Source organism: Notamacropus eugenii, chromosome 6 (assembly GCF_028372415.1).
Source record: "Notamacropus eugenii isolate mMacEug1 chromosome 6, mMacEug1.pri_v2, whole genome shotgun sequence".
NCBI lineage: Eukaryota > Metazoa > Chordata > Mammalia > Diprotodontia > Macropodidae > Notamacropus > Notamacropus eugenii.
Genome location: NC_092877.1, coordinates 355,478,078 through 356,631,510, shown reverse-complemented (window position 1 = coordinate 356,631,510; position 1,153,433 = coordinate 355,478,078). Strand labels below are relative to the sequence as shown.

The 1,153,433-nt window shown below is 39.1% G+C and overlaps 2 protein-coding genes and 1 long non-coding RNA gene across 4 annotated transcripts; 2 read left to right on the top strand and 1 right to left on the bottom strand.

Moving 5' to 3' along the window:
• Window positions 1-200,484: 200,484 nt before the first annotated feature.
• On the bottom strand, window positions 200,485-295,185 carry GOLIM4 (golgi integral membrane protein 4). 2 transcript variants are annotated; one of them, XM_072618546.1, is made up of 16 exons: window positions 294,545-295,185; window positions 235,324-235,398; window positions 233,622-233,671; window positions 231,631-231,684; window positions 230,185-230,335; window positions 227,300-227,382; window positions 224,731-224,814; window positions 220,986-221,147; window positions 217,805-218,152; window positions 214,012-214,253; window positions 212,901-212,983; window positions 211,365-211,468; window positions 209,346-209,513; window positions 208,958-209,026; window positions 204,337-204,417; window positions 200,485-202,938 (listed from the first exon to the last, which is right to left on the bottom strand). In XM_072618546.1, the coding sequence occupies exons 1-16, from the start codon at window positions 294,729-294,731 to the stop codon at window positions 202,795-202,797; spliced, it is 2,085 nt and encodes a 694-aa protein (XP_072474647.1). In that variant the 5' UTR covers window positions 294,732-295,185; the 3' UTR covers window positions 200,485-202,794. The 2 variants fall into 2 exon arrangements, with proteins under 2 accessions (XP_072474647.1, XP_072474649.1); XM_072618548.1 differs by lacking the exon at window positions 224,731-224,814.
• A 552-nt stretch (window positions 295,186-295,737) lies between these two features.
• Window positions 295,738-301,893, top strand: LOC140510156 (uncharacterized). Its single transcript, XR_011969121.1, has 4 exons — window positions 295,738-295,933; window positions 296,153-296,399; window positions 297,849-297,979; window positions 301,641-301,893. It is a non-coding gene; the product is annotated as an uncharacterized lncRNA (long non-coding RNA).
• Window positions 301,894-533,772: 231,879 nt separating this feature from the next.
• LOC140512409 (EGF-like and EMI domain-containing protein 1) lies at window positions 533,773-1,081,346 on the top strand. The gene is made up of 15 exons (XM_072621528.1): window positions 533,773-533,789; window positions 534,650-534,781; window positions 539,453-539,562; window positions 542,860-542,964; window positions 919,468-919,590; window positions 988,473-988,595; window positions 1,041,521-1,041,643; window positions 1,044,147-1,044,269; window positions 1,055,797-1,055,934; window positions 1,065,453-1,065,575; window positions 1,069,064-1,069,249; window positions 1,070,454-1,070,585; window positions 1,076,472-1,076,600; window positions 1,078,969-1,079,097; window positions 1,081,198-1,081,346. Exons 1-15 carry the CDS (start codon window positions 533,773-533,775, stop codon window positions 1,081,344-1,081,346), a joined length of 1,842 nt encoding a protein of 613 aa, XP_072477629.1.
• Window positions 1,081,347-1,153,433: the final 72,087 nt, after the last annotated feature.

Below are 1,153,433 nucleotides of genomic sequence, written 5' to 3'. Positions count from 1 at the left end.
AAGGCAAGTTTGATGTACTATCATCCAGATAAAATCAAAAGTATGTCAAGAGCCCCAAAGACACAAAACAAGTGAGCAAATTATCACTGAAATCCAGCCCATAAAGAGGAAAATCCTAAACAAGTCCCTTGGGTTATTAATCGGAACAAGCAGTTCCTTGAATGTTCCTTGTATGTACTGAGCGCAGTAATTTTAGGTGCAGCTTTTTCTCACACCTGTTAAGCTTCATTTTGCTGGTGAAAAAGTCATGCATTATTTGAGTGGAATGAGTTAACTTTCAAGTCCCTAGTAAAATGTTACCATTGGCTGGAATAACTTACATATTTCTTGTTCAAAAGATCCCAATAGGACCAAGCCCAAGATTTAATCCAATTCTGTTTCTGAAATAATTTCTGACTTTCCAAAGTTTGATGTAAAGCAATATTTTCATGGCTTTATTTCTTATGGTTTAGGTACTTAATTTTTTTAGGCTCTTGGTATGAATTGGTAGAATCCTTTGCCGTATAACCATTTTCCATAACACTGCAGATAAATATAGGACACAAAATGAATTATTTATGAGATGTTTATGGTTATAGGAAATTCTGAGAGTTAATGAGGCATTTTCTCCCTGCCACTAATCATAAAAACAGGTTCTGTGTCAGAGAGCTTTATATATAGTGGGAGGGAAAATTCTGTCATTTACGCAGACCTCTATGAGACATCAGACCCAAGATAGGAAATTCTACATTAAAAATGCAAACCACTTTATGTGAAGAGTTTTGTTTTGTTTTTTTAATGGTTCTATTATATAGCTTTGGGGCTATTACGTACCATGGGGAAAAACTAGCACAAAATACCTTAGCATCATTGTACCATAGAAATATATCTTAGGGAAAATGTCAAGACTTTTTTTTTTAATACAGTCAATTCCCACATGAGAATTTATGAATGCCCAAGGATTAAAAGCTCACCCCAAATTTTCCTGCAGCATATATTCTGAAGAGGCACAGCATTAATAAAGCTGGGTAGAGTATGGAACAGTGCGTCTTTTATGATTAATGATGCGTTCTGACTAAGCTAAACGATATTGACATCGGCATTGATATTCTAGGCTTGTGGTACTCTGTGTTCTTAGCTCGTTAATTATTTTGTAGCATTGTTTCTATTGTCATGTCTACCTCTCAACTAAATGGGTTACACACAGGTGAAAATGAGCGTCAGTGGGCAGTTGGGTGGATCTTACAAAAGCCCCAAATGTGATCTTGTTTTTTATTAGTGGAAGGCTCAATTCAGAAAGCCTTCACCTTCAAATGTTTCTGAGGCATTATCTAAAGGGAGATAGCTTCTACCTTATTGCTAATGTTTATTAGGAAATGCTTAAAAGACAGAAGACTTGACATCACATTTTATTTCCATCATTTGACTTGAGGATTCTAAGGCAGACCTTTTTTATCCTTTTCCTCTAAAAATATGCCAATTTTCTACTCTGGGAAAAAAAACCCACAAGTTAGTAAATGTACTAGTTTTCATTGTTTAACCTTATTTCTTGATTTTTCCCGAGTCCCAATCAATCCACAAAGTATTTCTTCTGTTCTGTTTCCAGTGAGTGCTCTGCCATCTTTCCAGCCTCTCATTACCCACCTCACCCTCCCTTTACTCTCACAGTTACTCACTTTTAGTCACCCTACATATCCATTTATTTCCAAATCTGATTGTTTCTGCTTCTACAGAATTGGTCCCCTTCTCTTACCTCACCTGGCTACCATCCTAGGTCAGGTCCTCATTACCTCTCACCTGGACTGTTGTGGTAGCCTAATTAATCGCCCTTCCTCAATTCTGATCCTACCTTGCAGGAGCCAACAGAGTATAATGGCTAGACCAGCATTGACCTTGGAGACTCCAGAGCTAAGTTCCTGGTTCTGCTACTTACTTCCTTTGTAACTTTCTGTAAGTCATTTCATTCTTGTGAGTCTCAGTTTCCTCATCTGTAAAATGAGTGGATTGGACTTGGACTCTGGGATCCTTTGTAGTTCTATTTCTATTTGTCTAGGATCCTTTTTGGAGAAAGTAACTCGGTCTTGAGGAAGGAACACTGAACTTGAGTCAGGAGACCTTTCATGTCTTAACTCCTTCAATCACCATGTGGAAATTACTACCACCACTTCACTTCTTCATCTCCAAAATGAGGAGGTTGAGTATATGTTCCAAAAACTATCCAACATTCCATCAATTGTGTTCTCGATGTTTTTACAATAACCATGTGAAGTAGATCAGGCAAATGTTATCCCCATTTACAAATTAAGAAGCTATGTCTTTAAGGGACTTGCCCAAGGAAATCTTTCTTGGATCTCTTCCCCCTCTGAGGCTACCTTCCATATAGTCTATATTTATCTTGTACGTACTGATTTATGTGTATGTTGTCTCCCCCATTAGAAAGTAAGCTCCTTGGGGGCACACAGCACGATGTTTGACACCTAATAAAACCGATATAAACGTTAGCTAGTATTATTATGTGATAAATGCTTAATCAAAGTCTGTTCACAATGGTGAATGAGTCAGCGATCAGCAGGATAAGAAATTGTCCATCCAGGAGCACTGGCCTGGTAACAAATTAGGATCAAAGGATTTAGAGTTGGAAGGGAAGATTTTCCAACCTAAACCTCTCATTTTGCAGATGAGGAAACTGAGACCCAGAAACTTAAATGATTTTCTCAAACTGCCATGGGAAGAGTAGTGATCTCTCATGGGAAACAGAGTCTAAAATGCCCATGTGTTTGAGCTACTGGGCAAAAATACAAATCCATTTTGACTTTACACTCACTGATTGCTCTTCTGTCATCAGTTCAGGTAGAAGTGAGCATGTCAGCACACAGCCCTTTTATATTGAGGGGAAGAAATGGATGAGAGCAGGGAGAGAATGTCTGACTCATATCTGAAAAGGGCTTGATCTGGTTTTACCAAGTGTTTACAAATTGGCTTGTCCTGGATCCTCTGGACCATTTACTTAAGCTTGAATACTACGATACTAGTAATAGCACCAATTTCTACTGACACTGATTCCTGCTGGTGTTTCTAACAGTGTTTTAGCGTTTCTCTCTCTCTCTCTCTCTCTCTCTCTCTCTCTCTCTCTCTCTCTCTCTCTCTCTCTCTCTCTCTCTCTCTCTCTCTCGGGCATTATCCACCTTTGAGTGTATATTGGTCTTTCACAGATAAATTAAGAAAACAAGGTGTGACTTTTTATCTAGCATGCTCAGGGTAGGTACCCTTTCTCTTAGTGAGTTTTCCAGATAATTGAGGCTCCCCACCCTTTTTAGGGCCCCAAATGTTAACTCTTTTTTTTAAAAATGAAAATCTTTTTTCAAACGAGTCACAAGCTTTGTTCGTTTCTTTCGTGGTATCCTCAAGAGCCTTTTCCTGAATATCCAGGGTCCTCATTATAAACATATTATTATCTGGGCTTCAGGGATGCCCAAGGTACTCCTACACTAAATGGCCTTATTGTTTTTTAATTGACAGCTTATTTTCCCTCTTTTTCATCGTCCCCTCATTGTGCCTACCTCTGGCATTCCCTCTGAACCTTTCTAATTTGTGATTTGTGGTCTTCAACCTGCAAAAGCAGGAAACCAATTTGTTAGAATTGTTTGTAAAGTAAAGGTAAATGACCCTTACTTGAGTTCTTTCAGAGCTCTCCTATGAATAAGTTTCCTGAATTTCAGTGGAAGGACTTTTAGATATCTCTTTTGGCTTCTCAGAAACTCTTTTTCAATTCAACAACAAACGTTTTTGTGAATTATTGCTGATGTGCTGGTTAATAGAAAGTATGATCCTTAAGGTCAGTGACTGATTTTATAGACTGTATATACACATACATATATACATATATAAACTTATATACACAGATACACATGTATACATATGCCTATATAAAAGGAGGGATTATGGAGCACTTCAGCATAAGAAATTGTCCTTCTTGTGAAGATGAAAATACAGCGTTGGTGGACCAACAGTACTGTAAGTATCCTCCATATATTAGTTTTTGTTGTCATTTTTGCCATAGAAACAATATGAATGGTTAGAATCCCAGCTTGGTCTGCAAAAGCCTAAAAGATTCCTGATATAGATGGAGTATGTATTGTACTAATCATTCTAAAGAAACAAACCAGCCTGTGTAAGAGTGTTTCAATGGGAAAATGAGTTCAAAATTCCAGATTTCATGCTCCCCAAACACATGCTCACCTTCCATGTGGAAGCTGCAATTTTCTTGACTCCTTCCGTTGTGAAACTGGGGGCATTGGGATAAAGGACCAGAATGAACAGGGCACAGACACCCCCAGCTCTGAGGAAGAGATCAGCGCTCACTGCAGGTAGGATGTCATAGTGGAAAGAGCAGACTCAGACTCCTGGCCCTGTGACTGTATGACATTAGCTTAGTCATTTGACTTGTCTAGTCCTCTGGGAAATGAGGGGGTTGGACCTGAAATTCCCAAGTCTCCTTTCCAGCTCGAGATGCTGCTATTCTAACTTATTAGCTCTGCCTTTGAATAATGTGATTCTCTCCACCAACCATTTCTCAAGAACCTCCTATATCACATATATATCCCCCTATATCCTATATCCCTCCTATATCCCAGGTGTCTTACAGGGCCTCATAAATACCAAGAGAAAAAGGAGAGGAGTCATTGTTCCTAAACAGCTTACATCCTGCTTAGGATCTCAGGAGTTGTGTCCATGGTGGGGTTGGAGGGTGGTTGGGATTTCCATTGGCTTTTCCCAGAGCATTAGAGAATTGTAAATGAAGATCTGAAATAGGTGTTTGAAGCCCTCCCTCCAATGCCACCTACAAATATGAACAAAGAGATTTAAATTGACTTGCCCAAGGTCACACAACTAGCAAATGACAAAGGCAGGATTTGAACCCAGCTTCTCTGAACCACAAATCCAGTTTTCCCTGTATTAGTGTGTGTATGTATATATAATTATATTCTACACAATGCATAACATATGGAAATATCTGTCTCTGTGTCTCTCTCAGCACCTAGGGGCATCTAGGTGGTAAAATGGCTAGAATGCCAGGCCTAGTCAGGAAATCTTGAGTTCAAATGTGGCCTCAGGCACTTTCTAGATATGTAACCCTGAGCTGATCCCTTAGCCTCTGCTTCAGTTTCTTCATCTGTAAAATGGGGATAACAAAAGCACCCACTTGTTAGGGTTCTTGCAAGAATTAAATGACATAATAGTTGTAAAGTGCTTAGCACCCATTAAGCGTTATATAAATATTCATTATTTTTACTATTGTTATATATTGTCACCTGCAAAAGCCTAGTTAACACATAAAGTAGATGGAGTTACACACAAAACACACACACGTGTATGTATATTTCTTTTTATCTACCTATCTGCCATCACGTCAGTGATTTCATCAGTATAGGGAGCTCCCAGAAAGGAAGTTTTCGCATCCATGTAGATTGACATGTTCCCTACAACTTATAGCCCTAGAAAGCTTGATACATACACATATCTACATAAACAGCTACACATAGATACAGACATGTTTATATGAATTGAAAAACCTTCTTGGCGTTGGTCCTAACAACCTCCCATGTGTCAGGAAGGTGCACAGGGTTGCCTTCTTTCCTATTCCACAAGTAAACAGAGATCTCTCGAACACTGGGAGTCTGTGCAGAAAATCCACACATCAAGTAGTCTTACCTGTGTTCCTTTCAAACTGAAGACAACTGAAGACAGGGTGGCATTCTGAGCTGCTTTTTAAAATCAAGGAGGATCTTGAGAAAAAATTCTGTCACTGGTGATCACATCTAGCATCTTCTCCAGGGGATGCCATGTTTAACTTAACCTTGCTTCCTCGGTTGCCGTTGGTCTCTGTCAGTATCATCAGCAGAGAGCAATTGTGAAAGCCTCTGTGAGGCTCTTGGAAAAGGCTCAAAATGGAGGTGTCACTGGGACAGAGCCAATAGATGATCTGCCCCACAAGAGTCATTCTGATTTTCTGTGCAATGTCTTGGCTCAGTGTGAAAGGTGAGCTACACAGCTACACATTATCACAAATAAAAGCCAGAAATCGATGAGGTATCACATCATTTAAGGCTCTGATCTCTGTATGATAAGGCGACATGATGTACAGGAAAGTGTTAGCCTTGGCACCTGAGGCCACAAATTGCCTCCCAGCTCTTCTCCTTATTACTAGTATGACCTTGATTAAATCACATGACCCCCAAGAGCTTCAGTTTCCTCATCTGGAAAATGAGGTGCTTGACTCCATGAACACTAAAGTCCCTTAGAGCTTTGGATTTTATGAGCTAGGAAAGTGCTTGATGTGAAAAAGAAACTTCCTTAGCTCACGATGGTGTGGCTACCTGCCCCCTTCCCCCAGAGTCTCTTCTTGCTGTGGGACTGCTGTCCATGTACCCCATAAATCTTCCATTTGGCATCCATCCAACCCACTAGAAGGGAGGGGGTGGGCATCTTTTAGTTTTCTTGATATAATATGCCAAGAATGTCCAAGCTGATATCATTCTGTATCAGTTGCGCCATCTAATTATTGATTATTGAAGAAGGATGTCATCACATTTAGCAAACCAGCAGTTAATGTTTATAGACAGACTAATAATAGCTAGAGTTTACGAAGCACTTTATGTGTATTATCTCATATGCATCTTGAGTACTGGATGTGGAGTCAGGAAATTGATGTTCAGTTGTTCTCAGTCTTGTCCTACTCTCCCTGAACCCATCTGGGGTTTTTTTGGCAAAGATACTGGAGTGGTTTACCATTTCCTTCTCCGACTCATTTTACAGATGAGGAAACTGAAGCAAACAAGGTTAAGTGATTTGCCCAGGGTCACAAAGCTAGATTTGAACTCAGGAAGATGAGTCTTCCTGACTCCAGGTCCAGCACTCTATCCACTGCACTACCTAGCTACCCTGGAGTCAGAAAGACCATGTTCATATCTAGCATTGGACACTTATTAGCTCTGCCTCAGTTTCTTCTCCTGTAAACATGGAGATAATAATAAAATGAAGCCCGCCGGTGTGGTTGTGAGGATCAGGTGAGACAATACGTGTAAAGTTCTTATAATAGAGCCTGGCAAATACTCTAAATACTTTTTCTCCTTCCTCATTTGATCTTCACAAGAAGTTGTAAGGTAGGTGTTATTATTTTCTCCATAGATAGGCACTATTACTATTCCTATTCCAGAAACTGAGGCTAAGAGACGTTAAGTGACTTGCCTCAAGGCATATAACTAATAAATCTCTAAGGCAGAATTTTAGCTCAGTTCTCCCTAACTACAAGTCCAGCGTTATATCTGGTGGGCCGCCAAATTGCCTCAAAACTGTCCCCCTTTCCACCACTTGGCTACCTACATTTAAGAAACAGGGTGGCAGAGTGGGGCGTGACAGAAGACTATACTCATTTGTACTTGCCTTTATTTCGTGGGCTGCCATGACCAAGTGATTCACCACCAAGTGATGATGTCCTCTCAGGGGGTCCATCTGTGACCAGAACATACTCAAAGCTGTTCCAGTATGATAAAGACTGCTGCTGACTTCGCTGTACTGATAGGCATAGTCTGTGAGAACAAAGGGCCCTTCCGCTATGAGGTACTGGAGGGATGGAAAAAAAAACTGCCCAATCCAAACCTGGTGTAGTCAAAAGAGTCAAAAACATTGGGAGCCTGGAGAGCAGGCTCAAGTCCTAGCTCCACCACTAATGTACTGTGTAACCTTGAATGGGTCATTTCCCTCTCCTTAAGTCTCGGTTTCCCTCCCTATACCAGAGAAAGAGATATTACTTGACATAAAATTATAAAACCAGGATAACCCAAAACACACCAAGTTCCATAGAACCATTTTTTTCTTTATTTGAAATATGCAGAGAATAAAATTTGGATTGGACTTTTCTATAAAAACCATGGGGGAAGTTATTCATGACATGCCACATTCCAGAAAGTGTTACGTAATCACTATTACATCTGGCTCTGAGAGCAGTCTCTCCTCTGCTCTAATTGGTCATTAAATAATCCCCCTCTTCTTATTCTTAGGAACTTCTTGCGGTAGCCTAACCCTATGTATGCTGAAATGAGCTATTTGTAAAGCACAGTGCCTCACATGTAGTAGGAGCTAGTTAAATACTTATTCTCCTTACTGTAAAATTAGCATGATCTAAGCAGGTAGGAAGATCACAAAGTAGACAGATTCAAAAAACCAGCCACCCACCTGTACTTTTTCATTGAGCACCAGAACTCACCCAGGTGTCTGCCATGAGAGTGATGAGCAGGTTCACAAGCAATCTGAAAGCTGAAAACATCTGAGCAATGTAATGGATGGGGAGGATGTTGAATGGAGTGATGTTGAGTCCTTTAGGGAAACTGATCAGTTGATCATTAGTGAAAATATTGTAAACAAGGTCATTGGAAATTCTCTGAAACGGAAAGTTTCTTATGGCCCAGAAGAAAATATTGGAGGCTATTGCATGGAGGAGAAATGCCTATTACTGATGTTCAGATAAATCTATTTTTTTTAAAAATTGTATCTGTTCAAAACACCTAAAACATTTTGTAAAATGTATGTACTAATTACAAGCAGTCCTTGAGGATCCTGGTAATTACCAGATTTAAATGGTTGAATAGCTTTTCTGTGCATCTGCCATAAGATTTTTTTTTCCCTGCAGTAAAATCTTTTCTCCAGTCAGATAGGTTTTAACAGTTGGATTTACTGATTCATAAAAACTGTGATATTGCAATAACTCCTAAGGAGCAGAAAAGAATATTTTTAATTTTATAATCCTTAGTTGAACCAAATAGGAAACATGATATTGCCAGTAGAGTGCCAGACTTGGAATCTGGAAGACTTGCTTTAAGTCCTGTCTCTGGCACTTATGAGCTGGATGACCGTGGACAAATTGTGTATCCTCTCTGAGTTCCATTTGACTAACACTCAAAGTTATGTGTTTTGTCATCTACATCAAAAGGAAGAAAGTAAATTAGCACTGTGCCACTTAGCTGCCTTTGCCATTGGTGGCATAAATTCCCACATGGGTACTTTGGAGTGGAAAGAGCACTGTGGTTCGTAAACTGAGTAATCTTTGGCGAGTCAATTAACTTCTCAGGTCTCAGTTTCCTTATCTGTAAAATGACAGGGTTAGTCTATGCAGCCTTTTCAATCCTTTCCAACTCTAGACTTGAGGTCTTATTATACATTTTTAAGTCTCTAATGAAAAGATCAATGAGAAGATAAAAGAGTTAGGACAAAGTATGTCAGAATCTGGGGTTACATTGAGGTGGAACAAACTGATGAAACTGCTTGTGAAAATAAACTTGTAGTTATTTAAAAATTAGAGAAGAAAGAAGAGTCTGGAGCAATGATGCTGAAATACTTCTAAAACACACTTGGTAGCTCATTGTATACGGAATATGAAAGGAAATATCAAGTAAAACTGAAAGACTTCTGATTGAATCAAAGACCAAGATTTTCTTAAGTGGTCCTCATGTCAGTCTCAACAAAAGAAATTATGCCACCAGATGTCACTGTGTCCTAATAAAATGAGACAAGCTCTCAACACATATCCATTACTCATGTCTAATTTGTTAAATGCTTGCTAACATTATTAGAGAAGAGATTTCCTTGGATAGGCATTGAAGTGGTTGGGAGCATTGTAAGAGCAGAAGATATTGGCTTTTTTGGACTTAGCATGTATTACCCTTGGAGAGGGAGCCTCTGGGATGAAAAGCCTCCTTTCTTTCCATGTGCTGAAGCAATACTTTCCAACTGCCTCCACTTCAAAGGAAGACAACCTATTAGAACAGGAAAAAAAGACTTTGGAAATAACGAGTACAAGTCAAGTTACAGAGCAAAGGCAAGGTTAAGACTCTCCATGCCTACTAAGGTTCTTAGTTCCATTGAACATTAGAGGAATTGAAAGACAAAAGAAGTAAAATAATCAACTTTTCGTTAGCTGCACAAAATCCCAAGGGACATAACTGTTCCTTAGACTGTACTTGCAGAAAGTTCTCGTAGGATTTACATCCTGCTGTTGAAATGTATACAATCAATCAATCAACAGGCCTTTATGAAGAGCCCAACTACATTCTGGTCACTGGGGAAGGAAAATGATTCCTGCTTTCAAGAATTTTACATTCCAGTATTTGGGAAAGACACTTACCAAGAAAGATGTAACTCATAATATACAATAAGCACATTAGAGAGTTCAAAAGATAACCAAGGGGAATTCAAGCATAGAGTATCTCCACTTCAAAATATGAACCAAAATGTTGCCAACTTTAAATTGGAGAAACTATAAGTACCATAGATTCAAATATAGTAAAAAATTCTATTGGAATAGAATGGATTCTCTCTACTCTCAGCCCTACCACCACCTCCTTCTCTATGACAATGCCACTTTCCTTTAAGACTCCATGATGTTTTTCTCAATCCATCCTCCTCACTCTTACTTTGCCTGTCATAACTGTTATTACTATCCTATCCCAATTCCTCAGAACTTTTTCTGTACCTCTTATTAATCATTTAATAATCACCCAGGTGCTGGGGTTGAAAAACAAAAATAAAACAATCCTTGGTCCCCCAAGAAGCCTACAATCTAGATCATTTTCATTTGTTCTTCCATATTGTATCAGTTATTTGCATGCATGTCACCTTTTCCCTATTAGATTGTAAGGCCCTAGAGACCAGGGTCTATGTCATATCTACCACTGTATCCCTCCTGCCCAGCACAGTGCTATGTACAAAGTAGGGACCTATTGAATGTTAACATAAAAATAATGTATATATTATAGGCAATGTGTCTGAACAGCTAGAGGAAGGCATCCAACATGTTGAGTAGATCCTCAGGGGAGAAAATGAGAGGCAGGAGTCACAGGATAAGAAGGCATAGATGAGTTTTGATGGGTACCATGGAAACAAGTGTCCACATCAATGAAATCACAGATTCACTGAAGCATTAATTGATATGTCTATGACATGAGAAATTACCCACTTGTTGATTCTACCCTATACATTAAAAATAAAGACCTTTATTTCAGCTCTAGTGATGAGTCCAAGGGGGGGAAAAGTTCATAAAGCTAAGCATCTGTGAGGTGCTAGTAAATGTTTAACAACCAGTTCTTTGGGGGAGAAAATATACCCGTGACATACATTTAAGATGCATATGCATCATTAACATTTTAACCATCACTGTCTTAAGTCTATACAATCAACAAAACAATCAAGGCCTGGTTTGTAGTATCTGCCAATTTCCAAGGTGTATGTGGTCTCACTGAAAATTTAATATTCAGCCTTCCTGAGCCTGTACAAGCTGACTCTACCAAGTAAGATCTTTGTTATTTACTAGAGGGGAAAATAACATGCTACTTAACTCATCCGGTTCTTCTTCAGGGTTTTGAATCTCTGTCTCCCAATATGTCCAGGGCACCCAAACATCTTGATTAGAAGAATGAAATGCTGTTCATTTGAAGAGCATTTCTGACAAGTTGGCTTTAAAAAAATCATGACCTTAGAAGGAGACATCTTTAATGGAAAATTCTCATCCATTGGATGTGAAAACTTTGATGATTTCACTCTCCTCCACTTTTACAACTAAAACTTACCTCGATTTCAGAGATCATGGATCTAAAGCTAGAGCAAAAGGGACCTCAGAGACTATCCCCTCCAAGCCCCCATTTTATAGAGGAAGTAACTGAGGCCCAGATTGGTTAGAGGACTTGCCCAAGATCACACAGATAGTAAGCATTAGAGAGAAGATTTGTACCCATAATATTATCTGACTCATGAACAGTTGACCAGAAACATACATAAAAGAAGTTAATCCAAGTCTGGATCTCTGTCTTTGGAATTTACTTTTAAAATGAAAATGATTCTTCTTTCCATACATGACTTTAGATATTCTCCTCAGTCCGTGAAAGTAATTTGAAGAATTAGTACTAACCCACAGTAATTCCAATGATCTTATTAATATCTGAAACTTATGCGAGAAAATGTGTTCTAGAAGAGAAATGAAAACCTCCCCGGGAAGGCTTTCAGTTAAAGTCATCTTCAAGGGGGCTGCTGCAGAATCATTCAGCAGGCTCCACATGTCCCAGCATTAGGAGACAAGTGCTTCTATTGATTCCTTGGTAGGAAAAGGAGAAAAGGCAAAGGATGCTACCTCAGGAGAGGATGAGAGGGAGGCCTAGCCGGAGAGTTTGTTTATCTTTTAAATTGGAAGATCTTTCTACATTGATTTAACCAGCTTAGATACCTGAACTGAACATTTGCCAAGAAGACAGAAATAGCCCTAAGGTGACTTTCTTCTCTCAAGGATTCCTTATTCTTTTCATTTCCTCTCAGGCACTAAGACCTACACTTCCTAAAAGCTGTCTGGCCCGAAGTGGTGCCGGCTCAGTTAGGGTTGAGCTGCCTCAGTTGTTAAATTTGTTTGGGACATGGAGGACTGGAAAAGATGTGCACATTGAGGACATGGCTATTAACAATCCTACAGCTTTTTCTGCCAGGCTAGCTGCCTGTTGATCTTTCTCTGATGTGATGGTCAGTCCACGCTCTTTTTCAGCATGGTGCACTGGATAGAGGTCTTGATTGAGCCTGAATGGATGATGTGGATTTGAATCCCACCTCTGACATTTCAATCGATCAGTTAGCACGTATTTACAAATTGCCTGCTCTGTACCTGATAAGCACTGTGCTAAGCCCTGGGGATACAGAGACAAGAATAAAATGGTCCCTGCCCTCTAGGAACTTACAGTCTGTATATAGATATATAGATATATATAGATATAGAAGTAGATATATAAATATATACAGAGACAGACAGAGACTGAGAGACAGAGACAGAGAAAGACAGACAGATAGATGATGAGTAGAAAGATAAATGGAAAGCTACATACAAAACTAGATAGATAGAATGATAGGTACAAAGATAGCCTGAAAAAAGAAAGAAGGAAAAAGAAAATAGATACAAGATTATTTTGATGGGCAAACACTAGCTGCATAAACCATGGGTAAGTCTCTTATACTCTCTCAGCCTTATCTATCAAATGAATATAATAATTCCTATACCTTGTTGTCCTTACCTAAAGGGAATGGGGGGGGGAGGAGTAGTTTTGTCCAGGAAGTCATATAGATGCTGAATAAAGCTGTACAGGTCAACTGTCAGGCCCTTTCCAACAACCGGGGCCATTTGATTAGTTATTATTCCTAGAACCAGAGATGGAGAAGACTGGAGAGTCACTTAGCCCACTGTACAGCAATAAATAAATAAGAATTTTTTAAAAGGCAGATAGAAGCATGAATCACAACTAGACAAGAACATTGACTTTGGGTATTTTTAATTACTTTTGTGTCCTAGACCTCCTTTGGCAGTCTGTTGAAGACTATGGATCTCTTTTCAGAATAACATTTTTAAGTGCTTAAGATAAATACATAGGACTATAAAAGAAAACCAATTCTTTTTTATATTAATTAATTTTATTTATTTTCAGTATTCTACAATAACTACCATATAACTTAGATTATTATTTTCTCCTTCCTCCTCTCTACTTCCTCCCTCCCTCCTCTGTACTTCCTCCCTCCCTCCCCGGGATGGCATACAATTTTGTATAGGTTCTACACATACATTCCTATTAAATACATTTTTGCTATAGCCATGCTGTGTTGAAGAATTAAAATGAGTGGGAAAAATCATCTAACAAACCAAAACATAACACACACACACACACACATACACATACACACACACATAAATGATCTGCTACAATCTGCGATTGAATTCCATGGTTCTTTCTCTGGATGTGGACGGCATTTTGCCTTAGAAGACCATTGGGAATTATTTTTAAGTCCTTGCATTGCAATGAAGTTCCAAGTCTACCAGGAAAAACTCTCGCACACTGTGATTGTTGCTGTGCACAAAGTTCTCCTGGTTCTGCTCCTTTCGCTCAGCATCAGTTTATTTAAGTCTTGCCAGGCCCCTCTGAAGTCTTCTTGTTCATCGTTTCTTATAGCACAATAGTACTCCATTACATTCATATACCATAATTTATTCAGCCGTTCCCCAATTGATGGGCATCCCCTTGATTTCCAGTTTTTGGCCACCACAAAGAGAACTGCTATAAATATTTTTGTACATGTGGGACCCTTTCCCATTTTTATGATCTCTGGGATATAGTTCTAGAAGTGATATTGCTGGGTCAAAGAGTATGCATATTTTTGTGGCCCTTTGGGTATAGTTCCAAATTGCTCTCCAGAATGGTTGGATCATCTCACAGCTCCACCAACAATGTATTAGTGTTCCAACTCTCCCACATCTTCTCCAACATTTATCATCTTCCTGTTCTGTCACGTTTGCCAATCTGATAGGTGTGATGTGGTACCTCAGAGTTGTTTTGATTTTCATCTTTCTAATCAAAAGTGATTTAGAGCATTTTTTCATATGATTATAGACGTCTTTAATTTCTTCCTCTGAAAATTGCTTGTTTACATCCTTTGACCATTTGTCTATTGGAGAAAGGAAATCAATTCTGTTTAAATATAGCTCTGAAGCAGGCCCCCTGAAATAGATCCATGAACACCCTGGGGGAGGTCTGTGGACCCCAGATTATGAATCTTTGATTTGGTTGAACTTTCTTATTTTGGAAGAATAAATGGAGACCCAGAGAGAATATAATTTTCCTAAAATCCACCATTCCTGCCTCCCTTCTGACTTTCTGAGACTTCTACATGGAACGCGTAGAATAAAGCTGTGTCTGACATTCACAGCCATTAAGTTACTCTGAGCTGATCCCTAGTTTACAGTCTGCTTTTTTTAATAAGGGGTCACAACCTTAATCCTCCCAAATGTTTTTAAGCCATCAATAAAACGAGGCTAGAAGGAAAACAAATTTAAACAGGATTCTTCACAGTTTTAATGGGCTTATCACTTAATGATGGATAAAGGGAGAGGGTCAGTTCCCCAGAGGGATGACAGATGAGCAACTTGATGCACTGCTCTGGTATCCAGGGAATGTTAACAAGTCCAAAGGGAAGCCTCCACCATATTGGGTAAATCCTCTGTGGAGGCTTTATGGGAGGAATTGGACAAAAATCATGAGAAGAGAAAGGATGTGTGTGTGTGTGTGTGTGTGTGTGTGTGTGTGTGTGTGTGAAGCCCTGGGGGGAGGGATGAGGGGTAGAAGGTGATGGGAATATGAACCAGTCAAATGGGGAGTCTACACATCCCTAAGATAACATATCCATCAAAATATCTGTCATCTTTTCTGCATGCAGTCATGTATTTCAGGAGACAATAAATCCTTCAAATTATTCAAGCTTCTCTTGGGTCATAAATAACTTCTGTCCTTTTAAAAATACAACACAGGCTGCATTTTGAAGAGAGACTTCTGTATGAACTAGCAATGTTTAGGCTGAACAAGAAAAAATTCCGTGGGTGGGGAGGGTAAGAGAGAATGTGATAGCTGTCTTCAGATATAAGAAGACTTTCAATTACTCACATTCTCAAAGTCAAGTACGTAGTTGACAAATATTTCTCATCAAGTCAAAATATATAGGACTTCAGAGGACTTTTAAAAAGTAGAATCAGAAGTTTAGAGCTCGGAAGGACATTAGACATCCCCTGGTCTATATCTTCTTTTTGAAGGAGAGCAGAGAAATAAAAGGTCACACAGGCAGAAAGTGGCAAAGCTAGATCAAAACCTGGAGTCCAAACCTAGGACCCTTCCCTAGTACCATCCTGTCTCCCACATGGAATGAGACCAGAGACTTAGACCTGGAATGGACCTAATCCATTCAACCCCTCTCTTCTGATGGAGGACAAATTCAGACTCAGTGATATTCACTGGTTTCTTGAGGTTACCCAGATAATAATCAGCCAAACTAAGACTGCAACCCAGACCTTTTAACTCAGAATACAGTGTTCTTTCCACCTCATCACCCAGTGAGCTGGGTTATTCTGCTGACCCCTCCACCCTCATTCACACTTGGTTACTGGGGATGTGTTTCAGTTTATTCACAAATTCCTTGAAATTTATTTATGTATTTTTTAGATCTCCTGGAAAAATACTCTGAGAAGGGGACTAGATGTGCAGACATATAACCTGGAGTGGAATCCTAGCTCCGTTACTGTGTGATCTTGGATGAGTAATTTTAATCGTCTGAGCCTCCATTCTCTCACTTATCAATCAACATTTATTAAGTGCTTTCTATGTGCCAAGCACTGTGCTAAGTGCTGGCGATACAAAAGGAGGCAAAAGTTATTCTCTGTCATCAAAGAGCTCACAATCTAATGCAGAGACAACATGCAAACAAATATATATTAAAAAAACAAGTTACCTACAGGATAAATAGGAAGGCATAAATAGAGGGAAGGCCCTAGATTAAAGAAAGGTTAGGGAGGACTTCCAGGAAAAGATACAAGTTTAGTTGTGACTTAAATGAAGCTGGGGGTGGGGTGTCATTAGTCATATAGCAATAAGAAAAGTAGGAACAGGGGAAAGTTTAAGGCAAAATGTAATTAGTTCAGTTTTAGCCATGTTGAGTTTAATGTCTACTGGACATCCCGTTGGAGATATCTGAAAGGCAGTTGAAGATACAAGATTGGAGTTCAGTAGAGTGGTTGGGACAGGATAGGTAGATCTGAGAATTGTCAGGGTAGAGATGGTGATTAAATCCATGAGAGCTGATGAGATCACCCAGTGAAGTAGTAATACAGAGGCAGAAGAGAAGAGAGTCCAAGACAGAATCCTGAGGGACACCTACAGTTAAAGAGTATGGTCTGGAAGAAGATCCAGCAAAGGAGGTGGGGGAGGAGTGATTAGATAAATAGGAGGAGAAGCAGAAGAGAGTGATGTCCCAAAAACCTGGAGAGAGGAGAGTATCCAGGAGTGAGAGTGATTAATAGTGTCAAAGACTGTAAGAGGTCAAAGAGAGCAAAGATTGAGAAAAGGCCATTGGGTATGGGCAACTAAAGATCATTATGAAGTTTAGAGAGAGCAGTTTCAGTGGAATGATTAAGTGGGAAGCTGCATTGTAAGAAGTTAAGAAGGGAGTACGACAGTTCAGAGAAAGTGAAAGCCCCTATTGGAGAAAGCCTTTCGAGGAGTTTAGCGTCAAAGGACAGCAGAGAAATGGGATGATAATGGGGATGAAAGAATCAAGTGAGGGATTTTCCTGGAAGTGGGAGGCATGGACATATGTGTAGGCAGTAGGAATGAGTCATCCACAGGGAGAGATTGAAAATACATGAACGAGTCGAGATGGCAGAGGCAGCAGTCTGTTGGAGGAGATAGGATGGAATGAGATCACTCAAACACATAGAGGGATTGACTTTGACCAAAAAAGTAAGGTTGATTCATTATGTGAGGCAGGGCAAAAGGCATGTGAGGAACAGAAGAGGCAGAAGAGGAGAAAAGATGGAGCTTATAGAAAATGGCCTCACTTTTTTCCAATAAAATATGAGGCAAAGTTCTGAACTGAAGGAGTGGGAGGAGGGAGAGTCATGGACAATTTGAGGGAGGATGAGAAGGTTTGGAAGAGCTGTTTTGGAGAGTGGGATAGTGAATTGATGAGGGAGGTACAGCAGGATTGCCTAGCAGTAGGGAGGATCCTGCTGAGGTTCTGTATTTCTAGTGGACCCAGTCAGAATGGTTATGTGATTTTCTCCATCTTCATTCAACAGCACATGGGGATAAGTGAAGGCTGCAAATGGTGGGAATGATCCAAAGCTGAGGCTTGAAGGATAATCAGCAGTATAAGGTAGCTAGAGATTCAAGAGAGAAGGAAGACATAGAGTTGAATTAGTTCATCAAGAGGTCAGCTGAGGAAAAGAAAATGGAATGGCTAGTGCAGGGGGGAAGGCCTGAAGGAGAATTGAAGAGTCAAGGTAATGGGGGTCATGGTGCAGACGAAGAGTGGGATTTTGTAAGGGAAGGCAGAGCAAGAGCATGAGGCTGAGGTGGTATGGAACATTAGCTCATGGAAAGTGAGCTAGTTGAGTAACTGAGTGGTTAAGAGATATGGGAGAGAATCAATACATATTTTAAAATTCCCTAGGATGAAAGGAGTTGAGGAAGACAGAAAGACTGGGTGCCAGATACCAAACTCATTGAAAAAGGAAAGGGAATGACTTGGGGATCTCTAGATAACAGCTACCAGGATGTTGGGGTGGTAGATATAAATAGTATGAACCTCAAAGGAAGAGAGGTTTATTGAGTGTAGAGGGAGAACCTGGAAAGGGCAATGGAGAACAATTCCCCCACCTTGCCCAGTGAGCTGATAATGAGTGAAGGTGCAGCCACTACTAGAAAGAGTGACCAGAGAGGCTATGTCAAAAGAGCCAGGTCTCAGTAATAACTAGTAGATGTAAGCAATGGAAGAGAAAAAGATTTATGATCAAAGTAAGTTTGTTGCCTATGGAACAGTCATTACAGAGGGCATAGTGGAAGAGGTAATTGAAATAAAATGAAAGACTGGATTTCCTGTAGTTTTTAATCTGCAGTTGATGAATTTGGTTTATTTCAGATATTTTTAGAACTATATTTCAAAATAATTATCTTCCTTTGTCATCCTATGCTTTTGAAACCTTAGCACAAGGTCAGGCAGGGGTCCATGACTCAAAAAAAGTTGAAGAAGCCTCATCTATATGGTCCGTAAGGCCCCTTCTAGGCCTTGGTGCTCTGATTCTAGGTGCATTATCTATTTCAGGGGCATGCCACCTGGCTGGCACTGAAACCAGAGAGCATTAGAATGTATTTTTCACCTGTTCCTGTCTGCTTTCATTGGAGTTCTTATCCTTCCATCACTGATAGCATCTGCTTTTGTTGTTTGATTAACTGTGAATATTTTATCAGTTGGAATATTTAAAAGGGATATTTTTAATGTCACCTGTTATTAACTTTTCCTTTTTCTCTGATACAGGTCTAATGCATTCGGAGGCCCTCCGATTGTGCCTAATTTATTTACAGAATACCTGTTATCTTTCAATTCCCCTGTAAGCAGCCACACAGCTTTGATTCTCACCTTTTTGTTTTAATCTTGAAATTCAAGATCCTTATGTCTGAGCTCTATAAACTGGCCTAGTTTTTAAGTTTACTTTTTTTTCTCTTGGCAATCCCATTTCAATGACAGAATAAATTAAAACAGTGTTACAGCACTTAGAGATGATGAAATGTACTCAAAGCTCTAAATAATAACAGTGCAGATGGAGAGAGAGGTCCAAGCAGTTCAATGTTTTGTTTGCTTCCCAACGGGCACAGAGTGAGTCAGAAGCATCACTGAGAGAAGAACATTGAGCTCCCCCAACAAGTTCTCAAAGTAATAGGCTTCATGAAAGCCAAAAACCCTGCCTTCCCCAACTCAGAGAATGATAATGACCCAAATGGTGCCTCCCTTAGTCCAGCAATTCTCCAAATATCAGCTAGAAAAGGAGGCAAGTGGGAGGGAGGAAGTTCTGAGAATGGTTTAGATATGTCAATTTCACAGTAATTGACAACTCTATGTACTTTAAGGTTTGTAAACTATTGTGATCTCATTTCAGTCTCATCACATAGTGGACATCATTATTCAACATGCTACCCCCTTTAGAGATGAGGAAACTGAGACAGGGAGAAGTTAAATGACTGGACTGTAGTTATTTAGTTACTGTCAGAGAAAAGATATGAACTCAGGTCTTCCTGACTCCAGTAACACTATATCTATATCTACCTCTCTCTCTCTCTCTCTCTCTCTCTCTCTCTCTCTCTCTCTCTCTCTCTCTGTGTATATATATATATATATATACAAAATACACACACATATGAGAAACAGACAACCACAGAGACAGAGAGAGAAACACACAAGACACAAAGACACAGAGAGAAAGAGAGAGGGAGGGATTGATCCACTCTAATCCAACAAACATTTATTAAGTGCCTACTATGTGCCAGGCACTGTGCTAAGCACTGGACATACAAATGTTAGTTGATTTTGGTGATTCTTTTCCACCCCAATAAGGTCTGCTTACTTAGCCCTGCTTAGGGAATAACTATGACATTGGGAGTGGGGAGTAGGTAGACTTCATAAGAAAATGAAAACAAGAGGAGATCAGGACTAACTGTCTCATCAAGAGGCAATACATATGTCATCCCCTGAGCATGATACACTCATTGGATAGACCTCCTGCTGCCAAGTATGAGAGAAGAAGAAGAAGATGAAGAAGACAAAGAAGGAGGAGGAGAAGGAGAAAAAGAAGAAGGAGAACAGGAAGAAGGGGAAGAAGACAAAGGAGGAGAAGAAGAAGGAGAAGAAAAAGAAGGAGAAGAAGAAAGAAGAGGAGGAGGACAAAGAAGAAGAAGAGGAGGAGGAGAAAGAGGAGGAGGAAGGGGAGGAAGAAGAGGAAGAGAAAAGTTCCCAAACTCAGAGAAGCAGATAATCCATCAGTAAGCACCTATTAAGCATCTACTCTATTCCAGGCATCTAGGGAACTACAAAAACAAGTAGGAGACAATCCTTGCCCTCAAAGATTATCAGGGAAACAATTTCGTAAAATTTAGACCTAAAGGAACATTAGATTTCATCCATTCCAACCCTATTATTTTAAAGATAAGGAAAATGAAAGGAAGAAAACGATTAGTGACTTGTCCAAGGTCACACATCTAATGAATGGCAAAGGCAGGACTTGAGGGCAGGTCTAGACTGCGTGTTTCTGGGGCTTTTTCTATTGCACAACTGTTGTGTGCCTATAGGTGGGGAAAAGTGGGTAGGACTTGGGGAAGGGTAGCCCAGTTCAGAAATGAAATAGGAATCAGGCTTCTTTTTTTTTTAATAGAAAGATACTGGCCAACCCTACCACTTCCCCACCCAGCCATTTTTCCTAAATAGACAGCACAGAGAAGAAGGACCCCAGACAAGGGACTAATTTATAGCCAAAGAGACCATTGGAGAAACCAGCCATGGTAGATTTTGAAACATAAGAGAAGATAGCAAGACTAAATTGGAAATAGCACTAGATTTAGAGTCAGACCACCTGAATTTCACCTCAGTTCTGCTATTAACTACCTGTCTGACCTTGATTTGGCTCTCTGAGCCTCAGTTTCCTCATCTGCCAAATGAGGAGGTTAGTCTAGATGATCTCCAATTTCTCTTCCTGCTTTAAATTTATGACCCCAGGAAAAGGACTATTCACAACCAGGTTACTACTATTGAAACCCAACCATGAGAGAGTTCTGAAACCTAGGAGAAGGCAGTATATCAGAAATGGAAACAGATTTGGAATCATGTAACCAGAAGAATTGGATCCCATGCCTGCCTCACATTGGGCAAGTTCCTTCACCTCAGTGATATCTCTAAGGTCCCTCCAAGCTCTAAATTGTATAGTGTTATCTTAAGAACTTAAGTACAAGCCAGACCCCACAACACCATAAATCTGTGTAGAGGCTGTTGCACCCAATATTTTCAGCTAAAAAGGGCCATATCACATAACTCATTTGCTCTTGAAAACTTTTTCATATTACCTAAACATCATTATTGACTCTAAATTAAATTCTGACCATCACATTTGGTTCAGTGACTCCATGGAGACATAGCCATGGTGTTCATAACTTGAAATCTTTTTGCAATTTTCCTTTAAATACATGTGATTCAAACCTAGATCATATGTAACAACCAGTGTTTAGCCCAGAGGACAGATGATGAAAGACATTTTCTTCCACTGGTAGAGAGGTGAAGGACTGTAGATGTGGAAGTTTACATACACTGTCAAGTTTGCTATATCAATTTTCTTCGTTACAAGATGTGTGTGGGAGGGCAGCAGGGAAGGGCCTGTTTGTTTAAAATAATTCCTTTTTCCTGCTGTTCATGCTAGAACCTTTCCAAATATCATCTAGAGAAGAGAAAAAGTGGGAGGGATTATTATGTTATTATATTTCAATGCAACCTGAATAATATAATCATGCCTCTCTGATCTTATTTTTTCATCCTTAGAATTGTATTCCGCGTATACCCTGAGATAAGATGAAAGGAGTGAGGCATTGAAGAAATGATCTATTTATCACTGCCTTTTCAAATAATGATGCACATTTGCCCCAAGAGCTTGGGGCTTTCCCCATAATTGGCTAAAAAAATTCAGTATCACAATAATGACAGTTAGCCAGACATGAAAGATCCTGAACAACGGAGCTTATTTGCTTCTCATTCTAATTTAGGAAACTTTATCTCCCATGCATGAAGGACTCAACTTCATTTTGCCCCTCTTCTGGGTCAAGAGAAAGAGATGAAGACAGCAAGGGTTGGTATCATCCTCTGTGCCAATGGCTGGTCTGGGATGGAAAAAGCAAGTTGCTACATCTGACTCTTATTATTCTTTGAGAGTTTTTCAGTATTGGAGCCAGCTCTGTTGTCTAATTAATTTTTTTTATTTTAGAAATAGCCCCAATCATGAATAAGGTGAAATAAAACCCTGGTCCTAGGAGGATCCATAAATAAGAGTAAGAGAATTACTCAGACATAATTCTTTAGGCTTTGCTAAAGGAAATCTTCCATTTTCCTTGAATTACTAATGCATATGATTTGACTTTCAAATAAAAAGTCAGTCGAAGCCTTGTCTGAAGCTCCAGTCTGAGTCTTTTTCTATTATTTATTTGAGAGGAAAAATCCCTTCTACCAATTAACAATGGGGTCCTAATGGCATTTGATCCTAATAAGAAAATAATTCTTATGGTGGCTGTAATTATATGTCATTAGAGTGTGACATTAGGGAATAGAATGAGTATAAGAACACACACAAAGAGCAATCCATATTTTACTAGTTAATGGCTATCTTTGCTGCCTCCTCTTTCTCAACTCCCACTCACCCTTCAGCCCTTTGCAATTTGGCTTCCGACCTCATCACTCAAGTGAAATTGCTCTCTCCAAGGTAACCAATGATGTCTTAATTGCCGGGCCCAATGGACCCTTCTCATTTCTCATCTGTCTAGATATCTCTTCAGCTCTTGACACTTTTGATCACACTCTCTTCCCAACCACCCTCTCTTTCCTGGGTTTTTGAGTCACTGTCTTTTTTGGTTATCATCCTATTTGTCTAGCTTCTCCTTAGTCTCGTTTTTCAGATCATTTCTTATTTCCTACCTGTGTGGGGTTCTATATCATGTCTTATACTCTATTTTTTTTCTCTATACTATATTCCATAGTGATTGCATCAGCTTTCATTTATTCAACTATGTGTATGCAAGATGACTCTCAGATGTTAGCCATAGTCCCTCTTCTGACATCTCAGATAATGAATGGCATCTCAAAGTCAACATATAAAAAAATAGAAATCAAGTTTTCCCCCCAAATATTCTGGTCTTCTGAACTTTCCTATTTCTGTCAAGAGCACCATCATCCTTCTAGTCATCTAGATTAAACTTGGAATCATTCTCAATTCTTCTCTCTCCCTCACCATTTACATTCAACCAGTTGCCAAATATTGTCAATATTGCCTTTGCAGTACCTCTATCATTACTTCATAATTCAGACCTGTGATATTTTCTTCATTCATTAGAACTTTTTTATCTCTCACCTGAACTATTTCTAAAGCCTTCACATTAGTCTCCCAGCATTCAATCTCTCTCTTCTCCAAGCCATCCTTCACACAGCTGCCAAATCAATATTCCTAAAGTGCTGGTCTAACCATGTTACTCCCTTGCTCAGGAAACTCCAGTGACTCTCCTTTACTTCTAGGAACAAGTGTGACATTCTAACATACCTCTGAGGCACTATAAGCAAGAAAGGAAAGCAGAAGACCCAGAACAAGGGAACTCCCAAGATAGGATTGGCTCTTTCCCTTCCTTGTCCTTCTAGTGCATGTATAGACATGCACTATACACAGTAGTATAATCTGCTCTTTCTTTACTTATTTCCAGTAAAATGAATTTTGCCTCAACCACAAAGAGTTCAGGGGACAACTAAGTGTAAAATTAATTAGAGAGTTAAACCTTTGTCTAAATGCTCAGAATTTTCCTAACTGGGGGCTCAGAGCTACTGGGACTGAACGCATAACTTTTCATCTACAAGAAACTCCCTGAATTCAAAGAGAACAGAATCAAGTGGTCCTTAGAGGTCATTAATAATGTATCCTAGGCTTAAGTCAAGCAAATTTTTGTAACGAGGTTACACTATGATATCCCATGTTCAATTCTGGCTGGTTAGATTTGGTTCAGAGGAGGAAAATAGAGGCCCCTTACTACTGATTAAATAGAAGGTGAGCCCAAGCAATTTCTAGAACTCTGAATGTGACTGTGGGGTGCTACATTTAATGTAACATTATTCCTACAATTCAACAGAACACATTTCTTCCACTAATGTCTTGCCCCAATATCTCATCACTCTGAGTGTGTGAGTGGGGGAGGGGGCTGATCTTGGATGCCACCATTTAATCTTCAGGTTCTCAGACTATGCCAGAAAAGCATGAACTTTAGAAAGTTTTGCCTATGAAAAAATGGACATTCAATGAAATAGAGGACTTTCAAGCATTCTTGCTGAAAATAGCAGAGCTGAATAGAAAATTTGACTTTCAAATACAAGAATTAAGAGAAGCATGAAAAGGTATACAGGAAAGAGAAATCATAAGGACTTATTAAAGTTGAACTGCTGACATTCCTACATCGAAAGATGACATTTGTAACTCATGAGACCTTTCTCAGTGTTAGGATAGTTGGAGAAAATAGATGATAGATAGATAGACAGACAGACAGATAGATAGATTAGATAGATAGATAGATAGATAGATAGATAGATAGATAGATAGATAGATAGATAGATAGGGGGCACAAGGTGAGTTAAATATGAAGGGATGATATCTGAAAAAATAAAATTAAGGGGTGAGAGAGGAATATAGTGGGAGGAGAAAAGGAGAGAGAGAATGGGGTAAATTATCTCACATAAAAAAGGCAAGAAAAAAGTATCACAATGGAAGGGAAGAGGGGGGAGGTGAGAAGGAATGAGTGAAACTTACTCTCATCAGATTTGGTTTAAGGAAGGAATAACATACACACTCAATTGGGTATCTTACCCTACAGGAAAGTAAATGGGAAGGGGACAAGTTGGGGGGATGATAGAATGGAGGGCAGATTGAAGAAGGGTGTAGTCAGAAGCAAACACTTTTGAAAAAGGATAGAGTCAAAGGAGAAAATAAGTGGGGAGGTGGGATAGGATGGAGGGAAATATAGTTAGTCTTTCACAACATGACTATTATGGGAAGTGTTTTGCATAACTACACATGTATAACCTATATTGAATTGCTTGCCTTCTCAATGAGGGTGGGTGAGGAGGGAAGAAGGGAGAGAATTTGTAACTCAAAGTTTCAAAAATAAATATTAAAAATTGTTCTTACATGCAACTGGGAAATAAGATATACAGGTGTGTGTTTGTCCTTCGTTGCCAAAGAAGACCATGCCATCAGAGAAATAATGACGTGACTTGTACTTAACTTTGTATTTTTTGAGTGAGGGAGGGCTGTGCAGGTCACCAGCCTCACTTCTCCTCTTGAGCCATCTGAATCCAGTGACCAGATATTCATCAGGATGACTGGGGATGACCCAGGCAATTGGGGTTAAGTGACTTGCCCAAGGTCACACAGCTAGTGAGTGTAAAGTGTCTGAGGTGAGATTTGAACTCAGGTCCTCCTGACTCTTGCACTGCTGCACTATCCAGTGCACTACCTAACTGCCCTGCTATCCAGGTAATGGGGTATAGAAATCTATCTTGTCCTACAAGAAAGTAAGGGGGAGGGTGATAAAAGGGAGAGCAGACTGGGGGAAGGCATAATCAGAATGCATGCCATTTTGGGGGGAGGGGAGAGATGGGGAGAAAATTTGGAACTCAAAATCTTGTGGAAATGAATGTTGAAAAATATAAACAAATAAATACATAAACAAACAAACAAATGAATAAAATTTTACCAACCTGGAAAGGCATAGACCTGCTGACACACTGTATATCTGTTATCTGAGGACTAGGCTTGCTTCTCTAATCTGGAAAGGTTCATCACCAGTGTGGCCCCAATATGGTAAAGGTTTAGACCTTTGCAACACTTGGAAACCATATACACAGGGATAGAAGGAATATGACTAAGTGTACCAAGAGAAAACACATAGAAATCAGAGACCCTGGAAATCTACAAGTATAGATCATTAATGCCTCCCAAGTGGTTTGGTTATTAAGAATGTCATTCAAAATTTACCTTAAAAAATCTACTTTCATTTGCTGATGGAGAACTGAGCATAAAGACTGATTCTCAGAATTGAAAATCTTTGTCAGTAGTGTTTCCCTGTGGATCAGCATGAGGTTTTCATCTGTTATTACGAATGTAATTCAAACATTATATTTATGTACTCATGTAAAATGGATCTCTGATTTCTGAATTAAAAAACATTCTTCTCTGTGAAACACCTGTGGTTATCTCTTTAAAATGCAATAGTAACACTAATAACTGACATTCTAATAGAGTCTTTTAAGATTTGCAAACCACTTTACATACATTTTCTCATGTAATAGCTAGCATTTCTATAGGGCTTCAAGGTTTGCAAAGCATTTTAAGTGCATTACTCTGTGAGGCAGATGTTATTATTATCCTCATTTTACAGATGAGGAAATTGACACCCAGAGAAATTAAGTGACTTGCCCAGAATCATTATCTAGTGTTTGAAGTAGGATCCAAATTCAAGTCTCCCTCTTCCTAAGTCTTGTACTCTTTTCACTGTGCCACCTATGAATCTTCCCACAATCCTGATATCTGTATGTCTTTACTGTTCCCATTTTACAGATGAGAAAATTGAAACTCAGAGTAAGATCTCTTTACCTCTGGTCACCTAGCTAGTGTCAGATGAATATAAATAGAAAAATTACAAATCTAAATTCAGTTTTTGTAATAACATTCTCTCAATAAAAATTTTAGACATCTTTTAAAAGGAAAGTAATTATTTACCATCAACATGAAAAGAAATGTGCTACAGTAGAAAGGAAGAGTATCTCTAGAGCCTGAAAAATGAGGCTCAAATCCTTGTGTGACCATGGACAAGTCACTTTGTCTCTCTGGGTCTCAGTTTTCTTATCTGTAAAATGAAGAGTTTAGGACTAAGTGGATCTTGATGTCCCTTCCCTGTCTAGATCTATGACATGTCCTTACTTCAACCAAAATAATCAAGAAAGTTCTCAGAATTGTAGTGCTCAACATAGACTGGCACCAGCAGGCTCTAAATAAATTCTTGTTGACTGTTGACTTACTTCAGCATCACCTTTAACACAAAGCCTTTCCTGATCCCCCCACAACTAATAGTGCCCTTCCTACCAAAATACCATGTATTTACTTTGTAGTTATCCTGTGTATTCATATATGTATATGATTTCACCCCCAACAGAATGGAATCTCTTTGAGTAGAGATCTTTTCATTCTTTGGAATTGCATCCCCAAGGTCTGGTGGTGTTACTCAATACATGCTTATTGACTACTTGATTGAGAGAGAAAATTTTAAAATATTTTATTTGCAATTGATCTTCTTGGCCAGCTGCTCTCCCACCTGGGCTCACATCCTTACTTGAAAGCTAAGATACACCAGGCAATGATAATGTAGTGGCTTGGAGCCAAATTTGGGGCTGAGGTTTGGTTTTCAACTGTGGATTTTAGAGAAGGATTGCCCCGTCCATCTGACTTTCTCCAGGTCATCCAAGTGACTCTGGACAGGGAAGGCAGAAAGGAGTAGGAATATTATGCTTCCTTTCACTCCAGAACAAATATTTGGCAAACATTTTGTCCCTAATTGTAAAAACTAATGTGACTCTAGGACAGATAAAACCTTTCCTAGATACGAAGCAAAGTGAAGTTAGTTGTTAATAGCTAGTTGTAAGTCAAGTCCAGAAACATATAGATTTGAGAGCTGGAGGAGAGCTCAGGAACTACATGATTCAGCCTCTTATTTTCCAGATGAGGTGACTGAGAATCAGAGAGGCTGTCCAAGTTCCCACAAATAGTATACAACCGAGATGACATTTGAGCTTTGAGTCCTCTGACTCCAAACAGTGTTCTTGCCACTACACTGTTTGCACAAGTTGCCTTCCATGTCTGGGATGCTCTCCTTTCTCCTCTCCAACTCCAAGATCCCTCACTTCCTTCAATTTCTGCCACCTCCTCCAGGCCTATCCTGAGGGTTCTCCCCCTCTGGAAGGCACTTTGCTTCACTTTGTATGTATTTATCCATCTACATGTTGGAACCCCTTCCTACCCCTTCCCATCCACTTAGTATATGGATCTATGTAAGAAGAGTAGGCAGATCAGTAAATACAAAGTTGGAGTATAAGCTCCTTGAAGACAGGAATTCTTCCCCTCCTTTTGCTTCCCCAGTGTCTAGTACCTAGGAAACATTTATAAATGCTTGTTGAATGACTAATTTGGAAATACGTTTAATATGATTGTACTTGTGTAGCCTATACCAGATTGCATGATGCCTTGGGGAGGGGAAGAAGGGAGAAAAATTGGGAACTCAAAATCCTATAAAAGTGAATGTTGAAAACTGAAAATAAATCTTTAAAAATAAATGTTTGATGAAGAGAGTTTGGGAAAGGGAAGGAAATAAGGATCTATATAGGGCCACACAATGTGCTAAGTGCTTTGTTCTTGTTGTTTTTACAAATATTACCTCATCTGATCCAACAGCCCTGTGAGATAAATGCTATTATGAACCTGATTTTACAGTTGAAGAAAATGAGGCAGACAGAGGTTAAGTGACTTGCCCAGAATCATATAGCTAGTAAGCATCTGAGGACAGATTTGAATTCAGGTCTTCCTGACTCCAGGCATAGCACTCTATCACTGCCTCCGTATGTTGTTAAATATATCTGAATGACATCAGATTCATATTCTTGGCATAAGGACATAAACTGAGTGAGGGACAGTCAAGATCTCACAGAACAGAATTACTTTTGCTTCACATCGAGAAATTGAGTCACAGTCCTCCTGGGTTCCCTCGTTGTACAGGCTTCCTCGCACTAGAAAGGAAGAACTTTATGCGTTGCTTTCCACCTGCTTAGCTAACTCAGCCTCAGCAGCACATAGCAAGACTTCCTCATTCTGGGAGAAAATGTTGCAATGACTAATAATTGGCCCCGTCAACAATGCCCTAATTTTAGCACTGGATAAATCTGTCCTGTTCCAGCCTTCTGCTAAACTATCAGCACCATGGAGAGTGTACTGCCCCAGAGCCGGGGGACTGAAGCTCTGCTCCCACAATCCTCATTTGCCACGTTCCTGGGGAAAGTTGTGGGAATGACACAGGCAATCAGTCCGGCGCCAGCCTGAGGGAGAGCTGGCAAAGAGGCAAAGTTTATCTTCTTCCAGTGTTGGTAGTCTACTCCAGACTCGTATATCCCAGCCCCCTTCCCCCTGGGTCCTGGGCACTCAAAGAACTTAGCTTTTTCCCAGGCTTCCCCCCTTCCTGCGTGCGTGCAGGGTGCCTTCCTTGTCTTCCATGCAGCACTCCATGCCTGCCATGACCTTTACTGACCATCAAAACTAGCCTGTCCTCTTTCCACCTACTGTTCTCTGCTAAGAAGATAGCCAGTACTTGGAACCATGGGTGGGGATGTTCCACTCTTGTCTTGTCATTTTTTAGCTGTTCAATTTCAATTTTCTCTTAATGCCATATTTGTGAGACTCAAGAGATATATATCTATTATCTAGTTATCATATGTTCTTCTGTTTACCTACCTACTTATATCTATGTATTTATGTGTGTATATATGTATCCATTCTCTCTCTCTCTCTCTCTTTCTCTATCTATCTATCTATCTATCTATCTATCTATCTATCTATCTATCTATCTATTTATCTTTCTTTCTCTCCCTCCCTCTCTCTCCCCCTCCTTCCCTCTCTGTCTCTATCTCATATTTAAAGAGACAACATGATATAGTGAATAGCAACTCATGGTCACAGTGAGTGCCCACTTGAGATTACGTAACATAAAATTGTAGCTAGCCTGGTCACTTTTGGGATATTTTTCGGTAACACCTGAATAGGAGTGAAGGATGTGGATGGTAATAGTGATATAAAGCTGAGGTTTAGCTAAGTGTGGTCATCAATAGGGCCACTTGACTCAGAGAATCTTCTTGAATTCTCCATAAAATCTCTCTACCTCTTCATCCTCTAAAACAGATGCTGGTGTCTAAGCTACAATTATCTTCATGTTAGGGTTTTTTTAATGTTCATCATAAGCATTCCCAGACAAGATGACCTAGTGTCCTATGACATGATGCTTCTTTTTCAGTGTCTTTGGTCCCACGTTGAAACTGATCCTGACAACTCACTTTTGTCTCCAAGTGAAACCTATAAACCATCTGACCATTTAACTGCATCTTGCTTACATTGTCTGATTTCATTTCTGGTAAGAACATCAATATTCATTTCTTCCAAATATAGGTCATCCTTTGGTGTCATTGCGCAAAGATTTCATATTATGAGGAAAAATAATTTAATTGATACTTGCAGTCTAAAAATATGTGCTTCTTAGTATCCTTGCCCCCCCTTTTTTCCTCCTCCTTCTCCTCCTTTCCTCTTCTCCCCTTCCCTCTCCTCCCTTCCCCTCCTCCCTTTCCCTCCTCCCCTTTCCTCCTCTCCTCTCCTCTCCTCTGCTCTCCTCTCCTCTGCTCTGCTCTCCTTTCCTTTTCTCTCCTCTCCTCAGCTGTAGCATGTTTATAAGATGAAAATTAATCACCTAGCAGCCAAATGACTGAGGATGATCCTCTTCATACTTAGCTGGGCAGGCTTTCAGAATCAAATATAGTCTGTGGCTCTGGCTGTACATGTTTGTATACATGCACACAAATGCATACAATCAGTTGCAAGTCTCAAACTCACCTAGGCTGGTACTGGGAAGAAGGACATATCATTAGTGACCAGATCTGTACTTAAAAGACTCTCCAATTTGTAAGGTCCTGCCAGTCTCACGCCTTACAGACTTAGTCTCAAAGAATGCAGGGGCACTGTATACAATGTCAACGCCAACAAAGAGCATTTAAAGAAGACTACAGCGGGGAACCAGCCCATCCCTTTGTTATTTAACTCAGGAGCAGAGACTGAACAGGTGATTTCATTGGTAAAGAAAACACCCAAGTAAGAAAAGTCCCTCTGCCGATCTAGGCTGGCACATTCTTTGAAACTAATGGTTTCACCAAAAGGTTGAGCAGCTGACTCAGAGACACTTGGCCACCATTTGTCAGAGGTGGGGCACACACATCAGAAGGGACAATTCTCCATGCATTATGTCACACTGCCTTGCCAGAGTGTGTGTTAAACCACATTTGAAGAAAAAATAAGTACTGTGATTATAATGGTTTAATTGTGTGTATATATTAACTATTATAAGTATAATAAATTTTCTTCAAATATGTATCATTTTATTTTCTACTGACAAAAGCCAATTGCTAGTTTAATAAAAGAAGTAATAAATTACTGTGTGGAAACAAGTGTAATTCAAACAAGTACTTCAGCAAATGCAGACAAATGGAAAACAACCATTTTGAAGGTTAATAGCACATTTTTCAGGCAAGTTTCAGATGCAAGATATTCCCCAATACAAAGACACAGTGAATAGGGATTTGAAACATGTGAGTCTGAAATGACTAACTATAGCTCTAATTTTTTATAGCTCATTAAATTAGGTCTCTGATGGTCAAATTTTATTTTTAACTTCAAAATCATAGCAGCTTTTCATCTTTAACTTGGGAAATAATTTTCAGAAAAACAATTTTTTTTCTCCCCCAAAAGATAGAAATGACTTCATTGTTGAGAGAGGGAAAGAAATATGTTCAATCACTCAACTAATGTTGTTTTTCTGCTTGGAATAGACTTGCTTAAAGCAGATTTTGGTTGTGTAACTGTGCTAAACTAAATTTGGCTTGACAAGTCTTTGGAATTGTTATATAACCAGATAAAATATAATTATATGAAATATAAAAACTGAGGAGTATCATAGAAAGGCACAGGAAATTTTTTTATACCAATCTCTTCACAGGCCTTCATATTGCAAATAAATCATGAACAGAATCATATTCATCAAAACTGTGTTTTTCAATTTATCTTGTTGCTTTATGAATTGTCAATTCAAAAAGGTTGAGTTTTAATATTGAGTCATTTTGGAATTCAGCATAAGCTTCTTAAAAATAACTTCATCATTTCTTAGACAGTAAATCAAATTTATTCTTATACTTTAAAGGCCTTCTCTTCCACTTTACCCCTGGGACCAGTTCACTTGAAAATGGGCAGAATGAGATTTCCAGGCCTTGTCAAACTTCACCTGATCAGTGTGAGATTTGAGGCCCTACACCATTGCAAACCCATCTGCCTGTACAACCTTATCTAGTACTAAAATTGGGGAACTCAGTTTCTCAATTTCATTCAATCTTTTTCTCACATTTGTGACTTTAAGCACACTGGCCTCCCCCTCACATCTCCATCTGTTAAATGGTCTTTTTTCTTTCAATGACCAGCTTAGGTACTACAACAGAAAGATAGTTAAATATGAAGTCAGGAGAACCTGGGTTCAGATTTCATCTTTGCTATTGGGCATGTGACTATAGGCAAGTCTCCTAAGCTCTCTAAGCTTCAGCTTTGTCATCTGTAAAATGGGATGATAATACCTGCAGTACCTATGAGATGATATCTGTAACTCTCCTTACAAGCTTTAAAATGTTTTGTTAAATCAGCTGTTCTTGCTAGCAAGGTCTTGACTATTGGAGCAAACAAATAAAGAATTGGGTTTGAGGTGGACAGGATATGTATACATATATATATGAATGAATATACATACACATACACATACCCTCTACTCTTCATTCCTTTTAATTTCCCATTGTCTATTATCTTAAATTGAGAAAGGAGATGCAGCTATCAGCTCTGTATTCTGTGAGGATAATGAATTATTTTCATTGGAAGAAAGTAACTATTAGACAAAACATTATTCTATGATTCATTCTGCTGAAGTCCAGACTATAAAAGTAATGAATGGATGGATGGATAGATGAATAAATATGTGAATGAAAGAATGGAACAAGTCAGAAAAGTGATGAAATGCTTCCAAATGCTAGGTAGCATATTACGTAATATTTGTGTTTCTTTAAAGCCTTCTTGCAGAGGGATTCTTACATGCATCACAAATTAATAAAGTCTCAGATGGAATATAAAAAATAAACCAAAGTTTCAAAAATGGAATAAGGGACTTTGGAAGGTAGTGATCATTTTAATAATGAAGATATTCACGGACAATGGAACAGCACAGTGAATTGTGACCTGATGGGGAAGCTGGCATTGGAGGTCGCTCTTGAAGGAAGAAAAGATCTGGAGAAGTGGAAAGGGAGTGAACAGCATTTGAAGAGGAGAAAACAGCAGGAAAGTGTGAGGTATAATAAGGAACTATCAAAGATAGTGGTGTGAGGCACAGAGTGAGGAAAGGTGAGTGGAGGGCGATAAGTCTAGAGAAATGAATTGAGAGAAGATAATGGAGGAACCTAAGCATTATCTAACAAGTGAAAACTCTGTTAATTAGGCAGAAGGGAGCTGTTGAAACTTTTTAATAAGCAGTTTCCATGATAAAAGCCATACTTTTAGAAAATTGATATGGAAGCAGTGTGGAAGATGGATTTGAGGGGAGAGACTAAGCCAATTAGGAGGCTTTTGCATCTTTAATACTTATGTCACACTCTCCTGCTAAAAATTTTCATTGATTCCTTGAGATATCTGGGGAAAGTAGTGGATAAGATCTCCTATCTTGGAGTCAGGAAGACCTAAGTTTTAATCCTTCCTTAGACACTCTTGTACTATCCTCTTTCAGATTCCAGTTCCTCATCTGTACCATGAGGATAATAATAGTATTTACTTCAGGAGTTATTTTAAAGATCAATGAGATGATATATAATACACTTTGTGAATATGGAAGTGCTTTGTAAGTGTTAGGTGCTACTACCATTTTCACCTTGTGGTATCCTTACAAGATCCTCCAACTTGCCTTTCCTTATTTCTCACTAATCCCCAAAATTGAATCTACAGACTCAGAATTTTATGGAATCTTAGAGATTATCTAGATTGAATTATAATTATGCTGCAAATAATTTTATTATGCATGTATCCTGGCCCCCTTTGGCAGTTTGGCAAAGCCTTTGGGCTCCTTTTTCAGAATAATGCTTTTAAAAGCATGAAATAAAGTACACCAGATGAGAAAAGAACTCAATTATATTGAAATACTGTTCTGAAAATATTCTTAAAAACCAATTTCACAGCCCCCCATTAAGAACCACTGATCTATTTCAACACATGCCTCAAAAGCAATCCCCTTTGTGGCATTTGTGATGAGTGATGCCCTAGCCTCACAGGTAGCCCGTGAGGACCATTACCACTTTTCCCTAAGTATGCATCAGACTTCCCTGCCAGTTTGTCTTTGCTTATGTAGTTTCCTTTGCTTGGGATTCACTAGTCTTTCTTCTTCAAATCCAACTTATTGTTCAGATCCCAGCTCAACTGCCTTCCCTAGTCATCCCTAAAAGAAGGAACTTTTCTCTCCCCTATTCTTCTATGAATGGGTTTAATGCTGTTTATAATGATATCCATCACATATTGCCATGTTTTTAAAGAGCATTCTCTTTAAGTTTGAAGATTAAGGAAAATGATCAGGACAGTGATGAGCCTTGGGGTTTTTTCAGTCATATTCGATTCTTTGTGACCCCAACTGGGGTTTTCTTGGCAAAGATACTGGAGTGGTTTGACGTGTCCTTCTCCAGTGCATTTTACAGTTGAAAAAACTGAGGCAAACAGGTTTAAGCAACTTGTTCAAGGCCACACAGCAAGTGTCTAAGACTGAATTTAAACTCAGAAAGATGAGTCCTCTTGACTCCATGCCTGGAAACACTACCCATTGAGCCACCTCGCTGCCTCTAATGGGCCTTGAGTCCTTGCCATATGAGGAGGTATGGATGGAAATGGAAACGGATGCTGTTTTCAGTATCTCCAACACTTAGCACAGGGCCTGGCATATAATAAGTATTAAATAAATGCTTGTTCACCTACAGACTGTTTAACTGGAAGTCACTAAAACTTTCATTTACCTCAGTTTCCTCAACTGTAAAGTGATTATAGGAGCTACTGCCTTAGGCTATGGTAAAGATCAGATGAAATAATATTTGTAAGGCACTTAGCACAGTGCCTGACATACAGTAGGTACTATATAAATGCTACATTACTATCATCACCATCATCGTTATCATCATTATAGAAGATCTAGTTGGATGATAACCGTGTTCAAGCACTTGAAGGGCTGTCATCTGGAAGAGAGATTGGGCATTTTTTGTTCAAACACAGATGGCAGAGCCAGGAACAATAGGATGGATGTTGCAAAGAGGTAAGTTTAGACTAGGGGTGAGGAATAACTTCTTACCAATTACAACCAGCCCAAACTCAAAGGGGATGTCTAATTAGATGTCTTCTGGCAAAAGCTGGATGATGACTTGGGTAGTATTTGTCAGAGGACATTTTTGTTGAAGTCAGAGGGCATTGAGGTCCCTTCTAACAGTGAAATTCTGGGACTCTGTGATTCTATCTCTTGATTCTCTTATCAGATCTTTGAGAGGCAGGGTATGTTCTTTGTGGACCAGCTGGGTCTTGTGCATAGCAGCAGCTCAATAAATATTTGTTTAATGAATAACTTGAAAACCATTTGAATACAATAAGCTACATCTAATGGTGCTAAGCATAATGTCATCTTTATTTATTGATTCAGAAGTCATATCAGGAACTTAGGTGCCCCAGAGTCATCGTTATGAATACCCCATTTCACTATGTTACTTGTGTGAGGGGGTGGGGTGAAGATTCTTGTTATTTGATGTTTCTGGTTTTTCAAAATTCTAGATAAATGGAAGTTTACTTTATGACTGTTCATTGGAAAACTTCCAAAAATGTGAACTTGAAGCAATTCGTTAACTTATTCTTGGCGGTTCAGATATTATCCAATCCAGATCATGTATCATGCCAAGTGTCAATGCCTATGAAATCAGACAAGTAGGATGCGACTGGCCCAAAAGCCCAGTGAATGCACTTTTTTCCCCTCATAAAATACTTCAACATCTGTAGGAGGAAAGTAAATCAGAGTAGTTACATGCCACAGGAGGCATTCCAATTAAGAGGCCCATTTCCAACTTTCAAAAGTTGAAGGTTTTTTTCCCCAAACTATCCAGGAGTTAAGCACACAGCTCCACAGGTGAGAAAAAGACCTATTCTCTTTTGAAAAGTTAGCTGGAGGCAAAGTCTTTAAAATCCAGAAGCTAATAGCTTCTGATCAATCTGCTTGCTGAGCTAGGTCTACAAAGCCAAAGGCAGGTAAAGGTAGAATCATTATGGGCAGATAATTAGCTCCTTTGGGAGCTGAGCTCTCTAGGTTGGCTGTCTACCTTGGCCAAATTCATTCAACAGTTCAGTTTGCTTTGAAGGGGCATGCCTGGCCTCAGGGACCGTTACTAGTATGACCACCTTGCCTTTGACTCTAAAAGGACAGCCAAGCCCTACTAGAAAGAAGGAAGGAGGAGGCCCAGAGGACACCAGAGAAAGGAAAAACTCTGCTTTCTGAACATTTTCCTCCCCCCACCCCAATTCTCCATTTCTGTTCCGTTCCCTAGTTAGGACACTAACTGTCTATGTTAAGTTTGTTTTTCTAGAATTAAATTAAAAATAAGTTCTAACTTTAAGCCTTCTGGAAAGCCAGGGTTTCACCAGCACCTTCAAAATTACCTTATGTTTATTTTATATAGTAAGAGGAACTGCACCCATGGTTGCATTGGCACAGGGAATTCCCAGAGAAGAAACCTTCTCTACCAAAGCAGACTGGCATCTCCTCTGAAACCTAGAGTCTTAGAGAGCTTCCTGATGTGGATATAAAGGTGCCCTAAGGCCTAAGTGTTAATATTAAGGGTTGCTTTTTCAGTACCTTGGGAGGCCCCTCCTGAGCTTTAGGTCACCTTAGAGTCCCTTCCCCTTATCTTGAAATGCCATCAAAACTTCCCCCTTATCCTGGACCATAAAATTCCTAGACTCTCTCTGCCCCCCATCCTGGGTCCCTCATCTTCCTTATCTTGTGTCATTCATTATCCTCATCCTGTATCCTTGTGTTGCAAGACTTGTCCTGTCCCTAAATCTCCAGACCCCATAAGAAACCCTAAAATCGTCCTACAGGCTGTAGAGCTTTCTGTCTAATAAGTCTGATATTTTTTCCTATATCAGGGCCTTTGTTTATCTCCTTGCTAAATCTCAGGTTTGTGTGCTTTTGTATCAATAAAGCTCCCATTGGCTAAAGACAAGGTCTAAGTGAATTCTTTCAAATCTGAACCAGCTCTCCCAACTCTGATCTCAACATTCCCACATCACTGAGAGGCTAAGTGACTTACCCAAGATCACACAACCAGTATGTGTCCCAAGCAGGACGTGATCCCATGGCTTTCTGCCATGCATATATTTTCAAATTCACACAGTGTGTACCTGGACAGAATGCAATCTTTTTGTGGGTGAAGATAGTTTCATTTTGGGGTTTGTATCACTAGTGCTTCTCCCCATCCCTGACTTTGAAGACATGATTATTACTTCATTAAGGTTCATAAATTGAGCTGCTCTCCAGCAGCTTTAAAATCGTTGCTTCATCTGAGCCTCAGTGCAGCCCTAAGAGGTGGGAACTCTTATCATCCCCCTTTTACCTATAAGGAAATTGATGTTCCAGAGGTCACACAGTGAGTGTCTTGGGACAGACATAAGCCAGGTATCTCTTTCCTTGAGATGCAGCATTCCATTCATTATGCATAAGGAAAGAACTTATTCTATTAAAAACCAAAGGAAAAATGTGGTATTACAATCTAAAGATAAGGCTTGAATTTTTAAAATTCCCATTAAATTCAATTCAGTATCTATCTATTAAACTCTCACTATGCACAAGACATAGAAATACAAAAATGAAATTGATATAGTCCCTGCCCCCAAGTTTTTCTTCTTCTCAAGGGAAAGCTTTAGAATAGTAAGTATCTGGGAAAGTCCAAAAAGAAGCATCAAGTCTTCAAGAAAGTTGAAAGGCACCTCTAGTGAGCAAGGGAATGTTTCATATGTGATGTGTGACCTAAGGTAGGATTTGAAGGAACAGAAGAATTTCAACTTGTACATTCTAAAAGCTGGAATGGACTTTTGGGTCTATTTAGGAAACACTTATCTTTTTTTCTGTATGAAGGAACTGAGTCCAAAAAAGAGGCCAAACTAAGAGAAGAGACTGTACAAGATAATAAAAGTAGTTAGGAGAAGATCCTGGGTCTTAGATCATAGATTTGAGCTCCATCTTTATTATTGAAAATCTAATGGTTGCTTTTTTCCCCTCATTAAATTATATGTAGGATAATATGTATATCTAGTTTAGAGAAGACAGAGAAAGGGCTTTATCAATATTTATCAAATGTAGTTTGAGTGACTTCTTATTTTTCTTAATTAGAAAGCATTCCAGATTTTTTAAAAACTACTCTTCTAAAATTCTACTTATTTTAAGCCTTGATATTGGTCTCAGATCACCCACTGTAAAGTACAAAGGAACAAATTAATGTAAAGAGAATGATGTGATGGGAAGAAAAGTGGATCTGGAATTAGACAATCTGAATTCAAATCCTTATTCTGCAATTTGCAACTTATGTGACCTTGTACAAGGCTCTTCATGTCTTTGGGTTTCAGTTTCCTTCTGTAACACAAGGTTTTTGTACCATCATGGAACTAGGCAGTTAGAAGATGCCTTAGTGGACATCTAACCCAAATCCATTGGCAAAAAATCCTTACTATGACATGCCCTGAAGTGATTGGCTATCTTTTGCTTGAAGACTTCTAGTGGAGGGAAACTTGTTACCTCTGAAGGAAGTGCATTCCACTTTTGGGAAATGGTCATTGTTAGGGAGTTTTCCCTAATAACAAACACAAGTCTTCTTCTCCAATTCCTTCAGCCTTTTCTCATATGATATTGGTTCCAGGTGCTTCACCAATATCCTACTTGCTCTCCTCTGGTAACTTGCATTTATCAGTGTCCTCAGGATCCCTAGAACTGAATTTAACCAAGGTCCCCATAACTGAATGTCATTTTGTAAAGGCCATCAGATCAGGACAGAGCAAGAAAGACTATTACCTCCTGAGTCATAGAATCTATGCCTCTTTCAATGCAGCTCAAGATCATATTAGCTTTTATGACTGCCCCATCACACTGATGAGTCATGGTGACTTTGAGGTCTACTGAAACACCCAGATATTTTTCAGACAAATTACTGCATAACCCCTTAGATGCCCTCCCATTTTTCTGTGACTCCTAAGGTCCCTTACAGCTGAAAAACTTACAATCTTATAACTCTTCTTCTCCTTCCTATTCCAATGTCGTATTTTCACATTTCTTGATTCAAATTCTTGTATGTGATGCCATTTCCATTAAACACTGCACTGGGTTGCCAGAACTAAGTATTTCAACTAAAATGTGATACTTGTCCATCTAGACACCCTGTACTACTCTCCATGTTGATGAATTTCTCCATATTCTGTTGAAACATTAAGTCCCAGATTGGATCTCTGAAATTCCATATTGCTTGATAGTGTAATGTTCTTTATTGTTGAAATGAACCTACCCACTCAAAGCAATGGTGTTCAAAAACCATTTGGGAATTTGAATACTCAGTCAAGACTAGTGCCTTCTGTTGGGCATATCTGTCTTGGATCTAAAGAGACTACATTCTACCACCATGTGAGGGGCTAGACTACTTAGTTCCAAAAGAGGCATATTTGGCAGGCATTGGAATTTTCCTCTTTTTGAAGCAGATGTAACATTTCTAAATGGCTAAACAGCTGTTCCTAAATTGTAGTTTCCCTTTTAAAACACCAACCATAAAATCTTGAAGGAAATCAATGGGAAATGGCTTTCTATCTTGTTTGGCAGGAGGCAGTTGCCCCAAAACTCAAATAGAAATAAAAGTGGAATTATGGTAAGACATTTAGTCTCCTAAAGAATAGTTATTTGGTCATATAGGCAGGGAGGTGGAGTGCTGGAAATTGACACAAACTAGAGATTAAGATCAACAGCAGCAGTTTGACAACAAATTTCTTCCTCCCCAACGCCTACACAATGTAATTTCTATGGCATCCTTGAGTCAGTGGATGTGGGGTCTATAGATCCTGCTTCTACTTCTCTAGCTCTGCTACTTATTACCTTTGTGGTCTTATGCAAGTTTCAGCTTCTCAGAGTCTCAGTTTCCTCATCTGTCAACAAGGAATAATGGTAGGGTATGAGTATTAGGATAATATATGTAAAGAAAGTGTTTTGCAAACATATATAAATATATAAATTTTATGTGTAAAACTGCAAGGAGATTGGACTAACTAACCTCTAAGGCTCCTTTTACAGATAGATATATGACCCTGTTATTCTATAGAAAGCACTGAAATTGAGGAGGAAGTATGATACAGTGCATATGGTACAAGAGCTTGGGTTCTGGGTTAAAATCTCATCTATGATTTATTCTCTCAATGACATTGAGCCAGCCCTTTATCCTCATGGGTTTAAGATTCCAGGAGGCTGAGTAGATCAGTGGAATAGGTTAGGTACACCAGACAGTGGTCAATGATTATAGCAATCTACTCTTTGATAAACCCAAAGACCCCAACTTCTGGGATAAGAACTCACTATTTGACAAAAACTACTGGGAAAACTGGAAAGTAGTATGGCAGAAACTGGGCATAGACCAACGTCTCAGACAGTATACTAAAATAAAGTTCAAATGCGTAAATTATTTAGATATAAAGGCTAATACTATATAACAAATTTGGGGATCAAGGGATAATTTATCTGTCAGATTTATGGAAAATGGAGGAATTATGACCAAACAAGAAATAGAAAACATTACAAAATGCAAAATGGATAATATTGATTAAATTAAATTGAAAAGTTTTTGTATAAACAAAGCCAATGCAACTAAGATTAGGAGGTAAGCAGAAAGCTGGGAAAGAATTTTTGCAACTAGTGTCTTGGAAAGGTCTCATTTCTAAAATATGTGGAGAACTGAGTCAAATTTACAAGAATACAAATCATTCCCCAATTGATAAATGATCAAAGGATATGAATAGGAATTTTTCAGAGGAAGAAATTAAAGCTATCTCTAGTCATGAAAAATCCCTAAATAACTTTTGATTAGAGAAATGCAAATTAAAAAAAAAAACTGATACACTACACCAATCAGATTGGCTAACATGACCAAAGAGGAAAATGATAAATGTCGGAGATAATGTGGGAAAATTGGAACACTAATTCATTGCTGGTGGAGCTGTGAGCTGATCCAACCATTCTGGAGAACAATTTGGAAGTACGTCCAAAGGGCTACAAAAATGTGCATACCCTTTGACCCAGCAATACCATTTCTAGGTCTGTATCCTGAAGAGATCATAAAAATGGGGAAAGGATCCACTTATGTACAGAAATATTTATAGCAGCTCTTTTTGTGATGACCAAGGACTGAAAATCGAGGGAGTGCCCATCAAGTGGGGACTAACTGAACAAGTTGTGGTATATGAATGTAATGGAATTACTATTGTGCTATAAGAAATGATGAGCAGGCAGACCAGAAAAACCTGGAAAGACTTATATGAACTGATGCTGAGTGAAGCGAGCAGAGATAGAAGAACATTGTACATAGTAACAGTCACAGTGTGTGGTGAATGCCTTTGATACACTTAGCCCTTCTCAGAAACGCAAGGACCTAAAACAATTCCAAAGTACTCAGGATGGAAAATGCCATCCACATCCAGAGAATGAACCATAGAATCTGAATACAGAGTAAAGTTGGCTATTTTCTCTTTTTGTTGTTGTTTAGTTATTTTCTTTCTTTCTTGTAGTTCCTCCCATTCATTCTAATTCTTCTATACAATGTGGCTAATGTGAAAATATGTTTAATAGGATGTATATGTAGAACCCATATCAAATAGCATGACATCTTGGGGAGGGAGTGGAGAGGGGGAGAAAATTTAAAGCTTATGGAAGTAAGTGTTGAAAACAAAAAAAAATTAATTAACTTAAAAAAATAAAGTAGGAAGCTGGCATGAGATGGTTGGACTAAATATCCTTTGAGGTCCCTTCTAGCTCTGCATCCATGATCCTTAGATACTAATTTTGTAAGATCTAATTTTTCACCACCTCCATAAAGCCATCTGTGACTATACCAAGCCTACAATGATCCCTCCCTTCCCAGAACTCCTATTGAACTTATAATTATAGATATATAGCATTAGATGCACCATTTAGCATTTCAGTTGTAAATGAGAAGTCAAGAAAAGTCAGCCAAGTTTATTGGATTAAATTAATGAACAAAACACCATTTATTAAGCACTTACTATGTGCCAAGTACTGTGCTACGCATTGGGATTATAAAGAGGAAAAGTGAGATAATCCATGCTCTCCAAGAGCTCAAACACTGATGGGGAACACAGCAATGCAAGTGAGGTCAGCTGTAGGGCAGATAGAAAGGCCAGGGGTCCTTACAGCATATCAGTAGGTCAGATAACAGGAACTGGGGATCTGGAGGGTGTGGCAGAAGGACAGATGTTAAGGTCTGATGTTTTTTCATCTTACCAAAAGGATTAGTTGGTGAGTCACGTTCATTCATTTAATGTGAGCATCCATGTTGCACTTCTCAACTGTCAGCCCCAGGTAGGGTTTGGGTTGCCTGAGAATTAGAGAGAAGTGAAGGAAAGGGACAAAGAAAGGCTGCTCCAGCTATTGATTCAGCCACTCAGAATGGAAAGTTTTATTAACTTGATAAAATTAAAGGGTAAAGATCTCACTAAGTTGAGTGGGTTTTCTTGATAATCCTTTACATAATGATTTTATTTGTCATTGGTATACTCTAATCTCCTAATAATTGGAAGCCCCCTGAGGGCAGCAATCACATTAGATTTCATCATATCTCCCACTAGACCCAGCATAGTGCTGGACACATGGTAAGTGTTCAAGAGATACGTCAAAAAACATAACACATTCATTAAACATCGACTATGGCCAAATACCGTATTAAAGATAGGATACAATGGGAAGTATGATTCAGTAGTCCCTCGACCACTCAGTTTTCAGACTTTGAGTCTGTCTTTCTATCAAGCAAATCAGTTACCATTCAGTGCAATGATTTCTGTGATAACAAAACCATATTTAGGAAGTACTTATAGCTAGTTGGCCCTTATAGCTGGAAATTGGTGGCATATGCCAGTGACCTAATTTATTTTCAAGAAGTCACAAAGTGTCTTTAGAGAAATTAATCTTCAACATGAGCTATAATTTAAGCCAAATGCAATTTAAAACCCTCGTTGTTTGCACTGAAAATAGATCTTATTTATTGAAAGAGTAATAGAATGTATCTAAGAAAAGCCTAGGAAGGTAGCAGGAAAATCCAGGCCAATCTAATCCATCACAATGCAATTTCAGCAAACTTTGTAAAAGTGCCTGCTCTGTACCAGGCCTTCTGCTAGGCACAAAGTCAAAACAGCAGCTGTCCTGGTCCCTCTAAGACTTTACCTTCCACTGGAGCATGTAAACAGAAATGTGAATGATTGGTAATAATAGCAAACATATAGTCCTTTGAGATTTGCAAGATTATATACACGTATACATATATAAACACACATATGTGTGTATATATATATATAATATATGTATATCTACTTATATATGTATATATACACACATATACCCTATATATGTATGTATATATATGTACACACACACATATTTTATTTGAGCCTTACAACAACTCCATGAAATAGGTACTATTATCATCCCTATTTTATAGATAAGGAAACTGAGGCTGAGTGACGATAAGTGACTTGCCCATATCTATATAACTAATAAGTATCCAAGGCAGGATTTGAACTCAATTTCCTGGTTCTAAGTACAGAACTCTAACCACTTGACTACCCAACACAAGGATAGCCATGCTACTTGTATTGCAAAGTGGCTCTGAGGGTCATGAAGATATGGGCCTCACAACAGGATAATGTAATGATGTGGGCACGTTCTGTTCTTTGAAAAATGTAGCTTCCCCAGACATGTAAGAAGTCTGGAAAGGTAGGCTGGAGGATTATTGTGGAGGACTTTTAAAATCAAGGAGAGTTTATATTTTAACATAGAATCAATAGAGAGTCACTGAAATTTCTTGAGCAGGGTAGTAACACACTAACAACACTAACACCCATGTTTTCCTTTTGGTTTACCTGTCTGAGCAGCTAATTTCAATGGTGATGTCAGTGCTCTTCTAGAATAAGGATGAGTAAAAAAAAAGCTTTTATGCTAGCCATAGATTTCATAAGGTATAGAACCAACATGGGCAAAAGGGTGATTCCTAATGATGGGAAGGAATGATGGGAGTAGGATGTTCTTAGATGGGCAGGGATTCAGTACAGTAGAGGATGATATGGTGGTTTGTCCTTCATTCTCAAAGAGGACCATGACATCAGGCAGGTGATGCCATGACATACTAATGAATTGGATTTAAGTGAGGAAGGACTGTGTAAAGTCACCAATCTCACTTTCTCCTCTAGAGCCATCTGGGTCCATTAGCCAGATATCAATCAGAATGACTGGAGATGACAAATTCCTCATCAGAAGCAAGGGCTTCTTTGTTAGCAATTCATATTAGCCTGACTTTCTCCAGCCAGACAAGCTCCCACCCCTCTAGCACCTTAAGAACTACTGCAAATTGGATCACTGAGATGCAGTGGACCATGAGGAAGAGGCTGCCAAGAAACTGTTCAGCGGCACCAGAGGCACCAGCGGCAGCAGTAGCAGCAGCAGGGCTCAGTAGAGCACATGAACGAGATGGTGAGATGGTTGAAAACAACTGAACCCTGAGGGAAATAGAAGGATTCAAAATGCAATCCCTTCTGCAATACTCAACCGCTGTCAAAAACTTATGATTAACTCACAGTCTTGGGTCTATTCCTGCTGCAGAGAAGACAGTGGTACATGGTAAAAACAAAGCGACTATCTAATTGTGTGTCCATTATAGGTGACACAGTGGAGAGGGTACTGGACTTGGAGTCAGAAAACTATCAGTTTAAATTCTACCTCACATAATTACTAGTTGGGTGGCTCATGACAAGTTACTTAAATTTTCAGCCTCAGTTTCCTTATCTGCAAAATGGGGATAAAAATACTATCTGATAAAAATACCAACCCTATGATTGTTGTGAAGATTAAATGAAATAATATGCATTATCTTATATAATGGAGTAAAAAGCCAAAAGAAAGACCTTTCTTTTTCATGCCAATATTCTTACAATGGTGAGTGACAACATCAAGATATAGGACACTACAGTCTCTCACAAAAAACTGTTAATATGGAGCCTGGAAACCTGGATTCAGCTCTTGGCTCTGTTACTTCCTATCTGCATGACCCTGGGCAAGTTATCTTACCTCTCTCAGTCTCAGTTTCTCTATGAGTCATTCAGTCAACAAGCATTTAAGTATTTATTATGTGCTAAGCATGGGGGATATAAAGAAAGAGAAAAAATCATTGTCTCTGTCTTCACAGAGCTTACATTTTAATGAAGAAGAAAATAACTTGGTACATGAAAAAAATATATAGATGGGAGGTAATCTAAGACCAGGGCAGATAGTGGATGAGTACCAGGTCTGGAGTTAGGTACACCTGAGTTCAAATATAGCCTCAGACAATTACTAGCTGTGTGACCTTGACCTTACAGAAGTCACTTAACCCTGTTTGCCTTAGTTTCCTCATATGTAAAATGAACTGGAGAAGGAAATGGCAAACCACTCCGGTATCCTTGTCAAGAAAACCCCAAATGGGATCACAAAGGATTAGACATGTTTAAAATGGCTGAACAAACACAAAGCCCAAGATGAGATGGGAGAGATCCAGAAAGTCCTCCTGAAGAAGATAAGATTTGAGTTTGGTCTTAAAGGAAACCAGGAGGTAGAGGTGAGGAGGGAGGGCGTCTCTGGCACTGGGACAGCCTCAGAGATCTCTGAGGTCCCTTCTAGTTCTACATCCTACGAGTCAGGGTCCTTGTCACAGTCTAGGCAACTGAAAGGTCAAAGATGTTCCTTGTCAACCTATTGGAGATTCGATATCAAATAAATGGTTCTCAAGGGTTATGATGCTCTCTGGCTCTAAAAAAAGTATAAATATTTTGAGGGTGAGGTTTTACTTTGGGCCTTAGTTTTTAGAACAAGGTTTGTATGCCAGATGAAACTTTAGGAAGCTGCCAATCAGCCCCCTGACTTTGAAAACCCCGATTTTGGTGCTTCCTTGTCTGGTAACTATGTATAAAAGCAGATCAAAGAACCTGTGATAGCAGGCCCTCCTGTGTAGGTCAGGGTGCTTACTGATACAAGTCAGCAAACCTCACAGGGAGCATTAGGATGTAATGAAAGGTCGGTGATATCCATTATGTGACTTATGATGGGGGGCAGTGGGATCTGGTGAAAAGCACAAGGTATTGGGAAGCAGACTGTCTGAGTTTATCGTTTATCACTATTACTTATTACCTATGTGACCTTGGATGACTCGTTGCCCTTGCCTAGACCTCAATGAAAACTACAGTCATCCTTTCCACATTACAGTTTTCCCCACTGAGGTTTCAGCGTATTGTGTGTCAAAATAAGAATTTAAATGGGAATTGGAAGGGAGAGAAGTTTTGTGGAAGCCACAGGCAACATGCAAAGGCCAGCAGTAGATGACAGGATAAGTTTAGAGACTCAGAAAGGCATAAATATATGTATAGTATTGCATATTATCAACACAAATTTTATAAGAAGGTATTGTAAACATCCCATAAAAGCAAAAGAAAAAAAATCCAGACTTTTCTTTTTTCCTGATACAAAGGGAGAGCCAAAAACTTTGACATGGATTTTCCCAATCATGGGGGTGCTACGTTCCTAACCCCCATGACGTGGAAGGGATATCTTTTAATTAATTTAATTTTCTGGGTATATAATTAAATGTGACCACTCTTCATTCACTCTATATTCCAGAAAGATAGGTCTTCCTTACTGTTCTTCTTATATAACATTCCACTAGCATCTTTACCTTTGCATTGTATCCCACTTTCCTGGAATTCACTCTCTCTTCCCCTTCGGCATCTCAATATCCCTGCTTTCTTTCAATACTCATATTAGATTTAAATTTTTTCTGGAAGTCCTTCCTGATCCCCATTCCAGTCTTTCAGCCCCTAATGCCTACCCCTGCCCCATATTATCTTCTATCTAGTTTGTCTGAGAGCCAGTGAGTAGAGTAGTGGGTAGAGATCTGGTCCTCGATTCCCTTGGCTGGAATTCATTCTTTCTTTCACTTGGCATTTTAGAATTCCTGGTTTTCTTTAATACTCAGGCCTATGTCCCATCTGTAACACAGACTTACTGTATGACCCTGGGCAAGTAAGTTAACTACTCGGAGCTCTATAAAATTGTCTAAGACTATCTAAGTTGCAAGAGGACCTGTTGACCAGTATTGGTATGGAAAAGATTCCTTTGTACCTCTGACATCATAAATCCAATCTCCATCCTCCTTTCACTGTATATATTTTGTCTGTAGTTATACAGGCATATATGTACACATGCACATACATGTACACATATAGATGCATACTTACACACACATGCAATTTTTTGTATTCACCTAGGGACAGTAAGTTTCCAGAGGTCAGATACTATATAATTTTTGTCTTTGTATCCCAAACACCTAAAATATGTAAATTAATTGATTGCTCTACAAAAAAGTGGGGCTAACTTAGATAATTTCTGAGATCCCTTCTTTAGCTTAAGATCCTGTGATTGAGTATGGAATTTGGAAAAGTTTAATGGCTATTTTTCAATTTAAAAAAAGAATTTCCTCCCTCCTCTTGAGGTCAAGGACTGGTCCCACTACCTCCTAAGAGGTTCATTACCTATAGGGTATTGATTTTTCTTGGCCACAGTAACTCTACAAACATCATTTATTAAGTATAAATGAGAAGCATGAGATCAGAGAAATGCAGATTTAGAGCTGGAATAGAGTTTGGAGGTCATTTACTTCTACTCCCTCCTTTTAAACATGAGAAAATTTGAGGCCCAGAGAGATTCAGCCATTTGTCTATAGCCATACAGCTAGAGAGTGGCAGAAATGGGATTTGAATTCAGGTCTCTTTTTATTCCTGGTTGTACTAATAATGACCAGCATTCACACAGTGATTTAAGATTCTTATATTATTTTAAATTTTAAGTGTTTATTAATTTTTAGTTTTCAACATTCATTTCCACAAAATTTTGAGTCCCAAATTTTCTCCCCATCTCTCCCCTCCCCTGCCCCATAACGTCTTGCATTCTGATTACCCCTTAGATTTAAGATTCCTATAAGTGCTTTACATATGTTACCATTTGCTCTTTACAACAATTCTGTGAAGTAAATGCTAGTATTATCTCATTTTACAAATGAGGAAACTGAGCCTGAAAAGGCTTATCTGCATACAACTAATATGTGTCTGAGGAAGGATTTGAACTTGGGTATTTCTGACTCCAATTTCAATGCGCTATCCCTTATGCCATCTTATATAGAATGTGAGAGGTCATCTTGTCCAACTCCCTCATTTTACAGATAAGAAAATTAGAAGCCTCGAGAGGTTACTTCACTTGCCCATGGCCACACAGCTAGTAAGTGTCAGAGTGGCATCAGAAACATGGTCTCTTTTCCCCCACCCTCATCATAATATCATAGACTTAGAGCTAGAAGTCCCTTAGTCCAATCTAACCTCCTCCTTTTCTTTTTTCTAATGGATGAGAAAATTGAAGCCCAGAGAGTAAATTGATTTGCCCAGGTCCCCTACATAATACGTGAGAGAAACAGGTTTCAATCCCATTTTCTCTGGTTCCAAATTGAGAGAGGTTCAGGCTTATGCAGGGCCCCAGAACATCTGTGAGAAAGTGATCACTGATCAAAGAATTGGCAAAGTAGCTGTTGAAGAAAATCCTTGAAGCCTTGAACTTCAAGAGGCCCTCGATATCGCAGTTCTAATTAGGGTGAAATCCCTTATTTACCTCATTGCAAATGTCATTTCCCTCATTGTTTATGCCTTTTAGTTATGGCTCAAAGGTCGGAATTAAATCCTGAAATATCAGCATATAGTTTGCATTCATTTATCAGAAAAAGTTGGTAAATACTTTCACTGCTTGCTGCAAAATGAACCCTAAAGAGAATCTAGCATTTTCTGTGCCTCCATTTGGAGGGACAAAACTTCATTATGGTTATCACAGCAGTCTCCTGGGACCATAGATTTAGAACTGGAAGAAAATTCGAGACTCATCTTGACATAGAAATACAGAATCATAGAGCTAGAACTAAGAGAAACCTCAGAAGCTGTGTAGTTCAATACCCTCAATTTATTGATTAGAAAACTGAGGTCCAATGAGACTAAATAACTTGCCCAAAGTCACAAAGGTAATAAGTATAAGGCAGTATTTGAACCTAAGTGCTCTGATTTGAGAGTCAATACTCTTTTCTCTATATCACACTGATTTTTACATAGGAGGAAACTGAGGACCAAAAAGGTTAAACAACCAGACCAGTGGTGGGGAACCTGTAGTCTCCCCACCTCTGAACTGGACCAAAGTCATAGAACTAAAAGCTAGAGTTTATTTAGCACCTACAGGTCTGCAAAGTCTGTTACAACCATTGTCATATTTGATATTGTCATGTATTGTCATATTTTGTCAAATACTGTCATATTTGATCCTGACAGCAACCCTGTGTGGTTGAATAAGAATACTTAGTCTACTCTAGCTTGAATACTGTGCTACTATTGTCACATTTTACAGATGAGAAAACTGAGACTAAGACGTGAATTGATTTGCCCAGAGCAACACAGCTTACTAGCTGTCCGAGGCTAGTTTTGAACTCAGGTCTTCCTGATTTCAGTTCCCCTGCTCTGTCTGCTGCACAGCACTTAGTTACCTCTTAGCTACTTAGCAACAGATCCAAGGATTCCAACCAGGTGCTCTTTGGAGGCAGCATTGTATGGGAGAAAGAGTACTGACCCTGAAAACAGTGGGACTGCCTTCAAGTCATGTGTCAGATGCTTAACTGTCCTTTAGCCCCTGCAACTCACTTTCCTTATTTATAAAATAAGGAGGTCGAACTAGATTGCCTCAGAGGTGTCTTCTTGTTTTAAGAGTTGAGTTTCCTCATCTGTAAAATGATGGGATTGGACCTCCAAGGTCCCTTAAAAATCTAAATCTATGACCTTACAATGCCAAAATTTGTGCTTTTCTCAGGGTGTGAAAGAAGTTTTGAGTCTATTGTTAAAATCAGCAGCAATACACATTTGGTTAATTTCCCAACAACCAAGAAGCTTCCTTACTATCTCTGAGAAAGCAAAAAGGAGTTTCTTTGTAGTATTTGGAATAATTTGTAGGAGGATACATTTCCATACCCTTATCATATAGATGAGAGAACTATATAGATAGTCATTCTTTTTAAAAGTAGATGAAAGCCAGAAAGGTTATCCAGGGTCCAGGATTCTAACTCAGATCTTCTGTTAACAAATCCAGAGTAAGACAATAGCACACACCTAAATGTATTTACTAGGAAAACTTTCCATCTTAAGAACATTCTGCTTCTATTGCTGGATGGAAATGAAAAGGGGGATAAACCATGTAAGAGTCACAGACTGTCCCATTCTCCATTGTCAAGTATGGAATTTCATTATACTGAATAGGACAACAGAAAAAATATCCTCCAGCCATGTCTACACAGCACCCCAACAAAGACACACAACTAGTTGAGATCTACCTCTTCTGTCAAATGAATACTCTGCCTTTTATTTTTATTTTTCATGACACTGATAGAGAGGATCAATAGTTTAGGCGTAGCCTAATGATAACTATGTAGATAAAATGATTAGGGAGCTAAGCAATTATGAAGTGAGCCTGACTGTATACAGTTTGTGATGAGAATCCAGGAAAAAAAAACCCTCTGCTGGGTTAATGATAAAAGGAATTTTATCAGAATTTTCCTGTCAATAGTCTCTAGTTTCTATTTCTTTTTGCTCTTGTGGCCATAGCTTTAAAAAAGTCTTGGGCAAAATCTATTGTCTTGATTCTTTTGCATATGCATTGGTTTCCTCAAAAAGCCAATGTGGAAATCTCACATCACATTATCTTATTATATAACATCCATAAGATTTTCGAAGGCATCAGGATAGAAAAATACAAAAACCGATATATTTTTACATAAAAAAGATTAAAACCCAGCTTATGTCCCACACATTCCTGTTTGCCAGGCAGAATAGGTGGCAACAAAATTCAACAAAACCACAATGCCATTTTTAAAACAATGTGCTGATAATTCAACCAGGAATATTTTTTACCTGCCCGATGCTGTGCATTTGAGTGATCCTCTAGAGTTTACAAAGCATTTTTTCTCACATATCCTCTCATTTAGCCACTTTAAAATCTCTTTGAGGTTAGCAGGGAAATATAATCCCCATTCATTTTTACAGATGAGGAAAATGGTGCTTAGCAACATTAAAGAACAGTGAATATGATATTGGGTAGCCAAAAATAAAAGGAATTTCTAAAAAAAAAATCTATACACAAAAGTAGGAGAGAAACAGAACAGAATACTATATAAAATAAAGGTGAACAAAATAGGTCACTTTACTACAATAATACCTTTCCCCCTCTTCACTCCCCTCTCAGTGCAAATAATTCTCTAATGGCCTGGACAGTTTTTGTATCTGCCTTTTGTGCCAATAATTCCTTTACCATCCCCCAATTTTGATTTATTATAGCAGTGTGTAATGCTGTTTCCTCTAGAGGAAAATCAAATTACTTTCTCATTTATATTGTTATATAGGCTAGTTCTATGTGAGTCGGATTCTTTAAAAACAAAAGTTGTTGATGTAAAGTGGAAGGTGCATCTTTGTCTTTTAGCTAGTCCTATATTAGTCTATATGAGAAATAGGATGTAATTTCTTTTTTTTTTTTTGCATTTTTCATTTTTTTATTTTTTTATTTAATTAATTTATTTAACTTTTAACATTCATTTTCACAAAATTTTGGGTTCCAAATTTTCTCCCCATTTGTCCCCTCCCCCCACCCCAAAACACCAAGCATTCTAATTGCCCCTATCACCAATCTGCTCTCTCTTCTATCATCCCTCCCTTCCCTTGTCCCCATCTTCTCTTTTATCCTGTAGGGCCAGATAACTTTCTATACCCCTTTACCTGTATTTCTTATTTCCTGGTAGCAAGAACAGTACTCGACAGTTGTTCCTAAAACTTTGAGTTCCAACTTCTCTTCATCTCGTAGGATGTAATTTCTTTGAGAATAAGTAATATTTCCTTTTTGATTTTGAATCCCCAGATCCTAATGCAGTGCCTCATTCGTAGTAGCAAGTAGTTAGGAGGTACAGCGGATGGATTGCTGAACTTGGGAGTCTGAAAGACTTGTCTTTGAATCCTACTTTGGGCATTTAGTAGCTGCGTGATCCTGGGCAAGTCTCTTAACTTTGCTCTGTTTCAATTTCCTCATTTGTAAACTGGAGATAATAATAGCACCCACCTCACAGAGTTATTGTGAAGATCAAATGAGATAACAAATGTAAAGTACTTTGCAAATCTAAGAGCACTGCATAAATTTTAATTATTCTTATTTTATTTAGTAGCCACTTAAGAAAAATTTGATGCAAAATAATAGGTTAATCTGACCAGTACAGAGAACCAATACAGATAATCTTTTCTCCCTATCTTTCAACCACTTTTCTTCTTTGTAATCCAATATAACAACCATTCATGAATTACCTGCTTTGTAACAGGTTGTGTGGCATAGTGGATAGAGTGCTGATCTAAGGGATAAAAACCTGCATTCAGAACCTCCCACTGTCATTTGTTGGCTGTGGGGAAACCATATAAAATCTCATGGTCCCAGGAACCTTTCTAAAACTCTAAGTTGAAGAGTGGGAGTCAATCTCGATTTGTGGTAGATAATGTTCCCCATGGGGAGCTCCTCTACACTGAAGAAATGTCAGACTTGGTTAAAAAAAAAAAAAAAAAGGAACTCTAGGAACTGTCCTAGGTGCTAGGCACACAAGTGGATACACTAAGCAATTCTTGTCCTCAAGGAGTTCTACTGTAGCCATTTGTTTTAGAACTCTTTCCATTTAATTTATTATATTATGGGTTTACTTTATAACCAAAATGCAAAAAGATACACCTGACTCAGGATATGTATACCAAAAAATGGGGATTTCAGTGCACTAGAATCTCAAAATGAGTCAATAATGTGCTATGACAACAAAGAAAAATAATTCCTTCTCATGTCATATTAAGAGGGCCATAGTGTCTGTGAGTAAAGAGATTATTGACTCACTGTATGCCTCTTAGTCAGACTTTATACAGAGGATTACATTTTCAGTTGTAGGTGACACATTTTAGAAAGGGTATTGATCAGCTGGAGAATGTCTGGAGGAAAGTAACTAGGATAGAGAAGGACTTCAAGATCAAGTCCCAGGAGAACTAATTTAGCCCAGAAGGAGAGATTAGGGAGAACATGACAGCCCTCCAAGTACTCAGAAACTTTTCCTAGAAGAGGGACTATGTTTGTTCTGCCAGGATCCAGTGAACAGAATTCAGAATAATGAGTTAAAGTTGCAAAAAGACAACTTTCAGCTTAATATGAGGAGAAGTTCCTAACAATTAGAGCTATCCTAAAGTAAAAAGAGCTATTTGGAATGCAACTAGCTTCCCCTCACTAAAAGCATTCTAGCAAAGGACAGACAAAAATATGTGGTTTAAGTTGTAATGGGGATTCTTGTACATGTTTGAGTCAGACTAGATGGCTACTGGGGTCCCTTCCAGCACTGATTCCGTGATTCTATGAAACTTTTCAACCATCTGAGAGTTATATTCTAACCCCAATAGCATTTACTATAAGAGTGGTGTATATGCAATAAAGAAACAAAAATTTTAGATATGTTTCCTATGTACTAGAAGCATATACTCTAAGAAAATCACGTAATGTAGCTACACAGAGCCATGTCTTTATAACTTTTTCTTACTTTCTTTTTTGGGCATACCTATACAGTAACGATAACAAAGCCATTTTAAGTGCTTTTGTAAGTAGACTTTCTATACATTGAAATATTTAAATCAATAATCCCACCTCTGTGTGATCTGAGTAGTCTTTGTACTTTTAGGAGTTTATACTTAAATTATTATAATATGAGAAAAGCAGTACAGTTGAACTCCAGAGCAGGAAGGCAGTAGCTGCTGTGACTAGTACAAAATATGACATTACCCTATCACCCAATAGCCATTCCAAGGCTAAACAACTTGTGGAAAGCAAAGAGAATGTGGACATTTTGTTTCACACTACAAAATTTCCTCTTTTAGCATGGTTCTGGGGATGATTTTGCCAATAGGAGTGAGAGCAAAGGACCCAGGTAGGTTAGAATCATGCTACTCTAGGGAGTCTACTAACCTGGAGAACTTTTTATTTCTTTCTGCGTGATCCCTTGTACTGAATGTGTGCATTAATAAAGCAATTCAGCTAGCCAATTAATCAACCAGTATTCATTAAATATTTCCTATATACTAAGCACTGTGATAAGAAATTTTAGAAAATAATTCCTGCACCCAAGGAGCTCACATTCTAAGAAGGACACAACATACTAACAATCAAATATATACCAAGTTAATTGGAGGAAGTGTGAGAGGGGAAGTACTAACCATCATTGGGGGGACTAGGAAAGGCTTTTTGCCGAATATAAGATTTTGGCTGACACTTAAAGAAACCTAGGGAAGCCAGGAGTTGGAGATGAGGAGAGTGGACATTCTTGTATGGAGCACATCCAGTGAAAAGGTATGGAGATGGGATGTCTTCATAATCTCATCAACTTTCATGGATTCAGTTATCATCTTTAAGCTGATGATTCCCAAGATGACTTATCCAGTTCTAACTTCTCTGCTTACCTCCACTTTTATGTCCCTAACTGCTTAATGTGCATCTCAAACTAAATGTCTCATAGACATCTTAAACTCAGCATGTCCAAAATGGAACTTATTATGCTTACCCCCACCCACAAACCTTCCCATTTTCCTAATTTCCAATTGAGTACTACTATCCTCCCAGTAACCTAGCCTACAACCTAGGTTTCATCCTCAACTTCTCTCTCTCACCTCATATATCCAGTCTATTACCTATCAATGTCATCTTCTTAACATCTCTCACTTATGCCCCATTTAAATTTCTTACATTGTTACCAATCTTGTACAGATCTGCATCACCATATGCCTAAACTAGTACTAGAGAGTGCGAGTTGTTCTACCTGACACAATTCTCTTCCACTTTGGTCCACTTCCCATTCAATTGCCAAAGTGATTTTCCATGTCACCACCTCTCTCCTTATAAACTCCAGTGACTTCCTTCATCTCTAGGATCAAATATAAAATTCTGTTTTGTGTTCAAAGCCCTTTCTAACCTTTCCTCACCACCCTTCCAATTTTCTTATTCTTTATACCCTCCCAGATACTCTGTGATCCAATGAAACTGGTCACTTTGCAGTTCCTTGTAGAAGACAATTTGACTCCAGACATGACATTTTCACTGGCTATCCCTCCTGTATGGAATGTGCTCCCTCCTCACCTTCATGTCCTGCCTTTCCTGACTTCCTTCAAGTCCAAGCTAAAATCCTGCCTTCTACATAATGTCTTTCTAAATCCCCCTTAATTCTAATGCCTTTCCTCTGTTGATCATTTCCAATTTATCTTGTAAATAGCTAATTTGTACATAGATATTTGCATGTTGACTCCCCATTAGACTATGTAAGAGTTCCTTGAGAGCAGGGACTGGGTATATATGTAAACCTACATACATTATATATGTGTGTACATATTTATGTATATAGACATATATGCATATACACATATGTATATATACATACATACACATACCACACACACACATGTGTATGTGTATATACTTTTCTCTGTATCCCTAATGAATAGCACAGTTCCTGGTACACTGTGGGGGACTAAATAAATATATGTTTATTGACTGAATGACTGAGAAACAGCATGGAAGTCAATATCACTGGTTTGTAGAATACACAGAGAGAAGTCAAGTGTAATCAGATTGTAAATGAAGGAATGGGTCAGGCTATGAAGGACTTTGCATACCAAAATGAAATTGTAGATTTGATCTCAGAGGTGATAGGAAGTCATTGGAGGTTATTGAATAGGGGGCTGGCTTTTGGAAGATCACTCTGTCATCTGAGTGGAAGATAGAATGGATCAGGGAGAAACTGGAGGCAGAGAGCTTCCTGAGATTTTAGATAGAGCATACCATCTACAGAGCTTGATAGTGACTGTGTAACAAGGTCAGCTATAACTGTTACCTTGGCAACACCTTCTGAGTTTTTTCTTATCCCTTCAGTTGTGAATGTATCAGAATGTAGAACTTCAGTCAGCACCTGGGACAGAGACCGATGTATTCTACCCTAAACTAAAGAACTTGAAATTTTCAAAACATCCTAATGAATCTGTGATTTTCTTAATTTTGTTATTTTTTCCAATAACACAGACCACAGCCTATCACATGCCTTCCCACATTGTACAATTCTTGTTCATTTACTCTTACCAATTTTCCAACAAGGGTCCATAGCTATGTAAGTTGGAAGCCTTCCTCACTAACGTGAAGATACCAGGGGAGCACTTGGTTCCACACCTGTCATGCCTGATGTTTTTCCTCTCATCGGCTTATTTTTCTTCTTATATATTTCTATGATATCTTTTCCTTGGGTTCTTTGTACTTCCTCATCAGTTATAAGTTGTAGCTGTTCACACCTACCACACACATTTCCAATGTATTCATTGTGATATTCATTCTAAATTCTTTGGAAATTGGGGGGTGGAGCCAAGATGGCGGACTAGAAAAACACACTTACGCAGGGTCCTCCCCATAGCCCATAAAATACCTGTAGAGAGGGACTCTCAACAAATTCTGGAGCAGCAGAAGTGGAGAACAACAGAGTGGAGGAGATTTCCAGCCCACTGTGACCTGAAAGGCCCATGGAAAAGTTGGTTGCACCAGACACAGAGCCTAGCACAGAGACCATCCCAGCTTTGGCTGAGCAGCGCAGCGCAATGAGTCTCTGGGAGGAGGACACCTCGGGGGTGGAATCTCCAGTCGCAGTAGTGGGGCCTCGGATCCCTCAACCCACAGGCACCAAAGGTCAGTGACAGAGTTTAATCAGCAGGCCAGGAAGGGAGAAGAGCTTTCCCATAGCTCCAGCAGCTGGTAGTTGCCACAGAGCCTGCACAACAGCCCTTACAGAAGCTCCATTGTTGGAGTGTAAAAACCCCTGGGGGCATTGAAGAGCTGAGTCTTGCCTCCACCCTGGATGGAGGCCCTGGCCAAGCTCGTCTTTGTCTCACACTGAATGGCAGCCCTGCTCATCCAGCTTATCTGAAAACCATCCTCCAGTGCTGACTTAGAGGAACTGGAGGCCAGGTGGCTGTGAAGAGGTATCTGCTAAGATTCTAGGCATAAAAATCCCTCTCTTCATCCAGACCAATACATGGTTGATCGTGCCACCTTGGAGGAACTGAGATCTCACAGATTCCCAGAGTATACCCTACTATTGACAAAGGACCCAAAAGACAAGTAACTGGTTGGGAAAATGCCCAGAAAAGGGAAAAAAAATAAGACTATAGAAGGTTACTTTCTTGGTGAACAGATATCTCTTCCCATCCTTTCAGATGAGGAAGAACAATGCTTACCATCAGGGAAAGACATAAAAGTCGAGGCTTCTGTATCCCAAACATCCAAAATAAATATTCAATGGGCTCAGGCCATGGAAGAGCTCAAAAAGGATTTTGAAAATCAAGTTAGAGAGGTGGAGGAAAAACTGGGAAGAGAAATAAGAGAGATGCAAGAAAAGCATGAAAAGCAGGTCAACACCTTGCTAAAGGAGACCCAAAAAAATGCTGAAGAAAATAACACCTTGAAAAATAGGCTAACTCAATTGGCAAAAGAGCTTCAAAAAGCCAATGAGGAGAAGAATGCTTTAAAAAGCAGAATTAGCCAAATGGAAAAGGAGGTCCAAAAGCTCACTTAAGAAAATAGTTATTTCAAAATTAGAATGGAACAGATGGAGGCTAATGACTTAATGAGAAAACAAGAAATCACAAAACAAAACCAAAAGAATGAAAACATGGAAGATAATGTGAAATATCTCATTGGAAAAACAACTGACCTGGAAAATAGACCCAGGAGAGACAATTTAAAAATTATGGGACTACCTGAAAGCCATGATCAAAAAAAGAGCCTAGACATCATCTTTCATGAAACTATGAAGGAAAACTGCCCTGATATTCTAGAACCAGAGGGCAAAATAAGTATTGAAAGAATCCACCAATCCCCTCCTGAAAGAGATCCAAAAAGAGAAACTCCTTGGAACATTGTGGCCAAATTTCAGAGTTCCCTGGTCAAGGAGAAAATATTGCAAGCAGCTAGAAAGAAACAATTCAGGTATTGTGGAAATACAATTAGGATAATGTAAGATCTAGCAGCTTCTACATTAAGGGATTGAAGGGCTTGGAATATGATATTCCAGACATCAAAGGAACTAGGACTAAAATCACCTGCCCAGAAAAACTAAGTATAATACTTCAGGGGAAAAAAATGGTCTTTCAATGAAATCGAGGACTTTCAAGCATTCTTGATGAAAAGACCAGAGCTGAAAAGAAAATTTGATTTTCAAACACAAGAATCAAGAGAAGCATGAAAAGATAAACAGCAAGTAGAAGTCATAAGGAACTTACTGAAGTTGAACTGTTTACATTCCTACATGGAAAGACAATATTTGTAACTCTTGAAACTTTTCAGTATCTGGGTAGTTGATGGGATTACACACACACACACACACACACACACACACACACACAGAGCACAGAGTGAATTGAATAGGATGGGATCATATCTTTAAAAAATGAAATTAAAGGGTAAAAGAGAAATATATTGGGAGGAGAAAGGGAGAAATGGAATGGGGCAAATTATCTCTCATAAAAGAGGCAAGCAAAAGACTTTTCAGCGGAGGGAAAAAGAGGGGAGGTGAGAGAAAAACATGAAGTTTACTCTCATCAATTCAACTAAAGAAAGGAATAGAATGCACACTCATTTTGGTATGAAAACCTATCTTACAATACAGGAAAGTAGGGGAGAAGTACATAAGCAGGGTGGTGGGGGGATGGTGGAAGGGAGGGCAGTGGGAGGAGGGAACAATTTGAAGTCAACACTCTTGGGGAGGGACAGGATCCAAAGAGAGAACAGAAGCAATGGGGGGCAGGATAGGATGGAGGGAAATATAGTTAGTCTTACACAACAAGACTATTATGAAGTCATTTGCAAAACTACGCAGAGATGACCTATATTAAATTGCTTGCTTCCCAAAGGGAATGGGTGAGGAGGGAGGGATGAAGAGAAGTTGGAAGTCAAAGTTATAGGGACAACTGTCAAGTATTGTTCTTACTACTAAGAAATAAGAAATACAGCTAATGGGGTATAGAAAGTTATGTGGCCCTACAGGTCAAAAGAGAAGATGGGGACAAGGGAAGGGAGGGATGTTAGAAGAGAGGGCAGATTGGTGATATTAGAATGCTCAGTGTTTTGGGGTGGGGGAGGGGACAAATGGGGAGAAAATTTGGAACCCAAAATTTTGTGAAAATGAATGTTAAACGTTAAATAAATTAATTAAAAAAAATTATTTGGAAATTGTTGTTTTATAAGAGTCGTGCAACAAACACCAAACAGAAAACTTGTAGTAGTTGATAAAATTATGTTTTTCTGTATTTTTGTTACTAATGTTTACCAAGAGTTATGCTAATGGAATTTGCCTTGGGTTTCACAGAATCATAAATTTTGAAGGAAAAGGGAACTTAGAGGTCAATGAATGTAATCTTCTCATTTTACAGTTGAGGAAACTAAGGCAGAGAGGTTAAGTGAATGGATCAGAGTGTCACAGCTAATAAGTGTCGGAGACAGGATTTGAATCTAGGTCTTTTCAACTTCAGTGTCCTGGCACTCCATTATACTGGCACTGTCATTTATTTTCTTACACATATGTTTATCCATTTGACCAGTAGAGTTAATCAGTGAGAGAATAGTTTCCTAAGCCCAAAAGGGAGGGAGATTGGAAACTAGTCAGGAGTAGTCTGGCTACCTGAACATGGCCCCCAAATGGCGATATAGAGGAAGTTGTAAGGTTTAACTGTTCCAAATGTTGTTGTTTGCCACACCTTGATATTGTGTATTCAAGAGAAACTAATGAGGATAGGATTAAAAGAGTTATGTGAATATAGAGGCATAGAAAATCTGACTTCTTTACTCTTGACACTGAGTTATAAAAAGATGTACAAAAGTTAAAATATCAAGAGATTTTGCTCATAGAGAGGCAGAGTGTGCTTAGTTTTAATAACGAGAACAGGGACTGGAGCCAGTTTAAATGATCTGACCTTAGAACTTAGTAGAGAGCTTGGCACATAGTAGGCTCTTGTTCACTGACTGACTCACTGTCATTCACTGTCATTCTTCTGATTCATTATTTTCTCTTTGAATGTACATTAACTCAACAACTTTTGCTGATAGAAATAATCAGAGGGGACTTTTCTGGTTTCCAGACCCACCTCTGACATATACTAGCTATTTGACCCTGTGTAAGGCAATTAACCTTTCAGTCATCTGGGCAATTCTCTAAAACTACAAGTTGCAGAGCAAGTGATGACCTGCCTTGGTAGAGAAAACTCCTCACCTCCCTACACAGATTAAATCACAAGTCTGGTAAAAAAAAAAAAAAAGAAAGAAAGAAAGAAAGAGAGATGCATTACTAAATGCTTTAGTAATGCAAAGATAAACTCTTGCCTTCCGCCGGCCGCAGCAGCTCAGTTACAGGCAGAAAGATGTGAGTTAGAGATGGAATGAAATTCTATAAGCCTAGAAATGTCAGTCATTTCTGTGACAGTGGGAAATTTCAAGGAGGAAAGGGAGGAGTCAAACCATGGGTTGATTGTAGAATAACAATTGAGGAAAAGAAGGGAAATTAGAACTGAATTAGACAAATATCATACCTACTTCATATATTTTCATGCCACTATAGATACCACTGCATCTCAGTTAACTGTATCTCTATGGGCATAGACATATATAAATAACAGTGCAAGGCAGAAAGATAGATTGATAGACAGACAGAACAAAAGACAGATAGACAGATAGACACAGAGGTAAAGAGATTTAGGTATTTCCCATTTTATGAACACCAATACTTTGAAATGTTAGAGATTTAGAATTTCGTCAGTGTGGACACTCCTCTCAGCCAACATATAGCAACTCTTCTATATCACCTCATGCCTAGACTACTGCAATAGACTTCTGACAGGTGTCCTTTTCTCCCTGCAAGTGCAATCCATCCTCCACTAAGTTGATACCTTGATTTTTCTAAAGTGAAAGTCTGATGAGGTTACCTTCCTACTCAATAAACTCCAGTGGTTCCTTATCACCTTTAGGATCAAATACAAAATCCTCCCTATGATATTAAAAGCCCTTAATAACCTTACACATTCTTACCTTTCTAGTTTCCTTACATCTTAGTCATCCCCTTTTCCTGTAATCCAATGATACTAACTTCCTTGAGGTTTTTGGTATGTGGAACTCCATCTTCTGATACCAAGCATTTTTGTAAATTGTCCCCCATTCCTGGAATTCTTTCCTTCCTCATCTACCTCTTAGCTTTCCTGGTTTCAATGACTTCCCTGGCTTTCCTCCTTCCCTAGCTAAAATTCCACCACTTAAAGAAGGCTTTATCTCCCTTAATACTAGTGCCTTTCTCCTGTTGATTATCTCCAACTTATTCTTTTTATATCTTGGTTGGACACAATTTTTTGCACCTTGTCTTCCCTAATAGACAGTGGCTTCCCTGAGAGCAGAGATTATCTGTTGCCTTTTTTTTGTCCCCAGTGCTCACTCAGCATAGTGTCTAGCATACAGTAGGTGTTGAATAAATGCTTGATGAAATTGATTTGACTGCATTACACTAGATGATCAACCATTGTTCCTAAGGCCAAAAATAGTTGTTGTTCTATGCTCCCAAATAAGTAGGCTGCCATAAATAATGCAGATGAAGTAACTAAGGCACAGAGAAATGAGTCAGTAAGCATTTAAGTGCTTTCTGAGAGAAATGATAATTTCTCTGTCATATTAATAGCCAATTATTAAAAATGGGGAGACCCCAGCTTCTCCCCCTCCTGTTTTCTTGTCCAGTTTCTCAAGGACAGGGCTGATGAAAGGTGGGATTAAGATTCTTCTCATTCTGAGAGGAACTAGCTCAGGCTTGGGTGGAGGATACAGATTCTTTGTCTGGATTACCCCAGGCTGGAGGTGGTCTGAGTAGGGATAGTCTCTCTGACCAAGAGACCCATGATGCCACTCTCAGTCCCTCGTTGGAGTGAGCTCACTTCTCTCTGTGAAATCCTCCTCTCATCAATTGTTAACCAATCACAGTTCATTGACACCCTCAGGAACACTCCTCTTCCAAAGGGCATATAAAACTACGAGCCCACCAGCCTGAGGGCCTTTGGTATTCAAGGGTGCCGTTGGCCTTTTATTACAAATGCTGACATTATTAATAAAGTGATTCAATTACCCAGAAACTACATCTCTCCAACTTTTTAAACATCACACTTCGATGTGCCAGGCACTGTGCTTGTGTTGTTGTGTTTGTCCTTCATTCTTGAAGAGGACCATGACATCAAGATGATGACATGACTTGCAGTTGACTTTGATTTGAGTGAGGCAGGGTTGTGCGAGGTCACTAACCTTGCTTTCTACTTCTGTGACATCTGGATCCAGTGGCCTGATATTCATCAGGATAGCTGGAGATGACCCAGGATGCAATGGGAGACCCTGATCCTTTAAGACTAAGGTCCTCCAGGCACTGTGCTAAGCAATGGAGAAATCAAGAGGGGCAAAATATGGTCCTTGACCTTGAGGAGTTCCCAATCAAATAGGGGAGACCACAAGCAAAGCTACAGATAAACAAACAGGATAAATAAGAAGTCAACAAAGAGATAGTCCTAGAATTAATAGAAATTAGAAAAATGAAGTAGTTTGGATGTAGTCAAAGACTTTATTAGTGGTACAGCTGGAACTAGAATTCATGGCTCTTGTAATCTCCTCTGTTTGTCTTTCTGTTGTCTAATAGTGATCCCAAGTAAAATGTTAAAACACTCATAGAAAAAATTAAGTGTTTCATGATGTTTAGTATGCTCATTAATTATCCATATCATGCCCACTAACTATGGATTCTTCCCAATACTTTGCTCTCCTCCCCTCTCCTCTCTTCTTCTCTCCATTTCTGCTCTGCTGTCCTCTCTTCCCTCCTCTTCTCTTCTCTTTTCTTCTCCTTTTTCTTCTTCTTTCTCTCTCTCTCTCTCTCTCTCTCTCTCTCTCTCTCTCTCTCTCTCTCTCTCTCTCTCTCTCTGTCCTCTGTCTCTCTGTCTCTCTTCTTCTTCCTCTTCCTCTTCCTCTTTTTCTTCTTCTTCTTCTTCTTCTTCTTCTTCTTCTTCTTCTTCTTCTTCTTCTTCTTCTTCTTCTCCTCCTTCTCCTTCTCCTTCTCCTCCTCTTGCTCTCTCTCTCCTTTGGTTATCTCATCGATATTCATGGGTTCAATTATCATCTCTGTTCAGATGGCTCATTAGGCCAGATCTATATATCCAGCCCCAAGCTCTCTCCAATTTCCAATAGCCTAATGAACCTGTTGAACTGAATGTCCTGCAGGCATCTAAAACTCAGTTTCGAAACAGAAGCTATTCTCTTTCCCTCCAAATTCATCTATCCTTTAAACTTTCCAATTTCTCTTGTGGACACACAGCACCATCTTTCTTTTCTGGTCACTGACCATTTGCCTGGGTTTATGACCTTGGTACTATTATTTACTCCTAACTCTCCTTTACCCTAACCATCCAGTCAGTTACCAAATGTTTGTTTCTGCCTCTGTGACATCTTTCCCAAGCACCCCCAGCTGCAACTAGCTCATGAGAGCTGATTGTTGAATTTTCAGTGTGAGCATTTGCACTTCATAACTCATCAAATACTGTACATCAGGGAATCATTATTTTGTTGATTTCTGGACTTAAGGGAATGATGGAGAAAATATCAATAATGGAGATTCCACTTGAAAGTGTGCCATGCACATTTTTTTCAGAGAGCTGATTGTTAAATATTTGCCAGCATATAGCTGCCTTTATATCTACTCAAAAAATGGCTGCCTCCCCAGTTCAGGTCTTTACCATCTGTTGTGTCATCTATTTCAATAGGTTCCTAAATTGTTCTCCCTGTTGCAAATCTCCTCCCTCTGAAGTCCATCCCCACACAACTGACAAAACGATTTTCCTAAAGTGCAGTTCTGACTACATAATTCCTTTTCTCAGTAAACCTCAACAACTCATTTTCTCTTGTATCAACTATAAACTTTGCTCAGCTTTTAAAACTCTTCCCAGACTCATCTCATACTGCCTCTCCTCTCTTTCTCACACTCTGGTCCCATCAAACTGGCCTTCTTGTGGATTCTCATATACAATATTCCATCTTTCATATGGTGCTTTTGTACCATCTGTCCTTTGTGTCTGGAATTCACTCCCTCCTCACTCTTGCCTTTCAGAATCCCCCCCTTTTTCCCTTAAAAATTCAGATCAAACACAACTTTTTACAGTCTTTTCTGACTCTCCTAGCTGCTAGTAACCCCCAATTACTTCATGCAAACATGTTTTATATATTTATATATTTTGTATATTCTTATTTTTGTCTATTTTCATCTTTGTGCATTTTCATATATGTATCTATTGTTTATTCTTCTATATTTTATTGCCCCACCACCGCCATCATCACCATCATCAATAAGCATGTATTAAATACGTACTACGCATCAGATTCTGTTCTGAGAAATGTTTAAAAAGAAACAATCCATGTTTCCAAGGAACTTGCCTTCTAATAGGGCAAAACTATACACACACCCTTGGGGTCATGGTGAAGGAAGAAGTTTGGAATATTAAGAACAGAGCCCAAAAAAGAAATGAAACGAACATAACTGACCTTGGTACTTGCCTTCAAATGGAGTTTCCAAGAAAAACTGGCCGATCAGAGAAAGGGACCAAGGGGTGGAATGACATTGCGGAATGAGAAGGATGCTGGGTCATGGTGGAGAAAGAAGTCCAGAGCATTAGGAACACAGCCAAGAGAGGGATGAAGAAATGAAATTTCTCACTATAGAAAATGAGGTCCTTGAGAGCAAGGACTATTGAATTTTTGCCTTGGTATCCCCCATAGTAGGTGTACAATAAAAGTTAACTGAATAACTATGCTAAATAGAGGTGAACTGCTTCAAAAAGAATTGCAATAAAAAGAATTACTTAAGCTCTCTAGTTTTTCATATCTCAATTGAGACCAATGGGTTCTACCTCTCACCTTACCTTTATGGGTTTCACAGTACATGGGGTCATTAATAAAGAATAGATTGGTATCCCTCAGAGCAATCAGGGTTTCCAAGTTATTGCAGAGTAAGCCAACAGAGCAAATACTTTTTTTCCCCAAATGTACCTGAATGTCAAGGGATCCAAAGCATAAACTCAAGTTTGTCATGGCATTATAATATTCTATACTGCAAATTAATGAAGGGCTATAAAAAGTGAGGCTTGGAATTTTGTGCCAGAAATCTCCAGTAGAATCTCTCCACTGAAGCTCTAAGAAAAAAGATGATGCAGAATGCTTTGCTTCATTTTCCCCTCTCGCCTGGCATTTCTCAAGGACAAAGAGCCAAGAAGGGTCAATTAGCTCTGTCTAGGCTCTAGGGCACAATTTAGAGTAAATTCTAGCATAGCCTCTTCTAATCCAGATTGATTGGGAACAGGCAAGAATCCAAATGCATAAATCCCCCTGATAATCCATGGAGATGCCCTGGAACATTAGCAAAGCAGTCTGGATAAACCAGTGATATATATCAGAGTGAGGTGTGGGGGTGGGGGGGAGAGGATGGGAGGGTGATAAACAACTGATAAATGAGGGGTGGGTTTTTTTTCAGTTTGTAAATACATATCTTGGAGCTATGATAAATTAACTCACTGTTCATAAATCAGAACATTAGGGAATATTCCAATCACCTTACATTCCTACAGTTTGCATTTAACCTAGGCTTAATGTTGTATGACAGAGAGAGCTGATGTAACCTGATCTTGCCTGCTCTAGCATCCATATTCATTTATTCACAGTGCAGTATTCTCATTGGCTTCCACAGACCAAACTTTTCATGGTTGGAGTTCTCTATTTGGGGTTAAACAAAAGGACATTTTTCTTTTTAGCCAATGATAAGAAATACTGTGATGGATGGCAAAAGGAAGTCCGCCTGTTTCATGAGTTTCCGTACTTTCATTTTCTATTAATTACATCAGGACTTGGCCATCATTTTCTTTTGCAGATTCAAATACAGGGAAATTAAACATAAAAAAGAGTAAAATACTATTTAGAGATAGTACATAAAGTTTTCAGTTATTCTGGAGAAATTTCTTGAATGTAGTCAAATAACTGGTGAGTGATTAATTGGTTATTTTAAAATAGTCACTTGTTTGAATTTAGCTGGGTTTTATACACACACATTTAGGTCCCTGGGGGAACATAGATCTCACTGGAGGAGAATTGTGTTGATTATTTACAAGTTACTGTGAGTCCTTTATATTCTGCATTCTGCCTACAAGATGAAATAAACATGTTCCTACACTTGATATGTCATGTTACCCTGAATGCTTGCAGAAGAGCGAAGAACCCTTTACCTACATCAGTGAAGACTTAGACTTAAGCCATTCTATGAAGTTTCAAGAGAAAACCCTGCGTAAGGGCCAAAAAAGCAAAGAATTGAGACATTAAAGTTAGTCCCAAGATTAAAGCTGGTTCATTCAGACCTTGAGTTTCTAGGTTACACAGATACTGCATACAGCATATGGACTTGATGTAGATATGCTATTCACATGTAGTTTATTCTTATGTGTTTATATAATATGAATGGAAACTTGGGAAATGTTCTTCCTGAAATGTATGTCTGACTATATCATTCACCCTCCACCACCACCCTGCAGCACTCAGTAAACTCTAGTGGCTCCTTATTACCTTCAGGATCAAATATGAAGTCCTGTTTGACATTTGAGGGCCCTCCCTGCCCCTCCAGTCTTCTTTACACTTTAATCTCTTCTATATAGGCTTCCATCCAGTGGCATTGGCTTCCTTGCTGTTCCTAGAAAAAAGATACTCCATCTCTTTACTCTTAATGTTTGTCCTGGCTGTCCCCCATGCCTAGAACCCTCTCCTTCCTCATCACTGCTTCCTTACTTTTCTGGTTTCCTTTAAGTCTCAGCTAAATTCCACTTTCTGCAAGAAGCCTTTCCGAGTCCACTGGAGTCTTAGTGCCTTCCCTCTAAGATTATCCTCATATTTTTGGTCTACATTTTGTTTTGTTTGCACAATCCCTTCTCATTAGACTGTGAATTCTTGCCTTCCTTTGCCTCTCTAGTGTTTAGCACAGTTACTGGCAAATAGAAAGCATCTAATAAATTCTAATTGGCTACCTGACTATGAATTCAAACTGATATAATTGGGAGGCTTGTTCATTTCTTAATGCTTTTTTATCTTCACCTTTACAGTCCTCAACCTCCCCCCATCCCCCCTACACACACCAGAACCAGCACTACTCTGCCCTCAGTACTTGGGTTCTCATAGATAAGCTTTCATTTTATCTTTCCCGGAGCTAAGCCTGCAGGCCCCTTCCTGGAATTTCCAAACCAGGACTCTTCCTCTTTCTAACTTCTTTTTCATGTATTGTCTTCACCCCATTAGAATATAAGCCCTCAGAGATTGTCTTATTTGCTTGTATTTGTATGAGGTGTTCCAGGAGGACCAGTACCTCTGGTGTGAAGGCTGCTGAGCTCTTTGCAGGGCTGCTCATACCCTTTAGTGTCCACCTGGCACTCATTTCTCACCTGGGGGTCCAAGAAGCTGTAGTATGTGTAGCTGCCTCACCCTGTTAAATCATCTCAGTCGATGGGTTAAATTAGGTTGAGGATGACCAACGAGACTCAGACCCATTGGTGAGCTAGAAGGGTAAGCATGTCAAGACTTCCCCTGGCTGAATGGGCAGATGAGAACCAGTTTGTTCCGATGGCTATGAAGGCCCCTGAAGCAGGCACTGTAGAATGCTTAGAGGTTAGTCAGACACTGAAGATGCCAAGATCGTGGATTACAGCCCAGGCCATCTCCAGTCACTCTGACTTTTGCCTCGCCATAGGACTTCAATGACGGGAGAAAGAGTGAGGCTGAAGACTTTGTACAACTTTGCCTTACTTAAATCCAATTCCCTCACAAGTCAAGACACCACTCCATGACGTCATTAATCCTCTTTGAAAATGAAGGACAAATAATAGCTTGGTCCACTCCCTTATTCTTTGTAAGCCTTAATAAATGCAGCACAGCAGCAGCATCTTTTCTTCAAGGTGCCAAATATCCCCATGTTAGTCAAGTGCATTTTTTCCTATTCTCACTAAATAAAAAGTCCTTGACTGAAAATCCTACAGAATTCCAACCCAATCGTATGAGAATCTGAAAAGCAGAGAACACAGAATCCAACTGCAGTTCTCATTGGACTAAAATGAAAACATTAGGGCTTATTCCATGCATTTATAAACTTGACGCTCATTTCTAACAGACTTGTCTCACATACAGATAAATACTTTTTATTCGGTAGCATCATATCTGGGCTCTCCAATATTGTAGATTCATGAAAAAAAATAAAACTTGAGAACCTCCATATCGTGAATTAATAGTTTCTGTTCTTACTTAATTTTCTTCTTTGGTGTAGTAGCCTTTATTTTGCTCTTCTATATAAGGAATAAACTGCCACAATAATGATATGATAAATCAATAATATTTCCATTTTTATTGTTGCAATAAACCCTCTAAGTGGATTAACATTGCTCGGTGCCCTCTGCGTCATTTCCTTGTAAGACCATTTGGCCTCAGTTGAAGGCTTCCCAGTACATTACCATTCATCTTCCTGGCAATTTCAATGAAATTTGTCCCCCTGTTTTTGTGATTTTACTTTCGATTTTATGTTGCTGTTCAGAATCCAGGATCACTTTTGGAATCACATGTCTAATAAAACATTATAACATTCAGCGTGGTTGTCCACATACCAGGAAGCTGCCAGGTGACATCAGACCCTAATAATGAAGTCCTGAATACAAGAAGGCTGAAGGAAAGAAAAAAGAAGGCATTTTGTGATTTTTGTGAAGACACAGGATCTTTCAAACAGCTTCCCTTCAGGAGCAGAATTCCTTAATGTTTGGCACCCTCTGCCATCTGGTGGTAGACTTAAGATGCTCTAGAAAGAATTAAAGAAAAGGCTTATACTTCCTGGCAAGGGTCAACGTGGAGGAAAACCCTAGTTACTTAGGTTCTACCATTTCCTATTGCTAACTTAGGAGTATCTACTCATTCGCAGTCAAGTCCATGAGCACCTATTGTAGGATCTACAAAGGATTCCTGCCTTTGTTATAGTTTTCCTATCTTCAAAGGCTGGAATCTTTGTTCTGAACAAAGTCTGTGAGAAAAAAAAGAAAGAAAGAAGGCTTTCATAACAGAAGGCAAAAGCAAGGCAAATGTTATTTTCTGAAAATCAGTTCAGTCCTAGGATAACTCTAATTTTCTGTTTGCTAAACAGACACTCAAAGAGTAAGGGGAAAATAGAATGGATACCTTTAAATTGAAATTTTGAATAGGAGGAAAGAATTAAAGAAACAATCTTCTTCCTATTCTAATGAAACCATGGTATGTTTATACTTCCTCCTCTCTGTGCGTAGAGTTACCCCCCTGGTACAGTAGAGGAATGGGCTGGCTCTGAAGTCAGAAGCCCTAGTTCTAATGTGGGCTGTGCTACTTACTATGGGAGTGACCTTGGGCAAGTCACTTCATGTTTTGGGGGCTCATGTTCCTCATCTCTAAAATGAAGTGTTTGATCCTAGTTGTTTCCAATGTCCTTTCCAGCTCTAAATCTATGATCGTATGTCATTAAATCCCTCTCTGTTTCAGTTTGCTCATCTGGAAAATGAAGGCATTGGACTAGATGACCTTTAAAGTTCCTTCTGGCGTTAAATCAATCAGTCAACAAGTATTCATTAAGTACTTAGTATGTACCAGGCACAGCTATGCTCTGGCAATATGAATAAAAAGCAGAACAAACAAATCCACCACAAGCAAACAACTAAGCAAAACCCCAGCCCCTGCCCTCAAGTAGCTTACATGCTAATGGAGAAGGCTATGGATAGGTATAAAACACATATAAAGACAAGATATCCATAGAGGGGAAAGCACAATCTCATGATTCCAAATGAGAAGCATGATTAGGTTATTGACAAGCTGGAAGAACTTCTACTGGAGAATAATCGTCCTTGAGAGCATCAGTAACTCTCCTCTTCCCCCAGCCAACATCCCAGCCCCTCACTTCATCCTCCTCTTTTCTCCTGAATCCTAAAACATTTCTCTCCTTGAAAATATTTTCCTCCATCATATATAACAGTTTTATAGTGTCAGGTTTGATATTTCTACAAAAGGAAAAAAAAAGACCAGTGCCCAAAGGCAAAACCTATAGTTATCCAGCCATGACAGTATATTTTTTCAGTTCTACTCTGTATTCATTCAAACAACAGATCTAAATGATGTCAGTGGAGCTTGAGTTGCCTACTCCTTATACTAGTCAAAGATACATTTTCAATGTCTTCCTTTGTCCTTCTGTCCCCCAAATCTATAAGATATATGAAAATGTCATTAAAGTCTTAAAAACAATGCATTTGTTGAGGAACTTGTCATTTCTATGGGAACTCTTTTCCCCTGAGCTGATTATGACCCTTCTGTCCCTTAGAACTTTAGAGAGTTCTGGGCCTCAAAGCGATTTAAGTGACTTTCCCAGAGTCACAGATGATTGGAAGCATGATTGGAACCCAAACCTTCCTTGAGCCACATGTTTCCTCACTGCTCGCTATTTGAGAGAACAGCAGTTGTGATATTGGAGAAAAAGTGATATAGTCATTCAATTATATCGTCTATGGAAATGTCATTGCATTTGGAATCACAGAGATGGGTCTACATTGGAGCTGTTTTAATTGTAAATGACTCTTTGTGATCCCATTTGGGGGTTTCCAGAGGAAGATCCTAGAGTGGTTTGTCATTTCCTTCTCCAGTTCATTTGAAAAGATGAGGAAGCTGAGGCAAACAGGATTACACAAGGAGTAAGTGTCTGAAGTCCGATTTGTACTCAGGTCTTCCTGACTTCAGGTCTGGTGCTCTAACCATGTGCCACCTAACTTCCCTGGTCCCAGTCCAATCTCACAGAGACATTGTGAAGTCTTTAATATACATATATTTGTATGTATTAGACCTAGGTTTTTATTTTTGCTACTTACTAGGTGCATAGACTTAGGAACACATAGCCTCTTTGACTCAGTTTCCTCAACTTTACAAAAAAGATACTGGTATTTATACTGCCTGTCTCTCAGGGCTGTGAGAAAGCGACTTTATAATAACAGCTAAACTGTAACAATCACATAACACTTTAAAGTTCACAAAACATATACAAATGTTATCTCATTTGATCCTCACAACAACCCAGGGAAAAGGGTGCTAACATTATCCCCAATTTATAGATGAGGCTGAGAGACATTAAATGACTTTCCCGGAGTCACTGACCATGTAAGTGTCTGAGACAGGATTAAAACTCAAGTCTTCCTACTCTGTGTCTAGAATGCCATTTAACTGCCTCTTTATAAAGTGGGTAGAATTATATAATGGTAAGATTTCTCTTATTTTATTTTGCACAGTCATCAAAAATATAGCTTTCATGTTCTGTTAGATGAATTACATTAATAAACTTAGTTTAAGGACAAATCATGTCTCTTTATTCTACTAAATTCATCAATAAAAGGTTAGCCACCATATACTGATTATCCATCTATTAGTCTATCAACTAACTCTTTGTCATCTATTCATCATCTCACTCATTTGTGTGTATGTATGGATGTATATATGTATGTATCATGTGCATATACTGTCATCGTGACTAGACCAAATCAGTAAACTGAGAAAAAATTGGGATCCATGCCAGTAGAAATATCCCCTTTGTGAATTTCTTTATGTATTGGAGCAGATCACTAAGAAGGAAAATGTGTAAACAATATTTCTATGGAGGAAGGATAGATGGAAGGGCTTTTGGAGATCTTAGATTCTCTAAGATCTCCTTTAAGTATAATGTTCTAAGACTCTCAGTTTCACCTTTGGGATCCACCAGTTCACGGGTTCTCCATGAGGTAATTCCTTCCACCAATCAGTGACAGACGGCCACACATCCATGTCTGCCTATCCCATGTGACTTTGATTCAGGTACTCCTGCAAATCTATTGTAGACTTAATGTGCTCATATCCTTTCTCATGTTCTCATTTTACATGGATACTAATAAAGTCCCTGGACTCTACCCATAGGCTAGCCTTCACTCACATCATAGGACCAGCTCATTTAAAAAAAAAATCACACACTTGTCTGATAATGTGCTCTACAGCACTTCCTCTTTATAATTCATTGTTTGTAATGGGTTACAACCTGTTCACACCCACCATGCCTTTGTCCATTGTCCTCTAGATAATTTTTACCATCTTTTCTTCCAAGTTTGTAGTAGTGATCTGCGGCCATACAACATCACTGGAAGAAAGTTGGTGTGCAAAGGATAGGCTTTTATTTTTCCCAAAAGCAATGCAGTTTTCTCTGCTCTATTTAAGTCTGCACTCCTTAGTTCAATTCTGGACTGAACTTATTGTCCAATTCACAGCAGTTCATCTAATATATATGTGCAGATGATCCAACTGTATGGATTTTCCAATTAATTGCATATGATAGTCTGGATAGTAAGCATTCTCCATCCATGAACTTCAGTTGCCTCATCTATGAAATGGGGATAGTAATAGCCCCTATCTCCCAGAGACATTGAGAAATCTATAATGTGTATGTATGTATATAGTTTTGTAAAACATAACGTGCTATATGCTGATTATTTTATTACTGTTATTTTTCATCCACTTTATCTGTGTAGATAGTTAGGATGAAATAATGTGAATAATTAGGTTTCTTCTTTAGGAGATTTTGCAATTTCATCTGCAAATAGGAGTATGTGGAGGACCTCACCATCTATAGAAAATCCATAGTCCATGCACTGGGCATATTATCAGTTACATTATATGTTTTTAGCTCGTTTTTCTTTCTTTCTTTTTTAAAGCATAGTTGGTTCCAGTGTGTCCCAATGGCAACCAATTGGAATCTACTATGCTTAAAAAAACAAAGGACACATACGGGCCAAAATCTATAATGCTTTTGAGATTAATAGTTTATTGCTTTTCTAAAATATGTATTTCACAGAGACCCCAAAACTGAAGTTTTGACAATTTTTGGCAAATCTTTAGCTTGTGGATGAATAATCATGATGGTAAATTTTCATGACAGACACATGCACTCTAAGCAAACTATACAGGCTCATGGGAAATGTTCTCTGAATATATAATCTATGATTTCCTGAAGCAAAGAGCATGACTAAGCAATGCCTACAGTGTTGTAGTTACACAAAATAAAGATTTTCTCCTTCCCCACTCACCCAAAGTAACACCCATGAAGCTTTCTATTCAGGAACAAGTCAACTTACCTGGCAACGACTGACTCCTTGGCTATGGGGAAGACCTAGTTTTCCACTGACCACAAATGGACAATATTGGTACAAAGTTAGGTGTGAATGTATACTCTGTAACTGTAAACAAAATGGAGGAATTTTTAAGTGTTCTGCTATAAGAAACCAGAGAGACTGTTGCTAATCTGGAGCTGAAGCCTCAACTGATTTCAAAATAAAAGACTGCAGTCCTGGGCTCCACTGATCCCTCTTTTGCAGGACATGATCAGAGGTCATGTCTACTACAGTAGGGTGGAATTCTTAGGGATCTAGCAAGCAGATTTAGATATGCCTTCATTTAAAAGTCATCAAGCTGTCTCAAAATCAGATGCACAGTTGAAAGTCCTTCAGCTAACTTTAAAACAGTAGACATGCTCTTTAGGTTTTTTGAATATCAAATTATATATGTATATATATACACTGAGACATGACAGAGAAGCTAATAAAAAGCTTCTTAATTAATTTTATAGTTGTATTTCCTGGAAAAGTTAGCCTTCATTCTTTTAACCTTCCGAATCACTGATAAAATTGTTGATCAACTTGCAGAGTGGAGTCTGAAACAATCCCTTTGAGGAAATAGCTTTGAAATATTCTGAATTTTTGAGTGCTACTTAAGACTATTTTGGAAACACATCTAAATGCCAAAAATGTATCAGGAGCACTCAGGATAGAGAAGCAAACATAGTATTTTCCAATCTTCCCATGATCCACTATAACAGATGTCACCTACGCTTGCTGCTTTGCAGCAGCACAATATGTAAAGAAACATAGCCATGATCAACTAGAGATGAGATGATTGGTGTCATGATTTAATTGGAAGTACATGTGAAAATGAAAAGGTATATTTAAAAAAGTCTAACTGTACAGTGCCTTGAAATAAAATAAATCTCAAAAGTATCACTAAGAAAATGAACTGAATCTACCACCAGCTGCACTCACCCACCATTGAATTGGAGGGAAAAAGGAGAGAAGGAAGACTTAGGAAGGGTTTTTCAAATCCACTTCCCTGAGCTTCTCCACCCAGGGCCTTCCTGAATTCATCCTCTACCTCTTAGGTCTCCTTGAATCCTTCCATTATCTACTTATGAAATACCTCCTTCTGCCAATTCTTGATCTTCTCAAAATCCTCATTCATCAGGAGGCCTTCCCTTTGAGGTACAGCTCACTCACCTTCTCCGCTTGGGACATGACAGCATTCCAGGCTTTTTTGATGGTCCCATCTTGTGGACCCTTCTCCATGAGCTGCTCCATCACTCGGCCCACTTCCTTAGCTGCTGAGCGTTGGTCTTCTGGATGTGTGCCAACTGATGGATCCAGTTCATGAGGCCATCATCCATCCTTGAATGTTCTCTTATAGTTTCAACCTCCCAGAAGCTATCACTGGAAACTTCTACACCAAAAGAATCATCATAAATGACAGACATTTCTTCAAAAGCCAAGGAAGAACCTTGGCTGCATCTTGGAATCACGGGTGCTCAGTGTTCAATTCAAATAGTCTTTGAAGCACAGTCACTGAAATACAACTATAGCAAGTGTTGTCTGGCAGGCAGTGGCTCAGAGGACATAATACACTGCACTGGAATGCTGGGGTGACCATTGCTCTCATTATCATTCCAATGATTAATTATCAGCAGCACACCTTTCATGAACTTGGTCTGGGGGAGTGGGAGGGAGCCAAGTTCAACTCCTGCCCCTGCAGCTGCCAGCCTGGGTGATGTTGGGCCAGTCCCAACCCCCACCTTACTCACCACCTGTGCATCAGGGAGCCCCCCCGCCCCATTCGTGCCCTATAATGCTATTTTAAATAAGGACAACATAACATAGTGGATAAAGAGCTGGCCTTAAAACCAGGAAGACCTCATTTCAAAGCCTACCTCTGACATTTCTTGGCATTGTGACCCTGAATCAATCACTTCACTTTTCTGTCTTTGAGGCACCTATCTAAGGCTGAAAGTTGTAAAGAAGGTATTAGAATTTCTTCAGAAGCAGATCTTTATGGAGAACTAACAAAGTCACATGGAGAGACCCTATCAGTCCTACAAAATAGAGAAGAATATTATTGTTCAGTCATATCTGCCTCTTTTTGATCCCTTTTAGCGTTTTCTTGGCAAAGATGATGCAGTGGTTTGCCATTTCCTTCTTACAGATCAGGAAACTGAGGAAAAAAGGGCTAAGTTATTTGCCCAGGCTCACACAGCTAGTAAGTGTTCGAGGTCAGATTTGAACTCAGGAATTCAGGACTTCAGGACCAGCACTCTATCCGCTGCACTATCTCACTGCATAGAGGAGGACAGCAGAATGGATAGAAATCATGATCAATCAGTATGTTGTTTAAAAGAGACACACTTGAAACAGAAAGATAGATACAGAATTAAAATAAGGGGCACAAGTAGAATGCTTCAGTAGAAGAAAAAAAAGGAGGAGGGGTAGCAATCATGATTTCAGACAAAGCAAAAGCTGCTGAGATGATCTTCCTAAAGTACAGGTCTAAGCATGTCACCTTGTCCCCAAAATAGACCTCATGAAAAGAGACAACCAGGGAAACTACATTATTCCACCTTAACTCTCCTTCCTGGTTCTCCAAGGTTCCTTCAAGCCTCAACTAAAATTCCACTTTCTGCAAGAAGCTTCTCCCTGTATGACTTAATGCTAATGCCTTCCCTCTGAGACTACTCCCAATTTATTCAGTACATAGCTTGTACTATCTGGCTGTTTGCGTATTTTCTCCCACATTGAAATATGCGCTATTTAAGAGGAAGGAATATTTTTGCCTTTCTTTGTATCCTCAGATCATTGTCTGGTATGTTGTAAGCATTTGTTGGCTGTTGGAATGTTACTTGGTCCTTCACTGGTTGACTCCTTGTTGCAATCATACACTAAACTTTCCTCCATTGAGGTTTCTTCCACTTGAGTTCACTCCCCAATTCAGAGCTTAGTGACTGCTATTCTTTATTGGACTATGAGGATTTTCTCTACTTTCTCAAGAAGTTCAGTAGCTGGATTGCAGTCTTCTTCTCCACCCCACTTTCTGTGCAGCACACATGTTGACATCCCGTTAAAAACCCCAACCTCCCAAATTATCAATCCGCTCAATTCTCATAACCTACACTGCCGTTCTACCACAACTACCCGGAGGAATAGTCACAAACTTGACCTCATCACAACCTAAATGGGTTCTCCTTCCATAACTCAATACTGTGAACTTCCTGCCCCACTATACAAACTATCATTCCATCTCTTCCCGTAGCTTATTGTTCTTCAACATACATATTATGTTTTAAATAGGATTTCCAATGGCTCCATCCCTCAGTATGCTTCCAGGCCATCAACTCTTATTTCACTTTCCTTCCTTCTTAACCTCAACTTTACAGCTAGCCAGTACAACATCACACTTTCCTGTATTCTCCAAATCTGTGACCCTTTGTTTTATTATTGGTCAGGCCTTTGTTGTTTAGTCATTTCAGTTGTGTCTAATTCTTTGTGACCCAAGTTGGGGGTTTCTTTCTCTTTCTTTTCTTTTGGTAAATATTACTTCATTTCTTCCAATTCCATATAAAAATAGTTTTCAACATTCATTTGTATAAGATTTTTAGTTTCTCCCATCCCCACACCCCAAGACACCAAGTAATCTGATATATGGTATACTTGTGCGAGCATGGAAATATATTTCCACATTAGTCATGTTGTGAAAGAAGAAACAGAACAAAAAGGAAAAGCCATCAAAAAAAAAAGAGAGGAAATAGTGTGCTTCAGTCTGCAGTCAAACTCCATGGTTCTTTCTCTGGTTGTGGATAGAATTTTCCGTTATTATTGAGCTAAGTCAATTATGATTGATCATCATACAATGTTGCTGTTACTATGTACCATGTTCTCCTTGTTCTGCTCATTTCATTCAGCATCCATTCATATAAATCTTTTCAGGTTTTTCTGAAACCTGCCTGCTCATCATTACTTATAACACAATAATTTTCCATTACATTCAAATACTACAACCAAGTTGGAGTTTTTTTGGCAAAAATATTGGAGTGGTTTGCCATTTCCTTGTCGAACTCATTAGATAGATGAGGAAACTGAGGCAAACAAAGTTAAATGACTTGCCCATGATCACATGACTAATAAATGTCTGAGGCCAGATTTGAACTCAGGGAAGATGAGTATTTTTAACTCCTGGCACAACTCTCTATCCACAGTGACACCTAGATGCCCCTGATCATACCTTGCCAAACCTCAACCCTGGATCACCCCCACTATTCATCCACTCTCAGGAAGTCATTCAGTGAATAGGATTCTGAGCCTGGAGTCAGGAAGTCCTGAATTAAACCTTGACCTCAGATACTTAATTAACTTTGTGGCCCTGAATAAATCACTTAACTTCTATCTGCCTCCATTTTCTCATCTGTAAAATGGTGATAATAATACCACTTACTTCATAACTTTGTTGTAAGTATCAAACAACACAAATTTGTAAAACACTTAGCACAGTGTCTACACAGAGAAGATCATTAATAAATGTTTGTGTCCCACCTCTCCCTCCCACTTGCATGAAACTGAACTTACTGGATCTTCTACAACTTTGTTATCTAATTTGAAATAACCCTCATATATCAAGACAATACTCTTAATCCTCTCTAATGGATTCTCTATCCTTCTCTCCTTAGAGGATGTTTCAGAATCTCACAACTTGCTATTCTTTTTCTATATGTGAAATATATCCTCATCAGCTTGACTTCCGAAGTCCTTCCCACCTGCTCTCAGTCGACTTTTCCAACTTTGCTGTATTTTACTCCCCTTCCCACCATCCACAATCCAGCCAAACTAGTCTTCTCACTCTTCCTCTCTCATCTCCAACACTCCATCTCTCACCTCTGTGCCTTCACTTTGGCTGCCTTCCATGCCTAAGAATAGACTCTCTTTCCATTTTTGCCTCTTAGGAGTCCCTTGTTTTTGTTTCTCCAAAACATCACTTTCTTCATTTTGGGAATCACCATATTTCCTATTCCCCTTCCTCTCAATTAACTTATTGTGTATATGCCCATAGATGTACATGTTACCTCCCATTCTTTTCCCAAAGAATATAAGTTCCTTGAGGTCAGGCATTGTTTCATGTTTGTCTTTAGAGCCTAGTACATTGACTGTACATATAGACGCTTGATGATTGATTGATTCTCCACACTAATGCTGTCTAGTGTTCTAGAAGATTTCCTGCAGGATTTTGAAAATAGTAGATTCTGAAACCATTAAAAAATGTCTTTGGATTTAGGGGAACATTTGGGTAATTTTCAGGTATTTGTTTACTAAAGTATTTCTCTGTTCAACAATTTGGAGCAAATTGCCAAACTCTATGGGTGCAAATAGGTAATGAAACTGATGTAAAATTCAGAGAAATTGCCTGCTGTTGTTTGATTGGTTTCTGCAGAGTCAGATCCATTATCAAAGAGGTAAAAATCATAGTTTTGAAAAGCAGCTGACACAGCAAAATCCTCACTGGGGCTTCTGTGTTATGGCTATCAATTGGTATGGAAAGGTAACTTTTACTGGTAAAGACAGGTTAATTGACCTCAAAAAGGATAGTTTTAGAGATAGTGGGAGACGCAGAAACAAGCCCATTTGTGAGATAGGATGTTACTATAGCAGTATATTCACTGCAAACTTGCTGATGTGTCCTCAAGTCCAGTAAAAAGTACACAGTACACAGCAGATTGTTTAGGCATATGTCAATTATTTATTAATATCCCAAGCAACAGTTGCTTACAGTTGGAAGGCATCAGTAACCTTGAATAGGCTTTTGGTAGAAAGAAAGATGAAACTTCCTACAAACCACAGTAGATCTCTCTTTCTCTCTGTCTCTCTCTCTCTATCCCTCTCTCTCTCTCTCACTCTCTCTCTCACACACACATTCACACACACACACACACACACACACACACACACACACACACACACACACACACACTGTATTGTTAATGAAAGTTAAAGATCTTCCCCACCCATTAAGAGGTCTCAGGTGGAGCCCATTAAGGGAAGCTTGATCAGAGGAGGCTTGTTTTATAGGAAGGCCCACACCTTTTGTTAATTGTTAATGAGGCACTAGATCATAAGGACTGTAATGCTCTCTGGCTCTGAAAAGTATATTTATATTCTGAGGTGAGGTTTTGCTTTGGGGGACTACTCTTTGGAAGAAGGTTCTTGTGCCAGATGAGACTCTGGGTAGCTGTTAAGCCTTTGAAGACCCAGATGTTGGTACTTCTTTTTCTGGTAACTATTTGTATATAGATATAGATATAGATATAGATATAGATATAGATATAGATATAGATATAGATATAGATATAGATATAGATATATATCTGCTGATCTGTGATGTATGTTTTGCTGATGGTTAGACAATTAGAAGCCCTGTCTGTTGGTCTTTATTTTTCTGCTTGTGTTTTCTCTGTTGGTATATGCGATTAAAGAAGATTGTTGTTTTCCTTAGAAAATGTGTGTCTCTGTCTCTCTCTTTGTCTCTTTGTCTCTGTCTCTCTCTCTGTCTCTCTGTCTCTGTCCCTGTCTCTCTGTCTGTCTCTCTCTCTCTCTCTGACATGCAGTAGGATGGAGAGACCACTGAGTTTGGACTTCAGAACATTTATTTGGTATAAACACTGTAGCTAGACAATGAGTTGGATCAAGAATTAAAGGAAGAAAAGTATAATAGATCACATTTGGGAACATGTGTGGTGTTTTTCTGATTTCAAGATGTTTCCTAAGGCAAAGACCCATCTTTTTGAAACAAATGGCTTTTCAGCAATGCTCTCTGCCTTTGAATTTTAAAACCTCCAAATCTCCAAAGAATTCATGTATTCAATGACCCAGAAATCAATGGGGAGAAGTATAGTGGGTGCAAAGAGGTCAAAATGAATGTCAAATGGTGATTTACACTTGAGATAGAGTATTAGATGTATCACTGAGAGGAAAGGAAGGGGACTAGTCATGTGGCCTGAGCCAGTGATAAGGTTGGACAAAATGGACAAATTGAATGCTCCATTGATAAGCTCAAATTGTGTGTGTGTGTGTGTGTGTGTGTGTGTGTGTGTATGTATGTGTGTGAGGGGGGTGGAGGTTCATAGCACTGTGAAGGAACATCTATGGACGTGATGGACAAAATTACACAGGATGAGAAAGTGTGAGCAGAAGAAGAGCCCCTAACAATGTAATCATAGGATCCTAGTCTTAAAGCTAGAAGAGATCCTAGAGGACATCTAGGACAGTCCCCTCACGTTATAGATGAAGAAACTGAGGTTTATGAAGGTGAAGTGATTTGTCCAAAGGGATGGAAGTAGTTAAGTAGCAGAGTCAGTATCTGAACTCAGATCCAGTAACTCCCAGTTTAGCATTCATTCCACTATACCACAATCTCATGGAAAAGGATTACATTTATTCAACAAACTTCTTAAGGACAGAATAAAGACAAATAGAGGGAAGGTATAGGAAAGCAAGTTTCACATCAATATATCAAAGAACTTCCTAATTAATTAGAGTTGCCCCCAATGTTGCAAAGACAATGTTGCTTTTTGAAATACTGAGTTCACCATCACTGGAATGTTCGAGAAGTGTCTATCCAGAGGTCAATCCATCAGGGATATTGCATTGGTTCATATGCTAGATTAGATAATTGCTAAGGTTCTTTTAGATTTTCCATTTTCCAAATTGTTCCCTTTCTCCATTACCTCTCTCAGCCCTATGAAAACTTACTTCTATTACATATGCTAGGAGTGATGAATAGAAGTTGTAGAGTATCAAATTTTAAACTGAATATAAGGAAAAATACTGGGAACTATTCCCCTCTCCCCCATTTAGAATGCTCAGAGCTTCCATTATGGTTCTAGTGAACACTAATGTGTCTGTAACTAGCAGAACCTCAGAACTTTCAAACTCATGAGGTTGCTTCCAAGTCTGGATAGATCCATCTGGATATTCCTGCTCGGTGCCTCTGGAGGAAAGAAAATACAAAAGAGGCAGAGGCTTCAAGGGGCCCAGGCACAAGGTCACCTTACTGAGCTCCTGTCCTTCATGAGGAGCAAGGTGCGATTATCATAAGAATACCATAGAGAAGGAACTGTTCTTTCCTGCCCATCTCTGGAGTCATATGATATCACTAGAAGAGACTCAAAGAAAGAGTGTCTAGAGCCTGCGCCTCTCCCTGAGGTACATCTAGTCTTTGAGGTAATAAATTTGAAGTAACAAATCGAGCCTCTCAAAAATGAGTCGGGACAGAAAATCCATCACAAAGCTTCTACCCTGTGAACTTGAAACTGAAAGGACATCTCTGAGCATATTTCATGTGTGGCCAAAGACAGTAGGGATGGCCCATGTTACACTCACATTTATAACTAAGCAAAGAGAAACGAGTTACCTTGAGAGGTTCTAGATTCTCCTTCAGTTGATATCTTCAGACAAAGGCTGGCTGACCCTTGGCCAGTATGATATAATAGGATTATTTTTTTCAGGTCAGACTAGGGAATTAATGAAGTCCTTTCCTACTCTGAAATTCTGTCTTTCTGACTCTGTACCTGATTTTCTTCAGCTCTTGTTATGTGACTAGTTAGTCCAACAATCTGATTCATTATATTTTTTTGATCTGGACCTGTAATTTCATTGGTTTGTTGAATTCCTTTTGCCAATGTAGAATAAGACGTCTTTTGTAATTTACTGAGTGATTGCTACGTACCAAGCACTGTGTACAGTGCTGGAGATACAAGTAAAAGCAAAAAATACAGTATCTGCACTCAAGGAGCTCTCCATTCTGATGGGAAAGACATCAAAAGGGGAGCTGGAAAGGGAGGCAGGAGCCACATCCCTAATAGCAAGGCTGGAGCTAGACACAAAGTGTTAGAAGATTTTAGAACTAAGCAAGGTAAAGCTAAAAACTGGCCTATGAAACCCCAAGGTGGTTTCAGGAGTGGAGCTCAATCTTCTAGTGGGGAATGAGTGCAGGTGACAGCGCAAGGGGAAACGGAATGGTCAGAAATGTCTGGGAATTTGCCATCTTATAGAGTTGTCTGGGAACATGAACAGGTAAAATAATTAGTCCACAGTCAAACAGCAGGCATATGTTGGAAGTCATATTTGAATTCAGGGTTTCTTGACTCCAAGGATGGCCTTCTGTCTTCACTATTGCCGCTCTGGTTTGTGTGACCTTGGGCAAGTCACTTAATCTCTGTCTCCATTTCCTCAATTATAAAATAAGGATAATGATATCAATCTTCCAGGGTTGTTGTGAAGATCAAATGAGACAGTTTTGTAATGCACCTAGCATAGTGTTTGATGCACAGTAGGCATTATGTAAATGCTAGTTGTTCCTGTTGACACCATTACTATTATTTATGCATACTTATTATAATGACTTTCTTTTTCTTTTCTTTTTTCAGCGAGGTGATGAAAGAAGGAAGAGAGATTTATTTCTTGTTAATTGAAAAATAAAAAAAGATATTTTAAAAACTGAAACATAATGATTATTGGATTAGATTGAATTTATGCTTCCTTAAATGAAAGTATGAGTCATGCTTTGAATTTAAGACATTGGCAGACGGTGAGTCGAGAAGGTCACTAGGAAACATTTCAGTCTCTTTCAGATCATAATGATAAACACTTACTTCACCCATGTGTAAGGCTGGTCCTGAATACATCATTGTTAAACTTTGTCTTTTTTCCTATGGGTCAAATAATACTCCCCAATGCCCTCCCCTGATGCGGATTTTTTTTCAACTACCTTCAACAATGATGAAGATCATCACAGGCTTGTTTAAGGCAAAAGAGCATCCCTCCCCCCTTGCCCCTCATACATAGAGCCACATGTGATTCCTTTCACAGGGGTACCACTAATCTCCCTCCTCTCAGGGAGTTTTATCCTACTGATAAAACTTTCAAGAATTCAAAGGCACCTCTACACCATGTAAGAGGCTTCTGAATAGGATGTTCATGGAGGAAATTTGAGATGTATTTTATTTTTAAAATATCTGATGACTCAGAGGAAGTGGATCTATTTGCAGATATTTATTAAATTTCTGGAAAAAAGCTAATTTGAGACAGAAATCTTGCATCCTCTCTTTCAGCTTGAAGCATATTTTACAGCCACTGTACAAATCCTAGGGAACTGGGTTTTGTAATGGAAATGCTGACGACCATAATGTTGGAGCTTTGTCAAACTTTTGTTAATGAGTACAGTTGCTAGTTTTCAGAACTTTTATCAAAGGTGGAACTACCTTTTTTTGGGGGGGGGGGGGATAAAGGCAGAGAAAAGAGCCTGTAGAACACTATTTCTTTTTTACATGGATACCAAAAACCTAGTTTTGAAACAAGAATTTTATTCAAGTGGCTTGCCAGTTATGTTGTCATTGAGCCATTTAGGAATGTCCTTTGTCATCAAAGAACTAATTATACTCCTGTTCCCATCAACAAACATAGGAAAGATTCCTCCCTCCAAATCACTAATAATAAGAGATATGTGCATTAAATGAACCTTGAAATTCTACCTCATACCCAATGGACTGGCAAAGATGACAAAAGACATAGTCAAGTTTAGAGGGGCTATTGGAAGGCTAGACACATAGAACTAGAAGAGCCTCCAAAGGTTGTCTCATCCAGCCCCCTCATGTTACAGATCTGAGACCCAGAGAATCTGAATGACTTGTCCAATGTCACTTGTGTGGTTTGTCCTTTGTTCTCTAAGAGGACCATGATATCAGGAAGATGTTGCCTTGACTTGCAAGTGAATTGGATTTAAATGAGGCAGAGCTGTGCAAAATTATCAGCCTCACTTTCTCCTCCAAAGCCATCTGGGTCCAGTGGCCAGATACTGATCAGAATGATTGGCTATGGCCCAGGATGCCATGGGGAACCTTGGCCTATTTAAACTAAGGTCTTTCTGAGTTTTCACTTTGACAGAGGCAATATCCATTCAATCAGGGTTGTTTAAGAAGTGAGCCAAGGTATTGTCCCTTTAATAAAAAAAAAAAAAGTCAAAGTGGAAGGGGAAGACCCTCAGGGTTTCTGACTAAAAGAGAAACAATTGTTATTTACGTTTATTCTGAGCTATCAGGGTTCCCCCAAAATAGCCATTAAGTGGTACTTGGGCAGGAACCTAATGTTAGCCAATCAATGAGAACCAAAGTGAATTTGGTTTAAGGCATAGTCTTTAAGAAAGAAACGTAGCCAGTAAATCCCAAGATATCAAGGTATCAGAAGTCAGAGATGTGGAAGTGACACATAGGTAGTTGGTGACAGAGTAAAGTTCTGAACCCATGTTCTCAGATTCTAGAACTAAGCATTCATTTCACTGTACCGTACTAATACATGGGATTTCTTAATTGGTCCTGTCATCCTGGAAAATAAGTTGGAACTTTACAAGACAAATGAGTAAGCTATTGATAGCTTTTGACCCAGTGGTCCCACAACTGGACATACCCACCAATAAGGTGAAAGGCAGAAAAGTGGAATATTGACCTCACTTCTTTTATAGTAACAAAAGAAAAAAAAGTGGGTATTTGTTATTTGGGAAATGGATGAACATATTATGATATATGAATGCAATGGAATATTAGTAATTTAGAGGAAGTGATGACTGAACTATTCCAAGAAACATTGGAAAATTCCTACAAAGGGTTAAAGAGTAAAGAAAGTCAAACTAGAAAAACATTATATACAGTGGCTACAATGATGTAAATTAAAAAAATACTAAAATGAAGTTGAACACTGAGTAATTGTAATAACCAAGTTTGGCCATGGCAGAGAGAGGAGAAAATATCTCTCTCCTTTCCTTGAAGAGGTAGCATATGGGTATGGAAATCTGCATATGTTGTTTGATGCAGTCTCTGTATTACTTGGCATTAACTGTTTCTCTTTGTTACAAGGGAATACTTTTTTGATTGTAATGGAAGGGAGCATAACTGGAAATAACTGTTTATAGAAATAGAAGACATCAATAAAACGTTATTTTTAAAAGTACAAATGAACTTTTCCTGGTCCTTGAATAATAAGGAGCATATGAGTGAAATTTCCAGTGTTTTCAGTCTCAACAAAACTAAAAGGATGAACAGTGCCTAGAGCTATGCCAGAATGGAATCAATGAAAGAGTACTATTATTGAATATCTGTCTTTTTTACTCCTAAAAGTAGAATACAATTAAATTTTTTTAATCCAATTTTTCTTGAGAAAAAAAGTAATGTTTGGATGGTGCGATTCCTTCATTTGGAAGATACTAGTTTACTGCGTTTTTGTAGCACCACAACCAATTTCCCATTAAGAGGCTGGAAATTTCAGAAGAGGAGCATGAAACTAAACACTGTGCAAGGATGTGTCCAAGTTTTACCTTCAATGAGAGGTGTAAAGAGAACAGTTCAAGACATACAGATCTAAATACAAGAATGCTCTCCATCAATCTCAAGATACAATCTTATGTCCTACAGTGGGCATATCCATTCCAACTTCAGTCAAATTCAGCTAAAAATAATCCCCAGAAAAGACTGTTTCTTGTTATGGTAATTCCCTGGTGGAACTTTAAAGGACTGGTAATAATACCTCTTAAAGGGACACCATGTTGCTAGGCAACAGTTTCCGGTTACCTGTTTCACTAGGTATCCCACAATACTTGTCTGTGGCACTCTCCTTTCTGAAGAATGTACGGGTTCTTGGTAGACAGCTTCTAAATTGCTTTCTGGAAAGATGATAGAAAACACTTTCAGGAAAATAACCTTATGACAGTCCAGTGAACTTTATGCAGCAACGAGACATGTCTGAAAGGTAGGAAACAAAATGATAAAAGTAACTTTAATCTTTATATTGACTTCTGACACAATGCTTTTCCTCCTGTGTCATTATCTTCTACCCTCATAATAGCAGCCCTTTAAAAAAAAATTAACATTGGTCCATGAAAGTATGTAAATTAAAAAAAAATTCCCATCAATTTAACAGCCCTCACTACCTGGAAGATGGAATATGGTTGATTTTTTTTCTTTGGAGGGGTGAGGGTTAAGTGGAAGCCTGAGGTGAAGCTGAGACAATGATTCCAAGCCCTGGTTTTGCAGCCCTGCTAGTGTGTCCCTCTCCCCCAATTTTCTCAAGAGGTATCATGACATTTTCAGATGATGAACATTGGTTCATTTTCATTTCCTTTCTTCCTTCCTCTCTCCTTCCCTCCTTCCTTCCTTCCCTCCTTCCTTCCTTCCTTCTTTCCTTCCTTCCTTCCTCCTTTCCCTCTCTCCCTCTTTTTCCTTCCTTCCTTCCTTCTTCCCTCTCTTTCTCCTTCCCTCTTTCCCTCTCTCCCTTCTTTCCTCTTTAGTCTCTCTTAAAGAAATATAACTGAGGTAAGTAGTGCTCAACAAAATCCAGCTCTGGATATCACAGCTTTTTGGAAGCTAGAACAAACCTGTAACTTTGTATTTGTAAACATTCTTTTCACTGATACCTCATTTTGAATGTGCTTACCATTGACTCATTGGAATACTATAGACAACCCCTCTCTCTCCTTTTCAGTCTCAGAACCTCCAATACACTATATTCTAAAAAATGTTTACGTAAGAAAGCTAGAGGCAGGGTTACCTAAGGCATCGCTTGCCCAACTTTCAAACCAATGCAAAAGCATCTTTCTTAGAACATCTATCTAATTTTACTTTCTGGTCAATTACAAGGAACTGGGCTCCTCAGGGTTGGCACCTTTTCAGCCCATTAGGAGTCAAGTGCCTCTTCTATTCTAAATTCCTAATATTCAGTCAACTTCATTTGGGCTTTTATTTTTGCTCACAAGAACTATTCCCAGGATATATTATCCCTTTAGTGTCTACATTACCATTTCAATAGTACATTGAAACTCTGTTAGTGTTGAATTTTCAAAGCTGAAACCCAACTAGGGAGGAGAAAATTGGCCTGAAGGTTTCAAAATCTCCTAAGTCTCACAGCTGTGTATTTGTTCCAATTCAGCTTGGGATATTTCTAAACAAAACTCTCTAGTGCAGATTCTAGTCACTTGGACCTGTCTGGCTTGCCTTTAGGCCCTTTCAGCCACTTGGCCATTCTTTCTTGTCCTATAGATAACTTTTTATCTATAATACATTTGGCAACCATGGAGTGTTTTTGGATTTCATTCTGTTTTCCAGGGGAGCTCCCCTATTTTTCTATTTCCCTTGAATTGGGGTTTGGGAAGGGAGGTACATATAAGACTAGTGTAGAGAGCCAAAGTTACATGACTGTATGATGCAGTGGAAAGGGTCCTGATGCTGAATTAAGAAGACCCTCCTATCTATGACATAGTCAGCTAACAGTCTCTCTGGATGTCACTTGTCTCATTTGTACAATGAGAGCTTGGACTAGATGACCTCTAAGGTTGTCTTTTTTCAAGAAGTCAGATTATTTCTCATCTATCTAATTAGCCTTTTTTATTGAATGAACTGATGTTGTCATTCTCCCCCCTGCCCCCCTTTTAAATAAATGAACAAGTGGAGATACCAAGTTGGTTGTTGGACCATATGTAGATTTAGAGATAAAGGCGAACCTAACATTCGTTGTGTCCAGGTCCCCCCCCTTCCCCCCCTCCCCCCATCTTACTGATGCACAAACTGAGACCCAGAGAGGTTAAATTATTCACCCAAGATTAATCAGGCAGTCACCAGGAGAACTAAGGCTGGCACCCAAGTCCTCTGGCTCCAAGGTAAAGACTGGTGAAGTCAAAGCAGGGAATTAAATTTAAACTGTGAAAATTTTGTCATTCTGAATCTCCGGACTAAAGTGTGGCAAAATTCAACAGTCTGAGAATCCTTAGCAGTATTTCCTGAATTTTAGGGAAAGTTCCCTTGAATGAAATTGGAAGTCAGGTTAACCTGTCATGTTTATTTAAATAGTATTTTTTTTTTTGCATGAACCTGCCATTTCGTTGATGCAAGGAACTCCTGGTGAGGAAAATCCTCTCACCAATATGCATAAGCAACTCCTCAGGGCCTTATAGTCATAGAGAGCTGCCTGAGGTACTGAAAGTTGAAATGAATTGCCCAGGGGTCATACAACCAGCATCTGTCAAAGGATGAACCCAAGTTTTCCTGACTTGAGGAATGACTCTTTCCCCACTATGACAAACAGAGGGTTTTGAAAGTGACTCACTGAATTATCTGTACTTTCTTTTTGGCAGCACTCAGTGCCTTCACACAATTGGAACATAAGTTCTTTGAGAGTAGAAAACGTTTGTTTTTTTTTTTTTTTTATTGCACGTGGAGCCTCTGAGCTTGGTACATAATAGGTGCTTAATAAATGCTTATGGATTGATTAATTGAGTCAAAGCAGGGCCTGACCCTTATTAGGCTCCTGTGTTGTGGTCTGGATATATTCAGCCCCCGAGGCCATGTCCCAGAAACTAGGGCATCTATTGCTGCTAGCTTCTCCAGTGTTACACCCTCACATAATCACCAAAGCGACATTTCCATAAAGCACATAATGGTGGGTGACTGCCAAAGAGAATGAGGAGTCTTCATGATTATAAAGATCAACACCGTCTTTGAAGGAAAGATACTTCTGAATGGACCCCTTTGTTCTTGCTGTTTTTCATCCCATAATATTGTCCTCCATTCACCTGTTTTCTTCTTCACTTTTTCCATTACCCTTTTAGAAGAAATCAATTGAAGGTCAGTGCAGACAGTGCCATCCCCCCAGAAGATATCATCTATCCTCCCTACCACTTGTGGCCAGATTTATATGGGCACCTTTTCCATGGCAGGTTTATATTAAAGCAATAACAAATTAATTCCACCTTCATAAGGGTTTAGATTGCTAATTTATAATAACCATTTGTTTACTGAAAGCAGAAAGGTTTAAGAGGACTTCATCCACACAACTTAAGTTAAACTTAAGAAATCGAGCTCTAAAAATGGTGCATTTTTATGGGTTTTAAAAAATGGGTGGTCATTAAAGGGAACACTATTCCAATGTATGAAGATTATTTACTGCCTATGTGACCTAAGGCAGGTCATTTAATCTTTTTCGGTCTCACTTTCCACATCGATAAAATGAAGAGATTGGATTAGAAAATCTCTAAAGCACCTTAAGATTCTAAAGCTATGATCCGACTGATTCACTCAAAGTTTATGTTCACAGTGGCATCAGAAGATAGGGGTTCAAATTTCAGTTCTGTCACTGTCTCCTCATGCAACCTCAAGCAAGTTATTTCATCTCTGGATCTCAATGTCCCCAAGCAAAAAAATTAGGAAGTAATAGATGACTTTTTAAAATTCAATTTTTATTTTTTCAATTATTAAGCATTTATTATTTCTTCTTCCTACTTCTCCATACTGGAAATTTTTTTTTAAAAAACAGAACCCTTGTAACATGTAAACTTAGCCAAGCATAACCAATTCCCATGTTGACCGCAGTCCTAAAATTTCATCCCATTCTACTTATTTGTCTATCATCTCTCTATCATGACATAGGTAGCATTCTGTATCTCCGGCCTTTGGAATCATTACCTTGTTGAGTCCTTAAGTCTTTCAAAATTGTTCATTTTTATAATCTTGATGTTAAGGTATAAATTTGATTGCTTTTCTGACTTCACTCTCTATCAGTTCATATCATTCTTTCCAGGTTTCTCTGAAATGGTCTCTTTTTAAAATTTCTTACATCACAATAGTATTCTGCCATATTAATATACAGTACATTTATTCGATCATTCTCTGATTGGTGGACACCTCCTTACTTACTAGTTCTATGTCACTTCCTAAAAAGCAGTTGTGACCAATGAAAGAGAAAGCACTTTTGGGTGAGTGGAAAAAGATATTTATCCAAGGATGGTATTGGCTTCAGGAATTGTGACCCATCATGATAGAGAGAATTACCAGCTATGGACTGCAGATAGACATTGTTTCTCAGAGTCCAGCAGACAGTGAACTTAATGAAGATTCCACAGGAGAAAAGGACACTCAGGGGCAGGAGTTTTGTGGTACCCTTAGGCTCACTCTGTATCAGAATGTTTGCCTGGCTTCTTTGGTACTTAAAGTTTGAGCCCTTTCTCCTCAGGGAACTTACATGTGCAAGAGGAGAGTGTGTGTTGGTTTGGGGGCAGAGCGTTTTCTACCAACTCCTCTTGATATTGCTTCCTGGGAAATTCCTTATGTAAAAGCTAATGGAGTTCAGCTATTTAATTGTTAAGGGGAAGAACACTGATGAGGACTTCTGAACAAGCTTAGACTCTTAGGAGTACCCATAGAGATTGCAAGGGAATATTATTATGCTATATGAAATGACTGGCAGGATGATTTCATAAAAACCTAGAAAGATATGTATGAACTGACACAAGGTGAAGTATGCAGAACCAGGAGAACGTCATATGCAGTAACAGCAATACTGTACAATGAAGAATTGTGAATCACTTAGCTATTCTCAGCAAGAAAATGATCCAATGCAATCCCAAAGGACTCATGATGAATAATGCTATCAACCTCCAGAGAAAGTACTTATGTTGTCTGAATATGGACTGAAGAATACTATTTTTACTTTCTTTTTTGTTTGAGTTTTCTTACACAAAATGACTAATATGGAAATGTTTTACGTGATTATATATGCATAACCTATATCAGATTGTTTATTATCTTAGAGAGAGGGGAAGAAGAAGAAAGGAAGGAGGGAGGGATAGAATTTGGAACTCAAAAAAACCCAACAAATTTTAAAAATTATTTTTACATGTAATTGGGAAAAAGTAAAATATTATTTTTAAAAAAGAGATTACCCGAAGTGCCCTGAGAATGAAAGCAGCAATAGCTGCCATGGGGGACTTTAACCAGTAAGTGAAAGTGCAAATTTAGGGAATAGTCCTGTGGTGAGGTAGGTATATATGTATAGCCTTCCTCAAATAATATCATATAGCCAACTATGTCTTGGGAGCAACAGTGTGGAATAATGAAAAGGGTGCTGTTTGGAGTCAGGAAATTAGGGTTAGAAAATCTTGACCTTGCCATTTATTGTATGACCTTGAATATTTAGTGACTATGGGACTGAGTTTCATCATTCGGATAACAAGGGAATTGAACGACATGATCCCTGAAGTCCTTTCTAGCTTTAAATCCTTTATCCCAGGATCCCGCAATTTATCATTATAAAATTGACTATATGTTGCAGGGAGCACAAGATCACACTATGGTACAGAGACGATTGGTCCTGGAATCTGATATGGTAAATAGTGCTTTTTGTTTGTTTGTTTTTGTTTTTGGCTACAACATATGAACTGGGTTTAAATACTGTTTCTGATATTAATTTCACTACATTGGACAAAATCACTTAATGGTCTTAGACTTCAACTTCCTCAGCTATAAAATGAGAGGGTTGGATTAGATGCTCTCTGAGCCAATGATGGACAGACTGGTTAGTTAATGGGGTTCAGAATCACGGCCAAGGTACTGCAAGATCCTAAAAATTAAAATTGTGCTCCTTTCTCCTCCATGTAGAGATGGTCTGGAGGGTAGAACACTAAATCTAGAGTCATGAGCCTTGGATCTGAATCCTTTTCAATCCATCAGTCAATCCACAATCATTAATCAATTGCCTATTACAGTTGTATATAAACACAAAAATGAAATACTTAAAGTTCTCTCCTTAAAAGAGCTTCCACTCTACCTGGCAGCTTATGAGTTGTGTGACCCTGGGCAAGTTACAATAGTCTTAGCACCTCCTCCCCAATTTCCACATCTGTAAAGTCAAGGCAATCATATTGGCACTGCCTACCCCAAAGAGAAGTGGTGAGAAAAGTATTTTGTGAACCCCCAAATTAGTTATTATTATTAATTCAGGGCAGAAGAGGGTGCTATTTTTGAATAGTTTCAAAAATGAACACTCAAAAGAGATTTCAGGTTTAACCCTGAGCAAACCAGACAATTCATAACCCCTCTTCCTCCTCCTCCTCCTTCTCTCTCTCTTTCTCTCTCTCTCTCTCTCTCTCTCTCTCTCTGTCTCTCCCTCTCTCTCTCTCTCTATATATATACACACACACACAATATATATATGTATACGCACACATAAATATATATATTTATACACACATACACACACATACACACACACACACACACACACACACACACACAGACACTAATCTAGTGTGATACAATGGAAGCATTGTGACTCTTATGTTGGAGGACCTGGATTCCAACGCCCTTTCTGAAGCTCGTCTCCTGTTTGGCCTTGGATCCTCTGCTTCCTTGTCTATTAAATGAGGGAACTGAGGGTTTTACTGAATTCTCTCCTTCCTCAGTTATTCTAACTTTTTGGTGACTAAGTCTTAGACAAAATTATCATTGAGAAAAAGCCCTTCCATTTGTCAGATACCTTAGGGTTCAAACGAGTGAATGTTGTTCCTTTAATTTCACATTTGAAATGATAATATTTTGCACATAGTAGAAGAATCCTTATCTAATCAGTAGGTTTAAGTGTCCAGAGAATAATGATGAAAACTTTGCCAAAGGCATATCTGAAAGAAATCGGAGCCACTAAAGTAGCTGAAAGTGAATGAGATCTCTTTGCTCTATATAGAGAATCTTGCTCAGTTAGTTATCTGTCGCATTGTAGCTTTGGGAAGATTAAGAACAAAGTCTTGACTATTTTATGGCATAATTTTAAAGTACAATTACCTTCCTGCTAATAGTGCTAAACTTCTTTCTGTTTTGTTAAGGAGATTTCAACAATTTTCATAGCTATGATTGCTTTCTAATTCTAGTGAGAGGGTGAAAAAATGCCCTTGGACATACCCATGGGGCACTGTAGGAAGGCAAATTTTATTGGTACAGTGGCAGTCACTTTAACGGAAAACATTGGTTAACTTTTCTTAAAACTCTTAGGACAACAGGTAACAAAATCCAGGAAAATTGTTTGTACAGTCCTCATCAGGAGAAAGCATCTTTGTATATATTACATCTGAAACACTTCAGTTAGAATAATAAATAACAACAGAATGAAGAGAAATGAAGGGCTACAAGCAAAGATCAGATGGTCAAGAAAGGCCCCAAGCTGAATCTAAGTGATGTGAGCAGTGGTATGAAAATGGCAACACACGGGGAATTGGGATAATTAGGACAATTTTTAATGAGTAAAAGAGGAAGCAAAGTGGTTGAGAAGGGCTGAGAAACTCCTCTTCCCTCCATTACCCTCCCCTCTCCTTGTTTCATCTCCCATGCTAGTCTTTTTTTCCTCCCTTTTTTCCCGATTGGGCAAAACAGAAAGAATATCACCTTAACCTCTGCAGACTAGGGGGTTGGGTTGTCTCCAAAAGTATTAAATGGTTTTGCGGTATGAAAGCCTAAAATCACACTAAGACTTTGGGGATATTTCTGTGCAGCCTACTGGGCTCTTGTTTAGTTTAAGATTGGAGTAGGGGGAGGAGTGGTCTAACAATAATAGTGATCCTTTATATGGCTCTTTCCATTTTACAAAGTGCATTGTATACTTTATCTCATATGAGCTTTTCATTGGGATTTTCTTGGTTCATCCAGTGCCTGACCCTCTGAGATGACCTTCTACACTGTCTTGTATGTACCTAGTTATTGATTTGCATGTTTTCTCACCCATCAGAATGAGTACCTTGCAGGGTAGGGGCCAATTTTTCCCCTTTTCTTTCTTTATCTCCCCAAGACTTGGCTTTTCAGTTTCTGACACATAGTAAGCCTTAATGAATGGTTGTACCTGATGGACTGAGAACAGCCCTGTGAATGAAGTAGGCACGAGAAGAGAATCTGAGAAATGAGGCAATGGGGGGTTACAGGGTCTTGTGCAGGGCTACATAGCTAATGTCAGTGTAGGAATTCAAACTGACTCAATGCTTTATCCACTCTCTATCTGTTTATATCACTCAAGAATGATATGTCAGACCTACTGTCATAGTCCCACAGGGAAGGTTGGTCCAATTCTTGGGATGAATTCCTTGCTACCATTGAGTAGTTGACAAGCAGCATGAGGTAATCAACAGAGAACTGGACTTGGAGTCAGGGAGAATAGCCATTCAGTGTGACCATGGGCAAGTCATTTCATTTCTCAGTACCCTAGGCACCTGTCTAATATTATAAGTGTATTTTTGATCTGTATTAAGAATGTAGTTTTCATAATAGAAGTTCACATAAATGAAATCACAAGTCTACTTTGCCCCCCCCCCCCGAAAGAAAAACAAACAACTTGCTAGATGTGATAACTTTTAGGATCCAATCTAGGAGCCCAGAATTTTGCAAGACCTAAGGAAGCCTTGACTTCATTCAATCAAGCAAATGTTTTTGGAGCACTTACTTGATGCACTAGAGATAGAAACAAAAAGCAAAGTCCCTATCTTCAAGGAGCTTACATTCTCCTAAGGGAGATAATACTTACAGAAATAGGTGTGTACAAGTTATGTATACAAGAGAAGGGAGGTAACCTTAAAGGGAAAGGGAGTAGATGCTAATGGGACCAGGGAAGACCTCATGCAGTAGAAATCATTTGAGTTGTTGAAGGAAGCCAGGCATTCCAAGCAGAAGTGAAGAGCAATTGCAGTTGCTGTTGACCTTGAAAAGCCTCTTAAAAATAGAACTAATGTAGAAACTGAGAAACTAGCAAGCATGTTCCTGGAAAATTGAGTCACTCTCCAGGAATTTCCATGTGTAGCCAGTTCAAATTAGCTTTTGAAATTATGTTACCATGATGAGATTTTTTAAAAATAGTGGAATCTATATACATGTAAAATAGACCACAGAAGAACATTTGGAGAGGAATATATCCTATATTTTAATCTTTCTCCCACTCAGTTCCTCAGGTCTGAACAGAAGCAGCCAGGACACTGGCAAATCCAATTCATCTCACTACTCTGAACTGAGTGAAACAAATACTTGGCCTGCTTTGTGTGGAAACAGAGGAACATTGCCTCCGTATTCTGACTCAGGCATCTCATCACCGGTAAATATCTTTGATCATTGATCCTCTCTCCTTTAAAACTCTGTATAAAGCATACTTCCTCGTGGCAAAATTTCTGAACACTTTCAACAGATTTGCAAGCAAACCAACCTGTGATCTCTTCTTCAAGGACAGATGTTGTAGAGACGGAAGAGAAAATTCATCTACCATAGATTTGAAGTGAGTGTGTGTGTGTGTGTGTGTGTGTGTGTGTGTGTGTGTGTGTGTGTGTAGGTAGGTAGAGGACAAGCACCTGGACTGAGGGGGCAGAGGAGGGAGAAGAGAAGAAAATCAGAGGGGATAGATAAGGGCATTATCCCAGAATGCTTTGGAGCTATTGAAAATGTCAGGAGGGTGGCTCGCCTCTTCTTCTACCAATGTTAATTAAGTCTTGTCCGTGGCATGTTTGTGGAGCACTCAAAACTGGCATGCTTATCAAATTTTCAGATGACACAAAGCTGGAAGGGCTATCAAATACCTGGATAACAGCAACAGAATCCAGAAAAAAAGATCTTGACAGACCTGAGCAGTGGATCAAACAAGATAAATTAAATTTAAAATAGGAATGAATGTAAAATCATACATGCGGGATTAAAAAAAAATCCCCTTCACAAATATAACATCCAGGAGGCATAGCTAATCATCAGGTCTTTTGGAAAATATTGAAGAAGTTTAGTGGAGTATGTTTAGTGGGAAATATCTGGGGAGTTTAGTAAACTACAAAGTCATTGTGGATCAGTGTGATTAAAACAATGTCTAATGTGGTCTTGGGCAGCCTCAGGAGAGTCACATAATGAACAGAAATGAAGAGATGATGGTCCCATTGGATTCTGCTTTGATCATAATGTAGCTGGAGTGTCATGGTCAGTGGTGCAGACCACACTTAAGGAAGGACATTGAGAAGCTAGAGGGGGTCAAGAAGGTGGCAATGAGAGTGAGTCCATACTGTAATATCTTCTCAATTAGGATCTTGGATTTAAAGCCAGAAGAGACCTTGGGTTCAATCTCTAGTTCATTTGCCTTATTTTATAGATTTGATAACTATCTGGAAAAAACTGGAAGATATTTAGCCTGAATCATAATAGTAGTGATAATAATTAGCATTGATATTGTGCCATTTTTTTTTTGCCAGGGACAGTGTAATTATATCATCCAATCTCTAGGCACGATGAAAACCACTAGTCAATCAGTCAGCCAACAACCATCTATGAAGTGCCTGCTATGTGCCAGGCACTCTGCTGTGTACAAACAAGATAAATCCATGGTAAATTGCATATAATCTTAGTGCACTAGCACTAAGGAGGAATTCAGAAAGTCTTTGTGTAGAAGGTAGGATTTCTATTGGAATTGGAAGGAACAATATTGGGAGGTAGGGGTTATTATTATCCTCATTTTACAGAAGAAAACTGAGGCAAATAGAGGATAAGTGACTTGCCCATTGTCATACAGCTAGTAAGTGTCTAAGGTCAGAGTTGAACTCAGTTTTTTCTGATTCCAGACTTGGCACACTCCACCTACCTTCTAAAAGAGACTGAAGGCTGGGTGGGTGGATAAAAGTATGGACATGATAATTTTAACAAGTTTGATGAGTTGTCACTCAGAATAAGGACTGGATCAGAGGTCCTTAACCTAGAATCTGTAAGTTTCAAAAAAAAAACCACTCCTGCCATAGTTTGGTGGCAGCTACATGGCACAGTGGATAGTGGACCAGCCCTGAAATTAGGAGGACCTAAGTTCAAATCCAGCCTCAGACATTTATTAGCTGTGCAAGTCATTTAACCTCAATTACCTTCAAAAATAAGATAAGGAAAAAAAATTAAGAACCCTATTTTGATACTTGCATTTCAATGTCTTTGGTTTCCTTTGTAAGTAATGAATTTTATCTTATGCTTTTAAAAACATTGTACTGAGAAGCGTTCCATAGGCTCATGAAGGTATTCAACCCCTCTGAAAGATTAAGAACCCTGGAAGACATTTCAGCTTGACTCCAGAGGACAGAGCTAGGATTAGTGGGTGAGAGTCTCAAAGGGACAAATTCAGGCAGGAAAAATTTTTTAAAACTTAGAGCTACTCTGGGAGAGACTGAATTTATCAGGCTTTTGGCCAGTGGCCTGGAAAACTATTTGTCGGCCATATAGTACAATCCATACTTCACGAAGGACACCCTCTACTATAGACCTATATACCAAACAAGTGGTTTCTGTGAAGAGGAAAAGATGAATAGGAACAATAAATATGTGTGTTCAAAATTTGAGCATCCTCCTTTTCTTTAGAAAAATCGACACATAAAAACATCGAATAGTCTAAACACGGCAAGAAGCAATGCTTGGTTTTCCCCTTTTCACAGCCTGCATTTTTCTTTGTCTCTAAAATTTCATTACATTCATGCATTTTCTTTTGAACAGCTTGGAATCTCCACTCTAGGGGTTGGGAAAAGGTTGACCTAGAGACAACTTGATATGTTCAGGGTTAATTAAACATGGTAGAGTTAATTAGGCTGTCATGTTTAGCCTTTCCCTTGGATTCCTTATTGTTGCTGAAGAATCACACCTCTGTTTCCTTGGGATGGTGTCAAGTCAGCTGATGATCTCATAGACTTCAGGCTGACTCATTTGGGTAATATGGCAAAAGCGTAAAGGTAACATCACCTTCCCCTGGAAGAACATAGTGTCGGTGCCTGACTTTCCTTATAAGGGCTCAAACAGCTGAAAGAAATGTGAGAAGTTATTTCAAAGACGGAGCCTGTAAGACAAACACACCAATTCAAAAGTGAAAGTTTTGTTTTAAAAACAACTTTGAGTGACTAAGTCATTTTGACTTAACTACAAAGAACAAGAAAAGAAAGACTCTACCTGAATCCGGAGAAAGAGCCAATAAATAGAAATATGTATAGAATGGGCACATGTGTGCGTACACATATACAAACATATACATATGTATATGCATATATATGTATTTCTACATATTTGTGTTTAATGGTAGCCATCTCTAGGCCTGGAAGATAGGGGAGAGAAAAAAAGGGAAAAAAGGTACATGATAACTTTATGACATGTTTAAAAGGAATAGCAGCTGGTGCATAACAGATTTGCATTTTCATGAACAATCATTTTTTTCTTTATTCTATCATGTTATGGAAATGCTTATTTTATTTCTAAAATTCAGAATAAAAAAACTTTTTTTAAAAAAGTAAAGACTTCAGTCTCATAGTAGGATTTCTTTAGAAGTCTTTGAGAGGTTTGTTTTATTTTGTTACTCAATGGTCTACTTAATGGATTTCAATGTTCCCTGAATTGGCCCAAGATTTTGGTGTCATCTATACCCAGCCCATGGTATATCCTCAAGTTTATCTAAGTCTCAGGTCAAATATTCTAATTCCAAAGTGTTCCAATCTCCATAACCAAGAGACTACTCCACCCCTCCATTCCAAATAGCAGCAAATTCTGAGTTTATTCCAAAACTTTAAAATTTGTATTATACAGTATCATAGAATTAAGTAGCTTTAGTACTAGAGGGCCAACCATGGAGTAGGTAAGACCTAGATTTAACTCTTGCTTCTGACTCCTACTGATCATGTAAAATTGAACAAATCACTTAACCTTTCAGTGCCCCCATGCAACTAAGAACCTAAATTCCATAACTGGTGATCCACTCTGATGCCACTCCAGGAGCACTCCACCCCTCCAAAACAAATCCAAGGTATAAGAGAAACCTAAATAAAAAATACATTCATTCATCACCCAAAGAGCCCCTATTCGTGTGAACTAGGAATATGAGATCATGATCTAGGGCCAAGAGGCATCTTAAAGGCTGTCTAGTCCACCTCCATCTTTTAATAGAGGAAGACATTAAGGTTCAGGGAGGTTAAATAACTTTGTCACAGATGTAAGCATCAGAAGTGGAATTTGAATACTGGTCCTCTGACTTCAGAACCAGGATTTCAACTGAAATCCTTTGAAAATATAAATAGAGTTACACAGTAGGAAAGCTTCGAGGGACTTTTGAGATCATCTAGACTCAGAGTGGCATAGTCAGGGAAAGAATACGCTCTTATTAAGCACCAAAGAAAGGCAGAAGACATTTCCCTGCCCTCAAGGCTCTCATGGTCTAAAGGGAGACAAAATGATCAGTCAGTCCACAACCATTTATTAAGTACCTACTATGTGCCAGGTACTCTGCCATGTACAACAAGGTAAATACACAGTAAAGTGCAGATAATCAAGAAAGAAGGCACTAGCATTAAGGGGCAGTCAGAAAGTCTTCCTGTAGAACATGGGATTTTTTGCTGAGATTTGAAGAAAACCAGGGAAGCCTGGAGATAAAGACAAGAAGGGAGATTATGCCAGGCATGGGGAGCAGCAAGTGGAAATGTCCAGAGTCTGGAGGTGAAAGGGCATTCCTGGTCAGTGTCATTGGATTGCAGAGATCAGAGGGTGGGGAGGTTAAGAAGACTGCTAAGGTAGGAGGAAGCCATGCTATGAAGGACTTTGAATACCAAACAGCATTTTATACCTAATCCTGGAAATGATAATGAGTCTCTGGAGCTTTTTTGAATGGAGTGTGACATAGTTCATTGGAAAGAAACCTGGGGGTGGGGGGGGGAGGGGTGGGCAGAGACAAAATAGTGGAGTAAAAGGACTGACCTGCTCTAGCTCTCCTACCAAATACCTGTAGAAAAATACCTGGAGAAAATGACTCTAAACAAATTCTAGAGCAGCAGAAGCCACAAAATGACAGAGTGAAACAGAATTCTAGCCTAACCCAGCCTGGAAGGGTCTATCGCACCAGGCTCAGAGTGGAGTGCAACATGGGCTGTGAGGCATGGACAGGACTGGAGCAGGCTTCAGGGTGCTGAATCAGGAGCAGCTGCTGCGGGTTTCCAGATTTCTCAACCCACAAATGCCAAAGACAGCTTTAAAGGTGTGAGAGATGATCTCACAGAAGTGAAGGCTCCTCAAAAAGTTAATTTTCTTGTGCTGTTGAAACACACTCCCTTGAAAAACTACATCTGCAGCTAGCTGACTTAGAGAAGCATGCTTCTGTAACATATCTTGTACTGTGCCCAACTCCCCCTTCCTCCTAAACTTGTTTCAGGCATGTAGTAGAAAAAAAATAGCATATGCCCTACCCACCCAACCTCAACTGCTTACATTTGCAAAACTTCCCACCAGGTTGGTGTGTTCTTTTTACTGGGGAAGATTTCCATGAATAGATTGTACCCCCTGAAGCCCAGCCAATGGGGATAAGGTAAACAGGGTTAGGGAGGGGGAGTTCACGTTAGGGTATAATGGACCTTGCTTTCTGTAACCAACTTATACTCCCTGCCTGGTATTATTAGTGTGACAAGGTGGGGGACACCCTTTCTCATGAGAAAGCAATAAACTTCTTTTTGCCTTTTTAAAGACAAGTCTCTGATCAATTATTTTCACACAAAGGTCAGTAAGAAAGCTCTTACAAATGGGTGAGAGAGGAGCACACTTGGGCCCCAGCCCTGGTCCCAGGGTGGTGGCATCCACTGTGGTAGAAACCTCCACTTTTGGAGCCCTTGGCCTAAAGACCTGGGGGAATTGAGCAGCTGATCTAGGTCTCAGTCCTGAGTGGTGGTCCTGGAGTGAGGAAGAATGCTGGTGTGGCAGAGCTGTTGGTGGCTGTGGAGAAGGAATCTGATTTGCAGTTCCAGGGCAGAAAAAAGTGGTTTTGGTTGCCCACAGACCAGAGCACAGGCTAGGAGAGAATTAAATTCCTTTCCCTTGATTGTTATCGCTTAGAGGAACAGTGAACTTACAAGTCCCTAGAGATATCTCAGAAATATCTCACAAAACCTCTGAAGCATAGGGTAGTATACTCTCCATTTGACAAGGGACTCAAAAGTCAAGTAACTGGCTGGGAAAATGCAACCAGGATAACACAGGATTTAGCAGCTTCTGTATTAATGGATAGAAGGGTTTAGAATATGATATTCCAGAGGTCAAAGGAGCTAGGATTAAAACAAAGAATCACCTACCCAGCAAAACTGAGTGTAATACTTCAAGGGAAAAAAATGTAATCTCAATGAAATAGAGGACTCCCAAGCATTCTTGTTGAAAAGACCAGAGCTGAATAGAGAATTTGACTTTTAAATACAGGAATCAAGAGAAACATGAAAAGGTAAACAGGAAAGAGAAGCCTTAAGGAACTCATTAAAGTTGAACTGTTTACATTCTTACATGGAAAGATGTTATTTGTAACTCATGAGACCTTTTTCAGTGTTAAGGTAGATAGAGGAAATACATACACACACACGCACACACACACACATAGACAGAGGGCATAAGGTGAGCTGAATATGAAGGGAGAACATCTAAAAATAAGATTTTCTATTGAATGGAATTTACTAGGAGGAAGAGAAAGGGAGAGGTAGAATGTAGCAAACCACCTCACAAAAAAGAGGCAAGAAAGAGCTTTTACATCTGAGGGGAAGAGGGAGGGGATGAAAGGAAGTAAATGAACTTTACTCTCATGGGAATTGACTTAAGGAGGGAATAACACACTCAGTTGGATATGGAAATCTGTTTTACTGTGCAGGAAGGCAACAGGGAATGGGATAGGAAAGGGAAGATAACAGAAGAGACAGCAAATTGGGGAAAGGAATAATCAGAAGCAAATATTATTGTGGAAGGATGGGTCAAGGGAGAGATTGGAATAAATGGAGGGCAGGATAGGACAGGGAGAAATGTGGTTAGTCTTTCACAAAGTAGCTATTATCAAAGTGTTTTGCATGGCTACACATGTATGACCTATATTGAATTGCTTGTTTTCTCACTGAGGGTGGGTGAAGAGGGAGGAAGGGAGAGAAGATGGAACTCAAAGCTTGAATAATGAATGCTAAAATTTGTTTTAGCATGCAACTGGAAAATAAGATGTACTTGCAATGGGGTATAGAAATCTATTTTGTCCTACAGGAAAATAGAGGGGAGGGGGATGAGAGAAGGGGGGATAATAGAAGGGAGGATAGACTGGAGGAAGGGGTGGATTGGGGGCATTCTGTCCTGGGGTGGAGGGGTGGGGAGAGATGGGGAGAAAATTTTGAATTCAAATTCTTGTGGAAGTGAAAGTTGAGAACTGAATAAATGATATAGATATATTTTAAAACCTGGGTTATAAATAAAGGTCACCAAGAGGAGCACTCCCAGGTTAGTTACTTGTCAGTGCTGGAAGCGGAACCTGAACTCAGATTTTCTGACCATCCATTGCTCTTTCCACTACATTCTGGAGTTTTCTAGGTTATCTGGTTAGTAAATAGGGCAGAAGAGTGGCATTTATTTGAACCCAACTCTCATGATCAGAGCAGTGCTATTTCCACTAAGATATGCATCCAGTCTGCGTTCTGTCTCTACAACTTTGATTTGTCCCTGTTTTGTGTTTTTTATGATGATAATGTCATCTGAAGACATAAAAAGGCAATGAAATGTTTTAGCCCTGGGGGATTGTCCTTCCGGGCAATTTTGCTCCTAGTGTAGGAGTGGAAAAATAACTCAAGAACATAAAACAGTTTGGAAAAGGAGGCTTCCAAAAAAACATTCAACTGGAAACAATCTCAGTTTATTTTTAAATAATACAGTAGAACAGTACTTAACTCACAGCAAATCAGAACAGGCTCATGTTTGCTGGTGGATAGACCAGGATACTAAAGCCAATTTTATTGTGTGAAAGCAGAACTAGGAGCAAAGGGTAGAATTTGGAAAAAAAAAAAAAAAAGCTGAATATAGCCTTGGGGAAAATTAAACAAAACAAAACTTCTTACTAATTACAGCTCTCCAAGATTAGTATGGGCTGTCCAAAAAATAGTGGATTTCTACTACTCTAAAGGCCTTAAAACAAAGGCTGATTGAATACTTGGTAGGTATGTTATAGAGAGGATTTGTTTTCAGAAATACCCTGGGATACATGTTTCTAAAACCCCTTCAAATTCTGTGATTCAGTTAATAAGAATACCTAGGAATATTTCTGTTTCCTAGGCATTCTGTAGCTAACCTTCCCTTGAGCACACCTGTAGGTGTGAGCTTGAGGGCATGGATGACTTGTCTCATTTCGTAAATGAAGACTTTGACATTTATCTGATTCAACTAAGGTCATGATAAAATATTGGTGACAGAGGTAAGATTGAAAATGGTCAAATAAAAGATATTCAATAATCTAGTCTTTCTAGGCACCAGTTAGAGGCATGAAATGAACATTTTTGACTTGTCAGATTTCCATACGAATGTGCATGTTCCTAATCGATAAATGAATTTCTTAATTTTACTTATGTCATGGATGCCTTTGATGAAGCCTGTGGACCTCTTCTCAGAATACTGTTTTCTGCTTTACATTCATAAATTAAGGAAATGCTAAATTTCAGTTTAAGATTAATGAAAATAAAGGGCACAGTGGATGGAGCACTGAACTTGAAATCAGGAAGAATCACCTTTATAAATTCAAATCTGACCTCAGACACTTGCTCACTATATGACCCTGGGCAAGTCACTTAACCCAATTTGCCTCACTTTCCTCATCTGTAGAATGATCTGGAGAAGGAAGTGGCAAACTACTCCAGTATATCTAGCAAGAAAGCTCCAAATGGGATCATGAGGAGTCAGACATGACTGAAACAACTCAACAACAACAACATACAATCCTTTTATTTATAAGTTCATGGACCCTGTGCAATCTATCTGTGGGCCCAAGTCAAGAACCTGCTGCTTTAGTCATTCAACATGACTGCTTAATGAATTATTTTCTGGTTTGCTCAGGCATCATTCTATACAACGTAGCCATGGTATAGTGAGAAAAGTTTCGCATTTGGAGTCAGAGAACCTATTCTCCTAATTTCAGCTTAACATTTACTGTGTGAATCTAGGCAGGGCTCTCAGTCATTCATTCATTGATAAAATGAAGGAGTTGGACTAAATGACCTCCTACACTCCTTCCAGTTGAAAACTCGTGATGATTCTATGAACTAACCCTTGGGTGTTTCTGGGATTGGAGAAGTCAGTGTTTTACATTCATTTTACAGATAAAAACCAGTTAACAGGAACTCCAGTCATTACCCCATCATTTCATTTCTCTTTTAATTCTTCCCCCTTCCCCTTTCCTTTAGCTTCCATCAGATTCTTTCAAATATCTCACTTGGAACAAGCTTGACCAACATGATATTCAGGGAAACCAACTCCGCTGTCCAAGAGTGAGGAAAGGTATGATAGTAAGCATAAGTAGATATGACATATATGTCTGGAGAAAAATTCTGTTTTAGTAAATTCTCTTTGTAATTCTATTTTTATCTTTAATTTAACTTAAACATTCCTCTCTTCCCCCAGAATTTCTATATGTATAACAGGACACAGAGAGGATTCTGTACAAAACTCTAAACATCCATTTCTGCCATTTGATTTTGAATAAATTTTTCAAAAGCATCACAAACTAATAGAATTTCTACTTACTTTTGACATTATGTTACCACAGAGTAAATTTCTAAGATTTTGTAGACTCGCAGAATCTTCGAGTTGGAAGGGACTTCTGAGGCCATCATCCAGTCCAATATGTATCTGAAGAATATGTATTATATACAACATACACAACAAGTAGTCATTCCCCCTCCCCTTGAAAATATCTACAACATCCTGAGGCAACCATTCCATTTTGGGACAAATCTCATTATAAGGAAGTTTTGTTTTCTTTTCTATCATGTAAATTTACTTCCTTGAAACTCCCATCCATTGAACTCATTGTGCCCTCTGGGCCAAACCAAAAACTATCTAGTCCTGGTTCCGCATGACAGCCCTTTGCTGAATGTCAGAATTGGAAAAAAACCCAGGGACAGTCTAGTTCAACTTTCATTTTTCTTTGGTACAGACCTGTGATTTCATTCAGGTAGGGATCTCTCACTGAACAAATTCCTTCAACCAAAGCAGATCAGCAAATGCTCTGCAACTTGTGGTCTTAGAGACTCACTTGGGCCATTGAGAAGTTAAATGATTTTGCCCACAGTCATACAGATAGGATATGTCAAAGGTATGGTGGGAATCTGAAGTCATCTTTCTACTTGTGACATTCTGCCTCTCATCAATATCAATCATCATTACCAAAAGCTAATACAAATTCAGTGATAAATCAGTCAACAAGTGATCAAGTGCTTATTCTGTGCTAGGCAACATTTTATGCCCTGGGGCTTTTAAATGAATGCGTTTGTTAACTGGGTACAGTGGCAGTGTAGATAGAGTGTTGGGTCTGGAGTTAGGAAGACTCCTCTTTATGAATTCAAATCTGGCCTCAGACACTTATTAGCTTTGTGACCCTGGGCAAGTCACTTAACCTTGTTTGCTTCAGTTCATCATCTGTAAAACAAGCTGGAGAAGGAAACACAAACTGCTCCAGTATCTTTGCCAAGAAAACCCCAAGTGGGGTCATGAAGAGTCAGATATAACTAAACCAACTCAGCATTCACTTGTTTTGTGATGCATAAGCAGATTTGTGGAGCCTGTTGCAATAATTCTATAGCATTCCAGGGGTCTGTGGTCCAGAGGATGGGAAATTTATAGATAGGGAAACTGTGCACCAGAGAGGACTGACATTTTGTCCAAAGTCATACAGTTAATATGTAGAAGACAGAGGATCTGATTGCAGGTTCCCTGGTTCCTAATCCTGTACCCTGTACCATATAGAACTTTTAATTAGTAGAACAATTTAAATTTATCAATAACACCCTGCACAATTTGGCTTCCATCTACCTTTCCAAAGTTATTTGATTCTCCTCCTTTTCATCTACTCTGTATTCCAGTAAAATGAAAGCCATTACCTGAGCTCATGAAAACTTAATATCCTATTTCCTTCCTCTGCACATTTGGCCCAGCTGTTCCCTAAATACATAATGCATTTCTTCCTCATTTCTGCCTACCACATGCCTCACTTTCTTTCAAGGATCTTCTTCCACATCTACTCTGTGAAACTCATCTTGATTCTCTCTCACTTGTTAGTGCCTTTTTCCCTCTCCAGTTTTTTGGTCTATACTTATGTGTGTATATATCATATTGCTCCAAAAAATTGGTTCCTTTTTGATAGGGTCATTTGACTGGTAAATCAGAAAGAATACATTTGGAAATCCAATGTAAGGTAATAGTGTAAATTGGCTGCTTGAAAAAGTTCAATCCATAGTAGTCTATGGTCAGATCATGAAAGGCAATAGTTCCATTATACTCTACACTCATCATGCACGACTGGACTGTTCTGTTCATTTCCAGTTCCCACATTTCAAAAGGAACATTGGTGAACCAGAGTACATCCTGAGGACAGTGGTCATGGTGAGAGGACTCAAAACATTACTATATGACAAAAGTTTACCATGAACTGGGCATGACCAACTTGAGGAAGAGAGGAATTAGGGAAAATATGATCAGTATCTTCAAATAATTGAAGGGCAGTCATCTGAAAGAAGTTAGACTTATCCAGACATCTTATCCAGAGTATAAGACTAGGGCAAAGAGGTGGAAGTTAGAGTGAGAGAGATTTCTGGTCAATATGAGAACTAATTATTAAAAGATATCTAAAAATGGAATGGGCTCCTTTGATAGATAATGAGTTCCTTGTCATTAGAGATGAGCAAGAAGAGGTATTGATACCATTCAGTCAGGGATACTGCTAAAGGGATTGCTGCAAGGCTTAGGACTCTGACTTGATGATGCCCATTTAATTGCAATCTAAAGCAACCCTCTAAATTCTAAATTTCTATGATTCTCTGAAATAAATGCTCCTTGACTTTACATTAAAAGGTTTACTTTGGGTTCTGGGGAAAGAACTTTTTATTATAAAGAAATGAATACCTTCTAACAAGAACTGCCTTCTCTCTCTGGATTAAATCCTTAAGTAGTCATCAAAACAGTTCCTCTGTTCCCCAAGTCCCAGATATCCAAAGAGAGTTTTCTAAGAAAAGAAAGGTTATCTTGGGTATGATAAACAGTTGGTTCCTGAGACCCTGACTATCAGATAATGCTAAAAATTCATCTTTCCCGATTAGAAATCAAACTAAAAAAGCAAACAGTTAACAGGGGAAACAAATAGATATTTTTTGTTGTTGTTTGAAAATCTCTCAGGAAGTTATTCAGTGACTGCTTATTAGGAGTTTCAAGTCCAGAAAGAAAGAAAGAATAAGCTCTGAGGTATGAGGTTCACACCACCATATCTCAGCTGTCAGATAGTAAAGACTAGAGCTCAGCTATTGAGATATAGCTTCAATTACCATCCAAGACTGAGCTAAAAAAAGGCAATCCAATTTAATACAGCTCCTCAGCACTAAGGTGACTTTTGGCCTCCAACTTCAAAAAAAAAAAATCTTTGAAAGTCCCTTTAAAGAGAAGTAATTAAGGGAGCAAGAGATCAATACAAGTCAAACAACAAAGGGAGGAGAATTGAGTCATTCTGGGACATGAGCCATGTAGAAATGTGTCCCAAACTTTTTTTCTCCTACTTCAACGTGGTACAGAAACTCTCTCCCCAGTAATTAGCTGATTATTCAATTTTTTTTCATCCCTATGATTCTTTGAGCTAAGCGTGATGAACTAAGAGTACGTATTGGGCATTAAGTTTTGAAATGGCGTTGGAAGATGACAGGCCCATTATTTTAAGGTGTCAAGCAATTTCCCACGTTACTCTGACTGAACACTAGGCAGACAGCCACTACCTCCCTGATTTCTAAGGAAGTAGGTACAGAGACAGGTGTGAGATGGGTTGATAATTTTCATTGGTGATGATCAAGATATTTGGGATGGGAGAAGGCATGGAGAGGGAAGGAAAAAAAATGACTCATATTAGCAAAAGAAAAATACTTAGATAACTAAAGTTGTCCTTTCTGGTGACTTTGCTCATTTTCCAAGGTCAGAAACTCATATTTATCAGATAATTCAAATAATGAATTAAAAGGTAATTCAAAATAGTGAGTCATTTCATCCCCAACAGTGATGTCCTTTCTTTCTCTCCTTGGCTTTATGGGAAATATTTTGAATATCCAGTCAACTGAGACTTCGACCTCAATGATCATTTATCAGGTGTCTCCTATATGCTAAGCATTGGACAGCTAGATGTTAGCAGAGTACCAGACCTGGAGTCAGGAAGACTTCTCTTTATGAGTTCAAATCTGGTCTCAGACACTTATTTGCTGTGTGACCCTGAGTAAGTCACTTAACCCCGCTTGTCTCAATTTCCTCATCAGTAAAATGAGCTGGAGAAGGAAATAGCAAACCATGCCAGTATCTCTGCCAAGAAAATCCCAAATGGGATCGCAAAGAGTTGGATATGACTGAAGGATGACGGAATAACAACCATGTGCCAAGCAATATAGAGAGGCATGTAAAGCCAAAACAAACCAACCTCTGCCCTCAAGGACCTAACACAGTTTAAGGTCATAATGCAGTATGCAAGTACTCAAGAACACTGATCTGATATCTTTTCTGATCAATTTAATTCCTGACGCAGTGTTGAGCTGATTTTTTTTCATGGAGTTTTGTGAAATTCTGAGTGATAATCAGCTCAAGATTATCCATGGGAAGGGAGAATATGCATCCTGTTGATCAATAAAAATCCATAAGTAATAGAATACCTTGCTTTATCTGAAGTCCTTAAAGACCTTATCATAGTCTTTAACAGAACACCTAAACAAAAAGTAATAATAACTCTCTGATATATGGGCATAAAATTTCCAAAGCACTTTCCGTATATTATCTCATTTAATCCTCATGGCAACCTTGTGAGGTAGGTTATTCCCATTTTCTAAGTGAAGAAACTTAAGCCAATAGAAGTGAAATAACTTCCCCAGGGTTATAAAGCTAAGAAGTATCTGGGGCAAGATTCAAACTCAGATTTTTCCCAGCTCCAATCCCACTACTCTATCCATTCTATATCCATTATATGGTTACCACTATTTGTTCATTGAAGTTTTCCTTTCTCTCCTTTCCCCTCTCACCCTTGGGTTGGAAAAGCAGCATGGCTGAAAACTGAGCTGTTATCAAAGGGGAAATAAGGCTTTAATTTGTTAATTAATTAACTTTAATCAATTAACTCATTCGCTTGTGTGTCAACACCCGAATAACCAAACATCTGCTAAAATTTAGACCTGGTGTGAAAATACAGGGTTTATATATTAGGAAATACAGCTTCATTTGCCTCAGAAGGCCTGTGAGAAGCAAACTATTTGTCACATCTCATTTCACACAAGACAAAAGATGAGAAGAATGATTTGTAAAAATTAAGGAGTTGCCAATATGGAGAAATTTTCCCTTTTCTTAGCCTAACAAGTCACCAGATGTAGCAGAGTTTTGTTATAACATGTTTGGTTGGTTCTTGGAGTGTTTGGATATAAACCTGCCATGTCCTATCTCCTGAAACCTGAAAATAACATACATCAAAGGCCCTAAATTACACAGGTTGCTTATAAAAGTAGTTATTGATCATGTTCCCAGAGCTGTAGCTAGCAATTTTATAGCCAGGGCAAGTGATATAAAATGTGCTCTCATTATTTGAGACAGAGAGAACATACTCTAGAATGCCTTGAAATTCCTACTGGGAAGGCTGCTATGGGCTGGGAGTGGGGAAGGGAAAGGCCAAGGCTGGAAGCTCTGCTGGGAAGGAAGCCACATCTATTCCTTTTCCGTGTCAGCTAATTATCCACAATAACTACATGCTATCTCGGTTGTTCTGTCCTGCAGAGGGACTGAAAATGCTGCCAAGACTCCCCCTAAATTTTGGTACTCAAAATAAACCCTGATTGCCCCAAGCCAGTTGGAGTTTTGCTTATTTCTTCCCCAAAGCCAGCATCATGAAGATATTCTTTTGTATTTTGTTATGATTTTTACTTAGGGCCTTCTGAGGAAGATCTCCTTTTTAGACATGAGGAATATCTTTTCCCTCCAAAGAAAAAGGTACTTGAAAAAGACAGATGGGAAAAGTGGCAACAAGAAAACTGGGAGGAATGTACGGTAAGAGTTTTTGAAAGGTCCGTAACCTAAACAGGTGCACCTTCTTTATTATTCTTTGGTAAATATGACTTTTTAAAAAAATAATTAACAATGATAATTTTTTAGAACACTATTTTTTTAACCCCTTCTCTAGAGTCCCTCAACATGCTAGCTGCTTGAAGACAGGGATGATTTTATTTTGGGCTTTGTATCAATGCCCCAGAATCTATCTAGTACCCACCCCTGGCCCAGAACAAGATAGACGTTTAATCTGTGTTTGTATATTTGGGTTGGATTTATTGATCAGAAGGAAGTGAAGCTTCCTCTAAAATTAACTGTATTTCTATTTCTTCCTTTCACTTTTTGAAGGTCCCTCATAATGTTTTAGTCATCTTGATGCTTAACTGGGACTCATCCGGTTGTCATCAAGCTGTTTTTTAAACCTATTTTTCTATTTCTCTTACTGGAAATTGCCTTTGAAATTTGTCAAGAAGAGTTCAGAAAAGCCCTCTCCTTTGAGGAAGGAAAAAAGCTAGTCCCACAAAGCAAAGAATCTTCTTTTTTTTTAAACTGAATTATTTTATTTGTTTTCAGTGTTCGACAACCACTTCCATATATCTTAGATTTTTTTCCATTCCCTCCCCCTTATTCCCGCCTTCCTCCCCATTCCCTCTTGAGACTGCATACAATCTTATGTAGGTTCTATATGTACATTCCTATTAAATGCAAGTTGCATAGAAGAATTAAAATGAATGGGAGAAACCATAAAACAAAACATAATACAAAAGAAAATGATCTGTTTCTATCTGTGATCCAATTCTATAGTTCTTTCTTTGGAAGTGGAAGGCCTTTTGCCTCAAGAATCCATTGGAAATTTTTTAAGTCTATGCATTTCAATGAAGTACTAAGTCTACCAGAAAAATTCCTTGCACGCTATAGTTGTTACTGTGTACAAAGTTTTCCTGGTTCTGTTCCATTCACTCAGCATCAGCTCATATAAGTCTTTCCAGGCTTTTCTGAAGTCTTCCTGTTCATTGTTTCTCATAGCACAATAGTATTCTATTACATTCATACAACAACTTGTTCAGCCATTCCCCTTTGATTTCCAGTTTTTGGCCACCACAAAGATAGCTGCTATAAATATTTTTGTACATGTGGGACCTTTTCCCATTTCTATGATCTCTTTGAGATGGAGTCCCAGAAGCGATATTGCTTGGTCAAAGGGTATACACATTTTTGAAGCCCTTTGGGCATAGTTCCAAATTGCTCTCCAGAATGGTTGGATCAGCTCACAGCTCCACCAACAATGAATTAGTGTTCCAACTCTCTTACATCTCCTCCAACATTTATCATCTTCCTGTGCAAAGAATCTTCTTACAATCTTAAATGACTCCTGTATTTCATAAAATTTTAACAAAACCAGATCAACCTGTTCCTTCTATGTAGCTCTGCCTAGAGACAGAAAAGCAGTAAATTCAGTAGTGAATAGTACAAGTAATTATTTCAAGTTCTCCAAGAGAAAACCTACTGCTGAAGGTTCATTGCCTCAAAGATCTAGAGCTTAGAGTGGCCTTGTATGTTATTTAGTCCAAACCCTTCATTGTAGAGATAGGGAAACTGAGTCTCACAGAAGTTAAATGACTTGACCAAGGTCACACAAGTAGCCTTCAAGCAGAGGACAAATGATGACTTAGGATCTCTCTTTTTAACCTCATTTAGTACTCTATTATTCTTAACTCTGGATACAATGCATTCCCCACGCAATAGAAGGTAAACTTCTGGAAGACTAGGATTTCATTATTTTTTACCTTTGTATCAACAGTATCTAACCATGTGCCTTGCACATAATAGTCATGTATATGTATGCTTAATGGAATATTCCAGAGTGTTAGAGTTTCAAGTTATGATCGGACCAAATGAACTCTGAAGTCTCTTCCAGTAAAAGTAATCATGTTTATGTTCAAACCAGAGCTAAGGTTCCTTCTATCTTTGAGCAAGGGAAAGGTCTTATTTGCACTGGAATAGTTCTACACAGATAAGCTAGACAAATCAAATAGTTGAGCCTGAGAAGCCCAGTTAGACCCAGTTATCCTGTTTAGATACATCCTTGGAGGCTTCTCTAGAGAGGATTCACATTGGGAAACAAAAAAAAGGAATCAAACATCTTACTCCATGGGATTTAAAAATTTTTCCCTGGTACCTTAATAATCTAGATGTCAGTACCTCCTGATAATGAGAGGTAGCACAATGTACTGGAAAGTACATGGGATCGGGAGACAGAGGACCTGGGATTGAATCCTGACTCTATCACTCATTACCTATATGACTTTGGCCAAGTTACTTCCCTTCTCTCATTTATAAACTGATTATGTTGAAATAGATAGCCTCTAAGATCTTTTTCTAGCTTTAGATCTGCAATCAGGAGACAACAAGTCACTTAATCCTTCTGTATTAATCTTAATGATACAGTTTCTTCAGCCTGAAAATTAAAAGGTTGGACTAGATGGTTTCTGAGGTCCTATCGGGCTTTAGATCTGGGGATTAGATAAGATGGTCACAATGATATACCACAATTTATCCAGCCATTCTCCAATTGATGGGCATCCCTGCAATTTCCAGTTCTTTTGCCATGACAAAGAGAGCTGCTATAAACATTTTAGAATATATATGGTCTTTTCCTTTTTCTCTAATCATCTCTGGAAATAGAACTAGTAGTGGTATTGCTGGGTCAAAGAGTAAAGACAGTTTAATAACTCTTTGGGCATAATTCCAGATTACTCTCCAAAATGGTTGGATAAGTTCACAATTCCACCAACAATGAAACAGTGTCCCAATTTTTCCACATCCCTTCTAACATATGTCAACTTCATCCTTCAATCATTTGAGCCAACCTGACAGGTGTAAAATTATATCCCAAAGTTGTTTTAATTTGTATGTTTCTAACCAATAATAATTAAGATCATTTTTATATTATTATAAATTGTTTTGATTTATTATTGGAAAACTGCCTGTTTATATCCTTTGACCATTTATCAGCTGGCCTCTAAGATTTCTTTCCACTTCATAAGCCTTTGGTCAATGAATAACTCAATGTTAGGTGCAAGGGATATATAGACCAAAGAGCCCATTTTGATTCTGCCCTCTAGAGTGACTGCCCTCTTCCTCTCAATCAAAGTCAGTCTCTCCCTTCATCACTCTTCTGTATTTGTTCCAGATCCCAGAATTACTAGTTATGGCTAGTATGGTAGCATTTTTTGGTTGAATGACCTATCCCAGGTTATTTATTTGAGACCAGGTCTGATCTACATATGCAAATGAGCCCCAAATGCCTTGCCCCACATAAAGGAGGAGAAGAAAAGATCTTAGGCCTTGAGATCACCTCCTCTATATCCCAACAGTGAGACTTTCCACAAGGTGAAATTAGGATTAGGGCTAAATTTGCCACTGACTTCAAGGTGGTTAGTGATCTTCCTAATTAAAGTGACCTTGAATAGTCAAATGGTCCTGATAATTGGAATATCCAGCTAGCTGAAAACTGAACAGTTTTAGCTGTATTTCATTAATATGTGCCCTTTCAGCATTTGCATGGTAGTTTATCTTAATAACCTTATAACCTTCATTTTTGATAAAAGTCACATTTAAATCATTTAGTTTCTATTGTGTTATGTCAAAAACATAAACTCTGTAGAGACATTAATAATCTTCCCAAATGTCAGACTTTTGATGGTCCTTCAAAAACAGGAAGCAATTTTACTTCAGAAAAAGAGTTAAATGTGTAGATACTTCCTATTCTACACTTTTTATTTCTAGAAATTAATAGTGATCATATAGAAATTTCATTTTAAAAGCATATAATATGATTTTTATAGGTACTATGGCTCTTTAAGCTTATAGAACTTAGAACAGAAATTATTTTGGTTCCCTTGAAATCAAGAAGGTTGAAAGGATGGTTGATTATTAAAAACAAGCCAACTTCAAAAGTCATTTTTACAGTTATTTTTTTTAAAAATTCAGTTTGTTTTTCAGAAATAAAGTACTGATGTTACCTTCTTTGCATGATATTCACAGGACTCTGAATTGTCATTAATTGTGGGTTCCAGGGGAAATAGGTAGTTTTGTGGTTCTGTGTGAGATCATCAGGTCTTTTAAAAAAACAGTTTTTGAAAAAAGTCTCAAAAAAGAAATTGCTTTTTCACCTTCTTGCCCCCCTCCAGAATTTGAACATTTCATTTCAGGCTTTGGGAGACCCTTATCAAGCAGACAATTTGAACAGGATTCTCTGAAGACTAATTCGAGTGCAAACCCTTTGGTTGGTGGACAATTCTTTGATGGATCTAAGTGCCATAAGACTGCCCAGGTACTTACACCATGTTCAATTACCAACCCTGTAGACAGTTTAAGATCATAATCTATAAGCATGACAAGGAGAGAACATTCCAAAAGATCTAGGGCATGGTGTAACAGGAAAGAATTAAGTTGTCTACACTAATCATGTAAGAGAGATAGAAAGTTGCCGTGGACCCAAATTCATAGGCAAAAGATCTGATGTTGACTTACTCTTTGACTGCATGAACCTGGAGGAGTCACAACATCTTAGTGTCTCAAGTAATTCACTCGGACTATAGGTTGAGAAATAGTTGCTGACATGCTTTTACCACAAGGAGTTAATTGGTATAGTTCCTTAAACCCAATGAAATCACTGGTCTAGGCAATGTATTTATGATTAGTTGTTGTCCTTCATTCTTGAAGAGGACAAAAATGACATCACTATGATACAGTCAAATTTCAGGGTGTCCAATTATGGTTATCGGACCAATACGAGCTCGGAACGCTCTACCGCAGAACAGGCACAGATAATCCATGTGAACATGTGGGGTGGCTGCTCTAAATGTGCACATCTTGAGTTTCCTTTGAATTGTTTCAGTTCTTCTTTGAAATGTATTTATACACACATCCTAACTACACATCTCTTCTCAGTCATGGTGGCATTCTTATTTCAAATAATTTCTTGTCAGGTCCAAATGCATTTCAAAAGTGCAAATATTTTTAAAGTCCATTTTATAGGCACACTAAATATTAAGTAAGACAGAATGCTTTTTACTGTATAGGTAACTTGAATCATATCAATGAAGAGAAATTTATTTGCAAATAGGGAAAATGGACTAATAGAATTTTTTTCAAACCAAGCTATTAATTTTAAGCACTAATTACACTACAGTCATAGAAAAGTAATTTATACTCATACCGTTGTGTGAGCAGAGAAGTCTGTCCTTTTTGTTGAGTAGGAAACAACAGTGTTTATTTTAGAACCATGTACATTCTATTCCTGAGTTAGGTGTTTGCAGTCGACAGTATTCATTGAGCACCTGTGTATTAGAAACTCTTTGAGTTAATCACCTTGAGGGAAAACAAAGGAATGAGAAGAGATGATCTTGGCTTTCAATTTCACTAGGGAGACATTCATTCTCTCTTTCTGTGTCTCTCTGTCTCTGTATCTTTCTGTCTATCTCTCTCCATAGACAGATAGATAGATAGATAGATAGATAGATAGATAGATAGATAGATAGATAGATAGATAGATAGATGGATAGATATAGATACAGATAGAAAGATATAGATAGATATCTGTCTGTTTATCTCTGTGTCTGCTGTCGCTCACCATCCCCAATTGTCCTCATTCAACCATCAAGCATTTATTAAGCACGTACTGGGTACCCTTTCATGTTTGTCTTTGCATTTCCAGCACTTGGCACAATGTCTGGCACATAATAGGTACTGTAAATGTTTGTTGAACTGAATTACCAGGAATGAGCACTGAGAGAGGAGTGAATAAGATGTGTAGCCATTCATGGACAAATTTTGGGCATTAATTAATTTTAAAAATGAGTTTTGAGGAAGGGGAAGAAATTGGACCCATGAAGGGTAAGATGGGGCAAGCATTCTGAGAATAAAAACCTTTCACAAGGCACAAAGGGAGAACCAGGAAACCAGTTCTAAATTGAATGATAATCTCTGACAATACTTTCCAATGCCAATCAGCCCTTCCTCTTATTTCCCCTATATTTCCTCACCCCTGCTTTGAGAGGATAATTTGTAAATGTGCTTTTCCCATTATTCATATAGTACAGATCAACTTGAAGGACAAAGTTTTAAATCTCTGGAAGCCACAATGTGATTCTGGGGCATAATTTTACTGCTAAGAAAAAAGGCTTTTAAAAATAAATTAACTTTCTAATGCAAACTGAGTTTACTTGAGCCTTCATGTCAGTTGTCTTTTTCCAAAGCTCTGTCTTTACTTTTTCATTTTCTCACCTGATTCCTCTTTCAGAATTTAAACACCATCAGAGTGACACCATCATTCTCTTCACTCATTCTGTATAAAAGGACCTCCCGGTCCCTGACAGGCAGATGCCTCAGTTCCATGACATAAGCTGGGGCTATTTTTCATCAGGACCTAAATAACAAAGGACTCTTACATCATTGTCTTTAGGACACTGTGGAAGTTATAATATGTGACTTAATTTTAACAATTTAAGCTCAACCTAATCAAATTATGGTATTAAATCCACATGATGAGGGCAATTAATCATCAGGAAAAGAGATTTATTCTCTAGAGTGTTTTAAGGCATTTTAATCTTTTTTTCAAATGGTTACTCTGTTTTATTTTTGAATTTAAAAAGTATATCTAACATAGATAACCCCACCAGAAAAGTGAATGGATCTTTGCCTTCATGAGAAGGTACTGTATGAATTGTTTTTCTTGTACCCAGATGCAAAGAATTAAATATCAGCAAAAATTGCTTTACATCTTTCAAACAATTGCCAAAGATACCTGAAATACAGCATTTATCCTTGGCTGAAAACCAGATCGCGACACTAAGTGGACTCTCCAGCTTGCAATCCACTCCATTAGAATCTCTCATACTCAAGAGGAATCCCTGTGAATTTCACCAAAACTACAGAAAACAGTAAGTCTTCAAAGGGAAGGGAGTACGCATTTATTAAGCACCTACTATGTGCCACATGCTTGATAAATACTGTATCTTTAAATACTCAGGTAAATATCTCATTTGATCCTCACAACCCATGGAAGTAGGTGCTATCATCACCTCCATTTATCAGTGAGAAAACTGGCAGAGGGTAAAATGACTCGCCTAGGTTCACACAGCTAGTAAGTGTTTAAGTCCCCTTGACTCCAGGCTCAGGTTCTCTAACCACCACACCATCAAATAAACAAAGACTTATTTATACTTCACATTCAGTTACGATGTTTCTAAAGGAGTAACTTCTAAAACTCCTGACCCAATCAAATTCTCTTTAGCCAATTATGCTCTTTCCCCGTTACCATTACTTCATGAATCCGGTCTAATTTAGAGATGCTACCACCTTATACTCTCACTATCTTCCATTATCTCCAGTCTACTTTTTTCTCTTTTAAGTTTGAAAAGATTGACATGTGTCAGCTTTAGGTACCAGTAACAAGATAACTTTACATGGATGTAGGACTTTGCATCTGAGACACTCTGTGTAATATTAAATTCTGCCTGGTTGCATTTTTTTACCTTCAGCATTTAATGGATGACATTTTTTTCTGAATATGAATCTGGCTTAGATTAGATACAGGATGAAATCCTTCCAACAAGCTCATTCTTTGGTTGGATTATCATTCCTTTTGGCTTCCAGAGCTCCACTTAGTGAACAGAAAGTGATAATTTGTTAAATATACCACAGTAGTCTGAAAGAGGTAATATAACTGCTAAGCATGAGTGAGTTCACGCCTTTCTTCACTATTGGGCCCAGGAGGTACAATAGAATTCAAGAAGCTTTGGGAAGGAAGGCATGAAGACAGATGTCTTACTGCTCCTGGGCCCTTTTAGCTATAGTACATCTGAAAGGTAGAGCGTAATTGGGAATACAGAGAACTAAGTTCTCATCCTGGGTTTGTCACTAATGTATTATGTGATCTTGGACAAGTTAGCTCACTTATCTGGGTCTCAATTTCTTCATTTCTTAAAATGAGGAAAACAAGATTAAGTCCAAAGGGAACCTCATTGTCACCGTCATTTTTAGTCATGTCTGACTCTTCATGACCCCATTTGGGGTTTTCTTAGTGAAGATATTGGAATGGTTTGGCATTTCCTTCTCCAGGGTCTCCATTTTAACACAGAAGAAACTGAGGCAAGCAGACATTAAAAGACTTGCTGAGGGTCACAGAGCTAGTACTTTGTGAGGCTGGATTTGAACTCAGGCCCTACCTGAGCTCCAGGTCTAGCACTCTATCCACTGAACTACCTAGAAGGAACCCCAGACACTCTCTAATCCCAACTCTCTCACTGAATGGATGAGGAACCTAAGGCTGAGATTTATTGCCTTGCCAAGGACACCTAGTAAGGGGCAGAGGTTGGGGTCAAACCTAGGCTCTAGGTCTCCCAATTCCAATTTCTATATTTACAGGCTCATAGATTTAGAGATGGAAGGGATCTTTGAAGCTGTCTAATGCACTTCCTTATTTTATGTAAGAAAAACTGAAGCAAAATTTGAAGATTAAAACCTGGATTTGAATTCTACCTCATCTCACTAACAGTGTAACCCTGAGTAAGGGTCTTGCCTAAATTCACACAGGTGAACTCCCATCCAAGGTGAGATTTAATTCCAGATCCAGACACCAGAGCTACTGTTCTTTCTATTCCAATGGGCTCTAAGGTCTTTCTCCTGCTTTAAAATTCTGTTCTAATACTTCTTTATCCCCATTATATTTTAACAATAAGGCATAACTTTTATTTCCTTCCTTATCAAAAATGCCATTTTCCCAATTCTGCAAGTATATTACATCATATTCCATATTTTTGTCCCCACCTGTGGTTTCACAGATATAGGGAAATTTCTAGTGAGGAAACTCCCTCTACTAAGGTAATTGGGCAATTTTCCTACAACTTAATGAATTGCTTAAGGAACCCTGAGCTTAAGTGGTTTGCCCAGGATTGTTCAGCCATTAGACAGTGTGGAAGGTGAGATTTTAATATATTAATCAATAAACATTTATCAAGTACCTGCTATGTATCAGCTACTGTGTGAAGAGCTGGGGATACAAAAAGACAGTCTTTGCACTCAAGGAGTTTACAATCTAATAGGAGAGACAACATGTATAACAATATGTAGAAGCCATACAGGATCACCGAGCTCTTGATTCCAAGACCAGCACTTTATCCACGATGTCACTGGTTGGTTCTTATGAGTCATCATACTCCTCCTGTTTCATAGTGAAAAGTCACATAAATAAAATTGCTTCTTGATTAAACAGAGGCTGTATGACAGACTGAGAAAAGAGCTAGGCTTGAAGCCAGGAAGGCTTGGGTTCAAGTCCCACCCCTAACATATACTAGCTATGAGACTTCTGGTAAGTCACCTAATTTCTCAATGTCAGACAATTTTCTAAAAACATAAGGTGCCACCCTGCAGTGCTAGAAGAAATTTCCTTACCAGGAATCCCCTCATGCCTAAGAAATTCCAAGCCTAGTCCCTATCCTTATCTACACCATACTGTGCCCTTAGATTAGGATAAATGAAGATCCTTTGTCCTCAAATTACTAAACAAATAAGATGGAATTGTGACCTGACCTAATTCCATTCCATCAGCCTTTATTAAGTACCACACAGTAGGCCCTGGGGAATACAAAGTCGAAACAAAAAATAGTCTCTACCCTCAAGGACCTTATATTCTTCTGAGGAGAAAGCGAATTCTGAAATTTCAGTGAACTGCTGCATTATTGTAATCTGAGAGCAAGCCCCCTCTTGTCATTCCTCCAGGAGAGTGGGTGCTGCAGTTATTTCAATAGCATTGCTAATCATGTTTAGCTGAGAGCAAGTTTCCCAGTACCAGACGGTGGGTTCATCATTAATAAAAATCGCAGCCTTAGGCATTCTTTCTCGCTTCCAGGCATCATTTTTGCTAATTTATGAGCAGCCATTTTTTTAAGCTGTTGGCTCAAAGTCAGCCGCTTGTTTTCCATCAAGTCGTACTTTAAAGCATTTACTCGTATACTCCAAGGATCTGTGATGTCCTTGAGGTGCATGATCTTCCCCACCTTAGTACATGAAGATTTCAACCCTTTCCAAGCCCTGGCAGTAGATGGTTTCATGAGCTGTGATGGTCAAAAAACAAGTTGTTACTCAATAGTCAAATATATGAGAATGAGGCTCTTTTCACCTAGTTAGGTTAGTCCTTCAATGTCAGACATACAGTCAGTCAGCCCAAGGCTGGACCTGTCTTTGCATTATTTTTTTTAGTACCTAGTGGAACATAACACTCTACTGACGTAGTCTCTGTTAACTTATGGTCACCTTGATGGCACCTTGAGGCACTAGAAGTCTTCAGTGAAAGATATTTTAAAATAATCCACTTGAAATTCACAAATACTCTGATACCCACACTAGATATGTGATTTTTTCTATGTAGCAACCCCTCCATCCCTGTCCATACTGTGCTGCCCACATATTGATGGAAGTTGCCAATGGGGAATTAAAGTTAAGGTGAAAACTAGCTGTGATTTCATTGTTACTGAAACGTGTTTCTAGTGGAGTAGTGTTGTAGTGAAGTCTAGCTGAGTGCTGATCAGTGGAAATAATGAATCCTGTGATCATGTATATTTGAATTCATGCTATTTAAAGTTAGAAGTATATAAAACATGATAATTGGTTCCATCTCAATGGATTCTGCAGGGCAATTTCAAATGATGCAACTACTTCATGGGATTCATTATTCACACTAATGGGGACCTAGTTGTCATTTAATTACTTCCAGCACTAGCTGTATCAGTGGCACAGTGGATAGACAGCTAGAGTTAGAGTCAGGAAGATCTGAATTTGAATTCTGCCTCAACATTTATCTGCTGGGATGGAGTCAAGGTGGACTACTCTCAGGAACCCAGCTGAATGCTCCTAACATTCCCACAACTTTAAAATGATTCCTCAAATTGAATTTTGGAGTGACAGAGCCAACAAGAGCTCAGAGTGAGACCTTTTCCCACCCTAAGACAACTTAGGAAGTCAGCAGGAGAGCTGTGTGACACTAGATAAGAGCAGCTTGGAGAATGGCAGCAGGACCAGAGGTGCTGGAGGCAGCTGCAATAGTGTCAGCAGCTTCAGGAGTTCTCAGCCTAGAGACAGTAAGGAAGGTCAGACAAGTGGTTATAAAGAGATCACAGAGACACTGTATGCTGACACTGGGGGCAGCTGGTGCTGATGGGTAGCTCTGTTGCCTATAAGCAGCTCTGGGTTATCGTTCCGGGATGGAGAGGAGAACTTCTCATCATTTACAAGGGAGCAGGAGACAAGATCACAGACCCAAGACCAAGAGAAGTACTAGCACACATGACTGCAGGGAAATATGGGTCCTTCCTGGGTAAAGATCAGAGCACAGACCAAAAGAGCAGTAAACACACCTCTCCCTACATTATTTCATCTGGGAAGCATTAAAACCTTGCACACTCCCAAAACTAGCTCTGGAAAGGGCAACACTAAAAAACCCAAAGCTTAGGACTATGCTTCCCTAACCCCAAATGAGCAGAGACCAACTTTATAAAATGGAAAACCAAGAAATAGGCTGAAAAAAATGAACAAACAAAAACCTGGATCATAAAAAGCTACAATGGGGGCAGGGAATATTAGGACATAAACTCAAAAGAAGAGAGCAGTGTGAAAACAACTATAACCAAGACCTCAAAGAAAAATGCTAATTGTACTCAAGCCCAACAAAAACTCCTGGAAGAGATAAAGAAAGAGATAAGAGCGGTAGAGGAAAATTGGGGAAAGAAACTGGAATGATGCAAGGAAATTATGAAAAGAAATTAACAGCTTGGTAAAAAAAAAAAAGAACACAAATTACTGAAGAAAATGATACCTTAAAAAATAGAAGATTTCTAATGGTAAAAGAGTTACAAAAATTACCTGAAGTAAAGAACTCCTTAAAAAGTAGAACTGACCAAATGGAAAAGGAGGTACACAAGCTCACTGAAGAAAATAATTCCTTAAAAATAAGAATTGGGCAACTGGAAGCTAATGACTACATGAGACCTCAAGACTCAATGAAACAAAATCAAAAGAATGGGAAAAAAAAGAAGAAAATGTGAGATATCTCATTGGAATAACAACTTACCTGGCAAATGGATTGAGGAGAGAGAATTTAAGAATTATTGGACTACTTGAAAGTCATTAATTAAAAAAGAGTCTAGACATCATATTTTGAGAAATTATCAAGGAAAACTGCCCTTATATCTTAGGTCTAGAGGGTAAAGTAGAAATTTAAAGAATCTATTGATGACCTCCTGAAATAGACATAAAATGAAAACTTCTAGGAATATTAAGGATTTTGAACATGATACTCTGGAAGGCAAAGGAGCTAGGCAAAACAGTATAATATTTTTAGTAGAAAAAATGGATATTTAATGAAATAGAGGACTTTCAAGCATTCCTGGTGAAAAGACCAGAGCTGAATACAAAATTTGACATTCAAATGACTCAAAAAAAAAATAAAAAGCTAAACAAAAAATTATCATAAAAGGACTCAATAAAGTTAAACTGTTTACATTCCTATATGGGAAGTATCATTATGAGGGCATTCAGAATGGGTCTACAATGGCAGAGGGCATAAATGTACGTTGATTTATATTGGTGTGATCTCAAAAAAATGAAGGAGTGAGAAAGAGTGATGTAATGGGAAAAGGGGAAAGAGAGAGGTAGAATGGGAAAGTTTTCTCACATAAAAGAGACTCAGAAAAATAACTTTTACAGTGAAAGGGAAAATGAGGATGGGCAGGCAATACTTGAACCTCATTCTCATTGGAATCAGTTTAAAGAGGGAAGGATATACACACACACAGCTGGATATAGATATCTATCTTACTCAATAGGGAAATAAGAAGGGAAGGAGAAAGGAGGAATGATAAAAGGGAAAGTACATTAAGAAAGGACATATTCTGAAGGAAAACAGACTGTTAGGGAAGGGTAGAATAAAAAGAGAGAAAAGAATCAACAGAAGAAAATTAAATGAAGGCAAACATATAATTAGTCATGGTAACTGTGAATGTGAAAGGGAAGAATTAACCCATAAAACTGAATCAGATAGCATAATGGATTAGAAATTAGAATAAAGTAATATGTTGTTTATAAGAGACATACTTGAAACAGATAAACACCCCCAAATAAAGAGTTAAAGTCAGAGGCTAGAGTAGAATCTATTATCCTTCGACTGAAGTCAAAAGGCATGGGCAGCAATCATGATCTCAGACAAAGCAAAAACAAAGATACTCAATTAAAAGAGATTATCAGGGAAATTACATTTTGCCACAGACGATGAAGCAATACCAAAACTTTTACACCAATTTTTTTCTGAGAAAAGCCTTATTTCGCAAATATGTAGAGAACTGAGTCAAATTTATAAAAATAAGAACCATTTTCCAGTTGATAAACCATCGAAGGATATGAACAGGTAGTTTTCACAAGAACAAATTGAAGATGTCAATAGTCATATAAAAATGATCTAAATAACTATGGAGTAGAGAAAAGCAAATCAAAGCAACTCTGAGATTGCTTCATCCTGCTTTATCAGAAATGACAAATACTGGAGAGGATGAGGAAAAATATGTAAATTAATAAACAATTGAGATTGTGAACTGGTCCAAACATTCTGGAGAACAATTTGGAACTATGCCCAAAAGTCTATAAAACTGTGCATAGCCTTTGACATGACTATATCTTACCCCAAAGAAATCAAAGAAAAAGGAAACGGAACTATATGTACCCCAATGTTTACAGCTGCTCTTTTTGTGGTGACAAAGAATTGGAAATTGAGGGGGCTTTCATTCATTGGGGAATGGGTGAACAAGTTGTGGTATATAATTGTGATGTAGTACCATTGTGATATAAGTAAGGATAAGGGGGTGGTTTCAGAAAAAAATTGTCAAGACCTTTATGAACTGATGCAAAGTGAAGTAAGAAGAGCCAGGAGATCATTGTGTGATGAACTCTGAATTCAAATTAAAGTAAAATTTTCTCACTTTATTTCTTTTTGCCTTTTTTTGCTATATGGCTAATAGAGAAATATGTTTTGCGTGGTTTTATATGTATAGTCAATACCCTTTCTTGCCTTCTCAGTGAGTAAGGGAAAGGGTGAGATAGAATTTGGATCTCAAAATTTAAAAAAAAGCAAAAAACATTTTAAGTAAATAAATAAATAATGATTTTATTTAAAAAAAACATTTACCAGATGTGTGATTCTGTTCAAGTCACCTAAACTTGTGTTCCTCAGTTTCCTCCTCTATTAAGGGAAGATAATAATAGTACCTACCTCACTGAATTGAATAAGAGAAACATATATAGAATGTTTTATTAACTTTCGAGTATTATATAAACGTTATCATCAACATTGTCTTCGTTATCATCATCGCCATCATCATCACTAATTATTATTGTTGTATGGAGTCCGGGAAGACTGTCAACCAATCCTTAACTTAGTGCTATAGAGCAAGTGAATATGTTTGTTTATCAATATCCATTGAGGGAGGCATTGCGGTATAGTGAATACAGAGCTAGCCTTGAATTCAAGAAAAAAACTTAATTTCTAGATTCCTATATAGGGAAGCCTAGAAGTTTAGGGGTTTTAAGTTTTAATAGCATAAAACTGCACTAAGACTTTGGGGACACCCTGCATTTAGTTCACATTTATGTAGTTCTGTGAAAAGAATTTTGCTAACCCTAATTAATTTATTCAATACTAACTCAGTTCGTTATGATTTAATGGGTATCAGTGATTGTATTAGTGAGTTAAGTAGAATAAAATTAAGTTTGATTTAGTTAACACTGTGAGGATAAGAGTCTTATGAGTTACAATTAATTAACCCACCAGGTATTGATGATATTACTTCTACTTGATTTATAGGATAAACTTATGCTTTATTAGTTGTACTTGTTATAAGAACTTATATTAACTTGTGTTAGGAAACCACCGTGTTCACACTCCTCACAGCCCCACCCCCACTTCTATAATGGAACTACACTTGAAAAACCAGTTTCCTTGTTTTCTTGTTGTAAATGTCCTTATAGCCTGTGGAAAGCCCCAGACTACTGCTCATAAAATGCTAGTGGCTGACAGGTATCTGCCTGGCCAATCATAGGAGTCCCCCTACTTCTGACAATCATCAGTCATGCATTCTAATGCCTCTTTCTATTTTTAGTGACCTCCCGAGATCTATTAAAGCAATGGATCAATGAGCAGAGAAATCCTTGACTATAAGGAAGGACTTGGATCTAATTACTTAGGGACCACTGGTTTCCCCAAATTGATGGTGCTCAGAGCCATGCCTCAGCTTCCTTTTGTTAAATATTGGATCTTTGCAGCCCATGGTGCTTTTAATGTTTATAAAGCACTGTGTGAAAATTATCTAAATGGATCTTCACAGCAATATTGTGCTGCATGTACTATTATTATCTTAATTTTACAGATGAGGGAACTGCGGCTGAGGGAGGCTTAGTGATTGGAACACATCTACTACACCATCTAAGCCATTTAACTCCTCTTTACTCTAGCTAACACTCTAAGACTAGAAGGCACAGAACTTGCTCTGATCTGCATTGGCTGAGAAAGTTTTATCCCTCTACCAATGAAATCACCATTTTGATCTTTAGAAATATTGATGGCAGGAAAGTCTGGTTTCAAATGGAGAGATGCAGGTCATCTTAAAGTCCAAATGAGTGCAATGAGGGTAGCAATTGTCTTCAAATTTCAACTCACTTTTCCTCTGCCTCGTTTCAAAGTTATCCAAACTTCTGGGATTTGATCCCTCAGTATCTACAATGTGAAGAATGTTACCAGGTTCCTTTTCTTGCCTAATGCTTTTTGATGGTTGTGCGGCTATCTATTTCTCCAACTCACACCCTCTCTCCAAGTCTCAGTTTGCTCATTGATAAAGCGAGGATAATAATACTTACAGTACTTAGTCCACAGTGTTACAGCCAAAGAAGTCATTTGCAGACTTTTGAATAACCTTGAAATGTGAGTTATTAGTGCTATAAAACCTTCATTGAGCATCAGTGACAGCCAGCCATCACGTTAGACTGAGAAAGCGACCCTTTAAAACTATATTTGGAAGAATAAAGCAATTATATGCTTCTCTTGCTCATCCTCACTTGGAACTGTCACAAAGCTTCACTCATCTTTGTTCTTTCTCCTCTGTTTCAGGTCCTCCACTCAGAAAACATCACAATCCAAAAATACAGAACTTAATATCTCCAGGTTTTGTTCATGGACCATAATAGTTTAGGTCATTATAGGCAATCAGAGACCTCCCCAGCCATCATTTGTTGACATGCAAGTGGGAAACTCCTGATCCCAAATTATAAAATTCATTTAAGGGAAAAAGCAGGCAGAGTCCCAGACTCCCAGCAGCAGCTTATTCCCAAGCTCTCACTGGGAAAACCCCAGCCCTTTCCTTCCCTCTCTCCTCCCCCAGCTAGAGATTCTCCAAGGCAATAAAGGACAATGTGATACAGTGGAGATAGCACTGGATTTTGAGTCAGAGGACCTTGTATCAAAACCCAAATCTAAAATTTACTGCTGCATGATCTTGGATAAATCATTTCAGTTCTCTGCATTTTAATTTCCTCATCCATAAAATGAAGGTGCTGGATTAGGTGACCCTTACAGTCTTATTCAGTTCAAAACGTGTGATACTATAGGAGAGGAAATCATATTGTAACTTTCATAAAGATGGTTTGTTCCTCCATCAGTCAATCATCAGGAGAATTCACTCTGAGAAGTTTCCGTTTCTGGCATCCTAGATAGTCAGATACCAGATCTTTCTCCATAGACCACATACAATGCAGTAAAGTCAAGCAGATGCCTGCTTTGGAGGGGAAAACCTGCTAGTGAATATCAGTTGCTACTATTTACTTGGCATGATGAGATTGATCTGTCCCTCTGAACTTAGCATCTGATTTGCAAATGGGAAATGTGAGCTTCAGAAAGGAGCCCTCAGTCAAGATGGGTTAACAACCCAATCTCCCTCCCCCAATCTGGCATCCTCTAATTGCTTCTTGACCAGAATTCTCCTTTCAATCTTATTTCACAGTTGGGGCTTTATTCTTTTTTTTAACTTTACAGTATGTTCATAGGCCATCATCTTCTTCTGTAATAGCACTACTCAGCTAAATCCCTGTATTGATTTTCCCTAGAGCAGTCTGTAACAATTGAAATTTATTTCAGTTGTAAAAACAAATTGTGTAGCATTCAACATCTATGAACAAAAGTCACAGTCTGTCAAAGATCTATTAAATCCCACGTCTAGAGCCAGGCAGGTCAGTATTGCCCACCCAGGTAAAATGTAAAATTGTTGATCATGATGGCCTTCAAGGTGCTTTCTAGCTCTAAATCTATGATCCTATAATCCTATCACCTCCATGGGGAAAATACTGAAACACAACAGGGTCAGGTTCATTGATGCTGCAAGGCCGCCATCTTTCTTACAATGATGGGGAACATAAAAGGGAGCTTATTTATAAAAACTACAGCTGAAATAGAAAGTTCTGGGTCTTTATCAGGTCAACCTAATTACTTTGATGCCTCTTCTGTTTCAGAGTGTTTTCCAGTTTGCCAAACTTAAAAATACTGGATGGAGTTCCAAAGCTTCCAGAAGACCATTCCCTGCCAGAAATGAGTCTTTTTTCCAAAATGTGCACCATATCCTGATGTATTTTGGAGAGGAAGAAAGAAATTGCCAGTATTGTTTATGTTAATAAACAGAGTATATAAATGAGCGGTGCTGTTTATGAAGCCTTCCTCTCAAATGCCTTCCACTCAAAATCCAAAATGATCAATGAGAAAAAGGGAATACTAGAAACGTCTCGTATTTCTTAAAGACTATATCATCTACCTGCATTTCACAGAATTGGAATCAAAAGATTTAAACATTGTGTTTCTCATTCACTTCTGAAGCTGCTAAGTCATCTGTTGAATTTGACTTACTGGGGAATGGCATGGCAAGGGGAAAGGATCACCTTTTTACAAATATAGAAGATAGCTTTCTTTGTTTCAGAATCTTTTATTTGCAACTACTATAGGTATGGCAAAACAGACATTAGTTAGTTTCAAGTTCAATCCGCTTTGTGGGTCAGTATCAGAACCATCAAAACTCTTCAAAACCATAACATCAAAAGCTCTGGTGATGTGTTCACTTTGCTTTCACTCATAAGATAATACAAAGCTAATGACATCTAATCAAATGTGGTAGTATACAATAAATAAGAATATTGCCCCATGTATACACATGGACTCACTGTCCTAGGGAGACCATGCTATCAGTTGAATAGAGCCCTACTAGTCACATACAGACTTAGAAAGGCACAAATTAACATTACGTGTGTTATGTTATATTTTTATTTATTTTGTCAAGTATTCTCAATTAAATTTTAATCCATTTAAGTACCCCTCTGGAAGCTTGCTTGTGTATATGAGTTTGACATCTTTGAAGTAGAGAATATATGGAAAGAGGGGACACACATATAGAAAACAGGAAAACCCTGAGAAACTCATGCCTCCTGTGCTACATGCCTGTGCCTTTCCTATGATGCCATCATGCTGCTCTCTGCTGGGTATTTGCTGAGCATCTACGCACTTGGTGACTTCATTGCTGAACTGCTTTGCTGCTACCTGCTGCGTACATCTGTCATTATTTTTCTGAGAAGCAACTTTTTTACTGAGCTGCTGTAGCAGCTCCTAGGGCTGTTTGGCTGATGGTCCAACAAGCAGTGGTTGGACATAATTGAAGAATTGCTGGGGATATAGATCCGATGGAGTTTAGTTCCTGGAAAGCACAAGCACCCTGCAAAAAGATCACCTAGTATTGCCATTCCTTGAACTGTTGACCCTGAAAAGCTAAAAGCCTCTGTTTCAGCCCTTTTGTGATATAGACCCCAGCCAGCTGCTCTGGCAGCCTAGGTAAAGGAGCTTTTAAGCATCTTAGGCCTATTATTCAAGCCAAACTCCAAGTCCATCATTCTACCCACAATATTTGGATGTCTAAATATTTGTTGAATTAAATTGAAAATTATGTAGCAAAGGTGGACCACTAGTTCGGATGTCCTGATGGGGCCATGGTACCTCCAAACTAAATAGCAGAGAATATATTAAAGAGAGATCTTTTCCTTTTTTCCATATTAGCCATGTTGTAAAAAACAAGCAAACAAACATAATAAAAAGCAAGAAATATGAAGAAAGTGAAAAAAGTATGCTTCATTCTGAACTCAGAATTCTTTCGTTCTCTATCTGGAGATGGTTAGTTTTCATCATGGGTCTTTTGGAATGGTCTTGGATTGTTGTCTTGATCAGAATAGCTAAATCTTTCACAGCTGATCATTCTTATAATTGTTATCATGTACAATGTTCTCCTGGTTCTGCTCATTTCACTTTGCCTCAATTCATACGTCTGCTTAGGTTTCTCTGAAACAATCCTGCTCATCATTTCTTATAGCATAATAGTATTGCATCACAATCATATACCCAGCCATTCCACAACTGATGGACATCCCCTCAATTTCCAATTCTTTGCCACCACAAAAAGAAATGCTATAAATACTTTTTGTGCATATAGGTCCTTTTCACTTTTCTTTGATCTCTTTTGTGATATAGACCCACTAGTGGTATTGTTGGATCACATAGTTCCAAGCTGTTCTCTAGAAGGGTTAGATTAGTTCATAATTCTGCCAACAGTGCATTTAGTGTATTTATTTTTCCACATCTCCTCCAGCATTTGTCATATTCTCTTTTCATCATGTTAGGTATTCTGATAGCTGTGAAGTGGTATCTCAGGGTTGTTTTAATTTACATTTCTCTAAATAAATAGTGATTTAGAGAATTTTTATGTGACCATTGATAAATTTGATTTCTTCTGAAAACTGCCTGTTTATCTACTTTGACTATAATTAGAGAATGACTCTTTTTCATGTAAATTTGGCTTAGGTCCCCATATATTTGAGAAATGAGGCTTTTATCAGAAAAATCTGCTGCCATCCCCCTTCCCATTTTCCTGTTTTCCTTCTAATTTTGGAAGCATTGAATTATGCAAAACCTCTTAATTTCATGCAGTCAAAATTATCTATTTTACTTCCTGTGATCAAGAAGGATGTTTTCTGAATTCTCTGTTTTGGCAGTTACTTATTTGAAGGCATCTATCTAAAATGAACTGAACAGGTAGTGTAGTATGGTAGATTAATCACTGGATTTGGAGCCAGGAAGATTTTTGGCTAATGCCTGTTTTCAACAGTAATGAGCTGACTCACCATGTGCAAGTCATTTAACTACTAACCCTAACCCTAAATCCAATTCTAACCCTAATGCTGCCTTTCCATTATCCGAAAAAATGACATGCCTGGACTCAATGACCTTTATGACCCTTTCTAACTCTAAACTTATGATCTTTTGACACACATTGTTCTGTTAAAAAAACATGGAAACTTTTAGTCTTATTTATATCTTTTAGTGTTCAAACAAACTGGTATGTACAGACTGACATAAGGGCATGCATCACTTGGCTTTTGTCCACACTAGCGCCTTACATCCAGTTCCCTTTAACTCCCTAGGTCACCATCTCTTCTGCTCCATAGTACTATGGAAATAGCACTAGACCGAGAGCCGGTGGATTGGGTCCCAAATCTCAGCTCTGCTTGCTTAATGAAATGTAGGGCAAATCACTTTATCCCTTTGGTCCTCAGTTTCTTTGCCTTTAATATCTGGGGGTTTCAGTAGATGATCTCTGATGTCCTTTCCAGTTCTGAATCAATGGTCCTGTGATCTGTAAGCTGAACAGATGGACCTAGATGAACGAGGTCCCATCCCACTTTGAATGCATGACCTTGTCATCCCACTCCAAAAAATCAAGTACTGAACACTTATATAGAGCTAACATTACCTACCTCATCTAGATTCCCAACAAACAAGAGGCTTAGTTAGTGTGCAAGGAAAAACTGTGATGATAAAGTAATGATACTCTCAAAGAGCTACCAGAGAGCTCCTTATAAGAGAATAGTTCTAGTCAATTATCCCTTTACAGTAAATGGAAACCTCCAAAGAGAGTACTTTGGATCAGGAAGTATGTACAGGAAGCTCATCAGAGGTCAGGAGTCCTATACACCACCAGCCATCGAATGTGTAAAATATAGGGGGGAGAGTGGATTACATGACCTCTGAGGTCCGTTTCAGCTCTAAATCTATGATCCCATTCAGATCCCCATCAAGCCCCATCATTTTATGACTTTCCAGCATTAACTATGCTTAGCAAATAAGGTATGTTTTTCCACACACAGAAATTGGCAAGTTTGAAGATTCCTAAAATAAATTCCCTTTGCCATGTTTTTTAATTAACATAAACTTATTCCAGTTCTTGCAGCAGTCATCTCCTTCCTATTATATACTTCTTCCTCCCCAAGTAGGACAGTTATAACTAATTGCCTGTCGTTACATGACTAAACAGGTTCCGTGTGCCCCAATATTTTCAAAGGCTAATTGTCATCAGGAAACAATGTTTCTAATTAGCTTCAGATGCATTAGGATTTGACTCATGCAGGTGTACATGTGGTTATCTGTATTCCTTTTCACTGGATGCAAAATGTCCCAGCTGTTCACTTTGGAATTTTTCAAAGGGCAACCATAAAATTCAGTGTACAATTGTATAGACAACCAGAGTCGAATTGGAGATGACATGTCCTTGATTCAAAGCTGCAGTCAGCAATTCCAGTAGCTGGGAAAATTAATTTGAACTGATGGGATAGAGAGGACATGGATTAATGTTTGGTGCAGTGTGTGTGTGTGTGTGTGTGTGTGTGTGTGTGTGTGTGTGTGTGTGTGTGTATTTCTGAGGAATTAAGATTTCATGACTTCAGTGCATAGTTGAGGTAGGCTAGAGTCAAAGGTCATGGGGGCTGAGGAGATTGAGGAAGCAGGAGGCACTAGTTATGTCTTTTGGTAAGGAATGCCAGTCTCTGGGACTCATAAATCCAGAACATGATAGGGTAAATTCCTGGCTGTGAAGGGATTGGGAGAGTAGCTATAGGAAGGGCTAATTTAGTATTCAAAAAATGATTTAGACTTCAAAGGGATCTTTGAGGATATCTAAATTCAGTTCCCCTATTTTATGGATGAGAACACTAAGGCCCATAAGAGTGAGATATCTTGTGCAAAGTCACATAGGTACTAAGAGTGACATAAGAAGAATTTGAACCCAGGCTCTCTCAATCCAGATGCAGGATTCTCTCCATTGTACCATGTTGCCTCTTCTTTCTAGAGCTGTAACATACCGCAGGGGGAGTTATTACTCTTGCCAGACAAAAAAAAGAAAGCCACATTGTGAATTCAGTCCTTATTGGTGTCACTGTGGTCTAATTTTTGCTTGCCGCCAGCCCTTTCAGCATTCCAACATCAAACTGCTAATTATTCTGAATTATCCAGAGATGTGATGGTCTCTGCATGGCCTTCTAAAAATAAAAATGAAAACCACCCAATTCTGCAGATAAATTTCTGTAGACAAAAAGCACTTGACTAGATGTCGAGACCTAGAAATGTTACCCATTAAATATGAAAGATAAAAGTATATCCAGGGAGGACCCAAAAGATATTTGGGTATCTCCAATGAAACACAACATACCAATATAATATCATTATTAGTGGAGCTCAAAGCTGTTATGTGAAATTCTTATGAAACCACATGAAGGAAAATACATTAGAGAGGAGGAAGGAAGCAAAGGGACAAGGTTAGGGGTGTCTCAGCATGAGATTAGAAACATGAAGTTGTGAGTGACAGAGAAACCACTATTAACTGAAAAAGACTAGGATCAGGGGAAGAAGACTGACTCAAGTCAGAGGACCTAGTTTCAGACCCCACGTCCATCACCCACCACCTTGGTGACCTTGGACAAGTCACTTTAACACTTGGGCTTGAGGTTCCGTGTTTGTGAAGTGAAAGAGTTGGATTAATTGAGGTCCCTCATGCCTCTAAATCTTTATATGATCAACCAGTCAACAAGCATTTATTAAGCACCTACTATCTTCCAGGCACTGAGCTAGGCACTAAAGTCTTTTTTTTTTTTTTTGATTCATGCATAAATTGGATTTAAGTGAAGCAGAGTTGCTTGAAGTCATAGGCCTCACTTTCTCCTCCAATATCATCACAGTCCAGTGGCAGGACAGAATCAAAATGACTGGTGATGGCTCAGGATGCTGTGGATGACCTTGGTTTCTTCAATGTCTGACCAAGCCCTAAGTGCTCCACAGTACCTGCTTCAGCTGTCTTTCTGGCCATTGGAACAGATTGTTCTCATCCACCCATCCCACCAGGGGAAGCCTTCACATGCTTGGGGTAGACACCTACTTAACTCACCAGTGGATTTAAGACCCCTTGGTAACCTTTGGGGCGTAGGGTATGTTCAGGGAAGACTAGTACCTCTAGCATGATGGCTACTGAGCCCTTTTCAGAGCAGCTTTCCACCTCTGGTGTCCACTTGTTCCACCCAACTCTCACTTGTGGCTCCAAGAATCTGTAGCACGTACAGTGGCCACATCCCAGGAAACCATTTCGGCCAACAGGCTAAACCAGGTCAAGGGTAACCAAGGCTCCAAAGTACAAATATAATCAATGGGTCAATCTCACTTCATATGTAGCCTGCAGTCCTGTCTCCATAACTGAGTAATCTTGGGGTAAGTCATCCAACGTCTTGGATTCTTGGTACAGCTAACTATAAAATGAGGGAATTGACATAAGCAGTCTCTAACATTCATTCCTTTATGCTGTTGCCAATGGGTGTACGGTACCTTAAGGTCTGCAAAGCACTTTGCAGCTGTCTAATTTCATCTTCACAACAACATTGTGAGGTAGGTGCTGTTGTTATCTGTATTTTCTCTCCATTTCATCTCTATTTTCCACATGAGGAAATTGAGAGTGACAGAGTTCTAATGATTTGACCAGTCATGCAATGAGTTAAGTGTCTAAGGTGGGATTTGAACTCCAACCTATTCTGACTCCAGGTTCAATATTCTACCCTCTGAACCTCATTTACAATTTCATTACTAAAGAGACTGGGATATCTTCAAAACCGATCCCTACTTCTAAAGTACAGGGGCTGTCATTCTTCAGAATCAGGCCTGATTTGGGTGATAATTAGGTTCATAATATTTCACGTTATTCCCTTCATCAAATACCTACACACCTGCTTTTTGAATAGATGGATATTCCCAGTACTTAAAACCATGCAACTCAGGGCTTGTTTTGTTTTTTTTTGAGGGGGGCATGTTTTTAAGTTTTTATTATTATTTCTAAACATAGAGGCTTCCCTGAGAGTGAGAAGGGAGTCTCTTTCTGGATACCCTCTAGGTTTCTCAGGTAATGCCATTTGATCATCTCTGAGCATTTTGGGCAGGTAGGCATCACATCAGTGCCAGAAATTCCACCTATATGTATGCCTGCTTTGTATAGTTTTTGGCAAGGAGATACAAAGGAGGAGAAATTTGACGAACAGTGAAAGAAGAGCATTACAAGTGGATGGGGATAATGATGACTTGAAAGGCTGCCTTCCTAGGAGGCAATAGCTTTGGTCTGGCTTTGCACCCTCCCCCCATGGGTCAGTTTGCATTCAGCTGATTCCCCTTCTCCATTCCTATATTGAAATATATTGAATTTCATGATAAGTTAATGGGTTTCCATGTACATACAGCTAGGGGCTTCTAATTTGCTAGTCAGTTAACAAGGATTTGGTCCAAGGCCCTGGGGAACCTGCAGCCTTGAGGACACATGTGGCCCTCTAAGTCCTCAAGTATGACTCTTTGACTGAATCAAACCTTCACAGAACAAATCCTCTTAATAAAAGGATTTGTTCTGTAAAACTTGAACTCAGTCAAAAGGCAGCATGCAAAGACCTAGAAGGCTGCAAGTGGCCTTGAGGCTGCAGGTTCCCCACCCCTGGTCTAGGCCTTGGGTAGTCAAGAAAGCACTAAACTTAGGTCAAAGAATCACAGAGTTATAGCTGGAAGAAGACTTACTAATCCTTCCAGACCAACACGTTCATGTCACAAATGAGAAAACTGAGGTCCAGAGACAAGGTATTAATTTATTCATAGGTTGTTTTTTCTTTGGTTTTGTTTTAAATTTTAAAATCTCTTTGTAAGACTTTCACTGTCTTGCTTACCTTACATTAATTGAAAATTTCTATATACTTCCAGTAAAAGATTTAAACAAGTAAAAGGTAAGAATAGTCTCTGACTGACTCAGTCTATGCAAGCCCATAATTAGCATGATGTCACATTAGAGAAAATTTAGAAGCATTTACTGATGCATCTTCCTGCATTTCTACTTAGAGCTTTCTTTGAACTTTGACTTCTGTCTCTTCTTTTCACAGAATTCTGTTCAGAGTTTAGATTTACTGTTACTACAGCAGACATCTTTATCCCGAGATTGACTGCAGCTGTAACCACAGCTGTGGCTTTGAGGTCTTTTCCTTTCTTCCCTCTTTGGCTTCTCCTTACAATATTCTTCTTCCTGTCTCCTATGATGCCACTCCCAGTTGGAGTATATATATTCCATATAGTCCTAAGTTCTGATGGGTGAGTTTTCACCTTACCTAGCTTGGTCTTTGGTTTCCTAAGTACTTTCCAACCATAAATCTAAGATATGTGACTTCCTTCCTACCCTCTTATCCCCTAGCTCCCCTTTTGAAATGTAAACTTCTTGAAGGCAAGGAGTGATTTTCTTCTATAAAACTATGTATGTGTATTAATTGTTCTGTCTCTGTGTATCTCTCTCTGAAGACTGGTTGGAGCCAGCAGATAGAAATGCCTTCCATGCAGGTATATGGTATCAGGCTGATCATTCTCCTAGATGATGAAATTTCGCATTTTCCATCATGTATGCAGCATCATGATCAGTAATTTGTCAGCCAAACAGGTGCCTGATCTTCCCCCCATATATGCAGCATCATACAAAGCCACCCCAGATTTGGATAAAAAATCAATTACATTTGCATACTGCTGTATCCTTCATGTTTAGCACAGTGACTGGAACACTTAATATTAACCTTGTCGTTAATTCTTTCATCCTGGTATATTGAGAAAGATGTCATAAAATTCTGTGTTTTGGAAAATGCATCAGCAAACTCACTGTAAAGCCAATGATTTCCTGTGTACAATCATCTGGTAGAATATGTGAAGAGAGGAAATAGCTGTGCCTGCCCTGTTCTGTGTGTGCCAAAGGGCACCAAGTATAGGACTTTCCTTTTGTGGTTGCTGTCATCCTTTGTTCTTGAAGAGGACCAAAGTGACATCACTGTGCTAGAATCAAGTTACTGTGCATCAACTGCAGCTGCTCTGACTGATACAAGCTCAGAAGGTTCTATCAAAGTTGGGCACAAATAGTTCATATGAACATTTGGGGTGGATTCTCTAAATTTGTGCATCTTACATTTCTTTTGAGCTACTTCCAGTCTTCTTTGCTTATAGAGCACAGCTCCTTCTCTGATGAAGGCATGTCATTCTGGGCAGTTCTGTGCCAATGTCTCCCATGCCCCACAATCAATTCCAAAGTTCTTAAGACAGACTTTGTATTGCTCCTCTGATCACCATGTGAATACTTGCCCTGTGTAAGTTCTCCATAAAATAGTCTTTTTGACAGGCATACGTTTTCCATTCAAACAACACAACCAGCCCATCAGAGTTGTGCCTTCTACAGCAGATTTGAATACTTGGCAGTTTAGTTTGAGTAAGGACCTCAGTGTCTGGTCCCTTATTCTGCCAGGTGATCTTCAGAATCTTCCTAAAACAATTCAAATTGTAGTGATTCAGTTTCCTGGCATGGCACTGGTATGCTGTCCAGGTTTCAGAGACATACAGAAATGAAGTCAGCATACTTGCTCTGTAAATCTTCAGTCTAATACCTCTTTTCTTCCACACTTTCCTTCTGAGTCTCCCACCCGCTGAGCTAGCTCTGGCAATGCTTACGTCGACCTCATTATCAATGTGTGCATCCTGGAAAGTACACCACCAGGTAAGTGAATTTATCCACAACATTCAAATATTGAAAGAAAATGTACTTGTTTTTTGGTTTAACATAGAAATTTGAATACATCTCCTCTTGTAGTGATTTGAAAAGCTGGATTGGAGTCAGGGCTAAAAACAACACCCACAAAGCAGTTGAAGGGCACTTTACCACTTTGATTTCTTCACATAACCATCCTGGGCAAATAAAATGCAGTCCACACTTAGCTCCTCAAAAAAGTGGAAAGTAAGGAGAGGTCAAGATAGGAGTTTTTTAGCATTAACACAACATATCTCTCCTCAGTGAGACTTACTGGAAATGAAGTCAGTGATGAGTAACAAGGGAAAATGGTCTCCAACAATTATCTAAATTGAGAAATACACTTAACATGAAGTTTGTTGAAATTACTTTGGGGAGAATGGATGACTGTAATAACCAATGGATGGGAAGTTATATGGATTCAAATCCTCTCTTACACTTATCACCTTCCTCTCCGGGAAAAATGTTAGCTTGCTATGGACAGAGACTTTCTGCCTTTCTTTTTCTCTCTCTCTCTTTTTTTTTTTTTTTTTTTGGTAGCTCAAGTCTAATACATTGCCTTGATCAGAGTGGGTGATTCATACATGATATTTGGATTACATTGGATTGCTAGCTACGGACCAGTTACTGTGCTTTTCTGGCTCCCAGTTTTCTTATCTTTAAAATGGGAGTAATATTATTGCATTTTCCTTAAAGGTTTGTTGTACTTCTGGTAAACCTAATGCACCACACAGATGTAAACTATTATTATCATGTTCTCTTTGTTTTTGATTAGGGTTCAGGTAGAAATGGTTCTTGTAGAGGTAGAGACCTGCTATCCTGCCATCATTCTTAGAGTTAATTTTCTATTCCCAGTTGCACAGATAAGTGATTACTTCATTTTCTTGAATAAAAATACTAGGACTTAACCACATCAGATGTAGGCTCAATAAAATCACCACCAGAACAATTCTAGTAGCCTACAGAATGACAGTAATGATGTATGTCTTCTCTACTTATAGACCTCCAGCATTGGTATCTGACCCACTGTGATAACCTAAAGACAGCTGGCCCTTACAATCCTCCTTGATGTGGCCCCCTTAAGACTTCCACGCTTTTCCGTCTGCCCTGAAACTGACCATTCTTCTATGTGTTGTCTACTTCAATTAGAGGATGAGCCTTCCAAGAGTGCAAACGATCTAATGTTGTCTTTCTGCATTTCCAACACATAGTACAGTGCTTAGAACACAGTGAGTGCTTAATAAATGCATTTTTCATTCATCCATTCATCCTATTCCACATTATTTTGATTTCTCTTGCTAGATCTCTCTGTTTTATAAACTTTTTGTTCCATGTATCTTGGAGAATGAGCATTTGGTTCGATGATGTATATTTAAAATGTTGTCCTCTAAAAAAAGAGGAGGAGGGCTAGAGATAAGAGGAAAGAGAAGAAAGAAAAGGACCAGAGGAGGAAGAGAAGAAAGAGGAAGCAAAGGGGAGAAAGTAAGACTCAGCATCCTTTATTGTATCAGAGTTATTTGGCTTAGGGTTTACACTCCAGATTTGGAGTCAGGTTCAAATCCCAGCACTGCCGATTATTCATTACCTTTGCGAACTTATGTCCCTTATCTCTCCAGGTCTCAGATTCCTCCCTTATAAAAAAAAAAAGGAGTTGGTTGAACAGCTCTATGCTCCATTCTGGCTGCAGATGTCTAATTCTTTGATGTCACGACTGTGTAGTAACCTTTGTGGCTTTAAGCAGATCACTTCCCTCAGTGAACCTCTGTTTAAAGCAACAAAACTATAAAAAGAAGGGAGGCAAACTAGGTGACCTCTAAAGTTTCTCCCAGCTCTGAAATCTTGGAAATACTGTAAGAACTCAGGAAATGTGGAACAATAACAAAGAGAAAATGACGATTAGTCTAGGAGGAAAATAATGTCTTTGACCCATAAAAAAAGGTAAAAGCCTGCCAAGTTTTTCATTAGTGGCCCCCTTACCCATCTCCCTTAATAATTCTATTACCAAAAAAAATTACAAAATTAACACAGTTGGTCATAATTTTACTTTCCTCTAATGTTTTTCCCCTTCAAAGTATGACTTGTCTTAGTTTTAGTCTAATTTCTTTCAAGCCTTCGCTATGATCAAAGCACAAAGATCAAAGTTTGAATGATTATCAATTCTCTTTTTTTTTGAGGGGGGGTCTAGACCTGTGATTTCATCTCTAAGAAATTCTTGACACAGAAAGTCCTTCCACTGCTAAAGATGAGCACCTCTGGGATGTCAAATCTTTGAGAGTAGCCTGGGACATAGATAAGTTAAATGATTTGTCACAGAACCAGTGAGAGTAAGAAGGAAGATTTGAACACTGATTTTCCTGATTCCAAAGCTGGTTCTCTAACCATTAGGCAATGTCACCTCTTTAATTTGAATTAGATGTGCTCAAGAGGGGAAAAAAAACACAAAGATTAATACCAGTATTCCATAAGTCAACACTTTTAAGTATAATCAAAGATTTTACTTAGTGACAAGACTTGTTAACTGAGTCCATGGTCTGTCTCTCACTTCTGTGTACATGTTCTTTATAATAACTCTCTGAAGGAGCATGTGCCCAATGAGTAATTCTGGAATAGATGCGTAGAATGCAGTCAAACATGTGAAGAGATGCTAGGTGCAGGAAGTCGGGCTCAGTGCGCAGCATTTTGGTCTTGGAGAGACCTGGGCTCAAATCCTACTTTTGTAATTAGCTGTGTGGCTATGGTCAAGTCATTTTAATTCTTTGAGCTTCAAATTCTCCATTTGGAAAGATAATGACACTGGTAGTGTCTCCTTCACAAAGTTGTGGTAGCACTCAAAGGTAGAGATGTCTGCAAAAACTGCTTTCCAAATGTTATAACGTTCTCTGAATGTCAGCTAGCTTTATTACTGTAAGGATGAAAGAGCAATAGATGAACCCACTAAAGGAAATGGAACCCAAAACTGCCCATTTGGACAAAGACAGATCTCGGTCCTTAGAGCTGGCATTCAGAAAAGCAATGAAAATCAAATAGCCCTGAATGCGTGCCTGGCTATGAATTTACAGTTTGCTAAATGTTTTTATATCATTGACATCATCTCAGCCTCCCAACAATTCCACAGTCTTGTGAGGTGGAAAGTAGAGAATAAATAGCATGTCCACTCCTTTTACAGATGAGGAATCTGGGAGTAACTTATTCAAATAAGGGGAACCACTTGTCTAAAGTTACATGGAAATCAATGGCAGTGACAGGGTTTGAATGTAAAGATCACAGGGGCAGCTATATTAGAATTGGAAGAGACTTCGGAGGCTCTCAAGTCCAACTCTTCATTTTGTAGATGAGGAAACTGAGGCCCGGAGAAATGAAGTGAATTATCTAAGGTCATAAGAGAGGAAGTCACTTAGTACAGTGGCCAGCACATAGTAGGCCCTTCATAAGTGTTTATTGGATGCAATTGAATGGATTGAACCTGGATCCTCTACCACTGGATGGAGATCTCTTTGTTCTTCTAACTCCAAAGTCATAGCAACAAAGAGAAGCAAAATTCAGAATCCCTTCCACTGGCACATAGGAAAACCAGAGGCCCACTCAGTTAGAGGCCAGTCAATAAATCTATACTCCCTCTTGTTGAGAAGTTAAGAAACACAGTGGACAGAGTACAGAGCATGGAGTCAGAAAGACATGAGTTAGAATTCCTCCCCAGGCAACTGTAGCAGCAAGCACCCTGACAGATCCAGGATGACCTGCTAGCATAGGTTCTTAAATCTACTCTTCTAAAAGGAAAGCAACTTTTGAGGGGTCAACAATCTTCTTTAATCACATGTACTAACAGAGAAAATTTAAGCAGAGAAATAAAGGCTAACAGACAGGGCTTCTAACTATCCAACCATAAGCAATATATACATCACAGATCACCAGACAGATCCAACTATCTGACCAATGCATACATACATAGTTACCAAAGGGAGAATCACCAGCATCTGGGTTTTCAAAGCATGGGGAGGGGGGGGTACTTAACAGCTACTTATCTGACACAGAACCTTCTTCCAAAGACTAAGCCCCCAAAACAGAACCTCACCTCAGACTATATATACACTTTTCAGAGCCAGAGGACATCACAGTCCTCATGAACCAGTGCCTCATTAGCCATTAACAAAATGTGTGGGCTTTCCTTCAAAACAAGCTCCCCTAATCAAGCAACTCTCTTTAACATGACAGCACCATAGTAGCTGTGTGACTCTAGGCAAGTCACCTAACCTCAGTTTCCTCACTGTAAAAGCGGCCTAATAATAGCCCTTACTTCCAAGTGTTACTGTGAGGATCAAATGAGATGAAATCAACGTTAGCTAACATCTAGCATTTCTATAGCACTTAACATTTAAGGTGCATTTTACATGGATGGTCTCATCAGATTCTCACATTATTATTATAATAATACTAATGTTTTATATAATGTTATTGTGTAGTGGTGATAATGATGATGATGATGACGATGATGATGGCGATGATGATGATGATGATGATGACGATGACAGTGGTGATGAAGATGATGATGAGCAATATATCTGTGCCTCCTAAGGACTAGTAGTGAGGGATAATGGCTAGTGAGCTAGCCTCAAAATCCTGAAGACCTGGGCTCAGATCCAGCCTCTGACCCATGATATCTATGTGACTTTGGGCAGATTCTTAACAAGGCTGATTATCTAGATTCTGTACTTCTGTCTGACTTTATTTAAATGTTCCACACATTGTTGAATGGTTCCAAGGCCTGGTTGTTGCTCATCTTCTTCAGTGAAATGGAAGGACAAATAACCCTTTGATCTCTGGTCCAAGTGAATGTAATCTCAAAGGCTATTATTCATGTACAAACTGAATATAAATGCTTTGGCCAGTTGCTGTGGATTAGTCTGCCTTCCACCTGCAGTGAATGTAACACCCTAAGCCCCAGTGTTAGCTTCTGGATGGTAATTGAAAACTGTCCCAGCATTTTAAATCCTCTGGCAAAATAGATTGAATTGTATCATGCAATGATCTGAGCAATAGAGAGTGGAATCATTTCCAAGGCAGACCCAAGAAGCCTCAATAAAACTGCCACAGAAATTAAAATGGAATAGCCCATCCTAGGAAAATAAATATGCCATGAGGTTGTATGTATGGCCGGGTTTGAAGGGAGTAATACATATTTCATAGGAAGTCATCAACCAGAAGATGAGTACGATCAACAGCCTTTCTAGGATGACATTTCCAACAAAGATTTTTTTCCCCTTATTTATTTAAAGCCTCTTGCTTTCCTCCCCTCTCCAACCAAAATTTATTCTACTTGGCGGCTGGCTGACTTGTGATTGCTTTTTACATTTCAAAATCTAAAAAAAAAGACCTTTTTGTCATGTTTGAAATAGGACTGATTTTGGAAGGAATGTCAACATACTGTCTTTACAAAGAGAGCCTAAACTCTTCTTTACTGGCTTGTACAATTCTTTTATTTGCCTGCGAGTTACATGACATTCATTTAAGTTAAGAGAGAGTTTCCCTAAGAATATGCCTCTCATTGGGCAAAAATGACATGACAGCAATATCTGTTCTGCTTAAAACTAGGGTGATGTTCCTCAAGCTCAGGTGTGACTTTGTCATCTCCCCTAGTCCATAATTTCCAGTGGCTCCCTATTATTACATCCAGGATCAGATATGAAATCTTCTGTTAGCTTTTAAAGCCTTTCCCAATCTGTCCCTTTCCTACATTCCAGTCTTTTTATACTTTAATCTTTTGTTAATATACCACAATCTAACCATATTGGTCCACTTGCACTTCCTCAAACATAGCACCCCATCTCCCATTTCCATGTCTTTTCTCTAGGTGTTCCTCATACCTGAATGCTCTGCCTTCTCACCTCTGCCAGCTGGATTTTCCAGCTTTCTTTGATACTCAGAGCAAATTTTGCCTCCTACAAGAGGCCTACAAATGCTTGTTTTCCCTCTGAAATTGTTGTGCTTGTTGTGGGGGGAGGTAGGTGGCACAATTGATAGAGTACTGGGCTACAAACCAGGAATATTCATCTCCCTGAATGCAAATCTGGCCTTAGACCCTTATTAGTCATGTGACCCTGTGCAAATCACTTAACGCTGTTTATCTCAGTTTCCTCATCTGTAAAATGAGATCAAATTGTACCTCCTACAAGAGGCCCCTGCTATTGTTTTCCTTTTGAGAATTACCTTGCACCTTCTCTGTATATATGCTGTATGGACATTTATATACATGTTGTCCCCCTCACTGGAATGTGAACTCCTTGGGTTCAGGTATTCCTGTTACATTTCTTTGTATCCTCATTGCTTAGGACCATACCTGGAACATAGGAAGCATTTAATAAATGCTTACCAACTGTCTGAGTAAATATGGAAATCAAATTCCAGGGTCCTAGAGTTGAAAGGGACCTCAGAAGGCATGTAGTCCAACCTATATCTAACCAAAAAGGCCCTCTACAACTTATCCAACAAGGCAACATGTGGTCATCCAACCTTTGCTTGAAAATCTTGGGAGAGGATAAATCCACTCCCTCCCAAGGCAGTCCATTCCACCATTGTGGTTCAGTTGTTTCAATCATGTCTGACTCTTCATGACCCTATTTTGGGTTTTCTTGGCAAAAACAGTGGAGTGGTTTGCCATTTTCCTCTCCAGCCATCACTTCTATTCTGTGGGAGGCATTTGGTTACATCAAGGTCAAATCTGCTTTTCTGCAGCTTCGACCACTGCTTTTTAGTTCTGTCCTCTAGGGTGAGATAGAAGTCTCATCCCTATTCTCCATGATTGTTGTCAGCTCTCAGCTTCCTAGGGCATCTAGATGGTACAGTGAATAGAGTACCAGGTCTGAACTCAGGAAGATTCATCTTCCTGAGTTCAAATCTGTCCTCAGACACTTACTAGCTGTGTGACCCTGGGCGAGGCTTGTCTCAGTTTCCTCATCCATAAAATGAGCTGGAGAAGGAAACAGCAAACCACTCCAGCATCTTTGCTGAGCAAATCCCTTATGGAGTCATGGAGTGTTAGGCATGACTGAAAAAAAGAAACAAAACATCTGAACAACAACAAATCAGCTTCCTCCCTGACCCCTGCATTGAGCTTCTCTTCTTTGGGCTAAACATCCATGGTTCACTCAGCCTTACTTTTCAGGAACTCAAAGCATTTCACCATCCTGGATATCCTTTTCTGTGTACTCTTCCACTTATCAATGACATTCTTGAAAAAAGATGGCACACAAAACTGAATACAGTGGTTCATGTATGGTCAGATCAAGGTGAAGTTCAGTGAGGTCATGACCTCCCCTTAGAATAGGAGATTACTCTTCTTATATGCAGCTAAAGATCACATTAGCTTATAAAGCTGCCATACAAAACTGGCATAATGAAAAATTTGAGATAATGAAAAAAAGACTATGGTATGGCCTGCTTCATTTGAGCAATATCCAACATAACCAAATGAAGGAATCAGGATATTTCCCTTGAGCTGATTTTTAGTGAAATAAGGATTCATGTCTTATGCAAAAAACATTGCAAAACTCAAAATGATTCAAGATCAATAAGTAATGCATCATTATGGAATCTCTACATGCATTTCATGGAGGCTAATGTAACAGTTTATCACTTTCAAAACAGTCATGAATATTGATTTTCCCCCTACTCTAGCTGGCCTATTATTCATGATCCAAGCTTCTATTTCCTATCTCAAAGATAGCGAGCCAGGATAAAATGAGAGATCAGGAATGAAGGGAAACAGGCAGCTAGTGGCACCATGGTAATCCAGAAATGTATAAAGAAAGAGATGGGGAAGAGAAGGCTCCTTGCTGTAAAAAAGGAATGTAGTTATTTTTTTAATTGAAGAAATGTAGTTATATGAGCAAAGAAAGACTTTATTATAAAATCCTTGCCACTGTGGACTCTATAGGACTTTGGCATCTTCAGTTTCTTAATCTGGAACCATGTTTTCTAAGATATTGTCCTCTATCCTTTATGTCAAGCTTCTCATCTAAGTTATCAAGCATTAAAGAATATGCTGATTTAAGTTGATTGGCTTCAACAGATTCTTGTGATTTTTCTACCTACTTCATTCTTTGTACTAGCTCCAATCCATTTACTTAATCTTTAAATTTCAATTGTCTTTATGGGAGCTCTTTTTTGACAGTCCTTTGACATAAGACCATTCCTCTTGGGAACTCATAGGTTCCTTTATTGCCCCTTACTTTCTAGGACTGGACTCATACTGCCCAAGCCCCCGCCAGTAGGTGGGGGTCAGAGCCCTCGTCTGGGAACTCAGCTTATGTCTCAAGACATGGTCATTCCATTGACCATCTAGAAACATCAGGAAAAACAAACCACTTAATGAGTTTGGATGGCATAAAAATGGGGACTAGTTTAATGCTCAAATTTTATTAACAAATTATAAGGAAGAATGGGGGGGGGGGGAGAGAAGAAGAGAAGGGAATCCAACACACAACTCAAACATATACATACTGACTAATATAGAGTAAAACTCACATAAAGGTGGTGCTGCATTGGGGAGCACAGACATATGGGTCCATTAGCTGGGAAGGCTTCTTCCCATGGGAATGTTCCTGGGGAGAGGTGATGTGCCCCAAAATGTCCTTCTGAGAGTGGGATACTTAAACTTTGATTTTAGTGGCCTCCTGGAGCTGACAAATTTGCATGTCAAAGTTCAAGGCCCATGGGGACTTGGGTGGGGTACACATGCTATTTTAAAGTGGAAAAATTGGAATTCAGGGGAGAACTTTAAGTATTTTTATATAGTAAAGGTACTATGGTATTGTGGACATTGCTGGACTTGGTATCAGAAAGCTCTAGAAGCTAATCTCACCTCTGGTACTGACTACCTCAATGACCACCGGCAAATCACTCAATGCCTCTGAGCTTCAGTGCACCAGGTGGTTGATGTCCTCACTGCTACTTGAAAAGAAAAAAATGGAAAAAAAAAGAAAATCATGCTAGCTAATTTGTAGCCACAGTTGGAATTCTAGAGATTCTTTTCCTTTCCTTTATGAAGCATCATTCCTAGGCAATCCTTATTCTTCCTAACTCTATCATTTTAAGCCTCTCTATCCCCCTGCAGGGTCTCTGTTTTGCTCCCTGGGAAGCTCAGTATTTAGAGGAACGCTTCCTTTTCTTCATAAGATAAAAAAACTGCTCAGGAAGACAATTACTTTGTTCTTTTGTACCTGTCTCTTCAGGTTTTCTTTTATAAGGGCAGACCTACATATGTTTACTTAGTGGCAGGAATATCATTAATTTGCAGTTGATAAATACATCTTCTCCTTTCAGCACTTGGTTTTTTTGTCAAAATAAATATAACTGCTAGAATGTGAGATGTCAGAGGTTTGAATATTAAGGCTGGGAAGGAGGGCTTAGAGAATCCATTTTACTGTACTGAGATGATTTTCCTGTGTCCCAAACCCTTTAAGGTTTTTTCTCACTGGTTGGGTATCTCTGAAAACTTCTGCATGGCATGTTCTGGAGAATTTGCACCTAAGTATATGTGAGTCAAATTCATGCTCACTTGTCATAAGTAAATTGCATTTAGATGCTTCGAAGTAGGGTTTCACCCCCTTGTGATTATGTATTCCAGGCAAGAAAGTAAAGATATTTCTAGGTCACTGAAAGAAGGAATAGTGACTAATTTCATTCCGGTGATCACAGAGTGGATAGGAATGTTTGCCCTGCAGAGGGTCTTTCAATCACACTGATACACAGAAAATTCCTATGGACTGCCTTGGGCAAAATTGGAACATAGAGAAAGAATGATCTTGGGGGCACTCTGTAGGTAGCACTCCTGTGTTTGTACTCTAATTGAGCAGGGCTTTTCAGATGTCCCCACTCCTTGATGCCTGTAGGTATCCCCCTCACTCCCACCATCACCACCATCCACATATATGCATAAACATACCATGATGCCCACCCAGACTTGACCTTCCTGATAGTACTCCCAGTACCAGAACTTCACTCACTAAAGTTTACCTGTCCTGTGCCTCATTCCCTCAGGCTGAGCTTTCTGTTCCCCAAGAAGACAAAGAGGTGATTTGGTCAACTATCCTATGTTACAGTCATAATGGGCATCAAAGGGTTAATGGGTAACTCAGGTAAAAAGAAAAAGCCTCTCTGAATGCTGCTCTTTATCCAAGAATGATGGTGGAAATTGTAGGTACCATGGTAGGGTAGCAGGGGAAATAGTAATTTGATAGAGGACCTTTTGGGACTCTGCAAGCCTTGATAATCACCATTCTATTTAGGGAGTCAGTATGCTACTGCAGAAAGAGTTAGGACTTTGGCACAGAGGACCTTGATTCAAAATCTGACTGGTACTGAATGTCTGTGTCACCACACATAAGTCATTTAACTATATCTGAATCTCTGTTTCATTATCATTAAAATGAAGGATTGAACTAGATGGTCTTGGAATCTGTGATCCCACATACAAGGGCTATGCTAGATGATATGAAATCAAAGATGAATAGGTTATAGTCCCTGTTCTCAAGCAGAGACTTATAATCTTGGGAGAAAGAAAAAGCATGCCAATAATAGACATAAGAGAATGTGAGATAAATGTGAAGGAGAGATCTGTGCAGAATGTTACAAGGCATAAAATAAAAGGTTACTTTCAGTTGAGGATATAAAGGAGGGAAAGGTCAAGAATGCTTCTTAGGGAATTGCTCTTGGAGAGGGTTAGGGGCTTCAAGAAATAGAGTTGGGACAAAGCCTGTTCTAGGCATGTAGATGACTCACTGATGGACAAAATCTAGGGAATGGGGAATAGTTTCCTTTGGCTGAAATAGAGAATATATGAAAGACAATAGCATGAAGAAAGGCTGGCCAGATACATTGGAGAATTATTGCAAAAGGCCTTCAAGCTTGGTAGGTAGTACAGCAGTAGATGGACAATGGGAAGTCATTAAACATTTGGGGAGGAGAATGAATGTCATCTTAAAGAGGAAGTGGAAGGAAGTGCCTGATATGAGGGGGAGGGAGATAGGGACTCAAACAGAAGGAGAAGGTAAAAGGCACAAAGAGAGGGAAGAGAAGTCATAGAATTAAAGTTGAGGGAAGGGAAGCAGAAGGGGAGGAAGAAGTATAGGAGAAATAAACTGGTAAGTTGTAGTTAAAAAAAGACAAAGAAAGAGCTACTGAGAAAAGGAAAAAGAAGTTGGGTATGGCCACCAAGGTGAGATGACAAGAAGAACAAATCCAGAATGGAAGACCTTGTAAGGAGTTTTGTAGAAGGGGCACTAGCATGAACTGCTGACTTTGCTTCCAGCAAGTGTGATGGTAAGGTAAATTTCAAGACAACCTATGTAACAGGTAATTTTCCACAGCCAAGTGACTGCTGTGTATGTTCAAAGTACTGTGTACTATCCTATCTACAAGGGAGGGTATCTCCCCACTTTTAATGTTATCAAGGAGAATAAAGTATTTCTTAAAGAAAAAAAATGGGTCCCAATGTGAAAATATTAAAGAGGGAAGGACACAATCATTATTAAGTACAAACTCTATGCCAGACATTGTACTAAATGGTTTACTAATATATCATTTGATCCTTACAACAACCCTGTGAGCTAGGTGGTGTGGCCCTCATTTTATAGTTGGGGAAACTGAGAGTTAGAGAGGTTAAGCAACTTGTTACATTCACAGAGGTAGTTATTGTTTTAGGTTGATTTTGAACTCAGACCTTCTTGACTTCAGGGCCAGTGTTCTATCTGCTGGCTTTTTCTGAAGAAGTGTAATCCTGACTAGTGGTGGGAAGTTGGATGATGGAAGAATGCCACAGAGAGGACCTAGAGAGGAAAAAAAAACAATGAAAACTTGGGCCTATGAAAGAATACTCCAAGAAGAGGGAGCCCCTACTTGTCCTCTAACAAATGATGATTTAGACCCACAGTTGCTTCCAGAGGTAAAGGAAGAAGTGAGCATTCATGATGGTTAGTATTTTCCCAATGAGGAATATTGGGCAGTTATCCATCAAGCGACAGACAGCAACAAAGAGGTGTACTCTCTTCCTGGGTTATGTGTCCAAGATGTACCAAGAGACTATATCAAAACTTAACAAAACCAATGATAGCTAACCATTTCTGGAAATTCTCATGAGCTCAAATAATATTGCCTGGAGATATATAAAGCATTATTAAAGGTTACTAAGACTTGGGCAAGAAATTGAAGTCATTAGGGGCATAGATGGAGTCATCCATCATGGCTGCCTACTAAAAACAATGAATTCAAAAGGGAAGGATAGATTTGATTAAATGCCTGAAATGGTGCCTGAAAATGGTATTTGAATTTTGAAGCCACAGCTTAAGATAAGGATAGACTGAAAAAATATGTATTTTCCTGTTGTGTTAGGAGCAGTAGCCTAACCAGGGGTGGGAAACTTCTCTCCCCTATCCCCCATTTCCTCTCTACCCATCCAAGTTAGATTAGTTTTTTCTCAAGAAAAATTGAGACATTCTTTGAGCTTTGGTTGGCACAGGGGTTTAAAAGTTTGTAAGGGCAAGCAAAATGGGATCTTCTGCTGTTTTTGTTTTAGTAAAAGTACCTCCGATTGAAAACTGTGATTGAGGAGGATCTTTCCCCCCCATTGATGGGCCTTGGAAGATTTGTAGGAAGGCTCACATCTTTTGTTAATGGGAAACTGGTTCTCAAGGGATGTGATGCCCTCTGGCTCTAAAAAGTATGTAAAGACTCTGAGGTGTGGTTTTACTTTGGGGCTTAGTTTTTGGAAGAAGCTTTGTGTGCCAGATGAGACTCTGGGAAGCCACTAAGGAGCCCACTGACTTTGAAAACCCAGATGTTGGTGCTTCCCTCTCTGGCAACTATGGTCAGACAGTTGGACTTGTCAGTTGATTTGCGATGTTTGTACTGCTTATGTCAGACAGTTTGGAAGCTCTGTCTGTTGATTTCCTGAACTAAGTGAATGATATATGTGCTTGATTAAAGGAGATTGTTAACCCCTCAAAAGTTGCCTTCCCTTTTAGAAAAGCAAATCAAAGCAGCTATGCTAGCAGCACCTCTCCCCCTCTCCCCCCCAAGTATGTTGAGGTACTTACTGATACAAAGTTCAATCTGTGGATGTCAGTTCCTCAGTGGCTGAGTACAAAGCAGATCCAGGGGTGGTCTGATATTTGGCTAGTGGATCACAATGGGTAACTCAGGCAAGAGTTTCACTCAGCTAAATCAATTCAATGTATCCTCAATTCCCTAGTCTTGCTGAGTATCTTTCTTCTGCTGTGGCTAAATAAATATCTTTTCTGTCATGTTGAATAACAATTGTCTCATTTCCTTCTAATATTAAACCTCAACTTCCTGAGGATTGGTATGAATCAGGACTAGCCCAGACACTTGAAGTTCTGAAAATAAGATCAAAAGGGATTTCAATGGAAAAGAAAGGTGGAGGGAACTCATTGCCTCTGTGTGACCACTACAATATATGTCATACAGTGTAGCTACAATGTTGAAAGAAAAGCATTAGTCACATTCAGAAGTTCAAAGGAGACAAAAATCCAATGATACAATAATAGAATCCCATTGCCTCTACCTAAATACCTAGCATCTGGGTAACGAGCAAAATGAATGACTGATCCTGGCACAAGAAGGCAAAGTGAGCTCAGATCCTCGGTGCTTAGCACAGTGCCTGACTACAGCAAGTGGTTTTTGACTTGTTTACCCACAGGCATCCCAGAGGCTTTACAGAATGAGGCCATGAGAGAGGCTTCTACATGGCTGTAGAAGCGAGGGAATTAGAATGGCAAGTGGTAGAGGGAATTGAGAGGACTGAAGTGAACCACATTAGAAATATACGCATACACACATATACATACATGCACAAATACACATATATACATATGTACACATACAACATACATACATACACAAAAGGAACAGAATATGTAAATGGGAGAACAGGTCAGTAGCATTGTAAATTAAGAATATATCAAATCTATCAAGAAATAGTATGCACACACATATGTCTTCTCTGAAACCACCTACTACCTCTTTGAACATATGATAAAGAAGAAATGAAAAACCATAGCTAACTTATAATATCTTCATATTGCCTATTATTCCAGGATCTATAACTACGGTCCTATGAAAAGGAAGTGATGAAAAGCCTCATGAGTAGCATCTTTCTTGCTTGTAATTAGAGTAAGATAAGAGAAAGGTAATACTATATTATAAAGTCTAAGAGTCCTAATTGGAGAGGGATGGTGAAGTCCTCCAGATTCCTCCCTTCTGTGGATGATTTTATGAGGGTTGCAGAAAGTCCCAGAGCACTACAGAGGCTCCTAAGTGAGAACGCTAAAAAATTCAGCCCAGCTCTCCTTCTAGGTAAAACCAGGTAGATAAAGAATGCCTATTGCCCAGATGTTGATAAGTATTTGAATGGAAAATCTGTAGAGGTGGGCCATGAGGCTATCTCTGGGACAGACACTGAGCATAAAAAATGAGCTGGCCCCAGAACTGAACTGGAAGAGAAAAGGGGGATAGATTGCCTTTAGAGTATTTTAATGACCACAAGTTGCTAATTGAAAGAAAAATGACGTTATATGGTACTGAGTGATGAAACACTACTATCTTTAAAGAAGTGAAGTATAGAATCACACAAGAAGCAAATGAGTAAGGGTCAAATACCAGAGGGAAAATTACAGACCCTTAATAAATCAGACTGTATTTTCTTCAGATTTCCAAAATGTCAAGAACAAGAAAAGGTTATAAAGCTCATAATGGAATAACTCAGTCAGATCTCCATCTAGTTTCTTTATATTTAAGCATGAGATGCCTTTGGCATTTCACTGATGTCAGGACCATCTATAAGTTAAAGTCACTGAAATGATTCTCCAAAACATCACTTACATGAGCAAGGAGAGAAGTTCTTCAATGACTATGTATCAGATACAATGCCACCCCATGTGGCACCCACATTCACTTCTCTATCTCTCTCTGTCTCTCTGTTTCTCTCTCTGTCTCTGTCTCTCTGTTTCTCTCTCTGTCTCTCTCTGTCTCTGTGTCTGTCTCTGTCTCTGTCTCTCTCTTTCTCTCTCTGTCTCACTGGGTTGGCTCACCTTAATCTGCATTTACATCAACAATTCTTGAGGGGTTACTGGGGAGGGGTATCAAGGCTGCTTCAAGTAAATTCTCAGGGTCATAAGGGTAACTCTTGGTGTGGGGCAAAGACTCACAATCATAGTTTTTGAGCCCCCACCAGTATACTTCCAATTTACACATATTAGTCATAATGATGCTATTAATTTTAAGCCTCAAACATGTTCTAAAAGAGAAGACAAAATCAAGAATAATCATACCATAGCATTTATTAAAGAAAGGTAAAAACGAGAATAATAAAACAATTAATAAATCTGGGTCATAGTCTCCCACCAATGTATAGAGTATCTACTGGGGAGAGGGGGATGAATGTGCATAAATTTACAAAATCATGGCAGTGAGCACATGTGTAGAGAAAACCACATCCCTGAAAAAAATGACTCAGGATTGTAGGTGGTGTCTCAGTATTGGTGGTCTTTTTAGGAAATAGTCTTCACCACTCATCACCTGGTGAGTAAGATCTCTCATCTTCTGAACCCCCTGGTCTTTTCCTGAACAAAGCTACTTCTTTGCTACTCCTACCCTGAAGTAGGATTAAGCTCTTCTAGCTCATCAAAAGCCTTAAGCCTGGGATATGTAGAGTTGCTTTGGTCTATTTCTTTGACTAGATACTAAGGTGACAATTTTTAAGTGAACAGTAAGTTGCCTTTAATCCTAAGATCTGCAAAACTACTCAGATGTTGCTCTCTAATCTTTGAAGGACTTTCTCTTCTTGAGATATAGAGGGCAATACAGGGTAAAATGGATAAAATCTTTGAGGAGTTTCCTCTCTTTTGTGTTGTAGATAACTAGAGAGCAAAGCAGTCTTTCTTCCAGCCAGCTTTTTAGCCACAGCAGATGATTCTCCTTTCTCCCAATCAGCTCTTTCAAAGAATGGAGATTTCCTCCAAATAGCATTTCATATTTTTTCTTCTGATAGCTTGGTTTCTGGGATCAACTTCTCTTGGTTTCTCTTATCTCTCTTCTGTAGCCAGCTTCAGTCACTGAAGCTTGATCTGGTTTCTGATGTCTGGCTCCTGATGCCTCAAATGAGGTCCTTTTCATGCTTTTTTCAGGTTGAGAAATGCAAAAATGTACAATTATTCAATAGTTACCAAGAAGTTCTAATAATCAAAATCTTCCAGCTGTCAACCTCAAAACCCCACAAAACAATCATAGATAAGTTAGATTTATGAAACAAGACATTTCACCTATCTTTGACCTTAGCATGAGGGAGTGCTCTCTTGGGTTCTCTCAGAATTGTCTGTGTATCTCCCAAGAACTTTTCCTCTTAAAAGCTATTTTTCTTACTGTTTCTCACAGAATTGTCTTTTTTTCCTCTGCCACATTCAATTAAAATAAAACCATTCAAGTAAGCAACTGGCACCATTTTATACTTGCATCCTCAGCACCTAGCACTGTGCCTGGCAATAGTAGGAGCTTAAAAACACTTGATTCATTGACTTAAGGCAGAGCCCCAAAGTACCAAATAACAACAAATAATGTCTTCAGGGGAACTTTAACAATCTCATTTAAAAAGTAATATTTTTGCCTAATAGTCATTTACTTGGCCATACATTTACCTCACTGATGAATATCACACTGGAGCCAATAACAGTAATTAACGCTCCCACAAGTCCTAAGAAATCATTTTTCATAGCCTATGACTCCTTAAAGAATAAATTCATTTAAATATTTTTATTCATTTTTCTATTATTAGCATGAAAATATTATACTGCAGAGATAACACCCTTAGGTGGACATTTATTCCCAAAGACTCACTATATTATTCAAATCCAATATAAGTGCACTTTGAAAAATTGAAATTAAAGAAGCAGGGACTCATTTCACTTTAGGGCTTTGCTACTCATTAATTCTAAGAAGACTCAAGGGTCATATTTTTCCTCCATAAAGTTGAAGAACAAAACTCTCTTGCAAAACTCAGCCCAGATCTAGGACCCAGTGGGTTAAGTTCTTTCCAATCCCAAACAATCCAGCAAATACTTATTAAATGCAAACTATGCAAGGTATTAAGGATGCAAAAACAAAATTAAAAGGATTTTACATTCTGCTTGGGAGATACAACTTGTCTTTGGTCATAAATTCATACCACATTAAATAGTTCTGTTTATCTCAAAAGATTTGGCTTTTCTATAACCTTAGAACTTTTCATCACTTTCACAAAATATCTCATCAAGCATATTAAAATGCTATCTACAAATGAATCATACAATCAATCAAAATTTTCTGGGTTTCAAGGGAGAAACAGCTTATATGATATAATAGAAATAGCATTCTCCTGGGAATCAGAAGACCTGAAGAATAATTCCTTATTCACCCACCGTTAACTGGTCAGGTGACCTTAGACAAGTCACTTAGCACATCAGGTGTGATTGTTAAAGTAATAGCTTGGACCAGATGATTCTGAAGGTTCCTTCCCAACTCTAGCATTCTGTGTTTTTTTTTAAATGATTGTGACTATGAAATTTACATTGTGACTGCAATTGGAGCATATCTTTATATATCTCCGGCATGTCAATTTCATTTTCTTATTGCTTACCTGTATATCAGGATTGTGACAGCTCACATCACCAATTTTATGGATTAATATAAAAAACTTCAAGGCAAATATCACAACATATTACATAGAATGGCAAAACTTGACTAGGAGAGTGCTTGTGCCCAAAGGTTTTCTGTGTTTCCTTCAAAAGTTCTTTAATTGAAATAACACAAGTAGTTGAATCCAGTAAGCATTAGTCCAAAGAGTCACCTAGAGAAGGACCTGCTGAAATGTTGAAGCCTTCTGTAATGTCAAATCTTTTCCCACATACACAGAGCCACTTTTCCTGAATGACTTCTTCCCACCACACTGCTAAGCTCCAAATCTCTTAACATTCACTCACACAGGTGGAACTAACTCACAATCATGTTACTGTTCTCTATTTGCTTTTTTAACGCTGGTGTCCATGTTGCCTCCCTGACTATTCCAACGAATTCACAGTTCTCTGGCTCCAGTTCTGACTTGTATACTGAGGTCTTGTTTCTAGGGCAACAACTTCTAATGCTATTGATGTTGCCCAGGGTATAGTTAGTATTTGTACCAAGCTGTGTACTCTCAACAACTGTTCACCTTTGACCACCCTTCTTCTGCCTTTATAGCGCATTTCACAGAATCACAGAATTTGAGGTTAAAAGAGACTTCAGTGACAATCTAGTCAAACCCCCACACTCAGAGGAATTCCCAGTACAACAGACATGAGGTCTGTCAGCTTCTCTTTGAAGATGTCCTATGGTCTTTCTTCTATAACCTATACTTGGGATGCCATGCCTGTCTGTCTTTTGAAATTCTAGCCATTTTATAAAGCCTAGATCAAATTCTATTTCCTCCTCAGAGCCTACTAGGATGCCCAGACCAGTAAGGATATTTCTTTCCCTCTTATCTTGCAACGTGTTTAGTTTGTCTCTTTTAATTTGGTACTATGGATAATTTTGTATCAGTTCTATTTTTTTCTCCAAGTGCTGCATTCTCTCCTAGATTAAAAACTCCATGAGGGAAAAATCATTACTCATTTAATCTTTGTATCTCTGCCAGAATCTAGAACAGTACTACTTACATAACTGATGCTTAATAAGTGTTTGTTGCTGTCATAAACACATGTGTCCATGAAGAAATCAGAAATTACGTTTCTCTACTTTCTCTACAGAAGTTAGGGATGATGAGTCTGGAGCATCACCTGTCCTGTTAGACCTGCTTGATGTGTTGGTTAGTTTTGTTGAAAGTCTTTCCTCCTTCTTTCATTTGGATTGCCCATTGCAAGGCAAGAGGGGACATATACATACATACATATATACATACATATGTATATATACATCTCTGTGTATGTATGTGTGTGTGTGTGTGTGTGTGTATGAAAGTGAAAGATAAAAGAAAAAAATTTTTAAAGGACAGCTCATCAGAAATGGGTATTTCTGGCCAGTTTGGTATAAAAATAAAAGTTTTTGTGGTACCAAAACTGGAAACAAAGTAGATGCCCATCAATTGAAGAAGAATAGGTAAATTGGTCATAAATCTAATGGAATATTACTAACCTCTACAAAATAACAAATATGATGAATATAGAGAAGGATGGAAATTCTTAAAGGAACTGCTATAAAGTGAAGAAAAGTCAGGAAAATAATATATGCAATGATTACAACAATGCAAATGAAAAAAGCTACAAACAATTGAAGTTGAATGTTGTAAAATTACACAAAGAAAATGGGACCTCAAAGAAGAAACGTGAGAGAATGCTTTCTCTGACCCTGTTTTCAGAAGGTTGTAGTCACAGGCATTGAATGTTACATATATTGGTAGATTTTTCAATGTGTTAAGCAATTTTGCTGATTTTTCTTTTCTTCTTTTCCTTTATTCTTTTTCGGGGGAGGTAATTGAGGTTAAATGACTTGCCCAGGGTCACACAGTTAGTAAATGTCTGAAACAAGATTTGAACTCAGGTCTTTGTAACTACAGGGTTGGTGCTTTATCCACTATGCTATCTAGCTGTCACCTCCTTTATTCTTAAAAAAAACCACTTCATTATCCACAAGATGGCTTTCTGGGAAGATGTAAGAAAGTGACGCAGGGGAAAATACAAAATTAAATTAAAAAGTATAAATGCAATTTTTAAAAAACGTAAAGAACATTAAGCAAAGAGGGAGGGGAAGAAAATTTGGTACTCAAAAAATTTTAACTGCATTTGGGAAATATGTAATAAAATGAAATTTAAAATAAAGGACATGTATTAAACATTTTAAAATTATGGTTCATTTCTATGGACTCATAATTTAACTAACTAAAATAATTTTGATGAATCATGAGATTTTTTTAAAACAAAAAGATATTGCTTTAACATTGTTATTCTTCTGGCAAAATTTTTGGCTGGGAATCATGGAACACTACAGTCTCTGAAAAACTGAAATTGAGAATGGCACAACGAGCAGTGGAAAAGTCCAAGATAGGCCTGAAGCAGATTGAGACCCATTACAAATGAGGAATCATATAAAATAGATTACAAATTCTCACATTGTCTCTTAGTTTCCATGACACCTCAAGAAAATGGAAGGAAGACAGACATCATGTTGGGTATCACTGTGCAGTGAATTTATGGTAAACAAGAGTCACACAAGATAGGTGCACATCAATGAGGAGAATTCAGTATCAATGGAGAAAATAGTCACATTGATGAGAGCATGAATTTATGGAATATCAGAGTAATAAGCATTTGCTGACTGTATTCCAACCTTCTTACATGTTACTCCTCAGTTCAGTCAATCTATTTTTTCTGCTTCTCACATAAAATACTTTCTGTTTCCATGCATTTCATTGGCTGTCCCCCTTTCCTGGAATGTACCATTTTCTCATCTCTACCTTTTAGGTTCCCTAGTTTCCTTTCAAATTCAACTCAAGTATCACCTTCTTCATGAATCCTTTCCTGGTTCCCTTAGCTGCCAGTATCTGCCCTTCCAAAACAACCTTTATTTTGTTTCAGATCCATATCTTGTCCCATCTTACTTTTGTACACATTGTCTCTGCCATTAGAATATAAGCTCTTGAGGAAAGGCATTCTTTTTCTTTTGTCCGTGTATCTCAAGAGCCTGCCATATGCCTGACACTTAGTGAGTCCTTAATAATAATTGAAGAAACAGCTTTTAAAATTGAGAAAATCCACAACAAAGCAAGTATTTGCCATACTTTCAGTCATTATCTGAATATTTCTACTGGTAGCAAAGATGTCCAAAATAGCACTCATCTTCACAACTTTCACTATATAACAGGTCATTAGTGCAACGTGAAATGGTTTTTATTGTCTAATATGTGTTTTCGCATACTTTTGACTGAGGTAGGTAAATACCTATTCTTTTAAAAACATCTCAAATATTACATAGACTATGTTAAAATCTGAAGCACAATGCATTATGTAGTTACTGTGATAGAAAAAGAAAACCTCCAGTGCTATTCAGATATTGAGAAATTCCCTTAAGAAAGTAATCAAGCTCTATGAAAAAGGAAGTTTTTTGTTTAAAAAACTGAAATGTAGCGCTCATCAAATTCACTTTAAGAGTTTTCCCAGTAGCCATTTGATTCAAATAAAAGGAAACATGTATATAATTAAGCAGTTACATATTGTTTTCTAAAATACTACATTTAAATATTGTTTTTAATACTGATTTTAAAACTCTGCTTTAAGATACCATTTTTTAAAAAAAGGTTTCTTTTGCTTTATAATAGTTTGTAATGATAATGTTACCACCCAAAGAATGAACCAACTTGCAATGGAGAGACACATAATGGATGTAAGTAGCCTGCAACTTAATACCACTGGTGACTTTCACGCAAGTAGTAACAGCAGGTATGTTATCAAGGGAATCAGGAAAGGAGGTAGGTCAGTCAAGTGGTGAAAGAAAAGGATAAGGTATATAGTATTAATAATAGCCCTCCATTTGCTTGATATCATTAAAAAAATCTTAGTAAAACTATATAAGATTAACACATAATATACAGATATATTTTGCTTTTTACAATGATTATTAATTTTGACTAATTATATTGCTTGGTGATTCTATGAAAGTTAAGCCAATGGATGGACAGCTAAATAAAGAAATGACAACTATGCAAATGAAATTACTTTCATTAACAATAATAACTGATGATCATATAATATTTTAAGGTTTACACAATATGGCACTCACTACATTACCACATTAGATGCTTACAACAGTCTTGCAAAGGATATACTACAACTCAGGACAATCGAGAAAATTTTTCCCCTATGCTGACAGAATTTCAGGGTGACAAGGTAGACAATGAATGAAAGTACAAATACGGCAAAGAAACTAAAGAAACAGCTACATGGGTAGCATGGTACACTCTTACCTTTGATAATATTTTATGTTTATCACTATGTTATAATAGAGAAAGGGCCATGAAACAGCTAGTGGAGCAGTAGAAAGAACCAGGATTGGAGTCAAGAAGACCTGAGTTCAAATTTGACCTCAGATACTTACTAGTTGTGTGGCCCTGGGCAAGTCACTTAACCTTCTTCATTAAATAAAGATAACCACAGTATTTGTCTTTCAGAGTTGTTGTACAAATTGAATGAAATAATATTTATTAAGTGCTTAACACAATACCTGACATGTAGCAGGCACTATCTTCCTTACCCCCCCAAAATATAGCCTCTCTGTGCCTCAATTTTCTTACCTGGAAAATGGGAATAATAACAGAATTTCCCTTGAAGAATTTCCCTTTTCTTTGGGATGAGATTGGCAAACCTTAAAGCTCCATATAAATAAATGTTAAATATTACTTGGTATCAGAGGAACTGGATTCAAATTCCAGCTTTTTTTTTTACTTCCTTCCATATGTGAACTTGAACAATGTTCTTTTACTTGGGCTTTTGTTTCCTCATCTGTAAAATAAAGGAGTTAGACCAAATGACTCCTGAGCACTTCTAAATTTAGGATCCTATGACCTAACTCTTTTCACCCCCACAGACAAACACCAATTTATTTAAGGCTGAATATATTTGGGTTTCACAGCTATGACTATGAGATATTTTGCACAGCTACCTTTCCAAGAATTAATTTCTCCCCTCAATTAAAATGAGACCATTAAAAAACATTTTAAATACCCTTAGCCAACAGTATGGTTTTAAAAAAAAAAAAATCCTTCAACAAGATAGTCTTTCCACTACATGTATACAACCCGTATCAAATTGCTTGCCCTCTCAATGAGGGGAGTGGAGAGGTAGGGAAAGAATTTGGAACACAAAAATTTTAAAAAACAAATGCTGAAAATTCTTTTTATATGTAACTGGGAAAAAATGAAATACTAAACAGAAAATTTAAAAGATAGTCTTTCCAGATGGGCAGCATCTGGAATCTGTTTACACATCCTCTTTGGTTGAGTCCTTGTGGAAGTAATCTGTTTACCCAAATGGATTTGTGGATAGGTGTCAGATTTGATGGGAAGAAAGTAAATATCAGAATGGCAGGGAAGTGAAAGACTCATTTTGAAAGGATTTTCTAGGAAAGTGTATTAGCCATGGGGATTGTTTTCTATAGAATATTGAGCAGAAAACTTTCAATAACTGAGAGAATCTTAGATTTTTCAAGTATCCAGAGACTGAATACTATCATACTGACTTTTTCTTTCCATCCAAAGCATAATAAAGTTCATCACTGGTCTTTTATTTCAGAGAAGGAGAATTGATTATTTTAGGCTAAAATCTAGTTTCATTTTGTGGTTCATATCCCCATCCCCATCAGTGTCCTCATCGTTTCTTTAGCTCATTAGCATCAACCCAAGTGAGGTACAATTCTATTTTTGAGAAGTAAATGAGCTGGTTGAATTTCAGAAGTAAAAAGTACACAGCTTGAGATGAGAAAAAGATGCCATAACCGCAGAATTAATCTACAATGCAAACAGGAGGCATGATGTTGGAGTAGAGTGTAGGTTTCAATTCAGACTAAGCCCTGCTGAAAGAGCAGACAGATAACAAACCAAAGAATATTTGGAGAGAGCTTGCAAAAACTGTTGACAGTTCCTAAGCCCAGTTATATGCTTGTATAGGGATACTAATATCATTCTGCGGGGTTGGGGGCAGGGGCTACCGCCTGATATGTGCTTAACAAATATTTCCTGAATTTAATTAAATCAGACTTGATTCCTCTGCTGGGATTGATACTTGTTGCCCCATGATAAACACTTTAATTTATGTTACCAATTCAAACATCTTCCATAAATACTGCATTGGTACCACAACCTTGGTGAAAACTTTTAAAATGAAGGTTGATATCAAAGATAAATGGTGTATTCTCTGACCTTATTTTGGGGTCCATATTCATTTTATTGTTCTGGGTAAATCTCATAATAGAAAATCTCTACTAATGCTCATCAACAACTGGTTTATAACTTGTAATCTCAGAGAGTCCATGTTACCTCTAGAATCAAATATAAAATCCTCTCTTCGGCTTTTAAAGTCCTTTGTAACCTGGACCTTCCCTACCTTCTTAGCCTCCATGAACTCTGCCGTCTACTTACACTCTCCTCCTTACTTTCCTCATAGACAACACTCTCTCCTGAATCTGTTCGGTTTCACTGGCTGTCATACATGGCTGGAATTCTCTTCCTGTTTCTGCCTCCTTGTGTCTAGGACTTTCTTCAAGTCTCATCTAATATACCACATTTTTGAAAAAATATTTTCCCAAATTCACTTTAATGCTAATGCCTTTCCTGAGATTCTCTTTGATTTGGGCAATAAATGCCTGATTTGTATGTAGTTATTAACATTTTGTCTCCTCCCCATTGAACTATGAGCTCCTCGAGAATAAGAACTGCTTTGTTTTATTATGTACCTCCAGAGCTTAGCACATTGCATGGCACATGGTAGGCATTTATTAAGTGCTTGTTGACTTGACTTGATCTGGAGAAAACTGAGAGCTTAAATGACTTGTCTATGGATATACAGCCAAAATATGGACATTGCAGGACTCCAGACCATGTCCTGATACAGGGAAGGCAAAGAGCAAACAGGTGGCACAGAAAATAGAGTGCTGGGCCTGGAGTCAGGAAGACATCTTCCTCAGTTCAAATATGGCCTCGGGCATTTCTGTGACCCTAAGCAAGTCACTTAACCCTATTTGCCTCAGTTCTTCATCTGCAAAATGAGCTGGAGAAAGCAATGGCACCAGTAGCTTTTCCAAGAAAACCCAGACACAACTGAAAAATAACTGGAAACAAACAAAAAAGAGAAATAAAAAAAGAGAAAATAACAAAAGAACTTGGGAGAGTTCAAGCAAACTAAATGAGAGGGAGCTAGGATGAAGAGACTTGGTTCAGATGAGTATAAGCAAACAACTTAACAGAAACAAAGTTCCAATTAAAAGGAGAAGGCAAATTCTATATACTTTATGGAAGAACACAGAAATAGAATTATAATGTGAATGGATGGAAGGGAATTTTTCTCTTCTCATTTTCTAATAAGAGAAAAAAGAATAGATAAATAGAAAACAGAACACCAGATTTGTTAGTGGCCAGGAAAAATGTAAATAGAGTTACAGAACATTCTTTGCAGAAGCAAAAGGAGATAAAATAACTGGAAACATATTCACTGATCATAGCTGGACTGTGTCAATAGCATAAAAATATTGACAATATTGAAATCAATTTATATGTTTGTTTCTCTACCAATTAACTTCATGAGAGGAGACTTTTTAAAACTAGATAAAGTTATACAAAAGTTCATTTCAGGGAACAGAAAGTCTAGAATCTTGAGGGAAATCATGGGAAGAGGTACAAATTAGGGGAAAACCATCCTTAGCAGACCTCAAATTATAATACGAATCAGTGCTTTTTTGGACACTATTAGTTCCAGGTTTAAAAAAAATAGAAAAGTAGACTGGTGGATCAAGTGAAATAAACAATAAACAGAAGCAAATGAAAATAGCGAACCAGCATTTCCTAAATCCAAGAACAACATTTGATAAGACCTGCTGGAAAAGACTGAAAATAGTTTGGCAGAAATTGCATTTAGGTCAACAACTTACACCATATATTACAGTAAACTGAAAATAGGTAACCTAAATATTAAAATCACCCATGAACATTAGAAAAGAAAGTGATTAGCTACCATTTACATCAGTAAGTTTCACTGGAGAGCCAGTAAAAATGAACAGATTCAAGAGTCTGAGTGTTGTCTAAGAGGACTATGTCACTAGATAGCAGAGTTCATGAAAAGGAATGAAGTAGAAGAAGACTGCAGAGGTGGGAAGGGTTCAGCTTATAAAGGGCTTTAAAAGTCAAAGGGAGGATATGATATGTGATTCTAGAGGTAATATGGACTCTGAGATTATAAGTTACAAAGCCATTTTTGATAAGCATTAGAGAATTTTTAAGTAAACATGGGACAAAGAAGACTATAAAAGATAAAAATTTTAAAAGCTTTTGCACAAACAAAATAAAAAAACACAGACTAAAAAGCAATATTAAAGATGAGGAAACGTGCATCAAATATTATCAATAGAAACTTGATATGTGAAGCATATAGGTAATCAATAGAAATACATAGCAGCCATTTACAAGTAGATCAAAGCTCCAAGTGAACAAATAATTGTTAAAAAGAATTATGAACAGCAAACAATCATTTTAGAACGTGATTCAAATCACTAACAGTAAGAGAAATATAAATCAAAACCTCTCTGAAGGTTAACCTCATTCTTGCAAATTGGTCAAGATTACAAAGAGCAATGAATGTCTGAGCGAAGGGTAGCTGGGTGGTGCAGTGGATAAAGTAACAGACCAGGAGTCAAAAAGACTCATTTCTGTGAATTCAAATCTAGCCTCAGACACTTACTAGTTCTATGACCCTGGGCAAGTCACTCCATTCTATTTGCCTCAGTTTCCCCATCTGTCAAATGAGCTGGAGAAGGAAATGGCAAACCACTCTAGAATCTTTGCCAAGAAGACCCTAAATGGGGTAACAAAGTTAGAAATGACTGAAAAACAAGTGATCACAAAAATGTTTGAGCAGTTATAGACAGACTGTATTCTGCTGGTGGAGCTGTGAAAGGGTTCAAATAATTCTACCGAATAATTTGAAATTATGTAAGAATGGTGGCTAAACTATAATAAGTCAAAGATAGAAATAAAAATAATATATACCCAAATATTCAATGCAGGTCTTTTTGTGACAGCAAAAAGCTGGAAACATAGTTTCCATATGTTAAGAAATGGCTTTTTAAAAATGTACGTATTAATATATATGTATATATGTATATGTGTATATATATGTATATACGTATGGCTTTTTAAAAATGTATGTATGTATGTATTATAATAAGTTGTTATGCGTCAGTACGAAGTGGCCAACATGAAAAATTCAGAGAAGCATGGAGAAGATTTTATTCAACTGATACAGAGCAAAAGAACACTATATATAATGACTACAGTGTACATGACACAATGACTATGTACCAGGCACACATATTAGGCACACTTTAAATGCTCATTGACATGCTGTTGAATGCTGCCACAATGTAAATGAAGACATCAGTGAAAGAAAATGCTAAATAACCGAAATATGAGAGAAGGTCTTCAGATATTGAAACATACCTCTATCATCTCAGAGAGATTAGATTCTATTAGGACAGAATTTTGTAAACATGATTAAACTTGGTCACTGTATCAGATAATTGTACTTAATTGTTTTCGTGTCAAGAGAAAGTATTCAGCGGTAAGGAATTGAAATGACTGTGATATAAAGAAGGACATCAAGAAAATGGATTTTTAAGGAGCCAGTCAAGGGCAGACTGAATTTGAAGTCACAAAAACCTGAGTTAAAACTCAGCTTATGTCATTCAACCTCTTTAAGACTCAGTTTCTTCCATTGTAAAAGGGTTCAAATTGGGAGATGGGGTGGGTGGAGGTATGCTACAAATGACTGTGTAAAATCAAAAGGTATCAATTAAACTTCTAAAGTAAATAATAATATTATTACTAATGTCACTAACATTAGTCTGTGCTGGCACATTAACAGTCTGAGCTCCGAGTTTTGGTGGGGTGAAGTGTTCATGAGTTATAAATCTAAGTGGAAATTCACCAAACGTGCAAAGTTGACCTTTCTGATTCCAGTCAACCATATATCACTCAGACGTTGAGTGTCTATATCACTGATACTGAACCCTCTCCTTGCTTCCTTACATATAGTAGCTCAGAGACAAAAAAGGACAAGGTTCTTTGGTATGATGTGGCTAATCTTGAGGGGCCTTCATTAGTTCTCCTCTCCCCCAATAGTGGCAGGAGAGTGAAACACAATATCAGCTAAAAGGGAGACAGTTCACTCCCTTCTTTGACTCTCTCGTGAGGCAAGAGTTCACTAGACTTCTCATGAAAAAGATGGATACCTCTATTCACCCAACACCACCACCACCCTCCTTCAGCTACTTATGTATGGGGAGTGAAATCAACTAGGTGAAATTTCAAGTGAGTAAGTGGCTACATTTTCTGTTTTCTGTTTCCTTTCCTAAGAATGTGACCCAATATTATTCTTTTAAAAATGTATTTTATTTTTAATTTATGGAATAAAACAAGCATATCTATCACACAGTGCAATGAAAAGATGATTGTACATGAAACTGCAAGTCTACTATGCATAACTTCCTGTTCCTTCCAAACACTCAACAAACATCATGTAAATTTCCTTTTTTTCTTTTTTCTTCTCTACCCCCTCTCCACCCTACAGATGGCTCCCATTAGAAACAAATATGTGTGTGTTTATATACATATACATAAACACATATACATAAACACATATACATGTGTGTATTTATGTGTATATTCACATGTATGTATGTATCTGTGTGTATATATACATACACACAAACATATATATGTAAAACTATTCTATATATACTTCTATTTATCACTTCATTCTCTGGATGCAGAGAGCATCTTTCTTTATATGGACACATGGAGATGACCTTGTAAGCTGGAGAGGTACTGGGTTCATGACTTGGAACTAACTGATGGTAAGAAAAGGTTCTTTATCCAAGAAAATGATCACCAGCAGATGGAATAGATCTGTTGGCTAAAAAGTGCAGAGGTGAAGTGAATTGTGAATTATCTATTTAATGGGTCTGCAAACTGTTCCTGTTCTTATATTAGACTCTGGAGAAATTATGACAGTAATAACAAAATAAATTAATGATGCCTGCTTTAAGCCATTCTGTCAATGAATGATGAATCCTTGTCTTTTAACACTTCTTTTATGTATAGGAAATAAATATCTTTGCCATATAAGATTCATAATATACATTAAGAACCTTTCTACTACTCTCTTTGAGGAGACCGTAGACATGAGTTGCAATTTAAGTTGTAATTAAATCTTCCACCAAGAGCACTAGAGTGAGAGAGTATGAGATAAGGCAGCCTAACTCCTCTCAGAAGAAGCCAGCCTCCCCTAGAACTGAAATCTAATCATGGGTCTATGAGTGTGTATGTCTAGAGTAGAAAGGCTGCTCAGGGGGAGGAGGTGGGTGAAGCACACCAATCCCACTGAGCTCAGTAGTGATTATTAACATTAGCTAGCCATTCATCATACTGGCAGCATGTATTTAGTAGAAGGTTTCATAATTGAGTCACGGATTTGATGAGCAAATTCTTTGACTGGCTACAGCACCAGACATGAAGTATTATGACCTCTGAGGGCCTGAGAGATGTGCATATTTTTTACACTAAAGCAAAAAGGAATTTACAAAACTAGATGCCTGGCCCCCTCTTTGTACCACTCCAGATGCATTTAAACCCATCATCCAATCCCTTTTAGTCACAATCATAAAATAAATCTCTACCTCTGGCCAGGATTGTTGGATTATAGACCAGAACACCTTAGAACTCAAAGTTCAACTCTCTAATTTTCATGTGAGAAAATAGGAGTCCAGAGAGTTTAGGTGGTAATTTACTCAAGGTCATACAGCTAGTTGATGGTGAAAATGATACGACAAAACAGTTTCTCCCCATTCCAATGCTCTTTCCACCATAGTATGCTGGTTTCATTTTGTTGAAACCCAGCATAGTGATTCTAGAAGGGGAAATTTCAGCCTATAATGATTCACAAATGGTTTCTTTTTTCCACATTTTGGTTCAGTTAAGCAGCTGGTACCATTAACAAATGATTCTCTAAAGCAGGAACCCAATAAAGATATAGTGCAGCAGAAAAAGCTCTACATTTGGAAGGAGAGAACCTGCTAGTCCAATTCCTTCTTAACATCATCTGCAACTTTATAAGATAATATAACTTCTGGTTGGAAAAAAACAGCTTATGCTATGGTCCCCTGGGACCATAAGCAGACTCTTGTTATACAGAGAAGGTCAGGTAAGGTCAATACCTGAATGGGCCATCATCTGGAAACTGTGGAGCTAATTCCACTCATGAATATCACAATCTTGGCTTTGTCATTTTCTATCTGTGTGATCTTGGGGAAGTCTCTCCCTCTCTCTTGGCATCACTCAGCTAGAAAACAAATGGATTAGACTAATTGATCTTTGAAGTCCCTTTTAACTTTAAATCTATGCTCCATGAAATCATTTCTCCCTATGCCTAAATTGCCTCATCTGTAAAAATGAGGACCCTGAACTTGAGGAATCTTGAAGGTCCTCAATAGTTCCAAAATTTAAGAATCTTCTTGTTCTCTGATTCCAATAATTAGAATACAACACACATAACACAATATACCAACTTTCTTGTCAGGGAATGATGTCAGGGGTACTGAAGCTGGAGTCAGAATGCCTGAGTTCAGATCTTTATTCTGCTGCTTCAATTCAATTGAGAGCAACCAACATTTATTAAGTATCTACTGTATACAAGATGGGCAGCTAGGTGGCACAAGAGATAGAGTACTGGGTCTGGACTCAGGAAGACTCATCTCCATCAGTTCAAACCTGCTTCAGACACTTACTAGCTGGGTAACCCTGGACAAGTCATTTAGTCATGTTTGTCTCAGTTTCTTCATATGTAAAATGGGCTGGAAAAGAAATTGGTAGACTACCCCAGTATTTTTGCCAAGAAAACGTCAAATGGGGTCACAAAGAGTGGGATGTGACTGAAAAACAACTGAACAACAATAAAAATATACAAGAGATTATGCTAGGTGTGGGTGATACAAAGACAAAAATTAAGCCTTTCCTATAAGAGAACTTACATTCTTCATTTACATATTGCATGGTCTTGGGTATGCCTGTTATTTCCCCTTTGGGGGCTTCAGTTCTTTCATCTGTAAAAGGAAAGAATCTTCTTGGGATGCTCCTTAAGATCCCTTCCGGTGCTACAAATGCCAAAGGACTCTAGCCTCTAACACAATACTTGCCTCAGCTTCCAAAATGGACTCATGTTCAAGGAGGAACTTGCTGAAAGCTTTGTCTCCATTTCAAGTTGCAAACAACAACAGATATCCTTCTATAGTGAGTCTGAACCCAGTGGGCACACATTAGTTACTCCCTCCCCCAGTCCCCTCCCCCGCATTTCACTACTAATGGCCTAAGATGTGTACGCTGATGATCCTGGCTTCTGCTACAATCCCACGCTTCATCAAGTAAAGGAATAAAGTGAAAGATGGGGATATAAAATGTCTTGGATTCATACATCATGAATCTCTTTATTCTTAGGAAGAAATAATCCACCTGCAGTTCTTACCAAAATGACACTTGGACTCTTTTCCAGGTGAAAAGCAAGTCCTTTCAGACTGGGACTTAATAAAAGCAGCCCTTCATCTAAGCAGTTCTTTCATAGACTCAGGGTCAAGAACAAACTCATCTGAAAGACATTCAAGCATCAGAAATACTGGCACTTTGAATATAGTGCTACCACAGATATTCCTCAATCCTTTAGAAACTGAAGTACCTTTTATTTGGAAGAATGTTGATGCCTACAGAAGTTAAGGACCTCGGACAGGGGCAAACCTAAGAGCATCAGCAGATACAGAATGACTCCTTGACCAGGGTGATATTTCCTTCAAATCTCAACTCAAGCACCACGTGTTATAAGAGGCTTTATTCCTTATTTTTCTCCTCCTCCCTAACTGTTAGTGCTCTCTTCAAGACCCTCAGCCCTTTCTGATATTGCTTTGTGACTTATTTTGTGTTTATTTGCAGATGAGTAGCAAAATGGAAGGGGGATTGGACTCAGACACTTTTTACCTGTATGACACTGGACACATTACTGAACATCTTTCTTCCTCAGTTTCTTCTTTTTTTAATCTGTAAAATGGGAATAATAGTACCTACATTTCAGTGTTTTGTGAGGATCAAATGAGACAATATATGCAAAGCACTTTGCAAAACATAAATCACTCCCTAAATGCTAATTTTGTTATTGTCATCACCGTCATGTTGTTGCTAACAGAATTAAGGAATCTCAGAATTTAAAAGTTAAAAAAAACTTGAGCAGCCATCTAGCGCAACCCATACACAACAAGCATCCTCATTATAACACCCAGCATATGGTTACGTAGTCTCTGCTTGAAGACTTCCAAAGAAGAAGAATCTATCATATCTGGAAATAGCCCAGGTTCACAGAATAAGTGTAAGAGACAAGATTCAGACCCACGTCCCTTAACTTAAATTCACCATTGTTTCTATTAGGTTATATTCTCTCAGACGTTTTAATGAGCTAATAAGCAAACAATAAGCAGTTGTTAACTACCTAATTTCAGGCACCATGGTAGTGGCTGGATACACAAATGTAAAGAATGAAGCGGTCGCTAAAGTCAGCGAATGTAATCTTTTAACAGGAGAGTCAACCAATACACATGTCAGTATTTCCGGAATAAATATAAAGAAAAGAAATACAAATAAATGCAAGATAGTTAAATACTGACCTTAGAGATGGAGGGCACTAGTAGCCAAGGAAGACCAAAAATGTCTTAATGTAGGACATGATACTTGAGCTCTGAAAGGGGTTTTATGTGGCAGAATGTTTTGCAAGCATGGAAGCAATCAACACAAAGGCAAGGAAGTGGGAGATGAGATTGCCATGTGTAAGGAATGGAGATACAGCCAGTTTGGCCGGATCACAGACTATGGCTAGAAGAGTCATTATACAATGAGGCTAAAAATAGTTTTCCAAGTTTGGGGCAGTTTATGAAGGGCTTTAAAGGCTTGAAAAGTTTCTTTTTTCTCCTAAAAGCAATAGGGAACTGCTGAAGTTGAGTAAACAAGTAACATGGTCCGATTGTGCTTCAGCAAAATCTCTTTGGAAGTTGGGTGTAGGATATATTAGAGAGCAGAGAGACTTGAGGTGGGAAGACCAATTAAAAGTCTATCTAATAATCTAGGCAAGTGGCTGGTTGTTGTCCTTTGTTCTCGAAGAGGACCAGACTGACATCACCATGATAAAGTGAAATTTCAGTGTGTCCAACTGCAGCTGGTCAGACCAATACGAGCTTGAAATGCTCTACCACAGGTTGGGCACAGATAGATCATGTGAATATTTGGGATGGAAGTGGCACTGAGGTTCTGAAAGAAGGCTGTAGAGAGAAAAAGTTAACATAAAAATTAATTAAATTTTAAATAAATTAGTTCCATCCTGAAATTACTTTGCACTTACCTTATATGTGTTTAATTAGTTATATGTATATATATATATATATGTGCACATGGTGTGCATATACATATATACATACTACATATGTATACACATACCATAGAACTACTTCTACTTATTTTGTATTTGCTTCTATATTAGGATATACTCTTCCCCGTAAGAGATGAGCTTCTTGAGAGCAGGAGTTATTGTATTTTTTCCTTTGTCTCCCTAATACTTAACGTGATGTTTTATACCTAGCAAGTGCTTAATAAATCCTAATTGGTTTATTGATAAATTTAAGTCAAATATAAATCCCTTTGTTAAAGCTTTGCAAGTTTTTTGCTGTTTTCTTTCCTTAAGGATCACAACTTGGATAATACTGAATTTCATAAAACAAGAAGAAAAAAAACTCACCTGATCTGAAATTCTCCACTATGCTCCCTTGTGACATTTTCCTATTTCCTGGAGGTGTCTCATTCACATAAGTGCTGACCTATCCTGACCTCTTTCTGCTTAAACATTCTGAGGGCAATCCTAGAATAAGAGGTTATTACCACTAGGAAGTGACTTTGGCTCGCCAAAGGACCAGATTCTTTAAGCAAAAGAGCTGAAATGGCAGCTGCTAATGTTCCAATCCTCAGGAAAAGGAGGTACTTCAGTGACCTCGAAGAATCTAAGTCACTCCCAGTAATGAAATCTTTCATTGTGGTATAGTGGAAACAAGTGTTGAATTCAGAATCAGAGGAATTTGGTTCAAGTCTCAACTCTGTTTGCTGTGTAACTTTGGTCAAGTCACTCAACTAAAGTTGAGCCTCAGTTTCCTCCTTTGTAAAAAAAAAAAAAAAAGAGTTGAACTAGATGATCTCAAAAGTCTCTCCCATCTCTAAATCTACGAACTGAGCCTCTAAGAAACTTTCCAGCTTCATAATCTATGATCATGCCTGTGTGACCATGGGAGGCCACTTAGCCTTTCTGTGTCTTGGTTTCCCCCTCTATAAAATGATATTAAACTTAGTAATCTTTAAGGTTTCTTCTAGCAGTGCATTTATAATGCTATGAAATGAGCCTCCACATGTTCCTCCACCACCCCAGCTTTACCTTTCATTTCTAAAAATGTCACAGGACTCCTGCTTGCTTTGTCCTTAGAGGATTAAATTTCTGGGTCCATCTACAATGAGCTAGAGATGACAGTGAAGGAATGAAAGTGTGAAGCATTAGGCTAATCTCTGCTCTCGTTTTAGTCAACAAAGTTTGTTTCTATGAGGTCATTAAGTGAGTCTCTGCCTGCCTCAGTTTCCTTATCTAAATGGAAGAAATGGGAGAAATAACAAATAACTCCCAGGGTTGTTGTGAGGATAAAATGAAATTTTATTTGTAAAATACTTTGCAACCTTAAAGTGCCACGTAAATGCTAACTGCTGCCGTGGCTGCTGCTGCTGCTGCTGCTACTACTACTACTACTACTACTACTACTACTATTTCTATTTCTATGCTGCTGTCACATTGAAAATGCTATCAATACCCTTTGTAAATTTCAGCACACCCTGGATTGTGGCCCCAGTTGCCCCACTATAGTTCTGGCTCTGCTTAATAAGCTTTACTATCTCTATCTATCTATCTATCTATCTATCTATCTATCTATCTATCTATCTAGTTGTTTGTCCTTCGTTTTTGAAGGACACTGATTACATCATAGGGTGATCTATCAACTCATGGACAACATGAATTTAAGTGAGGCAGACCCACAGAAAGTTGTCACTTTCACTCTCCCTTCCAGAGTCAGTGAAATTCAGTGGCAGGACAAAAGTCAGTCCATCACCCAGGATGCAGTGAATGACCTTGGTGTCTTTGATGTCTGACCAAGCTCTCAGCTGCCTTCAAGGCTGTTGGAACAAATTGTTCTCATCTACCCATTCCACCAGAGGAAGTCTTCACATGCTTGAGGTAGACATCCACCTAATTTACCATTGGGTTTTAGGTCTATCAGTTAACTTTAAACTGGGTTAGCCTGTCTGCCAAAATGGTTTTTTGAGGTGTGGCCACTTATCATGCTACAGTTTCTTGCAACCACAGGTGAGAGTTTTGTGAAAGGTGGACACTAAAGATAGATGAACAGCCTTACACCAGAGGGGCTGGTCCTGCTTGAATACCCCATACACACACATACACACACATATACACATATATGTGTATATATATTATGTCACATATTGAAGAGTTACCATGTGAAGCTATTGGTTCCCTTTTTAAAACTCCCATTTGAATTCAGAACCTTCCTTCTCCCTGTTGTTGGAGCCCCCAGAATTGCTCAATAGCTTATAACTTAACTTTAGAGCCCAGAGCACTTCAGTTTAACCATTTCTTTGCTCATTTCTTACAAATGTCAGTTTTAATTTATCCTGAGTGTGATGTTTACTAGTTACTTGGCCATGGCCAAGTCATTCATTCATTTATTCAGAAACTCTCTCAGCATTTATTAAGCACCTATTATATAAAAGGGACTCTGTTCAGGGTTAAAGATGTAAAGACACACCTGTCACGTCCCCTCCTTCAAGAAATCCCAGTTTTTTTAGGAGGAATGTAACATACACCCAAAGCAAATTTGAGCTTATTTGAGAAAGGAGACAGTAGAATCAAGGGAAGGGCAATCAGAAAAGGAGGATGGCCCTTGAACAGTCTTGAAGGAAGCTAGGGACGCTATAAAGCAGAGAGAGGTAAGTAGGGCTTACATTCTAGGCATCAAGGAGAGCCTGTGCAGAGATCCAGGGATGGCAGGTGAATTCCAAGTTAAAGGAGCAGTTAGTCAGTCAGTGTCACTAAAATATAGAATGTGTGAAGGAGAGTAATCTTAAAGAAAGTTGGACAGTTAGATTGGAAGCACATGATAGTGAGCATTAAAGCCAGGTTAAACGTAATAGTAGCTGGCATTTATATAGTTCTTATCAAAGCATTTTTACATACATTAACTCATTTGATCTTCACAACAATCCTATGAATTAGGGGCTTCAGGAAACTAAGGCACCAAAATATTAAGTGGCATTATGATCACTAGGAAGTGTCTGAGGCAGGATTCAAACTCCAGTCCTGCCAGTTCTCAGTCTTATGTTCTATCCATTGTACCACCTAGATTTAAACCCATGTCTTCCTGTTCCAGCTCCAGAATTATGCGATGCTGCCTCTATTTCAGTCAGCTTTTATTGCCTCTAATTCTACAATAAAGAAGACAGCGCTTTTCCCCTTGGGTATAACCTAATAATCCAAACAATCCTAGCAGAGTACCTGGAGGGAGTGGGGAGCTTCTGAAGACCTTTCAGCAGAGGTGTGATAGGGTTACTTTAGGGAGAACATGTTGGCAACAAAGTAGAGCATGGGCAAGAGAGAAGAGAGACTTGGGAGCAGGAAAACCAATTCAAAGTTTATTGTAATGGTCTAGATGAGAAGTTATTGAAACCAGAATTATAGTGACTATGAGTAGACAGAAGCACTGACCTATACTAAGACTCAGTTTTCTGATATGTAACATGAAGATAATAAATATACTGTTTCCCTCAAAGGGTTCCTGTTGCAAGAAAAGTGCTTCACAAAGCATAAAGAGTTATATAAATGAGAACTATTATTATCCCCCCTTGGCCTTCAAAATGAATCAGAACGGAAGACCCACATATCACAAATAGGCTATTTAATTTACAGTCATGTTATAAGCTTGGAGAGATAAAAACGATTAAGAGCCAATGCTTCTTTCTGCTAAAAATGTAAAGAAGGGGGTAGAGCCAAGATGGTGGACTGGAAAGATGCACATACTCTAGCTCTTCTCCCACAGTCAATAAAATATCTGTAAAGAAAGACTCTCAACAAATTCTAGAGCAGCAGAAGCCACAGAATAATGGAGTGGAGGAGATTTCCAGCCCAGGGTGACCTGGAAGGCTGATGGGAAAGGTCTGTTGCACCAGAAACGGAGCAGAGCACAGCCCAGCCTTGGACACAGGGCACTTCGAGGAGCAGGGCCAGAGCAGGCACTGGGGGCAGAATCTCCAGCAGCAGCAGCAGAGGTTCCCAGATCCCTCAACCCACAGAGGACAAAGACACTTCAAAGATCAGTGAGAGGGCTTTTTCATGACTGTGACAAGGGAGCAGGGTCCTCCCCTAACCCCAGCCCCAGGCGGTGGCAGCAGGGGCAGCAGGTGGTAGGCAGCAGCAGGTGGTGGGCAGCAGCCAAAGTCCATTGTTCCATTGTTGGAGCACTCAACTTAAAGCCCCTGGGAGAACTGAGCAGCTGATCTGAATCTCAAGGAACCAGGCCCGGGAGTAAACTCCTTTCCCTAGATTGTGCCACTTTGGAGGAACTGAAAGGACCCAAAAGTCAAGTGACTGGTTGGGAAAATGCCCATAAAAGGGGAAAAAAAATAAGACTATACAAGGTTACTTTCTTGGTGAACAAGTATTCTCTCTCATCCTTTCACATGAGGAAGAACAATGTTTACCATCAGGGGAAGATATAAAAGTCAAAGTGTCTGCATCCAAAACCTCCAAAATAAATATGCAATGGTCCCAGTCCATGGAAGAGCTCAAAAAGGACTTTGAAAATCAAGTAAGAGAGGTGGAGGAAAAATTGGGAAGAGAAATGAGAGTGATGCAAGAAAAGCATGAAAAGCAGGTGCATACCCCGCTAAAGGAGACCCAAAAAAATGCTGAAGAAAATAACTTTAAAAATAGGCTAACTCAACTGGCAAAAGAGGTTCAAAAAGCCAATGAGGATAAGAATGCTTTCAAAAGCAGAATTAGCCAAATGGAAAAGGAGGCTCAAAAGCTCACTGAAGAAAAGAGTTCTTTAAAAATTAGAATGGAACAGATGGAAACTAATGACATTATAAGAAACCAAGAAATTACAAAACAAAATCAAAAGAATGAAAAAATGGAAGATAGTGTGAAATACCTCATTGAAAAAACAACTGACCTGGAAAATAGATCCAAGAGACACAATTTAAAAATTATGGGACTACCTGAAAACCATGATCAAAAAAAGAGACTAGACATCATCTTTCATGATATTATCAAGGAAAACTGCCCTGATATTCTAGAACCAGAGAGCAAAATAAATATTGAAAGAATCCACTGATCGCCTCCTGAAAGAGATCCAAAAAGACAAACTCCTAGGAATATTGTAGTCAAATTCCAGAGTTCCCAAGTCAAGGAGAAAATATTGCACACAGCTAGAAAGAAACAATTCAAGTATTGTGGAAATACAATCAGGATAACACAAGATCTAGCAGCTTCTACATTAAGGGATCCAAGGATGTGGAATACAATATTCCAGAAGTCAAAGGAACTACATCTAAAACCAAGAATCACCTACCCAGCAAAACTGAGTATGGTACTTTAGAGGAAAAAATAGTCATTCAATGAAATCGAGGACTTTCAAGCATTCTTGATGAAAAGACCAGAGCTGAAAAGAAAATTTGACTTTCAAACATAAGAATCAAGTGAAGCATGAAAAGGTAAACAGGAAAGAGAAATCACAAGGGACTTACTAAAGTTGAACTGTTTACATTCCTACATGGAAAAATAATATTTGTAACTCTTGAAATTTTTCTCAGTATCTGGGTAGTTGGAGGGATTATAGACACACACACACACACACACACACACACACACACACACAGAGATAGAGTCAGAGAGCACAGGGTAAGTAGAATAGGAGGGGATCATATCTAAAAAAATAAAATTAAGAGGTGAGAGAGGAGTATATTGGGAGGAGAAAGGGAGAAATGGAATTGGGAAAATTATCTCTCATAGAAGAGGCAAGAAAAAGCTTTTCCAATAGAGGGGAAAAGGGGGGAGGTGAGAGGGGGAAAAGTGAAGCTTACTCTTACCACATTTGGCTCAAGAAAGGAATAACATGCACACTCAATTTGGTATGAAAATCTATCTTACACTACAGGAAAGTAGGGGAGAAGGGGATAAGCAGGGTCGGGGGGAGGATGGAAGGGAGAGCAATGGGAGGAGGGAGCAATTGGAAGTCAACACTCTTGGGGAGGGACAAGGTCAAAAGAGAATAGAAGAAATGGGGAGCAGGACAGGATGGAGGGAAATACAGTTAGTCTTACACAACATGACTATTATGGAAGTCATTTGCAAAACTACAGAGATATAACCTATATAGAATTACTTGCCTTCTCAGTGGGGATGGGTGGGGAAGGAAGAGAAATTGGAACTCAAAGTTTTAGGGACAAATGTTGAGAATTGTTTCTGCAAACAAGAAGAAATACAGGTAATTGGGGTATAGAAAATTATCTTGCCCCAGTGGATGAGAGAAGATGAGGATAAGAGAAGGGAGAGGTGTTAGTAGGGAGGGCACATTGGTGGAAGGGGCAATCAGAATGCAAGGTGTTTTGGGGTGGGGGAGGGGAGAGATAGGGAGAAAATTTGGAACTCAAAATTTTGTGGAGATGAATGTTGAAAACTTAAAATAAATAAATAGTGATTACCTTAAAAATAATAAAAATGTAAATAAAACAACATGTATGTAATATTATGCATGTGACTCCGTGTTAGAAACTGGATGCAAAAAAAAAAATCCCATATGAGGATAAGGTCCATAGGGTAGAGAAAAGAATCTTGCATTCAGAGCCTGAGGGAATGGGTTCAAATTCAGGTTTAGGTGCTTGTATGAGGCAGATCATAACTTCCTTTGGCCTCATTTTCATTATCTGTAAGAAGAGGGACATGGGCCAGGGAACTTTTCAGATCCCGTCCAGCTCTAAATCAATGATCATACACTCCTACAATCCTTGAGAAAGTGACTTCAGCTTTTTGGACCTTTGCTGTACAATGATCATGTTAGACTCAATGACCTTGAATGTCCCTTCAAATCCTAACTCTGTAATCCAACAATCCTATTCATACACTAATTCTGCCAAGGAAATCACCAGTGCAGACATTTTTCTGTGGTAGCCTTTTTCACTTGGATTACTAGGTTAGCCTGAAGGGCAACGATGCCATGCTCTTTATTGTGGAATTAGATGAGATAAAGGCCAATTGAAATAGAGGTAACATGGCACGGTGGGTGGTGTTCTAGAGGTGGAGACAGGAAGGCATGGGTTCAAATTCTACCTCTCCTATTTAATAACTAGGTGGCTTTGGTCATATCTTTTAGCCTATCTGGTCCTCCTTTCCTCATCCACAAAATGTTGGTCATAATAGCTACTAGTACCAATCTCCTACGGTATTTATGAAGTACAGCCACGGTGAGGTGTGAAAAGCAAACTTTGCAAATTTTGTACATATATATACATATATATGTCATTAAATATACAAAATGTAAGTAAATCTGGAATTGCAAACATGGTACACTAAAGTATATTGCTTGGTTTCTGAAAAAGAAAAAGAGACTGCCTCCCTACTACCCTGCCAAAAACTACCTGTCCTCCACTGCCCTTTAAATCTTGATTATTGTTCTGGGTTTTTATGCAGAATAGCCTATCAGGAGGGCAGACGGGAAGAGGAAGATGGACCCTAACTAGGGGAGGTGACTTAAAAAAGGAAAGGGCAGAATAGTAACAATATATGATCCTAGCTCTAGAATGGCAGGGAATTTGATCCATCTGTCAACAAGAATTTATTAAGAACCTACTTTGTGCCAGCCACTGTACTAAGCTCTAGGGCTACAAAGAAAAGGCAAACTGTCCCTGCTCTCATGGAGCTCAGAGTCTAACACGTAAACAGTTATATGCAAACAAGACATAGACAGGATAGATTATTGTCTCAGATGAAAAGCACAGAGACTCAGGAGGACCAGGAAAAGCTTCATCCTGAAGGTGGGACTTTGACTGAGACTTGAAGAAAACCAGGAGGTGCATATGAAAAGGGAGAACCTTCCATGAATGAAGGATACATTGAAAAAGCCCAGTCAGGAGGAGTTGTGTTGTGTTCTGTTGTGTTGTATTCAGGGAACATGGAGTAAGCCAGTGTCACTGGTTTGTATAGGACATATTGGGTAGTAAGATGTAAGAAGACAGGAAAGACTTTAGAAGTCTAAGGATTTTATATTTGATCCTGGGGTAATAAGGAGCCACATGGGTTTATTGAGTAGGAGAGAGTGTCATGGTCAGATCTACATTTTGGAAAGATTAATTTAATAGCTAAATTGTAGATGGACTTGAGTGGAGAGAGACTTGAGGCAGGGAGACCAAGCAGTATCCTATGCATTGCTTGTCCAGGAATGAGGTGATGAGGGCTTACACCAGGGTGACTGAACTGTCAAAGGAGAGTAGGAGTCATATGCAAGGGCTGTTACAAAGGTAGAAATGACAGGACTAGACAACAATTAGTAAAGGAAAGTGAGGCATCCAAGATGACACTGAGGTTGTAAGACTAGATGATGACAAGAATACTTGTACCCTCAATAGTCAGAGGGAAGTTAGGAATCAGGGAGGGTTTTGGAGAGGAAAAAGTAATGGATCAAGTCCAACTGTCCTTTTATAGATGAAGGAACTGAGGCACAGAGAAGTTAAATAAATTGCCAAAGATCACACAGATACTAATTATCAGAGGCAGGATCACTCCAGGATTCACAGGCACACACCAATGGGTCAGTCCAATGGCCCTATAAACCTTCAGTTTGGTGGGCAGTCTAATTCCTCTTCTCTCCCACACTTTCCTTTGGAGCCTCCCAAACACTGAGTTAGCTCTGACTATGTGTGCGTCAACTTCATCATCTATATGTACATCCTTGGAAAGTACACTGCCAAGGTAAATAAACTTACCCATAGCATTTAAAATTTCTCCATTTACTGTATTTTTTCTCAAATATTTAGGGAACTGAGCCAAATTTATAAAAATAGGAGCCATTCCCCACTTGATAAATGCTCAAAGGATGTGAACAGGCAGTTTTTGGATGAAGAAATCAAAGCTATCTATGGTCAGATCAAAAAATATTTTAAATCACTACTGATTAGAGAATTGCAAATGAAAATATCTCTGAGATACCATCTCACACTTATCAGGTTGGCTAACATGACACAATAGGAAAGTAACACATGTTGGAGAGGATGTGGAAAATTGGGACACTAATTTATCCTTGGTGAAGTTGTGAACTAGTTCAAACATTTTAGAGAACAATTTAGAACTATGCCAAATGATCTATAAAACTATATACATAACCTTTAACCCAGCAATACCACTACTAGATCCCAAAGAGATCAAAGAAAGGAAAAAGGATTAATTTGTACAAAAAAATAGTATTTATACCAAAAAATATATATACTTCTACAGAGGCAAAGAATTGGAAACCAAGAGGTTGCCCAATCAAATCAAGAGAAATGCCCAAATCAAGAGGAATGGCACTATTGTCCTATAACAAATGATGAGCAAAATGGTTTCAGAAAAACCTGGGAAGACTTATATGAACTGACGCCAAGTGAAGTGAGCAGAACTAGGAGAACATTATACAGAATAATATCAATATCTAAGGATGATCAACTGTAAAATATGATGTAAAATAAAAAAAAATTTTTTAAAGATGTAAAATAAAATTAACTCCTCTGATCAAGACAATGAGTCAAGATAATTCCAAAGGACCCATGATGAAAAATGCTGTCCACCTCTAGAGGGAGCACTCTGAAGGAAGAATAAAACATACTTTTTTCTGCTTTCTTTATTTTTATTGTTTTATTTTGTTTGTGTTTTCTTTCACAACATGGGTAATAAGGAAATATGTTTTGCAAGGCTTCACATGTATAATCAATATAAATTATTTGCCTTTTCAAAAAGGAGAAAGGGCCAGGAAGGAGGGTAAGAATTTGGAATTCAAAATTTGAACAAATGAGTTAATTTTCTTTTACATGTACTTGGGAAACATTTAATGAAATCAATACAAATTTTATAAAGGGGGAAGAAGCAATGTAAAGGGGAAAAGCAAGTCCAAAATAGTGACTCTCTCCCATTAGAGAAGAAATAAGTTGGAAAACAAAATATAAAACTTTAAAAAAAGGTGACCAAGAATGAAATCAGGACAGGAATATGAGGGTTTTGCCCCATCCCCAACCGAATACAGAGGGCAGGCATGGCCAATCATCATTTTCACAATGCTAGCTTTGGGATCCAAGGGCATTAGCCCTGTGGAAAATATCCCAGACAAAAGGTACGTGTTACCAAACCTGACTAGGGAAGTTAAGTTCATTCTGCATATACTCCATATGATGCCTTCCCCTCAAAAAAAAAAAAAAAAAAACCATCCCCAGTCATACTCCATAGGGTATATTTCACGCCCAAAACCCTGCCACATTTATAAAGTAGATGTGTGCTCAATGCCATAAAACAGCATCGTTGCCTCACAACCATGCCTCTGGACAGAAAAGATGGCATCAGCTTATTTATTTAAGAGGGAACTTGATCCAAAATCACATCTGCCCTAAGTAAGGCTGAATGTGGGATGGTTTCTCTTAATGCTCCTAAGAATGAAAATAAAATTTCATTTGGGTTGCCAGAGGAGAAATTATTTTTGTACTCACTTACCCAGGCATGGAATCTATTATTATTATTATAGCCCCGTGCACAAAAATATAAAATCATACGAAGTGCTTAAGTTCTTCAGTGATTCCTTGGGAAAAACAGGGTCTTGAATTTACAACTTCTGTCTCCAGAGAAGGAAAAGGAACAAGTTTTTAAAAATGACTTTGCCGTACTTCATACAAAGGAATCGATATCTGGTTTTTGCAGTAGCAATCTCCTAGTGAAAAGAAAAATCATTCATTCTCGCAGTTTAAACAACTTGCTTCCTTTCCTGAAGAGAAAAGAACATTTTATAGAGAAACTGGGGGAAAAAAATAGTGAGAAGAAGACACACATGGTCCATTTCTTGAAGGTGGCCTGCCTAAGTGAAATAATTATCATGTTGTCCACAATGCTGCAAAGCACCAGGTCATTCCTCACATCAGCTGGCAAACTAGCAAAATAGAAGTTCATTTCAAACCAGAAAATGGGGAAAAAAAGATTTCCTATTTCATAAAGGGTCATTTAACATGAAGAGGCCAAGCAGGTAAAATCCCATTAAAGCTGAAAGCGTTGTTTTGTGAGAATTGCCCACAGGAAGCCAAGCAGAGATGCACCAGAGTTTCAGGGTGGAGGCAGAGAGAAAAGGGGGATAAATGTCAAAGAGAAAAAGAGAAAGTCACCCTCTCCTATTCAGATACCAGCAGCATGTTGTCTTTTGGTGAAATAGCTTCAACCTTCATTCCTTCTGATTTAGTTGAACTGACTTCCAGACCTTTGGGATCTTGTTCTTTCTCCCAATTTAACAACACCCAAAGAGGAGGGAAATAAAAGAAAATGTAGATTAATGCTCCTTTTATATGGAGATTTTAGTGATTGTTGAGATCCAAATAGCTTCCAGATAATGGAATAAAGAGAATTGAAAGTGAAAGTATATCTAATATAATCCTTTTGTGGTATGCTGTAGACACTCCCATTTTGTTCTCCCCTAAGAGAGTATAAACTCCCTGAGGGTAGATCCAGCTTAATTTTTTGTTTTTGCTTTGGTATTCCCAGGCTCTAGCACAATGGTTTGAACATGGTAGGTACCTAGAGAGTTCCTTGACTTGGTCTGAGTTGAAATATATATATAGACTATTTCTGGAAATCTATGAGCAAACACTGAGGACAGGACTCCTATCCTGAAGTTACTTTTAAGGATGTTTTTAATACAAATATCCCCTATTATTGGACAAAACAGACAAGTACCATGTCCTTGTGTGTTCTGTTACCAATTTGTGATGATTCACCATCTAGCTACCTGCTAGGAACCTGGCCAATGAGAAGGGGAGTAAGAGAAAAGTTTGAGCTAAGGTTGTCTTATGGGGAAAAAAAAGACTAGAACTCAGAAAAATAACAGAGCTAAATATATTAAGCCCCTGCTACATGCTGGACCATGTGCTAGGTGAGAGGGAGATAAGTATAAAAAAATGAAACAATCTTTACTCTCACTGAGCTTACTGTGTAATAGGGGAAGACAACAGGTACATACAAAAATACATACAGTACCATATTCCATACAAAGCAGCAAAGTGCAAGGTCATTTGGGTGGGAGGGCACTAGCGGGGAAGGAGAAAAAATCAGTCAACAAGTACTTATTAAAGCCTCTAATGAGGCACTTTTCTGTAAACAATTCATGCCAAAGACATTCCCTGAGTATTGTCTTAAAGGAAAAGAAGAACTCTGAGGCATAAATAAGGAGTGGGTGCATTCTAGGCATGAGGGACAGCCAGTAAAAAGCCATAGATATGAGAGATGGGATATCATGTGGGAGGAGCATGTTGGGATGGATCACACAGTGCAGGAGATGGAGGGAAGTCCCCTGAGGTAAGAGAGATAGGTCAGGGTAAGACTGTATAGGGCTTGAAAAGCTAAACAGAAATTTACATTTTAAACTAGAGGAGTCACATGGTCTGGTCTACGTTTTAAGGAAAATTCCTCTGGTTACAGTGTGTAGAATGAACTTCGGATGTGACAGACTTGAGTCAGAGAGACCAGACAGGACACTGGTACAATAATTTAGACAAGAGGTAATGAGGGCCTGAGATAAAGTTGTAACTGGAGGGGATGGAGATGGGGGGTGTGCAGAGAAGGGGCTGGGTGCAAAAGATGTTGTAAAGGTAGAAATGGAAACCCAGAAGGCCTCGTGAAGACACCATCAGGTCTGAGTCCTGTTTTATGTGTTAATTCTAGATATGGCATACATGGATTTGATAGACCAACAAGCTCAGCCCATTAAAAAGTGTATTTGCTGAGACATTTCCCCAGCTGCAGCTTAAAGAGTTTGAAATGAGCCCAGGTCATACCACATACCACACCTCTGGTATGAAAAGGAGTCATCAGAGGACTGCGCTTCAGAGGGGGAAAGCCAGAGAATCCTTACCCACCAACGTTTAGAGATAGAAGTAAGCTCCCTGAGGACAGTGACTGTCTATAGTACATCCACAGTAACTAAAACAAGTCCTTGCACATAGTAGGTGCTTGTGGAATCAAAGAAGGAAACTGCAGCAGAATCTAATCTGCTAGAGGACAGATACTGTTTATAGTCTGTCTCTGTATCCTCCATGCCTGGTGGATAGTAGGTGCTTAATAAATTTTTACCATGGAACAAAATAGCTACTAATAATAGCTAGCATTTACATAGTGCTCCAAAGCAATCTACATATGTTAATTCATTTGATCATCACAACAACCCTGTGAGACAAGCTTAATTATTCCTGTTTTACAGATGAGAAAACTGAGTCAGAGAGAGGTTAAGTGACTTACCCAGGGTCACACAGCTCATAATGCAGATTTTGAACTCAGTTATTCCCGATTGCAGGAATATGCACCTATCTACTATGCCACTTCACTGCCATCTATCCATGGTGCTAACCCCTTTGTCTCATTGGTTAATTTCTCCCAGGGCCATTTTTGGGGAGGAGCCCAGTCCATCCACCCTCCATTTGCCTTCCAGTTATGTTTCTGACTTTCAGAACTTCATGCCACCCACATGGATCCCTTCATTCCTCACCCCTTTTTAATTCTCTTATATGTGTCATCCCCACCCCACCCCAATCCCCATTACCAAGTAAGCTCCTTGGGGCTGTCCTTTTCTTTGTTTGCTTTTGTATCCCCATTTCTTAGCACAGTGCCTGGAACAGAGTTAGATTAACACAAAATGCATGTTTCCTGCCCATATCTCCTATACCCTTCAATGGTGTGGGAGGACTTTGCTCTGCTCTGGAAGTAGTACTCTAGGATGTTTGTAGCTAATGTAGAATACGGTAACTGGATCCTTTCTCGGCCCTTGCAAACATTCACCCCTCATCACTCTGACTTAAAACATTTATATTTTTAGTATCAAACTGAGACAGTGATTTCTTTAAATATAGCAGATTGAAAGGGGCCTCCATCCACAACCCAGAGTGTTCCTGCTACATTGGAAGCAACTGTGTAAAATGATGGTCACTGGCCCTGAGTGATTCATCTGGAGCGACATGGAGTCACCTGCATATGGATCAGTTTTTGACTCAACACCACAGGGGAAAAAACACAAAACAAAAGAAAAGCAAAAAGAAAAATCCAAACCCATCCAGAACAGAAGTAATACTTGCTCCCAGCTCTCTTATTATTAACGACAACAAAGACGCATAAATACATCCCTTTGTTTCGTTCAGGGCCTTAGTTAGCAAGATTTGCAATGCATTGGATGATTATATTCAAATACAATGCGCACAAATAAATCTAACGTTGCCATGGAAGGCTGATTTACTCTGAGTCCTTTTCAAAATTGAGTATGATGTAGCTTTGAAAATAAAGAACACCACTATATTTTAACCAATGAAACCAATATCCTGGGCTGCTGCTGTTGTTTTTAAATTATGGGAAATGATCTACATTTTTTTCATATGGGGTGATATACTGCACTGGGTATTTTTGTCTCTCAGAGATTTTAACTTCAGGAATATAAATATACTCCTAGGTTATGATGGAAAAAGAATCTTACTTGACCTACTTTGTATGTATTTTTACCTCATGTTCTAGCTGCACTGCCACAGTAGAAGAAAATGAGTAAATATTATTCCACCAAAACCTATTCTGAGAACCCCATTAATCAGATGTTAAACACTTCTTTTTAAAAATAAGGATTGTTTTGGTGGAGGAAGATGGAGATGGCAGTTTTCCAGCTGTTTTGGACTCTAAAAGGAAAGAGTATGTTCTCCCTAAGACCAGTATTTTTTTTAATGGCTGTATTCTTAGATTGAAGTCATTATCAGATGTGTCCTTTTATTTTGTATTTTAATTGATCTTGATAGTCAAATAATCAATCAGGAATGCATTATGGCTGCTAGGCGCTGCGTTAGGTTAATAAGGATACTGCTGCTGTTGTACGGTTCAGTCATGTCTGACTCTTTGTGACCCCATTTGGGGCTTTCTTGGCAAAGATACTGGAGTGGTTTAAATGCATTTCCTTCTCCAATTCATTTTGCAGATGAGAAAACTGAGGTAAACAGGGTTAAGGTACTTGCCCAGGGTCACAAAGCTGGTAAGTATCTGAAGCTGGATTTGAATTCATAAAGAGGAGCCTTCCTGATTCCAAGGCACCACTTAGCTGCCCCCTTATTAAGGATACAAAGACAAAAATGGAATAATCCCTGACTCCAACGAACTTAACATTCTATGTCAAAAAAACAAGTACGTATGTAAAGGTAAAGTGGAAATCGTTCCCCCCACCCCACCCCACCCCACCCCCGCTTTGGTTCTGGTACCTAAACTAGGTGTGAACACTTTCAGACTGAAGCAAGCAAATAGAATTGTTTACCAGCAGCAATTATGCCTTCCTGCATCAGTCAAAGCCATTGTGCCAGAGGCTGGGTTCTATCCTAAGCAACATGTGAAAAAAAAAGGAGGATGTTGTACTGAGTTTTTGATAAAGAGAGGAGATTCTCAGTATCTGGATTTTGAAAGGTTGGAGCAAGCATTACTTTTCCAGCCCATCTTTGAAGACCAAAGGGAGGACTGAGCTGTCTTGGAGAAGGCAGGTAGCCAAGAGAGTTACCAGCACTACAGAAATCTTCAAGAGGAGGACCCAGGCTATTATAGTTCAGAGGAAAGTTCTCCTTTTCCCCCAAATTCCCCATCTTGATGCTTGTCAAGGCAATCGCTATAACATAATCCGCTACTTCATTACACAGTATTTTCAATAAATTGGATTTTTCCTCAGCTACAGAGAAGCCAGGAGTTAACTAGGGATAGCTATAAACATAAGGTTAGGCAGACAGCCCATCATCTGGCTAGCTCTTTAGAATTTCTTAACTGGGGGCTCAGAGCAAACGTGGATGAATGTGTGACTTTTCATCCAAAATAAATTCTATAAAGTCAAAAAGGAGGGAACTAAGTGGATGTTAATGGCCATTATATTGCTTGCCTTAAAATTAGCTAATTATTATAATAGAGTGAAATATACAAATGTAAGTGTATACGGATTAAATGCAAAGTAAAGCACTTGTGGGGACCAGGAAATGCTTTTCATAGAAGATGGCATCCAAACTCCATTTGTGGGTCACTTAGCATCTTCAACTATGAACCCTCCTTCTCTCTGCCAGTCTTCATACATTTTCTGAGCCAGACTATTTGAAAAGTGATGGTTCTTACAATTAAGTAACTTCCATAGTTATCATGTGGTGAGTCAGCAGTATATAAATGAAGTGCTATAAATAGCTGTCGAGGTCACTGCAGTGTAAGATACCGCCACTCAACAGAACCCAGCATTTAGCATTGTGCCCAGGGCTTATCACAGAGCCTGGCATATTGCATGTGTTTTATAAATGCTTGTTGATTGACCTGACTTTCTCAACATGCTTACTTGGAGAATTCTTTCCTCTAGGGGTGTTTGAGTCAAACATTAAGTTTCTAAGGCATAGGGGCAGATTGTCCGCTGCTATCCATACTCCCCATCCTTAGAAATCCACAGACCATCTTGGCTTTCTTCTATCACACTGACAACTGGGTGAGGGATCTCAAAGCTCTTACTGAAACACCATGATCACAAATCTCTTTCTCTGAGCAGGGGAAGATTCCTCTGAAACACAGGGATTAGGTCATTAGTCCAATTTTACATTGTCACAAGGGTATCCCATTTCAGCTTCAAATTCCCTTTGCATTTCTTAACTAAAGAATTAGAGCTGCATGAAATTTGTATATTTCCCCTCTGCAGTTGATCATGGTTGGAACCAACTGAAAATATTACACCAATTAATCATTTAACCTGTGCTTTAGAATAGTGTTTCCCGACCAGTGTGTCAAAGCACATTAGAGCATCAGGAAGAACTGATTGACTTGTCATTGTAGGTCAAGCTGGACTTTCATTGTCCTTTTGGTTGCCCACCCTGTTCAACCTGGCATTGATGAATCTCCTGCCCATATACTCTGAACAATTTTTTTCCTTTCATCTAGTCATCTACTTTATTCTTCCCAAATACAGAGCTCCAGACCCAGAGTCATAACTAAAGTGGGGCAACTAGGGCTTTGCTCAGACTGTTGAAATTTAGATAGTACTCAGAGCACTTGAAAAAAATGAACTGAGTCCTTGATTATTAATAATAATTAGCTAAAAATAGGAAACAGGTTAGTTGGTTGGTTGGTTGGTTGGTTGGTGTCCATTCTCAAAGAGGACCAAAATGACATCATCTATATGGTGACCATGCAGATGAGATATTTCCTCTTCCTAGAAGCTGACTCAGTGTTTCTACCCAAAGTCTGGAGGACACACCTGTGTGTTTGCCCCAGGTTCATTATTTGCTACCAAACTTGTTAGTCATATTTCTGTGCATAGGCCTTTCTGTGACAGTGGAATAACTAGTGATATTCTTTCCCTCATTCATCTTTTCTTTCCCTGTTATTGTAATCATATTATTTTAAATAGTCTACCCTCCCTCCTAGGGCTGGTCCTCATCCACCCCATACCTCATTTCATTTGTGCATACTGGGTGCTCTCAGAGTTCTGGGACCTTTAGAAGGATGATCTGGCATGAGAGCTTGGTAAACTGGGGTCTTGTATCTAATTCAACATTTCAGAAGGAGAATTCAATAGCCTATTTCCCTTCCTTCCTCTCCCATACACTTTACCTCAAGACAAGCAACAGGTACCTTTGTCTTTACCATTTTTTGAATCATTTATGGACTTTAGAAGACAGAGGACCATTCAGTTCTAATTATCATTTTTATAAAAACATGAAATGTTTCCAGGCCTACATAAGGAAGAAAAGTCATTTTCTCAATGGAGACATCAATAGTTGGATGACATCAATCCATAACTGAACAGGTCTTATAATCAAATATCCTCCTGAGTGATAATAAAAACTTGTAGCCAATAGAAATCACCAGGAAGAAAATTCAGGCCAAAAAAACAGAAATAGAGAACATCTTTCAGATGTGCTCTAGGACTGATCTAATTCCTCCCCAGGGTATTATAAGATCATTAACAAACTTGATGGTATACCAGCCATCCATTAGGACTCCTTCATCTCAAGGAGCCATAATTATACAATTAAAGCTGCCCCGATTGATGAGTGCACCTTCATTCATGAGTCCTTAAATTTATATCAATCTCATTTCCTTTCTTTGGTTCTTCTGTGACAGACTTCCAACGAGGGTAAAGTAGAGAATTATCTTTAATGCTTTCAGTCATTTCATTCCTCATGCATGGCTATGAAAATCTGACCTTTAGCAAGGGTATGGATGTAATTTCTAATCCTTCTTTACCTTGAGTTATCGCCTGTTAGTAGCAATGACCACCAGCTATAGATACAGATTCCAAAATCAACAGACTGAAAAAATTAGACTTTACTGACATTCACATCTAAGCTTTACTACCAGACAATTAAGAAATATGAACAGTAATGATGGATGTTAATAACTGCTATACTTAATTAGAAGGCATATTATTAGGGTGGATCTGTGATAGCTGTGAAGCCATGACCAATCACTTCACCTCAAAGTGGTTCCAGACAAGTTATAAATGAATTGCCAATATGCATCAATGGAGGGCATTTTCATCACCAAAAGTCCCTATACGGATAAAAATCATAGGTCTGGACTCCCTCCATTCACAAAAATATGGCGTGGAAGTCTACCAGACTGACATTGTATGGTGAATAAGAATGTTTGAATAGAAGTTCGAACAAAAGTATGAACAAAACCAGAAACCCTCTATATTATTTTCCCCTTCTCAACTCTGACCTCAAGACCATTTGGGGTATGTACCAGAAGCACAAGTCAGACCACATCATTTGCCTGCTTAAAAAGTCCACCAGGTCCCTATGGATTCTAAGATAAATAGATAAACAAACAGACAAATGGACAAATTGATAGACAGGCAGACAGATGAGTAAATTCTAAGATAAAATGCATTTACCTTTCATCCAGACCTAGATTCCCCCTCCAAACAAACTACTCCATTTCCCATGCTCCATGTTTCCACCAAGCTCGACTATTTGCAGTTTTCTGACACAATATTCCATCTCCAGTCTCTGGACCTTCATACCAGCTGTGCCCCTCGCCTGGGATGCCCTTGCTCCATGCTTCTGCCTCTTAAGCATCTTTCATTTCCTTTGAAGCTCACCTCCCATGCCTCCTCCTGCATGAGGCCTTTCCTTATTTCCATTGCTAATGCATAGGCCACGAGGGTTGTGTTAATCCTTCATTGCTGAAGAAGACCACACCATCAGAGAAATGATGCCATGACTTGCACTTGACTTTGTTTTGAGTGAGGGAGGGCTGTGCAGGTCACCAGCCTCACTTCTCCTCCAGAGCCTAAGTGGCATAGTGAATGAAGAGAACTCAAGGTCTGGAGTCAGGAAGATCCCAGTTCAAATCTGGCCTACTTACTGGCTGTGTGACCTTTGGCAAGTTACTTAACCTCTATTTGTCTTAGTTTCCTCAACTGTTAAATAGTACTTACCTCAGAGGGTTGTTGGGAGAATCACAACACAGGACCTTAGCACAGGAGTTGCATGTAGTAGGTGTTGTACAAATGCTTACTCATCTCCCTCTTCCCTAGTAACTTACCCCTCTCAAATTACTTAGGGTATGTGCATGCTCTTTCCTTAAATATGCACATGTTGTTGTCTCTCCCAATAACATGAAGCTATTTGAGTTTAGGAGCTGTTTCCTTTTTGCCTGTATATATCCAACATTATCCTGGCACATAGTAGGAACTTAATAAATATCTGTTAATTGATTAATGAATCTAAGAAAAATACAGAATGGTCCACTGCCGTGCATAGTCCCTTTCTGCTTGTCTAGTGACGGTCACAAAGTCATAGAAAAGGGAGAAGAAAGCATTAAGGCCCTAACAATTCTTGGGTAAACTGTGACGGAGCTATTGGCACTTCAAACAAAAAAGCTTTCTTTCTCCAGGGACTAATGTTTAGACATTCTGTGGGAAAAATGGAATTACATCCATGTTGATGTTTCTGCTAGAAAAGAAATGGGAACACAGAAGGAAGTCGTGTCCAGATGGAAGGAAGGATGACTTAATGGTTCTTCCTGGGGAAGAAAATGAAGAGGGTTTGGTGGGTGTGTTGTTATCATCTATTAATTATCCTGTACATGATTTTTTTTGTATATGATTGTTTGCATGTTGTCTCTCCTATGAACTATAAGCCTCTGAGGGTAGGGATTGTCTTTTACCTCTGTTTGTATCCCCGGAATGGCCAAAGTGCCTGGCACATAGTAGGTACTTAATGAATGTTTATCGATTGATTGATCATGCACCCAAAAGCAACAAGAAATAATATTTCACGAGACATTTAGTTATCTCATGTCATTGTGTCCCTTTGTAATGGCAAAAACTTCTCTAAGTTTCTCTCTGAAACAAAGGCCCATCTTTTTAATACCAATATTCTATAATAGTGATTGCTCTATGGCTAATGAGTCACAGAACGCCACAGTCTCCAGACAATTTAAAATGAGTGAAGATTGCTTAGAAGATACTAGTGAATCACAGGCTGGTGTGAGGACACTATCAGCATAACAAAGAAGGAATGTTGAAGATCTAGGTTAAGAAATACCATCAAAGTATGACAAATAAGGCCATGAATGGGTCCTTCACATCAGGAAGGAAAGAGATTATGTTATCTGCTTGGCTGGTATTTTCTCAGTGTCATAAGAAATTGAGGAAGGCCCCTAGGAATTTGGGTTGCCCTCAGTGGCAAACTTGTGGGATAATAATGACAAGAGCCATCAAGGACAGAAAGGTACTAGTGGGTTGCAATCATTCAAGGGAACGTTCATTTCCATTAAATCACAGATCCATTTGAGTATTTACAAATGAGGAAATTGAGGATGGGAAATTAAATTAACTGTCCCTGGTCTCACAGCTAGTTTTGGAGATAGCATTTAAACTTATGTCTTTGTTACTTCTGAGTCTGACAATCTTTCTACAACATGCTCTCTCTATCCCTGCAGTTCTCGAACTTTTTTAGATTCACAACCCCTTTCTACTCCTAAAAATTACTGAGGCCTCCTCTAAAATTTTTTATTTATTTGGATTATATCTACTAATATTTATCATACTAGAAATTAAGATATTGCAGTTCTCAGGTTTGGCCTCACAAACACCCTGATAGGGCTAGGGAGAACCCAGGGATCCTCAAACAGCACTTTGAGACCCATTGCTCTAACTCATTGTGGGACCTTGGGCAATTCACGATATATAATTTCTTTGGGGGTAGGGGTAAGGAGAGGGATTTGGTCTCCATATCTCTTTCAGCCTAGAAGTACAGCAGCCAGTTGTAAGCCAAATCCCTATACTGATCAGCATGGAATCTTTCAACAATTCCATTTTTCTAACTTAGGTCAATTTACTCCTCCTTAGGCAATGTAGTGGCCTTCCATTTCTAGGGGTTCATATTGGACCTGGACATAATATAGACAACAATAGGCTATTTAGATATACTGAAGCTCAGAACTCCTAAACTCAAGCGATCCACTAACCTTAGCCTCCCTAGCAGCAGGGTCTACAGGTCCGTGCCGCCACCACACCTAACAGTTACTACATATTATGAAATGACTACTATGGGCAGAGAGCACCATGGGATATACAAAGATCAATAAAACACAAACCTAGTTCCCGCCTTCATGGTGTTTATTATCTTGTAGGGGAAAAGTACATGCACAAATAACTAAAATACCAAATATAACAAGATATATACCTGGGAGGGAAAGACAATGGGCCAGACATTCCCTCTCACTCCCCAGCAAAGTATCTTCTTGTCATCCGTCCTGCCAGTGATTCCTTTGGGCCATCCCCAAAATTGGCTGTGCCAATAGGCTCCGCTATGGCTCTTTTCTCTGGCCCCCAATCCACAAGATATGCTATTTTCCTCTTTCAGACTGTTATGCTCTTGAGGGCAGGGACCTTGTTTGTGCTCTGTTTTGTATCCACAGTATTTAGCGCAGTGTTAGACACATTGTTATTGAGTTGTATCTGACTCTTCATGACCCCATTTGGAGTTTTCTTGGTAAAGATACTGGAGTGGTTTGCCATTTCTTTCTCCAGCTCCTTTTACAGATGAGGAAATTGAGGCAAACAGGGTGAAGTAACCTACCCAGGGTCAGACAGCTAGAAACCACATTTGAACTCAGGTCTCCCAGGGTCAGACAGCTAGAAACCACATTTGAACTCAGGTCTCCTTGACTCCAGGTCTGGCATTCTATCCACTGTGCCACCTTGCTGCCCCTCACTTGATACACAGGTGATGCTTAACAAATGCTTGTTAACTGTCTCACCTTTTTAGTTGTACCTCTAACTCACAATACAGAGAAAGTATGCCCTTACAAAATGCTTATTGACTGAATGTTACTTCTTAAAAGTTGTATTACAAGCCCTTAGGAGAGAATTTGGCATAGAAATCTCCTAACAAACACTTTTCATTATGTTAGGTACAAAGTGCTTAATTTCCTCCTCAGGCAGTAGAGAACACTATCTACCTCCCCAGCCGTGAAGTAAACAATAAAAGTGCTCCGAAGATATAGGCATGTGTTAGTATTATTATCCAAGAGGGAACAAACATTAGAAGAGTGAAGTTAAGAAAAGGAAAGGACAATTATGCAAGGGAAAAATGCACATGATACAAGGAGAGAGCCAAGTACTGAAGTATGGGAGATAAGGAGTCATATTAGGTACCTTCTGAAAAATAACCGTAAGTTAGATTCATTGCCTGCATCATCATGTATCCAAAAACCTAGTGCAGGAAGGAAAAGAATGCTCCTACAGATATCTGCCTACTAAATATGGCATGTTCCATTGGGTAAAATACATGTAGGAGCTAAGTGTTTGGGATGGAAAAAAACTCAGGAGGGACCATGAGCTTGATTCAAAGGGGAATGCTTTCTGAGTACTGGGCTGAGGTTCACCGATTACCATCTGTGTCTTTGAGCAAGCCATAGCATCTCCAGGATTCAGTTTCCTCATCTATATCATAAGGGTGAATGGGATGGACCTTTTAGGTCTTTTCTGGCTCTAAATATGTAATCTAAGTAGGAGCCAAAGTGAGCTTATGGTTCCATGAATAACCTCTCTAGTTTTGTACATATATTAACTTATATTTTAATGATAATTTTTGTTTAAATTCTCAGTCGAAAATGATTCCTTTTCTTGGGTAAATCCATGTTTTCTCACCAACCAATTCTTCAGATGATACTTATTTTAAGCAGAATGCTGCATGTGTTAACAAATAAACAGGAATGACATTTAATTTCAAGCTCCATTAGAAACACGTCTGGATGGGTGAGAACAAGGTCTGCCAAGATGTCAAAGGACAAGACTATTTTATTTCATTTAAGAAGGTCTATGAACATGGCAGCTAAGCAACAGGTATCCTTGTCAATGTCTCCTTGAAATAGAAGGGGTCAGGGCAAAACAATTATATTCTCACCTACACATCTCAAAATGCTCTCTCTTCTGCAGGAATAATGCCTCTCTATAAATGATAGGTCTTTGTAGGTTCTGAAAATATTGATAAAGAAATGTTTCATAACTTCACTTCAGCAATCTCTCAAACATTTAATGCACAGATTTTTTTATTAAACACCTGCTATGTACCAGGCAATGAGCTAAGGACTGAAGATCCAAAGGTGAAAATAAAACTGTCCCTGCCCTCAAGAGCTTACATCCAACCTGGGGGGAGGGGGGAGAGGTAAGGAGGAGTAAGGTAAAGATCTCTTATGGACAAGAGAGAGCCAATAACTGGGCTGATGAGGTGATCTGAAGGGGACACAGAGAAGATGAGTTCAGGAAAAACCCATTATAGGAGATGGCATTTGAGCTGTAATATAAATATAAAACTACATATACAAATATAAACTAGAAATGAAAAGGAAGTACACTGCAGATGTGCAGACAGAGTCACATCCACAAGTATTTATTAAGCCCCTATTATGTGTCGGGCACTGGGCTAAGCACTGGGACTTACAAAGAAATAATAATAAAAAGCTACTTCTGCTGCCCGCAAGGAAATCACAACCCAACGGAGAAGACCATATGCAAAGTGGGAATGAATGACTCAGTGAAGGATGGGGACACAAATAGCAAAGCAGACAGTCCCTGCTCTCAGGGAGCCCCCATTCTAATGGGGGTAACAACACATATAATGGGTTTAAGCTGCAGGTTCTGTGGAGAAGTCCCATGGTCTGATTATATGTGTATAACTTATGGTGATTGCTTGTTGTCTTGGGGAGGGGGAAGGGGACAGAAGGAGGGAGAAAAAATTGGAATGCAAAATTTTACAAAAATGAATGTTGAAAATTATCTTTATATGTAATTGAAAAAAAGTACTATTAAGGAGAAAAACAATACATATTAAAGAAATAATTTTTTTAATTAAAATTTTATTTGTTTTAAAAGTCCCACGGTCCTTAAGGTATAGCAGTTATTGTGTTTGTCCTTCATTCTCAAAGAGGACCATGATGTCAAGATGATGACATGACTTGCAGTTGACTTTGATCTGAGTGAGGGAGGGCTGTGCAAGGTCACCAGTCTGACTTTCTTCTCCAGAGCTATCAGGGTCTGAAATTCATCAGGACAACTGGAGATGGCCCAGGATGCAATGCAGACCCTGGCCACTTTAGGCTAAGGACTTACCACATTCTTACTTTGAGTGAGACACACCCATTCAATGAATAAGCCTCTTTAAGTAGTTACTCACTGGATGGCCCCTTTGGGGAAAAAAAAAAAAAAAAAAGAAGAGATCAAACTGGGAGAGGAAGACCTTCAGGGTTCCTGGGTAAAAGACAAAGAGTTACATTTAGTAGCCTTAAAGGAGAAGGCAATGTCTCTTCTTTGTAAGTAAAGTAATCCTATCACTGTCTCATGTAAAACCATCTGACAGTGCCAATGATAAGAGATAGATCTGTATAAATAGATATTTATACAGATTTATCTTTATAGGTATGTAGATCTACATGTACAGGCATATAGACCTATCTATATAGGTACACAGACATATATATATATATATATTTGTATGTGTGTGTGTGTGTGTGTGTGTGTGTGTGTGTGTGTGTGTGTGTATCTGTAGATCGATCAATCTATCTATCCATCCATCCATCCCTCTACCTAACAAATTATACATAACCACAGAGGGAGGATGTTAACATTAAGGGCACTAGGATAGGCTTCTTACAGAAGACAGGATTTTAGCCAAGACTTAAAGGATGGCAAGGAAGCCAGGAAGGAGAAATGAGGAAGGACAGAAATCTAGGTAGGGACACTGCTAGAGGAAAATACCCAGAATCAGTAGATACAGTGCTGAATGTGTTAATAACAGCAAGAAAGCTAGTGTCACTGGGTTGCAGAGTGCACAGTATAAAAGATAGGGAAATGTAGGAAGAGACCAGGTTATGAACACCTTTGAAAGCCAGATGGAGGATCTTATATTTGATCATGGAGGAAATAGGAATCCACTGGAGTTTATCAAATAGGGTGAGGGTTGGGACCGGAGGGTGAGGGGTGTGACATGGTGAGACTTGAGCTTAAAGCAAAGGTATGTAGATGTAGAGGCATGTGCGGCATTTACGATCACCAAATCTCTCAAAATTAGGAAAAGAAAAAAAAGAGGAAAACATGAATTAATAATGATAACTGGCCCTTCATGGGAGACATCCATATGAACCTGGCTAACATCATATTGAAAGGTGAAATGTTTGTGGAACTGAAGGGGATGGGAGAGGTTATGATGACAATTCACGATCAAGCTATTGCCACCAGAAACTAGGGAAGGGTTATGCTGGAAGAGTCTAGATTTCCTGATCAATGTAGCTAATCCAAGTAAACAGTAGCCCCTGTCCAACATCACCCCAAGCTATAAAATTTTCGCACCTGCTGAATACTTAGCAAGATATGACTTGGTGCTTAGTATTAATTATACATCTAAAACTCACTCTCTTTCAAAGCCAACTGATGGGAAATCCACATACTACAGAAACAGACTTTAAAATAGCCTGGAGAGCTCAGTCAATACATTGCATTAGAACTAGATTAATATCACAGAATAAACTGCTACCCACATAATCATCTGGACAGACCACTGAGCCATTAAAAACCTAAGAGCAATAACATTTTTAATGCATACCGCAACACTAAATATACAAGCTACACAAAGTGAAAAGCTTTCAAAATATAGAGATCAAAATTACATGAGAACAAGACGACGTATATATCATCCCTCTCTTCCTGCCTGCTCCCGGAGTTGTATTGAGGAAACTTTCAGCAAGCCTACAGAAGATGTGCTTATACCTCAATACTTTCATTAACCTAAATAAAGGCAATTATTTCCTCCATCTATGTAATCATTCATAGAATGTTAAATATAAAATAACAGTTTAACAGCTGATTTTTGTCCAATTTCTATCTGAATCCCATTGAAAAAGATGATAATGAAACAGTAAGACATTATAGAAAGCTTATATACATTCTATGCCCTGTGAGGTGCTATCATCCTCCTCATTTTACAGATGAGGAAACAGAGGCTAAAAGATGTCATTCAACTTGCCCAAGGTTTCATTGTGTCTGACATGGGATATGAAGCCCCTCAGGTCTCCATGGTCACAATTCCAGCACTCTATACATTATACCACCCTGATTTTCAATATTGATTTATACAGATCAAAAGATTACCATAAACTTTAGTACTCCAACAGGGCTGTAAACATGTTTACATCTGCCATTTTTCTGCAACATGGTTCTGCCCCAGAGTTTTGCGGGTTTGGACAATTATAAATAGGTGAGTTGATGACTGTCTACTGTATTAATTCATAACTGATAAATGGAGTACGTTGCCCATAGACCCATTGAAACAGAATCCTTCAGAATGCTTTAATTAGGTGCTTAGAAGTAATCTATTAACCCTTCATCAGCGAGCCCTTCACATACTTGGTACATGACTTCTCCCTATCCTCCCCACCTCTCATCCCAGGCTTCTTTTTCTTCTCCAAGTGATACACACCCAATCCCTTCAACCAATTTCCATGTAACATGGACCATGCTAGGCCCTGCTCCCCTGAACTCCCTCTCTAGTTTATTAATGTCCTCAAACGAGGGTGCCCAGATTGTAGATAATATTCCACATGTGCTCTGGTTATGGATACAACACAGAAGAACTAACACCAATGTATTCCTGGAAGCTAAGCCTTCCTTATGGCAGCTCAAGGTGGCATCGGTATTTTTGACTGCCCTTGCATTATTTATGCAGGCTGTGGAAACATCCAGATCTTTTTCAGACAAACTGTTAACGTGCCTCCCTCAACTTGCATTTAAAAACTTTTGGTTCTTTTTTTAACCCAAGCACATGCCTTTACTTTGATTTCTACTAAATTTTACCTTACTTGATTCTGCCAAATTCTAGTCTGTCAAAATAGTTTATTTGGATTCCAATTTTCCAAGTCATCTAGCAATTGGAGCAGCTAGGTAGATAGAACGCTGGGTCTGGAGTCAAGGAGACCTGAGTCCAAATCTAACACTAACCCGCAGTGAGACTGAGCAAGTCACTTAACTTTTGTATCAGTTTCCTTACTTATTGCATGGAATACTACTAATACCACCTACCTCCCAAAGTTGTGAGGATAACATCAGATGATAAAGAGTAAAGCACACAGTAACACTATATAAATTTTATTGCTATTACCCAAATTCCTGATAAAAATCATTAAACTTCCCAAGAATTTCCTTCACAGAGGTGGGGTGGGGGAAGGCCCACAGGTTTGGAATGTTACACATGTTCAATTTTTTTTATACGTACATCAGTTTTGTTGGATCTTTTTGTTTGTCCTTTCTTAAAGTTCTTTGTTATAAGGGAGAACTTTGCAGGAAGGGATACGGAGGGAAACTGAAATCTAGCCAATGAAAAAACTAAAGGAATCAAAACGCTATTTTTAAAAGACAGCAGCATACAGGTCCCAGCAGAAATTATTGGGGTATTCCAACTGGAGACCTCCCCTTCTATCTTAACATTGTATTATTAACAAATGCCTCTGAGCAGCTAGTTCTCTCACCTTATCTTGAAGTAGCAGGACCCCTAAGTGATATGTCACTCCAATAATGGCTCTTGATAAGATTGGGATATTTGGAAGATTATTTGTATTTAAGCTAATAGAGGGATCTGTGGTTTATTCAGTGGTGAATTTCTATTGTGGGAACTCCCATTCCCAACTCAATCCACATCTATGAGTAGATAAGCCCCTAGAGTTAGACACCAAGATTAAGGGACTTGCCAAGTTTCTAGAACTAGCAAGTTTCAGGTCAGATTTCAATTCTCCTGACTCCAAGCCCAGCACTCCATTCATTACGCCAAACTACCTCTTTAATACATCTCTCGATTCATACTTTAGCACTTGAATGAATGAGCATTTATGAAGCACTCTGTGCCAAATGTGCTAAGGACTGCTGATACACATAGAAAAGTGAGATCGTCCTTTGTCTCATAGAGCTCACACTGACACACAAGAGTCCAGCAGCAGGATGGAAGGAAAGACTCCAAAATTGTAAGGGTACATGGTGGGGGAGATGACTAGGTCCGCAGCTCCTTAGTACGTTGGCAGGTCAGGTAGTAGTGCCAAGAGTCTGTTTAATAGCACAATGTCAGGACAAGATGGTAAAGACCAATGACCATTTAGAACTATCAGTGATGGCGGCACTCCTATCAATGGTACCAATTCTTACCCATCTTTTCTTCTTCATCCCATGGAGCTCTTGTGCCCATCCTTCCATAAAATCTTCATGGTGGTTTGCAGACTCCTAAAACATAAATTTGAATGGGATCCTAACTTTTCTAACTACTCTTTGGTTAGCACTCAGGTGGTCTTTGGCTCCAACATGCTCTCAAAGAGCATATATTCTAAGGGGGTGGGGTGGCGATGGAAAATAGACACAACAGTTGAGTAGATTCATGATCCTCTGACAAGGGAGGAAGACCAACAACTTGGGAGAGCAGTGAAAACGCTTCCCAGAGTGTGCTGCTTGCTACTTGGGTCCTTAAGTAAATTAATTTTTCTTCTGTGCATTTTGCTACTTTGGGATAGCATTAGAATACTGTCATATTCTGTGGCTTTGTCTATGCCATAACATCTGAACTTTACACTACCACATAGAGAGGAACCACTAAGTTGTGGCCCATAGAGAAGTGATACTTCAGTTTCTGATGACCACAGGAATGTGACCATAGACTCCAGCTGTCTGGTTCTGTTACCAATTGGCAGCCAGATGGCAGATCGAGTCTGGGTCTTGCTGTGGGTGTCACATAGTTTAATGATGATGAAAATTAAGCCCCTTCTTAGACATATCACACTTCAGAAAGATGTACCATCTGTCTTTTGATTTTATTATCTGTAACCAAATTCTATTATGCCTCAAATAATTAAATATTGCCACTGGGACATTAAAATACAAACTAATTTACCAAAATAATTGTATTCTGAAGATTATGTACAATATTATACATTTTACATTACAGAGAGTTTTTATACATAAGGTAAAAGTTGATTTATGATTCCTAGAAAACCCCAAAATACATTTGAATGAAACCTTTCTATGTATAATTACAAAAACACTCAGCCAGGAACAGTCAAAACTAGAAATGAACATAAAATTAGTATTTTTTTCTTTAAGGGTAAATTACATTAATATCAAAATTGTAAGAACAGAACCTTTTCCATTACTTTGAAAGAATTAATACAAATTACAAAAGTATATGGGCTTCTAAAAAAATGCTTTCTTATGCATTTAACCCCTAATTGCTGGTGGCGTTCATATCCAGCTTTGAAACAAATGTTCTATGGAACAGAAATGCATCTTAAGAAAACTTAATGGAAAATGAATTGCAAGAGGCTCTTAATTAGATGGTTAATTTTTTTTTCTTTTCTGAACTAATCAACTCTTAACATTTACGCATCACTAAAAGCTGACGATCCGGGAGGAAAATCACAGCTCTCAAGCACCACTCCCTTTGGCAGTCTTTCCCTTTTAGAAAGGGTCTTCTCTCCAGGCCCCTTGGGAGAAGTGATCTCCACAGTCATTGCAGCATACCCTACCCCACAACCAAATCTAGGAACCACTGGCCCATGCATCCTAAAGGGATGATTCATTTTATGGCAGGATGTATGTGCTGAATGTACAAAACACTCAATTTCCAAAAACAGAACATTCTGGGAAATTCTGACTTTTTAAAAGGCTTCATTAATTCAGAATTACCATCACGCCTTATGTATGGGGGTCGGAGGGGGAAGAGAAAGCAGACCTAATCACTGCCAAAAAAAAGACATGAGTATATTATATCTGAATGTATAATTTCTTGCTATATATAGTTCCATGCAAAATGATTATGTTAAATGGTATGCTTCGGGAAATATTATCTTCAACCTGATGGACTACATTTTGACAGTTGGTGCTTAAGGAATAAGTGATAGCAAAGCAATCTGAAAAGTGACCCAAGATGGACTCAGCACCACCTTGATGATATCGATGCTACCGGCTGATTCCAGAAAACACGAAGTCAAATACTCAGCATGAATACTGATGAAATAAAACAAAAATAAAAAAGCTGCTGAGAAGAAACACCCCAAGCCTCTTTCTTAAAAAACAACAACAAAAAAAAACAACTCTAAGGTGCTGGTTCCTCCTGCCCCACTTCACCCTTAACATCACTTAGGTAAGTGGTCTAGAGGCCTCTCACATCACCCTAGCACCACCGGGGTACTACTGCTGTTTGGTCCAGTTGCTTCTCAGGTGACTGTAGCGTTGTACATTCTCCAGAAGAAGCAAAGGGAAATCGCGCACACACACACACGCACGTGCGCACACATACACACACACACACACACACACACACACACACACACACTCTCTCTCTTTCTCTCTCTCTCTCTCTCTCTGTCTCTCTCTTTCACTAATACGAATCTAATTGTCCAAAAAGGACATTGGCCATATATGGGAATTCGAGGCTTGGTCAAGTGTATTCCACCCTGCATGGGCATCTGGTATTAAAATCTGACTAGGGCCAAAAAAAAAATCTGAAAAGACCAACATAAAATAATATATGTTTACAGATATCACTGGTGTAGGGACTCCCAGGAGAGCAAATACTCTCCCACCAATGCAGATCAGCACCTTCCCTATAACCTAGAGTCTTAAAATTCTTACCTAGTTGAACACAGGAACATGGGAAGATGATTACTGACCTGACCCTCTGTGGTCCACGTGCCACAGAGGCCCATTTGTTGATCTCCTATACTGCTTGTTGGAATGGAATAGGTGTCAGAAGCGAAATGCTTGGAAAATACCTTGTGTAAACACCTCTGAAGTCACCAATTCTGACAGCGTCACCACCCCTACTGACTCCCCCCAAAAAGAAAGGAAGACATTTGATTTCGAGCCTACGGTTTGTTTTGAATATGTTTTTCTTTCTTCATATTTAGCTTGGATACAAAAAAAGCACTAACCTAGAATATCAAAATATTATATTCATATAAAGGAATGCGGGCATCTAATACAAAAGTAAAAAAAAAGTTGCAGCTCTGAATTGTCCTTAAATATCCTCGAGTTCAGTAGGCAGATTGTTTGTGAGCAGCAAGAAAAGGAATCCTCTGCGAAGCCTCCCCAGAGCTACCAAAAATCACATTTCCGCTCGGCCGCGAGCTTTCTCCACAGCCCCGCCTTCCTCTTCCTCCTCTTCTTCCTCATAGTTTTCTTCGTGGCCTTTTCGAGGGTTTACTTCTCGTGCTGCCTGTTTTTGGGCATCACTGTTCTTATCATCCACCTGAAAGTTTCAAAAAACAACCGTAAAAAAGGGAGAGATCGCAGAATGATTGGTGGGGAAAGAAGGGTTAGCAATTAGAAACTGCTCCTGGATACACTTTTTAAAAGGAAACACAAAGTGTTACTAATAACTAGAAAAACATGTTCACCCTCAGTGGAAACCAAAGAAACGAAGATGAAAACCAGCGAGGGCCCACATCAAGCTGGTAAAAATAATGAAAAGCAACCCAATTCAACAATGGTGGTGGCTGCACAGAAACATGCGTCTTCTTCTATTACTGGTAAAATTCCAAGCTTGTAGGTGTTTTGGGTTTTTTTAAGAGTGATCTGGCAATTTTTGGTAAAAGCTACATGAAAGATCACGCTCTTTGATGAAGTAATCCCACTGCTGAGACTCTAGCCTGAAAGTGTTACTAGAAATAAACAAATAACCTATTTGTAAATAAAAAAGTGGTTTGTTCAAAGATTCTCGTAGTGGCATTATATGTAATCACAACAAAAGTGAAAACAACCTACACGGGCAGCAAGAGTAGAGCGCAGAGGGACAATTAGGTGACACAGGGATAGAGCACCAGCCCTGGAGTCAGGAGGACCTCAGTTCAAATCCAGTCTCAGACACTTGGCACTTACTAGCAGCATGACCCTGGGCAAGTTGCTTAACCCTGACTGCCTTGTGAAAAAGAGTAGAAGGTGAGATGTGTTGGGAAATTTTGATCTGATTTGCGAATGATATTAAAACCAATACGGGTAAGGATCACAAAGCACTGTGGGAAGACCAGCAGGCAATAATCCAGGGATATGGAGATTTTTAGTATGCAGAACACGCAGGAGAGCAGGTTAACACCTTCTCCATATCTCCTAGTCCTAGAGAGTTCCCCTGAGCACTGACAGCCAAAGGGCTGACTTGTCCAGAGGTCACCCTGCCAGCATGTGGGACATAGCGGATAGTGGTCAAAAAAAAAAAGACAATGAGAAAGAGTCCACACAATGATCATACAAGAAGTGAGTATGAAAGGAATTCTAATGGAGACTTAGGAGGAAGGATGGAAAATCTGGTAGATTTACTTTTTGCTTTGAAATCAATTCATTTAAATTAAATGGTTGTACTGATGTTCAATACAGTTTTAATAAAACACAATTTTAAAAATTACTCCCCAAAGGGAAAAGGCAAAGGCACCAAGTGAGGAGGGATGATTCAGGAAGGCCCTTACTCATCCATCCCCTGCGATTTCTTGGGCTGCTCTTCCATTTTCCCCAGACTGTGAAAGCTCTGTTAAATATGGCAAGGATACAGTGGTACCCTGTAGAGCCACTACACAAGACCACTGAGCAGCTAAATCCTATCCCACTGATTAGGGCTGGCTATTGATACATTAAAAACGAAACATGTGGCACCTACATTGTCATCATTTTCCCCATAGGGCTCCTCGGCATTGTGCTCCAACTCACGTTTTTTCTCTTCAGTCAAATCTTCTTGACCCTGAAACAAAATCATACAAATCCAGCATAAACATTCTCATTTTAAAGCAAACCAAAGAATACGAGGCTCTTCCTCATCACCGTAAAAGTAAAAAAACCAAACCAAACCTCTTGGACCTTCCAAGAGTGACTTTAAGATATTCACTGTGGAAATTCAGGTAAGAAGTAAAAAAGGATCATGTGAGTGGAGGGGACCATGGCTTCCATGACGCTCAAAGGAAATGTCAGAGGCTTCTACTACAAGCCTCTTATTTTACAGCTGAGGACACTGAGACACTAGGTTTTGAATCAGTAAGAATCCTCTTTATGAGTTCAAATCCACTATCTGTCTGACCCTAGGCAAGTCACTTAACCCTGCCGGCCTCAGTTTCGCCATCTGTAAAAGGAGCTAGAGAAGCAAATGGCAAAACCCTCCAGTATCTCTGCTAAGAAAACCCCAAATGGGGTCACGGAGAGCGTGACATGCCTCAACAACAAATGAATGTTATGAAACTCCAGTCACGGCTTTATGGCAAACTACCAGCCAAACACAGTGAAATATTTCTATGCCAACCTTCAGCTCCAAAGTGAGGGAAAAGATAAGGATTTCCTCCTTTGGATGAGACTTTTAGGGGAGTGAATGCTTTTTTATTCCAGTTCAGTCCTCATTCCATTCAGATGAACCAATTGTAAACTATTGATATGAGAAGGTAACTAAGCCTAAGGTTCTGCTAGTTAAAAAAAAATTATCTAAAAATATTAGAAACAAAATCTGTTGAGAAGGTGGATGTAGATAAAACCTCAGGCTGATTAAGTTGGCACAAAGGGTCACATGTGGAATTGGGTTCCGTGGCAATAAATGATTTAATAAAGATTAAATTATAAATGAAGTAGCTGCCTCTTTATGTAACAAATTACTTTTATAAATAAAAATCTGCAAAAGAAGCAGTCTCCGAATTCTAGTGCAGTTAGCGTCGAGGTGGCCAAAAGCAAGCTTTTCAAACCCTGCAAACGTACATTCACGGCAAATCACTTCAAGGACCGAGATCAGGGACCCTAATTATTTGAGTATCATGGACCCCCTTTCACAGTTAGGGAAGCTGAGGGGGCCTCTCCTCTAAATAATGTTTTTAAATGAGTAAAAGACACAGGATTGAAAGGAAATAAATTATATTACAAGATGAACAACTCCTGACCTAAAGGAAAATTTTAAAAGATCATGGATTTAAAGTTAGAAGTGAGCTGACTCCTTCACCTTACATGTGGGGAAACTGAAGTCCAGGAGAGCTGGTCGACATCCGAGGTACAATTTCAACCCAAATCTTGATTCCAAATGCCCCACTCTATCCACTAGATTATGCCACCTAGGATATACCATCAGTCCAGGAGCAAAGAGGCAAGGAGTCATGAGCTGCTATGGTCCTTCTGAATTCATCACTTGGGATCTGGTGATGTCAGGCTTTCTCCAGACATACTCCAGTGGGCCTTGGAAAACAAACAGCCCACCAACAGATCCATATCTTGGAGAGACCTATCAGAGCATGTGCTTCCCTGGCCTGATTGGGCCACGTTGAGATGCCACAGGAAGACGTTAGTGGAAGAGACCAAAGTTTACAGTTGCTTAAAAAAATTCAGTACAACTTAGCATATGGCTACTCAGAGAAAATCAGATTACTCTGGACCTGTCCCTCGGATGAAAGGCGCTGATGAAACTCTCCTTAAAGACTTTTAAAGACAAGAAATGGAATGACTGAAAATTTCTTAATAAAATTTCAAAATGGCAAACTAATAGGGAAACTGAGAGGTTAGGAGAAAGATTAGAAAAAGTAGAGTTGGGAGGGCGTGTGAGGAAAGAAAAGACAGTGATGAACAGACAGAGTGGCCTTGGAGTGGGGAACACCCAACCCAATACCCTGACAGCCACCCATTCATATCAGTGTGTAAATAACCATGCGTGATCCTCTCCTCTCTTCCCATGCTGCCCGGCCCTGGTGTAGGCCCTCATCACCTCACACAGGACTAGTGCCAGAGCCTGCTGGTGGGTCTCCTTGCCTCAAGTTTCTCCCTCCAGTCCAGCTTTCATTCAGCTGGCAAACTAATCTTCCTAAAGCAAGTCCGGTGTGACCACATCACCACCCTATTCAGAAAACTCCAGCGGCTCCTTATTGCCTCCAAGATCAAATGCAAAATCCATTGTTTGGCTCTTAAAGTCCTTCACAATCTGCCCCCTTCCCAGGTTTTCAGTCTTCTTACATCACACTCTCCCCCCATCTCCCACCTACTCTGTAACCCACAGACACTGGCTGGTCTGCAAACACAATCTGCCATGTTTTGATTCTGCACATTTTTACTGCCTTTCTCCCCAGGCAGTAAATGCACAACCCAGGATTTGAACCCAGGCCTTCTACTCTTACTTTTTTCTGTATGTGTGTGTATGTATGTACACACACATACACACATACATACACACATACATACATATATATATATATACATATATATACACAAACACATACACATTTATCTTTTTTAACTAAGGGTTTGTTAGTTTGAATAGGTCTAATGTCTGCTATTGATGACATGGGGCCATATTTTGATTTAATTAATGGGACCATATTTTCCCCCTCTTTTCCATATCTTAGTACTTAGCACAGAGCCTTGCACATGGTAACTGCTTAATAAATGTTCGTTCACTTGACTTGACTGACTTGATAATGACTAGCAGAGAAATAAAAAAAAACTGGGTCAGAGTAGATGTGTAGATTCAGTTAGGGTGGAGTAGATGTGACTGGAGAGTTCCCAGGAATATCTATGGCAACAGGTTATTTTCTCTTTTTAGAAGCTCCGATTAAAAACAGAAAAAGTGGATTAAGCTGTGCAAGACTGGTAACTACACCACCACCAAGGGAGCTTTATGTATGTGAACACCCCAAGAGAATGAGTGTTTAATCCATTCTCTTGCGTGGTACCCTTGGATGGACAGAGCAGGCTGGTCAGGTATGTGGTGACACACCTGAATTTCTCTCTGTGCAAGGCTAACTGGTTCATCCACACTGTCATTACAGCTGGACATCTCAGTTTCACCAATTCTCCATGTTTAATAACAGAACTAAACTGCTCCCATTTAAGGGTAACATTGTCATAAAACTGTCTTGTTTTCGAATACTATTATCTAACGGAATCGTGGGGGACAAAGGGTCTTCAGTCAGGAACTATGTGGTCTCCATCAACCAGAAGTTGACAGTATTATACACAAATAGCTGTTTTATCCAAATGAAAAAAAAGGAATTTTTTTTTTTAAAGTTTCACCTACCTTATAAATTCAGTTGTGTCAATGAATGAAGGGATAAGAGTGAGTGAAGGGATAAGATGTGCAACTGAAAGGAGAGTGGATCAAAAATGTCACTAGCTATGACTAATTAAGGTAGAAATCATGGGGGCTGAAGACACCCTACCTTGTTAAAATAGATGTGCATTTTAGTTTTTCTTCTCTTTTTTCTCTTATTTTTATTTTCTTGGGAAGGGACACAGACACGCAGACAGACACCCTCCTCATCAAGACCTCTGACCTTATATAACATGCAACATATTATAATATACAATGTATAACATGTTATATTTCATATATATCTATCTTTCACACTTTAAGTTTTGCAAAGGGCTTTATAAATCTCAGTCTCATTGAAGCCTCAGTAAAACCCTGGGAAGTAGGTATAATTACCCCTGATTTATAAATAAAGAAACTGATACTTGGGATGTTACATGAAATTAATAAGAAAGCACTTTAAAGTCAGCAGAACACTTGATGCACACGATTTCATCTGAACTTCACAATACCTCAATGAGAGGTTCTGGGGAAGACATTTTAGAGATGAAGAAGATGAGGAATGACTTGTCCATGGCCACAGACAGGAAGTTGGGGAGGTGGGATCCAAACCCTGGTTTTTTGGCCCCACTACCTAGCCCTCACTGTCCCTGTCTCCTAGACCTTCCTGGATGTCCTTGCTCTCTCACAACATTCAACTTCTAGGCACAGGGATGGGGGCTGGATTTGGGATTCCATCGGGAGAGGAAACTCCTCTTCTAGAAGCAGATCAACACCATCTGCCCTTTCTTTTCTGTGTTATCTCTCCCAATTAAAAGTGTGAGCTCCTTGAGAGCTGAGGCTATTCATTATTCTCTCTTAACAAGCACTTAACAAATGCTTTTCCATCCCTTTTTCCCTTTACCCAACCATTCCTTTATCCTATTGAACTTAGAGTCTCAGAGAGTTGCCTAGAGCACAGAGAGGCTAAGACACTTTTCCAGGGTCATGATATCAGAGGCAGGACTTGAACCTGGGTCTTCCTGGCCAGCTCTCTGCCCACTGTGCCTTGCTGCACAAATGGGAGCCAAGGCCATCCTATGTCTGCACACTATCTGGGTTGTTCATGGTATTTTTGCGCATCCCTTAGGATATATCCACAACCTCTACAAATATGGCCACAGCTTTTGGCTCAATACGACCCTGCCATCTCAGAAGCTCATTCCTTTGACCCCAACCTGGCTCGGAATGCTCCTACCTCCTCTTCACCCTCTTCCTGGTACTGCTCATCGACATTATCTTCCTGCTGGTCTGGATTTCCTGCCATCTGTTGAAACAAAATGGGGCAGCTAGTGCAACTGTCCATTTCAGATGTATCTGTTAGTACTGTGGGATCTCAAGCCGAGCCCTCCATCCCTAGGAGAGAGCACTTTCAATGGCTCACTGGCCATGACATGATGAACAATAACTCATCAGAAGCACAGGATGCCAGTCTCTCTCATGGTCCCCAGGCAGCTAAGTGAATATTGCAAATCAAAGCAGGGGCCCTTCTGTCTGTGTGGCTCCCTCCACCCCCTTTGGCCTAGGACAGTCATCCACTGCAACGTGCAGGTTCCAACCAGGCCCGTACTCTGGGAGCTCCTCACCACCAAATGCTCCTCCATCTCGGCATTCCCTTGCTTCTGACTTCTGTGCTTGGGCACCTCATTCTCCTCAGGCAAGTTCTCTTCCCTGACTTGCTCTGCTTCTTCAAATTCATCCTCTCCTTGATTGTTTGGGTCATCGGCAGGATTGACATCCTCACCAGCTGCTTGCTGTCATTAAAAAGAAAAATAAAAAAGCAACATTTTAAAAATACTTGGGTCAAAAAGAATTACAATTGAGAAACCATATTTTTTAAGTGAAAAAGGTCTCTAGTTGACCACTCAGGCAGCACAACATTGCCCTAAATGGTATGAATTTAACTTAAACGTATCACAGAGATGCAGCTGCCCAGAGAACTTAACTCCCTGCTTCACTTCCCAAAGGGAGATGAATCAGCATCAGGTGGAAGCAACATCTGACTAATTTCATTTGGTTTATACAGCTTGGTGTTCAGTCAGGTCCAGTTCTTCATGACCCTGTGGACCATGGCATGCCAATACTGCCCATGAGGTTTTCTTGACAAAGATACAGGAGGATTTGGGGCTCCTGGTTACTCATGTGGCCTGAGGCAAGTAAGTCACTGAATATCTCAGGAGCCTCCATTTCCTAATTTGTAGGAAGAGAGACATGGACTCAAACGAACTTGAACATTGGTTACAAGTCTAACACAGCAAAATTTCTCAAAGGATTTCCATGGTTCCACAAACACATATCATGCACCCTCGTATAGTCCCTCGGACACAGAGATGATGGAAGAGGATTATGCTTTACATGATGAATCTTACCTAAGGGTCTCCATTCTTTCATAGAAAACATGGATGATGAGCATCAGAAAACCTAGGTTCATATCCCAGTTCTACCAACTGCATGGCCTTGGACAAGTCATTTTAGCCCTGTGGGTCCAAGTTTCCTGCTCTAACATGACAGAGTTGGACTAAATAGAGCCTCTATGTTTCAGCTCCAGATCTATGACCCATCTTTAGTAACCGAAAGGGATGACCACAGCTTGAATCTCACCAGCTAGGCTATGTAGTGGATAGAGGGCTGGGCTTGGAGTCAGGAAGATCTCAGTTCAAATCCAGCCTCAGAAAATTACTAGTTGTGTGATGCTATGCAAGTCAGTTAACCTCTGTCTGCCTCAGTTTCCTTGACTGCAAAAATGGGGAGAATAACAGCACCTACCTGGCCATTTGTATATTTGTAAAGTACAATGCCTGGCACACAGTAGGTGACTATAAATGCTTATTGTCTTCTCCTTCATCATCATTTGAATCGGCTCCCCTTCCTTCCCTTTTCCTACACTTGCTCTTCTACATTCATCATCAAATTCAGTTCCTCCGTCCTTATTCTTTCAGTCCAACTCTGGAAGCTGGTCCTTCTCCTGAATCTCTGTCCCTATCATTCACCGACTTAAGAGTTCATGTTATTGCCTTTCTCAATGGCTTCTGATTCTGCTTTACAATCTTCCATCTATATCCCTTCTATCACAGTAATTACGATTGGAGACATCAGCCTCCACATGGATGACTTCAGCCTGACTTCACCGTTCCTTGAACTCCTGACATCTGATATCGTTTTCAGTTGACTCCTCTTCCTCTCCTGAAGTTGGACACCACCCCCACCCCTCCAACCTATCTTCTTGCTGATGACACTTCTAACCTAGCTTTCCTATCTTCCAGGTTTCAAGTCCTGGAGTCATTTTGAACACCAGGTTCTCCCTCCCTTTCTCCAACAACTAATAAACATCCAAGTCCTGTTATGGCAGTCTACATGGCAGCTCTGGTCTCCTCTGGAAACCTCCTAGGTTAAAGTCTCACCATTTGTCACCTGAAGGTAGGAAAGACGTCTTCTAACTGGCCTGTCCATTACTCTGGCCAATGTCAGAGCTACCTTATTGGGCATACATCATGATCTCACCCAGGCCATGGGCCAGTTGATTTCACACTTATCTCTCTGGCACCTCACTCAGGGCTCTCTGGAGCTCTGTCTGCTGGAGAGAAACATCCAAAGAGGCCACTCACATCAGGTTCAGGGTTATCTGCTTGCTGTACTTGTCCTCGGGGCTCGTTCTCTCTGTGTGTATCATCTTCAGTTTCATCTTGGTGCTGGTTGTCTCTTTCATAGGCTGGGAAATTAAACAAATTACAAGATTTCCAAAGCACAGTCAGCCTAATTTTCCCGTGTGAGCCCTTGAGAATGGCAGCACCCACCTTCATGCCCATAGTCTTCCATCAAAATCTATAGGATCATAAATAACAATGGTCTCCTCCTATCTAGCCCCTGTTCTGAACAGAATATTTTCCAGGCTTGGTGATATGGGAAATAGGGAAGGAGAGAAAAGGAGAGAAAGAGAGAGAGACAGATTGAGAAACAGTCAAAAGCAGGACACAGAGAAAGAGGAGGGAGGGAGAGAGAGTAAAGAGGAAATTTACTTATCTTCCTTCTTTGAATAAATGAGAAAGACATAATTTTCTGTCCAAATTCTTTTCCCCAGAAGGCTAATAAAAACTGGAAATGTACAGAATTTAAATTTAAAAGTAGAAATTAATGAAACTACCAAAATTAACAGTTTAATCTTGGTTTTCCTGAAAGAAATACCAAGAAAGCAAGAGATCTAAAAATGTCTCACAAAAGTCAAAGACTAAACCCATTTTAGAAGTTGAGGGACCAGCTTATACACCTGGAACATGTTCTATGATGTGATGATAAAGACGCTGGCAACTTATAGTATAAAGAGAGACTGAAGTAGATTTCTTCTAGATTTTAGGATTAGTGAACATAAAGAAGACATAAGAAGATTAGGACATCTGGGGATTAGTTAGTTTGAGGAACAGGGAACTATGGGATAACAACATTAATCTTCAAAGTATATAAAATGATGGTTTGATGAGAGGATGGTAACCAACTCTCCCCTATTTCCAATGATTCAAGAACAAAGGAGCTAACAGTATTTCCAGAGAAGGACTATAAGGAATATAATTTCTTCACCGTAAATAACAAATTCTCAAATATCGAAATAAATCAATGAGATAGCCTATGCCAGTTTCCTTTCAAGGTCCAGGAGATTAGGTTGCATAGCTATATTAGTACTGCCTGAAGATTAAGGGACAGAAAGGCTGAAAGTCTGGCTCTAAGGTCACCCTAAAGCAATGCGGAATTTAAAACACCATCCAGCTAATAACTATGAAAGAATGCCCCTAACAACTTAGTCACATTTTTTCAGATATCCAACCAGATGAAAGCCCCCCTAGAAACACATATGGAGATGGTCTAGAAGTACACATTTCTTTTAGTAAGACTTGCCAAAAATGATTATTCATATAAAGAATAACCTAATAGTGACAAAAGGAAAAGAGGAAATAGATCTTTCTGAATGAGTTTGACTGCTAGTGTCTATTGGAGAAACATACACACATACAGACATATGGATATTTGTACACGTACACACTAACATATACATATAAATATGACTTAATGTCTATACTGAAGAGTCCTATACCCATCCAGCCTTCTGGCAGGATGATGAAATACGAGGCTGGCCATCTACAAGTCCTTACCTCCTCCTTCTTCCTCTTGGATTCCCTGTTCCTCTGCACCTTGGACGATATCGTTATCCATAGCATCGTAACGTGCTTGCTGCCTGGGAGGGAGACAAGAATACATTTTTCAGTAACTTCAATAGAAAACTCCGACAAATTTGACACAGGTCATTTTTCAAAGCAGACAAGCGTTAAACGAGGTTTGTCAACATGTATAAAAAGCAAATAAATGAAACCAGACAAATCACATGTACTGGGGTCTGATAAACTCAGTATCCCCCAGGCCAGGACACATCTAAAAGAAGCTTTGCTTCATAACAAAGACATGTAGAAAATCAGAAGGAAGGGCTAACCAATATTACATGGCTATCATGAGGCTTGCCAGAAAAATTTAAAAGTTCTAAGGTGCAATTTTAAAATAAGATCCCTATGACAGCCAACCTTGACATCAGAGGAGTGAAGAAACAGACCTGCCTCTTTCTCAGGTGGGGGCCAAATTGCAAGCACACACTGAAGTATGTACCACCAGTTATGGTCAACGTATCCACTGTTTCTGTTACAAAGGAGGGTTCTATCGGTGGTCAGAGTGGGATACTGGAAAGTAACAGCAAAGTTAAGAAGAAAAAGGAGTAGAAATATTTAAATGTGGCTCTGATGGAGACAATCCAGACAGGCATTTTTGTCTGGCTGCGGCTACCTCATTTAAATTTATGCAAAGGAACTGGGATTTCATCAGTAAATGGAGAACCCAGTGTGCGATCTCCCCCCACGAATGTGGATTATAACCCACCTAGGTCATAGGAGCTTGATTCTTGGGGTGCTGCCCTGAGGCATTTAGAGATGAAATGACTTGCCCCAGGTTACACACTGGGATTTGAACTCTTGAGTTCCTGACTCCAAGCCTATCTCCTCATCTGTTATGCCACCCTAACTGTTCTTTGGAAATAAAAATGCAAAATGATGCACAGGTGAAAAAAAAGATTTGGGAAGTTGATGTTTCACTTTTCAGTTCACTGCCTGTACCTCCGCGCAGCGTGCTAAGTATCATTGGCCTCCTGATTTTAAGGACAGGAGGTGCATGGTGACTTTCCACTGCCTCCCTCCCTGCTCCCCGCAGAAGAATACTAACCGTAGGCGCTTTTGACGGCGCTGCTCGTCCTCGAGCTCGGCCTGCCGCTGCAAGGCCAGTTCTCTTTCTTGAAGTCGCTGTTGCCTTAGCAGGTGCTCCTGTAGTCTTTGCTTATGCAGAGACTCCTGCCGTTCTCTCAGCTGCTGGGCTTCCTCTGCCCTCCTGGCAGCCAGTCGCTGCTGCTCTAACTGCTCCTCATAGGCTGATTTGGCCCTTGTCACAGCCTTTTCTGAAGGGCGTGCCTACAAAACACAAGGTTATTGGGATGATGTGGTCTCTTTGCTTTAATGTTATTTCTTGTACTTCTCTGTTTTGATATCTATTGCAAGTGTAACCCCCCATAAGGTGTCCCTGGTGGTTTCATGATGACACCATAATTCATACATGATTCATATACTCCTACTACCCAGGTCAAGATAACCTAGATGGTGACAAGTCAAGCTAGTGTTTGAAACTCAGACGGGTTTCAGATGACTTCTCATGGTGGCCACATACATAAACATAGCTCCTAACCGACCCTGGTAATGCTGTTTCACCTATTGGCATTTTAAAATTTTTTTTCAGAAATGCTGACTGATATTTGGTAAGGCATGCCTGTACCTCAGTCAATCCTCAGAACACTCAGATGTGGGCAGGGGAAGTCAAGGCTGGCATTATCAGCATCCATCTTATGAGTCAGGAAATAGAGGGATTTTATGTCACACTAAGATCATGATGGAGAACAGTTCTGGCTCCAAAATTATTCTTGGGCTAATTTATTTTCATCTGTCAACTGAATCTTATTTTCAGAATTTGGCTCAAATTTTCCACATGCTAATTTTTAATGGCAGTTTCATTTACTTCAAAAAGAAGTGTGGAGTTTAAAATCTCATTAAAAGGAAAAAAAATAAAAAGAGTTTATCAGATGAAGCTACTGCTAGACTCAAGACGGTTGTGTATTACAGGAGGCTAATTAACTCTATTATTGGCCATAAAAATTAGGGCATAACCAGCTAAAAAAAGCCAACCAGCAGTTATGTCTTGGAAGGAGAGAAGAGACAAAGAAAGGTAATCTTTTTTTTTTTTTAAAATAGAGATGGAGAGATTATCTTCTTCTATTTACAGAAAACAACACACAAAAGAATCATCACCACACACTACTTTAAAGCTGTTTCTCATCTCTCTCAGTAGACAAAAGAGGAGGAAGATGTGAGATGGCACAAAGATTAAAAATCCTAAGAAATTAATCTAGAAGTAATCTTTGAAGAAAGAAAGTCACAGAAAGATCTTCAAAGCCAGGGGGTGTAGAGGCCCAAACTGTGGGTCGTGAAACCCAGAGGGATACAGAGTTATTACAAGGGGCTTATAAACCTATAACCAAGCATGCATCGCTGTGTTAAACAGAAGTATGTCATATATGCAGGCATCACTATTTGAGTATATGTGGAACCTATTTTCATAAACACAATAGAAATCCACTTTACTGAGGTCATTCATAGCAGCTTTTTGTCAGTATTTAATTCTCAATCAACAGAACTTCATAGTTCAATTACATTTATTTGAGGATATCTGTGATTTTTTTTAAGAAGGGTTCTCTTTCCTAAGTTAATGTTATAACCAGTAGCTGAAGGAAGGAGCTACAATTACCCCTCAATCCAGAGGAGCACTCTTGTGAGGCAGACAAGTCCAGTCTTAGACACCCATCTTACAGATGAGAAAGGAGAGGCAGGGATTTTAAATACTCTACCTAAGGTTACAAAGGTCTAGAATCTCTCTCTCCTGAGCCACATTTTGGCTCTATTTAGCTGGGTTCTCAGCTGTGGTTTGAGTGTTAATTTGATGTATCTGAACTGCAAACAAGCCCCAGGATGGTCCAGACACCACTGGGATAGATAAGTCTGTGAGTGAGAAGAGGGAATTGATAATCACTAAGGGTTAGTGAGAGAGGTTAACTTAAAAGTTCTTATAAAAAAGCATCTTTAAAAACTGAATAGTTATCATTTAAATTCACAGTTGTATCTTCTATTAGAGGAATTAGTGAACTATTTAATCCTGTAAAATGAAGTTGGAGGTGCCAATAAGCTGCTACCCATGGGTCTCAGGCAAACGCCTATGTAGGTGGCATCTCACTGATTTGAGATGCATGCCCAGGGCCCCCCACCTGGTGGTGTCAAAGGAAAACAGCAGCACCAGCTCACAGAAAGCTGAAGTCACAATTAAAAAAAAATTGACAGCAAGTGTTACTGAGAGAAAGAAAAATTCAACCACATTTTAAATGGCGATTTTTTTTTTACTGGTAGTGGAGGCGGTAGTGGGGGTGGTGGGGGTAGGAAAACCAAGCTGTATCATAGGATTGTATGGGTATGTGCAGGCTGACTTCCTAGTAAGATGTAGGGCATTGATAGTTTGTGAATGCTGGAGCAAACCAGAGGAGAATTAGGCTGCTAAGAAGGAGATCTAGGTATTATTTAATGGCTTGAGTATATCACTAAGGCACAGAGAGATTTCACTTTCTCATCCATAAAATGAAAGTAGCCTTTGCCATGTTCCCTCGAAGGAATAAAAGCGTAGATTTACGTGTTTAATGCAAAATGGACTCATCCAGCCCTTGTGCTGACTGTCTTCCATGCTGGGGATACTCTCCTTCCATACCTCCTCCCTTAAGAAGCTCTGGTTTCCTTCAAAGCTTACCTGCAGGGCTCCATTCATGACGCCTTTTAGGACCCCCCCTAAACCCCCGTGCCCAGCTGCCAATGCCTCTCCCCTCCCAATGCCCTTGTATCTGCCTATCTAGGTACATGGTAGTGACCCCGGGGAGTCAAAGGCAGGGACTGCCCCGAGAATGGGGCCCTGAGCCCTGGAGTGCCTGGCACGGAGCTGGCACTTAGACATGCTTGTTCATCGATGTGTTGGCAACCAGAAGACCAGATGACACATCACATCTTTGCTACCTTCCACTGTGACTTTGGGCCTCAGTTTCAAATCTTTAGAATAAGGCTAGTTGACATCTAAGTTCCTTCTACTTCTACACATTGAAAAGATCCTAACACTGGGAAAGACTGAAGGCAAAAGGAGACAGGGATGGCAGAGGATAAGGTAGAAAGAGAATGTCATTGAAACAATGAATATGAGCTTGGACAGACTTTGAGAGACTGTGGAGGATTAAAGGACCTGAAGTGCTATGGTCCACGGGGACACAACTGGCCCACTGAACAACCACGCCCCCCCCAAACCCTGTGATGTTAAGATGAGAGTAATACAAAAACTCCCACCTTCCAACACCATCTCCCTCCTCCCCACATGCTAAATATATTCCATATTTGCTCCTAACACCCTAACGTAGCTAGGTAGCACAGCAGATACAGTGTGGGCTGGGAGTCTACCTCCAGATGCTTACTGGTTGTGTTGGTCAAGTCCTTTAACCTCCGTTTCCTCATCTATAGAACGAGGTCAGCCTTAACCTCTAAGGTCATCATCAGCTCTAAACATGATTCTATGAAGTGCCTTACATGAAACAATATGATACACAGCACCAATACTGAAAAGTATTTACTGGCAAGAGGGGTTATTTCTGAGTCTTTAAAAATAAAACTAAGCTTCCAAATACAACCAATGCTTTCCAGCCAACTTACTCCAACTCTCTCCTCCTCTATAGATGCTGTAGAACAACCCTCCATCGGAGAAGGACATGATTTGCCCAGGGTCACGTGGCCAGGATGTGGCAGAAGCTGGCCCCAAACCCCGGGTCTCTGGGCTCCCACTGCCACCCATGCCGCCTCTCCAGGCGGACGGCCAAGAGTGGAGAGGCCCCTACCTCTGGAAGAGCGTGTTCCGTCAGCAGGTTGGTCTCCTCTTCTCTCTGCTCCTGCTGCTCCTTCCACGCCTGCTCCTGCTCTTCCACAGCCTGGTCCTGCTCCTCCACCAGGTGCTCAGCCTGTCCCACCTGTTCCATCGCCTCCTCCTCAAGTTCCCTCTTGTTTTCCTCTTCTACCTGCTGCTCCCGCTCCTCCTGCCTTCTGGGCTCCTCCTCCTCTTGCTGGTTGGTTGCATCTCGAGGGAGGAACTCCACCTCTTTTGCGGTCGGATGAAAGGATTGGGTCTCTACTGTCCTCTCCACAATGGTCTGACCTCGGTCTTGCCATTTTTCATTACTGTGGGGACCCTAAGCCGAAGAGGATGAAAGAAAACCATGCTGATTTCATAGGGACATATGGCAAACACCACCATTTTCAAGGTTACCAAATCAAACAGAGACACATTCATGGAGAGATCCGAGACACCTACTCCATAGTCCTACCATGAAACTTCAAGGAAGTCAGAACACGGCTTCTAGACTATGGCACCCCAGTGTTCAACTCTTATTATTATTATATGCTTTGGGCAAACCATTGAACATCCATGGGCCTCAGGCATTTGTTTAGGTTTGTTTTTAATAATCTATAAAATGAGGACCTTACTTTTAATGATCTCTTCCAGTTCAAAACCTATGAGCCCGTAATCCTAATTATCATTCTCATCTGCTTTGGAGATAAGATACTACCTTCAAAAAATGTGAAAACGATGACAGAGTTTTGTAAAGTCCAAATGCCCCACAGGATACAGCTACTTTCATTTTATTTTGCAAAGCAACAATTTCTTTACTCTCTTCCCCTTGAGATAAAAACAAAACAGCAAACTCTGAAAACTGAAAAGTCCTTTTTTTGTCTTTTAACTCAATACATTTTTAAAAGATTCTCAAATAATTCGTGTAAAAGAAAATGATAAAAATTAAATGGAAAATAAACTGATTCTCATTTAATGCTCTGACTTAAAGAAAATAATAGTATTAGCAATGATTTCAAGTATGAAATTGGATCACCCCAGCTGCTTAAAAATAGTGGCCAATAAAAATAATATATGAAAACATTAAAATATCAATTCAATGTCAGTGATTTTCAAAGTACGGTGTCTTTTTGTCTGTAGCACTTGTTAGCCACAGCCAATTAGCTAGAGATTTTCCAGAATAATGCACACTTCTAATTTGAAAAGGTTCAGGAAATGTGGAATTTGAAGTGGAAATGTGGTTCCCCATGGTTCCATCCCTTCAGGAATGGTTTCATTTGAAGCAGATAGCAGTGAAATGGAGATCCTTCATCAAAAAGAGGGAAAAAAAGGAAAAGAAAAAAAAAGAACCAAAAAACTTCTCATCACTTTCCCCATCACACCCTCCCCTCCTGCCAAGTTATCAGACTTTGCACATCTTTTTCCATGCGGGAGCAGCTTGATCATGTGCTTGGCTTTCTGGCTATTAAAAGGAATTTCAACTCCTCCAATTTAAAGCCAATTTTCTCTTAAATCTACTGAGTTTTAAATGAACACGATTTAATCACATTTGTGAAAGCAGACAAATGTGTGAGGGAGGCATTCTGATAGCTTCCAAGAAGGAGGAAGACAAACTTGAGGGACACGTAGCTTTTTGTTCCCTCTTCACCCCTGGTCTGGCTCTGATATTAGAATACCCTGGATGGATGGTGTCTTTTCCTTCTTTGAGCCCCAAGTGCTTTCCCAAACATCTCATTTATCTTCACAAAACCCCCATGAGGTGAGTCTGAACAGATAATACTATCTCCACTTTACAGATGGAGAAGTTGAAGAATTACGTGGTTAAGTGACTAAACCAAGGTTAACGGTGGGCTAGGCCAGCCTCCTGACCCCTGCTTTGTCTCTATTTACTGAACTGGGTTGCCTTAAATCAGACGGGGGAGTGAAGGGATGACAGAAAAATCCAGACAGGAATAACTGGGGTGAAGTGAACTATGCTGCTGGAAGACAACCCTGTGTTTACTGCTAGTGCAGAGAAAAACACATCCCAAAGGCCATCAATTACCCAGAGCACACTGCAGCCAATATTGTCCCACTGTGCTACGGACAATTCCAGCTCACTCACTCAGATCGAATGGTGGCTCCTTGAAGGCAACTAGGGTTTCATTTTTGTTTTTTATCCCTTGAAACTAGCATAGTGGCTGCATATTATATCATGGGATCACAGATAAGAGGGAGAGGTAACTCAGAGGCTAGGCAGGCTAATCTTCTCATTTTACAGGAAGCAAATGGAGCACAGAGACATTGGCATGCACCAGGGTCACAAAGCTAACAAGTGTCCAAGGCAGAACTCAAACTTGGGTCTTCCTGACTCCAGGTCTAGCACTCTGTCTACTCCATCATTCTACGATGTTAATTCTAACTTAATTAAGCTCACTCCTTACTTAATATTCTTGACTGGCTGATATATGTCAATTCAAACAAGACTGTCAAAATCAATAGGGCTGACATCAGTAATGGCTACCATAAATAAACGTATCCCAAGAAATGAAAGTATAGACACAGGATCAGTCCAAACACCACCCAGATTGTTCCTGTGCACCATTCAATTCTACTTTTGGTAACTTTAAATCATGGCAAGAATTCTCAGCTGCACAATTGACAGGAACAGAGGGAAAATCAATGGATAAACACTGAAGGTTCTGAGAGAGCATTCTTTTATCTAGTCTTTGAACATTCTAGGGTATGTAAGAAATACTTGCTGGATTGGAGATGACAGGCAAACTTGGTAAGACTGATCAACTCAACTGGATGGCAACTTGACTGGTCCAAGATAGAACACAAATCCTTACAATAAGCATTCACTGCTGAGAAGAACACTTAAGACACAAAAACACCACTGGAAAGAACAAGTTCAGAACCAAGCAATCACCAAGCGGGGTGACAGAGTGATGACAGATACTACTTACCTCCTGACACAGGGCACAGACTCAAGACGCATAAGGACACATACGTTTTTGGACATGACCAATGTGGGAATTTGTTTTACTTCATTGTGATTATTTGTTAAATGGGTTTGGTTTTTCTTCTTTTTCAGTAGGGGGAGGGAGAAGGAGAAGGACGTAAGAGAGACAAAACAAGTGCTTATTAATTTAAAAAAAAAAAAGAATTTTTGAAGGGTTCCTTGTCATTACCTCCTTTAGCTCCTCAGTTATTTTCTTCTCTTTGGCAGCAAAATCAGTGTGGCGGGAAGGTACTACTGGGACAACATTTTGTTCTTCCACTCTATCAGATTTCCGGAAGCTAGGAATCTTATTCAGCGTATCTTTCAGTTGTTTATATTCAGCTACTTGGGTCTGGATGCAAATTGTAGAATTTGAGAGGAGGAAAAATATGTCATCCACAGGCAGCTTACTATGAATATGAGTTCCCAGCATCACATACATAGTATAACTAGACTCCAGTTTGGCAAAATTTGCAGATAATTTCCATGCATTAGACAGTCTTATTTTGACATGCTTCACCATTATAGAGTACATGCAAATTAGAAATTAGAGCTCTACGGAAAACATGGAAAAATTATTGAAGACAGATGTTAATTTCCCAAGCTACATACAAAAGAAGTCAGAATTCTTAGTATTTTCTCTACTTTCTAATAAATGCCACTTTTATAAATGAGCCAGCTGTATAATTCTTACACTACTACATAAAAATCTGCTGAAAATATGCTAAGCCAAATGCTAGTCCATTTCCATTATCCATTATGGTCTTTTCCTCAACTGAAAGCAATCAAGTACTTTAAAATGTGAATACATTTTGTGACATCAGGCCAACTTGGTGGAGAAAAGAGGTAGAGAAGTCATGAGACACAGTTTGGAACACGGGCAAAAGGAAACAATAATTTTGGCCCCAGGGCCTTGAAACCTAATTTTTGCCTGCTTTCTGTTTTTCCCTCACTGGGCTCATTAATTCTTCTAATATTTCTGAGTGACTCTCAAATATACATGTGCCCTAATTAGTCCCCTTCCTTCCTATCTATTCTGGGAGCATGCCCTTTGAATCATCTCTTCTCCTTATAAACTTCAGCCCCTCTTTTAACCACTGGATCCTACCCTGCTGTCTGCAAACGTGCCCGGAACCTTCACTCTTTCTTGACCTTGCCATTCCCTCATTACTCTCCTCTTTTCCCTTTTATAGTCAAACTCCTAGAAAAATCTGTCTACACTAATTGCTTCCAACTTTCTCACATCCCAAACACTACTCAAACCCCTTGATTCTGGCTTCTGAATTAAGCCACTCTAAGGTAACTCATCATTTCTTCACTGCTAAATCCAGTGATCTTACCTCTGGCTACATTGTCCTAGAAATCCTCTCCAGGGTTTATGTGACTCTGTTTTCTTTTGGTCCTCCTCCTATCATCCAACAGCCTCTTCTTCTCACTTTCTTTAATTGGAACACCATCCACATTCCACCCCCTTAGACATGAGTGTACCCAACCAAGGGCTCTGTCCTCTATCCCCTCGTCTTTTCTTTCACTACACTCACCTGCCATGACTTCAATTATTCTATTACTTTATTTAATGACTCCCCAAATCTACCTCACCAGCCCTGGTCTCTCCCCACAGCTCTAGCCCCGACTACCACCTGCCTACTGCATGTCCCCACCTGAAGGCTGTGTCAGCATTTCAAACTCATGGTGTCCAAAAGAGAATTCATTACTTTCCCCTCCTGAAACACTGTATGCTGACATTCAAATTTTTGTCAAGCAATCTGCCAACTTTCCAATCACTCAGTTTTGTAGGCTTTGCCCTTCAAATCCTGTCAAAGTTTTGTCAAATTCTGTCAACTGTGCCTCCATAATGCCTACTGCCTTTTCTCCTATTTCAGGCTCCCACTGCCTCATCCCTGAACTAAAGCAACCAGCTCCGGCTTAATTGCCCTTCTTCCAGTCTCTCACCACACCAATACAGCTTCTACCCGGGGCCCAAAACAATCTTCTTGAAGCACAAGTCTGACCAGGCCACTTTCCTTTTCAAGAGATTTCTGAAGGTCCTATTTCCTTTAAGATAAAACACAAACTACATCTTGGCATTTAAAGACCCTCACAAACAGACTCTAACCTCTCTCTCCAGGCTACTCATGCCCTCCCCTTTCAGACCACCTTTTATCTACTCTGCATATATTTCCTATGCACATAACATATTGTATCTCCCATCAGAACATAAGTGCCTTGAGGACAGGAATTGGTTTTGCCTTCTATACCCCCAGGGCTAAGCATGATGCCTGGCACACAGTAAGCACTTAATAAGTGCTTGCTGACTGACTAAGCTGATTTCACATGATTCCTGCCTACCCTAAACCCCAGGATGCTTGTTCCTCCTCAGAAATAACGTTCCAAGCTCCTGCCTATCTGCCTTGGCTCAGGGTGTCTCCCATGACTGGAATGCTTTCCTTCCTCACCTCTGCCTCTCAAAAGCCGCTCAAGGCTCAGATCAAGTTCCACAAGGACTTTCCTGATCCCCACAGTTGTGAGTGCTTTTGCACCACCTCCCTAGCCCATCCCCCATCCCACCCATTACTATGTGTTGAATGTCTATGACCCCAATAGATTGTAAACTCTTTGAGAGCATTTTTGTTTAGTACAGTGTCTGGAACACAGAAGGTGTTTATTAAATGATGAGTTGAGTTGAAAAAGATCAAAGTTTTGAGGCAAGGATATGAAAAAGCTAAAGTGATAGGATGTGTTGGCAAGATTTTAATGAAGATCTTACATTAGAAGGAAATACAGTGATAGAGAAGAGAGAAAAAAGAATCAGGAACTAAGCCAACCTTCGTTTTCCACCAAGTCCCGTCACTGGCCTGGATGATGTATGCCCTTCTCCCTCCCATTCCCCACTCTCTTTTGAAGGATTTCCCTGTACTTAAATGAGAGGCCCCTTTCTTAGAGTCAACCTGATTTAAGTTTAGAAAAAAATCAGAACACACAGATAACTTCTGAAATTAGGACAGAAGGGTGGGAGACACCCTTCACGCACCAGCATCCTCTGATGGGGTTTTCTCCAGGGCCTCTGCTCCTACCTTCTATCTACCTTCTACCTCCTCCCTATCTACCTTCTGAAAAAAGACAAGAAAAGCCAAAAGAAGACTCCCCGCTGCAATCAGGATTTCCATATTAAAGGCTATTCCTATCCCCTTCCCCCAGTGTTGGCCCCTTCCTTCCCAGAGAAGCCCAGTGATCCACCCTGCCCCCCATGTTCTGTTTCTTTTTGAGCTGTGTAAGTGGATGCTCCAGAGAAAAGCCCTCCATCCAGGAACGATGCTAATTCTTGACTCTCTGGGACTGGCAGCCCACACCTCACTGCAGTATCCTGCTCAAATCTTGCACAGCATCAGTCTGAGCTTGTCTCTCGTAGCTAAGAAGTCTCTGAGGCTCTCGGCTCTTGCTTTCAAAGTTAATAGATTTACTATGTCAGAACAAAGTACGAGCCTTGAATCTAATAGCACAGCAGTACGAGGATTAATGATTACAAGCCATTTCCATGGTAGGAGGAAAAAAACAACACCCCTCAAAAGAACGCAATTTCTCAGGTCTCTAGAATGTAATAGATCTTAAAAGGGTAAGTTAATGACAATTCCACATCTTGGAACATGTAGGAAAGGCAAGGCCTTGGCCTGCTCCTCCTCACTACAGATTCAATCCTACCCAGAGCACCCTCAGGACAAAGGCACGGGGTTAGAGAGAGGGGCGTGGGAGCAGTGAAGAGAAGAGAGCTAGAAATCTTTAAAGCATGCGTAATTCTGCAGGATCAGTCCAGTGTTGGGCTGGCCCAAGCTGCACCTCACTGGAGAGTCATTGCGAAAGGCTACATGCATACAGGAATGCAGAAACGGAAGCCGCCTCTGAAAAGAACCGTGAGTAGAGGCTGCCACACTCCTAACCTGCGCAGCGGCTAGCGCGCTCTTGTGGTCTTCCAAAGTCACTACTAGGTGTTCATGCTCGGTGAGTAAATTCTTATGCTGTTGCTACATAAAGAAAGAATTTTTACACATTGAGCTTTAAGATTTCCAAGCACATGTTTCTCTAGCTGACATTCACATGACTGAACATTATGCTCAACTCTGCAAACTGACTTTCCACCCTCCCTCCACCCCAAAAATATTTCCAGGTGGAAACTAAGCTCTCTAGTTCAATCTACATTAGCCTATACTCTTAAAACTTAGAGAGTTTTGAACACAATCAGTGAGACTACAGAATATGAAATCAAACCAAAGTAGATTTGGAGACAGCAGCTAAATGTGGAATGCGAGGACCTGGGTTAAATCTCAGATCCACCATTTACTAGATGTGTGATCTCAGCTACTGGGTTACCTTATCTTATCTACAAACAGATCAGGGCTTATGGAAGGAGCTATGGATGAATTTATGAGGGGTCAATGACTTTGGATGGGAAAAAAATACATCCTTCTCACCAACCTCTAACTGAAATTCAGCATTTCCTTCAATGATGAATAACAATTTTTAAAAAGCATGAGTCTGAGAAGAAGTCCACGGGTTTCACCAGATGGGCTCTCTGACCCCTCAAAACCTAAGACCCTGGGACTAGATGGTCTCTAAGGCTCTTTCCCATGCTGAACTGAGGATCCTGTGATCTTTCATGAACAAATCTGGCTTGTGCTTGGGTTGCTAAAAACAAAGGACTACATCAGGACCAAGGGTAATCCTTAGAGATGTATTCAAGTGTACATGAACATTTCCAAGATGAAGTTCCAAAATTCTATCTGAAAGAAGAGTAACGTAACGGCCGAGATTTTTTCCAGTGCTGACCAGTGATACTTCCTAGCCCACATACACTAGGATTCAATTCTGATGAATTTCGCTGATGCTGAATTGTCCAGAAACACATTTTTTTTATACAAAGCAAGGCAAGCTTGCACAAAATAGAACCTTCTTCCTTTTAAATGGACATGCACCAAGGACAAAGAGCTTCCCCCCATCCTCAAGATCTGAGTATAAGCTAGTTTTTCCCACCTTCTAAAAGAACCTACTGCTAGGCCCTTTCATGCCTATGCCTTCTCTCTGTTAGTAATCACCAGTTTATCACATACATAGCTTGCTTATACATAGCTATTTGTGCTGTTTCCTCCATCAGACTGAGCTCCTGCCTATCTCTGTATCCCTAGAACTATGTGTCTGGCATACAGTAGATGTTTAATTGGTGAATGTTGCCTTGCCTGAATTTAACTTGTGTAGTGCTCAGCAAAGTTCTCAACTATTTTTAGGCACAAAGAACTGTGCAAAGTGGTCCTAAATCACCTTCAAAGAAAGCCAACCATTATCAGCCCATGAACAATGCTTGGGCACCACGGTTGACAATTCTATCTTTCCTTTCTCCCACAAGAAAGACTTACTGAATCTAACAGTGTCACCACATAATTTCAAGAATGTTCACATGGATGGTGATGTTGAATTTCCTTCTCAACACATCCCTCTCCTGTATAACCAGAAGTGACCATTTAGCATGAGAAGCTCCCTAGGGCTCTCAAGCAGTAAGGAAGCAATGGTGAAGCCCTATAGTAGAGACCAAAGAAGCAACTGGGCCTTGGCTGCATTGACTTCACCCAACTGCAAAGCTCAGCCCCTAAGCCTTGGTATATCCCAGATCTCAGAGCTGAAAGGGACTCAGTCCTCACTCACCACAACCGAGACAAAGCCACAATTGAAAAGGAGGTCCTGTTATAAATCCTGGGCAAGTGATCCTCCAGCCTTTGTTCAAAGACCTTCAGGAAGGGGCTGCCCATGACTCCCCAAGTCAGCTCATTCCACTTTGATATCCCACAGTGTAGGGAATAGGACTGTAGTCAGAAGGACCAGGTCATTCTCACTGGACACTGGCCAGCCTTGTGACCCTGGGCAAATCCTTTAGCCCCTCTGAGCCCAGTGTCTGCATCTGGAAAATGCAAGGCCCAGCCTTGAGAGCCACAAAAGACACTAATTAGTAGGATGAGTTTTGTCTTTAAACTTCCCAACTTAAATTTGCTTCTTTGCCACATCTACCATTGTACCTACATTTGGCCTCTGAGGCTCAATTGGAACAAGTGACCCAGTGGAGGAAAGCTGTGGCCCTGGGTTCAAGGACCAGGGATTAAATCCTCCTGATTCCCAGGACAATATAAGGGTCAGGCGAGGACTTCACTCTCCTCGGCTTCTCCTTCCTCAGCCTCATCTGAGGAGCTAGATCAAGGGCCTCTGAGGTCCCTCCAACTCTAACCTTAGAATGCTGCAACCCTTCTTCCCCATAGTGGTCCTTCAAGCGGTCACATCCTCCCAGGCAGGTGAGACATCCCCAGATCCTTCAGCCCATCCTCATGTGGCATGACCTCGTGGGCTTCCTTCTTCTGGAGGATGTTTGGGTTACTAAACAAAGGCCAGGGAGGGACCAAGTGCTTCAATGGGGTATGCTTGGTCAACACAAAACAGTCAAGAGACCTGAGGTTTGGCCAAACTTACCTTTACGTCTTGAAGCTGCGTATGCATGTCTTGGTGGGCCTTTCTTAGCTGTCTATTCTCTTCTCTCAAATTGTAAACTGTTTCTGTTTTAGAAAAACAAAACAGTGAGTAATATCATGAGATTATTCTAACATCCCCACACAGTACAAAATCCTGACAACCTGTTTTAAGATTTGATTTCCCTACAGAAGTATTACAACCCAATTCATCTGCAGGGACATAGGAGAGCCACTCTCCATGTACAGACAACACTGGCATCGATTCACTTGGTCACCCAAACCAATTTGGTTTTATGCAACAAATCATTACAAGTGAAAAACCTGATTGACAAGCATGAGGAGATGCATTTTCATCAACAGGTACACGTGTATGCAGGAATGCTTAGAGGTCTAAAATATATCATCTCTAGATAAAAGGAAGCAGACACAGTCATTTCTTTCAGGGACAGGGCCACTGTCTCTCGTTGCCATCTACGTGTATTCTCATTGGCCTCAAAAAACAAGTACCACAGGAGGGGTATCTAAGAAACATTCCAAGAGAAACCAAAATAAAGGCTATACTAAAGAGACTCTGGTTGATATCTAGGCTGATTAGACAGTCTTCCATATCCCTCCAGAATCTGAGATACTCTGATCCTGTGTAGATTCTTCAAGTAATTCTCATGCCTTCTTCCCTTTTCATTTTTTTTTTTGGCAAGTAACATGAGTCAATATATAGCAATCTATTCAAATTCTGACTTTTATTTTTTAAAAAAAACTCAACTCGCAATTTCATAGGTAGAGAGGGGACTGCCAGTGGAGTAATTCTGTCTACCCATGTAGACGGGAACCTGACCCTCAACTTACATTGGGAGAGAGTTACCTGGGAAACTGATGAGTGAAATGCTTTGGCCAGGGATGTGTTAGAGGCAGGAACTGAACCCAGGACAGTGCTTTTATCTACTACGCTCCCAGACTGCCTGAGCCTCTTGTTAAATCAAATTCTCCATCTCCACCTCTACCGCTAGAGGGCAGCATTGTCAATTGTTATTTTCCCCCCTTACTAATTCCCAGCAAACTCTCCTCACCAACCTATACATCCCCTTCTGATGTAAGAAGCTCTTTTCATACCTTCCCTGACTATACATTTGACTGAGATGGAATTTAGAAATACATCAAGACCAAGCCAAGAAGAGAGGTGGAATGTGAACTTGGCCACCCACAATCTAATCTAATAACAGACAAGTTGGATGCTAATTCACAGGAAATACCCTGGTTATCACCAGCCATAAATGAAAAGGTCCCTTAATTCAATGCAACATATATGTGTCTATGTACAGGTATGTACACACAGACACAGGCACACAGGCACAGGCACAGACACACAGACACACATACAGTGCTATGCCCTGTACTAGGTGGTAGAGACACTTCACGACAAACAAAAAAAAAAAAAGGCAGAGTCAATGCCCTCAAGGAAAGCAGGAGGGAGAGGGCATATGTAGAGAAGTGTAAACAAGGGAAGAAGATGCTGGATTAGACAGAGGTGACTTTGTGGTCAGGACAGTCAAGGCCAGACCTCTATCTCTTATACAGATGATACTGGCGACAGGACCATGAGTAAGTCCCTTACCTCAGTGACCTAAAGTTCACAGATGTGGAGTCTGAAGGGACCCCAAAAGCCATCAAGTCCAGGCCCCTCAGCTTACAGATGAGGAAACTGAGACCCAATGTGAGCAGGTCAGGTAAGATGGGAAGCCAGGGAGGCTAGCTTCCAATGCCCTGCTCTCTATGTACCAGGCTGCCCATAAAGTGCTAAGCTGTAGGGCAGGGGCACATCCGTGTGGTCAGAGGCTCTTCACCAGGCTCTCCCTACACTGAGGAAACCCTAGAGCCAATCAAACAGGAGGAGGAAGAGGAGCAGGAGAAGTACACAGGAGGGAATGCTAGGACCTAAAGAAAGATAGAAAAGTTCTCCAACTTTCAGGACTGTATATGTCATGGGGGTGACTAGGCTGAGCCATCACTTGTGCTCCTGTGCTCTGCTGATTGACATCATCGGTCAGGAAGTCCACAGCGTCCCAGCCCAGGCACACTCCGTTCTGATCTGCCGTCGGATGGATCACAGACATACCAACAATCATAGATAGAGCTGAAAGGTACCTCAGAGGCCAATTAGCTGAACCCCCTCATTTCACTGCTGAAAAGCCTGAGGAGAAGTGACTTCTCCTGGGTCACATAGAGACACCCAGGGTGGTCTGCAGTCTACTGCTCACTCCACAGGCACATCTCAGATTTCCTCCTCACTTCCACTGTTAAAAAGTGAAAGTTGGAGGAGTGGGATGGGGATAGAGGTAGGGATGTGGGGAAACTTTCCCTTCCAAGGCTGCTTCTTCTCTTCTAGTACCTTCTCTCAACATCTTATTTGTTCTTCATCTAGGCCACAGGGTTCCAAACCACACGTGGGGATTTTGGGGCACAGTTAAACTTTATTATAGTGCAAGGGGACATCAGGATCCAAGCTTATCATGGTGTGAAGAAATATCAGGAAAACACCATGTTTTCCTAGTGCTCAGATTTTCACAAACTCAATAAACAGTCTTTCAGAAAAATTTGTTATCTCAAGCCTCTCCTTTTGTCCTATGGAGTCAGGACAGCTGGTGGAAAGGTAGAATGCCAGACCTGGAATTAGTAAGACGTGAGTTCTAATCCAGCTTCTGATGCTAGCCCTAAGATCCTCAGCAAAGTGCTCTGCCTATTCCCTCTCCATAACAACACCTCCTTCACAAGGCGGTTGTAAAGCTCTCATGACATGAACACATACAGCACCACATAAATGCTAGCTACTATTATCACTACTATTACAAAACAAGAAGGAAGCCTTTTCATTCCTCCACTTTTAAATACCCTTTAGCTTGGACAGCTCCTGCTCTTTCTCTTGCTGAAGCTGGAGGTATCTCTGCTTGTGGTCACTAAAGGTTCGGCTGAAGTCATCGCCCTGCTTCCGATGTTCCTCCTCTAGGTCACTATGTTGCTTCTTTAGTTCCTCATGCTGACTCTGCAAAGACCAAAATGGGACCACTGAAAATGTGGCATGTGAAAAGTGGGGTACCCTCTACTCCCCTGGTTCTAGCTCACAGCAAGAGGAGGCAACAAACACCTCCCTGAACCCAACCCCTGGGAGCACAGTCACATAGGATGTTCTCTCGTTCTGCCCATCCTTTCCCCTACACATCTTGGAACCAGATAAATGGGCTGGAATGAAGGCCAAGGTAGGATCAACATCATTTCTGCTAAATCTCTGAAGTTAGAAGGGGGTAACTGGAAAAAGGGAAGAATCACTGAGACGTATGGGGTCCCCGACAACTGTCAATAATGTACAACAAAAGTCTCGGTGCTCTCAGGTTCCCTCCATGTCCTACACCATTTCCAGTCCCATTCTCAAATTCCCCTCCCCAGTCTTCTGCTTGCCTTGGCACCCCAAATCATAAAAGTCAAGGACGCTTCCCTTGGGTTTCATTTCACGGGCAATGCTGCTATGTCCCACATGTCTATGAGAGCCTCTGGGGCCAGTCCTGTTATGCTCTCAGCTGATACTAATCCCATTACATTCAGCAATCCTCCATGAAAGAATGCTGTGACTTAATCCACCCGATACGCCCTCAGGAAGCAGACAAGGTTTCAGTTTCAATAAAGAGTTTTTGTACTTCTCTAACCCTCACCATTCAGGTGAGAAGGAGAGACAAATCTAATAGCTACAATTCATGGTTTGTGGGTCACCAAGAATATCCTTTGGTGGGAAAAAGGTCACTTCTACTGGTTGAATACAAACAATCTTCTCTCCTGACGTAAATGAATGAATTTTGCTGAAGGACTAAAGAAAGGGAATGAATCTCTGAGGACAAACTGTATGCCTGTGGTAGCATATTAAATGTCCGTATACCCTGAAGTTCATTTTAGCAGACCTAGGCACTCTTTGCTAAACTGATGGTACTTTTGTCCAGAAGAGGCACACTGAAAGTCTAATATGGGGAGAAATAAACTAAATACAAAAAAACCCCTGAAATGATGCCAAGGACGGAAATAAGAAGGATGAGGGGATTCGCCTGAATAACGGAAAAAGAGAAAATAAAAAAAACATGCAGAGTTTGGCCGAACAACGGTAGAGAGAGGGTTGATGAGTGTGCATCGTTTCCCACCGTGCCCCTGGTCTGTCTACCATAGATTCATCCCCATAGATCTTCTCCAGCCTTCCCTTAATCACTCTATGGAACAACCTCACTCATCATCTTAAGCGGCAATTAATTCACTGCGTCACTCCCCAAGAGGGGCCATATTTTATCTAATACTCACTTTCAACATCTGATGTTGTACATTCAACGCACTGTATCTGCTGTTGGAATCTTGCTGTAAAATTGAAGAAGAAAAAAGTCAGCGCAAAGACACCAGATCTGCCTCGTGTGAAACTCAGCCTCGAGCTGTTAAGAGAATGATTTTGCTTCTAAATTGAATACAGGACTAGAACAGAGCATCTCTTTATTTCATGCTAGCAGGAAGGCTGAAAGGGTCAGGGATGGCTGTCATATTTAAGTAATGAAAAAAGTGGAGCTGGACTCGAAGTCTGTATTGGATTGGAAGTTGTCAAATAGCAGGCTCCGTGGCTTGCTACCTGAGCCAGTGACCTTGGCAGGGGTCTTCACCTTCCTGAGCCCCGTTTGTGAAACAAGGGGGTTGGAGGAGTGGATGGCGGATGCCCTTCTGAACTCGAAATTCCCGAACCTGTTTTATAAATGGAACAGCAGGCCCTTTCAAAGTCTCCACTTCATTTCACAAATGAGCAAAGTGAGGTTGAGAAGTGAAGAGTCTTTCCCAAGGTGGTAAGGAACAGAGCAAGGATGCAAACTCAGGTCAGCAACAAGCTGATCCAAGAAACAATTATTAAATACCTGCTGTGTTCCAGGCATTGTGCTAGGCACAGAGGGAATACAAAAATGATAAATAAGTAAACAAAAAGTGCCTGACCTGAAGAAACTGACGTTCTATTGGGATGTACTGGAAACATACTTAAGAGAGTAATGAACTTGCCTGAAGTTACATGGATAAAACATATGGCGAGAACTGTGCTCAAAACTCAGGTCAAGACACAAGAAGAAATTGGTGATACTTGAAATCATTGCATTCGGTGAGACCAGGGGTAGGGAAGGGAGAGTTGCCCATGAGCTCTGTCTGGCTTACTCCTAGAACTGCCAAGACTTTCACATGATGGAGGTGACCAAGCCAACTTCCCATCTGGCTTCCACATTCATATACCCAGAGTCTGAGGATAAAAATTTCACAACTACATAACTAAGATGATTCACACATTTAATTTCCCTCTTGAAACAAACATACAGAGGTTTTCATATAGGGAAACAACCTGATGTGTTTTAGGGCTGGCCTATCTTTAACAATGTCCAAGAAGATCCACATTTTTGTGGAATCCAGGGAAGCAGAAAGCAGAGACAGGTCAAGCTCCAACCTAGAAAGATCTCACATGTATAAGTCTCAGCATCTGTGACAAGCCTGCCTAAAAACGGCACCCAAGGCACATTAGCAACTGTCGGAGTCTATCCCTTTATTCTGCTTCCTTCCTCTCTCTTTAAAACTGACACTAGCCTAGCCTTTCATATCTAAATAAATCCACTAAATTACACGTTTCATTTTCCTCTAACAATTACTGCTGAGACTGGTTTTGTTTTGTTTTTTTCTTATAAGCCAACGTAGCAGAGTGCACAGATGGTAAAACCTGGGAGTCCAGAAGACCCAAGTTCAAATGTGCCTCTTCATACCCATGTGACCACGGACAGGTCTCTTAGCTGCCAGAGTGATGAGTCCCCACACCACAAGTTCCTCCACCCTGGCATGAGCTCCTCCTATACAGAATAACCCATCTGTAACCACAGCCAGGGAAACACTGTCTCATTAGAATGTTGGAACTTGGCTAGTAAATAACACGAGAGAGCCCGGGAGTCTTGGAGATGATTTTCGTGTGGCTATCACTCACTCAAACCGCACTCATCACCTTCCAACTCAAGTAGCAAATGAAGTTTTTATTATTAGTGTTAATTTATTGAATTTCTTAGATTCAGAGCAATATTTCTATCCAAGGAAAGGTTGAATATAAGTTTCCCCAGGATACAGACCATCCATTTTGTCCTTTGCCCATTTTATTTTTGTGATCTCCAATGCCTTTTATAAAGTAGGTACTGTATAAATCTTCGTGTGATTGAAACAAAGATGTTGGCTTCTTCTGGACAAACGGCTTAGCACCACACACACACAGACACGCACATTCAAGCACTTACCCTTCCTTTATTTAGTGTTTCTTGTGCTTCTAATTTATAAACCAGAAAATCTAGGAAATAAACAGAAAAGAGACATGTAGATAGGCAGTGAACACTAGGATGTTTTACGATGTCAGTGCAAATGGAAAAATGCTTATCTCATAAAGCCCTAGAAAAATGCTCTAAATTAGAAAAAAAACACTTCCTTATGGCAGTTTTGTACAACTAACTTTATGACTAAATTTTTTTCTTTTCTATTGACCTTGAAATCTGAACAAACCAAAAAAAAAAAAAAATCAAAACACCCCAAAGTTAGAAAAAACAAATTGTCTCATGGATTAGCTTTCCTAAAGAAAATGAAGAAAGGGATGATTTATCGCCAGCCACTAGATGGCACCATAAAATCACTGAAGACTGGAAGACCAGACTAACCCAAATGACGCCTTCCAAACGATCCTCAACGGTTCTTAAACTTTACTGTCCACTAGATGGCTCCAGGAAATCATTCAGAATCGGCAAACAAGAAAGCTAGACTGCTTCTCCTCAAAACGTTACCACAACTTTAAATTTCATACTTAAGATGAAGTTAATAATAATCCTTTCCTCCCATGGTTCTTTTGAGGATAAGCTGATTTTTTAAAACACCTTTCAAACTTTAATGCATTATACAAGTGTGACTGTCATCATTACGAAGGGTTTAAGAAGATATTCCAACTAATGACATCTGTCATCTACCAGGAAGGCCTTTTGTGACCTTGAATTTTAGAATGACCTTAAGAAAATGGGAAATGCAAGGAGGCTGAAATTACAAAAGTCCCAAAGGAGATGTGCTCTCTGAAAAGTTTTCATTCAAAATAGTCAATTATGTCAATTCCCACTGCTTCTCATACCAGAATTGTTATGTGCATTTAAATACTAATGGTCAGATTCCGCAAAGGCACACATGGCAATGAAAGGTCATTCATCAAACAGCTCAAGCTTTGGGAGACACCCTGGCAAAAGGATAAACTTATGACCTGTACTAAACATGATATGACAATTCTGGTCTATTATAGAGATTTCATACTGTCAAGAAAGGATATGTAAAGAAATATATAGAATATCAAAAAATATGAGAAAGTCATCGAATCACTGATTTAGAGATGGAAGGGACCTTGGAAGTCAAGGTCAAGCCCCCTCCTTTTATAGATAAGGAAACTGGGACCCAAAGGGGTTGAATGACTTGCCCAGAGTCACACAGCTACTAAGTGTGTCTGAGCACCTTCTGAATCCACATCTCTCTCTACTTAACGTTGCTTCCCCATTTTGCTTAGTGACCATGAATGACCTTTACATCCAAAGGTCCAATGACTCATGAAGATCAAGTAAAATTATGGACAGATCCACCAAGGTGGAAAGAGTTTGAGCCCAGATCTAATGATGAACTAGATCACCCAACAGCCCAGCCAGGAACACTCCTGGCTGCAACATCATCACTCCCTGTTATAGTAAAACCTATCTGACAAGTCAGTCTAGCTGAAGGGACTATGTATTAGAATGGATTAGAATCTCATAGGTTATACATTCTAATCTTGGTGTAACAATGAACATATTCAGTCCACTTTCTGACACTGACCTTGGGTCAGTTTCAGATATATCACTCCAAGGTCAATGAAAAGTCATCACAGCAGGTATTAGAATACTGAACAATAAAACATGAGCATCAAATGTAAGATCTTTTTACCTTCTTTTGCTTTCTTGTGTTCAAGTCTCTCTTTCTGTAAAGATTTTTCTAGTCTTGATCTGTGTTCATATACAACTGCAAAAAAAGGGGAAAAAAAGGTGATTCCTGTAAGAATAGTTCATTCTCAAAACAAATACAGCACAATTTCCAAAAACAGAGATGGCCTGGGAGAGAAAACAGAATCTTGAATATACTATAGATGTTCCTCCTATAGGTAGAAAATCTATTAGTCTTTAGTGGGGTAAAAACCTGTTACCCAGTAAGTTTTCTACTTGGTGTACTTCCTACACACTGATGGCCATTCTGTGGTGAACTTGAGCCAGAGAGTCTTGGTTCAAATCTGAGCTCTTTTACTTCCTACCTGTTTGAACCTGGCCAAGTCACTGGGCCTCAGTTCCCTCATCTGCAAAATGGTGGGGCTAGACAAGATCACCCTTTTAGGTCCATCCCTTTCCAATATAAGAACAATTAAGACATGGGAAAATATAGACAAACATAAGGGCTCACAACGTAGAATGGGACAGACTGATAGTCTATAAAAGCACAGTGTATATTCTCCAATTTCTCTGCTTAATAAATTTTCACTGAACTTAATTAAAAAACAAGAACTGTAAGAACCCAACGAACAAGACACTGGGGAGATACAGGAGAATTCTGAAAACTAAATGATTTGCTAGAATAATGAACAAACAGACAAAAGGGGAAAATAGCCATTTTTAGAGCAGTTGTAGAGGGACAGGTACACTAGTGCATTGTTCATTGCTGGAATTGTGAATTGGTCCAACCATTCTGGAAAATAGTTTGAAACTATTTCAGAAAAGTTACTAGATTGTTTATACCCTTTGATCCTGCAAAACTACTGGTGGCCAAAAATCCCTAAAAAGGTCAAGGACAGAAGGAAAGGCCCTATATGTACATATATATGTACATATATATATGCACACACAAACACTCACATATACATATATACACATATGTATATATAATGTAGAGTGGTGTTAGTCATAACAATAAAATTTATAACCAAAACAGGTGTCCATCAAGGGGAGAATAGCTGAAAAACTGTGATATACAGATATAATGGAATATGGCTAGGTACACTGTAAGAAATGATCAATATGATGAATCCTAAAACCTGGAAAGACTTAAATGAACTGATGTAAATGGTAATGAGAAGACCCAGGAGAGAAATTTACATGGTGACCACAAGAAAAGTATGAAGGAAAACCACTTTGAAAGACCTCAGCACTCTAATCAGACAGCATACCTCCCACCTCTTGGCAGACCAGAGATGTAGACTGAGATACGTATCTTCAAATATGGCTACTGTGTTGACCTATCTGGATGGACTACACATTTGCTGTAAGTGAAAGCATTTTTGGTTGTTTTTCTTTAGGACACAGATTACAGAGGGATAATAGATTTGCCATTAAAAAAGTCTCAAAAGATATTTTTAATGCACAGAACGCAAAAGTATAAAAGTAGGCATAAACCAATTTCAATATATTATCAGTTAAATATTACATACATTTCTTAAAAACAAATGATAAATAAGAGAAATCTAGCTTCTGATTCAATCCTCTATTGGTTGAATGTAAATTTCACAAAAAAAGTTAAAATACCTAAAAAAACTCAAGCAGTCGTTGCTTCAATAAGGCAAGGTTTGCTGAGGTATTCAGGACTGACTAGAGGAAAAGGCAGATGGTAAAGAGATGATAATCACGGGCAATTCAACCATTCTTTTGATGCCAGAATTAGGCACTGGGAAATCACTCAGACCATGATCACTCTTAGGGAGAGGGAGGTTCCACCAACCTTTTATCATTGTGGTTTATAAGACACACACGAGTTTTATTCTTCAAACTGTATATACAGATCCCCAGACTGACACAGTTAAACACAACTCAGGTCATATTAACGCTATGCTAATACCCTTCACCCACTTTGAAAAGATGCATGTTCAGTGGGACTAAATGTGGGCCAAATGGCACAATCCCTGCCTGATGCTAGATGCCTCATTTTCCTGTTACAATGATCCATTGGAGGTAGAGGTAGAGCACATAGACGAATTGGGGGAGATTTCTGTGATGACAACTGCCTTCAGTGCAGAACCAGCCTTTTAAAGACTTAGCCTATCCCCGCTGGAGGAACATATTTGCCTAGATGTGGAAAAAACCACTGGAAAGTTTCTGGGAGAAAACAAACATGATCTGGTAGCAGCCATGTTAAGGTGTGGGGCTGGCACAACAGTCAGGGTAACACATGCCTAAAGAAAAGAAAAGGAAAGATTGAAAAAGGAGAGAAAAAGAAGGGAAGGAAAAAGAAAAGGGGGGGAGGGGAGGAGAGAGGGGGAGAGGAGAGGATGAAGAGAAAGAAAAGAAGAGAAAAGAAAAGAGTTTAACTGATCCTAAAAACTATCAACTTGTAAAAATGCTTGGTAAAATTCTGTAAAAGAACACCACCAAGTCAATCTGTCAATACCTTGAGAAGCTAGATGGTGTAGTAGACAAGACCTGAGTTCAAATCTAACCTCAGATATTTACAAGCTGTTTGACTTTGGGGAAGTCACTGCACCTTTCCTCAACCGTAAAATGGGAGGATAATGATAAGAGCATCGACCTCACATGGTTAAGAAGAAAATGAGAAAATACTGGTGAAGTACTTAGCATGCAGTAGGTGTTTAATAAATGTATTTTCCTTTCCCATCCCCCTTTGAGGAGAGCAAGGCATTGGGTAAGAGAGCCTGGCTTAAGCAAGGACAAATCATATCAGAGTAACCTAATCTCCCCTGAGAGAGTGGAAGCTAATAGTTGGGAGAGGAAGAAATGCGGCCAATCTACTCAAGCAAGGCTTTCTGGTTCACTCCAATCTGGCACACTCATGTTCTGCCCAAGTGGGTCCCTTCTCAATCCCCAGCTAGGTGGCACAGTGGACAGAGGGCTGAGCCTGGAGTCAGGAAGACCTGATAGCAAAGCTGGCCTCAGCCACTAAGTGGTGGCATGACCCTGGGCAAGCCACTCAGCCACTGTCTGCCTCAGTTTCCTCCACTTCAAAATAGGAATAATAACACTTACCTCTCAGGGCTGATACTATTTAATAATATTTTTACAGTGTCCAGCACAAGTATTTTAAAAAATGCTTGTTCGCTTTCTTTTCCTTCTGCCCTCCCCCCTTAAACCTAAGTCCCCTTGTGCCTACCTCAAAAATGTACTGACTACATTGGATTCCTTTCCAGCCTTCAGACACCTAGCTAGAATGACAGATGCAGGAAAAACGGGGAAAAGAACACAAGAAATAGGAATATTATTTTCTATTCTGTATTTATTGCTTCTTGATATTAATGTCACTGAGGTTATTTCTGATGGTTTCTCCAATTTATCAATGTCTTTCTGAATCCTGAGTCTGAATTTTGAATTTTGCTTCACTGCAAAAGGACAACCCCATCATTCAGGTGACTTGCACAAACAACCCATGGAATCTAGGAATGGATTTTGTAGCACATGACCTGTGTGCTTTACTGCTAAATGCTCCCAGGACAGTGACAGGAATTGACATCCGTATGGTCTTTAGCACTTATAAAGCACTTCAGTACACTATCTCACATGATAATCGTAGGAGGCAGGTACACAGCTATTATTGTGCCCATTTTACAGATGAAAAAACTGAGGCTTGGAGAAGTAAAACGACTCGACTACAGTCACACATTAGTAAGCCTCAGAGGGGGAATTTGTACTGAGATCCTATACCTATCCATTACCTGACACTGTCTAATACAGGATCTTCAAGACTAGGAGGAGCCATGGGCTTTCCTATACTTTTTATAGTCAACAATGGGGATAAGTTATCTATGGGGCACTGGTATAATTCAGCCACTAGCACACTGTCACAGTAAGCACCGCGGCATACACAGGAGGGTCTGCTGTGCAGATTCTTTGATCTGCTTTTCTAAAAGGAAAGGTAACTTTTGGGGGATCAACAATCCTTTTAACCAAGCACATGTATCATTCACTTAGTTCAGGGGAAAAAGTCAGCACCCTGAACTTCAGAGAAAATACAGAGGAAATCAAGATCAACAGACAGGGCTTCCAGCTGCCTGACCATAAGCAATACATACAATCACAGATCAACAAACAGATCCAACTGTCTGACTATACATACATAGTTACCAGAGAGAAAACCACCAATAGTTGGGTTTTCAAAGCCGGGGAGCTCCTTAGCGGCTTCCCAGAGTCTGATCTGGCACACAAACCTTCTTCCAAAAACTAAGCCCCAAAGTAAAACCTCACCTTAGAGTACTTATACATTACTTCAGAGCCAGAAGGCATCACAACCCTTGAGAGGCAGGGCCTCATTGTAAAATTAACAAAAGGTGTAGGCCTCCCCTCAACAAGCTTCCTGTAATGGGCAGGCCCATTAATGGGTGGGGAAGACCTTTAATCTCATTAGCATCACACACAACACACCTTTAATCTCATTAGCATCACACACAACACACAATACACACACAACACACCTTTAATCTCATTAGCATCACACACAACACACAACACACACAACACACCTTTAATCTCATTAGCATCACACACACACACAACAGACACACACACACACACACACACACACGCCACTCCCGTGCTGGGCTGTTTGCATAAATCGTCTGTGTAGGAAAATTCTCCAGACGCTTATAGAGAAATGAGGACAACTGTGAGACAACACCAACATTCAAATGTGCCCTAGTAGATAGGAGCTACTACCCAAGCCACAACTCCATGGATATCCACAGTCAAAGGCCTGAAATACAAGACAGAGGATACCTATCTCAGCATGAACTCCTCCTCAATAACAATAACACTATAACAACAACTACCATTTCTATCATGCTTACTATGTGCCAGGCGTTGGACTAAGTTCTTTATAATTATTATTATTTCATTTGAGACTCATAAGAGCACCTGGGAAATAGGTGCTACTATTATCCACATTTTACAGGTGAGGAAACTGAGGCAATCAGGATTAAGTGACTTGCTCAAGATCACACAGCTACTAAGTGGTTGAGGCCAGATTTGAAGTTGGGTCTTCCTGACTCCAGGCCTGGCACTAACCACTGTACCACCAGGTTGCCCCAGTATAAAATGCCTCTTGCACGGAGGGTAGCGATATGCCAGGCTACATCTCAAATAAGGAAAAAAAACCCAAACAGGCTTAAACTGTCCATTCAACAAGTCTTTGACAAGTACCTATGTGCCAGCTGTTCTCAATGAGTTTATGCACTGTGTGGATGGGGCAGAAGATAACACTATATCAGAGAAGTTGTGCATATACACAGAAAGGGGTCGTTTACCTTCCTGAGTCAGAGCTTGTCTACAAAATGAGGGACCTGAATGAGTTGGCCCCTAGGTTCCCTTTTAGCTCTCATTCTATATTTTAACCCTAGAAACAGAGAGATTTTTGGGCAGGCCTAGCAGCTGGGGGCAGCAGGTAAGGCCTCATGGAGAAAGTGGTCCCTGCACTGGGGCTTGATGGGACTAGGGTATCCAAGAAAATAGAAGGAAAACTTGCCTACTAACAAACGTTCTACAAGTTCTTTCTCCAGGGTCCTTAAAAAAGCTCCACAGATTTCCATCTGTCTGCAGTGGGTTAAATGAAATCCCACCTGATGCCAGGGCAATGATCCAGCCAACCTCTCCTGATCCCTCCCAAATCCAATGATTACAGTGCAACCACTAAGATTAATGGAGCCCTTGCAAAGTATACCCAGAGGAAAGCTCAGGCAGCCCACTCTGGGCTAGGTCAGTTGCTTTTCCCTGGTTTTTAAAACACTCAAAATGGAAATCTATTTAAAAGAATCACAAAAAGTAAATGTTGTCCTCATTTTCCAGACAGATGATAAAGCTATTTCTTCATAAAACTTGAGCAAGGGGCAGAACAAGAGATCAAAAACCCAGCCGCTTGCATCAGTGTTTCCTTCCCATCTGCCGTTCTAGAGAATGACTCCATGGCCATAAGAAAAAAAAGTCAAAAATGAAATTAAAAAAAAAATCATTCTTAATTCTAACAGAACTGGGCTTTTCAGCTAGTGATTTTTCTCCAGAAATTTTACTGTGTTGCTGAGAAGAAAGAAGGATAGTCAATCTTTGTCATACATCTCTACTTTTCTATTTATATCTGAAAGTCAAAGGCATCTGCCAGGATGAAGTGATGCTACAGGAACCCCTATGCCTCAAAGCAGCCCCTAATGGCTGTACTACAACCATCAGAAAAGCTTCCCAGGAAATGAGGGCAGTAGTGATAAGGGTTCGATCGTGGGCCCTTGAGACTTGGAATGGAGAAACGCTCCGGTGCATGCTCTGCTCACATCCTTGGAAATCAGCAGCCAAGATGAAAGCCAGGATGCTCATCTTTCCTGCTTACTGAAACGAGGCTGAATATTTTCCATGCATTCAGGAGTGTGAGGAGGTTTCTGTTTTTCTAAGTACGTGGGTTTTTTTTTAAATGTACCAACTTCTTAAAGCCATATTTTTTATTTTATCTCTTTGACTCACATAATAAAATCTCAAGAGATCAATTAACTGCACTATACTTACTCAATCAGCAAAACATAGATCAGTTTTGAAAACAAAAAGCAGCCCAGCCCATCAATTCTGCCTGGGGAAGAACTCAAAGAGTGCATTCAGTCTATAGCTCTCTGAACATGACACACAGAAGTTTTCTTATAGGGTTTTTAAAATATTGTTAGAAGAGGGCAATGGTTCTTTCATCTACAGCAATAGCCAGAATCAATTCCCCCATGGGATTCGATTTCCTCTGGCTGGCATCATTTTGCCTACAAGATCATTTAAACAAAATATTTGCAGTGGAATTTGGGACTCTGCATGAAACAAACTTCAGTGCTATTTGCAAAAACAAAGAGTTCTGAAAACACATGCATTTTTTCTGCATGTGTCAAAAATATTTATCAGACTTAATTTATTACCAGTAATACTTTAGTAGACCTGTGATCTCATAGATGTAAGTACTCTCTCCACTGGTACTGATGTCAGCCCCTTCATGCCTTCGCAGCCCATGTCCATATTCTTCTATAAATTTTCCTAAAGAGTGGCACTGTCCAACATTCTGGATACCTTCCTCTAGGACAGAGGTGGGGAACCTGTGGCCTTGAGGCGACATGTGGCCTTCTTGGTCCTTGAGTGCAGTCTTTTGACTGAATCCAGATTTTACAGAACAAATCTTTTATCAAGAGGATTTGTTTTATGAAGTTTGGATTCAGGCAAAGAGCCTCACTTGAAGACCTAAAGGGCCACATGGCCTTGAAGTCACAGTCCCCCACTCCTGCTTTAGGACTTGTTACCTTTTGTGGGCAGCAATGGATCATTGGTTCTGTTCAGCCAGCACTGCCTGGGTCTTACCACACATCCAAATACCCTTTCTGATCATGGATTTCCTTGGGTATCATATATACCACTTCTTGATTGTAGGTTGTGATGGGAAACAGGATGCTGACCACTTATGCCAACCACAGAATTAATCCACCACTCTCTTAGTTAACTCCAACTTTGACTTCCTGGGGGCTTTGATGTTCCAAGATATCCAACCCTACAGATTCACTAGGAGAACATTTCTGTTGAAAAGAGGGGTCACATGCGTTCTTTACCACGTGCTAAATGCTAAAGACAAAGATATCGATACCCAAAAGGTTATCAATCAATCAATAAACAACCTTTATGGCTATTGGCCAGGGCATAAACTCTACTAAATACTAGAGAGACAAAGAAAGGCACAAATCCCTGTCCTCAAGGTGCTTACACTCTGATGGCAAGACAAGAGAACACCCATCACGACAAATTCACACTGTGGGTTTTATACAGTCTAGAAAGCATGATCTACTACACTGAGAGAAACCTCCATTTCTCCCAACTGCTTCCCTCAACTGCTACTGCCCTCCCTTCCTTGACAAGTATAATAGCAGGGTGTGTAGAGTTACTTAGAAATCCTTCTTTATGGTGGACCACATACCTTTATAGCAACACAACTGACTGATAGGTACAAGCTTCTGTTTTATTACTTTATAAGGAAAAAAAAAGCATCAGACTTGGTAAAACCAAAATTCAGCCAGAAAGGAAGGCTCTCCTCTAACCAGAAAATTCTCCTGTATGCTAAGATCAGATAAGAATCCTTGATAAATGAAGCCACAGAGATAACTCTGGTTGTTATAGTGGGAAGACAGATGGTTGCCACCACTGTGGTGGTGGTGGTGGTCCTGCATAGCAAACATTTGTTCATTGCTAGTATTACCAAGTATTATTAAACACAGGATTTATTTCTACAAGTATATTTCCTACAATTTTGAAACCATGTTAAGAGGATATTCAGAAGAGAAACTTGCCCAAAAATACTGGGGCAAATCAGAAAGGAAGAGATTTATCTCAACAAAGGTGTTCAAGTGTTCATTTTCTTTTCTCATTTGCCTTTTTTTTTTAGGTCTTAGTCATAAGCATACGAGAGCTGCTAAAGAGCAAGCTGGTTTTGTTGTCTTGCTTCGAAAAATGTAGAGAAAGGAACGGAGGCAGGCATTCTCTTACTGAAGACCTGAATGCTTGAATTGTTAAATGAAGAAACCACAGATGAATTTCTGCAATTACTTTTCCTTCCCTCTTCTACCTTCCTACCTCAAAGGTACATTGGAGGATAGTAACTCCAGTATTCTAGAGGCCATGAGATCTCCCCAGATACAAAACCACACAAACCAAACGTGTAAAAAGCAGCGCATCAGGTTCAGCCAACTTTCAACGACGCATGGACGGATCATCATTGGCTCTACATTTTCCCACCCCTATAAAGAGGGTGTTGCCCCAGACGCCTTCCTAAGCTCTCTTTACTCCCCTCCCTAATTGTCAGGGTTCACAGAATCTCTCCATCCACCCCTTGTTTCTAAGCACACAGTTGACACTTTGGTTCAGGTCTTCATCATCTTTGTCCAGACTGCTGTCTCCTGATTGGTCCCCCCTCGCGCCTCTCCCCACTTCAGTCTATCCTACCCACAGCTGCCAAAGGGATTGTTTCTAAGTGCAGATATGACCAGGTGTCTCCCCTACTCAACCAAATCCATTTGTTTCCTATGACTTCTAGGATACAATATAAGGTGTCCCAAAAGTCTTAGTGAAGGTTAAAGCTATTTATGCTTAGCTGAAAACTGCTCTAAGACTTTCGGTACACTCTATAAAAAGCTGCTCTTTAGCTTTAAAAGCTACATACATATAACCTGGTCCCAACCTATCTTTGCAGCCTCATTCGCTATGGCTTCTCCTCGACCCCTCTTTCATCCAGCCAAACTGGCCTTCCCTCTGTGTGTTCCTCTCTCCTAGGTCTCTATCCCCCACAGCTATGTCCCCTGAACCCAGTCATTCCACATACCTGGAAACCACACCCTCTCCACCTGTATAAAGGAATCCCTCCTTTCCTTTAGGGTGCAGCTCAGGTAACATCTTCCACCAGAAGCCTTTCCTGATTTCCTCAACTATGGGAGCCTGCCCTCCTGCGTTCCCTCAAACAACCTTGTATAACATATATAAAGAGCTTTGTAAAAGCCTTAACAAGTCACATAAATGCTAGCCACATTATCATATGGGCCACCAAGTGGTGCAGTGGGTAGCATACTGGACCTGGAGTCAGGAAGATTTTTCTTAAGTTCAAATCTGGCCTCAGACATCTGCTATCTTTGTGACCTTGGGAAAGTCACTTCACCCTGTTTGCCTCAGTTTCCTCATCCGTCAAATGACCTAGAGAAGGAAATGGCAAACCACTCCAGTGTCTCTGCCAAAAAAAACCCAAATGGGATCACGAAGAATCAGATACAACTGAAAAACAACTGAACAAGAGTTACGAAGGCAAACACTGCTATTTACTCATTTCAAAGTTCTGCTGTAGATATTCTCCCTCATGCTTGCCATCTTCTTTGTTAGAATACAGGCTCCATTTGGGTCGGCATGGTTTCCCTCTCTGTACCTGTACCCCTAGTACCTGGCACATAATACACATTTCTAAATGCTTGTGGATCAATTTTCAATAGTACCTTGGTATGAATGTCACCCTGAGCTCTTGCCCAAGAGTGTCCTCTATGGAAATGATTCAGAAATTCCACCTCAAACTCAAGTATAAAATCTTACCACCAAATGGTTCATGTTCCTGACTTCCTCATTTCTATTAATGGTGCCAGCATCCTCTCAGACCTAGCTCTCAATATCATCTTTGACTTCCGGTTCTGCACAATTCAGGGCAGGCACTCAGCAAATCTTTGTCAGTAATGACTTCTCTCTCCTTCTCTTCCTCACTCAGTGCATTTCCCAAGCCATCACTTACCAACAACAGCTGTTCCTACCCCAGAAAGGCTTTTGTATCCATCCCCTCCTCCCCTTTATTTCTGTTTCCACTGTTGTCACCCTCCTAATTGGTCTCGGCTGCCGAAATCCATATTGCACATTACAAGTCACTACCAAATTATTCTTCCTGAAATATACAAAAATGTTCACTAGCTCTCTATTGACAGGGGGAGGCAAAATACAGCTGGACTTTTAGGGTTCTCCAGCTTTCTAACTTGTCCTCCAGGGCTGACCCACAAAAAGACTCAGTTCTACACCAGACTGGTCAAGATGAGCTTTTACTCCCACTTTACCCTCATTTGGAATGTTCCTCTCATCCCATCTTCCTCTGCAACATGGTACGATGGGTAGATCACCGTTCTGACTCATGTCTTTACTATAGCTGTCTGTCCCTCAGCAAGTCCTAACTTCTCTCAGTCGGTTTTCCTCATTTGAAAAAAAAAAAACGGGGGGAGGGGGAAGATAGTACCTGCCTCAGGGGTTTATGCCAGAAAAACCATTTGTAAAATGTTTTGCAAACCTAAACATTATTTCATAAGTTAAGTACTCCCTCCCTCACAGAATATAAGCTCCCTGTGGACAAAGCCTATTTCCTTTTTGTTTTGTACTCCCAGCATTTAGCAAGCTGCTTGACACTTAGTAGATGCTTAAATAAATCCTTACTGATAAAGAGTCTCAGTGAACCCTAGCCATGCTATCTCTTCTAGGAAGCTTTCTATATTTGTAGTAATCTCTCCCTCCCTCTAAAACCTTACAATGTTGACTGTACATGCCTTTTAGGGATCACAGATTTAGAGCTGGCTGACTTCAAAGGCCATCAAGTACAAAGCCCTCATTTATGTAGGAGGCAACTGAGGACCACAGAATTGAAGTCATTTGCCCAAGATCACTAGGTAGTGACAAAACCCAAATGTCTAAGTCATGCTCTTCCCACTGTATCCCACTATAGACTGCCTTCTTCTGTTAGGTCAATGTTTCATGTGTGGGTAGAAGTGTGTGAAGAGAGGACAGAGTCTATCTTGCCTGAACAGACTAGAAAATTCATTAGGCAGTACCTCATTCCTAAACTCTTCTATGTCCCACAGGGTGAGGGACATGCCTAATAAATTCATAAATGCATTCAGTGACCTGCCATTTTCCTACCTACCTGCCCACCCTCTGTCCACCTGTTCACCCACTGGCACTGCCCCCGAGAAAGGATATGGGCCCCAGTTACAAGAAGGAGGTTACCTTTACGTACATCCTTTCTGATGGGTTGGGGTCCCTGAAACCAGTGTTAATCACAGAAACAAACACCCCCAGCCAGGTGCTACCCAGTTTGAACACTTTTAGAGGACTCACTGAAAAAGGTGACAATATTCTCTGGGTTGTTTCTTCTGTAGCAGGACTGCATTCCTCAGTAGCCAAACAGCGATTTCTCTATTTGTTTACACCAGTTTCTATTTATGCATTTGCAGATGCATCCAGCTTCCTCAGAAGATTAAACAGAAATTTTCATGAAGCTCTGAATTGGGGTTGACAGCGTTTTCTAGTTTTGATTCTGAGAATAATACACCCAGTCTTTTCCTCATGACGCTGACTGAGACTTGGCAATATTTTTAAATACTGGCTGGTCTATGACATTCATTTCTTAAAATGAGAGTTTTCTTTTTTGTATATTCAAATGAACTATTGCCTATATTTTAAAATTTGAATTCAATTTAAAATAATGAAACAAAATAAAGCAAGAAACAAAACAAAAAACCCCAACTCTTTTTCACCTGGATTTAAAAACAGCAGATCCAAGTAAATGTTTACTCTCTGCTAGGTCAAAGAGTAAATAGAGTGCCTGCCCAGGGCTTTTTTTTTTATTTATTCAAACAGGTCTTTATTTTGAAATCCACCTCCCCCAGGTGTACCAGGTGATCACTTGTTATTTCTAGTCACTCTGGCTGTGAGCAAAGGGTGGTCTAGTCTTCTGTGCTCAAAGTGTAAGGTGACAGCATATTTTGAAACTGCAAGGGGCAAGAATCCCACTGGCCATCCTCTCCCAACTTGTTCCTTGCCACTGTAAGAAAGTAGGATGAACCAGTCCTTGGACTCTGAGAGCTGGTAGAAGTCCATGATCAGGTCTGCAGCACAGAGGAGCCACTTATGGTCCAAAATCCCCAGGTAAACAAGACCTTTCTAGGGCTGGATGAAGGGAAGAAAGCAAGGGGAGACCAGAAGGAAGGAAGAACAATGAGTAGTGCTATTATATCAAGGAAACCGACCAACCTGGAATAGAGGGTCTGGGATAGAAAGTTAAGAAGGATGAACAAAGATGGGTAGGGAGGAGGGGTCCAAACTGAAATCCTGAAAGCAACACAGAGGCCTCTGAACCTGAATCCCTGAAATATGAAACCATAACGACATGATAAAAGCAGAGTTTTAAGCAGGTTAATTTGAAGGATGGGTATAGAACGTACTGGAGTAGAGAGATCCAAGCAGCAGGGTCACTACCATCTATAAGAGAATGAATGATGAGGACCACTGACCGTGAAAAAAAGGAGAAGGAGACATTTCAAAGAAAAAAGAATGATAAAAGTTGGTGGTAGATGAAATGTAGGGGATGAAGATGATTTCACTGTTCCCAGTCTGAAAGAAGGTTGGGGGGAGGGAGACCATCACCCACAGAAATGACACTGTTAGCATATGGAGGGGGCAAGCTTAATTTGCCACAGACTGAGTGTGAGGTAAGAGTGGAACACTGAAGTGAAAATGTGCTCTATGTAATCAAAAATTTCCAGCCTCCAGTCTCTGAATCTAGGACAGCTAGGTAGTACAGTGGATAGAGCATCAGGAAGATGTATCTTTCTGAGTTCAAATCTGATTTCAGGGGCTGCATGACCCTTGGCAAGTCACTTCATCCTGTTTGCCTCAGTTTCCTCATCTGTAAAATGAACTGGAGAAGGAAATGGCAAACCACTCCAGGATCTGTGCCAGGAAAACCCAAAAGGAGTCACACAGAGTCAAACATGACTGAAATAACTGAACAACAAAAATCTATCTATCCCTTAAGGTTGGGAGGCTCATCAGGCTTCACCTGACACCTCTGAGAGTTCTTATGATCCTTCAAAGTTCCACCCAGGTGCTATCTCCTGTGACACCTTTCTCTCTATTAGCTCCTCCTCCGCTCTTGGCTTTTGCCCCTTCTTTTCAAGTGTTCAATTATCTATCTTGTTCCTCATCTTCATCTGCTGAACTGAGTTGTATCCATGTAAGCCCCTAGAGGGCAGGGCTCATCATTTTTGTTTATTTAGATGTTCTGTATCTCCAGGCAGAGTCTTAGAGCTCCAGATGCGGAGGCAGTGACCTGGTTTCAATTCCTAGGGCTGTTACAACAGTTTTCAGTATGGTATTCTCTGCTGCCTCGACTATAAAGCAAGGCATTGAATCCAATTAGGAATTCTCAACCTGGAATCTGAACACTTTTTTAACAAAATATGTTGATCACTGTATCCCAATGTAATTAGTTTCCTTTGTAAACCTGTGTATTTTCTTTCATACACTTAAAAACAGAGGTTTCCCTAGACTGCCCAATGGATCCCTGAAAATAAAAGCTGAAGGACTCTGGATGAAATGATCCCCAAGATCCCTTCTCATTCTTAATCAATGATGTTCTCATGTTACAGATGAGGAAATCAAGTCCTGGAAGAGAGGTAACCCGCCCAAGGACCTCCAACCAACAAGTAGCAGAGCCCCCCATCTGAACCCATGTCCTCTGATTCCAGACTTCATTTAATCCTTACATTTGGAAGATTATTAGAACAGACATTTTGCCAGTAAAAAAAACAGGAGGCTTACAAAGTTTATGCTCAGGGTAACATACCAAGTAAGTGACAGAAAGCACACCAAGGGGCAGCTCCCTTCTAACTCCAATTCCTAGGCTCCCACACTACTTCTCCTTCACAAGAAAATGTTTCACCAACATTTTAAGACCTAAACTCTAAAATTCCTCACTGCCAATAAACAGCACTGGTGGGGAGTTGGGGTGGTGATAGGTGACAAGGTACTGTTCACTAGAGCTCCTAATTTCGAACATTTTTTTTTCTAATTTTTTTTCTACTTGACTCTGTTGCAAATAATTAGCCCAGATAACCATTTATTTTTAAAAAATGGCTCCAAAGTGCCCCCAAATCAAGGTCTGCTTAATATACCATACAGCAAACAGGACTTCCAGTGGTCCAAAGATTCTCCAACCAAATGTCACTTTTTGAAAACATGCCTGGACCCAATTCTAAGGAAATTATTGTCAACAATTGCTTGCAGCCTTCAGATGAACAGAGCAGCAAACTGCAGGTAAACTGCCTTTTCCTCAACAGGTCTAAGCACTGACACCAGAGCTATTATAAGCTCATTTTTCACCCACATGTATTGACTCTTAAAATCATCACTTCTTCTGCAGTATATCCAGATCTGGAGAAAAATCTGAGTGGAATTCAGTCTTCCACAGCTGTGCCCCCCTCCTCGGATCCCACCCTGTGTCTCGAGAATGGACCCCTTCCCTCATCCTTGCCTCTCAACATCCCAACTGCCTTCAAGGCTCTATTGATGGACAGTCACTTCCTGTAGGAGGCCTTTCCCAAGGCCCCCTAGATAGCAGTGCCCTACTATACTGTCTATCAAGCATTAATTCTCCCTAAGAATGGAAGTTCCTTGAAGACTGGTACTATTTTATCTTTCTATCCTGGATGCCCATCAGAGTTCCTGAGGAATGGGTCATTAATAAATGCCTGCTCTTAGCCTCACTCTTATATATACAGTATCTAGTAGTAAGCAGTGGTAGTAAGTAGTAGCAGTGGCGGTAATAGTAGTAGTTGTAGTAGTAGCAGATTTAGGATTTCCAGCCTATTGGATATATTATTTAATTTGAACTCCACAATAAGCTTGTTAAATAGGTATTATTATTATTATCTGGTTTTACAGCTGAGGAAACTGAGGCTAAATGATTAAGAGACTTGTCCAGGGTCACTCAGGCAGGATTTGAACTCAAGTCTTCCTGACTCTAAGTCCAGCACTTTATCCACTGCCCCCCCCCCCCCCCCCAATGCTAGGGCACTGTGGATGACTGACTTAGAATGTGCTTCTAAGCGGGTTCTATGGACACAGAGCATGGGAGAAGGGGCTGGCCTTGCTCAGGGGTCTGAGCCCAGCTTAGCCCCTTGGTCACAACAACATTCAACCTCTGTGAACCACCTTCCTCCTCTGTAAAAGGGGCTGATCGACTGAGCCCTGTGCATCATCCTCCAGGGCTGTGAAGATCTCAATGGACTCCAACCTAAAAATATCTTTTTGAGGCTACTCTGTACAAAGCACTTCCCAGGCATAGACTTTCTCCTACCCCCCAAATTGGAAGCTGGAGTGCTTGACTGAAAGTCCTCCCCTCCCCTACCAGCTCCCAAACCCCAAACAGCAAGAGGAGAGTTTGCAGAAAGAATAAATCAAAGCTTAGATGGTGTAAAGGTATAGACTAAGGAGGAGAAACCTGTGTAGACAGGCACACAGCTGGAGCAGGTTGTCATTATTTGCTACCTCCCTCCTTCCTAAAGCCCTTAACCACCAAGGAGAGACAAGTCATGGCACGTTGGTAATTTGATGTAGCCTCCTGCACCCACTCAACAGTAGCCAGCTGTTTAGGAGATGCTGCTAGGCTCCAAGATGGGGAGCTGTGGCCCTGACGGGGACTGCCACTGAGCGCCAAGATGGACACCAGGGGTATACACAGCAGGCTCCAAGAGCACCTGCAGTCCGGAAAGGGCAGGGACACTGAAGAATTTAGTCATCATAGAGAACAGATTATGGTACCAGCCTTAAGGTTCCAATCAGGATGCCAGTGAAAGTGAACACTGAGATACTCTATAGCAACTAGTTTGTAAAGGATACAAACATCGCGGTTTACAATTTGACCAGATTCTTGTTCAAATATTTGTATCAATCGTGCTTGGCACATAATAAGGTCCTCAGAAGGGGTAACGCTGAACTGTAAGGGGAAAATGTAAATGCTTGAGAACTGGTTTTTTTTTCCCCTTTAAGTATTTACTTCATTTTGAAAATGTTTGGACAGCATTCCTTTTTTGGGGGGGACATAACAGGAAAGGAAAGAAAAAATGAGAAAGGAGAAGGAAAAGAGAGAGAGAGAATGTAAAAGAAAAAGAGGGCAGAGAGCAGGAGGAAGGCATAGTACTGACCAGTCTGGGGGTCTATTTCTGCCCAAACCACCCTCACTTTGAGAAACTACGGCTACTGCTCAAAACTAGCTCTGCGATCTTGTCCTCACCACAAGGTCAGTGGAAAAGAGCTCAGCCCCAGAAGGCAGCCCTGGTACAGAAACTCAGGAAGTCCTGACTCTTCCAAGAATGAGTTAGTAGAGTGAGAGCCAGTCGGTCACTCTCAAAATGGCTTTCTCAACTAAGTGCCAGCTTTGAAAGAAGCCTCATTCATCCGCGGGTAGCAGTGATGGCTAACAAAGCTGCTTCCTCCAGGAGGAGGGAAAGTAACTGACTTTACCCACACTGTTTGAACAACAAAGAACACTGACCATTTGCTGCAAAAATCATGACAAATCAATCCACTGTTCACATCTGCCCAAAGCATCAGGACTCGGGCTCTGGCCTACAAAAGATTCTTTTTTTAAAAATAATATTTAATTTTTCTCTATTACACATAAAAACCATTTTTAACACTTAATTTTGAATTCCAAATTCTCTTTCTCCCTCCCCTCTCCCCTCCCAGATAAACAGTTTGATATAGCTTATACACGAGTAATCATGCAAAACACTTCCCCATTTGTCATGTTGTGAAAGAAAACAGACCGAAAGAAGAAACGTCACGAAAAAAATTTTAAAGTGAAAAACTGTATTCTTCCATCTACATTCAAACCCTAGCAGTTTTTTCTCTGCAGGTGGATACTATTTTTCATCATGAGTCCTTTGGGAATGTCTTGGATCATTGCTACACAAGATGAAGAGACTCTGGGATCTCACCAGAGCCCTACTGTTCCACATCCCACTCCTTGCAAAATTTATGTTAAAATCTGTGAGCTAAAGGTAAAAAGCAGCCCAGGCCAGGGTGGTGTGGAAAGCAGAGGAACCAACAAACAAGGGCTGTAGAGCTCGGTGTTAATCACCTTTCACATATCTACTGTAATGGGGAATGATCTGGCATCAGTAATCCTAAAGTTATTAGCAATGTCTTTCTAAGACATTGGAGTACTAACACATGAATAAGAGAACAGATTGGAAGAGGAGCTCATAATGGAAAATGTGGCTCACAATTCAAGGAGACTTAAGTAGGAAGTGACATCATATGTTACCCATGGGCTTAAGAAGTATTCTGCTCAAAATAAAATGGACAACTTTAATACAGTCACACCATTTCGGAGGTAGAAGGGACCTAAGGGGTTATCTTATCCAAAGAGTAGCCAAATAAGAGTCCTCCCTACCCCAAGCCAAGTAAGAGGTCTTAGAAGGTTTCTGCTTGAAGAACTCCAGGGACAGGGAACTCAATGCCTTTAAAGGCATGCCACTGCACACCGAGTTAGTTCCGTGGTTTATGAAATGTTTCCTGCCCCCAAACATAAAAACTTGTGTAATCTGTACCTTCTAACTCTTCCCTCTAGGGCCAAGAGGTTCAACTGCAATCTTATTTTTCTCTTGTGTGACAGGCCTTGAAAGGAAAGACAGCTTCCATGGCCCTTCCCTAAACCTACCTACGGGGCCAAATATCCCCAATTCCTTCATCTTGTCCCTCTTTAAGAAGGAAGCCAAGGCCACTCAAAGGTTAGCCATGTGCTGTACCCAACTAAATGGGCAGTTAGTGGTACAGAGTTTAGAGTTCTATGCCTAGAGTCAGGAAGATGCATCTTCCTGAACTCAAATCTGACCTCAGACTCTTACTAATTGTACAACTCTGGCTTAAGCCTTTTTGCCTCAGTTATCTCATTTGTAAAATGAGCCTGAGAAGGCAGGGCAAACCACTCTAGTATCTTCTCCAAGAAAACCCCGAATACAGTTAGGAAGAGTCAGCCATGACTGAAACTACTGAACAAAACAACTCTCAGCTAAATGACATTCATTTAATTTTAGTCATGATTGCCAGTGAATAATAATTACTTGTTAGCTATGGACACTGGGCCTTGTTTATAAAACGTTAGTATAAGAATCAAATCACTGAGGGTCCCCCCAGCTTCTCAGAAGGGACAATCCAAACACATTATCGCTTACTCCTTCTGAAAATCTAACCAAGAACACTTAGTTCAGCAAATAATTAGGTTTCACAGACAATGTAAACAGAGCTATTTAATGAATGTGCTTAGTTGTTTTTCCCTGAGCTACAGACACTAATTCTTGTTTGTTCTCCACCCTGATAAATATCTAACTGGCACTTGGGCGATGGGATCTGGACGCAGAGGCAGAAGAAGGGCCAATTGGATAGAGGATTCGAGAAGAAATGAGACCTCAGTGGATATCACTGGGGGAGAGGGGGGTGGAGGGAAGAAAAAAGGGGAAAATTTTACGTATTTTTGTAAATGGTCGATTTACAGTTGTACGTTGTAGATTTACAGTTTCATGTGCAATAATCTTTTTATTGTACTGCGTTACAGAAATACTTATTTTCAAAATATTTTTTTGGAAAAGTCAAGTTGTCCAGTGGAAAGAAGGTTGGTGTGGTAGAGTAAGAGACGAAACCTGGGTTCCATGGTCCTGTCACAAGTCACATGATCTTCATGACACTTGTTTCCTCATCTGTAAAATGAAGGGGGCCATTTCCTTCCTGCTCTAAGAGTTTACAATGCTTAATTAGCTGTGTGAGCTTGGCAAGCAAGGCCGTTTCAGAAAATGAAATTAAGGGACAGTGAGGTGTAGTGAGGGCCAGCATAGAGCTACAACAAAATGAACATTCTTGCTTTTATTATGAACATCTGTCAGCAGCAAAAATGAAAACGTAAAAAAAAAAAAAACAAAACAAAACCCAACAAACAAAAACACGTAATCCCTTGCCAAACCCTGATTTATTTGCAGTATTCTGTCCAGTTCCCTGAGTCCTGGGGCAGCCCAGGCAAAGGTGGACATGAGAGAGGAGGGAACGGGGTATGGATGGGCAGGTATCTCAAAGAAAATGAAGCCTGGACCAATTGCTTTTTCCTCTTCTTTCATACTCCACAGAACCTAGAGATTCTTGTGTCAAGCACTCAGCACTGACTGATTGACTGATAGATGGGGGAAGATCTAGAAACACAGGATTAACAGATTTTTTATTTTTTTCTTACTTGAAGCATATCTGTAAACCAATGGAAAATTAGTTTTGACAGCAACAGTCGAGTGGGGAGAGGGTAGAAATAGGATGAGAAAGAAGTTTCATCAGTCACAGAACAAATTCAGAGATCTATTCATTTACTTTTAATTCTCTGAACATGGATTAGACTGACATTCCCCCCAGGATTATGCGGGCTAGGGGGAGGATATACACAGGAGTATCATAAAGCCAGATGCCATGGGAGGCTAAAACCAATCGTTTCTAGGTACTCTGAAACTCCCCTTAACAGCACTCATTTACCTGCAAAAGTGTTAATTACAAATAATTCTTAATATATTCATTAACAGACTTTGCAGTACTTGGTTAGTTTGTGTGATTCCATGATCAGGGTATAAAATTTGACTTCTTTTAAAGATTCTAGACTAATTCAGAATGTCTTTCTGAATCCCTGTGGATTACTGTAGATACGACTTTCAAGGAGAGGATATGACTGGGATAAAAAAGGGAAGGTAAAAAAGCATTCCAGCCAATAAGACTGAGGAGGCAGGTCTCATTATATCACCTTCTCACAGGAAAGCCAGTGTGGAAAGATTGGTGGAAGCCAAATATTTAGAGGTCCATAATGCCCCAGCCAAAGAAAGAGTGTGGCTTTTTTATTCAAGAAACGATGTGATACCATTGAAAACTTAAGAGTTTAGGGATGAACCAATACAAGCTTGCTTCCTGAAGAGGAATTGGAAAGATTCATTCCATTCAGGATGCACAAGAGGAAGAGAGAGACCAGAGGTAGAAAGTCCAGATAGAGGCAGGGAAGCCCTTTGACTGATCAATACCACGATGAGGACCAGATTCAAAGATGGGGGGTGGGGTGGGGGCGAGGGGAGTTTGGCATGACACACTTTTTAATTTAATCTGCATCATTAAATTTTCTCTATGACTTTCTTAAATACAAACAACAAAATAAATTAACCTGATTTAGAGAGTTATAAATAGGAGAATGATTGACTCAAATACACCGCTGTAAAGACCCTGATGAAGGTGATGACCAACCACAATTTTATAGGACTTTAGATAAACTCTTCTACCCGTATCCTGACAGACAGGCACGTGATGGAATCATGATGCCAAACGAGAGATACGTTTTTTGGCCAAGGCCAACATGGGAATTTGCTTTACTTAACTGTATATATTTGTTACAAGAGTTTGGTTTTGCTTTCCATGAAAGGAGTACAAAGAAAAGAAAACAAAGCCTTGCTAATTGGAAAAAAATTAAATTTTAAATAAAGCAGAGGGACAGATACAGGAAATAGAGGAAAGGCATAAGTATTAAGAAGGATTAGGAAAGGGAAAAACCAATAATAATTTTGTAAATCCATTTAAAATAGGGGTGAAAGGGAGAGAAATCATACACAGACAAGTGTCGAACAGCAACTGTGATGTTTAGAAGGCAAAGAAATCAGAATTACTGTCAATGAGTTGGCTAAGAGAAATGGGTCAACTTAAGTGAACTAACCATATTTCAAACTTTTATTTCCCAAACATGATTATACTGCTACCAATTTTTTTTTATATAGAAAACAGGAGTACACAACATTCTCCTCTCCCTTTATACTTTTCACTTGGTGATCTCATCAGTTCCCATAGATTTAATTATCGTCTCTACACTGATGATTCTCAAATCTGCTTATCTAGCCCTAACCTCTAGGATGACCTCTAGTCTCAAATCTCCAACTGCCTTTCAGACATTTCTAAATATGTTAAATTCAACATGACCAAATTAGAACTCAGTACCTTTCCAACAAAATCCTTCTCTCTTTGAAAATTCCCTTATTATTTTCTAGGAGAGTATTGTCAAATTCAACTAGAAACAGGGCCACTATAGTATACATAAGGGTGCCTGGGAGCTTATACTGACTTAGAAAACTACATATTCATGTTATCTGTTTTACTGTATTTTTATTTTGTTCAGTATTTACCAATGACACTTTAATCGGTTTCAGGAGTGTTTTATAGACCACATCAGACTAAGTGTCTGACTCTTCTGGGCCCAGGGTATCAGCAATCTTCCAGGCTTGCAACCTAGGAATCATCCACAACTCATCATTATTCCCTTATTCAATCTGTTGACAAGGCCTGTTGATTTCACCTATGAAATACTTCTTGAATAGGTCCCTTTTTCTCCTCTGACATAGCCATCCTCCTGGTCTAAGCCTTCATTCATCTCCTAAGACTTGAACAACCCCAACAGCCAGCTGGTTGCTCTTCCTGCCTCCCGTCTTCTCCAGCCTTCCTCCCTTCAGCTGTCAAAATGATCTTCCTAAAGCACAAGTCTGACCACGACACCTCATCCTAGCTTCCTTCAACATCCAACGAAAATCCCACCTTCTGCGGGAAGCCTTTCCCAATCCCTCTGTAGATGATTTCCTATTTATCCTGTATATGATTCGCATGGACTCAGCCACTATGAGGGCCCTGGGGACAGGGACTATCTTTTGCTTTTGTTTCCCTGGTGCTTAACAGTGCCTGGCATACAGCAGGCACTTAATAAAGGCTTACTGACTGACAGACTGGAAGATGCGATGTAGTGTTGCTTAGCTGATACACTATAGGACTTGGTTGCAGCCAAAAAGATTCAAACTCTGTCTCCGATACTGATTATTAGCTGGGAAAGCTGGCTCCTTGTACCTCAGGCTGGCATGTGTAGATGAGTTGCTATTTGCTTGGTGCAGATACCCAAGGTATTGGCAGATGTTTGGACTGCTTCTGTCTAGTCAGCCCAATCTTTATCACCTTCTTCAAATACATTTCAACATAGTCACAAGGACGTGTGATATGTATGAAAATTGGAAATTTATTCTATTTCTCAAGCTCCTTTGCAAAATGTCCTATTATTAGTAGCATGGCTTGGGGGAAAGTATAAGATTTGGTGGTGGAATCTGGCATCAACACTGGGGCCTACTATTTGCTACATGTATGATCTTAGGCAAGAGGTCATTTAACCTCTCTGGGCCTCAGTTTCTTCATGTCTAAGATGAGAGAGAAGAACCAGTTCATCTCTAAGGAACATTTCAATTAGAACAATGAATTTCATCAATAGGAGAGGAAAGGCAGAAGAAAAGTTCTTAATCTCAAGTCATAAACACCACAAAAAAACCAGTGAAATAAAACAGCCAGTTCTAAGAAAACAGTCAACAATCCTTCCAGAGATTTGCTGGACAGTGTTCGTAAAAGGAGAATTGAACTTTAAAAAAAAAATTGTGCCACCACATGACTCATATGGAAATGTTTTGCATAACTGCTCATGTATAACCTATATCCAATTGCTCATCACTTCAGGTAGAGGGGAGGGAAGGGAAGGAGAGGATTTGGAACTCAAAATTTGAAAAAAATCTTAAAAATTATTTTATATGCAATTGGGAAAAAATATTATTCAAATCAAAATGTTTGTGCAGCTTCTATTAATTTGTTATCTGTTCTTGAGAACTGAACCTGCTCTTGAAAAAAAGTCTATTGAAATCTGCCAATTTTTAGCTAGCACTTTTAATGAAGGCAGTTTCATGACTACTTTCTTAACTTGCTTAGACCAACAGGATAGAAAAACTGATCCTTGTTACTAACAAACTGGATGTGTGAATTAACAATTTTACTACTCTATACAAATATTTTTTTAAAAACCATTTCTTAAACTAATTAGCTACCTTTACGAGGACAGTATCAGGAGCGCTCACTAACAGTGTCTTTGGATCAAAAATTTCTCTCATCAACAGCTTTCTTTCTGAGACTCCAAAAATACCATTTTGGGTCTAAAAGTAAACGCCAGCAGTGATCTTGGCAGAGCTCAGTAAATCTTCCCCACACCCAAGGTGTCAAAGTATCCAGCTCTGTGATTGGAGGAATAAATTAAGGCCAGGGCTCATGTCAAAGTCTCAGTCTTTTACGACAAACAATGCCTTCACAATTAATTAGGAGAGACAAGAAAATAACTTTACCTTGATACCTTTGTATCTAGAAGGGAAGTTCTAAAAATATTCTATCTTGTTCCACAGCTTCCAATGGGGATAGCTCCAAATGAAAGAAAGTGACCCAGAATCAGCCCTGAACAGAAAGCTGACAGAATAGATTCCAGTCAGGCAGCTCTTATAAACTGGAGGGATGAAATCGAACAAGCCCTGAATATAGTACTTAGGACTCGATTTCCTTACCTATAAAATACATATATACATACATTCTGTGTGCATACACATACATGTAAGGAGAGAAAAGAAAGGGGGGGAAAGAGGGAGGGAGGGAGGGAGGGGGGGAGAGAGAGAGAGAGAGAGAGAGAGAGAGAGAGAGAGAGAGAGAGAGAGAGAGAGAGAGAGAGAGAGATGTATGATGTAAAGGTCACTTGCAATTCTAACTATTCTTCTGAGCTTCTGGAGTTTTTAAGCCATTTCTAGACCTATTTATAATTTGGCTTTTTATCCCAAAAACTGATGTCCTTACTGGAGACCAAGGGAAACGGGCAACCCTGGTGTTGAAGGTTAGCAAGTTCATGCCACAGGAGATCTGGCTGAAAGTGAGGATTTTCAGAATGGGGAAGAGAAGACCTGAGGTGGAGAGGACATAAGAGCTGTCTTCAAACACAAGGAAATGATCCTGTGAAAGGGGATTAGACATGTTTGACTTGGCCCTGAGAGGCAGAACTCAGAACAGGAGACTCAAAGGAAAACTTGTTTACCAATGGGAGCTGTTCCCAAGTGGAACGGACTGCCTCAAGACACAAGAGGCTGTCTGGCCGTCATGGCGGATCCTCAAGCAAAGGCTAGCTGACTCCTTGTCTGGTGTGGTATATAGATGAAATTCTTTCCAGGCTGGGTTGGGGAAGTGGCTACAGCAGGGTCTGCACTAACTTCACCATCAATATGGTGGTGTTGGTGGAACCAGGCTGCCTAGTAAGGGATAAACCATCAGAAACTAAACACGTTAAAGCTTGGTGCAGATCAGAACCAGAACAGGACTGGGTCTTAAGTAGACTCTGGAGAGGGAGGAAGGGGGAAGAGGGAAAGAGAAAGGGAAACAAAGACAGAGATTAAGAGATAATGATTTAGAGAGAGAGTTTGAGAAAAATAAAGGGGAGGGGAGGGGGATAGAGATTGAGAGAGACACACAGAGAGACTGAGAGAGAGAGCATGCATGGAAGAATTTTTGTTTAAAGCTAGCTTTCTTTATTGTGATAAAATCACTTTCTCATCACTCCAAGAAAAGAGAGCAACCGGCAAGGTCCCTCTCCAAAGACTGGGTTCTGAAATGGCTTCCTTTTCAGAGCCATATTGTTTTCTGAACAGATACTCTGAAAATAGGTCTCTGCTTCCCTTTACTTTTCGCATATCCACGGCTGGTAGAGGAACGTTCCCAAAATACTCTGCTGCTTTTCTTGCCCAAACCCAAAGGGGCCCTTTGCCATATTGCTTCATGTAAAAAGATAGGAGGTTTCTGTTTGCCAGTGGAAGAGGCAGCGTATATTAGCCCGGTGCCAGACTGCCCTTGTCATCTGCTTTTCCTTGAAGGTGCTTTGGGAATTTCAAATTTGAATTCATAAAAGCAAGAGCGGCGTATGAGTAAGGCATAGTGCTTAACTCCATACAGCTTCGACAGAGTTATTTCCTCAGTTCTTTGGAGGAAATGAATTTCTGCACCATATCCTTGCAAAAGGGTCATCTACTTTTTGGACTTAGCTTTGATTGGTGAAATTGAGATGGTGGGCAAACTTGCAATCGACTGGAACCCAACACATTTTTTTAAAAAGTTTTCTTCTCTGATCAATTATTAGACTAACCAAGAAATCAGACTCTTAGTAGGAAGGGAAACTAGGGACCACTGACTCCTGCGGCTGAGCCCAAGAAAATCAACATCTATCAGGGATTCAAGTCAAACCGTGACCTCCAGGAGAATGGAAGCTATTTGAGGGTCATGATTTTCTTTCAATCTTATTTTCATTTCTATTTTAGATCATTTGTCATTGAGGTGGGAGAGCTGGGAATCCCTGTCCACCCTGGGAGCAGAGACCTTTTTGTTTTTAACTTTTCATTGTATCTCAAGGGCTTAGCACAGAGCCCAACATTAAGCATTTAATGAATGTTTGTTGATTGACTGACTTACTGAAGCCAGGAGGATCCAAGGTTCAAGTCCAGCTTCTGATAGCTCTGGTGCACTGACCTAGGCAAATAAATCACTTAACCTCTCTGTGATCTAAGCAATTCTCCACGATTAAGTTATAGAGAATGCAGTGACCTTCATTTGGACAGGGAGTTTTCTCAGATCGATCATTTCTTACACTAATAAACTCAGAGTTCTGGTTTTATTTTTTTTTAATTATCCATATTTGGTTTACGATACAAAAATATATGGACATCAGAAATTTCAGTTACTATAACCATACAGACCATATCATAGGTGGAGAGGCAGCATAATGTAGTTAACAGATGCTGGGAATCAGGAAGACCTTGGATTCAAATTCACCTCACATTCAATAGTTGTGTGATCCTGAGTGAGTCACTTAATTTCCTGGTGCTTTAGCCTAGTGGGATCAAACTCACTCACCAATTAACATTGTCCATATTATAATGCATTTTTATTCATTTGGTTAAACATTTCCCAATTACATTTTAAAAGTGGCCCCATCTCTCTAAGTTGTAGGAAATGTGCTGACCTGCATCTACGCTATATATCTTAGATACTGACAGAAATGCATACTAACAATAGCCGTTATTATAGTTAATATTTATAGATTACTTACTATGTGCTAGGAACTACACTACGCTATTTACATCTCATTTGCTCTTCCTGGCAACCCTGAGAGAGAGGTGTTATTATTAACTTATATACAGCACTTCAAAGTTTGCAAAACACTGTACAAAACCTATTATCTCAATGGACTCTCACAACAACCCTGGGAGATGCCCATTCCACAGATGAATAAATTGAGGCTGAGAGAATAAGTTATTTGCCCACAGTCACAGAAATATGATTGGAACTCAGATCCCCCTGACTCCAAGTTCAGAATTCTATCCATCTAGCTGATCATAGCCTCAAACTACTGAAGTCTAAACCTCAGGCCACGTTCAGCTCTATCGTGTTGACTCTCCTCAGCTACAAAATGAAAACTGACATTCTGAATGACTCCCTAGGAAGCAGCTGCAGAAACTCGGAAAAGGAAGGGATATCCCAGTGACCATTCTCCCAATGCACACTTGAAAAGAAAACCCTGCTATGAGATTGCAGACCAGGGGTCACTGAGCCTTTGCCTGAAGCTCTCTAACGAGAAAATAGCCTACTGGTTCCCAAGGCAGTCCACTGCACTTGGCCCAGGTCCAGTTGTAAGCCAGAAATCATCCTTTGACGCACTGCTCTGAGTTCTGCCTTCTGGAGCCAAGTGAAACATGTCAAATCCCTTTTCCATATGATCAGTTTCCCAGACTTGGGAGACAGCTCCTCTGTCTTGTGAGTCCTAAATCTCCTCTTCTCCAAGCTATACATTCCCACCTTCAACCAGTCAGCCTATTGAATGAATCTAACGGACTTGGGTCTCCCCCTCGATGCTCTCTGGCTTTTCAGTGTCTTTCCTAAAATGTGCCCCTTGGAACTAAATACAACGCTCCAGAGGTGCCACACTCAAACGGTCTTGAGAAGGCCCAAGAAGATTTGGTCAGGTAAGGTAAATTTTGTTGGCCTCGTCTCCTCACCTGTAATATGGGGATAATGTAATATGGGATCGTTGTGAGGATCAAATAAGTATAAAAGTGGTTAGCACAGTACCCGGCACATAGTAAGTATACAGAAATGTCAGCTATTATTTGTTATTTAATCCTGGGTCATCTCCAGTCATCCTGGTGAATATCTGGTCACTGGATCCAGATGGCTCTGGAGGAGAAGTGAGGCTGGGGACCTGCACAGCCCTCACTCACTCAAAACAGAGTCAAGGGCAAGTCATGTCATCATTTCTCTGTTGGCGTGGTCTTCTTCAGCAACGAAGGACGAATACATACATACATACGTACTAATTATTATTATTATCCCAGAACCATGAAAGAATATATTTAATTTGATTTAGATATTTAGGTTCAAATTAGGCTTAAACCAATTTAGGCTTAAATTAAATTAATTAATTTATATATATTTCCTCTATCTTACTAAGGTCAGAAAGTTAACACAAGGAACATCTTTTTCTTTAGGTTGAAAATAAAAAACTTTACTCTTTTCCCTATAACTTAGGGGCACCAGACTAGAGAGGGCCTTAGATCTGGCATCAATTGTAAAGGCCATGTGGTCCAACTTCTTCCACATTCCCTGCTTAATCAGTAGCGGGGGGGGGGGGGGGGGGGGGGGGGGGGAATCAGCATGTCAGCAGCAGTCTACTTCCAAATGGGGCCCTCTGGCCCAGCAGTCATCAGCAGAGCTGGGATAGAACCTGGGGCTCCTCCCTCCAGGTACAATCTCCTTTTCACCAGACTATGGGTTGACTTTTCAGAACAAAAGGGTCACAGCTCCCCCAATTTTCTGTTTATGCTCCATTGGTTTTTTATTTTATTTCCCCAGGAGGCCACTTCTTTTCCTTGCTTGGTCCAGCACACTTTCAAGCTAAAGGAAACATCCACTATAAATCCTGCCTTTTATGGAGCCTGTAGGTCGGCAGGAGGAAGTTCTCCACAGGGTTGGTGCAGCCCCACCACCTCTAGGAGCAGGACCAGGAATCACAGGTTGCTCCTATGTGATCAGCAGAGTTCTTTTCATGCAACATGGAATAAGGACAGGAAGTTATTAAAGACCTCTGAGGGCCCATTACATACCTCATTTATGTCTGGAACTACCCTTCAGGGAACAGCAGTGCTAAAGGCTGAGCGAGCTCCCAAGATGGGGCTAATGATTCCCAATGGACCTACTAAGGGGACACACCTCAGATTCCCCAAACTGTGGATTCCACGAATTCCTGTACAATTCTAAGTACAATCCCATTCGTAAGCTTTTCCAAACGTTGAGATGTGGATGAAAAACTGAATCAATAAGCCAGAAGTCCTACCAGATGAAAATTTACTGGCTTTCCTTTGTTCCACAAGCATTTATTAAGCACCCATGGTATGCCAAGCACTATGGCTGAGACCTGGGGTCACAAGAACAAACAGTCCTTGCCCTCAAGGAGACTGAGCCACAGTTGGAGAAACAATGTCCATGAAAACATGACCAAATAAAACACAAAGTAATGGAGACTGGATAGAAGACAGCAGGGGTCTCTGACGGGGACTAGGCCTCACATAGGAAGAGACACTTGCAATGAGTTAGGAGGTTTTTTAACCCTTTTTCAAAAATAAATTTTTACTGATATATTTCAAAAAATATTAACATAATTTCCCTTAGGATTTCTTCTTCCCAGAGAGCTACCCCATATAACAGAAAAAAAAAATCTGCATAATTGATCAATATACCCAAAAAGTCTGAAAATAAACTGATCAATATATCAAAAACGTTTGAAAATATGTGCAGAGTATAGCACTTGTGCACCTTGGCCCTCTGCAAAGGGAAAGTGTGGCAGTGTCTTCTCTATTTCTTCCTGTGAACCATGCTTGTTCTTTATAATTTTATAATATTCGCTTCTGATTTGTGTGTGTGTATATATGGTTGTAGTCACTGGGTCTACTGTCTTCTTGGCTCTGCCTACTTCTTCCTGCATCAGTTCCTGTAGATCTTCTCATGCTTCTCCATGTTCATTACATTCACCATTTCTTACATCACATTCCATTACATTTGCAAGCCACCCTTTGTTTAGCCAAACCCCAGTATATGAGCATCAGTTCTGTTTCCAACTCTTTGCTATGACCAAAGATACTGCTACACATATTGCTGTGACTCTGGGGCCTTCTTATTGATGGCTTCCTTGAGATATAAGCCCAACAGTGGAGTCTCAGGCTCAAATGACTTGGATATTTTAGCCACTACATTTGCATCAGGAAAAATAGTATGTACAGACTCACAACTCAGATGAGGCTCGAGAGTGTCCCCATCTCTCCACAGCCCCTCCATCATGGACCATCCCCATCATTTGGTAAAGCCTCAGAGTGTTTTGTTTTAGATTTTTCATTAGTGTCACTATTTTCCAGTTCTTCTTTTAAGAATTATCTGTTTGTGCCCTTAGACCATTTATCTATTGGGGAATTGCAGAAGGGCATTCACTGGGTCAGTGTGGTCCCACCTGGGGCAGTTCCCAGCCAGCACTTGGACTCTTGATCACATCATCTCAGTCAGCTCCCCCTGCAAGTTGGATTTTGTTCAGGCTGGCTACCTCCCCACCCTCATAGCACCCTGGCCAATCACAAGCCTTCAGTGCGCTCCCCTTGGTCCCACCCATTCACCTTCACCACATACAATCCCTACTTTTCTTTAAGGATTCTCTCAGGCACCAACTCTGGAGTGAAGCTACCCTGATGCCCCAGAAGGGTCAGTGTTCTCCCCTCCCCCAAATTTGCAGGTGTGGCCTCCCAGGTAAAACAGGAGCTCCTTGAAGAAAGAGGCTCTATCACCAAGGACAGTAGGCCCTTCGTGTTTGTTAAACTGATCATTAGCATGATAACACTTAGGAACAATGTTTTCTAATGTTGGCTGTCACCATCCCAAACAATCTCCCAGCAGAAAGCTGAGGAACACATAAGGCTCTCCAAAGAGAAGGCCCTAGAAGAGCTAATCAGTGTCATGTGGGAAGGACAGATGCATTTCATTCCTGTCATCCAGCTTGCCCTGGCGTCATTCCAGAGATGCTTTCAGAGACACGACAGAAGATGAGCATGCGTCCCTATACTTTCATTCAGCTACACAAAGCAGTCAGTGAACCCACCTACGCAAGACACACAGATCATTAAATATAAAAGAATAAAATAGCATTTTGTGCTAGCACCATTTCTATCCAGGTCCGCTGACAAAGACGAGAAGGAATGGATGAAGGAAGAAGCATTTATTAAGCACTGATGACAGGCTAAGCACCATGCTACGTGTGCTGGGGATACAAATACCAAATGCAAATCCATCAGCCAACTACACTTTATTAAGTGCATACTATGTACCAGGCCTGCGCGCTAAGAGGCTCACAATCAGTATAATACAGTGGTGGTTGTGTCCAAGGAGGTCAGCCAATCCTAGAGCCACAGCGAGAAGGGTCCTCGGGGGTCAAGAAATCCAGCCCCTCATTTTAAACTCAGGCCCACCACGCCCAAAGCGTTCAAAGCTTTATATACCCGTCAACCCAGCAATACCACCGGTAGGTCTGTTTTCCAAGGTGACCAAGGAAAAAGGAAAAGAACCCTTATGTTTCAAAATATTTATAGCGACTCTCTTTGTAGTGGCAAAGAACCAGGAATTGTGGAGATGCCTGTCAATGGGGGAATGGCTAACAAGTTGCGGTATGTGATGGTGATGGATACAACTGTGCAGGAAGGAACGATCAGCAGGTTGGTTCTAGAAAAACATGGAAAGACTTGCATGAAATAAAGAAATGTGCAGAACCAAGAAAATGTGGCACACACTAATAGCAATACTGTTCTAAGAATAGCCATGAACGACCAAGTTATTCTGAGTATTATAAACACTCAAATCAACCACAAAAAAGCTGTGAAGGAAAATGCTAAACACTTCCAGAGAAAGAACTGATATACAGAAGTATGCATACTATGGTTTTACATATGTGTCTTTATCTACTGGTCTCTATATTTGTCTATGTATGTGTGTGTGTGTGTGTGTGTGTGTGTGTGTGTGTGTGTCAAATAGCGGCCCTCTCTAGTGAGGGAAGGAAGGAGGGAGACAGTTTGGAATTTAAAATGTTCTAATTTTTTTTTAAAATAAATAAATGAATGACTGAATAAAATCAAGGCCAGAGAGGTTTAATGATTCCCAAGATCACAGAGGGAGCAAAAACGGTACACCTCAAATTCAAACTCCTTTCCTATGACTCCCAAATTAAGCCCTCATGCCACTGTTCCAAGGCCTCCTGACTTAATCTGGGAAGTCAAAGAGATGATAATTGGAGTCAAAAGGCAATGGATGCCCATGTTCTTTCAAAAAATACTAGTGCTGACCTCTTATCACTGCTTAAAAAAATAAACATGGACAAGGAGGAAAAAGAAAAGTACAATGGTGGCCCATTGCATAAAGCTAGGAGAAGAAAAACATGGAGGATCTAGTGCAGTCTAGGTAGGGCAGATTCTCACCATCACAAGTCCAGGGCAGAAGGCAGACTGCCTTTGCTCAGCATAAACAATAATACTAGTAAGGCAGTGGTGTTACTAACCCTCTGCTAAAGCCCCCACCCCCACCCCCACCCCCACCCCTTGTCTCATCTCAGTAGATGGGTGATCCCTGTTGCTTGCAGGCCACAAGCTCTGACAGCTATCCCCAAGCTAGAACACCCTCAGAGAAGGGCCTACAGATGCACTATGTGCCAGAGAGAGGCCTGGCTAAATTCACAGATACTCTGCATCAGGAGATTGACTAATGTGTCTTTTAAGGAGGGTTGTAAGTTGCAACCAGCACATGGACCGCCTCCCAGGGCAGGGAGAACTTCCGCTGACACCTGTTTTAAGATCATTCACATTTATAGTCCTTTGACCTCCTCATCTGTGAGAGGATTCACAAGCACTCAGTGATGCAGGAGACACAAATACTATTCGTCCTGGTTTTCAGATGAAGAATCTAAAACAGAGGGAAGTAATGGGGGAATTACCCAATGTCACACAGCTGGTAAATCTCAGGGACAGAATCTGGGTCCAGATCTTTCACTCTGACTCCAGCTCTCTTTCTAATACCCTAAGCCAGGCAGCCTTCCAAGAGGGAAGGAGCCTGCTGTAGGTCACTGGATCAGGGCAGATCACTTATCAAGTTTTTCTAAAATGTCACTCTAGAGTATTTTGGTGGATCAAAGGCCTCTCCTTTTGGCAGCAAGGATTTCATGAAATGATCCAAGATGGTGTTTCATGGCTATTTCTTCCAATACCCTTTTGATGAACATGGTCATTTCCTTCTACGTAATTAACGAAGGAGGGGTCACAAGGGTTAATGTGATCAGAGCTGATCCTGGGCCATTGGACATGATCCTGCTCTCTTTCAGTCAGCCTTTCCAAGAGAATGTTTACAAGGAGGCCTTGATGGAATTTCACAGCTGGGCATAAACTGCCTCATGCAAAACTTGCAGTAACAGAAGCATAGAGAGAGGAGGTAAGCAAATCCCACACCGTCCCTTAGGCTCACCTTTCCAGCCCTCCTTTGACTGAATCGCAGAATCTCAGAGTTGAAAGGGCTTTTTTTTTTAATAGATCATTAAATCCAACCTTTCATTTTCTAGAGGAAGAAACTGAGGCGTATATATGCTCACAAGAGCAGTTTGGTGGCTGGGCTCACCTAGACATCAGGTTCCCCGAGTCCCATGAAGGTTTTAATGGAATGACAGACAATGAAACTCTGTGACTGTTTATCCAATTCCAGTCTGGCTTGCAACATCTCCTTTAAAGTTTTTTCTAAAGAATAAATGAACATGTTCCAGGATTTACATATGGTAGGATCATGTCAGAGTTTGCTCAATTCCTATTAACTGTTTGATGGCTCTTACACAGATTCATGGCAAACCGTTCCAAGGCTGTTTTCCTAAGAATCAGGACAGAACTCAAAGAAACTTTAGATTCTTGATCCAATCTCATCGTATAGATTTCAGAACTGAGAATCAGAGTGGTTAAATGATTTCCCCAAGGCCACAAAGCTGTGACAAGAGTCAGGCAGGAACTTCACTCCCCTGCTTCCCATGGGTTGCACAATGAGGGTCAGACCCCAACGCTAAATTTTGCCCTTTACTACTAAGATGGGCTCATGGCCAAGACCCTGAACACTCTTCACCTAGAGAAAGAAGACCTAAAGTCTTCAGAGGCTCTTGGAGTCCTCAGAGGCTGTTGGAGAAACGAGAGTCAAAGGTTGCAGTCCTAACAATGTGCATAAATTTACTGCAGACAATCCAAATTCCCTATCATTTGGTTGGGGGACCTTAAATCACCAATTTTCGGAGTCATTCAATAAACCAAATCATTTTCAAATGTCTACACCAGAATGAAGAAAATCTCTCTACAATCACCATTTATCTTATATGCTCCATTAACACTGAACACGAGTACAAGCCCCCTCCCAATTTTTAAAATTTTTAAAATGAGAAAAACAAAAACATTCCCCCAAGACTCTGATTCTATTACCCAATGAATGGAAAGTTGTTCCCTTCCCATGCAAATAAGTCAATTTTCCTTTGGTGCTTCAGTTTCCTCATCTGTAAAATGGAAGAGACACAGTGTGGCATAATGAAGATAAAGCAGGCTCAGGAGTCAGATCTGGGCTCAAGCGCTGCCTCTGCCATTAAGCGGCTGGGTCACCCTGGCCAAGTCACTTAACATAGGCAGGCCCTGAACACAAGCTGCAAAGACTACCAAGTCCTGGTTAAGCCACCCACACACAAGTGGAAGGATGTTTCCAGCGATGAAATTGCTGGTCTCCCCCTAAAATGAGAGGTCTGGAGAGGGGGACCAGAAGGGCCCTTCCCCACCCTAACCCTGGAAAAGTCTATCTTTTTAATCCCAGTAAACATTTTGGTTGGCTCTCTGCCAAGCTACTCAGGCACTCACCCACAATGTTTGTAACTACAACAAAAACACAAAAGCCTTATAAATTATAAATGTGCAATAAAAGGGCGGATGTGGGGGAAACAAAACAATACAGGATACACAGTAAAGTCCCAACTCTCCCCAAAGTAGCTTATCCCCATTCTGACTGATCCCTAGCAAATCCAGCTGTCCTGCAAGGCTGTATTATAGAAAAGCTCAGTAAACCCAACAGCTATCTGGAAAAACATATGCGTGTGAATACAAACACACACATACACACACACACACACACGCCCTTCAGTTATATTTGTTTTAACAAAATAAAGAACCCTTTTGTAGCATGAACAATTGTGCTCTTACAAATCTATTCTTGGAGCTGGGGCTTTGAACTAAGTTTTCTGGTTTGTTTTTAAGTTGAATGGCAGCAAGGAGGCATCGTGCTTGAATGCTGCCTCAGACACTCATCGGCTGCGTGATCCTGAAACAGTCACTTCTCAGCCGGGTCTCAGTTTCTTCAGCTGTAAAATGTACTGCTTGAAGTCAATGGCCTTTTCTCCACAATCTATCCTTCCTCTTTTTGCGGCCCTCTGATGGGGCATTTGTTCTTACTCTGCAGGTCAGGTCCTCTGAGTCCCAAATCTTTAATCACTTTCTCTTTTGGGGAATGTTTCAGAAAAGTCCACTGTCCTAGGCTGCTGTAAAAAGACCACTCATTTTAGAGCAGTCTGCATTCCTGGCAACAACAGAAAAGGAAGAAACTCCAGTTTCTCTGTCCCTTCCCACAATGAGTCTTAGTACTGGAGGGACGGTTTGTTTTTTTAAATTAACTTTCCAGAATAAAATAATAACAGAAATTAGTAATAATTCTATTTAGCTTTACAAGCCTTTGTCTATATTATCTCATTGGATCCTCCCAGCAAACCTGGAAGGAAGATGTTATTATCCCCATTTTACTGGTAAGAACACTTAGTCACAAAGGAGTTAGAGGAGCTGCCCTGGCCCACACAGCTACTAAGGGGTTGAGGTAGAATTTGAACTGGCATTTTCCTGATTCTGACTCAGGGATTTTATTCATATGCTGCTTAGATTCCTATGAGACACATCCATATTAAATCAAAAACATGGAAAACATTATTTCCAAACTCAGTATCAATGATTTAAATGATCTGGGGTTTCACCATGCTTCTGCTTCCTTCTTGGAGTAAAATTAAAAGTTGTCCCTCCCCTCCCCCTTTGTAAAAAGGCAGGTGTCTCCTCTACCCACCCCACTCCTTCTCTCTCATCAGACAATTTTGTGGACAGTCACTGGCATACGGTGTCTAAAGTCTCTGTCAATCCACATCCTCCAGGAATCACCCACAGAAAGACAAGGTTTGGGCCAATTGGCTTTGGGATTTGAGATGGAAATGTTTACTAAATCTGGCACCATCCAAACACTTTTGCAGTTCTTCACTCATTCCCTAAAGCATTTATTGAGCATTTACTACGTTCATGGCCCTGTGAGCTGGTAACACAAAGGGAAAAGAAATAAACAATGGCCCCATAGAGGGGAGTGGATTAGCTCTACTGTACTTTGGACACACTGAATGAATACCATGTGTCTACAGGGAAATTGGATGAAAACATCTCCCCCTCCCACCCTCAGAGTTGGTGATATGGGACTGGAACTAAGGAATCTTGTGAGGTTTCAGATATGTCAAGATGAGAGTCATCTTCATGGGGATTACTGAACGTCAGGAAAGAAATGAAGCATTAAACATGAAGATGTTTTGGGGCCATCTTAAAAAAAGAGTTTTGGTTGAATGGTGGGGTTGGAAGAGAAACCACAAAGGGTCACGAAGTCAGGTGGAGGGTAGGAAGTCAAGGCAACAGGTAGAGATGGCTTTCTCTAGGAATGCGGCTGTGACAGGGAGGAGGGATGGGGGAGGACTTTTGGGGATAGAAGAGAAAAAGGAGAGGGGGAGGTCCAGAGCATGTTTACAAGCAACAGTAAAGAAACCAATCGCTGATGAAAAGCCACATATTACAGCCCAGACCACGTTTACAGGCAATAATAAAGAAAGCACTCGGTGATAAAAAGCTGCGTATTATAGTAGAAAATGAAGGACTGCGGAGTTAGAGGTGCTAGGTAAGAAGTGGTGAAAAACATGAAAAATGAGGAATGAAAGAGTCAACCTTGAAATGAAGGGAACTGAACCACTCTGAACCTTCGTTTGCTCTTTGGTAAAAGGGGGATAATATCACTTCTTCCCATTCAGAGATTATGATGATCGCTGTTATTATTGATTAAAACATTTCGCATGCTAAGGTTTTCCAAAGACTGCACAGAGATCATCCCATCTGATCCTCCATGACAGCTCTTTGAGCTAAGTTCTATACTATCCCCATTTTACAGATGATGAAGCTGAGGCAGACAGAGGTTGACTTGCCCCAGGTTGGACAGGTGGTAAATGTTTGCACCCAATTTAAACTCCGAACTTTGTGACTCCAAGTCCATGGATCTAGTCAATGCACCGTCCAGCTTTGAAAGCCATTAGGTTACACAGAGAGAGCCACATTGCTTACCACCACAAACAGTCGGAGAAAATCCTAACTTGCCAGAAGGTCAGTAAGTTTATATTAACAAGCAGCAAAGAATGTCAACTGAACTCATTTTGTATGAAGGGTATCACAGTTTGGACAGACAAGCAGAACGTGTACAGGTGGGTAAACTTTGGGTGCTTTTTCACAAGAAGGTCTTCGTGGGCTCCATTTTGTTGTTTAATTAAGAAATAGCTTACAGTGAACATTGGTCAGGTCATCTATATAGGACTGTTCTTTACTGTCCTATATAGATATACTGTTCTATATAAATAGATACTGTCCAGTATCTGGGCACAGCTTTACACCCCCTAACCTGGGCTGGTACCTCTTCTCTCATCTTCTCTCTCTGATCTCACAACCACCACGACTTCAAGAATCATCTCTAAATAAATGACTTTCAAAACTCCACACCCAGCCCTAATCTCTATCCTGAGCTCTTCCATCACCACCTACCTGGACCTCTCCACTTGGAGCTCCTGTGGACATCTCAAATTCAGGATCTCTCAGCTAGAACTTATGATCTGTTTCTGTCAAAGGAATACCAACTCTCCAGTCCTTTCACCCACTATATCCAATGTATCCAATCCAAACTCCATCCACTATTTCTTCATTCACCTACTACATACAATCAGTTACCAAGTCTTGGATATCCCCTTTAAAGTATCTCTTGTATACATCACCCATCCATGAACACACTGCCTCCACCTTAATACCCTTCATCACTTCACACACCAGAAAAGCATTCTAGTCTGACAGGTTGGCTCCCAGGGGCCAGTGGCTCCTCTGTTTCATTTATCTTTCCCAGAGCCACTAACAATATGCCTGAAGTCCTGGCCACGTCATTTCCCACTTAGAGAAGCGTCACTGGATACCTGAGGCCTTTAACAAAAAACAAACCCCCAAAAAGCCTTTCCCAATCTTGCTGCAATCTAGTTCTGTCTTATTCCCCATTCATCCTCTCTCCCTTTCAGCCAAATGGAGTCCAGCGTTCCACCTTCCACTTAAGTGTCTCAGCACAGGCTTATTGCCCATGACTGGAACGAATTCCCTCCTTGCCTGCATCTCTTGGGACCCCAGGGCCTTTCTAGGTTTAGCTCCTGTGAAGTTTCCCTTCCTAGTGCTCTCAGGGCTCCCAGTCTAGTGTCTAAGTATCCATCTCTCTCCCTTCTCCTCTGCTTCCTCCTCCTCCCCTCCTTCTTCTTTTCTCACATGTTCTTGATTTTGTTTTCCAAATATTTTCATAACTGCATTTCAATTGAAATTATTTCCACTGTCCTACATGCTTTATTTTATGAATTTAAAACTAGTATTCTGAAGGATTCAGCAGACCTCCAAAGGCACCCAGGATGGTTAAGACCCGCTTCCTCAAAGGTGCTCTCCCTGCACGAAGCCACATGCTGATATCTCACAATAAACCTGAAGGTGCTTTATTACCATGAATTACTTTTCCAGGGACCATCTAGGACTTGGGATTCTGATAAGCTCTGGCTTCTAGTTTCGAGCCAAGTCTCTTGGGAACACACTTCAGAAAAGAATTCAATCTCTGATAACCTCTCAAATTGTCCTGCCCACACACAGGGCAGGTGAGCCTGTCTGACTGAAGTGATAGGGTCCCCTGAGGAGGGAGACTGAAGGCAGCAGTGCCAGGCAAATAGAATTAGCACTACCATCACCATCATCGTTCCCTTGACTACCATTGCCCCTCAGATCCTGATGGAGGCAGCCTAGAACCCTAACCCCCCAAAACATCAAACCAGCTTCCAGCCCAACTTCCCCCACTCATGACTGAGGAAAGAAATTACTGTGGAGAAGCCACCTCCCCCGGTCCCCCAACTTCATTACCACCAACCACAAACACTGACCAAGTGCCACCAACAGACAGTGGTGGTAACTCTGGCCTTGTTGCCTTCAGATCACTTTACTTAGGCTGGGAGAGTTTATAGTGTCATACAAGAACGAAAAAGAGACAGCTAGTTAACACTGACACCACAGTGCCCTGAGTGCTGGGCCTGGAATCAGAAAGATCTGAGTTCAAATCCAACCGCAGACACTTTTCAGCTTTGTAACCCTAGACAAGTCACCAAACCTGTCTGCCTCAGGTTCTTCAATTACAAAGTGGTGCTTATATTGGCACCTACTTTGCAGAGTTGTGGATCAAATGAGCTGTCTGTACTGTCTTAGCACCATGCCTGGAACATAGCAGGCATTTATAAAATGTTATTCTATCCCATTCCAAATTGGAAGTGTATACCAGAGATAAAGAAAGGGAAGAGGAAAGCCAGTGTAGAGACATCTCACCTTAAGGATGGGGTGAACTGCGAACACAGCTAAGAAGGCTGCCAAGCCAACCACCTCACTCAGAGAAGAATCACTGACATCTTCCCTCAGAGTCTGCAGATTCTTGCATTGCATAAATTAGGTAAAACAAGCTTTATTTGGTTTGTAAAACCACAGCAGATTAGAGATAAGGATTCAATGTAAGATTTGATTGATAAAGAAAGTTCCCAAATGAAGACAACTCTCTCTGCCAAGGCAGGTCAGCGCTTTCTCTGAAATGTAGAGTCTTCCAGAGGAGAGGAGCCTCCAGTACTGAGATAAGTGGTATTTCCCCAGAGTCACAGAGCTGATATGCCTGAGACAGGATCTGAACCCAGGCCTCCTTGGTTCTGAGGTCCTACTCTCTCTACACCACACCATGTTGTTTCTGCCATAGTAGATTAGAAGCAACTAACTTGGAAGGGCTGTTCTAGCCAGGTCTCCTCACAGCACCAACATAGGACAAATGACAACATGAAGAAGAAAGGAAAACCTATGAAAAAATCTGGCAAACAATGATCTAGGGCCAGTGTCTCGGGAAGGTCTGATACCCCGTGTTCAGGATACAGTATAAGCTCCCTTAGGGCAGGAATGGGTTCATTTTTGTCTCTGTATGTCCCAGCCTGAGGATGCTGCCTGGCACCTAACTGATTAATGAATGCAGGCATTTTGGCTGATAAAGACTCAAACCATGCAGGAAAATGAGTTAACTTTCATTTTGTACATTTAAGAGGCGGGGGGCAGGGAATGTAACACATTTTAGAACGACTCAAATTCCAAGTTGGAAAAAATCAAAAAAATTCTTGGTACTCATAAGTCTTCTAAACTGGAAAACTTGGGCAATCTAGAGTCACTCATTCCCTGAAAGTTCTTCTCAGCCAGAGTTTCAGTTTACCTAGCTCTTCATTCCTGGTGACTTGGCTTAACTTGGTGTTTCACTCCCTAAAACAGATCTAGCCACGTAACAAAGGAGAAAGGACACAAGGTCAAGTCTCCACTGAGACACACCTCAGGGCCTGCAAACCTAGGAAATTATTAAGTGATAAGAAAGTCTTAGGTGGAAAAAGTCTTTCCCAGAGAAGAGGAGAGAGGGGAAAAGAGCGAATGGGCAGGAGAAAGAGGGAAGGAGAGAGAATGGAAGAGGGAGAGGGAGAGGAAGAGAGAGAGAGAGAAACATAAAAAGGCAAACAGAACTCAAAAGGGGATACAGACAGCAATTTTTTTCTCATTAAATTTGATATACACTTCTTTAAACAAATTATACTTAACAGAAGTTTGCTGCTTCATATGCAATCCTCCTTTTATCCTCCTGCTTGTTGATGATTAAGAGGAAAATTAAAACAAACTGACACCTCTACCTAATGAAACTGCTGAGAGCAGTAAGGAGAAAGCTCGGTAAAAGCTCCTGTCTTGGCAATTAGTAGTCAGCTTTATTTTTTCCTGGTTCAAATATGTGCAAATATTTTTTTAAGGTGTTCAGCTTTATTTTTTTTTAAACTCAAGAATTAAAGTGAGAGACAAAAAACGGCTCCAAGTGATGACAATCAGCTCAGCTTTAAAAGTGATTTTTGAAAGATACTTCTCCCTCTCTCCCTCCCTCCCTCCCTCTCTGTCTCTCTCTCTCTCTGAAGAAGGAAGCCTGAGCCTCCTTTGGATCAGGGCCCCAAATGACTGACCACAGGAACAGCAGGATTATTCACCAATTTCCTCACCTGACCCTACCTTTTCCCCTCACCGAGAACATTTCTACAAGAATCTACACACTTACATATTGAAAACTTTTCCTGACCACTTCATAATTCAGAACTGAAAACATCAGAAGCTACAATCTGCCTCCAGTGTGCCTTTTATTAGATGCATAAACAAGTTACCTCTAAACACTGCTTGTTGGGACTGCAGAATTTTAATTTAAGGAAATGGGTTTCCTTCACTTTTGCCAGAACTCAAAAAGGAGGCCCTGTTTATTCAATTTCATTCCAGTTTCTGAGGATACCAGGCACAAAGCCTGCCAAAGAAGTTCTATTCCAACACCTTGTCGTGGAGGTGACTCAGCTATCTTGAAGCAAGAAGCCCTTTCTTGCCATGTGACCTAGTCAGAAAGGCTCTAGGCTGGGAGTGAGAAAACCCAGGTTCCAATCCTGCTCTGACATTTTCCCAGCTGTGTGATCACTGAGGGGAAGTCCCATATGTCAGCTTCCTCATCTTTAAAATGGAGATTTCATAATGCCTAGAGGACCTGGCTCATAGGGTGCTCTGGGAGGCTCACAAGAAACTGTAGACAAGTGTACTGTACATCTTAAAATGCTACAGATACAGCAGCCACTAACAGTATCCCTATCAGGCTTTACAGCTTGACATTAAATACCAGCCTGGTGAGACACAAGGACAGATTGGTATCAGTCCTCGGAGGAACGAGCCTGGAGGCTGAGGGTGCCAAGTTTCTCACCGGATGACTGGTCACTAGATGATCAGCGTGATTTGGCCACACCAGCTCACAAGGGGTAGTTACTTAAAGATAGTAGTCATAAATATTTATTAAGATACACATCCCAGTGATGTGCCAGGGACTGTGCTAAGTGCTGAGGGTATAAGAAAGGGCCAAAAGACTGTCCCTGCCCTTGAGGAGCTCACAATTGAATGCGGGAGTCAACAAATATATACAGAGATAAGTAACTGGAAGTCATTAAAAGAGGGAAAAGCACTAGAATTAAGAGAGGTTGGGAAATGCCCCACCCTCTCCACCCATAGAAGAGGGGATTTTAGTTAGGATTCAGGAGAAGCCAGGGAAAGCGGGAGGGGGAGATGAGGAGAAAGCATTCCAGACAGAGGGGACAAGAGAGAAAACGCCTACAGTGAGAGATGGAGGCCCGTGCCACTGAATCCAAGAGTGTGTGTAAGAAAACTGGAAAGGTCATAAAGAGCTTTGAATGCCAACAGAGCAGGTTAAAGAGTCCCTGGGGTTTGTGAAGTAGGGGGAGGGGGTCCACAACTAGACCTGTGCTTTAGAAAAATCACTTTGGTGGCTGAATGAAGGATGGATTGGAGTGGGAAGAGACTTGAGGCAGGTAGACTGACCAGAAGGCTAATGTCTGAGAGTGGGGTGATAGAGGACTCACCTGAGGAGTGGCTGTGTCAGAGGAAAGGGGCTGTATTCAAGACATGTCGCAAAGGTAAAACAGAAAAGCCAGGTGTGGGGAGCCTGTGGCCTCCAAGTCACATGTAGCCCCCTAGGCCAGGTGGGGAGAATAATGGAATTTTGTCCTGGTGCCCAAAGTACCTAGCACAGCCCCTAGGAACACAGCCAAAGTATTCAATGCAGCTTGTTAACTAAGCTCTCCCTGTAGAATATAACCTTCTTGAAGACAGGGGTTTTTGACTTTTTATTCTTAGTACACTATGCCTGCACACAACAGGCCCTTAACAAATGCCTATTTGATAGAATTGGATGGAACTGAAGAATCCAGGAAGAGGGATGGGCCATGCCATCCCAGACTAACCCAAGGCCAGTAATACACATTCATTACTACCTCCATAGGGAGAGATAAACAGCTTTGCATTGGGCAGGCTGGGATCACAGAAACAAAAAGCTATTCTAAAAATATACTTAAAAATTCGAGCTCCTACACAAGAAGGACAACCTTTTGGTCCCAAAGAATTGTCAACTAGTCTTCCTGGTATCATATTTTAGAGTGTACCTCTTGGCAATGAATGGTTATCAGTGCCTTTACTTACCTTCCTGGGGGTGTAAAGTTACTTTACTTTCCATGAAAGAATCTAATTATGTAATCAAAGGAAAGAAATCAAGGCTCTGCATGTGACTGTTAATAAGTACTGGCATTTTATTTTTCCATTTTTCTCCCTTCCCACCTCCTTTACCAGACCTTATAATTAATGTCAAGTCTTAATTTATAGCATTTCATCTCCTTCTTTAGGAGTTTAAGAGATGCATTAAGGCCCTTTTAAAGAAATGTCAAAACCTTTATAATTTTATACAAAAAAGCTGCAATACAAAAACATTCATTTTATAATCCTGGTTTCCAAGGCTCAAAGCAGTATCCCAAGGTTCCCAGAGCCCCTTAATAGAAAACTCCTCCCACACAAATGTAATTTTAAAAAATCTGAATCATAAAGATTCCATGGGATGGCATTTAGCTTTCAACATTCACTTCAATTAAAATCAAAAGGATTTCCTGAAGACCCAGGGTCCAAGTCTTGCTTGGCACAGTCACTTACTGTAAGATAAAAAATGGAGAATTGGAGAGATGTTAGAGGTTTTAATCCAAACTCTTCCATTTTACAGGGAGGAAACTATGTCCTAGAAAGAGCAGGTGACTTGGGCAAGATCAAACAGGGACCTGAGCAGCAGAATCCAAATCAATGGCTCAGATCCCAAATCTCAAAGCTGATGTGAAATCATCCCACTGTCTCAGAACTCCCCTCCTAAGGAGGTTATCATTGAATCCAAAGTAGCTGGGAAGGGGGAGAGGGGTGGAAAGCATCTTGAATGGAATGAGAACCATAGATTTCAGTCCCAGTTCTGCCATCAACTTGCTGTGAAACTTGGGAAATACTGCTTTATCCACTAGAAGCTCAGTTTCCCCATTTGGAAAAGAAGTGGTTTGGGTTGGATGGTGTTTAAGATCCCTCCCAGCTCTAAAATCCTATGCATCTAGGAAATGTGAGCTAAAGGAGTTATATCATTCATTTCTTACTGATTTAAAAAACAAACAAGTTTTTGGTTTCAAAATAAAGGAAGCAATTGTTCAGCAAGCACTTAATAATGACCTATGTGCTGGGCACAGCGGATATACAAGGACAAGAATGCCAGATCCCTGCCCTCAAAGAGTATTAGTTTGGGAACTCACTTAAAATGAACTTGCCTGGCTTTCAGTAGCTTGGAGCTGATCTTTATTTTATCAGTTTTCCTCTGGGGAACCAAATAAAAAAAAACAAAACACCTGATTTTTCTATGGTACACTTCAGAAAGAAAGCAAACATGGCATTGTGGCTAGCAAGCCAGCCAGAATGCCAGGAAACAGAAGGAAGTCCCACTGCACATCACATCCCTCTCTGGCCTTCTCTACCTCTTCCCACTGGAGATACTTCTACTCAGGGGTGTGCCCTCCACACAAGCCCTGACCACCACTTCATGAAGGCCTCAGCCAGGATCACTTCAGGGAGGCCCCCTACCTCCTCACCGGCCCCCTTGGCCATACACTTTTTTTTTTTAAAGGAATTTCCCAGTCTCTTTTATTAATTAGATGCATCAATAAGTACAACGAAAAGGAAAGTCTTAGAAACCCAACCTACCACTTTAATTTCAAAGGAATGCAAATGTCAGGTCTCAAAAGAATATGTTAGTGCTAACAGGATTAGTAATTATAATTAATTGTACTCATAATCATTAATAGAATGAATAAGTCAGTATTTTAGTAGCCCTAAATGACCATGTGATTGACTCAGAATCCTCCTGGAGCTTATGAAGTCATACATATCCCATTAGACTGGGAGTAAGGTAGCTTCAAAAGCACCCTGACATCCCCAGGGGCAGGGCTCTCAATCCTTAACCTTCTTTATCCCATGAGCCCTTCAGGCAGTCAGAGGAAGTCTAGGTATGGATCCTTGGCTAAGCAATGATTTGAAATGCATAAAATAAAACACAAAGGGGGATGCAAAGGAAATACTTATCACACATATACATGTATACATATATTCATACACACATACATATATTTAAAGTTCACAGATTCCTCTGAAATCTATCCATGGACTTTAGATTACGGAATTTCTTCCCACAGGGAATGTCTTCCGTCAATATGATCTGGCCAACTTCTCAGAAAACCTCACTCATTAAACTAAGAGGGGGGGAAGGAAAGTCTGAATTAAGGGAAACTCCAAATTACTCAATAAAGCAGAGGTTTGTAGATTTTATTACTTTGAGAAAAGAAAGTAAGTCAAACTGTTAAAAACTGTTACTCTGCAGAGGTCCTCCCAGGCACGCTTTTAATAAGTAAGAATCATCTCTAAATAGCAACAGCGTCCTTTTACACAGAAGCAGCTGATACAGGACAATAACTGTAAAAGTCTGTTATTTTCTCCTTCAGGAGAGTCCTATACAGGGCCACAAGGGCACACAGGTGGCCAGTTTATGCCAACCAAGGCTACGGTCTCCCAGGTCCAACCCAGATGGAAAAGTTTTAAGGCAGGCTAGGCAACTACAACCCAAGGATGAGCCCAGCTAAGCTTGGAGTGGGCTCCATGATGGACAACTGGCCATTGGTCATCAGAACATTCTGGATACACCAGTTAAGGAGCTGTGATCTACAACAATGAAGTCTCCCATCTTTGGGGTCTTTCCTCCTAGTGAGCCTCTGGGAAAGATGACATAGTTAGGGGGGTATTTAAGCCCCCCTCCTTTTTTTAACGTTAATGCTGCCTCAAGACTGGAGGCTACAACGTAAAGGGAAAAGGTGCTAACTGCCCATGTGAGTAAACTGTGCTGTGGGAAATTATCTCTAAGGTCAGTTTTAGCTTTATAATAACATTTATAATAATATAATAATATATAATAATTCAATAATTATGATGACTGATGGCAACGATGGTAGCAATTAGCACTTACAAGGTATGTGAAGCAATTCTCACAGATTGTCTCATTTGATATTCACAACAACTCTGGGAGATAGGTACTATTATCACTCCCATTTTACAGACGAGGAAACTGAGGCAAAGGGAGGCTAACTAACTTGTCCAGGGTCAAGTATCTAGTAAGTACCTGAGAGAAGATTCACTCAGATCTTCCTGACCCCAAGCCCAGGGTTCGGCCCACTCTGCCACCCAAATACAGGGCACTGCGCTGGCCACTGAGAAGATAAAAAGGAAAAACAAGACAGTTCCTGGTCTCAGAGAATTCATGTCCAAACATTCACTCTCTGACTCTATGAGTCACCTGCCCGAACAAAATGCAGAACACACTTGGACTCTGGAGTGTTTACTCAATATTAAGGCAATCTTCTCCCCACGGAAAGGTAGGTCAGAAATCAGAATGAATAGCAATGGGAAATGACATTGGGGCCCTTCTAATTTTGTCCCCAGCTTTTCAGAGATGCCCATTGTGTAAAGTGGGCTCAAACTGCTTCCATCAGCGCTGCTCCAATGGCATCCATCATTCACTATTACCCTTTAACCTTGAATCAGAAGTAGGACAGCCTAGTAGATGGAGTGCTGGACTTGAAACCAAGAAGACCTGAATTCAAATTCCACTTTGGACACTGGCTAGCTATGCGAGACTAACTAAGCCACTTCAAGTCTCTGGAAATGAGTTCTTCATCTCTTTCAAAATAAAAAAGGGAGAGTGTTAGAGTAGACACCCTTCAAGGCTCCTTCCAACTTTAAATCTATAACCTTCTGATCGCCACATGCTAGTCCATTTCTTCTCTCTGTAGCCCTCAATGTTTTCCAGGGGGTGCATGATAGGGAGTGGAGGGCGCTCATGTTTCACAAGTTCTATTCTGATTTTACAAACTGACTTATTGATATAACTTTCTACATGGAGGTGGATGCAAGTCCTCAATCATTAGTCTCAACCTTTTAACAACAGCGAAGCACTATCAAAGTCAGTAAGAGTTCCACCCATTCAAAGGGTGTAGCCAGGAATATTAAAGGTGTCTCAGGTTCTGCATTCAGTGTCCGAGGTGAGCGGGATCAGACCCAGGTCTGTGTCTGTCTGTTTCTCTGTCTCTCTCTCTCTCTCATTTCCATTAGTATCACGGCTTCACCAAACTCCTCAAGGAAAGAGCAGCCACTGATGAGAGTGGCAGTGAGGAATTTTATCACCCATGATCAACTGATGTTCAATGATCAAAATTAAAACTACAGCCTCAACTGTATACTTAGAACTTCAACTGTTTATCCCTGGGGGTGGGGAGAAGGATTTCAATTTAAACTCAAAACCACATTGATACCGATCAAATTTCTGTGTAATTCAGGGGTGGGAAACTTGTGGCCTTGACCCTCTAGGTCCCCAAGTGCAGCCCCAATTGTGGCCTCGAGGCCACAGGTTTCCTACCCCTGGAAACCTGCTTCCTCATGTGTAAAGGTAAGCAAAAACCTCTCTTTTGTTCTAAACTATAATTGGTCATCAATTCTGGTGAAGCGTTGTCTGCTTTATCATTCTGCTTTTTCATGAATCATGCTATGAATCGGCATCCTTCAGACAGGAGGAGCCAAAAGCAGTGATTCCACTTCCTGACCTGGTAGGGGGTTGGGCACATGCCCAATGCTACTTTTACAAGACCAGAGGAGCCTTGGCATGGACATTCCCAAGAAAACTATTTTCATTCAACCTGAAGTATTTAAAGAATGTTTTGCCTTTAAATCTAGGTTATAAACCGACCTGTAAATGATTGTAGCTAGGTGACACAGTGGATACAGTTGTGGGCTTAGAATCAGGAAAACATCTTCTTGGGTTCAAATCCAGACTCAGACACTTAATAGCTATGTGAGCCTGAGCAAGTCACTGAACTCTGCCTGCCTCAGTTTCCTCATCTGTAAAATGAACTGGAGAAGGAAATGGCAAACCACTCTAGTATCTTTGCCACGAAAACCCCAAATGGTGTTATAAGGAGTCGGACATGACTGAAAACAATTGAACAATTATTATAACGTCAATCTTCATGAATAAAACTCCATCTCAAATGGCTGACCTTCCACTGAGAGGCACAGTCAGGAAGATTTGATTTAGAGCCTGGCCTGGCATGTCAGCTCCTGGATTAAGTCCTGAAAATGCCTGGTGCCCTCAGGCAACTCTTTGAAACTCGAAGATGTCAAGTAGGTGCCAATCTCCATTGGAAGAGGGAGATTTCCTTACCTGAATGAAATCACAAGTTTAGCTTAGAACAGCAGCAGCTGCAACCAGATGATATAACTACTGAGTGGTAGTGACCCAGTGGAGAGAATTCAGGTCTTCCTGATCCCAAGTTCAGGGTCCAACCCACTCTGCCACTCAAATACAGGCACTGTGCTGGCCATTGGGAATATGAATGACACAGTGGAGAGACATATGTCTTCAAGTCAGGCAGACTTGGGTGCAAATCTTCTCTCTTGTCCATGCTGGCTTTGTGGTCCTGGGCAAGTCACTTCTCAGTGTCTGGGCAGCCCCTAACTGTAAATTATGGGCCAGTGGCTGATCTGCATCAGTGAAGAGGTTTCCTCATATCAAAGGCTGGACCCAAAAAGACACATACTTTTCTGCTTCTTTCAAAGTCTGTGATTCACATGAGTTGTTACACCTCCACCCCACAGATCTCAGCCTCTCAGAACCTTAGGAGATGGTCAGGAATGACTGTGCAGAAGCATGTCATCCCCTTGAGGCCAACCTTCCTGCGATCCTCAAAGTTCAATGAGGCTGTATACAGGCACTCATGTCTAGGAGAAATCTTTCACAGTCTGTGAACCCTAAAGAAGTTTCCATTCGTTAGCAGAGACTGAGAATTCAGAGTCGTGTGTGCCATCCAAAAAGCTATGACAACCAATTAGAGGGTTCCAGACTGGTGCAGTCATGCAACTAATAAGTGTCTGAGGGAGGATCTGAAACCTAGGCTTTTCTGACTGCAAACCCAGGGTTTTATTCACTATACTATGATATGCACAAACAAAGTGTTTCCTGATTGGGGGGTTAACTTCCTAAAAAGCAGGTGTATTTGATCATTTTGGTGGCCTGGATCCTTTTGTGAGGCTAATGAAACCTATGGACTAAATTCACAGACCCCCACTTAAGAACCACTGCTACAACCAAAAAATTATCTTACTGAGTCAGAAAAAATAATAACAGGGCACATTTAGATGAGCAAGCATCAGGAATCTCAAGACAAGCAGGGGAAAATAGGTGAAGAAACTTGATTCATTAGTATCAGACCTTTGTGTGAAACAGTAATTTTGATTACGTTAAATTAAAATTTTCCTGTGTAAATAAGATCTATGTAGCTAATAGAGGGAATGTAGAAAACTGGGGAAAAACCCTCAAAGACAATGTCCCAGATAGAATGTGACTGAGTTAGAATATTTTGTGATGGGGTAAATGATGAGCTGGTAGATCCAGAAAATATATGGAAAAACTTATTCTTCTAAAGGAAGCTACTATCCACCTAGAGAGAAACAGGTAAGTGGAAATAAGCATAATGCAATCTTACATGTATGCGTTTCAGTGTATATGTATGTATAAGTTTATGGAGATATACATGTATATGTATGTGTATGTATATGTATATATATATACATATACACACATATTAACAAAGGGGTGTGTGTGTGTGTGTGTGTGTGTGTGTGTGTGTGTGTGTGTGTGTGTGTGTGTGTGTGTGTGTGTGTGTAACTGTAGCTTCTTGGGGGAGGAAGAGAAAAAAAATAATGCAAAAAGTAAACAGCACAGGACAAAAGAAAACATCCAAGGAAGCCAAGAAAAGCTGGACAGTTTTGGAAACAATATGTAGTATTTGTCATGTAGATTTTCTTAAATGGAAATTTACTTTACACTGAATCCTCTCTTCTACTCTGCTCTGCACATGGCAACGTTTTCTTTTTCTTGTCTTGTTTTATATTTAATTTTAAACTAAATTTAAATATAAAAATAATGACAAAGAACCACTGCTACCGAGGAAAGCTTAATATTTTTTGTCTGTACAGTAGCTAAGGCTCCACAGTGGAAAATCCCATCAGACCCTGGGCTGAAGTAAAGATTCATGGATACCGAGCCATTATTGTACCATCACTGACTAATACTTCCCAAGTAATGATGTGCTGATTATTGAGAACACATAAAACAGGCATCCCGTGCTCTCCGGAGACTCTGCAGGAGCTTTAAGAAAATGCAAAAGCCTTGAGATCAGTTACTTCTATCACTGAGAGAGCCAGTCACAATTTACCCACAGTAACTGATGTGTAAAAGCTACGCAGAGGGTCCCATTTCCAGTCTGCAGAAATGCACATCGGGGCAAAGCCTCACCAACTCGGAGGTTGGAGGTTTGGTTTTTCACTGTTATTTTAAATGTTGAGGGTTTAAGCCTCATTCTTTGGTTCAGAGAATATCATTTTGATGAAGTCCTCTTCATAGCTTCATACATAGCTATTAGAAGGCAAGCCCCCGACAGCAGGGATTACATTCTTCTTGGAGGCAGCTAAGTGATTTGGTAGCTAGAGTACTGGACCTGGACACGGGAAGACCCCAGTTCGAATGTGACCTCCGATATTTACCACCTGAGGCACCCTTGGCCTCCTTCAGCCTCAACTTCCTCCAGTGTTAAAATGGGGATGATAATGACACCTACCTCTCAGGGATGTATGAGGATGACATGAACTATTTGTAAAGCATGATGTAAACCTTTAAAAAGTTACAGATGTAGTCCTCTCCCTAAAGCACAGCTTGGCCCAGAATAAATCCTTGTCACCCATTATGCCACCCTGGTGGGCACAAGTTCCTTCTTGTGCACACTTCCCACATCACTTGGGAAGGACTTCACTCTAAATATAAAGAATTCAGAGAAGCTGGTACAGAAAATGACGCAGAGAAAAATGAGAAGAACCAGGAGAAAAATTCATACGGGTGACCACGAGAATGAAAGGGAAGCTAGATACAAAGACATCAGAACACTGATCGGTCACTCAGTGACCACCCCTGACTTCATGAGACTTATGGTGACAAAGCATGTCTCCTAGCCCTCCAGAGAGAGATGAGAAACTAAAGGTGCGGGATGGGGCACATATGTGCATACACACAAATGCATGCCCACACACGCACGCACACACATGCACGCACACACACACACACACACACACACACACACACTGCTATGTTTGCTGATACGTATGCATCACACAAGGATTCACTGGGAAGTGAATCATATAAATGAAAATAAGTTCATCTTAGACCATACGAGAAAAAAAAAGAACCACTATGTGGCTAAACCCACCCCGTCTTGATCCTCAAAAGGGTAAGTTCACCATTCTCTTCTTAGCAGTGATTAAGTATTAGAAATAATAATGTTTAAAGAAGGGATTAGAGGCTATTCAGTTCTGAGCAACCTAGAGACCACTTTACACTTTATCAGCCAGAGCAAGAAAATCTTAGCACTAACCACCTCCTACGTCTCTGCCCCCAAGGAGAGGAGCCAATGGAGTCTGTTTATGGAGGGTGTGGATTTTATTGGAGATAGCGCTGAGCCTAATGAGGCAGCAGAGAGGAGACAAGCTAGGGAGGAGAGTGAGCTGTCTGCCAAGATGAGCAAGGATCATGGCAAACAATAAACTTAGTCTGAAGTCTACCACAATTCAAGTGTGAGTGTGTGTGTGTGTTTGTGCATGCATGGGTGTTTGTGTGTGTCTGTTGGCATGTGTGGGTGTGTGCTGGCGTGTGTGTATGTGTGTGTTTTTGGAAGATGCTCTAAGACACCTCCAAATAGAAGGGTTCAGGGTCCCTACTTTAAAGAAATCAGATGTCTGTCTCTGCTTCTGAGAGCTGAGCTGCTTGACCTAATACGTACCTTCTGTGCTCAAATTTTGTTGATGATGCTGATGAAGAACGCAGAAAATACAGACTAGAAAAGGATACAGGGCAACAAATTTTTGTGAACCTAAGTTAACACCAGGAGATCAAGCTGTGTCAAATGATACAATGTATTTGCTTTTGTCCTTAAGGCAAAGAAAATTAAAATTTTTATTTCAAAGTAAAATTTTACATATATACAGTTCTATATATTTCTTCAAAGTAAAATTATAAATAATTTTATATATAACATATTTCTAGGTAAAATTATATATAACTTCAGGTGTTAGGCCACACATCATACACGTGCATACATAGGTATCTTTATATCTATTGCTATAGATAGATAGATAAATAGAGAGATAGATCTCTTCAAGTGATGTTTCTGGCCCTTCCAGAACCATGTATAATGAGCCTGGTATAATGGATAAAGCACTGGACTAGGAGTCAGTTAAGACATGAGTTTGAATCCTTCTGTGGCTACACATGGTCTGCTTCACATTGGACAAATCACTTTACCCCCCGAGCCTCAGTTTCGCCTGTAAAACAGGGATAATCACAGCACATTTCCCTCATAGAGCTGAGGTGAGGATCAAGGGGGTCATGAAATGTTCTGAATATTTTAAAGGCCTATAAAAATGTGAGCTATTATTTTTTATAATTATATAATAGCCACACTATTTCTACATAGTAGGAAAAGTATGAAGTAACTCAGTGCTTTTGCAGCCCTGATATACACATCACACTTATGCAAGCATATTACGCACAATGACTTACATACAAGCAGGTAGGAAAAGGAAATCATCCAGTTACAGAAAAACAAAATCATTGGCTCTGGAGTCAGATTTTTCAGGTTCAAATCCCATCTTTGGCACTTATCCCTGTGTGATCTCTGTATGTCATTTTCCTCATCTATAAAGTTAAGAGGTTCCACCAGATGGCCTCTAAGGTTTCATTCAGCTCCATAGCTAGAATGCTAAGGAGAGGCAAAGCTTCGAAAGGAAGTGAGCCCACCCTGCACGCCAAGGGATGAAAGACACACAGCAAAAGGCCAAGAAGAAGGTCACTAGCATGTTGGGTGGAGACTCTTCAGAGGATTTTATGAGACAGCATAGACAGGAATGGTACAGGAAGGAGTGATGGGTGAGCGGCAATGGGCATGGCTGAATGGAGTACCAATAGTGTGATAAGAACACAGATCGAGCAGATAAATATCATGGCACAGGTTCAACGCACTGAGTATTTACCAAATACTCCTAATGGACACAGTACTGTCCTAGACATAAGGATGCATTAGCATCCCTATCCTTAAGGAGCTCACAGCAGGTGAAGTAAGTGGCAGGAACACCTTAACCAAAGACAAGGAAACAAACTGTTAGGGTGGCTTCATGAGGTTAGAATTAAACCAGATTCCCTTTAGAGCACAGAATGGAGAGAAAAATGTTAGAAAGAAGATGGGACCAGATCAAAAGAACTTTGAAAGGCAAGATAAACAGCCTGAATTGGGAAAAAGAACAGATAGCTATTAAAGGGTTTTTGATTAGGTGAATGGCATGATAAAAGTGGTAGGTTTGGAGGATGAGCACCCAGGGGCCTTTATGATACCCTTATACCTTATGGCTGGTAGCACCTTCCCTTCTAAGATTATCTTCTACATACTCTATTTATCTTGTCCACACCTACAGTACAAAGGAAGGAACAGAAAAGGAAAGAGATGTTGAAGACCCCCCACTGCCATGACTTCAGGATTATAAGACAACCTAGCCTCTGAAAACCAGAGAAACACAGGGAGAAAACCAAAGAGTTCCTCATATCCATCTTGGGCTTCAGTCTCTCAGTGCCTGCGACAGCAGAAGAGCTGCTTTGAAGGGGACTTTAGGCCAGGGAGAAGAACCTGCATCCTTGAGGCCACATGTGGCCCTCTAGGTCCTGAAGTGCGACCCTTTAACTGAATCCAAGCTTCACAGAACAAATCCCCTTCACAGAAGGATTTGTTCCGTAAAACTTGAACTCAATCAAAATGTTGCACTTGAAGACCTAGAAGACCCCATGCGGCCTGAGGCCACAGATTCCCCACCCCTACTCTAGGCCATCACAGGTCCCAAGCCTTAGCACTCCAGTGTTGCTGGGGACCTGAATAAACTCTGCCATCAAAGCCTCTAAGATGAAGAACCTGGAGCCCCATCCTTACGGAGGGTATCTCCTAAGTCTGCCTCTTGACCCCATCGCCTTAGGATGTGGCTCCCAGAAGACAACCCTGATACAGAGAGCAAAATCAAGGCTCTGATTCTTCTTTCAGTGCTTCCCCTGCGTCAGGGACTGTGCCGAAGGCTAGCGATACAAATACAAGCAAACCAGATGGGCCGTGACCTCAAAAAGCTCACATTTTAATAGGAAAGGCAACAAATACAGGGAAGTGGTAGCAGGGAAGGGTGTCCTGGAGAGGGACCTCAGAACAGGTGACTGCCTAAGAAGGCCTTGCCAGGAAAGGTAATACTGAATTGATTACAGTTCTCAGTTACAGCTGGAAGGTGGACAGGGGAGAAAAGAGGTGAAACACTTACCAGAAGCCACAAGCCATTATCTCACCGATTCAGAGTCAATAACTGATAAAGCAGAACACCGGCACACCCCTTCCCCTCCCATCTCTCCAGATACAACTCTCCCCATCCACCTCAGAACTATCCCTTCAGAGTCCCTGACCTCCTCAACTCTCCTGTTCCTATGGATCCTCTGGACAATCTCCTATTCCCCACTATCAACAAACTCCCCAGTATCAGGCCTCCTACTCTGTAGGACATAGTCTCATGGAAGACAGATGCTTTTTAGTTTTGGGGTTTGTAGCATCTATTCTTATGTTAGTATCACACCAAGGACATATATACAGTCCACTACATTCTGGCAATCCAAGATGAGTAAAATAAAAAAGCAAAACACAAAACTGCTTACTAGACAACTGAAGAGAAGAGAATTGGTAAAAGAGACACTTGAGGACTCCAAACTCTACCATAAGCATGCAGACTTGGGCAGAGGGGAAGAAAGAGATGGGCAATGAAGGGGAATATTTTACTACCAGATCCATCCATGAAATAGATGGACCTTATCTCAGCGCACAGAGAATTACAAAACTTCATGAAAGCATAGCTCCTGCTTTCAAAGGGTTTAAAAGCTAGTAGGGGATGGAGGAAGGATATTACAAACCAGAGACAACTAAGGCCAAGGACAACAACAGAATAAAGACTGAACCTGGGACTTAGTTCATCGACACTGGAAATTCCAAGACAAAAGAAGTCCTTGACCCAAACAAATTAATACCTTCTCTATAATACATATTCTTAGAAGACTATCTAGAACACTCAGATAACTTGATCTCAGTCACACAGACAGTATGGGTCAAAAGTAGGACCTGAATTCAGGTCTTCCTAACTACAAGGCAAGCTCTCTGTCTATCACATCATTTTGTTTCTACAACAAATAGCTTGTAATGCAAAAATCAAACATATTAAAGGCTTCAAAGAGGTAAAAGGAACATCCTACATTAAAGGCATCAATAGTCTGTGGGAAGCCACTCCACTCCCCCAAGTCTGTTACCTAATCTCCCAAAGATACTTTGTTTTCCAAAAACTACCAAACTCCTGCCTTTTACCACTCCAGACTAAATTACTAATGAGGTCCTTAATGGCCCTAAGACTCAGACACAAAACACAGACCTAGAACTGGGAGTTGGGAATTACCTAGTACAATCTCCACATTTACAGATGTGGAAATTGATTCCCAGAGTGATAAAGTGACTTGGCCGAAGTTATATGGGTAGTAAGCAGAAGAGCCAATTTCTAACCCAGGTCAACCACCTCAAAATCCAAGTGTCCCTTAAATTATAACAGGAGGCTTCTAAATGAATTTTGTTCCAAAAGTGTGGGTCACATGTAAGGGATTGACTATTTTGTTGGAAAAGGAAAAAGAAAAAAAGAATAGAACAGGCAACAGTGCCACAGTAGAGTTTTTTTAAAAAGGAGGATTTATACAATTACCCCCTTTCACTTATCTAGTCAAACCACAAAAGAAAGATTAAATCTAAACTACATATAACCCTAAGAGCATCTGTTGGGATGAAGCAAGGGCCATCCCTGGTAGCTCCCTATTAGCCCCTTTCAGTAAAATGGTATTTTTCCAGAGGCAGGGAAATCTACATAATCTACCAAAACCCCATAAACTGGGTAGTTCACAAGTCCAAATAAATAAATGAATTAAAAATGAAACAAGAAGCAGTGTCCCCGAGTGAGGGCACGTGGACTGCTCAAACACTCTGGCCCAATTTTGCAATGCTGCTTCTGTTGCAACCATTACAATATCCCAATTGAGAACAGATTCAATGAAAGGCCAGGCTTTAAGTCCACCTCACTCTAAACTTTTTTCAAGACACATTTCTCCCACCTTCTGTCCTACAAATGCCCCCTCCCCACCACCCTGCATCATACTGAGTTCCCCTGTCTCACTTCCCAAATGAAGCAACAAGGATGAGAAAGAAAATCCAATCTATTTTTCAAAAATCCAATAGTGCAAACAGGAAGAAAGCACCAATTCATTAATTAAGGGCTCAGTCATCAAATTCTGGCAGCAGCTGTTAAGGAGATTTAGCTAGCTGGGCAGAGGGAGGAACTGGGGTCCCTCTCGGTTGGTTGGTTTTGCTTTCAAAGCCAAATCAGATCCAGAGGGTTGAGGAGGATACCCACAGAATAAGAGTTATGAGTGTCCTCACTTGGGTTCAGAATATTTTAGTGGGGAGGATGGGGAATGGGGTGGAGTGGGGAAAGACAGCTCAGATTCTACTTGCTCTAGGAGCCCAGCCAATGAATCCAAGAGCACCTACAGCACCCCCCTCCCCTCCTTCCTCTTCTATCCACTTTTATGAAAATCTATTTCTAAAGCACCAGTTGGACTTCTAAGATAAGTTTGGTGTGCAATCTGATATGCGGAAGCAAGCCGGAAAGAAGCCGGTGACTAATAAATCCCCACCCCTCATACCAACAATAACTCATGGGTCAATTCAGTCAGTTAAAAAAGAAAAAAGAACAGTTAAAAGCCAGAATGCAAAAAGCAAGATCCTTTCTGGGCCCAGCCCAGCTCACAGATGGATGGTGCCTATAGCTATGAAGTTTCTGTTTGCTAAAAATACCTTACTTTCTTCTAATTTGGTCACAGAAAACACACAGGCAAAGGGGTGGGTTTAATTTTCTCTTCTGACTTATTATATTTTTTTTAAATTAGAAAAAGCATCCAGAAGAACTAAAGTGACCTGGAGGCATTGTTTTAATGTGTCTCCATAACAATCTTCCACAAGACTCAAGCCAACATTTATTAAGCAACCACTTGGCGTGAAACCCCAGGAAGGGGAGATGAGGACATTAAAGAAAATAGTCCTGGCCCAAGGTATACTGGACAGCCAATAGTCAGTCAACAAACTCTTTACTAAGTGTACCAAGTACTGTTTGAAACACTGGGGATATTAAAAAAAAAAAAAAAGAATAATCTCAATCTCTGCTCCCAGGAAACATACATTCAAATGGGGGAGAAAACAAGCAAATATCTAGATACACACAAGATACAGGCAGAGTATATGAAGGTAATTTGAAAGTTATCTTGCAGAAAAGGCTCTGTCAAAAGATTCTCTACAAATCCCAGACTCCTTACATTTAAAAGTGACTCCAGGTAGGAAACAGCTAAAAAGTAACTAGAGTTTCAGACTTTCAAAGTCTCCAAAGGCTAAAGGACGCTTTCCCACTAGCACTATTTACCATACGTAGTGTTTATTTTGAATCCATGAATTATTTATGTGATTTTGACACTTCCATTAGATATACTGATAGATAGAAGCTGAGCGAGTCTATGGCCTGGTTGGGACTGGGATTTGCTGAGGCTCGGCCAAGTGATCAATTGCACTCTGGGTCCAGAAGAAACATTTTTGAAAATAAGCCATGTGGGATGCACCAAAGGTAAGTGAAGGTAAACAAGTCATTAAGTGTCACATGGTATATACAATGTAAACATTCCAAACCTCTCCAATCCATCTACACTGACAAACAGACGGGAAACACAAACCCAGAGGCACAAGTCACAGTTAATTCCAGTTAATTCTCCATTTGCTTAGACCAGGGGATGATTTTGAAAATTTTAATTCCTAGCTGGATCAATTTCAGTCAAAGGGCAATGACCTCTTTCTTGTCCCTGAATTTCCTCATTCTCACTGGTTGGATCCAAGCAAAAAGAAACTTTCAAAATGCTGGGTCCCGTCTGACAGGTTCTGGGTGGACAGCGTGGTGGGAAGGGTGCTGCTATGTATGGGCACTCAAGCTCTTCCTCTCCCACTGCATCCAACCCACTAGGCTCCCTTTCCAACCTGCAAGGAGGAACCATATTGGATTTCACCAGATGTTAGTGCTCTTTCTGATTACTTTGTATTTTAATTTGTACATGTGGTATGTCTACCTATCTCTGTACCAATTCATCTCTAAGCTCCTGGAGGGCAGGCAGGGACAGCTTTTGGTTTCGTTATACTCATCACATAGCTGAGTGAGAGTTTCATTTCTTCCAGAATTGGAAGAGATCCAAGAGGCCATCTGCTCCAATCTCCTCAGTTTACAGATAAAGAAACTGAGACTCAAAGAGTTTAGGTGACTTGCTCAAGGTCAGACAGCTAGTAAACGTGGAAAATAAGATTTTAGCCTGCATCTTCCTGACTAAAAGTCCAGGACCTCAAGCGACTCTTCCATGATGCCATAGTATTAAATGCTAGAGGAACTGATAAAGACTTGCGGGAACACCTCCTCCCTCCCAGAGGATTTCAACTTAACCACCCCTGGGCTCAATTCTGGCTGGACCACTTCCAGACTGCATGTAGGTCAAGCCACTTCATGTCTGCAGGCCTCAGTTTCTCTATCTGAAAAATGAGGGCGCTGGGCAGATAATCTCTGGGGCCCTTTCCAGCTTTAGCCTTCTCTAATCATGACATAATGTAAGTGACAAAGGGACTGTCCAGGGACAGAAACCCAAATCTGCTTACTGTCTACTTAAAATCTGCTTACTGTCTCTGGGCCTGAGAAAGATAATGGGCTTGAACTAACTTGATCTTTAAGAAAAGAAGAATGCCATTATAACCCTCAGATTGACTTTGTGGTGCCCTGCCAATGACAATCTCAGAACCTACTGGAAACACAAGGATGCAGGGAGGGGTGGGTCCTATTGCTTAACAGGTACAAGGGGCAGGGAGGCATCCTGGCATCATATTCACCACGAGGTCAAGGGCGCTGCCTCAGTTCCCAACACACCGGTGAGTGAACCCTAAACCCGAGGCAGAAAGGCAACTTTTGATGGCGGGCTGCGTGGGTGCGCCCGTGCCGGCCGGCGGGAGTCTGGGTGCGTTCCTCGCACGCGCTGCCCCCCGGGCCGGCCCCGCTCCGCCCCGGGGGCCCCCCGGGTACCTTGCAGCTGGGCAGAGAGGGCCTCCTGGTGCTGCTGGTACTTGAGCGCCACCGCCTCGGCTTTGCGCAGCTGGCTCTGCAGCTCGTAGTACAGCATGGCCCCGTAGAGGACGCCGAACACCACGGTGAGCAGCAGCAGCGTCTGGAAGATCCGTTTCTGCTTTCGGGAGCACATCCCGTTTCCCATAGTCCCCGTTTCGGCCCCCCGAGCCTCCTCCTCCTCCTCCTCCTCCTCGTCTTCTGCGCCCCGAGCGCCTCAACAGCTGCAGCCGCCGCAGGAGGGGGCTGCAGCAGCCGGCAGCAGCGGCAGCATCGGGCACGGGTCCGAGAGAAGGGAGCAGGCGCCGTCCAGGCAGGACCCCCGGGGCACAGCGGCGCGCGCTCGCTTCAGCCCCCGGGCACCGCCGGGCGGGCTGCCATGGACGTGGCCCGCGCTATCGCCCCGGCCGCTCCAACTCCAACTCGTCGAGGCAGCCGCGGAGCAGCAAACTTTTCCCGAGTGCCGGCGCCCGCGCGGGGGCCCTTCGCATGCTTCGGGGCGGGCTGCCCGGGCTCCCGGTGCCCCTGGCCCGGCGGGGCCGAGCTGGCGGCCGGCAGCCGCTTCCCTGCCCCGCGGGATCCCGGCGCGAGGGCTTCAGAGCGGTCCGGGTCCCGCCAGGCCGGCTCCCAGCGGGGCTGCTCCGGCTCGGGCGCTACTTTGTTGCCACCTAAAGGAGGGTGAGAGTAGGACAAAGGGAGGAGAGGCTGGCCCCGGTGCGCTGGCCGGCGGCTTAGCCCGGGCACATCGCGGCGGGGCTGGGCTGGGCTGGGCTGGGCTGCGCGGGGCTGGGCTGCGCGGGGCTGGGCTGCGCTGGCCTGGCCTGGCTGGGCTCGGGGGGGGGCTCGCTGCCGCTCGGAGCGCCGCTTCTGGCCGGGCCACAGCTTCCCACTCAACTTACGTGTCACCCACCAGCCCAGCTCCTCCGGCCAACGGGATTCCGGGAGGAAGTCCCGCGCGCGGCTCTGCGCTCATTGGGCTGGTCCGAGCGGCCCCTCCCTCCCTTTGGGGAGGCAGGGCCCGGCTCCATTGGGCGCCCGCTCTGTCTGTCTGGCCGGAGGGCTCTGGCGGCCCGCCCCCTGCGCGGCCGGAGGGGCTACCTGGCGTGGGGAGGCGGCGGCCGGCGGGGTCCGCGGGGTGCCCACGTGGAGCCTGCGGGGGGTGGGGAGGAGGAGGAGCGGAGGGGACTTGGCTGGGTACGCGCGTGGGAGTCTGCGCACGTGTGTGGTGACTGTGGGGGGGGCGTTGTGTGTTTGTTATGTGTGCTGTCCGCATGAAGTGAGACACGCGAACCGCTGTGCGAGTGTGCGCATCCCAGGTGGAAGCAGTGTGGAAGGGAGGAGGAGCAGGGGGCAGGGGGCACAGCCTGGAAGGGAGGAGGAGCAGGGGGCGGGGGGCACACCCTGGAAGGGAGGAGGAGCAGGGGGCGGGGGGCACAGCCTGGAAGGGAGGAGGAGCAGGGGGCGGGGGGCACAGCCTGGAAGGGAGGAGGAGCAGGGGGCGGGGGGCACAGCCTGGAAGGGAGGAGGAGCAGGGGGCGGGGGGCACAGCCTGGAAGGGAGGAGGAGCAGGGGGCGGGGGGCACACCCCCGAGTTCACAGAGGACGTGGGGTGTGGAATGCAGGGCCCTGGGTGGACATGCTGCAGTCCCACACGCGAAGTGCAACGTCTGCGAACCAGCATCCTCAGATGGCACCTGGCACCAGATACGCACACGGGGTCCTACGCAGGGCACATTCCTAGGTGTGTGCGTCCCCAGATGGGAATGTCTGCCCAGAATTAGTGTCAGCCGTTACAGAGGCGCTTGGAAATCAGCCTGTGAGTGGCAAAGAGGAGGAAAAATTGAGCTCTTGTTCCCCCACCCTCAGTAGAACAATTTTAAAAACAAACTTCCTAGGCTGAAATGAGTTTGCATTCCTTTCGTCTTATCTATTTTATTGGTGGCAAAAAAACCAAGTTATGAAAAAGCAACATTTGCAAATTACCTTGTAAAAGGCAAGGAGTGTCTAGGTAAAATAATTGAAACTTATTAGCAAAACTGGGAAACATTCTCTACTTCAAAAAGAAAAGCAAATCTGCAGTGCAGGCATATTTTGAGATGGATACTTGAGGGGGGGAATTCAGGTTATGCGCACCTATAAAATGATAATTATATTTCTGTCCTTGACCTGAATTCTAAGAAAAGTAAGCTATTTCCCAGATGCTTCCTTATTAATAGTGATATTCATTATATGCCCCATCATTTTTATGACATTCTGGCAGGATTTTACTGTTTGTCATTGTAGCGAGCACTAGGAATCTTTTTAGAGCATAAAGGCAATTTGTTATCATTGGTAAGTTGTGTCTGACTCGGTGACCCCAGCTGCAATTTTCTTGGGTAAGATGCTGGAGTGGTTTACTGTTTCTTTTTCCAGCTCATTTTACAGATGAGGAAACTGAAGTAAATAAGGTTATGGGATTTGCCCAGGGTCACACAGCTGGTAAGTGCTGGATTTGAACTCAGGAAGAGGAGTCTTTCTGATTCCAACCTAATGCTCTATCCACTGTGCCATCTGGCTGCTAAACATTGCCTGGTGCAGTCAGGGTTGGCATAAATTTAGAGAACCTCTCTCCCACCAAATGTTCACACGAATTATTTGTGCCTGACCTGTGGTAGAGCATTCTGAGCTTGTATCGCTTTGATTAGTCACAGTTGAACACACTGAAACTTGATTCTAGCATAGTGATGTAATTTTGGTCCTCTGAGAAGGGCGGACAGCAACCAACCACATGCCTGGCACTGTGCTAAGTACTGGGGATGCAACAATAAAAAGAAAGCTAGATCTTGTCCTCAAGGACCTTACAGTCTAAAGGGAGAGACACACAAAAGGAGGTGGGAGGAAGGTAGGGACTGAATTTTAGGGGGTACCTGGTGCCGGAGCATTTTGTCCTGTGGAGTTGAAACCAGGGAGAGAAGCAGATGCCAAGTGGAGATGCAAAGGCCAATCAGGATACTATTGAAATAGGCAAGGTGAGAGATGATATAGTCCTGAATGAAGTCAAAGTTGAGAAGCCCAATTTCTGCCCTTTATAAAGGAAAGAATTGGGAGAAGTTTGGAACTCTGCCCTCCAATCAGAAGGCTGAAAATTAATCAAGTAGAGTTAGCCACATGGGGATGAGATTAGAAGTGATGAGTTTACTCTGGGAGGGATGGAGTTGAAACCAGGTAGGGCAGCAGATACAAAGAGAAATAAATTGAGAGTCTATTTTCTGCTCTCTTTATAAAGGAAGGAATTTGGGAGGACTACGTACAAAGCGCTTTGCTAGATGCTAGAGATTAAAAGACCAAAAAAAAAAGAAAACCAGTCTGACTTCGAAGAGCTTACATAGTGCTTTACAGGAGACTACATTTGAACAGGTAAGTGTAAAATAACATTAAAGTTATCTCAAGAGAGGGGGAGCAATAATAATCAGAAGAATCAATCAATTAACAAAAATTTATTAGCCACGTGTGCTAGTAATTGGGCCCAGATTTAGATCAGGAAAATGCTTGTGTATAAGATAGCACCCAAGTTAAGCTTTGAAGGAAGTCAGTAGACTGAAGAGGAAGAGCTTTCCAGGTACAGAGGCAGTCTCTTACAAGAGATAGAATGTAGGAGAACTGGCACAGCATGACCTTTTTGTCTGAAATGTAGAGTGGATGAAGTGGAGAAACAAAATAATTTGGAAGTGTAAGCTGGAGCTGGACTGGGTTTGAAAATACCAATGGCTATGTTTGCATGTTATTCTAGAGACAATAGGCAACTGTGGCAGCATCTTTGAACTTTGAGAAGTTTCTTTTGGCAGCAGTGTGGAAGAGGGAATTGGAAAGGGAAGAGACTGGAAGCAGGAAGACCAGTCAGGATGCCATTGAAATAGGTTAGGTGAGAGATGATCCAGTTCTGCATGAGGTCAAAGACTTAATAGAGGAGGAAAATGAACAAATTCAGTAGAGATAAACAGAGAATTAATAAGGCTTGTCAAACTGATTGGATGTGGGAAAGGAATGAGAGAGAGAGAGAGGGAAGGGTCAAGGATGACTTTCAATTTGCAAACATGGGAATCTGGCAGAAGAGTGATACCCTCAACTGAACAAGTGAGGAACCAGGTCTACAGGTTAAAGGACCTGCCAAGGTTACCCATCAACTGGTGATGAAATCAGAACTCTAGTCACTGTCTGTGGTATTTGTGGCTGTGGTATTTTTTATGAAAAAGTGTAGCATTTTCACCAACCTGGTAAACCAGTTAAAACCACAAGACTTTATCTTATATTTTTAAATGACAATTTGATGGTAGAAAGATCTTATCCTCAATAAGTCTTCTATTTAAAAATAAAGAATTTTAACTTATTTTCTGTAAACTTTTCCTGATTCCCCCAGATGCCAAGATCCCCTTCTATTTGTATGTATGTATATACATACATGTGTGTATATATGTACAAAATATGTGTATATGTATGTGTGTATACATATGTGTATATACTTATGCATGTTTTGTGATGTTTAAAAAGTTTGAGAGGCAAAATTTCTGCATAATTAATTATTAAATGAATAATGCTGGCAATTGGTCAGCTAGGTGATGCAGTGGATGGAGCACTGACCCTGGAGTCAGGAGGACCTGAATGCAAATCTAGTCTGAGACACTTGATACTTACTAGCTGTGTGACCCTGGGCAAATCACTTAACCCAGATTGGCTGGTGGTAAAAAAAAAAAAAAAGCAACAAAAAATAATGCTAGCATTTTATTAATAAAAGAGTTTAGTGGTTCTCTCAAATGCCAAAGACCCCTTATGGTGGTGGGCTCGCAGTTTATATGCCCTTGGAAGAGTGAGTGTTCTTGAGGATGACAATCAACTCTGATTGGTTGACAATTAATGAGAGAATGAATATTGCAATAGAGGTAGACTCACTCCAATGAGGGACTGAGTGACATCATGTCACTGGACTGTCTCTACACAGAGACCACCCCTAACCCTGACCTACAAAGGATCTACCTCCACCCATACTTGCTTGAGTGGGACATAATGGGTAGGAATTAACTTTACATTAGATGGTCTAGGTGGGATAAATTTTTGACAGAGGTCAGTAGTGTTCTTCAAAGTCTTTTCTTTGAACAAGGAAATCGGACAAGGAAAAAGCCTGGAACTCCCCCATTACTGGATATTAATAATCATTTCCCTCAATAGACATGTCTGTCTATATCTTCCTATGTGTTTATCTAAGTATAGATAAAATACAGGTATGTAAATATAAATATAATTTGTGTCTCTGATAGAATATAAGCTCTTTCAGGACAGGAACTGTTTTGATTTCACCAGTGACTAGGCAGTGCCTGGCACATAGTATGTTCATAATAAATGTCTGTTAATTGATTGAATAATTGATGTATAATCTATCACATTGTTTAGATTCTCTTCTATTTAGGTTATGGTTGAAATTTACCAGAAATCATTTTTTTATTGCTAAATGAAAATAGTCATAAATAATCCCACCCTGGACACAGGTAACCTCAGAATCCTGAGGGAGATGAAATCTGACATTAGCAGATATAATTCATACCTGAAAGGAAAAGTAAAAGAATTATCTCATCTCGAAAACACGCAATAACAGCTAAGGAAAGTTGTCTCTAATAGCATTACAGTATCTATTTAGTTTTAAGCACCAGAACCACTGGAAAATCCTGATATTTAATAAACATAAAATTACTCATAGCAAACCTCTGGTTCCTCAGCCACCAATTCTAAGCTCAGAAATAATACTTGCCTAGAGCTGACTATCTGACTATGTAGAATAGAACTGGCACAGGTGGTAAAATGCCATTCAATATTTTAGTCATAAAATTTGAAAGAACAAAAATTATTACCTGAGGAATCCCATTATTTCAAATGTAAGAAATATTTAAACTTGCCTGTGGCAATCTTAGAATATTAAAACTCAAAGGTGAAGCATGCTGCCAGATTCTCCAATTTTTCTTTTAGAAGATGGAAGGAGAGGAGTCAGGACATTATTAAAGGAAGGAGCTGTGTTTACATACCTTTGCTTTTGGGTGGGGACTTAAGCCACAGTTTATGATTTCTTCTGAGCTTATTATTCATGATAAGAATAATTCTACTTTTGATACCATATGATTTTTCATTCCATAATCATATGGTAAGTAGAATATTTGTATTTATTCTTTTAACAAGTATTAAGCACCTATTATATACAATACATTCTGCTAGGCACTGGCATTCAAAGATAAATGAGATGTAGTTCCTTGTCTTCAAGATTTAATATCTATATAGGTGATAAGATATGTTTATAGGTTAAATCCATTAAAAATTGAATAAGTGAAATTCATAAAATGTAATGAAAGCCATATAAATACATATTGATAATGTAACTTATTAGCATGCAACATAAAGGACATTTATAGATGCATATGGATGTACATATGCAACAAGCTGTACTGTATGCTGATAGATTTGCTCTGTGAGCTGTCCATTCCATTACATGTCGTAGTCTGGACACCAGGTATTCTTCATTCATTCGTTTTAGGTTTTGGTTTTGGTTTTCCTGTGTGGATAGTTTGGTCAGACCCTTTTAGGTGATTCTAGATGTCATTTTGGAAATTCTTCAGTGGTGTAGGACTTGATGCACTTATCACAATGTTAGCCTCACGTGGAAGCATCTGGAGAATTTTGACATCTCTATCAAGGGTTCTTATTGAGTTCCACGAACACCCAAGGAGTCCATGGATAGATTTCAAAGGTTCAGTAAGTCAACAAGCATTTAATACAGGCTTACTGTATGCCAGGTACTGTGCTAAATTCAGGTGATACAAAGAAAGGTAAAAACAGTTCCTGCTCTCAAGGAGCTCTAGTTTAATGAGAGAGACAACATGCAAACAACTATGTGCAAACAAGATTCATACAAGATAAATTAAAACAGGGGTGAGAGTGGTCTGTGAACTGGTATGAAGAAAATAAATCTTCATTTTCTCCCACCTCTAATTGAAATTTCTTCAATTTTTTTAAATTTTAATAAAAATGGGATCTATAGGCTTCACCAGACTGCCAGAATGGTCCAAGACAGAAGATTAAGAACCACTGACCGATAGGGAATCACCCTTCCACTTGAACTTTGCTGGATATCCTCCATGTAGGTAGCAAATGTCTTCATTGAGCATACATCTTCCTTGTTTATTTTTCCCTTGATATTGATATTTTAAAAAGTCACCAACAGAGTTGTTTGTATTATTTGCTTGACCATATTTTGGAGTGAATTAAAGGTTTCTCTCTGCTGGTGTCCTATGGATTCTGTTTGTTCTCTAGTTCCTATACTTCTGGGCACTTTTCTTTTATGATTCTCTGAAACATAGTATTCAAGATTTTGGTTTCACCACATGAAACCAAAGGAGGCAAAAGATTCTTAGATTGTTCCACCAAACTCTGCCTTGAAGGTCATTTGCTGTGGATTATAGATGCTGCAAGTGTTTCTAATTTTTTTTAATCTTTTGATTTTGCTCAATGATTTATTATTTTACTTCTGCATTTTTAGTTCTGTCTCTTCCATTTAATTTTGGGGGGGGTGTACCCTGCCTTGCTACAATTTTCCACCTTCTAGTTCAAGCTTTCAATTATCTTTTTCAGTTTTAAAGAAAGCTGATTTTGCTTCTTAGCATTTTAATTTTTTATAAAATTATTCAAACACTTATGATTCTCGTCTTTCCTCCCATTTACTCTTCTGCAGTCCTACTTGTAGTAATTGTACTTACTCAGCCTTCCGGAACCAACATGAGTTCCATCTCCTTCAAGAGGAAATATAGTATGTGGAATGGAGTGCCAGCTAGAATAAGGAAAAATAGTGTTTCTATTCCACTTTAGATGCTTGCTACTGAGCAAGTCATTCAGCTTATCTTAACTGTATCTTCCTCATCTGTAACAGAAGGATAAAAATATCACTACTTCACTGGGAGGGGGACTATTATGATAATAAATGAGATAATAGGTGTAAAGTTTCCCTTCAGCCTTAAAGACATACATACATATATGTATATATACATATATATGTATATACATATATATACATATATATGTATGTATGTATGTATATATGTAAACTTTCAGCCATAAATGATGCAGGGTGCCCCCCCAAAATCTTAGTGTGGTTTTAGAATTTAACAGCTTTAATAGTTCAAAACTTCACTAAGACTTTTGGAACACCCTGTATTTTCTACCTCACAGCCATATGCCAGAGCCATATCTTTCTTATGACCTTATGCGATTCTATTTTGACTATAATATTTGTACATGTACCTCCCCCTTAGAGTTTCAAAAGTTCAATGAGTTTTGTCTACCCCAACACCAAATGAGAAGACCAAGATTAGAATCAAGAAAACTTGAGTTAAAATCCCATCTCAAGATGTTTACTATTCGTGTGGCTCTGGACAACTCCCTTAACATGTCTATGCCTCAGTTTCCTCATTTGTAAAATGAATGGTTGGAAACAATAACTTCTAAGGTTCATTGGAGCTCTGAAGCTATGACTCTATAATCTTAGTACTGGGCTCTGCATTTATTAAATATTTGTTGAATTTAATTAGTAGAAATTTATTTCAGGAAAAGGAAGCAAATAATCCAAACCTTCTTAGTTAGTTTGGGCCATCTAAACCAATCCTCCATAAGCTCTACCATAGGTTAAAAAGGCAAGCAAAACCTTTCTTCATCGAATGTGAAATGTTTACTGTAGCTACTATATTAGTTTTAAGTAAAACATATGAGACATAAGTTGAAATTATGTGTGCTTTATGTACATTTCCTAGTCATCTGAACAGAGTTCATTTGTCCACATGGTTTCATACTTGAAGCATAGTTGTACAATTTAAAATGATTTAGAAACAGAGAGTGGTTTCATTATGCTTACAACATATTGCTGGTCATGGCTTTAATTTATTCAATTTCTAGTCTTTGGTCAGTAATGTAACCCCTTTTCCCCTAATAATTCCATTATCCTTGTGGGAAAATCTGTTCTACTTTACAATGGATATCCTTATAGGAAGCTTCTAGGATCATATTATGACTGACCCTCAGGAGAGCTTGCATTATGTTGAGAATTAAGGTGGGTAAATTTTAAGGCAATAAAATGGTCTTTTACAAAATTATCACTAAACCCCCAAAACTTTACAGAACCCAGTAGCGTTAAAGTCATCCCTCAACTATGAATCTAGCCAAACATTCTTTCCCCCTTTCAACTGTTTCTTCATATCCTAGCTTTCTACCTGTCCACCACTCCATTTCTCAAGGCAGTATGCCATGATCAAAAAGGATTCTTCTCCTGTCTCCTGATCCTCAACTAATCCTTCACCCAAAATCCCATATTATCCTCTTTCCTTTTCTCAGCTAGTTGTTCAGAAGTAATTTATACTCTAGCGTTAATGCTATATAACTTGCTACCTTTTCTAATGGCTTGGAGGTGGCAATATGTTAATGCAAAGAAATGACTCTCCAAAGTCTTAATTTTTGTACCTGGTGTAGGTATAGTGGAGGCATTTGGGGGAAGAGAGGCCTGTTGGTCACTATACATTCATTCTAAGTGTAAGACTGGCACCGCATAAAGAAATGTTTGAAGGTTCTGTGATTTTGTTAGTGTGGAGAGCTTTTTGTTGGGAACTCCCTCTATCACAGATTTGAAGAAGCAGGCAACCATCTAGAATATAATAGATAAATTCAAGGGAGTTCTCTGAGGCACCAACAGCTTTACTGACTTGGCCAAGATCACATAGCTAGTGAGCCTCAGAGACAGAATTTGAACTGAACTCTTCTCAACTTGAACACTAACATTGTACCCACTTTGCCAGCCTGTAGCAGCCAAAATTTAAATGAGCCTGAATTTGTACAGAATTAAAATTTTCTTTCAATGAGCATTAATTTCTGTCCTTTAACATTTTAAAAATGAGTCAAGATGGTTGAAAAAAATCATCAAAATTAGATTTATTTTCCTTTCCAGGTTGAAACCTGTTTTCTAGTTCTGTTTGAAGTACAGTATTGAAATGGGTAAAGCTGTGAAACTTAGGCACAACTTCGTGGCACAGGGGGTAGAGATTTGGGCCTGGAGTCAAGAAAACCTGAGTTCAAATCTGTCCTCAGACACTTACTAACTGTGTGATCTCTACCAACTCACTTCACCTCTGCTTGTCTCAGTTTTCTTAACTGTAAAATAAGGATAATAACACCTACTTCCTGGGGTTATTGTGAGGATCAAATGAGATAATATTTGCACTTATTAAAAATTTCCATGCTCCCTCCTTCTCTCCTTTCTTCCCTCCTCCTTTTCCTTCCCTTCCTCTCTCCTCTTTCCCATCTCTTTCCTCCCTCTCTCTCCCTAGATCCTTTTCTTTCCTTTTCCTTCCCTTCCTCTCTTTAATTCCTTCCTTCCTAAAATATCATCTTCTAATGGAATTACCCCATAATGCTAATGTCTTTCCTCTGTTGATTATTTTCAATTTATCCAGCATATGTATCATTTGTATGTATCATTTGCACGTCTTTTTCCTCATTAGACTGTGAACATTGTGAGACTGCTTTTTATTTTCATTTGACTTGTTGGTTTTTCTTTCTGTCACCAGTACTTAGCACACAGTGCCTGGCCCATAGTAAGCACTCAATAAATGCTCATTGACTGACTGTTTCTGACTGCAAACTATTAGTTTTACAACTGATTTATGGCTATAAATTTTTTATCCTATTATATTTCATCCAGATTTCCATACCTTTAGTTGTAATCAACAAAAAGTTGTTCTATTGCATTTATTTAAATAAGGATGGATAGAAAGCAAAAGAAGTGATAGTCAACTGAGAGAGAACATGCCAATCTCCCTGGGTTGATGTACATGCTAGACACCAGATGGTACATGCAAGGGCTTTGTCATCTCTAAAAGCCTGTACGCATGTGAGGCATTGTTCTTCTTAATTATTACATGTGATGGGTACAATGGCCTGGAAGTTTCCTATTGCAGCTACTGCAGAACAGAATGTTAACTCAATTACTCAGGCAATTCAGGCAAGATAAGATTTTTGCTTGGACAATTGCCTCAGTCTGTCTTTGATCTTCCTATCAAACCTGGACAAATGGATATTGTTGTATCACGTCCCTAGATGGGCAGTGTGCAGGCACTACCTGGCGAAGAGGAAGTGTCCAAGTGGACAGGCTAGCTGTGTTCGAAAAAGATGAATTAATTCAGGTTTGGCAAATTGTTTCTTTCCCAGCTGGTAAATTTTAGCAAATGGGTCGACAAGAAAAACATCTTCAGACTAGAGTAAACACAACGTTTTCAAAGAGCCACAGATGGCCCCTTATTCTACCCTGAATGCGTCTGGTGGGACACTTTTATTCCTCTTCCAATTTGTGATGTTACTGAAAGTCTCTCTGACTGGAACATTTCGAGAAAATAAAGAGCATTTTTGTTGGGAAAATGTTGATGTCCATTCATTCTTGACAGAGTTGTAACTAGGCAAAAATAGTTGTTGGGTGAAGTGAGGAGAGGAGAGATGTAACATCCAGAGGTCAGATGGACAAGGATGCAGGCATACTGGGAAAGGGGTCCTCAATCCCTGGAGACTGGTGTTGGAGGGGAGAGTGGGAAGGGGTACCATAATGATGGAACTCTGGGGACAGATGACCCACAAAGTTATACTACGTAGTGAGGCAGGCCAACAGAAGATGGTAGTTGCCCTGGGAGGGATGTGAAACCCTCCCTTGATGATAGTACCCTGGGGCAATATTCCCTTTGCCCTGGGCCTGTTCAACCACATAACTTTGTCTTTATTTCTGCCTTACTTATTAGCAGTTAATACTTGAAGGAGTTTAGGAAATGTAGAAGGTGGTGATTTCTATTTTACAGATGTGCCTGTCTTAGATTTCCCTTTGAATGATCATGAGAATCATAGGATCATAGAAACATGGTGGAAAGGGACATTAGAGGCCATCTAGTCTGATCTTCCCATTTTATATATCAGGAAACTGAGGCCCAAAGAGGTTACCTCAGTTACCCAGGATGACAAAGGTAGTAAGTAGAACCTCTGACTCTAAATCCGGCAGTCTTTGGAGTTCTTTGACAGAAACACGATTTCATACATCTTCTCCATCTAGGCCTTGTTTAGCGTACTTGACTTTTATATAGTAATCATATTTCCTCTCCTTTGCTCATGGATTATTCTGATCTTTCACAATTGCCCTTTCCCTCAGAAGATCCTGACTGAGCTCCACCTGCCCAGAGACAATAAATGAGACTTCCAGACTTGTGGGACCCCTTCCCTCAGCCTTAGCCCAGCCCCTGCCCACTCAGATCCCACCATCGTCTCTCCTTCCCGAAAATATACCGCAGGGACCATGGGGCCCATCCAATCACCCTCCAGCTGAACTCTCTTACTGTGTTTTCTTCCTTAAATTAGAATATGAGCTTCTGAAAGCAAAACCCTCCATAGTAGTCTACCTGGCCTATACCAAGTTTTCCTACTATTTCACTTTTTGGTTTCTATTCAAACATTTAGCAAAGTGCTTATCATATAGGAAGTGCTTAACAAATGACTACTGGAATTCCATTCCTTTCTATCCCCATACTTGGGAACCTAGTCTATGATACTTCATGCCTAAAACATTATATTTTTCTCCTAACAGTTTCCCTTAATTCCAGACTCTCCTCCCTCTATCCCATCTTAGTCACCAGAGCTGAACTACTTTTCCTAAAATAGTATTTTGGGCATTCTCCCCTTCCCACCAAAATTTTCAATCACTTTCCATTACCTACAGAATGAAGTCCAAACTCTTCATGTTTCTCCAGGAATTCCACAATCTTATCTCAACCTGCCTTTTTGCTACATCACACATCATTCCTCTCCACAAACCTTTCATTCCACAACCAAAGTGGCCTTATTATTTCCTGAGCACATCTTGAGCTTTCCTGTCTCCGATCCTTTGTCCTAGCCATTGTCGCCTGTCCTGGAATGCCCTCTCCTGACTTTTCCACATACCTAATTTTGATACCTTCATTCAAGGTCTTGTTCCTGCCTAAAACATATACTTTGAGAAATACAGAATTTCAGAATTGCAAGAAAAAGGGGACAACAGAGGATAAGATGGATAGATAGTATCATGGAAACAACAAACATGAGTTTGAACAGACTTCAACAAGTATTGGAGGGTAGAAGGGCCTAGTGTGCAATGGACCATGGGATCATAAAAAGTAGGACATGATTGAACAACTCAACAAGGATGTTAAAGACCATTCCAGTTCAGCCTATACCAAAAAAAGCATCTCTACTGCAATGTAGCTGATAAATAGCTGGTCAGCCTTTTCTTAAAGATCTCCAGGGAGGGGGAACCTACTGCTTCTCAAGGTCACTCATTTCACTTTTGGATTTGTGTAATGGTTAGTAATATTTTTTTCCCCTTGACACCAAGTTTTTATTTACATCTTTTCCAGTTCTATCCCTTGCTCCTGGTTCTGCCCTATGGAATCGAACTCAATTTCCCTAATCTCTCCTCTCCATGACAGCCAGTCAAATACTTGAAGGCAATTATCATAACCCACCTGTCTTCTCTTCCCCATTAACAGATCCTTATATAGCACAAATTGGCAAGACAACTAGGTGATACAGCAGATAGAGCACTTGATTTGAAGTTAGGAAGACCTGAATTAAAATCCTTCCTCATGAACATAGCTGTAGACCTTGGCCACTTAACCACTTCCAGCCTCAGTTTTCTCATCTGTAAAGTGAAGATCATAATACAAACAGAATTTGCAAAATACTTTATAAACTTTAAAGGGCTATGTGGATGCTAGCTACTATTAATATTATAAACTTAAGGTCCTCCCCTGTATGATATCCAGTTTTTGCTAAACTGTGACATCTAGAACTCAACATAATGCTTTGGATATGGTATGATGAGGGCAGAGTTGAGCCTCTCTTGATGTGGCCTAAGATTGCTTAAGTGTATTTTGGCTTCCACATCGTATTTTTGGTACCCAGTGGATATGCAGGTTTCCAGCATAGGTATGGATCTATATATGAAAAACTGGAAATGGATTAAGTTGAGGATCAATTAATCTACCTCCTAAGGTATCCCAAAGGTAAGCACTGTTACTTTTTCAGGGCCACCCTTGAAGCTTTTCTTTCTCTGGTAATACCTGTCAGGACTTGTGTAATGCTGGCACAGCCTTTAATAACCCATGGTCATGCTCAGCCAACAGTGAGTCATCAAAGGAATTGTACATGAACCAATGCAAAATGATTCAGTGAAAGCTTAAATAATTGACTCCATATTGAATCCTCAGTTAACCCTACTTTTTTATTTTTAAAAATATTTTCCCAATTAGATGTAAAAACAATTTTAAATATTTAAATAAAATTGAGTTCCAAATTTTTTTTCCTCCCTCCATTGCTCCCTTACTAAGAAAGCAAGCATTTTGATCGAGGTTATACATGTGCCATCATGTCAAACATATTCCCACATTAGTTACATTGTGAAAAAAAACAGAGACCAAAACAAACAAACCAACAAGAAAAATAGAGAAAATTTTAAAAAGCGTGCTCCAATCTGCATTCGCACTGCACCAGTTCTTTTTTTGGCAGTAGATAGCATTTTCATCATGAATTCTTTTGGATTGCCTTAGACCATTTTATTGCTAAGAATAGCTAAGGCATTTATAGTTGGTCATCATATAGTATTGCTGTCACTGTGTGCAATGTTCTCCTAATTCTGCTTATTTCACTTTGGATCAGTTCATATAAGTCTTTCCAGGATTTTCTGAGACCATCTTGCTTATCATTTCTTATAGCATAGTAGTATCATCACAATAGTATACATAATAGTATCCATCACAATCATATACCACAACTTGTTCAGCCATTTCCCAATTGATGGGCATCACCTCAATTTCTAATTCTTTGGTACTTCAAAAGAGCTACTATAAATATTTTTGTACACATATATCTTTTTCCTTTTTGTTTTTTATCTCTTTGGGATACAGACCTAGTAGCAGTATTACTGGGTCAAAGGGTATGAATGGTTTTATAGCCCTTTGAACATAGTTCCAAATTGCTCTCCAGAATGGTTGAATCAGTTCACAACTCCACCAACGATGCATTAATGTCTCATTTTTCCCATATTTCCTTCAACATTTGTCATTTTTCTTTTCTGTCAGGTTAGCCAACCTGATGGATACAGAGTGATACCTCAGAGTTGTTTTAATTTGCATTTCTCTAGTCAATAGTGATTTAGAGCATTTTTTTCATGTGACTATAGATAGCTTGTCTGAAAATTTTTCATATTATTTGCCCATCTATCAATTGGAGAATGACTTGTATTTTTTATAAACTTTACTCAGTTCTCTATATATTTGAGAAATGAGGCCTTGTAAACCCAGTCATGGCAGCACATCTGAGGACTGCTGCTGTGAATGATTTTAAGGGTCTAATCACATAGTATAATGAACTCTCTATTTATTCAACAATAAACTAAACATTGTTCAATAAAGTAAATCATAACATTCAGAGCAACATCCTTAAGGAAAACATACCAAATAATGCATGTACATATCTCATAATATTCAGTGTGTCATATAGCACATAGCATATAGCATTGCATCCCCAAGGTCAGGGGATCCCAGGCTAGGGTCTTCCCTAGCACGATGCATTCTTAAGGACTAGAAGAAAATACCACACCATCCACCCCTAGGTTGCTGTAAGAACAGTCTTCCTAATCAATACACAGTGTCCAAGTAAAGTCCTCTCTCATCTTGACTTGAGGATGACTTCCAAACCTCATGACTCCTCCTCTGTGGGTTGACCACACCCAACTCTTGCCTGGATTCACACACAGGCAGCTCCTGCTCCTGCTCCTTGTCTCAGCTCACATGGACTGTTCTACTCCAAATTCTTACTGCTTCTGCCTGATAGCAGGCTCTAAGGTCTCCTGCCCACAATTTCTGTTTCTAGGAAAACAAGTGTAACAGGGCTATAACAATATTTATACACATTACCAACTCCATCATCTCAATTCACTCATAAAAACCAACAGACAGGGCTTCTGTCTGAGAAATTAGCACAGACCAACAGACAGGGCTCCCACCATCACAAACATTCTTTCTGTTAGGCCTCCCCACAAGCAAGTTCCTCTAACCTGCTCATGCTTACCTCTTTGTCTCAGCTCTGCTTCTCTCTCCAAGCCATACAACATATATTGTTTCCAATCACGGATTTTTGATTGATTCAATCACACACAAGACTCGGTCAAAGGCACTTGACTGACTAAAACTCAATCCAGAAAAACAGCACAGAATCCTACTTTGCTTGCCATTACAGGCCTTTATCAGAGAAGCTTGCTGTTATTTTTTTTTTTACAGTCATGATTGCTAACTTCATTTCCCTCCTTCCAACCAGATTTTTGAAGGCCTTAAGTGGCAAGGGAAAAGTTCACATTTGACACTATTGGCAATGGGAACCCATAAAGAATTTTAAGGAAGTGATGTGACCAGAACTTTGTCTTAGACAAACTATTTTGAAAGCTTTTTGGAGGATGGACATTGGAAATACAGGAAACAAAAAAACCCCCAACCTAGCTGGGTTACTATCCAGCCCCAATCCACCATTTTTCCACAAGAAGTGTATGAGACACAATGTCCAATGGTTGGCTAAAATCTAGGTTAACTATACCTGTGGCATTCCTTTTTTAGGTAAATTCCTAATTTACCACTTACCAACCTTGTCAAGAAAGCAAATAAGACAAGTCTGATGCACTCTCAATGTAGCCGTGTTTGCTCATCATGATCACTGTTCCCCTCTCTAGATGTCCACTAGTCACTTCTTTAAGAACCCCTTTTGGTGTTTGGTCAGGAATTGAAGGCAAGCTAACTGGTCTCTATTTTGCAGCTCTCTCTTACCTTTTTTGAGACCTATACCATGTGCCCTTTGGGGATCCTAAGGCATTTCTTCCATTCCTTTTGATTTTTCAGATGGCTTCCTACTGATCAGCACTCATACCTGTCACTTCTTTTGGTACCCAAGGACATAGAGTTCATTTGTTTGGTGCGTATCCTTGATCTGCCTCTTTAGCTTCTTATGAAATTGCCATTCTTGGATTCCTTCCATTATTCTTCCCTAACTTAAAGTTTTAGACAATACCCTAGAGTATAGATGAGTTAAGTGACTTGCCCATGTCACTTATATCAGTAGGTGTCAGAGATGGGCCTTGAACTCAGGTCTCCCTGATGCCAAGGCTACCCCTCTCTCTACTCTGCTACGTTATTTCCATCATAACAGATTAGGCAGGCAATATGTCAATGCATCTGAAAGACAGAGATAATTGTAAATATCAGACAGCCATCAGTCAGACCAGGGAAGACTTAAGGGTCTAGGCAGTGGATATTACAGAATATACAGTTGGAAGAAAAGTGAGAGACTATATAGTCCAACCCCTTCATATTCCAGTTGAGAAAAGAAAAGGCCCTAATACAGGAAAAAACTTGCCAAGGGCACACAGCTAGTAAGAAGAGTAGGATACATAGCAGCTAGTTTTTGTTGTTGTTTTTTCACACTAGACATCGTCAGGCAAAGTCTTGATAACCGACAGCACAATGCTTGGCAAATAGCAGGTGCTTATTAAATGCCTGTTGATTTTATCTGACTACTCATTGGGGACATTAGAGAGGGGATTTTTTTTTCTTTGACATGAGTTGTTCTAGATGGTGCCTTCTGAGGTCCCTTCTGACTGTATCTTCTTTAGTATATAAATGAAAGAGTTAAAATCCAAACCCAGTTCATCTGACTCCAAATCTAATGACCTTCTCATTATTCTTCAGTGTCTAGAGCCCATAAGCCAAGAGTCAGAGATATCTCTAAGCAGCTGGAGATCCAGGCTGTGTTTGAACGCTAGCGGGGAAGCTATGTGTGCTATGCCCTCTTTTATGATCTCTGTTGGGAATGGGCAAGCCAGGGCATGAAGTAGTATGCTGCTAAGCAGAGAAACAGGAGGAACCCCCAAGGGGCAGCTTTCTCCTAATTAAGGCAAGGGTAGGCATATTAGGCCTCATGAAAGGTTCTTACATAATGAATAGAATGGATAGGGTCAACATGGGCTTGCTCCCTCAGGCCCAGAATCCCAGAAGTAGGGATAGTAGGGATTGCTCTTTGGAGGGGTGAGGGAAGAGAGAGAGAGAGAGAGAGAGAGAGAGAGAGAGAGAGAGAGAGAGAGAGAGAGAGAGAGAGAGAGAGAGAGAGAGAGACAGACAGAGAGAGACAGACAGACAGACAGACAGAGAGAGACAGAGACAGAGAGAGAGACAGAGAGAGATACAGAGAGAGACAGAAAGACAGAGACAGAGAGACAGAGAGAGAGAGGCACCTAAAAACAATAAAAACAATAAAAAAAGGAACTAATTCTCATTTTGGGGGGAGGTGGGAAGGGGTGTCCAGATCAGTGATTTCATGAGTGCTGAGAACTGCAAGGGTGGAAATTTCCAAAGCTGATGAAGGTCAGCAACTCATATGTAACACAGAGTCTTAGTTGCCTGAGGCATTTAGGGGTTAAATGACTTGCTCAGTCAGGTGACTAATGTAAATCAGAGGCAGGTCTTGAACCTACATCATGCTGACCCTCCAACTAGCTCTCTAATACTTTATCAAATTACCTCTCATTGCTTCCCATAGCACATTCTTAAACAACTTGAGAAATTTGTTATTTCAAGACATGATATATAGGTTATACCTCTGGACTAGTCCAAGACAGGTTTGGATAAATGAATGGATGAGAGAGTCATGATGAGGCATTAAAGGAGACTGGTGTGTTTTATATACGTGCTTTTAACATCTGAGTCATCCATAAAGGAAGATAGCCATTCATAGGCCTTTTAACTTCACTTTCAGAAGCAAAATATTGGGCCAATTGATTCTATATGAGCATTCATATGTTTATTTATTGGATCAATTATCTATACAGCATGAAATATATTCCTTCACCTTTATGGGATTATCAGTCTATATTCTAAATCTAGAGCTTGAAGGAGTTTAGTCACCAATTGGTCTAATCTCCATTTTAACAGAAGAGGCCCATGGAGATGGAATTATTTATGCAAGGTCACATATCAAATTTCTAAAGTAAATTTTTAACTGAGGTCCTCTGACTTAAGGGTTGGTATTTTTCCTTTCCGTTCCCATCTAAAAAAAGCAATAGAGCTGGGCATCTGCATCATTCCATCCAAGACCTTACCATTGCCTGAACTCAATAGTTCCCAATTGTTGATCTTAGCTAATAAGCACAACTGGATTTATATTCTAAGTATTGATTTCCTTCCCTCCCTAAAAAGGTGAGATTTGAGATTAAATTTATTTAAATACACCAAACACTGTTGGGCTTGTCATCTGAGTCCTCTCATGAAGGGGGCTGATTGCAACTCTTCTATGATAGAAAGCGCAAGTCATTTTACTCCCCTGGGACTCAAACATAAAATGAAAGTCTTAGACTCAGTGGGCTCTAGTGCCCCTTCCAGCACCATATCTGTTACCAGATGATCACATAATCACTCAGAGTTAGAAGGGATTCCAAAGTCCATTCAGTGCCAAGGGTGGGGAAACCCATGGCTTCGATTCCACATGTGGCTCTCTAGGTCCTCAAGTGGGGCCCTTTGGTGGAATAGGGCCACATGTGGCCTCGAGGCCATAGGTTCCTCACCCCTGCAACCCATACCTAATCTTGAGTCCTCTCGCCAATATCTACAATAGTAGAGTCAAAACTAATCAGAAACCTAATATAAGGAATCCTTCAGGCTGCATATTGACTTAGTTTTAAAATGTGTTATTATCTGTGCTTTATTATGATTTTTTTATTTGGTTCCATATTTCCCAGTTCATTTTAATCTGGTTCTGGCCTAACATGGGAGTGTTGTGGCTGCATGCATGGGGGGTGGGGTAGGGGGCAGCATGCTTGACACCTCTGCTCCATAATACACCTGATGACTGATGATCCAGCCTTTATTTAAGGACCTTCAATAATGAGATACCTACTGTACCCCACCAAAAGTCCATTATACTTCGGGATAGCTCTAATTCTTAAGAATTTTTTAGTCTGTTTATTTTCTATCAAGCTGATTTTTTAAAAATATTTCTTTATAACTTTCATTCCTTGCTCCTAGTTCTACTCCGTGGAGCCAAATAGAATGAGTCTATTCTTCCACATGGCATCCCTAAAATACTTGTAGACAACTAACATGTCCTCCCATTTCAAGTCTTCTCAGTGGCTAGGGTTCTAGGCTTGGAGTCAGGAAGACCTGAGTTCAAATCTCTCTTCAGGAACTTGCTAGCTCTGTGACCTTGGGCAAGTCACTTAATCTCAGTTCACCACAATTTCATCCTCTGTAAAATGGATTGTTGTAAGGATCAGATGAAATAATATTTGTAAAGCACTTAGCACAGTGTATGGTACTTAGTAAGCACCATATAAATGATAACTGTTGTTAAATAGTTCCAATTTATTCAAATGATCCTCATATGTGAAAGGAATTGTTCTGAGGGGCACCCTAATCATTTTGACAAACGAATAAGAGGCTGTGGATTATATATAATGGGAACTTTAGACCTTTCCCCCTTGTGGGGACTCTAAATGCCCTCCAGCTTATGCAAAGTCATTTCCAAAAAGTGGTGCTAAGATACCATACTGTACATGTGGTCTGAGCAGGATAGAGTATGTAAGGATCATATCATAAACATTTATTAACACTTACTGAATGCCAGGCAGTATGTTATGTAAAAACAGTCCCTATCCTCAATGAACTTACATTTGAATGGGGTGGACAACATGTGCATAAAGAAGCACATAACAGGATACATATAATATAGATGGATAGTAACCTCATAGCTTAAAATGACACTTGTTTCCTCAGCTGCCATATTGCACTGGTATTTGGGACTCTGTGACCAAAACTTCATCGTTATATTGGCCAACCTGGTGATTTAGCTATGATAATCTTTGGACAAGGGATAGTTAGTCTCTCATTAGATGCATACTTAAAGTTCTTTAGATTTTGTAGGAGCTGCTGGAATTTTACCAGCATAGCCTTTGAAGAACCAAAATCATCTCCATGTCATCATAAAGCACTGGAATTGAAAATCTAGCAGAGCCAAGATAGCAGAGTAAAGATAAGGACTCATCTAAGCTCTCCCAAATTCCTCTCCAAATGATTTTAAATAATGCCTCCAAATGAATTTCTGAAGGGGCAGAACCCACAAAAGGATGAGGTGAAAATAATTTTCTAGTCCAAGACAACTTAGAAGTTTGATAGAAAAGGTCTGTGGTATTGGGTGAGAATGGAGCACAGTCTAATGCAGTCTGTGCCCCAGCAAACCAAGAACAGACTTTGAGGGTAACCAAATCAGGGAAAGTGGTGGTGGTTTCCACAGCTCTCAGCCCACAGATGACAAAAGAGTCAGACAACTGGTCAAAAAGAGATTATGGGAGTCTCTTTGTGGGCTCTGGAGGCACGACTCTGTTGCATTGCCCATATGTAGATCTAGGGTGTGGTCCTGGGTCACAGTCCCAGAATGTCACTAGCACACTAGAGCTTCTGGCTGCAGGGGAGTTGGGACTCTGCTCAGAGTTCCAGGATGAAAAAGAGTGCTTGTGTTCACTCACAGACCAAAGCACCATGACAACACCTCTCCCTAGCTCATTCCACCTGGAAAGAATTGAAAACTTAGAGATCCTCAGAACTAGCTCTGAAAACAGTTACACAAAAATCCTCCCCTCCCCATTGCAAGCAAAGCCCAACTTTAATATAAAGCAAAGACATCAAGAAATAGGCTGAAAAATAAGCAAACAACACAAAAAGAACCTGACTTTAGTTACTATGGTGATAGAGAAGATCAAAACAGAAACCCAGAAAAAGAAACAAAGCCCAAACCTCTACATCCAGAGCCTAAAAGAAAAATGTAAATTGGTCTCAGGTCCAAAAAGAATTCCTGGAAGAACTCAAAAAGCTTTTTTTTTTTTTTTAAATCAAATAAGAGAGATAGAGGAAAATTAAGAGGAAATAGCAAGGTAGAAACAAAAATATCAATGCATGATAAGTATCTTAAGGAGTTATAAGGCAAGTAGTATTTTATGTACTACTGGCTTAATAGTTTAAGTGTCTAAAGTTCATTAGAAACTAGGGAGTTGGAAGGATCAGGAGACAGCATTTAAGTTGGGGTTTTAAATAGGTTCTATAGAATTAATGGTCAGAGGTTAGGAGGACCCTGGAAATGTAGGGAACAGCACAGAATCAAAGATTTAGAGCTAGATGGGAGCTTAGAGATCATATAACTTTAACGTGTTATTTTACAGAAGAAGGAACAAAGGCTAGAGAGAGTAAGTGATTCACCCAGTGTAACATCTGTACTAAGTGGCTGAGTTCCCACCTCATTCTAACTTGCTTACTACCACTTCAAACTCCATAGTCTTTCCACTATACTATTATAGTGTAATAGTAGTGATATGATACACATACATACACATATATACCATATAATATAGTAGTATTGTAGTATTTTCCCAGACAAGGTCTGTTAGTTTCTCCTTAGGACCCTAGGGGCACCTTGAGGGGTTGTGGAGATATTTTGATAATACTATTGGCTAACTCCCTACCATCTGTATTCCCTACTGTCAGGTTCTAGTGGCCAGCCCCCCAGTTCCATTTAGACTCTTAACATCTATTAGCTTTTATAAAGAAATATTTACTTCCAAGATATAGTAAGGAGAGAATTGCTTTCCCTTGCTCCTTGGGGCATTGATGCTGGGATGGATACAAAACCCAGCATTGAGTCTGATGCCCAGACTCCCAAACTCCTGAGGGCTTGTTCTTTTGAAACTATCAAGGTAGAACTACTAAAATTAGCAGCTAATTTATTAGCTACCAAATTGATCTCATCTTAAAATAAAGAAAAATGGTGAGGCAAAGGACCTAAGTTCCTTTACACAGGGTCATATGTTGGCCTCAGAGGCATAGGGTCCTGGGACTCTTCTTTCATAGAATTTCTTTCATGGGACACAGTCAGCAAATGAGTCAAACCAAGAGCAGCAAATCTAGAATGGCCTAGGCTTGACTGGCTGGTAACTTTTGAAGGCACAGCTAGAGATAGTTATGTGACTAATTGAAAAAGGTTCTTCTGACCATTCGGTTAGTAGACTGGACCCAATTATAGAATGTCTACAAACGTATCGCAGTCTCTCTAAGATCCTTTCATTTTACTTCTCCCATGATTCTCCCCGAAGCTGACATTCCAGCCTTTCTACAAGGTGAGGGACGGCTGAGGTGCTCTGTGTATATACAAGGCCCCTTATATCATGTTGCCTCAAAAGAAATGGGACAATATAGGAAGAGTGGTATTTGGCTATTAAGAACCTTGAACATGGTGTTAAGACATTTGGATTTATTTGCTAGTCGTCCAAAAAGAGGTTAAATTAAGGTCAAGGTCCTCTTCCGTTAAGAGACATATTTTCTGGCTATGGCTCACATATCTCATCTTTGCTAAGGCTCTCCCCCATATCTGAAATACACTTTCTCCTCAACTTCTTTTGGAATCGGTGGTTTCCTTCAAGATTCAGTTCAAATGCCACCTTCTGTATAAGGTCTTTGCTGATTTTCCCCTCACTGGTGCTCTGTCTTCTTAATTACATGGCCTGCATGTTGTGTATATATGTGTGTATACACACACACACACACACACACACACACACACACACACACACATATCTAAACATCTCTTCTCCTCCAGAATGTAAACTTCTGAAGGGCAGTGTAATGTTAATGTAAGGTTAATGGGGAGCAGGGAGGGAAAGAGTTAAAGATCTTCCCCACCCATTAATAGGCCTCTGGTAAAGGAAGCTTGATTAGGGAAGGCTTGTTTTGTAGGAAGGTCTCACCTTTTGTTAATTTCTAATGGGGCACTGGTTCACAAGGGTCTTGATGCTCACCAGCTCTGAGAAGTGTATGAATACTCTGAGGTGAGCTTTTGTTTTGGGACTTACTCATTGGAAGTGTTTGTTTGGCCAGAGGAGATTCTGGGGAGCCCTTAAGGAGCCCCCCACCCACCCCACCTAGATGTTGGGGCTTCTCTCGCTGGTACCTATGTATGTATGTAATAGTCAGACAGTTGGATCTGTCTGTTGATCTGTGATGGATGTAATGGTCAGACAGAAACCCTTTGTGCTGATTTCTCTGCTTCTATTTTCTCTGTCTTGAATGTAATTAAAAAGGATTGTTGATCCCTTAAATGTTGTTTTCCTTTTAGAAAAACAGCCCTGAGAACCTGCGCAGCAGGCCCTCCTGTGCCTGCCTTACAGATACAGCCAGGGACTTTAATTTTTGTAATGTTGTTTATCCTTTCTTCTTGAAAATCAATAATATCAGGAGGGTGATGTGATGAACTGGATTTAAGTGAGACAGAGCTGCAAAAAGTCATCAACTTCCCTGCCTTCTCCAGACTCATGGAAGTCCAGAGGCAAGATAGGAGTCAAGAATGGCCAATACCTCGAACAGTACCTGGCAGAAAGCAAGTGCTTCATAAATCATCCTTAACTGATTGATTAGTACCTTTTAGAAAGTTATGCAAAATGTTATTGAAATTTTTGGGGGGTTCCTTAAGATATGATCTGGAAAAGGTAAGGTTATCTGGAAAATTCAGTCATGTGGTATCATTCTTCTATGATGCAGAGAAAAATGAGGAGGGATTTCTGTATCTAATACCATTATGATATTTGAATAGATCATCCAAGCCCACCATGGCAGATTCATTTTATCATCCATGATTGATCACTTGCTCTGGATTCAGATTCTGACGCTAACACTCCCTCCCTCTATGAACTCCTCTCCATGCTAGTGCCTTGCCTTCTAAGACTGCTTCCTATCTATTCTAGGTATCTTGCACATACATCAGGGATGTCAAACATCTTTGGCTGCATCAACTCACAACACTTCAGAGTAAGGCCCAAATACATTCAAATTTAATTGGGAAATGTTTAACAAAATAAAAAAAAACTGCATAAAACCTAGATAATATTAATGTATGGCTTTCCAAGATAATACGTGACCTACAGGGATCCTGCAGTAGCATTTAGTGGCCCCTATCTCTCTTTAGTTTGGCACCACTGACATATACACTTATATACCCAGTATATAAGTATATTCTGGCTTCTACTTTGTATCCCCAGCACTTAACTGGCACACAGTAAGAGCTTAAAAAATGCTGGTTGCCAGAAGAACTTTATACACAACAATAACCATAGCATGCGTTCAAGGATTTTTTCTGGTAGACTTAGAACTTCATTGCAGTGCAAGGACTTAAAAAATTCCCAATGGTCTGTTAAGGCGAAATGCCTTCCACATCCAGAGAAAGAACTATGGAATTTGATCGCAGAATGAAGCAGACCATTTTCTTTTGTATTACATTTTGTTTTGTTTTATGATTTCTTCCATCATTTTAATTCTTTTATGCAACATAAGTAAGGTAAAAATGTATTTAATAGGAATGTATATGTAGAACCTATATAAAACTGTATGCTGACTCAGGAAGGGAGTGAGGAGGAAGGGGAAAAAATCTAGGTTATATGGAAGTGATTGTAGAACACTGAAAACAAATAAAATAATAAGAAAATTTTAAAAAAAGAAAAAAATGCTGGTTGCTTGATCAGCTCCCTTGGCCTCAGTTTCCTCATTTGTAAAATTAAGTTATTGGAGAAGATGGTCTCTAAAGCCCATTCCAGGTCCTTATCACACTGCTCTGGAGAGGGTAGGCCCTTGCCTTCTGCTCTCTGAGTCACCAGTCTCTGCTGAAAGGCTCTAATTTACATTACGATCTCAGCAGGCTGAGACTGTTTTTAACTTCCGAGGCTCCGTTCAGTGACGACATCCAGAGCTACTGTACTCTATTATCTTCTGTTTCCATCCTCCTCCAGGGGAAAGGAAGCAGAGATGACTATCCAGGTCTGTTCACCTAGGAATGAACCGAGGCTACCCTTAAGAGAGGAGAGACCAGTGGGAAAGACACCTTTGTCTCAGAGGGCCCTTGGGGGAACAAGAGCCTCATTGTGGATGAGGAAGCCTTGGGATTTTGCCTCCCTTGCTATATATTGTTTCCAGTTCCCAGCGCCTCTTCTCTGCTCTTACTAAGAAGTTATGCTTTGCTTACTTTAATAGCCCATGTTTTTTGTTGGCCTGGAAGAATGCCACAGAACTGCAAGATAAAACAAGAATGGGAGACCTGCTCCTTGGAGGGTGGAGCAGCTTTCTCCTCTGCGGGCCCAGCCCATCAGACTAATAATGAGTCTGGGAAGGGGAGAAAAATGCCAGGAGCTTTGTTTGCTCCAAGGTCTTAGCCTCAGGAGGAAAACCACAGGAAGACAAGATACCCTTTAGGCCAAGGGTATGTGGGAAAACACATGTACTCTACTTGTGTTCTGGGGCTGGAGCAAGGAATGAAGTCACTTGTTGTTTCTTCCTGGGTTATGTTGTCATTTGTGTGAAAGGGTTTTTGTTTTTGTTTTTGTTGTTATTTTTGGACTCAATTTACTGTGGCTTAAAGGGTGTCATCAGAGAAATGCATGACGGGAGGAAGCTGTGCAAATGGGCTTTGAAACACTATCCCCAGAATATAGTACGCACTTAACAAATGTTGACTGATTTACTGATCTTAAGTCAGAAGCCCTGGGTTCAAAGTCTACATCTGCCGCTTCAGATCCTAAATATAGAGGTAGAAGGGATCTCAGAGACCATCTATTCTGACTCCTTTATTTTACTGATGAAAGAATGAAGCTATGTGCCCAAGGTCATACAGGTAGGAAATATCACAGCGTGAGAAGTGATTATTTCTCTCTGATATTAATAACTAATTATTGTATTATGACCAAGGTTTTTTCCCTTTTTCAGTTCTTCATCCAGAAATCAGTGTGGGAAATCTTAGGCAGAGATTTACTCAGGCCAAGATCTAATCAGACAGTAAAAGAAATTCTAAATTTGGGCTAATGGGTACATGTCTGATCTTTGTCTTTGCTCAGACAGGCCTGGGAAAATGTGGATCCTCTCTTTTGTCAAACAGGTGATGGGGAAATTGATGTTTCTTTGACCAAGACTTGGGTGATCCTAGTCATGTATCCCAAGATCTCATCATCTCTCCTCTCATTGCAATATTCATTTTCTCATTACTTGTTAACCAATCAGAGTTGACTACCACTCTGAGGAATACCTACTCTTCCAAGAGTATATAAACAGTGAGCCCACTTCCATGAAGAGTCTTTGGTCTAAGAGAGATGGCCAAATAACCATCCCTTTTATTAATAAACTTGTTGACTTTATTAATAAAATAATTAAATTACCCAGAAACAATGTTTCTTGAACTTTTTTAAATGCCGCAAGAGGTTGCATTTGAATTCAAGTCCTCTGACTGAATTCACCTGACCTTTCTGGGCCTCAGTTTCCTCATCTGTAAAATTATGGGATTAGACTAGATAGCTTCCGAAGTCCTTTTTGGTTCTAGATTTATGATCCTAGTACTGTAGATAATAGCCTATCCTTCTATTGTATCCTCCATGTCTCTAGTTGTGTGAAGTATTGAAGTCTTTTTCAGCTCTGGTCTTTTCATCAAGAATGCTTGAAAGTCCTCTATTTCATTGAAAGATCAATTTTTCCCCTGAAGTATTATACTCAGTTTTGCTGGGTAGGTGATTCTTGGTTTTAGTCCTACTTCCTTTGACTTCTGGAATATCCTATTCCATGCCCTTTGATCCCTTAACATAGAAGCTGCTAGATCTTGTGTTATCCTGATTGTATTTCCACAATACTTGAACTGTTTCTTTCTAGCTGCTTGCAATATTTTCTCCTTGACCTGGGAACTCTGGAATTTGGCCACAATGTTCCTAGGAGTTTCTCTTTTTGGATCTCTTTCAGGCAGTGATCGGTGGATTCCTTGAATACTTATTTTGCCCTCTGGTTCTAAAATCTCAGGGCAGTTTTCCTTGATAATTTCATGAAAGATGATGTCTAGGCTCTTTTTTGGATCATGGCTTTCAGGTAGTCCCATAATTTTTAAATTGTCTCTCCTGGATCTATTTTCCAGGTCAGTTGTTTTTCCAATGAGATATTTCACATTATCTTCCATTTTTTCATTCTTTTGGTTTTGTTTTGTGATTTCTTGGTTTCTCATAAAGTCATTAGCCTCCATCTGTTCCATTCTAATTTTGAAAGAACTATTTTCTTCAGTGAGCTTTTGAACCTCCTTTTCCATTTGGCTAATTCTGCTTTTTAAAGCATTCTTCTCCTCATTGGCTTTTTGAACCTCTTTTGCCAATTGAGTTAGCCTATTTTTCAAGGTGTTATTTTCTTCAGCATTTTTTTGGGTCTCCTTTAGCAGGGTGTTTACCTGTTTTTCATGCTCTTCTTGCTTCTCTTTCATTACTCTTCCCAGTTTTTCCTCCACCTCTCTAACTTGATTTTCAAAATCCTTTTTGAGCTCTTCCATGGCCTGAGCCCATTGGGTGGGCTGGGACACAGAAGCCTTGACTTCTGTGTCTTTCCCTGATGGTCAGCATTGTTCTTCCTCATCAGAAAGGAAGGGAGGAAATACCTGTTCACCAAGAAAGTAACCTTCTATAGTCTTATTTTTTTCCTCCCTTTTCTGGGCATTTTCCCAGCCAGTGACTTGAGCTCTGAATATTCACTTCACACCCACTTGGCCTTCAAATCCACCCAGCCAGTGCTTGGGGTCTGAGATTCAAATGCTGCTTCCCAGCCTCAGGGCTTTGGGTGGGGGCGGGGCTGCTAATCAGTGTGAGATTAAGTTCAGGTGCTCAGGTGGGGGTAGGGCTGCCTCCCGGGCTCGGTTCCCTCAGGGGGTTTATGCAGAGACCTTCAACAATGGATCCAGGCTCCTGCCTGCTTGGGGAGCCCTGGTCTGCTGCCACCTCCACTGCTGCCTCCTGAGGGGGCCTGAGTTATGGGGGCACCCCACTCCCCTCTCGGCAAGCCTAGAAGACCCTCTCACCAACCTTTGGGGCCCATGGGTGGAAGGATCCACATGACCGCTGGAGATTCTGTCCCTGAAGGCTCCTCGCATCTGCTCCTCTCTGTGCTGCGGCCGCGGCAGGGCTGGGCTCAGCTCCCGGTCCCGGGCGCGACGGACCTTTCGCGTCAGGTCTCTCTGGAACAGAAGTCTTGTCCTCTCCGTTGTTCTGTGGCTTCTGCTGCTCCAGAATTTGTTGCTCCAGAATCTTTTTTGCAGATATTTTATGGGCTGTGGGTTCGGAGCTAGCGTATGCGTGTGTTTCTACTCCACCATCTTGACTCCGCCCCCAGTATTGAAGTCTTCTTTGAGAATAGATACACATCTCTATTTTGGGTTTTTCCAAAATTTGGTATAGGGAATTTCTGATCAGAAACCCCTCTGGCTGATGCCCTGCTGTTTAGCCCAGAGCACTGAGAAGGTAAGAGTTCTATCCCATCTCACAAATAGGTCTCACCAGTATATTTCAGAGGCAGGACTGAAGCCTGGGCTTTCTTGACAATACTTCTTTCAGTTATGATTAGGTGACATGCTCATTTGGATAAATTTTTGAACAGGCAGTTGGGTATAGAATTAGACTATGGAGGTAAAGATATAGACACTACAACAATTAGGATGTAGAAGAATTCTTAGAAAGTAAGCAACATGGATAACAGCAGGGAAAGTAGTGGACTTGGACTCATTAAATCGGGAACTCCTTGAGGGTAGGTCCTATTTTTTTTTGCGTTTCTTTGTATGTTTAACATAATGCCTGGCATAAAGCAGGTGTTTAATAAAGTACTTAATAGCTAAGTGACTGAAATCAACAATGTAACTGTCCAGATGCTGAATTTGACATGTGCCCATGTCATACAGCTTTTTTATACTTTTTTAAATTAAACCAGATAAGCCAGGTCTTATCAGGAATCCCCATCAACTGGGAAATGACTAAACAAGTTGTGTTATATGATTGTGATGAAATATGACTGTGCATAAGAAATGATGAGCTCAATGGTCTTAGAAAAAACTTGGATACACTTGCACGAAATAATGAAGTGAAATGAACAGAGCCAAGAGAACGCTGTATACAGTAACAGCAATGTTGTTTTAAGAATAGCTTTGAGTGACTGTCATTTTGACTATTATAGATACCCAAATTAACTACAATGGGCATATGAAGCAAGATGTTATCTGCATCCAGAAAAAGGACTGATAAATAGAAGTATGGGTGGAATGGTTTTACATATGCATATATAATACGTGTATATATATATGTATATATATATATATACACACACACACATACATATATACACACATATACATACACACACACGTATATATACATATATGTATATATATGTATATACACATATTTTTGTCTAATGTAGTCATCTCTGGGGTGGGGGAAGGGAAAAAAAAGGAAAAGCGAAAGTTGCCTGATAGTTATTATATATTTAAAGGAGTAGTAAGTTGTACACAACAGATTTGCAGCTTCATATGCAATCATCTTTTCTTTTTCCTATTCTACTATGTTATGGAAATATTTGTTTTATTTTTTAAGTATAGAATAAAATAAATATACCTTTTAAAAAAGGAATTGGAATCCTGGGGAGAAGGTGGTAGGGCTTGGGAGATGGTGGCAGCAAAGGCATTTTGTTATGTGAATGATGTCAATGAGACTGCATAATGTAAGGCAGATAGAACTATTTCTGCACTTGTTTTGTGGCTCACCTTAGGTACAATTACATTTCAGATCCTGTTCCTGCTGGCCCATTTTTGCTCATTGATTTTTAGAGCTGATTAGTCACTTCTGTCTTGTTTGCCAGAATTCCCTTGGTGAATGAAACACATTTTGCCTTGTTCCCTTATGTAGTTCTTGCTGGGTGGGCTCCCCAGAACTATTGCTGGAACCTTTGGGACTCTCTTCAGCTGACAAAGAATAACTTTCTGGGCAAAGGGCACGCAGGCTTACTCTATTGATTTCAGAAATGTAGCGTTCCAGGAAAGGGGATCAATTGGGGCTTTATACCCTTCGTTTTCAGAATTGTGGCAAAGGACAGTTGCTTTTTCAATATTGACTAATATTTCACAATGGCTACTTTTACCCTGGGGAAAGAATACTCCACTAGGGGAAAAAAAAGAAAAAGAGAAAAAGGAAAAAAATAATGGGTAAGTAATTTCCTCTCTCTGGGTCTCTGCTTTTCAGAGGACCTCAAAGGTCCCCTGGGATCTCAGGACCACAGAGGCCATTTAGGATAACATTTTCATTTTACAGATGAAGAATTTATGGCCTTAAAATTGGGCCCTGGATCTAGAATCTCACCTTAAACACATCTGCTGAGTGGCAATCCAATCTTTCCTTGAAATTCTCCAGAGGGTAGGGTATCCATGACTTCCAATTGCCTCCCATTCTCCTCTCAAGTAGACATATTTGTTAGGAATTCTCTCCCTTATGTGTATGGTAGGTGAGGATAGAATCATTCTTGGGATCTTCCAGCAGCTTGTTGAGAGGCATTATGGTGGAGGAGAATGGAATTTTGGACTTGACATCAGAAAGGTGTGTGTTCAAACTGTATCTATGACTCTCATTTACTAGATAACCCTGTGCAAGCAGAAATCTTATCCCTCTTTCACCTGACAACCCATGATAAGAACCTCTGGGCCTTGCAGCATGTGTCACTAAGACACCCTTAGGTATCTTTCCATCTGCCTTGAAGATGGATTTTCTTTTGTGAGTTATCTCCTCCTATTAGATGTGAGCTCCTCGACAGTAGGGACTGTCTTGTTTCTATTTGTATCTCTGGCACTTTGTATAGTTCTTGGTTTATAGGAAACACTTAGTAAAAGCTTTTCCATTCAATCATTCATATATGTGGAGAAAGATCTTCACTTCTACAGATTCTTCCTCCATAAAATGAAGGAGGTGGATTAGCTGATCTCTAAGGTCCTTTCAAGCTCTGAATATATAAGCTCTTTTCCCCAATTCCATCACATCTGTTAGAGGCTGAGTGGTCCAGTGATAACATATTAGGTGTTTTAATGTAGAGGAGCAGCAAAGTGGCACAGTGGATAGAGTGCTGAGCCTGGATTCAGGAAGACTCATCTTCACAAGTTCAAATCCAGCCTCAGACACTAGCTGTGTGACCCTGGGCAAGTCACTTAACCCTGTTTGCTTCAGTTTCCTCATCTGTAAAATGAGTGAGAGAAAGAAATGGCAAAGCACTCTAGTATCTTTGCCAAGAAAGATCTAAATGGGGTCACAAAGAGTTGGACATGACCAAAAAAGTGACTGAATATTGTCAACAGGAAATCAACATCAGGAGACAAATGAAAAACAGGTTTATTACAAGAGAAATGAATATGCATGTGGAATCCAATGGGCTTCCAGTCTTTATCCAAGTTTACATTTTTATAATAGTAGGACAAGGGGCAGAGAGGATAACAGTGAGAGGCATGATGTGGAAGAGGGTACACTGCAGCAAAAGTGAGAAAAAGACAAGACTACTCCATACAGGAAGAAGTGAGGTGATGGCAAATATCTCATTCTTTTTCCTTGGGAACTGCCAGACCATGAAGACAGGAGGGTCTGCTTACCTGCAAAGGACCCCAACTGCACAAGCATCGTCCCAGCCTGGCACAGACTGGCTGGCATGTGTCTTGTCTCCCAAGGACACACAATGAGTCCATATTGGATTGCAATAATAAATTATGTCAGTTCAGGAGAAGCTTTGTCCTGGACACATTCAGGGCCTCCTGAATGTCCTGGGTCCACTATTTCTGGAAAACATGTCAACTCAAAAAGATAAGTTCAGGGGACCTGTTAATATCCCTTGCAACGTCAACAACAAAATTCTAATGTAGAGAACAATACAGGTGAGCATTATCTCGTCTGCCCAAACCCAGGTCACTTCCAATGGGCCATGTGGATTCTGGCTCAGGGCTGAATGGTTTGGTATTTTAGGGTGATACAATATATTTTAAGTGATTTCTGCTTCCTCAATTCCCCCTCATAACAGTCACACTCCCTGATAACAGAACCATTACTTGACTCTAGAAGGCTGAGGTACTAATCTTACCCTTAAAGGTGGTCCTACCTCTGGATTTAGGTGCATGGACTGGATTCTGTTCTGGGAAAACCGGTCTCTTAGGAGACGATTCAAACCTTCCCCACCCACCTACCTTATCTTTTTTGTCCATTCTGGCTTTTTATAGCTCTACACTGGAGCCCCAGAGAGAATAATTTAAAGTTTAAGATTGGTTCAATTTTAGGGTCTTTTGAAATGAAGGTGAAGGAAGGTGTTAAATGTACAGCGTAGATCAGTTCTGGGATAGCTTCTTATTTCCTCCACATAAAAGAAATGCTTAAAACGCAAATGACTTACAAGTGCACATTGACAGTTAAACATGAAGCTGTTATTTTTTTTGAAGGCAGAGATGTCTTCTTACTTATTTAAAAATATATGTAGTATCTTATTTTCCCCCAATTACAGGTCAAAACAATTTTAGCATCCTTTTGTTTTTTTTACAAGATTATGAGTTCCAAATTTTTCTCCCTTCCTTCCCTCCCCTCTTCTGAAAATGGTAGGTAATTTGATATATCATGTAAAACATGTAAAATATATCATGTAAAACATTTCAATATTAATCACAGTTGTGAAAGAAGACATAGATCAAGAGGGAAAAATGCCACAAAAAAGAATATAGTAAGTGAAAAAATATACTTCAATCTGCATTCAGAGTCCATCAGCTCTTTATTTGGATGTGGATAGCATTTTCCTTCATGAGTCCTTTGTAATTGTCTTAGATCATTGTGTGCTTGACAAGAGCTGAGTCGTTATAGTGATCATCATACAATGTTGCTGATACCGCGTACAATTTTATCCTGGTCCTGCTCATTTCACTTTACATCATGTTGTATAAATCTTTCCAAGTTTTCTGAAACCTACCTGTTTATCATTTTTTTTTTGCACAATAGCATTCCTTTACATTCATATACCACAGCTTGTTCAAACATTCCCCGGCTGATGGGCATCTCTTCGATTTCCAATATTTTGCTACCATGAAAAGGCTACTATAAATATTTTTGTACATGTAGGTTCTTTCCTCTTTTTTTATGATCTCTTTGGGAGACAAACCCTAGTAGTGGTATTACTGGGCATACACAGTATGGTTGCACTTTGGCCATAGTTACAACTTGCTCTCCAGAGTGATTGGAACAGTTCTCAGCTCCACCAACTGTACACTAGTGTCCTGATTTTCCCATACCCTCTCTAAGATTTATCATTTTCGTTTTTTGTCATATTAACCTTTCTGATATGTGTGAGGTAGAACCTCAGAGTTGTTTTAATCTGATCAAAAGTGATTCCTAGCACTTCTTCATAAGCCTGTGGATAGCTTCGATTTCTTTATCTGAAAAGGGCCTGTTAAATCCTGACTATTTAGCAATTGGGGAATGGTTTGTATTTTTAAAAATTCAGTTCTCTATATATCTGAGAAATGAGATCTTTACCAGAGATACTTGCTGTAAAAATTGCTTCCCAGTTTTCTGTTTTCCTTCTAATGTTGGTTGCAACTCTCAGAGAACTCTCAGTCATGAGATAAACTAACGTAGTATGGAACTAAAATTCATGCTCTCCACTTTATTAAGCAAACTGAACACCTTAAACAAGATCCTGAGTTTCTTCTGTTAGAGACCACCCCAACAGGTAATTTTTCCTCTTTCAGAAACATGTATAGTAGAGATACTTTCCTGGATGAAACTCAGAGGCATGGAACTCAAGGCAGACATATGAGCATACCCAGGCTAATTTGTAATGTAATTCCTGACTGTTGTGGGGGATCTGTACAAATTTCTTTTCTGTTTACAAGTTTCCAGGGAGCTCATCCTGTAGCTACCCTGAAGGCTAACTTGTCCTAGCAATGAAGCTAATCCTAGAGGCCAGATCAAAGATCAGCTCAACTGTGTAGATGCCCCACCACTGAGAGCCTGAAATTACACTAGGTTTCCTACCTTCCAAAGAAAGGCAAACCAGCGGCTCAGATCATTGTCCCCTTGCAGGACTTCAGTCACTCCTCCAGCAGTCTCTATTCATTTTCTCTGGCTGAGGGTCTTTGAGTTCCATCTGAATGTCTGGGGCAGATTTAGTTTTTAGTATAAGCCTGTGGTTTTTTACTTATCTTCTGTCTCCGTTTCAGTGACCTTTACCTTTTTGTACTTTCAGGGTGAGTGTGCTTTTCATTACATACCTATAATCCTGTTAATTGACATTCATGTGACTACCTTCCTGTAAAGTGGTGTGTGTGTGTGTGTGTGTGTGTGTGTGTGTGTGTGTGCTCTCGTGTACACATGCCCTTTTTTTTTTTTTTCCAGTCTACTGTTATATTTCTAGTCAAACTAGCTTCATTTATCCAAGAAGGTTTCCTCCAGCTCACCGGATCCTCCCTGAGGTATGAGATAACAACATGTAGAATTCTGTTGTGTGTTTTAGTAAGAAGCCAGAGCTTTATTGAAAAACTGGCTTTGGGTAAAACCACATCCTAAAATTCACTTGAGTAAAGACAAAGGAAAATCAAAGCAAACAAATACCCACAGGAACTCCTGAGGAATGTAGACACTGAGTGTATCACAGAACTTCCTGGCATACATTAGACACTTAGTTTTCTGAGAGGCATTGAGGAACAGTGGAATGAACTGGCTCAGTGTGAGAAAGTGACTTTGTATCATATTGAGAAGAGTTTCTTTAGCTCTTCGGACCCTCTGGGATCCTTTTCTTCAAAGAGGGGATTTTTTTTTTTACCTACTTCCACAGGATTATTGTGAGGGAAAGCATTTGTAAGCAGAAAAGGGTTGTAGAAATACTGATCTTCCTTAATCTGTGTAAATTGAAGTGACTTCATTGGTGACTTTTCAGAACTTGAGAGATGGAAGGAATCTCAGCCATCACCTAGTGACCAGGGGTGGGGAACCTGTGGTCTTGAGGCCATATGTGGCCTTCTAGGTCACGTGGCTTTCTAGGTCCTCAGTGGCCTTTTGACTGAGTTCAAGTTTAACAGAACAAATCATTTTGTTACGGGGACTGGTTCTGTGAAGTTTGAATTTGATCAATGGGACACACTTGAGGATTTGGAAGTCCACATGTGGCCCTTAAGGCTGCAGGTTCCCCAACCCTGAATTCCAGTCCTTTGAGCCAGAAGCCCTTCTGAAGCATTTACAGTTTCCTGGGAATAGAAGGGCAAAGATCTGAGGGTTTTAGGGGATCTGCTCTCTAAAAGAAAGGATGGGGAGAAAGTAGGATCCAAGTTTCACTTTGGAAAAGCAGAGTGTCCAGAAATAAGGGATTGGTAGACCTGCAAGTATTTATTAAGTACTTCCTATGTGCCAAGCACTGGGCTAAGAACTAAAAGAAAGACTTAAACTACCCTCATCATCTTCATATTCTAAATAGGATAAATATTTAAACTGATAGCTGGGTGGTACAGTGCATAGTGGGCTTGGAGTCTGGAAGATCCAAGTTCAAATCCAACCTCAGACACTTATGAACCATATGACCTTGATCAAGTAACCTCTTCTTGCCTCAATGTCCTCATTTGTAAAATGGGAAGGATAATAGCAACTACAGAGTTGTTGTGAGGATTAAGTGAGAATATTTGCAAAGTGCTTAGCATAGTACCTGGCACATAAAAATGTTTATCACATCATAGAAATGTTAGCTTTTATTATCATTGCTTTGTACATATCATATACACACATACCTACGTACTTACATACATATATACATATGTGCATAGAGCATATAAAAGATAGTCTCAGGGGGAAGGCAAACTGTTCAGATCAGATGTGGACTGCTCTTGTCTTGGGCACTATACTTTAGGAAAGATCTTGATAAACTATATAGTAAGGAGGGCAATCAAGGTGGTAAAAGATGTTAAGATTGTACCACATAAGTATAGCCTTCCTTTTGGGCTACTTCCTTGTAACTTGCACTCTAACTCATGGGTAGCTACCCTCAGAATTCAAAAGTTTTCTTTGAACTGGTACTACCAAAACTATAATCTATGAGCCCCCACCAGTGTGCTTATCTTTAATATTAAGTAGATACAATTAGCTCAAAGCAAAGATGGTATAATGAAAACAATAGTAACAAAATACCCCCTCTCCATAAACCTGGGTGAGCAGCATTCCACAAATACATGAAGTCTCAATAGGAAAAGTGAGCACAGACTTAGAGTATGCTGGTAGTGAGATACACACACACAGAGAACATGTATCTAAGTCAACTCAAAGCCTCCAGCACTGCCCCAGGGCTTGTTTTGTTTTTGTTCTTGTGGTATCCAAATGTTGCTTTCCCCCAGGAGTTATATCTCTCCTGGGCATATTCCTTGATCTGCTCTTCTCTGTAGCATCAAATCCCAACTACCAAAGTTAATTTTTCCTTGAGTCTGTGGTTGTTTCTCCATTGTGTGATGTGTGTGATTTCTTCTCCTAAGGAAGTAGCTCTGCTGCAAGACAAGACTCATGGGATGGGAGAAGAGAGAAATGTCCTCACCACTCCCCTGTATTATGTTGGAGTTTCAGAGGACACAACTAGCAAAGCACCTTTCTGACTTACGTGTCTCCGCTATTCCTCAGAGCAAAGATATTTTCTTTTTAAGGGCTGTTGGGGCACGACCAATGGTAAGCTGTCCCGGAAAACTCCTTCATATGCCATGAAGTGGTAATAAGGCATAGATACATCTTTATATCTTACTTAATACATTAACACATTATCATTTCTGTTTTTCCATATTTACCTTCTGTGATTAAATCATCTGCAATGGGAGGGGCTAACTCTTCCACCCTCAACTGGGGATGTTTGACCTGGAAAAAAAGTATGGTCATAAGAGTTGCCTTCAAGTATTTAAAGGACTGACCTATGGAAAAATGGGAATAGATTTACTTTGACCCTAGAGTACAGAACCAGGATTAATGAGCAGAAGTGGCAGAGAGGCCTGTTTACACTTGATATAAAAGCGAGAAAATCCAAACTTACTAACAGAGCTTTCCCAGGATGGAATGGACTGCCTCTGGAAATAGTGAGTGCTTTCTTCTTACTAGAGGTCACATTAGCTGGAAACCCCTTATTCAGTGAATAAAAGGAGGGATTCTTTCAAAAGTATGCATTGAGTTAGATATTCTCTGAGACCCTTTCTAATTTAGTGAGTTGTGATTCTATTATCTATGCACTGTATCTATTATCTATTATCTATTATCTTCTATTATCTTCCCAACAATACCACTTGTTGATATCTTCCAAGTCCATGATACTCAAGGTATAATCATTTCTCTCTCTCTCTCTGTCTCTGACTCTCTGTCTCTGTCTGTCTCTCTCTCTCCTTAGTATCTCTGTCTCTCTATTTTTGCATAGTTTATGAGCCCCCGTTTCAACAGAATTTGGTTACCAAGTCAGAATAACTTTGTGCTACATAGTGAAGCAAATGACATTTATTGAAAATAATAAAGAATTAAATCAATCAAAAAAGGACTCTCGTTACCCATTTCCTGAAAGGATATGTTATATTTGATGCCTTGGGAGACTGGAAACTATGAATTAATTCCCCACAACTTCATTTCCTCTTCTTCACAAAAGCACCATTACGTCTCCTCCCTTTCCCCCTTCCAAATTAACCATGATAAAGTATACCTATTCAATCAATCAGAGTTTAAAGTGGGGTAATGTTGACACCTGCTGGCTTATATATATATATATATATATATATATATATATATATATATACACACACACACACACACACACACACACACACACACACACACACACACACACACACACACACACACACACATCTTTCTGGGCAATGCAGTTCCCAAAGAAAACATGATTTTTTTTTTAACTCTTTTATGTGCCCCTTTACAAAATGATGCATCCTAGGAAGGATTCCAAGAATATGGTTAATTCTGACTCGTGACTCATTTCTTTGCATGTCCCACAGCTCTTCTGCCTAATTTCTTCAAATCTATTCTCTTCATTCCCTTTTCTTCCCACCCAATGTACTAAAGTTCCCTTGCCCGGCTCTCTCAAACCTTCTTTTCTTTCCTGGAGTTATAAGGATAAGCACGATCTGCTCTGTTCTAGTCAGTTTCTCAAGAAAGAGGTGATAATGGTACTTTTTTTTGTACACTAAAGCAATAATGAAATGTACAAAGAAAAAAGGAAAGCTTCAGAACACAATGGGAAGACAATATCTAATTAAAATGACTAAATTAGGCAAATTGGTCAAGTTTGAACTACTTTCTTTGCAAAAAAGTTTTTTTTAAGGACTTTAAATTTTAAGTGTTACAAGTACATTATAAATAAATGATGGCATTTTGAGAGTGTTGGGATATGTATACATTACAAAAAATAGATTCTTCTGATGGAAAATAAAAATGGATAGGGACCATCTGAGGAACCCTGATTATAGAACAGCACACTAATTGCACAGTTGGGAAATAATTGAAGAAGGTTGGAGTAAGGTTAAATAGAACAGTTAAAAGAAAAGAAACATGATTTTGAAATTTCCAATTGATTAGCTGTGTTTTAAGAAATAAGTACCAAGCAATTATGCCTTGCTGATTCAGTATGATAAAGTGTAGCAATTAAATTGGGACTTGGATTTCCCGATGCTGCATTTCCTGTTTACATGTACTCAAATCTATCAAGAGGAAAATGAAAAAGAAACACCAAAAAACAAAAAAACCCAAACCAAACCAAACCTGAAATCCATACGACATTTGTAACTCTGGTGTCAGAGCATCTTTCCTGGCATTAAAACTCACATATGATTTGGGTGTTGTTTCTCAAATGAATCTTTCTGGCTTGTACCCATCCTAAGGGAAAATTTGGGAACCTCTGGTATCCCTTTCACTTTGAAAATCTCTTCCCCACTTAGGACATCAATGGGAACAAACTCTTATTTTACTCTCTCTCCCAAAAGTCCCTCGCCTCTCCTTCAACCACTCAGGCTTATAAAATATTAAACATACAAGAGTTTTTATTTTACCAACAAAAATGGAGAAAGCACTTATATTTGAGTTTATAGATTTTTCCATTTAGGAAATCATCGAATTTGGAGTGGGAAGGGACTGTAGGATCATGTCACAGGAATGGGGGGTAGGGGATGTAGGTGGTAGTGGTGGTGTTTTGGTTTGCATATTTGTTTTTTTTTTTTTGGCTTTTTTTGTCATGGATCTTTTTGGTACCATGGACTCCTCACAATCATGTTTTTCAATAACTGAAGGAAATGCTCAATTTCAGTGAAAGGTTATAGAATGTAAAGATGCAATTTCCCCACATCCAAGTTCACAGAGCCTCTGGAATCTATCCATGGGTTTGTGTATTCTACATTAAAGAATCCAATCCAGCCAAAGCATTTTACAACTGAAAAACTGAGGAGTTAAAGGATTTATTCTAGATGACATCTACAAGTTGCAGAACTTGAACATGATCCCAGGCCCTCTGGGTCTAAACTCTGTGTTCTCTTTACTACACGTATCACAGAGAAGAAAGAAAGGGCAAATACCTAAGATTGATAGTCAATAACAATTTCACCTTTACAGCAAGGGATCTGGACAGTTCTTTTGACTTACAGGTCTACCTTATGTGACTCAAGGTTTTAGAGAATTGAGCTTCCTTGACTTTGACCTTCACACTCTACATGATTCATGTTCCTAGTTGAGACAAAGGCTCCTCCTTTGCATTATGGCTTAGTGACTTTTTTTGTCCCTTGGCTTCAGTCCCTCTTTCTTCCTTCTGTTGGACCCCTGCCCCATCTTTCTTCTTTCTGTGACATTCCAGTATTCAATTATCAGCGTGGTGTGCCCATCTGTCAGAGATTTCTTTGCAGGAAGATGCATGGATACAGACGTTTTCAACCTAGAGTCTTGCTAGGCTCAAGTGTAGTTCTGCCTCATCTACCATACCACTGACTCCAGTTTCACCCAGTATGCTTGTTCTCCCTCTTTATCATTTTTGCCCTCTCTGAAGGAATCATGTTCTCTTCCACAGAAGCAATGTTCCTTTTGGATGTATGCCTTTAGGGTTAGGGTTAGACCCATGCATATGCCAAGATGACCATACCTGGTTTATCTTGGCACAAACTCGCTAGACATCTTCGTGTAATTTTGACATTACAAAAAAAGGAGAAGAGAACAGTTTTCAAACCAAAGGCCAGTGAGTTTAACTTTGATCCCTGGCAAAATCCTCAAATGTATTATATCAGAGAGAATTGGTAAATATGTAGAAAAGGAAGTGATAATTACAAAGAGCCAGCTGAGCTTCATCAAGAGCAGATGATGCCAGTCTAACCTTACCTCCTTTTGTAACAGGCACATTAAACTTGAAGATGAGGAGGATGCCATTGCTATAACTTATTTAGATTTTAACAAAGCTTTTGATAAAATATCTCATACCATTCTTGTGGGGGAGATGGAGAGATATGGATTAGAGATAATTCAATTAGATGCATTCATATCCGATTGGATAGTTAGGTAGATAGGTATGTAGTGAGATAGAGTGTTTATTAAAAAGATTGTTGTTCATTCTTACTTCTCAAAGAGGACCAGTGACATCATGAGGGGAATGTCTTGAGTTGCTTGTGAATTGGGTTTAAGGGGAGCAGAACTGAGCAAAGACATCAGCCTCACTCTCTCCTCCAAAGTCACTGGAATCCAAGGTAAAAGACAAACTGGGGATGACTCAAAATAGTAAAGGTAGTATTAGGCTGGAAGGCCAAGACATCCCTGAGAAAATATAGGAATGAAGGAAATTTACTAACCACTATGTGTAGGAACTGTGCTAAGCCAGATTCCAGTAGTAGCTGTAAATAGTTCAATGTCAACATGGCACAAGGCCTCCAGTGAAGTAGCCAAGGATCTATGTTCGGCACTGTTCTGTCTGACACTTTTACTGATGACTTGGATAAAGGTATAGATGCTTAGCTCATCAGATTTACAGATGACACAAAACTGGGAAGGAGAGCTAACACGCTGAGTGACAGAGTTAGGATCCAAAATGTTTTTGGCCAGCCTAGAACATTGGACTGAACCTAACACAATTTCATTCAGTAGGGAGGAAATGTAAAGTTTTACACTTAGGTATAAAAAAAAATCAACTTCACAAGTATAACTTGAGGGAGAAGCATATTCTGAAAAAGGTCTCTGAGTATTGCAATCTCCACATGTGCTAAGAGGCAGCTTGGTGGCACTGAGCCTAGAGTCAGGAAAACCCGAGTTCATATCTGACCTCAAACACTTCCTAGCTGTGAGACCCTGGGCACATTACTTAATTTCAGTTTGCCTCAGTTTTCTTAACTACCAAATGGGGATAATAATAGCACCTACCTCTCAAGGTTGTTCTGAGAATCTAATGGGTTAACATTTTTAAAATATTTGGCACGCTGAATGGTACATAGTAGCTGCCACATAAATGTTAGTCATTATTGTTGGTATTATCTAGTAATCTAAAATCTAATGCAAACATATTGCAGTGAGAGGCATGGTTTCCAAGAAGAGGGAAGCAATAGTACCCCTATACTTTTACACTCATCAGATCTCATTGGGAGATTTGGGTTCAGTTTTGGGTGCCACATTTTAAGAAGGATATTTATGGAGAGGGAAATGTCCATGACAAAGAAGGGTCTTGAGTCCTTGTCATAAAAATTTATTGAAGGAACTGGGCATGCTTAGCCAGAAGACCAGAAGGTAGAGAGAACACAATAGCTGCATACATGTATGTGCAGTGTGGTCATGTGAAAGATTGATTAAACTTGTTCTGTTTGGTTCCAAAGGGCAGAACTAGCAGTTATGTATGAAAATCACAAAGAACTAAATTAAGACAGAATGTCAGAAAAAATTCATTTTAAAAATAATATTTCAATTCTTTCTCCAATTACATGTAAAAAAAAATTTTACATTCATTTAAAAAAAAAATTGAGTTTCAAATTCTCTTCCTCTCTTCTCTACGCCCTCCATGAGATGGTAAGAATTTGATATAGGTTATACGTGAACAGTCAGGCAAAATATATTCAGGAAAAAATTCATAACAGTTAGAGCTGGTGAATTCCCTCTCCTTGGAGATCTTTCAGCAAAGACCAGAACATCAAATATGTTACAATGGGCATTACTTCAATATATAGGTTGGACTAGATGGTTGCTGAAATTCTTCTAATTCTAGAATTCTGTGATTCTGTTATAATACTTACTGATCACTCTGCTCATTCCAAATAAGTCCATTTTGGCCATCAGGAGGAATGAGCAGAATTTAGATGTGCAAAAATGAACAGAAATGCGACCAGGGTGTCATCACCTCTGACTGACAAAGGTCCATGAACGCTGACATAGACATCCCCAAAAGAATATGGAGGAGCTAAAAAAGGTGTTGAGGAATGGTGGAGTTTACTCCACTCTTTTACAATTACTTAGTTTATTGATTTTATAGATAAGGAAGTTTAGCCTAGAAATTTAAATATCATTTCCCAAAGCCATCTCTTTCTTTTTCTCTCTCTGTGTCTCCCTCTGTTTCTTCCTTTCTCGATTCTAACCCTAACCCTTCATTTTCTCTTTCCCTCTCTTTTCTCCTCCATAATTTATTTGAGCAAAATTTGAAAAGTCTACTTTGATTTGAATATACGTATATCTGTGTATATACTTGTGTGTACATGTACACACACACACACACACAAACAACCATATACCTCTAGAGATTAATTGTCAAATATATTAGGAAAAAAACCTTAAGTAACAAAAATCAATGTTCCCAAAGTCAGTGGGCTTTGGGAAGTTTCAAGGAGATGACAGTGGAAATAGGACAGAAGTCATGATAATAATAGTGATAGTTTCATAAATGACATATACTGAATCCTGTCTACTTTGCTGAAAATTCCAATGCAATTCTTTCTATGATAAATGAGTTCTAGAAAGTTATCCCTTGATTGTATCAGTTACATTTTTATTATCAACATTTCATCATCATAATACTAGGTTTTCCAAGTCATTTCCTTTCTTTAACTTGATATTGAGATTTTTAGTTTTTCCTCACCCTCCAAACGAGCATCCCTATCCTAAAAAGTGCTTATGTGGAGGGGAAATAAAACTGAAAGAAAACAAAATAACAAGAATCTGGAAGACTTGAGCCCATATGTGACCTCAGACACTAGCTGTGGGACCTTGGATAAGTCACTTAACTTCTGTTTGTCTCAGTTACTTCTTCTGTAAAATGGGTATATAAATAGTACCTCTCTCACAGGGTTGTTGTGAGAATGAGATAATATCTGTAAAGAGTGCTTAACAAAATGCCTAACTCATAGAAGGTGCTATGCAAATCATTATTCTTTTCCTATGACTGAAATATTAAGAAACATTACTTTTCTACATTGGAGTATGTTCAAATACCATAAGGTACACTATAGAGCTTTAGAGTCTCATTCTCAGGGCACACTTAATTAATGTTATTGAAACAATAGCAGATTATGAATGATCGACTTCTAAACCTTAATACATCAATCAGTAGAGTAAAGAAAAACACCCTACAAATGTTGGGCTGCCTTTATGGCTTCACAATATCACATTGTGTGTGGTTTGCAATTGTGATAAATGTTTTTTGAAAATGTATTTTGAATTCTTCTCACTAGAAGAGGAGGATCACAGAATTTCAGAGCCACAAGAGTCATCAGTAGCCATTTAATCCAACCTGTACCTGAATTAGAATTACTTCAATGCCATTCCCAGTAGATGGTTATACAGCCTTTCTTGGAACTATCCAATTAACTTCCTCTCCCAAGACATCTTATTCTTCTTCAACTGGCCTTTATGGTTTGATTTCCTTCTATCTAGTCTATGTTGGCCTCTGTAACTTTTAACTGTTGTTCAGAGTTCTGCTTTCCAAGGCCAAACAGTATAGGTCTAATGTTTCTTTCACATGACAGCTCTTCTATTTGAACACAGATATACTGTCCTTACTAAGTCTTCTCCAGGATAAATATCCAGGAGTCCATCTTCATATGCCAAGTACTTGAGCTCCATCTTGGTTTTCATCCTCTGGGCACTCTCCAACTTCTTGATGTCCTCCTTAAAATATGGTACCCAGGGATGAATGCAATAATCCAGATGTGGACTTAATGGGACAGAGTAGAGTGGGACTATCACCTCCCTCTTAGTGGACATTCCACTACCTAGTAGAAGTTGGGGGAGGTTCAGTCTAACAGTTTTATTCTAAACCCATGGACATAATATGGGTACCAAAGCAACACTCAGGTTACCCCTCATGACAAGCTAGACCCCTTTTTCAGTCACACATCTCTTTGATGGTACATTTTACAGTTTCTCACATACATTTTTGGGTAGGTAATATGCCATGGTCTATTTATGCGCACCATGTGTCTCTCCATCACCATCTGGGTAAGCCACAATTTGGATCCTTGGAGAGACTGTGGTATTCCATGATTCATAGCCCTACAGTTTGCAGGATAATGGTGCCAGTGTCCCTGGGTGGCGGGGGGGCGGAGGGAGAACCAGAAGATTCTGCAGTCTGACTCTCTTGAGTTATCCAAGGAAAATGAAGTGCTTTTCAGGAGACTTTAGTGTTAGTGTTATACAGATGTAGCGCTTCAAAACCTTTCCCAAATACTTGCATTTGCACAAGCCTTCTCTCCGATCACCTTTGGCTCTGCATACATTTTGTATGTACCTAGTAATTTCCATATTTGTCTCCCCTGTTTGAATTGTTGTTGTTACAAAAAGTAATTTTCATATTTGTCTCCCCCATTGGAATGGAAACCCCTTGAAGGCAGGGCTCAGTATCGATTTCTTTGTTTCCCTATCACTTAGAACATAACTGTTTTTTAATAGTTAATTTATTTTTAGCTTTCAACATTCGCTTCCATAAGTTTTAATTTTCTCTTCCTCCCTCCCCTTCCCCCTCCCCAGACAGCGTGCAATCTGATATAAGTTCTACATATACATTCCTATGAAACACATTTTCACATTAGTCATGTTGTATAGAAGAATTAGAACGAATGGGAGAAACCATGAGAAAGAGAAAAACATAACACCACAAAACAAACAAACAAACAAAAAATAGCCTCCTTTTCTCTGCATTCAGACTCCATAGTTCTTTCTATGGATGTGGATGGCATTTTCTATCCCAAGTCCTTTGGAATTGTTTTAGGTCCTTGCATTGCAGAGAAGGGCTAAGTCTATCAAAGTCAAGTCATTGCACACTGTAGCTGTTACTGTGCACAATGTTCTGATTCTGCTTACTTCATTCAGCATCAGTTCATATAAGTCTCTTCAGGTTTTTCTGAAGTCTGCCTAGAATATAACTGTTTAATAAATGCTTTGAACAGACTAACCTCAGAGAGATACTCTATTTTATTAAAATGTTGTATTAGACTTTTAGAGGGGTCATAGATCTAAATCTCACAGTTTCTTATCTAGTCCCACACTCCCATTTTATACAGGAAACTGAGGGCCAGGATAGTCAGGGAATTTGTCTGAGGTCACACCATTTGTCATAAATTCACATTGGCTGACGAAGTAAGTGTCAGAGGCAGAATTTGAATTGAGGTCCCTGACTCCAAAGTCACCACATTTTCCTTTGTACCATAATGGTTACTCTTTATACTGCCAGTATATTTGAGGCATTAGTCATTCAAGGTATTAAGGACTATACCAGGCAGCAGAAAATTTCCTGTGTCAGGACACAGTCATTAATATTTTTCTATTGAGTTTTACTTTGGAAACTATGTGTAGATGCCAAATATCAGTTCCTTATTCAGACTTATTTATATTCATAGAGGAATGAAGAAAGATTAAAATCAAGATGTTACTAGCTCCTTGTTTAAGCAAAACATAACTGGAAACTGGCAAAAGTGTTTATCTTCTTAATAGGCTATTGTTTTGTATCCTCCACCAGGTACAACAACTCCAAAGAGGAAGAGTTGAGAATTGAGTAAGGAATTCAATTCAATTCTACTCTACAAGTAGTTATTAAATACCTGTTATGTGCCAGGTATTGGGATGGGTGTTGAGAATATAAGGATGAAACAGAAAACAGAACTGGAGGAACTTAAATAATGGAACTAGCTGCTGGATGGCTGGGTGGTGTATTGGAGAGAGCACAGGACTTGTAATCAGAAAGACGTGGGTTCAAATTTGACCTCGAATATTTACTAGCCATGAGATCCTGGGCAGATCACTTAACCTTTGCCTGTCTCAATTTTTCTATTTATAAAATGGGGATTATGATCGCACTTTTTGTGGAGGCAAAATGAGATACCATATGTAAAGGGATTTGTAATATATATATATGCACATATATGTGTGTGCACATGTATATATATAGACACACACGCCTATATATAGACATGAACACATGTGTGTGCACATATATGTGCACATAGTGTGTATAGTATACATTCATGCACAATGCAAGTATGTGCATATTTATGTGTATGTAAATATACTAGCTATGGGGCCACAGTCAAGGTCTGCCCCTTCCCTCTCTCTGTCTCTCTGTCTCTCTCTGTCTGTCTGTCTCTCAATACAGCTAGCTAGCTATTAATGTCTATCTATCTTTGAGAGAGAGAGACAGAGAGACAGAGAGAGAGGGGCAGACAGATAATGATAGGTAGATGTCAGAGGCATATCTTGAATTCAGGCCTTTTTTCTTTTTTTTTTTTCTGAGGGAAGGCAATTGGGGTTAAGTGATTTGCCTGGGGTCATAAAGCTAGTAAAGATTTGTACTCATGTCCTTCTAATGTGTGTATCCACTATGCCTCCTAGATGCCCCTGAAATCTGTTCTTCTTGACTTGGTCTTATTTGCACTAAGCCACATTAACTGTGAATTCTGAAATAGCAAAATTTCACAATTATGTGGCACCTTAAGGTTTATAAAATGTTCTTAATAATCTTGAAAAGTACAAAGTATGCTGTAGTTAAGCTAGCCTTGGCTTTGAGGTCAGAGGCCTTTGGTTTGATCCCCTACTTTACTTCTTAATACTCACTTGACCTTGAGTGTATCATATTAACAGTGTGGAACACTCCTGGGTTTGGAGTCCAAGAAATTGGGTTCAAATCCTAGCCTGTGTGATATTGGTCAAGTCATTTAACCTTTCTGGGTCTGAGTTTCCTCATCTTCAAAATATAGGGGTTGGATTCCATGACCTCTAAGGTTCCTTTCAGGGGTTGTATGTATGTATATATGCATGCTTGTGTAGACATGTATATATGCTATATATACATACCTATATTTCTATACATCTAAATATGTTATAAATAAGTTCTTATTTGTCTCTGACCCACAGTTTCTCCATCTGTAAAATGATGGTATTTGATTAAACAATGTCTGAGGTCCCTTCCAGACTTGAAAGGATGTCTGTGATTATATAAAAAGGATTCTCTAGTTTCAAATTGATTCAGATAAGCAAATCTAGCACCCAGACCAAATGTTCTGCTATGTTTAGCTGATGAGTGAAGAAATAAGTCAGTAAATTGAACTTTAGGCTGAGTAAACTGTGGTTGTCAAAGCATTCAACCTTCACATCCTTGATTTCCTCCTCCCCACTGGTTTTTACGTCTTCCACTTAACAGGGCTGCGGAGGCCAGGCAGACATCATCCCAAAGAGGGGAAGCCTGGCAAAGCTCACTATTGGCCATCGGAAGGCATGATGCAGCCAGAGATGGAATTTCAGCTTCTGGGTCGCCTTACATGATGTAATACGTATGGCATGTCGTGGCAGTTGGTTTTATCTCAATTTGCCTTATGGGAAAACTGGCCAAATCCTCTCATCTTGTTTGCCCAGGATCCTGGCAGACAAGAACTGAGGAAAAGGGGAGGAGGAGACATGAATCAAGGAGGTAGGGATAATAAGACTATGCTGCAAGCTTAGCAAACACCAGGCTTGCTTTTTCAATGAAATCTTAATACGGATGGGAAGAGTGTTTGGAGACTACCCTGATTGTGTTCTGGGTTTGCTTTCTAGAGCATTTTTCCTCTGGTTTATTGTTCATTATGGCCTGACACTGGGCATGGCATTTTATATCTGGGAGTGTTTTGAGATCAATTGTAGAAGAAGGAACTGAGGAGCTGCGGCTGATGGTAATTGACATTTATAGAACTCTACATTTTGTGAAGCATTTAACACTCATGATCTCAGATCTCTTTGTTCTTCATAAGTCAGTGAAAGTGCCATTTTACAGATGATGAAACTGAAGCTCAGAAAGGCTAAATCCATTTAACACATATTAGAAGTAGAATTTGAACTCAGGTCTTCCTGTCTCCAAGGCTAACACTCTAGTGGAAAGCATGTAGGATCTGGTAATTAGGGAAAATGAGTTTGGATTCCACTTCTGATACCACTTGATCATGAAAAAATCATTCTTCTCTGGGTCTCAGTTTCCCCAACTGACCAAAGAGTGGCATAGGCTAGAAGAGGGGTGGGGAACCTGTGGCCTCGAGGCCACGTAGCCCTCTAAGTCCTCTGATGTGACCCTTTGACTGAATCCAAACTTCACAGAACACATCACTTCAGTGAAGGATTTGTTCTGTAAAACTTGGACTCAGTCAAAAGGCCTCACCCAAGGACCTAAAAGTCACATGTGGCCTCCAGGTCACAGGTTCCCTATCCCTGGACTAGAAGATCTCTAAGATATTTCTTTCTATTCTAATTCCCATGATAAATAGGCCCCAACTTGCGATAAGGGGAATAGAGATCTAGCCACCTTCAATTTCCCTTTTTACGTGACCCTTTTCTGAATGTGAATCTTCATGACAAGCTATTAAACTTGTTAGAATCTTAGTTCTTTCTTGATTCCTCAGAAGTCCTGGTCTCCCTCTTATTAAAGGGCATTTGGGTAGATGAATGACTGATAAACCCTAGGGTTACTTTTCTCCGTCTAATTAGAGAGTGAGTTGGTTATGACACTGATGCCAATGGGGCCTTGAGATTTCCACTACAAATTCAAACCAGAGCTGCTTTTGATTATGTCCTTTGATACCCTGCGTTCTGAACCCCACGGAGATGCTTTATGTACTGAATAATTACTGTACTGGTGCAAAGTAATACATGGTATGGTGGGAGATGGGAACAAACTTCATGGAATCACAGAATTTGAGAGTGAAAGTGACCTCATTGGCATCTAGCCCACATCATATCGGTAAAAGAATCTTGAACTATAAAAAAAGTGGCTGGTTATACGAAGAATAGTTAACTGTAATACAATAACAGAATATGATATATAATAGAATAAAAATAACAAAATAGCAAGTTATAGAATAAAATAGAACATAAGAAAAGTGGTTATAAAAATAGCTCATGTTGACATAACGCTTTAACATTTACAAAGCACATTGCAAATATTATCTCATGGGATCATCCTCATAACAATTCTTGGAGGTAGGTGCTATTATTATCTTTATTTTACAGATGAGTAGACTGAGGCAGACAGAGGCTAAGTAATTTGTCCAGGATCACACAGCTGGCAAGTGTATGAGGCTGGATTTTGACTCAGATTATCCTGACTTCCAGTGCAGCGTTCTAGCTTCCATGTCACCTAGCTGTTGGCTCAAAGTCCATGAAGAAAGGAGGGCCCATTGTCTTCTGAAGAAGCCCATTTCACTTTTGGGTAGCTCTAATCATAGGAAGCTCAAGCCTAAGTCTTTTTAGCAGCTTCTACCATTGCCTCTGGTTCCCACTTTGGGGCTAACAGAGCAAATTTAGTCTTTCTTCTAGGGGACATCTTGAGATTAGCTATTATTCCAACTCCCTCCGACTTGAGTCTTTTCTCCAGATTAAACAGATCCAGTGTCTTCAATCAATTACTAAGTCAGTCAATGAACAAGAATTTGTGTTTGATTTGATAAAAATACTGTGCTTCTGACTAAATCATTGATAAAAGTATTAAATAGCTTAGGACTAAGGTTCACTGGAGATCTTTTTTTCAAACTGATATGGAATCACAGAGGTATATACTTTGGATCTGGGCATGCAATCGGTTCTAATAGAAACTAAGATCTCTTTTCAGCACCTGGGGACTTAAGTTCATGTGCATAATCCACTCCTCATTTTTCCATCTTTTTTTATAAGATGTGATATTTTTCAACTGTTTTGCTAAAGTCCAATCAGAAGCAGAGCTACACAGGCATAAAGTCAGGAGTCAAATTTCTGGACTGAATCCTGCTCCTGACATTTATTCCCTTTATGACCTTGGGCAAGTCTCTTCACCCATCTGAGCCTCAGTTTGCCCGTCTGTAGAATGAAGAGGTTGGAGTGCATGACCTTTAAGGTCCCATTCAGCTTTAAACACATGATTTCCTAAATTATAACTGTCTCATCCCTTGATGTTTTCTCTTTCTTGATCTGTAAGAAGGCAAGAAAATGAAACTTTGACCAGATTCAAGATTCTTTATTTGAATCAAGGCTTATGCCTGGCACATCATAGGTGTGTGATAAATGCTTGTGGACTTGAATTATGTACAATTTGATGGAAAATTGTTAAAAAATGGAGCCAGTGGCCTTACAAAGGAGCCTTTTACAGGTATGTAATTCTACCAAATTCCAATAATGTTTGCTAAGCATCTACTGTTTTTAAGATACTGGAAGAAAAATAAATGGGGCATTTGTCTAGTAATTTTTATCTACTCCCTCTTTCATTCCTCACAACCTCCATTTGAGGTGGTGAATGTATCATTATCCCCATTCTGCAGGTGAGAAAACTGAGGCTCAAACAGGTTCAGTGAATTATACATGGTCATATTGCTGGACAGGGTCAGGGACAGGATTCAACCAATTCTATCCTGAATCTAGACCCAGTACACTCAGGATTATGTTACATTACATTCAATAATATAATGGGAAGCCTAGGGATGCCATGTTTCTACCTGCTCTTCTGGCTATTAAATGTGCTTGGCATACCTTGGCATGAAGCCTTTTCTGTTTGGAGAATCTTGTGTTTTGTACTGGGGCCTAGTCCTACTCTCACAAACAGGGAAAACATTCACAGGGCCAAGGTCCTCTCATCCAACCATCCCTCTGTAGGAATAAACTGAAGGTGGCATTCCTGGCCTACAGTTGTTGAGATGATGAAGGGCCAGAGACGCAACTTGAATCTGAGTTCAAATCTAGCTTCAGGCACTTATGAGCGGTGTGACCCTGACTAAGTCATTTGGCCTGTGACTGCTTCAGTTTACTTACCTGTAAAAGGGAGGTAATAATAGCACCGAACTCCCAGGGTTGTTGTGAGAACAAAATGAGATAACAAAGGTAAAAGATTTTGTAAATTCTTATGTGCTGTATAAATGCTAGCCACTATTATTATCATTATAAATATAACTATTATTGAACCCAGACCTCCTGATGCCAGACTCAGTGTTTATTTTCTCGACTTTATTTTGAGAACATGTGGCATGGATTAGAAAAGTACACTGTTTCAAATCTCACCATGCTAGGTAACTCTGATATTTTGGCTCCCTACCCAACAGGCAGCGTGGCCTTTTGGGAAGGCTGTTGAATTTGGAGTCAGGAGAGATCTGGGCCCAAGTCTTTCCTCTGATACTTGCTAGTCATGGGATGGTGGGCCAGTGACTTAACCTGTCTAAGCCTTTGTTTCTGCGTCTGTGAAATGGGGGTGATAATCGTCGTGATACCACAGTTGTTGTAGGGCTCAAATGAGATCAGGTATAAGTAGGGCTTTGCAAATTGTTTATACACTATGTCCCTAAAGTCTTAGTGTAGGTTAAACTTGTAAGAGAACATTGCCCTGATATTTTTGCATTTTATTTATTTATCTATGTCATAGGGGTATATGTAGTGTTCAGGAGGACCAGCACCTTTCATTCATCTTTGGTGTCCACCTGGCACTCAACTCTTACCTGTGGTTCCGAGAAGCCATAGCGTGAGCAGCCATACACCATAAAACTGTCTCAGCTGATGGACTAAATCAGGTTAAGGATAACTGATGGGCCTGGAACCCATCTATGAGTTAGAGGGTATCTACCTAAATAATGTGAAGACTTCCTCCGCAGTGGGAATGAGTGGATGAGAACAATGTTCTAGTAGCCATGAAGGCAGCTGTGGAAAGGTGAGAGCTTGGCCCAACATCGAAGAGGTCAGGGTGATCCACTGCATCCTGGGCCATCACCAGTCAGTTCAGTCATCCTGACTTTTGTCTTTTGACTTTGTGCATCTCTGCCTCACTGAAGTCTAATTCATGAGCAAGTCAAGATGCCACCCATGATGCCATTGGGCCTCTTGGAACATAAAGAACAAACAACAGCAAACAAACCACAACTATGTCATATTTAGTAAAAGCATGATTGGTAGAGGATGGTAATTCAAGTCCATGCTCTGCCATTGATCTCTTGCTTGACTGTAGCTATCTTCTCTAAATCTAATTTGCATCATCTGTAAAAGCATCTGTAATAGTTATAATAATAGCTAGATTTTCTGTAGCTCTAAGATTTTCAAAACAATTTACAAATATCTGTTCTTGTCCTCACAACAACCATGAGAGGTAGGTCTGTGATCCCCATTTATAGAAAAGGAAACTGAGGCAGGGAGTGGTTAAGTGACCTCCTCAAGGTAATACAACTAGTAAATGTCTAAGGTAGGATTTGAACTCAAGTCTTCAGAGGGCAGATCTAGAGCTCTATCCAGGGCTTCACTTAGTCGCCTATAGAGTCTTTGAAAGTCCTTCCAAATTTAAACTCTAGAGCCCTATGAATTTTGAACCCTATTGTAAGACAGCAGGAGGGGACATGAATTGATCAGGTTAATTTTAACGATCATTTCCCCAGTCCCAAAGCATTAGGACCCAAAAACCAAAAAAACCCTAAATAAGTCAAACAGACAAACAAGAAACCAATCCTATCCCTATCCCCTTTCAACACAATGGCTGTCATATTGTATTCTCCTGAGACTATTGAAATGAGCCTAAATGTTTCAGATTTCACTACCTTCTATCTTCACCATCAAGCAGCTATTCAAATGCCCTTTTATGTGCAGCAGAGAGGAAATAGACAGATATGGCTGTGACCCAGTAGTTAAGGAATATGGATATGGACAGAGAGATGGAGGAGGAAAAGGAGAAGGACAGAGATAGAGGTAGAGATAGGATAGGGCAACAGAGAGGAGGGAGAAGGAGAAGGGAAAGAATTACCCTGCCCCTGTGCTTGCATGGCTATAGGGCACTTCCAGGTGGGGAAACTTCTGGCAATGCATATCAGCCCTGCCTCTGCATCTTAGTCTTAGACAGTTGCCAATGTTATTCTTAACTCCATGCAACCCCCTACACTGTAGTCTTCCAATGGGATATTAGGAATGTTGAGATTTAGAACTGACCGCTTTATAACTTGGTCAAAATAAAAACAAAAAAACAAAAATAAGAACAAGAAACCAGAAGACCATGGGTCAAGTCTTGTCTCTGTCCTTTACCACTTGGGTGACAATAGACACGTTGCTTACTGTCCTGGGGCCTCAGTTTCCTCACCTGAAAGAGGAGGGGCTTAGATTAGATGCCTCTGCGGTGGCTTCTGACTCTGGACCTACATAGTACCCATATTAGAGTCTTCTGAGCTGCTGAGAATTTTTTTCTCCTCCCTTCTGTAGCTGGGTTTTCCATGGGGCAAATGGCCAATAATATACATTAAAAAACAAAACAGAAAAGAAAATGGTGTAAGTTTTGTTTGGTTATAGCTTTCTGTTCTCTTTGAAGAGTTACCAATGGCTTTCTATGGATTGTTATTATTTAATGTGCAATTCCTTGTGCAAACAGGAGATTCTTGGTGTGAGAACTTTAGAAATGAAAGAAGTTGGCAGAGCCTTGGAGGTGTTCGATTACAGGAACTTACTGAGCCTTTAATGGGCCAACCCCAAGTGAAGGGAGCCCTCCCCAGCCTCCCCAAAGGTCAGGCAGCCTTGGGAAATGTATGCAGAGGGACCAGGAATCCTGTGAAGGCTGTTACAAAGGAAACGTTGAAAAGAAGTCCTGGGAATGTGGAGGCTGGCACAGCTCTGGTATTCAAATGAGCGACAGAGCGAACCCTCAGATGTGTCTTTTCAACCCATTGCTAAGATATCCCAGAGGCCTCCTGGGTAATTTAGATCTTAAAGATGTATGACATAGGGCTTGGGAGAGGCTTTCCAGCCCTTGAGAGGAAAAAATAAACTTTTACAACCCAACAACAAAAATTAAATCCAGGATGGGGATGCCACCTAGTGGAAAAATGGAGGAAGATGAGACCAAAAAAAAAAAAAAAATGGCATTGATGCCCCAAGGAAATCCTCCCCACTTTTCCAATTCCTTGGTTAGGTGTTTGGATCTGGCAAAGCATATGTCTACTGCAACAATGTTGCAAACATTGTTATGTTCCCAGGTTAGCCCCCAAAAGGCTATTTACCCTTTAATGTAGTGGAATTAAGGAATTCTAAAATAAAAAAGAGAAGAAAAATACCTCACCAATACTAGTAAGAAAGTTCAGTGTTACACTTGTTTTAGCCATTTCATTTGTGTCCGACGGAAGCCCTCATTTGGGGCTTTTCTTGGCAAAGACACTGGAATAGTTTACCATTTCTGTCTCCACCTCGTTTTTACAAATGAAGAACTTGAGGCAAGTAGATTAAGTGACTTGCTCAGGGTCACACAACTAGTGTCTGAGGTCAAATTTGAACTTGGGTCTTCCTTAATCCTGGCCTCGTACTCTATCTACTATACCACTTAGCTGCTCAGAAAGTCAATAAATACATAATAAATAATTTTTATTCTTGATGCAGGACGAAGAGGATGGGATTTGGAATGGAAAGACCTAGTCTTAAATCTTGGCTTTGCCATTCACTATCCATGTGACCTTGGGTCAGTTGCTTAATCTTGATGGTTGTAAAATGAGTTGTAGGCATATGAGGAAAATTAGCTTTGTAGAGAGAAGTATTGTAGATTTAGAGAAGGGAAAGACTTTAGGGAACATCAAGTTTAACCCCCTCATTTTATAGCCAAGCACATTGGGTATAGAGACTAAATAATGTTTCCAGAATCTTAGCCCTAATAGATGGCTGAGGAGGGGCTTGAATTCAGGTCTTCTCCAATCAGAGTGTTACTCATTATGCTAAGTTACCTCTTTAGGGAAATTCTGAACAAGATTTGTGGCTTATTTCCAAGATTTTAGAAACAGTTGGGTCTGCTTTTGTGTATTTGTGAGGTTTGTTAATATGGACGCTTTTACCATAATACCTCCCCTTCAGGTACACTTCCTGTCCATTTGCTGTGGTCTGTCCCATGGAAAGTACAATGAATCTAAGGTAAGAGAATGTGAATTCAAATTATGACTTTCAACTTGGTTAAATGTCTTCTCTTTCAGGGTCTCACTTTTCTCATGTGTAAAAGCAGGGGTTTGGATGACATGACCTGCCAGCCTCCTTCTGGCTCCAAATCTGTGATCTGTACTAATATGTCACTAATTATATGCTTGGATAGCAAGGTGGTATACTGGATAACATGCCAGGCCTGGAGTCAGGGAGACTTGAGTTCAAATCTGGCCTCAGATACTTACTAGCTGTGTGACCCTGGGCAAGTCACTTAACTTTATTTACCTTAGTTTCCTTATCTAAAATCAGCTGGAGAAGGAAATGCTAAGCCATTGCAGTATCTCTGCAAAGAAAACCCCAACTGGGGGCACGAGGAATTGAACATGACTGAAATAATTAAACAACAATATGCTTGTACTTAGAGTTGTTTGACTCAGAAATGGAATGAAGAAAAGGGAAATACCAAGAGAAGGAAAACAAGAGGAAGATAGAGTTTGGGTGGCAGAGGGGACAGCAGGGAAGGCAGCTTGACATCTCACATATATATGTTTCAGGCCCTCTTAATTTGGTAAATGTGTGTATTTCATTTTTTATTTATAAGGAGAAATACAACAGAGAAATGAGATCAGAGTTCTAAAAACTAATAATAAGGAAGGAGCCAGGAGAGCAAAGAGCAGCCCCTTCATGAGCAAGAAAGTGGATTTAGCTTCCAGAAATGGCGGGTCTAATCACCCCATCCTTCTTCAGTGCTTTAGGGGATTTGTGGCCTCATTGCTGTGTCTTCCTTGGGATAGTACCTTATTTCCATGCCTTCTCTTCCTGTGCAGCTTGTCCATGCTGAGGGATTTCCTCTAGGAGCATGAGCCCTCCACCAGTACCAGGAGAGCCTGTGGGCTGTCCATCTGTCATCCCCCAAAGCCATCTTTGTTGGCATTTTTCATGCCTGGGGAAAACTTCACAAAAGTTGCTTGGGGCCATGAAAACTATGTGTTAAGTGACTTTTTAAAGTCAATTTTAGTTGAGGGGGTGGAGAGAACAAAACATTCTGGGACACATTGAGGCCATAGGATAAGTATGGGGAGCTGGAGGAAGGAAGCCGGAGCCATCTGGTAGCTTCCTGTTTTAACTCATTCTTGTTAAGAGGCAATAAAGGGCCATATTTTTAATTCCAACATACTACCAATGTTGTTGTATGGTAATGAGATATGGGATACCAAAGTCTCTGAAGAAGAAGAAGTGAGTGGAACATAGAATGAGAGGCAGCACGTGGTAGGTTTGAGGAGCCCATAAATGAATGACTACTGGGGAACTCTGAAGGCAGGAATAAAAAATGTAATTGAAAAAAATGACTGCTAGAATGAAACAATGAGGTGGACCCATTGTAAGGATGAGGAATGAAAGGTGAGACATGAAATGTCAAGAGAAAAGCTAGCAGATAGGTGACTCAGCAGACATGTCCTTGCTGTGTGATCTTGGGTAAAGTCACTTAATCTCTGTCTGCCTCAGTTTCCTCATCTGTCAAATGGCCCCTTCCTTCCTCCCAGGGTTGTTGTGAGGATTAAATGAGATAATATTTGTAAATCACTTAGCACAGTGCCTGGTATAGAAGAGGTGCTTAAAAAACACTTGTTCCCTCCCTTTTCTCTTAAGAGTTGTTTGGGATGAGCTGTCATGGACAGATTGAAATCTCTATCATTGGATCAAAATTCCAAACTGAAGAAACCACTGACTCATTTAGGCATATTTTTGTTAACTCAGTTCTAAGCTCAATTGTTTCTATGCTGCTGATAAGTTTAAGATTCAGTGCTCTCCAAAGTTTGATACTGAGTAAAAGCCTTTAACACCCTACCCTAGTTCTGCCTCTGGCCATCCCTCTGGTTTGTTATAGTGGAGATTCCTTTTGTTTATGAATTGGACTAGACCCAGATGTGTGACCCATTTGCCTCCTTTTCAATGAACATACCTCTTGGATAAATCTTTCATTTAATTTTTGTTTTTTTATTTTTAATTAACAAACATTTATTTCCTCTTCTTCACCTCTCTCACCTAATTTAACAGGAATAACAATAAAAAGAAAACTCATGTAACAGATATATGAAGTTCTAAATTGACCATATCCAAAAATATACATTCTCCATCTTGAGTCCATTGCCTTTGTGTCAAGTTTCATTGTCAGTCCTCTGGAATCATGGGGTGGTCGTTTCATTGGGTAGATCAGTCTATCAAAAGTTGTTTAATGTTGTTATTATTGTCTAAATCATTCTCCTGGTTCTGTTCAATTCACTCCACATCAGTTCATAGAAGTCTTCCCAGGTTTCTTTGAAATTATCCCTTTCATCATTACTTAAGGTTCAATAGTATTCAGTGACATTCATATACCATGACTGGTTCAGTTGCCATTTGTGCACAAGTGATCATTATTAACATGCTCCAACTGACTACAGCATTGTCATGAAGTATTTCGGCTGTCTATTTTGTAAAATAAACAATATTGTAAAGCCTTTGAATGAGAGAATCCCAAAATCAGAGCTGGAAGGTTAGATTCTATCATCTAACCTTTAATTTTAGAGATGATGAAAGAGAAGCCCCCCCGAGGTGGGAGGAATTGCCAACGATTACACACGTAGGAAATGAGAAAGGTAGAATTTGAGTCTAGCTCCTCTAATTTTGAAGTCAGTGCATAAGAAAATCCATTTGATTGTAGATTGGAGAATGGATCATAGTAGGGAGAGACCTTAGTCAGGGAGAGCCTAGGTTTAAGGTAAGAAGAGTCTGGTGGTATCATCAGAGGAGATAGGAGGACATATAAAAGAGGTGTTACACAAGTAAAGATGGCAGGCCTTGACAACTGATTATTTGTGGGAGATGAAAGAAGGTGAGGAATGCAGGATAACAGCTAGGGTGGGAGCCTGGGTGAGTGGGAGAATGGTGGTACCTCTGACAGAGAGAGAGGAAGATTTGGAAGAAAAGATGCATTGTTCGACTTTGTTGAATTTAAGATGTCTACAGGATGTATAGTATGAGATGGCTTCCTCTTCAGACCGCGATGATCTGACAGAGGGGTGACTCATTTAGGGAAGAACCAGAAGTGAGTTGTTGGCCGGAGTTCTTTATCACAAGATACCAAGCAAATGGGGGCCATAGGCAGTACAAAAAGTGTACAGGTTCTGAAAGAACAGGGAGACTACACAGCAGCAACAATGAGACCTAAGAACTAAACGGTACCAGGAAATTCAATCTGACAAATGTGCATGTAAGGTTCTGTGCTACACGCTAGGTATAGGCAAACAAAAACAAAGCCAGCTCTGCCCTCAGAGGGATTGCTTCCTACTGAGAAATTCAGTATGTACGTAGAGATTTTATATGTGTTTTACGTATGTATAGAAATTTTATATCTATATCTATCTTTAATGTATAATATATATAACATAATCCTTTATATTTCTATATAATGGACTATACGTAATGTATAATATCTATGTCTATATAATGCACACTGACTCAATATATAATGTATATCTATCTATCCATTCATGTATCTCTCTATCTATATATATATGTGTCTATCCATCTATCCAACTATCATCTATCTATCTATCTATCTATCTATCTATCATCTATCTATCATCTATCTGTCTGTCTGTCTGTCTATCTATCTGTCTATCTATCTATCTATCATCTATCTGTCTGTCTATCTATCTATCCATCTGTCTATCTATCTATCTATCTATCATCTATCTATCATCTATCTGTCTGTCTGTCTGTCTATCTGTCTATCTATCTATCATCTATCTGTCTGTCTATCTATCTATCCATCTATCTATCTATCTATCTGTCTATCTATCTATCATCTATCATCTATCTGTCTGTCTGTCTATCTGTCTATCTATCTATCTATCTATCATCTATCTGTCTGTCTATCTATCCATCTATCTATCATCTATCTATCTATCTATCTATCTATCTATCTATCTATCTATCTGTCTGTCTATCTATCATCTATCATCTGTCTGTCTGTCTATATCTATCTATCTGTCTATCTACCTATCTATCATCTATCTGTCTGTCTATCTATCCATCCATCTATCTATCTATCTATCTATCTATCTATCTATCTATCTATCTATCTATCTATCATCTATCTGTCTGTCTATCTATCTATCTATCTATCTATCTATCTATCTATCTATCTGTCTGTCTCTTTCTGTCTCTCTATCTACCTCTCTGTCTATCTGCTAGATGGCATAGTGGATAAAGTGCCAGCCTTGGAGTTAGGAAGATTTGAGTTTAAATCTGACCTCAAATACTTATGAGGAATGAGACCTTGGGTACGTTACTTCACCCTTATTGCCTCAGTTTTCTCATCTATAATAAACTGGAGAAGGAGATAAATCACTCTAATATTTTTTTTCTTTGCAAAGAAAACCCCAGATGGGGTCATGAAGAATTCAAGAATTGAAAACAACTGAACAAAAACAACGAAGTATAATATATAAATATATATACACACAGAGATTATATATAAAATATGTGTACATAGAGATAATTTATACATATCCAGAGATGATATACACAAGCAAAATATATATGATCAGCATGACACAGAAACACATACATGTATATATGTATGTATATGTGCTCACCTATATGTGCTTATATACAGGTATACTTGTATAAATAGATTTTCATGTGCACATAGGCATACATTCTTACAATATAAATACACATGTGCAATATACATTATAGAGGTGTTTCTATACATAAATGTATATATGCACACACATATTTATGCGTACATAAATATATACATATAGATATATAAAAATATGTGTATGCGTGTGTGTATATACATACAAACATATATACATGCACACACATATCCATCCATCCATCCATCCAACCATACACATCCAGATATAGAAGATAGATAGAAAGACAGATGGATGAATGAACAGATGGACAGACAGACAGATAGATAGACGATAGATAGATAGATAGATAGATAGATAGATAGATAGATAGATAGATGGATTACAGTGAGGATGCATAACAGGTTGAATTCTTCTTGTTCGTTTATGGACTCAGAGAGTTGCCTAGAGCACTGAGAAGCTCAATGACTTCCCCAGGGTCACAGAATGAATATGCACCAGACACAGGACTTGGCCCCCCTGGCTTGTCGGCTCACTAGCCATTAGACTGAACTGCCTTCTTGTAAATGTTCAGTACCAGTAGCAGGAAGGGAACAACCTTTTTTTGCAGGAAAGGGCACCAAAAATGGGGAAATGAAGAAGGCCTCGTGTACCACGCCTGAGCTGAACCTGGAGCAAAGCGAAGAATTCCAAGAAGTGCAATGAAGTTGTGAAAATGTTTTAGGAATTCTGGGCAAGCTAGGGAAAGTTAAAGTGAGAGGGGAGGGGTGGGGGCACACTGACATGATGCCCCACTCTTCACTCACCCTCCTGGTATGTCTTTCTTTGGTTAGGGGTCAGTTGGCAGGCAGTGATCATGTGATGAGATGTCAAATGGTCTCAGTCCAGTTCTCTGCATGTCCTCTGGGAAGGCTTCCCTTTTCCCTTCTTTTTAAAACTTTTTTTAGTTTAAAAAGTTTTAAAATATTCTTATTTTCTCTGTGTCTGTCTTTGGAATCACTGGGGATATCTATTGGCAATTAATAAGAAGTGACTCAAAGCAAGCAGACCATTTGGGAGGCTATTGGATCAATCCTGAGAACATTTACTAAGCACCTCCTGTGTGTCAAAGTGTTGCAATCGTCCAAATATGAAGTGATGAAGTCCTGAGAAAGGATGGTGATGTGAGGAGTGGGGAGAAGGAAGAGACTTGCTTCTGATGTGGAATTTGATATCTCCAGTCATCCTGATCCATATCTGGCCACTGGTCCCAGATGGCTCTGGAGGAGAAAGTGAGGCTGGTGACCTTGACTCCCTTACTCAAATCAAAGTCCACTGCAAGTTGACACAACAACAATCCATGACACAAATAGAATTTTATTTTCCAGTTTCCAGATCCCAACAGGTCATCCACCCACGCTTAAAACAATTGTAATAGATAGCATTAATATGATACTTTAAGGCTGACTTAATTACATTATCTCATCTTATCCTCATAACAACCCTGTGAGATAAGTGCAATTATAATCTTCATTTTGCAAATAAGGAAACTGAGGCTGAAAAAGCTTAAGTGAATTCCCCAGGGTCACACAGCTAGGAATTATGTAAGAAAGAATTTTCACTGCCTTCCTGACTCCAAATCTTGCACTCTACCTATGGAACCCCATATTTATCTCCATGTTGTAGTTCCAGGAAGAGGAGGAGCACTAGCAGTGGTGTGGACCCTGTTCACAATTCCAGGGTGGAAAAAAGTGCTTGTAGTTACTCACAGACCACACAGGCAGGAGATCAGTGACCATACGTCTTCTTAGGTCATACTATCTTAGAAGAACTGGAGTCTTGAAAACAGGAGCACAAAAAACCTGAAGCTTGGGACACTGCTGCCTCTAGCCCGGGGGAGTGGGACTTAACTTGAAGATAAAGTTTAAGTCAAGAAATAGGCTAAAAAAATGAGCAAAAAATGAACAATAGCCACAAAACAACCTTACCATAGAAAGTTACTGCACTGAAAGGGAAGATCAAAGCACAAATTCAGAAGATGACAATTTCAAAACAGCTACATCCAAGACCTCGAAAAGTGTGAATTGTTCTCTGGCCCAAAAATAATTCCTGGAAGAGCTCAGACAGGGTTTTAAAAATCAAGTGAGAGAAGTAGATAAAAAATTGGGAAAAGAAATGAGAATGATGCCAGAAAACAATGAAAAAAGAGTCAGAAACTTGGTAAAGGAGGCACAAAAATGTTGAAGAAAGTAACACCTTAAAAAACAAAATAGGCCAAATGGTAAAAAAAAAAAAAAAAAAAAAAAAAGGCACAAAAATGCACTGAAGAAAATACATCTTAAAAAATAGATTGGTCAAATGGAAAAGGATGTACAAAATCTCACTGAAGAAAATAATTCCTTAAAAATTAGAATTAAGCAAATGAAAACTAATGACTTCACGAGACATTAAGAAATATTAAAACAAAATAAAAAGAATATGAAAGAAGAAAATGTGAACTGTCTCACTGGAAAAAAAAAACAACTTACTTGGAAAATAGATTGAGGAGATGTAAGAATTAATTCTTAGATCCTGTCGTATTTAATTTTATTCTGAAAAGAATTTTATTCTCTGATCATATTCTGTGTTCTATGTAACAAACATAAGCCTCTTCTCTGTCTCCAAGCCAAGAAGTTCATGACTTCAAAGGTTCAATCTCCCTCTCTCTGAAGTTAGATGCCAAAACCTTAGGTCCTGCAATCACTGTTAAAGAAAAACACCGCTTTTAATAGTTTCATAGAACATTATTTCAGCATTTCCTGCAAGGCTTTGTGTGTTATCTTTGAGAAGCTGGACCTTGTCCCATCTTTAGCAATTAAAAAGGTAGTCTTATCTAATCTCCCAGGTCTCTGTGAGTAGACATAGCTGGGTTCCTATCAGTCACCTCAGGATGTAACTGGGATCTATAAATTCACAAAAGCATTTTTTAGATATAGAGAGCATTGGTCTTCATTCCACATCTTGGCTATGTCCACTTTTTATAATGTAACCAGTCATAATTCTTCACCCCTATGATGCTAGCCAATTATATGACTTCTATTCTTTGTTCTATGCTTAAAAAATGAGTTGTATCTTCAGTTCTGGGTTTTTGGTGTAGAAAGGAGATAAGGCATTGACTCCTTGAATGAAAGGTAGTACTCCTGGTAATAAATGTTTTCTTACACAGAGACCCATGATTTGGTTTACCTTTTGTTAAACTTCAATTGCTACAAGAGATAATTTAAGAATTATTGGACTGCCTGAAAGTCATGATCAAAAAAAAGAACCTAGACATCCTCTTTCAAATTATCAAGGAAAACTGCCCTGATATCCTAGTACCAGAGGGTAAAATAGAAAATGAAAGAATCCACCAATCCCCTCCTGAAGGAGATCCCAAAATGAAAACTTCCAGGAATATTATAGCCAAATTCCAGAGCTCTCAGTTCAAAGAGAAAATATTGCAAGCAGCCAAAATGAAAAAATTCAAATATCATGGAGCCATAGTCAGGATAATACACGATTTGAAAGCTTTGACATTAAAGCTTCAGAGGGGTTGGAATATGATATTCTTGTGGGCAAAGGAGCTAGAATTACAACCAAGAATCCCCTCCACCGCAAAACTAAATATAATACTTCAGGGAAAAAATGAACATTCAATGACATATACATTTCAAGTATTCTTAATTGAAAAAAAAAGCCGAATACAGAAAAACTGACTTTCAAATATAAGACTCAAGAGAACCATAAAATGATAAAGAGGAAAGAAAATGATAAAGGATTCAATAAGCATAAACTGTTTACATTCCTACATGAGAAAATTATACTTGTAATTCCTAAGAACTTTCTCATTATTGGGGCAAGTATTCACAGACATAGAGCATGGAGGGTAAGTTGACTATGATGGGATGATGTCCAGAAAGGTGTGATGAAAGGGTATACACTAGGAAATGGGGGAAGAGGGAAGTAGAATGGGGGTAACCTGTCTCACATGAAAAGAGGCACAAGAGAGCTTTTATAGTAGAGAAGATGGGTGGTGGGCAATGTTTCAATCTTGCTACCAGTGCAATTGACTCAAAAAGGTAATAATATACTTAGGTGGATATAGAAATTTATCTTATTCTATGGGGAAATAGGAAAGGAGGGGGATAAAAAAAGCGGATGCTGATAGAAGGGAGGGTGGATTGGGGGAGGCAGTGGTCAGATACAAAATACTTGTGAGGAGGGACAGGGTAAAAGTAGAGAAAGAGAAGAATAAACGTGGCAAGGGGAAGCAGGATTGAGGAAAATATGTGGTAATTGTGACTGTGAATGTAACTGGGATGAACTCACCCATAAAACAGAAGCAGATAGAAGAATGGATTACATGATTTAGACTTAAAGGGTGATATCATAAAGAAACTAGGGAAGTATGGAAAAATTTACCTGTCAGATCTATAAATAAGGGAAGAATTTGTGACCAAATAAGAGATAGCATATAAAATGGATAATTTCAATTACATTAAATTTTTTATCTTTTTTTTGTTTGTTTTGTTTTTTATGTTTATTTATTTTTTAGTTTTCAGCATTCATTTCTATAAAATTTTGAGTTCCAAGTTTTCTCCCCATCTCTTCCCTCTCCCACCCCAAAACACCGTACATTCTGATTAGCTCTTCCTCCAATTTGCCCTTCCTTCTATCACACCCCTCTCTTCCCTTATCCCCATCTTCTCTCTTTTCTTGTAGGGCAAGGTAGAATTCTATAACCCATTATCTGTATTTCTTATTTCCCAGTTGTATGCAAAAACAATTCTCAACATTTGTTCCTAAAACTTTGAGTTCCAATTTCTCTCCCTTCCTCCCTCCCCACCCATCCCCACTGAGAAGGCAAGCAATTCAATATAAGCTATATATGTGTAGTTCTGCAAAAGACTTCCATAATAGTCATGTTGTGTAAGACAAACTATATTTCTCTGCATCTTATCCTACCCCCATTTATTCTATTCTCTCTTTTGGTCTTGTCCCTCCCCAAAATGTTTACTTCTAATTACTCCATCCTCCCATTTTCCCTCCCTTCTATCATCCCCCCCCCCCAAGCCACTTCTCCCCTTCTCCCCTACTTCCTGTAGTATAAGATAGATTTTCATACCAAATTGAGTGAGCATGTTATTCCCTCCCTAAGCCAAATGTGATGAGAGTAAGCTTCACTTTTCCCCTCTCACCTTCCCCCTTTTCCCCTCCATTGAAAAAACTTTTTCTTGGCTCTTTTACAAGAGATAATTTGCCCTATTTCATTTCTCCCTTTCTCCTCCCAATATATTCCTCTCTCACCCCTTAATTTTATTTTTTTTAGATATTATCCCTTCCTATTCAACTCACTCTGTGCCCTCTGTCTATGTGTGTGTGTGTGTGTGTGTGTGTGTGTGTGTGTGTGTATAATCCTTCCAACTACCCAGATACTGAGAAAAGTTTTAAGAGTTACAAATATGATCTTTCCATGTAGGAATGTAAACAGTTCAACTTTAGAAAGTCCCTTATGATTTTTCTTTCCTGTTTACCTTTTCATGCTTCTCTTGATTCTTATGTTTGAAAGTAAAATTTTCTTTTTCAGCTCTGATCTTTTCATCAAGAATGCTTGAAAGTCCTCTATTTCATTGAATGACAATTCCCCCCCGCCGAAGTATTATACTCAGTTTTGCTGGGTAGGTGATTCTTGGTTTTTAATCCTAATTCCTTTGACTTCTAGAATATTATGTTCCATGCCCTTTGATCACTTAATGTAGAAGCTGCTAGATCTTGTGTTATCCTGATAGTATTTCCACAATACTAGAATTGTTTCTTCCTAACTGCTTGCAATATTTTCTCCTTTAAAATTTAAAAAAGTGTTTTCACAAACAAAACCAATGCAACCAAGACTGGAAGGAAAGCAGAAAACTGGGGAAAATTTCTAAGTTTCTCTGATAAAGATGCAATTTTTCAAATATGTAGAAAACTGAGTAAAACTGATAAGAAACAAGTCCCCAGCTAATAAATGGTCAAAGGATAGAATGAGGCAGTTTTCAGATGAAGAAATCAGAGATATCTATAAGCATATGAAAAAATGCTCTAAATCTCTACTGATTACAGAAATACAAATTAAAACAACTCCAAAGTGCCACTTTGTATCTATCACATTGGCTAATAGAAAAAGAGTATGACAAATGTTAGAAGGGATATGGGAAAATTGGGACACTAATGTACTGTTGGTGAAGTTGTAAACTGATCTATCCATTCTGGAGAGCAGCTTGGAACTGTGCCCTAAAGGTTATAAAACTGTACATACCCTTTGACCCAGCAATGCCACTAGTATGGCTGTATCTCAAAGAGATTTTAAAAAGGAAAAAGGGCCTATATGCACAAAAATATTTATAGTAGCTCTTTTTGTGGTGGCCAAGAATTGAAAATTGAGGGGATACCCAACAACTGGGGAATAGCTAACTGAGTTGTGGTATATTATTGTCATGGAATATTGTTGTGCTATGTGATGTAATGAACAGGATGTTTTTAGAAAATCCTGGAAAGACTTGCAAGAGCTGAAGCAAAGTGAGGTGGGCAGAACCAGAACAGTGTACATAGTAACAGCAATGTTTAATGATTATCAACTGTTAATGCCAGCTATTCTTAGGAAGATAATTCCAAAGGATTCATGAGGAAAAATGCTATCCACTTCCAGAGAAAGGATTGATGGAGTCTGACTATAGATCGAAGCATGCTTTTTTTTTTAAAGCTCTCTTTATTTTTCTTGTTTTTTTTGGTCTGTTTCTTTCACAACATGAATAAATGGAAATATGACTGCTTACCTTTTAATGAGGGAAAAAGGAAGAGAAAGAGAGAATTTGAAATTCATTAAAAAAAATGTAAACATTGTTTTTGAACGTAATTGAAAAAAAATAGAGGAAAATAAAAGATGGTTGGGAAGTCTCATGTTTCTGGCCAGCTTAATGACTCATCATATTGCCTATGTAGCTGAAATAATCAACTGTATAGAACTTGGTTATTTAAAAGCCTATATGGCCAGAGTCTTCATTTAGATATAGCTTCACCTATCACTGTAAATGTGTCTATCTTTACCCAGCATCAGAATATAGAAATTCTGGGATTTTTCATTTTATGTCAACCCTACATGCAATGAGGTATTTGTTATATTTGAGGGACAGGAAATTGGGTGAAACAGACATGAAAAGTTTTTGCTTATGTATGATTTATTTTTTGTTTGTTATGCAATCCAGGTTTGCTGTTTGTTCTGTTAAAATATGTAATAAAAATATTACAAGGCAAGATAGAAAACAAATCAGGAAGCAAGGAAGGGACATATATGTGCATAAGATAAACTGTCTTCCACCTCCTGGGCTTCATTCTTCCTAATTATTTTTTTCTCACTTGATTCCTTTCCTGGATCTTCTGTCGTCACTTTGACCACTTGACTGTACCATTCTGGGTGACTGGTGTCCTCTTTTTCACTCCTATCTGCTGCACCTCTGGCTTGGGTGTTTCCTGTCTTCTCTCTCTCCCTTCCTCCCCATTATCTTCCCTCCCCTGCCAAGGCCAACACACATATGCATAGATCTGATCAAACGTTTTATGCTTCCCTAGGCAAGATGTGAAGACTTTGATTCCTTTCTGCTACTGTCCACTGGAGACTTTTAAATATCACTATGGTGGATATGACATGACTTCTCCCAAAAGAAAAACATGCAATGTATGTCTCAAAAATGTGTGTGCTTATTTATTTTTCTCCTATCTGAGAGTAAATTGGTGTCAGAAACTCCAGGTAAGAAAACCCCTGCCAATGCAGATTGGTAACTGTTCTGCAATTTATAGTTCTAACTGCCTGGGGGCACTGAGAGCTTAAAAAACTTGCCAGGGTCACACAGCTCATGTACACCAGAATTTAAACTTGGACACAGATCTTCTTGACTCTGAGACCAGCCCTCAACATGTTATGCTGGGCTGTTTCTTCTGTACATTTCTAAAGGGAAATAGGAATTGTACTGCCCATATTGTAGATCCTAAGCTTGTTGCCTGCCTGGCCTGGCCCTGACTCTAGCACTCATCTCAGTCTTTATACTCCAGGGCAACTGGTCTTTGTCTCCTTACCTCCCAACACTAGTGGATTTCACATTTACCTTTTTACATGTAGTGAAGGCCAAACTCCTTTGTCAGCACCAGTGGGGAGAGTTAGCAGATGGGGTGAAGAGGGAGAGGGAGTAGGGGAGACATTGCTGCTGCATCAAGAATCATCATCTGGCCCTGGGGCTTGGGGAGATCATTAACTGCAGGTTATTTCAGGTGGGGCTTCTCCCACAAGCCCCTCCTGTTACACGAAATGACTTCCCTCCCTCACTGTGACTCTGCAGGGGAATATCTGTCTCTTCTCCCTTACACCTTGAGGGAAGGACTATATTTTCATTATGGGTATTTCAATGAAGTACATTTTAGCTGAATGTAGGGGGACTTTTCCTTAAAATAGGAACTGTCCAAAGCTGGAAGGAACAGCTTCGGAGGAAGTGGGTCTCCCTCTTTGGAGTCCTCAAGGAGAACCTGGATGATCTACTTGTCTGGAAAATTAGAGTGGAGACTCGAGTTATGAGATAGTCTAGAAGACCACTGAGGTTATCTTTGTGTCTCCCTCAGCACCAAGCACTGTGCCTTGTATATAGGGAAAGACTGGATCTATAATTTCTGGTACAGGCAGCTAGGTGGTACAATGCATAGGTTGCCAAACTTGGAGTCAGGAAGACCTGCATTTGAATCCTCCCTCAGACATTTATTAGCAATAAATGTAGCTTTTAAATTTTATTTAATTAACTTGGTCATGGTTTTAATGAGGTTCCCATAGGTGGTAAGATTCTCATGTGGATCAGGTAGAAAGATTATGTTCTTTGACAACAGGATGCATCTCTAACACCAGCTAACTCCCTTGCAAATGCACATGCTTATTGTCATTTGGGACAAGAAAATATGAATTAGTAAACACCCATCTTAAATGCTGAGGAAACAAATCACATGTTCACCCAATAGAGTGCATAGCATAATTTAATGTGTAAAGGACAGAATATAATTCAAAAGTACTGGAATATGCGACCCCTTAGGGAACAATCTCTTCCATTTGGGGGAAATATGATTGGACAATAGTTCACTTTAAAAAGTTCTGGTGTATAGCAGTAAGCACCCCAACATGCACAGGTGGTCATGCTAACACAGATTCTTATGCATTCATAAAAGGAAAACAACTTTCAAGGGGTTAACAATCACTTTAATCAGTCACATATATCATTCAGTTAGTTCAGGAAGCCAGCACCCTGAATTTCCAAGCAAATACAAAGACATCAAAAGATCAACAGACATGGATTCCTCTGCCTGACTTCAACAGACAATTGGACCCCAACTGTCTAACCATAGTTACCAGAGAGGCAAGTACTACATCTGTGTTCTCAAAGTCAGGGAGGCTCCTTAGCAGCTTCCCAGAGTCTTCATCTGGCACTTAAACCTTCTTGCAAAAAACTAAATTCCGAAGTAAAACCTCATCCTCAGAATATTTATACCATTTTTAGAACCAGAGGGCACCCCAACCTTTGAGAACCACTGTCTCATTAACAAAAGCTGTGGGTGTTCCTACAAATCTTACCTAATCAAACTTCCCTTAATGGACAAGTCCTTTAATGGGTGGGGAAGATCTTTAATCATATTAATAAATACACATATTCTTTCAAGTTAAAGAAACTCTTGTTTTTGTACTTTACTCCTAGTAAAGACTCTTGATTAATAAAGACAAGATTCAATCAGGCACTTGATTATACTAAAACAAAAACAGCAAAATATCCTAATTTTAGTTACCATTACATGGGGATGTCAGTGGGACTGCAATCTCAATGTTGGCCAATAGTGTGATAGAGCATCAAAACAGCTGAATTAATCCTAGGATATGTTAAGAGAGACATGGTTTGTAGAGATTAGAATTTTATGGAATGACTGTTCTCTCCAGATCAGAATGCATTAAGAATTCTGGAAGGACAGTTTAGGAAGTACATGGATAAAATGAAAATCATACCGGGATAGGGAATTCTGGATGACAAAGAGCCTTGAATCCTTACCATATGAAGGAAGATCATTGAAGAAAGTGGAGACATCTAGCCTTGAAGATATATAGTGGGGACAAGATACATCTTCATGTATTTGAAGGTCTATCACATAGAAGAGAGAAGAGGATTATTCTGCTTAGCCCCAGGGGACAGAACCATGAACAGTGGGTGGATAGTTCAAAGAGGCATAATGAGGTTTGTAAGTCACCATTTCCTAATAGATACCTCAAAATTGTATAGATTATTTCGAATGGTAGTAGGTTCGGCATCATCAGCCAAAGGCTCTATACTAAATAAATTAGAAATAGTTACCAGAGGCAATATACTAGAATTAAGGAGGATTGGGAAAGGCTTCCTGTAGAAGATGGAATTTTAGTTGAGGCTTGATGAAAGCTAGGAAGCATAGATTAAGAGAGACAGTATTCCAGGTGTGGGAAATAAGCAGTGAAAATGGTGACAGTAAGTAGCTTAGTCTTCACTTTAAACTACCTGAATAATGATATTCACTACAGAGAAAAAATGAAGCATAAAGAGAATCCATTTTGGAACACACTCCAAAGTAACTTAGTGTATCTTGCTGTGGCATACCATGTTCCCCACACCTACTTTTTTTCCTCTCTCTGGCATGATTCACTTATCCCCAACCTGCTCTCATCCTGCCAGGCATTTTTGCCCCCCAGAGTATGTGTCAAGGTAGCTACAGCCACAAACAGGCTAATACCCCCATGGTCCTAGGGGTAACTCTAACATGTATGCATGCATGCGTGTGAGGAGCTGGGAGCAGGGAGATACCTCTCTACTACTTAGCACTATAGTGCCTGAGCTCCTAACAGTATGGTTCCCATTTACACAAGATCAGTCTCAATGATGCCATTGACTCTTAAAAAACAGACTTTCTTGATAGCTTTTGTTTTTACATAACCTAGGTTTCTCCATGAACTCTTATTTTTTTTACCCTTTTTTGGGCATTTTCCCAGTCTGTTACTTGACTTTTCAGTCTAGAATTTATTTAGAGTCATTTTTTACAGGTATTTTATGGCAGGTCCATGCTTCTATTCCTCTATCATGGCTCCACCCCCTTGTATAGTTCTTCTGTGTGTCCTTGCCCCCCTTTTTACATCTTTTCCCCTTCTCTTATCCTTACAGTTATTTTTTACCATGCCCAACTTTGCATGAATTTTTCTCTTGATAACTCTAATTTTCTAAAAGAGAACTGTCTCATTCTACTGTTTTTGTCTATTTCTTTGCATTGCTCATTTAAGAAACCTTTTTATCCCTCCTTGGTCTTTTCTGGAAATCTTCATTCAGCTGGGTATCTTTCCCTTTCTCTTTTCCCTTTCACTTTCCTTCTTTCCTCATCTATTTGTAAAGCCCCGTAAGATGGTCATTTTGCCTTCTTGCTCTTATTTTCCTTTGGGATTTTTTTGGTTGTTGCCTCCTGCCCGTAGTTCTTCAGGCACTCTATCTAACAGATCCAAGCCCTTAAATCTATTCATCACTTCTCCTTCATATTCACAGAGGATGTTCTTTGATAATACCTATATGGCCTGATGGTTTTTCTGATTTTCTTTAATAATTTTCTTCAATCCACAGTTGACTCCAGCTCTCATTTTAACTGACTATATAGAGCTCCTCCCTTTTTGCCTGCAAAGTATATGGTCAGTATGATTTCTGTGCTGATTACCTGGTAACATTCATGTGTAAAGTAGCCTTTTGGGTTTGCTATGACCACTGTGTAATTTTGACAAAACTCTATTAGTATCTGCTCTGCTTCATTTTGTTCTCCAATGTCAAATTTGCCTGTTATCCCAATGATCTTTTGATTTCCTCCTTTAGCATTCCAATCCTCTATAATGAAGGTTGATATCTTTCTTTTTTTTTGTGCTATTTCTAGAAGATGTTGTAGGTCTTCATAGAACTGATCAACTTTGGCCTCTTTGGCATCAGTGGTTGGAACATAAGAGTTGTGTTACTATGATCCTGAATGGTTTTCCTTGAATTTGAATGATATAATTCAGTCATTTTTGAGATTATACTCCAGTACAGCTTTTCTCATTCTTTTATTGACTATCAGGCCTTCTCCATTTGTTCTAAAGAATTCTTGCCCACAGTAGCATATGTAGCAATCATCAAAATTAAATTCAACCGTTTCCTGCCATTTAAATTCACTGACACCTAAGATGTCAGTGTTTAAACTTTCCATCTCCTGTTTGGCCACATCCAGCTTCCTTGGTTTGCAGATCTTCTTTTCCAGGTCCTTATGTGATATTGATCTTTATAGCATCATACTTTCCCTTTGTTACCAAACCCAGTCATAGTTGAGCTTCCTTTTGGCTTTAGCCCAGCAGTTTCATTAGTACTGTGTGTTGGACACCTTCTGACCTGAAGGGCTTATCATCTAATGTCATATCTTTTATCATTTAAAAATTGTCCATGGGGTTTTCTTGGCAAAAACTCTGGAGTGGTTTGCCATTTCCTTCTCCAGTGGATCACCATTTGTCAGAAGTCTCCACTATGACCCATCCATCTTAAGTAACCCTGCATGGCAGAGCTCATAGTTTCACTGAGTTATGCAAGCCCCTCTATTGCAACAAGCTAGTGATCTAGGAAGGGCTTTGCACATTAATTAATTAACTTAACAATATGATTTCACACTAATTAATTAAACAAATACTTACCAAGCATCTACTACATGCCAGGGACTCTGCTAGGTGCAAGAGACACAAAGACATAAAACAGATTATTTTCTGCCCTTAATGAACCTGCATACTGTTTGGGAGTGGGACATGTCCACAGATGAATAAGTGTAAAATATATACAAAGCAATTTCACCAGGATGCTAATGACTGAAAAGAATGAAAAAGACTTCACATTTGCACCAAAACTTGAATAAATTTAGATATTTGAAGAAGCAAAGGAGAGGAAGGAGAACATTTCAAACACAAGCTATAGGTTGTATAAAGATATGGCAATGGAAAATGAATGTGATTTATTTAGAGTAGCAAGTGGGTCAGTTTAACTAGGACATAATGTGTATGAAAGGATATAACATACAATCAAACTGGAAAGAAAAGTGGGAGCCAAATTGTGAAGGACTACAAATGATTTTTTTCTCCACATTTTTTTCCTTTGATTTTCTTCATATTTCCTTCTGGGGGGAACCAGGAGTCACCAAATTTGCTTTAGGAATTACAGTTTAGCAATTATAGGATTGGGAAGGAGATAAACTGGAGGTAGGTTTGAGTCCCTAAACTCCCCTTTTGTGTCATACTGGCATGCATGTCTGCCTTTGCCATGCACCTCTGAGTGAACCCTTTCCACTCCACCTCTGTCACAGGCTTCTGTTTCTTGGGATGAAAAACTCTTATGTTCAGTTTTCCAGTCTCTGACCTGTGCTCATAAAGGGAAACAAAAATAGAAAAGAATTATTTCCTCTATCATCCATGAAATTCCTCTGATGTTTCATCATGGTATGGTGATAGTCCAAGGGAGCCCAAGGGTTATGCCAGGGGAACACAAGCTCTGGCATGTCCTGCCAATCAGGAAAGCCTTCAAGATCAGTATGAGTGACAGATTTTGTGCCTTTTGTCCTAGGACCAACTTACCTGAGTTCAGAAAGGCTCATCACCAGATTAGCTATGGGGCCTAGGAACACACACACACACATGTTTTGGTGCATGTATACACATATATACATACATATATATCTATCTTTGGCACTGCATTGATGGAGAAAGTGCCCACATTGGGTAAATCATGGAACGCTGAAGTCCTGAAATGATTCCTCTCTTGGTGGATCCACCAGAGAGTAGAGCACCATAGTGGATTATATCAAGAGCAAGTTGGTGACAATAGCGTCCCAGCTCTGTAACAGTTTTTTGAGTTATGCCACCCTTCTCTTGATTTTTCACTCTTGTGAACTTGAAGTAGAATAGGCCCAGATTGATTTTTCCCCAAAGTCTCTGCAGCAGTGTTCTCTCATCTTTTGTTCTCCACTTCCTCCACCTCTCCCATTGCTGATGAATTGTTCCTTTCCATTAAGGAGTGAGCAAAAGGAAATTACTCAAGATTGGAGGAATTCAATTTCCATTGAAGAAGGAACTTGTGACTGGGGATATTTGATACAAGAATGTGCTTTTTAGAAAGATTGTAGAGACTAGCTAAAGCTCTTTAAGACAAAGAGATATGCCTGTCTTTTCAAGCTTCTTTGGTTAGTACTCTATATCTGAGAAAACCTGCTCTTTAATTCATTGTTCTCCAGGAATTAGGAAAATGGAGAGAAAACTTGTCCCTAAGTATTGTGCTATAGGACGTTTAACTCTTAACTGTGTTACCAGCTAATCCGGGGGTTCTTAAACTTTTTTGTATTGTAGAGTAGACTGCTTTGACTGCCTGGCAAAGCCTAGGGACCCCTTTTAAAAACGCCTTTAAATAATTGAACAAAATGCTAAATTCCAGTTCAAGTTCCCATCCAAGTTCAAGAACTCCCAGCGATCTATTCATGAACCCTTTGGAGGGAGGAGGAGTCCCTGACCCCAGATTAAGAACTCAGGTGCTAATTCATGAAAAGGAACTATGAGATGCCTGAATGAGCCATGGACTCACAAGCCCAAATATTTCTGGGTGCGAATACTATCATTGATCATACTATGTGATCATGGACAAATCATGGAATTTCTCTAAACCTCAAGTTCCTCATATGTAAAATAGGGATTATATGTAGAGTAGGCACTTCAGGGATTCTTGTGAAGGTCCAAAGTGATAATGTTCATAAACATTTGTTAACCTTAAAACTGCTGTAGAAATATGCAATTTTTCTACATGTAGCATGTATTATTGTAACTGGTAAGGGTAAATGAATGAACATTCATATAATCCTAACATAATGGATTATGCTTCTGAACATGCAATTCAGGTAATTTGAATACCATTTAGAGCCTCTAATTAGGAGTCAGACTTCATATCACCAAAGGACAAAACTTTCAGTGTTAATGGTGTAAATATGATCCAACTCAATCCAATAATCATTAATTAAGAACATAGTATAGAGGTAACATGGATCCCAAAACTGAAATCAACAAGAACCAGTTCTAGAATCTAAGGAGCTTACATATTTATTTATTTATTTATTTTTATTTAACTTTTAACATTCATTTTCACAAAATTTTGGGTTCCAAATTTTCTCCCCTTTTGTCCCGTCCCCCCTCCCCAAAACACCAAGCATTCTAATTGCCCCTATCACCAATCTGCCCTCTCTTCTATCATCCCTCTCTGCCCTTGTCTCCGTCTTCTCTTTTGTCGTGTAGGGCCAGATAGCTTTCTGTACCCCTTTACCTGTATTTCTTATTTCCTAGTGGCAAGAACATTACTCGACAGTTGTTCCTAAAACTTTGAGTTCCAACTTCTCTTCCTCCCTCCCTCCCCACCCCTTCACTTTGGAAGGCAAGCAATTCAATATAGGCCAAATCTGTGTAGTTTTGCAAATGACTTCCATAACGGTCGTGTTGTCTAAGACTAACTATATTTCCCTCCATCCTATCCTGCCCCCCATTACTTCTATTCTCTCTTTTGATCCTATCTCTCCCCATGAGTGCTGACCTCAAATTGCTGCCTCCTCCCCATGCCCTCCCTTCCATCATCCCCCCCACCCTGCTTATCACCTTATCCCCCACTTTCCTGTATTGTAAGATAGGTTTTCATACCAAAATGAGTGTGCATTTTATTCCTTCCTTTAGTGGAATGTGATGAGAGTAAACTTCATGTTTTTCTCTCATCTCCCCTTCTTTTCCCTCCACTAAAAAGTCTTTTGCTTGCCTCTTTTGTGAGAGATAATTTGCCCCATTCCGTTTCTCCCTTTCTCCTCCCAATATATTTCTCTCTCACTGCTTGATTTCATTTTTTTAATATATGATCCCATCCTCTCCAATTCACTCTGTGCACTCTGTCTCTATGTGTGTGTGCATGTGTGTGTGTGTGTGTATATGTGTGTAATCCCACCCAGTACCCAGATACTGAAAAGTTTCAAGAGTTACAAATATTGTCTTTCCATGTAGGAATGTAAACAGTTCAACTTTAGTAAGTCTCTTGTGACTTCTTTTTGCTGTTTACCTTTTCATACTTCTCTTCATTCTTGTGTTTGAAAGTCAAATTTTCTTTTCAGCTCTGGTCTTTTCATCAAGAATGCTTGAAAGTCCTCTATTTCATTGAAAGACCAATTTTTCCCCTGAAGTATTATGCTCAGTTTTGCTGGGTAGTTGATTCTTGGTTTTAGTCCTAGTTCCTTTGACTTCTGGAATATCCTATTCCACACCCTTTGATCCCTTAATGTAGAAGCTGCTAGATCTTGTGTTATCCTGATTGTATTTCCACAATACTTAAATTGTTTCTTTCTAGTTGCTTGCAATATTTTCTCCTTGACCTGGGAACTCTGGAATTTGGCCACAATGTTCCTAGGAGTTTCTCTTTTTGGATCTCTTTCAGGCAGTGATCTGTGGATTCCTTGAATACTTATTTTGCCCTCTGGTTCTAAAATCTCAGGGCAGTTTTCCTTGATAATTTCATGAAAGATGATGTCTAGGCTCTCTTTTGGATCATGGCTTTCAGGTAGTCCCATAATTTTTAAATTGTCTCTCTTGGATCTATTTTCCAGGTCAGTTGTTTTTCCAATGAGATATTTCACATTATCTTCCATTTTTTCATTCTTTTGGTTTTGTTTTGTGATTTCTTGGTTTCTCATAAAGTCATTGGCCTCCATCTGTTCCATTTTAATTTTGAAAGAACTATTTTTTTCAGTGAGCTTTTGAACCTCCTTTTCCATTTGGCTAATTCTGCTTTTGAAAGCATTCTTCTCCTCATTGGCTTTTTGACTCTCTTTTGCCAGTTGAGTTAGCCTATTTTTCAAGGTGTTATTTTCTTCAGCATTTTTTTAGGTCTCCTTTAGCAGGGTATGCACCTGCTTTTCATGCTTTTCTTTCATCTCTCTCATTTCTCTTCCCAGTTTTTCCTCCACCTCTCTAACTTGATTTTCGAAATCCTTTTTGAGCTCTTCCATGGCCTGAGCCCATTGGGTGGGCTGGGATACAGAAACCTTGACTGCTGTGTCTTTCCCTGATGGTAAACATTGTTCTTCCTCATCAGAAAAGAAGGGAGGAAATGCCTGTTCACCAAGAAAGTAACCTTCTATGGTCTTATTTCTTTTCCCTTTTCTGGGCATTTTCCCAGCCAGTGACTTGACTTCTGAGTATTCTCTTCACACCCACTCAGCCTCCAGATCCTCCCAGCCAGCCCTTGGGGTCTGAGATTCAAATGCTGCTTCCCAGCCTCAGGGCTTTGGGCGGAGGCAGGGCTGCTATTCAGTGTGAGATTAAGTTCAGGTGCTCAGGTGGGGGCAGGGCCGCCTCATAAGCTCAGTTCCCTCAGGGGGTTTATGCAGAGACCTTCTACAATGGATCCTGGCTCCTGCCTGCTTGGGGAGCCCCTGTCTGCTCCCACCTCTGGTGTTGCCTCCTGAGGGAGCCTGAGTAATGGGGTCACCCCACTCCCCTCTCGGCAAGCCAAGAAGAACCTCTCACCAAACTTTGGGGCCCATGGGTGGAGGGACCTGCATGGCCGCTGGAGATTCTGTCCCTGAAGGCTGCTCGGATCTGCTCCTCTCGGTGCCATGCGGCCAAGGCAGGGCTGGGCTCCAGGTTTGGGGTGCGATGGACTTTTTGTGAGAGGTTTTCAGGGCTCTCTGGAACAGAAATCTCCTCCACTCATTGTTCTGTGGCTTCTGCTGCTCCAGAATTTGTTGGGAGTTCTTCTTTACAGATATTTTATGGGCTGTGGGTTTGGAGCTAGAGTATGTGTGTCTTTCTACTCTGTCATCTTGGCTCCGCCCCCGCTTACATTTTTTTTTAAGGAAATCCTCTCATTTACTATTTTTGTTAAATTATTTTATTTGTTTTCAGTGTTCTACAATCACTTCCATGTATCTTAGATTCCCCCCCTCCTTCCTCCTCTTTCCCCTCTCCCTCCTCACTGCCTCCCTGAGACAGCATACAATCTTATATAGGTTCTACACATGCATTCCTATTAAATACATTTTTACTTAGTCATGTTGCATAGAACAATTAAAATGAATGGAAGAAACCATAAAACAAAACAAAAAAATCAAAACATAATACAAAAGAAAATGGTCTGCTTCATTCTGTGATCCAGTTCCATAGTTCTTCCTCTGGATGTGGAAGGTTTTTGTCTCAAAAGTCCATTCGGAATTTTTTAACTCCTTGCCTTTCAGTGAAGTACTAACTCTACCAAAAAAATTCCTCACACACTTTAGTTGTTGCTGTGTACAAAGTTCTCCTGGTTCTGTTCCTTTCACTCAGCATCAATTCATATAAGTCTTTCTAGGTCTCTCTGAAGTCTTCCTGTTCATCATTTCTTACAACACAATAGTATTCCATTACATTCATATACTATAATTTATTCACCCATTCCCCAACTGATGGGTATGCCTTTGAATTCCAGTTTTTGGTCACCACAAAGAGAGCTGCTATAAGTATTTTTGTACATGTGGGACCCTTTCCTATTTTTATGATCTCTTTGGGATACTGTCCTAGAAGCGATATAGCGGGGTCAAAGGGCATGCACATTTTTGTAGCCCTTTGGCCAAAGTTCCAAATTGCTCTCCAGAATGGTTGGATCAGAGGGGCCTACATTCTTCTGGGATATGACCATGGTATTACACATGAACAGAGACACATGAAAGATAATTTGGTTGTGGGAGAGGGGTCACAGGAAGGAGAACACTAGCTCCTAAGAGTATAAAGAAAGGGCCTAATCTGGGCCTTGAAGAAACGAAAATATATAAGTGTAAGTTCTTCTCATTTACTGACCTATTTTTCTCATAAATCTTCCAGCTACTACGCAATTTCTTCTGATTAAGCCTATTCAGAGTTGCGACTCAATGACTTTTACCTGGAATATTAGGAAAAAGGTCCATATCTTCACTTAATCAGTCTTCTATTGTTTTTAATGGTCATTTGAATGTAAGAACATAGTCACAACATGACTGATGCCATTCTGATCTTCTCAAATCCAGTTGCCTCATCTTTACTGGGTCAGGGAATTGTTTCATGTTTCTCTTTGTATCTCTAATGCTTAACCCAGTGCCTGGTACAGAGTAAGTTAAGTCAACAGGCACTCAGGGGTTACTGTGTACCAAACACTGAAAATACAAAGAAAGGCAAACACCAGTCCCTATTCTCAAGAAGTGCATGGTTTAATGGGGGAGACAGTGTGAAAACAGCTATGTAATATACAAGCTAGGTTTAAGGCAATCTCAGAACGAAGGTACCAGTGGTTAAAGAGGAAAAAGGCGAGATCAGAACAGGCATTTTTCAGAAAGTGAGATTTAAGGAAGCCAGTAAAGTCAGAGGGCAAAGATGAGAGGAAAAGCCTTCCAGGCATGGGAGCCAGACAGTCAGTGAAAAGGCATGGAGTTGAGAGATGAAGTATAAAGTATGAGAAACAGCAGGGACACCAGTGTAACTGGATTGTAGAGGATGTGAAAGAGAATAAAGAACCTTGGAAAGGTAAGAAGTGCCAGATTATAAAGGTCTTTAAAAATCAAACAATGGATTTTATGTTTGATCCTGAAGGGAATAGTGTGCTGCTTATATTTATTGAATAGCAAGGTGACACAGTTGTACCTGTGCTTTGTGAAGATATCTTTGGTAGCCAAATGGAGGATGGCCATATTTAAAGCAAAGAGGACAAAAAGAAGGTAGTTAGAAGTTTAGGTGTGAGGAGGCAAGAGTATATGCTGGGGTGATAGCACTGTCAACAGAAAGAAGGACATGTGTGACAAATATTGTGAAGGTAGAATCAGATAGGGGAGAGAGGGCAATTGGTATTGTCAAAGGCCATAGTGTGGTCAATAAGGAAGAGAATTTAGAAAAATGAAGTTCTAGATCTGTCAATTACATAATTGTAATTTTGGGGAAAACATTTTCATTTGAATGATAAGGTTAGAAGTCACTTTGCAGAGAGTTAAGAAGAGAATGAGGGGGACAGAGCCAAGATGGTGGAGTAAAAGCATGGGCTTGCTGCAGCTCTTCTGAGGGAAGCCCATTCTTGTAAAAAATTCTGGAGCTGCAGAACCCACAGAATGATGGAGTGATGCAAATCTCCAGCCCAAGACATCCTGGAAGATCAACAAGAAGAATCCATTCTGCAAGGCTGGGAGCAGAGTGCAGTGCAGTGTGGGTTCCCCTGGCACAGATGGGACCTGAGCAGGCCTCAGGGGGATTGAATCTCTGGCACCTATGGTGTTTTCTAGACTTCATGACCTCAAAATGGGGAGGACAAATGAGAAGGTCAGTGGGAAAAACTTGTGGGACCTTTGTGAAAAGTAGAGTGGTCCAGCCCCAGCCTCAGGGTGGCAGAGGGGACAGAGGAACCTGCTCAGGAGTAGCCTGAGGCACCAGCAGGGGCAGCAGCAGCAGCTATTTCTGGAGCTCTAGGCCGACAGATTGTGGGGGGATAGAACATCTGACAGTATATCCCCCACCCCCAGTGGAAGGAGAGAACTACCTTGACAAAAAGCTCAAAAGCCAAGTAAATGTCTGGAGAAATGAGTAAAAACTGGAACAAAAATCAGACTATAGAATCTTACTTTGGTAATAAGGAAGACCAAAATATACAAAGAGAAGACAACAAAATCAAAGCTCCTGCATCTAAAGCCTCCAAGAAAAATATGAATTGATCTCAGGCCATGGAAGAGCTCCAAATGGATTTTGAAAATCAAGTAAGAAGAATAGAGCAAAAATTGGGAAGAGAAATGAGAGGGATGCAAGAAAGTCAAGAAAAATGACTCAGCTGCTCGCTAAAGGAGACCCCCCAAAATGCTGAAGAAAATAACACTTTAAAAAATAGACTAACCCAAATGGCAAAAGAGATCCAAAAAGCCAAAGAGGAGAAGAATGCCTTAAAAGCAGAATTGGTCAGATGGAAAAGGAGGTCCAAAAGCTCACTGAAGAAAATAATTCCTTAAAGATTAGAATGGAGCAGATGGAAGCTAATGACTTTATGAAAAATCAAGAAATTGTAAAACAAAACCAAAGAAACGAAAAAATAGCAGACAATGTGAAATATCTCATTAGAAAAACAACTGACCTGGAAAATAGATCCAGGAGAGACAATTTTAAAATTATTGGACTACCTGAAAGTCACGATCAAAAAAAGGACTTAGACATCATCTTTCAAGAAATTATCAAGAAAAATTGCCCTGATATTCTAGAACCAGAGGGTAAAATAAATATTGAAAGAATCCACTGATCACTTCCTGAAAGAGATCCCAAAGGAAAACTCCGAGGAATACTGTAGCCAAATTTCAGAGCTCCTAGGTCAAGGAGAAAATATTGCAAGCAGCCAGAAAGAAACAATTTGAGTATTGTGGAAACACAATCAGGATAACACAAGATCTAGCAGCTTCTACATTAAGGGATCGAAGGGTGTGGAATAGGATATTCCAGAGGTCTAAGGAACTAAGATTAAAGCCAGGAATCACTTACCCGGAAAAACTGAGTATAATACTTCAAGGAAAAAAATGGTTGTTCAATGAAATAGAGGACTTTCAAGCATTCTTGAGGAAAAGATCTAGAGCTTAATAGAAAATTTGACTTTCAAACACAAGAATCAAGAGAAGCATGAAAAGGTAAACAGGAAAGAGAAATTATAAGGGACTTATTAAAGTTGACCTTTTAAAATTCCTACATGGAAAGATCGTATTTGCAACTCTTGATTAGTTTCTCAGTATTAGGGGAGTTGGAGGGATTATATACGTGTAAACATAGAGCATAGGGTGAGTTGAATAGGAAGGGATGATATCTAAAAAAATAAAATTAAAGGGTGAGAGAGGAATATATTGGGAGGAAAAAGGGAGAAATAGAATGGGGCAAATTATTTCTCACATAGAAGAGTCAAGAAAAAGCTTTTTCAATGGAGGTGAAGAGGAAGGACGTGAAAGGGAAAGAGTGAACCTTACTATCATTGCATTTGGCTTAAGGAGGGAATCACACGCACACTCAATATTGTATGGAAATCTATCTCACGCTACAGAAAGTACGGAGGAAGAGCAAAAGCAGGGGGGTGGGGTGGGATGATAGAAGGGAGGGCAAATGGGACGAGGGGGTAATTAGAAATAAACATTTTGGAGAAGGACAAGGTCAAAAGAGAGAAAAGAATAAATGGGGGGTAGGATAGGATGGAGGGAAATACAGTTAGTCTTTCACAACATGAATGTTAAAGAAGTATTTTGCATAACTACACATGTATAACCTATATTGAATTTCTTGCCTTCTTGGTGGGGATGCATGGGGAAAGAGAAAGGGAGAGAAGCTAGAACTCAAAATTTTAAAAACAAATGTTAAAAAATTGTTTTTACATGCAACTGGGAAATAAGATATACAGACAATGGGGTATAGAAATCTATCTTGACCTGCAAGAAAACAGAGGGGAAGAGGATAAGAAAAGGGAAGGGTGTGATAGAAGGAGAGAAGATTGGGAGAAGGGATAATTGGAATGCATGCTGTCTTGGGGTGAGCAGAGGGGAAAGATAGGGAGAAAATTTGGAAGTCAAAATCCTGTGAAAGTGGATGTTAAAAACTAAGAATAAATAAATAATTAAAAAATTTAGCAAGGGTATACAGGTATAGCTCCCTGGGTCTCCACTTATGAGGATAGATGCATTCAGATTAAGAGTAATAACCAGCTTGAGAATAATTAGTTTATCATAAGAGCTACCCTCCCATCTTAATATTGGTTTATGTAAGGTCCTCTCCAAAGCAGACCTAAATGCATTCATGGCAGGGCATAGTGTCTATGCCTATGGGTCTCTATGACTTAAGGCCATAGGATTATTCTTTAAATCATTAAATCAAGTAGCCTAATTATTGCATAAGGGTCCAAGTCCTGAGCAGAACAAATAAAATCTAAAATAACTTAATCCTGAGGAAGAATAGTCCTTGCCTCTCTGTTTGTTCCCAGAATGAATAAAAGTAAGTGAGAGGAATAAGGGATTCTGGGAGCTTCTAAGTAAAGCTGTCCCTGGAAGAGAACTTTGACCAGTGTATTGGTTCATCCTAGCTAGACCTTGCCCCCCCCTTACCCTCCATCCCCCAGCATTATTTGGATAGAGGAAGGACAGCAAGAGGTTATGCTTTAACAAAATTTAATGTATATTTTATATCCTCTTTTATACTCGTCTTTACAAAATAATTTTCCATCTCCCTTCTTTCCCAAACTTCTCCCAGCCATGCACAGTTTTGAAAAAAGAGTGAAAGGAAGCAGAGGAATCACCAGGGGAATTCCCAGACTGGTAAAGTGTGACTAAATATAGATAGAAGAGACCTGAAGAAGCCCCAAAACAAGTATGTGTATTTATATATCCATACAACTCACGTAATACATGGATACAGTCTCCCTCCCATATCATACACACCCAGAGGTTCAAGCCCCCTATTCAGAGATCCAGATAATACAAATTGAAATAAGTATCTCTGACATACATATTTATACAGACATATACCTATATATATAATTAACATATAGTGTTTTAATGTTTGAAAAGTGCTATATATATATATATATATATACACACACAGTCATTTGATTCTTACAACAGCTCTGAGAATTAGATGCTATTATCATCTCTACAAGAAAATGAGGCTGAGAAAAATTAGTGGTTTGTTTATGTTCACACAACTAATAATTATCTCAAATAGGATTTGAACTTAGATCATCCTTACTCCAACTCCAGCATTCTATATATTGTACCACCTAGCACATGCATATGTGTGTACTGCCCTATCTAAGATATTTCCCCCAGCTGGAGTTCAAAAGTTGGGTCCCCTGGGAAGTGATTAACATAGATCCAAAGTATTTTGTGGATTCATATTCTTGAAATAATACTGAGGCACTTACCTTTAATTGTCATCCAATAGATATAATTAAGTCAAAGCAAAGGCATTTAAAAATGGTATCCTAAAAACAGTAGTAATAAAGCATTTTTCTCCATGAACCTGGGGAATACTCACAGGAATCCTGTGTCAGTAGGAAACATGAGTATGCTGGTAAATGTTTAACAACTGACTATATAAAAAATGTATGTAGAATATACTTTTAAATTTGTTGCATTATTAACATTTTCTGCACCATTTTCTTCAGTGTAGGCAATTTTAAAAAACAATAAATAAAAAAGGAAGAGGCTGAGAAAAGAGAAAGTAGAAGCAGCAGTCATGGATGATTTTCTCAAAGAGTTTAGCCACGAAAGAGAGGAAAGATATAGAGCAATAATTAGCAGGGATGGTTGGATCAAAGGAAGGTGTTTTTTTGCTTAAGGATTGGGGTGAAATAGTTGTATTTGTTAGCAATGGGGAAGTTGCAAGCAGACAGGAAGAGACTGAATAATAGTGAGAAGGTATGGATGGTAGGGGAAGAAATCTGCTGAAGAAGACTGGATGGAATAGAATTATTTGTGCATGGAAAGGCACTGGCTTTGGCAAGGAGAAGGACTACCTCTTCTTCATGTTAGACAAGGGCAAAGGAGATAGCGGGAAAAGACGTCTAAGTAATGTAATATGAGGAGAAGGGAAGAAGTAAACTCTTAGTAAATGGATCATATTTTTTTTCCAGCAAAGAATAAGGTGATGTTCTAAGGTGAGAGGTTACAGCTCAGGGGTGCTATAGGAGGTCTGAAGAGAAATGAAAAATTTTGGAAAAGCACTGTAGTGAAACAGCTGAAGAGGTGTAAAAGCATTCCTTTGCTGCAGTGAGAGCGCAATTGAAATTTTGTAATACAAAATTGTAGTGGACCCAGCAATATGGTTTAATAATTCTCTTTAGCTCCAATCAGCTTCATGTGAATAGGAGCAAAAGCAGTTAATGATGGAAGTCATCCAAGGTTGAGGTCAAGAGGTATGAGTGTTAGTACACACAATGCTTGAAATGGAGGTCAAAAGATGTGTCATTGGGAGAGAACTTGCTCTTGAGTGCCAGAAAATGGAAGAAGTGAGAAAGGAAAAGGTTTAAGATGAAAGCAGTTTTATTAAGCATGGAGCAATCATTGAAGAGATCAGAGTAGAAATGGTGAGTACATCTGAAGTGGGACTCTGAGGGGAGAGGTCAAGTATGGGAGTGGACAGTGGGACAGAAGAAGGAGTTTTGTTCAGTGGAGGATCTGAGTGAGTGTGCTAGGCATTATGAAATGAGTTTAGACAGTAACTGGAGAGAAGACCATTGAAAGAGGCAGATGATAAGATTATTCAGGACCCTCCCTCAATGTCACACATTGTGGTGGGCAGTGATGTCGACTCTTATGAAGCCTAGGAGGCTGGACTCTCAGTAGGGAGGAATAGAAGGTACATCTTGAGGCAATCCAGACAAGATATAGGAGGTAAGTCTGGTCTATGAGCAGCTTCTGGAGCACTGGAGAAGACCCTGACATGAAGAAAGAGGCAGAAGACAGAAGTTAGCTAGATAATTAGCTAATACAAGGCAACCTGGAAGGCAAGTGGGCAGGCTAGATCTCGGACCCATGTGGGGCTCCCTTGGATGTCCCTGGGACAAAGACAAACCACGTGTGGGAGGAATGAATCTAGGGAGACATAGTATTCCTTGGGAAATTTGAGTATTTAATAAGTGTTTTTTGGATTGAATTGAGTAGCAGGCTAACACTAGAAAGAGCCATTTGTCTGAAGCATCCATCATGTCTGCACCTGGGTCTTTTCCCCATTTGACAAATTTTCATAAGTGGACAGATTCACATGTATCTGTGTCTATGTAGGATACTGGCTCATATTTCATCAGAGCCCACAGACAACATGCCCCAGACTTGGAGAGAAGTTAATATGAGATTCCGTGGTATCAAAGTGATGTGTTAGATCTAGCCTGGAGATTCCTATTTGAACTGAACTTTCTTTCTCAATCAGCCAAGGAAGATCTTTGTTAATTTGTTTTTTTAATTAACAAGCATTTTTCTCTTCCTACCACCTCCCTCTTCTCCATGAAAACTGAGGAGGAGAAAATCATAACAAATATGCAAAGTCAATAAAACAAATGTCCAATCACGTGTCTCTCATTCTGTATCTTGAGTTCATCATCTCTTTGTCAAGAGGTGGTCCATGCTTCATTTTTGGACTTCTGGACTCATGAGTTGTCATTGTGTTGGCTAGAGGTTTTTTTTTAAGTAAAGAAATCCTTCATTAACTCTAAGGTACAAAGAGAATGTTTTAACACCTCTGTGACTTAAAAAAAAATTTTTATATCTTACTTTAAGGTCCTTATTCCAAAATCACAGAATTTGACAGTTGGAAGAGACCTCAGCAGTCATCTAGTCCAACCCATACATGAAATGAATCTCACCACAGCTTTCTTGAAAAATGATTACCCAACTTCTGCTTGAAGATCTCCAAGGAAGGCAAACTCAACATCTTGTGAAGCAGTCCATTCCACTTTTGTGTGGTCCTCACTTGTAGGAAGTTCTCTTAGATGTAAAACTTGAATTGATTGCTTTGTACGATCAACCTTGATTTTCTCCCAGAGACCAAATAGAACAATTTAACATCTGCTTCATACAACAATCTTTCAAATACTTCATGACAGTTATTCTGTCCCTTTTGAATCTTCTCTTCTCCAGCCTAAAAATTTCCATTTCCCCCCCATCTGAATGTGGTATGTATGCAAGAGCCTCCTTTGTACTCTCTCCAACTTAGCAATGTTCTCTTTAAACCATGACTCCAAGAGCCAAACATAACGCTTCAGATGAAGTTTCACAAGGACAGACTATAGTGCCAATAACTTCTGTCCTCTCTTAATGTGATTCAAGAATGTATTAACTTTTCTAGCATACTGCTAACTCATATTAAGCTTGGAGTCCATTAAAACTTTCAGATCTTTTTTCAAAACTCTTGTTTAACCATGTCTTCCCCATCTTGTGCTTGTGAAGTTGATTTTTATTACCTTTATCTCTACTGAATTTCATCTTATATTTCTCCTCTTCTCCTCTTTACCCTTTCTTCTATATTAGAATTGAATTTTGTTTTTACTCTAACCTGATCTAAGCTATTTTCGAATCGAATCCCTTGATAGAACCAGTCATCATGTTAAGATAAAATCATTTTCATTCTTTGTGATGTTGTTTTCTTGCCATGCTTCTTACTTTCAGATTTTCTTGAAGAAAGTATTCATGACACATAGGTGTTACACTTCTGAACTGTCTATATAGGCCTTTGGTCTATTTCTTTTCTTTTTTCCTGAATCAGATTTCTCAACATATTTTTCATCATACCCTTTCCTTAGCAGACCTTCAGAAATCATTAGCTCACAACCTCTCACAATTCCTTACACCTAGGCAGCTCTAGATCCTCTACCTGCTTTACTCTAACTACTTTCCTCCTGTAAAACACTTATGTACCTCTACTCCCACTTTCCAACTCTTGCTCTGAAAATGGTAGACAATTTGACATTAATTTCTTATAGAAAATGAGTGCCAATATATTTTCATATGGCTCTATTCACCACCCTAGAATCATCTTGTCATTGGCCACCATTCTCTTATGTGAATTATGTCCCCTGTTAGAATATAGCCTCCTTAATAGGTACACAAACGGTTGGTGGAGTTGAGAACTAGTTCACTCCTTCTGGAGAAAAATCGAAACTATGCCCTATATCCTTTGACCCAGCAATACCACTACTAGGTCTATAGTCTAAAGAGATAAAATAAAAAATCTCAAAAAATACAAACATTTTTATAAGAGTTCTTTTTGTGGTGGCAAAGAATTGGAAATGAGGGGGTGTTCATCAACTGGGAAATGACTGAAAATGTTGTTGCATATGATTGTGATGGAGTACTATTGTCCTATGAAGAGGATGGTTTCAGAAAATAAATGGCAAGACCTATATGAACTGATGCAAAGTGAAGTGAGCAAAACCATGAGATCATTGTATACAGTAACAACAATACTGTTATAATGATCAACTGTGAAAGATTTGGCTACTCAGAACAATACAATGATCAAAAACAATTTCAAAGAATTCACGATGAAAAGATTAAGCATCTCTAGAGACAATCGATGAACTCTGAGTATAAATTGAAGTATAATTTCCCTGCTTTCTTTATTTTTCTTTTTTTCATAATATGCCTAATATGGAAATATGTTTTGCGTGATTTCTCATGTACAATTGATATAATAATTGCTTGCCTTCTCAGTGGGTGGGGGAGGGGCAAGAAGGGAAACAATTTGGAACTCAAAATTGATAAAAGAAATATTAAAAATAAATAATACGTTAAAGAAAGAATGTGATTTCCGTGAAGACAACAACTATCTCTCTTTTGTATTTACATCTCTTGGGCTTAGCTCCATGCCTGGTACGTGAAAAGCAATGCTTTTGCATTCACTCACTCATTCATTCATTCACCATCTTGCCTTGATATCCACATTCACACTGAAGACACTCCAGGTTGGTATGAAGAAACTTCTCAAGTTCTTCATTGAATTTCTGTTTCTCCATCTTCTGCTGCAAGTGGTTTATGGATTGTAATTATCTTCATGACACTGTATTTGCCCCTGTTCTTAAGGGACAGTGTAAGATAAGAGACCAAGTGTCCTCTGAAATATTTCTCTTTGTTTTTGGTATACAATAAAAGAAACTCCACCAAGTCTTTGCTTTGTCTCTCTAAGGAATAGCCAGAAATCATCTTTTCATTTATTTTATTTTATTAAAATGTCTTGATATATTTTGTTTTGACTCAGCAAATACTTCACAACACACTCAAGCCCCTTTGCAAGGTACATCCTTTGAGAAAAGAACTTGGTTATTAGTAACTAGTAGAAAGAGTCTCCACTTTTGGCCATGTGGAGACATGCTGGCTATTGTAACTGTCAAGAGATTTCAAGTGTTTCCATGTTGCCTTGATGTTTGTTGCTGTCATTTTTTATGTTGATTTTTTGACTCTTTTCTTCACTCTGAATCACTACATATTCTGATAGTTTTCAAAATCAATCTTTAATATTTCTGATTCATTATGGTATAGTAATATTGTAGTATGGATCTATATCATTTTTTTCAGTCATTACTAATTGTTTAAAATAAACTTTGTAGCTTTTATCACAAATAATTTTGATATGAATATTACATCTATATGTGTGTTTATATGTATATGTGTATAGATATATCTGTATCACAATCCATTATCTATCATCGTTCTGCCTATATTATTTACAATATCTATTATCTGTCAGCCTGTTGATTGTATCATCTCTCTATATATCTGTGTATCATCTATCTCTTTCCTTGATGTCTACAGTCTCTAGTCCTACAAGTGAGATCTCTGTATCAAAGGGTATGAAAAATTTAGTGACTTTTCTTGTATGATTTTCAATTATTGTCCAGAATAGTTGCAGTCTCACAAACACTTGATGGACACACTTGTGGTCATTTAATGTGGGTAATTTAGTGCACAACATATCTTTTTCTTCAGCATTTTTTTGGGTCTCCTTTAGCAGGGTGCTGACCTACTGTTCATGCTTTGACTGCATGTCTCTCATTTCTCTTCCCAGCTTTTCCTCCACCTCTCTAACTTGATTTTCAAAATCCTTTTTGAGCTCTTCCATGGCCTGAGCCCATTGAATGGGCTGGGATACAGAGGCCTTGACTTCTGTGTCTCTGCCTGATGGTAAGCATTGTTCTTCCTCATCAGAAAGGAAGGGAGGAAATGCCTGTTCACCAAGAAAGTAACCTTCTATAGTCTTATTTCTTTTCCCTTTTCTGGGCATTTTCCCAGCCAGTGACTTGACTTCTGGGTGTCCTCTTCACACCCACTTCGCCTCCAGATCTTCCGAACCAGAGCTTGGGGGTCTGAGATTCAAATGCTGCTTCCCAGCCTCAGGGCTTTGGGCGGGGGCAGGGCTGCTATTCAGTGTGAGATTAAGTTCAGGTGCTCAGGTGGGGGCAGGGCTGCCTCACGGGCTCAGTTCCCTCAGGGGGTTTATGCAGAGACCTTCAACAATGGATCCAGGCTCCTGCCTGCTTGGAGACCCCTGGTCTGCTCCCACCTCTGGTGTTGCCTCCCGAGGGGGCCTGAGTTATGGGGGCACCCCACTCCCCTCTTGACCCACCAAAGAGACCCTCTCACCAACCCCTGTCACCTGTGGGTGGAGGGACCTGCGTGGCCGCTGGAGATTCTGTCCCCAAAGCCTGCTCGGATCTGCTCCTCTCGGCGCCCCGTGGCCACAGCAGGGCTGGGCTCGGCTCCACATCCGCAGTGCGATGGACCTTTTGCGAGAGGTTTGCAGGGCTCTCTGGAACAGAAATCTCCTCTGCTCCACCATTCTGTGGCCTCTGCTGCTCCAGAATTCGCCAGGAGTTCTTTTTTACAGATGTTCTATGGGCTGTGGGTTCAGAGGTATGTGTATGTGTGTCTTTCTACTCTGCCATCTTGGCTCCGCCCCCCACAACATGTCTTTTAACAATGAATTTTTTCATTCTTGGCAGCTTGAAGTAGTGAGATCATATCTCCGGATTTTTTTTTTCATTTTTCTATTGGTGATTTTGGATATTTTTTCCAGACAGTTATTTAGTGATAGTTTATAGTGACAGTAAGGAATATCAAGTAGAATGCTGGATTGGTAACAATTTGGATTCAAATCTTACCTCTCAGATTTGTTATCTCTGTGACCCTGGGCAAGCCACTTAATCCCATGTTAATGGGATTATATTTCTTAAGGATATATTTCTTAAGCCATAGTTAGATTGTGTTCTGTATTGTTAGAAGGAATTTCTATACTGCCAGTTTGCCTCACTGATTCTGTCCCCCATGTCTGGAATGCTCTCTCTCCTCACCACCACCTCAGAGAATCTCCTACCTCATGACAACTCAAGTGCCACCTTCTACAAGAAGTCTCCACTGATTGCATTCCCCCCTCACAGATGTTAGTGTCCTCCCTTCCTAGCTACCTTAGATTTATTCTGTATATTCTTGCATATACACATATTCCCTCCACCCCACCGACCCACTCCCACATACTTTCCCCCACAATTCTCTCTCTCTCTCTTTCTTCCTCTCCTCTTTTCTAATTTCCTCTCACCTTCTTATCTTCCACTACTTCATCTTAGAATGTCAGCTTCACAAGAATGTTCCTTCCTTCTTTCCTTCCTTCCTTCCTTCCTTCCTTCCTTCCTTCCTTCCTTCCTTCCTTCCTTCCTTCCTTCTTCCTTCCTTCCTTCCTTCCTTCCTTCCTTCCTTCCTTCCTTCCTTCCTTCCTTCCTTCCTTCCTTCCTTCCTTCCTTCCTTCCTTCCTTCCTTCCTTTCTTCCCTCCTTCCCTCCCTGCCCTCTTCCTTTTTTTCTCCAGTGCTTAGAACAGTCCCTGAAACATAGTAGATACTGGATAAATTCTTAGTAATTGGTTAATGATACCCCAGAACTTTTGTATTCGTGTACTGACACTTTGTACTCCTCCTCTTGAATATTCTTTGCTCTTGTCTACTGGGACCTGGCACTTAGTTTCATACATTTGTGCCATTGCTGTATTTATCTAGCTGTACCTTCCTCATGTCTTGGGGACTCATCTACAATGAGACTGTCAATATTGATGTTGGTTCAGTACCTCTAGTAGTGAAGCATCTCATTGTTGGGTCTAGATCTGGTACACATTATAGCTAATTTATCTCAATTGACTAGATACACATAGTGTAATTTTCATGCTCTGTTCCACACTTTGGGAAATTCTAATACCATCTTCACTTCTCTTTCAGCTGCCCATCATCTAATCATCTGTCTGCCTTGCTTCTCTTCATCTGGACCAGCACCTTCCACACTATGTGTGGGTCTTTGAATAATATATCCTGGACCTGCATCATCCATATACTGCAGTCCCTAGGAAAATAAATTTACTAATTTTTGGAGCTCTACCCTAGATGATTGCTATACCTTAAGATATAGGTATTATCATCTTGAATTTACAGATTCTTAGTAGGGTCAGAAACAGAGACTTAGTAAGGTGATTGACCAGTAAATGCCTAAGGAGACCTTGTCCTGCCTCCAAGTTCATCACTCTCTTAACCCTGCCACAACAGGAGCTTTTCACTGGACTTCATTGTGGTTCTAGACCAGAGGTTAATCTTTTTTTGTGTTATAGATCCTTTTGGCAGTTGGTGAAATCCCAAAACCTCATCTCAAAATCATTTTTTTAAATGCATAAAGTAAAATATATAACATCACAAGGTAAGCCAAAAGTTAGTAAAAATCAAGATGTGATAGATATCTCTCCCTCCCACCCAAATTCATGGATTCCCTGAAATCTCCTCACAAAGTGACCCCTTAGTTGTCCATGGACTTCAGGTTAAGAATCTCTGCTAGGAGATACCTGGTTTGAGGCGTAAGGGTACTGATCTGCATATGCCCAGATAATCAACATGGAAGTCCCTTGATTCCCTAAGGTCCTCCTCATGGGGGTGGGAATAGTGTCTTTTGACTGGCTATATAGCTGGAACAGGTTATATTGCTAAAAGTGGCTAGACTGAGACAGGTGATCTTTTCCCCATGTGCTTTTTCTGCTGTGTCCAGGGTGATGATTAGTTCATCCACAATATGGGTCCCATGAAGTGAACCAGAAATGGGTTTCTTCCTCTCCTTTTAGGCTCCATGGCTTGAGGTGTTAATGTTTCTAATCTGTGTTGTTTGTTCTCAGTTTCAGGTGCCAGTTGTGATCCTCGCTGCAATTGAGAGTTCAAGTCATGGTGTCCTTGAACCCAGTATTCCAGGTAGTATGTAGTAGCCAGGCAGCCCAGCAAAGAAACCCAGAGAAGTCAAGGTGTTTGGAAGTGTAGCTTAAAGAGGGTTTTGGATGGAAACCTTGTTACTGGTCTCTATAGGAACCCGGATAAACTGTGAATCTAATCACTTTCCAGTCCTTAGAGTTTGAGGTGTTATGTGGGGGAGAGTTGTTGAGAGAACAAGCTATTTATGTATTTGTTAATGTACCTTAGAAGTCAATATTCCTTTGTAAATCTAATATGACTGTTAGTGGTTAAATGGAACTGGAATGCAGGGGATCACCCGACAATTGGGGGAGCTGGAGCAATTGGCAGGGAACCTAGACACTCTTAAGCACCCTTGTGGGTAACAGAGAACTCTGGGGGATAGGCAAATTGCAACAGACCTGGTCTTTAGGTAGAGGAAACCAGGATAGTCAGTGTCAGAGAGGATAAAAATATAAAAAGATACAGGCCCTGCCCTCAAGGAGCTCATATTCTAGTAGTAGAAGGCCATCAGTACAGGTGAGTAGTTTTGGTTTGGGGAGTCCCAGAGATGGTGACAGTTGGCATACTTTCTAAAAATAATTGAAACTTTGATTTTAGATGACTGTGCCTAGAAGAAAAGATCAAAAAGCGGGGGGCGGTTTGAGAGCCATTTAGTAAGTATACTAACTGGGCTAGTCCTGCGCTCCTTTATTTCTCTTGCCAGGACCAAATAGCTTTGTCGATAGCCTCTTTATAATATGGTGTTACTGCTGCTATGTCTAGGTCACTTTCCTTTGCATTTTTAAAAATTAATTCTCTTGATGCTTTTGGCCTTTTGTTCTTCCATATGAATTTTGTTATTGTTTTTTCTAGTTTTATAGAATGATTTTTGGTAGTTTGATTGGAGTGACCCTGAATAAATAAATTAATTTAAGTAGAATGGTCATTTTTATTATATTAGCTCAGCCTACCCATGAGCAATTGACATTCTCCCAGTTTTTTAGATCTGACTTTATTTCTGTAAAATGTTTTGTAATTGTGTTTGTCTGAGTTTGTCTTGGCAGATAGACTCCCAAATATTTTATATTATCTCCAATTATTTTAAAAGGAATTTATCTTTTTATCTCTTGCTGCTGGGCTGTGTTGGTAACCTATAGAAATATGGATGATTTATGTGAATTTATTTTATATCCTGCAACTTTGTTAAAACTGTAAATTGTTTCAAGTAGTATTTTTAGTTGATTCTCTAAGATTCCCTAAGTATACCATCATATCATCTGCAAACGGTGATTAGTTTTGTCTCCTCTTTGCCTGTTCTAATTCCTTTAACTTTTCCTTCTCATGTTGTTAAAACTAACATTTCTAGTACTATACAGAATAATAGTGGGGATAATGGGCATCCTTGTTTCACCACTGTTCTTATTGGGAAGGTTTCTAACATAGTATCTTATTCTTTCTCACATCTATGTTGGTATAAGCCCGACAATTAACTCAAATTCCAGTTTTAGTCCCCTTTAGATATTAGCCTTTTAGCAGGCAAGGCATATTTGTGAGTGGGAGATGGGGTGGGAGGGAATGGGTAGGGCTATATTTTTTTATAAATCTTAGCAAAAAATTGAATCTTAAAATCAATCACAGAAGCGTGTAAATTTAGGTACCATATATAGCATATTTATTTTTTAATTCCTGATACTGCAAGACGTGTTCAATTGGGCTCTTAATATGCTTGATTTTGAATTGCAATTAGGTAATTTCAGCTGTAATTAGAATAAAAATATCATGTTATTTCCTCTCAGTATGCAAACTGAGTCATAATGTTTTCTGGGAATCATATCACAAAAGAGCTATTTAAATAAAGCATTGAAAGGTTCTGCAAGTTTAATTTTAATGTATGCATACATGTGGCAAGGTGGAGACCCTGAGGCTTGATTTAGCAAGAAGGAGGTGGTTTTGTGCCTTGCAAAAGCTTACCCATTCACGAACACCCTCAATTCTCTCTCTTCTCAACCTCTTTTATGATCTGGTTCCATCAATCATCCCCTCTTACTTAGGCATCTTCAATCATTCCCTTTCTTTGGTCCTTCTTCTCATGTTATAAGGCTGCTTACTGCTTCTTTATCCAAAAAAAACAAAGAACAAAAACAAAAACAAAAACCAAACAACAACTCAGAACAAAATGAAAAACAAAAGTCAGACAACTAAAACCCTCCCACTGATCCTGCCACCAGCTAGGTAAAAGTATTGAATTGTGGAGGACTCAGCTTCAAAACCTACCTTGACACTTACTGGCTGGGTCTTAGTGGAAAAGTCAGTTAACCTCCCTTGGCCTCAGTCTCCTCATCTATAAGATAAGGGGGTTGGACTCGTAGGCATCTGAGGTCCTGTCTAGATTGCCATCTGTGATCCCCAGAGGTATCAAAGATGTGGCCTGTATAACACTCCCCAGACTGGCACGACTCAGATTAAAAAAATGCAATTCGGGAAATATTTAACAAAATAGATAAAAATAAAAAATAGGTAATATTGTATTTTAAAATGAAGTCAAAATTTGGCCTTCTGGGATCCTTATGTACAGATTAGTGGCCCCATTTCTATTTGAGTTTTATACTACTGACAGATACAAATCAATTCCCTTATCTAGAACTTGTGTTTAAAATGACTGGATTTGACCAGATACCTTCTCTAAGGTTTCTTTAGCTTTAAATCTATGATCCTATGCTATGATCATGTTGCTCTTGTCTTTACTTTCAGACTCTTAGATCATAAACTTGTAGTTGGAAGGGGATGTCCATGGCCATCCAGTTCAACCTACTCTTTTTATAAGACAGAGAAACTGAGGCTTCAAGAGGTTAAGTGAATTGTTCAGGGTCAAAACAAGTAATGTGTCTGAGAAAGGATTTCAACTCAGTTCTTCCTGACTCCAGTTCTAGTACTTTATCCTACCACAATTTCTTCAACAGTCATTCACTCTTCACCACCTTGCAATTCAACTCAACAAATATTGTTTATGTGACAGGCACTATATCATAGACATCAAGAATACAGAGCCAAAAACAAAACAGATTTACTCTTGAGGAGCTTACAGACTACTTCTGCCCTTGACACTCTACGAGAGTAGTGCTTTTTACTGATGACTCATGTTGTTAAATTATTATTATTATTTTTTGCAACTCACCCTCCTTGGCCTCTCTGTAGCATTTGACACTATGGATGACCCCATTTTTCTTCATACATTCTCTTCTCCTCCCTTGGCTTCTTCTATGGCATTGCAATTTTGTGGTTCTCCTCTAGACTCTTTGATCCCTCATTCTTGGTCTCTTTTTCCAATTCCTCATCCTTCTTATGTTCCTTAAAGTAGGTGTCCTCTGACATTCAGACCATGGTCCTCTTCCCTTCTTTCTCGATACTCTCTTTCTTGATGTTTTTATTGGATGCTATGGCTACAGTGAATATCTCCTTGCTAATGGCTCTCAGATCTATATCCTTCCCAAAGCTGCATTCTGGAGTTCCCACCACCTGCATGATTTCTTCACCAGGTCCTCCACCTCAAACTTGGTATTGACAAAACTTAAAAATTGATGATGATACAATGCAAGATACATTTATTAAGCATCTACCATGTGACAGGCACTGTGTTCTACAAATAAAGGAAAGATATAGTCCCTGCTTTCAATGAGTTTACAATCTAATGAAGGAAGACAGTACAGAAAAGGAAACTGAAAAGTGGGGTAGACACCAACCATGGCGGGTTGGGGTGCTTGATGATGGTGGAGTCAAAAGCAAGCAGTCCTGCTGGTTAGAATTGAAGAGTTAGATGACCTTCTGGACAGTCTTCAAATGGATTCTTTGAGAGGTGTTTTTTCTTTGTCCTCTAATCAGAAGGACCAAGGCAACTGGGGTTACCGACGAAGTATGAGTACCAAGGTTGAAGCAGTCTCTAGATGATGATGAATTTCCTGGTGATGAGCTTCTTGTGAGAAGCAGGGGGAATGTGATGATTTCATCTTTGTCCTAAATTCTGATCCTCCTTCTAGTTTCTCTGTTTCTATAGCACTATATTTGAAGTCCCTCAAGCTTGGAAACTTGGAATAATCTTTGTCTCTTTCCTTTTCACTCTACAATCAACAGCCAACCATTGTCATTTCCACCTCTGCAACGCCATATATTTTGCATCTGACACTCCCCTCTCCTGCTATAACCACTGAACTCAAAACTCTCAGCTGCTCTTTCAAATGATTAGAATGGCTTCCTAAATTCTTCTTTTTTCTAGTCTCTTCTTTTGCTTTTTTAAATTAAATTTTCTAAAATGATCAAACATGTATTTTTCTTCTTCCTACCCATGAAGGGAAAAAAACAGAAAGCTTTTGTAACAAATATACATATTCAAGCAAAGCAAATTCCAATATTCCTTATCTTCAAAAATATGTGTATCATTCTGCACAGTGTAAATCATCTCTGTCAGAAGGTGGGTAGCACAAACACTTACATCCTATGACAGCTGCAAGAATAAAGTGACATAATATTTGCAAAGTGTTTGAAAAACCTTAAAATGATATATAAATCCTGGCTATTATTATTAGTTGATCACTGTGTTGATCAGAGTTCATAAGTGTTTCAAAATTGTTCAAGTTGATGTTAGAGTAAAAATTGCTAAAGACTCAAGATCTGTCCTCTCTGATTAAGTCAATTGTAGAGCGGCAAGTCCTTCAAAAGAATATGGAGATACTGAAGAAAGAAGGGCATTCCATGTTCTCATACTCTGGCTCCCTCCTTGAGTGGTTCTGTTTATCTCCCTCTGCATAAATTCATCAAGGTTTTTCTAGGTTTCTCTGAAATGACCCTTTTGTTGTCATTTATTTTGATACAATATAGTATTTCTTTACATTTTCTCTACTTTGTTGAGTCATTCCTCAGCTACTGGTCACACTTCTAAATTTTCAGTTCTTTGCTACCTTAGAAAGAGCTACTTCAAATATTTTTAAATTTAATTTATTTGTTTTCAGTTTTAAACAATCACTTTCATAAGTCTTAAATTTTCTCCCCCTCCCTCTCCCTTTCCTCCCTGAGATGGCAAGCAATTTTATATGGGTTCTACACATACATTCTTATTAAAAACATTTTCACACTAGTCATGCTGCACAGAAGAATTAAAACAAATGGGAGAAATCACGAGAAAAACCAAACCAAAACAAAACATAGCACAAGATTAAATAGTCTACTTCGTTCTACATTCTGACTCCATAGTTCTTTCTCTGGATGTGAATGGCATTTTGCATCATAAGTCCTTTGGAAATGCTTGAGGTCCATGTATTGCTGAGAAGGGCTAAGTCTATCAGAAACATTCCTCATACACTGTGGCTGTTACTGTGTATAATGTTCCCCTGGTTCTGCTCATTTCACTCAGCATCAGTTCATGTAAGTCTATCCAGGTATTTCTGAAGTCCACCTGTTCATCATTTCTTATAGCACCATAGTATTCATGTACCACAACTTGTTCAGCCATTCCCCAATTGATGGACATTCCCTCAATTTCTAGTTCTTGGGAACCACAAAAAAGCTGCTATAAATATTTTTGTACATGTGGGACCTTTTCCCATTTTCATGATCTCTTTTGGTAAGAGTCCTAGAAGAGAGATTGCTGGGTCAAAGGGTATGCACATTTTTGTAGCCCTTTGGGCATAGTTCCAAATTGCTCTCCAGAATGGTTGGATCTGCTCAAAGCTCCACCAACAATGAGTTAGTGTTACAACTCTCCCACTTCTTCTACAATGCTTATCATCTTCCTGTTTTGTCATGTTAGCCAATCTGATAGGTATGATGTAGTACCTTCAAGTTGTTTTGATTTGCATCTCTCTAATCAATAGTGATTTAGAATATTTTTTCATATGACTATACATGGCTTTAATTTCTTCCTCTGAAAATAATATAACAATTTCTGTATGTATAAAATCTTTTCCTCTTTGATCTCTTTGAAACATAGGTCTAGCAGTGTCATTGCTGGGTCAAATGGTATGTACAGTATAGTAACTTTCGAGGAATGATTCCAAATTGCCTTCCAAAATGACTGGATCAATTCACAATTATACTATCAATATGCATACTTACACAGAGCCCCTTCCAAAATTTGTCATTTTCTCTTTTTTGCCAACTTTGCCAATTTGACGAGTGTGAGAAAGAATCTGTTACTTTAATTTGCATATCTCTAATTATTATTGATTTGAAACATTTTTTCATATGGTTATACATAGCTTGGCATTCTTCCCTTGAGAACTGCCTGTTCACATCCTTTGATGATTTTTTGGTCGGTGAATGGTTGATATTCTTACAAATTTGAATCAGTTCCTCATATATCTGGGAAATGAAACCTTTATCATTGGCATTTGTGGCAGAGTCCCCTCTCCCCTCCAACCCAGCTGTTTCCTTTCTAGTCTTACCTATATGGGATTTATTTCTGCAAAATCTTTTAAACTTTATATAACCAAAATTGTCTATTTTGCCTTCTGTGATCCTCCCTATCTCTTGTTTGGTCAAGAATTCCTCTGTTTATTGACCTGAAGGATGATTTTTTCCTTCCTCTTCTAGTTTCCTTATGACGTTAACCTTAATGTTTATCATGTATCCATTTGGAGATTATTTTTGTATACTATACGAGATGTTGGTCTATACGTACTTTCTGCTAGACTACTAGTTATTCAAGCAATTTTTGTCAAATAGTGTGATCTTTGGAATTATTGAAAATCAGGCTATTTTGTTTCTTTCTATAAGTTGTATTCATAATCTCTTCCACAGATAGACCTTTTTATTTTTTAACCAGCACCAAATTATTTTGATGATTCCTTCTTTGAAGCATTGTTTTAGATTTGATAAAAATCAGACCCTTTAATTTTCTGCCTTTTTTCTTATTTCTGTTGAGATCATTAACCCTTTGTTGCTCCAGATGAATTTTGTAATTGTTTTTCATAGTCCTTGAAAATAATCTGTTACTATGAAACTGAAAAAGTATAAATTAATTTAGGTAGTATTGACATTTTCATTATAGTAGCTCAGCCTACCCACGAACAATTAATACTTCTCTAATTACTTAATTGCTGTCTTGATTCATGTGGAAGGCTTTGTAATTGAATTCATATAATTATTTTGTGTATCTTATTTTATAGCTTCCTTAATAATTTTAACGGAATTCCTCTTTCTATCTCTTCCTGCCGGGTTTTTAATAATAATGATAACATTTATACAATGCTCATCTAGCACTGATGAAGTGGATAAAGTGCTAGGCCTGGAGTCAGGAAGACTCATCTTCTGGAGTTCAAATCTGGCCTCAGGCTCTTACTAGTTATATGACCATGGGCAAGGCACTTAACTCCGCTTGCTTTAGTTTCCTTACTTCTAAACTGAGCTGGAGAAGGAAATGGGAAACCACTCCAGTATCTTTCCCAGGAAAACCCCATATGGGCTCACAGAGTGTCAGACACAAACTGAAAAATAAAAGAATGATTGCTATGTGCCAGGCATTGTGCCAAGCACTTTTTGATGATTATCTCACTTGATCCTCAAAACAGCCCTGCAAAGGGAGGTAATATTATTATTGTTATCCCCATTTTACAACTGAGGAAAGTGAGAGGCAAGCAGAAGTTAAAGGGTTTTCCCAGGGTCACACACCAAGTAAATATCTGAGGCTGGATTTGAACTTAGGTCTTCTTGACTCCAGGCTTGGTACTCTATCCACAACACCGCCTAGCAGCCTGCCTATTTATTGATAATATGCAGAAATTCTGATGTTTTGTGTGGGTTTATTTATTTTCATGTATTATTTGCTGAAATAATTATTTCAATTAATTTTGAATTGATTCTCTAAGTATACAATAATGTCATCTGAAAAAATGATAATTTTCTACTTTGTTTATGCTTAGTCTCTTAATTTTGTTTTCTTTTCTTGTTATAATTAGCATTTGAAGCACTATATCAGACATTAGTGGTGATGATGGATATTCTTTATTTACTCACTCTTAGCAGAGACTCAAGTTATTCCTGTTAAAATGCTGACTCAGTATATATGTGATATATGTGTATGTGTGTGTGTGTGTGTATGTATATATACACATATAATATTTACTGTGTTAATGAAAGGTCCATTTTTCCTATGTTTTCTTGGATTTTTTTTCTAAACAGAAATGGGTGTTGAATTTTATCAAAAGCTTTTTCTGCACCTACTCATACAACCATATGATTTTTTATTGATTTTGTTATCAATATGGTAAAAGAAGTTTATAGTTTTTCTAATATTAAATCAACTCTGTATTCCTGACATAAATCCAAAATGGTGCTATGTTTAATTTTTTGATGTTTTAGTCTCTTTGCTAATATTTTATTTACTTTTTCATCTCCATTCATTAGGAATATTGATCTATTATTTTCTTTTTCTGCTTTGATATCATGACCATATTTGTGTCATAGAAGGAATTTGGAAATATCCCTTTTTTGATATTTTGCAAATAATCTGTGTAAAATTTGATTGAATCATTCTGTGTGAATGTTTGACAGAATTCATTTATGAATTTATCTGGTTCTGGATTGTTTTTCTCTGGAAGTTCATTTATGGATTGTTAATTTTTTCTTCTGAAAATGAGTCATTTTCTATTTTTGTAAATATTCATTCATTTAACTTAAATTATTGGTTTTGTTGGCACATAGAGGGGCAACCCCCCCCACCCCAATGAACTCAGAGACTAGGTATCATCTATTGAAACAGTTTTGACTTGTAATATTGCTTAAGCAATACAGAAGGTTAGAGAACCAAAGGAAAAAGAATTCCCTTACAGGGTAGAACATATTGTTTTGCCCCTAAAAATCATTTCTGGAAACTTACCTATGGAAACAAAAATCAACATACTGAATTTTATTCATTAATCAATATAAGGTAAATAAAATATGTAGTTAACATGATGTATAACATCTCCATCACTCCCTCTGTTCCCCAGAGGGATTATTGCATGCATAGCTAGCTAATCCTTACACTCTGGGAGGGACAAATCAGTCAGGCTGGTTTGGCTTCATGAAGAATTGGATACATACATAAACTTTTCTTCTCAAGCTCATGGATACCCTTGGTACTGAACTTACCGAATAAATCAGTAACCTGTCTTGAAATATTTAATAATTATACATTTTCATCCATTAGCATGTTAATAGGATGCGTTTGCTGCAAACCTTCTTCCTTTTCACTGAGTTTATATTTATTTCTCCATTTCAATCATTGTTTCTTGGTAGAGAAATAGCTGGCTTGTTAGCCCAAGTTTTCATCTCCTAAGCTGACAAAATGAACAGGAGGTAGAAATGACTGTGGGAGACCTTCTGGGGTCATACACAAAAAAGGGGGGTCTTTTGTAAAAGAAGTTGGCTCTTTGTTGGTTTGTCATCTGCAGCTCAGAATACATTTTCAAATGTTGTTTTCCAGACGTGGGCTTTGCTGATAGAAATATTCTTGGATATAGATAGGTTTCACAATATATATGAAGTATAATAAACAATCCCTTCCTCACTTGGAAAGGTGCTTGTGAGATTCCTCTGAGAGGGAAGTGTTCCTCCACCCACTATAAATGGGGAAGAAATAAGACTCAATGTTATCTTTAAACCATAGATTGGGAACACATTTTTGAATCTATGATTTGTCCTTTGGAGTGAATGATAATTGCTACATGTTTATCCCATGCAGTGAAAGGCAGGAGAACAAGTGACTCACCTCTCTCAATGGCCTACTTTATGGCAGGGAGAGCAGGATCACGTTGGAAGGGTACATGTCTATGGAGAGAATGGTATCTTGTTCCCTTCCACAGTAATTGATCTACTGAGGAAATTTGTAATCTGAAACAGCTATTGATAATCATAGACACTTGAAGTTTGATGAGGAAAACACTCTTTCTTTGTTTAGAGAATGAGAGGAAAGAAAGTGGAGGAATTTTCAGAGTCAGTTCTCTTCTTTTTATCAAAATTAGGATTGTTGACTTTCTTCCAAATAACTGTCCTCATTTTTCAGGGTCTTTTGAGTTATCATTAACAGAGGCTCAGCAAACACATTTGCCACTTGCTTCAGGATGTAATTCATGGGGCCAAATGACTAGAATTCATCAAAGGCAACTTAATGCTCTCATAGAATCTCATTATTTATCTTGGGTATCTCTCTGTTAATCACTTTTTTTCCTTTCATTTCCAGTATAAAGGTAATTCTTCATTGCAAAGAAATAAAAAAAAAAAAGGATAAAGACAATCTGCTTCCTCTCTTTTGTCTGTCATTGTTCCATCCAAGCCAAGTAAAAGTCCTATTCCTTCTTTGCTCTTCCCTTTTCTCCCATTATAGCTGAAAACAACAACAAAAATAAAATGTTTTTGTTGAATTTATTCTCAGTATTGTTAATGTATTTTTGCTTTTTAATGGGAAGATCTTTCCATCCATCAACAGACCCATATGACCTGCTTATATCACATGGAAGCCTGAGTCACATGAGTCTAAGCCACATGGAAAAGGAAAGGGTGGAGCAGGAAGAGGTGGAGCTAGAGCAGAGCTGAGAGGAAGTTTGTCAGACTAGTCAGAACCGAGGAAGACAGAGAAAGCAGGCAGGTGGCTAGCATCAGTGAGAGTTGTTTGTGATTTTGTTTAAGGGAGCTGGTTTGTGGGAAGCTTAACAGAGAGAAGACTTGGGGCGGGTGTTGCCCTTGCATTGTTACTATGTATAATTTTTGTGGTTATTATGATGGATTTGGTTTTCTAGTGTCTGAATAAATGTTTTAGTTTTGTCTTCCAAGTGGAGAGTCTGCTGTGTTTTGAGATTCAGAGTTGTGCCAGCATGTTCATGGCTGCTGTAGGTGCTGTGAATATTGCACTGGCACCACAACCTCCTTCAACATTATCAACTCATTCTCAGTGATAATTTTCATAGGACTAGGCAATGCTATTACAGTCATCTTCTGTTAACTAGCCTTGCTTCACTCCTGCTTCCTAGAATGTCTCTTTCCCTTCAAGATTCACCTTCCATAAAAGACCTTTCCATCTTCCCCCAATTGTTGATTCTTCCTCTCCCAACCCCACCATCTACTTTGCATTTTTATATGTGTGTATATACACACACACATACATACATATATATGTATATACATACACACACACACATATATATATATACACACATACATGCTGATGAGCTTCAGTAAATTGTAAGCACTTTGGGGGCAAAGACTTTCATTTTTTTGTTGTTCTTTATAGCTCCAGTATTTAGCACAGTACCTGGGGTTCCATGGGTACTGAATAAGAATCTGTTCATTGAATTCAGGCCTCACTTCAGTTTCCAGAATATGTCATTGTTCAGTTGTTACATCCAGCTCATTGTGACCCCATAGACCATAAAACTCCCTACCCTTCTCTTCTCCATTATCTCTCGAAGTCTAAATTCATATTCGATGTTTCCACAACAATACCTATTCATCTTGTCCTCTTTTCCTTTTGCCTTCAATCTTTCCCAACATCAGTGTTGGGACTTCCAATGAGTCTTGCTTTCTCATTATGTGACCATAGTATTTAAACTTCAGCTTCAGCATTTGACCTTCCATTGAATAGCCTGAATTAATTTCTTTAAGTATTGACTAATTTGATCTCCTTGCTGTACAAGGGACTCTCAAAAGTCTTGCCCAGCATCACAATTTGAAAATGTTGATTCTGCAGTCCTCAGCTTTCCTTATAGTCCAGTTCTCACAGCTATACAATGTTGTCATTGAGATATTTGTAGTTTGTCTATAGGGACATTTGTAGATCTATCCAAATTTGTATGGATAAATGAATGAATGGATGAATAAACAAATGAATTAATAAATGAATAAGTGAAAAATTAAGTGCTTATTAAGTGTCTAGCATTTTGTAAGCTTACAAATACACATACAAAAGTGGAGAGAGTCCTCAGGCTCTAGAAACGTACATTGCGGAAGAAAACCCACATAAGGGAGTGGTGCCTATGGTCTGGAAAGTCACAGACATTAGTTAACTTAACCTAGATGTAATTATACTCTTCCATGGGATATCATTTAAGCTAGCACTAAAATAATATTTTGTGACCAAAATAGCAAAGCTTTAGAGACATTAGAGACCATCCTAGATAGTCTCCCATTTTCCAGATAAGGGAATAAATTCAGAGAAGTGACTCAACCTGACCCAGATCACAGTAGTGGGAAATGGAAGAACCAAAAAGTGAACTATGAGTCTGCAATACCCAATTTAGCTTTCTTTCCATTGCCTCATCATGGCTCCAAGTGAAACTCCCCAAGACTTGGTGAAACTCGTGTTCCACACAGCAGCTCAGTGGGTCAGGTGGTGCTTGAGGGCTGTAACTATGACAATGATCTCTCAAGACTTATTGGAAGGTTTGGAGTCTCTGGCTTGTATCTTATAAGGTATTCCTCTGATTTCAGCAAGCACACGTATAAAAAACTATTCCATGGCAACATTGTGGTCTTGGATGTTTTCATCTCTCCTCTATCATAAAAACCTAGCTGAAACACCTCACCAGTTATTCATATGTCTTCTCCTGTCTGCCAGCGAGGCCTCTCAACAGTTGGGGTATCCAAAGTGTACATGCTTCCAGAAAGAAGGGGGTTCGTTTTGTTGTAAAAATGGGATCAAAACTTATTTCATGATGTGTTAAATAAAAAGCAGCGATTTTTGACTGATTGCTGTTGTGGAGCATAAGAAGGAAAGGATAGGTGCAGGGAATGGGCAGGCAAGACTGATGGAATGTTGCCCAGCTATGCTGAGACAGCAGTCCATGCCAGCTTCTGCTTGGGGAATTAGCAGGGAGGAAGCCACTAGTGAAATCAACACCCAGAAAATCTCCTTGTGAAGTTTCATTTTATTGTACTTTTCCCTTTATTGTTCCTCCAGTGTGAAAACCTATACTGTTATACTGTTCATGGGCTTAGTTTTTCCAAGGTTAAACCTACAGACCTTCAATGCCCTTGAAAACTCACCCTCAAAGCAAATCAACTTGCTTTCGTTGGATAGCCCAGAGGTAAGGTTATTATCTTGTTAGGAATTATCCAGATAACCTTGCTTACTTAGCATGCAGCAGACCTCCATAGATAGTGCTTGGTGGAGGGTGGGTGGGGGAATAGTTTGACAGGTTTTAAATACCTTTTTTCATTATGCTCCTGGGTCCAGAGCAGTAATTGCTTAACCATCAGTCACATGCATCTTTCTCACCTGTGCAGGAAACTAAAAGCAGACACTGGTACATAATGCAATTAAGAAAGAAAAAGTTGAGGAATTTCTGTGATATGTGTGATCCTCACCTCTGTGATTACTTCCTCTGCAACTGTAGGGCAATCAAAAGAACACTGGCTTTGGAGTGAGGGGACCTGTGTTCAGTTGTCACCTTTGATGCTTACTGCCTGTGTGAGCTTGGCTAAGTTAACTTTTCTGTGCCTGGCTTTTGTTTCTTCATCTATAAAGTGGAAGGGGTTGGATTAGAATCAGGGTTTCTTATCGTATTTGGTTTTATTGACCCCTTTGGTCATCTGGTGAATTCTGTGGACTCCTCAGAATGTTTATAAATGCATAAAATAAAATATAAGGGAATTACAAAGGAAACCAATGATAATGAAATATAGTGATCTATGTACATATTTATCCATGTGTATTATATATATGCATGTGTACATGAGTGTACATATATATATAAACATATAAGTATATAAATATTATACACACATATCTACTCAAAGTCACAAACTAATGAGCCCCTTCCTAACTATGAAACCATGATTCTGTGATCTCAAGCCTTTATTAAATGCCAACTTTGTGCCAGTTGTAGTGATAAATTCTGGGAATGCAAATGCAAAAATGAAATCACCCAGCATTACACAGTTTGCATTCTATTGAGGTCTAAGCCTAGTAGCAGCATTGTTGGGTCAAAGGTATACATATTTTGCAGGTTTTGGGGGATAGTTCCAGATTATTTTCCTCAATGGTTGAACTAATTCATAGCACCACCAACAGTGCATTAGTCTGTCTGATCTCCAATAGCCCTTCCAACAATGAACATTTTTCTTTTTGGGGGAGAGGTGTGTATTTTTTTGGCAATCTAATGGGCATGAAGTAGAACCTTAGTATTGCTTTAATTTACATTCCACTTGAATTTTTTTTTCCTATGGTTGTTGATAGTTTGCATTTCTTCCTTTGAAAATTGCCTGTTCATATACTTTTACTATTCATCTGTTGGGGAATGGCTCTTGTTCTTATACTTTCATATCAATTCTTTCTACATATCAGATGTTAGGTCTTTATTGGGGAATACTACCCTAAATAGTTTCCCCCAGTTAATGATTTCCCTTCTAATTCTAACTGCATTGATTGTGTTTGTGCAAAATCTTTTCAATTTTTTTGTAATGAAAGCTGTCTATTTTATCTTTTTGGAACCATATTTGTCCCTTGAGGGGTCAAGAATTTGCCTCTATTCATAATATAAAGGTTATCTCATTCCCTTCTTTTCAGGTTTATTCATGAGATGATTTTGTGTGTGTGTGTGTGTGTGTGTGTGTGTGCATGTGTGTGTGTGTGCACATGTGAATGCACGTGAATATGAGCGCTGGCCCTGGAGTCAGGAGGCCCTCAATCCAAACACATCTGCAGACATTCACTAACTGTGTGATCCTGGGCAGGTCACTTAATCCAGTTTGCCTCTGTTTTCTCATCTTTAAAATAAGCTGGAGAAAGAAATGGCAAATTGTTCCAGTATCTTTGCCAAGAAAACTCCAAATTGGGTCATGACTGAACAGACAAAACAATAATACACACATACATATATATGTATATGCATACTCATAAGTATATTGGAGATGCTATATATAAAATACATTATATATATGTACACATGTACAGTTATATCTATATACACATATAATGTTCCATAACCATTTGAAGCTTGTTATGATATATTCAGTCAATAAACATTTGTTAAACACCTACTATGTGCCAGACACTGTGACATATGCTGTGAAATGTTGCTTTGAACCTAAATTTAGCCAAGCTGTTTCTCAGATTTCCCAGAAGTTTTTGTTAAAGATTTTTGCTTATATCAGTATTTTACTTTAACTCTTTCATCGATGTAGTAACAAGGTCAAATTTCTACTTTAGGAATATGAATTTGGAATTTTTGTGAAGGATGGATTGGAAAGGGGAGAGACAAGAAGCAGAGAGATCAATCAGGAGGCAAATGTCATAGTTTAGTAGGTGATAAAGGCTTGAATGAGAGAGGTGGCTGTGTGAGTACAGAAGAGGTGGATGCCCACAGGGTATCTAGGTGGATACTTTGGTGAGCAATTGGAGACAGGAGACCTGAGCTCAGCAGAGATGAAGGTTGAGTATGTAGATTTGGGATTCATCTGCATGGAGACGACAACCAAACTTGTGGCAGCTAATCTGATCAATAAGAGAGTGAAAAGTAGAGGACCCCAGTACAACCCATTGGGGGAACATCCATCCAAAAGTTAGGGGAGATTTATAACCATCCTACAAAGGAGATTGAGAAGGATTAATCAGACAGGCAGGAGTATCAGTATCATAAAAACCCAGGGAGAAAAGGGTATCCAGAGGAGTACTTAGCAAGTTCCTGGCACAAAGTAGGTACTTAGTAAATATATATTTATTCATTTCCTAATAGTGTCAGGTGTTGTACAGAGGTCAAGATGAGTAATGATTGAGAAAAGGCCACGACAATAGAGGAATGACTGAACTTAGTAGTTTCTACTGAGTGGTAGGGATAGAAGTCAGCTTGTAAAGGGTTTAGATGTTAGATGGAGGTAAGAAAGTGGACCCAACCACAGAAGATTACTGGCTTTGTTTTGTTTTTAAAATTGACTGCAAAAGGGAGAAGACTGATCATGTGAAGAGATAGTAGGGTGTGTGATGGCCTGGATGAGTCGTTCATCTTTTTGCGTCCGTTTCTTTTCTGCAAAATGAGGAAACATACCATTACACAACTTTTCTCCCAAGGTTGTCACATGGGGAATTATTTATTAGCCCTGACGTATCATGGGTATTTCACCTCCTTTTATCATTTGTCCATTATAAGCAAACGTAGATTATAGGATTTGGGACAGATTTCTGAGGGGCAGCATGAAAGGATTCTCTATTTAACTACTGAATAGATATTTTTATTGTGCATTAAATACATTATCATCTTGTTTGTTCTCTGAAACCATTCCGTGAATCAAGAAGGAATACTCAGAGCTGATATTAAGATTGCCATTGTGCTCTGAGGTTTGCAAAGCACTTTCCATACACTCTCATTTGAGCCTTGAGACAGCTCTGTTGGTGATTGGGATCATAAGCATTCTTATTCCCTTGACTTTATTTCACTTTACTTTATTTCCATATTCACTTTACAGAAAAGGAAATAGGCTCAGAGAGGGTTAGAGACTTGCCTATGGTCTTACAGCACCTAACAAGAGACATGATAAGTAGGACCTGAATGCATGTATTTCTTGATTCCAAGCTCCATGTGCTTTCTACTATGATAGTGATATTTTTCTGAACTTAAAATCTGTGATTCCATTCTCCATGAAGATGTCAACTCAAAAGCCCCTTAGCTTAGAGGTCACATAGTCCAATCCTCTCATTTTACAGATGAGGAAACTGAGACCTAGAGAGGCTGGAATGTGCTGCCTCCCAAATCTATCACCAAGTAGATCTTTCCAAAAATGAACTAACTTGGTCATCAGATGACAGTCATGAAATCTGTCGCCAGGTCTCAAATGGAAGCTTTTCCAGGCTGATGGGAACTGTCAACATTTTTATTTCACTGGTATGAGGTTCTGTGGTCAAGTAAATTATCACCTAGTGATAAACTCTCTGGTATTGAGTTCCTCAAGTCTAGTTTCATTGGCCATTAAATGCCATCCATCACTGGACCTACACTTGAAGCTGTTCCAGTGGTTGCACTCTGCCTTTGAGGATGCAGTGACACCTCTGTGCTACACCAAGAAGAGGTGGTTGGTACAAACTATCATCCCCATTGTGTAGATGAGAACACTGAGATTCATAGAGGTTAACTGACTTGCCCAGTGTTCCCTGGCTAGCAAGTGGCAAAGCTGGGATTCAAATGATAGCCTTCCAACTCCAAGTTCAGAGTATTTCCCACTATGATGCCTCAGCCAGAAAATGGCTAAATGGAAGTTTAATGATGTCATAATATGCTTCTCTTCATTCAAAGTTCCTCTGGTCAAATTTGGAGAAACTTGAGCTGAGGCAATAAAATGAGCATTTACTAATTCCTTCATAGGATCCAATTCAGTTTTGGGAGAGACTTTAGAGACTAGCCCTCTCATTTTATGGATGGGGAAAATGAGGTCCAGAGAAGTTAAATGACTTGAACAGGTTCACAGGGCTAGTAGATATCTAGTGCCGGATTTGAACTTGTCATGCTGATGGTACATCCAACATTCCAACAAATGTGCACCTTGGCAACCTCATTAATTGTATTTCACATGTGGTGTCTCATATAGGGCTAGCTCTGTATGTGTGTGTGTGTGTGTGTGTGTGTGTGCGTGTGTGTGCACATTAGAAACTTAAGCTGTTAAGTCTAAACTCTTTCAGCTACAATATTGCCATAGAGAGATTCTGAGATAATTCAGCCCTTTTAGAATAGTTTTCCAAATACGTGGTGGGAAAAGGAACTAAAACAGATAGTATTCCCTCATAAAGAGATCAAAGGGGCATTCAAATTTAAATTCTAAAGGAAGCTTCTTAAAATTAAAAGCTTAATACCATGTAGGTAAAGGCTACTCTATTATTTCTATACTTCTATATTTGTATACTTTATTACGACTATACTTTATTTCTATGGGGGGCTGGGGAACATCCCCGGACTTGGGATTTATTTGAATTCTGCTCTAACACTAGCTGTAACATTTTGGAAAGTTCTTGACCTCTTTGAGCCTCAGTTTCCTCATCTGTAAAATAAGGGTGCTGTACTCATAGTATCTATGAATTTGTTTCAAGGTTAACATGAGATGATGTATGGAAAATGATTTTTAAGTCTTGAGTCTCCAGAGAATGTTTACTACCTTGAGGTTCAAAGGGGCAACATGTGTGATGACCTCCTTCAAATTAGAGCTTATGAGCTCCCATTGGTGTACTTACCATTAATATTTAGTTAATATATACAATGCACATAAAACAATGCACAATAACATATGCTCTTAGGAAAGTAAAATCTACAAAGCCTTTCCCACATAAAACTGGTGGGTCCTCTCTTATAGATGCACAAAGTGTTTATGCCAAAAGTGGGATTAAGCTCAGAGTACCATGGCAGTGAGGCATCCATGTAGTGAGCACATGTGGCTAGAGAAACTCATTCCTGGCTTTGCAGGACCTGGACAGCTCTTCTCTTTTCAGAGATTCCCTATCAACTCCCTTGGGTGCAGATGCTCAGCGCAGTTCCCAGGGTATGCTCCTCTCTAAAGCTCACTTGATTAGCAGGGCCAGCTCTCTCATTAGTCTATCTTTTCTGCTTTTAGGGGTAATGTTTCTTGAAGTTGTGCCTAGCGCCTAGTCACTACCTTTTTTCTATCTGCATCTGGCTGGATTATATGTTTCCACTATCTCCACTGTGCCTAAAATTCTCTTAAAGTAGCTCTTGAGCAGTTGAATATGGTATCCATCTCTGGGTAAATTACTATAAGATGCCACAGCTAATTGGGAGTGTGGGAGAGAAATTCCTTCTCTCTCCTAGGGGGGGTCTCCTCCACAAAGAGGTACCAAACCTAGACTGCCTTGAGCTCTCCAGGGCTTAAGTATTCAAAGCCCTAAGGGCATGACTAATTTATTTGCTCAGCCAATCAAATTATCCCAATTTTATTCAGTCAGGGGTATTTATATTTCTTTAAAGAGGTGATGACATAATGAATTGTGAACCAGTTTTGGAACTAGGGAGACCAACTCCTAGGTTTGTTGTGAAGAATGAATGAGACAAAATATTAATTAACTGGATCAACAGATGTTTATTACGCACTCCTAGAGGCAGAGCACTATGCTAGGTAAGCTTATTCCATCAAGACTCACCACCTTCTATCTAAGTAAAGCCTTTCCTCATGACCCCCCAATGCTAATATTCTCCCTCTCTAAATTACTTTGTGTTTATTCTTAATATGTTTATATACATACATCTTGTTTTCCCTAATGGAATGTCAACTCATTAAGATCTGAAACTGTTTAGTTTCAGGTGCACTGATGATGCACGGATAGAGACGGAGCTGGAGGTAGGAAGAACTGTAGTTTAAATCCAGCCACATACTAGCTATGTGACCCTGGATAAGTCACTTAATCTGTTTGCCTCAATTTCCTCAACTGTAAAATAGGGATAATAATAGCTTGTACCTTGCAGGGTTTTTGTGAGGATCACATGGGATACTATTTGTAAAAGCACTTAGTATGTTGCCTGGCACATAGTAAGTGCTATATAATGGTTTATTTCCTTCCCCTGTTTTATTTTTGCCTTTGTATTCTGAGCATCTAGCATAGTGCTTGGTGCAGAGCATGCACTTTCATAAATGTTGAGAGGCTAGTTGAACAGCTGGGGAAGATTAAACTGTTAGCTCCGATGGTCCCTACTTTCATGGAGCTCACAGTATAGTAGGAGAATGATGCAAACACCGATCTTTATATGCACACTTATGACAAATATAGTGCAAAATGTGGAAGGGGAAGGTTGATCAGTGGTTGTGGAAGGACTTCATGATGGAAAGGAAGGGGTTTTGTCACCTGCAAGGCTCTCCGCTCGTGTAACTGGCAGCATCTACTTCTGTCTGGTGCTAGTAATAATGATATTAATGAGTAAGTGCCTTCCCAGTTGTCCAACATAGCCTTACCCATCTCCTCAATGGCCCTCCCTTTCCCTCATTGCCTGCTCACTACACCCAGAAGTGCTGAGGAACCTGAAAAAACACAAACTAAAAAGTCTCCTGGGAGTATTTCAGATATAGAATATACTCATTTAACGAGTGCCCGGGTCTTCCCCTTGGGAGAGATCTGGGAAACAGAATGAATTGACAAGTCTGGCTGAAACAAGACCATTTCTCTCTTCTACCGCATCCCTTGCCTGTCCATTTATTTCTGCTCCCTTCTCTTCATTGCAAACCCAGTGATTTTGTATGTGCATCCATTTGTGAGAGGTGGTCATGGGGAAAGCAAAATGTCTGTCTGACCAGAAAATGATCTTCTTTAGAGGTTTGCCATGGTGCCTGAAATTTCAATTCACTACATTTTTTCTGGATATATGACTTTTAATTGAGGGTAAGACACCATTGCTTGTAAGGGGTAACATAAGGAATTACAGAACCAGGGGAATAATATACTAGAGGCACCATAGACATTAGAGATCTTTTGATCCAGATGGGGAAACTGAGGCTCAGAGAAAGGAAGAAACTTATCTAAAGAGGCAGGTTGGCAGGTTGATAGAGTCCTGGACCTGGAGTTAGGAAGGCCTGAGTTCAGATCCCATCTCTGACAATAGCCCTAGGCAAATCACCTACCTCTGAGCTTTAGTTCCTAGCAGTCTAGCTTAAGAACTCTGGAATTGATTGTGTCATGGGAGACAGTGGCACAGGACCACCCAGCATGATGTGCCCTCATCAGTGAAAGGGCTATGCTTTATGAGCACAGAGGAATTGGCATAGCTAAAAGAAACGTGAAATGTACAAATTTAGAGAACTCACTCCAAATGTTCACATGGACTATTTGTGCCTGATCTATGGCCACAGTCAGATGCGTTGTAACTTGACTCTAATATAGTGATGTCACTTTGATCCTCTTCAAGAGTGAAGAACAATAACAAACAATTCCTTGCTTGTAAAATGGGGACAAGAACATTTGTGGTACATCACAAGGTTGTGATGATCCTCAAAGGTTATTGAATATGTATGGTGCTTTGCAATCTTAAAAACACTATGGAGTATCTTGTTTTTATTGTCCAAATGCACACTGTTAGCATTCCAAAGACCTGGCATGCAAAATTATCTTTGACTCCAGACCTTCATTTTATCAGTATCCATGACTAATTTGTCAGGTTAAAACCCACTTCACATAGCAGGGAACAGAGTCCTGGAAGATTGGAACAAAAGAATGGGAAGTTTCTTATTTTGAAGAAGATATAGGAGATGGTTTGGAACACCGAGTGCTCTTTCAATGCCTATGGTGGTTTTGGCATTAGTGTGGGGATTGACTCAGAGACAACTATCATTGGAAGTCAAGGCCAGCCAGTATGGCCCAGTGGCAAGAGGGCTGGATTTAGAATCAGAGCATCTGGGTTTAAATTTCAGCTTAGCTACTTGTTAGCTGTATGACTTTGGCCAAACCAGTTCTTCTCTTGAAGTTTTTGTTCATCTATTTCTAAAATGAGGGGCTAGTCTAGGTCCCTTCCAATTCTAGATCTATGATCCTAAGGACAATTTCTCTCTGTAACATCTGCAAGTCTGCTTTGTCTTTCCATCTTTCTTATCTGTAAAATGGGGATAATAATGGTACCTTCCTCCCAGGTTGTTGTAAAGGATGGAATGAGATAACATTTTTAAAGTGATTTATAAACTTCAAAGTGCTATTTAAATGTTATCTGTGGTTATTATCTTTCTCTTAGACTTCTTCCCTTCATTGCCCATGAGAAAAAAAAGGCCACCAAAGACAGCTCCCAGGGGAAACCTAATAGAGAGAGGTCATAGATCTAGATGCAGAAGAGAATTTTGGGTGTCGTCTTCTCCAGCAACCTCGTTGGAGAAAATGAGGGCTTGGTGAGCAAAGCCATTTCCTCCACTCACACATGTAGTAAGTGTCTGATCCGGGATCTGAGCCCAGATTGTCTGACTCCCCATCTAGCATTATTTTCATCAAACTTGGCTGCTTATTGGGTGCTGAAAGTAGGTGGTGAGATGAGGGCAGAGGGAGAAGAGGACTTAAAAGAAACAGAAGGTATCAAAAAAGGGGAAAGAACAGAGGCACATGTCTCCAGTCTCACCTGTTTCCTCATGGGCATATTCGCAGAATCCTAAGTGAGAGGATATTGTAAGTGTGTATTGTGGTAAGGTGTAACACGACTTTGCCTATCTGTAATTCAGTTATTATATAACTTGATTTTCTGGAACACAGCTGGAGAGCCTGAAGAAGGTTAAAGAAAGCCTTGTTGCAGCCAAGATAGGCATCACAAAGCATACACGTTCACAACCTTCCCCTTTGCCCATTGGAGTGCCCCACCTCACCTCACCCCAAGCCTTTCTCATTACCTAATGACATGTGTACAATCTAGGCCATCTAGTTTCTAGGGTCACAATAGGGAGAATCAGTCAATCAACAAGCATTTGCTAAACACTTACTAGATGCCAGGTACTGGGGATACAATAAAGGCAGAAACAGTTCCTGCTTTCAATGAGCTAACATCTTAATGAAGGTGGAGGTGCTAGAGAGAGGCATACTGATGGCAGTGAGAAATTACAACTGAAAGCATGGGAAGAAAAACTCTCACATGCAATAAATATATATGTATACATATATATATAAAACATACGATATATGCATACCAATTCCGTGCTATTTACTGTAAGCATTACTACAAGCAAGGTGGCAAGAAAGTTCATCAGCGGGCTCAAGAAGGCAGAAGGTAATGCCTATGTGGGCATAGTTATCTTGTTTACTCTGAAAATGTTCTGTAGGTAACATATAATAATAGAGAGAGTCAGAACTCCTGGGCTGGTGTCTATAGTGGTCTAGTCCATTATATTACAGTCACAGAACTGATTATAAAAGCAGAGGAAGAGAAAAAAGGAGGGAGAGACACACACAGAAAGACAGAGAGAGAGAGAGAGAGAGAGAGAGAGAGAGAGAGAGAGAGAGAGAGAGAGAGAGAGAGAGAGACAGAGAGACAGAGAGAGAGACAGACAGAGACAGAGACAGACAGAGACAGAGACAGAGAGAGAGAGACAGAGAGACAGAGGCAGAGAGAAAGACAGACAGCAGATAGACACACACGCACAGAGTGACAGAGAGACACAGAGATGCAGAGAGACAGAGACAGAGACAGACAGCAGAGAGAGACACACAGAGTGACACAAAGAGAGACACAGAGATACAGAGAGACAGAAAGACACAGACACACACAGAGTGATAGAGAGACAAACAGAGTGATAGAGAGACAAACAGAGATATAGACACACACACACACACACACACAAATTTTTTTTCTTAGATAGATTTCCCCTCATGACTGGGTTGCCCTAAATGTGTGTATGTGTATGCTTGTGCATGTACGCATATATGCATACCCAAACTCTCATGCTCTTCTGAGTTTACCAAGGAATAGAAATAGTTTTGGGAAATGCCAACTATTTCCCAAGGTTAGCAGTGGTTGCATCCTTTTAAATCCTTTCTGAGACCTTCTCCATTTCCCTGTGTGTGTGTGATCCTGGCAGTCAGAGGTCTGAGGACACAGAGTAGAATGAAAACAGTCCTTCCTGCTTCCATAGCCTCAGAAGGCATTGCTGTGTTATCAACGAACAAAGACTGATAAGCACTGAATAGGTGTGCCGGTGTTGTAATAATAGCTGAGAACATAAAGAGAAAGAAAAAAATGGTTTCTGCCTTTAAGGAGAAAATATTATAATGTTGCCCCCATTAGACTAGCAACATCTTGAACTATATCATATGCCTTTCTTCATACGTTCAGCGCTTAGCATGTTACCTGGCACATAGTAGGCTCTTAATAAATGCTTATTGATTCACGAGTATATATAAATCAGTATATACAATTGATAGCTAAGGGCACCGGGCTTGGAATCAGGAAGACTCATCTTCATGAGTTCAAATTCAGCCTCAGACACTTACTAGCTATGTGGTCCTAGGCAGTCACTTCACCCTGCTCATTTCAGTTTCCTCATCGTAAAATGAGCTGGAGAAGGAAATGGCGAATCACTCCAGTGTCTCTGCCAAGAAAAGCCCAGATGGGATCCAAGAGACTGGACGCAACTGAAACAACTCAACAACAAAAATACAATTAATATTTAATTTATTAGCTTATAAGATCTATGAGTGCAGGGACTGTGTCTTAATTAGTGTTGTGTGTAACAATGGGCAAAACACTTACCTGAGACTCAGATGCATTAGCGAATGAGCAGATTTAATTAGATGATTTCTAAGGTCCCATCCAAATGTCCAATTTCCCTTAGTGCCTAGCAAAATGCACTGATCGCACACAAAAAGGGGCCTCTTAGCCTTCATAAATGTTTGCTGAATGAATAATTTTATGGGGAATATCTATGAGTTATCGAGCATAGTTAATAGATGTTCAGTGTACTTTGTTTAAGAAGGCAGGCAAGTGGAAACCATGTTTTAAAACTTCCATTTCTAATATATATAATATGTTACATATATTATATATATGTATAAAGATTGAATCACTTAAAGCTATGAACCTTTAGGAAACTAGAAAACTTGTTTTCAGGCTATTTACTTTCTTTATCATGTATAGATTTATAATTGTATTCTTTTGGGTTTATCCAGAACAATCACTTGATTAGAAAAATAACAACACAAACCTGTCCTTTCAGGTAAAGCTGGAAGCCTTTAAAATGTCCACCAGGTGGAGCCAAAACATTACAATTTTGAGTTCAGATGTTTGCCCCACCCCCGCTCCCCACTGCAGAACTTTGTACTCTAGCTGTACTTTAAAAGAAAAAAAAAAGAAAAAAAATCGTCTTTATATTTTAGTTTAAATTTGAGTGAGTATTAGTGTTTAAACATTAGCAAACCTGGAATGCAAGGATTCTTCAGGTTTTGAATGAAAAGGGGCTGTGACTCCCCCCTGAGAACTGTAGACCCTATAGGTTAAGATGCTACCATTAGACCTGCCGCTTCTCCAATCTGTATGGGTAGTTTTAACACTTTATTTCATGTTGATGTTCATGAAAACTTATCAGTGTCCTAGTTCTTCAGTGTCCTCAAACACCATATCTTTCTCCTCAGCTCCCCTTGGGCCATGCCCAGGGATGGTCACACCATAGATCTCACCATTACCCACAAGTGTGCCACTTTCTGGAAGTCTCTGATATTCCTCTATCCAACCACATCCTCTAATTTCACTGCTCCCTATGTCTCAATCCTCCTAACCCCATTTTTAGATCTCAGCATGACTTTAAATCCCTTTCCTTCTTAATACTTTCAGAAGTCCTTGCCCATGTATTTTCATTCCTTCCCACTCTATACCCTAGAATTAATCAGTTCAGTTTTAGACCACATTCTACTCTCAAATCCACTGTCTGTCTTTTGGATCCAGTCATCTTCTCTGGCTGTTTCCCTTGTCTGGAACACTCTTGTTCCTCAACTCTGCGTACTGACCTCTTTGACTTAAGTACCAACCAAAATCCCACCTTCTTCAGGAAAATGTGTCTAACCTCTCTTATTCCAGTGTTTTCCGTAATTTAATTATTTCCTACCTACTCTACATATCATTTCATGTCACTTGTTTGCATGTCATCTCCCCCATTAGATCGTAAGCTCCTTGAGAGCAGGGACTGTCTTATGCCTCTTTTATATCCCCAGTACTTAATATAGTGCCTGGCATGTAGCAGGCACTTAATAAATGTTTATTATATTATTGTTTTTCTTTTCTTGCTAAATGTAAACTTTGTCTTACTCTTATCATCTGCCTCCTCCACTTTTACTTACATGCTGCTGAACGGAGCTGATGCAAGTCACATAACTATACTGACTGGGTTCACTACAGATTTGTGATATAACCTCAACTGGGCTCTCACTGCAGCAAGGCAACCCTTATACTCATCTCTAATTGGTCCACTGTCCCACTCTCCATGGACAATATTTCAAACATTTGCTTCTCAAGTCTGTCACAGTTCTCCTTCATTCTACCTCAGTGGAGGACTTTCCTGAGTAAACTGAGGCCATTCACTATAAGTTTACTTTCCCCTCTCCCTTATTGTCATCTCAAATCTTGGCATAATCTCCCACTCTTCTATCTTCCAAGTCTCTGATAATGTGGTAGTCCCTAGACTTGACAAGGTCAATCCTTCTATACATGTTTTTGATACAATCTAATCCTATCTTAGCAGGTTTTCACTTCAACCATTTCACCCACCCCCATCTTCAATTTCTCCCCTTATACTGTTTTTTTCTTTCTTATTACCTTCAAACATGCCTGTCTCTCACATTGTTAATGTAATGGGGGACAGGCAAATGAGAGTTCAATCTTTATGAACTTGCTCTCATTAAAAAAGGCTTCATTGCATCCCATTATTTCTCCAAACTATTGTCTAATATCTCACCTTTCCTTCTACATGTCTCCCCTTATAAACTGTAAATTCCTTGAGATCAGGGACTACATATTTTTTTCCCCTTGTATCCTAATGTGTTATGGGGCATACTGTGGGTACTTAATAACATCTTTGACTGATGCATAAAGCTGCTTTTCACTAAAGACGAAAAATGAAGCTCCCTCCCAACATAATACATTATCTTAAAACAGCTTTTAAAAGATACGTTCATCCTGTACACATATTATTTGGGCAGTAAGATGAACATAAATGATTAGGGAGCATTCTTTGCCCTCAGTAGAGAAATGGGGGACTGTCAATGTGGAATAGGATATACATTATCAAATGTGGTAGCTATATCTATTTTTCTATCAAATTAGAACAAGTATGCATGGTGTTTACAAACCTTAAAGAATTATCTAAATATGCCTATTTGAATATATGTATGTATTTGAGTTTCTAGGCAGCTTGGAGGCGTAGTGCATAGAATACTGCACTAGGTATCAGGAAGACCTTGATTTAAATCCTGACTCAGACACTTTGCTGTGTGACCTTGGGTAATTCATTAAACCCCTCTCAGTGTCAGTTTCTTCATCTGTAAAATGGCTATAATAGCACCCACCTCATAGGTTTATTGTCAGAATACAATGAGAAAACATGTAAGGTGCTATGTAAATGCTGACTTCTTATAATTACTATTATTAGTTATGAGCTCATGGATTCATAGATTTGGAGGCAGAGAGAATTTTAGGGGCGATGGAGTCTAACCCACTCATTTTACAGATAGAGAAACTGAGGCATAGAGCAATTAAGCCACTTTAAAGGTTTAAAGGTGGTCTCAGTGTGATTAAGGGGCAATGACTATTGTATAAAAATAAAATGTAATGTTAAACTTTCAAAACTAGTAGCTAAAGATCTTTTACCATTTGCCTCCTTTTCTAGCTCCAGAGTTCCATGAAGTTTTGAATTCATCAAAAATAGCTAATATCATATCATATCATATCATATCATATCATATCATATCATATCATATAATGTAATATGATATAATGTGATTTTACTTTTCTCCAGCACTTTAAGGCTAACAAAGCCCTTTCCTCAGGATAACTCTGTGACATAATTAGTGCAAGTATTCTCATTTTGTAGACTTGGAAACTGAGCACCAGGAAGGAGTAACTTGTGTGTGATCTCAAAGTGAGTAAGTGCCACAGCAAGAATCTGAGTAGAATCTTCTGGTTCTGAAGACTATGGTCCTCTAGTTTTTCGGCAGTGTTGATCTATCCAAGTTAATTCTCTCTATAAAACAAGTTTTATAGGATTAATAGATTTAATATATGTCTTTATATATGTAATACTATTAATTTATATGTTTAACTAATAATAACCAACTTTTATATTGTACTTTTCAATTTCTAAAGCACTTTATCAAGACAATTGTTCTCATTTGAACTTCCCAATAACCCTGGGAGCCAATATTAAGATAGCATCTCAATTTTCAGATGAAGAAACTGTGTCATACTGAGATTATATATAGTGAAGTTAGCAGATGTCAGAGACAGGATTTGAATCCAAATTTTCCTGACTCTAAGACTAGACTTCTATCCACTATGCCATCACATCTTTGAGTTTTTAGAGATGACAATGTAAATATGCTTTGTTAATACTGTATTTTTTAAAATTAGTAGCAGCATGGCATAGTGACTTTGCATTTAGTGTCAGGAAGGTAGAAGTTCAAGTCCCATTCCTTACACTTATGAGCTATGTCACTATAGGCCAGTCAATTAACTGATCTGAGCCTTTGTAATTCATGACATCAGAGGGTTAGGGTTGGTGGAAACCTTGGATGCCATCTAATAACACTCCCTCATTTCATAGATGAGGAACCTGAGGTTTCTAGGGACTGATTTGCCCAAGGTCACATTGGTAGTAATGTGAGAAGAGGGATTCGAACCCAGGTCCTTTGATTCCATTCTGCCTCAGGAACTTCTCTAATCCTATAATTAATGGTTATGACAAGCATAGGACAGAGTAGTCACACACACACAAAAATCAGACCCTCAGCATACTGATTCAAGTTAACTAAAAAAAAACTGTACAAATAAATCTTCCATTTGTGGAATCAGAATTCCATTTGGGAAAAAGGTCTAGCCTCCTATTCAAGTTTTATATGAAGAAAAGTTACCAAGATCTGTTCTTACTGATGAGAAACTGGGCTACTATGTGATTTATGACTGTCCCCCCATCATAGTCAGTGGAGTACCAGACATTATCCATTACTCTCTGGGGACAGGAGTTCAAGGGGTTTGGCCAGTGCTTTGTGGCCAGTACATATGGTGTTATTTGAGCTAAAGGAAATAAATGAATATATATTCTGTCTATGACCTTTGTGCTTATTTCTTTAACAGGGAAATCAAACCCATGTGTTTCTTGTTGAGGGTTCTTCTAAGGTTTCATATAGATCAGGGTGCCCCAATAATTCGGCTAAAATTTCCTGAAATATAAGTCATTGGAGCCGACTGACTGTTTTCCTTATCCATGGGGGATACATTTGGATGTTCAAAGCTTCCAGAATGCTTTGGGATCTGTTAGAGTAAAAGATGCCATTTATTGTGAAGTCATCTCCTTTTAGACCCAGGGGAATTTCCTCTTTGTGTGTGTATGGAAGCTGTCAGAGCATCTTTCTCAAGATACAATTATCTGAAAGAAACAAACCAACACAGAAAAGACCCCATGTCTTCAAAGCCATTTTATTAAGAGTAAATTAGGCTGGGGAAAAAATGATGGTCTGAAATGCATTTTCAATAGATTGCTGTCTAAAATGCATTTTCAATAGATTGCTGTCAGGCTTGGTACCTGTCAAACAGAGAGGCCTGAAGTTTCATAGTGACATATGGATTAGCCCAGTCTTCCCTGCAGCGTAAAAATAAAAGACAATTCTTGATGCATGGAGCAAACTGATCTTAAAACAGAGATATCAACAAAGGAATATGACAGCATGAAAAGACAGAGTGCAGTCCGCTGTCCACATTTGCAAAGCGATTCTGTCTGAATCTATAACTTCAATACACCGTGAGACAGAAAAAAGAGAAAATAGACATTAAGTGTAATTGTTCATTGGGTACAGCTTCTAAAGTGGGGGACAAATAGGAACAATGGGGAAAATAGGTGTCGTTAGGAGAAAGTCATTAAGAGAATTGTGTGAAATTAGAATTATTTGATTTTTTAAAATCATCCTTTACAGCAACTCTAAATGCATGTTCAAAATTCAAAACTGCTGATCAATCAGCCAGAAGGCACAGGAGATTTTAGAGAGCAAGGTCTTGTCTCCTGGGCAGAGTTTTCAATGAGGCTCTGAAGGTCATTAAGTTCAGGCTTCGTTTGGAAAATAAATGCATATTAAAGTTTAAAAAAATCATTGCAAACTGCCTAGCTCTGGGAAAATGCAGTATGGATTTTTTTTCTTTTCTCCTCCTCCTCTTCCTCCTCCTTCTCCTTCTTTTTAAATATCCCATGTGGACAATTACACAGAGCCCTTGTCTGAACAGTAACTTTCAATTAAATAGAAATGAAAGTTCTTCTAATAGCCATTTTAATCCATGTATCTCAAGGGACTAAACAACCAAGTTTAATAACACATTGCAAAAGTTCCATAAATGTTAGGGAAAGCAGCAGGCTGGGGATTATAGAGAGTGGCTGAATGGAGAGACAGCAGGTCTCTGTGAAGCCAGAGGCCAGGTGGGAGGGGAACAGACTCCGATACCACTAGGGAGACCCTAGATTTAGAGGATGGTGAAGAAATGACCTTTAATTCAAGAAAATATTTATTCCAGACCTACTAGGTGTCAAGAGTTGTTCTAGGAGCTAGGAACACAGAGATAAAAGTAACATAATCCCTGGCCTCAAGGAGCTTATAGTCTTTTGGAGGAATAAGGAAACAAACAAACAAATAGGCATACTGTTGGAGTGAACTAGGAAGGAGATAACTGGTTGGTTAGTGGAAGAGGACTAAAATGATGTCACCATGATAAAGTGAAGTTTCAGTGTGTCTAACTGTGACTGATAAGACCAATATGATTTTGGAACACTCTGCCACATGTTGGGCACAAATAGTTTGTGTGACTATTTGGGGTGGTTACTCCAAATTTGCACATCCTACATTTCCTTTGTGCTGTCTCAATTCTGCTTTGCTTATAGAGCACAACATCCTTTCTTATGTGGGCACACCATGCTGAACAGTTCTGTGCTAGTGTCTCCTATGTTGCACAATCAAATTCAGAGTTCTTCAGAGAGACCTTGAGAGTGTCCTTGCATCGTTTCTTCTGACCACCATGTCATTAAATGCCCCATGCAAGTTTTCCATAAAATAGTCTTTTTGGCAAGTGTACATTTTTCATTCGAACAACATGGCCAGCCCATTGGAGTTGCGGTCTCTGAAGCATAGTTTGAATACTTGGCAGTTCAGCTCAAACAAGGACTTCAGTGTCTGGTACTTATCCTTCCAGGTGATCCTCAGAATCTTCCTAAGACCATTCAGATGGAAGTGATTCAGTTTCCTGGCATGGTGCTGGTAGACTGTCCATGTTTCACAGGCATACAACAATGAGGTCAGCACAACAGCTTTGTAGGCCTTCAGTTTGGTAGTCAAATACCTCTTCAAGAAGGAGATAGGGAAAGCCTTGTATCCTGTAGGAGCTGACCCAAGCTGAGTCTTGAAAGGACGGAGGAATTTAAAGAGGTAGATGGAGTAGGAAGGCATGGCAGGCATGGCTGGAAAACCTGCACAAAGTCATTGAGATGAGAAATGAAATATCATGTAGGAAAGATAACACTTAGGTAGTTTGGCTTGAATATAGAATATGTGGAGAGTAGAGATATGTGAGGAGTCTGGAGAGGCGAATTACAGCCAAACTGTGAAGAGCTTTTTTGGGGACAATCTAAGCAATTTATATTTGATTCCAGAGGCGCTGGGGAGCCATTAGGCTTCTTGATCAAGAGAGTGACATGGTCACACTTGTGCGTTAGGAGGGTCAATATGACAGATATGTAGGAGATGGATCAGAGAGGGCAGAAATGGGAGGAGGGAGAAGGGGGAAGGAACAAGCATTTATTAAGTGCCTACTATGTGCCAGGCTGTGTCAAGTGAAGATGAATATCTCATTTGATACTCACAACAACCCTGAAAGATAGGTGCAATTATTATCCTTATTTTACATTTAAGGAAACTGAGGCAAACAGTGGTCAAGTGATTTGCCCAGTGTCACAAAATTAGAAAGTTTTGAGGTTAGATTTGAACTTGGATCTTCCTGACTCCAGGTCCAGCACCCCATCCGCTGCAAGAGCTAACTCCCCAGGAGGCAAGAAGACCCGTTCAATTCCTTGAGGTACCTTGTTAAGGGAACATAATATACTTATTCCCACAATGGTAACTTCATTTCCTCTGGGGAGCTTACATCGATACTTGAGTATCGAGTCACCTGCTTGAATGAAAATGTTTCTGATAGGTGTCTAAACCAGTGTGTTTCCAAGCTACCCATTCAGATCCTGAGATGGGGAGGCCATGGGAAAGAGATGAAAGAATACTAGATTTGGAGTCAGAAGGACCATATGACAATGCTAGACTTTATAGCATCAAAATAATTTGAACCCAGATCCTAATGGCTGTCTCCCCATTATACCACATATCCTCTCAGATATCTGTCTCTGTCTGTATCTAAACACATATATGTTTGTATGTATGTGTATATGTATGCACACATGTATATGTGTCACATTTATCATGTGTATTACATATAAAATACACATTGGTTGGTTGTTGTCCTTCTTTCTCAAAGAGGACCAAGATGACATCACCATGACACAGTGAAATATCAGTGTGTCCGACTGTGGCTGATCAGACCAATATGAGCTTGGAATGCTCTACCTTGGCATCTTCAGTGTCTAACCGAGCTCTAAGCACTCCACATTGACTGCTTCATCTGCCTTCATGACTGCTGGAACAAATTGTTCTCATCTGCCCATTCCACCAGAGGAAGTCTTCACATGCTTGGGGTAGACAACCCCCCTAACTCACCAATGGGTTTGAGACCCCTTGGTTACTCTCAATCTGATTTGGCCTGTCTGCTGAAACAGTTTACAGGGGTGTGACCGCTGCACAGGCTGCAGCTTCTTGGAACCACAGGTGAGAGTTAAGTGGAACAGGTGGACACCAAAATATATACACACAGATGTATTTGTGTATGTATGATATATGTGGATATATGTATAAACATACATATCTATGTCTATATGTAATACCTATGTATATGTATGTGTTTATACACACCTACACATTACTCTTCATATCAGGGCAATGTACCTTCAATTGCCATAGATGATAACTTTTACTCCTTGAGAAAAATTCTGAGATAATCTAATTTGACTCCCCCATTTGACAGATGAGGAACTTAAGGTGCAGAGAAGTTGTCTTGCCCTTTTATAGATTGTAAACCTTTTGTGGGCAGGTAGTGTCTCATTTGAGTTGTAAATTGTGCTATTCCTCTTCCACTTGGAGTGGTGACCTGGACATAGCTGAAATTCCTTTATCCATAGCAAGCCTCTAATATTTATCATTTGAATTGAACTTAATAGATGCTGGTTTCATTGATTGTACTGAATGACGTGCCCATAGTCACGCAGTAACTCCTGGTCCAGGAGGCCAAGTTTTCCACCTCCTGAGTCGATAATCTTTCTCATCAACCTGCCACTGTAATTCACATGGGATTTATTTTTTTAACCAAAAAGAAAAAAAACCCCAAAAGCTTATTTCTTAAATCAACACTTAAATGCTGAACTAGCATTCTTGAGATTCCTCATGATTTTCATTTGAATGGAAAACTGCATTTTCATGATTGATATGAGAAACCAGTCATTTGGACACAGTGAGGGAGATGGAATAGACAACATCCAAGGTCTTTCCATCTCTATATGTCTCTAACTCAATATATCCCAAAGACAATTCATTATTTTCCCTGCCCAAACCCAATCATCTTCTTAACTTCCTTTCACCAATTATTCAGTTGTTTTATTTTTACTTTTGAGGCAATCAGGGTTAAATGATTGACTTGCCCTGTGTCATGCAGCTAATGTCTGAATCAGGATTTGAACTCAAGTCTTCCTGATTCCAGGGCTGGAGCTCTACCCCTTGTGCCACCTAGCTACTCACTTATTAAATTTTTTAACCTCAGAATCATACACATTTCCCTTCCCTCCCTCACCTCCTCTATCCAATCAGTTTCCACATCTGACCAGTTCTATCTTCATAACATATCCTGCATCAGTCTCCTTTTCTCCATGCACATGCTATCATCCTAGTTCAGGTTCTCCTGCCTCTTGTCTGGGCTATTGTAACAGTCACCTAATTGGGTTCCCAGCTTCAAGTCTCTTACCTGTACAACTGATCCTTCATATACCTGCCAAGATAAGTATTAGTAAAGCCAAGATCTGTCTGTTGTTTCTCTACTGAGAATCTCTAGCACTTCCCTCCTGACTCCAGGATCAAATCCAGATGCCTCTGCTTGCCATGTAAGGTCCTTCACATTCTTCCTAGAGTCTGCTTGTCTGGGCTCATTATATATGACTCCCACATACACACTCTGTGCTGTAGCAGAAATGGCTTACCTGCTGATACATTTAAGTGCTATTCCATCTTCCATCCCCATGCCTTTGTCTGAATTATCCCCCATGCCTGGAATTCTTTCCCCACTCACTTTCACTCTTTAGAATTCCCAGTTCACTTTAAAATTCAACTTCAGTTATCTCTTACTTGGGACTTATCTGGATCCTTCAGCTGCTCTTGGCAGTTGTTAGAAAAGTTGGGTAGAAAATACACATTTCCTTGTATGCATTGTTTATCTCCTGTATAAGCTGCTTGATGTCAGGGAAGGTTTCATTTTATTCTTTGCTTATCCATGGCCTAGCATAGTGCTTTCTCCTCCTCCTCCTCCTCCTCCTCCTCCTCCTCCTCCTCCTCCTTTTTCTTTCTCTTCTTCTTCTCCTCTTTTTTCTCCTCCTCCTCCTTTTCTTCCTCCTCCTTATTCCTTCTCCTCCTTCTTTTTGAAGGCATTCAGGGTTAAATGACTTGCCCAGGGTCACACAACTATTAAATGTCAAGTGTCTGAGGCTGGATTTGAACCTAGATCCTCAATTATTAATCAGATGCTCAATAATGATTATTGATTGACTGAATAACTCTCCCCTAATTCTACAAGATGGAACTTGTACATTTTGGAGTGTTTTTAAAATTGTATACCCACAGAAGAAATAGTTCCTCTTATAAGGGAGGTGACTTGGAGGTCCCCCCTCAAAATAGAAGGAGGGATGAACAATTTGACCATTTTTCCTCCCTCGTGCTGTAGTTGTCACTGATCTTGGCGCCCCACGTCTTCAGAAATTAAGAAAATCCCACAACCCGTTGCTCTTGGACGGTATTAATGACAGCATTGTTCCTATGCTTAGTCTCAGCTTTAATCACTTTAAGTGGTCTCTAGTAAGCTGTAAAGAAATAGTTTTGGTTGGCCAATCCCAATTTTTGGAGTTTAGGTAGATTCCAACATGTTTCTTTTATGTCTCTCATAATTTCCTACCAGTGCAATATATTGAATTTCAACTCCAATCTTCCATAATTTTACTTGAGGGACACTTAATACTTGACAACAGATTTTTCTGAATTGTTGCATCAGAACTTTTGCTTTTTGCCATTCATTCTAAATGCTGAAAATCAGAGACAAGTGGTGCTGGGCTTTAAAAACAATAACTTTAGGGAAAAAGAGAGATCTCATTCTGGGACCTTCTCTTTCTTGTATACTACATTCTTCCCTACTGTGTTGCCCTTATTCTACCTTTACTTGGAATATTTTGATAACTGAGAGGCCGCTACAGTACAACAAGCATTTGGTAAGTTATGACTATGACTATGAAGTTGTGACTATGGACTGGACACTATGCTAGGGGCTACTTTGAAGAAGCTCAAATTCTACTGGAACCCAGTAGAATACAGCAATGGTGGCCATAGAGTGTTGAACTTTAAGCCAAGGAGATTTGAGTTGGAATCCCATCTCTTAGGTAAGTGACTCTGCGTAAGTCACTTGATAGCCGTAAGCCTCAGTTTTCCCATCTGTAAAGTGCTAGTGATGACAACACCTATCTCACAGGGTCATTATGAGTCTCAAATGAGATAATGACAGCAACACTATACATCAATGAGAACTATCTTCATCCCATCGGTGTAGAGGTTCTTTCCACTGGTACTAATCATAATCAAAACATCTATGCATTCTCATCCATTGAGGTTCTCATCTAGGACCTTGTGTAAATCTTTTATTGAGTATCTACTGAATGTATCAGCGGTCTCCTTTCTTGATGATTTTTACAATTTTGTGGATATCACATACCAACTTGGGTCACCAATCTCAAAACAATAATTCACTTTTGTCAATGACTCATTTGCTCATGTCACTAAAGTAAGGAGTCTGAATAACATTATCCCCATTTCATACATGAGGAAACTATGGTCTAGACTCAAATGGGATCCTTGTAGCTACATATTGCCTTAGAAGATCACAAATTAGCATTATCTCTGTTTTACTGTATTTTTATGTATTTTGTTAAGTATTTTCCAATTACATTTTAATGTGGTTTGACAGAACTCCTTTGACTGCTTGGTACTCATAGGTTGTGGGTTGGCCACTTCTGGATTACAGAGGTAAAGTGATTTCCCCATGATCACATAGTTAAAAAGAGAAATGACATCATAGTAGAGCTTAAAGAGTCCTGGAGTTTTAGAGTCAGAAGAACTGAGTTTGAATTCTGATTCTACAACTTATTACTAAATACAATGTTGGGTAAGTCATTTGAGTTCTGTGAGCCTCAGTTTCCTTATCTGTAAAGGAAGGGTTAAACTAATTGACTTCTGAAGTCCCTTTCATCTCCAAATCCATGATGCTATGACATGTCTCATGCAATATGTGAACTTGACTTCTCTGATTGCAAGTCTGCCCCTCCTCCCGTCATCCTTGGTGATTTGTTGTACTTTACTCACACTTACCATCTGTCTCTCCATTACTCTTTGGCTCACCTGCAATTTTAATTCTTTTGAGTTGGTTTTAAATGATAAAACATCACTAGGAGGAATATTGGTGTTAAAATGTTTATTGTAAAACATTAACTATATAACACCACCACCACAATCTTTGATAGTCAAAGATTCACCCTATTCTAAACCCCACAACTGCCTTATATTTTCCCAAACTTCTGTCTCTTCCATCTGTTTTTTCCCTCTCTTATATTCCTCACCCTGGCAACCTCCCCTTGATGTTCATTTCTCCTGAAATTCCAACTCTAGCATTCAGACACTGGTCTCTTTGTCTCTAGGTTCTGGACTTGCTAGCTGAGTTGTTTAGATTGAGACTTCTCAATCAATAAAAGTTTCCTCTCCTACCCCTGTACAGGTCAGTTTCACATAGAGGGGAAAACACATTTCATTCTATGCTATGGTCATGACCTTACTCCCTGGTCATTGCATGGCTATCTCTAAAATCTGTGCTATTGGTCTCCAAGGGAGCTTGGCTCATTTCTACCCTTCCCCAATATTGTGAAAACAACCCAATGAAGATGCTCTCTCAATAGTCCACTGATAGTGTTCTCTAGGCCAGATTTGTCACCCGTGAAAACCATATGACCCTTGTGAGTCAATTATATTAAAATGTAATTGGAAAATATTTAACAAGATAAATAAAAATACATAGAAAAAGAAAATGTTGCTAACTGGTTTTCTAAGTTAACATGCGGCCTAAATCATTCTTATGTATGGTTTAGTGACCTGTTTCTATTTTAATTAGATACCATTGCACCATGCTATCATATTCAGAGCAGGTTGATCCAAATCCTCATTGACCAAGGCAAAATCTCCTCAGTCCTTCTCTAACCACTCTAAGGTTGGGTAAAAAAAAATTCTATAGTATGCAGACAAAATAATCTTGAATAAGTGTTAAAGTTGAAATTTGAGCCTAGGTTCATTGAATCCATCTGCTTCCTCCTTAAGGAAAAACATCTCAAGCACAGCTTCTAAAGCTAGAAAGCTTTGGAAGTATACCACTAATGGGGAGGAAGGGAAGGCCATATGTCTCTAAAGTACTTTAGTACTCTTGAAAATAAACTACTTTGCCATGAAGACTCTGATTCTAGTGTCTCATACCTCAGCCCTATATCTTCCTTTACTCTTTTCCTTTCCTCCAATATATCTTCTGGTTTTAGAACTGGGCGATGTGCAGGCACCTGAAACAATACTGGAGAAAAGAATACCTTGTCCAAGGTTCTGACATCTACTTTCCTGTCTGTGCTTCTGGATCCTGACTTAGGTCACAGACTTCTACCTTCTTTTTGGGGGAGGGCAATGTTATTTTTTATTTCCTTGAAACTTTCAGATGATCAAAAGAGGGAAACCAGAGTGTGAGCCAAAGTGTGAACTGTGTGATGAGGCATCTGAGTAGATCAATCAATATCAATCAATAAATCACCAAACATTTATTACTACGTGTCAGACACTATCCTATACTTTGGAGGTAGGCATGGGAATTGAGTCTATGGTTGCCTTTGTATAAAGAACCGCTAGGTGAGCAAACTGCCTCTACCAAGACAAGTCTGCACCTTCTCTGAAACTTAGAGTCTTCATGAGTTGCCTGACCATGGAGAAGTTAAGTGACTTTTCCAGGGTCACACTAATGTATGTGTAAGAATTGCAAACTGGGAATACAAAGACAGAAATTAGATAACCCCTTATTTAAGGAGTTTGTGTTCTAATGGACAATCATACAAATACATTAAAAAATAAAGGAATTTATGAGTGAAGTAAGGAAGCCTTTAAAATCCAGAGAACTAAGTCCTAGTTCCACAACTGCCAGCTATTCCCTGCTCCCTAGTGGAATCCTGGACCATCTCAGATCACAACTTAGTGATCTAACACCTCTCCATTGGACCCCTCTAAAATCATCTAACTCACTCATGCCTGATAAAATATTGTGTTGTAGAAGGAAGCTCATCACACTGAGAACAATTTTTCAGTCTTCGTGAACCAACAGAAAGATTATTTGGTTTTCATTGTTTGGTGGTAGTTTTTAGCATTTTATGCAAAAACACCAGGGTGACTCAGTGAACAGGAGGCCTTCATGCTGCTGAGGCCATTCCAGAGAAAAGGGTTCAGGAAGCAATATGCTTCTAAGATCAATCAGTCAATCAACAAACATTTATTAAGCACCCATTAAGTCCCATAGGTATGCTAGGTGCTACAGATACAGGTATTAAAAACGCAACAATCTCTAGATAATGGCTTTGGGTCGTCAATCTATTCTGCTCAGCCATGAACATTTCACCTTATTGACAGTGGGTCATTTAAATCTTTCGACATTCAGGCAGCTTGTCCCAAAATAATGGTCCCCAACTTTTTATTTTGTTCTGTGAATCTCTTTAAGTAACAATAAAAATGTGTTGTGAACTCCCAGGGTAATTTAATGTCTTACTATTCATTTATTTATTCATTAAGCACTTAGAACAACAATGATAACTTTGCCAAAAAGCTTGAAATTAAAATTTACATTATGTAGTTATAATTATAAAACATTTTATTTATAATTATGAACAGTATAAAATTATAAAACTAATTATAAAATAATGACAAATATTTATGTGGTTTAATTCTAAGAATGAAAAGAAGTAAGCTTTCTGTAAGAATGAAAAGCTGTACAAAGTAAAAGAAGATTTAGCAAGATCTCATATGCTGTAAGATATATATATATATCTGTTAGATTTAATACAAAATTTTGAATGTAAATAACATTTTAATGAAATAAATTACAACTTGGATGATGTTTAATAAAATAATGTGTATAAATAATTTCAATATTGGATGTTTTTATTTGAATAAAGGTTTGCAATATTTGACTCAACACTGGAAAACTTATTTCTGTACTTTAATTAAAAAAAAGAATAAAGTGAAGATGGTTGTTCATACAACTATGCGGTGAACAATCGTCAGGGAATTTTATAAGATCTCTTGCTGAGAATTGGAAATTCATTTTAAAAAATTAGCCCCCTAAACAACTGACAAAATGAATAGCTAGTTACAACATAAAATATTTACTTTTCTACTAGCCAATGATGAGTGCTGTAGATTAAATGATAAATATACTTAGAATTGCTTTTTTACTTCAAGTGATTTCTAACCTTTGCAAAGAAAGAATCTCTTAGGCTATGACTTTCTTGTCTTCTTTCAAGGGTGCACTGGCAACACTCTGAAAGAGACTCTATTGAAAGACTGACCTGTGTTGCCAATCAATTCATTTTAAAATTGGCCAGACAAAAGAATAGGAAGGAAGGAGGAAGTGAGGAAGCAAAAGAAGGAAAGGAACAAACAAAGAAAGTGAAGAGAAAAAGAAACAAAAAAGAAAGGAAATTTAAAAAAGACAGAAAGGAAGGAAAAACTATTTTTTGTTAAGTGCCTATGACATGCAACCCCTATATCATAAATAATTTCTCTTTTGATCCTCTCAACAACCCAAGGTGGTAGGTGTTATTATTATCTGCATTTTATAGTTGAGGAAACTGAGGTGGATAGTGATTAAGTAACTTGCCCAGGGTCACAGAGAATAGTAACACAATGGAGGATAAATTGGAAAGCAGACTTAATACAGTAGTAAGAAGCAATGTAAGGGTTTGCTTCTGAAGAACATCTGTGATGGTTTCAAGATAGCTTACAATGCATATGCCTTATCATGATTTTGGAACAACCTGACACTTCTGCTGCAAGAATGCAAGCAGATATGTGATTACATAGATGATGAGGTATAATTATAGAGTTAACAGAGAGAAACAAGGGAACTACTCTGGTGCATAGTATTGCACCCAAATGAAGGCATTCAAATGTGTCTGACTATCTATTGAAAGGAGATTATACCTGGATTTTGAACCCCTGTGGTGGTTTGGAAACAATTTGATGACAGGTTGAGAAAATACAAGTGCACCTGACAATTAGTCAGAAGTGGATAGAGTTAGATGCACAAACACCAAAATTGTGTGCCTTAATATAAAGGTTTTGAATTGCTGCAGGGAAAAATGCTTCTAATACTTTAAATATGCTTGTTATTATCATAGAGGACAATATATTATATTCATAATGTAATTAGGCTATTATTTGCCCCTTGAAGTATCATTATTTTTTTTTATCATGGACCACTTGAACCATCGTCATGAACTCTCAAGGATTTCACTAACCATTAATCACTGTATGAAAATAATAGAAATCTAGTTTAGTGTGAAAGACCATAAACTCATAGGCTGAAGAGTTATTAAAGATCACTTAGTTCAACCTGATCAATTTGCACATGAAGACACGGAGACCCTGAGAGATCAATTGACTTGGCCAATGGTAGAGATGATAAAACATCAAGATGACATATACAGTGTAGTTATAGAGAGCAGGTTTACTCATTTCTACACAGACATCTACTTTCTCAGCCTCTCTAGGCTCTATTTCTCAGCCCTGGCCACTGAGTTAAGCAATGCTCTCTGGGGCTGGTCCATCAGAAACAACAGCTGGATTCAGGTAAACACTTTTCTTCTTATAGTCCCTTGATTCACCATAATTATTCTATCTTTCCTGGATTCCACAGTTAAAATCTCTTTTGCTTGTCCTCCTCCCCAGACATCTTACAAAGGTTAAAGTTCACCTACATCCATTGTTGTTTAATCTCTAATTCTTTTCCACCTCTCAGCTTATCAGTTGTCAAGTTATCTTGCCTTACGCTTCTTTCCTGGATCCCTTATTAAAAATGATCTCTACCCCCACTACTTTGCTGTTTTTCAAGTTTTTTTCCCCATGACAATACTGTTTGAAAGACCCACATTTGCATTATTTACTTGATATGTGACTATAAAAGATATGCTGTCTCTACTAGCCATAAGAAAAAAGGCTCTCATGGTCTCATTCCTTTATAATTAAGCCTCACACACAACATATCACAGAGTAACAGAATTTTAGAGCTTGAACAGACCTCACGGGCCATCTAGCCCAACCTATATTTGAAAAAAGATAAGATCCCCTCTGTAACATGTTGATCATCTAGCTTTGGCTGAAGAATTCTACTCCCAAAGAAACCTGTGAACAGATCTCAGATTTAGATATTCTCCTATCCTCAAGTGTAAACTTGGATCTTTGTAACTTCTGGTTATCGTTCCAAGTTCTTCTTCTTCCATAAGCTTCTATAAGAAACTGGGCAAAATAAGTGTAATTACACTTCCCCTTGGCAGTCCTTTAAATAATAGAGACAATTATCCCTGTTCCTCCTCACCCCAACCTTACCTTCTTAGATGCAAATGAAATATCCCTGATTCCTTCAACTAATTCTCATATAGGTTGAATCTGAGGCCCTTTACCATGTCCAAGGTGCCATTCTCTGTACACTTTTAAGTTTATCAACATCTTTCCTAAAGTGTGCCACTTAGAACTAAATATAATATTTCAAATATGGTCTTACAATGCCCAAGTAGTGCAGGAATATTACCTCCTTCCATTTGTACCAGGCTTTTCAAGGAAGCCAACTATTACATCAGTTTTCTTGACTGCCATATTAGATTGTTAATACATATTGGGCTTGTGGTCCTCTAAAAAACCTGAGAGCTTTTTCAGATGAAATGAAGTCTCAAAATGGGGTCTGAGACCTTTTATTTGTAAAGGTGATTAAAAAAAACTAAAGTCTAAAACTTTACATTTACTCCTGTTGAATTTCAACTCATTAGATTTAACCCAATGTCCAAGCCCGTGAAGCTCCTTCTGGATCTTAACTCTATCATCTTTTGTTTCAATAGTTCTTCTTCCTCCAATCTCTATGATAGCTGCAAATTTGAAAAGCATACCATCTATGCCTCTGTACAATTAACTGAAAAATGTTAGTTAGTATAGGTTCAAGAACAGATCTCTGGGGTCTTCTACTAGGAAACTTCTTACAAGTTGCCCTTGAGCCATTAATGATTTTTCTTTGAGTCCAACAATTTAAAAGTTTGAAGAAATTAACATTTATTTATGAATGCATGGTATGTACTATGTGCTAAGCATTGTGTTAAGTGCTGGGAATATGAAGAAAATATTAAAAAAAAGCCCTTGCCCTCAAGGACCTTAAGTTCTAATGAGACCAACAATGTATACACGAATAAGAATACAGAAGATGCGTATAGAGTAAATGGAAGGTAACCCTAGAGGGCTTAGCTTTATCAGCTGAGGGAGGATGGAATAGGAAAAGCTGCCTATAGAAAGTAGTATTTGAGTTGAGCCTTGAAGGAAACCGGAGAAAACCAGAAGTGTTGGTGAGAAAGGAGAGCATTCCAAGTGTGAAGGTAGCCAATGTGAAGGCAGAGAAACAGAAACTTGAGGGTCATGTGTGAGAAACAGCAATTGAGCCAGTATGGTCATACTGTATATTGTATATGGACAGGAGTAATATGCAAGAATATTGGAAAGAAAGGAAGGGTCAGGTTATGAAGAGCTTTAAATGTCAACCAGAAGGCATTATATTGGAACCTAGAGATAATGGAGAGCCACCGGAGTTTATTGAATGAGTGGGAGGGTGACATGGACAGACCCATGCTTTAGGAAAATCACTTTGACACCCAAATGAAGGATGGATTATAGTGGGGAGAGACTAGGGACTACAGAGGGAGACCATTTAGAAAATGATTACAACATTCTAGGTAAGAGCTGAAGAAGGACTGAACTACTGTGGTGGCTATGAGAGTGGTGAGAAAGGGATCATATCTTAAAGACATTGTGAAGAAAGAAATATGATTTGTCAATGGAGTGCAATGTCGATTGAAGATATAGGGTCAAGTATGATATTGAAACAGTGAACCTGTATGATTGCAAAGATTATGGAGCCCTCAACAATAAAAAAAAATCTAACTTATTGTACCGTTATCTAGTCCACTTCATTTTATGGTTCCCAAAGGAATATCTGTGGATGCTTTGTCAAGTGCTTTATTAAAGCCAACTAAGCTCCACCTACTCCATCACCCTGATCGACCAATGAGGAATTCTGTCAGTAATGGAAATGAGATCTATCCGGCATAGCTTGTTCTTATTCAGGGCCTGTTCTTAAGTCAGGCTGGTTCTTTGTAATCACTATCTCCCTTTCCAGATGTTTACCTTTTGTTGTTGTTCAATTGTTTCAGTCATGTCTGACTCTTCATGAACCCATTTGGGGCTTTATTGGCAAAGATACTGGGGTGGTTTGTCATTTCCTTCTCTGGTTCATTTTACAGATGAGGAAACTGAGGCAAACAGGGTTGAGAGACTTGCTCAGAGTCACCTAGCTAGTAAGTGAGGCCAGATTTGAATTCAGAAAGACATCTTCCTGACTCTATCCATTGTACCTAGCTACCTAAATGTTTGCCTACCAAGTCTTTAATGATCCAATCTAGAATTTTTCCATGAATCAAAGTCAAGTTTGTAGACTATTCTTTTACCTTTCAAAAATTACCAAGACACTTGTACCAGGGCCCTCAGTGACTCTCCTGTTCTATACAGTCTTTCAAATACCCCTAATGGGTAGTTTGGAAATCACACCCATCAATTTTTTAAAAGTCTTGAATGGTTTATTTCACTTGAACCAGATGACTTGAATTTACCCATAGCAGCGAGGTGCTCTCTATATCCTTACTTAGCTCAGATGGCAACTCCACATTAGATATATTCATTCTGTCCTTCCCAGTACATAAATCATTCATTCTCCATTGCAGGAAAAAGGGAACAATTTGATTCTCACTGGTTGTTGTTATAGTCTCATCTATCCTTAGCAGTGGTCTTGTCAGTTCTTTTATCCTCATTTTCCCTCCAATAACAAAAATGATAAAAAATCCCAAACCATTTCATTGTACTGAGCTTTCTTCTCCAGCTTCAGGTCATTCTGAGCTTGTATGCTCCTGATACAATTCTCATATCTCACCAGATTGTGTCATTCTTTGATCTCTGTTCTCTGCTACCAGTCCTTCCTACAATTTTTCTGTACATCAAATCTAAGTTAGTTGGTGAGTTCTCTGTGAACCTACATTGGGCTCCTTAGATAGCTGTCATTTTCCCTCTTGATTAGAATTATTTCCCTTTGTATTTTCAGACTCAAATTTCCCATCTTTCCTCAGTCGGCTCTCTTGTAGAATTTTATTCCATGAGATTCTAGCTATTCTTCCTCTGAACCCTTTGAATGCTCTCTCTCCAAATGTAGGGTACATATCAAACTGTATAGCTTTTCTTCCTTTCTCTATCATAAATTCAATAGAAAACATATACATCATGATACCTCCATATTTGGATCTCCATCCTTAAGAAAACTGGCAGAGACTTTAATGCATCCAAAATTTGTAGACCTGTTTTCCTCCTAAGTTATTCTCCCCCACATACATCAAATCCTGAACGATCCATCTTTAAGTGCTCATTGGTATTTTCTTATTAAAACATAATCCCACGGGCCAATTCATAATACAAAACCAATTTGAGAAGACACCAAACATATTAGTGCTCCTTAAGGAGTATACTACACACACACAGACACACACACACACACACACACACAGAACTTATTAAATAAGATAGTTTAACCTGCATGCTTGGTAAAGTTTTCTGCATGTGTGAAGGCAGAACAATTTTATGGAGAGAACTGAGTCCTCCTTTATGGTCAGTTTCCATTTATGTTTTGGGAACTCTTATTCAATATTTGCCATGATGCATATAAAGATCAACTGAAGACTCCCATGATGCTGCTGTTATGTCATAGGTATGATTATCAGTTCTTAAAGGCTATGCCTGTAGATCAAACATTAAGAGATCCTGTCAATCTGGGAAGCCTTTGGGTATAGACCTGGGAATGGATTGAATGTTTACCATCCAAGAACCTGTCTATCTAAGTTTTAAGATGATCATAATGAGGTTCTTTCTCCTTTGGCCATAAGAACTTTAAAAGACCATCTACATCTATTAAGTTGTAGAGGTGTTGGCATATGTATCAACAGAAGTATCCACACTGAAGAGACAATATATCTTCAGCATTCTGAAGGAGAAGCTGATCCTTCCATTCATACCACAGAGTTTTCAGCCTCATATTTGGCCACTTGTTCTCCCATGGGCTCCAATAACTGTGTAGATCCTTACTCCATCTGTTATCCTGCTATATGGCCATCCCCATGTCTTTTCATATTATGACTTCACTTCAATTCATGTGCCTTCCTTGACTTTCTTTGAAGTTTATCGTTTGTCATTCAGTATTGAAATATTCCAGATATCATTCTTCCCATTGTGTTCTAGGCAACCAGAAGTGTCCCCCTGCACCTCAGTTTGTTGAAATTCTTGTCTTTTTTTAAAACTATGCTCAGGAGTTGCCTACTACCTCAATAAATTCCCATTTCTTAAGTACTTACTATGTTCATGGCATTGTCACAGGAACTAGAGATTCAAAGATCAAGAGCCAAAGCAAAATAATGACCCCTTTCTTATTCTCTTGGGGGAGGTAGGATATGAACACAACATATTATAATACAAGGTAATGGGTGATGAAAGCAGGCAATCTGGTGCAAATAAGGGAGCCCAGACTGTGAAGACAGAAGATATCACTTTGACTCTTTATCTTTCAGTTGTTTCCCATGTGACCTTGGACAAGTCATTTGACATCTCTTGTCCTAAATATATTTATATAATAAAGACCTTAGACTAGATGGTTGCTTCAAGTATTTTAAAGGTTATAATGGGGAGGAGAGATAAGATTTTTTTCTGTTTGGTCCTAGAGAGAAGAAATAGAGTGGAAGTTGCAAAAAGGCCTATGTCAGGAAACATTTTCTAACGGTAATAGGTTCTTTGAAGTTGAATGAGCTGCCCTGGAGTGGGTGCTCTGCCCTCTCTTTGGGAGGGTTCAAAAGGAGAGAAGTCTGTGTGTGTGTGTATATATATATATATATATATATATATATATACATCTATATCTATATCTATCGATAGATAGATATAGATATACACACACGTATATATACATACATATATGTATATATTTATGTTTGTATGTGAGTATGTGTTGTGTGTATTATTCTGTGAGAGATCTTAAGTACTCTAAAATTTGAGGAGAGGAAGATGGCCTTCAGCTGTGGAGGAGGGGGTCAGGGAAGGTTTGATAGATAAAGTGGCACCAAAGCTGAGTCTTTATGGAAGAAGATGATCCTGAACCATGGAAATATGGAGTATATTCATTCTAGATATAGTCAATGATCTGTTCCAAATGCATGAAATCAGGTCATGGCGTATTAAGTTCAGGAAGAAACTGACAGTTTACTTGAGTTGAGTTGTGGTGTACAAGAAGGGAAAAAATGGAATAAGGATAGAGGAAAAGGTGGGAATAAGATTTTGGAAAGTTCCAGAAAGGCTTAAAGACTTTGTATTTTGTCCTATGAGCAATGGGGAGTCATTGAAGACTCTTGTGCAGGGGAGTTATTTAGGAAGGCTATTTTGACAACTTTGTAAAGGAGAGATTGGAGATGGGAAAGACTGGAAGTAGAGAACACTGTTAAGAGGCATCATCATGAAGCCTTCTCTCATCCTTCAACTAGAAGAGTCCTCTGTCCTCAATCAATTATTCTCCCGTTTCCACTTTTTTTACACGTTTATTGTTTTCTAATTTGTTTTATAGTTATTTCTATCTTGTCACTCAAATAAGCAACTTAAAAATTAGACTTTTTAAGAGAGAGGCATAAAACACAGATATGTCCAAAAGGATATAGATGTAGTCGAAGTCAACCTGCTTTTATTTTAAAACATGTTTCTGCTCTCCCCACATATATACCATGTAAGCACAAGTTTATATATATATTTTTAAACCCCGAGATTCTCCATTCACATCTAAAATTTTGCCATCCAAATCCCCTCTTATTCCTCTTATGTACTTCTTTATCTGAAACATCCTTTATCCTAACTTTTTCCTCCTTGACTCTAATAATATTTTCAATCTAATGTTATTTTTTAATGATATTGAGATTTTTCTTTATGTTATTACATATTTTTCTTTATATTACTATAATTTCCCAATGGTACCCTTCCTTGTAGCAAAGTATACAATTAAACTTAAAAAGCCAACACATTGGCCATATTTGACATTACTTTGCCTCATTTCAGAACTTTGTTCTATAATCTTTCTGCTAAGAAGAGGGAAGTAAACTTCACCATCTGTCATCAAAAGCATATATGAGTCATGTCATTGACCAGATCTGTGATTTCTTTCAATCTTGTTTTCCTTCACATTACTGTTCAGCTTACTTCATCCTATAAAGTATTATACATCTTCCCAAGATTCTGTTTTCTTCTAAGTTGTCCTTTGATCTAACAATATATCAATACCTTCATAAAACACAATTTGTTCAACCCATGTAATCAAAATTATCCATTTTACTTCCCATCATTTTCTTTATCTGTTGTTGGTAATAAATTCTTCCCTCATTCATATCTTTTACAAGCACACGTTTTTCCCTTGATCCCCAGACTTACTTACGATGTCACCCTTTATGTCTAACTTAGATAGAATTGTCTTTTTCATTATACTGGCTTGGCCTACCAAATGAGCAATTAATATTTTTCCAATTTTTTAGATCTAACTTAATGTAAAAAGTGTTTCATAATTGTGTTCATATAGTTCCTGGGTTTGTCTTGGCAAGTAGACTCCAAGTATTTTATATTGTCTGCAGTTGTTTTAAATGAAATTTCTCTTTCTATATCTTGCTGCTGCATTTTGTTGGTAGTATATAGAAGAGCTAATGATTTGTATGGGTTCATTTCTTCAACTTTATTAATAATGTGTTAATTGTTTCAACTAATTTTTTTAGTCAGTTATCTAGGATCTCTAATTATACCACCATAGCATCTGCAAAGGGTGATAGTTTATTTCCCTATTGCCTGTTTTTATTCCTTCAATTTCTTGTTCTTATGGTTAGTATTTCTAGTACAATGTTAAATAATGGTGGTGATGAGGAACACCCTTGCTTCAGCCCTGATTATACTGGGAAAGTTTCAAGTTTATCCCTGATACAAATAATGCTTGCTCTTCATTTTAGAGAGAGACAATTTACCATTTTAAGAAAGGACCCATTGATTCTTATGATTTCTAATGTTTTAATAGAAATGGGTGTTGTATGTTGTCAAAGGCTTTTTCTGCATTTATTAATATAATCATATATTTGTGTTTTTCATATTACTGATATTGTCAGTTACAGTGACAGTTTTCCTAATACTGAACCAGTTCTGCATTCTTGGTATAAATCCCACCTGGTCAGAGTATATGATCTCAGTGATTTATTTCTGTAATCTCTTTGCCAGTTCTTCATTTAAAATTTTCATATTGATATTCACTAAAGAAATTGGTCTGCAGTTTTCTTTGTTGCTGTTGTTTTTTTAAAATCTCTCCCTGGGTTTAGGTATCAAAACCACATTTCTGTGATAAAAGGAATTTGGTAAAATTTTATTTACCTATGTCTTGAAATAGTTTATATGGTATTAGAGTTAATTGTTCCTTAAATGTTTGGTAGAATTCACTTATAAATCCATCTGGTCCTGGGGATTTTTTCTTAGGGAACTCATTTATGGTATGTTCAATTTCCTTTTTTAAGATAGGGTGATTTATTTCCTCTTATTGTAATCTTGGTAGTTTATATTTTTGTAAATATTCATCCATTTCATTTAGATTGTCATTTTACTGGCATATAATTGGGCAAAATAACTTGTAATAATTGCTTTAACCTCATCTTCATTGGTAGTGCGTTCACCCTTTTCATTTTTGATACTAGTAATTTGGTTTTCTTCTTCCTTTTTTTATTCAAATTAGCAAATGGTTTATCTATTGTATTGCTTATTTTTTTCATAAAACCAGCTCCTAGTTTTATTTATCAGTTTGATGTTTTTTCTTTCAGCTTTATTAATTTATCTTTTTTATTTTCCAGATTTCCATTTGGTATTTAATTGGGGATGTTTAATTTGTTTTTTCTTCTAGTTTTTTTAATTGCATGCTCAATTAGTTGATCTCCTTTTTTTCTTTTTTATTGCCCCTTCCATTTCCCTCTCCACTGTAAAAGCTTTTTCTTGAGTGCCTCTATTATATAAGATAATTTGCCTCATTCTTTCTTCCCCCTTCTCTCAAAGTATCCCTCTTTCTCCCCTATCCATTTTTAAATCACCCCAACATAATCCAATTTTTTCACATCTTCTTTCTATGCAGAATCCTTTTAATTGCCCTAATAATGATAAAGTTCTTAGAAGATATATGTATCATCTTCCCATATAGAAAGGTACCTTATGGAGTCCCTTATGATTTCTCTTTCATGTTTACCTTTTAATGTTTCTCTTATATCTTGTATATGAAAGTCAAATATTCCATTCAGCTCTGGTCTTTTCTTCCAGAATGCTTGAGCATCTTCTATTTCACTGATGTCCATTTTTCCCTTGAAGGATTATTCTCATTTTTGTTGGGTAGGTTATTTCTGGTTGTAATCCCATCTCTTTTGCCTTCAGAAATATCATATTCCAAGCCCTTGGCTCCTTGAACATGGTAGCTGCTAAATCTTGTGTGATGCTGACTATAGAGCTATTTTATTTGAGTAGTTTCTTTCTGGCTACTTCTAGCTTTTTTCTCTTTGGCCCAGGAGCTTTGGGATTTGCCTATGACATTCCTGTGAGTTTTCATTTGGGAATCTCTTTCAAATGGTGATTTGGTCTTCCTTGTCACCATAGCAGTTTTTTATGGTCAAGTCCTTTTTGTTGTTGTTTGCTCACTTTTCCACCCTCCTTTTTGATTTGGAAATCTATGTTAATGTTGGGCTCTGTGTGTGTGTGTGTATGTGTGTGTGTAGTGGTGTGTGTGTAGCACTGTCTCAAGCTTCAAGCTTTTTCACACTGCTATTTTCAGAACTAGTTCTGGGGGAATGGAAGTTTTCAGTGCTACCAAAGTGATATGATCTTGGGTTACTTATAACTTGTGGTTACTGCTCTTTTGGTCTGCACTCTAGTTCTTACCCCTTAAGGGACCCTAATCCCTTGGAATTACAATTAGTACTGCTGCTCAGGACCCCTAGTCTCTTGGGACCAAAAGCAATAGTTTCCCTGAATATATTCCCTCTTAAATGAAAGTACTACTCTTCACCCTTGAATGATGACTCAGAAGTGGATATAGCAAATGGAGCTGCCAAACAGTGTCTGGTCCTCCATCCAGTGCTAGCACAGGGGACCCCTATAATCTATTTCGGACCAATTGACAGTTTCCCTTGCCTTCTCTTGCTTGAGTGCTTCCAAACTCACTGCTACTCTGTCACTGTCACCTGGTCCTACCACCGATGTTTCATCCATGTGAATTTAGGGTTAACTTCCTCACCCACGTCATAGATTTCTCTTTCTCACTTTCTACATTGTCTTGGGCTGGCAGAATGTCTCACTCTGACCTTCTGTTGGATCTGCCACTCCAGAAGTTGATTTCCAGTATTATTTTGAAGTTATTTAAAAGTGAATGTTGGGAGAGTTCAGTTGAATGCTTTCTTTACTCCACCATCTACTTTTATATGGATTTTTGCACAAAAAGAATCTTTCCCATCAAAGGGCATGTATATTCTGTAGTGACCTTGATAATATAATTCCCATTTGTTTTTCAGAATGGTTGGATCAATCCACAGCTCTAACAACAGTGAATTACTATGGCTATCTTCCCATAACCCTGTGAACATTTGTCATTTATCTTTGATAATCTGATGACTATGAAGTAAATAGTGAATAGATAATGATGATGATGATGGTGGTGATGATGATGATGATGATGAAAACTGACTACCTCACTTCCTGAAGGACAAGTTTGTCACATCTCACACCTCCTTTCTCCAGTTCCCTCAGTGGTCTAGGGTTCCTATCTTTGGCCCCCTTTGCCATAGATGTTCCTTCAAGTGTAAGGGGTACCTTTTTCTCCAATTCCATTTAACCATTGGCAGTTGTCAAAACAGTTTTGGTAAGGAAATATTTATCTCAAAAGTGTAATCACAAATATGGAAACTTACTCCCCTAAAATGTGGAGCTTAATTCTTTATCTCATATCACTTCATTCTCTGAAGAGAGAAAAAGGGATTAGGTTCATAATTTAGCTCAGCTCCTAAAGAATATAGTCCTAGTTCCAGGGTCGAAATCCAGTTCAGTCTTGAGTCCTAGATATCCTGGCTTTTCTCATCTTCCCTGAAACTCTTGCTGGTTTCAACTGTCAGTCTGGAATTCTAGCCCCAAGGTCATCAAAGCTTGCATTTCTGGCTTGAGAGGGCATCACCAGATACCTGAAACTAAAAAGGGAATATGGCATAGAACAAAAGACAAAGACCTACAAGCCCATTCCTTAGAACTGGGTAAAAAGAGAGCATGAAAAGGTGAAGGAAATCCTTCCCCTCTCACTGATTCAGTTCATGGATCCTTGAGTTGTGAGTGAACTATTAAGTTTACATTCTGGACTCTTATACAGGAAAGAGTGCAAGCCAAAAAGGTAGTAACTATCTCAGCTTTGACAGCTTGAAAGTTGCAGTCTATTCTGGTTACTCAGTTGATCAAAGAGGCTATTCACATGATGGGGACATGGAGCAGCTCTATGCTGAATGATCTGGGCATGCCCAGACCGGACTTTATTATCACTATTATTAGTAGTAGTAACAGTCACAGCAATAGTAGTAGTAATAGAAGTAGGAGTACAAGTACCAGTAGGAGTAGTAGCCAGCAGCAGCAGCAGTAGCAGCAGCAGTAACAGTAGTAGTAGTGATTATTACAATTACTATTAGTAGTAGCAGTAATAGTAGTATTAGCAGTAGTAGTGGTAATAGTGTTATTTTAGAAGTAAAAATTTAATACATTATTTAAAATGATTGATGATAGTTGGCTTTTTTTCTTTTGGAAACATTTTATTCATATCCTTTGACCTTTTATCTGCTAGAGAATAGCTCTATTGGGACTATACCAATCTGCATCACCATAACTCCTAGTTTCTAGTTCATTGCATACAGTAATCATTTAATAAGTATGTGTTGAATTGAGGTGAACCATTCTGGAACTTACGTCTCATTTGTCCTAGTCAAGTGCTGTTTTCACTACACCATGCTACCCTTAGAGGAACTGAGGCAAAGGGATCTGAGTCGTCAGGGAACACATTAAGCTAATTGAAACATTTCCTTCCTCCACCTTTGGAACACTGGGCAAATCACCTCTCTAAATCTCATTTTTACTCATATGCAAAACAGTGGTGTTGGAGTAGATGTTCTTTAATGATCCTTCAAATTTTAGGTCTAATAAGTCTTACAAAAAGTGACTTTTCTTCCTCCTAAATTCATAATTCCTAAGTCCTCACTCCTTTCATCTCAGTTGTCTAGAACTTATGCAGATGTCTAGTTCACTTACCACTAGATTCCAAAGTTCCTGATTCTTCCTTTTAGTAGATAAAACAGCTTTTAAAAATGGCAATGTACCCACAAAATCCACTTGGCTGAAGATGTGGTAGGTTATCTTCTATTGCTTTTGTAAAGGAAGGTCCTAATTCTCCCTTACAATAAAAACACCTAATCAAAGCTATTCAACAAAGTGACTGTCACCTAGAAGGAATACTTATAACATGGAACCTGCTGCTTACTGCCTTTACACAGAGAGGAAGGAGACAGGATCTTTTTGATGATTCCTGACTTTATACAATTTTACTTCTATACAGATTTTAAAAAGTTAGATACTTATTAGGAAAGTCATTGAACATTCTGGTTTTATTAAACAGTAGTGGGATTGTTGATGAATTAATTTTCCATGCCTGTATGATATGAAGCCTTCAGTGACAGTAGTTTTACCACAGGAATAGGCTTATCATTTCTGAAGCCTGGTTTTACTCTTTTGTGCCCTCAGAATGGTGTTATTTGTCTTTGAAAATACATAGCTACCAGTGCTAATATTAGCCTCCCTTAAAACCTTTTTACAATGAAAACCTATTAAGCCTCCTTTAGTTCATCCACTCCCTGTGGACTAAACATTCTCATTTTCTTCTGTAGTAATATAATACTGAGACTTTTTTTTGTAACACAAGGGGAGGTATAAACATGGTTTGCTTCAGGAAAAAAATGTGAATTAGGGGAAGTTTGTTACTGATGCCCTCCTAATTCTCCTCTTTTCTTTCTCTCTATCAATATCTAGTATTCTTATCACTGACTCAGTCCTGTCCTTTGTAGTCAGTGACTTATCCTACAAAATCATCCTTCTATCTGATCTCATAATTTTAAATTACTCAGTGGGATGATTGTAACATCTGGGAAGAAAGTAACTTTATAAACATTCACACCATTTTGTCATGGTATGATAATAGTTTGGTGTATTGGTTTTCTTTGAGAAAGTAGAGTAAATATACTCTGATTTCACTATCCCAGAACCAGGTTGCACCATTTTCTTCTTAGGGTTGTAGGGGTGCCCCTTGGGAAGTTAGGGTATCTCTTTTCTCATGCTCTCAGTTTGAGGTCCCACTAATTTTTTCCCTCACTGTTAGGCACTAGTTAGTGATTAACATCTAAGTTCCAAGTAACATCAATTAGCTTTTACACAGAGATATTTCTTAGGAAATATGAGAACAAAAGTATACATGTTTACTCCCAATTAAGGGAATTGAAGAGATTGGAGCAGCAAGTGATGAATTGTGGGAATTGAATGAACCAGCAAATAAACCAAAATTTTTGTCGTCAGTTGCCCTTTGATATATTTCTTCATCATCAATGCCACAGGGCCAGTCAAGACCCCACAAAGATCACTGAGTGACCAGATGCTCTAATCTAATTCCTTTGAGAAGTACCTGTATCTCACAGCCTGTGCAAAATGATGGGTGACTTCCCTTCATGTTTTCATGCTGCTCCAGCCCTGACCTGCTCACTGGAGAAACAGGTATTTGGATTTTAATGAGAGAAAATGGCTACTGCCAGGTGGGTAGACAGAAGAGAGCTTTGCCCAGCTACTCCTCAGGGGACATCTTGTGAAAGAAGTCTTAACCTACAGTCAAAATTTTTTTTAAAAAGGGATAAATTGAAAATGACTTAAAATGTTCACTGCTTCCCAATTAGATGTATAAATTTACGTATTGGGTCTTTGCCTCCCAGGGATATGGACTCCTTTAGCTTCACGGAATCCCTGGATTCCTTGTCAATTTACAAACTTGGGGTGGCTATTAGCTGCTTCTACTCCCTGGTTCACTCAGTCAAGGTGAATACCAGGTTAACCTGACACATGAAATTAATCCCTTGGAGCTTTCAGGGGTGAGCATGTCCTAGTCAATTTAGGGGCTTTCTATGAAGGCTGACTGGAACAATCTGGGTTTTAGGGCAGCATTCAAGGAGATTTCCAGAGAGAAAAGATTTGGGAATGAGAGTTCTCTATTGTCAATTGGCAAGTGACAAAGGACATACTTGTTTAATTTACAAATACTTTGTGTGAGAATAATTTTATTTTAAAGTGTGGATGACAAAAATGATGAAATCTGAAAATTCTGAGACGTTGAGTCATTTACCTGTATAAAAAAATGGAGAAGTCCATGGACATCAGCTTCAGTAGAGACATTGCTACAAATCTCTGAACTAGAGTGTGAAAAGTAATCAATCAATAGAAAAGCATTGAATAAACACCTTGTATGTATAGGCATTGTAGATTCTAAAGACCTGCTCAAGCTCATACTTGAGGTGCAGGGGTCAGATAACTTTTTCTAAGAAGACTAGATAAGTAACACCACCTCCCGAGAAAAGATGAGAAGGAAAAACAGCCCCAGAAGGACAAAATCACCGAACAAAGATGTTGTTTCAGAAAAAGGACATTTTATACTCTGGGAATCCAAGGAATAAGCAGACTAATGACATTCTGGGTTTGTTGTGTCTTGGCAGAACAATGAGTAGTAAAGCAGTATTAGTGTGGAATTAGCATTGGGACTGAGATTGCTTAAAAACAGCTAAAAATAAATTGTCAGCTTGAGTAGGTCAAGACGAAATTTCTGTATTCTTTGATCCCATTCTCTCCTGCCTCCTCCAGGGTCTGGCTTCAGCCATCAGCCACTCACCCTTGAGAATCTTTGATCTTTCCTTTTCTACTAACTTCTTTCTATTTTTTTCTGCACGCATACTCAGGCCTCTCCAATCCTAAAATCCTTTCGTTAACACTTCTTGCCCAACTAGTAATCATCACATATATTTCATGTAGTTCACTGTCAGTTTTTTAAAGTTGTTAAAGTTTAAAGATTTTAATATATTAAGAAGTTATTCAGTGATCCTTTTCTGAGATCGACTGCCTTACCAAACAAATTACCACAATTCTGGGATACTTAAAGAGTTAAATCTTAGACTGGGGGTTCTTAATTCACTTGGATTTAAAAATATTTTGACAATGATTTTAATAGAGTTCAGTAATTCCTTGATAGTCCTACGTATTTTCTTTTACGTACTTATAATCATCATTCTGAGAAGAGATCTCTACAAGCCATTGGATTGCCAAATGGGTCTGTGAAACAAAAATGGATCAAGATCTCCTGATCTGTGGGAATTCTGGCAGTTTAAAAATTGGATAGATTGCAAACTTGGAACTGCTTATGGAGGAGATGGAGGCAGGGGTTGAGAGATGAAAGAAGATTTTTTTTATCTCTTTCCTCCCCTCAGCATCTATCATGTAGCTTTGAAAAGGAGCCACTAGACCACTAAGAGAGATGGTATCCATTGGGAGACATATACTCTTTGGACATACATAAATACAGAGATATATTCACCTGGTGGATGAAAATGCTTCAAGGAGCATGACCCCTGGCAACAGAGAAAAAAATTTGTGGAGAGGAGTCAGTCCTGGGAACCTAACCAGCAGAGATGCTGTACCCCCATGGAATTTTAGGGAGGCCCCAATAAAAGAGGAAGAATTTCTAGGTCCTTTTAAACCAAGAGTGATGTTCATGTGTCCTACATATCATTCTCACTATCACTGTCCTCTAAGTTTGTGATCCTTCCTTCCGTAGGCTCTGATGTGCTCATGGGAAACAATGCCTCAGCTTTATTAGGGAATAAGTGAAAACTATTATTTTTATTACGTTATCTTAGTCAATACCTTTGTTAACAGCTAATTGAGGTTAATGGATGATCATTGATGGAAAGGGAGCATTAATGATTGGAGGGTTTATTTGCTACACAACTAGAAGAGCCACTCTTCTTGTTCCTCATCGACACCACTGCCAGAATCACTTTTTTGTTTCAGTTGACCATTGAGGTTCAAACTAAGAATAATAGGGTGGATATTTCACACTTGAGATTCTGGAAGTCAGTTTCCTATTGTCTGCTATATCCCTAGTCCCTGGCCCTTACTAGGTGCTTAATAAATGTTTATTGCCTAATTGATGGTAGAATGTGCCAAGTGACTTCTGTTTGGACAGGGCTGATTCCTGAGGTAGCAATTGAGCCAATCCTTGAAGGGAGTCAGAAGTCTCCAAAAGTGAATATGATGAAGTAGAAGATTCCAGCCATGTGAGATAGCTTGGGCAAAAGGAAGAAGATGGAATGTCATGTAAGGAGAACAAGAAGTGGGTGAGTTTGGTTGGAATGTAAAATGTGGAAAATGGAGTAAGAACAGTTAACCTGAAAAGAGAAACAGGAGGCAAATTGTGAAGGGGGTTCCAAACAGAGGAAGATGTATTTTAGACTTATGTCAAGAACTCTCTTGAGATGGAAGATGAAGAGTAGTCTTGGCTTATTCAGCAGTAGTGCTGAGCATGTGCCAAGGATCCCTAGAGGTCAATGGGAGCAGCAGCAGGAAAAATGGTGAAACTACTACCCAAGGGTAAAGGAGAGAGAAAGGAAGGTTACTATTCTGAGGAATGTACCAGGGCTCCCCACCAATAGGAAGGATACTGTAACTGGCTAACTCATTTAGGCAAGGAGAAGGGATAGTGGGACCATGGTGTTTTTAGATGGACTCCTATCAATCAGGGAGTATAATAAAGTAGGAATATGAGGAAGATGGGGGAATATTTCCATAACTCTGTCAGTAAAGTGACATTGGATCAGTGATGCTTTAAGGGTCTTCCCATGTGTGAATCTTTTTAGTCTTGGTTGCAGCATCTCCTTGCTAAAGAGAGATCCCAAGTGGGTGGTCTTATGTATACTCCCCAGGTTGAATCTTGTCTCTTTGTGTCTGAATTGCAAGTTGTTTTGGGATTTGGGGACTTGAGGGTCTGACTACTCACAGACATGGCTGGCTACTGTCTTATCTGATCCTTTCAAGAGCAACACACAGAATCTCAGAGTGGGAAGAGACCTCAGAAGTCATCGAGCATAAACTGTGCCTGAAACAATGCTCCCACCCTCCCCTTGCCACAAAGAATCACTAAATTTTTGTCATCTGGCCTTTACTCAAAGACCTCTATTAAAGGACAAACCACCACCTCCCAAGGCAATTCATCCCATTTTGGAGGAGTGCTAAAGTTTAGGAAGCTTTTCTGTAGATCAAGCTGAAACCATTCTTTGGGCAATGATGTGGTACAGCGGATAGAGCACTGAGCTTGGAATCAGGAAGACTGATGATTTCAAATCTTGTCTCAGATACCTATTAACTGTGACCTTGGGCAAGTCACTTGACCCTGTTTGCCTCAGTTCCTCATCTATAAAAGGAGATGGAGAGGAAATGCCAAACCACTCTATTATCTTTGCCAAGAAACCCTCAAATGGGGTCATGAAGGGTCTGACATGTCTGAAATGATGGAACAATGTAACAAGAAACTGTCCTTTACAATTTTGTCCCATCATACTTTGTTCTACCTGTGGCAGAGTACAGGGCTTCTGTCAAGCACTTAGCCTGAGGCCCCTTCACTTGGGCCAAAGAAGTTTCTCCTTTTATAGTCTGAAGACAACAAACTGTGAGGAGTTTTGGGGGGAGGTGGGCAATGAGTAAGAGTTGCACTGAATGGGCAGGCATGATACTTAACAATCTGCATCATTAGAAGGAAGAGTTGCATGGAAGAGATCATATGTCTACTTGAGTAGAACTTGAGATCTCTGGGACAGAGAATAAAAAGCTAAATTTTGACATTTCTTTCTACTGCCACCCTGAAAGCCAGTCCACAATAGTTGTAGGGGCAACTGACTGCTACAGGTCATGGGTCAGGATTAGAGAGAGACCATGGACTCAGACAAGAACTAGAGTTAGATGGAAATGGCGAAGAAATAAAGGAATGTATATTCCATTTTCTCTGGTAACTTTCCAAGAATCAGAGAGTCCCCTTCATCTCATTGGACTTATGACTGGCTTGTAAATTTAATGCCAGCATAAACTCTGACTGGTGAGCTCAGTTGGGTAGATTTAGAACAAATAAGGACGGAGACTTAGGGTCATATTTTTGGGTTTGATCCTCTGGGGCCAGTTAGTTTTGTGCAGGGAAGTGTGGGATTGAATTTTACTTTACTCAGAGCATGAAGGGGGAGAAAAATAAAATGGGAAACAAGGCCATTTTGAGTTCTTGAAATTCCCCTGAAAAACACTTAAAGCTCCTCTTTCATAAGTTTAGAATCTGGCCCCTATAAACACCTTATTTTAAATTCTAGTCTCATTACCAATTTACTGCTTCATTGTTCAAGATTCTTTATTTCATTTAATGGTTGTCAGCTTTTCTCCGATTCTTTTCTTTGATGTTATATTTGTTACAGTTTCATTCAATTTATAATTGTTGTTTTTGTATTTTCTTAATTCAGTTTTTCTTTTCATAAAAGTCCTTGTTACCATTTCATGCCTGATCTCAGTTGAAGATTAGAACTCAGTCATTCTTCTCCATGTCTTTCCATATATCTTCATATATCTTTCCATATATCTACCCATCCATGGGATCTAATGGAAGCTTTCCTCTGGTTTCTTTTATACTTTGGAGATATCAGTGCTGAAGTCTGAACTTCCATCTGTGATCCTTTACTCTCATGGCATGGTGATTCCATCTTCTTTCAATGAACACATGTCCCTACAGCTACTACTTATGTAATTCTTAATCAATAAGCATTTATTAGATATGCACTTTATCTTAGAAACTGTACCAGATATTGTAGATATAAAGACACAAAGAGCTTACTTTTTACTGGGGGAACATGCAATAACATATATGTTTTATATTATAGAATTAGTATATTATATATTCACTTCTATATTCTATATGCATATAGAATATATATTTTATTATACATTATAGAGTTATTATACTCTCAATATTAGATTCTCTCTACATGTAATCTATATATTCATATATTATATATTCTGTATTCAAATATTACTAAATATATATTTAGCATTTTGTATCTATGTAGACATCTAATACATGTTTTATATATTCAGTACTTGTGTGTATTTCTTGACACCTGCTATATAATTTGGGGGAAGAAGACCCCAGGTCTGGGGTATCAGGAAAGGCCTAGTCAAGGAAAATCACAGTCAAACGACTTGCCTAGGTCATACAGCCAACATATATCTTAGGAACAGGATTTGAACTCAGGTTTAGGGTTAGGGGCCCAAACTCTAAGGCCGTCTCTCCATTATACCATCCTACCTCTCACTGGGAGACTTTGTAACATGAGTCTATTAAAAAGAGACTCTTTTGTCTTAGACATCAGCTTTGAATTATGGAAAGCACTGACAAAGTTTTCCAGGTAACAGAATGTGACAGAGTGGTCAAAGGTGACAGGGTGGTACCATGGACAGAGTCCTAGCTCTTTATTTAAAGGACCTGGGTTCAAAATATTTATTAGGTGCATAACTTTGGGCAAATCATACAACCTCTTGTGGTTCTCAGTTTCCTTATCTGTAAAATTAAGGGGCTTGATTCGATGACTTCAGAGATCCCTTCCAACCCTTGGTTTGTGAGTCTGTGGTTAAATCATATTCACAAAATACCTTCTCTGATGCCTTAGAGATTGACTATGAATTCTGGAAGACAATATTTCTGACATGTTGTTCTAAGTGAGAAAGGCTCTGAATTGGTGTCATGTGATATGCTACATCTGCTGCCAGGGAAACCAGGAGACTTCACTGGAAGGTCATCCGCAAGGTGACCAAATATTTGTTTATTGTCACCTATGAAACCAGCTCTCCAAGCACAGTATTAATGGTTTGCTATTATATTTCAATCTTAACATATGACTGAAGGACCTAAAGCAACTGGTAAATAAAACGATAGAACAGTAACTTGTATTCATTTGTGAAAATGCTGTGTTATTTTAAAACACTTTTTCAAAATGATGACATAATTTGTCACTCACAGATTATTGGGAGAAAAGTACTTTTAAGCCCTTAGGTGCTATAGAAATGGAAACTATTGTTATTACTATTATTTTGTCACAGACTTAAAGTTTCACAAATACAGGGAAAGTCTTCCAAAGCTGGGGGGCCCAAGGGCCCTTGATTACCTCAATTCACCACTTGGTAACAGCCTTCCTTCAGACTTTTCACTTCCCAGAGAGAGCAACAGGATCATTGCACTTAGGGCTATGAAGATCTAATCTAAGTCAATGCAACAAGCATTTATTAAGCCCCTACTACGTATAAGATTGCATTGAGTAGTGGGCAGAAGTCCAGCTTTGGAGACAGGAAGTCCTGGATTCAATTTCTGCCTCTGATCCAGACTATGTAACCCTGCACAAGATATGAATATGTGGAATACACCACTACATAATTCTCAGACACAATAAATTGTAAATGAATTGCAAAACCAGTAAAAAGAAATCTCTACATTGGGAATTCTTTACACTAGTGAAATCACAGTTCTATATTCTCTTCCTTCATATCCCCAAACCAACAAGGCTCTTTACTAAGCAATGAAAATCTGAGACATGAGAGAATTTGTGTAGATGGTCAGATTTGTGAGCTACAGAACATAAGCTTTATGAATCTCATCTCCTGAGCTGGGTGTGGAACCGTCTTGACAAAAAAGATCTAAAAAGTTACCAACTGAAATTTGTCCAAATGTCCAAACTATTTGTAGGTATGTGTTTTAGCCTCATTCATGGTTTCTTTTTAGCCTTGAAATTATCTGATTTGAAGATTATAATCTCAGGAATCAAATATATAACTCAGAGAGCTAAAATCTTCAAAGATTAAAATGTTCTGTTTCTAAATCTCATTAGCACCTACATATTCTTCATCTCCACAGCACTAACAAATATTCTTAGAAATTGGGGACCCAAGAGCCCTTGATTACCTCAATTCACTACTTGGTGAGAGCCTTCTGTTTTCTGGAACCTGAGAAGAATTATTAAATGTGTTTCCAAATGCAGTAAAATTTCATGTTGTTTTTGGAGGGGGAATATTATTTAGAGATAATAATAATATTAGCTAACATTTATAAAGCACTTACTGTATGCCAGGTACTGCACTAAGTGCTTCACAAACATTATCTCATTTGATTCTCATGACAACCCCAGGAAGTAGGTGCAATTATTATGCACATTATCTGGATGAGGCGACTGAGGCAAACAGGGGTGAAGTGGCTCACCGAGGATCACATGCTTAGTAACTGTCTGAGGTGGAGTTTGAAGTCAGGTCTTCTGGACTATAGGCTCCACATACTATACTTCACCACATAGCTACCTATAGAATAATTTCTATAATTTCTTCACATATCTATCTATCTATCTATCTATCTATCTATCTATCTATCTATCTATCTATCTATCTATCTATCACCTATCTATCATCTATCTATCATCTATCTATCTATCTATCTATCTATCTATCTATCTATCTATCTATCTATCTATCTATCTATCTATCTATCTGTGGAATAATTTAGACTTGAGTAGGGTTAATATCAGTAACAAATAGAGGATGGCATTAAAAACTAACAGTGCCAAGTTAGTAGCCAGAACAAAAGATGTCATAAGCAAGGTCTGCCTTTGATCTAGGGGGTCAAGCACAACAGGGTTGAGGGTAAATATCTGAGTCATTTAGTCTAAGAAGAAGTGCACATGGGTAGCCATATCAGGGTGATATATGGGTTTGAACCATGGAGACTGAGGAGTAAAGAGGAGGCAATAGTGATTTTGATGAGTTCTTTAGGGATCAGGCTCTAGAGGTCAGGTAGATTCAGACCTTTTAGCATGCAAGAAGTCACAAATTTTTGGAAAGGCAAAAAAGCAAACTTTGTATCAGGTTCAATAACTTCTTATTAACTTATTCAAGTAAAGAAAAGATGGTTAAGTCCTTGTGCCAGGCATTACAGTAGGCATTGAGAATCCAAATACAAGCCAGGAGAAAGATAGTTTCTGCCCTCAAGGAACTTAAATTCTAATAGAGGATGACAAAACATAAAAATAAGCTGAAAGACCAAGGAAGCAAGGGGGAAAATGTTCCTGAGTGGTAGAAAAATACCTGGAGTATCAAGAGCAGACCCTGAAGAGGAGTCAAAGAGTGAACCTGGCTGCCATGGCGACTTCCTTAAAATGAAGGTTGACCAATCAGAGGAAAGAGTAATAGGGATGAAGGTATCTTCAAAGGGAGAAGGCTGCTGAGGCACGGTGGGGAAAGAACATAAGTTAGAAGCCTGTTGTGGAGAGGGATTCTGCTATATAGGTTCAGTTACTTTTCTTCCTCCACAGGAAAGAACCATTTCTTTTTTTTTTCATGGTCACTATTTCTTTTATTTTTTTTTTGTATTTAAATTTTTTTATTTAAGTTTTCAACATTCATTTTCACAAAATTTTGGGTTCCAGATTTTCTCCCCATTTCTCCCCTCCCCCCACCCCAAAACACCAAGTATTCTAATAACCCCTATCACCAATCTGCCCTCCCTTCTAACATCCCTCCCTTCCCTTATTCCCATCTTCTCTTTTGTCCTGTAGGGTAAGATAACTTTCTATAACCTATTACTTGTAATTCTTATTTCCTACTTGTATGCAAGAACACTACTCAACAGTTGTTCCTAAAACTTTAAATTCCAACTTCTCTTCCTCCCTCCATCCCCTTTGAGAAGACAAGAAATTCAATATAGGCCATATCTGTATAGTTTTGCAAATGACTTGCATAATAGTCGTGTCGTGTAAGACTAACTATATTTCCCTCCATCCTCTCCTGCCCCCCATTGCTTCTATTCTCTCTTTTGATCCTGTCCCTCCCCAAGAGTGTTGACTTCAAATTGCTGCCTCCTCCCATTGCCCTCCCTTCCATCATCCCCTCCATCCTACTTATCCCCTTCTCCCCCACTTTCCTGTATTGTAAGATAGGTTTTCATACCAAAATGAGTGTGCATTTTATTCCTTCCTTTAGTCGAATGTGATGAGAGTAAGCTTCATGTTTTTTTCTCACCTCCCCTCTTTTTCCCTCCACTGAAAAGCCTTTTACTTGCCTCTTTTATGAGAGATAATTTGCCCCATTCCATTTTTCCCTTTCTCCTCCCAATATATTTCTCTCTCAACCTTTAATTTCATTTTTTTAAAGATATGATCCCATCCTATTCAATTCACCCTGTGCTCTCTGTCTGTGTGTATGTGTGTGTGTGTAATCCCACCAACTACCCAGATACTGAAAAAAGTTTCAAGAGTTACAAATATTTTCTTTCCATGTAGGAATGTAAACAGTTCAACTTTATTAAATCCCCTATGATTTCTTTTTGCTGTTTACCTTTTCATACTTCTCTTCATTCTTGTGTTTGAAAGTCAAATTTTCTTTTCAGCTCTGGTCTTTTATCAAGAATGCTTGAAAGTCCTCTATTTCATTGAAAGACTATTTTTTCCCCTGAAGTATTATACTCAGTTTTTCTGGGTAGGTGATTCTTGGTTTTAGTCCTAGTTCCTTGACTTCTGGAATATCATATTCCATGCCTTTCTATCCCTTAATGTAGAAGCTGCTAGATCTTGTGTTATCCTGACTGTATCTCCACAATACTTGAATTGTTTCCTTCTAGCTGCTTGAAATATTTTCTCCTTGACCAGGGAACTCTGGAATTTGGCCACAATGTTCCTAGGAGTTTCTCTTTTTGGATTTCTTTCAGGCGGTGATCAGTGGATTCTTTCAATATTTATTTTGCCCCCTGGTTCTAGAATATCAGGGCAGTTTTTCTTGATAATTTCATGAAAGATGATGTCTAGGCTCTTTTTTTGATCATGGCTTTCAGGTAGTCCCATAATTTTTAAATTGTCCCTCCTGGATCTATTTTCCAGGTCAGTTGTTTTTCCAGTGAGATAATTCATATTATCTTCCATTTTTTTGTTCTTTTGGTTTTGTTTTGTGATTTCTTGGTTTCTTATAAAGTCATTAGCCTCCATCTGTTCCATTCTAATTCTGAAAGAACTATTTTTTCAGAGAGCTTTTGAACCTTCTTTTCCACTTGTTTAATTCTGCTTTTTAAAGTATTCTCATTGGCTCTTTGAACCTCTTTTGGCAACTGAGTTAGCCTATTTTTCAAGGTGTTATTTTCTTCAGCATTTTTTGGGGTCTCCTTTAGCAAGGTGTTGACCTGCTTTTCATGCTTTTCTTGCATCTCTCTCATTTCTTTTCCCAATTTTTCCTCCACCTCTCTTACTTCATTTTCAAAATCCTTTTTGAGCTCTTCCATGGCCTGGGACCATTGAATATTTATTTTGGATGTTTGGGATACAGAAGCCTTGACTTTTATGTCTTTCCCTGATGGTAAGCATTGTTCTTCCTCATCTGAAAGGATGGGAGAAGATACCCGTTCACCAAGAAAGTAATCATCTATAGTCTTATTTTTTTCCTCTTTTTTGGGCATTTTCCCAACCAGGTACTTGACTTTTGGGTCCCCAGTTCCTCCGAAGTGGCACAGTCAAGCATGTACACTGGTCTGGGAGCAGAAAGAGATTTCTGTGCCCAGAATCTTAGCAGAGTTTCCTCTCCACAGCCACCTGGCCTGCAGTTCCACCAAACCAGCACTGGGGGCTGAGATTCAGATAAGCTGGAGGGGCAGGGCCACCATTCAGTGTGAGATAAAGATCAGCTGCTTCAGGGCCTCTACCCAGGGCTGAGGTAAGAATGGGCTGCTCAGTTCCCCCAGGGTTTTTACGATCCAACAATGGATGCAGGCTGCTGTAGGAGCTGCTGTGGGAACTGCTGCCCCCTGTTGGTGTGGCCTCTGAGGCCACTGCCTACAGCAGGAGCTATGAGAAGTCCCTTCTCCCTTCCTGGCCAGCTAAAAATCCCTCTCACTGACCTTTGGTGCCTGTGGGCTGAGGAATCTGTGAACCACTGCTACTGTGAGTGGAGATTCCACCCCTGGGGTGTCCTCCTCCCAGAGCTGTGCCATGCCTGTGTGGCCAAGGCTGGGCTGGGCTCTGCTCCATGTCCAGTGCAACAGATATTTTCTGTGGGCCTTTCAGGTCACCCTGGGCTGGAAATCTCTCTGTTGTTCTCCACTTCTGTTGCTTCAAAATTTATTGAGAGTCCTTCTTTATAGGTATTTTATGGGCTGTGTGGGGAGACCCTGCGTATGTGTGTCTTTCTACTCCGCCATCTTGGCCCCGCCCCTGAAAGAACTATTTCTTGAAGGAGGATTGCTCATGGGTTTGTGAGTGAAAATAATGAACAATTGATTAAGCTGTGGGACCAGTATGATGAGAGACAACTAGTGTTTATTACAGGCAGCTCCTGATAAAGATCATCAAATATTAGAGTCTGAAGCAACTTAAATTCCTTCATTGTATAGATGTAAAAACTGAGGTCCAAGGTCACATATCTAATTAGTGGGTGATCCAAGAACAGAATCCAGGTGTCCTTTTTCCAAGTCAAATATTTGAAAATAACGATTATTGCTTTAAAATTTTTGTGAATCAGTTAAATATTCTGACAGATCAATGTGATCTAGAAGTTCATCCTCACAGAATTCCAAGATTCCCTCCATTCTTCTAGCTTCAACTATTATTTCTGCTTAGATAATTTTGAAATCTCTTGTTCTCTCAGTTAACACTCCATACCAATATTTCCATTGGTTCTGCATGGCTATTTTCCTTTTGATTCCTACTCAGTAGTGTCTGCCAAGCTACCTCCTTATCCTGTTTTCATAAACTAGTTGTTTCTTTCCACTTTTGAACAAAACCTGACAAATCTCCACCAGTGGCATCATTGGTTTCTAGTCACTTAAGTTCAAGACCTTGGAATCATTTTTGCCTTACTCATCTTCCTTGTCTCCTATATTCATCCAGCAAGCAAGTTTGCCACACTTTCTCCCCCTTTCAAGTATTTCTCATCCACCTCGTCCTCTCTATTTCTATTGACACCACCTCATCTGAAGTCCTCAGTTGCCTTTTGAGTGGATTAGTGCAAATGACTCTTACAAGATTTCTTCTTGCCTTTTGGCTTTTTCTTCTCCAATTCATCTTAGATATTGTCAGATAAATCTTCCTTTCTTAAATACAACTTTTTATTAGATTACTTCCCAGGTTCCAAATTTTCACTAGGTTCTTTTTCTTTTCAGTTTTTTAGAGAGCTTTTGTTTTTATATTACCTTATTTCCCATTTACTTCTTCTCTTTTATAACAAAGCATAAGAAAGAAAAAAATCCAGCTCATTAAAGCTAAAGAACATATAAAAATGGGCATCATCCCAGTGTTTTGTGCTCATAGTGCCCCACTATTTCAAAGGATCAGGATGAAGTCGCTCATTACTCATTTCTCTTCTTAAGGTTCAGGCTTAGTTATTATCATTTCACAACATTCCATTTTTATGATTCTATTATTTCCATTATCATAGCAATTGTCCATATTCTTTCCTTGTTCTGCCTATTTCACTTTGTATCAATTTGTAGATATCTTCTCATGCTTCTGTATACTTTCAGGTCTCATTTCTATAGTATGTTACTAGAGAACTGTGGCTGAAAGTGTAGCATGGATTTATTATGGTCATTATTTCTTACAGCAATATTCCATCATTTTCATGTACTGCACATCCCCTACCTGAGGAGCATCTACTTTATTTAATTTAATGGTCCTTAACTTGGGGGTCATGAATAGGTCTATTGGTTTTGAAAAAAAAAGTCTTTTAATCACTTTTTTGGGTACAATTGGTTTCCTTTGTGCTCTATTTAAGGCATTTAAAATATTATTACAAGGAAGGGTCCATAAATTTCAATAGACTGTCAAAGGAGAGGTTAAGGACTCTGGTTTAATGTTTTCCTTTTCCAAATGATTTGAAACTGGAAGGAACCTCAGAGCAATCATCATCACCATCATCACCATCGTCATCATCATCATCCTCATCTTCATCACCACCATCACCATCACCATCATCATCATCACCACCACCACCATCATCATCATCATCATCATCATCATCATCATCATCATCATCATCAGCATCAGCATCAGCATCTAACATTTATAGAGTGCTTACTGTGTACCAGGCACTACGTTAAGCTCTTTATAATTATTATGTCATTTGATCCTCACAACATCCCTGGGAGGTTAGTACTATTATGTTCCTTTTGCAGATCAGGAAGTGGAGACAAGCAGAGGTTGAGCGACTTGCCCAGGGTCACATAGCTAGTAAGTGCGCAAGACTGAATTTGAACCCAGGTCTTTCTAACTCCAGACCTGGTGTTCTATCCACTGTACCACCTACCTGCCCCTACTCGTCATAGAGTTTAGAAATGTCAGTGTCTTTAGAGTTTATTCACTCTAGCCCTTTCATTTTATAGATCAGAAATCAGAGGTCCAACAAAGTGAAATGACTAGCCTCTGGTTGCCCAAATAAGTCAAAATTCAAACTCAGGTCCTCCCACTTCAAATCCAGTCTACTGGATTTCACATGACACCAGTTAATCCAACTCCTTCATTTTACATAGGAGGAAACTAAGCCAAGGGAGCAGAAATGACTTGTCTAGGAACACAAGTAACAAGCAAAGCTGCAAATCCTTTGAGACCCTCTGATTTTAATATGGTATTTTTCCCCCCACTGGCCTATAGCCAATATCATTTTCTCTGCTTGACTCTTAAGACCCTTCAAATCATCTGTCTTACTCTACATTCCATTCTAACCTGAATCCAATTTCATTGTCCATTCCTCTCCAACATGCATGTTCTGATTTTGTCAAGCTGGTCTTCTCCCTCATCTTCCTTTCTTTTAAAACCTTCTATCACTTCACATGCTTAGATTTGTCATGAAACTGTCACTCAGTCCCATGTTGTGCCAGAGGTCACTCTATTGCTCCCCTCCTGAGAAACTCTTCCTGGTACAGATCCAGGAAGTGCTCAGAAGGGTGCAATTCAGTTTCACCATATAAGATAAAATCTGATTGGACTAGCCTTCTATTGTTACTCTGTTGGTGAGATTTATGTATTTTGAGATGGGGGCTCTGTATGAGGAATAGTTTCAGTGGCCACGAAAGCAGCTGAAGCAGACACCATGGAGTGCTGCCTGTACTAATTTTAGCTTAACAATTGACACCAAGAAAACATAGATTCTCTACTAGCCAGCACCATCCATATGTGGAATCATTGGTTACCACAAATGGAGAAATATTGAATGCTGTTGATAAATTCACTTATCTTGGCAATATACTTTCCAGGGATGTACAACAGAAGATGAGGTTGACACATGCATTTCCAGAGTCAGCTCAGTGTTTGAGAGGATCTGAAAGACAGAGTGGGAGAGAAGAGATATTGACTGCCTACCAAACTTAAGGTCAATGGAACTGCTGTGCTGAGCTTGTTGTATGCTGATGAAACCTGGACAGTCTACCAGCAGCATGCCAGGAAATTGAATTGTATCCATTTGATTATGAAGATTCTGGACATCACCTGGCAGGATAAGATACCAGACACAGAGGTCCTTTCTCAAGCTAAGCTGCCAAGCATTCAAACTCTACAGCAGGGAGTACACTCCAGTGGACTGGTTTCATTGTTCAAATGCCAAAACTATGTTTGCCTAAGAGACAGATAACTCACACAAGGCAAGTGCTCACATAGAGGTCAGAAGGAGTGATACAAGGACGCTATCAATATCTTTCTGAAGAACTTTGAGATTGTGTGACATAGGAAACACTGGCAAAGTACCACCTGGCATAGTGTGCCTAAATCAAAGAAGACTCTGTTCTCTATGAGTGAAGAGGAATTCCATTTACTCAAAAGAAATATGAGATGCACAAATTTAGACATCTCCACTCCAAATGTTCATATACATTATTTGTATCTGACCTGTGGGACAGCCTTCTGAGCTTGTATTGGTTTGATCAGCCACTGTCAAAAACACTGTACCTTGACTCCAACACAGTGATGTCATTTTGGTCCTCTGTGAACAAAGACCAACAAACAATTATCTATGTGACAAATACAATGCTGGTCCCTGCATGTAAAAATACAAACATGCACCTTGGACTCTTGTTCATGTCTTTTGTTAATGCTTCACAGAGGACCTATTCATCATTTCTCTAGATTGCTTGATATTGAATATCAATCTGTAACTACTGACCTGCATGCCCACATTCCCATCATTACAAGAATAATTTGCTTTGAATATATTTGCATTGAAGATATTTTGATGAAGGTATGAAAAAGGGACAGAAAGAGTTTCTCAAATGATGCTTCATAGCAAAGCGTAGCTTAAACTTGATTATTGAATGAAAAATAAAGAAAATACCAGATTCTACTATCCTTGTGGGATATACTTATCTGGTTTCGATGGACCATAGTGAAGACAGATCATAAGGAATAAGCCCAAAAGCTTCTAGAATGAATGGAAAACATTTTTTTCCTTGTTGTCTGCTGACTCCCAAAGAGTATTTAGTATTCATTGGACTAAAATAGTGTCTTAAAAGATCTCCTTCAATGTGATATTCCTGATGCATATGTCAAAATCAGACAAGATTCCTTGAAAGATTTATAAATAAAGATAACTTTCTTTTATTCTCTTTTTTATTATTGTTAAACAAGGAGGAAAACGGGGATATTCTTTCCAAAGGTGTTTGTGTCCTAGAGGATACCCAACACAGAGTCTAAAAGAAAGAAGGCTTCCTTCTCTATAGTTAATCCTGTTCCCCCCCACCCCCTTACCCTTTCCTGGATTGTCACACAGAATGCTTCAGAGCATTCCAAATGAAAGAAATTATAATTCTCAAGAATTCATTCTAGCCTGGAGTGGTGGTTCACATCTATAGTGCCTGCCACTGGTGGATTGCTTGCATCTAGAATTTCTTAGCTACATAGTGCTAAAGCCAGTCAGGTGGCCACACCCAATCTACTACCAGTCTGGTTAATTCCCCAAGAATGGAAGGCTACCAGGCTGCCTAAGGAAGGTTAAGGGGACCCAGACCCATCCCCACCTAAAACTGAACAGGTTAAAGCCACTGCTCTGGGCAGTAATTGGGATCAGGCGTATCAGTGGCTCTACCAGTCTGGATGAGATGGATAAACTCAATGTCCCCCCAAAAAGTGCTCACCCCTATTAAACTTATGTGAATGAAGAATACTTATTGTCCAGATTATAATCTATGGATGGATTAATAATCTGTAGGATTAGTATATTAATGTTGAATAACTGTAGCTGATGAGCTGATCATATAGAATAAGAGAATTCTCACAAGCTGGATTATCTTTAATCTTTAAGAAATTGTAAAGTCCTTTTAACGGCCTCAGTATTCACACTGAAATAAAGGCTTATCTTTTTAGCATCAATATTTTGTTGATGCCATAGACCTATTGCTTTCTCTGGAGAATTAAAGTTATGGGTTCATCAAAAGGACAACAGAGAGATGCAGAGTGAGTATAGGTACACTGAAACATAATAGAATGAAGAGTTGTGCAGTAGAAGAGGGAGTAAAGGATGACAAGAGTCATGTTTTACAAAGGAGATGTTGCATAGTCACAACACTAAGGGATAACCAAAGGAAATCCTGCATGTCCAGTGATGTCCATACAATGCAGAGAGAGCTAGAGAATATTGGATTTATTAATACCTTAAAATATATGAGTTGATAGTTGTTATGTTTGTTGGTTGCCTTTTGGGGAGTGGATGATGATAGGCCCATGTTATTTTCTAAACATTTGGCATTTTCTCATCTTTTGGATATACTGAGAACTGACCCTTCAGTGAACACACTTCTCCTCCACCCCAGTCAATCACTTCTCATAAAAGCAGATAATGAAGATCAAGAGATAGTGGAGATCAAGAGTTGCAAGGGATTTTAGAGATAATCTTTTCCAACTCACTAACTTTACAGAGGAGAAAAATCAGTTCTAGAAAGACTAAGACCTACCCAAGAGTATATACAGCTAGATGGAGTAGTGGATAAAATATAGGACCTGGAGCCAGGAGGACCTGAGTTCAAATGTGGCTCCAGGTACTTATTTTCTATATGACTCTGGGCAAATTTAATTTTTGTCTGCCTCAGTTTTCCCATATACAACACAGTGAATATAATAGTAACTATATCCCAGCTTATCGTGAAAATAAAGAGAAATCATATTTGTAAGGTACTTTATAAATTTTAAGGCACTTTATAAGTGTTAGCTGTTATTTTTCTTGTTACACAGATAACATGCAACACACAACATTGGTCTGTACCTATGATTTCACTGGCATGGAAACTCCTGAATTGGATAATTCCTTTACCAATGCAATTGGGAACTTCTAGCCTTAGAGCTGCCTGGGGTACTCAAGGATTAAATGACTTACCCAGAGGCCACACAGTTCTTAGAGTGAAGTCTCTCTGACTCTCATCAGTCCTCTAGACATTACATCAGACTTCTTCTCTCACCATTGCTTTTGTTGTCTTACTAGTATAACTTTTAATATTGATTCAGGTGCTTAATTATATTCTGCTAGTTTTTGGAGTTAGAATTGGGCCAGAACAACTTCTTGACTTCTGTCCCAATCCTTTCATCTGAAGGCCCCGCAGGAGGAATAGTTGTGACTTCATTGAGAAGGATCCTTGGGCAAGTGTCTCATTACTTTCTTGGCAGATCCAGATGTATCAACGTGTAAATCAACGTATCAATCCCACTTTGAAATTAGGGATCATTAGCATTTTTCAGGACCCACCAAATAGCCTGGGTCTAGATTTTTCCATTTATAAACAAATTTTTTTTTCAGAGCCTACAGCTCACATTTCCATGCCAATGTGGTATAGAAAATCTGTTAGAGCCATTTGAAGGTGAAAAGTGATTATGATTCTAATCTGTGAGATAAAGAATGCCACTCCTGGAAGGCTTCTATGCATACAGAAAATTCATATTTATTTCTTCGCCTGTCCTTCATGGCCCCAGTATTAGACTCCGGTTCCTTTGGATGCAAACTTGGGCTCAAGCTATCTTTCATATATTAAATTATTTTAGGAAGGGTTGCTCAGCATGTTACTTGTTGCTAAAGGACATTTGCATTTATTTTAATGCTTAGTTAGAAAGAAATCGGGATTTAGTGCTTGTCAGCACTGATGGAATCAATGGTACTTTAATATGTGTTAATGGCACTCCAGCTTCCTTAACAGCAGAAAACAATGATATTATTAGGCAAACTTATGCTCTGTCTTTATGAGACAGGAAGTATATGAAATCTGCAACAGAGAGAATGGCATTTTCTGTTCTGTCCATTTGATTTCACTGGCAAGTAGGCACTTCAACCTGAGCTGAATACTCCAATTTCCAACTTGGCGGGAGTTTCGAGTCAAAGGGTTAATACACTGGCAATGGAATGGGGAAGCTATCACATGGCTCATCAAAAATGAAGGAAAAAACATGCTCAAGGCTTGTCCTTGTGATATTTCAATGAGAAGCTCACTGTCAGCTGCTACCTTCAGGAAAGGATTTTCCTCCCCACTGATATAAATACCTTCAAAGGGTTAGGCGATTAACAGAAGGTAAGGGAAGGCATGTTCTAAAAAGACCAGGAAAGTACAATGTCTTGGCCTAGGCCTTGGCTCCCAGCAGCCATCCATCTCCAAATATCTCCTAACTCATGCTGGGGTTCAGTAGTTTCCTTCCTCACCAACTTTATATGCCCCGTGAAACTTTGTGTTGGATTAATTTTTTCTGTGTTTTCATTGTGTCTTTCAGATGTGTCTTTTCTTTAAAGATAAAAAAAAAAAAACAGAAGAAAAAACAAAAACAGACCTATGGTTCCACTGCTGTAAGGAAGTCATGCTAAAGAAATTTCTTCCACCAATGCAGACAGGCACTTGCTCTGCAGTTGGTAGTCTTGAAGAGTTAGTTGCCTGGGGAGGGGTATTCGGAGGTTGAGTTATTGGCCTACAGTCATATGGCCAGTATTTGTCAGAGGCAGGATCAGGTGGGTCTTTGTAAGGTAGCATGCCAATGTGATGCAGAGACAGTGCCTAGAAAGAATTTGATTTAAAAAAACAGCATTAATTTATAAAAGAAGAAATTACTTTGGCTCTGCAGTTCTCTAAATCAATCAGAAAAACAGTCTCCAAGAATTTATCGCGTTAACTATATGCTAAGCACTACATTAAACACTGACCGTCAACAAGTTCCAAACAGTTTCTGCACTCAAGGAACTTACATTCCAATCAGCTGGGAGACAACATACTCATGAATATGTGCGTACAAGACACTTAAAGAGTAGATGGAAGGCACCAGAAGTGGGGGAGTCTGAAAAAGTCTCTTGCAAAATGTGGCACTAGAACGGAGGCTTGAAGCAAGCCAGGGACTCTAAAAAGGAGAAGTGAGGAGGAATAATCATTCTAAACATATTTTTTTTGTCTGCACAGATTGGCTGTTGTTGTTGTTTGTTGTTTGTTCTCGAAGAAGACCATGGCATCAGGGAGGTGATGCCATTACATGCAAGTGATTTGGGTTGAAGTGAGGTAAGGCTGTACAAAGTCACCAACCTCACTTTCTTCTCTGGAGTCATCTGGTTCTAGTGGCAAGATATAGATCAGGACAACTGGAGATACATTGGGAGACCTTGATCTTTTTAAGCTGAGGTCTTTCCCAGGTCTCAGTTTGACGGAGGCAACACCCATTCATTGTATTCTGATTCTTGTTACTTTCTCTTTCCCCTCAAATTCACTGCTGAGGGTTTCATCAGTTACCAAGGTTCACAACTTAAGTGTCAATTTTCATTGCTTATTCTCCCTTACCTTATATATTCAAAAAGTTACCAACTCATATAATTTATTTTCCCATAGAGCCTCACAATTTTAACATTCCCTCTATCTATAGACCTGCTGTCTTGATTCATGCTCTCATCACATATCCTTGGATTATTTTAATTCCCTCCAAATGAGTTTCCCTGCCTCAACTCCCTACTCTATCCCATCTTCCACTCTGATGCTAAGTGATTTAGAGCTGGAAAAAAGTAAGCAACTTGCCTAAGGTCTTACACATTGTAAGTGGTAGAGTCCGAATTTGGTCTCAAGTTCTCCGCCTCCAAATCTATCAGTCTTTGTATTTTGTTTTGCTGTTTTTCTTTCTTTGTAAAGATGTCAATCATACAATACAAGTATAGTCTAATGGGGGGAATGCTAGGCATGGAGTTAGAATGACTGTGCTTTAAGTCCTACTGTGCTTTAAATCAAGCAAATCAAAGCTCTGTGGCTGTGGGCAAATCACTGAACCTCCCTGGGCCTCAGTTACCTTCTCTCTAAAATGGGGATAGAAATACTTTTAGAATCTGCCTCACACCTTTTAAGGTGTACTTTATAAATGTAATTTTATTATTATTATTAGTAGTTGTTGTCACTTTAAATCCATATCTACCCTACTTTATTTTTTGGAACATTTTATAGAATTATAGAAAGTTTTCATTTTGTTAACACTTTTGGCAGTCACATTTTTAATCTTATCCCCTTTTTGGGATAGAATAATATATTTTCTCTCTGAACTTTAATACAAATTGTCACTTGAATTTCCAAGTAATTGATTTGAGACTTCCATATGTTGATTTATAGGTTCTCAAAGGAATAGTCTCTGAAATGTAACCTTCTTTCATGTCTCTTTGAAAAAGAATTTGGATAAATAGGCAGTCATTTTTGGAAGCTGAAATGAGGAAAAATGATTTAATGGATGAAACACTAGATTGAGAATGAAGAAACTTGGGGTATTATCTTAGCTTAACTTCTCTGGTTCTCCGAAATCTCGATTCACTGTGTTGTTACAGAACTCAATAAGGCAATTTTAAAAAAGAACTGTATACTTTTAAGGGAAAAAAGGTTTTACATCAATATAAGCCATTAATATTTGTCATTCAGTGTGTCATTGCCTGAAACCTGGGAGTCAATACAGCATCTTCAGTTGTTTGTGGCTTGTTACAGAAAGCACTTTAGGCTTATGCTGTCAATGTTATATTTGTGCAGGTTTTTTGTTAACTTAACTATGAAAGAGAAAGCTCAGCAGTAAGATCAATGAACCTTTAGAAGCAACTCTGTATGTGGGCAACCAATCTTCCTAAGTCATCCCTAGTATCTTCCACTAGGAATATCTTCCAACCTTCAATTTCAACAGGTTTTATTTACTTCTTCACAATCAAATCCAATGCATGGTTTGAATTCTTTATTCATTTAAATTACAATAAAAATGGTATTGAAAATGTAATAAAGATGGTGAGGAAACTCTCTGGGGCTTTTATGCCAACTTATTGGACATGAGTCAAAGAGTAATAAAGGTATGGACTCAAGGAGAAGTTTCAATCCAGAGCTAATGATCCACTTCCAGAGGCTTTTAATAGTTTTTTGAAACTATAGTGTAGATATTCACAGCTCTCTCTAACTGCATTTCTGGGAGTGGCACTGACTCTTAAAAGCATTACTGTCCCCTTTCCTATTTACTTAAAGCTGACTAATTATCATTATTCCAATAGAGAAGTCAGGTCTTATATGAGATACTTTTGAGCAGGTCTCTTAGCAGTTGATATGGTCCTAAAGATGAATTAACTTTTATAGCAACTCTGGTTCATTTTCAAAACATTTCTCTTCTATTCCCTGAGGTCCCTATAAAGCTCATACCTGTAGATTCAAGGTGATTTGATACTGACTCATGATATGGTGGGAAGAACACTTGATATGGAGTCCAAGAACTTAGATTGTAATCCTAGTCTTTGATACTACCTGTGTGATTTTGGACAAGTCAGCTGTTCTTGCTGGACTTCTGTTTCATCATCTGTATAATGAAATGATAGGACAAGATGGTCTCTGAGGTATTTTCCAGCTATAAATCTCTGATCCTAGAACTTTTTAATGGTAGCTTCATTCTCATTCTATACTTTGGCCAAGGGCAGCTAAGTGGTGCAGTGGATAGAACACCAGTGCAGGAGTCAGGAGGATCTGAGTTCAAATCTCATCTCAGACACTTGACACTCACTAGCTGTGTGACCTTGGGCAAATCACTTAACCCCAACTGCCTCATCCTGGGTCATCTCTAGTCATCTTGATGAACATCTGGTCACTGGATTCAGATGGCTCTGGAGGAGAAGTGAGGCTGGTGACCTGCACAGCCCTCCCTCACTCAAAACAATGTCAAATGCAAATCATGTCATCATTTCTCCAACGGCATGGCCTTCTTTGGTAACGAAGGACAAACACACACACACTTTGGCCAAAGTGATGGAAAGTCCTTGAGTGAGGGGCTATTTTGTCTTTTGCCTCTGTGTCCACAGTGTCTTGCACACAAGTATGTAATGCATTTTCATCCTCTGTTGAATAGGGGTATTAATAAGGCATAAATTTTATCCACAAGAAAAGTGCTGACAAGAGTAGCTGTTAGGTCATAAGATTAGAAAATTTAAAAGCATTTACTAAACACCTGATGCATACCAGGGAAATCATTATAGATTACACTGAAAGGGGGATAACCAAGTGCTCAATAACTCTTTGGAGTGATCTCTAATTTCTGGGAGAATGACCTCTCTCTCTCTCTCTCTTTTTAACTCTCTTGCTTAGCTCCAAAAACAAGATTCTTATTTACATTTGTAGAAATTATCAGATCTCAGGGAAAATAGACATGCCAGCCATTGAGGAATATGTTCAATCTCTGCCTAAAAGATGGATCAATTTTAGATAATGTTTGAAATTTTATTCATATGTATAGAATCAGAGCCCAGGACACAAGCTTATTTCAAGCACTGTTGAGGAAAAAGAAGGCTTGTCAGATGACAAATGAAGAGGAGGACCACAGAAGGAAGGAATCTTAGAGTTGCAAGGTATCTTAGACATCTTTTAGTCCAAATTGTACCTGACCAAACTTCCCCAATAAGTGATCATACGGCTTCTAGTTAGAGGACTGCATTTTCCCTCCAAATGTGATTAGGTCCCTTTGATAACAAGAAGATCCTACCAAGAGATACAACCAGCAAGGAAGGCCTGAAGTTATTAGATCAAACTTTAGTATAATACCTTTAGCTTTCACGAACAGCTCACTCATGTAGCTGTCCAAGGTGCTGAATAATTTATCTGTGATCTTTTATTTGTTTATTTATTTTAGTGAATTCTATGGTCTTTGTCTACTTGAATCTTTCCCCCTGACCTCAGTTATCCCTAACATTAATCAGCTTGCCTTCATTTGCATCTGACGTAACCACCAAAGAAGAAAGCCAACTGCCTTCTTCAACTTCTCTGTACTTACTTCATTCTAACTTGTATTATGTCTATTGAGGAACGGGTCTCATTCTTCTTGGCTAGTTCGTGCTCCTTTAGGAAAAGAACTGAATTGTGTGTGTGTTTTTTTTAATATTTGAATCTTCAATGTCTTGCATACAGCAACTGTTTAATATGTGTTTATTTAACCGTGTCAAATTTAACATTGGTCTATTGAGTTAACATTCAGTTAACTCTTAGGTCACATTTTATAGGCTCCAAGTTTACTTTAATACTTTAAACTCGGGATCTCATTTAGTCTTCATAACTACCTTGTGATAGATGCACTATTATTATTCCCATTTAACAGATAAGGAAATTGAGTCCCTTGCCTAAGGTTCTTAAGACTAAACTGGATTTGAGCCTGATTATCCTAACCCCAGGCTTAGACTGACCTCAAACATTCCCTGCTACTGAAAACTTCCTTTAAATGACCTGGGTTGATATTATGGTACCTCTAACATGTTGTAAAGATATAGATTGTGGCAAAATATTCTCTTATTTTAAAATTTATTTTTTCTTCTGATTCATCTCTGTGTACCAAATCATTGTAAATTAGTGAATGAAAAAGCATTAAGTAAGAACTATGTCTATGCTAGCTACTGTGCTAAATGTTAGGACTATAAATGAAAGCAAACAAGGCAGCCCCTGCTCTTAAGGAGCTCATATCCTAAAAGGGACAGACCATCCTAGCGGGAGAATGGTGCTCATAAAGGAATACTTCAGAAAGGAAAGTCAAAAGGATAGTGACTGGCATCTTAGGACAGATATTTGAAATGGACTTTCTAGGAGCGACAGCATTGAATTTGATTGTTGGCAGCATAACTTAAGATTAAGGCCAGAAAGTGATGTGGCCCTGAATACAAAATTAGGTACCACTAGAGAAAATAAAAATTGAAGAAGGAAAGAACTTCTTTCTTTGATGAATAGATTTCTTCCCAATCCTTATTGAATGAAAAGAGTTCACAAAATGCGATGTTTCTGTTCCATAACAGAAGGTAAAGAAAGACAGTGGCTTTCTTCTTTGGAAGCTGTACCTATTCTTGTACAATGGAATGTACCCGTTTAACCTCATACAAGTAGCATCAATTTTTATAGGATTCTTCCCCTTAATGAGTCACCTACTCTATAATTTGAGAGTGTTTGGATGCAAAGCACTTCAGAATTTAAGGACAGAAGTGACCTTTAGGATGGGGAAGGATGTTTGGGGGGCAAAAAATAATTGGAAGATAAAGAACATGAAAAGATTCAAGTTCTGGTTTTATTTAACAGGGCAAAGAATTCATTTTCTCATTCCTAAGAGCCTCAACACTTACCTGTTTTTTCTTATGTATATTGACTCTCATCTGAGGTGTGGAATTTTATGGATTCCTTTTCTTGTCATTATCATTGCTCTAATCGCTCATTTCCTCTTGCAGAGAATATTGCAATAACCTCCTAACTGATTTCTACTCCTAATCTCTCCCCTTCTCCAAAAATTACAGCCCAAGCATCATTGCCTTTTTGATGCACAACTCTGTTCCTGTCACTTTACTTGAATAACCTTTAATAACTCCCAGATTCTTTACAAGCTGGTTCTAATTCATCTTTTTAGCATTAAATCATGTCATATCCCTTCATATAACTTACATACAGGATAAACTGAACTGCATTCCTACCTGAATATTTCTAACTTCTTTCCCTCTGCCTAAGCCATACTGTATGCGTGAGATGCCTTTACTCAGTATTCTTGTATGTGAAAATTCTACCCATCCTTCAGTGCCCAGGAAAAAACAATAACCTAAGAAAGCTTTCCTAACTCTCTAGAAGAAAGGATCTCTGGCTCTAACTCTCAAAGCACCCCTTTAAACATTTTTGCTTGCTTATCACCATTGAATTATTACTATAATCATTTGGCAATAGTAGTATTTTATTCTTCAATTATTTCAGTCATGTCTGACTCTCCATGACATTATTTGAGGTTTTTTTTGGCAAAGATAATACACTGGTCTGCCAATTCCTCCTCCAATTCATTTCACAGATAAGGAGCCTGAGGCAAATACAGTTAAGTGACTTGCCTAGGATCACACAGCTAGCAGGTATCTGAGGCAGGATTTTAATTCAGGTCTTTCTGACTCCAGATTGGTGCTCTATCGACTATGCCACCTAGCTACCCATAGTGACAAATATGTGCTCATTTTATTCATTATACTAAATTGAAAGGATCATGCCTTATTTTTCTTTGCATCTTCATCAGCACCTAGCACAATGTTCTGTCCATTTTTTTGGTCCGGACTTGAAATTTCATCTGATGTGATCATTCCCTTTAACAAAGCAGATGAATAACTTGTTTAAAATTTGTACTCTTAAGAAGTCCCTTGGAGGTGATGATGGCTGGGCACTGAAATCTTCCCTATTCCCCTACCCATTTTCAGGTTCCCCCCCAAAGGATCTCTTATCTATCATGTGTCTACTTATATGTGAATACGTTGTCTCTCATAGCTATAGTGAGTTCCTTGAAGACTGGAACTGCCTTAATTTTTTCTTTGCATTTCTAGGACCCCAGCACAGCATAGTGGAATGCTTATTGATTGATTATTTGATTGACGGAAAGTTTAAGCAACTTGTTCATTGATGTAAATATAGTATATTCTGATAAGACTTGACTCCAGGTTTTCCAAAATCCAAAGCTCATTTTCTGCTCATAATAGTTCCATAACAAATGTTTGTTAAATTGAAAGTATTACCTTAATTGCTCCCCACAAAGAAGAAACTGAAGGGTTACCACTTTAATCAAGCACAAGGGAGCCATAATTCCTAAAGAATTTCATTCTGTGAATATGCCAACCATCAAAAATCTTTTTGTGTGCATATGAAACTATCAGGACTGAGACAGGTGTTTCTAAACAGCATGTCCTCTCCCCTTAGCAACTGACTTATCATATCCACTTACCCAAAGACCCTTACAATGAGAATAAGGTTAAAAAGACACACTTCCAAGCCAAACTTGTAACATCCTATGTTTCCCATACTTCCCTTAATTCTGCAACCAGGCAACAAATAAAGCTGTGTTGTTGGAAGTTTGGGAAAAGTCCCAGATGAGGGATACTGTGAAGACAAATGGTTAATGTCTGCTATCCCAGCTGCTTAGTTAATTACCGTAATGGAAAACATCTTGAGGGAAAACATTGCATATAGTTATTAGCAATTAACCCAGAACTTGAAAAAAATCTGCGATTTTTACTAATAATAGAATGCTGCCCCACCATTCTCATTACAATTCCTATATTAGAATCTTGTATTATTGGATGTGAAATCTTGTAAGTCGTCACTATTTAAAATGTGGATTGCAAATGGTGCTGATGAAGAGGCGGAGGGGCAACACAAGGGCACAGTACTGAACATAAGATACCTAAATTTAGAGCTAGAAGAGACCTTAGATGCAGTTTAGTTCAATCCCCCCCCCGCCCCCTCCCAGTTTTACAGATAAGGAAACCAAAGCTGACAATAGTTAAAAGATTTGTTGTATGTCTCTCGGATATTTACGTTTGTTAAGACAGGATCTGAACTCAAGTCTAGTTCTGATTTCAACCCGAGTTTTCTATCTACTAAATCAACTAGTTGCCTTCCAGGAAGTACTAGAATAATTTCTTTGGCCACTTCAGGGTTCCCATCCATGACAGGTATCCAGACGTGCTCACCCTTTCAATGGGAAGTCACATAAAATAGCAGATGAACTTAGGAACTGTGGTGGCTGGTGAACTATAAAGTTATTGAGAAAAAATACAGAATAGTGAACAAAGAGAGAAATCAATTCTGGTTTTCTTTATGTGTCATCATTTAGTCCCTCTGTGTCTCAGTTTCCTTATTTATAAAGGAGGGACAATAATTGGACCTATTTCACAAATTATTTTGGAGATAAGCAAATGAAATAGTACATGTAAACTCCTTTATAACCTTTGAAAGTGCTCTATAGATATTGTTATTCTGACTTTTTAAGAATCCATGATTTCTCTGCATTGGTACTCTCTCCACTGACGTAAATCTCAGCATTTCCACATCTTATCTGATGTTTTTCATGAGTTGATGCGTATAAAAGAAAATCACTCACCTGTTGTCCAACCTTCCAGCACTTAATACAGTGACTAGCATATAGTAGGTGCATAATAAATGTTAGTTGATTGACTGATAAGTTTCTAGGAACTTATTAGACTATTACTTGGACAGGCAGCATATTGCCCTTGTCAGGCCAATAATCTGCTAGAGTTTGTTCTCCCTTTATGCATAGGCTTTGAGAATCCAGGGGGTATCTCCCTCCATGATGAGATGCCAGGGTGGAACATATGTGAAGTACTATTATCCTCAAACACTGACTCTCCAGATTGCAGACATGCTTCTAATTCTACTGCTTCAGGATTTGGTAGATAAACTGAGGGACTCTTCATGATTCCATTAAGTGTGATCATTTCCTCTTAGTCATCATAAAAGATTATGCACCTCACTTTTTTCCTTCTGTCTACAAACCATCATCCCTTAATCTGAGCCTTTCATTTGCCCGTCCTGACACTTCTCCAGATCCATTTTGTCTATTTGACAACCAACAACCAGGACTGCTTGAAGATTTTATTTTAAATGGTCTGTTCAATGAAATTGGATGCTTTGTCTCTGTCTTCTGATGCCACATATTTTTGTTGATCTTTGTGGCAACTGTAAGATATTAGGTTTATATCTCTCAAATGACACAACTCCTAAAAACTTTTCATGAGTTCGAACTGATAGGTCAAAGACCATCTTTTATGGATGGTTGACTCTTTTTACCTACAAGTACAGATCTACGTGTGCATAGATGTTTGATTATACTTTCCCGCTTAGCATTATGAAATCTTCCACATCATCTAGGCAAAGTAAATAATTGGAGAAACTCAAGAGTTGGAAGGGACTTTCTTGGCTTGTACTTGAATCAAGGTCCCCTCCACAACATCCTGTACTAGTGCTCATCCAGTCTGTTTTAAGGTATTCCTTAGAGGTGTTTGAAGGGAACCCAGCACTCTTTGGACTAGTTTCAATTATTACGAAACATTTCCTTCCAACAAGTATAAATTTACCTTTTTGAAACACCTGACAATTTCTCCGTGTTTTCCACTCTGAGGTCAAACAGACAAATATAACCTTTGTGCCAAGTGACAATGTCTTCTTTACTGTCTTTTGTTTGCTGTCCTCCAGTTAGAAATTCCCAATTCTTTCCCTTGATCTTCATATAACATGGATTCAAGGAGCTAGATTACAATAGCCACCCTCCACTGGACATTGTCTTGATTATCAATATCCTTCCTAAAATGTGGTGCCCAGAGCCAAATGCTATCCTCCAGATGTAGCTTGGTCAGAGTAGAATGTAGCATGGGTATCACCTCCTTTGTCTTCTTTGGATAGTGAATCTCCTTCGGATATGCCAAATGATGGCATATTTTCCATCAACTTATGACCATCTTCCATTTAAAAAGCTCCAGGTCTGAAATCCTGAGCAATCTATCATGGTTCAAACCCTCTACACTATGTAGTTATCTAATGACTCCCTATATATCAAAGAGGTCATAGCACTCCAGACTTGGAGTCAGGAAGATGTATGAGCTATGGGACCCTGGGCAAGTCACTCAACCTCAGTTTCCTCATTTTGAAATGTGGATATTAATAGCCCATACATTCCAAACCTGTATGAGGATCATATGAGGCAACATGAGTAATGTTTTGTAAACCTTCATGTGCTATCTCTGCACGTGTATGTTAGAATTTATTGTTGTTGTTATACACAATGAAGGCTGCTCTTTAATGGATAGATTTCTTTATTGTGACCTAGGGTCACTGACAAAGACGTTTTCATAGACTGATAGTTTGCTTGGGAGGCACTTAGGAATGGTGAATGGAACTTGAAAATTCACATTGTTAGCAGAAAGGTTGGGTTATTTACTTATTTGCCAGTGGAGGAGCTGACTTTGAGTAGTTTAATAACTCAAAGCCTAGTCAGAAGAGTTTGGGCCCTATAGAAGAAACAACACCCCAGCCCTGAAGGTCAAGCTTTAACTATCTTAAAGGACATTTTGGATGATGAAGATATGATACATGAATCCACAAACAGTACATGTGTGACCATGGGTTAGTTGCTTCACCTTTCTCTGAGCTCATGCTTTCTCATCTATAAAGCAAAGGGGTTAGACTAGGTAGCCTTTGACATCTCTTTCAGCTCAAAAGCTATGTGGTTATATTCCTTCTATCTTGGAATAATCCTGTGCTGTTCTAAGTCCTGGCTATTCCTTTCTATCTGTACATCTTTGATTGACAAAGTCAGCACAGGCAAAGTGAAGCCAAGGGCTGAGAAATGATTAAGAAATCACTAGTCAGATCCCTCCTCAGACAGTTCATTCTGATGCTCTTTCATCCTCTGCCTCCCCCTTTTAAAACTAAGATGAGATCTGTTGGTTCAATAGGGACCAAATTTAGTGGCAGATGAAGGCAGAGAGAGAATGATTATTCACATCTTGGTGTGACGAGCCCAGTTGATTCCTGGGTAAATTTCATTCTGTTTTCCCTGACACCCAAGATTTCAGTGTCCACGGCTCATTAGGACTCTGGGCATTTGATAATGGCAATTTATTACACTTTCAGGTGTGTGGCCTGTCCTTGGTAGAGCTGCTGTCTCTGAACCTCTGTCCTCTTTCAACCTCCCAACACCTGCTGAATGAAGTGGCCTCTTAGACGTCTCTTTTCTCTGCACAGGCAGGGGAAGTTGGCTTCCCCCCCTTTTCTGAACAAGGAGAACAAGGCTGCAAAGCTTTGGCAGAGAAAGCTTTTGTAGCTGCCTGCCTGGTGAATTGCATGGATCAACAGTTTCTCAATTAGAGGAAGATAGACGACAAGATAAAGTCCGGGGTGCCAGTAAAGCTTCGAGCAGCAGCAGCTGAGGAAGATTCTGAGAACATCTGGCCAGAATCTATTTCTTTTTAGGTAAGCATTCCTTTTTACAACCAGCATACATAAAGCATGAAATTGGCTTACCCCTCCTCCTCCTCCTCCTAATGAGAGAGAAGCTGGTTAGATTTATTACTTCTTTGAAGCAGGTCTTGAGGGAGAGGAGGGTGACAGTGTGGCATCGTGACTGAAAGCCCCTCCCCTCTCCAAATGCCTTGGAATTTTTTTTTCTTTCAGAAAGGACACTTTTATTCCAATTCCAGTGGAGGGGGAAAACACACACACACACACACACACACACACACACACAAAACAACAAAGTCTAGTAACAATTAGCCAAAAAGACTTATCTATGTTGACTGTGTATAGGCAAAATTCCTAAAATAAGGCACAGTTCTTAAAGCTTTTGTGTCTCTCCCCCTTCTGATCTCCTCACACTCCTTTCCAGTGTATTTCAAGTCTGAACAAGGGATGCTGTTAGATGAAGACTCCTCCTTCTCATTTCTTCCAATTGTGACTTAGAGTGTTTGATTCATTCTTATGCTTTGCTGTTTACATTCACTTTGGGCAAGAAAAGCAGAAGGAGGGGCTGTCTTTGGGTTAGTTCCATTTACAGAATCACCCATGCTTATACTACCCCCCCCCCAAATATCCATCCAACCATTAACCCCCACCAATCTGTGTTTCTGTTTTCCTTAAAAGTTTTGAAATGTAATCTCACAGGTTTCATAGAGTTCATCTTCAGTAGATGTATCCAACCAAAACAAAGAAAACAACCTTACTCGAACATTTTGTGCACAAGCTGAAAAAAGATATTCCTAATTAGGACCCCCAATTTATGGTCAAATGTAAATTCCCCCAGCTCTATCTGATTTAAAATCCAGAGGAGGGCTATGAGACAGCCATTTAAACTTATGTAACTGTTTCAGTTTGGGCTAATTGGCCATATGCCAATGAATATAACTTTTGCTTACAAGATGCCACAATGCATGTTGGGTCTCAGGGCATGATAAAAAGAGGGCCAGATTGGGAGTTAGCGAACCCCTGGTCAAATCCTGCTTGCCTTTGACACCACTCCATACTTTGCTTCAGTTTCCTCATCTGTAAAATGAGATGGCTGAGCTAGATGACTTCTAAGGTCCTTTCTAGTTCCAAATCTATAATCCTAAGATCTTTCCATGTCCATTAACATTATTTTCAATACATATGCCTCCGTGGGCATGTTTCTAGTTCCAACATGGGGCGATTCATCTTGCATACAAAGGGTTGATTTGTCTCTTACTAAATTACTAGACAATCAGAGATTTGGTATAAATCTCCTTGTATTTTTCTATTATTTTCTAGCCTTTAAAATTGTTCTGAGTTTAGATTGTGACTCTTAGAGAATTCAGCCTGGCTATAAAGGAGGCCTTTTATTTACGCAAGGTTTTCTGGGATAGAAAGAAAGAGAGAAAATGATTAGAAACTTTTTACACTCCAGGAGGTAATGAGATTAGCTGAATATAGAGTCCTGCTGTGGCAAAACTAGTCTAGAAGCAAAGAACAGCTTAGTGGGGCCTAGGAAATTTCAGGGCACAGTAAATCTACAGTCATTTTTATGCATATTAGAAGTTTTCCTTAAAATAATTAAGAGAGACCTTTACTAAAATAACCAGAGGCTTGAGGGATCATCTCAAAGACAAACTATGAGTTCAATCAATGTCAAGGATTATTCATTTCATTTCCCCTTTCACCAGAGAACATTCCACCTCCCAGAAAGCCAACTGTGAACTTTTGAGGGTGATAACATATTTCAGTCTCCCTCCTTCTCTTTCTTCTTGTTCCTCCCTCTTGGTCACTTTGCCACTCATTAGCACCTCCAGCAGAGGAAGGAGAAGGCAGAGCAGAGGAGGTGGAATCCAGCAGTCTCCTTCACTGTACTTGTTAACAGATGTGGCAAAAGGGTTAGCAGAATTTGAAACTAATGGCTAAAATTAGATTTTAAAAAATTACCCCTGTGCCTTAGCTCTCTGTGTTATTCCCACCATCATCACAGCCAATTAAGAGTTGGCCACATATACTACATATGGTGTCAGATCTCTATATGGCATCGTTCTGTCTCTTGGATCTGGGTTTCTGCTTCTAAGGAATTTAGGGGCTATCCATGAACTGAGTAAATATTCCATACAAATATGGTAGTGGGGTTCTTAGAAGTAGAAAGCATGGTCTTGTCAAGTCCTTTAACATCAATTAGCTTCATTTACCTCATCTCTATAGTGGGTAGACAGAAGTAAGTGATCTTTGATGTTTTAAGATGTTTCTAGACATTTATTGACTGCTATAATATTCAGAGACAGGCATGAAATAATGAGGAGAGAACTGGGCTTGGAGTCAAGAAGACCTGGGCTCAAATCTTGCCTCTGACATATAATATCTTTGTGACCTTGGCCAAGTTATTTCATCTTTCTGAGTCTCAATTTCCTCATCTGTAAAATTAGGGGACTGGAGTACATAGTTCCTAGGGCTCCTTCCAGCATTAAATCTATGATACCACAATCTTAAGGTGTAGGACTAGAAAATAGTGGAGAAGTCACACTGCAAAGTGGGATCAATTTCCTAATGCTATGCTGGAATTTCCCAGCAGGCTTCCCCTAGATTTCTCCTGAGAAAGTCAAGATTGCCTTAGGTGACATTTAAATAATGCCAGATATTTAAGTAATGCTGGACATTCTGAGTCAAGCAAATGGAACTATGAGACAGCATCTCTCCTTTGATTCTCACAACAACAATATACAATATTTATTATAAAATGCCCATTTTACAGAGAAAAAACCTGCAGTTCCAAGAGGCTCAATGAGTTGTACATGGTCAATGAAATCTTTATTTTATCTTAGAGATAATGGGGAGGCATAGAAGTTTCTTGAGTGGTAAAATGATGTGGGCAGATGTGTTTTAGGAATATCAGCTTGATAGCCATGTAGAAGATGGACTGAAGTAGGAAGAGATTCTGACCAAATGGACTAGGGTCTTTGTGTTGGACAGAAACAATTGCCAGGATTCAGAGGATCACAGATTTAGGGCAAGAAGGGCTCTTAAAGGCCACCCTCTCCCTTATTTTTAGATGAAGACTCTGAGACTCAAGGAGGTTGAATGACTTGCTTAAGAGATGGAATTTGAACCAACACCCATAGTCTGTGCTCTTTCCACTTTACCACCTGCTACCTTTCTCTTCACCACTAGGCAAATCTCCATTCATCACCTTGAAGTTATCCAATAGGGAAAACATAATTGTTGAATTGTAGTGGATGAAGTTATTGAAGAAAGACGTCAATACAATCTTCTTGGGCGTGTCAACCAAGTAGTGGGGAGTTCATGAGAATAAGAAAGACAATGGGAAGCCAAAAGAAAGTCCTAAGGAAGAGTCTTTGTTGAATCTCTCTCTCTCTCTCTCTCTCTCTCTCTCTCTCTCTCTCTCTCTCTCTCTCTCTCTCTCTCTCTCTCTCTCTCTCTCTCCTCATTTGTTCACTTGTCTATCCATCCATCCATCCACTTATTCATTCATTATTTGTTTATAGCAGTGCTTTTTAGTGCTCACAGCATGGGGTAGGGGGATCAAATTATTGACCTTTCACTGTCAGGCTGGAGAGCTACTTTTGGAAAGTTCAGGAACCAGAGCAACAAATAGGCCAAGCAGCCTGGTAATGCATTTCCTGCAGGGTTCAATTACTCCTCTATGTAGATCATAGAACCAAATACCCGGCTGTCCTTGTTGGAGGGCAGGATGCTCCATAGATTTTTATTTTCTCAAAAATAGGCTCCAGAGGTTTTTGGCCTTCCAGACAGCAGCTGGTAGCAGCCAATGCGATGGCCTGGGGGGCTGCATTGGAGTCCCAGACTGCCAGGACAGCATAAGCCACAGGTTTTAGTGGCTCTGCTACAAACAGACACTATTCACTCCCCTCAAAATACAATCTGGAATACTGTGTGTGTTGGGGAAGTGGGGGGGGCATCAGCTCCTACTACTTCATTGTCCCTCGGAGTAGGACACGGATGGGGGTGGGGGGACAGAAGGGAGAACAGCTGGAGGGAATAAGGTTGGTGGCTTCTTGTACTTCTGGTTACTAGGAGCACTGAGGTGGAGGCCAGATAAGAAGAGAGATCATCCCATTTTCAGCAGGTAACAGGATTTGGAGCTGCTGGGAGGAAGTGGGGATGGCAGCCAGTACTGTGTCAGACGGCTGAGATAATTCAGCGGGGAGTTTCAGTCTGAGCTACCTTTCGGCTCATCTCTCAGATACACATCAATCCATCACCTCGCCTTTAACTTGCAAGGCTGCTCTGCCGGACTTCCTAGGTAACCCAGGTGTAGAGATAACGCAGGGAAGGCCAGTGAGGGGGAAGTTACTTCTTTCATTCCAGACTCCAGCGGATGGACCAGCTGTTCTCTTCTTTCCAGGGAGAAAGTGATCTGTAGAGAAAGCGAGGACTGCAGAGAGTGGGGGTGGTGAGGAGGAGAAGGAAAGGGGTCGGGCACAGCCCCCCACCAACACATTCTGCCTTCTGGCCAGTTGGCCGTGTAATCTTTGACACCCTCCCCCTCCCCTCCTCCACCGTGGTGGGAGAGGAGAAGGTGGGGGAGAGCAGAGCTCGCGGAGGGGAGGGAGGGATGGCAGGAGAGAAGGGAGTGGGCGGAGGGGGGCTGACCCAGGCCAGCGCCCAGCCCCTGGTTGGCTCAGGCTGTGTCTTTAAACGCTCCGGAGGGGCTGCTCCGAGCGTGTGAGTTTCCATGGAGTCGGGAGCAGGCGGGGCTGTCGGAGCCGCTGCTCAGTGATCTATCGGCTCCAGTCGCTCCCGGCAGAGGCGCGGAGATTGGAGATAGGAGAGCAGAGAGCCAAGGGACGCCGGAAAAGCGGGCAGGCGACCCACCGGGCGGCGGTCCGGGCGGTTCTGCCAGCTGCCTCCCTCCTCTCCGCTTCCTTCCATCGCTCGGTCTGCCCCCACCCCCTCCGCCCCCTGCCACTCATTCTTCTGCCCCGGCCAGTGCCAGCCGCCCCCGCGAGCGTCTCTCCGTCCTGCCTCCAGGCACTGGGCACAGGGCACCTAGGAATCCCTCTACGGGCCAGTCAAGTTCTGCCTGGCAGCCGGACCAGCCCAACTTGCCGGGCTTCCAGGCTCGCTCCCAGCCCTTCCGAGGCCGCCCTGTGGCAGCAGCCAAGATGACCCCGTGGCGCCTCGGCCTTTGGTGCGTCTGCTGCTGGCTGACTGCACTCTGGCCGCTGCGCTCCTGCCTGCAGCTGCGGAAGGGCATGTAAGTCAAGGTGCCGGGCGGCGGAGAGGCGCGCTCCCTCACCCCACCCAGTCCCTCCATCTCCAGTCCCGGGGCCCGAATCCCAAGCGTACTAGGCGCTCAGGCTAGTCCTCGGAGAAGGGGAGGGAGCCCCTGGGGCCTCGAACGAGCAGCTTGGGTTACTCCATCCCTTGGTGGTCCGAAGCGCGTGTGCCCAGTTGCTGGGGTTCCCGCAATCCACAGGGGCTGCGGGGCTGAGGAAGGGAACTTTGACTGGAGGACCCCGGGGAAGGGGTTGGGGAGAGAGCAGGGAAGGAGCCAGCGCCCCTCAGAGACTCGGGGTAGGTGGGCCGGCTGTTTTCCGAGCAGACAGGTGCTGCTCCGGCAACGCTCGCGCCTTGGGAGTGTCCGCTTTCGGGAGCCTGACAGCCAGTGAGGAGAGGATGGGGGGAGAGGGGAGAGACAACCTGAAGACCTGTCTTTGTCCGCCACCCTTGCGCGCAGTGAGCTCTGACTTTCACCCCAGCCTCAGAAGCGAGCGGGTTCGTTTCTTTCATCTTCATGAGCAAGTTTTCATCCACCTAGATGCTGCCTCGGAGGGGCTAGAAATCTCCGGGCACCCTGAGAGCGGAGGCAGGCTGGATGCCACAGGTCCGATGGGCTGGGGAGGGGTCCCTGGCGGGCCAGTCTTGTCTGAGGCTGTCCTGTAACAAGCCCTGGAGGAGCGAAGGACCCAGTGCCCTGCCTGGGGAATGTGGCACTGGTCTGACACTATGTGACGACTCAGGGGACCACAGCTCCGCCGAGGAAGGGCTGCCCGGTGAAATGCATCAGCCTAGAAATGGGAGAGGTCTCATTTCCTGATAAGAAGTGATGAATCTTGCAACAAATTAATTCCAGGTCAGGATAATTCCAGGTCAGGAGGTGTCAGGATGCAGCTGGAAGCTAATGGGGAGTGGAAGTATTTACACATGACTAGGTCTCATCTAATGGCCATAGAAAGTAAGTGTGTGTGTGTGTGTGTGTGTGTGTGTGTGTGTCCGTGTGTCCATAACTTGAGAGCATTAGAAATCTCAGAGCAAAGATTAGGCAGGAAATTTTGCTTCTTGTGTTCTTTGAAGTCTTGGCATGTTCTACAAGCGATGTTGTTTCTCCTCTTGGACTTTGTCAGTCCACACTGTGATTATGTAAATAACTTTGCTGGTAGTTTCTGAAATGCTGATTTTCTGAACTGATGAGTGTGTGTGTGTGTGTGTGTGTGTGTGTGACACAATCACTTGCCCATTCTCTGGGTTTTTTAAAGAAAGAGGATTTTCCCCTCCTAGTTCACTGTACATTTCCATATTTCATCCCTCTCATGAGAGATTCCATTTGTTACCTGGTTACTGCAATTGTCACCCATGATCAATCTCCCCAGACATGGGCAGAATGCTGGTGGCATCTCCAGACAACTTTCTCCCAGAATAGTTTGTAAATACACATTCCCCTGAGATGGCCAGGAAGGAATTTCTATATGTGTAACTCCTCTCCAATTGATAAGGCTTGTCCTGTTCATTTTGTGAAGACTGTTGCTTTAGATTTTTTCTCCGTTTATCTCAGAAAACATGTCTCCCTCTGTACACCCTCCGCATGACTGAGCTTTCACTTCTCAACTACCTGATTGTAAAAGGCAAGCGGCAAGGTGCTGGGGAATGGGCCGGTTACCTTGGCAGGTGCTGCTATTGGAGCTGAGTCAGGATGCACTTATTCATTCCTCCCCAAGCTAAATACAGGCTCTGAGTCAGAATTGTCAGAGGCTTTATTAACAAAGGATGCAGGCTGGGGAAGTGAGAGCAGGCTGCAGCAATGCCCTCCTCTCTTTATCCAGGACTTACCTGTGTTTCCTGAACTTTCAGCGTCAGCACTGTTTCTGAAAGGGCTGGAGGGATGACATGGCTTTTTCTGAAGAGACTTGGCAGAAATAGTGCCTCGGTAGGATTGAAGGCAGAAGTACTCTGTGTCTGCAGCTCATTATTGAGCAAGTGAAAAGGGCTGGGGGACTAAAACCTGAGATCCAACAGGGTGGTTAATAGAGCTGCTATTTTTCTGATACTGACAGTGGCTGCAAGAGTGAAAAACAATGTTGAGCATCCATCCCTTCATTTCTCAGGACCTATTGTAGTTATTTGCTAGGGACTGGGTTGGGATTTTGCTCCTGTAGTCTTTGTGGCTGTTCCTGCTATTTGCTTTTGCAGGAAGGATAAAGAAAGCAACCAAGGATATATCATTTGGCTTCCATGCATCTGTCCATCTTTTAAATTAAAATGAATCCTGTCGGAGTTTTTTTTTTTTTTATTGACCTCTGAGGTCCATTATCAGTGAGAGAAGGTCTGCTAATGAGGTGAGGACCGCTAATGAGAACGCATCATCTCACTGACTGGCACTCTTATAGATCATTAATAAAAGTAAAAGTTTCATGTAGCTGACTGGCCTTGTGCTGAGCAGATTTTTGAATATGTTTCAACTGATCCAAGCAAATTAAAGCTAGGATTTCAGTGCATGACAATATTTTATTTTGGTGGCCAGTCTGTATTCTGGGTTCTGCCATAGGTCCCCCTAAATGAAGAATTTTACAGGAAGCAAGAGTTTTTGAGAAGCAATGCAGGTTTTGGGTAGTTAGCTGTCCTTGGGAGTTAGGAAGAACTGGGTTCAGATTCTTCCTTCTTTAAACACTTACTAGTTGTGTGACCCTGGGCAAGTCACTTAAGCACCTGTGTAAAACAGAGATGACAGGACAAGTAGAAATTTACTTACAGGATTTTTGTGAAGCCTAAATGAGCTAATGTATGAACAATGTTATGGAAGCTGGAAACCACTGTGCAGATATTATTTATTGTAAATAATCAAATTAGGGGAAGAGAAAAAAGAGAACTCCCTGGGAATTTTAGGCCTGGAAATATGGCATATGAAAGTGGTTTTTCTTTGGAAGTTTCCTGTGTATGGTTATTGAAGGCAGTGTGATTAAAAGAGGGTACATTTCAGTTCATTTGAATGAAATCATGATGACAGCTTTGGTAATTGTTGGCCTTTAAGCAACAGACTTTGATATTACGGTACAGCAGCAGTTGCAGGCACTAGAGGACCAGCCTCAGAATATGTAACCTTGGGAATTTAAGTGACCCAACCTCAATGTGACTTAACTTGTTTTTAAACAGACTATAAGCTTTTTCTTTGGTCCTTTTGCCTGCTCCTGTACTTCTGCTCCCTTCTTTCAAAGGACAGAGCTGTTATTCCTTCTGGGTATTGGGGATGGATCTTTTTTCATGGATTCAGAAGTAGAGGAGGAGAAGGAGCTGATAAAAATGATGCCAGGCAGATTCCTAGGCAAGGCTGGTCTGCCAGTGAGGGGGTCCTCCCTGCCAAAAATAGAAAAAAATGTCTGTCCCTACAGCTCCACTTACACATTTTATTAATTCATTTTATCACGAGCCTGGAATTTGAACAATTAGCTATTCTTTGGGGTAAGTAAAAATTCTACTTTTAAAGCATGGACCTACCTCCTAGGAGACGCAGGGGTGACAAGACATTCAAAGGGCAATGTGAATGAGTTCAATCAAATTATTTTCTTCCTGACAAATAACAGTTCAAGAAATTCTGGGTTGAGGAAATTGAAATCTTGATGGGAGGAGGAAAGAAAGGGGAAAATTAGATAGCTTTGGAGCATGAAGCTTTGGGGAGGTTTGGAGAACTGGCTGCCCAGGGACCTAGGATAAAAAGAGTCTCCAGTGGAGGAGAGGAGTGCAAGAAGAAAAGTGGGAAATTGCAAAATATGCATTTTTACATATTTCTTATTTTAAAAGTTTCCCTGGGGTTTAGACCTTAGCCTACGATAATGGAGGAAAACCACTCTCATCTTCTCTTCTGTTTGTACAATATGGGGCCCATCTCTTAAGATCTAGAACTCAGCAGACTATAACATAATACAGCTCTGTGTTGCTTAAGTTGGGCTGACCTGGAGAAATAAACCCAATTATTAATAATGTTGATATGAGAAAATTCATTGTAACCTCTGAGAGAGACTGGCTTAGATTTGAACTCTTTAAACATAGCCCATCCATAACTTAGAGATTGCTTGTATTTATTTTATGAGGCTATCACATAAAAATTGTTGATATTTTGCCAAATCTCCTCATTTTGGAAGGGATAAAAGCAAACCACCCTAAAAGATAAACTATGAAAAATGCATGAGAGCCTATAGATCTTAAGTGAAAAGTGGAAAAAAAAATAAGTAAATTCCTTGAAGGCAAGAATTATATTGTCTAAAATTCTTTAAAGATCCGTTAAGGGTTTATTCTAATACTAAATACCCAAGAGGGCTTCAGAAATACTGATAGTGATGGTGATGACAGCATGTTTGGTGATAGAGTAGCCCCAAGCCCTTTTACTATATAAAGTCGGCTTTCCACACAAATGACTTGAATTATCAACTCATGGCTCAGCAGCCATCTTTCAGGGCCCATCAACTTTGTTTTTCTTTTCTTTTTAAATATGTATTTATTTATTTTAATTCATTGACATATTTTGTTTTGACAAAACTGAAATTTATTAACTAACAACCAAACAAAACCCCTTAAGAATACTGATCTCAAAGAAATGTTTTCTTCTCTTCTAAAATTAACAAAAGCGCCATGTTCTTCAAATTTGGCACTATGATGCTAACACTGACCCCTGTATGTGTATTTTTTTTTCTTCCTTGTATCCACTTTATTTACATAGTTTTAATTAGTGTTTATCTTGTTATTTTGACTTCATCCTATATGTTCTGTGTCAATTCACATCTTTCCATTTTTTGGAATTCTTCAAATTCCTTTTTCACTCTTTATACAGGAAGGGGAAGTGAACATGCATTTTTAAGTGCCTACTATGTACCAGTCACTATGTGAACATTATTTAATTTGATCCTTACCACAACCTTAGTAGAAAGGTCCTATTATTATCCCTATTTTTACAGCTTAGGAAACTGAGGCATCCAGAGGTTAAGTGATTTGCCCAGGGCCACGTACATGGCTATGAAATATCTGAGGCTGGGATTTGAACTCAGGTCTTCCTGATTCCAGGCCAAGTAGAGTAGTTAGATTTCATTAGAGTCTTTTATAAATGATTTGTTAAGCAATATTGAACATTTCTACAATCAAATAAATTTACTTTGCAAGTGTGGACAATTAAATAAGCACAATTCACCTCAATGAAATGTCATAATTTATATTTTACTCCTATTTACCCTCCATCAGGATTTTTATCTACTTTTTTCTCTCATATAAGGTTGAAGTTAATACTCTGCCTTTTGCATATGCTTCTTTTCTCTCTGTCACTTTGGGGAGAGGCTGTTTGGTACAGTGGAGAAAACCTAGTGGCTCTGGAAACCAGAGGACTTGGACTCAAATCCCACCTCCATTTCTTATTGCCTGTTAGCCCTTGTCATTTCCCTTCTCTGGTTTTCAGTCACATCACCTCTGAAATGAGGGGGTTGCATGGGCAGCCTCTTTAGTTGGCAGTGTTATCTTAATTGCACCATAATGTTCTATTATATCAATATATCAATATAACACATTGAAAAAAAATCCCCAGTACTTTAGATGACTTTCTTTTATATTTTTTCAATTACAAAGTTACTATGAACATCTTTGAAGAAACAGCTGTTTTTAATGATACGTTTTCAGAGTATATTCCAGATATAGTGCAGTTATTGGATCATAGATTTAGAGCTGGAAGGGATGTTAAGGTCCATGGAGTTCAAACTCTCATTTTATATGTGGGGAAACTGAGGCACCAAGAAGTTAAATTATGAACTTGAAGGTCACGCAGTTAGGAACTCTCTGAAGTAGGATTTGAACTCGGGCCTTTCTGACTCCAGGTTCAATGTCCTATTCCCTGCTTCTGTATAAAGAGAATGACTTTTTTTGTAATTCTTTCTCCAAAAAGACTGTGCAAGTTTGCAATGCCACTTGCCATAAATTAATTCCATTATTGCCATTCATCCCCCACAGCTTCATCAGCCTTGAATTTTATTGATTATTTCCTTTCATAAGGATAGTTAATTCAATTGACTCTATGTTATTCCAAGATTCCATAGATTTTACACTTTTGCTTCTCTCTTGAGGGAGGAATCAGTGCTTGTTTATGTAGAGTTTCATTTCAATTAATTGTTAAGACTGATGGGAGACCTGGGTTCTTTTCTTGGTTTCAACTAGTTCTGAGCAAAATGATTCTCTTGTATCTCAGTTTCCTCATCTGTAAAATGGGAGAGTTGGACGAGCCTTTTGAGGACAGGGTCTGTTTTGTCTTTGTATCTCTAGTGCCCAGCATGTGGCTGGCACATAATAGGCACTTGAGGAGTGCTTGCTAGATAGACATTCTTGAAGGTCCTATCCAGCTCTAGCATTTACTGAGTCTGAGATGGGTCCTGCTAAGAATATTATTACCTACTCCACTAAATTCTTCCTGGGTGAAACTACGTTTTGAAATGTTCTCCCTTCCTAAAGTCCCAAGCACTAGATATCCCTCAGAAGAACCATTAGCCTTCTTTTCAGAGTTGTGATACAGATTTATAATCTATTTTGAAGGATTTGGTTCACAAATGAAAGGCTACAGTGACCCTCAAATCACGGGAGGGTATCACTTTTCTGTTTGTTGGGGAGTTTAGACAAATTCAAACTAGCCCAGCACACAAAGTGCAACCGAGAAGAAGTCATTCTCAGCATGAATAAACTGGGAATGTGTCCTGACATCAAAAATTTATTTTCCAATGCATTTCACGGTTTATTCATGCTGAGAACTTCTGCTTATCTTTTGAACTTTTGAACTCTCTCAGTATTGGGATGAGCAAAAATGAACACAGATTGCCTTTAACCATCAGAATTCCCCACATGAAAAAGAAAAAAAAAACCCAGAAAGTGAAGGTACAACTCCAATCTGCTTCAACAGTCCTATAACTAGGTGACATTTTATTGGGATTTTAGCCATGCCAGAGACAGTCAGAGAAAGTAGTTTAGAAACAGGAATCTTGGAAATGGTGAACTGTCACCAAGTAGTACATGCAAATTCTTGTCCTCTTTTAGAAACCAATCATATGTGAGTTTCAATGACGGGAACTAGTCTGGCCTGGAAATACAAGTGTCAGCATTTCTCACCATCCATAAATTCTATATAGAGAAGAAACCCCATTACCAGGTTAATTGTTTCCCAGCTAAAGCCACTTTCTGTGCCACCTATGAAGGGCCCGAGGCTGGGGAGTTCATAGCCTTTTCTAATGACTAGTGATGACTATATAAACCTGTACATATTTCTTGATTGGCATTGACAATTTTCCCCTCATCTTAATTTTGACTCATTTTTTTCTTTCATTTTCGGTTGTATAACATATTGTTATTATTAAAGCAAGTATGAGAGCTTCCAGAAATTCTAAAACATTGTGGCTTAAGGAGAAACAGCTTAGATTTGGGTGTTGGCTACAAGATAAAAGGCAAGTCTCATTGATTTAAACTTCATAGCTCCAAGAGGCAGATAAGGAATTTCTGACCAATCTTCAACAGGCAGAAAATGATCTGTTTCCTAAAGGTCACCATTCTCCAGAATCACAGGCTTGAATCATTATAATTTCCTCAGGAAGAGCACCTCAGAATTCAAGTTTTTAAGTATATTCTAAGGTTGTCATGTCAAACTTAAGTAAAAACAGGGGTCCTCAAACCATACATAAGGATCTGTGCAGTCCATCAATATATGGTTAGTTTTAAATTAGTTTTAAAATGCAGTGTAATGTATGTTTTATCGTACTTTTATTTATTTTGTTAAGTATTTTCCACAATTACATTTAGGCCACACTTGGGAGGGCCACGTGTGGCCTGCAGGTAACTTTGACCACCCCTGCCTCCCTAACGCAGACCCAGGTATACTGGTTTATGACATAAATCATTCCACTAGCTTAGTAAATGGTCAAAAAAATGAGGAAATAACAATGACATTGCAATAGCTAGAATTTCATTCAGTGCTATAAGATGTTCAAAGTAAGTTACTAAATATGATCTCACTTGGTCCTTACAACAATGCTGGGAGGCAGATGCTCTTACAGCAAACTTCATTGTTTTCTTATTTTAAAGAACTGCTCCATTAATCAACACTCTACATTGGCAAATCCATGCAATCCTGGTCAGTCAGAAGCCATCAACAAGACCTTCTACCAGCAAAGACTCACTGAATAGTCAGATGATGGTTAGCCCTGCCTTTTTTTTTTTAAATTATGGCATGTACATTTTTTAAAAGACAAAATACTATCACATACTTAATAGACCACAGTATAACATAAACATAATTTTTATTAGCCCTGAGAAACCAAAAAAGTTATCTCATTTTATTACCGTATTTACTTTATTGTAAATTTCCCATTATAGAATTGAGGAAACTGAGATAGATAGAAGTTAAGTGACTTACCCAGGGTCACACAGCTAAGTAAGTGTTTGAGGTCAAATTTGAACACAGATTTGGATTTAAGTCCAGGCCCACAGTGATCCACTGTGCCATCTAACTGCTAAATGAAAGGGGGGTAGGTAGCATGGCTGATTGTTTTTAATGAGCCTAGATTGTTTTTAATGAGCCTATGCTACTTTATAGCAATCACTTGTTTCTTTTCTAAGTGCTTAAATATTCTTCCTTTAATACACGGTTTTAGGGTTTTACCCTGGTATTTGGGTCATACATGTACACTTCTCTGCCACCCACCCAGAGAAAGGGACATCGGATTTGCAGTCAGAGGATCTGGGTCTCAGTTCATGTGGAAGGCATTGTGTAAAGCCACAAGAAGTTGTGTAAAATTTTTGTTTCAATGTCTTCCATTGCAGAATGATGGGTTTAGACTAGATCAGGAATTCTTAATCTTTTTTGTGTCATGACTCCCTTTGGCAGGCTAATGAAGCCTTTGGGCTCCCTTTCAGAGCAATATTAATAAATAATTGAAAGAAATGCTAAATTTCAGTTGGAGGTTACTGAGAATAAAGATGTAACGTTTTCCCCTTCTAAATTCACAGACACCCCCTGAAATCCATCCCCCAACCTTGGGTTAAGGACCCTCTAACTAGACGACTCCTAATGTTCCTTCTTATTCTGAATGCCCTTAAAAGTCCTACAGCATTTGACCATCTCCAGGGTCCTGGAACCCCTTCCAACATATCCTGTCATCATGATTGTTCAACGATCACTAACAGCAGATCATTGATCAAATATGTAAGGTCTTCTAGCACCTTAGGTTGTTTTTCATTTATGATGGTTGTCTCGAGCTTGTAAGTCATTAGACTCTCCTCTCTCTTATTACTCATAGTATATAGCTGGTATTTATACAGGGAGTCCCAAAAGGCTTAGTGCAGTAAATTGCACTAAGGGACACTGGATTTATTTTGTTATTGTTGTTATGGTTAGTATTAATATATTTTATTATGAAATTTTATTTTAAGGTGTACATACATTATGCCATTTTGAGCCCCATAATGACTTTATGAGATAAGTGCTATAAATATTACTTTCCTCATCTTACAGATGAAGAAACTGAGGTTTAGAGGTGATGGTTTGCCCCTAGTCACACAGCTAGTTAAGGGTTATTGAGAAGACTCAAAGCTGCCATCTTCCTTATTCTACAAACAGCACTCTAGCCACTACACTGAATTGATTCTTTGTACCCATCTTTGACCCCAATTCCCTCTTAAACATGCTGATTGCAACTTTCCCAATATGAAGGTGACTGTGACAGAAAAAATGATATTGACCTGGCAACTTTGTTGTAATTTCTCTGTATCATCCATTAGCTTGATACCATTTACTCAAAGATCTTCCCCTTTCATGTTCTTCTTCTTGGTCTGACCATGGTTTTGCAGTCCTGACGTGTGTGTGTGTCTGTGTGTGTGTGTGTGTGTGTGTGTGTGTGTATGTGTGCACGTTTGCCCACATGCACACGTGCCTCTATTTAACCCAGATCAAGCCTTCCTGGTGAGATCTATTCTTCTAGTCTTCCTTAGGTCTTTGCCCTTTTTCAATTGATTCAGTGTAAATTTGGAGAGCTCCCTATGTAGCCACACTGGTCTCGTTAAGTGCCACTGCTTTTTCTTTCTCTATGAATAGCTGTTTCCAGTTTCATTGCTGAGTCATTTTTCTTTTCAGAAGTACTAGCATTAAGATTCTCTAATTTTAATCTAATGAGGGCTTTACATTCTGATTTTCTCATGTAGTCCTACTTAACTGCTTTTCTCACAATAGATGTTCAGGAATTATATGCTGGACTTTATTTTTTTTTCTTTTTCTAAATTCAGTTTTCTTTTATTTTCTTTCTTAAGTTTTTAGATTTTTTTTAAAATTAAAGTACAAAATAAGAAAAGGAAAAAAAGTTGCCATGTATCCAGTAGAACACAAGAGGATTCAGTATGAAGCATTACATTTCTATTTCGAGAAAACCTGTACAATAAGTATGACACATTGCTTTTAAAACTGTCCAACTTTTCTTTGCATTCTTGTAGGTTTTCTTTTGTTCTCTACTGTGCATTTTTGTTTTGCCCCTCCCTCCCCTCTCACTAAAGAAGGCTACAATTAAATGTGGAGATATATTTATATCCATTATATGTATGTATACAGGTGTGTATACACACACACACTTAGATATCTACAAACATACATATATGTATACACACACAAATGCTCATACACATATATGTAAGACCATACTATGCTTATTTCTACTTGTCATTTGTTTCTTTGAAGGTAGATAGAATTTTCCTTTTTAAGTCCAAGTCTTTCTATGTTTTTCTAAATCAACCGGCTCATCATTTCCGATACCATAGCAATATTCCAACCCAATCCCATTCTATCTGACAGATTGTCTATGAAAGTTTTCCCCCAATTGTCTACATTCCTTCTATTCTTGGCTTCATATGTTTTATTTATACAAGAAAATTTTAATTTAAAATAATCAGCATTATCCATTTTATACTTCAGTGATGCTCTCACCTTATAATATGGTTTAAGGTTTGATACTACTGGATCTACTTCCTTTACATCTTTTTCCTCCTGATTTCTTTGAAGTTCCTGACCTTTTGTTTTTCTAAATGAACTTTGTTATTATTTTTTATAACTCAGTAAGATAATTTTTTGGGAATTTGATTGGGATGGCATTATGTAAATGGAGTAATTATATAAGATTGCCATTTTTTCATTATGTTGGCTTTACCTATCCATGAGCAATAAATATTAATTCAATTATTCAGATCTAACTTTATTTATTTAAAAATATTTTATGTTTGTATTTGCATAGTTCCTTATGTTTATATTTGTATAGTTCCCATTTCTGTTTTAGCAAGTGTATTCTAAGGTGTTTTATACTGTCTAGTTTTTTTGGTCTAAAACAATATTAAATAATATAGCTGACACAGAGCAATTTCCCTATTTTTTCTATTTTGATTAGATCTATCTTAGTTTTAACTTTGTCTGAAATCATGATTACTGCCCTTGCTTTTTTGTATAATAAATTGTAATCCTGATCTTTATTTTATATTTGTGTGCATCTCTCATTTTTATAACATTTTCTGAAAGCAATATATTGTTGAATTCAAATTTTTAATCTGCTATCAGTTTCCATTTTATGGATAAATTCATCCCATTCACAATTTAAGCTATAATTAATCATTGCATATTTTTCTCCTTCCTATTTTTCCTCTCTATCATTCTTCCCCCTCTTCCTATCCCTCCTCACTCCTCTGCTATACTTCAACCCACTACCTTGCCCTCCTATTCCTTAACCTACTCACCCCTCCAAGGATCCCTCCCTTATCCTCTCCCTGAACACTAAGCCTTTGTCCTCTTCTTTCTTTTTCTTCCTTCCTTCCTTCCTTCCTTCCTTCCTTCCTTCCTTCCTTCCTTCCTTTCTTTCTTTCTTTCTTTCTTTCTTTCTTTCTTTCTTTCTTTCTTTCTTTCTTTCTTTCTTTTTTCTTTCTTTCTATGTATAAATATATATTATATATAATATAAATACATATATAAATATATATTATATATAACATAAATACATACATATATACATACATACATACACACACACACACACACACATATATATATATATATACATATATATATATTTGTTCCCTTTTTAACTCATTTCCTCTTTAACTTATTCCTGATGAGGGTAAAGTTTCAGCACTACCCAACCTCCTTGCTCCTAGCTTCATCTGTATCATTTTTTTCCCCTTTTTTGCCTCATTTGTTTAAGATAATTGCTTCTTTTTATCTCTCCCTACACACTTTTACTTTGTTTTTAGAATCACTCCATCATACTCAGCTCAGCCCAAGCCTTTCAAACTACCCAAATAAAAATGACAGTCATGATAGAACTGATAATATTTCCATATACAAAAGTACATGATTTGACCTGATTGAGTCCCTTATAATTGGGCCTTAATGTTTACTTTATATTTCTCCTGAATGTTATATGTCAAATTTGCCCTTAAGTTCTAGGGTTTTTGTCACAAATACCTGAAAGTCTTTCAGTTTGTTAAATGTCCATTTTTTTCATTCAGAATTATACTTAATTTTGCTGAGTAAGTTACTCTTAGTCATAATCCCATTTTTTTTTCTTTATGAAATATAGTATTCCAAAACCTATGGTCCTTCAACAAAATAGCTGATATTGAATTTTTATTGTTGTTTCCAATATTTTCTCCTTAACCCGAAAGCTTTGAAGCTTGGCTATGATATTCCTGTAAGTTTTCTTCCTGGGATCTCTTTTGGTGGATTTTTTCTATTTCTTTTTTGCGTTCTTGATCTAGAACTTCAGGGCAATTTTCCTTGATAATTTCTTGTAATGTGTCAAGATTTTTTTTAATCATAATTTTCAGGCAGTCCAACTATTCCTATATTATTTCTCCTTGTTCTGTTCTCCACATCAGTTGTTTTTCTGATGATATATTTCATATCTCTTTTATTTTTCATTCTTTTGATTTTGTTTTATTATGTCTTTGTGTCTTAGAATGCCAGTAGCTTCCCTTTCCCCAAGTTTATTTTTTTTGCCTTCAGTTTTTGGTTCTCTATTTCCAATTGGTTCACTTCTCATAATTTTCTTGAACTTCTTGGATTGCTCTTTTTCCCCCTAATTTTTCCTCAATCTCTCTTTTTTGATTTTTAAAGCTTTTTGAGTTCTTCTATGAAATCTTTTTTACTCTTGGGACCATTTGACATTTCTCATTGAAAAAGGAGTGTTTTTTTTTTTTTTTAAAGCAAGCTCCATTATCTTCCTCTGAATATCATTTCAGATTTTCCCTATCCCTTTAGTAACTATCTATGATTGGGTTCTTTCTGCTTTGTTTACTCATTTTTATTTATTTATTTTTGTTTTTTTTAGCAGCTATTAGTGTAATCAAGTTGTAGTCCCAAGGTATGGGGAATGATGCCCCAAGCCTCAGATCCTTCTTACTGTTATTTTCTGATGTATGACTCTGGGGCCCAAACTTGGGTTCTTCTTCCCACTCCTAAGCTACAGCTAAGTCACCCAGTCACCCAGTCCTTTAAAACATCTTATTCCCTGAGAGTCCTCCAGCAGCTTCAAAGTACAGCTGTCCTCTCTTCCTTGTAACTGAAGCCAGTTACTTTGCCCTCCTGCAAGTACCCACAGCCAGCCAGGTCCCCACCCTTCTGCTACTGTAATCATCAGGTATATGCTAGCTCCTTCTCCCACAGCCACAGCATGGGATGTGTCCAATCCTCACATGTGTTTGATGTCCCTTGACAATGGAAGGCCTTTCAATCTTCTCCTCCTCAGCCTTCAGCGAGGTGGTGCAGTAGATAGAGCACTAGTGCAGGAGTCAAGAGAACCTGAGTTCAAATCTCACCTCAGACACTCGACACTCACCAGCTGTGTGACCTTGGGCAAGTCACTTAACCCCAATTGCCTCCTCCTGGGTTATCTCCAGTCTTCCTGATGGATATCTGGTCACTGGATTCAGATGGCTGTGGAGGAGGCTGGTGACCTCACTCAAAACAAAGTCAAGTGAAAGTCATGTTATTATTTCTCTGATGGCATGGTCTTCTTTGGTAATGAAGGACAAACACACACACAGTGGACTTCTTAGCTTGTTTTAGGAGAAAAATAGTTTTACTTCAACTTTTCTTTATTGCTATTTCTCTACATTTCCTTTAAGGCAATGTCCTGTCTTTTTCTGTGGACAAAATTTGGAAAACTTAAAGTTTTCCGATAGACTGCCATCTTCCCAGAATCCTTTTACTTTATTTTTATTCCAAATCATTTTCCTCCTACCTCCACCTGTCCTGCCCCTTTAGAAGTCAAGAAAACAAAGCCCTACAAATATGTATAGTGAAACATACCAACTCCTTACATTAACCAAATTCAAGAAAAAAGAAATGCTCCTTCTGATCTGTCCTCTGAGTCTATCAGCTCTCTATCAGGAGCTGGGTAACATTTTTCAGCATGAAGTTTTTGGAACTGTGGTTGGTTCCATTTGTTGATCCAAGTTCTAAAGTCTTGCAAAGTTGGTTGTCTTTATAATACTGTTGTTATTGTATAAATTTTTCTTCTAATTCTACTCAATTCATTTTGCATCAGTTTATTCAAGTCTTCTCAGGTTTTTCTGAAGCCCTCCCCTTCATATTTTTTAAATAGTACAATAGATTTCCACTGTATTCATGTGGCATAACTTGTTCAGTCATTCCTCAATTCATGGCTGTTCTCTCAGTTTCCAATTCTTTGATATCGCAAAAAGAGTGGCTGTAAATATTTCTGATATACTGAATTTTGTATATAAAATTTATGCTATTGACCCATTCTCAGCAGAATTTAGTTACTGGAGGCAAATTAATGACCAGCATGAATAGGAAGTATCTCCTTACCACCAAAGGGAACTTTAGGGGATCAGAAATCAATTGTAGACTCTTGTGGCATTTGAAAATCAACAACAAAAAGATATCTTCACTCTGTTTCCCCTGATTTCTTGTATTATTATGAAAATCACTCCTCTTTCCAATGCATTTCAATCCTTGTATTATCATACCAACTACTTTTTGCTAGTTCCCCTGCCTTGCTTCATTTTCTACACAGGTTTTTCTTGCTTTTCTTAATAGATGTTCTTCTTACAATTTGTGTGTAAATGGAAACTTTGTAAATAGAAATCTTTAATGCATCCATGGAGCATAATATTGTAAGAACATAATAACTTCTTACAAAGATTTGATTAGATTAGGAGGACTCTGCTCTTAAAAACAATTCACCTACTAATTTCTTTTGAATATATTCATGCACTGGCTTTAATTCGGTGAGGATACCCATGTATGTGCTCAGTCTTTGTTAAGAATGAAATGAAAGTCAGTGTGGCACATTAGGGGGAGAGTTGGTCTTGGCATCAGGGAGACCCAGGTTCCATTACTACCCTTGACACATCAAGTCCTTTTGCCTCTCAGTGCTCCTGGCAACTCACTCTCCCTAGCAGAGTGGAAAGAGCCCTGAACTTAAAGTGGGAGGAATTGGCTTTGAGTCCCGCCTCTGCTCCTCTTTACCTTGGGAAGCCAGGACAAGAGACATCAATTCTTAGGGCCTGGCTTTCTTCTATTGTAAATTAAGTAATCCAAAGGATCTTTGGAAGCTCTAGATCTTTAATACTATCTCAGGAGAGTTGGGGGGAATTTTTTTTCCTATATGGAAACAATCACAGATATAAAAAGACCCCCTCCCAAAATCCATGGACTCATTTTCATAGAAACTCAACACTTTTCCAGCCCATTGAATCATAAACATTAGTCAGTGATTTGATTTTATTCTCTCTTATTTCCTCAAGAGAAATATCGCCATTTTCCAGGGAAGAAAATAGAACAGATGAGCTTAACTGGGTGCCACATTGGTGAAGGTTAAAGCCTGCTGCTGCTTGTGCTGCTCCTGTTCTCTTAGGTCCCAGAGTTTCCTGGATGGCAGGCTGATTCTCTTGATTTAGTGGTAGTGACATTGCAAAATTGAGTTTAATAGAACTTATTTTGCTCAAGCCAATTTTACTTTCTGTGCTAGGTGGGTGCAATCAACATACTATCTTGGGCACAAAGAAGAGAACATTTTTCATCTTTTGCCATCTTGGGTTTTCTGGGGATAACTGGCCTTATTCCTAGTTTAGTTATGATTATTTTTTGCAGGTGACTAAGCAGGTTCTCATGACACTAGAAGGCTCTGGGCATTCAGAGGATCCTTTCTGGCTTTTAAAATTCATATATGTGGTCATTTACTCTGCTACAACCTAGGGCCCTGGATACCATCACCAGAGTGATGACTGTTTGGTTTGAGGCTGTGCACTCTTTACCTGGTTAATTGTCCCTGCCCTTTTCTCCTCTTCTTCCTCCTCCTCCTTCCTTCCCTGCTCCCAGCCCGTTGATGTCATGCTGACAACCCTAGTGCCTTGCTTTCCTCCACTCTTTTTGATTAAGCTTGTGACAAGCCCATGCCTGTGTTTAGCCTTGCAAGGTAATAGCTTCAAAGGAAACTCAGCTGAGAGCGAGCCATAGCTCTCCCTGTCACAGTAGTTACATTAGGTATTAAACATGCCTTTTGTAAGGGAATCTCCATGACCACATGCTCAATTATTAATCCCCTCCCCAGGGCTTTGCTTATTACTATGACGACCTCAATAATTTCATGACACTTTTAAGCTCTTCATGTTATGCCATAGACTGGTCACTTTTTTCTACTTTCCAGTGAAACTTTCTAACCTCTCTGGAGGGAGCCTTGCTCTTAAGGTGCCATGATCCCCGAAGGGGAGGCTGAAGGAGGAAGGCATTCCTTGGTTCACTAAGGTGTTGAGTTCAAAGCCAACAGTTCTTGGACCTGAAAGAAAAGTCAGGGAAAGTGGAGCCAGGACCTGAGAATTATACAAAATGCCCTGTGGAAAGATCGTTTGATAGAAGACCGTTGAGCAAATGATAAGTGGATAGTTTCTTGTCATTAAATTCCTTGGGGTATTCTAGCTAAACTAATTTTAGTGCCACCTATCCTGCATTTGTCTCATTCTTACCTCCAGGCTTTTGCATGGGCTGTTCCCCATGTGGGGAACATTTAAACTCCTCAGGACCCCCCTTACTTTGGACATCCTTAACTTGCTTTGGTATTCATGACTGAAGAGCCAGACCCTACACAGAAACATTCTTTGATCCTCACAATTCTTGGGGCTCTCTTTCTGCCAGATTCTCTGGGTTTACTTTGTATGTGCTTCATAACTATTTCTCAGTGTGAGCATTATTCCTTTGGTAGCATTGTAAACCCCTTGAGAGAAGGGGCTATTTTCTTTCTTCTTTTTAATTCTCAGCACCTAGAAAAGGGCCTGGAATGTTGAAGGCTATCGCTAAGTTCTGGTTGAATCAAGTTGAACTTTAAATGACGTTAGTAAAACTGAAATCAATGGAGAAAGAAGCAGTAAGATGTCCAGGATGTCCCAGAAGTTTTATTGAAGTTTAAAGTTTCAGGCCACTATACAGTTTCACTTGAAATCAGGAGTAAGTGATCAGGCTATGGCACATGATGAAGGGCTTAAAAGTGTGCTGAAATTACTGAGGTCATCATAGCAATAACAAAGCCCTGGAGGAGGGAGAGCTTAATAAGCTTAAAACCGCACTAAGACTCCTGGGACACCCTGCATAGAACTTGGGAGAAGGACCTAGCTCAAGAATGGAGAAATATGCCTAGAATTAAGAAGTTAGTATCTCCACTTCATTCTCTTCTGGAAAGACTATATCTGAAGGAATAAATTTAGTTCTGGGTACCATATGTGAGGAAGGATACTGACAAACTAAAGGATGTGTTAGGAGGAAGGCAATGTCCATGGTGAGGTTGAGTGAAATCATACCAATCCAAGGATCAGTTAAAAAAAGCAGGAATGTTTAGCCTGGAGAAAAACTGGTTGGACAGTATAGGATAGCTTTCTTATAGCTTTTGAAGGGTGTCACGTCATAGGAAAATTAGGTTGTTCAGTTTATCCCCAGAGATCAGAGCTTGGAACAATGGGTGGAGGCCACAGAGAAACAGATTTGGAATGACTAGAAGGGAATCTTATCAACTTTACTTATTCAAAAATGGAATAAACCTTCTCAGGAGGTAAATATGTCTGCCATCCTAGGAAGTATTCAAGTGGAGATTGAATGCTGGGGGAGGAGGAGGATGCTTGAATTCTGAGATTCTGTGATGGTACTCAACTTGAACAGTCAATCTCTGGATAAGGAAAGAAAAAGTCCATTAAAAGGGGATAAACATTGGATAACTTCAGAAATCTTGGGAGAAGGAAATCCTTTTTGATGAGACATAGTAAACATAGCATTGCAGAATAGAAAAGAGCAATGAATTTGGATTCCAAGGTGTTGGCCTCAAATACCAAACTGGCTACTTCCATCTCATTTGTCCTTCAGTCACTTCCTAGGGCCCTGGTTTTTTCATCTTTAAAATAAAATTCTTAGACCAGTTGATGCCTGAGCTGTTCTCTGGCTCTACATCACGACACCTGTCATGCAAGGAAAACATAAATTAAAGTGACACATTGGAACAAGAGGATGCCTACTGTGATTGAAGGTGAGTGTCCCTATGAGTCAATGACAAGGTCACGTGATCACATGTGTCCTTTCATACTTCTCTTTCCCCCTCAAATAAAGGCTGATGGTCTCTTAAATATTGGTATAATTTGTCCACTCTATCTATATTCATTAGACCTAGAACATGACAACCACATAAATACAATAATATTACACCTGAAAGTTCACAAAGCACTTTCCCTACCACAGCACTAAAGGACCAATACGTAGTGCAATAATTAACCTCATCTTTTTTGCTGTTTGTTGTTCAACCATGTCCACCTTTTCATGACACTATTTGGGGTTTTCTTAGCAAACGTACTGAATAGCTTGCCGTTTCCTACTCCGACTCTTTTTTGCAGAGGAAGAAACTGAAGAAAGAGGGTTAAGTGACTTGCCCAGGATCATACAGCTAGTAAGCGTTGGAGGCCAAATCTGAACTCAAATCTCTTTCTGACTCCAGGCCACTTGCTCTATACACTGTACCACCTAGCTGTCCTATGTTTTTATTTTATTTTTATATTTGATTTTCTATTTTCTATATCATATACATCATTTTTATATTTTATTTTATTTTGAATTTGAATAAAATAAAAAAGGCATTTCCATAACATAGTACTATAAAAAAGAGATGAGTGGACATGAAACTGCAGATCTCCTGTGCCCCATCTTGCAGATAAGCAGACTAGAAATGAGGTGACTAGCTTATAGCCACACAGCTGGGAAAGTATAGAGCCTGGGTTTGAACCCAGGGCTCCTAAGTCATGAGTGCTTTTGCTGTGGCATTGTCCTGTAATATATACATGCTCAGGGTAACCTGAAAGTTTATTTTCAGATTCTCTGCTGACCTCTCCCCTTTTCCCCCTTGGCATTTAAGTAGTCAAAAGAGTTTTTATAAAATCCATGAACTATAACTCATATGTTTTCCTTAAAAAGAACCTCTTACATCCTTACTGGGTGCCTGTTTACTTGTAGTACTCACACAAGCCTAAAAAAGTTCAGCTAGGTGTTTTCTGATCACATCTAATTAGAAGAAGAACTTGCTGGAGACAAGAATGCTATCAGACCAAATAACCCTAAATGTCCTGATAGCAATGGAGGAAAGATATATATGTATATATGTATATATATATACACACACACATATATGTATATATACACACACACATATACACACACATACACAAACATACACACATAGATGTATACACATATGCATGTATATATACACACATGTACACATAAGCACAATACAGAGAAAAAAAGTAAATAAACAAGAAAGAAAGAAAAAAGAAAAAAACCAATCCTGGCTGTCTGGGCCTATTAAGTTTAGTGGCTACTAGTCTTATACATCTCAATGACCCCCTTTCTTCTTAAAAAAATTGCCTTTTATCTCTTTCATTTTTTGATGTATTCCTTCTTGTAAACAATAAATGAAAAAGGAGAGGTTCCAAGAAAGGTACTGGAATAAAACTAACTGAAAGTATGGATCCAGTAAGAGAGCATATGCAGTGCTACATAATCATAGCCTCCCACTTTTGCAAAGAAGGAAGGGAGGTGCATTTTCTTATCACTTCTTTGGGGATACATTTGGTCGATAAACTCTGTGTAGCCCGTGAAGCTTCCTCTCACCCCTGGAGTTTCATCATTTTAGTCCTTCTGACAGTGTTTTATTCCATGTATGTGATATTACCAGGTAAATATTGGCGTACAACTAAGTAGGACAACGGGTGGAGTGAAAACGTCTAGGGCTAGGACTAGAGTTCAAATTTTCCTCAGCTCCTTACTAGCCATGTGGCTTTGGGCCAGTCACTTGAGCTCTTGATGTCTCTGTGGCCTCATCTATAAAACAGAGATGGAAATGGCATGGGGGAAGGACTGGGGGGAGGCTTCATTCAGAAGTTGTATTTGACTATGAATTGGAGTGAAGTCCGGGGTTTTCAAAGAAAGAAGTGAGAAAACATGGAAGGAAGCCTGCACAAAGTCTGTAGGAGGTAACACGTGGTAAGCCTCGACAGGAGTTAAAGGGAGAAGTGGGGAGTGACCAGAGAGGAAGGCAGTGTGGTGCGCAACAGCAGAAGGCGGAGAGAAACATTTTGCTCTGTTTCCAGGTGCTTTGAATTTTAGAGGTGCTCAGCTCAACCCAGTAAGGAAGGGTAATTCTGGTTTTATAGGTAAAGAATTAGAAAGCCTAAACATTTGAGTGACTGATCCAACGGCAGATGACAAGCCAGCGGCCTGGCATGCTGATTTTGTAGCTTACTGAGTCTATTTCTTTTTTATTGCTAGTTCAGAACCATTATAGACCTTGGGAGAAAAAAAAATCCATTCATACTGTGTTTGTGATGATATTACCCTGGTGATCAGGAGACAATTCTATCTTTTATGGGAGTTATCCCAGAGGGGGGAAACATGTCTGACATGCATTTAAAAAAAAGAAAAAAAATACATTCTCAAGGTAATTATTTGAGCAGGAACAGAGGGGGCCTTGAGGAAATCGAGCTCTATTTGTGGTTGCTCTTGGATTTGAGGATCAATGAAAGATGATGTGGAAATGCGGCACACCTTGTTTGTTAGCAAGGGATGCTACCCAAAAGAGCAGAACCGTTGTAGGGTGCAAATTCACTCCTGACCTACTCTGATGCAGAAGAGAGAATGGAGCTGAGGGAATCAATAGGCAATCACAGGACTCTGCAGGAAGGCAGCTTCCTGGGAGCTGGTGCTCCCCAACCCACAAGGGAGGGAAGGCAACAGACCCACTTCATGCTCTGATTTTTTTTTTTTTTGAACCAGATCCTCGTTAGTATTCATGAGGTTTTATTTAAGAGGCCCTGAATTTGGAATTAGGGGCCCTGGCTTCAAATTGAGTCTCTGCCTCTTTCTCCCTGTGTGACCATGGGCAGAACAGGACTATTCTCTAGGCAAACTCAGGGAGTTTGCTGGATGCCTTCAAAGGCCTCTTTCATCTATAACTGTGACCTGGGTTTTCATCCAGGATCTGCTACGTTTTGCCTGTGTGTCTTTGGAAAAGTCGTTTGCCCTTCTTTATGCTTTAATTTTCTCATTTCTAAAATGGGCACAAACTAAGGTCTCGTTTAACTAACTCTAAGACTGTGGCTCTTTCATGTGTTGTCTGGGAATCAGCAAAACGCCAATAGTTTTTTTTTGTCAAATAAAAATACACTAATTAAATTGAAACTAATTAAATTAACTAATTAAAAACTAAATAAAAATGATTTTTTTGGAGGAGGATTTGGGGCAGTTAGGTAGTGCAGTGGATAGAGCCCCAGGCCTGGAGCCAGAAAGACCAGAGTTCAAATTTGACCTCAAGCGCTTACTAACTGTGTGACCTTGGGCAAGTCACTTAATCCCTACCTGTATAAAACTGGAGAAGGAAATAGCAAAGCACTTTATTATATTTGCCAATGAAACCCCATGTACAGTTGGGTCACAAAGATTCTGAATGACTAGACAACAGTAACAACAAACTGTGATTTGGGGTTTTCTTCTTTTTAGTAGGAGAAAACAGGGTGATTGGGGACAAATAGGGACCTGGACCTTCATTGTCCTTCTTCTCATTGTTAGCTGCATGACTTATAACAGGTCACTAGATCTGCCGGAGCCTCCAGGTTCATCATGTCTTAGGTGGGGAGAATGACTGTACACTGTGCCCAGCTCTCAAGGATGCTTCAAGGAACCTCTTAAATAATAAGGACTTTGAAAATGGTTAAGTGGGCTTCCAGATGTCAACTGCTACTCTCTAAGTGGTCACTACATGCTGTTTTTAGTTGAAGAATACCCCATGTGTCTCTCTAGGGACTGAATTTTGGTTGTTACACGAACTGGAATAGAAAATATTGTAAATTAGTATATTCTAGGCCGTGCAGTCTGGCAATGCTCCATGAAATATTCATTTTTATATGTGTACATATATATATGCATATGTGTATATATATGCATCCATCCATGAAAATTGGTATATATGTATGTATATATGTACATTATACGTACAGAGTATGTGTATATATATTATATATACGGTGTGTGTGTGTGTGTGTGTGTGTGTGTGTGTGTGTGTGTGTGTGTGTACACTTTTAGGATAGGGAATGAGGATGAAATCTTCCCTATCTCTAATTCTTGAATAATCTAAAATGTCCATTTATGCTATGTGAGAAGTAGATTGTGTTCCTTTTAATTGTTAATCCTGGATCTGTTCTCTATTCCTAAGAGTCTGAAAAGACTTTCAGGCACTGTGCATCCTGGAAGGGTAAGGAGAATGGAAGTGTTAGGATTTGGGACTTTGGAGCTGGGAAGACTTTGGGTCAAATCTCACCCCAGACATTCACTGACTGGGAAACTCGGGGAAAGCCACTTAACCACACCGGAGCAGCTAGGTGGTACAGTGGACAGAGCCCTGGGGCTGTAGTCAGGAAAATCTGAACTCAAATTTGGCCTCAGATGCTGCCTAGCTGTGACTCTGACCAAGTCACTTAACCCCTGTTTGCCTCAGTTTCCTGATCTGTAAAATGGGGATGATGATAGTACCTCCCTCCCAGGATGATTGTAAGGATCAAATAAAATAAAAATTGTAAAGCACTTAACACAGTACCTGCTGCTACGCACACACACAGACACACACTCATAGACACACACACACATGCACAGACACACACACACGCACACACACACACACACACACACACACTTTTTATTGTCTTAGCCAGGGATTGCTTATCCATAACATGAACATGATAATACCAGTTTCACCATTTACAAGACTGTTGTGAAGTTTAAATGAGGTTATATAAAGGGCCGTCCTAGTGGTCTTCAAAGAACTATCCAAACAACAGTTGATATTGTAGACAGTTAAGTCAGCATTTCTTTTTTCTTTTCATCTTTCTTTTTTTTTTTTTTTTTTTGGTGGTGGTGTAAACCTGGAAGAGGGACTTCCGTCAACCACTGTGGATCAGAATCTCCCCTGCTATTTATAATCTCAGAGAACTGACAGAGAGAGCGACTCTCTCCCTGAGTCACCCATCCAGTGTGTGAAGGGGGCAGGTCTTAACCACCATCTTCCCTATTCCCAAACCAGCTCTTAATTCACGACTCCTTGCTGCCTGTCTTCTATCTCTTCATCCTCAGGGCTAGAATCCCTAGTCCTGTGATTTCATTTGTACAATGAATTCTAGGGTGAGCAAAGTCCTTCTACCAATGCAGGTCATAGAATCACGGGATCCCAGATTGAGAGTAGGAAGGGACCTGAGAGATCAGTTACTGGAGCCCTTTTATTCTATAGATGAGTATTCTGAAACCCAGAGTAACACAGAGTCTTAGAGAGTTCCCCGGGAATGCTGAGAGGGCATTTAATTGAACTTAAATAACTTGCCCAGATTCATACAGTCAGTGTCTCCTTCATTAGATTGTAAAATCCTTCAGGAAAAAGACTGTATTTTGCCTCTTTTTGTATCCCCCAGCACTTAGCACAGTCCCTGGCACATAGTAGGTGCTTAATTCATGAATGAATGTCAGATATGAGACTTGCACTTAGATCTTCCTGGCTCCAAGGCCAGCTCTCTCCTTCTCCCTCTGTCTCTCCCTCTGTCTCTCCCTCTGTCTCTCCCTCTGTCTCTCTCTTTCTGTCTCTCTTCTCCTCTCCTTTCCCCCTCTCCCCCTCTTCCCTTCCCCCCCCCCATCTCTAACTATCCATAGAGGCACGTCTTGCCTTTCTTGACTTGTCACCAAGTGATATAAATGTATTCTTGGATGCCCAACAAGTGACAGTGAAGTGCCCTCCTATACATGGTGTTACACATTGAGTAGATTAAACAGATGGCTTCTGAGGGGCCTATAGCCACTGATACATCTGTGCTGTAAGATAATATAGGATTGGCACACTAGCGCTTTGGGGCTGAACAGTTTGAATGCAGAAACAAAGTTTTGGCTGGAAGGAAGAACCTGGAGTGTTGTGTCTTATGACTGGATTTAGGATTAACATGAAGATCTGATCTCCTCCCCCTGTGCAGAGTGTGGTCCTCCTCCCACTCCTATTCTTCTCCAGGTCTTTGAGGAAACCATATCTAGAAGATTCCTCTACTCCCCACCCCCAAAGGTTTGGAGGTCTTTTATTGCAGGGCTGTCCTGAAGACAGCCTGTACTGGCTAGTGAGAGCTGATTATTAAATTTTCAGTATGAACATTTGCATCTCCGAAATCAGCAACCTCTACAAATCAGGCTTTACTTCATTGCTTTATTGACTATCTAGATTTAAGCAACTGATGAAAGGAAAATGATGAAAGTGATGAAAAGTGATGAAGGAAAATGTTAATAATGAGACTTCAGCTTAAACATTTCTCCTACATATGATGTTTTCCTCCTGGACATCTGATTATTAAACATTTACAAGCACACCCCTATGGTTTTCTTTTATTTACTCAAGGTGGCTCTCAGATTGTTCATCTCTTATCTGTCATTATTATATGACTAGTGTTCCTCCTTATCCCAGCCCCCATGTCTACATGCATTTTGTTTTTAATGTCACATGTTACATGCTAAAACTAAACCTCTGGGTAAAATTGACATACCATTAGTTAGCACTGTCTTTGCTTTCATTAGGAATATTCAGTATTCTCTGTTATGCTTTTACTTCCCAGTTATATATTTTTTACCATATTTGCTCAGTAAATGAGTCTGTATTGAACATTTTTCATGCTGTGAATTTTCCTCCTTTCTATACCCTAATGCTTTATTTAAGGGTTTACTCATAAGATGCTAAAAATGCATGCTAGACATTTTTCATTTGAATCACATTTTATCGTTTCATTTTGTTTCCCAGAGTAAAAAAATGAGTATGAGAGGAGCTTGCATCTTTGTATGACTCATGCATTCATGGAATTTATGGGGAATCAAGTCTATAGATTATTTTAAGTCTGAAGCTAACTTCAATGTCCCATCCATCAGTTTGACTCTACCCATCACTACTCTCATACATGTGTGTTAGAACCAATTTGGAATGAGGATTCTAGAGTATGGATTCTGGAAAGCATCTCCTTGGAAAAAATCTGTGCCCAAATCAGAGCCTAATTATTTGTGTTATAAAAAATTCATCTCTTTAAAAAAACTCAGAGTAATCACTGTTCTTTTCTTGTTTAATTATCAACTCTTCTATTATACTCAAATTCAAATGTGAGCTATAGAAACATGATTTGTCCATGACTTTTAATTGTGTAATGTTATATATCCTTACATTTAGCAGCAGGGAACATGGAAATGATGTGAAATTATATTTGGAAACAGTAAGATTGCCAAGGCAGGGATAAACATTTAACTTGAGCACTAATAATCTAAAAACCTTTTTCAATCCTTTTCTTTCAACTTAAAGTGGGATCATTGAATTCAGAGCTGGAAGAGCCCTCAAAAGTCACCTAAACCAACCCCTTCATTTTACAGAGAATGAAACTGGATCCTTTGTCTTGATCAACCTCACATAGCTACTAAGTGACAGAGATGGAATTCAGACCCAAGACATAGGATTATACCTTTCAAGCTGAAAGGGACCTTAAATGTCATCTAGGTCAGACTTTTCCCTTTACAGATGGGGAAACTGAGGTCCATGGTTTACTCATAGTCACACATATATCATCCCAGAGAAGGAATTTAGACCCAGCTCTTTTGACTCCCAATCCAAGACTTTCCCACTGTACTTTGCTAGTGCCTTCTCTTTGGTGATTATTTCCAATTTATTCTGTATATATCTTGTTTGTACATACCTGTTTATATTGTCTCTGCCCCTTTAGGCTGTGAGATTCTTGAGACCAGACTTCCATTTGCTATCCTTTGTGTCTCTTGTGCTTAACAAAGTGCCTAGAATATGTGAGGTGCTTAATAAATGCTTGTTAAGTGACTGACTGATGATCTGTGTCACTGACTTACTTTTATTTATTCTGGGATGTAGTTTGTTCCAAAGACTTCACTCCGAATTAATTCCCTGCTCAGTTATGGATACAACTGATCTTACAGATTGTGAGCTGCAGGAGGGTGGAGACTATGTCTTATTTAATTTTTGTAAAGGAGATTAAAGAAGGTGGGACAGTCATGCAGTAAGAACAAGGGATAACAGATGGACCACCCCGGTACTGCAGTAAAATACCAGATTCCAAATCCATTCTTCTTTCTCCCAAACTGCTGATAAAATGTTTCATTCTTCTATGTTCAGTGCAGGATCAAGAGAGACAGGTTTATGAAAATTTAAGATAGACATCATCTTTATTCTAGCTGGAGAAGAACTTAGCCCTTGATACTAGAGGGCAAGAGTCTTTGTGTTTTTTTTTAATTATTTGTGTCTAGCACATAGTAGGTACTCTTTATAAATGCTTGTTAGGTTATTGATAAGATCATTGTTCTGAATTAGTGAATTAGTTCATTGATTAGAGGCAAGATGGTATGGTAGAAAATCAGGAAAACCAATGGTTGAGTCGGGCTTTTGTCACTGGACCTTGGGCAAATCACTGAACTTCTCAGCGCCCCAGGCTGTTCGCAAAGACTATAAGTTGTAGGTGAATTATCTGCATCTGTGGAATGTGTTCCCAAACTAGGAGTTCCCAATGCTGAAGAAATCACTGCTCTCCCCTCCTCCCCCTCCAAAAGGTGGAGGAGAAACAGAGATATTATTTTTTTCTATTTTGTTTTTCCCTTCTTCCTTCTTTGGAATGACCTCACAAAAGATTTTGAGCTCCTTCTAGGGAGGTTAGTGTAAAGTGTATCGTCACATACCGAAGGATCTATACTTGCAAGATTCACGTTTGAGGAATATTTCAATGGCATATTTAATCTTTAAAGATAAATCTGCATGAGGCAAAATAGTAGTACCTATGAATATGAAAAATGGCAGTTCCTTTAAAAAAACCATTATAAGATGAAAACTTGGCTTGAAGTTAATACTATTTACCTGCAGGGACAGCCAATGATAGATGGGAAACCACGTTAAATACCCACATACTTAAAACATCCAAGTCTGATTTCCCTCCGGAATTACCAATTTCATTGATTATAGTTCTTATTTTTCTTTGTTTCTCAACCAAGTTTCCAGACAATTCTGAGCACTTAGATGATCGATCAGTGTGTATTTGCTGATTTACTACATTTATCAGAAACCACAATGGAAGGAGTTGTCACAAAGGTCTCAGTTAAATAATATACATGCTACCTTGAACTATAGCTGTGTTGGATTTTGGCTTAATACACTGGTCTGCAATTTATCACATTGTATTGATTGGATGGAGTAGTGATGTGGAGATAGAGGTTGGAAATAACACTCTGGAGAAATTCCATCTTTTCTGTGTGAGCGTGGGTATGTGCATAGTAGGGGATGAAGGTATTATTGGGGTTCATTGAAATAACTATTGATTTGTAGTAAAAAATTGGGTCAGGAAAAGTTTCTAGCAAATGTCTCCATAAAAATTACAGAATAGCTTTAAAACCTTTCAAATGTGTTTTCATGTTTAATTAGTGCCAAGTACTTAAGTTAATCAAGAGTCATATGAGGTTGGTCAGTACTGGATTTCTGCTTCTCTTCCTTTTAGAAAAGGGCAGGAAGTATATATGTATACCTGTCATCTTATATTTTCCTTCCTCCCACTCTCCCTTCTTCTCCCCCTCTTGCCTTTTCTCCTTTTGTCCTTCCTTCCTTCCTTCCTTCCTTCCTTCCTTCCTTCCTTCCTTCCTTCCTTCCTTCCTTCCTTCCTTCCTTCCTTCCTTCCTTCTTTCCTTCCTTCCTTCCTCCCTCCCTCCCTAAACCAGAAGTTTAAAAAGAGGGGGTAGGTTGATTCTAGACATTGATTCCCAGCCCTGTGATTGAACAGATAATGAAAACATGTGGTTTATGAGCACTTAGGAGGGAAGAGGTGGTCATGCAAAGCCAGTGAAACTTCATTTAGAATTAGTCAGGGCATACTAACCTCATTTCCTTTTTGAATGGGGTGACTAGATAAGTCAGTCATGGAAATTCTGTTGGAATGATGTCCCTTGACTCCAACCAAATAGATGACAAAAAGTTTTTCCTAAGATCCTTTTGGGAAAAGTAGAGAGACAGGGCTGTGTGATAGGATATTTAAGAGTATTTTTAGCTGGTTGAACTCCATATCCAAGGCGTGGATCATTCTACATTTGAGAGAAGGTCTCTACTGGCATAGAATCAGAATGTTACAACCAAATGAGATTTTAGAGAATATACAATCCAATCTTTTCATTTTACAGAGGTCCAGAGAAATGAGATCACACAAGAAGTAACCCCCAATGCCAAGCCAAGTTTTCTCCTTTTGTCTTCTATCTGTACTTTGTCTCCAGTGCTGTGCAATATTTTTTAAATCAATGATTTAAATGAACACATAGGAACATGTCTATCAAATTTTCTGATGACATAAAACTGGGAGGAATAGTTAAATGCTGAATGACAGAATCAGGATTCCAAAATATCTCAAAAGGCTAGAACAATAGGCCATGATGAACAAGAGGAAAATTAGTAAGGATTAATGCAAAATTATATATTTCATTAAAAATCAACACCACAAGAATATAACAAGAATACACATGACAAAGAACTAAGGGTGTTGACTACAAGTTTAATATGAATGTGATAAGACTACCAAAAAGCCCCAACCCTAATGAAAATATAAAAGTATAAGTCTAGCAACCTCTCTATAAGCATTTTGAGAAGACCATGGCTGATAATAGTTCCACTACATTCTACATTCAGAACTGGTCTGGAGGACTTTGTTCAGTTACTGGGACCATTCTGAGATCCACCTCCATTAGATGTTTTGCAAGCATATGCCCAAGTGGAGTTAGGTAGAAAAAATGTGAGAATACAAAGCAAGAGTCATTCAATGAGGTGAATGAACTCAAACAGAAAGGTGGGGCTATAGACCAGGTTTTCTTTACCAGGAGTCCATGAATTTTTTAAAACTGATAATGGCATTTCCATACAAATGGGTTCTTTGTAATTCTATGTATTTTATGCTTTTAAAACATTATTTTGAGAAGATGTCCATGACACACAAAAAAGGTTAAGAACTCATAGAAGAGACAATGTACTGCAGTAGATAGAATGATAAACTTGAAATCAGAAAGGCCTGTGTTTGAATCCTGCCCAAGACATTTAAAACTGTTACACTGGACAAGTCCCTTATATGGATCCCTGTTTCTCTATCTATAAACCAATGTGGTTGGACTAGATGACTTCTGAGTTCCCTTTTAGCTATAAAACTCTAATTCCACGATTTGGTAGTAATCTGTTGAAAGAATGATCTTTCCTATGCTACCACATTTTGTGCTAAGTCTATGCTGGCCAGTCTCACACTTTACTTGATATGGAATGATTATGCCTTTGTACTTTGGACAACCACCTTCAAGAGGGACGTTGGCAAACGAGAATGTGTCTACAAGAGGATGATGATAAGGTGATGGGCTTTGAAAGCATGTTTCATCAAGAACTGTTGGAGGAAATGGAAGGAATAAGGGTGGAGAAGACTTAGCATTACACAACAGTCATCTTCAAATACAATAGTGCTGCTACATGAAAGAAAGATACAATGGATAGAGCTTATTCCAAAGCAGAAGTCAGGTCAGTATAAGAAAGGACAGTCTAATAATGAGCCCCAAAGTGGAATGAGTTATTAATTCAACCCAAAATTTTTGAAAATTATTCATTTTTATTTATTTTCAGTTTTCAATATTCACTTCCATAAGTTTTCAATTTTCTCCCCCTCCCTCCGCCCTCTTTCCCCAAGATGGCATGAAATCTGATATAGGCTCTACACATACATTCCTATTAAACACATTTTCACATTATGTTGCATAGAAGAATTATAACAAATGGGAGAAACTAAGAGAAAGAAAACAAACAAACAAGAAAATAGTCTACTTCACTCTTCATTCAGACCCCATAGCTCTTTCTCTGGATGTGTATGGAATTTTCCATCATGAGTCCTTTGGAATTGTTTTATGTCCTTTCATTTCTGAGAAGGGCTAAGTCTATCAAAGTCAGTCATCACATACTGTGGCTGTTACTGTGTACAATATTCTTCTGGTTCTGCTCACTTCACTCATGATCAGTTCACATAGGTCCTTCCAGGTCTCTCTGAAGTCTTGCTGTTCATCATTTCTCATAGCACAATAGTATTCCATTACATTCATGTACCACAACTTGTTCAGCCATTTTCCAATTGATAGGTATCCCCTCAATTTCCAGTTCTTGTCCATCACAAAAAGAGCTGCTATAAAAATTTCTCTACATGTGGGTCCTTTTTCCATTTTGATGATCTCTTTGAGATACAACACTAGAGGCAGTATTCCCAACAAACCTTTTTAAAGCAACTTCTACATGTGAGGCACTGTGCTAGGTACTGTCTAATAACAATTGATTAATTAAATGTCTTTTTTAAAACTTAAATGATTGATGAATGTAGTTGAGTTTTGAGATAGTGAGCTCCCCACCACAGAAGAGAAGAGGCTGCATGTCCACTTCTCAGCAACTTTATAGAGTGGTCATCTCCATTGGTGGAGATCTCTGACTAAATGATAAGCTGGAGAATGCCTAGAAGAGAGTACCCAAGATGTTGAGAGGTCTGGAGGCCATGCCATGTGACGATGAGGATCCATCTGAAGACCTGGGGATGTTTACCCTAAAGAAGTGAAGACTCAAGGGTGGTGCAGCCTGACAGCTCTCTATAAGTATGTGAAAGACTGTCATGTGGAAGAAATACTAGCTTCCTGTTCTCTCCTCAGCCAGTTAGAATTAGGAGCAATGAGTGAAGCAAGTTCCAGAAGCAAAGGTAGTCTCAGTATCAGGAGTAACCTCCTAACTAGTAAAACTCTTTCATCTGCTTGGAAGGGAGTAAAGTCTGCTCACTGGAAATCTTCTCATAGAGACTGTGTAACCCCTTGTTGAGAGTGTTGTAGTGTGGATTCCTGTAAGGACATAGGTTGTATGAGGTGGCTTTCCAGCCTAGAGCCTGTGCTGCTGAAAATGATGTCAGAGCTCTTCCCCAGCTTTAAGATTCTATCACACATAACTCAAGGACTAGTTGAGTTCCTCTGAGGAATAAAATTCTACAGAACAGCCAAAGCTCTCAGCTTCATAGCTCTCAGCACTGCCAATGTGTGAATTTAGCCTTTTGATATTCTATAGGGTTGATAAAGTACTAGGCCTGCTAAATCATGGAGGACTTTACCTAGGGAAAGAGTATTTGCACTAGAGAGGGTGTGGAAAGTTGCAGGAAGAGAACTGTCTGATCTACAAATGTAGTATGGTGAAACATCATTAAAGGTAGTTGGGAAAAGTTAAAGTGATGGAAACATGGGAAACTTTGTGGCAACAAAGGGAAGATACAGCCTTACTTGAAAGAGAGAGGAAGAAAATATAATTTAATTTTTTAAAAAGAAAAGAATGAGGATGAACAAGACATCATTATCTTGGGGATAAGTAATAGTAAGCATTTGTGTAGCCCTTTAAAGTTCATAAACTTTTTTATATAACATGTCACATGAGCCTCCAAAGAGCCTTAGTAATTTGGGGGATTGGATCTGTGGTTTCATCAGTTTTGGGAACTTCCAGAATTTAGGCTATTTATTGAAAGGTCAGTTACTGAAGCTGAAGCTTAATTACTCTGGCCACATAATGAGAAGATGGGACTCATTGGAAAGGACCTAGATGTTGGGAAAGATTAAAGGTGAAAGGAAAAGGGGAGAGCAGAGGATGAGATAAGATGGATGGTGTCATGGAAACAATGAATGTGAACCTGGACAAAATCTGAGAGATAGTGAAGGGTAGAAAGGCTTGGCATGCTATCCACTACCCCATGTTCCTTCTCAAGATGGGTACTTAGAATTATGAGTCTCACTTTACACACAGAAAACTAAGAGTCAGGAGGTTAAGTGGTTTGTCCATTGACAAACAGCTAGTAAGACTCAGTCACAGGATTAGAAATTAGGTCCTTCAATTTCAAATGTAGCATTTTCTCTTCCATACTACATGACTGATTTAAAACTCTTAACAAAGACAGAGAGCACTGAACTCAGTGTCTGCTTATTACATGTCTGTTGAATTGAATCAAATAAAATTTTGACTCAGGAAAGGAACTAGCAATACTATTGAGAAAAAAAGAGAAACAAGATAAAAGAATGAAAATATTAGTTTGTTGGGTAAGAAGCTGACAAGATCACTTGAATGTTGAAGACTTTTGGTTTGTTTACTGGAAGGAAGAGAACTGCAAAAATGTGCTGTGTCTCCATTTTTGCAATTGTAAATTTAGAGAAACACTATTAGCATCAAAGTTCCTATTCTTCACAAATGACCTCATGTGTCAGGCTAAGGGATTTACAACTTACGCTAAAGTAAATGGGGAACCTTGGAAAGCTTAGGAATGAAGAAAGGATATTTTCAGATCTGTGTATTTAAGAGATTACATGGCTGGTGTCTGGAGGCAGAATTAGAGAGGGAGAGACTAAAAGAAGGAAGACCGTTTGGAAGGATATTATAATAGTTTGAATCAGAGGGGAATTAGGATTGTGGGGACCAGTGTTGGGATCACATTCAAGAGATATTATGGAAATAGAGCCAATTTGTTGGTTTTCTTGTTGAGTCATTTCTATTGTATCAGACTCTTCATGACCCCATTGGAGGTTTTCTTGGCCAAGATACTTTATTGGTTTGCTATTTCCTTCTCCAGGTCATTTTGCCAATGAGGAACTAAGGCAAACAGGACTAAGTGACTTGCCTAGTGTCATATAGGTGTTAGAATCTGGAACCTAACTTGAATTTGGGAAGATAAGTCTTCTTGACTCCAGGACTGGCACTTTATCCAAGGTGCCATCTAGCTGCTCCAGGAGAGTCAAGAGGAACTGTCAACTGTTTGAATATAGGTGATATAGCAGAGGGAAGTGACTGGGATTACTCTGAGATTTGAATCTGGATGGTTGGGGGAATGGTGATGTCCTGAACAGACTCTGAGACAGAAAAAGCAGATTTTTAAAATTTAAGTCAATGAAACAATTATTTAGTAAGAGCCTACTATGTGCAAGACACTGGCCTAGGAGCAGATGGCTTTTGAATACTTTGATGAATCTGTACTTTCACCAATGTGGATAATTACCCCAATGATTTGTACCATATCCTCTCCATATGTTGTTGCTCTGGAGGAATCTTGATGGTGTCTGCCTAGAAATATTCCATTCAACATGCTAGGGGCCTTCTTTTTGACCTTATAATATTGCTTGGATATCCATGGAACATACAGGCTATAAAATGGTTATCCTTTATCCTGATCGTGGATCAGAAAACAACGATGACAACAAAACCCAACTTCTAACATTTAGAGCACTCCCAAAGTAGAACGACCTGCTTTTAGAGCTGATGAGTTTCCCCTCCTTGAAAGTCTTCAGGCAGAGTTTTGATAGCAATTTGTTGGGTAAATCCCAATAGGGATTCCTTTTGTGCATACATTGGACTAGATGATCAGTGAGCTTTCCAAAGCCTGTGATTCCATCCTGTATCCGGTGATACAAGGTACCTCAGGGGTCATTTCGTACAACATGCTCATTTTATAGAGACAAAATTTAAGTCCAGGGAAGCTGACTTGCTCAAGGTCACAAAGCTAGTTAGCGAGAAAGGGGTTTTTTAAACCCATAACCTGACTTCAGAGCACCATACTATGGTGCTTCTTCCTCTGTCCTCTTGGTTATATATCTCTCTGATGACATCCTGAATTTGCTTTCTCTTGAACTAGGGTTATGGTTGCAGTAGTGGAGAAATATGGATGGATGTAAGATATGTTGAGGAAATTACACTAAAAAAACTTGGTAACTGATTAAATATACTATAGGAAGCAAAGGCATGTAAGAGGAGAGAATGGATGTGAGTATTCAGTTAAACTTGGGAATTTACTAAGAGCCTACTATGTGACAGGCATCATGCTAAGTGATACAGAAGCAAAGGATACAAAAAGAAAAATGAAAATTCCAACTCTTAGTGTCTAACAGTCCATTAGAAAGGTTACATTCCACTGCATGTGTGCACATTGTTCTGTTCATTGTATGTATCATGTGTTTTGTTTTGAGGTCCATGTGTAGTGGCTAGTTTATCATTTGGCTCTCCTTGCCTAGCTTCATAAAGTCTCCAGGTTTTGGGTCTTTCACATTTAGAGACTAAAATGTTATTAAATAGTTTATGACAAGGGTCATTTGGACCCTCTTGTAGTAAGGAATTTCCTCACCTTTAAAAATTATCTTAAGGAATCTTCTTTGGAAAATGTTTATGCAGTTAATCATAAATATTTGTTGAATGAATTAATGAATGAATGAAGTAAGTTTTCAAATGAGTTTCTCTCTAATTTTTAAAAGTTGCCTTCCAAATATAATCCAGTTTTCCAATATATTTTGAGGTTAGTTTGGTTTGTTCATGTCTTAGCGTATGATGTAAGCCTCAGATTCCACATCAGTGAGTTATGGACTAGAGAAAATAATGAATTTTCAAAGACCTCTTGGTTTTTGGTTAAGCTAGTTTTATCATACTTTATACTCATACACAAATTTTGAAAGCTTTTAGATAAAAATAAAAACTATTGCTTTTTCTCAAGTTTCTGGCTATATTTTTCTCTTCTCGATGGTACTCTCTAGATGAAGGCTGATATGCTTTGGTGGCATTTGTTTTCTAGGTTTTTTTTGAAAATTATAAATTCTGGATATCTGTTCTTTCTTTGTCTATACATGTGTGTTTCTGTATTTGCACTTTAAAAAATATATGTCAGATCTTTTCCTTTCTATGAATATGTGGCAAGGATACTTACACCGCTTGCTTAACATGTGGGAAGTTGTGATGGTTTGTGTCTTAAATTACAAAATGAACAGCTAAGTGAAACAAGCAAAGCAAAAGAGAAAAGTGGCCAATGTACCTTTCCAAAGGGAAAAGTCTCATTTCTCTTTCGAGGCTAGCAGGTTACCTGCACTTTAGGGAAGCTGTCATATCCAAGGTCACAAAATGAGAACTTATCATTATCACTATTGTTGTCATTATCATCACCACTACCACCACCACCATCATCGTCGTCGTGGTCATCATCATCGTTGTTGTTGTCATCATCACCATCATCACTCATGTTTGGATAATGCTCTATGTTTAGCAAATCTTTTTCAATACTCTTTCCAAACACCCTAATACATAGGTGCTATCACTGTCACCATTTTACAGATGAGGAAACTGAGAATCAAGAGGCTACCTGATTTGTCTAGGTTCCAAGAGGGCAGAGAAATCTCCTTCAAGGAAGGAGCATTTAAGTTTTGTCTCTGTGTCCCCAGAACCCAGCATGGCACCTGGAACACAGTCATGCTTGTCCTGGCTTCCTTTAGGTCCCAGATAAAATTCCAACTTCTATAAAGAGCGTTTCTCAGTCCTCCTGAAAGCTACTGCCTTCCCTCTGTGGATTATTTCAATCTTTTCTCTGTGTACATGTGTGTATGTACATATGTATATATATACACACAGTACAAATATATGTATATTTCTACACATATGCACAAATATCTGTCTATATCTATATAGTTGTACTGTCTATACATGTTGATCAGTTGTTTCAGTTGTGTCCAACTCTTTGTGACCCCATTTGGGGTTTTCCTAGCAAAGATACTGGAGTGGTTTGCCATTGTCTTCTCCAGCTTATTTTACAGTGGAAGAAACTGAGGCAAACAGGGTTAAGACCCAGGATCGCATAGCTAGTAACTGTGTGAGGTTGAATTTGAACTCAGATCTTCCTAACTCCAGGCCTGTTGCTCTATCCCCTATCCCTCCCCTCCACCCATGTGTTTGTATAGAGTTGTTCATTCTTTCCCCCATTAGATCATTAGTCCCTTGAGACCAGGGAGTGTTGTTTATTTGTTTGGGGGGAGACTTTTCTTTGTACCAATAGTATATAGAACAATGTCTAGCATAAATTAGGCATTTAATAAACGATTGTTGATCAACTGACTGATAAATGCTTGTCAAATGAATGAAAAGGGTCTGAGGAAAAAGTCAAATACAGGTCTTCCTGACTTCAGTCCAACACTTTATCTTGCAACAATGCCTCTAAAAAATTCTTATTGTAAGAACGACACATCAGTAAGGCACAATTGGCTTTAATGATGAATATTGGCCAGTCTAGGCAAACATCAGCCAGGAAGCCTCTCTGTTTGCATTTAGTACTTTTGCAATCATGCAGAATGAGGATAGACTTCACAGCAGGTTTACCTAGAGAAAAGAATATGGTATGAATTCCATAGGAAACCCTGTAAAGATTTCTTTCTCCCTCTAACACTTTTTCCGCTCTTCCATGGCTCTACTTTATAAATTAAAAAATAAGATAGAAAGGTATTTGGGGAGAAAAAAAAAGTATGACACTAATTCTGTATCTGGGCATGAATTATACTCTTGCATCAAATGGAATTAAAATGAATACTGTCTTGAAATTTCCCTGCTCCTGAAAACTTAATTTGATATTTTCTGTTACGCACTGAGTGGTGATTTGCAGACAGCACCGCCGACTGTAAGATTAATTGAGGCAGCCTTCTCTTCTGGCGCATCTAATCTTACATCTAATTATCTGATCATCTGAATCGCAAATATAGTAGTTAAAGGGTCTCTGTTGAAAGGGCAACTTCAAAGTGTAAGGAGGAAAAGGAAGCCTTCTGTTTGTCTGGAGATGGCCAGTCGAATTGATTAGGGCCCATTCCTTATTGGAATCAGGTCAGGATGTTGCCTTGAAACATAGACCAGGAGGCTGCTTTCACGAAACCATAAGACTACACTTTGCTTTTGAACAATTAACCTCCACTAGTAAGCTAGACCAGAGGAAAATAAAACTCTAACAAAGGTCTCTTTTTTTGGGTCAGTGGTTGAACCAACTCATCCTTTACCAAGATGTCAGCCCCAGTGAATGACAAGCTGATGTTTATATGAAACTTAACTTTAATGAACATATTATGAACAATTAAGACCTGAATTTGTGAAACGATTGTACATTTTTCTTTAATGCAGTAAAAACATTGCACAAGGCTGGGGAGCTTTCTACATGACTCTAATTAACTCTGACAGCCTCTTGGCTTTCCTTCCTTATTGTGTGAAGGACAGTAGATAAATGTACTCGCATGGGGAAAGTGTCAAACACTTTTGATCAGCATTTCAGGTCTGATTTACCATGTGTTTATTGAGAAGCTGTCTCAAATGCTGACCTGATACATATGCAGTGCTTAGCTAACTTGTACAGGAAGGAAAATAGCATTCAACTGGATACTTAGGGACCATTTGTGAAATCGGCTTTGTTAGGCATTGTGAGATACTGTTTCAGTCATGGTCCAGTGTGACCATTGTAAATGTATCCCAATGCCTGAAGCTGTAGCTGTCTCCATTGTTTGACCACAAGGGCCCTGGATTTGTGAGTCACAGAAGCAGAACTGTCAGGGAAAATTTGACCTCATGTCATCGTATTGTACTTTCCCCAATGCCATCATGAGGCAATGCCAGTTACTAACTGTGAACCACATTGTCCCACTGAGTTCTGGGAGTAAATGGAATCTTCTTGAAACTGTGGAATGTCATATGGAGAGTCAGAGTCCCAAGACCATTTCTTATTACTCAAGGAATCTACTAGGGTTCAGTGGAGTAATTAGAGTTGGGATACCTTAACCCAAACTTTGTGGTCAGAGGCAGGAGTGGAACAGGGGATTTCTGGAGTGCTCAAGTTCCCTCTGACCTAAAGTTTGGGTATTCTTTTCTCTTTAACCACTGAGTATTCCTTGGAGACTTGGAGACTTGGAGATTTAATCACAGTACAGGGTTACCTGTCATCATGATGTTATTTTATTTTCAAAATCCTTTGAGGTGGTAGGTCAAGTGTGTTATTCCCATTTTATACCTGTCCATAGTCATATGGCTAGGAGGTGCTTCAGAATTCTGGACATGGAGTCAGGAAGACCTGAGTTCAAATTCTACTTCAGACACTTAGGAGACCTTGAGGCAGATTGTAATGCCTTTCTGTCTCAGATGCTGTGCCCAAAACAATTCATCACTTGGTGGCCTGAGATGATTTTCAGATAACAAACGCAAAGCATAATTTTGATACTAGACATGGTATGTCACCAGTCCCATTCTCAAGACTTTTTCAGCTTTGGGGGATGTCCTATGGCTTCAAGATCACACTTTCTTATTTCTCTTACCTATCTATTTCCCCATCCTTTTTATGACTCCTCACCTTCTTTCCAAACTTCGGAAGTAATTGCTCTTTAAGATTCTGTTCTTGGACATTTCCTCTTAATTCATTTTACTTTCTCTTTTGGCTATCCCATATTCATCCATACTGCAACTATGGCCTTCGTTTGGATAACTAAACAGATATTTTTTTTGGTCTAACCCTACTTTAGAACTCCTACCTCCTATAGATACTTCTTCTTCTTGATATTCCATTGGGAACGCAAACTCAGAATCTTCAATACTGAGGTGAGTTTCCTCCCCTCCTCCCACCAAGTTGACTGCTTCTCACTTCACTATGTCTGTCACTGGTACTACCATTCACCCAGGTTCCCATTTTTGATAGCATCAAGGTGAAATTTTCTTAAGTTTCCTTTTAGGAGTCATAGGCTTTCATGTTAAGACCTCAACCTCATTTCTAACTTCTCTTGGTTTCATCAAAGAAACAACCCTTTCATTCTCCCTTTTCTCTTCCAACTTTCTCACTGCCATCACAAGGCATTCATGATCATCCACCTAATTTTTCATTTCTTCTCTTCTCTTCTCTCTCTCATCTTGCTGTACATATAGACATCTACATCTATATATCCATACTCCCATATCTGTTCAACAGTTATTTTATCTCTGTCATCTCTATGTTTTTCTCTGGTATCTCTATATCATCTCTATCTTTATCTCTTTCATCTTTGTCTCCATCTCTATCTCCATCTTGATCTCCATCTCTGTATCTTTCACATATATCCAGATCTCTGTATGAGGAAGACAAGTCTGGAAGTCACGTAAATATTAGACTGGAGTTGGGCATGCCATGATATATGCCACATGGTTTTTTTCTGCTTCTTCTTTCTTTCCACTTCAATCCATGTTTATATGTCTGCCAGACTTGTCTTTCTCATGGATAGATTAGAATGTAATACTCCTGTGATATAAAATTTTTAATGGATTTTCAGTTTTTCTGGATATAATTCAAAAATCCTTTGCCTGGCACTCAAGGTCTCTCATCATAGGCATTACACCAATCAACCAACAGCTATTTCTTTAATGCTTAATATATTATAGGCACTATCCTAAAGTTTAGATTACTAAGATGAAGCTAAAACAATTCTTGCCCTCTAATAGGAAAAGATACACAGAATTAGGCATATATATACATATATATGTATATAAAACATAGTAAGTAGAAGCTAACTTCATATCAGTGGAACTAAAAATATGGGGAGCAGAGATTTTAAAAGGCAGGAGTGAGAAGGGAGAGCATTCTTGGCATGAGGCACAGTCAATGCAAAGTCACAAGCAGTGGAGATGGAAATAATAATGTGTAGGAAGTAGATGAGCATAATGACCATGGAGTATATGGAATAAGGTAAGATGTAAGAAGGCTGGAGAGCTATATCAGAAGGGGTCAAATGGTGGAGAACTTTTAATGCCAAACAGTAGTTTATATTTGATCCTTGAAGTCTTTGGGAGCCACTAGAGTTCATTGAAGAGGACAGTGTTGTAATCAGACCACTGAGGAGGAAAATCATTTTGGCAGCTTACATCTTTCTCACTGTGGAATTCATCTTTCAATGATGCTGAAAGCTGGCGTCAAGTATCTAAAGGGCTCTTGGGTGATTGGAGGTTCTCAGGGGGCAGACCCAGGAATAGTCATGGAAGCTGCAGAGAGACAGATTCAGGCTTGATGATGGGAAAATTTTTTTTGATTCCTAGCAATCAAAAGTTACCTACCCATGGGAAGCACTGTTTTAGGAGGTGGTTGGTTTCCATTCATTAAAGGTCTTAAGGAAAATTTAGAAGGACCCCTTTCTAGGCATGTTTTTGAGAGGATTCTTCATGAATGAGTTTCCCTTGAGCAAGGGATCTTTAACTTATGTCATACAGTCTTTTGACAGCTTGGTGAAAACTCTGGCCCCCCCCCCGCCTCATAATTATGTTCTTGAATGCACAATATAATACATGTAAGATTGTTAAGGAAACTAATTATATTGGAATCAGTTATCAAAATGTTAACACAGTTTTCAGACCCAAGTTTAAAAAGCCCTGGTCTAGATGACCACTGGGGATCTCCTCCACTTCTGAAATTGTCATTCTGTCCCCTCAACACATTTTGGGCTTTCCCACCTCCATCCATACCCTCATTCAGGTTGTTTCTTAGGCTGGAATGTGTGCCTTCCCTTCCCTTTATAAATCTTACTTATTCTTCAAAATCCAACTAAGTTGAATTAAGGTTGCACTGATCCACTTCCTGTAGGCAATGGACTTTGTATCCCATCTTCTACCCACCCAGATTTCATGCAACACTTTGCTCTGTACCTCTCTACTGTTAGAGTTATCTCTGTTCATGCCAACCTCCCCTACTATGCTGTAAACTCCATTGATTTATCAAACCATTGCATCTCCTCTCACACCTAGCAGGTGATAGGTACACAACAGGTACCTCATAAATGTTAAATCTCATTTAATCGAGTCAGTGGGGTACATTATTGTGTGTTTATTAGGAGCTTACTTCTTGTCAGGCGTTGTAGATAGAAAGAAAGGCAAAGCTTTCCCAGCCTTTAAGGAACTCCCATTCTGATGAGGGAGGGAGGTGATATTTACGTAGCCAGGTACATATAAGATATATGCAGAGTATGTGGAAGCAATCTGTGAAATGAGGGTACTAACCACTGAGAGTGAGAGCTGAGAAAGGCCTCTTGAAGAAAGTGGACTTTGTGCTGCCTCTTAAGGGAAGCCAGGGAAACTAAGGGGTCAAGGTGAGGAAAGACAACATACCAGGCAAGGGACACAAGCAGTACAAAGACATGGAGTAGGAGATGGGGGTATCACAACAATGGACTAGTGCTAATTCTCATCCGTTTCCTTTAGGATCCTGTAGATGGGGTTAGAAGTCAAGTCCAAAGGCTAATTTGAGTCTGGAGAGGGATAAGGCAAGTAAAGAAGGCCTTTTTGGGAGACTCCTAGAACTGCTTTGAAGAAGGGAGTAAGAATGGATAGAAGCTGTATTGAAAAGAAGGTAGTTTTCAGCACCTACTTTTTGTCAAACTTCCAGTCCTGTGGAGTCTGTCAGTTACTGTTAATCTACTTCGAACTTCTTATAGTCAAAAGAAAAAAAAATAAACTGCATTAATCCCCCTAAGGAAACTCACCTCCACTTTAAAATAATTAGAATTACTGCAAATGAAAATAAAACTAGTCTCAATGGGGCCATATTGAAGAATTTCATCTTAACAGGCATGAAGATTAGTTATTGAACACACAAGATGTGAATAATTGGCAAGGAGGAGAGAGGAACTTTGGGCTGAGGCCCATGCATTCCCCAATTCCCTAGTCCCTCCTAAATTGGGTGTGCAAGATGGTTATGAATGTGACCATACAACTCTACTACCCATCATTTCATTTAAGTAGTTTTAGGGAGGAAAAAAATGGTCTAATACCCACCTAATACCACATCTTCCTCTAAGATCTGCAAATGCCATGCAGCCCTCTTAGCTTCATTTCGATTTCTAGTGATGCTCCCCTTACTTTAAATTTCTGCAATTAAATCACCATAATTTCCTCTCCTATTCCATTCCCATATATATCCTATGACTTATCTACTAAGTCCTAGAGGGAGGGGAGAGTTTGCAATTTGCATTGATGAAGGGAATTTCCCTACTAGGAATGCCTAATGATGAGAAAATTATAGATCCTTCCCCTACTTACCTAAATAAATTTCAATTAGATTGACAAGTATTTAAACACAGGGACCATCTCATAGAAGCACAAATTTTGAATTAGAAAGGGACCTTAGAGTCCAGTTGGTCCAACCTTTCCCTTTTATAGATGAGGTACTATGATTTTCCAGGGCTGTATAAGTAAAAAGTAGGTGTCAGAATTTGAACTCAGATTTTCCTAATACCAGGAATCAGAGACATTCAGGAACAGTCCTATGCACTGTGCCATTTCCTTGAAAAAGTTGTGTAGACCAGTGGTGTTGATCCTGCACCCCATTGCTTGAGCCCACAATCTATAGCTGCTTCTACCTCTACAACCACTACCTCTATCTCTCTGTCTCTGCCTCTACCTTTACCTCTATTCATGCATATGTGACTCATTCTCTCCAATCCACACCAAAATCTGGATGGAAGTGAGGTGTTTGACCCATCTTTCCACTCTCCTGTGGGTGGATCACATCTATTTTGAACATATAACTCATCTCCCTTTAAGCCATGCCACATCACCCATCATATGTTGGTATCTACTTTGGAGATCTCTGGTTTAGATGGTGCTTAGAGTATCAGTGGAAGCTCCTCTCATCCTCACAGTCCTAGGCTTATTCATTGACCTCTACCCTCTCCCTGGAATTTTTTGAATTTTACTGGGACCTCACTGTTTGTTCTAGGCTGAAGTTCAAAGTGTACTTGGGATGTTTCATCCCTCTTCTCCTCTATGAGCTTGGTGGTGGTTGATGGGGGAAGCTCATCTTCCACTTTGTCTGGAGGTTCTATGTGGGTTTCCATATTCTAGAGGATCCTTCAGGGAGGGAGGGGAGGAAGAAAGAGGGGACATGCTATCTTCCCCATTGGACCACTGCATCATTTTTTCAACATGGGGGAAGGTTGTAGCTCACCTTGCCAGGGGCAGATGAGCCTGGGGCCCTGACAGTATGTATTTAATGAATGCTTGTTGAATGCCTGCACTATTTTTACTTAGGTGTCTCGTTAGTTTTCCTTGATGTTTGTCTTGAGTCCACAGGAGACAGGCACATTACTTAGAGCCTCCCACGCCATCACTTGGGTTTGGAAACCTGAGTTAACACAGAGTTGTCATTTTTTCTCCCACTGTTTTCACATGGAATGGTGCTTTTGACATTTTGCTTTACCCGTAATTCAACATTTTCTCTCATTTGTAATCTGGTAACGCAGGAGCTTGACATGCAGAGTTGCCAGTTTTATTGTTTATCTAAGGAGGCTTAGAGGCGCTCCTGAAGATGACTGAGGCTCTCACTGAGATTATTCCTGATGGGTTAGAGTATGCTGCTAATGGGGTCTGGAATGCAGGCTGAATTTGTGGACATGTGCTAATAGCTTAGCATGGAGAGAGAGTAGGCAGATTCAGAGACATGAACTAAAGCCCAACATATCTACAGCCATCATGGTGAAATCTTGCAAACTAATGTGGATGGTTCAGTATGGGGGTGTTTGTACTTGAAAGTTGTGCCATGGCATAGTGGAAGGAATGCTGAACCTGGACTTGGGGAGACCCGGATTTGAACCCCACCTCAGACACTCACTCGCTGTGGGATTCTAGAAAAGGTCACTTCACCCTTCTGGGGTTAGTTTCCTCAACTATAAAATAGGGGATTGGATTTAGTGACCTATAAAATCCTTTTTAGCTTTAAATAAAGAGGTGTGTGTGTGTGTGTGTGTGTGTGTGTGTGTGTGTGTGTGTTCACGTGCGGAAGAAAAGGCACTGGCAGCATTAGACTTGGGTTGGATAGTAGTTGTGTGGCACTATGTTGATGGTGGCACCATCAGTTGGCAATATCACAACTGCTCCTCCCTTCTCCTCCCCTCCCCCATGGAAGTGCCTACAAGTCAAAGGAATAATTTATCACTGTCTTCAGATTGACCTTCATTCAGAAATTTGGGGATTCTTTGCTTGTTGCAATCAGCCATTCGTTACTGTTGGAAAAAGGACTTAGAACACATGTCCTCATGGCAGTGGGTCAGTCGTTAGATTTTTGCTACACAGAGAACCACCCAATATGAACAATTAGAATCGAATCAAATAGAGAAAAAAAGTAGAACAGTTGGCATTCCTTATGGTGCATTAAGGTTTTCAACGTGCCTTGTGATCATTAAATACCTCATTGTATTTTTTAAAAAATTGTTTCTCATTTAATTTTATTTTTCCAATGAACAAGCATTTAATTTTTCTCCTCACTCCTTCCCCCTTCAAATTGGAAAGAAATGAAAAAATAAAAGAAAAGAATCCTTGTAACAAATTACCTCATTTGATTATCATAATTACACTATGATATTGGTAGTCTAGGTATTAATCCCTATTTTGTAGATCATGAAGTTGAGTCTTAGAGACCTTATGGAATTTGCTCGTGATCATAGGAATAATGCATCATAGATTTAGACACGACAGGGACCACAGAATCCATCATATCCAAAATCTTCATTTATATGTGAAGAAAGGATCAGAGAGATGAGGAAAATTGTTCCTGGGGCTTAGTAGAGAGTGAATAAGAAATCCAAGTCTCCTGACTCCATGGGCTCCATTGACATGTCGCTGCTCTCAAACTTTTTGTCCTCAGCATAACTACATTCTTAAAAATCAGTGAAGACTCCTCTCTATAGAAATCTCTCTAAACATAGAGATGTTTTTGTGGGTCATATTTATAGATAATTAGAAATTAAAATATCTTAGTATTATTGCAAAAATAGTTTTGACATTACAGACTTCTGAAAAGGTTTTGGGACCTGCAAGGGTTCCTTGACCAACGAACCAATATTTATTAGCCACCCTACTATGTGCTAGGCACTGTGCTAAGCACTAGGGATACGAAAAGAGGCAAAAGTCCTCAAGCACTGAATTAATTTGGAGACACAATTGTCCTTAAGCTACCTTCATATAACCCTTCATGTAAATGAGGCTATTATTAAATGATCCCTAGCTTCTTCTCAGGCTAACTGATTTCAATTCTTGTCACTTTTTTTAATGTGACACATTATTTCTGTTTTGATAAACAAAGGGCAATGGACCAAAAGGAAAGTTATCTTTGCTTTGATTCTCTTTAGTTTTACTACATGGCTCCTCCCTGCCCCCTTATCTTGAGGGGCTGCTCTGCCAACTTGAAAATGAGTTATTCGGATAGATAAAAAGAGGATGACACCAAACCCCAAATCCCTGGGAGACTTTTATGTCATGAGCAAGATGAAGCGAATTTATTTAACCGTAGGATATAGTGGCACCCCTCTGTCATTTGGTCCTCCTCCTCCTCCTCATTTATATGGGGTTTTGGGGTTTAAAGAATATCATTCTCACCACAAGATAAGGAAACTGAGGTAGGCAGAGGTGATATAACTTACACAGCACCACTTAGCTGCTTGGGATTGGAAGCCAGTCATCTTCAACAACTATTGATGAAATACCTCCCATTGTGCTAAGCAAGGGGGGTTCAAAGGTAGTTACGAACGAGGACCTAGCCCTCAACAAGCTTTTATTTTTATCAGGGATGAAAGTAGATAATCTACACATATATTCTGTATATATTTAGGTATTATAAATATCCATATAGACTTCTCAAGATATATAATGTAGATTTATATATATGCATATTTAGTCTTAAATAACTAGGTTCTGTGTACATATGTATGTATATCTCTAATTTATATCTCTCTCCTCTCTACATATACATATATGTACATAGATGCTCTCATATAGTCTGATAAATACATGCATATTACATATAATGTATATATGTGATGATACACACAGATACTAAAGGCCACCTATTCATATATGTGCATGTATTCATAGAGAAAGTATACATGCACATATATGTCATTTATTCACCTACACACAGAGAGAAAGCCATCTAAACCCATACCTACACACAAACACATGTTTACATATGTGCATGATGTATACATGTGGTTTAAATATCATCTATATATTTTATCTAATTATATACATTCAAATAAAAGCCCAGTTACCAACAGTCATCTCTCCTTCTTGACCCAAGACTGAGCCATGTCCTCTCTTCAGCTTCTTGGCGTGTGTGAGCAATATGTGTCTGGGACGGGGGAGAAAGGGAGGGGGCTCCCAGGTGTTTGCAGCCAAGGGGAATGAGAGAGGCCCATGAGGCAGGTGCTGCTTGCTCCAGATAGAGGCAGAGCCAGATGGCTGGACCACCTGGGGTGTTCTTGCACAGCAGGAGGTGGTGAAGTCATTTACATCAGTTCACAAATGAAATGGACGGGCTCATTTTCTCTTGTGATTTGAGGCCAGATGAGGAGAGGCGATCTGAGCTCAGGAAGAGAGTGGGTGGTACATTATTAGCCCATTATATCCCTGATCAATAGAAACCTCTCATTGCTTTTAAATAGTTGATGCAAAATAACGGAGAGATTTCCCAGGGAAAACAAAGTACGATTTGTAATTGTTATTTGAATATTTTATGTAAAAGCTAATCTTCTGAAGACATAGAGAAATCATCATAGATTATAACGAGAAATAAAGATTTGCATTTATAAGAAATTAATGATAGGTCCTGAAATTGAAAAACCATTTAGTGCTGGGAGAAATAAATACAAATTGTAACATCTATCTGATGGAGCTTTGTTTAGATTGCTTCTGGTGATAAACCATCTATAATAATATAAATCAAGGGCTAGAGTTTGCCATAAATTTGCAATGTTTAGCATAATTGTCCTTTGCATTTCGCTCTGAAGTGACACCAAGAAATCTGAGATTAATAGTTAGTTATTAAGTGAAAATGACTCCCGTGTCTGTAGTCATTTTTGGAAACTGTTACGTGTAATTCATTTAGGGAGCAGAAAAAATTAATTTGCAACTGTGGTAGGACTGAGCCCATGAAGGCAGGAAAGCTAGTGGCCGATGGTAATGGACTTTGGGGGCAGTTGAACTGCCTTTTCCACTTGCATCTCCGTCCTCTTTCTGTCTCGCTTCCATTTGTCCTTCAGGTTAATTAGCGCCACCCTGAAGTCATTCAACTTCTGAATATCATATTGACAGTTTATGGAACAGGAAAGCTGGGACCTGTCCTTTGTTACTTTCACAAGTGCTGATAACACAATGTTCTCCACACCTGGGGGAAAGAGGACCATGGCGGCCACAGAGGCAATATGGTGGTTTTTATTAATTTTAATTAGTGTGTCCATTAGGATATGTCATATTAGATTCTATTTAGGAAATGACACGTTGGCTACCTTCAAAACTGTTACATCCAGCTCCAAATTGCCAGTGATCTCACTAGGTTCTTTGTCCCGGCAATAACATTGATTGTCAGGCCCCTGGGATGTGATGCTGAAAGAACACTGGATTGGGAGTCACAGGAAAGCACCTCAGTTCTACCCCTTCATTAGAAAAATGAAGAATTTGAGGACAAAGGAAGGCTAGGTTATTTAGAATTACAGGGTCAGAAATTTAGAAGGGAAAGATTTCAGAGGTAGGGCTAGTCCTCCTGATAGAAAACTAAAATAGGAACAGATCCCCAGGATCTGTCCCATGGACTTAGAAAACCACAAATTAACATTATCTATGATTTGTTGTATTTTTATGTATTTTGTTAAACATATCCCAATTATATTTTAATCTGCTTTGGACCTAGTGGCTTTGAGTTGGACACCTTCAACCTATTCTTTATAAATATGAAGAAACAGTGTTATGGAAATGCTTATTCTATTCCATAATTTAAAAAAAAAATAAAATAAATTAAAAAAAAGAAACTGAGACCCAGGCAGGATAGTGAACTTAGGGCCAGAGGATTAAAGTTTAGAGGTGGGAGGGACTCCAGAGGCCATCCAGTCTGTTTCATTTTTACAGAGAGAGAAACTGAGTCCTAGAGATAAAGAGGTTACTTGTTCTTCGTCACAGATGTAGCCAGTGGCAGAATTGTGATCTGAACCCAGGTGCTCTGACTTTGGGTCTATCAACTCAAGGTCTAAATTTGAATTCCAGCTCTGTTATTTAGAGTATAAGTTATGCTACCATAGGTAGTCTGTTTTTTTCTTTACTCCTTGTGTTCTTAAACTTTAAAATCAAGGGAAGGGGTTACCCTAAGATCTCTATTGTCCCTTCATTATCCCTAAGGTCCCTTCTAGTTTGACTTCTATGACCTTCTCAGCCCTGAATCCTATGATCACTTCTGATATTTCTAATGACTCTGTATGTCATTCCGACTCGATGGTGCGGGGCTGGGTAGAGGCAGGATGGGACATCTACTGCATATATAGTGTTAAGAGGCCTACCTTGGAAATCAGAGGATCTGGGTTGAAATTCGTCTTCTGACACTCCATCCCTATATAAATTTGGAAAAATTGCTTAGCCTCCCTGACCCTCAATTTTCTCCTCTATAAAATAATGGCATTATAGTACATAATCCGTTCTAAATTCAGATCCTATAATCTTGTTTCTGGGTCAAAGGCTGCACAGTGGACAAAGAATTGGGATGAAACAGCCCTCCCACACCCACCTCTACTTACAGTGGAGACTTTTCAGTGACTTTTTTCACATGTAACATGGCTAGGAGGAATCTGGGGAGGGAGAGAAGACTCCTAAAAGAGGGGACAGAACATCTATTCTGACAGACCTGAAGAAAGTTGGCCCTATTGGTTCAAAGTTAAATAGGGAGAAAGCAGTATGCTATCAAACATATGGTTCTCACTGAGCCTTTCTTTATCTTGCTGAAATACTCACAAAGCACATGAGAAAGTATTTTTGTCTCTGCCTAGTGTCATGGACTTACAAATTAAGGTGGCATTACATCAAAGAGTATTCTTGGGAGAGGACTCAACACTAAAATAAAATAAATAACTTGTATGTTAACTCTGGCTTCATATGAGAGTAACTAAAATTCTAAGAAGGCAAATTCAAATTTCTTGAGATGAGATCAGAGAGATGTTTTACTCTAGTGTGCAGGAAAGGATGCTCACCTAAATCAGGATTGGAAACTAGCCATCGAGAGTCATCAGGATCATACAAGTCTTTTGATGCCCACCATGTTTGTACTGGGGCTGTTTGTGGTCACCAATAGAGAAGGTCACTGGAGAAGGAAGTGGCAAATCACTCCAGTAGTCGCTGAAAAAGGAAATGACAAACCACTCCAAGATCTTTGCCAAGAAAACCCCAAGGACTGTGTTGGCATGTGATGGTCCATGGAGTCAGGAAGATCAGAGACACTTGAACAACTTTCATCCATTCTACTCTTTAATTCTCTAATCCTCCTTAGATTTCAAGATGAAAAGGTGTTTTGAGTTTCCCCAGAAATGGATTATTCCCCTAAGAATGCAACACAGAAACTAGAAGGAAGGGGAATATTCCATTCTTTCAAATACTGCTTTTTCTCCTTGTGTCTACCCTGATAGTTTTATAAGAAGGCATATTTATGCCTACTTCTCTTCCAGACCCTCTCCAATTGATTTTCCACCAAGCAACCAAAACAATCTTCCCAAGATGCAGTCCTGACCATCATTCCCAGACTTAAAAACTTTCAGTGGTTTCCCATTGCCTCTGGGATAAAATACAAGTTCATCATATTAATGACCTTTACCATCTGATCATAAGAAAGAATGATCCAGATCACTAATAATAAAACAAATACAAGTTAAAACCTCCCATCTTGCAAATTAGTAAAGATGACAAAAGAGGAGAAAAGTCAATGTTGACAGGGTTTGGAAAGATAAGTACAATAATACATTTTGGGGAGGTAGAGCTGTGAAATAAGTACAATCTTTTCAGAAAGCAAATTGGAAATATGCAAATGCCCACTCCCTTTGACCTGGAGATTCCATTATAACAAGGGAGTCATTGATAAGAAGAAAGTACCTATATGTGCCACAGTACTTGAAGTACCACTTTTAGTGATAGCAGATATTTACAAAACTGAGACGTGACTAAAGAAATTGTACATAAGTGTAATTAATTATTACTGTGCTATAGGAAATGACAAATGTGATGAATACAGAGAAACTTGGAAAGATCTACATTAACTGATACACAGTGAGGTAAGTAGAGCCAATCAAATAATATGTACCTTGATTACAGTAACATAAACAGAAAGGACAATCAGGAAAAAAAGATTATTGCAAAATTACAAAAAGCAAGCCTGGCTCAAAAGAAAAGATGTGAGAAATCATCTCCACTCCACCCTTTGACAGTAGGGAGGCTGCACAAGTATTGTACATGGCACATATTTTAGTAAATTTTATGTATTGATCACAATACTGATTTTTCCTTTTTCTTTAAACAATACTACTTAATATATGAGATGACTCTCTGGGAAGAGAGGAAAGGGGCAGAATACTGCAGAAAATTCTGATGCTTTAAAAATAAACTAATAACATCAATAAAATATTTTTTTTCAAATGACTTCTGTAGTTTAGCTGTTCACATGAAAAATCTGGTACATTAAAAATATGCCTTTAAGAAACCCTTCAGAAACATTTCTGCATTTCTACCTCTGCCACCCTCTTCAGGTATCATGCTGTATATGTGTGTGCACACATATGTATATGTGTATGTATATGTATACATAAATGCATACATGCATGAGTATTTGGCCTTGGAATGAAAAAGACCTGCGTTCAAATGCTGACTCAGATTAATTGTGTGACCTTGGTTGAGTCCCTTAACCTCTCTGGGCCTCAATTTCTTTACCTAGGGAGTGGGTTGGGTTCAGTAGCCTCTGAGGGCCCTTTCAGATCTAAATCTCTGACCTGTTGATTCATGAAATTTTCCTTTTTTTGTTTATGTAAATACTCGCATGTATAATACACATTCACAAATAGCTTTCTTTGCTTTGCTCTTGATCTAAATTGCTATGTCTCTCTGCTTCATAGTCATCTCTCATAGTCATTATGACACAATGATATTCCATGACATTCATCCACCATAAATTATTCAGTCATTCCCTAATCAATTGGTACCCACTGTGTTTCCAGTTTTTCTGCCCTCCCCCAAAGAGGGCTGATAGAAATGTTATGTCATATATGGGGCCTTTCTTTCTGTCAGCGATCTCCTTAGGGATATTTGGCCAGCAATGGGATCACCAGGTCAAAAGGTATGAATAAATTAATGATTTTTTCAATAATCCTAAATTGTTTTCCAGGTCAGGGTATTAGTGTGCTTATAGTCTTACATTCTAACATTAAATATTTCTGACTTTTAATAACATTATTAATAATAATAATAATTACCTATACATAGAACTTTAAGGTTTCAGAACATTTTAGAAATATTCTCTGTCTCTCATTACAACAACTTTGGGAGATAGGTGACATCATTATTTCCATTTTACATAGGACAAAACTGAGGCAAACACAAGCTGAGTGACTTGCCCGGGATCACATAGCTAGTTAAGTGTATGAAGGAGGATCTGGACTTAGGTCTTCCTGACTCCAGGTCCAGTATACTATCCACTGGGCCACATAGCTTCCCTTTTTGATATTGTCAATTTGATAGGTGGGCAGTAAAAGTTCAGAGTTGTTTGCATTCATCCTCTTATTGTTACTGATTGGGAGCATTTTTCTTATGGTTATTGATTTATCAACCGTTGGAAATTCTAAAAACTATTTATTCATATTCTTTGCCCATTTATTTATTAGACACTGACTTTAGGTGTCATATATTCACTTTCACTCATCCCACCTATCCAGTCTGTCACCAATCTTGTCATTTCTATTTTGTTCACAATGTTCTTCATATACACTCCCTTCTCTCCACTCATAGAGCTACTGTATGAGTTCAGTCTTGCCTTTTGCCCAGACAATAAAATTTTAATTCTTCTTAATGTCTTGGGTCTATGAGCACTCCAATACATCCTCTACTCAGCTGCTAGAGTGATTTTCTTAATGCATAAGTCTAATCATGTCACCTCCTTACTCATTAAACTCCAGCAAATCTCTATTTTCTCAGAATCAAATATAAAATTCTCTGATATTTGAAACTCTTCATGATGGATGAACAAACAAATGAATAAAACATTCATTAAGTACTTGATGTGTGGAAAGCACTGGGCTGAGTTTTGGGGATACAAAGAGAAAAAATGAGGCAGTGCCAGCTCTCAAGGAGCTCACGTTCTACCATGGAGACATCACAGAGAGAAGGGTTTCAAATGTGATTCAGGTGGAAAGTCCTTAATGGTTGAGTGAATAGTCAAGGCTCTTTTTAAATATGATTTCCACTTATTAAATAATATCAGTTTTTGATGTTGAACCATTTGAATCTAAAAATTATCATGGCAAAAACTTTCTGTCTTCAGTAGCTGTGGCTGTAATACCTGCAAGAGCAGTTGTCGGGTTTCATTTCTACAGGGGTTTCTCCCCAGGATGATGACTAAAGGGCCTGAGCAGAAAGCAAAGACTTCTGGGTTCCTATTCTTGGGGCCATCTCCATTAGGATCTGAGGGTAGGTGGTAGTCAAGGAGTTGGTGGAGATTTGATTTGCCAGGAACGTGCTGCTTCCTACCTTACCCTCAGGATGCTTTATTTCTTGAGCTAGGCTAGATCATCTGTCCTTTGAGTGGTACAGGACACGACAGGAGTTGTGTACTTGGATGGTGGCTACATGGGCTGGGCTTGAAGCAAGGCTAGGGATCTAAGGAGTGCCGGTAGGCTCAGGATTCTTGTTATTATCACCTAGTCCCTTTCTCCATTTCCAGTGTTTTTACCGTTTAATCTCTATCATTCCTTCTTCCATTAATTTTTATTGGTCATTTTTTTCTCACACACACTACCCCACTTCCCATCTTGGAGCTCCATTCCTAGAATTTTATACACTTTTGATTGTTAACTTTATATTTTTTGAATACCTCTATTTCTCATTTGATTAAGAATTCTCTTCCTAATCACAGATCTGAAAGATACCTCTTACTGTTTTCTTTTAATTTAAAAGCATGTCATTTGGATTTTTACATTTGCATCATATATCTGAGTAGAAACCATTGTGGTATATGGTATAAGAAGCTGGACTAAATCCGATTTCTACCAAATTTTGATGAAGTTCTTGTTAAGTAAGCTGTTCACAATTAGTTTTGTTATAGGACTCATCATACCTTGGACTATTGTGTTTGATTGCTTCATATTCATCTGGCCTGTTCTACTCTTCTATTTTTAACTTAATTATATTGATTATTTCTGCTTTACAATATGGTTTGAAATATGGCAGCTTCAAACCCCTTTGCTTCTCTTTTAGACAGCCATTTTCTTTGATGTTCTAGACTTTTAGTTCTTTCATTTTAATGCTGTCTTTTTTTTTATAACTTTGGTAACGGCATTAAAATTGTAAATTAAATAGCATCATCCAGTGTGCATGTATGCATGCATATATGTATGCACATATGATATATATATATATATATATGGCATATACTACAGTGCATGCATGCATGCATATATGCATGTAGCCCAATCATGAACAATGAATACCTTTTCAGTCATTCAAATCTTCCTCTATTTGTGGAGAGAGTACTTTTAAGTTGTAATTCTACAAGCCTTGCTGGGTAATACCATATCTGATGAGTTTTATAGTTATTTGTAATGGAATTTCTCTTTATAGCCTCATATTTTAAACCTTTTTTCTTGTTACTACTCCCTTATAGAAATTTTGAATTTGGGTCAGAATGAACTAGTAGGCATTCTTCATGGGCTATGCCATCTCTTTCCTCTGTCAGTGCAAACAGGTCATCTCCTGATCCTGGAATGCATTCCCTCTCATTTCTGCAACTCATAATCCTTATCTTTTGTCCAAAGTCAGCTCCAGTTTCCCCTCTGTGAGGCAGCCTTTCCTAATTCCCAATGTTTAGTTCTTCTCCCTTCTTAGTAATTCTAAGCCTTCGGAGGGGAGGGATTATTTTAGTTTTTCCTTTTTATCCTCAGTACTTAGCATTGTGCCTCAAACATAGGTTCTGAGGAAATTGTTTTTAATTGAATTTTTGCAATGATGTACAGATAAAGAATGTGAATTATGTTTAAAGAGTTCAGTTAAAGTAAGAGATCAGTAATTCAAAGTGTGTTCGAAGATAAATTACATGGGAAGGTTGTCAGTCACAAGCAGAACAGGTGATGTAAAATGTTACCGCAGTCACATTCTAAAGACGATCCTCATAATTATGTAGCATGGAAAGAGCTGTGAGCTATAGGCCAGTGAGTTTGCCTTTGATTTCTTACAAAATTCTGCATTATGGTATTGATGTATTATTAAAGAAGTTGGTGAACATTCAGAAAAGAAAGCAGGGATGACAGTGTCATTAAAACATCTCCAGGAAACAGGTTGTTCTGCGCTAACCTTCTTTCTTTCTTTCTTTTTTTGTGGAATTGCTAGATTGGTAGATCAGGATAATATTGCAGTTAGAGCTTATTTTGATCTGAACAAAGGATTTAGAAATAACTCCTATTTTTTTGAGCAAAATATAGACAAGTAGTCTAGATGTTCATGAAAGCTGAATACCTTTGGTATTGGCGAAATGATCACACTCAAACGGTAGACATTGCTTGGCCTTGCACTGTTGAATATTTTATATCATCACTCATTTCTTACCTAGCCTTTAATCAATCAATGAATGGGAGTTGCTTCAATCAAAATGAGATCTGGGAAAGACCTTCAAGGTATCCCACTGTATACAGGACCATCTCTAGTTGTTCTGATTTATATCTTTCTACTGGACCCATATGGTTCTGGAGGAGAAGGTGAGACTGGTGACTTTGCACAGCCTTCCCATACTTAAATCCAATTCACTTGCAAGTCATGGTATCACCTTCCTGTTCCCATGGTCCTCTTTGAGAATGAAGGACAAATGACAACAATTTTTGTCATTAACTTTAATAGAGGCAGAACGAATTAATTATGTATATAACTATATGTAATTATATATAATATAACTATATATAACATAATTAATAACTAATTAAATCTATAGATAGCCCAAATCTATGAGATTTGAGATGATTACCATGAGAGAGATGATTACTATGTTGGAGACAGTGTCAGGTTCAAAAAACATTTTGTTAGGTCAGAGCACTTGGCTAAACTTTCTGAAAGTGAAGCTTGAAAGGGATAAATATAAGGCCTTACCTATAGTTTTTTAAAAGCCAATTGTGTAGGTTCAAAATGCAGAAAAGAAGATTAGATAGCACTCCATCTGAAAAAAAAAGAATTGGATGTTTCGGTAGACTTCAACAATATGATATAGCAGTTTCCGGAAAAATGATGTTTAGAGTCCTATGTCTTTCTCTAAAACATAAGAAAAAATGGAGTTGACTGTTGTCAACTTGTCCTCATATTTGAGAAATAGTATTATAGATTTTATAAGCTTAATGTTGGCTTCCTTTTTTTTATTCAAGGCCGAATGTGTGTGAGGAAGTTCTGGATATGGTTGGCCTTCCCCAACCCTGTGTCCAGCCCTTTACGCGTACTGTAAAGCTATGGAAGCAAGGCTGTGCTGGATCAAGATGGTGCATGGGATATGTAAGAAGGTAATGGTTCATCTTTTTTCCCCATTTTCAATGTCTTTTTTTAACTCAATGACATCTAGCTTTGGAGTTTCTTAATCTACATGTTTCTTAGTAAAATATTCCTGTGAATAAGTATAGACTGAGCTTTGCTCCCGAGGCTTATCTGTGATGATTGTGGCTGGCCATTCTGGTTAGATGCTATGCTACTACTTTTGGCCTCTGCTAGACTTAGGTTATTTGGGGTCTGATGCTGCTTCTTCTAACTTCTCAAAAGGCGTTTAGCTGAGGTCTGAAGACTGGTGGAGCAGTACAAACCAGGCGTGCCAGGTCAGTGTGTTAAATTGATAGCCCACTTAAAACCTCAGGGAATCAACAATTTTCAATTAATTTCTGCCCCACCCTTGATATTTTTGCATCAGTATAAAGCCTGCAGTGACATGAACTTTATCAGAATCTCCAGCTCTCACTGGTTGTGGTACATAAGAAGAAATCTGCTTTTGAAAAATGACGTCCCACCCTTTTATGGCATAAAGACTTCAGAAAGACTTTTGTAAAAGGTTCACAATAGCTCTTACCCAACATTCAGGATATTCTTTTATTTGTGGGAGAAACACTGAGATCCAACACTTCACAGAGTTCTATATAAATGAATCAGATATCTGTGGATTCAAGAGACTTTAATTGAGGAGGAAAAGGTTTTTGCCTAAATATAACTTGGAACTTAGCAAAGAAATTATATGTATGGCACAATTAGACATGACATCCTATTTGTGGATACATGTATATACATACAGATACATGTATGCATACTTATATAAGTTTGGAACTTTTTGAAAAGCATGATCACCAACTGGTCTAATCCTGTTCCCTGCTATGTCTTGCTCTCGTCACATTAGTTAAATTAGGGCAATCACTGCTTCTGGAAAGAGCATGTCAATCAACTTTTCCTTTGGTTCCACACAGCATCTCTGTCATTTTCCAAGGCAAAATATCCCTTCATGAACAACCTTCCTCTATGTATGTTATCTTGCTTTTTTAAGAATATAAATGATTTGAGGGCAGGGATAGATGTCTCCCTTTTTTTAATTTCAATTCCCAGTCTTAGCACAATGCCTGGTATGTAGTAAACATTTGATAAATGCTCATGCATTCATCCATCCTTATACAGGCAGGTCAAGAGGGATAGTATATAGAGAAAGACAATCAAATATTACAACGTGAATAACACTGCTAGTCTTTATCATGCAGATTGTATGAATTAATTGCGACCTTCAGAGACACATCCTTTGATCCTTACTCAGCTTTCAGTTCAAGGGGATCACTGGATCATAGGTTTATAGCTTGAAGAGATCTTAGATCCTTTTTAATATGGGAGGAAAATGAAACCCAGAAAGATTGTGTCTAAGCTTAATCTAAAGTCACACAGACACTGGGTAGAGCAGAAAATTGTTTTGGATTTGAAATCCTGTTCTCCAATTTGTCACTTATGGGATCTTGCCTTAACCTCTCTGGGCTTCTGTTTCCTTATCTATCAAATGAGTTTGTTAGATGGCTGATTTCTCAGGGCCTTTCCAGCTCCCCGTCTATGGCACCATGTGATAGAAAAGGGATTTGAATCCCAATCATCTGATTCTAAACTCGGCGTTCTTTTCACTGTTCGTCACTTCCTCCTTTGAAGTAAGAATTTAGAAAGAGATCAGACTGGGAATCTCCTGGGCTTGCCTGGTAATCCTCTGATCTCTTCCTTAGCCTGATTTCTATTAGGAATGATTTCATATGCAAGTGTTAGAGTCTTTTAGGTATTTTGTCTGTTTACCAGTAATATGAGGCAGAGTTAATAGAGGTCCATAACCACAGTGATTTTTCAGATATGGGAAAGTATATCCAAATATGTCAGTTACAGATTTGTGTTCTTATTCCGTCAATCATTCCGTAAGGATCTATGAATGTGTTGCATGTGCCGCACCATCCTAGGAAATGAGTGAGACAAAAAGAAAACATAATATGGTCCCTGACCTCTAGAAACTTACGATCTAACTGAGGTCATGCAGCTCTCAATTGAACTACAAAGAAGTGCACGATATCTTTTTCTAGGACAAACTTGTTATTTTATTGTTCTGGGGAACTTACCGCAGAGGAAATTCTTTCTACAAACATAGATTGGCAATTGTTCTGTGCTTTAATAGAGAGTTGGCCAAGCATGGAGAATTTAAATGACTTGCCCAGGGTCATGCATGCTGGGTTTTTTTGGGGGGGGGGGTGGGATTTGACCCTGGGTCTTTCTGACTAGGGGGCAGTTCTCTATCTGCTACACAAGGCTGCTTCTCCACCTGTGTGGGATTGGTGACTCCAGCACATATTGAGAAAGATCTGTGACCTCATCGCAGATGACACAGAGCACAAACCCATCTATGCCCCCCCATCCTGTGTGACTCCTATGTACACTTTCCTAGAAGTGTGCCTCTGGGGGTCCACCCAAAGTGCTAGAGGACTTCCTCTAGCACTTTAGACATCTCTTGTGTACCAATGGAGAGCATGAGCTCTGGTGCTTATTATCTCTTGCCCTTGCTGCGTGATTGTCCCCTCCCCCAAACCCAGTCTCTCTGATGGTATCCTTAATGCCAATTATTCGCACAACTGTATTTGGCAATATATCAGAGCCTGCTCATACCCACCATACATCTCTCTACTTCCCTTTGGGTGACCTGCAACCTAAATTGTTTAGAGAGTACAGTATTTCTATGGAATTAGCACTGTTGTTCAGAGAAAAATTGTGAGGGAGAGGGGGAGGGGGGAGGGAGGGAGGAAGAGAAGAAGAGAGAGAAAGCGAGAGAGAGAAAAGGAAAGAGAGAAAGAGAGGGAAGGAGAGAGTGAGAGGGAAGGACAGAGAGAAGAGAGAAATCATTTTCGGCTGAAGCGGTGGGTAGTGATGGAGGAAGCAGGACTTAACTGGTCTTTAAATGTGGGTTGGTGGGGTTAATAGACTGCAAGATGGGAGAGGATTCTAAGTGGGGTAAGATATCATAAACAAAGACAGAGTTAGTAATGACAGCACAGGGGTTGTGTTGAGGCATTAGAAACCAGATGCAGCATGATGTAGTAGAAAGAACTCAGGATCTGGATTTAGAGGACCTGAGTTCAAATCTTGGCTCTACTACTTTAATAACTATGGCCTTAGACAAGTCCCCTAACTGCTCGGAGCCTCAGTTTTCTTATCTGTAAAATTAGGGGGTTCTACAGATAAAAATCTATAATCTTGACACACTTTGAAAGGAGAGCTTAAAATCTAAGGTGAGGAATTTGGGTTTCAAAGCACAGCTCAGATGTGCAAGACCTTTTTCCTGATAGAATGTAAGCTTCTGGCAGGTAGGCACTGATGATCTTCTTGGTATCCTCAATGCCAAGCTCAGAGCCTGGCACAGTGGATGCTTAATAAATGATTCTTAATAACTATTTGTTGATTGATCATTGCTGGTTTTCTCTTCCTCTTGGAATTATTTTGCATCAGTTCCTATTTGCTGCATCGCATACGTGTTAAATCCCCTTTTTTTGTAGAATGTAAGTATCACTGAGAGCAGAACACCTAGGCATCTAGGTGGTACAGTGCATAGAACACTAAGCTGGGATCAGGAAGGCCTAGGTTCAAATACCATCTCAAATGTTTCCTACCTGTGTGACCCTATGCAAGTTACTTAACCTGTTTCCTCCATCATTAAGAATTAAGAGAATCGTTGTGAGCATTAAATGAGATAATATTTGTAGAGTGGTTAGCAATTTACCTGGCACAGAGCAGGCATTTAACAAATTCTTATTTTTAAGAAATTTTGCATTTTTAGCACATTGTCCAAACACAATGATTTAAATATAGTTGGTCTTTAATGTTTATTTTTTAAAGTGGACTTAATTGTACTTTACGTTTCAAGCCTTTATCATCAGACTTTGCACTGTCACTTTGGAGACCACATTTCCTTCATTTAGCATGCCTATAATGCTTTCCTTCCTCACTTCACTGTCTTGCATCCTGGCTTCCTTCAAGGCTCAGCTACAATCCCATCTTTTTCTGGTGGCCTTTCCTGGGCAGGTGCCCATACCTTTCCCTCTCAGGTTGCCTTCCTTCTACCCTATTATCCTATTATTTACATGTGGTCTCCTCCAGGAGAATGTAAGCTCCTTGAGAGCAGATAGTTTGATTGCTTGGAACAATGGCTGGAACATAGTATTTAATAAATATTTTTTGACTGATTGACTTCAGAGCAGAGTGTGTGCTCTATGGGAGATACAAAGTTTAGGTAAGACCTTCATGGATCTAAGTCTAGTGGGAGAGAAGACACACATAGAAATCCCTACAGTCCCCTGTCATACCAGAGAATTACCAAGCAGATTGCTAAATTCAAGGGGAAGGTCATTCATTACCCATTGGAAATGGGAGAGAACAGAATGAAGGAGCCCACTTTATGACCTAGGTGATCCTAAGGATTTCCAGGGCATCCACGAGAGAAGGGAACCCACAACCTTTTTGGGAAAATAACTGTTAGGCCTTTCTTTCCTATGTATATATGAGGAAAAGCTGCTGGGGGTTGGGCAGAGCAGGAAGATTAATCTACAGCCTTGTGGATTTAACATGGCCATTATGTTTAAAGTCTTGGGGGAAGAAGATGATGTTTCCCTAATCTCCATTGCTCTGTTTTCCAGGACTGGCTACTACATTGTCTATAGACAGGTATATCGCAGGCAGCATCAGACAGTCTACAGGTGCTGTCCTGGCTGGAGTCAGCATGAAGATGAGCCTGGCTGTCTGCATGGTAAGTCACTCAATCGATAAAAATTTATTAAGTGCCTCCTATGTGCTGGGGACTGTGCTAAGCTCTGGGAATACAAAAAGAGGCAAAAGACAGACCCTGCCCTTGAGAAGTTCATCATCTTGTTGGAGGAGATAGCAAGTAAACATATATGTACAAGCAAGCTGTATACAAGATAAATGGGAAATCAAGAGAGAGAAGCTACTGGAATTAAGGTGGATTGGAGAAGACTCTGGGAAAAAGATGGGATTTTAGTTGGGACTTGAAGGAAGCCAGGGAAGCCAGATAGGTAGAGCAGAGTTTACATAGGTAGAAAAGAGGAGAGAGAGCATTCCAGGCATGGGGGCAGCTGGAGAAAATTCCCAGAGCTGAGAAATGGAATGTATTTCTTGAGAAACAGTAAGGAAGTCAATCTACTCGACTCAAAGAAGATATTGAATTTGGGAGTGAGGGAGAAGATCTAAGACATAAGAACACTGGAAAGGTATGTGAGAGAAGCTACATTATGCAAGGCTCTGAATGTCAAACAGGATTTTGTTGTGATCTTGGAAATGAGAGGGAACTACTGGAATTTGTGGAGTAGGGGGTGATGTAGTCAGAGCTAAGCTTTAGGAGAAATCACTGGTGGCTGCATGGAGGATAGATTGGAGTGCAGAGACTTGACATAGACAAGTCCACCAGCAGGCTATTGCAATATTTCAGGCATTAGGTGATGAGGGCCTGGTGGTGTTAGAGGAGAAAGGGAGGTGTATTCTAGAGATTTTGCAAAGATGAAACCAACAAGCCTTGGCAACAGACCAGATATGGGGGTGAGAGGTTATGAGGAGTTGAGGATGACACCCTGGTTGTGAGCCTGAGAGACAAGGAGGATGGTATTGCTCTTGGCAGTCACATGGAATTTAGGAAGAGAGGTGGCTGGAGGGGAAGAGATAAGGAGTTCAGTTTTTGATATGTTAAGTTTAAGATGTCTACTTCACACGTTGGAAAGGCAGTTGGAGACTCAAGATTGGAGGTCAGCAAAGAGTTTAGGGCATGATAGAAAGATCTGAGAATCATCAGCATATAGATAGTAATTAAATCCATGGGATCTGATAAGATCCCCACATGAAGTAATTCAAGGAGAAGAGAAAAGGCACCAACCATCTAGAGAGTATCAAGGAGGAGAGAGAAATCAACTCTGTCAGAGGCTACAGAATGAGAATTGAGAAAAGGCCACTGGATTTGTCAACTAAGAGATTAGTAACTTGGGAGAGAACAGTTTTGGCAGAATGATAGGGTCAGAAGCCAGTCTGCAAAGGCTTAAGAAATGAGTAAGAGGAGAAAGTGGAGGCATCTATTATAGGTGGCCTTTTTGAGTTTAGCCACAAAGGACAGAAGAGATACAGCATGATAGTTTTTGGAAATGGAAGGATCAAGAGAGGGGCTTTTGGGGATGGGGAAACATAAGCATGTTTGTAGGCAATAGAGAAGAAACCAATAGAGAGGGAGAAATTGAAGATAAGTGAGCACGAGGCATGCCAGAGAGTGCCAATGCATACACATTCTGTAGCATTGCTTCCTTCTAATCCCTCACCACCAGGAACAAGGAGAAAGGCCCGATTTGGCTGTTTGGGGCCTCAATCGTTTGCCTGCCAAGTTTTAGGTATCTTTAGAATTCCCACAGACAGAGAGCAGCTCTCTGGAGAGAAAATGCCCATAGGATGGACAAAGAAACAGCCGAGATCATTTTTGTTAAGAGCATCTAATGCTGGGTTGGGTGCTGTGAAAGCATTATACTCCATCTCGCTATTTGAAAGGCAGTTTATTTGAAGCCAGACAGGGCACACCTCAACTTCCATCCCCTTTTTCCTTTTGCTAGTTTCCCTATCGTCAGGTTTGTCATCTGAAATCCAGTTCAATGGGGGAATCGCTATAGGAAATCTAAATAGGTTTCTTAGCTTCTGCATGGCTTTGTTAATTGAGGAAGCAGGAGGGTCATTTACTTCTTAAAGGGCTTATGTGGTACTTTGGAAAAAAAATAGGAACCCTCTTGTGCTGGGATTTTAGAACCTTTTGAATATTTCCTGCAGCCCTCACATAGCAGAGCTAGCCTGCTTATTTCTTTCACTCACACTGAGAAAAATGGCCCGTGCTGAGCTCCTCCTTTACCTGTTCTCTGTGCTGAGGGTCACAGCGGAGCTGCTAAAAAAGCTTCAGTGTGTCACAATCAATGCAGCCGGCGACGCAGCGATTCATCTCGCCTGCCATCCTTTACCTTGGGGACTTCACTGGTGTCCTGCTGCACTGCCCAATGTGTTTTCCGCTCTTGAAATGTCTTAGTGAAGATACTCTAGGCTGTCCATGCTAAACAGGAGCAGCGCAGAGCTGTCCCTCAAGGGTCCTGCTGTGGCTCCTTCCCGTGTTTCCATGCTGTGCCACTGCGGGCGTGGGGGAGTGGGCAAAGAGCTGCCAGCTGTGTTATCAAGATGGAATCATCTTGTGATCAAGTGAAAATATCAGATTCATGCATGAAGTGCCTTGTTAAGCTTAGGGATGTATAAATATCAGCCGTTAATAGAGATGGTGGTGAAGGAAGCATTAGTGGGAGAGAGTGAGCTCCCCGGTAGCAGAAACCATGTATAATGGCTTAGAGCATGTGCCTCATGGGGAGGACACCCAACAAATGCTTGTCAAGTGCTTAGTTTTGAATTGTATTAATGATGCTTCCATCCATGAGGGCTTTTATTTCAATTCATTTCAAGAAACTTTTCTCATGCCTGTACTATACGCCGTTCACTTTGCTAGGTCGTGGCCTTCTAAAGGTCAATGTGAAAAGAGTCCCTCCCTTCAAAAAGTTCACATTTCTGTAGGGTGGAGACAGACATTTAAATATATATATGCATATATGTGGGTTATGTATATATACACACATATACAAATATCTGCATATGTGTATGTATGTACATGGATATATAAATACATACATATATATTTCACATACACACAAAGACACATAACACATACATACACACAATATAAACAAGAAGTAATGATTTGGGGAATAGTGGGGAAGGGAAGAGTTAACAACTAGGGAATGAGGAGAGGCCAGGTGTAGTGTGATGGAGAAGGTGGCCCTTGAATGAAACCTTGGATGGAGCTAAGGATTCCTAGAGGAAGAGATGGAGAGAGAGGGCATTTCGGGCAAGGCTGTGGAAAGGGAGATGGGAATGTTTATATGGGAAACAGCAGATAGGCTTGAATACAGAGGGGAATATTGAGGATTGTTTGTTTTCTTTTTCCCGTCTCCTCCCGACCCCTTAGCCCTCTGCTCAGTAGGTCCTTGCTTCAACGGAGGCCAGTGTCCAGATGGGGAAGCCCAGGTGTGCCAGTGTTCTGCGGGGTTTCAGGGACCTCGATGCCAATATGGTGAGTGGACAATGGTGGCATTGTTTACGCTCAAGATGTGGCCTGTGTTGACTTCAGTGAAACTGACAGATTTTGTGGATTCAGACAGATGACAAGGGTCATCTCTCTGGGAAGTGTGGAGCCCTTAACATTAGCCAGTCAAACAAAAACCCAGCATGAGTGATGTATTCAGTAATGCAGAATGTACTTTTCAGTGTGACTTTAATTATTCACCATCACAGTTCAGAGGACCCCAGTAAACATATCGTAGTTTGTTTTGTAAAGGAAATCCCATTTTAGTAATCAGGAGACTTCATTCTGACCTATGCTCTGATGTTTGAGATTGCTGGTCTCTCCTTGACTGAGAGAACAGTCTCTCTGGTCTAAGAACGAGTAAAATAAAATAGCAACAGAATTCTCTTGGGATATTTTTCTTTTTTCATACTCACTCTCCTTCCAGGACTCCCTTGATGAAACTTTCATTTTTCGCACCTCCAGTAAACTGGTTCTCTTTCTTTTCAAGGACAGAATTTGACTGGTTGGCAGTTTCTGGGCACATGCATTTAAGACATGGCTCACATGAGAAAGTTCCAGGGCTCACTTTGTAAGGCAGGATGAGTTCACTTCCTTCCTTGGGCTTGCTGTGAGACTGGTGTGCTTGGGAAAGGATTTGTTGTGACTTGATCACCTGATGCCACATCTCCAGAGAACTTGAATGCTTTGATGCATCATTTTTGAAGGAGAAAAACTAGGTTAGAAAGAGAGACAGTGTGAAAGCTAAGCGATGCATTTCTTGGTGTTTGCCCTTGTGCCCTGCTCATTCTTCCTTCACTGCATGCTCCTAATTACCTCATATCCCCTCCCTTTTTATTTGATGTCCCCTTCCCTGCTGGACCATAGACCTCCCTGCTGGACCATAGACCTCCCTGCTGGCCCAGGGATCTCCCTGATGCCCTGTGTACCCTCCCTGATGCCCATATACCTCTGCACTATCCTTCCTCTTCTACAAATAGCAGAAATGAGAAAGTTCAATCTGAAGGCTGATGAGAGTTCATCACTCAAGTTCATTGATTTCCTCAGCTCTTGGCAGAAGGTTAAGCTTTACATTTTCATGTGTCACTTCAGAATTTCTTTTTTCCCTACATTAAGTTTGGTGCAGTAATCTTGGCAAATAACTTATTGGGGTGAAAGGGGAAAGAGAGCAAAATAACATGTGATGGGTGCTTTGTGAATGTTGAAAGCACCCTAGAAACAGGAACACATGTAGTAGTAATATCCAAGTACTTTATTTGTAAAAAGTGCTTATCTATCCATGCCATAAGATTCCAAGGAACGTTAAACATATAAAAGCAATAGCAGAATGCTGACTTGTCTAAGGACCATTTTTATTTGAACTGTGTTGTTCAGTTGTTTTCAGTCATGCCCAACTCTTTACGTCCCCATTTTATTTTTTGCAAAGATACTGGAGTGGTTTGGCATTTCCTTCTCCAGCTTATTTTAACAATAAGGAAATGGAGGCAAAAAGAGCTGAGTGACTTACCCAAGGTCTCACAGCTGGTAAGTGTCTGAAGCTAGATTTGAACTCAGGAAGATGAGTCTTTCTGACTTCAGGTGTGGCACTCTATCCACTGCACCACTTAGTTCCCATATTATAAACAAACATAAATGAACATATATGTATGTGTATGTATGTACACACATATGGTATATGTTTTCTTTTCCAGTTTTTATGATATCAGATTTCTTTAACATGGAAATACTCCCCTCTCCACCTACTTACCTCCCACCCCAAGTCCCACACAAAGATCATAAATCATGTGTGATTTAGCATATCAGTCCTATGAAATTGTCTGAGTTACAGTTAGGTAAAGTGACTTGCCTGGGATCACAGAGCCAAGAAGTATCATAAGCACAAAAGCATATAAGTCTAGGTTTTCCTGACTCTAAGCCTAGCACTTTATTGACTAAACCAGGCTTTCTTTTCTCTGGTATACATGAAATAATTGAGCATTCCAATATTCAGCTTGGGGTTTTTTTTAACCTTTTTCATATCCTTGGGTAGCTAGATGACTCAATGGATAGGGTCTCATTTTTCCTGAGTTCAAATCTGGTCTCAGTCACTTACTTAGCTGTATGAACCTGGGCAAGTTACTTAACCCTGTTTACCTCAGTTTCCTCATCTGTAAAATGAACTGGAGAAGGAAATGACAAACCACTCCAGTATCTTTGCCCAGAAAGCCCCAAATGGGGTTGCAGAGAGTTGGACATGACTGAAAAATGACTGAACATCAACTATAAGTTTCACATCCCAGAATTATAAAAATGAAGTCGCTGAAGCCAGATTAGAATGTAATCCATTCTCTACCTCTATCTCTTTCCCAACTTTGTGGGACTCCAAGAAACTTTCTAAGAGCTGAAAACTGAACAGCTGCCACAAAATACCTTTTAGGAAATTTGGATTAGTTTTCAGTATTGTTAGTTGTTGTTCAAGTTTGTTTTCTTAGAGATTTGGACTCTGTTTTGTTTTGCTTGCCTCCCCTCCCTCCCAACTGCACAGCACGTATTGACTTAAAGAGAAAATTGGTGGGCCAAAGGGAATGCTCAATATGAAGTAAGACCTAGGATTTTTATTATACAATGTTATTCTGTAGTAAGATGAACTCAGAGTTGAGTAACACTCATGGGGGTTCATGAAAGAATCCTGAGGACATACCGGCTAACCAGCTATCTGCAATAAAGAATGGAAAATATTGGAGAAAAATGCAATGAGAAGGTGCGGTAACAGTGAAAGCTTATAAGAAGGAGAAGAACTAGAGGAAACCTGGACCCTTAGGACTCTCAGAACAAATTTAGCTTTGAAAAAGTACACTGGATATATAGCAGGTTAATTGTAAAAATGAGTTAATTGTAGGTTAACTGTTAAATCCTCTGGGATTAAGAAATGCTTATTCTAACTCCAATAGGATCTTTTGACCATGATTTGAATTTTAATACAATAAATATATTCATTGCCTTTGAGAAGGATATCTGCTGTCAGAGTATTAAAGGGGTAATTAAGTTGTTTGTGCCTTTGAAATAAATAAACACTTTTTTTCCATTTCACTGTATTGAGAAAGATTGAGTATCATACAATCAAGTCAAAACCTCCTTTGGAAAGCACACCAGGTGAGAGACAGCGTAGTATAGTAGAGAGAGGGATGGCTGTGGGGTCAAGTTCAAGCCCCGCCTCATACATTGGCTATGTGACTACCAGTAAGTCACTTAAACTCTCAATTCTGCAAGCAGATTTTAAAGAGTATATAATGCGATAGCAATGCCAACAATTAACGCATAAAACAAGCACTTTGTTACTGCTGAAATGGATGATAGAGGTAACGAGTTCCCTAGAGGGATAAAATCACTAGTTGGGACCAAGATGAAAGAAAAGAAGAAAGTGTGTCCTTAGATGTAAATATCGTCAATTTTAATTATGATTCATCCTCACAAAAATTAGCCATTTTGGAAAATAATTTTCCAAGGATGGCAATGAATATAGGGGTAGCTTCGTAGTACAGTGAATATAACAACACACTTAGAAAGGAGATAATCAGCACCTATGTGACCCTAGACAAGCTATTTAATCCAAGTCTACTTCACTTTCCTCATTTGAAAAATTAAGATATTAAAGCATCTTCCTCCGAGAGTTGTTGATTGATGATAATTATAAAATACTTTGCAAGCTTTAAAGTATTGTACAAACTCGCTGGGTGTTAACTATTGCTATTTTGTGTATTTTAGTTTATTTATAATCTTATTATTGTATATAATCATTTATATTTTATTATCATTTTATTTTCTATACTTTTGTGCACAGGCTAATTTTAACATGGTACTCAGTATAGATTGGGCTGTATCTAAAATGCTTGGTGAACTAACGTTAGAAAATGGGACTGGGAGACCTTCAGAAGCTGGAGAAAAGTATCACAATGGGAAAGAAAACAGAGCCTTGTTGGTAATTGGGAGAAGGGCTGGAAGTTCATAATAAGTCCAAAATTACTGATCTACTCTACTCATTTGAAAAAACCTTCCTTTAATAAGAAAAAAATGAAGAGAATGAATTTGGACAATTAAGAAATAATGACAAGCTTTCTCAAATAACTATTGATTAAAAGCCTCCAAAGTCATGCTTTGAAGATTAGAACACATGCAAATGAGGCTAGATGGACAGAGGAGCAGTTATCTATTTTTCTGGTCACCTGGGGACGTAGGCAAAATAATTGACAACAGCATTAACTGATTAATGCCAGCTTTTAAGAGGGAAATAATGAAAACATGACACAGCCGTATCTTCAGTTCAATTGAACAAAACATAATTAAGCTTCTGTTAAGGACAGATCCCTGTGCTAGAACCTGAGGATGCAGAGAAAAGAAAATAATCCCTCTTCTTAAGGATCATGAATCATACTGGGGTAGGAGAAGGGGGAATATAACCACACACAGATAAGTTAATACTATATGGCTCTATGGGGTCATGGATCTAGACTTAGAATTGCCTCCTTTTACAGATGAGGAAACTGAGGTCTGTGAAGGTTAAGTGACTTGATCAAAGTCACACAGGCAATAAAGATCAGAGGTAGAATTTAAATCCAGGCCCTTTGATTCTACAGCCAATTTTCTTCCCATGAGTTTCATGTCTTTCCTCAATAAGGTGCATGTATGTATATGTTGGGGGGGCATGCATAGCATTTATTAAGCACCTACTATGTGCCAGCACTATGTTAAACACTACAAATATCTCATTTGATCCTTACAACAACCCTGGGAGATAGAAGCTATTATTATCCTCATTTTACATATGAGTCAGACAGGGTAAGTACCTGCCAAAAGTCACACAGCTTATAAGTTTCTGAAGGTCCATTTGAACTGAAGACTTGCTAACTCCAGGACTTGTGCTCTGTCCATTGGATTGCCAAATTGCCTGCTGGTGACCAAGAAAGGCTACATGGAGGGGGATCCCTCCTCATCTTCATCTTACCCTTAAATCCTTCAAAGTTTTTGAAAGGTGGAGATAGGAAGGAATTCATTCCAGAAACTTATGCAAACGCACCCCCCCCCCCCATGTCAATGGTGTGACCCAGAGAACCCTGGTATTAGAGTCAAAAGAGCCAAACTTCAGACCCTGCCTCTCCTTATTTCTCCAACTTTGGGGAAGTTGCTTAACTCTTCCTCACTGCCATTTCCTCAAACGTAAAAAGAATGAGTTGGATGGGACGATATCATCTTGACCACTCTATGATTCTGTAAGAGCCAGGGATGGACTGAGTTCAGAGAATGGGCAGCATATCTCTTTGGTTGGGATAGAATAACTGGAGAGAATTAATGTAAAACAAACCTGAAAAGCCTGGTAGATTCCAAGTGTAGAGAACCCTAAATGCAGTCAGACTGTAAACAGCCTTAAATGCCAGGCTAAAGAGATTGTATTTTATCCAAAAGGAAATACAGAGCCACAGAAAAATTATGAACAAGGGTGTGACATGGTCAGACCAGTGCCACCTGTATTTTATTTAGGCTATTGTGTGGAGGATGTTTTGGAGAGGAAGGAAGTAGAATCAAGGTGATCAATTAGGAGCCTAGTAGAATAATTTGGGTGAGATGTGAGCAGTGCATAAACTAGGCTGTCAGTTGTGTGAGAAAAGAGAAGGTAATGGATAGGAGAGATGTAGAGAAAGAATGAATAGAATTTGAAAACTAATTAGATGTGGGATGGAGGAGGAGGAGTGAGAAGGGGTCCTTGCTGATACAGTTAGGAACTTGAGTAACTGAAAGATGCAGCTCTCTCCCCAGAAATAAAAGAATGAGAGGGAAGAGCAACCCAAGGAGAGGAAAAAAGCAGTTCAGACTTGCATATGCTGAGTTCCCACTGTCAATGAGTCATCCATTGGGGATGTCCAGATGAGAGCTTTCTATGTATGGTTGGAGTCTGGAGAATGATTAGGGTGGGATGCATCGATGTTTGGAGTCCTCGTGGCCATCACAAAGGGGCGGAATGGAGACAGAAAAGGTAAGTCCTAGTACAAGTAGACATTTTTATGGATTAAAGATGGGAGATTTAGAAGGTGTCGTCAGAGAGGTAGAAAGAGAACCAACCTAGAGTCAAAGAATCCAGTGGAAAAGAGAGCATCCAGGAGAAGGGGGTGGTAGATAGTGTCAAGAGCTGTAAGGATGGCAGGGAGAATGGAAGCTGAGAAAAAGGCATTTGACTTAGCTGTGCACCTGTGAGTACTACCTAAGACTTCAATTTCAATATGTCAGTCGGGTCTGGATCCAGATCCTCAGGCAAGAATCCTTGGCATCCCCAAATCCCCAATTCCTTGGCACTCAAAGAGCTGAATAACTTTAGTTCGATCAGTGGAAATGGCATTAAAGGAGATGCATTAACTGTCTGCTTTACCGCTACACCCTAAGAGCCAAGAGACCTTTGCCACCTGCCTTATAGCTGAACCAGCCTCTCTGTGTTGTCTCCACCTTTTAGAATGTGAGTTCCTGGTGGGCAGGGATCAGATTGCTTAACTTTTAAGCCCCCGCTTTCATCTTATACCACTCTTTCCTTATTCAGTCTCTACGTAGGGCTTCCTTGGGATTTGTGGTGGAGGAACTGGGTGATCTGTCTCAAGCCTCACTGCATCTAGAACCCTTATGGTGACATTACCAGGGTCCTCTGTTACCTGGGCAGCTGCATTTTTATGAGGGTCATGCCATGGAATAGATTAGGCCAGGCGGAAGCTAGATGGTTCAGTATAGAGTACCGAGGCTGGAATCAGGAAGACCTGAGTTCAGATCCAGCCTTCGACCCTTACTAGTTATATGAACCTGGGCAGGTCACTTAATGTCCTTTTGCCTCAGATTCCTCACCTGTAAAATGGGGATAATAATAGCACACACCTGCCAGAGTTGTTGTGAAAATTAAATGAGATAATTGTAAAGCACTTAGCGCAGTGTCTGGTACGTGGTAAAGGCTGTGTAAGCATTAGCTATGACCATAGTAGCTGTTATAGCTAATATTATAACTAATATTTACAAGGTTATTTATGGTTATATTATTAGTATTATTACATCCCTAATGGGAAAACACTATGAATAAGCTCACCCTTAGAGTAGTAGTCCCTAACTTTTCTGGTGTAAGGAAATGCTTTTTCATTTTAATGGCACATTAGGACCACTGGGGTGGGGATGGTGTGAATAGGAAATTAGCTGAGCAGATGGGAAGAGGGTATTTACTGCTGGCTACATTTTCCTTTTTCTCTGGTAATCCTGGCAAAGTCATGGAGAAAGCTGGTGGTTAGGGGCCTGCTGGTGGTTAGAAAGCCTTTATGATCGAGAGTCTGTCTGACCTAGCTAATAGAATGAGGAACCAAGAGACTGCAAAAAAAGACATAGATTCAAATCCTGACCTTGGGAAAGGTGTGACCTTGGGAAAGTCACTCAACTTCCAAAAACCTCTGTTTCTTCATCTGTAAAATGGGGATAATAATTAGAACTTACCTCCCAGGTAGGTGTAGTGAGGGTCACATGAAGTAATGGACATTAAGCGCTTTACAAATGTAAAACACCTTATAGGACTGTGAGTTGCTGCTAAATACTGCTTTGCTGGTTGGGATTCCCTCTCCCCAAGAAGTGGAATTCTGTTCAGCAGACATCTATTAAGGGCCTACAGCTGTTGAGGTAGAAACCCCAAGCAAGCCCCCTTTGAGGATGGGGCTAGTCATCCTCTGGGGGGCCCAACTTTTGAGGTGGTTTGTGCTCGCAGGTTCTCCACAGCGTATAATCCCATGGCTTTACATAGAGGGATACTTGGTGCTTGGGGCTGGGGTCATATAGACAAAGATCAAAGTCTCTGCCCTCAAGGAGCATATTCTAGAGGATGTAGCACATGCACCATTTTAAGTATATGCAAAAGTCATAAATGCAAAATAGTAGGCAAGATGATTTTACAGACAGGAGGCACCAGCATGGTAGAGTGGGAGGGGAGATTATGAAAAGTCTTAATGTAAGGGGTGGCATTTCAGAAGGAAATGAGTGATTCCAAGAGGCAGCAGAGACAAGGGGGGCACATCAGGGATGAGTCACAGTCCATGTAAGGTCAAGTGAGGCAGGAGATGGGAGTGTCAGGGGTAAGGAGCAGCAAAAAGGCCGGTGGAGCTGGACTGAAGAGTGTGTGAATGGGAGCTCAGCACAGGGCCTGGAATCTAAGAGGGGCTTATTGAACACTTGGTGACTTGATTTGAATGAGGTAGAATGCAGCAAATAAATTGTTATTGTGTTTGTGCTTCATTCTTGAAAAGGACCATGATAGGGAAATGATGACATCACTTGCAGTTGACTTTGATTTGAGTGAGGGAAGGCTGTGGAAGGTCACAACCCTCACTTTCTCTTCCAGAGCCATCTGGATCCAGTGGCCAGACAGTCATCAGGATGACTGGAGATGGCCCAGGATGCAATGGGAGACCCTGACCCTTATAGGCTAAAGCCTTTTCAGGTACTCACTTAGAGTGAGGTATTGTCCATTCAGTGAATAGGCCTCTTTAAGAAGTAGTCAAAGGATGACCTCTTTAATTAGAAAAATTAAAAAAAAAATCAAGCTGGGAGGCAAATAAATAAAGATGAGGTATTTAGAAGATGGCCTGAGAGCAGAAGCTGGTTAATGACCTCCTACATCCTGCTGCCTGGCCAAAGACTCTCCTAGAGATGGTGGGCCAGGCCCCTTTGAACCCTCATATCTAACTTAATAGCAAAAATTCTCCGCACTTCAACCTCCACACGTTTAGCAGCTGGCCTGCTAAAACAATGGAAACAGAGGGAAAGTGGAGGGGGTGGCTTACGAAAAACAAATCATGTCAGGCAGCCTTGATAGTTCCTTTAATTGAATTATAAAATTAGTGAGAAAGATTGGATTTGGATAGGAAAAAAACTGACAAGAATTTAGTTCAACCCACTTATTAATCCACAAAATGAAATGAACAATTCTAATGGAAAGAAAAAAAGTAAAATTATGCACAGAAGACAAGAGATGAGAGAAAGCTATGCGTTTGAAATAGGAGCTGGACAGAAAATTCTAATATTTGGGTTTTTGTTTATAGTTTCCTTACATTGTAGAGGAGACGTCCTAAACAAGGTCTTATTTTATTTTTAATATTTTTTAAAAGTGTTTGCTGCTTCCACTAGATCCTAATATCTCTCCTACTGGGGGGTGGCAGTGGAGAAAGGAACTGTTCCTTGCAAACAAAGAAATATTAATCAAACATTTCAGCATATTGGCCATCTTGGACACTGTATGCCTCATTCAGCACCTGTAATCTACCATCTCTCTGATGAGATGTAGGAGGCACACTGCAACATTCTTGAAACTTAACAAGGCTTCAGTTTGAATACTGAATTCTGTTTTCTACAACTTAACGCATGATATAGTGATACTAGTATGAATTGATAAATATATCAAAGGATTATTTGTGAAGAAAGATTAAGGCAGGGGTTTTATATGTGCCTGATATAGTGACATATGGCTGTTTTTATTCCATGTGGAAGGTTTACCACATAAGCACTCCTAGTCATGTGAATTGAAAAAGAATTTCCTTAGAGAACCTTAAATGTAAAAGACAACCTTTACACACCTCAGGAGAGAGCTCAAAGAGGACTTCTGAATAATTGCCCCCTATTTGAACCTGATAAACAGAGGAAAGGGGAAGTGAGGTGTTAAAGTAGATAGAGTGTTGTACCTGGAGTCAGGAAGATTCATCTTCCTGAGTTCGAATCTAACCTCAGATGCTTACTAGCTATGACCTTGGGCAAGTCACTTATCCCTGTTTGCCTCAGTTTCTTCACCTGTAAAATGAGCTGCAGAAGGAGATGGCAAACCACTCCAGTATCTTTTCCTAGAAAATCCCAAATGGGGTCACAAAGAGTCAGACATGGCTGAAAAGTGACTGAACCAAGAACAAAAAATAGAAAAAGCAAATGAGTTGGGTAAGGAAAGATATGATGCTTCATGGTATCAATAGAAAGATGTTCCTATTTCTAGGATCTGTGATTTCATCTTTGTTACTCTTTCCCCTGATGTAGATTGTGGTCCCTGAGACTTAGTATCATGTCTTCAAAAATGACTGTAGCCACCATGTTCTATACTTTCTGACCAACCTGGTTATGTTTCAAAATGTTTCGAGTCAGGTCCTCCACTGAAAGACATACAGTCCGCTGCCAGGTGCAAGTTTGAAGCCTTTCCATTTTGGTAGAATCTTTTATTGTTTGCTCTTTGCCTTTGGAAACCCAAGAACTCATCCTGTCAACTGTGATGAGCATCAGAGAAATAACAGAGTGGAGCATAAGGAGGGACAAAATTAAGAAAATTGAAAACCTCTCCCCTAGGAGGGGACAGGGGCTGCCTCCAGCCAAAGCATCTTGGCTCAGCCTCGACTCTGAGACCTAATCAGGAATGACCTTAGTTTTCTTAACAAGGTGTCTACACTCTGTAGGTAGGGCTTCTTCATCTGATGTCGATGAACGTGTTCTTTCAGTGTGTTGACAACTATATTTCAGTATAATTGGTTCTATTTTATACTTTATACTGTGGGATCCACTTTCTGCCAAAGATGTCCACAACATAAAAATAGATTAAGAATCTCTTTTCTATAAGGAAGATATGTGTGCTCAATCAGGGATTGTCTTTTGTCTTCATAGTAAGATGTCAACGAGCATGTCCTTAATATGTGAGAGAAGCATGCTCAGCCAATGGATCTGATGACTTCCCTGCACAATTTCCTCTTGTATAATAAAAGTAAGAAAAGTTTCTAGGGTCTGAGAATGGAATTGACAGTGAAAGCTGGGAATGTCTTTGGACAACAAGGGTTTGAACCTTAGCTTCATCACTTGCTAGCTGAATGACCTTGGGGAAGGCATATAATCTCTCTGACCCTAAGTTTCCTCATCTGTAAAACAAAGGTCATCTAAAGCCTCCCTTGGCTTTAAATATGTGATCCAAGGATTCACTGAAATGGTGGGCATATTCTCACATAGGAGGTAAAAACAAAGTGTTGTGTATAAGGCACCATCTTGCTGAAATAACTGGCCAATTTTTTTATTACTATTGCACGTTCTTTGAAAGTTCAAGGTAGGGGTGGGAGGGCTGGAGTGAGGGTGAGGTTGTATGATTGAAATAGCCAAAGCTTGCATGTAGTCATTCTACGCATTCAGTAATGGATGGAGTTGTCTTTTTCGTTGTTTGCTGCTATCTGTCTTACAATAACAGACTTCTATCAGTTACAGAGGGAGACTGCAGAATGTCCTCTTTGGTTGTTGTTTGACTGTGAGTAAGTATAATGCCCATTTTCTCTTAAAGACTCTGATGAAAAAGGACTCAGAGAAGAGATTAAACAAGAAATCAGCCTGGGCAAAGCAGTTAATGCTCTGCTCTGTGGGCTTCATTACTATTCCCTGGCTGTTTGGGGGATGCATGCTGTAGGAGGCCTTGTTAGCCAGAGGAATCTGGCATCTCAGGGTGCCTGGTGGGATTTCACTCTGGCTTTTAAAATTTCAGGTGTGGGGGCCTGGTGGCAACAAGCTAATGGTAGAGAGAGGGCCTTTGGTACTGGTTTGTTTGCTGACTTCATCCATTTTCTCTTAGCTTTTTGTGAAATTGTGACTTTCGAAGAATGTCTGTGGCTTGAGACAACCATAGAGCAAGATATTTTTTCTCCTGAAAATACTTAGCTGTTTGGTTTCTCTCCTTTAGTCAAATGGAACAAGAGCTACTAATGAAATACATGTGTATACATACACAATTCATACATATACACATGCATATATGTATGTATATGTATATATGTAGACAGAATTATATACATGCATATGTAGGTACTTACATTTGTATGCATATAACCATAAATTCATATATATTTATATACATATATACATAAATGTATGTGTATGTTTACATGGAGAGACTTATAATGCAAATTAACCCTCAGTAGAACCTTAAATACATACATATGTATCTATATGCATCTATGTGTGTATATGTATATATATATAGCATATATATGTGTATGTGTGTGTATATCTGTGTGTGTTTATATCATATCTATCTATCTATATATGTATATATATATATGTCACATCTATATTTATATATCATACCCAGACAGACACCCAAAGGTATCCTGGGGAAAAACTCATTAGCTATTTTTGCTGAGTATATCTATATTTATTTCAATATCACATAGATATATCCTGATGCAGTTTCTCTCCAGATGCTCCCTATATTAAATTCCGACTGTGATTTTAAAAAAAGCAAAACCCAGAAATCACATGTATATATACATACATTACTTGTATGTTTCTTGTATTGTAATGTTTTAACATTAATATACCTATTATTTGATATACCTATGCACTTGAGACAATGCAGAATGAAATGCTGATATTTAAAACATATTACGTATATGCAATACATATTATGGATTTAGGAGTGGTGGGTAACTAGGTGCTGCAGTGTATAGAACGCTGCACTTGGAATCAGGGAGATGTGAGTTCAAATCCAGCTTCATACACTTACTAGCTCTGTGATTCTGAGAAAGTCAAATGAACTAGAGAAGGAAATGACAAACCACTACAGTATTTCTGCCATGAAAAGTCAGAACTGACTTAACAACAATAATACACATACACATACATATGCATACACACACACACACACACACATATATATATATATACTGGACCTGTAATATCATTGATATTAATACATATTAACTAATACTAAATAATGATATTAATGATCTATTAATGCAAGTTGTGTTTCCCCTCTATAACTTAGAATCTTATTTGCCTAGAAAACTGACAGATTAAATGAATTGCCCAGGTTCCCATAGCCAGTGTGTCATATATGTTAAAATTTTCATTACAGATTGAGAGCTACAAGAGACTTTAGAGACCATTTAGAACAATAGGTAAAGCAACTGCGGATAAGAACATTGATGCAACCTACCCAGGGTCCTGCAGGTAGAAAGAGACAAAGCAAGGGTTCAAACCTGAGTTCTGTGTCTCTGAATTCTGTCTTCATTCCACTATCTCAAGCTGGTGAAATATGGCAAATCATGTAGCTAAGTATTTTCATAAAAAATGTTCTTGCATGCTTTATGTATTTATGTGTGAGACATAATAATATTGCCCTATTTCTAAAAGCATTATGTAAACATACATGTTTGTATGTGTAAATATGTAATTTCTTACATAATAGCCTTCAAATTAAATATTGACTCATTTCCCTAAAATACCTTCTATACAGGTATAGTTATATATCATTTCTTCATCTGTGCTATCTCTTTATGTTTTGTTGGGTTTCTTGTGCATCTATGAAACTTGTCTTTAGAACTTTTAGTTCTAGAACTTCTATTAAACCAATAAAAGGTAAATTCTTGGTCTAAAACTACCAAAATTTATCAGTATATAATGTTTAAAGAAATGTAATGTATCGCTTCTCTTTCCATCTCTCTCCTCACCAATCTTTTCAGAAAACACTATCTGGAGTTCAAACGTAGGAAAAACTTTTTTTCTCTTTTCTGGAAGTTTGTTTTTACCTGAAAATTTAATATTTTGATCTTTACTGCCTTAAGCTATACAGAGCATGGAGGGAGTGTGTATGGGCGTAAGGGAGGGGTGAAATATCCCATTTTGGTCTGCTGGAGTTTAATATGCTTAAAGTGACATTCTGCTGGTATGATCATATGATATTCAAAGTCTCATAAGTGGACCTGTATATGTGTATTTGTGTATACACGTGCATGTGCTCATATCCATGTTCAGTGTTAATGTTAATTATGCCAGAAATCAGATGAGATTTTGTCCAAGCTTCCCATTATGTTTTATATTAATTTTATGTATAGCAATGAATATTTTCTTTTAATACACTGTGTGAGAAAAGGAAATTTCTGGGAATTTTCAAGTATTTTCTTATCCCCCCCTCTAGAATTTAATAGAAACATACATCTATATACACATATATGTACATATATGCATATGCCCACATATACATAGATACACATATCTATGTCTATTATCCACAGGTATAGATACTATATAGGTATAGATACAAATTAAAATTAGACTATACCAATCAGTTAAAGCTCTTTTCATCCCTTCTTAAGTGTTCCTAATTTCAGAACTGTTCTTCTAAGGCATGTTATCATGCTTTATTCCTGCTTTCTTTCCAGCTGCCTTATCTGATGGCTAGACAAAATTAACCCCTCCCCCCTTTTTCTGTCTGGTTGTTTCCCCTCTCCCCTCTCTGCCCAGTTGTTCAGTGGCACCCAGCTTTTCCCTGGTTGCCATGGTGCCTATTTGGGAGGCCACGTCCTGTGCTAAGACCAGCCTTAAGCCCTCCTTCTTCCACTATCAAATATATAGCTCTCCTTGATTTCACTAGATGTCTGAGTGGCAGTTTTAATAAATGGATTCATTATAAAGGGCTAATAGGTGCCTCTGTTCCAATATGCAATCTTTTCCAGTTAGCATATTTTCATTTTTAAGGAGATCCCTTTGAAGTAGCCATGTCTTAAGCCAAAGGAAGTCCCTCTGGTGTTGCCCCTTGGCACAATTCAGTACTGTGAGAGGTGAGGGGGGTAAGCCAATCCTTCTATCCAATTCAGCATATACTTATTAAGGACATGTTATATGCTAGACACTTGGGAATCCCTGCCATCAAGGAGCTCGCATTACATCAGAGAAACCATGTAGTCATAAAACAGGAGATTGCTACCCATTCTGCCTTTATCAAATATTGACCCATTCCATTGTCTTTCATGAAAACTGAATAGAGGAAATCAGTACTATTTGTATGCAAAGGTGGACAGGTCACTTTATAGTCCTGATATTCAGGCATGCCTGCTGTAATTAAGCAAAGAGCTGCTACCAAGCATTTCATAGGCCAGCAGAGAAAACCTCAGATTTTAGGATGGTCATTCCTGAGCACACATTTTACATATTGTCACCTTTCTCTAGTAGTTGGTACAATTCAACAATCAATCCAAAACTCAGCATGCATTTAGTAAGCACCTATTGTGTGCTAGGTGCAGGAGAAATGACAAAAAAAGTAGAACTCCCAGTCTTGAAGTTCACATGCTGCTCAAGGAAGTAACATGTATGAGCATAAAGAAATACAGAGCCTGTTCCAGGTAAATACAAAGAAATCCAAGCTAAATATTTAAGTTCCCTTAAGTGATAGGAGATTGGAGTCTGTGTACAGGTGGAACACACAGTTTTTGTGTGCATTAATAGCCTGGAGGACCAGGAACATAGGAAGTAACACTTGAGTTGAGATTTGTGGCCATCATAGAGTTTGAAAAGGCAGACAAGAAGCAACAGAGCGTTCCAGGCAGGAAGAACAGACAGTGAAAGTGAGAAATGGAATATTGTGAATGAGGAAGAGCAGCTGGGACAGTTGGGCTGGAATGTAGACTGCATGTAGGAAAGAGCCAAAAACCTAGAAAGGTCACTACAATCATTGGTCAGCTATGGCATTCAAGGTACTATATTAGGTTCATGGTATATAAAAACAGAATAGATTTAGGATCTGGCTTCAAGGACTTCAAATGCTACTAAGAGAGATCTGACATCTCTCTCTGTCTCTGTCTCTGTCTCTGTCTCTCTCTCTCTATCATCTACCTATCTACGTACCTATCTATCAGTTTGTCTATCTCTGTCCATCCATCCATCCATCTATCATCTATCTATCATCTGTCTGTCTACATACCTATCTATCTATCTGTCTCTCTGTCCATCCATCCATCCATCCGTCTGTCTATCTATCTATCTATCTATCTATCTATCTATCTATCTATCTATCTATCTATCTATCTACCTACCTACCTACCTACCTACCTACCTATGTATCTACCTCTGTCATCTATCTATCATTCTCTTTTTCTTTTCCTCTCCCTTAGCTTTGGGTCTCCCCTGTACACATAAGATAGAGTGACACAGTGAAAATGTTATAATATTCCAACTCTAGACAGTTATTCTCTGTGGTGCAGGTAGGTCTATGTTCTTTAGTACTGAACAAATCTCCAAACATATATACATCACCCCAATAAGCTGAACTTCATGAGTTTCAATCAAGTATGAAATCACAAACAAATGTTCAAACTGGATCTTAATCTGGGGGGTCTCAACAAGGATGGGGTCATCAGAGAATACTGTCTTTAAAGCCTCAAGACATGACCCCTGTGTGCATGTGGAATAAGCCTTTGTTGGAGTCATTGTGATGGGTTTTAAACCTGATTTTAAAACTCAATGTTTGCTGAAAGATCTTTAACAAGTGGAGATTTACTTATGTAACTCAAGCAAAGGCATTTTTTTTTTTTGCTATTTTAACAGAAGAGATGATGTGTTTTTGTTCTGTTTTGGCTTCTCATGACCCCTGCTTAGCTTTCATTTATCACAAATAATCTGCTTTTGTATCCTGCAATTGCTGCAATGTTGAGATGCTTATATTACATCTGACCTTGGAGAAGGGTCAAAATAAAACTGTAAATTAGGCGAGAATACATTACAGCTGGCTGGAGAGCGTGTCCGGAATCCCCGAAAAGGGAGGTTTGGGATGGAGATGAAATTCAGAGTTCTCTCTCTGGGCTGGCAGAGGAGGAAGTGGCACATTTGCTAAGAAGTCTAACTAGATGTAGAATTGTGATTATTTGTTAATTAGTTCTAGCCATTGTGCTGTGTGGAGCCTGGAATATGCAGGAAGCAGAAGATATGGTTCCTGCTCTGAAGTAACTCCCTAAGAAGAGAAGAGATATTAGGGAATATTCTAAGGAGATAAGCATATTAAGTGTACAGGAGGTGAATGATGAATTTGATAGCCAATGAGTTAGATGATCGCCAGTGAGTCTGAGGAAAGGTCAGATAAATAGCAAGATAATCGTTAAGTTCAGCCCTCTTGGTTTCCAGTTGAGGAAAGTGATGATTGAAAGTGACTTGCTCAGGATCACAGACAAGTGAAGTCTGAGGTGAGAGATGAACACAGGTGCCCCTGACTCTTCAGGCTAGTGTCCAGTGCTTCCCATACTTTCGTTTTCCATCATAGACCTATCTGACAATCTAATGAAGCTAATAGCCCCTTTCTTTGAATAATGTTTTTAAGCATTAAATAAAATACATAAGCTTGTAAAGGGAAACCAATTTTATTGAAATAGAATGATCAAAATATTAAAAATAAACAACTTCACCCCTGCAGTTGAGAACTCTTGCATTATTCTACACTTGGATTGCTATAAACTCAAATATCTATATATTAATGAACATAGAAAAGGTAATATCATGTAATTGAAATTTTAATTCATGGATATAATGCTTCCTAGGCTCCATTGATATAAGTTCTAAAATGTGGATTAAGAATGGCATAGTTAGACAGCTTTCAATCTGTTTGAAAAGTCAGATTCAAAGAATGTGTGATTAGTAGTAGATAGATATAAATGGAAGAAAGGCCTCTGGTGATTTGATGCAGTCCTCTGTCCTTGGTTCTGGTCTTTTCAATATTTTAATCAATAACTTAAATGAAGGTGTAGATGGCATTTATTAAATTTCCAATTGAAACTAGGATTAGAAGGATAGGTAATATATTGGATGAGAGAATTGAAATCCAAAAATATCTTGACAGGCTGAAATGATGGACAGATTCCAATAAATTAAATATGATTAATTCATCAGACACTTATTAAGCACTTTCTGTGTGCAGAATATTATGTTATATGCTATGGAGCTATAACATCTAAATAAGATAGTTTATATTCTACCATAACTTAAAATCTAGCAGAGAAATATATTAAGAAAGAGAACTGTAATGCATAGTGTTTTGTGAGATGTGCCCTTGCATTTCCTAAAATGTACTGTGTGACTTTCAAGTTGTTTGGTCATTACCAATTGGGGAAACAAAGAAAAACTTCCTGGAAAGTGGAGAATGCTAATTAGATTGTAACGAAAGTATAGGGATTCAAAGGTTAGAATAAACACTTCACTGTCAGGAATACATGTGAGCAAAGGTACAGAAAAGAGGAAAGAACAGTGCATGTTCAGGGGTTGGTATAGTCCAGTTCGGCTGGAAGACGTTGCATCGTCCAGATGTTTGTTAGTGAGGACCTGTTATATGATGTTGGCAGTGGAGAAGAGGGGTAGAGATAAGATATGTTGCAGAGGAATAATCAACAGTATTTTATTGTTATATGTGACAGATGAGGGAGAAAGAACAGTCAAAGATAATGCCAAGGTTACACCTATGGGAGCCAAGGTGAATGGTGGTGTCACAGCAAAGCTGGAAGAAGGGGAAAGTTGGATTTTGAACAATCACATTTGGGATGTCTATGGTTTATTTATCAGAGGTAGCATGCAGACAATTGGGTCTCAGAAGAGAGACCTGGCCTGGAGTTGCAAGTTTGGGTGGATGCCTAAAGAGGTAGGAATAAATTAAATTACCAATTTGTGGTGCACACTACAAAAGAGGGGGCAGATAATTTCTCAATAATTTTGAGGAGAAAGTTACAGGCATTTGAGTAAATCAGATTACAAAGCCAAAGGATGCTCAGAATGATACTGACCAATAGGCTTTGTCATATAGGCAGCTAGAGAAGAAATGTTTCTTTTATCATGGGCTTTATCATGAGCATAGAAAAAATACTTAGTGAGGAGTATCACTGGCCAGATTCAACGAGCCCTTCACCTTTTTGGGATCTATGTTAGCCACCATTTTGAATGTGTCCCCATAAAGCAAAGAGAGGCCAGGAAAGGTTTAAAATAACAATAATCAGTGCTATCAACATGTATTTGTATCCTGGTTTGGACAGCCGTTTGCTTACAATCTACCAGAACCTTCTTTTATATCTTAGACCATTCTATTGGCTAGTTACAGGATGACTGCCTGCAGATCCCCTATGACAAAAAGGAAAGAGTGGAGAGAGAAGAAAAGCCCTTGAGGAAGATCCGCATGGGAAGACCTCCGGGGAAAATGTGGGGATCCTCCAAAAGAAACAAAGTGTAGTTAAAAAATTAAAGAAGACTCAGAAAAGTTTGATGTCATGTCTGAAGTCAAGGGGAAAATGAGTATGCAGGACAATAAGTTTGTCCTCAAAAGTTGATTAGAAATTAGAGAACGAGGACTGGAAAGTAGTCATTTGAGTTGACTTTTGGGAGATCAAAAGAAAACCTCTGGGAACAGTGTCAGTGGAGAGGTGAGATGGGTAAAAGATGAAATGACTGAGGAAACAAAGGCTTGAACTTCCAAATATATCAATTTATTAAGCAATGTATTAAGCCAAATACATAACAACAAGGAGCTGTTGCCTTCCTCAGCTTTGGCACTAGACTCTGATTGCAAGGGGAGACAGATTTTTATGCATTAAAAACAATTAATCAAATAAGACCAATTAATTAAAAACAATTAACCAGGATAAAAAAATTAGGTAATTCAAGGAAAACTAGGGACTTTCCAAGTTGGGAGGGGAAGAAAGATCAAGTACAATTCTCTGAAAACAGAAAAAGAGGTGTCCTATCCCTCCAACTGTCCATAAACAGTGAAATGAATATTAATTAATTAATAATTAAATAACTGATTAACCAAAATAGGGTCAGTTTCCAGCTAAGATATATGGGTTGCTTGAGATGTATAATTGTGAGATAACACCTTGCATCAACTTTCAGATCTGACTGGGTTTCTGGTCAGTATAACCTATGATCTGAATTAAGGGTCTCTAAGGAGCAGGCAGCAGTGGTTCAGTTTCACAGTTCAAACAATTTTCTTGATTATATCAATTTATTAAGCAATAAATGTCTATTGCATAAAAATTAGGACAAATCATCTTCCTCAGCTTTGGCACTGGACCCTAAATACAGGGGAGACAGATTTTTATATAATATATATAACAATAAAATAAGAACAATTAATTAAAACAAAACAATTTTTGTAGTGGGGGAGTTCTTTAAAAAAGTATTGATCCATGGGAAATAGCAATAGAAATAGAAAATAGAGAGAAAGAGATGAAAGAGTCATCAGAGAGAAGAGATGACAGGTAGGTCTAATAGTGGTGTGGTGAAACTATCTCATACCAGGTCAAGAGATCTGGTTTTTAGATTTTCAGTGTAAGGATTTACACCCTGGAAATCAATACACACTATAAATCAGGGCTTAGTTTATTGTTTTATTCATTATCTAGATTTAATAAAATGATGAAGAAGTGTGAATAATACAAAATAAACGTTAAAGTGTGGTATGTGTATGTTTTTACCCAGAGAGACCATTGTTAAACACATACAGGCATACCCCTGGTGCTATAGGACCATAGGTGTAGAGACTGAAGAGAATGCAGAAGCAATTCACACCAATACTCATCTTTTAGAGATGAGGCAAAGTTGACCCCTGATTATTAAGGAAAAAGGGGCAAGATTTAATCACAGGGCTTCTAACTCTAGAACTAGGGTTCCTTCCACTCTACCACATGGGAACTAGATTAAGGCTGCAGAGAGAAAGTTAGCTTTAGGAAAGTTATTCCATCTTCTGTAACTGGAAAAGGCATACTGAAAGAGTTCACATTCATATTTAGAGGCAGCTAGGTGGTGCAGTTGTTAAAGAACTGGACCGTGAATCAGGTAGAGTTCAAATCCATCCTCAGACACTTACTTGTTCTATGGTCATGAGCAAGTCACTTAAGTTCTGACTCAGTTTCCTAATCTGTAAAATGGAAATAATAATAGCCCCTACTTCCCAATACTGTCATGAGGATAAAATGAGATATTTGTGAAACATTTTGTAAACCTTAAAGCATCATATAAACGCTAGCTATCATCATCACCACCACCATCACCATCCTTATCACCACTGCCCTTGGCTCTTCGCTCTATCTCACCATTCATATCTTGTCATTTACCAAGTCTTATTCATTCTACCTCCATGCTGATGAGCTCAATCTCCTTGGTGGGGGACCAGAAGGTTAGGTGACTGACTCTACAAGAGAAGGGTAGTAGTATATGTAGTTTGGGGACAAGAAGAGAGAGAAAATGTTTTGGAACAGTTATGGTAGGGAATGACAAGTAGTCAATAAAGGTAAAATAAATATTTCATCAAGTAGCAATGAAAACCTGGCTGAAATTGTGTACTTTGATTAACTTTCTCCAGCAATTCTTAGAAGCCAAAGGGTTAAGAAGGATCAGAGAAATCCAATGATGAAAATTACTGGAGAGAAGGTGAGCTATCCAACCTTCTATTTGGGTTAATAAAGTCAGCTATACAAGTAACTAGGAGAGAAGGGACCAGTTAGCAATTCACATGAAAATGGACATAGAATCTTTGGTGGATTGCTGGGATAATAGGAATCAATAGCGTGACGTGCGTAGCTTGAAGGAGCAACATTCATTTTGTTGGTCTTCTAGACTATGAGTACCTTGAGAGCTAGGGAGGTCTGCTTTTTTTAAAAAAAATTTGTTTGTTTTGTTTTTTTTCTTTTCTTGGTAACTATAGTACTTGGTGTAACGCCTGGGACAAAATAGGTGCTTTATAAAAGGTAATTGACCGACTTCTGTACTTGTCCTCTGTACCCAACAGTTAGTCTCTCACCATTCTGTCTTTGCAGAACCCATGTTCTATGTCTGGTATGCTCTGACTCTTTAGGTCTGTCTCCTGGAATTATTAGAGGTTTTTAAGGTTCATCTGAGGGGCTGCCTACCACATGAGGCTCTTCAGTATGTTCCTACCTGTTACTGCTTTCCTTCCCTCCCCAAATCCCTTGTATACTCACACACATATTTACACACATATGTATACATACACACAGATATGTATATACACACACATATATGCATGTATATGCATATCTGTGTGTATGTATACATATGTCTGTATGCATATTTATATATGTATAAATATATGTATTATATGCATGTGTATGTATATATACATTGCATTGTTGTGTATATGTATATGAGAACATGCATGCATATATGGGTATATGTACATACGTTTGCACATGTATTATATATGTATACACATACAATATATGTACACACACATATGTACATGTGTGTATGTACACTGTGTGTATGTGTGTGTGAAAATGCATGTATATATACACATATAACTTACTTCTCCTGTGAGCTCTTAAAAGTAAGGGAATATTTTGTCTTTTCCTTTGTATAGCCTCAGTGCCTAGCAGAACCTGGTACATAGTAGGTGCTCAATAGATAGATGATTATTGGATTTATTTGAATTATTGTGTGTATTCTATTGTATTGTTGGGTTTACTTGAATTATTGCTTTTATGCAGATCACAAGTGATCTATGCTTTATCATCACATGTCATTGGTACCCATGCCCTTCCATACTCTTTCCATAGATGTTCTACCCAGTTTTCTGGAGGACTTCCTCCAAATTTCTTTTTAAAATAGTTCATTTACATCAGAACAATATTCTAGCTATTTATCCCACATCTTTTATTCTCAGTCTATCACCATTACCCTTCTCACTTGTACATGTACTAATTGGTACTTGAGAGGTAGTGTGATGGAACACTGGAATTAGAATTAGGAAGATGTATATTCACATCTCATCTCATATACTTGCATCTTTTGTGACTCCATTTCCTTATCTATAAAATGGGGAGGTCACACTCAATGTCCTCCAAGGTTTCTCTTAGGTCTAAATCAGTGACCCTATGTCTTGTTACCTTTTCATGTTAGACATCACCATCAATGTTTTCCACCTACTCAGGTGAACCATGCATTTTTTAGTGTCCTTTGGGACCACTTTTGATTCTTCAGAGATCATAATAATTTATGTTTCATAGCTCAAAAAATCACTTGGAGAATATGAGTGTGACTTATTAGTCCTCAAGGCTACTACAGTCTTAAACTAATTTAATTTCATTAATAAAAATGGTGCCTAGAAATAAGGAATTTTGTAGTCCTGAGTATTCTGCCCAAATTACACACTGTCTGGAGTCTGATTACAAATTTAAAAAAGAGAAGGGCTTGGGAACCTAGGGATATTCAGAGAAAGCTGTTCGTAATAGTAGGAGTACTTGAAGCTAGGCTATGCAAGAATTTATGGAAAGCAGGGAATATTTCCCTCCATAGGAGAGAAAAGTTAATGGGTAAATTGAAATTGTTTTCAAATACAGTTGGCTCATGTGGAAGAAGGATTAAATGAATTCTGCTTGTCTCAATAAGGACCAGGGAGTTGATAAGACATGAAGGTAGATTTCAAGTTGACAAAGAACTTTCAAATAATTATAGCTATCAAAAACTGAAATGGATAGCCATTGTGAGTTAGTGAACTTTCCAATCACAGAAGGCTTCAAGTGGAGGGCAGATGGCCACCTGCCAGGGATGTTGTCAATAGGTCTTCATATTTTGGGTTGATTTGCTTTACATGATCTCTGAGATGACTTACAAATGTAAAATTTCTTACCAAAGTTCTGATCCTGATGAAAAAATCTGAGGATAGTACCTCCTTCCTTGATAGACTGTTTAGCAGTCCTTCTTGGCTGAAACATTGCCCCTCTAAAGAATATTGTCCAAGTGGAGTGGAATGGAAAAAGAGCTAGACAGTATTCGGATTGGCCCCTTACTATTTAAGGTAATATTTTGCTTTTATTCAAGAGAATGGATCTATACATTTTACTCAGTTTTGTGGACATTTCTGCAAAGCAAAAATTGAACAAAATGAAATTAAGTTCCAAAGACTGTTTTATTAGAGTGGGTGCATTTTTACTTTTTCCATTTTTCTAAGTGTAACATTAAGTGCCACATTTACTTGCCTTCTCCTTGCCAGTGTATTTTCCCTCCTACACACATTTTAAGAAAATCAAGAAAACTCTCTTCCCTCCATAGTTTCTCCACCCTCACCTCTATGTTTTCCTATTCAGAAATAGCAACACCCTGTAGAGTTTTGTCTTGCTAAGGGGGGCAAGGAGCTCAATTCAAGGGAACAGCTTGCTTTTCTACCACTGCATTTGGGATAATGAGGAAGAGCCAATAAGCATTCACTTTCTTACCCCCATTTTTAGTACATAGAATTGCCAACCAACCAATCCCTTTGAGAGATGTAGTGATTGGAGCAGCTGCCTAGTTCTCCTCTGAATCAAAGACAATTAAGCTCTACAGCTAGACAGAAAAGGAAATCCCAAATGTAAACATCACCATTCCGTTTTGTGTAATTTATTTCCATTTTGCTTCCAGGAAAAAAAAAATATGACATAGTAGAGTATTGTACTTTAAGGAGACCTGGATTTGGGATCCTGGCTCAGATATTTATTTGCTATGTGATCATAGCTAAGTTATTTAAGCTCCCAGAGCCTTAGTTTTTTCATCTGTAAGATGGAAGTGATGATAAGCTACCTACCTCGAGGAAATTTCTTTGCAGAAGCATGGAAACATAGATTTAAAATTAACCGGGAACTAAAAAATCTAATGCTAAAGAATGAGTTGGTCTACGAACAGATCATAGAAATAATCAATAATTTCATTAAAGAGAATGACAATGATGAGACAATATATCAAAATTTTTGGGATCCAGCCAAAGCAGTATTTAGGGGAAAATATATATCTCTAAATACTTAAATCAATAGAATATATAATAAATTGTCCGTACAACTGAAAAAACTAGAAAAAGTTTAAAATCCCCAATTAAATATCAAATTGGAAATCCTACAAATCAAAGGAGAGATTAATAAAATTGAAAGTAAGAAAACCATTGAACTAATAAATAGAACTAGAAGCCAGTTTTAAAAAAATAGATGTCATTGGTTAATTTGATTAAAAAAGAAAAAGGAAGAAATCCCTTTACAAATCTACTACATTTCTATGTGAATTTAATTATTATTGTTCAATAATAATAATAGATAGCAGTTATATAGTACTTACTATGTGACAAGCATTTTACCAAATACTTTGTAGTTATCTCATTTGATTCTCAGAACAACCCTGGGAGTAAGTGCTATTATTATATCTCATGTTACAGATGAGGAAACAGGCAAACAGAGGTTCACTCACTCCGCCAGGGTCACATGTCTAGTCAGGCCCAGCATACTATCTGCTGTGTCACCTAGTTTCCCCAAATATCTCAAGCATGCACATGGTTTACAAACTTGCTAGCAAGAGTCTCTTAGCAGGAGGTAATGATTTAGAGGTTAGAATATCTGTATTTCATTTAATCTTACCAATCCCTACTGTACAACTGATGGTTAGTATCACTTTAAAGATTAGGGCTTGCAAGGTCAGCCTATTGGCTATGGTTATCTGTCTCTTTCCTGGTCAACATGTTTACAGTTTGGGAAGCTACGACAACAAAGCCAAGGGGAACCAGCTGAGATTTTCCTGGATAGTTTCCTTTAATAATTATCAGGACTGGGCCTTTGATTACACTGGTCTAGGGCAGGGGTGGGGAACCTGTGCCCTTGTGGCCGTGTTCCTTGGGGAACCTGGGGAACCATCTATGGCCCTCTAGGCCCTCAAGTGTGGCCCTTTGACTGAATCCAAACTTCATCGAACAAATTCCCTTAATAAAAGATAACTTGATAACTATTAAATCACATGATCCAGTCAATTGTGGTTTTTCATGAAAAATACACTCTAAAAACCTTCATCACTAGATAATTACCACTAAAAGTGGCATACATTTTGAAAGAAGGCTGCCATGCAGAGAAATAGTTAAAGAATCACATACCTATAGACAGATTAATTTCTTTCACTGAAATTTCAGCTGTTTTATCAATCATTTGAACTTCTTTGACAAAGATAAAGTATTTTGGATAACTGAAACCTTTAAGAGAGAGGTAGCATGAAGAGTAGATCTCAAGTTGGCCTGCAAGACCTGGATGCATACCTACTGGCAGCGTACCAGGTCATTTGGACAAGTCATGGACAGGTTGTTTAACTTCATCTCAAAGAGTTACAGAGAAGATTCGGACCTGAATTGGTAGAGGGAATTCCCTTACCTGAGTTTTCCCTAGACCTGGGGTGGGGAACCTATGACCTTGAGGCCACACATGGCTTTCTAAGTCCTGGGGTATGGCCTTTTGACTGAGTCCAAGTTTTACAGAACAAATCCTTTTGTTAAAGGGATTTGTTCTATAAAGTTGGGATTCAGTCAAACGGCCATATTTGGGGTCCTAGAGAGGCCACAGGTTCCCCACCCTTGCCCTAGACCAATGTAATCAAAGATCTGTAAAGTACTACTTAAATGAATTATTATTCTTATGATATTAAACCAAATCATTCTCTTGTTCATTCATTAATTCAACAACCATCTAGTAACTGTTCGTTATGTACAAAATATTATGCTTGGTAGTAAGAGAGAAGGAAAAAGAAGGAAGAATTCTTTTTCTAGAACAGCATAGGTTTCCCTCCGGGCCAGTCACCTTTCTTGGAAATGATTTACTTGCAAGAGGGAGAATATTTTTGTTAATATCTTTTATTCTTTGTATAGAAAAATTCAATAAAATAAGGGGTAAGAAAAGACATTAGGGGTATGTACACTCTTCCATTTCCAGGGACCAAACTGGAAATGACCTCTAATTCTCTGTAACATGCTAATATTTCATCGACTCGCATGATATGAATTTGTGGTCAGGTTTGGTGCGATAGTAAACAGATGTTTCAAGTAATACAGGGCTGCCTGTCATCAATCTCATTGGAGAGACCTCACTTTAACTGGGTACTGAAAATGCAACTTTTCTCTTGCCTCTGGATTCTCAAACAACCCCCAGATGACAGGAAAATCTTATACGGATTTTTAAGAGATGTTTCAGGTTCATATATAATATAAATCACATTTAGGGCCATTTATCAGAAGGAGTTTTATTGCTGGAAAATGTGCACTCTCCCCAGATTCAAATGCTTTATGGTATCTGTTAGAAAGGGAGAACTTGCTGTCATTTTTCACTGTCTATAAAGAGGAAAAAAAGGCAAAATGGTGATTGAAAAATCATCAGCCAGCTCTGTTAGGCTGGTAATAGTCAGCCTATCTTGAAGAAACATTTCCTGAGCCCCTGAAACTTGGGCGCTACGAGGTCCGAGCCTCAGTGGGTAGACCAATGGTGAACCAAACAGCCAACTGAACCACCTACTGCACCCTGCAAGGGAATTGGGATTTCATTGTGTGTGTCAAAAGCAAATGAATTCACGAATAACCACTTGAAAAGAAATTCTCCCTTAATGTCTTTGGTGCAAAAAAAAAAAAAAATCTACTCAGTTTGTCCTGACTATGAAGAGTGAGCCTCATAGAAGTAAATTACTTTCTAGCTACTAGCATTCAATTGCTTGGCAGCTCAGAATGCTGGCTAACCTTGCAAAAGTGGAGCAGAGAAATGAGTAGTTTGCATTTTTCCCCTAATCAAAATGGAAGAGAGAGACTGAATGCAATACTACAGTGATGCTGAGCTTTGTGGTGGCAAAAGTTTATAAATAGGCATAAATATCCCATTGCAAGCCTCAACAACAGCCACTTAAATGGCCTGTATACATTTTTCAGGCAATTTTTATTTGGAATAAAGGGTCTAGGAAATGGCTTTGAGGTGTGAAAACTGATGTTTATAGATAGTAAACTGTTTTCTTTGAAGGCTTTTCAAGTATATATTCAGCGGTCATGTCGTTATGTAAATTTGTCTAGGACAGTTAGAGGCATTCAGGCATGGTATTAATGAAGTGAGGGGTCATGGGTTCAGACTCAGTATGGGGTGATTTTCTTTTTTTTCTAGTCTGGACCTATGATTTCATTGGTGTGGCAAACTCCCTGTAAGGAAGTATAGAGATGTCCACCAGTGGTGTGGATCAGGAACTGCTCTGTAACTTATGGGATTAGAGAGTTGATTGGAACGTGGAAAATTTCAATGACTTGCCCAGGATCAGTCAGCCAATATGAGTCAGTCAGAACTAGAACCCAGGACTTCCTGAGTCCAAGGTCATCCTATCTATTACATCATACTGTCTCTCTCTTTAAAAATATTATTTTTATTGTTTAGTGTTTTCAACATTCACTTTCATAAGTTTTAAATTTTCTCCCCCTTCTTCCTCCCTCTCTCCCCAAGATGGCATGCAATCCAATATGGGCTTTACACATACATTCCTATTAAATACATATATTTATAAGTATTTATATATTTATACACCAGTCATGTTGCACAGAAGAATTATAATGAACGAGGGAAACCATGAGAAAGAAAATAAAACAAAAGAGAAAAGAGTCTGCTTCACTCTGTAATATAAGTCCATCATTCTTTCTTGGGATGTGGATGGCATTTTCCATCATGAGTCCTTTGGAAAAGTTTTAGGTGCTTGTACTGCAGAGAAGGGCTAAATTTATTATCAAAATCAGTCCTCATGCTCTGGTTGTTACTGTGTACAGCGTTCTCCTGGTTCTCCTCGCTTCATTCAGGATCAGTTCACATCAGTCTTTTCAGGTTTTCCTGAAGTCTGCCTGTTCATCCTTTCTTATAACACAATAGTATTCCATTACATTCACCTATCACAACTTGTTCAGCCATTCCCCAGTTGATGGGCATCCCCTCGATTTCCAGTTCTTGGCCACCACAAAGAGAGCTGCTATAAATATTTTGTTACATGTGAATTCTTTTGCCCATACTGTCTCTCATTTATTTATTTTTGACAATGAAAACCTTCCTCTCCCTCCCATCCTATCCCTTCATTCATTGAGAGAGAGAGAAAAATAAACCCCTGATACAATATGTATAGTCAAACAAAACCAATTTCCCCATTTACTATGTTCAGAAGAAATGCTTTTCAATCTACATGCTGTCCATCACTTCCCTGTCAGGAGATAAGTAGCATTTTTCATCATGAATCCCATGGAATCATGGTTTTTCATGGTATTATTTGGTTCTAAAGTCTTTCAAAGATGTTTGTCTTTAATTGTATTATTATATAAATTTTACTCCTCTGTTCCCCTCTCTCTGCATCAGTTCATCCAAAGCTTCTCAGTTTTCTCTGAAACCATCTCCTTCATTGTTTCGTATAACATAATAGTTTTCTATCACATTCATGTGTCATAACTTGTTCAACCATGATCCTTCATACTGCCTCTTATGGGTGACTGAGGATATAGTTAATTTATTTTGTCTGTGTGCATGAATATGCACACGCACAATCCTACCATGGCCCCAGATTACACTTCTTACTGTGGTCATCCAGCTCCCAGATATGTACCTTTTCTCACCACAATGTGGTGCCATGACTGGGGAAACCACTTGTACCATCTGAGGCCATGACAAGGGAAGATGTCTTTTGACTCCAGTGTTGGCCTTTTATCTACCATATTGTCTCTCAAATTACATGTTATACCAATCAGGGTATTACCTCCAATGTGGTAAATTACAGACCATCCATGCTTTTCCCATCATCATTGATTCTCATCCATATCCTCCAGGGAGTCTCTCTCAATGTGCAGGGAACAATGGACCTTCTTAGAGTTTTCTTGATATGCTGATATTTTACCTATAAGGGGTAGTATGAAGGATGTGCAATAAGTTATGGTACAAGAGTGTGATGGAAAACTATTGTGTATATCTGTGTATATGTACACATATATACATAAGTATACACATAGATATAATTTCAGAAAAAACTTTGGAAGATTTGTATGAACTGATACAGAAAGAAGGGAGCAGAGGAGGACAATTTATGCAACAATAACTTTACTGTAAAGAAAAACACATTAGAACTCTGAATGACACATAAGCTGTCAATACAGTCAACAAGAAGCATCAGTGACCAGAGAGCTAGAATTTTGGACTTGGAGTCCAACAAATCTAAGTTTAGATATGGCCTCAGACACTTACTAGCTGTGTGTGGGGAAATCACATTAGCCTCTGTCTTCTGGATAATAACAGCACCTACTTCCCAGGGTTGTTGTGAGGATACAACTGTGTGTGTGTGTGCGTGTGTGTGTGTGTGTGTGTGTGTGTGTGTGTGTGTGTGCACTTTGGAAACCTTAAACCACTATGTAAATTCTAGCTCTGGAGAGCTATTATTTATTTGTTTTTTGGTTAGCACTTTGTCTTGCCATGTCAATTTTATTATGCTCCTTGTTGATATCCTTTATTCTGATTCGCCTTTATAATTCCTGTTCACACTCAGCATGAGCCTCTCCATTTCTTTTCGGGTGATCTGTGACCATAGTTTTCTATAAGTCATTCAACATTGTTGGAAGAATATGGGTATTAGAAAGAGGTGCCTGTGTTACAGAAAGAAACTTGGGGGTCATTAAAATAAAACAGCAATTTCCCAAAGACAATTTGCCTACCTCTCCTATTCTTGGCCATTGCTGGGCTTAGTTCATTATCCAATAGCAGCATCTGTTCAAGGCATATATACACTGATGGACGACTTTGGAGATTGTCCATCCACCTGTATATTATAGGCTGGACAATAGGAGTGCTCCATCCTCTTGTTTTCACATGTACAGATACTTAAATTGAACTCCTTTGAGCTATTATGGAGCCATTTAAGGGGGCTCTGTAATGTTTTGATATTTGATGCAATTTGCTTAGATGGTTTGCAAAGAATATCTAAAAGACCTCAATATTTCTAAGCAATCTCTTCAACATGGACTGTAGTCTGGGAATAAATTAACAAAAATAATAATATAGTATTTTCTATATGCCAGACAATGTGTAAAGTACTTTACAATTATTATCCCATGTGATTCTCACAACCACCCTGGGAAACAGATGTTCTCATTATCCTTATATTATAGATCAGAAAACTGAGACAAACGGTGGTTCAGTGACTTACCCAGGGTCACACAGGTAGTAAGTGTCCAAGGCTGGATTTGAACTAAGATTTTCCAAACTCCATCTAGTCACCAACCTGGCCATCCCTGGATTTCCTCCATGACAGCACAGAACACTTCCAGCAAGAATATGTCTCTCTGTTTTATACCTTGCTTTATATTAATGATAAGAAGAGGCATAGTACAAAATTATCTCTGACATTATATCTTTCAGGGAAGCTTGTATAATCTTGACAATTTGTTAAAGATTTTAGAGAAGTGTCTTGTTTTACTGATCAAATGCTTTGTCTAAGCACCAAATAATAAGCCCAGGAGGATTTCATAAGGTTTATATTTTTCAATCAATAATGTGATGGCAAAAATGTAGTCTACTGCAGAATATTGCCCTTGATTCATGTGTGGATTATTCTCAAAACAATTTTCCATAGATGGGAAAGTCAGCAAATGGGCTGGTTATTACTGACATTCTTACAATCGTCATTTTAGTGTGATAATAAGGTCCAAGATACTTTCCACTGCTTTTAGTGTCTTTTACTTCTTCACAGACCTCAGGAATCCTATCCCTCAATGCCCTAAAATTATATTGTTTCTAGTGTATAACTCCTCTGTGTATACTTGGTCTGATCCAGCCAATTTTTCAACCATTGATTTCTTTAGAGGTAACTAGGTGGTATAGTAAGTATATGGAGTACTCAACTTGAAGTCAGAAAGACTTGAGTTGGAATCCTATCTCAGATACTTACTAGCTGTATGACCCTGGACTAGTCACTTAACCTTTCTCAGACTAATTTTCCTCATCTGCAAAATAGGAGTAATAGTAGCACTTATCTCACAGGGTTGGTGTGAAGATCAAATTTTGAGAACATGTAGATTGCTTTGCAAATCTTAAACTGCTATGTACATGCTCACTGCCATTTTCATCATCATCTTCATCTTCATCATCATCACCATCACCATCTATAAGTACATCCAAATCTGTGAGTGTAGAGTCTAAATGCAGGGCTCCCAACATTTCTTGGTGAAAGAAAATTGATTATAAATCTCTGCAAATATTTTTCAATTTCCTTCTGTCTGTTGTCTTCCTAGGTGTTTCCTCCTTGAATTTCTTTGGGATGAATTTGCATTTGCCCTCTTGGAGCTTTCTTTAATCTTTAAAATAAATTTTCTGATTGTTTCTTGCTATTTTATGAGGCTGCATCTTCCACCATCTTTCTCTACAAGGTTTTACAGATAAATTTTTGATTTCAAACCAGTGCTGCCCTTAACTTCCATATCACTTAGCAAGAAAGTCAAGTGTTTGCTGCCCAAGGCAGTTTTTAGAATATTTTGATCTCAGTATAGCTATTAATTTGCAATGGTTAAATTTCTGGGTTAAATGATCATAATTAGAGTTGATGTTCCTTCCTCCACCAATTTCCTGTACTTAAAAAACAATTTATTTAAATATGTCAGGTTAGAGTTGTTGTAATTCTATTAGATTTTTTCATTATTATTCTTTCTTCTAGCTTTCTATTAATTTTAACCTTTGCTCTATCAAATTGGTAGTCTGACCAACACAGATAGCTGATTCCTGAAATGATTTCCACATCCATTATAAATTCATTTACTATTTGTTAAAATATAATCAATTTCATTTTGTGATGTTTTATACATTTGCACCCTCTAATTCTTTTCTTGAAAAAAATATCCATAGTGCATTGTATTGAATCATCCATATGTCGTCTGCATGTCATTGGACCCAATTCCTTATTCTTTGACTATATTTTCCAGCACATATTTTGCTGTCTTCACCTATACCTAACTTCCCATTGATGTCAGTGAATATCAAAGTATATATGAGTTAAATTTGGATCATTTTAAAGTAAGTTCCTTTTTTCATTCTTTATATTTGTTTCCCCAGTGCCTAGTATAGTTCCTGGCACATTAAAATAGGTGCTTAATAAATGCTTGTTGATTGACTGACTGTATAGTCTTACAACATTTTTCATATAGATGTTCTATACCTTTTCATCCTCTTCAGCAGCTCTTGGTACAAAAGCTGAGATTGGAAGAATATGGGTATTAAAAAGAGGGGCCTGTGTTATGGAGAGAAACTTGGGGGTCATTAAATGGCATAATGCCTCTCTTGAGCACTAAGATTTGTGATGACAAAATTCTCCCTGACTCAATGTTTCCTGTTGTTGTTGGATGCATGATGGAACCTAATGTGTTGATGTGTTTATTTGCTTTTCTGAGAACTTGGGAAGTACCCCACCCTTTGATCATAAGTTCCTCTTTCTATCAGCTTCATGTTTAGTAAGAATGTCAACATCGATTTGATTCAGTCCCTCTGCTCAAATGTCTACTTGTTGGACATCGGGCAAGGATCTCACATTGGAAGTAGACACAGCTAAGTTAAAGTTTATAGGCAGTCCAAAAACTGTGAGATTCTTATCCTCTGCTGACTTCTTTGCTGCCACTATCACTGACACTGAAGGAGCCGAACAGGACCAGCAACAATTTTGCATTTTTATTTGCTTAATGCGTTGGCAAGCTGAAGAATCCACCTTCAAGTGACCAAGTTGTTGACAAGGAGCTTCTCTGTACTAGGCTAGACTACTCCTCAGGAAGCACACATCATCTGTTGCCAAGATTAGTGTAAGATTTGAAATCAGGAAGAACCTGGTTCAGATCCTGTCTCAGACACTATGCATCTCTCCATGATTCACTTAGCCTCTCTGGGCCTCAATTCCTGCATCTCTGAAACGGAAATAAATAGAATCTACATAATGGGCTCATTGTGAGGATCCATACCATATGCAAAATGCTTTAAAACGTCAGAATGTTATATAAATACCAGTTATTGTTGATGCTGCTACTACCACCAACATCACCATCATTACCACCCAGGGCAAGCCCTTAAGCCATTAACTCCCCCCAGCCTTAGTTTCCTCATCTATCAAATTGCAATTATAAGAGAATCTACTTTTTACATGGATCAAATGTAATGATCAAATAAGAAGTAAAAATACTTTAAAACTTAAACATGCTCTGTAAGTGCCAGTTGTTACTACTGCTGTTACTACTACTACTACTACTACTACTACTACTACTACTACTACTACCACCACTACTACTACTACAACCACTACTACCACCACCACTACTACTATAAATCTACCCTAAAATAAAAAAAAAAGATAGGAAAACTTCATTTTACAAAGCTTTCAAAAGCAAGACCTTTATGTATTGCTTACTGAGTACAAGTTAATACATAGATATTTCCCTCTTTTCCCCTAACTGATTCTGTCTTTTCTTTTGCCTTATTGAGGGATACTGATAATAATGATAGCTAGCATTTATATTGCACTTTAAGGCTGGAAAAATCCTTTCTACAAACAATTTCACTTGATTTTCACAACCATCCTGTGCTATTATCACCTCTGTTTTACAGATGAGGAAACTAAGGAATAGAAAGGTTATATAATTGTCCCAGAATCACACATCTAAGAGGTGTCTGAGGTAGGATCTGAATTCATATTTTCCTGATTCCAGGTCCCATTCACTATCTATTGCACCAACTTTAAAAACTGTAGACCTTCAGAGGGAGAAGAGGTAGAATCCTGTGGACTAAATCATGTCATCATAGGCAAGTCACTTCATGTCTCTAGGTCAGAATGTCCTTATCTATAATGATAGAGCTAAATGTTAGGTTAAGGCTTAAAAAAGGTTAAGTGACTTGTCTAGGAAACTAAATGTAACAAAATAATAATAGCAATAATGATAATAAATAACCAGAGTAATGTGACATTTCAATAGATCAATCAATCACTAAGCTTTTATTTAGCCCCTTCTGTGTGCTATGCTTTATGCAAGGTCCTAGGGACACAAGGAAAATTGTACAACAATCCTTGTCCTCAAATATATTAGTTCAGCTAGGGCAGACATCATGAAATTTTGCAAGTTTCTGCAAAACAAACACCAGATAATTTTGAGGGATTGGTATTCCCAGCTGTGGGGACCAACCAAGCAAGGTCCTCTAACGTTGATTTCAGACATAACTATTATTATGTGGGTTTAAGACAGCTCAGGATGGAAAGGACAAGTTCAAGAATGAACTTCAGAAGACATAGAGGAAAACAATTCTAATGGAGAGAAAAAATGGGAGTTATCTCAAATGGCTAATACGTATTCACCGAGAGTTTACCGACCAACCTGGATTTAAAAAGCAAACATGCAGGCATATATGTTGCAGAACGGGTACCTGTCTAGTTTCTTTGCTAAAGGGACTTTATGAGACCAATGAAATCAAGTCCATTTTGGAACAAGAGCAGGTGACAGAGGATGGATACAAAAGCATGGTGTGGTCCTTTCAGAATAGTGGCAAGAGTGCTAAAGCTCAGAGGAAGCTTCAGCTGTTGAAGAATGACAGGAACAACTGTCTTTTTTTTAAAGCTACATTTGGAGAAAGGGAAGGCTCAAAGAAGAAAGAGGACCATTATTTATAGGTGGATGGGATGATGAAAACTGAGAACAGAGAAAAGGCAGAGCTGTTCCAATCTAATTTTGCTTCTGTTCTTTTTTGGCCAAAGAGGATGGCCTTCAAACGGCAAAAGACAGAACAAAAATGCCTAGAAGGGAGTTTATCCCCAAGGTGAAGGAGATAGTGAGAGGACACCAGCCTTACCTTTGGTAGATTTAAATGACTTGGCCCAGATGAACTCTCCATCGTTGGGTATCAAAAAAATAATGATGTGGTTGCCACAGTGATATCTGAAAGCTTATGGAGAATGGGAAAAATGATCCAGAACCAAAGCAGGGCAAACATTCTATTTCTCAGAAGAGGAGGAAGATAGACCAGTGAGTATTCAGACTATAGGCCAGTGAGCTTGATGTGGATTAGACTTATAATAGAAAATGCATATTCTAATACAGTTATGCATTGTAATTTATTATAACATATTAATATATAATTTGTATTATAAGTTATAGATGATTTAGTAGCCTACTTTGTTGGACAAATTTTCTGCATTGGGAATTAGATGATTAGATGATGAAGTATGAAATGTAAAACTGTAGCTGTACAGTCATCCCACTTTAGCAAAGTGTTGATAAAGTACTTCAGGATATTATTGTGGAAAATATGGAGAGTTAATGGTTGAATAGCTGGGTTTGAAGACTACTTTTTAATGGTCTGCTTGGAAAAAGATCTCTGATGGAGTGTCTCAGGGACTTTGGGGCAGTACTATTCAATCTTTTTATCAATGACTTGGATAGAGGTAGTATTGATATGATAACCAAGACTGAACATGACACAAAAGAGAGATAGGTAACCAGTGGACTGGATGACAGTCAGGATCCAAAAAATCTTGACAGGCTACAATATTGAACTAAATCCAAGATAAAATTTAATGTATATATACGTAAAGTTTTAGGCTTTAGTTCAAAAAATCAATTACACACATTTAATATTGGGAAAAATGGTACTTAAATAACAATTCGTCTGAAAAAATATCTAGGGGTTTTAGCATAGTGCAAGTATAATATAAGTCAATATTGCGCTATAGCGCCCCCCAAAGCTAGAATGATCTCTTACTCACGATGGGTCTACCACTTCACCTCTAAGTGTTCTAATCTGTAACACTCTCAGTTCCAGAAGGGTTGCTGATAAAATTCCACTCAGTTCTGAATGTAATAATTTGCAGAAAAGTCGGAAGTCTGCCTCAGTGAGCAATTTTCTTACTAAAAGGGCTTTACCTCAATTTAATGATTGTCCAGGCAAATATATGTGTGTTTGTGTATATGTATGTGGACACACAATACATACACACATATGCACACATGCATAAACACATGCATGCACACACGCATGCACACATGCATGCATACATACACACGCACATGCCCACAAAAACATGCACACGTGCGCACACACAAATGCACAAACATACAATACATACATACACGTGAGTGTGTATGCACACATACATATACACAGCCATACATACACACATGCACATACAGATATATACACATACACACACACATACATGTATACACACACCTATACACATACACACACTGTCCTGCCTATAACCAGTTCTGGGCATGCCTTGGTGAGGGACTCATGAAACATGAGCTCCTTGAGAATGTTCATTTCTTTGTTTTCAAGTGCCTGGTACAATGCCGTGCACATAGAAGGCACTTAATAGATACTTACTAGACCATACTGGATAATATCAACTTTTAGATGGTATAATTGAATAACTTTGTCCAGTAGAAATTCAGTGTCATATAGGTTGCAGCAGAGAAGGTAGATGGCATGGATAAACCAATATCAGGATTTAGCAAGGTATGAATATTGATGGGACAAGAGGCTAAAGGATTCAGAGGCACTTGTTAATATTTGGTTGAACAGGTTTATCATAGAGTCAGGTATATGAAGAGAGGACTGAATTCATAGAGGGACAGAGAGAGTGGAGTGGGCATGGTGAGGATCATCATTACCCTTTAGATCACCTACAATTTTGATTTTTCCAGATGTGTGATTGGTAGCTTAATCATATCACTAGAAGAATTTTATTGTTAAAATGATGAATTTGATGTCAGATAGCAGTTTATGATTATTGAAAGTGTTGTGTAATTCCTCAGATGCAATCTGGAGGTTCCCCCTTCCCTTCCTCTTATTCAGGTTTAGGCCCAGTAAATATGGACTCTATAGTGTCTCTGTGAACTATGGGTACCAATGACCCAACATGATGGGTTTCCTAACTGCCTGCCATGCTTGGACCAAGAGTGATTACTGAACATACAAGGTAGGAGAGTGTGGACAAACTCACAAGGCCATGTTTCATTGCGCTAGGGATGCAGAAATCCTGGATGATATTCAGAATACTGCTGACAAGTCAGAGGACCCTAAGAAGAAGAGGGAAGATTTTCAGGAGAGTGAGAAAACCCCTGAGGAGACAATGGCTTCAGCCTTTGATTCACCAATTAATTTTGCAGTAAGGCAGCTGGGTTACACTGCCCTGGAGGCCATTCTGCTATACACTCTTCACTTCACCTTTAGGAAAAGGAGAGAGAAGACCAAAATGCAACTGACATCAGGGATTCATTTGAGTTCCTGAGGTCCTGGGAACTGGGTCTTTCTGCCAGTGTAACCGGATAGAAGAGTGCATGGAGTAAAGTGTAAAGAGACTAGAAAGGTAGCAAGGGGCCAGGTTTTGAAGAGCTTTAGGAGATTCTGGATCCTTTGGTCCTAGGAGGGCACAATCTCTCAGGCCATCTCTGCATCAAGAGCTGTCCACAATTTGGTGCTGATTATGATGGCAAGGAGTTATTGAGAAAAGGCTAGATTGTGTTCCATATCCTCAGTTTAGGGAGGCAAGGAAGAATTTTATAAACATTTCCATCATGAGGAAGGAAAGAGGAAGTTCAAATAAAGAGGCTTGGCACCCATAGAGTTAAAGCCTTGGCTTTTTGGGAGGAGTGGGGAGTAAGAGAGACAAAACAAGAAACTTCTCCAGAATGGTTCCATCATGGAAGGTTCTCAATAATCAAGGTTTTGCAATATTTCCCTTGGCATTATGCCATTTCCTCTTGTCCAGTGATATTGTGATGAATGGTATACTGAGAAAAATGTCCATAAAGAGGACATTATTATGAGGGAAAAGGGGTAAAAGAATTATTCAAATTATACATTTGAAGTGTAATCTGATGAAAAATTTACCTCTATAGTGAAAACACAGGGGATCACTACTATTATGGTAGTGGGATGTGAGGAAAAGGGATTCACACTACCAGAGGACAGGGGATTGTTATTTTAAAGATGAGAAAACTGCGGCACAGAGGGGCTGAAATGACTTGCCCAAGGTCTGACAGGTAGTAAGTGTCAGAACTGAGATTCAAACCTAGAATTTCTAATCTCCAATTTAGTGCTCTTTGCATTCTCTCTTGCTACCTTCTTTTACAGAATTTTGGGACTTATTTTGAATGCTAGAGATACTAAAATGAGGGGTTAGTCAACATGAGAGAAGTGCCCCATCAATGCGCTTGCCATGTCAGAGAAGAATGAGGAAAACCATCAGTGTAGGGGGAATATTGTGCGCAAATTTATAGGTTAAGAATGGGTAGGCACGGGTGGGCTCCAATCTGGAATACTGGAGGCAATACTTGAATCATTGAGATTGCAGATGTATTGGAACATGTGTATTATTAGTTGAGAAATATTAATGCATGGGATCTATTATTATCATGGAGACTTCATTTCCTCACCTCTAAAACACAAATAATAATCCTCATATCATTTTCCTCCCAGGGTTATGGTAAGAGTCAAATATAAGTAATGCACATTGAACATTTTTAGTCAATTCTGTCAATTGTTAAACATTTGTTAAGCACTTACTATGTGCCAGATGTGCAAAAAAGCAAAAAAAAAAAAAAAAGCAGATCTAGCTCTCAAATAGCTTTAATTCCAGTGGGGGAGACAACATTTAGCTAGAAGGGATGTGTAAGGTATATATGGAGTAGATGGACGATGATTTTTCAGGGCAAGGCTCTAACAATGAGGAAGAGAAAAAGGTCTGTAGAAGGTTTCACTTGAGATGAGTCTTGAAGGAGGCCAGGGACACTAAGATGTGGAGGTGAGGAGGGATAGCAACTGAAAAGGTATGGAGATAGGAGATAGAATTAAATGCATGAAACAGAAAATAGACCAGGTTAAAGAATACATGGAAGAGAGTGAGGTATCAGAAGGGGACAATTAGATGACTCAGTGGATAGAGCAGAGTAAGGAAGACCTGAGTTCAAATCTAGCCTCAGATACTAGGGACATGACCTTGGGCAAGTCATTTAATCTCTGTTTGCCTTAATTTACTGGAGAAGGAAATGGCAAACCACACCAAGAAAACCCCCTGCATAGTATTGGCATGCTATGGTCCAGGGGGTCATGAAGAGGTGGATGTGACTGAACAACTGAATGATGACAACACGGAGAGGGGATGGGCTCTGAAGTAGGGTTGTGGCTTTGTGGCACATATCAGAGAGATGATGTGAAGGTAGAAATGACAAGATTTGTAATCTAATTGGGATTTAGCCAGACATTCCTGGTGATGGTATCTATAAGGTGAAGGAGAGTGAATAGTTAAGGATGATGTTGAAATCATAAACCTGGATAACTGGAAGGATGCTGATAGTCTTGAGGTTCACAGGGAACTTTGGAAGAGAGTTGGGTTTTGAGGGAAATCCAAAAAGCATTTCTCCAGTACCATGTGTAAAGTACTGCACTGAATCCTGGAGATAAAGATAAACTAAAATGTCTCTTCTTTCAAAGACCTTAAATGGCGACCCTAGAGTGCTACATAAATGTCAGCTCATATGTTATGGTTGTCATTCAAGACATAGCAAGGTATACTAAAGATGATTCTGGACTTGGTTTCAGCACTACTTGAACTGAAATTCCATACTGATACTCATAGCTGTGTGACCACGGGCAAATCACTAAACTCCCTGAGCCACAATTTCCTCATCTGTAAAATGGGGATAGTTATACCTATAATGTCTACTACCTAGGATCAAGGGGAACACCATGTGAGATCAGGTGCTTAAAGTCCTTTGCAAATCAGAAAGTGTTTCATACAAATCACCAATTATTATTCATATTTTATCTGAAAGTTAGTGTTTTCACTTTGAACAAGTGATTTGAACGACATATTGCTTCCTAAAATGCAATTTTATTATATCTATCCACAGGCCAAAGTTATTCATGAGAATATTCATCTTGGGGTTTATGACAGATATCGATGGAAAATTTCACTTACTAGGCATTCATTTTGTAGGGAAGTTTTTGGGAACACATTTGTTTGTTGAGATGAAAAATGTCAGTAATAAGATTGTGGTAAATAAGCATCCTGTTTTCAGGAGGTTAAATTTTGGACCTGAAACTAATCGGCTTTGTTATTCTTGTGAAACTGACTAGATTCTTTTTTTTCCCCAATAAATTATTTTCCATTCTTTCCTTTTTTTGCTTATGGAGTCCAATACTAATTAAAACAGCTTACATTAAAAGACACAGTGGGCTGACAAAAGATGCCTGTGAATGTTCTGGTAATTAATAAACACACGTTGGCTAGAAATATTCCGACAGTCAATGTTTCCATTGCCTCCAATGGAGACATTTTCATCATTTCCATAGTTATCATACTCATAGCTGATACTTAGATAGTATTTAATAACACTCCTTTTATACCAAGGATTGTGCTAAGAACTGAGAAAAGCAAGAGAAATACAAGGTAGTCCGTGTTCCAGGTGAGGAGCTCCCATTGCCAGTGGTGATGAGCACCTGTCTTACAATTTATAATCTGCAGAGACTTTATATATATGATGACCCAAAAGTCTTAGTGCAGTTTAAAGCTATTAAGCCTAAATAATAATTAAATTATTAATAGCTCAATAATTAAGTTATTAAGCTTATAGCTACACTAAGACTTTTGGAACATTCTATACATTTCTCACTTATCTCTCACAATATTGTTAGGCATGTACTAAAAGCACTCTCTGTACTCATTTTACAAATGGAAGAGGCAACCTGTTGTTAAGGATAGCCTTGGAGTGAGGAAGGACCTGAATTTGTCTCCTCTGGACGTTTACTTCCCATATCACCCTGGGTAGGTTGATTATTCAAGCAACACACCGAAACTTGCCTAATACTCAAAGGCAGGGGTGGGGTGGGGAGTGAAGTAGTAACTTGCCCAGGCCTAGGTGGGGAGAGCTCCTGACCTGCCAATCTCTTCTTGAATTCCCACCTACACATGTAGGAAAATAAGGACAGAAAAAGGCTTCATGACATGAAGGAGGGTGTTTCAATCCAGGTCTTTGCAAATTTCAAACACAGATTTTTTCCCCATTAGCCCACTCAGTCTTTGATATCATAATATTTTGGTAGTCTTAGTTGTTGACTTTTATTGTTGGGTTTATAGATATGGAATGGTGGAATGGATTGTTCACTGGGCTTGGAGTCAGGAAAGCCTGAATTCAAATCCAGCCACAAACACTTACTAGCTATGTGATTCTAGTCAAGTCACTTAACTTCTGTTTGCCTCAGTTTCCTTATTTGTAGATGGGGATAATAATAGTACTTGCTTCACCTGGTTGTTGTGAAGATCAAATGAGATAACATTTTACAGACCATAACGCATTATATAAATGCTTCTTCTTCTCCTCTTTCTTCTTCTCTTCCTCCTTTCCCTCCTCCTCCTCTTTACTTTGGGAAGAATATTGGAATTGAAACAAGAAGCCCTGAGTTTGAATATCTGCTCTGCCTCTTACTGTCTGTGTTACCTTGGCCAAGTGAACCTTAGTTTCTCCATATGTTATGAATCCCTTCTGGTAGAAAGTGTGACATAGTGACTGCAGAGATGGCATCAGAGTCAGAAAGAGCTGGTTTCTAATGCTATTTCTTACATATACTGTCTGTGTGACCTTGGCTGGGAAAGTTGCTTACCCAGATAACCATCTATGTAATTCGTATAGAAGGTGCCAGTCTATCTTGGGAGAAGAGACTTCCTCCTTAGAAGTTTCCCACAGCAGTGACACTACAAGTCTGGTTCAACAAAGAGCCTTCCAGCTTCTAGATCTGTAATCCTATTCAAGAAGTGTATATTAAATACCTACTATGTGCTAGACTCTGGGATATACAGAAAATAAGAGATAGTCTTTTCCCTCAAGAAGTTTATACCTGATATTCTGTGATGTTATTGTGTGAAATGTCTTATTTATTTATATTTTAAAGGATTTTCAGGGAGGGATCATGGTGTAATGGCCAGATTCAATGCCAGGAAGAAGGGGAATCAAGTCCTGCTCCTAAACATACTAGATGTATGACCTTGGGCCAGTCCCTCTAATCAACTAAGACTGCAACTTGTAGAGAAGGTGCATTGGTGAGAATATTTTCTTACCCAGAAACTTAGTGAAATCAAAGGTTCAGCCCCTATCCCTAAGTTAATTTCACATTAGAGATAAGCAAATTATGGGTTAATATGGACTCATGCATCACATGGCATATATAACCTTGCCTATGCATGTAACACGAGGTTTAATGTGAATTAAGTCAGATAGAGAGAACAGCTTGTAATAACTCAACATTGTTCTGGAAAAGGTTCATTCCCTTAATGATGCAACCAGATTCCTTTGCATGAATGGTATTTACAGTAGTTGAATTTGCAGTATTCTTTAGCTCTGGCTTTTTATTTAATCTAGGAAGGCCAGGAAAGTTAATTGTGTTGTCTAGAAATAGGGGGGGAAATACCCACCTACTACCACTAAGCATTGCTGTTCACTTTGATATGATTGAACCTATAGTAGTGGCAGCTGGATTTAATTATAAGTTTGCAACGTTGTGGTTTCAGCAGCAGTTGCTGAGGAATGGATAATTCAAGTAGCCTTCAAAGCCACTCACACGAGAGATAAAAACCTTGTCATTCAGTCAGACAGCTGACTGAACAGGTATTAAAAGGAACAAAGATTTCCCAAGGGAGGTTGCAGACAGAGACTTAGTTTTGTCTCCTTGGCTTCCATTCAAATATGTTGGACACATGGGATCTTATTCTTTTTCTAACTTAATAAAATGTTAGTTTTTCTTAGTGGGGGGAGGGAGTGGCAATTACTATCATTCTTATTTAGCTAATTACTCAAATCCTTATTCAGCTCATTTGGGAGTTGGGGGTCATGGTGGGAGGGGGAGGGAAATAGAAAAGAATCTTGTTTGTTCCAGTGAACTCAACAGTATTAACCAAATACCGAGTTAAATTCTGTGAATGCAGTGGTTGACAGAGCTAAGTAGCAAGCATGGTGAATGGGATTAAGATTAGGGAAGAGAAAAAGATGTCGAGGAAATAATTTTTCATCCTGATGATATTAGCATGCTGGACTTGGGGTCAGAAAGACCTGGAATCTCATCCTGCCTTTGTCATTTGCTAGCTGTGGGACTCTATACAAAATGGGTAAACTTTTTTCAACTTCAGTTTCCTCATTGGTAAAATGCAATCATAAAACTGTCCCCCTAATTGACGGTGTTTTGTGAAGCTCGATTGAGATAACATTGTGTAAAGCACTTAGCAAACCTTAACGTGCTATATAAATGCCATTTTTATGGTTATGGTTACCTGATCCTAACAAACAATATCTTAATATATTGACTTGGTGTCTAGCAAATACGGTAATGCTTATATCCAATTAGATTTTTAAAAAAATGCATTTTATTGATTTTTCTGTTTCTATGTTACAATAGTTTCTTTCAAAAATCCCTCTCTCGATCAAACTTTTGCTTTCTACATAGAAAAGTTATTAGGGCAAAAACACCAGAGCAACTCACCCTGACCAGAAGAGACAATATTCTGCCCTAGCAGTCCTCCACCTGTCTTCATGAGAAGGGAGACATAGTTCATCCTCTCTTCTCCATCACTGGCTTTTCATTTACTTATTATTTGTTTTCCATTTATTGATCTCTTTGTTCATATTAAACTCATTACTGTTCCCTTGGTCCTACCTATTGTATGCTGTATCACTTCATTTACATTTTTTCATGTTTTACTGAACATACAAGATCATAGATTTAGAACAAGATTTAGCTGTCTAAGTCATTGAGGACAATTGCCTTATTTTACATCTGAGGACATTTAGGCTTAGGATGGTTAAATTACTTGCCCAGGGTCACAAAGCTGGGAAGCATTAGAGGTAGAATTTGAATCCAGCCCTTCTTGACCCCCAAGTCTGGAGGAAGGGAGGGAAGAAGAGAGGGAGAGGGGGGAGAGGGAGGGATGGAGGGAGAAAGGAAGAGTGAGAGGAAAGGAGAGGAGGAAGAGGGGTAAGATAAGAAGGAAGGGGAAGGGGAAGGGGAGGGAAAGAGGGGGAGACCTAAACTCAGGTCTAGTTTTCTATCTACTAAGCCATGCTGACTTTCTTTCCTCATAGTAATCTTTTTTGCTGAACAATAATATGCTAGTACGTTAATATACCCTAGTTTGTTTTCCCACCCCAGACATCCCCCGATATCAGCTTAGTTTTCTACAGGGGTAATGTAATTTAGGCATGAATGGACTAGAAATTCATATGCTAAGCCAACAAGTACCAAGTAGTTACTGGCTTTTTATTGCTGGTAATGTAATTGTTATAGCCACTCCCTCTCCTGTAGTGTGTCCATGATGCCCCATTAAGGGTATATACAAAAACACAAATGAGATAAAGTCTCCTCACATAAATTCTGTGGTTCTGTTTCTCCTCGCAGCAGTCCTGCTTATACCAGAATGTGGCCCTTTTAGCCACATAAGAAATGAAACAGCAGGGTACAGTAAGAAACAAATGAATGTTTAATGAATAGTTTTAAACGGCCATAGTGTTGTTTTATAATGGGGTAGATGGCATGGCTGTCAGTGGGGGGCCATTCATCAAGGGATTCTTTCACAGGTAAGGGGTAGACATTTTCTTAATTTCTATGTATGGTTCAGTAAATAAGTGTTTCCTTAAAAAAAGAAAGAAAGAAAGAAAGTGTGCACCATTAACCAAACAGATGCACAATGTTAATTCCACATCGTTGATGGCTCTTGCTTTATTAGGGCAAGGCAGCTACGAAACGATGATAGAACTTATTCTGTATTATGTCAACTGACCAGAAATCAGTGACCATTGATGGGGGGAAGGGTAGCCACAATCTTAAAGGTCTTGAATAAAAAGTACAAATCTAGGGAAGTACTTTATTGATTTCTAATGCCTTTTTCCCCTTCATAGTTATATCTTATTCATTTCCAAACCCAAACCCAAGGAAATGAAGATGAGGGGATATTACAAATATTTGTTTCTTCACCTGATATTTGAAGAAAGACCAGCACAATAGACATTGGGAGACAGGCGTTCTGTTCTTGCTTCTGTCCGCGGCTTGGGTGACCTTGAGCCAGCTAGCACAACTGCACTGTCTGTATTCTCATTAATAATCTAGAAAGAATATCATTCATCCCCCCTACCACTCACAGGTCCCTGTCTCTCACATAATTGTTGTACAGATTCATTAGAGAAGTCACCTCAAAACCTATAAACTCCTTAAAGAGATGGAGGGAGGAAGGATGCCTATTATATATGTATATATGTGTGTATATATGTATATATAAAATACTTGGTATTGTACTAGTGTTTTTTCCTTCTTCCCTTCTTCTTGCCTCTCCTGTGCCAGCCAACCCTACTTGGCTTGTCTACTTGAATCTGTCCATTTAGCTGTTGGGGGCTGATTAAACTGTTCCTCGCACTCTCTTTCCCAGCTTGCATTAAAGGCACAGTATTACATTTCATTTTGTGGAAAGATTTAAACCCTACCATGTCAGGCCAACTTGGAATTCACCTCTTAAATGTGTTCCTCCAGGCCCAAGTTTCCAACATCCTCCAGGTTGAAACTACCAACTTTATTTCATAGTCACCTTGAATAAAAACGACTCCTTTGATTTTTAACAAGTTGGAAATGTTCTGATGAAAACACTCTTGGTTCTGATGTGCCTGGGTAATGGGGATAGTGTCTGTGCATTTTTTTTTTATGGAGGACTTATTTCTAACAGTTTCCTTTTTCTGTAAATCTAATTGCTTTTGGTTCACCAAGAATTCATGGGCGATTGCTTTTCTCACTATTACAAATATATTGCAAGTGGGGCTTTTATATTCGGGGTTGCTGACCTGAATCTGTTTTTCCTTCACAGTAATCTTGTACTGTTTCAGAGCTTAGGAAAACTGACAGAGTTTGAAAAGACAATATTCATCAGTTAGGCGGTGGGTCCTGGGTTTGCAGCCTCTGCACATAATTGCCAGGAATCCTATTAATACCCAACTTAGGGACCCAGTACAGACAGGAAAATATAATCAGCCCACTGCAGCATTGATTTGAAGGCTCACAGGAGCTCTGAACTGTCCCTCATTTCCGACCCCAATTTACTGATATCCCACCCAAATTTGGTGTTCTCCATTTCTGGAGAAATTATCTATATTGCAAATGCAGGTAAATGCAACCAGAGGTTATAGTAAATGTCAGTTTGTATTAAAAGAGAATCTACCTCTACCTCCATCCTGGCTTTGTCCTCTGCTTCTTGCATTAACTATGTCATGTTATGGAGCTTTCATCCTGGGAGAACCTGCATTTTGGGGTTTGTTTTTTAACTAGCTATAATTAGGGCTTGCTATGTATTGAGGAACCCTTTACCCTATGTAGTACAGTAAAAAGAATACAGCTAAGTGGCCCAGTGGATACAGCTTTGGGCTTGGAGTCAGGAAGACCTGAGTTCCAATCTATCCTTAGACACTTACTAAGGTCTCCCACTGCATCTGGGACCTTCTCTAGTTGTCCTAATGGATATCTGGCCACTGGACCCAGATGGCTCCAGAGGAGAAAGTGAGGCTGGTGATTTTGTCTTTGCATTTATTAAATGTATAAAGTTGAATGAATTCTCCCTCACTTAAATCTAATTCACTTGCAAGACATGGGGAGATCTTCCTAACGTCATGAACCTCTTCAAGAAAGAAGGACAAAGCACAACACTGCACAACAGCTGTATGACTCTAGGCAAGTCACTTCACCCTCTTTACCTCAATTTCCCTGCCTTAAAATAAGCTAAGGAAATGATGAATTACTCCAATATCTTTGCCAAGAAAACCCTGGGTAGGGTTCTGAAGTGTTGGATATAACTCAACAACAACAACAACAAATATTGGGTTTAGCGTAAAGAGAGTTGGGTTGAAATTCTGTTCTGAAAGTTTAAGTGACTTTTCCAAGGTCACCTGGGAAGGAATTAGAAGAGTCAGGATTCGAATTCAACTCCTCTTACCCTAAGCTTGGCACTCTTTCTATTCTACAAAACTGCTGCCCTGGTGATTGATAAATCCTTTTCAACTTTAAAACCTATGATTCCCTGTCTTTATAGTCCTCTCTAATTCTTTTTAAAGCATTAATCCAATCATCCTAATCACCTCAATATATACTCAGGTCCCGATTGGGACTGAAGTAATTAAGTCTTTCTGATAGTCAGTTTCCTTCTCTGAATAATGGGCATAATACTTTCCTTTCCAATTCATGAGTCTCAAATACTCTACTGCATGGAAAATGCTTTGCTAATTTTAAAAGATAAAATAAATATCAGCTGTTTTGATGAATGAAGGGAATACTTGCATGCACACATATATACATTTGTAGTTCTATTTGTGATTTCTATATAATTGTCATGTGTAATTATAATTTAATTGTAATTATTTTCAGCAACATAATAACAATACTAGCATTTTTATTATTGCCATTATATTATTAATTAAAATGGAGCCTGGGCTGCATATTGATGTTATTAACAACAGTAATGGTGCTTAGTATTATTGCGTTATGCGTTATTTGTTGTGAAGACTAGACTTAGTGTCCTCTATTGTTAGTCACAGTAATAATAATACCATCACTTCGGTAGTGTGTTAAGGAGAGCAAAACACTTTGCACCCAGCTAGGTAGCCCAGGCGGTGTTCTCTCTATCATTTTTATCCTCCTTCTGTATTTCCCACATACTTTACTACGCTCTTAGGACAGTAAAGGATACATAGGTGGGGCTCAATAAATACTTGGTTGGAGTTAAAGAGTTTTCAGAAGCCATGGCGTCTGTCCCATTGCCCTTTGATGGGACAATGGATAGCAGACTCTTGGAAGACTTTAAAATAGCCCAGAGAGCCTAAAACAGTGAAAGAGGGACCCCAGAAAGGAACAAAACCTGGGATCTCAAGGCCACAGAGATGAATGGGAAATGAGGATCATCATTCGTAAACACACTTACCTTCAGCCCAGTCCCTCCCCTTCTGTGCTTTATGATGTAATTACATCATTCCACTTCTTTCCGGGAAATGTTGAAAGACTCCTGGATAATCCTTAAAGTCCTTCTTAGTTCTTAATGTCTATTGTTTTATTTAGATGATTCCACTCATAAATAATAATAATGATAACTATAATTTATATAGCCTTTTAGGGTTTGGGCAAATATTATCTTATCCTCACAACAACCCTGAGAATTAGCTGCCGCTAGCATACCCATTTTAGAAATATGGTAAATGTATGTGGGCAGCTAGGTGGTGCAGTGGATAGAGCACCAGTGCAGGAGTCAGGAGGACCTGAGTTCAAATCTCACCTCAGACACTTGACACTCACTAGCTGTGTGACCTTGGACAAGTCACTTAACCCCCATTGCCTCATCCTGGGTCATCTCCAGTCATCTTGATGAATATCTGGTCACTGGATTCAGATGGCTCTGGAGGAAAAGTGAGGCTGGTGACCTGCACAGCCCTCCCTCACTCAAAAAAACAAAGTCAAGTGCAAGTCATGTCATCATTTCTCTGATGGCATGGTCTTCTTTGGCAACAAAGGATGAACACACACACACACACACTAAATGCATATAGTTTTGCCTTCATAAGTTAAATGAGGGTAAGAACAAAAATTACAACAAAAATTCATGATGATATATAGCTATTTCATTTCTCCAAAGTACTTTCCATACTATAACCCCATATGATGGTACTGTTAGGGTTGTTAGCTCCATTTTACAGATTAAGGAAGTGCATTTCCGTGAGAATATATGACTTGCCTAAGGTCACACAGTCAATGAATCACAGCTAAAATTTGTACTCAGCTGCTTCCTGATTTTTCTGCTCAGATATATTTAGTCATTGACCTCAGTTGGAGTAGATTTATATTATGCAGCATCCTGATGCATAAATGTCCATCTACTTCAGGTTGCTTTGTGTTAGTCTGTGAACCAGACATTCTTCAAATAATGGATGTTGAGCCACTCCAGATGTAGTATTCTATTTGACCAAGAAAAACAATGTGACAGAAGTGTGAGCCACCTACTGATTACAGAATTGGTCTCGTTAAAAATCTTTTATTTCTTTGGAGTAAAGTCTGCCCTCCACTGATGTGAATTTCACATCTTTCTTTTTTATGACTTTTTTTTTTGGTAAAGCAATTGGGGTTAAGTGATTTGCCCAGGGTAGCACAGCTAGTACAAAATGTCAAGTGTCTGAGGTTGGAGTCCTCCTGACTCCAGGGCCAGTGCTCTATCCACTGCACTATCTAACTACCTCAATTTCACATCTTTCTTATTGTAATGATCTTTCTGAGATGCTGTGACTGAAAAAGAAGTCCTCATCTGCTGAGAGACCTTTCCAATTTTAGGTTGATTCTTGAAGGATAGATAAATGCCTCCTGAATTGATCCATGCCTAAAGTCTTTCCATTGTGGCAGGAGACTTTCAACCTGATTTCTGCTGGCATGGAGTCCTTTGGATAGACCTATGATCACCTCTACACCAAGGTGAGCTGTTAGAGCAAACTTTGGTGGAGGAAGAAGGAGTAGGTGAAGAATTCAAATAACAAACTTTGGGAGTAATTCATTTCATACGTAAAATGGAACAAGTTATACCCTCCCTAGCCCAATACCCCTAACCAGGATGCAAAGTGAAGACATATGCAAAAGAAGTTAGTGTTGTATGTCATCTAATCAAAATGGCAGCAGAATACATGTTCATTATCAAGTGGCACATTAACTCCTAACAACACAAGTCTTCTTTGTTAGGTCATCAAGAAGTGTTTATTATATGCCTACTTTGCGCCAGGCATTGTGCTAACCCTGAGGATACAAAGACCAAAATACTGTCATCACTTTCAAGGTGTCTATTCTGTCTTTTTTATTGTAACAATAAGTATTTGTTCAGCACCTACTATGTGCTAGGTACTGTAGTGGGCACTGAGATGACAGAGATAAAAATCAAATAGATCCTTCATTTTTTTTTAATTTTTTTCTGCCAATAAAATTAGTATTCATTTGACAAGCCACTTTTATAGGGAATTTTTTTCATTGTGTTTGATCTGATTAAATGTAAGCTTCTAATGCTTTCCCGGTGCCAGGATAGGGTCACTCTGTGGTTTGATAGTTGTTTTCTCTTTGTTTTCTGAAACATACATTGCACATGAGGAGAGTATGTATTTTGCATCCCAACAAAAGGATAAAATGCTAATCACTTTGAGTGTTGGGGACACTTCCAGCCCCGCAAGCTGAGGAGATGCTTTGTTCAATTCTGTCATTCTGTTTCTCATCAGGGGCAAACGCAAGCACAGAGGTATACCTATCAGATCAGAATTATAGCTGAGAAGGAGTAGAGACCAGAGCTCCCCGTTGCCTGCCTGTCTGTGGGGATTAAACCTGAATATAATTGCAAATCTAAACTAGATCTCAAAATTGTCTGTGTGCTCTAGCTACAACATAATGGTAAACTAATATGAAGCATTTCTTTTCTAGGAAGGCTTTTATTTCAAATTATAATGAAAACTGATTTAACAGAAATAAGAAAACAGAACCAGAAATAAAGTGTGTTGGTATTATGTGTGTGTGGGTGTGTGAATAACGTGTATATCAGGGAAGAGTAAGGAGACTTTTTTCCCCTTAACCAAACAATTTATAGATGTATAAGTATGTTGCTACGTAGAAAGGTGGTGGAGTGCAGAGAATACTGGAAGTGGGTTCAAGCAACCAGGGTTGGAATGTCAGCTCTTTTATGGGGGGAACTGGGCAAGTCACACGGTGCTCTGTCTTTGGACTTCATTTTCCTCATCTGCCCTGGGACACAGTGACCTTTAAATAATACACATTTGTCAGCCTAAAAAGGGGTGTTGTTATCTTGAAAGTTTTCCCCCAAGGAGATAGTGAGTTCATTCCAGGGCTCAAAAGATTTTTGCAAGTTACAGTTAGGCATTTTCCTTCAGTTCTCACATTCTCCTAAGAGCCACATTAGGAGTCTTAACAAGACCAGTGATCTGATTAATTGCTGTTATCTTTTTTTAAGTCAAGACTGAATTGCTTAGCTTTGTCAGATGCCATATTGACTCTGAATGATTTTTGTCAAAATCAGATTTCATGTTAAAAGGGCTGATGATTTGCCACAATGAAGATATTCCAAGGGATGTGTTGTCTGCTCTGAAGGGGTTTCCAAGTCGGGGAGGGGAGCTCTTCCTAACTTTGATGGTTGACAGAATAAGGGGAAATAAGTGTATGTATATTTTCAGTTGGTAAGTTCGAACCAATGTGTCATCAATATGTCATGAAAGCCAGAAAGCTTGTTTTGTTCTTAATCGCATGCATGAGCAGAATTAAGAAAATTTTGAGGATGAGGATGAGGGAAAGGAAAATTATTCTGTACACTGCTCTGTGCAGACCATAGCTAGAGGAGTGTTTTTCATTTTGGAGTGCCATGTTTTAAGAAGGACATGGGTCAACTGGAGTTTGGACAACATGGTCAGAAGAGTACATTGAAAGAACTTTGGATATCTAGCTTGGACACAGAAAGAGTTAGAGCGGTATGATACCTTGCCTTCAAGTGGCTGAAATGCGGTCCTTTAGAAGTCTGGTTCAATTTATTCTCTTAGAGCTACAGAGTATGACATTAGGAGCAAGCGGAAATTGCAAGGAGGCAGAGTCAGCCCACCATAAGGAAAAAAATAAAACTCTCTAACAAATAGAGCTGTCCAGCAATGGCAGAGAATACCTCAGGTGACAGCCAATTTCTCAGTTATGGGAGAACCTCAAACACAGACTAGATGTCTACTTGTCTGAGGATGGTAGAGGGGGTTACATTGAGGTATGGATTGGATTAGGTGAGTTGAGGTTCTTTTGGACTCAAGAAATGTTCTACCTATGAAAAAATTGTCTCATTACTGACTCTTGAGATGTTCTACCTATGAAAAAATTGTCTCATTACTGACTCTTGAGATGTTCTACCTATGAAAAATTGTCACATTACGTTAAAAATCATCATTTGCCCATGGACTTGCTGGTTACCTTCTACTTTAATTAGATCTAATTCAAGTGATGATTCATGTTTATCTAGGAATGATATTTGACCACTGAAGTTGATCTTTTTATTGACTTAGAAGTAATCAAAATTCTTGATTACTGTTCTCCTGACACTTAGCTGATATCTTATTAATCTTTCTTGTGTGAGCTTATGTTTCTAAAGGTAAATCTATGAAGGGAAGTCTAGGGTGATCTTCTAATAAGTGAGATATCATCATGGGACATCCTCTTGAAAGCAGTTATGACTTAGTGGATAGATCAGTGGACTCCACATGGGCTTGAATCTTGCCTCAGCTCTTTACACATTGTCTGATCTTAGGCAAGTCACTTAGTCAAGTAACTGAGCCTTAATTCCCCCTTATGTAAATTGGGAATATTTGCAACTCATAGGATTAAGGAACGGATAAGGTGTTTGGTGGCAAACCAAAAGGACTATGTCAATACAAGCTCTTATTGCTATTCTTTTACACGTGGCTCAGATCCCTTCTCTCTCTCTTTTTAATAAATAGCATTGAGAGGCAGTGAATCCTCTAACTAATGCTTTGTGAGCTTAGGGCATTCTCTTAACCTCTCTGGATCTGAGTTTCCTCTTACATAAATTTTGAGAGATGGATTAGGAGACCTCTGAAGAATTTTCCATGTTTAGTTCTATGAACCATGAGCTGTGAGCTAGCCATTTCATCAAATTACCCACTTGAAGGAGGAATCCTGTTCTTTGCCTCAATATTCAGCTCAGTGCAATTCCAGTCAAAGGAAGAATTGGAAGGCCTGGGAGTTTGCCTTATATTCAATTTACTTGTACTTCATGATATGGACTACAAAAGCAGGTGGCAGTCAGGGGTGAGTTCTGTTCATTAAAATCTTTACCACGGAAAACCACTTGTCATGATGTTTCTTTGGGAGTTGATGTGGTCATTGTCAGGACCCCAAATGGTCCCACTGCTCCTGCTTCTATAAAGTGGGACTCTGTGGTAGAGAGAAGAACGAGCTCCTCACCATTCTTCCAAATAGTCTGTCCTGGAGGCTTTCATTGTTGGTTGTTGTTGAAAAATGGACTCCATGGGGTTGAAGCTTCATGGAGTTTTTAATTAAGTTTTAATTAAATGTTTTCTGTGGTTTTGCATAATAAGAAGATAATATCAAATCTAATTCCTGCCAAATCTAACATGCATCTGGGTAATCTAGGGGCACTTGAGGAATCCATAAGCTTCCACGTAGATAGTTTGGCGCTGTGTATCTAAATGTATATTTAAATACACTGCCTTTCATAGTTTCTCTAACCATGTTTTCTGGAGCTGGGGAACTCAGGAGGGCTCTCTTGGGGAGAAAATTTTCTTTTTAATTTTATTTTTAAATTCTTCTGCTTGGCTAGACCAGCAAAAGAAAATTTATGATTTAATTCTATTTGGAATAAGTGTCTTCTGGTATTTGTTTTTCTTCTTCACTTTTACACAAATATTCTTTTGGGTTTATAAGCCTCCAGGTGTCCAGGATATAAATAATTTGCTTAACTACTGTTTGGGGGATATACGCTTAACACTTGATAATTTGATAGAATTTTTTTTCCCCCTGTCTTACTTTGATATTGCATGGCATAGGGAATGGGGAATGGTGATTGGAATTAGAAAGAACTCAGATTCAGATATTTCTTAGCTATGTGAAGCTGGGCAAGTCATTTGAATGATCCATACCTTGGTTTCCTCAACTGTAAAACTGAAGGTTGGACTCAATTCCCTCTGAGGTCCTTTGCTTATTTCAATCTACAATCTGTCAAAGGCTAATAAGAGACTTGATCCAGGGTGAAAGCTATGTGCCTCCCCTACTTTTTGTCTGGAATTGTAGCTCTTAGATCTGTTTCTCTCACAAACAAAAATCCTTGGAATTGCTATTATATCTTTGATCTTTGTCTTTTCTTATTTTTTTTATGTTCCCGCCCCCCATGATGATGGACGCAGTCTAGTGCTCATCTTTGTGATGAGTTTTTCAAAATATTGTTTTCAAAGCTTAGAACTTGCAGTTCATTTTCCTTGCCTCATACAGCTGATTTCCTTATTCCATTCGACTTTTCCATTAACCTCCTCACATTCAGCATGTACCAGAGGTCTCATAGAATCTCACCATTTGTGAACTGGATACCTGTTTGGATGGACTTGGATGGAAAGGGACCTTGCCTTCATGCTTCTCCAGTTAGTATGGAGAGAGAGAAAATATGGCTTTTCTTTTTGTCACAGAAGCTTTGGTAAACACGCACCAGGCACCCCTTCACAATCTGATCTATTTTCAGATTTCAGCATTTCAAGTAAAAGAAAAGTTAAAAAAAATAAAAGACTGACATCTCATGTGTGTAGTAGAAAAAGAGGGAGTGATAAATTAGCCAGCAGTTGAAAATACCTTAAAACCAGTAGTTACTAAAAGAATTTACTGTCTTACTTTGTCAAAATCTGATATTTCCTGTCTCTGTGTACTGAGTTTCTCTAGTTTATCATCTGAAAAAAGCAAAAAATGTCAACCTTCCCTCAAATAAATTTATATGTGTATACACACATATACATGGAAATATACATATATGTATGTATATAGAAACATACATGTAAATACATGCATGTGTATACAGTATGTATAAACACACATACACGTATACATGCATGTACATATATACTCATACATATTATACATATATATGCATATATATGTATATATGTGCATATATATGCATATATATGTATATATGTGCATATATATGCATATATATAAATATATATTGCCAACTCTGTAGGGAGAAACCGTTACTTCATTTGTAAATTGTTTTTATGGATTCATTAGGAAAGAGAATCATTTATTAAATTAATGGGACATATAGCTGTGTGGTCCTTTGGAAAACATGCCAACATTCTGGGTCTCCATTTCCTCACCATAAAAAATGGTAGTGGGGACCATGTATTTAATCTTTAAAGTCTCTTTTTGCTGTGAAAGTTTTTTTTCCTATTTGAGTTTTGGACCTGCAGTAATCATATCATCAGGTCCAAGAACAGGATTAGTCCACATAGAGAATTATATGATGACTGCATTGTACATGGGGGCAGCTAGGTGGCACAGTGGAAAGAGTGACATGACTGGAGTCAGGAAGACTCATCTTTAGGCACTTACTAGCTGGGTGAACCTGGGCAAGTCACTTAACCCTGTTTGCCTCAGTTTCTTCATCTGTAAAAGAAGCTGGAGAAGGAAATGGCAAGTCGTTCCAGTATCTTCGTCAAGAAAAGCCCAAATAGGGTCATGGAGAGTTGGACATGACTGAAAGGACTCAAGAACAGCAAGAAAAGTATGGTACAGCCAATTGAGGGTTGCAATTTGAGTTAGGAAGAAATGAGTTTAGATCCCACCTCTGACTTTTACAAGCTCTGAGACTTAAGGTAAGTCTCTTAACACCTCTGAAATTCATTTCCTTGGACAGTTGGACAAGTCTCTGAAGTCTCTGTCTCTGAATTCCCTTCTGGTACTGGAACTAGGATGATAACCTTGGGTCTCCTCTCCAAGTCAAATTTTGGAGAATAGTGCATGTGACCCTCAAGTCTGTAGCATGCCCACAAGGCTCCAATGAATTATGTATGTAAAGCACTTTGCAAGCTGCAAAGGGCTATGTGAATGTCAGTTATTATTATTATGAAGGTTATAATTGATGCAAATCAGATAGGTGACCATTCCCTAATATGCATTACTGGCAGTAATGAAAAGAGATGTTCAAAGTTCAAATACTTGAGAGGAAGACCTGGCAAGGTGTCGATTTTCTTTCTTCTTCTCTGGTGCAATTACTTTTCCCATCCAGGTGAATTCTAGAGTACCTCAAAGTGAGTTGTGGCTCCAGGTCCCACAGAAATCCATGAAAGGGTACAAAAGGTAGTGATAGTCACACTTTGCAGATTGGGAACCTGAGGCACAGACATTGATGTTGATTGCAAGATGTTTTTATCTTGTCATCTATATCTAGATATCTGTATCTGTATCCATAGCTTCTATTTCCTAATTGCTTTTTATTATAAAATGTTTTGAAATATTCAGGTAAAAGGGAACCAATAATGTTAAGATTTGTTCCAGTATGACTCTAGGACAACGTTTTTTAACTTTCTTTGTTTTATATGTATACACACATATAGGGAAACGTATAAATATATATGTATGTCATGAACTACTTCAGCAGTCTGGTGAAACCTATGAATCCATTTTCAGAGTAATACATTAAATTTATAAAACTGAAAAGGAAATCAGTTAAGTCACACATTACATATATTGCAATATAGTTACGTATCTATATATGTCTATATACACCTATATATTTGCTTACATAAATGCTTATATATGCATATATTTGTGTAGGTCCATAGCCATAGTAGTAGTAGCAGTAGTTGTTGTTCGGTCATTTCAGTCATGTCCAACTCTTCATGACCCCATTTGGGCTTTTCTTGGAAAAGATATCAGACTGGTTTGCTGTTTCTTTCTCCAGTTCATTATACAGATTAGGAAACTGAGGCAAACAGGGTTAAGTGATTTGCTTAGGGTCACACAGCTAGTAAGTATCTGAGTTCTGGTTTGAACTGAAGTCTTCCTGACTCCAGGCCTAGAGCTCTATCCATTTTGCCATTTAACTGTCCATATCCATATGCACATGCACATTTATACCACATATATATGTATGTATATATGTTTTATGTGCATATCAGTGTGTATGTATGTGCTTATATATATATCTATATCTTTATATATGTGTGTGTACCTATATATATATATATATATATACACATGTCTCTATGTCTAGGTAATAGGGTAATAATCCTTCTTTTAGGATGTGGAGCTGTAGATCTAAGGTCTGGAAAAGACCTCATTAAGTAATAATAGCTCTAATTTCTAGAGTACTTGAAGGTTTACGTGGCAGTCTCCTCACTATAGCTCCATGAGGTAGGTAGGGTATAATCATCATCATCTTACACATAAGGAAACTGAGGTTCAGAAAGGTAAAGTAGTTTAATGTGTCCATAGTCATGCATCATGCAAAAAGTCAAATATAAAACCCACCATTAGAGCACTGCCCGAGTCAAAGATCCGAGCATCACATGTTTTGAACTAGGCCACCTAGTCCAACCTCCAGATTTTATAGATGAAGACACTGACACAGGGACAAATTGACTCACTACGGTTACATTTGAAGACTCCCAATCCTGCCCTCTTTTCTGATCATTTGGCCCTGGTGCTGTGCTCTAGACAGGGTTTAGGTTTATCGCTGTTGTCATTTTGTAAGTAAGGCAGGTGACACCCCAAGAGGTTAGTTAGCTTACGCAAGTCGTATCTGGTAAGTGATGGAATAGGGAACAGACCCAAGGACTCTGAACATTCTTTACCCTGCTTATTGTGCCTAAAAGACAGACGCTTAACACGTTTGTTGATTTATTGCTACTGACAGGCTGAATTTGATATAACAGTCATATTTGATATGACATACAGATCAAATGCTTTATGGAAAAATTAATAATAGCTTTTCAATTTTGAATTCAGAGAAACTGAGGCAAAGAGGGAATAAATGTTCTAAGATCACAAAGCAATTTTGGATAGATCCATTTTATGCCACGTATACTTTGTAAATCAGTACGACTGAAACTCTTTTCTACAAATTTAGGATTATCTCACTGCCAGAGAGCTCACAGCATTCTGATATTCAGAGGTCATAGGAGAAGATTTAGAATAGGACAGTCTAAAGATTTGGTAGGAACCTTGGAAATAAATCCCGGTATCACATAGAGATTGCCTTTAAAATGTCTTGGACAATATGGTCATTCAGCTGCTGCCTGGACATAGAAATTTTATTGTTATATTCTTAATTTTTTCTTTCATATATGTTTGTTGTTTTAGACCAAGGGTCTTTGACCTGGTGTCTCTGAACTTATTATTTAAAAATAGTTTGTTAACAATATTTCACTATAACTCATTTCTTTTGTAATCATATGTATTTTCGGTTATATATTCAAAAGTCTCATTCTTAGAAGGTGTCTATGGGCTGCACCACACTGCAAAAGGTCCATACAAAAAGATTAAAAACCCATGCTTCAAAAGATCATAGGCTCATGGAACTAGAGCATCAAAGCCACTAGGTAACCTAATCTGGACGCTTCATCTTACAGGGGAGGAAATTGAGGTCTGTGGGGGTTAAGTAACTTGTCCAGTGTGACACAGGTGACAAGTTTCAGAGATGAGATTTGAACTCAGGCCCTCTGACTTCAGTACTTATACTCGTTCCATTATATCACATTGCCTTTCATTTTACTAATTTCAAATATGCTAAATCAATTTAGGATTTTTTTAAAGGGTTATCCTAGTTTCCATGACACCCCCTACCTTTTTTTTTTTTTTTTTGGAATTGTACCTTCTAACTTTCTTCCCTGGGTTCTGCTCCTCATAAACTTCTCATGATTAGCTCTATCCATGACTTCCATCCTCAGCAATTTCCTCTATTTGCATTCTCCCTTCATCAAGGATAGTCATTCCCTTGATGTCAAGTATTTCCCCTACAGGAACAACTGTCAAACACTTATCTCCAACCCTGACCTCTCTCCCAAATTCCAGATCTCCATTTCCAACTGTTGTCCTCTGTGCACCTCTAACTTTATTCAGTGTCCCAAGTCAAGCTCTTTCTTATCCCCTCTTCTCGCCAAAGCCCACAACACCCTCCCTCAAGAAAATAGTTCTTCCCCACTACCTTATCACTATTCTTTCAATTACCCAGGATCCAAACCTGGGAATTCTCATTGGCCTCCTGTTTCATCCCTGGCATCTTATCAGCAGGCAGGACCTGCAACCATCAATTCTCTTCTGTTGTGTGTGCTTAGCATCTTCCACCAGGCTTTCTTGTAGCTCTTCTGCAAACTAGTAGATCAAATGTGAATGTTGAAACTCCATTAAGAGTTCCACTTTGAGATCACAAGATGAAAGGATAGACTGGCACATCATTACATGCTAATGACAGGAGGCCAAATTCATGTTTTCCTCCTTGCCTGTTTGATCTGAATATGAACTAGAATGGAGTTGTACACTTAGAGCAGCGTCAGTGGGCAATGAAAGAGAATTTTAGAGAGGGGTTGAGGTAGAGAGATGGGAATTAAAATTACTTGGCATTGAGTTCAGCAGTGCTGCATGGACCAGCATTTTTTTTAATCAGATCTTTTTTAATGAAGTACATGCTGAAGCATCCCGATCAGAATGGCACATGCATTTTAGACATCTCGCTCCAAAATAGAACTCTTTGTTTGCCTGCTCTTGTTTGAACAAAAGAAACATGCAGGAATTAATTGTGTGTGGAGTCGTCTGAGAGCTCCTAAAAGCATGACAGGCAAAGGACGAGATTGCCAATAAGAAAACAGGGTTGAAATAATCCAGATGCTTCTAGCCATTCAGAGGTCAAGTTTGACTTCCTCATAAAACCCAGAGCTGTGTGAGAGGAGATGTTTAATAAATCTTGGAATTTGGTAGCAGAAGAAAAGTAAGTGATGAATTTACAGCCCATAAGTTTGGTTCCTTGGATTGTCTCACTATGTCATCTCAGAGTGGAAGAGATTTCTTCCAGCTGTAAAATGGTGGGTTAAAAGAAATGTCACATTCTGCCTCCCCCCACCCCTCTCCATTTAAATGTATTTCCATATGCTATGAAAGGGACCAGATTTCCAGCCCTTAGAAACTGAAGGCTTTTTATCCATAAAACGGCTTTTCAGGGGATGACTATAGTGCAAATCCATCCCCCCTAACTCAGCTAACATGTATCAGCTTCACTTTGGAAGTCTCACCTCTCAAGGAGCAAGGATAATTTAATTCTGGCCTCTTTAGCTAGCCTTTGACTTTTGTCTGAGAGTGCCAACACATGCATAGGATATGATGTATGCTTCAGTGCCAGGAGCACTCGTCCCTTAGGATTGACATTTCAGGAACTTGATGTGTTACAAAGCCACATGCAGAGTGGGTTTGAAAGACTCAGGACAGCTGACTTTCCCCACAGGGAAACTGACAAGGACCAGCATTCAGAGAGAAAGCCCCAGGCATAATTAGACTGTCCCAACAAACACTGTGACTGTGTCAATCGGGCATTATCCTGAGGATGCCACAACCTCTTGGCAGAGACTACATTAATGTCACACCACATAGTCATGGGCTGGCTGGTTGCCACAGAACCACAGACTGGTTTCAGGGCCCTCTTGGGTAATTTTGAAGGTGTGGGACGAGATTAAAATAAGCTCAAGACATCATGCTAAATTCATTTTGGCCTTAGTCTGGGCCCAGAGATATAATGCAATCGTTGGATGGTTGAGACAGTCCTGGCTACCTCTAGAGTTTCCAAGTCTTACTATTAATAGTGTGAACTTCTGTAAATTGCTAGTGCCAGTATGGCACTGACATTAGTGTCTTACATCAGTGTTTAAAAGAGTAAAGTTGTTCCAGAAGGATATGACTTGATCAATCAGTTAGTAAGTATCTATTTATTTGGCTGTAAAATGCAGTGGGTACTGTGGGAGAGATGAAAGAATTCGAAGAAATCTTTCCTTTTTCTCAAGGAGTCTGTAATCTAATCAGGAAGCTAAAACAGACCCACATAAAGAAGGAAGGATGGAAGGAAGGAAAAAAGGGAACAGAAAGGGAAAAAGGAATGAAAGAGGGAAGGAAGGAGAAAGGGAAGGAAAGAAAGAAAAAGGGAAGAAAGGAAGGAAGGAAAAAAGAGCTTATGTGCTACTGGAATAGACTTGGAGAACACAAGCTTACCCCCATGCCTTGACCTGGAGTTGTATTTAAAATCTGCCACTTGTATGACCTTGAGTAAGTACTTGAGTAAGGCTTGTTTGTACAAAGTTGTTCTTTGTACAGTACAGGGGTAGAGCCAGATGGCATCAGAAACATTTTCTAGCTCTAAAAGTTTATGACTACTTTTGTGACTGTTCACCTTTCTGTGCCTCAGTTTCCTAACTGTACAACAAAGGCTATCTTGATAGGTAATTCATTCATAGATAACTGAGCATAACTTTGGTTTATAATGTGTTTTGGAGCCCTAAATAATCTTTATTATCTGTGTCTCATTTTACATAGTTTAGATCAATTAAGTTTAGTATAATTTTTCATTCATTTATCATACATTTACTAAGCACTTTGTACATGAAAACCAGTGTGCTAAATTCTATACATGACTAAATGAAGATAACCTTAAAACAAAGTTGAATAAGTGGGCACAAATTTTGTCTTTGCTTAACCTATACTATTCAATTTAATTTAGGTCAAAAAGTATTTATTAAACACTAAGGTGCCATATTAATCACTCCCCCTTGCATTTGCTGTCCTATCTGGTTTTCAACTTCAAGATGTAATATCTCCTCCTAGGGTAAAGCTTATCTCTTTTAATCTCATTACCATGCCACTAACTCAAACTTTGATTGATTCCACCTCCCTCAGACTTCTTTTGCCTCTGATTGGAGGGCTGGAAGGTGGGGTATCAGACTCCTCCCAATATCTCCCTTTATACAGGGCGGAAACTGGACTCTCAGATCATTCCAGTACCTGATGCACTGCCTGGTTTCAGCTCCACGGAGCAAAATGACACATTGAGATATCCCCTGGTGTCCTGCCCACTTTCCCTCCCTCCTTTTGTGCGTTGTCTCCCCCTAGATTGTGAGCTGGCTGAGGGCAGCAACTGTCTTTTTATTAACTCTATCCCACTTTCTTAGCATAGTGCCTCGTACATCATAGGCACTTAATCAATGTTAATTGGATTGGATATTGGAGATACAAAGACAAAAATAACACCTGCCCCCCAAGAGCTTAGATTCTGCTGGTGGGAAGAGCAAAAACGCAAAAAACCATAAAACACAAATATAAAGCAGTTACAAGATTAAAGGGAAAATGGTAACAGCTGAAAAAATGAGAAAGGACCTCTTGTAGAAGGTGCTCTTTGAACTGACAGGAGTCAAGGATTACAAAAAGCAGAGGTGTGGAAGGAAGTCATTCTAGGTGAGGGGGAAAGTTTACATAAAGTAGGCCAGCTTGGCTGGAAATGAGAATGCATGAGAGGGAATCATCTGTAATTAGCCTGAAAAGATAGGTTCAAACCAGTCTGGAATAGATTTTAAATGTCATGAAAAGGAATTTGTATTGCAACTGAGAGCAACAGGTAGCCATTGAAGCTTCTTGAGCTGAGGGGTAATATGGTTAGAGTTATGCTTTTGGAATATTAATGGACCAAATGTGTGATCAGAGAATCCAGTGTCTGCTATGAGGAGACCAGTTAGGAGGCTCTTGCGGTGGGCTGGGGAGGGATGATGAGGAACTGAATTTGTGTGCTGGAGGTGGCTTTCTTGGGAGTTTTGTTCAAGAAATACAGGATAGGAATTGGCCTATCCTTTTCAAAGTACCTCAATAGAATATGGATGAACATATCTACCAGCGCTGAATGCTGAGGTCTAATGCATCACAATTCCAAGACTAAAATGGAATCAAGAAAGGGGTCGGGCATGTCAAACTGCTACCTTATATCTGTTCCCATCCTGGTGACTATTTTATGATTGCAAAGAAGCCCAGCATGAGTGAGATGTTAGGAATACCAACAGTGAGGAAATCTGGTTCTTTCAAGTCCGTATTGTTGGCTGAGACTCCAGAGTTACCCAGTAGCGTCTGAAATAAAGCGACATGTGGGACTTGGCAGCGAGTTACAGATAACAAGACATTCATCCAGAAGACTGTCCAAGCTGCATGCTCAATTTTGCCCATCTGTCACCAGTCTCCTATACCCCATGTCAGAATGAAATTTGGAAACCGGTGACTTTAGAAGGACTTGTGATGCCTGGCAGAGCAAACCCAAAGGTCTCATTGTTTGTGACAGTTTGGCTATATTTAGATGGCAATTACCACTGGTATGGATTTCCTTGTGCTGTGCTCCTCTTTCAGGAGGTTCCATCTTGAATTAGTTAGTACCCATGGAACAAAGTATTGACTATTAGAAGCCATAAGAGAGGAAACCACAGATACTTTGATAAATAATGAAAGAATTAAAAAAAGTATCCTGTGTCAAAATGAAAGGAGGATGTTCACATGGACCTAGGTTGATACTGGCAATACTATTTTTAGCGGCAGATATCTTGGGTAAGTGGGAAACGACCACAGCTAATTTCCAAAAGACTGCAGTTTAAAATATTTTCAATTTCATTAGTTCTCAATGGAAAATATCAAAACTTTAGCAAAATCAAATTTCTCCATAGCAACCTAACTTTAAAAAAAAAGAGGGGGATCTTGGTATCTATAGTAACTTAACTTTGAGAAAAGGAAACAGAGTCTGTCTCTGTAATCAAAAGAATTGTAGATGACTGGGTATTGTCCATTAAAATACTATCTTTCTATATTGTTTAGGCTTCATAAAAATTCATGTTAATTCTGAGTCTCAAATTAGGGAAACTGCTTCATTCCAGAGTCTGAATTTAATTTGCATTTGGAGACAAGAGGTTTTGTTACTACATTTATCTTTTTGTCCAAAGAATTGCCAGTTATCTTCTATATGATGTTATTGCTGAAATATTTCAGTCAAACCAAAACTCAAAAGTTGCAGAACTCAAATATGAATTCCATCTCCAGCAGGAAAATGAGTTCCCTGAAATTTCAGGGTAAGAGGAGCCCAAGGGTAAGGGGGAATTCTATAAACAAGCTTGTGCAGACAGACTGAGGTGGGAGGGTGGGGAATTTTGGTCAGCATTTCATATTTACATTTATTTCATTATTGTAGGAAATTTGGTGGAACTCTTCTCCTTTTAGGTTTCTGAAATTCAAAGTTATCCTTAGGGAAAGCTATGTGATTTAAGGAAAATGGGCTGTGTTTGGGAACAGTACCTATTTCCCTTTATTATTGCACGCGATTGGGTAATTAAGAGCAGTGAAACCTTGTGGTCTAACAGGAAGTCAGTTGTTTTCCAAGAAGCCTTAGGTGTTCTGCATTTTACACAGAATCTATATTTAATGGTGGCTTCCATAAGGGACCAAAAGGGAAAGTCTAAAACAATTTTATGCTACCACTATTCTTTCTTTGGGAAATTGACAGCTATAGGGATTTTAGTCATTAACCATCGTACTAAAGTGAGGAATGACTAATTCAAAGATGTGCCCATGCCACTCCCCTATTGGTTTTTCAGAGGACACTGTTGCCCATAGGATAAAATGCAAAATTTTCAGCCTCGTATTTAGAGTCCACTTTAATCTGCCTCCAATCTGCTTTTCCTGGGTGACTTCATTTTCTCCTTCACAGGCTTTGCATTGGAGTTAAATCCTGCTATTAGCAGCTTCTCCATCCCATCCTGGCCTCTAAGAATTCTCTCCCTAAACACATTCTGCCTTTGGGAACTTCTCTCCATTTAACCTCCAGCATATAAACAACATTGTTCTAGCATGAGATTTGAGGGGGACTTCTCTACCCAGCAATATTTGGGGGGCTTTTAGTGTATGACCGATAAGACATTGGATTACACCACACTCCAGTTAATAGAATAGACACAACTTTCCAAGCTTCTGCCCTTTTAACAATAAAAAACCCCCACCACACCTCCTTAGAGCAGTTACATGGCTCATTGCTTCTCTATTTTTCAAGACCTATTGTTCTGCCTGAAGTTAAGGGAGAGGAGAGGAGGGGTGGGGTGGGGGAAATGGAGCTTGCCATCTCCCAAAAAGCAAAAGGATAATGAGGTGTCGATCAAAATATATTAGCACCCTCTTAGCAAGTAATCTCCAGAAGCCTTTCTTACCTAATGTACCTAGGTGAAAATGATCTTTCCATATCCCCATTCTCTCATAGCACTTGGTCAGAATATCTATTTCTTTTATCCCCTATTTCATGTTAATCTTCTTTATCTGTAGCCTTTGTATTAGATCATATGTTGCTTGAGGACAGGAATGTTTTCCTCTTTATACCCCAGCTTCTAGCAGGATGGCTTGCTTATGGGAAGCAATTGACAAATATTTGTTGGGTTGAGTGGAATTGGATGACTAGAGAATTTATATTTGGAAAGGAGAAATTTGTTAGTTTTATCTAATAATGAAAATCATTATTTTATATAGAAGTACTTTACAGAAAATCTTTCTGTTGATGCTTTGGTTGAAAGATGATTTAAAACATGTCAATATGGTAATTCACATTTTGTGGCTAAAGAGACTGAAGATCACAGAGTTTAAGCCCCTGCATCCTTCAGCAAGTTCAGGTACTGTATAAAAATTAAGAACATATTGTACCCTAGAAGCATAGTTAAAAGCAGAGAAGACAAGATTATAATCCTCACAGTCTGAAAGGAGTAACTCAGACACAGAGTGACTAAGGTCTTTGCCATACAATACATTTCTAGTTAAAACAGGATTTCAGTGAGATGGGTGTTGGATGTTATCACTTGTTCCTATCTTTTCTCTGTCGATTTCTAATGTGTTAGCTTGATCATCCTTTCCCAAACAATTGTGATTTTTTTTTAACTTCACAAATCTCTTTTATGAGATTTCTCAATTTCTGAATTCATTTCTTCCTCTGGCATGCTTAAATGATGCTAAAATACCCAGGGAACAGCCAAGCCTGAGTAACTCGCTGCTGCTTTTGCCCTCCTTTCTCCTTTGTTAAATCAGAGATGTCTGAATCTGACTCAGCTCCTTCCTTTCCTCATGTTTATTTCTTCTTTAACTCAGTAGTCGGATTAATAATGACATTTTTAAACCCTCGAATTCAGAGATAAGAGAACGTCCTGAACCATGCTCCCTAATAAAATGTCACTGGCGGCTCAGCCCAGGAAGTCACACCACATTCCTTTTTCGGGGTAGTTCTGGGAGGGATGGAATTGCCGGCTCTTTATCACTTGGATATGCTTAAGCTATAAGTGTTGAATCTCTGGGCTCAGCATTTAGCCCCCCTCCTTTTTTCAACACAAGGCACATAAAATCTGGAAATGGTTACACTTTCATGGTTAAAGCTTTCAGCCTTCTTTTCCAATGCTTTTACCAGGACTGATGTGGCTCTCTTTAAGAAAGCCAGAAATGGGAAAATCCAGACGTACTACACAAATTGTGGGGTGTTTATCCAATAAGTGTTTTTTGACTAATTGATATTACAAAGTGATTGGTCACTTTATTAAAAAAAACAAAATCCCTTCATATAGTATGCTCTTTCCCCCTTTTGGACACTGGAATATCTTATTGAAAAACAATTCACTCGTTGCCTCATAGAGAATGGTACAGGTGAAAAGAAAGGACTGGCAGAGGAACCAAGTGTTAAGTTGTTGTCAATTGATAAGAGATGAAGACAAATGAAGATGATGAAGACAAACCTAACTTGCAGTGGCAGCCAGAATCATTGGTAACCTGGGATATGACTTTCCCAAAGGAAGTATTCAAGGAAACTTCCAGAAGCATGCATTGTGTCCATCAGTAATGATAATTAACTGACATTTGTTGAGTTCTTTAAGGCTTGCCAAACTCTTCAAATACATCATCTCATTTGATCCTTGCAGCAAACTTTTGAGGTAAGCAGTGAAAGTATTATAGTACCCATTTTACAGATGAGGAAAATGAGGTTGAGATAAAGTGACTTGCCTAGAGTCACACAACTAATGCTTACTTGTAATGGTTTTCAGGTCCGTGTCTTTCCTAACTCCAGACCTGTCCCCTTTTCTACTACAATAGGATATTATGCTTCAATAATGTCTAGAATATTTGTCTTCTCATTTATTTAAATATAGAAATGCCTCACCAGTCAATGATCCTATGATCCTATGATCATGGTGAGGCATTGAGAGCTGAAAGAGACCTTAGAGGTCAGGGAGTCCAAGCCCCTTAATTTATAGATGAGGAAATTCATGCTAAGTAACTTGCCCTTGCACACAGCTAGTAAGTATCAGAAGTGGGATTTCAGTCTACGATTTCTGATTCCAAGTCTAGTTCTCTTTCATCAATGACTTTTCAATTAATCAATTAGTTAATAAAGTTATAAGCATTTACACAGTTCTTGCTATATGTCAGGAACTTTATTAAGTGCTTTTACCAATATTATCTTATTTGCTTCTCATAATAACTCTGTAAGGTAGGTTGTGTTATTATCCTTATGTTACAGTTGAGGAAACTGAGGCAGACAAAGGTTAAGAGTCACATAGCTAGTACATGTCTGATGCAAGATTTGAACTCGGATCTTCCTGACTTCAGGCCAATTGCTCTATCCACTGCGACACCAACTGCTTTTAATAAGCATTTATTAGGTGCCTAATCATTCATATCACCTTATTATAGATTTATATAATCAGTCAGCCAATAGGCATGTTTTAGTCATACTATGTGTAAAGGACTATGGTAAGCTGCATTTGAAAATTTCTTTAGAAGTTACTTAGTCTAACCCACTCCCTCACCCACAGAATTTTTATTTTTCCATGTAAGTGAATTTTCTGTAGATAAAAAAACTTACTTCCTTATCTATAAAATCACAGATTGCCAGGGCTAGCATCTTAGAGAACATCTATTCCAATCCACTTACTCAACAAATCTTTGTGCATTTTCCATGTACAAAGGGACACTGCTAGTTCCTGAGGCTACCAAGATTAAAAAAAATAAACAAACAGCTCCTGCCTTCAAGGACCTTATAGTCTTTGACGAAATTTACAATATAGACCCCAATGCATCCAACCTATTCATTCTACAGAGGAAAAAAACTGAGGTGTAAAAAGATGAGGTGATTTGTCCGGGTCAGTACTCAGCTTTGGGGCTTCAAACTCCAGGTCCATGGTTATTTCTTTTAAAATAATCTCAATGAATTTGAATCATTTAAATATATATGTCATATTGTTTATATCATACATTATATATACATGTTAGACAGATAGATGGATGGGTGATAGACAGATAGACACATAGATATAGAGTCAGGGAGGGGAGGAGAGGAGAGAATAGGAAAGTTTTGCCTTAATAAAGGTCATATTAGATATAATTTAATTCCTGAAACACAGAATCTCTGATTTTGAAGAAACCTCAGAGGCCATATGGTCCAAACCATACTGGACCAAGAATCCCCTCTACAATATACACAAGAAGTGGTCATCTGACCTTTGCTTAAAATTCTTCAGCTGTGAGGGTACCAGCTATATCCAGAAGCAGTCCACCCCATTTCTTGTTTACATAGAGATCCACAATGAGCCAGTCAGGTATTAAACTATGTAGATTGTTCAAACCCTGCCTCAGATACCTCAGATACTGTGTGGTCCTAGGCAAACACTTGGCCTTTTTCAGCCTCAGTTTCGTAAACTATAAAATGGGGATGTTAATACTGCCTGCCTCCTAGGGTTGTTGTGAGCATCAGATGAGGTAACTTAGTAAAGTGCTTCATAAACCTGAAAATGCTATGTAGATACAATTTATCATCACTATTGTTACTGTTACTATTAATCTTGTATCTGCCCCTCTACACTTCCCACTTATCCTGCCTAATCTCTTTTTCACAGAACAGTCCTTCAGAAATTCAGAGACAGTTTTAATGGCCCTTGGGAGAGATCTTGGGCAGCTGTGTGGTTCAGTGGATAGAGTGCTCCAAAGTCAGTCATCAGGCTGGGTGACAGTGAGCAAATTCCTTAAATTCTGTCTGCCTCAGTCTTCTCCACTGTAAAATGAGGATCCTCCTAGCACCTATCTCACAGGGTTGTCATGAGAAGCAGGGAGAAGCCCTGCTAGAGACCCTAGAGTATGATGGCTAAAGGAGGGACTCTTGCCCTTTCTGGGTCATTAACCCAGATGGCAGTTTTAGTAAAATGGAGTAACTCCTTACCAGAACAATTTTAATGCAAAAATGAAATACATAGGATTATGATAAAAAAGCAAAGATTAGTGAAGATAACCATACAATTTCTTTTTCCATATAAGTTTACTTGCCAGCTGAAGCCCATCCACAGACCCCTTGGGTGATCTGCGGACCCTAAGTTAAGAACAGGTGTTGTAAGGAAGCCTGTGGTCATCATGGAATATGCCTGAACCAAGACTTCTAAAAGCTTGTTTATGGAGGCAGAACACCTTCAGATATGCAGCTGGGAATATGCAGTGTGAATATGAGGATTTCCCTTGTTCAGGCAATCATTCCTAGTATGTTGTGGCATATAATTCTTCAAACTAGGTTCCCCCTGTAGTAATCATTACAACTGGAGCAGCTAGGTGGCACCGTGGATAGACCACTGGGTCTGGAATCAGGAAGACCTGAGTTCAAATCTGGTCTCAGACATTTACTAGTTGTGTGACCCTGGGAAACTCACTTAATCCAGTTTTTCTCAGTTTCCTCATTTGGAAAATGAGATGAAGAAGAAAATGGCAAAACACTTCAGTATTTTTGCCAAGAAAACCCCAAAAGGGGTCACAAAGAGTTGACTCAACCACAACAATCATCACAGCTGATACCAAGAGAGTCCATCATTCTATCCTCAAGTCTTCTACAAACACCTGCAATCCTTGAGCAAAACTGGGTTCTGCTTCCAGTTTCTTGAGAAGCAGCTATAGAATAGACATGTACATATGCAAAACAGTTCAGATAATAGGACGGGCTTTTTAAAAGAAGTTTTAGAATTCTCCATTGGCCTAATAGTGGCAAACCAGGTGAACCCATGCTTTTTGTCCCCAGGCTTCAGGCACAGTGAGTGGGTTTGTTGAATGGCTACCAATCTCGGGATTTCTGTGAGATGTCTCTTTAGGTGTGACAAACATCTTCCTACAGATTCCCTGGGTTTAGAAGGATAACCTTGTGAGAAAGATATAAATGGACAAGACCATCATTTAGAATTGGAAGGGAGCATGGCTAGCCACCTGGTTGAATCCCCTCATTTTAGAGTTGAGGAAACAGAGAACCAGAAAGGTTCAATGACTTCCTCAAGGTCAAAAAGATGAGATTTGAACCCAAGGCCTCTGATTTCTAATTCAGCACACCTTTCTCCTGTCACTACTGGAAATTATTAGAGCAAAATTCACTAGAGACATAAAAATAGTTATGTAGATGTCAGCGTCCTCCAAAGGCTGGCTATAGAGAGCCTCTCTCCTGATTGTTGAACCCCTCCCTGGGTCCACCATTTTAGAAGGACTTCTGCCCTGTTTTAACTCTCTCATCTGACTCATGCCTCCTGTCCCTTCTCAAGTCTGGTTCTACCATAGGTATGTTCTCAATTAATATTTGAGGGGACAAGAGGTCCATGGATTTTGGTCTTTAGTATAATTGCAAACTTGGAGAGAGGGTTTTGTTCATCCTGAATTTCCATATAAAATCTACTGCAAAGTGTCTGTGTCCTACACCTGGGAAAAATTTCAAAACCTCTACCCACATAACATATAGCATATGGAAATTTGTCATTACCAAGGAAGGCCAGGTGCTTCTCACGCTGTTTACAGCCACACCCGGCTGCTTTTACACCTGTAGCAAAGGTGTGCAAAAAAAGACTGAGCTATCCAGCTCCCTCACCACCTGTTATGAGATTTTCCTGTTATAGCATCATACGTGCAGAACTTGAAAGGGCTATAGAGATCATTGACTCCAACCCTTTCCTTCCCTTTATAGAAGAGAAAACTGAGAAACAAAGAGTCTGAATGATTTGTTCAATGTCATGCAGCCAACATCTACAAGAGGAGGAGAGGTTTGGAATCAGGTCCCCTAACTCTGGATCCACCCCCTTTTCCCACTGTTCCATGCTGCCACTCATTTAAGTTAAGAGGTGACTGAGAGAATGTCTTATTTTAACTACACAGATTTGATGTTTCCAGACTTAGATTCTACTACTCGACTTTCTAGGAACTCCAGAGAATGAATGCTCAACATTTCTGTAAATGTTTAGGGCAGTGCAAACAACAGAGGCGGTTTTCCAAAGGCACACACAATATGGGCACTATAGGTTTCCCTGAGAATCCCCACCCTTAATCTGTGGGACATTTGGGGGCATAATTAAATCTGTCAGCACATTTGCTTTGTATGTGTTCAAATTTCAAAGGCACAGATATGATTTGGATACATAATTTTGGAAGAAGCCTAGATGGTAACACTTTAAGTTTCCTTTCCCTTGCTTAAATCCTCTCTAGATGTGAATTAGGTGTTAGTTTATAGAGCAATGTCTAATGGTGCAGTCCTAAAAGATAGCATGGGATCTTGAAGATGAGGGATTTGAAGTTGGAGTAGGTCTTCTTTTCTAGCTCCTTCATTTTATAGAAGAAAATTGAGACAAGTCTATTTTATGCAAGGCTGTAAGATGATGATGATGATGATGATGATGATGATGATGATGATCACAAATAATAATATTAAACAGTGAGCATTTATGTAGCACTTTAAGATGTGAAAAGAATTACTTGATTTGATCATTACCACAATTCTTTGAGGTAGTTGTTATTGTGATGTCCATTTTACAGATGAGGAACTTAGGTTGTTAGAAGTTCAATGGCTTGCCCAGGGTCATACACCTATTAAGCATCTGAGGCAAAATGTAAACTCAGATTCCTGATTTCAAGTCCTATGCTCTATCCATGGTACTACCTATCTCTAAGGGCAGTAAGAAGGATAATCAGGACTCCAACCCAGGTCTGCTGGCTGTAAATCAGGAGAGTTCTATGGCACATCATTTATTTGCATTGTATTTGCTTTTTGAAATTTGTGTGACAATTCTGTATCTAGGATCTGTTTTTATTTTCTCCCTTGTTAAAGAGGCAATATGATTTAGGAAAATATAAGTCCATGGGCAAATGCATTGTATGGGATACCCTTTTCTGACTTCTCCCCTCTAAGGCTAAAATTTCTATTCTACTCAAATACGAAGAAAGGACCCCTTTGGAAATCAGGTCATTGGGTTGGCAGAAGAATATTCTCATGTCACTTAATGACAGTGCACTAGCACATATTTGGCTTCGTGGTAGGAAAAACAAAACAAGCCCCCATTAACTTTCTGATAGTTAGGGTGTCCTAAAAGTCTCAGTGCTATTTTAAGTTGTTAAAGCTAAAAATCACACTTTAGATTTTTGGGAAACTCTGTATCTCTCCTACATAGAATTTGCTGCCTTTGGAAACTGGTGAATTAAACCTCTTTGGAGGTCACTGAGCAAAATCAAAATGACCACTTATGGGGTGTGTAGTAGTAAAGATTAATTTTCAAGTATAGGGTTGAGCATATGACCATTGAGGTTCCATGTAACTGGAAACATGTTAACGTGCTGTTTCATGACCTAAATTGCAAATAATTAGCAATAGTGTAAGATGACCTTATTATCTATCTGTCTATCTATCATCTGTCTTTTTGTCTATCTATTCAAGCTATATCTACCTCTCTTTCTCAATACACACACATATGTATATTAGTGTACGACATAACTTCAAGGTATATCTCTTTTTCTCCCAACAGTTCTTCTATATCACTCATTGACAGTGACTGAAGTGATCTCCTGGATGAATAGACATTCAGATGTGTACCCATAACTGTGTATTAATAACAGTGATGAATACTGGTAATAAGACTTTGCCAGAATACTTGAAGTTTTGTGAACTACCTTACGGACATTTCATTTTTTTCCCTCAATGAATATAGGAGGTAAATTCTGAAGTTTATTATTATCCCCATTTTACAGATGAAGAAACAGATATCCTGAAAGATGAAGGGAGGTGTCCAAGTTCACAAAGCTATTAAAATTGGAGGTGGTATTTGAAGCCACATTTCTCTAGACTATGGGTCCAGTGGTGTTTGTACCCACTTTGTACCCTTGCGGAGAAAGACATGAGGGAGACTATGGGAAAGAGAGCAGAGTCTGAACTATTTTCTCCCAGCCGGAGATAGTAAATATCTATTTCCACTTTTTTCCACTTGTTTTTTCTTTATCTTTCTTTCATTCTTCTGCCCTATGTGGTTTGGATAGGGTCTACTAGGTTCTATTAACTAGAAAAGCTAGTTTGGAATAGGTGGGACTAACTTGTACTGAAACAAATTAAGGCATCCTGAGACATGGTCCAGCTTCTAAAGAATTTGTGAATCCAGATAAGTCAATGATGGTCCCCAGACTAAAGAGAGAAACTAGTATATGGGGGCCAAGAGGATACTAGCTGCTACCAGGATTCTTTCCTTGATCTAAAACTGAGACACACACACACACAAACATACACACAGACCCACACATGGTGGGGGGGGGGGCAGAGAAGGAAAGAGGCAGAGGGAGAGAGAGAGAAAGAAATAGTAGGTGCTTAATTAGTCTTTATTAATTGATTAACTTCAGAAACCATCTGGTCCAGAGGCTCAACCTGGCCTCATAACTTGTTCTTAAAATATTTTGATAGCTGTATGTCAATATAATTGCTTTCCTTTGTAATCTTATGTATTATATTTTATGCAATTAAAAGCATTATTTGGAAAAGAGGTTCACTGACTCAGCCAAAAGTGTCCATGGTATGAAAACTTTGAAGAGCATCTGATCTAGTTGAAACCCATAACTTTACAGATGAGGAAAGTGAGACCCAGAGAAGTTAGGTGAAATGCCCGAGGGCACAGAGAGAAAATGTCAAAGGCAGGATTGAACCTAGAGCCTCTGACTTCAGAAAAAGTGAACCAAGCCACTCCTGAACTCCACTATTGGACACCTGACACTTTCTTGCATTTTCCTGCTCTCCAGAGATCCAGTGACCCCATGCTTCCCTCTTCCCATTTAAGTTCTTCCTCCCTATCCAATGTTGACATGCCAGGGAGTGACCCAGGCTCTAAAATTATTCTTTCCTTCTTCAGGTATCACTCCCAGCTGCCCCCTCTGGGTAATTAGGACTGATCTCAGCTTCAGGGTTGATCTGATTAAAGTAATTTATAGTAAATTGTCAATGGTTGATAAGCTTAACCCTCCCAGGGGATATTTGCATTCTGAAGGAGGATCTTGTTAACACAGCTGAATCTCTAATTGGTAGAATATGCCTGGAAAATGTTTTTGTGCCAAGAGGCTTTCTGATAATCCTCGCTAATTCTGAGGGGCTGCATATACCTTGTACATGGTACACTCTCCTACTTTCCCCCAACAAACAAGCAAACAACTAGTCCATTAGTATGAGTCCCTAAGGTCATAAATTTAAAGCTAGAGAAGAGTTAGCAAGTCATATTGTCCCACCCTCTCCTTTTTTAAAGAAAGCAGACTTACTGAGCTTAAGGGACTTGTCCAAGGTCCTACAGGCTATAATCAGTGAAACTAGCACTTGAACCTTGGTCCTCTGATTCCAGCTCCACCTTTTTTTTTCTTCACCAATGTCTCATGAACTACATGGCATCAGGCTTGATTAGGAGCATGGAGCCAAAGGTTATCCAATTCATCTTTCCATGAGACACACTAGAAAGCTGTTAGAATTTAAAAACAAACAAACTCATTCTTAGAGGGCATAGGTTGGCTTGGAGAAATGGAAATTTTTGAAATCACAAGTGTAAAGTACCTCCTATGACTCTCTGTAACCATATTACAAAAATAGATTTAAGAGTATCCACATGCTAGCAAAAGAACAAGAACTTCCTTTTCCTCCTTCCCATTTCCCACGATTGTATCCCATTGTACAAAATGGTGATATAAATCACTGGAAAATGTCATGGGAGGGAAATCCTTCAAGTGATTATATATGTATCTATGTATATGTATATCTAAATATTTACAAATGAGACTGGGGTTGGAATTATGGGACTTGACCTCTGCTTACAAAGCTGTGAGTTATAGTTAAAAGAGCCAATGAGCATGCTCTATATCTATTAATTAAACACCAGGGGCTAATGGCAGAGTATAGAAAGAGAAGGTGTAGATTGCATATAGTATGGCTTAAGCAGCAGGGAAGAACAATTAGCAAATTCATTAATTATCCTTGTTTCTTTGCTGCCATTCCACAGAATCAATCCTTGAATTATTTAAATTCTGCTTTCGGCTTTGATCAGAAGTATTTCTACAGTAAAGTGTTGATTATGCTGGCATCTTTGGTGTGCAAAATGCAAGCACTGAGAAAACTGGACATACTTCTGAAAGGCAAATTATTTTATTTATTAATAGTTACTAATGGCCTGTAATCATTTCAGCCTGATCAGGCAAATAACTCACTATGAGTAAACTGAAGAAAATTTAAAATTTCCATACCTAGCACCTGCCTTGCAGATAGGAGGCCTCAAGTGTTTGTTGAATTTAAATGGAATTGGTTAATTGTTCTCCCCTGGTGTGGACATTAACCTCAGCTGGTCTGTAATTGTGTTAGGGCACCAAGGTTCAAAAGAACACGGTTCGGCTGGAGCATTTGGGTATCTTCCAATTAGAAAATGGCGCAGGGCTTTTTAAAATTCTATATGTTGCTCATAATTTCCAAGCCCACTGAACTGTGCTGTTATATTAATTAACTCTCAAAATTCTAATAGCTGAGCAGATCACTTGATTTCGCTTGCCTACACTACTTTATGTTAATTAATGAAAACCATAAATTGGGAGCCTTTGCAATTGTGCTATGCACTGCAGTTAAGGCTCTTGTAATGTCTGTTCTTAATTAAATAATGAGCCTCCTGTGCACATTCCTAGCAACAAATTAGACAAGATTAGACTCCAACTCAGGCTTCTTACTAGCCACTCAGACCATTGGATAGGGAACACCGGTCTCCCTCCCCCCATCTTTTTGGGGAGGAAATACAAAGGACATTCTTTTTTGACTCTTCAACTCCTAATGTAAATGGCATGGGTGGTGGTGGTGGTGGTGGTGGTGATGGTGGTGATGGTTAGGAGTACCTTTCCTCTGGATAGATTAAAGATTTTCTTCCTTAATCCTACCTTACAGGGCATACTAAGAATGAGGATTCCAGATTTGGGTTGTGTTTTTGTATACTTCCCAAATCCTGCTTTCTTAATAGTTCTCAACTGAGTCTGAATATGTAAAGCAAAAAGGTGGCTTCAGGCTTTCTAGATCCTTGCTCTTTCTCTGAGGTGATCTACTATGTACCTTTGGGTGGGTCCCTTAAAACTTCCTTAGCATCTGATTTTATATCTAGAAAACTGTGATGATAAATGTCCCCAGAGGATATTTGCAAAGCCCTTTGCATCTGTGTTCAGATGATTGCTATATGATTTGAATATGAACATTTCTAATATTATACTAATAAACTCTCAAAAATGGCAGTCATTGGTTAAGTTGAATGTTCAGCCAATTAATACTTCGGATATGGCCCCTTTACTTATGGCATTCATGCAGAAACAATTTTCTGATTGATTTGAAGGTGTTATGCTTGAGAGCTCCTTTTTTCCTCCTTGTCTCTCCTTATTTTTTATTCATATAAAACTAAACTTCATCATTATAATGAAGGAGGTGCCATTTAAACACAAAAAAGTCATTTTTTTTGGGTCCTGCAAATGGGTCCTGTCTTACAAACTTTGAGACAACTTGGTTTTTATAATTAAAATTAATTTCATTAAAAAAAAACCTTTCCCTTCTTTCTTTCTTACTCCCCTCCCTTCCTGCCCACCAGCCTGTCTTCTGTTAGCTCCTCCTGCCTTATTATAACTCATTTCAAGTCAAGAGTGAAAGTGACATGGGATGATAAGATCATGGATTAGAGACTGGAAGGGACCTCAGAGATCACTGAGTCTAGTCATTTTATTTTACAGGTGAGGAAACTGAGGTTCAAGGAGGTTAAATAACTTGCCAGGAGTCACACAGTTATTAAGTATCAGGGACAAGATTGGAACTATAACACCATGCTGCATTATTAAAATATAAAACAAAGTAGTGATGAAAGATAGGTGCTTTAAACAGTAGTTTAAAACTGGTTGGAAAGTTACAAATTCCGAATATTCTACTCATTTGTCCTTTATTGTCCTATAATCAGTTTATATGGGTGGAGGAAGGAGGAGGAGATTTATTAGATCTTAGGAATCCTTTCAATTATATTTTAAGAATTAATGGAATAAGTTCATGAATCTCTACTTTGATTATTTAATGGATAGCTTGTGTGAAATTTTTATGTCTTTCCTCCTTTTCTCTCCTCACCTTCTTTAGCCTCCCCCTCTCACTCTATGAGATGTTTCTTGGATGTCACCTTTTATATGATCTTTGTGCTGCTAACATCTATAATGAGTTATCACCTGCTCAGGTGATATCCTTAGTGACCCAAATAGAGTGAAATATTACATCACAGAAGTAGAAAGCAGACAATACATAATTTGAGGGGTACATTTTTTCGAAACTCTATTTTTCTGTTATCTTTGATTCCTTTCCTTTTAGTCATAATATCATTGCTTTGTAGTACAATTAGGTCAAAGAAAGCAACCCAGAGTGATAATGAAATTAATTTTGCTACTTTTTTCTGATTAAAAGAAAAGGGCTTTGTTAGGAAGAAAGGAAAAACCATTTAATGAAATGACATTCCATGCATTTTATGAACACCTGTCAGTACTATCACTGTTCTCTCCCATTACCACTGATGATTTGATAAATACCCAAATGAAATTAAATTGGACTAATTTTAACTATATTTGGTTATTTCTTATAAGTAAAAATATCTCACTTGCAATTACAATTTAAACCCAAGTAAAATTTAGCCAACCCTTGTTACATTTAAAAGTTAAACAGAATTACACACATTGATTTATGTATAACTTTTTAGGGGAAGAAAGGAGGACTTTTACTTCGGGGAACTTCTTTGGCTCATTGCCCTGACCCAGGCAGTTTGGGAGCTTGTCTATGACATACCTCACTGCATTGTCACTAATCTCCCTTGCAAGCACACTGTTCACAGGACTTAAAGAAGGAACAGGTTTATTTATATGTCAAAGACAATAAGTTGTGTTGTATGATAAGACAGACACAGCAGAGTTTGTGGGAAATGAATATGAGCAGCCTTTCCCCAAGAGGCTTCTTACAGGCTCAGCCACTAACATTCATGTCCAGGAAGATGATGTTCTAATGTGGCTCCTCCACAAATGTCTCCAACAGAGGCCCACAAATTCCTGACAAATAGCACAAGTAGTTGTCCCTTATCTGCATTCCTCTCCGCAGCTCTCTGGATGAATATGCCTGCTTTCTCCAGTTCATGGTTCTTTGTAGCAACCAGCTAGCTGGTGGTGGGGGTCATTATTCCTCACCTTTGTTTCCATATGATCTTCCGATCTGAGAATTGCACTTCCTTCATTTTTCTAGTATTGAGTTTCTTTCTTTAGCTCTCTGCTGATAGGATTCACGGCTACTTCTGCATTACTGGACAGCTCCTAGCAGATAGTATGTGCAGCTTTATAAAGTTGAGCAATATTCTTCTCATCAGAGATGTATTTCAGAGTTCTTTTGTTTTGATATTTCTTGGGTCCAGCTAGCTGTATACAACATAGAGCCCAAGGAAGGACCCTTTTCAATTATTTGCTATAGCTTTATAAGACTGGATAATAACAAAGTATGGGGAAAGAAACAAACAAAGGTGCAATTAAAGGGGAATACAATTATATAAATAAATTTGTGTCTAATGGATTTAATCACTTCTCCTTTTAAACTGAGATTTCAGATACCAGAGTGATTTTTAATTAACCATGAAAATAAAACAGCAGTTTAGCTTCCTAACATCTGAGTCAACTAAATAAACTCTTCCATTCTATTTCATTATATTTCCCATGCTCTTTGGGCATGACATTTACTGCCTCAGTGCTTTGGTTTCTCCATTTGTAGTGTTAGAATAATAACATTTTGCATTTTTTCATAGCATGTGAAGAATACTGATTTTACATCAGGAAAATGATAAGAAAAAATAATTGCTAGATTCATTGAAACAAGGATTCCAGAGACACTCTCATCTTTACACTGTTGATGTGTTTACTTACCAAGTATATTTAAAGTAACAAATGGTTCTCAAAGATAATGCCTATGGAAGGCTTAGCATCCATGTTTGAAGATTGTTCTTCAAGTTTTTAGCCTTATAGTAAGTGAAACAGATCACTTGACTTCGTTAAAGCATGTTCATATGTTCATAGATTCAAGGGTGGAAGAGACTTGAGATCAGTCAAAACTATTTATTGAGTACTTACTGTATTTCAGACACTGTGCTAAGTGCTTGGGTTACAAAGAAAGACAAAAGACAGCCCCTGCCTTCAAGAAACTTAGAATCTAATGGAGGAAACAACGACTAAAAAAAAGAACAACCAAGCTATACATGGGATGAGTAGGAAATAATAAAGGAAAGACACTAGAATTAAGAGGGATTGGGAAAGACTTCTTGTAGAGAATGAGATTTTGACTGGGACTTGAAGGAAACTAGTAGTCAGAGACAAAGAGAGAGAACATTCTGGGCATGGGGGATAACTAAAGAAAGTTTCCAGAGTCAAGAGATAGAAAGTCTCATTCATGGAACATCAAGGAGGTCAGTATACCTAGATCACAGAATATGTGTGCATGTGGTAGGGAGAAGGAGGGGGATTGGTAGAGAGATGGGATTGATGGATAAGGTATAAGAATACTGGAAAAGTGAAGGGGGGGATAGGTTATTAAGGGCTTTGAATGCTGAATTGAGGATTTTGTATTTGATCCTGGAGATGATAGGGAGCTACAGGAGTTTATTGTGTATGAGGGTGACAAAGTCAGACAAGTGCTTTAAGAAACTCAGTTTAGCAACTGAATGGACAATACCATGGAGTGGGGATAGACTTGTGACAGGCAGACCAACCAGCAGGCCATTTTGGTAGTCTAGGCATGAAGTGATTAGGACTGATACCAGGATGGTGGTGAGACTAGGACATGTTTGAGAGATATTGCAAAGGTGAAATCGATGGACCTTGGTAATGGATTGTATAGGGTGGCTGAGAGAGTGAGGAGTCAGAGATGACACTTAGGTTGAAAGATTAGGGTACTGAGAGGATTGTGGTGCCCTTGACAGTAATGGGGAACTTTAGAGGGGAGTAAAGTTTATAGGAAAAGACAATGAATTCAGTTCCACACATGTTGAGTTTATAATGTTTACTGAACATCTAGTTCAAAGTGTCTTAAAAAGTGGTTGGATAAGAGAGACTAAGGATCAGTAGAGAGGTTAGAACTGGATAAGTGGATTTGAGAATCATCAGCATAGAGATGGCAATTAAATCCATGGGAGCTGATGAAATCACCAAATGAAATAGTATGAGATGGACAAGAGAAGTGAGTACAAGACAGATCCCACAGTTAGTTGGGCTTGATCTGAATGAAGTGTAAGTAAAGGAAAATGAGGACTGTTCTGCTAGGTGGGTGAAGAACCTGGAGGGACAGGTATCCTGAAAACCTAGAGAGAAGAAAATATCAAAGAGAAAAGGGTGATCAACTGTATCCGAGACTACAAAGAGATCAAGAACAAGGAAGGAGAAAAAGTCACTAGATTCGGCAATTAGGAGATCATTGGTAACTTTAGAAAGAAAAATTTGGGTGGAATGATGATACTGGAAGACACATTTTAGACAGAGAGTGAGGAGAGAGAAAAAAACACTTAAAAGGCAGTCCTTTTTATTATTAATTTTATTTATTTTCAGTGTTCTACAATCACTACCATATAACTTAGATTTTTTCCCCTCCCCCCTCCCTTTCCAAGGTGGCATACAATTTTATGTAGGTTCTACACATACATTCCTATTAAATATATTTTCGCTGTAGTCATGCTGTGTAGAAGAATTAAAGTGAATGGGAGAAATCATATAGCAAATCAAAATGTAATACAAAAGAAAATGATCTGCTACATTCTGTGATTAAATTCCATAGTTCTTTCTCTGGATGTGGAAGGCATTTTGCCTTAAAGACCACTGAGAATCTTTTTAAGTCCTTGCATTGCAATAAAATTCCAAGTCTACCACAAAAACTCTGGCACCCTATGGTCATTGCTGTGCACAAAGTTCTCCTGGTTCTGCTCCTTTCGCTCAGCATCAGATCATATAAGTCTTTCCAGGCCTCTCTGAAGTCTTCCTGTTCATCATTCCTTATAGCACAATAGTATTCCATTATATTCATATACAATAATTTATTTAGCCATTCCCCAGTTGATGGGCATCCTCTTGATTTCCAGTTTTTGGCCACCACAAAGAGGGCTGCTATAAATATTTTTGTACATATGAGACCCTTTCCCATTTTTCTGATCTCTTGTGGATACAGTCCTAGAAGCAGTATTGCTGGGTCAAAGGGTATGCATATTTTTGTAACCCTTTGGGCATAGTTCCAAATTGCTCTCCAGAATGGTTGGATCAGCTCACAGCTCCACCAACAATGAATTAGTTCTCCAACTCTCCCACATCCTCTCCAAGATTTATCATCTTTCTGTTCTGTCATGTTAGCCAATCTGATAGGTGTGATGTGTACCTCAGAGTTGTTTTGATTTGCATCTCTCTAATTAATACCGATTTAGAGCATTTTTTGATATGACTATAGATATCTTTAATTTCTTCCTCTGAAAACTGCCTGTTCATATCATTTGACCATTTACCAGTTGGGGAATGACTTGTGTTTTTTTACATTTGACTCAGTTCTCTATGTACTTTAGAGATGAAGCTAAAAGGCAGTCTTTTAAACAGTTTAGCCACAAAGGACAGAAGAAACACAAGATGATAAAGTTTGGAGGATGGGGGTGATGTGGGCATATTTGTAGAGGAGGAGGCAATAGACAGGGAAAAAATGAAGAGAAGTGAGATAGTGAAAGTTATAGAGGGAGCAAATCTGATGGAGGAGATGGGATAGATGGGATCTCTGGTGCTTGTACAGGCTTTTGCTGAGCTAAGGAGCAGTGATACCTCTTCATGTAAGACTGGGATGAAAAATGAGGTAATGACCAAAGGCATCTGGATGAGATGAGATGAGTAGGAAGGGGGAAGAGGAAGCCCTTGGCAAATGCCCTCAAATTTTTCATTTTAATGTGAAGCAAAGTTTTCAAATGAGAGGGTAGGGGGAAGAGGAGTCATAGTAGGTTTGGGGAGGGATGGAAAGGTTTGGAAGAAATTGTGAAAATGGGAAAAGCTACTTGATAAGGGAGTTACAGAATGATTGCCTAGCAGGAGTGAAAGCCCAGTTAAGGTTTTGTAACCTAAATTTGCAGTGGACCTAGTCAAAATGGTTGTGTGATTTTCTCAGTCTTCATTCAGTAGCATAAGAAAAGGTGGAAAAGCAGATGATTGATTGATTGATCCAAGGTGGAGGCTTAGGCAGGTCACCATCAGTAATATGCTAGGGGAGCCAAGGACTCAAGACAAGAGGATGCTATAGAGTTGGACTGACTCATCATAAGGTCAAGATGGGGAAAATAGGAAAAAATGACAATGCAAGGGTGATAGCCTAGAAGAGAAATGAAGGATTAGAGGCCATGATATAAATGAAGATTAGAGTTTGGTAAGAGAAGGCAGAAGGAAAGGAGGAAGCCAATAGTTTGTCACCAGATAAGGGGCAGCTAGGTGGCTCAGTAAATAGAATGCTGGATCTGGGGACAGGAAGACTCATCCTCATATGTTCAAATCTGGACTTCGGTATTTACTACTGTGTGACCTGGAGCAAGTCCCTTAACAATGTTTGCCTCAGTTTCCTCATCTGTTAAATGAGCTGGAGAAGGAAATGGTAAACCTCTCCATACCTTTGCCAAGAAAACCCCAAATGGGGTCAGACAGAGTCAGACATGATTGAAAAATGACAATAACTGGAGGAGGATTTCAGAAGTGTTGAACTTGTTGAATCCTCTAGTTCAATGTTCTTATTTTGCAGGGAAGAAAATGGAATCCCAAGGACGTTATGTTTCTTGGCCAAGACCATACAGGTAGTGAATGGTGCAGCTGGCACTGGAACCCAAATCTTCACACTCCAGATCCAGTGCTTTTTCTGTAGCACCAGAGGAAGCTTATAGCTTATGGGTAGGGGGGATGATACAGATCTACCATCAGCAACTCATCTATTTATTTAGCAACTGTGTATAGTGAGCAGTGTCCAGGCTATGGAGGGTTAAGACCCAGGAACTGCCCTTGGGGACTGAGAAGTGTTAGGGGGAGGGTATGTTGACTTCGTCCTTAGTTCAAATCCTGCTCCCAACATTTATTGGCCATGTGACTTTATCTGTCTCAGCTTCTATTTCTCCATCTGTAAAATGGGGATGAAATACTTGTCACAAAGAGGGCTGCTGGAAGACTCAAATGAAATAATGTATGTAAAACACTTTGCATTCTCCTCTACCCACTAGAACAAATACTCCTTTAAATCTGGGACCATATGTTGTCCTCTTTATATTCAGCACCTAGAACACAAGAGGTGTTTAACATGTGAATGTTGAATTGAATTTGAACTTATAGTATAGGGGAAATAAGATAGTAACATCTAATATAAAGCAAGACACCATTGTGATATAAATTAATAATTAGATTGCTTAAACACTTGGCCAAAGACCTATTCCCTCTACCAGAGAAAGCAGTCTTTTAAAACCAATCATATGTCCTTGGGTCCCCTGTAAAATAATGAGAGAGTGGAATAATCACTTATCCACTTTTATTAGGTTACTATACTCTGGAAATCGACATGTGACCACCCAAGAGCCAAGACTTAAACCTACCCTATCTTGTTCAGATGCATGGCTCTTTTTACTAAATCACACTGCTTCCGATCAGTGGTGACAGATGTTGCAGCCAGCTTGCCCTCACATATGGGCAACTGGAACCATGCATATAGAATATCAGAGATATACATCAATGTCAAACTATGTGTTTAAACAAATACTCTAAATCATTCAATTATCCAGATGATTCAAGAACTCCATAGGCCCAAGCTTATTATGTATCCAGACTCATTAGAGTTTAATTGTACTCTGTACCTTGTAACTTAACTCAGAAAATGCTAAGCATCCTTGACTTATTCTAATTTCCATAAAAAGGTATTGAGGTTTTGAGGTGAAGGATTTTACAGAAGAGCATCCATTTAATAACGCCATCTTCTCTGTTCTAAGACATACACTATGACTTTTGCATGGAATTGATTACAATATGAGCTAAGTTGACATGAAAGAATCCAAGGCGTCTTTGAAGCAGATTTCATTGTAGAGATCTTCACACTTATCTCTAAACCTGGCTGACCTTGGTTTGGAGGGACTTTCTAATTGTTCCAGTGCTGATGGCAGCTGAGCTTATGGCCCCAGGAAGATAAGTGATATGTTCTGTCTATAAGTGAACAGTGCTGCTTTGTTGCAGGGTCAGTCATTCTCAGTCAATGCCAAATATACAAAAGCCACCATAGAAATGGCCAGGAGCAGTATCCCACCATGTCTTCCATTGTTCTGCAGGACTTCTGGCAACATTGCTTCCCTGCTTGCTGAAGTGAGAATAACATCTTGAACTTCCATGCCCTAAACTCTCCAAACAAAAGACCCACTCTTCTCCATCTCCCACTATTGATACTTCTGCCTACCTGTGGTAATCATAGAAGTGACAGCAGGGTGGTGAAAGGCATGGAATAGTAGATTTTTTCTATACTCTCTCAGGGTTTGAGAAAAGCATTGGATGTTTCTCTGTATTGATGTTCTTGGGGCGTGGGGGACTGTCCAAAGAAGATTCCCTCCAGATGTACAAGGGTCTACTTGCAAAAAGTAAATATAAATCAAATGGAGGCTTTTTCTTAACATATTTTTATTGCAGGGACATGATTCAGAAATAATCATCAAGGGATAAAACTCTCTGTTTGTTGGCAACTTAGCAAGGATAATTGACATAATAAGAAACACTTTAGCTTTGAGCTTCAGCTTGATGCTTGCACCTGATTGCAGAAAACATTCATCTCGCTCATAGAATGACAGAATCTCAGGACTGGGAAAAATCAGAGGTCTCTCCTTATCTGAACAGGTATCCCCTCTATTCCATTTCCATCAAATGGTCATCTAGCTCCTGCTTGAAGATATGCTCCCCCCTCCCCCCCAGTTCGGGGAAATCCAATATGGCTTCTGGGAATGGGACAGTCCATCCTAATTGTGGAAAGCTCCCAGTCATTAGAGACTTTCCCTGACATTTAGCTTAAATCTGTCTCCTTTCAATTTCTACCCATTGTACCTAGTTCTATCCTCTGATGTCAAGCAAAACAAAACTAATCCTTCTTCCACATGGTAGCCCTTCAAACACATGGAAATAATTCTCTGATTGCCATCTCCATGTAATCTTTTCTAGGCTAAATCTATTCTTTTCCTCCAACTAATCCTCATGTGGTGTGAACATAAACTTTTTTCTCATCCTGATCACCCTCTTCTGAATATTTCCCACCTTTTCAATATTCACTGGAATGGAATGTGCCCCCACTGGACTACAACATTCCATGTGTTGCCTCTTAAAGGCAGAAGAGCATCTTGTCCTGGACACTATCCCTTGATTAAGACTAAGATTTATTTCTGTTTTGAGGCCTGTGATTTCACAGATGGAAGGAACTGCTGGCAGTGAAGCCCTTTCCACCAACTTGATGCAAATCGACATTTTCTTTGTCACTCAGGTCAAGACCAAGAAGGTCACTTGGGTCTGCTTGACTCCAAGGTCAGCCTTCTTTCTGTTATATTGCTTCTTGGTCCAAGATTTTCTTAGCCTTTGGGCTGCCATATCACAATGTTGACTCACATTCAACTTAAAGTTCACTTAAATCCCCTGAACCTTTTCAGATAAATGACTGCCAAGTAGGGCTTTAGATATCCAGGACTGCGGAAGGTGATCTTTTTAAAGCTCATGAGTAAGATTTTAGATTAAAATCGATTTAATTCCATCTTAGGAATAAAGAAAATGTATTTATTAAATGCCTACTATGTACCAGGGCATTATGCTAAGTGATTTGAAAATATAATCTTATTTGACTGATAACAACAACCCTAGGTTACAGTTGCTGTTATTTTCTGCATTTGACAGATGAGGAAATTCAGAAAAACAGAGGTTAAATGACTTGCCCAGGGTTCCACAGCTAGTGAATATCTGATGCCAGATTCAAACTCAAGTCACTCTGTCCAGCATGCCTACCCTACTGCCTTTTAGGATGTTTGACCCAATATTTCAGCCCATGGAGATTGTTTTGGATCTTAATTCTGTATCCATTTCTTTAGTGATCTCTCCACGATTTTTCATATGAAAAATCTAACAAGGTGCTATCTATGCTTTTATTTAAATCAGATAAAATATCAAATAACACTTGGCCAAGCACCAATTCCTGGGTCACGCCACTTCTCAACTTCTTAGGAATAGGAATAGAACTATAAATGATTGTTTTCTGTTCACCATTCCTACCATTACAAAGTAGCCTAATGAGACTATACTCGTGTTTCCATCTCTCCATCTTTGCCACCTTACTAGCATCATGTACAATGCTTTGCTAAGATCTAGTGAAGTATGTGCATAAAGCTGCATGATCTGCATGTCTTGGAACCATATCAAAAGAAAATGAAGATCATCTGTAGTGGAAAGAGTACTAGGTTTGGGATCAGAGGATGTGGACTCAAATTCAGGATCTTCTACTAAATTGTCTGTGTTCCCTTCAGCAAATTAGTTCATCTTTGTGTACTTCACTTTCCCTATTTGTGAAATGATAGGAATTGACTAGATGATCCCTAAAAGTCTATTCAGCTCTAAAATTTGGATCTGTTCTTAATGAAGGTACACTCCCACCTAGTGATCATGTCTTCCTTTTTCTGGATGGACACTGACCATTCCTTTAATGAATTATTCTAAAATTTTGATAAGAATCAAAGTCAAGCTTATAGACATGATTTATAGGTTCCATTGTCTTTCATATTTTGAAAATCAAGAATATAATTAATTGATTTCTCATAACCTATAACATCTTTATCCTTCTCCATGACATTTCATAGATCGCTGATGGTGGCTCAACAATCACATTGTTCACTTCTTTCCTTACAGTGATTGGAATTCATCAAGGGCATCTCCAAGTCTCTTATATACTTCCTAGTTACTTTAAGGAACAACTCACTTTTGTTTCTTTTGCCAGTAAAATAGAAATTAACTGAAATTTAAGCCGCTCTCTTCAATCTTTCATCTGCTTATGTGTTTATAGGTTGCACGTGTTTGATGGTTTGCTTTTTCTTTTGATTCTTCTGAATTTCCAGTTGTCTCTACCACTCATCCCTTTAAATTGTAGCCACTTTCTCTCAGCTGCTCTATCTAGCTGCCAATCCCAACAAATGACCAAATAGATTATACCAGTATTTTTTCTTACTTTTTTTATTTTTAAAGAAAGATCCCTGATGAACGCTCCTTCTTACATGTCTTTCCTTTGAAAGACCAAACCAGTTATAAGAGACACTTATTCTCTTTAGATTTCTTCCAGCTCAAATTCAAAGATTATGGACAGCATCAAAGGATTATAAAACACTTCAAAGATATATAATATATTTTTTAAGGAAGGATTACAAATATGTTTCAATCTCAAAAAAAAATCCCCAAAGAGACTCAAAAGGAGGAATGAGTCATTTTACTATCTGGAACTTAAAAATAAAAACTTTCAAGACATTGGAATGAGCTCTAATTATTTGAAATATCAGATATTAATCCACAGAGGAACTTTCTTCTTGAACTGCTCTTTCTCCCTTATTCATAAACCACCTCCATGGAGGTAAATTTCAGAAAGAGAAATTGATCCAAGTTTTGGGGAACACTCAGAGCAAATACTGCCCTGAAATTGACTTTTTATTAAATGCAATTGCTGAGTCATTTTGAAGTAATAATTAAATTATATAGTAATATATGGGTGGGTTTTGGTCTTGATATGTTTCATTTTTTATAATGATGCAACATCTCTTGAATATTTGGCATTGATTAGTATTATTTTAGCTCTTATAATGATGAAATACAAATCACTAGCATAATTGCCAACCTATACACATAATTAGTTTTTTAAATTCCCCTGAAAATCTCTTCTCATTAGACATATTCCTTAGGAAAATATGTTAAACAAATCTAACTGGCAACAAACCTGGCTTAAATTAGACCAATGGTGAACTATAGGATCAAAGATAGAGAGGGAAAAGGGACCTTAATGTTCTACTAGTCCTGCTCTATCTTATTAGAGAGGAGGAGTGACATGGCTTGGCCAAGATAAGAGACCTAGACTCTGGACCTGTCACTCTAGGTTAAGTGGAAAAGTCCAATGCAAGAAGGCTGATCAGTGCATAGTAACCAGCTTTAACTGACTCAGGAGCTCCAGTCAACTGGTACATCTTCAATGTGAGCATTTATTCCTTGGGGCAAACCTACAGGTCTTGGCATTGTTGTCTTGATTTTCTAGACTTAAGAAAGGGATGGGAAAAAATGTTAATAATGAAAATTAAAATGAAAAGTCCGTTATCTCTCTCTTCTACACCCAACTACTTGTTAAATATTTACTGATACACTGCCCATTAACGGTATGTGCTGTCCGTTGATAACAACGTGGGATTTCTTTGCTTAGACTCAGACCTGATCAGCACACTTCTGGCATACTCTGTTTCATTCTGGATGTCACATTTTAGGAGGCCACTGATGAGCTAGGAAAATTCCAGAGGAGGACAATCAGGGTAAAAATGGGCCTCTAGTTCATGTGATATAAAGAACAGTCAGAGGAATTAGGCCTATTTAGTTTAGAAAAGAGATGAACTGGCTTTGGAGATAGGATAGCTGCCCTTCAGTGTTTGTAAAGCCATCCTGGGGAAAAAATATCAGACTTGGTCTGCTTGACTGCAGAAAAGTAGGAGCAGTGTATGAATGCTGTGAAAAATCAAACTTGGGTGTATAGAAACAAAACTTTCTTACTGGTTAGTGATATCTAAAAGCAAAATGACCCTACTTCAGAAGGGAGTGAGTTCCTACTCTGAAAAGGGCTTTGAGTGAAGGCTGGATCATGACTTTCCAATGCAGAAATTCAGTGATTCTATGAGTGATCCTTGAAGAGAGATTGAAGCAGGCCAGATACATTTTCATGATGTTGGTGTGCTGGGCAGAGATTAGATGGTAGGCTATTTCTGAGGGCAAGATTTCAAGAGGGTGGCACTTTGGAACAAACCCCTATAAAAACTATTATTTGCATTGAAACGAGCCACTCATCTTGAACTGTTTCCAAAATGGAAAGTCTGGAATGTTGTGTCACTGTTTTCAGTCTCTTCATTCATATATTTCCTTGTTGCTTTTTACTGTCAAAGACCCTTCCCAGACCCAACATTTTACAGCACTGGTTTCCAGGCATAATGCATAGGGCATTGAAGATGAGAGGCAGGAAGACTTCTGATGTTTACTAACTCCGTGACACTTAGCAAATTACTCATTCTCCCTGAGCCTCACATCCTCCACTCTGTAAAATGGGGATAATAATAGTACCTATTTCCCAAGGCTCAGGTGTAGATCGAATGAGGTTATGGATGGCTCCCTATTACTTCCAGCATAAAATGTAAAATCTTCTGTCTGGCATCTAAAGCTCATTATAACCTGGCCTCTGCTATCTTTTCAATCTTCTTATTCTTACCTTGTGCTGCACAACCTATGATTCAGGTACACATTCCGGTTTGCTCATCCCTACATGTCTCTGGTCTCTGTGTCTCTGCAATGGCTATCTACTGCTTTCTCTCTTTTCTGTCTCAGTTCCCCTAGCTTCCCTCTCAACTCAACTAAAATCTCATGCTCTGCAGGAGGCAGAGATTCTGTGATCTTAGTCTCCAGCTTCTGTTACTTTCCATTCTGTGACTACCTTTCATTTATGCTAGACATACCTTGAATGTACATTGGAGAAGGTGATCTCTGAAAAGACAGGGATTATATTTGTCTTTCTTTGTATTTCCAGCACTTAGCACAGTGTGCCTGGAACATAATAGGTGCTTAATAAATGCTTGGTGACTAACTGTAAACTTTAAATCGCTATATATAGATATAGGTGGTTATTAATTACTTTTTAGTATGACAACCTCCCCCTTTAGTATCAACAAATTTCTCCAACTCTGAAAAGAATAGTTATGTTCACATTGCATATCTTATTGGAGATTTTTTTTAAAAGAAAATATTTTACTACTTTGGGGATGTGCAGATTTGTGGACCCTTTGGTTTGCTTCACTTTTATCCTCACAACACCCTTGGGAGGTGGGTGCTATTATTATCCTCATTTTTACAGATAAGGAGACTGAGGCTGGGAGAGTTTATGTGACTTGCCCAAGGTCACACAACTAGTAAATGACTGAGGTGAGATTTGGTTCTTTAGCCTCAAAGGAGCTGGTGCCTATATAATCAAAAGCATGACCCTCCAAACCTACCAAATTTTTCTCCTATCCCCTAAATGCTGACCCAAGGTTCAACTGTAAATGTTTCCCACCTGGGCTGAAGCCTTCCATCTCTGCCAGTTCTGTGAACTATTATCATTTCAAGGGAAGATGGCTGAGATGTCCAAATTCCTCTGCATCTGAGACTAAACATTTTTTGCTTTCTTTTCTTGTGAATCCACATTCCCTGAAGAATAGCTGTTCCTTCTAGGATTGGAAAAGCCAAATTATTAATAGCTTCCCCAGGGTTTTGCTTCTTTCTCTGACAACTTTTCATGACATAAGCATCCCAAGTAATACTTCTCCCTTTAGCATCAGAAGCAAGAAACTCCCTGAACATTTTTACATTTTATTTCTCAAACTAGTTTTAATTATTATTTTTTAAAAAAGTATGATTTCTCTTGCTCATCAGAGCACAAACTTCCATCCTCCCCAACCTCTTATAGCATGTTGTTTGCCCCTCCTTTACATTGATCTAGGTTGATGTTCTATCCCCCGACTAGAATGTACCTCCTTGAGTGGAGTACCTAGTCTTGTCTAAAATATGTATTTCACTCGATACGCCTCACAGTGCTCTGCACATTGGAGACACTTCATAAATGTTTGCTGCATCGTAGGTGTGCTATATTGCATTGAGTGGTATAATAATGTGTTGCAAGAGTCTCCAACAGTGCTGAAATCAGTTAAAACCAAGTAAATATAATTTTAAATAAAATCCATTAAAAGGGAGCTGTGTGGACCAATCCTGAGCCCAAAGGACAGATGATGAAATGTAATTTCCTCCTGTCAGTAGAGGTGGAGATGGCTTGGGTGCACAACGACCTATGTGTTGTCAGATGTAGTTGCTGTAAGTGTTTTTGCTGAAAAGGTTTTCTTTGTTTTGATGAAGAATTTTTATAGGGCTTATATCAGAAAGCAATTTTGGCATTAAAAATCGTGATAGCAGCATCTCCCCCAAAGAATGTAAGCTTCTTGAGCAAAGGGAGTGTTACACTTTTGTGTTTAAATCCTCAGCAATTACCACCGTGTTTGGCACAAAATCCTTGTGGCACAGTGGATTGAGCATTGGTGTGTGTGGAGTCAGGAGGACTTGAGATCAAATCTTGCCTCAGACACTTATTAGCTGTGTGATCCTGGGCAAATCATGTAACTTCTCCTAGCCTCTGTCCCTTTATCTGTAAAATGGGGCCAGTGATAGCACTGAACTCCCAAGGCTGTTGTGAGAATGAAAGTAAAGCATTCCTAAACCTTAACAAGCTGTATAAATGCCAGCTATTATTAATAAATGTGTTTTCATTTGTTCCTCAACAAAGCATTTTCAAAAATTGGTCCTTTATGTGGTCACAATGTTCTTCTGCAGATGTTCACAAGATGTGTTAGATTTAAAGGTCTCAGAAAGCAGAGTAATGGGGTGCTTTTCATCCTTCCCTTCACACTGTTTATTTAAATGTCTTGCTCTTCTGGTATTTAAACGGAGCCACTTTGTGTGGGAGCGTATTCATCTCGCTATTTTCGTAATTTCCTCCAAATAGACAACTGGCTGAGTGTTGTGAATACTTTTGCCAAAGCTTCCTTTTTGGCCCCTGATGAGAGAATGTTCCAAAATCCCTGGGTTTTCATAATCTATTAACTACAGAGTTGAACGGTCACATGAAAAGGATCTGAGAGGACATCTCATTCAACTCTCTTTGATAGAGGAAATTTCCCCACCAGGAGTTCTCTAAATCATGAAATCCTAGGTCTGTGAAGAGCAGTAAAGTAATATGAGGCTAGGAGGGTTAATCCTTCTTTAAAAATAATTTTTAAAATTTAAAATTGCTTTTTTTCCCTTGATATTTTCTGCCTTCCCATAATTCTGGTTATGGAACAGTAACTCGATGATGTTGACTCCAAGCAGATTCATGTTACATGAAATTCACTATCCTAGGACTGGAGAGTATATGCATATATAATAGGTGTGCATTCACACACACATATGCCTCTAGTCTGTCGGGCCTGAGCTAAATTTGTTGCAATCTATGGTTTACCATATGTTAGACATTCACTTGATCATAACTAAGCCAATATTATCACTTGATTGTGATGAATAATGTGAATTGACTTTAAAAATTTACTTTAAATTAATGAAAATCTTGGGTAAGCCAAAGTGGATATTGATTTGATATCTACTGAGAATCAAAAACATGTACAACACTGGGCTGGGTGCTTTGGAAAGTTTCCTTTGATCTCTTGTGAAGCCATGAGATTTCCATTGTAGGTAACCCCTCTATTGGTAGACCTTCAAAGTCTTCTGGTCCTTTATGGTTCACCGCCCTGTCCTTCCATAAATTTTCCATGCGCAAGAATCCTTCCTTTGATATTCTATGGACACCAGTGTAGCAGTTACGTGGGGTAGCCTGCTGAGGCTGTATTCTTCTACATTTTTATTCGAATGATAGTCATTTTAATTCTTCAGAGGATGTAGTGTTCCTTGACTTAACATTATGCGCAATAACAGAACTAGTATGAAACTGTTATTTTTTTAAAAAAACGGTCCTTTATTTCAGGGAGAAGTTTGGAGCTTTACAATGGAGTTTTCTAATGATTATTTTGCCTGCTTTCCTCTTTTATTATAAACCTTCCTCATTATCCATTTTCAGTCTCTTTATAAGACCATGAGAAAGACAGAAGCAGAGAAAGAGATGGAGAGAGGGAGGGACAGATGGTGAGGAAAGGAAGGGAAGAGAGAGACAGAGACAGAGAGAGAGAGAGAGAGAGAGAGAGAGAGAGAGAGAGAGAGTCAGAGAGAGAGACAGAGAGACAGAGACAGAGAGATGAGACAGACTGAAAGACAGAGATGGATGGAGGGAGAGAAGGAGACAGAGGGAGAGAAGAGAGAGAGAGGAGGGAGAAGAGGGAAGAGGGAGAAGGAAGGAGGAGAGAGGAGGTGGGAAGTGTGTATCAGTGATGCAGGAACTCTCTTTTCTAACACCTGCCACTATTCTGTAAAATACATGGAGGCTCAGAGAGATACTTGGGACTCTGAGGAAATGATTGTGTTGCCCAGGGTCACATAGACAGTGTGTATCAGAGCTAAGATCAGAATGTAGCACTTAATGACTGAGACTGACTCTCTCTTCACTATAACAAATTACATTAATTAAATTGCCTTCTGGTTTCCATGTGTAATTTTAACTTCTAATAATGTAACACCATTTTTTTTCTAATTTCTCCTGCAGAAACTATGGATGCTGTTGTTAAGAGGGAATAAGATCATTGTGAGAGGCAGCTTAACCTCATTCTGAGGAGGGTTGATTGGCTTCAGGGGAGTGACTTTAGGAGACATAGAGAGAAAAGACTAGGAGACCTTCTCTCCTAAGAGGATGTCAGTTAACTGCTGCATTGAGAAAAAGAAGAAGGAACCCCTCTTTTTCTATAGTGAAGATGCCCCTAAGATAATCTTTTGGGATGTTAACAACCATCATGAGAGGACTGTCTTTTTGTAGCTGTGAAGGCATTAGTCACAGTTTTTGGTTAGAGGTAGCTGGTTGTGATCCTTCTTGCAGTTGAAATATTTAAATATGGCATAATGTTGTTTTTTTAGACTGTTAATAAATTATATCACCGGTAACATTGATGTTTAAATCTATATCGAGAAATTTGAGATAAAGACAGAAGATCAAAAGTTAGGGGAAAGAGCTTTCTCTGACTGGTTAATAAATTGGAAGTGGGTGCTCACAGATAATTGATTAATGAGAAAGACTGTGTATTTTTATCATCAGGAAATGATATTATTTCCTACCTTAGAAAGCAAGATGAGAATTAATAAATAAATGAGCCTAAAAAAATGAACTCTTAGCAGTTAAGAGTACGGAGAGGGTCTCACTGTGAATTGGATGTCAATCAGTGTAATGTTCCCTGTAGAAAAGTTCAATTTCTATTTGAGCTATGTTTGGGGGTTCAGTTCCTCAGTCCTGCTATAGTAATAATTGGCATTCAAATATCACTTTGTAATTTTCAGAGCTATGATTTGATGTATTTGACCAATTAGTAAATCAATAAGTCTTTACTAAGCTGCTACTAATATGTGAGGCACTCTGCTAGGTATATAACGACCAAAATGGAACATAATTTGACCTTAAGGGACTAGACTAACTTTTTATTGGATAAGACCCTAAGGGTCTAACTTTTTATTGGGTAAAACAACCTGGAATTATATATAAGTATATACAAAAATTTACCCAAATAAAAAAGAGTAAGCATTTATATAGAGTCTACATGTGCTAGGCACTGTGCCCACCACTTTTTCCAAGTATATCCACATTTTACAGCTGGGAAAATTGAATTGAATAAAGATTAAAGGACTTTTCCAGGGTTATATATCTAGGAAATGTCCAAGGCTGAATTTGAATTCAGGCCTTCCCCACTCTAGGCCCAGCATTCTATCCTTTGCACCACCAACTGTCACAATTCTTGCTTCTGACCAAGTCCTAAGCACTTACCCTCTCAGTGCCTAAGCCCATTACCAACTGCCTGGTAAAGAGAAGTTATTTTTTTAATTTCAGAGGAAGGTATTAGCTAGTGTGGAGAGATTAGGAGAAAGGTTCTATGTAGCTGAGGAAGAAGTAAAGAAGGAATACACTCAGGTATGAAGAACAATTAGTACATAGACATGGAGATGGGAGATAGAGGTTGTCTGCTGAGGAAACAAAGAGGCTGATTGTAAGTTGGAAAGAGGCCAGGTTGTGAAAGACTTTAAATGCCCCAAAGAGCCCACTACGCTTGTGTCTAGTGGCAAGAGAAAACTGTGGGAACATATTGCGGACAGGATCAGTATAGTTAGACCTGTGCTTTAGAAAAATCACTGTAGCAATGGTATAAAGGATGGTTTGTAGAAGTGAGAGATCTGGAGACATCATTGTTGGCAACTGTCTGGGTGAGAGGTGATGCCATCTTTACTAGGGTAGTAGCAATATGGGTGGGGAGGAAGGGGAAGGATGTAAGACATATCATGGGGCTAGAAATATCAAGAATTGACAACTGGCTGGATATGAAGGTGAGAGAAATAGGATAAAGAGAAAGAGCAAAGTTGGGATTGTGAGTGACTGGAAGGATGGAGGTGCCATTGACAAGAATAGGGAAATTTGGAAGAGAAATGAATTTTGAGGAAAAGATAATGAGTTGTGCTTTAGAGAATGTTGAGTTGGAGATGACTCTGGGACATTCAGATTGAGAGAAGCGTAAGCCAGTTGGAGATGTGTATGACTGTGTAATTCAAGTGAAAGATCTTCCCAGCCCATTAATTGACTTCAGGTGGAGTCCATTCAGGGAAGCTTGATTGGGGAGGCTTGCTTTGTAGGAAGCACCATACCTTTTGTTAATTGTTAATGAAGTACTGGATCCTAAAGGTTGTGATGCCCTCTGGTTCTGAAAGATATATATATATATACACTCTGAGGTGAAGTTTTGCTTTGGGAGATTGGAAGAAGGTTCATGTGCCTGATGGTGGTAGTGGTTAAGGAGTACCCCGCCTTCGAAAACCCAGACATTGGTGCTTCTCTCTCTGGTAACTATGTATGTATGTAATAGTCAGACAGGTGGATCTGTCTGTTGCTCTGTGATGTATGTATTGCTTATGGTGAGACAATTAGAAGGCCTGTCTGTTGGTCTTTATTTCTCTATTTGTATTTTCCCTGTTGGTATATTGATTAAAGAAGATTATTGACCCCTCAAAAGTTACTTTCCTTTGAGAAAAGCACATTTAAGAACCTGTGCTAACAGGTCATCTTGTATGTGTCAGGGTGCTCGCTGTTACAATGACTGGTTCCTAGGAGAGAAACAATAGCTTAGTGAGGTAGATATTATGGGTAATACCCTCATTTTCTAAATTGGATGACTGTGGTTCAGAGAGGATCTGACCTACCCATAGTTACCCAGGTCACCCAGTAACTCAGCCCACATTGTTCAAATGTGAAATATATACTTGCCAAATAGACTATTTTATGGAAAACTCACACAGGGCAGGCATTCATGTGGTGGTCAGAAGAAGCAATACCAGGACACTCTCAAGGTCTTTCTTAAGAACTTTGGAATTGATTGTATGACATGGGAGACCCTGGCACAGGACCGCTCAGCATGGTATGCCCATATCAGAGAAGGTGCTGTGCTCTATGAGCAAAGCAGAATTGAAACAGCTCAAAGGAAGTGCAGGATGTGTAAATTTAGAGAATTCACCCCAAATGTTCACAGGGACTATTCGTGCCCAACCTGTGGTAGGAGCATTCTGAGGTCTTATTGGTCTGATCAACCAGTCAGACACATTGAAACTTGACTCTAGCATAGTGATGTCATTTTGGTCCTCTTCAAGAAGGAAGGACAGCAACCAGGTACCCAGGTAACAAGAGGAAGAATTTGAACCCAGATCTTTTAAAATACCAAGTCTAGCTCTCTCTCCACTAAACCATTCTCCCTTCTGCCATGTTATCTACCACCTGTTGTGCTAGACTGGCCCCAATAACATAGCTGGGGAGACAGAACTTCATCAAAAGATCAGAATTCAGGAAACAGCCTTCCTTACCCAAAGAAATGGAAAGGAGAGAGCTCTGCGTGCTTAGCAATGGTATTCATTAGCAGTCTGAATCACCCTTCATCATATGTTCTCTTTATGAGAGAAGTCCACCAGCTCCCTCCTGTCCCTTGCCAGCACTGCCTCCTCTTAAGCTGAGCTATTTGCTATCTCCCCTCCAGCTAAGTGGACAAAAATGGTAGCATTGCCTCAACATCTTTAGGTTCTGGCTCATTGGAACAGTATCTCCTGGGTCTCTGATGGCATGCCCATTGGAAGGGTGGCAGGAAGGGGAGAGATTGTCAGACGTTGATGGTGTTCCAGAGTCCAGGGATAGACCTGGAGCAGATTGCCCTGGCAACACTGGCTCCAGCTGCCTGAGTGAAATGATAAGTGGAGAGTTTGGGCTCTTGCCATTGTTCACTGTCATATTTCATGGCCAATTTTTAAAATGAGTCTCCAAGAAACCTAAAAAAATTTCCCTACCTCATATTTTTTTCACTTTATAGGTTCCTAGTGTTGGCCCTTTAGTGGTGGGAGCTGTTCACTCCTTTCATTTTATTCCTGCCTCAGACATTTACTCGTAGTAGTTCTTACTCCTAGAGATTTGATGATAATGAATAAAAATAATAACCTGCATAATGGCTAGCATTCATGTGATACTTTAAGATTTGTGAAGCACTTTGCACATATCTCATTATGTTCTTATGACAACCATGTCAAATAGGTACCATGATTATTTCCTTTTTACAGATGAGGGAACTGAGGCTGAGAGAGGTTATATAACTTTCTCAGAGTTGCATAGCCAGTTAATGACTGAGATAGAATTTGAATTCAGGCCTTTCTGACTACATCTGGTACTTTTTCACCTGCTTCCTTAGCTTCCTAGCTCCTTTCTTGATATTAATGTGGACCCAGGAAGGGACTCATAATGTAGGAGAGGGGGGCTGTTGCTATGTCAATAATAATCAAATGCCATTGGTCTGCTCTTAGATAAAATTTGTTGATCTTCAATGCACTTTCTGTATCCAGAAAGGGAAATAAGAATTCAAAGAATCACCATGAGGATTGAGAGAAATACCATATGCAAAATTGCTTTTTACCCTACAAATAAAATATATACCAAGAGATTTCTAAGTTTCCTGCTCCCTCCTCCCCCACCCCCAATAGAGATGAAATTGTGTTTTAAGTGTTTTACGCTTGGTCGTAACTGCTGCCATTTTCAGGGAATTTTTCATTAAATTTTCCCAAAATTTGTTGCTTCCAAAAGCCCCCTAGGGTTATGTAGGGTGTAGGCTACACGATTATTATCTGCTGTCAGCAGAACTGAATGGCTGGGAGGGAATTATTGTACTGTCCCTTGTGCCGTAAGCCACTTCTGAACATATTGCAATATATACGGGATTCATTTTAAAGTAGTTGTAACTAAATGAATGGCAACCTTTGGGGGATAGGGTAAAAGAGATCATATATTAAGACTGTGTAAAGTCTGTAAGAAGTCAGTATATTAAAATCTGTCAGAAAAGGTCATCATTGACGATGGGTTAATATCTGGAGTCACTACCTTGCCGAGTGGTAATATGTGTGGGTCTGCGCCCTTATCTTTGATGTGGATCAAGGCAGGAAATGAGATTTGGAATGGGAGCTGAGGTGAGGCATGAACCAGATTTGCAAAGTTTATTATGGAAGAAAGAGCACCTTGTTAGAAGAAGGAGAACTGAGTTCAAGTTGCTAGTCTGACACTCACTGGTCATGTGACTGTGGGCCAGTCACTTCCAATCTTAAAGCCTCAGTTTCCTTGGTAGTAAAATGAAGGATTTGGAATAAAGAGGTGATAGGTTCTACCACACTAGTCAGATGATTTCTGGAGTATTGTGTTCTACTTAGGAAGGACAGTGATAAGCTGAACAATGTCCAGAGGGGAGTCAACACAACTGAATGACCAAGGACCTTGAGTTTGTGCCCTGTGAGGACTGCTTGAAACAGCTGGATAGAAGAGGAATCAAGCAAGACAATAAGCACCTTGAAGTGTTTGAAAGGCTGTTTTGGGGAGAGGATTTGACTCTAGTGAGCCCTATTAGGTAGAAGTAGGAGAAATAGGGGGAAATTGTGAATGTGTCCATTCAGGCATAATGTCAATGCCACAAGGAAAAACAAACCCCAAACAAAGCAAAGTAGCAGCAACAACAAAAACAAAAACTTCTAAACTATCAGAGTATCTCAAAAGTGGTTTGGGCTGCCTTTGGAGGTTCTGAGCTCCCTCTCATCAGAAGGAACTCAAGTAAATGGAAGGTGGAGGGAGCAAGGGTTTATTAAGTGTTTGTTATGCGCCAGGCATTGTTCTAAGTTCTATCTCAGTTGATCTCCATAAAAACCCTGGGAGGTAGATACCATTATTACCTCCATCTTAATACTGAGGAAACTAACCAAGCAGAACCTGATAGTCATTGGCCAGTCAGTAAGCAACTCTGTGCCAATGATGAGACCCACATCAATGAAACCATTTATTGATTGCAATTTTTTTTAATTTATGGGAAGACTCTAAAAGTGTACATGACAGAGGACCGCCATTACAAGCTCATTGCCCCATTTACAATATTCTTTCCTCCTGGCAGTTTAAACCTAGTAGAGTTTTTCAGTGAACTGGTGAAATCAAATATAAATAAATCAATCAAAAAGCATTTAAGGACCTACTATTTTCCAGATCTTGTTCTAGTCCCTGGGATAAAAAGGCAAGAAAGACTTCATCCCTGCCCTCCGGGAACTGAGATTCTGTTGAAGAAGGAATTATGGACACATTCAGATGAACCTTAACTCACTGTTTATGAGGCAGATTTATTAAATTGAGCCTAAATCTGTACTTGAATCAGTCATCATGAAATGGTTATTGCTAATGCCCCAAGTTAGAGAGCCACACTCTCTTGAGCTGCAGTTCAAGCTCCGTGTGCTGTGTTAGTTATAACATCAATGGTTTTTTTTTAACATATAGGTCTAAATTAATAAACATTTATCATCTATATGGAAAAGAGAATTAAGATAATATGCATTGTTAAGCAAAGCAAATTTGTACATTGTCCACATCTAGAAATGTAGATCTAATTCTGTTTTGAGTCCATCATGTCAATGTCAGGAGGTGGGTGGTAAGAGGCTTTGTCACTGGTCTTCTGTAATCCCCATTGCTTGCTATATAGACATACTAATGACTTCATATTCTTACTTACATATATACAGAGTATTTTACAACATCCTATGCATATTGATTAGCAGTGACTGAAACTGGTGATTAAAATGTGATTAAAACTAAAGTTTTTTCTTAATTTTATAGGAAAATAGGATCTGAGAGGCAGAAGCTACCTTACAGATCACTGGGTAGGATCTATTCATTGTACAAATGAGGAGACCAAAGCACAGAGCTATTAAATCACTTGCCAAAGGTCTCCCAGTCAGGAAGCAGCACACACATGGCCCTCTTCTACCGCCTTGCAAGATGTAAAAAACCTATAGTGCTGCATTCAGAATAACCTCTTTGGACTTTCTCACTGGCATTTCCTCACATTGCCCAGAGGAAATTGGGACACTCGCTTGTCACAGGGTAGAGTGGTGTATCAATCACATTGACACACTTGCCTTCAGGATTAAATCGTGGAGATAGTCCAGAAAGGAAACTCAGTATGCAAATCCTGTCAGCCACTAGGGCATTCTCAGACGCCCCAGGATACTTCACTGTGGGACACAAGGCCAACTGGTGGGGGTACTGCTTTGAAGGTAAGGGTTATTTCCATATCTTTTGTAAGAGCCACTAGCTCTTTTTTCCTATTCTTATCATCTTACTAGAGATAAAAAAGATGCACATAGATCCAATATCGATTTGTCTAGGTCACTTGTTGCAGTGATCAGTCCCTCAATGACCTTTGGTCTTGGGTTACCTATATTCATGTTGATGGCATATCAGGCTTTGGGTGCTTTCAGTAATGCCTAGACAAATAGGAGGGGAGGGTTCCTTCCTCTCTTTATTATGAATGGTCAAGTAGACACATAAGTCACTGAGTTGTGCTGGTACAAAATAACCAAGTTAGTCCACATTGTGAGAGAGAGAGAGAGAATTGAATGGGGACAAAAAGTTAGTTACAGAACAAACTGGCCATATACATAAAAGACTGTTGCTAGAAACCAGCTGTTGCTAAAAGATAGGATGTTGGAAAAAGAAGAACTAGGCCATCCATCATTCCAATCAGGAGTTCACTGATTACTTGCTCACCTAGAATGGAGAGCAGCCAATAAGTCTGTCTCCCGTTTAATGACATGCTTTAACTCTTAACTCACCTGACATGGTCTCCAAACTTTTGGGTATACATCATAAAGTATACCTCCCCCTGGTGAATGTTTTGGCCCCAAACTCTTATTAATAAGTGAGTTATCAGCAAAATGATGGAAATTGTGTGAAAATTTTGGCCAAACAAATGTTCAGCATTTTTGGAATGAGTATTTCTGTGCATGTTCACATACAAACTTTAAACAGAATTTTGTAAAACATTTGATGTAGTCGTTCATCTCCCTCCTGATTCCTTCCCAAACTTCAGCCACAAACTTACCCAACATAGTAGAGGACTGAACCTGGACTTAAGAAGGCCTGGATTCAAATTTTTTTCATATATACTTTTTATGTAACCTCAAGCAAGTCACTTAAACTCTTTATGACTCAGTTTCTCCATCTCTAAAATCTATGAAGCTGCAATTCATTCCTAGTTTAATAAAAAGGAAAACAATAAGAAAAATTCCTCCTTCACCAAAAGGTTTAAATCCCTCTCCCCTGCAGCTCCCATGGAAGGGGATGAAACATTGAAAACAAATTCAATAGGAGATAATGTACTTGTTTGCTAAGTAGGAGAAAGCATTAAAAGGGCTAGGGAAGTCTGGTAAAGACACATACTTTTCAGATTGACAGATGAGGAAAGTACCTTTGATATCATGCAGGGCTTTTTTTTAGATTTTTTTTTTTTTTGAGTCACAATGTCCTTTTGCAATCTGGTGAATCATATTTTTAAATAATTGAAGAACGCTAAATTTCAGCTACAGGTTAGTGAATATATATGTGTATAGATCTATATAAAACCTCTAACTGAAATTTTATTTTATATATAATTCCTGCATGGTCTCACAGGAAGCAACACCCACTCACCCACCCACCCACCCACACCCACACCCACACCCACACCCACACCCCCCCCCCCCCCCACACACACACACCTCTATTCCATTGCCTTACAGGACAATAAATATGGTTCTGTATTCAGAACAACATCTTTGGACTTCCTTGCTGTATTTGCTCACACTATCTACAGGAAATTGGGACACTGGCTTGTCACAGAAGAGAATGATTTATCAATCACATTGACACATGCACTTATATTATATGAGTGTGTATATATATGTATGTGTATATAGATTATGTATACACACATGTGTGTATTTATAAAAATACACATATAATAAAACTTCAGTTTGAGGTTTTGTATAGATATAATTTTTTTTCTCCATCCAAGTTCATGGACCCCTGTAAAATCTATCCATAGACCTTCACGTTAAGAACCCCTGATTTATCCTACCCCCTTCATGTTGCAGTTGAAGACGTGAGAGTCTGAGAAAGTCTACGGCCTTCCTTAGCTCCCACTGCTGACAAATGCAGTGCTCTTCTGGCTTTCTATTCTCTTCCCTTCACGGGACTGAAGTGCCTTCCCGGCAGGGTCTTTTTCACACTCGTATTGGCATCCCTGGAACATTTGTTTGCCACCTCCTGCAGGAAGCTTTCCCTGATCCACCTGGATACTAGCACTATTCTTCCCTCGGGTAATTCTCTCCAACATATTCTGCATATATCTTATTTATACTTCTATGGTGGTGTGTTTCCTCCCCCTTTAGATGTTGAGTTCCTCAAAAACAGGACCTTTTACTTTGTTTTGTGTCTCTAGAGTTTCACACTGTCTGTGGCATGAGTAGGTACTCAATGAATGTTTACAGACTGATAGACCCAGGCATCGAGCACAGAGCTTGGTGTGGAGCAAAGAGTTCCATAAATAAATAGACATACGTAGAGAAGTGTGTGTGTGTGTGTGTGTGTGTACACACATACATATACACATCTGTATATATACATACTTACACGTACACACACATATATGTATATATTTGTATCTAATGATCTCTCTAGGGGGAGGGAAATTTACCCAATAATTTTGTTGTATATTTGAAAGGAAAAGCAAGTCATGGATAGTACTGGTACAATTCTGGTGCAATTGTCTTTTTACTGTACTATATTATGGAAATGTTTGTGTTATTCCAAAAATTAAAAATAAAATTAAGTAAAATGTGATACCAAAAACAATGACTGAATTGAATATTAGGTAGCAGACCCAGAATAGGACTTTTAAGTTCCAAGTCTCTTTGTAGGTGTTGATGTTGTCACTTAGTGACCTCTGGGTATTCCAGAACATTTCCAGGAAATTTTGTAGTCTGTGGTCTGGGTCCTTCCTCTTGTGCAAGGTCAGGCGATTATCTAGAAGTCCAAAGCCCTTCATCCAAACTTTTTATTGATGAGAAAAAGGAGGCCTTTGGAAGTGAAATGATTTGTTCCAGGTGATAGAGGGAATGAGCATTGGATAGAGAATTAAAACCTATGAGTAGGCTGTCTGACTTTACAGGCAATTCCTTTTCCACTGCTCCAAACAGCCTCATTATTATGTCCTCCTATGCTCATTCAACAGCCCCCGTACATGTGTTGATTTGCTTTCCTAATAGTGTAGGTAGAAAAAAGTATGAAAATAATCATAAAATACAAGGAAGATATGTGATTTTGTTAATGTGGGAGATCTCTTACCCCAATGCAGATCCATAAATCACCTCCAACTTCACACATAAAAGCTAGAGAATTCTCTAGGACATGGTGGAGGTATGTGATTTGTACAAGGTCCCACGGCTAGTTGGTGTCAGAGACAGAAACTGAGCATATGTTTTCCTGACATATTGCTCTATCCATCGCATCTCACCACCAATAATTTAATAACAGCCACAAAGCCAATAATGATAAAGTTTGCATAATTTTTCATATTCATGCTCACTTGATTATTTCTACAATTCCATGAGGTATTTTTGATCTTTGGTTTCATTGGTTAGGAAACTCCTTATGAGGAAAGTCTGAGAACAGAGCTATCTACATAATAGATGTATTTTTATACATCTATTATATTTATACATCTATCATATTTATATAATAGATGTGATTTTTATATAGCCATAGAGAGTTGTCTGGGGTTACTGACACAGTAAATGACTTGCCCAGGATCACAAAGCTGATATGTGTCATAGGTGGTGCTTGAATTCAGGTCTTTTTGACTCAAAGGCCAGCCCTTGATCTACCATGGCATGCTGCCCTTCAGAGTAAGTACTATAATATTCATTTTATAGATGAAGATACTGAGGTTCATAAAGGTCAAAGGACTTGCTTCTTATCACACAACTAGTGGGGGTGTGTGTATAGGATTTGAATCTAGAGCTCTCCCAATCCCAATTGCAAAAGATTTTTTCCCCTTTTTTCTTCTAATAACTGCTTTGATAGCTTGGAGGAATCTGTTGTTTATCAATCATTAGAGTGATGAAATTTAAGTGCATTTTGCAGAGAAATGAATGTAGATAGTTGTTTAGGATTGGTGGAAATACATCAAATGGCTTTTTGCCCATTGGAAAGTTAAAACAATTTGTGTTTGCTAACTTGATGGTGAGTTGGAGGAAATGTGTGTTCTTCCAAGAAAGCAATGAGCCACATCGGGGTCCATATGTGCTTCTTTAAATGAGGATAATTGCCCAACCCAATGACCAAATATTTGCATTATATAGCAACAGTTTCCACTGAGTTTTCTCTGACATTTTTTAAAGTAAATGTTTTGACGTGTGTTTGTTTCATTGGGGAACTTGATAAAACATAACACCCCCTTTCCTTCATTCCCACCCCCTTTCCTTCATTCCTTCCTCGAAGTTCATTTAAGGAGAAATAATGGCCTCTAATAAGCAACAGGCAATCACTTTCTTTCCCTGGGTGTCTCACTGTTTCCTCACCTATAAAATGGAAGAGGGAGAAGGCATTGGGCTATATGACTTCGGACATGCTTCAAATCCAGCTGGAATGAACCTCAGAGACCATCTAGATTGAATGCGTCATCTTACAGATGAAGAAACTGAGGACCAGACAGGACAAGCTCCTCCCTGTGTCCTAAGTCACATAGTGAATGACTGAACAGGGATCTGAACCTTGACCCATTGCCTCCCACTCTAGTGTTCTTTTCCACTTTAATCCTTTGAACAGTCAAAGATTCAGCCAAATGACTAATTGGTCTCTCCCAGACTGGGTGACAATATTTTAAGCCTTTGTTTGCAATTGTACAAGAGTTGCCTTAATTAGCAATTTTAAATAGTCATCCCCTTGGAGAATGAGATATAGGGAGGAAGAGATGTCTAAAGTCCTGAGAAAAAAGATTGTAAGTGAAGATCTGAATTCTAATCTGTTACCTTTGACCTAGGGGGAGAAACAATTTAATTCCTTTATTTCCATTTCCCCATTTGTAAAATGTAATGACCAACCTTGAAAAATAGAAATCTGAATTCATGAGAATACACTGAAGCTGTTGGAACACAGTGAACAAGATTAGCCATTTACACCAGCTTTTTAGACTTCTTTTCTACCTTGTTTCATCCCCCCATGTCACTAGACTGAGAAGAAAAATAACCATCTAGAGCGTACATACTCAGGAATCACACGTGGAGACACTGCTTTGGGATCACAGAAAGAATTTTGGACTTACAAAAGTTAGCCCAAATTTAAGCCCAGCTTCTTCATTTACCATGTGACCTTGGACAAGTCATTTTACTTTTATGAACTTCAGTTTCTTTTATTTTAAAATTGAGGTAATTTTTCCTGCTGTGTGTGTGTGTGTGTGTGTGTGTGTGTGTGAGAGAGAGAGAGAGAGAGAGAGAGAGAGAGAGAGAGAGAGAGAGAGAGAGAGAGAGAGAGAGAGAGAGAGAGAGAGAATGGCATAGTGAATAAGGAGACAGGTTTGGAATTGGGAAGACCCAGAAGAGAAGGAGCAAAGAGAGAAGTGAAAGAAGAAAAGAAAGAAATAGAAGAGGGAGAAAGGAAGGAGGGACAGAAAAGAAGAGGGCAGAAGAGGAAAGGAAGAAAAGAAAGGAGGAGGGAAAGAAGGAAGGAAGGGGAAAAAGGGAAGGAAGTACTGGAAGGAGAAAGGAGAAAAAGAAGGAAGGAATGTAGGGAAGAAAGAAGGGATGGAGGGAAGAAGGAAGGAAGGCATGGAGGGCAAAAGGAAGGAAAGAAGGAAGGGATGGAGAGAGGAAGGAGGGAATGGAGTGAAGGGGGAAAATGAAAATAAGGAAGGGAAGAAGAGAAGGAAGAGAGAAAAAGAAGAAGGAATGATGGAAGGAAGGAGAACAAGAAGGGAGGGAGGGAGGAAGAGGGGAGAGAGAGAGAGAAGAAAAAAAGGAAGAAAAAGAAGGGAGAAGGAAGGAGAGAAGAGGGCAAGGGGAAAAGAAGAAAAGTAAGAAGAAAGGAAAGGAAGGAGGAAACAAGCATTTATTAAGTACCTCACCTATGTGCCAGGTACTGTGTTAAGTGCTTTACAAATATTTTGTTTGAGTCTCACAATAATTCTGGAAGCAAGGTGCAATTATTATCCTGATTTTATAGTTGAGGGAACTGAGGAAGACAGAAGGAAAGTGACTTTTCTAGGCTCACACAGCTAGCAAATATCTGAGGTTGGATTTGAATTCAGCGCTTTCTGAGTCCAATTTCAGCACTCTATCCACTATATTACTGGCTGCCTCAAATCTGACTACATACCTATGCAGTCTGGCCAAGTCAAATCCTCACCTCTCAGTCCCCCAGGCAACCCTCTAAGCCTAGAAGTGACTGGGGAGTTGCTGATCTGTGTCTAGCCTTTGACACAATACCCAGCACTTAGTAGGTATTTAGTAAATCCTGGATGAAAGAGGGATCGTTTAACCAGAACTCTTTTTCCCCATAGGAAGTTCTCTATTCTGATAAGATCACAGTTTTGTAAGAAGAAAATGACAAATAATTGTACTTTCCTGGTCTGTAAACTTTCTAGGGCTGGTTTGCTATCCTCAGTATTAATCAGGCTTGGATTTCCAGGAAAACCAAACAAGATGGGAATGTCAGGGAGGCACAGAAAGGGCTGTTTCTCATTTCTGCTTGCTGCCAGATTTCCAAGAAGCTGAATGGGATTAATTTTAGTTTTTGAGTGTAAAGGACAATTCTGATTTTCATGGATGGGGTTTAACTAAATGTATTCAAATATGGAAATATTGGCTTTGGATTCCTTCTGAGGACACTTTTAGTTTTTTCAATTTAATTGCATTGACAAATAAAGAATGAGAGGGGGGAAACGTGATATCTTTGTATCAGATTGATCTCCTCCCTCACACCACTTCTATCGTGTTGCTTCTTTGCTTCCAAATCCTTAACAGCTCCCCATTGTCTGCAGACTCCCTTTCTTGATATTCAAAGCCTCTCTGACCAGTCTGTTGGTGCCTGATCCTTAGTATACTCTTAGGACCAGTTCATATACTTCATATACTATACATATTATACTAATGGTATAATGTATGAATATTGACCATGTATTTAGAGCTAAGGGACTTCAGAAGCCATCATATTCAGTCTCATCATTTTACAGAGGAGGAAATTGAAAGTCCAAGAGAGGAAGTAATTCACCCAAGGTTCTTGCTAGTAACATAGGATTTGAACCCAAGACTTCCCTGACTTTAGTGCTCTATCCACTAAGCTTTGATTCCTCAATACCACAGAAGGATACATTTTCCAATAAAATTGAATTTTACTTAGGTTAGACAAAATGCATTAATAGCATCAATTTGAGCCCTAGGGAAAATGAATGTTTGTCTAAAGAGTCTATGGGTTGTCCAAAATGAAGACTGGAGGTATTTTCTGTAAGTCTCTGAGGGTCTGTGTTCATCTTTCCAAAAGGACTCATATTTCATCATTTAAGTGAGGAAAATATGTTTCTTACCTATGTATGGTCAAGCCATTTTCACTCTGAGTGTTTGAAATCCCAATTTCATTACAAAAATGAAAATTAGAATTCATGGCTTCTAGGTTATTGGTGGAGCTATTTTTGTGTGTGTGTGATTTTCTTCGTGTGGAATGGTGAAGGTGAGACATTTGGAATGTGAAACCAGCTGCCTTAGAGCATAATTTCTGAGAACCATCCCCAAACCATCCTCAGCTCTTTGTGTGGATCGACATGGGTGCAGGCACACGTATGCACATTTGTATCTTGTCTTGGGAATTTCCAAGGTCTCATTTTGAAGGATTCCTGCTGAAAAAAAAAAACCCAGAGAACTCCACCTTCATTTCTGAATTGATTCAAAGATGGATGTAATGTGGCTGGGAGAATTCTCAGCTCAACCATTAATATAGTATCTATTCTTGTGGAGGTAAGAGGGAGAAGAAAATACCACTGGGATATATTTATCATCCAGTTGAGAAAAGACTTAAAATTGCAAGGTGAGTTGCTGGCAAATGTATTTCTTTGCTAATAGGCTGAAAAATAATCTTAACACTTTATAATTTTGGATTTTTTCCATCCAAATATATTGCTAACCTGGTTATGATCTATATCCCATATAGAAGCTGTCTCAGGAATCATTTTGACAGCTGAGGAAAGTTGTAAACCTCTTACAGATCTTAATTTATATCATTCAATGTGGAGCAAATCTGCCTTAGCTGCCGAGAAATGGATTCTTTTAGTTTTTACCATTTATAAAGCCAGCCTCCAATAAAGTGTTCCCTTCATGCCTTGTCAGGGAGTAGAGGTGACCCTGGCTCTTCAAAGCCTAATGTCAAAGGAATTCATGGCTAGGCTGGTATTTCCAGGCTGAGAAAGATTTTAGATTTGAGTATCACGATGAACTTTGTGTTGGACATCCAAGGACCAGTCAGGTTGGGCTTGGAGGAGCTCATTGCCAGATGATTGGCCACCAGGTGAGAAATCTTTTTGTTTCCCTCCATGGAAACTGAGATAGTTAATCCATTAAGACATGTAAGGCTTGAGATAAAATTTAGAGGAGATACTGTCTACAATGAAGAAATCATGGGTGCTTAAATGAAATGTAAATTCAAAGGAACTGTTTGGTTTCTTCCTTTCCCTTAATTCCAAGGGATTAGAAGCTAGAAACAAACAAACAAAAGCTTCCTCTCCAATTTAAGTTCCTCACATTAATCAATTCACAATCCCCCATTAAACACCTACTATTTGATAAGTACTGTGTTAGAACCGCTGCAATTACCAAGAGAATTGATCATCTAGCAGAACAAACTTAACATAATTGTTGCACAATAATTAAAGATTAAGTGATCTTTAGTTTTGTGTTCTTGTTTGCCTAGAGGTTAGTAAACTGTAAACTCTTTGAGGGAAGGAGCTATGTCCTATGGATCTTTGTGTCTCTCCTAGCATATAGTATGTCATAAATCCAAATGATTATTAAATGCCGTAGAATTAATAAGTTTAGAGGAGAGATTGCTGTCTGCTGAAATAGTTAAGATGTGGTCATACATGGAAGGTAAGACTTGACTTGTATCTTTAAGGATTAGTATGGCTTACATATCGTCCAATGAGAGGAGGGAGAACGTTCCTGGGGTCACATCTTGTTTAATCTAGACCTGGGAGAGACCTTGGAAGTGCCCCCTCCCTTTTTACAGATGGGGAAAACTGAGACCCAGATAGGTTAACTAACTTGCCCAAATTCACACAGACAGTAAGCATCAGTGGTTGAATATAGATTCAATTCTCCTGATTCAAGATCTGACACTCTTTTCACGGTATCACATCATTATGCTTTATTGCATGGGGTCAAAGAAGAGACTGTCCTAAAGGGAATAGTTCCAAAAGTTGTTCCAATAGTCCAATAGTTCCAAAAGTCTAGTTGAGGGAAAAGCCTTGATGGAGAGAGTAGGTCAAGGCTCTGCTAAGTCTTGGAAGCTCAATGGAAAAGTTTGAATTTGATTCAGTAAGAAATTAGGGAGTTTTCCTAGATTCATGAGCAAGAAATTGATGTGATAACATTGGTATTTTAAGACAATCAGTCTGATGAATATTTATAAGATGGTTTGGAATGAGGAAAGACCAGAGGAAAGAAAATTAGGTTAGATATGTTAGAGTAGGTGGGCACCAAAGGATTAGGGTTGTTCTTTGTAGTGGAAAAGGGAATTAATGACTACTAATATGCTACCCTTATTACATCCCAGGTCAAAAACCTTCCATGGCTCCCTATTCCTTATGAAATGAAGCACAAATTTCTCCTCCTGGCATTCAAGATGATGCATAATCAGTCTTTCCAAGCATATTTCACCCTTCTCTTAACATAGTCTGACATCCATTATCCTCCATTCTCATCCTAACCACTGCTGACTCCATGCTTTACCTTGTCAGTCACTTAGTCAATCAACAAGCATGTGTTAGACCCATAACTTTAGGTGTTTGAGTTGTGTTAGAAGGAGGAGGGTTTGTCTGAACGAGACCTTTTTGATATAGCATGAAGGTAGGAATGAGGAAAGAAAACTCATTGAGGGGAGAACATTGAGGCAAATTGTCTTGACTTCTAGCAGCAGTCAATTACACATAGCTACAGAAGTCTATTCTCTGCTTCTTTTTCATTTTAGCACTGACATAAACAAACTGGTCTTAAGGTAAGATTGATATTATTTGCATAATCAGATGATGCTCCTAGAATCCTGCTTACAATCTTTCTGCCTTTTTATGTTGCTAACATGAACATTTAGCCTCAAATAGATCGGAACTCTTTTTGGTATTCCACATTTATTTACTGTTGAATTTCCCCATAAGTAAATGAATTAAAATGAGGTGAATATTGTGACCTAGCATGTTTACAGACATACCTTCCAAGTTCAGAAATGTTTACTTCTTACATTTCTAGACACCAGTGTCCTCTACCACTCCTGTTAGATGGGGCAGTGACCATCTTTCTTGGCTTTGCAAAGTCAAATCCCTACCCATTGCAAATATCCATGTTATTTAAGATGTTTAGTCCCACTGTCCAATTTTCTTTTGGTCCAGTCTGGGTTCTTTTTGGTCTCAAATGTATGAAAATCAGGTTTAGGCTGCACAGTTCTTAATCTAAGGAATTCCTGGGCTCAGATGTTTTTTCCCCAGCTTATCTACCAGCTTTCATATAAAGGCCTTTGTTTGGATATTAAATTTATCTGTTCATTTCTTTTATAAAAATGTTTTGTGTTTTTCATTTTTACATCACCTTCACTTCTAATGTATCCCTCATCTTCGACACCTCCTCCAACACGCCATTCAGAAAAGCTAATCAATACATTAGTTGTCTGACAGAATACTCAATGCTCCATATACATAGTTCCACACTTTTTCAAAGAAGGAAAAAAATCCATTCTCATATTTCTTCTTTGGGGACAAGTTTATTTATTGTAATTACAGTGTTGTCAAAGTGTATATATTTTCTGGTTCTGATCATTCCACTTTGTGTCAGTTGCAATAAACCTTCCCATTCCTCCCTGGATTCTTAGCCCCATTGCCTCTTATGGTGCAGTGATATTCCATGTAGTCCTATACTACAGTTTGTTTGACTATTCCCTTACTGATAGATATCAACTCTGTCTCTAGTTCTTTGCTACTACAAAATATGCAGCTATAAATAATTTCATTCACTGACAGTTTTTTCTATTTTTCTCCCTTTCTTTGGTTACTCTTATTTTTTTTTTTTTTGATGGGCAATGCTGCCTAACCAAACAGACCTCCAGATTCCAAGTGGTCCATGTTACCTCACATGGCCTTTTGCAATTAAAGTGCTGGAGCTTTCTAGCTTTTACCGGGACTAGGGTGACTCAGTTTGCAAATTGACATAATGGGAAATGAAACATTTGCCTTAGTAATAACTTTTGCTTATCTGTCAAAGAAGATTGTAAATTGTTCTCCCAGCTTACAAAATGAGAGTTCTGAATTTCCCTTTAGCAATTGGATGTACCAGTTAGACTTTTGGAAAAGGGGCAGGAAGGGAACAGGCTGCATGGGTGGGGGTAGGGAGGAAAGCTTTTCTTTCTTCCATTTCTTCTTCCACCCCCCCCCCCCCAGAATAGTTTCTTTAAACATCTGCTTTTCTTACAAGGGACATAGCTTTGATTTCAACATTTCATACAAGACTTTTCACTGCTCCCATTAAAGGGAATTCAGTTGTATCTTGGAGGGAGACAGAAAAGGACTGTCCTCTGTGGAAATGGAAATGTATGATAAAGAGTAAAAGAGGTTCCTATATATTCACAATCAAAACTGGAAAACTACATTAGAAGTACGAGAGATCTGTTTCCTGAAAATGTCAGCTCAGCTCATCATCAAACCAAAAGGAATTACTGTTCTTTATTTCCTCCTTTAGTGTTCATTCCCAGGTGCTTTTATTTTATTTATTTAAAATTTCCATTTGTTTCTTCATTCATTCTTTTCTGTTTCCTTTGCTTCAAGTTGAGTTTTTATAAATAGAGACATAAATTAGCTTAAAGAAACATTGGAAGGAACTGGAGCAATATCACTGCAGTTTCTGCCACTTTGTATGGAGGGTGTACTCTGTCAGATAAATCGTTACCTAAGCGAAAGTGAAATTCCATGTTGGAAGTTCCCAAACTTGGGTTTTCATCCTTGTGGTAGGAGTTGGGTGCACAGTGAAGAAGTGTAGAGATTGACAAGGGTTTCAAATGCCCAAATCAAGTCGTTTTCATGTAGCAAAAAAGGGAAAGAGGGAGGAAGGGAATACATATTTATAAAGTACCTAATAGGTGTCAGGCTCTGGCACTTTTATAAATATTAACTCATTCGATCCTCACCCCAACACTGGAAGAGAGGTGTTAATGCCTCCATTTTATGTTAAAAAAAAAAAACCCAGGCAAGCAGAAGTTAAGTGACTTGCCCACAGTCACACAACTAGTTAAGTGTCTGTGGCTGGATTCGAACTCAGGACTCCTTGGCTCCAAACCCAGTACTTTGTGCACTATAGCACCACTTGGCTGCCAATCACCAAAAATAAACTGATTCAATTGTATTTCATAGTACCATGCATTTAGACTTGGACAGGGCATTGAAGGAGATTTTACACTTGAGGAAACAACTGAGGCCTAGAGAGGTTAAATGAATTTCCCACATGATACAAGTAGGAAATATAGGAAGCAAGGTTTTGACTCAGGTCTTCTGAGGCCATGACTATTATACTTTCACCTACATCTCAATAGATTTTTTTCCCCTTCTATTTTAAATACAGGATTTTGAGAAGAATTTTTAGAGTTTGCTAAATCTCCAGGACCCTCCTAATAAAGTTTTATCTGGGGGCAAGAGAGAGAATATAATATGGCAGCATTCAAAAGAATGAACCATTGTTTCTTTTTTCTCTGAATTAATGAATGAGATTGCCTCATGGTACTGAAAAGATAGATCATTAAGTGAGTTGGGCTGAATGACCAAGAAATAATAAGAACAAGCATTTTATACCTAGGGGCTGCTACATGTCAGAGTAGATAGAGTGCCTAGATCTGAAGTCAGGAAGACCTGAGTTAAAATCTGACCTCGGATACTTACTAGCTGTGTGACCCTGGGCAAGTCACTTAATCCTATTTCCCTCAGTTTCCTCATCTGTCAAATGAGCTGGAGAAGGAAATGGCAAAACACTCCAGTGTCTTTGTCAAGAAAACCCCAAATGGGGTCACAAAGAGTCAGACATGCCTGGAATGACTAAATAGCAAAAACGTCTATATATTACTTTAAGGTTTGAAAATCACAGCAAATATTTATCCTCACAATTCTGGGCAGTAGTTGCTGTCATTAACCCATTTTACAGATGAAGAAGCTGAATCAGATAGAGGTTTATTAGTTTGCTCCAGATCAGTAGATAATGTGTCTAAGGCAGGATTCGAATTTAGGTCTTTTGACTCTAGGTCCAATGTACTGTGCTATCTAGCTGCCTGAAGAGTATTCAGTTCCTAACTTATTTCAGTTTTCCTTTTAAAAAATAAGGTTATTTCCCAATCTGGGGAGATCCTGCAAGCTTTTTCTTGAATATTTTCCAACTGTATTTATATATGTGATTTATTATAGGTTAGAAAAAGTGAGTCTTCTTGGTTTTTTTCCCTAGCCTTTGGACCCATGCCTTTTCTTTCAGCATTTTTGAGGAAGGTTAGCTGTGTGAGCCTTCGAGAGAAGAATGCAGAGATCAAAGATCTTAGGTAGTCAATGTAAGGAGGTGATGAAGGGGTTATTGGGATTGATATTGATCGGATGGTTGTCAAATTCTGGGAAGATGGATCTTTGTTTCTATAAAATAGTTGTTTCTATGTAATATCTATATATTTCTATATAATATCTGTCCTTTAATGGTATGACTGTGTGTGGGGGGGGGGGGTGTGGAGAAGTGAACTGTGACCCAGAGAAGATTCTCTCATTAATCAGGTCTAGGATATATGCTTTCAATTGTGCATTTAGCCCTACCTGTCCTACATCCTAGTGAGTGACAGACTCTGAAGGGTAATAGCGAAGCAACCTACACCTCTTGGTGGTTCTCACAGGGCTGACTTCCACTCACTTCTTGATCTACTCCTTGATGGGGGACTTGGCTATCTACGTGTAGATTATCTAATCCAATTAATAGTGTATAGCTGCTACCTTCCATCAGAAAATTCTTTCCCTTCCCTCCACTTCTGTTGTGTTTCTATTAAGGATTTTGCATAGACCTACTTTGTAGTCTTGGTTTTATGTGAAAGATAGAATCCAACTATTGCCCATTAAAGTCATTCCATTCAGGATCACATGTTTGCCATTCCATGGAATCATTTGTCAATTACTGCATCAACGTGCTTGCCTCCAGGTCTCTAAGTATGGAAGCTCATTTCTCTCTAGTTACTCCTAGCATGGTACCTCCATGGGTTTTGCCTGAGAATATTCATCCATAGAAAACTTCCAAAGTCAATCACTGTCAAGACCGCTGATGTATATAGAGACTTGGAAAGTTATACAAAGGATCAAAACTCTAGAACTGGAAAGGATCCGGCACCCTCAATTTACTGATGAAGTTAACCTCCCTTAAGCCAGGGAGACTGACTTGCTGAAGATCGCATAGGTAGAACCAGAAGCAGGATTTGAACCTATAGCCTCCAATCTGGTGGCAGGGTTCTTTCATTCAATAAAATGACGTCCAGTGACACTATTACTCTTAAGTTATTCCAGTTCTGCTTTAGGATCTGCTGTGTTCAGGGACGACCAGTACCTTTGGTGTGATGGCTCCTGAGCCCTTTTCAGGGCTCTTTACATCTTTGGTGTTCACTTGTTTCACCCAACTCTTATCTGTGGCTCCAAGAAGCTGCAGCATGTGCAGCAGCCACATTCCAGGAAACCATTTCGGCAGATGGGTCAAACCAGGTTGAGGGTGTCTCAAACCCATTTGTGAGTTAGGGGGGTGTCTACCCCAAACATGTGAAGATTTCCCCTGGTGCAATGGGTGGATGAGAATAATTTGTTCCAATGGCCATGAAGGCAGCTGAAGCAAGTGATGTGGAACATTTAGAGATTTGTTAGACACTAAAGATGCCATGGTCATCCTCTATATCCTGAGCCATTGCCAGTCATCTTGATTTTGCCTTGCCACTGGACTATGATGATTCTGGAGGAGAGAGTGAGGCTGATGACTTTATACAACTGTGCCTCACTTAAATCCAATTTATGCACAGATCAAAAGACATCACCCATACCATTTTACTGTTATACCTCAAAGCTCTGTGGTGACAGGCAAGTGATGAAGCAGCAGTTGCAGATTCAGGTCTCTGAGCAGCCTTTTAAGGATCATACTGCTCACCTCCTGGTGTGAGGAAGGGGGCTAGAAAAGATGCCTCAAAAATTTTCTGCTTACCCAACCCTGACCTGATTACCACAGTAGGTGGAGGATCCCACTCTGTGGTCGAAACACAAAAAAAATGTACAAAAACATCTGCAAAGAGGATTCCGCTCACTATCGGTACATGGAATGTGCACACACTTATAGACAATACGTAATCCAGTAGACCTGAAAGATGAACTGCTCTTGTTACACTCTCAAGGTCTCTCTCAAGAACTTTGGATTTGATTGTGCAACATGGGAGACACTGGCACAGGACCCCTCAGCATGGTGTGCCCACATCAGAAAGGGTGCAGTGCTCTATGAGCAAAACAGAATTGAGACAGCACAAAGGAAATGTAGGATGCACAAATTTGGAGTATCCATCCCAAATGTTCACATGGGCTATCTGTGCCTATCTGAGATAGAGCATTCTGAACTCCTATTGGTCTGATCAGCCACAGCCAGAGACATTGAAACTTGAGTTTTTCATGGTGATGTCATTTTGGTCCTCTTCCACAAAGAAGGACAGCAACCACCAGGATCTCTAGGGATTAAGGCTTTAATCCCAAATCACTTGGCTCTCATTGATTGGCCAACAATAGGTCACAGGACAAACCCTACTAAGTCATTGTTCGGACGCTGATTGGCTCAGAATGCATGTAAATAGCAAGTGTTTCTGTTTTGCCCATAAACTCTGAGGGTCTTCCCTTCCCAGATCCATAGTTTTATGATTAGGGAAAGAGGATATTCTTTGCCTCATTTCTTATTAAGCCTTTATCACTGAATGGATGTTACCTCAGTCAAACTGATATCTGTTATAAAGACTAAGGTCTTTATAAGACCTTAAAAAGACCTTAAAAGCCTTGAAAAGACCAAAGTCCTTCACTGCATGCTGGGCCATTTCCAGTTGTCCTGATCTGTATCTGGCTATTGAACACAGAGGAGAAAGTGAGGCTGGTGACTTTACACAGCCCTCCCTCACTTAAATCCATTTCACTTGTGCATCATGGCATCATCTCCCTGATGTCATGGTCTTCTTTTGAGAATAAAGGACAAACAGCACCACCAATGTCTAGCTCTGTCTGATATGGTCACTTAACTTGTGCCTTCAGCTCTATAGTCTAGGGGAGCTGCCCCAAGTGGCACGGATTGGCAGCTATTTCAGTGTCTGAAAGGGAGTTTGAGGAAGAAGAGACAAAAAAAGGCAAGCATTTGATGTCTCAAATTGTAGGTCCCCTTTCTTACCTTAAAAAATGGCAACATCCTGCTTCTGATATTGTGGCCTTTGCCTTCACTCCAAAAAGAAGAAATCTGGGGAATACTAATCAGACAAATTAAACTAAGAGAAAATGTCATTGAAAATAATTGAATACATTTTAAAAAATTAAGTCCTTACTATGTGCCAAGTATTGTGTTAAATACTGGGGATGCAAAATAGAAAAATCAAGCAATTATTCCTCTCTGGGAGATCACTCTATAATTTGGGAGTGGGGAGACAACACATAAAAGAAAATTAGACTGCAGGGTCAATGGAAAGGCCCCAAAGTCCTAAGAATTCAATAGTGATGCCAGTGCCTAGGCATAGAGATCCTTACCTTATAGCAGTAGGGAAGAAACTAAGGACAAGATCGCATCAAGGTAGGATGGATGGTAAGTACTGGAGAACTCTAAGAGGCAGTGGCAGGAAAGCTGATAAGCACTGGTGGAGCCTCCATCTCATAAGAAGGAGCAAAGTTAGTGACAGCTGTCTTGCCCAAGCAATCATGCAGCACCGATGGGTTCTGTGATGTCTGGGGCTGAGGAAAGGGATGATGTGAAAAGCAAGGAGTTGAGTGACTACAGTAATGCTAGCTGTTCTTGTCAAACCCTTAGTCTGGATAAAGAATATGAAAAGAAAGTGAGTGAGGTGTAGGAGAAAATTAATAAACATGTAGCAACCAAAGATCTGGCTCATTAAATAACAACATGAAAACACCAACATTTTCTCACAACATAGTGAAAGGATTGATTTCAAAAGGATGTTTCCCTTCCTTGGTTTTGTGCTGAGTACTTGGGTATAGATCCAATCAAACAGTGAGTGGCCAATAAGTGAGTAGATGTCCAAGGTGTGGAAACAGAGACAGAAGGTACTTGTGGATTTATTAGCCTGCTCGAGTAAATGGAGTCCACATTGGGATAGAAGCTCTATGAAGATGAGATCTTTTGATGGAAAGCCTTCCCTTAAATTTTATGATTGCTTTTAAAAAAAGATATAAAACTTAAAGACAGAAACACTTTCTGGGCTAAGGACACAGGTTTTATTGAAAATCCACATTTTCCCTTTGCACTCGAGTTCACTTTGTGAGGAGAGGCATCGCCATGGTTAGGTTGGAGCCTTTCAAGTATATTGACTCTTCAAAGAGGTGGCTGGCTTGTTCTACTTTGCAGTAGCTCTTTCTTTCACTCTCTGTATTTAGTTTGATATGTTTTCCTATCTGTGGAATCAGAATGAAAATGGCTGTTAACAATGGTGATGTTACAGTTCTAGCTGCCAATAAAATATGAATGACTTCTTATTGTGAGTATAAAAAAACACAGGTAAACACAGGTTCTTTGGGTAGCTGAGATGGTTACCCGTTCCTTCACACTGATAACGAGTGCTTTGTTCTTGCTGTTTTGCAGTTGTTTGAGTCATGTTTGATACTTCATGACCCCATTTGGGGTTTTCTTGACAGATATTGGTGTGGTTTGTCATTTCCTTCTCCAATTCATCTGACAGATGAGGAACTGAGACAAACAGGATTATGTCACTTGTCCAGGGTCACACAGCTAGTAAGTGTGTGGAGCCATATTTGAACTCATGTCTCCCTAACTCCAGGTCTGGCATTCTATCCACTGCACCACCTAGCTGTAAGGCAAGTGTTAGTGGCAGAGTAATTGTATGTCACTTCAAGGAGATGCTGGCCAGAAGCTCCAGTTTGGCTACTTTCTAGCTATTGTGAGACTAAGGCAATGATTTTAGATAAAATATAAAAAAACAATGTGAGATTTTCACCAATGTTAGTCATTATGAGACTGGCGCCTTGTTCTGCCAAGATAAAAGGTATAAGAGAGTCATCAGGATGCTCTTTGGAATCAATAGCTTGGGTGTGGACCAATATTTCAATTTACCTTCTTCATCTACAATAATATTACCAACCTGTCCCGACATTGCCTCTTTTGTGAATTGTTTCATAGGGTGTTGGTTTTCTCTATATTTGTCCTGAGGGCGCATGAGGATGGTGGCCAATGGAAATGTTCATCCGGTGTTATCTGGCTTTGGGCTGAGAGGAGTCAGTTGGGAATACCATTTAAATGAGATTGGTTACTTTATCTAAGCAAACGTGATGATTTCAAATTCTAACTTCAGATGATTACTGTGAAGTTACTAGTTTATAGCAATGGCAACTAGAGTTTTTCTAGAACTCTAAGGTGTGTGGAGTGCTTCACGTGTGCTCTCATCCTCACAGCAAGCATGGGAGGTGGCACCATTATTATTCCCATTTTACAGAACAGGGCACTAAGACTGAGAAAGGCTGAGTGAATTGCTCACTTAGCTAATAAGTGTCTGAAGGGGAATTTGGTTTTCCTAACTCCAAGTCCGTCACTCCATCTACTCCATGAGTCAGCCCACCTCTAACCCCCCATGGCTGGGGGATCATGGGAAAATCAAACAAGTAACCAAGGCAGCATGGGGTTTGCAACACTCCTGAGTGCTGCTGAAGTAGATTAAAATGTCATTGGGAAATATTGAAGGATATAAATAGAAATACAATGCACCATAGGTAACTGATGGTTTTCCATGTCGGTATGTAGCCTGCAGGAATCCACTTCTATTTGGGTTTGACACCAATATTCTAGGCAACTCTCTATGAAGAGAAGTTGCAGAGGAGGTGCAGACTTGCATTGGTAGGAGGTGTTTCTTCATCAGGGAGTTCCTTATGTCAATGAAAACCCAGGTTCCTATCCCAATGCATATCCATATGCTCAAAGGTGTCTTTAAAGCATTTCTTTATCTCAAAGTCACAGTACAAGTAGCAAAATTCTTGACCTCAGTTTCTAATAAAAACAATAAGTAGGTATGATGGATATTCATTTGTACACTAGAGAGAATGTTGAGTTCAAAGCTGGACCCATGGGTTTGGTTCCCAGCTTCCACGTTTATTGGCATGTGACCTTGAATAGCCTCTCTCACCTATGTGAGTCCTAGCTTCTGTGACCATAATGTTTCTTGTGCAAGGACTGCCTTCCTACAGAGGTGTCCTACCTCTGTTGTGGCAGTAGGCCAAGAGATCCTGACCCCAAGGATGTATTAGGATCAGTGGGGTGACTGATGGTGAGCATGGTCTTTTCTGGAGGTTAATCTCCTTCCTTCCCAGACCATTATAGTAAATTCAGTCATGCCTAGGCTTTTCCAGGTCATTTCCTTTTCTTTTCCTTTCCCCTGTGCCTCTAGAACCATCCCTGCCCTCCCTGATAAGAACCCTCTTTCATCCTAAAGAATTTTCCTTCATATTTCTGGTTGAATTCAACTCAAGAAACATTTGGTAAGTGTCTACTAAGTGCTGGAGATACAAAAAGAGGCAAAAGACAATCACTGTCTTCAAGAAATTTGCAATCTAATGGGGGAGACACGCAAACAAATATATAAAAAGGAAGCTGTAGGAAGGATAAATAGGAAATAATTAATAGAGAGAAAGCCCAGGAATTAAGAGAGGTTGGGGAAGGCTTCCTGTAGAAGATGGGATTTTAGTTGCGACTTAGAGGAATGCAGGGAGGTTAACTGGTGGAATGGAGAAAGGACAACATTCCATGCATGGAGAATAGCCAGATAAAATGTCCAGAGCTGAGCTCTGGAGTATCTTGTTCAGTCAGGAGACCAGTGTCACTGGATCAAACAATATGTGTTGAGAAATACGGCTATCACTTTGTGCTATGCACATTATTAGATCACCCTTTTCTTTACTACTTGGCATTCTCTTGCTTTTGCTCATTTTCACCTAGCTTTGTCCTGGGGACACTAACTCCTCTTGGTACCCTCCTTCAAGTTACCACCTGGTACATAGATCTGAGAGGATGAGTTGGCAATCTTCTCCCTCTCCAATGGAACCTTCAAAGCCTCCCTTACCATCATCATTCAATCACTTCCACTTTTCTCCTTTAAAACTCACTCAATCCTTTCTGAATCCCTATGGGCATCAGGTGGGACCTCCTGATCACTTGCCCTCCTTCCTACCAGGTTCAAGATCAGTACCTCCCACTTGCCTGACTCACCACCCCTCCCTGTGAATTTCACATAATCTCACCTTCCATTTGCTCACTATCTTCTACTTCCATCAGCTCCATCTCTAGTACATCTCAACCACATTCACTCATCCCACCTAAACTTCCTCATCCTTCCTGGTACCTCACAAAACAGATTAATGGGCCAGAAGTGCCAAAATTCCTGATTCTAACTAACTAGCTGTGTACGTGTGCACATACATACACATACTGCATACATACATACATATTTATGTAGTTGGAATGGAATTTCATTGATATCATATAGAAAGAATAAAATAGAGGAAAATGCAATTATCTTTGAAATACATAAATGTTGATATTTTATGCATATTCCATACCCCTAGCTCTCCACATCTCCAAAGTAGCATGGTAAGCTGCCTTCTCATTTTTCTTTTTTTGGGACCAAGTTTGGACATTATAAATTTTCAGTGTTTAGTTTCATTTTTTTTTGTTATTTGTTATTTTTTCATTCTCTCTCTCTCTTTCTCTCTCTTTCTTTCTTTCTCTCTCTCTCTCCACATACATGCATATATGTGTGTATATTTTTCCTGTTTCTGTGATTTTTACCTCCACCTTATAATTTCCCTTCGAATATAAGCTCCCTGAAGGCAGAGTTTTTGTTTCTCTTTATAGCCCTAGTTTTATCACAGTGCTTTTATATAGTAGGCCCTTAATAACTGCGTGTTGCCTGACCAATGCCTTTACTTTGAATCAGTTCATAGATTTCTTCCCATGCTTTTCTGACTTTTTCACATTCCTTACAGAGTAATAATATTTCATTACCTGAAAGTACAACTCCATTCCTCTATTGTTAGACATCTGCTTTGTTTCCAGGTCTCTGCACCCACACAAAGTACTATTATACATATTTGAATGTATGTGGGGTGTTTATTTTTGTTGTTGCCTCCTTTTGGTATATGCTTGGGAGCAGCCTCTGAACTTTAGGTATGTTTTTATTTCATTTACTTCCTACAAACTATTATTCTTCCCACTTTGCACAGCAGAAAGCTGAGGCCCAGGGACATGATTAATTTACCCATGGCCGCCCAGCTAGTAATTTCTTAAAGGCAATATTCAAACCTAGAACTCCTCTGCCTATAAGCGAAATGCTCTTTCTATTACCCTTCATCTTGTACAACTGTCTTCTTAGCTGATAGGATGAAAAAGAATTTCAGAGTTAAATTAGACACCAATGAAATCCAACTAAGAATTCACTGTTCAATGATGCATATGATTGGTGTAGTCAGTTCTCAATGGCCCATTGCATCTCTTAGGAACTGGCCAGCCTAACAATCCCTCTTTTTTTTTTTTTTTGACATTCTTGCCTAGGAGATGATCTTTGTCTGTTATCTAGAACAAAAGTGTATTATACCTTTCCTTTTTCAAATTGGGATGAAATGTGGCTGTTTTCCCCCAACTCTCAAATGTCGCACTCTGAGTTTATTCTCATTTCGATAGCACAATGTATTTTGCCAAATCATCTGAATGATCAAAGATTGCTGAGTGAATAATTTTTGAGAATGACAACTCAATATGTTATTCCTTCCAGACGAAAGCAGTAAAAACCTTGGTATGGGCAATCGACTTTGAGGAGTTAATACAAGTTCAATCCATTTTCATATTTTGATTGCACCTGAATTTAAGCTGCCAGGTTTAATCCATCTCTCATTGTAGCTGTATTCCCAAGCATCAGCTGCTGTGTTTCCTGGGGAAGATATTTGAAAAACATCCCTTTACCCTTGCCTGGGCTTGGGAAGTTTGTGAATATCTACTTCAGTGTTTGGATGGTCTTGTTGCAATTCCACTTAATGAGCATTTGTTTATGAAACATATTCTACTATATTTCCAACACTGTTCTAGGAGCTGGGGCTACAGTTACAAAAATGAAACTCTACTGGTTCTGATAGCATGTGTGATCCCTTGGGGTGAATCAGCGGGTACCTAGGGAAAGAAGTGCACAGCATATGCAAAGTCGATCTGGAGGAGCAGCTGGCCAAAGGACTAATGACTGAAGGTCCCTTTTAGGAAGGGATGATTGAGCTGAGCCTGGAAGAGCAGCAGGAGCTCAAGGAGACAGACATGAGGAGGAGGATGTTCTGGAGGACTGTCTAGGCAAAGGCATGGGGAGGAGAGATGGAATGTTACATACAGGGGGCATCCACTAGGCTAATTTGGCTGGAACATGGAGGGATTGAGGAGAATTGATACATCATCAGGAGAGGGAGAGAGAGAGAGAGAGAGAGAGAGAGAGAGAGAGAGAGAGAGAGAGAGAGAGAGAGAGAGAGAGAGAGAGAGAAAGAGAAAGAGAAAGACAGAGAGATCAAAAGGCAGAGACACAGAGAGTGGCAGAGATGGAGAGAGGTTCAAGAGAAACAGAGAATTTCCTCTAATGCATAGATTCCTGCCCAACCATTTTGTGTGACTTTTGTCCGTATTCTTCCATAAATTCTCTTGGGGATGAGAGGTGTCTACACAATGTCCTGAGTGTCTTCAACTTCCCTTGATATTATATAATAATAGCTAATATTTAAATAGCACTTTCAGGTTTGCAAAGCATTTTCCAAATCATATCCAGTTTGAGCCTCACAACAGCGCTTTGACTTAGGTGGCTCTTATTATACGCAATTTGCAGATACGGAAAGCTGAGAGAAATTAAACAAAGTGCCCAGGAGGGTGACACAGCTATTAACTGTCTAAAGTGGGTTTGAGATCATGTCTTTCTGACTTCAAATCTGGTGCTTTATTCACTATGCTCCTACCTACCAATGAAGTGTAGGGCCATCAGTTAGTCATCTATCCCTCCATATGATCAGACCATCTTCCTTTCTGGTCACCTTTTGTATACCTCATAGTCTGGCAACACCCATTGTATGTCTTTCTATTGTCCTTTGGTGACCCTTAACTTTGATCCTTCAGAGATCAAGATCCCTTATTGGGAATGAAACAATGTCATTGAAGATTACTATTGTGAAAAGGATGTATCTTTGTCTCAGGGAAAAGTTTGATGTCATTAAAAGCACTACTTGTGATTTCTCAAAGGCAATCCAGCTTGCTCTCCTCTTATTTCAGTCAATTAATAAACATTTATTGAGGGACTACTATGGGCCAGGCACTGTGCTAAGTGCTAGGGATACAAAAGAGGCAAAAGACACAGTCCATTCCCAGAAGGAGTTTACACTGTGATGGAAAAGACAACATGCAAACAAATATATACAAAGTAAGCTAAATATAGGATAAATAGGAACTCCACAGAGTGAAGATACTGGAATTAAGGAGGTTGGGGAAGGCTTCTAATAAAGTATGGAATATTAATTGGGACTTACAGGAAGTCATTCAAATCAAATCAGCATGTACATGGTTAAAATAGGATTCACCAAAAATTCTAGTGATTAGGAATTTTGAGTGCAGGTGGAAGCATCTTTGGATATATTAAATTTTGCTAGATTCCTGTTTCTCTTTTTCTAAATGGTTTTCTCCTTTAACAGAAATGTCACCTGCTGCCTTGAATATGTTCCTGTTCAAGAGGATGGAAAGGAGAAACACTTCCTATCCATTAGATGATAGACCCCATTGCCTTAATCTGACTTTCCTCTATGGAAAACAGTATTTTTTTTACTTGAACACTATCAGCAGACTAATCTTCTTAAAACACTGCTTTGATCATGTCACCATGCTATTCAAAGACCTACAACGACTCCCCATTGCCTCTCATACCAAATCTAAATAGCTCCTGCCTTTCTCTCCCATCATCTGGTCCTCATCTCCTACATAGACTTCTTTTTTCACCTGCTCTAAGATACACCCTCTGCACCAACCAGGACAATCTCCTTTCCCGAGTACTCCAAGCTCATTCATGTCTTTGTGCCTTTGGAATACAGTAACCACTGACTACAGTATCCTCTTTTCTTAATGAAACTCTAACCATGATTTAAGATCAAGTTCAAGTTTCATTTGTTCTAATGACTCTGATCCACATTGATTTCCCATTCTTCTGAACTACTACCAGATGACTAGAATCATTTTTAGTGGGGGTTAAGTAATTAAGCATGTCATAATATTTCTTCATTGACTATGAGAGGCAATGGGGTATAATGGGTAGAGTTTTGGACTTGGCATCATGAAGATTTTTTTTCTCTTTTCTTTCATGGTACAGTTAAAAGAATGCTTAATTTAAGGATAGAGTACTGGAATTGAGTCTATACTCTGCCACCAACTAGCTGTACGACCATTGGGAAGTTAATTAACTTCCCTGAGACTTACTTTCCTCTTCTGTAAAATGGGGGATTTCATTAGATCACCTCTCAGGTCCTTTCTGGCTCTAAAGCTATGATCCACTTATGAATCCACAAGCAACCATGGAATGAATTCACATCTGTTTGCCAATAATGCAAATATGTTTATGTGCATACGTGTGTGTGTGTGTGTGTGTGTGTGTATCCAGCCTCAGTGTCTCTCTTGAACTCTGGTCCCATATCACTAACTACCTGTTGGCCATTTTCATGTGGATGACTGTACATGACCCTTAAGGACCTCAAATTCAACCTGAACAAAGTGGAATTCATTATATTTTCCCTAAAATCTATCACTCTTCCTAATTTTCCTCTATCAGAAGTGGCACCATCTGTCTAATCATTTAAAACAAACAGTCTTGCCTTTCCCACAACCCTTTTATTCAGTCAGTTATCACATCTTACACCTGATCCCTTCTCTTCACTTTCACCCAAATCACAATAGCTCAGGTAGCAGAAATCAGGAAGGCATCCATGTTTCAATTGTCCAATGGAGAAGGAGGAAATGCCACAAGCAAACTTGAAAACATGGCTTTGGGGATGTAGAGAAAAGAGATCAAATCTGTTGTGGGGAATAAGAATTTTTGTTTATCTACTTTGCTGTATTGCTGGTTTCACCAAAGCAACTACTTTCTCCATTGAGGCAAATCACTGCCACCTCTCCGTGCCAGCTCATACTGTGTGGATCCTGTGTAGTTCAAATCTTCCAGCAAATCCTCTCCAGCAGATCCAATGAACAGTTTTCTATCTCTTCCATTGTACTATACCAATGGAAGTTGCAAATTGCCTGTTGCTCATTCCACATTCTCTGAAATGATCAGCCAATCTTCTTTTCTAGGCATAGATGTTTTTCCGATTTCTAATATGTTGAAGCCTACCCACACCTGCTACATGCCTCTCTGTTTCTTTTAAGATATGACCTTCAGTTTGAGTTCTTCAGAGACTGTGATATTTTCCCTATATTAGGTCTAAATCTGAATTTTTGTACGTTTCACCCATAATTCATAGTTCTGCCCTTTAGGGCCAGGCAAAACAAATTTAATTCGTCTTGTTTATAACAGCTCTTCAAACACTTGGAAAGTGCTCTTATATCCTTCTAATTTATTCTCTTCTCCAGGCTAAATATACCGATTTTCTTCCTGTGCCTTTGCTATGACATGGTCTCCAATTGTCTCACCATCCTGGTTACTGTTTTCCTGACATACTCCAATTTGTCTATATCTCTCTTCAGATGTGATGTCCAAACTGAACACATTATTCTAGATGTTATCTGACCAGGGCAGAAGGCACTGGGGTTATCCTCTCACTATGCCTTTCTTTAAAGCAGCTTAAGCCTATGTTCATTTTAGGGGGCTGCCACATGGACTCATGTTGAGCCCACAGTCCATTAAAACCCCAGACTTTCTGCATAAGCCACTGTAAGGCAACACCTCCCACCATTCTCTACTTGGGAAGTTGAGTTTTTGAACTTAAATGAAGCATTGCACATTCATCCCCTTTAAATTTCATCTTATTACATTCCGCTGAACGTTCTAGCCTGGTGAGATCCATTTGGATCCTGTCCCTTTTGTCTAAAATGTAAGTTACACTTCCTAGATTCAAATCCTCTGTAAATTTCATAACCATGCAGTTGAATGCTTCGCAGTTTATTTTTTGGACCCTTGGGAAAATAACTTAGCCTCCTTGTGTTGTAGTTTCTTCATCTATGAAATAGTGAAAATAATATGTGCACCATGGAAATTTGTAGCTGAAAATGTTAAATTGCATGGTAGCAAAGAAAGGACCCTCCTAAATTATGATCTGAGGAGTGTCTCATTTATATGAACTGTCTGTAGCACATGGCATCTCTCCCGCATCCCCCACTCTTCCCCAACCACCTGGAGTTTGCTCTGGATAGCAACTAAACAGCCCTGGGCTAACAGCTCCCTGGGAAATGATCTGACCAATCTCCTCTCCCCAATACCTCCTTCCCTCTCTGTTCCTCCAGGGAGGTTGAACCTGTTCTGGGATTTTCCTTTTCCTACCTTCCAATGTTCACAGCTCAGCTAATGGCACTTTAGGCAATCTCTGTTGTTTGTACACACAGAGAGAAATTCAATGTATGTTTCTTCCTTTTTACCCTCTTCGTTCCAACACAAACTTAGCTCAGGACAATCTCCCTCCTTGCCTGAATCCCTTCCTATTTTCTCATCTTTCTTCTGTTTAAGAAGGCGTGTGCCTACAGACACTGACCTTCAATGCCCCTACAAATCAATGAAGGCAAAAGCATTTGTTAAGTATTTACTATGTTGTAAGCATTTAGATACAAATTCAAAGCTCTGAGGGTCTCTAGCCTCAAGAAGTTTGTCATCTGATAGAGAAAGACAGCGCTTATGGGGAAGGGGTAACCAGAGAAGAGTTTTTCTATCTGGGAAGTCATAAAAAGCTGAGCTGTCCCTTGGCCCAAGTACATGGCTCTGATTGATTCTAGTGAGGGAATGGGTGGGGTAGGTACCTCCTCCTGTACTGGATTAATAAGCCAAACAAAACAGACCCATAGGCATGAGTAGTCTTGGTGATACACCTGAGAAAAGAACAAGAGCTTGTAAGATCCTAAAAAGCCAGGAGGTTTGTTTGGGTGTTTTTTTGGCTTTTATACATTCTTTGGACTCCAAAACTTTTTCACGGGGGGTCTCCCATATCTAGAACACAAACCGTCTTCACCACTGCTTGGCAGAATTCAAGGTGTTCTTCCAAGCACAGCTCAGGTAGCTTTGATTAGATTTAGGCCTTTCCTGGTCCTCCCCCAGCACTTTCTCTCTCTTTTATCTGTCTACATTATATATTCCCTGAAGGTTCCTCCAGGTTTGTTGTTGTTCTTTGTCTCAATAGCTCTAGCACCTAAAGCTTTGACTGGCACATAGTAGGTACTTAATGTGTTGATGTAGTTCTAGTATTGTGCCTAGATAAAGAAGTACAGTTTTTGAAATAAAAATAACAGGAAGAAAAAAGAGAAAACAAGAAGTCTTTCCATGAATCACGTAAAACATGGAAATACGTAGAAACTGCCTTCAAGATGTTCCCAGCTTCACCTCCTCCCCTCATTCATCCTTTCCCCAAACACCAGCATTCAACATAATGAAATGTTCTCCAGTTGATCTGTTTTCTTGTGTTTTGTACAGTTCCTAGTATTGTTTTCTATGATTATTTTCATTGCAAATGTACCATACTTTAACAATATTTTCAACCATTCTATAAGTATTCAGTAAGTGCTTTCTATGTGCCACAAATTAGCAATGTTTTGAGTTAGACTGCTGTGGACTAGCCTGGGAATCTAACCTCTATTTAAAATACTGTAAGAGAAAATTCACTTAAAGTCCTTGGAAACAACTGAAAAAAGTACTTAAGGAACATAATTTGTATATAGCTTGGAGAGTCCATTGATCACTTTTTAAGCTTTCATCATAGTTATTAAAAACTTGTGTTTATCAAACGATATTCACCAAGACTTGCCCCTTTTCCCAATCACCTATGAAGTTGCTTTAATGTCACACTCTCATAGGATGATAGATTAAAGTTGAAAGGGACCTTGGAATCTAATGCTCTCATTTTACAAATGAAGAAACTGAGACTGAGAGAAGTGATTTCCCAGGGTCATATTGATTGTAAGTGTCTGAGACAGATATAACTCAGGTCTAGTATCTACCTACTTCAGCATCTTCTATGTCTTGGCTATAAATCCCAACTTTCAGGCTAAAGCCTGAATCTTTTCATCCTATACTTTCTGGCCATCAAATTTCTTCCATTTCCCTTCATTAGAAGAATACAGAAAGAAAAAAAATGAAAATTTTTCTGCTGTATTATAATTGTAGATGTTGGCAACATTTCTGGTCATGCGAGCTTTATTCCCAAATGATGATATCATCTTTTGTTAGGGGTGATTGATGTTGCTTAGATTATTACTATAACCTCCTTATCACATAACAATCATCTGTGAAATTTTGGGTAAGAATGTCAACTTACTGGTCAGTCTGTCAGAAAAATCAGACAAGATATAGATAAAAAAATGTGGCATAGTAGAAGGAACACTGAACCTGGAATGAGGATTCAACTGTAGTGGGGGTGATTCCTGGCTTTCACACTTGCTAGCGAGGAAAACTTGGATATAATTTAATGTCTCTGGGCTTCAGTTTCCTCATCTGTAAAATGGTGATACCAATACCTCACTCATACCACAAAAGGTTGTTTTGAGTAAAGTGCCTTGTGAATCACAAGGTGAATTATTTTTGCTGCTTGTCACATGGAGAGAAGTCATCATGTAATACCTCTGGTGAGCTGTGATTGAAAACCCAAGGACTATCTAGATACATGTGGTAAGGGAAGCAATTCTGATCACTTATTGGTCTTTGCTTCTACTTCCCTCCACACACACACACAACGATATGACTGACAACAAAACTGTAGAAATTGAAAGACAATAATATAGAAGTGACATTGAGCTGAAGGGCCTCTTCTTGGTAGAAGATACTAATTCTGCCTCTTTAGAGCCGAACTCAAGGCTTTGCTAAACTCTGATAGAAAATAAAGCATTTTTTTTGGTTGCTCTGGGTTTATGGCGTTGTTTTAGTTATTTTCTTATTATTGGCAAGTAGACTTGGAATATCAAAACTGGATATAGAAAAAGCATTAAGCGCTAATTAAATTGCTTTCAATGAGATAATCAAGTTATATTAGTTAAATGGAAAATTATTATGATTTCACATCGTGTTCTGATCTTACTAAAACAGTTTCATAGGAACATCATGAAGGAATGTACTGTCCAAGTTCTCTATGCACATGAATATGAGTATCTTAGGTAAAAAATACACTTTGATAGGCAAATGTAAGCATTGAGATCTGATTTGGAATTTCTACCTTGAGTATGTTTGATCCTGGCTTCAACAGCCCTTCCTACAGGGACTACAGTCATATGGATACTGCTATCAAAATTTTGGAAGTCAATACAGTTTGGGGAAAAAGTCAGTTTAACTGTCCCGAGAATTACTGTCATGAGGAGTAAGATTATGTGAGGCACTGAGTGAAAGGATGAAGAGAGCTTCTTTCCTAAGAGACTGAATGAGTTCACTGTCAAAGAGAAGGATTCCGGACAGATATTTCCTAAGAGAACTAAGGTTAACTCTCTTCTTTCAGAAGATATACTCTGTCAAAGAAGCCCTAAAGAGAATTCTTCAGAGACTTTGATGGTCATTCTGAGAGAGCTGAATTGCTTAATTTTAGACTATGAGTCTAGAAGATTTGATATTGAAAAGAGATGAATGGAAGCTTGGGTGAGTTAGAGAAGGGCTCTCTGCTTTATTTAATAGTCTAGGGTACAGGCTCAGAGCTCAATGATTAATGAAAGAGATTTTGCATTTCTGTCACTGTGAGGAAGTCTAAGTAACAGCTAGGTGGTGTAGTGGATAAAGTACAGGCCTGGAGTCAAGAAGATTCATCTTTATGAGTTCAAATCTTGCCTTGGACACAATATCTGTGTGACCTGGGACAGGTTACTTAACCCTGGTTACCTCAGTTTTTCATCTGTACAATGAGCTGGAGAAGGAAATGGTAAACCAGTCTGGTATCTTTGCCAAGAAAATCGCAAATGGCATCACAGAGAGTCAGACACGACTGAAATGACTTCACTACTCTCCTACTGTTCTACCTTGTGAGGAGGTGAACTATTTCCTGACTTAAATGGTTTCATGATCTTTTGATTATCTTAACCCCCAAATCTGTCTTTCAAGCTTCCCTATTTCTTTTGAGGGAATCACCCTCCTTGCAGCAACTCAGCTTCTCAAGCTCAGGGATATTCTTAACTCCTTAGTCTCACTCACCCACATATTGAACTTCCAGGACTGCTCATTTCTTCCTCCATAGCATCTGTTGTATATGCCTTTTTTTCTACTCAGATAGCCACTACTCTATCTCTTTACTATTCTATTGTAACAGCCTCCTAATTAGATGAACCTAGGCATTGTTGACAGTGGAACCATCATACTAGAACTCAAATACCTTAGTAACTCTTCAGTGCCCCAGGCAACATTCTAAGACAATGAGTTACAGAAATTCTGCCTTGGTGGAAGGTGTAAGTTACCAGGAGCTCCCTTTACCTGTGAATTATTGTTAAAAACAAAATAACACCAAAACACCCCTTATTAACAGGAAGTATCTTTGAAAGGTATCCTTGATGAAAATATGAAAAAGAAACAGGTGGACTTTTGAAGATAAATTTTCCATGGTATATTACATATTCATACTAGTAAAATTGAATAAGAGACTGAAAATCAGCATGCATATTGGGTGTTCTGCTATGCTATGACATAGTTGAAGGTCTCAAAAAAAATTGTCTTGGCGTTTTAATTTAAATGCATGATATTCTTTTAGGTTTTATGTATAGATTTTTGTGTTATACATGAGTATTCTGCTTAAGTTTAGTTAAGTTTTAATGTCTTTAGTATGATGAAAAAATAATGCCCTTTATGATTAAATATTCAATAAATGTTCACCTTTAAAAAATTCCCAGGGTGCAGAACCCATTGAAATGTGCTATGCACGTGTATCATAGAGAATATGAAATCCTGATGAATTTATTGTTTCTTGGTTGCAAGAAAATTACATGGCAAGGTAAAAAGAAATATACCTTAAAGCTTCTCTTTCAACAAGGTGTCTCTAACGCATATATTAAGATCTTAAGATAAGTGCAAACGTGAAAATGACTTAGTTCAAGAATACTTTGATTATTGACATCATGTCATAAGATAGATATAAACAAAGTGTTCACCAAAGGTGTTTACCTCTGTCATGAAGAGTTATCCAGACAAAAGACCAAGTAGAAGAGGCTTCCCTATACATAGTGAAGACCCCTAGTTGCTCCTGTTTGCAGGTGACATTAGACTGATTGCATCAAGTATCAGGTTACTTCATTGCAAACTTATCGAGATTCCAACATTCAAAAACCACTGTTAACATAATCCACATAGAAAGAAGTAAGCAAGTAGATTAATGACTATTGCCCAGATTATAAAATACGGTTGAGTTAGTCCATCAGTACATTGATCTTATAGAGATACTTCTGATAAAAAGTTAACTGGGCTCAGAATTGAAGAAGAGGAAGAGAACAGAATGACTTGCATGTAAGAAATTGCCTAGCATTCTCAATTTTCAGCTTCTCCCTGGCACAGAAATTCATCTTTTAAAAATACAAATATGGCTATGAATTATGAAATGCCACAGTCTACAGAATCAAAGTTGGGGGTGATCCAAAAGAAAATGGAGAGGCACATGTAGGATGTCAGTAAGCTAGAGCATATCGCAATGGTAACTTGTGTGTCTAAGAAACTCTGTGTTCATCCCTCGTTGCTGAAGAAGACCATGCCATCAGAGAAATGATGATATGACTTGCACTTGACTTAGTTTTGAGTGAGAGAGGGCTATGCAGGTCACCAGCCTCACTTCTCCTCCAGAGCCATCTGAATCCAGCCACCAGATATTCATCAGGATGACCGAAGATGACCCAGGATGAGGCAATTGGGGTTAAGTGACTTGCCCAAGGTCACACAGCTAGTGAGTGTCAAGTGTCTGATGTGATATTTGAACTCAGGTCCTCCTGACTCCTGCACTGGTGCTCTATCCACTGCACCACCTAGCTGCCCCAAGAAACTGTATAAGATATTGCATAGGGGAACCTGTCCATGGAAATGGATCCCTTCAAGTCTTAGCCAAAATCCCACAATCTACAGAAAACCTTCCCTATCTCTCTCAAGTCTAGTGCTTTCCCTTGGTCAATTATTTCCAATTTATACTTTATGTAGTTTATAAATAGTCATTTGCATAGTACATGCATTTGCATTTCACCCCATTAGATTTTAAGTTCCTTAAGAGCAAGGACTGTCTTTTGACTTTCTTTGTATCCTCAGTTCTTTGCGTAGTCTCTGTTCATACCCTATTCTCGATATCATCTTTAAATGGTGGTGAACATTTTGGTGAGTAAGGTATTTATGCCTCATTTAAGCTAAATTCAGTCTCTGTTGAGAGAGAATGAGTAACAACAGATGGACAGATTGCTGCCTGGAACCCCTCAGAATGTTAAAGGATTCCAAGCCAGGCATTTTACAATATTTTTTTATGCATGTCATGGACTCCTTTGGCAATTGAATAAAGTCTGTGACCCCTTCTCAATGCTTTTAAATCTGTAAAATAAAATACATACAGTTACAAAAGGAAGCCAATTATATTAAAATGTCATTATGAAAAATATTTTTAAAAAGTTTATAGACCTTAGGTTAAGAACTCCTGAAGTAGAGGAAGGCCATTAGCACATTGAGTAGATCTTGGAAGGATTAATGATGGGACTAGGATAAAAGTTAATGAGGGTTAGAAGGTTTGAATGGATGCCACTGGAGGACAACATTCACTTCAAGTACCATGCAAGTATAACCCTTCATGGGTTATGTTTTAAATACAGAAGTTAAATATGTTTCTGGCAAAACGAGGGACAATCTTAATTATTTTACATATTTATCCAGTTTAACCTGAGAGTTAAAAGTTAATTATATAAAATTATAACCATATTATCAGTGAGATGTTGTATATTTTAGCATACAGTAAATCATAGAGAATATGCTTAGAAAAAACTGACCTTTTCCACTATCCTTGTAGTAGGAGTTTTTTCAGATCTAGGCATTTTTGTCTGGGTTGATTTTTCTTCTCCACCATGCTTCATCTTTATGATTTAGTGAAGAAAAAAAAGGAGAGAGGAAGGGAAAGTGGTAAGAATAAACTTATTAAAGCAGTGACGAGGGGAACTGGATTTGGCAGTGAAACCAAATGCACCCGCTAGCCAGAGTCAGTTTTGGTTGGTGGTAGAAGGCAGGTGGAAAATCGCTTGGAGACATATGGCTCATGTTGGTAGAAGGAAGGAGTTGGAGTAAACACTTTCAGACCCCATGGACCAACACTAATGGAACAAAACTACTTGGAGGCTATCTCGCCAACACACTAGAGGAAACACATTCTACGAGCAGTCACTCTTCCTGGGAAATCAAGGGATTTCATCTGATTGAAGGAGATGAGGAAAGATATCATTGACATTTACAGACAAACTTGATCACGTTGACAAAGAAATGACTTGGGTAGCTCCAGATTGACATCTAGAAGGTCCCAGAGAAGAAATGGTCCCCATTCCTGACCCTTCTACTTCCTTGCTCACTTTCAGTCATGTCTAGAGACATATGAACCTAACATGGCAATTAATTTTGTTTCTACTTTTTTTAGTGAGGTCATTGGATCATAGGGTTTAGACCTCAAAGGGATTTTAGAGATGACAATAATAATATCTATATGGAATGATAGGATTTGTAAAATTCTCTAAAATATTATATCATTTTCTCTTCACAACAACTTTGTGATGTAGATGCTATTGTTCTCTTCTTTTTTTCACATGAAGAAACTGAAACGATTTGTAAAATTCTCTAAAATATTATATCATTTTCTCTTCACAACAACTTTGTGATGTAGATGCTATTGTTCTCCTCTTTTTTTCACATGAACTGAAACGATTTGTAAAATTCTCTAAAATATTATATCATTTTCTCTTCACAACAACTTTGTGATGTAGATGCTATTGTTCTCTTCTTTTTTTCACATGAAGAAACTGAAACCGTTACTAAGTGAGATATATGTAAATTGCTTAGCATAGTATCTGACACATAGTAGGTGCTAAATAAATTCTAGCTGTTATTGTTGTTATCTGCAGTTGGATTTGAACTCGGGTCATCCTGATTCCAGGTACCCTTAGAGTCGATCCACTATGCTATCTAACTACCTACACCACCGTGGGCTATATTATCTAGTCCAACCCCTCATTTTATAGGTGAAAAAATGTAAGGACATTGGACAACCTTCCCAAAATCATGTTGGTTTGGCAGAACTGAGATTTGAACCCACATCTCTTCCCTATATAGTGATGTTTATGCTACGCCATACTGACACCTTACTTTTTTTTATTATTATTATTTTCTCATTGAAAAGAGAAGCAATGAACTTTTGACCCGAGTCAGTGGATTCATGACATATGTTTGTTCCCTACTGCAATTCTTTAAGCAGCTGGAATTCTCAGCAAAATTGTAAATGCTGTTGAGGCTGCTGTAGGCTTGTTTCCTTTGCCAAATTCATAGCAGTGGAATCTCAATTCTTTTCTCTAAGACTTAGTTTCCTCCATTTGCAAAATTATTATAGAAGAATTCCTGCAGTAACCACTTTGTAGGGTTCCTGTGAGGATTCCTGGAAATGACAGCTGGGGAGGAAGTTCCAAGGTCCAAAGAGTGAGGAGCAGAGCTGGCAGGGAGGAGAGTAGATACCACCCAAAGAGAGGACTTTGGGCAAAGCCAGTCCCAGGATGACAATGAGACTAGATGAGCTCAAGTTTCCTTTCAGCTTTGCATCTCTGGGGCTCTGACCAAACTCTCTGGGAATTCTCAGATCGAATCTTGAAGGTGTCCACCCAACGTAAGGTGGTCAAAGAGCAGAAATAGTGACGAGAGGACACTAGAAATGATTTCCTTTCTTATCACTTCTCTTGACTATAGTTTAGCAAGAATAGGAAGGGAAAGGAATAAGAGGTTTCATTCATCTTCCTTCCAGCTGTTTCAGCTCAACTCCTGAGAAAGATGATTTTTTAAAAAACATTTACCCCTATGCTCACTTTCTCCTAGATATATTACCTGGATGACCAAGAGAAAATGAGAGATTACAGTTTAGATTTGGTTTAAAAATATAAACCTGGGAAATGGTTCCTACTGTAGTAGAGAGGAATTAAGGACATTGTAGAATAGAAAAGTTGGAGATTTCACACAACTCAATTCCTTTAAAATTTTAAGGGATGCAATTTGTTAAAATGTTTATGTCTTCCAACAATTCAGGTAATAACCCTTCTCAAACTTAGTAGATTGTCTTTGAGCATTTCCATGAGTGAATGAATAATGGAAAAGCACTTAGTTTGAGAAACATTATGATAAATGCTGAGGATACAATACAGAAGAGAGTCCTTGTCCTGACCTTATATTCACATAAGGAGAAACAACATATTTAGGATAGTGGTGGGCAAGGAAAGCTGTCTTGGTCACAGAAGTCACAAGGATGGTAAATGAAATATGAGAGAGGAGAGTCAGTGGATATGCCCTTTCCAGAAACAATTGTAATGTTGATTTAAGGTTCCCAGGGATGAGGAATGGAATGTGCTGGATCTTCTGGTCAGAAAATTGCTGAAGTGAAGCTTTGTGGTTGGCTAGATAGAGTGGGCTCTCACCAATCAGGATGTCACGCTGCCAGAATCTAAATTCCAGCAGCAGAGACGAGGTGGAAAATGGCCAAAGCGTTCAACACCTACAAGATAACTTCATCCTTCTTTGCAGAGGGGGAAGACTGCCTGTGTGAAAGACTGCTTGTTAGTTAGTTTTGCTGAAACTGATATTTCCCCTCTTCTTTTAGTCATTGTTTTAGACATTACCCTCTGAGTGGGGAAGAGGAAGAAAATGTAGGTGATGTAAAAACAAAAGATACCAATAATTTATATTTTAAAATAAGACTGAAGAGGTTCAATTAGGTAAGCTTCAAGTTGCCTTCCATCTCTAATATTCTGTGGTTCTCAGGTGCCAAATAACCAGTATCAGAGGTTGAACCTTGAATTTTTGTGCACATGTAGGAATAACATGCTGCTGCCTCTGTTTTAAATAATGGTACCAATGAAGCTAACTGTTGTGGGCAGTTTTAACAGAGGAAATTACTGAGAACTCAGCTCCCTCTAATTAGGCTGGGGCACTTTTAATTTGCATCATCTCTAGACAGTGATACTTGTTAATAAAATTCTTTGCTCTGCATTTGGGTTTCACTAATGTGATTATGTGATCTAACATAGAAAGGGCTCATTGTTTAATGACCAAGAACCAAGCTTGTCAGGATGCCGAATTTGGAAATGACTTTAAATAAATCAATTTCAGGGGAATTAATCTCCAAGAACCATACTTGGGATGTTTTCTATGTCAGAGGCATTTCTTTCTATCCCATCATACAAGGTAGAGTATCTCTTTTTCTATGTTTATTGTCTTTATGGTACCATGAGTAGCTACTCTCGTGTTGTAATAACACAGTTTATCTTCCTTGCTGAATTATCGAAGGAAGAGACTGGATTTATAAGGCTGCGTACACTTGTTCAGTGCCTCTTCAATATCCTCTCTGAATCACTCATACATCCCCTTAGGTTGTCGATGTATCTTTGTTGGAAAGACAGAGCACTGAATCAGAGCAATTCACAATTTCCTCTGTGGTATTGTTTATGTATTCTCACTTTACAATTGAACATTCACAGGCATCTTGGTGTGCTTAAGATTTACAAGTCATTTGTTTGCTTCCAAGAAGCCATTTGAGAAGACACAGTATATTTAAGTTGCTATACAAATTATGCTTTTTGTGAAGAAAGGAACTTCGTTCCCGAAATTGCAGAGATGTGTGATGCAAGTGCGCATTTGTCTTCTTGAAGTTGAACCCAGTAGATCTCATTTGGACTGACTTCAGTGACTTCAATGAAAACTGAAAAGCATCTCTCTTTTTGTCTTTGAGAGCTTACATCCCTCCTCAATTTCTCTTTCCATTCCTACTGTCATTACATTTGATTTGATGTTCAGGACCAGCAATGGGCTATTTATTATTAGTCATTAAGAATGAGAATGGATGGATAAAACAGCATATATTAGTTGATCTCTGTCTGCAAAACATTGTGCTAATCTCTGAAGATACAGATATAAATCTGTTAGTTCCTCCTTTCAAGGAGATTCCATTCTAGTAGGAAAAAAAATAGTTTTATTCTTTCTTTATATCCCCATCATCTAGCGTAATGCTTGTCAAGTAATATCATGGTGATTTGTTGATTATCAGAGGAATAACTTTGCATGCGTTAAAGAATGAATGAATGAGAAAGCATTTTAAAGTGATTATTTAAAGTTCTCATTACATGTTGTTTAGTCATTTCAGCCAGCTACTCTCCATGACCCCATTTGAGGTTTTCTTGGCAAAGACACTGGAGTGGTTTACCATTTACTTCTCTAGCTCATTTGATGAGTGAAGAAACTGAGGTAAACAGGGTCAATATCAATTGACTAATATAGGTCAACCCACCGTGTGCCTAGGGTCACACAGTTAGGAAGTGTCTGAAGTCGTATTTGAACTCATAAAGATGACTCTTTCTGACTCCAGACTTAGAACTCTATCCACTGCAAAACTTAGCTGCTCTGTTTACTATGTGCCAGCCACTTTGAGCAACCAGGACACAAATACAAAAGTGAGACAGGCAGTCCTCAAGGACCTTATGTTCTAGTGTGGAGATTGCAGATATACAAGCATGGTTCCCAGGGAAGTGAGTGTCTGGTACATCACAGGGATGGGTGCCTTGACCCACGCTAGTCAATTGATATGTTCTTTCTTGGAACACCAGTACTATGGTAGTATTTTATTATAGAAATTTCAGTTTCTATTGAGAGTAACCATGATAAAGTGGGATTTTGAATCAGAGACCTGTGTCTTTTCCACTTACTAACTGTGTGAACGTGGGCATGCCATTATTCTTAGCCTCAATTTCCTCATCAGTGAAAGGAAAAGTTTAAATTAAATGAACCCTAAGATCTCTTCAAGAGCTAAATCTATGGTCCATGATCTCAAAGAGTCTTAACCTCAAATCCGCCCCAGTTCTTGTGCACCAGGGTCAACGAATCATTCAGATCTGCCTCAGTGGAGATGATATCTACATAAGAGATATCATGAACCCTCAAAATGTTGAAGTTGATCATGTAATATGGAAGTAATAGATCAAACTTTGTTCACAAACCATCTTGTGATTCATAGTGTTAAGCTTAGAATTCACTTTATCCGATTCAACTCTATTATTTCTCTTGGAAACTCAAGCAATTTGCTTTCTGACTTTTTTCTTCCTCTTAAGAACATGGGTTTTAATAGCATGTAAAGTATAATTTTACCAAAAGTAACTAAGAAAAAATCCTATGTATACACACACACACACACACACACACACACACACACACACACACACACAGTTGGAACAATTGGATGCTGGAGACATTGGAGATAAAGCGCTTGTCAAATTCCATTCTCAAAGACTCCAGAGACAGATAAAATGCTGTAAAATACTTTGGGTAAACATCTGAGAGCTTTTCATGAAATGGTATTATTTTACATTTTGAACTTCAATCTAAGTTATGTGCATTCACTTAAGATAGGTTCTCTGGTAGTGAACCAGAGACAAATATGTTGTTATGTCACTGGGTGTCAAAGGGAAATCATTTGTACTTTTTCAGTAGTGATTTTTCCTTTTGATTTTCCTCCATCTCAGCATAGGATCAGATTCTTTCAAGATGATTTAATTCTAAAATTAATTTCTCAAAAGAAAATTTTACTTTATTTGGGATAATCTATAGTTTGGTTTTGACCTTGTGACCCAGGTAGCATTTGTCTTTATTATGATAAAAATTCCTGTTCTAACCTGAAAAAGAGGTCTTGGCGATATATTTCAGAGGTAATATAAGGTCCTTTTTAGGACACCTTGATCATAAAGTTTCAAAGTAGATATTCTGGAGGTGCCAGCATTTGACTCCTTATTCCAATCAATCAGTAAACATTTACTATGAACCTACTATGTGCCAGACACTCTGCTAAGCACTGGGGACACAAAAAGAGACAAAATACATTTTTGGCCCTTGGAATCTTAAAATCTAATGAGAGAGACAACATGTAAACAAATATATACAAAACAAGCTATCTACAGGAGATAAAGGCAATAATGAACAGAGGGGTAGCACTGGAATTAAGAGGAGGATAGGGAAAGGATTCCTGCAGGAGATGGTATTTTTGTTGGGACTTAAAGGAAGCCAGGGAGGTTAATAGTTGGACTGGAGGCAGGAGAATATTCCAGGTATGCAGGACAGCCAGAGAATGCCTGAAGTCAAGAGATGGAGTGTCTTGTTTGTGGTATAGGCAAGAGGCCAGTGTACCTAGATGGAAAATATGTGTTGGGGAGTCAGATATAAGAAGACTGGAAAGGTAGGAAGAGCCTAGATTATAAAGGCCTTTGAACAGTAAACAGAACATTTTATATATGATCCTGGAGGTAATAGGGAGTCACTGAACTTTATTGAATAGGCAGTGACATGATCAGATCTACATTTTAAGAAAATCAATTTGGTGGTTAAATAAAGGATTGTGTGGAGTGGGGAGAGACTTGAGGCAGACAGACCCCGCCCCCTCCCCCCCCCCCAGCAGCTCTTGCAAAAGTCCAGGCATGAGCAAATGAAGGTCTACACTAGAGTGGGGACAGTGTCAGAGGAGAGAAGGGGACATATTGGAGAAATGTTGCAAAGGTCTTGTCAACAGATTGGACATGGGGAGGGTGGGGGAGGCAGTAAAAGATAGAGAGAGATCCAGGATGACTCCTAGACTGCCAGGCTGGTGGATGGGAAGGATGGCAAAGCATGTGTCTAGTGTTCTGAATTCCTACTTTGGACTCTGACTATATGGTTACAAAATCTCAGAATCAGGAAAAGACTCAGAGGCGATCTCATCTAACCTGTCACCTATGTAGAGTCAATCAGCCTTCACTTGACTTCCTTGAGCAAGGAGAAAGCCACTACATTCCAAGATACCTCCACAATAATTCTCACTTATTAGTATAATAGTAGATAATACTGATGTCATACTTTAAGATGGGAAAATGTTTTTCACATATTATTTTATCCTCACAAAAGTCCTGTAAGGTAGGAGTTGTTATTATTTCTATTTTACAGAGCAGGAAAATGAAACTGAGAGACAGAAAATGAATTACTCTTGGTCACATAGCTGGATTAAGGGAGGATTTGAATGTATGTCTTGACTCCAAGACCAGTTCTCTAACCATTGCACTACCTAGCTGACTCATTTCCTGTGTCTTCTCCTATCTCCCCCTTTGAGAGCCATATTTAAGCCTAGAAGCCGAGGGTCATAGATTGTGGGCTTCAAGGGACATCAGAAGCCATTTAACTTTAGATTGAAGGAAAAGTGCCTAGTTACTGGAATTATTCCAAAGAGGATTCTGATTCAGAGGATAGTGGGTTCCCCTTCATTCAAGGTCTTTAAGTAAAGACTGAATGGCCACTTGTAGGCAGCATCAAGGAAGGGATTCATAATCAGAGAAAAGTTGAACTAGACAGTATCTGCTATTTCTTTTTATTCTAAGATCATAGGATCTTAGGGCTGTAAATCCCTGGTCAGAAATGGGAATCCAGGCAATCCATATAGATGAAGATAGATGATGGATAGATAGGTAGGTAGTTGGATAGATATCAGTCTATCTTCTGAAGTATATCCAAATGATGATACTTCCTTCCACAGTATCTGATTTGATGCTTTGCTCATGGTACCAACTAGAAAGTCCATTTACCCTTCACTCCAAAGAGAAGCTCCTGAATGAGATGTTGAATTATTCGATTAGAAAAAATCTTGTGGCTATTTAGCTCCCACATCCATCTCCAAGAAGGGCTCAGATTAGGTCATCCCAGAAAGGGATCTAGCCTTTTTTTTAGATTTCAATAGAAAAAAACCCACCACAATCTCCTTGATGACCCATTTCCGTGTTCAACAAACCTCCCTGCTAAAAAAGAATTGAATCTCTGTAACCTAAATTCTTTCAGTTTTCATTTTAACACCAAGTAAGTGAAAAGCTTTGCCAGTTAAATTAAGCTATGGCTACATTAGTGGAGAATATGTTCATTATAATTCAAGATATGTCACACTGATCAAGACATCATCATTCTGAAAGATGAGGATGAGGATGCTAACAGAAATGCTTTCATTTGACCATTCCAGATAGTGGAAAGAGACAGCATATAAGCTTGACAGCAGCTGTCCTGAGTTCTCTGTCAACATACACTCCATTCCACATATGAATCCCTTTGCCTTGGAAGTGGCCACACCACTCCTCTTTACTCTAGAATGCATTTGGTATTGGAATTCTTTAGAAAGCACAGATAAATGGCAACTAACCATAAAGGAAAATATTTTTTCTTTTGGCAATAAGTCCAGTTAAAACTCTTTCATCTGGTCCTAGTCCAAGTAGAAGACCATTCTGTGCAAAATAGAATGCTCCAATTTCTTGAGCTATCCCTCTCTTGAACTGGTCCTGCTCCCCCACTTCATGGCCAAGCCTATTTCCTTGCCCTTCATATCAAGACTTGTGGCCTAGACCTTACTCTGTTCTGTTATCTTCTTCATTCTATAGTATGGTAGTAAGGAAGGATTGTCTGGGGGCAGGTAATCTTTTTTTAACTCTCAGCTTTTCCTTCTTACCCTTGTGACCTTGGGCAAGTTATTTAAACTTTTAGCTTTGCTTTCTTTGGTTGTCAAATAAGGAATGTTTGACTCAATGGTCCCTAAATTTCCTTCCATGTCTAAAACTCAAAATCACAGGTCTGGAACAACTTCTTTAATCCACTGACTTCTTTTTTTACTTGCAATTTTATTTGCTACCTTGATTACCAGCCCCAGAACTGTTTGCAGACCCAAGTGATACACACTGGTCTCATTTGTAATCAGGATAGGAAAATGGGATGGCTGCCTAAAGCAGTAAGATAGATGAGGTCAGGAGTGAAATAGCCCAGGAAACTGTGAAATCTATTTTCTTCACAAGATGGTCAAGTCAATCATCTTCTGTGGGTACCTGATAGGGTCTTATTTCTTGTTTCTAGAACAAAATAATTTCTTTATGGTCATATACCATTTTTCCATTATGGTCAGAAAGCTGGGCCATGAGCATAATTGAACTAGATAAAGGCTAATAGGAGCAGGCAGGATGAGTCAGTCAATATGTATTTATTAAGTATGTGCCAGATATTAGGTACCAAGCACTGTGCTAAATTCTGGATATACAAGCCAAAAAGAAAAAAGAAAGAAAAAAGGCATCCCAAAACACGAGGAGATTTTATGAAGAGAACAGATTTCAAATAATTCAGACATGGGATATATAAGAGCCAATGGCTTAATCTTTTGAAGAGGAAATCAGCCCAGAAGACTATTAAAAAATGAAATTTTGAAAATTTGAAGAGAAATTACTCGTAAAAAGGAAAGATGGGAGTTGTTTAAAGAAACCATTGTAGACACACAGGGAACTCACCAATGATTTTTATATTTTCAAAAGAAATAGAGAAAAAAGAAACTTGCATAGGTAGCAAGGGATGAGTTGAAAAGAGAAAAGCAGCCCTGTAGGGACTGGGTCAGGAGGAGTGAAGCAGAATGATTTCAGTCTGGCAAAAAACCAAACCAAACCAAAAAAACTAACACTGATGACAACAAAATTGATTCCTTAATGAGCTTGGATGGGGGCGTGAGGAGAATCAAAGAAGGGGCAGAACCATCATGTGAATGGATGGGAGATAGGAGACAATGTGAAATCTGACCTCATCAAATCTTATTTTGTTTTCATTTTTTCCTTCTAAGAAGAAGGATCCAGGGTGAGAATACAACAAAAAGGGTGAGCAGGAAGTGGAAATACAAAGTAAGGGCTGGTGGAGAGGGAACAGTTACCATCTTGTTGTCGAGTCATTTTTCAGTTGTTGCTGACTGTGAGGTCATTTGGGATTTCTTGTCAAATATACTAGATGTACAATGAAAATGTTGAGGCAAAGAAAGGGAAAATGAGTTATTCATGGTTATTAGGTCACTATGTGTGAGGCAGGATTTGAACCCTGGACTTCCTGACTCTATGCCCATCATCCTATTCACCTTCTAAGATTATCTATCATGGAGAAAGAAGATACTGGGATGTAAAGCTAGATTTCTTGGGGAACAGTTCATCTTAGAATGGAATTTTTCCCAGAGGTAAAAGTAATACAGTTAACTAAATGGAGCTTATGAAAGGGAAATCTCCAGACCTGGAAAAACCAGCAAGAAAATTAAAGAAGTTCATTAAGGTTTCAGTGAATGAAAACATACCTTAAATTGGTTTGCTGACTCAACATTTCCATGGCCACTACCACCTCCTCCTCCTCCTCCTCCTTCTCCTTGTCCTCCTCCTCTTCCTCCTCCTCTTCCTTCTTCCTTGGTCTCCCCTTACATGCAATGAATCCTCCCACAGCTAGCTTGCTTTCTGAATAGGTGACCTCACTTAGTTTTAAGGGGATTCTTAAAAATTTTGGAGTCTCTAGGATCGAATTTGAACTTTGCGTGGAAATGTTTGTCATGCTCTTTACTAAAATTAAACCTCTTCCTCTTCATTGGGGTGATGAGGAGGACAATGAAATCATTACAGATTGTGCTGCTTTGGAACTCGTGACTCAGTCTATATATAGCCTTTTTTTCCCCTGAGAAGAAAATGTATGTTATTTGATTTGTGGGATGCAGAGTCGACACCTGATGCCATTGTTTGTGGGCTTCGGGGTCATACTTCCCTTGGAGGAAATTTCAGCCCTTAAACCATCCCTTTATTTTCCTCCCTCAACCTCTTTTCTCATTATGTTATTTATTCATGCCTTCCCCGACCTTTGCAAGTGCCTCTCTTTGTTAGGAGAACAAAGTAACAGTGCCCTCTTCCTTGATAATTATCAAGAAACGAGGAGATCAAAGAATGAATAATAATTTTATATCTTCTTCTTTTTCTAAATCTCTCATGCTCTTTGATGTCACTTTCTATCGACCAAAAAAGAAAGCCTCACTTGAAGGGAGGGCAAAGGTTACCATGTTCTACTTTTCCATTCAAAGGAAGGTCATTTGTAATGTGACTAGAATTTTTCTGTCAATGTCCCTGACCAGGTTAATTATGGATATATGTGTGTATTTCTTTTGTCCATTATGAAAACTGATAACATAGCTCAAGTAGTTTAAAAGTTGTTTTTATCCAACAAAAATGCACATAATTTATAAGACTATAACAAGTCGTGTCTCTATTAATGCCAATGGAAGGGTCAGGTCCTTACACCTGTGTCTACTGTGGAATTTTATTTTAAGACTCAGTCATGTTGATATTATCGTGTGAACATTCTGAGTCATGGTGGTACACTGGTTGTTTTTCTTTTTCAATTTTTCCAGGTGCATTCTTATGCATTAGGCAGTGGCTTGTTCTGCTGGATAATTTCTGTTAATTAAAGTTGATAATCCCTGAAAATGAATCCTGATGCATTCATCTCCTGAGTCATTATATCCTCCTCTAAGTTTGGGATAATGAGGTCATCTGCCTCTTTGAAATGCCTCATGACTCTTTGCCACACCGAGAGAATGTCCATCGAAAGCAGATTCAGAGTGATAATGAGCTTTCTTCCCCACCCCGCGGTGGAAGTGAACAATTTTTGCTTAGAAGTGCAGGGTGGAAACAAAATTATAAATCTAATATTTTATGAATAATGATTTCTCCTCCAGGGTTACTGTTTCATGTTTTTATTCTAATACATCTTGTTAAACAACGAGGCAGGTAACTCTACTGCTTGGCTTTAATGACTGGCTTCCGAAAAGCATATATCGTTCATCAAATTTAGTATTTAATTATTGTTCCTGAGGCCATTCACAGAGAGGCAGTGAAACAGTTTATTAGTATAAAGATTAATTGTGGTAATTGCATTGTCTAGGGATTAGATAAAGGGACCTTCAAAAATCCCACTTGATGAAACAAGTTGTCAAATGTAGAAGCATCCTGCTTCATGTTTCAATGTCTGAACTGATCACAGAATCTCAGAGTTGCAAGGGACCCCAGAGGTCATCTGGTGTAATCCACACCTAAACTGGAATCCCAACTCAATTTGAAGAACTCCAGTGGAATTCTGAGACAAAATTGTACAGTAAGTACAGTAAGTAAGTAAGATTTGGAAAGCAAAACTTATTCTAATCCTTTAAACAAACTTGTAAAGCATCTCTTGCATTCACAATACATTCTCCTACCCTGGCTGTGTTGAATGGAGGTAGTGTGTTTTAATGGATGGAGCCCTGGACTGGGAGTCAGGAAGTTCTACATTAAAATATTAGCTGTTAAACTTTTTCATGAACATGGGCAAGTCACTCACCTGTGGTTCAAATCTGTCCTCTGCTACTTGCCTGTTGAGATAATGGGTTAATCATTTAGGTACTCTAAGTCTGGTTTCCTTGCATCTACAGTAGGAATAATAATAACTGTGGTACCCATCTCATAGGGTTATTCTGGAGTCTAAACAAATGTTCTGAAAACCTCAGAGAGACACGTAAATATCATCCATGATCATTGATGGATCCTAAATGTAGCCTTTATGTCTATAATCGTTAATGTCTCCTAACAGGCCATTAGGGTTGATTGGCTTGGTATGATGGAGTCCAGACTTGAGATTTGATCAGTGCAGGGAAGTTCCAATTTGGAACATTCCCCTCCTTATACAGATCACCCACTCTTCTGTAACTCATTTCTTATAGTGTTATCTGGGGTACTGAGACTGTAAGCAAAGTGCCCATAGTCACACAGTCAGTGTCAGGGGTAGGAAATGAATGCTGCTTGCAGAAATAATCTTCTACCAGTTGTGAAATGATACCTTTGTGCCTCAAGTCTTTCCATACTTCAGTTCATCCTGAACTGAGCTATCAAATTGATCTTCCTAAAATACAAGTCTGGCCATATCATTCCCCATCCAATAAACTCCAGTGGTTCCCTATTGTCTCCAGGATTAAACATAAACCCTCAGTTTGGCTCCTAGAGACCTTAATAACTTGGCCTCTTCCTGCCTTTCCAGTCTGATACATTTCACCCTTCCATATTCTCTAGGATCCAGTGATACTGGGCTCCTTTCTGTTTGCCATACAAGATACTCCATCTCCCAACACTGGGCATTTTCACAGGCTTTCTGCCCAAGAAAGGACATGCCTAGAATCCTTGCCTTCCTTAACTCTGCCTCCTGAACTCACTGACTTCCTTTGAGTCTCAACCAAAGTGCAACCCTTCTATAAGAAATCTTTCCCAGTCCCCCTTAATCTTAGTGCCTTCCGTCTAAGATTATGTCTGGTTTGCCCTGTGTATTTCTTTTGTTATATATAGTTACTGGAATGTTTTCTCCTTCATTAGACTGTGAGTAAAGAGCAAGGACTCATTTTGTTTCCTTTGCCTTTCCCCAGTGCTTAGCATAATGTCCGGCCCATAGAAGGCTCTTAATAAATGCTTGTTGACTCAATTTCATTCTTACACTCCAATGTATAATTGGATCTGTGATCTCATGGCTGTAGTATTCCCTCTGTGGCAAGAAAAATATTTGTTAGGACCCTACCATTTAGGCTGGGTTAGCTTTTCCTAACGCTCCAACCCCTCAGTTTAATGGGACTGTGTTCATTAAAAGAACTTTGTAGTTTTCCAAGACCTTCTAGCATAGTCTCTTCAATCTGATCAATAGCATGTGCTTCTTATTTTAAGTATCTCTCTAAGGTATGTGTGTATATAGGCTGTAAATGGATTCTTAATAGGTGCAAATCATTATATTTATATGAATATGTTAGAAATGCACATTATATATAGCTTAGGCAGGCACTTTCACATATATAATTCTATTGTATGTTACATGTATCTTATATCTTAGACTATAAATACATATGGTTACTATATATATTTAATGTCAGGTGAAATACATTATATACACAGATATAATGTAACTGTCTAGGTATGGACAAATTTATTCATGTTATAAATATATATATTGATATGTATATAGATATGTAGGCAGCTAGATGGTTCAGTGAATAGATCACAGGGTCTGGAGTCAGGAAGACCTAATTTCACACCCAACCTCAGAGATTTACTTGCTGTGTGACCTTGGGCAAGTCACTTAATCTTTGTGTCTGGAGAAGGAAATGACAAAGACACTCCAGTGTCACAAAAAATCCATAGACAAACTTGGTGTGCTATGGCCCACAGGGTCATGAAGAGTCAGACACAGCTAAATGGCTGAACAACAATACAGATATGTGCATATCTATCTATATTTCTATTTATGCACAATTCATAATAAATCTATTCTTCTCCTGAAAAACAAAGGTCCATCTTTCAAAGGTCTAGCTAATCAGCAGAGTGGATAGAGTGCTGGAGTTGGAGTCAGAAAGATTTGGTTCAAATCCCCCCTGCTTCCTCAGATATTTACTGGCTGTGTGACCCTGGGCAAGTCATTGAATCTCTCTGAGCCTTAGTTTTGTCTCTGTAAAAAGAGGGATAATGGGAGGATGTACTTGCTGTGATTGTTGTGAGGAAAAAAGGACATAGTATATGCAAAGGACTTTGCAAACCTTAAAGCACTGCATATAGTAGTGACTCTTGTCAGAACTGGAGCTGTATTGGTGAAGCCCAAATATTTGTGAAACTCCCTCCAGTTTTATGTTTAAATTTACTCTGAAATCAACTTCCCAAACAACGTGTGTTTTTGTTAAGCCAGAGGTAGAGAAGGCTGAATCTGGAGTCATAAATGCCTGAGTTCAAGCCTTAGACACTTACTAGCTTGCAACACGAGGCAATTCTCCTAACCTCTGCCTGCCTCTGTTTTCCTCAGCTGTAAAATGGGAAGGATAGTCATCCCTCCCTTCCAGGGCTATTGTGAGGATAAAATAAAATAATATTTGTAAAGATCTTTGCAAACCTTAAAACTTTGTATAGTTGTTGTTATTTTGTGTTAGGGACAGCATTAGATGCTATAGATTCAAATATAAAGAATGAAATAATCCCTATTGCCCAAGTAGAGATTCTGTCTGGGGAGACTACCTGCATATGTATAAATACAGGGAGTCCCAAAGGTCTTAGTGAAGTTTTAAGTCTTAATAGCTTGAAATAGCTGTTAGCTAATAGCTAAGATGTTTTTCTTGTTTCATGGGTTTCCATGGCGAAACAATTAATTATCAAGTAACCAGTCTACTCAATGATGAGTTTCTCTGTCTTTCACAGGGATATTCCAGGAAATGCAGATGCAATCTGTTATTAGAACTGTAGATAAAGCCTTTCTCCATGGTAGAACCTATTAGAACTTGTGTTCCGTTGGCATAACCTTTGGGGACTCAGGGGTACCCTCCTGTGATAATGAAACATCACAGTTAGACTTGGCAGAAGCTTAAATATACAAGTTGAAAAATTGCATCCAGCATCTTTTCAATGATTCTCCCTCTTTTACTGAGTTGCAAAAGCACATTCCCTAACTAAGCAATTCCTTCTGCTGGTTTGAGTCAGCTTGGGATTCCAAATTTGGCCTGTGGAGATAAGTTCCCTGGAGTTCTCAGACGCTGTCCAGTACACCATGGTAACTGCTACACCAAGAGTATCCACGGGTTAAAAACATCAAGCATCAGAGAGCAGAATGCTAATTTCCTCTTTGGAAATTTTTCCAAGATACCAGAGTTAATATGAACAGTATGACGAATGGCTTGGGATTCCAAGTGATTTACAATTTGTCAAAAACAGAGTCCCTACAGCTCCCTCATTCTGTTTATAAGTACTAAGTATGCAAATTGCATCAGTTAAACCTTTAGCCCTGCACCCAGGGAAGACTTTGTCTTCATTCACTCATTATAGTATCTGAACAGAATTATCAAAATCCTGAAATCTTATATCTCAGTGAGAGTCTTACTTTGATACCTCATCATGGTCAGAATGTGAATTTAGATTCTCCTCCTAAAATGAATGAATGAAACAATCAGTCAGCTTGCATTTTTTAACACCTACTATGTGCCAAGTACTGTTTTGGGTACTAAGGGCATAAATGAAAAGCAAGATGATCCCTGCACTCAAGAGATTTGTATTTTTTCAAGAAAGATAATACATACATAAAATGTATGTAGAGAATATATTAAAAATAAATACAAGGTAATTTTGGAGGGAATACATTGAAGGGAGGGACATAGGAAGAGGTTAACGTCAAAGGTGCTGCTTGAACTAAGTCTTGAAAGAAACAAAGCATTCTAAGAGGCAGAGATGAGAAGACAGTGTAATCCAGGCATGGAGGCAGTACTTGGAGCCAGTACAGAGAAACAGAGATGGAAATTGGAGCCCATTTGGAAGAAATAACAATTAGGTCAGTTTTGCTGGATCACAGCATATAGGAAGAAATGTTTTGTCAAACTGGAAAGTGTCCCAGAGGGTCCATGGTCTAACAGATCTGATTGAGCTACTGACAATTTGAATGTGGCTCTAGGAAAAGACTGTTTGTATGGTCCAAAGATATCCTAAGAAAGAGGCTCACTATCAGAAGGTCCAGTGTAGGTGATTAGTATTTTGACCACTGAATCCCACGAAAAAAGCAGAAATAGCCCTCAGTCCTGTATACTCTCCCCTTCTGTTTTCTTAATGACATTGGTGAAGTCGCAGAAAAGAGGGTGAGATATGACATAAAGCACATGTTTGTTTTGCTTTTTCCTAGCAGAGTGTGTGGCCCAAATAGATACTGTATAAATAATTGTTGATTGATTTTGCCATCTGTCAAAATTAATTTAACTGGTGTTACTCAGTGTATGATCTTTGTCTAATGACCAGTTAACTGGAGAGCTCCTCCTGGAACCAAATTACATCCATATTGACATTCTCACCATCTATGAAATGGGAAAAGGCCTAACATAACTAAGTATGGATCAGAAAAGGAGATGTAATGAGAATGAGGCTTGTTGGCCAGGTAGAGTACTGCACTATTATTCTGAAGGAGACCTCTGGTCCATCCAGCATATCCATGGATAGGATTTATGGAAAGAAACTGACAAGAATCCTAGAGGATTAGTTGTGGATGTGTTTGGAGTCATCACACTGGTGATCTTGGGACAATGGATTGGGAGTCATCACCAATTTAGGGAGTATTCACACCAATAAGTCAAAGAGCTGCTGGAGAAGTACAACATCAGAATCTTTAGAATGATCAAGACGGAAAGCGACTCGATGACTGTCTAATCCAAATCCATCTTTAAATTTGAGGCAACTGAGTCAGTGAAGTGACTTGTTCGAGGATATGAACTTAGTTTGTGGCTAAACCCAGATGAATCTCAGATGCAGAATGACTGAATCACAAATTCTGAGAATCGGAAGAAACTTCACATGTCATCTGGTCCGGGGTGTTCCACCATCGTCATCCTGGTGGAGCCAATGGGACTTTTCTTCAGAAAACATTTAAAGAAATTAAAGAAAACATTTAAAACATTTAAATATTTAAAAATGTTTATCTTTTAAAAAATTACAAAGAAAACTTCTACAGACCCCAGGTTAAGAACCTCTGATCTAGTTGAACCCAATAAAAAGCAAAGCAATTCTCATTCTCGTACACTTGTCCAGCCTCTGCTTGAAGGCCTTCAGAAAGGGCATGTTTACTGTGTCTCTAGCACTTTGGGATAGCTCTAATAGGAAGTTTTCTTAATATCAAGACCTAATTTGTCTCTTTGAAGCTTCTACCCATTACCTGTGGTTCTCTCTTGGGGCCAAATGGAAAAAATCCTCCATATGAGAACCCTTCAAATAACTGAAGACAGAAGTCATGTCTACCCTGAATCTTCTTTTAGCCTTTCTATATCAATACTTAACAATACTTAAGATAGCAAATAAGAAATGAGTTAAAATACTGTGACTTTTCAATTTGAGATCTTTTTTTAATAGATCCCAATGGGGCATAGATCCCAATTACAGAATCATAGAATTAAAAAGGACTTCCAAGGTCATCTAGTCCAACTCATTTATGAGTCACTAATGCCCTGTACAGTAACATACTTGACAGGTTGCCATGGGGTTTCTCCTGGATGGAAGACTTCCATGGAAAAAAGCTCACTACCTCCTGAGGCATCCTGTTCCAATTTTGGACATTAATTTATAGGAAGATGTTTTCTTTGGTGATAGGGAAGGACTTGGGAAATATTCTATGTGCATGATTAATGGATTGGATCTAATTATATAGTTTTGCCTTTTTACTGCTAAAACCCTGATCCATAGATGTGGATTTTAATGGTTAAAAGTAATATATTTGAAGTGTGCTCTACGGTTGGTTAACCCATATTCAGCCAGTATGGAGATGCTTTTCCTGGGGAATGTTAAGTAATTCTGTTACTACTTTGCAAGTTATTTCTACAGAGTAAGAAATAGGACTACAGTGATCTAAAAAAGCAAATGTTGGCTTTAAAAATACCTCTGTCTCTCCTACTCCTCTCCCTATCTACCCCTCTACCAACACAGACACATAATTTGGATGAGCTGATTGAATATATTAGAGCTAGCTGGTATTTCTATAGCGCCTTCAGGTTTGCAAATATTATCTCATTTGATCCTCAAAACCATCCTCAGAGGGAGGTGCTATTATCATTCTCCTGTGCGTTGGTGTTGTTCAGTCATTTCAGTTGTCTCTGACTGTTGGTGACCCCGTTTGGGTCTTCGGTTTGGTTTGGTTTTTGCAGATACTGGAGAGGTTTGCCATTTCCTTCTCCAGCTCATTTTGCAGATGAGGAAACAGACAAAGAGGGTTAAATGACTTGCCCAGAGTCACACAGCTGGTAAGTGTCCAAGGCTAGATTTGATCTTAGGTCTTCCTGACTCCAGACCCAGTGCTCTATCCACTGTGCCATACAGCTGCCTCTTCTCACTGTCTTTTATCCCTCTTTTTATATCCAGTGCTTAGTGCAGTATCTGGCACATAGTAAGTGCTTAATAAATGTTTGTTGATTAATTAAGGAAACTGAGGCACAATAGTTAAGTTACTTTCCTAGATAGTATATCTGAGTCTGGTTTTAAACTCAGGCTTTCCTGAGTCCAGGTTCACTGCTGCACCTACCTGCCCCATATGTTAGAAATTTGGTAAATATCTTGAAATGACCATGTGCACATAGGCTCACTTCTGAGTTATAAGAAATCTCATTCTATTTATCCTAAAGGGAAGAGGGCAAGATACAGTGGGTTAAGCACTTACATGACGTTGAAAATTTCAGCGCAATGCACAAGGGGGATGGATTTCAGTCACTAAGGTCCTCTTTATTCCTCTGCTGCCTGGCTTTTGCCAAGGATACATTCTCTGAACCCTGAAAATGAACAAAATTCATTGGGCTCCAACTCCTTATTAGGTAGATAAGCTTGCAAAGGAAAACCAAAGGCAACCCTGAATTAGAAAAATGCTGACCTCGCAGTTATTCTCTGAAGTAATAGTAACAAATGTACAGAGGGGAAAAAATCTCCAAAATTTAGAAACAGAAGATCCTGTTTCTACCCAAAAGATAAAATGTTAAAAAAACAAGTGTATTCTGAAATAATTTGCTATTATTCAGTTCAATTTAATAAAGACTAATTTACAAAGGCAGCGAGGTGGTACAAAAGATAAAGTACTATACCAGGAAGCAGGAAGCTTTGAGTTCAAATCTGGCATCATATACTTACTAGTTATGTGACCCTGAGCAAGTCATTTAACTTCAGGCTGCCTCAATCAGCATCCTCATCTGTAAAATGGGGAGAACAAATCTACATTTCTGAGTTCTTATGAGGATAAAATGAAAAGTCTATGAAGTGAATTCAAACATTAAAGAGCTATATAAGTGCTAGCTATTATTATTAATGGTAATTATAATAATAAGTATCAATGATGTGCCAAGAAATTCATGCATTTAAAGAATCCACATTGTAAGGGGATATAAGAATCCATAATGTGTCTGCCATGTTTATCCAGATGCTATTGCTTTAACTTTGTATGGACAGGTGAAGTAATGAATATACTTTTCTCATGAAACAATTTTCTGTCTTTATAAGAGCTCAGAGTTAGTGATTGTGTGGTTTTACCTACATAACTTTTCTGTCATCTAGTTTCCCAACTTACCAGAGTTCATATTCTGAGCTCAAGGACTTGCTCAGACTGGAGGGGAGATGATGGATGAGTTCTACACTCTTCAGTAGTTAGTGCAGATGTTTCCTCAGAACATAGTAAAGTGTTATAACATAAAAAAAATCTCCATTTTGTCTCCACTCTTATTAAGATATGCCTCTGTGAGAAGGGCTTTTATTAAAAAAAATAAAGAATTTTTAATGAACAATGCTCTCACGAGTCCAAAGATTGAATAACATTTAGGATAATGTCCCAAAAATAATTGTCCTGGCTTTTGTCCATCTGATTGAGATGTGATGAATTACCAAATAATGGAATGAAAATATTTGACATGTCATATCTAGGTCTTTTAAAATGATAATTCTGAAGGTAGATTCCAAATATTCTTCCATCTACGTGCCTAAAAGAATGGCAGCAGCTGGTTTAGGGAAGGGTGTAAGAAAGGAAGCTTTGTTTGCACTCTATTTCCTACAAGTGTCGCCATATCCATCTTACTAGACCCAAGGAAGTCTGGGAGAAGTTGTTGTCAACATTCCATATGAGCGTAGTCAGCAGATTTTAAGTTTTGATCACCATCCATATCTGTTCAACTTTCTTCTTATAGTCAATGGATAAGTAAGTTAAAAGCCCCATCTCAGTGCACTCTCCCACTTTAGGAGCTGCATCAGAAAATATGCTGATACTTTAATGATTCATTATTTCATTGACTGACCACATAATTCAATGCAACTGTTTGTTACATATCTGTCATATGCCAGGTATTATGCAGATCCAGGGAACAAAATAAAAATGAAGAATTCCTGTTCTCAAGGAGTTCTGGTACATTCTTTCCACTGATATAGATTGTAATCCCTCCATTCCATAATAGATTTCTACACTCTGAGGCCAAAAAAATGTTTAGTGATCCTCTGGTCAAACTCCATATTTTTCCGATGATGAAACTGAAATTTCTCAAGGCAAACTGATTTACCCAAGGTTATATAGTTAATGACTTCCAGAAGTGGGACTTGAACAGAGATAGCCTGGCTCCTTTCATTGTACCACTGTAATTTCTGTGAGCTTTGGTGGTTCTGGAGAAAGGAATGCCCTGGTGACCAAATCTCATGTATTGAGCCCATCTGAGCTAAGCTAGCTTCAGTCTTGGACTACTTTGCAAAGCCTTTCCAACTTGGCAGGATCTTCTAGGAACTACCCAGTAGTTAGGTAGTGCAGAATATAGGGTACTGGATTTGAATCCAGGAAGACCTGGTTCAGAATCCTATCTCAAATACTCTCAGACTCAGTTTCCTCATCTGTAAAGTGAAATAATAATGTGTGTGTTCATCCTTCGTTGCCAAAGAAGACCAAGCCATCAGAGAAATGATGACATGACCTGCATTTGACTTTGTTTAGAGTGAGGGAGGGCTGTGCAGGTCACCAGCCTCACTTCTCCTCCAGAGCCATCTGAATCTAGTGGCACATACCTTGAAGGGCTGTTGTGAAAATCACATAATAAAATTTATGTACTTTGCCCATATTAAAGCACTATATGTTTACTAGTAGTAGTAGTAGCAGCAGCAGCAGTAGCACAACCACCAGCTGCACCACTAACAACAGCAGAAGGAGTAATAGTGCTATTTAAGCTTCTTCTCCATTGACGTAACCTTCAACAACTTATGGCCACCTTCAAACCACCAAGAGACATCACAGGAAGACTTTAATAGAGGGCTGTGCTATCAAAGAGAATTGAATTAGAATCAATAGTAAAAGATCATGGCCATGTGCTGAAGAAATCTACCGTAAGACCTAATCTGGTGATGTTTTGTCTCTGAAGAGTCTCTTCCTAATTGGAACATCTCTCCAATTCTGCATAAAATCTGAGATTAGGCATCATTTTGGTCATTTTCTCATTAAGCATAAGGTCATAATATAATGGCAGAAACCTTTGGTACCTAGGACTGAATGCTGACTTTGTTTTCTGGCTCTTGTGCTCTGGAAAGAAAGAGCTATTTTTCATCCAGCTTTTTGTGGTTCATACAAAGAATCCAAAACAATATCTGGTACCTTTTGTCCTGATTTCAGTCCAACGAAAGCACCCTGAGGACAGCAATTATTTATCAGTTTTGAGTTGAATTAAAATCAGTGCTCACCAAAGTGATTTCTTTTCCCAGATATGATAGTAGAAACAAGGGATTTCAGGATAGCAGACACAAGTATTTGGATTATTGGACCGATAAATGAGTGATCTGAAATTTTGGTTTAGAAATCAACGTCTTCCATCAAGAGCTGGAAGGGACTGCAGAGGTTGTGCAGCCCAATTCTTCCATTCTACAGATGAGAAGATAAAGTTCAAGTGAAGGGAAATTGTTTGCCAAGGTCATACTGGTAGAAAGGTCAGTCTTCTAGAAATCTCTTTCCCAGAGCCTGATTATTTAAATGCATGAAAAATACTAATAATATGACTGCTAACATTACCCAAATAGAGGGGGATGTGGAAAATATGGCAAATAACTATGTGACTGATAGATTCTCTGAATTGGAGGCAAATTTTATAAGCACTTAATCCTGCCCTCTCATTTTCCAGATGGCTAAGGAATGTCACCTGGGGGAATGTGCTGAATTGAGGCTCTGAGCCAGCAAGACTAATCCCCAGACCTAAGAAAGTTGGTGAGCTTACAAAGATACCCTCTGATGTCTCACCCGAGCAGTCAACTGTTCAGCTTTCCTTTCTCTCACTTTACAACTTCTTCTATAGAGGAAATCAGTATTTAATAAGTGCCTACTATGTGCCAGGCATTGTGCTGAGCACTGTGCTTAACACTTTTACCCCTGTGGAAATGAACTCTTCCTGAAGAAAGAGGGTGGAGGGTGGGCTGAGGAACTTTCAACTCAACCAAGCCATCTCAAAAAAAGACCTTGTTTCAGTGACATAACTCAGAAGGAGCTGAAGTCACTTTCTAAATGAAGGAGTGAGGTTAGCAGGGAGGGGGAGAGGAATGGGGGAGAGAGAGAGAGAGAGAGAGAGAGAGAGAGAGAGAGAGAGAGAGAGAGAGAGAGAGAGAGAGAGAGAGAGAGAAAGAGAGAGAGAGAATGGTTCAATAACAGAAGCCACCTAGAAGTGTGTTGTTTTCCAGGGCATATTGTGTATGCTGCAAAGTGAATGCTGTTTTTAAAGTTAATTTGTAATAATTGAACTGAAGTGCTCAGAAAGTGCTGCTGGAACATCTATTTATGAACTCTGTGCCCTCTTTGTCAATTCCATAAGAGCACCTTTGCTAAAGAAAGGAGAGTGGGAAGGCTTCATGTTGTGCACTTAGCCATATGGATGTATTTTTTCCCCCTCTGAAGTACCTGGGTCTCTAAGTGGCTTTCTTTTCTTCTTTCTTTAATTGGTCCACCTGATTGAATTAGGAAGGCTGGAGGGCTCATTACCCATCCTGATTAAAGCCAGAGTATTTGAGGAGCTAATAAAATTGATTGGACATACGATTCACTCCTCCAAATGCCCTGGTCATTGGTACATGGCAAACTTTGGGAAGGTGATCATTCTTGAAGGGAACCGAATAGGCCAGCCAACAGATATGATTCAGTGTTCATAGTGAAATTAGAACTGGGTAAAAGTCTCCTTGGCTCTAATTTCTCCTTTAGGATGTGACCAACATGCTGACCTATCCCCCTGACAACCTAGGATTCTCCTTAAAATTAAGTACCTTGGGTTTTGAACTAAAAATAAGACTGCAAGAAAAAGAAAATTCTGCTTAGCACATTCATGGAATTGTAATGATATATGCACAGAAGATGACACTTGGAGAACGATTAAATGTCAAAAATTTGATCATCTTTGATGAATTATCCTAAACATTATTTAACATCAATCACTTTGCAGATAAATAATTAGGATAATAGGCTCATACAGTCCTGGATTTATGTAAGCAACTTCTAAGGTCATTAAGTCCCACCCCCTCATTTTACAGGTAAGGGAACTGATACCTAAGGTGAATAATTGACTCAGCCCACGTCACATAGGTAGGACCATGAACATTTTTATTTTACTTTTTTTTGTTTATGAGGAAGAAATTTACACAAACTGACAGCTAAGGAAGCCAATGGTTTGTTTTTTGATTTTCTGTTCTAGAGTGAATGACAAAGATGATTTGTTAATGAGAGATTAATTGGCTTAGGTTTTGCCTAGAAGTCTGTTTACAAATGTAAATGGTCTTGAATTCAGTTCAATTAAATTAAATTCAGTAAACATTTAGTAAGCTCCTGCTATGAGCAGAACACTAACTTGGATAGGGACGATATGAAACAGAAAGTCAAACAGTCCCCACTTTGAAAAACTGGACATTCTTCTTGGGGAGATTCAACACGTACTCAAATTGGGCTAATTATGATAGGTTTTCATAGTACTTTAAAGTTCGCCAAGCACTTTACCTGGAGTATCTCATTTGAATACCTCACAACTCTGTGAAGTAGTGTTATCATCACCATTTTACAGATATGGAGACTGAGGCTAAGAGAGATGAAATGATTTGACTAGGGTCACCTAGATAGTAAGTGTCTGAGGAAGAATTTAAGTACAGGTCTCTCTGACTTCAAGTTCAATGCTCTATCTACTGTATATTATTATACAGTATTAATAATATAATATGTAATAATATACAACATACAGCCTTCCTAATATACATATATGTGTACACACACATTCATATATACACACATATGTTTACTTAAAAATAGCTGTGTTAATTTAAGCAAATCACTTAACTGCCTAGGAAATGAAAAGGTTGGACTAGGTGAATTTGAAGATTCCACCCTCTCTCCCACCTCCATAGTTCAGGGAGTCTGTAAATAATATGGTTCTTTGTCTCTTTCTCCATGTATAGCAACAGCATTACAATTATTTCCTCTTTTTCAAATCAATTAGATATCTTCAAAAGAGAAGTCTTAGAAAATGATGCGCAGTGAACTACTGGATGGGTAGGAATCAGTAATTCCTTCCCCTTGTTCTTTCAGTCTGGCCCCAAAGTCCTTTTATGTCCTGAATTTTCTTGATTCATTTAGTTTAGATTCCAGTGTGACTTTGGTAAGTTCACAAGGGTAGAAAATCTTCTAGTTTAGAAAACAGCTCTATTCCTTGTCATTTGAAACTTCCTCATCATGAGGTTATCCTGATGAGCAGCCTATAATATGGCAAAGATTCCTAAGTAGAATGGCAGGCCTGTGACGATTAGAAATCAAAAGAAGGAAAAGAAAAATCGGCTTAATTTTGTCATGGGGCCACCAATTTGCTTTTCATGATCACTACATTTCAAACAAGCAAACAGAGAACCCATAGCTCTCCTTTGGAAATAATAATTAGCAGGGAAGAGAGGGAAGGGCTAGAGCGTTGCCTGACATTCATTCATTGGGTTTGGGAGAAAATAATAACTGATAAACATCATTTTCCTTGAAAAACATTTTGAAAATTGGGATTAATGACAGATATATGGATTGTTTTAACCCAAGGATGTTCAAGGATAGGATGATGTTTGGGTTCTAGGTCTGTCTTCAGTTGTTTATGGGGTTGAATGAGGCAAAGATGTGAATTATTACTCAATCAACAAATATGATTAATTACCTCATAAAAGAGGCATTATACTAAGTGTTGGGGATAGAAGTACAAAGAATGAAACAATCTCTACTTGTAAGGACTTCAAATACTGATGAAATCAATAATAAATGAATTATTTGATAAATGAATGTGTATGTGTATACACATTCATTATAATATATGTAAATATTTTCATCATAAAAATAAAGTAAAATAAATAAACTAAAAAAATAAAGTAAAAATGATCAGTTTACAAGAAATAGTAAATGCAAGTTAATTTGGGAAGGAGAGCTCTCACATTTGGGAGGGTGAGTCAGACAAATCTTCATGCAGAAGATGATGTCTGAGATGCATCATAAGGAAAGAAAGGGTTAAAGTCAGACATGAGGAGGAAATACATTCTTGGGATGGTGTCCACCCCAGCCAGGAGATGGGGTTTTGTGAGCAAGTTAGGAAACAAAAGAAGGCTTATATGTTTGGACTGCAGAGTGTAGGAATGAAAGTAATATCCAACAAGGCTGGAAAAGTAGGTTGGAGCCAGGATGATTAGGGCCTTAAAAGTTTTGCATTTAATCATAAAGGCAACAGGAAGACCCTGAAAGTGACTGAGTATGGGAGTGACATGGTGATATCTGCACTTAAAGAAAATGACTTTGACAGTAGTGTGTAGGATGGGCTAGAGTGGTAAGAGGCTTGAGGCAGGGAGACTAGGTAGGAGGCTGTTACCATAATCTAGGTGAGAAGTGATGAAAGCCTTGACTAAATTGGAAACTATGTGAGTAAAAAGAGGGGATTGAATGCAAGAAATTTTGTGAAGGTGGAAACAGCAAGATTTGGCAATGCATTAGACTATGGGGTGAGGGAGAGAGAGTAGTTCAGAGGAGTACTGAGGTTATGAGCCTGGAAGGATGATGGTGTTTGCTTTGGAAGAGGGGAGAGAAATATTGAGGTCAGTTTAGGACTCATATTGGTATATCCAATTTAAAATATTCCATAAATAATTCATGATGAAAGACTAAACTTTAGGAGAGAAACTCAGGTTGGATGTATGGATTTGGAAGTTGTCTTCAGGGAAATGATAGTCAAACCCACAGGAGCTGAAGGAGCGAGAGAGAGAGACAGAGACAGGAAGGAAGGAAGGAAGGAAGGAAGGAAGGAAGGAAGGAAGGAAGGAAGGAAGGGAGGAAGGGAGGGAGGGAGGGAGGAAAAGAAGAGGGTTTAGGACAGAATGTTGGGGGAAACCAACAATTAAGTAGACATATAGGTGAGGAGGCAGCAAAAGGGACTAATAAAGAAAAGCTATAGGAAGAGAACCAGGAGAGAAAAATGTCATGAAAACTCAGAGAGGAAAGGGAATCCAAAAAGACAGGTCAGCCAATAGAAAGGTTGACCAGGATGAGGATTTAAAAAAGACTATGGGAAGATTTTGTCATTTAAACGATTTACTCAGGGATCCCAGAAGGATCTCAAGGGGAAATTTTGATACCAAACGGAATGCCTCTGGGTCCCCCCACCCCTGATTGACTTAAGGATTTCTTCACGGAGTTCATTCTATTTCATCTCTTCAGCCTCCACTTTCCTCTACCTATTTCCTTGTGCTCTCCATTTACAACCTTAATTTGGGACATGGTAATTCTCACATGACGATTTTTAACAAGAAATGTTCTCTTATGTCTTCAGGCAATCTCATAAAACAAGGCAATTCTGTGATTGGGAAATGCTTTTAAACATCCAAATTGGCCCTGCAAGAAGAACACACTGCAATCTCTGTTTCCGACTTGTAAACCACATAGAAATGGATATTATCAGACAGATGCGGTTGTTCATTTAGCAGAACGCTTGCTATCAGAAGTTCTTAAATAACAGGATAAGGAACACATGCTTAATTAGCTCAATTGTCTGTGGCTAACCATGCTGAATGCTTAGCTTTTCATTTAGACTTTGGTTTACAGTGCCTCAGCAATGCTTTCTGACAATTTGCTATAGCATTTAATACTGGAGCATTGTGTTTTAATGAAATTATGCAGTCTTATTGAAATCCTGTTAAAGTCCATCAAAATATTTCTACCCAGCAGTAACATTAACATAAAAAAAAACCTTACCGCCATATCTTAAACTACAATTTTATGTACTAAATTTTAAAGGCAATATCTCCTACAAGTTTTTCCCCACTGATCATGCATTTTCTTCCTAAATTTTATTTAGAGAATTTGGGGAACCAGATGTGCTAGTATGGTGTACTGTCAAATGTCTTTTTTTCTGTCTTGGTCTCTGATAAATTGAAGTGAGTCCAAGGGTAGCCAGAATCAAGAAAGACCTCAAGTTCCTTCATCCACTGAAGAGGGGCTGGGTAGGAATTTATAGCCTGGAGAAAAGAAGATTTAGGAGGGGTAGATTAAATATCATGAAGACTCAGTTGGCTGATATGTGAAGAAGCAGAAGAATTGTTTGATACAATCACACCATAGGCACAAATAGAAGCTCTGAGCAGAAGTGGCAGAGACTCAGGTATAGGCTTGATATAAGGTGAGGGCAAAGGATGTCATGTGGGCGACAGACTGTGTCTGCAGCAACTTTGTGAAGTCAGCAAAAAGTGAGGACGAATGTTTGGGTGTTGAGGGAGATGCTGCCTTTTGAATCTGACCTCCTTGTGAACAGGGACCATATGTTTGTCATTATTTGGGTTCCCAGAGTTTAGCAAAGTACCCAGCACATAGTAAGCACTTAATTACAGACTGAAAGGGACAAACTTATAAGAAGTAATAGATTAGAGAATGAGTAGTAATGAATAGATTGAGATTTTCATCTTTGTGGGGAATGGTCAAATTCATGAGATTATCGTTTGTGTATTGAGTACAGGGGAAAACAACTTCTTAACAATTTGTTATCATTCAATTTCATTCATGTCTGACTCTTCAGGACCCCATTTAGGGTTTTCTTGGCAAAGAAAGTGGAGTGAGTTATTTTCTCTTCCAGCTCATTTTACAGATGGGGAAACTGAGGCAAATGGGATTAAGTGACTTGCTCAGAATCACATTCTTACTAGTGTCTGAAGTCAGATTTAAACTCAAGAGGATGAGTCTTCTTAACTCCAGGGCTGACACTCTATCCATTACACCACCTATTTGCTCTCCTAACAGATCTAAAAGAAAATGAGCTTCACTAGAAATCTTCAAGCAAAAGCTGGATGATGACTTGTTCTAGGGGCCATTCTTGCTCAAGTATATGCTGAAATTGATGACTGTGACTGTGGATGAACTTTCCAAGGTAGAAGGGCAGAAAGTCCAAAGACTCAGCTTTGAGGCTGTTGGAGTAATATAAGCTGCAGAGGGTCTTAAAAAGGCTGTAAGACATAACAACTAAACCAGACTAATGTCAGGTCAGAGAAGCAGAAGGGCAAGGAGAGACAGTTTCCCAATGGAAAAAGAGAGATCATCAATGAGCACTGAAAAGGAAAAAAAATCAAAGCACCAAATTTGACAAAGAATTTCTTGTTATTTGGAGGCATGCTGTGACTCTCTCAAAACTTCAACAAAGCAGTATTAATTTTAATTCATTTTAATTTCTAAAAGTGTCCAATAGCCTTTTTAGAGCTGTTGTTTTTCAGTCATTTTTTCAGTTATGGCTGACCCTTTGTGACCTCATTTTTCTTGGCAAAGAAAGTGGAGTGATTTGCCATTTCCTTCTCCAGCTTACTTTACATATTGAGGAAACAGAGGCAAATGGAGTTAAGTGATTTGCTCAGAATCGCACAGCTTGTGTCTGAGGCCAGAATTCAACTTATGTAGATAAGTCTTCCTGATTCCAAGGCCACCTATTTGTCGTTTTTAGAGCTGTACACTCTTATGAAACGAAGGATCAAAAACATTGCATCATAAGACCACATCACATACAAAAAACAGTTTGTAAAATTTTTAAGTCTCTTGTGGAATGACATTGCAAAATTATAGGAGATTGCAAAAAGTACATATGAAGAGTAAATGGATGCCGCAGACACAGAATGTCCATCCAAATTGTTTATCCATGAAACATAGGACAGATTTGCATGACAGAGACATGAAGGCTATTTCCAAACTCAGGTAAACATGATCAGAGGATGATGCTGGTGGGAGGGAATAGGAGATAAATGATGGGTTTTTTTTTTAATATCAATGTTCCTTAGAATATGGGGGGGGGGAGAAGAAACTGGTTGGAGAACTCAAATGGTGGAGTTAACTTTTGAAAGAACATCTCATCCTTTAAAGCTCAAGAGAAAGACGATATGATGAATGCAGATATGAAGTGCCTGGGGAGCCTATGCTGGAATGCCTCAACTTCCTCCATGATGGAGGAAGATTTTTGGTTTTGCTGAGGCATGGAGCTGACAGACAGTATGACTGCAATGGTACAAAAGGAGATAAAACAGCTCTTACCTTTAAGGCTTAAATGTATAAGCTAGTAGATGATTTATAAGATACCCTGGGAAAAGAGACCAAGATCGTGAGTATGTCAGGTTTCATTTCTTTTATTTAAATTAATGCTTTTTAGAACTAATTTATTTAAAATTTCATTGGGGGCTTTGGAACTGTTGATAGGATTTTCCAAGGCTTAAAAAAAATTATTACATTTCTAGAAGGGATTAGTAAGAGTTAGACTAGAAGTTTTCTATCTCAGAAGAAGGAAATGGCTCCTGGGAGTCAGTGTTTTATAATAGAAATCATTTGAGTCTTGGAGTCAGGATGACCTAAGTTCATATCTGGCCTCAGACACTTTCCAACTGTGTGATCCTGGTCACATCATTTAACCTTTCTTACACTTAATTTCTTCCTTTGTGAAATGCGGATGATAATACAGGCTTTTTAATAAAATTATTAATCTGTCTCTAATTACTGCCATCCATTGAGCAAATCTTAAAAAAAAATCCCTTGATACTTACATGTAAAGTCCCTCAAAATAAATTCTTGCACTGGCTATGTCTGAAAAAAAATTATCTTTTGCATTTTAAGTTCATCTTACCTATAATCAGTTCATATAGGTCTTCCTAATTCCCTCTAAATTGTCCATTGGTCATTTCTCATGACACAATTATTCCATTTCATTCATATACCACAGTTTGTTTAGCCATTCTCCAGTAGGAATAGAAGATATCTCCTTGGTTTCTAATTTTTGGCTTCCATGAAAAGGGCTGCCATAAATATTTTTGTGCATATAGGTTCTTTTCTCTTCCTTTCATCTCTTTGAGGTATAGATATAATATAACTACTCTAAAGGGCTACACAGATCAGTTACTTTTTGGTCATAATTCCAAAGGGCTTCCCAGAATGACCTGCCCACTTCGCAGGTCCACCAGGAATACTCTAGTATATTTATCCAGTTTGTCTAGTGTATATCATCCCTTCCAAACTTTGTCATTCCCTCTTTCGTCATTTTTGCCAATCTGATGGGTAGGTGGAGGGACCTCAACATTACTTTGATTTGCATTTCTCTAGTTCTTTTTTTGCTGGATGTTATGGGTTTATTCTGTTCCTATACATCTTTTTTTTGTAGGTTTATTTATTTATTTTTAGATTTTGACATTCATTTCCACAAAATTTTGAGTTCCAATTTTTCTCCCCATCTCTCCCCTACCCCCACCCCATAACATCTTGCATTGTGATTATCCTATCCCTCAATGAGTCCTCCCTTCTATCACAGCCCACCCTTCCCCATTTTCTCTCTTTTCTTGTGGGGCAAGATAGATTTCTATACCCCATTACCTGTATTTCTTATTTCCCAATTACGTGCAACAACAATTCTCAACATTCGTTTCTAGTACTTTGAATTCCAACCTTTCTCCCTCCCTCCCTCCCCACCCAGTCCCACTGAGAAGGCAAGCAATTCAATACAGGCTATATATGTGTCATTTTGTAAAAGATTTCCATAATAGCTGTGTTTTATAAGAATAATTATATTTCCCATCATCCTATCCTGTCCCCCATTTATTCTATTCTCTCATTTGACCTTATCCCTTCCCAAAAGTGTTTACTTCTAATTACTCCCTTCTCCCATTTGCCCTCCCTTCTATCATCCTCCTCACCCCACTTGTCCCTTTCTCCCATACTTTCCTGTAATGTAAGCTAGATTTTCATACCAAATTGAATGAGCATGCTATTCCCTCCTTAAGCCATATGTGAAGAGAGTAAACTTCACTTTTTCCCTCTCACCTCTTCCTTTTTCTCCTCCATTGAAAAAGATTTTTCTTATCTCTTTTATGGGTGATAATTTGGCCCATTCCATTTGTCCCTTTCTCCTCCCAATATATTCCTCTCTCACCCCTTAATTTTATTTTTTATAGCTATCCCTTCTGATTCAACTCAACCTGTGCTCTTTGTGTGTGTGTGTGTGTGTGCACACATGCATAATCCCTCCAACTACCCAAATACTGAGAAAAGTCTCAAGAGTTACAAATCTTATCTTTCCATGTAGGAATGCAAACAGTTCAGCTTTAGAAAGTCCTTTATGATTTCTCTTTCCTGGTTGCCTTTTCATGTTTCTCTTGATTCTTGTGTTTGAAAGTCAGATTTTTCTATTCGGCTCTGGTCTTTTCATCAAGAATGCTTGAAATTCCTCTATATCATTAAATGATCCTTTTTTCCCCTTGAAGTATTATACTCAGTTTTATTGAGTAGGTGATTCTTGGTTTTAATCCCAGTTCTTTTGACTTCTGGAACATCATATTCCAAGCCCTTCAATTCCTCAATGCAGAAGCTGCCAGATCCTGTGTTATCCTGATTATATTTCCACAATACTCAAATTGTTTCTTTCTAGCTGCTTGCAATATTTACTCCTTGACCTGCGAACTCTGAAATTTGGCCACAATATTCCTAGGAGTTTCTCTTTTCAGGTCTTTTTCAGGAGGTGATCAGTAGATTCTTTCAATATTTATTTTACCCTCTGGTTCTAAAATATCAGGTCAGTTTTCCTTGACAATTTCATGAAATATGATGTCTAGGCTCTTATTTTGATCATAGTTTTCAGGTAATCCCATAATTTTTAAAATGTCTCTCTTGGATCTATTTTCCAAGTCAGTTGTTTTTCCAATGAGATACTTCATATTATCTTCTATTTTTTTCATTCCTTTGGTTTTGTTTTTTAACTTCTTGGGTTATCATATAGTCATTAGCTTCCCTGAACTCACTTTTAAAGAACTATTTTCTTCAGTGAGCTTTTGAACCTCCTTTTACATTTGTCTAATTCTGCTTTTTAAAGCCTTCTCCTGATTGGCTTTTTTGACCTCTTTTTTCCAATTGAATTAACCTGTTTTTAAAGGTGTTATTTTCCTCAGCACTTTTTTGGGTCTCCTTTAGCAAACTGTCGACTTGCTTTTCAACTCTTCCATAGCTTGAGCCCATTGCATATTCATTTTGGAAGTACTGGATGCAGAAGCCTTGATTTCCTCTGACAGTATGCATTGTTCTTCCTTCTCTGAAAGGATGGAAGGAAATACTGATTCATTGAGAAAGTAACCTTCTATGGTCTTATTTTTTTTTCTCTTTTTGGGCGTTTTCCCAGCCAGTTACTTAACTTCTGAATCCTTTGTCAAGAGGAGAGTCCTAGTGTTCCTCCTCCCCTCAAGACCATGCTCAGGGATGAGGTTCAGATCAGCTGCTCAATTCCTCCAGGGGCTTTAGACCCGAGTGCTTCACAAATTCCCTGTTGCTGCCACCCCTGCTGCCACCACGCCACCCCTGCTGCTGCACTGCTACTGCCACCACTACCTGGGGCCAGTTCTGGGGGGACCCTGGTCCCCTCTTGCCCAGTTGGGAAACCCTCTTACTGACCTTTGAAGCTTTGTTTGGTGCTTGTGGGTTAAGGGATCGGAAATCCTCTGTTGCTGCTGAGAATTCTGCTCTAAAGGCCTGTTCCAGTCCCGTTCCTTCCAGTGCCTGCTGTGTGGTCAGGGTTGGGCTCCAATCCACTCAGTGTTCCGTGGGATAGACCTTTCCTGTCAGCCTTCCAGGTCACCTTGGGCTGGAAATTTCTTTCACTGTGTTGTTCTGTGGCTTCTGCTGCTCCAGAATTTGGTGAGAGTCATTTTTTACAGGTATTTTATGGGCTGTGGGGGAAGCGCTAGCTTATGTGTATCTTTCTACTCTACCATCTTGGCTCCATCCCATTTCTCTAGTTCTTAATGATTTAAAGCATTTTTTCATACAGTTGTTGGTTATTTAGATTTTTCCTTTGAAAACTTCCTGTTTGTATTCTTTAACTTTTTATCTATTGGTTTTTATTCTGATAAGTTTGAATCAGTTACACACACTCATACATACACACATGCACACAAACACGCACAAAAGAAATGCTTATCAGAGAAACTTTGTAAAGATATTTTCCCCATTTGGTAGTTTTCCTTTTAATTTTAATCATGTTCAATTTGTTAGTCATTCGTCAATCAATACATATTTATAAAGTACCCACTGTTTTCCAGGCACTACATTAAGCACTGAAGACAGGCAAAAGATAGACTCTGCCCTCACAAGCTAATGGATTGTGCAAAAAGACACCCACAGGTATTATTATCCCCATTTTACGGATGAGAAAATTCAGGCAAAGAGAAGTTAAGTGGCTTCAACCACAGACACACAGCTAGTGGGATCTGAACCCAGAAGCTTCCACTAGGGAGTCCAGTACTTGATCAAATAAGCCACAATTGTCAGCATCTGGAAAAATAAGCATAAGCATGTTTCTGAGGTCTGACTGATTGGCGAATAGGCCCCATTCTGTGCTTTCTCGGGGAAAATTGTCATTCAAGATGAATAGGTCCAGCAGAAGTGACCATAGGGTTTGAAGTAATTTGAGGAGGAAACATACTCTTTTCCTTAAATGTCTTAAAAGCTCATCTATATAAACAAGAATTTACCCTTTCTGGGCCTACTGGAACACAGATCCCCTCCTCATTCTCTCCTTTCCTCATGTCAGCTTGTACAGCAATCTGATTACTGCCAGCTCATCTCAGTCTTCCTGCACACACTCTCACGATCTGAATCAATTTTTTTTCCTCATTGAAACCCATTCCATCGTCTTCTGACCATATTGATCTTCAGTCATGCACATACTCATCATCGTCTTCGTGGTGTTTCTGCCTGCAGGCTTCTCCTTCTCATTATTTCTATATTGGTCACTCTGTCCTCACAGCTGATGCCAATCATCCTTTTTACAAGAGCATTTCAAAGGCACCAAGCCTCTGGTATTCTACTGAGGGGGAAAATAAAACCAGCTTTCTCTTTTGTACCTGAAGCAAAGGTTCACAGAGCTGATTGCATTTGACTGCCAGTTAAATTTTTTAAAAAAGAAATTGTCAAGGGCATGTACATTCATTTGCAACCCCTCCTGCTCCTCGGAACCCCACTTACCTTGTCCCTAATCACATGTGTAAAAGAGCCCTAAAAAAAGCTTGTTAAAAGACAAACAGCAGAATCCTAGCACATGGAAATGAAAGAATCAATATTAATCATAACCTGCAGTCATACTACTTTTGGCTATGATCTTCTCACATCTCCTATTGGGGAAGGACCCATCTGGTTCAGTGGATGAAATATGAGACCCTCTGGTAATGCCCAGAGGTGGAAAAAAGGGTGTCTGGTGGTTCATTTGACAGGTAGCTCTTCATCCATAATGAGTTGATACTTGCCTAGATAATGCTGGGCTTCTCTATTTGGGGAACTGTTCACAGGTAGACTGATCATGGAGTGACCAGTGGGAAGTGATGGGTAGGGATCAGCACTAGGAGAGCTTGACTCATTGAAGAAGGGACAGTGGATCCCAACTGGACAAGGTGAACAAAAATAGTACAGTATTTTTATTACTCATTAAAGATTGGATTTTTCTCACTTTGAGGAACTGTATGAAATTAATTAATTAAATGATCAATCAGACATTTATAAAGCAATTACTATGTACCACACACTTTATTAAACATTGGCTATAAAAATATAAATGCAAAAAAGTCCCTGCTTTCAAGGATTTTATTTTCTGATGGTGGAGACAACATAGATAGAACATTTATTAAACGTTTACTATGCTAGTCACTATGTTAAGCAGTGGAGATACAAATATAAATAAAGATAATATGGCTTGCTTTCAGGGAGTTGATTTTCTAGTGAGAACACACATAATGGTGTGATGAAAGGGGGAGGAACAGAAAGAGAATCCCTTTAGAACCATGGTGTCGTTAGCCAGGAGTAAAGTTTAAACTTCCAGTGGGAAATAGATATTCTCAGCATGGAACCATGGTAGAGAAATTCCTTGAAGTGGCATGGAAGCCTGGTTCCTGAGAAAATAAGTCAAAATGTTCATTAGTTAGAACTTAGGGGGACTAGGGGGGTAGAATTCATAATTTTGGTGGAAGGAAAGTAGTTAGAGAGACAGAGGCGCAATTTCAGGAAGTGTTAAGAGCATGAACAGTTTCATATAGTATACCTACAGAGTCAAAGGAAGGTGACATTAGAGGGAAAGTCCTCCTGAGAAAGGTAGCATTTGAGCTGAGTCTTAAAGGGGAACTGGGAAGTGTGAGAGGTGGGGTAAGAATGTAGGATATTCTGGGTGTGCAGTAGACAACTACCAGGGAGCTGGCCAAGTCACATTTTGCTGAAATATTTGGAGTCTCTACTACTCTGCTGAAGTGAGGTGTTGCAGCTGTACAATATACTTGGTTTTCTGACAAGTGCAAGACTAGACATTGAAGCACATATAAGGAAGTTGGCAGAGAGGACTTTAGGGGGATAGTACTCCTCTACATTAGTTAGAATTAATGAATCAAGGAATTTCCTTAGCAGCCATCCAGTCTAATCTGTGCCAGACAAAGAACGCCTGCTCCAACATGTGAAACGTGTGACCATCCAGTCTTTACTTGGAAAATTCCAATAAGAAAAGCTAATCCCTTCTAAGGTGGGTCATTCCCCTTTTGGGAAATTAGGGCATCTTTGCTGATCTCAAACCCAAATTTTCCTCTTTATAGTTTCTATACAATGCTTCTGGTTCTGTTCTGTGGTGTGAAGCAGAGCAAATCAAAGCTGTCTTCCACATGGCATCTTTTCAGCTAACTGGAGACATCTATTATGTTTCCTTGAGTCTCTTCTCCTCCAGGCTAAAAATTCCCAGTACCTTCAGGAGATCTTCACATGAAATGATGCCAAGATCCCTCATTATCCTAGTTGCCCTCTCAGATACCTTCCAGTATATTTATACTCTTCCAAAATGAAGTGTTCCAAACTGAACACAGTAATCCAAGATGATCTGATCAGAGCAGATTATAATAAAACTGTCACCTCTTCCTTCCTGGAAACCATGTCTCTGATATGTAGTCCAAGATGGCATTAGTTCTTGGAGTTTTTCAGATGTCATTTTACATTATTGACTTCTATTATCCTTGCAATCCACTAAAATCTCCAGATATTTTCCAGATAAAGTGTCTAATCTATTCTACCCTTCTACATGTAAAGTGGATTTTTTTTTGAAAGAAAAATGTGGAGGGGATTCACACTAAGAAGAAGGTTCTGGACAGGATTATGGTTCCACTGACCCAAGACCTATGTCTACTCTGCCTCACCCATACAAATGTGAATATCTTTGGTAGATCAATTTAAAGACCAATGGAAGTGATAAAATCTATCTTTTGCTTGTGGCTCAACCCATGGACATTCACCAACCTTTTTTTTGATACATCTATTATGTAAGTTGGCTTATCTTCATTATTTAATAAAAATACCAATTTAAAGCTTTGGGTTTCCAGGTTGTTTGGAAGAAATAATTGGGTCCACACCTGGTATAGGCTCCTTAGGAGACAGTACCCCTAGAGGCCAGTCTTGATGATGGTAACATCAAGTCAGGCCAGTTTCAGAGCCCAGGGGATCACTGAGGAAGTTGGGCCAATAGTAAGTAGGAGCCCAATGAAAGGTAAGATGTGGACCAGATATACGTACTGATGCCCTTGCTTCTAGGTTCACCTCTTCTCCAAGGCCATACAATAATCAAATTTGGAAGAAGGGAAAACAGTAGCTAAATAAATCCTAGGGACAGAAAAACACTATGTCATCTACTTCATAGACATGGGGCTCAGTTTTCTAATCAATACAACACGGGGGTTAACCTAGGGTCTGTGAACATTAAAATTTTTTTTGGCAACTCTATATCAATATAATTGATTTCCTTTGTAATCCTATGTATATTTCATGCATTTAAAAATAAAATTCTGAAAATGGGTCAACTTTGTTGGCTTCCCTAGACTGCCAACAGAATCTATGACACATGGGAGAAAGTTAACAAATCCCAATGAGATGATTGCCAAAAGGCCTTGTAGCTCTAAATCTGTGATCCTGTTATGTCCATTTCAGCTTTCATCTCCATGTTCAGGATTATTGGAAAACTTTCTCCCAGCTTAATTTTGTTAGTTGTGTTCTTTTAAAGCATTTATTTGTTTTTCAGGAAACACAAGAGAAAAAGGAATGAGAGCACATAGGTCCATGACCAATGAGGCAATAAGGTAGGGCTAGGGAATATCGGAGGTGGGAAAGATGGCAGTAAAGATGACAATGGACCACTCTTCAGTCTGTGATATATTAAATTGGTGCAAATACAAACTCAATTCTTTCCATCTTGGGTTCTTCCCTTTCTATACAATGCCTCACTTGATTATACTCTAAATGAGCAGAAGGCATATTCTCTTGGTGAAACCAGTCGAAAGTCTTTACTGGTGTCAGCATCCAAGCTTCTGAATGATGTGTAAGTGACTTAGAATAACTCTACAAGTTATAGGTAGACTATTCCATCTTGTATTTCTATTCCAATCATCTACTTCTCTGATTCTCCTAATTGGGTATGATGTAGTTGATAAGAGAGAAGGGTAAGAAATGAAGTATCTAAGTCTCTGCACTGTTGTATTGTTCCAGGTTTGGTTAATTTCTGTGTTTTGTAGACCTGAGCAATCCCTGGATATCCAGGCTCCATGGCCCAGATTCATAACCTAATTAGTCAAAGACAAGGGCAGCTACCTCTGGACTGGAGGGCTGATAGTTTTCTGTTCCACATTAAGGAATGTGTCTCCATAGGCTTTTATCTTTCTTAACTTGCCATTCATGCTGAAGAGCACTAGAGTGAGAAAGAAACAAGCTGCTTCTACTGTCCCTTGTGTTACATCCCTTTTCATGGGCCTTCAAATGTTTTCAGTCATCCTGATTTAGCAGCACTTCAGGATGGTTGCCATTCTGTTTGAGAGACAGCTGCTTGGAGGGAATTCTGGGAAACATTGAACTGGTAGATAGGGGTCTACTTCTCTAGCAAATGGAGGCTATTTATAAAGTAGGAACTTGTAGTAAGAAATTGGAAAAATAATAATAAAAACAACATTCTGATTCTTTATTTCTTTAATATCAGTTAGGTATCAGTTTACTATCTGTAAAATGAGAGTGTTGGACAGATAGACTCTAAGGTATTTTCCAGATTTAGGCATTGATAATATAATACTCAGGTATAATAGAGCCTTGATAAAATACCATAGGGTCCACCTTCTGACAAGCAAAACTTCTTTGAATAAATTCTGGGGCAGAGATGGTTAAAATGGGATAAAATCTGCTCTATGCTGAATGTGGAATTCAGTTCACTAATTTCTTAGTGTTGATTCCAGGGCACTGTCCAAGGTTCTGAGAATACAAAGACCAAATAGGAAATGGTTTGTCCTTCAGATCATATTCTACTTGGACCAATAACATGCAGGAGGAGTAATAATAGTAGGTGTAGTTGTAGCAGCAACAGAAGAAGAAGAAAAGAAGAAGAAATAATGATAATAGTTAGATATAATGTTGTTGTTCAGTTGTATCTGACCTACTTTGGAATTTTCTTAGCAAAGAAAGTTTGCCATTTCCTCTTTCAACTCATGTTACACATGGGGAAACTGAGGCAAATAGGGTTAAGTGACTTGCTCTGAATCACATTGTTACTAGTATCTGAGGCCAGATTTGAACTCAGGAGGATGAGTCTTCCTGAGTGCAGGTCTGATACTCTATCAACTGTGCCACCTAGCTGCATATATAGACAGACAGACAGATATTATTCTAAGGTTTGCAAAGTAATTTACATATGATTCTCATTTGATCCTCAAAATAATCCTATATCATAGGTACTATTATTATTTCCACTTGTTATCAGAGTTAGTGTGGTATAATGGATAAAACTCTGAACCTGGGGTCAAAAAGATCTGAGTAAAAATAATTCCATCTCAGACATATAATATCTGGGTGATCCTAGATAAGATCCTCAAACTGATTCAGTTTATTCATCTATAAAATAGTACCCACCTCCTAGAGTTGTTATGAGGATCAAATAAGATAATATTTTAAGGTATTTTGTGAATCTTACTGTTTAATATGAAATGTAGTTGTTGCTGTTATTACTATATAATTATAACTATTACTACTGCTACCGCTACTACTACTACTATCACTACTACTACTACTGCTAGTACTACCATTACCAGTACTTTACAGACAATGAGATTGAAGCTGAGAATGGTTTGGTGATTTACCCAGGATCACACAGCTAATCAGTGGGTTAAGGCAGCACTGGGATTCAGCTCTTTCTGATTCTAAGTCTGACATTTTAGAAACCAGGCAACCTCGATGCCTATGCATGCAGTTTAGAAAATATGAAAATACAAAATGAACCAAAAGTGGAGTGGGAGTGTGTGTTTGTCCTTCATTGCCAAAGAAGACCATGCCATCAGAGAAATAATGATATGACTTGCACTTGATTTTTGTTTTTTTGAGTAAGAGAGGGCTGTGCAGGTCACCAGCCTCATTTCTCCTCCAGAGCCATCTGAATCCAGTGACCAGATCAGGATGACTGGAGATGACCCAGGATGAGGCAATAGGGGTTAAGTGACTTGCCCAAGGCTAGTGAGTGTCAAGTGTCTGAGGTAACATTTGAACTCAGGTCCTCCTGACTCCTGGACTGGTGTGCTCTATCCACTGCATCATCCGAGTGAGTATTAACATGTACGTATATGGGGAGGGAAGGAAGGATGATGTGGAAAGGTCTTGTTTAAGAGGTAAAACCAAAGGTGTGCTTTGGAGGAAGTGAGTCTCAAAGAAGGAGATTTCACATATTTTTTATAACATGTTGCAATGGTAATCAAATTAGGATCTTTTGCTGTTTTTGTTTTACTAAAAGTGCCTTTGATTGAATAATGTGATTGGGGAGGATCTTTTCCACCCATTGAGGGGCCTGCCTACTGTAGGAAGTTCGATTAGGGGAGTTATTTTGTAGGAGGGTCCCAAGTACCTTTTGTTTTCTCTGTTGTGGCACTCGGTGAGAGGGTTATGCCCTCTGGCTCTAAAAAGTGTATAAATACTCTTAGGGTGAGGTTTTATTTTGGGGCTTAGTTTTTGTAAGAAGGTTTGAGTTCTAGATGAGTCTCTGGAAAGCTGCTAAAGAGCCCCATGGTTTTGAGAACCGAGATGTGCTTCCCTCTCTGGTAACTGGTCAGCAACTGTACCTGTGTATTGAATTACGGTCAGACAGAGGAAGCCATGTCTGTTGATTACTTTGGGGTTCAGGGCGTTGACTCCCCTGAAGTAGGTGAATGATATATGTGCTTGACTAAAGGATTGATTAAAGTGATTGTTAACCTCTCAAAAGTTACCTTTCCTTTTATGAATGCAGATCTAAGAACTTGTCATAGAGGTCCCCCTGTGTATGTTGGGGTGCTTACTGATACAGATGTTCAAGTCATCTTCATAAATTCTCTTAAGGCTTGTGGTATAAGTGAAAGAAGACTGCCTCTGTAGTCAGAGAATATGGGTTCAAATCTCATCTCTGTTTCTTATTACTTGTGTGACTTTGAGCAAGTCCCTTTACCTCCCTGAGCTTCAGTTTCCCTACCTTTAAAATAAGGGGGTTTTACTAGAAAACATTTGTCGGTCCTTCTAGCTGACTCTATAATCCTCTTAATCTTGGTGTCTCCTGAGACTCTTAATATGCTAGGTGGACCAAAGCAAAACTGAAGAGGAATATTTTGCCTAACATCCTGTGGTGGATAAGTAAGGAAGTCTGAAAATAGGCTTGTATTTGGAGATGTCAGATCCAGTGCTCTGATATCAGCTTCATGTGGCCATCTGAGATACCTTATTACTGTCCGCGTAGCTTGGGGATTTGGTTTGGACTTCTTAAATTTGCTCTTGCTGACTTTTCCTTACATTTTTCTGCCCTGGGATTATTACTTTTCAGCTAAGCAGCAACTTGATAAAGGTCAGAGCCCTGTTTTTGAAGAGCTGTGGGATTCCAAAGCATGGAGGCTGCTTCTTCCTTGCTTAGTTCTCTGTTGGTTGTCACTTGTCTACCATCCAATTAACCCACTTCAGTCTTATTTTGTCATCTCCTTTGAGAAGCAGGACTGAGAGATCAGCTCTATTTGATGCTATTGTCGAAAACATCCCCTAGACATAATTGAAGCAAACTAATACATGGTTGCTTACCTTGGACTGGGGCTCCACAAAGTTCTCAGGGAGTATTCTGACAGCAAGACAGTCAGAGGATTTGGGGCATTCAGATGCAGCTGCTATTTCCCATCAGTCAAAGTGATTCCTGCAACATTAATCAAGTCCGTAAGATTTAGAATTGGAAAAGACCTAGAGATCATCTGGTCAGACCCCTGCGTACACTGTAGCTATTGACCAAGTATATTTATAAAAAAAGGAAACACATAATTTATGAAAAAAACCAGAAATTAATTGTGCTTTCAACTAGATACAGATATAATATATAGATACAAATATACATAGATGGAGAGATAGATGGATGTTATTAAGGCTCATCTTGGCTTCTGCTTACTTCACTTCTTAAAAATAACCTGGTGCTGAGTAATCCTCCACTGATACAAATTGAAGATCATCCACTCCTTTGTTAATGATTTCTATCAATCGCAATGGCAGGAAAGAAAAACAAAAACCCAAACCAAAAAAAACCTAATCACATGGTTTGCAACAATATGGTAGTAAGGATGAGAGAGGGCAAGGGGGGAAGGAAGGAGAGAGGAAAGAAGGGAAGGAAAGAAGAAAAGGAGGAAGGAAGGAAGGAAGGAAGGAAAGAAGAAAGAAAAGAAGAAAAGAGGAAGAAAGGAGGAAAGAAGGAGGGAAGGAAGGAAAGAAGGAGGGAGAGAGGAAAGAAGGAAGGAAGGAAGGAGAGAGGGAAGGAAATTGTGCATGCTTGTTTCCCCTTAAATAGTTACAACTGGCATGTTTTGGGAACCCCCCCCTCCTCCAGAATCTTCTCCCCTGGATCTATACTATTTCTAGCTTTCTCCTTCCCTTGCACATGAGGCTTGGGGCTGGTATGATTCATGAACCTCACCCCATCATAGGAGCAGACATCTTCTTTGGACACTGTCAAAGCGTTAATTCCAAAAGTCAATGTCTAAAGCTACCACTGCCATTACTGCTGCTGCTGCTACTAGTCGTAGCCCTAGTCGTTATAATTAGTGTTACTTTAATTTATATTTGCCATTGTATATATGATAATTTTCTCTATCTTCATTCTATATCATTTCATTCAGTTCTTCCTATCTTTTTCCTGAAGTGTTCTTATGCACTGTTCTTTATAGTAATGACCTTCATTATATTCTTATGTCATTCTGTGTCCAGTTATAATCTAATTGTTGGGCACATAGTTCATTTCCAGATTTCTTGCAATAAACATAATCATGCTAAGAGCATTTTGTATAATAATAAGATCATAAGATCACTGAGTAAAAGGGTAAATGCAGTCGAGCAACTTTTAAAAATTATATTTTTTTCGTAATGTTTATATCAATTCACCAATCAACCAAAAATGAATCAACATGACTTTTTTTCTCATAGCACGTTCAACATTAGTCTCCCTCTCATCTTTTAACCTCTTTACTAACTTGATCAATGTAAGGTGACACCACTAAGCTTTATTTGCATATATACGATTATTAATGATTTTTAACTTTTTTCAGATGGCTGTTGATAATTTCCTATTGATCTTCTGAAAATATTCATATTTTTTGTATTCTCTTTTGGGAAATCATTCTAAAGCTTACCAATTTGTGTCTTTTTTCCTATAGAGGCAGCATTACACTTTTATCCAATATGTTTCATGCAAATATTTTTTTCTGATCCTCAAATTTTCATTTCATTTTATATACATTTTTGTTTTTGTGCATAAGCTCTTAAAGTTTGTATCATTAAATTTGTGTATTTTGTATTTTATAATTTCTTCTAGTTCTTGTCTGGTTATGAATTCTTCCCTTATCCATAGATATGAGTTATCTAGCATTTTTCTTTTCTAAATTCTAAATGGTATGATATTTTATATTCTGATCTTTTATATATTCAGATTTTATTATAGTATATGCAATAAGATGCTGATTTATACAATCTTCTGCCAAACTACTATTTAGTTTTGGGAATAGTTATGTTTCACTAAAGATATCCTATCCCAGTCATTTGTATTCTAGGGTTAATCACACACTAGAATCATTTTATGCATTTGCTTTTAGATCTTTCTTACCTTCTCTATTACCTTTATTTACTTTCTTCTTAAAAAATTAGTATCAGGTATCTTTAATAACAGTTTTAAAGATATTAAAAATTGGGTAATGGAAAATCACTTTTTTATCTTTAGCATTCTTGATACTTTTATAATTCATATAAATTGGGTAATTAAATTGTCTATTTTTATCAAGTTGATGGCTCTGGAATTAAGTGTATGATTTCATTGTTAGGGAGAACTCACATGTAAGGAAACTCCTTTGACCTATGAAAATTGGCATCTTTGTGGTTTTAGAGAGTCATCTAGAGCACTGAGAGAATAACTTGCCAAGATCACACCAGGACATGTCAGAGATGAGACTTGAATCCAAATATTCTTGGATTCAAAGATCCCTCTTTCCCCCTATACCATGTTGCTTCTATTTTATAAAGTATACACTTAGAAATTTGATTAATTTAATGTTATGGACTAATTTACATAGTGTCATTTTATTCTTCATATTGCTACAATTCAGCTATCAACATTGAATATCGGTCTTCCTTTGTGAGAATGTGAGAATTGTTTTCTAATTGCATTTGTGTAATCACTGCATGTGCCTTCGCAGTTTAGTTCTGAGATATTTTTGGTCTTGCCAATATGGTTTTCTTGTATTTATCTGATTTATCTATTTTGTTTGCACTGTAAGAAGCCATGCTCTTTTGTTCTGCTTATTGGTTTAAAGGATTTTTTAATGTTATTTTCATTTTCAATTTTGTTTTCCTTTCTTTAAATCTTTTGCATTTCCTTGGTATTAGTTCATGGGTCTTCTACCTTTTTAGGCTGCATTATCAGTTCATTAGCATTTTGCCTTTCTCTTTTGCAATTAAAACTATTGAAAGTCATGGTTTTTGTCTAAGGACTGATGTAGCTAAATGCCATAAACACTGGCATGTTTTTTTCATTATTTTAAAAATTATTTCTCTGACTTTTTTTTTGCTGACCTGATTTCACAGTATACATTTAAGTCTTAATATTTTATTTACATGTTCTTTAATTATTAGAGCTTTATCTATCATGGCCTATAAATGATAGCTCTAATACTTCTGTGCTTTTGCTTCTCCTTTTGAGTTTTTTATGCCTTTGCATTTCATCAATTTTTTTGTAAAGTCACTGTAAAATAATAAAAATGTGTATACTTCTTAAAATTCCCAAACAATAATCACCAGAAATCTATCAAATCCAATTTTTCTAGTAATCTCTTCATAGCTATATTTTTCTTTGAGTTTCTGCTAGTTTTTTCTAAGTTTGAAATAAGCACATTGAAATCTCTTCTCTCTCTCGTTGGTTTCCTACCTAGATCTTCCTTTAGTCCAGTTCATTTTTCCTTTAAGTACTTGGCTTCCATACCACGAGGTATGTTGTGTATTTACTATTAATATTGATTTATTGTCTCTAGCGCTTTTCTGTCCAGTATAGATTTGTCTCTACTCTAGATAATACATATTTTTATTATTGTCTATCCAAAATTTTGATGATTTTTTTTGGATTCAAGTAAATCATAATGTTTTTTTATATTACTTCAGTTTATTTCTGTATGTATGTCTTCTTATTTGTTATAGTCAGTATAGTGTAGGTTTCTGTTTTCTGATACATTCAGCAACTCCCATTTAATGAGTGATTTCAATCAATGAATATTTAAGGTTATAACTGTTAAATTCATTCCTCCTCCTTCACCCATTTTCTCTTGTTATATTTTCTTTTCTTTTCTTTTAAATCGGCACAAGGCATGGTAAGCCTTGATTTGCTTGAAGCAATTACCCCAATCTCTGCCCTTACCTAGATGCTTCCACAGTGTTCTTGTGAAGTCTGACTGAGGCTCACAGATTGAACTGTCGCTATTATAATCATTTCAAAGCTTCATTTGACCAAACAAGGTAAGATTATGTTCCAAGAATTCCCCTTTCTTTATTCTCTTTCGTCTTTTTAGCTATAGGACACAATTCAGAAAAGGAAACAATTTAATTTTTTTTTTTATCTTTAGCCCTTCTCTTCCATCCTTCCAATGTTTTTCTTCTGTCTGAGCCTCTTCAATGAGATTGGGACCTTCAATTCCTGGTCTTTGTTTTCTCAGTGACCCTAAAACAAAGAGGAACTTAGAGGCAATACTTATCTTGTTTCCTCCTTACAGTAGGTAAATAGCAAGTCATCACTAATTTCGTATTTTATCAGTCACTCTTCTGTCATTGCTTATTTGTTGTCACGACATATATACCTTGTTAAGTTTCTTTGATTTGCTGAATTTTTATCTTTACTCTTTCAACAAACTCTACAAAGTTTTCTTAATCACATGCTGTTTACCCAGGTCCTGGGCTATGTGCCTAGGATTACAAAGACAGAAATAAAGTCATCTCTGATCTCAGAAAGTTTACATTCTACTGAAGAAACAACACATAAAGAAATAAGTAGATACAAACTGTATGCAAAGTAATTTCAAAGGGAGACAGTGCTAAAAATGGAAAGAATCAGGCAAAGCTTTATATGGAAACCTGGACCTGAGATGTGCTTTGAAAAAAGCTAGAGATTCCAACTGGCCCAGTTAAGGACGAAAAGCATTATAAACACAGGGACAACAGAACAGCTGGGAGAATTCTCAGGTCTGATGGATATACTATGCTGGTGGGAAGGCGAGTGATTTCTTTTGCTTTCCAATCAGTTACATACCAACATTTTCCTTTATTTCTCAACTTTTATGAGTAATCCTATATGATTTAAATTGATGTTTATTGACATGTGAATTTTGTCATCCTAGAAGTTTGAAATAATTTCTCTGATATTGAAACTCAGCAACATATTGCTCTATACCAGCATCCTCTGGGTTCCTTCAAATTATACTGCAGCCTCACAATATTTCTAGGCCATTTTATTGTATGATTATCTGGAATATGACAATTTAGCATTCTAGCTCATTGCTAATTTCCCCCCATTGGGTATGTTCATGTATAGGAGGATCCCAGTAATTCTTAGATTGGTCCACTATATCTTAACTTCAAAATTATTTAGTTTGGTTTATAGAGACCTTCAGTATTTTCCAAGTTTAACTGACTGATTTTTTCCTAATATTTTCTTCCACATTCCCATTTAAGTATTCCTTCCCCAAAACCCTCTCTTGTCATTTAGTACACTGATTTATTACAGTCTGCCACTGTGTCTTCTAAGAAGTCAATACTCTTCCTTTTCTTTTTGAGTTCTTAAAGATCTCATTTCCATCATTTTTTAAATTTTAAACACTTTTTATTGCAAACTATAAACATGTTGAGATTCTTGTGGTAGTTCTAGTTCTCTTATAGTCATCTACTTTTTGCTGCTGTCATATCATTCTTTCTCCTAGAAAATTATTCTTATTCTATAGTGTTTCTTCATTATCTTGAGGTCTTGTTTTTGCTTGTATATTTTCTTAAGTGTCTCTATTGGTTCTTTTTTGAGGTTTCTTCTGCATTCATTTTTTTCCTTTTCTTGGGTATTGTCATTTCACGTTATTTGGCACATTGTTTTCTGGCATTGGGTGATGAGAAAGGACTGGGCTTAGTTACTCGGCCGTCTTGTTGAAAGGGCTTCTTTATAATTATCATAGCCCTCTCTTCTTTGCCCATATCCCATTCCCTGTTCAACTTGTCTTTCTTCCTAAGATGTTTAGTCACTAATGTACTGATGCTTATCTTTTACCCTGTATTCATAAAAATCTTGAATATAGTTCTGATTTGGATATTTAGATATCTTCTTCTGCAGATATTTTTATTGAGACCCTGATTAGTGCATGGTGTTATTGTTAATGTTAGCAATATCCAAATATGTTTTATAGGAAGCCACAATGCGTTGCTTTCTCATTCATTGCATTTATAATGCTTTTGAACACTTATTAAGAAACTTAAATGGACTGAGCTGGGCTTATAATGTGGAGATATTTCATGCACCTCCAAAGAGCATTCATCCTGGGTAAAAACACATTCAGCCATACTAAATGGGGGCTGTGTAAGCATTTATGCATTCATTTCACCCCATGTGTATTTACAGCTACCTTCTATTTTCCCTATAAGAGCTCCTAATAATAATGAGTTAGTAGCAATGGCATCTCAGCAGTAGTCTGGGTCCTGCAACTGCGAGCCTTGAAGACATAGAGGGTGCGTTGAAATCAGAATTTGTCCATGCTAAGGATCATGAAAATGAATTGACTGAAAAGATGTGGGAAATTCTTTTGATTCTTGTTTCACAACCTAAATGGTAGATTATATAGAGACTGCTATTACAACCTACCCTCTGGCTAGTCCCTGCTACCAACCTACTGTGCTGAGGCATACCTGTGTCTTGGGAACAATTTGAAATTTGGTATCTAAACAAGAGTCCTTCATTTGCCATAGAAATTGTCCAGAGTTTCCAGATTTCCTTATTGACACAGTCCTCTTGAATATTTCTTCTAGTGAAGTAAGACATAGTATTCTGTAGTAAATAGAATACTAGAGCCTCAAGTCAGGAAGACCTTGGTTCTAAAACAGCCCCAGGCCCTTATTTAGTTATATTAACCCCAGGCAAATCCCTTAGCCTCCCTGTATCTGCATTTCCTCATCTGTAATATGAAGATGCTCAACTGGTTGACTTCAATGGTCCCTCCTAGCTCTAAACCGATAATTCTATGATCTTATGAATCATTGAATCAAGGAGAAAGACAAGTTAGAAATCACATAATTCAGCCAGCTCATGTTTACAAATATCCAAAACAAGTTCAGAGAGTTTCAAATGACTGATCTCATATCTCTGTTAATTAGTGAGTGACACACTGACTAGTCTTGGAATAGGCAATCTGAGTTCAATCTCTGGCTCTGTGTCAATTATTGACCATGTGATTGCAGCCAAGCCACTTAACCTAAATGTTCTCGTTTATAAAATGGGAACAACTTAAGGTGAATTCTTTAGCTATCCCACAGGGTTCTTTTAGGAAAGACGCTTTATAAAACTAGAGACACTGTAGAATTGTGAATTCTTATTAAACTCTGTTTCTCTAACTCCCTGTCTGTTCCTCTTCCTCCCTTTTTCCTGCTGTTACTCACTAGTTCCATAAGAAAACTCTCCTCCTTCTGATCTAGTCTCATTCTGGTCTGCTAGGTAGACACAAGGAACCTGTACTGTTGAGGTGTGTGATTCTGGAATTTATCACTGCATTCTTCAGGAAAATGGCATTTGACAATTTATTCATCATTTACTGATCTCTTCATTTTCCTCCACTCTTCCATGGATCATTGAATATAAATCTGAAATCTTACGGCATGGTGTATTACATGTAGACACATACACAAATTAAAGTAGAAATATGGCTTACAATTTCACAGAGAAATGAAAAAAAAATATTTAGGTGAATCTGAAAACCCTTCACAATCTGTATCCAACCTGACTTTCTAGTATCTAGTATTTAGTAAGAGGTGAATCAAAATGTTCTGGGCTTGTTTCTTGACTCTGCTATTTTAATAACTATGCAACCTTGAGCAAGCGATATCATGTGACCAGAGAGTCCTCAATGTCCTCATCTAGGAAATGAAGGGATTGTATTTTATAACCTTTAAGTCCCTTTTAGCTCTAAAGATGAGATCCTATTATGCTAAATGATATGTACAAAAAGAATGGAGTTCATACACTTTGCATACAAAGGAATATTTTGCCAACTCGTGTTCCATGATTAGGGGAGATATACACACTCTTGGAGCTTCTGTGGATTAACTTTTTGTTTCTAGGCTATGATTTAGTGATGATTGGAAATTTCACCTAGTATACACAGACATTCCCACAAAAAAAAAATCAGAAGGATTTTGCCATTGCTAGGATGTTAAGGGGGGCATATATGTGTGTGTATGTATATGTATGTATATACACATGCATGTGTATACACACATATGTATATACGTGTGTGTATATATATGTGTTGTATATATGTATGTTTGTATAGTTAGTTAATTTGGCTTCCCAGTCAAAAGGCACTATGATCAAGTTTAATAAATTTCTAACTACTGAAGTTCAGTTGGATGGTTTATTACATAGGAAGTGTATCTATGACAGCTTAAGAGGTAAATGGGGTAAAATATAGTTATACAAGGGTATCCCCCCCCACCCACCCCACAGCGGGATTGTCCCTAGAATTCTTCAAGTTAGTTGCAACAATAGCTGCCCCCTCAAGGAACCTGTGAGCTGCCAGTATGGATGCAGATTGGTTAATTGAGCCAAACTAGAGAGAAAATGAGAACCTGGGGTGAGTGTGTGTATGGGGAAATTTGTCACCATACCCATACTACATTGCAAATCACAAGTTTTTTCTTCATGGATCCTTTGTTCTAGCCATCCAGAAGGAGTAGCTGTTTCCCTAGTTCACTGTACCATCTCCTACCCTCAGACATTCACACAGATCACATCCAGCCCCACTTACCCTGAAGGCAGTTTGCACTGCCCTCTGTCTTTCAGACTTCTTTTCAAGCAAGATTCATTTCAGGCACCATGGGGTTTTGGGGAATCTTTCTTGATTTGTTAGAGCTACTAACGTGTGTGTGTGTGTGTGTGTGTGTGTGTGTGTGTGTGTTTGTCCCCTAAAGTGCTTAGCACAGTACCTGGCACACAGTAGGACTACACAAATGCTTATTCCCTTCCTTTTTTCTTTCCCTACATTTTACTAGGGAATTGAGTGTGGATCTCTCCATTGGTCCTCACTGTGTACTTGTATTATTCTTATCTGTTTACATGGATGACATAGAATTTAGAGTAGCACCTTAGAAATCATATAGCTAAATCTCTTCATTTTTCACATGGAAAAAATGAGGTAGAAGGAAATTAAGTGATTGGCTCATAGGTCACACAAATAGCTAATCTGAGACTAAGGATGCATGCCCATGTCTTATGATTCCAAATCTGATGCTCTTTCTACTCAATTACAGTAAGATGAAAATGGCCATAGAACGACTAGCCTTTGTTTTTAATCTTGTTAGCACATTTTCCTGAATACTGACATATTTAACACAAGTTTGTGGTTGGATAGCTTGATTTACGTAATAATTTTGTTCTTGATTTTTTTTGTTCACATCAATATTGTCAAACCTTTGTAAGTCAAATTATAGTTTAAAAGTACAACATCTTACAAAAAATTGCCTTTGACATGGCAGGGTAGCATCAGAGCTAAAGAGTTCAGATTGTAACTAGGAAGGTGGGTTCACATCCTGCCTCTAAAATGGATTAGCTGTATGATCCTGGGCAAGTCTCTTAACTTCTCTGAACCTCAATTTTTTTATATATAAAATGGAGCTGGTAGTAGATTCTACTTCACAGGATGTGAGAGGATTACATGACATAGAAACAGATAAGCTGTATTGTGGATATGGTCCTGGGCTTGTGAGTCAGAGAGATTTGATTTCAAATCTAGCCTTAAATACCTATGAGACGTGTGATCCTGAGTAAGTCACTTAACTTCTCTGGACATCAGTTGGGAATGGTAGTAACCTCTGCCTTGTTGGGTGCCTCAAGTAAAATGACATGTGTAAAGTGTACTATATAAATAAATGCTAGTTATAGCTAGAGTGAATAAATGAAAAAAATTATTAAATTCTTACCATGATCCAGTTATTGTACTAAGGACTGGTCTATTAAATTGTGAGCTTTATTGAGGACAGGGACTGTCTCTTGTCTCTTTTTGTCTCCCCAGCACTAGCGTTTGGTGTATAGTAGGTAAATAAATAACAATTTATTAAATAAATAAGTTTATAAAATATTTATAAAATAAATAAATATTTATTGTTCAATTGATACAAATAAGAGAAAAGGCAATCCCTTCCTTCAAGGAGTTTACATTCTAATAGAAGATGTGTAACATAATGAGTACCTGGCGAATGGGTATTTTGGTCACAAGGATGTTACAAGGATGTTCAATGGATCTGTAAAAGAACTGGTCATTGATTCTTAGAGGAAGAGAAGAAAAGGGGAGGAAGGGAATGGAGCTAAGGGAGTGAAAAGGGAATGTGAAGCTGGATAGGTGGATGCATGCCTGTGGTGGTTGACTGGGTCTTTTGCGGGGTTGGCTAGGTTTTGTAGATTTTGTGAGTTCACATTTACTTATTCATCAATCAGAATAATATACACTATGGAAAGTGATCACCTCTACCCTTATGCCTTTATAAATGGTGCCCCCAAGTCTGGAATGAATTTCCTCCCCTATTTCCACCTCTTAGAATTTTTAGCTTCACTCCAAGTTCAGCTCATGGGCTCCCTTTTATAGGAAATTTTTTTGAGGTTCCTCTTGTTCTGTCCTTACTCGAAAGATCAAGTACCAACTTTCTATTTATTTGTTATATCTCTTTTGAAAAAAGGAATCTCCCTGAGGGCAGGTGTTTTTTGAAATTATTTTTATCTCTGCATCCCCAGAACTTAGCACATTACATTACACAGAGAATGACCTTAAAATTACTTGTTGAATTGAATTGAACCAAACTGATTATTGCATTAAAAAAAAATGTTGGGCTAAAGAAAATGCATTTTATATCTATTCCTTAGTTGGAATAAAACTATCCCTTAGTTTAAAAACCTTTCCTACAAGTTGGAATGTTTTTCCAAGGGATGAATATATTTAAAACAAATCTGGATTTCTTTTTTTTAAATTAATTTATTTAACTTTTAATGTTCATTTTCACAAAATTTCGGGTTCCAAATTTTCTCCCCATTTGTCCCCTCCCCCCATCCCAAAACTCTGAGCATTCTAATTGCCCCTATCCCAATGTGCCCTCTCTTTTATCATCCCTCCCTTCCTTTGTCCCCATCTTCTCTTTTGTCCTGTAGGGCCAGATAACTTTCTATACCCCTTTACCTGTATTTCTTATTTCCTAGTAGCAAGAACAGTACTCGACAGTTGTTCCTAAAATTTTGAGTTCCAACTTCTCTTCATCCCTCCCTCCCCACCCATTCCCTTTGGAAGGCAAGCAATTCAATATAGGCCATATCTGTGTAGTTTTCCAAATGACTTCTATAATAGTTGTGTTGTGTAAGACTAACTATATTTCCCTCCATCCTATCCTGCCCCCTATTGCTTCTATTCTCTTTTGATCCTGTCCCTCCCCAAGAGTGTTGAGTTCAAATTGCTCCCTCCTCCCATTGCCCTCCCTTACATCATCTCCCCCCCACCCTGCTTATCTCCTTCTCCCCCACTTTCCTGTATTGTAAGATAGATTTTCATACCAGAATGAGTGCGTATTTTATTCCTTCCTTTAGTGGAATGTGATGAGAGTAAACTTCATGTTTTTCTCTCACCTCCCTTCTTTTTCCCTTCACAAAAAAGTCTTTTGCTTGCCTCTTTTATGAGAGATAATTTGCCCCATTCCATTTCTCCCTTTCTCCTCCCAATATTTCTCTCTCACTGCTTAATTTCATTTTTTTTAACATATGATACCATCCTATTCAATTCACTCTGTGCTCTCTGTGTGTGTGTGTGTGTGTGTGTGTGTGTGTATAATCCCACCCACTACCCAGATACTGAAAAGTTTCAAGAGTTACAAATATTGTCTTTCCATGTAGGAATGTAAACAGTTCAACTGTAGTAAGTCCCTTATGACTTGTCTTTGCTGTTTACCTTTTCATGCTTCTCTTGATTCTTGTGTTTGAAAGTCAAATTTTCTTTTCAGCTCTGGTCTTTTCATCAAGAATGCTTGAAAGTCCCCAATTTCATTGAAAGACCATTTTTCACCCTGAAGTATTATACTCAGTTTTGCTGGGTAGGTGATTCTTGGTTTTAGTCCTACTTCCTTTGACTTCTGGAATATCCTATTCCAAGCCCTTCGATCCCTTAATGTAGAAGCTGCTAGATCTTGTGTTATCCTGATTGTATTTCCACAATACTTGAACTGTTTCTTTCTAGCTGCTTGCAATATTTTCTCCTTGATCAGGGAACTCTGGAGTTTGGCCACAATGTTCCTAGGAGTTTCTCTTTTTGGATCTCCTTCAGGTGGTGATCAGTGGATTCCTTGAACACTTATTTTGCCCTCTGGTTCTAGAATCTCAGGGCAGTTTTCCTTGATAATTTCATGAAAGATGATGTCTAGGCTCTTTTTCTATCACGGCTTTCAGGTAGTCCCATAATTTTTAAATTATCTCTCCTGGATCTATTTTCCAGGTCAGTTATTTTTCCAATGAGATACTTCACATTATCTTCCATTTTTTCATTCTTTTGGTATTGTTGTGTGATTTCTTGGTTTCTCATAAAGTCATTAGCCTCCATCTGTTCCATTCTAATTTTGAAAGAACTATTTTCTTCAGTGAGCTTTTGAACGTCCTTTTCCATTTGGTTATTCCTGCTTTTTAAAGCATTCTCCTCCTCATTGGATTTTTGAACCTCTTTTGCCAATTGAGTTAGCCTATTTTTCAAGGTGTTATTTTCTTCAACATTTTTTTGGGTCTCCTTTAGCAAAGATGTTGACCTGCTCTTCATGCTTTTCTTTCATCTCTCTCATTTCTCTTCCCAGTTTTTCCTCCACCTCTCTTACTTGATTTTCAAAATCCTTTTTGAGCTCTTCCATGGCCTGAGCCCATGGTATATTTATTTTGGATGTGTGGGATATAGAAACCTTGACTTCTGTGTCTTTCCCTGATGGTAAGCATTGTTCTTCCTCATCAGAAAGGAAGCAAGGAATTATCTGTTCACCAAGAAAGTAACCTTCTATAGTCTTATTTTTTTTCCCTTTTCTAGGCATTTTCCCAGCCAGTGACTTGACTTCTGAGTTTTCTTTCCACCCCCACTTTGCCTCCAGATCCGCCCAGCCAGCACTTGGGGTCTGAGATTCAAATGCTGTTTCCCAGCCTCAGGGCTTTGGGCGGGTGCAGGGCTGCTATTCAGTGTGAGATTAAGTTCAGGTGCTCAGGTAGGGGCAGGGCCTTCACACAGGGCTCAGTTCCCTCAGGGGGTTTATGAGAAGACCTTCAACAATGGATCCAGGCTCCTGCCTGGTTGGGGAGCCCCTGTCTGCCATTGCCCCACTGCTGCCTCCTGAGGGGGCCTGAGTTATGGGGATACCCCACTCCCCTCTTGACCAGCCAAAGAGACCTTCTCACCGACCCTTGTCACGTGTGGGTGGAGGGACCTGCACGGCTGCTGGAGATTCTGTCCCTGAAGCCTGCTCAGATCTGCTCCTCTTGGTGTGGTGCGGCCAAGGCAGGGCTGGGCTCTGCTCCGGGTCCGGGTGCACAACAGACCTTTCACGTCAGGTTTTCAGGTCTCTCTGGAACAGAAATCTCATCTGCTCCATTGTCCTGTGGCTTCTGCTGCTCCAGAATTTGTTGGGAGTTCTTCTTTACAGATATTTTATGGGCTGTGGGTTCGGAGCTAGCATATGTGTGTCTTTCTACTCCATCTTCTTGGCTCCTCCCCTCCAAATCTGGATTTCTTAGATCTGTTTTGTGATAGACTTTTTTGGCAGTCTGATAAAGCCTAGGAGCCATTCTCAGAATCTTTCCTTGTCTATATTCATGATGAAAACTTAATTTTCAGTTAGAGGTTATTGAAATTAAAGATTTTTTTCATAAAAGAAATGGATCCTCTGAAATCTACCTGTGGACCTTTTGTATACTTCAGATTATCAACCTCTACCTTAGGGGAACTTTAACTCTCTCCCTGTACTTTGCCCAGTACCTGGCTCTTGGAGAAACAGTGATCAAATAAATGATGTCTACTAGATTCCAAATGCCTAAGAGTTTTCCAAATGATGAGAAACAATGAGAAATAGACTGAGCTTATCAATGTGTCAAAGTCACATTCATCTAAGTGGATTTGAATCAATTTAAAAATAATTCAGGACCTTCAGAACTGCTGATATTTAGCTTCATGGAGGTGCTGGCTCATTGTTCTCTCTTTCATTGGATTGGCTTTGAGAGGACAGAAGCATAAGTTATAACCCATGGGTGGAAATTGGGTCATTTGTGGACTGGTGCACATCTATCCATAAAGTGCTAACATAAGCTATGCCCAAGTCTGGGAAACCATTTCAAGCAGTTCATATTCATTAAGACTCTTAGCTGACTTGATTTAAGATGAATAACACATTCCTGCATAAATGGAAAACTCTTTTTTCCCTGTTTTAATCTGCCTTTCAAAGATTTTCAGGGCAAAGTCTTCAAATGTGTCATGATTTACTGGTAGAAGAAAAAAAAGCCCAATGGATTTGGAATTAGAGGTTTGTTGGTTGTTGTTCAGTCCTTTCAATCATGTCCAACTCTTCGTAACCCTATTTGAGGTTTTCTTGGCAGAGATACAGAGTGGTTTGCTCTTTTCTTCTCCAGTTCATTTTACAGAAGAGGAAACTGAGACAAACAGGGTTAAATGACTTGCCCAGGATCACACAGCTACTAAGGAGTATAGAAAAATGACTTAGAGGAACTGCGTTCAAATTCTGCTTCTTCTGCTAACTGGAGACTGGGCAAATAATTTCACATCTTTGAATATTCTTTTCCTCATCTTCCACATGAGGGGGTGGAATAAATGACCTCTGAGGTCCCTTTGAACTCTAAATCTATGTGCTTCTGTGACCTAATGGGTTCATTGCTTTGTCAATTTGCTCAGGCAATTTATGAGACCCCTTCACACTTACTAATAGCTTTTAATGCCAAATTTAATACAAAATTTCTTTTTACCAAACTTCAACTCATAAAGGCACCAAATTTTATGAAGACTTTAAGTTTATTTGCATTTTGATAGTTTTGACTCTGTCTCTGTCTGTTTCTCTGTCTCTGTGTCTCTCCCCACTTCTCTTTGTCTTCCTTAGTCTCTCTGTCTCTTCCTCTCTGAACGTATATATGGGCATCATTTAAAAAAAAGTAATTTTACCCATTTCTTGTTTGGAAAGGATAGATTTTTTTTTTAAATTGTTCTCCCATCCCACTCCAGCTTTCCAAGAGACACAGATTATGTGACTCTGGAAAATTGCATATGTGTGTGTATGTGTGTGTGTGTGTGTGTGTGTGTGTGTGTGTGTGTGTGTGTGTGTGTGGGTGTGTGGGTGCTCATGTGCCTGCATGTATGAGAGAGAAAGGAGGGGGGAGGGAGAGAAAAAGAGAGAAGGGAGGGAGAAAGAGAGAAGGGGGGAAGGTGAGAGGGAGGGAGGAAGAGAGAGACAGAAGAGAGGGGGGGAGGAAGAGAAGAAGGGAGGAAGGAAGGAATGAAGGGAGGGAAGGGAAGCGGGGAGCTAGCTAAAGAGGGAACTGTCATTAACAATAGCTAAAGTTACCATTCAGCCAGTTCAGGGTCAAGGCCTAAAATCTCAGTGTTCCAAATGGTTAAACTTAATGAGTCTAGGACATTTAAGACTCTTCAAGAAAAGACGTGATTTCCAGCACCAACTATTCCAAAATGATTATAAAAGTGGAATCAATGAATTCTGCTTTGTGGACCTTCATAAAGGACAGCCATATCAGGTTTCTCACCAACTGTGACATTCTCCTTTCTTCTAATTCTTTGTAAAAAAGTGTTTCATAATGATTAGATTAAAAAAAACTTTGGAAATAGCCCCCACAGGAGGCATTGGACCCTAAGTCGGAGAAGACAGCTCTGAATTAGGTAACTTTGTCCAATAAGATTATTAGCTTTGCAACTCAGATCAGAATTAATGTCTCATTTTGGGTGTCTGGTGAGTGGAAATTCTGTGGCCTTTCATTTCTTTCTTCCCTTGTTAGGAAACTGAGGCTAAACTAAAAGAGCATCTCTAATTGTCTATTAAGCATCAGATGCCTAAAGGAGTTTGCATTCGTCTGAGATTACACTAAGACATTGTTTTTCCAAGCAACTGGAGTTTCTCCAAGGACCTGTCTCTTACATCTTGTGGAGTCTAAGAAGATTACCCAGGTTATTTTTCCAGAGACTTGATGGAATAACGGAGCCTCTATCCATTGAGATTTGTAATAAACAAGCTTAGATAGGAGCTTCCTCATTTAAATACTCAAGGAGTATGGAAATAAATATACAAGGACTATATACAAAGTACACTCAAGGAGTCTACTCCTTGTTTGGGTTGAGCTACTATTAGGGCATGTACTCTTGTCCAATGGACATCTTAAAGGTTTTCTCTGATTTGGATATGTCAGTGGTAAACAAATTCATCAGTCTACCACTGACAGTGACCACTCACCCATGACTTCTTATATTGGGTGATTTTTATCTATGCCTTTCCATCAATCTTCTGCAGAAGACTTTTCTAAGGCATTATAAGCCTTCATCTTGGTCAGAGGCTATTAACCTGAGCAGCCACGAATTTTAAAAGAAACACTTGAAGTATTGTCATTCCACATAACTGGATTCCTTTGTAATCCTATACATTTTATTTTATGCATTTAAAAGCATTATTCTGAGAGTGTGTCCATAGGCTTCCCAGACTGCCACATGGGGTCCATGACATAAGAAAAGGTTAAGAATCCTTGTTAAGTCGTTTTACATTTGTGAACACCAATGCAGCCCTGGGGCTAGCCATCTGCTTTACCTCACACTAGCTTATATCCCTTTGTAGCAGATGTGGCCTTGGTAAGAGCTTTTATGCCACCTCTTACGATAAAGTCATTGGTGCCAACATTCTGCCTTCTCACCCATTCATTTACTGAACTAATTGAAATGAAAAAAATGTTAAACTGCTCAAATTACAGAAGAAGAAGTTAGAGTGATCATCTTATGTTGTTCACGTTGGACTGAAAATCTCATTCCTTACAGTTGATAATTAAATCTACCTGGTTTATGTTGCAGAGTGATATTCCGAATGTTAGTGAGAATTGTTTTTACAGTTATTAGGTTTGTTTCATATGCAATCAATTTAGTTTCATTGATTTAGAGCTGAAATAGATCTCAGGGGCAATTTGGTCCAACCCCTTCATCTTACAGATAAGGAAACTGAGGTTCATGGCAGTCAGATAACCTGCCCAAGGTCATTGTATAGGATTTACCAGAAGCATGATTTGATTGATAGGGTCTTCTGATTCCAGAGACAGTTCCTTCCATTGTACTATGTTGGGTTTGAATTTATTTCTACTCCTCTTCACTCCAAAAAGGAAAAAGATAACAATCACTGAAAGTGTCCCTATCTGGTAGGTTATAAGATATCTAGTAGAGGGCAATAAAATTCGTCTAGATTGATTCTGGAACTCTTTCCTCAGCTCATTTTTGTCTGCTCCATTAGGCAGAATGAAATCCTATGAAGGTCACCCAAGTGGTGGGGGGACTCTGGAAAGCCAGCTTGCAGGGCTGAGGGCACATTTGATCATGCATGGCTTTGCTCCTGATTCCCATCTCTGCAACATGGGGCTGTTGTGAGAACAAATCACTCTGACCTGACAGCTCCCCAGGCAAGGACATTTTATCTTGCTATAGAGAGGCAAGACCCTGAAAGCAAAGGGGAAGACTGGCCCCACCAACAGATCTACCAGTTAGAAATATAATCAAATGGAAGTTCTTGATATTACTAATATCAATATCAATATTTTCATTATATCATTATCCTATCATTAATTTCAAGAAAGTGATTTTTCCAAACATTTCTGAGATAGGCAGAGGTTAGACCCTCCTCCTTTGCCTTGGATCAGTTTGGTCTAAAGTCTAAGGAAACTATTCTCACATGGTATAATTTTCCTTGCTTAAGATTGCAGGGCAGGAGTAGGGTTGTACTTTGCAAATGCCCTAACTAACAGAAGAGAGGCAGGGGGCCCCTAAAAGGTTGGGATCTTGTTATGGAGTCAGGGAACCTTGAATACATCCCAGATGTATTAATCTGGGCAAGTTGCTTGAATTCACTGGGCCTCAGTTGCCTCACCTGTAAAATGAGAAAGTTGGATTACATGGCCTCTGATATCCTGTCTAGATCTAAATCTGCAGTTCTATTAATATCATAGCCCCATGCTACTCTCTAAAGCTATAAGACATGGGCAATTGAGATGCCAGCACTGATCAAAGGGGATCTCAAATCAGCAGATCCCTACACTAAAAAAAACCCCACAAGATCATGAAAGGAAAAACAAAACAAAGGGTGACAGAAAATAAGTTCACGAGTTTTTTAGAATATCATGTTTACTAAAGGTGTGTTGGTAATTGGGATACAATTAAGAGCAGTGATTGGGAAGGAGGGGATGGTTTACATTTTGAAAGAAGTTTGAATAGCTTGGGCTTTTTAGTGAATTTTTCCAATCATTTTGGCAATAAGATTGATGATTGATAAGGAGGTCATGTGGGAAGCTGCACAGCCATCACCTTAATGAAATTGGCTTCCTCTGAAGTGGAACCAAGGCTCCCTCCTAAAAACTTGCCATGGCACCTGGGTATGTGCTGTAAAGAGAATTTGACCATAAATTTTAAAGATTTGTGGACTGGAGCCAATTTGTAAAACATTTCGGATTCTTCAGTGATCTTTTTAAGATGCAGCCTCACAGATGCGGTGTTATAATGAGCAAATGCATACAGCTCAGCATTCAAGCACCGACTTTATGGGCCTGAAAGTCTGTCATTTCCGTCAGACAAAAAAAAATTCCTATTATAAAACTCTGTGTTTACCTAATAAATGATTTATAGCAGTGTACGATTATGTTCCAACTTTTATTAGTACTTCAGCTGCACAGCATGTACATATGTGTACATGTTCACCACTTGGCAACGAGGTCCCGTATAAATCTCCCGAATAAATCCATACGTGTGTTGCTAATGTACACCTGCCCGTGTATATTTATGATAGATGGTATTTTTCTTTGCTCCTTTATGATGATTGATCTTTGTCTCACAGTGGCTTTTATAGTGAGATTGAATGATGGTTTTTCTCTCTCTGAGGTATTCATGGAAACATTCTTAACGGCTCCGGGCGGTCAGACTTTGCAGCTAGTGCTATGTTTAGACCCACTTCTCATGCGTGTCTGTGACTTTGATGTTCAGTGCTGAATGGCATCCAGACACAAAGGGACCTAAAAGATGTCCTGATATAGGCACATCTTGGATGGGTGATATGTTGGAACCCAGGTCTGCTTAAGTACAAAAAGAAGTCTCTTTGGTTTAGAGGCAAAGGACCTGAGTTGGAATTCTGCTCTTCCACTAAATATCTGTGTGACCTTGACCAAGTTCCCTTACTTCTGTGAACCAATTAACCATCTATAAAATGAAGAGAGCTAAGTTGATCATTCAAAGATTTAGGGATGAAAAGAACCTCATGGCCACCCAGTGCCCCTCACTCAATTGTATCAGGTGTGGAAAATAAAGATCTTGAAGGTCCCTTTCAGATAAAAAATCTGTGATGCTAGGTTCCCTGATGCTTCACTATAGTACAGACATGACCCAGGGTCTTCTTGAAGGCTCTGCTAATACAACATAAGCTCTAGCAAGGACTACCAAGCTGGGAAACCTTTCAGCTGGCTCATTGATTTTACCATCACAGGACCAGATCAGCTCAGCTCAGATCAATTGTAGAATACCAACCCCAATAAAATGATGAATCCTTGACTGTCTCATTCTCCTGGGACATTATGAATTCAACCATTTATGTGATTATTATTACATCATGGATTTAGAGCTACAAGTGATATCCAAAGGCTTCTGGGCCAAACCCTTCACTTTACAGAGGAGGAAAATGGGGCCCCAAACCCATTTTCTGCAAAAGGCATTTTTTTTTCGGCCAGAGAAGTTAGGAGTACCTTTCTCTCTATGGTTACCTTACTGCTATTCTGCACTTACTACTATGACTATTATTTTACATATGGTCTCCTCCGTTAGAATGTAAACACATTAAGGCAGGGACTGATTTTGTTCTTTCGTTGTATCCCTAGAATTTAGCAGAGTTCCTGGCATGCAGTAAGAGTCTAATACGTGCTTGTTGATGAAGTGATTTGTCCCAAGTCCTATGAGTAGTAAGTGATGGAACTGAGCTTTAAGGTGGTTGTGATTTCAAGTCTAACATTCTTTTCCTTTGTGCTGAGCTGCGCTGAAGGGAGAGACAAATGGTTCAACTGCCACTGAAGTCCATAATGAGGAATTTGTCAGTGCCTGCTGATACTGAGAGGTGATCTTGTACCCATTTTAACCAAAGAAAAACACATAGTTAGTCCATAACCATGTTTGCTGCCTAGTTATGAAAGTCTGTGGCACTGAGGGAAAGATGAAAAAATCAGGTGAATTGTGGACAAAGGGGCAAAAAATGGAAGCAATTATAAAAGGATTAGATAGATAGATAGATATAAATATAGATATACACGCATATATACCATACATAAATGCACAAATACACATCCCCATAGATAAAACAGGTCACAATTCCACATACATTTCTCCTTTTTAACCCCATTATATATTGAAATACATGTATTTATTAATAATTTAAAGTGCATTATATAATGTATACATACTTTTTATATATACACACAAAATACATATATACATATACATATATAGCCATACATGTGTGTGTATATATGTATGTATATCTATATATATGTATATATATATATATTTCATTGTTAAATTATTAAAAAAATCTATGATTTCCTTATTATGGGTTGCTTCCTGTGAGGGAACTCCTACCAACAGAGCAAACACAAGTTGTTCATTATTTTGTGTAGCTAAATCAATAAAAGGAGCATTGGCTCTGGAATCAGGGACTAGTGGTTCAAATCCTGTGCCCTTAAGCAAATTGTTTTTCCCTTGTGCACCTCAGTTTCCTCATAGATCAAACAGATTGAACTCAATGGCTTCTAGGTTCCCTTCTATCTTTAAATATATGATTCTATGAGCTTTGGTATCTGCCTGAGACAGATAAAAGTTAAATAACTTGTCCAGGATCACCTAGCTACTATATATCAGAAGCAGGACTTGAAAACAGGTCTTTTGAGTCCAAAATTAGAAATCAATCTGCCAAGCTTTATTATCTCGAGATGAAATTAATTGAATTTGTAACAAGAATCCTATCTTGAAATTAGAATGAGAAAAATGAAGATGGAAACATGGATAGAGGGAAAATGACAAATTCATTTTGGCCTCTTAAATGCCACAGAACTGAGACTTTATGTTTTATGTTATCATTCTGGCTTGTTTATCGCTTAATGGTAACACTGCTGATGAAATTATAGGTATATTTAAATGAGCCAATATAATGTAGGAGCAATTTGAAAATAGGGTAATAAATTAGCCAAAGATATAGAAATCCCATTAAAAAAGTGACACATTTTGAAAAATGATCACCTTAAAATAGTACTCTTTTGTTTCCAAAAGCTCAATACCTTTGGCTAGCTATTGGAAATTACCTCGGAAGGAAGGAAGGAAGGAAGGAAGGAAGGAAGGAAGGAAGGAAGGAAGGAGGGAAGGAAGGAAGGAAGGAAGAAAGAGAAAGAAAGAAAGAAAGAAAGAAAGAAAGAAAGAAAGAAAGAAAGAGAAAAAGAAAGAAAGAAAGAGAGAAAGAAAGAAAAACAGAAAGAAAGAAAGAGAGAAAGAAAGAGGAAAGGAAGGAAAAAGAGAAAAGGAAGGAAAAAGAGAAAGAAGGAAAGAAAGGTGAAGGAAGGGAGGGAGGGAAGGAAATAACTAAGGGAGAAAGGAAGACTAAAATTGTCTAATCAACAAGGATTATCTTCAGCATTTCCCCTCTTCTCCATTTGGCATCTCAGCCCCTCCTTTGATCCTCTTTCCAGATTCATATTTAACTCTGTGTCTCCTGACTGCCCATGTCTCCTCAAAACGGTCTTGCCATTGCTCCACAAACACAACAATCCATTTCCCATCTCTGTCCTCTATGCCTGCTCTGAACTCCCATCACTATTCATCCTCTTAAACTCCCTAGTTTGCTTCAAGGCTCAGCCTGTGTGCCTACATGAAGCCTTACCTGGTCTCCCTAGCATCTAGCACCTTCCCAGTCCCCCAGACATTTACTTTGTGTTTCTATCTCCACACAAACATTGACTCTCTCTACAGAATTGTAGCTTCTTGAGGTGGGCAGGGAATCTTTTCAGTCCTCTCTCTGTTCCCTCCTAGCTGACACAGTGGCTCTTGTACTGTACTTCCTTATCACTTTTTGGCTGGTTGCTTATTGGTCAGAGTTCCCCACTTCCCTGGACCCTGGCATAATGTGATGCAGACTGATTTCTACTTCTTCCCTCTTATCAGAGTTATTCTACCTCTGATTAATATTAGTCCCCTTCTAGTTAAGAAAGAATACACTCTAGCCCATTGAAAATCCATGTCTCATTATGCAAACCCTCCAGAACTGACGCAAATGGTGGGAAATTCAGGACTAGGAAAGATTTCTTTTTCAAACAGAGAGATTTTGGTAACCCTCTAAACACATTTTTCAAATAACTGCTACAGTTGACTGTATCTGTTTATGTAAATCATTTTTAAAATGAGAAGGAGTGATTTAGGGGAGGAGAGATTTGATCTTAAAGCCCAGCTAAGGTGCTGTTCCTACATAAGACCCTCACAAATTCCTTCTCTTGTAACCACTTTGTCCCATTTGAAATTTATTTTCATTACTTTGCATATATGCTGTAGATATAGATAGATAGATACATGTGGATACAAATCTATGCATCTACATAAATGCCATATCGTCTGCCCAGCCATTCACCAGTAGAATGTAAGGTCATGGAAAAGAAGAACTATCTCATTTTGTCTTTGCAGACCAAGAAACATGCCTGGTAATTAGTAAGCATTTGGGACCCTATTGTGTAGTGAAAACAGCACTGGATCGGGAGTCAACAACCAATGGTTTTACTCATCAGTCGTGTGATTTTGGACAAGTCTCAACACCTCTTTAAGCCTCAGTTTCTCTGAGTGTAAAATGAGAAAAGCAGCCCTTTTACTGTGGATCTTGTAGGATTGCGATGAGAAAAGTGCTTTGTAAGGTTTAATCCCTGCAGAAATATGAAGAATTGCTATAAAGGATGGAAGGAGTGTGATCAGAGAGGAGGATGAGGTCCTTTCTGAAATACCTCCCCAGCCACAGCACTGCTCTCGGATGCCTGCTCCGATGTACCTAGTTCCTTGCAAGTTGTTTGTATTCCCTGTTAGAATGTGAGCCCCTTGGGTAGTGGGTCTGTTTTTTACCTTTCTTTATGTCTTCAGCACTTGGCCCAGGGCCTCTTCTCCAGCACTAATTCCTTACCACCTGAGTGACTGTGGATAAATCCCTTTACCTCAAGGGTTACCCTTTCCTTCCCTAAAATGAGGTGGTAAGTGCTTAATGAATGTTTATTGATGCACTAGCCTGTTGATTAGGTGCATAGAACGCCGCCTCTGATAAAACTTGGAAGGGAGGTTTTCTTACAGTCAGGAGGTGCTAAACCAACTTTGAGATTCTTTGTCCCAGCAGCTTTTTAGAAGGCTAGATAAGAAAGCTTTCTGAGAGTGTGGCATGCAGGAGAATAGGGGCCTCTGCCTCTAGGTAAGCTAATGAGATGAGAGCAGTCTAAAGGGAAGAATTATTGATTTCATTAGAAGCGATAAGGAAATAGAATCCAGGATCAGAGGCCACAGAGGGGCATTCTTCCCCTGGAAGTGGTTGTCCTTGCACCCACATAGGGAGGGGGAATTGGAAGGCATTGCTGGCCACTCCAATTAGAAGGAAATAGAGTGCTGTTTATAGAAAATGGAATTGACCATTTAAATTAAATCCTAAAGTTTACCTTTGTTTAGGAATTATTTGGAAGGTTTCAGTGACACTGTTCTTGTTTTCTTTCTTTCTTGTAAGTCCAGAGCCTGTTTTAAAAAATGCAGGGCAGCTTTTTGAGTGATGAGTTGGATAGAGGGATTTTACTTCTTATCAAGGTCTGCTGTGCCCTCCTTGGTGATTGGAGGCCCTCCATCAGCACCAATATATTAATCAAGAGAAATCAGCAGTGATAATCTTCAGTCCCCCTCATTCTGGATGTGACCCCTGCCCAGGCAGCCCTGATTTATGGGGGTGACTGAATCCTTGCGTGTTTCACCGTGTTTAGGTAATTGATGAAATGAAACAAATATTTGAGTTATTGTCTGAATCAGGGCCAAGAATTTTAAAAAAACTCAGTTTCTTTGTGTTGCACAGTGTGTGTGTGGGGGGGGGGGAGGTGGTTAAAGGGGAAAAAACAATGACAATGATTAAAAAATAGTACCCACTATTAACTGCTTTGAGAGCAAGGAAAAGATATTTTTCCCTTTTTGCATAGTACAAATGTAGTTTGAATAATGTTCAATTTCTACTGTTATTCCTGGCTCCACACTGAATTATAAAAATACTGTGCTCTGACAAAAACCACGGTAAAATGTTGCTTGTTTTTTTCCATCACAAAATAGACCTATTTTCCATCAGTCTTCATGTAAAAGAAACATCTGTATGCAAAACTACTGTCATTCAATTTCCATCTGATGTAACAAGAGTCCTGTAGTAGGAGTAATAGGCAGAATGGCAAGAAGGCGGCCTTGCACTTCTACGGGTCATTTGGGTGTAATATGTGAGGGAGGTTTCACTTGTCTTTGGGACCTTTTAAAGAGCTGTTTAAAATTATCTACTAGGATCTTTGTCCAACGGCTCCTCATGGTGTGGCAAGGACTGTGCGGTCTTGGGACTATGCCAGTACTGTGCGAGGTCTGACCAAAATGGAAAAATGCCTTGCCCACTGTCACACAGGTAAAAAGTGACAAAGATGGAATTTGAACACGGTTGTTTTGACTCCAAATCAAGTCATCTTTCTATTATCCAAAAAGTTGACTTTTTACCAGCTTGGCCTCAGAATGATACTTTTTTCAACTATAGTTGCTCTTGAAGAAGATTGCCTAAGACATAGAGGGGTGGAGATCTACATGTGTGAAGGATGTATCCTACTAGGAGAAACTGAATTCTTAAAGTGGAAATGAAAGTAAAAGGTACCATAAAAGCTCTCTGGTTCTGGTCCCCCAGTTTTTCAGGTGGGAGGTGTCCCAACGACCACTCACAAGACCTGGCCCCTCCATCTTGTATTTGTTGAATGAGCTACAACTGATTTGGAGGGGGTTTCTCCCTATAAGTCTTGATTTTCCCAGATGAATGGACACATAGTCAGTTGCCAAATGGACCTCCCCGTGTGGTTTGAACACAGCATGTCACTTTGTTAGCACTGATGAGGAGACATCCTTAAGACCCTGGACACCCACATCGGTACTAAAAGAGATGCTATTGTGCCTTTTTTTTTTCCATAGAGTAACTTTGGATATGATTCATCTGGTAACCAAGTGCATGCAGACACCATGCACCCTTTAAAACAAACTTACCTCAGTGCATTGTATAAAAACATTTACTTGCCTAATGATTCTCCTTCAGGCTATTCCATAGATTCATCTTTCAAAGGAAAATCAATGGGGTGAAGGGAAAGACACAGGCCTCTCTCTGTGGGTCTTTTTTTCTCTCTTTCAGCTGGAGAGATTTGAGTGATTCCAGCTGCCGTCATCAGGAACAATGGCCAGGCAGCTAAAACAAAGGACTCCACACTGACTGATTGTGCATAAGTAAATGCTGATAGCACGAAACCTTGTTCTTTTAACCAAGCAACATGAGATAAAACAGCCACGTGGGTACCCCTCAGGATGAACCCTTCAGGGAGGAAGGAAGAGTGTCAGGCAGAGAAAGTCATTGATACCATCCCTCTGAAAGGGAGAGCAGTAACAGAAAGTGGAGTGTTTGAATAGCACAGAAATAATAGGGCTTCTGTCAAGGGCATGCTAGAGGTTAACGATTTTGTGTTTTCAAACGTTTCAGTTTTAGTCATTCTGAAAAAAATATGGGGAATGGAACAGGGAGGCAGGGCACCTCCAGATCTCTGTCATGTACCAGTCTGGGCATTGCCATTGAGCCTAAGGTAAGAAGAGGTTAAGTCAGTGTACTTAAGTGGGCAACACTTGTCAAGGAGAGGCATCCAAAGAGAACAGAATCCAGGATGCTTTTATAGTCCTTTTCACTGTCTGGCACCATGAGGAAGGAGAAGTTTGGGCTTGGCACCTTGATAATCCCAACTATCAAATTCCTGGGAGCCCTGGGCCCTCTGAAATGCATCATTCCCAGTCCCCAAATGCTGTCTTCACCTTTCTCTCTGACTCTGCCATATTCTCAAGCTTGTAATCTATTGAAATCAAGTTCACCTCAATCAGTCAACAAGCATTTTTAATAGTATATTATGTGACAGATGAGGCAGCTAGGTGGTACGGTGGATAGAGTACTGGACCTGAAGTCAGGAAGACTCACCTTTCTCAGTTCAAATCTGGCCTCAGAAACTTCCTAGTTCTATGACCAGGGGCAAGTCATTTTACCCCATTTGCCTCCTCTGTAAAATGAGATGGAGAAGGAAGGAACAAGCTACTCCAATAATATCTTTGCCAAGAAAACTCCATATGGAGTCACAAAGAGTCAGACATGACTGAAATGACTGAGCAACCATTAAATCTTGTATACACATATTTATCTGCATCTTATCTCCTACATTAGAACACGAACTCCTAGAGGCTAGTTAAGGACATTTTTGTCTTTTTATTTATCCTTATCACTTAGAGCACCATCTGTCACATTTTGTTGTTCAGTTGCTTTCAGTCATGTCTGACTCTTCATGACCCCATTTGGGATTTTCTTGGCAAAGATTCGGGAGTAGTTTGCCATTTCCTTCACCAGTTCATTTTACAGAAGAGGCAAACAGGGTAAAATGACTTACCCACTGTCACATAGCTAGGAAATGTTTGGGGTTAGATTTGAATTCAGGTCTTTCTGAGCGGAATAAGCATTTATATGTGTCAGGCACTGAACTTTACGAATCTTATCTCATTTGATCCTCACAACAACCCTGGAAGAAAGATGTCATTATTATCTCCATTTTACAGTTGAAGAACCTGAGGCAAACAGAGCTTAAATGACTTGCCCGGAGTCACACAGCTAGTGTGTCTAAAGTTTTGAACTCAGATCATCCTGATTTCTTACCTATAGGGCTAGTACTCTATACTTCTAGTATCTCATGTAAATGAAGGCAGTTGGGGAGGGAAGGGATGAATCAACAGGAGGGAGTGGGGCAGTCTGGGAAAGGCTCCTGCAGAAGGATGATTTTCAGCAGTCTATGAGGAAACCAGCAGGTATAGGTAAGAAGAGCTTGCAAGACTGGGAGAGAGCAGGGAGTTGAGGTAGCTTGTTGTCTACAGAGAATAGCAAGGAGGCTGGTGTATCTTGATTATAGAGTGAGTGAGAGCAAAGTATAGGGTAACTAGAAAGTCAGGAAGAAGACACTGCCAAACACATGATTTTGTACTTAATTGTGGAGATAATAAGGAGCTATGGGAGGTTATCAAACTTGAAGAGGGTGATATAACCAGACCTTCATATTAGGAAAATGGTGAGACTCCAGAATATGAACTCAGAATGATCATTGTGTCATAAAGTCATAACATTTAGATGTGGAGGGGACCGAGATTCAATTCTACCACTTCTATGTTGTGTGACCTTGGGTAGTCCATGGATCTCTCTGGGTCTCACTCACAGCATCTGTATTTTTTTTAATGATTTATTTTTACTAGAGTAACTTTCTCACAAAGTAGCTGTCATATTAAAATGAGATAATATATATGAAATCACCTTATAGACATAAAGATCAACCTTTAATATTATTATTATATGGTTTCAAATAACAAGTCATCGTTATCATCAAAATCATTTATTACACACCTGCTGTGTTTGCTAGGCACTATGCTAAGTTCTGAGGTTACAAAGAAAGGCAAAAACCCCGTCCCTGCCATCTGGTTCTAACGGTGTCCTGTAGAGACTTAACCCAAGGCAGTGATGTTAATGGTAGAATTTTCAGGCTTCCATTGACTGACTGGATAATATTAGGCCAGGTAATTATAGGAGATTATTGACAGGTGAGGCCAAAGGGCACACAAATGAAACTTCAAAGACTATACCATGATACAGCTTGTGTATGTTTGCAGTTAGTGTTAGATTAACTTTTATTTAACTGATTTCCCCCCTAGACCTGATTCCCTTGGCGTATGTAACTTTAGGTAAGAAGACTCCTTCTCCCAATTCAGATTACCAACCACTCTACGCTTTGTAGTCAGAGAGAGTTTGGGTCAGGTTTAAATAATTTTGCAACGTAATGCTTTCATTATATTGTCAGAGGCATGTGTGACTGGGTTTTTCTGATTTCTAGGGCAACCCTCTACCTATTATAGTACTTAACCTCTACTTTTTAAACTAATTTATAATTAATAAGATTTTAATTTTGGAATTAGGGAATAATAGTCTTTGAATTTTCTGATAATCATGTCTTTGACAGGTAGGAATTCTAACTTTTCAATTATTTAACTGAAAGACAAGCCAACCAGCTATTCTTGTTGCTTGTATTTAAAACAAAATTTCAGTTCACATATTGAGAGGAAATAAGTCAAAGTTGACATACATTCATTGTTGTTCAGTTATTGGAATTGTGTCTGACTCTTTGTGACCTCATTTAGGGTTTGTTTTTGGCAAAGATACTCATTTGTCATTTCCTCCTCCTGCTCATTTTACAGAAGAGGAACTGAGGCAAATAAGGTTAAGTGACTTGTCCAAGGTCGCATGGCTAAGTGTCTGAGGCCCCCATTGAACACATGAAGATGAGTCTTCCTGCTAACAAGCCCAGTGCTCTATCTACTGTGTCACCCACCTGCCTCTAATGACATACATTACTAACAAGCTAATCCATTGCCCTACCTTTTAAATATTCATCCTATCTTGGTCTGAGATAATTTGCATGATATTCCCAAAATCAGACCCCCCAGATGGGCGCTGGACTCTGCTTTTCCTTCCTCTTTGTTTCATTGATCTAATCCTTTGGTTCCAACTTGAAGGGGGAATTTGACCTCCTTCACAACTGGATGAATAACTCAAGAATGTAAATTTCCCTCCCTTTGTTGAGTATGAAGGATCTCTCCTCACTTGCCAACATCTGACTTTGAAATGTATCCATAGCAACTATGGATTAGATATTAGTTTGGATGCATTTCATTGAGCTGAGCTCATAAAAGTTAAGAACCATCAGGTTCTGGCATTTTGACTTTGTGTCAAATAGCCCCTCTTTCTTTCAAGAGGTATTGAGAGCCAGAAGCAAATTTGCATATGTGGTGTGTGAAGCCTGGCCTGCTAGTCACTCTTTAACTAGAGAAAAGCCAGCAGCTGGAGCCACAGTTCACATACACACATCTACATGTGCGGAGAGCCTTGGGTGTTCAGAAGAATGGCTAGTGTGGAGGGCTGGACTCGTTCTAGCAAGTGTTCACATATTATTGGCAGTTAGAATAGCACTTGTGGGTTGGGGGAGTCTTCATACTGTTGAATACTGTCTTAATTAAGACTTGCCCATGTGTTGGCGGCGCTGATTTGTATTTTTAATAACCAGAGAGACATTGTTAAAATTATGTTTCTAGAGCAACAATTCTCTGGTGCTACACCTAATTTGACTTCGGTTGTGCTATATGTCCCTGAAATATAAACTGGGTTATGTAAATCTCTTTGCATAAAGTCATTTGAACTGTCTGTCTAGTACTTCTTACAATGCTTCTAGTAAAGTATCCAAAACACTTTACACACACACACACATACACACACACGCACACACACACATGAATAGTTCTTTCTGTTCATAGGGAGAAAGAGTATAGCATGATATGACCCCCTTCTTTGACAAAGCTAATCTTTCAAGGTGCGGACCACAGGTTTGATGATTGTTTTCTCCTGGAGATTGAAACCCTTCAGTTTCCTGCTCTGAGTCATCTTCATCTTCCAACCCTGTAAATGTTGGTATATTCCAAATTTTCTCCTCAACTAATTTTTTCCCATATATTCTCTCCCTTAGTGATCTTATCTACTCTCACGTCTTCAATTATCACCTTTATATAGTGGACAATTAAATCCAGGCTCAATATTTCCCTCAGGTTTTGCTATTTCATCTCCAACTGTCTAGCAGACATCTCTACCAGCAGCTCAAACTTAATATGTTCCACACTGGACTCACCATCTTCATTCCTAAGCCTCCCCTCCCATCTACCTCCATATTTCTTTTGATAGCAAAAAAAAACCCAAAACGCCTTCCCAGTGTTCCAACCTTTAGATCTATATTATATTGGGAAAGGATGCACAGACACACAAAAATACACACACACACACACACACACACTTGTTTGAAAGTGGTAATGATTGTGTTGTTCATGTTTGCCTTCTATTCTTGAAAAGGACTGTGATTTCAAGAAGATGATTCCATGACTTGCAAGTGAATTGGATTTAAGTGAGGGAGGGCTATGCCAAGTCACCAGCTTCACTTTCTCCTCAGGAGCCATCTAGGTTCAGTGACCAATTACAGGTCAGAACACCTGGAGGTGACCCACCCCTGGAATATAACAGGGGTGATGTGATTGTGTATATGGGGCATGATTTAAGAGAAGACTGGCAGGACCCATCCAAGACTAAAGACAGAGTTGATTTAATCATGGTTTAAGTTTGCAGAATATGAGGAGGGGAGATGGAAAGGAAAGAGTAAAATCGTTGCCCAGAGAAGTTGTAGAAGAGATTGTAGAGGAGTTAGCCAGAGAGAAGGAAGTCAAGCTTAGCTGAGGCTTTCCTGAAGTAGAGGTCAAAAGAGAGGCACATGGTTAGCACTTCATAGATATTTCTTGATGAATTGATTGAGGCTCCCAGCTTCCCTGTTTCTGGTGATGGCATCATCATCCCAATCACCCAGGCTCAAAGTCTCAGTGTCCTCATACCGGAATACAGTTCATTTTTTATCGGACCCAATTCAATTCGTTCTAGAAAATATTTACTAAGTGCTTACTATTATGCAAAACAGTATACACACTGGGGATACAGTGTTGAATAATGATGCAGTCTCTACCCCTGAGGAGCTTGAGGATAGGATATATGACTACAAATATAAGTTAGATGAAATAAAGGGTAATCATAGAGGCAACGGAGGGTCACTAAGTGCTACGAGAAGATCCAATAAAGAAGAATTCACTCTGAGTCACCTTTGACCTGGCTCTGACCCTCACACTCACATTGAAACAGCTGCCATGTCTGGCTGGCTCTGTCTCTCTTCTCCATCTCTTTGTCCCATGTGCATTCCCTCTTTGCCATTCAGATGGTCACAACCCTAGATGATGTCCTCACCAACTTTTTACCTGGTCTTTTGTCAGAGCCTGCTAACTGGTTCTCCTGCCTCTAGCCGCTTCTCTTTCTAATCCAGACTTCACGCTGATTTTTCCATATTTCACACAGCTCAACCTTCTTGATGTGCAGGTCCAGCCATCATTTTGCTAGAAGTCATTTGCTTCAGGAATCATTTAGGGGATCTCTTCTGACTCTAGGATAAAAAAACTCAAGGCGTTCACAAATATTTTCCCATATTCTTTGAACAATATTCCCCCTACCCAATTTCAATTCCAATCAAATCAACTCTTAGCTATTCCATGATCTTACCTTGCCTCATCTTGCCCTTGGATAATCCTGCAGCCTCTCTCTAATGTAACCCCCTGCACACCTCTGCCTGCCCAAGTTTCTCTTTTCCTTCTAGGCCAGCTCAGATTTAAGCTCCTCCTGAAACCTTTCCAGACCTTCCCAGAGAAAAGTGAATTCTCCCTTGTTTGATTTTCCCATAGTATTTAGTGACTCTCCTTCGCCTCTCTCACTACACTTTATCTTTATCATAGTTATGTCTCTATAGTCATATTCCATAACCCCAAATAAGCTCCTCAAGTGTAGGGACTACATAATTATTCCCTATTGTATCCCCAGTATATATACTTTGCTTTGCATAATAATAAGAGCCTAGTAAATATTTGCTAGAATGAATTGAGTTGGGTCAGATAAAAATGACATTTTCTTCTAGTATGAAGTTGCTGAGGGCTTGAGCCTAGGTGACTGAGATGGTGTGACACCATCACCAGAAATAGGGAGATTGGAAGATTCAGTTAATTAACCAATAAACAGTTATTAATTGCTTAGAAATGTGCCTTTCTCAGACTTCTATTTGAGGAAAGCTTCAGCTAAATTTCCCTTCCCTTCCTTCTCACCTCCTCTATAATCTCTTCAACTTTGTGCCATAATTATACCCTTTTCTCCCTCTCCACCAAATCCCCATCCCCACCATGTTCTGGGAATATGAAGCATGATCAAATCAACTCTCCCATTGTTCCTGGATGGGATGTGCTAGTCTAATCACCTATTACCTCCTCTGTGATATCCCTGCAATTTTCCAAGGTCCCTGTCTACACCACCACTCTCATATATGTATTGCCTTCCCTATTACAATGTAAGCCCTTGAAGGGCAGAAATTGAAGCTTAACACAGTGTTTAGTACATTAACAAATGCTTTTTCATGTCTTCATTTGTTAAGGAGAAAGGAGGGAAGGGAATAAGCACTTATATAGAACCTACTATGTGCCAGACCCTGTGCTAAAGTACTTTACACACATCTCATTTGAACCAAGCTCAGCCTTGGGATACAAATAAAAATAAAAATGTTTCTGACCTCCAGAAGCTCATATTACAGTGGACAAAGCACTGTAGGACAGGCAGGGTGATAGGTTCATGTTCAGGTACACACTTTCTTCCTCCATCAAATGAAGAGGTTAGAATAGATGTTTTGAGGTCCCTTTCAGCTCTAGACCTCTGATCTTGTCTTCCAGAATATGATCATCAATGGAAAACAAATTTACATCCAAGAGAGACCTTAGAGGTCATTTTTTCACATCCTCCCCATTTTACAGATGAGAAAAAAGAAGCCGAGTTTGGGGGAAAATGATTTATTCAAGGTCACAGGTATTAAAGGACAGAGCCAGCATTTGAACTCATGACCTCTGTGTACTTTCTCTTGTCCTGTACTGTCTTTTCCACTAATCTCCTGAAAGAATGGCAGAATTCCAAACCAAACACTTATTTTTTTATCCATTTGTTCAGTCTATGAATTGCTTGAGATATAGCAAAAAGGCTAATGGAAGATCATGGAGATTGTGCCTCCTGTCTTTGCTCTGGGATCCTAGACCATTTCTTCTCTCTTTTCTTTCCTTAGAGATTCACTATCTTCTTCATGTAGATGAGTGGTGCCCTGAAATTATATTTTTTTAAAAATCATGTGACAAAATGCAAAATTATATCATATCCCATTAAACTCAATACATTCTCATGTTACTTAACATGTATTAGCCATTTTCACTTTTCTCTCCATGATTCCCATTCATTTCCCCCCATTTGATGAGGTTGAGATTTCACATAAAGTTCTTCCTAACGAGTGATTTGTATTGAATGTCATGTTTTAAATGCAAAAAAAGAGCATGTTATCACAATGAAAAGAGAACATGCTGAATGAAAGAGCAGACGGACAGGGTTTGATTGATGTTCCGAAGTTATTTTTCACTGTGAACCCCTGTCAGCCTGGAAATCATAAAACAGAAAAGAGGCTTGGTTCAGCTCACACGCCCTTAGGGGATGTATGGAAAAGGATTTAAAATTCTGATAGAGTAACTTCAAAAAACATAGCATCTGAAATAATTTATTTCACTACAGAGTGAGCAACTGAACTTTTACACTGAAATTATTCTTTTTGAACTCACGCATGGTACCAGGCAGACACAGCAGTCTCTGGACGTATGGCACCAAGGATGCCAGTGTTCAGCAGGGCCGCCTTCCTGGCACTGAATCCAAAGAGCAGCAGCTGGTCTGGTCCTGCCTTCGCCCTTTTCGTTGATCATTTCCTGAACAATGGGAAAAAAATTAGCAGGCAGAGATTTTAAAGACTGGGGAAGAAGGTGTGAGAGAGAGGATCTACCTCTCCCCTCTTTGGCAAGAATGACTCAAAGGCTTGATTTTTGGCTAGAGGCAGAGGTTAAAAAAATCATACCAAGGGCATGTAGCTATGGTGGCTGAGAGAGGAGAAAAGTGGAGATAAGTTGAACCTTCTCTTCATGTCTAAAGCTACAGGACACTGCGCTTTTCGACAAATTTGTCCCAAAATTTTCTCATTTGGAGCATAAGCTTGAACTGTCATGGTGTGTCAAAGTGGGTTTGACATTACATGTGTAATAAAGACTGCGAACTTAGGAATACATTTTCATTGCTTATGGTTATAGAGAAACTGATGAGTGAGAATTTAGTACATATGTATAAAAACCATTTTATTATCACGTATGTGGTTTAACTATATGTGTGACATGTTAAAGAAAAAGAAATCCGATATAAAAGAATTAAAATATATTATAATTGTATTCAAAAAGATTCAGCCTACTTGAGTGGAGATATAGGTCTTGGTTCGTATAATTGACAGTTCAGAATTTGCTTTTTTACCTGGAAATTAGGAAAGTCTGAAATAACATAAAAATGAAGCAAAATAAAAAAAATTGAATATTCTCTTTTTTCAGTTTCTCTCCTTTTTCATCCTTCTCTCCTTTTTAAAAAATATATCTTTTGTTTTTAATTTGCCATTACTTCTCAATGTATCTCTTCCTCTTCCCCAACAAGGAAGCTATCTCTTATAAAAAAGAATTTAAAAAAAGAGATGGGGGGAAATAGTAGAGCAATATTAAGCAAAAACATCAACTGAGCCTGACCTTAAATATAGAATTCTACACCCATAGTCCCCCAGCTCTGTAAAAAAGGGGCTCTCACCCTTCTGTCCTCCCATTCTGTCTTCATTTACCCCATTTTTCCTTCCTTCCTTCCTTTCTTTTTCTTTTTTTCTTTTCTTTCTTTCCTTCTTCCTTCCTTTCTCTCTCTCTCTTTCTTTCTTTCTTTCTTTCTTTCTTTCTTTCTTTCCTTCTCTCTCTCTTTCTTTCCTTCCTTTGTTTCTTTCTTCCTTCCTTCCTTTGTTTCTTCCTTCCTTCCTTTCTCTCTCTCTTTCTTTCTTTCTTTCTTTCTTTCCTTCTCTCTCTCTTTCTTCCTTCCTTCCTTCCTTCCTTCCTTCCTTCCTTCCTTCCTTCCTTCCTTCCTTTGTTTCTTTCTTCCTTCTTTCCTTCCTCCCCTCTTCCTTCTCCTCCCTCTTCTCCTTTCTTTCCTTTTTCCTTTCTTAAGGTTTGTCACTATATGGTGAGATCTTATATCTAATGTGCATAAACTTGGCTAGATGTGCTTCTGTTATACTGGTTAATATGTGCAGTGAGATTCCAAAGCTTTGGGTGGGTGGGTGGGTGGAAACAGACATGGTTGTGAAATCTTCAGAAATAAGGAATTGGGGGAAGATAATGTTGATGGTGATGTTGATGATGATGATAAATAGCAATTATATAGTGTGTTAAAATTTTCAAAGTGCTTTAAAAAAATCTCATTTGATCCTCACAACAATCCTGAAAAGTAGGTACTATTATTATTCTCATACTGCAAATGAGAAAATTGAGACACAAAGGTAAAATGACTTGCGCAGGGTCATACAACTAGTAAATATCTAAGGTCACATTTAAACTCAAGTCTTCTTGACTCCAGGTCCAGGACTCTATCTACTTCATTTAAAAAGAAATTTCTACAGCTTTGTAGCTCTTTATAAATGTTTCAGAAGAGGAGGAAAAAGAAAAGGAGGAAGAATATTTGCTACTATTAAAGTAATAATAAATTTTACCGACTGTATCAGTAGGAGAATTGGACCCATGATTTCACTGATATAAGCAACTTCCAGGAGGAAATTCTACCAATGCAGCTCAGCACCTTCTCTGAAATATATTATCTTATGAAGTTATCTAGAGTGCAGACAGATCAAGGGATTTTTCCCAGGGTTACATATCCATATGGGTCAGAAATGGGGTTCAAATTCAGGTTTTCCTGGCTTCTAAGACAGCTTCCTATCTGCTGCTGGATCTATCCGGAGATATACCCCAACTCACATTTTTTTTCTATACATGACCCAGTTAAAATATTGATATGGCATTTATAAAATGATTGATTTAAAATTTTTGTGTCTTTTTATTTTATTTTTTATATTCTGGGTTTGTAAGGTGAAACACCTCAATTCACAAAATGTCTTATAATTTGATAAGAAATTTGCAGCAAAAATCCTATTCTTATTTTTTATGTTAAATAGTCTGCCTCTTTATATTCTAATTAGTTTTCATTTAATACTGAAGTAAAATAAGTGAACTCACAATAGGTACAAAGGTACATATGTACACCCATATATATTTTCCACAAGTTGATAAGAAGTCTCCAGTTGCTAACCTTTTAGATTGGAAAGAAAGGCATTTTACTTGTTTTTGCCACAGAAGGAAAAGTAGGTTGGATGCTATGCTAATACAACTGTATCTCAGTGGTGCATACCGTGATTTTCGTACTTCCAGTTCTGTTTGGGAAATTGGGAAAATGGCATGCAGCCAGAATAATTAAAATGAGATTTAAGGGCTCGTGTTGGAAAGCTGTTCCTTTTTTCAAGCTGGTTTTGTTGGTGTCTGCAAAGTAATGTGGCTACTTCAGCAGGCTCATCAATTACAGATCAGATTAGATGTCTCTGTGAGCTCACAGGTGGTCAGTCTGCCCAAGATGCAGTCTTCATAAATGCCCTGTGAGTTCCCTTCTGAGAAAGTGGGCAAGTGAGAAATGTTTTCTTAATCGAAGTCAGTTCCTAAGGTTTTGGTAACATCAGAATGATGAGCCAGGATATGTGAAATTTGGAGATTATAAGAAAACAAAGCATTAAGATGAATTAAACTGAACCAAAATCAAATTTTACCAAGAAAAACAAAAAGAACCAAAAAAGCTTTCTTCTTAAAATAAGCATTATTATATATAAATGTGTCTATGTATATACGTATATATGTGAATATACACTATATACATTGCCAGTCACCTTTAACACTATTTTGTAATTCTCAACTTTATCCCAAACATCTTAGGAGCACCAATGTATGTTGTGAAGAAAATCATAGGTTATTCTCATTATTTGTCAGTGTGGTGATAACCTTGGCCCATAGAGAGACCTCCTGCTGCAACTAACGTAGCTTCTTGTTTCTAGATTTGCTTTTTACAGAGTTGGAGGGAAGCTTGTGACTTCTTACAACAGGTGATTGAAGGTTGGAGAAAATTCTTTTGTACCTCGATCGCAACAACTGTTATTATGGAACCTTACGCTGTCCTCCCCAGGAAACCAAAGTCATTTTGGAGACTGACATTACAAAGTCCTTCCTACCCCCTGTTGGAAGACAGTCTTTAAAAGAATGAGGAGAAAGTACAGAGGACTCAGAGAAGAGAGGCAAATGTGATTAAATGGAAGAAAATAGGTTATCTGTTAGAAAATTTAAAGGAGATGGGATTTTTTCTCTTAGAGAAGAGAAAGTTAAGTGGGGACTTTATTGCTGCCTAACATGTTTATGGAACAGTTGTCAATTCATTAATTTCCATGAGCTTAGACAATAATGGGAAAGGAAATGGGTCTCGAGCTATGCCTAAGATATTCATTGGATATGAGGAGGAACTTTTTTGCTAACAAATGTTAAAAAAAAATAAAATTGGGGGCAGAGTGAAGATGGCAGAGAAGAAAAACACACATACTCTAGCTCTTTCCCCACAGCTCATAAAATACCTGTAAAAAATGACTCTAGACAAATTCTAGAGGAGCAGAAGCCACAAAATGACAGAGTGAAAGAGATTTTCAGTCCAAGGTAACCTGGAAGGCCAACAAGAAAGGTCTATTTCATGGGGCGCTGAGCCCAGCCCAGCCTTGGCCACACGGCACCGTCAGGAACAGGACTGGAGCAGGCTTCATGAGTGGAATCCCTGGCAGCAGCTGTGGTTCCCAGATCCCTCAACCCGCAAATGCCAAAGACACCTTCAAAGGTCAGTGAGAAAGGTTTTTCAGCTGGGTAAGAAGGGAGCAGGGTCCTCCCCTAGCCCTGGCCCCAGGTGGTGGCAGCAGCAGCAGCAGCAGCATCCAGATTTGGAGCTCTCAGACTAAAGGCCCTGAGGGAATTGAGCAGCTGATCTGAGTCTCAGCCCTAAGTGGAAGCTCTGGGGTGAGGAAGAGTGTTGGCTGGCATGGTGGAGCTGGTAGAGGCTCTGGAAAGGGAATTCTACTTGTAGATCCTGGGCAAAAAAGCTTTAGTAGCTCCCAGACCAGAGTGCAGGCCAGGAAAGGGGTAAACTTCTCTCCCTTGATTGTGCTACCTTGGAGGAACTGAGAACTTACAGGTTCCCCCAGTATACGCCTGCTCTTGACAAAGGACTCAAAAAATCAAATAACTGGCTGGGAAATGCTCAAAAAGGGGGAAAAATAAGACTGTAGAAAGTTACTTTCTTGGTGAACAAGTATTTTCTTCCATCCTTTCAGATGAGGAAGAACAATGCTTACCATCAGAGGAAGACATAAAAGTCAAGACTTTTCCATCCAAAATCTCCAAAATAGATATGCAATGGTATAAAGCCATTGAAAAGCTCAAAAAGGATATTGAAAATCAAGTAAGAGAGGTGGAGGAAAAACTGGGAAGAGAAATGAGAGTGATGCAAGAAAATCATGAAAAACGAGTCAACAGCATGCTAAAGGAGACCCCAAAAATGCTGAAGAAAATAACACCTTGAAAAATAGGCTAACTCAATTGGCAAAAGAGGTCCAAAAAGTCAATGAGGAAAAGAATGCTTTAAAAAGCAGAATTAGCTAAATGGAAAGGAGGTTCAAAAGCTCACTGAAGAAAATAATTCTTTAAAAATTAGAATGGAGCAGATGGAAGCTAGTGACTTTATTGGAAACCAAGAAATTACAAAACAAAACCAAAAGAATGAAAAAATGGAAGATAATGTGAAATATCTCATTGGTAAAACAACTGACCTGGAAAATAGATCCAAGAGAGACAATTTAAAAATTATTGGACTACCTGAAAGTCATGATCAAAAAAAGAACTTAGACGTCATCTTTCATGAAATTATGAAGGAAAACTTCCCTGATATTCTAGAACCAAAGGGCAAAATAAATATTGAAAGAATCCACCAATCACCTCCTGAAAGAGATCCAAAAAGAGAAACTCCAAGGAATATTGTAGCCAAATTCAAGAGTTCCCAGGTCAAGGAGAAAATATTCCAAGCAGCTAGTAAGAAACAATTCAAGTATTGTGGAATACAATCAGGATGTAACACAGGATTGAGCAGCTTCTACATTAAGGGATCGAAGGGCATGGAATAGGATATTTCAGAAGTCAAAGGAACTAGGATTAAAACCAAGAATCACCTACGCAGCAAAACTGAGTATAATACTTCAGGGGAAAAAATGGTCATTCAATGAAATAGAGGACTTTCAAGCATTCCTGATGCGAAGACTAGAGCTGAATAGAAAATTTGACTTTCAAACACATGAATCAAGAGAAGCATGAAAAGGTAAACAGGAAAGAGAAATCATAAGGGACTTACTAAAGTTGTACTGTTTACATTCCTACATGAAAAGATAATATTTGTAGCTCTTGAAACTTTTCTCAGTATTTGGGTAGTTGGAAGTATTATACACATACACACACACACACACACACACACAGACACATAAAGTTTTAGGAATGAATGTTGAGAATTGTTTTTTCATACAAGTGGGAAATAAGAAACACAGGTCATGGAGTATAGAAATTTATGTTGCCCTACCAGACAAGGGAGAAGATGGGGTTAAAGGAAAGGAGGGGTATGATAGAAAGGAGGGCAGATTGGGGGAAGGGGTAATCAGAATGCATGGCTTTGGGGGGTGAGAGGGGAGAGATGTGAAGAAAATTTGGAACTCAAAATTTTGTGGAAATGAATGTTGAAAACTAAAGATAAATAAATATACATAAAAAATAAAACAGAAATAGACTCTCTAGAGGACAGTATATTGAGCTTAGGGTTGTTCATCAAGAGAATCAGCCATCATTTATCTTAGATATTTTAGTCATTTTTATAAGGGGAGGCAGTAGAAGGTGTAGTGACTAGAGTGCTGGCTGGTTTTGGAGTCATAAAGACTTGGGTTCCAATCTTACTCTTTTAACTTCATAGGTATGTGACACATGTTAGGTCATTCCTTGGGATGTATGGATCAAATTGCAAATGGGTATGGTAAAGGCAGAGAAAATCACAGATTCTTCCATTAGCACCAATTCCTGGGTATTCATGTGGCTGGGGCATTGAATAGTATGAGCTAGATTTGGGGGTTCTTAACCTGGGACCTGGTGCTTATTTTAAAACTAACTTGCTAACTCTCTCTCTCTCTCTCTCTCTCTCTCTCTCTCTCTCTCTCTCTTTCTTTCTCTCCACATACACACATATGTATATATGTATACATGCATATATGTGCATATATACATAATATACACATATATAGATACATATATACACATACACATGTATACACAGAAATATATAGATAGATAGACAGATAACTATATTTCAATATAATTAGCTTCTTTTGTAGTAGCACTTTATTGGATGCATTTAAAGACATTCTGAGAGAAAGTCCTTAGGCCTCACCAGTCTGCCAGAAGGGTCCATGATACAAAAAAGGTTAAGAGTCCCTGACCTGGAGAAATTGAATTTTTAATGTTTCTAGGTAAAGACCACATAAAAGAAAATTCACTTTCTAAGGCAAAATTAAGTGCTGATAATAACAGCGCAGCAACATGCTGTGCATCTGGGACAAACACCGTGCCTTTTTAATTTCAAAAAACACTGACTCTATGCCTATTGATATCAGTGGTGACTGGGATTCATTCGTTGAAATCATCTTTGTGAATTCAACTCAGACTGAATCGACTGAGCAGGCTCAATCAATCAATCAACAAGCATTTATTCAGTAAGATGCCATTCCAGACTCTTTGATGTGCACTGGGGAAGCAAGGACAGAAAAGGAAACAGTCTCTGATCCATTCTACTGGAAGAACAACACATTCCCATATAAGTAAAATAGAAAAGGGGGGGAAGGAAATGTAAATTTGAAGGGAATGGGGAGGGCTGCAGTAATCGAGGGATCAGGAAAGGTCTTGTGTAGGCCAAGCATGTTCCCAAAGATCTGCAGAATAAGCCACATGTTTGCACTATTTCCCAGATGAAAGGGAAACAAGTGTGCTGTGAAGACCAGCATCCTAGGAATCTGCTCAGGCTGCTTTGAGGTAGTAGTTACTTACTGGGCATAAGTGACATGTGTTAGAGACAGCCCCAAAGCCAAAAAGTATTCAGGTCTGTCCCTCTGACATGTACCAACTCTGTGACCCTGAGCACGTGTGCAGCTTCGCAGGGCTTCAGGTGACCCTGTAAGACTGTAAAGCTCTAGGGAAGCTTTTTGTTGCTGTTGTGTCCAATTCTTCATGACTGCATTTGAAGTTTTCATGGCAAAGATACTGGAGTGGTTGGCCATTTCCTTCTCCAGCTCGTGTTATAGATGAGGAAACTGTGATAAACAGTTAAATGACTGACCCAGGGTCACACAGCTAGTAGATATCTGAGGTCACATTTGAACTCAGGTCTTCCTGACTCCAGTCTGGAGTTATTTCCTCTGTGCCATCTAGCTGTCTTGCTCATCTTGTTGACAGAGGGAGTTTCCTCACCTGGGAGATCCATAAACCATTCAAATCCCAGGTTCAGACCCTCTCCTTATAGTATAGTATGGCAACCTCCTCCCACCCAGAGTGAGCTTCGACAAATTATTTAATATCTTTGGACATCATCCACTGCCTCTGTATGAAAGTAAATGAGGAAGTAATAACAACAAAACTGCCAATTATAAGATGTTCCACATTTTATAGAACCATAGCACTGTGAAGTAGGTAGGAATAGGTGTTAGGGACTGAACCCATGCCTTGCAAATAAACAAACCTTCTCTGCTAATAGAAGTTAGTACCTTCTTTGCAATTTACAATCTTAGAGAGTCACTCTAGGCTTTGAGAGTTTAAGGGATTGCCTCAGGTTCATCTGGACAATATGGATCAGAGAAGGGACTTGAATGTGGGTCTTCTTGACTCTGAGGCCAGATCTTTCTCCATTATATCCCATTATCTCTTATCGAGTCAGCATCAAAGCTAGTTACATAGCTACTGATAGCATCACGACTATTGGTTAGTGACCAAGAAACCAAAATACTGGAAGTTTGCATCTACCATGTGTGAATCGGCCACAGGATCTGGGTGTGCTTACCACAGAGAGGAACATAGGGGCTGCTTTCAAACATTGGCTGTTATTATTGGTCATTCATTCTCAAAGAGGACCGTGACATCAGGGAGGTGATGCTATGCCATATAGTTGCGATGTGGAAGAAGGATTAGATTTGCTCTATTTCACCTCGGAGGGCAGAATTAGGGTTAATGTTATAAAAGATGAACTGGGGTTTGATGTCAGGAAAACCTTTGTTCCCAACAAGAGTTTTCCAAAATGGAATGTACTCTCTGGAGACTAAGTGAACTTTTGTTCACCAGAGGTCTTTGAGAACAGCCTCGATGGCCACTTTTGACATTCAGCATAGAGTACATGCTCAAATACATGGCTGAGGTCCCTTTTAACTCTGAGATTCTGTAATTTGGAATTTGACCTCAGATCTCCACTAATTTCAAGTTTAGGGGTAATGGCATTTAGACTGGTGGATGTCTCAATCCTTTCCAGTTCTTTAAACTGTGATTCTAAGAATGTGTCAGGGTGAGTGTAAGAGAATGTACTCCCTCTGACATCTCTTTCATTGATAGTCCATCCGGAGCTGTAAATATATAAAAGAATTTAAGCATTCCACGTTATTTCTTTGTCCAAACTTCTTTTTTCTCTCCAAAAGAAAGGGATACGCTTTGCTTTAGGGGAAAGCTACTGAATCATTACATGGTAATTTATTGTTACAGCATGTGCAGTCTCAAGTCGCTTGTGCTACAGTGATATGCAGTCCAAAGATTGTAGCAACTGTATTTGATGAGACAATAGCTTTCTAGAACACAGTAAATACAAATGGAACTCTCCCCATCTAGCGTACTTCCTGATTGCATCTTAAAGAAAAACATTTTGGTAAATATATCTCAAGTGAAGGGACAGATATTTTACAACTGTAAACCAACCTTGCATGGCAAGAATGGAGTCCATTAATTCTCTGTAGCTTGAGGCAAGGCTGACAATTCATAAGTGGTAAATCCGGAGAGTTATGAAGATATTAAATCTCACATCTGGTGAGAAAATGTGTTATTTCACCACAATGATTGATGGATCCTTTTCCATTACGCGGCAATTTGGGAAATTGGCGCTGTTAATTGCTAGGGTTTGAGAGAAGGTCTACAGTTCCGTTCCAATTACTCTAGTTGTGAAAAACTGAACAGCTGGATGGCGAAATTGCCCAGAGCTGTCACCGGGGGAGGGCACAAGCCAGCCGCCTGACCTCTGCCTTTGCTGGGTTGGAATTTTCAACAGCACTATTAGTGAGTGGGCACTGTGGCTGCTGGTATCTGAGAGCTTTCTCTCCTGCTATCTCCTTCCTGACACTGGAGTGCACTCGATGTTTACTAGCAGTTCAGGTGCTGCCACTCTGATCATCAGGTGTCATTCTTTTCTTACTCATTTACCTTCCTCTTCACAGGGGAGAGAAGAGGTAAACAAATTGTGCCACATCTTGATCTCCTTCCTTCAAGGTGATAGCCTCTTTGCTTTATAGCTAGGCAGAGTTTGAAACATTTTCCATAGAGATTTTTTTTCTTACACTTCCTGGCAGTTTGACTTTCGAGGTCCCAGACAACATGGAGAATAGCATGTCCCAGTACTATTTCCCTGGCTGGGTTTCCAGAGAATAAAGTAAAGGAATGCTTTGGGAATGATCTAGTTAGCTTAGGCAGTGCAGATGGCTAGACTGCCTAACTCAAGCCAATGGATATCTGCTTTGAGGTTGGGAATCATCCCAATGGACTATTGTTCACAGAATGGTAGAATTTCAGAGCTGGAACAGACATCACAGGCCATCTAATCCAACAAATGCAAGAAGAAAAAAATCAAAAGCTCTTCTTCGAGTTACCTGATAAGTGGTTACCAATCCTTTGAAAATGTCCAGTGGAGAGGAACCCTCTCCTCTTCCCCATCCATCCTCTCCCACCATGGTACTGTTGTTGAGTAGTCTACCACCACCACATTTTCCAGTTTCCTTTTGCGTGATATCTTCTCCCATTAAAATGTAAGCTCCTAATACCACATCACACATATCAGATTGGCTAACATGACAGAAGAGCTAGATGATAAATGTTGGAGAAGAAGTGGGGGAGTTGGAACACTAATTCATTGTTGGTGGAGCTGTGAGTTGATTCAACCATTCTGGAGAGCAATTTGGAACTAAGCCCAAACGGCTACAAAAATGTGCAAATCCTTTGACCCAGCAATACCACTTCTAGGACTGTATCCCCAAGAGATCAGAAAAATGGGAAAGGGTCCCACATGTACAAAAGTACTTATAGCAGCCCTCTTTGTGGTGGCCAAAAACTGAAAATCAAGGGGATGCCCATCAATTGGGGAATGACTAAATAAATTATGGTATATGAATATAATGGAATACTATTGCGCTATAAGAAATGATGAACAGGAAGACTTCAGAGAGCCTGGAAAGACGTATATTATCTGATGCTGAGCAAAAGGAGCAGAACTAGGAGAACTTTGTGCATAGCAACAACCACAGTGTGTGAGAGTTTTTTCTGGCAAACTTGGAATTTCATTGCAATGCAAGGACTTAAAAAAATTCCCAATAGTTTTTTAAGGCAAAATGCCTTCCATACCCAGAGAAAGAACTTTGGAATTCAACAGCAGAATGTAGCAGATCATTTTCTTATGTATTACTTTTTGGTTTGTTATATGATTTCCTCCATTCATTTTAATTCTTCTATACAACACGACTGTAATGAAAATGTATTTAATAGGAATGTATGTATAGAACCTATATAAAATTGTATGCTGTCTTGGGGAGAGGGAAGGAGAGGCAGGGGAAAAATAATTTAAGTTATATGGTAGTGATTGTAGAACACTGAAAACAAATGAAAGTAACATAAAAAAGTAAGCTCCTTGAGAGCAAGGGATATTTTTCTTTTTGATTGTATTTGTATTTATTTACAGTATTTACAGTGGCACAGTGCTGGCAAATAGTAAATGCTTCATAAATAATTGTTGACTGACTGAATGACATTTTTAGGCACCTTATTCCATTTTTGTGAAACTCTAAGTGTTAGGAAGCAGTTTCTTGTATTATAGATTTAGAACTAGAAAGGCCACCATTGAATCCAACCTCCTTATTTGACAAATGAGGAAACTGAGGCATACAGAGGTTCAGTTACTCAGAGTTATGAAGCTAGTAAGTGCCTGAGATCAAATTTGAACCCATTTTCCTGATTCCAACCTGAATGTTCTGTCTACTACATCATGTTACAGACATCAAGTATAGTTGCTTGGACTCAGCTAAATTGCAGATCTTCCATTTAACTTGCATTATATGAAGAGAGTCTGAAATAAAGGAATATTTTCAATGTGCATTTCTTGGTTTAATCAGGTTCCTTTAGGAATAGCAAAGCTTTAGGACCTACTCACAATACTCATATGGTTCCCCATCTAAAACCTTTCACCATACAATTTCAGCCTCCTTCGTGGCATTATTGTATATTATTCTCCTTAATTGACCAAACATTCTAGTCAACTTAGCCTACTTTTTGTTCCCTGTTTGTGACATTTCATGTCCTCCCTCTGAGAATTACTAAGTGGCAAGGATGAGATCTGAACTCTGCTACAATGACTCTATCCAACAGTTTTTCTACAGTTGAGAGAGAGAGAGAGAGAGACAGACAAACAGATGGAGAGAGACAGACAGACACAGAGAGAGAGACAGAGAAGGAGAATGAGAGAGAGGCAGAGAGACAGAGAGAGTAGAGAGACAGAGAGAGAGAGAAAGAGAGACAGAGACAGAGAGAGAGAGAGAGAGAGAGAGAGAGAGAGAGAGAGAGAGAAAGAGAGAGAAAGAGAGAGAGAGAAAATGAGATGGTCCCTACAGTCAGCTAATCTAACTACCATTTTCTTGGGTAGAGCAATCTGAACTTGTTAAATAGATGCAATTGAATTCTTCTTCCCTTTCCCTTTCCTTTAACATATTCCTTAACAAATTCATTAGTGTTTAACTTGCCTCACTTTCCATGAATAGCTCCTACTGTCCTGCCTCCAAACAAACAAACAAAAAAACTCTAACTCAATGACTTAAACATGGCAGGAAGTCAAAGATGTTCTGTCAAATTGCATGAATTAAATCGTGCCAAATAAGCAATTTTAGTTAAGTGAAATCATACAAATAATATGTTTTAGGCTAGGACTTTTGAGTTCATCTCTGTGGGGAGCTCTTAGTATGAAATTTCTTTTCAGCATTGCCAATAGGCATCTCATTTGTAGCCTTGCCTTGGGCAGTGAGGGGTTAAGTTTCTTGTCCAACTAGGTGGCACAGCGGGGTGGAATGCTAGACTTGAGATCAGGGAGATCTGAATTCAAAACTTGTTTCAGAAAATGTGTAATCCTTTTCTAGTCAACCTGTATCAGTTTCAGTTTTCCCATACGTAAAATGGACATAATCATAGCACCTCCCAGACTGGATTGTTGTGGGGATCAAATGGGATAACGTATGCAAGTTCTTTATAAACTTTAAAGTCCAATATGAATGCTGAATTTCCATTCTTGTTATTGTTATTATCATTAACATCAATGTTGTTGCCATTAGTGGTGACTGTATTGTCATCTTATGACAGACCTAGAACGTGACCCCACATCTTCTTGACTTCAGGGCTAGTTCTTTATCTCCTATGCCCCACTGCTTCCCTGTCCCACTTGGCCCTTTGCCAACTTGTAAAGCATTCTTTCTAAGCTTCTTGTCTGGCTCTTGTCACCTTCCTATTCTTTTCGTTTAACCTTCTTTTTTCTGTCTATCTTTTTCTCTAGGTTCTCTTTTCCACACTTTCCCTCCTCCTCCTCCTCCTGCTCCTTGTGGAATCTCCTGCAGTTTTTTCATGAAAAGTCCCAGATGTTCTTGTCCAAGCTGGCCAGAGTAATACCTCAAGAGGTAGGAGTTCTTTGCAGAACTTGTTCACGGATTCTCAGATGTGCTCTCCTCTGGCTGGTTTTGTTTCCTTTCCACCACTGCTACTTTCTAAATTTATGTTCCATTATGAGCTGTGACCTGGCTCCCTTTCCTTTCATGTAACCTCTCAATCAACCATTTGCTGAGAGATTTTATATTACTCCTATGTCAGTCCATGAACTTCATGCTTTTTTCTTATTGAAATGCATTCTATTCCATTTGGGTAATTTATTAAAGCTGTAATTTTGTTTGGAAATGCACAATAGCCGAACAGTTGGGCTCCCATTCACACCAGGTTCATTTTCCTCTCTGGACCTTTATACTTATTGTGTCTCCACCTCATCCCCAAACTTTCCTCTCCTTTCTACACAACCACAAGCAATTCATCTTCAGTGACTCAATAGACTATATATATGTGTATATATATATATATATATGCACATGGATTTGTGTATTCACAATGCATATATATATGCATATCATATATACACATATACTTTTGGTTTGTGGACAGAGTTCTAGAATCTATATGAGGCTATAACCAGGTTGAGGAACAACTTAATTTATTGTAAGAAAAAGTAAAAAGCAAGCCTGCCAGGACTCCTCTACATAGAGTACAAAGGAGCCCAACTCAGCAGGCAAAGCCCAAGATATTTATGGGTTCCAGTGAAATTGGGAGGTATAGGGGAGGAACTGCTAGAACACAGAAGCAGAATGCTTATCCTAACTTGGGAAAGGAGAGCCTGAAAATAGCAGAACCAGTTGCAGTCAGCTGTAATCCATTCTGCAGTGGGCTATCCCAGTAGGTCAAGATGGGGCAGACACGAAGGACAGTTGATAGATCAGTGCTGGGCAAGAATCAGATCTGTTACTGATTGCTCTCTTCTGCCTTTAGTCCCTCCACCCTCTCCCTCTAATCCTATGGAATAGGGTAACTCAAAGAAGACAGAGATGTCAATTTCAGGTGTCCATATATTGATGACCTGTCTAACCCTTTAGGATAAAAACTTCTTGAAAGCAAAGCCTCCTTTTTCTAAAGTTTTGCTGTTCCTTTTACTTTGGATTGCCAGTAATTATTGGAATTCCTGGCACATAGTAAGTACTTAATAAATACTTGTTGCATGATGAATTGATTCTGAAGCCCACTGACCATCTTGGGAGTTGGGAGTTTGGTCTATTTTTGTAATCTGTTGTTTTTCTTCAACACCACAAAGGCCCATGATTCAGTTGGTGTGGATGGAAAGTCTTTCACTGAAATGAATCTGGACAATTACTTCAATATGCCAAAACTTCAGGGAAGTTTGTTTCACACATATATGGAAGAGGCAGGACAAATATTGAGAAGGCCCCTTTCCACCAACTCAAATTGTGACTCCTTTTATCCTTAGCACATAGTGTTCTAGAGTATCTGCAGGCATCCACTTCAGTTTTCCATGGCTAAGCTTGTGAAGGGCATCTCTGAAATTACCTAAATGAGTCATTAGGTAAGAGGCATGCCATCTGATGCCAATCTCTTAATGGAAGCTTTTCTCTTTCCTAGAACCTTAGAGCTTGTCCTGAAAGTCTTGTTTACCTCCATCCCCAGCCTCAAGCATTGGGAGAACAGCTTTAGATCTGGAAGAGACCTCAGAGGCCATGTAATCCAGCCCTTCTACTTCATAGGTGATCCAGCTCTCTTACCAGAGAGGGAAATTTGACTGGCCAAATGGTCTGGGTCCTTTTACCTCAAATCTGATATTCTTCCCAATGCATTATCATCTTTTATTACAGACTTCAGGAAGCTCTTACCATGATTCAAGTCCAGAGAGAGACTGTCTTCTCTTGAATTTCTATTGCACTGGTCAGGATAAGGAGGCTTTGTGATTCCTCCTCCCTGCAGGGTTCTGTTCCAGGGGACAAGAATACTGGCACTGCTTGCCTTCTTGGGTTTGTTGTTACTGTCACTTTGCAAATCTGAAGGCACTGTAAGTATGAACTGACTGCTGCTATTCCCATTATTAAAGTGGTTTTACCACCTGGTCTCCAAGGTCCTTTAGGGAAGTATTATGTAATCCCATAGTGCCTAGCATAGTGCTGGGAACATAGAAAGTGCTCATTAACTGTTCACCACTAGATTGTAAAGGTATTCTAAGTGGGGATAGATGGGAGAGATTCTGGGGATACAGAATTAACAGGGCTTGGCAATTTAAGGTATGTGGGGGATGAGGGGAAGCTTAAGGTTCTGAAACTGAGTAGGTGGGAGGATAGTGAATTTGACAGAAAGACACATTTGAGGAAGGACAGGTTATGTGGGAGGCTTAGGATATATATTTTGGACATATGGAGTTTGAAATGACTTCAGGACACACAGGTGGAAAAATTCATTGGGCTGTTATTGATATAGGACTGGAGTTCAGGGAACAGATTAGGGTTAGATATATAGCTTAAGGAGCCAGGTGTGTAGAGTTCATTATATTCATGGGAAAGATTTAAGATCACCAAAAGAGATGAGAGAGAGAGAGAGAGAGAGAGAGAGAGAGAGAGAGAGAGAGAGAGAGAGAGAGAGAGAGAGAGAGAGAGAGAGAGAGAGACAGAGAGACAGAGAGACAGAGAGACAGAGAGAGACAGAGACAGAGAGACAGAGACAGAGACAGAAGAAAGCATATGATAGTGTCCTTGAGGATGCCCATGATAAAGGGGCAGAAATATGGCTGATGAGCCATTGAAGGAGACCAAGAGGAGGCAGTCAGCCAGATAGAAGGAGATTAATGACAAATCAGCAGAGAGATGAAAGAATCCAGGGAAAAGGAGGTAGTCAATAGTGTCAAAAGCTACAGAGAGTTGAATAAGCATGAAGCCTGAGAATGAGTTGTTAGGAAAAGGGGTGAGGAGATAACTGGTAGCCTTGGAGACAGCACTTTCTTCAGCAGAAGGGCAGGGCCAGAAACCATATTTAAAAGGGGTGAGAAAGGAATAGGTGGTTTAGGAAGTGAATGAGAGTAGACAACAAACAACTATTAAGTAACTATCTAGCCTAAATAACTATTCCTTGTCATTTATTACATGGGATCACAATCATGCATTAACTTGTGGGAATCTAGTAAATGTTTTTTAGTTACTCTATTTATATATCATTTTCTACTCAAAGGCATAGTGGATTAGTGATTATTGAGCTGTCCTCAAAGCCAGGAAAATGGAGTTTTGAATGCTTCCTTTGCCACATACTGGTTACGTGAACCTGGGCAAATCCCTTAATTTCTCAGCAACGATGTCAACCCTGTTAAGTCTCTGCATTGCAGATTACATGCCAATCCTCTTTGGAAGAAGGAGATGCCTCACCCAGGAGATCCCCTACCAATGGTCGGAAAAGGCTCATTTTGCTTTTCCACCCCTGAAGAAGCTAGCAGAGCCCTCGATTGCCAGTATAAGTTTTTATATCATTGGATGAAAATTTGCTATAGTTTTGTTTTAACAAGGAAGAGCATAGATTACCTGAAGACTCATGGTTGGGGCTTGTCAAGGTTCTTCAGTTCTAGGATCCAAGAAATATATTCCCTCATGAGTGTTTGTCTACACACATTTTGAATGGAACATTGTGGCCATTTTTGTAACTTCTTTCATATCAGATCAGTGATGGCAATAATATCGGTGGCGATAATGATGATATTAGTGACAATGATGATGATAAGAACGGGTCATATTTCTTTGGTGCTTTAACTTTTTCAAACTGCTTTTTTTGTCCTTTTGCATACGAGGAAGCTGAGTCATAGAAAAACAAGGGCATTCAAATAAAATACTCTTTCGAGTATTTGATTATTTTTATTTATTTGATTATTTTGATATATGTGTGCATGTGCACTAAAGTACTTTCAACAAATCAAAGTAGTTTTACATCTATAATGTAATTTTATACCATTAACAACCCGTTTTTAGGTAGACAGTGTATATTGTTATATTATTATCTCTGTTTCATAGATGAGGAACCTGAAGATCAGAGAGGTTTAGACTTAAGTAATCCCTTATCAACCCATAGCATCCTTAATTTGTTTCTTTCAATGAAAAGTCTGTAGAAAATCATTGTAGAGGTCTCTGTCTCTGTCTGTCTGTCTGTCTGTCTGTCTCTGTCTCTGTCTCTGTCTCTGTCTCTGTCTCTGTCTCTCTCTCTCTCTCTCTCTCTCTCTCTCTCTCTCTCTCTCTCTCTCTCTCTCTGTGTGTGTGTGTGTGTGTGTGTGTGTGTGTCATGGATGCCAGTGTCACACTAAGGATATCAATCTAACCACAAGACTAACCTCTACCTATAAGATCAGTTACCTTTCAAAGTAAGATGTTAGGGTTTTAAATTTTACTGATTCCCCTCTTTTTTAATTGATGCCTTTTTAAATAACATTTCCTTTTTTGAATTGATTCCTTTTTTAGTAATAATCCCCCAATATGTTCTAACCCTCTTTGTCGAGCTCTCTCATGTTATAAAAAAATGGTTAAATAAATGCAATTGATAAAGGAAACACATTTTATTTTAACTTTTATTGCTTTTATTAACAGGAATTTATTTTCCCCCTCTCCTCCTTCTCCTTCTATGTGAAAAAAAATAAAAAAGGGAAAGAAATGAAAAGAAAAAAATAAGAAGAAAGGAAACCCTTGTAATAAAAATGCATAATCAAGCAAAGAAAATCCCCCCATTGGCCATCTACAAAACTGGATGTCTGTCTGCATTTTGAGTCTACTTCTCTTTCAGTCGTTTGGTAACATTCTTCATCTTGAGTCTTCCAGAATTGTGGTTCATCCATTTGTCAGAATTCTTTAGTCTTTCAAAGTTGTTTTTCTTTATAATGTTGTCATTATTGTATAATTTTGCTGCCGCTCAGCCATTTTCAGCCTCCTCCAGCTCATTTTACAGATAAAGAAACAGAGGCAAATAGGGTTAAGTGACTTGCCCAGGTCACACAGCTAGTAAGTGTCTGAGGACAGATTTGAACTCAGAAAGATGAGTCTTCCTGACTCCAGGGCTAGCACTTTATCCACTGAATCACCTAGCTGTACCATATAAATTTTAATCTCCATTCTAAAGTGAACACCTCCAAATATAGCATATACCCCATTCTGCATGTATGGTTTTCCACCTCACTATGGAGAAGAGAGACATGGGTATCATCCTCCATTTTCCAGAACCAAGATTTTTCATTACTATTAACCCAAATTTTTCCTCTACCTTTTGATGTCACTTTCATTTCCATTCTTATACTTCTATTTTACTGTTTTCTTGGTTACATCCCTTCACTGAATCACTTCATACAATTCTTGTCATATTTCTTTCTTCATTTCTTATGACATCATCCTACCCCACTTCATTCATCTACACCAATTTATCTAGCTATTTCTCCATCATCACTCACATAATTTCCAGTTTGCTTTTCACACAAAGAAAGCAGCGATGAAAGTCAATTACCCAGGGTATTGTTCTTTCTCTGTTGGATTTCCTTGTGGTATGTGCCCATTACTGAGATTAGCACTGAGTCAAGGAGATTATAAAGTGTTGAGAATTTTGTTCCATAACTCCAACATGGTTTCCAGAATGGATAGAGCAAATTTATGATTCCTTCTACCATATACTAATGATTCTGTTTTCCTGCAGTCTTTCAAAATTGACTTCTTTCTTTTTTCTGTCATTTTTCTCAATTTGATAAGTGCAAGGGGAGGACATAGAGTTGTTTGAATTGTTTTTCTCTCATTACCCGTGCTTTAGATCACTTAAGGCTGCTGCTCATTTTCAGTTCTTCTAAAATCTGTTTATATAATTTAGCCACTTATCATTGGGAAATAACTGTCGTGTGTGTGTGTGTGTGTGTGTGTGTGTATGTGAGTTCCCTATATATCTTGGATTTCAGATTCTTATTCCAAATGTTTAATTCTTTGTTTTTTCCCATTCACTTGACCTCTGCTCTTTTCAGATTTACTGATTTTTTTCATGAAAATGTTTTTAATTTTTATGTCATTGAAGTAGCCATTTTATTCTTTTTTTGATGACCTCTACCCAGTATTTCTTGGTTAGATCTTAACAATAGATCTTAAAGGTAGCTGCAGTCAATACTCTTTATTTTAAAAAAATGATTTGGTCTTTTGTACTTAGGTTACATATTTCTACCAGACTACTGTCCAGTTTTCTAAGAAGCTCTTGGTGAATTGAACCTTTACTCCAGTCATCAGTGTGCTTGGGTTTATCAGATACTGAGTTAATACTGTAGGCAGCTGCTTTCGTGTCTTATCTACTCTGTTTTATCTACCCATGTCTCACCTACCCTGTTATACTGATCTATTTTTCTTAAAGTAGGAGCAGACAGTTTTGATAAATACTGCTTTATAATATAGTTGGTGATCAATTATTAACTTAGCTTCCTTCATTCCTTCTTTTATCATTAGTTCTCTCAACATCAAAGATCTTGCAATAGCTCAAATAAATTTTCTTATTATTTTGTCTAGCTCCATAAAGTAAACCCCTTTTAAGTAGATCAACGTAGTTTTAAATCTGATGATTAATTTTGGTTGCATAATCATTTTTATTGTATTAAGATAGTCCAATATGCAACAACTAATATTTCTTCAATTGTTTCTTTCCTAATGTCTGTAGAATGTTTTGTAAGTATATTTATATAAGTATATTTGTGTGAGTGTATTTATATAAGATCTGAATGTGCTTTGGTAGGTTAACCTCAAAACAGTTTCTGAATTTATAGTGATTCTGAGTGGAATTTCTCATTTTCTTCCTCTTGATTTTTTTCTTGTACTCATTATTTGGTATTAAACTATTTATCTTTTATTTTATACTGAATCTTTTGTTCACATTTCCCTATTTTCATTGCATTATGAGATGTAGCACCAAATGAAAGAATATATAGAGAAAAGAGGCCTCCAGATAGAGCCCCCAAGCATGCCCTCAGTTAGCAGGTTTCCTCTAGATAAGGAGCCAGCAAAGGAGTTTTAAGAGTGTCAGAGATGGTTGGGAGAAGATCTAGAAGAGAGCAGTGTCACAAAACAAAACAAACAAAAACCAAAGAGAGAAGAGAATGTCAACAAAAAGGGCACTTGACAGTGGCAGGAATGAAGAGTGATCCAAAAAGATGAGGACTGGAATTCTCTTACTCTTCAATATTTTGTCATTGCATTGTCAACTGTCCAGATGGTAACTTCTTCAGTGTTTCTCTTGCACCCTTAGATCCAAGTCAAAGCAAACTTTCTTGACTCTATAGACCCTGTAACCAATAATCACAAGGCTCTCATGGGTGGGTTGGGTAGGAAGTTAGAGTGAGAAGCTCATAGTATAGCCATTGCCATTTTCTTTTAAAGTTTTATAGAGCATTTTTGCTTGTTTGATGGTGGTTGTGTCTAGGAAATATGTTTCCCCTTTTCTTTTGTTTGCTGGTATTTTACCACATTTTGAATATTTATTAATAATGTAGAAGTTAAGGTCATGGGAGCTAGAATATTTAACTCAATATCTTCTTGGAACACCTTCCTGATATTTTGCTTAAAAGATTAATCAGGGATATTGCAAATAGTATGCTCGGTTAGGCACAAGTTATACTAGAAAGTCTAGGAGGTCCCTTCCAACTCTAAAAGCCTGTGATTTGACGCTTTGCCTTTACTGCTGCCTAACATTTCACCATCCTCTAGGCTCTTGAAGATTGATGGATGTATTTAAACAAATCAGTCAAGAATTTTACACAGTGGAAGTTCAATCAACCAGTCCCTAATGGCTGAGAAGCTGTGTGCTCTCTTTAAACAAAGAGTACTCTCCCTCATCATCTTTCATGAGCCTTAAATATACATATTTTTGTTACTGAGATTTAATCCAACGTGAATTTTAACCCTTATATTATTGTGTGTATGTAGTATTTCTAGTCAAAAATTCATTTAAAAACTCTCAATGTTCTTTATTTCTCCTTATCTATAATTAATCTCCCTAATCTGCACATTTTTTTCAGATTTGTATTTGAAATGCTCGCTTATCATCTTCTTTACTCCTTGCTGATGTGCCTTGGCCAAATTTAAATTTGTCCCTGAATATCTTCTAAGGTTTCTATTTCGTAATTGGTCTTTATCTCTCTGACAGGTATTCCCCTTGGTGATGGAAATGTAGCACACAGTCCCCAAGTACTTGTGAATTTGGTTGTTAGAACAAAATGGATAAGTTCTTGACCACATATGCCAAAGTCAGCCTTGTCCTCCCCTCTGAAAGATGGGGTGGTTCTGAGGATATTTGAGTTTGGTATAGAATGGTACCTAACAGATCAGCTCAGATCTATACAAATGCACGTTAGACTGTCTTTATATTGTTGTGTTTAAGTTTAGAGTTGAACATGTCCAAATTTTAGCTAATGTACCTCTTCTCATACTTATGAGAGATAATATTTTGAAGTATGTAGCACAGCATATTTGTAGTCAAGAAGAAATGGGTTTGAATAACACATTTGATGTCTACTAGATGTCCACAGACCAGTCACATAAAATCTTCAAACTTCAGTTTCTTCATCATCAAAATGGGAATAATAATACTTGCATCCCCCTCACAGGCTTCTGAGGCTCAAGTAAGTAAACAAGCTGTAAAGCACCACCATAAATGTCTATAATGAATCTCATTCTTATTTTTGAGTTGAGATGTTTTGTTCTTCTACCTTATGTTAATGATCCTTTATTTCCAATGTCCTGGCATCACAAAGCTCTGTGACTAATATTGCTACTCTCATTTCCTGATTGTGGGTATATTAAATATAAGGCCACCCTCCAAAACTATCACAAGAACTTTCACTCTAATGTGGAGCGGAAGCTTTCGATTCCAGTACTGCACACACAAAATCATACTCAGGAGATTTTTATTCGTCTTTTCCCCCAATAATAAACCTTCCATGTTCAGATCGTTGTTTGGATTAATTAAAATTCAGAAGGTCTAAGTAAAGTTGACCATCAGCTTCATGAACCATAAACACAGCTGAGAGCATCTTTTAATTTCATTGGTTAAGCCTGGGTCATCAGACCACTTTAAGCAAAGTGCTCAGTGAATAAATTGTTTAAATGGATTTACTTACTTGAGACAGTTCATCAATTTAATTAGAGAGGACTTGTCTGATTAGGCTGCTGAACTTGTGCTCTTAGCTTATGTTAACTTGTAAATTGCACAGAGTAGCTATAAGCCAAGGCTCAATAATGCACTAAAGTGTATGAAGCACATGGTGGAAGTCTCATCCTGAAACCTGACACATGACTATCTAGAAACATACACCCTTTGGCCCAGAGGTGAATTGACATTTTCATTAAATTTATTTAGGACCATGGAATGTTACAGCTAGACAAACCTTATAGATTCTCAGGTCTAATGCCCTCTTTGTACAGAGGACAAAATCGAGGGCCAATGAGATGAAGAAACACAACTAGTTTGTGGCAATGCTGGGGCTAGAATCAAGATTTTTGGAGTCCAATGTTCATTCCATCACAGAGCACTATGTCCCCTCTTTTCAATCCATAGATCAGTTTCCCATAATCCTTTCTCAATACATTAATAAATGACTAGAATCAAAGAGGAGACACAAATGGTTCAATGTCAACTCAAGAGTACATACTGAAGATCTGTGCTTAGCCCCTTTTGAACATTTCTATCAATGCCTTCAATAAAGGCATACATGGTATGCTTATCTAATTTACAAATGACACAAAGCTAAGTTGGATAATTTATATGTTGGCTGCCATAATCAGGATCCCAAAAGAATCACAATGGATTAGCCAATTTGACCAAGTCCATTTAGCTAACATAGCAAAAGCAGCAAAATTTGTTTTTGTTTTTAAGTTAGGTCAAAATAAGTTTATATGTATATGTATTCCCGGGAAAGGAATAGCAAACGTGACTTTAGTATTCAAAGACATAGTGTCCAGAGTTAGGGATCTGATAGTTCTTTTGGACTCTTCCTTGAGCATACCACATCTAAAATTAGGGTCAGTTCTAGGCACCACATTTTAGTAAGGGTCATGCCAAGTCAGTGAGCATCTTTCTTGGCCTCAAGATTATGCCATACGACAGACTGACAGGTGAATGGAGGAAAGGATTTTTATCTTCAAGAATTAAAAGGGACTGGTGTGGAATAGGAATTAGACTATTTCTGATTCACCCCAGTGGTCATTGTGAGATGGAAACTGCCAAGAGACAGATTTGATTTTGACATAAGAAAGACCTTCCTTATGATTAGAACTGGCCAAATTAAAGCTATCCAATTAGAAAAGCTTCAGACAGTAATGGCCCTTCATTAGAAGTCTTCGCATAAAGGCTACATGAACAGTTACCAAATATATTGCAATAGAATCTTGTTCAGTTATAGGTTGGACTAGATGGCTTATGAAGCACTTTGCACCTTGGAAATTTAGTGTGATTCTCTGTAATTCCAATGCATTGCCACCCTCTTGGATTCATTTAAAATATTCAAATGTAAGCAATCTAGGATCTCATCACCATGAGTATCCTCTGAAGGATGCAAATTGCAGTCCAACCCTGCTTGTACATCCCATGTAACTCATGTTTATATCCTCCTATGGATTGTCCTCACAGGATTAACTTAGCACACAGGAGTCCTTCCCTAGATGATGCAACATTTTGCAAGCATAGCTATGGAGCATGTTGGCTATCCTAACTGACCTTGGTGTTGTAGGCTCCTCTTGTTTTCTGATAATACATTTCTTTTTTAACTTATATTTTTTTCAAACAAGCCTTTCTCTTATTTCTCCTGACTCCCTTGAAAAATACTCTTGCAACAAATGTGCTTGGTCAAAACACATTCCTGCATTATAATATCATTTGTGCCTTTTTTCCCACTGTAGTTATATGTTGACACCTACTCCCATCCAAACGTATTTCTCCACCATCCATGAGATAATTCTCTACCTACATGTGATGGACATAAATATTATATATATATACACATATTAATACATACATATGTGTATATGCTTTTCTCTAATATTTTTTATAAGTTATATTTATAAATTTTATATTTTTATAATTTATATTATATATAATTTACATTATATATAATATAATAGATACTAATATCTTTATTATAAATTGTGAATAAAAGTAGTTCCTAAAAAGGATTCAAAGTTATATAGTTTATCAGTAATGTTGATTTTCTCTTCTCTATTCATTGCCTTTGTCTATAACTGTCTCTCTCTGGGTCTATATGATTATATATAATGCACATATGGTATGTTCAGCAAGCATACTTACACACATATATTATAACAAACTTTATTATTCATCTCTATAATCTGCTTTGCCACATGGTCAATTCTATGCTTTTAATATGCCTTTGGATGAAAACTTTGAATATGCTTCTTCTAGTTTTCAGAAAGGATTTGGTGGAAATTTATTTAGTGGAGTCAGAGTAAGATGAGGGAATATGTTTATCTCCCAACCAAGCATTTGAAATACAGCTTAAATATGTGATTTATATATTTAAAAAAGGAAATATGGATTCTCCTTGGACAATCTCTTTGTGTATATGAACTTTTCATCCCATTGTTACCATGACCAAGAATATCCTCTCCTCTCCTCCATTCCTATCCAGATTCTAAGCATTCATCAAGGCTCTACTCAATCCACATCTCCTTAGTGTAGACTTCCTCAACCTAAAGTGAACCCTTCCCCTGAATCTCTGAGTTCCTATAGCCCTTATTTTCTATACTGGTCATTTGGAATTTGGCCTACATTACTTCATGTTGTGGTTATGTTTTCTTTTCTTAGGGAATCATAGCGTCAGAGCTGGAGCTGCAAGCGATACTAGAGGAGACCATCTTGTTTGTAAACCTTGAGGCCAATATAATTATCATCTTCTTCTTCCTAACTACATCATTCACTGGCCTATAGATGATCAGGGAACTCCCCATTGTTTTCAATGAAACATTAACCTCTTAGCCAGACACTGAAGATGTTGCACAATCAGGTTCCAACCAATGTTATCAGTCTTATCATACTACTCTCCATATATTCTGTGTTTCATCTCTATTAAACTATTAAATATAATCTCACTACTACCTTTCTTACTTCCCTGAGTCCTGGCAGACTTTCCAAAATATGTCTGGAATGAATTCCTTGAAAATCTCTCAATGGCCTTACCTCTCCCTTCAACACACCCACACCTACACCCAGATAATATATACATTCTCTCTCTCTCTCTCTCTCTCTCTCTCTCTCTCTCTCTCTCTCTCTCTCTCTCTCTCTCTCTCTCCCTCTCCCTCTCTCTCCCTCCCTCCTTCCCTCCCTCCCTCCCTCCCCTCCTTCTCCCTCTCTCTCCCCCTCTCTCTTTCCTTCCTTCTCTCTCTTTCTCTCTCCTCTTCCCCGCAAAAATTCACTACAGATACGACTCCCTTCATTAATCCTTCCCTGATTCTCCAGCTAGAATTCACACCACTTGAGATGTCTCAGGCTCAATTTAGTGTCTTAAGCACTTACTATAATTTGACTTAAGATATATTTAGTTATTTATGTATCTTTTTGGATAGCAAGTTTCCAGAAGCAAGAGTTATGTTGTCTTCAATCCCTGAATCTACAGAACCTAGTACAGTACTTTGTACATGCAGTAGGTACTTAACAACTGTTCATTGAATTGCATATTTCTTTGTATTTTTTTTGTCCATCCAGCTCAGCTCCCCAAACAGGGGTGGCAAAACCAATGCTGGTAGATTCTAGTTATGTTAGAAAGTGACGCACACAGTTCACCTCATCTCCTAGTTAGTTGCTAATGACATGCATGCTAATTCATGTTAGTTTGACTTTGCTGTCCATCTCTTTTTTTTTTTGTCCATCTCCTCATTAGATTTATGTGGTTCAATAATTCATGACTTCTTTTGGGGTGGTTAGTCCCTTTGTGGCTCCAGATTGAAAGCCCTCCAGCCCATCATTACTTTTTTTTTTATTTTGTGAATGAATATATTAATCTGAATAGTGAGTTGCAACTCTTAAATCAAGGAATACATATATTGTCTGTTTGGGAAAGGTGAAAATGATCCACCTTTTGTTCTCAGAAATGTTCTCTTATGTTCTCATATAAGGCAATGCTCTCAGAAAGCTTGTAGTAAATTTCCATCTTACCTACTTCAGTAGGTGCCCTTTCCAGAACATTCAGGTGCTGGACTACACACTTTCTGATTCAAGCAAATTGACCTTGCCACTCCTCACCCAACATACACCATCTCCCATCTCTGTAATCACACCATGTATCTGAAACACACTCTGTCCTCACTTCCTTCTTTTGGAATTTCTCATTTCCTTCAGAGTTCAGCACAACTCCCCTCCCTGACTCCGGGTTGAGGTCTTCTCTGGTTTTGTTTCCTTAACACCAAATTGCAGAGTCTTTATTTTGTAGATAGTCTGTATAGATTTAGATGGGTACATGTTGTCTCTTATGATAGCATGTAAGTTTATTGAGAGAAGGGACTGATTTTTTTTTGTCTTTGTATAGTTGGTACATAGAAAGAAGTTTATCAATGCCTACTGATTGATTGACTAAGATGCTAAAGCACTGGACTAGTCATAAAAAAAAACAACATTAAATCATAGTCTGTGCCTTACCAAAGCTGTTTTCTTATTTTTGAGATAAACTTCTTTCTCCCATCTACCTGTGAGAAACCTTTGCTTATTACATAGCTCAGTTTAGGAGTCATGTCCTATGAGAACTAGTACTAGTTTTCATGACTAGTAAGCAGATAACTAGAATGAATATACCCTTGACTGATACTCATCAGCTGAGTGACCTGCCACTGTCATTGAAACTCTCTCAATCTCAAATTCCTCACTTCAAAGAAAAATGTAGATAATAGCGCTTCTGTTGCCTACTTCCCCAAACTCTTGTGAGGGTCACCTGGGATGATGTCCATGATCCTGTTTTATACACTAGAAGGAAAAAAAGTTACATAGCAATAATTTGATGATGATGATGACATGGCTGAGCTCCCCCTTTTCTTTTTAATTCCTTCAAAGTGTTATAATAAGGCTCTGGAGTTCTGAAAATATTTTGTTGCAGATAAGTGCCAAAGAGGCAATTAATTACAGGCACACAGGAAATCATGTCAATTTCCTCTAGTGCCACAGTTTATCCATTTTCTTAAGACAACCCAAAATATATCCATAAGGTTTAGCTAACTTTTATTTGTTTCTTCTGATTTACTCATGACTGATATATCTTCTTCTCCCACGGGGGTGGGGAGAATTTATTTATCTTCTGTTTTGGTTTTTTTGTTTTTGTTTTTGTTTTTGTTTTCAGACTGAGGTTGCTCAACAGCTTTATTTTAATACATTTTTTCCTTCAAATTTTCCATAAGTGGCATTTATGAGCAATCTCAGATTTATGCTCTTATAATGGCATTTTAAAAAGATTATCCTTAGGCAATGCAATGGCTTTAGAATAAATCTAGCACAAATTGCATCCATGGTGTAAAAAGGAAAGCGTTCTAAATGTCTTTAAACATAGTCCATCTTGGGGAGACCTTTCCATCTGCAGAGAAGCTTACCTCTTAAGGATACTGAGCAATGGGAATTCGTGGCATTTAGACAGTATTGTGTATTTTGTAAGCACCTTGAAATCATCAGTTGTTTCAATCACACAACAACTGAACTGCTGAAAAGTAAAGGAACTTGACCACAGCCAAAGCAGGTGCCAGAGTTCTGTCCTACGCTCTGATTGGTAAGTCACACTGTGAATTGAAATCATCTTTGTCCTTGATGTAACCAAATTCTCTTTGTCCTCGATGTAACCAAATTCTCTTTGTTTTTACCTCTCCTAGCATTTAGAATATCAAACAAGGTATAAGTGAGGTGCCTGTAACATTATCGATAGGAAGAGGTGACCATATGATGTTGTGGAAAGGTCCCTGGTTTGGGATTTAGGGGGGACTTTTGACTCTTTACCCTAATTGATCAGGGATTGGAGTACACCTGAGCAGCTTTGTACTGAAATCATATCCACAGAGGAAAGCAGCCAGTTCTAGTCTGTTAAAAAAGTAACACTTTCAGTGTTCATAATGTTGCTCTGTGCTTCCCACATGTAGCCCCTACCTCTCCTTAAGGAAGTTTTTGTGGCAATTGTAGAAGAGTCTTTTGATTGCTCAAGGATCCAGTGGTCTCTTTCATTTTATGACTCCCAGCCATATTTTTCGACTTCATTTTCACCATGTATACCTACACTATACCTATACACTGAAGTCACTCCTGCCTCCTCCTTTGAAGCAGATACTGCATAAACTTATTTGCAATTTACTTGGTTATGATCATCATGGGCAGAAAATACATTTGTTGTTGCCTTTGGAAATACCATAAAACCACTTCTACCAGTTCCTTTTTTCTCCTCTTTGAGATAAAGCCACAAACCATCCTTCCATTTAGTTATAATTTCTCCCTGTCTTCTGGTTTTATTTACAATGAAAATTTCAAGATTGATGTGCTTGATTTCCTGCTATGTAGTACCAACTCATTGGTCATGATACTATTATCATATATTAAGAACAGTAACAATTAAGTTAATGTTCATAGGAGGTCTTTCCGTAATAGTATATCTCATTGTGATGTGGTTCTGATCCTATGTTCTCAAAGACTAAGTCAATGGAAGCTCTGAAAGATAAATGTGCTATCTACCAAGCTGGAAGGGCTTCAAATCCAGGTCTAGTAATGGACTGTGGCTGTCCAAGGTCCAGCCTAGCAAAGTATAGAGAAGTTCATCCTTAAATATCTGGATTTTAGATAAATTTTGTTTTAGTTTGTTTTTTCCCCAAAGGCAGCCCTTGCCCCAGTTAAAAATCTCAAAGAGTCCTTATCTCATTTTATGAAATGCCCATTATTCATCTGTAGCAATGGAAATGGTAGGAAAGGGGGCAGAGGAGAAGTCAAAAGGATAGGATCAAAAGCCTAAGTAGAGTGCTTGCCTTGGCAAGGATAAGGATAACCTTCTCATTTAAACAACAACAACAACAACAACAACAACAACAACAAAAAGCCAGCAGCACAAAAGGGCATAATGGGCATTAGGAGATGACAATAGGTTTTCAGATGTTGAGTAAAGGCAAATAGTTGGTGTATGATACATGGTTTACTTTCTCAGTAAAGTAAGAGGTGGAGTTATCCTCTGTAGAAACACAGAGAACAGGCTCTAGGAGAGAAGGGATTTGAAACATCCACTTCTGAGAGAGCATATGACAAAGATTCAGTAAGGGAAGATTAAAGGGATTACTTTAGTGTTTTAGGAACCAGTTGAGATTAGATAGCATGAAGTTGGAATGGACTCAGTTGGCACAGTTGTGTTCCTTCTTCCAGCAGATTTCAGCCACATTAAGTAGGATAGCAATACCTCCCCTTTATCCACTCAGTTTAATTATCCAAACCCATGACTAAACCAAAACTTTTCTCTTTGATTTTAGCAACAATTTCTCAAATGAAAATCCTATGCCTCTTCTTCACTTATCTTTTTTAACTCCCTGTACTTTTGATTCTAGTCAGTCACCTCCCGTCTGAATATTCTTTCCTCCCTCAGATTTCTGTGACATTGTCCTCTCTCCTGGCTATCTCCCTACTACTGCAATTGGCTCTTTTTAATTTTTATTTGCTTGACTATCATCAATCCCCTAATCATGGACATCCCTCTAGGCTCTTCTCTGGGATTAAATTCCCTTCCTTTTCCTTTGCTTCCCTTACCAAATATACAAGGGAAATGCTTGTATATTTCATCATTTCCCATGGGATAAATTATCATCTTTGTATAGAAGACTCCCAAATCCAGCTCTTGAGCGTCAGTCTAACATCCCCATCCACCTGATGCATATCCTTACCTGTGTAATTAACCATTATCTCAAATGCAACATGTCCCCAAACAGATTTTATTTTCCTTCCCTTTAAACCACTTCTTCCTCAAACTTTGTTATTTCTGGGATTTCCATCCTTCAGGAACCCAGGTGTCCTTCCTTGGAGTCATATTTCACACTTTCTCTTCCTCACATTTCATATTCAGGTAGTTGCATATGCTTGTAATATCTCTTGAATCTCTTCCCTTCACCTTAATCACATGGCCCTCATTACCCTTCATTTTTGCTATTGTACAAGCCTTCTAATTTATATTCTTGATTCAAGTATTTTTTTCTCTAAAATACTCTCCTTAGACCTGCCACAGTTATCTTTCTACACAGATGTCTCAGCACAACATGTTTCTGTTTCATTGACTCCATATTGCCTCAGCATTTCCATTAAAGTCAACCATATCTAGGCTGTACCTATGGCAGAATTCTCTCAAACCCCTACAGTCTACATTCCAGTCAAACTGGTCTAAATTCTTGCTGGTTGCTGAATTCATCATTATATCTTCCACCTCTTTGTTTTTGGGTAGGTCATCCTCTCCTCCATGAAATTTATTCCTTTTTTATCACTTACAAATCTGAATTTCCTTGAAGGCTCAACTCAAGTTCTATATTTTCTGTAAATCTTTTCCTTATTTCACTAGCTGTTATTTTTCTAGGCCCTCTCAAGCTCATTTGTACTCACTTATCTATTTCACATGGTATATCTCTCAGTAGAAAGAAAGGTCTTGGAAAGAAGCAACTTTTTGTGTTTATCTTTGAATCTTCATCTTCAGGCAACAATGCCTTGCACAGAGGAGATTTCTAATGAATGGTCGTTGAGTTCATCTGGAGTGAATTGAGTTATGCTGACGGATGCTTGACTCAACTATGTTAGTTTTCTTTTAGTTTGGGGCACTTACGTTCTAGTGGCAAAGGGCCTACACTAGGAATCAAGGAAAACATGAGTTTAGACTCAACATTTGCCCCTATTTGACCTTCGACCAGGCAGTTAAATTCTTTGGGCCTCAGTTTTCTCATCTTTACACTTAAGATGGCACCTTGCAATACTTTGCAAACTATCGTAAAGAGAAGATCCTTACAAACCCTGTGATGCTTTTGGAACGAGAATTGTGTATTTCATCCAGATAGCATAGAGTAGCCAGAAACATTATTCCTAGTGTGACTGAGAGAATACCATCAAGCCACAGTAGTCCCACAAAGACTATGTGATGACTGAGGACTTCTTGCATATTTCAGCTCCCTTGGATGTCTGTGGAACTGAAGGCTTTAATTCAAAATATTTGAAGACACACTACCTTAGAGGTGTCTCAAGTTCAATGTCAACATGCCAGGCACCAATTTCTAAAGTGTTGAGTTGGGGTAGAAGAGATGTTACACTGCTTTGGGTCTTTCCCTTTGTATTTCTTTGGGATATGTGTGTCTTTAGTGAAGGTCATGCCCCCCTTTCCCTGCTTATTCTTCTCCCATTCATTTATTCATAGAACATTTGGGTTCTCTTCATGGTCTGAGGCTTTTTATCTAGCTATAGATTACAAAATCTTTGAAATTATCATGTATTTATGGAAATGCAAACATTTTTTTATGTACTGCTCAGCTGGTGTTAAGGGGAAATGGGAGTTTTCTTAAGATAAAAAAAAGGCTAGGAATATTGACCTCTGGGAATTATAACACTCCTTTTAAAGGGTTGCTGGGAGGACCAAATGAGATGATGTATATTAAGAGCTTTGCAAAGAGTAAGATGTTACATTAATATGAACTAATATTAAGATTTTTAATTTCCTAGATTAGTCTTTTAGTAACTATTGGTAAAATCAATGGACAGAGAGTCAATGGACCTTGGTTTTAGAGCAGTTCTATAACTAATTGCCTAAATGACCTCCATCAAGTCATCAAACCCCTTCTGAGATCAGTTTCCCTTATTTTTAAGTCAGGGCATTAGATTAGAGGATCATTCTTCAGAGATCCTGGATCATACGTGAAGAGTTAGGAGGAACTTAGACTAACAGTAATAAGAACAGTTGGCCTTTCTAGAGTACTTTAAGATTTGTACAGTGCTTTTCATATAGTATCTCATTTTATTCTCATAAGTACCCTGTGAGGTAAGCAGTATCATTTTATTCATTTTACAGATGAGGAAATGGAAGTTCAAAGATGTTAAATGGCTTACTAAGCATTTGCGTCAGAATTTGAACTCAGGCCTTCTAGACATTATGTCTAGCACTTCTGCAATGCAACCCCTAGTTAAACCCCTCTTATTTTATAAATGATGAAACTGAGTCCAAGAGAAAGAGAATGGCTTGTTCAAAATCCCACAATTATCAGGTAATACGAGAAGGATGTGAACATAGGCTTTTGTGTCCTTTCTGCCATATAACAGTGTTGAAAAGACATGCACAGGAAGAAATTTGAAGGGGCAGCTAAGTGACACAGTGAATGGAGCACCAGCCCTGGAGACAGGACTACCTGAGTTCAAATTTGGCTTCAGGCACTGATTAGCTGTGTGACTCTAAGTCACTTAACTCTGATTGCCTTAAAAAATATACGTATTTCAAGCTTCACATGTGTTCACACAGCAAAAATGATGAGGAAGATAGTCAAATGGTATAGCCAGTTTGGATAATACGCTAGTTTACAAGAGGGATATTTTAAGACCTTTTCTTGAGAAGAGATCTAGATTGTCTTCAGTGGCACACTAGAGGTCTGACTATTGAGTCAGAGACTGACAGAATTTAAATCCTACCTCCACCACTAACCATCTATCTACCTAATCTTGAAAGAACCAGTTAATCTCTTTGAGCCTCAGTTTCTTCATCTGTAAAATGAGGAGGTTGGAGATCTCTTCTAACTTGAAATATATGATCCTATAATATAACATACCATATATTGTCCTAATGGCAGCTGTTTGGCACAGTGGATGGAGCACTGGACCCAGAGTCAAGAACACCTGGATTGAAATCCTTCCTCAAACATTTACTAGATGCAGAACCCTAAGCAACAACTTAGTCTCTCTCTGCCTCAGTTTTCTCATCTGTAAAATGGGGATACTTCCCAAGGCTATCATAAGGATAAAACAAGGTAATATTTATAAAATGCTTTACAAACCTCAAAGTTTATATAAATGTTAGCTATTATTATATAATGCTCTGCTTTACTTCTCTGTTGCATATGGGAACAATATCAAAGGATTATTTTCTGGAGAATTTGGGAAGTAGTACCTGATTGCTTCTCAAGGTATCTTACCATACAGTACTGTTTGAGCCTTTTTCTTTCTTATCATGAGTCTTCTGAACTTTGTGAATTGAAACCAAACCTCTCATACTTATTGAAATATGATTTGTAGGTATGTATGGGGGGAATATTATTATTAAGAGCACATTTTCAGAAAGGAAATCTCTAGAATGCACTACTGCTAATCTTCTGGGCCATTAGCGATATTCATATGATAAAATGTTAATGTTTCTCTTCTAATTTAAGTGCATTTCTGAACATACCTCAAAGCCAAGCCATGCTGGGTTGAAATGAGGAATGTGATTGGATTGGATTTTAATAGTACATAATATTGATGGAATTGAGATTGACCTCATTATGATATTCAATTTCTTTGCTTTGGGCATTAAAGAGCATATGGTAATAACTTTTTTTAAAAAGCTTTGCTGTTAAAGATTTAGTGGAAAGATTATCTGAAATACTTTTTATCAAATATCTTATTTAAATAAGGGGAATTCTTTCAAGCATTATCATTAAAAATTCACAGAACCCTAGAAATTAAAGATGGAAAAATCTATTAAGTTATCTTCTTGCATCCAGCAAAGGATTGCCTTGGAGGAAAAAGGCTATGAAAATGAAAAATAACAATAACTCTAGCAATAATAATAATAGCAGCTGCTGCAGCAACTGCACAAATGGAGAAGAGAATTTGGATTGGTTGGGGAACTCATCCATACCCTGGATTTAAAGGAGATCTTCATTTTAGAGCATTTGCTTATTAAAAAAAAACCCCTCTCATATGATAGGGACATTTATTCTTAAATTGTCCATATTTCAGCTTTGGTTTTCATATTTTAAGCTATTTAGAAATATCTTTTTTCTTACAAGCAAGAGGCAGAATTCCAAGTTCACATCCACAAGACATCACTCAGATGTGCCCATGTGTGTCACGTGTTCCTAGACACAAGTATTCTTTCCATATTTAATCTTATGCTTCCAGCCGTGGTTATCATACTTTGCTTGTGTCTTTCTCATGTACTTCCCTTGTCTTCTTTTGCGTTATATTCATTTGCTTTCTTATTCCCTCTACTAGACCAGAAGTTCCTTGAAGAAAAAGGAAGCAGTCCTGGTTTTATTGATTTTATGTCACCAAGTACAGGTCCCATAAACAGTCAGTCAATAGGCATTGATTAATGACCTACTCTGCATCAAGTGCTAAGTGTTAGGGATATGAAGAAAGACAAAAGACAGGCCGTACTCTCAAGGGACTCACAGTCTCATAAGGAGCACAGGCAAACAGCTATGTCCAGGCAAGTTATAAGCAGGTCAATTGCAAACAGTCAGCAGAAGAAAGGGAATGGCATGGAAGTGAATGTGGATTAACCCCATAACTTTCTTTTTCTTAGGTTTTTTCCCCCAAATTTATTTATTTATTTGTTTTTCGTTTGCAACAATCACGTTGAGAAGTTTTAAATTTTCTCACCCTCCCTCCCCAACAGGGCATGCAATGTTATGTGGGCTCTACACATAGATTCTTATTAACCACATTTTCACATTAGTCATGTTGCATGGAGGAATTAAAATGAATGGGAGAAACCATGACAACAAAACATAAAAGAGAAAATAGTCTGCTTCATTTTGCATTCTGACTCCATAGTTCTTTCTCTGGATGTGGATGACATTTTGCATCATGAGTCCTTTGGAAATATTTCAGGTCCTTGCATTGCTGTGAAGGGTTAAGTCTATCAAAAACAGTCCTCTTACACTGTGGCTGTTACTGTGTATAATGTTTTGCTGGATTTGCTCCCTTCACTCAGTTTCAGTTCATAAAAGTCTGTCCAGAGATTTCTGAAATTCACCTGTTTGTCATTTCTTATAGCACAATAGTATTCCATTACATATATATATACATGTATATATATACATATACATGTATATATATACATATACATACATATGTATATACATATACATATACATATATATATATATATATATATATATATATATATATATATATATATATATATATATATATATACCATTCCAGTTCTTGGCCATCACAAAAAGAATTGCTATAAATATTTTTGTACATATGGGTCCTTTTACAGTTTTTATGATCTCTTTAAGATTCAGCCCTAGAAGTGGTATTGCTGGGTCAAAAGGTGCGCACATTTTTATAACCCTTTGGGCACAGTTCCAAATTACTCTCCAGAATGGTTAGAACAACTTGTAGCTATACCAACAATGAATCAGTGTTTCAGTTTTCCCATATCCTCTCCAATATTTATCATTTTTCTGTTTTGTCATATCAGCCAACATGATAGGTGTGATGTGTACCTCAGAGCTGTTTTGATTTGCATCTCCCTGTTCAATAGTGATTTAGAGCATTTTTTCATATGGCTATAGATGACTTTAATTTCTTCCTCTGATAACTGCCTGTTCATATCCTTTGACCATTTATCAGTTGGGGAATGATATATTCTTGTAATTTGACTCAGTTCTCTATATATTTTAGAAGTAAGGCCTTTATCACAGACACTAGTTATAAAAATTCTTTCCCAGTTTTCTGCTTCTCTCCTAATCTTGGTTGCATTGGCTTTATTTGTGCAAAAACTTTTCAATTTAACATAATCAAAATTAAGCATTTTGCATTTCATAATATTCTCTATCTCTTGTTTGACCACCAATTCCTCCATTCTCCATAAATCTGATAAATAAACTATTCCTCGCTCCCCTAATTTCTTTATAGTGTCAACATTTATACCTAGAGCGTGTACCTATTTGGACTTTATTCTTGAATACAGTGTCAAGCATTGGTCTATGCCTAATTTCTGCCACACCATTTTCCATTTTCCTCAGCAGTTTTTGTCAAAGTGAGTTCTTATCCCTGAAGCTGGAGTCCCTGGGTTTATTAGTAATAGACTGCTATATTCATTGATTATTGTATCTTGAGTAACTAACATATTTCACTTATCTACCCCTCTTTTTCTTAGCCAGTACCAAGGGGTTTTGATGATTACTACTTTATAATGCAGTTTGAGATCTGATATGGCTAGGCCACCTTCCTTAGCATTTCTTTTCATTAATTCCCTTGCTGTTTTGGAGCTTTCGTCCTTCCAGATGAATTTTGATATTATCTTTTCTAGAACTATAAAATAGTTTTTGGTAGTTTGATTGGCATGACACTGAATAAGTAAATTAATTTAGGTAGAATTGTCATTTTTATTATATTAACTCTGCCTACCCATGAGCAACTGATGGTTTTCCAATTATTTAGCTCTGACTTTATTTCTGTGAAAAGTGTTTTGTAATTTTGTTCATATAGTCCCTGGGTTTGTTTTGGCAGGTAGACTCACAGATATTTTATAGTGTCTACCATAACTTTAAATGGAATTTCTCTTTCTATCTCTTGCTATTGGGCATTGTTAGTAATATATAGAAATGAAGATGATTTATGTACCAATTTGCTAAAGTTATTTATTATTTCAGGTCCCTTTTTTTACTTGATTTTCTAGGTATATCATCATGTCATCTGCAAAGAGGGATAATTTAGTTTCTTCTTTGCCTATTCTAATTCCTTCAATTTCTTTTTATTCTCTTATTGCTAAAGCTAATATTTCTAGTACCATATTGAATAACAGTAGTGATAATGGACATCCTTGTTTCATCCTTGATCTTATTGGAAATGCATCTAGCTTATCCCCTTTACATGTAATGCTTGCTGATGGTTTTACGTAAATACTGCTTATTATTTTAAGAAAAGATCCATTTATTCCTGTACTCTCCAGCATTTTCAACTGGAATGGATGTTGTATTTTGTCAAAACATTTTTTCTGCATATATTGAGATCATTCTTTCTGTTTTTGAAGAGAAACATGGTAAATACATCCTGGGGGAGGATGAAGTTGAAGGACTGGAAAAACACAAGTTAATAACATCCTAGAATTAGAAGAGACCTTTGAGATCATCTGGTCCAGTGTTCTTAGTCTTTTTTGTGTGTGCCATGGACACCTTCAGTCATCTGGTAAAGCCTATGGACTAAACACATAAAATGGAAATTGGCTTGCAAAAGGAAATCAATTATGTTGAAATAGTTATCAAGAGTTTTCAATTTATTTTAGATTTATTTTTATTTTTTCAAGTAGCAACTATATTTATTAAATATGTTTCTGTATTTCCCCCACTACTCTCTTCCCACTGAGCAAATCTTAAAAAAGTTAAAAAGAAGCTAATCCAAACACCCTCTAAACGAATATCCACATAAACCATTTTCAAATATGTTTCTTGTTGTATTTTAAGTTAATCACCTCTGCTGGGGGATAAGTGGCATGATATATCTTCATTCTTTTGGACTTAGGGCTTTTCATTTTGTTGGTAAGAGCTTTAAAGTCTTTGAAAGTTTTTTCTCTCTGTTAATGCTAATATTATATGAATTGTTCTTTTACTCTTCATTTTACCCTACAATAGTAATGTCTTCTGTCACTATAATGTTTAATCATATTCATATGCCTCCATTTGTTTAGCTATTCAGCAAAAGGAAGGCAGTTCACTAGTTTCCAATTTTGGTTCCACCAAAAAGATCTTCTGTAAATAATGTTGTACATATAGATACTTTCCCCCTTTCTTTGATTTCTTTGAATTAGAGAACTAGAAGTGATATAGCTGGACCAAAGGATATGCACAACATAGTGGCTTGCTATCAAAATATTTTTTAAAACACGTTCAAGGACACTAGGTTAAGAATCCCTAGTCTAGTCCTATCCTCTTATTCTGTAGGATAGGAAGAAGAGCCCCAAAAGAGGGGGGATTAGAAGTCAGGTCTGAAAACAACTCCAATTCTTTTTCCACTACACCCTCGCTGACTTCAATATCAGGTGCACAGCCCTTACTGAACCTGAGGAACTGGTCATCACAGACCAGTACTCAGTGGTCAATATCTCTGGAACAATCAGTGCAGTTTGAAAAAAGTCGGTAGACAAATTAGTGCTGAAGATAAAAGGGGCAACACCAACAATGTCCATTATTACCTGCATTATAGGAACCAATATTTATAAAGCATTTTAAGGTTTGTAAAGTGCTTTGCATATATTATCTCATTTGATTTCCATAAGAATCTCATAAGGTAAGTCACATTGCTATTCCATTTTACAAATGAAGAAACCGATGCTGAGAGAAGTTAATGGCCTCCCCAAGATCACAGATGTGGCAGGTGTCTGAAGCAAGATTTGTTGTGACTCTAACTGCCAGTGTTCTCTTTCCCATGCTATCTAGCTGCTTTGTCTCCAGAAGGACATGTAGATACTTCCCCGACTTCCTCCCTCTACCGAAGTTCAATTTGGATTCCCTCCTTACTCTGCTTCCATTGAGAGCCAACAACATTACTGTGCAACATTTAGCACAGAGGCAGAACTGTTGAGTCTGACTCTTATCTGAACAGCTATATCCTCAATACAATATAACTGACCAATATTTATCCAATCATTGCTCAAGGTACATCAATGGAGGTGGGGGAGCATTATTTTCAGAGGCACCGTATTCCACTTTGGGATCATTCTAATTATTTAAGAAGCTTTCTTTTACGTGGAAACTAATTCCTCCTCTTTGATATTTCCACCAATAATGACTCTTAGTTTGATGCTCTGGGGCCACAAACAGCAAGTCAAATCCTTCTTTCACACAACAATCCTTCTGGCATATGAAGAAGGGTAGTTTTTTTTTTCTCTTCATCTTTTCTTCTCTAAGATACTGAGTTTCTTTGAGTCATGCCATGATCATGAGTCCCTTTAGTACTCTGGTTGCCTTACACTAGATGCTCCCCATTATGTCAATGTCCTTACCAAAATGTGGCGCATAGAATTGAACATAATTCTCCCAATGTGATTGGGGACCAGGGAAGAAAACAATGGCACTACATCATGCTTCTTACACACTGATTCAATTCATTCTAAGCTTATTTGGGTGACCCATGTTGCACTAGTGACCCTTATTAAGCTTATAGTTCACTAAAAGTCAGTCATCTCTTGGGGACAGAATAAATGTTTGTTGCATTGAATGGACTTGAATTGAAATGGGCTCCCAACTTGGTACAATTCCCCCAGTTTTCTACATAGGCAATTCTGTTCTATATACATGCGTTGTACATTGATTTAAATTTGGTTTCTGCTCACTTACATTTATGTATTTGCTTTGGCTAAAGATTTAACAGGTTTCAATGTCTGTGGCATAGAAGAATTATTAACAAATTGATAAATTAGATTGATTTTTGAATTTCTGTTTTGGAAGATGATCACATATCTGCATAATTATGAATCTATATTATGATATCTGTACTATGATGTGAAGTACATATTGATTTTGCCTCTCATTACTACAAAAGGCATGGTTTATGGAATTCTTGCAAATTCTTATTCAAGTATGTCATCATTGACTGACACATTAATGATTATAATGAAGGCAACCCAAGAAAACACTGAGGGAGGTAAATTAAAGGATAAACATGAACTATGTTAATGAATTTGCTAATTGGTCTTTGGCTACAGATTAAACTCCAACTAACATCTGCAGTATGGAAGAATGATTAAGCAAATTAATAAATTGTGCTTAGGTTCATGGTTCTAAATATTTTCTAGTTTCAGAAAAATACCTTTTCACCTACTTCCAGGTGATCAATGAACGCAAATACACTTGAATTTCCATGAGTGCATTTGGATTTTGGAAGTTTTCTATTTCACACTAGAGCATACGTTGTTTTTGTTTGTTTCTTTGTGTTATTTTTTCTTATTTTTTTAATCATGGAAAGCAGTATGCCATAGTCAGAAGAGAGTTGGACCCAGAGTCAGTTGGATGATACTGAGAAATTTAGTATTCAATACTCCTAGATCATTCTCTAACACTCTAAGTTACAGAAAAGTTATGGTCTGAATTAGGAAAGGACTTCCTCATTATGAGTCCTCTGTTCTAATGAAATCATAAGTCTGTACATCTCCCTCCTCCAAAATATAGAAAATACATTTCCTATGTTAATAGAGTAATAAGAAAATCAAGTAAAATGGTAAAACTACCACAACAAAAATATATTGTTTAATTTTTTAAACTCAATTAACAAAATAAGAGGATTTAAACCCTGTATTTTGAACTTGCTGATTTAAATCCAATGAATGTTCTTTATCTTAATCTGCTTTTAAGATATATACTTTTTGTTTAGGACTGAAATAAAAATTTCCTCTGTACTTTGGTAAGTCATTCTTGCTAATTTGCTGATGGACAGATCCATCTGTAGATAAATAGAGGCTTGCATAAGAATTGTGATAATAACAGGTGCCATTTGCATTGTGGTGTATTGGTATAGAGTTCTGTGCATATGCCACCTCATTTGGTCTTCACTGTTATCCCATTTTGTACATGACAAAACTAAGTCTCATAAAGGTTCAGTGATTTGCCAAAACACAACACATCTCCTATAACACGTTTTAGGTAACAATTCTGCAGACCAAATATGTGGCATTTTTATATGTTTGTGTTTTGGCAGATGATATTCCTTTGATTTCTTGTGTGGCATGATTATCCATGCAGTCCACTCATTGTATCTCATATGTAAGATGTGAACATGAGAGGAGGTGGAGGGAAATGGGATTCAGAATTGGAAAACCTGGGTTTGATTCTCAGAAATGTTCACGAATGGACATTTGGTTCATATGACCATGTCCTTAATTCTTTACACCCCTTGAGCCTCAGTCTCTTCATTTGAAAAATACACTATATATTTCATTGTGGGTTGGGGAAAAGGAGTTTTTTTCATGAAAGCTTATGAAAGAAACCCTTGAATCAGTTCTGAGTATCATGAGATATTTAATATCACTGATACAAAATTACACCCAAACATGTCATCTCCACTTATGTCAGGAAGTAATTTTATTAATAACAATACAATGAGATGAAAGTGATTATCTGTAGCAATAGTGTTCTGTGGCTTTTACAAAGATGGTGTCTTGTACTATTTAAGTTTTAGGTTCTAGTACCTATGGGAAAATTGTTGTAACACTGATGTGTTAAATGTTCCAACATAAATGCACAATGTAGTGGTGCTCAATGCTGTTTAAAAGACATTGGACATAAAGGAGTTCCATTATAGCCCTGATTCTTTTGGCCAAAGTCTGAGATCCCTACAATCTCCCATGGAGAGGTTCCTAGCACATGCCCTGGGAAGGTCCCTTCCCTGCCTGCATCTGTGCAACAGATGGTGTAGTAGAGGTGTGTGCTTTATTAGAGGAGGACTCTTCCTTTATTAGAGGAGAATAATTGGTGCTTCCTACTTACTGTAGTTACTGTTGGGCTTTTCTGAGTCAAAATCATTTCTCTCATTTTATGGATCAGTATGTATAAGGGGGTTGGGGCAGGAGCATCAAATTTGCTTTCCATCAAGGTTTCCATCCACATGTGTTTAGCATCAGAAAACATGTATAAGGGGAGATGGAAAAAGTGAGTGATTCTACTGAGGATCTGGATGCTGGGCACTCCAGAGCTTTTCCTCATGCATATGGATCTGCTTGAAAAGGGAGGGAGCAAAATTTGGGCAGGCAGTGTATGTCATAGTGAAAGGATAGGGGCAGGAAGAGAAACTGGATCGATAAGGAGAACAGGTTTGGCATCATATATTACAGGTGACACTATTTGGTGTTGGTTCACATATGTGTGTGTACATGAGTGCCTACATGTGTCTAAAGCTCGGAGCACAGACTAATGTTATCCTTAGTCTCCAACAAATGAGGCAGTTTTGAATTTTGCTGAAACTAGTGAAGAACATAAGGTATTTAAGTGGCTGTCTTTGAGTGAGTGGTTCCAGGCAAAAACTAGGGTATTTCTAATGTGGCACAGTCTTATCATCCTTCACCTGAGTTAGGTGACTGACCTACTGTCACACCCCCAAAAACCGAACAACATTTTCTATATTGTAGTATGATACTTGTTGGTAAGGCAGTTTCCCAGTTAAGATAACCTTGCTAACATTTATTAAGGTGCCATCATAAACAAGACCCTGACAATCCAAGGAGAGATCTGGGCTGTCCCCAAAGTCTTAGTGCAGCATTAAGCTGTTTTATTTAAGATTTGGGGGTACTCTGTGCAACATATACCTTCATTTCTGTTTAGTTCAGTTCAATCCAACAAGTTTGTTTTATTTCTTAAGAATATAATATTTATTTTTTAAAAATAAAAATTATCACTTACTAATAAAAGAAAAGCCATGCCTATCAATTCTAGAAGAAAAAAGCCTCTATGTTACTTAGTTCTAGGTATAAGGGAGTGGGGGGAGCAGAGAGCCAACAATAGAACAGCAAAAACTTTCTTTAAGAAGTGCTTTGTGAGTTGAGCCTTGCTGGGAGCTATGGATTCCAAGACGCCGAGTCAGAGGGAATATATGTCAGTTATGGGTAACTGCCTATGCAAAGGTGTGAAGACAGGGCATGTGAATTTTCAGATTCTATTTAAAGATGTGACGGAGTAGAGTGATGATCTCATTCTTTCATTCCTTGTTACCTCTTCCTGCCTTCCCTGGTTTGTTTCAAAATCCAAAGAAGGTGCTGCTTTCTTCAAGAAACTTTTTTCACTCCTCCTTAATCCTCAGAGATGATCTCCACTTTGTCCTGCATATGTCTCGTGTGCACATCTTGTCTCCTCCACCGGACTGTGCAGTCTTTGAGAGGGAGGACTGCTGTCTGTTGTTGTTACTGTTTATTTCGTTTTGCCTTTCATTTTATTCAGCATATTACCTGGCAGATAACAGGCACTTAATAAATTCTCATTGAACTGACTTGATTTTAGTGAGATTCCAATCTTGGCTCTTTTTTTTTAAAATTAGCTATAAAGTTTATAATCTAAGGAGATCATGTGCAGTGGAAAAAACACTGTCTTTGGAATCAGAGTCCTGGATTAAGATTCTGCAAAGACATTTCCTGTGTGAATTTTGTAGGGTGATTTCTGTATCTATAAGATGAGGAGATTGGACTAACTTGCTTCTGAGGTTCTTTCTTGCTCTTGATGAGTGATCTTAGAGGACTTACTGGATCTCTGTGTTACAAAGGACAGTCCTAAAAATGAAAAAGGTCAGGCAAAATGTCTGTGAGAAATTGAAGGTGGAGAGATCACTTTCAGCAGCAGATGCTGGAGAAGATTGAGAAAGACGTGGAATATGGGCTGAGTCTGCAAGTAATAGGGAGGAGCTTTATCTAAAAGGGAGAGAAAGGTAGTGTGATCAAACACACAATGATGAGAGGAGTCAGAATAAGAAGAAGGGGCAGAGTACTTTAGTGTGTATAGAATGGACAAGGGGGAAAGGGAAGTTGTGTAAGATGAGCCTGGACAGGATCCTGGGAAAGACCTCCTGGAGTTAGTGGGATTTGAGCTAAATCACAAAAGAAAACAGGAAAAAGAAAAGGCAGAAGTGAAGTATGAGGGCACAGAGGTGCGAGATGTACTATCAAAATCCTCTGGACAACATTTCCAAGAAGTGGTCATAGGATTAGAGAGTTGAAATTGAAAGGGACCAGATATTTTACAGATAAGGAAAATGAATGACTAGAAATCTAAAAACGACCTCTCCAAGGCCACATAGTTAGCAACCATCAGAAGCCAGTTTTGAAGTCTGGTCTTTCCATAAGGCACATATCCACAGCTTGATACATGCCATCAAGTCTGACCTATGCATTTTTAAGATGGAAAAAACAAAAAACAAAACTGGCCCATGTTGAGGCACCAAACCTCAGTTTAATGATTTTCCCAAGATCATACAGTTAGTAAAGAGTTGAGGTGGATTTGAATCGAATTCCTTTGACTTCAGAACCAGACATCTTGCCACCACCTTTGAACTCTACTTGAACACCATCAATGAAGGCGAGCCTATTACCTCCCGAGTCAGCCCATTCCACTTTTGAACAGCTCTAATTATTAGGAATTTTTTCCTTCCATTGAGCCCATGTCTGCTTCTCTACAACAGCTACTCATTACTCCTCACTCTGCCCTCTGGGGCCCAGCAGAATAAGCTTCTCCCACATGACAACCCTTCAGATCCTTGATGACATTTATCTAAGTCTTCTCTTCCCCAGGCTAAACATTCTAATTTGAACACATAAAGTAAAAATTATGAGGTCAGATGTAAAATATCTGTCATAGCAACTTTTTCTTTTTCACTGGGGAATTCCAGAAATTCTCTTAAGGGACACACATATACCCCACAAAGTCATCTCTATTTTGAAATCTACCAATCATCAATATGTCTCTCCTCGTTCTGGCTAGAATAAGGGTCTATAGTGTTAACAGGTCAACAATCTAAGGAAAAACCTTATTGCCCCCACCTCCAAATGGTAATTTTTGTGAGTAGCTTAATTATTAATTTTACTTAAAAAAATAACTCACGGTACTGCAACCTATTAACAGTAATGTCTCTTATGAGATGCACCTGGGTCTGGGGAAGAGTGGATTCCCAAACTAAAAGATGCTATGTGCTGTAATGTTCTCATTTCACTGATGAGAAAATTGAGACCCATTGGACTGGTGTGATTAACTCAAGGTCATCCAATGGGCCATAAGTAAGACAGGAACTCAAATTCATACATTCTGACTTCTAGTGGACCCTGATTACTACTCAACCTTTTATTCACCTTTGTTGTGGTTTAATTCATCTCTGAATCATTCGTGAATCCCAATGACATTCACCATAGGGTGGGAGTTTTAAAAATGAGGTCCAAGAATGAGAATGAAGGGAGAAATATTACACCTTTAATTAAATATAAGTGATTCCTTTTTCAAGCCTGTGTATTATATTTTATGCATTTTAAAAGATTATTCTGAGGAGTCCATAGGACTGCTAAAGAGATCACAACATGAAAAAGGTTGAGAACCTCTGTAGAGTCCACTTTTTGTCCCTCAAGTCTCCAAATCTCCCACCTCTCCTTTCTCTCTTAGTAAGTAGTCTTTTGTCTTTTTTAAGTTTTGAGTTTTCTTACCTCTTATCCTCTGCCGTAACTGCAATGCAAGTCAGCAAGCATTTACTAAGCACCTATTATGTGTCAGACATGTTGCATGAAAAAAAGAGAGGCATAAACAAAACAAAACAATATAGCCTCTACTCTCAAGAATTGTATAATCTAATAGGAGAGAAGACGTGAACCACTATTTACAGGCAAGATCTATCACAACTTGCCCCTCCTCATTGCTAAGGCTAACCTATTATGCCCTTCATCATATTCTTTCCCATCTCCCGTGGGACTTGGCTTAATATTGAGCATTTTTCTTTCTTCTTTATTTTTATACTCTATCCTTCTAATTTTCCCTGATTCGTTATCTACTAGCTCCTTCCCATGTATCTTCATACTTGCTCTAATCTCCCCATCCTTTAAAATACAAAAACAAACCTTATTGTTTATGCCCCCCCAAATCTATGATCATCATTTCCTTTTCTATTTGGTGATAAATTTCTAGAAATCCTCACCTCTCACTATTTGTGTGACCTTGAGCAAGTAGAGGTTTAGTTTTATAATCTGTAAAATAGGTAGAGGAAATAGTGTTGTACTAAATGACATGTAAGCTCTAGATCTATGACCTGCACTTCCTGGTCCCCTCTCTTTAGCCTCTCACCATCTCATTTCTACTTACTGAAACCATTTCCCATAGCTCACCAATGAGCTTTAATTGCCAAACTCAGGGTTGCTTTTTTCAGTCTTCCTTTTTCCTTTCTGTAACTTCATTCTTTTTTTAACTACTTCTTCCATTTGGATACTCTTTTCTCCCTAGCATCTGTGGCATCATCTCATTCTGCCTCTCCTCCTTTCTGACTTATCCTTCTTGGTCTCTTTTTTATGGGTGGTTGCCTTGATCTCTGTCCTTTGTAAACTTTTCCATTGGTAATAGTAACACATCCAAGGCTTCATTCATTCCTTTTATGGGACTGACTCATATCTATAGATTCAGAATCAACCTCCTACCTTATTTCTCCCATTTCCTGCTGAATGTATTCATTAGAACGTACAACTGGTATACAAAATCAAAATATCCCAAGCTGAACACTGCCTCTCTTACCTATCCCAATCCTCTCCTTTCCAGTTTCTCTGTGTCTATGAATAGTACCACCATCCTCCCAGTCATTCAAATCAATTTTTCCTGTTATATTTCTTCACTATTTCTTCTTCAATTACTGGTGGGTCAATTACTGATTTATGTGCATGTCATAACTTCCCTTATTAGATTATGTACTTTCTGAAGACATGGGCTATTCTTTATTTTACCTCCATTTCTACAGTAAGGCAGATAGTATCATCTTGCACAGTGTTGGCTTTAAATACATGATTGTGGCAGACCTTCAATGCCCTTTGGTTATTAAGTGTTTAATGAATTGAATCATGATGGACCATGGTGTCTCTGTGGCAGTGGTTGGTTAGTTCAACTGGTTAGAAAAAATAACTGGCAAGGTTGAGGTCCCCCTTTAACTTCTCACTAATGGGCTAGAATCATTTGGCTTGGCTCTTCTGAACAGTCAGCCATCGTGTAAATCTGTGCCTTCATCCAAAAGCAGAGAAATAGCTAAGAGGGTACAGATATTTCATTATGCCTATTGTGACTCATGGGAAACAAACAAACAATGATGTAAAGTGCTTACCCTGTCAGGAATGCCATCTTAACACAAGGATGACAGTATACAATGATTTTTATTGGAGATAGGTCTGAATCCTGTAAAAGAATGAATAATTGTTTTATCTGGTTGGAGGTTTTCCCACATTCACTAAGCAGTAGGGCTGGATGCCTTTGGTGAGGTCACATGTGTCAGAGAAAAAAAAATGCTGCTTTCTGAGAAAGGTTTAGAATTTAGAATTTCTGTGGAAAGGTTTAGAATTATTTTAGAGCTGTCTTGCATTCTGAGCCAATGGCAGCTGGGTAGCCAGGGAAACGTTAAGAACGGTTTTTTTGGGAAGTAATAACCATCATATGACATCCAAGTGTCCTTAGGTGATTAACTTTTTTCACAACAGTAGAGATGATCACTAAAGAATGATAAGGTTTCTCTCCAATATTTTAATTTTTTCTATGTTAAATTGATATTGTGTTTATAAGGTTCTCCTGTTCATTGATTTGACAGTTATATTCTTAAATCAGTAATATACTTTAGAGAGTGCTACCTAGCATTTCATGATTTGAAAGATATTAAAATACACTATAACTTTAGAAAAAATTTCTGAAAGTGAACATTATGAGACAACGCCTAAATTAGAATTGTGCCCTTGGACGCTAATAGCACCATGTGCTAAATTTGAAATGCCAAATAGGATTTTCTCAAACCTATTTTTGACGGTCTTTAATAAGGTACTTTCAGTGCTTTTTTAGTAACCTAGCATTCTCACTACATGTATTTGCATCCCTTGCTTTGTTTTCTTTATCTGATTTACCAAATGAAATATTCCCTTTACTAGAGATTAGAATCGTTTATTACGTATTTTTTCAGTCAATGAGATTTGAGTCATGTAAATATTGCATTCTAGTTATATGCCCAGAATTTCTCTGTAAACATGTTTTAATCTTTCTTTCTACTAAAGCAATTGTCAGGTGAAATATATTACTTCCCTTTGCAGATAAAACTTATTTAAGGGTTTCTTCATCTTAAATAATTTATGAATTATAAATCCATGCTTATAACTTTATGATGCCTTCAAGTAGGCAGTACTGTCAGAGAAAGAGTTATAGGGGAAGTTTTTTTTTTTTTACTTTTTTTATATGCTGCTAATAAAATGGAATCTGGGTAGGTAAGAAGATAAAAAAATCAATGAAGTAAAAATAGGAATTCATTAATTTGTATCTGTGTTCAAATGTAAAATGAAAAATAACACTAATTGGGATTTTTCTGTGTCAAAGTCAAGTTTTCAACTAGAATACTTGATCCAATGAATAACTGAGGCTATATCCCTTTCTAACCAGTGAGAGTTTGCGAGCTCTCAAACTAGAACACCCCTAGAACAGCCCTGCTCTGGAATTGCAAAGCTAGTTTCCCTTTTTGAATTCATTGAAACTTCAATGTTTAACTAGATTTTGCAACAGCAGTTGAGCAAGGGAAAACGGGGCATGAATTAATGTGGTATATGTGCTTTATTGATATACTTAACCATGACAGTTACAGAAATGCCCAGCCCTGTAGGCATCGGAGCAAAGAATGACTTCTTCCTAGACACTTTCCTCCAACATGCACACGTCCCTTTCTATAGGCTCTACCCCCAACATACTTTAGGATAGATGATGACTAAAGACCTTGAACACGGATCTCTGTGTGAGATGAGTGTGTGTCTAGACACTCAAGCCTCTCATCATGTGCTGTGACTTCAGGCATTGGCAAAACCAATTCTGAGTGCTTTTCCCACAAGGGAGAATAACGGGAATGGTTTGTAAAGGTATCATTGGTAGCCCTGCTTGGAAAGCTCCTTAGTGGTCAACTACTAAGCAGCATTGTTTAAATCCCTCTTGGAAAGCTCCTTTTTATACCTGCTGGGATAGGGGTAGGAATGAAATTAATTATGCAATTTAGTATGTTACTAGTGGAACTTGAGGCTAATGTTTTTCTCTCTCTTGTTTGCTTATGTGACTTTGACAGACTTTTTTTCTCTAGAAATGGTTATAGTGAAAATAAAGGCAAATTGAATATATATGATTTATGTCTAGATGAATTGGGAAAAGTTGAAGCACAACATTCTTCATGAAGCTATAACTATAATTTCTTGTCAAATTGCAAAATTGCATATATGTACATCAAATTAAAAAGTCATTATTGATTCTTTTCCATGTTATTTATCCTTACTGAAATATGCCCCTCATTATCTTGCATTTGGCCTTATTATTTGTTTGTAATCTTTAATATACATGCTCACATATATCTGCATGCACATATCAAAGTTATAGGATGTATTTGTTATATATAATATATATGCATATAAATACATACATACATACATAAAACATACATGTTTTGCAAGCTTCTTAAATCATCTTATCTGATGTAAAATATTCTTAGACAATATTTTTTCTGAATTGCAAATATACATACATGCATGCAATGTGTGAGGTGAGTGTGCGTCTACATATACACATGCACATACATGCATGTAAAAATACATGTGTGTATATGCATGCACACATGCGGGGTGGATAAAGACCTGTGATTTCATTGAGATGTAAGGATTTCCCAATATGGAAGTGGCTTCCAATGATACAAATAAACGAGTGCCTACTTTGTACCTTAAAGTCTTCTAGAGTTCCTTCAGAGTCATAAGAATTTAAATGATTTGCCAATGTTGCACCACAGTACATGCCAGAGGCAAGGCTTGAACCAAAGTTGTCCTGCCTTCACAGTTAGGCTTCCCTCTTCTTTACCATGTGGTAGGAAGGTGGGAGAAATACTGATCTATAGACAAAGCCAAGAAGTAAATAAATGTGCTGGGAAGGCAGTAATACTCATCTCAGTTGAAATGCCGCCTTCTCCAAGAAGCCTTGCCGGGTCAGGTAACTTTTGCCTCCCTTCTTCTTGCCTCCCTTTACAAGTTGCCTACAGTCTATTTTACACAGACTCAGAATATACTTATATTTTGATTTCCATCTCCCTGATAGAATATAAACTGTTTGTTTCCTTAGAACCTTGCACAGAGCCTGCACATAGTGAGAGTTAACCAAGGCTTATGACTGATTGATTAAATGAGCATTGATTGAATTCCATCTAACCATCCATCCAACAAGAAGCTGCTTTATAAAGAAAATTATACTAGGGGATGGGGTTATAAAAAAATGAGGTACTCTCACAAGTTCTCCACAAAAGAATTTGCATATCTTTAGGAGTGATTTTTGCAATTTTCTTGCTGTGTCCCAAAACATTCATTCAGATGGTGTTTATTTGTTGGAATTGAACTGAACATTCCATGAAAAGCATATGGGAAGAATATAAGCTAGACTAAGTTAGATTTCTGGGATCCGATTTGAGAGATCAAAATGAAAATAGTAACCAAGGAGAATGATGCAGCTGGGAGTTTAATTTACGGGTTATACCTGGGGAGTCTTCTGAAAGAATAGGATTTGGAAGTGGTGATCAAGAAGTCCACGGTGTTGGCATGGCAGAATTATTTTGAACCTTTTTCTTGATTGTATGACAAAAGGAATGGCTCTGTGGGATTTGTTTCCTGGATATATTTATGAAGTAGAAGCACCAATGAAAGCATACATTTTAAAGCATGAAAATTCCTGTATAAAATGGGAATTCTGATAATGGGATGGTCACAAGTGAATTTTTGGCCCAAGAATATTTCTTCATAGCTACTAATAGGTGAGATGATTTATAAAGACTACAATATGTAGCCAGACCCCTGTGGGTGTCTCTGTTCAAGCCCAAACAGACAAACAAACAAACAGAAAACATTCCTGGATAGTGCTCCTTTTAGCACAAAGCCCAGCTAGAGCTGCCATAGTCCTATCATTTATATAATTTTCTTTGTATAGAAGACAAAGGATTTTTTTCTTTTAATTTTCATGAACATGGGCAATTTTAACTCAGAAAGATTCAAAATGTGTGTCCTCTCAAGGTAGTCTTTTCTTAATGTCCATATATGAAGAGTTGCTGTTCAAAGACTTGGGGAGGTTAAACACCAGTGGAATTTAGACTATTCCAATCCTTCTAATTCTTGTCAAATACATTATCCTCAAGAAATGGAAAGTGTACAAGACTGCATACTCACCATTTGTCCAAATGCATTCACATATGTGGATGAGAACTGCCAGGATTAGCAGTTGGGGAATTTATACAGAAAACTGGGTATGGAAAGAACTGGAACCTATAGATTGAGGCCAATGCAATTTTGCTTCCTACCAGAAAAGCTTCTTTTTGTTAATGTCTTTCATAACAAACAAAAAAAGGGTTTGTAGCCAAGCCTCTTATAAAGGACTTGAATAATGGGGCTATTCATTCATTGACCCTCAAAAGTCCCCAGTTAACGATGGTGGGATGATGGCTCAACGATGCCATTCCCAATCAAGGCTCGGTTATGAATAGAGTGAGAGTAATCTGATAACCGTACCTGAAATGAAAGATTAATATGTCGGTCCAGGCTAAACTGTAATGCAGGTAATATTTCTTTTTTTTTTTCCTAAGGAAAAAAAGTAATTACTGGCAAAGTAAAGAAAATGCCTAGACCTTGAAAGATTTAAGATGACATACAGTATTTGAAAGCTAAAGTTACAAAAGGTAATTTATCTAGGTTGATCCACAGAACTCGTGAAATGAAAGTGTCCCTGATCAATTTGGGATCTAAGAATCTGCTTTACTTTTGAAAATTTCCTCTCAATGGAAACTAGACTATAGTGCCATAATGTGAAGCTGGAAAGAACTTGAGAGGATATACAGTTCAGCCTCCTTGTTTCGTAGGGGAGGAAGTCCACAGAAGTTAAGTGATTACCAAGGTAATGTACAGAGCAAAGCCAGGATTCACACCAGATCTTTTTGTTACCACATCAGTCCTCATTTACCTGCATTATGCTCAGATTTAGAGCTGAAAGGACCTCAGAAGCCACCCATTCCAACCCTTCCCTCCCTTTAAAAGATGAAGCAATACCTCACTCAAGGAGGTTAAAATGACTTGCCCATGATCACATTGGTAGCAAATATCAGAGGGAGGATTTGAACTTGGGGCTTCTAACTGCATAGCCACTATTCCTTTCATTGTTGTTCAGTCATTTCAGTCATGTATGACTCTGGGGATTTCTTGGCAAAGATACTGGAGTAGTTTGCCATTTCCTTCTTCAGCTCATTTTTACAAATGAGGAAACTGAGGCAACCGAGGTTAAGTGACTTGCCCAGGGTCACACAACTAGTAAGTGCCTGAGGCTGGATTTAAACTCAGGCCTTCCTGACTCCAGGCTTGGCACTCTCCATCACTGCTCCACCTGGCTGTCATACTGTCTCCTTTTCATGGAGACCATGATTAATCACCCCTTTCTTTTTCCCCATTAATCATAAGATATTTAGTTTGAAAGGGCTTAGGTATAGATATCATCTAGTGTCATAGGCAACACTTTTATTTTATGGATGAAGAAATTGAGGTTCACAGGGCTGGAATGACTTGGCTTAGGTCACTCTCAAAGCTTAGCTGAGATTTGATCCCAGGCCTTTGGGTTTCTCCTTAACAGAGTAGTCAATGTAGTCATCCCACATAGGATTCCTCCTTTTAGCATGACCAGAGCTTATAGGTATATGCCTTGGTATTGTAATTATCTCCTGTCTAATAAAGATTATTTGACTGTTTGCTTTTCACACACTACTAGGTTCCCGTGTTGTCTATTCTGGGGGAGGGTGAGATGCATTACAGCCATGACTGTGTGTAGAGTGGCCACCTGCCTTCGGTTGTAGACATCCCCAAAACACTGGCAGGGTCTCACGGAGCAAGGATTGAGGAGACTGATCTGCATGTAAACGCACTGGAGTGTGAGATGAATCGCAATGAATGCAGGATAATGTAGCCGTAGGTGACTTAGCCTTTTTCCTCATTTGCTTTATTTATTCACAAATTAAATTAAAACTTACCTGTGATCATAGCTGTAGAGCTATGCCTCAAATTAAACTGAGCTTCTTCCTGTATTTTCATTTCCATAAAACCACGGAGTGGTTAAGCTTTCCCCTTAGCACTAACTCCTTTCCCCCCACCCACTTACATACTTTTATTTTTCATTTTACAGTGAAGATTCCATTTGGACTCAAATTCCTCATTGGATCCTTAAGGATCAATGTTACACTCCCTTCCCACCCTTTCCAAAAATCAAATGGGAATTTAGAATAACTGGCAGTTTTCTATGCGATGTATGTGATGAACAGTTGTATGGCATATGAGAGGCAGGTTAGTGTATTGAATTGGGTGGTGCCCTTTGAATAAGTAAGACTGAGGCTCAATCCTACTTCTGACACTAAATAATTGGGCAACCTGAGACAAGCTATTTCACCATTCTGAACTTTTGGCAACACTCTGAGACTATTAAAACAGTAAATAGATTGATTTGTCTTGGCATGTGAACTTGGCGCTAGATACATGCCTGCAGTCTCTTTTTCTCCCACTGTCATTACTATATCATTTGTTAATCCTGGGACAAGAGACAAAAAGGCATTGATCGATTCCTAATTGAGCCCCTCTGAGGTCCCATGTTCCTACATGATCATTTCACAGATTGGGCATTGGGAGATGGGAGAAGGCAGATTTGATCCCAAAAGATCCTTCATCAAGTCTTGATATAATCAATATTTACTCTAAAGCAATCCCACTATATGGAGATCAATAGTAAATTGTACGTGCTATGATGGATTAATCTATGAACCTGTGTTTCGTTGTAAATCATTGGATGTTTATCAGCCAAGGTGTTCCCTTGGAGGTGAGGGGAAGAGAAAATAAAAGTTATGCAAATAGAGAATAGTCTTAAACCCTGGGTTTCAGGAGTGGGGGGAGGAATATAATTTCTAATTTATTGAAATGGCAGTGAATTTTAGTAACAGAGTAGTTATGTTGTAGTCTAATTGTGCCTCTGCGTTTAGGACATGGTAGTTAGAGTTTTGATTTTGCAGCGAGGCTGGCCTGGGTTCAGATTGATTCCTCAACATGGGAGGCAGTCATTCTGTCAACAGACATTCATTAAAAGCATCTAATGGACCAAGTGTGTGTGGTAGTAAATGTTTAACAATCAGTTTTCAAAAAATGTACCCACAGCACATTTATAAATTACATCTTAATTCTCCATCATTTTTTTAAGTCTAAGCAATCAACAAAACAATAAACCAAGCCCTAAGTTGTAGATTTCTGAGGTATCGATGCTCATGCTGAAAAGTTTGCAATCAGTTCTTGAGAGCTGGTTAGAGCTGGCTCCAGCACAACCTTGTGTCAATCACTGTATTAAATGTAAGAGACACAAAAAGAGGCAAAAACAGAAACCCTGCCCTCAAGGTGCTCACAAGAAGGCAAACAACAATGTACATATAAGATATGTACAATACAGATGGACTCTCAGAGGGAAGGTTCTACCAATGAAGTGGAACAGGAAGGATCCCGGGGAAGTGAGCTCCAAAAGTGAGATACTTTGTTTTTCAATGCTTGGTCACTACTCTGTCAACTAGATATAACATGTTGGAGGACCATGATGGAATAAAGATTGGTCCAACCAAACCACTTCCGATATTTAGGTCACTCTATTGGATTGAATTATTTTGATGTATAATTTTGAATTTTTAGTGTATGTAATCCCTCAGTTTAGAACTTTGTACATAGTAGGCACTTAATAAATGTTTATCAACTGACTGAATAATTACAGTGTTTGACATTTTACCCTGAAGATACAAATTTGAAGAAGCCCATGTTCTCTGTGTTCAAACTGCTTATTTTCTGGCAGCTGAGATAGCATGTGTATGAAGGATGGTACAAGGGGAAAGATGCTCAGTAGGGTAATGCTAAGGATAATAGTTGTATGTTCTCCATGAGTATATTTAAGAGTCCAGGAGCACATAAAGATGGTCTTTAGCAATTCAAGTGAATCCCACCCTCCCTGTCCCCCTCACAACCAGTTGATGGCAGGACACAGACAAGAGCAGCACACAGTAGGCAGATGTGGGTTACAATCTCCATCATAGGAGGTAATGCACACAACAGTGAGATCACAGATCCATTGAGACATTTCTTAAGGTTTGCAGGCACAGCATATACATTATTTCACAATAACACTGTGAGGATAGCAGACAGCATAAGTGGAATGCCTTTCATGTTACAGATGAGGAAAAGAATGCCCCAAGAGGTTAACTTAAATGTCCACCTTCATACAACAAGTGTCTACACAGGATTCAAAATGAGTTCCCCTGCCTCCATATCTGACATTCTATCCACTAGGCAATGCCTGACTTTTCTAGCACTCAGTTTTCTTACATGAAAAATGAGAGAGTCAGAAGATATCATTTCTAAGGACTCTGAAAGTTCCAAATTCCGTTAGCTGCTTTTCTTGCCTTCTTGGTTACTTGGCCATAGGGCTGAGTTTTCTCTCAAAAAAATCCCAGCACCTCCATACTAAAAGAGGTAGTTACATTCATAGTGCTAACCCAACAGCTAGAAGTGATTTGAAGTAGAACTTTAACTGAGCCAGGACTTAACTTTTGACTGGCAAATTGCTACAAAGGAGGGCTATTCGGTGAAAAAAAAGCAAAGTAGAATTCCAGGTTCACTGTATAAAGGATAATCATTTGAAATGCAAGCCCTCTAAGGTGGTCAACAAGGAAACCACTTTGAATGACTGAATCTCTTAATGGCTGGAGTGTATGGAAAGTCCTATCACTAAACTGGATTTGGGCTGAGTGAAGTGGGGAATTGGGAAACCCAAACCCCCCCACTAGGAGCTGGAGGCTCCCAGACCTAGGATTTCAAAGCAAGGACTAGGGAGTTCCCCATGAGGAAAATTCATCTACCAATGCAAAGCATTCACAACCCTGTAATTTATAGTTTTAGAAAATTGTCTGGGGACACTTAGACGTTCAGTTACCTACCCACATATGTGCAGTCTGTACATGTCAAAGGTAGGACTTGAACCCAGAGCTTCTTGACTTTGAGGCCAGCTTTCTGTTTACTATGCTGTGCTGTCTACATCCTCCCAATAGTGTCTAGGACAATACTCATCACACTGGAGGTGTTTGATAAATATTGTTAGTTAATACACCTTAGTATTAAAGTTCATATTGTAACCAGTTCCATGGGAGCTTGATGGTAACATAAATGTATGTATGCCATGGTAGTTTGAGAGAGATTCTATATTGCAGAACACTTAGTTTGCATAAATTATCCCAGAAATGATGTAGAAACAATCCCATTGGATGAGTCTCAATAGAGAATCAATAAAATATCCCTAGAGTACCAATAAGGAAACAAAGAGATAACATACACAAAAGAAAACATGAGGAGAAACAGAGGTCCCCAATAGGATACAGGGTAAAATTGTCAAGAGCACAGAACCCTTGCCCACAGTGGGCATCCCTTCCCTAGACACAAGGAAATAGGAGAGTGTTCATCTGGGATAATTCAGATATGAAGATTAAGACTCAGTCTGACCTCAGTTTTCATCAACTTCTTTGCCTCCATTTCCAGTGAATGCTGAGTTTGTGAGTTTGTGCTCTAGATCGATACGAATCTTCCACTCCCTGCAAGAGGTCTCAGAACCAAGCAGCCTGATTGCCATGAGGCCACTCCATTAGCCTCATTTGGCCTCTTCCCTAAGTTCTCTCACCATATCTTTCCTTTATCTTCCATATGTTTCTTCCACACACTGCCACTGTGTATTCGACTGGCCACCGACTGAGTGTCTGGTTTGAGTCAGGATATGCCAGCCTTTTCCCTCTCTTTAATATTCTAGTACCAGACTCCCCTTGATTTAGCAATTCTCAGTAATGGTGTCTGAGAGAAACATAGCATGACGAATAGAAAGCTGACCTCAGAGTCAAGAAGATATGGGATTGTGTCTCACCTCTGACACATAATGGCCATGGCACCCATGGGACCTCTAAATATCCTATGCAGTTCTTTGAGGCTATAAATTATGGGGCAGTTGCCAATTGATCTGGGTAAATATAGTTTTCTCATCAGGAGTTCCTTGTATTAATGCTAAACTGACTAATCCTGTTCTTGTTTTAGCTGATATAGATATAAGGATTCCTCTTACCAAAAAACCAATCATCCAGGGCACTGTGAAATCTCCCAGGAGCCACCTGAGCCTTCTTGTCCCTCTATATTTTCAGTAGCTTTTCCTTCCTCCTGTTCTGACAATGGAAAAGAAATCACAGTAGTCAAGAAATAGGGCTCGCAAAGTTTTGGTGATTCCAGTGGACAGTAGAAAGCTGGACCTGAGGAAGACCTTATTTGCCTGTCTGTACCAAATTGCTAGAAGTGGGGTTCATCAGCAACCAGATGGGAAATGTTGGGACAGCTATATAGAATTCATCTTCTAGGGCAGTGCCTAATTAAATACATTGGGGAAAATAACAAGAATTAAGGAGTTGATGTCAGTCTTAAGAGCCAATGATGGCGATAGCTGAAATTTGTACAGCACTTTGGAGTGTGCAAAGAACATGTGTTAGGTAGGTAGCTAAGTATGGAGAGTAGAGACAAGCTGGACTTGATGTTGTGGCATCTGAGGACTTTTCAGCTATAAATCATTAATCCTATATATGATATAGTTCTCAATTTCTTAGCATTCATATTCTTTTGCAAACATTCATTCTATGTTTGTACTTATGCTTTAAGCTTGTGGATTTATGGAATTGTGTGGTTATAGAAATTATGCCCAATTTTAGAATTCCATAACACATAGTATCATTGCCTTTAAAAATGAAATCTGCATTTTTTTTCCCTGAAACTGAAGTGGTCAGATGGATATTTTGGGTACCACATAGGAACTTTGGTAATATAAACATTAAATGCTTTGTCCTGGGTGTGTGTGTATGTGTGTAATGTGTATCTGTAATTTTCCTTGCAGTTTACAAAAATGTGAACCAATACAATATGAATGAGGCCATGCAGAGGTACAAGCTTTGTAAATACAATTTGATAGTGATGAAAGCTAGACATTTAGACCCAGAATGATGGGTATAAACTACATTGGATGAGACTGGTTAGTTACATTTTCTAGATGATAGAAAATAGGCAGGAAGAAAATATATTCAAACTAAATTTCAGAATTGTTGTGGAATGTTTACCTGTCACTACAAATTATACTGGAGGCAACCCAGATTACCTAAATGGAAAACTACAAGACATGCTATCCCTCGCGCTTCATCTCAGGGAAGATGGCCTTACTGGAATGCGTACAAGACCATTGATTTTCTCTTCTTCTCTTTGCTCATATATTGACCTTCCTTCACCTGACTTTGGATACCTCATCCCCTCAAGACGTCAGCTGGAGTGACTCCCGTGGCCCCAGAAATCAAGGATGGGTGAGACCTCGTGTGCAAACTGAAAGGCGACCCATACTTGGTTTCAGGGGCTTCGAGAACATCATGTTTGGATGGGGAATACTTGAGTTAAGCAATTATCTTGCAAAAAACAAACATCAGAAATATTGATGAAAGAAATCTTGCCTCACAAGGGGACTACTTATATCAACAGAGAAGACCACACATTTCTATTCATAACATCAACAATAAAAATAAATATTTATTAAGTACTTATGATATACTAAGCACCCTGCTAAGCCCTGGAGATACAAAGAAAGGCAAAACTGGTTCTTGCTCTCAAGGAGGTTATGCTGTCATTCCCATCGGGGACACAACCTATAAATACGTAGGTCCATAGAAAACATATACAGAATAGGTAGAAGGCTGTCTGAAAGTGGAAGGTCTTAGGAACTGAAGGGACAGGAAAGAGTTTCCTATACAAGATAGGACTTGGTCTGAGTCTTGAAGGAAGTCAGGGATGCTAAAAGGCAGAAATCGGGGGGTGGGGTGGGAGAGAGTATTGAGGCATCAGAGATAACCAGTACAATGACACAGTGATGGAAGATATAGGAAGATGGGAGGACAAAAGTAAGCCAGTTTTGTTGGATGAGAGAGTTTATGGAGAGAGGTAAAGTTTAAGAAGCCTTGACCGTCAGAAAGGAGTCAGGCTATTAAGAGGTTTAGTATCTCATGTTAACCAAATTTTAATAATCTTTAGGAGCATTCATTTTAATTTTTCTATGCAACATGACTAAGGTGAAAATGTATTTAATAGGAATGTATGTGTAGAACCTATGTAAGATTGCACACAACCTTGGGGAGGGAGTGAGGGAGGAGGGAGGAAAGAGGGTGAAGGAGGGGAAAAAACCTAAGATATATGGAAGTGATTGTAGAACACTGAAAACAAATAAAATAAAAAAAAAACCTAATCTTTAGGAGTCATGCTGACAGATGAATGTCTGGTAATATATGAAATTCAGGTGAAAGTACAAATAGTATCCCAAGCTCAGAGCTTACACAAAACTGCTTCAACTGGGTGTTTTCCAGTAAGCAGACATCTATCTGGGGCTGTTAACTAGACCCCAACCTTGAATTTCTTTGTGGGAATTTCAGAATATAATTTATGCATAGGTTAACAGATGTGACAAAAGGGTCCCACATCCAATGTAAGTATGTAGGGAAACAGTATATATGAGGAAACCTTTATTATAGCCCACAGAAAATAGTAAGCAAAAATCAGTCAATTCACAATCATTTATTAGTTACATACAATGAGCCAGCTCCCAAATTAGGCACTGGGAATACAAAACCAGAAATCAGTAGACTCCATCCCTAAGAAACTTTCATTGTCTCCAGGAAAACAATACATTCATATCTAAGTCTATTCAGAATAAATGTAACAAAATTTAGAAGGGGAGATTTTGAGTCTTAAGGAAAAGCTCCATATACACAGTAGTACTTGAGTTGAATCTTGACGAAAGTAAGAGATTCTTTGAGGCACGGGAAGGAGGGTAATTTCTAGGCACAGGGTACGGACGTTAGACAAAGATAGCAGATGGAGGGATAAGTGTGAACAGTTCAAAGGGTAATTTGGCTGAACTTGAATGTGAGAAGGGGAGTAATGTTTAATGAATTTGATCAGATTGCTTGGTTCCATGTTGTGAAGGGCTTTGAAGCCCTTAGAGTCTCTGTGGGAGTCTCAGTTGGCAAATCTGTCATTACAGCATCCACCTGACAGGGTTGTCGTACGTGATGCGTTCTGTAAACATTAAAGTGTTACAATATAAAATGTTACCTGTTGTCATTATTGATCAGAGGATACACTTGACCCACTAGCTACAGTTGCATATGATTGCCAAAGCAGTCATAAGATTTGCTAGAAAAACAAAATGAAGCTAGAGTCTGGGTATTTTTTTTATGAACTGTGTGTCCCTGTTGTTGAATAATAACAGACAATAGCGACTGAACAGACTGATCTTGAAGGTCAGACAGATTTGGAAGAGTAAGATGAAGCACTGAATTTTAGAATCAGGGGATTTGTGTTCAAATTCTCACTCTTTGCTCTGTTGTTTGCTACCGGGGTTAAATCGGGCAAATAATTTCCTCTCTTTGAGATTTCACTTCTAAATTGGAACAAAGGCGGATCAGAGTAATTGCCCTCTAACGTCCCTCGATGCCCAAACTCTGTGATCCTAAGCTCCGATGAAAAAATGTGGGCTCTAAGTCCTGCTCCCTTCCTGTTGCCCATGTCCTTGGGCTACTGTTAAACTAAGCCCTATGTTTTATGTTGTTCCTGTTAGTGAGATAGCTTCGAAGGACGTTTAAGATCGACTCTTTGTTGCCTTCAAGAGAATCAGAAAGTGCCAAATCATAGGATCATATTTGTAGAGCTGGAAAGAACCTTTGAGGTCAGCTGCTCCAACCCCCTCACTGTACAGATGAGAAAAAAGAAGTACAGAAAGGTGACAGTTTTGCTCAGGATGAGATGGGGCAGGATTTAAATCCAGGTCTTTCTTATTCTAAGTCGACGGCCCTTCCAACTACACTATGCTTAATCTCTAGCCCAGAAAACACATCTAAACCAAAGAAAATTGTCTGACTTGGCTAAAAATTTCTTTAGAATCAAGCAGAAAAGGGACAAACAGTTTCCAGGGTAAGTGGGCTCTGGCTTTTCTGAAATGGCTGGAGCGTTCCTTCCTTTGGTCTTTCTCTTTATGAGATGCACAGACATTCGTCGGAAGGCCTTTTCTGTCCTTAGTCAAGCTCCTTTGCTCAAGTGGCCCCTTCCTCCATACTTTTTCTTAGTTAGAAAATTGGTTGTGGAAGCCCAGCTTCCTTGGAAACTGTTTTCTCAATTACAAGACATTTTTCAGATGGTCTCAAGTGCTTTGCACTTTGAGACAATTTCCTCTAAAGTAATGGTTTACCAGATGTGTGCTGTATCAGACCATTAAAGTTAGAAAGATATTTAGTGTCAACCTAGCATTTTCCATTGTTAACTTAAGATTCTATACTTTGGGGATAGTTTTTAATTCATCACGGTCTTTATTGGACAAAGGTGTAGATGATAAAAGGCATTGATCATCCAGAGTTGTCCACAAAATAGGCCCAGTGTGTGAGCATGTATTTGTTCCTTTAAAATCCTTAAATAGTGCTAGCTTTAAGAAATGACACTCTAGAGCTATCGACTAGTGATTAAAAAATACATACAATTTTCACTCAGCTCTTCCCAGAAAACAATGCAGCCTGATGGTCAGGAAAATATGGTAGAAAGATTCCTGGAGTGGGAGAGAGAGACTTGGGTTTAAAGACCACTTACCACCTTCCTCATGCCTTCTTGTGGGTGTGACTCAAGGAACAGTGGAAGGATTAATTTCTGCAGAGTCAAAGGATAAGGGTTCAAGTTATGTCTCCGAAACTTATTACCTCTGCATGTCAGTCAGGTGCCAAGCTCACTAAAAAGTGCTGGGGATAGAGAGAAAGAAAAAAAATAATACATGAAGACCTACATACACACACATACACATATACACACATATAAACACACACATGCCTCTACTCTCAAGGAGTGTATGTTCAAAAGGGGAAATGAGAAAATATCTAGTTAATATATACATGTATGCTTATATGTATATATATACATATAGCATATTTTATGTGTATATGTATATATATATACTATGTATGTGTGCGTATTATATATATGTGTGTATGTGTGTTTATGTAAATAGGGCTAGCTAGGTGACACAGTATATAGAGTGCCAGGCCTAGAGTCAGGAAGAACTGAGTTCAAATCTGACTTCAGACACTTAATAGCTGTGTGACCCTAGGTCAGTCATTTAACCCTGATTTTCTCAGTTTCCTCATCTGTAAAATGAGCTGGAGAAGGAATTGGCGAACCATTCTGGCATCTTTGTCAAGAAAAACCAAAATGGGCACATGAAGAATCAGACATGACTGATACAGGTGAACAATGACAAAATATATGTACATATATTTATAAATAATATATGATAATAAAAATGTTTTTATATATTTATAAATATATGCATGTATATTTATAAATAATATAACAAATATTTATATAATATACTTATATATGCATGTATTTATACACAAAAGATATGAAGATGATCTGAAAGAAGTCAATGGCAGGCAGGTAGTCCAATAGAGAGATGATGGGTCTGATGTCAGGGAGACCTGAGTTCAAAGTTAGTCTCACACTTTTAGTAGCTGTGTGACCTTGGGTAAGTCACTTAACTAATGTCTGATTCAATTTCCTCTACCATACAATGAATATGAGACTAATACTTTTTTCCCAGGGTTACTATGAGGACAAAATGAGATGATATCTGTAAAAGGCTTAGCCCAGTGCCTTGCACATAGTAGGTGATTAATAAATGCTTATTTCCTTCCTTCCTAAATTCACTGTCCCAGGCAGGCCAAAAGAGAAGGTAGAAATGGTTCTAAAGCAACGAAACATGGAGAAAAGTCACTAGATTCTACTAAGCATTCACAGAGGAAATTTGTGCTGGAGGTAAGACAATTGTAAGGACCTTGAGGGAGGGATTCAGTAGGTATCTGAAAGAGGGGAAAATACTAAAGGAGTGAAACCAATCTCAGCCATTATTTTTACTGGAAATGGTGATCCAGTAAACATCAACTATTGACCAATGTAACTACTTACCCAATTTTGTAAATTATTTATGGGAATCATTTGCATATGCATCAGAATATTCCTCACCTTCAGTGATGAAAATTTGATCAGGGAACAGGTAGGTTTCTGCAAACTCTGCTCCATCTTTATGATCACACAATTGTTTACAAGCCTTGGGGAATATAAGATTACATTTTACTTGCATGCTGATTATCCCCAAATAGAATTTGATTCAGTAGAATAACTTTTTTTTCCAACAAGGAGCCTCTGATCCATATATCAAAATCATTTCAGATTCTTTGAAAAGTAGAACAGTAGAGGTGGTCCTTCTTGATAACCCACTGATCTTGAAAATGAACCAAGGTTTACAATAGAGAGTCATGGGCTTGCCAAATATCACATCACAAATGGAGGAGACCCAAAACAGGGTACAAATTGAAGAATTCCACTTCAAAGACAATTTTTTTTGAACATGATATTCCCAGTTGTGGGTGACATCATGCTGAATGCATGAAGCCCTAGAATATTGTTGAATATCACAGAAGTAATCTCTAACCATTGAAAAGAGTATGACCTAAGAGGAAAAACAAGTGGATGAAAAATACCGATTTCCTGTGTTATGCTATGCAGTTAGATGGACAAAGTATTGAGTTTGTATAACAGTTAGTCTCTCTATCTCTATCTACCTATCTGTCTCTCTGTTTGTCTAACTAGCTAGCTATCAGTAGGAAAAAGTAAAAATGGACAAAATTTGGTCTAGAATTTAAAAGAAAAAGAATGGTGAAGTGGAAAAACCATTGTATTTGCAATCAGAGGACCTGTATTCAAACCCTGACTGTGTCAATTACTATCTATATTACCATATACAAGTTAACTTCTCTTAATCTGGATTGGTGGAGAGGGGAGGGAGTTCCTGATCTATAACACAGAAAGCTTGAACCAGATTGATGTCCTCTAAGATTTCTTCTACCTCTAAATCTATGTCCTAGGAAGAGTCTAGACAAGATGGTTTTTAGAAAATTGCAGATCTCCTTTAATGACCTAAAACTTATTCCAGGAAAATGAGCCATCTTTTCCCTATGTTCATTCAGTTACTGTAAGACTTCAAGTCATGAAACTCTACAGTAACTGAGGTATTAAAAATGAGTATCATTCTCCAATTGATAAATGGTAAAAGGATATGAACAGGCAGTTTTCAGATAAGGAAATCACAGTTGTCTATAGTCTTAGCTCTGAATCCTAAAGAGATTTTTTAAAAAAAGGAAAATGACCTAGATGTTCATACATTTATAGCAGCTCTTTTTGTGGTGGCAAAGAATTGGAAATTGAGGGGATGCCCATCAGTTCTGAAATGACTGAACAAGTTGTGGTATATGATTGTGATGGGATACTATTGTGTTATAAGAAATGATGAGCAGGATGGTTTCAGAAAAACCCTGAGAAGACTTATATGAACTAATGCAAAGTGAAGGGAGCAGAACAGAACACAGTCATAGCAATACTGTAAGATGATCAACTGTGCTATTCTAAGCAATACAATGATACAAGATAATTCTGAAAGACTTATGATGAAAAATGGTATCTACCTCCAGATAAATAACTGATGGAATCTGAGGGGAGATTGAAGTATACTTTTTTTTACTTAATTTTTGTTTTTGCTTGTGGAGTTTTTTGATCTCTTTTGCAAGATGACTAATATAGAAATATGGTTTGCATGACTTTATATACATAATAGTATCAAATTACTTGCCTTCTCAAAGGGGATAGGGAGATAATTTTAAATTCAAAATTTTTAAAAATGAATATTAAAAGTTATATATAATTGAGAAAAAGCTATATGCTATTATAATGAAGATTAGTCTTGGGAAAATGGACTGTTTATTAAAGATATACTTAATGTCTAATGTTATAAAAGTATTCATGATGAAAAATTGAAGAATATATGTAAAAAAAATGAGTATCATCCAGAAAGCAGTAGGAAAGTATATGGTAGGTGTGAGCAGATGCCAATATGTATCTAATAAATAAGGAAATAAAACTTCCAAGGAAAGCTTGAGCAAAAAATGTCATCAGAGAAATGTATGAATGAAAAATAAGATAGTGAGAATGAGGGATAACAGGTAGATAGTATAAACTCTCCCCAGGTGTCTTCATAATGTCAGGAAGCATCCAGGACTTTGGATGAGCTGCACCCGTACCCAATGACAGAGTTATGTGAGGATGTGGGTAAGAGTCACATGGGATAGGAGAGCAAGGAGGATTTACAATCTACACCATTGGAGAGACTCTTAAAATAAGTGAGATCACAGATCCATTTGAGATGATGATAATTGGGATCTGCTTTGCAGAGATGCTCAAGTGATATAATTAAATCATCTTGTTCCTTAAAGAAAGAATGCTCGGAATGTAGTCAGATTCTATTTCTATTGTTGAATGTTCTTCCTGTCATTCATGAAGTGAAGGCTAACAGATGAGTTTTCATGGGTGAGCATTACCTATTGCAACTGAATTACCAGTACCGAAGGATTACCCTTGCTCCCAAGCTGAGAAATTGAAAGATGCAGCAGTGGACAGTCCACAGGTACCTCACCAGCCTGTGGGCAGGAAGGAGAAAAATATATTGGACATGCATATTTTGTATAGATGCAAAAAGAACCAAGTACTCATTCTGTGCTAATACGTAGACTTCAAAAAAAAAATACCAGTCACTGGGTATTCAATTCCCTGAAAAAAGTCAAAGAAAACGAATGCAGCTCTTTCTTAAGTTCCATCTTGCACACAAACCGTACTAGAACATCTCATTCTTTTCATGCTTCTTGTCCCTGCATTTCCTAAGGAATGGTCTGTGTGTGTGTGTGTGTGTGTGTGTATGTGTGTGTGTGTGTGTGTGTGTTGAACTCAGCTCAAAAACATTCCAAAAATAAATGGTGAATCTAAGTTTAAACACAATTTCTGTCACCGAGGTTATTTTAATGAACGCCTCCTTCCATTTTCTGTAGAACAGCATCTTTTGCTAATGGTAGCCCTTTCTGAACGACACCAGAGGTGCATGAAAAGGAGACAGTGGCTGCTTCATACTGAAGCAGAGACACAGAAAGCAGCTTCTGAATACAGGCTCCCAGACTGCCTTTCAGTGAAGTTCTTTGAAATTTGGAAAGGAAGTAAAGACAGATACATTATTTTTGAAAAAAAATGTGTTTTGTTGTTATATCAGTTTCATTTCCAATATCTCCCTTCTCCACCTGTCCGGAGGGCCATCCCTAAGAGAGTAAGACAAGTAAAGTGATTCAGCCACAGTATCCAAGCTTCACATTATATGTGTTTTTCCATGCCCAGAGTTCTTCTTCACCTTGACAGCAAAGGGAAGGAAGCCAGTGTGCATATCTTTTATTCATGGCCAAACTTGGCCATATAATTAACATAGTAATTAGGATTCTTTGTTTTGTCTTCTCTTTTTCATTTACTTTGGTAAGTTCTACATTATCTATAAAGAAATATATAGATCATTTGGTTCAGTTTAGTGAGATTTTATTGAGTGACCACTCTGTGACATGAAGTCCTGGAACTCAGAAACACAATGGCAAAAAAAAGAAAAAAAAAGAGTCAGTTCTGGTCCTGGAGGATCCAATCCAATCCAATGCTGGAGATATAATTAATGAAAAAAAAAAGATATCCTTGCCCTCTAGGGGCTTATAAACCAATGAGCGAGACAACACACAGAAAAGAGGCAGGAAAGCAGAAGGGTAGAAGGGAAGAGACACTAGGGGTACCAGGCATGAGGTGGTATTGAGGGTGATATGGGGGTATCTTATTCCTTGGAGCTGAAACCAGGAAAAGCAGCGGATGCAAAGTGGAAGGCACTGAGGAGACTGAAAGGGTGGTGTCCATCAGGGTTTGAGTTAGCAACATGGTGATGAAATTAGAGGGGTAGCTAGCTGGTTTAATGAATAGAGTGTCTGGCCTGAGGTCAGGAAGACATCTTCCTGAGTTCAGATCTGACCTTAGATACTTACTAGCTGGGTGACTGTAGGCAAGTCACTTAACTCTGTTTGCCTCAGTTTCCTAAACTGCGGAAAAGTGAGCTGAAGAAGGAAATGACAAAGCACTCCAGAGTCCTTGCCAAGAAAACCTCAAATGAGGTTACAAAGAATTGGACATGACTGACAAAGATGGAACAACAATTTTTAGGATTATCATTAAGGCTTTTGTTTTGATTACACAGACACAATTACTGGTAGGATTGTATTTTGTTTAGGTATTCCCAAATGGCTTCTGGTCCCTGTGCTTGGTATTTCAAATTACACAAGAGACTAAACAGCAACCATGAAATGAGAAGCGTGGAGTTTAACCTGGGAGGGGTATCTTGTTCCCTATATATGAAAGCGAGAGAAGCAGATGTTGAGTGGAGTGAGGAATACAGTATGGATGGGAGAAGAGTAAGCAGGTAGAAAAATAAATACAGTTACAGGAAGAGGGACTGGATCTGGGATTACAGTAGTGTAGGCTCACAGAGGTGGGGAAACCGAGGCCTTGAGGCCACATGTAACCTTCTAGGTCCTCAAGTGCAGTCCAAAGCCACCCGTGCCCTACCCCTGGACTATAGGGAATTCCTGGAAAAGGAAAATTCCTCTTTCAATACATATCACTACTTTTTCTCTGACTTACAGTTCTAGACTTTGTCTGGAACACTGAGGAATAAAATGTTTTGTCCAGGCTTTCATAGCTAGTCTTAGTCAGAGGTGAGACTTGGAGGCATCTGTCTAGTTCTGAGAGAGGCTCTGTTTCTACTATGGCCATGCTGGACATTAGGGCCAAGGCAGGCATGGCAGCAAGAGAATTGACAGCTGGTAGGATCAGGAAACGCCTCTTGGGGGGTTGAGGCAGTGGAAGTTAACCTTCAGGGTTGCTGTTACTTTTAAATAGATTTAAGAAGGCAACACTGTGTGCATGTGTGTGTGTGTGTGTGTGTGTGTGTGTGTGTGACAGAGAGCGAGAGAGAGAGAGAGAGAGAGAGAGAGAGAGAGAGAGAGAGAGAGAGAGATTGAGAGAGAGATTGAGAGAAAGAAGGAGGGAGAGAGAATGTGTGTGGGCATGTGTGTAGGGAGGTACAGGGGTATCATCCATGGCATGGGGTAGGCAGAGATGTGAAAGTTCTATGTAAAAAAAGGACTTCTTTAAGGATCTATACTTTTCTTGGTAAATTCATCTGTTTCTCTTCGTGAAGGATTAGAAATATACTTATGCACTACCAAAAATTAGCACTAGGATTTACTGATAATAGAGAAACAACAGATAAGACCCATGGATAGAATGTAAGGATATATGAGTCTACTCTTTTGACTTTTCACCTGAGTTCAAATCCTGCCTCAGACCCTTATTAGGTGCTTGACACTGGGTGACTCACTTTCCTTTCTTTCCATATCAACTTCTTCATTTGTAAAATGAGGATAATCAATGAACCTACCTCATGGGGTTGTTGTGGGGATCAAAAGTTATACATATGAAAAGCATTCTGTGAACCTTAATGTGGCATCAATGGCTGCTGTTGCTATTAGGAATAGGTACTGGCCCTGTTTTTGTAATGATGTAGGGATCTTCTGCCACTGCAAGTCAACCTTAGAGAATTTCCTAGAGCCCTGAGAATTTAAGTGACTTCTCCAGGGTCACAGAGTCAGTAGGCGTCAGAGATAAGACTTGTGTGCTTAGCACTGAGGCCATCTTTTATACACCATATGAAGTCCTTTCTGAACCTTAGCATCATTCCTCTTTGGCTTTCTTACCCTACAACTTCCCATAGCCATTGAGGTCTCCTCACACTGTAACATCCATCTTTTGCATGTGGCCTTCTCACCCTGGAAAATCTCTCTGCCATGTCAACCCCATCCTCCCACAGCTGAGTTCCTCTCTGGGCCTCCATTTTGGGAAGGGGACCAGGATGGCCTACCTCTATTCCCCTCCTGAATCTGTTTCTGATTTTCTAGACTGGGACACCATGGCCCTAAGTGGGCACTTTAACCCTCAAACCCACTTCTCTGCTTTTGAGTTCCATTTTATTTACTCTCTTCCCCCATTTAGAATATTAGCTCCTTGATGGGTCAGGGAATGTCCTGTGACATTCTAGGAATGACAATCCTATGAAGATGAGGATGATGATGATGACAATGGTATTATATTCCGAGTCATAGAATTTTCAAGCTAATAAGGTCTCAGAGCTTATCTAGTCTAATTCTCTCATGTGACAAAGGAAAAATGTGAGACGGAGATATTAAGTCCCAAGGTCATGTAGTTAGCAAATAGCAGACTACAAAACCCAATTTCCATGACTCACAGTCCAATATTCTTTCTACCAAAGTACATTGCCTCCTCATGAAAATCCTATGAAATAGGGCCAAATATTCTGTATACATTAATTATACATAAGGCCCCAAAATCTTATAAAGTATGTACATTAAAAATACAACTCAATTGTATCATAAATCTAAAATTAATATCCTGGCTATATTTCAAGGATCTGTCATTTCCAGAGATGAAGATTATAACCTTTCTGCAACTTAGGAGATCTTTGAGAGATGCTGTGATAAAAAAAAAATATCAAGACCCCTCTGCAGTCAAGCAGGTTATAAGCCTGTCTCAAGGTTAGCTGGATGGATCTTTGCACAATAGACAGTCAATTGTCAAGTCCATATGTGAAAGCTCAGAAAGATACGTCAAAGTTTGGCTTCTCCCTCCTAGTGATCTTCAAGATGCAATTGACCTTTGGGAAATATTGGGCAAAGTTCACCATAATAAACATCAATGGGACATTCCATCAAGACTCATTTTGCTGGTTTTCTCACAATTTAGAAGGCTTGGAGATCTAGAACTGCAAGAGACCTCAGAAATCAGCTAGTGCAGTGCAATGCCCCTCTGCCTTTCTACAAATTAGGAAACTGAAGCACAGAGAGTTGAAGTCACTTGTCCAGGGTTACACAGGCAGTACACAATAGATGTAGGATGTGAACCCAGGTGTTCTTCATCCAAAGCCAATATTTCATTGGTTTTGTTTTGTTTTCCACGCTAAGCTTTGCAGGTATACAGATGGACAACATCTCTAAAAATTCTGGGCAAATTTGAATGGCTGTCTTTTCTCCTCTCAGCTTCCCTGTAATAGCAAAGAGAGTTGACTCACTCCTTTACAAAGTGTAATTTACTCCCACCAACCTTGTTACAGTTAGTTCAAACACTGTTGTCCCCATTTTATAGATGTCAGTCCATAATCAAACAAGTAGAGTTAGGATACAGATTGCAATCTTTTGGTTCCAAGTCCACAATTTTTTGGTATTCTTTCTCCTCCTTCCCACCACCCCAATGGACACCAAGCTGCTCTAGCCATCAGGGACATTCAAAATCTTTCCCTTGATCATTCTTTGCAAAAATAGCTAGAAAGTTGAAGCAATTACCTCGGCATGTTGGCGAAGTGAGTGTTTGGAGAGTTTGAAAGGGATTCTTTTATTCTTTCCTTCCATAGACCTGGCTCCCTCATACTATTGCCTTCTTCCTCCCAACATCAAGAGCAGTCTATTTTATTTCTCCCCTTCAAGAGGAAAAGAAGTCACTGAAGGGAAAGAAGAGGAGTGTTCTTCCAAGGGGGTAGAGGGAGCAATTAATATCCAATTATTCAATAACTTGCTGCAGCTTATGGAATGATTATGTACCTTTCTTATGTTTCTTTTCTTTTTTTATGGTGGTGGTAAAACATTTTTTAACTTTGCTTTTTTTGTACCTCAATCATTTCTGAATTTAGCTGCCCACCACCAAACTGGATGCTCCTTTATAACAAAGAAAAACAGTTGAGTAAAACCCATCCACAAATTGAGATTGCTTGATAGTATATGCAATGCTCCAGCACAATAGTCCTCTACCTTTCTGTGTGCATGTTCATCCTTTGTTGCCAAAGAAGACCATGCCATCAGAGAAATGATGACATGACTTGCACTTGACTTTGTTTTGAGTGAGGGAGGGCTGTGCAGGTCACCAGCCTCACTTCTCCTCCAGAGCCATCTGAATCCAGTGACCAGATATTTATCAGGATGACTGGAGATGACCCAGGAGGAGGCAATTGGGGTTAAGTGACTTGCCCAAGCTCACACAGCTAGTGAGGGTCAAGTGTCTGAGGTGAGATTTGAACTCAGGTCCTCCTGACTCCTGCACTGGTGCTCTATCCAATGCACCACTTGGCTGCCCTCTACCTTTATAGGGAAAGGAGGAAAGGAAGAGTTTTTAATTATCTCTCCTCTGAGATTATGATTGATCATGTGAGTTTGGCTGCATGTAAGGGTTGTTTTTATTTTCATTATTGTTGTCAACACCAAGAAGGCCCGATGGGTCATTCAATCACTGCCCACAGGTTGTATCAATTCTGGTATAGAAGCATGAGAAAGAATGAATAGCAGATTGAGTAGAGGTACTCATTGGAATGGTTGGATGATTGGATGGAGCTTAGTTTCTAACGGAGGAAGACGAGAGCTAAAAAAGAAATGAAAAGGGGTTATGGGAATGGAGAAGATACATACAAGGTAGGAAGGCTGTTGATGGCGGAAGAGTGCCATGGTATGAAACAGAACTTGGAATCATCCATTCCTAGGTGAAAGGGGGTTTTGTGCTCATCTAGTTGGGGAAACTGAGGCCTGGAGAGGTAAGCTAATTTGCCTAAGGTCACACAAGTAGGAAATAGCAAAGTAAGAATTTGAATCTTATCCTTCTGGCTTTAAATCTAACACTCTTTCCATGACCCCATTTTACCTCAACTCTTCACAGGCATGTGAATGATTGCCCCAGAGAGATTAGGTTTGTCTTCTTTAGCCCCAGAAGGAAGTATGACACACAGTGAGTGAAAATTACAAAAAGCCAGATCCAGACTAGATGAGAGAATACATTTTCAAACAATCACAATTGACTTAAAGTAGAAAGGGGTGCCATAGGAGGCAGGGAATTCCCGCTCCTTGGAGGACTTCAAACAAAGGCTTCATGACCACTTGTCAGGTAAAACTAGGGTTAGAGGGCCCCTGAGAACTCCTGAAATTCTTCAATTCTTTGGGTCTCAATTTTATAATCTGTAAAATAATTCCTAATGTCTTTTCTACCTCTAAACATGAGAACTTTTTTGTGTGTGTGTGAATGCCATGGATCTATCTGATGGTCTGGTAAAACCTATACACTCCTTCTCAAATTGTTTTTAAATAATTGAAGAAAATACTAAATTTTAGATAGAGATTAGGGAAAATAAAGATATATATTTTTTTCTCATCTAAGTTCATAGATCCTCCTTGCCCCCCCCCCCAAAAAAAAACCCTACCAAGGATTCCATGGAGTCATACTGAGTTGTGACATCAACAAGGTCATTTTGACCCATATGTTATAAACCTTTCAAAAGGCCAGTTATTTCAGTTAATTAGGCTGGTTCTAATGGAAGATTGCTGAGTACCCAGAATGAGAATGAACTCTTTACATAAAAACAAATGATAAAGCTACTGTTTCAGCTATTTTTGTTGTTGGTCAGTCATTTCAGTCCAACTATTCAAGGCCATATTTGGGGTTTTCTTGGGTAAGTGACTGGAGTGGTTTGCTATTTCCTTCTCTAGTTCCTTTTCATGTGATGAAACTGAGATAAACAGGGTGACATGATTTGCCCAGGGTCACACAACTACTGCCAGGCCTAGAGGCCTGAGGGCTACCCGAGTCTTACCTTACCTATCGCAGGTCTTCGGCTGGCCAAACCGGATAAATGTATGAGAGAAGAGACTTTCCAGAGTCGAACAAGGGTTAGGCTTTATTCAGGGTCTTGGTTACATGTGCAGGGGGAACTCTTCCTTAGGAGAGAGAGAGAAATCTCCCAAGGAGGCAAAGATCTTACAGTAAGAGAATGAAAGCAGAAGTGGAAGTGGAAGTGGGGAGAGAGGGGAGAGGGAAGAGAGGAGAGAAGGAAGAGGGGCCTTCTGTCCTGTAAGGGCCCCTCAGCGCTAAGAGCGCCTTCAGGCTTTCCTGACCCTACTTAAGCTCTCCCGCCGCATAGTTTGCACCTGAATACCATGCCTGTTAGATAACAATAGGTGTGCTCAGATCTGGGCCAATCTCGAGGGCAGGGATGCTCTCTCCCAGCACTTTTCCCACGGGAAGAGGCGGAAATGCACGAGATAGCTCGGTCTCACACCTCAATTCCCTGCTGTTCCCTGGGGGGCCTCATGAGAACTCTAAGGTTTAGAAGTCCTCACCTTTTACCCACCCGAGACTGTCCACATGGAACTGAGCTTACACCCCCAACAGACTACTAAGTGTCTAAGGCCAGATTTGAACTCAGATCCTCCTGATTCCAGGCATAGTGCTCTATCCACTGAACCACCTAGCTGACAGTTTCAGTTAGAGATGAATAAAACTATTAATAGTGACTGTCATTATTAATATTACTATTACTATTAACAGTAGTATGAGTATCATTAAAGACAGAGAAATTTAGAGACTGAGACTGATATGGAGGGACTCTGTGACCCTGGGAAAGTCACTTAACTTTTCAGTGGCCCAGGAAACTCTCAAAAAGTTAAACTTGCAAAATAGCTACAAATGTATATTGTAGAAAGACAAAAATAAAACAACAATAGAATAAATCAACAGTAAGAGCTCAGGTCTGGATCAAATTGATTTCACTGTTAGCTATACCTATTTGGCATTATAAGGTTTGCAGAAATTCTGGACATTTCTTTTCTGATTTGACCCTCCCAGAATTGACTGTTTTAGAACACAAGAGTGTGGCCCAGCTGATGGCGCCATTAAGCCTGGCTTCCAAACTGTGAATTAAAGAACAGAATGCCTTTGCACTTTGCTATGAATATTCAGCATTTAATTCAATTCAAGAAGCATTTATTAGGCACCTACTGTGTGCTAGAGATATAAAAAAAAAAAATAACCGAAATGAAGCAGTCCTTCCCCCCAGGAAGCTCCTGTTCTACTGCGAGACAAGATCAACAACAATTAGCCAGCATTTGTATAGACCTGAGTTCAAACCTAGTAGCTACGTGTCCCTGGGCAAGTCACTCAACTCTACTTGCCTCAGTTTCGTCATCTGTAAAATGAGCTGGAGACAGAAATGACAAACCACTCTGGTATCTTTACCAAGAAAACTCCATATAGTGTCACAAAGTCACAAAAATGACTAAGCAGCCACAATGTAGCACCTACTATTTGCTAGCACTGTGTTAAATCCTTTACAGATATTTTCTCATCTGAGCCACTCAACAACCCTGCAAGGTAGATGACATTATTTTATCTTATAACTGAGTAACCTGAAGTGGATAGAAGTTAAATGAATTGCTCAAGATTGCATAGTCAGTAAGAGTCTGAGGCTGGATTTGAACTCATCTCCTTTCTGACTCAAGGCCCAATGGTCTGGCCACTGTGCCACCTAGAATCCCCAAACATGTGCTCCTTATCTTTAAGGTAGATGTTAGCCATTCTTATTTGAAATTTACGGTTAAAGCAGAGAGGTTAAGTAATTTGTTCAAAGTCACACAGCTACCAAGTCTGAGGCCAAATTTGAACTCAGGACTTCCTGACTCCAGGCTCAGTACTCTATCTATCGCACTGCCATCTGCCTCTGTATAAAAACTCGTACAATATAAAATAGAGACAAATTAATTTTAGGGGGCCATGTAAAACCAAGGGCATCCAGAAAGGCCTTTCCTGAAAGGGGCTACCTCATCTGAATCTTTAAGTGAGAGGGGGATTCAGAGAAGAGGTAAGGAGCAGACCACTGCAGACATGGGGACAGCCTATACAAATGTCCCTAGGAGTGACTACAAGCAGCTAACTTGGCTGGAATGTAACATGAAGGAAGGAGTGATGATATGGCATCTGCTAGGATGCCAAGTTGTGAAGTGCTTTCTCTGACAAAAAGAGGAAGTTGTATTTTCATCTTAGAAGCAACAAGGAGCTAGTGGAGCCATTTTTAGGGGTCAATGAAATGTTCTGATCTTGCTTTAGTCATATCAATATGGTGACTGTGGAAGATGAATTAGAAAGGAAAGGGACAGTGTTCCTGGAGATTAGTTGCTAGGCAATTGCAGTACTCCATCCAGAAGGTAAAAAGAGGTGAGATGTGAATACGCAGAAGGAAATGGAAGTGACAGACCTTGAGGAGATCTCGAGAGACTCCATGAACAAAGAGGAGGCCAACCTAAAGGGAGCCCTGTGTTTGAGATATCACTTTGCTTACCATAAGACTGTCAAGTAAACTCATCTCCCACAGAGAGTATAGCTAGAATTGCTGAGTAAGTCATGCCTTATAACCAGTAGGGTGAAATGATCCAACGTCTTCATTGGATCATACCACCTAGACACAATATGGCAACCAAGATGATTCTGTTGATGTTACGCCATGGGATGGATGCTAGAGTTGTTCCTAACCTGGGCATAGGCAGTACTTGGGATGTCTGACTGATAGCAGGTCTCTATGTCATCATCTGTAAAATGAGAAGGCAGAATTAAATTATTTTTAGGTTTCCTTGTAGCTTTGACATTCAGGGGCAAGTCAGGCAGGTCCAAATTGTCTAGAAACAATGAATCCACAAATACATCCAGAGAGCTCCTGGAAAGTGCTGGCAAAGCATCCATGTAAAACTAGAATGGAAATGTTAACCCTACTTGGAGGTCAGAGTCATGAACATAGTCTAAGAAATTGACCCTTTTACATGTTGATGCTGGCAAAGTGGCCTTTATTGATTATTTTTATTATGTTAAGAGGCTCAACCTTTCTGTTCCACAGAGTACCATATCTAAATCCATCTTTTATCATATGACAGAAATACATTTTAAATATTGTTTTGGAAGCCAGATTCCCAATAGTCTCTAGCACTCCAAGATCCATTTTTGTTTATTTATTTTTTTGGTGATGTACTGCACACAATTGCCTATTGATATGAAGCAGTCTGCATATTGATTTTTCAGCTTTGATCACTAGAAGAAATCGATTTTTAACAAGCCCAGAGCATGGCAGCAGCTGGTTATGTTGTGCATCTAACAACTTCATTGAAGGTCCCTGGTTTGATTTGCTGTTGCTAAGTGCCCTCTTTCAGTGGGCTTGTCTGGGAAGGTTTCCTCCACAGACTAAAGATCTTGCATCAGGTTAGAAAATGTTGTTAAGTGTTAATTACTGATGCTATCCTTTCAGGAGGCATCCAACATGGTAGAGTCATCCATGTGTAATCAGCCTCACTTTTGCAGTGAATTCTGCAAGTACAAATGCAACTCCAAATTAGCTTCCTCAAGATAGTATCAGTTTAAAACACACACAGGTATATATATACATACGCATATATGTATGTGGGTTCACTTTCTTTTTCATGTGAGAGGTTAATACCAGAGCTTATCGTGGGGTGCTTTGAATGGGCTCTTCCTTTCCCTAGCTCGTTATTTCTCACGTTCAGCTGGCTTGCAGAAGCAGTCATTTCCACAGAACACCCCAGCAGCAAGAAGGCATTGGGGCTGTCAGTATCCTGACATAATTGGAAGCAAAAAAAATCATAATACTGCTGATTGTTTATGTTCCAGTGTGGGAACCCTACTATCTACCAGGGGCCTAAACAGGACAATTAACCAGTCACTGGGTTGCCAGAAAATGCACAAGGATCTTTCCATTTGCAAAAAGACTACCAGCTTTTTCTTCCTGTAAAATCCTTGTTTGATCTCCCCCGTCCATCAAAAAAAACAAACTATGTCAAATTCCAATAAAGACAGTCTTCGTTTTCGAGAATTCTCATTCATCTTCCTGCAGGTTTTATTCATCAAAGTATTTTTACTGCAATTATTTTGTTCCTCTAATCTTTGTCATGAAGTTAACATCGTTGGGATTTATTAATTTCTGGTAGCTTGCGTTCTTTGGTGCACAAAGAAGGTTAGGATTTCTTAAATGAAATTTGGGGCAGGGAGCTCAGCTTGACCCTCCACTCCTCAATGCACTAATAAATTCACCCTCCCTATAGGAAGCATTGGCAACCTGGCACCTGGATGCCTGTGATTTCTCTTCCCTCTGTGACAAGTGCAGTTTAATTTTTTTTTTGTATTATTCTTGAGATTTTTATCTTGACCTAGGATTGGTGGTGTTAAAATAAACACACCAAAAACCTCACAATCTTGACAGCTGTTCCTGTCAAGGATAGACCAGAATCAATGATTAAACAGTGTGTCTCTAGAAAACTAACCTGCCGTGGCTTAAAACAAAAGAAAAGAAAATTGTATTTCTGGTATGGGAAATAAATATTAGCTGTTCTTAGGTCCTTAGTCCACATTCCTGAGAGTCTGTCTTCCTTACTGTGGCTATGTTCCTTTAACCCAAAGAAAGGAGTGGAATCAGAGAGGTGCCGACCCTTTAGCAATTTCTAAAAGCATAATACCACCCAGCAATAAAAATAACTTACTTTCCTTTTAAAGATATTTTCACTGTTAAAATGAGAATGGAGAGAAAGTCAATGTCACACCAAACTTTAGCTGAGTTTTGTGCTATCAAAAAGTGAGGGAAAGTATAGGAAGGAGGAGGGGTTGGGTAGGAGCTAACAATAGAGACCAGGTTAGGCATTATTATTTTTTCTTTTTACTGCTTTGCTTTGTCCTTTATGTATGAAATTGGATTGGATTGGAAGAGCTAAAATGCCTGGGATTTTTTCCCCTTTACTTTCCTTTTCTTTTTTCTTTCTTTTTTTTCTTTAGCTGTTTATGGTGAATTTGTTGCACATAGAAGGAGATGAAGACTCTTGATCATCATTCCTCAGACACCCTTCTCCTGTCAGTTTCATTCTCTTATTTCTTTCTTTAGAAGGGGAAATGAAATCTTGTTTCTTGAGTGTCCATGGTCATGGTGGAGCTGGAAGGGGTCTCAGAGGGGTTCTATGTCCAGATGTATCCAGAACTCTTTCCACCATCCTAGATGGTCTCCCTGGGTGTTTCCAAAAACACTTTTGAGCTAGAGGGCTTTTGAAATCTCTTCCAGTTCTAAATCCAGGACGTGGGCCCTAAGGAACCACTATTATATATTTTAAACTAGCAAACATAATCAAACACTGAAATATAAAGGAAGAGGGAAATGGATACTAACCACCCTGCCATCAGTGGAGTATCCCCTGTCTTATTTTATTTTCATAGGTTTTAGCATCTAGGTGGTACAGTGGATAGAGTGCCAGGTCTAGAATCAGGCAGAACTGAGTTCAGTTGTAGCCTCAGACACGTAATAGCTGTGTGACCCTGAATTTGCCACTTCACCCTGTTTACCTCAGTTTCCTCATCTGTAAAATGAACTGTAGAAGAATGTGACAAACCACTCCAGTATCTCTGCCACAAAAACCCAAAATGGATCACAAAATGTCAGACATGGCTGAAACGACTGAAAAATAACAACAAATAGAGAATTAAATAGTAAAATCAGTATGGTCCTAGTGCAATGTACAGTGCTGAAAGCCACCCACCAAGACAATGTGGTTTAGTGGAAAGTGTTCCAGATTTCAAGTCACGGGATCTGGGATCCAGTCTTGCTACTGGTGGCAAATTAGCTCCCTATGCCTCAGTTTCCCCATGTCTAACGAGGGACTTGAAATTGATGGCTACTGAGGTCCCTTCCAGCAGTAAATCTAGGATACTGGGATCTAAGAACCCGCCATAACCACAGACAGTCATTAAATTCATTATGTATAGGTGTCTGTGCTCAGGAGAAGCCTGAGTTCATATTCCACCTCTGACAGAGAGTAATTGTATATTCATGGGTAAGTTGCCTGATGTCTCTGAGCCACTCCATCATCATCGACAGAAAGACCTATAAGACTGAACTCAGGGGAGATGTTGAAGTGATGAATGTAAAACACTTTGCAATCCTTAATATTCCACAATCATTTCAGCTGGTACTTTTTTTTCCCTTTCCCAAACCCATATCAGCTACATGACCATGAGTAAGTGACTTATCCTCTGAGTCCTGAGATAGAACAATGTCAGTTGTGACATGCATACTGCGTGTGTCTGAGATACATACTACATGTGGATGTCTGCATGTCTGCTTGAGACATAGCATTGCAGAGTGAATGAACAGCTGGCCTTAGACTTCAGGAGACTAGGATTCTAGTATTTCCTCTGACACATCCAGATTGTGGGACCCTTGGCAAGTCACTTAACTTTTTAATGTCCCTAGGGAACTCTTTAAGAATGCAAATTGGTACCTTCACCACAATTTATAAATAAAGAATTTCCCAGAGGAATTCTCAAGGACTTTTAGGAAGTACCACATAGTACAGATTGTATTGGAGATGCCATCTCATTACCCTAACAACAACCCTGCAAAATCTATGGTACAGGGATTATTAACCCCATTTTTCAGGTGAGGAAACTGAGATTCAGGAGGATGAATTGACAACTTTATTAAATAACAAATATTAGGAGTGGGCCCCAAAGCATAGCTAAATGCATATTAATGCATAGTTCATTTGAATGAAATCATAGTCTAGTTCTTATTTAACATCTATCCCTCTATAATCTATCTCTATATGAAGATGTGTCATAGGACAATGAGTGGACAGAAGAGGGCTAGCCTTTTAGCACGGAAGACTTCATGTGACTCATTCTAGTTCTGTGATTCCCCCAATGATGTAGGTCAATAGCTCTTCTATGACCTATAGTCCTATGAACTTGCTTGTGAAGTTAAGTGAGATGCCTAGAGTCACACAGCTCATAAGTGTGTGAAAGAGGAAAACAATCAGAAGCAAAAGCAGAGACGGACAGACAGAAATAGAGAGAGACGGAGACAGTATTCCACGGCTGCCTCCCATCATAATAATTAAATGTATTAAATTCAAGCTTTGGTCCAGCCTTAAGAAATGTATGTCCTTTAAATACCTAACACAATAACAGTGAGACTCTGACCATCATGCTCCATCCGTAGCACACTGAGGTATAAAATTAAACCATCCCTCAAGGTGCCTTCATTTTGCCTTTGGGAAAGCCAGAAGAGTTCATCCCATTTGTGGTGTGTTGAGGGGTCCTTCATCTTCCCCCCTCTTATAATTTTTCACTGGAAACAAAGTTTATATCACTTCTTTCAAATGGCAATTCTATCTTCCTCTCAGAAAACATGTCAGTGTGAAAGATACTTGACAGCTGATTACGAAGGTGACATATATTTTACTTCCTTTCAGATGAATCCTTCTCAAAATGTATTTACTTACCAGGGCCAGTGACAGCCTCTCCTGCAAAAATAATTGATAACCTTTCTAGTTATTTTACAAGGGTAACAATGAAACAAGAAAGATCTTTCCCATATTTTCACAGATTAAAGAGCAGGGACTAACTGATTGACATAGAGATTTTTTTTTAAGTATTTGGCCATTGACACGTTTTCCTGCAATTCTATCTTAACATTTCTTTGCCTGATGGGTGTTGATACTTGAGCCAACTGGTCTGTCTTTAAGCATTTCAGTCAGAACAATATACACATTTATTCTGTGATGTTATATTTTTTTAAAAAATGATGATAAGTGACAGTTTATCTATCATCTCTCATCCACTGATATCAAAACAATGCTAAATATGTTGATTTAGGAGCAAAGGTGTTTTCTGATTTCAATTTTGAATTATGGAATTTTTAAAAAAATAATAACAAGGTTGTACTACTTTTATATAATTATTATCATTATAATAATAAAAGCTAGCATGTGAATAGTGCTATAAGGTTTATGAGGCACTGTTCATATCTTTATATGCTGTTTGATCATCATATCAGCCTTAGGAGGTAGGTACCATTATTATCCCTATTTAAAGATGATCAAATTCAGAGGTTAAGTGACAAGCTTAGGTACATAGTAAGTACTTAATAAATACTTGGTCCCTTCTATCTATCTGTCTATCCTTCTGATATCTATCTAATCATGTCCATCCATTCATCCATCCATCCATCTATCCTCACATCTCTCCATTGATCTATCTTATCAATCATATCATCTATTTATCTTATTCATGTATTCATCTATCTATCTACATATCTATCCATTGAGCTATCTTATTATTTATCATATTATCTATATAATATCATCTATCTACCTTACCCATGCATTCATCTATTGATTCATCTATCTATTCATTCATCTGTCTTATCCTCTATCATATCATCTATCTATCCATCCATCCATCCATCCATGCATCCATCATATCTATCTATCCAATTATGCAGTAATCTTCCCCCTCTCTCTCTCTCTCTCTCAACTTCTAAGTATTTGAGGGTAGAAATGATCAAAGTCTTCTTGCCTCCAAGTCCTTCACTTTTGTCTGTCCAGCCTATTTTAATGAAAAGGGTAAAGCTATTTACTATTAGAATATTTAGATATGACAGACAATGTGATGAGGATCAACCTTGCAACTGGGGAGATCTGGGTTCAAGTCTTCCCCTGGACACATGCTATTTATACAACTCTGGTCATCAAATTTAATATCTTAGTGCCCCCAAGTCATTCTCTAAGGCCCTAAAGTTTAGAAATGTTGCAATCTGTATGAGGAATCTCCAAATTAAGTGTTCACTGAGAGTTCCCAATAGGGCTAAAATCACAAGTTCTAGTTGGGTTAGGGAATCTGTGCTTAAATGACTACAGCTAAGTTGGTGGAATAGTTTGTCATTGTGAGCATCTCAAATATTTTCTTTGCAATGTTTATGCCATTAATTTATTAGCTGTCATCCTCCTAATCCTTTTGCTGTAGATAATGCCAAGACAAATGTCAACCTAGGCCAGGATGTATTAGGATCAATGACAAATTAGTAAGGGGTTTAAATGCAATCAACATGGATGTATTAAGTGCCTGCTGTTTACTAGGCACTATGCTAGTGTTGGGAGTACAAAACTAGAAATTAGATGGTTCCTCCTTTCAAGCAGAATACATTCTAGGGAGATTAAATATATTTTTTGCTGTTTGCTATATGACTAGGGACTAGATTTATATGTGTATGTATGTGTGTGTTAATAGTACAAAACCACTGAATATAGAATAAGGGGAACAGGTCTCAAATCCCACCTCCTCTGTTTCCTATCTCTAATGTAAAATGAAAGGTCCCTTTGAGTATTTCATCAGTGATCTCATGGCCCTTTCCCCTTAAATACTAGACATGGAGAAACATAACAGTCAATGACATTTAGGTAGCACCATGAAGTTGCAAACTGTGTTATAGGCATCATCTCATTGCTCTCACAACAATCTTATAAAATAAAGAGTTCAGGTGTCATTGACCCTATTTTTGAGATGAGGAAACTGAAATTCAGGGAGATGAATGACTTAACTTTTTATAACAACAGGTATCAGGGTTCTGAACCTATGTCTTCCTGATTTCAAGGCTATCATTCAGCCCAATATACCACCTTGCCTTTCTCTATAAGGAGCAGAATCTAGTCTGCTTGTACAGATCCCAATTTTTCCAGCTACTATGAATGCTAGATTCTTATATACAGGAAACACAGAGTGCAGGCTCCTCAAAGGCAGTGACAGGTTTGTTTTTGTTCCTATATCCTTAACCCCTCACTGTGGGTGGCTCATAGTAGGCACTTACTAAGTGCTAATTGAATTGAACTGCACCCCTACCACCATGCCAATTTCATCTAATCCGACGGAGGTAGTTTCGTGGTGCTTTGATTTCTCAGCTAAGGATAGTATTATAACAGGCATAAATCAGCTTAGAGACAGATGCCATCTGATCCCAGAATGGTATATGGGGCATCTGTCAGAGTCACGCTTTGTTGACCTAATGGAATGCCCCTGCCTTCTGAGAAGGAGCAAATTGGTTGTTTCTGGAGGTTATGTAGTTCCAAGCCATTGCTTGCTGCTGGAGAGCATTAATCCCATTATATCGGTTGTTTCCATAGTTAAAGACTGCCTTGTCAGAGTGCTAACTGCCCATGTCTATGCTTCAAGCCATTAAGTAATAAATTGGTCATAATGGATAATTTCTCAGAGTGTTTTTTCAAATAATGAAAGATATTATGTTAAATGCTCTGCACACACATGCTCATCAGTTACCTCATATAATTCCATACGTTTGGCTTATAGCAACTATGAAAATTGAGCTTGGAGACTGGAGGAAGGCTCCAGCAGAAACTTGATACCCAATTTCAGTTAAGGTTATCAACTGGGCCAGACCAATTTTTTATTCAATAGAACCATAAGCCCCATTGCTCCTCAGATTTACTGTAGGCTGAGCAAGGGGTGTCCTAGAGAGACAGCAAGTTTTGTTTTGATATGAAACAGTCAGCTATTTTTAGTGGATCCCATTCTCTGCGGGAAGTGAGGATATCTGTACAAACCAGTGGCATTCCACATACAGCAAGAGTTTGAGAAATACTCATTCATTCATGAAACCAAATGCCCATATATAGGAAGCTTTTCTGATGGAAGATTTAGGCAAGAGTGAGGGTGATCAAGTAATATCAAGACTCCTCACCCCACTTGAAATAAGTGATAAGGTGCCCAGATTCTTCAAGAACATGAAAACAAGTCTCAATGGGCCAATTCATCAAACACTTTAGATTAAGTGAAAAATATTCTTGGGTGAACTAACATGATTTTGATAGGAATATTCTCCAGATTCATTGAAGAAACTGAGTCATATTTTGTGGACATTTTATAAATAGAAGACTCATTCAGAAACCAAACTATTTGAGTGTTTGTAAAAGATTTGTGTTCTAGTGAGCAGTGAAAGAGGAGAAAAGCAGCCACTTGTAAGGAAAAACACTTTGGTTTTGACCTTGTTTCCAGCTCTGATCACTTACTTGATGAATCACTCAATCAACCCCACCCTTATACACTGGGGGACAGAGGGGAGACAGAGAGAGACAGAGAGATAGAGAGACAGAGAGAGACAGAGACAGAGAGACAGAGACAGAGAGGGAGAGAAATGCACATACACAAATATATGTGTATATACATATATTTTTTTTCCCAATAAACGGATAGGCCATTCCTGTCCTCATCACCACCACCACCATCATCAGTGGCCCACAGTTTGAGAACTGGAAGGGACCTTTGAAGACATCTAGTCCAACCCTCACAAAAATAGCATTTCTAGCTCTACCAACATGTGACCATCCAGCTTTTGCTTAAAACTCTCCCATGATGGTGATTCCTCTCCCTCTAAGACAGCCCATTTCTCACTTGGATAATTATCATTGTTAGGAGGTTTTCCTTACCCTAGAACCTAATTCTATCTTTATGCCACCTCAATCCCTTTCCCCTACTTCTGCCTTCAGAGTCATTGACCCTGGAGGCCAAGCAGAACAGTGTTTATACTATCTTCCACAGTGATAACCCTTGAAATTCTTTCAAAGAGTTATCATGAACCTGATAAACTTTCCCTCCTTCTCAAGCTCAACTTCTTTCAACGCATGCTTATATGGCATTATCCCAAAGTCCTTCATCATCCTGATTGCCTTCTTTTGGACATTTTCTCGGTAATCAATTCCCTTCCTAAAATGTGGTCCCCAAATGCACTATAGGACTCCAGCTGTGGTGTGACCAAACAAAGGAGCAGGAGGACTGTCATCTCTTGCTTCTCTCCCTTAATTAATGAAGATATGGCTTCCTTTAAGTATCATCTAGAATCCCAGCTACTACAAGAAAGCTTTTTCCTGGTTCCCCTTAATCTTAGTTCCCTCCTTTTGACCCTATCACTTATCATATGTGTGTATGTATGTATATGTATGCACACATATGTACATACACATATGTATATATGTGTATGAATGTAAAGATAATTGTTCATATGCTGTCTCTCCCATTAGACTGTAAGTTCCTTGAAGGAAGGGGATAGGAAAAGGATCCCATTCAAGGTGATATTGGGATGAAATGAGGCAGTCAAAATTCACTGAACAGTTAGCAAAAGGAGGTTTACTTTACCTCAACCTAGCACAGATATGCAACAAAGATAAAGTGGAATTTAGCATTTCTGAATGTCCCCCCCATTCCAAATAAAAACCCATATAATCAGTAGGGCAGGATATGGTGCCTGGAATGGTCTTCAGAAACCCACCATGTCATAGGGGCCCTGAATTTGCATGCATGAGGCTTTTTATACCTTTAGGTGACCTGAAAGCTGTGTTAAGGGAGGAAGGGATTAGTCAAGTTCCAGGAACAGTTCTGTTACCTTTTAGAGGAAACTACTCCCTACTGAGAAAAATGGAGCAACTCTGTATCTACCACAGCAGGGACTGTTCTTCTACTTCTTTGTATTCTCAGTACAGTGCCTGGTACATAGTAGGCACTAAAGAATTGTTCACTGGTGACTTGATTTGACTAAAATTACTTTGTATCAGACTGTTGACATATAGAACTTGTGGTCCATTATAACCCACAGATTTTTTTTTTCCAGATGAACCGTTATGTAGCCAGGTCTCCCCCATTTTGCCCTTGTGAAGTTGGATCCAGCTACTTTAAAGCTGCTTTTTGTTAATGGTAAAATATTTTGGCTTCTGGCAATAAGATGAAACCCAAGGTAAAGTTAAACGATACCTCTCCAATCTGGCTGCCAGCAGACTTGGGGAAAGGGCTATCTTCACGCTATACAGTTTTGGGTTTCTTGTACTTATTCAGAGTCATGTTGAAAAAGAATGACTTTTGTTTAAAAAAGAGAGTACAGTAGAATATTGAATGACTATATAAGAAGAAGGCTGTTTTAAAAATCTAGAACACACTGCAAAATATTATGACACCCTTCATGAGGACAATGCCTCCCTTGGAAGATTTCTCCATGCCAATAACCTTTCCACATGGTTAAACATGGCGCATTATTAGCTCCCCAGACTTCATTTTCCTGTTTGATTTGAGATAAGATAAACTCTTTTCTCAAAAAACAGACCACCACCACCAATGCCTCAAATGAAGGAGACTGTGTTAAAATAATGCCTTGAGCCAAGCAGCCTCTACTGTGAATGAGAGTATTTGTGAACCCAAGTTCCTGCTGTGGCCTTCACTTCACCCTCAAAGTGCCCCAATTTTTCCACACTGCCAAGATTCCAGTTATTTAGGAGCTGAATTCTTACACAATTATCTTATTTCTCTTGTAAAATTCCATATGACATTTTGTGCTAAATCAATACATGTACTAGGGCTTACTGTATTTATTTGGGGTTTGTCTTCTTGGGGCATTTGTCCTTCTCCTGACATTCCTTGAGTGTCTTCCTGCAAATCATGGGATCAGCAAACGTTAGTTGAAGACCTAACCACCAATTCACACCCCAGGGGACAGCCAGTCTGGTAGGAGACTGGCTCTCAGTAGTTTGACACTTTTGTTAGTTTAGACATTACCAGAGGATTTGACAGACATTTCCTTGAAAAATGTGAATTTTTTTAGAGTTGTTTGAAGCTACAGTTAAAAAGCACATCAGAAAAGACACTGGATTTGGCATCACATGATTAATAATAGATACCTTGAGGGTAACCCACCCGCTCCATGCAGACAAAGAAACTGAGCCCCAAGGAAGTTAAGTAACTCACTCAAAGTCATAAAGGTCAGTGTCAAAGGGGAGATTGGAACCCAGGTCCCTTTGATTGCAGCCACAATGTTCTTTTCCATGTCAGTACTGCCTCTCCAAACACCTGAGTTAGAAAACTGTCTTTCCAATGTATTCCCTGTGTGACCTGGGGCATATCAATAGAGAGGGAAAGAGAAAGCACATAACATGATATATTATATATAGCATGTAATGGAATATTATATACAGCATCATGTATAGTGCACTAGGGAGCAGCTAGATGGCTCAGTGGATAGAGCCCTGAGCCTGGACTAAGGAAGACCTGAATTCATATTTGACCTCAGACTCTTACTGGTTGTGTGACTTTGGACAAGTCACATCCTCTGTTTGCCTTAATCCATTGGAGAGGAAAATTGGAAACCACTCAATATTTTCACAAAAAACAAAACAAAACAAAACAAAAACCCAAACCCCAAATCAAAACAAAGCAAAAAAAACCCACGGACAGTATGTTCCCCAGAGTAAGAAGAGTCAGACATAACTGAATGGCCCAACAGCAGCAATAGAGTAGCATATTATATTATAGGCAGATAGGTAGCCTTACCAATGGGACAGCAGGCCTGTGTCTTTGAGTCAGGAAGCCTGAGTTCAAATCTGATACTTCTAGCTGTGTGATCCTAGACAAATCACTTAATTGCTCTTTGCCTCAGTTTCCTCATTTGTAAAAATGGGCGTAATAATAGCACTTATCTTCCAGGGTTGTTGTGAGGATCAAATGTGATCATACTTGTACACTGTTTGGCATGGTGCTGGGCACATTGTAGGTGTGTAACTATGAATGACAGTTATTATTCTCATATATGTGGCATTATTCTATAAGTAATTACACTAAAGACTCATATAGTATATTAGATATATATAGATAGATAATATGCATGTACAACATACTCTAGAAGCATGTATATATGGGGGGGAGGTTCCTGTAATATTATAGATGTGGAAAACTTTTAGTGTGGAAATTCTCTCCTCTAATTGAAATTTGTAAATGGTCCATAATTTATCATCCTAGAGAGTTCCCTTGAGGACCGAGGGTGGGCATGTGGCAATCCCCCTGGTCTTTACAGGTGGCAAATGTTAGAAGCAGGGTTATTATCTATCCATTACAGATAAATAAATAGTACGTATATGGAAATTTTACATGTATATTATGCATGTACATACACATGTGTCTAATCTGCATTGCCTGGATATAGGTGTGTATATATTTAATAATATTTATATATGTATGCATAGATATCTCTATATATTTACAATATCCCAATACGTACATGAAATCCAAAAGAAGCGGAATAACATGGTGGATGGAACTCATGCTTTTCTCCAGATATTTACCCGAACAGTGTGACCAAGGGGAAGTCCCTTGACCTCTGAGTTCCTCAGACAGTTCCCTAAACTATCCATCAAAATTCAATTGCAAATTAATCAGTTGAGAGTTTCAACCCTGGATGTTTCCTATATCTATTAAGTCACAGGATTGTGATGTTTCCTGGATGTTTCCTCTCTCTGTGAAATCACTCCCCTCCTCCTCCCCCTCCCAAATAATGAATGTGTGTGCAAACTTATCTGGTAGGTACTATTAATATAGTGACCTGATTGCTAAGGGATCTTCTTGGCAAAGCTCTCTGAGATTTGCAAATGATAAGAGAACCCTCTCTGATACCCAGCACTGATATGACATCAGGCTATCCACCTGTGGAGGCTACTAATTATGATTTCCATGCATAAAAAATGCAACCAGAAAAGCTGATAAATGGCCAGCAACCCCTTCCCTGCTGATTACACAGAATTTCATTATAATAGAACATTTAGCAATTCATTTCTGGGCTCTCTCAGGAATATGCTGTAAAATGTTTTGCTGGTGTCTTAAAAAAAAATAAAACCACCACTACATTCTCTTTTTAAATAAAATGTACCTTGGGAAGTGCATCAAGACTTTGCTATTAGTGAAGTTAAGTCATTAAGTCACAAGAGATAAACCACCTGATGACTTGCAAAGAAAGACAGAACGAATAAAGAGAACTATCTAAATTATGCTGGAATGTTTTGGTTTTTTTTTTCATTCTTGTTCTCAGGGAGAGAGCAGTTGCTGGAGTGGGATGGCATCTGTTTCACAGTGAAGGGTACTCTTTTATAGTGAATAGGTCGAAAAGACTCCCCAAGAAAGAGAGAAATCTAAGGGTATTTGTTCCTGACACAGATTGCTTCAGACAACTGCCTCCTTTTTCTACTGAGCTCTCCTTTTTTTCAATGTCCTTTTCAATTCTTGTGATTACATCAAGGAGGAAGCCTCAATTGGGTGCTAATTTCTCTTTAACACCCCCTCTAACACTTTGTAGCTTTTGATTGCTTACAGCTACCTTAATCTGCCTTTGGCCAGCCACCAGTAGACAATGGGTACCATAGGACAGCCCTGGACAGCATCAGCCAGAGAAGGGCTTGAAGTCAACTATGATATTAGGATAGTGACTGAGAGCGCACATTTTCTGGGATAATCCCACTTTCACATATTCTATTTCTTTATCCCTATAAACAAATTGACACTTCCCAGGCATACCAATACTGTAGGAACTAACAGCTAAATCAGTTCAGTCACTATTTATTACGTTAATTGATTGTTTTATATGTCATCTTGATTTTCATATATATATACACACACGTGTATATATAGTATGCATATATACTGTTACACGCATGCATATATGTGTACATGTACACATACATGTGTGCATATATGTGTGTGCATACACACATACATGCGCGCATATTTTTTCCTCCTCCAATGACATTGCTAAGAGAGAGTTTATGGAAATTGATCCCAATGGAAAAAATCACATTGAGTAAAGATGTTAATTTCCAGACTATATTGGTCCTAAGTAAACTAAACAAACCCTATTGTATAGTTTGGGAGTTATATGACAGGATGATGTGGGATACTGTACAGTTTCCCAGGGCTGTCATATAAGGTCTTATAAAAGGAACATTTTTTTAAAGCTAATAGGTATAGTTCATTCTTTGGGTCCATATCGTCTTTCCCTTAGTTGTTGAAATCCCTATTGTGTTAGACAGTTTGAAGTATGGGCTCCCTCTTCCATCTCATACCCTCCCCCCCATATCATTGATTAGTAGGAAATTGATGCTCACCCTGACTTTGCAAAGTCAGAAATGAAAGGCTGTTACTGAACCTATGAGGCACCAAACCCATCAGTTTTGTGGGTATCGAATGAAGTTTTTTGTCTCATAATTTCCCAAGTGCTGTGTTTAAAGTTAACTCCAACCCCCCAAAGCTTGACCTTTGGGGAAGTTTTTAAAATTGAATAAAGGAAAGTCAGTGACTGATTTCATTCCAGATGAATTCCCCTTAGGAGGGCTGACGAGAATAGTGCTGCACGTTTCTTATCATTTGATGAGAATGTACCCTCTATAATCTACAGTTTAAAGCATGATAAATTTCCACATTATGACAAGCCTGCCTGGTGTTAAGATCTGACACACGATCATGGGTCACTGCTTTATTACTGCAAGCCTTTGGGGGAACTGCATTTTGCAAGACAGGAGAACACAGCTTTAAGTTGCATTTCGCAGGACATGCTGTCTATTCATTGGCTCCAGCTTTATGCTTATTTAGAAAATAGACACATGGTCCTAGAACTAAACTGCAGTTCAACTCCCTAGTGGAAAATTAACTATAACTTTCTTTTGGATTACAGCAATGGATTCCGTTTGCAATCAGAAGTTTTTTTGGGGGAAAAAGGAAGCTTGACCCTGTTGACTTTGGACAATTAAATCCTGTATTTTCAAAGAAAAGAAAGTATTTTTAAAACCACCTCTGTGGCCTGCTGTGAATCTGTGATTTCTTTGTGATTACTGCAAAAGAGAGACAGAAAAGGTTTTAGCCTATAGTAGCCAAGATATTTCTCAATTAGCAATTATAAGCATGGTTGGCACCCTACAGAGAGACACTGACAAGTTTCCTGGGGACCCCTGGGGAAAAGAACAGGGAAGACTATTTAATTTTTGTCTTAATCATTCCCCACTAGGGCTTTTGAAAGAACAGAGCTTGATGAAGAGTCATGCTCAACTAAGGAAGGTAGCTGGGTGCCTTAGCAGATAGAGCACTGAACCTGACCTGAGGGAAACCAGTCTGCTACCTCAGACACTTACCAACTCTGACTTTGAAAAAGTTACCTGACTACCTCTGTCTGCCTCAGTTTCCTAATGTGTTAAATGTAGATTTAAAAAAGCACCCATGAGATAATATCTATAAAGTACTTAAACTTTAAAGCACCATATAAATGCGAGCTATTATTATTATCAAATAAGACTACAAAAGTTTAACCATTTCTAGAAAATATTCAATCTCAGACTCTCATATTAGGAAGGAAGCTCAGAGATCAAATTTAACCCATATATGGGCAAGAAACCTCTTTTACAGACAGCACTGTACTCTAGCTTGCCAATGGTCTTCCCAAATATGGAACCTAGAATTGGAACCCCAAATTTTCCAGATAAGGAAAGAGTAGAATACAATACAATCTCACATTCTGGGCATTTATGCTATAAGCCTAAAATCCATCCCCCATCCCCCAATCAATCAACAAACATTTTTAAACACCTACTGTGTGCCAAGCATCTGCTAGGAATATTTGACAGCAAGGGAAGAGTCCTTTCCTCAAAAAGTATGCATTCTCTTGAGGTGGACAACATTTATACATGTGAGGGCATAATAAAATGAAAATAAAATTTTGCTTTGTTTTTGTTTTTGTAAAGAAGGGAACTGAAACCCAGTAAGAAACAAGATCAGGGTTTCTTAAGATTTGTGTGTGTGTCATTAGCAGTCTGTGGAAGCCTACAGGCGCCTTCTCAGAACACTGTTTTAAAATGCATAAAATAAAATATGGAACATTACAAAGGAAACCAATTATATGAAAATACAGGAGTTTTTTTCTGTCCTAGAAGATACTCGGGGAAGAGCCACAGACCAACAAATGTTATGTCGCCCAATTTGAGGAGACTTAGGCAACTTTGAAAGTCCATCAAAAAAATCCATCCTAAAAGTAAGCCTTATTCTTGGGGTTATTTTATTTTGTTTTGGTTTTTGAAGAAACATCATTAACTGAGGGGAATCAGAAAATGCTCAAGGTGGCAATTAATACTCAAGTTCCTTATTGAAGGAAATTAGGGGATCTAAAAGGCCAAAATAAAGAGTATGTTCTAGACATAGGGGACTAAAGGTCCAGAGGCAAGAAGGAGAGCATCCTATGTGAATGTGGGAGGAACAATGTTAGAGTGGGCGAAACAGAGAAAGGGAGAATGGGCTAGAAATGTAAGAACCAGGTTGGGAAGGGCTTTCAAGGACAAACAACAAATTTTATAGTTAATCCTAGAAGTAATAGGGATACATTGAAGTATACTGAGCAGTGAAATTAGGTGGTTATTAAGGACACTTTAAGAATATGCCTTTGGGTTTCATGTGGAACAGGGACTGGAGATCTGAGAGACTTGAAGGGGGACATCTATTAAAGAAACAAGTTATTTTTATTAGTTCCTTTTTGTTTTGTTCTGTTTTTTTTTTATCTACCATGTCATACTACTGATTCATATGGAACTTGTATCTCAAAGGATGCTGTCTCTTGCCACCCTGCCCCGTCTTATCTTTGAAAAAGTTAAATTTTTGAACCGAAATATCAGAATTTGAATTAACCCACATATTTCATCTTATTATATTTGACCCATTTTCTTAGCATCTTTTTAGATTAACATCAAAACTCTGTCAGGCTCTCTAGCCTTCCACATTTTATGTCATTGAAAGATACTGCTTTGGCGAATTATGAGTGATCATTATTATTAAACATTATGATGAATAATTAATAGAACTGAATCACTGTACAATGACAAAGAATAAGATGGAATCATGGGATTGAATGTCTTAATGTATAGTAGAGGTTTGTGGATTATTTTTGATAGGAGATTTATTAGCTAAAAACAAAACAACAAAGATATATCAAGACCTTGGGAATGATTATAATAAGACTTCTTGATCATTTGACCAGTAAAATGATGAATTCACTGCTTTCTCCAGTTCTTCCTATACTTTTAGCCCTTAAACAGAGAGAGAGAGAGAGAGAGAGAGAGAGAGAGACAGAGACAGAGACAGAGAGACAGAGAGAGAGAGAGACAGAGACAGAGACAGAGAGAGACAGAGAGAGACAGAGACAGAGAGAGAGACAGAGAGACAGAGACAGAGACAGAGACAGAGAGAGACAGAGAGAGACAGAGAAACAGAGAGAGAGAGAGAGAAATTATGTTCAGCTTGTAGAGCAGTCACAGGAAAATACCCAAGACAAAGAAAGCAGAAGCCATCAAAGTATAACCCTTAGTAATTTCAGCTAGAGAACAGCAATTCTTGAAGCCCTCACTCAATCGGCTTCCATGTGAAGTCAGCAGGAGCAGACGCTAACTCATTGGCTTGTTCCTGGGACTCAGTAGGAACATGCCCCAGATACTGTGCTTCTGCTATTAATTCAGGGCACAGCTAAAGATGCAATATCTTAAGACTAAAGTCCAGTTCTAGGTTAGGGAACACCACCCCTCCGAGGCAAGACAAATTCTGCTGGAGATATACTCTATGCCACCGAAAGCTGCAGACACTGATTTAGCCCAGGTGCAGAAAGGAAAGAAGAACACAGGACTTGGAGGGGATTGAGGAAGAATGCACAGATAGGCTGGGCCTGGATTGACCAAAGCCCAGCAAAGGTCAGTTTGGGACTTTTAGAGTAGGAGTTCTTAACCTGGGATCTATGGATCCCCAAAATAGTTTGGACCCATCAACTTGGATGAGAAAATAATTATCGTTATTTTCATTACCCTTTGGTTTCCTTTGTAAGCCCATAAATATTTGTTCTCATTTTAAAACAAGAAGGGACCCTTAAAATTATCTCTACTTTTAAAGAAGTCCATGACTCATACACAAAAAAAGGAAAACAAAACAAATCTAGATAAGAACTCGGGCTATAGAGGATACTCAGAGTAAGGACAGAGAACAGTAAACATTCTATCCCCTAATTACAAGAGACTGTTTGGAGAGCTTGTACCTGCCAAGGAAAGGAAAGAAGAATGGGAGTGGCAGAAAAGTTGTTCAAAGATGTTGAAAGACTAAAGATTTTGAGATTAAAAACCTTCAGCAAAAGCCCAGAGCACAATCAGACAGATCATTAGAGAATTCTAAAATCAGAGGAAAAAAAAGAGTAAATCTTCAAAGAGAATGCAAAGTTCTTTTTTAAAAAATAAGCATTATGAGACAAAGGAAAGTAAATCAGTGTCTGATGAAATACAAAATCCCTCATGTTGCCAAGAGAGCATGAAATAATAAGAAACTCCACAATGTTTCCAAAGAGAAATAAAATACATGAAAGACGAATAAGGAATGAATACAGGTTGGAACTTACAATTCTCAATAAAAGATAGACACACTACTATTAACAGATTATAAAAAAAATCTAAAGAAGTAAAAAAAGGTTTGTAACAAATTGTGACACAGGAGAAGCAAAACTCAAGAATGTTAAGAGAATGTGCTGGACTACTCATCACGACTGTGATTTGATCATGATCAAAAATTGATCATCAAACTTCAGCAAATAATACTAAAAACCTTCCCAGAACATCATCATCAAAATAATAAAGCCACAATTTAAAGAATCTATAAGTTGTCTTCAGGGAAAGACAAAAATGAAAACAGAAACCTGAGCTTCAAACTTTCAGCAACTTAACAGCTTCAGTAACAAAGAACAAACTTTGTAAGTGACAGGAGAAAGACCTTCAAATACTAGAGAAAAGAAATTCAGTTAACACAAGATTATTATGAAGCCATAAGAAATCACAAACAGGAGTGGAATTTTATATTCCAACAAATCTGTAAGCTCAGGCTGCAACCAAAAATGATGTATCCTGAAAATATGAGCCTAATCAACAAAAGTGGGGTGGAGGTGGAGAGGGAAAGTGAACCTTAGAACTAGAAGAAAAGTGAATAAATATAACTTCCAGGAAAAGAATAAATAATGAAAATGAGTTACTTAGTGAATATGACAGTAAAAAGAAGTCAAAGAGGAATGGAGAAATAGAGATAGAGAGAGAAAAGGAGGAGAGAGATATGAAGAAGGAAGTAGATAAAAAGGAAGGGAGAGAGAGAGAGAGAGAGAGAGAGAGAGAGAGAGAGAGAGAGAGAGAGAGAGAGAGAGAGAGAGAGAGAGAGAGAAGGAATGAATATGACATAGAACCTTGCAGAAAAATTTATCAATCTTTTTAAAACCTTGAATTAAATTCTAGTTAATAATTATATATTAAAATTTTAATATTTGCTTGTACAGAGGAATTTCAATTGTGTGTGTTTTTACTACTTTGAAAACAAGCTAAGAATAAGAAATTAAAATATACATGACATCCCTTTCTATGAATCATAGCATTTTCAGCTCGAGGGGACCTTAGAAGTTGCTAGTACAAACTCTTACAGTTACTTGCCTTAGGCCAAACAGCAAATAAATGCCAGAGGTTGAACTAGAATTGCTGATTCTAAATCGAAGCCTCTTTCCACTATGCCTCATGTAGGTATCTGGGGAAAAGATATCAAGTTCCTGGAGAGCTTTTCTCAGCAGAACCAAGCAGGAAATGGTCAGGAATAAATGCTGCTCTGCAAGGTGCTCATTTATAACTCACTGGAGTTATAAACCCATTTACCTAGTTCAGTTTTGCTCTCTGATGAAATATTTGAAAAGTGCTGTTAGCCATAAATAGCAGCCACAAAGCTTCCGGCATTAATATTCACTGCATATGCTAATGAAACTCTAGCTTCATCTCTATGTGCCGGGGCTTCTGGGCCTTCAAGGGTTGTCTCCACTGTCTACCAACTCCACCAGCCCCAAGAATTCCATCACTCCTCATGACGGTTTTTGTTCTGTGCACACACTCACTTACATCAGCAACAACAGAAGCCTCCATCCAACTAATGTGAAGTTTGGTGACTGTGACATGTTCATAAATTTTCTATATTATCTATGAAATACTGTAATCCTGTTTATCCCAGAAAAACTTGTGCATTCCTGTCTTAATTAAATCTCTGGCACTGAGCAGGTTTCTGCAGGATATAATCCATTCATTCAGGTGTGAAAGGCCGGAACCTATTTACATATTCACAACCCTGATAGCTGTGTCTGGGATAAAATAAATTTATTTCTGAGTTGTCTGGGTTCTGGAGATAATGCAATTACTATTGGATATTCCAGCTTTCTCCTAAAAGACTCATTTAGGGCAGTTCTGAAAAATAGTAGAAATATGAAAATAGACCATAAGCTCTTGGGATAAGTGCTATGTTTTAATTTTGGCTTTTTTTTTGCCACTTTAAAAGTTCCCTGTGTGTCTATGGTGCCTAAAAAAATATTCATAAAGATCAGCAATCTTCCCATTGTGGGCATATCCTCCAACCATGCAGTTGACCATCCGTCCAAGTCAGTCTGTCCTTTTCCATTCGTTTGCATATCCTCTCATAAATTCACCAAAAGAGGACACCAACCTTATTGTGGAGGGCATTCCTGGAGTTATATTGAAGATACCTATAAATATTAAAATAAAGGATAATGGTTAGCTGGATTTAAATAAAGAGATAAGAGTCTTCTTTAGAATTATACCTTTATAAAAGAAAGGAACTGGATGTTGGAGAGCACAGTGAGTGGGAAATGGGTTTCCCCCATTCCATTTGGGGCAATGTTACTTAATTCTTTGTCTGAAATCTCATGATGGGAAGAGTGCTTATTAGGCAATCATCTCAATGGTCTTAGAAGCATGGGTCTACAGCATAGCTTATAGAAGTAGGTAACACAAAGCATTACAGGTAGAATAATTCTTGTACTGAGTTATGTTATCAATCACTAGTGGTCAGGAAATAGCAGGGTACTAAAAGAAGAGGAAGAAGTAAGGAAAGAGCAGAGTGAGATGAAACAGCTACATTGACAAGTTCAGAGCACTGGAGGAAAAATCCCACGGATGGCAAATCTCAGAGGAAATGTGGTACAGGAGACCTGGGAATTTCTAAAGACATTATTAAAGGCAAAAAGATAGCCATGCTGATGAAAAGGAAGAAAAAGCAAGCCATAGCAGTCAGTCATATCTAAAACAGGGTCTTTTTCTAAGATCTGAAATGCAAAAAAAGCAATTATCTGTTGAACAGAAATAAGGACAAACCACCAAGGACAAAGTCAGAGACTAGCAGAAGCATGTAGGGATGGTCAGAAAGGCCAACGCACAAAATGAGTTCCAATTAGTGAGGGTCAAAGAGGATACTGGGGAAAAAAAACATAACACATCTGAGACAAGAGGAAGGCAAAGGGAAGTTCAATTTTGCTAGTTAATGGGGAAGGGAAACAAATAGCTTGACACTGAGAAGGTTCATTTTTTAATATCTTTTTTGGTTTGTTTCAGTTGTCTCTAAAAAAGAGGGGTGGGGGGAACATAATGACATTAAAAGCTTTGATATACAACCCATAAATATAGGCTCAGAAACAGCTGTTAAAATGTAGATCAACCAGGCAAAAGACACACTAATCTGGCCAAATGGTTTTGAGAAAATTGAGCCTAGAGGAGTCCATAAAAGAGGGCACATTAACAATAAAAAAAATTGAAAGACGATTCAAGTGTCATTCTTTAGGGACATTTTATGAGAACCAATCCAGGCATCAGGTGACTAAAAACAAATTAAGAATGTCGTCTTTTTTGTGCATGGGTAGGTAAAAGTTAAAATAATTTTAAAATGAAAATTGTACTTAACTAATCTATTTATATAATGCCATCCCAATTAAATTACTAAAAAATTCTCTTACTGAGTCAGAAAAAAAAATAACAAGGTTCATTTGGAAGAGCAGAGGGTCAGGAACTTCAAGGAAACTAAGGGGAAAAGATGTGAAGGAACTATGCAGTAGTATCAGACCTTAAACCATTTTATGAGGTGAGAACAATGTTGAAGTGTGAAATGGATAATTTTGATTATTTTAAATTAAAATTTTCCTGTATAAATAAAACCTATGTAGCCAAGAATAAAGAGAATGCAGAAAATCGGAGAAAAACTCTCTTTGACAGTCTCCTAGAAAGAGTGTGTTTGGGTTGGAGTATTGTAGTGGAGTAGGAAACGATGAGCTGGTAGATTTGGAAAAATATGCAAAGATTTGGACTTATGAAGAAAGATGATGCCCACCCTTAGAGAAACAGATCACAAGTGGAAATAAGCATAGTATTGTCTTATGTTTATATGTTTGAGTGCATATGTATATGTTTATGGATGTCTATATATAGACATAGATGTGCGTATACATACATAAGTATATGTATTTGTATATACTTGATTGTAGCCTTCTGGGGGAGGGAATAGAAGGGTAAAAAACTACAGTAAAAAGTACATAGCAGAGAGCAAAAGAAAACATACAAGGAAGCAAAGACAAGCTGGACAGCTTTGAAAATAATGTTTAGTATCCATTTCTTGAAATGGAAATCTACTGTTTTATATTGAATCCTTTCTTATGTTCTGCTGTGTACATGACAATTTTTTTTCTTTTTCCATTTTGAATTTAAATTTAAAATCCATTTTAAAAAGAGAATTGATCTTTTAAAAAATGGCTTTGAACTATCGTCTTTCCCACATTGCCATCCTTGGAAGGATCATGGGAGAATTATCCCTAAATCCTTCCAAAATCCACAGAGTAACATTCAACATAAACTTGCCAAATAGAAACCAGGAAGCAATCTTAAGTTCTTTTGAGAAAGCAGTTGATCTCTAAATTTGGCGGAGAAGTTTTATGAGCCTTTGTCTTAAAATATATCAAGGAACCACTGTTATTTGCCATTGTAGCTGAAAAGAAAGATGTATGCTATTATCCCTTCATAAGGCAAACCTGTTCTTTGGTTGTTAGGTATGATTGCCAATTGGAGAGATAGTCTGATACCTTTATACAGAGACTAGAGCCTCCGGCTTTCAGAGGCATCTTATCCCCTCAGTTCTCTAGCCTCCCTGTGACTGGGATAGATCAGGATAACTTTATCTTCTGTTATTTCTTAGAAGTTCACAATTGTTCTATCTTACATGATATCTCTCAGCAGGCGCTTTAGGCTTCTCATTTTGGCCATCCAGGAAGCATTCATTGAGCTCCTACTGTATGTAAGATAACAGAAATGTGCCCTACATGCCACCACCCTTAGTCTATCACACTCCATAAACCTTTGCTTAGATGCCCCATTGTAAGACAGTCCTCATCAGTCATCCTTCAATCTCAGAATCTCCAGATCACAAGAGATCTTAGAGGCCATCTAGTTCAACCCCTCCTAACTAAGAATCTCCTCTATGTTATTCCCAATTAATAGTAATCTAATTTTTTAAGACCTCAGAAGATGAAGAATTGACTTCCTCCTAAGACAACCCAGTCTACTTTGGTTAAGGTCTAGTAATTTGGAACATTTCTTCTTATGTGTAGCTACCATCTGTTTCTCTTTTACATCTACCTATTCCCATTTATTCCTCCTGAGGACCGTCAACAGAAGTCATCCATATTAGAGGGACCATGATTTGATGAGAAGTGTACTGACTGGGTTTGGGACCAGAGAATCTCAGTTCAGACCCTTTCTTTGTCAACCAGGGGCAAGACACTTCAGATACCCTAGGTCTCTGTTTTTCTGACTGTCGATATAACATAGAAAACAGCAAGAGGAGGAAACAATGGGGGTGAATAGGAGCAAGAATGGTGATAGAAAGTGTCTGACACTTGGGGTAATGAGTGCTGAAACTTACTTTCATAGAGTTTAAAGACTAGTTGGAAAATTATACTTAATCATTTTGGGAGGACAATCTTCAAATCAATTCATTCTAACTCCACTCAGCAATTATCTTAAAATGCCTACTATGTCCAAGGCATTATGTAAGGAAACTGGGATACAAAGATGAATTAAGTGCAGCCCTTTTGTTCAAGGGCTATATGAGTTGGGAGGGGGTGGGAGAGGACACAATAAAGCATTTTAATATGTCATAATAGAGCAAGTGCATGGGATATGTCCAGCATGAGAAGACTGAAATGGAAGACATCATTTTTACCTGGGGTGGGAAAGAAAGGAATCAAGGTGTCACGTAGGAGATGACACATGACCTAGCCCTTGAGGAAAGGAAAGACTTTTAGCAAGTACAGGTTAGGGCAAAAAAGAATCAAATCCAAGCCTAGTTGATGGCATGACCAGAGGTATGGAAATGGGGGGTGGTAATTAGGCAAGTTGAATAGTCCAATTTGGCTGGAACTTATGTAGCATATGTGAAGGGGAGCATTGTGGGAGACTGAATATTGAAGCCAGATTTTTGAGGGCTTCAAATGCCAAGGAGTTTACCCTTTATTTGGTTGGCAATGGGGAGTCACTGAAGGTTTTTAATTATAAGAATGAAATGAGCAGAAAAGTGCATTAGGAAAATAGCTATGTAGCTTTGCCAGATATGAAGCAGTTGAATTGAAGAGGCAGGATGAATAATTAAGAGGTCATGGGAATGTTCTATCCTAGACAAGAGAAGATAGGAGCCTGAATTAGGAGAGTTGTAGTGGATAAAAGTTATATGGGGAAGGAAAAATTGATGGGGCTTCACAGCTAATTGAATGGTGGGGAAGCTGAGGGAAGGGGAAAGGTCATAGATGCCTGATACTTCCTTTGAGTCAGGATAATTTGGCATATGGAGGTGCCATCAATAGAAATTTTAAAAGCAGGAAGAGGGGAGTTTGGGGACTAAAAGGAAAGTGATGAGGTCAGCATGGCCCATATAGAGTCTGAGGTGTTTACAGGGCATATAGTTGGAAATATTTTATAGAGAAGTATATGACTGGAGTTCAAGGGAAAACTTGGAATTGAGGCTTGAGTTACAGATTGTGTGGTACAGGGGAGGTGGCACTGACTATAGAGAAAGAACTTGGATTCATTTCCACTATTGATACTTAACTGCATCACTGTACTTAAGCCAATTAATCACTATGGCCCTTAGATTATTCATCTAGAATATAATGGTCTCTGAGGTGTCTTCTCTCTCTCAAGGCTGATCTTATGATTCTATGATCTGCATAAGGATGATCTTTGAAGTCATGAGAGAGGATAAAGTCCTCAGTCCTGAGAAGGCAAATGAAAAAGATGGCTGATAGGGCCTTGAAGGATTCTCATATTTGAAATCAGGAAGGGGAATGATCTGACACAGAGAAAAAAATATAATGACTGAATTGTCTTTGGTAAATTGTGGGACAATCTAATATTCTGAGACAGGAGAGAAAGTCGAGTCAAAGTGTTGGAAACTACCTTAGAAAGGTCTTGAGTTGTAGAGGAAAGGAGCTGAAGGAACTTAAATGACTTCAATGTTTTCAGTAAAGTAGAAGGCAAAGTCTTCTACAGACAAAATGATATGAGGGTGAAGCTTTGGATAAATACCACTGCGGTGAATGTGATAAGAGATAATTGAAAAAGATAGCCATTTAACATTGAATAGCTGTTTGAGGATAGGTAGCAAAAACAAACAAAAAATTAATCTTAGTGGACCCAGTGAGCAAAACTTAATACATTTCCCCAAGCAGCACTGGGTAGTTTAATATAGGAGTAGAGGCTAAATGATTGGGGTTAACTGATTTCAAGGAATGACTCAAGGACAAAGTGGAAGATGGGGAAAGAATTCTAGAATGGCAGAGGAAGCCATAGTGAAATTACACAGGGAGGGGATTTAAGCTAGAGGAGAAGTGATATACTAAGGTTGGGGGCGGGGGATGATATACTGAAAAAAAAAGTGAAAAGTAGGTTTAAGATGAGGGAGAGAATAAGATGTGGAAGAAGCAGAGACTTTGGTCAAAGGAAGGAATTCTAGAGTTCAGGGTAGAGCATTTTTTGAGTGATAAGATCTAACATGTGTAGTGAAACAGAGATAAGATGGAGTTCATGGGAGTTAAGGAGATTGGGTTGAAAGAAACTCTGCGTGGAACTTCACAGGCTTTTGTTCAAGGCTAATGTTATATTTTTATAGCTTTGAACAAAGAGTAGTAGATTATAAAAAGAAAAAAAGCTCAGTTACCAGTTTGTGGGGGTCAAGGAGTAGGAATAAGAAATCACATTTCCTCTTTATTTTTCAAAGTAGGTTGTGAGAAGAAGGGAAGATGCAAGGAGAGAATAAAAGCATGTCCTGCGTTCCATCCACTACCTCTCCTGAAATCCCTATAGATAATCTTTAACCTTCACTTAGTTCGTTATCATCCAGTGAGAGCTAGCTCAGGTCTTCTCCACTTCTCAACATTTTCCAGTATTATCATCCATTCTCTCCTCTTTCTCTCCTTTTTCAGAGAAGGAGATGCCCCTATTCCTCTGACATGGTCAGAATGTACCAACCATCATGTTCACTTCTGGGCACAATATTTTAGGAAGGACACAACAATCTGAAGAGTTTTAAGAAAAGACCAACTGGAATGATGAAAGGCCTTGAAAAAAATATGGCTGAAGGAAACAGGTTTAGTCAAAGTGAGAGGAGATTTAGAGGGAGAGTGATTTTCAACTTTGTAACATCATGAAAAGTCAATGATAACTTTTTCTAATCTCTTTTGAATGAATTCAGATAGAAATAGTCTGGGTGCAAATCACTGTCCCGATAGCCTTTTTCCTATTTAATATTCTACAGATTATTGCACGGGTGAACAAAATAACTACATTTTGAAATTTAATAAAGATTTGGGGATGGAATGCCATCTTTGTTGGACCAACTCCTAGAGAAAACAGAATAATGGTAATTCTGGTTACACCTCACTGAGCTGTTCTCATGGGATTTTGATTTCATCTACCAGGTCTCAATATCTTGCAAGTTTTTGTTCCACATTGCTTGAAGATTATGAGTCTTTGGTATCGTGACCTCTACAAAACAAAATAAAACAAAGATCATTCTGAAGGTTGTAGGGTTTTTAAATTATTTTAATGGATGACGTCTAACAGGTCTGTTTGTAATAAGAGACTGATATGGGTACACATAGCTTGGTGAATTCTTAGGGATATTTTGAATTCTGTATTGGTGGCCCAAGGACAGCATGTCTTAAGTTATTTCGTTAGCTATTTGGGAATGGCTAAATTTGTTCAGCCAGCAGTAAGGTATTAAATCATTTCTACTGTTTTCTTACATAATGTTGATTGATCATTATACTCAGACTCTTTAAGAGCACCTTTTTGTAATTGCTGATGAAAATAATAAGCTGATCCTGCACTGATATCAAAAACACCTCCTTTTCTATCAATCAACCAATAAAATAATTAATTATGAAGTGTTGTATATGTCCAGACACTGTACTAGACATGAGGGTACAAATTTCAAGATTGAGACAATCTACTCTCAAGAAGCTTATATTCAATAAATAAATCTGCATGACAGTCATTTATTTGATATTTCTTTGCCTACATGTCTGGTTCAAGATATATTATTATTATAATCATTGAAATTGAATCTATAGAGAAGTGACCTGCCAAAGGTCACCCAGCTGGTAAATAACTGAACTAGAATTAGAACCCAGGTTCTTTAATTTCAAGTCTAGTTCGCTTTTTGGACGTTTACAGAGAGGAGGACACATTGCGTATTTTTTATATCGATTTTGAAAACTTAATGGTTACCTTAAAAAATTTTGTTAAAGAAATTACTTCTCTTATGGATAATATTGTGCTGGGCAGGGGGCTGCCAGAGTGGTTCATTAAGTTTGGGTTACTTACATCAACTTTTTTTCTCCTCTCACTGCGGGGACAGTATGTGCAGAAGAGCCATATTTCATCTTGGACAGGTTGTCTCTTGTAAGAGAAACACATCCTCCCACTCACAGTCAGGGACCCTGCTGTGCTCCCTTTCACAGTGAAATGCCAGCTGTGTTTTCCTGAGATGAGAGCCTTCTTAAGGCAAGCCCACATGGGCTAGTTTCCTTCCCAGGACAGTTACTCTCATACACAACCCAGTGTAGGAGAAAGATTGCTGAATCTGGAGCAGAGTTCAAAACCTGAATCTGCCTGATGACTACGTGACCAAAGGTGATTCATCTCAACCCTCTTGGCCCTGCTTTCCTTACCTGTAAAAACAAAGCTCTTTTCCTCTATGACCTGTGTGATCCTTTCAACACTCAAATTGTTCTAGTTGGGAATCTTGATCATGTATTCTTCTTGACTTTATTATGTGCCTAGTTTGCTAAGCATGAGCCCTGGAAAATATTAACTCAATAGTCTAAACAGTCTGGGTCCCTTTTATTTAAAAAAATGTGTCTACAAGTAACCATCTGTCTGTTAAATGCATTTTCTGTAAAATAACAAATGCACATAATTCCGTGAGATCATCATTTTAAGGATGTGGAACAATCTTATTTTCTCCTTGTGATCACCCTTTGGAAACTGAACTTGCTTTTCCTTGAACCCATGAATTGCTTCAGTATTTACAGGAAACCTCCCCCCCCACTTTTTTTAAAGGGCAACATATTAGGCAGCTTTACTAATCCGAGGTTTATGGATCTAGGACTAGAAAGCATATCAGAGGAGGGTCTCATCTGACCCTTTATTTTGCAAATGAGAAAACTTGGATCCAAGGATTTTGTGTGACTCAGCTATGATCTCACAGATGGTGAATATCAGAGTTGTGATTTAAAGAGACAGTCCTTTCTCCAATGTACCATCATACACTCATGAATTAAAAGCCATTGCCTCCAAATTCACCCACATATACATACATGTCCTATGGCTCAAAACTAAAAGCCATTGGGGAGGTAAAGTTCCTGGAAAGCTTTCCTCTCAACCACTCTATAAGGTAGATGAAACAATTATCACCAACCCCATTTTACAGCTAGGCAGACCATCTCAGAGAAGAACTTCAGTGTTGTCCCTTTCCCCAATTCATCCACTACAAAGGCAAAATTAATGTTCTGAAGATACTGGTCAGACTGTGTCACTGATCTGCTCAAAATCCTACAGTGGCTCCTCATTTCCTTTAAGAGAAAATAAACATTTTTTGTTGTTCAGTAATTTTCAGTTGTTTCTGACTCTTCGTGACCCCATTTGGGGTCTTGTGGGCAAAGAGTGAAGTGGTTTGCCGTTCCTTTTCCAGATCATTTCACAAATGAGGAAATAGAGACAAACTAGGTTAAGTGACTTGCCCAGGGTCACACAGCTAGTAAGTGTCTGAGGCCAGATTAGAACTCATGAACCTGACTCTTCCTGACTCCAGGTCCCACAGTATGGCACCATCTAGCTGTCTTACAAACTCCTCAGTGTGGCATTTAGAGCCTTCCCTAATCTGGTTGCCACTTAGCTTTCCAGACATTTCCTATTCCTCATCTTCACCCAGTCGATGTTACAGCCAACGTCTTACTCGCCATTTCTTGATCTTGACTTTCCATCTTTGCCTTTGCATCTTTTTATAAGCTTTTCCCTTCCCTGAGCCCACAATATATTCCTTTGAATTTTCTTTTTCAGAATCTATTACTTCCTTCAAGTTTCAATATAGATATCACTTTCCTAAAATTCCAAGCTGATGCCCCCCCCCAAAATCATTAATACTTTCTCCTTCTTCAAGGAATCTGTTGTTTTTTGTTCATGTGTGTACACATATATCCCCAATAGAATAGAAGCTCCTTGAGGGCTTGAGAATTTTTATTATCCCCAGCAGTTAACACAGTGCCTTCCATTTCTGGCATAGAGGAGATATTTCATAAATGTCTGTTACAATTGGATTGATAAATATATACTGACTTAGACTGAGATGACTTGCCCAATCCCTCAAAGGTGATAAGCATTTGAGACAGAATTTGCACTAGCCTCCTGTGACTTCAGATACAATTTTTTTTAGCATGAGATCAGACTGTCTCTCAATTTATGATGGCCCATTAATATTTGTTCAACTGTCTATGACTTTCTCCAGTTGAGTGTGTGTACATACAATTTGTGTGTAAGAATTATGTAGCATGCATAGGAAAGTTTAATCCTGGTCAATAACACATTTATGTATGTAATTTAAAAAATACCAGGCATGGAGAACTAAATGTTAAACAGATGTGCTAGGACTAAATCCTTCCAAGGCAGCACAGAGCTCTGATGTTTGAGCATGCCGAGAACGAGCAGTTAATGAATAGGAAAACTGCTGCAAACAGTTCCTGTCTTTATTGCATTTACGTGTGTTGTTTTCCTTCATTTCATAAATGAGTTCCTTTGTGCCTAAAGTTGTTTCACATAAATTTTTTTAGCATCATTATTATTGAAATGAAAGAGGAAAAAAATCAATGACAAACATCCTGTAGATGGAAAACACATTTGATTTCAATTTATCTAAAACTGTTACTTATTAAAGCCGCTCTCCAGATCTCTGGGGCTTCCTTAGCTGTGTGGAGAGGCTCACGGCTTAACAAGTGCCTCTGGGGTTTGTGATACTTTTTGACATCTTATTACCATGGTATGTGACATGTCATTTAAGTTCATACAAAGAAGAGACTGTCACAAAATGGATTTTTGCTCAATTTGAAATCAGGAAAAGTTTCAGCATCAAGCCTTAGTTTTGAGGGGATGGAAGGGAAAAGGACAGAATCATCTGATTATAAGGCAAGATTATCAAACATCCTGCGGTTCTATATATAGACTTCGCTTCCTTTATTGGCGTAGGAAAATCTTCCTCACTCTTTCAAATGTCAGACAGTGTTGTACGTATACTGTGGATGTTAATTTTTGCTTCCAAGAGTTTAAAATGCTTATGTGCATTTTGGAACATCACGGTCATGTTTAGAATTTTGAAATGTCCTTTTAGATATGCTTATATCAGGGAGAAGAGTTTTGGCATCAGAGAACCTGGGTTCAAATCCTGGCTCCTTTTACTATTGCCTTTGTGATCTTGGGTAAATTGCTTCATTCCCCTCCTCCTCCTGTTCTTCCACATCACCACCATCACCACTACCACCACCACCACCACCATCATCATCTTCATAATCATCGATAACATTTATTTGCATAGCACTTTAAGGTTTGCAAAATAATGCGCATATGCTATCCCATCCAGTCTTCACATCGACCTTGCAAGGTATGTACTATTACTCTGCCCATTTTACAGAAATGGAAGCTGAGTCTGGCCAAGTCACTGAAACTTTCTGTGTGTCAAGCTGTTTCCTAAAGTTCTCTAACATTGTTCTGCTTAGTAGAAGTTTTTTTTTTTTTATCAGAATTTACCTATGTTAATTAAGTAGCAGGGCTTGTCCCACCCTCATTCCCCAAATGAAATGAAATTTTAAACATAAGGCCTCTAGTTAAGGCCTTTCCAAGAAGAGCATGCCAGAGATTGTACTCATTAGCTAGAGGAGAACCCAGAGTTACTACTGCACCACAATGAGGGGGCAGCGTAGAATGGTAATGGGGATTCCCTGTATATAGCTTTAGACAGAGCTAATAGATATTTCCTTTAGCTATGGTAAAAGAAACGCATGCAGTGACTCACCTTTACCGAACTCACCTGGGTAGCGATGTCACCATCTGAAACATACCAGATAATTAAAAAAAAAAAAAGCAGAAGACAAAACCCACACTATGTTGACTTTTCTGTACTCGCATTGCTAACAAATTTGGACAACAGGCTGCAAATCCCATAGCACATTAAAAACAGAATATTAAAAGTTTGTATGGTGGGCTGCCAGAGGAAGGTATGCCAAGAGCAGCAAGAAGTGACAGCTGATACCCTGATAAAGATGGTCAAATCATAGAGAGAGAAAGACAGGGAAAAAGAAAGGAGAGAGAGGAGAACAGAGCAGAGGAGAGGAGGGAAGAGAGAGGAGAGGATAGAAGGGGAAATGGGGAGGAGAGGGGAGGAGAGGAGAGGAGGAGAGGGGAGGGGAGGAGACATGAAGAGGAGAGGAGAGAGAGGGGAGATCAAACCCAGCAGAGAGGAACCACTGAGGGGAGGGCCAAACAATTCCTCACAACATGTGATGTTTCTCATGATGATGTTGAGTCTTTCAATGCAAAGGTACATTACATAGAGTATTTTATTTCTTCAAAGAAAGGAAAATGTATTCCACTTTTGAGGAGATTCCCATACAACATGATCTGAATAACACAGATTGGGAGCTGAAAAGAGGTATATCCTTAATTATTCAGAATACATCTGTCCAAAGTGATGCAGCTGCAAGGTGTCCAGAGAGTTTAGACTTCTGCTGAATCTTGTTTCTATTTTTTTCCTTCTATTATATCCTGCAAAATGAATCTTGAGTTCAGTTTTCATTTCCAGAAGAGAAGTTTGTTGTCAGGATCCCTTCCCAGTGTGACTTGGCAGGTTGTAACAGGATGTGCCTCCCTTCTAATATCTCCAGCTTTGGTCGGTGACCATGTTCAAAAGTCTCACCTTGCAAGTTCTTTGTATAAATGAAAGTCTCATCCTCAGCCCTCAGTGAAAATACCTATTAACACATTGTCATTCATGAGCACATTCACTCAGGTTAGTCTATCAGAGTAGCTATCAGAGAGCAGGTCAGTAAGGGAATAAGATATGATCAAGAGAACGTTGAATAGAAGAAGGTATGGGCAAGACGTTTAGGCAAAGGCCAGTGCCCCCAGGCACTGGGAGCTAGGCATGCAAGGGGAACACCATAAAATCAGGAGAAAAGTCAGGAGGAACCGAAGACATAGAATGAGTGCTGAAAGGGGAACTTACAATGCATCTAACTAAAGCCCTTCATTTTACAAATGAGAAAACAGCCCAAGAGAGGGTAAGTGACTTACCGAAGGTAATGCAGGTAAACAATACCAGAATTAAAATTGGAACCCAAGTCCTCCAAATTTGGTATGGTGGAAAGCTTTGTAGTCAGAGCAGCTGGGTTCAAATCCCACTTCTGATGCTATCCGCTAGATTTGGGCGGGTTATCTAACCTCTTTAGATCTCAGTTTCCTTATCTATAAATGAATGTGGTTAGATTAGATGCCCTTTGACATCCCCTGTAGCTTTCTAGCTATGATTGACCAAGTCTAGTAGTCTCATTTTTTTCAGTTAATGTACATTAATTTTCTCTTTCTATCATCCCCAAAAAGAAAACAAAACCTTTGTAACAAATATGCATAGTGAAGCAAAACCAGTTCCCATGTTGGTCATGTAGAAAAAAATCTCATGCTACATCTTGACTACATCATCTTTCTATCAAGAGAGGAGATAGCATACTTCATCTTTGGTCCTCTGGAATTATGTCTGATCATTATGTTGATCAGAGTTCATAGGTCTTCCAAATTACTCTTCATTATCTCTCACAATGATGCTTTTAGCTATCTTGTGGATATGTTTCCATTTAGAAAAAATAAGTTCTCTACCGTAGCTTAATTAAATATTACTCTCTAATTTGTAAGGTCTGTGCTGTCATTCATTGCAGCATGGAGAAGCAACTGATCCATGTTATTTTAAAAAGAAGACATTTTGCTTTACTTGTTTTGTTGGTGACTCTAGGAAATTGTCCACATTTTCAGTGATTGTAAATGGCATCCTGTCCAGCCCATTCATTTTACAGAAGAGAATCTGAGCCCAGAGAGGATGAGTGACTTGTCTAAAGCCATCACACAGGTGGATAATAAAGCCTCACAGTGTTGTGATGGTGTATTAGCAAGCTCTTATTCTTGAGATTATTTTGCATATGCTCTGTACTTCCTTATTTTGGAGGATCTGGGTAGAAGCTGGGGGGGGGGGGGCTGTTCTTTCAGCCTTCCACCAATGCAGATCAACACCTGCTCTGTAATATGTGATCTTATAAAGAGTTGCCTCTTTAAGACAATAAGGGTAATAAGATTAAGTGAAACTTCCAGGCTCACAGTGCTAATATGTGTATGGAGGAAGCAAAATTTGAACCCAAGGACTCCCTGACCCCAAGGTGGGCTCTGCATCCACTAAAACAAACTGCCTTCTTTTACTTACTCAACATGCATACCACTCGTCGAATGGGAACCCTTTGAGGTGAGGAACTGTTTCATTTTTGTCTGTTTCCTCAGCATCTAGCACAGTGCTGAGTACCACAGTAGACTCTTAGTAAATGTTTGTTTAATTGAGAGTACTTTATAAACCTTGAAGTGCTTTATGAATGTCAGCTATATTTCTCCAACCCAATTATAATCAGTAGTACTCACCAAACTTTCAAATCTTGGTATACCCAAATATTGAGATACTCAATGTATGTATCTATGAGGGAGCTGGCTGATGTGGGTACCTCCTCCCATGGTGGAGATGGTGGCCCATCCGCACCAGTCCAGTCAATGTCATTGTCCACTTCTTCTCATGAATTCTCTATGGGATATAAAACCAGTGGGGAGAGCATGACCTGAATCTGAGTTATCCTGAACTCCAGTCACCCAACTAAACGTTTTTATTCCTGTCAAAGCTTCTTCTTGTTGTTCAGTAGTTTCAGTCACATCTCATTTGGAATTTCCTTGCCAAAGACAGGGAGTGGTTTGCTATTTCTTTCTCTAGCTCACTTTATAAACGAGGAAACTGAGACAAACAGGGTTAAGTCACGTGCCCAGAATCACACAGCTAGTAAATGTCTGAAGCCAGATTTGAACCCATTAATATTGGTGTTTCTGAATCCAGTCCTAACTTTCTCTCCTAGCACTACCTAGCTGCCCTGGTGCTAATTAGATTAAGAATGAAAACATTGAACTTCCTTTCTAATCCATTCAGCACCAGAGATTTCTTGTCCATTTTTTTATCCTTTTTTTCTTTGTTTTAACCTTCCGTAGAGGACTTCCCAGAAAGCTTTACACTTCTCCTGCCCCACTGCAGATGTTCGATGACTTGAGAACATGGAGCAGTGCGATTTCATGAATATAGTGTTCCCTGGACACAAAGGGTCCCCCAGACACCTCAGAGAGGTGTAAGTCACTGTAATATAGTTCCTTTGACTAAAATCCAGGGTTCCATCATTTCGCAAAGGAACAGATTCATTGCTATTGACCTGATGATGCAGAACCTTAAGCTTTGCTACTGATAAGCTTGCAAAGGACACCTAAAGCAGAAACTACTCATTCAGGCAACAAAATAATGTAAATGAAAAATGATTTTCAAAGGCAGTGTTGGGCAAGAGCTCCTCAAAAAAACCAGAGTCTGTTTTTAAAAATTGGAATAAGAATATAGATGTGCTTCCTACACACCTTTGTACCCTTTCCTATAGAGTGGAATTTTGTTTGATGTAGGCACATCTTAGAACTCGTCTAAAGGAATCCATCTCCTGAACAACCCAAATCACTATCATAGAAGGCATTCTTATTACTAGGGAAGCCACACTGGCTCAACATTACTGAAAATATTGTAGGATTTCACTTTGGGGAGGAAGTACCATTCCAGTCTTAGTTAAGCTATGATGGAATGAACTTCCCTAGCAAAGCTATGGGTAATGTGTGTCATTTGGATTTGGGGAGGGTTCCATGACTTCTGGCCGCAAGTGACCCATGACTCCTAGCACAGAAAGTAGGGGAGTAAACAGGCAATTTTGTCGAGAGCAGATCTATCATTAGTCTTGAATCCAGCATCGGTACTGCCCAGTCTGTCAATCAGCATATGGCATACTTTAAACCATCCAGAGATTTGTTGTAGAGTTTCCAGTACATGATCTTCTTCTGGGGTCACCCATCCAGCACAGAGGATTGTGGACAAGGAAAGTAATTCAGAATGATCTGGGACTTCTCAGTTCTTAACATCATACAGTCAGAGCTGGAAAGGATGGTAAAGGCCACCTCCTACAACCCACCCAGTTTACAGGTGAGAAAACTAAAGCCCATGAAGATTAAATAAATGATCTGTTCACTATCACATAGATAAGTAACAGAGTTGTGATAGGAACATGGATCCATTGGATCCAGATTCTGCATTCTTTCCCCTAGAAAATGTAATCCACTCCCATTTTGCTGCACTGAGAACCCATCAGGATTTTGTATTTTCCCTGGGGATAGGGAAGTCAGTACATCAGGCTGGAGAACTCCAGCTCAAAATCTTAGACTAGCCCTTCTTTCATAGACTGGCTGCAGGTTGTCCTAAAGGAAGAAAGAATTTGGGGACCACATTAGGAAACTTGACCTTAGTAGATACTGGTTTCCTAAACTAAAATCAAAATTCCAGTCTTGTCTACACCTTTGCTACACCCTAAAAAGGAATGACCTTCTAAAGGGTCTGTATAACTACAACATATTTGTGCTCCTCTCCTTCCCCCTTTCTTCCCTTCCCTTTACTTCTCCTTCCCTTCTCTTCCTCTTCATCTCCCTTCCTCCTGTCATCATCTTTCCTTCTCTCAACTCCCCTCTTCTCCTTTCCTAGTATCCTTTTCTATCCCCTCCTTTGCTCTTGACTTCCCTTCCTCCTCCTTTCTCCTTCCCTTTCTTTCAAGTTCTGTCTCCTCTCCTGTCTTTCTCTCCTGACCTAGGATTCACAAATTGCCTAAGTCGAAGGGTAGTGCTATGGTTTGGGTGGATTTGTGGCTTTCCTGAATTTTCCGAGTTTGCAGTTTTCCCTTCCATATGGTGACTTTTCTCATTGTGGTTTCACTGTATCTCAGCTTGACATAAGAAATTAAATGGGAATTTGGGGGGAGTTTTGAAACTATATACAACATGCAAAGACATGTATATATACTTACATATACATACACATATATGCATATATTATTATGTAATATCAACATAGCTTATCTTTTAATACCATAATAATTCAGCCTTCTCTGGAACAGAGAGCCAAGACATTTTACACAGATTTTCCAGATTGTGGGGGTGTGGCATCACTAACCTACACGATGTAGAAGGGATAACTGTATAATCAGGTTGTTTTAATTTGCTTGTTTGAAGTCTAAGAAATAAATGTCCATATCAGGAATACTTTTTATCAAGGAAGAAGGGTTTCTGAAGTGTTCTAAAGACTTCTGTGGATTTGCCCTTTTTCAAATAGAGTAATGTCTTTTTCAAAAATGATCTCTTCTAAAGGATGAAATATGTGGTAGAAGATTGTGTCTTTGTGGCTAACAAGAATTGTTTGGGTTTCCGTTTTAGCATAAAATGACTTGGATTTAGATTGAATTATTTAAACTTGGGCCTTCATTCGTCTTTATCACTGATGTGCATAGAGGTTTAAAAGGACATCATTAGTATGACATCATTCTTTCCTGTATTAAAGGTAGATGTTGTCTGAGAGATTACATCTATGGGAAGGATGTTTAAGGGAACAGTTCATCTTCTTTCTAGTATTATTGCTTTAACTGGGCAATTCATATGCCTGGCACTTACAATTGCTATACATTTATCCTAAAAGAAATGAGAAGGCAGTTTAATCTTACTGAGAACAATTAGACATACAAGTGAGATTAACCTGATGGTTTTCTGCCAGTCTAAAAGTGCTGTCCCTAGATATGCAGAGCTGTCCTTGTAAAATGTTCTGAGGGAGTAATAATATGTCAGCCCAACCTCATTAAAACTGGGATCACTGTCATAATCATGATCTGATTTCTCTTCCGCTGATGATGTGTTGTTTCAAAGGTGCTGCATAGGACCATCAACTTAAAACTGAAGTCTAACCAGTTCATTGATCAAAAGATCAAAAGAAATGGACCAAGAAAGGACCATGAAATCATCATCAAGAGACTGCAGAAAACAGCTAGCCCACCTTTCTTTCACACATGAGAAACTGAGGCACAGACAGGTTCATTTATGTGCCCAGATATTAAATGGCACAGTCCAAATATGCACCTATGTCCTCTGACTCCAAGGACCACTACCACTCTGCTCCTTGGTCTGGTTCTCAAGTGTAGGAATACATACAAAATTATTTTTCCTTTTTTTAAAATTTCTAAAATTTGAACATGATTTGTAAAATGCACCCTTGATGTAATTCTTAAAATAGGCAGTCTACTTAACATAGAGTAAGATATAAAGGAACTTAGCTGAATTTAAATAAATGGCTGGAAAACCTAGACAGCAAAGAACAACGCTTCTTGTATTTACTATTCTTCCTAGTGGGTCTATTCACACACTTCTTTTTTTCTCTCTTTACATTCTTTCATTCCTGGTTTTTATTCAACCCCAGGACTTCAACAACCAGCTCTATTCAGATAACTCCCAGGTCTATGTCCCCAGCCTTCACCTTTCTTCTCATTTCCAGTCTCACATCTCTAAATATACTATAGGTCATCGCTGCTTTAGATAGATGTTGTTGCAACAGCAACAAAAATAATAATGGTGAGTACTCATTTAATTCTTTAAGATTTACAGAGCACTTTACTTAAATTGTCTCATTTGATGTCATCAAGAACCTCCAACTCTTCTGGTTCCAAACAGAGTCTATTGTCTTCCCTCTAAACCAATTCTTACCAGAGTGCCAAGGGCATAGTAAACAGTTCATAAATGATTTCTCATTCACTCATTCCTTCACTTTTTTCCTTCCCATTAACCTTTTTTGTGTGACAATGTATCTCCCTCATTTGTATCCCTGATGATTTCTATCACTTATATCACCTTGACTTTTCCTACTCCCTCACTCTCATTTCTCCATTCCTAGTGTTTGTAACCCTTCACTTTTCAAGGCTAAACATCCCTGTCCCTTCAACAGACCTTTAGATTTTGCACCCACTGCTTTCAGGGAACTGACATTCCTTCAGGGGAAACAACATATACTTGTATCAGCAGACATAGAATGCAGGGAAGTGCAGATTATATACAAAATAAACCCAATGGCATTTGGGGAGGAAGGGCACTGAGAGCAGAGGCTTGTGGGGCCTTTCTTTTCAGTCACCACAGGCCATAGTATTGATTTAGCCTAAGATTGCCTTAGCTGTTTGGATCCCCATCAGATTGGCAAATCAAATCAAGCTTGTATTTCACTAAAAACAATTCAGACTTTTAGCCTCACAAGATGCCACCTAGCTATCATACCTCCACACTGGGTAGTTTTCCACTCGACTTTCTGTAAAGCACATTTCCTAATCTTTCACTCCTTCATAATTTGATTAAGCTATTTATTTACCCTTAGTTGTCTGCCCTCAATTCTATTTGCTGTCCATGTCTTTTTCTGCACACAGGACTCCAATTTTGATATTTATAAACTGTATGACCTTGAGCAAGTCACATGAATTCTCTAAGACTATAACCCTTACAGGATTATGATTGAGAAAGACTTTAGAAACCTGAATATAAATATTCTATATTATTTATGGAAATATATAAAATATATATAACATATATATTATATATAAAAATATATAAAACTGATGCCTAAATGTTACTGGGATCAGTTTTCACAACTATAGGAAACACTTCAGTTGGCTAAAGCAAGGAGAAGCCTTTGACATGTAGGAGACACTCTCTTTAGACAGCTCTCCTATTTCTTCCTTAAAGGAATCAGTTGTATGTATTTCTTCACAGTTTCACTCTTGATTACTGTCCCTAACATCAATTTTCCCTATAGAAATTTTGGCTATCAGAGACTACCTGCCCTTCCTCTTAACTCTTTAAAATCTGTTCTTCTGAATATACAGGTGACATATCATACCATTCATGGGTTTCATCTCCTTATTGCAGAATCTGTCATGCTCCCCTGCATGTATTCTGAGCTAGAGTGTTCAGTGCATCTGAGCTACACATCATTTCTAGTCAAGCAAATCCAAACTATGGCTACTGTCAGTGTTTCTTCCTCCTTCAGCCTGCCTTGCACACTGTAGTCACAGAATCTTTCTTGGTCTTTGATAGATAGGGTCCTGCCACACCGGTGCTGAAGGCTTCAGTGGGCTTCTTACTACCTTTTGAACTCTAACTCCTTTATTCTTCAAGGTCACTTACCATCTGAGTCCATCAGATCATTAATTACACTATCCCCTATCTCTAAAACCTCTCTCCCTCCTTTTGCCTGTTGAATTGTTATTCTTCATGTAAACCTATTAGCATGTTAGCCCTTTGAGGGCAGGGATACATTTGGTTTTTGTTCTGTTTTTTTTCTTTTTCCCTGTTTTTTCTCTCTTTGTACCTGCCTCATCTAGAATCAGAGATGCTTTAGAAATTCTTGTTGAATGGTATTGAAAGCACAACTCAGATCTATCTCCTTGACAACAACTGGTTTGATCTCCTCCATTAGTAACTGCTTTCCTCCTGAGACCTCAAATAGCAATTTGTTTTGAATCTTGTTAATGTGGTCATAATGGTCCATTGTGTCTCATAGTTTTTGACTCTGCAGCTTGTCTTGTCATTAGAATATAAGCTCCAGAAGAGCAGGGACTATTTCTTATACAAACCATATCTCTAATAGAATCTAGAACAGAGAGGGAAGACAGGAGAACAACAGAGGAGGGGAAGGCAGGGAGATAGTGAAAAGGAAAAGATGGACTCAGATGAAGGGAAGAAGAAAGGGAGGGAGGCAGAGAAATAAGGAATCCAAGAGGGAAAGAGGATAAAGACAAAAGAGGCAAGGAGGAAGAAAGAGAGGGAATGGAAAAAGACAGAAAGAGCAAGACAGAGAGACAGAGAGAGAAACAGAGACAGAGACTGAGAGACACAGAGAGAGGACAAGAAACAGAAAGGAAAATAGAGACAGAGAGAGAGAAAAGGGGGGAAAGAAACAAAGGTAAGAAGAGAATATAAACAAATGAATGAAGTTTGGCTCATTTGTACAAAAAAATTATGCACAAGATTTAAGGAGAAAATGAAATCTTTAACACTGAATATGAGCTCTGACTTCCTCTAGCTCCTGTTGCCAGATGTAAATGGTAAAGCCTTGCAGATCATCCAGTATTCTGTGAAATACAAGAAATGTCACTTGGATACTCCAAAACTCTGCAAAAGAACAGGATGGCAAGCATCCTCCTAGAATGAGTTTATGACAAACTGATTGCCATGAGGTGCTGAAGTTTATCTGAGTGCCATATAAAACTCCCAGGCTCTCACTTCTGATTTGCTCTTAAAAATCACAATATCTGTGTCTTGGCAAGATCATGCAACAAATGGCCCATGGCATGACAAAAACCCAGCAGCACATTTTGCTTTGACCCCTTCTAACCCTCTTGCCATGAGTTTGGCTATGATTATGTCAACTGAGAAGCTTGACTGGCATAAGTCAGTGCCAGATGCTAGTGTCTTCCCTCCAAAAACTGCCTTGAATTTAATTTGTATGTATTCTGTATATGCTTATATGAGAATGAGTTGTCTCCCTTCAATAGAAGTCTCTTGAGGGTAGAGTCTGTTCCAATTTATCTTTAAATTCCCAGCACCAAGGACAGCGCCTGATATTTAGTGGACATTTGTTCAATGCATGTCAATTGGTCAGTTGATTGATTGAAACTATGGTGTTTTGATCATGAAGAAATATAGCTGTCATTTCCTCTGTCTTGGAAGGAAAGACTTTCTGCTTTTAAGGCAAAAAGTCCATATTGAACCTAATAACAAATCAGGAGTTTCCTGGGCTTTCAGAGTTCCCTACCACACTTTAATTGGAGTACAATCCAATGTAACTAAAAAGGAGTAAGAAAGATTTCAGTGCTTTTCAGTGGGCTTTTCCTACAGGATGGTGGTAATGGAAAGGTTAGTACTTTTTTCTTGCCTTCTAACTAGTTATCACTTCCTTTGTTGTGCCCGAGTTTCATCCCCAGTGAAATATGAGGTCTGAACTTAGGCGGTGTCTAGGATCACTTTGTTCTCTAATGTTCAATAATTCTGCTACCCTAAGTAGTATTGATTTCCCAACCATGCCAGGCAAGATTGAAAGTTCATGCCCATTTCTATAACACTTTGAGGTTTGCAAAGTATTTGTGAGTCTCACAACAGCCTTTAGAAAGAGGTATTACAGGCATGATTACTCCCATTCTATAGATAGGATAATTGAGCCTCAGAGAGTTAAAGTAATCTGCCTATTGCCACACAGCAAAATGATGGAGGTAGTAATTGAACTCATGTCTCTCCTGACCGTAAATCTAGTTCATTTTCTACCACATCAGATTTATCTTTCTCATACTGGTTCCACAAACCACATTAAAAAAAAGTCATCACTTCACTGTCATATCTCGGCCATCCTTCACGTGACTGCTTGGCCATATGAGAATATCTAAAGGGCCTCCTAAATTCAAAAGGATCAACTGCTCTAAAACTCCAGGTGTCTGCTTACCCTACACCCTCTTCATGTGTCATGGTTTTCAGGTTGCAAAGTTTTGGGTGAATAGCCCCCTAAACTCAGGCTGTCATAGGTAGGAAGTATCTAGCCTGTCACTAGGACCATATGCAGATCCTGTCTGACTCAATAGGAGTTATCTCAGTTTGACCTAGCCTTGGGATACCTGGAGCCAGTTCACACAGAGGGGTCACCTGATGATGAATCTATCAGCACATCTACATACAAACATTCAGCACATAGCAGCACAGTGCACACAGTAGGTACTTGATAAATGTTATTGACTGAATGACTAGCTGTTATATGGATATGAATATACACACACACATATATACATGCACATGTGTATGTATGATTGCATGCATACATGTATCCAGGCCTGTGATTTCATTCATGTGGGGAACTAAGAAGGAAGAAACTATCCTCAGTACAAACCCAGACTAGCAACTGCTCTGGGACTTGGAGTCTTACAGAGCTAAGAAGTAGGAAGTTAAATGACTTGGTCAAGGTCACACAGCCAAGATATGGCAGAACCTGGACTTAAACCCTGGTCTTCCTGATTCTAATACCACCATCTATGCTATGCTGAAAATGACTCTGTGTGCTCTCCCTCTTGCACTGCCTCCTTTTCTCTCTTCCTCCTGGTGCCCCTCTATTTTTCCCCCTTTTCCACCTTTTCTTCCTTTCCCCACACTCTCTTCATCCCTATCTCTCTCTGTCCCTTCCCCCCTCCCCTTTACTTCCCCTCCTCCTCTCTCCTGTCCTCTGCTTTCCCTTCCCCTGTCCTTCCCCTTTATATCTCCTTCCTCCTCCTCTCTCTCCAGGTACTGCAGTGGTGAAATCAGGCACCCTTAACAATCAGAGATAGAGACAGATAGAGACAGAGAGATAGACACAGAGAGACAGAGACAGACAGAGACACAGATAGATGGAAACAGATACAGTGACACAGAAAGAGACAGGAATAGAGAAAGAAACTGGTCGGACTGTCTGAAAATGCAACAGTCAATGCTTCAATCTTGCTGCTTCCCAAGAGAGGTTAGAGGTAGGGCAGAGAAAAGCCAAATGTGATTGTAGACCATACTCAAGTTTTGTACAAGACAGATCGGGGAACTAAGCATGGCCTATATTCAGACTGCCAGAGTTTATACAATGTGTGAACATGAGCATTTCTTGCTCAAAGCTGAACATTTTGGACCATATGTTATTGCCGATAAGTGGTGGAGAAACAGAAAGCAAACCCTCAAGGGCTTGGCTGCTTTCAAAACTTTGCCAGTGATGATGGAAATGAGGAACTAGGTTGAAAACTCTGAGAGCTTCACTTTGAGTGTTGGTTTTATGGAGTCCAAAGTTTTCTTTGTTGTGATTTTGGAAAAAGTTATTATAGGAGGACTTCATTTCTATGACTCAAGAAGTTATATAGATCACATAAAAATTAGGAGTACCCAACCCCAGCCAAATATCCCATTTTGGGACTACACTGGGAATATGGGGCTCCATTCTGGGGACTGCATTTTCGCAAGGATCCTGGAAAATCGAAGAGAATCCACAGGAGGTCAGACTAGGGTGGTGCCATATAATGCCATATAATGGCCTATCAAATCTAGCATGGAGAAGAGATTACCTGTGGGTGTAAAAGCTGTCTGTAAGTATCTCAAGGGCTGCCATGGGGACAAAAAGTGAATCATGTTTTCTCAGGCCCAGGAATGTAGATTCCAGTTTTTTTATAACTGCTATGGGACATTGGGCAAGATCTGAGTTCTAAGTAAATGCACTCCAGGATCTTAGGGTTCTCTTTAATCTTTAATCTCTTAAAATCAAATTAAAAAGTCATAAACTGATTTGGTGGCATTGGAGATTCATTAAAGTTGGACAGGCAAAACAATCCTCATGTTCAGCTCCTTTAGCATAATAATCTATTTCTTGCATAAAAATCCTAGTAACTTTTTGAAAGGTTGTAAGAGAAGGAAGTTGAAACATCAGGGTCCAGGTGGGGAAAATGGATGAGTTAATGATCTCAGGAAAAGGAAATAAAGTGAGGTAAGTATTAAAAGGCAGCAAGGAGTCATAAATCTTGCCAGCTTTAGTAGGAGAGGTTGCCGATAGGCACACTGCGGGCATGGTTTTGGATTCTCCTTTCATTTCTTCTTTCTTCCTCCCACAGGGACAGCTAGGTGGTGCAGTGGATAGAGCACCAGTGTAGGAGTCAAGAGGACCTGAGTTCAAATGTCACCTCAGACACTTGACACTCACTAGCTGTGTGACCTTGGGCAAGTCACTTAACCCCTGACTCATCCTGGGTCATCTCCAGTCATCCTGATGAATATCTGGTCACTGGATTCAGATGACTGTGGAGGAGAAGTGAGGCTGGTGACCTGCACAGCCCTCCCTCACTCAAAACAAAGTCAAGTGCAAGTCATGTCATCATTTCTCTGATGACACGGTCTTCTTCAGCAATGAAGGACGAGCACACTATTCCTCCTACAATTGAGCTACCCAGAGTTTCAAAAGCTCCAGCTATGGATGAAGTATTGGAATAATTTCCCCAAACCCTTCATAAGTCTGACTTTGATACATTGATATACAGACCATTAGCCTGGAGTCTCATCTATTCATCTATCATTTCAATTATCTCCCGATTTCGCTAGGACTTTTGATAAATGGGGGACCATTTGCATGTTGTATGTTAGTGACCTTGGTTGATTTTGAAAGTCCACCCCCCACCTTCAATTGTATTAATTTTCTCCCAAAAGTAACATACAATATGTTTTTCTTTGCCAAAGGGTTGGAAGAACATGAAATTTGTATTATAGATTCCTGTGTCCCTTAGGCAGAATACTTAAATCAAATTCCAAAGACACTGGATCTTACTCAACTACCATGGCCACATTGTTACAATAGATGACCATGTAGAGGGTCAAACATCCCTACAATGAGATAGGTTGCTTTGCTGATGCCTAGTCCAGATAAATTGGGCAGCAGAGTGGCACAGTGGATAGAGTGCCAGGCTTGGAGTAGATGAAGACATGAGTTCAAATCTGGCTTCAAACACTAGCTATGTGACCCTGGACAAGTCACTTCATCCTGGTTGCCTCAGTTTCCTCATCTGTAAAATGATCCAGAGAAGGAAACGGCAAACCGTTCCAATATTTGCACAGAAAATCCCAGAATGGGACCACATTGTCAGACGTAACTGAAAATGTCTTAACAAACCCAGATAAATACAGAGATCCTGTTTGTCTCGCAAGTTCTGTCTAGTTGAGCCATTTCTTGCCATCATCATTTGAAAAACTTTTCTTTTTCAGTAAGTCATCCTATGCAGACTGAATGGCTTAGTGACCACATTAGTTTTTAGGGGCAGGCTCACTCTGCTTTTCATCAGAAGTCCTGTTGTCTGTCTTTCCCTCTCATACAGAGGCAGGCACTCAGTACCCCTGAAATGCCAGATTTCCACAGTGAATTAATTACTCTCACAATGGGGGAAGACAGATATGGAAAAGGCAGAATTAAAGGCAGAGAAGCATTAGTTGTGGCCTCCTGAGAGTGGGAGACATCTTTAATTACTGGCATGCAATGAAGCTGGGCTGAAAGAGAACCGAACCTGAAGAGAGGAAGAAATGGGTTCAAATGCTGCCTCTGAATATTCCTAGCTGTGTGACCACGGGAAAGCCACTTAACTTCTCCAGCCTCAGCATCCATAGAGATGCTGAGATCTTTACTACCTACCTTATGTAGTTGTTCTGAAGATCCAGTAAGACAATGTGTCTAAAGCTGTCTTTGCCAACCTGAAAGTATTGTAAAAAATGTCTGCTCTTCTTACATTCTCCTTGTCTCTCAAGATCCAGACAACTTATCTAATATTGGGAATCTGCTTTACTCCCAATGTGGCAACAGCAGCAACTGTATCATCCCGACCATACCTTCTGCATGTTCTCAGTTGGCATCCAATTATTTAAGTTAAGAGGAAATATGGTGTAGTGAGAAAAAGCATTGATTGTTGAATTATAAGAAGTGTGAGTTCAAATCCAGGCATATGACTGAGATGCTGTGAACCTCAGTTTCTTCACATGTAAAATGAGCAGGATAATAACTAGACTGTTGCTTTGAAGCTAAAATAAATGGATGCCTCAGTTTGGTTCAGTCTTGTCTGATTCTCCATGACTCCATTTGGATTTTCTTGGCAAAGATACTGGAATAGTTTACCATTTCCTTCTCTGGCTCATTATATAGATGAGGAAACTGAGGCAAACGGGGATAAGTCACTTGTCCAGGGTCACACAACTAATATGTGTCTGAGGCTGGATTTGAACTTATGAAGATGAGTCTTTTGGATTCTAAGCCCAGTACTGAATCCACTGCACTGCCTAGGTGCTACAGAATAAAGCCTACCAAATGCTTTGTAAACTAAAGCTCTATCTAAATTCCAGCTGCTATCATCACTACAAATCTAGCTCTTTATCTTTTTAACAAAATACAAACTTCTTTATTTTCATTATTAATTTTAGTTTCTAAGATGAGATTATATCAGGTCACATCAACTACATGAATATGCATGTATATGTACTTATATACAGAGTATATGTATATATGCATGTATACATGTGTATGTAAGTATATGCAGATATATGCATACATATATATATGTGTGTAATGTCAGGGACTTTTCTTGGATCTTAAATCTATTTGCTATTTGAACTTGGTCGAATTGCTTAACACTTCCTTCCAGGACACAATTAAATAAAACTGAGTTAAATGTGATTTGGGAGATGTTTTGAGATCATTGGACCAAACCACAGTTCCTGATGATAACTACTTATATATTTTAATTTGTCACTTCTTGAATAGAGGGGCCAATAGAAGGGAAAAGGGGCAGTTCCAAGCCTTTGCTTTTCAATTTCAACGTTTAGATGACTTTCAACTGTGGAAGCTAAGTGATTTTTTTGCTCTTGACTTCACATCAATTCAAAGATGTTTAGCCTAGGAAAAAAAAAATAATTTGGAGGCTGGAGAGATGATCACTGTCTTCAGGTATCTGAAGGACTGTCACTTGGTAGAGGGATCAAAGTCGTTCTACTTGACCTCTAGAGGCCAGAGCTGGCAAAAACAGCTGCAGGTGGGAAATAGAAGATTTTAGACCTCAGAGAAAATCTTCAAGAATAACTTCAATGACACTTTGGATGTATTGTAGAAGAGACTTTTGTTAGAGGTGGTTGGTTGGTATGGTGGGTACAAATTGTTGTATTTGGAGTCAGGAATATCTTACTTCAAATTCTACTCAGACACCTGCTTTATGACTCTGAATCACTTAATTTCTCTGGGTCTCAGTTTCCTCATGTGTAAAATGGGCACAGTAAAAGCACTTGTCTCAGAGTTGTCATAAGGATCATTATGAGATAATGCTTGTAAAGTACTTTGCAAGTTGTGAAGTGCCAAATAAATATTAGCTATGATGATGATGATGATGTATGGGTTTAATTAGATGACAGCTAAAGGTGGGTCTAACCCTAAGATTCTCTGATTTGTAGGCTTTTGGCTTGTGCAAAGGTGGAAGAGAAAAGTGTTTTAAGTCTAACCCCCTGGGGCAAGGTAACTTGGGTATCTTATGGTCAAATTGTTCATAGCCAGAATACAAAAATGCCTTACCTTGGAGGAGGAGAGTGATTTGTAGACTTGAAAATGGCTACATATCATTGAATTAAACATTCCCTCTTCCACTGGCGCTTTGAAGATCTCCCAAAGTTCCACGGAAAGAACTATTTAGTGGTCAAATTAGGGCAAAGGAAAGTGAAACACAATCAGGGAAGAAGAGATTGCACAAGGTATGCTCCAAAAGGTGATGGAGAAAGTTGGAAGTCTAAACTAAAGTTTAAGAGGAGGAAAAAAAAGTGAAGAATTCTGAAGTGAAAAATAAAACAAGCCTTGGACCACCAAGAGAAGGTAGGGAAGGAGAGGTCATATTTATAAAAAGCTTCCATTACAAAATCCCTGGAAGGCAGGTCATACTAACAGTATCTTCATTTTACAAATAAATGGAGTAGGCTTGTGGTCATAGAGACAAGTGTAAGAAGATGGAGACTTACAGTTAGGACATGGAAATTCCAATAAAATTCATTTTAACAAACTGAATACTTATTTTTATTATATAATGGAAAAGTACTGGATTTATAGTTCAAACTCCTACTCTTCTACTTGCTCCCTTTGTAATCCTGAGGAAGTCACTCCCCTCTCTGGGCCTCAGTTTCCCTCAACTATAAGATGAGAGGATTGAACTGGGTGTTCTCTAAAGTCTCTTCCAGATCTGGATCTGTGAACCTGTTTCTTAGGATGGTTAATCTTCAAAATGCATTGTTGTTCAGTCACTTTTTTTAGTCATGTCCAACTCTTTGGGATCCCCTTTGGGGTTTTCATGGCAAAGAAACTGAAATAGTTTGACGTTTCCTTTTCTATCTCATTTTACAGATGGGAAAACTGAGGCAAACTCAGTTAAATAACTTGCCCAGGGTCACACAGGAAATAAATATCTGGGGCTGGATTTGAACTCAGTCTTCTTGACTCCATACCAAAAATAGAACACCACAAATGATTATAATCCCTACCCTGCACCTTCACATTTGGACATTTGATTTCAACAGCACAATTTTACCTTAATTCTTCTGATATTTGGTTTATTATGATCTCTTATCTTGTCCCTCTTTCATTTTTCTCTCTCTCATCTGTCTCTCTCATATCTCTCCTTTCTCTGTAAATCTCTTTCATCTTTTATCTCTTTCTTTGTGACTCCCTGTCTCTTGAAATATAGTTTCTCTCTGATTTTTTAGATAAGTCTCTCTATCTCTCTGTCACTGTCTTTATGTGTCTCTTAATGTCATTCTGTGGTTCTCCCCCTGCTTTCTTTTGGCAGTCAAAGTGTCCTAGGAGATCACAACTGAGTTCTAAACCAGCCTGTGTGGCAAGGCACAGGGGGAGGCTAAGGATAACTCAACAGGTCTGTCGCCTCCCCAGCCATCCGAATATGAATGGACTAACTCAAAATGTAGAGGATGTGATCTATAGCTCCATCTACTGCTACCACACTGTGATATTTTTTTTTATTTTAAGAAAAAAATCCATTATAAATTTGTTTCTATTTTTACCATAATAAACTTACTGGAGCTTTTGATGGCTTTAGGTCCAGTCACCATATCTGTGTTCTCCCCATTCTTGATCCCGGCTAGCTGCATGGTCTCAGCCAAGCTTGTTGTTCTCATTTCATTCTTTCCTCGTCTCCTGAAAGTACAGCAAGCCCATTCACTTAAGAGGGCCGATTATTATTCAAACCTCTTCTGAAGCAAAGTTTCAGCTGGCTTCTAAATTTAACTGTGGGGCTCTTATCTCAAAAGTATAGTCACCCTCCGCTTGACATGTCAGTCTCATTATTGAAGCACTTCACAGTCTTCCTTTTAAATCAGGAATCAATTTAACAAGGCATTGTCTGTCAAAGGGAACGGCGGGGAAGAGGCCCCCATTTCCCAAGCTTTACCATTAAAGGAAAAGCCTCAAAGTTAGGGTCTCCCAATAGTGGGCTCAGACTGGCTCTTCTGGGAAACCTGACAGAATTTCGAGTGGGCCACAAGTGCTGAATGTGTATTTTATGATCAGTGATGATGTTCTTTCTACTTTCTCAACTATTTTCCTTAAGACTTTTGTATTGTCTCCTACCCCCATTGAAGACTTTCTAAAAGAGATCCCAGTTAGGGAGTTACCTGGAAGCTACAGATACGTACTCATCTCCCCTTAGGCTAGAAACTCCTTTTGCCATTCAAGATTGTTCCACTTATCATATCTGTGTCCTCAAAGTCTTCCCCAGTGCCTGGCACATAGCAAGTATTTAATCAGTGTTTACTGAAGTTGACTGACAGGCCCTGAACTTGAAAGTCACAAAAAAATAGACCTTCTACTTAGATTATCTGCCTCAACGTTAAGTAATATCTGTGGGATTTTTTTGGTTGTGGGGTGTTCTTGTTATTGTTGGGTTTGGGGGGTGGGTAGGTAGAGGGACAAGAAGGGTAATGGACTTTCAGGGACCCACACATCTTGGCTTCATTCTTTTACATGATCTTCACAAACTCTGTGTCATACTCTGGCCCTATTTTTGTACAAATGTCCTAGTTCAGAAACTTTCTTTGTGAGTTTAATGATACAAGCCTGTTTTCTCAGCTGTAGATGTATAGTTCCTTAAGAATGTCCTATTTTTAATTATTATGAAATGTTAGTGAATTGAAAAGTTCTCCAAAATTCCAACCATTGATCTTTCAAAGGAGAGGAAAAGTTGTGCTAAACTTTCCATTCCATGGATGGCGTATGCAAATGGTTGGTATGACAACATTTCATGACTTCATTGACACTTTCTTGAAAAAAATGCAAACCCTTGAGTTGGAAAATATCCCCCTCAGGGGAACTAATTCTCTCGACATGCTTTTATATTCGAACCAGATGAAGGTCATGCAGAAAAATTGGAAAGACAATTTCTGGGCTCATTAGAAGCCTGAGACCAACTGTTTGTTGCCCGACTACTGGCTCCCTTGGTCTTGGCATTTTTTCTAGCAGAGCAAGATTTGAGAATCTGCTTTTCTGTTCATGATCTCCCTTGTTACCTGAAACTCAGGGAACTTGAAATCATAGAATCACTGGTATACACAGAACCCCCAGGTCTTTATATTCAGGTTGTTCCTTTGACAAGAAGGAAAACATTTCCACGTGGGGAACACATACTTTTGGTGAAAATAAAAGCTGTTTGAATCCTCAAAAATAATTCTACCATAAAGAGTACAGCCAAAAATCCTATTGTACTGCTCATTTGCCACCATCATAACAAATGTTTAACTGACCCCAAACTTCTCCCTGAACCAAACACCCAACTTTTAATTGCTAATATTCTTCCAATGTATAGCTATAAGTCATAGAATTCCAGTCTTTGAAGAATGAAGGTTGAGTGCTATCCAAAGGGCACAGGAGGAGCATATAACTGTAACCCAAAAGAAACAGAGAATTATATAAGAGTAGTGGTGGAAAGGACATCACCAGAGAAATCTGACCTGAAAAAATGGTGAAAAAGCAGAAGGGTGGGATAACCACTGGACAATTTCTGTGTTCTATGATTATGGCATTTAGAGAATGAACATGTTGGGTAGCCCTGCTCTTTCAACCTTATGAGTGGCCATTGACAAGAACCACAACATAGGAGGAGCAGATTGTGATATCCTTTCTTAAAAGGAGTACTGTCACCAATGAGAGCAAGGATGCATTGGAATATTTGAGTAGCAAAAGTTAGACAAGTCAAGAAAACTTCAAAGGGATAATTCGAGAATGCCTTAAAGACTTGACTAGAAGTATTTATCTCCAAAGATGAAGAGCTATGGTTTATTAGTAGTTTCTGTTCCTTTTAAGATAGACATAGCTCATGTTTGGCCCTGGTATAGCTTTCAAATGTGTCTTGTAGTTGAGTTTCCAGAGGACAGGAATGATTTACCTGTGGAAAATAATTCACGTAAATCTAGTACTTAGAGATTCACTGTTATCATAACTAGAAGTAAATTCCTTTACCTTGGACAGAAAAAGAAAACTCCCAAGACTAATTAGGCAATTAGAGCTGTGAATAATGTTATTTCCCCACGTATTTGCCTTGCAAGTTAAGCTGATGAAGATTTAATCTCCTTTTTCATAGGTCCTTTTGTCTACAGAACTAAAGATTCATTCTTATAAAATATTTTTCTTTGTTTTGCTCTAGGAGAAAAAAAAAAGAGTCTTGACACCTGAATAGTAGTGGTAATGAAATTCTGTCTGGGTTAGTCTTTGAGAAAGAAATATTAACGCGAACCTAATGAAGTATTAACAAATAAATTGAGTTCATAATGGTAACCATTTTCCATCATTCTCTCCCCCCACCCCATGCTCCCTGTGATAACAATGGGCTCATGTCTGAGTAGCTTTGAGCTTTGCATCTGATAACCTTAAGCCATTGATGAATTCCTGAAATAAGAAGAGCCTGAAGAAATGCAATGAACATTTTTATTGGAATGGGATTATGTACAGACCCATTAGCCAATGTGAGCTATTTTTCTCCTTTGATGTAATTTGGGCTCAGGTTCCAATGTCTGAAAGTAACTTTTGGAATTTCAGATTAAATAAGGAGAGATGACCATGAGTCTCTGTTCTTGTGGCCATACTTTTCTTGGGGATTTTCAAGAGCTTCCTCCATGGCAACAAGCACATAGGCTTTAGAGATGAAAGGAACATTAGAAATCACCCAGAGCAACCCCCTCATCTTGAAGGGGAGAATACAATGATTTAGAAGGTTAAAAACAACTTTCTCAAGGTCACTGTTGCAAAATTGTTATTCAAACCCAAATCTACTGTTAACAACAGTTTAAAGGATGTTTACTGTTATGCCAGGGCTACCTTATCTCCTGGTATTCATAATGTGCCCTAACTTCAAAATTATGAAGGTCCCTAAAAGACAGGAAAAGAAATTTAGGTTTTCTATGGTAGGAAATGGGAAGGCATTAAAGACATTGGCACATAGGGGTGACTAGGTGTAAGCTGCCTTGAACTGAGTTTGGTAAAACTGTACTGGCTCAGAAATCAGAGAATCTGGGTGCAAATCCTATTTCTGATCCTTACCTCCTGAGTCACACCAAGCAAATCATTTAATGTTCCAAGGCCTCCATTTCCTCATGTGTTAAATGAAGGGATTGAATTGGTTTGTCTCTAAAATCCAGTTCTAGAGGAGTGATCATAGGATTTGGTGATCTCATGAACATTAATCTGATTATAAAATCCCAGACTGATGGGAGTAGAGAGAAGCTAAGGTTAGAGAATCCAGCCAGAAGCCATTGCAGGAATGCGGGTTGGAGACTATGAGGACCCAGAATGGGGGTAAGGACATTGGAGATGGGGAAAATAGGAAAAATGAATAGGGTTTAATGATTGACTGGTCGTGGACAATGAAGACAAGAGATAGTTGGGAGATGATCCCAAGATAATCTTGAATGACTGAAATGTAGCGACACTGATAGAGACAGAGACCCACCCCCCACACAATAAGATGCAACGAGAGGAAATGGACAGTGTACTAGAAGTCAAGAGCCAATATCTGTCATCTTGGATCCATCACTACTGTGCTGTGTAACTTTGAGCAAGTCACTTATCCCTCTGGTTTTCTTTCTCTCATCCATAAAATGAGTGGTTTGGATGAGATAATCTCTAAGGTCTCTTCTGACTACAATGGTCCAAGATTCTAAAATGAGAAGGGGAGTTATTTGGGAAGGAAGGTGGTGAGTTTGGACATGCTGAGTTTGCAGTGACATCCAAGTGGGAATATTGTAGAAGTCACTAGTTGAGAGGGCCAGACTAGAGATAAGCATATGGTAAGCAGATTGTCATAGATTTAGAGTTTGAAGGGGTCTGAGAAGCCTTCTAGTTCTACCACCTAACTTCACAGCCAAAATAACTGACTTCCAGAGACGCTAAATGACTCGTTCTAGATCACATGAGTAGTAAGGAGCAAAGGGGGATTTTCAGTTTAGGTCTATTGAGTTTAAATCCCATGTAGAGCCCTTTCCATGCAGCTATCTCAAATCCTTAGCTGGAACAGGCAGAGATATGCCCTTCAGTACAACACACTGAAAACTGAACACAAATAGACAGAGTCTGCTTGGTGCTCTGAAAAAGAAGGTCCACTCTGCTGACAAGTTAGAGCCTCGTTACCAACTTTCTTTCCAAGAAGCAAAGTTCTTGGATAGGTGGTATCCAGCTTGAGCAAGACTTGAACAGTATAATAATTATATTTTATTTTTTGAACTTCCTGTGAGTTTGATAACAAGTCCCACATATTATCAGCTAGTGATAAGTTGGGTGTACTAATGATAATATCATGTTATCATAGTTCCAGGATAACTGCCAACCAGAGTCCTGTGACCTCTGACATGGTCATGCTTGAGAGAATAGCAGAAGTCATAGAGGTCCTAGAATTGATGATGGAGTAGAAAGGTTAATAGCGTCTATTCACGGCAAAGGATGAAACTGTTCCCTCGAGGCCACATGTGGCCCTCTAGGTCCTCAGGTGTAGCCTTTTGACTGACTCCAGGTTTTGCACAACAATTTTGTTCTATGAAGTTCAGATTTAGTCTAACGGTCACTTGATGACCTAGAGAGCCACATGTGTTATTGAGGCCATAGATTCCCCACCCCTGAATTCCAAATCCAATGTTATTCAATTTTATAGAATGAGATAATATTTATACAGCGCTTAGTAGAGTACTGACACACAGTAGGACACCTTTATGAAGTGTTTGTCCCTGTGAGCTGATACAACCATTCTGGAGAGCAATTAGGAACTATCCCCAAAGGGCTATAAAAATGTGTGTGTGTGTACTTTGACCCAGCAATACCATTTCTATTGCTGTATCCCTAAATCATAAAAATGGGAAATATACATGTACAAAAATATTTATAGCAGCTCTTTTTGTGGTGACCAAGAACTGGAAATCGAGGGAATGCCCATCAATTGTGGAATGGCTGAACAAGTTGTGGCATATGAATGTAATACAGTACTATTGTGCTATAAGAAATAATAAACAGGAGGACTTCAGAAAAGCCTAGAAAGACTTATATGAACTGATGCTGAGTGAAATGAGTAGAACCAGGTGCACAAAATACACAGTAAGAGCCAAGTGTGCCAAGACTGTATCTGATAACCTTAGCTCTTCACAGCAATACAAGGACCTCAAACATTTCCAAAGGACCCATGATGCAAAATGCCATCCAGAGAAAGAGCTATAGAGACAGAACACAGAATAAAACAGATTATTTTCTCTTTTGTTATGTTTTGTTTTGGTTTTTCTCATGGTTTCCCTTATTTGTCTTAATTCTTCTACACGAGATGATTAATGTGGAAATATACTTAATAAGAATATATGAGTAGAACCCATATAAGATTGCATGCCATCTTGGGGAGGGAGGGATGAGAGAGGGGAAGAAAATTTAAAACTTATGGAAATGATTGTTGAAAACTGAAGGCATTAAATTAATTGTTTTTTTAAAAAGTGTTTGTTTCTTCCCTTTATAACCGACAAACTAAAGGCCAGCCCGGGAAAGTTATCTATCCAGTGTTACACACTGAAAAAACAGCAGAAAAGAGGATTTTAATGCAGGTCATTCCTGATTCAAAATCTGGATTCTTTTCCCTGTAGCTGAAGTTGACTTTGTATCATAGTTGTCAATGCCATAACTCTTTCATATTCCCAGGGCCCAAGATCTCAGGCAATGAGCAACATGGTCTCTTGCACAAAACTTACACAGGGACAAACCCAGAAAATAGGGAAATCCACTAAAAAGCATGAGATGTTCATAGGAAAACTTTTGTCTTTCAGTCATTTTCAGTCTTGTCCAACTCTTCATAACCCCTTCTGGGGTTTTCTTGGCAAAGATACCGGAGTTGTTTGCCATTTCCTTCTCCAGTTCATTTTACAGATGAGGAAACTGAGGCAAACAGGGTTAGGTGAATTGTCCAGGGTCACTCAGCTAGTGTCTGAGGCCAGATTTGAACTCAGGAATATGAATCTTCCTGACTCCTCACTATACCACCTAGCTGCCCCAGTATGTAGCTGCTACTACATAACACACATATACACATACATGAATGTGCACATATATTTGTATATATAGAGATATATATGTGTATATATGTATATATATATATATATATATATATATATATATATATATATATATATATATATATATATATATATATATATATATATATATACATATGTGGGTGTATGTATGTATGTTTCCCCAACTTTCTTTGTGAAAACAATGCTGTGATCAGTAGCATAATTGGCCAATTTAAAACACCAGCCAGGGCTTCTTCTATACCAGGTTATTTCCCAATGCTTGGAGGAAGTCAATGAGTGGAAGGGAAGCTGGTACATGGCTCAGGGCTACTGTTCATAGCTGTGGCATCCTATCCCCCAAGCTCAGCTGCCCAGGTTTCCTTAAGCATGTTAACAAATTGAATATCAATTTAACTGCCTTGCCATAACTCCAAACTTTCCATCTGTCCACTAGGCAGATGCCTCACCCTAAGTTCTCCCCTCTTTTTGACAAGATTTGTGATTTCACAGGTTTTGGGAATTCCCAGTGAAGAAAATACTCTGATCACCATTGTTGAGCAATTCAGAGTAGCCTGGGGATACCTCAGGACTTCATGGGCTCATGGAATTAAGAAAGAGAAAGGGCTTTTAGCTCATCTAATCCAAACTCTTCATTTGAAAATTGAAGCTCTGAGAGGGGACATAACTTAACAAAGGAAAACAAGGACCCTTGAGGACTTGAGGACCCTTCCCCATCTGTGATTCCCTAGGTCACAAATATCAGAAAAGGAAGAGGAGGGGTTGAAATTCAGATCCTGGGACTCCAAACGCCGTCTAGCTGTGTTACCAGCCCTACCTGAATCCATCTTACCAGCTCTCCATAGTCATGGATTTAAAGAACTTCTTGGGTGAAAGACTGGGAAGATAGGAGGAAGACACAAAGTTATCCTTTAATATTTTAATCACTCATCTTTCCTCACAAAAAGGATAGATAACAGGCAGTGCTGTAGTAGCTTGGCAAAAAGAACCCTGGGCTTGAAAATGGAAAGACCTGAATTCAAAACTAGCATCAAAAACTCACTGGTTATATGACCCTGGGCAATTTACTTAACTTCTATCTGTTTCAGTTTCCTCATCTATACGATGGGGATAATAATAACACCAGCCATGCCATGTCCCTTTGCTATGATGATAAAATGAGCTATTCACAAAATATTTTGCAAAACTTAAATCCGTGTAAATGTTATCTATTATAAAGATAGCAACAGTGAGTATTAATCTTATCATTGTCGTTAATATTATTGTTATTATTGAGCAACCAAGTGACACAGTGGATAGAGCACTGGACCCAGAGTCAGGAAGGCTCATCTTCCTGAGTTCAAATCTGATCTCCAACACTCACTAGCCATATGACCCTGGGGAAGTCACTTTCATGCTGTTTGCTTCAGTTTCCTCTTCTCTAAAATGAGCTGAAGCAGGAAATGACAAACCGCTCTAGCATCATTGCCAAGAAAATCTTAAATGGGGTCTTGACAAGTTAGATGTAAGCACAAAAAAAAAAAAACCACCTATAAATAATTGTTACTATCGTAAGAGAACCAGACTGTCAAAGTTCCAAAGTATGGAGGTAGGGATAAAAAAGTAGTAACGTTCTAATGTATGCAATAAATCAACTGATGTTCTTACAAAGTGAGCTGCAGACTTGTATAGGAGAATTTTTCTGCAATTAAAAGGCTTTAAATGCTCAATTTCTAAGGATTGGGGGTTGACTAGCAGCTTAAAAAGGTTCAATTGTTGGATAATGATCCCAGTGCAGTGCCTGCCCCTCACCCAAAGCCAGCTCCTCTGCCAGCCCTAGTGAGAGCGTAGATTTGGGGCTTTTGCCCAGACAGAACAGGATATGATCAATAACCTCATCTTCTGGGACGGGAGGAAAGTGATGCTAAAGTCTATAGTCCATGGTCAAGGACAGAATCATGTCTCCAGCTTCAGGAAATCATGGCTATTTCCTCCTTGCTGTCATTACAAAAAAACCCAAAAACCTATTCTTTTTTTTTTTTTTGAGGCAGCTAGGTGTCACAGAGGATAGAGCACTGGAACTAGAGCAAAAAAGCTCTATGTTCTAATTTAGCCTCAGAAACCCACTAGCTATGGGACCTTGGTGAATTTGCTCAAACCCCGCCTGCCTCAATTTCCCTGATTGTAAAATAGGGATACTGATACAATAGCACCTGATTTCCATGGCTATTGTATCAAATGAGGTATTTTTAGGTATACCTGGTGCATGATAGGTGCTTAATAAATACTTATTTCCTTACTTTCTTCTTCCTTCCACACCATTTCTCCATCATATAGTTATTTTTTATTTCCTACATAAATTTCCCTTGGTTTCTTTTTTCCCTCCTTTCTCCTACCAAAGGAGATCCTTTGTGAATGAAAATGTTTCATCTACATTATATTTTCTCTCCTTTGGTTTTGTTATGGATCATTTCAAGTTGGCTTCAGGTGAGACTCAATGGATATCTGAGAGGGACCACACTGTGTCTTCAGGAGGAAAGGATACGTATTGTCCTTCACAAAGATCTTTATTTGTGCCATCTGCTCTGTGTCAGTCATCCTGGGGGCACAACAAAAAAAATAAAATCATTTGCCTTCAGAGAATTTCTTTTCCAATACAAAGCTATTTCCAGAGAGGGAGCTGGTAACCGGGGGGTGCCAATGGGAGTGGGAAGGTGAGGGAAGGCCTCTTGTAGGAAAAAGGGCTTGAGCGGATCCTTGAGGTGAGGTAAGGGTCCTAAGAAGAGGAAGTAGGGAAAGAGAACATTCTAGGCAAGTGGGCAAAGGCATAGGGATGGGAGATGGGATGTGATACATGGCAAATAGTAAGTAACCTTGTTTGTCTGGAAAACAGTAAATTATCACTCAAAAACTAAGCAAACAATACCCCCTCTATGACAATGGAAAGTCCTTCTTTTCAACAACCACTCTAACAATAAGAGTATAATTCAAGACAGTGTAGTACAGTGGGTAGAGAGTCATCTATAGAATCCGTCTCCTCCAAGTTATGTTACCATGGACAGAGGCATGAAGGTATGGTGGAAAGAGTGAGTGTCTGCAGACTTCATTTTTCTTGGCAACAAATCAAGAAGTTGGATTAGATGAAAAAATAACAAGACAGCTCACATTTATTCACTTTAAGGTTAGCAAAATTGTGTTATCTCATTTTTTTGTTCACAATAAACCTGTCAAGTAGGTACTATTATCATCCCCATTTTATAAATGAGGAAACTGAGGCAGAGAAAGGCTAAATGACCTACCTAGGGTCACACAGCAAGATTTGAACTCAGATCTTCTCTGTAATCCATATGCCATATACAATCTCATGATCTCAAGTCATTTAACCTCTTCATGCCCTGGGCAACCCTTTAATATGGAACAAATTTCTGCTCCATATTGGTAGATAAATTTTCCACATCAGAAGCTATCTACACAGATGAAATCACAAGTTCAGATCCCTCAAAGGAAAAAAAAAAATGTAACCAGTATTTTCATCTCACTTTAAAGGTAGCAAAGGGCCTTTGTCTCTATCTCATGTGAGCTTCACAACAGCTCCATGAGGTAGACACTCGTAGCATTATTTTATTTTGTCTAGGAAACGTCAAAGGCAGGGATGAAAGTAGGTCCCCCTGATTCACAGGCTCATGGATACGAAGCAAGAGGCCCTTTAGAAATCATCTAGTCCATATCTTCATTTTATAAATTAAAAAACTGAGGCCTAAAGGAACTAAAAGAGATATCTAAAATCACACATGTAGGAAGTGACAGAGTCAGGTATGGAACACGGCTCCTGTGCCTCTAAATCCATGACTCTTTCCATGATGCCCCCAAGTCCGGTGGCATCTCTGCTACTGCTGCTGAAAAAAAAATCAATTCAAATTTAGCTTATAAAGAGTTTGTGGAGATTACTTTATTCAGTGTTTTCCACTTAGGGAAAAGTGTAATATTTGAAAGACAAATAGCTGTCACAAATCAAAATTGATGTTTAAACACAAAAACCACTTTGGTCCAATTGGTTCTTCTTCCTGATGCTGCTTTCAGGGACATCTGAGTGTAGCAGATGAAAATTAATTCATACCATGAGTATTTGCATTTGCATCTTCTCCTTCTCTACAGCTCTCTGGCTTGTTGAGCATTTTTTACTAGTCCAAGTCTCTGTCATGTCTCCTCTTAGAAGCTGCACCCTACAAACTTTCCAAGTCAACATTGTTAGGAAGCACTTAAAGTATGGAGTGACTTTTTATTCTTACTTCCCTTCCCAATTTCCAAGGATGGTTTTTCTCCTTTTCTGTCCCATTCTGTTTCTCTCTGCTCTGAATGTTTTTTTGGGTGGTGGGATAGTGGTGTATGTTATCAGATTTCCTAATGGCTCATTTGAGCTGAAACAGTAGGAGTAATCAGCTTAGGAATGTAGTGTTAATCATTGAAAGTCGCCTACATGGGTCTTGCAGATGGAGAAGATCACAGCTGCCCATAGGCTTCACAACTGTAAGAGAGACAGCAGTGCTGAAGGCAAACACAGATGACACCCAAACACCCAGAGCAGAAAAAAATAGCTGACATTTCTACAGTCATTTTAAAGAATGCAAAATGTTTTGTAATTATCTCTCTGGACTCCCACAAGGACCCTCTGCACTAAGGAATATAATTCCCTTTTTGCAGAGGAGAAAATTTAACCCTAGAGTATTTGAGTTCTGTTTGAAATATGGTGAGCTGGAGAAGGCTATTGGACCACCACGATGTCAGTAGCATCTTCAATTCAACCTATTCCAAAATAGAACTCATTACTGCCTCCCCACCCCAACCCTCAGTTTCTATGTACTTCCCTTATATCAGGATCTTGGGATTATAGAAGTATAGATTTGGAGTTGGATGGGACCTCCAAAGGCACAAAACTTATCCCCAACATTTTACAAATGAGGAAACTGAGATCGAGAGAGGTTGTAGCTTGCCCAATATCTGATAAGCAGTAAGCATCAAATGTGGAATTTTCTGTTGAGGGCACTATCATCCTTCCAGATCTCCAGGTCCATATGCTTGGAGTCATCCATGATTCTTCATTATCCTTCACCCCTCATATTCAATCTCTTGTTGAGTCTAACTCCACACCACTGCTAACATCGCATCTCTCCCCTTCCCTTTGCCAGCCCTCCCCACCCATATAGCTGTATGCTGTTCAGATAGATCAGGTGGAATACGAATGGGGGAGTGTTTAATCAGCGATGTCAGGGAGTACTTTCAGGATAGAAACAGTGGTCAGCAAATAGAGGCCTCTATGGCATACCATAATATGCCATAGAGTAACCTAACATATGGATCTGGAGAAGCAAAAGAACCAGTCACTCCAGACCAGCATGTCTGGATCCCAACTGGTAAGTTTTTTTCTCCATTTTCTTCTGTGTAATGTAGCCTGTGAGCTCCCCTTGAAGTAAAGAGTCCCCTGGGGTACGCACAGCTGAAACTGTTAACTAGGCATTCAACAAATATCAGTGCTGAAGAGGAAAAAATAATAAAAGCTTCTTCAGATTGTTTTTGCCTTCTGGGAAACTATGGGGTAATGCTATATCCAAGTAAACTGATCTCCTTGTGACTGTTCATAAACAGAACTCCCTCTTCATCTCCTTTGTCTTTTCGTGAGTTTTCCCAGTATATGGAATGCACTTGCTCACTTCTGCCCCCAGAATCCAAAGCTTCCTTCACACTTAAGGCTTCCATCCTACAGAAGGCATATCCTGACTTGCTTCCCCAATAGCTATGTCCCCTCCCCCCAGTTGCTTTGCATGTATTTCATTTTTTAATTTTATTTGTACAAGGACCCATTCTGCCCAGAAGAATGTAATCTCCTCAAGGACTAAGACTTTCACTTTTTTTGTCTTTAGGTGTTTAATTAATGCCTTGTGGATTGGACAGAATTTGCCACAAGCAAAAGTGAAAATTTTACACATTGGCAGATGAAGAGCATGTCCCATGAGGTAGCTATGTAACCAGGGAAGGCCAATGCAAAATTTTCCAGCATCCATGATAGTCATCTCCCTGGGGATGGCTTCACTAGTTGGGCTGCAATGTGTTTGTCTATTAGGCTGTTATCTTTCTGGTAGGTGCCAATTCCTGTCACCATTGACAGCTTCCTTTATTGGCCTGGCCTTGCTTGACTGCCCAAGATCACTCTTCCCCCTTCTACTTAGGAAACAGCAAATACCTCAGAAAACTGAACCTCATTTTCATTTCCCCTGCAGTTGATGACCACTTTACTGTTCTCTGTTCCTTTTCTCCCCCTAAGGTGAACCATGTTGTAGCATCCAATCCCTCCCTCTGGTGGCCAGGTCTTCACCCTTCCCTCACTCATGCTTTTCATGACAAACACTCCAGTCCTTGGGTGTTCAAGGCATGTCCCCCTCTTCAGGGGGTTTGCTTCTCATGGAGTAGACTCATCTGAAGCAGGATGTAGTAGATCTGCTCTCTCTTCAATCACCTCTTGGTACCTCATCCTCTTTCAGATTGGGGATGAGGTGATTGAGAGCTACTTAAGACAGAGTGGGTGTAATTGCCACCCTCCTGCTTAAAAATCCTACAGGAGGAGACCTGCAAAGTGGATAATTGTGGTGTGCTAGAAAGGCTTCTCTCAGGGATTTCAATTGTCAGGTTGCAGCAAGGAGTATTATGAACCTTGTTTTTCTCAGTGTTAATTTACCTGCTTCAGAAATCTGTTGCTGGAGGAAGGGAAAGAACTGTGCAGACTCACTTCATGTATCTGTGAGAAGTTCATCAAATGTATCTTCTTTATACCTTATTCCCCTCCATGTACTCTGTGCTCCCATCACATTGGCTTCCTTGCTATCCCACCAACACAACATTCCAAGTCCTCACTCTGTAAAAGTTCTCTGGTTTTTGCTCCTGCCTGGAGTTTTCTCTCTCCTTGCCTCTGCCTCCTGGCTTCCTTGGCTTCCTGCAAGTTCCAGCTAAAATCCTATCTTCTGCAAGAAACTTCCCAATCCCCTCAATAATAGTACCTTCGTTCTATTAATTGTCTACAAATTATCCTCTATTATATTGGTGGTATTTGCATGTTTTTCCTTCCCATTAGACTATGAACTCTTTAAAGGCAGCTTTACCTTTCTTTATATCCCTAGGGCTCAGAGTGGCACATAGTAGGCATTTATTAGAGGGCAGCTAGGTGACTCAGTGATTGGAGTGCTAAATCTGACATCAGGAAGACTCATCTTCCTGAGTTCAAATCTGACCTCAGACACTTACTAGCTCTTTGACCCTGAGCAAGTTATTCAATTCTGTCTGCCTCAGTTTCCTCATCTGTAAAATGAGCTGGAAAAGGAAATGGCAAACCACTCCAGTATTTTTGCCAAGAAACCCCCAGATGGGGTCATAAAATGTCAGATATGACTGAAACAAGTGAAGAATAACTATGACATTTGCTAGATACTTCTTGACTTGATCCTGATAGCTTTTGTCTTTTCATCCTTGGAGCTTTAGCACACTGTATGTTGTACAGGGTAGCTACTTGATAAATGCTAGTCAAATTCAATTGATTTAATTGCAAAGTTGAATTCAATTTATTTCAATTAATCCAAAGACAAAAGAAAACACAGACTCCTTGCCCTCAAGACTTTCCATTATACTTATGGGAAATGGTGTGCACATGCCTAGTAAATATGAAATGTATTCAAACAAATCACAAAGTGTGAATTCACAGTAACAAATCCTCATTGGGGCCATCAGCATAGGCCTTGGGAAGGACATTGAACTTGATGGAAGCCCTGATTGGAAGGACAGATTATAGGAAATGCAAGGAAAGAGGGAGAGCATTTCAGGAATAAGAGAATTCCTGTTCAAAGCTTAGGATGAGAGAGATGGAATGTAGTATATGGAGAAAATAGTAGATGGACCAGTTTGGATGAGGTGTGACATTCAGGATATAAAGGGACTTCAATGCCAAATAAAGAAGTTGTCATTATTTTCCAGTTCAATTATCAGTGTAGTTTGTAACTATGATTTCAGGGGAAAACCAACCAATAATCTGTATATAAGGGTGAGGGTGTGTATTGTGTATATGTGTAAGGGAAAGTGGGGAGAAAGTAGGGTTAGAGAAGCAACCCTGAACTTGGAGGTAGAGTGCCAGTGGGCAAGTCATTTCACTCTAGTGATTCTCTGTTTCCTTATCTGTAAAACAGGGAAATAAAATCTGGAATAACTGCCTCCAGGGACTGTCAAATCAAAAGATAGGAATTACCATATGTAAAGTAATTTTCAACCTTTAAATCCATGTAAAAATAAGGACTCTTTTGCCCCCATACAAGTCCAGAACTGACTATCATGAAGGAATCCAATGGCTAGTCTCATCATGTGAAAGATGAATAACCCGAGGGTAAATTCTCTGTCCTGGCTCACAATGTCATGCCCTGTCTACAAGAAAAATGTGGTTTGAATGAAAGGAGAAATTCTCCACAGTTTATATTCTAGGACACTTGAATTCTAAATATTTTAGTGGAGATGGTCAGAAAGGAGATAACCACTTTGAATCGCATGCTCTTGATTTTTCGTTAGTGACAGGTAACAGTCTAAGAATTTCATAGGACAACCTACCTGTGGATTGTATTACAGGAATGACACAAAGACATAATAGCCAATAAATAATGATACTAATACATTTTTTATAAGCTACTTTTGGGATTCACATTATTCTGCACTCTCATTCTTAAAGGGATGTCTCATGACAAAAAGTAAATAAACTGCCATAGTGATAGATTACTATTTGGTCTGATTTCCTCAGATGTTGATGATTGTGGGGGTGGTAGTGGTGGTGATGATGATGATGATGTGGTGGTGGTGGTGATACTGATGACGGTTATGATGATGACTAGCAATTATATAGCATTTTAAAGTTCTCAAAGTGTCTTATATGTACTATCTCATTTGAACTTCACCATAACCCCTTGATCAGTGCTTTTCAAAAATGACTCCCCAGTCTATATTTTTCATGCCTGTTCCTGACTTCGGCCCAAACACCTATTTACATGACCACCATGAGAAAAACAATGTGCTAGGGGAGTTTGGGGAAAAGGGTGACTAGGACTTTATGAATAGTCCAGGCATTGGAGGTCTTACTCAGAAAACCAGGAAAGGGCCAAGCCTGCCAGGGCTACTTTATGGGAGTTTTGTTTTTTTTTTTTTGAAGTCTGCCCCCATTCTGCTGATGGCTTTTATTCATTTACCACTTCATCAGGAAAACCAAAGACAGCAAGCACTGTACCCACCCACTAAACATGAGCCAAGGATACTGAGCTGCATGTTGTTTCAAGGAGATTTCTTTCCAGTACCTCTTTAGCTTCTATCTACCAGAGTTGTATCTGGCTAATATGAAGGCCAGCTATTACCATATATTACCTGCCATGAACACATCAGAGCCCCACACTTAAAATCCAATGTTTCATGTTTAAAATCCAATGTTTTAGGCAAAAGAGGTTCTATTCATTCTCTGTATGCCTCTGAATCTTCTGTAATGAGGAAGGAATGCATCAGAGAGAACTCTCTAAATAGCTTGGTGGCATATAATTCTTTACTGAGAAAGAAAAAAAGACTTTTGGAAAAGGGAAAAAAAGAAAAGAAACAAACAAATGGGTGGAAAACTCTTCACAAATTAAATAGTTCAGAGATACAGAATACGAAATAAAAACCCCTTTTTCTTTGCCTGGCGCTTAGCTGAGTGGAGGTGCTGGCTCACAATGGCATGCAGACGAACGCATCGCACTTGCTGGCTGTGATTACATTTTTCTAATTACCCCACCACACTTGATGTGTGGGGACTGATGCATCACCTTTACCCCCCTCTCCCCCTTCACTTCTGCAATCATTGTTAGATTCGCACTCTGTAATCAACTCTCATCATACCTAATTAGAGTTCTGTTGGCTGTTGTTTCAGGGATCTGACATTCCTTGAGTTCAACTGCAAAATTCATTTTTAAAACATCTCTGGTCTCTGAAAGGAACAGAGAGAAGAGTCTTTTGTTTCCCCAATGGCATTTGGAAAATCTTAATATGCTGTGATCTCTTCCTTTTTTTATTTCTCTCTCTTTTTTCTTTCTATTTTAGTTTAAGCGATTATGCTGGGGATAAGAAAACAGGGTCTGCATGGGTTTTCACCTGCTTGGCTAATTGATTCCTTCAGTTTGGCTGCTAACAGGCAGGCAGTTCTTGCTGTTATCTAAAGGTTTTATCGATTTCTATATGGCGCTCTAGTTTCCCATGCTAAAAAGAAAAAGCATTGGACTAGACAACATCTAAAAGTCACTTCTGACTCTAAATTCAAGGATCCAGGTACCATGTTAACCAACAGTAGATGCTGAGGTATCTTTTGGAAGAGAGAGAAGAATTGTAGTTGAATAGCTCCCATGATCTTTCAAATCATGATATTCCAGCAAATATTTTAAGAAGTGAACCACTGAAATAGTAAATAATAGTGGTTAGAGAACAAGTCAAAATGAGAGATGAAGAGAATTTCAGTTAATTACAGGACCTCAGTGTTGCAGGAATCTGAAGGCCATGTAGTCCCAATTCGAACCTGAAATAAAAAAAAAAACCTTGTAAAACCTACTTGGAAAGTCATCATCCAGCCTTTACTTGAAGGGGGAGGGGTAACTGTTTTACTATATCCTAGATATTTCATCAGATCATGTCTCCAACTTACAACTCTTACATTCAACCCATAACATCCTTTTGTTTTTACAGAAGAGGAAGCAGAGAACCAGATACCCAAAATCATATAGTAAGAAGAGAACAGTTAAGTCAGATTTAGCTCCTCTCTCTCCTAACTCAGTGTATTTTATAGTAACCCAAACTGTTCCATAAATACCCGTTTATATCTAGAATGTGTGTGCGTGCATGAGTGTGAGCCCACATACACATGTGCATCAAGTCTGTGATTTCAAGTGCCTGGGGAAGAGGTTCTTCTACCAATTCCAATCAGGATTTTCTCTTCAAGTCTCATAGAATGGCATGGAAGTAGTGAGAGATCTTCCTTCTTTCAGAACTCTGAGGTCCCTACCCCATACTGTCTCTCTAAAATTGATCAACTTTAAATACATGTTCTGAGAATTCAGAAGTGTCTTCAAGTGGTATGTTTAATTATACCATAAATCTGCTGAATGTTTTACCATTTTCAGAGCACTTTTACATACCTTTTCTTACCTAATCCTGTTACCCAGGCAGGAAAGATATTGCTCTCCCTGTTTGATTTTGGGTTGGTTTTTTGTTTGTTTTTTTTCCTCTAGACAAAACTGGAATTCAAAAACATTAAGTGACTCAGTCAAGGTGACTCAGATAGTAACTCAAATTGGGATTAAGAACCTAGACTTTTTCTACTCCTAGATCGGTGAGCTTGTTTCATTATAACAAGATACTCTGTTCTATACCTTGACATATAAGGAGGAATGTTCAAAAGTCAAAAATCCTGTCTGTGTATCCTTATCAGAAAACTTCACTAGCTGTGTGAGCCAGTGAATGTCCCTTAACCTCTTTCAGAATCAGTGTCTTCATCTGCAAAGTGGAACCAAGAGTATTTGCCTTACCCTACTTCTTACAGTCATAATGAGAAATTATAATGAGAAATTAGTGCAATCCTAAATGAGTTATATTAATATGAGAGATTTTTTCCCCTCTTTTAATGGAATCATCCACAAATCAACCAGTGTAACTTTAAAAGCCACTGGTACAGCAGCAGGATTGGTTGAATAGACAGAGATGGAATCATGTGAATAATAACTTCTAAAGCTATTTTAAAAATGATATGCCCTTTAGAGAGAGAGTGGGAAGAGGTGTTTTAATTAATGAGGTGATAATTTCAGACAGTACAGGTTTCATAGCTGCCAGAGGCTAGAGTCACAATGATAAGTCTTTTTTGCTGTTTATTTGAGAAAAATCTAGGCCAACTTCTCATGTAACTTTTACTCATTTATCAATTTCTTGTTAGTTGCAAAAGTGGAATCGATTTCAAGTAGTGGTAGTAATGTGTCACATCTGTATAACACTTTTCTGTTTTTAAAATACTATGCATATTATCTCATTTGTTCATTCTGCCCATTGACTTCATGAAGAAATGTTGACAAACCAACAATGATGTGCACATCGACAAATTTGCACAGCTCCACTATAGGATACAATAAGATTGTTTCTTGTCATTATTTAATTGGAACTGTTCCTAATTAGAAAGAACATAGAATTGAAATTAAAGGGAGTAGGACTAGAATGAGTTATTTTACTCAAAATCTGAAGAAATAAAAGTAGAAAAATGTAGGTATTGAGATGATAATGATATATGATAAATTAATGATTGTGAATGCTTGATTTAAACGTTTTGGTTTGAGGAAATACCAGGTTTTAAAAACATCTGAAAAATAATTTTGCTTTAATACAATTATGTTTGAAACTCCATGAAGATGTGAATAGTTTTGCAAATTTCATTCTGTGTCAATGATTTATTCCTGGGCTAGTACTTTCTGACATCCCTCCAAGTAAGTTTATTACAATTCATAGCTGAATTATCCCTGTGGGGTGGTGAGTGAACAAGGGGTCCTAGCAGAAATTTTAGAAATGTGGGATTGCATCTGTCCAAAAAAATTAATCAATCAATCAGTAAATATTTATTAAATGCCTACTATGTGCATTGTATATAAGAAGTTCAGGGAAAATGATTAATTGTCATTTTTAATTAGTATATTCATCTTCAAAAATTTTTTAAAATAAATACATCTGAAAAATCTCTTCTATGAATATTCACTACATTTTTAGTGTGACTAAATCTAAGCAAATGAGCACTTAATATCTATAGTAAATTCCCTTCATGGCTTCCCTACACTGATCTTAGTGACCTCACATAGGATTTCTTTTCATCAAAACCCTGTCTTTAATAAGTAAATTTTCTTCAAGAAAGGAAGATATTATTCTGTGATTATTATTATAAAAAATACCAATATGGAAGAGTTAATTATTCATAGTAATAGCAACCAATGGCACTTCCGTGGCCCTTTAAAGTTTGCAATATCATTTAGCCTCACAACAAGCTTGTGAAGTGATGCCATTATCCCCACTTTACTGATGTGGTGGTAGAGTGGATAAAGCTCCACACCTGAAGACAGGAGCCCTCAGACACTTACTACTTATGAACTGTGTAAACCTGGTCAAACCACTTAAGGCTGTTTGCCTCAGTTTCCTCATCTGTAAAATGAACTAGAAAAGGAAATGGTAAACTATTCCAGTATCTTTGCTGCAAAAATCCCAAATGGGGTCATGAAGAATTGAGCATGACTGAAAAATGAATAAGCTACAACAGCCACAAACAAACTTGAACCGATGAGGGGATTTGCTCATTGTCATAAACCTCATTTTCTTTTTTTCCCACTTAACAGTATTTTATTTTTTCTAATAACATGCAAAGATGGTTTTCAACATTGGCTTTTACAAGATTTTGAGTTGCAAATTATTTTTCTCTCTTCTGCTCCTCCCCCTTCCCTAAGACAGCATGCAATCTGATATAGGCTATACATGTACAATCATATTAAACATATTTCCACTTTAGTCATGTTGTGAAAGAAGAATCAGAACAAAAGGGAAAAATGATAAGAAAGAACAAAAAGGGAAAATCCTATGTTTCATTCTACATTCAAACTCATAGTTCTTTCTCTGGATTCAGATATTGGATAGAGGATAGTGTTCTCTATCATGAGTCTTTTGAAGTTGTCTTAGATCCTTGTTTTTCTGAGAAGAACTAAGTCTATCAAAGTTGGTCATCGAACATTGTGACTGCTCCTATGTACAATGTTCTCCTGGTCCTTTTCACTCAGCATCAGTTTATGTGACTCTTTCCAAAACCTCACTTTCAATAAACACTCAGAAAGCAGCTACTCTGTGCAAGGCACTTTACTAGGCTGAGAAGATACAAAGCCAATGAACAAAGAGTCTCTGTCCCAAAGGAGCTTACTTTTCCTAGGGATGGAAGGATGGGAGGCGGACATAGATAGGTTAATATAAAATATATTCTGATATAGCCACAGCTGAGTCAGATCTGGCTCTCTGTGAATGACAGACCTCTTTTGGCTTTGCACCCAGGAGTCTGACAGTCTTCCTCAACATTTGTCCCTTGACCTCACCATTGTTTTGGGCTTCAGCAACCCTCAGCAGACACCCTTGTAGCCATTGGAACTGGAGGAAGATTGAAGGGAGGAAAGAAAGCAGGACTGTTGTGGTTCATATTTACTTACTCAGAACTGAAGATTTACTTTCATATCTCAAAACTGAAACTATATTTGGCATTCTTTGGGAAATAGATGTAGTGCTAAGGTACCTTATGATACCTAAGAGGCCAGCTAGCCCAACCCCCTCATTTTGATGATAAGAAAACAGGCATCACAGGGTTAAGTGATTTCCTCAAGATCATACAGTTAGGAAGTATGATAGGCGAGATTTCCTGGTTCCAGGTCCAAGATTCTATCCAGTATCAAACTGCCTCTCAATTCAATTCAACAATTTATAAGACTCCTACTGTATACATGGCAACCTTCTAAGTGCTAAGATACAAAGTCAATATAGTCTCCTGTGGAAGGAGAGGGGAAAACAAATAAATATAGTTTGATTTGAGTTGGGAAAGGAGAAAGAGAGAGAAAAGGAGGGAGAGAAATAAATTCATCACAGAGATTTGAACAGAATATGAATTCTCAATTCCTAAAATGACATCTTATTTTACTAAGCTAGATTACTCTGGACTGAGGAGTGAGACTGGTGGAATTCTTCTGCTGTTTAAAGCTCTCAGAGGCATGGTTAGCTTGTTTGCTTAGCTAATCATACTTTTCCCCTTCTTGACCCAATTAAAGAGGTAGATGCCTCAGGGTATGAACCATCTTGTTTAGATACCATAGGAGCTGATTGATTTACTGTTTCTGTAACTCAATCAAAGAAACTTTTTGCTACATGAAGGAATAAAGCATTTAGTATCTTGCTAATTGAGAGAGTCACAGAATTGCCTTTATGACTATGAACCTTTAGCCCTCACTCATGTTTTTAAGTACCTCATTGTGTGAGAGATGGTGACCAGGAACTCTTCCTTCTTACTAGGCAGAGACATGTAAACAATCTGTGAATACAGAATCAATCTATGAAGGTTTGTTGTTGTTGAGGCATTTTTTCCCAGTCATATCTGACTCTTCTTGACACCATCTGGGGGTTTCTTGGCAAAGATATCAGAGTGATTTGCCATTTCTTTCCCTATCTCATTTTATAGATGAGAAAACTGAGACAAAGAGGATTAAATGACCTACCCATAGTTACACGGCTAGTACATGTTGGCTAGATTTGCTCTCAGAGATGCCTGATCCAGATCAGCTGCACCATCCCTGTAGCTGCTCCACAAAATACTACTCTTGTCCTCAAAAGCTTTCGATGTAATAGAGGACACCATGCAAACAAATATACACAATACAAACTGTATAGAAAATAAATAGGAAATAACCAACAGAGGGAAGATGAGAGAATTAAGAGGAGTTGGAGAAGGCTTTCTGTAGAATGATTTTAGTTGGGATTTAAAGGAAACCAGGGAGATCAGTGGTCAGAGTGGAGGAGGGAGAGCATGCCAGACATGGTGGACCACTGGAAAAAAATACCTGGACCCAAGTCTTTTTTGTAAAGAGTATGACTTGGAGAATGAAGTGTAAAAAGACTAGAAAAGTAGGAAGGGTCCTAGGTTATAAAAGGCTTTGAATGCTAGACAAAAGCATTTAGTATTTGATCCTGGAAGCATAACCTAAGATCCAGGATCAGATATCACCATCTCATTGAATCACAGACACCCCTCTTCTTCTGTGGTGAATAAGTTAGGATTATAAACATAGAGTTGAGTGGGAACTCAGAGATCACTGAGCCCAAGGCCTTCATTTTACAGAGGAGGAAGATCAGGCCCAGGAAGATGAAGTCATTTGCCCAAGTTCATGTAGTTAAAATAATAGAAGTTAAATCAGAACCCTATACACAATCATTACAATAGTATAAGTGGGAAGAAAAGATTTAAAGAAAGCTGGATTCTAGGAGACTGTAACAACCAATAAGGGCTGGGATTCCTCTGACTCCCAGGTACCAAAATCTGCCTCCTTTCATTGAAATCATCAAAGTACCCAAGACCAGCCCAAGCTCATGCCCCTGATACATACATACATACACACACACACACACACACACACACACACACACACACACACATACATGAATGGGGCACAGGTGGGGTTTACCTGCTTTTTTTGCCTCTGTACTTATTGCAATCTAGATTTATCCTTTGCCCTGAGCCCCTCTTCCATCATGTCTCTGCTCCCCCACTTTCTCAATTCCCTCACTATCTCAAGTTCCTCTTCATGCCTTCCCTTGAGTGAGTTAAAATGTGCCTGTAATAAAGGTCTATTGGTTTGGTGTAACTAGACAGTCTGTCTCTCCAGTGGAAGCCCCCAACTCCCCAAACACACAGGAACAGACTGGGGCAGACATTATCTACATTTGAAGGGTTGCAACTTAGCCTTTCAACCTGTAGCACAGACATCCCAGGAGTCTTGGAAATCACTTCTAGACAGCTTCCTGATTATTATATAATGAATGTCCTAATAGCAGGAATGATTGAATAAACATTTACTAAACCCTTACTATGTGCAAAATGCTAGTCAAAGAGCAGCCAAGTTCCCCTACTTTTTGTCTTGTTATCAGCCCCTCCCCATCCTGTATTTGCCGAGCATAATTTTTCTCCTCAGGGATGCTGACAAATGACGTGTTCTTTTTAAATTGTGCAGATAATTATCGTAAAGCAGCTAAAAGAGCAGTGGTGTGTTGTAAAGCTAATTGGGATAAGAAAATTAGGCCAGCTCTTTATAAAGCCTGTTGTTTGCATTATAGATATGAGTCCTAAAGTTTGTCCTCATTTTCTTCTTTCCTGTGATCCAGGAGTGCTCTGGTGCAGACTATATACTAGAGTGTATGGGATACACAGACAGTGGCAAAAAGCCAAGTGCAGTCTTAAAGGTATTACAACTTAAAGCAGCACTAAGACTTTTGGGACATGCTACATCTAATCCACCAGCAGCCAGAGTGGGGTCTAGCAAGGAGCCTCCTCGGGTGCAGAACTTGGCCGCTGTCCCATGCCTGACATGCTCTATTCCTGCTTTCTACTCCTTGGCTTTTTTCAGAACTCAGATGCAATCACAACTTCTGAAGGATGCCTTCCTGGGTCCTCCTAACTACTAATGGTTTCTTTCAGAAGATTCTAATTTACTCTCTATCTATATATACTAGGAATTTGTAGGCCACCTCCCCTATTAGAATATGAGCTTTTTGAGGCATGAGAATAGTTTTAATTTTTCTTTATACGCTCAGTACTTAGAACAATGCCTAGAATATGATATACAGCTAGTCAGTGTGTGCTACCTGAATGAGAACAGAAATAATTTATTTAGGATTTAATGTTTCCAAAGCACTTTGCATATATTATTAAATTTTATTTGATCCTCACAACATAATAAAAAAAGTGCTGTTAGCATGTTCATTTTTCATAAGAGGAAGCTGAGATTGAGAGGAATTAAGTGACTATTCTAGCTAATAAATACTTGAGGCAAGATTTGAACTCAGGTCTTTCTAACTCTATGAGCGGTGCTCATTAAAATGCACAGAACATTTCTGGCTTTGAAACAAAAACATTATAGACTGAAAGTTTATTGAGGACAGAGATAATTTCTTTGTCGTTTTGGTCTCCCCCAAATCTAGCTCAGTCTTTTGTATGTCACAGTACATACCTCTTTATTTGAGAAAGAATTATGAGAAAACCCTCCTGATCTTGAATCTTCCATCCCATATTATGGTCTCAGTAAATATGGCTATCTTCTTTGGGAATATTTTTCTGTGGCATTTCTTTTTTTCCCTCCAAATTTATTTTTTGTTTTCAATTTTCAACAATCACTTCCATAAGTTTTAAATTTTTTCTCTCTTCCTCCCCAAGAAGTTATGCAGTCTTATATAGACTCTGTACATACATTCTTATTAAACACATTTTCACATTAGTCATGTTGCATAGAAGAATTAGAATGAATGGGAGAAAGCATGAGTAAAACTAGACAAAACCAAACACAACAAGAGAGAAATAGTCTGCTTTACTTGGTGTTCCAGTTTCATAATTCTTTCTCTGGATGTGGATGGCATTTTGCATCATGAGTCCTTTGGAAATGTTTTAGGTACTTGCATTGCTGGGAAAGGCTAAGTCTATCAAAAACAGTCCTCACACACTGTGGCTGTTACTGTGTATGTTGTTCTGGTTCTGCTCACTTCATTTGGCATCAGTTCATATAGGTCTATCTAGGTATTTCTGAAAATACCACAATTTGCTTAGCCATTCTCCAACTGATGGACATTCCCTCGATTTCCAGTTCTTGGCCACCACAAAAAGAGCAGCAATAAATATTTTGTGTATGTTGGTCCTTTTCCCATTTTTATGATCTCTTTAGGATACAATCCTAGAAGCAGTGTTGCTGGATCAAAGGGTATGCGCATTTTTATAGCCCTTTGGGCATAGCTCCAAATTGATGTCCAGAATGGTTGGATCAGCTCATAGCTCCACATTAGTGTTCCGGCTCTTCCACATCTTCTCCAACATTTATCATCTTCCTGTTTTGTCATGTTAGCCAATCTTATAGGTGTGATGTGGTACCTTGGAGTTGTTTTGATTTACATCTCTCTAATCAATAGTGATTTAGAGCATTTTTTCATATAATTATAGATAGCTTAAATTTCTTCCTCTGAAAACTGTCTCTTCATAACCTTTGACCATTTAGGTCAATTGAGGAATTGACTTGTATTCTTGTAAATTTGATTCGGTTCTCTATATATTTTAGAAATGAACCCTTTATCAAAGATACTAGTTATAAAAATTTTCTCAGTTTTCTGCTTCTCTCCTAATCTTGTTTGCATTAGCTTTGTTTGTGCAAAAACTTTTGATTTTAACGTAATCAAAATTACCCATTTTATACTTCACAATGTTCTCTATCTCTTGTTTAGTCATAAATTCCTTAATTCTCCATAAATCTGACAAATAAACTATTTTTTCCTCCACTAATTTGTTTATAGTATCAGCTTTTATACCTAAATTGTGTACCTGTTTGGAATTTATTCTGGCATACGGTGTCAGTCACTGGTCTATGCCCAGTTTCTCCCACACTATTTTCCAGGTTTCCCAGCAGTTTTGGTCATACAGTGAGTTCTTATCTCAGAATCTGGGGTCCTTGGGTTTATCAAACAGAAGACTACTGTCTATAGTCAGTGACTACTGTGTTATGTGTACCCAACCTATTCTACTGTTCTACCCCTCTATTTCTTAACCAGTACCAACTGCTTTGATGATTGATGCTTTATAATACAATTTAAGACCTGGTGTAGCTAGGTCACCTTCCCTATCATTTCTTTTCATTAATTCCCTTGATATTCTGAATGTCTTGTGCTTCCAGATGAATTTTGGTATTTTTTTCTAGCTCTGAGGAATAGTTTTTTGGTAGTTTGATTGGTATGCCACTGAATAAGTAAATTAATTTTGGTAGAATTGTCATTTTTATTATATTAGCTTGACCTACCCATGAGCAACTGATGTTTTTTCCAATTATTTACATCTGACTTTATTTGTGTGAAAAGTGTTTTGTAATTGTATTCATATAGTCCCTGGGTTTGTTTTGGCAGATAGACTTCCAAATATTTTATAACGTCTATAATAACTTCAAATGTGATTTCTTTTTCTATCTCTTGCTGTTGGGCTTTGTTAGTAATATATAGAAATGGGGATGATTTATGTGAGCTTATTTTGTATCTTGCTAAAGTTGTTTATTATTTCAAGTAATTTTTTTACTTGATTCTCTACATATATCATCATATCATTTGCAAAGAGTGATGACTTAGTTTCTTCTTTGCCTATTTTAATTTGTTCTATTTCTTTTTCTTCTCTTATTGCTAAAACTAACACTTTTAATACCATATTGAATAACAGTGGTGACAATGGACATCCTTGTTTCACCTCTGATCTTATTGGAAATGCATCTACCTTATCCCCAGTACATGTAATGTTTGCTGATGGTTTTAGGTAGATGCTACTTACTATTTTAAGGAAGGCTTCATTTCTCCCTATGTTCTCCAGCGTTTTCAATAGGAATGGGTGTTGTATTTTCTCAAAAGCTTTTTCTGTATCTATTGAGATAATCATGTGATTGCTGTTAGTTTTGTTGTTGATATGATTAATAATGCTGACAGTTTTCTTAATATTGAATCAGCCATGCATTTCTGGTACAAATCCTACCTGATCAAAGTATATTATTTTTGTGGTAAGTTACTGTAATCTTTTTGCTAATATATTATTTAAAATTTTCCCAAATGTATTCATTAAGGAAATTGATCTATAATTATCTTTCTCCATTTTCGCTCTTCCCAGTTTAAGTATCAGAACCATATTTGTGTCATAAAAAAAAAATTTGTAGGACTCCTTCTTCACTAATTTTCCCAAATAGTCTATGTAGTATTGGAGTCAACTGTTCTTTGAATGTTTGATACAATTCATTTGTAAATGCATCTGTCCCTGGAGATATTTTTCTAAGGAGTCCACTGATGGCTTGTTCAATTTCTTTTTCTGAGATGGGGTTATTTAAGTATTTTACTTCCCCTTCTGTTAATCTGGGCAAATTATATTTTTGTAAATATTCATCCATTTCATTAAGACTGTTAAATTTATGGGTATACTGTTGGGCAAAATAATTCCTAATTATTGTTTTAATTTCCTCTTCATTGGAGGTGAATTTTCCCTTTCAGTAATTTGATTTTCTTCTTTCTTCTTTAAAATCAGATTGACCAAAGATTTATCAATTTTATTGTTTTTGTCATAAAACCAGCTCTTAGTTTTATTTGTTAGTTCAATGGTTTTCTTAATGTCAATTTTATTCATCTCTCCTTTGATTTTCAGTATTTCTAATTTTGCATTTAATTGGGTATTTTCAATTTGTTCTTTTTCTAACTTTTTCAGTTTCTTGCCCAACTTATTGATCTCCTCTTTCTCTATTTTATTCATGTAAGTATTCGGGTATATAAAACTTTCCCTAAGAAGTGCTTTCTCTGTATCCTATAAGTTTTTGTAGGTTGTCTCATTATTGTCATTCTCTTGAATGAAGTTGTTGTTTGTTTCTATGATATATTGTTTGACCCACTCATTCTTTAGTATTAGATAATTTAGTTTCCAATTAATTTTTCGGTCTATCTTTCCATGGCCCTTTGTTACATATAATTTTTATTGCATCATGATCTGAAAAGGACGCAGTGACAATTTCTGCATTTCTACATTGTATTGTGAGGTTTTTATGCCCTAGTACATGGTCAATTTTTTGTGTATGTGCCATGTGCTGCTGAGAAAGAAGTTACATTTCTTTCTATCTCCATTCAGTTTTCTCCAGAGGTCTATCATATCTACCTTTTCCAGAATTCTATTCATCTCCTTAACTTCTTTCTTGTTTATTTTGAGGTTAGATTTATCAAGTTCAGAGAGGGGGAGATTGAGAACCCCCACTAGTATAGTTTTGCTATCTCTTTCTCCCTGTAATTTGCTTAACTTCTCCTCTAAGAATCTGGATGCTATACCACTTGGTGCACATATGTTTAATAAAGATATTACTTCATTGTCTATGGTCCCTTTTAGCAGGATATAGTTTCCTTCCATATCTCTTTTGATGAGATCTATTTTTGCTTTTGCTTTGTCTGAGATTAGGATTGCTATCCTGCTCTTTTTACCTCAACTGAAGCATAATATATTCAGCTCCAGCCTTTTACCTTTGCCCTGTATTTATCTCTTTGTTTCAAATGTGCTTTTTGTAAACAACATATTGTAGGATTATGGTTTTATAACCCATTCTGCTATCTGCCTCTATTTTATGGAAGAGTTCATCCCATTCACATTCACAGTTATGATTACTATCTGTGCCTTCCTCTCCATTCTATTTCTCCCCCACCTCAATTTGTGCTTTTATTTCTCCCTTCTGCCTTGCAACCCTCAAAAGACTGCCTCCCTCAATCTTCCCTAGTCTCTATCAGCCCCTCCTCCCTTTTCTTTCCCTTTTCCCTTACTATTTCTTCTCTGCTTCTAACCACACTCTCCCTTGTCTTTCCTCTTTCCCCCACTACTGCCTGTGATGCAGGGTAAATTTCTATACTTGAGAATGTTGTTTCCTCCTTGAACCAAATCTAGTGAGAGTAAAGCTCAAATAATGCTCATTTCCCTCTATTCTTTCCCTCTACTCTTATGTTTTGTGCCTCTTCGTGTGATATATTTCATCATTTTCTGCCTCCTCCTTTCCTCTTTTCCCTTTGCACCCCTTAATTTTGTTTGACTGATTCTTGATGCCTCACAGAGTCACTAGTTTCTACTCAGCAAATTCTAATTTTTATTTATTTTTTAAATTTAATTTAATTTAATTTTTTTAATGTTCTACAATCACTACCATAAAATTTAGATTTTAACCCTCCCACGCCTACCCCCACTACCCCCCTCCCTCCCCAAGATGGCATGCAATTCTATATAGGATCTACATATACTTTCCTATTGAATATGTTTTCACTATAATCATGCTATGTAGACAAACTAAAATAAATGGAAGAAATCATATAACAAATCAAAACATAATACGCAAACACACACACACACACAAACATGATCTGCTGCATTCTGTGAATGAATTCCATAGTTCTTTCTCTGAGTGTGGAAGGCATTTTGCCTTAGAAAACCATTGGGATTTTTTTTAAGTTCTTGCTTTATTACAAAGTTCCAAGTCTACCAGAAAAAACTCTCTCACACTGTGGTCATTGCTGTGCACAAAGTTCTCCTGGCTCTGCTCCTTTTGCTCAGCATCAGATCATATAAGTCCTTCCAGGCCTCCCTGAAGTCTTCTTGTTCAGCAAATTCTAATTTTTAGAAACTTTTTTTCTTCAGTTAGCCTTTGTACCTCCTTTGTAAAAGTTATTTTCTCCAGTTAGGTTTTGTATCTCCTTATCCATTGGGCCAACTTTACTTTTTAAGGAGCTGATTGTATTTTTTAAATCATTGGTCAATTTTTCTTTTATCTTCAATTTGACTTTTAAAATCCTTCTTGAGCTCTTTCAAGAATATTCTTTGAGCTTGAGACCAGTTTATATTCACTTTTGAGGCTTCAGATGTGGGTACAGCACTAATGCTGTCCCCTTCTAAATTCATCTTTTGTTCTTCACTGTCCCCATGGTAAGATTCTATGGCCTTTGGTTTTCTAATTTGCCTCTTGCTAGTGGTGACTGCCTTTCTCCTGAGTTTTAAAGTGGATCTCTGCTTCTGGGGCACATGGGGCTCTGTCTCACATTTCTTTTGTTGGGAACCACCGTCCTTGTTACTGGCTTTGTGTTCTGGGGCCTCTGGTTCTTTCAACTAGAAGTTATATGATGCTGCACCTTGTCTAGTACTGAGCTGGCTGATGTGTGCCAAGGTCTTAGCCAGGTGAAGTTTGAGTTTCTCTGGAGTTGCACTTAAACTCATGGTGAAGTTTGAGGGAGTGTTGGTCTGGCCACTGAAGGTCTTCTTCTCCTCCTTCCCTAGGGTTGCACTAACCCCATATGTGTTGGTATCCACCCAATTCCCCTGGCTGTGCTAAGGCATGCCTAGGGTTCTGATGTTGGCACTTACTGACTTCACTCCTCCCCCCTTGAGTTCAGGATTTCATGCTAGTTTGCTCAAGTGGGGCTTGCTGGGATGCTTCTGGTCCTGTACTGGTCTCCTTTGGCTACAGGAAGAGGGACCCTTCCCAGTGGTCTCCCTAGCCTCCTGAGCTAAAAGACTACTTACCTCTTCTTCTGGCTCCACTATTCCAGGATTTTCCTGGGGCAATATTTTCTGGGTTTTTCAAGGTTAACCAGGGAAGGTGAGAACACTTACAGTTTACTCCACCATCTTGGCTCCCAGAAATTCTGTGGCATTTCTTATACTCCAAGCTGTCACTGAGATAATTTAGCTATTGAATGAAAGGATCAAATCACTTTGCATTGGAAATACATATTCCCCCATTGGATTCATGGAATTTACAATTGGTCTAAACCTCTGTTGACTAGGTATTTGGAGGTGCAGATGGATAATGGATGTGAATATAGTATGCCAAATTCAGTAGACTTTTAAGAGTTTCTGTTGAGAACTTTCTTTTAAAGATTTTACATCTTGTCATACAAATAGAATCATAACTCAACTTTCTCACAAGCTTTTTGTTTGGGTCTCCAGTTGCCTGAAGTTGTGCCAGGGCAGATGGATTGATGGCCTGGATGAAATCATTGAACTTTTGTCAGCCCTAACCTAGAAAACTTACTATATGTCAGAGATTCCTTGTCATTCTTGTTTTGAAATGGCAAATTTATATGCAATCTTGAATGACATTTACTATAAGACAATAGATGGAAATCAACATATTCTAAATATCTTAGCAAAGTATAATTTCAAATCATGATAATTGAATTACATTTTCTTTTTTGTGGCAATCAGAAGCACCAAAAAGTTTCTTTCCTATCTTGGTACTTATTGTTATCAATCAAAAACTACTGTCACAGACTTTTTTTGTTAATTTTTATTGGTTATGTCAGGTTGACACAGACCATCACTTATTTGTTTCGTTTTAAATGAGTTATTTTTGCTTTTGTTTTTGCATTATGGGTATATTTTGAAAGAAAGAAACTAAGCATTGTACTGAAATAAAAAAGAAAACCACATAATCCCCTCCCCAAAAATGAATACAGCAATTTGATCATTTATGGAACATTCTGCCTCTGTTATACTCTCTAAACTCTCTTCTAAGAGGAGAGAAGATTTTATTATTTGGTCTCCAGGATCATGATTGGTTATCATAATCACTCGGAATCCATCTTTATTTTAATGATCTTTTGATTTATACTATTGCAATCATTGTGCTCTTTGTTAAGATTTTGCTTCATTCTTTCTGCATCAGTCTATATATTCCTTCCATGTCCCTCTAACTTTTTTCAGATTCATCATTTCTTTCTTCACACCATTGGTCCATCCATATACCACGATGTCTTAACCATTCCCTAGTTCACGGGTTCACTTGTTGCCAGGCTTGCCGTCCCAGAGAGTTTTGCTACAAATATTTGGCTGTATGTTAGACTTTTCTTTCTGTCTTTGTATTCCTTGGGATATATGGCAAATGGAAGGAAAATAAATATTTATTCACTTATCTCATGTAATTCTAGACTTTTCCAAAGCTGGATCAATTGATAGGTCCAACAACCTTGTATTAGTGTACCTGAATTCCCACAACGACTTCAATATCGATTCTATTTTTTGTCATTTTTACCATTTTGTAAAGAATAAGCTAAAACCCCAGAGTTGTTTCAATTTGCACCTATCTTATTTTAGTGATTTGGTATATGATTTCATATGGCCACTAATGTCTATTCTTATTACAAAAACCTTCCTACTCTCTGTCCTGCTATTTATTGGGAAATAACTTTTTGTCTTGCATATTTCTGTCATTTTCCTGTCTAGCTATGATATTAGACTTTCATAAGTGATATTTCATGACAGGTTTGGTTCCCATTGTGTGGTTTCTCTTCTTTTTCTAGTTGTATTCGTTTTGTTCATGCAAAAGCTTTTAAATTTTTATGAGTAACTCTTCTTTTCTATTTCGTTTATCCTAAACTTAGCATCATTACCAGTAGTGGTCCATGACTTGGAGCCATATGGAATCATGGGAAGAATATTGATCTTTTCAGAGGCAGGCATTTGTTCCAAGGAAAATCTTGGAGTCACTAAAGGCACTTTACAATTTCCCAAAGGTGGTCAAGCTTTCCCTGCCATCACAGTCCCAGACCTATGTGAAAAGGAATGAGATCTCTAGGTTGTCTATGTGATTGACTGCTATGTTATGGACAAGAGCTAATCATTATTCATTTAGGTTTTTTTTCTTGTGTGAATAGCTAGGTGAAATTAAATTGAGGGATTATGAATGATATGTAATCATTCCAGAACCACCTCAATGAGAGGTTCATTTGGTGCTATTTTCAATTTGGACAAGATGAATTATAAGGTATTTTCCAATGCTGAGATTCTCAATTTCTAGAAAATTCAAATGCAAGAAAACCAGGATCATTCAGCATCATTTTCTAAGGATAGTTGGTCTTGCCTTTTTGCTTTACAATCTAATCCTGACATGTCCTTATCAGTCAGACAACAGAACTGCTCAAGGCTATTCTCAGTCTTAGTTTTCTTGACAAACAGAGAAACAGCAAAGATTTCAACCCAATTTCATATTTGAATGGCATCTCAGACATCTCATACCAGTAACAGGGGTGAAATGGACATGTATTCCATTGTTTCCTGGGTTACTCTGTTAAAATATACTTTTCAGAATTCTATCTTTTTAAAGAAAAAATATATAAGTAGCAGTTTTTAACTTGAAGGCTTTCAAGACATATATATGAACTAAAAATGCTGTGTACCAAGTACAATTAGTTTTAGGGCTCCTCTTCCTCAGTTGGTCAATATGATGACAGTTTGTCCACATGGCCCATTTTGCCTCGATTATCCATAAATCTTATTCAAAACCTACAGGCAGTGAGGATGCTTAAACTGTTTCCTAGTCCTTTTGTTTTAATGTAAGGGGTAAAGAAAAGGGTATTGTTTAAGTGAATCTTAAAATGTTACCACTACTATAATTTCTTTTTTATCTCTACTCATCATTATTTCATATGTATAGTTTGCCCTGCTTGGGGTTTGTAATCTATCCTTGATGTTCTCTTGTTCTCTTATCAACCGAACAATGCTACTGCTAAAGGCTGTTCACAGTCTTGGTTTCCTCTATATAGAGAGAAAAGGAAAATTTCACCCCAGTTTCAGATTTGAAATGGCATTCCAGGTACCTCTTACTGCTGAAGTTCCTTCTCAAACATCAGGAAAAAAAAACAATTTTTTTTTGTAGTCTTTCCCCTATTTACAAATAATTAAAAAACAACCTCCTCTCCAAAACCTTCTCATAAAAATAATTTCAATATCAATCAGTTGATCCATCAAAAAGTATTTACTAAGTACTTACTGTACACCAGACTAGAAACTTTTCCTAGGAACCTTAGTAATAGAAATACAATGAATGAAACAATTCCTTCATATTGTTTGTCCTTGGTGCACAAAGAAGACCAAAATGACATCATGATATCAGGGTCAATGTACAGTATGTCTGGCTGTGGCTGATGACATCAATATGAGCTTGGTAGGCTCTACCACAAGTTGGGCATAAATAGTCCAGATGGCCATTTGGGAGGGACATTTGCACATTTCACTTTTCTTTTGAGTTATTTCAGTATAGTATGGTTGATGCCCTTTGGCTCACAGATGGTTGGTTGGTGGTTGTCCTTCATTTTCAAAAAGGACCAAAATTACATCACCATGATAAAGTGAAGTTTCAGTGTATTCCACTGTGGCTGATCAGACCAATATGAGCTTGAAATGCTCTACAACAGATTGGGCACGGATAGTCTGTGTGAAAATTTGGGGTGGTTATTTCAAATTTATGCATCCTATGTTTCCTTTGTGCTATCTCAACTCTGCTTTGCTCATAGAGCACAGCACCCTTTCTGATGTGGGCACACCTTGCTGAGTGGTCCTGTGCCATGTCCCACAATCAAATCCAAAGTTCTTGAGAGAGACCTTGAGAGTGTCCTTATATCATTTCTTCTGGCCACCATGTGATTGCCTGCCCCTTGCAAGTTCTCTATAAAATAGTCTTTTTGGTAAGTGTACACTTTTCATTCAAACAATGTGGTCAGCCCAATGGAGTTGAGCTCCCTGAATCATAGTTTAAATGCTTGTCAGTTCAGCTGGAGCAAGGATTTCCTTATCCTGCCAGGTGATCCTCAGAATCTTCCTAAGACAGTTCAAATGGAAACAATTCAGTTTCCTGGCATGGCGCTGGTAGACTGTCCATGTTTCACAGGCAATATATATAAATTGTACTTAAAGGGAGGCAATCCCTTATTCGTAAACTGTTTACTAAAAACAATAATTATAATCACAACAATGAAAAGAAGAACATAGAGTTCCAATTCCTTAACTAAGATTAGTCAACAAAAATTTATTAAGCACTTATGATGCACCAGGGATTTACTAGACTTAAAAACAAGTTAAAAAATTGTCTTAAACGTAAAAAAGTGTAATTTAATAGAGAAAAATGTAAAGTTCTACTTGAGTTGTAAATGTCAACTAAAGAAGTATAATATGAGGAGGCAAGACTGAATAGGAACTTGTATGTAAAGGACTATGAAAGGATTTTGATGGCAGGTTTGAGATGAGTAAACCACATGCAGAATCAGCCCCCAAATCCAGAGTGGTCTCGCACTACCATGACAGAAGCATAAAATCCGCAGCAATCATAAAATTCTAGATTTCGATCTCAACAAAACCCCTGAGACCTGCTCCTTCATTTTTGAGTCAAACTCCCTCGTTTTCCAGATGAGGAAACTGAGGCCTAGAGAAATAAATGACTTACTCAGGGTCATAGGACTGGCAAGAATCTGAGGCCAGATTTGAGTTTAGATTTTCCTGGCTCCAAGCCTAGCACTCCATCATCTAGTGTTCCGCAGAAATTCCATTGTTTTCTTCTGTGATGAATCTCATCTATAGTAGAGCATTCAATTTCAAAGCAGTGCTTTAGGAATGATATTGATGAATGGAAACTTATTTAAAGGAGAACTTACGAACTCTGATCAATGCAATGACCAAGCACAGTTGCACAAGAATGATGATAAAACCCACTTCTTGGCAGGGGAAATGGACTTAAGGCATAATAAAATGTATTTTGGACATGGCTGTGCAGGTATTTTTTTTTTTGCTTGACTATGCATATTTTTACAAGGATTTTCTTTTTGAGAGAGGTCTTTTTTCAATGGGGAAAGAGCGGTGGGAGGGAAAATAAGTGATAAAAAAGAAAAAGATGGTAGGAAAGAAAATCAATGTGTTTAATTTTATGTATCTGTATGTATAGTGAAAAGTTATTTTTAAAGGTCATCTTGGGTATACTAGTAGCATTTTTATAGAAAAGATTTTATTCTCATAACCACCCTTGGAAGTAGGTGTTGGTATCATCCCCATTTTCCTGATGAGCAAACTGAGGCAGACTGCAGTTAAGTGACTTGCCTAGGATCACACAACCAGTCTGAGGCAAAATTGGAGCTCTGATCTTCCTGATTTTTAAGTTCTGCACTGTGCCACCTAATTGCCTAGCTACTTACCTGTGTCATTAGATTTGTGCTACTTGATTCCAGAGCTAAGAATGATGGGTGGAAGTTGAAAAGAAGCACATTTAGTCTCACCATTAGGGGAAACAACTACAACCAAAAGAATTAGAGCTATTGAACAGTGGAATAGGCTGCTGAGTAGAAGTCTTCAAACAGAGATTTAATGACCACTTGTCAGGCAAATTGTAGAGGAAGGCTTTTTCAAGTGCCAGTTTGACTGGAGGGTTACTGAGGTCCCTTCCAGCTCTTCTATTAAATGATTCTGTGAAGGGTCCAGATTAGCCATATGGATGAAACACACCATGCCTGTTTCTCAATTGTGACATTCCTTGTTAGCTGCCTTCATAAACTGCCACTGAGTAGAATGATTGATGTTCACAGGTGGCGATTGGGGAGGGTCTGCTGCTGGTGGTGGGGGTGCTTACACTGCCTCCCATCCTCCTGTGACTGTAGTCTAGAGAGCAGCTCCCAACTCGCAGGAGCTCCTAGAACACTGTCTCAAGGACTTTTGACATTAATCAGTGGGATCTTAAGAGCTTCCCAGAGGATAAGAAACTTCCAGACCCCATGTTGCCTTTTCAAGCATGAGGTATTTGAGGATTGAATGAATGAAAGCGGTTACTTTACCACTCCATTGTTAATAGGAAATGGATTGCTTTGGAGGCAATCAGTTTTTGCCATCACTGGCTGTTCCAACACCAGAGAACCTTAAGACCTTTATCTACAAACTAGAAAAAAATAGCTTTGGTATCTTTCATAGGGAAAAAATGAAAAGTTAATTAAACACAGACTGCACTAAAAAAATGATGTGACAGAATGGCAAGTCAAAAACTAAAGACAACAACGGTAAACTTGGCTGCCTTTTAGCCCCATTATTTTGAAATAGCTTCCCCAAAAGATAAATAATCCTTGTGTGCTACAAAAATTTGTTAGCAAAGGAAGAAACAGACCCACTTAATAAATTAGAGGAAGAAGTCCCAGATTAACATTGGGAGAGATGAATTCAAATCCCTTTTCAGACACTATGAGTGGCCATGGCCACTTACTCGATTTTTCAGAGGTTCAGTTTCCTCACCTGTAAAATGGGGATAATAATGATAATAATATTTACCTCATAGGGCTTTTAAAAATATGTGCATAAAGGAGATGAAGTCCAGAACTTGCAGTTCAGAGGAACTGGTTTAGAAGCTGACCTCAACCTCTTACTAACTATATGATCCTGGGAAAGTGATTTAACTGCCTCAGTTTCCTTGTTTGTAAATTGGTGATGATAATATCTAGTACCTATTTCACAGGGTTGTTTGAGGGTCAAATCATACATATATATTATATTCATATATATACACATACATAAATTATATACACATATACAAACACACACATATATACATCATATAGTATGTGTGTATTGTGTATATATAGGCACACATGTTTATGTATGTATATGCTTTGAAAGTTTGACACAGAAGCAGGGTACTAGAAAGATTGCTGGATCTTTGGATTCAGGGAATCTGGCAAATCACTAATCATGTAATACTACAGCAAGCCATTTTACCTCCTGGGATTCAATGTTGCCAAGTCTATAACATGAGGCAAATAAACTATATGGACTATGGCTTCCTTGTAGCTCTAAATATGTAATGCTGTGCTATTTACTCTCACCAGCAGGAGCGTCATTACTATCCTGGGCTTATTCCTAAGCAATTATTGTGTATCAGGCACATAATTTAATAGGATAGCTTCAAGACAAAAGCATGAAAATACCCACATTGTAGATGCCACCTCATGGCTAAAATATGTTTGGAGAGCACCAGACAATTTCCTAGCAGAACTACACCTATTCCTGTCCACCTTCTTACTCCAACTGCATTGCCTTTCCTCCTGTGCTAACAGATGAGTTGTCTGGCTGGAGGAGTTCAGGAATGGGGTATAAAATTAAGATCACCTTCATCGATTAGATTACTATTCCAGACTCCCCTTTTTTTGGCTATAGTATTTTTTTGTTGAAAATGTCATTAATTATAAGTCATTGAAAGAAGAAATTTGAAGTCTCTGCTCAAGTTAACTAAGGAAAGTGTCTTCAAAGAACTGTGCTGTGAGCTAAGTGTCTAGGCGTTGAAGCATATTTTCTTGAATTGTACAGAGAGACTTCTAATGTCTGTAGTACTTACTTCATAGGGTTAGTGTGAGGATCAAATGACATGGTACGTGTAAAGTGTTTTATAAACTTCAGAGTAGTATAAAATATCAGCTGGTATATATTTATAAACCTTAACATGAGCCTGTTTCTGAGATTATTTGCAGGAGATATTCCCAATTTCCTTCCCAAGGCAACAATATCTATTGATTCACCCTTGGTATTTGCATGGCATGTTCATATTTTACATATCTCAGATGGTGAGTTCCTGCCCTCCCACCATCAGTGGAAATCTTTTGCCTTTTTCGATATTTTATGGAGTATTAGAATTAGAAGAGAACTCAGAGTTCATCTAGTTCAATCTCCCTCTCAAAGCAGAGATACTCAAGTCAAGGAGTAAGTCATCTCAGCCTGTGTTGAAAGTTCTCCTGGGAAGAGAAATCACTAACGTCTAAAGCATCTCATTATATTTTAGTATACCTCAAATTGTAAGGCAGGCTTTTGTTTGTTTGTTTCCCCTTGTATCATACAAAAATATCTACCTAGCTTTGTACTTTGATGTACTGCTCCTAGTTCAGCCCTCTGAGACCAAGGAGAGTCAGTTAATACCTCTTCCTATTTACAGATTTAGCTAGCAGATTATCCCTGAGCCTTCTTTTCCTCAGGTAATCATTCCAAGTGCAATTGAATGAAAATTTTAGGTCTTTTGATAGATTCTAATATGGTAGACCCCTAAATCTTCTCATTATCCCTATCATACTTTTCTAGAAGGCTCCAAGGAAACAATTTCTATCACAATAATAAGGGCAGTGAGGTGACAGCGCTGCCCCTGGAGTCAGGAGGACCTGAGTTCAAATCCAGCTTCAGACACTAATTAGTTGTGTCACCCTGAAGTTACTAACCATGTTTGCCTCAGTTTCCTCATCTGTAAAATGAGCTAGAGAAGGAAACACTAGTATCTTGGTCAAGAAAATCACAAATGGGGTCACAAAAAGTTGGACATGAAGAAAACAACTAAACAACAACTAATAATAATGATAATTACTACTACTACTACTACTACCACCACCGCCACCACCACCACCACCACCACCACTACTACTACCACTACTACTACTACTACCACCACCACTACTACTACTACTACCACCACTACTACTACTATCATCACTACCACCACCACTACTACTACTACTACCACCACTACTACTACTATCATCACTACTACTACTACTACTACTACTACTACTACCACCACTACTACTACTACTACCACCACTACTACTACTATCATCACTACTACTACTACTACCACCACTACTACTACTACTACTACTACTACTACCACCACTACTACTACTATCATCACTACTACTACTACTACTACTACTACTACTACTACTACTACCACTACCACTACTACCACTACTACCACTACCACTACTACCACTACTACCACTACCACTACTACCACTACTACCACTACCACTACTGTTATTATTTCTATAGAGTATAAGCTTTAATAGATTAAATCATCACTAAGACATTTGAGTCTTAAGGTCTGCAAAGTATCATACATGTGTTACCTCATTTGACCTTCTCAACAAATAGAATACTTCAGATGCAGCTGGACCAGAGCACATCACAACAGCATAATCTCTATAGTTCTGAACAAGGGTTTCTTGAACTGGTCCCACAAAAGGTATGTGGATAGATTTCAGGGTGTCCATGAACTTGGAGGACAGAAGTAATTACATCTTTCATTTTCACTAAATTTTGATTTAATTTGTAAGGCTTTGATTTTGTTTTGTGTATTTGGAACCATTATTCTGAAAAGAGGTTCATATATAGGTTTCACCAGACTGCCACATGGGATAGGAATCCATGGGACAAAAAAGATATACTTCTGGACACTTTGGTTCTATGATGCAGCTAAAACTTCTGCTAGCTTTGTTGACTGTCATGTCACACTCTTCATTCATTGAACATGCCACTCCCCCAATACCCCCAAATCATTTTCACATGAACAGTTGTCCAACCACGTCTCTCCTATCTTGCACTTGAGCAATTGATTCTTTACATTGACTGTTCGTCATAGTCCTTGGAACATAATAAATGTCAACTTGTTGGACTTGGGGCACTTTTTCCCTACTGAATTGCATCCACTAGTTTGGAAAAGGCAGTGGGATAGAATAGATAAAGGACCAGGGCTGAAGTCAAGCTGAGGTCCTTTTCAATTCCATTTTTTATATTCACTGGAATCATGGGCAAGGGAATCACCCTTTCTGAGCCTATCTCCTCTGTAATATGAGAAAAATAATAACTCCACAATTTAACTAATAAACATTATGGTGTGTGTGTGTGTGTGTGTATGTGCATAAGGCTCAAATGAGATAATACATGCAAATTGCCTTGTTGACTTTGAAATATGTTTTAAATGCCAATTATTATTATGAGATATTCAGTTCATTATTCCAGCTTTCTAAAATCTTAGGTACCTAATTCTGCCATCCAGCATATTATCTATTCTTCTCACCACTATGTCATATGCAAACTTGAGATATTTTTTTCAAATCATTGATAGAAACATCAGTTTAGTGCTGGTGATAGATTCCCGAGGTCCTTCCACTAGAAACCTCCAAGTTCTTTCAAGCTATCTAAAAAAATTAGTAGGAGAGAAATGACCCTGTTTCTTCGATTTTTAAAGGGTCTCTCTTGGTCCCTCCCTGCCAAGCTCTGTCTGGGTCCTAACCTGCCAGGCTCTATCTGGATCCAAACCTGTCAAGTTCTCTCCGAATTTCTCCTGCCAGGGGCTAATTCTTCCCCACTCTTCTGCAGATGTGAATGAATGTGCCATTGACAATGGTGGCTGTCAGGACCAGTGCTGTAACACAATTGGCAGCTATTACTGCAAATGCCAAGCTGGCCAGAAACTGAAAGAAGATGGAAAAGGCTGCAAAGGTAACAACATTCAGTTCTGCCTGCTTGCTGATAAGCCAACGGAGAACATCTTTCTAATGCAGACTCCAGCTGGGGGAGGGGGATGGGGGGAGGTAGAGCGTGCCTTTAATCCCAAGCCAGTTGGAGTAGCTCTGCTCCATGTTGTCAAGAGTGTAGATCTTCTTCTCATGTCTAGATTATAAAATTGTAACCCTAAGAACACTTCAAATAGCTTATTATGAGAAACATATGATTAGAGTCGGGCTTGGTTGTGTCATATACTGATTACAGAATTTCAATCGTGCATTTAATTCCCTCAGTAAAGTGCCTGTTTTCTGAAAGTGCTTCATTTAGTTCTAAGGTGAAAATAATGCTTATGATAAAATACTCATAGATGTCAAGTCTGGGATTACGAGGGTACGAAATGAACCAAAGGGAGGAGGGGACAGATTTTCCTGCTTAAAACTGCCTCTATCATAGCAATGCTTCTGCTGACTAACTCTCACCAAACCTCACTGGCATCCTCCTTTCTCTTAAGTCTCTCCCTCCCTTTCCTATCTAAGTTTGGTTGTTGACTACCCAAAGGGAAAAAAGTGGGATGGCTCCTAATTCCTCCTCTCTTGGACTTCTCTAAAGAGGGATGTCTATACTGATGCCCTTCCCTCTAAAAACCATAGTAAACAGAATCTTTGAGAGCTCTGGCTTAGCTGCCATCCTCACTCCCATTCCCCAAGGGCAGCATCAGAACATCTTTGTGTGTTTAGGTCTGGCTGGACAGGGAAGCCATGCTAACAGCCTGGGGCAGGTGCAGATAATTACACCCCTAGGGGGATAATTAAGGGTATGTGCTAGTGACTGTCAAAGCTGCCACCTTGTTTCTGGCTGGACTTGAGCAATTATCACAGCATTGGGTACCATATCTGGACAGCAGGGTGAAACGGGACTCTGGTCATTAGGTGGTAGCAAGTACATTGAAAAGCTGCTTCCAGGATTCCTTCTCCCTTCTGCTCTGCACGCTTCCTTTAAATTTACTCCTCACAATGTCACTCGTTAAAATAGACCATGCAGACACTTTCTATTTCCATTGGAAGTTCATGCTGACACGATGAACCTTCAGTCACAATGGCAATGCCATCTATGTCTGCAGTAATGTAGCAGGCTGCCCTGGAATCCTCAGGAAGGAGAGGGGAGATTTCCCTTGTTTGTGTGTGCCAGGGAGTTCCAGGGATGATCTGAGAACTGGGATCATGACAAAGAAATTGTTGTGGGAAATGTCATCTGGAAAATTTGGCCTAAGACCCAACGTGGGTCCACCTGAGAACATCCTCTAAGTCGTTCCTTTTCCTTTCATTCCTGAAAAGAGCATGGAATTCTCTCCTTCCTCAACTACAACTCCCATGTTCCTTGGCTTCCTTCAAGTCCAAGCTCATATTTCCTCTTCTGCAAGAAGCTTTTCCCCATGCCCCTTTGTTGTAGTGCCTTCTCTCTGGTGATTATCTCCAATTTATACCATATATTTGAACAGGGTTATTTGTATCTTGTCTCTCCCATTAGATTGTGAGCTTCTGGAAAGCAAAGACTGTCTTGTGTTATCTTTGTATCCCCAAAGCTTAGCAGAATGCAACTAGTAAATTTGTAGTAAGGACACAGTGAGTAATTAACAAATGTTGACTGACTCACAGATGGTATCACCAGGACTAGCCTCTTTAGCACATTACTCTCCTTTACACAGTCCTGGTTCCAGACAAAGAAGCCTACAACCTGCCCCCCCCCCCCCACATGACATCCCATCATGCATCTCCCTGCCTTTAGGCAGTCTGTCTCCCATGACAGGACTACACTACCCCCTCACCTTCAGCTCAGAGAATCAGAGCCAGAGCTGAGAACCCCCAGGGGCCATATCATCTAATCCCCTCATTTTACAGGTCTTAGATCTGTAAGTAACTGGTCTGTCACATGATGTAAGCCTCGGAAGTGGGATATGAACCCCTGTCCTATGTCTCAAGTCCATATTCTTTCCATTGTAACACTATTTCAGGATAAATCTTTAGATCCATTCCAAGACTGGTTCAAATAGCTTCTTTGTCTGGAGGTTTTATTTCCCCAGCCATTACTACCTGCCCCAAATTATTTGTATTTCTTTTGCATGGATTTGATATTTGATTATCTCTGTCCATATTTGTTCCCCAATATGCAATCAATAAACATTTATTAAGCACCTACTAGGTGCAAGCCACTGTGCTAAATTCTAGATAAATCAATAAGTAAAAATATAAAGGAATGAATGAATAGAATGTAAATTTCCTTGAAAGCAGAAGATACATGCCTTTGTATGCAAAATGCCCAGCACATAATAGGTGCCTAATAAAGGCTTGATGAATAAATTAAGGAATCATTGGATTTATAGCTAGAAAAGACTTTAGATAGGAGTTCATCCAACCTCTTCTTTTTAAGGCAGAGGAAACTAAAGCTCAAAAACTGTAATTGATCAGCCCAAGACACAAAAGTAGTAAATAGCAAACAGAGAATTTGAATCCAGGTCCTTTGATTGCTGTTTCAATGCAGCGTCCACTGCACATAGTCTCTGTTTTTTCTTTCAGGCTACCCCACTGGTGTTGACTATCCCTGGAGGTCTTTCTTAAGAATGATACTAAAGCGTGGTCCCCTTGACTTCCTTTGATTTCTGTCATACTATCATTTCTTTGAAAACATTTCCCTTCAGTGACCTCATGAAATCTCTTCCCTCCCTTTCTTCCAAAGCTCTGTCCTGAGCTAATGTCATTGGCCAGTGGAGAACTTAGCACATGGCTCAAATGAGCAGCCAGAGGCACTGCCAGATGGTTCAGAAAGGACATGGCTCAGATATGTGAGTAAGATCTGGGGGAAATCTAAGGGAAAGATCTGGCCAGGCATGCAAAAGGAAAGACCTGTCATATCAGTAAGCTGGGCTGAGGCCAGGGATGTTGCAGCACCATGCACAGCATCCAGTGGACTTGTGGCTTCTCCCACATGGGAACTAAGAGCAATTATTCTTTTTTTCCCCTAGAAACTCAAATTTTATTTTGTTTTGTTTTCCCATTCCTAACACAAAATAATTTAGGCCTTAAAGAACCTAGATCTTTTAGAAGAGTTAAAAAACAGTCTGCCTAAGTACTTCAGTACTTAATTATTCATCTGGAAAATGAGAAAGTTGGATTAAACAGTCTCTTAGGACCCTTGTAATTCCAACATCCTTGAATTTTGTGATGGTACCATTGGGTCCATCAGTCAGCTTTTGGATTTTGAGTTCTCCAAGATCTATTTCCTAAGGAAGGGGAGGGCATGGGTTCCTTTTCCTCAGACATCTTTCATAACATCTCCTTACCTAGGGAAGAGTCAGAGATCCTCAAAGCCAACAGAAAAAGTGAAACCTATCTAGAACTGCATCTTGGAGATGAGCTCCAGGGATTCTCTTGTTCAGGAAAGAACAGGTATTCCATGTTGAGTTGCCCTTCCTTTAGCAGGTATGCCCTGGTCAGATCAACAGAGCCTGGAGAATCACAACAAATGAGTGACAAGGTAGGGATGTGAAAAGCCAAGTGAGTCACAAAGAAGAAGCAACATCTCTGTTTTGGGAAAGTGGTTTTTCTTCCACTATCCCTGAGTGGTGGTGTATGTGCTCTGAATGCCCTACAACTAGTGAGAATATTCTGGAGCTCTTGTGGAATGTGTGTATCTATGTTCACTTGTATATGTGTGCGTATGTGTGCCTGTGGGTGGGGGGTAGATGGGTGTGAGTGTGGGTGGGGGTAGGTAGGTGTGGATTGGTGATTGTTGGATGCAGAGAGGTCATATGGAAGGATGCCTGAGTCTGTATGTGCATATCTGGGTGAATGTGTGGTGGCATGTGGGAGTGAGTATAGAGGGGTAGATAGGTATACATTTGTTGGGTGAGTCGCTGTGGGCATATGGATGAGTGAAAAGGGTGAGTGCATATATGCAGGTGGATGGGTAAGTGTGTGTATGTGTTATATGTGTGCACATGGGGGAATGTGAATATGCAAGGGGTGAATATGTATGTGTATATATACATATATGGATATACATACACATATGCATGTGTATATATGTGTATGTATATGTTTGGGTCAGTGTGACTGTGGATGTGCCTGTGGGTGTGAGCACGTGGTCTGGTCCAGTGGCCCTTTGCTAGCACAGACCCAGAGCAGATTTGCCCTGTGATAAGAGAACCACTACATTTGGCCTGAGAGTTTCACATCAGATCCTTTGTGAATGAATGGGGAAAGGGAGGGCGAGAGATGACTCCACAGCGGGTACCTTGGCACCAGTGTCGCCCGTTTCCACAGTTCTTTGCCTGACTTCATTTTAGAGTGAATCACGATGTCATTCCTGTTCTCAACTGACTTCGAGAAGTAACTGTCATAGCCCTATTTCAGCTGCTGCCCATTGTGATAGGTTAAGGTCAAGATCATGAAGGTACTTGAACTGTTGGAACACAAACATCATTCTAACAACGAGCTACCAGGCAAAAATCAAAACCCTGAAGCCTATTGGGAAACCAGGAAAGGAAGCCACCCAGTTCTGTCTTTTTGATCCAGATAACTGGCTCTTGTCCCTCATCAAGTTGATATCGACCCACAGTGCTTGTCTCAGTTGGTGGAGAGTGTTTAAAATAAATCAATCTATCTGTTTATGATATAGATTTATATATATATATATATATTTGTATGTAATGTATTTACACACATACATTATTTATTTGTAAATTTATATATGTGTATCTCATTGGTTCATTTTTTGTTTAATCTCAAAAAAGAAAAGAGTTAAGGGAGATTGGGCCCTAAAGACAGTAATAAGCCTTTCAATATTCTTAGAGCAATAGAGCATTAGGTTCACTGAGGGCAGACGGGTACTGTTTCTACTTTTGTCTTTGTCTTACCCCTTGCATGGTACTAAGCACATTCTAAATCCTTAATTTTTTGTTGCAGTTAATTAATTATTATTTAATGCATTGTTAGATTGAATTTCAGTCAAGTAGCTCTCTTTTCCTTTCTTAAGGTTCTTGGTAACAGAGAGTAGTAATGGTACAAATTTTACTGGTATTCTCTTACCTCTAAAATGAAACATAAATTAATTAACATTATAGCACATTAAGATTTGTGAAACTATATATATCCATATATGGATATGTATAATGCAGATATACACTGTATACATAGATGTAATATAATTTTATCCTCATAGGAACCCTAAGAATTTGATGCTTTTTTTTATAATATCCTCATTTAACAAATGAAGAAACTGAGACAAGCAGAGACTAAAGACTTGCCCAGGGGCACTCAGCTAGTACGTGAGGCAGGATTCTAGCTGAGTTCTTCCTGACCATCCTGACTATCCTGACAATCAGTTCAGTTCTTTGAACATCCTGCCTCTCTGGGTCTTGACCTGGTAGTTTCTCATGTCTGGAATGCGTTCTCTCTTTATCTCCAATCTTAAGATTTCTGAGATTTCTTCAAAGCCCAGTTCAGGGGCCAACCCTAAAGTCTATCCTGATATCCACCCCTTCCTCAGTGGCTAGTGTTCGCATTTCTGAAATTACTTTGCATAACTTTGAATATAACTTATTTACTTGTCTATCGACATGTCTGTCTACCTGTTTTCCTCAAGTAGAATGTAAGTGCCTTGAAAGCAAGAGCTGCTTTGCGTTTGTCTTTACATACAAAGTCCTCAAGAAAAGTGGCCTCTTTACCTGCCTTCCCCCACCTCCACCACAAAATTAAAATAAAAATTCCCAGCCCTAAGCACAAGATCTTGTACATAACAGGTGTTTAATATGTTTTCATGTAATTAAGTTGAATCAAAGAAAAGTAAAGGGAGTGTTTTGTTTGGTTGGAAGTTTTTTCCCATGAAGGGGCCACTTTACTTTACTCTGCATTGCTGCAGACCCAAGAACAAATCCGACCACAGCCTCACATTTATTCTGTTGCTATCATCTTGTAATTTCCATAAGTGATTATTTGGCAGGGAGGTTCTCCTCACCACTGATTCTGTATGCTCCACAGCAGAGCATTTATTGCTCTCATATTTGCTTAAATACATAATTGAACTTCAAATGTTTGGGCTTGTTTGGAAATTCAAGGTACTTTATATGGGAAAAAAAGACTGTAAACGAGCTAGACCAATTGAAGAGAGAACAGAGATGATTAATTCATCTATTTATTGGTCATTTACAGTAAATATTATTGAGAGTTGTTCAGACGATAAAGATATTGGACCCCACTTACAAATGGGATAAAATAATCTCTTGAAAAGGCTTTTAATAATATTTTCATTTTTAAATAATGACAAATTTTGTTCACCTTCCTAAGATTGCTTTCATAAATACAGACCAACTTTTAACCGCATGTTGGGTACTTCCACATATGTCAGGGCTGGAATAGATGGCAATCATCTGACTTGCATAGCTAATCGAATTCTTTTGCCTCTCCTTAATTTGAACCCTTTTTTAATGGCATGGTTTCAATACCTAGTTTCTTCTTTAGCTGTTATTGAAAACAAGAGGGCAGTGAGGTAGAGTTAGAAGACGAGGAAACGGGCAGTTAGATGACCCAGCCAGACCTACAGCTTCACCTGTCTGGCTCTGGTTTTCTGCATCTGTGAAACAAAGAGGTCAAAAAGGAACATTCTTGTCTCTTGCCATCTCCACTGTGTTCTGCCTGTGCCAAGGCTGTCATCCTCAGCTTCCTCCACTGGAAATTCAGACTCTTCCCTTGGGAAGGCAGACGAGTGAGTTTTCACTTCATCTTTTCCCAAACTGGCCCATGCATTTTTCTCTAGCCTCTCTAAACAATGCCCACATGCCTCCTGCCCCCACCACACTCCTACACACACACACACACACACACACACACACACACACACACACACACACACACACACACACACACACAGTGTTTTCAGCTCCCTTTTTATTTGCTATCGTCTCCCACAAGAATATAAACTCCTTGCAACCAGGAAATGGTTTACTTTTATTTGTATTTCAAAACACAGTAGATACATAGTAAATTAGAGAAAGGAAGATCTGTGTTCAAACCCTGTCTCAGGCTCTGAACTGGCTTCTCATCTGTAAAATGAGGTGGTTGGAATTAAGTTCCTCAAAGGTCCTGTCCAGGTCTAAAGTTATGATCCTATGATTTCGATGGCTTCAAAGACCCTACCTTACTCTAACGTTCTAGGTTCTAGGTATCAGGTTCTCAGTTGAAATTCCCTGCCTTCTCACCTCTCTGCCTCTGTTTCTTCTTCTGAGACTCTCTTTTCTCTTCTTCTAATTGCTACAAAAGACTTAATTGCTAAATAAATAAAATTTAAATTTAGAAAAAGGATTGTAGAGTCTCTGGAATGTCCCCTTCCTCTCTTATTTGTCCTGACAGGTAGTTCCTTTTAATTTAATTAAATCAGATATACTTACAAGGACACATCCCTTATCTGTCTCCTGTAGTTAGTGATATGCATTTTCCTTTACATACATATGTGTACATATATATATATAGTACAGAAATTAATTATATTTTCTAACATGCAAATATTATATAGTTAATGATATATATTTCCCATAACACGAATTTTTTTCTTTGTATAACCAGCTGCAATGAGCAGTCGTCTTTTCTCTTTGTTTCATACAATATATAAATATTGTTTGTTGAAATGTGAAGGGAGCATTTCCCCTCTTTATCTACTGATGGAGCATGCCACACTCTGTAATAAATAATAAAATATTGAAATCTTATTTGTTCTGGATTATTAGAGTTAGCTCATCAAACCTATGTCTAAGTCGATGGAACAAAACTTTTTATTTGAAATTATTTGCACAATGCCTCCCCACGTCTCAGAAATCTGATTGTCTCGTTAGCTTCGTGCCAGATCTGAATGAGAGAGTTAAGCAAACATAGAATACACATTATGTCCTCTAGATTCTAGATTAAGTTTTTAAGTATGATTTTTAGTGTGTGTGAGGACCCACTTCTGCCCATTCACCCCATCTTTCAAAACATATTTCCAAGATCAAAATGAAAAGCTAATTATACCCAGTAAACACTTAATGCTTGTTGAATGTTCATCAGTTTATGGAAAATGTGAATCATTATGCAAATAGTTGGCTTACACAAACCGGTCACGAATCCTGGAAATTGGGAACTGGAATAGAGCTCATCCATTATTGAATTTGCCCTTCCTTTTGACAAATGATAAAACTGAAGTCCAGAGAGATCTGTATGAAGTCCCGTAACCTGTTTGTGATCAAGGTGAAACTAGAATGCAGGTCTCTTACATCTTCCTACCATTCAACACTACACTTCACTCATTCTTTCCTCTAATTAGATGGCATCAAATGAGAATATAACCTGGGTGTTTGACAGAAGTCGGGTGATGTTGCACACAGTCTTCTCAGAAATCCAGGCATGTGGTATGCACTATTGAATATTGAGACACATGGATCTCTTTCCTTGAAATGTCACAGCAACAGAAGTTTCCCAGTCTCGCTATTTCTTTGAAGGTAGGTTTTCAGTTTAGCTCTAGAGCCTAGCATGACAGGAAGTGTAATTTCTGCACATAAAGTCTATAACCAAAGCTAAACATATTTATCTGGGTTGTCTGGCCAATGCTCAATCTGGGGAATCTCATTTCACCTAATCAAATTTCCTGCTGTTCCATTGGCACGTAACATTGCCTGTTATGCACCTGGAGAACTAGGCTTAAATATTCTTTCACCCCTCCTCCAAACCCCCACCCCATCCCCAACCAGAAGTGCCTATACTTATTGAATACAGACAGTCAAGTTCTGAAAGTTGATGCTGTATACCACCAGGCAGAGGTTATAGATATCTCAGCTGCTCATCGATTTCTTCTTTCTCCATTGATCTAGTAAAGCACTTAGTATTTATACAACACACTGTGCACCTAAGTATATAGAGAAACTACTTTGCTTATCCTTTACTTCATCTCTGCTAATTTTAGCTCATGTTTCTATAACATTTTAAGGTCTGCTGAAGAAGGCTTTCTCTCCTCCAAACATCCCTATGAGTTGCAGTCCCAACTGCTTGTAGCCAGACTTCTGTACTGTTTGTTTAACTGCAATTGTTGTCTCTGGGGTCACCAATGTTATCTGGTTGCCAGGTTTTGTGGCCTTTTCTCAATCCTGAATCTGCTCGGATGATCTTTGGTATCCAATGGCACTGACACGTCCAGGCCTTCTTCATATCCACTGCTCTTCTGCCTTCTATGACCCTGAGCTTTCTTGGTTCATTTAGAAGGTACTGATCTTCTCTGACTCTGTTTTTTCCCTCTCATCTCATTAGGTACAGTTCTATTCAGCAAGGCTCTGCCCTTTTCTCATTTTCCTTCCTACCTGTTCCCTTTTCACAGACTTTCTCAGACACCTTGTACTATTTAAACTGAATTGGAAGTCTTTGTTTTGGGGTGTTCAAAGCCCCTAACAGACAAGGATTCCATCTTGTTCCTTCAAAACTCTTCACAGAGTAGTGGGTAAGTAAACATTTAGTGAATTTCAGGACACAACCAATCTACCCCAGTGCAAGAAGACCTTGCTCTCCAGTCAGAAGATCTCAGTTCAAATTCCCCCTCTAATCACTGAACCAAAATGTTTATTGTCCTCAGTCAGAAAGACAACCAAGAATATTTCACAACACAATCATGTTCTGAAAGCAGAGGAGTCTCTGGTATAATGAAAGGAACATATATTGGAGGCAGAGCTGTTGGGTTTTAATCATGATTTCTAGGGCCTTGGACAAACTACATAATGCCTTTGCGCCTCAGTTGCCCTACCTTGAAAAGGAAGAGGGTAGCATAGCTGACCTCTGAAGGCTTTTCCAACTCTAAATCCAACAATTTGTTTATTCATTTAACAGAAATTTATTACACACCTACTGTATACCAGGCACTGAGCTAGATGTTGAAGATACAAAGAGAAAACATTCTCTTCTTTGAGGAACTTATATTTTATTAAGACAATTAATATAGATGCAGTCAAGTTAAAATTGTATGTGTATATGTGTGTGTTCATCCTTCATTGCCGAAGAAGACCATGCCATCAGAGAAATGATGACATGACTTGCCCTTGACTTTGTTTTGAGTGAGGGAGGGCTGTGCAGGTCCCCAGCCTCACTTCTCCTCCAGGGCCATCTGAATCCAGTGACCAGATATTCATCAGGATTACTGGAGATGACCCAGCATGAGGTAACTGGGGTTAAATGACTTGCCCAAGGTCACACAGCTAGTGAGTGTCAAGTGTTTGAGGTGAGATTTGGACTCAGATCCTCCTGACTTCTGCACTGGTGCTCTATTCACTGCACCACCTAGCTGCTGTATGTGTATATATACATGAGTGTATATGTGTATAAAATATATATGTATAATACATATATGTGTAAAATACATATACTATTTGGAGAGAGCACTAACAACTGTAGGAATAAGAATAAATCTCATGTGAGATTTATTTGAGCTGAGTTTTTGAAGAAGATAATGATTCAGGGTATACTATGAAAAGAGCACTGAAATCAAAGGAGCTGAGTTCAAATTCCTCTGTTGGTACCCATGACCTCTATCAGCCAGGGGAAGTCATTCAGATCCTCTCTGCTTCAGTTTCTTTATCTGTCAAACAAGGGGACTAGATTATATGGCTTCCGACGTTCCTTATAATTATAGATCTATGGTCCCATAACAATTGCAGCCAATATTTGTACAGCACTCATTATCAGTCAAGCACTGAGCTAAGTGCTTTACGAATATTATCTCCTTTGATCTTCACAAAAACTCTACCAGGTAGGTGCTATTATTATCCCCATTTTACAGATGAGGAAACTGAGGCAAAGAGAGTTTAAGTGACTTGCCCAGACTCACCTAACTAGTAAGTACCTGAGGCTGGATTCAAAGTCAGATCTCTCTAACTGCAGACCTGGCTGCTCTGTCTTCTGATCTCTTCTGTGTAGTGATCCTTTATAGGGATTAAGAATTTCAGGTTTGGAAGGGTTTCTAGTGGCCATTTAATCAATCAATTCACAAGCATTTATCAAGGAATGCAAGTATTACTGACAAGAAAACAGCCCAGAAAGTCAGGAGCAGGCCCAAGAGAGGAAAGGAGACAATGAAGTTGGCCTGGGCCCTGATCTAGAGGAACTGACCAATGAGAGGAAGAGCACATGCAGGCAGAGGGACATCCAGCTTGAGAAGGCTGCAAGGGAAGAGGCCTCTTCCAGGGTGAGACAGCTGCTGAAACATGATGCTAAGAGCAGGCCAGAGAGTCAGGAATAGAGGTCCCAGAGTCAGGAATGCCTCATGCTCCAGTGGGTGCTTTATCCAAGAAATGCATTTCTTTTAGAAACCTATACATAGAAGGCTACCACATGCTAGGCTGGATCCAGAACCTGGGGAATGGCAGAAGTTGCCTGTCTGTTTTCAAATAACTAATAGTTTTTAGTAGGGGGACAAAAATGCCTGAAGAATATGTGATGTCATCTATATGGGAGCACCTTCCACCCATGCAAATTCAGTTTGATAATTCTTAGAATTCGATCCCTCCCAGATCTCTCTGTGAGGCAGAACCCATCCTTTAGATGAAGCCTTTCATGATCTGCCTCCAATTGCAACACCCTTGACCCAAACTACCTTGTATTGTAACCCAATGAGATGTATGTTCCTTGTCTTCCTCATTGGAATATTAATTGTTTGCCTGTAGGTGTCATTCTTTGTACTTCTATCCCCAGGGGCCAGCACAGTGCCTAGAATATTGTAGCTGTTTACTAAATGCTTAGTAGTGATTGATTTGAGAGGTTCTGTGGCCAAAAAGAAAAATCATGCCTCTGCCTCTCACCTGGCAGCTCTACCAGACTGTGTGCCAGGCGCTGGATGAGGTTCTGGGAATAGATCTATAAAGCCAGTCTCTCAAGGAGCTTACACGCTACTAAAACATATAGCCCATGGCTAGGCCTGAAGAGCTGTGGTGTAAGCCTAGGTCAATGGGTGTTGTCAGGGAAGGTCATAGGTTCTAGAGGGTCTATGAGTTGGACTTTAAAGGAAGATGGGAATTCTCTGAAGGGGAGATGAGGAAAGACATGACAGAATGCTTGTACAAAGACATGATGCTGAGAGATAGAGTGATGTTTCTAGGGAACATTTAGCAGATCAGTTCATTGGAAAGAAGCATACATGGAAAGAAGTAATATAAAATAAAATTGGAAAGCAAGTGGGGAACCATATAGTAGAGGACTTTAAATGCCAAGTTGAGAATTGTTCTATCACTCAGTCTGAGTATTCTCCTGATAAAAGCCAAGATATAGGAGGCTTTCAGCATCAGTGCATTTCAGGGGCTTCCGCTGTCCTGATCAGATGCTCTGTCTAGCAGAAGGTCCTCATTGCTGCCCCAAATTCCAACCTAATAGACTAGCAGTTGAGGTGGTACAAATTATCCAAAACCAAACCTGTACTTTGAAGTTAGAAAATATGATTTATTTCTCCTTAAGTTGGTTATTTCTTAAAGGACACCTACCATCTTTTCTTAATAATTCATTGTAATTATTTCAACACCATCACAATCCACTCATGCAACTGTAGTCAACAGGATGTTTGGAAGGGAATAGGGTTGGAGGAGAACAGAACTGCTATACATTCCCGGAGATGAGTTGGCTCAGTCTTCAAATTTCATTATGAACATACTGATTTATGGCAGCTATATCTTCCATATGTACTGCCAGGAAGAGGAAGACTGGAAAAATAGACCTCACAAGTTTGAGACTGCCAAACAGAGATCTTTCCCAGAAGGTTTTGCCCCTTACCGATAATGACATGAGTTGAAAGCAAAACTGTAGACCCAGATGCTACTCTAGCAGACCCTGTTGCCCTTTGGGGCCCACAAAGGAGGCAGCTCTCTGTTTTCATGGACGTAGATTCCCAGACAGTCTGGAGAGTATCCATGGGAGGGTTGAATGGTGAGGGGACCAGAGACTATGCCATGTGAAGATCCATTGTAGGAACTAAGGACTATTGAAAGCCTGGAGAAGAGAACCCTTAAGAGGGAGTCTTGAGATCTTTTAGGACTGTCATTGGACTGCTCTCTTCAAAGAGCAAAACTAAGAGAAGAGGTAAAGATTTTAGAGAGATAGATGCTGGCCCCATGTAAAGAAATTTTTCTTGTTATAGTTGTCCCAAAGTGGAATAAGCTTCCCAAGAGGGTGATGTGGTTCCCACTGATGAAAATTTACAAATGAAGTCAACTTGGCTATTTATTTAATGAGGATATTGTGGAAAAGACTTGTGTGTCAGAAATGGATGAGTTAGTATGGGTGATCAGAAGAGTCTCTTCCAGTTCTAAGATTATATGATTGTAAGATTCTGTGAGTCACACAATAGAGACATCTCATGCTAGCCATGAGATTTTTCTAGGGGCAGTAGACTCAAAAAGGGACCTACTGGAAAATTTACTGGAATTTACCTATTAGATAAATGATATCACTCACAAAAGTTTTCTTTTATCAAACATAAGCTCTAACATCCATATATGGTTGTGCTAGGATTATCTATACCACCATCTGGCCAATGGGCTGGCATTTTCAATTAGACTTTCATTTGGGTAATTTTCCTTTAAAAATTCTATCAATACCATTCTCTGGCTTTTGCATTGAGAAACAGCATAGCAGAGAGGATAGAGTTCTGGTTTTCAAATCAGGGAGACAGGGTTTGAAATCCTGCCTGTGATAGTTGATAGCTGCATGACAACGTGGCCCTCTTGGGCAACTCACTGAACTTCTATATGCCTTAGTTTCTTCATTTGCAAAATGGAGATCATAATACCAGAGAGATCATGTTTTATAGCAGATAAAAAGCTGACCTTTGAGTCAGGAAGATTGGGTTCAATCCCTGCCGCTGAGGAACTTGTGGCAACTCTCAGTGCTCCAACCACCTCTCACTGATTAGATATTTCAGAGCAGAGATGACTGCTCCCAGAGAGAGTTTCCTCCCCAGGTGTTCCCTACCCCAGTGAAGTTCCAAAGTCCCCAAAGTCTATAGTATGACCCTTACAGGAAGCCATGGTGTACTTAAAGCATTTTGAAAACTTTGAACTCTTGCAGAAATGTCAATTATAATTGTTACCCTCTATGTCAAGATTCCTTCTTTATCCCCTCAGTCCTGACCCTGACCCAGCAGGAATGCTTGCTGGGGGCTCCTATGAAGTATTTCAAAGTGTGATCTTTGGAGCTGCCTCCAGATATCTTTGGATACCACATGTCTGCCTTAGAGGTGTCTCCATTTCTGTAATCAGAATAAACATGGATGATTGGCTACCTGTTTTTTATCTATGAGAAGCTTCCAACAGTTTTTAAACTATGGAAACTTTATTGTAATAGGAGATTGTCAACATCAGGTATGGATCTGTATTCACAGTTGTTTTATAGTCATAACAAAGCTGCAATCTCATCCTCTAGAGGAAGTCCCATTGTGGGAATGTCTCCTGCTGAGATGGATCACAAATCTAGAACTCAGTAAATGAATCCCAAGGAGTTTTCTGAGGAATATATAGAGGTTCTAGCTCAGGGACACATCATACGTGGCTTGACTCCAGGCACAGTACTTTATCTAGCAGACCAAACTGAGTTAGTGATTGAATATGGTTAAATGAAAGGTGCTACAAAAGGCAATATAGGATAGTGCAAAGAGGGCTAGTCTTAGCATCTGAAGGTGTGGATTTGAGTGCCAGTCCTGTGATGTATTAGACCACAACCTCTCAGACCTTTCACTTTCCTCAGCTACAAAATGGTACACGCATGTCTGCACTGCCTTTACAATGGAGCTGCTGGTCTGGACCTGTGATTTCATCCTTATATGAAATTCCTTCTAGGGATACTTCTCCTTTCAATATGGATCAGGACCATCTCTGCAGCTTAAAAGTCTTAGAGAATTGCCTAGAACAGAGGCATTAACTGACCTGCCCATGGTCATACACCCAGTTTGTGGTACAGGTAGATCTTGAAGACCTGTGTCTTCCTGACTCTTTTCCTGAAGCTACCTTTCTATCAAGTCAATAATTTTTTAAAAGATCAACTAATGTTGTCATGTCAATTTCATGACCCTTTCCTCTGATTGGTTCACTTCTGAACCTGGTCAGTCATCTCATTTCTCTCCAGTCTGCACTCTAGACGTCTCTATCAATCTCCCCCTGTTTTCTTTATGTGTCTTTTTACTTCTATTTGCCTTCCCAGTGCTTAGTACAATGTCTAGCACCTAGTCAGTTCTTAATAAATACTTGTTGACTGACTGCCCATTTATCACAATATAAAGGAAATAAAATATTGTTTGACCATCAAAGTTCCTTAGCATTGCATTTTTTTGACCTAAAGATTGCGCTGTCTTTTCAATATGGTGTCCCATGGAGAATCAATATTGCCCATTTGTAGGAATAGCTAAGTCTTATTTCTTCAGTTAAAAAAGAAAAAGCAAATTTCCAATATCTCAGGCTTTAAATAAGGAAAAATTCACTCGTTTCTACTAGATCTTTATCTAGTACTATGAGTCATCTGTTTGTTATTAGCCCTAAGATAAGACCACAAAGTGACTTATCATATAGACTTATTATGGACCATTGTCCTATTGGTACCTACTTTGTGGACTATTCTATAAGACAATGCAAAACACCTTTCTTTGTATAAATTACCTTATTTTTACCTTAATATCAGTCCCTCTGAGGTAGGTATGGAAACCATTATTAAAAATCCATTTCAATTCAGTATTTGTTTCATAAACAGCTATTGTTTGCAAGACCAGATAAGTGTAAGTCATTGGGGATATGAAGAATGAAATGGAAACATCCCTTTCCCCATATGTTTACATTCTACTTAAAGCATACAACACATATGTAGATGCAAAATATACACAAAATAATTCCCAAGAGGAAAAGAACACTAATACCTAGGCATATTAGAGAAGGCTACAAAAAGGAAGTGGTGCCTCAAGAAAGCTAAGGAGTCTTCAGGGTGTAGCTGTCCCTCAAAAGGTGCTGATTTAGAAAGACCAGATCCTCAGAACCTAATACGAGATGGGAGGGAGAAGAGAAGAATTCATGAACTACAGACAGTTAAGATATGAAAAACCTATGAACTTTGCTGGGTGTCAATCTCTGCCAGAATGCCAATAAAAAAAAAACTAGTTGAGTAATTGCATATTAATATAGGAAAGATATCACTCCTGAATGCCAAGCATGTGTAAAATAAATTGGGTGAGTATAGGAGAAGCAATAATAAAAACAGCTTAAATATGCCAATGAATCCTTAATCACACTGAGGTGAGTACTCTTTAGAATTATTTTGTTCCATGCCTGTCCATGCTGTGAAACTCTCTTCTATGTCCTCCTCCCAAAGTTAACCATAGGAAGTTTACTTAACACTCTAGAGTACTTTGTATCACATGTATGCCAATAAAGAGTCCTGGGGTGCTCTTGGGCTCTCCTTAGCACATATATATGCTTTTAAAACCATCATTGAGGACAAGAAAAGCAGACTTTGCCTCCAATGGATCTTTGTGCTTTCCTTTTTAGGAACCTAATACATGCTTAATAAAGGTTCATTGATTGTCTATAAAAAATCTATTTGGGGTCCACTCCTTCATGGACGTATCATTTCAAATTCAACAAAGGGAAGATCTTTGACAAAAGCTAAGTTTCAAATATTCAAATGCATAAGAATAAATCGTATACTAATCTAGTTAATACAATAACCATGGGTAAATACTGAACATTTTGCTATTTTAAAAACTGGGCAAGTAGGTGGTACAATAGATAGAGTGTAAGGCCTGGAGTCAGGCAGACCTGAGTTCAAATCCAGCCTCAGTTACTTAATAGCTGTGTGACCCTGGGCAAGTCACTCAACCCTATTTGCCTCAGTGTTCTCATCTGTAAAATAAACTGGAGAGGAAATGGCAAATTACTCTAGTATCTTTGTGAAGGAAACTCCAAATGAGGTCCAAAGAGTCAGACACAGCTAAACAACAATGCAATTTTAAAACCTATTAAAATTTTCAACAAAATACCTACTATTGTTCACCATGTAATAATTATTTTTTCCTTGGAAGTTGAAACACCTAAATTATAGAGCTAACTTTTCCAGTATTTGAGTTTAGGCAAATCATTCCCCATCTCTCAGTCTCATTTTCCTAATTTATCAAATGACAAATTTGTAACAGATGATCTTTAAGGATGCTTTGGGCTTTAAGAAAGATAATAAGGATCATATAACCTAGTTACGTTAAACAGTATTCAGAATTATGGAATTTTCTAAATGTGGGTACATCTTCTAATTTCTCTGCCTTTGTTGGGTGTTTCATGACTTCCCGCAGAGAAACAGTCAATTATCTTATTGCCAGATTTGTGTTTATGAGTTCCTCTGCATTTAGTTAAGATAGCCCTTAAACTGTAATACTTTAGAAGTTGAATGCTTGAAGAAATCATACAAAATATTCACCATATGCTCACGGAAAAGTCATAGGAATACTTTGAAAAAGTCTTATCTCTGTTTAATGAATTTTAAAACTTTTATAAAGTGTGACCAATGACCCCTGTACCAATTGATCAAAAAATGTTGTCAGTAGTGTGTGTGAGAGGAGCGAGGAGGGAAGAATGTGGTAATGAACTGCTTTGCATGGGTGAGAAGAGTTGCTTTAAATTAATTTGCTATGTAACTTTTCAAAAGTGAACTCTAAGATTCATTATAAACACAACATGGTCATCATAGACGGTTTCTGTGAAATTCAAGGGACTAAAAGACCCAAATACTGTTTCTTTCTCTTTTTGTCATTTCTTATATTTTTAATTACTATCTGATGACAGAAAAGTAATGACTGTAACAGAAAACTGGAAAATCCATTCAAGAGGCTACAGAGAAAATTCAGTTAATTGTAACTCATTGGATATTCTCTTTGTAGGTGATTCAACTGGATCCTGATTAACTAAGAGCCAAAGGCCCTGGGGATTAAAATGGCTTATAGAGATTACTGTAGGATGGACATCATTTTAGAAATACTTTAGTGTACTTGGTTAATATCATCTTTCAATCTCAAACTCAGTATGTCAAAAAGAGAAGCTATTATTGTACCCAAAACATTCTAATCTTCCTTGTTTCTGTCAAGGGCACCCCCATAATTCCAGTTACCCAGTTTTACCCCCAGGGGCCTGCTTTCACTCTTTACTCTCTTTGATCTCACCTATCAGTTCGGTGAGAATGAGTAGACGAGGTTAGATGGCCTCTAAGCTCCATTCTATCTCGAAATCTATGATTCTGTGTTTTAGAAATGAGACTTTTATTGGTGATGTTTGATGCAAATACTTTTCCCCTTCAACTACTTTCCTTCTAATTCTTTCTTAGTTGATTTCATTCATGTAAAAGCTTTTTAATTTTGTGTAGTCAAAACTCTTTTATCTTTTGTAATAGCCCCTATTCTCTGTTCTATTAAGATTTATCCCCCTAGCCATAGTTGTAAAAAGTTCTTGATCCCAGACTCTTTTAATGTTATTAGAGTGTGACTTTTCATATTCAAGTTGCATATTCATTTGATACTGTGGTATATGATGTGAGATACCGGTCTAATCTAAACTTATCCAAACTGCTTTCCATTTGTCTCAGGTATTCTCATCAAAAGGTGACTCTCATCCCAACGATTTGTTTTGTTGGGTCGGCCAACCATTGGCTATCATTTGAAATTATTTCTCTCACTTGCTTTATCTTGTCTGTTGTAATGACTTACTTTTCTGCTGTTACTTAAGCAGTAACAAATAGTTTTCATGATTACTCTTTTGAAATATAATTTGAGATATGAAGGTTTTAGTATTCCAATTTCATTTTCTTATTTCCCTTGAGATTCAAGTTTAGAGGTTCTTAACCAGATCATGACCTTGGAACTTTTAATACTTTACTAAATATATTTCACTAAAATTTATTTCCTTTGTAATCTTATGGAATTTTTTTGCATTTAAAGCTATTATTAAGAAAAGCCGCCTGTGGATTTTGCAGGTCTGCCAAAGGGATCCAGGACCTCCTCAAAAGGTTAAAATCCCTATGTTCAATTTTTTGTTTCTCTACATGAATGTTGTCACCATTTTGTCTGGTTCTAAATAACATCCCCTTAATAGTGTGATTGATAGAGTAAGTGCTCAATAAACACACATTGATGATTTGTATAGCAGTGCACTTGTAAATTAATTTAGATAGTTTTTATTTTATTGATATGCCCCAACCATGAACAGTGACTGTCTCCCTCTATTACCATTAAGTGTTTTAGCTTTTATAGTTTTCTATATGTACCTTGGTAAATCAGCTTAGAGATATTGTATACACTATATATTTATAAAAAGCAAAAGTCTTTCATTTCTAATATTGCCTTTTCTTGCCACAAATAAAAATTATACTGAATTTGTCATATTTAATTTGAAAATCTGGACCTCGCTACTCCTTTCTGTATTATTTTTTATCAGCAACTGAGCTATTTTATCATTTACAATGTGCTTTCCTATTCTTCCTTTATGCCCAGAACCTGCCTTCTCCATTATACTCAGTGTCACCAGAGTTAGTAATTAGTGGGAAGTAAAGATTAAGGATGGAAATTTGCTCACTTGTTGTTAGCTATACTGTTGTTAGTGAGAGACAAGTCCGTCCCACTTCACTGTGGTAGAAAACACACTTTTTATTTGATGAGACAACCTCCCACTTCCTCTCGCTGTTGTGTTTACAATACTTTATTTAATGTCATTAGAAACTGTCAAAAAAGGAGAGTTACCAAGTTGTTTTCATAGAGGATTAGGCAGTGACTGCTTTACAAAATACCTCAGAGCTTAGCAAGCTAATTATAGATACTTCTTTACATTAGGACAAGTAAAAACCAATAGTAGTGAGAATATTTATAGCAAGAAAGCAAATGCTTTGCAAAGTGTCAGTTATGAATATTATATTCCTTTAATATAACATCTTGGCCTTTTCAAAGCATAGGCAGGTAGCTAGGTAGGTACAGAGATCATTACTACAAGTGGCAGCTAGGTGACACAGGAGATAGTACATTGGACCTGGAGTCATAAAGACCAAAATTTTAATTTTGCCTTAATAATTTACTAGCACTGTGACCCTAGGCAAGTCACTTGACCTCTGACTGCTTTGGCTTCTTCATCTGTAAAATGAGGATAATAATCATGCCCATCTTCTAGGGTTATGGTAAGGAGGAAATCAGGTAATATTTGCAAAATGCTTTTCAAACCTTACATCACTACATAAAAGCTATTATCCAAGTTTCATAGGTAAGATAACTGAGGAGACAAGAAGTTTAAGTGACTTGCCGTAATCAAATGACTAACCAATAGCACAACTGGATCTCAAACTGATAAGTTTGTAGCTCTAAACATGGAAGAGACCTTCTAGGTCCTATGGTCCAACTCTCTTATTTTACAACTAAAGAAACAGGCTGAAGGTGTCTGTGACTTTTCTAGTGTCAAAAATAAGCTTCCGAAGCAGGAATTGTCCTCAGAAATGGTAACCCACAGTCCAGCTGTCTTTCAACTTCTCAGACAGTAGGCCCCCAAATCAACTTTATGATTCATAATACAGCAAATAACACAAAGAGGGATGTACTTCTGGGAGGAGAAAAAGACATCTTTGTGAAGATCAAATTTCAGTTATTTTTTTTAAAAAGAAGTATTTGTTAGATCTCTGTGCTCTCTAAATTTCAGTGCCTATAGATGGTGCTGTCTTCTACCTGTCCCAGTTATAACAATGACCTTGGGTTAGACCACCTGGGCCTTTACTTCTGGATCTAAGATAGCATTGTCATAGATTGAGTTCCATTCTCTGTCTCTGGCAGACCAGGAAAGTGTAAGATAAATAGATTTAAAACTGGAAGATGCCTTATAAGGTTACAAAGTCCAGTGAATTTTCTTGTACCACTAGCAGCATCATGTTGCATCCCAGGAGGCACTCGATAAAATCAGTACTTGTTGAAATGCCTTGAGTGGAAGAAATTATTTTGTTTGTGTTTTTAATTCCTCAGTTTTGTATAACACTCATTCAATTCAATGAGGGAGAAGAATCAGCAGAGGCAATTAGGCATCATGTAGCTTGTTTTAAAATCCACCAAATTAGTATTTGTTTGGATTTTTCACTTATTGGCTGCTTGTGTCGGTATAGTATAGCTGTAGAATGCAGCTCTGGAAAGTCTTCTGGGAAAAATATTGATTAATATTCATTAGCAAATATTTATTGAGGATCTTCAAGGCATATGGTGCATTGTTAGACCCTTTGTGGTATTTAAACAGAAACAGCCTGGACTCTGACCAACCCTGGCCAAGCCATGGTCTGAGATGATAAGTAGCAAGTAATAGAGAAAGAACAGAAATGAATCTAATGACGTGTGGATATACATGTCCAAGCTGAGTCATGGAGCTCTGGGAAAAGGACTTCCTCCAACAAGTCAGAGGCTATCTGTGTTTTACTGTATCTTTATTTATTTGTTAAATATTTCTCAATGACATTTTAATGTGATTCAGACCACACTTGGCAGTGTTGTAGGTCTCATGGGGACTACAGACCACATGTTAAACACCATTGTCCTACATCACACTGTCTCCTTTATCCACAAACACACACATCCTGTATCTATATCTATATCTTCCCTCTGAAAGTTAAGAGAGACTATTCTCCTTTCCAGGTCTAGAACAAAAATCATTTTCCAATTGATTTGTTTTATATGGGAAAGAAAAGAATTTTGAAGAAAGGAGAGGAGGAAGAAAGAGGAGAAGGCGGCATTTACTAAGTACCTGCTAGACATTGTGCTAAGCTCTGGTGATACCAAAAATAAACAAATAAAACCTGTACCTGCCCTCAATTAGTTCATAATCTAATGGTGATAAGCAATATTTAAATATAAAAATTTACATATATATGTGTTTGTATGTGCATATACATATATACACATATATATGTATGTATGTATACAATAACTTGGTGATAACAGAGGCAAGTTCCAAGCATTACAGGGGATCAGGAAAGGCATTTGTAGCTGCTGAGATTTTGGTTGAGACTTGAAGGAAGTCTGGAGTCAGAGTCAAGGAAAAAGAAAATTTCAGATATGGGGAACAGACAGTAAAAATGCATGGAATCAGGAAATTGATTGTCTTGTTTAAAGACCAACTAAGAGACCAGCATCACTGAATTGTAGAGCATATGGAAAGGTTTAAGTGTAAGAAGTCTGGAAAGCTTGGATGGGGCCAGGTTCTGAAGGACTTTCAAAGCCAGACAGGTTTATGTTTGCTCCTGGAGGCCTGAGGGAGCCATTGGGATTTATTGAAAAGGAAGATGACATGTTCAGACTTGGACTTTAGGAAGAACACTGATAGCTAAGTAGAGCACTGGGAAGGAAAGAATTGAGGAAGGGGGACGAAACCAGCAGACCATGGCAAGAGCTCAGGCTTAAAATGATGGGAACTCTCATTAAGGTGGTAGCAGTGTCTCATGAAAAAAGGTATAAAATAGAGGTTATGAAAGTAGAATTGACAGGACTTAGCAACAGTTTGGATACAGGTTGTGAGAGTTAAGAGTCAAGGATAACACTTAGCTTATGCCTGGCTAGGGGAGAGGGTAGTATGTACCTTGATAGTAATAGGGGAATTAGAAGAGTTTAGGTGTTCACATTTATGGATGATAAGTTGAAGATATCTATGGGATATCCATTTGAATTGAACTGAATTGAAGTGAATTGAAGATGAGACACTGGAAGCCAGGGAAGAGGTTAGGGCTGGATAAATAGATCTGAAAATTATCAACATATATATGGTCATTTAATCCATGAGAGCTGATGAGATCATCAAGCAAAATGTGTAGAGGGTGCAGAGAGAGAAGAGAAGAAGACCTAGGAGAGATCCTTGGAGGTCTTCCACGGTCGGTGGGTTTGATCTAGATAAAGATATAGGAAGGGAGACGGGGGAATAATCAGACAGGCTGGAGAGGAACCAGCAAGGAGGAATGTCCTGAAAACCTTGAGAGAGGAAAGGAAAAAAGAGAAGGAAAAGATGACATTCTCAGGGAAATGTGTGATCGGAAGAGAAGGCAAGTTGGCCAATAAGATCATGGTTCTATTTGATCTATTTATATATTTACACACAGGTAAACTGGGGCACCTGGAAGTTGTGAGATTTTTAGATTCCCACAGCTAGTAAGTATACAGGGTGAGATGCTCACTCAGTTCTCTCTAACTCCTAGTCCAGAGTTCTTTTCACTAGACAACCCTGAACATGCCTAAGTGTTTAGAAGTTTTAGGATGTTGATATTTAGCAAAAATGCTATCTTCAGACATCTGCACCAATTCTGAAAGCCAGGTTAAGAACAACTATAGCTGTCTGCTACAGAAAAGAGAAGTAATTAGCTGTGGTTAAGAAATCCAAACCAAAAACCTAGGAAGCATTTTTGTAAAAGTCAAAATATTCTGGCAATTGTTATCAGAGCAGAACATACACCCATGGCCTGAAACAAAAGAGGAAGCATTTGGTCGTTGCCTGTACACATCTTTGGGATGGTCTGGAGAACTCAAAATATTTTCCAGCAGTTTTGAGAAGACTTGTCTATTTAAACATAGATAAATGGGTCATTTCATTCTTAATCTTGAACATGACAAAAGAGGGGAACTGCAACTGCAACTGCTCAAGGTAGTATTAGAAGGGAAAATTTTTCTTCTGGGTTTCACATTTTTTATTTTTTGGTGAGAAACATTGGGTATGGTAAATCTTGTTTTAATTTTTTGGTTATTTTTCTTTCTGTTGCATGTTCTGTTGTGATGCATGAATATATGATGCTTCTAATCACAGAGCTGAAGATTTAAGGAAGTAGAACTCCAAAATGCAGGCAGATCTATCTTTTTATTACCATCAAGTTTCAAAATGGTGCCATACTTCATATGAGTGACTAACAAAAGTCAACTTCTCTGGTGAAATATCATTGCATTTTATGGATCATCCAATATATCCTTAATAATGTTTTTAAAAACAGTACATGATCCATTCAAAAAGGAACACAAATCTGCCCCATTAATGGATAACTTCAAATAATACTTGAGGCAGGATGATCCAGCATTTATTAAACACCTACTAAGTGCTGGTCACTTTGCTAAGGGATGGGGATAAAAATAAAGGAAAAAATATAGTGTCTGCTCTCAGGTACTTCACTGTCTAATATCTAGAGGAGAGGATAGAATCAGAAAGCATTAGTGGGAATAATTTACCATCAAAAGAATGGAGAAGACTGATCATTGACCATGGAACTAAAATGGCAGTTTTATATATTCAGACTTGAAGCCCAGATTTTAACATCACTTCCCATGCCTTCATCCCCCATGATATCATCAGGTAGGGAAGAACAGTAGACACATTGATTTAGACCCAGAAAGGATCTTTGAGATCACCTTTACTTTACAGATGAGAAAACTGAGGCTAATAGTGAGGAAGTGATTTTCCAAGATAGAAAGTTATAGAGTAAGGAATACACCATTCCACTGACACCAAATCCAGCTTTCTTTCTATTGTATGTGAATTCCTCAGCCCCCTCAGTGGACATCCTTGTTAGTGAGGTTTCAATTTTCCCCTTATGAATCTCCCCCACCCCTCCTTTGCCAATTAGATTTAAGTTCTTTGAGAACACAGTCTGCCTGTGTCATATCTCTTTTCAAATTCTTAGTTAGCTTACTGAAAATAGCAACCTGTCCAAGTGTGTCTGCAATGAGGAGAAACAGTTGATTAAAAAATTCCAGAAAATGTAAAACAAGGCACGTTGAATAAAAGACATTTTGAAAAAGACATTTAAAGAAACCAGTACTCTCTGACTTGTAAAACTAAAAGTCAGAACTGTGTGCTGTAGCTTCATGTTCCCAGCAGAGAACAATTAGCAAGAGCTTTAATTGTCAATGACACTGAGGAGGCGGGGCTCTGATGTCTTCTTTTCCCTTTGCCTCGATCAGCAGTGTTAGCACATGAAATTATTTACTGACTCCAGGCATCATACTATGCAGTTCTTTAAGCACATGGCAGTGCAAACATACTTTAATTTGGTGGTTGTCCTTTGTTCTCGAAGAGGACCAAAATAACATCACCATGATAAAGTGAAGTTTTAGTGTGTCCAACTGTGACTGATCAGACCAATACAAGATTAGAATGCTCTACCACAGATTGGGCACAGATAGTCTGCATGAATATTTGGGGTGGATATTCCAAATTTGCGCATCCTACATTTCCTCTGAGCTATTTCAACTCCACTTTGCTCAGAGAGCACAGCACCCTTTCTGATGTGGGCACACCACGCTCAGCGATCCTGTGCCAGTGTCTTCCATATTGCACAGTCAAGTCCAAAGTTCTTGAGAGAGACCTTGAGAGCATCTTTGTATCGTATCTTCTGGCCACCATGTGATTGCCTGCTCCATGCTGAAAGCAGAAGGTCTTCTTTACATATCTGTTTTGTAAAAGAAGTGCAAACAGAAACAGACTAGTAATTGGCCAACGATTCAGTCTTGCAACGAACAAGAGTAGGACTTTGTAGTCAATCTCTAACCAGGAGAAAGAAAAAAATGTATGTATATACACACAGGCATACATATGTATGTAGATACACATATGTATTATGTGTATATGTATGCACACATAGACATGCACATGTATGCATGTGTATGCATACATGGGTGCACATGTGTGTAAATGCACATGTGTGAGTGTAGATCCATCTAGTTCTCACTTTACATAAATTTTCATTATGCAATTTCAACTTTATGTAACTGTGGGCAAATTCACATTATGAAAAAATCACTTTACATGGAGGTCTGTGGAACTTTCCAGTCACATAAAGCAAGAATTCTCTCTCTCATAATATAATATATATATATGAAAAGATTCTGAAATAATGAATTTGTAACATGGCTTAACCTCAGACTTAGCAGTCTTCAAAATTCAAATGGCTTCAGATAAACCATATAACCTCTAAAAATAAATTAGTTTAAGGATATAAGTGAATTGAAAACAGACAAAACTGATTAAATCACAGAAATTAAAATAAAAATTACAGCCTTAGAAACCCATATCTTACCATGCACCCCAAAGAGTTTCAATTATCCAAGTGACCTAACCAATCTCTAAAGTGTCTGCAAAATTTAATGCTAAAAAAATTTTATGCTACGAACTACAGAGAAATACTATAAAATAGGTGGATGGAAATATATGTCTGAGTATTGACAATCATTTTTATAAAGTCTCTATTGATTATTTCTTAAATGTGAGGAACTCTTACTGATGCAAATCAGCAATATCTTTATAATTGGGGATCTTAGAGCATTTCCTGAGATGCTGGGAGGTTAGCAGCTCACTCAGGGTTACTAGCTAAAGTGTAAAGACATGTCAAAGGCAGAACCAGAAACTTGGCATTGATTCTAAGGCTAGGTCTCTAAATGCTATTCTATATGTATGTTTATTGTATGGGCATATCATATGTATGTGTGCATGTGCCTGTCTGTGTTTCTATGAAAAGTAGAGAGCATATATGGACTCACAGAAAGAGACTGTACTTCTGTAAGAGGCACAGTGACAGTGTGGCAGCTAAAGGGTGAAGTGGTTGAGGAAACAAAGATTGGAACCTCCAAGCATTTCAGTTTATTAAGCAATACATGCCTATTGTCCAATGAAGCAGGACCAGGTTCCTTCCTCAGCTTAGGGCTGGACCCCCACAACAGGGGGAGACAGACTTTTATAAATTAAAAACTATTAATCAAATATGACCAGTTCATTAAAAGGAAACAGGATGACATTAGGTAATCTATTTCTAATTGGATGAAAGATTAGAGACTCTAGAAGTTGGGAGGGAGACAGTGAACAGGTAAAATTCCCTGAAATCAGAAAAAGATATGTTCCACTTCCGCCCCTCCCCCCCAGTGTCTATAAACAATCAAAGGAACATGGAAACAGTATCTGACTGACCAGTTAGAGGCCAGTTTTCATATAAGTGGGTTGTTAGAGATGTATAATTGAGAGAAACCCTTGCATCAATCTTTGGATCTGATTAGATTTCTGGTCAGTATAACCAAGCTCTTTGGTTAAGGGTCTCTAAACAGAAGGTAGAAGTAGTCCAGCTTCCCAGCCATGCACGGATAGCTTTAAACAAGACAATAAAGTTTTCTCACAATTGAATTAAGATTTCTCACAAAACAGAAGTTGGACTAGACCCATAATTGAATAGAAAGGGAACCAAACTGGCTCCAGAATTGAGTCACAAGATGGAGTCAATGTGGTTCACTCAATTCCCACAATTAACCACTTGCTGTTCCAATTCCCTCAGTTTCCTCAATAGCAGATACTCAGCTATAGAATTAGGAAGTCTGAACTTCTAGGTTGACCTCTTACACATACTAGCTATATGACAGGTGGCAAGCCATTTAATGTCTCAGTTCCCCATTCGGGCAAAAATTTAGACTAGGCATTAAAATATATGCTAATATATGTGGTGTGAGTCTTTCTGTGCATATGTATGCATACACTATCATATATTGCTTATCAAAATCTGTATATATGAATGCTATATACATATCAGATAGAGAGTGTATAACTATATATACACTGAACATGGTGCTAATGTCATTTTTAGTTTTAGGAACAAAAACCAGGAACTTCTTGGGACAAACGAATCTATTTTGGGGACCATTTTAATATCTGGATTTCCCTAGTTGTAATTTGAATTTGAATTTACATGTTTCAATCATTTTTATCATTTGCCAATTCATTTACATCTAATTCCTTAACCTAATTTATTTTAGAGGTTATACGATTTATCTAAAGTCATTAGAAGTTCTTCTAAGACCGGAAGGTCTGAGGTTAGGTCCATATCACAAATACATTATTTCCGAGCTTATCCTTCCTCCTTTGATTGGTTGACCTTATCGCACCATTACTAACAATTCTCCTGATGCCATAGTGAGCTTAAGGGAGCAAAATTGGGATGAATTAATTTCCTTGGCTCTAGGGCACCGTGCTGTGAATGATATCTACCTGAACCCCACCAGGATCTTCTGGACTCCTTGAAGAGCTAAGTCACTTTATTCTGCATATAGAAATTCATCTACTCCCCCAGCTCATCATGAAAGGCAATGATTACAGGAATTGTTTTCGCTTGATAAGTCTATTTGCTTTGGGGTGGATGCTGCTGTAAAATTATTATTACATTAGATCTTTTAATGGCATTGTAATTTGTATGATATCTCTTTATGCCACACAGGGCCCTAAGTTTCTCATTTTATTTTGTGCTTTCTTGTTCTCACTTATTACATAAATAATGATATCCCTACTCAACCCAAATGGCATCTTTGGTTTCCATGAACCTTAGTCAATACCAGCTCCAGTATGTTGTTCTTATGTTGGCTAAGAGAACTTGGCTTGTCCCTTTGAAATTAGTTAGATATCAGGATGCTCAAAGGAGTAGGCTTTATTTTTCATATTGAATGGTTATTTCCATTCCCATGATGAAATGGAATGATTCAAGTATCATAGGACCAGTTAAGAGGCAGGTCAGGACAGCATAAAGAATAGGAAGGCTGTATCTGGAGTCAGGATGTCCTCCGAGAACTGGGAATAGAGGAGGTGGGCACAGTCAGATCAAGGAAGACATATCCTCTTTGATAGATGGTACTCTGTGTCCCCACTCTATCAATGGATTGGTAAAGTGGATATAGTGCTGAACTTGGAGTTAGGAAAACCTGCATTTGAATCCTGCCTCTGATAATTACTAGCTCTGTGACCCTGGGCAACTTATTTGATATCTATCAGCCTCAGTTTCCATACCTGTAAAATGAGAATAATAATATTCCTTACTTGGTAGAGTTGTTGTGAAGATAAAATGAGGTAATATTTGTAAAGCATTTTGCAAATCTTTAAATGCTATGGGAGTGGTGATGCTGGTGGTGTTGGTGATAGTAGTAGTGGTAGTAGTAGTAGTGGTAGTGGTAGTGGTAGTAGTGGTTAGTCTGGAAAGTTAGGGAAATAGCTTACAAATAATATCAAGGTGTCTCCCTGTTCATTTCTTGGAAGAAATTAATTTAGATTCAATATATCTAGACAATCTGGAAAGAGTTAGAATGGCTTAGACTTCTGCAGTCCTTTCATGCATGAGGAGAAGGGGCAGGGAGAAGGAACTCAAGGTTTCTTTTGGGAAGGGAATCCCTTGTGAGAGAATGCCCTTTATCCATAATGTTCTTCATCTACTCTGCACCTTAAAGAGTTGTCTGGGCCAGTTAAGAAGAACATAAACCATTGTTATTATTTACCAGACATTGTGCTAAACACCTTTGAAACACTTAGTCTGATCCTAACAACACCCTTGGGAGGTAGGTCTGTCATTATCCACATTTTACGGTTAAGGAAACTGAAACAGATGAAAGTTAAGTGACTTGCCCAAAGTAACACAGAAAGCCAATGTTTGAGGCAGGATTTGAACTCAAGTCTTCCCAACTCACTTAGAGATGAAATGATTTGCCCAGGATCATGTGCTATTTATGTGTCAGGGTGGGACTTCAAGCTGGCACTTCTTGACTCTGAGGTTTGCTTTCTGTTCTAAGCTTCCTCTGACTTGACATATAGTAGACACAATTCTTTTTGAACCCTTTTTGAAATTCATTAGAAAGGAACAAAGTAATATATAACTGCTTGGGGGAGAAGACCTTCTAATGAGTTACGGGGATGAAGAAGGTCCCTCTAGAAGCAGTGGAGGCATTTTTTTGAGTTTTAAAGCATTTAAAAATGAATAAGAATTCTACAGGCAAAGAAAGGTCAGAAGGCTATTTGAGGTAAGAGAATGGGTACAAGAGAATAGAAAGTGCACAGCTGGGGCTGAATGGGTCAAGTTGGGATATTCCTCTCCCCGACCCCAAGAAAAGTGCAGCATTTCCCAATTCATAAGCAATTTTCTACTCTTTTTTATTTCCAATCAGCCTTGCCAGTTAATTTGCCATAGAATTATTTGTAACCCTACTAATGAGGCGTGAGAATCTGTTACTTAATGTCCTACAAATGTTTCCTTTTAAGAGATAAAGGAGTTTTGATGGTAGTCTCTGGGCCTGTTGGTAGAGGATTGGCAGACTATGTCTGCCTCCTGCAAGGATGCTCTGTTTGGGAAAGGTTTGGGAGTGCTTGTGTGTTTCCCAGGTACAATCCTGTTTTGTTGTTTCTCGGCTGCCTAAATTTGTTTTTCTGCCCTCACTGGTGTTTACAGACACTCTCAATTTGGAACCATTGAAAGGTTTCATTAATGTTGCCTCCTCAAGCTGTTCACCAGTAGAAATGGCATGTGCAGCCTGGGCTCTGAAAAGTAAAAGATGTCACCTTGCCTGGCTTCCCAGAGACCCTAGGGGACTTGGCATCACCAGTTCTCAGGGGATCCTAAATAAAGTTCCATTTATTTTCTTTCCTATAAAAAGACATAACACTAAAAGATGGCCCAGAGGGGAATTCTGGGAGCTGTTGGCTGATATTGTGCATCAGAAGGTATTAGCATTCGTTCAAAGCTATCTTTAAATGCCTGCAGAAGTCCCCTTATTAAATGTCCTCCTTGCTATCCTCTGATTTTGTGCCCAGGCAAAGGACTCTTCTTCCCAAACTGGATTCTGTGAAAGCCTTGACTTCCTTGTGATGGAAACAGAATCACTCTAAGGAACTTGGGGTGCTAGTGAAATTTTTTCTTCTAAAATATTGAATGCACAAAGTAGGAAGAACCAGAATAATTTATACAATAACTGCAGCCTTTTAAAGGAGAACAAGTTTGAAAGGCTCAAGAACTCTTGATGAAATAACCAGCCTCAGTGACACTACTGACCTCCTTACAGAGAGGTAGAGGACTCAGGATGCAGAATGAAATGTACATACTTCAGCCATGGCCATGGAGGAATTTGTGTTGCTTCATCATCCATATTTTATAAGAGTTGTATTTTTCTTTTTATTTTTTTCAGGGAAGAGTAGGTGGGAAGGAAAATAGAGTTTTATTCTTTGAAAAAAAGAATTGAATTTAAAATATTAATTTAACATTCAATTCTTTGAAAAAAAGAATTGAATTTAAAATATTAATTTAACAAGTCCTTATTAAGTACCTATAAGTTCTCTATGGAGCTTTGTGATTCATGCCAGGGTTACAAACATGAACATGAAAACCATCCCTGCCCTAAAGGAACTTTTCTTCCATTGAGGGGATAATACATGTGGCCCTTGTGATGCCTCACAAGGTAGGTCTTCGGGTGCTATTGTGCCCATTTTACATATGAAGGAATGAAGCTTTAGAGGAAAAGAATGTATTCATTTGCCAAGTAAGTGTGAGAGGCGGTGTGTGAACCAAGAAGCATACATTTTTTAAAAGTGTATTCAAACTTGATTGATTCCGTACTCAAAGACAGCTGAGGTGTTATTGATCTTGGAGTTTCAAGCAATGACACAGATGGAAAGTCATCCATGCTTCATGTTTGCCCATCTTATGCAACTGGTCCATTTTCTCCAAAGAGTTCACCCAGAGAGAACCCATCCAGTGGGCTTTGTGATACTTGGAGGCAGTCACATTTTACATCTCTTGAATATAAAATAAATGAGAGAGACAGAAAAAGACAGAGAGACAGAGACAAAAAGAGAGAGAATAAAACAGAGACAGAGAAGGTCAGAAAGACAGAGAGTGAAAATGAGACAAGAGAGGCAGACATAATGGAGAGAACATGGGAGCAATGATCTGTTGGGCAGGATTGTCTAGAAGTGGGCCCCTGAGCTGTGCTTTGAAGGAAGATAAAGTCTCATCAGGTGGAGTTGGTGATGGAGCACCTTATAGTAATGGAGGTTCCACTGTGCAAAGGCAAGGCAGTGAGACATAATGACATGCTGGGTTCAGGAAATGGCTCATTTGACTCTAATGGGAAGTTCATGAAGGTGAATGACATGGAACAGCCCTGCATAAGAAGATGGAAGCCAATTAGGTGGGAATCTAAGGAGAAGAAAGAGAAGAAGTCTTATAACTTGACATATGCATGTGGATCTAGTTAAAGCTGGTGTGACAGGAATTCAAGAAGGATTAGCCCCAGTGGATGACCACACTCAACAGGCAGGATAATGGGAGGTAGTGGCTGGTGTGGAGAAGGAGAGGCATCCAGAAAGAAAGACAAGTGGATGATGGTGCCAGTATTGTACAGGGTGAGTAAAGTGGAATGATGAGGGAGGGAGGACTAAGAGATGGGACAAAGGCTGGCTTTTGGATCTTCCTTCCAGAAGCCCTATGGTGACCACCATTGCTTCCCTACATTTTTACATGTACTTTAAGGAGGAGGAGAGCATTCCATTTTGGTTATCCCATTCGCCTTCCAACAGCTTTTTTGCCCTACTTTTGTACCATCCCTCTCCCTGCTATGCCTGTCTCCCTGCCCTCACCCCCTCTTGGTATTTAAAAAACAGGAGACTCCACTTGGCAGTGTTGATGCTCCTTTGTTGACTTTCCAGTCATATTCCCCATGAATAGCCACAGTGCAGGTGGTAAAGAATCTGCCTCTCATAGACACCAGTCAGGTCCCTAGGGCATCTCAGTGCCCAGGCTGAAATACAAAGAATTTGGCTCTCCACTCAGCCTATCAATAGTGCTTCCATGAAACTATTCAAGCCTCCAGGTCTAGAAGACCTGGATTCAAGCCCTGTCTCCACACCTAATAACAGAGTTGCCCTGGGTAAGTTACATAAGCTCTCAGGGCCCCAGTCCAGCCTGGAAGAGGCTAAATTGCTAGAGTGGGGCTCAGCATTGGTTTGACTTCCTTCCTATGGAGTTTTCTATATTAGTGAAAACTCGGGTCAAATTAAGAAAAATAAAATGTCAAATTCTCTAAAGACAGAAGAAATACTCCACAAAGAACAGCCTATATTTACTTTCTCTCCCAATTCTTGTAGTTTATGAGCTATCCAATAGTTCATAATGTTTTATATACCGGGCTCTCCTGACATAATAAGTACTTAATAAACACTTCATTAGTTTCCTTAGTATTGGAGACAGCGTGTATAGTAGAGAGAGTGGTATATTTAGAGGTAAGAAAACCTGGATTCATTCCCCTGAAATTTAGGAGCATTCCCCTGAAATTTGTGAGCATGGACAGCTATGTTAACCTCACCGATACTTGGTTTTCTCATTTCGAGTCAAGTGAATCTGTGATATCATCAGGTTAGGAGAACAGATTACACCCCATCTATGCCCTCCCATCTGATGCTCAAAAGGAGGATAAGAGAGCCAGCCAACACATGAGAGGCCTCTCTTGCTCTAGAAGTCTTCATTTGTTATGTATTGCAACCACATTCGTCATGTGGCCTTCTCCCTACCCCATCCTCTCCTTCTCTCTGTCTCTGTCTCTCTCTGTATCTGTCATTGCCTCTCTGTCTCTGTTTCTGTCACTGTCTCTCTGTCTCCCTCTCTCTCCTTTTATTTCTATTTGCTTCTCTTCCTCCCTGTCTATATCTGCCTCTGTCTCTCTGTCTCTTCTACTCGTCTGTAATTCTTCAGAGGCCATGGGTCATTGAAAAAGTAAGTATTGAAAAGCTAATCTCTGTTTTCATGAGAAGCTTAGGGTCAGTATCAGAGCTTTACAACCTCCCAGAAGTTATAAAATGGGAATAATAACACTTTCCTTGGAGGATCCTTTGTGAAACTCAGTAATAATGAGATGATCTATGTAAGTGTTTTACAAACTATAAGGGACCATGTACATTAAAGTTATTCTATTTCAAGCACAACAGTGTTTTCAAACCAAATTTGATTAGGAAACACTAAATGGGGATCACCCCATAACTCTGATCATTGTATCCTCCCATGTTGTTTTTGGTTCTTACTAAATTTGATTAAGACTGTAGAACAAACCAGCTTTCTAGAATCTTACTTGAAATGTGAATTACCAAGTTTTCAAATGGTCATATCTTTTGAAATCAGTAGAACCTATGGGGCAGTGAGGTGGCACAGTAGATAGAGTGCAGGGTCTGGGGTCAGATAGACCCACTTCATGGGTTCATATCTGAACTCAAACACATACTAACTGTATGACCTTGATCAAGTCAGTTAACCCTGTTTGCCCCCATTTCCTCATCTGTAAAATGAACAGGAGGAGGGAAGAGAAAACCCTCCAATATCTTTGCCAAGAATACCCCAAATGGGGTCACAAAGAGTCACACGCAACTGAAAATGACTAATCAACAACATCAAGAAGAACCATGGTATAGATATGAGAAACGGAAGTATTTCTGGGAGGTCTTGACCTTGAACCTTCTAGCTTTGAGATGCTCAAGTCACATTTTTTAGTGATAGTACTTGCTCATGGTCACAGATTCTGAAAATGGCAGCTTGAGATTCTAATGCTTGACCCAAGGGAAGCCCAGGATTTGAAAGGACTGTATATGAAGCTACAATTCAAGCATCTCTTGATCTTGTTGCCTATAACCTCTATCAGTTCTTACCCCATTGTCTAAACTCTAAGACCCTTTGGGCTGAGATGTCTCTCCTGAGAGATGCATGGTTGAGTATATAAGGTATTAGACCAAGGGTCAGGAAGCCCTGAGTTAGAATCTCACCTCAGACACTTACTAGCGGGGCGAGTCATACTATCTCAATGGGACGTAGTTTACTCGTATGTAAAATATAAAACTTGCATCTCTACATTTATAATCCTAAACCCATGAACATTGACTTAGTCTCTTTCTATGTGAAATTGCAATAAAAATGGCATCTATTCTACAGAGAGATTCTAATGAATCAGTATATGGGAAGTGCTTTGTACACCCTTAAAACTGTATAAACAAATAAAATCTCCAAATAAAATCTACCCACAGTCCAGTGTGAGGCCCCCCACAAATGAATCTGGATGTGACAGCAGCTGTGAATTTTCCAATGGAACAGATTGTTGCTCAGAAATGTCCACGCCCTGCAAATTGAAAACAAGTACTATTATGGAAAAGATTTGTCTCCCTCTATTTTGATTGTATATCTTATTCAGGAATGTCTTCACCAACCAGGATGTATTAAGGTAACTACTGAACTCAGCAAGGTGGCATTCATTTAGCTGCTAACAAGAAGCAGGTGTTTGCCAAGGGAGATCAATCATTTTTCCGGAGATTTTGTTTGGTAACTTTATTTTGGCAACGTGTCACATCCTGCCGAGGGAGCACAGAGGGAGCTTGTCACGCAAACTTTCTGGGAGCAGCTTTTGTCGAAAAATGGACAGGCCTGGGGAAGAGATGTCAGCTTTTTCTCCTCTCCTGACTATAATAGTTTTGGTCAATTTGATTGGTTTGGGGGAACCATGGCATAAGGCACTAATGTCAAACTCCAAGAGAAACTGGCACATCAGGATCCCCACAGGCGACGTATTGACTGAGAAAACCATGGATTAACATCATCAACGCTGCTTTGAATTTTTATTTATTTTGTTAAATATTTCCCCCCGCATTTAAATTTGATGATGGCTGTACTCACAGTGTTGTAGAGAGCATGTTTAAACCTCTGCGACAGTGAACCAAGGGCTGGCTCTGACATCATGAAGATCTGAATTTGGAAGCTTATTCAGACATTTGTCAGCTGTATGCTCTTGGATAAGTCATTGGTTCTCTCTGAAACTGTTTCGTTGTCTGGAAAATGGGGATAATAATAATAGAGCTGATGCCACAGAGTTGTTGTTAGGCTCAAATGAGTTCCTATAAGTAAAGAACTTTGAACAACCTAAAGCCCTATTTAATTATGGAATATCATTACGAGGAGATGGTTTCATATGGGGGAAAGAGTATTGTTCACTTGTTTCAGTTGTGTCTGACACTTCAAGACCCCACTGGGAGTTTTCTTGGCAAAGATGCTGGAGTGGTTTGCCATTTTCTTCTCCAGCTCATTACAGATGAGGAAACGAAGACAGACAGGGTGAAGTGATTTGCCCATGATCACAGAGCTAGGAAGTATCTGAGTTGAGATTTGAATTCAGGAAAATGAGTCTTCCTGACTCCAGATCTGGCACTTTATCCACTGTGCTATCTAGCTGCCCTGCCTACCTGTCTGCAGTCAAAGAAATGAATTCTAATCCTACTACCTGTGTGATTTTGACCAGATGAACTACTGGATCCCAGTTTCCTCAATTGCAAAAAGGGAAAGATTAGACTATCTGACCTCAAATATCCGTTTTATCTCCAAAGCTGTAACTATTACTAGTTCTGATGTATAAGGTTGACCCTAAGTTGATATAGGAAGGAGCTAGGGTTTTTTTTCTGATTTAGAAGACTTTTTCCTTGTATCCTACTTAAATTTGCCACTTTGCTACATTCTGCTCATTGTTTCTAGTTCTGCCTTCCGAGCCCAGACAGAATTCAGTCTAAGAGCTTTTCCAGACACCAGGCCATCAATTACTTAAACAGTCAGCCAGGATGTTTCCACTAATTCTTTTCCATTTTTGATTTTCTGGGAAGAAGACTACAGCACTTTGAGGGCAGGTGCTGCCTTTTGCCTTTCTTTGTATCCCCAAGGCTTAGCACAATGCCTGGCACACAGTAGTCGCTTAATCAATGCCCATTGACTGACTATGCTGGATCTCCCTTATCCATGAATGGGAGTGGTCCTACCCCAGGCTTTGATCAAGCACATCCCCCACAACTAAATCTGCTCCAAGTGCCAGAATTCCTAGTGAGAACACTGATGAGCCCTTTGGAGCCTTCTTTCCAATATGTAGGGAATAAAGACTTCTTCTTGCTCATGTGTGCATTCCACTGCATGATCCTGCCCCTCGAGCAATTAAGCTGACAGATAAATGATTGATGCACATTTCCATTTGATCTGCTTTGCATAATGCATGAGATCAGCTCTTCTGGACCTACAAGCATCCATCTAAATTGAGGATAGACCTCAATTTAATCCAATCCAATCCATCCCACAGACAACTTTTGAGTATCTACTGACCCTTTGATCCTAAGATCATACAAGTCACAACCCTCAGGGAGGTCATAGTGTAGGTAGGGAAGCAACATGTCAAGTTATGAAATGATCAATTATACATGCATTTGTGTATATTACATACATATATACATACATGTGTATACATACATATATTCTTGATTATTAGTTTAAGGTGACTATAGAGAAGATGCCAGTGCTGGATTAATTGCCAGAAGGCTCTAATTAGTAATAGAATTTCAGAACAGTATAGTGGGCTTAGAGCCTATCAAACTTGAGCCAGGAATTTGGATTCTAATGTCACTCTGGTACATATTAGCCGTATGGCCTTGGCAAATGACTTTGCTCCTGTGTGGGTCAGTTGGCATCCATCCATACCTGCCTCCCAGGTAGCATCAAATGAGATAATGTAGGTGAACATCAGTTTTCTCATTCATAAAATGAGCCAGAGAAGGAAATGACAAATTACTCCAGTATCTGTGACAAGAAAACCCCAAAACGGGGTCATGAAGAGTTGGACACAACTGAAACAACTCAATAACAACATTAGACATACATGCAAACACATACATTGCATATCCATACATGTATCTCTTTAACTAAAAATATCTAAAGTGAGAAAGCATAGATTTTGGATTTTAGAATTTTCTGTAAATAGAAAGTCAACATTGGAAAAACTAGTTTTAGAATTAAATATTTTCCTGAATTATTCCATTTCATAGAATCCAATGACTTTGACTTTGAAAGTAGCTATGAGATTATCTAGTCCCAACCCCTAATTTTATATACTAGTGGGGAACTAGGCCCAGGACAATGAAGGGACAAGCCCAAAGTCATGGCCAACAAATGGTTGTCAAGACAAAACTACTTGGGCCCTGACTCCTTCCCTTTGGCCTTTTTTTTTTGAGGGAGTTTGAGGGGTGGCAGCTATTAATGCAGGAAAATGTGGTCAGACACTGACACTCATTTAAAACTCATAGTTCTAACAGAATACATATCTGATAATGCTGACAATTATTGTATTACTTTTAGAAAATGTCCAGTATCATGAGATCATAAGATTTATCTCTTAAGATTTGTTTCCAAAGAAAATTCAGTGTTTCATGTTGAGCGTAGATTTGAAATTTAGCTCTCTGTCTCTGTCTCTATCTCTGTCTCTTTCTCTCTCCCTCCCTCTTTCTACATATATAATATATATATACATACATATTCACATATATAATAATTAGTGACTCACCTAAAACTCGGACTTTTTTAGGAACTCAATGTGATCACTTCAGGAACAGATAAGACCCCACCCCCTTTGAAGGTAAACTATTAAAAATATAAAATTGAGGGATACTAAATTGCCTAGAATGATTTATGACTATAAAATACATCTTGGGTCAAAGGAGAATTAGAACGCAGGAATTTTGGGATCCCTTCTTCGGGCGCAGGAGGGAACGGAGCTTCCTCTAGCTAAACCTCAATTGGCAAAATTTTTAAATTGTTTTTTTTTTAAGTCAAGATCACTGTCAGTCAAAAAGTATGTATTAAGTAGCTACTATATACCAAGTATTGTGCTAAGCGCTAGGAATACAAAGAAAAGAATAAGTTACTCCCTGTTATCACAGGACTGTTAATCTAATGGACCAGAGATAACATGCAAATAACAATGTACGAAGTACATACAGGCCAAGTCAGAAACGCTCAACAGAGGGAAGACACTGGAATGATGAGAGATCAAGAAGAGTTACCTGTAAAAGACTGGATTTTAACTGAGACTTGATGGAAGCCAAGGAAGTCAAGAAGTAGATGTGAAGAAAGAGAACATTATGGGTATTATGGGTGGGTGTTGGGGAACCTGTGAACTTTCCCAGAGGCAAGAGATGGAATTTCCTGTTTGAGGAATATCAAAGAGACCAGGGTCCCAGGACTGAAGAGTATATGGTGGAAAATAGGAACGCAGACAAGGCAGAGAGGGGGAGCGGATGATGAAGGGGCTTGATGGTCAAAGTGAGTAGCTTACATTTCTTTGTATCCTGCTCAGCATCTCATTTGGGACCATGCCCAAAATAGGCGCCCAATTAAAGTCTGCTAATGATAGTTCAGGAAGCTAGAGCTATATTTCTAATTCAATTAACACATTTTGTGAGTGGAGTAAAATTAACTTTTATGAATTATTTAATCATATCTAAATATGAGAAGGATCCAAGACTTTTGAATTTGGAGAACATCCAACAACCCATTTGGGGCAGAATAGATAAAATTCCTAGGGAGATGTCTGAGACATAAAGGGGTTAAGTGATTTGACCAGGGTTCTACAACTAATAAATATCAGAGGTAGGCTTTGAGTTTCCTCCTAGGTCTTTGTGACTCTAAACACAGCAATTTATCGGCTGTATCATACAGCTTTAATATACGGTTATGATTTAACACAATTCAACTGGCATTTATTAAGTGCCTGCTAGATATAAGACCATGAATTAGGTGTATATTTAAATCTCTCTCAACCTCAGTAACCTGATGTATAATGTGAGGAGTCATTTCAAACTCTAAATTCTATCATTCTGTGATATCTTAAAATATATATTTTATGATGGTTTTTTATTAACTTGTTCCTTTTTTTCCCTTTTAATATTTTGATTTAAATAGATACGATATATTTTACTGAAGAGATTCCCCACCTACCCAGCGTCCCCAGAGAACATCCTAGACAACATTGTTTACCAATCCATTTAGCACTTAAAATATTTCTTTTTCCTCTCATATTTTACAAACTCCCAGTCCCTAAGTTATCATTTTGTCTTCCCACCTTTATAGAAATGAACTTATTTACTTCAATAAAAGTGATGTTCACCAAGGAAGACCAACATTGTGTTCTAAAATGCTCATTAGGTAGAATGGTGGATAGTGGAATAGATTAGATACAAATCACGTTATAGCAGATCACTATAGTAATCTAGCATATGATAAATCCAAAGATCAAAGCTGTTAGAACAAAAACTTATTATTTGACAAAACCTGCTGGGGAAACTAGAAAACAATATGGCAGAAACTAGATATAAGCCAACATCTCACAGTGCATACCAAGATAGGTGAAAATCAGTACATGATTTACACTTAAAGAGCAATGCCATAAGTAAATTAAGAGAGTGTGGAATAGTTTATCTGTCAGATTTATGGATAAGGGAGGAATTCAGGAACAAAGAAGATATAGACAGCATTACAAAATGTAAAACAGATAATTTTGATTGCATAAAATTAAAAAGTTTTTGCACAAACAAAACCAATGCAACCAAAATTACAAGGAAGGTGGAAAACTGAGGGAAACTTTTACAAAAATATCTCTGATAAAGGCCTCATTTCTCAGATTGTATGTGTGTGTGTGTGTGTGTATGTGTGTGTGTGTGTGTGTGAGTGTGTGTGTACACAGGGGAGAGAGAGAGAGAAAGACAGAGAGAGAGATTCAATGAAAGGGTATTACCTCACCCTAAGTAAGTACCTGCAAAGACCTTGGCCTAAAGGGCCCAAGGTCTCCCAGTGCATCCTGGGCCATCTCCAGTCATCCTGATGAATTCAGATGGCTCTGGAGAAGAGGTGAGGCTGGTGACCTGCACGTCAACCAAAGTTAAGTGCAAGTCATGTCATCATTTCTCTGATGGCATGGTCTCAAAACAAAGTTAAGTGCAAGTCATGTCATCATTTCTCTGATGGCATGGTCTTCTTCGGCAATGAAGGATGAACACAATCCCTCCCTCCCTCTCTCCTTCCTTCCTTCCTTCCTTCCTTCCTTCCTTCCTTCCTTCCTTCCTTTCTTCCTTCCTTCCTTTCTTCTTTCCTTTCTCTTTCTTTCTTTCCTCTTTCTTTCTTTCTCTCTCTCTTTCTTTCTTTCCTTCTTCCTTTCTTTCTCTTTCTTTCTTTCTGTCTTTCTTTTTTCTTTCTTTCTTCCTGTTCTTTTATTTAAGTCTTCTTGTGCAAAATGACTAATATGGAAATGTTTTACATAATTGCACAGCATAACCCATATCTGATTACTTACCATCTCTGGGAAGGGGAGGGGAGAAAAAAAGGGGAGGGATAGAATTTGGAACTCAAAACTTTAAGAATGTCAAAAAAATTGGAAAAATACTTATTTAGGAAAGTTAGAATTTTCTTCATGGAACTAACTGAGTGTAAATAGTGGCTCTCTGAGGTATAAAATGATCTTTATTCACTCCAGAATGTGTTCTTTTTAGCCCTTACTCTACAGATCATATTGGTTTTTATTTGGTTGTTGTCTCCTTGTTTTCTACCAAAAATACCCTGTCACAAAAGTTGCTTAAAGTCATGTGTGTGTGCATATGTGCATGTACACACATTTGTATGTATGTGTGTGAAGAATCATGCCTTGAAAGTCTAATTAGAGTTGCTTGGATTCAAAGCAGCACACACATCCTCAGTTCCCACAATTATCAAACAGATGCTGCGGTGGGTTTTTCCCACCTCTTCATTTGCGTGACATTTTCATTTTCTCTGCATATTCTGAAGGCCAACCAGTGACTGCTTTCAGCTCCAAAGGATTCTGCTATGATAAGTCAAAAGGAGAATTACAAATAGTTTTACCTGTCAATGGCCCTGTCAAGTCATCTTCCATGGTGCCTTCATCTTTGGTTTCATCCTCCCCTCCTAACCCCCTGCAACAGCGCATATTGTTTCTCTGGTGACCTTGTTTAATTCAAATGGACACTTTTAATTAGAGCCTGAACATTTTCCAAGTGTAGCATATGGTTTGTATAGAAGATTCAGAATGACTGGATCATTCCCCTTTATGGAAAAGCTAGCAGGCTGCTAGGCTGTCCAGTAAGCATGTGAGATCCATTTTTTTTTAGTACCCACAATGGTTATTGTTTTCAAAGAGTATCTAGGTTTTCTGGCTGTCAGGGTTCTGCGAGTTTATAGGCAATTCCAGAGAATAAGATCAACTAAAGGCAGAATAGAATCATGGACTGAGGGCCTGCTTTGGAGTCAGGAAGCCTTGGGTTGAAGTCCTGCCTCTTGATAAATACTGCCTGTGTGACTTTGGGTAAGTCACTTAATTTCTCTGTGCCTCCAGACAACTCTCTTCAGAGTTTCCATGAATATGGAATCAAGTCCAAAGGAATGACGACAAAACTGGTGGAGGTGGAGGGTGCTTCCTAGAAACTTTAAGGTTCAGGGCAGCGAGGTAGTGCAGTGGATAGAGCATTGGTCCTGGAGTCAAGAGGACTCAAGTCCAATCCAGCCATGGTTAAGCAAGTTGCTTAACCCTAATTGACAAAAAAGAAAGAAAGAAGAAACTATAAGGTTCAAAAGGAACCTTTCTCTTGAAGGAAGAGATTTGAGACCAGGTCAATCAGTCTTTCAAACAGCAAGCATTTATTCAGGTTCTACTCTTTGCCACGCACTGTGGTTGGTGCTAGAGATACAAATAGGGAAGTGAGTAAAGGAATAAGAATTTCTATAAAACCTACTGTGTGCCAGTCACTGGGCTAAGCACTTTTCATAAATATTATCTCATTCGATTCTCACAGCAACCCTAGGATATAGATTCTATTGTTATCCTCATTTTATACTGGAGGAAACTGAGGCAAGCAGAGATGAGTGACTTACTCAGGGTCACATAGTTAATAAATGTTTGAGGCTGGATTTCAACTCAGAAGTTCCTAACTCCAGGTCAGGTGCTCTGTTCACTGCATTTCAGCTGCTCCTATATGACAGAAACTTAAATTCTAATGGGGAAGATAAGGACATAAAATAAAGGTGAATTAAAAACCCCAAAACAAAAGAGTTGACAACAACAAGATTTCTGGTGTTTAAGAACCCTCCAGAGGGTTGGGGGTGGAATATACAAAAGACTCTTAAGTTTAAGCTGCATTATTAATATTTCCCCCATAAGTCTACACAATCCATAAAACAAATCCATCTCTGATTTGCAGCATTTACTTATTCCCAAGATGTATAAATACTCATACTGGAAATGTGATGATAGTCACCTCTCCTAAGCTCTTTGGAACTGACTCTGGCATATTCCTGAACAAGGCATTTTGGGAAGGAAGGCATTGGCAGTTGAGGGGATGAGGAAAAGCTACCCATAGGAGGGATGGATGAGTGGGATGTTGAAAGCTGAGCAGAGTGCCAGAGGTAGTCAGAGGAGCCTGAGATGAAAATTCTAGCTCCAGCACTTCAATGTAGGATCATAGATTTAGAGCATGGAGGGAATTTTGAGGATGTTATAATCCCTTCATGTTACAGAAACCCAAACAAACAAACATACAAGCCTAGAGAGATCAAGTGATTTGCCTAAAGACACACAAGTATTAAGAGACAAAACTAGGGATTTGAACCTAGGGCTTGTGACTTCAAAACCATCACATTTTCTGTTGTACCACACTGCTTTTTGAAATTCAAAATTAAGTGCCCTTAGCTAAGTCACCTATCTTTAAGACCCTCCATTTCCTCATCTATAAAAATGGGAATAATAACGTTTGCATTGTCTGCCCCGGAGGTTTTTTATAAAATGCATTATAAATAACTGTTAGCTGTCTTCACAGACAGATACATTTTTACATGTAAGAAAATAACCTCTCATGCTACATATAAACCAAAATTAGAAATGAAAAACACATATGAGTCCCCTTATTTGAGGAGTCATGGAGCGAAATTTCAGTTCCTGGAGAAGATAGCTTGCTATCTGTGTTATGGAGTTAGGTATTTAAAGAATCCGTTTTGAAGGCCAAGGCTGAGAAAATTTTTATAATCTCTCGACCTCAGTTTCCTCATGTGTACAATAGGTCCTACCATACAGGGTTGTTGTGTGGATGGAGAGAAATAATGTGTGTAAAATAGCCTTACATGTTAACTATTGCTATTGTTAACTATTGTTATGATATGTAAATATTATCATATTATCCAGACCAACTCATACCTGAAAAGAATCCCTAAGATAACCTTTAGAAGTAGTTGACTCCCACATAAAGACCTCCAGTGAAGGGAAATCCTTCCTGAGGCAGCTAGGTCTACTTTAGGAACACAAATTATTCTCTTCCAGAAGTTAAATAGTTTTATTTCTTTAGTTGTGAGGGATCCAACAAATCCTACAACCTCTCTGAGCCTCAGTTTACCTCCTTGTACAATGTGAAGGATCACACACCCCCTACTTTTTGGGGTTTCTGTCAGGTCAAACAAGATGAAAGGCATGGAACATTCTGTAAATATAAGTTACGATTATGAGTAATAAAGGTGATTCTTGAGGTTAGTAATACATTACTGGTTAATTTCACTTCCTACTACTTCATTCTTATTGCAGTTATCACTTACCATCCCCTAGTTTGCCACTTCACAGACAGCCCAGTCTGTGTTTTTTTCTTTTCTTTTTTTTCTTTTCCAATAACATTATTCTTCCCCCACTTTATATACAATATGCACTAGTAAATGTCAGCTTCCTCCTAAGCAGGGACAATATGGTAAAACGAGCCCCATCCTCTAAATAAACTTTGTATTTCCTGTGAAGCTTCTCTATTTGGAGGCCCTTAAAGTAAAACCTGACCCACTGGCAAATGGTCTCCCCATTCCTAATCAGTGCCCATTCAACCAGAGCCATAACCAGCTTCCTAAGCTCAATTCGACCGCCTTCTCGCCACTGATAATTCTTGATGCAGCCTTTTGAGCACTGAGTACAAATTTCAAGAGACTCCCTCCCCAGACAAATGTGCCTTTATCAGCCTCCATCCAGGCTGCTTCAGATTCCCTTTGAATGTCGCCAGCCTGTACTTTTCGATGTCCTTTCTTTGGGCTGCTTTTGTGTTGCCACAGAATCAGACTGAGCAAAACAGGTGAAGGAAGTACATCCAGCAAGACCAGAATGTGTGTTTTCTTTCCCAGGGTAGTTCAGCGAAGACTCTTTTCTTTCTCTTGCTTTATGTTTCAATGTGGCCCTCACCTATGCCTTGTCTGTCTGCAGGTAGAAATCCTGGAATGGAGAGCTTGAAAAATGTACTTTCCTCCTCTTTTCTACATTTGGAAATCACCTAAAACTCCTCATCTACACCAGAGCCATTCACTGGAAAGGATAAAAATGAAATGGCTATGTTTCATCTACATCTGTCTGTTCTGGGAGCAGAGAAGCTTTCATTATGAAAGTTCTTCATCCTCCCTTCCCTCCAAGTCACATCAATTAGATGAGACAGTGGACACCATTTGGAGGAGGGAAGCAAACCCATACCAATGATGAGTGGTTCTGTTTGGGTGTAATGGTTACTCACTCATTCATTCATTTAACAAATATTTCTGAGTCAATAATGGCACATGGCTAGCAACAAAAATCAGTTCAAACTTGGGCTAAGGGAAAATAGGCATAGCCTCCAGGGATAAGTAGGTGATAGTGTTATTGTACACTGCCCTGAGGAGAATACATCTGGAGAGCTGGAGTCTGTTCTAGGTGTCAGCATTTAGAAAGGAAATTGAGCAGTTAGATGTCTCAAGGAGAGCAACCAGAATGGTAAAGAGCCTTGATATGTTGTATGAAAATCAACTGGAAAAAATGGGGGTGATTATTTGAGAGAAGCAAGACTCATGGAGATCAGGAGAGTTGGCTTCAAAAACAGGAAAGGCTGCTGTGTAGATGAAGGATTAGATTTGCTTTGCTTGATCCCAGAAGGTAAAGTTAGGAGAAATGTTGGGAAGATGTAAGGAGGCAGATGTAGGCTTCTCAGCCATTAGAATGGCCCCAGAGTAAAAAGGGCTACTTCATACTATGTCCCTTCCCATTAGGTGTCTTCAAGATTGGTAACCACTTGCTGGATATGTTATAGGGTTTTGTTTTGGTTTTGTTTATTTGTTTTGCTTTTAGGTATGGGTTAGTCAGGTTGCCTGTTGGGGTCCCTCCTGACTCTGAAATTAGAGTGATTCCATTCTCCTTAGGACATTGGGCTTGATACTATAGAATGTAACAATAATTAAGATGTGATATCTTTGCTATTAATTGAGTTTACGAGTAGAAAAGATAAGACATGATACAATATGTGGTATGAGAGGTATAAATAATGCTATAGGGTTTGGGGGGGGAGTGAGGAGAGATCCTTTATAGATGGAGAGATACGAAAAGACTTCTTGGAGGAGGTGGCATTTGAGTTAGTCTATGGAGAATAGTCATATTTCAACAGACAAAAATAATTTCTGATACCAAAAGAATAGGTACATGATGCAGAGAAACATCAATAATTCAATTTGACTGGAATGTATGACATGCTAACACCTCAAGGCTAGAAAGTATAATCAAGAGAGAAAGGGAGATGTTAGTATCAGACTAACTCGTCTGAACTTTATTGAGTGGCCAGTATGGAGCCATTAGAAGTCTTAGAGAAAGGGGAAAACAGGATCAAATTTGCACTTTAGGAAGAGTCACATTAACTTTCTGGGATGATTTCTTCCCCTGTATCATAAAGGGGTTGGATTATGTGACCTTCTGGCTCTAACTCTGTGCTCTTATAATAATATGATTAAAATGTCAATAAATGGACTATCAGATGAGCTGATGGAGGAGGATAGAGGCAAGCATATCATTTAATAGGGATAGGATACCTTTCTTCCGGTATATTAAGGACTGTTGAGGTCCCCTTGAAGACACATTAATTGTGTTCTGCTTGGCCTCAGAAGGTAGAACCAGAAGTAATTAGTAGAAGACTAAATGAGGGAAATGAGTCTCCATGTCAGGAAAATCTTTCGAACAATTAGACTTTTCCAAAGTAGAAGAGAGTGCATTGAAGAGTGGTGAGTTCACCCATCACTAGTGGTATTCAGAAGCTGGTTAAGCATTTGTTGGTTGTGTTAAAAAAAAAAAAAGATATTCCTTTTGCATATGATGTGGACCAGGTAGTCATGGAAGTCCCTTCCAGTGCTCTAGTTCTGGGATGCTGTGATGAATGTAGTCTCAGAGAATGTTAATAAGGACTTGAGCTTAATGTGTTGACAGTAGGAAAGGAAAGGAGCAGTGCTGCCACCACCAATACAATGAATGTGGTGGAAGACCACGTTGTTCACCTTATGTCTGCAGGGGGTTGAAAGGTGAGGCAGATAGTGTTGTTGGTTTTGGAGATATCTAACAGATAGGAGGACATGTAGTTCTGCTGCTCTCTAGAGTTCTGGGGAGTATTCCTCCTTTATGTAGAGAATAGTTGAAGGTATTCACCATAAAAATGAAAGGGAAAGAGTAAAGAATGAAAGAGCAAGGGAGGAAAGGGAAGAACCTTGCTGAAGTCCAGCCTGTGGTACTCAGAAGGACGGTAAAAAGCCAAAGAAGGAGCCAGAGCTAAGAGGAAGACAGCTAGATGATATCAAGATTTGGCATTTTGGAAATCAAATGAGAAAAATTTATTTAATTTATTTGTGTGTGTGTGTGTGTGTGTGTGTGTGTGTGTGTCTTAAACTAGACCTGCTATTTTATTGATATACAGAATTCTGGTAACTCTTTCTGTCAATACAGATCAACACTTCTGTAACTGACATTCTTAGAGAGTCCCCTGGGGCACCGGGAGTCTATACATGAAATAGATAGAACCTAGGTCTTCCTGGCTCTCAGTCCACTCTGCCTTGGTTCCCAAGGTATAGAAGTAAGAAAATGGAAAAACAGTATCTCCAAATTTGATAATTAAGTGGTTTGCAGTGGGTTTTGGAAATATATATATTCAATAGAGTTGGCAGGGAAGGAGGTACTACAACTCAGGTGGGAAAGGGCTACATGGTATAGTTTAAAGAGTACAGACTCTGGAGTCAGATAATCTAGGTTCATAGCCTGCCTTTGATATGATATGGTGTGGTATGGCCTTGGGCAATTCATTTAACTTCCATTTTTCTTCATCTGTAAAATAAAGGCGTGGCATTCACTGGTCTCCAACATAATTTCTAGCTCTAGATTTATGATCTTAAACAATAAGCAAGAGGTGTAACAATAGAGAAAATAAAATGTAGACTCACTTTTTAAAAATAATTTTGATGGTGAGAAGATGGGTAATGATGCTGCATTCATGGACCTGGAATGAGGGAAGCCATTCCATTTAAGTAGAGGGCCGAGTGAAATTGTACGTAAGATGTACAGTGAGAGCAACAGTGGGGAAACATGGTATCAAGGTTAAGATAAACAGCAAATCAGAGAAAAGAACAGACCATCCTCAGCACATTTTTGTTCTGTTTCTATATAATATCTCATGTGACTTGAGCATGGTGAGATGAACTACCATTCTGTGGCCATCAGGAACACGCTTGTGAATAAATTCCCCCCAGAAAACCTGTTTACTACCTAGCTGACATGGATCCCTCTTTCTTCAATATCTTGGTGTATTTCTTATGATGACTGTCTCTCTGGATGGTCTTCACTGATACATAGACAAAGAAGAAAGAGTTTATTGACTGAAAGGGGACAGATTGAAGATGAGATTCGTCATAGTTGTGGAAGAAATGGGAGAGGGTGTGCCAAAGATTCCGATGGAGGAATTGGCCTTGGAAAAGAGAAGGAACTCTTCTGAACCATTGAGCTTTGAGATGGATAAGAGGGTAACCAAGGGTCCTCACTCTGATAAATTCTACGATACTGTCTCAATAATGCTGAACGTGAGGTCGTATAGTGCTGATAAAGGGGGTGGAGGTGGGGTGCTTGAGGACAGAGGTGATTTGGAGTATCCACTACTGGGAAAAATTTGATAAGGAGTTAACAAATGCTGACCAAAAGGATGGCCTAGCTGCCGTGAGAGTGCTTTTGAAGTTAGATAGTAGGAAAACAGTGGAAAGAATGTTGACCTACATTTTGAATCTCAGCTCTGCTACTTACTATCTCTGCAACTTGGAAAATCATTTCACTTCTTAAGACCTCAGTTTCCTTATCTGTAACAAAGGGGATGGACTAGATGGCCTTAGTGGTCCCTTCGAGGACTAACTTATATGATCCTATGATCCATCCCAGAAGTACAAACAGTGGTTGGTGACGGCCAATGATTAGCAAAGTGGATGTGAGCGATGGTCAAGGTAGCAAGGGATTCTGGGATATTAGTTAGACCATCACTGACATGGCTAGCTGGATACCCAAACAGGATAGGGAAGCACATGAAGTCAGACAGAGATCGGATAAACTCAGAAGCTAGGAAAGGGTTACAGGACCTGAGGTCACAATGACAGGAAAATTTAGTAAAAGTGTAGAACAAAAGGAGAAGTACCTGGAACCAGAGGAGAACTTCTCCTATATTGGAAGCAGAAAAGTTCTGGGTGATAACAAACAAGGTCCAATGTGGCAAATGCAGTTGTATAAAGCAGAGTTGGATATTATTGACTTTCCAAATTACCCACATGCCTTTGTCTCCTTTTTGTTTCTATATTTGTTTTATCTTCAGAAGACAAACAAACAAACAAAAAAAAAAGATTTTTTTTTTACTCCCTGCAGACACCTACTATGGAATAAACACCCTTTTAGAATGGCACTGTTTGGTGTTTCTTCATTTACAAGAGAAGAAGTCTCAGCTGATACATTCCTACCCCCATACAGCAATAATAAGCAGACCAATGAGAATATACCCGGTAATTTTCCTAGCTAGAAGTCCTACCCATAGATGCCGTCAGTATTCCAGTTTCTATGCACAATAATTGGCAGCCTTTGAATTTAGCCCATTTTAAACTGAATTTCCAACTATGGATGATTCTGAAATAATTTTAAGCAATAGAGAATCTGATTATTGCATGAGCTATTTTGTAACGACAGAAGGAACAATTTGACTACAGGTTAAGTGAGTACATTAAAAAGGAAGACAATTACTTTTAAATGGATTTCTAATGAAATGCTTGTAGGTTCTTAAATTCAGCATAGTGCAGAGGTGCACGTTAAATGAAAATAGTCTCCTGAACGTGAAGTTAAAACAGTTTGCAGAAGAATATGAACCCACCTTGTTTCATTAGGCAAGAAGTTTGAAGATGTTTGTTTGAATAAGCAAGCGTAAAACATGGGGCAAGATGGGGAGGAAGTAGTATCCCTAGCCACCCTCTTAGACTTCATTCACCTGAAAGTGGCCCTAGAAAGGTTCTTTGGACCACAGGAACCAGAGTTTGGGGCTCATTGTCAGAGACACTCATGATGAATGTCTTTCCTGATGGGTTTTTCTGATGTCTTGGACTGCAGTCTTACAGACACCTTTCAAAAGTGAGTATTCAATGGAAAGATGAGGTAGTCAAGACATCAAGAATCTGCAGTTTTCTCAGTGTGGGAATTCCTTCTACTAACGATGATTCAGAATCCATCTACCCCCACTGGCTTTACAATCTGCCAGATGAACGCACCCTTAGGGCAGGGATTGCATTTTTTTGCTCGTATTTGTGTTCTCAGTGACTATCACAGTGCCTGTCACATAGTAAGCGCTTAGTAAGGATCAGTTACCTGCCTGCCTACAATTTACTTGATAATTTTAGTCTTCTGGAGACTCAGAGAGGATAAGTGACTTGCTAATAGTCACAAAGCTAGCAAGCGTCAGAAACAGAATTTGAACCCATATTTTTGCCTCTGTAATTCTAGCACTTTATCCACTATTCCAGACTAGTTATGTCTTTATGAAAATGTCATGTTTAATTACGGATGATCCTTTTCTGCTCAAATTACTTTTAGATTCCATTTACCTACATACCAAAAAAACCTGGTCAATTTGATTATTTTAGGACAAAAGTTGACGCGATAAATTATTTGCCCAGACTATCTAGTGGCCAGACTGATAAGTCAACACAATCAAAAGAATTGAATCAAATAGGGATGCTGGGACTGGGCTCTTTTCCTAATTGACTGTGTATATGCACATAACTTTACAATATATATAATACACATTTATACATATATATTTAAATTACTTCCAGATAATATATTTTAACAAGTGCATTGTTATAAACTCATATATTCATATGTATATATTTATTCATATTTTGTTTGGTTTTATATATTGTATATAACACATATAATAAATTCCATATTATATATACTTTTACAAGTAAAATTACTTAGAGATAAATATCTCCAAGTTATTATATGTACATATGTGTGCGTATATATATATATGTGAGTATGTATCTCCAAGCAATTTTACAATGAAAAAAAGTGAAATTTCCTTGTTTTTTTCTTTTATTCAGATTTTAAGAGGAAGGAAATATGAAGGTTTCTTGTTAAAGAAAAAATGATTAGCATTTACTTTACATGGTTATTACTTCTGTAGCTTTGTGCGCTTCCAATGGAGCCGATTTTGTCAAACCACTCAGTAATGACATTTGGAGTCGTATTACTCAAGAGATGTAATGTACCTCTGAGCAATAATTATAAAGATGTTTCAAAATATGAGGCATAAAGCTAAAATTTTTGAGTGGTGCCTTCTTTTTTTTCCGAAAACAAAATTCATTTATGATACTTAGCGATATACAAATGGTCATCAACATCCCCCTTGTCTCTCAGTCCTGGTGTCATTAGCCACTCCCTGCTATTACTGTCCCCCTTATCAGTCACCATATGGCCAATTCAATCACCACAGCATCTCTTGAGCTTATACCCTTCTCTCCAGGGGGGAGCAAGGTGGTGCAGTGGATAAAGCACCAGTGCAGGAGTTGGGGGAACTTAGTTCAAATCTCACCTCACACACTTGACACTCACTAGCTGTGTGACCTTGGGCAAGTCCCTTAACCACAATTGCCTCATCCTGGGTCATCTCCAGTCATCCTGATGAATATCTGGTCACTGGACTCAGATGGCTCTGGAGGAGAAGTGAGACTGATGACCTGCACACCCTCTCTCACTCAAAAACAAAGTCAAGTGCAAGGCACATTATTATTTCTCTGATGGCATAGTCTTCTTTGGGGAATGAAGGACAAACACACACCCTTCTCTCCATTCACACACCCATCAGTCTACTGCAGATCTCATAATCCTATTCTTGGACCACTGAAAAAACTTCATAATTAATCTCCCTGACTCACCTCTCCTTCTTCTGATCCATCTTCCATACCACTCCCAATGAGTTTTTGTGACTCATAGATTTGACCATGGCAACCTTCTATTCCATAAACTTAAACTACGCCTTATTAAATTTTCGTAGCTTGATACCTTCCAACCTTACTACTGCACACTTATGACTGCCACCAACAAGCATAGACACTGGGCTAAGTGTTAAGGATGCAAATAAAAACCAAAACAAGCCATAAGGACCATATAGTCTAATGGAGAAGACACCATAGGTACATAAGAGATATAGAGTAAATGGAAATTAAGCTGAAAAGTGAAGGCAAAAGAAGATAGGGAAGACTTCCTGTGTGGGTGTGTGTGGAGGAGAAAGTAGACTTTGAGTTGAGTCTTGAAGGAAGACAAGAAAATTAGGAGGAGAGAGTGATGGGGCACAGCATTCCAGGAATGGGGACCAGCCAGTGCAAAGGCACAGAGATGGGAGCTTGGAGTGACATCTTCAAAAACTTACAGTAGACCAGTGCAACTAGATCACAGGCTGTGTGGATGGGATTAAGGTATAAGATATCTGGAAAGGCAGACAGGGAGCAGTCTATGTTAGCTTGATGGAAACAGAGCTGAGGCCTTTTAAAGATTCCATTGCTTTAAAAAATATGAGAGACTGCCTCTGAAGTTTCTAACTCCCTCCTACTGGAGACGTACTAGGAAAATCTTGATGACCACTTGTAGTGTACACTTTGGAAGGGATTCTTGTTCAAGTATGGATTGGACTAGATAGCCATTGAGTTCCCTGTCAACTCTACAATTCTGGAATTCTGAGATTATTTCAGGAATTTGTGATTCTATCCTTCTGGACGTTTCTTCCATGCCTTTATAGAAAGGGCTCTACATGTGCCTGCCAATTTAAAAAAATCACCTAGTGGTCCATTCTTTGGTGACAAGTCTCTAGAATTCATAGTTAAATTGCTAGTCAATTCCTCAGACTACTGAGGTTACCAAGGCCTTTCCAGCATGATGAGTCTTGCAAATGCTTTCTTGCCATTGCCTTCTAGAACCCAGGGCCTCTTGGAATTCTAAAGCATGACTTTAGCCAAGGCCTTGACAAAATGCTGTAAGCCAGGTGTGCAATCTAACTCTGACTCCCCATTGTTGTACCAATACTATGGTTAGGGTTTTCCTAATCTGCAGACTCACAGAGCTTACTTTCTCTGAGGGACTGGATTGTTTTGCGTGTGCATTTTTTTTAGACATCATAACTCTGGTGTTGAATAGCTTGAGGGTATGCTTTCAATTCCCCAAACAAACATCATAGATATTCTTGGAGTCCTAAGAAGTGCTGAGAAAGGATAAGGTTGCGAATATATCGAGGAAAAAACTCGATCTAATCGGCCACTGAGCATAACAGCAGCAAGGCCTCTGCTCTTTCTGCTTTTGAAGATCACAGGAGAAATTCCTGTTAACTAAAAGACTCTCCTGCCTCCCCAGTTCTCTGATGGACCATTGACTGGATCTTAAATAGTCCCAAGGCTACAGTGAACACTTTATTTACCACTTTGGATCTTGCCCGTGGTTAGAGAATGTTTCCCAATGAGGGTGCTACATTGTATCAGAATGCCAAACCTGAACTTTAACGTGGCTAACTAGTAGTTCAGTAATACTGTATGTACATTTAAAGCTGCATGGGAATTTGTAGTCTCCCAAAGTCTTCCCTTATTACACTGAGGGGCAAAAGGGTTAAATGGCTAGCCTAAAGTCTTACGAGTAATAAAGCATTGGATTAGGTGCAGAAGACAACTGAGTGTGTATCCTGCCTCTGACACACATAGAGGCAGTTCTGCAAATCCCTTCACCTTTCAAAGTCTCAGTGTCCACAACTGTAAAATGGAGAGGTGATACCCATGGTAATAGCTTATGAAGATATTGTGAAGATGGAATAAAATTAATGCACATTAAATGTTCTTCAGACTCTAAAGCATTAAAGAGTAATTATTAATGTTATCATTATTGTTACTAATATTTAGCAGAGGCAAGAATTGAACCCCAATTCTGAGTCCAAATTCAGTATTTGTTCCATTACACAGTAACTGTCTTTATAGAATTTTGTTTAAAAAGAAATTAAGCATGTACTTAGGTGCCCAAACAAATTAGCTGAGACAAGAAGAAGCCAGGACATGGAGAAAAGGAAGGAGAGCATTCTAGACATGGGAGACAAATAGTGTAAAAACATGGAACTGAGAAATGGAGCAGTGTGTGGGAAAGAAACCTTCTAGATGGATCATAGAGTAAATGGAGGAGAGAAAAGTTTAACCAACTGATATAGGAAGAGGCTAGGTTGTTAAGAGCTTTAAAAGGCAAATTGAGGGGTTTATATTCCATTTTGGAGTTTATTGAGTTAAGGGGTGGTAATATGGTCCAGATTTCACTTTAGGATCCTGATCTTGACACCTGAAAGGAGGATAAACTAGAGGGGGTAGAGAAATAAGGTAGAGAGACCAACCAGAAGAAAGGTGATTACAATAGTCATGGAGTAAGATGATGAGGGTCTGCATCAGAATAGTAGCTGCATGAGTGAAGAAAAGGAATTGAGATGTCGTAGATGTAGAAATTATACGAATTGACAATAGGTTGAATTTGGGTGCTGTTGGTGAGGAGTCAAACATGGCTGCAAGCCTGGCTTACTGGGGGAATAATGATGCCCTTGGCAGAAATAGAAAAATTCAAAGGAAAAGATGATTTAAGGAGAAAGATGACTAGTTTTCTTTGGGATATTTTGAGTTCAAAATTTTTGCATGATATCCAATTCAAGATGTTGAATGGAAAGTTGATGTAATACTGGAAATCAGGAGAGAGTGTAGTGAAAGGATAAATACATGTGACAATCATCTGCTTAAAGATGATCATTGAAACATGAAGGCTGATGAGAAAACCCATCAAAATAATATAGAAGGAGAAGAGAAAGGGACCAAGGACAGACCCTTGGTCTGGATGAAGATCCTCCAAAGCAGAATAACCATACAGATAGCAGAAGAACCAGTAGAGAACGGTGCCGTAAAAACCTAGAATGGAGCAATTATCCAAGAGGACTGACAGTGTCAAAGACTTCAGAGAGGTCAAGATTAGGGACTGAGAAATCTTCCATTAGATTTGGCAATTAAGAGAACATTGGTAACTTTAGCAAGAGCAATTTCAGTTTAATGTTAAGGTTGGAAGCAAAACTGTAGAGGTTTAAGAAGAGAGGGAGTGAAGGAAGTAGAGGGACTTATTATAGATGGCTTTCTTTAGCCCAGGTCTGAAGTCTAAGGGTATGGCTTTGAAGACCATATTTCTGATTGTCTGTTTATATGACCTGGGTGAAGTTATGTAACCTCTCTTGACCTCAGATTCACCTATAAAAAATAGGATGGGTATGTGTATGTATATGAATGTACATATTGTGCACCTATATACATGTTTTCACATGTGTATAGGTACATATGGACAGAGACATATATAAATGAATATGTGCATATATGCACTATATTTTGGTATGCTATTTATAAAGTACCTTTATCTACATACATACATATACATATATATATATATATATATATATATATATATATATATCATGTATTGTTGTATTTTTCCTTCATTTTTGAAGAGGACCATATATTATATATATATATCTATCAATGAAAGGGAGGATGGAAGGATGTCTGTCTCTCTGTCCTCCCACATCACTTTGTTCCTCTTTTGTACTCTTAGTTTCTAATCTGTTTTAGTTGCCATCAAGGTATTTTACATTTCGTTTATTGTACTGGATCTATGTCCATATGTGGTATCCTTGTCCTATCTCTTGCATAAGATCACGTGCTCTAGGAGGGGAGAGACCACATCTTAAATATCTTTTTGCAATCCTTGACACCTAGCAAGGTGTGATGTTTCTCACATAATTAGTATTTTAAAAATTGTGAATGCTTGAACGAATCAATGAACTCCACAACAGAGAGGAGGGTGCTGCCTGGCTTTAATCAAACCTTGCCAAGAGCTTCATTGACTGCCCTTCTCTGTCTCCTGACCCTTGTAGAGGGGTCAAAAGTTAGCTCTGGGACTCCCAGAATATCTGCCTCCGAGTATCCTCTGCCAGGAAAGTGAGTGCTGGGATTTCCCACAGGCACCAATCCAGGCATCTTTAGAGTTATCTGAAAGTAGCTTCATTCAAAGAGTCCATTTCCTCAATGAGCCTCAGAAATCATTTCCCAAGCCCAGTTTCTACAGCCTCATCAAAAATATAAAATCCTCCTTAAGCCTATTTTTTTGTTGTTCTGTAGATTGAATTATGTGACACACTAGTAAACCTTAGCCCAGAAGTTTGTATTTCTCCCATCGTCAGCTTCTAGATAGCTTTGAATAGTCTTAGAGATGCCATCTCTGACTCAAGAACAGATTAATAAATGATCAGTATAAATATTTAGACCTAGAATTTGACAAATGATGTAAATTAAGGTTTGGTTTATTGTTTTGTTGATCATTTAGACTTCAGAAAGTGATGAATAAAATGTGAATAAAGCAGATTATTTTATACATACATCCCACCCCCAACCCCCAAAGCCAGTTGTTAAACATTTACTAGCCTGGTACATAGTAGGCACTTAATAAAAACTTATTCTCTTGCCCCTTTCCTCTGAACACAACACTGACTCCACCCCCGCAGCCTCTTCCTCTGATTGGCTGATTCCTCCTAGAATCACCATTTGAAGGAGGGCATTCAAGCTATCCATGACTTCATTCCCCTACAGGATGTACCCCTGACTCTCTGGTCTTTCACTACCGTGACCCAACATGGGTACCCCCTGAAAGAATAATTCGAGTTACCATCCTAACCAAAGTAACCACTTTTTCCTATTTCTCCATTCACTGTACGTAGGAAAACAATAGAAGAAATAATAATTAGCATTTATGTTTACATACTGTGCCATTTTCCGTGTGATAAGATGGTTCATGTCATTAAGCAGAGTATAACTGATGTTATAAAGTATATTCAATTATAACACAAAACTATTTAGGCTTAGCCTTCATGCTGTGTGTCTCATGTAGCATGGTCCTAAGCTTAGAACAAAGAGACACTGTATTGCAAAGATTACTGTAACACTGACATGCCATGGCCTTTAGGGATGTTATAAGTGGGATGACACTTTGCTTGAAGTTCACACTTTCTTATATATTAGAGAATTCACACTGGGAAGAAATCTTGTTGATGTAATGAGTGTGGGAAGCCTTGGTCAAAGCTCACAAACTTATTTGCCAGGAGACAACTCTCATTAATACCACTGGTTAAGCGTGTCAAAGCAGTAAAGGCTTTTGGTGAGATCAAAGCTGAGACCAGTGGTTTCCAAGGGTTGTTACACACTAGCTTTCATAATTCCCTCCCCACCTCCTAGGCTTCCACATTCCCCAGTTTCTGCTTTCAGTGATAGTTTGCATCTGCTTTTCCTGGCTTGGTCTTTGGAAAGTCAGATCAGTAACTTTATTAGGGAAGGTATGTATGTATGCCTCAGTATTCTTCAGGCTATTCCTTGGGAAGTAAAGTCAGAAGAGAGGGAGGGGTGGTATAAAAGCAAACACCCTGACATACACAGGAGGGCATGCTGTGCAGGTTCTTAGATCTGCTTTTCTAAGGGACAGCAACTTTCAAGCAGTCAACAATCACTTAAATCAAGCACATGCATCATTCACTTAGTTCAGGGGAAAAAGTCAGCCCCCTGATTTGCACAGAAAACACAAACAGAGAAACAAAGATCAGCCAACAGACAGGGCTTCTGACTGTCTGCATAAGCAACGCATACATCAGAGATCAACAGGCAGATCCAGCTGTCTGACCATTACTTGCATACATAGTTTCCAGAGAGAGAACCTCCAACATCTGGATTTTCAAAGCTGTGGGGCTCCTTAGCAGCTGCATGGAGGCTCATTTTGCCAAACAAACACTTCCAATGAGAAATCTCCAAAGTAAAACCTCACCTAAGAGTATTTATACAATTTTCAGAGCCAAAGGGCATCACAGCTCTTGAGAACCAGTGCTTCATTAGAAAATTAAGAAAAGATGTGGGCCTCCCCTAATCAAACTTCCCTTAATGGGCCGGCCCATTAATGAGTGGGGAAGATCTTTACCTCATTAGCATTATAGGTGGGAAAGAGGAAAGAAAAGAAGAGGAATTCCCAGCATCTAGTGAGTGGTTTTTCTAGGAATTCTTCTTTTGCCATCTTAAACATTTGGTATACCATGATTCTTCACTCCACAATATTCTGTGCCATGAGGAAAATAAGTTTGAGTACCTCTGTGCAGATCAGTAAATATGTGAGCTGCTATTAAGGACTCCGTTGTCATGGTTTGGCACAAAATACTGAGGATGGGGGACTTCTACTTGGTCTTAAAAAATTCACAGACCTAGATAGAGTTGAATGGGAACAGAAACGACAAATGGTCTAACACTCTCATTTTGCAAATTAGGAATCTGGAGAAAGAGATGACAAAGTCATAGGGGCAGCAAGTGGGAAAGTTGGATTTAAATCCATGCCTCCTGACCCCAAATATAACACTCTCCTGACTCCACCATAGGAACTGGCTCCAAAAAACTGGAGCATGAGCAGTGCCCACATCCCAGCAAACCATCTTAGCAGACGGGCTAAGAGAGGTTGAGGGCAACAACAGGCTTCAAACCCAGCAGTTACGGGGGTGTCTACCTCAAACATGTGAAGACTTCCCCTGGTGGAATGGTTGGATGAGAACAATTTGTTCCAATAGACATGAAGTCGGCTAAAGCAGGTGCTGTGGAGCTATTAGAGCTTGGTCAGACATGGACCATTGCATACCAGACCATCACTGGTCATCTTATGTATTGCATCTGGACTTCTATTAATCTGGAAGAGAGAGTGAGGCTCAATTTTGTACAATTTTGTACAATTTTGCCTTACTTAAATCTAATCCACTTGCAAGTCAACACATCATCCTGCGATGTCATTGGTCCTCTTCATAAAAAACAAAGGACAAATGAACAAGAGTGATTCCCTGAACATGTTAATTGGATTAAGAACAGGAGAAGAAAAGCTGTCCTTTGTCTGTCTTCTTGAAGTGGATGGTGAAATCAGGAAAGTGATGCCATGACTTGCAAATGAATTGGATTTAAGTGAGGGAGGGCTGGGCAGAGTCACCAACTTCAGGGCATTTCAGAAAAGCATGGGTTGCCAGGGTAGGTAAGTCAGCCTAATTGAAAGTAGCCAAGAGGGAGAGACAGGAAACAGCAAATACCAGGCAAATCAAACTACAACTGCCACATTGACCACCATATCCTCATGTGCCCTGATAGAGATAACCCAGACCCCTGAGGCCAAGAGATTTGGAAATAGCAGTGTCACCACAAACAACAGAACTGCTTCTGATCTTCTTGGCCATCATGCCATCATTGTAGGGGGAAATCATTGGGCAGAGGTGCCCATCTTCTCCATCACCACCAGCAACAACTGTTGACCAGCTGCCACCAAGAGACAGATATCGCAAGAGTTCTGAGAGTGGAAGAACCTGAAGAACAAGAGTTTTACTTCCATCCCATCTTTCAAGACCATCATCTGGGGAAGCAATTCCTGCAGAGAAGGGATCAGTGTTCTTAACCAAGTGCCACTCACATGGCAAACAAGCCAATCAGGCTGAAGCAGCAAGGAACCATGAGAAACAGGAGGAAGCACATACCAGGCAAGTCAAGCTACCATCAACTTGGCCACCATCTCCCTTAGTCCCTGGTGGAGGCATCCTAAGACCCTGAACCCAAGAACCTTTGCAATAGCAGTTCTTCCAGTTAGTGTCCCCAACAAGCTGGCAACTAATCCTCCAAGCAAGAATCAGCAAAGAAAGGTCTTGTCACCAAAGTCCTTGGTATTATCAAATGGTTCAACATTAGAAACCGATATGATTTTATCACTGATTAAATTAAAGAAGAGACATCACCATCTGCCTTGTTATTATATACCAAGGATATGCAACTGACATTTCCCTAAATTGTGGTCCCTCCCACTAGAATGTGAGCTCCCTGAAAGCAGAGATGGTCTTACTTTTCTCTGTGTGTGCCCAATGTTTAGCACAGTGCTTTGTACACAGTAAGTGCTTAATAACTGCATTCATTCATGCTTTATTCATTCTTGTTGTTGTGTTTGTCCTCTGTTCTCAAAGAGGACATCTCAAGATGATGACATGACTTGCAGTTGACTTTGATTTGAGTGAGAGAGGGCTGTGCAAGGTCACCAACTTCATCTTCCTCTTCTGAGCCTTCTGGGTCCAGTGGCCTGATATTCATCAGAACGACTGGAGATGACCCAGGATGCAAAGTCTTATGCAAGGTCTTTAATCAAGGCTTGAAAAAATCAATTGGCTTTCATTTTTGGGAGACAGTCATTAGGAAAAGTGTCTTTTTATGTTTAAATGTATTCTGAACTACTTTTCATGGTGAGGGGATATGAATGGTAGGGTAGAGACTGGACCTGTGATTTCATTATAGGAAACTCCCAGGTAAGGAAACTCTCTCTCGCAAAGCCAGTTGTCACCTTCTACAATTTATAGTCTTAACAAGTTGCCTAGAGCACTGAGAAGTTAAGGAATTTTCCTAGTGTGTCTCAGCTAGTAAGTCTCAGAACTGGAACTGGAACTCGGGTCTTTTCTAGTGCTAAAGCCAACTCCCTATCAATTATAACATGATGTCTCCTTCTGGCATTATGGATTCTGGAGTTAGACAGCCCAAGTTCAAATCCTTCCTCTGACACTTTACTGTCTGTATCACCTACAACCAACATGTGCCTCAGTTTCTGCAGGTGTAAAATGAGGCAAATTGAATTGGATGATCTCTAAGGTCATTTCCACTTCTAGTTTTATAATCCCATGACCATAATCAAGGCACTTGACTTCCCCTGAGGCAGAATTTTCTCAGCTGTAAAATGAGATGTTTGGACTAAAGGACCTCAGGGGGTCCTTCCAGGCCTCAGTCAACATCCTCGTCTCGCACCAGAGGGGGTCCATTTTCTTTTAATCAGCATAGTGAGGGTGGTGAATGCTGAGGAGTAAAGAAAGAGCACTTCCTCATTCAAATTATGGCCTTGTTTTATAATGAAGAGGCTTAGATTCAAGGTCAGAAGACCTGAGTTCATATCCCAGCTTTGTCCCTTGTTCCAAGGGTGACCACGTGGCATAGTGCATAGAGTACTCATCTTGAAGTCAAGAAGACCCAGGTGTAAATCCTGCCTGACACACTCACTTGCTGTGTGACCTTGGGCTCGTCACTTAACCTGTCTATCTCAGTTTTCTCATCTGTAAAACTGGAAGGGGAAATGTATTTCAACAAGCTTATTGTGAAAATCAAATTCGATCATCTGTGTAAAGCACTTTGCAAGTCTTGAAGCGTTTTTATAAGAGTATTGCGGTAGCTACTGTTGTTTGTTTCCTCATCCATTAAATGAGGAAGGTGGAGGCTGATTCCAGTTGTGAATTCTATGATATTCTCACAAAATTGCCAGGTCAGGATTTCCCATTCCCCTTAAAATAAGGAAGAGCCCCTAGGGTGGTCATGCTGTGTTCTGAAAGATTAAAAGAAAGAGAACTGACCTGGAAGACAGTCTCACTCTCTACCAAGGGCTGTGCTATAGCAAAATTGTGTTTACCCCCTGTGTGCTGTCCCAGGGAGAAAGGCAGCTGACCTTTGGAGCATTTGCTCCTGTCAAGTGATGAGGTATTGAATTGCCTAGTGCACAATGTCCCCACCATTGTGTTCTGATTTGATGGTTCCCTGTGGCACAAGCTTTTGATACAGATGGTGAGTTCTCTTTGGCTTCCTCTCCCAGAAGAAGCCTGCTGCATCTCCTGCTCAGGTCTCCAGGGGTACTTTGAGGGGTTTGGGAGTACCCGATCTCCAATGCTATTGGCTTGAGTTCTCACTGACTGCCCTTGATCTCCCTAATATTGGATACTCAATATCTATTAGCTTTTACAAAAGAATATTCACTTCAAAGATATGACAGAAAAAAAGTACAAATATATGCCCCAGCATTTTAGGCACACATCCTCCTCTGTAACGTTTTGTTTTCTGGGGTGAATGGGCTGACTCTAAAAGTATACTTTCTAAACAACACTGGTCCCAGCAGAACAGCATCCAGATGTACCTGACTGTTGGATGCATCCTTATCTCAGTGACCACTGGAAGTGTCCTAAAAGGTCACTGCATGATCCTTGGGGGAAGGGTGCTGGACTGGCTACCACACTATGGCCTTTAACCATCAGATTTCTGGAGGCCCACTCTCTGACCTTTAGAAACTCATAAGGTCAGAGCCTCCAGATTAATCTCTGTTGACTAGAATGAAATGGGCTGAGGATGAGGTAAGTCTGGCAAACAAGAAAAGCCTGTTTTCATGAGGCCACATGGCCTTGGAGTCCAGGGAGAGGGCTTGAACCTTTCTTCTTGCAGTGTTATCTATCACTGGACTATCCGTGAAGGTGTCAAACTACCAGAGCAGGACCAAAGAGAGAATGGTTACAAACCATAGCAACTCTCTCCCAGAAGCATCTACTAGCCTCTTCTACACAGAGAACCTCCTGCTCAGGTTCCCTGGGGGTGTGCCATACATACAAAAGAGACATTCTGATTGCTTGGAAAATAATAAAATAAAATAAATTACCAAATTTTCAGTGTAAGCATTTTGACCTTGGAAATTGGCAAATGTTACTCACGAGGACTTGATGTATCGTTCTGCTGATTATCTAGGTTGTAGAAAGTGATGGGTAAAATGTTAAGAATGCTAATTAAACTTGTGATTGTTTGATGCATATATTTTCCCTTTGGAAAGTCAGGTGTTAAACATTTACCAGTGCATGTCTGATGGTAACTGTTTTCTGGTATCTCAGTATGTCGTCAAATTTGCTGATTCTGTATCTACAGCATCAATCACATTTCACCTTCATATCTACTCCCACAATAACTCCTCCCCACCCACTTCTAACTTAATCATCTCTTGCCAAAACTATTGCAATAAACTCATAACTCAGAAGGTTGTTGACTTAGACGGGGAGGAGACCTTAGAAGTTATCCAGTCCAACTCCTCCCTTTGAAGTCCCAACAACTACATTTATATTCCTCTTACCCAACAGTGGCACTAGTCGAGTCTCAGATCAATCCCAAGGACAAAGGTAACTAAAACTTCCCTAGGTCTGCCCTGTGGATTCTTAGTTCGTTACAATCCCAACCTGTGGTATGATGACAAGTACAAGGCAAGCAGGATGCTTCTGGCCCAAGTTCACCGATAAGAATTAGGAGGCTCCTTCAGGGCAAAGATTGATTTTGTCTCTTTTTGTACCCCCCAGCACTTAGCAGAGTGCCTGACACCTAGTAAATTCTTAATAAATATTTACTGAATGAATGAACATATGAATGAATGGAGCTATGGATATTAATGCTGGTCTTATTGTTGAAAGAGTATAAATAATAGGGTTCTGATTTTAAATTGTGTCCATGACTAACCTCGTTTGGGTAGTAAATAAAAGTGGAATCAAGAAGACCTGAGTTCAAAGCGAACCTTAAGAGGTACGTGACTCTGAGGCCACCCTGACCCACTGTCAGACTCAGTTTATTTTTCTGTAAATGAAAATAATAAAAAAAACATGCTTCACAGGGTTGTTTTAAGGATCAGATGAGATAATATATGCAAAATGCTTTGCAAACCTTAAAAGACCATATTAATCCTAGCTCTTACGGCTAGAGTGGAAAGAAGCAGTGTCCATTTCAAGGCTTAAGGCAGAGGTAAGTCAACAGTGGGATCCTAAATGACCTTCTCTGCACCTTTGAAAACATTCTTCAAATCCCTTGGTTGTGAGGACCTTCCCAGTCATTAAAGCCTTCCCTGAGATAGGCACAAATATGTCTGTGGTCTGATGACCAAAGGGAAGCACCCAGGACTGCTATCTAAATCCCTTCTTTTTCGGAAACAGATTGTTGAAGACAGGGCATGAAAAGATAAAGAAAAAGAGTCATTTATTTACCTCAAGTTCTACAGGTAAATGGTCACAAAATCTCAGCAAAAATAATAACTCACAATTCCGGTGGTTTGGAAGCTGGAGTGGGCTCATTGTTGTCTCAGTGGTCATTCATGTGCAAAGTATGTGCATGACAATTTGCATTCCCTTAAACTATTATGCTCCATGACCATCTGGGGGAGAGCAACTAGGATAAATAGAGCAAAAACATTTGGGGGGAAGATTTATTTTTTAAAGAAAAGAAAAAATGCTAGCATAGTTGGTCCTGCCTCCTGCTACCTTAGAATCACCAAAATCATGCGAATGGGGGTGGAGGGAATCCTAATTATTTTATCTTTGCTCCCAGTGGTGTCTGTTTGCCACAGCTCTGAGAATGGGAGTTTTTCTGAACACCTCTCATGAAAATGTAATGCAGAGATATTTTAGAATTCCAAAATGCTTCCCAGTTTTTCCCAAAAATGTCCCCAAATTTTGAGAGTTTCCTCCCTTAAATCATTTTTATAATTTTTCAATTTCCTCCCATAGATCATTTTTGTAATATTTCTTCTGCTTGACTCAGTTGGGCAGAATTGTGATGGAATAAAATGCATGCACATATATGTATATGTGTATATGTGCGAACAGCGTTGAGAGGACTGTCTAACACCACAGCAATTGCACTTGCTTCCTCCCTCCATAGGGGAGATTCTGTTAGAGAACAACCAATGTTTTCTTCATTTCTGAAAGAATAAGCCAATTCCCTATCACAGGTCATTCCCCCAAAGTCCCTTATTTTCATTTCCTTGTTGACATTTGTAGAAAAATAGAGCTAAGTGAAAGTTAATGGAGTTTTAGAGTGGGTGTGAGTTTGTGTTTAGAATTTTCTGAAATCCTTCACAAACTGAATTTCTCCAATCCTTTTGTCTTAGCTTCTCATTTTCTTAAATGTTTTGGGCAGACATATCCTAAGGGACACAATGGTTCAGTGTCCTAGAAAGGCTAGGCCAGTCCATTCAAGCCAGTTCTATTTGTTGACACAGTCTTTGTCATTTACCAGAAAATGACGGTTCTATAAGTTGTGCTGAGAGTACCTACACAAAATGACAAAATCATGGATGGATTCAATTGATTCAGTCGGGAAAAAAGGAAAGATTTCTTGAATCAATTATTTTTGCTTGCTTCAACCAACCATTAGATTGATTGAATTAAAATTAATTTAATTTTTTGTCTGTTTTTGCTTTTGCTATTGTACCATTGTTTAAATGGGCCCTGGTATGTCTTTACCTGCCCAATAATATGTATAACTCTATATCATATTTATATATATACATATAATGATATATAGAAAGGAATATGAGTAGCCAATCTAACACTTTAAGGTTTGCAAAGTGCTTTACAAATATTATCTCATTTTCTACTTACAATAACACAGAGATGAAGATTCTATAATTATCCTCATTTTTAAAAATGTGGAAACTGAGATAAAGAGCAGTTTAGTGACTTGCTCAGGGTCACGCAGCCCACAAGTGTCTTCCTGAGTCCAGGTACTCCTTGATTCAATGAGTCACCTAGATGCCTAAGATATGGAAGGGATATAATAGGTGAGTAAAAAGGACAAAGGAAGACAGAATGACATTGAGTCAGCTGAGCTCTGAATTCGGGTTCTGCATCTGACGTATTCTGAATATATCATCTTGAAAAAGTCACTTAATTCCTTAGTGTCCCAAGGGACTCACAAAGACCATACATTGCAGAGAGGTTTCTGTTCTTCACTGAGTCAGGGAATTTCCTCACTGGGATGAAATTGGAGGAATGAATATATGTGTGTTGTGTATGTGTGGGCATGGATACACATTCATGTGATTTCATCTTTCAGAGTTCCGCCAAGTGTGGGAATTCCATCCCCTGATGCAGACATGCAAATTGGCAATTTCTCATCTCCTAGAGTTGCCTGAGGGCACTCAGAGGGTGAGTGACTTTTCAACAGTCACACAGCAAAACTAGAACCCAGAGATTTCTGACTCCCAAGCTGCCCTACTGCATTACACAAAATAATACATTTGTTCCCCTAGTGGTGGAAACACCTTAAATTCTCAGTTCTCAGAACTAATTACAAATAGTTTACTTATGATTGAATGGTTCAAAAATTAAGCTCCTGTTATATAAAAAGTAATGTGCTAGGTGTTGGATGGGTGTCCATAGAGAAAAATGAAATAGTCTTTGCTCTTGAGGAGCTGAAAAGCTGCTTGGAGGGGGAGGGCATTATGTCTACAAGCAAGTAAATGTAAAATAATTTGATGAGGATGGAAGCAGTGACCAAATTTGGTGGAGGTGGGGGGAGAGGGGGTGTTCAAGAAAGGGTTCTAGGAGAAGGTGGCACCTGAGATTAAGTAGGAGATTCTCAAAGACAGAGATGAAGAAGGAAGAATGCACGCCCACCTTCCCTGAGCCTCCAGACTGGGAGAAAAATGCCAAATTCATAGAATAGCCACAGGCCAGTTTGCCCAAAACAAGGAGTAAATCAAAGGGAGTGTCATGAATTAAATTGGAAAAGCTAGGTGTGGAAGCCAGATTGTGAATGACTTCATATGGAGGGAGCATGTAGGAGTGTTCTACTTTATCCTAAAGCCAAAAAGACCATGGAGGGATGGGAGTGGTAGTCAGACCTGTGCCTTAGGAAGACTATCTGGGCAGTTAGCTATGTGATGAATGAAAAAGAGGAAGGAAAGAAATAGGAAGACCAAGCAAGTAGGGCTAGGGGCCTGAAGTCAAATACTGACCATGTGAACAGAGAAAAGGAGATAGATGTAAGAAATGTTTTGGTAGTACAAAGGACATTTGGGGATTGAGTAGATAATGAGTGGGTAGGAAGGGGTGAGTGTCCCGAGTGATTAGTCAAAATATTTCCAAATTATTTTGTCTCTTGTGTCCCCTGGACAAATCTACACATTATGGCCTAAATATATTTGGCCTTCCCGTTATTATGTTTGTTTTCATTCCCACCCTAATCTCATTTCTTCAGCCACTCAAAATGACTTGTTCCTCTCTACTGATCCATTTGAATAGGAGTCATCTTTCAAAGCCCAAATTATCTAACTTTCCAGTATAGCCATGCTTGATCACCACCAGCCCAAAGTGATCCCTCCCACCCCTGACCTCTTCTAGCAAATTATTGTCTCTAGCGCTCTCTATATTTATTATTCATTCAAAAACATCTATACATGCCTGTTGTATTCCAGATGTACAGCCACCCGTATTGTTAGCTAGTTGGGTGTGACATAGAAGACTGGACTTGGAGTCAGGGAAATCTGAGTTCAAATCCTGCCTCATACACTTACTGGCTACTTGGATTTGGGCAAGTCCATAAATTTCTTTTTTCCTCAATTTCCTTATCTGTAAAATAGCACCTATCATGAAGGGTTGTTCCGAGAGTTCAATGACATCATATGTAAAGCATTTCACAAGCCTTAAAGAGACCCATAGACAGTAACTATTATTTCTGCACTCCTATGTCTAACCCACACAATACCAATGGTGCTGAACTCACAATGTCCTATTTTTCAAATGAAATAATGCATTTATTTTGTGTATACTTAAATGTATCTGTATGATCTCTCCCTAGAGAATGCAAACTCTTTAAGGCCAGGAACTGTTTCATTTTTGCCTTTGTATCCCTAGAAATGTTGGAGACCTAAGTGCACACTTAATGCTGTTGATTGTCTGATTAATTGAATGGACAGATGGATGGATGGATGGAAAGATCTTTGTGGACTTGAAGGAAATACCCACCATTAATATGATTGTCATTATTAACTAGGATCTCTTGGTGATCTTTGGTGACCAGTAATTGAATTCTCCCAAATGTTATAAAGTCATAGGTCTAAAGCTGGGAAAGACCTCAGAGGATATCCTTTTTACAAATGAAAAAAAAAAAATGAGTCTTAGAATGATTAAATGACTTGCCCGAGATCGTGCAGGTAGCAAGCATCAGAGGTGAGATTGAAAGTCCCATCTTCCCACCCCATCCCACTCCCCAGCTCCAGAGCCAGTGCTGTTTCCTCAGTACCAGACTGCCAACCATTTATGGGGCCACTGTAATACAGCGGAAAGAAAAGTCACTGGACTTTGGGTCATATTCAAATTCTCTCTGCCACTGGCTGCTCACATGACCTTGAACAAGACACAAAGCTAGTTAGGACTGCAGTGTCCTTATCCTTGCAAAGAGGGAATTGGATTAGATGATCTGTAAGTTTCTTTTAAAATACTAAAAATCCTTGTGATTAAGTTGTCTCTATTGATAAAGGAAATAGCAAGGGGAAATGCATCACAGATGATAACTCTCAAAACTGTACCACTGATTTAAAAAAGTTATTAATTTCTTGTTCTGTTTCCAAATTTAAACTTTACTCTGATTTCTCATTCTCCCTGCCTTGGTGGCCACAGCAGCCCATGAGAGGTGCCTCAAGGTCACCATGTTGTCCCTTGTCTTTATTCACAGGATTTGACCAGCGCCTGGTGTTTATCTACAAGTGTGTGCCAGCTCAGATAGATTAGCTTCTTATAATTCTTTCCTCCACTTTTCCTTCCCCCGGAGGACACATCTATATCAAGGACCTGTCTAATTACTGAGTAGGTAAAGAGTGGAAATTTGTTAGACCAGCCTTGTTCTCACTGTCAGGAGCTTTCCAGAGCTCGATACCAGCTCTATCATACATCTCTCGTTTACCCCCACATCAAAACAGATCAAAGAAGCAAAGATTGGTGGTCACAAAGGCGGCAACTTCCTAACAGATCACACATGCTGCGTATCAGAGAAATATTGTGCCTCTTCTGTGGGGCTGACATTGAAACGACATTGTAATCCCGGCCATCTGTCTTCCTTCTCTAGATGTCGATGAATGTGCAGTAGTGAACGGAGGCTGCCAGCAGAGTTGCATTAACACTGAGGGCTCCTTCTACTGTGAATGTGATATGGGATACAGGCTCCATGCTGATGGACGCACCTGCATAAGTGAGTAAATATTAGAGCCAGCTTGAAGCCCTTTCCAATGAAAATCGACCTAGCCACGTGGGGGCCCTGGAGGAAGGCTTGCTCTTGAAAAGAAAAACCTCTATAGAATCCATCAGTACTTTACAAATACAATGCTACTCCTTGGTCTCAAGCCTTGTTGGTCTTAAAAAGGCAACAATCTCCATGGGATTTCTAAATGATCTTTTACTTTTAAATTACTCATCTGAAAGGTGTGGCTTGGTCAAAATGATGTTGGATTGGAAGTTTGAAAATCTGTTTATTGGGCTGCAGAGTACGATCGTAGCAATGTTTCCGTAAGCTCTACTTTTCGTGATTTGGAGTACGAGAACCTGGGTTCAGATTCTATCTTGCTACTTCCTGTGTGACCTTGAGCAAGTCATATCATCTCTGAGACACCAATACTATTACTGATGATATTATCAATGACCAGCAACCGAATTCTCCTTACCCCAGAAAACTTTTTTTGTAAAAGCAGAGCTTTGGAATAGGTGACTTCTAAAGTCCCTTTTAGCTCTAAATGCATGGCCTTATGAATACAACAGGCTTGTATATCATAGACTTCTCCCAATTCTCTTTAGTGAGTCAAGAGAAATTTATTAGATGCCTACTATGTTACAGGCACTGTGCTAAGTACGGAGGATTGAAAGAAAGGCAAAAAAAATCAGTCTCTGTCCTCAAGAAATAAACATCCTAATGGGGGAGATGGCATGTACATAACTAGACATTCACAAGATGTTTACTAAATAAAGGGAAGGTAATCTGAGAGAGGGAGGCACTAGCAGCTGAGGGGACTCCTGCAGAAAGTAGTCTTTGTGTTGGGACTTGAAGGATGCTAAGGGGAGCTAAGAGGGGGAGGTCAGAACATATCAGTCTTGGGAGACAGTCAATTCATCCCTAGACTTCCAAAAGCATGAAAAAGTTGAGACCTTTTCCTGCTTCAGGAAGGTAGGTGAGGCAGGGAATAGTTGAACTTGAAGTTTAGAAAACCTGATTTTAAATCCTGCATCAGACACATCTGGGCTGTGCAGCCCGGGTCAAGTCATTTAACTTCCTTTAAGCCTTCATTTTCTCATCTGTAAATGGAGATGATATCCCCTTCCCTTGTGAGGATTAAATTAGGTAACATACACAAAGCATTTTGCAAAACTTAAAGCATTGGGTGAATGCTAGCTATTAGATTTTCTCATGTTCATGAGTTCAAATCCAGCCTCACACACTTAGTAAGAGTGTGACCCTGGGCAAGCCACTTAACCCTGTTTGCCTCAGTTTCCTTATCTGTAAAATGAACTGGAGGAGAAAATGACAAACCACTCCAGTATCTTTGCCAAGAAAACCCCAAGTGGGGTCACAAAGACATGACTGAACGAATACTACAAGCGTAGTACAATGTCCTGTGTACAACGTATGAAGGAATTAGGGGACAAAAATGACTCTGCTTGTTCAGATGGTAGAAAGATGTATTTAAGTTGTTGCTTGAGATTTCTTTCTTACATGTCTTAGAAGAGTGACATTTAATCCAATAGGCCCTACGTGACTACTTTGAAAGCACATTCAGGGTATGTTAGCTGGTCCACTCAGACAGTGGCTTCTATGGCTAGTAGGACACTTTGGGAAATTTTACCAGGATTACCCAGATATTTCTTAGTTATAGTCTCAGTCATCATGCAAGGTCTCTTTACATTTTGATGAAATGAGGGAGGTTTGAGGGAAAAAAGAGCTGCACCCCCAATCAAATTTCCATTTTGAAAAATGAAAAACAGATAGATAGACAACAAACTCTCCTGTGCTACTCAGAGTCTCCTTGGGGAAGCTAAAATAGAAATGATCCCTCATGCTCAATGGCCTTGATATAAATACATTAGCATGTTCACCAAGTCCAGCTGAGTAGTGTGAGGACTACTTCAGGGAAAAGGTGACATATATGTTGATCAAGCAGAATTCCCCCCTTCTCTAACTGGATTCCTGACCTTCGCTGCAGGGATTCCCCTGACCTCTTTGGTCCCCAGTTGTTGCTGATTTGCCCATGTTGGCTTTGTGATTTCTCTCTATCACCTAGTACTGCAGTCCAACAGTTCCAAGTGATACTCTGTAAATGAGATATTGACCTTGGAGGGCAGATTCAGTGGATTACAGAAGCTAGTTCATTCCAGTTCTGGATCAATTCTTGCTTCTAGTTTCAAAGAAAATTAATGGAGCAGAAGCTTATAAAGTAGTAGCCCACTATATTCAGGGGATCATAAATTTAGAGCTAGAAAGTACTTGAGATGGTACAGTGTCCTTACTTTACAGATAAGGAAACTGAGGTTTAGAAAAACTTAAGTAACTTGGCCAAGGTCACCCAGGTAAATATATAGGCAGGTCAGGATTGGAAGCCAGATAGATTCCTTGGCTCTAAATCCAACATTCTTTCCACCATGTCACACATTGATATCTTCAGCTCTTTTTGATACGGCACCATACAAACATCAGATGCTGAATACTTACTTCCTTTTAAAATAATAGACATTTTTGAAAGGCTGGAGATTCCTTGAATTTTGAGTCATCAGATAAAATCAGTGTTTTCTCCTGCTCTTTTCTTTTGTTGTTGTTATTGGCTTTCTGAAATTATGGAAACCCTAGTTAATAAATGAACTTGCTTGACCTTTTGCGTATCCAGGGCAATATGTGATGCCAAGGTCAAAGGCAAAGTGATAGTCAATACCTCAATGTCCCCACAGGAATGATGCGTTCATCAGTTCATAATCTCAATATCAATTGATAAATTACATTCAATTTGATAACATTCTTTGAACATTTGAGATATGGTTTTGTTTACTTGTATTTTGGGCTGTTCCAGTTATTTCTTTAGCTTTCTCTTTTGTGATGTCAAATCTTTCTGAAACTGGTGGTTGTGATAAAATTGTAAGTACCACATGAAAGTCAATGGAAAACATGAAGTGAGGGTAATGGTAATCCAATCTGATTAGATGGTTTGAGAAGTTTTGCAATACCCAGTAGGCACGTATATTCCTGTAGTGAGTGATTGTGGTTATTCAAGAATTCATTTTTAGTATTATTTTTCTTTTAATGTTTAGTTATTTTTCAAGTGGCTACAAAATTGTTAGGACATAAATACTTGTTAAGTTGGGTGGGCCAAACTACTTAATAAGTAAAACCGTCAGGTATTTCTTTTGGCTGGTAAAAAAAAAAACTACTGAGACACAAAGGGTGGTATGAACAGAAATAGTTTAGTCACTTCTGGCATATTGGAGGACAGCAAACATAAACCATCCCCTCACCCCACAATTCTTCGTCTTCCACAAGACATTAAAATCATATGATGCCTGTGTCTAAAGCCATGCTTCTGATTCTCTAAATTCTACCTGTCTTCCAGAGTCAGTTCCTGAATGTAAATTTTCCTTTCCATAAACTTTGGAGATTAAAAAAAAAAAAGCTTCAAGAGCTCTGAATACAGCTGCTTCATTTTACAGATATGGAAACTGAGGACCAGAATTGTAAAGCTACTTTCCCATGGTCAAATAGATTTTAAGTAACAGAGCTAGAATTTGAACACTGGTCTTCCAACTCAAAATCCAGTGCTTTTTCCAGTCAAGGCAACATGATATGGTATAGAGGCAGTTTAAAATAGCAGAGAGTGTACTGTATCTGGCATCAGGAATGACCTGGTTCTAACCTTGACTCCAATACTTACTAGTTTTGCGACACTTGAGAAATTACCTATTCAAGCCTTCATTTTTTGATCTATGAAATGGGAATAGTAATAGTACCAACGATTGATTAGATTACTGGACTGTCAATGAGGAAAGAGTTTTAGAAACTTTAAAAATTTTGCAATTAGCAATTAATAGTGATGTTGTTATAATAGTGATGTTGTTACAATTATTCAGAGCCTAAAAAAACAGAATCTCCAAGGAACCAAAGTTATAATAGGAAAAACAGTGGAAAGACATACAATGGACAGAAGTAGGGGAAAGCATCCATTTTCAATAAGTTGTTTTCCACCCAAGAAATATTGTAAGGGATATGCTTAAGGCATATGTGATCAGAAAAGGAGCTGGATTGTCCCGTGTCTAAATTCCCATAAAACTTATGACAATATGATGCACCATCCATTCTGTTTTTCTTTTTGTACAAAACTTTTCTCCTGGACTATTTGTATATATGTATAGACGGTTGTATATGCACGCACATGTGTACATGCACATGCATATATATATATGCATATACATATTCATATGTGTATACATTTAAAGGAAAAGGCTTTTTCTCAACTTTCTTATATCCCTTATATTTCTCAGCTCAATGCACATAGAAGTTGATTGAATAAATGACATGACTTCCTCCTGTGTGTATAATACAATCTACAAGTATATTGGGAATGACATAGTTTGGGTAGATTTCATGTTAAAGCAAAAGAATTAAAATGTATTTTCTAGTTAATTAAAGCGTATTTAAAATAAATCTGGAATCCGCTATACTACTAAAATATCTATAATTGTACAGGGAATGCTTTACATTGCAAAAAAATCAGAGATTTCTAATCTAGACATCAGTAACAATTTCTTCTAATAAATATGAATGTCTTCCTTTTATATGTCCTTTTCTCTCAACACCCCTGTGAAGGGGACACATTTTTACATTCCTTCAGTTGATAAGGAAATTGAATCTCAGGAAGATTAAGTATCTGACCTGACATCATTTCACAATTAAATGTCAGGGTTAGGATGAAGGAGAAGATCTTCTAAGCCCAGAGAGCAAGAAGTTTATCCCACTGCACCCCCTTACATCATGTTTTACCACAGAGATTTTCTAAGAATAAAGTGTTTGGGGGGGGGAGTAGAATCACCTTCTTTTTTTGAGAAACTACTTTCATAGATGTAAAAATATATTTCCTTATGCCATAAATGATCACAAAAATCATCGGATTTCAGAGCTAGAAGTAACCTCAGGGCCCATCCAACCTAACCCATACTTTCTGAACTATACTCCAAAAGGGGTCATTTGACTCTTGCTCCAATACCGAGTGTGGCTAACCCATTACAACCTGCAGTATCCCACATCACTTTGGAACAGCCCCAATGGTTAGGATGTTTCTCTTCATTAAGTCTAAATTTGACTCTGCAACTTCCACTCATTTCTTTTCTTCTGCTCTCTAGGGCCAACTACAACAAATACCTCTTCAAATACTTGGAGAGCTATCATGACCCTGCTAAGATGATTCTCTCTTACAGTAGAAGTATTGGGGCTATGGACGAGAGCAACTGACAGTACCAGATAGGTACCCCTTGTTATTATGGAAACCTTTATAGCAGAGGGAAACTAAGTGGCTAATGAACCTGAAAAGTTCCATAGTTAGCTATACAATATACTTTCTCAAACTCCTAAGTTTTAGTTATAACTCACTACAATTCACAAAATCTCCTTTCTCTCACTTCCATTTGTAATAATAACCTTGTAAGACATGTGTTCAGCTCTAAATCTCCATTCATAATCATGTCCTTTGTCTGATATATTTGCTGAGCTTGGCCTTCCCTGAGGTCTGGAATAATTAAATGACAGAAGGTTTTAATGCTTAAACAGTTTTCCTACCTGCCTTTCATGCCTGGAGCACGTATTTTTATTAACATCTGTATTAAAGCACAGTGATGGACATCTACAAAGTAAAGACTCTGCTAAACAGCCTTTTAATTATTTTCATCTCAACAATTCTAGAATTCTTCATTTTCAGTGTGTTGGAAACATAGAGGATATGGGTTTGTTCAGAGGCCCATTGGATTCTTGCTAAATTAGAAAAGAAAAAAAAGATTCTGACGCCATAATCCATGTGGTTAAATCTATAGGATTTCTATGTGATTAAATGTATAGTGCATCAGAGTCAAAAGTCATATTTTAATTACTAAAAAGCGGAAAGCAGGTAGTCATAGAGGGATGTGAAGGGAGGTTTGTGAACCTGATTAACTTGGTGAGGTCCTTGATAAACCAGAAGGATTTCAGTGGACTTCCTAGAAGCAGATTTCTAGGAGTGCTGTATTTCAAAATATATAAAGTGATTTTTTTAGGTAAAGAAAACATTTTTTACAATTGTCAGGATATGAGCTGGAGACATATATGGAAGGAATTCATGACCTCAATTTCTTGATCAGAGATGCCTAAATGAGTTGGTGAGGATAAAGAGAGAATCTATCCATGGAATTGGAGAAGTCCCACACAAATTGGATATAAAAGAGGATAAAGACCTCCATTGTAACTTCCTTTCAATCATTTGCATTATTTATGCAGCTCAATTAGAGGCAGCATCCTTTTCAGATGACAGCTGATGTCTTGAGAACAGCCACAGCAGGTTATTTTTTTTAAAAAAAGAAAGAAAATGTTTAGTTAACAGACCTATGGCGCCACTCATTATGAATCGCATCAGCATCCCAATATTAAATGACTTTGGGTGAAGTGCTAGTTACATTGTGGCCATCCTAAAAGTGAAATTTCAGGAAGTTCTCCTTGAAAATCTAGCAGCTTTCCAGTTTTCATCCTGCCCATAGAGAATTAACCCCAACGAGTCATTAAGCAACCTTTCCAAGTAGCTGCCGGTAAAATCGTTTCAGAAAAGTCTTTAGGAAGCTTCAAGTTTTGGTTTGTTTTTTTTTCTGGCATTCACAGGACCACAGAAGGTGAGATTGAAATGACCTCATCTCTGTTGGTTCAGGAAAGTTCCCTTGAGAGTTATTCCTAGGATTTTTTCTAGTCTAGTTTTTAGTATATCAAACAATAGATTTCCACCATCCACCATCCAGAGGAAAAGAAAGTTATGAGTCCGTTGTTACCTCTAAATATTTTTATTTACTTATTTCTTTTTTGCCCCAGATGTTTTCACGCTAACAGTCGGTAGAACAAAGGCTTCCCCTGGAGACAGTAGTGCAGTAGAAAAGAACACTGGATTTGTTGTCAGAGGACATTGGTTGGACACATCCCCCAGGCCGTTGTTGTTTAGTTGTCTCTAATTCTTTGTGAGCACGTTAGGGATTTTCTTGGCAAAGATACTGGAATGCTTTACCATTTCCTTCTCTATTTCACCTTACAGATGAGACAAACAGGGTTAAGTGACTTGCCCAGGGTCACATAGCTAGTAAGTGTCTGTTGGCTACTTTTGAACTCAGGTCTTCCTGATTCTAGGTCCCACACTCTATTGACTGTGCCACCTAGCTGCCCTATTCTCCATGTGTGCTCAGACAAATCATTAGGTGTCAGTCTCCTCGTCTATAAAATGAGGGGGGTTGGATAACATCCCTTGCACCTCCCAAAACCTATATTCTTTTGTAGCCTTGGTTTGGTTTTCTCACCAACAACAGCCATTCATTTTAAAAGGAGCTCAGCAAATGGAGACGGTGGGCTCTAGAAGCAGAGGGTAAGTTTTGATGATTTAGAATTGACTATAGGAGAGAGACAGAAAGAAGCCAGACAATGAGCAGCCCCTCTTCACCTCTTCTACATACTAGTTCTTGATCCCCTACAAAGATGCCTCCTTCCCCTGTACAAGTCCTGATTCCCCTCCTTCACACCCATCTAATGATGAGCACTCTTTCCCTCTTGAAATTTCCTTGCCGGTCACTTTGTGTATACTTTATATAACTTGGGCATATGTTGCATTTCTCTCACCCAAGAAAATATTAGCACACTGAGGGTAGGCATTACTTTGCTTTATACTTGTTGGAAATAAACACAACGAAATGGCAGAAGCTAATGAGTGATTAAAATGAGTGAATTAATTAAATGAAAAAGGATCTGTTAAATATGATTAAACACTCTATTGTCATCAGGTTTGAATGAATTAAAATATTTTAAATAAAAGCTCATTCACTCATTCATTCATTCATTCATTCATTATCGCTCACTCCCTCCTGAAATTACATCTGGCCCTCTATAACATTGTGAATGGAAAGAATAGAAATTACCAAACAAAAGAACCAGATGTTGCAAAATTATAAAGACTAAGCTTGATCCTAAAGGAGAGATCAGATGAAATCCCCGCCCCCATCCTTCCTTTGAAGAGGTGGGGATCCATGGAGAGGTGATATTGCATTTAAGGTCAAATGTTTTTTTTTTTTTCCTATGTGTTGATAGAATTTTTTAAATTTTTTTCTCTTCTTCCTCTTATAAAAAATCCTCTTTTATAAGGAATAGGTCCCCAATGAAGGGGAAGGGAATGGATGCAGAGGGAAATGTAGGCTCTGTAAAAATGAAAAAGACAGATATATAAAATCTACTTTTAAAAATTACAATGTGATACTTTGTATATATTTTTCATTTTTTTTTATTATTTGTGTATATACTATATACAAAGAGGCAGCTAGATAGCATAGTGTATAGAGTGCTGGGTCTGGAGTAAGGAGGACTCATCTTCTTGAGTTCAAGGCTGGCCTCAGACACTTACTAGCTGTATGGCCCTGGGCAAGTCACTTAACCTTGTTTGTTCCAATTTCCTCATCTAAAAAATAAGCTGGAGAAGGAAATGGCAAACCATTCCAGTATTCTAGCCAAGAAAATCCCAAACGAGGTTGCAAAGAGGCAGATAGGACTTGAAAACAACTAAGCAACAACTGCATACTACATCACAGCCTCTTCTCCAGGAAAGTACCTTGAGAGCAAGATCATGATTTTCTGTTTCTTTGTAGCCTTAAGGTCTAGTACAGTGTCTTGCATAAAGTGGGAATATTAGCAAGTATTGTTGAATTGAATATATTATTGAATGGAGAAGCAGGTAAGATAGTGGACAAAGAGCCAGTCTTGGAGTTAGGAAGACTGAAATTTAAGTAGTCTCCTTCTGACAAATACTGATTTAAGTGATCTTGGGTCTTCCACCTCTCATTTCTCACCTTTCATGGCCCCCCATGGCTATTTTCCCCACACTATAATTTACCAGAATTTTAAAGTCTTTACTGAGAGAAGGGTTTCTTTGGTTGGAGTTTCCAATACCAATGAAATCATAGGTATGCATCTCTCTCTGTCTTTGTGTGTGTGTGTGTGTGTGTGTGTGTGTGTGTGTGTGTGTGTGTGTGTGTGTGTGTGTAGATATTCAAGATATGTATCTAAGAGAGAGAGAGAGAGAGGGAGGGAGAGAGGGAGAAAGTCAGTCTTTAGATAGGTATAGGACATCATTAGCCCATGAAAAACACACACTGAGCAACTCAGAGTTTCTCTTCCCCTACTGGACACTCACCCCCAAGCTTAGCTGTATTCCTGGGATTAATTTAATTTTTGGAAGGTGAGCTACAATAACTATTCTTTGACTTTGATAATCAAATTAATTTTACCTGACTGGTTATCTCTGCTTTGGAATTTTTAGAAATATTTCAAGAACGTCACTAAAGGAGTGTTTTTCCCCATTTTCTCCCTAAAAACATCTTTCTTTCTGCACTTCTGCAGAGTCTGCCCCAGGGCAAGATGATAAATTGGGACACATTTATCTAGCCTTCCCTTTCTCACCATCTCCATTTAGCTATTTCTTCCTTCTTTTCCTCTTCCTGGCTCTTCAAATAGAAAGACAATTGTTTTTTATCAATTTTTTAACATTATTATTTAAAATTTTGAGTTTCAAATTCTATCCTTTCCTCCCTCCCAACAATTTTTTTAACACAAACTTCAAACCTACACATCAGAAAAAGCAAGATTTTCTTCCCCTTACACAAGTTCAGTCCTTAATATGTTTGTAGTTCAGTTTGCAGTTTCAGCAAATGCTGAAACATTTTTACCTTTTTGATCCTGCTAAAAAAAAAAAGCCTGATTTTAAGGAAGAAAATGATTTATTCTAACTGTATCCTAAGTTCTTCTCATTCACTTACATTGTTATTAATTTAAGATTTATATCCCACCCATTTCCAAAAAGGTTTGATGCAGCTTAGAGATTTCTATAAAGTGCCAAATATAATAAGGCATTTAAGCATAAAATAAAAGTGGGTCTAGGAACCAAAAGGTGCACAAGAGGAAAAAAAGAGCTTTAAAAGACCAATTTGAGTAGATTACTACTACACAAGGACAAAATGTTCTGACTAAATTTTCTCACTGATAAACAAAAAGTGGAAGGTTCGAATGATTTTTTTTTAAACCCAGAAACAGAATCATTGAATTTCCAGGTGGGGAGGGATTACAGTAGATATAAGCTAGCCCTTACATGACCCTTTATGAGTCAAAAAGCTCTTTACATATGTGATCTCATTTGACCCTATGAGGCAGCAGCCATTATCACTCCCATTTTACAGATGAGGAACCTGAGGTTGGAAGATTTTATAAATGATTTTTCCAGGTGTGTAAAACTAGTAGCTGAGGCAGAATTTGAACTTGGGTCTTCCTTATTAGGATAGTTAGATAACACAGGAGATGCAGTGCCAGGCCTGGACTCAGGAACACTTGAGTTCAAATCTGGCCTCAGACATTTAATAGCCATGTGAACCTGGGCAAGAAACTTCACTCGGTTTGCCTCAGTTTCCCCATCTGTAAAATGAGATGGAGAAGGAAATGACAAATCACTCCAATATCTTTGCCAAGAACATTCCAAATGAGGTCATGAAAAGTAAGACATAAATGAAAATGAATGAACTAGAGCTTCCTGACTCCACATCCAGTGCTCTCTAAATAGACCCTCTACCACATCCTCTACTCTATACCTAACATGAATTCCCACCACAGTACTCATCGACCAAGTGGTCATTTAGCTTTGGCTTAAAGACTCCAGTGAGGGGTGACCCCACTGCCTCCCAGATAGCTCATTCCACTTGTGTATAAGAAATTATTAGGTCCCCAAAGGACCTAAAACAGGCAGTTTTCAGAGGAATAAATTAAAGCTATCTATAGTCATATGAAAAAATACTATAAATCACTATTGATCAGAGAGATACAAATCAAAACAACTCTAAGGTACCACATCATACCTATCAGATGGGCTAACATGACAGAACAGGAAGATGATAAATGTTGGAGAAGATGTGGGAGAGTTGGAACACTAATTCATTGTTGGTGGAGCTGTGAGTTGATCCAACCATTCTGCAAAGCAATTTGGAACTATGCCCAAAGGGCTACAAAAATGTGCATACCCTTTGACCCAGCAATATCCCTTCTAGGACTGTATCCCCAAGAGATCAGAAAAACGGGAAAGGGTCCCACATGTACAAAAGTACTTATAGCAGCCCTCTTTGTGGTGGCCAAAAACTGGAAATCAAGGGGATGCCCATCAATTGGGGAATGACTAAATAAATTATGGTGTATGAATATAATGGAATACTATTGCGCTATAAGAAATGATGAACAGGAAGACTTCAGAGAGGCCTGGAAAGACTTATATGATCTGATGCTGAGTGAAAGGAGCAGAACCAGGAGAACTTTGTACACAGCAACAACCACAGTATGCAAGGAATTTCTCTGGTAGACTTAGTACTTCATTCCAATGCAAGGACTTAAAAAGTTCCCAATGATCTCTTAAGGCAAAATGGCTTCCACATTCAGAGAAAGAACTATGGAATTTGATCGCAGAATGAAGCAGACCATTTTCTTTTGTATTATGTTTTGTTTTGTTTTATGATTTCTCCCATTCATTTTAATTCTTTTATGCAACATGACTAAGGTTTTCACGTATTTAATAGGAATGTATATGTAGAACCTATATAAAATTTTATGCCTTCTCGAGGAGGGAGGGAGCAAGGAGGAGGAGGAGGGAGGGGGAAGAAATATAAGATTTATGAAAGTGATTGTAGAACACTGAAAACAAATAAAATAATGTAATTTTAAAAAAAGAAAAAAATTATTAGGAAGTCCTTTTTCCTCAGTACAAACCTAAATTTGACCCTTTGAACATCATGCCTACTGGTACTACTTCTACCCTTTGCAGACAAAAAGAAGAGTCTCTCTTCGGTTTAGAAGTCTTACTAATACTCAAGGATAGTTATATTGTCCTCAGAAAGCCTTTTCTTCTCCAATATGAACATCTCAATTCTTTCAAACTATCCTGTTGAACTGAAAAGGTGGTAAGAGGACTAGTAATTTGTCCCAGCACGCCAATTGTATAGGATGCTGATGTACAGCACTTAAAATCCATTAGCATCTTAGAAACAACACAGCTTTATACATAGTTATCAAGAAGAATTAGTTAAAATCAGAAGCTGCCAGATGGTGCCTGAGGGAACCTCCCAGCACCATCTTGCCATCCCACATCCCCAGCATAGGAAAGGATACTGCAAACCTGTTGCCCACTTTACAAAACTTGCCCAGGGCACAAAAATTCCTTGCTCAACTCTGCTTATGTGCTTTTAACTTGAAGTCTTCCTCTGCCCTGGTTGTTTTCTTCCAGATGTCCCCTAGCTTATCAGTGTTCTTCCTAAAGATGTATTTCACAAAACTGAATAAAATGTCCCAGTTGCGGTCTAACCAAAATAGAGCATACAAATCAATCACCTGATTATTCCTGGGAGGAATGACTCTCTCAACAAATACCATGGGTGGCGTTAGTTTTATTAATGGCAGCTATAATCATACTTTCAACTCATATCAAACTCACAGTCCACTAAAACCCCCATATATTTTTCAAATAAGCCGCTCTCTAATCATGCCTCTCTCATCTTGTACTTGTGAAATCACTATTGAACCCAAATGTAAAGCTTTCCAGAGGAAGCTAAATGACTCATGGATAGAGTGCTGGGCCTAGAGTAAGGGACAAACCCTCCTAGACTTGTGGCATTTGCAGATTTGATGGAGATATGCTCTACACTTTAATCCAAGTCATTGATAAAAATATTAAGAAAGACAAGACCAAACAGAAATCCCTGGTCAACTTTACTGGCAGACTCATAGATCCCTAGATCCAGTGTTGGAAAGAACTTCAGGTACTATGTAACCCAATATCCTCCTTTGATTTATTAAGGGAACTGAGGCCTGGGGATGTTAAAGGATTTGCCCTAAATCCTACATGTAGTAGGTATGATAAGTGGGATTTGAATTCAGTTTGTCTGCCTCCACAGATAGAATTCTCCCCATCGTAACATGCTGATTCCCTTCCAGGGTGACATGGAACTCTTAATAACTACTCTTTGACTCCTGCCATTCAGCCGGTTCTGAATCAATCTCTTAGATTGTATCTCCTCATCTTTTCCCTAAGCAGAATGTATGCAAGTTAATCTTTTGAACCATCTTTTTTATTCTTTGATCTGAAACCAATTAGGAATTCATTGTGATCATCATAAGTCATATTCCCAGAGTCCTCTAAACTTGGAAAAATCACTTTCTAATAAGCCAGTAAAGTAGCTTAGTATAAATATTTATTCCACTTTGTAGATGAAGAAACTGAAGCTGAACATTAAATAATTTGCCCTGGGGGGGGGGGGGACAAGGTGGGAATGTGGCTAGTAAGCATAATTAGGGCTCACACTCTAGGATTCTGGTACCAAGGCCAAGTCATCATTCCACTACACCATATCTCCATGGATTCATCTTTAGAAGTTTGGCTCCTTGCTTAAAGCATATTGAATGCTTCATTGACCAGTATCTTCTACTGCACATCTAGAACTCAGCTTCACCAGCTGGCTTTTCTATTAATCCTCTAGAAAAGCAGATGAATAACAATGAAATACAGCTATTGGTAGTGGGCAGTGCGAAACATTGCGATGTAAGAGAGCAAGGAAAAAGAAACTAGTGAATAATGGGAAAGCCATGAGAACATCCCTCAAGACTGAGATGATGGGTGAGAAGACAGTGCTTGTAACCTGTGAACTGCTGAAGCCCAGTGCACTTACTCTGAGCCCTGTGGTTAAAACTCAGATCAAAATCCAGGAATCCGGAAAGGGCACAAAGATGTATCAGAGATTAAGCAGGCAAATGAATAAGTCTTCTTTGGTGAATTATGGTCAAGGAGGTTCAGGCTGATGGAGGGTCCAATGTACAGTCATGAGTTAAGATTAGGGATCCAATGTGGGAAAAGGAAAATGTAAAGGATGTGGCATTTGGACTAGGAAGCTACAAACACTATCTCAGGATGCAGACTAGGTCACCATGTCCACAAAACAGCAAAACCAGAACAAAACTCTTGGTTATAGGCCATGTGGCCCAATTTTAGACAGCTTTCATGGACTGGGTGGTCACTGGTCTTCAGGGGACTAATATAGGTTAAGAGCTAGAAAGGTCCTCAGAAACCAATCCAACCCCTTCATTTCACTGAAGAGGAAACTGAGGCCAAGAGAAAGAAAGAAACTGGCTCAAGGTAAGATAGGCTGATTGAAGCAGAATGTTAGATCTGGGCTTGGAGAACCTGAGTTCAATTCTCAGCTTTATTTCTTACATCCTTCCTATGTGTTGTTGGACCAGGCATTTATCCTCTCTGGTTTTCAATTACTCTTCTATTAAAAAAGGAAATGGTAGACTAGATAACCTCTATGTTTCCTTCTGGCTCTCAGTCTAACATCCTGTGCTCTTATTGCCTCTAGGGTCCCTTGCAGCTCAAAGACCCCAATTTCTATGATCCTCTGGGGACTTCCCTTTTACTCCGTATTAGTGATCCAAAAAAACAGTGATTCTCAGAGATTCCAAAAAAATCAAGTTCATGTTCCCTATTTTCCAAAAATCTCATTTAGTGCAGGGGTAGGACTTGTAGAATTGAGATGACTTGATCATTAGTATATCCATGAGAATGTCACCCATACATTGGATGCTTCAAATGAGATTCTAAAAAGTCCAAAATCCCAGTTCGCTTTATAATCCAATCTGACTGTGCTGCTGAGTTTTTACGTAGCTGATTAAAATTATATCTTGAAGATTACTATGACAGATGCAAGGGAGACAATTCCATTGAGGAGGCTGAGTAATAGCTCACTGTTCAATAAACATCATTTATTCCTAACACTCTGTGAAGTCAGATAGGGCAAACGTTGTTGTACTCATTTAACTGATGAGGAAAGTGACTTATCCATGGTCACACAGCTGGTAAGAGATGGGGCCATTAGTAAAGGCCAAGGCACCAAATGCAGACTGCTACTCTCCTTCCACTCAAGTAGGAAAATTAAACTTGTGTCATCTACCAGACGTGAGCCAGGTCCACCAGTATCAACTTAGGCTCCTAGAGATTACTATTGTTGCCTATTTTGTGCATTTTTGTGCATTTGTGCCTAGTTGTACATTTTTCCTAAGATGCAACATTGACCCTTCATAGTTTCCACATTAGGGGTAAGTTAAGCCTACAAAGTATCTCAACATATTCACTTGGAAGGAGTACCCACAGCTGACGTTACTGGACATAAAAGGAAATCAACTGTCCACCTTTCCCATTTCAAAAACAACCAAACTCAAAGCTATTATATGGCCCTGGTAGTGTCTAATTTTAAGAAAGATTATGTCATTTTTATTCAAATATAAATGATACTTTTTGTGTTAATACCCTGGTCATATACTTACATAATCCACTCAATTCAAACCTTTGTAATAATGTAAAATAAGCAAAAACAATCAACAAAATGGCTGTCTGACAACGTGTACATGTCAGATCTGTATGGAGTTCTACTGCTCCTCTACTTCTCAACCAAGAGGAAGGACTCTCAGAAGACCAAGCCATTATATAAATTACTGATTTTTTATCATTATCTCACCTATATTTCCTACATACACACACATACATATATATGTACACACACATATATGCATATATAATACTCATAATATCCAATATTATACCCATTTAATATTCTTCCTGTCCCTCTCAGAGTATCATCCCTTATAAAAAGGATGAAAAAGAAATGAGCAAAACTATAAAACACATTAACTATGTCTGATTATATATTTGTGTATATACATAGTTCCAAATTCATAAGCTCCAATAACTGCATATCTGTATAAATAGTGTATGTGTATATTTCTACATCTCTAATCATAATCTGCCCCCTCCACCCACATATTTCTTCAAAGAAGGAAAAGAAACCATGTCTTCTCATATCTCTTCATTGGGGCCAAGTATAGTAAGGATAATTTCACAGGATTCTCTTTTGACCTTGACTCTTTTGACCTGTGAAATTTTTCACATTTACCTTGTCTTGTTTTCAGAGTGATGCTTGATTTTCTTTGCATCAGTTTATATAAGTCTTCTCATACTTCTTGCTATACATCATATTCACTGTTTTTTTTTTTTTTGTCATGGTCATTTTGAATTACATTCATGTGCCACAACTTATTTTGCAAACTCTGTCCTTTATTTTGACCATATCCTACTTTTGAATCAATTATTAAATAGGTTGGATTAGAACTGCTTTAATGGTATGTCACTCCTTTAAAAATATTAAATTCTTCATTCTAGGTTAGTATAAATTTTGTTTTAACAGGTCAGTTAAGATGGATCTTTTTCATGTTAGGGCTTGCCTACCAAAATCAATGACTTCTCTTCCGATCTAATACAGAATCTTTCTAACAACAGCTAACCAAGAAAGACAAATGCTTCTTAAACATTTCAGCTTACAAACCACCATGATGTTATCCAAACAAATTGTAGGGAGCTATTGAACTGATATTGAAAAGAATTCTTTGATATACCATTGTTCAGCACATTTTAAAGTAGGGACTGCATATGACGTTATTATTAAACATTTAGTAAGGAATAATATAACTGTTTTTGTTAAGAGAGACTCATATATTGTGAACTTTCAATACAGAAACTGTCTCCATGATCACCTTAACCCTGAGATTAATGTTGAGACTCATCTTCCCCCAAAATTAAATGTGAATTATGACTAGAACTGTTAATAATTGCACTGAGATGGAATAATTTGTTTTCTGTTTCCATTTTCTATATTTCCTGTATGAAAAAGAGAAATCCTAGATTTCAGCATTTTTTCTAAATTTTAGCATTTCACCCGGATTTCAGGGTTTTTTCCCCTAGATGTCAGCAAAAATGCAAATTTATTTTGGTACATAGCATATCTGTTGGTTCTGCCTTCTACCAGTAGAATAGTCTGGTTCCACTGCTATGAGTTATTGTCTTTTCAACCCTTTTTAAAATAATAGTGTAATCTCAATCAAGCCCCATTTTCTAAACCAACAACAATAGAAAGTAATTATCTTTATATTATTTCTTGTGTGAGCTTTTGTGTGAACAAGTGTCTTCAGGTATGGACCATTTTGTTCACTTGCTGCTTTCAGGTACCTGGAAGATATTTTCCCAGTGCCATATCATATATGTCAGAAAAACAAAATGTAATCGAACAGGAAATAAAAAACAAAATATATTCCTATTCTGAATGTCAAAATAGACTTTAGTTGATAAGGTCTATGATATGAAAGATATAAAAATAAACTATTTATTAAATGCCATCTGTGTTGTAGATACTGGGTAGAATAGTAGGATATCAAAATAAAAAGGAAACTGTCCCTGCCCTCAAGGATCTTACATGACTTCAGGGAAGACAACTTTGCAAAAAATAAGTATGTTTTGAAAACAGGTTCAAGATACATAAAAGGTAAAAAGTTTGGTCAAAAAGGTTTAACAGCTAGGGGCATCCAGAAAGTGTTCATGGTGAAGGTAATGAGCTGAATCTCAAAAAGAAAAAGACTTTTAAAGGTGGAGGTGAGTTGAGAGTACATTCCAAGTATAACCAACAGTCTGTGAAAACCATATGAAATAGTTAATGTGCTAAATTAAGATGTGGAAGAAGAGCCTTCCCCGATGTCTCATTTTCTCACTAATTTCCTTTTATGTTCCATCCCCTTCCTCTTTTTCCTAACCCCACCCCAATACCTACCACACCTGAGATCCTGTGAGATTTCTACCTACCCCCCATCCCATTGCACTGGAAGCAAAATCAATGAATTATAATCATCATAGATGTTCTGAGATCTCATTTATAACTAGGTTGGTCTAATGCAATATCACTTTAAATTGTCGCTCTTTCAAGTCAGCTACCTGACATCCAGAAAGCCTTTGTACACTTGGCAAGAAAATCAAGCGATTCACTCAACCAGCCTGATCAGGGGACCTTGAACTGAGAGCACATGTTCAATGATGCCCTGACTAGCTATTGATTAAACACTGACAAGGTTCAGAGGAATTGAGAATCAAAAAATCTCCCCTATGGCCAGATCTGCTTTGCTCACTTCTTAATAGATGGTAAAGGAGGATTCTAAATGAGGTCCGCTGGTCTGCTTGTTCTCAGAACTCCTCAGGCATTGCCATTAATTCTAGCTTTGCTCTTCTTCGGAACTGCCATGTCTAAAAAGTCTGTCATTCTCAAAAAAAAGAGGCGGGGGGAGGAAAAAAGAGAGAGAAACTGCCCAGCACAGGTATATCCTTTAAAAGAAGAAGGAAAGAAGAAAGGAGGGAGGGAGGGAGGAAGGAAGGAAGGAAATTTCTTTCTAACACCTTTCTCTTATATAGCCATATTTCTTCAGATGCATTTCACATTTTATTGTTAACAGTCCTAAATAAGAAAATAGATGCATGAAGCCCTTGTCACGTAAAACCAGTTTCTTAGAGAAAAGAAAGTCCAGAAGTGGCCAATGCCCTTCTTGGAATTCGTTCAGTTGTATTTGATACCCCCCTGGGCTCAGATAATTCCAAGGTGCAGTTCCTGGGCATGAGTGGTGTTGTAGTACTGGGAATGCCCACTATGTCCACACTAACCAAGCTGTTTATGAAAGCCTAGAAGAAGAGATAATTAGAAAAATTATCTGGATAAATTCAGTTGAATAAAGCTTTTGTTGTTTAGTAGATTAGTCTTGTCTAACTCTTTGTGATTCCATCTGGGATTTTCTTTGCAAAGATAATGGAAATAGTTTGCCATTTCCTTCTCCAGCTCATTTTATACTTGAGGAAACTGAGGCAAACAGGATCAAGTGACTTGTTTAGGGTCACACAGCTAGGAAGTGTCTGAGGCTGGATTTGAATTCAGGAAGATGAGTCTTCCTGACCCCAGGGTCAGCACTCTATGCACTATGGTGCCACCTAGCTGCCCTGCAACATAGTGTTTAATAAATGTACTCTTTCCCTTCCTCATCATTGTCATTATCATTAACAAGCATTTATTAAATGTCTACCACATGGCAGGTACTGTGCTAAGCACTATAGACATAAAGAAAAGCAGAGAGTCCCTGTCCCCGAAGAATCCATATGCGAAGGAAGAAGAGAGGAGAGGAAGCATGAGAACCACTGTACGCCTACAAGACATATGCATTGCATGAATAGGAGGTGCTCTTAAAGGGAAGGTACTAGGGAAGGCTGAGGGGGAAAGACTGGTAATGACCCCTTGTAGAAGGCTGCTTAAATCTCTTATATATCAGATATTTTGTTGGGTACTTAGTATACAATGGCGTGAATGAAAGTCTTTCCACAAAGACATTCATTCTATAGGGGAAGGAGATGTGTACATTCATCCACCAGTAAGTGCTCACTATGTGTGCCAAGCACAGTGTTAGGTACTGGAGGTACAAACACCAAAAAGACAGATAAGTCAATATAAAATACACAGAAAGTCAATAGAAATCAGTCTTCCATTTGGGGGCTGGGCTGGGCATGCAGGGCAAGACCAGGTATGTGTCCTTACTGGAGACTCCCTGAGTACTGCTTGATCCTCCCACTGCCTCCTCCTCTTTCAAACACCTACCTTACAGTCTAGTAGCAAGAAGTAGAATAAGGACAGACAAAGAACCCCATGAGTTAGAACAGGGGGTCTTCCCTGAAGTAATTATATCCCCTGACATACAATTCAGCACTCTACTCAACAGACATCTCAAAAATTATTTTTGTTGAATGAGTGAATGAATTGAATCAAAATTTAAGAGCTAAAAGGAACCTCAGAAGTCAGTCCTGTGGACTTAACCAGAGGTGGGGAATCTATGACCTCGAGGCCACATGTGGCCCTCTAGGTCGTCAAGTGCAGCCCTTTTACTGAATCCAAGCTTCACAGAACAAATCCCCTTCATAAAAGGATTTGTTTTGTAAAATCTGGACTCAGTCAAAAAGTCACACCCAAGGACCTATAAGGTTACATATGGCCTCAAGGCTACAGGTTCCCCACCCCTGGTCAAAACCAACCCAGAAAAAGAATCCTCACTATGCTCACATAGCCTTTACTTAAAGGCTTCCAGTGAGGGTCAACCCTATCCACAGGGAGGCAAGCATCTACAGGGAAACTCAGATTTTACTGATAAAGACACTGAGAAGTGGGAAGGTGCTTGGCCCAATGTAACACAGCTAATCTGTGGCAATCCCAAGGGTACCATCCAGTCTCCTGACTTCCAGTTCAGGCTCCCTTTGGTAACATCAGGATATTATTCATATATAGAAATCTACATTTCTACTAATTCCCAAAGGTGTTGGAAGTAAAGCTAATCCTAAATGTTTCTCAAACTTGAGATTGCAACCTCCTCATGGAGGCCAGGGGAAAGTGTCATGAGAGAAGCAGAAACTCATATGGATTCCCAAACTGAAATGGCGCTCACTGGAGCTATTAGCAAAGTGCCTGACCATTGGATTATGGACCTTAGGTATTTTACAGATGAGAAACCTGAGCCCTAATGATGTTGTGACCTTTTCAGGGTCAGAAGACTACCGATTGTGTGAGGTGAGATTCAAATCCAGGTTTTCCTAACTCAAAGTTGGGCAACTTAATTACTATGTGACACTCTTCTCGGTGTCATGGGTGTTTAATAAATGCTTAGTGATTTATTGATAAATGCTTAATTTTGATATTGATCAGGAACTTGCTATGGTGATTTATATAAAACTGTTTTTGGAAATGGTAGCATAATTCCATAGTCAGTTTTCCAATATGGGCACTAGAGGAAGAAAGTGATTTCTGGACGTGGCCTTCAAACATTCCACAAACTGACTTTTCCATCCTTATTTCACTTCCTTTCATGAACAAATTATTCCCTGAACTCAATACTCCATTTCCTACATGGATGCTTTTGTATAAGCTGCCACCTCCTCCACCCCCCACCCAGGACTGGAAGGCACTGCTTCTTCATCTCTCCATCTAAGCATCGTTATCTGCCATGAAGACTTTCCTCATGGGTCACCTCTGCCAAGGCACCCTTCCCATGTTGCCTACCGCTGATATTCACTGCCAGTTTAGTTACTCCTATACCTTAATATTTATAGATGTGCCAGAACTCCTTCTTCTCCCCACCCAAAATGCATATAAGCACCTTTTATAAGGAAGACTGTCATTTTCATTTTGTGTCTTGACACAGTTATAACTGTTGGTTGAATTTAATTGAGATGAATCAATTGAATAAAACACTACATTTTTTCTAAATGGTAGCTTTCCATTTGGCAACTCAAGTGAGGTGCTACTGAACAAGATTTCAGTGCCCCTATTTGCAGGGTGCTCTAGTCTGTATTACGATGCAACCTGGGAGTCAGTATAGGTAGCATTTTCTTCATTTCCCATAAAACAACAAAAAGGCACTATGTGGTGGGCATTCTGGCATGTTATGGATATGTGAGGGGCCTACATGCATTATGAATGGTAAAAACAGTTGTTCACAATCTTAACTGGCTACCTGCCTGAAGAGTTTAGTTCTATGACTGTAAGGGTTATTAGGAAAAGTTAAGACCTTCTCCCCTCCCAAAGTCCCCTCTCCCCCACTGCCTATTGTGTTGTGCTTCATCATTAGAGAAAAAAGCTTCTTTTCTTTTATTTCTCCTTCTTTCCTTTTTTTCTGAGAGAAGCCATGATATAAGATTACCTTATTTTAAAAACAACGTAAACAAAATCCATAATGGGGAGAAAATATACAGAATCTATTTCCTACTGCAATTGATTCCTAGTTATGCCCAAACAAGCAACGGATTTCTTTTGACATCTGTTTTATTGTGTTTCTTGCCTTCTTCCTACATTCAAGCTGTCAACTCTTGCTCATCTCACAATGGGGGCGTTGAGCAGGAGTTCAGATTGCTGTCTGCACCACAGGTGCCTGAGCCTTCCACGCCGCCAACCACAAGGAGATGGCAAACACTGGGAACGGAATTTACAGGAAGCGCAGATTACCTGGTGCAAATGAACAGCACATTGGAAGTTTTCAAAAAAAGTCCAGCAGTATGTGCATTTTGCAAGATTGTGTATATGTAACAGCAATTTCCTTGCAATCTATTTCACACGCTACATGCCAAAAAACAGCTGTTAACTTTTGTTCAAAAGCATCAGGTTAAATCCACATCTTTGTGGCACAGGGATTACCTTTGTGAGGTTTGCTTTAGGGTGTCAGAACCAGCTAAGGCTTTCCCAGTCACATGGGTAAGTCCATGATTATTTCCCAGAACCCCCATTTTTTTGTTGTCTGTTGACCCCCACATGTCAATGAATTTTGATGGTATGCTCTTTTTAGTTTCTCTTTTTCTTCAGTTCAGCTCACTTCTTCATTTCCCTCCTCCCTTCCTCTAAAATAGAATTCTCCTTTTATAAGAAAGAGGTGCTGTGAAGGAAAATACATCAATACCTTGTCTATATCTGAAAATGTGACCTTGATTCTATGCCTCTAATCTACCACTTCTCATCTGAGAGACAGGAGGACTGTTAGGGGCTTCAGGTCATGACAAGTCATTGCCTTAATGAGAATGCTCATGTTTTTTCAACATTGCTTTGCTTTACATTATTGTGATCATCAGATAAATTAATCTTCTAGCTATGTTTAATGCACACTGTAATTCTCTTTCTCACTATCCCCTAGGCCTGGAATGCTCTCCCTCCTCTATTGCACTGACAGATTTCCCTGGCTTTCCCTTAAGTCCCATCTTTCACAAGAATCTTTCCTTAATTCCTCTTAATTCCAGGGCTTTCCCTGTATTTATCACATACACATGTATGTACGTATATGTGTATACATGTATGTATGTGTGTGCACATATGGGCATGTGTGTGCACACATATATGTATGTGTATATATACACTTATGTACACATATTTTATATATATAATATATATTTGTGTGTTGTCTCTCCCATGAGATTATAAACTCTTTGAAGTTAAAGACTGTCTTTTGCCTCTTTTTATATCTGCAGAACCTAGCACAGACTGGCACATAGTAGGTACTGTTGGTTAAATGACGGAAGTGGCCAAGACTTTTTAAATTTTTTAATATTTTTTAAAATTGTGAATTCCAAATTCTCTCTTCCACACTCTAAGATAATCACCTCTATGGAAAGAGCTCACTCTTCACCTCTCTTTCCTTGTGCCTCTTAGAGAGTGCAGTAGAAGAAAGAGAAACATATCCACTCCCACTCCATCAGACGTAGCATCCTGCAGCAGAAGTACCTGGCTATAGGTGGTGTGTGATTGCACAAAGTCTAAGAAGGGAATTAGAGCAGGTTCTTTCCTGAATGATAAACCCATTTGAAAGAGAAGGCTAAGCCTTAGAACTTATTTTACTCTGACTCTGATGATTGTTCCCCAAAGAGAAATACCTGAAACTAAGGATCCTTTGCTTAGGAGATGACAGGGTCCTGAACCAGGAAGCTGAGAGAGCAGAAGTTTGTCATTTTCTGCTAATGTGAGGGCAATCGTACCAATGATTTATTTATACATGACCTGGCTAAAAAAATGTCACAGAAATATCCTCACCAAGCATTTAAGCCACAGCAGTGACTAGAAGCAGGGTAAACTTGAGTCAAATAGTAGATAGTGGTAGCCAGTGGACCAGTGATGCGATGTCCACTGGGACAGCATCTGGAAGAATCCAATAGTAATGATCAGGATTCCATCCAGTGCAAGACCAAGGTCAAAAGAAGCAATAACTGTAGTACAACAGTGAGTTGCTTTTTGACATCACGAGTTCCCAGCATGAATGCCTTTCTATAGGTGGCTTCTAGGTGCTATTTTTCTCATGGATGCAATGTGTACTTGTGGGAGAGTGTGACTCAGGTTTGTGGAGAACATGTTGCATGGCAATGTCATTCCAGTAAAAATGTTTGCTTTGAGCTAATCGCGTCCTTTGGATAGCTATTGAAAGGCTGACACAGTAATGGGGGCTTCTGGGCTGTATTTTTAGGAATGTGGTCCCACAGAATACCTTGAACTTGAGTTATCATTCCCCAGAAAACCCAATCTGTTCATGCAAGCTGGAGAAGAGGGCATAGCCAAAAGGGGCACCACAGATCTCCCCAAGTGTCTCTGAATTCTTTATCTTGGGGGGAGTAATATTCATTTAGATTAATATCTAACTTTTTTTCAACCACCAACTAGTTGATGGGCACCCATTTTCTTTCCTTTTTTATCGCTACAAAAGATTTATAAATATCTTGGTGCATATAGGTCTTTTCTGTCCATCTTTGACTTCTCAGCTATGTATGAATTTCTCGCATTTACATAGGGTTTGAAGGTTTACAAAGCACGCTACACATGCTATCTTGTTTGATTCTCACAGCAAACCTCTCAAGCAGATGTGATTATTATACACATTTTACAGATGAGGTACCTGAGATGGAGAGAGTCAAATATCTTGCCCAAGGACACACATCTAGTGTCCAAGGAAGGATTTGAACTCAAATATTCCTAACTTGAAATTGAGTATTCTATCCACTGTGCCACCTTGCTGCCTCAGCACCCTTTATGTCTAGCATGGCATTGCTGGGTTGAAGGGTATATGCTGTATGCCCTTGGAGTTTCGAAAGATTACCAGCAATATTTCGCCTAGGAACTGGTTTTTAGATTTGTAGAAACCACAAAAATACACAAACCCACTGCTAGTTAATAAGTAAGGAGATCATTTTTTTTCTTCCTGGGTGTTCTCTTGGTGGCTGTCCCATTTCAGAGTGGACTGCACACTTATTGGGCTATTTCACATCAGCTTTCCAGAGAAATAAAAAGACCCTGCTTCCTGCCCCACTCTCCCCAGCCTGACAACATGACAATCTGTTTGACATGTTTAGGCACTGTGATAGATGCAGGGTTTTTTTAGGGCCACTTGGTATGATAATTGAAAGAAGGAACAAAAAACCAGACTAGCAATCCCAAGGCAGTTGACAATACATGGCAGCCTTTTGCCACCAAAGTTATGTATGTTTTATTACAGTGTCTGTGCAGAGAATGGAGGGGCTGTCGGGCAGCACTACCTACTTCTCAAGTTATCTGACAGGGAAAAAGCAAAGGGTAGCTCCAATGACTAATGCAGATGGGCTTGGGATCCCATTTAGATGCCTCACAACCTATTCTCTTGACACAGTTATTGCCAGGCACCAGCAAGAGCAAGAATCTATCGGCCACTGATAATAGGGAATCTGGGTGTAAAATCAAACAAAACAGAACAGCCACCAAAAATTATTTCTTAGTTTCAGAGAAGGCTACAGGAGCAGAGTTCAAAACATCATGACCCTGCACAGGCAGCTATTTCAAGATTTGATTTGAAGAATGTTCACAGTCCAATGAAAAGAGTCCTCCTTTCTCACCTGCACCTCGAAGAATCCCTCCCTTCCTTCAGAGGCTACATCCTATTTTAATAATTTCCTGATCCACTCATCCCTTCCTAACTAGTTTGCATGTATCTCTTTTCTATAGATTTGTATCTATCTTCTTTTAATCAGTAGTTCTTATCCTTTTGTGTCATTTATTAATCCTTTTTTAAAATAATATGTATATACTTTTTCCAATTACATGTAGGGATAGTTGTCAACATTCAGTTTTTATAAGATTTGGACTTCCAAATTTCCTCCTTCCTCCCTCCTTCCCTTTCCCCTCCCCACACAGCAAGCCATCTGATAGAGGTTAGACATATGCAATCCTTGTTAAACATATTTCCACAACAGTCATGTTGTGAAAGAAGACTCAGAACAAAAGGGGGAAAAGACATAAGAAAAAAACAAAAAAAGCAGAAATAGTATCCCTCACTCTGCGTTCAGACTTCATAATTTCTTCCCTCCATCATGAGTCCCCTAGAATTATCCTGGATCACTCATTGCTGAGAAGAGCCAAGTCGTCATAGCTGATCATCGCACAACGTTGCTGCCACTGTGCACAGTGCTCTCCCAGTTCTGCTCACCTTACTCAGCATCAACTCATGTCGGTCTTTCTAGGTTTTTCTGAAATCTGCCTCATCCTTTCTTATATCACAAGAGTATTCCATCACATTCATATGCCATAACTTGTTCAGCCATTCCCTAATTGATGGGCATTCCCTCCATTTCCAGTTCTTAGCTACCACAAAAAGAACTGCTACACATATTTTTGTATATGTAGGTCCTCTTCTCCTCTTTATGATCACTTTGGGATATAGATCTAGTATATCTGGATCAAAGAGTGTGCACAGTTTTATAGCCCTTTGGGCATAATTCCAAATTATTCTCCACAATGGTTGGATCAGTTCACAATTCCACCAACAAACAATTCATTAGTGTCCCAGTTTCCCACATCTTTTCCAGCATATATCTTTTTCCTTTTCTGTCATATTAGCCAATCTGATAGGTGTGAGGTGGTACCTCAGAGTTGTTTTAATTTATATTTCTCTAATTAAGAGTGATTTAGAGCATTTTTAAAGATTACGATAGATAGCTTTAATTTCTTCATCTAAAAACTGCCTGTTCATATTTTTATAGCCCTTTTATCAATCTGGTGAAAGCTATAGATCCCTTCTCAGAATGTTTTTATTTTTTCCACTTAATAGTATTTTATTTTTTCCAGTTACATGTAAAGATAGTTTTTAACACTCCTTTTTATAAGCTTTTGAGTTCCAAATTGTTTTCTTACTCCTTCCCTCCATCCTCCCCAAGACAGCAAGTAATCTGATACAGGTTATACATGTACAATCATATTAAACATATTTCTACACAGAATGATAGTTTTAAATGATTGAAGAAAATATAAAAATCTTCATTAGAACTTACTTAAAATAAAGATGTATGTTTTTTCCTCATCCAAGTCCATGGACCCCCTGAAATCTATCCATAGAACCCAGGTTAAGAATCCCTGCTTTATGCTCTGGGTGTTTCTTGTCTATTGACTGTCTAGAATGCGTACTTGTTGTCTCCCACATCAGATTTTAAGGTTCTGAAGAACAGGGTTTGTTTTATTCATTGTACCTAGCATAGGTCCTTAGTAAATGGTGATTAATGAATAAATTGGATCCAGAATCAGAGGATTGAGGTCGAAACATTGACTTGGTTACTTGTTGCCTAGGCAAACTTGGGTAACTCATTTCACTTGCCAGTTCCTTCCTTTGAAATAATACTAGTCAACAGTACTTGTTAATCAGCTGCAGTGTGCAACACACAAACATCTTTTTGGTGTTCTAAACCTCTTTGACAGTCTGGTGAAGCCTTTAGATCACTTCCCAGAATAATATTCTGAATTTATATAATAAAATACGAAGAGAAATCAATTACATTTGAACACAATGGCCTAAATATCAAAATAAAATTCACAGACCCCTGGCTAAGAATCCCTAGACTAGATGACTTAGGATCATAGTGTTACCACTGGAAGGGTCAAAGAGAGCATCTCATTCATTGACCCTCCTCTCCCCTTCATTTCACAAATAAAGAAATCAAGTCTCTGAAAGGTGCTATGTCTTTTTAGGATCCCTACTGATTCTAACTCTAGTGTTATACCAAGAGATGTCTGAGGATGTTAAAGGCATTGTTTCCCTTTTTTGCAGGCATTCTTCATAATAAACCACTGCTCTGAACCCACTTCTCCAAAGTAAATCTTTTTCTAAGGTTTCTTTTCGCATTATCATTTAATGGCTACTGTTTCTGAATGTCTATATTTATTCCATGGAGTCTGGAAGAGAGAGATTAAGCTTAATAACTATTTTCTCTGCTAAAGTCCTTCCCTGATGCCTTATCACGGAAGCAAGGTCACCACATCTCACAGGTCCTAGCAAGGGAGAAATCCCAAGTGGGATTTAAACACCTATCCTCTGGCTCCAGGACGTTTGTCTTCCTACGGCATTTCCCAATTTCTCCCAAAGTCACCCTCCATGACAGCTTTTCATTGCCGAGTTTGAAATGCTTTAAGACACTCAGAGACACCTATATTTACCTTTCAGAGGCAAAAAAAAAGACCAAAGGCGAAAATGCAGTTGGATTATCTGCATCATTCTTGCCAGCATAAATGCAGATAACTGAGACTTGAATGTATTCTAAATAGCATTCCTCTAGTTTGCCCAAATTCTGAGGGAGTGCATTGGGTTGGAGGCCTGGAATGTCTTTATATATGGGGTACTGTTTTAAGGAAAGAATCATGGCTCACTTAAAGTTTAATAAAAAAAAAAACCACCCACAACAAATCCATCTGTCAATCAGCACAGTGACAGTGGCAGGGCTGATGGGCACAGGGCAGGGATTTTGCTGACAAGGTGTCACTGCCCAAGGCGATGGATGGAAAAGCAACATGAACCTGACAAAGAGGATGAATTCTTAGAGACCAGCAGAAGTAGGTGGCTGACAGCTGCCTTCACTGAAAGACCAGGGACCAATCGAGGGGTAAAGCAACTATAAGACTAACAATAAAGAAAATGGACTAAGGATCCAGTAGGCCATGAAAGGTAAGATCTCAGAAAGTCTGCTTCAATGCCAGCTTTTGGGAATACCAACCTGGGTGTGAAGTATCCCAAGCAGCTTTTCCTTTATGACACACTGACTTCCTTAGCTAGAATAGGAGAAGAGTGTGTTGGGACAAGACAGGGTGAGAAGCAGCAAGGCAAGGCAGAGAAATAACTAGGGTGGAAACTCGAGCTCTGTTCAGTCACTACATGTGAAGGGACTATCCTGTAAGGCTCCATAGATCTGTAACATCGTTGTACCTCTCAAAGTTCTGCTGTCTTCTGTGTCTATGGGAGATGGAGAAGAATGTGATCCATGGGGGAGGGCAATGGAAGAGGGCTTGGTTGGCTAATGTCAAGGGAACAAGGAAAATCTTCCATCCTGGAACTACCTCACTACTGCTGGTGATTTGCCTAAAGCCCAAGTCTGAACATGTTTGAATTTATCTGGTACATATTGTTTTTATACGTAGTTCTTTGCATGCTGTCTCCATTAAACCAAGCTTCTTAAGGATGAGGAATTTTTTGAGGTCAGGGAATATTTTTGCCTTTCTCCGCATCCATAGCATTTAGCACAGGTACTTAATAAAAGTCTATGATGGTAGGAGTTTGTTGAATGGGTGGAACAGGAAGAGGCAGAGCTGAAGCAGAACTAAGAGGAAATTTGGTGAAAGCAGTCAGAACTGAAAGATGCAGGCAAGCCCACAGCTGGCTGTGAGTGAGAGAGCTTGTTTGTGATTGGTTTAAGGGAAGCCTAGCAGAGGGAAGGCTTGGGGTTAGTGTTGCCCCCTGTATTGTTATTGTGTATAAATTTCTTTATTACTATGATGGATTTGGCTTTCTGGTGACTGAATAAATGTTTTGGTTCTGTCTTCCATGTGGAGAGTCTGTTGTATTTCATGATTCAGAATTGTGCAGGGATATACATGGCAGCCATAGGTGCTGTGAATATCATATTGTCACCGCAACAATCTGGCTCCCCTCAGCTCATTATTGGTTACTTTCCTTCATTCACTGTAGATCATCCAGCCAGACTGTACCTCATTGCCTAATACTTAATACATCATCTTCCTCTCGGTAATTTTACACAGTTTGTCACTGGTCCCCAGAATGTATTTACAACCAGAATCCCTGGGTTTCTTCAAAATCCAATTCCAGTGGTAACTTCTATAGCAATTGTGTCAAATTCAAATAGAAATGGTGGTCACAATCCATAAGGACCCCTGTAGGCTACATATTGACAGAAAAACACGTCAACATTATCTATATTACGCTGTATTTTTATTTCTTTTGTTAGGTAATTCACAATTGCATTTTAATATGGTTTGGAACGTGGGAGTCTTAGGGTCATTTGATAGCTCTCTTCTGCATGAAGATTTACTTTCCCACCCCACCACTAACAACAAACAAACAAACAAAACATTGTATTTATTTATACACAACTATATATGATAATATTTCATCCCTTAAAAAAAGTTAGCTCCTTGAGGACAGGAACAATTTCACTTCTTTCTTTGTACCCCCAGAATCCTGAACAGCATCTGGCACACAGCTGCTGTCATTTGCTAATGTCTGACTCTTCCTTTGTTTGACTGATTGGATTGACTGATTGTACTTTCTCTCTGAGAGTTCTCCCGTCTTGCCTTTCCCAAATCCTTGCTCAAGTCACTTTGCCTTTGTGGCCATTAACTGTCTGTATGCTGGAAAGAATGGGGAGGCAACATTCTAAATCCATGCTGCTCAGGCTTCCATTTCTTCATCCCTCTTGATGATTTCATCCTCTCTTCCCTTTGTTTCCCCTGCCCAGGGATCCCCCATTCTGAATCTTTTCAAACTAGAGATAAGAAAGTGGAAACTGGTCCCCCAAAGCTACAAAGAAAAGACAGGGGAGTAGGAGAAAGGATCTTGAGGAATGGGGAGAGAAACGTACCCATGGAGAGGGGACTGAAGTTCAGTTGCCTTTCCTTTGTTCCAGTTTTGTTGTGACGTTTATCTCTAGGGGTCACCCCGAAAATGATGCAAAAGATAGATTAATATGAGGACAAAAAGAACATTTACATGTGGGTTTTAATAACAGAATAGAACATTCAGACTTCTTGGACTAGATTCCAAGGCTTTCTACCATCTGTCCCTACCCTGCTCATCCAATATTCTTTCCCATGGGGAGCCACAGAGCCTGGGTTTGATTCCTAACTCTTTCATTCGCACATGTGTGATATTGGGTCAGTCACACAACATTCTTCTCCAGCCTTCAGTCTTCCCATATAGCAAGTGAAGGGTTAGACAAGACCTTGAACAAGGTCCAGTCTATGAACCTATGAGCCTACCTCTGCTCCAGCTGAGCTTCTCCCTTTATTATTATCCAAGTGAGTGATGCTGAATTCCACATCCACATTTTTGCCCAACCCCTCCTGTCACCTCCTTTGTACCTAACACTACACTAAGTGTGGGATTACAAATACAACCCAAATAATCCCTATTCTCAAGGATCATCTTACATTCTAATGGGAGAAACAGGGGAGATATGCACATATATCCACATACACACATATATGCATATGTATATGTATATATATGTATATACACATAGATATGTGTGTAAATATATATTGTACCATATGAGATTAATACAGATTAGATGGAAGGTAACCTTAAGTAGACAAGGAATTAACTGAATGATTCCAATGACTATTTCAGAGCCAGACCCTATGCTCAAAGAGATTAAAATCTAATTGAGAAAACTAAGAGAAGTGCAAGAAAAGCATTTTTTACTCTGTATTTAAGTGAAGTATGTCAGAGATTTCTTTATTACCTTTATAAATAACTTTGTTTTGAGAGAGACTCTGGCCAACAGCTTTTTCCTTCTAACACAAAACTCTCTGACTCAAGGAATTTTCAATTCATGTTTATAGTAGCCAAAAAACAGAAGATGAGGAAGGATCAAATTTCATAGAAAACTAAGGCCACTCTCTCCCTTGATTAAGTCAAGGATCTGACTAACAATACTCCCTCTCTTGTTTGTATCAAAAACTCAAGGGAGAGAAAGGACACTAGATGAAAGGAATGCTTTCCTCTTTCTTCTTTTCTGGGGGGAGTGGCAAGGCGTGCTGGCAAAAAAAGGAAGCTGTAAGGCTTCCATAGGTATATGAAATATTAAAGGATTATAAATGGTAGTCTATAATCAAATTTCAAGTGGTGAAGCTGAGATCATGAGGACAATAGGTGGAGAATAAATGTGAACTATTTCCTGAGCTCAAACTCAACAGCTGGGTAGATTTGGGAGAGGGCACCAAGGAGGGCATCCATAGCTAAGGGAACTAATGGACATAGATTTTAGCATGGCACATATTGGACTGGGAATATGCATTGGCTTACAATTGGGAGTATTTGAAGGAACTGGAGAAATTATTTGAAAGGTAGGATGCAAGCAGGTGATCCAAAGCCTTGAAATCTAGACCAAGTCCAGGGCACACAGTGAAGAGCCTTTTTAATGACTCGAATAGAATAATAGGATGAAAGCAAGAAAGCTATTTTAAGAAGCTTGATGATGGACTGCAAGAGAGTGGACCATGAAGAGTTTATCTTAGTTTTCCAGTATCCTTTGATTTAAAGATGGAAGACATCTTAAAAGCTATTAAGGCCAACCTTTTAGTTTTAGAGTTGAGGAAAGTGAGGTAGAGAGAGGTTAAGTGACTTCCCCAGGACTGCATAGACAGGAGGTATCTGAGGCCAGATTAGAATCCAGGTATTACCAAACTGGATTAGGTTTATAGTAGTGGAAATGGTAAGAGGGTTCACCGGAAAGTTACATCAAAGACGGACATGGCTGGACTTGGTGGAGGAGAGGAGGAGATGATCAAAGACATCAGAGTCAAAGGCTTAGGGGACAAACATGGTTTGGGGCTACATTGACAGAGATAAGGGCAGGCTATCTGAATGGAGAAGTCCTGAGTATAGCTAAGACTAAGAGATGAAAGTATCAATATGAGAGCAGTACTGCAAAGGAGAGAAGGGAGTCACAGTTGATGCAGGTTGATGGACATCTGTGATCTCCGTCTAAGGAGACTGGGAAGATCTCGAGGGAGCTGACATCACATAGGCTTATACTGTGTCTTCACAAGGAAATGCTAAGACTGTACATTCCAGAAGGTGATCTGAGGAAGGAGCTGAGGAGAGAAATTTGGAGTTGTGACCTCTCTGAAGAGTTGGTCAGAGAGACAGAAAGTGTAAATGGCAGGATTGATGAAAGCAGAAGTATGCATGCATGCATGCATGTGTATGTGCATGTGTGTGTGTGTCATGCCAAGTTTTACTTCTGTCATTTATGAAGACATTGATGAAAATGCCAATTATGGGCCAGGCTGTGTCTAAAGATACAAATACAGAAAAACAAAGTCCTTGGCCTCAAAGAGCTTTTAATCTATCAGGAAATTTTATAGACATTGTCTTTGTTAATCTGCACAATAATTGTGTAAAATAGGTACATGGATAACATTATCCTTATTTGATGGCTAAAGAAACAGAGACAGAGACAGAAAGAGGAAGAGACACAGAGAGAAAGAGAAGAGACAGATTCAGACAAAGAGGGAAAGGGAGATTAAAGGATTTGCCCAGGGTCCTATATAGCTAAGTAACTGGGATGAGATTCAAACCCTGGTCTTCCTGAGTTCAAGTCCAAAAATCTACCCGCTAAGTCACACTACCTTTCACAAACAGCCCTCTCCAAACTCCATCTCTGATGTCCCCAAATTGAACAATCAACCGTACAGCAACAAAAAAAACCTGAGAGAAACATAAGGAAGCTAACCCACTTAACCTCTTCTGTTTACGGATCCAAGGAGACATCACTAATTTCTCCAGGCACTGGCTGTCCTAAGGAGATTGTGATGGCACCTTCTGGTTTTCCATTGGGATGCTGACTTCCCCGTGCCCTGTCAATAACCTCCCTGTGGTTTCTATACACCTGGAATCCCCAGAAATTCAGAGAAGCGAAGCCTGGTGTTACCCTGGTGAGTGTCATTAGCTTGTCTCTGCCTCTAGATCTCAAGTTCCCAGAGTTACTGAGGCCTGCAAGGAGGTCACTGACTCTGTCTCCAGTGACTGAATCCTAAGCTTTGCACAGTGGGGAGTTGGCAAATGACATGAAATCTCTCTATAAACATGCTCAGTCAAAAGGCAGCCTAGTCTAACAGACTGCCCAGAAAACTGGGAGAAGTGGCACTAAATTCGAATCCCTTTTTAATTTCCAGCAAATTGCTTCTTACTTCTGCATAGCCTGGGACAGGAGCCTAAATTCACTGACCTTCCTTCAGAATCATGAACCTTTCTAGGGACTTTTTTTAAAACCCTATTTAAATTCAATTCGTGATTATTTTATTTTTGAGCTTAAAAATAATGAATTTAAGGAGGTGCTGAGGTAGAAACAAGATAAGAAGGAGTATTGTGTGTTTAGAAGACTGAAAAGATAAGAGGGGAATCAAAGAATGTAGATATATCTACATAGATAGACAGACAGACAGAGATAGGTAGGTAGGTAGATAGATAGATAGATAGATAGATAGATAGATAGATAGATAGATAGACAGACAGACAGACAGACAGAGATAGGTAGGTAGATAGATAGATAGATAGATAGATAGATAGATAGATAGATAGATAGACAGATAGATAGATAGATAGATAGATAGACAAAGACATAGGTAGATAGATAGATAGATAGATAGATAGATAGATAGATAGATAGATAGATAGACAGACAGACAGACAGACAGACAGACAGACAGACAGACAGAGATAGGTAGGTAGATAGATAGATAGACAGACAGACAGACAGACAGACAGATAGATAGATAGATAGATAGACAGATAGATAGATAGACAGACAGATAGACAGATAGATATTATGAAGAACCCTGGAGACCAGGGAGTTAAACCTCCACCCCTCTGTCCCACTCCCCACCTCACGCACACACTGTTTTGATTGGGCCTGGACCTCCTGTGATTTAATTATTTAAGTAATTAAAAGAAGGAACTCCCAGGTAAGGAAATTCCTTCCAGCAATGCAGAGACACACAGATACACAGGGAAACAAAGACAAACAATGACAAACAGAAGGAGAGAGAGACAGATATAGATAGAAACAGAAGGGGGAAGAGAGAGGAGGAAGGGTATCATTGTATGGTACATACCTGTAATACATACATACACACATACACACTTATATACGTTATATATATATATATATATATATATATATATATATATATATATATATATACATACATATATATATGTACACACACATATATACCTTCCTCAATAAGTTTCATCATATAGATATGTGTATATGTCTTTTGCCCGTATAAAGAGATATTGCCTGGCTGGTTTATGTGTTAAAATTGTTCTGGATTTTTTGCTTTTAGGCATTAGACTATGAGCTTCTTATGGACAGGGACTGGGGTTGTTCACTTTGGTTTTCCACTGCAGCATAACAAATGAATGTTGCATTGAATTATTGTTGTAATTATATTTGAGCTGTAGGTACGTTGGCTTGAGAAATCTTGAATGATCACACAGGTGCTCTGACAGGGAAAGAAATGACATGAACGGATTGAGGTCAGGTGACCTCTCTTGACCCATTGCTTCTCTAGCCAAGGTATCAAGGAAACATAACTTCCTTATTCTTTATAACATTTCCACTGTAATCTATTTCCAATATTAGTAAGCCAGGAAATGCCCTTTATGTTGGAAGATTTGAATGCAAGACTTTACAAAAAAGGAATCCTTCTGCAATGTTTCCATTCATAAAAGTTCAGGATTTAGCCCTTCGTAGAAAGGATCTTAAATAAGATCTAAAACATTCTTCACCCTTTTGGTGCCATGGTCCCTTTGGGTGCTTGATGTAATCCATGGACCTCTTCTCAGAAAAATGGTTTTAAATATTAAAAAAAATCTAGGACTACACAGAAAACCAATTACAGTGAAATTATATTGAAATTTTCAATTATATTTTAGTAATATCAAAATATTTTTTAAATGTTTATTGTCCCAAGTTTAAGAACCCTCAATTTAATCTAAGTCCCCTCTTATACAGAAGAAATTGGGCTAAAAGGTGACACAGGCAGCAAACAAAAGAACCTAGATTCAAACCCAGGTCTTCTGACTCCAGTTCCATTGTGCTCTTTTCATGAGGAAGCATGAGAGGTTGGGTGGTATGGAAGAAAGCACACTGGACCTGACCAGCATTGGAGAATTATTCACTTCTCCAGTTCTTTGTCATGACATAACTATTTGGGGACCACTTAAGAATACTAACATTTCCCCTTATAGACTCCCAAGGCTTCAATTATGAATAGGTTTTTTTGTTTATTTGTTTTGGTTTGGTTTTTTACAGGCCAACGGAGACAGGACTTACTTCTTTCTAAGTCCCATAGTGAGGAATGATACCCCCCTCCAAAAAAAAAGGAGTCCTCTCTCCAGAGACTTCTCAAGTCTTGTTCTGCTAGGATTTTGGTCAGAGATGGTTAGTTTTCACTCCTGCATCAGTATTCTCCTCCATAGCTCTCATGTATATGTCATGCTCATTGACGTCTGAAATTTTCCAAATGTTGGTGGTCCTCAATGTGTAGCACCTGCTCTTTCAGCTCAGTTCTGCCCTGTTGTTCTGCACCATTTGGCTCTCCTTCAGAAGACAATGCCTGACAACCTTCAACTTTCTAATTCTAAGCTGGACTCACCTTCTCAGTTTGACACCTTTCCAGAAGATGGCACTCATTCCCTTTCCCACAAGACCATACTAGGTCTAGTCTGGAGGTATGATATAGTCCTCCAGGGAGACTAATTATCTGGGCATCTGGGATGAAAATTCTCTCTCTCTCTCTCTCTCTCTCTCTCTCTCTCTCTCTCTCTCTCTCTCTCTCTCTCTCTCTTTTTCTCTCTCTCTCTCTCTGTAATGTTTTCTAGACTCAGTATCATTATCATTTTTTCCTTCAAAATATTGAGGATCCAACAAGAGGAAATTGTACTTTGGATCTGATTTTCATCAGCAAGAAAGAACAGGTTACTGGTATGGATAAGATGGGATTCCTGAAGAGGAAAAGTGAAGAATCCATCTTAGAAATTATAATAGAATAAAACAAAATCAAGCATAGTGCAACATGTTCCCTTGGATTTAGGGAAAGCAGATTGCACAGAATTCAGAAGTAGAGACAGGTTCTCATGAGTTTCCCATTATGATTCCCCAGCCTACGGGGGGAGTGAAATCTGGAGGGATGTTGGAGCCCTCAGGAATGAGATTTTGAAGTCACAGGGAAGCTATTCTGAGAAGCAGGTGAATGGGGAGATGTCTAATGAGACTAGTACAGATACACAGGGAATTCACCAACTCACTGAGATTTTAATAAGACATGGGGAAAGCAGAGGCAGGTCATAGAAGCTGAATATAACAAATGACACTATTCTGAAAAGATAGTTAGAAGTACTCAAGGACAGATGATCAATAACTGGGGGTGGGGGGTGGAGGGGTTGTGCCTGTGTGTATGTTGTTGTCCTTTGTTCTTAAAGTGAACCATGACGTCAGGGAGGTGATACCATGACGTGCAAGTGAATTGGATTTAAGTGAGGGATGGCTGTGCAAAGTCACCAGCCTCCTTTTCTCCTCTGGAGCCATGTGGATCCAGTGGTAAGATACAGATCAGAACAGCTGGAGACTGCTCTGGATGCAATGGGAGACCTTGGCCTTTTTAAATTCAGGTCTATACCAGGTCTCAATCTGAGATAACACCCATTCAGTGATTAAGGCTAGATAAGAAATGTGGCAAAGAATGGCCTCTTTACCTAATTAAAATAAAATCAATCTAGGCGGGGAACACCCTCAGAGCTTTTGGCCCAAAACAGAAACAATTAGTATTTACATTCACTCTGAGCCAATCAGGGCCCAAACAATGACTAAGTGGGGCTTGGCCAGGGACCTATTATTGGCAATCAATGTGAGCCAGAGTGATTTGGGTTTAAGGTTTGAGTGATTTGGGATTAAGGATTAAAAAAATAAACGTTTCAGAGATCAAAAGGAACATTCCTTTCCACAGATCACCTGCAGGTGAGAAAGAAGGGGGCAGGGGAGAGGGGAAAAGGAAGGAAGGGAGGAAGGGAGGAAGGGAGGAAGGGAGGAAGGGAGGAAGGGAGGAAGGAAGGAAGGAAGGAAGGAAGGAAGGAAGGAAGGAAGGAAGGAAGGAAGGAAGGAAGGAAGGAAGGAAGGAAGGGAGGGAGGAAGGGAGGGAGGGAGGAAGGAAAGTGGTGTTCCCCAACTGACCAGTTCCAGTTGGGGTCACAGTGGGCCAGTTCCTATTTTTTGCTCACAGAGGTTGGTGTTTCTGCTTTGTGCTTAAAGGGGACCATGACATAAGGGAGGTGATGCCATGACATGCTAAGGGGGCTGAAGGAATAAGAATCCAAGACAATATGGGCCCACTGTTTAGGGTGGGCAAGACGATGACAATTGTCAAGAAAGATGAGGCCAGACTGCTCCAGTTATACAGTTTCTCTCCTCTCTGCCCAGGACAACGCTTTTGGACTGAAAAGAACAGATCAAAATTGGCTAGTAGGGAGCCGCTACCCATAATAAGTAAAAAACTATTTCCAACTGGAGGTCCCATGATTAACCTCAGCATGTACAAAACAGGACTCATCACGTTTCCTGCAACCCCACTTCTCTTCCTGACTTCCCTATTTCTATTGAAGGCAACCCTTCTCTCCAGTCACCCAGGCTCACACCAGCCTTACCACCACCATATTCAAGCAATTGCCATGTCTTGTTGATTCTCCTTCAATGGATCTCTCCTCTTTGTTCCTTTTCTCCCAGTCACATGGCCACCACCCTACTTCAGACTCTGATCATCTCTTGCTTGGATTACTTCAAAATCCTACTCATTGTTCTAATTTCAGTATCTCCCCTTTCTAATTCATCCTGTACACAACTATTACATTGATATTCCTATATATCTTAATGCATCACTCCCTTGTTCAAGAAAATTCATGGGTTCCCCACTGCTTTTCAGATAAAATACAAAGCCCTGTTTGCCATTCAAAACCACTCACAACCTGGCTCCAACCTCTTTCTAACCTACTCTATCCCCCAGCCAAATTAATCTAAATTCTAATTCTCATACTGGATACTCCTGGATATCTCATGGGCATCCCATATTCAATAGACCCCCAAAGGAATCTCATTACATTTCACTTAATTTTCCTTGATGAATTTACACAGACTCCCATCCCTCTTCCCTCAACCCTGACCCTACCTAGAAATCTCTCTTTCTTTATTTCTGTCTCTTGGAATTCTGACCCCTTTTCAAGTCTTAGGTTAGATATTTCCTTCTACATGAGGCTTTTCCTGATTCCTCACAGTTGTTAGTGTCTACACTTATACCACATACTCTAAGTATAATTTGTATTCACATATCCATTTCCCTAACATAGTCAGTGGAATTTACAAGGTTTTCATATTTTATGTTTGTATGCATAGCATCAGAGAGAGAGTAGAAAATAAGAGATCAGCACTGGGGTCAGGAAGTCTTAGGTTCAAGTCTCACCTGAAATAGTCTTGTTATATAATTATGGTCAAATCACTTAACCTTTCAGTAGCCCAGGAATTCACCGACAAGGTAGTTATGCATGACGTTACTATCCACATTAGTGGAGGACCTTTTCCCCCTGGGATTTCCCTCCTCAGATGAAATCATAGGTCTGAGCTCCATTAAAGTACCAGACATAGAGCTGTTACTTAATCGATGAGTGTTGCATTGAATTAAATAAGATGCTTAGTTATTATTGAATAAGTTCTGCTAATTTGCTCAATACTTGCACTAACATTCTCTAAGCCAGCAACTACCCAGGAAGCAGTGGTATTTGACCAGTAGACCTCTTTCTTGGTTCTGGCCAAAGATGTGTTCGAAGAGGGGCTCCAGCTGGGCTAGCCTCTAGTTAAAAAACCTGACTGCCAATGCTCATGCCACTGCTGAGATGTGAGCCAGACGTGAATATTAAGCGGCAGAGTCCAAAATGTGAGACTTTGGACCCATCAGCCTGACAGCCAGACTAAACTGTAGAAGCACCAGGAAAGTCTGCCTGCTTTCTTCCATCCATCAATACAGAGACTTATGTTGCTCAATGATGAATGAAACCAGAGAGCCCCTCAAACTGAGAGGCTGTCAATTAGGAGCCTGTGTTAGAATCTTAGGGAGTATCAGATGATGGTGCCCCCTTCTAAGCCTCATAATGACCACCCCTCTAGTTGCTTGGGAGGACTCTTTAAAGTTTATAAGCTACTCATTAAGCATGTAGAAACATCAACTGTGGCCACACTTCACGGTATGAACTCAATAGATTTTTCTCACATTTTACCTGGGGCGAGATAAAAAACGGATCTATAGCATTGTACAGGAATAAGGCTTGATTCTCGGAGGAAACGGGGCAGATGTGGTGTGGCAATGAAATGAGTCTTGTTAATGTTGAGTATAATGAAAACACATTGCAAACCTTAGAGTGTCATATACATGTAATAACGACAGGAATTAATAACAGCAGTAATAATAACGAACACCAGAGGCTTGCTTATCCTCATAAACTAACAACAAATCCCCATTCTACGAACATAAAACTGAAAAGAGCCCTGAGAATTCGACAAGTAAACAGCATTGGAATCAGGTGTTATCACCGAAAATAACTGCTACCCAAGCCAGCCAGGTAGAGCATGGACTTGCAAATTTAAAACCAGCATTTTTAATGGATCCAGAAAACCCATAACCTCCAGACTGCATGGAATGAACATTTCTCCAATTCTAGAGATCAAGTCAAAGATACCAAAACTTGTAGAGCAGTACAATGAATGGAGCATTGGGCTGATAGAAAGAACCAAGTTCAAATCTGGCCCCAAACATTTATTAGCTATGTGACCAGATAAGTCATTTAACTTTTGTTCATCTCAGTTCCCTCATCTCATGGAGTTGTTTGAGAAACAAAGGAGATAATATTTGTAAAATGCTTAGCATAGTTCCTGACACATAGTAGGGACTTTGTTCAGTCATTTTGGTTGTGCCCAATTCTTTGTGACACATCTGAGGTTTTCTTTTTTTTAAATAATATTTTATTTTTCTCCAATTACATGTAAAACAATTTTTAACCTTCAGTTTTTTGAGTTTTCCAGTTCCAAATTCTATCCTTCCCTCTTTTCTCCCCTCCCTTAGATGGTAAATAAACTGATATACATTATACATGTGCAATCATGAAAAATATTTCCCTATTAATCATTTTATGTAAGAAAACAGATCAAAAAAAGTGGAAAATAGATGCTTCAATCCATACCCAGATGACATCAACTCTTTCTCTGAAGGCAGATAGGACTTTTCATCATGGCTCTTTTGGGACTATCTTGGATCACTGTATCACTGAGAATAGCTAAATTATTCACAGTTGATCATCATACAGTATTATTGTTAGTGTGTATAGTGCCATCCTGGTTCTGCTCATTTTACTTTGTATTGGTTCATGTTTGTCTTTCCAAATTTTTCTGAAATCATCCTGCTCTTCGTTTCCTATAACACAATAGTATTCCATTACAATCATATACCATAACTTGTTCAGCCATTCCCCAATAGATGGGCATTGCTTTAATTTCTTTTTTTAAAATTTTCTTATTTTTAGTTTTCAACATTCTTTTCTACAGGATCTTGAGTATCAAATTTTCTCCCCATCTTGCCCTTCCCCCACCCCAAAACACCGTGCATTCTAATTACCTCTTCCCCCAATCTACTCCCCCTTCTATCACACTCCTCCTTTCCCTTATCTCCATTATCTCTCTTTTCTTGTAGGTCAAGATAGATTTCTATACCCCATTACCTGTATTTCTTATTTCCCAGTTGCATGCAAAAATAATTCTCAATATTAGTTCCTAAAACTGAGTTGCAACTTCTCTCCCTTCCTCTCTCTCCACCCATAGGTTATATAAGTGTAGTTTTGCTAAACACTTCCATATAGTCATGTTGTGAAAGACTAACTATATTTCCCTCCATCCTATCCTGCCCCCCTCCCATTCATTCTATTCTCTCTTTTGATCTTCTTCCTCCTCAAAAGTGTTTACTTCTACCCTCCTCCTCTCATTTGTCCTCACTTCTATCATCCCCTCATACCCCACTTATCCCTTTCTCTCCTATTTTTCTGTAGTGTAAGGTAGATTTTCATACCAAATTGAGTGTGCATGTTATTCCCTCCTTAAGCCAAAGGAGTAAGATAAGATAAGGATAAGAGTAAGCTTGACTTTTTCCCTCTCACCTTCCCTTTTCCCCCTCCATTGAAAAAGCTTTCCATAGTTTCTTTATGAAAGATAATTTGCCCCATTCCATTTCACCCTTTCTCCTCCAAATCTATTCCTCTCTCATCCTTTAATTTTATTTTTTTAGATATCATCCCTTTCTATTCAACTCACTCTGTGCCCTCTGTCTATATGTGTGTGTACAGTGTGTGTGTCTGTGTCTGTGTAATCCCTCCAACCACCCAAATACTGAGAAAAGTTTCAAGAGTTACAAATATTATCTTTCCATGTAGGAACGTAAACAGTTCAACTTTAGTAACTCCCTTATGAATTCTCTTTCCTATTAACCTTTTCATGCTTATCTTGATTCTTGTATTTGAAAGTCAGGTTTTCTGTTTAGTTCTGGTCTTTTCATCAAGAATGCTTGAAAGTCCTCTATTTCAATGAATGACCATTTTTTCCCCTGAAGTATTATATTCAGTTTTGCTGGGTAGGTGATTCTTGGTTTTAATCCTAGTTCCTTTGACTTCTGGAATATCATATTCCAAGCCCTTCTATCCCTTGATGTAGAAGCTGTCAGATACTGTGTTATCCTGATTGTATTTCCACAATACTGGAATTGTTTCTTCTGGCTGCCTGCAATATTTTCTCCTTGACCTGGGAACTCTGGAATTTGGCTACAATATTCCTAAGATTTTTTTCTTTTTGGATCTCTTTCAGGAGGTGATCAGTGAATTCTTTCAATATTTATTTTACCCTCTGGTTCCAGAACATCGGGGCAGTTTTCCTTGATAATTTCATGAAAGATGATGTCTAGGCTCTTTTTTTGATCATGGCTTTCAGGGAGTCCCATAATTTTTAAATTGTCTCTCCTGGATCTATTTTCCAGGTCAGTTATTTTTCCAATGAAGTACTTCAAATCGTCTTCTATTTCTTCATTCTTTTGGGGGTTTTTTGTAATTTCTTGGTTTCTCATAAAGTCATTAGCTTCCATCTGCTCCATTCTAATTTTTAAAGAACTATTTTCTTCAGTGAGCTTTTGAACCTCCTTTTCCATTTGGCTAATTCTACTTATTAAAGCATTCTTCTCCTCATTGGCTTTTTGAACCTCTTTTGCCAATTACATTAGCCTATTTTTAAAGGTGTTATTTTCTTCAGCATTTTTTGGGTCTCCTTCAGCAAGTTGTTGACTCGCTTTTCATTATTTTCTTCCATCTCTCTCATTTTGCTTCCCAGTCCTTCCTCCACCTCTCTTACTTGATTTTCAAAATCCTTTTTGAGCTCTTCCATGGCCTGAAACCATTGTATACTTATTTTGGAGGTTTGGGATACAGAAGCCTTGACTTTTAGGTCTTCCTCTGATGGTATGTATTGTTCTTCCTCATCCAAAAGGATGGAAGAAAATACCTACTCACCAAGAAAGTGAGCTTCTATTGTCTTATTTTTTTTTCCCTTTTGGGGACATTTTCCCAGCCAGTTACTTGACTTCTGAGTTCTTTGTCAACAGGAGGGTATACTCTGGGGACTTGTAGGTTCTCAGTTCCTCCAAGGTAGCACAATCAAGTGAGAGGAGCTTACTCCTCTCCTGACCTGCACTCTATTCTGGGAGCAATTACTATCACTCTTTTCTATGAGTAGAATTCCCTCTCCAAAGCCTCAGCCAGCTCCACCAGCCAGAGCTTCTCCTCACCCCAGGGCCACCACTCAAGGCTGAGATTCAGATCAGCTGCTCAATTCCTCCAAGTTCTTCAGGCCAGGGCTCCAACAATAGAAGCTGCTGCTGCCTGGGGCCAGGGCTAGACCCCTGCATTCCCTTATCATCCAAGTGAAAGAGCTTTCTCACTGACCTTTGAAGTTGTCTTTGGCATTTGTGAGTTGAGGAATCTGGGACCTGCAACTGCTGGTGGTGGTACCTTGAAGCCTTCTCCAGTCCTATCCTTGCTGTAGTGAAGCCAATGCTGGGCTATGCTCTGCTTCACTCCTGGTGAGACAGACCTTTCCTTTTGGTCTTCCAGGCTGCCTTGGGCTGGACGTCTCTTTCACTTTGTTGTTTTGTGGCTTCTGCTGCTCTAGAATTTGTTTATAGTCATTTTTACAGGTATTTTATGGGCTGTGGGAGGAAAGCTTCTACAGGTGCATCCTTCTACTCCACCATCTTGGCTCCACCCCACATTGCTTCAATTTCAAATTCTTAGCCATACAAAAAGAGTCACTATAAATATTTTTGTAAAAATAGATTCTTTTCCCTATTTTTATTTGAGGCTTTCTCAGCAAAGATACTAAAGTAGTTTGCCATTGCCTTCTCCAGTTCATTTTACAGATGAGGAAACTGAGGCAAAAAGGATTAAGTAACTTGTTCAGGGTCACACAGCTAGTAAGTATCTGAGGCCAGATTTGAACTCAGAATGTACTGAGTCCCAGTGCTCTATACACTGTGCCACCCAACTGCCCAAGTAGGCAAATGATAAATGTTTATTTCTATCCATGGTTCTAAATGTTGATGGAGTTATACCAAAGGTACTTTCACTGAGTCTGCAGAAGATGAGCCTGTGTCCAATACTTTGCCCAGTTATAGAAAACTCATTTTTTCCAACTGTGAAAGTATACCAAACACTAAAGACAAAAGCACATTAGCAGGATAGCACTTATGTCTTTGCTGCTTTGAATTAATCTACGTATTATCATTAATCATCATCATCATCACCATCATGGAAAGTCAAAATGATGTAGTAGATAGATAACTGGTCTGGGGTCAAGAATAAATAAGCCTTTGACTTGCCTCTCACACATATATCTGCAGAACCCTAAGGAAGTAATGTGATGCCTTGGTGCCCCTAGGCGAGGGTGCCCCCAGAGATTTCTCTAAGCCATGATCATCCATGATTTCTTAAGTACTTACTGTGTGCTTGCCAGTCTGCATGCTAAGCCCAAGAGATAGAAAGCACGACAATTTAAGTCTCTTCCCTTAAAAGGTTTACATTCTAGGGAAGGAGACAATGTGTAAATCATTGTGTATATACAAAGTAGATTTTATGCATCCAACGACAGTTAATGAGGATAATAGAAGTGAATATTTCAGCATCCAAGGGCACCAGAAAAGTTCTCTTGCAGAAGATGGTGTTTGAGCTAAGTCTTGGAGGAAGCCAGGAATTCCAAGAGACAGAGCATTCCAGGTCTGGAGGCTGGTCACCTGAAAAAAGGTACAGGGATGGGACAAAAGGCAAGGGACAGGGGTCATATGCAGAGAAGAATCAACAGGCCAGTAGAGAACTTAGTACATCAGAGAGTGCATGGAAGGGGAGAATGTCTAAGAAGACTGGAGACATAGTAAGGGAGCAGGTCATGGAGAGCTTTAAATGCCAAACAGAAGGTTTTATATTTGATCCTGCTGGTAACGGAGCCATTGCTATTTAATGACATGACATGATCAGACCTTTGGCTCAGCAAAATCATTTTGTCAGCTGAGTAAGGAATAGATAGGAGTGAGGAAAGGCTTGCTAGAGAGATACCTGTTAGAAGGGGATTTCAACACTGCATTTTATAAGGATATGAGCAAGGGTCATGGGTGTGTGAGCGAGAGAGAACAGGGCAAATATAAGAGATTTCAAGAAGTTAGGAAGGATAAGATTTGGCAATGGATTGAATATGTGGGGTGAGTGACAATGAAAAGTAGAGAATGACATTGAATTTGTAAGCCTTCGTGACTGGGAATATGGAAATGCCCTCAACTGTAGTAAGGAAATTCAGAAAAGGGAAGGGTTTGCAGGAAAAAAAGAGTTTATTTTGTTTGTTTTGATGTTGGTTTTGTGGGGGCATGTTGAGTTTGAGATGCCTGTGCTATGTACGTTTCAAAATGTCTGATAGTCATGTTGGTAATGCATAACTTTAACTCAAGAGAAAAACTAAGGATACATATGAAGATCTGTGAATCATCAGCATAGAGATGATAATTAAAACTGTGGGGGCTGATGAGCTCACTGAAAGAGGTAGTAGAGAAGGAAAGAGAAGATGGCCCAGGACAAAGACTTGCAGGACATCCATGCTTAGTGGGAAGAACATGGATGAATTTCCAGCAAAGGAGACTTAAGGAGTGGTTAAGAAACCCAAAGCAAAAAGAATATCTGAGAGGAGACGGTGATCAATTATGTCAAATGCTGCAGAGTTCAAGAAGGATGAAGATTGAGACGAGGGCATTGACTTTAGCAATTAAGAGATAGTTGGTTTTGGTGAGTGAAATTTCAGTTGAATGATGAGGTTGGAAGCAAAATGGCAAATTTACAGATGATACAGGATGAAAGTTAGCAGGAAAAGTAGAATTAAATGTGTGGTTTTTTTCTTAAAGGAAACATGAGTGTGACATTCGAGACATGGGAGACATGAGTGTGCTTTAGACAGCAGGGAATGAGAGAGTTGAGAGGGAAAGATCGATGATTAAAGAATGGGGATGAGAGAGGGAGCAATTGGTGGGAGAAGGTGGGAGGGAATGAGATCAAGTGTGCATTGAGTGGGTTCTGATTGGACAAGAAGAGCCACTTATTCATCAGAGACCAGGAAGAAGGAGGAGATAGTAGAGATTGATGTCCAAGACAGGAGAGATGAGGATGTGTATTTCGCATGGTGCCTGGAACATAGTAAGTGCTTCATAATTACATGTTGAATTGAATTGAATTGAATAAGGGGAGAACCATGTGACTTTGGGCAAGTCACAACTTCTCAGAGCCTCAGGAGTGGAGGCAACCAAACACACATAGACTTCCTTATGGGGGTTAGGGATAAAAAGTACTATGCAAGTCTGTTCTCAATAGCCCATTTTGGTACCTTTGTATCTTAGCACAGCCCATTATCCATTCCTTCTCACCTCAGGTTCTTGGAATCCTCAACCTCCTTCCTGATCTCCCCAGATCTCCCCCACACATGTGAGCATGAGTGTGTGTGTGTGTGTGTGTGTGTGTGTGTGTGCATGTGTGTGTAGAAAGAGACAGAGAAAGAGAGGGCAATGTGCAGTAATGCATAGAAGGCTGGCCTTGGACTCAATAAGCCCTGGGTTCAAATCTCACTTTGCACAAACAATATCTGTAAAACATCTCACAGCCCCACACAGCTCTCAAAAATAATAAATTAAAGACGAGTTGCTGATGGAGTTGTTTCCATACCAGGAATTCTCTACATGAATGCAATCACAGGTCTGGACAAATACATGCACAGATAGTGCATGGTTATATGTGTCAATGCTGCGTGCCCCTCTTCTTACCACCACCACTCTGCTATAAAATGGATGTTTCTTGAGGGCAATGGTTATTTGGTTCTGTCTTTGTCGCACCTAGAGCAGTGTTTGCAACAAAGTGGGCACCTGATGATTGTTTAGTGAATTGATTTGATCTCACAGGATGCTGTGAATTGCTGTTGTTATAATTATATGTTTGAAGCTAATCCTGAGCAGGTGGAACAGGAAGAAGACCTGTTAATACAGCCTACCTCCCTTACCTTTAGGGCAATGAGGTGGTGCAGTGGTTAGATCACTGGGCTTGGAACCAGGAAAGATTCAACCTCTCAAGTTCAAATCTGACCTCAGACACTGGGCAAGTCGGTTCACCCTGTTTGCCTCCGTTCCTTATTTGTAAAGTAAGCTAGAGAAGAAAACGGCAAAACCACTCCAGTATCTCTGCCAAGAAAACCCCAAATGGGATCACAAAGAATCAGACACACCTGAACAATAACAACCCCTGCCTTTATCTCCCCTAGATTCCTTTGACATACAATCATGTCCTACCCTGTTCTGCCAAAGCAGCCCTTGCATTGTAAGGGAGTACAACAGAAGAGGGAAAACTCCTCTATTGGAGGTCTGTTTGCTGTTTGCAATGGACAGAAGTCAAGGAGGGACTTTGGCAAATTTTGCTTCTGGGATATGACTTAACATTGTTGTTACTAATTGTACCTCTAGAAAGCCACAGTGGAAAGAGTGATGACTGGAATAAGAGTGTTCGGCTTCATATCCTGTCTCTGATACTTATTTGTATGACCTTGGAAAAGTCATTAAACCTCTATGGGCCTCAGTTTCCTTATTAGTAAATGAAGAGCTTAGACTGAATGGCCTTTGGGATCTCTTTCAGCTTTATTCCTATGATCTGTTCTCTATTTCTGTGATGCTTGGGACATCTCTAAGCTCCCTTTTAGCTTTAGTGCCTACGAACATTTAGCAACATCCATATACAATAACCCTTTGTTGCTTCAAGAATTTTACCTTTCAAATTTAATGAAGTAGGCTGGGGAATTCATCCCACCCAGTGAATAGTAAACTCTAATTTACAAACAAGTCAAGAACGCAGGAAGTCAGAATTTCAGTAGCTCATCATGCAAGAGGTTGTAAAATTATAGTTTGTGCAGGGACTTAAATTTTGCGTAAAAACGATAGCTATACTCAAACTCCGAAATGGGTTTTTTATCTTCCATTTCTTGCCTAATATTTTTAAAGTCATCAAATGAAGTTTTAGGTGATTTGGGGAATGCATAAAATAAAACTGAATGCTTTCAGTTAGCCATCCTCTAAAGTTGTGAAAAGTAATCCAGGTTCTGAAATGATTTTCATTCTGGTTTAGACTTGCTCACCGAGACAAATTGTAATGTGTTATTTGCTCCTAAATGAACTTGGTTAGTGGGAACAGTGCCAACTCATCCATCCAAATTATGTGCTTATTTAGGGTCACCAAGTTGTATGCAAAGTTTCAGGGAATGAGGCATTTCTTTTGAGTCTGCACTATTTTAGCACCATAAATAAAAAAAAAAACCATGGGGATATCAGGAGACTTGAGATCTAAGATTACAGAAGCAATGAAGTATTAAGTCCATACTGAACTGCTTCCTGGCTGCCATTTCCGTATGTGGTAATTTTAGGAAAGAAAACCATTTTAGTAACTGCCGAATGAATAGAAAAGAAGGGTAAGTCTTAGAACGACTGAATTTAACCCCGAAGAAGATGAATAAAAATGCACCTTCCTCCCTTCCTGGTAGAGGTGGAAGCCTCTAGGTGTGGGATATTACACTCTTCATAGAGAGTTTTGCTAAACTGATTTTTTTCTCTTCCTCTTTTATGGTTTGTTATAAAGGATGGCTTTCTGGATAGTGGAGAAGGGAAATACTCAATAATGAAGTTACTTTAAGAACAAAAGATTTTCATATTTTTAATGCTTAAAAACATAACAAAAATAAATAAATAGTCTGTGAGTAAAGAGATCTGGGACCCCGAGTTAGCCTAAGAAAGAAAGCATTGGATTTGGAGTCAAAAAAACTGGATGGAATCCTGACTTTGATACTTTCCAGCTTCGCAACTTGGGTCAAGTCATTGGCTCTCTAAGTTTCCTTTAGTGTGAAATGAAAGGATTGTTCAAATATGCCGTTTCCATTTCCAAAGCCTATCAAATTGTACTGTAGTCTTGGTTATAATATGATGAACTATGTGACCCCGGAAGTTATTAATTTGTTGACTTTCAGTTTCCTCTGCTTTAAAATGAGATTAGATGATCTCTGAATATTCATTCTAGTTCCAAAATTCTCCAACTGCTAATTTTCCTGGTTTGATGGAGAAAGAGGAACAGAAATCTACTGAAGTAGATTGTAGTGTCAATAGAAAGTCTTTAATTGGCCTTGATAATTGAGGTTTCAAGAAGAGATTCTTTATTTTCTTTGAAAAGAGGAGATGAATTGTGTAACGATTTGACATCCCTCAGAGATTCTGGTACCTCTTCCAAAAGGCCAGCCTTTCCATTCACTGGGGATTCCTTCATTGGAGGGACCATCCTTGACCATAGCACTAAAATTAATAGACATTCCTTGTCTTCTAAGGACACCAGACTCCTTGTCCTCGAACCCCATGAAGACTTAGAAGCCTAAAGTCTGTAAAAAAAAAAGGGGTAGATCTGGACCTGTGAAGACTCAAAAGGATACTTTGGCTAAACAATTGTCTTGGGAAACCTCCAAAATTTGAAATTGTAAAGTTATGAATTAAATTATTCCTAAACGTTATCCCGTGTCTTTGATTCAATCTAACATGCATTTTGAATGCCTACTATGTGCAAGGTGTCGCATATTCAAACAGAAAAAGAAACCAATCTCTATCCTCAAAAATTCCTCCTGTGGGATACAACATATACATGAAATAAAAAATATAATGTTTATTGGGGAGGGAGAGAAGGATATCATGCTGAACCAAGAGTCAGGGAGACCTGAGTTCAAATTCAATCTCAGACATTCACTGTGTGACTTCGGGGAAGTCACTTAACCTCAGTTTGCCTCAGTTTCCTGATCTGTGAAATGAGGACAATAATAAAACCTCCTTCCTGGAGTTATTGTGAGAAAAAAAGGTAATATTTGAAGAATATTTTGTTAAACTTAAAAGATCTATATAAATGTATATGATTTGCTTTGAATATATTTTGGGTTTACTTAGCTGGATGCACATTGTTTATTCCTCAAAGGCTATATGCTTCTTGAAGGCAGGCTTGTTTCATTTTTTATTTCTTTGTATCCTCAGTACCTTGCGCCCATAATAGGGGCTTAAATCATACTGACTGACATTGAAGGAATTCAGTATATGTAGGTAGGGAATGGTGCTGCTGACAGCTGCGGACCCTGGGAGCCTATATTCCTTGGCCATGAATACATGGAGATAACTGACTAAACAAAGACCAATATGCCCAGTGCTACACGGCATGGTACCCTTGCTCCTAAATAGGCAAGAAAATATGGAGATAGATTTTAAAAATTGAAATAAAATAGTGGTACAATGAAAGGTCTCTTAATGTCTTTTCCAATCAAGACTTCCGTGAAGAACAAATAACTCCCAGATCTAAATATCTAGCCCTAGTCTCTCTGAGCTCCAACTCCAAATCACCAACTGCCTTTTGGACATCCAATTGGATGCCTCATGGGCATCTCAAACTTGCTATGTCCAAAACAGAACTCCTGATCTTTCCACTCACACCCTCCTTTCTTCTGAATTTCTCTGTTTCTGTTGAGAGCACCCACCTCTCTCATTCAGTCACAGGGTCTGTTCCCTCATTGTCATTCCCTGCTCCTCACTGTCCCTTGCCCCACATATCAAATCCAGTACCAAATATTGCCATTTCTACATTTACAATCTCTCTCACATACATTCCCTTTCATTCCCCTTGCCTTGATGAGGTGAGGCCCTCATCACCCCTTGCTGGCACCATGACAATAGTATTTAAACTGACCCTTTGGTCTCAAGTCTTTCCTTGCTCCAATTTATCCTCCCCTGGGCTGCTAAGGTGATTTTTCTAAAGAGAAGATCTAACCATATTGTCCTAGTGCTCAGTGAACTTCAGTGACTCTTTATTACCTCTAGCATCAAATAGAAAGTCCTCTAGTTGACCCTTAAGTTCTATATTTTATGATGTTTGTTTCCTTTTACGAGCATCTCACACTTTACTTCCATCCACGCAGAGGGCCAGACTTGCCTCCTTGTTGGTCCTCACATGGGATGCTCCATCTCCTGACTACATCCTGACTACTGGCTCTGAGCAATGCTTTACCCCTTGAACTCTCTCTCTTTGTTTCCATGGCTTCCTTCATAGCACCACTTGAATCTCACCTTCTGCAGGAGACTTCACTCTCCTCAGAAGGTTAGTGCCTTCCCTTCTCAGATTACTTCCTATTTACTCTATGGATCTTGTTTATATCTGGTTATTTACGTGTTGGCTTCCCCATTGGAGTGTGAACTCTTTGAGAACAGGGACTCTGTTGGCCTTTCTCACATAGTAAGCATTAATAAATGCTCATTGATTGACTGACTGACTGAGATGGCCCCCCAGCATGACCAGCAGAACTATGGGTCTTCATGTAATTGTGTTTTATTTTTCTAAAGATGCCTCATAGACTGGCGATGGTGGTTCAAACTGAGAATCTAGGATAATCTGTTCTTGCCAGTTCAAGACCTTTTGCCAATCATTTTCTAATTGGTTGAATTGGCACATTCCATTATCCATCCTATTTCCCCTTTCCTTGGTCTTGTGTAGAAGATACTGAGGTCTCAGTGCATACTTAGTGATGGTAAGTGAGAAAGAAAATTGGTCCTTTGTTGGAAGAACATGATAGTGAATATGGCATAATCCCAGATTTTGACTCAGGAGGTCAGGAGTTTGCTACTAAATACTTATACACCTTTAATCACATTGCTTCGTCCCTTAGGGACTCAGTTTCATTATCTGTGAAATGGAGAATGTGGTCTTTATATACCATCTACTTCTTAGGGTTATTGGGATGAAATTATTTGGAAACTCAAAAATACTATAAAAATGTAAGCTGTTAGTGGACAAACTAGTCCGGGCTGTGAGAAAGAAGACAGTTTCATTAGTAGAGCAATCAGGCAGGTACCACGCTGGCTATAAAACAGCCCCATAATCTTATTTTTCCATTTTTTTCACACTCTTACCTGGGTGCTATGAAAAGAATAAATCAGCAGTCCAATTAACAAGCATATATGAAGCACTGACTATGTCTGGACGCTACCCTAAATATTGGGGATACAAAGACAGCCTCTCCTCCCCCAAAAAAGAGCAGTGGCTTTAGAGACAGAGGACCCTGGGTCAAATTCCACATTGTTTGCTTGCTACCCATGTGATCTTGGGCAAGACAGGAGGCTTCTCTGCATCTCAGTTTCCACTACTGTAAAATTTGTGTGTGTGTGTGTGTGTGTGTGTGTGTGTGACAGAGAAAGAGAGGGAGAGAGAGATATAGAGACAGAGACAGAGAGACAGAGATAGACAGAGAGACAGACAAAGAGAAGTAATAGGGAGAGAAAGACATATAGATAGACAGATGGAGGGAAGGGGAGTATTGGGCTATTGGGCTATTTGACCTCTGAGGTTCTTTCCAGTTCTAAATCCAGGATGATATGGCTTAAAACCAAATCTCCCCTTTTTTTGCTTACTATATGTGTTATCTTTGGCATGTCACTTAATGTCTTTGGGTCTCAGTTTCCCTTGCTATAAATGGTGAAAGGTAGGCTAAATGACCTCTGAGATCCTGTGTTCTTCACTCCCGTGTTTCGCTTCCCCCCTCCCCAAAGTGGGTGACTGACCTTTCCTTGTACTTTTTCTTGTAGTGAAGGATCCCTGCTCAGGTGGACACAGAGGATGCTCCCACATCTGTCTAAATGATCGTGGCATTGCCAGGTGTGCCTGCCACCCAGGGTACCATCTGTCTGCAGACAAAATGTCATGCACAGGTAAGGAACTGGGGCTAATGGCTTAATTGCGCAGTTATCTAAGATTTTCTTGGGATTCGTTTCAAGAAGAACAGGTGGGAGGAAATATTTGTGGGTGTAGAACAGAAATGCTTTTGGAAGTGAGGCTACATTTGTCTTTGATTATTTGGAAAGGCATTTTATGCCATATTTTAAAATTCTGAAAGACAACAATGACAAAAAACACTTAATGATTTTTTGTGATTCAGATGGTAGTTTCAGAACTGATATTTCAAAAGGCTCAATAACTAGGCAGGGATTTGTTCTTTTTTTTCTTCTTCATAAACTACAGAAAGAAAAGATGACCCTTGAATTGGAAGTGTATACTGAGAAAGGTTCCTAGAATTTAGAAATCATTGTAACAAAGGGGAATTTTTTTAAAGCTCTCCTTGAAATAATAAGCTAAATGTTTCCATTTTTCTAAAAGAGCCATACAGGAACACTTTCAATTCCAAGATTAATGTGATAAATCTATTATGCTATGACCAGAGGTACTGAAGGCAGTTATTTGTGGTGAGGCAAAGTTTGTCTCTGGTAACTCATGAGATTTTTTTTGCATTGTAATATTTTCAAGAAAAAAGGAGAGGCTCTAAGACTTAGGATGATATCAACTATTTCCTGGCTTTCAAGGCAGACTCTTATTTTAAACAAATAGAAGGACATTAGACATGCAAATTCATGTTTATTTTGGCCCCTTTTTTAATGAGGAATTATGACTAAGCTGGAAAACTAAGAAAGGTCTGTCTTCTCAAATTGAGTAGTCATGACTCCAGACATAGATTCCACTAACACATTGCATGTTTCCTCCAGGGCTGCTTAAAATATCTTTTGTTGGGGGTGTGGTGGAGGTGGAAGCAAACCTGTGATGTCATCCTCCTGGGAACTCCTGGTGTGAAAAGTCCCTTCCCCCATGTAAATCAGCAACTTGCTTGTAAGTGATAGTCTTAGAGAGGTTACAACAACTTATAGTCTTAGAGAAGCAATGGGACACGTAGAGGTTAAACAATGTCTTCCCATACATTCAGCTAGTATGTTTCAGCAGCTCCATTTGAAGGCAGGTCAAGCTCCCTTACATCCTCTCCATTTTGCTCTCATTTTAAGTATTAGAAATAAATCATGAAAACACTACGCCCCAGCTTTCTGCACCCTGAGGAGATCCCAAATTCAATGGATTCTCTACCATCAAACAAGTATAAAGTTTCTACTACACACATAAAGCTAGGAGTAGCATGGAGTAATGATGAGGATGAGGATGATGTCAGTGAGCATTTATATACCACTTCAATGTTTGAAAAGCACTTTACAAATATTATCTCCTGTGATCTCTATAACAACCCTGGGAGGTTGATGTCACTCTCCCCATTTTATAGATGAGAAAACCAAAGCAGATTAGTGACTTGCCAGGGTCACAGAGCTAGGAATGGTCTAAAGTTGGATATGAACTTGAATCTTTCTACTCGAGTTCTGCCCACTCAAGTGCTCTGTCCACCATGCCTCCAAGTTGCCTCTAATGGATAGAGTAGTGGATTGAGAAGCGGACCTTGGAGTAAGAAAGATGCAGCTTCAAACTCAATCTCTGACACCCAACAGCTGTGTAACTATGGAGAAAATGCTTAACTTCTGGATGCCCCAGGTAATGCTATAGGATTACAAATTAGAGCAGATCAGCAAAGGAGTAGCAAGATGGTGCATGACTCATCCCAGCTACTGGGGAAGACTGAGACTGGTGCAGTTAGGAGGTACAGTAGATAGAACCCTGGATGTGGAGTCAGTAAGACCTGAGTTCACTTACTAGCTCTATGTCCCTGGTCAAATTGCTTAACCTCTGTTTGCCTCAGTTTCCTCAATTATCAAATAGGATAATAATAGCACCTACATCACAGGGTTGTAGTGAGTATCACATGACATACTAATTGTAAAGAACTTAGCACAGTGCTAAGTAGGTGCCATACAAATCCAAGGCATCCTCATTCTCCTCATCCTTCCCATCCTCATCATCAACAATATTATTAGTCTTATTTCAAGAGTTCTGAAGTACAATATGGATAAAGCTGGTTTGGAATCCACCCTAAGTGCAGACCAATATGGCAAATCTTAAGGAGTGGAGGACCATCAGGGTATCTAAGGAGGGACGTGATATAAGAAAAGACTATGCTAGCAATTTTTTTTTTGAAAATGGGAATTTGGAAAACTGTGTAGGGATATTCAAGTTTTTGTAGCTGCCTTGTACTGATGAAAAGGAAGCTGGCTGTATCACCTCTTTGGCTACATGAGGCTTATAGTTTGTGCAGCATTATTCATAGCAAAACATAAGCAAGAGGAAAAAGCATTTCTTCAATATGAGTTATCTGCTATTGTGCCCATACATCCCAAAGACTCTAGGTTTTAGGGAAAAAAAAAACATTTTAATTTGGTGCTAATGTTGTGATCTACCCCTCTGGTGGTGATTATAAGCCATAAAACCAAAGCATGTTTATGTTTGCAGACATTGACGAGTGCACAGAAGGCAATACTCACTGTGCCCACCACTGCGTGAACTCCATGGGATCTTTCACCTGTACCTGTAACCCTGGCTTTGAACTTGGTGCAGATGGAAGACACTGCTACCGTAAGTGAGGAGCCCAGAGCAGCTCCTGACCTAGCACTCCGAAGGGTGCTAGTATAGTGAGATGCTTTCCCCAAAGCACAAATTTGTGCTTAAAGTCTAGACATTAGGCAACTTATCCAAAAAAACACCGACTTAGAATTTTATAGTGGAAAGGACTTTTAGGGTAACTTAGATCCTCTCTCTCATGTTATTATGAACTGAAGTCCTCCCCCTAAAATAAATAAATCTGTGATCTCATCACCATTGGTGCTCCATTTAAGGAAGTAGGTTGCAGTCCCCCCTTGCCTGAGTCTTGTCCCTAACCTCCCGTAATTTTGCCTCATTGTGCTGGTAGCCTCCCTTGCTTCTTCTGGACCTTTCAAGCTCACCAATTGAGTGCATGGTGTCTCCAGCGGTTTCTCCTCACCCTGGCAACATGAATAGCCCACCCTTTTGATCATACATTTTTTTTCTGGCATTCTTTCCTCTGTGGCCACTTCATTAATCCTTTTCTGTTCTATATTGCAGCCAGTGACCATTCATCCAGCACCATGGCTGTTATTACTGCTACTAATTTTAACAACAGTTTGCTCTTAAAAAATACCTTATAACTTAAGATGCTCTTTACTTACAACAATGTTGGGTAAGAATGTAAACTCCTTGAGGACAGGAACTTTTATTTTTAATATATGCCAGGCTCCTAGTACAGTGCTCAGGCATATATTAAGCAACTGATAAATGCATGTTGTTTGATTGATGTAGGCAATGCCACGATGATGATACCCATTTTCTAGATGAGGTAAATGAAACTCCAGGAAATGAAATGACTTGTTCAAAGTTTCACAGCAAGTGGCAGCCAAACTCAGGACTAAAATCCAGGTCACATGTCTCACTGTCTAATGTTCTTATTCCACTACATTGGGAAGGGAAAGAAAGAGAATAAGCACTTATTAACCACCTACTGTATGCCAGGTGCTATGCTAAGCAATTGACAAATATTATCTCATTTGATCCTCACAAGCACACTGTGAAGTAAGTACTGTTATTATCCCCATTTTACAACTGAAGAAACTGAGACAGACAGAAGTTAAATGACTTGCTCAGGTCTTCCTGACTCTAGGTCCAACACTGTATCCACTGCACATCTAACTGCTTTCTCACCCTCAGATAAGTGACTAGAGGACCAACCTGAGTTCCAATCCTCCCTCAGATTTTTGTACAGTTGTATGATCCTGGGAAAATCACTAAACTGAGTCTCAGTTTCCTTATCTATAAAATTAGAGGATTGGACTTGAGGTCCAATTGGACTCTAAGGTCCCTTCCAGGTCTAAGTTGATGATCCTATGAATTTCTTGAGAAGCAGTTAGTTGGCTAATGTGGAGACTCCTTTCACTGAGAAACATGGTAATCCCTAGGTTTAGAGAGCCTAAGGCTTAGAGATATTGTACACTATGCCACCTTTACACAACTAGTAAGTGTATGTGAACCCAAGTGTTCTTGATTCTAAGTCCTTTGCTCTCTTTTCTCTGTCTACACTGTCCTCAGTGCTGTTCTGTCATTCATCAATTTCCCATGGGAGCTCAAGGAAGGAAAAATATTAATAATGAAGGAGCCATCTTTATAAGGCAAGAGTTGGCAAATGATCATCTATTAATAGCTCAGGATCATATCGGGTCAGAAATAAGATCTTTGTGACAGCTACAAGTCCATCTGTTTGGTTTTGTTCTGCTTTTCCCTATTTGGACCAAGGTCTTCAGACACCCTACAGTGTTCTAACCTTGGCTATTAATTCCATATGGCTTTAATTGCCCACTAGACTAATCTCAGGAGGAAGAAGTTGGGAAACCCACTGAGGAATACATAACTTGAGACTTATTGGGAGACTGTGAGTAACCTGGCCCCTCTTCCCACCATCCTCTGGTGGTACAGGGCTCTCATTTATTCTTCTCAGTAGACCTGATGAGGTCTACAGAGTGATATCCATATTCCACATGGACCTTGGGGATGGTGATCCAAAAACTAAGTTTTCCCCTATTGTTAATGTATGTTTTCAGATTAGCTCCCTACCTCCTTCTTAACATACCCAATTATCTGCCCTAGGTAGAAGCTCTTTCTATCTCCTTCCAGACATTCCTCCCATCCCCCTCAGTCCTCCTCTCTACATCTTTTGCTCTCTACATTTCCTCTCCCAGTCCTTCCCTTTCAGTCTGATGGAAGTCATCTTCCCTTTTCAGTCTGTGCTACTATATCCTTCACCTTTTCCAGGAATGCCTCAAATGCCTCCTTGTTTCAATCCAGTCCTGACTGTTCAGTTGGCACCATTTCCCTTGAAATCATTTCAAATAGTGCCCACACCTTCTCCTACTCCTCCTGAGTAGGGCCAAGAAAAAGGAGATGGTCACACTTCATGTTCTCTACCACCATGAATAAGACTCAGAGTTGGAAGGGATCAAGGTCACTGTTTAAATATTGCCACTCAGAGTAACAGTGCTGGAAGGGGCCTCAGAGGTCATCTAGCCCAATGCCCTTATTTTACAGATGAGGAAACTGAGACTCATCTCTCCCATGAGATTGGGGTAAGGCAGACACTTGATAAAAATTACAGCACTAGAAGAATGTGAGTTATGAAGATTATAGTCATGCATGTTCCTGACCCTTCCTCTTTACTGCAGTGCTGGTACTGATATCCACCCCCCCCCCCCAAAGTTTTCTGCTTTACCCTTTTATGGACATTCTCTTTCTTGACACTCTCATCCTCTTAGAGTCCTTCAACTCTTGTCTTTATATAGCTGACTCCTTAATTTATTTCTCCAATTAATTTATTCTCCTTATAACTTTGAACTCCAGACCCAACTGCTTCCTTTATGACTGTCCACATGGATGGTCCACAGGCAACTCAATCCTAACATTCATGAAACCATCTTCATCAGGTTTTATGATCCTGGGTAAATCTCATAAACTCTCTGAGCCACAGCTTCCTTATTAGTAAAATAAAGATAACAGTCCCTGAACTACTTACTTCAAAATGTTGTGAAGAAAGAGTTTTGTAAGATCTAAAGTACTATTTAACCCCTCCAAATCTGGAATTTCTTTGGTGAAAGAAGCTGCTGGTTTCCTGGAGAGTTGGGAGATCAGGTGATCTGCCTGGGGTCACACAGCTAGTGTATATGAATGGAAATACTTGAACCCAAGACTTCCTGACTCCAAGGCTACCTTTCTAAGCTAGGTTATGCTCTCTCAAAACCCTACATAATAATAAGGATATCTGATTAAACTGTAAGTTCCTCAAGGGAGGGAGTATCTCCTATTCATGTCTGTGTTTCCCACAAGCCTTCGTGCTAATATCAGGAAGCCACCCACATGTGTCTCTGAGTGAATGACTCTCCACATGCAACCACTCACAGGGCTGAGAAAACCAAAAAGAAGGACTCAGGGCAGATTCCTTTCTCTAATGGACCTCAATAATTTATTTCCACCATTAAACTGCTCTAAATTTTCTTCAGATTGATGGGAGTTTAGAACATGTGAGGGGGTCGGTATGTGAAATTTAGAAGAAGAGACTTTAGGAAGCCATTTAGACCAAGCCCTCATGAGAAAGCTGAGCCCAGAGAGAGGAAGGAAATAGTCCAAGGTCATGTGAGTATTAGACATTAACCTAGGTCTCCAACTCCAAATCCTGTGGTCTTGCTGTACTACTTGGGTAAATTGTGTGTTCAAAACATTTTGCAAAATTTAAACAGTAGATGGACATTTGTTATTCAGTCATTTCAGTTGGGCGCCACTCTGTGACCAAATTTGGGACATTCTTGGCAGAGATACTGGAGTAATTTGTCATTTCCTTCTCCAGCTCATTTTATAGATGTAGAAACTGAGGCAAATAGGATTAAGTGACTAGGTCACACACCTAGTAAGTTACTGAGGCTGCATGTGAACTCAGGAAGATGAATCTTCCTGTAGGCCCAAGGCTATGTGTACTATAGCACCACCTAGCTTCCCCTAGATCAACATTAGGTGTTATGTATTATTACATATTACTGTCTTTTCAACATTAATAACAATATTATATAGTATAATATATGATATAGTAATAATGTAATAAAATTATATGTATCATATATAAAATGCAATGTAATACAATATGTAGATAACACTCTCAGGGTTGTTGTGAAGATAAAATGATATATGATAAATATATATTTTTATATCTATTTATGTATAAATTTATATATATATATTTATATATATTTTTAAGTATTAACTAGCTAATTGTAGTAGTAGCAGAAGCAGTAGTAGTATTAGTAGCAGCAGCAGCAGCAGCAGCATTCCTGTGCATCATTGTGAAGGGGAGGTAATCATGAGTTAATGAAAGCTGTGCCAGGAGACCAAAGCCTCAGTGGACCTTATTGAGCCTGGAAAGGCCTAATGCCAGTCTGTGTGCCTGTAAGTGAACATCTGCCTTTCTCAGCATCCCAGCGAAGTACGTCAGAGGTCCTGTCCGGTCCTCAGAGCATGGCCCCAGTCCCTGTCTTGCGTCTGTATCTGCCTGTGGGGAGAAAAGAAACAAAACCCTAGAGACTTACCCTGGGCCTGTGTCTGGTCTTCTGGCTCTTGGGTTCCTAAGGAAGGCGATGGGCCCCTCCTTGGACCTGGCTCCTACTCCCATATCCACCTCAGGGTAGGATATGAAAACTTGAAGCCACAGGCTAGTGCCTGGCACATGGTAATCCCTAAATAAATGTGTGCTGCTTAAATGAGACACCTACGTTTGTAAAGACCTCTGAAAAGAGGGTTGGCTCCCAGAGGAGGACATCCTTGGACACTGCAGTCAATAGGACCATCTTCTACAGAGTGCCTGGGTTCTCTCCTGCATGGTCTCACTCACTCCTCAAACCTCTGTTTTCTAGCTTGTGACCTCACCCCTCAAAGGGAATGGCCTCTCCAAAGTTCCCAGGGATCTCCACCCAAAGTCTTCTTGAGGTCTCTACAATACTGGACACTGTGGACCACCCTATCCGCCTAAACACTCCCTCCTTTCCAATCTGGTTTTCATGACAACACTCTACCTTGACTGTCCTCCTACCTGTCTGACTATTCCTTCTCAGATCCCTTTCTTTATTGTCATCTAGATCACACTCCTAACTGTGGCTCCCAAGACCCTCACCTGGGCTATCATCTCTCTTGCCTCTGTGATTTCTTTCTTTGTAACCTCACCAGATGAAATAGGTTTAATTATCCTCTTTATCCTAGTGACTCTTTTTTTGGGGGGGGAGGGAGATCAGCGTTAAATGACTTGCCCAGGATCACACAGCTAGTAAGTGTGTGAGGCTGAATTTGAACTCAGATTCTGACTCCAGAGCCAGTGCATTATCCACTGCACCCTGTAGCTGTCCCTGCCAGTGACTCTTAAATCTATATATCCAGCTACAATCTCTCCTCAATTCCAGTTACGCATCTCTAATTGCTTGTTGACATTTCATACTGGTTGTCCTGCAGACATTTCAAATGCAATATGTCCAAAACAGAATTCATTTGTATCCTTACCCCCCCTCCACAAAAAATACACCTTCTGAATTTCCTTATTTCTGTCTAAGACTTTACTCCACACCCCAATTATCTCAGTTTACAACCTCGGCATTATCTCTCTCCCTGAGCCAATCAGCTGTAGCATTCCTACCTCCATAAAATCTCTCACATTGGTCCCCTGCTCTCCACCTACAAAGCCACTATCTATTCAGACCCATCTCACCTTTCACCTAGCCTATTACAATGATCTCTCTCCCTGCCTAATCCCTCTTTATTCTGATCTGTTCTCTGCACAGCTGCCAGGATTTCCTTTAATCACATACCTGGCCAACTCACTCTCCTACTCACTAAATTGCTGAGATTTCCTATTGTTTCTAAAATCAAATACAAACTACTCTGGCTTTTAAAGCCTTTCACAGGCTGGCCACAATCTACCTGCCTGGCCACCCTTATTGTGCATTATTCCTCTTCCCTAGCTCCATGCTAAGCCTCCCATCTTGCTTTTCACATAGGACACACCATCTGCTGTCTCTGCCTTTGCGTAGGATGCCCCACATGCCTGGGATGTGCCCCCTCCTCACCCTCACCCCCACTTCTTAAAATGCCTCCCTCCCTTCAAAACTCAGCTCGTTTCACCTTCTCAATGAAGTTTTCTGATCCTAGCTGCTAAATGTTTCCCATCCCCATCCCAATCTGCACTGAGCAGTGTGCACATAGGTCACATCAGGAGTAACACAGAGAGAATTTTAACCCAATTCAGGCAGCTAGCATTATTAAGCACCTGCTATGTACCACATATGCATTGTGTCATATGCTTGGAATACAAAGAAAGGTAAAAGACACTCTCCACTCTTAAGGAGCCCACAGTCTAGTGAGAGAGACACCATGCAAACAATTATATACAAGCAAGATATACACAAGATAAAGTGGAGATAATCAATAGATGCCAGGCACTAGAAAATAGGGAACCACTGGAGTTGATTGAAAAGAGGGTTGACATGGTGACATGGTCACACTTGAGTTTTGGGGAAATAATTTGACAGTCTTGAGGCAAGAGACTCACTAGCAAGTTATTGCAATAGGCCAGAAATAAGGTGATGAAGGCCCACCCAGGGCAGTGGCAGGACCAGGTGAGAAGAAGGGGGATGGAGGCAGAAATGATAGGATTTGGTAACTGGATATCTAGAGGAGAGGAGGGGTGTGTGTGTGTGTGTGTGTGTGTGTGTGTGTGTGTGTGTGTGTGTGTGTGAGAGAGAGAGAGAGAGAGAGAGAGAGAGAGAGAGAGAGAGAGAGAGAGAGAGAGAGAGAGAGAGAGGAGAGACAGACAGACAGAAACAGAGAAACGTTAGCAGATGATGCTTCAGTTCTAAGCTTGAGTGACTGTGATGATGATGGTAACCTTGGTAGTAAAGGGAGATTAGAAAGAGAGGAGAGATTGAGGGAAAGATGATGAGCTCCCTTTGGGTCATGTTGAACTTGATTCAAGGTCCTCTGAGTCCATTCTTTCCACTATCCATCCTTTCCCTTTAGAATGTAAATTTGAGGGAAAGGACAGCTTTATTTTTATGTATCTATCTTCAGAGACTAGCACAATGCCTGGGACTTGGTCAGCCCCTAATAATTGTCTGCTGAATGATGGTAGGAAGGACTTAACATGCTGAAGTCACCATTTACTTAAAGTTTTGAAACATTGAGCAAATGACCACTTGTAAATATCTTCACTTATCTGAACACTGATATGTGTGTGTGTGTGTGTGTGTGTGTGTGTGTGAGTGTGTGTGTAACAGGGCCCAGGTCAGAGCTCTACATTCTAACTCAACCTTGAATAATGCTAAAATTCTGCATCCCTCATATCACAGATTTGGGCAGAATGTCTGGAACCATCTAGAGGGAGACCTAGTGGAATAAATCTCCCCTCTACAATAGAAATCTGTAGCTGCTTTATTAGGGGGGTGATTTGCCAGTGTAGCTTTGAGCCCTGGCGATATGGACCTGACTCTTAAAACTAGCCCAGTTTTTCTATGTGATGACATTAGCCTCTTACAGGGTAGGCCTAGATAAATTAGATAGGAGAGGAGAATTAAGTGCTAATTAGGATTCTACATCTTCTGAAGTTCATCTTTCTCTGAATGCCCTGGGGGAATCCTCTCAGGCATTGGGAGAATGTGAGCTGATTTTTCTTACTTATTAATGTTTGGTTTTTTTTTTTTAATATAGCCAGAGGCTTAGGGGATGGGTGCATTTTACAAATATGAGAAATAGAGTCTCTTACAGTCTGACTGGTACACTCTCAGGGAGTAAAGCATGACCTATTATTGTGAAGAAGGAGGCAGTTATTGCTAATGAGTTACTAGGTACAGGATTTCTATGGAATTTACTTGGGAAAGCACTTTCCCCTAGAGTTGAATACATTTTGTGCATAATGTATTTTTATAATTCTTTTTCTTATGTGAATAATTGACTTAGTTTTCTCTACAGTCCCTCCCCCAGACCTGGATGTTTTCAAAAAATGATGCACAGTTTGTTCTCAGTGGAACATTAATATTTTAAGTTGTTTTGGATCCTGTGCAATAAGTGAATGTTTTTTTTTCCAGTTCATGGAGGTGTTTAACAATGAATGATCCTTCATTCATAAAACAGGGGCATCAGATGATGACTTTTTTTTTCTTATTCTACACACAAATACACTGTTTTATTCCTTTCCTTGGAGAACAATTTCTTTTATTTACATAATTTTTCTCATCGGGCCTTGAAGTACCTGCCTACAGAATCCTCTTTACTGACCTGGTTTACAGATGGGAAAATCCAATCAAGTGAGGTTAAGTCAAGTGACATAGCCCCAGGTTACACAAATCAGTAATGTCAAGGCCTCCTCCAACCTATATTTCTTGGTTCCTGCATCTTCCTTCTATCAGATGACACTTTTTTTTAACATGAGATATTTATTTAAAATCTGAGAAATCATGTTTTTTTATTTAAGTTTAAAAATCAACACAAAAATGATTTACTTTTGTTTTTGGACACTCAGAGCTTCAGCTTATTTCTCATAGTCTGTTCCTATGTACTCCAAGATTTAGTCGAATCCAAAAGCTGAACATAAAAATTAAAAATACCTGTATCTCCCTGGTACTTCTCTCATGCCCACTGGCATCTGCTGTATCATGAGAGTGATGCAGGATAAATGTTTTCACACTGATAGACTATTTTCCTCCCTGAGTCTCAAAAGCTAAGTTAAGAATTTATCAAGTACAGTAAAATCCTATTACAAAGCATATCACTCTGCCATAGATTGGGGTAGACTGTTGGTCAAAACATAGCCTCTGTAGGTAGTCAAACACACAATCTTTCTATCAGTCTTATCTCTTCTCCCTCTCCATTTTTCTGCTTTCTTCCTCTCCCTCCTCTCCTTCCTAACCTTTCTCCCTCTCCTGTATCCTGTATTTCACATACACTTTGTCTCTCTCATACTCTTATCTCCTTTTCCATTTCCTTTCTTTCATCTTCTCTCTCAGACTCTCACATATTTTATGTTTCTTATCTGTTCTGTCTCTCATCCTTTTTCTCATTCTTCTCTTTTTACATTTCCTATGCTTTCATCTCTCTCTCTCCCTAGCCCTCCCTCTTCGAATTCTCTCACTAATCCTATCTTTCTCATCTATTCTGTAGCTTCTGTTATCATCTGTTGTCTCTTCCCTCTCCCACTTTTCTCTTTTACACACACACACACACACACACACACACACACACACACACACACACACACTCACTCACTCACTTATCGCTCCCCCCAAATGGTTTAGAAATCATAGATTAAAGGTCTGAACACCCTAAGAACTAAAAACAATTTAGAGAAAATTCCACCCACTGAAAGTGAAGAATGAGTGCTGGCTGAGTGGTTTAATTGGTGGTTAATATTTCTGCATTCTTTGTTTATAATCACAAAACTTAGAACCTTATCACTTAATGGATTATTTCCCCAAGAGAGTGGGCAGACTTCTGCAAAGAGCACCTGATTTGGATTCAAAATACTTCAATTTAAATCACACCTCTGTGTGTGATTTGGGACAATTTCCTTCAGCTTTCTGGACTTTACTTTGTTCAGCTCTAAAATGTATGTGTGCAGTTGGGGAAGGTGGGGGTGGGGGGGTGAACTGCCTACATGAACTTTATAAAGTCTTTAGATCCTAAGATCTAAAGTGATCTGTATATTGACCATGCAAGGAGCTGCCTTGCTAATTCCAAGAAGCTCATTGCCTCATGGGCAGCAGGCTACTGAATTGTTTTGCAACAGGAAATCTCAAGGTATAACTTGTGGTATATGCTGGTGATTGTCCTTCTGGAGCCTGAACTTGTTATGCTACACGGAAAGTGTGTTGTCCAGTTCTGGCCAGCATGTTTTAGGGAGAAGGGTTATAAGTTGGAAAGTAAGAAGAAGGAGGAGAAGAAGAAGAAGGAAGAAGAAGAAGAAGAAGAAGAAGAAGAAGAAGAAGGAAGAAGAGGAAGGAAGAGGAGGAGGAAGAGGAAGAGGAGAAGGAGAAAAAAGAGGAAGAGGAAGAAGGGGAAGGAAGGAAGAGAGAGAGAAGAAAGGAGGGAGGAAGGATTATTTATCCTTCGTTGCCGAAGAAGACCATGCCATCAGAGAAAAAATGACATGACTTGCATTTGACTTTGTTTTGAGTGAGGGAGGCCTGTGCAGGTCACCAGCCTCCCTTCTCCTCCAGAGTCATCTGAATCCAGTGACCAGATATTCATCAGGATGACTGAAGATGACACAGGATGAGGCAATTGGAGCTAAGTGACTTGCCCAAGGTCACACAACTAGTGAGTGTCAAGTGTCTGAGGTGAGATTTGAACTCAAGTCCTCCTGACTCCTACACAAGTGCTCCATCCAGGGCACCACCTAGCTTCCCTTTGATGAGGAAATGGAGACAGAAATTAAATGACTCATTCAGGATTACACAGCCATTAAGTGTCTGAGGTCATCATCAACCTCAAGACTTTGTGACTCCCTGTCCTAGCCCTCTCTTCACTGTCTCCTACCTGTCTGAAGAGCCTTGAATTCATATCATCTGAGGAAGGGAGATAAAACCGGTCCCATTTAGTCTGTAAAAGAGAGGACCGGGAGGGTGAGGGGGGACATGACCACTGACTTTAGATGTTTCAAGGGTGGGGCTCTGGCAGCGTTAAAAGGAGGAGAAAATGGCAAAAATGTGAAGAAAAACTTCATAATCAAAGCTTCCCCCAAAGTGCCCTTTCTGGACGGCACTACCTCTGGAAGTGGCAAGTTCTCCTTTCAATTCAGGTATTTCAGCAAAGTTTACATGGCCATTTAATCACTGGATATCTTATAAAATAGAGTCATGCTCAGGTAGAGGTTGGACCAGTTGGACCCTTCAGTCCTCTTCAATTCTGAGATTCTGTGACTCAGATGTAATCCATAAAGTCGGAGTTGTCACACTGTGCCCATATAAGGAACTCCCAAACCCATGGAAATGGAGTCCTTTGAAGTCAGCAGAAATACTTGTCATTGTTCATATGGAGAAACAGGCTACCTTATCAGTGTTACCCAGAAGCCAAAAGTTTTTAGGGCTGTTCAGAACCATTGAAAATAATTATTATTATCAACATTATGATAATGATGGTGATAATAGCTAGAATTGAGGTTTCCAAAACACTTTACATGTGTTCATCAATTTGATCCTAGCTACATTTTGATAGAGGGCTACTGGTATTGCAAATGCCTCATTGGCTTATTTCCTAAGATTGTGAAATTTTCTGTAGCCCTTGTTCCACAGAGTTGCATTTCAAGAGTTTATAGTATTTGTGACAGTCCCATTGGAGATGATCTCAATGTTAAATAGTTCTTGGGCTTCTACATTTCTGGATACTGTCAGGTTGCTTTTTCCCCCACCAAAGTTTTAGTGTCTTCCTCCCAGTAGCCAGTGGGCACCCAGTATGTAGCTGGAGTCTACTCAGGTTACTCCCTTGTTATGCTAATAACACTCTTTTCTTTGTTTCCTCTAAGGGATTGAAATGGAAATTGTCAATAGCTGTGAGCAGAACAATGGGGGCTGCTCTCATCACTGTGAGCACTCAACTGGTGGGCCCCGTTGTTCTTGTAACCATGGACACCGTCTTGATGTGGATGGGAAAACATGCAAAGGTAATCTGTGGCAAACACCATCTTCATTTTGAAGTTGCTCTGAATTCATTTGTCCTTTCCATCCCTTATTACAGCCCACTTTACTATGCCCTACATCATTCTAGCTTCAAAGGTGAGAGGATTGAATAAAAGCTCTGCCTGCTGGTTGAATGCATAAGAAAGTCAGCTTGGACGGAAGGAGGTTTAATTAATGGTCAAATGCTTCATTTGAAGGGAATTTGTTTTTATAAAGTGAAAGAATACTCATATCATCCTAGGCATATAGAATCAAAACGTTCCAAAAGTTTTAGCAAGTCAATGTCAAGGGCAAGCCGAAAACCAAATAAATCCAGAGACCTGGGTTCTAGTCATAGCTTCATTGTTAACTGTTCTGTAATTCATATCAGCTCTCAAAGTCCCCATTTCCTTAACAGTGTTAGATGTTGTCTAAGGCTCCTTCCAGCTCTCATATATTCAGTGACACTAATGTATCACATAATAGGGACTCAGCTAAGCATCGCTCCTCAGCTTGTTAATGACCTGCTGCAGATTTTCAGCTTTGCTATGGAGGACAGCTGTGCTGCAAAAGGACATTTATAGAAGTATTCTCCTCAGCTCTCTCCCTCTCGCCATATGTCAGTGTTGCTTTCAATAGGAAAGACTCCTCAAGTATTACCAGAAATGATGTAATTTGAGACGACTCAAGGACAGCTGACAGGAGGAAAGGAAATTCCACTATAAGCATGCTTCAGGGATGAAATATGTGATCTAGTGCTACTGAGAGGAACACATTTCTACTGAATGTGGGAAATGGGAACATTGATGAACCGGGTCAGTCACAGCTCCAGTTCCACTTAAGCAAGAATGTCTATATCCCTAAAAGCAAGCCTTAATAGTAGTATCTTCAGATTTTTTTCATGATGCCCTCCCTCCTATTTCCACCATCAGGACTCATTGCTCAGTCATTTCAAATCATGTCTGACTCTTTGTGAATCAGAAGCCCATTTGGGCTTCTCTTGGCAGAGATACTGTAATGTTTTACCATTTCCTTCTCTAACTTATTTTACAGATGGGGAAACCGAGGCAAACAGGGTTAAGTGACTTGCCCAAGATGACACAACTAGTAAGTGTCTGAGGCCAGATATGAACCCAGGAAGATGAGTTTTCCTGACTCTAGGCTATGCACTCTATCCACTGTACCACCTACATGCCACCAACCCTTACTTACTACTCTCACATACAATTCAAAAACACCATGTTTTTTATGCCTTTGATTGAATGGGAAACAAAATTTTTGAATGTTTTTTTTTTAAATATCATGATCACTATTTGAAGAATTTGGTTATGGTTGAGAATCACTTCTCTGAAGTGGAAGATTTGCACTTTAAGCATTTGGATGCAGTACTTATTATATGTGAGTCTTGCTTCTGGTTTCAGAAATTTTCTGATTATGAAAGTGAGGCTGCATAATAATCCTACATTATAGGTGCTATTGGAGTACATCAAAAGGTTCAGTGGCAGGGGTAAGCATTCCCACTCAAAACTGATTGCTCTTCTAACTTCCTTTCCATGTGAAACACACAATGTGTTAAAGCTTTGCTCATCACATTGGGAAGTCCATCAATGTATAGGGAACTTGTACAGTATAGCCAGTAGAACACTTAGCTCATGATCAGAGCTCTCATGTTCAAACCCCATCTCTGCCTCTCACTTTCTATAAGACTTTGCATAGTATGCCTAACATGTTTGGGCCCCAGTTTCTCTATATATAAAATGGAGAGAGTAAACCAGCTAGATGGTGCAGCAGATATGGTCTACAACAAGGAAGACCTATGCAAGTAACTTATCCTGTCTTGTCCTCATTTTCCTCATCTGTAAAATTAGAAGGTTAGACTTAGTAGTCTCTACCACCTCCATAAGCTCTAAGTCAATCATCCTATGATCCTCTATCTGCCTTGCCTACTTGAGAGAATTACTGTTAAAATTGAACAAAATAATGAATTTCAATTACTGTAACCCATCTATGTTTTCTAAGGGTCTTGCATTTTCATGGTCTATAGATGTAGATGTCTCTACCTCCCCTCAATAGCAGATAATCTCTTCGAGAACAGGAACTATTTAATCTCCAGGGCCTACCACAGTGCCTGGCATGCAGTTAGTACCTAATAAATACTTATTGGTTGATTGGCTGATTGACAGTAGTGAGACATAATGAGTTGTCTTAAAACACTTGGAGATTAAATGACTTGTCTATATAACATCCACTAGTAAATAGAAGAACCAGTGCCAGGCCTAGAGGCCTGTGGGCTACCCGAGTCTTTCTTACCTCACCTCCCGAGGTCTTCGGCTGGCCACGCCGGGTGCGCATATGAGAGAAAGGACGTTCCAGAGTCGAACAAGGGTTGAGCTTTATTTCAGGGTCTCGGTTACAAGTGCAGGGGATTCTTCCTTAGGAGGGAGAGAGAGAGGGATCTCCCAAGGAGGCAAAGATCTTACAATAAGAGATTGGAAGTAGAAGTATAAGTGAGGAGAGAGGGGGAGGGGAGAGAAGAGAGAGGAAAATGGGGAGCCTAGTAAGCTCACACGTGGCCCTCCGCCCAAGAGCTTTTTCGGGCTTTCCTGGACCTACTTAAGCCCTCTGTCGCGTAGTTTACATATCAATATCAAGCCTGTTAGGAGACAACAGGTGTGTTCAATCCGGGACAGCCTCAAGAGCAGGGAGGCTCCACCCATCACGTATCTCCCGGGAAGAGGCGGAAATACCCGAGCTAGCCGAGCTACCTTGGTCTGACCTTCTCGATTCCCTGCAGTTTTCCTGGGGGGCCTCGTAAGAACTCTAAGATTTAGAAGCTCCCACCTTTACCCACCCGAGACCGTCCACACGGAATTGAACTTCCAACCTTCACAAACCAGGATTTGAATTCAGGTGGATCTAACTCTCAAGTAAAGCACCCTAACCACCACACATTTAGAAATGTCTAATTTTATAGCTATTATTATAATAAAACATGGAAATTCCACTTTCTCTTTTGTTCTCCCAGGAAAGTTGACCTCTGATAAGCTTATTCTTACAACTACTACTTGACTTTGAGTCTTACTAACTTTGGAAAGTAGAGTTCAGTCAAGCTCTTGTTTGCTGCTAGGAAAAATAGCATCTGCCAGGGTCAACATGCAGAAATTGCCTATTTATGAGATTTCAACAGTCAACACAACAAAGTCATATTGTTTATTACTCAAGTTTATTTCATTTTCCAAGAATAAATACCACTCATATCTAAAGCCCAAACATTCATTAAAGTAAATGCAACGATTAGTTTGAAGTGTACACACTCTGCTTATTTGTCTGAAAATAGGTTAAGGCCACAGATGTTTTCTGCAAGTGCTCATGCAAAAAGTGAAATTAAGAATTTTCCTGTTAGCCTCTTTTGGTATTAAATGCTTTTAAATTGTGTGTTGGTAGGTAATCATACATGCACAAATAGTACATAAATAGGTGTGAAAAATAAGCCAGAAGATCTGCAAATGGCCAGGGCAATCTTACCCAATCGCCAGACCAATTAAGGTCAGTTGAAATACAGTTATAAAAGGGCAATGGGGGAGAGTTAACAGTAATGCAAATAGCAAGTTTCCATTGGCCTTTGACAAACAGAATGCACCAATGACCCTTTAGGTTACAGGGGTTCTTAATCTGGAGTCCATGAACTGTTTAAAATATATTTTGATAACCATATTTCAATATAATTGGCTTCCTGTGCGATGTATTTTATTTTTACATTTCCTATCCCAGACACTTCACCAGATTACCAAAAGGGTCCATCACTTAAACGGTTCAGGAACCCACGCTTTCCAAGATATTTATGAGATACTAATGTTAGATCCTTGCCTAACAATTTGGAATTATGCTAAGAAATGGCCTTTGACCCACAGATCTCACTGCTATGCAGATAAAACAAAGAAGTGTATGGTAAAAAAAAAAAGGCTCCATATAAACCAAAATATTTAATAATAATCCATTTTGTAGAATTAAATAACTAGAGAAAGTAGAGTTTCATCAATTGAGGAATGGCTAAAGAAATGATGCAACTATATGTGGAACATTGCTGTGTTTATTATGATGAATATAGAGAAGGGTCATGTGAAGTGATACAAGGTAAAGTAAATATAAATGGAGAAACATGGTAATAACTAATAACAGCATTTTAACTTCAGCAAGCTCTTTACTTGGATTTTCTAATTTGATCCTTGGAATAACTCAATGAGCTAGGCACTGTTATTACCACCAACATTTTACAATAGAGGAAGCGGGGGCTGAGAGGGTTTAAGTGACTTGCCAAGGGTCACATGCCTCATGGGTATCTGCATCAGGATTTGAACTCAGGTTTTCCTGATTCTAAGATTCCTCAGCTCTGTGTCCAACTGTGCCATTTAACTGTCACAATGACTCGAATAACAGACGCACCCAGAGACTGAAATGAATGCTGTGTAATTGTAGTCACCAAGTTTGGCCTTAAAGAAGATGTGCACTGATGGTAGACCATGGGTGTGCACATCCCATAGACGGTTGGGTTTGATTCATGAATTGGTTAGTTTAATGGGCTTTTTCTTTTTCTTTTCTTTTTGTTGTTATTATGAAGTAGGCTTTCTAGATGGGGAAGGGGGAAAGGATAAATTGGGAAATATAAAAACAAAATCAGTCAACCAAGACTTGTAGGCAACTTTTATATACTTCAAATAGTTCCTAGCACATAGTAAGTGCTTCATAAATGCTCTACCTTTCTATCAATCCGCCATGGACTGGGTTAGACACTGGGAATACAATGTCCAAAAAGGAAATGCTCATGCTCCATGGATGACTTGACCTTTATCTTTAGAGACATGGACATAAATGAGTAAATAGAACATAACTATAAAATAAATGCAGTGTATTCAGAAAAGGCATGCACTAGTTGGGGAGATCTGAAAGTCATCATGGAAAAGAGGGTGCTTAGGCTGATTCATGAAAGCAGAGTTGGAATTAAGAGAGAAATGTATCTCAAGCATGAAGTAAGAGGCACAGAAATAGGAGATGAAAGCTGATGTATGAGAAAAGTCACATCGCCAGTTTCGCAGTGTATGGGGAGCATGAGAAATACTTTCTGATAAGTCTAGAAAATAGCTTCATGTCATCATTTCTCTGATGTCATGGTCTTTGAAAATGAAGGACAAACACAGACTGTGAGCTGTCTGAATGGGGACCCAACTAGCTGGATAAATCAACTCATCCACTCCCTTCTGTCCTCTCTCCCCTCCTTCTGCTCTCCAAAGGAAGGTAAATTTGGATGACCAGAGGATGCCCAGTTAACTTGGGGTTTATGGGGCAGATTTCTTTCTTTCTTCTCTCTCTCTCTCTCTCTCTCTCTCTCTCTCTCTCTCTCTCTCTCTCTCTCTCTTTGGGACCCCTCTGGCTTCAGAGTGATTATCAGTAGTAATTATTGCTCTTTCTCTCCCAGCCTTATTTATTTATTTTTTTTCTCTTTTGCTCATTAAAGGGACCATTTCCTGATTACTTCTTAAACAGGTCTATTCACTGAATGGGCATTACCTCACTCTGAATACCTGAATAGGCCAAGGTCTCTCATTCCATACTGGGCCTTCTCCAGTCATCCTGATGAATTTCTGGTCACTGGATCCAGATGGCTCAGGAGGAGAAAGTAAATCTGGTAACCTTGCACAGCCCTCCCTCAACTCAAGACAAAGTCAAGTGCAAGTCATGTCATCATTTCTCTGATGCTATGGTCTTCTTTGAAAATGAAGGACAAATACAGATGGACAGAAAATAGATGGAGTCAAGGGCAAAGGGCTTTGAAAGTCAAAGAGAAGGTAGTCTAAAATCATGGAGGTAGGAGGAAGTCACTGGAATCTATCAAATAGAGAGTGATACCACCCAAGTTCAGCTTAAGGAAAATCATTTTGGTAGCAGTATGGAGGATTGACTAGAGGCAAAGAGAATTGAGTCAGGGAAATCATTTAGGATCTCAATGATATAGTTCAGATGAGAGATGATAAGGGCCCTAAATAATGTAGTAGCTGTAAGAGAGCAAAAAGAAAGAGGATGATACAACAGATTTGGTAGGGACAAATGACTAGATTTGGCAACAGATTGGCCATGAGGGTGAGGTGGAGGGAAGATTTAAGGGTGTCACTGAGGTCCCAAGTCTAGGAGGCTGGAAGATTTGGAGGAAAGATAAGAAGGAAGGTTTGACCAGGACAAATTTCAACCTTGTGATGAGTCAGAATTGGATCAATGAAGTACATCAATCAAGTACATTATTTTCTAATCTGGTAAAGGAACTGATCTCCTTTGTATACCTGAGAAGGAAGAAACCTTCATCATAAATGTGTGATGCTCTGAGAGTGATTAAGAAGACAGCAAAGAAAACATTTCAGTGCCCAAATGGGCCATAAAAGAGGATATAATGGGGTTGGAGTTGTAATAGGAAGAAAAATGATGAGAAGTTTTTGGTTGCTGTCCCCCAACACCCCATCGAGATTAAATCTGAGCAAGGAAATAGATAACATCTAAAATATTGCAAGGTAGCCCCACTAGTGACATTTGAAGGAGAAAGAACATTTTGTGTCCAAATGACCCACATTAATCAATTTCATGGTGACCCCTAACCTGGATTGATTGATTTCATTTTCTTCCTCTTCTTTCTCTTCCCGAGTTTTCTAATGTCCGTACCCTTTCCAAGGTTAATTGCGATAGCGACCTTTTACATCTGTGGTTGTTCATCTAGTTAACATTCAAAGAGATTTTGTAAACTCAGCACTGACAGTCCACCCCCAACCTAATAGCTCAACAGGGTTCAAGGGAGCCAAGGACTTGGATCCAAACACCCTAGTCACAAGCAAATATTTCTCCAATCTCAGTGGATCAGGGAGTGAAAAGACTGTAGTACATTCTTGGAAATTACCCCTGTACCTCTCATCATGGTCTCAAAAGCCTAAAATGAACAAAGCCCTCCTTGAATAAAGGCTTTATATCTTGGTGCAGACGTAAGTCAGGCAGAAGTTAAGTCAAGGAACTTTGGTTCAAATCTTGACTGGGTCATCTTGGGAAACATCCATGTCCTCATTGGTAATATGAGATGAAATGAACTGGGTAACCAGGCTTGTCTTTAATTTCTACTTTCTGTAAAACTGTTAGAGAAATTATTTATAGTCAAGCAACCAAATTTAAAAAAAAATACCCTTTCAAATCTTTGGAGACAAAAAAATCTAAGATGGCATGAATTTTAGACCCTTTATCTTCCTGATCACCTTTTTCTTGGCATTCTCCAGCTTTTGAATGTCTTTATAAAAATATATTGCCTCCAGATGAACACTTACTGATGTGTTCTGACCAGGACAGAGGACTATGGGACAGTGACTTTTTTTTTTTGTCACTGGAAGCTTTGCTCTTTTAATGAAGTTTAAGAATCACCTAAGATTTCTTTGCTGCCATGTAACACTGTTGACTCAAATTAAATTTGCCATCCCTGAAAATCCTCAGATCTTTTTTTTTCCCTGACAATCCTGCTATCTACTCATGCCTCCCTCTTATTGTACTCATGAAGGTGACTTTTTAACCCATATAATATTACATTTATCCCTATTAAGGCTCCTTTTAATTAGAGTCAGCCCAATGTTCTAGTCTCTACTGATCTTGTACAATTCTGGCTTTGCCATCAAGTGTTAACTATTTTACTCAGGTAGGTGCCACCAACAAGCTTGGTATATATGTTCTGGCATCCAAGTTAGTGATAAAAAAATAACACATAGAATAGTTACAGGGCATCCGCTGGAGAACTCCTCCTTCTACTGTCACTTTTCTTCCCAAAGACTTGATAATCACATTAGGATGTTTACCTGACCATAAAGACAAAGAGCCATGCAATATATTTTAGTAGGGTTAAGAGAACCCCACAACAGCCTGAGCTCTGGGGTTTCAGATATGTGATCTAATCAAACCCTGGAATGGATAGGTTATATTATGACATTAATTTGCCAAGAAACAGAAATGCACAGAGAGGTCAGTTAGGTCTTGTTTCACTTCTTTTATAGAAGTTCTAATACTCCCTCACAAATTCCTTTAATAAAAACCAAACACCTAGCATTGGGCTTTGTATGCAGTAGAAACTTAATAACTGTGTTTGTTGACAAATTGAATTGAATTGGGCACCATCTTTTAGTACCACCTTTACCTGTCCCAGAGGCAGGAGGAGTTTGAGCTTCAGGAAAATCATATATGGTTCCGAAGAAGTACCTTACATGGGAGTCGAAATAGTGACTGCATCTGTGATTTCACTAATATGGAGAAATATTCCCTCTACCAAGCAGATCTGCAACTTAACAGACTGAGACTTGCCTCAGACGATGAGGTGTTAAGGCACTTGTCCAGGCTCACACAAGAAATATGTGCCAAAGGTAGAATTTGAACCAAGGTCATCTCAGCTTTGGGCACAGCCCTCTCTACTAAGCCACACTATCGGATATGAGCTTCATTTAAATCATATTTATTACAAGGAAACCAGACTCTTTTCCTTGGGACTCAATTGCTACTTCCTCCTTCCCTGATGCCCTTGAAGTACACGAGTCCTAACACCAATTTTATTAGGTCTGTTCTGAGTATCTGAAAAATCAGCAAGAAGGGCACCAGATCTGGACTGACACAGGTTTAAATCCCCACTCTGCCTCTTCTGAGAAAAGGCAGCATGGGGACATAGAAGAAGCAGAAGAGAGAGTCAGAGGACTCAAGTTTGAATCAAGGTTCTATCACATGCTAATTGTATGACTTGGACTCTCTGGGTCTCAGTTTCCCCATCCAAAAATGAAATGTTTGGAATAGACAATCTCTAAGCTCCCTTCTGGATCTAAATCAATGATTCTTTCAACTCAGTGGCTTTGGAGCCAGAGGATCTGGGTTCCAATCTGCCTCTGACACTTACTGCCTATGTGATCTTATACAAGATTCTCCCCCCACCCCCAAAAGCCTCCATCTCCTTACCCTTAAATAAAAATCCTTGACTAGAAGGCTTCCAGAGTCCTTTTTCAGTTCAGGATCTTTGATCCTAGAACCTCAACTTCCTCTTCCCAGCTGCCAAATGCTCCTGGAATCATTTCATCCCTGTTTAGTATTTTTTTCCTATTTGTTTTTAGAAAATTGTGTGGCTGTGTGGATCTGTGTGTGTGCATGCACATGAGTGTGTTTGTATCATCAGATTGACCCATCAACTAGAGGGCAGAAAGACCTCTTTCTTTATGTTTAAAAATAAGCATGAAATTATTTAAATACCAAACAAATAAGTCCAGTGTATGGAAGTAGTCAACTAGTCATGTAGGCTCAGACAAGGGGTTTTTCTCCATTATGGGCACATCCATAGAATCTGTCCACCAGGAAGATTAAAATGATTTTGCAATGACTCCATATAATAGAGGGGCCCTGATGCCCATCACTCTACAATTTATTTCAATGTTTGACAGAATGACGCCACCCCCCCCCCCTTTTTTTTCCTTTTCAGATCTTGATGAATGCGAGAGCGGCCAAGCCTGCTGCTCCCAGTTCTGCATCAACTATTTGGGAGGTTATGAATGTGATTGCAAGACTGGATTTCAGCTCAGTCCTGATGGGTGTGGATGTGATGGTAAATACCTGAGATTTGTCTCCCAGTGATTGTCTCTTAAGTGGTGTAGTGCACATAAGCAATAGTGGGTGTGTGGAGAGAGCAAGAGACATATCTTGTTCAGTAACCCATAATCCCTTTCACTTGACTTGATAAAAGGAACAGGGAAAATGGAGGCAAAGAAGTGTGGTTAATGTGATACAAGAAGTCACAACTTATAGAAATCACTGGTATGAGTCAGACTGGTGATTGGATATTTGGCACCAGAAATAGTTTATCAATATAATCTTCAGTTATCCAAAAGTTATATTACTGTATGGGCTGCCTGAAGTCAGGAGACATCATAGCAACAGAGACCCAGGATTGCATAGTGGTTAGAGTCAAGTCAGGAATAACTAGATATAAATCCCATGACTGATGCTAGTTTTCTGAGTCTGTGTTTCCCCATCTGGGAAATGGAATAAAAATACTAATTGTGAGTATCTCACAGCATTGTGATTTTTTTCTCTTTTTTTGTGAGACAAAAAAAACAATACTGTATGTTAATTGCTTTGAATACTTTACAGAGCTATGTAAATGGCAGTTATTTTTATGGCAGAAAAAGCACTGATTTTGGTGGAAAAGAAAAGCTGAATTTAAATTTCAGTCCTTAAAAAAATCACTTAATCTTTCTTATTCTCAACTCCCTCATCTCTACAATGGACATTATAATATCTGGACTACCTATATCCCTGGGCTATTGCAAGGTGAAAGATGCCCCATAAACTACCCAAAAATTTAAAAATAACTCTGAGCTGTTATTATTACGGCCCATAACACAAGCCTGAAACATTGGTTCAGATTCACTCATACCCCACCCTCTTCCTTTTTTTGTCAAATACCATATTTAAATGATGAATGCTTTTTAAAGAAATGCTGGTTTTATGGCTTCCTAATAACTATTTGATAAAAATAACTCATTTTGTTCTTATAAGATGTCTAAATTGTATCTGAAGAGAGAATTTTAGATGAGTTTGAATAAATAGAGTAAAATTCATTGAGTTTTCTTTAATTTCACTTACCAATCCCTTAGGTAAGTCATTGTTGTGGGAATGCTGTCACCTTTTTAATTTGTGAAAGCTTGCATTAAAGGAGATGGTATTTTTCATCTTTTGGCTATTATTACCATTATTTTGAGTCATAAAAGTTTTCTTGAAATTGAAATAATGATTAGATGATCTACATCTGTACCAATAACAATTAAAATTACATAAAAGCCCCAAATGCTGCAGAGAAAATAGCTCTTCTTTATTCAGTGTAATGAATTCCTAAATTCTCTTGGTACTGAGATGCTTTGCTTTATATAACTGAGCTGTCCAGTCTCCAAACACCAAAAAGACAAAAAAAAAAGCAAGGGATATAAAAGAATGCACTTTTTTTTGTTGTTTTGAAAGGCGCACGTTCTAAATGTGGTGCCGTATATTAGCATTGACCAAATTCCAACCAAACATTGGGTCCAGTGAATTAGGGGCTTAAAAATCTGAATTTCATGGACCATCTGTTCATCAGGCAGATGAGCCAAAGGGAAGATTACATAGCCATGCGTGTACACACTGGTGTATATATACCATAATTTGGAATGCCTCAGCTCTCTGAAGACCGTCTTAAAGGATTAGCCTCATGTCCCCATCTAAGCTCCTCACATAGGTGACAGACTTTCCCAAAGTGTCAGCTCAGACTTTTGCAGTGATTTTCATTACTTATATTAAAAGAATTTAATTCTGCCAGGGTATCTTTGGTTATCTTACCCAAAAGCTCCTTAAAGACATGTACCAATCAGGTTTGTGATTAGACAAAACCTCAAACCAAACAGATCAATCACACTGTTTACTGAATGACAGGCTAGTTCCTATAGGAAGTCTACAAGAAGACATTGGCATCCCTTGATATATCTTCTTGCTAATTTCAGGATCCCTATCTTGGTCTGACCTAGAGAAATGAGGCTGCCCATATAACAAAAAGTTCTATCTGGAGAATAATGGCCTGACCCCTGGATAACCAACCCATAGATCTTAGGGGCTGAATGGTTTTATACTAAGATAGAGAAAGGGAGCTGGAGTCACTGGCCAGTCTTAAAAGTAACATCCTACATACCTTTAAGTACATTGGTCATGGATTCCTTTCAAGTCAAGTGCTCTACTGATGACTATTCATCACTCTTAGTTATTTCTGTCTTGGTGCCTCCTTTGCCAAAAGGGGCCTGGATCCACAGGCTTGCACCACAGCAGGATCACGCAGTTTGTTTCTTTTGAATCCCTTGTGGTTCCTTAATGAATGAATGATTTGTGGGACAAGAGCCTAGACCTGTGATTTCATTTGTGAGGGGAAAAACTGCTGGTGTACAAATCCTTTCTACCACGTTGATTGCATCTCACATCTAATTTCTAGTTTTAGAGACAAGGGCAATCAGAAGATTCAGTGGTTTGTCAGTTGTCACAAAGTTAGTTAGCATGTATCAGAGAAAGTGTTTGAATCCGGATCTTAATGACTTGAAGGCAGCCCTGTGGACAAAAAGACTAAGGAAATCAAGTTGCAATTTAAAATACTATGTCCTACAAATCTTATCCTAATTAACTATTCAATTTCACATTCTGCACAGTGTTCCACAGACCGGGACTTTTTTTTGTAGAACGGATGTTATAAACCTTCTTCACCAGAGCTAACAGTTCTGAGATCCCAGGGAGTTTTTCTCCTCACAAGAACAATGAATTTGCCAAGTTGCTAAAGGTAGATTTATCAGTCTGTGCTGGAGAAATGTGGTCTGGTCTGGAGACTTATCTTAGCTTTACCTTGTGTCAGAGAACCATATGTAAGGCAGATCAGTGAAGATGACCATGCCATTCTGTCCCTAAGCTCTGTTTCCTATGTCAACGCTCAAGAGGATGCCTTGTGTTCTCTCTTTTGCTTAGATGTGGATGAGTGTCTGGAGGACAGTACTGACTGTGAGCACCTGTGTGTTAATTCTTTGGGATCATATGAATGTCTCTGTGAGGAAGGTTACCAAATTGATGGGAACAGAAAGACTTGCATCCGTAAGTTCCTATGAGGGAATTTCCTCTTTTTAAAATCACATTTCAACTATTTAGAATTTTTTCTCCCTTCTATGGCCCAGGGGAAGAATGTAATTTTCTTTCCTCAGTTCATCCTTCAAACCTTTCTTTTTTTCTAAACTAAAACTATTTTTTCCTGTCTTTGTCCTCTTTGTATAGCAGTCTTACCTTTGTGTTCACGGCTTCTAACCTTTCTTTGTGATTGTCTATTTGAATTGGCTTTGCTCAAAGAATTTTCCTTTTTCACTACCCCCTGCTTGGGTGTATAGTTCAGACTCCTCATTTCTCCCATCCATTCTTGCCTAATTCTACACACATAAACCCTCTCCACCCTCCACCCCCCACCCCCCATCAGCCTGGCTTCATCCCCAATCCCTACCAAGGATGTAAATGCACAGTCATTTTCATCTTTGGTTTTAGCTTTGGACGATGATGAAGTAGAGGAAGAAGAAGAGGAACTGGAGGTTGTGCGGTTCTCAGATCTTCACTTCAGGAAATCTGCTCAACTACTTAACTATGCTGTTGCCCTAAATCCCAGTTATGAAGATGAAGATGAACTAGAGGAAAGGGATAACCGAGGAGAATTCACTGTTTTACACAAAGTGGGTGAGTGAAAAGAATCCACTCAAGTTCATTACTTTCTTTCTTTTTTAAAAAAAATTCAATGGACAAGACAACCAGAGTAGTGTGACAACTTAATTTTCCAGAAACATCTCAAACTCTGAAAAATAAATTAGGTGCCACAAATACAGTGCCTAAAGATGAATCCACAAGAAAAAAAAAACATATAAGGTTAAAAAGACATTAAATTGTATCAATTGGGCAATAAGCTATGAGTGCCTACTATGTGCCAGGCATTATACTAAGTGAAGGGGATAGATATAAAGAAAGGCAAAAGATAATCCATGCTCTCAAGGAGCTTACAGTTCAGATCAGGAAAATACTCATCATCTCCTCCTGCAAACCCTACACAACTCTATGCACACATACATACATACACACACACACATATATGTGTGTATTTGTGTACATGTATACATACATGTGTGCACATATGGGTATGCACACATGCATGTAAACACGTATATCTGCTTGGATTGCTCAGGCATTTCAATAATGTCTAATTCTTTGTGACTCCATTTGGGATTCTCTTGGCAAAGATACTGGAATGGTTTGCCATTTCCTTCTCCAACTCATTTTACAGATGGGGAAACTGAGGCAAACAGAAGTAAGAGACTTGACCAGCAAGTGTCTGAGGCCATGTTTGAACTCAGAAATATGAGTCTTCCTCACTTCAGGCCTGGCACTTTATTCATTGTGCTACCTAGCTGTATGTATATGTATATATACGTGCCCCATATCAATCATTCTTATATAATTTTCTTTGAAAGCCTTGAATATAATCTAGAGTGTCAGAAGTGCTTCCTCTTCTATATAATAAACCTTTGAGGTTAATGGATGGTCTAGAATCAGAGGAGGAGGTGGACCCATTAGAATGTAAGTTCCTTGAGGGATTGTATTTTGATCTCTTTGTATCCTTGGAGCTTGGCACAGTGCCTGGCACATAATAAGAACCTACTAGATTCTTGTTGACTGACAGAGAAAGAGAGAGAGATTTGGGTTTCATCTACATAGAGAGAGATATTCCAGTGGAATGTAGAGGAAGGGAGATTTTTCTTTTTCTATCAGATGGCATATCTTTTGGCTTAGAGTAGACATTTAAAATAATTATTGGTTGGTTGTTCGGTTGATCCGCTAATTTTTTAGCTATGTGGGGAGTAGCCTTGCTAACCTCATTTTCTCTTTCTAGTTTGTTTAGATGACACTTTTGGAGCTGACTGCAGTTTGAGGTGTGAGGACTGTATGAACGGAGGCAAATGTAATGAGGAGAAGAGCCATTGTCTCTGCCCAGCTGGCTGGGGTGGCATCCTCTGTAGTGAGAGTGAGTACACAACACCCACACAAAGTCAGGGGGCAAGGGAGCCATCAATGAGTACATAAAAGAACTGTGTTTGGGACTACAGACACAAAGATGAAAAGTGAAGTTGTCCTTCCTTTCAAAGAGCTTGTAATAAAGTCTGAGTTCTGAGTCAGGCAGTCTCAGTTTGGATTCTGCCTGTGGCACCTAATATCTGTGTGACTTGGGCTGGTCACTGAACATCTCTGAACCTTGTTTTCCCTATCTATAAGATGAAAGGGTTGGATAAAATGACCTCTCAAGTCCCCTCCAGCTCTCCTGTTTATTATCTTATGAACTTATCAGAGAGATAAGCAATTAAAACATACAGTTTTAGCCAAATATTAGAGAAAGGGGGTTCTGTTACGAATTGTTTGTTTCTCCATTCCTTCAGAAACAATAGAAAATTACATCATTGTTTTCTTCAAATGTCCTATGTATTCATCAACAATAAAAACTAATAAAGGCTCCCTGTATTCCAGAAGCTTTACAAAGTCCTTCCATTTAAATGATGTATTAATTTCTGGCAAGGTACCCCCCTTCACAAAAGAAGCAAAACTTTACTCTCCAAATATAATTAAATGGAGCTGGACATTTCATATCTATATACGTATAAAGATACAGAAACATAAAATAGCACTGTGTTTCTTTATGTCATCTCATCATGACAAAGTATCCAGTATAACATAATGCAGACTAAGCCTAACAAAGTAAAATAACCCATATTCCATGAGAATAAATGAAAATGTTTTTAAAGAAATGAAATGTGCCAGCTATAAAATGAGTGTAATAATAGCCCCCACCTCACTGGTTTGTTATGTGAAGTAATATTTGTAAATGTTGTGTAGTGCCTGGCAAATAGTAGGCACTGAATACATGCTCATCCCTCCCTGCTCCTCAAAGGATACTCTTACTGTTTTGCTTAAAGGGCTACTCATTCATTTTGAGCTACAAATTTTAAGATTTGAGACAGGAAATCAGCCCTCTGACCCCCCACTGAAGAGGCTAAAATTAAGCATTGATAATCTGTATTATAATGATCTGTATATTCTGAAACTTGAAGCTCAAATGAATGAGTAGCCCTTTAAGTCTACTATATGCCAGGCACTTTCTGTGTACCAGGGACTGTGTTAAGTGCCAAAGATACAAAGCAAATCAAAAAAAAATAGTCCAGGCACTCAAGAATCTTATGTCGTAATGGAGAAGACAAGATGAGAATAGCTAGGTTAATATTAGACCTACACAGAGTGGACCAAAAGTAATCTCAGAGGGGAGACCATACTAGCTGGAGGGAACAGGAAAAGCCACCAACAGAAGGTGGTCTTGGAGATGAATCTGGAAAGAAGCTAGAAAACTCAAAAGACGAAGTGATGAGGGAGAACACTCTGGGCACAGGGGACAGCCATTCGTAAATACAGAGCAATGAATGGAGGAGTTTTGTGTTCAAGAACAGCCAGTAGGGCAGTAGAGATGGATCAAAGAGCATGTGGAGGTGAAGAAATTGTCAGAAGACTGGAAAAGTAGGAAGGGGTCAGAATGTGAAAATCTTTAGACATCATAAACATTATCATGAAGTTGTGGTATCTGAGATAGTAGCCACCATTTGAGATGATTCTCCAATAAATAGAATATATAAGGTCAGACATATAAGTGAATTTCTGAATTCCATAAAGTACAGAGTAAGGAATGAGAACAGAGTATCTTTCTCAGCTCTGTCAGATTGGAATATTTTGCTTTGTCATGTTTGTGGGCCCTTGGCCCCCTTGCCATACTCTTTGGATGATGCACCCTATGCTGATGTGGATCATGGTCCCCTCTGTGATTTCTTTCTTGTTCCCTGGGATTTTTGTCAATGTCTTCCCATAGAAAATCCAACCCCTACTCACTGACTTACCTCTAGGTCTACTCAGTCTCCAAGTGGAACCATGAAAAAGACTTACATGTCAACCCTCCAAAAGAATGCAGGAATAGTGCTTGACTCAGTAAAGACCTCCTTTCCATAGGCTCTCAGCAACTATGGAAAATCCGACTGTGTTCATATCGTCACTTAGGAATGAGTGGATTTTTAATGCAGAAACAAAATATCCCTGGACACTATCTCAGGAAATAAGAAACAAATGTACTTATTAATTCTTTTTAAAGATTTTTAACTAATAGGCATTTATTATTATTCTTCTTACACTGAAAGAAATAGTCAATAAATCTTCTTTTTTAAAGAGTATATCAGTGCTTCTCTCATCATTTTTACATAAGTAGAGACCTATATGTCCAGAACATTACATATACTATCAGATGTAATTGATACATTGATTGGTTTTGCTGAACTATTTTTTTCTCTCTCTTTTGATCCTCATTACCAAGGCTCAGTCCATATATGGAAGAGGCAGCTAGATGGTGCTATGGCTAGAGTGCCAGAACTGGAGTAGGGAAGACTCATCTTCCTGAGTTCAAATCTGGCCTCTATGTGACCCAGGGCAAGTCACTTAACCCTATTTACCTCAGTTTCCTTATCTGGAAAATGAGCTGGAAAAGGAAATGGCAAATCACTGTAATATCTTTGCCAAGAAAACCCCAAATGGGGTCACAAAGAGTCAGACATGACTGAGACTAAAATTGACCATGTACAGAACACAGGAGAGAGATATATTTTGAAGTATAGCAAAGGGAATGGAATACACAGTCACTGAACACCAAATACTTATTGGATTATTTGATTGCTAGGGACTATGCTAAGTGCTTTATAAATATCAACTCATTTGGCTTGTGTGCAGATGCTATAAAAATAAAATATATCAATGAAATATAATTTTAAAATTTTTTGCGTAATTGTAGCAATTAAAATTAGTTTTTGCTGTCAGATTGTAGAAAGCAAGAGATAAAGAAAATGGATGAATCATAGAAATCCTTAAACATGACAAATAATCCCAATTCGCTTCAGAAATTCAGAAAATTTCCAAAGCACCACAAACCACAGCAAGCCTGTGGAACGTTGAAATGTGACTGGATTGAATTTTAAAGCAGCAGACTAGGAATGGGACATTTCAAGGATCAATATTTAATAAGCACAAGAAGCATGCTAAACCTTGTCCAACAGATCTGTGAGCTGGAAAAGACACAAGTTTAGATGTAGCCTCATAATGGATTGAGTGACTTCTGGCACAGCTAATAAGTTAGGGTGGATGGATCTACATTTCTCACTTTGCAGATGCACAAACTGAGGCTTAGAGATACAAAGTCATTTGAGCAAGTAGTAAATAGAAGATGTGGAATTTAATGGGATAATCACTGATTCCAAATGGTTTGCCCCCTCAAATGTATGGTATTACCAAAGCAGAGACTTGAATGCAGCTGGTTTAAGACAGGTGCTCTGAATCAGCTAATGGATAAGGGAGAGGAATTCAATTGCACAGATGTATTAAGCACCCACTTTGTGGAAAGGATTGTACAGTGATAAGGATAGAGATAAAAAAGGAAAATAAAAATAGTCCTTGCCCATATGGAGCTTACCTTCTTAGGAAGAGATGCATCATTCATACGCATACATAAGTATAAAATATGTGTGAATATGACTCACACATAGAAATAATCAATTGTAATGTAGTAGTTTTAAGTAAGCGAGGAAAAGGACTAGACCCTGAAATTCAGTAGTGTTGAGTTTGGAATTCTTAATTAGGGCTAGATGAGATTATAGGATCTTAGATATAAAGTTGGAAAGGGTTTTAGAGACTATCTATTCTCACCAGTTAGGTGGCAAAGTATCCAGAGCACTGGACCTGGAATCAGATAGACTCATCTTTATGGCTTCAGACACTTACTAGTTGTGTGACCCTGGACAAGTCACTTAACCCTGTTTGCCTCAGTTTCCTCATCTGTAAAATGAGTTGGAGAAAGAAATGGCAAACTACTGCAGTATCTCTGCCAAGAAAATATCAAAATGGTGTCACTGATGCTGTAACTGACATAATTGAAATTCCTTAACAACAAACTCCCACTCTCTGATTTTACTCATGAAGGAATTGAGGTTAAGTAAATTGTTCAATGTTTCACAGCTTGTAAAGATCAGAGATAGCATTTGAATCAGAACTTGCTGATTTCAGGTTCAGTATTAACCCGTGAAACTATCCTGTCTTTCTAAATTAGTTCGGGAAGATTTCACTAAGGAGACAGGTCTTGAGGAAAATTTTTAAGGATTAGTGAGCTGTCTTTTGGGATGTGAGACTGAAGCGGGGAGGGGGCATCTGGAATGAAGCAACACAATTTTTTTTGGCACTTTAATGAAGCTGCATGATGAAATGGATAAATCATTAGTATGATCTGATCTGAACTCCACTAATGAAGGTGTTTTTTTCTCTTTGGTATAACAATATGTCTTCATATTTCAGCAATACTGTATATTATCTATAGTTCTTAAATGGTAGACCATGAGGTATTTCAAAGGATAATGCAATTTACCTTCCATATAGTTCATGAACCCCATTGAATCTATCCTTATCAAGATGTCTTCTCTCCCTTTTATTTCCCTAACTTGACATTTTGTTCACTCAAAAACTAGAGTAAAATCTAGCAAGAGGAGGGCTAGATTTGTATCTGTTGGACAATATTTAGCATGCTTCATGTGCTTATTAAGTATTGATCCACGAAATGTCCCATTCCCAGTGACATGTCAACTGCTTTAAAATTCAATCCAGTAGTATTTCTGTGTTCCACAGGTTTGCTGTGCTCTAGAAATTTTCTGAATTTCTGAAAGGAATTGGGATTATTTGTCATGCTTAAGTATTTCTATGACTCATCCATGTTTTTGTCTCTTACTTTTGAAATTCTGATGGAAAAATTCATTTTAGTTGAAGGTATTTGGGCCAGGAGAAAGAACATTATCCATTTTAAAAAAGATTAAAATAGAAGAAATATGTAATAATTATTATAAATGTACAGTTCATGGTTTTCTTTCTTCCCTCTCTCCCATCTTTTTTCCCCTTTTCCTTCCTCCCTTCCTTACATTTTCCTCCTTCCTTACTTCCTCTACCCTCTTTATTTCTGTCCTTTATTACCTCCTTCTTTCTCTACTTTCTTTCTGTCCAGTATATCCTCCTTCCCTTTCTCCTTTATTTCCTTCCTTATTAAACAACTATCTAAAAGGGAAGAAAAAATTGAAATGGAAATGATCTTCCCATGTTACCTTGGGGAACAAGAAATAGAGTAGAAGGTGAAGGCTGATACATCAGGTAGTTTCTCCTTTTTTTAATGTGGCTTTAGAAAAATGAGTATCATTTACAGTGGTTAGTAAAGATTATCCCAGCAGCTGCATTGTTTCAAATAAAGATGAAAATGAAGCTGGGAAGTCTATTTTCAATTTATTTTACATCGGAGTACTAAAAGCTTCCTATAAACAGGACTGTTTGCTTAACTTCATCAATCTTTGGCACTGCGAAAAATATCTCCGAACCCTCAAGAGAGTCTTCATTGCATTGGTTTAGAGTTAAAAATACATATTCTTTCACTTTCTTCTCCTTTTTCTGAGTAATACATGTAGTTCATACCTCATTAATGTGGCCCAAAGTTGTACAGCAAAGACCTTAAGAGAATTTGGAAAACTGGGGTTAAAGTTTATCCAAAAAAAGTAAAATTGGCATTTGAACCTTCTTCCCTCCTCTTTTGACTCTTGTTTTTCATCCAGTTGTAATGACAAGTCCCCTGGAAATAACAATGTCATCCAATATAGGAGCCTAACAGTGACATTTCCCAGTTCTTCAAGTGACATCTTTCTTTAATTATCTGGTATCATTGTACCAAGATGACAAGAAAACATTTTCTTCCCTGGTGGTACGATGAATGGGCTCCTCTTTTCATTCACCTTTTCCATTTTCTTCACAGCTTGTCCCCCAGGGACCTATGGACAAGAGTGTAATGGCATCTGTCAGTGTCAAAATGGAGGCTCCTGTGACCCTGTAACAGGCCACTGTCATTGTCCCCCTGGAGTCCATGGGATGATCTGTGAGGATGGTATGAAATCCCATCTTTAATTGCAAATGGTGTCTCTTTGGGCATCTGGATACTCCTAATAGGAAACATGTTAATGAATGACTCACTCAGCATTCAACCACACAGCCTTTAACATGAAATTAGGGCTCTGTGCTTCTAAAAAACCATCTAACCCGTTGAAATGACTTGATAGATGATGATGTAATAAAAAGAGTGCTGCAGCTGGAGTCAAGGGGACCTTACTGGCTATATGGCCATGGCAAGTCAAGCCACCTTTCAGAGTCTAAATTTCAGGGACAGTATAGCATGATGGATATGTGCTGGAATTACAGTCAGGAAAATCAAAGTTCAAATCTTGCCTCTGGCCCTTAATAAACGGTTACAGATTCACTGATCATGGGCCAGCAACTTAGCTCCTTGGAGCCTCACTTCACTCATCTGTTAAAAAGCTATAATACAAGAGAGCATTGTATTATGTCTCTTTTACAGATGAATGAAGTATGGCTCTAAGGAACTATGAAGGAAGATGCTATCTACATCCAGAGAAAGAATTGACAAATAGAAGTATGTGCAGAATAATTTTACATATATAATCTACATAGTTGTGTCCAATGGTAGCCATCTTGAGGGTGGGGGAAGAGAAAAAAGGAAAAAAACCAGAAAGTTATATGATAACTTTATTATATATTTAAAAGGAATAGCAAATTGTACATAATAAATTTGCAGTTTTATGTGCAATCATCTTTTTTTTTTTTATTTTACTACGTTACGGAAATGCTTGCTTTATTTCATGAATTAAAAATAAAATAAATAGAATTTTTAAAAATCAAATATACAAATGTTTAAAGGTAACACCCAAAAGATATAATACCTATAGTACCTAACTTCCAGGGTTGTAATGCTAAAATTATATCCTGGACGTTGTAGGTTCTTCAAGTGCCCATTACATCATTAATAGTGATAGGCAGTTTCATCATCCATTTAACAAACAGATCACTCATCTGATCTTGTTCAACAATGAGTCCCAGATGCCAGGACTATCAATTCACTTAAATACACTCCACTGAAAGCAAAGGAAGAACCAAGGAAACACTGAGCAGCAGGATGGTTCTTAAAGAGTTTCTTATCTCTGTTCTACAAGTCTGCCCCTTACTACATAATAGGTGTCCTGTGATTAGTCTGGGATATATGGATTTATCTAATTCATCTCTGGGTTTAGAGCCCCTTCCCTCACCCCAGCCACATACACATGAAGACTCTGGACTCTGCCCTTTATTATTGCTGTTCATGAAATACTAATCAAATGAACATGGCTTAAATGAAGTCAATCACACAAGTATGGATTGACAGATTGAAGTTGATTTCTCATAATCAATAAACCAAAATGAATAAAACCAAATATATCAAATCATTCACCAATTAAGAATTTCCACATTTCCTCCAAAAACAGCCATCCCAAAACTGACCTAGAAACTCAGCAATTCAAGAAAACATCCAATAATTTAAAAACTCATTCATTTAAGAAAAGACATAGGTTCAATGCTTAGACTTAAATATTTTAGTCCCATTGTTACAGGGATCCAGTTATCTAGACTCTCTCAGACTTTCCTCACTATTGATATTACTGCTTATCCTATCGTGTTTCTACACTAGTGAATACAGTGGATGTGAGACTCAAAAAGGCATGACCAATCAAGAGTTCTCAGTTGTGTCCAAGAACCAAAGATAAATACATAGGCACACTGGTGCCATTATCCTATATACTCTTCTATTTCCTTTCTTTCTTCCTTCCTTCCTTCCTTCCTTCCTTCCTTCCTTCCTTCCTTCCTTCCTTCCTTCCTTCCTTCCTTCCTTTCTTTCTTTCTTTCTTTCTTTCTTTCTTTCTTCTCAAAATTAATCTGTGTCTCTCCTTCTTTCTGTCTCTGTCTCCGTCTCTCTGTCTCTCTCTGTCTCTGTGTGTATGTGTGTATCTCTCTCTCATGCACCTACCCACACACACACACACACACACACATACACACCAACACACACACACACACACATACACACACACGCACACATATCTGGACTGATCCTGTTTCCCATATTCTCCAGACATTTCCTTGTATGAACAGCTAAAATTCTACTGATGCTCCAACCATTCTCCAAAGGCATCTATTAAAAATTGGAATTATGATCCTACATCATAGATCTGTTTTGAGAAGAGTGCTTTATAAACCTGAAAACATTGTAAAGTGTGAATTATGATTTTTAGCATTTTAGCATCATTACAATAAAAGGGTACTGAAATAGTCAAATGCAGATATCCATTTCACCCATCTCTATTTTTAAAAATCTATAATTTTACACAAAGACCAATTTTTTATTTGTGTGTCCTCACCTCATCTAGGCTGTCCTAAAGGATTCTTTGGAAAGGATTGCAAAAAGAAATGTATGTGTGCCCACAACAGCTATTGCCACAAGATCTATGGAGTTTGTCTCTGTGATCCAGGTCTCTACGGTCGGTTCTGCCATCTGAGTAAGTCATGTTCACTTATTTTTCCAATCTCCATGCACAAAATAAAAACTCAAAAATATGGTTGCATTTGCTTCCATTCCACACAAGAAAAATATTGGTGACATGATTATTTTCTGATATCTCTTATAACAGAGAATAGAGCTGAGAATGAATGCCCCTCCTTCAAGAGAATGTTAATGCTTTCTCAAGCAACACCTAACTCACACTCCATGAACACCTATTAATAATTTTAATATTTTCCTTTGGAGGACACGTGGGAAAATATGTGAATGAGTAGAAAAAATATGGTTATATAGCCTGGGAATTTTCTTTGTTAATTTTTGTGTCTTATTTGGGAAATTGGGATTTTTAGTTATCTCTTTCAAGAAGACTTGTCCAGCATGATATAGAGGGGATTTTTCTTCAGGTATGGGCTGGATGAGATGACTACTGAAGTCCTCTTGAAATCAAAGATTGTGCAATTCTGTAACTCATAAATACTCTACAGTTCTGCAAAATGTAGGGAGAGGTAATTGAAGCAAGATCAGGATATTTTTATGTTGTCGTGACACATAAAGCTTTCTCTAAGAAGTTCAGATGCTTCTTTAAAGTATTAAAAACTTTTGAAGCCTGAAAGTTTTAGGGAATTTTCCATAATAAGGTCCTAGTCAGTCTCTATTCTTTGCATATTGGCTCCAAATACTAACTTTGTTCAGGTCTCAGGAAAACACAATCAAAATGTTTCCGTCTGTTATTTTTAGAAACTGGTTCCAGCCTTTACTCTCCCATTCTAAAGCTGTCCCCAAGCTGTTGCATATACAACCAGCCATTTTTTAAGATGTAGAGTTGAATGTTTCCGTTGTCAGGCAAATATCAGTAAAGCCAACTCCTATCTCTTTCTTCTTCATATGATTTGGGATGGTACAACTATTCTACCTGACATATCTCTCACCTCCCCTGTTCAGAACTCTACACTTTGATTTTCCTATTGGCCACCTTGTCTCCATGTTTTCCTAAGTTCCCATTGCTCTTCCATTTCATGGAGGAAATCAGAGAGTGGACCCAGGAGAGCAATTCTGACGTAGTCAGAAAGGAGGAGATTTCTATTCAAGGAAGAAAGCGGTAGAAGCAAAAATCCTGGAAGTTAGTGCATTTGAGAAGAATCCCACTGAGTGAAAATGGGGGAAAGATGACAATAGCATCTTCAACTGTCTTTTTGTGTTATCTCTTCTAATGTTCCTTCCCATTAGTGAGGATAATAAACTATTGACTGTACCAACTTTTCTATCAAACTGGTTTGATATGACAAGACTCAAGCGGGCATAAGATAAAATTATATGGTGCCCTTGAAGATGTGAGAAAGAGCCTCCATTTGTGAGATTCTCTCCCTTCCTCAACCCTCTTCTTATTAATGAAGTGAAAGTACATTTCACATTCATAACATATTATAGATACCAAGATGTCTTCTGGAAAGAGCATTGAATTGTAGCAAGCAGCCACTCTAGGAAAGAGCCAAATATGTGTTTACCAAATACAAAGGTGTTACCTTTTCCAGTTAGGACTCTCATGCTGCCTTCTATCCCTGCAACTTAACAGCAATGGATAAAGACTGAGGAAAACACAAGCTCAGTTTCCCCAAGATGTGGCCAAGATAATGCTCCTGTCCCAAAGAAAGCCTTTTTGAGATACGCAGTATGTAAAATTACTTTGGATGACTATGTAATGAAAGGGACTCAAACAATGGCTCCTCTCCCCACTGAAGCTTGTCCATCATCTCCATGCTCCTGTGGAATGAATATGGCCCCGTGCTTTTCTCACGATGCCCTTTAAGAATTCTAATGATAGGCACCCGTTGAGCATGCTGAGTTGGAATTGCAATCCCAGTCTCACTGGCGCTTTTTAAGCAGTTCAGGCTTCACTGTTCACATCAGGTTGCCAAAAAGAAAATGAATTGCCTGATTTGAAAAGACATTTTTTTCCCTATTGTTTTTGGCAGATAGGATGATCCCCTTGTTTTTCCCCTATAATCAGGCACTGCAGAGCATCAGGCCTGTGTGCTAACAATTTAAACTAGGGAAAACTGAGTTTGCAGGTGACCAATTTGCTTCAATCTGCTTGCAGCTTGTCCCAAGGGAGCCTATGGAGCTGGCTGCTCTTCCGAATGTCAGTGTATGGAGGAGAACACCCTGGAATGCAATGCCAAAAATGGTTCGTGCACCTGCAAATCTGGTTACCAAGGCAACAGATGCCAGGAAGGTATAATCCGATGACCACTTCCTTTCCTCTCATTATTAACTTTGCTTTCCATTTTGTCAAATGCTCCATGGTCACTTATTAGTTAATCCACTAGTGACCCCAGGAGGTGAGTCCACATCATTAATCCCTCATGTGCAGGTAAGGAAATGGGACATGGAGGAATGGACTAATTACCCTTATCTTCACAGTATCTGGTGTTAGGGAGTCCTGGGTATGCCTTAGGAATGCAGGAAAGATCAAATTTCAGGGTATCTCACACTAAAAAGATTAAGGTGAACCAATCACTCCATTGTATACTAAGCAGTTAAAAGAACCCTAAGCTGGTTCCCATCCCAGCTCTAAAAAATCATTCATCTAATGGAAAGAACATTCATTCCAGTAGATTGGAGTCACAGACTTCTAACCAGAGAAGAAGAATGAGGGTTACAAACTTGTCAGGATGAGTGTTCTTTCTGAAGCATGCATCTGTAACATAAATACTTTGTGATCAAAATACAGAGAGAGTATTGGACAGAGAACTAGTGAAAATGATCGAAGTCATGTGAAGTGCTCTGGGACAACGGAATTGGATTTTAACTTTGGGTCTTAGAAAGACAGAGGGTCTGAGTCTGAGAGTTCATCTTGACCTTGTTAACTGGCTAAGTCACTTTTAACCTCTCTCATCCATAAGAGAGGGACATTTGACCCAATCATCTCTAATGTCCCATCCATCCCCTTTTCTTGAGTGAGGGATGTGTACATGGAGGACATGCCCTGGTCTTCGTTAGAAGCTTGGGTTATTTATGTCTCTAGTATATTGAAGCTATAAATAGTTACTAGATATGTGGCTTCATTGGTATAGGGACAACTCCCTTTTCCAAGATTAATACAATCTTAGAATATATCTGGGGCACTATGAAGTTAAATGACCTGCCCAGAGTCACACAATCTATGTTTGTCTGAGTTAAAACTTGAACCCAGATATTTCTATGAAGTTTTGTAACAAAGGCCTTTAAAGATAGGATTTATGAAGCCAAAAGATCATGGATTTAGACATGGGAAGGACCTCACAGGCCTTCGAGCCCAATACTCTCATTTTACAAAGTAGAAAACTGAGCTCCAGGCAGGTTCAATAACTTGCCCAGAGTGACACAGGTAATAAATTGTAGATTCAGGATTCAAAATCAGGTTCCCCAACTCCAAATCTTGTGTACTTTCAACTGTACCAAAATGGTCTAACTCATTGCCTTGTATCTATAGTGCATAGAATGCTGGGTCTGAAGTCTGGAAGACCTGAGTTCGAAGGTGAACTCACATATTCACTAGCTGTGTGACCCTGCACAAGTCACTTCACCTCTGCTTGCATCAGTTTTCTCATCTGTACAGTGGGGATGATAACAGCACCGTACCTCCCAGTGTTGTTGTGAGGATCAAATGAGATCATTATAAATTGTTTCGCACAGTGCTTCACGCATAGTACATATGATATGAATCTTCCCTGCTGCTGTTATTATTCTTTATTATTCACAGGGTCCAAATTTTTCAAATCTGAGATAAGCAGGAGACAAATGGGGAGTAGGAAGTGTACTTCTACCTTTAGGCCTATTTCTAGTCTGTGGGCTCATTTCTGAAAGTTGCCTTGAACGTCTTTCTATTACTCATGTCTCTCTTAAAATAATTTAGCCTTTGGTTGTATTTCACAGAAAACCTACCAAATATTTCTGGTCCTGGCTATGAATTGCCACATACCTGCTCTGAATTGCACTGTGACCATATAACTAGAGAAAGCCAGCAGCAATGCCCACCAGGGTTCCATTGAGACAGGTGCCATTTAAGTGAATCATAACTGATAGAACCCTTGAAGAAATTGGTTCAAATACCACCTCAGACCTATCAACTGTGTAACCCTAGGAAAAATCCCTTAATCCACCTCAGTCTTCTTTTCTATGGAAATGGGGATAATATTGACCCCTCCTCCACACCATCATTGTGAGGTTTAAATGAAATTATTGTATATAAAGTATTTTGTAATGATCTATAAATTTAAAGTATGATTATTAGCTAAGAAACCTTATAATACATAAGTGTAAATGGTATAGAACACAGAGTCACTCTGGCCTCAAGTACTGTCTCTAATCCACACTGGTTGTATGTTCCTGGGTAAGTCACTTCATTTTTCAATGACCCCAGGCAACGCCATCCTAGTATTCTTCCGTATACATCACACACACACACACACACACACACACACACACACACACACGCACACATTTCTGTACATATTACTTGATAACTGAAACTTACCTATTTTTTCCCCAAGGAGAAAGGGAAAACAAGGTCAGGGAAGAGAAGTGGGAAAAAGTAAAGTTCCAATATTTAGAATCTACATTTGCTGTGAGGCCCTGCACCAATGGCTTAACCTTCTAATGCTAGGATTTGGTTCCCAGGCATCAGAGAGTATTTTCCCAGTGATGAAATCATACTTTGGAAGAAAAGGGATGGGAGGTGGAAACCATACCCCTAGGTAAATATAATTTATTCTGATAACATTTCCTTAAAATAGCTGCTGAATAAACACGACTGGGAGCTACCTCTACTATTCCCACTGTGATGGAAAAGAAGTTGAAGGTCTATGTAAATCAGCCAAGTAGAGAGGTCACCCTAATCTCTGGAAAACATATTATTTTTCAATCAGATAACTTTGCCCAATTCTGATATTTTTGTCTAAGCACAAAATGAAATTATGAATAAGACTAGCACTAGTGAATGAGTCAGTCATGACTGGCAGCTGAAATCAAGGAGAAATGGGCTATCGAGGAGTTTTCACCTGATGAAAACTAGGTCTTATTGTTTTCTTGCAAGTTATATGCATTTTTTTTAAAGAAACAAAATGACCTTATTGTTTCAAGCCTCAGAGATCCCTCTCAAATGCTGAAGCTGGGAGCTGGTGTCTCTCCCACTCATGTATTGTTAATTAAAGATCTCAAATTGTTTCAGGGACACTAATGAAGCAGAGTTTTCCATCAGCACCGCTCAGGTTGGAAAGCGCTGTTACAAATTACTTTGAACAGCAGAATATCCTGTTTCCTCCACCAATCTATTAGATGACAAAAAAAAAAAAAAAACAACCCAACAATCAATGACCTGGTCTTATTTTCTACAGCATGTAGCCCAGGATATTTTGGTCGGACTGTAATCAAACCTGTGTCTGCACTCAGGCATCTTGGGATACAGGGACAGTCCAATGTCAACTTCAGCGTGGTAAAGCTGGACTTTCCTGAGCTGAAGGTGGGCTCCATCCTGCTTACCTTGAAAGTTCTGTACATTTCATGTATGGATTTGGGGGGGGGGGGACTTTTCCAAAAAGCCAGTTAAGTTGTAGAGAGATGCTGAATGCACAGGGCTGGATACAACATAATTGTATTTATTCAGAGCCATGCACTGCTAAGGCCTATAACCCAAGGACTTTGTTGGCTTCAGTCTCCCTTGTTGCCATCTTTCTCCACCCAGGAATTGCTTCCATTGGGATTCTAATTCAGGTGAAAATTTTGGTTGTAAAAATAACAACAGAAAACATCCAATTCACTGGTCTCAGTTTCCTTGTATGTAACATGATAAGGAGTCTGAACTAGATGACCTCTGAGTTCCCTTTCATCTCTTTCATCTTCTGTTAATTCATGATAGAAAAAACCATCCAGTATAGCAGGCCATCATTTCTCTGTCCAAGACAACTATATTCAATGATCATGTCATGGACACCATATTATGGTAACAGTCACTAGGGTGTGAGGACCCCTGAGCTCTCAAAAGAAACCTGGACCATGAAAACAGTTGATAGCCCACCACCCTGAGGCCACTGCCCCAATGGTGTTTCCTGAGCTTCCATCCCAAATTAAACATCATTTTAAGATTTCATTCTATTCAAGTCCTTCCTGAGATAGCTATCAAAATCATTTCCATTGGTAGTCTTAAGAAACCACTTTTTAAAAAAGGTATTTTCAATAAAAATTTCAGTTTCTGTATCTTTTTCCAAAGTGACAAGATATAGCACCATGTTGATTTCTACAGGGAATTTGGAAGGAAAAAGCTAGAAATCCTTAGAGATAGAAAAAATGTTTTTTCTTCCCTCCTCAGATTTCAACACACTGAGATACACATGCATTTATGGTGTTATATAAACATATATACCTATTACCATATATTATTTTACTTGTCACTATATGTGTATATATGGATGTATGTGTGTATGTATATCTTCCAATTCCCTCAAGCCATAGCAGAAATCTGTGCTTATCTTGAGATTATAACATAAATTTGTGTTCCTTTTACCTTTTCTTTTTATTTCTCGAGACTGCTTCCAAAGGCCCGGGAGAGCTGAGTACCAACTCTCCTGTAGACACTAAAAATGGAGGTCAATGCAACAAAGAGATGGGGATTTGTGACTGCCTTCCAGGACACAACGGAAAATCCTGTTCTCTCCCTAAGTCATCAAAATGGACAGGCCCATCAAACAAAGTCCAAAAAAAAAAATCAACTTTATAATTGATTTAAAAAAACTTTTTAGTTGTTTTATGAGCTGTTGCTATGACAGGTTGTAGTAATTAGCTTATAGTGAGAGACACTTGAAAAAAGTTTCTAGCCTGGATTTATAGTTCTTTTTTAAAAAAGGGGAATGTTAAACTAATAAAAAGTAATAAGTTAAACAAAGAAGTTTCTTAAGAGAGTGGAAACATAATACTTCCATCGTTTTTTCTGGTGGACAGACTGATAAATCTGTAGAACGTCTAGCACCATCTTGTTGCTGAAGAAGCTTTAGTTTAGCTCAAAAGGTGGGAACATGGGAAGCTTTAGGACCTGTAAAAGAGATGTTCCAGTCCACCCCTCTCCCAATTAGTGGGTAGACAGTTTGCCTTAACAATCAAACAGCTGGACTCTAAATCCAAAAGACCTAGGTTTGCATCCTTCTTCCTCTCACCCATGCAGACTTCCTAGATAAGAAACAACTTCAACAGGACTCAAGGTCGTATCTCAGGATTGTAAGTTATGGGGAAGGTGTTGAGCTACACTGGTAAAGGGAGTCTGCTTATTAGGACCTTGTTGTCTCAATGAAATCACAAGCCTGCTGCCATCCCATCCCAATTAGTGGTTGCATTCAAATAAAAGTAAAATCACAGTATAGTAGAAAGGGCATTGTATCTAGATTTAAAAGCTTTGGGTTCAAATACTGCTTCTGACTTTGGATAATTAACTTGGCCTCAGCTTTCTCATCTATAAGATGGGGGGGGGGGTAGCTAGGTGACTCAATAGATAGAGAGTTGGGTCTGGAGTCAAGAAGACCTGAGTTCAAATGTGACCTCAGACACTTACTAGCTGTGTGACTCTGGGCAAGTCACTTAGCTTCAGTTTGCTTTAATCCACTGGAAAGAGGAACAGCAAACCACTTCAGTATCTTTGCCAAAAAACCTCATGGACAGTACTGGCGTGCTATAGTCCACAGGGTAATAGAGTCAGACAAAGTAAAAGACTGAACAACTACCAAAAATACCTGAGTTCTAAGATCTTTCCAAGCTCTAGAACTATGAGTCTGTAATCACAGGAATAAATATTGACCATGTGTTTCCAATGGGTAGAGCCTTGTGTTAGGAGCCATGTGCTATAGGAGGGAGGGGAAAGGGGAGTTGTGAAATTTAGATAATTCCATTCAATTCAACAACTATCTATTAAATGTCTAGATGCTAGAGGTGTGACAAAAATGACAGAGATCCTGCCTTCAAGGAACTTACATTCTTCAGGTAAATATACATCCGTACAATTAAGAAGATACATAGAATATTCAAAAACATGTCAAAAAACTTCAAGAGAAATAATGCTGATAATTAGGAAGGAGAGAAAAAGTCAGGAAAGCTCCTGAGTAGGAGATAGAACTTGAGATAGATTTTGAAAAAATATGCAGGTTAGATGAAGCAGCAGAGAAAGCTTTCTTAGAGAGAAAATACATTTTGGACATGGATCCCCATTGTACAAACATTTGGAGGTGGGAGATCAAGATGATGATAATGTATATGAAAAGATAAAGCTGAAGGGGAAGGATAAAAAGGAAAAGAAGAAAATGGAGTAAAAGGAAAAACAAAAGGAAAAACTTCTTTAGTGTTTTACAGCTTGCAGAATTTCCTTTTTTTTTAATGTTTCATTTAGTAGTTTATTTTTCCCCATATAAAAACATTTTTAATATTCTTTTTTAAAACTTTGAGAGTCAAATTTTTTCCCTTCCTCCCTCCCTCATTGAGAAGGCAAGCAATTTGATATAGGTTATATATGTGTAGTCATACAACACATATCCATAGTCGTCATGTTGTGAAAGAAAACATAGACAAATAAAAAAAAAAACTCAAGAAAAGTAAAGGGAAAAAGTATGCTTCGATCTGCATTCAGACATCGTTAGTTCTCTGTCTGGGAATGGATGGCATTTTTCATCGTAAGTCCTTCAGAACTGTCTTGCATCATTATATGGCTAAGACTTGTCAAGTCATTCACAGTGATGATCTTAGAATATTGTTGTTACTTTGTACAACATTTCGCTTTGCATCAGCTCGTGTAAGCCTTTCCAGGTTTTTCTGAGAGCATCCTGCTCATGACTTGCAGAAGTTCTTACAGACATTACCTACTTTGCTCCTCTTCCCCATGAGGTAGACAATATAATGCCCATTTTTCTTTTTTTTTTAAATATGTTTTGTTAAGTTTTTTATTCATCTTAAACTTATATACAAAATGAGAAAAGAACATTGCCACATATATAGCAGAACATACATTAATGTTAATTTTTAACTTCTCCCCCTCCATTTTTCTGATGAAGAAAATGAAACCCAAGGAATTTTAGTGTCTTTTCTATGGTGACCCAGTAGGTGTGCCATGTATGTACTACAACTAGCAAGTCAGTTTGACTGAAATAAACAAAAGTGAAAGTAAGTACTGTGGAATACATAGGAAAGGGAGATGAGAGCCGGATTGTGAGGGGCATTAGCATGCCAAGCTAGATTTTTATCCTATTGGTAATGGAAGGATAGATGACTTTTGAATAAACAGGTGACTTGATTAACTTTGCATTTTAGAATTTGATAGCGGTAAAGATAGTCTGAAAAACGTAGGACCACATGGGAAGCAGGAGAACCAATTAGGAGGCTATTGTAGCAGTCCAAAGAAGAGGTAACATTGTCCTAAAGTAAGCTAGAGGCTGTGTGGTGTAGACAAAGATGTTATGAAGGTAGGACTGCCAAGATTTGGAAGTTGATTGTATGTGGGGATGGGAGATGAGGGAAGACTGAATGACTCCAAAAGCATAAATCTAGAAGACTAACAAGATGGCAGTGCCCTCACCCAAAATGCTCAGACTTGGAAGAAGAATGGGCTTCAGGGGAAACATGCTGAATGTCACTTGGGACACATTGAGTTTGAGATGTCCCGTAATCCCCCTCCTTAAGGAGCTTACCGTCTAGAAAGCCTGACTGTTGAAGGTGACAAAACATTGGCCATTGGAAATAAATTAAACTGTGAGTTGACTTTTCTGTGGCCAGGTATCATTTAAAAAGAAAAAAAAACCCTGTATATATGGTATGAGGGCACTTTGCCAGTGATTTGATCATATTTGAAAGGGTGCAATGTTTGCCCCAAGGAGAGACCTCAGCCTAGATTGATAGGTTGCTTAATACATGCCCAATCATGTGCTTTTTCTGTAGGTAACTGAATGGTTTGAGTTTGTATCTGTCATTCTGGCCCTGTTGACAAGCACTTAGAACAGAGTAAAAGTTGTCCAGACCTATAATTAGCCAGTCCTGATATTTTTCAACTTTACTTGCTTTTTCAAACTCATCTTTTAAAGAAACTTAAAGGTACATATTTCCATGTGTCAAAGGTATTTGAGTTAGCGTTCAACAGTGAAGATACATTTCCCAGGGTCAGATCCTTAGCTGCATGGGGAAAAATATTAAATAGGTTGAACTTTTCAGTAATCATATCTTAACTGTGTTCCAAGTGTTGTGTGGTGCAAACATTTTGCTGATGGCACTACTAAGGAGAATACAGGTCCTACGATTTTTTAAATATTAATAAAACAGGTTTGTATGTCGTCTCCTATTCTCAGGGCTTAAAGCACATTTTGTAATAATTATTCATAATTACAAAATTATTTAAAGTTTGCCAAATGCTTTGCACAAATTATCCCATTTGACCCTTGAAACAACCCTGATAGGTAGATACTATTAATATTCCCATTTTACAGAAGAGGAAATTGAGGCTAAGAGAAATTAAGTAACTTGTCTAAAGATTAATAGTATCCAGAGTCATGGAGCTTGTTTCTGATGTGGGAGGCAAACTCAGATTTCCCAGACTCCAATCCAGCATGCTTATCCATTACTCCAGCCAGCTCATCTAATTCCATATGTTACAACTGCCCTAAGGCAGAAATGGCAATAGACAATAGGATCCTAACTTATTAATAGTAAAATTGTACCCCTTTACAAATATATTTTCATCCCTATAGGCCAGAAAGAGATCTAACTCTAGTGTACAGAATATATCTTTCAAAAGTTCAAGTTATATGTTTATATCTGCATTTACTCACACACACACACACACACACACACACACACACACACACACATTCTGTAATCACCATAATGTGATGCTTAGAAAAATGAATGAGTCTAAACTATGAGACTCATTTAAAATACATCACGCATAACTCACCAAGAATGCGCGCGGCATTTTAAAAGATGCCTCTATTTGGTGATAGCACATAGCATTTTTCTAAACATCCTGTTATGGTGCTTACATAATTTAAAAAGCTAGTTATGCTGCATAATGAACTGTAAAAAAAACTGATGGGTTATAAGGGATAATATGTTTTAGCATAGAGAACAGATGAAATGCTGCTCCTGAAGATATCAGCTTTTACATAAACACTAGTGTTCCAAAGATAGAAATAGAAAGATTTGGGGAAGGGGAAAAATGGGAAAGAATCCTCCCAGACAGGGAAATCCATGGGACACGGGTGGTCCTTTGGAGAAGGGGACAAAGTTAAAATGAGACATCTCTAAATAATAGTGATTTCTATTGGCCCAGCATGACTTTAAAAATACCATTAAAAACCACGCTAAGAGTCAGCAGTGGCAAGTCTATATTTTGATATATGTCTGTTGTCTCTGGTTTAGTTTTCTGTGACCATAGAAAACTCAAAGGGAAGCCATGGAGAAGGGGACTGAGAGTCAATCACTGGGCCAGGAAGACCTGGGGACAGGTTCTACTTCTGACACATACAGACTGTTTGAACATGGGCATAAAAGAAGGAAGGAAGGAAGGAAGGAAGGAAGGAAGGAAGGAAGGAAGGAAGGAAGGAAGGAAGGAAGGAAGGAAGGAAGGAAGGAAAGAAGAAAGGAAGGAAGGAAAGAAGGGAGGGAGGGAGTGAAATTAGTAGAGGAAATTCCTTACTCTCTATGCTGATGAAATAATGGATCCCTTCTAGATAGATATATAAATACATACATACTTGCATGCATTCATGCACTCATGCATTCATGTATACATACATGTAGATAAATAAAAAGAAGGACGGATGGATGGATATATAGAGAGATAGGTAGATAGTTTGATAAATAAACAAATACTTGGAAGGATGGATTGGTTGGTTGGTTGTTGTCCTTTATTCTCAAAGAGAATCAAAATGATATCACCAAGATAAAGTGAAGTTTCAATGTGTATGACTGTAGCTTATCAGACAAATATGAGCTTGGAATGCTCTACCACACACTGGGCACAGATAGTCTGCATGAATATTTGGGGTGGATTCTCCAAATTTGTATATCCTATGTTTCCTTTGTGCTGTTTCAATTCTGCTTTGCTCAAAGAGCACAGCAACTTTTCTGTTGTGGACTACTATGCTGAGCGGTCCTGTGCCAGTGTCTCCCATGTTGCACAATCAAATCCAAAGTTCTTGAGAGAGACTTTGAGAGTGTCTTTGTATCGCTTCTTCTGACCACTATGTGATCTCCTGCCCCATTTGAGCTCTCCATAAAACAGTCTTTTTGGCGAGCGAACAATGTGACGAGCCCATTGGAGTTGTGCTCTCTGAAGCATAGTTTGAATGCTTGGCAGTTCAGTTCGAGCAAAGACTTCAGTGTCCGGTACCTTATCCTCAGAATCTTCCTAAGACGGTTCAAAAGGAAGTGATTCAGTTTCCTGGCATGGTGCTGGTAGACTGTCCATGTTTTGCAGGCATACAACAATGAGGTCAGCACAACAGCTCTGTAGACCTTCAGTTTGGTAGTCAGTCTAATACCTCTTCTCTCCCAAACGTTTTCTTGGAGCCTCCCAAACACTGAGCTAGCTCTGGCAATGCATGTGTCAATCTCATTGTCAATGCGTACATCCCTGGAAAGTGCACTACCAAGGTAAGTGAACTTATCCACAGCATTCAAAACTTCATTTGTTGTAACCAATTGTTTCACATATGGATGATGTGGTGGTGGCTGATCGAGCACCTGTGTTTTCTTGGTGTTAATTATTAGGCCAAAATTACTGCAGGCATCAGAGAGTTGATCCATACTTTGTTGCATCTCAGCTTCAGAGGCTGAACTGAGTGCACAATCATCTTCAAACGGAAAATCATGCACCAACACTCCTCCACTTTGGTCTTTTATGATTCCCTGGAAGCTATTTATAGACCAAAAACCTATGGTGCATCACAACTACTCAGTGCTGACGGAGCCACATTGATTAGTGATAAGGACATGATCCTAGAGAGATGGACTGAACATTTCCATAATGTTCTCAACAGATCATCATCAATCAATACTGAGGCCATTGACTGCTTACCTCAGATTGAAGCTGATCCCTCCTTAGCTGAACTTCCAATTGAAGAAGAGGTTTTGAGGGCCATTAGGCTCCTTTAACGTGGCAAAGCTCCTTTGCTCATACAAAAGCTGACTGAAATGTTCCAGGTTATATGCCAAGAGGAGGCTGTCCCCCAGGAGTTTAAGGATGCCTCCCTCCACTATCCATCTCTATAAAGGTAAACGGAATAGATTGCCCAGCAAAAATCATAGGGAGGTCTCTCTCTTAGTCATTGTTGGCAAGATTATTGCTAGAGTCCTACTTAATAGACTGATCCTTCACCTGGAATATGGTCATATACCTGAGAGCCAGTGTGGCTTCCGAAAGGGCTGAGGATAGTCGATATGGTATTTGCTGCCCGACAACTCCAAGAGAAATGCCAAGAGGAGAACAGAGGTCTGTATACAACATTTGTAGATCTGACCAAGGCTTTTGAGGTGGTAAGGGCTTATGGGAAATTATGTCAAAATTTGGTTGCCCAGAGAAGCTCATCAGCATGGTACATCAATTTCATGATGGCATGTTTGCCCCGTTTCTAGATAGTGGACAATGCTGTCATGCCTTCCCAGTCACCAATGGAGTGAAACAAGGCTGTGTGCTTGCTCCCATGCTTTTTCAGCCATGTGGTCAAATGTTTTCAATGAGGGTGAACATGGCAACAAGGTCCACTACTGTACTGATGAAAGGATGGATAGATATAAATGGATAGCTGTAAACAGATAAAAGATTAGATAAATAAATATATAGATAGATAAAAATTGCGGAAGGAATTGTTTTAGGTACAGATGAATGCAAACATAAAATAAATTAACAGATGAATGAAAAAAGAAGTGGACAGATTATGTAAGATAGATTGATATGTAGATGAATTTTTAAATAAACTATCTCCTACCTTCAAGGAGTTACATTCTAAAGGACGACCACTAAGGTGTCTTCCTCTAACTTCGATGGTCATAAATTTTGAATTTTGGAATGCTAAAACATTAGATATTGTAATATTTCAAGGCGTCTTCCAGTTTGAACATTGCCCCAATACTATATAGCATCAGAAAGAAGAAAAGCATTTTACACTAGCAGATATATGTCTGTCATCAGTAGGGTCATGTGACTGGCACTTTGAACAAACACACAAGAAGTATGTTGTATTGCCTACTTTGAATGTATTCTTGGAGATACGTTAGTTGGAAAATCCAGACTTCTTACAGAGACTGCATGGGGCAAATCCTGTTTAAAGAAGTTTATATTCATCCCTAAATGATTACCTCAATCTAAGAGTGATACTGATGACATGATGATGACAAAAGGCATTTTAGATAAGAACTTTTGACTTTTTAAATTAATTTATTTGTTTTCAATTTTCTACAGTCCCTTCCATATATCTTGGATTTTTCCCCCTCCTTCCCCTCTCCCTCCCCAAGATGGCATGCAATCTTATATAGGTTCTACACATACATTCTTATTAAATGCATTTTCACCTTAGTCAGGTTCTGTAGAAGAATTAAAATGAATGGGAGGAGACATGAAAACAGAACAAAACATAACACAAGAGAAAATGGTCTGCTTCATTCTGCTATCCAGTTCCATAGTTCTTTCTCTGAATGTAGAAGGGATTTTGCCTCAGGAGTCCATTGGGAATTTTTTAGGTCCTTGTGTTGCTGTGAAGGGCTAAGTCTACCAGAAAAATTCCTCTCACACTGTGTGAGTTGCTGTGTACAAAGTTTCCTGGTTCTGTTCCTTTCACTTATCATCAGTTCATTAAGGTCCTTCAGACCTCTCTGAAGTCTTCCTGTTCATCATTTCTTATAGCATAATAATATTCCATTACATTCATATACCACAACTTGTTCAGCTATTCCAGAATTGATGGGCATCCTTTCAATTTTCAGTTCTTGGCCATCACAAAGAGAGATGCTATATTTTTGTAAATGTGGGACCTTTTCTCATTTTTATGACCTCTTTGAGATACAGTCCTAGAAGTGGTATTGCTGGGTCAAAGAGTATGCAGATTTCTGTATCCCTTTGGGCATAGTTCCAAATTGCTCTCCAGAATGGTTGGATCAACTCACAGCTCCACCACCAATGAATTAGTATGCCAACTCTCCCACATCTTCTCCAACATTTATCATCTTCCTGTTTTGTCATGTTAGTCAGTCTGATAGGTGTGATGTGTTACCTCAGAGTTGTTTTGATTTGCATGTCTCTAATCAATAGGGATTTAGAGCATTTTTTCATATGACTATAGATAGCTTTAATTTCTTCATCTGAAAACTCTGTTCATATCCTTTGACCATTTATCAGTTGGGGAATGACTTGTATTCTTGTACACTTGACTCAGTTCTCTATATATTTAAAAATGAGGCCTTTATCACAGATACTAGTTGCAAAAATTCTTTCCCAGTTTTCTGCTTCCCTCCTAATCTTGGTTGCATTGGGTTTGTTTGTGCAAAAACTTTTCAATTTAATGTAATCAAAATTATCCATTTTGCACTTCATAATGTTCTCTATCTCTGGTTTAGTGAAAAATTTCTCCATTCTCCATAAATCTGACAAATACATTATTCCTTTCTCCCCTAAGTTGTTTATAGCATCAGTCTTTATATCTAGATCATGTGGCCATTTGGACTTTATTTTTGTGCACGATGTGAGGTATTGATCTATGCCCAGTTTCTATCACACTGTTATCCAGTTTTCCCAGCAATTTTGGTCAAACACTGACTTCTTATCCAACAAGCTAGGGTCCTTGGATTTATCAAACAGTAGATTGTTATATTCATTAACTACTATGTTTTGAGTACCTAACATATTCCATTGGTCTATCCCTCCATTTCGTAGCCACTACCAAGTGGTTTTGATAATTGCTACTTTATAATACAATTTGAGATCTGGTAGGGCTAGGCCACCTTCCCTAGCATTTCTTTCCATTAGTTCTCTTGATATTCTGGACCTTTTGTTCTTCCAGATGAATTCTGATATTATTTTGAGAACTTTTGATTTTAAAATGGGCTTTAGATACATGGCATCATCTGATTAAAAAAAAACCTAGAAGCCATACATTACAGATATTTGAGTAGCCCAGCTGAGAGGTTATTTGATTTCCCAAGGTTATGCAAGTAGAATGATAAACTAGGATTTGAACCCAGATCTCCGCAAGTCAAATCCAGCAGTAGATCCACAAGGTTGAATTGTTTGTCTTGGGGCATTAAATGATACCTAATTGAAAGGAAGACTTTTGTTACATTCTTTGTCTTTTACTAAATTTAGTAGCTTGAATATTTTGATTTAATTGGCAGGTCAATCAAACAATCAGCTATGTTGATTTTTCATTGAAATAACAAATGGTGTGAATGGCCTCATCAATCCAGTCCAAGCCATTATTTTTTAAAATGAGTAAACCATTTGTATCTATAGACATCCTCTAAACGTATGTGTGTGACTGAGGTAATGAGCCCAATCTATCTGGACCATCTGCTTCTTTCTGAAATATTCACCTTGAAGGAATACTGTTGGCAATATGCAGCAGAATCCTGCCTAACAGCCTCTGGCCTGATTCTCATCTCCTCCCTGATGCCTGAAGCTTGGTTCTTTCTTGTCACACTCTTCTATAAAAGCAGGGCCCTTATCTAAGTCAGGGCAAAGAAAGAATGCATGTCACAAACTTGCAGAACAACAATTAAGAGTCTAATCAGGTCCCGCCACCCTAGCCTCAACAGCATACAGGAAGTGAGATGGAGGAAAATTCATCTCCATCCCGGCACGAATGGGAAATCTGATTTTCAAAGTTACTGTAAGATAAATTGTATTTAAATAATACATCTCCCATTCACTCCAGCAGTGAGACACATTCCCCTTACCAATCTGGTTCCCAGCAGGTAGTCCAGTCTGATGAAGTATCAGCAAAATGTCAGCTCCTACTGAGAGGAACAACTGAGTGGAGAGAGTGAGCAGTGACAGGCCTTTCAAAAAGCTATTATACAAATTCACATTTTCAAATAAGGATGTGTATGCGTATGCATGTATATATCCATATATATATGGCATATGCATTCATTGTTCGATTAGTCACATGAATGGATGGAAACTTTGGTAAAGCAAACATAATGCTTCCAGTCTTGACACATTTGGCTTTGAAGCTATACTTATCTCATTAATTATATTTTTTCTTAACTAATATTCAAATTAGCCTCTACTTACACCCAGAAAGACCTGGGTACAAATCCTGCTTCTGAAATTTACTAGTTGTGTGAGACCCTGAGGAAGTCATTTAATTTTGAAGAGACCCAAGGAAAGTCATGCATAGCAGCACCTCCTCTAACACTGCACTTTACCAGGAGACGCTGATATCCTCACTGGACTCCTTTATCAGTTGTTAGCATACTCCCATTCCATTGAATTCTCCCCATCCTAGTGATTTTGAATTCCTGGTTTTTAATATCCAAACATCTCTCCCGGTGCCCAAGTCCCTGCTCACTCACACCTGTCCATCTTAACCCTACCTCTCAATGTTCTACTTCAGACCTGCTGATACTTCCATTGTGACTTCTGGAATTGCTGCTTAATAATTGACATACTTTCGCCTGATATCACTTCCTTTTTCATTCTTTCCATTTTGCAGAAATCACTGATACCTAGTTCCCTCCTGATACCACAGGTTTCCTTGCCACCCTTTCCAGTAATGACTGCGCTTTTTATTATTTCCCTACTTACTTGTCTTGGTAAAGCATTTAGAATATACCTTCCTTCTCTTTGCCATTGACAGACTTCCTTTCTACCATCATTTGTCAATAACATCCCCTCCTTTGAGGTTCATATTATCTAAATTTATCACCTAATGCAGATCCTGGGCTCTGTCAATATCAACAACACCTTTCCTCCATTAGTTCAGTGGGCTGACTCACAGCTGCTTTCTACACCTTAACTCCTCCCCTCAGACTAAGGCTCTCCGGCATGCCTATGGATGCCTCCTCAACAACCCTAACCTCTCAGTTCTTCAATCTACTCACTTCCCATGCCATACTTCTCCACCCCAGCAATACACATGGTCCTATCTTTAATCTTGGAATCACCCATAAGTATTCCATTTTCTGTTAATGAACTCCAAAATTTCTTTACCTAATGCATTTTTTAATATTTCTGTCCTTTAATATATGTTACAACCCATACTATGTTTCTCAATGTGACTCAACTCAATTTCTCCAGTTCTTTCACAGGCCACCACTTTGCATTAGTATGTTCTCCTCCTTTCTGTATCTCAACCCTTTGGTGAATAAATTCCACTCCACACTATCCTCTCCTCTTGAATACCTTGCTATGATGTCCTATCCTTGATCTTGCCTCACCACTTCCCAATCCTTGGTTATTCTCACCATCCTCCTTCTTCACTTATACTACTGAACTGAGTTGAAAGAAATGACAAAACCATGCTGATTGGGTCCAGTGCAAATGCAGGCTATCTTATTTCAACTGGCTCATCGCTATATCATGGGAATTATCTCACAACCTTAACCAATTCACTACCCCAGCCTCCACAGAAGTCTTCCTAGCTATCTCATCTTTCTTCACCTTCCCAAGGTACTCACTCTCAGCTCCACCTCCATATTATTTGAGAACCTCATTGCATACTTCAATTGAAAAATAAATTGAAGCCATTGGCCAAATGTTCTCTTTTCTCCATCTCTTTATCTCATAATCCTCTTCTAAATTCCCCATTATCTCATGAATTCTCATCTTAGACAAAGGAGGGGGCCAGTCTTGACAAAATCAACTCTTTAAATCTACCCCTGATTCTATACCATTCTGCCTTCTACTGAAGATTCAGCTCATCACAACCCCAAGTTATCACCCCTTTTCCTGCATCAGTTTCTCCTTCTTTGCTGCCTAAAGACTCCGCCACCCTCAAATATCTCTCATTTGATTCTACTATCCTTACTAGCTATCATATTATCTCTTTCTTCCTCTTTTCAGTTAAACTCACTGAGAATGTCCTCTAAACTTGTTGCCTCTCATGTCCTCGACTCCTATTCTTTTCTACTCTTCTGCAATCTTGCTTTTAATGTCATCATTCAATGGAAACTACTCTCTCCAAAATTACCAATCATCCCCTAATTTCCAAATCTAATGGGTTTTTTTCTTAATTCTAGTCCTCCTTGACCTTTCTGCAGTATTTGTCACTGTCAACCAGAGGGGACACTAGGCAGTTATTAAGTATTATATCATCTCTTTATGGATAATTTCTCTTGTTTAGGTTTTCATGGCACTCCTCTCACCTGGTTCACTCTTTCTCGGTCTCCTTTGCTGGTTTATCACCCATATCAAGTGCACCAATTAGATGTGTCCTCCAAGGATCTCCACTGGGCTCTCTACTCTGTTATCTCTATCTTATTTTACCTGATGATCTCAGGAAGTCTCATTGATTCAATTATCATCTTTATGCATGTACTCACAGATCTATATTTCCAGTCATATTCTTCCTCGAACTAGAGCTCCACACCACCAAATACCTTTTGGAAAGCTGAAGATAGTGATGTCATAGGTATTTTAAGTTCAACACATCCAAAACACTACTCATTATCTTCCCCCCCCCAAAAAATACCCTTCCCCATTCCAAACTTCCCTATTACTTCCAGGGACACAATCATCCTTCCAGGCACTCAAGCTGACAATCTAAATGTCGCATTTGATTTCGTATTTTCACTTATCCTACCTACCCAATCTTGTTTCTAACTCTTATCATTTCTACTTTCACAACATTTTCCTATACATTCCATTCTCCTCTACTCACAAACCACCGACCTTGTTCAAGTCCTCATCAACTTTTGTCTGGACTATTACAATAGATCTCAAATTGATTTCCATGTCTCAATCTCTCTCAACTCTAATTCACCCTTCAATAACATTCCAAAGCGCTTTTCCTAAAATTCAAGTCTGATCATGTCACGCACACACCCATCAATAAATTCCCATACCACCTATTATCTCCATGATCAAATATAAAGAACTCCATTTGGTGTTTAAATTATTTGATTAACTGGCTCATTCCTGCTTTTTCAGTATTAGACTTTACTTCCTTGCACATGCTCTATGGCACATCTACACTGGCTTCCAATGGCCCTGAAGAGGACATTCTCTCCCATTTCTCTGTTTTTGCCCTGGCTGTCCTGCATGTCTGAAATCCTTTCTCTCCTCACCTTGCTTCTTAATTTCCCTGGCTCCCATCAAGACTCATCTCACATCCCACCTTCTGCAAAAGACCTTTCCTGTTCTTCTCAGATGTAAGAACATCTTTCAATATTATCTTTCATACACTCAGTACGTAACCTAATTATTTACATGTTTTTTCTAGAATGATTATATATACACATACATAAACACATGTGTATATATACACATATGTACGTACACACAAATATGGACATATAAATGTATGTATATATACATACATATTTGTTTCTAATGGGCAGGGAGAGAAAAAAAGGAAAAATTTAGATGATAATTTTATTATATATTTAAAAGGAATATCACATCGTACATAAGAGATTTGCAGTTATGGAAAGGTTGTTTTATTTCATAAGTTTAAAACAAAAGATTTTTAAAAAGAAAAAAATGAGAAAGCAAAGTTCTTCAAGGACAGTAGCTGTTTTGCTTATTTTTATTTGTACCCCTAGGGCTTAGCACAGACACTAGAGAAAACAGTAAGCATTTAAATGTTTGTGGACCAATTGATTGAACTACTATTGTCATGGCTGAAGAATTTCCTTTGAAATGATGGACAACTTTTTGCCTTGCTTTGTATTCTCAACACTAAGAACAGTGCATGGTATACAGCAATCACCTAATAATGACTTTTGACTTATTGTTGACTTGACTAATGGATGACAAACTTGTGTTTGATGAAACACTCAAACCAGAGGCCATCCAGTTTACAGTAAAGCTTCCACTGTAACTGTCAGGAGTTCAGAATTTTAGACATGGGGACTTTTCTCAATCCCAACCTTTCCAGGGAGCTAAAAAAATCTGTAATTTATAAAATGGAAGCCTGTAAAATGTTGACAAATAATGCATGCTTAAATCATTACAGAAGTGAAGAATGCTCCTTGCTCTCCACATCTCTCAAGATCTCAGTCGCTCATTTTCTTTTTTTTTTTTTATTTTTTTTTATTTTTTTTTTATTTTTTTAATGTTTAACAATCACTGCCATACAATTGCGATTTTATCCCTCCCCACCCACCCCCCACTACCTCCCTCCCTCCCCACGACTGCATACAATTCTGTATAGATTCTACATATACTTTCCTATTGAGTATATTTTCACTATAGTCATGCTATGTAGTCAGACTAAGATAAATGAAAGAATCCGTATAACAAATCAGAACATGATACACAAACAGATACACATACACAAACATGATCTGCTACATTATGTGAGTGACTTCCATATTTCTCTCTCTGAGTGTGGAAGGCATTTTGCCTTGAGGTCCACCATTGGGATTTTTTTTTTTCAGAAGTTCTTGTGTTATTACAAAAATCTAAGTCTACCAGAAAAAACTCTCACACACTGTGGTTGTTGCTGTGCATAAAGTTCTCCTGGTTCTGCTCCTTTCACTCAGCATCAGGTCATATAAGTCCTTCCAGGCCTCTCTGAAGTCTTCTTGTTCATCATTTCTTATGGCACAATAGTACTCCATTACATTCATATACCATAATTTATTCAGCCATTCCCCAATTGATGGACATCCCCCTGACTTCCAGTTTTTGGCAACTACATAGAGTGCTGCTATAAATATTTTTGTACATGTGGGACCCTTTCCCATTTTTATGATCTCTTGGGGATATAGTCCTAGTAGCGATATTGCTGGGTCAAAGGGTATGCACATTTTTGTAGCCCTTTGGGCATAGTTCCAAATTGCTCTCCAGAATGGTTGGATGCGCTCACAGCTCCACCAACAATGAATTAGTGTTCCAACTCTCCCACATCCTCTCCAGCATTTATCATTTTCTTGTTCTGTCATGTTTGCCAATCTTATAGGTGTGATGTGGTACCTCAGAGTTGTTTTGATTTGCATCTCTCTAACCAATAGTGATTTAGAGCATTTTTTCATATGATTATAGATAGCCTTTAATTTCTTCCTCTGAAAATTGCCTGTTCATATCCTTTGACCATTTATCAATTGGGGAATGACTTGTATGATTATACATTTGGGTCAGTTCTCTATATATTCTAGAAATGAGGCCTTTATCCCCGAGCTTAGCTGTAAAAATTTTTTCCCAATTTACTACATCCCTCTGGATTTTGGTTGCATTGGGTTTGGTTGTGCAAAAACTTCTCAGTTTAATGTAATCAAAGTTATCCATTTTGCATTTCATAATGCATTCTATCTCTCCTTTAGTAAAGAATTCTTCCCTTCTCCATAGATCTGATAAATACACTATTCCTTGCTTCTCCAGTTTATTCATGGTATCAATCTTTATACCTAAATCATGTACCCATTTGGACTTTATTCTTGTGTACGGTGTCAGGTATGGGTCTATGCCTAATTTCCGCCACACTGTTATCCAGTTTTCCCAGCAATTTTTATCAAACAATGAGTTCTTATCCCAGAAGCTGGGGTCCTTGGGTTTATCAAACAGAAGGTTGCTATATTCCTTGCCTACTGCATCTTGAGTGCCAAGTCTATTCCACTTGTCTACCTCTCTGTTTCTTAGCCAATACCAAGTGGTTTTGATAATTGCTGCTTTATAGTACAGTTTAAGGTCTGGTAGCACTAGGCCACCTTCCCAGGCATTTCTTTTCATTAGTCCCTTTGATATTCTGGACCTTTTGTTTTTCCAAATGAATTTTGATATTATTTTATCCAGCTCTAGAAAGTAATTGTCTGATAGTTTAATTGGTATGGCACTAAATAAGTATATTAATTTGGGTAGAATTGTCATTTTTATTATATTAGCCCGGCCTACCCATGAGCAACTAATGTTTTTCCACTTACTTAAATCTGACTTTATTTGTGCAAAAAGTGTCTTGTAATTGTGTTCATATAGTCCCTGGGTTTGTTTTGGCAGGTAGACTCCTAAGTATTTTATACTGTCTACCCTAACTTTAAATGGGATTTCTCTTTCTATCTCTTGCTGTTGAACTTTGTTGCTAATATATAGGAATGCAGAAGATTTGTGTGGGTTTATTTTGTACCCTGCAACTTTGCCAAAGTTGTTTATTAATTCAAGTAATTTTTTACTTGAATCTCTGGGATTCTCTAGGTAAATCATCATATCATCTGCAAAGAGTGATAACTTAGTTTCTTCTTTGGCTATTCTAATTCCTTGAATATCTTTATCTTGTCTAATTGCTACAGCTAACATTTCTAGTACCATATTGAATAATAGTGGTGATAATGGACAACCTTGTTTCACCCCTGATCTTATTGGGAATGCATCTAGCTTATCCCCATTGCATATAATGCTTGCTGAAGGTTTTAGATAGATACTGCTTATTATTTTATGGAAAGTTCCCTTTATTCCTACGTTCTCCAATGTTTTTAGTAGGAATGGATGTTGTATTTTGTCAAAAGCTTTTTCTGCATCTATTGAGATAATCATGTGGTTTTTGTTAGCTTTGTTGTTGATGTGATCGATAATGCTAATAGTTTTCCTAATATTGAACCAGCCCTGTAGTCCTGGTATGAATCCTACCTGATCATAATGTATTAATCTTGTGATAAGATGCTGTATTCGTTTTGCTAAAATCTTATTTAAAATTTTTGCATCTATATTCATTAGGGAAATTGGTCTATAATTTTCTTTCTCTGTTTTGTCTCTTCCTGGTTTGGGTATCAAAACCATATTTGTATCATAGAAAGAATTTGGGAGGACTCCTTCTTCCCCAATTTTCAAGAATAGTGTATGTAGTATTGGAATTAACTGTTCTTTAAATGTTTGATAGAATTCACTTGTGAATCCATCTGGCCCTGGAGATTTTTTCCTAGGGAGTTCATTGATGGCTTGTTCAATTTCTTTTTCTGAGATGGGGTTGTTTAAGTATTCAACTTCCTCTTCTGTTAATCTGGGCAATTTGTATTTTTTAAAATATTCATCCATCTCGTTTAGATTGTCGAATTTGTGGGCATAAAGTTGGGCAAAGTAGTTTCTAATTATTGTTTTAATTTCCTCCTCATTGGAGGTGAGTTCACCCCTTTCATTTTTAATGTTAGTAATTTGGTTTTCTTCTTTCTTTTTTTTGATCAGATTAACCAAAGGTTTATCAATTTTATTAGTTTTTTCATAAAACCAACTATTGGTTTTATTTATTAATTCAATAGTTTTCTTTATTTCAATTTTATTAATCTCTCCTTTGGTTTTCAGTATTTCTAATTTGGTATTTACTTGGGGATTTTCAATTTGTTCTTTTTCTAGCTTTTTCAACTGCAAGCCTAAGTCATTGATCTCCTCTTTCTCTATTTTATTTATGTAAGCATTCAGAGATATAAAACTTCCCCTAATAACTGCTTTTGCAGTGTCCCATAAGTTTTGGTATGTTGTCTCACTATTGTCATTCTCTTGAATGAAGTTGTTGATTGTTTCTATGATTTCTTCTTTAACCCAATCCTTCTTTAGAATTAGATTATTTAGTTTCCAATTGATTTTTGGTTTCTCTTTCCATGGCCTTTTATTACATGTAATTTTTAATGCATTATGATCTGAAAAGGATGCATTGATTATCTCTACCTTTCTGCACTGGATTGTGAGATTTTTATGTCCTAGTACATGGTCAGTTTTTGTAAATGTTCCATGTACCGCTGAGAAAAAGGTATATTCCTTTCTATTCCCATTTAATTTTCTCCAAAGATCTATCATATCTACCTTATCCAGAGTTTTATTTACCTCCTTAACCTCTTTCTTGTTTATTTTGAGGTTGGATTTATCTAGTTCAGAGAGGGGGAGGTTGAGGTCCCCCACTAGTATAGTTTTGCTATCAATTTCTTCCTTCAACTCCCCCAACCTCTCCTCTAAGAATCTGGATGCTATACCACTTGGAGCATACATGTTTAGTAATGATATTGCTTCATTGTCTATGGTGCCTTTTAGTAGGATATAGTTTCCATCCTTATCCCTTTTGATTAGATCTATTTCTGCTTTTGCTTTGTCTGAGATTAGGATTGCTACTCCTGCCTTTCTTACATGAGCTGAGGCCAATATATTCTGCTCCATCCTTTGACCTTTATCCTATGTGTATCCCCCCGTTTCAAATGTGTTTCTTGTAAGCAGCATATTGTTGGATTATGGCTTTTAATCCATTCTGCTATCCGTCTCCGTTTTATGGGAGAGTTCATCCCATTCACATTCACAGTTATGATTACAATCTGTGTATTTCCCTCCACCCTCTTTCCCACCATTTGTGCTTTTAACTCTCCCGTCTCCCTTCCCCTCCTCAATAGTATTCACTTTTCTCCCCCTCCTCCTGCAGCCTTCCCCTCCTTCTTTTAGCCCCCCTCCCTTTTAGTCCCCTTTACTCTTATTGCTTCTTTCCTCCCTTTTAGCCACCCTCCCCTTTCTTCCCCCTTCCCCTCCTACTACCTATAGAGCTAGTTAGGATTATCTGCTTAAGATTATTGTTCCCTCCTTTGAACAAATCAGATGAGAGTACCTCTCAAACAATGCTCATCTCCCTCCCCTCCTTCCCTCTACTATAGTTTTGTGCTTCTTCCTGTGATATAATTTGCCATTTTCTGCTTCCCCCTTTCCACACCTCCTATTACATTCCCTTCTCATACTTAAATCATATTTTTGACATGACATCATTTACTTTATGCCCGTTCCCTCTACATATATCCCTTTTATCATAATAGCTGCACAGTTCTCAAGATTAACAGGTATCATCTTCCCTTATAGGGAGGTAAACAGATTGCCCTAATTGAGTTGCAAGTTTTTGTTTTTGTTTTTTCCCCTCTGTTTACCTTTTTATGATTCTCTGGAGACCTGCATTTGAAGATCAAATTGTCTATTGAGTTCTGGTGTTTTGGTCAGGAAGCTCTGGAAATCCCTTATTTCGTTGAATGACTTTCTCCTTGCCTGAAATGTTATGCTGAACTTTGCTGGGTAGTTGATCCTTGGTTGGAGTCCCAACTCCTTTGCCTTACGGAATATTGGGTTCCAATTCTTTCGATCTTTTAATGTAGAAGCTGCAAGGTCCTGTGTGATCCTGACTGTGTGACCTTGATATTTAAATTGTTTCTTTCTGGCTGCTTGTAGTATTTTCTCCTTCACTTGATAGCTCTGGAATTTGGCAACTATATTTCTTGGGGTTTTGAGTTTGGGATCCCTTTCCGGTGGGGAACGGTGGATTCTTTCGATGACTATTTTGCCCTCTGAGTCTAGTACTTCTGGGCAGTTTTCCTTGATGATTTCCTGGAAGATATTGTCCAGACTCTTTTCTTCATCATGGGTTTCTGGCAGGCCAATAATTCTTAGATTTTCTCTCCTGGATCTATTTTCCAGGTCAGTTGTTTTTCCAATTAAATATTTTAGATTTTCTTCTATCTTTTCATTCTTTAGATTTTGTTTGACTGATTCTTGTTGCCTCATTGAGTCATTAGTTTCTACTTGCCCAATTCTAATCTTGATCGTATTGTTTTCTTCAGTTAGCTTTCGCATCTCCTTTTCCATCTGGCCAATTTTTCCCTTTAAGGAGCTATTTTCTCCATTTAATTTTTGTACTTCTTTTTCCATTCGACCAATTTTCCCAGTTAGGTTTTGGGTTTCCTTTTCCATCTGATCAATTTTCCCTATTAGGTTTTGAGTTTCCTTTTCCGTTTGATTAACTCTTCCTTTTAGGGAATTATTCTCTCCAGTTAATTTTTGAACTTCCTTTTCCATTTCTTCAATTTTCTTTTTCAGATTGATGTTCTCATCAGTGAATTCTTTTTTTATAGTTTTAAAATCATTGGCCAGTTTTTCTTTTATATCCTTCTTCAGACGTTCCAGGTAATCTAGTTGTGCTTGCGAGAAATTCATAGTCCCATCTGAGGTTTCAGATGGAAGTACAGTCTCAGCTCTGACCTCTTTGGTGTTTGTGTTTTGGTCCTTATCCCCATAGAAAGATTCTATGGTTTTTTCACTTTTCGTCTGCTTTTTCCGATTCATGATGTTGGCTGAGTGTTGTAGCTTTTGGTTCTTTCAGTCAGAAGATACAGATCTTTTAAGTTGAGCTGATGTGTGTCTGGGCTAAAAGCAGGCTTTTGTTTTTTGTTTCCCCGATCAACCCTGGGGTTAGCTTGATAGGTGTGTGGGAGGTGTGGTCTGGTCTCAGGATATCTCCTCAGCTGGCCTGAGGCAAAGGCAAGGTCCGGGGATGGTGATCCCAGCTTCCCTATTGTCTTCCCTTTCCCCTGGAGGGCTGGGGCACGCCTAGAGGCTAATGCGTGTTCCCGCCCCTCCTGGGGCTCGTCTCCCGGCTGAGGCTTGCTTGGGTCTCAGTGCGAATTTTCTCTGCCCTGGGTCGTCTGTCCCTCCAGATTGCCTCCGCCACAATAGGAAGAATCCCCCTTTGCCACTTTTCCAGCCTCTGGTGTTATGAGACCACCCGCCCCCTTCTGCTGTTCCCCCTGATCCAGGATTAATCTGGGGAAGAATTTTATGGTTCCCTCACGGTCATGGGGGGGGAGGGGAGAGCACTTACTGATCACTCCGGCATCCCAGCTCCTGGATGTTCAAGTAGTGACCCACTGAAGTCCCGTCTTTAGGCTCTGCTCATTTTCTTTGTCAGTTTGTTTTGTGGACCAACCTGCTGCTTAATTGGCATGGACCACTTTCAGTAGAGAAATTCCCTTTACAAATGCAGGTCATATCTACAACCAAGCCATCGAGAGCAGCCTTAAAAAGTGAGAGGCTTAGTGACTTGCCCAGAGTCACACAGCCGGTATGTTTTAGAGTTAGAATTTGAACCTGGACTTCCTTACTCTAAAGACATCTAGGTGGCACAGAGTTAGGCCTGGACTCAGGAAGACCTGAGTTCAAATCTGGCCTCAGACACTTAGTGCCTGTTTGGTCCTGGGCAAGTCATTGAACCCAGTTTGCCTCAGGTTCCTCATCTGTAAAATGATCTGGAGAAGGAAATGGCAAACCGCTCCAGTATCTTTGCCAAGAAAACCCCAAATGGAGTCACGAAGAAGTGGACGCAATTGAACAAAAACAACTTCTTGACTCTGACACCACACCTGTTTCCACTAGAGTACATCTTCTCTTTGGCTGGATGCCACTTGTGCCTGTGGCCAACCAAACTGCTTGACTGCAGTTATAAAGGCATGAAAGTTCTGAATGGGACTTGGTGTAAGCAGCTAGCCCTCCCCACCCTTTGACCTGCATCTAACTGCAGTCAGTGAAGTCAGAAACTGCTCACCAGCTCGGTGCGTCTGCTAATATAACTAATGATGCCAGGAACTTGCCCTTTTCATTCCGAAGTCTCTGAAAAGCGTCCTCTTTTATTTGTTTTTCTTCCTCATAGGTTTCTGCCAATCATAACTGGACTTAAAATTCTCCTTGTATGTTGGTAAATATGGCTGCTTAGCTGCCCACAGTAATCCTTAATTATTCTTAGGGCACAGTTCCAGAGCCCTGAATTAGATGACTGGCGAAGCCCAAAATACAATGCAGTGAATCATCCAGCAATCGCTCCTCCTTCCCTCCTCCCATATATAGTTCCTTCTCGTACCATCAGCAGTTTTTGACTGATGGCCCAATATCTGTGTTGTGGTTGTTTCTCTTTGGGACAGATTGGAAATTAATCTTTACTTCCCTGGTGTTCATTTACTCAGATAGATGAGTGCTAACCACTGAATTCTACTCTGATTCTCTAACACCCGAAACAAATATTGCATCTCAAACTCATTAAAATTTGTACTGAATTATTCTTCAGCTTTTCTTTCTTTTTTAAGCTATCAAGCACCCTTGTCTTTTCTGGCATGCAAAAAGCTCCCACTGACTTGCTCCAGAGTCATCTAGAAAGGCACACAGGGTACAGGGAGCAGAAGTATTTGTTCCACAGTGGCAGCTAGGTGGTACAGTGTATAAAGCACTAGACCTGGACTCTGGAAGACCTGTGTTCAAATCTGGCCTCAGATACATAAGCTCTATTACCTTGAAGAAGTCACTTAATTTCTGTCTGCCTCAGTTTCCTCAACTGTAAAGTGGGAATTACAATAGCACCTCTTCCCCAGGGCTGTCATAAGGATCAAGTGAGCTAAAACTTGTAAAGGGCACAGTACTTGGCACACGGTAGATGCTTAATAAATGTTTCTTTCTTTTCATCCTTATGCATTCAAATTTTTGATGAAGACACCTAGGAAGTATCAAAATCTCCCTCTCCTTCATTAGTAAATCTTTAACTCTCATCTCTCACCACCAGCTCTCCAAACTTTACCATATCCTCCAAAAGCAGAGAAATTGAGATTCAATGTCAAATATCCATACCCCTATTCAAAAAACTTGAATGACTCCTCACTCTAGGATAAAATATAAAATCTTTAGCCTGAAATTGAAAGCGCTCAACAATTGGGCTTATCTCTTAGGTCTTTTTTTCCTATTTTTGGTCTTATTTCCTATTGTTCCCCTTCCTACATCCTCTGTTTTACTCAAACTTGCCCACCAGATGGGTAAGACACAAATGATATTTCATCTCCCACCTCTGTGCCTTTGATAGATGTGTTCCCCCATGCTTGACTTCTACTCTCTCCTCATCTCTCCCTTGTAGAATTCATACCTTCCTTCATCCCCAAATTCCTACATTTTTCTTGACCTTTGCAATTTTGGTATTCTCCCCCTATTGAAATTGCATGGCTTTTGTAATCTCTTTGCATTTGCATTTATGTTTTTCTGTGCAGGTCATGTCCACCTAGTGGAATGTAAGTTCCTTTTTTTTCTTTTTTATCTTTGCCTTTCCTGTCATTAATATAGTGTCTTGAGTATAGTAAGAACTTTATGAACATTTGCCAAATTGGTTTGAAATAAAATCACAATGGAAATGAAGTTCAACAAGATTAATAAATGATTGTTGAGTTCATTTCAGATGAATGATGAGATTTTTCCTTTAAAATGATCCTAGTATCACTAGGGGAATTGTTTCTCACAGATATCCAAATCTCTTTGATCCTTGAAAGGACCAAACCCAATCAAGCTCTGACTGAAGAATTACTGGGATTCAGGGATCCTGGACATTACTGTCAATGCATAGATATGTTGGTTTGAACCATTGAGTTCGAATATTCCCTACAATTCAACTCAATGAACATTTTTAACCAACTATCTTGTACAAAGTAATAACCATTTATATGACCTGGTAGATAAAGAATTGGTATTATAGTTGAGGAAGATATAGATTCAACTTCTGCTCTTGACAGTTGTCAGCCGTGTGAGATCTTTGACATATCACAACTTCTCTGAAATGGTAGCATGGCTTAGTATATAAGGCATAGTCAAGAAGACCTAGATTCACATTTTACCTCAAATACTAGTAGGTATATGAGCCTGGGCAAGTCACTTAAACTATTTTGTTTCAGTTTGTTCATCTGTAAAATGAGAGGATGAGACTTGGTGACTTCCACAGGTCCTACTAGTACTAAGTTTGTGATGCTATGATCATAAATTACACGGGGTTCTTAACCCTCCCCCCAACCATGAATCTCAAAATGTGCTAGGTACTATATTAAGCCTCTGAGAGTTAAAAAAAAAAAGAGAGAAGAAAAAATAGATCTCACCCTCAAAGAACTTATGTTTTATTTCACAAGTATAAGATGATGGGGCATAATTATCCAACAGTGATTTTGAAAGTGATCTGAGGCTTTTAGTGGACCACCAGCCTAATATGAGTCAGCATGGCAAAATGGCAGCCAGTCTTCCAAAAGACTTAAGATTATCTTGGGTAGTATTGAGAGACATAACTTCCCAGATAAGGACAGGATACTGCTGCCCTGGTCAAACTCTATCTGAAATACTGTATTCAGTTCTGGATGCTCTAATTTAAGCACATAGCTAAGTTAGAGAACATCCAGTGTACAGAAGCCAGCATGGCCAGTCACTAAGTCAACAAGCATTTATTAAGCACTTACTATATGCTAAGTAAATTCTGGTTTTACAAAGAAATCCAAAAACATAGTCCCTGCCCTCAAGGAGTTCACATTATAATGCAGGATATAATATGGAAACAATTGTGTATATACAAGATGTAGTCAATGTACGTGGGAGATTAAGAACTTTGATTTTATACCTGGTGAGGACTGAATGGAAGCACTAGGTATGTTAAACTTGCTATAAAGATCAGGGTGGTCATGATGGCAGTCACATGGGCAAATGCTGTCATCTTGGAGAAAGTGATTCATGAAAATTTTACCGCAGAGAGTGAAACTAGAAAGAATGAGTGAAAGTAAGAAAGAGAAAAATGCAGATTTTATGTCAGGACAAACTTTGAAACAATTAGAGTTATCCAAAAATGAAAAGGCCTGTATCAGAAGAGAGTGGGTTCCTTTTCATTGGCATCTTCAGATGAAGGTTTAATGGGCTCTTATTGACTTTGTGTTAGCTGGAATTGTTTGTGAGATCTAGGGTGCATTAACCAACTGTTGAGGCCCCTTCCAATACTGTAATTCTGTAATATTCAGTAACCAATATGGAGACAGAGACATCTAGGAGCCACCCCTTTATATCCTTTAGCTGCTACAATTTTCTCTCTTCTCATCTCAAATACCATGTATGTGATTCCTTAATATGTGAACAAACCTGTAACTTTCCATGATAGTCCTGTTTCCACATCCACACTTAGGGACAGGGTCCATAAGTAATGTAGGAGCGAATTTTTATTTGGTAATTGTCCAGAGCCATGGTAGATGACTGAAAGAGAAAGAAATCCATTTGAATATGTGTATTTAATCAATTTTCAAAGAGCCTGAAGTTGCTCGGTTTTAAATGCTTGATTGAACATAATAGTTTGTTTCTGAGCAGAAAGAAAATAACTGCAGCTGACTTCACAGGCAACATTGCCCAGATGGAATGTAGTTTCACTTGTTTCTCCATTAATGAAGATAAGTTAAGCTGAAGAAACTGGGGGGTGGGATAGAAATCTTCCTACTATTTTAAGATACTGTCTGTCTTACTTGCTGCATTTTGGTGTCATCATTAATCAAGTGTCTGAATGTGGGGATGGGAAGAAAATGAACTGGCTGAATATTGAACTTGGCTTGTTTTAGTTTAGTTAGAAAGAGCCCAGATTTCTTAGTTGTCTACCTTTGTGAGTATTTTCATGTCATTAGGGTGTTTTGGAAGCCCAATCTGAAACTCTCAAAATTTGGAGGAAGAAGATTTTGTAATGTCATCAAGATTGTCCCAAGACTTCAAAGAAGAACAAGGCATGATCGATATTATAGGAAATTCTATTTTCTTGAATCTTACAATTGAGAGTAGAGCAACCTGAAGTTGACAAATTGTGATCAATAGACAAGAAAGGTCAAAAAGATCATATTCCTCTGGCCACATTATACATGGACTACATTGGACATAGCAAGATCCATTAATGTGTCTTTTAAAATCTGTGGCCAAATGGATCAAAGTATCAATCTCCCTCACAAATCACCTTGATAATTGTGTTTCCTTTGAATTTCAACTTATTTTAATCTTGCTCTCTTCTGCTCCCAAAGAGAAACATTTAAGAAGATTTCAGATAGAATGCTGTCAAAATATTCAAATGGAGAGAACTCAGTTGTACTTCGAATTTTGAGCTATTGATGGCACACAGATGATAGTCTGTGTGATTTTTATATTGTCTCATGTAAATTCTTAATATTATACTATCTTTGGTTTCACAGCCCATTTCCTTCTCTATGAATGACTGCTCAGAGGGAAGAAAAAGATTATTTGGGGGAATATAATATCAAAAGACTGTACTAAGTTAATCCTAATGCTTAAAGTATTTTTTTTGCTTTAATGAAGCATGCATTATCCACTGGTATTTTTAAAGTATATGAGAAAAAAAGGATGGTACATTTTGATTGATGGTCTATGTCATGGTGCACACACAAGTTAAATATTCACATCCAGTATATTCCTGACAAGATAGTAAAATATTCTATTCATCAATCCAGACCTAATTTTTCATATTTTAATACCTTGATTGCTTCTTAACAAGGCTTTAAAATTATGACAAATATATTAATGCCTCAATAAAGATTAATTTTCATCCCAATTTTGAGGCCAAAGAGTTTGATGGTTTTCCCGTATCTAATTTTAAAAACATGTTCTCTTAAAAGATTAGTTTACTGTGCTTCCTCACAAAATCTTTATTTGGCAAAGACAAAAAAAGGCATTTTCTCAATATTCAAAAACGTATACTTCCTACCAAAATCCTAAATATTTTAAAAACTAAGTGGAAGGAATTTCTGGGAACACCCATTTTGGAAATACAAATGATCATTTCCACTAAAACATTTAAAATCTAGATGGTTCATGTAATTGAATATGTTTGACTAATTAGAAGGAGTTGTCAGGAATGTAGAAGCAAATGACCTCCTTTAAAGTTCCCCATCATCAGTGCTGATTTATCAGGCAATAGGAAGCTGTCTTAGAGGCTTTTCCAGGGGAAATTTCCTAAGAAAATCAGTAGGAAACAGTAGCAAAGTGGTGAAAAGCAACAACTTTGATCTTTGACAACAATGACAAGGACATGGACAGAGACAAAGGTGGATAAAGACAGAGAAATTCCAAAAATCATATGTTGAAATTGGTAAATTTATGTTTCTATGTCACATCCTTATCTACCTACCAAAGTAAAACAATCCCTACATTTGAGGAATTTACATTTTACTGGGGAATGTTCCAGGTGAGCGGAAGAGGGGCAACAGTGAATATAGAGCATATGTGAAAAAGTAATAGCAGTTTGATTTCAATTGGTCAAGAATACTAATAAATGGGAGTTAGGGAAGTTGAGGAAGTACTTCATATAAATGTGGCACTTGAATTGTTTTAGAAGAAACCCAAGAATTCTAAGGGATGGGATGGAAGAGGGGAAACTGTTACCCAGGAAATACATAGAATCACTACATCCTTAAATGGCGTAGACAACCTTACAACTATAATCTATACAAATGATTGTAAGCCTTAAGTTTTTCACTTATTTTAATCCATGAAGTAGGGCTGGGTGGTATCTCTTTTGCCCATATCATTTCCTCATCATTTTCCCAGTTTTCTTGATTTTTTTAAAATGCCATTTAGAGAAACTGATTGAACAACCCAAAGCTATATTTTCTGCTTCAAATTCTAGGGAGTGAATGGAAGGTTTTTGCCAGTTAGAGATATCTATTTTCTTTTGTCCATCTGGCATCAGGAATCATTTTGTCTTTGAAGTGAAATTTGCTTCCAAGACATAGTGTTCAATAAATCTGCATGGTAAGAAGTGTTATTACATAGTTCCGAATGTCATCTCCAGGATAAAGCTGCCTGTTGCTTCAAGTGTAAAATTCATTCTTATATCATTTGTGTGTTTCTTTGCTGCTTTATGATGCTGGTCATTGCAGATCAGCCTAAGGATACTTAAGTGACTACATGAAGCACTGTAATGATTGTGATGTCTACCAGCCCATGTCTCTGTGAAGCCAATTACATAGCAAAACAATCCAAACAGAATAAGCACACAGTATCTTGGTGTGTGCAATCTAGCATGTGAGTGGAAGGGATCAAGGAATGGGTGTAGCTCTGTGTGTGTGTGTGTGTTCTCTCTATGTCTCTCTCCATCTCTGTTTCTCTCTGTCTCTGTGTATCTCTTCCCTCTGTCTGAGCATCTCCTCTTTCTGTCTCTGTTTGTCTCTGTCTCTCTGTCCCTGTTTGTCTCTGTCTCTCTGTCCCTCTTTCTGTCTCTCTCAGTGTGTGTGTCTCTCTCTCCTCTTCCCTCCCGGCTTCTTGCTCTGTTTCTCTGTCTCCATTTTCCCCCTTCTCTCTTGGTTATATTTTAGTACATCTTCCATATTGTTAAATTCCTAGGTTTGTTGTTTTTTTTTTTAAGTGAGATCTGCTTTTTAGAGCATGCTTGTTTTAGCACTGGCTATCTTAGTCAATCATTTGAATTCAAGTGTGCAATCTATTGGTCCCTAAGTTATTTTCAATGAGGTTTGGCTCCAACAGCCTGTTCAGTAATTAGAGTTCAGTGTTGAGGATGAAAAGAGCTGTTGGGTGTTGTGTCTGCTCACTTACAGAGTATCTTACAACACCGGATCACAGCCAGTAACTGTCCATGGTAATTTAAAGGTACTTGTCATGTCTTTGGATGCTTTTCATCTTCAGTTGTTGAGGTTGATTTCAGTTCAAAGGACGAATGAAAGATGAAAGGGTTACTGTAGGGTTTGACTATTCATGATTCAGCCCACTTTTCATCTGGGTCTCCTAACCACCCAGGGACTAGACCACTTTTAATCTTCCAACTGCTTTCCCCTAATGGCTGTTCCTCCTTTGAACTCTTTCCTCTAATGTCAAAGTCTAGAAACAAGTGTCACAAGGGTTTCAACTAGACCTCCCATTTAGATAAAGTGCCAGCACAGAAATCTAGATGTCTAAAGACATTACATACGGTCACTGCATGAGGCATAAAGCAATGGCGCTTCTCTGAAAATATCAAATAGTTAAAGGTTCATTCCATTTCCCTTTGGTACTCACATACATGCATGGCAATACGAATACATACATACATATGTAATGGATATACAGTCGCATATACATATACACATGCATACAAACCTATTACATTGTGTACATGCATGTATAATGTGTACACATGTGCATATCTGTACTGCAATGTGCATGTATGTGTGTGTGTTTGTATGTGAATATGTGTATATGTGTGATGCAGATACATGTGTGTTGCATATTTACCATATACATATGTGGATGGATGAGTAAACCAAGCGGATATAAAGTAATGTCAGGAAAGAGGAAACACTAACAAATAGGGGTGAAGTGACAGAGGGGAGGCAGATGACAGGATCACAAAAGGAATCCTACAGGAGGTGGTTTCTAATCTGTGCTTTAAAGGACAACTAGAAATTCTATAGGAAACATGAGGCAAATGTACCAACCAAGCATGGGGATGCCTGGAAAAGAAATGATGACAAAAATGATTTTTCCTGCTTTAAAAATGCTCAATGATAGGATCACAAGATTACAGAATAAAAGAGGACTTTTGAGATCATCCATGCTAATCCCTTAATTTTACAGAGAAAGAAACTGAAATCTACTTGGGAAACAACTAGTCTAAAGGCACCAGGTAGTGATTTCCTACCCTGATATAGGAACCTACCTCCTCCAACCTCAGAGTCGTAATTCCATCACACTTGGCTACTCTGTCCCTCGAAGCAGAGGCACCACACCATCTCCAACAAATGTTAAATGGCCTGGGTTATAATCAGAAATATTTTCAGGTACCTTGCACTGCTTTATGCTTCTCTGGAATTTCTGGGCTCCTGAAGGTACTTCCCACAGTCCTATTTAAGAACCAAAAAGAGCTATTAATTGCCAAATGTGAGATATAGCTTTAGAATCTCTAATCCAATGTGAATTTATCCATTAGCACTCAAAACAAATGATTGAATAATACCACTGAGCTGTGAGGAAATCTAGATTATTGGCTAATTTGCCCCATAATCCTTAGATTAAGTCTGGTATTGTTCTTATACCCTGGAACGTTGATATTGGAGTTTTTTGTGCATATTTTGTTTTTTAATTCCCTCCATTATATGAAATGAAAATGATGGAAGGGCTCCCCCTCCGACCTTCGCTCCATCTCCCTTTCTTTTGCTTAGTGCCCTGAAGCACCACTTTACTCTACTGAAAATGTACTTCTCTGGATTTGCTGAGTGTCAGGGGCTCCCTACTAACAGGTGATAATCCCAGTTCTATTTGGTGAACAGATGATTACTCTGTAAAGGATTCCAGGAATCAGGGAAGGGGAAGGAAACAAAAAACAAAAATACATTGACAAAACCCTTTGTATATCTGGTACCACTAAAAATGATTGGCTTAATGCTACATCTGGAATCTAGCCATCTGTTGTGCACACATTTTGAGTTCATTCAGAATTTGCCATAGGTAGTGGGTCTTATTATTATCATTGAGAGTTTAATAAGCACCAATGGCGGTGACTAATGTCGAAACCAGCCAGCAAGACCCTGCCAAGACGACCATCCCTGAGCTTTTGTGGAGAGCCTCCGATGTCACTTAGTCCATAAATCCAGATGCACACTTCACTCTGGGGCTTAAATTACCAAGAGGAGTGTACAGAGGAAAAATAAACCCCATTTGGTGGAGTAAATGCCATGCCTGCTCCCATAGCTACCCATGGTTTATTATAGCTGTATGTTGTTTCCAGCACTACTTATAGCACCGATCATATGGGACCCTTAAAGGCCTGCTGATGCCTCATGGGCAGCTTCAGAATGATTCGGTTTATAAATAATTCTGCCTGCATATCTTACATCTCTAGGATTACCTCTCCTGTGCTTTTTATTATTGGGACATTTGCATGAAACTAGGCTATTTGGATACTTGCCCTTGGAGAGATATTGCTTATACCCACCCCCCACCCTTTACACCAACCTCTCACCCCAAGCCTTTAAGTCAGAAGTGCATTTTTCATACGATGGCCATTGCCATGTGCTACAAAGCCAAGATTTGTGCCCTGAAATGAGGGAAAAGGAACAGCAAGGGATGAAATGCTTAGAAACAAATGTGGTATTCTTAAACCATTCTATATTTTTCCAAAAATGTTATTCCCTTTTTCCTTATTAACTAATCACAGTTGCTTCACTTGTAATCTTTTCTTGGGTCCCTCATTAGGGTTCCAGTCCAATTCAGATCACCAAATGTTAATTAGCTGCCTACTTGGCAGCAAAGTGGTGCAGTAGATAAACTTAGATTCATGAAGACTTGAGTTCAAATCCTGCCTCAGATGCTTACTAGCTGTGTGACCCTGGACAAGTCACTTAAACTGTCTCAGTCTCAATTTCCTCATCTCTAAAATGGATATGATCATAGTAACTACTTTCCAGAGTCATGAGAATGAAAGAAGATAATATATATAATTGATATATATATCAAGCTTTCTGTAAACATTAAAACTCTTTACGAAAGCCAGTTATTGTTTGCAAGGCAATATTTTATGCACTGGGGACATTAAAAAAAAGACCTGTCCTCAAGGAGTTGATATTTTACTAGCATGATAAAACATGCACATAGATAAATAACTGTTACTCATGTATAAATCAATAGATAGTAATATCAAAAGAGAGTGCCTAACAACCAGAAAGATGAGCCAAGGCTTCATATAAAAGTTAGTGCCCGAGAAAAAAGATAAAAACACAGTCACACAGAGTTGAGGGTGGGCACCAATTGTCAAGATTTATTGCATGCTTAAGTAGCACAAATACAATCTAAACCTGGTCACAGATGCCTCCCTGTAGTATTACATTATCTTGAAGCTTAGATGAAGCATCACGGATAATCCTTAAGTTACTATCACCTCTAAGATCAAATACAAATTCCTCAGAGCCACTGAAAGCAGTCCCCAACCTGAATGCAGCCCATCTTCCAATCCTCAGTATACTTTGCTCCCATCCAGACTATCTTCATTCTATACGAATAACCTTCATGTTATTCATCACAAAAGCTCTGAGTCCTAAGCATTAGCTGTGGTCCATGACTGCAATGGATGAAAGTCTCCTTGAACTCAACTTCTATAGGTGCCTAGTTTATTTCAAAGTTCAACTTAAACACTACCTCATACATGGTCTTTTCTGATCCTCCCAGTTGCTATGACCATCACCTAAAACTCTTCGTGTATCATTTGTACTTTGGATATATTTATGGTGCATATATCAAGCTCTGCATTAAAATAGGAAATCCTTGATCTTGATGGCAAGAAACATTTAATTTCTGTCTTTGTATCCTCAGTATCCAGTATAATGACTCTTACATAGTAAGTACTTAATAAATGCTTGTTGGTTAATGGACAGGTTACCACAGGCAATAGTTTCTCTTCTGTCTATGGTATGTTTTATCTCTTAATAGAGCTGTGGTGTGCTTTGTTGTTGGTGGTGGTAGTGTTTGGTTTTTTACATCCTCAAGTTTGCAGGTCATACCCATCCTTCTATTGGAGGAACTTTCTTCCCTTTAAATATCAAACCATTGGTTCCACGTACGTCTGCAGCTGTCCCAGCCTTCAGGCTTGGCATTCAGAAATAGATACAGTATTGGAGTCATGTAAAACTTTCCATTGGAATTTGAGAGCAGAACTGGCTTGACTGAATAACTTAATTCTGATAGAAATGCCAACTGGCTAATGAAAATTAATACTTCTAATCATAACATTCTCACATTAATATAAAACATTTTAATACTAATATATGTTGAATATTTAAAATACATTGGAGGATCCTAAAGGTCTTTAATTGTATGAAAAGAAAAGTCACAATACAAATAGGCAAAATCTCTTTGGAGTATGGTATAGTGGCTCGAAGATCAACTGTGGGGTCAGATTTACCTAGGCAGAGGCAGAGTACCTGGCATATAGTAAGAATGTAATGATTTTTTAAAAAGAAAATTCATTAGTTAATAATTCATAATTATTCACAATTCACAATAAGACCATGGACAAGTTAAGTAAGTTCTCAGCATCACAAACAACACTCTAAGATTATGAATTAGAGGTGATAAATTTGTAGGAACTGTTTCTTTGTATTTGTGTTCCTAAAACCTAAAACACCCAGCACACGGTAAGTTCTTAATAAATGGTTATTAATTGATTGATTGATCTATATTGATAGGGGAAATTTCCATAAGGAAACATACATCACTGTTTGCATGTTATCTTCCCCATGATTGTAAGCTCCTTGCAGTCAGGTGCTATTTTTGCTTTTCTATAGATCTCTCCCCAGCACAGTGCCGCACACATGGTCAATACTTCATAAATGTTGATTAATTTCACTTGACAAGTGATGAATTTACAGACCATAGGCAAAGCAACATGGCTTCTACTACAACCCTGCACCTGCGGAAGGAATTTTTTATTTTGCTTTATTTCCTTAATCTTTTTTTTTTTGCTAGCTACTTCAAATATATATTTGAAAAGTGATGACTGAGAGTTGCCTCCCCCCACCCCAAGAACAATGGCCCAAAAGCTGAAACATCCTTCTATTTCTTCCTGGTTAGAAGATGACAGTGAATGGTTGAGGGTTTCCCCAAGCCTCCAACTGCTTTAGATGGACTGTTAAGATGACCTCATAGATGAGACTTGATTGTGTGTTTCCCCAAGTTTGAAATTTGTCTGAATTGATATCCTCCTTTTATTTAAAAGAAAAAAAGATGTGAGAGGAGAAAAAGAAAAAATAAAAACCAGAGGAAGGCCCCATGGAAAAGGGTGAAGTAGCATGCCACTGCTCACCTGCTGTAGCAGGTTAAACACTCAGAGGATGTGGGGCAAGGAGAAAATTCTAGAACACTGTGTGCAGCCCATCAACCCAAATGAGGGACTGGGGAGTTGTAATCTGGGAAACTGGAGTCTGCATTGCTGTTGTGGCAAGCCTTGCAGCCTCCCTGGGAACTCTCCAGGCTCCCATTTGGCCCCGCACATGTGGCAATAAAGCCCAGTACATGCTACCCACATCAGAGTCCCAGCTAACATCTTCCCAATTGCCTGTTAATGATCACTTTATTCTACTTTTGGGGGGATTAAGTAAGACCCTGGTCCTTGCCTTTTGGCTGCTTAATAAGGATTCTGGTCCCTCCCCACTCTCAATGTGCTATTCTGAAGTAGCTGACACAGTGTAATTCCCAAATATCCTTTTGTCTGTGTGCAGAATGCCCAGAGGGGACCTTTGGTCCGCGGTGTGGGTTCAGCTGTCAATGCAAGAATGGAGCTGTTTGTGACCCTGTGAGTGGAGCCTGTACCTGCCCAGCTGAGTGGACAGGAACATTCTGCGAAGAAGGTAATTTCTTCCTGCCTTTCTCCTTTAATTTGTGAGCAGACTTTTTGCAGGTCAGCTCCCATCATTCTCAACAGAGGCAGCTTTGGGCAGCAACTGGAGGTCGAGTGATTGGGCTGGGCATGTTTCCAGGGCTGTCATCGTCTACCACTGAGCCCCACATGGACTGGCCTTTGGCATCAGGCGCTTTTGAAAAAAGGTGGTTTCCTAGGCCACTTTGTTGCCTCCAAGAATGAAACGGACAGAGGAAAAATGGAATGCTGGAGGATGTAGCCTAACAAGGCACATCCTACAGCAGATGGCTTCAAATGGTGTCATTGACCAGACCATTGTCACCAAACCTCTCTGTAATACTACATCTAGGCAACTTCATCATTTTAATGTCATTTTTAGGTTTGCAAAGCATTTTACATATGTCAATTCATTTGATTGTCACAACAACCATACAAGGGAGGTCCTACAGGCATTGTTCTCCCCATTTTAGAGAACAAACAGGTTCTGAGGTAGCTTACCCAGGGTCACACAGCTAGGGCCAGAGGACATGGCTAGGGCCATGTCTTCCTGATGATTCCCAGTAGAATGCTTTATCCACTCCATCGTTAACCACTTCTTGTACCATCAGTTTGATGTTAAATGACTTGCCCAGGGTCACACAGAAAAGAAACCCCACCGTATTAGCAACTGTGAATCACCTCGAGATTTGGTCAGGATCTGTTCTCCATTCATCAGTGTCAGGAACTCCCTCCACCAACACAGATGGACCACTTAAGTATTAGAGCATTTCCAGCAGGCACTGAGATAAAGTGGTTTAGATCATTCACATTCTGTACACTACATATATACCCTACTCTGGAAATACTATTAAGGCATGACAACCATTTTTATGCCATGGACCCATCTGGTAAGCTTATAAAGTCTATGGATCCCTTCTCAGAAGTGCATTGATTCACAAAGGAACCCTTCCACTGAAATACAGTTAGCAAGATTTTATTTTTAAGTTCACAGACCCGCAGGTTAAAAACCATTGTTAAAAGGACAATATGAGAAAAACAGAGAATTTCTTCCAATTCAATAGATACTACAAACCCTATTTCTTCCTAAAATAGACTGGGAAGTTAATATAAATTGGAACAATACAATAAAGTAGGGAAAGACTCCTTCTCAATTCACCACAGTCACTGAGACTTCCCCACTCCCTGACAAAAGTAGACCAAGAGCCTCCTGGAGAAAGAAGGTCTTGACTGGGGTCCTTGGTAAATAAAGGCAGAAGTTAGCTTTTAATCTGTTCTAAGGGATATTAGTGCAGCTCCCAACAGACTCCCACGAGTCATGGTGAGGAGAAGAAAGCCTCTCTCCTAAAACTATGAAACTCCAGAAGTGAATATGTTATCACATAGTAATTTGCTAAAGTGAAGCAAGAGTTATTTTGGATCGAATTTGCGACATAGCTCATGCATGAAATGATCTGTGGCGTGTTCTTGTGAAGTTGTTTTCACACCACAAAATGATGAAAATGAGAGAAAAAAAATGTATCCTGGCTGGAGCATTGTGCAAATATTGAAACCTGAGATTGAGGGTTTTGTGGAAGGATCTCAGTGCAACTTGTCATTTATGTTTTATGAGCCAATGCTGCTCACCAAAATTACAGCTGTTTAGCTTTCAAAATTATCTGTTAATTTATAATAGGTTGAGGAAATTTACATAGAGAAGATTGCTGTTACTCGTGGTGCTGCACTGCCATCTTGTGGTAGAGAAGACTTTAAAACTGCATCTTTAAGAAGGATTGTGATGGAAAGGATGAAAAATGTAGAAGTCATTTTACTTCTTTTTTTGCAGAAAACTCTATATTCAAAAAAGTCTTGCAACAGAGATTCAGGGTGATGTGGTGGGAAAAGTACAGGATTTTAAGAACAAACTGGGTCCAAATTCCACGTTTCTCTCTTATTACAAGGGTGATCTTGGTTGTCATGTAACTTCTAGACTTCTATTTTTTTTCTCATCTGTGACATGGGAGTTTGGAATTAGCTGGCTTCAAAGGTCCCTCCTAGCTCTGAAAACTTGTGACGCCCTTTGCCTCTCTGTTAACTTTTGTGTCTTCATCCACAAAGTGAGTATATTAGCCTTGATGATATCTTGAAGGTCCCTTTCAGCTGGATTGCTGTCTAAAGTTTATGGGAGCTTCCTAGGACAGTTCTTAAGATAGAAGAGACCACTCAGAGGTCACTGAGTCCAGTTGTCCCATTTTACAGTTGAAGATAATGAACCCCAGAGAAGTTGAGTTACTAGCCAGGAGCATACAGCTCTTAAGCATTTAAAGGCAGGATTCTAACTCATGTCTTGCTGACTATAAGTCAGCACTGTCTCCTCTCTGCTAAGGAGTCTGTGTGTGTGTGTGTGTGTGTGTGTGTGTGTGTGTGTGTGTGTATACACACATATGTGTATGAATTTGTATATAATATGTGTATGTATATGTATATGCATATGTAACCATAGAGATATATAGAAGAAAATTTAACAAGTATTTATTAAGCACTTGTTATTTAATAGGAATCGTACCAAGTGCTTAGACTACATAGAAAGGTAAATATAATCCCTACCCTCAGAGAACTCGTATTGTAACAGGAGAAACAACATGAAAATAACTAGGTTCATACAAGAAACAAAAAAAGAAATGAAAGATAGATTTAGCAGAGGAGGCTCTGGTGATTGGAAACACAGGAAAAGACTTTCTCAAATGGCAGGGGGAAAGGTGCTCATGATGCTGCTACTTATTGGTACAGTACTTTAAGGTTAACTAAGCCCTTTCCTCTCAATTACTTTGGTATTTGAGTGTGTTCATCCTTCGTTGCCAAAGAAGACCATGCCATCAGAGAAATAATGACATGACTTGCACTTGACTTTGTTTTGAGTGAAGGAGGGCTGTGCAGGTCACCAGTCTCACTTCTCCTCCAGAGCTATCTGAATCCAGTGACCAGATGTTCATTAGGATGACTGGAGATAACCCAGGATGAGGCAGTTGGAATTAAGTGACTTGCCCAAGGTCACACAGCTAGTGAGTATCAAGTGTCTGAAGAAAGATTTGAACTCAGGTCCTCCTGACTCCTGCACTGGTGCTCTATCCACTGCACCACCTAAATGTCCCTGACATTTGAGTATTTTACCAATGAAGAAATGATATGCACCAAGTCACACAACAGGTAAATTACTAGGCTGGGACTCCAACCCTAGGACCTCCAATTCCCACCGCAGTGACTTTTTCATGGGTCCATATGCCTGCCAATTACAAGGCTGAAAAGAGCTAATGATTGGAAAGCACTTTGCAAACTAGAAATCACCTCTGAAGGGCCAGTGTTGGCTAGCGAGATAACACAAGCATAGCATTTGTCTGAATCTGAAAACTCTATTAAGTGTTAGCCATTGTCAATATCCCTATAATTATTAGCAATTGAAAAGCAACCTCACTTAGTAGATAGAGGGCTGACCTTAGAATCAAGAAGGCCTATGGTACATTTAAGTCTTGTTTCTGACATGTGTTTGCTGTGTGACCTTGGGCAAGTCACTTAATTTCTCCATGTCTCAGGCAATTCTCTAATACTGCAAGTTAAAGCTGAGGGACTTGTCTGCCTTCGTGGAATAAGTCTTCCTTACAGGAGTTTGCTATACTGAACAATCCCAGGTCTAGATCCATACCATCAAATCTTTGATTGATGGGAAATAAACAAGGAAACTATATTAAAATACTTTATCTTTTATGTATCACAAATTAAAAACAAAATGGACATCACTAGCTTAAAGAGGAAATTCTTTTCCAGATATGCTGTGACATATCTAAGCCTGACAAAATTCATAGTTACGTTTATGCCAAAAATAATTGTAATGATACAAAGATTTGCATATAGCTAGGTCCAAGTTATTGCAAATAATTAATGTCTTGAAAGAGTCACATATATTTCAATTCATACTATTCAAAGTTATAGGTATGTAAAATATAGTCATTGGTTCCAGCCCAATGGAAATATGCAGTTTTAATTCAAATAATGCAACCACTTCATGAGGTTCATTGTTTGCATTAATTGACTCCTAGCTTATCTTGTACTTAGGTTGAATTGGAATGCATTTTTCCTATTTTAAAAACTATTTTGCTCAGGAGGATATTTACCGTGGTGTAAAAGAAAGAGGGCTGAGTCTGGAATCAGGACATGGGATGGGAGCCCAGATTTGTTGCTATGGGACCTTGGCCAGTCATTTATGATCTCCAAGCCTCTGTTTCTTCATCTATACACGTGGCTGGATTCAATGATCTTTGAGGCCCCTTCCTCTATGGTTCTTTGATCTTTAAATTTCCAATGAATGCTTACTGAAAGGAAGGCTCATTTCCAGTAATGACCTCAATATGTTATCATGAATTAGAGCTTGACAACTGACCAATAGACCTGTGTTTTTAGACCGGTTCAGACTCTACTAGGGTATGCAAATCTAGGATGGTCATTAAATCTTAGTTTCTTCATTTATAAAACTAGCAGATCAGGTCCTTGACTACTATAAAAACACTTTGTGATTTCATTCTAGGCTAAATTGTGTTGACTGTGACCCAACAATCATCTGGCAGCTTCCAGGCAATGGTAGCCTTTTGCCCATGTCTCTGTTTCCCTTCAGGCTGTGGTTTCTCTTTTGAGCTTTTTAAGGATAGAACCTGCCTTAGCTCTTGATTTTCTCCAGTCCATTTCAAAACTTGCTAAAGATGTCAGTAGCCACCAGGTGGCTCTACTCTACCATCTCCTAACAGTAGACTTGTCTCACACTTTCCTACTTTCCTGTCTTCAGAGTTAAAATTCATCTGAGACAGTGTTTAGGGATTCCATAGGAGATGGAACATTCAAGCCAACCATATGAAAATAGGGAAATAAGGACTGAAGAGTGGGGATTAAGGAAAGCCCCATGACATAAATGTATCCCTCTGAGATCATTGTGTCTTCAAGGGTGTGGAGGCTTTATGAGATCTATATTACAATGCAATATTTGCTGAGTTTTTCACATATCAAAACATAGAAATGTGGCGTAGACTATTGATATTGGAGTCAGAAATGCTTGAGTTTAAAACTCGCTTCTGACACTGACTGGATGTCTGACCAAGGGCAAATCACTTAACCTCTCTAAACCTCAACTTCCTTCTCTGTAAAATGTAGATAATATCCATATTATTCATACCTATAGTTCAAAATCGTTAGGAAACCCAAGGTGAGATGGAAAACTGTTTGCAAACTTTAAAACAGACCCCTTTGAGACCCAGGAAGGTATTAGGATAAGAGATCATATAAGCTGGGTAGAAAAGAGTACATCTTTCTAAAATAGTGGTAGAGATACCCAGACATTTGTCAAGACAAAAACAATAAAACAAAAATGTATATATGCAAATAAAGTGCATAAAGTAGGGGTAAATGTCAAGGTGCATTAGAAATGCTCCTTTAGCAGAAAAGACAACTGGATTTCGCAGTAGTCAATGAGATTCAATATAATGAGACCCATTATGGTACATGATTCTGGAAGGGTATGTCAAGTTCTTACATAATAACAGCAATGATAAGCATTTGTATAGTGCTTTCAGGTTTTCCAAGTGTTTTACAAGCATTACTTCATTTGATCCTCACAATAATCCTAGGAGGTAGGTCTTACTCTTAGACCCATAACATAGACAATAAAACAGAGACTACTAGAAGTTAAGTGACTTGTCCAAGGTCACACAGCTAGTGGTTGTCTGAGGCTGAATTTGAGCTCATGTCTTTCTGACTTTAGATATAGTATTTTATACATTTTCCCATCTAGTAATAATAGGTAATAGAGTAGTTCAGTAAGAATTTATATTGTGAAGATTAAATCGTGTGTCAAAACCCAGGATCCAGGAACTAAATGATAAAAGGATGGTGAAAAATGTTCAAGTGAAGATCAACAGAAAAATTAGTTTTATTATCACTAACTCATACTGCAAAATACTACTGAGCATTTTAAATAGGATTTGAACCCAGATCCTTCCTAAATTTAAGTCCAGTGCCTTATCTACCATGTCACCTAACTGACTAAGGAAACATGTAAGAAATGGAACTGGCTTGGTTTTGTACTAAGAGCAGATGATAACAAATGAATGTCTTTTAGATTTATAAGACATAAGAAGACCTGGAGGAAAGCCTCTAGAATATATGGGAGAATATAGGCATACAGAATCAGAAGATGTGGATAGTTATAAACCATCCCCTTTGTGAGGGAATATATACTTTCAAGATGGCGGGACTATGAGAAGACTTGCTATAAATGAAGGGAGCTCTCCTCCCTTTCTTCCTCCTTCACTTGGGCTGTTTAACTGCTCCCAAGACCTATATGGGGAGAGCAACAGTAACACATTCTTGCCCATGACATGAAACACTACTACATTTACAATTGCCCTGCCACAGTCTCCTAACATTCTCCAGGACTGACTGTGTGCTCTTACTCTATACCTAACAATTCATCGGCACTGTCATCCAACCTACTCTTGTAATCTAAGGACCTCTAGGTCTTGACCTTTGTCCTGCAACTGAACTTTCTTTAATGTGTTGTCTTCCTTAATTGGAGCCTGAACTCATTAATGGCAAGGACTGTCTAGATTTGTCTATTTGTATCCTCAGTGCTTAGCACATAAGGAGTACTTAACATTTTCATTCATTCATTCATTCATTCATTCATTCATTCATTCATTCATTCATTCTGCTCGGCTTCCAGAAGCAGAGTTTTCAAGGAGATAAATTTAGACTTGACATCAGGAAAAGCTCATTAACGATTAGAATTTTCCAGAAGTGGAATACAGTTGCCCCAAGAAGTTGTGACTTCTCCTCTCTGAAGGTCTTCAGTCAAAGACTGAAATGGCCATATGTTGGGTATGTAACAGAAGGGTTTCTTGTTTATGGAAGGGTTGGCCTAGATGGTCTCTGGGTTGCCTTCTCCCCAACACTCTCTGATTCTGTAGGTCAGTGATAGAATCCCAGGAGACCTGAACCATAGCCATATTGACTTCCTCACTAAAAATGAAACAAGGAAACATAAAGAAGTTGTGGCTAAATCAAATGATGGCTAGCAGTTTCTCATCAGGGAAGTAAATAAAGGAAATTGGCAAGTTGATTTTACCATTCTCTCTCTTTCCCCCCATGTGACAGAAAATATCAATTCATGATACTCAGGGGTCATTACGTCTTTCAGTGCTCATGTTGAACCTAAACAAATGGACCTCCAGGCCAATAACTGCAGATTGTAAGTCAAGTCACCAGAGGGAACCTTCCTCTCTTGCCTTTACCCTCCACTTGGGCTGCCAACAACTATCAAAGAGACAGTTCAAAAAAAAAGGATAATTTGTAGAGACTCTTTATATACCCTGATGCTCAAGAGCTTTCATGGAATAATAGGCACAGGGAAGGAAGATAAACCGGTGATGAAAACTGGTTCAGGAACTGTCTTGAACATTCTGGTATTCCCCGTGCTTACTACAGCTCCTAGTATATAGTAGGTGCTTAATAAATGTTTGATTGACAAAACAAAAATCTTGTAGACAATCCTAGAACCATACGGTTATATGTTATGAACATTTTCATCAATTAGAGTCAGAAGGTAGTCTCTGTGTCAGGGATCAAACAACATTGCAAAATGTTAAATGAACAAGATCTTAACAGACAGAAAATGAGTGGCTGCCAATGCAGCATCCCTTGCAGAAATGGCTGCTTGTGTACAGTACAGTCGTCAACTGGTACAGGTCAAATTAAACACTAAATGAGAAGGAAGAAGAAAAATGAAAAGATACTTTGGGATGTTCTAATAACCTCAAATCAATTGGGGAGAAAATTAAATGGAGAAAAGTAAAAACACTGGTATTCTTACCATTTCCTAGAAATAATAACTAATAGAAAATAGCCACCACAGCGAGACGACTAAAAAATGCCAGAAACCACCTCAGCAAGCAAACACTATTTCCTTGCCAGCTAAGGAGAAATGGTAGCCAAGGTCAATGTTGGGGGGAATTAATGGAAGACAGTAGCAATATAACCCCCATAAAGCAGTGAAAATAAACATTACTGAAGTTGGGGGAAGGTCCAGCCAAGATATTTGTGGAAGAAATCAAAATTTGGACAAGAAAACAGACACAAGATGGAACAAACATTCCAGAATAGTATATTCCTTTACTGGAAATGATCAAAAAACCACTATATTTAGACACTACCACCTCAGTACCTAATATACCACATGGGAAGTGCTAAGAGTCCATAATGACAATAATAACTATTACTTATATACCACTTTCAAATTTTGCAAAGCACTTGACAAATTACATTATCTGATCCTCACAAGAGGCTTTTGAGTTAAGGGTTGTTATTCATATCTCCATTTCACAGATGAGGAAATCAAAGCTCAGAAAATATAAATGACTTGCCCAGGATCAAACCTAACAAATATCTGAGGCAGGATTTGAACTGATGCCTTCCCAACTCCAAGTCTATTAGCTCTCCGTACCTAGCTGCCTGCAAAGAAGAACAATTATACATGGATAAATACAGAAGAATAAATTCATGCCAGGATGAAATTTTAAAGGTTCTCATGACTGATTTTAAAGAGGGGAAGACTCTAGCAGAAAAATTAGTGAATGATTATTTTGCCAAAAAATAAAATAAGGCACTAGTGGTCATCTTGATGGATTTATCTTCTTTCTCTTCTTTATAAAATGTTTATGAAAATGGTCTATGTTTGCCATCAAAGTTACCCTCCATGTAAACAAGAGCAGGGAACAGCCGGACTTTTGTAGATTATTTTTCCATATCAGACTACATCTTTCAAGGCATACAATGAAATTGACTAAAAAGTGTGAATTCCCCTTCATATCCACTGTTCAATTGATTCTTTTGTACTCAGACAAGATGTCTCCCACGCACACATTAAAATTACATAAGACTCAACAAATGCAGCTACAGAGATAATTATTTAATGATCCGCAGGTTACTGACTTCAAGCAAATATAAAATGAAAAGAGATGTTTTCCTTTAAATTGTTTGTCAGCGTCACAGAAGATATCCATCAGTCCAAACAGAAAGAGATCTACTTTGATGTGGTGAGTTTATGCAAAGGGCTTTATCCACAGATGAAAGTGTATTATTTCCATAAAGTCACCGAAATCTCATCAGTAAAAAGATAGAGCATAAAGGATGAGTTCAAAGTCTACACTATGGGAGGAAAATGAATGCCACATATGACTTGGAATATGGTAGACAGCTCAGTATGCAGCCCATTAACTCCAGCTTCAGCCAGAGCCACAAGCAAAAAATGAATTGCCCCCTGTTTGAGTACGAGAAACTGGACCTGATCCCATTTGGTAAACTCTAGTACCCAGTGCTTTCCATGATCCACAACTTCTCTCTGTTATAAAAGCCACCTCACCTTTTCCATGCCAACATTTTCCAAGTGATGCTCCATGAATGTAAATCATGGAACGTCATGAACAGCAAGAATTAAATGGACAGTGGCCCAAAGGACAAATGAAAGGTGAGTCACAGATATAAGTTGGCTGTCTACCTCTAGGTTAACTGACAATGTCTGACACTAAAGAAAGGGAACAGAATATATCAGAGTAAATTTGAGCAAAAGAAGTGGGACAGGAAAGAAAACAGATGCACAGTCCAGTTAAATCATGGGGACATCTGAGGCATCAAAGAAGCAGAGAAAAGATTTCAGTACATAGAGTGTATCCTATAAAAAAGGAAATCAATGGAATGAGAAGGCATTGAAATCCATCAAAAGAAAATATCTGAAAAATGTATTTTTTATTTGATACTATTTTTAAGCATTCGTGTAAGACCTAGTTTCTTCTTATAGATCATTGAGCTACAAAGGAATTTTGAGATCATTTAGTTCAATGCTCCTCATTTTATGAATGAAGAAACTGAAGCCAAAGGAGGTTAATTTACTTTCCCAAGGTGATACTAGTGATAATTACCTAGGGTAAGAGTCAAATGCAGATCCTCTGGTTCCAAATCCAATTTCCTTTCTATTGTATCTCATGTTTTTCTCTGCAATTAGTTCATTTTATAATATATGTGGCTGCTCAGTCACTTTTAGTCATGTCTAAGTCTTTGCAACCCCACTTAGGGCTTTCTTGACAAAAATACTGAAGCGGTTTTCCATGTCCTTCTTCAGCTCATTTTACAGATGAGGAAACTGAGGCAAACAGAGTAGAGTGACTTGCCCAGGGACACATAGCTAATTAGTCTCTGAGGTCAGATTTGAAGATGAGTCTTCCTGGCCCAACACTCTACTGTTCTACCTAAAATGAATCATGTGTCTCCAAAAGGGTTTTGCCCAAATTATCATGGAGAGTTTTCACTTGACCACCACCAGGAAGAATAATAGGTCATATCTGAAGGCAGCAGATATCTAAATGGACTTAGAAACAATTGTGGCTTTCATTGAAAGTTCTGACCCCTGGCCTAAAACAAACCTAGCACAAACACTTGCATGTTCTAAGAGGTTCATTGAAACCAAAGGTAGAAGGAAATCCTCATACATACTCCTATGAAAAGCTAACTCCAAATACTTTGTCTCTTCTCTGGGTTGAGAAGCTCCATGCATCCTTGTGGTTATTCTTACTCAAGTCTGTTTCAAGTTCTTTTGCTCCAAGGTATTGTAACTCAACCACAAATGGAGCTCCATCAGTTGGTGAATTAAACTAGCAATTGAAGTGTCCCACTCAGAATGGTGCTAAGGCATTTGGACATTGGGTCAGAGGAGTCCTTTCTATATTCTTTTAAAGCACAGATGATATGAGTGATTTTTTTTTGTAAGCCTTGATGGCTGCTGTAATCATCCATCGCCTTGAGGCTCACAACAAAATGGACAAGTTGGAATCAATTACTCCAATGTCCCCTTGTGATAAATTGTTTGATATATCATCGTTTACCTCAAATAAATGGACACATTGGAAGTGCTCTGAGGCTCTGTCCATAAAGCAATCCCCTAACAGGCATATATGTATGTGTGTGTACACAAATATATGTGCATACTCATGTTTATGTATATACCTACATTTTTATGTGTGTATTTATATACACACATATATTAGTCATTAAAGTCAAGGTACACGAACTATGAATGGAATCAGTTTTGTCTAGGGCCACTGTCTCATGAGGATTTATTGGGGGTTGGTAGTTTTGAAAATGACATTCACTGTGCCTTGAATTTGACCGTTTCTGATGAAATTCATTTGGTCTTGAATATTTGCTGAACTTTGGGGTTTTTTTGGTTTTTTGTTTTGTTTTTTGGGTCTTTTTATCTGATCTCTAATGGCACTGGCATGAGGAACTCCTTGTGTGGAAAATCCCTTCAGCAATGCAAATCAGTACCCACTTTGAAAGTTATAGACTTAGAGACTTATCCAACGTAATATGCACAGCATATGTCAGAAGTTGAGCCAGTTTTTCCTCACTCTAAAAACTAATCTCTAGCCGATATACCACAAATAAAAATGTATAAAAATTTATGATAAGCAGCATGTCATCATGGATAGAAAGCTTGCTTTAGAGTGATGAAGAGACTGGGATTCACATCCAGTTTCTGAAGCATACTATCTGCGTGACTACAGGTGAGATGCTTGATCATTCAACATGCTAGAAAATTCTCTCTAAGATTTTTAAGTAACAGACATAATGCATGTCTGCATTAGGGAAGATAATTTATACACCCAGAGTTCTTCACATTGATGTCATCATAGGTCCAAACCTCCCAAAAAGTGTATAGCCATGAGTAAATCAGATTAAAGCAAGTAATTTGACCACTTCAGCTCTCTAAGCCTTGCCTGTGTAAAGCATTACCCCGCCTCCCAGGAAAAAAATTTGTCATAGAGCTAAGAACTGCAGCATGATTTCATTGTTACGAGGAACTCCTACGTGAATAAATTCCCTCCACCAGAGCAGGTTAGCACCTTTACTGCAAACTAGTCTGAAAGATTTGCCTAGAATGATGAAAAAGTGAAGTAATTTTACAGGTCATAGAGTCAATACCAGTCAGAGGTGAGATACCACAAAATTTAAAAGGGAGAACAAAATCACTGGTTGCCTCTCCCCTCTGGAAGCACTTAATTAATAAAACAAATGAAATTTCTTTCTTATTACTTGTTCAGTAAAGATTGTTGTTCGGGGGGCGGAGCCAAGATGGTGGAGTAGAAAGACGCACATACACATAGCTCCGAACCCACAACCCATAGAACGGCTACAGGGAAGTAACTCACGGCGAATTCTGCACCCAGAGGCCACAGAACATTGGAGCGAGGGAGATTTCTGTTCCGGAGAGACCTGCAAACCTCTCGCGGGGGGTCCTTCGCGCTGCGGACTGGGCGCCGGGACTGGGAGCTGAGTGCAGCCCTGTCCCGGCCGCAGCACCGAGAGGAAAAGATCCGAGCAGGCTTCAGGGACAGGATCTCCAGCGGCCACACAAGTCCCTCCACCCACAGGTGACTGGGGTCGGTGAGAGAGTCTCTTTGGCGGGTCGAGAAGGGAGTGGGGTGCCCCCATAACTCAGGCCCCCCTGGGAGGTAGAAGCTGAGAGGCGGCTACAGACCAAGGCTCCCCAAGAGGGCGGGAGCCTGGATCCATTGTGGAAGGTCTGTGCATAAACCCCCTGAGGGAACTGAGCCTGAGAGGCGGCCCTGCCCCAACCTCAGCACCTGAACTTAATCTCACACTGAATAGCAGCCCGGCCCCGCCAAAAGTCCTAAGGCTGGAATCTCAGACCCCAAACACTGGCTGGGAGGATCAGGAGGCAAGGTGGGTGTGAGGAGAATATTCAGAGGTCAAGTCACTGGCTGGGAAAATGCCCAGAAAAGGGAAAAGAAATGAGACTATAGAAGGTTACTTTCTTGGTGAACAGGCATTTCCTCCCTTCCTTTCTGATGAGGAAGAACAATGCTTACCATCAGGCAAAGACACAGAAATCAAGGCTTCTGTGTCCCAGCCCACCCAATGGGCTCAGGCCATGGAAGAGCTCAAAAAGAATTTTGAAAATCAAGTTAGAGAGGTAGAGGAAAAGCTGGGAAGAGAAATGAGAGACATGAAGTCAAAACATGAACAGCAGATCAGCTCCCTGCTAAAGGAGACCCAAAAAAATGTTGAAGAAAATAACACCTTGAAACCTAGCCTAACTCAATTGGCAAAAGAGGTTCAAAAAGCCAATGAGGAGAAGAATGCTTTCAAAAGCAGAATTAGCCAAATGGAAAAGGAGATTCAAAAGCTCACTGAAGAAAATAGTTCTTTCAAAACTAGAATGGCACAGATGGAGGCTAAGGACTTTATGAGAAAGCAAGAAATCACAAAACAAAACCAAAAGAATGAAAAAATGGAAGATAAGGTGAAATATCTCATTGGAAAAACAACTGACCTGGAAAATAGATCCAGGAGAGACAATTTTAAAATTATGGGACTACCTGAAAGCCATGATCAAAAGAAGAGCCTAGACATCATCTTTCATGAAATTATCAAGGAAAACTGCCCTGAGATTCTAGAACCAGAGGGCAAAATAAATATTCAAGGAATCCATAGAACACCGCCTGAAAGAGATCCAAAAAGAGAAACTCCTAGGAACATTGTGGCCAAATTCCAGAGTTTCCAAGTCAAGGAGAAAATAATGCAAGCAGCTAGAAAGAAACAATTCAAGTATTGTGGAAATACAATCAGGATAACACAAGATCTAGCAGCCTCTACATTAAGGGATCGAAGGGCATGGAATAGGGTATTCCAGAAGTCAAAGGAACTAGGACTAAAACCAAGAATCACCTACCCAGCAAAACTGAGCATAATACTTCAGGGGAAAAATTGGTCTTTCAATGAAATAGAGGATTTTCAAGCATTCTTGATGAAAAGACCAGAGCTGAAAAGAAAATTTGACTTTCAAACACAAGAATGAAGAGAACCATGAAAAGGTGAACAGCAAAGAGAAGTCATAAGGGACTTACTAAAGTTGAACTGTTTACATTCCTACATGGAAAGACAATATTTGTAACTCTTGAAACATTTCAGTATCTGGGTACTGGGTGGGATTACACACACACACATGCACACACGCACACATACATAGAGACAGAGTGCACAGAGTGAATTGAAGAGAATGGGATCATATCTTAAAAAAAAAATGAAATCAAGCAGTGAGAGAGAAATATATTGGGAGGAGAAAGGGAGAAATTGAATGGAGCAAATTATCTCTCATAAAAGAGGCAAGCAAAAGACTCATTAGTGGAGGGATAAAGAGGGGAGGTGAGAGAAAAACATGAAGTCTACTCTCATCACATTCCACTAAAGGAAAGAATAAAATGCACACTCATTTTGGTAGGAAAACCTATCTCACAATACAGGAAAGTGGGGGATAAGGGGATAAGCAGTGTGGGGGGGATGATAGAAGGGAGGGCATGGGGAGGAGAGTGCAATTCGAGGTCGATACTCATGGGGAGGGATAGGATCAAAAGAGAATAGAAGTAATGGGGGACAGGATAGGATGGAGGGAAATATAGTTAGTCCTAAACAACACAACTATTATGGAAGTCATTTGCAAAACTACACAGATTTGACCTATATTGAATTGCTTGCCTTCCAAAGGGAAGGGGTGGAGAGGGAGGGAGGTAAAGAAGTTGGAACTCAAAGTGTTAGGATCAACTGTCGAGTAATGTTCTTGCCACTAGGAAAGAAGAAATACAGGTAAAGGGGTATAGAAAGCTATCTGGCCCTACAGGACAAAAGAGAAGACGGAGACAAGGGCAGAGAGGGATGATAGAAGAGAGAGCAGATTGGTCATAGCGGCAATTAGAATGCTTGGTGTTTGGGGGGGGGGGGATAAAAGGGGAGAAAATTTGTAACCCAAAATTTTGTGAAAATGAATGTTAAAAGTTAAATAAATAAATTTAATTAAAAAAAAAAGATTGTTGTTCATTCTAGGCAAGTGTCTAATTATAAAGTTGTCTTTATCTTCTTATATCATACACTATTTAGGTAATAATAAGATGGAACTATTTCTCTTAAGTGACACATCTATTCAAAAGGCTAAATCATCAGAATAATGTTTATCAGTTATTTTCATAAAGATTTCCTTTTGAGGAATGAAAGAAATTAGTAAAAAGTCATAAAGAGAAAGGACCAGAGCTAACACTGTGAATTTCTTTCCCCTTTCCTAAATACACAGGGATGCGTTGTGTTATCAGGTGGAAAACTCCTGGTCTACAGCTTAGCAGAGAAGTCCCAAGGGCTTGCCTGGGGCCTGTGGAAACTGAGAATTCCCCAGGGTCACACTGAAAACAGGCATAAGAGGCAAAATTTTAACCCCAGATCTTCCTAATGATAAGCTGCTACCTCTCTTCCCCTTTGTATTTGTTGGAGGGCAGCATGGTGTAGTAGGTAGAATGCAATACTTGGAGTCAGAAAACCTGAGTTCAAATCTCACCTCAGATATTTGTTAGCTATGTAACTGGGTAAGTCACTTAACTTATCCCAGCCTCAGTTTCCTCATTGGTAAAGATAATAATAGTGCTTATTAATAATAGTCTGAGGGCAGCTAAATTGTACAGTGGATAGAGCCCTGGGTCTGGAATCAGGAAGACGAGTTCAAATTCAGCCCCAGATACTTACTAGTTGTGTGACCCTCCAGATACCCCTAGCTACCCTATTTGCCTCAGTTTCCTTGTCTGTAAAATGAGTTGGGGAAGGAAAGGGCAAACCATTCCATTATCTTTTCCAAATGGGATTTATCTTTTCCAAGCTAATCCCAAATGGGGTCCCAAAAACAGGACTGAAACAACTGAATGATAACAATAGTTTTACAACACAGGTTGAAAGGATAAAATCATATAATAGGTATAAAGCATGTGCAACTATGTAATTGTTAGTGCTACAAAATGAGTTCATTTAAGCAGGAAGTGGTCAGCCTGGGGTAAGGGGCCCTTGCACCTTGTAACCCTTCCCAATCTTCTAGTAGCCCTTGTCACTCTTTGAATCAGTTACCTCCAGCATATACCATCCTAGGGATCAGATTTTGACATCCTATACAATACTAAAGCTATTTTGAAATAAATAGGAGATAAAATCCTACCTCTGCTACTTAACCATCACTATAACCTTGGGCAAATTCCTTAACATCCCTATGTCTCAATTTCCTTATCCATAAGATTTGGGGGTGGGACAGACTACATGGCCTCAGAGGATGCTGCCAGCTCTCAATCTATGATCCTTTCACCCTAAATGTGACTCAGCTCAGAATGGAACAGTAAATAATTGCTAGATTCCCACAAAGAAACAACAGCTCGTCTAGAGGAAGCCACAGTGATAGGTGCATGGGGATCTTCCAAGAACAGGAAGACAGGAAACTCAGCATGCCCAGAACTAGCCAGAGGGAGTGGGGCCATCGATATGCCCATATATGGCTGGGAAATGTTTTCTTCATTCAGTAATGGTTTAGGTTAGCCCATGGGAAATAGACACCTTCTTTACTCATCTCCAGTGATTCAGCTTGGGGTGAAGGCTGCCTCCTTAGATCTGATCTGGGGCCAAGTACAATTTCTCCTCCCTCCCCCTCTAACAATTTCAGGAAGAGAATCAGTATGAGGACTATCCGATGATAAATGCTTGGCTTTTCCTGTATTTGAAAAACGTAACCATCCCTGCTTGGGAAGTACATTTTTGGAACAAGCTGTAAACCTCAGTCCTTTCACATGAAGGGCAACAAACATTATCGTTCCAAGATCTAGATTCTCCAGAAGTCAGTTTGTCATTGGAATACACAGGAAACACATTGTAAATCCAAATCACATCAAGAAGAGCTCAGGTTTTAATAGGGGAAAAAATTCTAACATTAGTCACAGGGATCTTTCCTAGTCATTTGCTGTCAGGTTGAAAATCCTTGAAGATACAATGTGATTTAGAGACCTGGATGATTCTATCAACAAAATAAAATTAGTTCCCTAGGGAATTCTTTCACATTTGGGCTGGAATGGGTGACAGAAGAGTTTCCAGGATTTTCCACTAGAGGGCTGTGGCTCACTCCTTGTTCTCTGTTAGACAAAGTCTTAAATCTGCACAAAGCAGAATTGGTAGAATTGTCTGTTATTCTTGTGGTTGCTGCTGCTTTTAGCACTAGAGATAAATTGTTGAGGGTTTTTGCCCTTCAGATTTGGTTTCCTACCTTGAGTTATGTTCTGCCAGGTAGTAAACATTTAATAAATGCTTATTGATTGATTAACTGAAATCCTGATTTCTCACTATCCCACTATCTTGCACAGTGGCCACACCCCAGGAAAAACACCTAGGAAGATGGGCTAAACCAGGTTGAGGGTAACTGACAAGCCTCAAACCCATTAGGGGGATGTATACCCAAGTCTGTGAAGAATCCCTCCCTAACCAAGTGGCAGATGAGAATAAATTGTTCCAACAACCATGAAGAGAGCTGAAGCAGGTGCTATGAAGTAATTAGAGCTTGGTCAGACATCAAAGACTACAAGTTCATTCACTACATCTGGGGCCATAGACAATCATCTTGATTTTTGGTTTACCACCAGACTTCAAAGATTCAGGAAGAGATAGTGAGGCTGACAATTTTGCGTAGCTCTGCCTCACTTAAATCCAATTCATGCACAAGTCAAGACATCACCCATAATGTCACTGGTCCTCTTTGAAAAGGAAGGACAAACAACAAAACAGTCAATGAGTAGCCTAATACGAATCCTAGACCTCTCCTAATCCTTCAACCAATCAAGTATTAATTAGGTATCTAGTGAGTTTCAGCAGCTACCTTCAACTCAAGCTCATTCTTTCCTATTCAATTATTAAAGTTCAACTTCATGCCAGGTCTTATGCTGGGCACTCAGATACAAAAGCATAAAAGCAAACTGCCCTGGATGTCAAGTGCCTTATACCTAGAATATATAATAACTAATTAGAATTAAAATTGGAAGTTTGCTAATAAAATGATTTAACAAGGCTTAGTTATTTTGTTTTTTTAACTGACCTATGACTTCTTCACTCCTATGACGAAGTTCCCGCCACCAATGCAGATTGGCACCTTCCCCTTAACTGATCAGCTGAGTCAACTAGAATACAGAGCTATTAAGTGATTTTCTCAGAGCCACACAGCAGCTGGTATGGGTCAAAGGCAAGACTTAAACTCAGGTCTCCCTGACTCCAAAGTCAGCTTCTCTATCCACTGGGCCATGTGCTTTCTCTTTTTTAAAAATTGGATATTCCAAAATATTTGTCAGAGGCTGAGCTAATGTCAGAAGTTCCAGAAAGGAGGAAGAATTCAAACAAAGAATTCTTTCATCATCTTTACCTTCATTACAATCATAACAATAGTACAAAAAAGTAAAACATTTCTGTAGGACCTTCTGTTTTGGAAAGTGTTTTTGCCTCTATCTTCATGAGATCTTTCACTCCCTGTTATTGCCTTTAATTGTTGATACTTCCCCCTCCCACTGCTTCTTACTAGAACGTTTGCTAAGTGGTCCATAGGTTGTTTATTCGTGGCTTACAGAACAACGGAAAGTGAGCTAGGTTTCCTTTCTTCCTTAGAAGTCGCCTTTCCAAAATACTACCATTCTTCTCTCAATCCTAAAATATAACACCCACTTCTTCCTCTTACTTATTTAGCAAAGAACAGAAAGCCAGAGACACAAACAGAATTGAAATGTCAAATAATTTCCCCCTGACAAAATATTTTTGTTACTAGGTTAAAACATGGTGGAATGAAAAGCATTGACCTCGGAGCTGGGCTGGTTGGTTATACCTGGTTATTTTGAGAGGGGTGGGAGCAGGGAAGGAGTGGTAGGGAAAATATTCAGGTTAGTAAGGCAAGTTGGTTGTATTGATTATGGTTCCATGAGTCATATTGGCCATAGGTCATTCTTCTGGGGACACTGAAGCCCTGAGCAAAAACTGGGATACAGGTGAGGCTTGTCTTTGTTGGGATGTTTTCATTCTTGAGTGACTGACACATGTCTTCTCTCTGTTGGCCCTTGCTCCTTCCCAGGAACCTATCCTATATCTATCTCAGTCTTCAAAAACATTAGTAATTTTGCCTGTTGCCTTTTTTATTACATCACCTTCATTTTTAGCTCTTTTCTCATTCTTCCAAGTCATCCCTTGCAACAAAGAATTTTTTTAAAGGAAGGGGAAAAAATCAATCAGCATCTCAATCTTTACCAGTATTATGGCTAGCCTTTAAAGTTGGTAAGCAATCCCAGGTAAGTTCTTAGCTAGTAAGGTTCATATACTTTTCCTGGGAATCAATATAGCATGGGAAAGTCCCACAGTAGGGACTGGGTAGATATTTTTAGACCAAATGCCTTCTTATTCACATCACTAATGAGGACTGGTCCCACTGGTGACTGTGATATCCAGGATACACTTGACATCTGGAGCAACTGAATTCAAAAGACCACCTGAGGCATCATTTGCTTTACATGTAGAAAAAGGAACCAAAGACAGGCTAGAAAAAGGACGAGGAAGCAAGACAAATTTGAAAGTTATAATCTGAACTTACTGCATACTTAAAAAAGGAAACACAAGCTATCTATAACAGAGATTGACAGTTTCACACACAATCATCTTTTCTCATTCTACCACATATGTATGGAAATGCTTATTTTACATGGTATTTGCTAAGTCCAGAATAAAATTTTGTTTTAAATGGAGGTGGCACATGGAAGTGTCATAATTATCAAATGCCAATTTCCGAATTCAGAAAATATGATGTTACTTGAAAAAAAGAAGAAATATGATGCTGAAGAAATGGGTTAGTTATATGTGTTTGGGGGTTGTGTGTGATGTATGAGTTATATTTATATATGGGCTTAATGCCTGAGTTTGACTGATGGTGTATGAAAATAATAATTTCATAAAAATGCATTTATACAAACCAGAAAAGAGGAGATTTGTGTGGATAAACCTGGATTTATTCCTGTCCTGTGCTGTAATTTTCTGCATCGAAAAATGTGGCTTTGGATGAGAAAGTTCCAGCTGTGCAGTAATTTCTTATCATTTGTGTAAAATAACCTTTAGGCCACATGCTTTTCCACCAGCACCCCATGTATGCTTGGGCACAGAAATTCTGTGTGTGATTTCCCAGACTCCGTGGTATAGAGGTAATGAATAATAGGACAGAGGATCAGCCAGTACTGCCTTCTTTAAAGTGATTAGGGAAACCATTAAATGAAAATAAACAGAAAATTTTAAAAGTTTCCCAATGGTTAAAAAGTTGATGTCCAGAAGCTCTGAATTTTAGTTGGTCCATTCACCAGTTACTCAAGTAATACATTGGAACAGGAAATTCATTTTTTTTAAATGCCCCATAAACTACAGACTGAAGGTTCCTCCTTCCTCCATTTTCTATTTGTCCAGATGGACTTTTGGACTTGAGTGTTGCCATGTGGGTGATGGAGAGAATGCTATTCCCTACAACTATATTCCAAGAATGTGCCTGAGCTTCTTGACTGAACAGGAGCCCAGGGGACAGTTCCAGACCCAACAGTATGGGCCTCAAAAATGTCGCTCTTAACCTACTTGATTTTTTCTCTTCAGTTTCCTACATGAAATGAAAGGTTGAATCCAAACCCTAGTATGCTATATGTTCAACATGGCTCTCTGGGGTTGGACTATGGAACCATCTCATTTTAAACGTTTTCTTTGTTGTGTATGCATTTTGATTAAAAATAACTCAAATTCTAATAATCACCACTATTGAATGCTTTAAGGATTACAGAGGTCACAGTTCATCCTCATCACAACCAACCTTGTGAAACCGGTATGATAGCTCAGGCAGATTTATAGCTTGAAGACTATTTCGTGGAACCACCTCATTTCACAGATTAGTAAACTGAGGGCAACAAACATATATAACATATAGACTTAGTGCATTGCCTGGGAGCACTGAGAGTGACTTGTAACAAAGCTAATGGACGTCAGAGGTCGGATTTGAACCTAGGCCTTTCTGACTCCAAGGCTTTCCTTCTACCGGCCATGTGATTCTGCCTCTAAATCATAGCCATTAATGAAGGAAAAAAATGTCTCTTGGAAGATGAAAATTACCCCATGTCCTTGTAGTGAAAATTTATCACTGTAAGATTTGGGTTGTAGAAGACAAAAGAAATGTAAGAAATGGAATCTATATGGTTGAATATGGTACTGTAGATGAAGGTAATGGATAGAGGAAGCTTTGCTGCCAAGAAGTCCCTCCTATGATACATACTGGCTGTTTAACTCTGAGCTAATCACTTAACATCCCAGTACTGTGTGGACCTCTCTGACTAAAAATGGCAACAACAAAAAAAAAAAAAACCATGCCAACCTACATTAGTCAAGGCAATTTCATCACTCAGGATTTCTCCATACTATGAACTTCACAGTTCTGGTCCCTAGTCCTATCCTGATACGGTAGGCAGATGTTATTGTCCCTACTTTCCAGATGGAAAAACTGAAGCTCTGAGACATTGTCGTTTGCCCAAGATCACATAGCTAGTAGATGACAGAAGCAAGTTTGAAAACCAGGTCTTTCTTAATTCAGTCATAGGCTGGTAGAATGAGAAGGATTGTCAGGTAAATTAGTCCAGCTCCTCCCCATTTTACAGAAGAGGAACCTGGGATTGAGAGAGGCTAAATGATTTGTTCGTGGTCACAGCATTAGTGTCAGAAGCAGATTTGAGACTAAGTCTTCAAACTCCAAGTTCATCATCCTTTATGTCTCCCAACACTTCTATATGAAACAGAGACGTCTTGCTTTTGTATCCAATTTAGCTTTAAAAAATTCAAGCCATGTTGATATAGCCAAAGCCACTGGTGAGTTGACTGAATGTCCCATGTTTCTGCTGGCTCTTTTAACTTCTTGTGTATCTAGTCATAAAGTGAGTGGCTCAGAGGTAGCACATTTATTTAGGCATTTGTACAATCTGTACATAGAACAATATGTTGACTACAACTGGGCTCTCTGGAGGCACACAGAAAAGAACCTAAAAAAGAGTGTGCGCCAAAATCTAAAACTTTCAGAATTCACAAGAGCCTCCCATTTTGGCAAACTCATAAAAGAAGAAAGGTCTCTGGTGTTTCTGGGATGCATCATCCTTTGTTGGATCCTCTGGCCTGCAGACCATTCTGGGAAGACTTTCTCTGAAAGGCTTATTTGCCATTTGTAAGAAAGCGCTCCCCACTCCCCACCCCCAGCAATTTGCAGAAGGGTTTTGTTTTGCAAAAACCCAATAATTTCCTGGAAACTTCAAAAACAATAATACTGAGCTGTCACACACTTCCTGGCTGATTATGGAAGGTTTAGACTGTCTGTGTCAATATTTTTCTTTCTCTTTCTTTCTTTCTTTCTTTTTTTTTTTTTTTTACCAAATCTGGCAATTGAAAAGTGAGTAACCTAATAGTGAAGGTAATGGGCCATCAATGCTGTTCCCTATCTGCAGGATACCATTTGGAAACCTTTTCTGCATTTTCCTGGAAGATGGTTTTTCATGTTTCAGCTCTTTCTAGTGACTATCAATTTTTCCAATTAATGATTGTCTTCAAAAAAACCCACTTTTGTCCATTTTTTTCAAAATTATTTTTAATTTATGGAATAAAACCAGCACTGCTGTAACATAGTACAATACAAAAGATAATTGTGCATGAGACTGCAAATCTACTGTGCATAAAATATGAGGAAAATTTCCTGAGACAAATTTGCTGGCATTTAAGGAGACAGTATAAGTGAAAAGACTACTAGATCTGGATTAAGAGAGCTTGGTTCAAATACTGCTTCTGACATTTATTGCTTTGTGACTTTAAGTGATTAGTCAACCTCTCTGGGCCTGTCTCCTCATCTGAAAAAAATGAGTGGTTTACAAAGGTCCTTTCCTGCTCTAACACTGTAGTCACTGAAACGGAGAAAAATCTGAGTAATACTCAGTCAATAGAATGGGTTTACCATTGCATAAAACATTCTGTGTCCCTGGTCCCCCACCTCTCTACTGATAGGATGATGTGTTTCCCTGTCTTCTCCCTGAGCTAATGAAATGGATAGAGAACAGTGAAGGAACCTGTGACTTCAATGGGGGAATTCCTAGGTGAAGAAACTTCCTCTACTAATGCAGATCTCTACCTTCTCTACAACTTTGAGTGTTAGAAGGCTAACTATAGTATGAGGAATTATGACTTGGCCCAGGTCACAAAGCCAGTATGTCTAAGGATGAACTACTTACTAGAGTTAATTTTAAAATGCTGCAGTCAATACAGAATGGTTACATTTATGATATGGACATGTCAGTGCTTCAGTGGGCACATACTTGAACTTCTGCAGTTAAGAAAGGTCTGTTAGTATTGATAAGCTGCTGGCCTAGATTTTATGAGTCCAGGATCACATGTAAGTCCAGAGGAAAGGGAATGTGGTATTATCCCAATTAAGGAAATGGTTGGCAAATCAGAAGACACTTGAATTCCATTACTGCCTTGAACATTTCATCACTGGGAAAATGAGGAAATCAATTTAACTTTCTGAGCCTCGATTTTCTCATCTGTAAAATGAGAATGCAAATACAACATATAGGTAAATAGAGGACAATGTGAAAAAGAAAACACTGACAACCACAGAAGGCCAGGAAAGTCTTGCCATTGGCAACAGCCCCTAAGCCTCCCACTGTACCTTTTTCCATCTCCAGTTGTCCTAATGAATATCTGGCCACTGGACCCAGATGACTCTGGAGGAGAAAGTAAGTCTAGTGACTTTGCACAGCCCTGCCTCACTTAAATCAATTCACTTGTACATCATGGCATCACCTTCCTGATTCTCTTAGACAACAAAAGACAAACAAGAAGTCACCAAGAAGAAGTAGGGTTCATTTTCTATCCACAGAACCTGGCACATACTAGGTGCATAAAAATGTTTTTGATTGATTAGAAGAAGGGGGATTCAGGATTCTTTGAGATGGAGTGGAGAAGGAAGTGCATTCCAGGCATGTGGCATGGCCTGCCCAAAGGCACATGGCAGGAGATGGAAGCTTAGCTCAGAGAGAAGCAATAAGCCAGTTTGGCTGGGATGTAGATTGCAGGAAGGGAAGTAATTTGAAATAATCCTGGAAGTGGAGGCTAGGGCTTAACTGTTAGGGGCTCAAAATGCCAAGTTTGTGAGTTTGCATTTTATTCTGGAGTACAAAGACAGCCACTGAAGGTTTCAGAAAAAGGGGGTGACATGGGCAGACCTATGCTTTAGAAGATGATTTTTGGCAGCTATGTGACAGATGGATTTGAGAGGGTCACAACAGGGGAGCAAGGGGACCAGTTGGGCTATAGTCAGAGTAGCTGTTGAGTTCCTGAATGAATGTGATCCCTCCACAAGGGGAGGGAAGGGAGGCTAGGAGTGGAAGAGGCAGAATTGACGAGATTTGGCAACTGACTGACTTCAGGAGGGAGAAAGGTAGGGGATAGGAAGCCTCAACGAGGATGCAAGGTTTAGAATCTGGGTGACTGCAAGGATAGGATAGCCTTCCACAGAAATGACAAGTTTGGAAACTGAGCCTGGTTACTGGGCAGAGGGTGGGAGGAGGGTAAGAGATGATCAGATCTGCTTCAACTCCATTCTATTAAATTCCAGATACTCACCTAGCCATCGCAAATCTATACCCCAGACTAGCTGGCAGATGACTTCATGAAGTCCAACAAATTTGTAAGAGCTCAAGACAATGATCTGTCTATACCCTTACTTCAGCTTTTGTCTAGTCAAGAAACCCTTTATCACTTGCTTGAACTGATTATATTCAGCCAAGTCCTCTTTTTCCCAATTCCAATCATCATCTGCCTCTTCCCCCATCACCATGCACATGGGTATTTTTCTGTTCTCTTTTCTATTTCTTCTTAACCCACCCCTTTGCTTTTATTTGCCCTGTCATCACCCTAATCCAAAGTCTCATCACCCCTTGTCTGAATTTTTGATGATCCCCTTTCCTCCTTCCCTCCCTCTTCTACTGATTTGCAAGGTAACTACTTCAGAATAATCTTCTTCTCCATTGCCTACAAGATAACATCCAAACTTCTCCAACTTGATACCCAAGATCCTTCACAATCTGACCCCACCCAACTTCTCCCTCCTAGTTGATTTTGTGATCATTTTCCAATCTCCTTCCATTCTATCCAAAGTGATCTTACTCTATGCTCCTCAACACCCTTAAGCCTATATGGATAGCTCATGCTTTGGAATATACCCTGCTCTCTACTGCTGATCTGAAGTTCTTGTGGAGCATGGATTCTTTGATATTCTTATGTTTGGATCATCCCTAGTACCTAGTATAGTGCCTTGAACATAGCAGTTGTTTACTACCTATTTCCTGAGTTGAAATGAAATGGATGGTATTTGAATTGAATTATGTTAGTAATTTTAACTTTCTTTCAAGATGCAATTCACTTCTGTGAAGTCCCCCTGGACTAGTTTTCTCTCCTTCTTCTGAATATTTATTGCCCTACTATCTCTGCCTTTTGCTCCCAACTCAAATGAGATTTTTGGTCTCAGGACCCCTTCATGCTCTTAAAAATTAACAGAGACCCCAAAAACCTTTAGTTTGTATCTATTAATATATGGTATTTAAAATGAAATGGATAAAATTTTTAAATATGGATGTATTAATTTTCAAATAGCCATGATAAACTCATTGCATGATATCATAAATAAAATATTTTATGAAAATCATATTTCCCCCCAAAATAACAAAAAGAGTATCATTGTTTTGCATATTTTTGAAAATCTCTTTAATGTCTGGCTTAATGAAAGCATTTGCACATTGTTGTGATATGCTGTTTTGATTATGAAGAAAACCTGACCTCACAGAAATATAGTTGGAAAAAAGGAGAGGTATTTGAATAATCAAATTATTATGAAAATAGTTTTGACTTCATGACCCCTTGAAAGGGTCTCAAGGACCCCGTATCTATTACATTTCCTTCTTATTTATCCTATCCTATATTGTTGCTTATTCTTTTGTAGACATGCCCAGTTTTTACAACTAGAGTACAGGGGAAAGGGGTGAAGGAATCATTATGTTTAGGAATCTTTGTAGCTAAGCTTCTACCACAATTGTACATAATATGTGTGTTCAGTCATTTTTCAGCAGTGTCCAACTTTTTGTGGAGTTTTCTTAGCAAAGATAATGGAGCTATTTAACATTTCCTTTTCCAGCTCATTTTAAAAATGAAGAAACTGAAACAAAGAGGTCACCCAGTTAGTAAGTGTCTGAGGCCAGATTTGAACTCGTAAAGATGAGTGTGCCTGCCTCTAGGCCCAGCAGTCTCTCCACAGAGCCACTTGGCAGTCCATTTACACATCATAGGTTCTTATTGAATGGTGAGGATGAGAAGGGCCTATTCTGTCTTCTCCATGAGTACCGTTCTCCAGGGAAGGAATAATAATAACCAATAGTTAATATAGACTCCTACCTCTTTGTCTGATTTACCAGCACAACCCTGGGAAGTAGGCAAATGGATTATGACCCAATGAGAGCACTGAGCTGCTAATAGGTGACCTTGAAAGGGCTGAAGCCTGAGTACCTCCTGCTAGCAAGAAGATTCCAGGCCCAAACCCAGTTCCTTTTAGGTCAGAACTATCCCTTTCTCCGCCCTAGCAAGTTGCTTCCCCTGGATCTTACTGACTGAAGGGATCAGGGTGCAATGAATAAAGCAAATAGTCGCTAAATATTTTCTGAGCATCTACTGTAGTCCAGATAATTTCCAAGTACAGGAGATATGGAGACAGACAAAACAAAAACAAATAAAAAATAAACAAACAAATAAAAATTCCTTTGTCCGAGGAGTTTTTAGTTATTGGGGAAACAAAATGTGAGCACAACCCTAAATATATGCAAAGTGTGGAGGGAAGGGCAGCACTGGGCTGAGCTTTCAAATGAACTAAGGATTCTAAGAAGTAGATGTAGGCAGGAAAGGCATCCATTCCAGACATAGGCAAAGACAGGGAGGAAGGAAATGATATGGTTTATAAAGGAAATAGCGAGTGGTCGAGTTTGAGAGTGCAGGAAGACTTAAGAATAAGTGTGGAAAGGTGCCTTTCTAAAACAAGGGATTTTAACTTGAGGTCTGTGACCTTTGCTTTAAAAATATTTTGATGACTTTTTCAATTTGCCTGTTTTGTTTTATTTTATAATCCAGTATATTTTATTTTGTGCATCTAAAAGCATTCTGAGAAAGGGTCCATAGACTTCACTATACTGCCAAAAGGGATCACGACATTAAAAAACGAAAAAAAAAAAGATTAAGAATTTCTTTTTTCAAGCAAGATAATAATGAGGTGATGATGAGGTGTGCAGTCATTGGCTGCTGCATTTTCTGGTTAAGTCCTGCGAGCAGCCCTCTTTAGAAGGATTGTGTCATTTATTTACTCTTCTCATTGTCCCCAAGTAGTAAACAATCCAAGTGTTATCGTCCCCATTTTGCTGATGGGAAAACTGAAGGTTATAGAGGTTAAGTGACTGACTCAGGGTCAGTCTAATTGCAATCTCGGGCCAGAGTCTCTCCTAACTCCAATTCTAGTGCTCTTGCTTGCCTTGACACCACATCCGATGCCTCTCTGACTCAGCCACCTGATCAGTCTGGGTCAAGTCAGCTTAATGGAATTATCCAAGTTACTGGGGGCTTCCCCTTCCTTTGTATAAGAGCCTATGCAGGCTTAATTTCAAAGAGTCTGTAGGATTGCCCCTCTCAGTTTGCCCCAATTCAATCTTCTAACTATTTCAAAACACAGCAAAGTTGGCTCCTGATATTTTATTAAGCCCAATTAAGTAACGGAGTCCTTTGTCTTTGGTGTCAACTCCATCTTTCTTGGAAACTGGCGTAACTTTTCTACCTTGTAAAATGGCATCCAGTCTATTGTGGGAAGCTTGAAAGAAACTTGATTGATCTCTTGCCCCAGAGAAAAAACCAAGGTCTTCAAGCACTTTTACCACTATCATCCCAAAGCTCATGACTGAGGTCAAGTTAACAATGACATTCTGTCTCTCTGTTTACAACCAATGAATCACCATTGGGGTTTCAAGACTATGAGGTAGGGTTAGACTTGGCAGCTAAGTGGCCTTCCTCTGGATCTTCTGGTCAGAGTGCACAAGGTCCATGCATCATGTGTGGGTCATCCAGGAGGGGGAGACCTGATTCAAAGATTCTTAGCCTTGGGTTTGAAATAACCTGGAATGATCTGAGCTGTATTTAATCAGATTAAAAGCTACTGTAGTTGTTCCCAGGATACAAATGAAAAAGCTTTCAAGTTATTAAGGATGTAGGTGACTTATGCAAGGAAATTTTACAAACAGAAATTGATGAAATAGTAAAGTTCATCTATGCCTGATTGTTGAAGAACCAAGAAAAAATGGCTAAACTCAAGTAAAGCCTGTGGCTAGAGCTATGGCAGATGGTTGAATAGTTTTGCAGGGATAATAATTACTGACATTTGGATAGAATATAATGTGCTTTACATAGATTATCTCTTTTGAGTCTCATGGTAACCCATGATAGGTGACTTGATAGGTGACTAAACTGAAGCAAGAAGACATGTAGTGACTTATCCAAGGCAATGTAATATAGTGGAAAATTCAAATAGAGACATCACCTGTGAGGCCACAGGTGAATCGTTTATCCTCTCTGTGCCTCAGTTTCCTTTTCTGTAAAGCAACAGAATTGAACTAAATGACCTCTAAAATCCCTTCTATGACTATCTATAAAACTTTGAAAGGAGAAACATAAAATATAACATATATGCAAATGCATATTAATAGACAACAAATACACATTAAGTCTTGTGTGAAAGAAATATGAGAATCCAAGGAACTGTGAAAGATAAGAGGAAAGAAGAGTAATTTCTTTTTGTTTCAGTTGTTTATGTATCAATAGCATTCTTTTCTCTCTCTTTTTTTAGTTCCAAATTCTTTCCCTTTCTTTCACACCTTCCCCACCCATTGAAAGGATTTCTGTTCAGTTGTTTCAGTCAGGTCTAACTCTTCATGACCCATTTGGGTTTTTCATGGCAAAGATACTGGGATAATTTGCCATTTCCTCTTCTTGCTTATTTTACAGATGAGGAACTGAAGTAAACAGGGTTTAGTGACTTGACCAAAGTCACCCAGCTAGTAAGTGTCTGAGGCTAGATTTGAACTCAGGATCATGAGTCTTCCTGATTCTAGGGCCAGCATTCTATTCACTAGCTCCAGGTGCAGTGCTCTATCCACTGTGCCATCTAGCTGCCCCTTTGAGAAGGCAAGCAATATTTTATCAATTATATATGTGAGATCATGTGTTTCAATCTGTTCTGAGTTCATCAGTTATCTCTCTGGAAGTGGATAACATTTTTGTTTTCCAGAATAGTTAGACTAGTTCACAACTCCACTAACAGTGTATTAGTGTTCCAATTTTTCCACATCCCATCCAGTAGTTGTCATTTTCATTTTCTGTCCTGCTAGCTAATGTGATAGATATGAAATGTTACCTCAGACTTGTTTTAATTTACATTTCCATAATCAATAGTAATATAGAGCATGTTTATGTCAGTACTGAAAACTTATTTTTTTCTTCTGAAAACTGAGTGTCATATCCTTTGGCCATTTACCTATTGGGGAATGGCCCTTATTTTTTATAAATTTATCTCAGTTCTCTATAAATGTGAGAAATGAAACCTTCAACAGAGAAACTTGCTTTGAAAAAATTTTCCCACTTTCAGGCTTTCCTTCTAATTTTGACTGTATTAGTTTTGTTTGTGCAAAAGCTTTTTAACTTCATATAATCAAAATTATCTATTTTACTTCCAGTGAGCCTCTCTAACTATTTTTTGGTCATAAACTTTTCTCTTATCCATAGATCAGACAGGTACATTTTGTTGTGCTCCCCTAATTTGTTTATGATATACCTTTTATGTCTAAATCATTTACCTGTAAAATAGACTTTATTTTGGCATACAGTGTGAGATGGTAGTCTGGGATGACAATTTCTGACTGGAAGATCAAGGCAGCCTTGAAGTAAAGTGAGTTTTTTGAAGGATAGCAAGGATTTCAGAAAGCAGAAGTAAAAGGGGGGCGAGGGGGTTTCAGACGTAGAAACAATCATGGCCAATGACTCAGAGATCTCTATGGATATGGAATGGTGGATGGGCCAGTTTAGTAAAAACATTATGACACACAGGGAGGGGACCACTCCGATATTAGGCTAGAAAAATAGGTCAGTGCCAGTTGGCTGGACTTCCAGGCTAAAAACAAACAAAACAAAAACAAAACCTTTATTCAGTAAGTAATAAGGAACTGCAAAAATGTTCCTTAGCAGAGGAGGGCTATGCTATCTCATTTGATTTTTGTCTATGAAAAAACAGTAACAGTTCTCCTTTTTATAGACTTTTCAGGTTTGCAAAATCCTTTTCCTACATTAATTCCTTTGATCCTTACTGTCCTGTGAAGTAGGTGGTATTATTATCCTTATTTTCCAGATGAGGAAAGAGGCTCAGAAACATTAGATGACTTGCCCAGAGCCTCACACCTAATAATTTTCCGAGGTGGAATCCAGCCCCAGGACTATATGACTCTAAATCCCTTTGCTATACCACAGTTCCTTAGACACAAAAGAAAGGAACATGGAGCTTGCATGAAGTGTATGTACATATGTCTTTAAATACTTATTTTATCTGTTATAAACATACCACCTTCTTCCTAATCATGGTGCTGCCCTCCAAGTGTACCCTGGGCACTTCTTAAGGTTCATCCATCACCACCCAATTTGCTGATTCTAAATAATATTATTCATCATTGCCAAGATAATTATTAGCATTAGTATTTGATTATATTGTGGTGAGTAGGATCACAGATATAGTGGAAATATTCATGTATCCAACTTTATTGATGACAATGGGCCAAACATGGCACACGAGACATAGATGGCATGAAGTAGAGATTTGTAAATGACTCAAGGTGGGGAGGAATGGTTAACACACTGGATAACAGCCATAGCATTAAAAAAAAAAAAATCCAGACAGGCTAAAGCAATGAGCTAAGTCCAGCTAATACATAGATGATATTCCACAGGGATAAATAGACATTACAAAATATGATTCAGTTACTTTTCAGTTATGTCTGACTCTCTGTGACCCCATCTGGTATTTTCTCGGCAAAGACACTGGAATAGTTGGTCATGTTTTTCTCTAGCTCATTTTATAGATGAGGAAACTGAGGCAAACAGGGTTAAATGACTTGTCTATGGTCACACAGCTAGTGTCTGAGGCCAGATTTGAATTCTGGAGGATGAGTCTTTTTTACTCTAGCCCTAGAACTCTACACTCACCATATGTATGTACAATCACTACCCTCATTGATCTTTAGAGTTTAAAGAAACTAAGGGACACATTCAGGGAATTATCATAGAATAGTGCTTGACAAGCACAAGCTGATGGGAGTCCAGTTAGATGGAAATTTGTCTAAAACAAAACTGGGGGTGTCAGTAGACTGAAAGCTGAAAGTTCAGTCTGAGTCAGCAATGAGATGTAATCACCAAGAGTGGCAATATGTTCTTGGTATTATGAGAAGGTGTGAATGAGATGATTGTCCTTCTGCATTTTACCAAATTTGGAGAATTTTGTTCATTCTGGGTGACATAGTTTAAAATGGATATTGATAGCCTGGTGTGTCCAAAGGAAATGGACACAAAAGGAAATTTACAGAATGGTGAAGGATCAATGGTGTGCAGGGTACCTGAAGAAAGGAAGATTGGGGGATGGGGGGAATTTTTCCCAAAATATTTGAAGGGCTACCATATGGAAAGGAGATATCCCAGGGTAATATCTTGGCTTGCTTGTGAATGAGATTTAAGTGAGGCAGAGTTGTGAGGAGTGGATTAAAGTTAGTTACTTTGCTTGACCCTAGAAGGCAGAACCAGATGAAAGGAAGTCATTAAGAGACAAATTTAGATGGGATTTCAAGGAAAACACCCTAACAAGGAGAGTTGTTTCAAAGTTAAATGGATTAGGTTACTCTTCACTGGATGTCTTTAAGTAGAGGCTGGACTTGTTGGATATGATGTAGTGAGGATTCCTTCAGTTTATGAGTTGGACTACCTAGACTGGACTAGTCCGAGGGCTTTCAAATTTTGTGATTCTGTGACTACCATTCCCTGCATGTGTCCTCCACTTCCTTTAAATTATACAAATCAATAAGGGTAGCTATTGTCCAGTCATGTGATGTGCATAATGATGCGCTATACCTATTTTAATCCATTCAGCTCAATACTTTAAATTTAATAGCAGAGCAGTGGAGGATATGATCTGATTCTCATTCATTCAATCATTCATTCACTCAACAAATATTTATTTTGTATTGACCCTATTGAAGCACTGTACTAGGCACAACAGGGAGATATATAGATGGTAGAGAGATGTCTGCGGCATTGTGGAAAGAGGATTGGATCAGTAGGCAGTGGAGCTGGCTTGGAATCCCAGCTTTGTTGGTACATGTGCACTTGGGAACATATAGTCATAGATTTACAGCAGGAAGAGGTCATTGACAGCATTGAAACCACCTGCGTCATTTTCAGGCCCAGAGAGGGAACCTCCCTTGCCCAATGGTTTTCACAGGTAGGAAGTAGCTGACCTGGGATTAGAATTCCAGACTTCTACACCCAAAGTTATAAGATGTGACTTCTTACCTTACAGAAGCCACAGCTTCTCTGAGCCTTAGCTTCCACATCTATAAAATAGGGGGCTAAGATGAAGATGCCTGCTAAGACAAAATACTTGGATTCAAGATTCTATTTGTGAATCTTTGGTGTTTGCTTCCATACTTCAGCTGCCTTCTTATCCTGGAACAATTCTCTGCCCCTGTGGCCTCCTCCTCACATAGTCAGTTCCTCCCAAAGTCCAAGTCCGCCATACTTCATCACTGTCCTGGCCATTCTTCCAAGGCTCCAAACTTTGCCACCAATTCAGTTCCCTTCTGTGTGGTACCTTCCCCCATTAGAATGTAAGCTACATAAAGACAAGAATGGTCTTTGTGCTTGTATTTGTATCACAAGCACTTAGCACAATGCCTAGCACATAGTGAGTCCTCAATAAATGGTTGTTGCCTACTTTCCTAGAGTCTAGCAGATGGGAAATAAGCCCAGGAGGCACACTGTTGTAAGCAAAGGCCAAATCAGATAAATGCACTGAGAAGGCAAGAGAAGAGGAGAGAGATTC

Bases quoted from the DNA above. Each gene is read 5' to 3' on its own strand.
- GOLIM4 (XM_072618546.1), bottom strand. From the start codon at position 294,731: ATGGGAAACGGGATGTGCTCCCGAAAGCAGAAACGGATCTTCCAGACG. The intron at 230,336-231,630 runs GTGAGTATTAGA...TGGTCTTTGCAG, and splicing joins TACAACATCAGATGTTGAAA to AGTCAGCATGAGGAACTAAA. The intron at 202,939-204,336 runs GTAGGTGCCACA...TGAAACTTTCAG, and splicing joins ATGGGGAAAATGATGACAAT to GTGGATGATAAGAACAGTGA.
- LOC140512409 (XM_072621528.1), top strand. The intron at 534,782-539,452 runs GTAATGGTTCAT...TCTGTTTTCCAG, and splicing joins TGCATGGGATATGTAAGAAG to GACTGGCTACTACATTGTCT. The intron at 988,596-1,041,520 runs GTGAGTAAATAT...TTTTTCTTGTAG, and splicing joins TGATGGACGCACCTGCATAA to TGAAGGATCCCTGCTCAGGT.